This window comes from Mustela putorius, unplaced genomic scaffold (genome assembly GCF_011764305.1).
Source record: "Mustela putorius furo isolate JIRA1106 unplaced genomic scaffold, ASM1176430v1.1 tig00004039_pilon_pilon_pilon, whole genome shotgun sequence".
Classification (NCBI taxonomy): Eukaryota; Metazoa; Chordata; class Mammalia; order Carnivora; family Mustelidae; genus Mustela; species Mustela putorius.
In genome coordinates, this window is record NW_025422174.1 from 1,459,434 (window position 1) to 2,583,661 (window position 1,124,228).

The 1,124,228-nt window shown below is 52.8% G+C and overlaps 20 protein-coding genes and 2 long non-coding RNA genes across 92 annotated transcripts; 12 read left to right on the forward strand and 10 right to left on the reverse strand.

Moving 5' to 3' along the window:
- Positions 1 to 9,532: 9,532 nt before the first annotated feature.
- Positions 9,533 to 29,453, forward strand: LOC101687216 (eukaryotic translation initiation factor 3 subunit C). The gene is made up of 21 exons (XM_045072488.1): positions 9,533 to 9,660; positions 9,749 to 9,883; positions 11,466 to 11,531; positions 11,631 to 11,820; positions 12,399 to 12,524; positions 12,726 to 12,780; positions 12,902 to 13,011; positions 13,409 to 13,536; positions 19,729 to 19,888; positions 20,186 to 20,289; positions 20,743 to 20,884; positions 21,067 to 21,192; positions 21,530 to 21,623; positions 22,355 to 22,545; positions 22,739 to 22,963; positions 26,791 to 27,154; positions 28,397 to 28,556; positions 28,666 to 28,731; positions 28,820 to 28,907; positions 28,996 to 29,158; positions 29,256 to 29,453. Exons 2-21 carry the CDS (start codon positions 9,783 to 9,785, stop codon positions 29,336 to 29,338), a joined length of 2,742 nt encoding a protein of 913 aa, XP_044928423.1. The 5' UTR covers positions 9,533 to 9,660; positions 9,749 to 9,782; the 3' UTR covers positions 29,339 to 29,453.
- Positions 29,454 to 60,789: 31,336 nt separating this feature from the next.
- Positions 60,790 to 73,616, forward strand: ATXN2L (ataxin 2 like). 29 transcript variants are annotated; one of them, XM_045072456.1, is made up of 24 exons: positions 60,792 to 61,187; positions 63,067 to 63,103; positions 63,291 to 63,347; positions 63,432 to 63,503; positions 63,813 to 63,963; positions 64,731 to 64,855; positions 65,699 to 65,790; positions 66,205 to 66,405; positions 67,221 to 67,396; positions 67,558 to 67,671; positions 68,328 to 68,540; positions 68,629 to 68,700; positions 69,389 to 69,459; positions 69,615 to 69,910; positions 69,997 to 70,066; positions 70,547 to 70,693; positions 70,818 to 70,890; positions 70,984 to 71,171; positions 71,438 to 71,567; positions 71,654 to 71,775; positions 71,938 to 72,150; positions 72,293 to 72,536; positions 72,685 to 72,844; positions 72,957 to 73,616. In XM_045072456.1, exons 1-23 carry the CDS (start codon positions 60,889 to 60,891, stop codon positions 72,837 to 72,839), a joined length of 3,318 nt encoding a protein of 1,105 aa, XP_044928391.1. In that variant the 5' UTR covers positions 60,792 to 60,888; the 3' UTR covers positions 72,840 to 72,844; positions 72,957 to 73,616. The 29 variants fall into 29 exon arrangements, with proteins under 29 accessions (XP_044928418.1, XP_044928391.1, XP_044928392.1 ...); XM_045072457.1 differs by having other exon boundaries at positions 73,089 to 73,616; XM_045072458.1 differs by having other exon boundaries at positions 73,112 to 73,616.
- A 1,758-nt stretch (positions 73,617 to 75,374) lies between these two features.
- On the reverse strand, positions 75,375 to 78,625 carry TUFM (Tu translation elongation factor, mitochondrial). The gene is made up of 10 exons (XM_045072485.1): positions 78,481 to 78,625; positions 78,185 to 78,379; positions 77,731 to 77,897; positions 77,444 to 77,548; positions 77,193 to 77,357; positions 76,917 to 77,049; positions 76,728 to 76,832; positions 76,460 to 76,611; positions 76,244 to 76,363; positions 75,375 to 75,740 (listed from the first exon to the last, which is right to left on the reverse strand). The coding sequence occupies exons 1-10, from the start codon at positions 78,521 to 78,523 to the stop codon at positions 75,567 to 75,569; spliced, it is 1,359 nt and encodes a 452-aa protein (XP_044928420.1). The 5' UTR covers positions 78,524 to 78,625; the 3' UTR covers positions 75,375 to 75,566.
- A 10,633-nt stretch (positions 78,626 to 89,258) lies between these two features.
- On the forward strand, positions 89,259 to 97,517 carry SH2B1 (SH2B adaptor protein 1). 6 transcript variants are annotated; one of them, XM_045072634.1, is made up of 10 exons: positions 89,288 to 89,353; positions 90,944 to 91,117; positions 91,301 to 92,313; positions 92,602 to 92,703; positions 92,947 to 93,038; positions 93,145 to 93,320; positions 95,081 to 95,293; positions 95,479 to 95,690; positions 95,827 to 95,998; positions 96,730 to 97,517. In XM_045072634.1, the coding sequence occupies exons 3-10, from the start codon at positions 91,375 to 91,377 to the stop codon at positions 97,104 to 97,106; spliced, it is 2,283 nt and encodes a 760-aa protein (XP_044928569.1). In that variant the 5' UTR covers positions 89,288 to 89,353; positions 90,944 to 91,117; positions 91,301 to 91,374; the 3' UTR covers positions 97,107 to 97,517. The 6 variants fall into 6 exon arrangements, with proteins under 6 accessions (XP_004774037.1, XP_004774038.1, XP_044928569.1 ...); XM_004773980.3 differs by having other exon boundaries at positions 89,259 to 90,949; XM_004773981.3 differs by lacking the exon at positions 90,944 to 91,117 and having other exon boundaries at positions 89,267 to 89,353.
- On the reverse strand, positions 97,486 to 102,967 carry LOC123389853. Its single transcript, XR_006604503.1, has 2 exons — positions 102,038 to 102,967; positions 97,486 to 98,213 (listed from the first exon to the last, which is right to left on the reverse strand). It is a non-coding gene; the product is annotated as an uncharacterized LOC123389853 (long non-coding RNA).
- On the forward strand, positions 101,455 to 116,382 carry ATP2A1 (ATPase sarcoplasmic/endoplasmic reticulum Ca2+ transporting 1). The gene is made up of 23 exons (XM_013046579.2): positions 101,455 to 101,775; positions 102,120 to 102,137; positions 102,530 to 102,612; positions 104,015 to 104,119; positions 104,809 to 104,947; positions 106,836 to 106,916; positions 107,789 to 107,874; positions 108,029 to 108,326; positions 108,443 to 108,609; positions 110,072 to 110,160; positions 110,415 to 110,517; positions 110,732 to 110,863; positions 112,228 to 112,350; positions 112,460 to 112,678; positions 113,383 to 113,718; positions 113,857 to 114,077; positions 114,179 to 114,381; positions 114,577 to 114,662; positions 114,753 to 114,886; positions 115,012 to 115,129; positions 115,297 to 115,414; positions 115,643 to 115,687; positions 116,099 to 116,382. The coding sequence occupies exons 1-22, from the start codon at positions 101,658 to 101,660 to the stop codon at positions 115,645 to 115,647; spliced, it is 2,982 nt and encodes a 993-aa protein (XP_012902033.1). The 5' UTR covers positions 101,455 to 101,657; the 3' UTR covers positions 115,648 to 115,687; positions 116,099 to 116,382.
- On the reverse strand, positions 116,339 to 126,950 carry RABEP2 (rabaptin, RAB GTPase binding effector protein 2). Of its 2 annotated transcripts, XM_004773976.3 has the most exons (13): positions 126,795 to 126,950; positions 126,125 to 126,334; positions 123,296 to 123,453; positions 121,044 to 121,154; positions 120,610 to 120,957; positions 120,295 to 120,390; positions 120,084 to 120,182; positions 119,081 to 119,236; positions 118,126 to 118,303; positions 117,968 to 117,979; positions 117,830 to 117,885; positions 117,495 to 117,611; positions 116,339 to 117,091 (listed from the first exon to the last, which is right to left on the reverse strand). In XM_004773976.3, exons 1-13 carry the CDS (start codon positions 126,853 to 126,855, stop codon positions 117,002 to 117,004), a joined length of 1,692 nt encoding a protein of 563 aa, XP_004774033.1. In that variant the 5' UTR covers positions 126,856 to 126,950; the 3' UTR covers positions 116,339 to 117,001. The 2 variants fall into 2 exon arrangements, with proteins under 2 accessions (XP_004774033.1, XP_044928570.1); XM_045072635.1 differs by lacking the exons at positions 116,339 to 117,091; positions 117,495 to 117,611; positions 117,830 to 117,885; positions 117,968 to 117,979 and having other exon boundaries at positions 118,181 to 118,604.
- A 4,285-nt stretch (positions 126,951 to 131,235) lies between these two features.
- Positions 131,236 to 136,716, forward strand: CD19 (CD19 molecule). 7 transcript variants are annotated; one of them, XM_004773987.3, is made up of 15 exons: positions 131,238 to 131,386; positions 131,629 to 131,883; positions 132,167 to 132,370; positions 132,479 to 132,793; positions 133,564 to 133,674; positions 133,908 to 133,956; positions 134,216 to 134,304; positions 134,709 to 134,822; positions 134,956 to 135,060; positions 135,148 to 135,216; positions 135,323 to 135,382; positions 135,479 to 135,535; positions 136,081 to 136,173; positions 136,275 to 136,382; positions 136,519 to 136,716. In XM_004773987.3, exons 1-14 carry the CDS (start codon positions 131,299 to 131,301, stop codon positions 136,370 to 136,372), a joined length of 1,707 nt encoding a protein of 568 aa, XP_004774044.1. In that variant the 5' UTR covers positions 131,238 to 131,298; the 3' UTR covers positions 136,373 to 136,382; positions 136,519 to 136,716. The 7 variants fall into 7 exon arrangements, 6 of the variants coding, with proteins under 6 accessions (XP_004774048.1, XP_004774044.1, XP_044928521.1 ...); XM_004773988.3 differs by having other exon boundaries at positions 131,239 to 131,386; positions 133,567 to 133,674; XM_004773989.3 differs by having other exon boundaries at positions 131,239 to 131,386; positions 132,500 to 132,793.
- A 6,712-nt stretch (positions 136,717 to 143,428) lies between these two features.
- On the forward strand, positions 143,429 to 153,223 carry LOC101681234 (nuclear factor of activated T cells 2 interacting protein). Of its 3 annotated transcripts, XR_006604479.1 has the most exons (9): positions 143,429 to 143,852; positions 144,448 to 144,520; positions 146,705 to 146,822; positions 147,553 to 147,633; positions 147,722 to 147,908; positions 148,952 to 149,096; positions 149,214 to 149,323; positions 149,478 to 149,613; positions 151,148 to 151,270. XR_006604479.1 is itself a non-coding variant. In XM_045072518.1 (8 exons), the coding sequence occupies exons 1-8, from the start codon at positions 143,454 to 143,456 to the stop codon at positions 151,304 to 151,306; spliced, it is 1,272 nt and encodes a 423-aa protein (XP_044928453.1). In that variant the 5' UTR covers positions 143,429 to 143,453; the 3' UTR covers positions 151,307 to 153,223. The 3 variants fall into 3 exon arrangements, 2 of the variants coding, with proteins under 2 accessions (XP_044928453.1, XP_044928454.1); XM_045072518.1 differs by lacking the exon at positions 149,478 to 149,613 and having other exon boundaries at positions 151,148 to 153,223; XM_045072519.1 differs by lacking the exon at positions 149,478 to 149,613 and having other exon boundaries at positions 143,429 to 143,783; positions 151,148 to 153,223.
- Positions 153,224 to 158,057: 4,834 nt separating this feature from the next.
- On the forward strand, positions 158,058 to 165,822 carry SPNS1 (sphingolipid transporter 1 (putative)). Its single transcript, XM_004773997.2, has 12 exons — positions 158,058 to 158,654; positions 158,753 to 158,818; positions 160,402 to 160,538; positions 161,687 to 161,838; positions 161,959 to 162,025; positions 162,840 to 162,985; positions 163,282 to 163,437; positions 163,710 to 163,899; positions 164,274 to 164,339; positions 164,597 to 164,695; positions 165,025 to 165,196; positions 165,479 to 165,822. The coding sequence occupies exons 1-12, from the start codon at positions 158,414 to 158,416 to the stop codon at positions 165,571 to 165,573; spliced, it is 1,587 nt and encodes a 528-aa protein (XP_004774054.1). The 5' UTR covers positions 158,058 to 158,413; the 3' UTR covers positions 165,574 to 165,822.
- On the reverse strand, positions 158,649 to 161,148 carry LOC123389840. Its single transcript, XR_006604475.1, has 3 exons — positions 160,816 to 161,148; positions 159,772 to 159,872; positions 158,649 to 159,393 (listed from the first exon to the last, which is right to left on the reverse strand). It is a non-coding gene; the product is annotated as an uncharacterized LOC123389840 (long non-coding RNA).
- A 117-nt stretch (positions 165,823 to 165,939) lies between the features above and the next one.
- On the forward strand, positions 165,940 to 171,161 carry LAT (linker for activation of T cells). Its single transcript, XM_045072486.1, is given in 13 exon segments — positions 165,940 to 166,831; positions 166,982 to 167,009; positions 167,117 to 167,151; positions 167,412 to 167,499; positions 167,647 to 167,699; positions 167,794 to 167,854; positions 167,856 to 167,899; positions 167,902 to 167,968; positions 168,052 to 168,146; positions 169,386 to 169,448; positions 169,572 to 169,634; positions 169,753 to 169,848; positions 169,978 to 171,161. Coding segments are annotated over 12 exon segments (780 nt in total). The 5' UTR covers positions 165,940 to 166,737; the 3' UTR covers positions 169,842 to 169,848; positions 169,978 to 171,161.
- Positions 171,162 to 198,646: 27,485 nt separating this feature from the next.
- Positions 198,647 to 245,902, reverse strand: SBK1 (SH3 domain binding kinase 1). Of its 3 annotated transcripts, none has more exons than XM_045072521.1 (4): positions 245,825 to 245,902; positions 204,567 to 204,799; positions 203,068 to 203,270; positions 198,647 to 202,416 (listed from the first exon to the last, which is right to left on the reverse strand). In XM_045072521.1, the coding sequence occupies exons 2-4, from the start codon at positions 204,790 to 204,792 to the stop codon at positions 201,577 to 201,579; spliced, it is 1,269 nt and encodes a 422-aa protein (XP_044928456.1). In that variant the 5' UTR covers positions 204,793 to 204,799; positions 245,825 to 245,902; the 3' UTR covers positions 198,647 to 201,576. The 3 variants fall into 3 exon arrangements, with proteins under 3 accessions (XP_044928456.1, XP_044928455.1, XP_044928457.1); XM_045072520.1 differs by lacking the exon at positions 245,825 to 245,902 and adding an exon at positions 221,905 to 222,772; XM_045072522.1 differs by lacking the exon at positions 245,825 to 245,902 and adding an exon at positions 221,890 to 222,772.
- Positions 245,903 to 273,075: 27,173 nt separating this feature from the next.
- On the forward strand, positions 273,076 to 371,108 carry XPO6 (exportin 6). Of its 4 annotated transcripts, XM_045072504.1 has the most exons (24): positions 273,076 to 273,581; positions 301,443 to 301,533; positions 305,123 to 305,235; positions 306,207 to 306,404; positions 311,896 to 312,055; positions 313,894 to 313,971; positions 321,474 to 321,927; positions 325,189 to 325,315; positions 331,809 to 331,918; positions 340,413 to 340,521; positions 342,839 to 342,931; positions 344,105 to 344,174; positions 350,225 to 350,384; positions 353,895 to 353,987; positions 356,663 to 356,807; positions 358,146 to 358,292; positions 359,132 to 359,321; positions 363,584 to 363,739; positions 364,711 to 364,825; positions 365,002 to 365,173; positions 366,555 to 366,716; positions 367,431 to 367,529; positions 367,690 to 367,920; positions 370,407 to 371,108. In XM_045072504.1, the coding sequence occupies exons 1-24, from the start codon at positions 273,579 to 273,581 to the stop codon at positions 370,506 to 370,508; spliced, it is 3,378 nt and encodes a 1,125-aa protein (XP_044928439.1). In that variant the 5' UTR covers positions 273,076 to 273,578; the 3' UTR covers positions 370,509 to 371,108. The 4 variants fall into 4 exon arrangements, with proteins under 4 accessions (XP_044928439.1, XP_004774060.1, XP_044928437.1 ...); XM_004774003.1 differs by lacking the exon at positions 273,076 to 273,581 and having other exon boundaries at positions 342,842 to 342,931; XM_045072502.1 differs by lacking the exons at positions 273,076 to 273,581; positions 344,105 to 344,174 and having other exon boundaries at positions 340,413 to 340,591.
- A 22,929-nt stretch (positions 371,109 to 394,037) lies between these two features.
- GSG1L (GSG1 like) lies at positions 394,038 to 583,740 on the forward strand. 5 transcript variants are annotated; one of them, XM_045072580.1, is made up of 7 exons: positions 394,077 to 394,512; positions 457,092 to 457,139; positions 513,109 to 513,261; positions 548,717 to 548,828; positions 559,895 to 560,062; positions 572,495 to 572,682; positions 583,178 to 583,740. In XM_045072580.1, exons 1-7 carry the CDS (start codon positions 394,161 to 394,163, stop codon positions 583,273 to 583,275), a joined length of 1,119 nt encoding a protein of 372 aa, XP_044928515.1. In that variant the 5' UTR covers positions 394,077 to 394,160; the 3' UTR covers positions 583,276 to 583,740. The 5 variants fall into 5 exon arrangements, with proteins under 5 accessions (XP_044928519.1, XP_044928520.1, XP_044928515.1 ...); XM_045072583.1 differs by having other exon boundaries at positions 394,081 to 394,512; positions 572,495 to 572,565; XM_045072584.1 differs by lacking the exon at positions 559,895 to 560,062 and having other exon boundaries at positions 394,038 to 394,512.
- Positions 583,741 to 590,360: 6,620 nt separating this feature from the next.
- KATNIP (katanin interacting protein) lies at positions 590,361 to 763,036 on the reverse strand. Of its 4 annotated transcripts, none has more exons than XM_045072506.1 (29): positions 762,933 to 763,036; positions 744,493 to 744,548; positions 714,819 to 714,895; positions 707,550 to 707,719; positions 705,708 to 705,805; positions 696,985 to 697,116; positions 692,951 to 693,079; positions 672,725 to 672,998; positions 671,637 to 671,768; positions 656,806 to 656,978; positions 656,262 to 656,327; positions 654,842 to 654,963; positions 653,737 to 653,839; positions 649,229 to 649,444; positions 638,660 to 638,797; positions 622,501 to 623,368; positions 615,706 to 616,431; positions 614,703 to 614,908; positions 612,324 to 612,402; positions 606,528 to 606,705; positions 602,084 to 602,249; positions 599,188 to 599,345; positions 597,795 to 597,859; positions 596,824 to 596,934; positions 594,955 to 595,094; positions 593,273 to 593,374; positions 592,652 to 592,812; positions 592,478 to 592,566; positions 590,361 to 591,934 (listed from the first exon to the last, which is right to left on the reverse strand). In XM_045072506.1, exons 1-29 carry the CDS (start codon positions 762,937 to 762,939, stop codon positions 591,876 to 591,878), a joined length of 5,001 nt encoding a protein of 1,666 aa, XP_044928441.1. In that variant the 5' UTR covers positions 762,940 to 763,036; the 3' UTR covers positions 590,361 to 591,875. The 4 variants fall into 4 exon arrangements, with proteins under 4 accessions (XP_044928441.1, XP_044928440.1, XP_044928442.1 ...); XM_045072505.1 differs by having other exon boundaries at positions 594,955 to 595,103; XM_045072507.1 differs by lacking the exons at positions 590,361 to 591,934; positions 592,478 to 592,566; positions 592,652 to 592,812 and adding an exon at positions 592,819 to 593,161 and having other exon boundaries at positions 594,955 to 595,103.
- A 115-nt stretch (positions 763,037 to 763,151) lies between these two features.
- GTF3C1 (general transcription factor IIIC subunit 1) lies at positions 763,152 to 831,470 on the forward strand. 3 transcript variants are annotated; one of them, XM_004774007.3, is made up of 39 exons: positions 763,152 to 763,439; positions 767,209 to 767,418; positions 770,798 to 770,974; positions 771,511 to 771,654; positions 773,877 to 773,973; positions 778,679 to 778,802; positions 791,539 to 791,706; positions 793,504 to 793,619; positions 794,669 to 794,975; positions 795,540 to 795,757; positions 796,145 to 796,258; positions 797,907 to 798,043; positions 798,999 to 799,152; positions 801,313 to 801,416; positions 802,580 to 802,761; positions 804,207 to 804,479; positions 804,724 to 804,869; positions 805,742 to 805,839; positions 806,375 to 806,471; positions 806,582 to 806,759; positions 809,361 to 809,502; positions 809,871 to 810,006; positions 810,398 to 810,479; positions 810,622 to 810,810; positions 812,679 to 812,836; positions 814,443 to 814,585; positions 816,311 to 816,392; positions 817,046 to 817,158; positions 819,366 to 819,428; positions 820,305 to 820,398; positions 822,851 to 823,023; positions 824,238 to 824,525; positions 825,405 to 825,664; positions 826,450 to 826,730; positions 827,794 to 828,349; positions 829,056 to 829,107; positions 829,897 to 830,089; positions 830,413 to 830,609; positions 830,909 to 831,470. In XM_004774007.3, exons 1-39 carry the CDS (start codon positions 763,219 to 763,221, stop codon positions 830,916 to 830,918), a joined length of 6,477 nt encoding a protein of 2,158 aa, XP_004774064.1. In that variant the 5' UTR covers positions 763,152 to 763,218; the 3' UTR covers positions 830,919 to 831,470. The 3 variants fall into 3 exon arrangements, with proteins under 3 accessions (XP_004774064.1, XP_004774063.1, XP_004774066.1); XM_004774006.3 differs by lacking the exon at positions 830,909 to 831,470 and having other exon boundaries at positions 830,413 to 830,902; XM_004774009.3 differs by lacking the exons at positions 796,145 to 796,258; positions 830,909 to 831,470 and having other exon boundaries at positions 830,413 to 830,902.
- A 6,947-nt stretch (positions 831,471 to 838,417) lies between these two features.
- Positions 838,418 to 872,315, reverse strand: IL21R (interleukin 21 receptor). Of its 3 annotated transcripts, none has more exons than XM_045072552.1 (9): positions 872,181 to 872,315; positions 852,408 to 852,478; positions 849,669 to 849,771; positions 847,111 to 847,310; positions 844,291 to 844,436; positions 843,189 to 843,366; positions 842,801 to 842,900; positions 841,521 to 841,605; positions 838,418 to 839,868 (listed from the first exon to the last, which is right to left on the reverse strand). In XM_045072552.1, exons 2-9 carry the CDS (start codon positions 852,460 to 852,462, stop codon positions 839,098 to 839,100), a joined length of 1,638 nt encoding a protein of 545 aa, XP_044928487.1. In that variant the 5' UTR covers positions 852,463 to 852,478; positions 872,181 to 872,315; the 3' UTR covers positions 838,418 to 839,097. The 3 variants fall into 3 exon arrangements, with proteins under 3 accessions (XP_044928487.1, XP_044928486.1, XP_044928488.1); XM_045072551.1 differs by having other exon boundaries at positions 843,189 to 843,369; XM_045072553.1 differs by lacking the exon at positions 852,408 to 852,478 and having other exon boundaries at positions 843,189 to 843,369; positions 872,181 to 872,264.
- A 31,527-nt stretch (positions 872,316 to 903,842) lies between these two features.
- Positions 903,843 to 939,077, reverse strand: IL4R (interleukin 4 receptor). Of its 6 annotated transcripts, none has more exons than XM_045072454.1 (11): positions 938,951 to 939,077; positions 927,433 to 927,591; positions 919,713 to 919,800; positions 918,927 to 919,065; positions 917,831 to 917,982; positions 916,332 to 916,483; positions 911,612 to 911,768; positions 910,373 to 910,469; positions 908,687 to 908,765; positions 907,241 to 907,290; positions 903,843 to 906,419 (listed from the first exon to the last, which is right to left on the reverse strand). In XM_045072454.1, exons 3-11 carry the CDS (start codon positions 919,780 to 919,782, stop codon positions 904,898 to 904,900), a joined length of 2,418 nt encoding a protein of 805 aa, XP_044928389.1. In that variant the 5' UTR covers positions 919,783 to 919,800; positions 927,433 to 927,591; positions 938,951 to 939,077; the 3' UTR covers positions 903,843 to 904,897. The 6 variants fall into 6 exon arrangements, with proteins under 6 accessions (XP_044928389.1, XP_044928388.1, XP_004774070.1 ...); XM_045072453.1 differs by having other exon boundaries at positions 919,713 to 919,803; XM_004774013.3 differs by lacking the exon at positions 938,951 to 939,077 and adding an exon at positions 928,772 to 930,638 and having other exon boundaries at positions 919,713 to 919,803.
- Positions 939,078 to 939,230: 153 nt separating this feature from the next.
- NSMCE1 (NSE1 homolog, SMC5-SMC6 complex component) lies at positions 939,231 to 1,014,240 on the forward strand. Of its 5 annotated transcripts, XM_045072598.1 has the most exons (11): positions 949,124 to 949,257; positions 962,031 to 962,103; positions 966,621 to 966,753; positions 968,304 to 968,403; positions 985,727 to 985,873; positions 1,007,986 to 1,008,107; positions 1,008,967 to 1,009,044; positions 1,010,073 to 1,010,219; positions 1,012,480 to 1,012,596; positions 1,013,512 to 1,013,632; positions 1,014,044 to 1,014,240. In XM_045072598.1, exons 5-11 carry the CDS (start codon positions 985,768 to 985,770, stop codon positions 1,014,121 to 1,014,123), a joined length of 771 nt encoding a protein of 256 aa, XP_044928533.1. In that variant the 5' UTR covers positions 949,124 to 949,257; positions 962,031 to 962,103; positions 966,621 to 966,753; positions 968,304 to 968,403; positions 985,727 to 985,767; the 3' UTR covers positions 1,014,124 to 1,014,240. The 5 variants fall into 5 exon arrangements, with proteins under 5 accessions (XP_044928532.1, XP_044928533.1, XP_044928534.1 ...); XM_045072597.1 differs by lacking the exons at positions 962,031 to 962,103; positions 966,621 to 966,753; positions 968,304 to 968,403 and adding an exon at positions 939,231 to 939,859; XM_045072599.1 differs by lacking the exons at positions 966,621 to 966,753; positions 968,304 to 968,403.
- Positions 1,014,241 to 1,017,847: 3,607 nt separating this feature from the next.
- Positions 1,017,848 to 1,039,812, reverse strand: KDM8 (lysine demethylase 8). Of its 4 annotated transcripts, none has more exons than XM_004774018.3 (8): positions 1,039,655 to 1,039,809; positions 1,026,087 to 1,026,589; positions 1,024,323 to 1,024,489; positions 1,023,432 to 1,023,564; positions 1,021,317 to 1,021,361; positions 1,019,305 to 1,019,454; positions 1,018,631 to 1,018,723; positions 1,017,848 to 1,018,529 (listed from the first exon to the last, which is right to left on the reverse strand). In XM_004774018.3, exons 2-8 carry the CDS (start codon positions 1,026,570 to 1,026,572, stop codon positions 1,018,365 to 1,018,367), a joined length of 1,239 nt encoding a protein of 412 aa, XP_004774075.1. In that variant the 5' UTR covers positions 1,026,573 to 1,026,589; positions 1,039,655 to 1,039,809; the 3' UTR covers positions 1,017,848 to 1,018,364. The 4 variants fall into 4 exon arrangements, 3 of the variants coding, with proteins under 3 accessions (XP_004774075.1, XP_012901987.1, XP_012901988.1); XM_013046533.2 differs by lacking the exon at positions 1,039,655 to 1,039,809 and adding an exon at positions 1,039,422 to 1,039,615; XM_013046534.2 differs by lacking the exon at positions 1,019,305 to 1,019,454 and having other exon boundaries at positions 1,039,655 to 1,039,810.
- A 79,682-nt stretch (positions 1,039,813 to 1,119,494) lies between these two features.
- Positions 1,119,495 to 1,121,827, reverse strand: CUNH16orf82 (chromosome unknown C16orf82 homolog). The gene is given in 2 exon segments (XM_013046507.2): positions 1,119,495 to 1,121,495; positions 1,121,823 to 1,121,827. Coding segments are annotated over 2 exon segments (522 nt in total). The 3' UTR covers positions 1,119,495 to 1,120,978.
- Positions 1,121,828 to 1,124,228: the final 2,401 nt, after the last annotated feature.

Consider the following 1,124,228-nt stretch of genomic DNA (forward strand, 5'->3'; position numbering starts at 1 on the left):
AGGTGTGTGCACCCCTGGGGGCTGCGGGGAGCATTCTGCTACAGTTACTTTATGACACGTAACACTTCATCCAAATGAGTCTCTGATTTTCATAATGTATTTCAAGGTAGGAAGTGGAGTTTAATACCTTCCCTCTTTTTTAAAGATTTTTTTAAAAAGATTTTATTTCTTTGACAGAGATCACAAGTAGGCAGAGAGGCAGGCAGAGTTGGGGTAGGGGGAAGCAGGCTCCCTGCCGAGCAGAGAGCCTGATGTGGGGCTCGATCCCAGGACCCTGGGACCATGACCTGAGCCGAAGGCAGAGGCTTTAACCCACTGAGCCACCCAGATGCCCCTTCTTTTTTAAGATTTTATTTTATTTTTTAAAAGATCTTATTTATTTGACAGAGAGCACAAGCAGGAGGAGCAGCCAAGGGAGAGGGAGAAGCAGACACCCCGCTGAGCAGGGAGCCGGAGGCCAGGCTTGATCCCAGGACCCCGGGATCGTGACCAGAGCTGAAGGCAGATGTCTAACAGACTGAGCCACCCAGGTGCCTCTCATTGAACAACTTTGAATATAAATCTTTTAAGGGACCCTTGGAATAATGGGTTTGAAATGCTAGTTACATATTTTTTTCCTATGAAGCATTAAAATAAACACAGACAGTCCCAGGCTTACGATGGTTTGACTTAGATTTTTCAACTTTACCGTGGTGTGAAAACAAGGACCTATGGAGCAGAAGCTGTACTTCGAGTTTTGAATTTTGATCTTTTCCCGGTCGGCGACAGGTGCCATCCTCACTTGTGACGCTAGGCAGGGGCAGCCGACCACAGGTGCCAGCAAGCCCTGCCAGCGCGCGAGTCAACAAGGGACACACAACCCTTCCCTAGCCCTACACGTGTGCCACGATCGGTTCAGTATTCAGTCAGTTACACGAGATACTCCACAGTCTTGTAAAATAGACTCTATTGTAAGATTTATTTATTGTAAAATAAATCTCTGACTTTGCCCAACCGCAGGTGAATGTTAAGTGTTCTGAGCACACTGAAGGTAAGCTAGGCTAAGCAATGATGTTCGGTAGGTTAGAAGTATTACATGCATTTTCGACTTAAGATAGTTTCAACTTGGGGGGCGCCTGGGTGGCTCAGTGGGTTAAGCCGCTGCCTTCGGCTCAGGTCATGATCTCAGGGTCCTGGGATCGAGTCCCGCATTGGGCTCTCTGCTCAGCAGGGAGCCTGCTTCCTCCTCTCTCTCTCTCTGCCTGCCTCTCTGCCTACCTGTGATCTCTCTCTGTCAAATAAATAAATAAATAAAATTTTTTTTTAAAAAAAAAGATAGTTTCAACTTACGATGGATTTATCAGGACATAACCCTTTCGTAAGTTGGGGGACATCAGTACATAACCTGTGGAGCTCCAAGTGAGCATCCATGTATGCTCTCAGACTATCCTATTCCAGCCCATCCCTGCCAGTGATGTTTGTAGCCCACATTCAGGGAAATGCTGACATGGTGGTTAATGGCGTGGGCTTTGCAGGCAGAGAAGCCTGGCCTTCAGGTCCCAGCTCTGCCATTCATGAATTCAGGATCTCAGGCAATTATCTTCACTTCTCTGCACCTCAGTTTGCTGGTCGGTCAAATGGAGGTAACAGTAGTACCCACAGGTCACAAGGTGGTTGTGAAGACTACATGAGCCCTTGGGTAGGCGTGGTCAGCCCCCAGTAGATGTCAGCTTTGTCCACGCTATGGCTGGAATCCTGCCTTTCTTTTTATACTGCGTCATGCCAATGGTTCTCAAACTTGAGTGTGCTCCAGAGATCTTGTGAAAATACAGATTTCTGGGCCCAGGCCCAGGACTCTGATTGGGGAAGTATGGTGTGGGGACCAAGAATATGCTCTCCTATTATACACCCAGGCGATGCTGCTAGTGTTACTCTTGGGACCAAACGTTGAGAACCATAGAATTATGTTTTTCCTTTTTTTTTTTTTAATTTCTTTTTTTAAAATGACTTTATTTATTTGAGAGAAAGTACGAGAGATAGCATAAGAGGAGAGAAGGTCAGAGGGAAAAGCAGACTCCCCATGGAGCTGGGAGCCCGACAGTGGGACTCTGTCCCAGGACTCTGGGATCATGACCTGAGCTGAAGGCAGTTGCTTAACCAACTGAGCCACCGAGGCACCCCTGTTTTTCCTTTTTAGAACATTCTTTATAGGGACTTATATCTAGATACATAAAGAACTCGTAAACTAAAAAAAAAAAAGAATCTTTGGGACCCCCAACAGTGGACCCAATTTCAATCTTTTGCGTGTGGATATCCACTTGTTCCAGCACTATCTGTTGAAAAGACTCCCTCTAGATATGTTTTAGAAAACCAGCTGTTAAGGGGTGCCTGGGTGGCTCAGTGGGTTAAAGCCTCTGCTCTGCCTTTGGCTCAGGTCATGATCTCAGGGTCCTGGGATTGATCTCAGGACTTGAGATTGAGCCCCGCATTGGGCTCTCTGCTCAGCAGGGGGCCTGCTCCCCCCCCACCCCCCGCGCCTGCCTCTCTGTCTACTTGTGATCTCTCTCTGTCAAAACAAAACAACAGGGGCGCCTGGGTGGCTCAGTGGGTTAAATCCTCTGCCTTCGGCTCTGGTCATGATCCCAGGGTCCTAGAATCGAGCTCTGCATCAAGCTCTCTGCTCAGCGGGGAAGCCTGCTTCCTTTCTCTCTCTCTCTCTCTCTCTCTGTCAAATAAATAAAATGTTTCAAAACAAAACAAAACAACAAAATTAATGAATTTAAAAATTTTTTTAAAAATCAGCATTTGAAAATCACTTGACTACAAATGTGGATTTATTTCTGGACTCTTAAGTCAGTTCCATTGATCTACATGTTAATTCTTCTTTTTTTAAGATTTTTTTTTTTAATTTGACAGAGATCACAAGTAGGCAGAGAGGCAGGTAGAGACAGAGTGGGGGGCGGAGCAGGCTTCCCGCGGAGAGGACGATCTTGATACTAGGACCGAGATGAAGGCAGAGGCTTTAACCCACTGAGCCACCCAGGCACCCCCCACATGTTAATTCTTATGCTAATACAACACCGCCTTAATTACTGCGGTTTTGTAGTGAGTTTTTGAAATTGAGAAGTGTGAATTCTCTTTGTTCTTCTTCAAGAATGTTTTATAAATTTTAGGGTGAACTTGTCAATCTTTCTACACAGAGGCCAGTTGTAATTTTGATAGAGATTACATTGAACCTATAGATCAGTTTCGGAAGTATTGCCAACTTAACAACATTATCTCCTTTGATCCGTGAACATTGGATGCCTTTCCTCTTATTTAGATCTTTATTGTCTTCCAAGAATGTTTCCTAGTTTCATAGTATACATTTTTTACTTTTTGTGTTAAATTTATTTCTAAGTATTTTGTTCTTTTTTGGTGCTTTCGTAAGTGGATTTTTTTTCTTTTGTTTTTTTTTAGAGAGGGGGTAGGGGCAGAGGGAGAAGGAGAAAGAGAATCTTAAGCTGGCTCCACGTCCAATGAGGAGCCTAATGTGGGGCTTGATCGTGAGATCATGACTTGAGCCAAAATCAAGAGTCTTACACTTCACTCTCTAAGCGGTCCAGGCACCTCAGTGGAATTGTTTTCTTAATTTCCTTTTTGGATTGGTCTTTATAAATGTATAAAAATACAATTGGTTTTCGTCTATTGATCTTTTACCCTATAACCTTGGCAGACTCATTATTATTTCTGATAGGTTTTCATACATTCCATAGGATTTTCTACACACAAGGTCTGTCCTCTGCAAACGTACCTAATCTAGATGTCTTTTATTTAACTTTTTCTGAAATTGCTTGGTTAGAAACTCTAGTACAACCCTGAATAGAAGTTGTGAGAGTAAACTTCCTTGTCTTGTTCCTGATTTTAGGGGAAAAGCTTTCAATCTTTCATCATTAAGTATGATGTTAGCTGTGGATTTTTTGTAGATGTCCAATATATCATATTGAGGAAGTTCCCTTCTGTTCCTAGTTTGTAGTGTGTTTTTATCGTCAAGATGTTTTGCATGTTGCTAAATCATTTTTTTTTCATCTATTGAGATGATCATGTGTTTTTTGTCTTTTACTTTATTGGCATGGTGCCTTTCGTTAATTCATTTTCATATGTTAACCCAACTTTGCATTCCTCATAAATATCACTTGTTCATGGTTTGTGTATCACATTTTCTAGTATTTTGCTAAGGATCTTTGTGTCTCTATTCATTAGAGATACTGATCTGAAGTTTTCTCATGTAATTTTTTGTCTGGTTTTGGTATCAGAGTAAGGCTGACCTCATAGAATGAGTCGGGAAGTAGCCCCTCTTCTCTTTTTTGGAAGAGTTTGTGAACAACTGGTATTAATTCTTTAAGTAGTTGCAGAATTATTAACCAGTGGAACGAACTGGAACTGGGCTTTTCTCTGTGGGTAGTTTTTGGTACATGTGGTTTTTAAGCATTTGAAATGGGGTTAGTATGACTGGGAAACTGGACTTTTAATTTCATTTAATAGATGACAAGTTACAGATGACTATTGTTGACCGTATTGGACAGAACAGGTCTTGGACAGTGGTTCTCAATGCGGAGGCACTGCCCCCTCTGGTCATTTTGGAAGTTTGTGGGAGTTTTGAATCTCACTGTGAATGAAGGCATCACCCTTACAGGCTGAGGGCCAATTTCCTATGCCCGAATGGTTTCTCAGCATCCCCACAAGACATCTAACAATACGTGCCAAGAATCTAACTTCATTTTACACATGAACTCAAAATATATCTTGCTTTCTTTTATTTTTTTAAGATTTTATTTATTTGTCACAGAGAGAGAGAGAGAGCACAAGCAGGGGGAGCAGCAGGCAGACGGAGAAGCAGGCTCCCTGTTGAGCAAGAAGCCTGATGCGGGACTCCATCCCAGGACACTGGGTTCAAGACCTAAGCCAAAGGCAGACATTTAACTGACAGAGCCACCCAGGCATCCCTCTCACTTGCTTTTAACATACACTGAATTTTCCAGGAATTCAACTATTATGTACTTCGAAAGAAGATTGTGTTTTGTTTTGTTTTGTTTGGATCTTAACCAAGAGCTGTTCACTATATTTGGAAAATCCCTTCACGGAAGGCAACACTCATAGTAAAACCCATTGTCTTTAGGCTGCCATTGCGGCTGACTCGGTTACCGTGACTCTAAATACATGTAAAAAGTCTCAATATATATACACATATCTTTTTCAAAATATCAAATATAGGGGCGCCTGGGTGGCTCAGTGGGCTAAAGCCTCTGCCTTCAGCTCAGGTCATAATCCCAGGGTCCTGGGATCAAGCCCCATGTGGGGCTCCCTCCTCAGCAGGAATCCTGCTTCCCCTTCTCTCTCTGCCACTTCACCTGCTCATCCTCTCTTTCTCTGTCTCTCTGTCACATGAATAAATAAAATCTTTAAAAAAAAAGAATAGGCAAAACTAATAGATAATGGTCCAAGTGAGATCAGTTAGTATACTTTGCCATCTGTATGCTGCCTTTCCTTTCTTTCTTTCTTTTTTTTTTTTTTTTAAGATTTTTATTTATTTATTTGACAGAGATCACAAGTAGGCAGAGAGGCAGGAAGCAGGCTCACTGCTGAACAGGGAGCCCAATGCGGGGCCTGATCCCTGGACCCTGGGATCATGACCTGAGCCGAAGGCAGAGGCTTTAACCCACTGAGCCACCCAGGCGCCCCTGCTGCCTTTCCTTTCAATAACAATCAAAACCCAGCAACACAGGATTGAACCCACACTTCCTGAAATGCACTGAGGGAGATATTAAGATGTGTAAAGATACTATCCCTGTCTTCAAGGAACTCAGGGGCTATTTGGGAAAATAAAACACACACTCAGTTAAAAAAAAAAAAATGTGCATGTCAGGTTATATTACCTACGAATTTTGCAATGCATCTCAAGGTATTTGTTTTAAAAATGCGACACTGCCTCAACCAGAGCTGAGGCCCCCATAACGGGAGGGGAGGGAGGAAGAGAGAGCATGGTGCCCAGGATCGGTCCCGGAGAGGAGTCCTAATGCCACCCTTCTCCTCCTTATCTACCCCTCCCCCGCCCTGTGCTCGGTCCCCTGCCTCCTCCCAGTCCCCTCCTCTCTAACGATTATAATGTATCACCCTTTGTCCATCTTTAGGAAGTAAAATAGTGTCTCCAGAAGAGTCTTCTGTGGTCTTTGAATCGGAGGATCTGGTTTGGGGACCTCACTGTCGCTAGCGGAGCCACTGCATGCTCAGAGTTGTGGTTTTCTCCTCTGTAGAAGGAGATGAGTAGTAGCTGCTTTGCCTGCCTACCTACAAGTTCGTCCTGACTTTCAGATGCCTTTACGCATTTAGAGTTGCTGCTGAATGCCAGCAATGACTAACACCTTTTGGCTGGCTGGTTGCATCACCACAGGCATTCAGAGAGAAGCGATTTGCCAAGGGAGTTGTGACTCCCACGTGCACCAAAGGCACCAGACTGATCAAAAGCTCCACCAGGGTGTGCTTCCTGTTCTGGAACCATTAAGGATCCCATCAAAACCTAGGCATTGACAAAATTCACCTATTAAAAACGCCCGTGTTCTGCTTGGCTCCAGTTAAAAAGCCTCGTTATCCTTATAAAGGAGGAAATTCTCAGGGTCCCTTTATTCCACTGCCCTCATCCCCATTCATCCTCATCACAAGACTAAGTTGTTTTAACTCAAAAAACTGTCAGGGTCTAGCTCTGATACAGCAAAGCTCTGAACAGCTCTGATGGCTATGAAATAACGTTGAGGTTGGAATAGAGGCTAGCCGTGTGATCTTGGGCAAGTCACCTCGCCCTGTAGGTGTCAACATCCTCTTCTCTAACCGGTGGTTGTGAAGATTTTAAAGAGGCATTCACTGAGAGAAGTCTGAAGACATGCGTTTTATGGCTCATGACATAATGGTACAATAGTCTGCCATTAAAAAGAATGAAACAGGTCTATATGCCTTATAGAAAGAGCTATAAAATATGTGAATAATGAAATAAGATACAGAAGAACAAAAAGAATGCTATGATTTGTGTAACAAAAAAGGTGGAGAGGGGCGCCTGGGTGGCTCGGTTGGTTGGACGACTGCCTTCGGCTCAGGTCATGATCCCGGAGTTCCGGGATCGAGTCCCGCATCGGGCTCCCAGCTTCATGGGGAGTCTGCTTCTCTCTCTGACCTTCTCCTCACTCATGTTCTCTCTCACTGTCTCTCTCGCAACTAAATAAATAAAATATTTTTTTAAAAAAAGGTGGAGAGGGGCACCTGGTTGGCTCAAGTCATGATCCCAGGGTCCTGGGATAGAGCCCTGCTTCAGGCTCCACGCTGAGCATGGAGCCTGCTTCTTCTCCTCTTCCCCCTGCTTGTGTTCCCTTCCTCACTCACTCACTCTCTGTCTCTGTCAAATGAATAAATAAAATATTTTTTTAAAAAGGTGGGGATATACATATATTCCACCTCTCCATTGATACACCTCTCCGTATAAATATAGATACATAAAAAATATAGGTAAACGTATATATGTATGTTATAAGGATTATAACAATAAGGATCTATCAGATACCTAGCTATCTATAGAACCTTATTGATATAACCCATATACACACACTTATACATGTATCTCTATCCTTTTTTGTATCTTAGCTATATATACAGAGAAATGTGTGGAAGATTAGCACTGTGACCTGATAATTATGGTTGTCTCTAGGGAAAGAAGCTGAGGACCAGGAGGTCAGGGGTGGGAAAGAGATTTCTTTATTCTTGTACTTTCTTCTGTATCATTTACATTTTGTAATGTACATTTAATTAATGTAATTACATTCTGTAATCGTGTACATGTTTTAAGAGAAAGATCGTCCACGTGAAAGGGCTTGGCACACACTAATATTCATCTGAATCTATGTTACACTTCAATAAAAAATTCACTTAAAAAGCCACCTCCCTGTTAAACTGAAATTTCTTACAATGACTTCGTAAGGGATGGGTAAAAAATAGAATTCAATATTTTTTTTTGCAACTTATCAGGGTCTTGGGAGTAATTGGAAGCTGCTCTAAAATCCGTAGCTTTCCTTTAGTGTGAATTGACATTTCTTCATCTCCACTGGCGTTGATTTTTACATCACTCAGCCTCCTTTCCCTCTTCCCTCGGGCTCCCTTGGCAATTTCTGTGCCTTCCCTTTCTGTTTGGGGAGGTGAAGAGGTTGGTCTCAGAATCAAGTGGGTGGGGGGTGGGGGAGACGGGAGGAAGCTAGAGGGAGACAGAGAAGGGGAAGAGAGGAAAAACAGGGGTGACAGGTCAAGACATACAGAAAGACCCTCCGCATTCAAACCCCAACGTACCACACACTGACTGTGCCTTGATCTTCCCCATCTCCAGGATTTCCACGCTGTTTTCTCTACCCAAAGTCGCTTCCTTCTTTCCCTTCCGTCTGCTAAAGCCTACTTTTCTTTCAGGGGAACACTGTGCCTCCCATGTAAACCCAGGCCCAGACATGCAGCAAATACCGAACGATGAGAACCACCCTTAAAAAGGTAAAACCGTCTCTGTGCCATTAAAACCCCCGCTGATGGTTTCTCATCTTCAACCCGCCTGGATTTAAATCCACAGGCCTATGAGGACCTGCATGGTCTAATATTATCTGCTTCTATTATTCTTAATTCTAGTATTATTAATGCCTGCTCACTCCACTGATGACACACAGTCATTCTCCTAATTCCCAGAACGTGGCTGGGTTCATTCCTTCCTCAGAGCTTTACACTCGCTGTTTCCCTTCCCCAGAAGAAGGGTTGGGAATGCTCTTTGCCTAGAAGACCATCTGCATGTCATCTTTCTGTCATTTGGATCTCAACTCAAATGTCCCCTCTTCAGCGGCTCTGCCCTTATTCAAATTAATCTTCCTGGCTAACCCGTTACTTTCCGAAATTATCTGTTTATCTGATCATTTATGCCACTGCAACAGACTAGAGCTCCTTGCGAAGTCAGGGACCACTCTGTCTCACCCAGGGGAGCATTCAGTGTATACAAGGATGCATTCCTGCAGGCTCGCGCTGCAGGGCTGGTCCACCAGCATTTGGGGCACAAAGAGTGGATACCAGCTAGCCGTGCATTGCACGTTTATTTTGCACCCGGCACTGCCCTAAATGCTCCGCGTCTACGGAGTCATTTAATTCTGACACCCGCTGACGCAGGTGCTGGTGTGTTCATTTCGTCGTCGGGGAGGGCGCAGCACAGCGGGGTCACGAAATGTGCCCAAATTCACAGCAAGCGGCGGAGGCAGCATCTGAACCCCAAGTCGGATCTGAAGTTCGCTCTGAGCCTAGCTCCAAACCCTAGCCGCTCATCTTTGAGCGAAGCCGACTCCTCGCCCTGACCCTCCGCTCCCGCAGGTCGCGGGCGCGGCCGCGTGGAGACGCCGACCGCCGGCGCCGAGGCTCTCCAGGCTCGGCCCCGCCCACCGGCCCTGTCCCCGCCCCCGCGAGGGGCGGAGACCACGGGACGTGCCGTCGCGGACGTCGTTCGTCAGCGTCTCCCGGAAGTGACGCGAGGGCCCGCCTCCCCCCCCTTCCGGCGTTTCCGGCGTTCCGGCCGCGCGGTGTGCCTCGCGAGCTCCGGCGGGGCGTGCTCCTGGGGCCTGGTCCTTGGGGGAGCGGACGCAGGTCGGGGTGCTTGTGGGGGCGATGGGCGGGGGCGGTCGGGAAGGGGCGACCTCGGCGCCTTCTTGTCGTGACGCCGGCTCTCCCGCAGGTCCGGCCGCGCGCCGCCCCTCAGCGCCGTCGCCATGTCGCGGTTCTTCACCACCGGCTCCGACAGCGAGTCCGAGTCGTCGCTGTCGGGGGAGGAGCTCGTGACCAAGCCCGTCGGGGGCAACTACGGCAAACAGTGAGCCCTCGGGGTGCGCGGGTCGCGGGCTCGGGGGGCCGCGCGGGGCCCGGGGGGCGGCGGCGGCGGCGGCGGCGGGACCGCGCTCCGAGGGCGCGGACAGTCGGAGGGACCGTGGGCGCCGGGGGCGGGCGCGGGGGCGGACGAGGCGTCGCGCGGGCGGGGCTGCGGGTCCGCTGCCCGTCGGCCTGCGCGTCCGCGGGCGCCGAAGCGCTCACTCGGTACCGGGCTCGGCTGGACGCGGCTCTGAAGCGCGGCCGCCTGGTCCTCTCGGCGGCGTCCGCACCGTCCTCTCTTCGGTACTCGCCTCAATGCCCGCCCTCGGGGCGCCCGGGGGGCTCCGTGGGTTCAGCGGCTGCCTTCGGCTCGAGGCATGACCCAGGGTGCTGGGGTCCAGCTCCGCGTGGGGCCCCCGTCCCTGCAGAGCTCGGCTAACCCTTGCTCCGCTGCTTGTGCGCGAGCTCCGTCCGTCAGTAAACAGCCCGGGGGCGCCCGGGGGGCTCGGTGGGTGGAGCCTCCGCCTTCCGCTCCGTCGTGATCCCAGGCTCCTGGGATCCGGCCCCGCACCGCGCTCTCTGCTCAGCGGGAGCCTTTAAAACAACAAACAAACAAACAACACATAACCGCCCTTCTCCTGTCTCTGTAAACTGGAATGCTTTGACCCTCGGAAACAGTGCGTGTTCCAGGAACTTCTTGCTATTGGCGCCTTTTCTGTATCCCGTGCCGCCGCTTAATCATGCGGATCAATACCACATGGGCTGGCCCAAATAGAGCTGTACAGTGCTGCCCCAATCAGAGAACCAACATCGCTTTTTCTAAAATAGGAAATAATTGGAAAATGAATGCCATGAAATGAGTGCAGATATGTTGCTATCTTAATGTTGTCTGTCTTCTTTCTTTCCCTCTTTTTAAAGATTTTGTTTATTTATTTGACAGACACAGATCCCAAGTACACAGAGGCAGGCCGGGGGTGGGGGGAGCAGGCTCCGTGCTAAGCAGAGCCCGATGCGGGGCTCCATCCCAGGACCCCGAGATCATGACCTGAGCCAAAAGCAGAGGCTTAACCCACTGAGCCACCCAACTGCCCCTAGTCTCTCCTTTTTAAAGAAAAATGCCAATAATAGAAGTTCTAAAGCCATTAGGACTTTCTCTTGACCCTTGGCTTCTCACACACTCTGGGAACCATTGGTTTCTATGATCGAATTCAAGTACCACCTTCTTAAAGCCTTTTCCATTCTAGCTGAAGTACCCTTTTTTCTGGACTTCTTTTAGTACTTAGTACTTGTGTTTTCATGTAATTAGTTTTCTGACCTAGTAAGTAAATACCTGCTTTTATTTTTGTGACGGTGGAGATGGTTCTTTGTATGTGCGACAGTGTTTGGTAAAAGGGCACACATGAAGTAGGCGTAGATGATTGAGTTGTGTATGACGAGGTTTTGAAGAGGAAGCATCGAGGCTGAGCATCAAGTAGGATGGCCTGAGGAATTCCAGTCTCTCTGCCCCATCTGAGAAGAGAACTAGAGACCACCTGAAAAGACTAGAGCAAGGAAGAGCAGTTCATGGTCTCTGTTTCTTCAAATAGGCCCTTGTTGCTGAGTGAGGATGAAGAAGATACCAAGAGAGTTGTCCGAAGTGCCAAGGACAAGAGGTGAGGCCATGGGGAGGCCAGACGGTGGGGAATCTGTAGCAGTGGGCGTTTTCTGGTGTTGGTGGGCATGTCCGATGTGGTTTTGGGCTCCCAACCCAGGTTTGAGGAGCTGACCAACCTCATCCGGACCATCCGTAATGCCATGAAGATTCGGGATGTCACAAAGTGCCTGGAAGAGTTTGAGCTCCTGGGAAAAGCATATGGGAAGGCCAAGAGCATTGTGGACAAGGAAGGTGTCCCCCGGTTCTATATCCGCATTCTGGCTGATCTGGAGGACTATCTTAATGAGGTGTGATTTCTGTGGATGAGGGAGGATCCGGAGGGGATTGTGGACCGGGGTCCTGCTCCTAACCCACTTTTGGGGGTCCAGTCTCCTCTTGCTGTACATACGGTACTTCCTGGGGCCTGAGAAAAAGAGGGGTGAAGCAAAGAGAGGGACATTTTTTGGCCAAGAACTGTAATCATACTTCTTTTCATAATCTTACTTGTGGTTTTTTTTTTTTTCTTTTGGTTACGATACACAAAGGATCTTTTTTTTTTTTTTTTTTTTTTTTTAAGATTTTTATTTACTTATTTGACCGAGATCACAGGTAAGGAGAGAGGCAGGCAGAGAGACAGGAGGAAGCAGGCTCCCTGCTGAGCAGAAAGCCTGATGCGGGGCTCGATCCCAGGACCCCAAGACCAGGAACCAAGCCGAAGGCTGAGGCTTTAACCCACTGAGCTACCTAGGTGCCCCACAAAGACGCTTTTAAAAACTAGTTAAATACAGTTGGACAGTACAGACGGTATACAGGTAGCAGGACTCGTGGCTGTGGCGAGGCCTGACGTCTCACATTCCCGGTTCTTTCTTCGTCTGCTGTCCTTCAGCTGTGGGAAGACAAGGAAGGGAAGAAGAAGATGAACAAGAACAATGCCAAGGCCCTGAGCACCCTGCGCCAGAAGATCCGAAAATACAACCGAGACTTTGAGTCCCACATCACAAATTACAAGCAGGTGGGGATGCCAGAGGCAGACTTTCTGGACTGGAGGGTCAGTGACCACCCCCACTAACCCTCCCACCCCCAGCACAACAGAAGGCCATTTGCAAATGGAAGGCGTGCCTGGAGGAGGAATCAGGGTGGAGGGGGAGGACGGTGTTTGAGGAGCGGTGTTTGGCAGGCGTCGTTAATGATTCTCACGTCTCCCTTGATTAAGAACCCTGAGCAGTCTGCAGACGAAGACGCCGAGAAGAATGAGGAGGACTCAGAAGGTGAGGGGTGGGGGCCCTCCCTGAGCAGGGTCTCTAGTGCACAGTGATTCTCTTGGCGTGCTTGGTCGCCCTCTGCCTCGCTCCTCACCACTCTGACTCTTCTCTGTCCGTCCCGCCCCAGGCTCGTCGGATGAGGATGAGGATGAGGATGGAGTCAGCGCTGCAGCTTTCCTGAAGAAGAAATCAGAAGCTCCTTCTGGAGAGAGTCGCAAATTCCTCAAAAAGATGGAGGTAAGAGCCAGGGCGGGACTACCAAGGGTGATTTGCCTGCCAGGGACCATTCTCAGGTTCCTGGAGAGAAGACGACTGACTCATAGAGTCCTAGGCTTGGGGGGGCACGGTTTAATGAAGTCTGGTTTGAGACGAGGCTTCGTCTTGGGTTAGAGCACGGAGCAACCCGGAACCTGGAGCACTGGATTCAGGGCCAGGGTCTGCCCCCCCAGGAGCTCTCTGTGCCTAGAGCAAGTCCTCACTTCTCTCTGGGGTTGGTGGTCCACTCCAGCTCATCACGTGCTGCTTCATGGATATGCTCTTGTTTTGCTCCTGAAAATCCCTGCAACTTGGGTCAGCAGGGAGACTAGTCAGTCTCCCCATCTTTTTCCTGCTGAGTCTCTCTTCCTTCTCTAAGGATGATGATGAGGATTCAGAAGATTCAGAAGACGACGAGGACTGGGACACAGGTTCCACGTCTTCTGATTCTGACTCAGAGGAGGAAGAAGGGAAGCAGACCGTGCTGGCCTCACGATTCCTGAAAAAGTAAGAAATCAGTGGTGACAAGGGCCACAGTGGGAAGCCACTGGAGGGTGATGGCTTCTTCCTTGCAGTGTTTTTGGGTTGTCCGGGCCGACAGAGGGGTCTTGGGCAAGTATGTGGGGTGGCGGTGGTCACAAAACTAGTGTGTCCTGAGGATGGAATTTGAGGGTCCCGATGTCTTTAACCGTGAGAGGACTCACCATACATGCGGTGTAAATAAGTGTCTTTCTGGCACTAGCTAGCTGCGCACGGTGTCGGACAGTCTGCTTTCCTTCTCGTCTTCCTTTTTCTCGTCTGGAGTCAGGGTTACCTGCCCCTGGCTGCAGGGAGAGCTGAGAGTGGTATGTAGGGCAGCAGCTCAGCCCAGGACCGGCCGGCGGTGTGGCTGCTCTTCTCAGCTTTCCGGGAACACTCTGGGAGCGGGGCAGGAGTCTCGCTCTGGTTCCAGCCCTTAGTCCTTCAGTAGCCGGACAGCTTTGCTGAGTTACTTCGCCCTCATCAGGGTCTTCCGTGTCTTCCTTTGGAGTCGGGTGAGGCCTGCCCCTGTGTGCCCCACAGCGGTCCAGTATCAAATCCATTGATAACGGTGCCGCTGCTTATGGGAGCTGTTGCTGTTGTGGGGGTTGCGGTCCTGCTTTCAAAAGTTGGGGTTCCGTTGCTTCAGAAGGTCGTGAGTTCCCTGGCCCTAGAAAGGACTAGGCAAAGGCATTTTGTTGAAAAGCCTTTTTTATTTTGTGCTTCACTTGACTGGTAAAGCCCAGGAAGCAGATGTATCTGACGAATGTGTGTTTATAACGCCTCTGATGCCACATGTGTGGGGTTTTTCCTCACACCCACCGGTTCTGCAACTCTGCGGACAGCAGCGTTGTGGGGGTGGCGTTCAACAGGCAGTTCAGTTCTGCGACAACCCAGAGTTAACCACAGGTTAAGGGCTTAGTCCTACGAGACTGCCGCCACCTCAGAAGCCAGTGGCAGGTCCCAAGTTCGGCTCCTGTACTTCTGACCAACCAGCTCTAGTTTCAGAGTTTCCACAACCCCCTCCTCAGTTTCAGTAGTTCACTAGAGCAACCCATGGAACTCGGGAAAGTTCTTTACTTGTGAAGGGTTCAACTCAGGAACAGCCAAGCGGGAGAGATGCGCAGGACAGCGTGTGGGGGAACAGGCCCAGAGCTTCCATTCCCTTTCCGGGTACCCACACTCCCCGCACCTCCGTGTGTTTCCACCAGCTGGGAAGCTTGCCAAACTCCATCGTTCAGGGATGTGTGTGGAGTTTTACTACACAGGCAGGAGTGAGTGAGTCCTTGCCCGTTGGCGATCAGCTCGGTCTCCAGGCCTTGCTTCCCGCCTACTGGTGGGGGGAGGCTGAAGGTCACAGACCTCCAGAACCCTGCCGTGGTCTTTCTGGCGGTCCACCCCCTCCCTTTCTCTGCGTAACCAGGATTCGCTTTCTATCTCTAGGTAAGTTTGCTTTTTCTAGAGTTTCATGTAAATGCAACCACACAGTTACTTGATTGGGAGGGATTTGGCTTTTTTCACTCAGAGTAATTAAGGTTAATCCTATCTTTTATTTTCTTTTTTTGTCACTCGCTGTTTTCTACTTTTTAAAAAAAAACTAACATATAATGTATTATTTGCCCCAGGGGTACAGGTCTGTGAATCGGCAGGCAGGCCCCACCGTAGCACAGACCCTCCCCAGTGAGCCACCCTCTCCCTCCCCAACCCTCAGTTTGTTTTGTGAGATTAAGTCTCATGGTGTGTCCCCCTCCCGATCCCATCTTGTTCCATTTTTTCCTTCCCTGCCCCCCCACAGCGCCCTGCCCTGCTTCTCAAATTACTTTTTTCTACTTTTTAAACCATTTCTAGATTGTATACTTTTTTCTTCTCTTACTCATTGTGGTTCCCTCCACAGGTTTGGTAGTTATATTTTATCCTTTTAGAGATTACCCTTGATTTATATTTTTAGCCTGTGAAATTTTATTTTGTATACCTAATCAAAAAAATGTAAAATTAGGTTGAGTTAGAATTTCAGTTGACAGAAGTTGGGTTAACCTTGGGATCCTCAAAGGTCTTTGACATTGCGTTTGAGTTTATGTCAACGAATAATTCAGAGACACTATTTCTTACATGAGTCACAAGACCAGTTTTTAAGGTTGATTTCCAGCCAAGATGAAAGCAAGATTTATATAAAAGGAAAAAGAACAAGGAGAGAGAAATCACAGATGGTATGGGAACAGTGAATTTTGATTGCACGTTTTTTTTCTCATTAGCTATCTAAGCCAACCAGGGTTGGTGTTAGTTGTTAATGGGTTTTCTAGAAGCATGACCGTCTGTTTCCATAATGTCTGCCAGGATCCTTTTTCAGCATCTCCATAGTAAATCAGTCTCTACCCTTTTCCTCATCAGATTTTCTCAGCTTTCGTTTTTTGGTTAAAACAAGCACCTAAAGGAATGAGTTTAAACCAAGAGCTTCTGTCTCTTTTTGGTGTACAGTAAGGCTGTCTAGCAACATTAAGGCACCTGGACATTAGGTAGTAGGTTTGGCAGAAAATAGAAGGCCAATCACAGATACTATCAGAAACCTTTAGTCTATGTTCTATTTAGTTTTTGAATCAGGATATGCCTATCTATGGGAATGCCTTAGAGAATCAGTTAACTTTTAAATGAAATGGATTTTTTTCCTTTTTTCAAGTGGCTTTTTTCTTTAGCACCCAAGCCTGGGGGAGTGGCAAAGGGAGAGGGAGAAGCTTAACTCCCTGCCAAGCTTGATCCCAGGATTCCAGGATCATGACCGGAGCCAAAGGCAGTTGCTTAACCAACTGAGCCACCCAGGAGCCCCTCAAGTAGCTTTTTTCTTAATTGACATACTTTTCCAAGGTATCCAAATACAGTCAGATGTTCTTCATTGTACATCTTCATTATTGTCTTGGCTGGCTTTATTACAGTTTTTATTTAGGGTTAACTAATTTTTAGCTAAGGAAGTTATTAATGTGAGTTTGGGGCTAAAATGTTGATTCAACTTGCTATACGGACAGTAGAGGTAAATCACATCACCTCTGATCGGACATTAATGTTTCCAGTGTTTCCTGTCGTTGGGGTAGGAAGTCTGATTTTCTTAAGATTTTATTTATTTATTTGACAGAGATCACAAGTAGGCAGAGAGGCAGGCAGAGTGAGGGGGGGAGGCAGGCTCCCTGCTGAGCAGAGAGCCCGATGCGGGGCTCGATCCCAGGACCCTGAGATCATGACCTGAGCTGAAGGCAGAGGCTTAACCCACTGAGCCACCCAGGTGTCCCTGGGGTAGGAAGTCTTAACTACAATCTGATGAAATCTAGTGTCTTGGATCCCTTCTGATAAATGACCATGTTATTCTCTTCATCGAATGTGAGTGTTGGGTCACCACCTTGGGTGTTCTGAGGGTGAAATCTGAAGCCGGCGGCTGTACGTGGAGGGCAGGGAGAGACCAAAGAAAGAGGCAGATGTCTCCACGTGGGCAGCGGCAGGTTCAGCGGCAGGTTCTGTAAGCAAGGGAGCTAACAGGCGAGACTTGTCTTGGAAGGTGCCAAGGCTAGTCCATCTCTGCACCCGCCACAGGAATCATACAAGTTTATACAGAGCTCTTAATGGGATAGCGTCACATATACAGTCCAGAAGTCTGGTCTTAACACGTTACTCACAGGGCTGTGTTCTTGAACCGGCCCCCAGAGTGGGAATGGTGGGGAGAAGGTGAGGGGTCTCCCGTTAGCCGGGGTCAGCTCAAGGGTCACCCGGCAGTTATGTGCTCTCGATGCCCTTCACCAGCGAACTGTCATGATTTTTTTGAGACTGAGATAATATTTAACTGTTGATACAGTGAGCAAGGTTCTTTTGAAACTTCGGTAATATTTAACTGCCGATAATGTCGACAGTGGAGAAAAAAAGGCAAAAAAGATTACTGCAAAAGGAGCGAAAGAGAAGGAAGACACATAATTTTAAAATGTAAGTCTGTTTTCTTGGTTATGAGCCTTGATTTGAAGGTGTGTTGGAGGCAGTCATATACCCCCAGTAGCATGACTGTGGGATTTCACAGACATGCTGCCCACTTCTAAGAGTCACTGGCTTCTGAAGGCGAAGGGGTGTGTGTGTGTGCGTGTGTGTGTGAGAGAGAGAGAGAGCGCGCCTCAGAATGAATCTGGTGGGACTGGATGTCCGGACTGTTAGGATCCTAAGCAAGAGCGCATAGGGACTCTAGTTCAGTAGTTGTTAAGAGGGTGTGGAATGATCCCTTCCAGCGTAGTTTTAGGGCTGACTTATGTTGGTGTCTCTTAATACCTTTTGACTCCTGGCTTCGTATTTAAAAAGAAGCGTAGTTGGTGATACCCCGTTGGTGAAGTAGCTTGCGTCAGTTGGATTTATAACCGAGAGAGCATAAACATTAGTTCTCTAATTCCTAACAAGATGTGAATATACAAAGGTATAATGTTTCATAGCAGAGAGGTCAAGCCAATTTGTCTTCCAACTAGAATTTCATCGGGTGAGAGGGGCCCCTGGCTGTCTCAGTGGATGGAGCATGCAACTCTTGATCTCGGGGTTATGAGTTCGAGCCCCATGTTGGGTGTAGAGATTACTTAAAAATGAAATCTTTATTAAAAAAAAGTGGGGGGGATTTCATAGGTTGAGAGTTCATTGTGTTTTTGAAGTGTTAATCCTAATATGCTTAGGGCTAGGAGTAAAATTTTAGGCCTGGAAAGTTCTTTTGAAATTTAAGCAACATTGATTTTAAAGTAGCATTATGTTTTTGGGTTAGTTTTTTTTTTTTTAAGATTTTATTTATTTATTTGTCAGAGAGAGAGCACAAACAGGCAGAGTGGCAGGCAGAGGCTGAGAGAGAAGCAGGCTCCCCACTGAGCAAGGAGCCCGATGTGAGACTTGATCCCAGGACTCTGGGATCATGACCTGAGCTGAAGGCAGCGGATTAACCTACTGAGCCACCCAGGCGTCCCATAAAATACCATCATGTTTTTTGATATGACCAAGAGTTTTCAGTTTAATGAACATAGTTTGTGTGTTTGCAAAGGATTTTACCTCTAAGGGAGCTTTTGTCATTAAACAGAGCGCGCTGCTGTGGTACAGGGAGAAGCCTGCAGCTCCCACGTGCTGGCGTCCGTTAGCAGGCACGAAAGGGGTCCCTTCGGCAGGTTTCTAAATTACTACTAAAATAGTCAGATCTTTTTTTAAAATTAATTAATTATTTATTTTTAGAAAATTTTTTTTTTAAGACTTTATTTATTTATTTGACAGAGAGAGATCACAGGTAGGCAGAGAGGCAGGCAGAGAGAGAGGAGGAAGCAGGCTCCCTGCCAAGCAGAGAGCCCGATGCGGGACTCGATCCCAGGACCCTGAGATCATGACCTGAGCCGAAGGCAGCGGCTTAACCCACTGAGCCACCCAGGCGCCCCAAAAACAGTCAGATCTTTTAAGCAGTTAAAATGAAAGGTGTTTGTAGATATTTAAGTGGCAGTTGAAGAGAAATATAATTTTAGTATTTGTTAAGTTTGGAAAGATTTGTTCATCGGTGTCTATGAAAGATTGAGATGATTTGTTTCTGTTGTTGGGCTTATATTTCCTTACATAGTATTAAAATGTGGAGATGGTTTCAGACACCAAGAGGCCTGAGACCGCTTTGGGATAGCCAGTGGTCTTTTTTGCTTTTTTGGGGGAATTCTGTTGTCTTGAACAGTTGTTTTTTAAATTCAGAATTTAGTTTAATTCTCATCAGTGGGGAGCATTCAGTCTGGGAACAGCAAATATTTTTACGCTAATTGCAAACTGGTTAGTTGTTGGCTAGTGAGAAGATTAGGTAGAGCAACTAGTCTTAAAGAACAACACTGTGTCATGGATACAGTTTCCTCCGGGAGACCTGGGAAGTCAGCTGTGGGGTGACAGGGCGGGCTGGCCACACCGACCGGGCTGGCCCCTCTACCTTATTAGACCAGGAAGGTTTTCTTAGCATGATGTGGTCCCAGGCCTTGGTTGGCTCTCGGCCGGCCCCACATGCTTGGTCGTCCTTGCTTTGGCTGTGGTTGCGGTTCACTTGCGTTCACTCTCATCGACTATAACTTGAACCCAGGGCTTGATGGAGAGAAAAAGAGAAGTTCGTGAGAAGCAGCAGCCTCCGAGGTAGAGTGGGCTGGCCTTTCATCTTCTCCCTGCTGGCAGGGCTCCCGCCACAGAAGAGGACAAGAAGGCGGCTGAGAAGAAGCGGGAGGACAAAGCCAAGAAGAAGCACGATAGGAAATCCAAGCGCCTGGAGGAGGAGGAGGAGGACAACGAAGGCGGGGAGTGGGAAAGGGTCCGCGGCGGCGCGCCGCTCGCTAAGGTACAGGCGGCGGTGTTCCGTGTGTTCCGTGTGTTCCGGGTGTTCCGGGTGTTCCGTGCGTTTTCGCGGTTGCCTTTTTTTTTAAAGGATTTCTTTGAGAGGGCATGCGCATGCGCTTGAGTGGGGAGGGGCACAGGAGAGAATCCAGCAGACTCCGTGTTGAGTGCGGAGCCCAGTGCAGGATTAAAATGAATTGGGAAACCATTGGAGGAGCACACGGGGCCCCCCTGGTTGGTTTGGGAGAAGAGTGAAGGCGAGAATGGGTCAGCTTGACATGATAGGACATGTGTTACCCAGGAGAAGCCAAAAATGTTTGCCAAGGGAACCGAGATCACGCACGCTGTCGTCATCAAGAAGCTGAATGAGATCTTGCAGGCGCGAGGCAAGAAGGGGACAGATCGGTGAGATTCGCGGGCCGGGACTGTGGGGTCGTGGGCTGAATGCTCTTTTTCTCTAAGACGTGCATGGAGGTTGATGGGGAAATAGCACTGTCTGGGAAGATCTGTGTGTGGTTGCCATTGAAGGAGTGGTGTCCTTGGAACATACCAGTCGGCTCTGTACTCTCCCTTTGATCTTAAACCAGTCACTTAAACTTTGGGGATTACTTTCCCATATGCAGAATGGGAATACTCACTTTCTTTAATTATTTGGTAACTGGAGGGGATAGCAGGTTGTTAGCATTATTGATGCTTCTGTTTGGAATTTATAAAGGAGAAGCAGGTAGGCAGGTGGTGAGGATAGTGGGGTAGTGGGAATGACCGCTGCCCTTGCTTGTCTAAAGAGGGCACGCTCTGTGACAGGATGAGGTTTTTTGATTTGTCTCTGATGCCTCGCACCTTTCTGTTCCCCCCCAGGGCAGCCCAGATTGAACTGCTGCAGCTGCTGGTACAGATCGCGTCTGAAAACAACCTGGGAGAGGGTGTTATAGTCAAGATCAAGTTCAATATCATCGCCTCTCTCTATGACTACAACCCAAACCTGGCCACGTACATGAAGGTGAGGCCGATGAAGAGGAGCGTCCCGGAGCTGAGCTAGTGGGGGGAGGGGTCCGGCCTGGTGCCTTAAAACTCAAGGGCTGTGGAAGCAGTCTTGGTAGTTGAAGGCCCCATGGATTCCTGGTGAAGAGTCTCTGCTTTTGCCACCTTCACGCCTCTGACTGCCATCTGCTCTCTTGACAGCCTGAGATGTGGCAGAAGTGCCTGGACTGCATCAATGAGCTGATGGACATCCTGTTTGCAAACCCCAACATCTTCGTTGGAGAGAACATTCTGGAGGAGAGTGAGAACCTGCACAATGTTGACCAGGTAAAGACCTAAATTGGCGAGGGGTCGGGGGGTAGTACCTGGGTGGCTCAGAGGGTTAAGCATCTGCCTTCAGCTCGGGTCATGATCTCCGGGTCCTGGGATCGAGGCCTACATTGGGTTCCCAGCTCAGCAGGGTCTGCTTCTCCCTCCGCCTCTCCCTCTGCTTAGGTCTGTCTCTCTCAAATGAACAAATAAAACCTTTAAAAAAAAGAGAGAAATCGGAGGCTAATTGGAGGTGTACGTTGTCTGCTGATGAAGGCTTAGTCGAAACAGAAGGGTCGCAGTCTGGCACTGATTCTGGGTTAATTTATTTGCTCCTCCTTGCCTTCTTGTTCAGCCACTGCGTGTCCGTGGCTGTATCCTAACCCTCGTGGAACGAATGGATGAAGAATTTACCAAAATAATGCAAAATACTGATCCTCACTCCCAAGGTAAGCTTGGGCAAGCGTGGGCATCGGTGAGAGGGAAGGTGCAGGGAATGAAACTCAGGGTTTCGCTGACAGTGTCTAGGGGCCAGCCCTTGCCTTGCCCCAGCATTCACATGAAGGGCCTGGGAAGATGCTAGGCCCCATTCCCATAGCTTCTGATTCAGTGGGGCGGGGGTGGGGGTCCCCTAAATTTGGCATTTCTTACACGTTCCCTGGTGATGTTGCTGTTTGTGGACTATACTTTGAGAATTGTTGGGGTTTGGCCTGAGTCCACTTTGCTTGTTTGGCTTGGATCAGAGGCACTTGGGTTGGGGGTATGAATGCCCGCACATGCCATCAGGGTAGAGTGATGGACAAGGCAGCCAGAGGCTGGAGCTTATATTTTGGTTCTGGAGAGAGACAGTTAAACAAGCAGATAAAACGAGGCAATTAACAGATAATGTGAAGTGTGCGTTAGGAATTTGAATAGGGACCTGTGTTAGAGATGGGATGGCCGCTGTGGACAGTGCTCGAAGGAAGCATCTTAAGGTGGGGCCCTTTGAAGTAAGATCTGAATGAGGAGGGGGAGGTAGCAGATCTCACCGGACAGGAACAGAAAGTGGGTGTCCGGGGAAGGGATGGTGTCTTCAGGGCACAGTGAGGACACGGCTGGTGGGTACTGAAGGTGCATGGAGGTAGGCGGCTTGATGGGGGCAGCCAGGTGCCTGCTGAGCCGGGGGGGCTCTCCCTGCCAGAGTACGTGGAGCACCTGAAGGACGAGGCGCAGGTGTGCGCCATCATCGAGCGGGTGCAGCGCTACCTGGAGGAGAAGGGCACCACCGAGGAGATCTGTCGCGTCTACTTGAGGCGCATCCTGCACACCTACTACAAGTTTGATTACAAAGCTCACCAGCGGCAGCTCACCCCCCCTGAGGGCTCCTCAAAGGTGAGTCTTGTGGACTGGTCCCAGAGGAGAGGGAGGTGTCCGTGCCCATGTAACAGCGGATCTGACTCCTGGGAACGCTCGGAGGCAGAGCGGGGAGGGGCGCGGGGAGGGCCGGGAGCCAGGCCGGACAGAGCTGAAGCCTGAGCCGCAGTCTCTGCCGAGTCTCCCAGCGGCCCCCTGCCCCGCCCCCCAGTCTGAGCAAGACCAGGCAGAGAACGAGGGTGAGGACTCGGCCGTGCTGATGGAGAGGCTGTGCAAGTACATCTACGCCAAGGACCGCACGGACCGCATCCGCACGTGCGCCATCCTCTGCCACATCTACCACCACGCCCTGCACTCGCGCTGGTACCAGGCCCGGGACCTCATGCTCATGAGCCACCTGCAGGACAACATCCAGCACGCCGACCCGCCGGTGCAGGTAGCATGGGGATGGGCCGCTCTGGCCCTGGTGGCCAAGGGAAGACCGGGCCGGGCCCCTGTCCTGGGGGCATACTGGCTCAACCGGGTTAGCTACCTGTCTGGCTGGTGGAGAAGTGAGCGGAACCCAGATGCCCGCCATCTCTGATCCTCCTGCCCGCTCGCATGTGGGGGCCTGTTCTGACGCCCCTGGAGGCCTCTGGGTGGAGGTTAGGGTTTGGCTCATGTTTATGATCCCTACTGTGTGTCTAGTTGAGGAACACAAGAGAACTCGCTCTTTAGAAGGTGAGAGAAATCTTAACAAGTTGTTAAACTAAGGAAAGCACGGGCCTAGGTGCAGTGCGGTGTGTTGGGACAGGACTGTGGGACCGCTGGCTGTTGTGGCAGTGCGGGGGCGACGTTGTCACATCGGAGCGTTGCAGCCGCGCCAATAGGCAGGTGCTGTAAATGCATTTGGAACAATGAAACAGTCTTGGTGTGTCGAATAGTACATGTTAACCTGCAAATCTGAGGGGCACCCACGCGATGGCATTCGAATTTGTCCCGTCTTGGTCCTGTGCATGGATTTATCTCAAGTTCCTGATCTCTCTTCCTCTTGAGGCTCCTGGTCCCCTTCCAGTGTGGGGCTGTCATACCAGCTGTGCGTTTTCTCTGGGTGAATGGTTAAGAGTAGGATCAAAGTGTAGGTGTGGGTCCGGTTTCATAAGAAACCCCAAAATGGTTACATCACTTTACACTCCTCCGGACCGTGTGCGTGTTTACTCTTTGTTGATACCTGGCGCTGTCGATCTTTCTAATTGAAGCCACGTTGGTTGTTGAATGGTGTCTCCTGTGGTGTTGGTTCCTAGTCCCTGATAACCCCTGAAACCGACCACTTTTTATTATAATCTGACGTTTGTCAGACAAAAGTTTTTCAAATATTTTTTTCTTGTGTGTGTTCTGCCTATTCATTTTTAACACCATGTCTGGTGGTATAGTCTAATATAACAGTTTTTTCTTTCATGCTTATTATTTTTGGGGTCTTAGCTAAAGAAACTTCAATAATTCATGAAGATACTTTTGTTCTGTTCTGTTCCTTTCATTCATCTCTGTGTCTTTGTGCCAGTCCCACACTGGCTTGATGACTGACTGTGAGTCTTGAAGTCAGGGAGTAGGAGTCCTTCCACCTGGTTTTTTTCTAAGAATTCTCACATAAATTTTAGAATTTTCTTGTCATTCTCTACAAAAATGCCTACTGGAATTCTGTGGACTCTGTAAATCAGTTTTGAGAGGATTAACGTCTTAAAGTCTTACGTCTTATTTCATTTTGAATTTCTCTCTGCAGTATTCTGTGGTTTTCATTGTTCAGGTATTAACATTTTTTCAGAAATTATTCCTCAGAGGTCGTCTTGTCAGTTAAGCACCGACTCTTGATTTTGGCTCCAGTCATGATCTCAGGGTCATGAGATGGAGCCCTGCACTGGGCTTCGCGCTGGGTGTGAAGCCTGCTTAAGATTCTCTCTCCGCCTGGGTGGCTCAGTGGGTTAAGCCTCTGCCTTCGGCTCGGTCATGATCTTGGGGACCTGGGATCGAGCCCTGTATTGGGCTCTCTGTTCAGTGGGGAACCTGCTTCCCTGCCCCGCGCACCCTACCCTCGTCTGCTTCTCTGCCTACTTGTGATCTCTCTTCTTTTCTCTGTCAAATCAATAAATAAAATCTTTAAAAAAATAAAATAGGGGCGCCTGGGTGGCTGGGTGGGTTAAGTCTCTGCCTTCGGCTCAGGTCATGATCTCGGGGTCCTGGGATCGAGTCCCGCTTCGGGCTCTCTGCTCAGCAGGGAGCCTGCTTCTCCTCTCTCTCTGTCTGCCTCTCTGCCTATTTGTGATCTATCTCTCTGTCAAATCAATAAATAAAATCTTTAAAAAAATAAAATTAAACAAATAAATAAATAAAATAAAAAATTCTCTCTCCCTCTTCCACTGTCCCCTTCCTCCACCCCCACTTTCTCTGTTTCTCTACAAAAAAAAGAAAAAAATAAATTATTCCTGAATATTATGACTTCTACTGCTATTGTAAATGTTACTGTTTTTTTATCTCATTTTCAGTTGTTAATTACTGATATATAAAAATAGATTTCATTTTTGTATTTTGGCCTTGAATGCATCTGTTTTGCTAAATTCACTTGATCAGTTTAGCTTCTCTGCTGAAATTACCATGTCATTTGCATACAGACAGTTTTATTACTATACTAGTCTTTATGACTTCCCTTTTTTAAAAAAAATTTTTTTTAAGTTTTTATTCATTTATTTGAGAGAGAGAGCGCGTGCGCACAGGCGGGAGAGAGGGGCCGGATAGGGAGAAGCAGGCTCCCCGCTGAGCTGGGAGCCCCGTGCAGGGCTTGATCCCGGGACCCTGAGATCATGACCTGAGCCAGAGGCAGAGGCTTAACGACTGAGCCCCCCAGGCGCCCTTCTGTTTTTCTTTCCTTCTTGCCACTTTGCCATCACTCAGATCTCCAGTATGTAGTGCTTCACAGAGGTAGCGAGAGCAGGCATCTTGCCTTGTCCCCAGTCTTAGGGAAGTGGTCAGCATTTTACCCTGGAGTGTAAGGTTAGCTGCAGTACTTTCGTAGATGCACTTTCTCAGATTGATGAAGTTCTCTTCTGATCCTAGTTAACGGAGAATTTTTGTCCTAAAATAGATGTTGAATTTTACTTAGAGCTTTTTCTGCATCAACTGAAATGATGCAGTTTTTTCTCCTTTACTGTGTTCAGATGGTGAGTAACCATGATTTTGGATTTTTGTATCTGCTTTTCATTCCAGAGATATGGCCTGTTTGATCATGATCTGTTATCTCTGTTCGATACAGTCGGATTTTGTGTGCTAATGTTTTTTCAGGCTCTTTGTCTCTGGGTTCAGGACTGGTACTGACCTGTATACTTTTATTGTCATCAATAAAGACTTTATCCACCCCCCCATTTATACTACTTAAAATCTTCCCCTGTCTTCATGAGTGGCAGGTCCATATTTTCAGTTGCCTCGGCCAGAAACCTCAGTCAAACTCCATTTCTTGTTTTTCTCCGACGTCCGTCGTCTGATCCCCGCCCGCGCCACCTGTGCTCGGAGTCCGCACCTAACCGCTTCCCGGCTCCGCTGCTGCCCTCTGGTCAGAGCCACCGTCCTCTTCCGGTCTCTGCTTCTCTCTTCCTTCAGGCTGTTCCTAATGCAGCAGCCAGGCTTAACGCTGTTAACTCAGATGATACTTACTTTCTCAAAACCTTCCCATGGGCTCCCATCCTAGAAGCATCCCCGTGGCTTACGGGGCCGCGTGCTTGCCTGTCCGGTTCATGCTCACACCTTCACACTTGCAGCCGGATGGCTCTCCTGGTCCCTTGAGTGCGCCTGGCACGGTTTTCCACAGGAGCCTTTTTGCATTGACTTTTCCTTTTTTCTAGAATACTCTTCTTCCAGATACCTGCATGACTTGGTCCCTTTTTTTCTGTCAGGTGTTTATTTAAACTCACTCCCCTGAGAATGAGGCCTCCCCTAGTTACCCAGTATAAAATTGAGTTCCTGCCACCACCACACAGCTCCCTTCTCAGCTCGCTCCTCTGTTTTCTTTTTCTCCTTGGCGTGAGTCCCCTTCTGCATACTGGGGTTATTTTGTCGTCCGCCCCTTACCCCTAGCACGTCAGCTCCGTGGGAGGACGGGGACTTGTCAGTTTTGCTCTCTGTCCCAGCCCCAGCCTAGCGCTCGGGAGCCCGGGGGTGCTCGGCGCACATCTGCAGACCGGGTGGGCGGCTGGCCTTGTGGCGGCCCCCTCTGAGCCCCTTGCCCCTCGTTCGCAGATCCTGTACAACCGCACCATGGTGCAGCTGGGCATCTGTGCTTTCCGCCAAGGCCTGACCAAGGACGCGCACAACGCCCTGCTGGACATCCAGTCGAGCGGCCGGGCCAAGGAGCTGCTGGGCCAGGGGCTGCTGCTGCGCAGCCTGCAGGAGCGCAACCAGGAGCAGGAGAAGGTGGAGCGGCGCCGGCAGGTGCCCTTCCACCTGCACATCAACCTGGAGCTGCTGGAGTGTGTCTACCTGGTGTCCGCCATGCTCCTGGAGATCCCGTACATGGCCGCGCACGAGAGCGACGCCCGCCGCCGCATGATCAGCAAGCAGTTCCATCACCAGCTGCGGGTGGGCGAGCGACAGCCCCTGCTGGGTGAGTGTGGGCCCTGCAGCGCCACGGACTTACTCACTCGCCCCTCGGTGCCTTGTCTTCATTTTCTTTTAAGATTTTATTTATTTATTTGAGAGAGAACATATGTGCACAAGCAGAGGGGGAAGGAGGTGGGGGGCAGATTCCCTGCTGAGCCTGGAGCCCTATGCGGCGCCCGATCCCAGCATCCTGGGACCACGATCTGAGCCAAAGGCAGGCATTTAACCAACGGAGCTACCCAGGTGCCCAGAGGCTTTGTTTTATGCTAATTGGAAAATTGAGAAAGTCTCTGTCTCACTGCAGTCCCTGCCTCTTTATGACTGCCAGGGATCAAAGGGCAGTTTCGGGTTCGAGTCTCTGCTACTTTTGGTTTTGTAGGGAAATAGTCTTTGAGCCTCTAACCTTGTCTCTTTTTAAAGTGACAGAGTAGAAGCTGATCGGAAGGGTTGTGTTCTCTTCCTCACGCTGACCCTCAGTCATACGTTACTCTCCGGGGCTGATCTGTTACACCTTGGAGCTTGCTCCCTGTGCTGGGACCTGCCGTGTTCATGTTTCTTGACGCCTGCCATCCATTCCATTCGTAAAGTTTTTTGCACTTTCGTTGTCTATCTGAACTCCAGTTACTCTTGCTTGCCGTGTTTTCTTTTCCTGTGTTGTGTTTTTAAAGAAAAACAAATTGAAGCAGTGATACACAGCTGTGGTTAAGTCATGAAGCGGGGGTATGAGAAGGAATGAAGTTTGGTAGATACAGTTCCAGCTGAGATACGAGAAAATTTTTTTAGGTTGGGGTGCCTGGGTGTCTCGGTTGGTTAAATGTGTCCCAACTCTTGATCTTAGCTCAGGTCTCGATATCAGAGTCCTGACTTCAGCCCCATGTTAGGCACCATGGGTGTGGAGCCTACTTTAAAAACAAGAAGGAAAGAAGAATTTTTTAGGTCTAGGGAAATGAACCTCTGAGGATAGACGCAATAATTGCTGTTGTTTTCAAGGGGCTCACCAATCCCCTGAAGCATGCCAGAGACGGATTTAGTCTAAATAAGTGTGTTTTGATAGTAAGTGATTTATACCATCACAGGGCTATTTACTGGAGAGCTGGAGAGTCCCAGTCCGGTTGGTTGCTCTCCTGTCCCTTGTTCCTCCTGGAGTGGCGCCTGAGGCGGGCGCTACGGTCCCGTGCTCCCCCGGGCCCTGCCCCCCCCCGGGCCCTGCTCCCCCTGGGCCCTGCCGTATTCCCAACCTTTTCAGGCCCTCCTGAGTCCATGAGGGAACACGTGGTTGCTGCCTCCAAGGCTATGAAGATGGGCGACTGGAAGACCTGCCACAGCTTCATCATCAACGAGAAGATGAACGGCAAAGTGTGGGACCTTTTCCCCGAAGCTGACAAAGTCCGAGCCATGCTGGTTCGGTGAGCAGAGAGGAGCGCCGGGGGGGGGCCGGGGGGGGGCCGTGGGGGGCGGGGAGGAAAAGGTCTCCTTCCCTGAGGATTCACCCCTTTACCCTCTCCTGCCCCACAGGAAGATTCAGGAGGAGTCACTGCGGACCTACCTCTTCACCTACAGCAGCGTCTATGACTCCATCAGGTAGGAGGGCCCTGAGGCGGCCGACGGGCCCCAGCCTTGTGGTCCCGGCTCCTGACTGCTCCCCGCTCTCTGCCTGCCTTCTCCCCAGCATGGAGACTCTGTCTGACATGTTTGAACTGGACCTGCCCACTGTGCACTCCATCATCAGCAAGATGATCATTAACGAGGAGTTGATGGTAAGGGCCAGGGCGGAAGACGGGCAGGTGCAGTCGTGGGGAATCGGGAGTGCCCATCGTCATGGCCGTCCTGCCTCGCTTCCACCAGGCCTCCCTGGACCAGCCGACGCAGACGGTGGTGATGCACCGCACCGAGCCCACCGCCCAGCAGAACCTGGCCCTGCAGCTGGCGGAGAAGCTGGGCAGCCTGGTGGAGAATAATGAGCGGGTGTTCGACCACAAGCAGGGCACCTACGGAGGCTACTTCCGAGGTCCGTGGTTCTGTTCCTCTGTTCTCCCAAGGTCCCGGCCCCCTTCCCGCCTCTTTGCGGTCACTCACGGCCTCCTCCCCTCCCCTCTCCCCTGCAGACCAGAAGGACGGCTACCGCAAGAACGAGGGCTACATGCGCCGGGGCGGCTACCGCCAGCAGCAGTCTCAGACGGCCTACTGATGGCCTCAGACGGCCTACTGATGGCCTCGCTCCTGTGCTTCCGGCCTCGCTCCTGTGCTTCCGGCCTCTCGGTCATAGCCCGCGCCCCGAGTTATTAAAGTTCTTAGAGTCGTTACCGTGCGTGCTCCTCTGCATGGCGCCACAGGGGTGGGTGGGACACAGGCGTTTGCGGATTCTGTTTCTGAGCTTCCACCACGTGGTAGGCCCAGGGCGCAGGATGCGGAGGGGACTTGAGGGAGCCTGCGGCTCTCTGCCTGGGACAGAAAATTGTAGTAGCACGTGAGAAGTTCTGCCAGGGCTTGGACGGCAGTGCGTGCATCGAAGTGAACTGCATAGACGTGGAGGAATGGGCAGCGGCTGTGTAGACGGGGTGTGACTGGAGGGTAAATCTCAGGAACACGTAATGGCGGCGGTGGCGGTAGGTGGTCCTTGCGGGGGCGGGCGGTTCTCCAGACGGGGCAAAGGGAGAGTCCGTGTCAGCCTGTGGGAGTGCGGTCCCTGGACCGGTGTGGTCTGCCGTTAGCCTGGACCTGATGAGACCGGCGGTGCAGTGAGGAGTCGCGCTGAGAACCGCACCGTCCCTGTGACATGGAAATGTGCGAGCGTACTTCTTTCTTTCTTTCTTTCTTTTTAAAGATTTTATTTATTGGACAGACAGATCACAAGTAGGCAGCGAGACGGGGGCCAGGGACAGAGAGCCTGATGCGGGGCTCGATCCCAGGACCCTGGGATCATGACCCGAGCCGAAGGCAACGGCTTTAACCCCCTGAGCCACCCAGGCGCCCCTGCTAGCGTATTCTGATTTGTAACGTGTTTCCAAAAGTAGTGATTCCCGGGAAACTGGAGAATTTTGTAAATAGTCCTCCACCGCGTTTGAGAACGTAGGCAGAGGAGAAGGAGCGGGAGCGAAGGGTGAGGCCCGCGCGCCTGCTGTGGGGCGTGTGCGGAGGGCGCGCGGCTGCAGGACGCGCCCGCCTCTCGGAAACTCCGTGCCTTGGGCTTCTGGAAACAAAATACACGAATGGATCCAGTTCAAAGAAGAGTCATGGAGCAGCATTGTAGACGATGGGATTGGAGGCCGGAGGGCCGACCAGAAAGTACAAAACATCTGAAGCCGAGGTGGTTAAGATCTGGGCTGAGGGAGGCGTCAGAGTGATGTGCGGAGCCAGCTGCGGCTGTGCGACCAGTTGAGTGTGGGGGTGTCGAAGTCAAGAGCGAAAGCTTTGAAAACCTATGATAAGGCTGTTACCAAGAAGTACTTGGGATAGTCTCTGTGTTCAGGAACATAACGGTCTATAAGGCAGACTGAGAGTGTGGTTAGATGTTAAAATGTTGAGTTTGAGACCAGTTTGGGACATAAGCGAGGCAGCTGGAGATTAGGAGTTTGGATTGCACATAGGCTAAGTGGCTGTACACAAGGGGGTTCCAGAACAAGGATTCAGACAAAGCAGTTACTTCCCATGTGACAGTACAGAGGTAGGGGGGCGGTCCAGGCTTGGGGTTAAGCCAGTTGTGTTCCACAAGGTCATCTAGGGACTCAGGGGTCCCAATCCCTTACTGGTCCACCATCCCCTGGGTGATGGCTCTCAGCTACATGGTGAAAGCCGGGGCCCCAGCCCCACATCCTTGTGCAGGCGGATAAGGGGAAGAGGAAGTGGGAGGCCTGGAAACCGCGCGGATCCCGTTGGCTGGTACTTACGTCCCGTGTTCTAACCCCCTGCGGCTGGACGGCCGTGTGTTCATTCGGACCCGGGAGTCCTCGTACTAAAGGAAGGGGCGTCGGGGCGCCTGGGGGGCTCAGTGGGTTAAAGCCTCTGCCTTCGGCTCAGGTCGTGATCTCAGGGTCCTGGGATCGAGCCCCGCATCGGGCTCTCTGCTCAGCGGGGAGCCTGCTTCCCTTCCTCTCTCTCTCTCTGCCTGCCTCTCTGCCTGCTTGTCGTCTCTCTCTGTCAAATAAATAAATAAAATCTCTTTTAAAAAAATTTTTTAAAAAAAGGAAGGGGCGAGTGGACATTGGGAGACCATTGTTAGTCTCTCATGGAAAAGAACTGGAGATTTCGAAGTGAGTTTTATAAATGATTGTCGGAAATAGAGCAGTGGATATCTTGTCGGAGCCAACATTATGGACCACTGTGTGCTGGCGTCTGACATGCCTCACTTCATTGAATTCTCTTGAGAAAATTTCTGTTATTTCTATTTTATAAGTGGGGAAACTGAGGGCCAAAACAGGTGAGCTGGGGGGTCACAGAGAGGTAGAACCAGGGAGCAGAGGCGACAGGCTGAAGAGGCTTTGCATCTCTGTGTTGCACTGACTTGTGCTAAATGTGGCCCGTTGCGTTCCTTAGCGGAAGGCAGGGCCCTTCACTGCATTGCCCGCTGCCCTGGCTCCTTTTCCCGTTCCGGTCTGTGCGTGCTAACCGTCCGGATGGTTAGAGCCTAACCGTCCCATGGTTAGAGCCAGGGCTAGATAATACTTTAAGCTTCGTGGGCCACATGTGACCTGTCACATACAAGCTTACTGCCTTTTCTTTTTTATTTTTCCTTCTTTTTTTTTTTCTTGAGAGAGAGAAAGCACCGGGTGTAGGTGAAGGAGAGAGGCAGAGGGAGAGAGCGCGAGTATTATGCAGGCTCCTTGCCCAGCTGGAGCCTGACACGGCTTGATCACACGACCCCGAGATCATGACCTGAGCCAAAATCAAGAGTCAGACGTTTAACTGACTGAGCCGCCCAGGAGCCCCAGCCTTGCTTTTGAACAGCTCTTTAGAATTAAGATCTCTGCTTGGTTGATTGTACAAAAACCGTCCACAGACCAGATTTGCCCCAGTCCCTGCCCTAGATACAAAGTGATCGGTGCCCCCCGGCATAGCTCAGGAGGGCATTACCGACCAAGGCCTACAGTACGTTGGGTGTTGTTTTACCTCTGCTCTGGCATTTTGTAGGGAAGAAAAAGGGATGGCCTCTCCCGATGCATTCCCTTCCGTTTTTTTTTGTTTTTGTTTTTGTTTTTTTTAAAGATTTTATTTATTTACTTGACAGAGATCACAAGTAGGCAGAGAGGCAGGCAGAGAGAGAGAGAGAAGCAGGCTCTGCACTGAGCAGAGAGCCTGATGCAGGGCTCGATCCCAGGACCCTGGGATCATGACCTGGGCCGAAGGCAGAGGCTTTAACCTGCTGAGCCACCCAGGCGCCCCTTCCTTCCGTTTTTGTAAGAAAACAAATTCACACGTTTTTCCCAAAAGAAATTTTTCAAAGTATTTTTAAAAAATACCTGAAGCAGTAGCTTTTGTAAGCATCAGATTTACAAATGATTTTCAAGAGAACTTAATGTGAATTTGAGCACTTTAGATGAAATGTAGCAGTTTTTATTAAAAATTCAGATGCACAAAATCTTAAAAGTATCTTCCCAACAAATGCTTACACAGCAAATTTAGATGAAAAAACGTTTTAAAAACAGACTCTGAAGTAACTTCCTAACGTGAGTTTGAGCTTATCTGGCTGAAACCTGATTATTGTACAAAAGAGCTCAGATTCAGAAGTTCACAAAATGAACCTCTCAAGGTCAGTTAATTGTACAAATCTAGCTGAAACAGTAGTCTTCTATGAAAACAAGATTAAATTCAGGAGTTTTCAAAACTAACTTCCCAGAAGGAGTTTGAACAAATTCAGAGGGTCAGAAAATTTTTTGTTAAACTCCAGAAGATCATCTCAGAAATACATTCGGGCAGATCTGGGTGGAATAAGAATGAAGCAGCTTTGAAGTTTAAGCTCAGATTCATGAACTATCAAAACTAACTTGTGGGGCACCTGGCTCAGTGGGTTAAGCCTCTGCCTTCGGCTCAGGTCATGATCTCGGGGTCCTGGGATCGAGCCCTGCATCGGGCTCTCTGCTCAGCAGCGAGCCTGCTACCCTTCCTCTCTCTCTGCCTGCCTCTCTGCCTACTTGTGATCTTTCTCTCTGTCAAATAAATAAAATCTTAAAAAAAAAAAAAAAAGCTAACTTTCTATCATGAATTTGAGAAGTGGAGCTAGAGACAGCTCAAATTCACTAACTGAAGTGTAACATCCCAGCATCAGTTTGAGCACAGTTGGATGGGAAACAGCAGCAGTGGCTCTTCCGAAACTATGAAAACACAGGTTCATGAGTTCTCAAAAGTTGCTTCCCATCTTCTGATACGGGTCGCAAGTTAAACCCAGTAGACCCTACCTCCACTGCTTACCACTAAAAATGGGGGGGACAGAAAGGTACTTAAGGACTCTGAAAAATAAAAGCAGACCTATCGGGGGGGGGGGAGTTAAAACTTAAGCCCTGTACACAAGAGTGCGATTCCTTTGTTCATGGCTTCCACCTCCGAGGTCACAGGACGAGGGTAAGGGAACCTGTGATCAGAAAACATAATCCGAAATTCCATTTCTTGTCGCCCCCCCGCCTTCCCACAGGGACAGGCGAGAGTTCCGAGGCTGCGGTAGAGAGGCCCTGGTAAGCTAAAGCTCTTGCCATCTAGAGACCAGGGAAGGGCAGGAGGTCTGAAGAAGGGAGCCCCATTTTCTCTTTCTCCCCCTGTTTGGGCCGAGGGATGCCCCTGCCGTAGAGCTCGCTCGCTCCTCGCGGCACAGGCAGTTCAAACTTCCACGGAGCCCTGTTCTCCTGCCCAGAGATTCAGGTGCCTGCTGAAACAAAAATGTTCATGAGGGACTTTAACAGAATCCAGAGTCTCCCAACATAATAAGAATGGCTCAGGATACAGTCTGGAGCTAGTCTCCACATGACCCGTCCTCAGGGGAGACGTCCACTGACAGATGCCCAAACCAAAACGTGTAACGCACCTGTCAGAACAGTGTTGTATGAGACGTGAACACCGTCAGTGAATGAAAAGCTGGTTCTTCACGTGGCCTCCACGAAACACAAGCCGACGAAGTCTGACAGCGTGTAGCCTGCACCATGGCCAGAAGGATTTGCTGCAGAAATGCAAGGGTGGTTCAACATCAGGAAAATCCAGGTAATACGCCCCATTGGTAGAACAAAGGAAGAACTCCTAGGGTCAGCTCACTGATGCAGAAAAGGCATTTGACAAATCCAATGTCCTTTCGTGATAAAATACTAGAAATGTAGGAACAGAAGGAAGGTCCTTCATGTGACAAAGGGCATTTGTGAAAAACTGGCAGCTAACATGCTTACTGGTGAAAGCTAAAGCTTTTCCCCCAAGATCAGGAATAAGACTAAGTTCTCTTTCAACATTGTACTAAAAGTTTGAGCCCAAGGCGCCTGGGTGGCTCAGTTGGTTAAGCGTCTGCCTGCAGCTCAGGTCACGATTCCAGGGTCCTGGGATCCCAGCCCCACATTGGGCTCCCTGCACAGCCGGGAGCCTGCTTCTCCCTCTCCTTCTGCCTGCAGCTCCTGCTTATGCGTGCGTGCACTCGTAAATACTACTAAGTAAATAAATTTTTTAAAATTTTAAATAAATTTTTAAAATAAATAAAATTTATTTACTAAATAAATAAAATTTAAATTTCTACTAAATAAATAGAATTTAAAAAAATAAAAGTTTGAGCCAAAGAAATTAGACAAAAAAAGAAATGCATCCAAATTTGAAAGGAAGAAGTAAAACCCTTATTCACAGACGTGATCCTGAATATAGAATATCCCAAAGGATCTGCAGGAGCGCTACTGCAACAAACAAGTTCAGCAAAGTTATAGGGTAAAAAAATCAGTTGCTCGCGCATCAAAGGATATCAGCATAATGAAAAGGCCATCTACGGGTTGGGAGAAAATTCTTGTAAGTCATATCTGACAAAGAGTTAACACCAAGGGCCTCCTGGGTGGCTCGGTGGGCTAAAGCCTCTACCTTCGGCTTAGGTCATGATCCCGGAGTCTTGGTATCGAGCCCCACATTGGGCTCTGTGCTCAGCAGGGGGCCTGCTTTCCGACACCCCCCCCCCAACGCCTGCCTCTCTGCCTACTTGTGATCTCTGTCAAATAAATAAAATCTTTAAAAAAAAAAAAAAGTTACCATCTAGAATATATGAAGGACTCCTCCCATCCAAGTACTAACCAGGCCCGACCCTGCTTAGCTTCCGAGATCAGACAAGATCGGGTGCACTCAGGGTGGTGTGGCCGTAGACTAGGAACTCCTACAATCCAACAACAAAACCGGTTTTTAAAACGATCAAAGGACTTGAAGATATTTTTTCCAAAGAGAACAAAGTGACGAGTAGGCACATGAAGCATGGCTGATTAAGGAAATGCAGATCACAACGAGGAGATACCGCTTCACACCCGTCAGGATGGCTACTAGGACCCAGTACTGATGAGGGTGTGGTGAAATTCACACCCTCCTGCCTTACTGGTAGGCACGCAGAATGGTGTGGCTGCTCTGGGTAGCTTGGTGGTTCCCCAAAAGCTAAACAGAATGGGCATGTTCTCTAGCAATTCCTCTTCTAGTTCTATACCCCAAAGAACTGAGAACAGGAACTTAACACAGGGACAAAGGTACCCCATAGAGAATGTAGTCAGTGGTATTGTCATAGTGTACGGGGACATGGTGGCTGCCCACGTGAGCCCAGTATGTAGGGCTGTGACCTCACTGTGTTGTACACCAGAAACTAGTGTAACGCTGGGTGTCGACTATGCTTCAGTAACAAAAGGAAAATGGACTGACGTTGCTAGCTATATACCAGCATTCACGGCAGCCTGTCTACAAGAGCCAACAGTTGGAAACAAGCCAAGTATCCATCAGGAGAGAGATGGAGAGACACAAGGTGGTGTGCACGTGGAATATTGGTCAGCCCTGAAAAGGGATCCAGTTCTGATACGTGCCACCTGCAACACGGATGAAAACATGCTAAAGTAAGCCAGAGCAAGGGCGTCTACGTTGTATGACTCCATGTAGAAGGAATATCTAGAATGGGCGAGTTCGCAGAGACAGGAAATAGAATGGAAGTTACCAGAGGCTGGGGCCCAGGCAAATGGAAAGTGCTCGCTCATGGTTTACACGGTTTCGGTTTTAGGTGGTGAAAGGTTTTGGAAATAGATTGTGGTGACGATTATATAACAGCGTGAGTGTATTTAAATGCCACTGAGCTGTGTACTTAAAAATGGTTAAAAATTACCACTCTGCACGCATTTAAAGGACCAAAATCCAGGACACTGAAAGCACCAAGTGCGGCTAGGGGGCAAAGCAGAAGGACGTCTTACCCGTTGCTGATGTGAATGGGAAATAGTACAGCCGCTTTGGGAGACACCGGGCAGTTTCTCACAAAGCTAAACATACTCTTACCATATCATCCAGCAATCATACTCCTTGGTATTTAGCCAAAGGATTTAAAAGTTTACATCTACACAAAAATTTGCACATGGGTGTTTATTGTAGCTTTACTTGTCATCTCCAAAACTTGGAAACAACCAAGATACCCTTTGTGAGGTGAATGGATACATAGACTGGTAAACCCAGACGGTGGAGCCGCACTCAGTGTGGCATGATCCAGCCATGAAAAGGCATGGAGAGGGGCACTGGGTGGCTCAGGCACTTAAGCCGCTGCCTTTGGCTCAGGTCATGATCCCAGGGTCCTGCATCGGGCTCCCTGCTCAGTGAGGAGTCTGCTTCTCCCTCTCCCACTCCCCCTGCTTGTGCGCTACCTCTCTGAAAATAAATAAATAAAATCTTTTTTAAAAAATCTGAATGGGCATAATACTAGTGAAGAGATTGAATCAGCAATCAAAATATTTCAACACAGAAAAGCCCTTGGACCTGAGAGCCTCACTGAACATTTACAGAAAAACTTACACTAATCCTTCTCAAACTTTCCCCAAAAACTGAAGAGGAGAGAGCGCCTTTAACTCATTCAGTGAGGACAGCATTGTCCTGATACCAAAGCCAGATGAAAGCACTCCAAAAAACCTAAAGTCCAATATCCTGTATGAACACTGATGTAGAAATCCTCAACAAAATACTAGCAAACCAAATTCAGCAGTGTAGTAAAAGGATTATATCCTGTGACTAAGTGGAACTTGTTCCTGAAATGCCAGGGTAGTTCAACATTTAAAACTCAATCAGTGTGATACACCACATTACCAAAAACAAGGGAAAAATCCACAAGATCATCTGAACTGATACAGAGAAAGTATCTGATAATATTCAACACTCCATGATAAAAATATTTTCACAAACTGGGAATAAATGGAAACTACTTGGGGCGCCTGGGTGGCTCAGTGGATTAAAGCCTCTGCCTTCAACTCAGGTCATGATCCCAGAGTCCTGGGATCGAGCCCTGCATCCGGGCGCTCTGTTCAGCAGGGAGCCTGCTTCCCTTCCTCTCTCTCTGCCTGCCTCTCTGCCTACTTGTGATCTCTGTCGAATAAATAAATAAAATCTTTTTTTTTTAAAAAAAGGAAACGGGCGCCTGGGTGGCTCAGTGGGTTAAGCCGCTGCCTTCGGCTCAGGTCATGATCTCAGGATCCTGGGATCGAGTCCCGCATCAGGCTCTCTGCTCAGCAGGGAGCCTGCTTCCTCCTCTCTCTCTCTGCCTGCCTCTCTGCCTGCCTCTCTGCCTACTTGTAATCTCTGTCGAATAAATAAATAAAATCTTTTTTTTTTAAAAAGGAAACTACTTAAACATAATAAAAGCCATATATGAAAAACCCACAAAAAACCAACATGATCAGTGGTGAAAGATGGAAATCAATTCATCTAAGATCAGCATTAAGGCAAGGATGCCTGCTTATGCCACTTATAATTAACATAGTTTTGAAAATTCTAGCCAGAGTGTTTAGTCAAGAAAAATAAAGCATCTCCAAACTAGAGAAATAAAATTATCTCTGTTTGCAGATGATGTGATCTTATATGTGGAAAACCCTAAAGATATCTCTCTCTCTCTCTCTCTCACACACACACACACACAGTATAAGCTAGTAAACAAGCTTAGCAAAGTTGAAGGATACAAACTCAATACATAAAAATCAAATTGTGTTTCTACATACTCACAGCAATTCAAAAAAGATTAAGAAAACAATTCCGTTTGTAATAGCATCAAGAAGAATTAAATACTTAGGAATAAACTTAACCAAAGAGGTGAAAAATTTGTACGCTGAAAATTCAGTACAAAATATTGCTGAAGTTAGTAAGACAAGGATCAATGGAAATACATCACATTTTCACGGATTGGAAGAGGTAATATTGAGATGTCAATACTACCTAAAGTAAATTACAGATTCAATGCAACTCCTATCAAAATTTCAACAACTTTTAATTTGCAAAAGTAGAAAAATCCACATAAAACTCATAGAATTCCAAGGGACTCCAAATATCCAAAAAATTTTTCGAAAAAGAACAAAGTTACATCATGGGTCTTGTGTACTCCACATACATTGTTACGCCACAAATGGACACATTCTGGGCCAATCTCTGGAGAAGGAGGAGAACAGATCTAATGAGGCCTCCCCCTCAGGTTCCATTATCAAGGCAATGTCTCCCTGTTGAAACCCAGGATGCTGTAAGCTTTTAGGTCTTTCTCTTTGCTGCCCTCAACTTCCAAGAACCCTCTCTCTCCCCAGGTTGTCTGCATCTGAGATGAAGGGCTCCAGACAAGTGGATGGAAATGTTTATAGCAATAGTCCGTCTTGCTCTTTCCCTTTCACACTCCTCTAGCTGCGCCCCATCGTCACTTCCTTGCTCCCAATCCAGGTATCTACAAGGACAAATACCACTCTCTTCTGCCACCTCGAAGGTTTCTCTGCAGTACGGGACCTTCAGGCTTGGTGGCTGTGGGATGGGAAGGAACACCCAGGAGTGATCGGTGCTGGATTCCCCACGCAGACCTGGAAAGCACCTTTGACCTGGAGCTGCCCTATGCCTGACTCTGCAGCCCTAAGATCAAGGGACTGAGTTCACTGTCACGTGGTCCACCCAGCCATGCGGCATCTCCTGAGGCGGATAACTCTGGTTAAAGTTCAGAGAAACTGCACAGCCGTTCACGGAGATTGCAGAGGAGGTCAAAGAAGATACGGGAAGGTCGGCAAAGAGTTCACAGAAGGTACAGAGCATGGAAGGGAGGGAGACACAAGATGGTCTGGATTGGGTGTTTGCAAAATAACTTCTCTACTTGCAAGTGCTCCTTCTCCAGGGCCTGGAAACATGAGCAGTCAAGATTGTAAACTCTCGAAAGTATCCTCTCCACTCTGATGCCAGCTCTAGCTTTTAGCATCTCTCCTTCCTTTGCTTTGTCGCCAAATGTATAGAGAATACACAACTTTGGAACACTTAGTGTGCACCAGACACTTTCCTCAGAGCAGTAGTTCTCAAAATTTTGGTGTCGGGACCTTCATTAAGGGACCCCAACAAGCTTTAGGTTATCTGGGTTATCTCTATGATGTTCATCCCCCTGGAGATAAAAATGAAGAAATTATTTAAATGTTAGTTTCTCATTTAAAAATATCAGTAACAAACTATGTTAACAGAAATAACACGGAGTTAAGTGAAAAAGCAATATTTAAAAAAAAAAAAGTCACCAAGGAGAGCAACATGTTCTACATATTTGTAAGTCTCTTTAATGTACGATCTAATGGAAAAAAGCCAACTTCTCTCATCTGCTTCTGCATTCCACATGGCTTGATGGGTTGTTTTGGTTGAAATATAGAAGAAAAAGAAAAACCAAACTTATACAGATATATAGTTGGAAAAAGGAAGAGTATTTTTCAGATAATTATTTATATACTTTTTTGATACCACACCAAAATGTGACAGAATTTTTTCAAGATTAGTTAAAAATGTGGAATGTCAAATCGTATCAATGAATGTATCATAATCTGTTACGATCTATCTGCGACCAATATTATTGGAAAAAATCTTTGTGTATTGAGAAGCTGTCAGGATCTTGACAACAGGTTTTCAAAAATTATAATTTTCACTTAAAATTTAGAGTTTTATCATTGGCAAGAAACATCAGTTTTTTCCCTTGGTGTAACAAGCTTACTTAATTCACTTTTGTAAAAATGTCTGCTAGAGACAACATAACGCTATATATAGAAAACACTAAAGTCTCCACCAAAAAACTACTAAAACCAATAAGTGAATTCAGTAAAATCACAGGGTACAAAATCAATAGATAGAAATCTGTTGCATTTCTATACACTAATAATGAAAGAGCAGAGAAATTAAGAAAGCAGTCCCATTTACAATTGCACCAAAAGTTCTAAAATACCTAGGAATAAACTTAAAGTGGTGAAAAATTTGTACCCTGGAAACTATAAAACAGTGATGAACAAAATTGAAGATGATGCAAGGAAAGATATTATTCCATACTCATGGACTGGGATAACAAATATTGTTAAAAATGTCCCTACTACCCAAATCAATCTACAGATTTAATGCAATGCCTACCAAAATCCCAAGATTTGGGGATTTTTCACAGAACTAGAACCAACAATTCTGAAATTTTTGTGGAATCACAAAAGATCCTGAATAACAAAAGCAATCTTGAAATGAATCAATCTGGGGGTATCACAATCCCAGATTTCAAGACATACTACAAAGCTATAGCAATCAAAACAATATGGTACTGGCACAAAAATAGACACACAGGTCAATGAAACAGAATAGTCCAGGAATAAACCCATGATTATATGATCAATTAATCTATGACAAAGGAGGCAAGAATGTGCAATGGGCCAATCTATTCAACAGGTGGCATTGGGAAAACTAAGCAGCTACATGAAAAAGAATGAAACCGGACCACTTTCGCCACACGCACAAACTCAAAATGGATCAAAGACCTATATGTCAGACCATAAAAATCCTAGAAAAGAGCACAGGCAGTAATTTCTCTGACGTCAGCCACAGCAATATTTTTCTAGGTATGTCTCCTCAGGCAAGGAAAACAAAAGCAAACATTAACTATCGCAACTACATCTGCACAGTAAAGGCGACAATCAAGAAAACGAATGGTCAAGCTACTGAATGGGAGAAGGTATCTGCAAACGACATCTCTGATAAGGGGTTAGCATCCAAAATATGTAAACAACGGGTAGAACTCAACACCTAAAGAACAACCCAATTTAAAAACGGGCAGAAGACATGAACACACATTTCTTCTAGGAAGACATACAGATGGCCCACAGACACATGAAAAGATGCTCAACATCACTCATCATCATCGGGGAAATGCAAGTCAAAACCACCGTGAGATACCACCTGACACCCGTCAGAACGGCTAATAGAAAAAAACACGAGAAACAACAGGTGTCGGCGAAGATGTGGAGAAAAAGGGACCCTCTCACGCACTGTTGGTGGGAATGCACCCTGGTTCAGCCACTGTGGAAAACCGTATGGAGTTTCCTCCAAAAGTTAAAAGTAGAACTACCCAGCAATCCAATAATCATACCACTGGGGTATTTACCCGAAGAATACAAAAACACTAGTTCAAAAAAATATATATATGCACCCGTGTGTTCACTGCAGCATTATCTACAATAGCCAAGATAAGGAACCAACCCAGATATACGTCAGTAGATGAATGGTGAAAGAAGATGTGGGATATATTACTCAGCCATAAAAAAAGAATGAAGTCTTGTCATTTGCAAGAACACCCGTGGATCTAGAGGGTAGAATGCTAAGTGAAGTAAGTCAGCTGGAAAAAGAAAAATACCAGGGGCACCTGGGTGGCTCAGTGGGTTAAAGGCTCTGCTTTCGGCTTGGGGTCGTGATCCCAGGGTCCTGGGATCGAGCCCCGCATCGGGCTGTCTGCTCAGCAGGAGGCTTGCTTCTCTTCCTCTCTCTCTCTCTGTCTGCCTCTCTGCCTACTTGTGATCTTTCTCTCTGTCAAATAAATAAATAAAATCTTTTGAAAAAGAGAGAAATACTATATTATTTCACTCACATGTGGAAAGAAAGAAATGAACAAAGAAAAAAAGAGACAACTCAAAAGCAGACTCTTAGATACAGAGAACAAGCTTGTGGTTACCAGAGAGGACGTGGGTAAGGGTGAGTGAAATAAATAAGAGGAATCAAGAGTAACCCTATACGGGGCGCCGGGGAGGCTCAGTCGGTTAAGCGTCTGCCTTCAGCTCAGGTCATGTTCCCAGGGTTCCGGGATCAAGTCGCACATCAGGCTCCCTGCTCAGCAGAGAACCTGCTTCTCCCTCTCCCTCTGCCTGCTGTTCTACTTGTGCTCTCTCTGTATCTCTCTGTCAAATAAATTAAAATCTTTAAAAAAAAAAAATTCAACTATCGTGATGAACACTGAGTAATGTATAGAATTGTCGAGGGGCCCCTGAGTGGCTCAGTGGGTTAAGCCTCTGCCTGCGGCTCAGGACATGATCTCAGGGGCCTGGGATCGAGTCCCGCGTCGGGCTCTCTGCTCAGCGGGGAGCCTGCTTCCTCCTCTCTCTCTGCCTGCTTGTGATCTCTGTCAAATAAATAAATAAAATCTTTAAAAAATTGTTGAATCACTTCATTGCACACCTGAGACTAATACGACACTGTATGTTAACTACACTGGGATTAAAATAAAGTCTGCCAGCTAGATACCCAATTCTAGAGAAAATAATCTGTTCTTCATTCTTATGAGTAAAAATGACGCTCCATAAAAGAAAGGTTACTGCAACTCACACCTCCACCTCACACGTGTCTCTCCTTGAGCTCACCATTCTTCATTATGCAACAGGAGAGCTTCATCTGTACTCCCCATTTTGACATGCAGAATATTAATAAGATATCAAGGGTCGAGATTTAATAAGATGGATAATTTTGATTGTTTCGACAAGAACATCTTGAAGGGAAACTGTCCTTTTTGTTTTACTCTAAGTCCGTGCTGGTGAAAAAGTCGATGGCTACCAGTACAGTGCGCCAGTTACCGATGTACTGCCTCTTGACTCCAAATCTATTCCTTGCTTTGCTTGCTACTGGGGTTGGAACTGGTAAACCTTTTTTCTTGCCAGTAGACGGCGTTAGAGGAATACGGTAGGAAGTAGGGGCTTTGCTTGTTTCCTCGGTGTGTGTGGTGGGTTTGTTGTCTGTCCTTGGTGTTGTTCTGCTGGTTGTGGTAGGCAGCAGGGCATGGGACACCCAGTGACATCGAACTGCCAGCTTGCCCGTCCCAGTTGGTGGCTCCCTGCCTGACTCAGTTCCCAGCACCTCAGTAGGTGGGTTTCCCCGCTCACCCTACCAGCCCCCGCACCCTCCCCCCTCAACCAGCCTCCACCCACTGGCTTTGGGTCGCTCTGCCCTGGGGCAACCCAGCAAACTTCTCTGGATCATCCGCGGTGCTGCGGTCACATCTCTCCAATGACGTCTGAATCCCAGCTGGGAGGAGGGCACCCACTTTTTAACTTTGTTACTTTCTTGGGTACTCTCTTCAGCCTTTGGTATTTTTTGAGTTCTCTGTCTCTCTCTCTCTCTCTTTAAGATTTTATTTATTTATTTGACAGAGAGAGAGATCACAAGTAGGCAGAAAAGCAGGCAGAGAGAAAGAGGGGAAAGCAGGCTCCCCACCAAGCAGAGAGCCCGATGCAGGGCTCGATCCTAGGACCCTGCAATCATAACCTGAGCAGAAGGCAGAGGCTTCAACCCACTGACTGAGCCACCCAGGCGCCCCTTGAGTTCTCTTTTACGTAGTAAAAATCCCATGTAAATAGTTCATCATTCGTATGTCAAAACTTCCCTGCTTAAATGACTCTTTCTGCCTCCTGATTGAATCCGGACTGATACAGAGTTAGTACCAAGACAGGCGCCTGGAGATAGACCCACAAGTGCAGAATTTCGGGATTTGTTTGGTCCTGCCATTGGGTTGGAGCTCCTTGAAAATGGGAAATGGGGGTGAGGGGTATCCCTCGGTGCTCAGTGGGTTGAGGCTCTGGCTCTTGGTCTCCAGTCAGGTCATGATCTCAGGGTCATGAGACTTGAGTAGGACTCCACACTCAGTGGGGTGTCTGCTTCAGACTCTCCCTCTCCCTCTGCCCCTCTCCTGCTCCCTCTCTCTTTCTCTCAAATAAATAAATAAAATCTTTTTAAAAATGGGAAATAGGATATTAATAATCCATGATGTACAGTGGTGTTATAGTTAATCAAAATGTCACCTGTGGCTTATTTGATGAGTACATATTAACTAAAGCGTGTGTTTTTTGGGCACACAGGTGGCTACTCCACTTGACTGTTGTATCAGTAATGAGAACTGTATGGTGGGACGAGCCCTTCCAAGTGCACTGGTTGTTTACAGAGGGAAAATGACAAACTCGGGTCCTTTAACTCCCAGGTCCTTGTCTAAGGTCATTTAGCAAGATTATAAAACACAATATCAAAATAAAAAAAAACAGTTGTACTTTTGTATTCTAGCAACAAATAATTAAAAATTAAAATGTTAAAAAAACATTTACAAAAATACCAAACAATGAAATACTTGGAGATACCTAACAAAAGATATGAAAGACATGTGCACTGAAAACCACAAAGAATGAAAAATGAGTAATCTCAGCAAACTCATTGATTAGAAGACTCAATATTGTTAAGATAGCAATTCTTTTTGGTCTATGTGACCCACACTAAATCCCAACACTTTTTGTAGAAATTAACAAGCTGTATATGGAAATGCAAAGGACCTGTAATAGTCGAAACACGTTGAAAAAGAAGAACAAAGTAGAGAGCTACCACTACAGTGATCTCAAGTCTTGTTATAAAAGAGTAATTGGGGCACCTTGGTGGCTCAGTCATTAAGCATCTGCCTTCAGCTCAGGTCATGATCCCAGGGTCCTCGGATTGAGCCCTACATCGGGAAGCAGGGGAAGCCTGCTTCTCCCTCTCCCACTCCCCCTGCTTATGTTCCCTCTCTCGCTGTTTCTCTATCAAAATCTTAAAAAAAAAAAAAAGAGTAATCAAAAACAATGTAATCTTGGGACACCTGGGTGACTCAGTTGGTTAAGCGTCTACCTTTGGTTCGGGTTGTGATCCTAGGGTCCTGGGATTGAATCCCACATTGGGCTCCTTGTTCAGCAGGGGATCTGCTTTTCCCTCTGCCTGCCACTCCCCCTGCTTGTGCCCTCTCTCTGATAATAAATAAAATCTTTAAAAAAAAACAATAATTTAATCTTGTAAAGACAGGCAAACTGATCAGTTAAATAGGATAGGAAATGCAGAAATAAACACACACACATATGGACAACTGACTTCTTTTTTTTTTTTTTAAGATTTTATTTATTTGACAGAGAGAAACACAGTGAGAGAGGGAACACAAGCAGGGGGAGTGGGAGAAGAAAAAGCAGGCTTCCCACTGAGCAGGGAGTCCGATTCGGGTCTTGATCCCAGGACCCTGGGATCATGACCTGAGCCAAAGGCAGACTCCTAATGACTGAGCCATCCAGACACCCCTGGACAACTGACTTTTGTACAAATTCACTAAAGTAATTCAATGGAGCCAGGGTACCCTTTCAACAATTTATGCTGGAATAATTTATCCATATCCCCCACCAAAATACTTTGATCCGTATCTCATTCCATATACAAAAAATAACTCCAGGGGCGCCTGGGTGGCTCAGTGGGTTAGGCCGCTGCCTTCGGCTCAGGTCATGATCTCAGGGTCCTGGGATCGAGCCCCGCATCGGACTCTCTGCTCAGCAGGGAGCCTGCTTCCTCCTCTCTCTCTGTCTGCCTCTCTGCCTGCTTGTGATCTCTCTCTGTCAAATAAATAAATAAAATATTTAAAAAAAAACTCCAAATGCATCCTAGACCTTAATATAAACTCTAAAACTATAAATCTTCCAGAAGAAAACACAGGAGAAAATCTTCATGACTTTCAGTTAGGGCAAAGACTTTTTAGATTCAACACCAAAAGGACAATCCATTAAAGGAAAAAAAAATGCTTAAGTTAGACCTCACCAAAATAAAAAAGTATACTTTTCAAAAGGTAGTTTTAAAAAAAATTACTCATTTAAGCGGGAGAGACAGAGGCAGCACAAGCAGGGGAGGAGGCAGCAGGAGAGGGAGAAGCAGGCTCCCCGCTGAGCAGGGAGCCTGACACGGGGCTCAATCCCAGCACCTCAAGATCACAGCTCCAGCTACCTCCAGCTGCAGTGAGACCCTTAACCAACTGAGCTACCCAGGCGCCCCAAAAGGCACTCAAGATAAGCATTCAACTGGGAGAAAATCCTTGCAAAGCCTATGTCTGATTTAGGATGAAGAACGCTGAAGATTCAATAGGAAAAGCAAACAATCCAATTAAAAAATGGGCAAAAGATTTGAACAGACTCTTGACCAAAGAAGGTATATGGATGGAAAATAAGAACATGAAAATATGGTTTAATTGCAAATAAGCCACAATCAGATAGCACTCTATACCTATCAGAATAACTATAATGCAAAGACTGATCATATCAAGCATCAACAAGAATGTGGAGCAAACTGAAACTGTCAGTAGAAACAGTTCAGTAGTTTCTTAAAAAGTTGACATACACTTACCCTATGATCCAGCTATTCCAATTTTAGGTATTTATCTAGAGAAAAGAAATCTATGTCCACGCAAAAACTTACTCATGACTGTTCATAGAAACTTTATTTATAAAGCCAAAAAACTGGAAACAACCCAAAGATCCAGCAACAGGTGAATGGATAAGCAAATTGTGATAGTAACATAAAATGGAATACTACCCCACAATAAAAAGGGAGAAACTATTGATATTCAACAGCATGGATGAATCTTAAAATAATTGTGCTGAATGAAAGAAGACAGATCAAAAACAGTGAAAAGTGCATGATTCCACTTGCATAGAACTCTAAAACGTATGTGACTTATGCCTATCTTGACAGGAAAAAAAAAAAAAAAAGACTGTGAAACAACCATTGAACTCTACCTAATAATATACATGCAGACATATTTAGGGTGAGGTGTATTGATTTTATTCAGTTAACATTGAAATGCATTGAAAAATTATATGACAAAAAAACTATGATTGATTACTACATCAGTAGAAGGATGGATAGATGGGCACGTATGTGGATAACACAAATCTAGTAAAATGTTAATGATAGAATCTTGTTTGTGGGTATTCAGATGTTCACTAATTCCTTTCAGTGATTTTATATTTTTGGAATCTTTCAAGATACAATTTTGGGGGAAAATGACTAGGTCTCTGGGTTTGCATGGCTTATTTTTGAGATATGCATAGGATCCAAATAGAGATGTGAAGTAGGAACTTGAATATGTAAGCATGAAATTCAGGGTATAGGCTATGGCTTGAGATATATGTTTGTGATTCATCAGTGTGTAGATCAAAGGTTAGCAAACTACAGACTGCAGGCCAGATCTAGCTTCCCACCTGTTTTTGCTGTGAACTAAGAATGATTTGTACAATTTTAGTTGGCCGCAAAAAAACAAAACAAAACAAAACAAAAGAAGAATGACATGTGAAAATAATATGAAATCCAAACTTCAGTGTCTATCAAGTTTTATAAGAATATACACACACTGAGACACCTAGGGGGCTCAGTACGTTGAGCCTCTGCCTTTGGGTCAGGTCATAATCCCAGGGTCCTGGGATCAAGTCCCAGATCGGGCTCCTTGCTCAGTGGGAAGACTACTTCTCCCTCTGACTGCTGGCCCTTCTGCTTGCACTCTCTCTCTGACAAATAAATAAACAAAATATTTTTTTAAAAATACACACTTTATTTTATTTATTGTCTATTGCTGCTGTCGAGTTACAATAGTTTAATTAAGTATTTGGGAAATAGACTATACTGTTCCGGCACTCTTGTCTCTTTCTTTCTTTTTAAAGATTCTACTTATAGGGGCGCCTGGGTGGCTCAGTGGGTTGGGCTTCTGCCTTTGGCTCAGGTCACTTAGGTCATGACCACAGGGTCCTGGGATCGAGCCCCACATTGGGCTCTCTGCTCAGTGGGGAGCCTGCTTCCCCCTCTCTCTCTGCCTGCCTCTCTGCCTATTTGTGATCTCTCTCTCCCTGTTGAATAAATAAAATCTTTAAAGAGAAAGATTCTGTTTATTTATTCGACAGAGAGAGAGAACACAAGCGGGGGTGGGGTTGCAGCAGAGGGAGAGGGAGGAGGAAAGAGTTCCAAGCAGACTCCCTGCTAAGTGCAGAGCCCGGTGTGGGGCTGGATCGCAGGACCCTAAGATCATGACCCTAGCCAAAACCAAGTCAGGTGCTCAACTGACTGAGACACCCAGACATCGCTCAAGAATTAACTTCTATGAATAATCTGGGTGGAAGAATGACAGGAAAAAATATTTTTAAAGAAATTGAGGAAACACTAATTCATTAGAAACTGAAGTGGAATCTGCTAAGATGTGTTACACTGATGGTGGTAAAAATCTATGTGGAGTAGAAAAAGTCTTAGTTGGACAAATTTACAAAGCTTGTGACAAATGTAAGGTGTTTAAAGCCTGGAATTATTAATTGTATTTCATCCACAGGTACTTTGCAGAAATGATTTGAATGTGCTGTATGAATTTAATTTGCTCTTGTGGACTTTACCATTATAAACTTTTACTAGGCATAGAAGCTGAATATTCTGACTTACCCTACCACAAAGCTATTTGATGTCTTAGCAATATTAACCTTCTGGTGGGGTTTTTTTGGACTCAGGTTTTAGACTGAAATTTTTCTGAATGAGAACCACACTTAGTTACTACTGTCAAGCACTGAATTGTTTTGGTAACTAGCTTTTGTTGCAGACTTGACATTGTTTCTTAATGAACTCAGCCTAAAATTATAAGGCAAAATATTACTTACATACATACCTTACACTGCTGTAAAGCAATTTCGACAACATTGTTGGAATTAAAACTAATGGCAAGCTGCTTTATACACAGGGTGTAAAAAGTTAAAACAATAAATTTGAAACAGCTGTTATATTTTCCAAACTCAAACTACAATTCCAGCAGCAATTTTAGGACTTCAATACAAGTATAAAGAAAGTTTTGTATTTCAAAATCCATTTGTGTGATTAAAGCAATTCCATTTAACTTTCACTTGGAAGTGACCAAACTGCAATGTGGCGACATGCTAAAAAGCAACTATCGAATGAGAAATCTAATAGAATTCTAGAAGTGTTTTTCAAATGATGAATGTGATTAAGTAAAATCATACACTCATGGATTGACATCTGTATTTGGCAGTAGCTATCTGTGTGAAAGACATTTTTAAACATCATGTTACAAATCAGAATTAACAGATAAAGGTTTGTGGTAATTATTTATTTATTTATGTCTTATTTATTTGTTTGTTGTTGAATATATAACAAATATATAAATTTGTTATTTATATATTTGTTTATTTATTTAAAGATTTTGTTTATTTATTTGACAAAGAGAAATCACAAGTAGGCAGAGAGGCAGGGAGAGAGAGAGGGGAAAGCAGGCTCCCCGCTAAGCAGAGAGCCCGATATGGGGCTCAAACCCAGGACCCTGAGATCATGACCTGAGCCTACGACAGAAGCTTAACCCACTGAGCCACCCAGGCACCCCAGTTTGTGATAAATTTTGATGAGAGGGAACACTAACTTTGAACATCAGGTAGACAAAATGTTACAGAAACTTCAATAGTAAACTTATATAATAAAAACTGTGCTCAATTCTTATTCTATTCCTAATCTCACCAATAAGAAATTGTTATCTCTCTTGTTATACAAATACCTATATAATATCTTCATTTTTGCCTATTGTCCACACCTAAAATATTTACTATTTGGCTCTTTACAGAAAATATGTGCCGGCTCCCGCTGTAGATAATGCAAATAATCCAAAGTGACAGAAAGCAGACCAATGGTTGCTTGGGGACAAAGGAGTTCAGAGAGGGAGAGATTACAAATGGTGACAAGGAAACTTTTTGGCATGAAAAATACGCTCACTATCTCTGCTGTGGTGATGGATATATGAATATATATATTAATATGTCAAAATATATCAAATTTTGCCCTTTAAGTATGTTCAACTTCTATATTTTAATTGTACCCTAATTAAACTGATTTTAGAAATGAATTGTGTGAGGCAGTGCCTTACAATAACAGTCTCACAAGTTTCCTATACGCGGTTCTAGGCACTGATAGAGAAAGAATGGGATCCCAAAACTTGGAATAAGAATCCCCTATTGAACCAGGATGAAACTGAAAATCGTGAATACCTGTTTTCTGAGTGCTTGCCAGTAGAAATAGCTTGCCTTCCAGTGTCTGGGGAGACGAGTGTTCCTTGCTTGAAAACTGCAGTAACCTCTCCTGGGACAGATTCCTTGGGAGAGGAACAATCATAATCACAACCACTTCTTGTCGCCATTAGATCCATAACAAGATCAAATCTCGCTGAACCCAAAGGATTTAGGCACACACTATTACCCAGGAGGAAATAAGTTATGTAGCAAAAGGGCTATAAGACTTTGCTAAATATATATCAGCAAAATATCTGGAGAATATGTATGGAAGGGGATCCTAAGGGTATTAGGCCAAGTGAGAAAATATAGCCTAGATTGGGTCAAATTCTTTGATGTAGGTGCCCTTGCTGGATGGTCTGGCTTTATTTAATTTTTTAAAAGATTTTGTTTATTTATTTGACACAGAGAGAGAGATCACAAGGAGGCAGAGAGGCAGGCAGAGAGAAAAGGGGAAGCAGGCTCCCTGCTGAGCAGAGAGCCCCATGCAATGTGGGGCTCAATCCCAGGACCCTGAGATCACGACCTGAGCTGAATGAAGGCGGAGGCTTAACCCACTGAGCTACCCAGGCGCCCCGACAGTCTGGGTTTAACGTGTTGGCTCATGCGGTTGGATGTGGCTCTAACAGTTTACTTAGTGCGCTGACTGAAACTCAAACTCAACACTGGCCTACCATGATGAAGCTGAGATGCCCGACCTCCCTCCCCGTTGTGGAACAAAGACTCCAAGGGCTTAGACTGATAGGAATATTGGAGCAGGCTTATCACGTGCGATCAACATACTTACCTCCTAACTGCATTCCACGAGAAATCCTAGAAGACATTTCCTCCACTAAGGTGTTGAGAAATACATTGGTGAGGAAAGCACCAGCATTACTGGAAAGCTCTGTCATTGCTCCGATTAACCATGCCATAGGTTCATCACGTGGGAGGCCTGATTGCCGTGAGGATACTGCGAACCTGAGTAGCAGAGGCTAAATGACTGTGTATTATCACCAAAGATAGGATCAGTACCTCCGCTGGACAGGGCAGCAGGGACATACCAGTAATCAGAATACGTCGGCCCACAGCCAACTTGGGTGGTGGCTCATTGGTCACCATGTTCCTAAGAGCAAATAGATGAACAGCCCTACTAAACAGTTGCTTGATCTATATAATGGGGGGGGTGGGGGAGTCTTGCTCTGATAGCCAAAATATCTAACTTGAGTCCCTACAGTGGAAAGCCACGGACTCTCTCCCAGTTTCTAGACCTAAGTCAGCATAGATTCAGAGCACCTTGATTAAAAGGGATATTGAGGGGGTGGGAGCTGGGTGGTGCAGTCAGCTGGGGGCCGACTCTTGGTTTGGACTCTGGTTGTGATCGCATTGTTGTAGGGTCATGGGAATGAGCCCTGCCTCAGGTTCTGCGCTCCATGTGCAGTCTGCTTGAGATTTTCTCTCCCCTCTCCCTCTGCCCTACCCCACCGCATTCTCTCCCCCAACCCTTCAGATAAAGGTTTTCTAAAAAGGGGATTGCAGGGTCACCTGGGTGGCTCAGCCAGGTAAGCGTCTGATCTCGATTTCAGCTCAGGTCATAATCTCAGGGTCCAGGAATAAGCCCTGCACCGGGCTCAGCAGGGAGTCTGCTTCTCTCCCTCTCCCTCTGCCCCTCGCCCTGGTCTTGGACACACATTCTCTAGTAAATAAATAAATCTTTATTTAAAAAAAAAAAAGAAGAAGATTGAGGGTCTCCTGTGTGGCTCAGTGGGTTAAAGCCTCTGCCTTCGGCTCAGGTTATGATCCCAGGATCCTAGGATCGAGCCCCGCATCACACTCTCTGCTCAGTGGGGAGTCCCTTCCTCTCTTTCTGCCTGCCTCTCTGCCTACTTGTGATCTCTGTCTGTCAAATAAATAATAAATAAAATCTTTAAAAAGACGGAGATTGAGTCTCCTTGAGAAAAGAACTGTGGACTGCTTACTAGAATGTGCATTAGAGAAAAGAAAATACCCAGACCTTCGAGAATTACTAGATACTGAATCGATGCCAATTCCTGGGGGATCCAATTGCACGATGGCTCACGAGTCAAGGTGGGGGCTTATGGTGGTCAGGTAATAGATGGATTTTTAGCTCAAGTCCAACTCACAGGGGGCTCAGCTGATCCACAGTCCCAACCTGTGGTTATTTCCAATTAGAAAATTAATAATTAGGATAGACATCTATGGCAACTGACAGGACCTCCACATTGGCTCTTGGAACTTGAGAGGGAGGACATTATGGCAGGAAGGGCTAAGTGAAAGCCCTTGGAACCCCTACATCCTATTAAGATAGTTAACCAGGGGCTCCTGCATAGCTCAGTCATTAAGCATCTGCCTTCAGCTCAGGTCATGATCTCGGGGTCCTGGGATCGAGCCCCACATAGGGCTCCTTGCTCAGCGGGAAACCTGTTTCTCTCTCTGCCCCTCCCCCTGACTTGTGCCCCCCCCCCCAAAATAAATAAAATCTTCGGAAAAAAAAAAGTAGTTAAGCAGAAGTGCAGAGATTAACACCATCCTTGAAGACTTGAATGGGCAGAAGTTTGACCTGTGCTGGTATCAGGTGGATCTTCAAATTCTTTCATCAGTGTTTTATAGTTTTCAGAGTACAGGTCTTTCACCTCTTTGGTTGAGGTTTTTTTGTTTGTTTGTTTGTTTGTTTGTTTTTGTTTTTGTTTTTAAATATTTTATTTATTTATTTGACAGACAGAGCTCACAAGTAGGCAGAGAGGCAGGCAGAGAGAGAGGGGGAAGCAGGCGCCCCGCTGGGCAGAGAGCCTAATGTAAGGCTCAATCCCAGGTCCCTGAGATCATGCCCTGAGCTGAAGGCAGAGGCTTTAACCCACTGAGCCACCCAGGCGCCCCTCTTTGGTTGAGTTTTATCGTAGGTATTTTATTATTTTTGGTGCAATTGTAAATGAGGCTGTTTTCTTAATTTCTCCTGCCGTTTCATTAATAGTATATAGAAATGCAGCAGATTCTTCTGCATAGATTTTGTAACCTGTGACTTTACTGAATGCATGTATCAGTTCTAGTCATTTTTTTCGGTGACGTCTTCAGGATTTCCTGCATATAGTATCATGGCATCTGCAAATAATGAACGTGTTAGGGCACCTGGTGGCTCAGTCAGTTAAGCATCTGCCTTTGGCTCGGGTCATGATCCCAGGGTCCTGGGATCGGGTCCCATGCTGGCTCTCTGCCCAGCGGGGAGCCTGCTTCTCCCTCTCCATCTGCCTGCCACTCTGCCTGCTTGTGCTCTCTCTCTGTCTGTCAAATAAATAAATAAAATCTTTTTAAAAAATGTTTGATAGAAATAAGTCAAGCAGAGAGAGTCAGTTATCATATGGTTTCACTTATTTGTGGAGCATAACAAATAGCACGGAGGACATGGGGAGATGGAGAGGAGAAGGGAGTTGGGGGAAATTGGAAGGGGAGGTGAATCATGAGAGACTATGGACTCTGAAAAACAATCTGAGGGTTTTGAAGGGGCGGGGGGTGGGAGATTGGGGGTACCAGGTGGTGGGTATTGGAGAGGGCACGGATTGCATAGAGCACTGGGTGTGGTGCAAAAACAAGGAATACTGTTACACTGAAAAATAAATAAATAAAATTTAAAAAAAACTAAAAAACATGTTTGATAGAATTCACCTGTGAAGCCATCTATTCCTGGGCTTTTGTTTGTTGGGAATGTTTTGATTGCTGATTCAATTTCAACATTAGTAATTGGCCTGTTCAAATTTTCTATTTCTTCCTGCTTCAGTTTTGATGGTTTATATGTTTCTCTCTTTTTTTTCAAGATTTCATTTATTTTTTATTATTATTTTTTAAGATTTTATTTATTTATTTGACAGAGAGAGAGAGACAGCAAGACAGGGAATACAAGCAGGGGGAGCGGGAGAGGGAGAAGCAGGCTTCCTGCTGAGCAGAGAGCCCGATGCGGGCTCGATCCCAGGACCCTGAGATCATGACCTGAGCTGAAGGCAGACGCTTAACTGAGCCACCCAGGAGCCCCAAGATTTCATTTATTTATTTGAGAGAGAGAGAGAGAGAGAAAGGGAGAGAGCACAAGCAGGGGGAGGGACAGAGGGAGATGGAGAAGCAGGCTCCCTGCTGGGTGGGGAGCCAGATATGTGACTTGATCCCAGGACCCTTGGAAGTTTATATGTTTCCAGGAATTTATCCATTTCTTCTAGGTTGTCCAATTTGTGGGCATATATTTTTTCATAATATTTTCTTATAATTGTTGTATTTCTGTGGTGTGTAGGTTGTTACTTCTCCTCTTTCACTTGTGATTTTGTTTATTTGCGTCCCCTCTCTCTCTCTGTCTCTCTCTCTTTCTTTCTCTTTTATGAGTTTGGGTAGAGGTTTATCTTTTCAAAGATCTGAACAGATCATTGATCGTTCTATTGTTTTTGTTTTTAGTTTTTGTATCATTTATTTCTGCTCTAATCCTTATTAGTTTCTTCCTTCTGCTGATTTGGGGTTTTGTTGTTGTTCTTCTTCTAGCTCCTTTAGGTATAAGGTCAGGTTGTTTACTGGAGATTTTTCTTGCTTCTGGAGGTAGGCCTGTGTCACCATAAACTTTCCTCTGAAAATTGCTCATACTGCAGCCCAAAGATTTTGTGTTTTCGTTTTCATTTGTTTCCATGTAGCTTTTTTTTCATTTCTTCTTTGATTTCTTATTTGACCTATTCACCGTTTAGTAACGTGTTATTCAACCTCCGTGTATTTGTGCTCTTTCCAGACTTTTTCTTGTGGTTGATTTCTAGTTTCATAGCGTTGTGGTCAGAAAATATGCACGGTATGACTTTGATCTTTTTGAATTTGTTGAGGCTTGTTTTGCTGCCTAATAGTGCGATCTGTTTGGAGAATGTTCCATGTCAAGATCTCTGGCTCTCCTGGCAGAAGCTGATTGGAGCTGAGAAGTGGGTCCCCCATTTAGACAGATGCGCGCTCGCCAATTTCTCACGGGTGCCTCCTTGCTCCCCTCCTCTTCTTAGCAGGTTTGCCGTGTACACATTTGAGCTTGGGACCCCTCCTCTGCCTGTTCCAGCCTCCCCTTTTACACTGAGACGAGGGTCGCAGAGGTCCAATGGTTTGCTCAAGTTGGAAGAACTAGTAAGAGAAAAAGGCAGAGCTAGAATTTTTGTCTCCTGGGACATAGCCTGTGTTCTTTCTGCTACCACATGCGGCCTCTTCTTGAAAAATGTTTTGAGGCACCTGCGTGGCTCAGATGGTTAAGCATCAATGAGGTCATGATCTCCGGATCCTGGGATCAAGTCCTGTGTTGGGCTCCCAGCTCAGTGGGGAGTCTGCTTCTCCCCCTCTCTCTGCCTCTTCCCCTGCTTGTGCTCTCTTGCTCTCTCAAATGAATAATTAAAATTTAAAAAGGAAAAGAAAAATGTTTTGGCATTTATGAAGGAAAATTGTCCTTGTAGGATGCATGTTGGGGAGATGCAGTCGAGTTGACCTTTATAGGGAATGTCCCCTCTTGTGGTCCCAGACACTCTCTGACGTGTCTTAAGTGAGGAATATGGCCTTGTTTTGCGTGAATGGGGTCCTGGTATCATTTGAGCCTCAAACTGGAATGACTCAGATACACTTGGATAAAATGCAGTGAACACTAGGGTGCTGCCTCAGGGAACACTGGAGAGCTGAAAACTACTCACCTAATTTATCAATGAGTTTGTGGGCGTTCAGTGTCTATGATTAGGTGGTTTACTCCTTTCCCTTACTTTAGGAGTATCGAATAATTTTTACTTATTTATATGTAAATTCCTTATTTTGAAAATAATTTCAAACTTACAGGGACATTTAAAGACCACCACAGGGGCGTCTTGGTGGCTCAGTGGGTTAAAGCCTCTGCCTTCAGCTCAGGTCATGAGCCCAGGGTCCTGGGATTGAGCCCCACATCGGGCTCTCTGCTCTGCAGGGAGCCTGCTTCCTCCTCTCTGCCTACTTGTTATTGCTGTCTGTCAAATAAATAAAATCTTAAAAAACAAAACAAAAGAGCAGGTTGGATTATCATATTCCCTTGCCCCGTAATACTTCAATGTGTATTTACTAAGAATATACTTTTACTAAAAACTAAAAGTAGTTATCACACTCGGGAAATTATCATGGATGTTTTATAGTCTATATTACAAATTCGTCAATTTCACCCAGAATGTCTTTTTTTTTAACTGTTTATCTGTTTTAGACAGAGTGCGTGCACGGGGGGAGGGGCGGAAGCTGACTTCTCACTGAGCATGGAGCTCCACGTGGGCCCTGAAATCGTGACCTGAGCAGAAACTCGGAGTCGGATGCTCAGCCCACAGAGCCACCCAGGCACACCCCCCATCAATGTCTTTTATAGCAGTTCATTTCTGGATCTAGGCCAGGATCCAGTTCATTTATTGTTAGTGACTGTAGCCTTCTTCAACCTAGAGCAGTTCTTCAACCTTTCATCCTTCGTGCCCTGGAGCAGTTTTGAAGAATACAGTCCTGTTATTTCTCCTGTATGTTTCTACTCTTTATGTGTGTGTGCGTGCGTATTTATACCTATTAAGAGTCTGGATGCATGGATTCTTCTTTTGTTCAATGGATTATAATCTATTATTATGCTTCCATACTGTGATACACAATTATGTCAGAGTTGGCCTCTTTAAGCTGGCTCCCATGTCTCTTTAATGCCCTAATACTTTGTTTTAGCACTTATTTTCTGGCACAACAAAATATTTCAAACTCTCCTGGTAGCTTCCTTGCTCCCGCCCAAGCTGGAATCAGGAAGCAGCCCTCAAGGGGTTCTTTGGTTCCTTTGGACCATGGTTCCTTTAGACCATGGAATTTTCTGTGAAATATTTAGAAACCAAGATCTGAGAGCTAGGTATGTGTAGATCAATCAATCTATCATCTTCCAGCCCCTATAGCTTTCCTAGAACACTGATGTGTCCTGTTCCAGTCCAGCCCCACTAAGTTCTTGCTCACGTCTTTCATTCTGTATTTGTTCTTCCCTGCTTCCCAGCAACATCTGTATGTTTACTTCGCACGTTCAATCCCCACACTCAGAATAATTCCAGAATTGCCACGCCGCTACCACTATTGCAAACTTACTAAGATAACTCAAGATTTGAGGTTTTTTTTTTTTTTTAAGATTTTATTTATTCATTTGACAGATGGAGATCACAAGCAGGCAGAGAGGCAGGCACAGAGAGAGGAAGGGAAGCAGGCTCCCCGCTGAGCAGAGAGCCCGATGCGGGGCTTGATCCCAGGACCCTGAGATCATGACCTGAGCCAAAGGCAGAGGTTCAACCCACTGAGCCACCCAGGCACCCCTGCAGTTCTTCTTTTCTTTAGAACAGAGGGTACCCAAAAGTGACTTGAATTGGTTCTATTTTTCTCCCTTCCAGGGGGTGAGTTTATTCATCTAAAATAGAGTTAGGTTCCTTTATTTATGTCTGTATTGCATTGTTTGCTTCACCAGAATGTGAAACAACAACTAAGGAAGCTTCCTTTATCTCGAACCCTCATAGGGAATCAATTTTATTAGTGTGAGTTTTCACTTATGTTGTTCTTTCCTTTTGTTAAAAAGATTTTCATTTACTTATTTGTTTATTTATTTATTTGAGAGAGCGAGAGCGAGAGAGAGCGAGCTGGGGCGGTGGGGGTGGGAGGAAGAGCGGTAAAAGGAGGCGAAGCAGGTTTCCCATCAGCAGGGAGGCTGACGCAGGGCTCCGTCTCAGGTCCCTGGGATCACAACCTGAGCCAAGGGCAAGACTCCTGGGTTCACAGCCTGAGCCAAAGGCAGACGCTTGAAACAACTGAGCCACCCAGGCACCCACTGTTGTGTTTTTCTTTGCCAAAATTTGCAGATACGTTTGTTTCCTTATTTTCCCTTATTGCTTGAACAAGAGGTAGCATAGCTCAGACTATAAACTTTGCTTTCTTCACTTAATAATATATCCTGGAAATCAGTCCATATCAAATGGCGGTGATATATATAATTTCTGAATTGCGTATAAGACAACATTCCATTCATTTACCAAACGATTTGAGTGACGCGTGCCAGCCACTGAGCTCTAGAGCTCTAGAAGGACAGGAAAATGGGTAAATATAATCCCTGCCCTTTAGAACCGCAGACTTCGTACGAGCAAAACCAGCCCAGTGTTCGGGGAGCCTGGAGGAGGGAGTCAGTAACAGGATGTTCAAAAGGCCTGACCCCTGACCTTGAAGAATGAGAAGGTAAGTGAAGAAATAGCACCTGTAAGAGAAGAGTTGAAAATGAGCAAAGTGTGTCGTGGAAGTGGGAGTTTCGTGAGGCTAAAACTTAGAATTTGATGGTTGGAGCAGAATGTGAGTGGGGGAGAAAAAGCACCCAGAATGAGGTGGCAGGGCACACGGGTGGCGGGAGTCCCAGGAGAACACTGAATTGTGTGACTTAAGCATCCAGGAGACATGGTCTTTAAGACACCACTCAAATCCATTCTCTTCACAACGATTTATTTTTCATTTTTAAATTTTAGATTATTTATTTGACACAGAGAGTGATCTCAACTAGGCAGAGAAGCAGGCAGGGGATGGGGGGAGCAGGCACCCCGCCGAGCAGAAAGCCCAATTCGGGGCTCGATCCCAAGACCCTGAGACCACGACCTGACCCTAAGGCAGAGGCCCAAACCACTGAGCCACCCAGGAGCCCCTGTCACAAGGATTTGATGGACTACCCGCATTGTGCTAGGTACTGCTGGAACAGTAACAGTGAGATCCCAACCCACAGGGAGCTGACAGAAGCAAGAAGAAAGAATTAAATGAGCTCTTAGAATGAGGTGGGGGTAAATTTTCGGGCCAAGCCTAAAAGGAGCATAGAAGCCTGGAGTGAGAGAGGATTGAAGGAATACTTCCTATAAAGTAAGACCTACGTATGTCGGGGTTTGTGGTAGAGGTTTGGGAAGGGTTCCAATGCTAATGCCTGGAGCCAAGGGAGACGGAGCTATTGGAAGTTTCACTGTGATTAAGAACCCAGACTCATCACTGCTCGACTCCCTTCTTCTCACGGCAGAGTAATCTCTAAAAATGCAAATCTGACCTCTTTGCGGGCGGAGAAAGACTCCCCAGGACTTAGAGGACCATGTCCAAGTCTCTCTAAAATCAAGTCCCAGGGTCCTTACCTCTCCAGCCTCATCTATTCCAACCACTTTTATACTTCTGGCACGCTGACCTTCTCCTGATTGGTCACGTCCCCCGCCTAGAAATTCATCACCCAGCGCTGGATTCGGGGTCTCTCCCCTCCGCTCTCATGGTGCCCTGTGGTGACCTAATCTCATCTAATCGCCGGAGCCTGCCACTAGCTGGCACTTGGGGAGGGCAGGAAGAGGCTGCACTACGGTCGTGCCCATTGCATCCAGCTTCACGTCCTAATGCCCAAGTGATTTTGGATGCGTGAAGGCTGGCTTCGTTGCAGAGCTGAGTGAAGTCTCAATCAGACCTTAGGTACTGTGTCCTCAGCTTCTTTGCGAGCACAGTTGAAGGGTTCATCCTGGGGCATGGAGAAACCACTGAAGCTTACAATGATTTCGGGTTTAGCACAGATTTACCTGCAACATGCAGAGTTTCAAACCGGGAACTGTAACGCCCATCAGCCTTTCCTACGAAGCACACAAGGTCAACAGGAGCGTGTCCTGAAACCCGCCAGAAGACCCACGGCGCAGTCGCGTGTTTAGAGCCGGGATTTCTTTGCACTCAGACTCCGCCCACGGGCGCCCGCCTGGCGGAGGAACCGCACGCAGCGTGTGCCAAATCACCCGACCGCGGAGGTATCCCGGCGCTACGCCACCGGCGGGGGCGGGGCGGCCGGCTCTTCCTTCCTCGCGGCTACTTCGGCTCCTCCCCCGGCGCTTCACACGCTCATTGTGAAGCGCCAGCGGCCGCCCACCTCTGGGGCTGCTTGAGACCTAGAGACCCTAAATCTTCGGCGCGCGTGAGCGCCCGCGCTGCTCCTTCTCCCCGCCCAGGGCCGGGGCGCGAGAGTCGCCTCTTCTCCCGCTCTCCTCTCCTGCGCGGCGCCAACCGCCCCGGCGCGCGCGGCCGTCCCGCGCCGCCGCTCCCTCCGCCCTGCCCCTCCCCCGCCGGGAGCTCCCGCCCGCGCGCGCCGCCTCCTCCCCTTTCCCCGGCGACGCGCACGCGCGCCAGGCCGGCTCGCGCCCTCTCGCTTTCCTCCGGCCGCGAGACCCCCTCCCCTTCCGCCTCGCGGCGCTGCCTCGCGCCGCGGTCTTCTCCCTCCACCCCCGACCTCGCGGGGCCGCCCCCCCGCCCGCCAACGGCGGGTCCCCGGCTCCCCGGGCCCCCTCGCCGCCCGCGCTCTCCCGCGGGGGCCGCGCCCCGGCTCCGCTCTCCCTCCCGCCCCCCGACCCCCCGTCCGGACGCTGCCATCATGTTGAAGCCTCAGCCGCCACAGCAGACCTCCCAGCCCCAGCCGCCGCCCCCCACGCCCCAGGCCGTGGCCCGCCGGCCTCCCGGGGGCGCCAGCCCTCCCAACGGCGGCCTCGCGGGGCCCCTGGCCCCCACCTCGGCTCCCGCAGGGCCTCCCGCGGCCGCTTCGCCCTGCCTGGGGCCTGCCGCCGCCGCCGGGAGCGGGCCCCGCCGGGGAGCCGAGGGCATCGGGGCGCCGCAGCCCCCGCCGCAGCCGCAGCATCAGGAGAGGCCGGGGGCGGCGGCCGTCGGCAGCGCCAGGTGAGGACGGGCTGCGGGGCGGCGCGGGGCGGCCCGGCGGCCGGGACCCGGGGACGCCGCGCGAGGCGGGAACCTGGCCCGGCCCCCTCTGCGGGGCGCCGGGCGGACTGGGGAGCCCCCGGGAGGCTGGGGCCGGGTCCCCGCGGGTCCTGACCGGTCAGAGGGAAAGGGTCCCGGGGCTGCCACCGGGCCCTTTGGCCCTCGTCGGGCCCCGGGGCTCCGGCCTTGCGGGCAGGCGGGGCGCATCCCGCCAGCGCCGTCCGAACGAGGCTCGGGGGGGCGACGAGGCTCGGGGTCCCCGGCTCCATTACCGCGAAGGGGCTCGCGGGCCCCGGCCGCAGCCAATGGGGAGTCAGCGGCGGGAAGGGGGCCCCGGCCGCAGCCAATGGAGGGGGGCGCGCGGCCCACAGTTTGGCCAATGGGGAGGGAGGGACTTGGGAGCGGGTGGCTACGTCGTCCTCCGCGCTCCGGCCAGGAGGAGGGGGCGCGGGGGGCGGAAGGAGGGCCGGCCGGACGGCTGCGGGCCCGGACGGCTGCGGGCCCGGACGGCTGCGGGCCGGGGACCTCCGGCGCGCGCGCGCTCCCCGTACGTGCGCGCGGATGCTCGGCCTCGCGACCCGGGCATTCGGCAGCCGCGGGTAAGCGGCAGGGCAGGGCTTGGGAGCGCGCGTGGAGGGCTCGCCTGCCGTCGGCGGAGGAGTGCAGGGCACCCCGCTCGGTGCCGTCGGTGTGCGGCTCCGTGCAATGGAGAGCGGCGGTGCACGCAGGCGCAGTGCGTCCCGGCCGCGGGAGGGGGACTCGGAGGCCCTTGGGCTTCACTGCGCAAGCGCAGACCGGGCGAGGCCTCCCGGTGGATGGCTTTTGCGGCTGCGCCGTCCCCCAGCCCCGCCAACGGCCCCCTCGTCGCCCTCCTCCACCGACGGTTACATCAGCCAGCGGGGAGCTGGGCCGCGGGCGATCGGGGACCCCTGCTGCAGCGGGGAGCATTGGACGATTTAACAAGGTCGAGAGGGTGGGGTGTAGGGGGAGCGGCCCCTCCCGGAGTTCGGGGCGGAAGGCGGGGGAACGTGATGGTCTTTTCGGTCTGAGAGGTCGTGTGCCCGAGCTGCGCGCTTCCGAGCCGGCGATCCCTGGGCCCTCGCCTCTCGGTCGAGGGCGGATTGTTGTAACGACTACCGGAGCGTCCTCTCTCGGAAGCGCGGGGCCCTGGCCCCTCGGAGAGACTGAGAGGTGGTGTCGAATGGACCACCATTGTTGAGTGAGCTCGGTGTCCGGAGCGTTTGGTGGAAATGGGTTCGTGGGCTTCCGCAGTCTAGACCTCTCTTCTTCTGCAAGGCGAGAGTTGGAAATCGTGTCCTTAAGTGTCTGTTCACAGGGTATGTGGTTCTGGAATACCAAGATCTTTGAAATGAACTGTGTTTAAGAGGGATAGAATGGGGGCGCCTGGGTGGCTCAGTGGGTTAAGCCGCTGCCTTCGGCTCAGGTCATGATCTCAGAGTCCTGGGATCGAGTCCCGCATCGGGCTCTCTGCTCGGCGGAGAGCCTGCTTCCCTCTCTCTCTCTCTCTGGCTGCCTCTCTGTCTACTTGTGATTTCTCTCTGTCAAATTAATAAATAAAATCTTTAAAAAAAAAAAAAAAAAAAAAGAGGGATAGAATGTGTTTAACTGGGGCGCCTGGGTGGCTCAGTGGGTTCAAGCCTCTGCCTTCCTGACTCAGGTCATGGCCCCAGGGTCCTGGGATCGAGCCCCGCATCGAGCTCTCTTCTTGGTGGCAAGCCTGGCCCCTCTGCCTGCCTCTCTGCCTACTTGTGATCTCTGTCAAATGAATAAATCTTTCTTTTAAATGTGTTTAATTAGTTTCTTGTTTTCTTTCTCATAGGGGACAGAGCACAGGAAAGGGACCCCCACAGTCTCCGGTGAGTGCCACTCCCCACCCTCAAAGCACAGAGGTCCATGTAGCATACAAGACAGATCATGTGCACAAATAGTCAGTGGGGCTTAGAAGAGGAGGGACCCAGCACATGCAAAGTGGGTGAGTGGAGTGTGGGTATTCAGAAGGAGGGTGATCTGTTGACTGGCTGTTTAATTCTGTGTTGTTGGTAGGTGTTCGAGGGTGTCTACAACAATTCCAGAATGCTGCATTTTCTTACAGCTGTTGTGGTAAGTGGGTATCTAACCCCTAGTTTGTTTGAGGGACGTGATGCACCAGTTTGCTGGAGACTCTTCCTTCTCCCCACTCTTCAGGGCTCCACCTGTGATGTGAGGGTGAAGAATGGCACCACCTACGAAGGTATCTTCAAGACTCTGAGCTCCAAGGTTAGCGCACTCAAATTAGCTGGGCTTTGGAATTTCACGAAAGGGGAGGAGAATGAGATGGGCTAATCGGAGCTGTGCGCTGAGGCCTGTCTCAGAATAGCGCTAGAAGCAATAAGAAATGTGGGTTGGGATTGGAAGGCTGAATACTTTAACACTAACATACTTAGTCCTGGGCTGATACTGAGAAGACTGTGTGCCAGTGTGGTGTCGGGATGAGCTTAGAAAGGGTGAAGGAGGAACAGTCCTCTCTCTTCACCTTCACATTTCTTGATACTGACCCTTCACTGTTTGGAAATGGGACTTTTCTAGTTTGAATTAGCAGTAGACGCTGTACACCGGAAAGCATCTGAGCCAGCAGGTGGCCCTCGTCGGGAAGACATTGTGGACACCATGGTGTTTAAGCCAAGCGATGTCATGCTCGTCCACTTCCGAAATGTTGACTTCAATTATGCTACTAAAGGTATCGTATTGGGTCTTTCTGTCAGACTAGAGGGCGCAGAGCACTTACGTGAGGACTGGAGTGTTTCCTTCCCCCTTCACCATCTTTTTTTTCTGAGGAGGAGAGCTGTGTTTTTCTCTTCTTTTCTTTTTTATTTGAGAGAACAAGAGTATTAGATCATATGAGCAAGGGGAGGGGTAGAGGGAGAACCAGACTCCCTGCTGAGCAGGGAGCCCGATTTGGGGCTCAGTACCAGGACCCTGATAGCGTGACCTGAGCTGAGGGCAGACGCTTTACCGACTGAGCCACCCACACACCTAGGTTTTTCTTCTTGAGAATATGTCTTGACGTCTAAGATACAGGGGGACGAAGTCGGCCTGTGTGGTGGTCCTTCAGGTTTCCATTGCTTCACTTTCAACTCCTTTGTCCTCGTGAACTCTTTTTTTTTTTTTTTTTTTTTTAAGATTTTATTTATTTATGAGAGGGGAGAAGGTCAGGGGGAAGCAGACTCCGCATGGAGCAGGGAGCCCAAGCCTGGGACCCGATCCCAGGACCCTGAGACCATGACCCGAGCTGAAAGCAGTCGCTTAACCCACTGAGCCAGCCAGGCGCCCTGGTCCTCTTGCAGTGTTCAGATGAGGCTCTTGGGCTGTACCGCCGCACCCTGCCTCTCCCCCACCCCTGACCCACAGCTTCCTTTGCTTCCCAACTACTTACTGGGGGGGGGGGTGTTGGAAGAGGCTGTGGAATAATCCGCCGACTCCTGATCTTCGACTCTACCCCCACAGATAAGTTCACTGATTCAGCCATTGCCATGAACTCGAAGGTGAACGGGGAGCACAAAGAGAAGGTGCTCCAGCGCTGGGAAGGGGGCGACAGCAACAGCGATGACTATGACCTGGAGTCGGACATGGTACGGCCCCTTCTCTGAGAGCCGGGCATGCTGCTGCCCAAGTGCCGGCCGCTCACTGAGATGTCGCTCTTGTAACACGAGTTGCTTCTGGGGAGCGGGAAAAAGGATTTTTTACTATGGCCTGTTGATGGCTGTCCGATTCCAAATGAAAAGCTATAGAAAAGAACAAAACAAAAATACCTATTTTCCCACTATCTGCAATTGACAGCTATTAACATTTGCTTCAAGACTTTTTCCCCTTCAATTTAACAAAGCATAGACAAGATTGTGGATTGTGTAGTAGACCCATGTCCTTCCCAAATCAAGGACTTGGGAACATTTAAGTTTTCTCATGAGTTAATGCAGTATTGTGGTGTATTTAACTTGCACAAGAATTTTACCTTCCCTGATTCTTGTTTTTGATTTTTTTTTCATATTGGTATATAGATCCAGTCATTGCTTTCACCTGTTTTGTCAAGTTCTACATATATATATGGGTTTATAAGTAATAGTAAAATGTATTTATCCTTTTCCTCATTGATAGGTATCTGTTACCATTATTTTGCTATTAAAAATAGTGCCTTACTGAACTTTAAACTATGTCCCCATGTAATATATACCAAAATTTTCTAGAACATACACCTGTAAATGGACTCATCAGGTCTTAAGACTTTGGTGTTACGAGTGGCCGCCAGTCCGTGCCGCAGTCGGAAGGATTAGTTCATATTTCTGCCACCCTTGTTCGTAGTTTCCACTCTGGGTTTGGGCAGATTTGTGTGTTTTTCAACCTTGTGGGGGAGAATGCCGGGTCATTGCTGCTTTCCTTACCGCGTTGTAAAACCTTCTCCTTCCTCCCTCCCTCAGTCCAACGGCTGGGACCCCAACGAAATGTTCAAGTTCAACGAGGAGAACTATGGTGTGAAGACTACATATGACAGCAGTCTTTCTTCCTACACGTGAGTCTCTTGGTACTTCCCAGAGGGTGTAGTTTGAGGCGCGGGGCTGTGGCATGTGTTCCCGCTTTGCTGGGAGTCCGGGTCGCCCTATCCCCACTTCTGGTCGGCCTTTGTCATTGTCCCCTCAAAGTACCAGGCCGTCTCGTGGGGAGGATTAGCTGCTTTCTCGTCCATTCGCCCATTCTTTTCCTCTAGAACTTAAAACCTACTTCCATGCGAGTAGAAGTGCCCTGGTTCAGACACGGGCCTTGTTGCCAGACGCGAGCCTCCCAGATTGCCCGTTACACGCACGCGCAGTTGTTGGCGAGGCTAAACATGCGCACACCTGCGCTGCTGGTGGGACTCAGAGATGTTTCTCCTTTTTCTTCTCTTGTCCCCTGGCACGGGGGTGGTGGTCTGTGGTGGTCCTTTCAGGGTGCCCTTGGAGAAGGACAACTCAGAAGAGTTTCGTCAGCGGGAGCTGCGTGCAGCCCAGTTGGCTCGGGAGATTGAATCGAGCCCCCAGTACCGCCTGCGAATCGCCATGGAGAATGACGACGGGCGCACGGAGGAGGAGAAGCACAGCGCGGTGCAGCGGCAGGGCTCGGGCCGGGAGAGCCCCGGCTTGGCGGCACGGTGATTGCTGGGGGCGGCCTGCTCTGTCGGGGCTGTGTACAGGCCAGGGCTTGGGCCAAGAGCCTTGTACACTCCTATTTAACCTTCACGGCCATGTAAATGTAGGTTGGCACAGAGTTATTCCCAGTTTTCAGGTTGAAGAACTGAGGCTTAGAGCAGATAAATAGTTTGTCCAAGGTAACAAAGCTAAAGCCTATGGTAGAAAAAATTTTTTTTGAGTTTTGATAGTCTTCTTTTCTTCTGTGTATTCATCCATAAGTATGCCTTCATTTCTCCCTTTATAAAAACAAAATTAGGGGCCCCTGGGTGGCTCAGTGGGTTAAAGCCTCTGCCTTCAGCTCAGGTCATGATCCCAGGCTCCTGCTTGGTGGGAAGCCTGCTTCCCCCTCTCTCTCTACCTCTCTCTCTGTCTACTTGTGATCTCTGTCAAATAAATAAAATCTTTTTTAAAAAACCAAAAAGCATACCCACTATTTAGTGACATGTAAAAGCTATACCTTGAACTACCACGTGATACTCCTCCTCTCATAGGTCAGGAGTGGTAGAATCGTAAAACTTTGACCAGGTTGGTCAGGTCAGGATTGACACAAAAGGTCATAAGCCTCTAACTACAGAACATTTAGCCAGAATAGATCTTAATGTGGGGATAGTGCAGAGAGCTGGAGCGTGTGTGTGTGTGTGTGTGTGTGTCCGTGCCTGTGCGTGCCTGTGCGTGCCTGTGTGTGCATGCACATGCACTTTAGAAGGAAAGGCTTCATTTTTCCAAAATGTGTGGGTTCTGTGACTAACTGACCTTACTCGAACTCTCCCCCTAGGGAGGGAAAGTACATCCCTCTACCCCAGCGAGTTCGGGAAGGTCCCCGGGGAGGAGTTCGATGCAGTAGTTCCCGGGGTGGCCGGCCGGGCCTTAGCTCTTTGCCACCTCGTGGCCCTCACCACCTTGACAGTAGCAGCCCCGGCCCGGGTTCGGAGACACGTGGTATCAATGGAGGTGAGTTCTGAAGCGGGCCTTCGTTGGGGGTAGGGGAGAGGGTAGGAAGGAAGCAGGAAGGCTCGTGGGAAGGATGGGCGGTCTGGAAGGGTGGCGCGTTGGTGATAATGTAATAGCAGATACTCTGCCTCTTTTTTCCCATCTTAAAAAAAAAAAATTAGGCCCTTCCCGCATGTCCCCTAAGGCACAGCGGCCCCTGAGAGGTGGTGCCAAGACTCTGTCTTCACCCAGCAGTAGGCCTTCTGGAGAAGCTTCTGTTGCGCCTCCTCCTGCAGGTAAAATTCCCGCAGTGTTCTATGGAGAACTAGAAACTCGTGGGGAACTGGAAGTGTCAGTTGTTGGAGTGCTGGGATGGGAGACAGCTTTAAAATAAAAGAGAGGTTTGGGGGGTTGGTTGGATTTATGCTTTTCAGGGAAGAATTTGTTTCCCTCAGTGTAGCAGTGCCCGCGCAGCTGTCCGTGGGTTGGGTCGGCTGGCGCATGTCTTTTGTTTGTTAGTAATCAGGGCGCCTGGTGGGCTCAGTCTGTGGAGCAGGTGACTCTAGATCTTGGGGTCTCGAGTTCAAGCCCCACATTGGGCGCAGAGCTTACTTCAAAGAAAAAAAAAGAGCAGCTTTTTAGTTGTCAACGTTTTGAAACAGGAGGCATAGAAAATTCCCAGTTTCTTTGGAAATAGAGAAAGTTCTGCAAACACTGAATGTGTCTTGCAGCAGAACACTGGTTTGCTGGCCCATGTTGTGAGTGCCTCTGTAAACATTCCAGTCTTCTGTGCTGCCCGTGAACGTATCTTACCCGCCTGTGTTACCTGCCTTGCTCTTTTGGGCATGTAGGTTTGTGACCTTGCATGTAAGAAAGGGGGTAAACTTTCCTCGGTCTTTCTAGTGGGTTCCCTGTGCCGCTTCCTCACCGAACAGCAGTAAACATCGCACAGCTTTCCCTTTCCTTCCAGTGGGCCGGATGTACCCCCCGCGCTCTCCCAAGTCGGCTGCTCCTGCCCCAGTCTCCGCTTCCTGTCCTGATGCCCCCATGGGCTCAGCAGTACCGACCTCTTCGGCTTCCATCCCTGTGACATCATCGGTCGTGGATCCTGGAGTAGGCTCCATTTCCCCTGCTTCTCCAAAGATCTCATTGGCCCCCACAGATGGTAAGAGCCAGGTGGTTGAGGGCTTGTGGACAATATGAAGTGTGGTTCTGGACAGAAGACCTTCAGGCATATGTCTCTCCTTGCTCAGTAAAAGAACTTCCAGCCAAGGAACCTGGGAGGACTCTGGAGTCCCAGGAGCTGTCCCGGATAGCTGGGAAAGGTGAGAATTGGGTGGGGGGGGGGGTGTTGGGTTTTTGTTGTTTTACTTAAGATTTCATTTATTTGACAGAGCAGGTATAAATGGGGAGCAGCAGGGGAAAAGGGAGAAGCAGGTTCCCTGCCAGCTCAGCAGGGAGCCCAGTGGGCACTCGATCCCAGGACCCCGAAATCATGACCTGAGCCAAAAGCAGGTGGTTAACTGACTGAACCACCCAGGCGCCCCCTTTCTTTTGTTTTTGTTTTTCTGAGGCGTGATGTCCTTTTGATGAGGGGAGCACTTAGTAATCAGTAATAAGAATTGTGGGGGTTCAGAAACCGTGCCTGGTCAGTTGTGTAATTTTAGTTCTGTGGGACTCTTAAGAGCTTTTCTCCTCTCCCTTTGTCATTTGGGGAACTGGCATGGTAGCCACCACTTCTTTTTTTTTTTTTTCTTTTTTTTTTTTTTAAAGATTTTATTTATTTATTTGACAGAAAGAGATCACAAGCAGGCATAGAGGCAGGCAGAGAGAGAGGGGAGGAAGCAGGCTCCCTGCGGAGCAGAGAGCCCAATGCGGGGCTCGATCCCAGGACCCTGGGATCATGACCTGAGCCGAAGGCAGCGGCCTTAACCCACTGAGCCACCCAGGCGCCCCGGTAGCCACCACTTCTTAAGAAAGTGTCTTTCCTCCTTTTTTCCCTGTGTCTTCTAGTTCCTGGCCTTCAGAATGAACAGAAGCGCTTTCAGCTGGAGGAACTGAGGAGATTTGGGGCCCAGTTTAAGGTGAGCGGAGGCTGGGCGTGCGCTAGCGTGTTCGGATGAGGAGGGGCGAGGGCCCGGGACCGGGTGGGTTTGAAGAGATGAGCGAGCACGGAGGCAAGAAGGGAGGCCAGGCCCGGCCGGACCGTCGCGGACCGGGTGCTCCGCTCTCCTTCCAGCTGCAGTCCAGCGGCTGCCCTGAGCCCGGCCTGGATCCGTTTCCTCCCCGGGTCGTGAAGGAGGAGGCCCAGGGGAACGAGAAGGAGGCCGACGGTCTGTCGGCTTCGGAGCCCGCGGGGTCCCCAGGCTCCGCGAAGACCGAGTCCGTGTCAGATAAGGAGGAGAAGCCACCGCTGCCGCCGGCGGGAGGCACGGAGGGCCCCGAGCAGCCCCCGCCACCTTGCCCAAGCCAAACTGGCAGCCCCCCGGTGGGCCTCCTCAAGGGAGACGACAAGGATGAGGGCCCCGTCGCCGAGTGAGTCGGTGGGGAGCGGGGGGGGGGGGGGGGGTCCGGTGGGGAGGGAGCAGGCCACGAGGACTGACTTTCTTTTTCGCCCTCAGACAAGTGAAGAAGTCCACACTGAACCCCAACGCCAAGGAGTTCAATCCCACAAAGCCTCTGCTGTCTGTGGTGAGATGGGCCGGGCAGTGAGGGCTGGTTCCCCCGAGGGAGGCTTGCAAGTGGGGTGACCGAGCACAGGGAGGCTCTCTGGCTGTTGGCCCGCTCTGGGGAGGACAGGTGTCCCTTGGGGGTGAGGGGGGGTCATGGTGTGTCTGGTGAGTGTTACCTGTTTCTCCCTGAGGTTTAGCATTCAGCTTGGGGAACATATGGTGGGGTCGTTGTGAGCACGGGATTCATTCAGGCCCCCGATTTGGCTTGAACTCCTGTACTGAAAAAAAGCTTGCTGATCACGGTCAAGCCATTTCACTTTTCTGTCTTGGTTTCCTTACCTAAAATTTGTGAGTACCTGTCCCGGGGCTCCAGTGGAAGGCTTCACCAGGATGCCGGGTCGACCGTGTCTGGCAGGCAGCGTGCTGCTGTGTTGCTCTCCCAGGCACAGGAGAGGCGTACAGAAACCAGACGTGCGTGTCCCCACCTTGTCTCTTACAGAATAAATCCACCAGTACCCCCACTTCTCCGGGGCCCCGGACTCATTCTACTCCCTCCATCCCGGTGCTGACAGCAGGCCAGAGTGGGCTCTACAGCCCCCAGTACATTTCCTACATACCTCAGATCCATATGGGACCGGCTGTCCAGGTGAGAGCAGGGGCTGGGCCGCCCCGGGCGACGAGGCTGGGCTGAGCGGCCGAGGACCAGGTCCGGCCTGTTCGGGTTCTTTGTGAGCTTAGCTGTTCAGCTTGGTCTGTGTTCTCATCCCTAGGCCCCTCAGATGTACCCGTACCCTGTATCCAACTCTGTGCCTGGACAGCAGGGCAAATACCGGGGAGCAAAAGGTGAGCAGAGCTGGCAGAGCTGGTCAGCAGAGCTGCCTGGTCGCGTCCTGGCAGATGGAGCTGGAGCTCGGTCCTTTTCCCCTCACACGCCAGGCGCCCTGCCCCCCCAGCGCTCGGACCAACACCAGCCAGCCTCAGCCCCTCCGATGATGCAGGCCGCTGCCGCCGCCGGCCCGCCCCTGGTGGCTGCCACGCCGTACTCCTCCTACATCCCTTACACGCCGCAGCAGTTCCCCGGCCAGCCCGCCATGATGCAGCCCATGGCCCACTACCCCTCGCAGGTACCTGAGGAGGAGGCTGGTGTTGGGGGCTGGAGGACAGAGTGGAGGGTCCCCTGTGTTCATCACCCAGACTCCGGCGTCTGTGCTGGCTCTGGTAGGACCTGTAGCAAGGCACCGCTGTCCTCGGAAGCAGAGATCCCATGGCATCTGCTGGCTGGGGTGGTCGTGAGCGGGCGACCGGGGGGCTGTGACAAGGACAGCGTAGTGCTGTGCACGGGTCCTCAGGCGGCAGGCCGTCCGACCGCCTCTCTCCTTGCCCCCCCCAGCCGGTGTTTGCGCCCATGCTCCAGAGCAGCCCACGCATGCTGACGTCGGGGAGCCATCCCCAGGCCATCGTGTCGTCCTCCACCCCTCAGTACCCTTCTGCAGAGCAGCCCACCCCCCAGGCCCTCTATGGTGAGTTCTGGGTCCTCCTCCTCAGACCTTGCTCCTTAGCCCCGTCTGGTGTGCTTAGCACCGATTGTCCCTCTTTCCCGCTCTAGCCACTGTTCACCAGTCCTATCCACACCACGCCACGCAGCTCCATGCCCACCAGCCGCAGCCGGCCACCACGCCTACTGGGAGCCAGCCGCAGTCGCAGCATGCGGCCCCCAGTCCCGTCCAGGTGCCTGCCACGGGAGAGCTGAGCGGTCGGGGCAGGAACGGGTGGCTGCAAGAGGGGGATAGAGTTGGGTCGTTCCCCAGTGGGAGAGGACCGGGCTCAGTGGGTGGTAGGCCTGGTCCCTGAGGACTGGGGTGGCACTCACCCTTCCTCTCCCCCTGACAGCACCAGGCGGGGCAGGCCCCACACCTGGGCAGTGGACAGCCACAGCAGAATCTGTACCACCCAGGGGCCCTGACAGGCACGCCGCCTTCTCTGCCACCGGGACCTTCTGCGCAGTCCCCTCAGAGCAGCTTCCCCCAGCCAGCCGCTGTGTATGCCATCCATGCCCACCAGCAGCTGCCCCACGGCTTCACCAACATGGCCCACGTTACCCAGGTAAGAACCCGAGGGACCTGCTTCCTGGGGCTGTCCTGTTTTCTGACTCCTTGGTGCTCCTTCCTGAGTGCTCCTAACACCGGGATTCTCGGAGCCCACGTCTAGCTTCTGGGGTGCTCACGGTTGTCTCTGTTCGTCACAGGCCCATGTCCAAACTGGAATCACAGCAGCCCCGCCCCCTCACCCTGGGGCTCCCCACCCGCCCCAGGTGATGCTGCTGCACCCACCCCAGAGCCATGGGGGCCCCCCCCAAGGCGCGGTGCCCCAGAGTGGGGTGCCTGCACTCTCAGCTTCCACACCCTCACCCTACCCCTACATCGGACACCCCCAAGGTGAGCAGCCCGGCCAGGCGCCTGGATTTCCAGGAGGAGCCGATGACAGGATTCGTGAGTTCTCGTTAGCTGGGGGAATGTGGCATGGACGAGCCGACGGGCTGCCGGTGGGGCAGGATGCTCGGGTTCTGGGAGGGGAGTGAGGGTCGTGGAGGCAGGGCCGGCCCACAGGGCGCCCGCCGACGCGCACCTGTCTGTGAAGTGTGTAGGGCGGGCAGAAGCCACAGCCGCCGCCGCGGGGGGCTTGCTCCCGGCTCTGTCCTTTGCTTCCCTCCGTCCTCGCTCAGTTGTGATCCAGCAGCCCCCCTCCCCACTGCCTCCCCAGCTCTCAGTGACCCCGACTGTCTCCTGACTTAGCCGAGGTAAGGTCAGCGCAGCAGACAGGGCCAGGCTGGGGCGTGGGGGGCTGAGCTGGGCGCACGAGTAAGGGCTCCGGCTCACTGGGAAACAGCGCTTGATCTGTGCTTCTGACAGCCCCATGAGACACCTTGCGGAGGCCGCTCCTACCCAGACGCTCCCCCACACCCCAGACTGGACGGCACTGGATGGAGGGACAGCTGCTTGGGTTCTAACGCTCCTGCTCTCTTCTCTTTCCCCTCCAACCAGTTCAATCTCATCCCTCCCAGCAGCTCCCCTTCCAACCCCCGGGGAACTGAAGATTGTCCTGGCCGCGACCTGAGACCTCCATGAGTGGAGGGAAGAGTGACCTATGTCTCTTCCCCCAGCAGCTCGGACCAGTCCCAGCCCCCCCCCCCCAACCCCCTTTCCCCCCCCGGGGGAGCTGGGGAACTCCTGCCAAGCACCTTGAAGGGGAGGGGCCTCGGAGTGGGCAGGGCCGGGGTCCATCGGGGGTGGGGGGGTTCCTGCTCTGCCCCTGCCCCTCCCCGCCCCATCTTGCCCGCCTGTCCTGGTCTATCCCCCGCTGGAGATGGAAGATCTTTTATTTTCTATTATTTATAACCTCAGACTTGGGCCCCCTGTTTCTTTCTTCCCCATTAACTTGAGTGACCTGCGTGAGAGACAGACAGACAGATGCCCCACAAGGATGGTTGGACAAGGACTTTTACTTTTTATTACATAAAAAATATTAAAAAAAAAAAAAGTTAAAAAAAATAAAATTTTAAACTAACTTAACCTGACTCTGGTTTCCCCTGGAGAACCGAGTAAGACGGTAGCTGTCCGGTGTTGGGAGGCCTGGGTCGGCCCCGACAGCAGGGAAGCGCGGCGGTCAACCCGAGGGTGCTTGTGCCGGTCACTGCCACAGCCACTGCCACACGCCCCCAGCGTCCCGGGGACTTCGCGCTCGCCTTGCCGCCGGTCTCGCCTTCAGGTGCAGTTTCAGGTTTTTATTGCTCGTGTGAGTACTTCATGAGGGTCTTCTACCTCCCTGCACCAGGAAGCTGCTGAGTGGTTTTGGCCCCGGAAACAAAGGCCTGCACACACCGGTGTGTGCCGGTGGGCGCTGCAGACTAAGCCACTAGCAGAGGGGAGACCTCTGGGCTGAGCCTCGCTTAGGGGAGCAAGAGCTGCACCAGGGGCTAAGTGGCACAAAGTACCACGTGTGGGACGTAAAACAACACATCGCAGAAGCGTTTGGTTATTTCCAAGGAAACCGGTTGCAGTTTTTACTGCATTTCCTGAGTGAAGGTCGTTTGCCCCTTAGGGCATCCAGGGGATGGGGCTGGGTTCTCGGGTTAGGTGGGGGTGTTTCAGCTGGGACCTCAGCTGGGACCAAAGCCAGCGGAAATGGGTAGACAGCAGGGCAGGAGAAGTGACGGTCACACAGACTTGCGAAGAGAAGAGCTCCAGGGGTGAAGGTCTAAGACGTGGTAATGGGTGGGGATGCTGAGGTGGCGGGGGCAGCTTCTGCACTGGTAACCGGGAACAGGCGTGCTGGGTTGTGGAGCTCTCCTGGAGGGGGGCAGTTGGATCCGGGGGGAGATGGAGAAAGCAGGCTCGGGATGTGTGCGGTGCAGGTGGAGACCGGTCTCCTGAGACCTGGTCCTGAGGCTCAGGAGAGGGTCTTAGGAATCTCTCAAAACCTGGCCTCGCCTCAGACACTAAGAGTAAAAGCAAAACTGCCTTATTGCTGGACAGTTCTTATTTGTGAAGCTCTTCTGTCCCTGTCCTGAGCCCACTTCTCTGCCTCTGCTCTGAAGCCACAGATTGGACCGACTCAGAACAGCTCTCGGGTCGGGCCCAAGAGCCTCCCCGCTCCGGATGGCTGGTCGGGGCTGAGTGTGCTCATTTATTAGGAAGCGAGGTTGAAAGGGGTGCTTGTTCATCCCTGCTAAAAGTTCACCTTTTTTTGTTTGGGGTCAGCGTCCTGGCCAGTCAAGTTCAAGTTTTTAAAACCCCTATTCAGCATTTTACTCCCTACACATCTGACACAGTCCTTAATTTTAAATCTCAGGATGCGTTTAAAATGCACACTTCGGTTTGCAACTTCTCGCTCTCGTGTTTGGAATCACCGTGGAGCCCAGAAACGGACTTATTAAAACCAGGGTCCTCACAAAGTGTTGGCTGCTGGTTCTAGAGGGGAGACACAGTTCCGGTATCCTGGAGCCTAAGACAAGGGCAGGTGGGCATGAACGGGCTTCCAAACCACTGAGGACAGGAGGGGGGTTTGGCGTCGCAGCGGAACCATGCTTGCTCTGAGGGAGGAGTCCCCAGGTTTCCCCCCAGGACAGCCAACGGTCTGACCAGTGTCTCGTGAGGCAGCCACACCGACTTCGCTAGACCAGCTTTCCTCAAGTTGTCACAGCAGTGCTGACGCTGTAAGACCGGAGCTTTGCCAAACGCTCTTACAGAGAAACAGGGATGCGTCCGGTGCTCCATGGTTCTACCCGCATCCTCTCCAGCTTAGACAAAGGACACATGACACAACGTCCCTCACTATTCACAGAACAGTTTATTGACCTACCTCACCCAGCAGGCCCCGGGGCCCCTCCTGACCAGGGGGAAGGGTCAGTCTAGCGCGCGGCTGGGCTGCAGCCCATGCCCTGGGGAGGGGGCAGCAGCAGTAGCAGGCGACAACGCCGGCCGGTGCAGCCTTCAATTACAGAGTCTGAGTCGAGTCCAGACTCAACTCCACTTCAGGTTCTTGTCCTCCTCGGTCATCGCTGGCGTCTCGGTGACCAGGCCGGTGCCAATGGTCCGGTTGCCATCGCGCAGGGTGAAACGCTGGCCTTTTTCTAAGATCATGGGCTGCCGCAAGATAAGGCTGACCTTCAGGTCCTCCCCGGGCATGGCAAGCTCCTGGCGGGGGCAAAGAGAGGGTTCACGCACGGCCCTCAGGGCAGCCGTCCAACTGTTCGCTGCCTACCAAGGTTCCAAGTTAAGGGATGAACGTGCACTACACTGAAACGCAACAGGGAGATGCTTTCTGGAGACCCCAGCTGCCGGACAGATGCCCAGCCTACGTGAAGACAGGAAAGACCTTGTGACGGGCACTCCTACTGCTCACTCTTGAAAACTAAGTCAAGGAACCCATGGGTCATGCAGTTTTCTTAGTCACAAAACTTCCTGAGCCACCGTGTTCGATGGAACTCTCAACTGGGAGACTCCTCTTCTGGGAGAGCTTTCTGTGGGTGGACACTAACGGGTTGTTTGTTCCCTACTCCAGCCCCGGGAATACTAGGTGGAGACTCCCTCCCCCAAACCCACCCGGCCAGACCTTTCCGCCACTAGCTTCACGTACACCGGGCACCGGAGACAGACGGTCTCCTCCACCCCCTCGCGTTCCCTGTGCCCAGCATTACCTTCCCCGGCGGCAGGATGACCCGACAGGCCATGTCCCAGGTCAGGGAGAACATGACCGGCATGAAGTGGGACACAAAAGGCTTGTGGCGGCCACCCTCCTCCTTGCTGAGGATGTAAACCTGGAGAGACGACGGGGGTCGAGCTGTGGCCGCTGGGCACGCTGCCTCTGCACGCCACGCTCCGGCTCCGCGCCGCCCGTCACCTGGAGCCCTCACCTGTGCCTCCACCTTCTGGTGCGGCTGGATGGACCCGGGCTTGGCCATGACCAGGCCACGCCTCAGGTCCTCTCGCTTCAAGCCTCGGACCAGGGCTCCAAGGTTGTCGCCTGCCTCTGCCCTCTCCAGACTCTTGTGGAACATCTCAATGCCTAGGAGGAAAGAGGCGAGACCAGGGAGGAGGAGGTGGGGCAGAAGGAGGGCGCAAAGCATCTGCGAAGGGACACCCTGAAGCCGGCCCCTGGGTCCCCAAGCGTCTTCTCTGTACCTGTCACCACAGACCGAATGTTCTTGCTGTGTCCCAGGAACTCACACTCATCTCCCTTCTTCAAGATGCCACGCTCCAGGGTACCGGTCACCACCGTGCCCCGGCCTGGAAAGAAAGGACAGGAAGTACGTGCGGGACACTGGGTGGGGCTATACAGCCGGGGACGCGTGCCTGTGAACCGGGCCTCACCAGGAATGGAGAAAACGGACTCCACAGGCAGCAGGAAAGGCTTCTCCAGGTCTCGCGTGGGTACTGGGATGTAAGTGTCCACGGCATCCAGCAGCTTCTGCACAGACTTCACGCCTAGCTCAGGGTCGCGTTGCTACGGGGGGAGGTGACCGGACTCTGAAGTTGTCATTCTGCTCCTCTTACTAAGAGTCCCTCCCCAGGCTCGGAGCAGAACCCTGGATGCCCACCCAGCCCCATCCTCTGCCAGTAACAGCCCCTGCGTGACCCCGCCTTCACCTCAAGGGCACAGAGGGCAGAGCCTACGATGACCGGGGTCTCCTCCCCTTTGTAGCCAAACTCAGTGAGCAGTTCCCGGATCTCCAGCTCCACCAGCTCCACCATCTCGGAGTCCTGGACAGCGTCCGCCTTGTTCACGTACACCACGACATGCTCCACTCCGATCTGCGGATGGCAGGAGGAAGGCGCGGTGTCCTCCGTGGACCAGCTCCCCGCTCTTCCTCTCTCCACCCTCCCTGGGCTCCGAGTACCTGTCTGGCCAGTAACAGGTGCTCTCGGGTCTGGGGCATCGGGCCGTCATTGGCCGCCACCACCAGGATGCAGCCATCGAGGGGCGCGGTGCCCGTGATCATGTTCTGGGCAGGGGGACAGAAGACCGACTTTCAGGGCCTCCCCAGCGCCACACCCACCCAGCCCAGCACCGCCGCTGAGGCCCACCTTCCTCGCCCACATCCGCGACCTCAACGCATGCACCTCGAGTGTCCCAACCTGTGCACACACCCAACATTTCCCCGCCCGGTCCCAGCACTTCTCTCACCTTAACGTAGTCCGCATGGCCCGGGCAGTCCGTGTGGGCGTAGTGGCGGGCCGCGGTGCTGTACTCCACGTGGGCCGCGTTGATCGTGATCCCGCGGGCGCGCTCCTCGGGGGCGTTGTCGATCTCTTCGTATTTCTTAAACTTGGCTCCCCCTCCCTCTGCCAAAACTGCGGGGAAGGAGGGCAGCCTCGCAGGGCGTCCCGGGGCAGGCGGGCCGCACCCGGCCCCTCCCGCGCGCGACTCGGCAAGCCGGGCGGGGAGAACCCGGGCCCGAGGCCTCCCCGTCCAGCCCTGCGACTAGCCGAGGCCACGCGCCCAGGCTGGAAAGAGGCCACGGAGGCTCCCCAGCTCAGGCGTCCGGGGAAGGGGCTCCCGCACCGTCCAGCCGCCCCGGGGCCGGGCCCGCAGGCCCCGCCGGCCGCGGCCGCTTCGGCGCGCCCGACCCCGCGCTTACTCTTGGTGATGGCCGCGGTCAGAGTGGTCTTGCCGTGGTCCACGTGGCCGATGGTGCCCACGTTCACATGCGGCTTGTCGCGCACGTACGTCTTCTTGGCCTCCACGGCCAGCCCCCGGCACAGGCCGGGCAGCGCCGGGGCCCTCGGCGGCCGCAAGAGGCCGCGCAGCAGCGGGGCCGGCCGGGTCCCGAGACCTGCCGGGCAGAGGCCTGCAGTCAGGGCGCGGGCCCCAGCCGGCCGCCCGCGACGACGCCCCCGCGGCCCCGCGCCGCCACCGCCGTCCCCGCCCTCTCACCGCTCAAGAGGGGCGTCGCGCGCAGCAGGGCGGCGGCCGCCATGGTGGTCGCCCTCGCGCCCCGAGCACCCGGCCCCGGCGCCCGCGCGTGCGAGGAGGAAAGGGCACGGGCGGCTGGAGGTCATTTCCGGCGGAAGTGACGGGCCGCAGGGCACGTCGGGGGCCCTCCAGCCGGACGGGCGCCAAGCGGCCGTCTCCGGCGGCGCGGGGCAGTGACGTGGCGCGTCCCGTCGCGCCGCGGCGCCCCGCAGGCTCATGGGCGTTGTAGTTCCCAGCGCGGCGCGTGCGGGCGGCGCCTGGCGCGGGAGGCCGGCAGGGCTAAGCCCGGTTCCGAGGGAGCGGGCGGGCTGCGGGAGGCCGAGGCTGCGGCCCCGGCGCGGCCTGCGGGGGGGCGTCCGTGGGGTCCGGCCCCCCGCGCGGGTCTGGCGGCCGTGGAGCCGCCGCGGGAGGCATGGGGGGCCCCTGCGGCCGGGCTGAGAGAGACGGGCCAGCGCGACCCGTCTGTGCGCGGAGCCTGTGTCCTGGTCGGTGAAGCGGGCCCCGTCGTGGGAACCTTACGGGGGAGACTCGGACGTCCGGCTCCGGGGGGCCGTGAGCGGGGACGGAGGCCGCATCCCGGGACCCCGAATCACCCACCGCGGCTCCCAGCCCGCGGGGACGCGCGGCGACGCGGTGCAGCCCGGAGCCGCCCTCGCGGCGGACTAAGCGCCCGTCCCTCGCCCGGCGCCGCACGCAGCCACCCAGCCACCCAGTTGTGCGGACGATGCAGAGGCTCCGAGGGTCAGGGCCGGTTTCCGGCGCCCGCACGGGCCGCGGAGGCCGTCTCGTCCCTGCCGGGCCCCGGCACCGAGCTCCGGGCGGGGCACCCGGGGAGTGCGCAGGGCCCGTGTGTGGCCCGAACGAGGAGTGCGAGGCTAGCACCTGACCTGTAACTCTGACACCCATCGGCTGTCACCCAGGGGAGTGCGCAGGGCCCGTGTGTGGCCCGAATGAGGAGTCAGGCTAGCACCTGACCTGTAACTCTGACACCCATCGGCTGTCACCCAGGGGCGAGAACAGCAGCTGCTTAAGTTAACCCTGACTGATCTCTCCCCGGCTCATCAGCGCCGGAGATTCCGCGGACGGCCTTGGGTTTCAGATTAGAGTAGATTAGATTAGATTAGATTAATTAATTAATTAGATTCCCTAATTCTTCCCTGGGCGGTGAGGATTCGGGAGGGTCTGGGCCCAGACAGGGAAATCGTATTGATTTATGACTCACACGGTTTCCCAAGCTCGGAGGAGTTTGGGGAACAAAGCGAGAGCTCAGCATGGACGGGGCCTGGTGCAAATGCTTCTATTGGTTCACATTCCACGGCCCAGTGTTGCCCTGTGTGGTGGGAGCTGGGACTTTCCCATGTCACCGGTGCGAAAACAGCGTCAGGGTGCTTGAGGAACCCGGTACACCGGAACTCGGAAAAAAGCGTGCACTTGACCACCACCCGATACTGTCATCGCGCTGCCAATTTACTGCTCAAAGAAAAGCAAGAACTTGCTAAGACGTGTGTCCTCCTGGCCTTCTGGCCGGTCATCTCTGCTTAGGAAGGGCTGTGCCATAACTAAAGGTTTTCTTTGTCTTGATCCTGTTCCTCGGGTCCTCCAGTCCGGGGGATTTCTTCTGAGACACTATTGGCCACTATGAGAATGTAAGATTTTTGGCGGGTGGTACGGAGCGAATGCTTTCTATTTTAGACGTGCTGTATTTATTGGAATGTGTATTGTTTGAAACAGAAAACTGGGGTGGCAAATACTGAGATTAGACAATGAGTCAACTTAGGGGCACCTGGGTGGCTCAGTTGGTTAAGTAGCAGCCTTCTGCTCGGGTCATGATCTCGGGGTCCTGAGATGGAGCCCTGCATCAGGCTTCCTGCTCAGTGGGGAGCCTGCTTCTCCCTCTCCCTCTCCCTCTGCTGCTCCTCCTGCCTCTGCTGTCTCGCTCGTGCACTCTCAAGTAAATAAATAAAATCTTCTTAAAAATATTAATAAATAAGTCTGTTTAAGAAGCGGCATGTGGTAGATAATATTATGGGAATATCAACATATGGCAGATTTGGGGGCAGGTGGTTCACGAATGACTGAAGTTGGAGAAACCCAGCTCTCAGAAGAGTCCGAACAGAGAAGATTTTTTGTAGAGCTGTTGCTGTTGACTCTAGTATCGTCTGTAATCGAAGTCTTTTTTTTTTTTTTAAGATTTTATTTATTTGACAGAGAGATCACAAGTGTGCAGAGAAGCAGGCAGGCAGGGGGTGGAGGGGAAGCAGGCTCCCTGCTGAGCAAAAAGCCCGATGCGGGGCTTGATTCCAGGACCCTGAGATCATGACCTGAGCTGAAGGTAGAGGTTTAGCCCACTGAGCCACCCAGGCGCCCCAGTAGTTGGAAGTCTTGATTTACAGACAACAGAATTTCCATTGGCTGGTTTACGCAGAAGAAGGATTTGTTTAGGGGTTTGAGTTAGCTTACAGAAGTGTGGGATGGGCCAGAGAAACCGCTCCCAAGCCATGGAACTGATCTGATGTGGGAAGAAAAGTGGGGTTCCCGCCACCGCCACCACCACCAAACACCAAGGGCCAGGCCTTAGACTCATCCGCGATACCTACTGCTCATGGCACTGAAGCCGCTTCTGCCTCCAGAAGGTGGCCTTCCCCCCCTCCCAACCCTCCGGCCCCCAGAGTCAGGCAGATTCAAAGCCTCCCTGGAATGCATCTGACTGGAGAAGCCTAGATCGTCCTGTGTCCGTATCGGTATCAGAGGAGCCTAAGAGAGGCCGCGTAACTTTAACTTTGGGAGAGCAGACGTGCTAGCGGGGATTCAGCCACAGGGAATACAGACGTCCAGCATGTGGCTTGTGGGAGCATCAGTTTGGCACGGCCGCTAGTGAGGTAGCAATACGGTGGGCTCAGAGTTGCCGAGACTTGTGGGCAGTGCCAGGAGAAAAAGGAAGGCCGGCTGCCGGAGAAACCTAGCAGGTGGGGTGGCAGGGCCGGCGGGCGGACACGAAGGAACTGGGAAACAATCAGGACTCGAGGAGGCTGTGCGTTTGCTTGGAGAAAGGGTTTTCTCTTTCAGACATGCATTTTGAGTGACTGTAGTTAAAGACATGTTCTTGGTGCAGAATCTGGAACTCTTTAAAAAGAGGCTGTTGAAATGAAATGGGTCCCCCCCAGCAGTCTGCGAGCTCCTGCTTAACACTCATGTTTCCATCTTCCTACGGACGGGGCCCTGATTTTGTTCAAGGTGGTCCTTTCCCCAGTGCCGGGAATAAATCCCGACAGGCCTCGTCTACTTCTGTGGGCCTAGTCTCCTTGCCAGGGGCTTTGTTTAGGGTTGAGTGTGTGACTTCTTTGGGGTCCATGATGGGTCAGTGGTGATCTACTTTGGGGGCTTCCGGGAAAGGGGCTCTCGCCCTCCAGGAGACACCAAAGAGATGGGCTGCCTTCTGACTCTGGGTGTGGCTGGGTCTGGATGCAAAGCCTGGAGCTTCTGCCTGTCATATCTGATCAGTGATGAAGCCAAAATACAGAAGAGGGCAAAACAGAGGAGTTTAGAAGACTGGACTCCTTACGCCAGACTGTCGCGGTTGCCTGTTTGCATCCAGATACCTCCTAAAAGAGAACCTGTCCCGTGGCACTGAATACCCTAAGACGTATTTTTTGGTTTCACTTGTCTGAGACCGAGTGGCCTGAGTGGGACCAGGACTGGACTTCCTTTATGTCTGTATCCTCTGCCTGGGCCACTGTCGGGCTCTGTATGATTGTGCCTGAACTACTAATGAGCCTTCCAAATCGAAGGGTGCCTGCCGCCAAGTGGTGTTACAGACCTAACGTCCAAAACAGGACCCTCATTCTCTTCCAGGCTCTGCTTCCACCTCCGAATAAGCAGTGCTGCCTTTCTCCCTCCCCTCAACCCTGGTGTCTAATCCACTTACCCAGTCCTGCTGGTTTGCTGTCCAAAGTATGTCTTGGATGTCATTGTTTGTCTGTCTCCACTGCTGACCCTGTGGCTCAGTGTGGGATCTTCTATCACCTAGGCTAGCTCACAGCCTCTACAGGGGCTCCCCAGCTCCTGTTCTCAATACTGCAAACCCATGCCCACACAGTAGTCAAGATCAGCCCTGAAAATGTGGATCAGAGGGCCACCTGGCTGGCTCAGTCCGTAGAGCATGCAACTTTTTTTTTTTTTTTTAAGATTTTTAATTTTTATTAATTTGAGAGCGAGAGAGCATGAGCCAGGGGATTGGAGGGAGGAAGGAGCAGGAGTGGGAGAAGCAGGGTCCTCACTCGATCCCGGGACTCTAGGACCATGACCTAAGCCAAAGGCAGACACTTAACCAACAGAGCCACCCAAGCACCCCAAGCATGTGACTCTCGATCTTAGGGTTGTGAAATTGAGGTTCTCATTGGGTGTAGAGATTAATGAAATCAATAGATAAATAAAAATAAAGATTACCTTTCAATTTGTAATTAATTAGTTAAGCTTGGATCAGAAATTGACATGCACACACACACACACACACACACACCCCTCCCGTGACTCCGTACCACACTTAGAATAAAACCCCAGCTCCTACTTTAAATGGGCAACCCGTATGGCAGGGGAATTCTACCTTGTAAAGCTGTTCTATAAAGATCCAGACTCCTCCCTGTGGCCTGCCTCTGTGACCTCACCCAGTAGGATTCTCCTCTTACTCGCTGCCAACCACGGCGGCCACTGTGGTCTGCAAACATCCCCCAGTTGTTTCTACCTCAGGATCTTTGTAGATGCTCTTCCCTCTCCCTGGCCTGTTCTTCCTTGTAGCCTTTCCCAGAGCTGTTTGTCCCATCATTCAGCCCCACCTCCGATATCAGTGTCACCTCTTCTATCTAAAGTAGCCCCCCATCACCCTCTCCTCACTGGTCCTCTTTGGTTTTCCTCGTAGCACCTAAAAAAATCTTTTTAAGATTTTATTTATTTGACAGAGGCAGGCAGAGAGAGAGGAGGAAGCAGGCTCCCTGCCGGGCAGAGAGCTCTACTCTTGCTCTATTCTGGGGGCTCTATTCTGAGACCCTGAGATCATGAACTGAGCCGAAGGCAGAGGCTTAACCCATTGAGCCACCCAGGTGCCCCGAGAGCACCTAAATTTCTAAAATTACCTTATTATCTTACCAGCTTGTTGGCTGGTTTGTGGGGTTGTTGCTGTTCCCGGTCTCACCAGGTCATGGCAGTAAGAGCTTGTTTTTGTGACTCTGAGCAGGGCCTAACCAACACTCCGGTGAAGAAGTATTGGTTGAAGGAATTATGTGCTGAATTATCTCAGTTGAGCCTATGCGTCGGGCTTGTTAAGTATCCTGATGTTTTCAGTGGAAAGCAAATTTTGTATTCACAATCACGTTGAAAATAAAGGTGAACCACCGTAACTTTTGAAGTCTCTGCTTTATTATCTATAAAATGGGGATTGGAGTGAGGAAGTTAAACTTGATGATTTTCTAGGATTTCTTGCTGCTCTTTAGAGGATGGGGTCTGGTGTCTTTGACACGAGCACTAGGCTGGTCAGCAACTTAGTAGCTGGGGCACTCGGGCTCAGGACTTTGTCCTCGACGCCCCTCAACGGACGTACTGGAAGCTCCAGGGCAATCTTCGCTCTTCCCCCACGAGCCAGCCTTGGCAGTGTCTTCTCAGCTATTGTCCTTGCTACTAACCCCACCGTAGCGCCCGGGCCAGGTCAGCACCAGCCCGTCCTGGACCACAACCCCAGTCTCCTCTCTGCTTCCCTCCCCTCCTGCCCCCGTGCCAGCCCTGGATTCGGGGCAGGGGATCCTGACTAAAGCACCAAAGCTGGATTTGACATCCCAGGAGACAAAAGAGGAGAAATCCCCGTCTCTTGGGGATGGAGTGCGGTGAGCCTCCAGTAGAATCCCACAAGCAACCACTTCCCCTTCTGTCAGAGACCCCGGTTATCCTCTGAAGAGCTGCCTCTGCTGTGCTCCGCCCATCCCGGTCTCCGACTGGCCTCTGAGCCAGGGTTCACCATCAGCAAACTCTATCCCCTGTGATCACACTGTCGAGTACTAGTGTACTCAAGTTCAGTTCCGGCACTGAGGGCCCAAAGTTAACTCAGACCCCACAGGTTAAGGGCTCAGTCCCCCCCAGACGGCCCCCATTTCAGAGGAGAGCTGCAAGTGGGGAACCCCGTCATCTTCGCTTCTGACCAACCTGCTCCAGATCAGGGAGTTTCCCGTGACCCCGCAGCCCCCTCAGGTGTGATAATTTGCTAGAACAACTCACAGAATGCAGAACACTATACGTATGATTACAGTTAGCGTCGAGAATACAAGTCAGGAACAGCTCAAGGAAGAGAGACAGAGTGAGGTTTGGGAGACCCGGTTTCGTGTTTTAGGCGTGACTGATTACGTCATCGCCACGTGACTGAACCCAATCTCTGGATCCCCCTCCTCTCCCTGGACAAGCAGCTCAAAATCCCAACCCTCGGGGGTGCCTGGCTGGCTCAGTCAGAAGAACATGTGACTTTTGGTCTCAGGGGTTGGGAGTTCAAGCCCCGTGATAGGTGTAGAGATTAACATACATGCATGCATAAATCTTTTTAAAAATCCCAACCCTCTGTATTATGCTGAGCATAAGTCAATCAGAGAAAGACAATGATCATATGATCTCCCTGATAGGAAGAATTTGAGAGGCAAGGTGGGGGGCTTGGGGGGAGGGAAGGAAAAAACGAAACGAGATGGGATCGGGAGGGAGACACACCGTAAGAGACTCTTAATCTCGCAAAAGAAACTGAGGGTTGCTGGGGATAGGGGGAGGGACAAGGCTGATGGACACTGGGGAGGGTGTGTGCTATGGTGAGTGCTGTGAGATGTATAGACCGGCGATTCACAGACCTGTACCCCTCGGGCTAATAATACATTACATGTCAATAAATAAAAAGTAAAATAAAAACCGCAACCCTCTAGTCACCAGGATCGTCTTCCTGGTGACCAGCCCTTGTCCTGAAGCTACCCACGGGCTTGCCATTAGTGACCTCATGAGCTAAAACTTGGGTGGGATCTAAAGGGCACTTCTATCACTTGGTAACTTCCAAGTACTTTCAAAGTTATGCGCCAGGAAGCGGAGACAAAAACCAAGTTCTTCATTATACCTGGTGACCCAGGCAGAGCTGATGAGACTCAGTCCTGTTGTGTTTGCCAGAGCCATTGGGAAGGCTATGATCTTTTCCCACTACGACTGTGGAGCTAGTAGGGTGTATGCTTGGGGCTGCTGCTAGCCATCTTGCCACCTGTGAGGGGACAATCTGGAAAGCAGAGCCGAGAGACCGAGACCACGCTCAAACGCCCGAAGTCATTCTACCTCTGGGTTTTCAATTGTCAGCCAGAAAGCGCCCCCTCTTTTCACGCTGAAGCTCCCCGACATTGGGAGTGGGTGAAGGGTTTCATTACTGAGAGCTAAAAGCATCCTGTCACATACCCTGTTCCTGAGAAGCAAGTATCTCTCCCTTTTACGTTAATACTTTGGCTCCTCCTCCCGTGTCGTCACCTTCCATTTACTCCTCAGCCCGCTACCATTTGGCTTCTGCTTCTACCACTTCCTTGTTTTTTTTTCTTTAAATGATTTTATTTATTTATCTGACAGAGAGAGATCACAAGCAGGCAGAGAGAGAGAGGAGGAAGCAGGCTCCCCGCTGAGCAGAGAGCCCGGATACAGGGATCCCAGGACTCCAGGACCATGACCTGAGCTGAAGGCAGAGGCTTTAACCCACGGAGCCCCCCAGGCGCCCCTGCTACCACTTCCTTAAAGCCACTCTCACCATAGGGCGCCTGGGTGGCTCAATTGGTTAAGCATCTGCTTTCGGCTCGGGTCATGGTCCCAGGGTCCTGGCATCAAGCCCCGCATCGGGCTCCCTGCTCAGCAGGAAGCCTGCTTCTCCCTCTCCCACTCCCCTTGCTTGTGTTCCCTCTCTCGCTGTGTCTCTGTCAAATAAACAAAATCTTTAAACAGCTACTCTCACTAAAGTCCCTAAACAGTGTTAGTTGATAGGGACAGAAGCAGAAAAATATTCACCTTTAGCCCAGAAAGCTGACCTAAAGCCTGCGTAGCTCTGATAAGGATCAAATACGTGCTGGCTGCTACACTGTAAAGGGTCTCATGACTGTCTGTACGTGTCACCGATAGTTAACATCCAACTGAATGATAAGCACCAGAGGAATCTTGCGAAAGTAGTTTTACAGGCAGAAATTCGAAGAAAACATTTATGATCTAATATTCCCTGCATGTCCCCTCCACTTTGAACACGATCCATATAACCACCAGCTTCATACAGCAAAGCTACGGCTCTTTCTGCCCGAGTCTTGTCGCCATGTAACAATAAATGCACTTCTTGGCACCCAAAACATCTCAAGAATTTTTTTTTTGAACGTCCACTCGCGACCCCACAGCCTCCGTCACCGATGTTTTAAAACAGGAGGCAGCGGCAATGCCACGGGTCCCTTTATAATCATTTGCTCGTGAGGTGTCTGACCAAGTGCCCCCACGCGCATGCTCTGTACTCCCATACCCCATTGTCTTTGTGGTGTGGTTCCTCTTCCAACGCGGTGTCCAGATTTATTTTTCTGGTTTCGAGGGATGCCCTCACACTCCAGGAAGCTTTGTCTTGATGAACTGACATCTCCAGGAGTGTCGCTTGGTGAACAGCTAAGGCTTGTAGGTATAGGGAATGCCCCGCTCCCTTGTTTCTGGACAAATCTGACACGCATCTTTCATCTAGAGCTCCCCTGTAGGATCAAGTTGAACTTCTCTTTGCCTGGAATCACTCGTTTGGTTTTCTCTCCTTCCCTCTCCTGCTTCTCCCACTCTCTTACCGATTTCTTCTGGCAGCACTGTTTGACAAAGTCACTTGCACACACGTCACCTCCAGGTCTGCTTCTGGGAAACCTGACCCAAGACGTCATCTCAGCACTTTCTACTCCTCATTGGCTGCCTACCTGATAAGTGTGGATTGCTTTCCAGAATTAGGTCCTGGGCCCTATTCCTTCTACAGATAATTGCCTGGACAATCTCGATCATGTCCATGGTCTCAACCAGTAGCTTCAACTCTCACTTCTGATCATCCCCAAACTGTTTTATGCAGCTCACACGGCAGCTCTCTCTGCTGGACAGCTCCGGCTAGCTGTCCACAGACCGCCCCTGCTCTAACACAGTAGTCACTCGCCACATGTGGCTATTTTAATGAAGTCAAGTTTAAATCCCTAGTCCCACCAGCACATTTCAAGTGCCCAGGAGCTACCATCCTGGAGCGTGTCAACACAGAACATCTGTTTTATTGGACAGCTTAGACGCATTTCCAAACCTAACTCATCAACCCCAGACTGTGGCCTTCCTCTAGTCCCCACTGTGTCTCTCTCTTAGAAACTGGGCAGAAATCACAGAAACTGGAAACTACAGAGAAAGGGTGTGTAAGGGCTTCAGGCAGGCGGGAAGGGGCCACAGAATTAGTCTTTTTCATGTAGATCTTCCCCCGAACTGGGAAGACGGATGGACAAAGATGTTGACGAAGACCTTAACAAAGGCCATCTGAGAGCGATCTCGGGCCGGTTAGCACAGGGGAGACGCGGGAGGACGGCTGCCTGGGCCCCAACTTGCCCTCCTCAGTGAAGTTTCCGACTCCACCGGGCAGCCTCAGCCCTGAGCCGCCGTGCTTGGGCGAGTCGGGGCATTTATCCGTGTCCAGTCTGTCGTGTTCCCGGAGGAGTATCTGATGGAAGCCAACCAGCCGGGGTCAGTTCTGGACATTTTACTGCAAGAAGCCTCAGAACGGCAGCAGGTCCCTTCTTGAGTTCGAAGCTGCTGGGGCTCGGTGTGGCGCCCCGGAGAGCCGTTTGGCCACGGAGACGGAGACGGGCCTCCCCGCCGGTGCCGCCAAACGCGCGGGCGCGGAGGGGCCGGGGCAGGGAAGCAGAGGCCGCGCACAGCTCTGCGCTGGTCACTCGCCAGTCCCCGAGAGCGCTCGATCCGCTCCTTTCCAACTGCTTCAGCCCAGGCTCCCCTACCCCTTCGGGCGGCTGCAGCCGGCCGGCCGGCCGCACCTCCTCGTGCTCACGGTGTCCACGACGTCTACACCACAGCGATCCCCAGCGTCCGCACGCGGCCGTGACGCCTTCACGGGTCGGCTCCGAGCGCCCGCCGGCCCCGACGTCCCCAGCGCGGCCGGCGGGACCGCCTGCCCTCCCCGTGTCGGACGAAGCCCCCGGGGCCGCCAGCCCGTCGCTCAGACGCGCCAGGGTCGCCGGTCCAGGCTCCGCCTCTTCGCGGGCCCCCCCCAAGGTCAGGGCGTCGTTCCCCGCGCGGCTCGCGGGCGGCGGCGCCCCGCGAACCCCTCGGCCGCGGGGCCAGGCGCTCAGGCGGCGGCGCGCCCCGCCCAGGGGCTCCCCCTCGCTGGGGTCGGCCCCGGGGGGCTACTCGGGCCCACGACGGGGGGCGTCGGCACCCGACCCCCTCAGCGGGCGTCTCCTCGCCGGGTTGTCTCCGGGAGGGCACCTGGGGGGGGTCCCCTTGCCGCGGTGGCCCCTGCGGCCCCTCGGAGGCGCCGCCGCAGAGCCCCCCGAGCCCCCCGAGCGCCCCCGGCGGCGGGCGCCCCGAGGCTTCGCGCGCCCCGGGCGGCGGGCGGAAGTGAGTGAGGGGCCCTTCCCTCCCGCCGCTCTTCTCTATGGTCGCTTCCTGCGGGGACGGGAACAGGGGTCCCGGCGCCTGCGCAGACGCGGCCTGCGCGCCCGTCGCGGAGGGCGGGGGGAGGGGCAGGGAGCGGGCGCCGCCGCCGCCGCCGGAGCCGACCGCGGGGACCGAGATGCAGGTGGGACCGGAACCGGAACCCCCCTCGTCGAGTACCTCTTCCCTCCTCGCGACCCGGCCCCGGCGCCCGGGAGTCTGGGTGGGGGCGGGCGTAGGGGGGCGGCAGAGGCAGGAGGGGGCTCGGCCCCGCAGAGCGCCGCGGCCCCGGCTGCTCCCGAGGCGCTTGCGGCCCCGGGGACTGGGCGGGTCGAGCGCGTCCGGGGAGGAGGGTCGGGTCGGAGTGCGCGGACCACCGGGCCCGGGGGTGGGGGTCGGAGCCGGGAGCGGAGCCTGCCCCCTCCACCACCCGCCCTTCGGGGGATTTCAGATCTGAGCCCGGAGGCAGGTGCACCGGGAAGACGGGGCTGGGTCCTGCTTGGCAGGAGAGAAACTGAGTCACCAGCTCGGGAGCCGCAGGGTCAGCGGGCCAGAAGGGGGCTGGGTCGGCCTGTGGTGCAGAGGGCTGGGTGGGCCTCTGCCTGGAGATCGGTCTCTGCTGTGTCTGCACCTCTTGGCTCGGGTCCCCTGTGTTCCATGACTCTTGCATCTCTTGGCTTCTTCTCGTTGGTGGGGAACGGTCCCTGCGGAGGGAGCCATCTGAATGGGTAGGGTCTAGGCCAGGGAGGCAGGGCAGGGGTCGCTGATCGTCGGTCTGAGGTTGGGGGAGACTTCCCTGAGCTGTCCTCGCCCCCGGCCCCCGCCCCCCAGTCCGGGTCCCAGTCATCTTCCAGTATACCATGGGGGAGGAACCCTAACAAAAGAGCCACGGGTGGTAAATGTCCCGCCCAGCTCTGCCACTTGCTAGTTGTAAGCTCTTGGGAAGCCTCCTCTGCTTTCACTGCTCTCCCGGAAGACTCGGAACCCAGAAAGATAGTATTAACGGCGGTGGTCCATTGTGTGCTTACTTTGTGTCGAGCCCTGACATGTTCCATTTGATTCCCCCAGTGACTCTAGGGGTGAGGGATCATTAGCTCCGCTTGACAGCGACAAATCTGCACTTCAGAGAGGACATCCAGTCTGCTCCGGGCCACCCAGCTAATAGGTGGCAGAGCAGGGATTTCATCCCAAGTCCGACTCCAGAGCCCATGGCCTTAACCATCAGGCTAACCAGCCTTTAGGGCACACTCCCCAGTGAAAGAAGAGGAAGTGGAAAAGCTCCCTGTTATGTCTTATTTATTTTGTGGCCGACAGAGTCTTGCTCTGACCCAGCCCATAGCCTTTCCCCGCCTGGTGCTCCTGCCTCTGGGCCCCAGGCTGAAGGGTCCCCAAAGAATCGGACGGTGGCCATCTCGAGGCTCCGTCCACTGTGACGGTACAGTGTAGGGGTGCTGGGCCCTGGGGTCTGCCTTCAGGACGAGTGCGGTTTCAATCCCTCACGCATCCTGAGGAGCCTCCCTCCTCAGAGCTGGACCTCAGGACCCGTGAGGCAGGGTCTGTAAGCACTACAGGCCTACCTCCCCCGAGCGCTGGGGCAGGGAGGGGCTGTGCCGGTGGCCGGGGCAGCCAGGCCCCGGGGACGAGCGCTATGCAGTGGGCAAAACCGTAGGCTCGGAGTCCAGTTCTGGGCTTCGGCTTCCTCCTCTGTTGTCAAGCTTATTAAAGCCTGTTGCAGGGAAAGGTAAGAACAGCACATGGGAAGCATGTGATAGAGCTTGAAGGACCTGTTTTCGAGAAGGGAGGTGGCGTGCGCGATAAAGGCTCCTTTTTAGAGGAAGGTGCTCCACGGCCAGCGGTCTGTCACTCCTGGAACCAGAGCCGGGGGCAGTGGGGTTGGGCAGGCAGCAGGGTAGGTGCCGACTGGGGCGTGGGGGGGGGGCGTGAGGATCTGGGAGAGGGAAGGGGTGCGGTGTGCTGTTCCCCGTGGCTCTCCAAGGCGTCCTGACCAGAGTGGGGAGTCGGCTGGGGGTGGGGCTCGCCCCGCTCCCACCTCAGCAGTGACGCGGTGTATGTGCCTCTCTTCCTTCCGCAGCTGCTGCCGCTCGCCCCGTGTCTTCTGGTCGCCCCTCTCCACAGGCTCCCCCGGTCCGCCTCCTGGGGGCCATCATGAATGGATCCCCGTCCCCGGAGGATGGGGCCTCCCCCTCTCCTCCCCCGCTGCCCCCTCCCCCTCCTCCTAGTTGGCGGGAGTTCTGCGAGTCGCACGCCCGGGCCGCCGCCCTGGATTTTGCCCGCCGCTTTCGCCTCTACCTGGCCTCCCACCCTCAGTATGCGGGGCCGGGGGCCGAGGCCGCCTTCTCCCGCCGGTTTGCTGAGCTCTTCCTGCAGCACTTTGAAGCCGAGGTGGCCCGGGCCTCCGGCTCCCTCTCGCCACCCATCCTGGCGCCCCTGAGTCCTGGTGTGGACATCCCGCCACAGGACCTGTCCCTTGAGAGCTGCAGGGTGGGTGGGCCCCTGGCTGTGTTGGGCCCTTCTCGATCATCCGAGGACCTGGCCGGCCCCCTCCCTTCCTCGGTCTCTTCCTCTTCGACGACCTCCTCGAAGCCGAAGCTCAAGAAACGCTTCTCCCTCCGCTCAGTGGGTCGCTCCGTCCGCGGCTCAGTCCGTGGCATCCTGCAGTGGCGGGGGGCCGTGGACCCTCCCTCCCCAGCGGGGACCCTCGAGACCTCATCGGGCCCCCCGGTCCTGGGTGGAAACAGCAACTCCAACTCCTCTGGGGGGGCCGGGACCGTTGGCAGGGGACTGGTTAGTGACGGAACATCCCCTGGGGACCGATGGACTCACCGGTTCGAGCGGCTGAGACTCAGTCGGGGCGGGGGGGCCTTGAAAGACGGAGCAGGGACCGTGCAGAGGGAAGAGCTGCTGAATTTCATGGGGGCTGAAGAGGCAGCCCCCGACCCAGCTGGAGTAGGCCGGGGAGGAGGGGCAGCTGGGCCGACCTCAGGGGGAGGAGGGCAGCCTCAGTGGCAGAAGTGTCGCTTGCTGCTCCGCAGTGAAGGAGAAGGAGGAGGAGGAAGTCGCCTGGAGTTCTTTGTGCCGCCCAAGGTGAGCCCCCCGGAGGGTGGGGGACTGGGAGCGGGCGACCGAGCCACCCGCGTGGAACAGCCCCCGGGCTTAGCTTGGCTGGCTCTGGTGGGGATGGGTTTAGTTCTGCGTCCGCGCTCACCTGGGTGTGTGGAGCTAGCTCCTGACTCGGGGGGGATTGACAGAGTAGCCTTGAGACCCTTGGTCCGACTCCCTCGGGCACAGAAGGGAAGGCGCGGCGTCTCCGGAGGGAATGGACAGGCCCCCCTGCTCACCAGCCTTTGGATCTTGTTCTCGTGGCCCACCCAGGCGTCTCGGCCTCGGCTCAGCATCCCCTGCTCTACCATCACGGACGTGCGGACAACCACGGCCCTGGAGATGCCTGACCGGGAGAACACGTTTGTGGTTAAGGTAGGGGCTCTGGGCTCTGCCCCCCGGGAGCGCTCGCGCTGGGGAGGGAGCTCCTGGAGTGCGTGGAAGCCAGGGACCTCACAGGAGGAGGTGCCTGTGGGTCCCCTGCCTTGAGAGTGTGTCCCTGGGGCTGTAGCTTCCCTGGGAGGAGGGAAGAGGGGGAGGATCTTCTTGTTCTCATCAGGGGTGGCTTCCGGCCTCTGGACCTGGACGTGGCCTGCGGGCTTGCTCTTGGCCTCGTAGGTGGAAGGCCCCTCAGAATACGTCCTGGAGACAGCCGATGCTTTACACGTGAAGGCCTGGGTGTCTGACATCCAGGAATGCCTGAGTCCGGGGTGAGGAACCTGCCTGCTGTCACCGAGGGGACCAGGAGGAGCTGGGGAGCAGCCCTGGGCTGTTCACCTGCTGAGTTTCCTCACCGCTCCCCCCCCCCCTCTACAGACCCTGCCCTGCCACCAGTCCCCGCCCCATGACCCTCCCCCTGGCCCCTGGGACCTCATTCCTTACAAGGGAGAACACGGACAGCCTGGAGCTGCCCTGCCTGAATCACTCAGAGAGTCTGCCCAGCCAGGATCTGCTGCTGGGAGCCAGCGAGAGCAATGACCGCCTGTCACAGGGTAAGGATGGAACTCTGCAGGGCTGTGGACCTCAGAGCCCCCCCGCCAGGCTCAGGCCCTCTCTCCCGACTGCGACCGCGCCCCCATTCCTGCCCTTCAGCTGCCCACCCCTTCCCGCCGTGCCACGCCACAGTCGGCCGCTCAGAACCATCCCCGTCCCCACCTGGCGCAAGCCCCACGCCAATGCCCGCCCGGCCTTCCGTGCCTGGCCTCTCCTCCTCTTCCGCAAGCCCCGAGCAGACCTCCATGCTGGCGGGAGAGAACGGCTCTTCCCCAGGCTTCTGGAACACTTCGTTCACATCTTTGTTTTGCTTTTACTCTGCGTCTCTGTACGTATGTTGATGCTATTAGATGTTTGGGTTATTTTTTTTTTTAATTTTTTAAATTTTTTTGTCTTTTTTAAAAACATTTTTATTTATTTATTTGACAGGGAGAGATCACAAGCAGGCACAGAGACAGGCAGAGAGAGAGGAAGGGAAGCAGGCTCCCCGCTGAGCAGAGAGCCCGATGCGGGGCTCGATCCCAGGACCCCGAGATCATGACCTGAGCCGAAGGCAGAGGCTTTAACCCACTGAGCCCCCCAGGCGCCCACTATTAGATGTTTTTGACTCTTTACTTCTCGGCCTAACATGTGCAGGCCCAGTCCCACCCAGCACGCCAGGGACCTGCGTCCACCCGGCCCCGCTCACCTTCCAGACGCCAGTACCCGTTTGTCCGGCTCCTCTGTTCTAGTTTCGGTTTCTTGGTGCGTGGCCCCCTGGCCGTACTCACCGAGTAAACACGCGGACTAAAGGATCTTGGAGCCGGGGTGGACCTCACCGGCCATGGGCTCCATCCCCTCGTTTCCAGGCCCCACAGGCAGCTAAGACCAAGGAGGGTCAGTGGCTTTCCAGCGGCCCCTGACCAAGACCAGCACTGGGCCACTCGATCCCCACCCCCCCTTTGCTCTCTGCACCCCACGTGTAGCTACGCCATTCTTGGGGGCTCAGGCCTGCCACACAGTAGACATTTGGGAATGCCCGAGTGCATTCCCGAGCCTGTGCTAGGTTCTGGGGCAGGACGGAGGAACCCAGAGCCACCCAAGACGCACTTCTTGCCCTCTCTGAGGGCTCCCGGTCTAGTTGAGTTGAGAAGCTCTCACTCCCTCTGAAAAGCAGGACTCCGCAGCGGAGAGCCTGTGCCTGGGGTCCTCTGAGCAGCACAAGCAGGAAGCGCCTTGGGAGCTCAGAGGAGGAGGAGCATCGGGGAAGGTGGGACAGACAGGCTTCACCCAGGGGAGGCGAGAGAAAAGAACAGGGCTTGGAGGAAGCGAGGTGGGGAGAGCCCTGGAGCTGTGGGAGGGCAGGACCGGACCATCAGGCCCGTGCGGAGGCTCTGGGACTACAGACCAATCGAGGTGCTCGGGGTGGTTGGATTGGGCCAATTAGTAGGAGGAGGGTCTTTGATGCCTTTGAGCGTTGGGGGTTTTGTCCTGTAGGCCGAAAAAGGATGCTTCTTAATACACGAGTCCTTGAGGGACCGTCCGCACGCCCTGCAACAGTTGCTGTCACTTCAGCTGATTCAGAAAGAACAGGGGCCCATTCGGAGCCCGGGGTGACCTCGTCACTCCACAGCCCCTCAGTGCCTGGAGCCTGTCCGGGGTCGTGGGTCGGAGCGACGGGCCCCTGGCCGAGGAAGGGGGCCGGCGCCTCGGCTCGCTGACTGCCAGCACGCAGGGTAGTGTCTCCGGTTCTCAACTCTGCCCTCCCCCCTTGTTCCAGGGGCCTACGGGGGCCTTGCGGACCGGCCCTCAGCGTCCATCTCCCCCAGCTCCGCCTCCATTGCCGCCTCCCACTTTGACTCCATGGAACTGCTCCCCCCAGAGTTGCCCCCCCGCATCCCCATTGAAGAGGGGCCCCCTGCGGGCACCGTTCACCCCCTCTCAGCCCCCTACCCGCCCCTGGACACTCCGGAAACGGCCGCAGGTAGCAGAGGTGAGCACCCGCGTCTGCCTCCAGGCCCAGGGGCCCGCCTTCCCGAAACTCTGGTCTCAGGATCCTGAGGGACCGGACCCAGGGGAGCGGAAGTGACAGCTGGCGGGAAAGCAAGGCTGCTTCTCTCCCAGGACGGGGGAGGCCTCCCTGACACCCCGGTTTCCCTCCCTCTCTCCTCCCTGAAGGATCATTCCTGTTCCAGGGGGAGTCAGAGGGAGGAGAAGGGGACCAGCCCCTCTCAGGGCACCCTTGGTTCCACGGGATGCTCTCTCGACTCAAGGCCGCGCAGCTAGTGCTGGCGGGCGGTGCTGGCTCCCACGGGGTGTTCCTGGTGCGGCAGAGTGAGACGAGGAGGGGCGAGTACGTGCTCACCTTCAACTTCCAGGGCAAGGCCAAGGTGAGTGAGGGAAAGGCTGTGCTCCATGCCCAGAGCTTGCGAGTGGGGCGGGGGGCGCGGGGCCGTCCCGGGGAGGAGGCTTCTGGTAGGGGCAGGGGCGCGGGCTCCTGCTTCACCTTGCTCGCCCTGCCCTCAGCACCTGCGCCTGTCGCTGAACGAGGAGGGTCAGTGCCGGGTCCAGCACTTGTGGTTCCAGTCCATTTTCGATATGCTCGAGCATTTCCGGGTGCACCCCATCCCTCTGGAGTCTGGAGGCTCCAGTGACGTTGTTCTTGTCAGCTATGTCGTGTCCTCCCAGCGGCAGCAGGGTGAGCAGAGCAGGTCTGCAGGGGAGGAGGTGCCCGTGCACCCAAGAAGTGAGGAGGTGTGTGTGCCAGAAAGACGGGGCGGGGGGCTGTGAGGAGGAGAAGCCTCGCAAGGGAGAGCAGGGCAGTGGAGGCCCCTGGGGGTGGGGCTTTCCAAGGGGAGGCAGGACACTGAGCACGTAGGGAGGCAGCGGCTCCGAGCCGGAGCCGGGAGGAAGTTGGGTTGGTGCATCGCCATTCCATCGGACCCTGTGTTCCATCACTCGTGTGTCTCCTGGATTCATCTTCCTCGGCCTCGTCTTTGCCCTTGGTTGCAGTCTTGCCTCGGGCCTGTCCTTCTTGGGGTGCTTGGTTTGATCCCCCGCCCCCCTCCTCCCTTGACGTCTGATGTCCCTGTCTGATCTCTCCCTTTTCCCCACCCCAACGTCCCACCTGTCCCCACGTTGCCCCCCCCCCCCAGGCCGGGAGCAGGCCGGGAGCCATGCAGGGGTGTGCGAGGGAGACCGATGCTACCCCGATGCCTCCTCCACCCTCATGCCCTCCGGAGCGAGTGACTGTGTGTAAGTGTGCTCCTCTCACCGCCGCCCATGATCCATCTTCCATGGACGGGGGGTTGCTCAGGAGACGGGACGTGGGGGAGATAGCACATGGCTCCCGGGGAACAAGTGCAGGGGAGGCCAGTCGCAAGAGCTGGCCCCCTCCACAGCCTGTCTTCTTACCATTCCTGTCTCCAGAACCGAACACCTCCCATGACCCACCCCAGCCCCCTGAACCCCCTCCATGGACAGATCCCCCACATCCTGGGGCAGAAGAGGCGTCGGGGGCGCCAGAAGTGGCGGCAGCAGCAGCCACAGCAGCCAAAGAGAGGCAAGAGAAAGAGAAAGCGGGCAGTGGAGGGGTCCAGGAAGAGCTGGTCCCCGTGGTCGAGCTGGTCCCCGTGGTTGAATTGGAAGAGGCCGTAGCACCAGGCACCGCGGCCGAGGGCGGCGCTGGCTCTGGTGGGGACCCCGGGGCCGCCCCGACGGTGCAGCTCCAGCAGTCGCCACTAGGGGTCGGCGGAGACGAAGGGGCCCATCCCCGAGCCGTTCGTAACCAGTACTCCTTCGTGTGAGCCTGCCCCGCTCGACCTCCGCCCCTCGGGCCCCCAGCGCTTAGCTGGTGACATCGCGCCCGGTGGGGACGCAGAGCAGCGGTAGGAATCCCCTCCCCACGTGCTTCCTGACCCTTGACGGCCAAGGGCATCCGCGTTGGTACAAGAAGAGGTTCGAGAGCCCTGTTCACTCCCCAGTCCATACACTACAGGTGCCCCATCCCCTGGGCAGGGGATCTGGGCTCCGTTACCTCCCTGAGGGGCTCTTACGGTCAGCCCCACCCCTGGGGGCCATTTCCCCACTAACCACCCCCAGCCCGAAGCAGGGTGAGGGGGAAGGGCTGTCAGTTACTTTAAGGTGGTTGTTGTTGTTGTTTTAAACAAAATGGAGAAGCATAAATAAATAAAAGGGTTTATCTCAGTTCCATCGGACGGCTGGGCTGTGGCGTGTCTTGGCGTGTCTGCCGTGGGGGCCGGGACAGGCGGGTCAGGAAGGCAGCCCGCTCAGTGTTGCCCCCTTGGGAGCGGAGAGGCTGGAAGGCTGTGTCAGGTCAAGTCGCGGTTGCCCTCCAGGGCTGTGCTCTCGGCTCCGGCTCTCCTGCGGGCTGTGCTATTGGCGCAGCGGCGAGTGCGGAGCCCAACGAACAGCGCTTCCCAGGGTCTCCGGCCAAGTTCTCTTAATGGGACCGAGCATGAGCAGCAGGACGGACCACGTCGGAGGCCCCTTCCTGCTCAGAATTCTTCAGTGAAGGCTTCCTACTTCAGGCACAAAACAGGCAGAGAGACTGTGGGGCCAGGGCTGGGGCGCAGCGGCTGTACTGGGAGAGATGGAATGCGGCGGCCACAGAGCCCGACTGCAGAGGGGCCCTAGGGCAGTCTGGCTGCCCCCCTTCTTGGGGCCAAGCTGGGAAGCTGGACGGTAGAGAACAGAGGATGCTGGCTTCCGGGCCTGGCTTTGCCTCTGCTTTGCTGTTTGGCCTCAGCAAGGTGTTCGTCTCTCTAGGCCTCAGTTGTCCTCGTCTGTCAAGTGGGAAGTTTTATCTGGGTTGGCGCTGCACACATGATTTGCTTGGCCTGGATAGTGTTTCCACTGGGATTTCACATAGAAGTTCAGCTGACCGGCTTCTCCTGAAAATCCAGAGATCCAGCCTCACGCGCTCCGCCTTCCACACTCCACATCTGCTCCATCCCCACTGGCCCCCTGCACTCACAGGACCTCCCCAGCCCCGTGGGAATGAGTTTGCAACATCTCCCCCTCCTTGAGGCACCCCCCCCCTTCAGCCCCGGCTCTGCTCTCTGAACTGACCTGCAGCCGCGCCTTCTTCCAACGGGGGGCACCCTTGGGTTTCCCAGCTCTCCGGGTGCTGGGTGCCCACAAGGAGGGGCCGGGTTCGAAAGGGGCCCTTCTCCCTTGACCTCCCCCTTTCTAACCTCCACCCACTGCCGCCTCTCAGCTTCCTCCCAGTGCAGCGCGGCGCCTATATCCTCAAGCCCCTCAGCCACCGTCCCCACCTCCAGGAGGCCCTAGCCACGCTTATGACCTTGCTATTCTGGGCCCTGCGTCCTGTTGGGAGACGGACAGGAGACAGCTGGGCTCACAGGCCACCCAGGCTGGGGGCGAGCTCGGGAAGCCGGCTGGCTCTCCCAGTGTTGTCTAATCCCTGGGGCTCCCTCAAACCATGATCTCAGGAGACTGGGGATGGAATTGGCCTTGCAAAGGAGGGGATGGTTTGGGGAGCTGGGTGCTGTGTTCTGGAAAAGGCGGTGGTGAGTGAAGGCTGTGGCGCCCCGGGGTAAGCAGGACCTGATCTCCTCCTAATCTAGCAGCAACTGGTGCTGTGAGGCTCCCCTTCCCCCCAAACCCTGCCAGCTTCAGGGACTTGCCTTCTGAAGGTGGGGGGGAGGGGGCCGAGGAGCACCCCCCACCCCAAGATTTGCATGTCTTGGCCAGAGAAGCCTAAGAGACTGTTTCCTTCTAAGCCTCTCTTTAAGGATGGTTGAGCTGAAGTTTGGGACCCGTCAGGTCCAGCCAGGCCCTGTGTCCCTGTCCTTCAGAACCAAGCTTCTGTTCCCAGCTTCAGCCCTCCTAGGAGGGGAGGAACACCTTCCAGCTGTGGGCTTGGAGACCCCCGGGGAGGGATCCAAGAGAACCAGTGCCTTCCTCCATCCCAGTCCACACCCTCAGCCTCGCTGGGGGCCAGCCTTCTGCAGGTCCTGCAGGTCCCAGCTTCCCCACTGGGAAGTTGGGGGAGGTGGGAGGGGTCACCTTAAAGGGCCCCCGCTGGCAGCAGCGTCCTGTAAAGCCTGCCCCCGGCCTCAGTCCTGCTCCCAGCTCCCCTGAAGCCTGGACCCCTCCAGTCTTCTCCCCCTCTCCATGTTTGGGCATTCCTGCTCCTTTCGGTGCCCCGGTCAGTCCTGCAGGTGGAGGCAGGGAGAAGGCAGAGAGCACCAAAAGGCTTGGCAGATGCGGAGTCGGACTCTGGCCCAAGAAGGTGGGTGCTGGGCCACAGGGAGGCGTCTGTGGACGTGGCCTCCACTGTCTGAGCCCCCTCCTCAGGTCCCAGCTCCAGGGAGGGATTCCTGGGAACCATGCAGAGGAGGAGGGATGGAGCACCGTGTCCTCAACTCACCCCAGAAGCTCCCCTCCCCCCCCCCAGGTCCAGGCAGAGGAGGGAACAATCATGGGGGGGCTAAATCCTTAAGTGCCGCCCCCCCCTGCGGGCCTGGCCTGCCCACTAGCCAAAAGCGAGGCTTCCCCTTCCTCCTCTCGCTGTCCCCCTGCCATCATCTGCTTAGGAACCTGAGCACCAGTGGGGGAAGCAGCCCGGAGAAGCCGTTCAGTGGCCCACACTCCTCTGACGGTCCCTCTCGGAAGCTGAAGGCCTAGATGCCGGGAGGACTGGAGCCCCCCCCACCTGCCACTAGTAACTCTCACCGAAACTCTCTCCTTTCCCTACGCTCCTTCGCTCCCCTGCCCCACAGCCCAGGCCACCCTCTGTCTGCTCCTCCAGCAGCTGCCCTGGTAGCAACCCAAAGACGCCCCCATCTAGGAGCAGGGGTGGGGGTGGGGGGCTCGGAGCAGCTGCTCGACAAGGAAGCTGACACCAGGGCCAGCCGCTCAGCAACAACTCGTGGCTTTGCACCCAGCCCTGGGCCCCCACCCACCTGGCTGCTGCAGGCCGGCTCCCCGCTGTCCCTTTTCCCCACTGCTCCTCAGACTTCCCTCTGGCCCTGGCGGCCCGTCGCGGTCTCCCCAGCTCCGCTCTGTACTTATTTCCCCTAGACCTGTCCCCATCAATCTGTCCCTCCCCATTCCTCTGCTCTCTCCAGCTTCCCAGCCCCCTTTCCTCCACACGCCTCCTTCCCTACCGCTTCTTCCCTGGGATATGCCCAGCACCTGAGCATGCAGCCTCGCTCGGAGCCTCGCTCCCCTGGAGGAGGAGAGTTCAGGGCCAGGGCAGAGTGTGGACTACATACCTTCTAGGACCTGCCATGTGAACCCCTTGAGTTAACACTGTGGCATGGGGGGCCCTCATTCCATGACTTGGGGTGACTGCCCCCATCCTGAAACATTGGCCCCTTCCCCGCCATCATCAGCACATTCTGTAGCCTCGTGGATTACCTGGCTGCCTGGGTACCCTATTTTCTCGGGGAGAGGATTCCCTGCCAGGGACGGGTGGGCCCCCCAAAGGCTACATTTCCAGAGGCCGAGTTAGAGCGATGGAGAGGGGGGGAGTTTGGGGGAGAGATAGGCAGTCCTGGCTTTGCTCACCAGGGCTTGGACACTAAATCCCTTGTTGATGGCTGCAGCAACCCCTCCCGAGGGTAGGGTTACCGCCTTCTGCCCTGTCCCCTTGACCCTCTCCCCTGCCTATTTCCCCTTGTTCCTCTAGAGCCATTTCCTGTGGCCCCCAAAGGATGTTGTCCCCCTCTCCCATCCCCGGAAGGCTGGAGTATCTGCTGCCCCTTCAGCAAACTGGGTGAGGAAGGAGACCTCGGCAGCAGAAAGAGGTTGGGCGGCAGAGGAGGGAGTCCGGGAAGGAGCGAGGTGGAGGCCCCGGAGTAGGAGGGAAGAACTGCAGGTTGGACTTTGGAACAGGAAATTCGGTACAACTGAGGAAGTCCAGGCAACTGAGGGTGGGGTCAGCAAAACACAGACAGTGAAGTCTCTCCCCGCCCCCCCCTTCCCTGGGGCTGGGGCCACCTTAGCTTCCCTCATGAGTGACATCTCAGGCTGCAGCCCCACTGTTCCCCCTCTGTCAGCAGAAATATCTTTCTTCTGACCCCTCCTGCCAGAGTCTTAGCCAGCCAATCCCTGATCCGGGCGGGGGGAGAGCCCGGCCCCCCAGACTCCCTCATAAGGACCAGCTGGGGGCTGGGGGGGTGGCCGGCTGCTGCCAGTGGGACGGGGGTCAGAGCTTCGTGGGAGGAAGAGAAACGTGGGGGGGGGGCAGGAGAGAAAAAGCAAAAAGCCCAGACAAACAGGCAGGTGGACACTGAGGAAGGCCCCCGAAGCGTGAGAACCCCCCCAGAAGGAGCACACCGCCCCCTGGCCCCCAGGAAGGGAGCACAATGGAGGCTGCACACTCCAAGACCACAGAAGAATGTTTGGCCTATTTTGGGGTGAGCGAGACTACAGGCCTTAGCCCGGACCAAGTGAAGCGGCATCTGGAGAAATACGGCCCCAATGGTAAGTGTCCCTTGGAGGAGAGGCTGGTAACGCCCTCCTGTCCCCCCGCCACAACACAGACACAGACACACACTCGCACACTTACACACACTGGAGTCTCTCCCTCCGGAGTACCTTAGGGAAGAGCTGGGCCATGGTCCAGGGCCTTCAGGGGGTAAGGGGAGACTAACAAGACAGGGTCCCTGAGACTAGAGTTTTGGGAGGATTTATGGGATGACCTTGGTGAACCTCAGATGCCCTTTTGGTGGCCCGGTTCTCTTACCTTAGCCAGAATCCTGCATGTGGGGGACATGACACTGAACCCCAAATGAATATGTCCTTTTCTTCTTTTTTCCCCCGGACAGAGCTCCCTGCTGAAGAAGGTAAGTCACTGGAATCCCTGAGCTCTGTTAATGACCGTCCCCCACCCCACCACCGTGCCCCACTCCCTTCTCCCCACCTTCTCCCTACTGACTCCCGGGGCAGATACCCTCCCAGAGGTTAGAATCTGGCTAGGGACAGCGGTTTCCACGCACTTGCTCCAGGAGGCCTCCAGCCCTTGAGCAACTAAGTGCCCTCCACCACTTTGAGGGGCCGGGGTCTGGACGCCTCCCCGGTGAGTTCCCTCAGTCCCCTCTCAGTAGCGAGCAGAACCTTCCTGCTCGGCCTGGAAGGCCACGCTCAGCCCCTGGATCCCCGCCTGCCCTCCGAGTCCCGCCATTCATCCACCAGGCCTTAACCCGGGGGGCCCGCCCTCCTCTGCCTCTCCCCGCAGGGAAGTCCCTGTGGGAGCTGGTGGTAGAGCAGTTTGAAGACCTCCTGGTGCGGATCCTGCTTCTGGCCGCCTGCATCTCCTTCGTGAGTACGGGCAGGCGTCGGGGGGCTGGCCGGGGTGTGGGTCGGGGTCCGAAGCACCAGGGGCGCGGGGGCTCCTCGGCTCCAGTGGTCCAAGCCCTCAGCATCCTCTTCCCCAGACCAGAACTGGGGGCGTGGGGGAGGGGGCGCCCATGCGCATACGCCTTGGTCCTCCTCCACACCCCACAGGCGGGTTTTATTTTAAGCTTTAAGGGTGTTCTCGGCCAAAACACTGAAGCTAAGCCACCCCCGCAGCTTCAAGGGCTTCGAGGGCTCGGGTTACCCCCCGAGCGCCGGTCCCCCCAGCTCGGCTCAGGCTCCGACTCCGCTGAGCTCCGGGCCACCACCGCTCCCGGCATGCCCCGGGGCGCGCAGCCAATCCCCGAGCGTCCCGGAGCCCCCGCCCCGCCCTCCTGGCGCTGATTGGCCGCGGCAAACACGCCCCTCCCAGAGGCGGGAAGGAGCGGCGGGTGCGAGGGTGGCTCCGCGTGCGCCCGGAGCGCCCCCAGGCCCCTCGCCTGGCCCCGGGCTGCGCTGCCCGCCGCCCACCAGGCCTGCAGCGCCCGGGGCCCCCTCCTCACCCGCCCGGCCTGGGCCTGCCCGCCCTCCCCCGGGCCGCGCGCAGCCGCAGGGGCAGCCGCAGGGCCAGCCTCTCCGGCCCTGGCGCCCTCCCCACCCCGCCCCACCGCGGCACCCGCCACCCAGCAGCCCGCTTGCCGCCTGGAGCGTCCACCTTAGCGTCGTGGCCCCGCCGGAAGACAAGACTGGGGGCAAGGAACGCCCCCTGTCGTGGTCTCCTTCACGGAGGCCCTGTGGGTGCCCGAGTTCTCGCTGGCAGGGCCTCCCTTCTCCCTTCTCAGGTTTGCTCCTTGACATTTGCCTGTGGCCGCTCCCTGGCAGGGGCGACAGCTGGGGTGGGGTGTGTACTCGAGGCCCGTAACTCTATCCCCCCTCCTGCTCCCTCCTGAAATTGGAGCTTGCCCGCCTTGGGCTGCTGGGCAGGGCTGTCGGCCTCCTCCCCCCACCGTGTCGGCAAGGACCACAGGGTTTTCCCTAAGGCGTTCTGGCTCCCAAGGGATGGATGTGGCTGTCGGGGGTCCTTGGTCTGTGTGTCCCGCGAGCTTTGCTTACAGGCCAACAGCCTGGCCAGGGAAACCCAAAAGCATTCCCAGTTAACCCTCGAGCTGGGCCCGTCTCCACCCTCTGGTTCCTGCTGCACAACAGCAGCGGCAGCGCTCGCGTGGGTCTGCGCTTTGGAGCCTGTAGGACCTCAGACCAAGGAGGCGCTGCGGTATCCCCGCGATGCCCAGCCCGGTCTGCTCCTGCGCGTGTTCCTGTCCTCAGGGCCCGTCTTTATGTGTTGGAGGGGCTTCGTCCCGGTTAGCCGCCCTTCCCCTCGCCACAGGTGCTGGCCTGGTTCGAGGAAGGCGAAGAGACCATCACCGCCTTTGTGGAACCCTTTGTCATCCTCCTGATCCTCATTGCTAATGCCATCGTGGGCGTTTGGCAGGTGCGCCGTGACCCCGCCTCACTCCTTCCCATCCTGACCCTAAACGTGAAGCCAGCCTCCCTCCCAGTCTCCTCCTCCTCCGTCACTTCCTTTGGGAAGTGTTCTCTGTTCCCAATGCCCAGTTTGGAAAGGGGACGGAGTGCGGGAAAGAGACAGGACACTGGTGTCGCCGCTGTCCCTCGCTGGCTCTGCAATCCAGGAAGGGTCCTTCCCCCTCTCAGCCTCAGTGTCCGCCCTCACAGAATGGGGCTAATCATCCTGCCCCTGGGCTGTGCTGAGAGGGAAAAAGGTGATGTTTGTGGAGTTAGCAGCCCTGTATGCCTGGCATATAGTAGCAGGTCAATCAACGCCCGCTTGATTTTCCTTCTCGTCCTTTATCACGCTCTACTTTTCCTGTCCCTTGATTTCTGATTTTCTTTGATTCTCTTTTTGTGTCTCCCCTGAACTGCCTTGCCTGTCTTGGGCCATAAATGACAGTTTCCTCCGCACACACACCTACCGTCCCGCGGGGTTTGTCTCCTCCCTGATGCCCGGAGCCAGGACTGTGTGACCGGCCCTTGCCTCTGTCATGTCCCTGTGTCCCCCAGGACTCTGGCCCCTGCCGTCCTGATCCTCCCTGGCCGGTCCCCTCCCATTCCACACCCTTCCTCCCTTTGCTGAGCCCCCTCTCCTGCACTCTGTCCTCCCAGGAGCGTAACGCAGAGAACGCCATCGAGGCCCTGAAGGAATATGAACCCGAGATGGGGAAAGTCTACCGGGCTGACCGCAAGTCAGTACAAAGGATCAAGGCTCGGGACATTGTCCCCGGGGACATCGTGGAGGTGGCTGGTGAGTGATGGGAGTGAGTGGTCCAGGTAGGGAGGCCTTGACCTCGAGGCCAAGAGGATGTGTACGCGGAGGGTGGGGGCCCCTGATTCTGCTGTCCGGGAGGGAGCTGGGATGGCGGAGCCTTTGCTTTTCCTTCTCCGACTCCTCAGGAGGTCACCCCAGGGCACCGTGGCCAGAGAAGCCCTCCCTGTCACAGTCTCAGCAGGAACAGCCAGTCCTGTCCCTGACACTCCAGGCGGACCCCCTGCTCCCCCTCCTCTCACCAGCACTTGCAAGCAACAGGTGGAGCCTAGTCCCTGCCAACGGCACCGTCTCCACCCCCCTCCCGAGGCCTGGCTTCTCTCCTTCCACCCACCCCCAAGCTTGGTCAGCTTTAAATCTTGACCTCTTGGTGCCCTTGAGGCCTCTTGAAGGGGAAGGAGTGAGGGTAGAAGGGAGGAGGGGGGCCGAAGGCTCAAGCCCCCAACCATGTAAGGGAAACTCGGGCCCTAGCAGGGAGCACGGGACCTAGGAGGAGGGGAGCTCAGGAGGGGCCCCGCCTCTCTGCTGAGGGACACTTAATGCCTGCCCGGGGAGGGGTGGGGGCTGGGTGGCTAAGATTACTGGGATTCTGCCCCCTTCAGCGGTTTTCCTATTTGCCCTGCGCAGGCCTTCCCTCATCTCCAGGCCCCTGGCAGAGGGGAACGTATCTAGGCCCGCTTGCCTCCACTAGACGCCCTAGTTGCCACCACGGGAGGCCCGGGGAGGAGGAGGGAGGGGGGGCTGAAGACCCCAGGGCACCATCGCAGGCCCGTCCGGCCACAGTGACAGTTCAGAGTCAACGCCATGAATATCTATAAATATCGCTGGGGCTTGGGTGACAGGGTGTCCCGCCCAACTCTGTCTCCGACCTCCTCCCTCCTCCGTCCGCTTCCTCTGGCACAGGAGGAGGAACCTTAGAAACAGGGAAAGGAAAGCGGCCCAATGAACCCCAGCCCCAGGACCATCCACGGGACCGGGAGAGATGAGCAGAGGCCCTCAGAGGCCGTTAGCCTCTACAGAGGCCCTGAAGTCTGGCGGGGGAGGCGGACGTCATCAGCCTTGTCAGCCTACCTGCAAGGTGGTTTCCTGGGCTGACGCCTCCTGGGCATCTCCCGTGGCCTGCTCCGCCGTTCCTTCTCTCCCGCCAGTCGCCCCAGCTCACTCACCTCACCCACCGTGGCTTCATGCCTTCCCTCGGGTGCGCAACCCAGGGCCTGGCGCGCTTCTGCTGGGCGGTCTCTGCCGGGCCCTGCGGGACCGCTCCCCCGCGGCCCCTGCCGCTTCTCCCTCTCCCTCTCCTCCTGCCCTCTGATCCTTCCCTCGGGCTCTACCTCTTGTCCTGCTCTGCACAGATTTTTCTCCATTCTCGTATTTTCTCCTGTTTCTTCCTGTTCCCCTCCCCCTGTCCCCGCCGTGGCTCCGCGGCCTCCTCTCCCCTCCGAGGTGCGTCTCCCCAGTTCCCCCGGTCTCTTTGACTTTTTTCCTCTCCCCCCACCTTTCTCCCTCTTGTTTCCGTCTCTACTTTGCTGTCTCATGACACACCTGCATGGTTCCTAATCTCCCCTGCAGCGGCTCAGCGTCACTGTTTATTGAGCATGTGCTATGTGCCGTGCACTGGGCCCTCTCACAGGCTCGCAGCCGAGGGAGGAGAGAAAAGCAACAGGGGTAGTTGGAATGAGTGTTCATGGGGGATGCGTGCTGGGGCTCTGGCGGCCTACGCCAAGGGCCTGACTCAAGCCTGGGGAGGGCACCCGGCCCCGGTGCCCTGAGGAACCAGGTGAGGTAGTCAGACAGAGATCGGGCTTTCCTTGGGAAGGAAGAAAACTCCTCTCTCGACTGACTTCACTCTCGCCCCCTCTCTCCACAGTGGGGGACAAAGTCCCCGCGGATATCCGCATCCTGGCCATCAAATCCACTACGCTCCGGGTTGACCAGTCCATCCTGACAGGTCCGGTGGGCCGGGGAGGGGGAGGATGCTTCATGGGGCGCGGGGAGGAGGTGGGGAGCTCAGGGGACACCCAGGGATGCAGCTCCAGGGGGATGAAGAGAACAGCCGGCCCCCTCCTGGCTCCCTGGCGCCCGTGACGTCCGCACAGCCCCACGTGGTTCCCCATCATAAGCCCGAAACACAAGGGGTCATGGGAGGGAGCAGGACATTTGTGCCTGTTCTCCAGATGGTCATCGACCCCGTCTTTCCACGTGGACATTCAGACACCCAGAGAGCTGTCTTGTTGCCTCAAAACCACAGCACCCCCCTCCTGCCCTGAGTGAGGACCCATAGATTCTAGAACAAGCTAGAGGGTCTGGATGCACTTAAAACCATAGCTGCTTCAGGTTCTTCACTGCGAGCGAGAAGGTGAAGAGCCAGCGAGCCTTCCCTGTGGTTCAAGGAGGCAAGGCCGGGGTGGTCCCCTGCCCCCCTGCCCAGTGGCGACAGGAAGGCATCTCCTTCCCTGGAAGGTGCTCTGTCGTTGACTATGCCCCTTGCCATGAAAAAGCTTCTTTCGCTTTTGCCAAGACCTGGTTCTGAAGTCTATGTATTATCGTCTCCATTTTACAGAGAACAGAGGTTAAGTGATCCCAAATTATGCAGCTTATAAGGGGTCGAGCTGGGGCTCAGGTCAAGGTCTTCTTACTCCAAGTGCATTGGATTTCCCTCCTGCCTCCAGTGGCTTTGGCCAGAGTCCAGCTTCCTCCAGAACGGTTGCTAGGTCCTTCCTAGGCCCTGTCCGACCAAGCAGGGCCAGAGTTAGGGGCAGAAAGCATGGGAGGAGAGAGGCTGTGGCGTCATCCGAAAACCTCGTGGCTCCTTCTCGGCAGGCGAGTCTGTATCTGTCATCAAGCACACAGACCCTGTTCCTGACCCCCGAGCTGTCAACCAGGATAAGAAGAACATGCTTTTCTCGGTGAGCCAGGCCGGGCCAGCTGGCACGCGCCCGACCCAGAGGCCTCTGGGGGGGAGAGACGTGGCTGTGCATGGCGAGATGAGGACCGCCGCTGGGGGGTGCAGTGGAAGGGCCGCCCCTCGCCTCACTGCCCGCCTCTCGGCCGCCCTCCCAGGGTACCAACATTGCCGCTGGCAAGGCCGTAGGCATCGTGGCCGCCACGGGTGTGAGCACCGAGATTGGGAAGATCCGTGACCAAATGGCCGCCACGGAGCAGGACAAGACCCCCCTGCAGCAGAAGCTGGATGAGTTTGGGGAGCAGCTCTCCAAGGTCATCTCCCTCATCTGTGTGGCTGTCTGGCTCATCAACATTGGCCATTTCAACGATCCTGTCCACGGGGGCTCCTGGTTCCGGGGGGCTATCTACTACTTTAAGATCGCCGTGGCCCTGGCTGTGGCTGCGATCCCAGAAGGTGTGGCAGGCTCTCTTTCTCCTCCCGTGGGCTGGCCGAATCTGCAGAGGGCCCCTTTCCCAGTAGGGTAACATTCGCTGGCTCCAGGCCTCACGTCCTCCGCTGCCTCCCCACAGGCCTTCCTGCGGTCATCACCACCTGCCTGGCCTTGGGCACCCGGCGGATGGCAAAGAAGAATGCCATTGTGAGGAGCCTGCCCTCCGTAGAGACTCTGGGCTGCACCTCCGTCATCTGTTCCGACAAGACGGGCACCCTCACCACCAACCAGATGTCTGTGTGCAAGGTCAGGGAAGGATGGGGTCTCCCACTCCCAAGACGGCCTTTGGGGTGACATAAACCCTCCACAGATGGGGTCAGGCCTTCATCCCTGGCAGCTTCTCCCCCGGCCGGGGAAAGAAATGCGCGGAGGGCCAGTATAGGTCGCCACCCTTCCAGCCATGAAAAGGACGAGCGAGGGCCCCTCTGGCTCCCCCTGCCCCCCGGGACTCGTCCTCCGTGGCCGGCCTGGAGGGCCCCATTTGAATAGCATTTCCTAAACCCGGCACGCTTAATCCCTTTGGCAAGTGTGGACCTCGTCTCAGGATGATAGTTTAAATGTAAAAAAATAAAGCACACAGGGCAGGGCTCTTGTTTAAAAACTACACTGGGCTACGGAGGAAACCTACGACTGAATTACGGTCATCCAAATATCTTCAAGACACGTTGGCGATGCGTGCGCACTTCTGCTTCAGGTTGAATGCATTCCGCAGCAGGCCCAGCGGCGGGTGCCCAAGCATTCAGGAGCCCGCTGGCTATTTCGAGGGCTCTGAGGGCGATCTGATGCAGGAAGGAGCTGTGGGCCTGTTGGGGCAGGCATAGGCGTCGCTAGTATCGATGTGGTCTGCTGCCCGCGTTCGTGACTGAGAGGAAATGCTCAATGTCAGAGAGAAAATAAGACCTGCCATCCCCCCCCCCCCATGTTTCCATCTTGGCAGGGGGATAGGATCTGGGGCGGGGGTCATTCAGGGACCCCCCAGGCAAAGAACCCCTGCCGTAAACCAAGTTCAGTGAAACAGCACGTCCAGCATCAATTGCCGTTCCGAGACTCAGGGCTGGCGGTCAGAGAGGGTGAGAAGGGCTGTACCGTGTGCTCCCTGGGGAGACCCCTGTGCTTGCTTGCACTTGAACCCCCGTCAAGGCCGGGGGGCGGTGCCCCTTCATTTAAGCCAGGGTTTTGGTGCACTTACTTGACCACAGAACCTTTGTCTGTCGGAGCCCTTCTGAAGCCCCATCCCTCCCCTGCTGGGTGTAGTTCACGGTGGGCGGCTCCTCTCCAGGACCTTCCAAAGCCCAGGCTTCCAAGCCAGACCACAGGCTCCTGCCCTGTTCCCTAAACATGGGTTGATGGCCCTCATTCGAAAGTCAGGACATTGCACAGGAAAATAGCCCGGATTTCTGGCTCTTCCTGCAAAGCGGGAAGATCTGGCCGTGAGCGGCTGAAGTGACAGCTGGGCCACGGCTCTCCTGCACCTCGCCACGCATGCCCCTTTCACTGACTCATCCAAGGGGCCTGCAAAATCTAGGGACTTTCATTCGGGGGCCGTAAGCACCGAACATGGAGGATGGCGGCCAGGGAGTGGCAGGAGGCTGTCCTCGTCTCTGAGGGCAGCTGGGAGAGAGATGCGGCCCCTGCCTCCCCTCGGTGCCAAGTGCCTTTGGGGATGCTGAGAGCTGGACATCTGTGCCCACGGCCCCTCTCCCTGCAGATGTTTATCATCGACAAGGTGGACGGAAACGTCTGCGTCCTGAACGAGTTCTCCATCACTGGCTCCACTTACGCTCCGGAAGGAGAGGTGTAAGTTCCCTGAAGTCCTTTCCTTGTCTCCCCGTGCCCCCCGCAGACACCTCCCCCCAACACCCCTCTCCCGGGGGCCTCCCTCTAGTTTTATCTCTCTCTCTCTTCCTTCCCTGACCTTGTTCTCTCTCCCGCCCGATGGGGCTCCACCTCGGTGGCCGTGTCCCCGACTGTCCCCCGTGTTCTCTCTGCATCTCGGCCCTATTCTGCTCTACCTGTCTCTTTTCCTTCCTCCCTCCCCACCCCGCTGCCAGCCTGAAGAATGATAAGCCCGTCCGCGCAGGGCAGTATGATGGGCTGGTGGAACTGGCCACCATCTGTGCCCTCTGCAATGACTCCGCCTTGGACTTCAATGAGGTAACCTCTCCTTTCCTGACACAGTCCCCTTCCAACAGGCCGAGGCGGGGCCTCCTCGCCAGGCCCCGTGGGCAGGGGACGCTCTGTACGGAGGCCTCTCCTGGGTGGGAAGGGGAGGGAGTGGCCCGCCCCCTTCCCCGTTCTAGGAGAAAGGTGAGAGCAAGGGGCTGGCAGTGCCCGGCACTTACTTCCTCTTCCTCCTCTGTCCTCTCAGACCAAAGGTGTTTACGAGAAGGTGGGGGAGGCCACCGAGACGGCGCTCACCACCCTGGTGGAGAAGATGAATGTATTCAACACTGACGTGAGAAGCCTCTCAAAGGTGGAGAGAGCCAATGCCTGCAACTCGGTGAGCCTGGGCGCTCCCTCCCATGGGGCCCTTCTTCGTCCCGGGTCACACAGGCTAGGCCCCAGGGAACCTTGGGGGGCAGAGGCCGCCAGTCCAGCTGGGCAGGGCTCTGTGCCCCATGCCAGGACCCTAGCCAGTACGGGCAGCCGGCCTCAGCTGTTCTTGGCCAGGCCGACTTTGGGTAGGCCCTCCTGCCCCTGGACCGATGCAACCTCGCCGCCATCTTGCTGCAGTCCCCCTCGGTGATAATGCCTCCTGATGTGTCCCTGGCTGGACGGAAGGCATCGGGCACAGGCCATGGCCACCCATCGTGGTGCTTCCCTTGTCTGGATGAACAAACCCCACTCTGTTCCTCTCTAAGACTTTGCTATTAATGTTTCTTCAACGTGTATATTGCACTCCTCTTGCATATTTTGTTCTCCACATCGCTCATTCTTTTGTTTTCTTTTGGATATACAAGATGCTCGTTGCAGCTGCTTTTTTTTTTTTAAGATTTTATTTATTTATTTGACAGACAGAGATCACAAGCAGGCAGAAAGGCAGAGAGAGAGGAGGAAGCAGGCTCCCCGCTGAGCAGAGAACCTGATGCGGGGCTTGATCCCAGGGTCCTGGGATCATGACCTGAGCTGAAGGCAGAGGCTTTAACCCACTAGCCACCCAGGCACCCCTAGTTGCTGCTTTACTTAATAAGACAGGAATAATGAAAACAAATAAATATCTCTCATTAGAGAGTGTGTAAGAAATTTACAAATGCTAATATAAACATCACCTTATCTCTTATTCATTGTTACTTTTACACTTGTTTTCTCTTGATGTCTCTATGACGCACTGGGTGGAAAAGGGCTCGCGTTTGATTTTGTGGCATATTTGTTACTATGTGCCAGGCACTGGGTCTCTATTGTCCAATAGCAAGCATGTCCCTAGGGGCCCACAGGTAGTTATTGCAATTTAAATTAATTAAGATGAGATAAAAGTAAAAAGTCACCTCTTGGGCTGCACCAGCCACATTTTTCCATGCTGAGGAACTGGGCTCAGTGGCACCCTATTGGATGGTTCTGATTACAGAACATTCCCATCACCACCGAAGTTCTAGATGGTGCCATACTGAGCCATCCTGTTTTCGTTGTGCTTTAAACTGGACACCGTAAGAAAGCCACAGCACCAGTCTTGAAGCTCTCTCCGTTTGTGCTGTAGGTACCAGATGGAGCTCCAGTCTGAGACTCAGCTTGTGGTCTGCTCTGACCTCCAGATCCTTTTTGACTGTGTTCTACAGGGTCTGAGACTCTGCCCTTCTGTGATGCAGCAGCATTCTTATCCCACCTGTCTCATGTCTGGCCTCTCCCTGTCCGTCTCCTCTCTCCCAGGTGATCCGCCAGCTAATGAAGAAGGAATTCACCCTGGAGTTCTCCCGGGACAGGAAGTCCATGTCTGTCTACTGCTCCCCAGCCAAATCCCGGGCTGCCGTGGGCAACAAGATGTTTGTTAAGGTCAGAAATCAGAAACCTTCTTCCCAGTCCTGGAGCCCTCTCCTATCCCTGCCCTCCATCACTGTGCCCTGGAAGAAAGGGGTCCCTGAAACCTCGCCTGGTCTCCTAGGGTGCCCCTGAGGGGGTCATTGACCGCTGTAACTACGTGCGAGTTGGCACCACCCGGGTGCCCATGACAGGGCCGGTGAAGGACAAGATCATGTCCGTGATCAAGGAGTGGGGCACTGGCCGGGACACGCTGCGCTGCCTGGCCCTGGCTACCCGAGACAGCCCCCCAAAGCGAGAAGAGATGATCCTGGATGACTCTGCCAGGTTCATGGAATATGAGGTGAGTGGACGGAAGCCCCCCTTGCCCCAGAGTCATCTGCCTCCCCTGGCTCTGCCCACAGTGTGTCCTGCTGCGTCACGGACCCTAGAGTCACAGGGAAGAACCTAGAATCTGGAAGGACCATAGGAACCATCTAGTGAGTCCAGGGCTGCTCTGCCGGTGGCCGTGAACCTGTCCCAGATGCGGCGAGGCACTTGCCTCCAGACCAGAGACCCATGTGGTCCCGGGACACCCTCAGTTCTGCCCCATGTTTCCCTGAGAAGATATTCCCAATGCAAGAGCGGGGCTAGACCTGCACTCTGGTACCTGGGCCTTACCTTGCTGCAGACTGACTCTCTGAAGGGCACCCGAGTCCATTCTTTCGTTTTCTTGTCGGGACCCAGTGGCCCGGCAGGTAGCCTGGATTTGCTTAGGCCTGTAGACCCAGCGAGTGGCCCCTCCAAAAGCAGAAGCCACTGCCCTAACTCCCGGTTCTAGCTCTTTCCTTGAAATATCCACGGGCGGCCACCTCTGCTGGGCCGGGCAGTGCCACATCCCCAGGCACACACGTGAGCAAGGTACATCTCCCGCCCCTGGGCTTACGAGGCCCCACGGAGATCCGCACGCCCGGCCCCAGCTCCCATCATCCCTCCGGCCCCCTGCTTCCTCCCTGGCTCATTTCCCGAGGCCCTTCCTGACCCTGTTGCTCTCTGGCGTCTCCCCAGACGGACCTGACGTTCGTCGGCGTGGTGGGCATGCTGGACCCACCCCGCAAGGAGGTCACAGGATCTATTCAGCTGTGCCGGGACGCCGGGATCCGAGTCATCATGATCACTGGGGACAACAAGGGCACGGCCATTGCCATCTGCCGGCGCATCGGCATCTTTGGGGAGAACGAAGAGGTGACGGACCGAGCCTACACCGGCCGGGAGTTCGACGACCTGCCCCTGGCCGAGCAGCGGGAGGCCTGCCGCCGTGCCTGCTGCTTTGCCCGCGTGGAGCCGTCCCACAAGTCCAAGATCGTGGAGTTTCTGCAGTCCTACGATGAGATCACAGCCATGGTGAGCGGACGGCGGGGCTGTACTGCTGGGGGCACGTTGGGGGGCGCCTTAGGGACCTGAGCAGCAAGAGGGAGGTTCAGCCCACCAGGAAGGGCCATGTGCAAGGGCCCGCGTCCCACCTTCTCGCTCTGCCCTCAGACAGGTGACGGAGTCAACGACGCGCCGGCCCTGAAGAAGGCCGAGATCGGCATCGCCATGGGATCGGGCACCGCCGTGGCCAAGACGGCGTCCGAGATGGTGCTGGCCGACGACAACTTCTCCACCATCGTGGCTGCGGTGGAGGAGGGCCGCGCCATCTACAACAACATGAAGCAGTTCATCCGCTATCTCATTTCCTCCAACGTGGGCGAGGTGGTCTGGTGAGTGGCCAGCGCGGGAGGCTGGCCCTGGGGGCCGGTGGGGGTGGTGACCCACATGGGTCAGGAGGCAGGACAGACACGTGACCGCCTCCTTCTGGCAGCATCTTCCTGACCGCCGCCTTGGGGCTGCCCGAGGCCCTGATCCCCGTGCAGCTGCTGTGGGTGAACTTGGTGACTGACGGGCTCCCGGCCACAGCCCTGGGCTTCAACCCGCCAGACCTGGACATCATGGACCGGCCCCCCCGGAGCCCCAAGGAGCCCCTCATCAGTGGCTGGCTCTTCTTCCGCTACATGGCGATTGGGGGTGAGCAGGATGGATGGCGGACCCCCTAGTCCTTCCCAACCCTTGGGACCAACCCCCAGGGTGGCACACCCACTTCCCTAGCATGGCCGCCCCGGGGGACCCTCTTCCCCAGTGAGCCGTTGGTGGCCGTGAGCCCTCTGGACGCCTCCCGTCTCCCCAGCCGTGACCCCAACCCTCATCTTCTGTCTACCGCAGGCTATGTGGGTGCAGCCACTGTGGGAGCGGCCGCCTGGTGGTTCCTGTATGCAGATGACGGGCCTCACGTCACCTACAACCAGCTGGTAGGGGGACAGAGCAGGGAGGGGGGTGGGGAGCAGGAGGGAGGCGTGGAGGGCCTGTGGGATCCCAGCGCCTTGCCCCGCCCCCTGCAGACTCACTTCATGCAGTGCAACGAGGAAAACCCTGACTTCGAGGGCCTGGACTGTGAGGTCTTTGAGGCCCCCGAGCCCATGACCATGGCCCTGTCCGTGCTGGTTACCATCGAGATGTGCAACGCTCTCAACAGGTGAGGGCCGCACGCCCACCCCTGCTGCCTTCCAGAGGCCGCTGTGCCCTCCCGCTTCCTCTCTGTGCTCACTCCTGCTTTCTGCTGTCCCCCACGCCGGGCTCCACTCGGTCTCCCCTTCACAGCCTGTCCGAGAACCAGTCCCTCCTGCGGATGCCCCCCTGGGTGAACATCTGGCTGGTGGGCTCCATCTGCCTCTCCATGTCCCTCCACTTCCTCATCCTCTACGTCGACCCTCTGCCGGTGAGCCCTCTGGGCCCGGGACCCACCATTCTGTGCCCCTCGGGGAGCCGCTCTGGGCTGGGGTGCAGACAGAGGGAGGAGGGAGTCAGGCTGGGGTGGTCTGGGGCTCCTGCCTGGCCCCTCCTGAGAGGGTCACCGGTCCTCACCACCTCCACCCACCGTCCCAGATGATCTTCAAGCTCCGGGCTCTGGACCTCACCCAGTGGCTCATGGTCCTGAAGATCTCATTTCCAGTCATTGGGCTCGATGAGCTCCTCAAGTTCATTGCTCGGAACTACCTGGAGGGTAAGCCAGCCCTCCGAGCCCTGTTTGGCCCCGGTCCCCCCATAAGCCCTCCCTCTGCGCTGCGAAGGCGCCCGCCCCCCCTTCCTTTTCAGTGGGATCAGCGCCCCTTCCCTGAGCCCCCTTCCTCTGAGCCGGGGCAGGTGCCCGTGGCCTCCTCAGCCCTCTTGGTCCTCCACGGCTGCCTCCACCCTTCGTAACCTGTCCTCTCTCTGTCCTCTCTGGCCATAGGATAACCCGTTTCCCCTTCCTCCATCTCTTTGAACCGTGTCACAGGTATCACCCTCTGCCCGCCCCAGCCGCTGTGCCCGCCCCCACGCACTCCCCTCTCCCCCTCGGTGGCACCCGAGGTCACTAGCGCTCGCTGTTCCGCCGACCCCCCAGGTCCCCCCACCGCTGCCGCTGCCAAGGCCAAGCTTCCTGGCGGGGCGGGCCGCTGTCCGGACGCTGCGGGTCCGGCGGCCGCGGGGCTGCGCTGCGCTGCGCGGGGGCGCTGGGCTGTCCGCTGCGGGGGCTGCAGGGCTGGGGAGGAGTGGGGCCGGGACACAGGTGAGTCTGGGGCGGGGGCGGGGGGTCCTGCACTGACCCTCCGGGGAGTGTGCGGGCGCGGAGGGGCCGGAGGGCCCGGGAGGGACTGTTCCCCTCCCCTCCTGCCCCCCGGCCTCACTCTTCCCTTTCTCCTTCCAGATCCCGAAGACGAGAGAAGGAAGTAACCGGTCCTTCTGACCCTTCCCCGCCCCATAGTGACGCATCTGCAGCCGGAGCCGCGGCACAGACTCCCAGTCCCCTCCACTCCCCGATGTTTTTCTGTTTATAAACACGAGGGTCCCTCTCCCTCCTCCGCCCTCCCCAGCCCATCTCCCCTTCTGCTCTGGACAAACCTCCCCTCCCCGACCCCATGAGGCTTGCAGGGACAAGACGACGGACTGAGCTGAGCTGCTGATTTATTGAGAATAAATGACAGAAAAGTCGGGTCTTGCCTCCGTGCACATCTCGGGGCCTGGGTCAGGCCCCCGGGGACAAGCGTCTTAGTGTCATGCAGTCCGGAAAGCGGCGGCCTGTCCCAGCGCGCGCATGTGGAGGGACGGACTGCCACGGGCTGGGGCGCCCGGCCACCACCGGCAGCAGCCACCACCGGCAGCTCGGCTGTGCCTCAGGGAAGGGCCGGCGCCGTAAGAGGCCCAGCCATTAGTCTGGCTCGGGGGACTGCGGCAGGAGGGTTGGGACCCAAGAGGCAGCATGGCAGCCAGAAAGCCGCAGGGCGAAGTCTACACCTTTGGTTCCTGGAGGGGCTGGGACCCCCAGCCGGGTGTCGTCCTTGGGAGCAGAAGGCCGGCCACCCGGGGAGGACCACCCGGGGAGGAGCAGCCCGGGAGGAGCAGCCGGGGAGGAGCACCCGGGGAGGACCACCCGGGGAGGACCACCCGGGGAGGCAGGACAGTGGTGGCCCCGTCCTCTTAACCCCAGGCTTGGAGGGGACAAAGACTCTATCCTGAGACAGCCCCCACCCCCCGCCCCCGCCAAAGCCCAGGCTCCTTGTTTCCGGGGCAGGGAAAGGCAGTCTCTGCAAGGGGGGTGGCCCCCGGCCCCTCAGGTGTCCGCGTCCCCGAGGGGCGCCTCCCCCAGGATACTGCGCACTTGCTCCAGACTTTCTGCCTGGCGGATCTGCTCCAGGCGCACCTGTGGGGTCCGGTGAGGGAGGAAGAGGCCCTTGGTGGGACAACGAAGCCCCCACCCCCACCCGCCAGCCCTGCCGAGGGCAAGGGCCTGGGACCAGCCTCCCTGGGGGCCCCCTTCCCCAGCTCACAGTGAACCAGGATTCAAGGGAAGAAACGGGTCCAGGGTGGGCAGGGGCAGGCAGGGGCTGACCCCACCAGCTGAAGGCCAGGCTCGGGGCCGAGGGCTCCACACGTCCCCCAGAGATGGGCTTGTGGGGACCCGAAATGCATCTGAGCAGCAGCCCAGGGGAAGGAGGGTGCCAGCCTCGGGAGGTGGACGAGGACCCCTGACTGGGGGCTGTCCTCGTGGGGCCGCGGCTGAGCCACCCGGATCCCGGCTGCCGGGGGGAGGGGACACGCCGTACCTGCAGGGCCTGAGACAGTCGTACAAAGTCCCGCTGGACCTGTTCGCTGGTCTCCAGCTCTGCCTGCAGCCGCAGCACCTTTGCCCTCTGTTCCGAGAGCAGGTCTGTGAGCTGGGCCTGGGGGAACAGGACGCAGGGCTGGGGCCTCGCGCCGCACGGGAGGGTGTGCGGCTGGGGACACGCCACGTCTGCGCGGGGGAGCTCCTTCCGCACCACCCCGACTCGGACCTCCTGGGAGGCTGGGCTTCCTGCCACCAGGCGTCATGGGGGCAGCAAGGGCAGGAGGGCGGAGAGGCGCCGCTGTCGGGGCCTCCGGCCCCAGAGTCCAGCCTCACCTTGCTCTGCTCCTGCTGGACCCGCTCCATCTCCGTCCTCAGGCTGCACAGGGAGGCTGGAAGTCAGGGGCCAGCTGTCAGGCCCACGGCCGCCCCCCTGCCTGAGCCCCCACGGCCGGGCTCCAGCCCTGTACTCACCCTCTAACACCTCTGCGTGGAAAGGAGAAGAAAGAGAGGTCAGGGCTCCTCCTTCCTATACCAGCTCCCCGCTCCGGGCGCCCCAGCGGTGCCCCCCCAGGGGGAGGTCAGCCTCCCCGGGAGCAAGGCCCGAGGTGGCTCTGCTCCCCGACTCTCACCTGTCTCCTCCCGCTGCACCCTCAGCTGCCCCTCCAGGCTGGCCCTGGCCGCCGTCTCCTCCTCCAGTGCCTCCCGCAGGGTCACGATCTCGATCCGGAGGCGCTCGGCCTCGTGCTCCCGGGCCTGCTGCTGGGCCCGTGCCTCCTGCCGCGTGTGACGCACCAGCTGCTGCAGCTCCTGGAGGGGAGGCCGGTCACTGCCGGGGGGTGGGCAGGAGGCCACAGGGGCCACCGTCCCGGGGTGGGGGTGGGAGGTTGGGCGGACACGTGAAAGGGAAGCCACCGAAGTGCCCGGCATGAGGAGTGGAGGCGATGCACAGAGACAGCACTGAAGTGTTGCTGGCAGCCACGCCACCGGGCCTGGAGGACCCCTGGGCACAGTGCCGAGGGAGGGTGCCCCCCAACATGCCCAGGGCAGGACACCCCTTTGTAAAGCTCAAACAACCCAAGTTAGCTCTCCGCTGTCGAGGCAGGTGTGTCTGTGCAATAAAAAAGACACCAAAATCGAGCAAGGGAACGACAAAGGTCAGGACAGCAGCCTGTCAGGGAGCACGGGGAGCATGCATCAGGGGACAGCCACCATGGCTCTCGGGGGCGGGCAAGGGGCCTGGGGTCTGGTCTTCGTGCTTCTAATGAACTCAGTCAACAAACGCCACACCCAGATCCCTGCCGACAGCTCCTTATAAACCAAGCTGACGATCAGTTCAATTTTGCGGATCGCTCGAAGTCGCCGCTTCCTTCGCGTCGCGCATGCTGCGGACTCCCGCTCTCTGCACGCCCAGGCCGGGAGGGCGCTGTGCTCCTGTTCTTTCAGACGAGGATCGAGGGAGCTGGCCAAGGGGATGCAGCGACACAGCCGCCCGGGTCTGCTGCAAGGTCCCCTGGCCTTGCTGCGTGTGGAGGGAGAGGGCCAGCGGGGTGGCCACCACGCTCTCAGCACCCACCCACCCCTTACCGGCACCAAGCTGGGCAGCGACTCCTCGGGGCCCTCCTCCTGCTCCAGACCCCGGGGGGCTGAAGACGGCAGCTGCTCGGCCCGGAGCCCCTGGTTTTCCTCAGTCAGCCGCTTCACCTCGTGGCGCAGGCACTTGTGTGACGTGGCCAGCTCTGCCTGTGGACGGACATTCAGCAGGAGGCGATGAGGGGGACAGGGCGTCACCAGTGCCCGATGCCAAACCCTGAACCCTCCTCCCGACGGCGCTGATGGCCAGCAAGCCCACACCCTTGGCTGCGGAGAAAGAAAGAAGCACCTTATTAAGTGCCTTTGACCCCTGGGCTCTTTTTCTTCTTTTTTTAAGAAGTCTCAGTGCCCAGTGTGGGGCTCAAACTTGACACCGAGATCAAGAGTCGCACGCTCCACCAGCTAGCCAGCCAGACTTCCCTGACCCCCAAGCTCTTTATACACTCTGCTCAATGGCTCAGAGGTCACAAGGGGCAGGCCACCTCGAGCGTTCCATTGGGTCCATACGCTCTCAGTTACCAACTTTAAAAGCTTGGCGACACGCAGAAGCACCCAGGTTCCTGGCCTCTTGACGAATCAGAAAACGAGCCAACATCGAGCTCGCAGTCCCGTGGGGGCTCCCATCACAGAGCTGAAGGGCAGCAGAGCCCCAGGCGGGCCTCCAGGCTTGCCACACTGCTCCCTCTAGTCTACTCCTGGCCCGACTGAATCATTTCCACTTCCCGGCTTGGGGAACACCTGAATTTGCAAGCCTCGCTTTTAAGCATCACGCATGACGCTGTGAGCAAGGTCCCACCACCTGGATTTCAAAGAGGCCAGGCCAGGGCTCCGACTTGTGGGCCCTGGACACCTTTTGTGCACCCGGCCTGACTCCAGGGCGCGGCGGGAGTGGCTGGGCTAGGGTGGGGCAGGACAGGTGCCTTGACCTCTCTGTGGGCCTCTCTCAGCCAGTTCCCATCGCACGCCTGTTCCTCGGGCCCCGGCCCCGAGCCCTCACCATCTGCAGCTGAACCCGCTCCTGGGCCTGGCTCACAGTCCCCTGCAGGGTCCGCAGCAGCTGCTCTGAGTTCTGGACCTGGGCCAGGAGCACTTGCATCTGTGGGTGGAAGGAGGTGAGGCTGAGGTCGGGGCCAGGAGGCAGGTGGCCAGCGGCCCCGCCGGGGACAGGGAAGGGGAGGGGGTGGCGGGGGCGGCAGAGCGGGCCCCACCTGCTTGGCACAGTCCTCGTTGCTCCGTCTCAGACCCTCCTGCAGCTCATCCCGCTCCTGGCTGACTCTCTCCAGGTCCTTCTGCAGCTGCCGCCCCTGCCACAGATGCTGGCCTCAGTCTTGGCCTCCAAGTGGAGGCCTGCCTTCTGCACCTGGGGGGGTGGGGGGCAGCTCCCAGCGGGCCGCCCTGCTTCTGTTGCCTGATCCCCGGTTCTAGCTCTAGGCGTGCACACAGTAGGGGCTCAGTGAGCCTGTCGGGGGAGGAAGAGAAGGCTGTGAGCGCCCCCCGCAGGCTGCTCCCCCACCTCTGCTCACCTCCGTTTGGAGCTGTTCCCACTGGGTGTCCGGGACAAGCTGGTAACCGGGAGGCGGCAGGTAGATGCCCTCGGGGACCAGGGTGCCCGTGGACACCAGAGAAGCTGTCTCTTCCTGCTCGGGGCTCAGGGCCTGGCGGCTGCGGGGCAGGGAGGTGCTGCCGGCCCCGCCGCCAAGGGAGAAGGAAGAGATGGAGGCACTGTCATCACAGTTGTGGGCGAAGGCTTCGGCCGCTGCACCCCCGTCTGCACTCAGGTCCTCGAGAGGCTCCAGCGGGGGCGACGGGTCCCGGGACCGGGGCAGCAACTCCGTAGAGCCGTGCAGGGAAGGGGGATGCCGGGGACGTCTCTGGGGAAGGGGCAGGGAAGAGGCTGGGGGGCCAGGGTCCTGAGGCGCCCCCTCTCCCCACAGCCACCCCCTGGCCGGCCCCTCACCTGGATCTCTTGAATCAGCTCCTCTGCCCTGAGCAGTTTCGCCTTCAGCTCCTCTATCTCCTGCTCCATGGGCAGCACGATCTCCCGAAGCTTCTCCGAGTCCTCGTGAGCCTGCAGGAAGGGGTCAGGCGGCAGCAGCCCCCCTCCCAACAGCTGGACCCCTCAGGTCTGTTCCAAGCCTCCTCTCTAAGCACATCAGCCCTTGTAATCCTCCCAAGAAGGTACTAGCCAGACCCATTTTGTAAATAAGAACGCAGAGGCTCTGGGCCTTGCCCAGGTTCCCCAGGAGGCAAAGGGGCCAGGGTCACAACGATCCGCCTGGGGCCCACTCACTCCTCACCCCTTCTTCCCCAACATCCACTTTCACTTGTTTCTTTTATCACAGACGCTCACATTTGTAGTTGGACACATGCCCTAAATTCTACAACTCCATCTACATTTCTCAGATCCCCTATAACTAAGCATGGCCCTGTGACTAAATTCCAGCTAATGAGATGTTAATGCAAGCTTCCAGGACAACTCCTTAAAGGGAGAGGGTGTGCTTTACTCCTCTTCCTTTGTTGACTGTTAGAGTGTGGACATGATGGCTGGCACACTGGCAGCCACCTTGGACTATAAGGCAATAAGCTATCTATGGCAAAACAGTGCCAGAAGAGGAACCTGGGTTCCTAAGGACTTGACCTGATTATCAGTCCCAAAATGTCTATCTGTGGACTTTAAAAAAAAAAAAAACAAGACTTCTCTCTTATTTAAGCGACTGTTGATTTGGGTTTTTAAATCTCATCCTAGTATGTCCTTTACTCGCCCCACTCCCACCTGCCGGCCATTTCTTTTTGGTCTGTTTTCAGGTCTGGGACCCTGCTGACCCTGCAGGGCCAATCAATGGTCTCTGACCATCTCCACCTGGTTGTCACACAGGCCCCTCTATCCCAAGTACGGCCAAATCCGAACCATTCATAGCACCATTTCCCCTCCTGTGGGTGTTAGGTCACCCCCTCCGCTATCCAAGGCCACAACCTGCCAGTCTCCCATCTTCTTCTGATCCATGCTGTTTCTACCTCTTGAATCACTCAAAAACCCGTCTCAGGCAGGCTCAGTTTCTAGCCCTCCAGATCCCTATGTGAACAGCTGCAACAGGCCCAAACAAAACAAACTTCTCTGGTCCCATCTGAAGCCCGGAAAGACACACCGTGCAGGGGCCCATGCGTTGGGTGGCCAATGGCCGAACACAGGAGGCAGGCCAGAACCGAGCTGCCTGACTCCAGCCCTGCTGTCCTTCTGCTCACTGCACTGGGCTCCTGATCCCCAGGTCCCGATCCCTCACCCGCCATGGCCCTGCTCCCTAGGATCGCTGGGAATGCAAACAGCTGCCTCTGCTGAGAGTGTGGGCTGCCAGCCTCCTTTCTTGGGCTATTTTGATCTTTGTCTTTCTACCCAAGGTCTTCTTCCAGAGCCTGTTTCGTCCTGCATGGATGCAGTAAGCACCTAACCTACCTCGCAGGGCTGCCGTAAGGATCAAACGAGGTAATGATGTGAACTTGCTTTGAAAGACGGAGTTCGGCAAATCAGCCGCCTCCCATGGTCAAGGACACCAGTAAGGAAGGGGTGATAAGCCACAGACATTAAGAACAAGAATTTTAGGGACACCTGGGTGCTTTAGTGGGTTAAAGCCTCTGCCTTCGGCTCAGGTCATGATCCTGGGGTCCTGGGATCGAGTCCCACATCAGACTCTCTGCTCAGCAGGGAGTCTGCTTCCTCCTCTCTCTCTATCCGCCTGCCTCTCTGCCTGCTTGTGATCGCTGCCTGTCAAATAAATAAATAAATAAATGACTCATTAAAAAAAAAAATACAACAAGAATTTCAGAACCAGGCTGCCTTGATATGTAAATCCCTCCTCTGCTTTCTTCCGTGCATAACTTGGGGCGATTTCCTGAACTTCTCTGAACCTCGCCTTCCTCATCTGTGAAATGGGTCTAATGGGGAAAGACAGGAGAGACAGACTCTGTCCAGCAGTGCTCTCAGTGCCCAGAGCACGAGTGCTGTCCTCGGTGTCAGCTCCTCCCCTGCATCATCTCCTTCACTTTGGAGGCAAACAAACCCAGCCACCCTGCCAGCGAGTGGGAGAGCCAGGACTCTGCCAAGTACAAAGCTACTATGAGCTACACCTACAATTTTTACTGGGTTCCCAGTATTTTAACCAGTGCCCCATGGTCCCCCACCCCGGCTGCCTCAACGTCTTTCCAAACCCCAACCTTTTCCATCTGCTTCTCCAAGGAGTCCAGGGGGTGAGCCCGGGACAGCAGCTGCTTCAGGCGCCCCAGCTCCCGCTCCTTCTCCTCACAGTCCTGCTGCTGCTGCTGCCGCTCCTGCTTCAGGGAAGTGATCTGGGCTTCGTAGCTGCTGATGGAGTCTGGAGAGGCGGGAAAGGGAGAGGAGACGGAGGGTCAGGCATGCTGGCTCTACCCCTGGGTGACAAGTGGGGCTCACTGTCATCGAGAACTGAATCAGACATGAACGCTGACATCAGAAGCCCCCATTCTGATGGGGAAGGCAGCTGTGGAAACAGTTACAATGCAGCAGGCCCCAAAGGACCATTCCTGGGGCTTCTGGGTCCCAGAAGAAGGAAATCTTCGCTCTGTCTGCCTGGCCATGAGGACGCCGCCAGGCAGTGGAGGTGACAAAGGACAGACAGGGTCATGGAGCAGAGGAAAAGGCTCAGAGCTGGGAAAGGGGACGGTGGGTGGGCGGCAGGCTGGGCACGCGGCAAGGCTGGAGTGAAGGTGCCCGAGGAGAGGTGCCAGAAAGGGGGGACAGGGTGGCGGCGGACACCTCCCGAGGCCATGAATGCCACACCAAGGAGTTTGGAATTCATCCTACAGGTCAGTGGGAGGTGGAGGTGATGCTGGGTGGAACAGGGCCACTTTTTTCTTAAAAAAAATTTTTTTTTTTTTTTCGAGAGGGAGTGTGCATACACGAGTCGGGATGGGGGTGGAGAGGAAGAGAGAGAATCTTAAGCAGGCTCCACGCCCAGCACCGAGCACACTGTGGAGCCTGACGAAGGGTTCGATCTCACGACCCTGAGATCATGACCTCGTTGAAATCAAGAGTCAGACGCTTAACTGACTGAGCACCCCAGGCTTAAAGATTTTTTTTTATTTTTATTTTAAGGGGTCTCTACACCCAATGTGGGGCTCAAACCCAACCCCGAGATCAAGAGTCACATGCTCCACCAACTGAGCCAGCCAAGAGCCCCAACAGTGTTTATTTGCAGTTATTTATTTTAACATGTACCAACATTAGAACTAAAGGTCTCTTTCCAGACTTCCTGGAAAGACTGCCTGCTTTCTAGCTCTGTGACCTTAGGCAAGTTATCTAACCTCTCTGGTCCTCAGAGCCTCCCCGGCAAAATGGGAACAGATCCTGATTCCAACCTCATGGAGACTGTTATGAAGATTAAATACTCATAAATTGGGGCGCCTGACTGGTTCAGTCAGAAAAGCAGGCAACTCTTGATTTTGGGATTGTGAGTTTGAGTCCTATGTTGGGTATAGAGATGACTTAAATAAATACTCATAAAGTATTTAACTCAGAGCCTGGCACATAGTAAGTGCTCAATAAATATTAACTATTGGGGCACCTGGGTGGCAGAGTTGGTTGAGCTTTTGGCTTCAGCTGCAGGTCACGATCTCAAGGTCATGAGATCAAGCCCTGCATGGGGCTCTGTGCTCAACTCAGCCTACTTGAGATTCTCCCTCTGCCCACCTCCCGCTCTCTCTCTCAAATAAAAATACATTAAAATAAACATTAAAGTTTATTTACTGGGTGGCTCAGTCAGTTAAGCATCTGCCTTCAGTTTAGCTCATGGTTCCAGGGTTCTGGGATTGAGCCCTACATTGGGCTCCTTGCTCAGCGGGGAGCCTGCTTCTCCCTCTGTTTGTGCGTGCTCTCTCTCTGACAAATAAATAAATTTTTTTTTAAAAAATAAAATAAATGTATGAGTTTTCTTTTTTTAAAAAAGGTCTATTTTTTTTTTAAGGGAGGGGCAGAGGGAGAGAGGCAGAGAGAATCCTAAGTAGGCTCCACACCCAGTGCAGTGCCCAGTGTGGGGTTTGATCTTATGACCCTGAGATCATGACCTGAGCTGAAATCGAGAGTCGGGACACTTAACTGACTGAACCACCCACATGCTCCCCGCCCTCCAAATTGGATCTATTTAAAGAACAAATACTGAGGGGCGTCTGGGTGGCTCAGTGGTTAGGTGTCTGCCTTCGGTTCAGGTCATGATCCCAGGCTCTTGGGATCAAGCCGTGTGTCGGGCTCCCTGCTCAATGGGAAGCCTGCTTCTCCCTCTCCAGCTCACCCTGCCTGTGTTCCCTCTCTCCCTGTGTCTCTCTCTGTCAAAAAAATTAATCTTAAAAAAAAAAAAAAAAGAAAAGTTCACTCTGGAAGCCCATGTCAAGGCTAGACTACAGAATCAGGCCTGTGAGAAGGCTGGGGCACAGTCCAGGAGAGCTGTCGCTTCCGCAGGGGACACAGCAGCAGAGGGGTAGGACAGGACTGGAAGCTGTTTCAGAGACTCTGGCCTCTGACTGGAGAAAGGGGAAATCAGAGCAGGGGCTGGGGGTCTGGGGCGCGGGGAGCTGGTGCATCTCAAGGACAGAGAGTGGAAGGGAAGCCTGAACATGTACGGGGCAGTGCCAGTGCACAGGTGCTTGGGGAAGGCGGGAAACCAGAGGGTCAGACTCGCGGAGATGGAGGCTGGTTCCAGGAACCGAAAAGCTGTTCATCTTTCAGGCTTGATCGGTCATCAGTGAGGGACAAGAAATGACACGTGGCAAGGGAACAGGCAGAAGCTGGGAGCTAAACTTAGCTGGAACTCACAGAGCTGCTTCTAGCACAGGCAGCACCTCTATGCAAATCAGAAAAGGGCACCCCTTTCTCTGGGCCCTGAGGCCTGCCCTGTGCTAGGCAACCCGGCTAACCTACCCTGCAGCCTATCGGTGGCCCCTGACCCCTTGCTTGCCACGCATTTCGCACTTACGGGGCCGCGGGGGAGTCTGGGAAGACGCTCTCGGCCTCACCTTTCAGGATGGCCTGCAGCGAAGCCACCTCCTCTTGGCACTGCCGCTGCACCGCAGCCACGGCCTCGGCCTTCGTGCTCTCGCTCACCTCCGCCACAGCCTTCATGGTCTCCATTTCCGCCAGGGCGCCCGCCAGCTCCGCCCGCAGCCGGCCCAGCTCCTCTGAGTCGGCCTCAAGCTTCGCCCCTTCCTGGGGCTGGGGGTCCAGGGCTGTGGGGGACGGGGATCAACCTCTTTTCCCATCGCCCCCGGGTCCCCGTACCCGAAACCATCAAATCCAGGAGTCCACAATCTAGTACTGCGGCGGCGATGCTCACACCTTCACCTGGCCCCGCCCCGCTCACCTGACCCCGCCTCCTTCTCGCCTCGCGCCGCCATGTGCTGCCTGGAGCCCCGCCTTCCCCGCCTTTTCCCAGACTAGACCCCGCCTTTCCAATGGTCCCGCCCCTTCCCTCGCTGGACCACCTCTCACCTGCCACTGGCCCTTCCCCTCAACCCCCGGACCACGCCCCCTCCTCCGCGGGCCGCTGGCCCCGCCCCCTCTCTCCAGACGGCATGGCCCCGCCCCTTTCTCCAGTCTCCCCTCACCATCCCCCTGCCCGCCGGCTCCGAGCTCGGCCCCGCCTCCGGCTCGGCCGCCCCCTGCGTGCATGGACGCGCCTTCACTTACCGGCCCCCGGCCGCCGTCGCCGGCCATCCTCGCCCGCGGCCGCCGGCACAGCTGCCGCCATCGCCTCCGCGCAAACGGCGGGTTCCAGCACTCCCTGGTGACGGTGCTCACCCCTTCCGGGTCCCCTCGGCTGTTTCCGGATCCGCTCGGCTGTTTCCGGATCGGCCCCTGGCTCGAGGCCCAGGCCGGAGCCGGCGACTGATTGCCGAGCCCGGACCGGAGATTTCCGAACCCGAGCGGGTCCGCGGGCCCAGGCCCCGCCCCGCCCCGCCCCGCCCCGCCCCGCCCCCTTTCCTGCGGCGCGCTGGTTTGAAGGACAAGAAGTTCTTTCATCCGAGGCCTTCGGGCGGTTCCGCGTGACCTTGGAAGGTCTGCCCAGGTCGCACCTCCTCCGAGCCGCCTGCCGGCCTTAGCCTGAAGAAGGGCGAAGCTCTCGCGGTCTCTCCGGCGCACGGCAGCCAGCTCCTGCGCGGTCCCCGCAGCCCGGCGCTCGGCCCGGGCCCGCCAGCTCCTGCGGCCCGGGGGAGCGTCCCTCGGGCCAGGGCTGCGTCGGCCCCGCTCTCCGGGGCGCAGGAGCCCCGCGCCGTCCGCCGGAGACACCGGACACTTCGGCGTCCCCAGCCCCGCCTGGATACCCCGCCGGCCGGAGTGTGCTGCGAATCCCCCCGCGCCGTCCCCGGGCCTCCCCAACCCTCCTCCGCTCGCCGGGCCACTGCCCTAAATCGAGGTCTCGCTCTCCGCGAGCCGGCCGACAGGCGACCCGACGTCTTGCTTTGGAGGGGGCCGGGCGGCCCAGACTCAAGTCCCGAATCTTGATTCCCATTCCCCGGACCCGTTCCGACCACTGTGAAGTCCATGCCAGCAGCCTTTAAGTCCTGCAAGCTCTACCTCCGACGGACCGGATATTCCGGAAGGTGTCCGTCTTTCTTCCTTTTATTTTTTTTTTAATTTTATTTATTTATTTGACAGAGATCACAAGTAGGCAGAGAGGCAGGCAGGCAGAGGGAGAGAGAGCAGGGAGCCCCATGCGGGACTCGATCCCAGGACCCTGAGATCATGACCCGAGCTAAAGGCAGAGGCTTAACCCACTGAGCCACCCAGGTGCCCCAGTGTCTTTCTTTAACACAATCTCTCTCGCCTGAGCCTCCACAACACCTCCTTAGTGCTCCCCTGGGGCGCCTTTTGGCTCCTTTGATTAATTCTCAGAGTGATCTTTGCAAAAACATGTGTCAGCTTAAAAATCTTCCAGTTCAATCCAGTTTTGAAAATGGGCAAAGGACAGGAATAGACAATTCACTGATGTCACAGACAGCAAATATGCCCACAAAAAGATGTTCGCCATCCTCAGCCATTAGGGAAATGCAAATTCAAACCACAAGGAGATACCATTACAGACCTACCCGGATGGCTAAAATTTAAAAAGAATGATGATACCAAATGCTGATTGGTATGTGGAAAAGTTGGACTTCTCTTATATTCCTGATGGTAAATGTAAATGTTATAGTCACTCTGGAACAGAATATGATAGTTTCTGGGGTTCCTGGTGGCTCAGTTGGAAGAGCATGTAACTCTTGGTCCCAAGTTTGAGCCCCACGTTGGATATTTATTACTTAAATAAACTTTGCAAAAAAAAAAAAAAAAAAGTGTGACAGTTCCTAACAAAACTAAGCATGACCTTATTTGAACACACTAGGCTTTTCCCCACCTCCTCACTGAGGCCTTCCCTGACCATCCTGTTTCAAGTAGCTAGCTACCTCTATCACCTGTCCACTATTAGATGACTCCTTGCCATCTGAAATTGTTTATTGATTAACTTGTTTACCTGTCACCCTTTACCGTTCCAAGTTCCCAAAACTTGAGTCAAAGCTTCATGAGGTGTCCTAACCCCTGCTGTTTTCCCAGCACTAAGCACAGTGCCTGATATAAATAAATAAATAAATAAATAAATAAATAAACATTTGGTGAATAAAAGAATGAATGAAGGAAGGAATACTTTCCTTACTGATCTCTCTGGCCTCCCTCTAATCTTCCCTCCACACTGCATCCATCAGGAGTTTTAGAAAATGCAAACCTGGCCAGATGAGGGGCCCTGGATGGCTCGGTCCGAGGAACAAGTGACTCTTAATCCCAGGATCCAGGTCATGAGTTCAAACCCTAGGATGGGTGTAGCGATCACTAAAACAAATAAATGAACTTAAAAAAATCTGCCAGGTTAACTCTTGCTTATAAATCCCAATCAGCTTACTACCCTCAGTAGCGGACTGCCCTAAGATTAAGATTCTGTGTGTGTGAGGCAGAGTTTCTTGAGAAGAAGATGAAATGATGGGGTGCCTGGGTGGCTCAGTGGGTTAAAGCCTCTGCCTTTGGCTCAGGTCATGATCTCAGGGTCCTGGGATCGAGTCCCGCATCGGGCTCTCTGCTCAGTGGGAAGCCTGCTTCCTCCTCCCTCTCTCTGCCTGCCTCTCAGCCTACTTGTCAAATAAATAAATTAAATCTTTTAAAAATATATTTAAAAAAAGATGAAATGATAACTATAAGGCTCCAGTCAGCTATTAGAGTTTATCCTGAGACCCTGGGAGCCTTTGAAGGCTATTGAGCAGGAGATGCACATGACTAATACCAAGGGAAGTTCTTTCTCTGTAGAGTGTAGGTAGAAAGCAAAAGGGACAGAAGACACCTCACAAAGAGGCTGTTGAAGGTTGGAAGGGAAGAGTCCAAAAAGAGGAGGAAGTGGATCCTAGAGATATTGGGGATGAAAATTGGACTAGCCTTGGTGACCGAGTGCGCGTGCGGGAAGTGAAGAGAAGGCTTCCTTTGCTCTTCCTAATTTCCTCCCTTTGGCGGACCTTAAAAATATACCTCTTTTCCTGCTGGGGCCTGTACTGGACAACTCTTTCTTAGGAGGGCTTTTCTGTTGGGTCTGTAACTGACCTTGCTTCCCAGATTTGGGGAAGTGGTTCAGCATGAGAGCTCCCCCTCCTGGCCTAGTCTCCCTTCATGAACTTTTCCACTTGAGCCAACAAATACTTACTGAGCACCTACTAGATGCCGGAGAACAAGACAGGCAAGATCCCTGTTGTGGAAGAGCCGGCGAACATTCTGGGGGCAGGAAGCAGATGAGAGATCAACAAAGAAGTAAGCATGTTTGGGACTGGGCAATCAAAAGTACCAAGGGGGTCAGGAAAGGCCTCTCTGAGGAGGTAACGTTCGAATGGAGGCCTGAGGGATGAGAACGAGCCGGGGGAGCAAAGAGCCAAGGAGGGATCCAGGAGGAAGAGAAGCGAGCCGAGCCGTGGAGGGCTGAGGTGGGGACTGTAGTTCACGGCAGCCTCACTCAGGCTGCTGGGGGCCACGGTTTGCAGTGTTTATCTGAGGTACGGAAAAAGCCACCACAGCGTTCAGAGCTGGGGACTGATCTGCTCCAGTCAGAAAAGTGGCCCCAAGGCGGCCTAAAAGTTCAGGAAGGGGACTGGAGAGATTTTGTTGAAAGGCAAGCAGGGTCCTGCCGCCTCACCGTCTGCGTTCCCCAACGCCTCACTCTCCCCCTCCGAGCCGCCCCAACCCAACCAAAGGGAAGTGGGGGCCCTGCCAGCTGGAGGGTCCCGTGGGGTTTGCCTCGAGCAAACAGGAAGCTGCAGCCCAGCGAGCCGGGCCTGGGAACGGGCAACGGAGTGAGCAGGTCTCCTGGGTCTCTGGACCCCTTTCCCTGAGTGACTGAGGAGTGGAAGATGGACATAACATCCACACAGGCCGAGAGAGAGAGAGAGAGAGAGCAAGCACTAGAGGAGGAAGGAGGAGAGAGACTGCGCCGGGGAGGGTGGAAGCACAGATTTCAGAGTCCAGACCCCTGAGTTCTAGTGCTCATTAGACCACCAGCTCATTGTGTGAGCTCAGGCAACACCCTGACCTTTGGGGGGGCCTCGATTTCCCCGCTTCCAAAGGCGTTCCTTCCATAACTGAGGCAGAGGCTTCCCAGAGACGTGGGACACTAAAGGGCACTGATCATCTCAGGACGGCTGAGCACACAACCTGGCTTGTGCTCTCAGCCGCTGGCTGGGGCTGTCTCCCACTACCTGAAGGCCCACTGGGTGCAGCCACTCAATTCAACAAATATTTGTTGGGTGCCTGTGATGCCCCAAGAACCATCCCAGAGCCATGATGTGTACAGCGTTGAGCACGACCAAGGCTCTGCCCCGAAGGGCTTCCATTCTAGTGGGAGTGGGAGGAACAGAAAGTGCACCAGCAGACACACAGCCAAGGTCATTTTCACACGGTGGTAAGCGTCCGGATGAAAATACAAGCATGGCAGGGAGGAGACAAGCTTTGTGGGTCTGGAGGCGTGCATGGAGCAGGGGACTGAAGGTGTGACCACCCCTTCCTCCCTCAGGGGACTGCCCGCCCACCCGCCCCCACAGGCACTCATGCTTCAGTGCCCCCCCAGGCCCCCGCCTGCCCCAGCATCCCCCGCGCGGCCAAGCTGGGTGCCCCGGGGAGTCTGGCCGCCATGCCACCTCCTCTCCTGCTCTTCTTCCTCCTCTTCCTCACCCCCGAGGGAGTCCGGCCCCAGAAAACACTGCTGGTGAATGCTAAAGGTATGTCCAGAAGGGACAGATGGAAGAGAGTTGGGGCTGGAAACGCGGGGCTGGCTGGGTGCCCTTGGCCCAGTCACCGGCCCTCTCTAGGCCTTCATTTTGTGATCTGTAAGACTCGGGGAGGGGCTGGGAGGACTCAGAGCTCCTCCACTCCCAGCTGGTGGAGTCCTTGGGTAATGACCTGCTGTGAGGAATCAAGAGGGCGAAGATTTCCTCTCTTCCCTCCCTCTCTCTCTCCTCAGAGGGAGGCAAAGCTGAGCTACCATGTCTCAACAGTCCCTCAGATGGTCCCCCTGAGCAGCAGACCTGGCTTCAGGGGTCTAAGTCAGATCTGGGCCACGGGCCCCAAGACGTGGTCATCCAGAAGGGGTCCCTGGGCGTCCAGCTGCTTGTCTTCAACGTCTCCGACCAGATGGGGGGCTTCTACCTGTGCCAGCTGGGGCCCCCTTCCGAGCAGGCCTGGCAGTCTGGCTGGACAGTCAGCGTGGCAGGCAGTGGTGAGGTCCGGGCTGGGGCAGGGTGGGGTGATGAGAAGAGGGAGGCCCGCCGTAGATGGGGGCGGGCTGTCGAAACCGGCTTTGTAGGGTGTGGAAGGGCCGAGGGACAGGCACGCAGCTGTTCGAGGTGGCTCCTCAGAGCTCCTGTGGCTTCATGACTTCAGCCCTGAGCTGCTCGGTGTTTCACTCTCTGGGTCTTCGTCTCTGTCTCTGCTTTTATGCGTCTCTGTATGTCTTCGCCTCTCCTGGATGTGTCCGTATCTGGTTCTGGGTCTTTTCCTAGGGGAGGTGTTCCGGTGGAATGCTTCGGCCTTAAATGACTCAGGCTGCGGCCTGGGGAACAGGTCCTCAGAGGGCCCCAAGCCCCCTTCTGGCTATCCCACAAGCTCCCAGCTGTACGTGTGGGCCCAAGACCACCCTGAGATCTGGGAGACCGACCCTGAATGTGCCCTGCCCAGGGACCATCTGAATCAGAGCCTCAAGCAAGGTAAGGTGCCTGGAGGATGCTAGGAAGTGGGGATTCCAGGGACGGGGGATGGTGACTGGGAACTGGAGGGTTTGTGGGGAGGAGACCCCAAGGCTGACACTTTCCTAGCCTTGGCTCTCCCTGCCCCAGACCTCACCGTGGCCCCTGGCTCCACATTCTGGCTGCCCTGTGAGGTGCCCCCTGCCTCCGTGGCCAGAGGCCCCATCTCCTGGACCCACGTGCGCCCCAAGAAGCATAACATCTCCTTGCTGAGCTTAAACCTGAGGGAGGACGCCCCAGGCAGAGAGATGTGGGTCCTGGGCACCCTCAGGGGAGGGGCTGTTCTGTTGCTGCCCCAGGCCACTGTTCGAGATGCTGGCATCTATCGTTGTTACCATGGCAACATGACCAAGGAGATGCAGCTGAAGGTCATTGCCCAGTCAGGTAGAGTTTCTCTCAATTGTGGGGCACCTGGGTGGGGGCTACTGGGAAGAACTGGGAGTCGGTCAACCTTGGCACCCCACTCCTTAGGCCACCATGCCATAGTGATTCAATTCCAGGCTCCATACACCTCACCCCGGGCCATTTCCTGTCCTCTGATGTCCCCGCTGAACGTATACAAAACCAAAGGTGACATCTTCCCCAAGCGTAGTCTTTTGGGTGTCTCTGGATATATGAAAGCCACTACCACCTGCCCACAGGGCCGAAGCCAGGAACCTGGGTATCCTTCCTTTTCCTCAGCCATCTAGCCATCAGACTGGTCACAGTGTGCTGCTCCTTCTGTCTCCTTTAACTCAATCCTCCCATGCTACCCGAACGACAGTTCTCAAACTCAACCTCGACTTTGACTCCACACTTCCCTCCAGGACATTGCTGCTTCCCACCTTTAATCTTGTGAACTTGACTCTGACCTTCACTTTGCACATGACTGTCCTCAACTGCAGCAGGAAGCTTATCATCACGCTCCCCTGAATCCCAACACAGAGTCTGACTATGGTCGTGGTTTGTTGCACAGATACGGCCCCAGGCCCCAGCTCAGGCTCTGGGGCGCAGTCCCTGACCTCAGAGGGAGGGAGGCCATTTCCCCTTGTAGCTTGTCATTTTGAGGATCTGTGTCTTGTCCATGTCTCCCAGACTTCTGGCCCTTTGAGGTCTTGAGGCTGGGAACCAATACGCCAGCCTGGGGTCCCCGTCTCATAGCTGCTTCTCCCCAGCAGTACGGTCCTGGCTGCTGGATACGGGTGGCTGGAAGGTCCCTGTTGTGCCATTACTTTACCTGATCTTCTGCCTGGGTTCCCTGGTGAGCTTTCTTCGACTTCGAAGAGGTCAGTCACGCCCCCCAGCCCCTCTGCCCAACTTACCCATCTTCCCCAGCACAGCTCATACCCGCTACTCCAGCAACCACCTTTCTCTCATCCCATACCTCAAACCGACCCCCAAACTTACCAGGCCCCTTGGACTTTGAAGTCCCCTCCCCTCCATTGACCCAAGGGACCTCCCCAGCGCCCCGCCAATCTTCACCCTGCCTCCTCTGATCACGCCCCTTAACTCTCACCAGCCCTAATACTCAGGAGGAAAAGAAAGCGAATGACCGATCCCACCAGAAGGTAATGACGCCGGCGCCCCCGCAGTCCCCCACTCCTGCACTTTTGCTCAATGCTCTGCACTTACTGTTTCCTTTGCTTTCCGTTGAAATACCGCCCAAGCTTCCAAGCCCAGCTCTAAAGCTTCCTTCCCTTGTGAAGACCTCCCGGGGGTGACCCCAGACGCCCCCGCAGGCTGCGCAAGAACAGAGGAGCTAAACGCACAGGACTCCGTTTCAATCGAGGGCCAGGCCGCACAGGGCAACTCCCCTCTCTCCGCCAGGTTCTTCAAAGTGACGCCTCCCCCGGGGGGCGGGGCCCACAATCAGTACGGCAACGTGCTCTCGCTTCCCACGCCCACCGCCGGCACAGGTAGGAGGCGCCGCCGGGTCTCTCCGCCAGCTAGGGCCCCACCCCTTTTCTCGTCGCTCCAATCCCCGGAGCGCCCGGCCTCCCCGAGCTCGGAGCTCCGCCTTCAGAAGAAAAGAGCCCGCCCCTGGGACGCGGAGTCCCGCCCAGATTCGAGCCCCGCCCCTAGCGCCTGAGCCCGCCCCCAGAGCGCCGTGCCCCGCCCCCCGAGGGTCGCACCGCCCAGCCCGGAGACTGAGGCCACGCCCCCAGGTGCAGATCCCGCCCTCTCCGCTCTGGGCGAGGGTCCGGGACCCAGAGTCCAGGGGCCCGTTGGAGCGGGTTTCCCGTGCCCTGCCCAGCCTCGCAGACCCTTAGTCGTGACCGCCCCCCTCGCTTCTCTCCCGCTCCAACGCTCCTCCGGCCAGGGCGCGCCCTGAGGTGGGCTGCAGGCCTGGGAGCCGCCGTCCAGGCTTACGGAAGCCCGCGCAGCGACGTCCCGGGGGTTGGAGCGGCCGGGTCCCGGAGCCCACCGCCGGCAGGTGATGGATTGGGGGCGGGGGGCGGCGGCGTCCTCGCGGGAGGGATGTTGGAGCGGGCTGCGGCAGGGATTCCGGGCTGGGGCCTGAAGGCAGGGGGCGGCGACTCGGTTCCCACTCACGTCCCCGACCCCAGGCCCAGAAGAGGAGGAAGGGGAGGCCTACGAGGAGCCGGACAGCGAGGAGGGCTCCGAGTTCTACGAGAATGACTCCAACCGCGGGCAGGATCGACTCTCCCAGGGTAAGACCGCGACCCCCGCGGCTCCCCCGCTTGCTCCCCAGTGGACTGTGGGCCCTCGCTGGACACCCCCCTCTCTCTCTCCACCAGATGGCAGCGGCTATGAGAACCCTGAGGAGGGAGCCTTGGGTCCTGAGGATGCAGACTCCTTCTCCAGCGGTAAATCAGGGTTCTTGGGGGGGCCTCGGTGGCTTGGGAGGACGCAGACGGCTGTGGAGCCCCTAAGGCGCAAGAATGGACCCCGGGGTTCTCTTTTTTCCTGCAGCAGCCGAGTCTTACGAGAATGAGGATGAAGAGCTGGCCCAGCCAGTCACCAGGACGGCAGGCAAGTGTGAAGACAGTCCCATTAATGTGGGGGGTGTGGGGGGTTGTGTATTGGGGACCTGGAGGCCAGGAGAAATAACTTCCCTCTCTTCTCTAGATTTCCTGAGCCCCCATGGGTCAGCCTGGGACCCCAGCAGGGAAGCAACCTCTCTTGGTGAGAAATGCTAGGAACCATCCTGTCTTGGGCAGATTGGGTTGACCTGGCGCTCAGCTCCGCCTGCGGGTTCAACCTCAACCTCAACCTTGACCTTGACTCTGGCTCCTGGTGTAATTCTGGCCTTGAATCGATTCCTAACACTAACCTCAACCCCAATCCTGATCCCAGTATTTACCCCACCCCTAACTATAAACATCAGCTCTGGTCCCAGTGCAATTCCTACTTGGATTTTGATCTCCACCTCACCCCAGCCCCATACAAACCGCAGCCTTGACCCCAGTTGTCTCTACAACCGCCTCACGACTCTGACTTTGACCTCTGCAGGTTCTCTTCTTGACTGTGATCTTAATCTAACCCACATCTGACCAGACCCTTAACAAGGGTCCTGAATCTGACGGCGACCCTACTCTCTCCTTCCTAGTACAGCCTGGGTCAAGTCCTCCACCTTCCTCTGTACCTCAGATTCCCTCTGTGTCTTGGGCTGCATCTCCCTTCCCCAAGCCCAGCTTGGCTCTAGGCCTCCAACTCTCCTGCCCAAGCAGGCTCCCAGTCCTACGAGGATATGAGAGGAATCCTGTATACAACCCCCCAAGTCCGCTCCGTTCGGGCCCAGCCTGGTCCCAATCATGAGGAAGGTGGGTGTTTCTGCTTCTGTCCCCTTTGTCCCCTGGGTCTCACCCCCCTCTCAGCCTCCTGCTGGCTCTAGTTGATTCCTGCTGTTCCTGGTCCTAATCAGATGCAGACTCCTATGAGAACATGGACATGGATAATCTCAGTGGGCCAGAACCAGCCTGGAGAGGAGGGGGTCATATGGGCACCTGGAGCACTAGATGAGTCCCTCCAGGTGAGCTGGGAACGGCCCTTTAAGGAAAGGGGAGAAAGGGAGATGAGTAGGGGTGGGAGAGGGGAAAGGGTTCCTAAGGCCGGGTGCTCCGGGCGCGGGCTTCTGGAACCTCCCTGTCACCATTTCTTCTCCATAGCCTGGGCCTCCTTAGGCCCCAGAGATCCATACGAGATCCATACCTGATTCTGAAATCTGGGACCCTGAGCAAGTCATCTGCTGGAGCAGCGATGCCTCAGATGTGTGTATCTGTGTGTGTGTGTGTGTGTGTGTGTGTGTGCCAATGAAACTTTGGCTCCCCTTGCAGTCCCCCAATAAACTCAATGACTTCTTCCGATCCTTTGATGTAACGCTCTTGTATGGGAGGGGAGGGAAGGGAGGAAGCCTGTGCCCCCAGGAGGATGCCTGTACCCCCAGGAGGATGCCTGTACCCGCATCCGCTTCTGGAATCCAGCAGAGGAGGGAGAGCTGCATCGTAGGTACAAAGGGGCCTTCTCCCTCCGGTGGCTGGACCTGTGCCCGTCTCCCTCACTTGTATATTCGCTCATTTTATCTTCATAAACAACCCTAGTTCAGAGCTGAGAGTCGGAGGCTGAGAAGCTAAGGAATGTGCCCACGGCTTGCCTCACTGGGGTCCGCACTCGAATTCTTGACAATCTAATCCCAGAGCCTATGCTCCGTCTTGACACCCTCCCTTGTTGCAATTTTGTAGATGGGAAAATGAATGTCCGGCTGAGGGTCATGTCTGAGGCCACATGACTGGTGCTTCACAGCGCTAGTTGTAAGGGCTTGATCCCAGGACCCCGGGATCATGACCTGAGCCGGAGGCAGAGGCTCAAACCACAAACCACTGAGCCACCCAGGTGCCCCTCTTTTTTTTCTTTTTTTAAGATTTTATTTATTTGAGGGGGAGAGAGAACATGAGCAGGGGTGGGGATTTGGGGGCAAATGGACAGATGGACTCCCCACGGAGCACAGAGCCTGATGTGGGGCTCAATCTCATGACCCTGAGATCACGACCTGAGCTGAAACCAGGAGTCGACACTTAACCGACTTAGCCACGCAGGCGCCCCTCCAGAATTCCTTTTCTTAATGCTCCAGTTCTTTCTTCATAATGTCCCATTTTTTTTCAAGAGCCGCTCTTTCTTCTTTATCTCTGAACCTTTAAAACTTAACTTTCTCCGTATTAACACTATTATTACGTACCAGGCGTTGTTCTAATAAGTGCTTTACAGGTCGTGTCTCATTTTATCTTTGCAACTCCTATGAGGGAGGGATGCTAAAATTATTCTCATTCTCCAGCTGAGAAGATGGAGTCACAGAGAAGTGAAACACTTCGATTGCTCACTGACGTTGGGTAACTTGCTTAACCCCCAGTTATAAAACAGCATGAGGGAGGGAGCACGGTGTGGTTACTATTATCTGTACAATGGGCTGGATCTGTACAGTGGGGTGGTGAGTTTCATTTCACCACCGGAAGGTTTCTTGACCTCTTTGTGTTTCTCCTGCCTCCAGGAGTCCCCTGAGTCCCCTTTGGTCTCCTCTGCCATCCCTGGGGGCCAGCTTGCTTTGGTTTCTGCCACCATCTTACAGGCAACACAGGTTTCTGACCATTGTATTCACGAATCTCCGAGTAGGCCTTCATTCCAGAGGTTTGGTTGGAATCCAAGTCCATGCTTTGGTGAACCTCGGGGTTCTGATTTCCTGCCATGGCTTTTCCCATCCGCTCCCTGTTGGGTGACTTGCTTCTGTACTGTATCCCAAGGTCTGTGGATGGATTTTTTTTTTCTTGTCTTCTGCGCCCAGGACAGATAGCCCATTCTCAGCTCCTCGCTTTGTGCGAGGCGTGCGGTTTCCATTCTGTGCTTTCCTGGGGCCTCCGCTGAACCTCTGTCCCCATGTGGGGCTTAAAACCCCAATCCTGGGATGTCTGGGTGGTTCAGTTGGTTAAGCATCTGCCTTCAGCTCCGGTCATGATTCCAGGGTTCTGGTATCGAGTCCCACATCAGGCTCTGCACTGGGCTCCTTGCTTGGCAGGGAGCCTGCTTCTTCCTCTGCCTGCTCCTCCCCCTGCTTGTACTCTTGTGCTCTCTCGATTTCTCTCTCTGGCAAATAAATAAAATCCTAAAAACAACAACAACACCCCAATTCTTGGGATCCCAGCATCCCTGATGGATTCTCGCCTTGAGCCTGCTTCTGCCCCTGCCTCTGCTTCTGCCTCTGCCTGCAACTCCCCCTGCTTGTACTCTGTCAAATAAATAAGATTTTTTTTTTTTTTTTTTAAGGGAGAAGCAGGCTCCCTGCCAAACCGAGAGCCCAATGCAGAGCTCAATCCCAGGGCCCTGAGATCATGACCTGAGCTGAAGGCAGATGCGCTTTTTTTTTTTTAGATTTTGTTTATTTTTAAAATTTTTTAAAGATTTTATTTATTTATTTAATTTATTTATTTGACAGATAGATATCACAAGTAGGCAGAGAGGCAGGCAGGGGTTGTGGGGGGGGGGGAAGGAGGCTCCCTGCTGAGCAGAGAGCCTGATGCGGGGCTCCATCCCAGGATCCCGAGATCATGACCTGAGCTGAAGGCAATGGCTTAACCACTGAGCCACCCAGGTGCCCCTATTTTTTTTAATTTTTAAAATAAGATTTTATTTATTTGACAGAGACACAGCAAGAGAGGGAACACAAGCAGGGGGAGTGGGAGAGGGAGAAGCAGACTTCGCACAGAGCAGGGAGCTGGGGCTCCGTCCCAGGATCCTGGGATCATGACCTGAGCCCAAGGCAGGCGCTTAACGACAGAGGCACCCAGGCGTCTCTAAGCTCTCCCTATTGCCACAGTCCCTGCCATTCCCTATTACCCTTCATCCACCTCCTTTATTCCATTTAGCTTTCCTGCCTGGGCCTGAAGCATCTGAACAGGTGACTCCGGGAGAAAACATCCTGCCTTCTTGGGGGTGAATCCATGTCCGGGTCTTCTCTGTGCCCCTGGTACCCAGCCAGGTGGTGGCAGCGATCAGGAGCTCCAGAAAGGAGTGCGGAAGGAGGAGAGAGGACCGCCTTGGAAAGCCCCTAGAGGATGGCGCCCCTCCTGGGCCACCCAGGGAGGTGTGGTGGAAGGGGGCGGGGGCAGAGCTGAGCAGCCGAGGTATTCCAGCTCCAGTCCAGTCCTCTGGGATCAGACTACCTGGGTTTGAATCCCAGCTCAGCCCTCCCTAGCTGTGCCTCAGGTTCTCCGTGTGCAGACAGACATCTGTAAAATAGGGATAATAATTATACCTACCTTAGTGAGTCTTAAATGAGATGGAAAGCTCTAGACACTGCTGTAGTAAGCACTCAGCCAGCAGCCAGTATTATGTGCCAGGAGCCAGAGGGCACCAAGGTCGTTTGGACTGGGGCTCCTTCCAGGGCAGAGACTTGTCCAGGACGAAGTCACAATCCAGAGCTTCTCCGTGTCCACATGACCTGCTTTTTGGCAGCGGCCCGACCACTTCTAGCTCTTGAGCAAAGTTGGAGAAGGAGGCTTGAGGGACATTCCAAGGTCCTGCACACACCCCCCCACCCCCGGCCTCCATGGTTGACAGCGGCCTTTAGGTGGGGCCCAAGGCCGGCAGAAGGATTTTGGGTGCAATCTTTCTGCTCTCAGCCTGGCGACCAAGAGTGGCCAAAGGCTTCCCGGGACGGGAGTTCCTTAGGGTCCCCTCTACCGGAGTCTGGGGTGGGAGTCGGGGTGGGGACTGGTCTCTGTCCCCTGGTACACAGCGCCATCTGCTGGGGCTCTGCCCTTCCAATAGGGCTGGGCCCCATCTACACGGAGTGGGGCGCCTGTGTTGGGGATGTTAGGTGATGGGAAGGGAGAGGGACTGGGTTGTGCGTGGTGGCCAGGATGCGGCCCTGGATGGATGGACGGATGAAGTACAAGTGATGTGAACATCGTGTTGAGAGGCGCTGGTACGGGGCGTATGCCGTGTGCGTGTTGTGTGCGAAGTGTGGGGCGAGGGGTCGGGGGTCATCAGCTGGAGGTGATGTAGGAAGTGTGAAGCGTTGAAGGGGCATGTCTGCACCGCGCTGGGGTGCGCGATGAGCAGCAGTTGCAAATAAAGCAGATGTGCGGAGGCTTTGTAGCTTCTGAGACGCGAGGTGTGGTTGGTGCATGTGTTGGGAAATGGAAAGAAAAAACAAAATCTTCTTCCAACGCGGAAAACGTCCGCCAAGGTAGCAGAGACACAGAAACAGGTTTTTTAATAAAGATTTTCTTTATTTGCCAGAGAGAGAGAGAGAGAGAGAGAGTGTGTGTGTGTGTTTGTGAGCGCGGCAGGCAGAGGGAGAAGGAGGCTTTCCCGTTGAGCACGGAGCCTGATGCAGGACTTGATCCCAAGACCCTGGGATCACGACCTGAGCCGAAGGCAGACACTTAACCGACTGAGCCACCCAGGCGTCCCCACAAAAACAGTTTTTATTATTGAAAACATTAAACCAGAATGTGATGCACATTGCAGGCATTCCCCTGAAGAATAAAACTCATGGGGTGTCTGGGTGGCTCAGTGGGTTCCGCACCCAATTCTTGATTACTCCTTGGGTGATTTCGGGGTCCTGGGACTGAGCCCCGTGTGGGTTCCCAGCGGGGCTCTGTGCTTGGTGAGGAGGCAGCTTGAGATTCTCTCCCTCTTCCTCTGTACCCCCACACCACACGCTCTCCTTTCCTCTCTCTAGGATAACTAAATAAAATCTTTTAAAAATATATATTTGAAGAAGTCATTTATGATTTCATATTCCCTGCATGTCCCCTCTCCCTTGAGCACTAAGTATAAGCCACCAGCTTCCTACAGCCATAAGTGCTGCTCTTTCCGCCCACCGGTCTTGGTCCCGGGTTACAATAAAAATCACCTTTTTGCACTGAAAACATCTCAAGAATTCTTCCTTGACCACCCTCTCGTGGCTCCACGTCCAGCTCTACCACCAAGGTGGGGCTTGAACTCAGGACACTGAAATTAAGAGTCACATGCTCGGGGCGCCTGGGTGGCTCAGTGGGTTAAGCCGCTGCCTTCGGCTCAGGTCATGATCTCAGAGTCCTGGGATCGAGTCCAGCATCGGCCTCTCTGCTCGGCAGAGCGCCTGCTTCCCTCTCTCTCTCTCTGGCTGCCTCTCTGTCTACTTGTGATTTCTCTCTGTCAAATTAATAAATAAAATCTTTAAAAAGAAAAAAAAGAGTCACATGCTCTACCCATTGGGCCACCCAGGTGTCCCCCAACTTCATTGTGAATACGACTTTTTCCCTTCAGTTTCACACAAGGAATTCTACAGGTAGCCAAAGCAGGTACAACCCCTTAACCTGTTTTCTTTTCTTTTCTTTTTTTTTTTTTTTAAAGATTTTATTTATTTATTTGACAGAGATCACAGAGATGCACGCAGAGAGAGAGGAGGAAGCAGGCTCCCTGCTGAGCAGAGAACCGATGTGGGGCTCGATCCCAGGACCCTGAGATCATGACCTGAGCTGAAGGCAGAGGCTTTAACCCACTGAGCCACCCAGGTGCCCCCTTAACCTGTTTTCAACATAAAATTTCAAAAACCCTATCTTCTTTCCAAGGTAAACAATAACTAGGCCTCCAGTATGGGGATTTGGCAACACAGTTTGTCCCGCAGAGTTCACGCTAACTTTATCATGGCCCTGGGCTTCTCTCCGGGGGAGAAACAAGCTTCTTGCTTATTTATGACCAGAGGTGGATCCACATCTAGTAGCAAGGCCCCCACCAAAGTTAGGTTGTTGTTTTCCCCAGGACCGTGTGTGTGTGTGTGTGTGTGTGTGTGTGTAGGGGGGGAGATCCGGAGCTACCTCCCAAAAGGCTTGCATTTCAAAAAGATGACATACATTTGGAAAGGAGCAGGGAGAGGGGGGAAGTCACACCCTTTCTTTTCAACTAAAACTAAGCCTCTTAGTTTTCTTCTGGATTTGCCCGTCCAGGTGTTGTTTGCGAGGCGGGTGGTGCTCCGGTGTCCACGGTGGGCGCAGGTTGGGTTGACAGTGCGTGTGAGGCTGGTCAGTAGGCGCTGGGGGCGAGGGAGGCTCTGTGTGACGTGGAAGGCTTTTCAGAGTTGAGTGGGGTTGGAGTGCTGGGCCGGGGTGTGTTCCGTGTGGATTCTGCACCTGCGGTTGGGGATGGCGGTTAGTGGATTAGCCCCCAACCTAGTGGCGGTGAACACTGCACGAGGATATCCCAGAGAGCTAAAGCCTAATTCCACCGTGGGTTTTCCATGTTCGGGGGAGCTTCCACTGGGGAGCCCACCGCCCCAAGATCAAGACCCCAAGATCAAGACCTGAGCTGAGGTCAAGGGTCAGAGGCTTAAGGAACTGAGCCCCCCAGGGGCTCCTATTGCCGGTTTCTAGAAGTAGCTCAATTGGTAGAGCCGGTGACTCTTTTCTCAGGGTTGTGGGTTTGAGCCCCCATTTGGGTGTAAAAAATACTTTTAAAAAATGATAGACGATAGGGCGCCTGGGGGGCTCAGTGGGGTAAAGCCTCTGCCTTCGGCTCAGGTCATGATCTCAGGGTCCCGGAATCGAGCCCCGCATCGGGCTCTCTGCTTGGCAGGGAGCCTGCTTCCCCCTCTCTCTCTGCCTGCCTCTCTGCCTACTTGTGATCTCTCTCTCTCTGTGTCAAATAAGTAAATAAAATCTTTTAAAAAATGATACACGATAAATAAAAGGCAACTCGAGAGGCCGCTTTCGAGGGCCTAAGGACTACAATTCCCAGGATGCCCCGCTCCCCCACCAACCGGATCTCTAATGGGAACGGAGTGGGCCGGTCAAGAGGGAGGCAGCCGGCCAATGGGTGAGCTGGAACGAATCGAAACCCAGGCTGATTGCGCCGAGGTTGGTTGGAATCTTTGGCGCCTTGGTTTTAGTGGTGGATACTTGATGGGCGGGAGCGGCGACCAATGAGAAGGCGGGGAGGGGAAGCCAGGGGCTGTGGGCGGGGAGAGGCGTTGAGTAGCAGCAGGTTCACCCAATGACGGGCGGAAGTCGCGGGAGGGGGCCGGCCGAGGCGTCGAGAGGCGGGCGGCTGTGGGCGGCGGGTGTGTGCCATGGCGGAGCCGGTGAGGAGACGGGGCCGCCGGCCTCGGGGCGGCAGTGCCGGGCGAGTTGCTCGCGGGTCCCGGGGCGGCCGGGGGCGGCGTCCTCGCGTCCCGCGACCTTCCGCCCCGCGCACCCTGGACGCGGAGTTTGTGGACTTGGTCAGCGACAGCGATGAGGAGGTCGTGGAGGTCGCGGCGGCGCGCGGCGCGCTGGACTCGGTCGAGGTCCCTCCCGCGGGGCCCTCAGGGCCGGCCGCCCGCCGGGACGACGGCGACGGCGACAGCGACAGCGACAGCGACGGGGCGGACGCGCCGCCCGCCGGAGCCGCGCGGGCACCGGTCAGGCGGCGGCGGCGGCGGCTGCTGGGTCCGGGGGAGGCACCGGCCGTCCCGGTGTACTCGGGGAAGGTGCCGCGGGGCCCGGGGGCGCGGGCTGGGGCGCGGGCTGGGGCGCGGGCTGGGGCTGGGAGCCGCCGCGGTCGGGCTTCTGGGGCCGGCCTGGGCGGACGAACGGGAGGAGCCGCGGGTGGGGCCGGGGCCGGGGCCGCAGGGCTGGTGGACAGGTTTGGGGGATTTGGGGTTCCGGGAGCGGGAGTGTTGGGAGCAGCGAGCGCGGCTTCGGCGCCGGGACCCCGGATGCTTCCGAGGGGGGCCGGCCCAACCCCTCGGGTCGGGTCGGGAGATGGGGGCCCGCGGCGGAGGGTCCAGGAGGAGGAGGAGCTTGGGGACCGCAGGGTGGGGTGCGCGGGGGTCGGGGACTTCCCAGCACTCCGAGGCGGGGGCATGGCCAGCAGCCTAGTGAGCGGTGAAAGAACGAAGCTTGCGTCCTCGGAAGGTCTGGGGGAGAGGCGTGTAGTCGGAAGGGCTCTCCGCTCTGGACCTTGGGCAGGCTGGGCTCCTACCCCCCCCAGAGCCCGAGAGGACTTGGACTCGCGGGCTGGACGGAGGAAAGAGTCCGCTCGCTTTCCCTTTCTCGGGGACTGAGGCCCTTTTGTCTTGACAGGTGGAAAGCAGCCTTCATCTCATCCCAGATCACCAGTCCCTCCTGAAACTCTGTCCCCCGGAGGCCGAGGAAGGTACGCCGGCTTCCGGGGAGAGGAGCCTAGTGCTGGCGTCTCTGAGGAAGATTCCTGGAGTTTACAACCCTGTGGCCCATTTTCCCGGAGGCCCAGAGGACGGGGACGGGAGGGCTGACTCCTGCATCCTACCCAGAGCAAAGCTCCAGTCCCGAATCCAGATGGAGCGTAACCAGGAGGCGAAGGGAACGCTGCCAAACCGCCCTAACCCCCAGCCGATGGGCGCAAGAGTGTGCTAATCTACAGATGTCTAGGCCATCTCCAAAGATTCTGATTCTGCAATCCTGGGGGGCGGGGGAGGAGGAGCTGTTGAGAATCTGTAACATCTGGGTACATCGGCAACAGGTTCCTTGGGAACATTCTGGAGCCAGCGTGGGGTTCTTTGAATCTTATCAGGGCTGCCAGCCTTGGTCCTCCCCCAGTGAGGTGGCTTTTGCAAACCACCCAAAGGCAAATCAAGTTTGATAAGGAAGTGATCCAGTGGGCAAATGCACACCTTGGACCAAGACGTCTACACCATGAGCAAGCATGGTAGGATGATCAGGAGCTGATTTCGGAACCAGCTGGCCTGGGTTTGAATCTCAGCTCTACCCTCTGGTAGCTAGCTGTGTGGCCTTGGGCAGGCTCCTCTCTCAGTGCTTCCGTTTTGTCGTCAGGAAGATGGGGAGAACAGTGGGTCCATGTCAAAGGATTTTGGTGAGAGTTAATCAAAGAGAATGCGTCGAGAGCCCTCTCTTGGGCTACATTGATGCTTTTGGGCGGTACCTGGAGTGTACAGGTCCAAGGGTCCCTCTGCCCTTGCCCCACATGGAGGCCTAGTAGTGCTGGGGATCTCCCAGGAGCTTGTCAGAAAGGCGGAATCTCGGGTCTCTAGCAGCTGCCACATTGATCGAGGACAGGGTGTCTCCGCCTCGGCACCGCTGACATTCGGACGGAGCCGTTCTTTGTGTGGCGCTGTCCTGGGCATTGTGGGAGGTTTGGCAGCATCCTGACCTCTACCCGCCAGAGGCCAGTATCACACGCTCCAACCCCCTCTCCCCCTCACTGTGACAACAGAAATTGTCTTGAGACATTGCCACATGTCCCCTGGGAGGAGAAATTGCCTCTGGTCGAGAACCACTGATCTCGGACTTTGTTTTGATCTTGCTTTGTTTTTGCAGTATTTATATGTATTTTTGTGGTTAGTGATGATCCTTTGTGGGTGGCTAACAAGATGGGAAAGAGCCTCTGTGTTCTAAAATAAATCTCTAGTTTCCCATTACAAGAAATCCTAGTTACAGTGAGGGATTTAAAAAAGGTCTTCAACATTATAGAGGTATGGATGGCACGATGCGATAGTGATGCCCACATGGAGGAAATTTGAGAAATACGGGCTCAGAGGACCTGCACCTACCTCTGCTTCCTGCTCTCTCTGTGCCCCGCCACCTCCTACCCCATAGTCTTGCTCTGCCCATCCAATCAAGTACAGGAAGGACATAAGAGGAACCTTTGTTCGTTTGTTTGAAGATTTATTTATTTGAGAGAGAGAGCACACAGAGGCAGAGGGAGAAGCAGACTCCTTGCTAACCAGGGAGCCCAATGTGGAACTCGATCCCAGGATCCCCGGGATCATGACCTGAGCCGAAGGCAGACGCTTAACTAACTGAGCCACCCGGGTCCCCCAAGAGGACCATTTTTTAAAAACAATGCCAGCATCTGGTTTGAAGTTTGTTTTATCACATAACTAAGTAGTACATACACGTGTCATAAGGAGTGCATGCGCACTAGGTAAATACGTGTTTCCTAGGGTGTGTTTATTTTGTACTTGTGGGTGCAGCTGATCAAAAAAGTGAGAAGAGAGTAAGTGAACGGTGGCTTCGCTGGAGCGGGTCCCACTGGGACTGTCCACCCTCACCACGCAGGCTCCTGCCTTAGAGCGCGACTCAGAGCTTCCGCTCTGCCAGACTCCGGCTCGTGCTTTTCTCGGCGGCAGGCATTCCCCTGGGACTCACGCCCTTCGAGCACTTCCCCAGCGCTACTGCGTGTGTGTGTGCGCGTGCGTGTGTGTGCGCGTGCGTGTGTGCGCCTGTTGGGGCGCCTCGGTCTCCTCCTTTGCTGGGATCTCTGAAGCCTCTGGCCTGCCTCTGCTTGGCCTCTTGCTGCCCTCCCTTCCTTGACCTCGTCCGCTTCCTTCTCTGTCCCCAGAGACGGATATGGCAGATTCCAGCAGTCCCCATGCTGAGGAGGCCCCGTGTCCAGAGTCTCCCTGGAAGAAGAAGCTCAGGAGTAAGGATGCAGAAGAGAAGACAAAGGAGGTGTTTCTGTGAGTGACACGGGGCACTGCCCGCCCCCCCCTGCCCCCCCCCCCCGCCTCCTCCCCCAGCAGAAAGGGAGCCCAGGGCTGGGCTGAGGTGGGCGGGATCCTGGGGGGCTCCTGGAAGGGAAGGAGAAGGGGTGCAGGGAGCGGAGGGAGCCTGCGGGCCCAGGTGAGGAATGAAGGTCTTGGGAGGAGCGCTGGGCCCTCGGGACCGCCCCTGGGAGTGGAATGTAGCATCCTGGCTTCTGACAGGTGTGGCTCTGGGGATGGCCCTTGTGCTTCAAGCCCGGCTGTCTGTCTCCTTAACTAGCTCTGTGGTTCACGTCCCTTTTCTAGAAAATGGGGATAATGGTGGCACCTGTGTCAAAATTTTCGCGTAGATTAACACTTGGCATGTAGTAAGTTCTTGGTGTCCATTGGATGTTACCAGGTCCTCACCTGGGAAGTGACTTACCTGAAATGTTGGGCATTTAAAATCCATAAATGAACAAATGAAGGAAGGAATGAGTGTTAGGCCTTTTCCTTGCCAATATTTAGGTCATGGAAGTACAGAAACGAGGGTTCAGATCTTCCTGACGTTACCTCCCCCTGTCCACAGGATGATGTTGCTAGAAGATGCTCCCTTTTGGGTCGAGCTCTCCCGCTCTTGCTCCACAGCGGTCCATAGCTCATGAGGGGGGCTGCTGGGGTGGGGTCCCCTCCTCTTCCTCCGCCCAGCCCTCTCTTCTCTTGGCAGGGTTCAAGACACCTCTCCTTTGCCTTCACCTCTGCCACGGACCAAAAGCAGAAAGCATACGCGGGCACTCCAGAAGTTAAGGTGCCAAGGGCAGGGGCTCGCTGGGCTAGAGAAGGAGAGTCTGGCGGGGGCCGCCCCTGCCTGACCCAGAGTCCTTTCCGCACCCCAGGGAGGTGAGCAAGCGCCTCCAAGATCTCCGGTCCTGCCTGAGTCCCAAGCAGCGCCAGGACCAGGATCACCAGCACCAGGAGGACGAGGTGGTCCTGGTGGAGGGTCCCACCCTTCCAGAGAGCCCCCGACTCTTCCCGATGAAAATCCGGTGCCGGGCTGATGTGGTCAGACTGCCCGTCAGAATGGCAAGTGTCTGGAGGGCCTGTGGGAGAAGGTTCCCCCAAGCTGTAGGTGGAGCGAGCGCGGTGGGTGGGCACGGGGGGACAGTGTCCCCTCCAGGCCCCCCAGGCCCGTGCCTTCGCTTCGCTCTTCCCTTTATCCCGGGGGTCTTTTCCTCACCCTCCCTTCTCCGGCAGGCCGCCCACCCATCCTTCAGTGCTCCAAGCATCCCGAGAGGCTTGGCTGCTAGCCCCCCCCTCCCTTCCCTCGGACCCCGTGCTCCCCATGAGCACTTGCTTCGATGGCAGCCTTCCCCACACGGGTGTCACTCATTCATTCGGAGCTCCCCCTGCTCCCCGGTGAGAGGACCGTGTTTGTAGCGATGAGCCCGGTGCCGGAACAACGGTGGTCACGGAAGCGACCATTGGTTGAGCCATAACCACGCTTCGGAAGCAGCTAAACCAGACGGCGCAAACACGCAGCCCGTGGCTTTAGAAGTGCATCTTTGTTCGGCCGCCCTGCAGATGTAGAAGGCCTTTATTTATTTGTTATGAAAGATTTTATTACTTGGGAGGGAGAGAGAGTGCGTGTGCTGTTGTATGGGCCAGGGGAGGGGCAGGAGGAGAAGCAGATCCTCAGAGAGCAGGGAGCCCAATCCCAGAACCCCGGATGGATCATGACCCGAGCTGAAGGCAGACCCCCTCACTGACTGAGCCACCCTGCAGAATGCTTTTAAAAAGAGCTCATTGCCACCGCTTGCACCATGAGTGGTTTCCTGGCTTTTCTTACCGAGGCAGACGTAGCCGCCCCGGGCTGCGAGAGCTGGGGACCTGTCCAGAGCGGTCCGTCGCAGGGGCGCACGAGGTCCGCTTTGCTGTGGTCTGCGCCATTGTCCTTTTCCCTTCTCCAGCCCCATACAGACACGGCTTTATCCTGTGCTTCTCCAGGGAAGTCTGTGGTGCTTGCCTGAGGAGCTCAGCCAGTAGCAAGGGCCAGGGATATGTCGGAGTGGGGGGTGCGGCAGGGCATGTCAGGAGGTGGCCTCCTCTGCTTCTTGTCCCCTCCCCAGTCGGAGCCCCTACAGCGTGTGGTGGACCACATGGCCACCCGTCTCGGGGTGTCCCCAAGCAGGATCCTCTTGCTCTTTGGAGAGACAGAGCTGTCCCCTACTGCTACTCCCAGGACACTAAAGCTCGGAGTGGCTGACATCATTGGTGAGAGGAAAGCGGGCAGGTGGAGCCTGGAGGAGGCCTTCGCCGCAGGGAGGGGATGCAGCTGGCCGGGCTTCCAGGCCCCGCTCAGGCCTGGCTTCCTGATCCTCTTCCCCGCAGACTGCGTGGTGCTAGCAAGTTCGCCCGAGACCTCACAGATGTCCCAAGTGCTCCAGCTGCGGGTGCAGGGAAAGGAGAAACACCAGACGCTGGAAGTCGCGCTGTCTCCGGTGAGTGGGAGGCCTGGCTGTGCGTGCCTCTCCCCGGCCCTCTGTCCTCCTGTCCCTCCCACCAGTTAACACAGGGGGCTTCCCTCTGGGGTCCCGCCCATCCTGGAGCCTGGCAAAAAGCCCGCTATTCAGCTTCTCTCCCCCACTGTGCCAGGAACCTTTGCTCTGGTCTCCTGACTCCTCCTGCGTAAAACGGAAAGGCCCCTTGTGACCGTGAAACCCGTCAGAGTAACTGCCAGGCTTCTAAGCGACAGTCCCCATGCTAGAGAGAATCCACGGTCAGGGCCTTGGTGAGTTGCATAGCCAAGTTAGATGGAAACTGCTGTTGTTACCTGCCTTTAGCTAGCAGGGACGCGTGTCCTGAGAAGGGGGGCGACTTGCAGTGTTGGTTTCCTAGGCTTGTGTCACAGAATGTCCCAGGCTAGGTGGCTTACCCAAATGTATTCTCTTGGCCTGGAGAGCTGGAGTCAGACACCGAGGTGTCGCAGGCCCACACTCCCCCAGAGACCCCAGGCAGGACCCTTCCTGGTTTCTGGGGGTGGCCTGCCGCTGAATCACCCTGGTCTCTGCCTCTGTGGTCACGTAGTGTGGTCCCTGTGTGTCTCTGCGCGTGCGTCTTCTTGCAAGGACATCAGTCGCTGGGGCCCGCCCTCACCGAGTGTGTGCCTCCCTTTCACCCGGTTACATCTGCAAAGACCCTGTTTCCAAATAAGGTCCCTCTCGCACTCACCGGGGCTTGGGACCACAGAGGATCTGTAACACTTGCCCAGGGTCAGGCATCAGTAGAGTGGGAGAGCCTGGCCTCCAGCTCAGATCGTCCTCACTCCGTGTTGTGGTCTGGGCTGGCTGCGTCGGGAGACAGATGCCGCACTGGGATGTGAGGAACTGGGGGCTTGCAGAACCTGCCTGACCCAGAGCCCACATCCTGAGCCTTGGGCTCCGTGGCCCAGTCCCCTAGAGAGGAGCCCAGCTGTGCTGGCTTCTTTGTCCACTCGCCTTCCCCTTGTGGTCTCCCTGTCCCGAGTCCTCTGTCCGACTCTACAAGTTCTCAGCCCCTCCGTTCAAATTCTTTTTTTTAAATAAGATTTTATTGTATTTAAAAAAAAATTTTTTTTAAGATTTTATTTATTTGTTTTGACAGAGAGAGATCACAAGTAGGCAGAGAAGCAGGCAGAGAGGGGGAAGCAGGCTCCCCACCGAGCAGAGAGCCCGATGAGGGGCTCGATCCCAGACCCTGAGATCATGACCTGAGCCCAAGGCAGAGGTTCAACCCACTGAGCCACCCAAGCGCCCCTAAAAATTAAAAAAAAAAAAAAGATTTGTTTATTTGATACAGAGAGGGGCAGGGTTGGGGGAGAGGGACACGGACAAGCCGACTCCGCGCCAAGGATGGAGCCTGATACGGGGCTCGATCCTACGACCTGGGCCAAGACCCAGGAGTCAGACACTTAACCTACTGACCCACCCAGGCGCCCCCTTAAGCTTTGTTATTGTTTTTTAAAGATTTTATTTATTTATTTGACAGAGATCACAAGTAGGCAGAGAGGCAGGCAGAGAGAGAGGAATCAGGGTCCCTGCTGAGCCAAGAGCCCGAGTGTGGCTCGATCCCAGGACCTTGAGATCATGACCGGAGCCGAAGGCAGAGGCTTAACCCACTGAGCCACCCAGGCACCCCTTAAGCTTTGTTTTTAAGTAATCTCTACACCCAGTGTAAGCTCAAACTCACGACCCCAAGATCAGGAGTCGCGTGCTCTACCGACAGCCCGCTAGGTGCCGCCCCCTCTTTTCAAGTTATTAACCTTCATTTTTTCCCTCTCTGTCCAGGACTCTCCTCTCAAGAACCTCATGTCCCGGTACGAGGAGGCCATGGGACTCTCAGGCCACAAGCTCTCCTTCTTCTTTGATGGGACAAAGCTTTCAGGCAAGGAGTTGCCTGCTGATCTGGGTATGGAATCCGGGGACCTCATCGAGGTCTGGGGCTGAAAGCCCCCCTCCCTATTTGGAGGCCCTACCTGGACTTGGGGAGAACAGCTGCCCCTTTTGGCCCTATATGGGTTTATCCTTAAGCTGATGCGAAATTGAGCAGTGCCCTTCCCCCTCCATTGACCCCGGTTTCAAGCCTGCAGTTCCCTGGTTAGCTAAGTGGTGGTTGTTGCCACCCTGGGGGGACTGTGACTCCATCTGCGTGGTCTGTTGCATTGGCAGCCCCCGGGACCCAGAGAATGTGTTCCTCACCCCCAGCCTTTCCTTCCTCAAAACGTCTGTTGTACGAAACCGCTCCATTTTAGAGCAAGTGGGGGTGCGGGGGTGCGGATTCCAGGCCTGGGATTTCTGCCTGCCTGAGACCCGCAGTGGCCCTCAGCGGGTTCAGGTGAAGCTGGCTCGAGGCACACGCGTGCTCCGTGGGGGACTGAGCCGGCTCACACAGACGGTCACACAAGCAGGGCGGATGGCGGGTCACCCTTCTCTACGACAGTGTGGATTCTCAGCCTCGAATGTCTTCCTCGCCCCGGCACCCCTGAGAGCCAGACTTCCTGATGCACACGCGTTGTTAAAGGCACAATAGAGCACATCCGAGCTTTTCTGTGTGGCTGTCGGGGTGCTCATCCACGAAAGGCTTCTCCGGGCGTGGGGCGCGGTCTTCCCTGTTTTCCTGTCGCGCCGAGCGCCCGTTGCACTTTGAACATGAATGTATCCTTGTCAGATGTGCTGTCACGTGGGGGGATATACTTCTGCGACACGTGGTCTCACTCTGCTGCAGACCTTGGGCTGTTTCTTCTCTTGTTCAACACATGTCGCTCCTCCGTGCGCTTCGGTGCTGGGACCGCTCCGCAGAGTCCCACACGTTCTTCAAGGGGCAGACAGCTGGGTGCCTCCAGCTCCCGGGCTCGTGAACAAAGCCACGATGACATCTTCCGTGGGTCCCTTCCATGCTTGCTTGGAACGTTCTCCAGCATAGCCGCCGGGCACGGGAGGACAAGTCAGACTGGTGAATTTCCTATGGTTCTACCGAAGTTTTCTTCCTGTTGGTCATTGAGCGTCCCCTGGGGGGTCCCCACCAGGACTTGTTGCCGTCCTGCTTTCTCGTTGTTGCCAGTCTGGTGGGTGGAAGGTCGTGGCGTGTTTCAGTGTCCATTCATCTGATCGCCAGTTACCGGGGAGGATTTCTTCCCCTTTGGGGATCGCTTTCTGTGCACTGCCCTGATGGGTGCAGACAGCGCTCAGGACGGCACTCGTGTCTGGTTATTTAGGGGGTGCCCTTCACCAGGCAGAAACACTCCATTTTAATGTAGGAGTGGGAACTGTTTTGTGCTCTCATTTGTTGCTTTTTGTTTTCTTATTTAAAAGTAGTTTAGATGGTTTATGTTTCCTGCCGTGAGCTTGTCAGCTTGTCCTTTAACCTTTAGGCCGCGAGCTAGGGCTGAAGTCCAGTCAGTAAAGCCCAGTGTGCACGTTGGCTGGCATTGTCTCCTGCATGATGAGCCAGGGGTTCTCCTTGGTCGATTCCGGGCTGCACTCGTTGCTGAATATTGAGTGGTACTTTTAAACCGTTTGGTTTCACCTTCACATGTGAGATCCAAGTTTTGTTTTCACCCCAAAACGAGCCAGTCTTCTCAAGTGCTGTCTACTAATAAAGCCATCAATAGTCCACTGATACGTGGTATAATTTTGGCAAAAGTATGTCACTTTCTAAAACCTTTCGTTGGAATACAACATTCCTTTGACCTTATAATATGAGAAAAACAGAAAGAAGCCTGTATGACATTTAAATAATCCACAATATGGTATAACTTTCATGTTTTTTTTTTCAGGATCTTTTATATCCATTAATGTTTGGACACATTAAAAATGTGTATTCAGTCTTAGCCAATAAACGGGAGTATACTCCCCTTGTGTCTACTTGAGGATTTCTGTCTTTGTGGCCCTCGTGGGACCCCTGCTGTGGCCCCACTGACTGAGACCATGAGTTGTCCCCTTGCCTCCATGCCTCCTCCTTCCAGAGTCACGGGACCCCCGGTGAGAACAGCTCCTGGCAGTCTGTGTCGTGGCCGGGTGCCAAATTGGCCTCGTGGGTAGAAGTCGGGGAGGGATGCGCCTCACAGGGTGTTTCCAAAAGTGGCCAAGCGCGAACCCCTCTCCTTTGGTTTCTTCCTGCTGCTGACAGGAGGTGATCTTGGGAAAGGAAGCCACGTGGGACAGGACAAGGAGAGAAGGAGCCCAGGTCCCACCAGCCCCGCACTGCTGACCTCCAGGCTTTCACGGGAAGGGGACATTCCATCTTGTGTAAAATCAGTGCTCTTTGAGGATTTCTAGCCCCAGGCTGTGTCTATTGCAAGCTGTATTGTAGAGACCCCACATTTTGCTCAGGTTTCTATCCAGGAGTGGAATCGCCAGTCACTGACTGCTTGCCCCTGTCTGCTCTTTCTTCGGTACCTGCCAGATTGCTGACCAAAGTGACTGGACCTCCAGTGCTAGAAGATTCCAGTTTCTTCTTCCCCAGCACTTAGGCTCAGGAGGAGATGAGAAATACAACTCATTTTATTTATTTTTTTAATATTATTATTTTAAAAATTTAAAATTTAAATTTAAAAAAAATTATAAAAAAAAAGATTTTATATATTTATTTGTCAGAGAGAGAGGCAGCATAAGCAGGCAGAGGCAGAGAGCGAAGCAGGCTCCCCGCTGAGCAAGGAGCCCTATGTGGGACTTGATCCTGGGACCTTGGGATCGTGACCTGAGCCAAAGGCAGCTGCTTAACTGATTGAGCCACACAAGCGTCCCTATTTTTTATTTTTTAATGATTTTATTTATTTATTTGGCAGAGAGAGCAAGAGAGCACAAGCAGGGGGAGAGGGACAGGGAGAAGCAGGCTCCTGGCTGAGTAGGGAACCCAATCCAGAACTTGATACCAGGACCCTGGGATCATGACTTGAGCCGAAGGCAGGCGCTTAACCGACTGAGCCACCCAGGCACCCCTAGAAACCACTCATTTTATTTTTATTTATTTATTTTAAAAGATTTTATTTATTAAATAGAGATCACAAGCAGGCAGAGAGAGAGGAGGAAGCAGGCTCCCCGCTGAGCAGAGAGTCCGATGTGGGACTCGATCCCAGGACCCTGAGATCATGTCCTGAGCTTAAGGCAGAGGCTTTAACCCACTGAGCCACTCAGGCGCCCTGAGACCACTCATTGTGAAAGAATTTGTGTGTCTTCTATGATGAGAAAATTATTCATCCTTTTGATCAAAGGATCACTTGGCAGGTGGTATTTTTTATTTCGTTTTAAATTTTTATTTATTTTTAAAGATTTTATTATTTGAGAGAGAGTGCACAAGCTGGGGTCAGGGTTGCAGACAGAGGGAGAAGGAGAAGCAGACTTCTCACTGAGCAGGGAGCCTGATCCAGAGATTATGACCTGAGCCAAAAGCAGACACTTAGCCAACTGGGCCACCCGGGCGCCCTTCCAAAGAGTTTATTTTTAAGTCTTCTCTGTACGCAATGTGGGGCTTGAATTCACAGCCCAAGATCAAGAGTCGCATGCCCCATGGACTGAGCCAGCCAGGAGCCTCACTGGGTGGTCTTTTTAAACTCTCCTGAAAACAAAACAAAACAGAGCAAACAAACAAATCTCTCCTAATTAGAAACAAACTTTCAAAGCTAGAGTGGGCACACTCGGTGCCACATCACCAACCTCGGTACTTTTCATGATCTCATTCATCCTTCAAGCGCCTGCAAGGTCGGTGGTGGTATTACTCCCATTCCCCAGAAGAGAAAAGGAAGTTCAGAGCAGGGAAGCCGCCCCAGACCTCACTGGCACCCAATGCAGAGCCAGATGGAAGACCGGGTGCGCCTGACCTATGATGAGGGCAGCGCTTCTCATACTTGAACCCTTGAGCCCGGGAGCTTGTGAAATGCACACGTGTGGTTAGCATTAAGCCATGGGGCCCGAGACGCTGCATTTCCAACGAGCTCCCAGGTGTTGCGATCAGGTCGCTGACCACAAGGTGCAGTTGTTTTTTCCCGATAGCTTCACAGCTTCCCGTCTCCCGACCCTTGTCATTCCTTCTGTGAGGTCCCCCCGTGGCACTGGTCATGTTCTCTTGTGTGCGTCCCAGCTCAGCCCGGGACCAGGGGCTGGCTTAGCACACTCTTCCATGCATTGGTCTCTGCCTCCCCTGCTAGACTGTAAGCTCCTTGGAAACAAATACTGTGATCTTGTTCTCCAGAATCCCCAGCTTGGTGTCAGATGCCTCTTAACCCCCATATCTGCCCCATTGCCCACCCAACTCAGCTGCCCCAGATGAGCGGCTCCCTTCCCCCTCTCCATCCCACCCTGGAGCAAGCTGCTGCCCGCAGCCTAGTCCAGTGCCTGACAGGTCAGGTCATCCAAGTACAGTGCACCCAAAGGGATCTTCTCAAATGCAAGTCTGAGTTTATTTTGATTTTTTAAAGATTTATTTATTTGAGAGAGAGAGAGTGTGTGTGTCTGAGCGGGGGGGGGGGCGGGGAGGAGCAGAGGGAGAAGAAGACCCCCTGCTGGCCAGGAGGCTGCGGTGGGGCTTATCCTAGGACCCTGAGATCATGACTCGGGCAGAGGCAGACCCTTAACAACTGAGCCACCCAGGTGCTGCCCATATTTCTTTTTTATCTTTTTATTTTTTTTTGTTTTTAAGATTTTATTTTTATTTGCGAGAGAAGAAACACAAGCAGGGGGAGAGGGAGAAGCAGGCTTCTCCATGAACAGGAACCCTGATGCCGGGCTTGATTCCAGGGCCCTGGCAAGACCTGAGCCCAAGGCAGATGCTTAATGACTGAGCCACAACTTTGCAAATATTTTCTCAGACTGTAGCTTGTGTTTTCTTTTTCACAGGTGCTATTTTACATGTGTATGGATATCCGTCTCCTCCAGATAAGCCTCCTGAGGGTAGGGACTAAATCTGCTTTGCCTGACACCTAGCATGATGCCAGTCACATAGTAGATGCTCAGTAATCTTTTGTTGAGGAAATTCAGGGACTAGACTGTGATCTGAAGTTCTCGGCCTCCTTCCCTTAGACCCTCGGGGAAGGCCAGGCTCAAGTTTATCAAACATGAAATATCTTCTGGGGTGATGCCAATGAGGGGGTATTCATGACTTAAATGGCTTCTGATAAGACCTCTTGGGGACCCCATGCTCTCCCCATGCGACTCAGTAATTTCAGTAGAAGGGTTTAGAAATTTGCTTGGAAGAGAGGTCTTTTGGGCACCTGGGTGGCTCAGTCAAACGTCTGCTTTCAGCTCAGGTCATGATCCCAGGGTCCTGGAATCATGTCGTACATGGGACACCCTGGTGGTGGGGAACCTGCTTCTCCTGCTATCCCCCACCCCCGTCGCTCGTGCTGGGTAGCTCTCTTTCAAATAAATAAATTTTTAAAGATTTTATTTATTTGACAGACAGAGATCACAAGTAGGCAGAGAGGCAGGCAGAGAGAGAGAGAGGAGGAAGCAGGCTCCCCGCTGAGCAGAGAGCCCGATGCGGGGCTCGATCCGAGGACCCTGGGATCATGACCTGAGCCGAAGGCAGAGGCTTTAACCCACTGAGCCACCCAGGCGCCCCTCAAATAAATAAAATTTTTAAGTGAAATTATTTTTCTTTTTAAAGACTATTTATTTATTTGACAGAAAGAGAGAGATCACAAGTAGGCAGAGAGGCTGGCAGAGTGAGAGACGGGGAAGCAGGCTAAGCAGAGAGCCCCGTTCGGGGTTGATCCCAGCACTCCGAGGTCGTGAATCGAGGCGAAGGCAGAGGTTTAACCCACTGAGCCACCCAGGAGCCCCTCAAATAAATAAAATCCTTTAAAAAAGTCTCTTAAAAAAATCTTTTTGAAAAAGGATTTTGCTTATTTACTTGAGGGGGGGAGAGCACAGGCAGGGGGAGCAGAAAAGGGAGAGGGAGAAGCAGGCTTCTCCGCAGAGCAGGGAGCCCCATGGCGGGGCTCGATCCCAGGACCCCGGGATCACGACCGGAGCCGAAGGCAGAGGCTTTAACCCGCTGAGCCCCCCGGGCGCCCCGGAAGCGTATTCATCGCAGCTGGAGTGTACGGTTCCGACTGTAGCTTGGAGACCGGAGCTGGGGGGCACTCAAGGACCACCCCAAGCTATTCTTTGGTGCCAGGGCTCGGGTCTGGGGTCTCGGAGTCTACACCCGCAGCCAGGAGAATCCCGGAGGAGACCCCCAGAGGGCGCCAGGGCTTCGGGCTCGGCTGGAGGTGAGGCGCACCGCAGGGTCCGGGAGCCTTCCGCGTCCCCGGGGAAGCTCTGGCGGGCGGTCAGCTCGGGGGGCCGGCCGCACAGGGACGGGGCCGGTCGCACGGGACGGGGCCGGCCGCACAGGGACGGGGCCCGACGCACGGGACGGGGCCGGCCCCGAGGCCGCTGTGCCGCGTCCATCCGCTGCACGCCCGAGCGCGTCGGAGGCCCACGCCGGACTCGGTTTGCTCCAGTTTCCGGAGACCCGCGACTTCAGCACCTTCGCCGCCGCCGTCCTCTCGCCCGACCTCCGACGAGCGGCGCCCCCGCGGGAGCGGCGGAGGAGCGCGGAGGCCCCGAGGGCGTCGCGGGCCCGGCCGGGACCCGCCCCGGTTGCCCAGGCGACCGCCCGGCCGTCACGTGACGGCGCCGGCGGCGGTCACGTGCCCAGGGCCGGCTCCGGGCGCCGTCGGCCTCCGCGGCTGCGGCGTCACGTGACCGGCCGCAGGGCAACATGGCGGCGGCCGCGGTGCGGCGCCGGGGCTGAGCGGCCGCGACCGCAGCGGGGTCCCGCCGGGGGCGAGGGGAGGCGTCCCGCAGGGCAGGCGTGGGGGCGGCGCTCCCTCCCGCTCTGTCGCCGGCGTCACTCGCCGCGCGCGGTGCCTGCCGGGACGGGGCGGCATGACGGGCAGGGCCCGGGCTCCATCCCAGGCGTGCTGCGTGCTCCCGGGCCAGCGCCCGCGGGGGTCTGGGCGCAGCGCCCTCGCCGGGCTCCCCTCCGTCCCCCTCTCTCCAGCCTCCTCCCCTCGCAGGTGGGATCGTCGGTAGGAGCCGGAGCGCGGGCGGGCGAGGCCCCCGGGGACCATGTCCGGGCCCGACCCCGCGCCCTTCCTCAGCCAGGCGGATGACACGGACGACGGGCCGGCGCCCGGCACCCCGGGGTTACCGGGGTCCCTGGGGAGCTCCAAGTCCGAGGATCCCGGGGTCGCGGACCGGGAGGGGCTGCAGCGCATCACCGGCTTGTCTCCGCGTCGCTCGGCTCTCGTCGTGGCCGTGCTGTGCTACATCAACCTTCTCAACTACATGGACCGCTTCACCGTGGCGGGTACTGACTTCGGGGAGGGCGTCCCACGAGGGCACAGGGCTGGGGAGGCTCTGGAGCCACGGCTGCCTCGCCGAGCCCATCCCGAGTCTTCTTCCCAGGCGTCCTTCCGGACATTGAGCAGTTCTTCAGCATCGGAGACAGCAGCTCTGGCCTCATCCAGACCGGTGAGTGCAGGTCCCCTTCGGGCGCGGGAGCTTTTCTTCCTTTTCTCCCCCATATGGGGCTGTGAGCCAGCATGCCTGGGCCTCATTAGTAGAGGCCGAGCGGTCAGACTTAGTGGAGGGGGGAAGAGGGCCCTTATTCTGCTTTGGGCCGTCCTCAGTTAGCTAGGGTACCACATTCTGAATGGCAGTCAGCTGAGTGTAATGGGCAAGACAGACCTGGTTTTAAATCTCAGCTTTCCGCGTCCTCGGTGGGATGCCAGGCAAGGCCCTCCATCTCTCTAAGCCTCACCTTTCTTGTGGGGGAGGTGGAACTAGTCCTAACCCAGAGCACCTGGTAGGGCTGATGTGAGGGTTATAGGCAGGTTAATGCTTATAAAACGTGTGCTACGGTGTCCAGAGCCTGGAAGGCCCCCAATAAGTAATGGAAGAAGGGGGGTGTCTGGAGTGGGGAGAGTTGAGTTTTATTTGTTCAGAACCTTGCCTTGGGATTTACGGAAGAGGCAAAACCGAGGCCGAATCCTCTTTTCCTTCCTTTTTTCCTTCATTCGTTTCTTGGACATTTCTGAGCACTTGCCCTGGAAGAAGAAGTGATAACACGCACATAACTTGGCCCGTCTAATCCTCCCATCCGCCCAAGAGTCGGTGTCATTATTACTTCACAGAAAATGTAGATGGTCCTGTCCACATTTTTATAGAGGAACTGAGGCTTAGAGAAGGCTTGCCTGGAGTCACACAACAAGCAAGAGGAGAGGAATTTGAAAGATCTTGAAGGGTTCTTTGCTCTGCCCGAGGCCAGAAAAAGCACCACGAGGTATTCAAGGCAAAGTCTAGAGGAATGAGAGCAATCTACAGGTCAAGGTCTGCAAAGCTTTCAGAAGGTGTTGAGTTAGAGGAGAAACAGGTCTTTGTCAGCGCCATTCACTTTTCTCATTCAACACACGGTTACCAAGCACCTGTTTGTATGTGGGGGAAATACAGCCACGGCCGGTACCGGCAAGGCCCTTGTCTTCATGGAGCTGGCATTGTACTGGGAATGATGGCACCAGTCCTTAACCTAAACGAAGAATGAGATGATTTTCAGTAGGAGTATTTTGTAAAGAGAACCGGGTAATTGCGATAAAGAGAGATTGGACATGTGGGGGCCGGGACGGTATCCGAGCTGAAGGTTCTGTGATGCTCAGGTGCGAGGAGAAATGTCCCCACTGGGGACGACAGTGGGCATCAGAAGTCCTAGGACGATATTGGGCTTGGCAGTGGGGCCTTTGGGATGCAGAGAAGGGGGAGTGGAGGAGCACCAGGTGGGAGAGGTAGGGAGGCTAGCTAAGATAGTGCCTGGTGGGCGAGCCAGCGTACAGAGTCTGCATTTTGCTCTTGGCTGGGTGGGAGGAAGTGATGGGTTAGCTGGGCCGTTCATTCCACAATGGAAGGTTTGAAAGATGCTGAAGACGGGCTGGACTTCTCTGGCCAGAGCTCTGGTTGTTTCAGGGTTGGGAGTTAATCCTGGCCCCCTTGGCCTCCCTGAGCTGGGGTCAGGGTGGGCGAGGGGTCCTGGGGCCGGGCGGTGACTCTCTGCTTCCCCTCAGTGTTCATCTCCAGTTACATGGTGTTGGCACCTGTGTTTGGCTACCTGGGTGACAGGTACAATCGGAAGTATCTGATGTGCGGGGGCATTGCCTTCTGGTCCCTGGTGACACTGGGGTCGTCCTTCATCCCCAGAGAGGTGAGACCCCATGCTGGCTCCTGCTTCCGGTGCCCCCCTACTACCCATCGGTCTTGGCTGCTGCTCTTGGGAATCATTGAAGACGGGGCCTGGGAAACTTCTGCTCTTCCCTGGGCCCATGCCATAGTATATCCCCTGCTTGCCTGAGTTAATCTGCCCACCTCTCCTTTGTTCTTCTAGAACATTCTTCTGTCCATCACCCTCTTTCCCCCACCATTATTGACCCCCTCCACACCACACCTCCGCACTCCAGTTCTGCACACGGGAAAGAACTCACCTGGACCGTCTGGTCTCCCACTTCTCCTTCCTCCCCGGACTTCCCACAAGGCCCCTTGACCCAGCGGCAGTCTGGGTGAAGGAGCAGTCGGGGAGAGGCTCTCACTTTGCTGGCACTTCCTCTCCTCCCACTCACCGTGGAACCCTGCCTGCCAGCGTGCCCCCACCGCTCCATTGCCACAGTCAACAGTGACCTTTTGGTTGCTAAATGTGGCTCCTACTTCCTAATCCTGTTCTTGCTAGATCCCCCGGGAGCCTCTGGCTCCACTGACCCACTTCCTTCTGGAAACTCTCTTCTGGCTTCAGGGATGCCAGTCCTCCCGGTTTTCCTCCTGCCTCCCTGGCTGTTGCTTCTTTGCTCCTTTGAAAGCCCCTCTGTTTGTTCTCACTCTCTGCCCTGGAAGTCTGTCCTTAGCCCCAGGTTAAGGACACTGTGTACCAGGCACTATGTACTCTGCTTGGCCAGATCCTACCCTGTCCTTTAACCTCAGGTGTCTTTGGTGCACAAATAAATCTCTGCCTGAGACCCTTACTCACCGGGGGGTGTCTTGGGCGGTAGAAGTCAAGATTCATCGCGCCTCCGCCGGGCGCGCCGCACTAAATAAAGCTTAGACTGTCCCATCCTGGTGATGGTTATGTGAGCAAGCTATTATTTTCCCCCTTTTGCAGATGAGGAGTCTGAGGCTCAGAGAGGTTAAGTTGCTTTCCCAAAGTCACAGCTAGGAAGTAGTGGAGCCAGGATTCAAGCTCAGGTCTGTCAAGTTCAGGCCTCTCCCGCCAGCCGTGCCTCGCCTCTCCAGAGCTGGCTGGGGAGGGAGGCCGGGAGGCCGGCTGCAGGGTGGGGTGCCACTTCCCCATGTTTCGTTTCCCAGCGATTCTGGCTGCTCCTCCTGACCCGGGGCCTGGTGGGGGTTGGGGAAGCCAGTTACTCCACCATTGCGCCCACCCTCATCGCCGACCTCTTCGTGGCAGACCAGCGGAGCCGCATGCTCAGCGTGTTCTATTTTGCCATCCCTGTGGGCAGGTGAGCGGGGCTCAGGGCTCGTGGGGGTCTGGTGGGGGGATGGGCGCGGGAGGCCAGAGGACCTGGCGTGGGGCCGGACTGACCGGCCGTCCGCTCTTGTCTCCCGTCCCCTTTCCCCAGTGGTCTGGGTTACATTGCAGGCTCCAAAGTGAAGGATGTGGCCGGGGACTGGCACTGGGCTCTGCGGGTGAGCGTGGGCACAGCCTGGGGAAGGTCAGCAGCGTTCCCATGCATTCTCCCTTTCCTGCCTTCAGACACCAGCCTCCCCACCCCCTCCCCTTTAAGGCAGTGGCTACTCTGCCAAGCCTGTATAGGGAGCCTGGCTGCCCTCACCACGAAGCCACGTGCTAAACAGAACTCCGGTTGCCGGCAACAGGCGCCCTGGAAGACCAAAGCCGGTGGCTTTTGTAATGGAGAGTCCCAGGGTGAGCTTCTGGTGACGCTGGATCCAGGACTCCCGCTCCTTCCCAGGAATTCAGACACCCTTTTTCTCCGCTTTACTTTGCTCTGTGTCAGTGTCGTTCTCAAGCCAGTGAAAGCTCCACGCGCTTATCTTCCCGTTTAGAGACTTCGGCACCCTGGATCCTTGAGCAATAGTCCTGGATGGTGTCTGGTTAGGTGAACGTGGGTCACGTGCCTGCCATTGAATCAATCACGGAGGCCAGGGAGGTTAAGATGCCTCTTGTCGGCCCAGTCTGGGTCACGAGCCCCACCCTGTTTGAACCACATGGATTAAGAGAAGTGGGGGGGAGTAGTTTCCCAAAAGGAAATTAGGGTGCTGTTACCAAAGAGGGAGCAGTTAGGCTTGCGGAAACAGGGGCCCTCGGTGGCATTTGCCGCTCCCTCGGAACGCAGGCTCAGAGCCTGCCCGCGAGCAGACGGCTGCTGGGGGTTTGAGGCCTTGGGGCCCGAATTGTCTTTGTACACCCTCACTTCCTCCTGGCCCCAGGGGTTCAGCGTGTCCCTGTCTGTGCCTGTCCTGAAGTCTGCTCTTTCCCCAGGTGACTCCAGGTCTAGGGGTGGTGGCTGTTCTGCTGCTGTTCCTGGTGGTACGCGAGCCCCCAAGGGGAGCCGTGGAGCGCCACTCGGACTCCCCGCCCCTCAGCCCCACCTCCTGGTGGGCAGATCTGAGGGCTCTGGCACGAAAGTGAGTTTAGTTCCATTCTAGCCCAACATCTGAGTTCCCGGGGGCAGGAGGGCTGCTGTCCAGTTGGAGATTTACTTGAGTGTGGTCTCTGTTTTCTGCCTGGCTGGGGGGGCCCTCAGGGCCAGGCACCCGGTCACCACTTCCCCCTGGTGGCAGCTGTTTGAATTACAGGCCCAGATCCGGAGGCCAAGACGGCTTCCCTACCCAGCGTCCTGACCTTACTAAAGTAAGCCCGGGAGGGAGAGAGCCCTGACCCCTCCGTGGGGCCTGACTTCCTTCCTCCCAAATGTCCGCAGTCCTAGTTTCATCCTCTCTTCCCTTGGCTTCACTGCTGTGGCCTTTGTCACCGGCTCCCTGGCTCTTTGGGCTCCTGCGTTCTTGCTGCGTTCCCGTGTGGTCTTGGGGGAGACCCCGCCCTGCCTTCCTGGAGACTCCTGCTCTTCCTCTGACAGGTACCAGATGGGGGCGACCCTAGGTGGCCTGCGGGCAGCAGGGGATGGAGTGGAGAGTCACTGGTTCAGACTCGGGCTACTTCCTCTCCCAGTGCAGTTTCCTGGGCTGGGAAATAGGCGATGGGCTGATACCATCCTCTCGTAGCTCTACGACCCGGGGGGTCCCGGACGGACCTGAGTCGTGTGGGCGGCTGGGAGGGACCCTCTTCTTCCCCAGGCCGCGGGGGTGGGGCAAGGCGGACTGGCCCCCATGCCCCTTCCCCTGCCCCCAGCCTCATCTTTGGGCTCATCACCTGCCTGACCGGGGTCCTGGGTGTGGGCCTGGGTGTGGAGACCAGCCGCCGCCTCCGCCGTTCCAACCCCCGGGCTGACCCACTGGTCTGCGCTGCTGGCCTCTTGGGCTCTGCGCCCTTCCTCTTCCTGTCCCTTGCCTGTGCCCGTGGTAGCATCGTGGCCACCTATGTGAGTAGCCAGCGGCCATCAAAGGGGGTGTTCTGGGTCTGGGGTGCACTGGGGCGGGACCGGGGTGCCCAGGGGGCGGGCGGGGGTCAACCAGTATAGTGGTTTGAAGACAGCTTGAACCAGAGGCTTGGTTTCGAATCTCAGCTCTGGCTCTTCCCAGCTGTGTGACGTTTGGAAAGCGAGTTCACCTCTCTGTGCTGTTTCATCATCTGTCAAACAGGAATAATAGCTTGGTCTCACGGGGCTGTTCTGAGGATTAAATTAAATGAGTCCACCGGTGGGTCTGTACACAGTATACCCTCCGGATGTTGGCGCTTCTTGTGATGAGACAACGCCCCTTCCCCCCTCCCCCGTCTCCCCCTTCAATTCCCCAGATTTTCATCTTTATTGGAGAGACACTGCTGTCCATGAACTGGGCCATTGTAGCTGACATTCTGTTGGTGAGTAGGTCGGTCACTTCAGGGTTAGCCCAGAGGCGGGTGGGAGCACGGAGCGAGGGGCAGGAGGCCTCACCTGCCTCCATTATAGCTTTTACCCCTTTTTCAAAACTCAAACCCAGACCGACTTCAGAGTCAGCCCCACATGGGCCTGTAGTCTGAGCCTGTAGCCCACTCACACCCCTGAGCTGCGGTTCCTTCTGGGCTCAGCCTGGGCTCAGCCTTGGCCATGTCCTTGCGCTCTGCCCCTTCTCCCCCAGTACGTGGTGATTCCCACACGACGTTCCACTGCTGAGGCCTTCCAGATTGTGCTGTCCCACCTGCTGGGTGATGCCGGGAGCCCCTACCTCATTGGCCTGGTGAGCACTGCCTCTCGGCTGCACCTGGGGTGCGGTTCGGGAGATGCCATGTTTCTGGCACTGGCTGTCGGCCTAAGCTGGGGCTGACTTCCAGCGGCTGAGCCCAGTGAAGTGTCTGCTCTGTGCCAGGCCCCCCTCATCTTGGACCGTCAGCCGGGCGGGTGGCATTTCGGCCTTGCACGTTCCCGTTCCACAGGGAGGCCACGGGGCTTTCCCGGGTCTTCCAGACCACCCCTCTCTGCTGGCCCCGACGACTTTGTTCTTCTGGAGTTCGGGGCTCCCTCTCCGGGACCAACCCTCCTGGCTGTCCTTCCCTTGTCTCCCTGCAGATCTCCGACCGCCTCCGCCGGAGCTGGCCGCCTTCCTTCTTGTCCGAGTTCCGGGCCCTGCAGTTCTCGCTCATGCTCTGCGCCTTCGTTGGGGCTCTGGGCGGGGCTGCCTTCCTGGGCACGGCCATCTTCATCGAGGGGGACCGCCGGCGGGCCCAGCTGCACGTGCAGGGTCAGTGGGGGCTTCCCTTCGTCCACCCGTGGCGCCTCGCCCAGCTTCACGATGCTACCGGCTCGTCCGTCTGTCTGTCCCAGCCCGTGTCCCCGGCTTCTCTCAGCCCACGAGCCTTGCCCCGTTCAGCTTCGGGTCCCCCTGTCCACCCAGCTGACGTCCCGCGGTGCCCACGGCTCTGCTGCCCCGTCTACTTTCCGCTGCCTCTCGGTCCCCCTCCCTGGCTTTGCGTCTTTCTGTCCATCCAGCCCTGGCTCTGACCGCCCCCCCCGCCCCCGGCAGGTCTGCTGCGTGAGACAGGGCCCACAGACGACCGCATTGTGGTACCCCAGCGAGGCCGCTCCACCCGGGTCCCCGTGTCCAGTGTGCTCATCTGAGGGGCTGTGGCTTGCCGCCTGCGCACCGACCGCGGCTGACCCAGGCCCGCCCCAGGAGGAGCCCGGGCCCAAAGCTTCGGTCCGGCCCAGCTTCTAAGAGTGGCCTTGGGCCACGTTCCAGCTCCCACGTACTACATCGGCAGTAGCCAAGGGCAAGGGGTGGCGGGTCCGGGAGGGGGGGGTTCCCCTCCCTAGGAGCGGCCCCAGGGGCTTGGTGCTATTTGTAACTGAATAAAATTTGTATCCAGACCCCGAGTGCCTGCTTGAGTCTCTCTGGATGTTACTGGCCTCTGACTGCTAGACGGCAGGGCATGCCCCCTCCCTAGCTCCAAGACTCCGGCGGCCATGGGCTTGCTCCAGTGGGACCTCCGGCTGACCCTGCCCTCCTGGGCTGGGCGAACAAGGGTATGGAGTGAGCTGGCTCTGTGTGACCGTGAGTCACGCCCCTGGTTCCCCGAGAGCCCGCCCCTCTTGGCAGGCCAACCAGGGCAAGGTGGGGTGGGCTTTGCCCCGTGCCCCTCAGAACTCCCAGAGGCAGGGCCTCCCTCCCGGCTGGCCCCTCCAGCCATAGCTACGGAGGCTGTGGCTCTTGCCTGGCCTGTAAGAGTCTTGCCTTCCTTCTGGTAGGAGTTGCTGCTCCTTGTCCCAGAGGCCAGCAGACCCCTCTTGAGGGCCCCGGGGTGGAGGGGTGGCTCTTCAGGCCTCTTCCTCCCCGTCCCCACTGGCTGGGTGGGGGTGGGAAGGGGGCGGTGCAGCCAGGCAGAGCCTGATGATTTCCTGCCCTCACTTGGGGCTCACCACAGCTTCCTGCCGCAGGCGGGCAGGCGCTGAGAGAAGCAGGCGCCTAGCCGAGTGGCAGGTAGGGCTGGGGCGCAGCGGCTGCGCAGGGGGGACCGGCGCCCCACACTCCGGCCCAGAGCCTGGCCGGAGGGCCTGGGGATCACGGGGCTTCCTCCAGCCAGTGCGGACGCCCCCCACGCCGCCTAACAAGGGGAGGGGGCCCAGCGACGGGCCCAAGGAAGGCATAGCTGCGGGCGCTCAGGCTTCCAGGCTGGTGCCCACTCAGCTCCCGCACCCCTGCTGGCCCAGCCCTCACCCCGTGGCAGCTCAGCCCTCGAGGGTGTGCGGCGGGCAGCCGGGCCTAGTGCGCGCCGTCCGCTGCAGATGGAGGCCGTGGTCCTCATCCCCTACGTGCTGGGCCTCGTCCTGCTGCCTCTCCTGGTCGTGGCCCTGTGCGTGCGCTGCCGGGAGCTGCCAGGTGAGTGGGGGCCACCCGGTGATGCCCCTGCAGGGATCCCCGGCTCTCCTTGGCCCCTCACGCCACCCTGACCGTCCCTTCTTCTGCCCTGCTTCACCCCCTCTCCCCCCCGACCCCCCTCTTCCTGCCTCACTGACTTCTCTTCCCCAGGCTCTTATGACACGGCGGCCTCTGACAGGTGAGTTGCCCGTGGGCCCCTTATGGGCCCCTCCCTGCCCCGTGTGGCCTTGGGGTTGGGAGTGGGGGCCTCTCCTGCCCCTGACCAAGCCCTGTCTCTCCTGCCAGCTTGACCCCAAGTAGCATCGTGCTCAAACGACCTCGTGAGTACCTGGGGGGTCCCTTCCCTTGGGCGTAGGGGACAGGGTCCCCTGGCATGTGAGAGAGCGTGTGCCTTTATTCAGGTCCCAGTGGCTGCCCACATGGCCTTGACTGGAGCTGGGGACAGGGAAGGACAGGGGTGTCATCAGGCCTGTCCAGGGCATGGGAGGGGTCCCAGGGTGAGTCTGTCCATCAGGGACTCCATGAGGACAGGGGCAACATTCCGGACCCATTCCTTGAGCTTGGTCTCATGTGTCCTCAGCCACAGTCGTGCCCTGGCCATCAGCTGCCTCCTATGGGCCTGTGACCTCCTACCCACCTCTGAGCCAGCCGGACCTGCTCCCTATCCCGTAGGTAGCACCCCCTCTTCTGAATCCTCCCTCTACCCCCTCAGCTCTGGAGACTGGGGCGGGGTGGGGGGGGTCCCTTTCCCGGTTACAACCCCTCTTGCCCCCCGGAGCCCCATCCCAGCATGACCTCTGACCTTTGACTCCCAGGAGGTCCCCACAGCCGCCCCGCGTGCCGTCTTCCCGGCAGGACTCAGATGGTGGTGAGTGTGAGGCTCGAGCCCAGAGGGCTGGGGCCGGGCAGAGGACAGAGCCTGTCTGAGCCAACTCCGCTTCCCTCTCGCTCTCTCTCCAAAGCCAACAGTGTGGCAAGTTATGAGAACGAGGGTACGTCTGGGGCCCCGGGTGCCCTGCTCGCCGGGAGGCTGGCGCCCGGCCTGGGCCCTGCTGACCGCTGTGTCGCTACCCCAGCACCCGTCTGTGAGGACGACGACGAGGAGGAGGAGGAGGACTATCCCAACGAGGGCTACTTGTGAGTGGCCAGGTGGGGGCTTGGGGGCCGTGGCCCTGGGGGTCCTCGCTCATCCGCCTCCCCCTCCCCTGACTTCCCCTCAGGGAGGTGCTTCCCGACAGCACGCCGGCCACCAGCACCACTGTCCCACTGGCTCCTGTGACCAGCAACCCCGGCCTCCGAGACAGCGCCTTCTCCAGTGAGTTGGGCCTCGTGACTCTGGGCTGCGGCCCCCGGCGCGTCCCTCTCCCGTGATTTCTGCCTGGAAGCTCTTTCTTGGTCTCTGGCATTCCTTCCCCGTAGTCTGCCGTCTGGTTTCACGGAGGCTGTGTCATCTTGTAACTCTCTAAGGAGATTGATTAGAGCTGGTCTGGGGGGTGAGGGGGCAGTTGGGAAGTTCTCTTCTGTTTCCGGCATCATTTCAGTTTCCTTTGAGCTGCTTTTCTCCCTTCGTGTTGGTCTCGTGCTGCCTGTTAGGGGCTGCCTTCCATGTCCGGTTTTCTGTCACTCCTCGTCCTCCGGCCAGCTCGCCATCTGTGCTAGCTCTTCTTGTCATTCAGAGGTTCATCATCACCCCCCCCCCCGCCCCATACTTACTGGAAACCTCTCATGTCAGGGTGAGAGCTAACTCGGGGCCTACTGCCTGCCCTCCTAAGAGTGTTTCATGCGTTAGCTTATTAAATCCCATGATTCCCGGGTGCTGTTGGGCCCAGTTCTTCCCCTCCTGTGCCTCGGTTGTCCCAGCTGTGCGACAGGAGGGATTCTTTATTTACCAGACGCGCTTGTTGGAGGACAGGCCTCATTTCAATATCCTCTGCTTTAGTTCTCACAACAGCCCTGGGAGGCGGGTGCCGTCGCTCAGCCTCTTTTACCGATGAGAACCCCAAGACCCAGAGAGGTTAGGTGCCTCGTGTGAGGCTACACGACTGTTAGTGCCAGAGCTGGGTTTGAACCTCTGGCTCCAAAGCCCGCCTAGTCCACGGCCTCGTGGAGAAATGAGTCCGCATAAAAGGACAAGATGGCGCTGGTGGTGACAGGTGCCGGAAGACACCGAGATGAGAGTGGGGGTCAGGGCAGGTCTGGCTGATGAGACCCACGGGGAACAACACCTCGGACTCAGCATGGCCCTGAGTGTTGTGTGCACACGGTGCCACCCAGAGTGTAGGCTGTCTGTCCCTGTCCCCAGCTTGGGGGACATGCCAGGGTCTGTCGTCTGGCTGCTCCCAGGGTTCCACTCCCTCTCATCATCTCTGGCCAGGTTGCCCTACTTCTCGCTGTCACCAAGGCCTTTGTGGGCGCCCCCAGCCCAGGGCTGGCAGTGGGGCAGCCTCTGGAATCAGCGGGTAGGGCTCTGGGGCTGGCCCGCTGGGACGCCATGGGGGGGTCTGGGCGCAGGGCTCTGGGTGACGGTGCCCGGGGGGCCCTGCTTCTCCTGCAGTGGAGTCCGGGGAGGATTATGTGAATGTTCCTGAGAGCGAGGAGAGTGCAGACGCGTCTCTGGGTGAGTGGCCAGTGCCCAGGGGGGCCCCCTTTCTGTCCTTCACTCGCTGTGGCCCTCTTTCGGAGTGTCGTGCTCACTCGCCCTCCACGGGGCCATCCCCCGCTTCTGCTCTGCCCCCTGCAGATGGGAGCCGGGAGTATGTGAACGTGTCCCAGGAGCTGCCGCCCATGGCTAGGACCGAACCTGGTGTGTGGGGGGCTGGGGAGGGGTGGGGGTGGAGGGGGCGGCCGAAGCTCAGGGAGCCCGCCTGGGGAGGGGGGACAGGGGGTCTGTGAGCTCAAGACCTCCCTCCGACCCCTCCCAGCTGTCCTGAGCTCCCAGAAGGTGGAGGATGAGGACGAAGAAGAGGAAGAGGGAGCTCCAGATTATGAGAATCTGCAGGGCCTTAACTGAGGGTCTGGTGAGAGGCCCCCCCAGCCCGCCCTGCCCCTCCCCCCCAGCCCGATCCTCTGACTCCTTCAGGGACCCCTCCGACCCCTGCTGACCTCCCGACTTCACAAACCTTCCCCCTCCTGCCTTGTTGTTTCAGCGTGAGGCCAAGCCCGACCTGGAACCAGCCTCGCCGAGAGCCCCCCACCCCCACTGAGCTGGGCAGCCGGCAGGGCTCTGGATGGGGACCCTGCATGGCACCCCGCCCTGATGCCAGCCTGAGATCAGTCTGAGAGTCTCCCCCCTAACTTATTATCACTTTGGGGTACAGCCTGTGTGCCCCCAGCACTGCACCTTCTGACGTAGCCTGAGAATGAACCACCCCGGCCCCGGCCCTGTTCTGCAGGAGAATAAAGGCTGACGTGGTCTGTAGCGCTCTTGAGTTTGGGGGGCCCAGTGGGTGGGAGTCCGCGTGAGGGGGCCATGTGGGAGCGTGTGTGTGTGTGTGTGTGCGCGCGCGCGCACAAGCCCATGTGTGTGTCTGGGGGGAGGGTCTCCATCCCCCCCACTCTGGGGCCGCCACGCTCGGGACGGTCCCGACCCAGTCCTGGGAGCCACCGAATGTCGGCAGAGACACGGCTCTGGCACGTGGGCGCGAGGCAAGTCCAAACCAGGCGGCCACTTCTGGGCTTCAGTACGGCCCCCATGAGACAGTCCATGGCTGCGGCCGATGATGTCTGGGATGGTGGGGGGCAGGGCCTGGGGAGCCCTGGGTGCGAAGTGGACGCCTAGAGCAAGACCACGTCCCCTCGGCCCCCTGTTCATCCATCTTTAAAGCAATGGGTAGACTAGACTGCGGGGCAGCTGAAAGGTAACGTGCCGAGCAGCCTTTTCAGACCTTGGTGTGCAGATGATTCCCTTGGAGGTCTGGCCAGTCTGCATTTCAAAGAAGCTACCGAGGGCTTCTGACAGCCCCGTTCTGAGAACCACACTCGGAGCAGCTTCTGGTGGCTGACTCGGTCACTGTGACTGGCTCTGGTCCGGGCATGAAACCCAACCTGGGCCGCTGAGGATTGGCCCTGGGATGCCAGTAGGAAGAATCAATCTGGAAGGCGAAGCTGTTCTTGTTCATGGCAGTTGGGAAACTGGAAGCACACATTCCTCGAGCCCCTACTCGGAGAGCCGCCTGAGAAGGAAGGTGGTGTGAGGGACAGACTGGCCCAGAAATGGACAGGACCAGCTTCCTGCTGGCGTCCAAGTTCCTGGATCCTGTAACACCTGAAGCGAGATGCCCCCCTCCAGCTTCCCAGTTATGTGGGCCAATAAATTCCCAATTATCTTCAACCGGCTTGACTTGGGGTTTCTCTTGCATATGGCAAAGTAGCCCAGAGTGATGCACACAGTTCTCGGCCTCCTCTGGGGCCTTCAAAGGCAACAGTAACAAGTTATCTTCAAGCACCTGCCATGTTTCCACGCTTATCTCATTTAATCACTGACCTTCCCCTGTGGCTGGCTCACTGGGGGTGTCGCCACTCGCAGTTGGGGAACCGAGCCCAGCGAGGAGAAGTGACTTGCCCAAAGGCACGCAGCCGAAGCGGCAAACCGGGGGTTCTATCCGCAGCTGTTGGCCTCTGGAGTTCTGCTGCCAACGTCCTTGCTCTGGCTGTTGTCCGAGGGAGGCGTGTAAGAGGCCCGCTCGGAGAAGTGGGGGAGGGGAGGCCCGGGGAGAGCGCGGACAGGCCGACGTCAGCAGGCAGAGTTTATTTGGAGGAAACAGACGAGGAAAGGGGCACCTTTGTGCCTGGGCTGAGGAAGCTTTATCAGAAAGGTATGTTGGGGACGCCTGGGTGGCTCAGTGGGTTAAGCAGCTGCCTGTGGCTCAGGTCATGATCCCAGTATTCTGGGATCGAGTCCCGCATCGGGCTCCTAGCTTGGCAGGAAGCCTGCTTCTCCCTCTGCCTCTGCCTGCTGCCCTGCCTGCTGCCCTGTCTGCTGTGCTTGCTCGCGCGCTAACTCTCTCTCTGAGAAATAAATAAATAAAATCGTAAAAAAAAAAAAAGTATGTTGGTATAAACACCTCGGAGAACAATCTAGCAACATCAGTAAAGGCTGAAGATGGTGTGTCCCTTTACCTAGCAGATTCCTGGGTAAAAATCCTGAGCAAATAGCCCTCAGCCTAAGGGGGCGGATACCAGAGGCGGGGGCAGCCTGGCGATGGCGATGGTGATGGCAGATGGAGGCCTTCACCTGGAGAGCGGGTCGAGCTCTTGTAGCCCCGTCACACTACGGGCAAATGCTCCCAGCAGGTAAAAATGAGCCCACTGGGGCAGCTCCTATCAGGAGGATGGACATCACCGAGAGAATATGGAGTGAGAAAAGCAAAGCAAGGTGTTTTATTTATATAAAGTTGAAAGCACGAAAATAGGTCTATATGGTTCGGGGATACACGTGAACGCAAGGTTGGCAAAGGGATGAGGAATACCAAGTTCAGGGGAGAGGCACCCCTGCGGCAGAGTGTGGGCAGTGGTTGGGAAGGATTTCAGGAAGGCCCCGGTGACAAGTGTCCTGTCTTACTCTGAAGCAGGGTTGGGTTCACAAGTGTTTGATAAATGATTCTCTGAAGTGTTTGCATAGCTGAGTGATTTCATAATAAGAGAGGCTGAGGCCCAAGGAGGGAATGGGTGGTGGTAGAGAGGGTGGGGGTGGGGGCAGTTTCAAGAGACCGTAAACAGGCTTAAGGGTCATGGATCTGTTTGCGCCAAGCAGGTGAGTTGCATAGGGTGTTCCAGCCTCAGAAGCAGCATGTGCAAAGGGCCTGAGGTGGGAGCAGAGAGGAGGCTGTTGGGAGTATCCACGTGAAAGGCGGTGGTGGGCTAGCTAATGAAGGAGGCACAACAGGGAGAGGAGGTGGAAGGAGATGCTTGGGGGCCGAAGCAAGGGGCGTGGTGATAGCCCTGCCTTGTGAAGCCTGGGCAAGTCCAAGGTGACTGGGGTACTTCTTTCCTTGGTGGATTGGGGCTAACAGCATTCCCTGAAGCAGGAACAGCTTCCCATTTTTGCTTCTTGGACCAGCAAGAACATGGGGCTCTGCTTCCTCCAGTCGATGAGCCAAGCAGGACAGACCAAGTCAATGTAATGAGGTCTGTGGGGCTGGGGTTGGGGTATCTGAGCCCACTGAGGTGGCCTGTGGAAAGAATCCCTCAAAGCTTCCCCTGGAAGCTGGGTAGCAGAAATAGATTTTTTTCCCCCTCAGAGTCTGTCGTTGTCGGAGGAAAGGTCGATGTAGTGAGGAGAGAGAGTGTTCTCTGCAGTTGGCGGAGGAGACATCTGGTGCTTCTAAAAGCCATGGCGAGGCAACAGCTCTTTCGATTTGGGTTTTTTCAGAGGCAGTCGTTGAAGCGAGAGTCTTAGTGCAAGTGGTTTCTTCGGGAGGTGGTCCCAAAACCCTGGCAGGGGTTGTGCACAGTGCCATCCTGGGGGCAGGGGGCGCGTGGCTACTTCCGTGTCTCCACCCCGTGGTCCCCACCGAATTCTCCATAACTGCTGGCTTCTGGTGGCCAAAGCAAACCTCGAGTCGGGGGGCGGCAGGCGCCGGCAGCAGCCACTCGGGCCAGCAGGCCACGAAAGGGGACGACACGCTGACCGTGACTTCTTGGGCTCTTTGGGGTGGTCCAGATGTCGCGCTTCCCAAAAGGCATCTTGTGGCCCCTGAGTCCCAGGGGAAGCTTCTCAGGAAAGGACTCGGTGGCTGGGAGCGCCTGGGAGAAGCAGTGTTCTCCCATCCGGACTTGCCGAGCAAAGTGCGCAGCAGGAAGGTAATGGCTCGAGAGAGATCCTGGGATAAAATAGTGTTTATCTTCGCCGAATCTGATATTTCCCGAACTTACTTGACTTCAGGGGGAAAAAATGTTCTTATTAGCAATCTGCAGACCACCTTACAACACCCCTGGAGGATGTTTTTTGTTTTCCCTTTTCAAGCATTCATCCACCCCTGCCTTCTTCCAACGCTGGGCGCCGTTGGATTCGCTACGGAAATGTGCCTGCGGCTCTGCGGGGACCCAGGACGCCATGGCCCATGGTCATCTCTCACCCCCTGGCCCAGTGATTGGAACACGCGACCCAACTCCAATGAGACCCATTCCTGAGACTTTGGTGGAACTCCTGGCAAAGAGAAGCTCTTTGCGCACCGCAGTGGGCATGCGGGCCTGAGGGAGAGGCGCTCCCTGGCGCGGTTGGCACGTTTCTGTTGGACAGAGTCTTCCTGTGAGTAAAGGCACCACGGAGGCAAGCAGAGCACAGAAATGGAAATAGAGAAGTTCTGGCTTCTGATAGGCCGTCCAGGCGCTCAGATCAGTGTTCCTGAAGCCATTATTACTTTTTAAAGAACCAAGGGGCTGTGTGTGCGTGTGTGTGTGTGTGGTGTGTGTGCTTAGGCTAACTTGAGCCAGACTCTCTGTCCGTTGCAGGAGAGAGAGTTCTGACATAACCATGGCTGCTATCATTTCCACCAAATCACAACCACAATCAGGCCACCCTGGGCTGACGAGGAACGCCTAGCAGCCCATGTGAGAAAGCTCCAGACTCCGGTTTTTCCTCACCCTCCACCTCTTCCAGCTGCCCCTCAGAGACACCCAGGAGGACCCTTCGAGGCCTGTGCCCCGCCTGGCCCAGGCATCCGTTCCACGTGCCCCCCCCATTTCCCTCCTGCCTCGATCCCCTCAGGAAAATCTCTCCAGGTTTTCCTTACTTTTGCTTTACTTACTCAGTTTTCTTAGTCTCGGAGCTGATGAGCCAAGGTTCCAGACAGAGGACCGCGTCCGGTGGCGAGCCTGGGGTACAAGGCAGGAGACTTCGTGTTGGTCACGACTCTGCCACTAGATTTCTGAACTCTGGGCACCCTTGAGGCTGTTGGACCTCGGTCATAAAACCTTCCCATTCTGAGGTCCATAGCCCCAAAGGGCGTCCCTGGAAGTAGAAAGAAGGGATCCCTGGTTGCCCTGGTTGCTGAGAAGGTTGGAAGTGATCAGCTGTGCCTGGAGTCAGAGGCCTAAATATTATCACCACCTTCTCGTTTCGCTTCAGCTTCCCTTTCTTCAGTGCCTCCATTTGTAGTCGTCGCTGATGTGGCCACAGTTCTAGCAGCTCTGGAGACCGTGCGCTCCTGGGTTCTCAGCGTGGGGGATGGGGCAAGAGATCTGAGCATCTCCCTCAAAAGCCCTACAGTACTCTAGCTGCCCTAACTTGGGGGATGTGACTCCCTGAACCAGTTGCTGGCCCAGAATGCCATGTGCTGACTGACTTAGGCTGGTGTCAGAAGCTCCACCCCCAATTCTGAAGGACTGGAGATGGGAAGTCTCCCAAACCTAGGGGCTCTTGCTGGTAGAAAGGAGACAGCTTTGAGATGCCCCGTTCCACATTTACTATGTGCCACACTCATCGTTTCAGGGAGTCTCACCACACCCTCGTCTATAGAGGGCTGGAGGAACCCTTCTTTCAGGAAAGAAAACAGGTTCAGGGAGGTTAAGTGATTTGCTTGAGGTCACACAGCACATTCCAAAGTTACTTACAGAATCCCAAACCCAAAGTCCACTTTGAGGTGGGGGAAGGAAGGCCAAGTTCTGGTTAAAAGTTAGTGCATAGGAGAAAACAAAGAGGTGAACTAAAAGAGAAATTCCACAGAGAGTAAATTGTGCTCTGCACAGGGACGTTTGCTAGAATTCTGGGGAATAAGGCGTGCGCTCTCTCTCACTGTCTTCTGGAACCAGCCAACAGGGAAGACATGAGCCTGGAGCTGCCAGACGCATGGGAAGGGCGCCCGAGGGAGAAGGCAGCAGAAAGGTGAGCAGTGCCACGTCAGGGAGAAAGATTCTTGGGAATGGGGGGGGGTTGAGATCCTGGATCCATCTGTGCCTGAAGCTGGATCCACCCAAGAACTGTTTAGTTACTTGAGTTTATTAACAGTCTTCCTTCACTTGGCTCAGCTCTGGCTGGGTTCCTGTCATTTGCAAATGAAAGGGCCCTGACTCATCTCGACAGGATGCTGGGGAGCATCGACCTTCAACGGGCCCACCTTCAGACACATACATATCCCACGCAGTGCCACACCTCTCCCATATGTCTGGTCCTCGCTGTGACCCTGAGTGCGTTCTTCTCCTTATCACCCCTGGACAGATGAGGAAGCTGAGGCTTACAGAGGGCAGGTGGCTGGACCAAGCAGGGCTCTAGTGCTCCCTCCCTGAGCAGCCAGGCTACCGCTGTTCCCGACTGCCTCCTCTGTGCCCACCAGGTCCACCCGCAGGCCTCAGTCCCCCTCTGCCTCTGAGCAGGGTGGGCAGCCGGGTCCACTCAGAGCACTTGCAGCCGGACAGCTCCAGGGGCTGCTGGCTCTGGGGCTGCAGAGGCTGGGTCTGAACACAGTCCCTTTTCTCGAGGACACAGGGCTTCTTGAGCCCAGTGGGTGGGCGCTTAGGGCATCTGTGGCCCTGTGGGGGTTCCAAGAAAGGAGGGGAAGTGGGGCTCTGTTCTCCTTCCCTGGGAGCTCTCTGGCCTGCGTGTTTCGGTCCCTGTCCCAGGCTGCCTCCCTGTGTGCCTGAGCGGGCCTCTGAGGTTTCCTCACCCGCTCCCACCTGGCTCCCACACTCACCAGTTCTCTTTCTGTTTCCGGATGCCCCCCCAACACCTCGTGCCTTCCACCCCAACACCCACCGACTCTCTCTCCCACTCGCCACTTTCAGTTTTGCCTCCGCCTCAGGCTCTAGGCCTCCCCTCATGTCTCCTCTCTGGGTCTGCATCTCTGCGCCACCCTCCCCTTTCTAGCTCTCTCTCTCCACTGTGTCCCCCCATCTCTGCCTGCCTCCCCCTGTTGCTCATCTGTCTTGGAAGCGCTGTCTCTCTGCCCTGTCTCTCTGTCTCTGGCGGCCCGCGGTCTCCCATCTCTGTGTCTCGGTCTCTCTCTCGGTCTCTCTCTCGGTCTCTCTCCTGCTCTCCCTGCCCCTCCCTCCCCACATCCTGAGTTGTCTTTGGGGAACCGGAAATTTGGGGGGTCGGAGAGATACTGGGAGGCTCAGCCACTGCCGCCTAGAGATAATGGGCGGAGGGGGGCTGAGGCTGGATGGGGGTGGGGGATCCCAGAAGCCCCTGCGTCTTCCTCCTGCCCTCTGTGTGCTGCACACAGAGACGGAGGAATTATGTCTCCTTTCTGGGCCTCAGGGCTCCCTTCCGTGGGCTGGGCCTGACGAAGAGCTGCCTCGCGGGGCTGGTGAGAGCAGCCAGTCAAGCAGCCTGGGCAGAGCAGGGAGGGGCTCAGGGGGTTGGGGACGAAGGACAGGAGGCAGCGCAGGTGCAGGGCGGTCTGCGAGTGAGGCTGGCTGCAGCCGAGAGGGGCTGAGAGCCCCAGAGGCTCCCCGGGGCCTTCCTCTCCCTGCCCGGCCTCCATCCCTTCTCTACCCCAGCGGGCTTCCGTCTTGAACAGCCGCTGGGTCAGACTTTCTCTCCGCGGGGCCTGTCTCTACTCCCTGCTTTAATCCTCACGACACCCCAGTGAGGTGGGCGCCATCATCAACTTTATTTTGCAGATGGGGAAACTGAGCACAGAGAAGCTGAGTGACCCACCCAAGGTCACACAGCTGGGAACCCTCCACGGGGCCAGGACTCTGAAGGAAAGGGGTCGTGGCCACAGTCTGGATGTGCTGTAGACAGTGCCCGTTCGAGGCAGTGTGAACTCGCCTTAAACCCTGGGGAGAGAAAGTCGTTTTCTTCTCAATTCCGAGTTTGGTTACAGACAGAGGCTCTTCTGGGTGCTGCCCTTTGACGCCCTGAGACACTCGGGGCTCTGCCTTTCCCCATAGAGAAAGAAGCCTCAAGCTCAGGGCCCCTGAGCAGACAGCACTATGGACTTTAAGTTGACTTGATTTTGCTGGATTTGTTTGAACTTAGGGCAAGCAGCCCTGGCTTTCCATTTAGTTGCCTTGGAAATGAATTTCAGGTTATTTATTTTTTTATTTATTTAGTTAAAAATAGAATTAAAAAAAATTTATTTGATACAGAAAGAGATCACAAGTAGGCAGAGAGGCGGGAAACAGCCTCCCCCCCTGAGCAGAGAGCCCGATGTGGGACTCGATCCCAGGACCCTGAGATCATGACCTGAGCTAAAGGCAGAGGCTTAACCCACTGAGCCACCCAGGTGCCCCTGGATTTCAGTTTAAAAAGGAAGTCATTTAGAAGAACCCTCATGAGAAAATTGGCTCGGGCAGCTATGACTGTGGTGAAAAGTCCTACGTGTCGGTTCAGGCCCTCCCAGCCAGGCAGAGCTCCTGGCCACTCAGTGGCAGGGCTGGGACCCTAGCAGCCACCGCACAGGCTGCGGGAGCCTGAGAGGCCGTCCGGCTCCGTCAGAGTTCCTGGGAGCAAGCACTAGACTCCAACAGGGCTGTTTGGTTCAGAGATGCGCTGGCAGGGGAGGCAGGCCCGGAGGATCCTGGGAGAGGGCTAAGCCGGCCTGGATGCCCAGCAGGAAGCGAGGGATGGTCCTGCAGAGCAGGCGGCGGCTGGCTCTGGGGGTGCCCAGACATCTGGCTGCTGGCTTGACCCCTAGCTGTGCCCCCCAGGCCCCACGCCCACGTCCGGACCACCCAGAGGTTGGGGAGGAGGTTTTCCCCATAAAGGAAGCAGGGCCCCACAGAAGCAAGGGTCTCCCGACCACTGACCTGGGGGTCAGGCAACCCTAACCTCCAGACCTAACTCCTGCTCACCCCTGGGCTTGCTTGGAGCTCCTTACCTGCTCTAGGCCTCAGTCCACCCCTCTGCTGAGTGGGGGTGAGTGAGGGTGACGGGGCCCAAGCAGATCAGTGTTGTTGTTGTTGTTGTTTTTTAATTTTTATCAGCATATAATGTATCATCAGCCCCAGGGGTACAGGTCTGTGAATCATCAGGCTTACACACTTCACGGCACTCAACCATAGCACTTACCCTCCCCAGTGTCTGTAACCCAACCATGTTCTTTGTTTTTAAGATTTCATTTGTTTATCTGGCAGAGAGAGACAGAGACACACAGTGAGAGCAGGAACAGAAGAAGGGGCAGAGGCAGAGGGAGAAGCAGGCTTCCCGCTGAGCAGAGAGCCCGATGTGGGGCTCGATCCCAGGACCGTGGGATCATGACCTGAGCCAAGGGCAGACGCTTAACAACTGAGCCACCCAGGCGCTCCAGATCAGCGGTTTTTAAACCGTGCCAAGGAGCTAATTCAGAGATTCAGCAGCTATTGGATGTGTGGAGACAAATACGAGAGTTTGATGCGTGTCTGTTGACTCAGCCTTTCTCTAGGAAAATATAGTTTATTGTTCTAATTTGTTTTTTTTTATTGTAAAAGAGAATGATACATTTGAACCCACAAAGCAAGTTTATGTCAATGGAAGACGAGGCTTTCTCTGTTTCTTGCACACAGGGCTACTGAGAGCGCTGGAGCCTTCCTCCCCGCGAGGGCTCCCGAGCCCAGCCTTCCGGCTCCTGCCTACCGTGCAGCCGCCAGGCCTGCCCCTGCCTCCAGGTCTCTGTTCTCCCTCTCCGGGGTGCCTGGAGCTCTCGCACATCCTCAGGGGCCCCAAGCTCCTGTCACTGGGATCTCAGATCAAGTTACCCTTCTCCGAGCCCTTCCTGTCCATTCCCTGTAATCTCGGGCCCTCCCAGTCACCCTATATCTTGCTACCCCACTGAATGGGGATCATCAACGTCGACCTTTTCGTGTGTTCAGCGTCTGTCTTTGTGCTCCCCAGACTGGTAGCTGCCCTCCTCACCTCTGTGGCTCCGGGGCCTGGAGCTTGACATGGAGTCCATGCCTGGCAAGTATTGTCAGAATGAACCAAGTAAGAGAAAGAGCCTAAGACAAGCTGGCCAGCCTCTTATGTGACAAGTTCCCCTCCGCCACCCCCCGACCCCCGTCCTTGCCATCCTAGCAAGTGGTACCCGACCAGCCCCTGGCCCGGTGGGGGTGGTGGTGGTGGTGGTGGTGGTGGTGGTGGTGGGGAGCATTGTCTAAAGGGGAGAGCAAACTGGTGGCCCACCGCAGCGTTGAAATGCTTTTCTTTTTTTTTTATTGTGGTAAAAAATAAAAAAGCACACATAACAGAAAATTCAACCATCTAGGCATTTCTCAGGGTACAGGTTGAATTGTGTTAAGTGTATTCACGTCGCCGTGCAACAGATCTCTAGAACGTTTTCTTCTTGCAAAACTAAAACTCTGTATGCATTAAACAACACCTTCCCATGTCCCCCCTCCCCCAGGCCCTGGCAGCCACCCGACTGCTTTCTGTTTCTATGCGTTTGACTACTTTAGGTGCCTCGCATAATTGGAATCGTGCACTGACTTTCTGTGTCTGGTTTATTTCACTTAGCACGTCCCTAAGGTTCACCCGCGTTGTAGCAGGTGACACGGTTTCCATCCTTGCTAAGGCTGAAAGCTATTCCACTGTGTACGTACACACCATATTTTGTGTGCCCACTCATCCCCTGGGGGACTCCTGGGCTTGCTTCTACCTCTCGGCTGTTGTGAATGATGCTGGTAATGAAGACAGGTATGCAAATCTCTCTTCCAGACTCCACTGTCCATTCTTTGGGGTACTTCCCCAAAGTGCCCTTGCTGGATCACTATGGTAATGCTATTTTTCTTTTCTTTTCTCTCTCTCTCTCTCTCTTTTTTTTTTTTTTTTAAAGAACGGCACACTATTTTCTGTAGTGGCTGCCCCATTTTACCCCCCCCCCCAGCAGGACAGAAGGGTTCCAAGTCCCCTGAATCCGTGCCAACCCTTATTCCTTTCTACTTACTTATAGTAGTCATCTTAATGTATATGTGGCGATATTTTATTATTTAATCTGCAGTGGCCTAATGAATGACGTTGACGATCTTTTTTTTTTTAATATTTTATTTATTCATTTACTTACTTACTTAGCATGCCGATGGTTAGGTAAGAGCCAGAGGGAGAGGGAGAGAGGGAATCTCAAGCAGTCTCTGCGCTAAGTGCGGAGCCTGACGCAGGGCTCCATCTCACAACCCTGAGATCATGACCTAAACCGAAATCAAGAGCCGGATGCTCAACCAACCGAGCCCCCCAGACGCCCCTGAACATCTTTTTATGTGCACGTTGGCCATTTGTATATTGTCTTTAGAGACATGTCTCTTCTAATTTTTTGCCCATTTTAAAAATCTTAGTTTTTTGGTGTTTTGTTGTTGGCTTGTAGGAACTCTTTATATATATTCTGGACATTAACGCCATTTCAGATATATGATCAGTGGATATTTTCTTCCATTTGTGAGTTGCCTTTTCACTCCATTGATTTTGTTCTCTGATATGCAGAAGCTTTGACATTTGATGTGGTCCCACGTACTTAATTTTGCTTTGTTACTGACCCTTTTGCATCGTAACCAAGAATCATTGTGCATCCAGTATCATGAAGCTTCTTTCCTGTTTTTGACCCCCACCCCAGAATTTTATAGTTTTAGATCTTTTATTTGATCTTAATCCATTTCAAGTTCAATTTTGTATGGTGTTAAGTAAGGTCCCAACTCTCTCTCATTTTATTTTATTTTTTTGCATGTGGATATCCAATTTTCCCGACACCATTTGTAGAAAAGACTGCCCTTTCCCCATTGAGTAGTCTTGGCACCCTTGGTGGAGGTCATGTGACCATGTATGTGAAGGCTTATTTCGGGACTCTCTATTTTTTTTTTTTAAAGATTTATTTATTTATTTGACAGACAGAGATCACAAGCAGGCAGAGAGGCAGACAGAGAGAGAGGAGGAAGCAGGCTCTCCGAGGAGCAGAGAGCCCGATGCGGGGCTCGATCCCAGGACCCTGAGATCATGACCTGAGCCGAAAGCAGAGGCTTTAACCCACTGAGCCACCCAGGCGCCCCCGGACTCTCTATTCTATTCCTTTGGTCTCTATGTCTGTCTTTATGCCAGTACCACACTGTTTTGATTATGGTAGCTTTGTAATGAGTTTTTTTTTTTTTTTTTAAGATTTATTTATTTATTTATTTGACAGACAGAGATCTCAAGTAGGCAGAGAGGCAGAGAGAGGAGGAAGCAGGGTCCCTGCTGAGCAGAGATTCCCGATTCGGGGCCTGATCCCAGGACCCTGGGATCATGACCCGAGCTGAAGGCAGAGGCTTAACCCACTGAGCCACCCAAGTGCCCCTGTAATGAGTTTTGAAATCAGGAAGTGTGAGACTTATTTCTCCTTCTTTTTCAAGATAATTTTGGGTATTTGTGGTGTCTTGAGAGTCCATATAAATTTAAGATGGATTTTTTCCTATTTAAAATTTTTTTTTTTTTTTTTTTTTTTTAGAGAGAGGCTGTGAGGGGCACCTGGGTGGCTCAGTGGGTTAAGCACCTGCCTTTGGCTCAGGTAGGTCATGATCCAGTCCTGGGATCGAGTCCTGCATTGGGTTTCCTGCTCAGCAGGGTGTCTGCTTCTTCCTCTCCCTCTGCCTGCTGCTCCCCTGCTTGTGCTCTCTCTCTCTGTCAAATAAATAAATGAAATCTTATTAAAAAATAAAATCTTAAAAAAGAGAGAGTGTGTGTGTCGGGTGGGGGGCAGAGGGAGAGGGAGAGAGAATCTTAAGCAGGCTCTATGCTCAATGTGGAGCCCAACTCAGGGCTCGATCTCATGACCTGAGATCAAGAGTCAGGTGCTTAACTGATCGAGCCACGCAAATGACCCTCTATTTATAATTTTTTAAAAAATTAGTTGCTCTATCAATTAGAATTAAATTTGGTTGTAAGTAACGAAGACATGACTACAGCAGCTCAGGCAAAATAATAGTCTAATTCTCTTGGGTGTTAAAAAAAAAATAAAAAAGACTGGAGGAGGAAGGTGTCTGGCTGGTTCAGTCAGTGGTACAGGAAGCTCTTGATTTGAGGTTGTGAGTTCGAGCCCCACGTTGAGTGTGGAGGTTACAAAAAAAAAAAAAAAAGACTGGAGAAAGGCATCAGGGTCTTTGTACAAATTAGAAAAAGATGCTCTGTTTCCCAGAAACTTTATTCCCGCTTGTTGGAAAACTGTTGTCATATGTTGATTTTGTTCAAATAAGAATATTCCAGAAAATGGCCAGGGTATACAGATCAGCCATGTGAGAGCAAAGGGCCTGTGGACACAGTGTCCTGTGAGGCGAGCCGTCTAGGGAGACGAGCCAGCTTCACGGCCTCCCCGGGGGCCATTCCGTTCCACAGCTGCATGGTTCGCCATGATATGGGTGTTCCTTCCTGAATTCTCCAGGGGTGGACATTTAATTGATTGATTGATTGATTGATTTGTAATTTTATTTTTTCAATTTATTTAAATTCAATTAATTAACACAGAGTGTATTATTAGTTTCAGATTCATCAGCTGCATACAACAAGTGCTCATTCCATCCCGTGCCCTCATTAATGTCCATCACCCTGTGACCCTGTCCCTCCACAGGGATGGACATTTTAGTATATGTGCTGCCGAAGCGAGCACAGGGATGGACATTTTAGACAGTTTTCAATAATTTGCCAAAAAAAAAAAAAAGCCACAGTGAACAACCTTATACACAAGCCATTTAACCATACGTGGGAGTATCTCTATATAACGAATCCCTAGAAGTGGAGTCACTGGGTCAAAGTGAACAAGCATGTGGGATTGTGATAGATATTTCCAAATTCCCCTTCGGGGGAGGGGGCGGGCTGTCACCCCCACAAGCAATAATCCGACAGCGCCTGTCTCCCCACATCCTTGCCAACTCAGAGCGCTATTGAACTCTAACTTTTTGCCAAACTGTCAGGCATCTAGCTGCATTTTAATTTGCATTTCTCTTTTCATGAAGAAAAGACGAACATCTCTTTGTGTGTTTAAAAGTCATCGTATTTTTTTCTGCGATCCATCTGTATATACTGTCACTTTTTTTTTTTCCAGGTAGTTTTTTCTTGTTTATTTCTAGGAACGCTTTACATATTAGGAAAATTAACTCTTTGTTATTCGAGGGAGCCAATATATTTTCCCGGTTTGTCACTTTCCCAGTTTGGCCCTTTTTATAAAAATGAACAAACAGATCAGAACAAACACAAAGACCTCTGCAGTGTGACATGCGCAGCCAAGTACCAGATCCGACGTGTGCAGCTTGGTGAATCATCACAGAGCAAGCCCCCTCTCCCTGTGTTAGTTCTCGACTGCTGTTTATATCACCCGGCCTTTTGCTACGAGAAGTATTTTTGTTTTGTTTTTGTTTTTTAAATTTTTACATAGTGGTTTATTGTTTCCATTTAAGTCTCCAATGTAATTTGTCCTTGGCGTAAGGGGGGAGGCACGGAGCAGCCTTTCACTTACTATTATTATTTTTTTCAGGTGGTAAAACCTGGTCCCCAGCGCCATTTAGTGACTAATCTGTGTTTTCTGTACTCATCTGAAATGGTGTCACATCCTCAAAATTCCCCTGACCTGTTTTTGGATTTTCTGCTCTGTTCTATAGCACCTTTCTCTTCATGGGCCGTTTCTGCTGGTGGTCTTGGACCTGGAGGACTACTTCTACGCTGTTTTACACAGAAGTTGTAGTTGTTAGCAGCTTGGACCTTTGAGTCCTCAGTTCGAATTACTGACTCCAGCAGCAAGCGACTTCAACTCTCTGCCTCAGTTTCTTCATCTGTAAAGTGGGGACAATAATAGTACCTACCTCAGGGCGCTTGGCTGGCTCAGTGGGTTAAAGCCTCTGCTTTTGGCTCAGGTCATGATCCCAGGGTCCTGGAATCAAGTCCCGCATCGAGCTCTCTGCTTCAGCAGGGAGACCGCAAAATAACAATAAATAAATAAATAATAAATAATAAATAATAGTCCTACTTCTTAGGGTCATTGAGAGGATTAAGTAATTTAATGTGTTATGTAAAGTGCCTAGAACAGTGCCTAGAACAATGTCTGGTATATAATACATCCTAAGTGTTAACCATTTATTTCTATTATTTAAAGCCATTTAAAAAAATACTTTCTTGTTTCACTTTTCATTGCGGGGAGGGCAGGAAGGGGCAGAGGGAAAGGGAGAGAGAGGATCTTAAGCAGGCTCCACACCCAGCGAAGGGCTCAATCTCGTGACCCTGAGATCATGACCTGAACCAAAATCAGGAGTCTGATGCTTAATTGACTGAGCCACCCAGGTGACCCTTATTTTATTTATTTTTTTTTTAAGATTTATTATTATTTTTATTTGACAGAGAGAGAAATCACAAGTAGGCAGAGAGGCAGGCAGAGAGAGAGGGGGAAGCAGGCTCCCTGCCGAGCAGAGAGCCCGATGCGGGGGCTCCATCCCAGGACCCTGAGAACATGACCCAAGCTGAAGGCAGAGGCTCAGCCCACTGAGCCACCCATGGGCCCTTATTTTATTTTTTTAAGTAAGCTCTGTGCCCAACATTGGGCTTGAACTCACAACCCTGGGATCAAGGCAGGCAGGCTCCACTGACTGAGCCGGCCAGGAGCTCTGAAGGCCATTTTGAATCCTTCCATCAGCTCTGTGCTCTAGGAAGTATTGTTAACCCCAGTTTTGGACGAAGACATGGAGTCTTGGCGCTGAGAAGTGACTTGCCCGGGGCCTTGGCGCCCAGCTGACTGGCTCTGAAAGGGGTCTTCCCATTCCTGAGCCCCACGCCTTCGGGTCTGGCTGCCTTGAGCAGTCAGACTTTGGGTTCCCTTGAGTGCGAAGGGCCTCCTCTTCCTCCCTCTCCCCAAGCCCAGCACGGCTGTGGCCGATCCTCAGAGAGGAAACGTCACAGAGCCCCAGCTGTGGGACGGGGGTGGGTGGGGTGGGGGTGTGTCGGGGGGATGTGGGGGTGTGGGATGAGGCTTCACCAGGCGGCTTCAGCACCAGGTCCCCTTCGAAAAGGCCTAGGGGACCCGGGGGGAACGGGGACCTTCACAGCTCAGCCCCTTCTCCAGGGCTTGCCTAGCCACTGCAGGGAAGCCAGGTCTCCGAGGAGGCAGGGGCCCTCTCTGGGCGTCCTGGGGGTTGAAAAGAGACCCCCATGGGGCGCCTGGGGGCTCAATGGGTTAAGCCTTTGCTTTTGGCTCAAGTCATGATCCCAGGGTCCTGGGATCGAGCCCCGCATCGGGCTCTCTGCTTGGCAGCGAGTCTGCTTCCCTTTCTCTCTCTCTGCCTGCCTCTCTGCCTACGGGTGATCTCTGTCTGTCAAATAAATAAATAACATCTTTGAAAAAAAAAAAACAAAGAAAAGAGACCCCCAGTCTGTCAGTCCCCAGCTGTGTGGGGTGGGGGGCGGAGGCCTCTACCTCTCTGGGCCTCAGTATTCTTATCTGTATAATGGGCAGCTTGTACCGGGACGTGAAGCAGAGGATGTGCGTGCCCAAGATTGGCCTGGAGCGTTGATCTGTGGTGGCCTCTTCACTCGAGACATCAAAACACGTGTTCTGCTTTCTACCATCCCCCCCAAAAGCAGCTGGGAATGGAGACGCAGAGCCCAAACCGCCAGTTCAAAGCGTTGTGCCAGGTGCGAGCAGAAGGGCCTCGGGCGGGGAGGCGGGTGCGCGGAGCCGAACCGCCGGGCGCTGGGACGGCCACGCAGACCGGACGTTGGAGCTGGCGGAGGTCTTCCTCCGTACCTCTCCTGGGGGTCCGTCCGTGAGGGGAGGGGGCGGAAGGAAGTGCAGAGACAAAGGTCCCCAAGGGGTTTGGTGTTGTTGAGGGAAAGGGGGACCGGTGTCCCTCCCTGCCGCTGGCTTTGTCCGGGCTCCTAGTCACTCTGCCAGATTTGGCAAATAAAAATCCCAGATCCAATATATGGGACATACTAGTTATCCCCAAACACGATTCGTTGGGTGTCCAAAATTCCAGGTTAACCCATGTCCTGTGGCTCATCCGACAAGCCCACCCACGGGCATGAAGGGGACGAGGCAGAGAGTGAACGGGAAAGCACTTGCTCGCGGGGGGAGGCAGGGGTATCCCACATCCGCTGCATAGTGAAGGAGCCTTCCAGAAGTCTTTGCAGGCTCCGGTGGGGACCCGGAAGGTAACTTGGGGGAATGGCTGGCTGGCGCCTGCCACCAGGGAGAGGCTCCCTCTTCTCAGGGGTGACGTGACCTGGGAGTTGTGGGCTGGCGCCCAACTGAGCCTCAAGCAGGAGGCCTGGGGAGCCAGAGCAGAGCGAGCACGGAGAAGCCTTGAAGCTGCAAGAGAAACCACAGCACTCCTGTCACCCAGCCGCGGGGCAGGTGGCAGGGGGTGGGGGATGGGGCCAAAGCAGCCCCAAGCTCAGCTCAGCCCCAGCCGCCTCCTCCCCACCACCGACCGGTCTTGTCACTCTAGGGGGCTCCTACTCACCCCTCAGTGGCCCCAAGGGCCTGGGGTCCATAGGCCAGCCCACAGGCAAGCCTTGAATGACACCATGTTCTCTAGTGGCTGGGACTCAGTCTTCGACATGACCGAAACCTCACCAGTTTGGATCGCATTTCCCCAAACCCAGCTCGATGGTATCTTCAGAGGCTTGGGGAGGCAGAGTCAAGACACTGGTGTTCAGCAGGAGGACAAGGTTCCACGGTCTTCTGCTCTCGGATTGTGGGGACCGCCCTCCTGGCTCCATACACGGGACCCTTGTCCTCAGATGCTGGAAGGTGAGGCGCGGGCGCCGCTGAGAGTGGGGCCTTGCGAAACACCAGGGGTGGCATGAAGGAAGAGACCGGGGAGAGGCGCTCGTCGGGACCTTGACCCCAGGTCCCTGGGGCGGGAAGTGAGAGCTGGCCGAGTGTTCACGGAACAGGCCGAAACGTGCAACATTTCAACAACACTTCAACAACACTCCTTTACCTGCAGTGGGTGGGCTCGGTCCTAAGTGCCTTCTAAGCAGCAGTTCCCTTAATCCTCCCAAGAGCCCTTGGAGGCAGGACTAGTGTCCTCCGCACTTGGCCATCAAGGGCAAGGAGCGGCAGAGAGGTTAATTTAAACGGCTCCCCTGGAGCACCTGGGTGGCTCAGTCGGCACAGGTCATGATCCCAGGGTCCTCGGATGGAGCCCCTCATGCATCGTATTGGCTCCCTGCTCGGTGGGGAGCCTGCTTCTCCCTCTCCCACTCCCCCTGCTCGTGTTCCTCTCTCCCTGTCCCTCTCTCTGTCAAATAGATAAATAAGTAAAATCTTTTAAAAAAAATGATTTGGGGCACCTGGGTGGCTCAGTGGGTTAAGCCTCTGCCTTCGGCGCAGGTCGTGATCCCGGGGTCCTGGGATCCAGCCCCCCATCGGGCTCTCTGCTCCGGGGGGAGCCTGCTTCCCCTTCTCTCTCTCTGCCTGCTTGTGATCTCTCTCTCTGTCAAATAAATAAATAAAATCTTAAAAAAAAAAAAAAAAGATTTGTCCGAGGTCACATATCCAGGAAGGAGCAACTCTCAGTTCTCAGCACTGAGCGCGAGTGGGAAGCTGGACCCCGGGCTGTTCAGCCAATACGCAGGATAAGGGTTGAGATTTCCCGCAGGGCAGGCCATGCGCTGGGATCCGGCATGAGTGTGGCAACAGAACACCACTTCTGCTCTCGCAGAACACGTGGTCCAGAGGGAGAGACAGACACCAACGGTTACAGCCCGGGGTACACAAATCAGTGCTGGGAGATGAGCCCGGGGACTGAGTGAGTGCTCTGGGCCCTGCCCTGTTATCAGCCAGGCTTACCTCTTCCTCCTCGCAAAAACTGCTCAAGGTATCATTGGCCCCATTTTGTCGCTTGAGTAAAGTGAGGCATAGAGAGATTCAGTAATTTGCCTAAGGTCACAGCAAGGAAGTGGCAGATTTGGGACTCCCAAATCTAGGGAAGTGTGCAGTTCTGGGAGGGTGCATAACCCGGAGGGCTTCCCAGAGGAGGTGCCGCTGCCTTGAGTTGTATGGGACAGGGGATTGGTCCATGGAGAGGAGGGTGTTCCAAGCAAAGGAAACCACCCACAAAGGCCCAGAGGCTGACCAACCTGGCAAGCCGGGGAGGCTACACGTAGCCTGGCCCAGAGTTCACCCCAGGATGGGGAGAGCTGGTGCCTTTCCCCAGAGGACTGGCCCCTGCTGGCCCTTCTCAGGGGCTCTGGCTGGGCTGGGCTCAAGGTGCAGGACTGGGCCCAGGGCAGGGACTCAGACTTGCCCGGCCCTTGAGACAGTGTCGGTGCTGGAATGCCCATCGTGGTGACAGTCCAGCTGCCTGAGTGGGACACCCTGCTCTGTCCTTTGCTGGCTCTGTGACCTGGGGCAAGCCCCTTCCCCTCTCTGAGTCTTGATTGCTCAGCTATTAAATAGGGACACCGGAGTCTCATGGGCTTTGAGGAGGTTTACATGTCTTAGTAGACACAAAGGGCTCTGAGCAGGGCCTGGCTGAAGTCAGCGCTCTGGAGATGCCAGCTCTTACTAACACCGCGACTGTCCACCTGCCGAGCTCGCGGCTTTCACTTAGGCTAAGGGAAGCCAGTGGTGGTTACGGGGCCCACTGCCCCCCCAGTCACCCTGCCCACATCTCAGGATTCAGCCTCACCAGCCCCACCAAAACCTCACCACAGTGAGGACCGGAGCCCGGTGGGGGTGGCACAGGTGGGTCTGGCAGGGGACATGGAGGCTCCCAGCAGTCGGGGATGGGGGGAGGGGTGGGAACCAAGAGAAGTGGTGACTAAGACAGGAACCTGAAATGCACTCACACAGAGAACTCCCCCAGGAGGTGGGTTCTTTCATTCTGGCTCCGGTGAGTGACTCATGCGGGGGCAGGTACGGAAGGTTCTAGGGCGCCGGGGGAGATGCTCATCCCTCCCAAGAGGCCGGTTGCACAGTGGGCTGTGGAGGGCTGGGGGTGTCTCCCAGATTCCAGGGTTGGGGAATGGATAGGCCCTGTGCCGAGCGGCCTGGAGTCAGAAAGACCCGGGTTCAGATACCAGCACTGTTGCTTTGTAGCTGCGTGATCTTGGGCAAGGGTCTTCCCCTCTCTGGGCCTCAGTTTCCTCTCCTGTAACATTAGGCTAATTAAATCCACCTCCTGGCGCTAAACCCTTCCTGTCGTGCTTTCTTGGATGTTAGTGACTCCCCACCTCAAGGACCTGCCGTGGCTCCCCCGTGCCCACTCAACGAAGCATAGCCCTCTTCTGCCAGGAGTCGGCGGGGGCTGGTGGGGGTAGGTAAGGAGCAGACACTTTTGTGGAATATGTGCAGACTCTGTGCACCCTTCATCTTTTTTAAACCTCACACAAATCTGTTTCACAGCCAAGAAACCAGCCCCACACGGATGTCCAAGTTGCCCAGGGCAGGGGTGGGTTTCAAACCTTTAAGTGTCCTTCTCTGCCCAGAATCCCTCTCTGTTGGCTACCTAGCCTTGTCCTGTTAACAGAATGGCAGGACTTCAAAGCAGGTATGGGGTTATCACAGAGAAGAACGGAAGGGAGGAGAGAAACCAGAAATCACACCGCAGGGTCCACCAACTCCCAAGTAACTTTCCAGCCGGTCCGGCCGGCTGCGGCACCGCCACTAGGAAAACGCAGTGGGGAGCCCCCCACTCCCTTTTAGCCAAGCTGAACCTCGGTGACCCAGACAAGTAATAACTTACATTTCTGTTACATGGCGGGTTTGCTGGTGGTGGTGCGCCATACCTTTCATGTGTGCATCAACTTATTTATAAAGACACCAGGCCTTGATGATTTCAAAGAAGAATTTAGCTGATCTTCCGAAAATTTAAACTGACAAAAGCAAAGGTAATTCTAGTGTTACTTAAACCATTCCAAGACATAGAAAAAGATAGAAGCCCTCCACTTTATTTTATTTTTTAAAAGATTTTATTTATTTATTTGAGAGAGAAAGAGATCGAGAGCCTGAGCAGGGGGAGTGGGAGAGGGAGAAGCAGACTCCCTGCTGAGCAGAGAGCCTGGTGCGGGGCTTGATCCCAGGACCCCAAATCATGAGCTGAGCCAAAGGCAGATGCTTAACTGACTGAGCCACCCAGGTGCCCCTATTCTTATTTTTTAAAGAGTATTTATTTATTAGGGGGGTGCCTCGGTAGCTCAGTTGGTTAAATCCAATATCAAAAGAATACCATAGTTTGAGCAAATAGAGCTTATCTCAAGAATGCAAGACAGGTTCCATATTGAGTAATTCATCAACATAATTCTTTACGTTACACTGAAAGAGAGTAACATTGGGATCATATCAATGGATGCTGAAAAAATTCAATTGCTTTCTTTTAAGAAAATCTACTACAAAGGGGCCCCTGGGGAGCTCAGTCAATTAAGTGTCTGCCTTCAGCTCAGGTCATGGTCTCAGGGTCCTGGGATCGAGCCCCATGTCGGGGCTCCTTGCTCAACAGGGAGCCTGCTTCTGCCTCTCCCTCTGCCCTGCTGCTCCCCCTACTTGTGCTCACTCTCTCTCTCTCTCTCTGTCAAATAAACAAATAAAATCTTAAAAAAAAAAAAAAAGAAGAAACTACTTAAGTATCATAAAGGTTCTTCGACCAAACTAACACCAAACACCATGCTAGATACAAAAGCCATTTCCCTTAGAATCAAAACAAAACAGTTTTTGGAGGTTCAGTCAAAAGACACCGGGATAAAAAAAAAAACAATGAAATGCTCACTACTGAGAAAGAAGAGATAAGGCAGCTTGATATTGTAAGAGATCGTTGGCTAGAAATAGAAAAAGGAAAAGAGGGCGCCTGGGTGGCTCAGTGGGTTAAAGCCTCTGCCTTCTGTTCAGGTCATGATTCCAGGGTCCTGGGATGGAGCCCCGCATCGGGCTCTCTGCTCAGCAGGAGCCTGCTTCCCCCTCTCTCTGCCTGCCTCTCTGCCTACTTGTGATCTCTCTCTCTCTCTCTCTCTGTCAAACAAATAAATAAAATCTTAAAAAAAAAAAAAGAAAAAGGAAAAGATTTCATCCACATTTCTATTATTAGGGGAACACATCTAACGGAGAAGGGGTAGAAGCTCCATGAGGAGAAAACGGTGTTGAAGGATAAAGAAGCGCTCACATCAGGACCGGGGGCAAGTTAAAAACATCAGAAAAGCACGTATGTCCCCATGTGTCATTCCAACCAAAATACCAACGGGGCCTTCAAGAAAATCCGATCACTCTACACGACATTGCACACGCAAAATGCCACAAATCTACAACCATGGCAACTAAATAAACAGCCCAGAAATGGAACCCGTTATCTTATGGGAGTCAAAATCATAACAAAATCGGAAATTCAATTCGGTCAGAAGAGGCCAGTTTACTTAGTAACTGGGGCCAACACAACCGGCTGTCCATTGGAAGAAATAAATAAAATTGGATCAGTACCTCATTCCAGCAAAAAGTAGGTTAAAGATGAATTAGAACTTGGGACGCCTGGGTGGCTCAGTCTGTTAAGCGTCTGCCTTCGGTTCAGGTCATGAACCCAGGGTCCTGGGATCGAGTCCTGCATCAGGCTCCTTTCTTGCTGGGCGGGGATCCTGCTTCTCCCTCTGCCTACCATTTCCCCTGCTTGTGCACTCTCTCTCTCTCTGTCAAATAAATAAACAGAATCTTAAAAAAAAAAAAAAAAGATGAATGAACCCTTCATGAAAGTCTTAGGAGAACACTTAGGGAACTATACTTAAAATCTACGGATTGGGGGGGCACCTGGGTGGCTCAGTGGGTTAAGCCTCTGCCTTCCGCTCCAGTCATGATCCCAGGATCCTGGGATCGAGCCCCACATCGGGCTCTCTGCTCGGCAGGGAGCCTGCTTCCTCCTCTCTCTCTGCCTGCCTCTCTGCCTACTTGTGATCTCTCTCTGTCAAATAAATAAATAAAATCTTAAAAAAAAAATCTACAGATTGGGGATAATTTTCAAATCCAGAAAAGAAGCCCAGAGGCCAGCGAAAGTCTTCCAGATGAATCTATGTTAAACTCAAGAGGGAAGATTATGGGAAAGGTACCCAAGCTAAGTTAAAGGATGATTTCCATGTGCAAACCCGGCACATAAATGAACCAGCCCGTACAGACAGCAAAAGAAAAATGGCAAAATCCAAAGAGCAAGTCAAAGTTCGGATGAATTAGCACTTTATTCTGAGCGGTAGGCAACGAGGAATGTCTGCTTGGTTTTAGGGGACACGCACTGTCATTTTTGCTGATGGAGAGACAAACTCTTAATCGGTCTTTTAGAAAGAAATCTGGCAATATCCCATACTATGCATTTGGAAGATCTTTAAAAATTTACTTTATTGGGCTATGGGAGAATGTGATCCACCAAAACGAAAGAGTCAATCAAGTTTGAGAAACGTTATTCAATACAGGAGTAGGCGCTCCAGTAGAAAAGAGGGAGAGAGACTTTTCCTGGAAATGATGAGAGGGGACAGACCCTGGGACAATCCTGCAACAGGTCCGAAGATTCGTGGGCTCATCTTGGAACGGGGGTAAGAGGGGCGTCCCTCTAACCCTTTCCTAGAAGATTAAATCTGGAAACCATTTAATCAAACCAAACCTCTTGAGAAACAAGAGATTGGGGTTGGATTCATAGTAAGTACATGGCTGATTCCACACAAATAAGAAAAGGAAATTCCCTACGCTTAGAAAATAAAAGGTCGTGCGGAAAGGAAAGGTAATCCTAATTTCCTACATGGCTCAGCTAATATAATAATAAATAGCGAAAAATAATATTCAATAAGATTCTTGGATGGACACACCCATGTTTTCCATCAAATTCAGGAAGTTTTCAGGGGCGCCTGGGTGACTCAGTCAGTTAAGAGGCTGTCTTCGGCTCAGGTCATGATCTTGGGGTCCTGGGATTCAGCGAGGCATGGGGCCTCCCTCCCCCTCTGCACCTCCCACCTCACCCCCCCAAACCACTGTCAAATGCAATTACTTTGGGTGGGGCTCCGCTCCCAGCAGGGGGGAGGGAAGCGCGTGACAAGGCCTCGGCCAATCAGAGAACCGCATTGCCCTGTCCATGTGATTGGATCAGCGACGGGGACAGCATCCAATCAGAATCAAGCACACACCGGGAACGCACCAACCAGGACACCCTGCCTGGGACCCGGACTCTCACGCTCTTTCCCGCTGGGCGTCGTTCTGGAGAGGATGGAGGTTGTGGTGACTGGCAGCCACTCTGCGCCCGGAGGAGAGAGGTGCGAAGTCCAGGAATGAGTCTTCCCGGAAGAAATAGAGCAGTTGGGGAAAGAAACCTATCCTGGTGTCACAGCTGAAGCCTTTGCATTAAGCTTCACCTGAAGTTGGTTCTATTTAGGGACCTTTACTTCTTTGTTTTCACATCAGCGACTTTGAGTTGGGTTTTCTGTTGTTTCGGGCCAAATGGGCGCTGGTGAATACTCTGGTAATCTCGGCTTCAGAAGTGAGCGTCCATCCCCTGGAAGGGCTCAGTGGCCTCTCGTGATCAAGGTCATTTGTTGGTCAGGACTGTGTCTGTAAGGCAGATACGGGTGTTTCAGGGGTCTTGTGGAGTAAATTTCTCTGGATATCGGTTAGAACTCCTTTATTTGCAGGCTACAGTCACCAGACTCAAATGGATTTATGAGCATATTCATGCTTGGACAGAATCTCCCCACGTGGTGGCCAGGTCCAGCCTTGCATGACACAGACTTAGAAAAATCTAATGAAAAGAGAACACTTTTGTGTTAGGATAGGTGTAATAAAAGGCCAGGAGCGGCTTCGCTTGGGTTATATGTCCTTGTCTGAGCCAACTGCTGTGGCTCAGGGGATGGAATGTGCTAGTTGACCAGACCTGGGTCATGTGGCCACACCATGGAACCCATGCGGGGTGGGGTGGGGGAAGAATCAGTCCCACCTGAACCACATGGATGGAGAACATGGAAGGGAAATTTGGGGTGCTGGCAACCAAAAGGGGGGGACGAATGGGTCAAAACGGGCAAAAATAGCAGATGTCTACTCCCTCTCACACTATTCTTTGCCTCCCAGGGTCCTTATCGGAGCTGTAATTAAATATAACCCAGGGGCACCTGGGTGGCTCAGTGGGTTAAAGCCTCTGCCTTCAGCTCAGGTCATGATCCCAGGATCCTGGAATCGAGCCCCACATCGGGCTCTCTGCTCAGTGGGGAGCCTGCTTCCTCCTCTCTCTCTCTCTGCCTGCCTCTCTGCCTACTTGTGATCTCTGTCTGTCAAATAAATAAAATCTTAAAAAAAAAAATATATATATATATAACCCCAAAGCCTCCACCTTCTGGAGGCACCCTCTGTTTCCCTCTAATATCAAAAGAGCCCCCTTCCCATATATTAAGGACAACCATATATTAAGGACAGCCCCTCCTTGATCTTTCCGAGGATTTCCAAGTTGGGGCTCATGGTCTCCCGAGTCAGGCCGTGACCAGCCTACTTCTTTTTATTCTTCTTCTTGTCTTTATTGAGGTATCCTTGACAAATAAAAACCGTATATGCTTAAGGTTGTATAACTTGGTGTTTTGAGATAGGTGTACAGCGTGAAATGGTCACCACAAGCTAATGTATGTGTTGTCTCACACCGTGTGTGTGTGTGTGTGTGTGTGTGTGTGGTGAGAACACCTAACATAGGCTCCCTTAGTAAATCTCAAGTGTACACTACGGTATTGTTGATTACACAGACTGCTTATTCGACTGTCCCTGTACACTCCCGGCCTCTGGAACCACCATATGCTTCTCCCCTTGTTTGGTTCCAGATGAAAACTCCTGAAGTTCTCCATTGCCCTCTTTCTCCAAAAACCAAGGCTGGGTTGATGAACATTCTCCTCTCCTCAACTGCCAGTAAAGAACTGGAAATATCCCCCACATTTCCACCCCGAAATAGGACTAGATGGGGATAGGGGGTAAGGTTCTACATTTTTGAGAGAGAAATGCTGCTTGGGGACTCTCTCCCTCCACGATGTAAGTAGGTTGAGTTGTCATCTACTGCCTTGCCTGAGGGTGTAATGGACTTTGAGGCTGCCCTTTAAAAAAAATTATTTTATTTATTAGAGAAAGAGAGAGTGCATGTCGCGGGGGCGGGGGGAGCATGAGTGGGAGGTGGGGGAGGAGCAGAGGGAGAGGGAGAAGCAGATTCCCTGCTGAGGCCGGAGCCCAACTAGGGGCTCTCTCCCAGGACCCAGGGATCCTAACCTGAGCCGAGGGCCCAGGCTGCCATTTCGATACGCCTTGTCTTGGCACGCTTAGCTTTCACTAGCAAGTAGCTAGGAAAACCTGCATAGAACTCAAGGAGCGGGGCGCCTGGGTGGCTCAGTGTGTTAAGCTGCTGCCTTCGGCTCAGGTCATGATCTCAGGGTCCTGGGATCGAGTCCCGCATCAGGCTCTCTGCTCGGCGGGGAGCCTGCTTTCTCCCCCCTCTCTCTGCCTGCCTCTCTGTCTGCTTGTGATCTCTGTCTGTCAAATAAATAAATAAATAAAAATCTTAAAAAAAAAAAAAAGAACTCAAGGAGCATGTTGGGAGAAAAAGGAATACAATTCCTTCCCTTCTGAAGTTCAATGTTACTGGAGCCTTTTTGATGGACTGAGTCTAGCCTGGATACTATGGGCAGGAGAAACCACTAAGTGCCCTTGAGAAGGCACTTGCCAAGAGCAAGGGTAGGTGACCTAGGCTAAATGGAAGGACCTAAGGGGTTACCAGGGTTGGTCCGGTTCTGATACAGTGTGTAGGAGCGGCTGGAAACCCCTCCGGTCAAGCCCCTGGGGCATGACAGAGCCGGTTGGCAGGGAAGTTCAGGAGTGACCCTAAGCGGCAGACAGAAGCAGCGTCAGCAGAAAACCAAGGCCCCCTAGTGGTAAGTCCTGGCATTCTCAGACGCATTGGCAGTTCGAATTTTTATTTTATTTAATTTTTAATTTTAATTTAATTTTATTTATTTTTATTATTTTATTTTTATATTTATTTTATTTATCATATTTATTTTAAGTTTGTTTTAATTTTTATTTTATTTATTTTATTTTATTTATATTTTAAATTTTAGGTATCTGTACACTAAGGCTCGTGAATCACGGATACTGTTTGCATTTGGAGATCTCCACTTCCCCCCTTAATATAAACCCACCAAAGTGTTCTGTGAAGTCTTTGGGTGTCCACCCTCATCATTGCAGAGAAGTGATAGATGTTTTGAAATGACAGGGTTTTTCTCTAACGTATCCTAGATAAAATTCTTGGGGACGAGTCCTTTCCCCTCTGATCTAGCTTGGGTAGATTTGTTTTTCTCATTTCTTATTTTCTTTCCTATTTTTCTTTTACGCTCACCCCATTTCATAGATAAGTATGTAACTTAATTAATATCTGTTTTCCTCTTTAGCAAGTAAGCTTCAGGGACTAGGGATTGTGTCCCCCATTTCCCAAATAGTCCATCATTTATTTGACAGAGAGAGCGAGAGCGAGCACACAAGTAGGGGAGCGAGAGGCAGAGGGAGAAGCAGGCTCCCCACAGAGCAGGAAGCCCAATGTGGGGCTCGATCCCAGGACCTGGGATCGTGACCTGAACTAAAGGCAGACGCCCAACTGACTGAGTGCCCCAGGATTATCTGTCTTGTTTGTTGCTATATCCTCAGCCCCTGGAATAGTATTGGGTATTCACTTATTAAGCTGACAAATCCATCGGGAGCCTCTGTCCTGTGGCGGGCCCTCCCCGAGGCATGGGGGGGATAGCAGTTGGCCAAACACTGACTCTGTTCTTACAGAATTTCTGTGCTAGCAGGCAGAGATGGGGACAAGCATGAACACGGAATCAGGAGTGGTGGTGAGCACTCAGCGCCCGGCGAAGCTAAGGAAGGGGCTTCTGCTCCAGGAAGTTTTCTCTGATGGCCCGATATTTGAGCAGGGACCCGCAGGAGGGGAAGCAGGAGATTTGGGAGAGTCCTGGGCAAAGGTACGGGCTCCAAGGGGAGAGCATGCTGGGGGGTCCTCGCAGCCAGGCCAGTGTGGCTCTGAGGCAGCACAGGGGAGCGGGGGAGGGGATGGAGTGGGACCTTGGAGGCCACTGGAAGGACTTCCACCCTAACTGGTGTACGGAGCTACTGAAGGGTCTGGAACGAGAAGGTAATACATTTCTTGCTGAATATATGTGGAATCATGAAACTTCCTTTTTTCTTTTTTTTTTTAAAGATTTTTATTTATTTATTTATTTATTTGACAGACAGAGATCACAAGTAGGCAGAGAGGCAGGCAGAGAGAGAGGAGGAAGCAGGCTCCCTGCTGAGCAGAGAGCCCGATGCGGGGGCTCCATCCCAGGACCTGAGGCCATGACCCCAGCCGAAGGCAGAGGCTTTAACCCCACTGAGCCACCCAGGCGCCCCGAATCATGAAACTTAACCACCACTACACTTTGCCTTCAACTCTGCCCGTTCAGCTTCCTCTCACCCGGCCATGCCCGTGGCACTGAGAACTCGGAATCCTCCGGTTTTCTGTTTTCGGTGAGCTCCCGACACCCCCAAACTTGAGGAGCTTCCCAGTCCTGCACTTCCCCAGCACCCAGCCTTGAACATGAGTAATGTCTCCACCCTTCCGTGGCTGGCTGCCCGAGGACAGCGATGCCATCAGGCCTGCTCACCGCCGTATCTCGGGAGGGACGCAGAAGGTGCTCAGTAAGTATTTGCTGGGCGGTGACCGGGTAAAGCAGCTACTGATTTACTACGTTCCTCTGGGCTTTGGCTTCTGTCTTCCCAGTCTGAAGCTGGACACCGGGCCAGGGACGAGCCGTGGCCCCTTCCCTCCCAGACCCTGGTCCTCCTTCCTGTTGTCTTCCAGACTCCTCCAGGCCCCAGGAGGCGTGAGGAACTTGCTCTCAGACTCTGGAGACCTCACTTTAGAAAATCTGTTAAGCTTTCAGCTCAAGAGTCATTGTGTGCCCCCATATATATCTGAGATAAGACAGCCACCCCGCGGTCATTTTTCTAGACTTTTGTTTATTTTATAGCAATTGTCATCATTAGAGAAGTAAATAACACATTTAAAAACCTTCTCAGGGCCAAAGGATGCCAGAGTATTTACAAACATATGGGGTAGCGGTGGCAGGACATGAGGGGCTAGGGCTCGGGAACTGGGGCTCTGCCCAGGCCCTGAGCCAGGCTCGGATGCTGATGCTAACCACCGAGACGGTCCCACCGGCCACAGCGTGGGCTCAAGGAATATTGGCAGCCTTGGGGATCTCTCCGTGGGCCTGATGGCAGGCCCTCTAGCTAACCTGTGGCCCTGCCTCCCGCCCAGGGGGCTCCCCACACCCCACAGGCCAGCTCAGAGGGGCCTCTGGGAAGCACCAAAGAGCAGGGGCAGTGTGGGGGCCCAGGGGCTGGGACAGAGATCAGGGATGACCCGGCCTGCCCCGGGTGGGACAGAGAGAGAGAGAGAGAGAGAGAGACACACACACACACACACACACACCTTCACAGAAGAATCGAAAAGAGGAAGATTTTTTTTGTGTGTTGTCTTCTAAGTCTTTGTGTCTACGGTATTATTAATTTTTTGCTATTTGTTTCTTCGACAGTGACATAAACTGAGGTAAACGTCTGTGACCAACACCTCTCCTAAGGGGCAAAGGGTCCCAACCCAACTAGCAGAGGGGGGCACCAGCAGCGGCGGGGGGCGGGCGGCCCGACGTCGAGGGAGCGGGCCTGGCTCGGGGCGGCTCCCGGCGTCGGGCCATTGCTGCCCCTCCCTGTGCCTCTGAACGTAGGGGCCGGGCTAACTAACTACAGTCCCCTTTCCAACTCTAACATTCTAGATACTACGATGAGGGAGAAACTCCCAGAGAGGATCTTAACAGAGAAAGAGAGAGAGGGCGCACGGTGAGGGACATCTACTTGGAATCTTGCGTCCGAGTTATTGCAGGAGAGACAGGATGTCGAGAGGCCTAAGGCAAAGAAGGAGAAGTCACGGCTGGGAGAGAGAGGTGGCCCAGATGGGCTCCAGGGGGGCCGGGGGCAGTGGCGGGGGGGCCCTTCTCTGAAACTCGGCCCTTGTGGGAAGAGGGATTGCTACTTACCTGGCACCTGGAGGGCCCCAGGGCCCACGGCAGAGGGGGGGGCCTCCAGAGGGCTGGGCACACGGAGGGGAGCGGGGCCAGGCCCTGGGGCCACCGCACACTGTTTGTAAACTGGACCCAGGCAGGGCAGGGGGACCCATAGCCCTTAATGCGCAGTGGGAATGAGGGATGGGTGGAGAGGCGGGTTCCAGGCCAGAGGGAGGTTGGGCCCTCTCTGGTCAGCCAGGCTCCTCCGAGAGCCGCCTCCAATGGCCTAGAACCCCGGTAGGACCCTGGCAGGTGCGCCCGGGATGGCGGCTGGGCCCCTGCCAGGTGGAAGGAGCGGCCTCACCCATGTCGAGGTTATTGCGGGGTCCCGGGCCTCCACAGCGAGGTCAGGGGTCTCGAGGGAACATTGGGTGAGGTTGGGTTCCTGTTTTGCTGCCTCGGGGCCTGAACCCACCGTTGGGTGCCTCCTGGCCAGATTCCCTGAGGGGCGCGTGGTGACGCACAGGTGTGGACACCCACGGGCAGCTGCCTGGGGAGGATCCTGGGGCCAGGCGGAGTTTTGGAGGCGTCTGGATGCCGTCGCTGAACACACGAGACTACACGCAAACATGGGCATCGACTCACACTCACGCCATGCACACACCTGTTCACACACTCACCCCTCAGGTTTCCATGGACCTCCACCCTCACACCCACGGCGGCCCACTCCAGTACCAGGAACCTGGGAGATGTGGGGACGGGGGCAGCCCCGGGTTGACATGTTGGTCCCCAGCAGAAACCCAGGGACACTCCTGGCCCAGGTCACTGTGTCTGGGCTCAGGGAGCGAGGGTCGAGGGGGTCTGAGGTTCCCCGGCCTGGTGAAGGTGCGGCCAGCAGGGGAAGCTGGGCGGGCCCCTGGGCTCTGCACTCGGGTTCGCAGGGCGGTCGCGGCCCCGCCCCGGCAGCCCTCCCCTCCCCTCCTCGAATCTGGAGGACAATTCCTTGGGTGGAGGGGACAGGGCTTCCAGGTTCCATCTCGCAGGGGTCTGTGCGGCCCTCCTTCTGGGCTCAGTGTCCTCACCTCAGGGGAATGGGTTGTGGGGGTCTCTGGATTCTTCGGGGTCTATGCCTGCGCGCGCGCACACACACAGACACACACACACACACACACACACACACACACACACACACACACACACAGTTTTGCCACATCCAGGCATTTGCTACATTTTGCAGGAGGCTTGGCCTCTCCGCTCCAGCGTCCCAGGAAAGCGCCGGGCGCCGCTGGGTACCACCCCTGCCCTCAGCTCCTCGCCCTCCCCCCGCCAGCGCTTCTCCGCCCCAACACTTCCGTCCCCTTCTGTGCCCGAGCGCGCATTGGGGGGAGGGCGCAGGGTGGGGGCGGCCAGGAGGGAGGGCCCGCGGTGGGACTGCGGGTCGGTCTGCCGGGGGGTTGCAAAGGGCCAGGAGCAACTAGTCGGGGTTCCAGGGTTCGGGGAGGTGTGTGTGTGTATGGGGGGGGAGTCTGCCCGCAAGCTCCCTGGCTCCGGGTGTCGGGGAGGAGGGGGGCCTCTGAATCCGCGGGTCTGCGGGGCTCGGCTCCCGAGGGCCAAGCCCCCGCCCCACAGGCGGGGCAAGCGGTCTTTCGGTGGCTGAGTCCGCACCGGCCCCGCACGGACGCCCGGGCCCGCCGCCCCGCCCTGCCTGGCGCTCCTCCGTCCCGCCGCCGCGGAAGGGGTGGGGGGCGGTGGGGTTCGCCGCGGCCCCCGCCCCGTCCCGCCACGGCTGGGCGCGGGCCCAGGGCGGCTCCCGGCGGCCCGGCCCAGGGCGAGCAGGGCGCGCGGCCCCGAGGGCGGCGGAGGCGGCTCAGACGCAGATCTCGATGGCCGTGGCCAGCACCACCTGCCCCTTGCTCTTGTCCGCGCGGCCGTCGGTCCTGCCGGGGGGCCCCGGGGGCGCCAGGCCGGCCTCGGGCACGGGCACGGGCACGGGCACGGGCACCGGCACGGGCGCGGGCGCGGGCCCGACGGCGGGGGGCGCGGGCCGGGAGCCGCTGCCGCTCTCGGTCAGCACCGTCCGCTTGAGCGGCCCGGGCGCCTCGAGGCGCAGCGGCCCGGCGGCGGGCGGCCGGTCCCCGGGGGGCTTGCGCGCGCGGTGCGAGGGCCGGCGCCGCAGCTCGGACGTGAGCTCGTGCTTGAGGAAGCGGAAGACCTCCTTGGCCGGGCCGCGGCGCTCGGGCTCCAGGGCCAGCAGGCGCTGGAACATGCGCAGCGCGGGCTCGGTGAAGCGGCGCCACTGCGACGGCAGCCCCGGCAGGCGGCCCCGCTGCCAGCGCACGAACTCCTCGAAGAAGGCGTCCGCGCCCGACGCCGCCTCCCACGGGAAGTTGCCGGTGAGCACGCAGAAGATGAGCACGCCGAAGGCCCACACGTCCACGCCCGTGTCCACCGCGAAGCCGTCGGCGCGGCCCGCCTGGCACACCTCGGGCGCCGTGTAGGGGATGGTGCCGCTGACCCGCTTCACGCGGCAGCCCACGCGGCGCGTCATGCCGAAGTCGGCCAGCTTCACGCGGCGGCACTCGCGGTCGAACAGCAGCACGTTCTCGGGCTTGATGTCGCGGTGCACCAGCTGCCGCCCGTGCATGAAGTCCAGGGCCAGGCCCAGCTGCTGCACGCAGCGCTTCACCGTGTCCTCGGGGAGCCCCACCTGCCGGCCCGGAGTGCGGTTGGGGGACTGCGTTGGAGCGGGGAGCCGCGCTCCGGGGGGGGGGGGGACGGGGATGGGGACGGCTGCCCCAGCTGCACCCCGCGGCGGCCCCCGACCCCCCCTCCGGTCCCTGGCTGTCTCCTCCAGCCGGTCAGTACCCGCTGCTGCCACTGCCCATCCTGCGGGGGCCGGGGGCGGGCCGTACGCCTGTTCCCCCCCTGGTCCCCTCTTTGTCACCTCGCACCCTCTTCCCTGGTCCCTGCCCCCAGGGGAGGGTCCTGAGCGTCGTCTCCCGCAGTCTCACCAAGCCCTGTCCGCTGCCACTGCGCCACCGCTTGCCGCTTCCCTTATGGGGTCAAGGCTCTGACAGGCCTTACCACTCGCCCCCCTGGGCTCGGGCACAGACTCACCCCGACCCCCACCAAAGGCACAGTCCTCTGGCACCCTCCCCCCACTCCGGGGCGCCTCCTCTGGGAAGCCACTGGTGGCCCCGCTGTCTCGGCTCCCCTCTTGTGTCCCCGCTGTCCCCAGATAGGTGCTGGACTTCATCCTGTCCCCCTGCCATTGCCCTGGGAGTGCCTGGCTCCGTCGGCCCCCGGCCCCCGGCGGCGGGCAGGCCCTCTCCCATCCCTGGGCTACCACACCAAGTACCTGAGGAGGGATGATGTCGAACAGGTCCCCCGCGGGCGCGTACTCCTGGGCGAAGACATAGCAGTCCTCTGTCTCAAAAACCACATCAAAGACCTTGATGATGAAGGGGCTGGAGGAGAGGCTGTTGGTGATGCTCACCTCCCGCAGGAAGTTCTTCAGCTTCGTCTTGCTCTTGTTCACAAACTTCAGCGCCATTTTCGTGCCTGACGGGGAGGCAGCCACAGCAGTGAAGGTCCCTGAGTTCCTGCGCCCAGTGCCCCTAGGCCTGCCTGTGTCCGCCTACCCCCGCCTGGAGGCTGTGGGGGTCTGTCCTCATCCTACTGGTAGGAAACGGAGGCCCCGGGAGGGGAAAGGACCTGCCGGAGGCCATGCAGTGACTCAGCGGTCAGCCTGGGTCTCCTGCCCCAGCCCCGTAGCTCTGTGAGGACCGCCTGCTCCTTCCTCCACGCTCTCCTTTTCTGTCTGACATTCAACACGCTTCTTTCATCTGGTGGATCCCCCCGCCCCCTGCCCCCGGACATACCCTCCTGAATCTCGGTCTTGTTCGTTGCCCTCTCCCCGGTGTCTACGACCCTGTGGTGCATCACAGCTGCTCAATGAATGTTTGCTAACTGGATGATAAAAAGGAATTCGGCAGGGAAAGGTGAGTGCCTGGGCCTGTGTCCTCACCTTTGTTCTTGGGCGGCCATCTGTACCCCGTGGGGGTGCAAAACTGTGTGTGGCACACGTGTCCACAGAGCACACATGAATCGCAGGCCCTCCCCCTGCACTCACCATTCACAAACCGCTCCTCCTAATGACCCTAGGAGGTGGGCGAGCCTAAATGCTACCCTATTTTACAGAGGAGGAACCTAGGCACAGAGAGGTTAAGCCACTTGTCCAAGGTCACACAGAGAGCAAGGGGCAAAGCTCAGGGAACCCCATGTCCAGAGTTCCCCCAGCTGCTGTCAGCTGGCACAGAGCCCCCCACCCCCGGTGTGTGCAGCTGTGGGAACTGGTTGTGAGTGCCGCTGTGAGCGTCTGGTGTGGGGAAGGCATCGTGCTCCTGAGCGAGAAGTTTCTGGAGATGGGTCTCATCCTGGCTCAAAGCGTCTCTAGCTGTATGACCTCAGCTGAGTGACTGGATCGCCAGGTCTCAATGTCTTCATCCGAGAAATGGACATGGCCTATGACCTCCCAGAGGCATCTCCCACGCCTCCTTAAGTACGGTGCCCTGTTTCCAAGGACCCACTCTCAGCTCTGTCTGCCTCCCTGGGGTCAGCCCTGACTTCTCTCCTGAGCTCCAGATGTCCCCAGGTCAGCCCCTCAGCTGTCCCCAAGCACCCCACCCTCCAGCCTGGGCCCTGTACCCCCTCTCAGGTCTCTCTGGGCTGCTCAGGCTATGTCTCTCCGCCGGGACCAGTCTCCCTGCTGACCTCCTGGCTCCTGAAGAGAGCACCGAGAGCCCCAGACAAGTCCCCAGCCCAGGCTTCAAAGCCGGCCACCCGGCAGATACTCACCTGTGCCCTTGTAGGCCACGAGGTCGACCTTCCCGTAGGTGCCCTTGCCTAGCTCCCGGACAAGTTCGTAGTGCTTGGTCACATCACTGGCAGCCAGTGTGCGGAGGGTCAGTGCCTGCATGTCTTCAGTGAGGAGGGGCACGCCTGCACCCAGCCCAGGGGCAGTCCCTGGCCCACAGCAGGGCAGGGAGCGGGGTGGTTCGGGCTCTGGGCAGCCCACGCTCATCTTCTCCCTGTTACGGGGGGAGGTGGCATGAAATGTGATGTCAAGCCGCGGCCCCCTGGTCTACCCACCTTCTTCCCCAGTACCTAGGGTCCCCGGCTGCCAGGCTCAAAATGACCACAAGGGGGCGACAGGCACCTCTGCTGCATTCCTTTTTCCCCAAAGCTTCAGGCCAGACCTGAGCCAGCACTCTGGGGGAGACACCCACAGTCCCCACTTGGTACCACTGGCCTGTCTCCGGCTGTCATTCAGACATGGCATCAGGTGTTTATGTCACACAAAGACCCTCCATATACCAAGTTCACACGGGTGCTCTTATTCGTAGATCTTGATCTGCACCTGCTGTTCCCCAGGGGCTTGCTGTTCAGAGCCGTGGGGACACCACACTACACAAATAGGTAAGGATTCCGCCCTCAGGGTGCCCGGGTGGCGCAGTCGGCTCAGCGTCTGCCTTTGGCTCTGGTTGATCTCTGGGTCCTGGGATGGAGCCCTCCCCCAGCCCCGGTCAGGCCCCCTGCTCAGCGGGGAGTCTGCTTCTCCCTCTGCCCCTCCCCACCCTGTATGTGTGTGCGCTCTCTCTCTCTCTCTCTCTCTCTCTCTCAAAAATGAATAAATAAAATCTTTTATAGATATAAAAAGAGAATCCCATCCTCATGGGACTTACGTTCCAAGAGGGGTGACAATACCCCATGAATTATATATGCTTATAAAAGGTGATCTAGGCTTTTGAGAACGGAAGGCAGGGGGTGGGGAAGGTGAGGTCCGAGGGCAGGCTCACAGTATCCAGTTCTTCAGACAACTCTGGGAGAACGGTGTTGATAGGGCTACACCCGTGGCGGCCTTCCCCCTCTGCCCTGCCACAGACAACACCCCCCCCCCGCCCCCGCTCATGTCCACACAGCTACAGGCGTAACCCTAGGGCCCCGCCCTGTCCCACCCCACCCCAGTCCCAGACACAAGGCAGAGCGCCCGTCCCGCCAAGCCCCGGCCCTCCCCATCCACCCGTCAGAGGTACTGACTTTGTCCCCAGATGGTGTTGGGGGGCAGAGAGCTGCTGGGGGGAAGAGTCCAGGGCTGGGATGACAGCAAGTGCCCATCTGGGCCTGCATCTCTTGTCTGTCGGTGGGGGTGGGGGGGTTGGGCCGGGGAGCCGGGCTTCCAGAGCAGGTGCGCTCGTGTCTGTGCGTGTACGGCAGGAGAGGCCCGTGAGGAATCCTCCAGAAGCCTCTGCCCTCACCTCCCTCCCTCCTACCTCCAATCCCAGGTGACTCAGCCAGCACTCCCCCAGCCCCCACCCCTGCGAGCCAGCCCCGGGCTCTCGGAGAGCAGGCAGACTCTGAGCCAGCTGGCCTGGCGTTGGATGCGGCTCTGTCACCTGCTGGCTGGATGGCCTTGGGCAAGCACCTTCATCTTTCCCAGCCTTAGCTTTCCATCGATAAAAAGGAAAGAAGAGTGCCTTCTCCCTATGGGCTTGTGACTTATTAAAAGACTTGGCCGGGGACCTCTGGGTGCCCGGTACCCAGTGAGCCCTCGGTGAGGGCCAGGCGCCTGTGCTCTCTCAGTGGTGGGATCTGTGTTCCTTCTGGCTGGCCCGAGGAGGCTGTGAGCAGGGCGTGCTCACTCGGGCCCAGCGGCTCCCCTCCAGGCCCAAACCCTCCGCTCTCCTCCTCTGCCTTCCCCTTCCCTGTTGGCACCACGCAGCCTCCCACTTCACGCGGAGAGGAGGAACATCAGGAGGGAACTTCCTGGCCTCCCACCCAGCCGCAAACGGAGCTCCATCTGCGCGTCCTCCCGCTGGCTGGGGGAGCAGAGGGCCCTCCTCCCCGCCTCTGATTTGGCTCCTGCCCCTTCTGCTGCCTCAGGATCCTGCTCCCCCCGACTCAGCCCCCTTCCCCTCCGTTCAAGAGCAAACCCTGTTCTACAGAACCTTCCCCCGCCACAGCCACTGCCTTGCCTTTCCGAATTCTTTCGTTCTGAATATATGCCACGAGTCTGTCGGAAACGCCACGCGAATGCCCTCAGCGGGGCGCGTCTGTGGCCTGGACTGGCTCATTTCCTAGCCGCCCCCGCCCCCCCCAGCAGAGGGAGGGATGGTGCCAGGCCCACAGACGCGGGGTCCTGCTGCCCTGACCTCCACCCCCGACCGGGCTGCGGCACCTGTCACCAACGCTCAGCGCAGTCCCCGCCCGCTCTAACCGGACAGTACTGGGTCCCTCTCACTGCGGCCATCCACTAGGCGAAAGTGGCAGCCTCTGCCCATGATGGTCTTTCCTTGCTTTCCGTGCTGTTAGGGGTCACCCGTCCCAACCTCTGCAGAATGCCCACAGGCTTCCCGCTCCCCGGGTGGGGAGAATTCTGAGCCAGGGAATGCAGGCGATCTGCTTTGATGTGACCGGGACAGGGATGGCCCTTTCTGGGGAGAGTGCAGGCCTCTCCCTCCGGGGTTCCGAGGAGTCCACACCCTCTTGGCCTTGAACTCTTCTGCCTGCCCACTGGGGAGAAACTGCTGGGCTGCTCTGCTGACCTACTTCTCCAGGACGTGGTGTGTGGCCTCCCGGAGGGCCGCCGCGCGGGGCTGGCCACGGGCATGCACGCACATGCACACACACGTGTGCGATGCTCCCACCTCGGGCTGTGGCCCTGTCCGTCATTTGGGGTCGTTTCTGCGTCCTCTGGGAGACTGCCTGGCCGCTGCAAGTCGCTAGAAGCTCTTCTTACCTCTCGCCCCACCCCAAGAGAGCGTGGCTCGCTCTGCTGCTGCTTTGGCCTCAGAGCTGCACTGTGTAGGCACCAGCCTGCGTCAGGGGTGGGTTTGGGTCCCACATTTGCCCCCTGCGATCCAGGTCCAGCCCGCGGTTTGACCACCACCCTGCGCTGCTGCTCTCTCCTCTCCTCTGCCAGTCCTGCTGCCCGCCTTGACCTCCCGCTGACCCACCCGCAATCTTCTGGATCTCGGTCCCCAGGCCCCACTCCTCCAGGAAGCCTTCCCTGCTGCCCCAGGTGCCGACTCCTGCCTTTGCTGAGCCCCAGGATTCACACAGGTCTGTCTGTCTCTCTCTGAGAGTTCCTGCTGAAATGTCTTGGGGTGATCTCAGCGTTGTCCCCTGTCTGTCCCCGTCAACAAGCCAAGAGGTCTCCGGGGGAAGGGGCTACCTCTGACCCAACTTGCCCTCATCCCTCCCCTCAGTTCCTAGGGCCCGGCACTGGGGGTCTTCACCACCGACCCTCTCTCCTTCACAACCATCCTCTCCGTTCAGGCCTGTTCTCTGCAAGGCGTCAGCGGGCGACAAGGAACCGATCCACACAGCCGTCCCTGCCGCTGCGTCACGGCCCAGGTACACACTGCCTCTGACCCAGTTACCACGCATGTGACTTAAGAGGCACAGTGGGGAGTGACAGAAACAGCACAGGCCTCGGGGCTCAGCAGGCTTGCCCTTGATCCTGCTACGCGCCAATTTTGAGTGGTGACCTTGAGCAAGTCCCTTGTCTGGGCCTCGGGGACCACACCTTTACGGCAGGGAGAATCCCATCTGTGACAACAGCAGCAGCTAACCCTGAAGTAGGGCCCTGCTCTGAGGATGGGCTCGTGTTCACCATTTAGTGGGTAGGTGTTCTCATGACCCCTATTTTGGGAGAAAGAGAAGGAGGCAGAGCGCCCCATACAGCCCGCCCAAGGTCAGAAGGCTTTGGTTCCAAAGTTGGCGCTCTTAACCAGTTTTCCCAAGCCAGAATGTTGGGGGAACGTCCCATCTGGATCCCTGGGTATCCAAGTGGGGAAACTGAGGCTCAGGAGAGAGCAAAGCCTGAGCTGAAGCTGCCTGTGCATCCACCAAACTCCTGCGGAGAGCCGACTGGGTGTCGGGCACTGTCCAGGCCCTTCCCGTGTTGTATTAACTCACTTAATCCCCACAATGGGGAGGACAGAGCAACTTCTTTCCAGGCAGGGACTTGAGGCCAGAGAGGAAAGACACTGTTGCTTGCCGAGTGCTTGAGGGCACGTACCAGCGGGAACTTGATCTAAGACATTTTACCTTCATCCGCCTTGAAGGAGTGGCTGTGGACTTGGGTAACTGTGACCTTTCCAGCAGCAGCTGGTGGAGGCCCCTGACTGCTTTCCCTCCCCCTCATCCTGTGTGGTTAACACTATGGTCCATGGTCCACACTCAAGATGACCTTGTTGTTCCGGGGGACCCCCCCATGCCTTGCACCTCGAGTGTGTGTCCTCACTGGCCCCAAGGAAGGCCCTCGGTTTCCCCTCTGTTGCTGAAGGAGGTGGGTGTCACCTGGCCTTCCCCTCAGTACTTGTGGCTGTGGCCCTGTGGGCTGGGTCTTCCGCCACATGCTGGGAGGGCTTCCCAAGCAAGAAGCAAGACCCAACCACCTACCACTTCCTGTTGGCACGTGGCTTGAGCAGGGTGTCTCTCTTATATGCATAACCACCCAATGCATTGGTGCCTCCCTTCCATAACACACACACACACACAGTGCCAGGCTGGCAAAATTTCACTCGCTGAGTCCTTGTAAGTATCCCAAGAAGGCCAAGATGTCTCCCGTTTTTTAAACAAACAGCTTAACCTAGTACACACCATGAAATGTACCCATAGTAGGCACAATTCCAGGATTTTAGTAAATGTCCATTGCCACGATCAAGTGGTGCTTTCTACTTTATAGATGAAGCACAGAGACCCAGGAGGTTGGCGATTTACTATGCTTCTGGCACAGATAGCCAACTGTCCATCAGAACTTTGTGTTTCCTCTTTTATAAGGCAGAGCTGTTGCAGGAGCAGCGAGGTCTATTCCCCACCCCCCCGCCCGCCTGGCAGCCAGGTGTGGCCACGTGACCAGCTTCCCCCTAGAATGGGAGCAGAAATGATGGCAGTCACTGATGGGCGGGGCCTCTTCAGAGTGGGCGGGGTTTCTCTCTTTTCTCTCCTCCCACAAGCGGGCCTGATACAGAGGCCTCTGGGTCCTAAAGAGACAGTGGAGGGGCGCCAGGGTGGCTCAGTGAGTTAAGCCTGGGCCTTCAGCTCAGATCATGATCCCAGAGTCCTGGGACTGAGCCCCAAACTGGCTCCCTGCTCAGCCGCGAGCCTGCTTCTCCCTCTTTCTGCCACTCCCCCTGCTTAGTCTCTCTCAAAGAAATAAATAAATCTTAAACAAACAAACAAAGAGAGTGGAGCTAGGAGCTAGGAGCAGCCTGGGTGCCTGGCTGTGGGTAGTCTCTTGCCGATGAAGGTTGCCCACTCTACATCTTATGGAACCCGGAAGTAAATGACCGTTGGGTTAGGGCTCCTGAGTAGAGGGGTTTCTTTGTTACAGCAGCTAGCACTAGTCTAATCCAAGGATTATGTAGCCAGGAGGCCAAAGAGCTAGGATTTGAACCTCTGTGTGTCCAACTGCCTGGAGGGGGTGACCAGTCTGTAAAGATGGGGAGCCTGCTCTTATCCTGTCTCATGGAGAATAAGAACACTGGCAAATACTTATTGAATGTTTCCATATGCCAAGTGTTGGGCTAACCATGATGGATTAAATGATTTAACAAGCACAAGTCCGGGCGGTAGGTGCTACTCTGATGACTCCATCTTACAGAAAGGGGTACAGAGGAACTGATGGGCTAACCAGGCTGGATCTGAACTCAGGCTGTCAGGCTTCAGGTCCCATGCTCTTATGCACAGTGTCCTCGGAGGCTCCTAAAGGTAAACCCAAGCAGAGAGCAGCACAATGAGACAGTTCTCGCATCATGACAAGGAGGAAATGCGTTCTCAGTCGCTGGGGGTAGAAAAGCAGAGACCTAGATGTCCCTCTGTTGGGGAATCAGCAGTGGGGGGTTGAGGCTGGACCAAGTGACATCAGCCAGGCCTTTCTTACTCTCATTCTGGAAGTCTAAGATTCTCTGTCCCCATGCGCAGGTCCCCTTCCTCAGGTCACCGCACCCGTGCTGTGCCCTTAGCGCAGGCAAACCCCAAGACTAGCTCTAACCAAGCCCTGGCCTGGAAGGAGTGCATCGAACAGATGATGGTGCTTGCTGGGTCACTGCTCTGGGTTCATCTTATGAAACGCCGTGTCACCAAAGCAGCCATAAAACAAAAGCATCGTTTCAGGTACTGAGTGGGGACGGGGGCGGGGGGAGCTGCTCCACTTTGCTTCTGTGGAGAGTGAGGGGCTGGATCGTGATGCTCCCAGCCTACTCGGCCAAGCCGGCTTCAGATAGCCTCAGCCCCCTTTCCTGCCTCCAAGCTTCTCCCTCTAAGGCCTCCTTATCCATGTCTTAAGACCACATCTGACCCACGCCTTGCCTTGCTCAGGCATTCAGACTGTGGTGCTTTTTCCTGCTCAGCATGAACTTCCCTTTCTTCAGGGAATGGCCCCTCTCTCCGGCCACAGGTCTCAGGAGAACTGTCTCCACCCAGGCTTCGGGGCAGGCCGGATGCAGCCGGGCTGGCCAGCAGGTTCAGAGACCTGTGACCAAAGCTGACGCCCTGGGATCTAGAACTAGGACTTGGGCTTCAGCCATCGGGAAAGAGATGCCTCCCAGTCCCTGGGATGCAATGCTGGAGGGCAGAGTCTGGAGCTGCTGGGGGCCGGCTTGGCCACGGTGCAAGGGGAGCCTGGCGGAGAGCGAAACCTCAGAGGAGAAAAGCAGAGTTGTAAGGTGGAGGGATTTCTGGGAACTCTGGGCACCTGGATCCAGGCAGGACTGAAAGCAATTATACTCCTGACCGTTTGTTTCATGCATCGATACGTCTTCCTTTTTGGCTTAAGCCACTCTAAGTTGAGTTCATGTAACTTGCAACCTAAAGATTCCAGAGAAGTATGTCTGTTCAGGCCTGGGCACTGTGCTGGGTGCTGGCATGGGGCGAGGGGGTTAGAGCAATGCATCAGGTAGAAGATACGAACCTACGAACTAGGAAGGCAGACAAAATGAGGACTCAGATAACCAGAAGGCCAGAAATGCCACGTCAGGGCTCCAGCATTTCCAAGGAGGGCAAGACCGAGGGGATCGTTGGGCTTCCTGGAGGAAGTGACATACAGACGGGCTTTGAAGGGGATTGACAATCCAGCAAGAAACTCAAGAGGTCCTCGAAAGCAACCCTCATGCCTTAATCACCTTGGTAGTCCTAGGGCTTAGCCAGGGTGTGACAAACGCTGGGTAAATAATTCTTTACGTGTTCGGTGAGTTGTAACTTTTTCTGTCTTGGTTCTCTGGAACAGGCCCCTGCAGGCACACAGTTAATTTCCCAGGGGCTTGTGTGAGGTACCATTTGCCCTCAGAAAGCCAGTGGCTGGGCTGGGCTGCAGGCCAGGGCCTCTGCACAGTGGGGCGTGCTCTGCCTCTCACAGCCCAGCTGCAGCACAGCAGAGGGGGGCGTGGCTGGGAGTGCCACTGGTGGGGACCGAGAGGCCACAGGTGTGTGAGAGAGGAAAGTGACAGAACTGCTAACACTGAGGATCCCCGAGGTGTGCCAAGGGCTTCGGAGAAATTAACTTATCTAAGCCTTGCAACACCCTGTGACATGGGGCCTGTTATTTGCCCCAACTTACAGATGATGAGGAAACGGAGGCCCAGAGCAGTCATGTCCCTTGACCAAGATCATCCCATAAATGGCAGAGCTGGGATTCAAACCCAGGCATGATCACTCCAGTGTCCAAAAGCCCGGCCACTCCGTGTCATTGTTCCTAGATTGGTATCGTGTCAGTCACCACTCATTTTCTCGACATGCCAATGCTTCACATTGGGGCTGTCATCTTCACGGCACGCCTGTGTAACAGAGAAGGCCTAGAGGGGTTCAGCAGCCTGCTCCAGGCCACTCAGCCAGGAAAGGGCAGAGACAAGGACTGAACCCCAAACTTCCCTCCTCAAGTCTTCTCTACTCTTGGCCTCTGCCCGCACCATCTTCAGCACCACAGGCGAGGACAGCACCCAGGCAGCCGGCACAACTGTGCAAGGCTCCAGACGCCCGAGGAGGGAGGCAGGCATGGGCCGAGAGGGACCACTGCAGAACTGGAACCCAGGCCCCCTCCCTGGGGCCGCTGGAAAGGTAGGGCCGCATACACTGCCATTTATTTAACCAAACCCCTACTGGGTCATGTCCAACTTTTTGCTACTTTAAACAAGAGCTGCCTTGTACCTAAGTCATTTTGTAGCATGCGGATGTGTCTCTATGCTCAGCTCTGGAAATGGGTGGCCAGCTTAAACAGTGAATGAGTTCCGAATTTCTATAGAACGTTCGGTGTCCCCCAGAGGGCCGTGCCACTGGCCCTCCCCCAGCCCTGTAGGAGACAGTGGCTTCTCGGTGGGGCACAGCGGCTGCCCCCGGCCGCCCCCAGCTCCCTCGCCCTCTCTGGGCCTCTGTCTCACTTGCTTTAGTATCCTACTTTGAAATGGGAGGGAGGGGCAGGGGAATAAGAATAGGTTTCTCCCATGCAAGTATTTCCATGAAGGAGCTCCGGAATCCACAACAGACATTAATAAAGGTACTGGACCTTCTCAGCCCTCACTCCCGCTGGTCTGAGCCCTCCCGGTCCCACGGGTACAGTGGTAACTTCCTACCTAGCACCCCCCACCCACCACAGCCCACTCGGGGCACACTGCCCCAGCTCAGCACCCACCATCAGCTCCCATTTCATTCCAAAGTCCTCACAGGAGCCCTCAGTTTACCCCTCTGAACTGTCCAGCCCTCCCTCCCCTGCTCCAGACACGCAGTCCCCCCAAACATGCCAGCTCCTGGCCTGGGGGTTGTTCTCTCTGCTCTTAGATGGCCACATGGCTCCTTTCCTCCAAGTTCTGCTCAAACGACACCTTCTCAACTAGGGTTCCTCTACCGCACTCCCCTTATCCTGCTCTAGTGTCCCCGAGTAAACGGTATCCTTCTAACGTATTATATAATCTACTGCCTGGTGAGATCTACCGTGACCCTCTCTCTTCGCCACTAGAACTTCAGCGCTAGGAGGGCAGGGATGCTGGTTTTGTTTCCTGCGGATCCCCCAGCAGCTAGGACAGTGCCTGCCCATCACAGCGACTTCCTCACTATTTGGTGAATGAATGGATGCATGAACCAGTCTCTGGGGAGAGGAGTGGGACTCAGTGGACGAAGGCAGGGCAGGAATGAAACTTTTCACTAGGGAAGATCCTTTGAGGTCTAGGCAGTAAAAGTTAGGTGTGGCTGATGGTCCAGACGAAGCCAAGGGGAAGTCACCCCCATCCACCGAGGCTCCACAGCCCAGGGCTGGGATCCCCTTCCAAAGGCCAGAGGAGGAATGGCCCAGCTTGGTTGCCCTGGGTCCCCACAGTGGGCCAGCCCATGCTCAGGAAGGTGGGGGCCCCTGGGAGCTCCATGACATCCCACCTTGAGCAGAGCCCTCTTTATGTCCCTAAGGTGAGGGTCCCAGTCTGGCTCTCTGCTGCTTGCCGTCTTCCCCAGAGGGGGTCCCTGACCCTCATTTGTTTACCCCAGTGCAGAAATGTGTTCACATGGGGGTTCTCCTGTCTGCTGCCGGGGAGTCGGGGCACCCAGAGCCCGGCCCTCTGGCCCCAGGAAGGCCGTGAGGTGTTTGGCAGAGCCCTGGCCCCTGTTGCTGGTCCCAGGGAGCTCCTGGCAGCCCCCTGCCTCCCCTTCTCTTCAGTTTCCGTCTATCCAATGAACTATTTAGTGGTTCTTAACTCTTCACGGGTCACAGAAGGCTATGTGAAAAGTCCCCAGTCACCCATGCACACTTTTACATGCAACATCGCGGGGGGGGGGCAGGGCCCCAGGGAGCCCTCAAGCGGCTCCAGGTAAGGCCCCTCCCTCCCCTTGGTCCTTCAACATGAATAGAGACTCCAGCAAACATTCCGCATCCCGTTCAATAGGAGGAGAAGAGTATTCTGCCATCACTTCCTTGCTTCCTGTCTTGGTACAAATCCCAGCTCCACCCCTCTTGCTGTGTGACCTTGGACAGGCTGTGCCGCTTGTCTGAGCCTCAGGTTGCCCGTCGGTGAATGGGGGCTGACAACGTCCGTCTAACGGGGTCAGCCTCCGTGAGCATGAACCGGCACTGGGCCTCCGTGAGCATGAACCGGCACTGGGCCTCCATGAGCATGAACCGGCACTGGCCGGACTGAGGGGTCTGGGACCATGGGTCGACCTGTCGTGGATTCGCTGCGACTCAGCACCGTCTGCCTGAAGCTTGGTTTTCTACGCTGGACATGGGGGCTGTCTGGGCTCGGTTGAATCTCACCCCCCGAATCTGCGCTAGCTGGAAGGGACTTCGGAGACCATCTGACCCGGCTCCCACGTTTCCAGAAGGGACTTCGGAGACCATCAGGTGGGAAGACGGAGGCAGATGGAGCGGCCGAAGCTGCGACAGCCTTCTTGCCACTGCCCTCCTCGCTAGGGGCAGCCTGGGGTTCCCCTTGCTGCGAGGCTCTGCCTCGGCCTCCCCTCCAGCTGGCGCAGTCTGCCCTTTCCCTGGGGCACATCCTTGGTGGTTATTAATAGCCTGGGATGCTGTCCGCCTGCAGCTGGTGCCCGGAGCTGGAACGGGCTCTCTGCCTCTTCTGGCCCTTCCAGCCAGACCCTGTGGGGGAAGGAGCGGTCCTGGGCCTCACCCCTCCCCGCCTGCCTGAGGGCCAAGTGCCTGTGGCAGCCCCTGCGGGTGTGGGAGGAGGCAGGGGCCTTGCTGCCTGGGTGAGGTGGGCGGCCCCGCACCCAGCGGATCAACAGGAATGGCGGGCCGAGAGCACAGAGGGGGCCTGGCACTCGCTGACCGGCCCAGGGGTGGCGGCTGGGGACCCACCAGTGGACAGGTGGCAACCATTGGAGAGACAACTGGGTGAGCCAGAGGCTCCCTGAAGAAATGAGCCCTTCCTGGCTCCAGCCCTCACCCCTTCCTGAGCCCCTAGAGTGGGGAATGAGGCTGGAGCCGAGCTCGGGAGGCTGGAGCCCACATTCAGGCATTCCTGGGTAATTTCTGGCCACGAAGCCCTGCGTAAGTCACTTACCCTCTCTGGGCCTCCATTCCTCATCAGTTAAATGGGGATAATAAGGTACAGGTTAGAAGGTTATTAATAATAGTTAACATTTATGAACCATGTAAAGTACTAAGTCCTTTATGTATATATAGAGACTGGTTTAAGCCTCACGAGTGTCTTTGGAGAACCTATTATTATTCCTATTATGTCCCTTAAAGCTCAGGAAATGGAAACAGAGAAGGAAAGATTAGCTGACGTGCTTGGTGTCACATGACTAAGCGGCTTAGCGCTATCTGTCCGGCCCCACAACGTTCAGTAAATCTTTGTTGAGCACTGTTCTCGGATCCGGAATCCATTCATGAACCAAGCAAACGGACCTGCCCTCAAGGAGCTTCTTGCCTAGTTAGGAGGCAATCATGAAGGTAGCGAGGAGATGTGGGTCAGAAAATACAGAGTCCTAGAGGGGAAGACAGAGCAGGGAGAGGTGAGGAAATGTTGGGGGTGAGGGGCGAGACCATGGACGGGTGGTGGTCAGGAAAGGCCCCAAGGTGGTGGGGGAGCTTTTGTGGCGGAGGGGGCCATCGTGGGTGCAGAGGAGCGGCTGCGGGCAAGGGGCAGAATGTGCGAGGAGAAGTGAGGAGGGAGTGGCAGTGCGCAGGGCCTCGGAGGCCACGGCAAGAACCTGGCTTTCTCTTGGTGACACGCCCTCCAAAACCCCGGCCTGAGCAAACCCTTCCTGAAGCCAACATGTGTGCCAAGCTCTGGGAAGTGAAGAGACAGCATAAACCTGACCTAGCTCACCCTTAAGAGACTTGGAGTTCAGCCCCCTGTAGCAACTCCACCACTGCCCCAGGCGTGTGGCTAAAGAGGAAGGGATGAGGGAAGACTTAAAAGCTTCTAGGTGTGGGAGCAGGAAAGCTGGGTGGTCATGTCCAGAACTGCAGCCAGAGCCCAGGTTAGGTCCTGTTGGGCACTTCTGGCTGGCCTTGCCCTTTGAACTGTGTGTGAAGGGTGGAAAAGTGGGCAGGATGTTCTCTGACTCCTGGATATGGCAGCTCGAGTAAAGACTTTCCCCTCTGAGTCTCCACTTTTTTACCTGTAAAAGTGGGGCTACCATTCCCTTTCTGCTCAGGACTTGCGGGGACCAACATTAACACCAAACCTTTAGTGGGGTACTCACCGCCATTCCCTTTACAAATATTCATTCACTTAGTCCTCACAGTGACCCTCCAAGGTGGGTACAAGCACCATCCCTTTCTGTAGATGAGAGATCTGTGGCCCAGAGAGGTTAAGCACCTTGCACAAAGTCACACAGCAGGGTCTAGAGATCATGCTTTTTGCCACTAAAATATGTTAACTGGGGGCCTCACTGCCCCTTCTGGAGACAGCTGGGGGGGTGGTCAGGGCCAGCAGATATCTGAGCTCTCAGGAGGGGAAGATCTCCCTGCAGGGCAGTGGCCTTAGCTAGGGAAGGGGAAGCCATCCCATGATGGTGGGGGGGGTGAGGGGAGCGGTTGGGCAGACTCGGGGGACCTACCCTGGAGTGGGGATTTGTAGAGCCTCTCTGGGGCCTGACCAGGAGGATGAGGAGGCTCTGTCCTGTCCAGCCCCCACCGAGGTCCCTCAGGGCCATCCCAACAAGCAGAGGCAGTTGGAACATTCTGTGGCTAAAGTCGCAGGGAAGGAAAGCTGGTGCAGTGGGGGAATCACTGTGGCTTCCTCCCTCTGGGACCAGCTCATTTGCATACCCCGCAGGGTGTGGCAGAAGTGACAGAGCAGACACTGAAGTAGCGGCACAGCTGACAGGCTTTCCTTGTAACAGGCTCCTTTAGTCCTCACCATAACTTGAGAATGAAGGAGCTATTATCACCCCCACAGCACATCAGGAGAAACTGAGGCACAGGACAGCTGCCTTGTCCAAGGTCACATAGCCAGGGAACGGTACAGGGCGGATTTGAACCCCGGGAATTCCAGTCCAGTTCCACTTTGGTGGCTCCCAGAGGCGGGCAGTGAGACTCCTCCCTCTGGGTTCACGTAGGGCTGTTCTCAGCACTAAGTGAGAAGGTAGTGCCCCAGGGTCCGGCACAGAGCACTTGACATTGGAAAACGTTCCACCGCTTCCTCCCAACCCCGATATTCCCCGGTTCCCCAAGGGGGGGCTGAGTTGGGAATCCGGACCTGTTCTCTCTCTGGACTGTGGCCCAGCGGTGGCAGGTAGCGAGGGGCTCTGACTGGACCCTTCAGGGCTACTGCTGGGCTTTCTGCGGCCAGAAAGGGGGTCCAGGGAGCAGGGGAGGGAGTGGGTGGTTTGGGTAAGACTCAGGATTTGTTGGAGATGCTGGTCCTGACTCTGTCCTGATGCCCAACCGCCTGGGGCAGAAAGCCTTGGGAGCTCGCTCAGCAGACAGAGCAGGTTCCTCACCTAGAAAGCAGAGGTGGGCAGGAGGCCTCGACTACAGAGCGATGGCTGAGCTGCCTTAGATCCCACCCCGAGAGCCACAGTGCAAGGTTCTGGAAGGGCCTTCTCGGGCTAGAACCCCACCCCACCCACCCCCACCCCCGATGGGGTCACGCTTCATGCTCTTAAGCACCACACAGTACGGGCCCTCAGACACTCTCTTCCCCTTTCCTGGGGACAGCAGAAGCCGTGTGGGCTCTGTGGACTGGCGATGGGGAAACCGGAGAGGCGTGACCACCAAGTCACAGTCATCCACTTGCCAATTTCCCTTGTAAAAAGAGCACTTTTCACATGCCAGACCCTTTCCTAAGCCCTCGTAATGCTGTAGCTCACTTACCCCCCCCCCCGATGACCTTGAGGTAGGTATTATCTTTGTTTTCCACAGAAGTAAACTGAAGCACATGGAGGGTAAGTAACAGACTCAAGGTCACACAGCAGCCAAGTGGGAAACCCACGGAGTCCAGAGCCTGTGACCCCCAGCAGGGTGCTCTGCTATCTCCCTTGACCTCGGGCTGCTATGGATCTTTATCCAGGAAGATGGCACAGTCCCTTCCAGGGCCATGCCCTGTGGCTGGGGCCCAGTGCTGGCCCCTGGCCCCCAGCCCAGCCGCTTGGCAACACCCGTTGGTTTCATGAATGTTTAGGGAATGTCAATAATTTTGAGTGACTTCTGTGTCCAGGCCCCTGTCTCTCCTGCCTGACCAAAACTTAAGAGCAGCTTGAACTCAGTCCTAGAAAGTTATAGCAAGGAGGAAGCTTATAGTGAGAGAACCTCAAGTCCAATTCCTTTCTGGACACATGGGTAAACTGAGGCCCAGGCAGCAGCCCTCCCCCCAGAGTCCTCAGCAATGCCTGGGCCTAGGGCCTTGGACTTTTGCTCCCGAGCAAGTGGGACAATTAAAAACAAGTTTTTGGTGGTTGCCTCCTTCTAGCACAATGAGGGGTCACAGGATGGAGCCCAGAGTAAAACCGGGGCCAGGCTGGGATGCTCTGGCTTCAGGATTCGGATTCACCTTCCCACTTCGCCCCAGAGGGACACTGCTCTGTGCTGTCCTAACTTGGCCATGGCGGAGGCAAGGAACACCCACGGGTGCAAAACACATACAGACGGAGGTCTCGCTCTGGGCAAACATTTTCTGGTCTCCGCCCTGGGCTTGCAAAGCCCAGATACCTACAGGAGGGGCTGGCAGGTCCCGTAAAGGAGTGAGCAGGCCAGGGGAGGCCCCCGGTGAGCTGGAGGGCAGGTGCCCTAAAGAAGGCGGTGATTCTTTGGCTCTGGCCTGGGAAGGCCACATCTGATTCTTCAAGAGGATCCAAAAATCAGAACTCGTCTATGAAATCGTATGTTGTTTTCCAACGCTGGCAACAAATGCAAACACGAGAAGAACACTGTTTGGATCACTGTTTGGAGAACCAGAACACTGGAAGCTGTATTTTACCGCAGGTCCCGTACCAAGCGCCGGTCTCTAGTATGGACAAAGCTGCTGCGGCGTAGACAGGACAGACCTGGCTCCATCTCCTGGGGCCCAGGGTCTAGATGCGGAGACGACGTCTCCCAGCACCCCAGGACGCGTCCTACAGTCTCCAAGCTGCCAGCCATCAGCCAGTCCAACTCAGCTCTGCACTCTGGGTCAGGCCAGTTCAGGTCAAATGGGGAGGTCGAGGCAGAAAGCTGCTTCTGAGCCATCCTGTGGTGGGGCCTCTCAAGTGGAGGCACCAGTCCCAGAGGAGGGAGGAGCCAGAAGTAGAAGATGGTGACTGGGAAGTGACAGCTGATGCCACAAACGGCTCGGACTTGCGCTCAATTCCAGATTCAGGGGAAGCCGCTGCAGGTTAAGGAGGAGGGGCGGTCTACTCTCTGTGCCCCCGGCCTTCTGGTGGTTTCCCCTAGTCACAGTGACTCCAATCTCTGCAGTTCGGCCTCTCGCTCCACACCGTGCCTGTGGGTCACATGATCAGACCCTGGGCTCCGCTGGAAATGAACTTCACAGAGGGAGAAGACACACCTGGGTGCTCCTCGTGGCACAGCTGTGATCTGTCTCTACACTGCAGAGTGAGTGGCTCACTCTCTGTCATTATCTCGGGGAGATGCCACATGCTTGTCCAAGGTCACCCAGTCTTCAGAGCAGCTGGCTTCCCTATAGCTTGGGCTGATGGCACCTGCCTCGACTGTCCTTGAATTTGCAGGAGGGACTGCCAGAGGTCTGGCCCACAGCACCCCCGACCTCTTCTCCTGCTGGTCACCTCCTCTCTCCTGGGTCAGTGCTAGCGGCCGGTGTGGTAGGGGCACTTGGTATTGAGAATGGGGGAGGAGAGGGGTCAGGCACCCAGGCTCAGGGCCCCCAAGGCTGCAGCAGGAGGATGAACAGGGGTTGCAAGTGCGGGGTCAGGACTGGTCAGCTAGACCTGACCAGTAGGACCAGGCCTACCTCCACTGGCCCAACCGCCAGTGGCCTGAGAGGAGCCCAGGGTCTCCTGACCTGGAGAGACCAGGAAAGAGAATCAGGACGATGTGGGGGAAAAAGCCCTTGCGTCCACAGCCTGGCACCTCACAGACACTAGCTAAAGGTTTGTTGAGTAAATAAATGAACAAAGAAACTCCCAGTGGGGCTACCTGTCCCAAGCCCTGCCTTCCCCAGCATCACCGCTTGCCTATGCAGGGCTGAGAGAAGAGACTGGGGGAACCCCAGCGGCCCGGAGTGTTCCCTCAGCAAGGTCCAGACCTTTCTCAGGACCTCTGATCCAGAATTTCAGGGTATGACATCCCCTGGGCCTCTCCTCTTCACATGAGCTGTGAGGCCTGGGGAGCAGGACCTCCCTGAGGGCCGGGCTGGGTGACTGCTGTGTACAGACTGGAAAGCTAAAGCAAGGACCTAGAATGGTCCTTTGGTTGTCCAGGACACACAGATCCAACCTGAGGTTTGGCCCTGGGAATTACGGAGGTCAGGAGAAGGGAAGGTCTTGGGCTTGCCAGCCATGGGGCACATGGGGACAGAAAGGTGCCCTGACCTGAAATGGCTTCTCCGTCCAGACTACCTCTCTTCCCCAGAAACCACTGCCTCACTTTGGAAAGAGCTTGCCCCCTCCTGCAAAACATACAAAGTATGACTTGGGGGACCCCTTCCTTGTGGCCTGGGCAGGGGGGGGGCAATGGAATCACGGAGAAAATACAGGATTCCCACCCATTATCTCAAACACACCCCTTCCCTGCGCTCTCACAGACAAAGACACACACCCCAAAACCCGGCCATCACCCTAGGGCCACAGCCACAGGCCCCCTCACCTGTGGACATCCCCAAATCTTCCCTTCCCAGGGGGGACTTCACTTGGGAACTCAGCCTGCCCTTGGTGGGGGGGGGGGATGTATACTCCAAGGACCCAGAGTCCAACAGCTCCTGGCTCACAGTTTTCGGAAGGGTGGGGGGGAGGCTGTCCACCGTCTGCCCTCCCTCCCTCTCCATGGCACGAGGGGCTCTACCACTACTCCCCCCTGGGGCCCGGGGGCAGCGCCCAAACCCCAGGGCTAGGGTGTGAGGTGGGGGAAGGGAGAGGAGGAGGGGGCGGCTCCTCCGAGCGAGACACAAAGAGACGTCCTTCAGCCTCGGCTCCATGGCGACGCTGGGGAGGGGGCAGTGTTCACCCAGGACTTCCTTCCCCACCTGCAGGGTTAGGGACCTCGGCGGCCACTCACCTGGGCCCGGCTTACCTGGGCTGGGGCCGCGGGGACGCCGCGGCGGGGGGCCTGGGCGCCGTGTCGGTTTCCGTCCGCCCGGCCCGGGGGGGCTCAGGGCGCCACAACCATAGGCTGGGATGCGAAGGGCGCCGCGAGGGGCTCAGTCGCCCGAGTCCTGGAGCTTTGGGGGGGGGGGGGGCCGAGGCCTCCTGCTGGTGAGGGATAGCTCTCGCGCTGTCCTCAGTTCCCTAGATTTGGGGTTCCTGTGGACCGGAATTTGGGGGGTGTAGGAACCCCCTGATCTAGGGGCGTTCTGAGCTGGGTCTTCGTGTCTTGAGGTGTGGAGTTGTAACGACCAGGTTCTTGACCGGGGGGGGGGGGCGGTGTCCCAGCAATCCCGGACGGGGGGGGTCACTGCGTTCTAGGTCTTGGGGGGGCCAGATCGAAGAGGGGGAGTCTTAGCCGTACCGTAGGGAGGTCACTCTCTTCTGAATACCGAGGAAGTCTCCGCTTTCCCCAGCTGGGGAGTCGCTTTCTGCTGGATCTGGAGGGGTCTCCCGCTTTCTTGGGGGTCTCTGGGTCCTGGAGGCGGTGGGGGGGATCCCCGCGCTCCCCGGCTGCGGGGGCTTGCCGAGTCCGGGCCACCGGCAGGAACTGGGAGGTAGCCCCTCAGCCGCTGGGGGGCTCCGCTGCCACCGCTACGAGCAGCCCGGCCCTGCGGTCCCGGACCCCGGCCTGGTCCGGGCTCTGGCTGCGGCTCCCGCCTGCGATCCGCCCGGTGCTCGGGCCCCGGCCCCGGCGCCCGCCCGGGCAGCGCTCCATCGCTGCATCGCGGCTCCGCCCTCTGGCCCGCGCGCACCTGCCCGCCTGGCCCGCGGCTCCGCCCTCCGGCTCGCGCGCCGCCGCCCGCCCCTTTGTCCGCCCCGCTTGGCGCGCGCTCTCGCGCACGCGCACTCACCTCGGCGCGCGCTCGCCCTCCCGCCGCGCCCTCCCGCCGCGCGCCGCGGGGCGCAGATTCTCCCCGCGCGGGAGGAGCAGCGCGCGGCGCCCCACCCCGCCTTCCGGCCGCGCAGGGTCCTAGCGCCCGTGGGTTCCCTCTCCATCTCCCCCCCCCCCCCCGTCTTTTCTAGGTCAGAGCCCACGGGGGGCGAGAACGAGGTTAGAGAGGACTCGGGGGAGTCTGAGAGGGTCACCTGCTCCAGCTTCCCGGCCCCTGCGGGCCCAGACTGCCCCAGACTGTCCCAGTCTGTTCTTGTGGGGCGGAGCATGGGTCCGTTTTGGGGGGGGGGGCAGCCTAGCTCTGCAATCGCGTGTGTGCGTTCATTCATTCGTCAGTGTGTCCTGTCTGTCCGCCCACCCACCCATCCATCCATCCGTCCTCTTTCGAGCAAGACTTCGGAAAACTACCAGTCTACTCCGGGAAGAGGTCGTGAACTGGGGCCTCGGGGGCTCTATCCAGTCCAGGTCGTGTTTGGGACCCCCTGGGTGAACAGTCAGCGACCCATCTGGGAGGCAGCCGAGGGGCCCAGTGCTGACCCGAGAGAAGAGAGGTCAGGGGATTCCAAACGGAGGGAGCGGCGTGCAGAGGCACTGCCGGGGTGTGAGGAAGCAGCCTTGTCTGATGCTGGTGTTTGGAGCCCAGAAGGACGAGGGTGGCGCTGAGACAGGGATCGCTCCTGCTCCCAGGCCCTAGTTCCCTGCCTTCTCAGACTCGTCCACGCGGCCCCAGACACACATTAGTGCAAAAGCCCCACACATCCTGCACCTTCCCTGTTTCTTCCTTTGTTCAGGCTGTTTTCTCCACCCAGCATACTCTTCACAACCACCCTGTGTCTAGATCTTTAGAACAAGGGATGACAGGCTCGAAGATCTACGATCGCATAAATTAGGGGCTGGGGTCAGGTATCCAGTGATAGGAAGTGGTGAGATGTGGCAAACTGGAGTGTCCTGGGCCTGTAGGGACAGATGACCTTCCAAGAGAAGCAGGAAATCCATATTCGGACATAACGTCTTCGGATGTTCTGGTATTCAAAACCCAATCCCCACGTTTGGAAATAGTGAATGGGCCAAATGAAATGTGTTTCGGGGCCAAATCTAGACCATGGGCCATCATTTTGCAAATTCTGCTTCTGAGAGTATTGCCTAAGTTCCCTGCTTTTCTCCTTCCTGCTTCTGTCTCGATGCTTTTGTTCTAGAATCCAAGTACTGGAGGACCATCAGCTCTGTAAAGCACTCTGTGGGTTGGGTTGCTTCTCTCCATAATATGGCCAAGGATGTCCTGTTACTTCCAGGGCAAGAAATCTAACTTCCCTATCCTGGTGTTCAGACCCCGGAGCCTTGGGGGCCTCTACACTTCCCTAATGAGGTCCCCTCTGCTCCATTAAGCCTTGGCCTTAGCCAGTGTTCCTGGAATATGTGCTTTCTCAGATTTTCATGCCTTCTACCCTCGGTTTTCTTTGCACAGAATGTCTTTCTCCTCTTCTTTGTTCTCCACTCAAATTATCCGCACCCTCCCCAGGTTTCTTTTCTTTGTCTGCCTTTCCTCTCTCCCCACTCCGTGCCCTGCCCATGGTCCAGAGTTTCCAATCTCACCCTTTGTTCTACACCTCTCCCAGTACCTTATTGCCCCAAACAGACTAATGGAGGGGTCTAAGTTATGAGGCAGACGGAAGCAGGAGGCTAGAGAGGGAGAAAGAAGGAAGGAAATGTCTTCCTGTGTCTAGTACGCGAGTCCCGGAACATTAGAATTTAGAGGGCGTTTTCCTCTTGTTACAGATGAGAAAACTGAGACCAAGAGAGGGACAGGAGCAGAATCTGGCCTGGAAATGCTCCCAGCCATGGTGATCCGAGGTTATCAAGTCCACCTGCTGCTTAAACCTTTCCTGATTCCTGGCCTGGGGATTTGATTTCCCACAATGCAATTAGATAATGTTTGCCAAAATGCACTGTGGGTATTCAAATCTCCCCCCTTCCCCGCCCCCCACTACCACTCCAAGCTCTGCAGGGTGAGAAGTCCCGGTCCTCAAAGGGGGCACACTCTTCTCAGGGGACACATCTAGGGTCCCCTTAAAGTTTAAGCTGCGGCTGTGGCCAGGTCACTTTGGGTTCCGTGTGCTTGGAACCAGCAGGCAAGAAGAAGAGTCACTTCCCTTCCCTGACCCTAATCTGTTTCTAGAAGTTACGAGAGAAGTACCCTGTTCAGTTACTAGAAGAAGGCGGGAATGCTTTTACAAAGTGGGAGCAGGGAGAAATACATGTGGAACCCTGTGATCCACAGGAGGGATCCACTGGTGATGGTGACCAAGAGTTTTGTTTTCTTCTAGCTGATCCCAGACCATGACTCAGTGCCTTGAAGACAAGAAGGAGTCCAGTTCCCTAGAGACACAGAGCTTCCCTCCTGGGCATCTGGGGATCAAGGACTTCCCACTGGCGTCATCAAAACTTTCTTAGCATTCTTATCACCCCTTCCTTCCTTCGATTCCTCTTCCAAGCACTGGATCTCTCTAACCTGATGGTTCACCCCCCAGCCTCCTCTGGCTCCCGTCTGGTTTCCCTGCCCAAGCATTTTCCCCGGTAAGATACCCGCTTGCAATATCTCACCCCATCCTTGGTCCTCTTCTTGGAGGAATGAACCCATCACAACATATTTGAAGGGAGGAACTAAAACAACTATTTGTTATGCTGCTTTCCCTTTTCCTTGACACCTGGGGATAAGCCACTCCTGCCAGCTCGCAGTTTTGTATCCACAGCAATGCCACCCTTCAGAGAGCATCTTCATGGGTGTGATCTGGGCAGTAGAACCCAAGATCAAACTTGGCTAGGATTTCCATAACAGCACAGAAGAAACGTCAGAAAAAGGGTGTCCATTTAGGTTTCCTCTGCCTGGGGATGGGGGGGGTGTGTCCTCATGCCCCCAGGCAGGCAGTTTGCCACTCCCTGCTCAGGGAGGCTTGAGGGGCCAGAAATCCATCCCAGGACTTCCCTTTGGCTACATCACTGATGTGTTCACCAATGTGGCAAAGTTTCCGCTACTGCTGGGGACTGGGGAAGGAATGAAAACAGAGCCCCTGTCCTCTAGGATATAGACATCTCGTTTCAAACCAGATGAGTTTGGGTAACTCTACTAGCTGGACTGAAACTGACGTGTCGCCATTTTGGAAGTCCCCACGCTGGGGAAAAATGATGGCATTTGGGGATTTTCCCAGTGTGGTATATGTTCTGTGATGCTCCTTATTGTTCATGTTCCCCTGTCATGACAAAGAGAAGGCATTCCTGGCTTGCTGGTCCGCCTTACGATAGTATAGGAAGCGCCCTCTGCCCTCATGGCCGCCATCATGCCCAGGGCACTGCCCCTGGTGACCCGCTTATCCATACGGCCAGAGATCCTGCTGGCACCGGCGACTAAGCGGTTCAGAGAGCAGATCAGGTTTAGGAAGCTGAAGACCACGGTGACATTCTGAGCAAAGGTTACGGAAGCCCTTCACAGCCAGGACCAAGAGCCTCCAGCGCCCCTGGGAGACACAAGTCAAGCTATTGCCAATAACGAAAAACCAACAGTTCCACCAGAACCCAAGATGGATCCGAAGGAAGACAGGAGGGGAGCCCGGGATGGACAGCAGCTGGAGGTGAACGATCTTTAAATCCCTCATTACCTTTTCGGAGAATATATTCTGAAGTGAGAAACACAGTGTTCCGGCAAGAGTCCTGATGAGCTCTCCACCTCCCGTGTCGAAATACAAAGTCTGTGACCGTAGCCAGCAGGATGCCACTGATGATGGAAGTACAGTATAATGGCAGTGCAGAGAGGAAAGAACCTTGCTCCTTTATGACATTGCCGAGCTGCTGAGTTGTACTTGGAGCAGCTTTGAAGGCAATTCTCCTCGTAGCTGAAAGCTTGCCAACGGATATGAGGATAGCTCTAAAATGGTCAGAGTGGTTGCTCCTGGAGATGGAATCTAGGAAATGGGCCTGGGGTCGGGGTAGATAATGGGAACTCATTTTTCTGTGTCATGTTTTCTTCTTCCTTCCTTCCTTCCTTCCTTCCTTTCGTTCATTAAAAACAGTGGGCACAGAGTTGGGGAGCACCTGGGTGGCTCAGTGGACTGGGCATCTGACTCTTGGTTACTCCTCAGGTCATGATCCTATGGATCCCAGGACTGAGGCGGGCTTTGGGCTCTGTGCTCAGTGGAGAGTCTGCTTGAAGATTCTCTCCCTCTGACCCTCCCCCCGACTACTGCTAGTGTGTGTGTGTGTGTGTGTGTGTGTGTTTGTGTGCTCTCTCTCTCTCTCAAATGAGTAAATAAATCTTTTTAAAAAATATCTGACACAGGGGCTCAGTGTGTTAAAGCCTCTGCCTTCCGGTTGGGTCATGATCTCAGGGTCCTGGGATGGAGCCCCGCATCGGGCTCTCTGCTCAAGCAGGGAGCCTGCTTCCTCCTCTCTCTCTGCCTGCCTCTCTGCCTACTTGTGATCTCTGTCAAATAAATAAATAAATAAATAAATAAATAAATAATCTTTAAAAATATATATCTGACACAAATATAACAAAATATTACCGTTGGTTCTAGCTGTGGATACGCACAGGTTTCTACATCTCTGTATTTTTCTCTTACGATTTTCAAAATAGTTTAAAATTACTCAGTGGAAGTCTTTTTATTTACTTATTTTTTTCGAAATTATTTATTTTATTATTTTTTTAAGATTTATCTAGTTGAGAGTTTATTTGTTTGAGAAGCAGACTCCCCGCTGAGCAGAGAGCCCAATGTGGGACTCAATCTCAGGACCCTGAGATTTCAGGACCCAGGCTTTCCAGTGGAAGTCTTTTTAAATGGGATCTGGTGGTGGTGGGGATTAAGAAAAGAGGGGCGCCTGGGTGGCTCAGTCAGTTAAGCCTCTGCCTTCATCTCAGGTCATGATCTCAGGATCCTGGGATTGAGCCCCGCCTTGGGTTCCCTGTTTAGCAGGGAGCCTGCTTCTCCCTCTGCCTCCGCTGCTGTCCCCTGCTCATGTTCTCTCTCTCTAGATCACCCTCTCTCTCAACTAATTAATAAAATCTTAAAAAAAAAATAGATTTTGCAGAATGCGATTCTGTGTTTTCTAAAGCCAGATCCAGGAATTAGCTAGAATGACCTCCCCTCATATTCTCTGACAAACACAGGACTGGGCTGTAGTTGGGCTCCCTGACTCCCTGCACTCAGACCTGCTGCTTTCTTTCCGGGCTGGCTGGGGCTACTTCTCTGTCTGGGAAGTGGAGTGAGGATCTGATAGGTCCTCCCCACCCCCAAGCTTATGGCAGGGGAATAAGAAGCCGCCTCTGGAATCCTCAGAGCAGACACAGCAAAGCTACCCAGAGTTGGTTCAGTCCTAACTCCTTCCTCAGCGATTAATCACCAAAGCTATCCCCAGGAATCTAGGCATTTGGAAGGAAGCAAGTGCTGTTCAGTACACGGTCCCCAGGGGTCTGGATTTCATGATGTCTTAGTTTGGGTTTCCCGGAAACAGACCCTGAGACAGTGATTGGAAAGGAAGTAGTTTATTTGGTAGATAATCTCAGTGGGGGGAGCGGAGAAGCGAGCCAGGAAGGCGATGCCCGAGGGTTACCCAGGTGGGCAACAGGAAGTCCCACTGGGGAGCGCTCAGAGACAGAGTAGAATGTGCACCTAAGATGTTCAGACCATGCGTCCAGGACCATGTTCAGCTCCTGGATGTTGTCAGGATCCAGGGGAGCTGCGGCGGGGACGGGCAGGGCTGTGGATGTGAGCAGAGCAGCGGGATCAGATAACAGGGGTGAGGAGCACTGATGAGGATGCTGGCAAGCAGTAGTGGGGGGGGGGCAGGAAGACAGGGTTGAGACTGACCATGCCTGCCACCAAGATGAGCACTTACTGACGGGCCCTGGTGTCGGCTTAATGGTCATACAGTCCAAGTAGAGAGTCTAACTCTCTTATCCAGCATCAACTCTCTCCCGCATCTTTTAGCAACATTACCCCAATTTTCCCTTGGGGACCCGTATTCCTATACGTTAGGGGGTTCTCAGCAGCAGGAGGGGCTCATCTGTTGGGCCCTAGGAGTGGGTTTGTGACCCAGCGTGCACCAATCAATGTCTACCAGCCCCCTGGTCACGCTGATTATTTCTGAGATGGGTCTGTACCCCAAGCCAGGGCAATAGGATAGAACTCTCTTCCCACTGAACCAAAAGAGAGAGATATAAGTCTAGAGTTAGTGTTACCAGGGAGAACCTCTCAGAGGTTGAAGCCAAAACAGCAGAGGCAAGAGATGATGAGTCAAAATCCTCATACTATCATTTGAGCCCCTGGATCCAGCCATACCTGAAGGCTCTGGACTTTTTGAGTATGTAATCCCCTTAAAGTTCCTTTTGTGCTTGTCAGCTGGACATGGGTCTCTGCCACTTACAACCCTAAGTTCTTTATACTACGTATAAATGTGGGTTTCTGAAGTGTTAAAAAATACAGGGGTAAGTGAATGATTCTGCCATCTGTTCCCATACTATTTCCTCAGCATCCCAGGTTGTGAAAGGGAATTCTCAGAGGGAGTTCAACCTGCCCAGGAGCAGAGGTTTCGGATTCTGAGAGTCCACCTCCTGCTCCTGTTCTTGGGGTCACTGGAGGAGCTGGGTGGGTTCAGAGCTGAGCATGTTGTGGGTGGGTTCCTGGGCTGCCACGTGGGGTCTTTTTCTCTTTCAGGAACCTCTGGGTTCTAGGCCAAGGCATTCATTCATTCATTCACACTTGATAACGGGCACCTACCGGAAGGGGTCACTAGGATAAACAGGTGAGCTCCACAGACAATCCTTGCCTTCAGGAGCCTCTAGCCCAGTGGGGGAGACACTGTTCTAATCGCCCCAATAAAGGGTCCAATTCTGACCAAGATCCGACTACAAAGGAGAGACAGAGGTCAGGACTTTCTGGAGGAGGTGACGGCTGCGCTGGATGGCAAGCGGGGCGCGGCGGCTACGTAGGGAAAGGCTGTCTAGGTGCTCAGACCCCTTCTCCCGCTTCCTGTTCACTGTTGGGTATCACCCCCCGTCTCTCCCCTAGAGCCCGCTCAGCAACCTGGGCACACCTCCTTCCCCCCACCTTGCAGAACTCCTACCCCTCAACTCCGGGAAGCTCTGCTTTCTGTCTGGCCTGCGGCCTGCCTGCGGCGAGCACCGCCCACTGTCTTTGCTTTGGGCCCAGGGGAGGTGAAGAGCAGCTGAGCACCTTCCCCCAAGTACTTTTCGCCTCACCTCTCTTCTCGGGACTGATGTATTAGGCATCAAGGGTGTGCCGGGTACTTCCACGAGGCTAGGCCTTCCCCCAGATGGGGAAACTGAGGCACGGCACTAGAGGTCCTGAACTAGCAAGGCCAACCTCTTCCAGCCCTGGCGTAGGAATGGACGCTGTGTCCTTATCCCTTTAACCTCTCCCAGGCCAAGGGCTCTGCTCTGTAGGCAGCCTCCGTCCATTACTGGCACTCTCAGAGCCTCGCCTTGATTCCTGGGGATAGGGTGCTCTGGTCGCCCCTCCCTTCCTTCAGCCCCCAGCCCTCAGGGGACCTCTGTCCAACCCTACCTGCTTATTTCACAAACACAGATTTGTGCCAGGCCGAGTCCTAAGCGTTGTGCACATATCAACTCATTCGAACCTCATGACAAGCGTGCAGCCACCTTGTCTCCAAGACACAGAATGGGGAGGCATTTGCTGAAGTTCACACCCTAGGTGGGGCTCAAACCCAGGCAGGCTCCAGAGTGCAGGCCCCCAGCCCCAGGCTGCCGAGCCCACCCATCTCCATCATGCCCTCCCCACCTCCTCCTCCAGTCCTACTCCACTCCAGCTCTTCCCAACTCTCTCCCCTTTGCCCTCCCCATCACAACTCCCCAATTTCTGTCAATTTCTGCCTATGACCTGCCGCCCTCCCTGGGTGGCGCCCGGTCTTGGCATCCTGCGGGTGATGGTGGGATTGGGGTCGGGGGAGTTCGAAGAGACACAGGGCAGAGGGGCCAGTGCTAGAAGGTCCCTGGCCACATCCGCTCCACGCCCTGCCTCGTGGAGGCTCGGCCGAGTCAGGGCCTGGCGGAGGTGGGCAGGGTGGGAGCAGGTCTGTAAGCCCTAATTAAGTCAGTTAATTAGGTGGGGAGGAAAAGCCTGTGGGAGTTAATGAGCTTGGCTAATTAAGTGGATCCTGGAGAATGGCTCAAATTCTAATGGCTAGGGAGGGATGGGGGCTCAGGCAGGATGGGGGGGGATGATACGCCTGGTGCCTCTCAGGTGTCCCTCGGTCTGTCTACAGCCACCACGGGGGTCTGAGGCCACGACCAAGGCCTGCAGTGACCATCAGGTTGTGCATCCAACCCCAGGGGCTGGTCTGAACTTACCCTCAAGGTCGGATGCCCTCACCAAGGTCCTATAAACTATTGACATCTGGGCCTGACGTCATTACTGAGGGCCGGTCCCCTGGTACCCATCCTTTGGGGGCTAAAGCCAGGTTCCCTTGGAACATTTTGGAGAATGGGGACAAAAATTGAGCCCTGACCCAGGAACCCTTCAGAACCACGATGACAAGCCCCACGGCAGGTCGGGCACCGTGACAGCCACGCACACGTCGCCCCTGCAGTTTAAGTCTGCAATGTGTGCCCCCGTCCCTGCTGTAAAGATGTGCGGGGGCTCTCGTCCCAGCTCGCAGATGTGGCAACTGAGGCCAGGGAGGAAGGAGCTGGCTCTGGCTCGTCCTCAGCCTCCTGCTCGCTGTGTAGGGCCCAAGGAATATTGTCTTCCAGGCCAGGGACCAGCTCTTCTAGGAGCCCCGGGCGCCTTCTCTTGCTGGAGCCCCATTTCTCTCTAATTGGGGGGTCCTGAATAACAGTCACCACCACCGCCTCCCCAGCTCTGGCGGGTAGAGCACTTAGTACTGGGGAGAGGTGAGCGCGTGATACCAGGGGAGCTGCAGAATGTGGGCCCTTGCTCAGAGAGCAGAGCTAAGCTCCGCCAGCTCCCTCTCGCAGCCCGTCCTGGTGGGTTTCTAGTTACTGTTCAGTGTCACGCTCCCCTGGGCATGGGGGGCCGCGCTGGCCACTGCAGCCCCTCATCGGTGCCCGGGGCCCCTCCATTGCCTCCGCAGCATGGACCCTGACTGCACCCTGGGCACGCCCCCCCCACCTTCTGCAAAGGACAGCAGTGGTGACTGCGTGAGGCCAGGAGCGGGCCGCTGAGAACCCACGCGGGGGATGCGGGCGGGCGGGGTGTCCCTTCAGACCTCACTCACAAACTCAAAGATGAAGCTCGTAAGATTGCAAGAGGCTCACGACAGGGCAGGAAACCCCAAGGTTGGGGCCCTGCGTGACCCACAATCTGGCAGTCTGCCCCGCCCCCCCGCCCCCCGACCCCCCCCCCACTCGCTACCATTGTCTCCCTCATTTCTCCTGTTCCTTCGTGTCCTTATTCAATGACCAAGTATTTGTTGCGCGCCTCTGCCATCCAACGAACGGAACAGAACAGAATCCCGGTCGGGGGCAGGGAGACCAGGGAAGTCCTCACAGAGACGGTGACACTCCGGCAGAAACTTGAAGGTAAGGGAGGGAGCCCTGCGGATACGGGGCGGTGGGGGTGGGGTGGGTGGGCAGGGTACAGTAGGCCGGCCAGTGCAAAGGCCCTGGGGTCCGAGTGTGTTTGGGATGTCAGGAACCATGAAGAGGCTGGAACGGCAGGGGCGGAGATGAGAGGTAATGGGCCACCTTGTCTTTGGCTTTGATTCTTGAGCGCGGTGGGAGTCCTTGGAGGGTTTTGAGCCAAGGAGGGCTCACAGGCTCCCTCTAGCTGTTGTGGGGCAGACGGCCTCTGGGGGGGGGGGCAAGAGGAGACAGGAGGAGGCTCCTGCACCCCGCTGGGGGAGAGGAGACAGCAGGTCGACCTGGGGCAGGAGGAGGAGAGGTGGGGAGACGCGGGGTGGGGTTCTGTGGACAGATTGGACAATGGAGGTGAGGGGTGTGGGGTTTACTCTGGGCACCTGGACCATCGATTTCCACGAACAGGTGAGGGACTAAGCAGCTCTCGGGTCCCCAGTGTTCCTTGCCTTTGAGGATCCGCTGTCATTCTGCAGGGGGCGGGGGGCACTCCATCCTCCAGCTCTCCACTGCAACCTACCCCTGGCCAGCGGTGGCTCCTGAACTCTCCAGCACAGGCTCACAGACTGAGACGTTCGGAGCGGCCGGGGAGGGACCCTGGCTGGGGGATACGGCCTGAGCCGGGACAGTGGGGAACCAGAGAGTCCAGGCTCTACCTGCACGGTGGCCTCTTCGCCCCTGTGACCCACTCTGGCCATGTGGGAGTGTAAGCTCAGGCTCTTAGAGCCTCCGAGGTTTTGAGAGAAGTTGGAAATCCAGATCTGAGGATGGAATGCCCTGCTTTTCACAATACTGGCAAATCAGTGTTTCATGTCAGGGCGGGCTATGCCCCCATGTGGGCTGCTTCTGTGGGCCTTCTTCCCACGGCAACCTCTGCATCTGGGATGTCTGCAGACCTGGAAATGCGGGTCCCCCTGGGGTGCGGCCTGACAGGTCAGATGTTGGCTGCTGTGGGCAGGAGCCGGGGAGGGGGGCAGATTGGAGAGGGGCTGGGAAGGAGCGCCCCTCCGAGCCCCTTGGGTACCAGGCAATGGCACTGCCCCAGGGATGATGTGGTTGTCAGGCTAGGGCAGCTGCTGGTTCCCGGGGCTCCCCCGAGGAGATAGGAAGGTACAGTGGCCGGAAGGGTGAGGCCACGGCCAGGAATGAACCATCAGACGAGAAGCACTCCAGGGCAAGAGAACCAGCACGACTGAGCAGGCAGAGAAGGTGCCTGGGCTTCTCCTGTCCCTGCCCCTGCGACCACCTGCCCGAGCCCACCCAGCCTCGGCTCTCCTCCAGTGTCATAAAACCCCTATCCATTTTCCTGGATCTGGGCTGGGTAAAGGGGCGGCCGGAGAAGCAGAGAGAGAGGCAGAGGCGACAGCAAAACCTCCTCCAGCATCACGTCAGGTCAGCATCCCCCGGGGTGGCCCTGGGCGTCCGGGAACGACCTCGTTCATGCTGCCAACAGCCCCAGAAGGTTGGAGCCGTGGCTGCGCCCATTTTACGGCGGACGGAACTGGGTCACAGAGCACCTGAGTCACCTGGCCAAGGTCTCGGGGCCTTGGAAGTGGTGGGAACTGCCGTTAAATCCAGGGCTGTGTGGCTACCAGATCTGTAGCAGGAACCTAGGAGCTGCGCGATCAAGAGGCCAGAGCCTCCGGCCGCGACCTGCGGGACCCGTCCCTGATGTGTGAGCGCAGCGCCCCCTCTAGTGGCCGGTCTCGCACAGCGCAGGACGAACTGGGGGACTGTCTCGGCCTGTCTGTCCCTCACACACGGGCACACAGGCCCCTGCTTAGGATCTGGTCCTCCAGAGGAAGGCCACGCCACCTACAGCGCAGGCCACGTGGCGCCGCCCTGACTCACCTGAGGCCCCTTCTCCTGGTCAGACTTCACTAGGCTGTGCCCACCCCAGGACACCTGTTGGCTGTCCCCCTGCGTGTGCCTCTCTCTCTCTCCGTGTCTGGGTCTCCTTGTCTCCACCTGCGGGTTTCTCCCAAACTCCACGGCATGTTATAATCTCCAGGGAAGCTTTAAAAAAGCATGATGTGCAGACCACACACCCAAGAGCAAATCGATCCGTTTCCTCTCGCCATCTTTAGGTTTGTGGGAGCAAACTTCCGGAGGTGGGAAGAAGGTCAAACTTTCAGGCAGCCGACAGCAGGCCTCTGGGTTCCCCAGGCTCGTCTGCTTCCAAGCTTACACCCTAGATCTCATAATGACCCCACGCCCCGCCCCCCTGCCAAGATCTCCCATTTCCCCCTGTCGGGGTCCCTGGCTGGCAGGATGGTAAGCATCACCCTCTCTCTGCCTGCCCTGAGCAAGCCAGCTTTGCAGGAGCTTCCTGCACGCGGCCCGCAGCTTCCCTCCTAGCTCGTGATCTTGAAGGGGTGCTCATTGCTGCTGCGCAACCCCTGTTATTCCCGCCAGCTGCTTTCCCCCCTCGCTCTGGGATGGGAAACTTCCATTTGCCTGTGATTCTCCTAGGGCTCTTGGTGGAGCCAAGGATCTGGCCTGTCTACCCAGCCCCCATCTCTGGCTGTCCCCAGCTTCTGGTCGGTCCACCCTACTCTGAGCAGCAAGGTGCTGCCTGACTCCTTCCCACCGGCTCCTTTGTCCTCCAGCCGTGGCCCCCGCTTCACCGAGAAAACAGCTGGATCCCAGGGCCGCCCGTGGCCGAAGCGCAAGCCCACCCAGCTGCTCACTTCTCGCTTCCTCCCACCTGCCTGGGTTGGGGGACGCCCTCCTCCTTGTGGGGCCGAGACGCCCTTAGGGCCTTGTTTCTTCAGGGCTCCCCTGCCTCCCTCTCCCGCCAACCTGGTTCTTGTCCCAGGATGGTGCCGAGCTTCCTGACCCAGCCGGCTTCTGGTGGCTGCCCTGCCATCTCCCTGCCTGTCTTTGGTTCTTCCTGTTTTTCTACGATCCTTTTGCAGAGACGGCTTGCGTTCTTACTCCCGTGCAACGTGCTCACGGCTTGGAACCGAGAAACCCGAGCAGCCTCCACTCCCATTCCCACCGCTTGGGGACAGTCACTTCAACTGCAGGAATGTTTACGTCTGGCTTTGCTACCTAGCACCTTCCCGTCGCTTCTTTCCAGTTTTAGGTTTCCTCTGTCAGCTCCCCACTTTGGAAGATGAGGATCGAGTTCCCTCACACTCCCTTACATCGGCCCCCACACACTTCCTATTCCCACTCTCCTAATACAGCCGCATCGGAACATTGCTGGTGCCTACGGATTGTGGAAACGTTAGGAACAGCTTCATGTGGAAGACTACACATTCTCCCCCTCCCTTTCCTTTCTGAGAATAGATTTTTTTAAAAAAAAGTATTTTCTATTCCCAACGTGGGCTCAAACTCATGACTCCGAGATCAAGAGTGGCGTGTTCTACCGACGGAGCCAGCCGGGCACCCCCAAGATTTTATTCCGTAGAGCAGTCTCAGGCTTAAACTATCGTGCAGAGAGGACATAGACCTTCCTCTCCCACGCCCCCAGTTTCCCTTGTTTTTATTTTGTTATTATTTCCCTTTTGTTAATATTTCCCTTGTTATTCATCTTGTATTGGGGCGCTTGGGTGGCTCAGTAGGCTAAGCCCCTGCCTTCGGCTCAGATCATGATCCCAGAGTCCTGGAATCAAGCTCTCTGCTCAGCAAGGAGCCTGCTTCCTCCTTCCTCTCTGTCTGTGTCTCTGCCTACTTGTGATCTCTCTCTCTCTCTCTGTCAAATAAATAAAATCTTAAAAAAAAAATCTTGTATTAAGGCTGTACATTTGTTACAATGGATGAAATAATAGATACTTTATTATTAACTAAAGTCCACGGTTGGGGCTGAGGGCTGGCTCTGTGTCATTCTACCAGTTCTGACAAACGTATGATGTCCTCGCACTATCGTACAGAATATCGCCCTAAAAAAATCCCATGCTCTGACCCTCCCCACAAATCACCGGGCCACCGCTGGTCTTTTTACGGCTTCTAGAGATTTTTTTTCCCCCCGGAATATCAGATAGTTGGAATCCTGTAGTGTGTACCCTTTCCAGAATGGCTTCTTAGCAATATGCATTTAGGGTTCTTTTTGTGGCCTGAAGGTTAATGTCTTTTGATTGCTGAATGATATTCCATTGTATGAACAGACCACAGTTTATCCGTTCACCTGTTGAAGGACATTTTGGTTGCTTCCCAGTTTGGCAATTATAAATAAAGCTGCTATCCACGTGCAAATTTTTGCGTGGACGTAGGTTTTCAACTCATTTGTATAAACTCCAAGGAAGGCTATTGCTGGATCTTACAGTAAGACTGTGTTTAGCTTTGTAAGAAACTGTCAGTCTGTCTTCCAAAGTGGCTGTACCACTTTGCATTCCCATCGGCAGTGAACGTTGCTCCGCATCCTCACCAGCATTTGGTGTTGTCAGTGTTTTGAATTTTAGCCATTCTACTAAGCATGTATTGGTAAATCATGTTGTCTTCATTTGCTGTTCCCTAATGACACATGATGTTGAGCATCTCATATATTTATTTACCATCTATAGATCCTCTTTGGTGAGGTATTTGTTCAAATCTTTTGCCCATTTTAAAATTGAGCTGCTCATTTTCTTTTCTTCTTTCTTTCTTTTTTCTTTTCTTTCTTTCTTTTTTTTTTTTTTTAAGAATTCCTTGTATACTTTGGATAACAGTCCTTGTTATCCAAGGGACAGAGCTTTTTTTTTTTTTTTATCAGACCAATTGTGTCTTGCAAATATGTTTTCTCTCAGAAGTTTAAGATTTTAAGTTTCTTTCCCTTTTCTGCACAAAAGTTTATTTTTCTATGTGTTTATATCTAATGTGATCCACATTCTCTCCTACTGGTGTAAATCTCTCAAAAGTCAAAATACTTAGGTATTCTATCACTTTCATCTCCTTAAAGAAATCTTTTCTAGAACCTTCTGACCTATTTCACTTTTTTTTTTTTAAAGTAGGCTCCACGCCCAACGTGGGGCTCGAACTCACAACCCTAAGATCAAGAGTCTCATGCTCTACCAACTGAGTTAGGCAGGCACTCCCCTCCTGACTTATTTCAGTGTGAGAGGGCTGCCCACCAGGCTGCTGCCCAGCGATGCTGCCGCAGGGATTTCCCTTCACCATTAGCTGGGAGACGCCTTCATCTCTTGGTCTTGTGTTGGTTCCCTTGTTTCCTGGATCCCAGGTCCTTCTCTTTGGTGGTTTACTTCCTTGTTTTGTGAAATACATCCTTCAGGAGCTTTCTTAAGAAAGATGCATGGGACCACAATAACCAAAATATGGAAAGAGTCCAGACATCTACTGAAGGATGAATGGGTAAAGGAAATGTGATGTATGTGTGTGTGTGTGTGTGTGTCTACATCCCCCTTTTCTATTATATATAGATTCAATACCATATATATATATATATTCCAATGTATATATAATGGACTATTACTCAGCCATCAAAAAGAATGGAATCTTGCCATATGCTATGATATGGATGGAACTGGAGCGTATTATGCTAAGCGAAATAAGTCAGTTAGAGAAGGACAAAGAGCATAGGATTTCATTCATATGTGGAATTTAAGAAACAAAAGAGATGAACATAGGGGAAGGGAAGGAAAAATAAAATAAGTTGAAAACAGAGAGCAAGACAAATCATAAGACTCTTAACTCTAGGAAACAAACTGAGGGTTGCTGGAGGGGAGGAGTGGGGAGACGGGTAACGGGACGATGGGCATTAAGCAGGGCACGTGATGGAGTGAGCACTGGGTGTTTCCTACAGCTGGTGAATCACTAAATTCTCCTCTGAAACTAATAATACGGTTTATGTTAATGAACTGAATTTAAATACAAAATTTAAAAAAAAAGATGTGTGAGAGGTAAAATCTTCGAGCACTTATAAATCTGAAACAATCTTTTTCCTCCTCTCATTTTATGAATGGTTAGGCTAGGTATAGAATTCTAGGCTGACAATAATTTTCTTCCATACTTTTGAAAACTACTTCATTGTCTTCTGGTTTTCAGGATTGCTGATGAGATGTCTGATGATATTTCAATTCTTTTTTTTTTTTTTAAGATTTTATTTATTTGACAGACAGAGATCACAAGTAGGCAGAGAGGCAGGCAGAGAGAGAGAGGAGGAAGCCGGTTCCCAGCTGAGCAGAGATCCTGATGTGGGACTTGATCCCAGGACCCCAAGATCATGACCTGAGCTGAAGGTAAAGACTTTAACCCACTGAGCCACCCAGGTGCCTGATATTTCAATTCTTGATCCTTCGTAGAATCTTGTAGAATATTCTTCTCATCCTTGTATTCTAAAATTTACTGGCAAGTGGCCTTGGTGTGGGTCTATTTTTATCCTTTGGTTGGATACTCAGTGGTCACTTTTGATCTAGAAACTCAGGTCTTTCCATTCTGAGAAATATTTGAAATAATTCATTGACTATTTCCTCTCTTCTCTTTCTGGAACTCTTTTGTTCAGGGGCGCGCTTCCTGCGCTGGTCTTTTCATTTTCTTTCTCTTTCTCTCCTACTTTCCACACAGTAGCAGCCCTGGAGGTGCCCCTTCTGAGTTTTTCTTTCTTGAAAAACTTGTCACTCAGCTGTGAGGAGTGCAAGTGCTGGCAGCCTCCAACTACAGGGACTTTGAGCTCTGCCATGGCCTTTGCACCAAGACGAAGGTCTTCCTGGGCAGCCCCGCCAGCAACTGAGCTCAGCAGAGACACCAGGGCCTGGTTATTTCTGCCCAGTGAGGGGCTCCTTGGATGAACAGTCTTTCCTCTAGGAGCTGCTCCTGCTTGGCCAAGATTTGGTTTGATCTGCCTCTAGGTCAGGTGCTCTTTGTTTTGCTTAGATCTGTTTCCTTCCAGCAGCCACTCCGCAGGTGTCGGCCCTGTGTCACGGTCTGAAGATTCTCCCTGTCCAGTCCTGCTTCCTGTTCCTTTATTTTCATGAGCATCAGCCCCCCAGGGCTTCTTGCATTTCTAGCTCCATATCGTAGCATCTGTTGACTGGAGAGTCCAAACCTACACATGTATCTTTACCTTTTTGCTCTACTTTTTGAAAAATGCGTTTATCTTCTCATCCAGTGGTCAATGTTTTAAAATTCAGGGCCCAGTGGGAAATATTTGAAGCTTATGGGCCATATGGTCTCTGCTTATGTGAAAGCAGCCATTGTACATAGGACATATTTTTTAAAAAAGGGGTGTGTGTATGTGGCTGTGTTCCAATAAAACTTTATTAAAAAAACAGATGACAGGCCTGTAAGCCATAGTCTGCTGACCCCTGTTACCCTTTTAAATATGCTTTTTATTTCTGGACAATATTCTGAATTTCTAAGACGTTTTCTTTGTTTTGTTCATTTTCAGAGTATTTTTATCTTCCAAAATAGCATCTAGCATTTGTTTCATAGCTGGTAGGTATTTTCCTACATTTCAGAATACAGTCATCATCGTTGTGTTTTTAGGTTTTCTTTCCTTTGTGTATTCTGTTTCCTCCAAATTCTGTTTTTCTGTTTGTTTTTGTCCTGCTTCTTCTGTCACAGGTTTTTCTCCAGTGTTGGCAGTCCCTGGTTCACGCTTAAGAGATTTACAGAGCGGATAGAAGTGAGGCTGTGTGTGTGTGTGTGTGTGTGTGTGTGTGTCTGCGTGCGTGCTGGGGCAGCTAGGCGTCAGGGCGTGAAGAGACCTGAGAATGTGTTACCTTACATGGCAATGTGCGAGATCTCGATCAAGGTGTGGTTTACACAGGTGCATACTTGCGTTAAAACTCATTAAACCAACCCCTTAAGACCTTTGCATTCCACTCTAATCATGCCTTGGTTAAAGAATATAAAAATACAACTTATAAAAGCAAGCTGATGAGTAGCCCTGTGTTGGGCCGGGGTGCTGGCGGGCTCCGGGGTTCAATCTAGAGAATCCTGGCCAGTCCGTGTCACTGGGAAACCCCTGATGCCAACCTATTCTTCTCTCGACCCATCAGACTCTGAGATAAGGGGCAACACTAATACAGACGCGCAAAAGGCGATTTAGAGAAAACAGAAATGTGTGGGGAGGGGACAAAGAGAAGGAACAGGAAACCCGACGGACAACCCTAACCGAATACTCATGAGTACTCATTCATACTCATATCTGGAGGCTGAAGGGAGTGAACTCCGGCGAGTCCTGCCTGGAAAGCTGAGTCCTGACCTCACTGTTCCAGGGAGCGCAGAGGAGGAGGAAGATCTCAGGTGATGGTGAGTAAAGGGGCGGAGCCTCCCGGATTCAGGATGTGGACTTGAACTAATCCTTCTGGTTGGGTGTAGAACTGCCGTCCTCATCCTGCAGTGTGGAGACCCTCCTGTGTTTTAGTCTCTCTGGAGCATAAACCTTCAGCCTCTGTCGGGGCAGGAGAGGGGCAGCCGCCCAGCTGTGCCTAGCTGGAGAAGGAGACCCGAGGACGACAGCCTTTCCTACACGGATCCTCCTGTTTTGGGGGTCCCGCTCTTCCTCCTGCTTCCAGGGAGTACTTAGCCCACTAACGCCACTGGAGCCTTTGGGGGTTTTGTGGGGTTAACTCTGGAGCTCCTTGCTTTTCTCACTCCCAGCTGGGGGCTGGCTTCAGGTACAAGGTCATCGGGCTGGGAAATCGCTTACCAAGGGCTCATCTGCCTTCCAGATTCAAAATTTTGTTGCCGCTGTCTCCTGTGCAATGTATCAGTTCTTGCTGACTCATCCGTCCTGCTCCCCGCCTCCCCCCCCAGCCCCCAGTGTCTGTGTCCTAATCCCCAGAACCTGTGGGTATGTTACATTACCTGGAACAAAGGGACATTGCTGGTGTGGTTAAGGTTAAGGACCTTGACGTGGGGAGAGGATCCCGGATTATTTAGGTGAGCCCAATCTAAGCACACAAGGCCGAAAAAGCAGAAAACCTGTCTTTCTCAGCCGTGATCAGAGAGAAGCTACCATGCTCCCTGTTGGTGCGGGAGAGGGAGGGAACCACAAGCGGAGGAACGTAGGTCCCCTCTGGGAAAGGACACCTGGGAAAAGACTAGGAAATGGATTCTCTCCCAGAACTTCCAGAAAGTTCTTCCACAAAGAGCTTCCTCGGGCAGCCTTGTCGACACCTTGACGTTAGCCCAGGGAGACCTGTGTTGGACTTCTGACATACGGTCTGTAAGATAATACATTTGTCTGGTCTTAAGCAAGCAAGTTTGCGGTAATTTGTCACGGAAGCAAACACGGGACCCAAATGCATACCTTAAAGCATCCACTTGCTTCCTTCCTTTTGATGGGGTTTCAGAGAAGTTCGATGTGTGTGTTCATTGCGTCACCCTAATCGGCCGGCTCAGCTCACACCTGCTGTTGTCTCCAGCCCTTCCAGAAATGTCTCTTCTCAAAGTCCCCTCCTGACCTCCGTGTCGCCAGATCCGTTCTCTTTTCCCTTGATTGGCGTCTTTGAGGCCGATTGTCTGCTCCAACTTCTCCTGGAGCCGCTCTTCTCTTGGCTGCTGGGACCTCACACACTCACACACACGGCTTCCAGTGCCCACCTTTCTGCTGAGGCCTCCGACGGTCTATCACCAGCCAAGAGGCTCCCCTTCGGAGCCGCAGACTTTCAGGATCAAGCCCTCGCTTGACATCATCATTTCTTGGACAGCTCACGCGCTTCTGCACTGGAAGACCCCGTGGCAGAATTCGTGGTTTTCTTGCCGCACCTTCCCAACACCCACGCATCTCTCCCACCCGGAAACCTCAGATTCACCCTCCGTTCCCTTCTTCCGTTAGCCCATCAGCAAATTCTGTCTCCTAACTCTACCTCGGAGACATCTGCTTCCCCATCTCCAAGGTCCACCTGGGTCCAGGCCACCTCCACGGCCCCCCCATCTTCAGCATGACCTCCGCACCGGTACCCCGTGTCCACACTGTAATTCGTCCTGCTTCTCACCTCCTGCTGCTCTCCCCACCGGGTGCTCTGTGTGAACCATGCTGGCCAAACTCTCATCTGCCCCTGGGCCTTGGCACATCTGTTCTTCGTGCCTGGGATGCTCCTACCCCGACTCTGCCCAGCTCCTTCTTCTTTAGCTCTCGGATGAACGATCCCTGCCTCCCCCATTCACCTTCTGCAAAGGGGGTGTCTTCCCCACTATCCCTCTGCTTGTTTCCTTAACAGTGGGTTTCGAGCATATTGATTTGTTTACTTCTGTTTTCTTTGGCTCCCGTGTTGGCCACACGCCACACAGACGGTATTTTCGCCTTGCAGTCTCCAGCGAACTTTGTGGCACGAATGAATGAACGGACGGACGGACACGCTGGGCACCCGTCACGTGCCAGGTGCTTCCAGATATTTCAAATAGTTCATTTTTCTAGACCTAGGAGGTTGTCACAGCTGGACTACATTTCCCAGGGTGATTTTTTGTTTGTTTGTTGGTTGGTTGGTTTTTTTTTTTTTTCAAATCTGCCCAGTAAGTGTGGGCTGAGATCAAGCCCGCCACTTCCGGCTTGGGCTCTTAAAACCTCACATGTCCTTCCTGGGCTCTTTCTTCTTCGTCTGCCCACGGTTGCAGACAATCCAGCAACAGATCTCGGAACCCTGGGTGATGACCGCGTCACAAGGTGGGAGGAGCCTGGGTCCCCAAAAGACCTAGTAGGGGGAGCGGTCTCCACTGGACCCCAGCCCCTCTGGAACCCTGAAGGGGTAGGACATGGGCTCTACTGTGCCAAGCCAACCATGATTTCCAGGCTTATTTGTTTTGACAGCTAGCCTCGCCTTAATTCATCCATCCAAGCGCCAGAGGTAGGTGGCTGGGAAGCCACACAGGGAGTGACCAGCCTTCCTCCAATGCAGATGTGTTCTCGGCGGGCTGGTATCTGACATCACCCCTCAGCAGAAGCCCCAGACTCTCGGGGCTCGCCCCCCTATTACAGCACCTCGCCTGGGACATGTCGCAACCCTTCCAGCGTGTGCCCATCTTGTCCTCACGAGCTCTTCCGGGGCAGCGTGCCTGTGTCACGGCCATCCCCGTGGCCTCGGCACCCAGCAGAGGGAAAGCGTGTCGAATTTACAAATGAGTCCTCTCTGCGCCCAGGTGCCTGAGAAAAGTCACCTCTTTCGTTTTACAGAGGCTCCCAAGAGAAGCAGGAGGCCACAGAATCGGCAGGACTCGGGGCGACTGAGGAAGGCAGTGGCTCCTGGGAGAGCATCCAGGAGCCTTCAGGGGCTGGCGAAGGGCTGAGAAGGGCATGGGCGGGGGGCAGCTTCTCTCAGCCCCTAAGGGGAGACCCCACCAAAACTCGCTGCCCACTTGCCGCTCCTACAGTAGGAAAGAAAGATTCCAGAGCCTTCCCTCCCACCCGCTCCTGCCTGCAGCCCGAGCGTCCACATCATCAGTATTTTTAGCTCCGGCACCTGTGGTCACTGTCTGCCCAGCCTGGTGTCCCCTCTCTGGGACTTAAAGGTCCAGCACCCACCAGCTGGAAAGAAGACTCTCAGGCCACTGTTTCCCCAGGGCAGGAGGCAGAGGGCAGGTCCCCCGTAGCAGGGGGCTGGTGGCGCGGAGTGGGGCGAGGTGACAAGGAGAGGGAGAAGTAGGCTGCCCGCTGAGCAGGGAGCCGGGCTCGGGGCTCGATCCCAGGACCCTAAGTTGAAGGCAGATGCTTAGCTGACAGAGCCACCCAGGTGCCCCCTAAGTGTGTACTTTTTGACAACCCCCTCAGACGGTTCTGGTCCCCTCTGACCCCGTGCCACCTTCACTCCTGCAGCAAGCATTTTGAGCCCCTCCTATGAGAAAATCCTTCTCTCAGAGCCCATTGCTTTGGGACCATGGATAGTCACAATGAGTCTCCTGTTGTGCTCACTTCACCACCGATGGATTAAGGCCTTGGCTCGGCAATCCAGGCCGCTTGTGACCTGGGCCCCCTGGACCTCGCCCCCTCATCTCTTCCCACCCCCTACAAATTCTTTCTCATGCCCCCGGGCCTTTGCTCGTGCTGTCCCCGCTTCCCCGTGATGCTCCTTCCTCAACATCACTCACCACCTGGGGAGGACCCCGACGGTAAGACAGACATCTAGGGTATCCGAGGGCCGCTGCAGGCACAAGGGGTCTGTCTTCCCATCCGACTCCCTGAGCACAGTGCAGCCATGCCTGTTCGGTCCCACGCCCCTGCCACACTGATCTGTTTGCTTGTCTGTCTCTCCTGGCAGGCCGTGACCCTGGGACGGTGAGGGCTCTGGTGCTCTGGGGTGGGGGTCAGGGTCTCAGCCCCTACGGAGTCATGAACTGACAACCGTGGCAGGGGCCATCTCCCCATTCATCAGATGAGGGGACAAAGGCCTACAGAGGGAAACTAACAGACTGGGGGTCCGACAGAGAAATCCAGGGAGAGAGGCAACTGTCCAGGCTGCAGGAGTCCCCACCTCTCACCCTCCTGAAAGGGGCCTGCAGGGGCCCCCCCGGGTCAGCCCGCAGCCTACCCTCCTCCCCACCCAGGGCAGTGCTGACTCAGGCAGTGATGGAGGCGTGGGCGGGCTGGGCTGGAGCAGAGGTGACCCCTGTGTCCCCTGCAGACTTTCTATCCATTCCCAGAGCCTGTGGTCACAGCTTGGGTAATGCACTTGGCTGGAGCCTGGGTTTCCCTGCAGGTGGGGGTGGGGAGAACTGGCAAAAGGGACAATGGCCCTTGGGGCATGAACCCTCACATGGGGAGGAGTCCCCAAACCTTCACGTACATAGGTCCATAGAACTTATTGTACCCACTCCCACGGACACGTATGCACATGCGCAGACACCCCCCCAAATGCTCACGCAGCCACACAAACATTCATTTCCACCCTGTCACTGCTCTTTTCCTTTTACACACACACACACACACACACACACACGTTCAAGCTTATAGACACGCAGACATTTTCCACCGAGTAACTCAACAAAGACTGAACATTATCAGTGCAGTGCAGGGAGGAAAGGTGTCTCTCAGCTTGGGGTGGGGCGGGGGCTTCCTGGAGGGCTTCCTGGAGGAGGAGACATTGCCACTGGGCCTGGATGGTTGGGAACCAGGGAAAGGGGAAGTCTGGGCAGTTTTAGTGGGGGTGAATACAGGGGAGCAGAGCCCAGTGAGGTGGGTGGGGTCAGCCCAATCACGCAGGCCTTGAACGCCCAGCCGACTGCTGACTCTATCCTGGTGGAGGGCCGTGGAGGGCTCTGAGCAGGGTGGGCACCTCTGGAGAGGACAGGAAAGGCACGAATGGGAGAGCCAGAGAGAAAGCTACGGTGCCAACCAGGTGTCTCAGCGTCTGACTCGGGGAGGCGGCAGTGAGGGAGAAGCCATGACCCACAGAGAAGGTCCCTGGGTCTGAGCCCTGTGCCCTCGCCCTGCCCAAGCCCCGGGGCACTGACCTCTGCAGTGGGACCTCTTCCAGCAGCTCCTCCTCCTCCTCCCTGTGGAAGCACACGAAGCAGAAGGCGGGCCCATCTTCTGCTCCACAGCCCAGGGGCCAGGCTGGAGGGAGCTCCAGGACCGGGCAGGGGTGGCTGGTGGGGACCTCGGTGGCATCGTCCCCAGCCTGGGCAGGGACAACCGAGCCAGAGCGCTCCAGGGTCAGCAGCCGGTTGGCCTCGGGGCCCCGCGCCTGCCCACCTGCCACCTGTGCCTTTTCCCTTAGGTTCCCCGTCGCCCCGGTGGCTGAAGGAGCCTGTGGCTCGGATGGGGACTCCTGTCCTGGCCCACAGGGCTGGGCCTTGGGAAGCGGCTTCCAGGGAGCCGCCTGCACTCAGAGGTCGCTGGTTGGTAGACCGAGGTCCAGCAGGGCCCCTTGCTGCCCCTCGCGGAGACCTTGGCCCCTCTGCTGCCCACTCGGCTGCTGCCTGTCAGGGTCAGGACTGGGCAGGCAGGCTCTCAGGTGCCCTGTCCATCTGTTCATCTGTCTGTCCAGACGTCTTGCTGCTCCCCGTCCAGCCAGCAGGGCGCGGGCGGCAGGGGTGGCTTCCCCAAGAAAGTTTGTTCTGCCCTCCTGGGGCGGCGGGCACCGGTGGCCTCCGGGAGACAGGATCAGGACCTCCGGCTCAAAGGCAGGAGGAGAGCAGGGGAAGCTGGCTCCGTGCCCACTGCTGTCCCCCAAGGAAAGTTCGGGCCCTCGGAGTCCTGGCTCTGGCTCTGGCTCTGGCTGGAGAGCTTGCTCCCTCAGCTGCCTGCTCCCTCCGACTCCAGCGGACTCCAGCGGCAGCTCCAGCAGACCGCTTGGCTGTGGGTATTAATAGCTCTACATTCACGCTGAGAAGCCTGGAGGTTAACTCCTTCCCCGCCAGAGCTGGCAAGGCCGGAGGGGCAGGCAGCGGCTGCATGGAGCCGAGGGAAGGGGGGGGCGGCGCCTTAGGTCCACCCCCACCTGAGCCTGCCTTCCTCCGCAGGACCCTGAGATGTCACCTCGTGCCCAGCAGCCTCTCTGTGGCACTGGGCATTGGGATTATGGTCAGAGTGCCTGGGCCTCCCCAACCAGCCATAGGCACCTCCGGGAGCCAGGTAGGACTGGGGAACTGGGGAGGGCACCCCCCCAAGCTGCTCTGAGCTCCAGGGAGATGATCTGGACGCCTCCACTCCCACGTCCACCCCGCAACCCCTGGATCCGCCCACCGCATTCTCTGAACAGTCGCCATCATTGCTGACTTTGGGTCTAGTTACCACCCACTCCCCTGCCCCGTGGGACCCAGAGGCGGTGTGGGACCCTGAGGAGTGTGGGAATACAGTGGGAAGAAGGAACCTGCCTAGAATTTGCTTGCTTGAGAGACACTGGAAGCCTCTATGTGTCAGGCACAGGGCTGGGCGCTGCGCAATGGAGAGGGAAGACGCTGTTCCCACCTTGGTGGGGCCTTGCCTGTCCTGGCGGGAGGCTGGTGGGACCCCAGCTCATCTACGCGGTGCCAGCGTGGGCAGGTGCCGCCTGGAACGGCAGCGGGGAGGGCCCGTCCCAGGCCGGGTTTCAGCCCCACTCGCCTCCTTGGCAGCTCAGAGCGCACACACCGTTCCCAGCGGCCCTGGAAACACCAATCAAAGGAAGAAACGTAAATTCTGAGTGTGCAAAAGGGCTATGAACAAACACAGCAGGGAGATGTGCGGGAGGGTGACGATGGGCAGGGGTGTTGGTGGGGGGCCGGGGGAAGACCTCCCGTGGGGGGTGACCTGGGCACTGTGACCAGAAGCAGCAGCAGCGGCAGCAGGAGGGGGAGGAGGAGGAGGAGGCAGCCGGAGGATCTGGAGGGAGACTGTCCGGGAAGAGCGACCAGCAGGGGCAAGGGCCCAGCGTCGAGAACCAGCTGGTCTGTCCGAGGAAGACAGGGACGAGCAGAGGGACAGCACTTGGAGCTGGGTCTTCAGGAGCGAGCAGTTTCTCTTGGTGCTCAGGAGCAGAGAGAGCAGAGCAGGTGCAGGGGCGGAGGGTGCGGGGCGAGGCGGGCAGACATGGTGATGCCGTCAGGCCTGCACTGCAGAGTCGCCTTGCCTCTCCCGGGGCTCCGAGGCCCGACGGATGGAAGCGGGAACCTGGGTCGGCCAAGGGGCTGAGGAGGCGGGCGAGGGCGGAGAAGCTCGGAAGGAAACATCTATATTTGTTGAACTGAATTCCACTGGCTGGAACGACAGATCTGCCCCTCTTTGGCTAAGAGAAGGTGGGGCCTGGGAGGCAGCCCCCCCCCCCCCACGGAGTTGTCTAGGCTGTGCACAGTGCACAGGGCAGCCTAGCAGCTGGTGAGTGGGGGGGCTCGAGCCCCAAGTCTGCTCTGCCAAGCTTTGCGTCTTTAGCCTAGGGATGGCGTGGGTGTGTGTATGGCGGGGGGGGGGGTTGCTTTTGCTAATCGGTCAGCCTGGAGAGGGCCTTCTGAACATCAGTCCACGTCGAGGGGTGCCTTTTGTGAATCGGTCTGTCCAAAGAGGGGGGACTTGTTCTGATTTGCACAAAGGTGCCCCAGAGGCTGAGCTGGAGAGAGGTCGGCCTAGGTTCTAGTATGGGCTCTGCTACAGTCCTGCTGCATGCTTTGGGTCAGTCGCATCCCTCTCAGGAGCCACAAACCTGTACACATCCTTAGAAGCCTGCTCATCCAACCCCAGCCCTCCACAGAAGAGGGAAGGAACTCAGGAAGGGGCAGACTCCCCTGGGGTCGCACGGCGATGCAGAGCCAGACACCTGGACTCTCGGCTCAGTGCTCTCTCTTCCCCGCTGCTTGCCTTGGAGACTCGGTGTCTCCTGGAGGAGAGGAGGGGAAAGGAGACGGGTTAGTGGGAAGCGTGGAGATTCAGGGTCGGGGGGGGGGGGGAGGGAAGGCCAGGCCAAGCCAGGCCAGGCTATGGCTCCCTGGGGTGGGAGTCAGAAGGGGTCAGGGTGTCCCAAGCCTCCAGGCGCCCCTTCCCCCCTCCCCTGGGCCCCATGGGTTGTCATTTGTGGATGTTAATTATTTACGAGGCTGATGCTTTGCCTGCTTTTAATGCACTCTGATGGCGTTCTCTAGCTAATGGGGAAAATCAATAGGTTTTAATTCTCAGCGGTTATGAAGCTCTATCTGTCTCCTGTTTGGGTGACTGGGCCAGGCTCTTGGGCTTTGGGGTGGGGTCAGAGGCTCAGACCAAGTTAGTAGGGGTCTGAGACCCCACCTTTCTCTCTCTCCTGCCCCTACCCTCTGCTGATTCCAGCTGGGGAGGAAAGATTAGGCACATCAGACAGCTCCAAACTCTGCCCCAAGCATCTTGGAGGGTCTGAGTCCTTAAATCTCAGCTGAACGTTCACTCCCCACTCCAAGAGGGACAATCTGTATGCCAGGCCCGCAGGCCAGAAACATACCCGCAAGGGCAGGCCCCCCTAGCTTGTGGGTGCTGGACTTGAAGGCCTGGCGTCCTCGGCTCCTGTGTTTGCCGCCTCAGGGAAACTTCCCCTGGCCTAGTACTCAGGAGCAGCCCCAGTCGTCCTGCTGGGCTCAGGCCAGGCTCACAGACCCGGTGAGGGCATCGGGGAAATCTGGGCCCGGTCTCACGTTCTCAAAGAGAATTCAGTGTAAGCTTCTGATACGATTTCTACATACTGTTATACATTCAGACATGACAATTTCCCTGGCGGGTGTGAGGACCAGGAACATTCCTGGGACATTTAGAAGCATGTCCTCGTGTTCCCATCACAGACCACATCCTCCCCATGGCATCCCATGAGGTGCCCTGAGTCCATGTCCTTTATGAATCCTGCAATTATCTTGTGCACAGAACAACTATATTTTCCTGGATCCGTGTATATGTTCAAAGTGTTTATTATGCAAGTGTAAACATTTAAGATACCCTTTGGTCTTCATAAGGCTGCCTTTGGCATTTCTTTTTTTTTGGTTAAGATTTTATTTATTTATTTGACAGAGACCACAAGTAGGCAGAGAGGCAGAGAGAGAAAGAGGAGGAAGCAGGCTCCCCACAGAGCAGAGAGCCTGATGTGGGGTTCGATCCCAGGACCTTGAGATCATGACCTGAGCCGAAGGTGGAGACTTTAACCCACTGAGCCACCCAGGCACCCCTGCTTTTGGCATTTCTTTATGTTTCCAGAACACAGTGAGCCTCTAGAAAAGGAACCCAGGCCTTTCCCAGGGGACCCAGGGTCCACACCTGGCTATTTGGAAACACTCAGGTCACCGGCAGGGGCCGTCTGCTGGGTTCCTAGCTCAGTGCTGCGCCGCCCCCCCTCCCCGCAGCCCCGGGACCGGGATGTGGGGCATGGTGCCTGCGAGGCCTCACCCAGGCTCCAATCAAGCCCCAGAGGATGTTCCCCGACATCCCCTTAGTTTCCATTTAGGACTCAGGTGTGCGGAAGGCAGAGTTAATCCGTCTCCTTAGTTGATGACACGGAGTTGTTCTTGGCTCGCGCAGGGCCTCTCTGGTTTTTGTTCATTTCCCTGATCCCTTTCACCCCCATGGATGCTGGGCGGGCAGACGGGCTAAGGTTTACTCCAAATGCCCACCTTGTGGGCTCCCGGGGGACTTATGTGAGTCAGAGCATAGACAATGCCTGGCAACGGTAACTGGTCAGTTCAATTCCATCTCCTGGCCTGGCCCCTCTCTCCCAGGGCTCTCTGAAGCTCAGACAAAACACCTTCTCCTTTGGCACGCTGAGCACAGCTGTTTGTCAAAGCCCTTCACTCAATACCTCCATGATCATTGGGATGAACCTCTCAGTCTGGAAAAGAGGCAGATACAAGCACCACCAGCTCCCGTTTCAATTTCAATTTCAGTGGTCGCCAGGCACACGCTCCAGGCCAGGCCGCGCACTGAGCAGTGCATGTGAGGACCCAGAGAGGCCCAGAGAGGAAAGGGTCCCATCTGCAGGGGATTCTCTGCCCAGTGGGGGTGGGTAGGCAATGGCTCTTCTCTCTCCCTTAATTAGGGTGCAGCTAAGCCACTGTAACAAAGAGGCCCCACATCACAGCAGCTCAAACAAGTCTTCTGATAAGTTAATTAGGAGCGTATGCCAAAGTTTTATTTCAAGTTTGCCATGAAGCAAGAGCCTTATGACCAGCTTGGTTCAAAGATTCCTTTCCCTTTTATAGGGAAGGGAATGGTTAGATATTCTTTGTTGGACACGAGAAAATAGAATGTCTGATTCTGGATCACTAGTGGCACTGACTGACGGACAGCTGAGTGGACAGGAAGCGCACTTCCTAGAAGAGGTCTTACTCGAATTAAGGTTTATGAGAATGAGGTTCAAGCTTTCCCTCGAGAAACGCCAGTGTCTTCCCAGAGGAGCATGTGAATTAGATCACGGGGAAAAGGTTTGTGTCAGTCCAGGTCTGGTCCAAGTTTATCACGAGGTAGAATTTTCTTTCTTTCTTTCTTTTAAATATATTTCTTTCTTTTCAGATTTTATTTATTCATTTGACAAAGAGAGAGAGATCACAAGCAGGCAGAGTGACAGGCAGAGGGAGAGGGAGAAGCAGGCTCCCCACTGAGCAAGGAGCCAGATGCGGGGCTCGATCCCAGGACCCTGGGATCATGACCCAGGCCAAAGGCAGATGCTTAACCGACCAAGCTACCCAGGCACCCCAGAATTTTATTTCTTTTCAGGTAAACTTCTGGAGCTAGGTGATCCTCTTGGCTGAAGCTGGCTTATGGAAACCCCATTAGTCCTCCAGGAGGGGGAAAGATGGAGTGATGCAGAAGTGGCATTCCTCCTATTGCCAGCAAATATTTAGTCCTCCAGCTTGAAAGGAGACTGGGAAATTCAGCCTCTATCAGCACAGAAATGTGCATAGCCAAAAACCGGGGTGGGGGGTGGAGTATTACTAAAAGGAATAGGGGAAATTAGGATACAATGAGCAGTCATTAAGTCCTAATTTATAACCGAGGAACAACTCTGCTTCCTGCCACAAACTCTGTTTACCATCTATTTCTTGGTCTTTTTAATTGAGGAAAAGTATGGAATAACCACTCTATATTGGACCCAGAGGACAGAAGCTCCAAGATTTAGAGCATATTACATGTACGGATCGATCAAGAAAAGATTTTCAGATTTTGTCAGGAGAGTTTGAGAATGCATTGATAAAGGCAAAATGAAAAAAAAAATTAAGCAATTACTAACTCCAGGGAAAACAAGAAGTTGCCCAATAAGGGAAATGTAATCACAGCATACCATGTGGCTGAACTGTGACTATTATCTACCAAGCCTAACAATATAAATACTAAAAAATTATTTGAACCAGAAAGCAGAAAAATAAGAGATAGGTGTATTAGCATGTTATTTAGAATCTCGACATTTAGAGAATGATCCATGGACCAGCAGCATCAGCATCACCTGGGAACTAGTTAGAAATGCAAAATGTGGGGTGCCTGGGTGGCTCAGTCCGTTGAGCGTCTACCTTCAGCCCAGGTCATGATCTCAGAGTCCTGGGATCGAGCCCCACAGGAGAACCTGCTTCTCCCCCTTCCTGCTGCTCTTCCTGCTTGCACTCTTTATCGCGCCCACTCTATCGTAAATAAATAAATAAATAAATAAAAAAAATCTGGAAGAAAGAAAAAAAGAAATGGAAAATGTTGGAACGCACCATAGACCAGCTGAATCGGAACCTGTATTTTTAACAAGACCCCAGGTGGTTCACATGCTCCTTAAAGTTTGAGAAACCCTGACTTAGAAAGAGAAGAGCAAACAGAAGGAACGTCTAAAAGAGTTGAGTTTGCTGCCTTTAGGAAAAGACCTGTGGTACAAAGAGATGGGGTAGGGGACTGACCACTTTTTGTACAAGTCCTGTAGGTTTTTTTTCCTTTTTTTTGAGTTTTAAACAATGTGGAAGATTTACAATTCTGAAAAAAAGCAAATCATGCCATGATTTAAGATCCCAACAATACAAGATGGAGTGCAAAGTCTCCCCCACTAGTGATACCCAAGCTTCCCTTTTGCCTTGTCAACCCTTTCTACAGTTTCCACTCAAGAACTTTTCTCTGCATATCCAACCCATGTGCATAGGATTCTCCTGTTTATTTTTTTATGGATAAGGACACATGCAATGCACTGTTTTGCATCCTGCAATTTTTTGCTCACCAATATCTTGGAGCTTGTTCCAAATAGGTGCATATAGATTTGCTTAATTCATTTATGGGTTGATTTTATAGGCTACTACAGGGTGCCTAGTATTGTAATTTATTTAACGGCTCCCCTACTGATGGGAAATTCGGTTGTTTCCAGGCTTCCTCTGTTCCAGACAAGGCTTCAATAAGCATTTTGTAACCACAATATTGCATCGAGATAAGGGCGGTGGCGCTGGGCACAGCACGTCTGGGACTGGAAACCCATGGCTGCTGCTAAGGCCAGTTATTTCATCTTCGTGTGCCTCAGTTTCTATTAAAAACAACACCTACCGCGAAGGTGGTGGGGAGGAACTCATTCAGCAAATATTTGTCGAGCATCTACCGTGTGTTTGTTGAGCATCTACCATGTGCCAGGCATTGTTTTAGACACGAAGAATTCAGTAATGAGCAGAACATAAACAAAACAAAACAAAACAAAACCCTGCCAGTGTGGAGTTTATATTCTAGTGGCGGGAGATGGATAATAAGCAAGATTAATTAATAAAATATGTGATCTTGAGTGCTAAGGAAGCGAGGTAGGGAGGAGGGATGGAGTGGGAGGCTTACAATTTTAGATTAGGCGGTCACAGATGGGCTCACCGATACAGGGACACTTGAGTGACAGAGAACTGAAGGAGCTGAGTGGTGAGTCATGTCAATACTGGAGGGAGCGTGCTCCAGGCAAAGGATCAGGGATGGGGAACTCAAGCCTTCCCAAGACGGCTGCTGGCAATGGGAAGGGCCCCCCACCTTCCACCCTTGACCCCTAAGTCTGTCCTTGGGGAGTCACACAAAATAGAACCCCTCCCCTGCATACAGCAGCCAACAGATGCCAGCAAGAGCTCTGCTGCCACATGATCCTGTCTTATGATGGGTTGGATCCCTGGCACCAGGGGACTTTGCCTTGAGGCCTGAGTGCTTTTTCTGGAATGGTACGTGGCTGGGAGGAGGACCCAGAGACCCAGAGACTGAGGGGCTGGGAATGCCAGCCCCCTGCGTGGGCTCCGCTCTGCAAAGACAAGTTGCACGGGTTGGGTGAGCTGTGTGTGTGTGTGTGTGTGTGTGTAGGTCCCCCGAGGCGGGTCTCATGTCTGGGACAGCAGCCCCATTAGGGCTTGGTGATCTCTCCTTCTGAACCCAAGTATGATCCATTCTAGAATCTCTCTGTAGACATCTTTGGGAAGGCAATCTGATGGAAAGAGAAAGAGGAGTTCGTTTTGAGGCAACAGTGGGTTTAGAACATGCTTATGTGGGATGACTTGGCTGGGATCTGATGAAGCGGGAGGAGGGCTAAAGCCCCTGAAGTCACCCCTTAGCATCACCCTAGCTCCCGGGTCCTAGCTCCCGGGGGCAGGATGGTCCTTCTCATTCTTCAGCCTCAAAATCGATCTCTAGCGCCCCTGTGGGCAGAGTGTACACTGCGCGGACCCAGAAGAAAGCTGGCTTGCAGAGCCCTGCCCTCCGCCTTGCTGAGCTAGTGTAAAGAGGTAGATTTGAGCTTAATATCTGGCATGAGGGCACTTCAAATTCGTGAAGAAAAGATGGGCTACTCTATTTTCTTTGAAAAAGATAAATCCAGATCCTTACCCACTGCATATTCCACTCTTTAAAGCATAGGAAACACCAGACAGATCAAGGTTTTCAAAACATTAAAAATATAAAAGAATTAGGAGAAAATACGAATGGATTAAAAAAAAAAATCTCAATGGGGAAGTGTCCTGCTGGCGAGAAACCCCGTTCAGAAATCATAAATTTGACTATAAAAAATGTTAAAATCTCTACACAGTAAAAACTACTGCCAACAAAACAAACACAGCCAGCTATTTTTATTTATTTTTAAGCTTTTAAAAAAGATTTAATTTATTTATTTGAGAGAGAGTGAGAGTGTGTGCGAGTGAGTGGAAGAGCAGGGGGAGGGAGAAGCAGATTCCCCGCAGAGCAGGGAGCCCAGATGGATGCAGGGCTCCACCCCAGGACCCTGGGATCACGACCTGAGCTGAAGGCAGACGCTTAACTGACTGAGCCACCCAGGCGCCCCAACAAATGGTCAACTATTTTTAAAGTATGCAATCCAAGTGACAGATAAAGGCTAGGATCCTACTCCAAAATCAGCTCTCCCAAATCAGAAAGAGATGGCCCACGAACCCCAGAAGACACACAGCAAAGACCATGAACTGGCAGTTCCAAAATAAAGAAACACAAACCTCCAAAAAGGATGTGGGGGAAATATATTCAATTTGTCTTGTTCCTCAAGGGTCTTTGCACTTCCTGGTCTTCTGTCTGGAACATTCTTGCCTCAGGCGGCAACACAGGTTGTCACTCAATTCCTTCAGGTCTGTGTCACTCAAGTGTCACTGTATCAAGTGACACTAAGGGCTCTAAGTGACCAGGGGCCTGAATTACGGGACATCTCAGGTGGAAAGTCCCCTGTAATGTCTTCTGGGGTGAGGACCCTCTCTGCTGCTATGAGATAAGTGGGTAAAGCGTTTTGATTTGATCTTAAGAGCAAGTGGAGGCTGATGTGGGGTTTGAAAAGCTCCCTGTGAGGGGCGCCTGGGGGGCTCAGTGGGTTGGACGACTGCCTTCGGCTCAGGTCATGATCCCGGAGTCCCAGGATCGAGTCCTGCATCAGGCTCCCAGCTCCACGGGGAGTCTGCTTCGTTCTCTGACCTTCTCCTCGCTCATGCTCTCTCTCACTGTCTCTCTCTCAAATAAATAAATAAAATCTTAAAAAAAAAAAAAGGAAAGCTCCCTGTGGATGCTGGGCGGTGGTGAAGAGCCCACATGGATGACACAGTGGTCCAGGGTCCAGGTGACTGTGATCTGGAGAGGACTTGTGGTGGTGAGACTGGGGAGAAGTGAATGAATGAGAGAGATCTTTAGAGGGTACATCTCAGGACTTGGTGAGGCTTGATGAAGAGGAAGGCATTGAGGATCCTGTCCCAGCATCCGGCTAGCATCTCGAGACTGATGGTTTTACCAGTCACTGAGGGTGATATGGGGGACCCAGAAGGCAAGCTGGGCCTGATGGGTGCCAGGGACCTTGGAAACATCTGGGTGGAACTGTGGGGCAGGAAGTTAGTGCTACAAAACTGAAGGTCTAAGGTGAGGTTCGGCCAGACAGCGATTCAAGCCAAGGGTGTGTGCGATGTCAACTAGGGTCAGTGTGGAGGGAGAGGACCCCAGCCTCAAGGAACCCCAGTACTGGATTTCCATGTAGGGGGCAGGAACCTAGGAAGGGAATGGAGGGGAGGGAGGCATCAGAGAAGTCAGCTTTTCGGAAAGGAGAAAGGGAGAGCCAGTCAGCATGCTGAATGATGAGGGGTCCAGGTACATGAAAACTTAGAAAAAGTCCACCAGATTGAACGCCAGACATAATCCCAATGCCAGGGGTCTCAGCGTTGGCACTGTTGACATTTGGGCTGGATGATTCTGCAGTGCGGGGCCTGTCCTCTGCCTTGGGGGAAGTTTAGAAGCCTTCCTGACCTTTACTCTCCGAAGGCTGCTAACACCCCAAGCCCAGCCGTGACAACGATAATTCTTTCCAGCATTGCCTGATGTCCCCTGGGGGGCAAAATCACACCTGGTTGAGAACTCCTGCCTTGGCAGTGTTTGGGGTAGGCATGCACATGGAAGCGGTGACATTAGACAGATGTTTCTAGAAGTTTCCTTGTGGAGTAGAGATGAGAAATAGGATGGCGCCCGGAGAGGACAATAGAGAGCACTTTGAAAATGTTTAAATGATGGGGGCGCCTGCCGGGCTCAGTCCCAAGAAGGTGTGACTCTTGATCTTAGGGTAATGGGTTCGAGCGCTACGTTGGGTCTAGAGATTACTGAAATAAATAAAAACCTTAAAAAAGGAAAGGAAAATGTACAAATAATGAGGGAATGTCAACCTTTTGGATTTTTTGGTCACTGTTTAACAGGTGAAAAATAGCCTCTTGGTATTTTTTTTTTTTAAGATTTTATTTGTTTATTTGTCAGGGAAAGAAATCACAAGTAGGCAGAGAGGCAGGCAGAGAGAGAGGAAGCAGGTTTCTTGCTGAGCAGAGAGCCCGATGCGGGACTGGATCCCAGCACCCTGGGATCATGACCTGAGCCGAAGGCAGAGGCTTTAACCCACTGAGCCACCCAGGTATGTTTGTTTGGTGGACATTTCATTTCCCTTATTACAGGTGAACTTGGCAGCTTTTCATCGGTATGGGGAAATTTAGAGACTATCTTTTTTATGTTTTTAATCCGTTCTTCTATTGGTTCACTGGTGTTTTTATTACTCATTTCAAGTGTTGCATGTCTTAGGCAGGGGAGTCCTTCATTTGTGATTTGGGTTCCAAATATTTTCCCCTAGTTTGTCATTTTTCTTCTGACTCTAGGGAGCCCAAAGAGACATAGCCACTTGTGTACATTTTCCGAGGGGTTTGGCAAATTTGTACAATTGTTGCGATTGACGATTCGTCACTATGTATCAGAATGACAGGTGCTTTTATCCTTGACTCAGCGTCTCGCTTCTGGGAACTTATGCTATGGAGCTACTTGGCATGGAAAAAAGTGTGTGTGTGTGTGTGTGTGTGTGTGTGTGTGTGTTGGTCATTATTGTTGTTGACTTTTTTCTCACGAGACTGGAAAAAGCCCGGTGGGGCACAGATTAAATAAACCATGGTACAGGCATAAACGGAATATTTTGCTGCTATAAAAAAAAATGAAGCAAGTTTCTATGTACTGTAATGGAAAGATTGCTGGGATATACTGTTAAGTGCGGGAAAGGCCACGGGAGGAAGTGTGTATTCGGCTTGCCGTCCTTTGTGTAAGTCACGGGGAAAATAGGAACTATGACAATATTTCTGTATTTGCTTATATTTGCATAAAAAACACTGGGGAAGGGGCGCCTGGGTGGCTCAGTGGTTTAAGCCTCTGCCTTCAGCTCGGGTCATGATCTCAGGGTCCTGGGATCGAGCCCCACATCGGGCTCCCTGCTCAGCGGGGAGCCTGCTTCCCCCTCTCTCTTTGCCTGCCTCTCTGTCTACTTGTGATCTTTGTCTATCAAATAAATAAAAATCTTTATTAAAAAAAAAACACTGGGGAAAACAGTAAAATGTGGTCCCACCAGGGGTTCGGGCATGGGGAGGGTAAGGAACAGGGGTGATAAATATAACTTCATTTTTGTTTTTAGGGTTTTTTTTAAAACTGGTAAATTATCTTTAGTTTTATTTATTTATTTATTATTATTTTTTAATATTTTAATTTTTTATTTTTTATAAACATATATTTTTATCCCCAGGGGTACAGGTCTGTGAATCACCAGGTTTACACACTTCACAGCACTCACCAAAGCACATATCCTCAGTTTTATTTATTTTTTAAATTAATTAATTACAGAGAGAGAGAGAGAGAGACAGCGAGAGAGGGAACACAAGCAGGGGGAGTGGCAGAGGGAGAAGCAGGCTTCCCGCTGAGCAGGGAGCCCGATGCGGGGCTCGACCCCAGGACCCTGGGATCATGACCTGAGCTGAAGGCAGAGGCTTAATGATGGAGCCCCCCGGGCGCTTCCATGAATTCTCTTTAAAAAGTTAATGGGATGGGACCAGTTGAAAGGGGTTGAAAATATAAAAGAGGGCCGTTTTCAAGAAGGTAGGAGAGGTGGGCTCCCAGACCCTGGCATAAAGGTCGGGATTTGCTTCAGTTTCTCCATCTGTAGGATTACGGTTCTCCAGCTAAGCATGAAGGGCATCTCGAATGGGTGTCAGACGTCAGATGGAACTCTTGTCTCTTCTCTGAAGCCTAGGGAGGGCTGACCACAGGGACAGGCCTCGTCCTCAACTTCTTCAAGTGCATCACGGGAGGATGTCGGTGGTCAGTGGAGGGCCTGAGCCGGTCCTACGTAGCCTCCCAGCGGGAGAGGAAGGGAGACCCGGAGGGAGGCCGTGGGCTCACAGCCAGCGCCGTGTCAGTCTGCCCACACTCTTCTCCAGCTACACCAAGCCCACGATGGGGACAGATTGGCCCTAAATTTAGCTGAAAAGCAGCCCTAGAGGGAGCTTTTGAGAAGCAACATGACCAACAGCTGCCATCGGCCTGTTAAGCCCGGGCTTCACAAGAGAGGAAGCTGAGTCACCACAAGGCCAGGACCGTGACTGACGCAGAGCTGCGTTAGGAGGTAGGCCTGGCTCCTGCGAGCAGGTGTGTGTAGGAGCTGCGCCTTGTGGCCCCCCTACAGGGCGTGTGCTGAAGTCCTAACCCCAGCCGCTGCAACTGTGACCATGTTTGGAGATGGGGGCTTTACAGAGGTGAGGAAGGTAAGAATGAAGTCATTCAGGGGGCCCCCGATCCAGTACGACTGGACGCACAGACACACAGAGGGAAGACCCTGTGAAGACAAGGATAAGATGGCCGCCAACGTGCCGAAGAGGGAGGCCTGCTGACACCTTGCCTCCAGAATCCTGAGAAAATATGTTTCTGTTCTTTGAGCCCCTCGGCCTGTGGCACTTTGTTTGATGCAGTGCGTCTCCCATGCATGTCAAACCTGTCCAGAGGCAGGCAGGCCACATCCCAGAGACTCAGGCTCCACTCCCCTCCCCCTTCTGTTTTCAAGGTTGCCTCTTGGACCAAGATGGCTGCTGGAGCGCCTTATGCCAGGTAGCTACAAGGAAGCAGGGGAAAAAAGCAGGTGCCTCCTTTTGTTTGTTTGTTCATGTATTTGAGAAAGAAAGAATGGGTTGGCGGGGAGGGGCAGAGGAAGGAGAGAGAGAGAGAATCTTAAGCAGACTCCAGGTACAGTGTAGAGCCTGACTTGGGTTCGAACTCACGACCCTGAGACCAGGACCTGAGCCAAAATGAAGGGTCAAATGCTTAACTGACTGAGCCACCAGGCTCCTAGGTCTGTCTGTCTCTCTTTTATTTAACAGAGAGAGGGAAAGAGAGATCACAAGTAGGCAGAGAGGCAGCCAGAGAGAGGAGGAAGCAGGCTCCCCGCTGAGCAGAGAGCCCGATGCGGGGCTCGATCCCAGGACCCTGAGATCACGACCCAAGCCAAAGGCAGGGGCTTTACCCACTGAGCCACCCAGGCGCCCAGGTCCCTCTCTTTGAAGGCGACTTCCTGTAACTCCCACAGGGCAGTTCTGTAATGACTTTTTGGACACCACATGGTCACACGATCACACCTCGCTGCAAGGGAGTCTGTGAAATGTGTTCAGCTAAAAATAAGGGTTCATTCTTGGGGGACAAGGGGAGAATGGATGCTAGGGGAGGCTACCAGCCATCTCTGTCATGGACTATCCCTTTAGTCCACATATTCAAGGGTACATTTTTCATAATTCACCGCCATGTCTGTTGCAAGCCAAGATGGCACCTGCACCTTTCTGTGTGAATGTGTCTAATCCTGGATGGCTTCTAAAATGCCTGGCTATGGTGGGCAGTGTCGGTCCTGAAGCCCATGCAGGTGTGCCCAAGACATCCGTTCTTTTTTTTTTTTTTTTTAAGATTTTATTTATTTGACAGACAGAGATCACAAGTAGGCAGAGAGGCAGGCAGAGAGAGAGGAAGGGAAGCAGGTACCCCACTGAGCAGAGAGCCTGATGCGGGGCTCGATTCCAGGACCCTGGGATCATGACCCGAGCCGAAGGCAGAGGCTTAACCCACTGAGCCACCCAGGCGCCCCAAGACATCCATTCTTAGCCATCCATCCCTGGTCGTCAGCTTACACAGGCCACTCAGTTTCTGTCTGCGCAACTGCTTTGGCCTCTCCTGGACTGTCGCCAAGGCTCAGGGATCATGCCCGCTGGGAACCAAGGTACGCTGGGAAGCAGTTTTTCCATCCACTCTTGGACTTTCTCAAACGTCCCACAAGAAGGAGTGCTCAGGGCCTGGCCTTCAGAGACTTTCCAAACTCTCTCTTTTTTCATTACATTTCCTCTTTCTCTTTTCCCCTATATCCCAGGGAAATATTCCTGATCTGAAGGTGGAAAACCTTATATTTGGCTTTTATGTTTCTCGGATAAGGACTTAAAGTATTGAGACACAAAAGCCAGACTCATGGCTTTTTCTTGTTTTTCACTTTTTCACATTCTTCTCATGAGGGGACAAGCACAACTTTAAGCTGGACGGCAGGGAAGAAAAAAAAAATCGGGAAATTGAAAAGAACAGAGGTTGATGTCCCCAAAACATTATGCCACCATGTTTATAATAAACTTTCCTGTGGTTGACGCTGTCTGGTATTCCTCACTCTTTCTATATTCACTATAGTCTAGTAAAATAGACTGTCTCCTTTCCTAGCTACTCTTGCTGCTTAGGGAGGCTGGTTTCTCTGCTCTGATCAATACGATGGGAACAGAAGGCTGTTCAAGGTTTGTACGAAGGCTTTTCCTTTATCCAAAAAAGGCAGGGCCCAGTGTGGCTGGCACATTCTCTTTCCCTCTTCTTCTTACTTAGAATGTGGACACAATGTCTAGTGCTGCAGCAGCCATCTTGCCACCACGAGGGCAAGGCTAAGAGAATCATAGAGACTCCATAACACCACTGAACAGCTGAGTCTACATAGTGTCATATCGTTTATTTACTATTAGGCAAAAAAAAAAAAAAAAGTCCTCATTTTTAAGTCTTTGTTACTTGATGCTAAAGCATTCCTGATATATATACTGTCACTGTATTTAAATGAGCACAAATGGGTTTTTGTTTATTGTCACATATGCTGCCTAAACAGTGGCAGCCCCTTGAATTCTGGGCCATGTGGATGCAAGACCGTTCCTAACCACGCTCCAGCCTGCTCAGCCCAGGCTCAGCCACCAGTTCTGTCCCAGTGGTTCCCATGCCAGGCTCTGTTTGTCAAAGTGAGTCATGCGGATAAGAGAATGCTGCTCAGGGCTACCGAACAGAACACCTTGCTCCTTCAAGCAGGCCGGAAGATGGGGATGGCTTACCAACTATTGTCAACCTTGGGACCTAGCACATCTTTTTGGCTCCATTTTGCCCAGCAGAAGCCTTGATTCACTGAATGTTTAGAGAAAATCCAGACCTGTCTACTAAAGGTTTCTACAACATGTGTCATGGTACGTTGAACAGGTTCCTGCTCCCAGAGGAGGTGCCAGGCCAAGGTCTCCCTTTACGCAGGGAGAAGTCCCTTTGCCAGTCTGTCCCTTCTCCAACCTTCCTCATTGGAGGTTACCAAGATCTGGAAATAAAGGAGTGACAGAGTACAGATAAGTATCATCCAGGACTTCAAATTAAATTCCACCCTGCTCAAAAGTGATGGCTCAACAAAAGCTAATCTAGATTAAGTCGTAGAATCCTTTCCAGAACAATTCAGGAAGAAAACTGTTCTTTCCTTTAGACTTATTCCTGAGAGGGTAAGTCTGGTACAGCCAAGGTCCAACACTAGGGAAGAGCTTGGCCAAGAGCAAAGAATCAACTAATAGACAGCAAGACCAAGTTCCAAGGACCTAGTAGCAGTCCCTGGATAAAACTATGCCTGAAGGCCACCTATACCCAGACTTTTAATATATATGAACCAGAATATATACCTGTTTTGTTAGAGCCAATTTGAATTGCTTTTCTCTCATATAAGCTAAAATAATTTTGAGAATTTCAGCCTATAACAAATAGTGTGGCAGGTGAGCATTTAGGCTGACACCGAAAGTCCAAATTGCCTGCTGTTGAATCCAGTGCAGCATGCTGTTTGACCAGAGTCTGAATCCAGAATGTCCTTGGGAGAATTTGTGTGCACATAGCTTCTCTTGATGTTTGAGCTCTGCCTTTTCTTTGAAGATTTCCCAGGCCACTGGGTTCAGCCCAGAGTGAATCTCTCTTGGCATGAAAGTGTGTGCCATTTTATTCCATTGGTGTCCTGAGATGGTCTTTAAATCTTGGCAGACTGGGCTGTTCTTCAACTTTTCTCTCTCTCTTTTTTTTTTTTTTAAGATTTTTTATTTATTTATTTGACAGAGATCACAAGTAGGCAGAGAGACAGACAGAGAGAGAGGAGGAAGCAGGCTCCCTGCCAAGCAGAGAGCCCGATGTGGGGCTCAATCCCAGGACCCTGAGATCATGACCTGAGACAAAGGCAGAGGCTTTAACCCACTGAGCCACCCAGGCGCCCCTCAACTTTTCTCTTTTGATGTCAACTCCTCCAGGCCAAAGGCTGGCTCTGATCAATTTTATTTTCCCCACACAGCTCAGGGCTCAGCACGTAGATGGAGCAGCACAATGACTGGGGTGACCTCCGTGATGGACAAGTACAGGCCACCCAGATTCGGGTAGAGAGGTTAAGGAGAGCTTCCCAGAGGAAGTGATATTTGATCTGGGGCTGGAAGTCCGACAGGAATCTATTACATAGGGGTGCCTGGGTGGCTCAGCCATTAATCATCTACCTTTGGCTCAGGTCATGATATTGGTGTGTCCTGGGTTCGAGCCCCACATTGGACTCCCTGCTCAGCAGGGAGCCTGTTTCTCCCTCTCCCTCGGTAGCTCCCCCTGCTTGTGCTCGCTCGCTCTCTCTCTCTCGGGCTCATGCTCTCTAAAATAAATAAATAAAATCTTAAAAAAGAAAGAAAGCAAGAAAACAATGTACTACATAAAGGGAGAGGGCGTGGAAAAGGAGTGAGCCTGCATAAAGGCCGGGAGGTGCCACAAGACATGTGAATTTTTTTTTTTTTTCTCCTCAGGGAACATTCAGGACTTGGAATCAGCAAAAACACCCTCCTCGGTTTTCAGTCGTCTCTAAGAAATTGAGGAAGGGAGGTTTCCTTCATACAGACTTTTTTAAAAAAAGATTTTATTTATTTATTTATTTGACAGACAGAGATCACAGGTAGGCAGAGAGGCAGGCAGAGAGAGAGAGAGAGGGAAGCAGGCTTCCTGCTGAGCAGAGAGCCCGATGTGGGGCTCGATCCCAGGACCCTGAGGTCATGACTTGAGGCGAAGGCAGAGGCTTAACCCACTGAGCCACCCAGGCGCCCCCAGAATTTTTTTTTAAGTCATCTCTACACCCAACATGGGGCTCGAACTCATGACCCCAAGATCAAGAGTTGTGGGCTCTACCAACTGAACCAGTCAGGTGCCCCTTAGAGGATACAGTTTCATACCTGGAAAACCTAAGTGACTCTGTTGGGAAAATAAAGCAAAACAAAACAATAAAAATACTCAGTTGTCTGGGTCCAAAATTTAACGAGGGAAATCAATAGCTCCTCTATTTTTACTAACAACAACCACTTAGAAGAGATAATGGAAGTGGTGACCTCCCTCCACAACAGCAACACAAAAGGTAAAAGACCCAAAAATAAATTTAGTACGAAATGCATAAAATCTATATGAAGGAGGGACACCCAGCTGGCTCAGTCGGAAGAGCATGCCACACCGGATCTCGGAGTTATGAGTTCAATCCCCACGCGGGGTGTAGAGATTACTTAAAAAAATTTTTTTTGTATGACGGAAACTTTAAAATGCTTTTGAATGATGCAGAAGAACAATGAATTTATTTATTTATTTTTCTAGCATGGAGAACGGAAGCAGCTACCCAGGTCCTTCTCCTGATCTCCTTGTATCCTCGTGCTGATGGGGACCCTGGGTTTGCTGTCACCTTCCTGGAATGTGGTGCTGCCCTGGCTGTCCTGGCCAGTTGTGGGCACTTCTTCCGTTCCATGCATCAGGTTCTGACAATAGGTCTGGTGTCTTTCTGAGAACTCAATCACCTTACTCTGTGCCTGGTTTGGGTTTGGCTTCTCCTAGCTCAAACGAGAGATTGGATTCGTACCTCATGCCATACACCTAAATAAATTCTATGTAGATCGTACTGGAAGAGAGTATGGGTAAATTCCTTTAAACATGGTCATGGAACCATCCTTATTAAATATGACTCAAAAATCAGAAGCCCTTAAAGATTGATTTATTCAACAATTAAAAAAAAATCAGAACTTCTTCATTGAAAAAGCAAAACCATAAGCAAAGTCAAAAGACAAAAATCTGGGAAAAATATTTGCAAGTCAATACCACAAAGGGTTAATCTCCATATTGCATAAAGAATTCCTAGAAATGTGGCCAAAGAACCCAACAACTCAAGAGCTCTCTCTCTAATAAATAAATAAAATTTTCAAAAAGAAAGAAAGAATGAAAATTGTGATGTCAATTCTCAGATGGGCAAAAATCCAGAAGATTGACAGTATATCCTATTGGCCAGTCTGTGTGGAAATAGATACAGTCCTATATACCTGGTAGGAGTAGACAAATCCTACAGAGGGCGACTCAGGAAAATCCATCAGTTCACAAAGGCATTTACCCTTTGACTTAGTAATTCTACTTTTGTGAATTTCTCCTATAGGTAAACCTGCTCATTTATGTGTATGCATAAGATTGGCTTTTATGGCATTGGTTTTGTTAATAGATGAAAAGAAACCACATTATCTTGGGTCACAGGCTTACCTCTGACACCAGGGAGTGGGGTCAGCCCCACCCAAAAACTTCAAAAACTGAGTATCAAGGAAAGGTGGTCCTTCGTAGCAAAACTGGAGTTATCAGAAGTGACATGAAAACCAAACCAAACCAAACCAAACCAAACCAGATATCCCCGCATCATCCACACCCTTCTTGTTTCACACGATGGAGACAACTTTGTATATCGGAATGCTCCAGAGCAAACACAGTTGATACAGCACTTGAGTGTGGTCAAGTGACCAGCAATGGTGGGTCTACCACCTTCTATTAATGGTGGGTTCTATTAATGAACGGGCCCTCTGCACTGCCCATGATAAGCATGAATATACAAAGATGGGGTAGCATCACAGGCAACGTTGACGTGCCTCTCTGCATCATAGGAGAGAAACTTGAGATTTGGAATGAAATTCTGGAGGGAAGAAAGACAAAGGAGAGAGCCAGGCATTATGAGGGGTAAAGAACTAAGGCAAAAATAATCTAGGAGCAGTCTGGCGGATGAACAATTGCAGAAAATGAGAATGAAGGGTTTAGATTGTTTGCTACGGAATGTGCGATGTAAATCCTTTCTTCTGTGTCCTTATGAAATCTTCAGTAAATATTGGTTCCTATTGCTCTGGTGCAGGGTTTCTCTGTTGAGGGGAATACTGCCTCTAGGAACACTGGAAACATGTGGGCTTGGTTTTGCTTGTCGTAATGACTGCTGGGGGTTGGAGGCATGGTCATTATTTGGTGACCAGGATCACGTTACTTGGTGAGATGTCTCTCATACGAGGCCAGCTGCACCCCCACTGGAAACACTGCTTTGGTATGAGTGGATTGTTATGGGAAACTTAAAGATGCTCAGAAGTTTGTATCTGGGTAGAAGTTGGACAAAACCAAAGCACACAGGAGCCAGAGGACAAAGGAACAGCTGACACTTGGGTCACACCTGTATTGAAGACTTTGACGATGCATACAGTCATCACGTAATGAATCTTTTTCTATCTTCCTTTGTTACAGCCTTAGTTTATTTCCTCATTTGTCATCTGCTTCGTAACAAGCTGTTCTTTTAATTTTCTGCCTTTTATATTTTTTATTTGTTCTAATCTGCATATAAAATAGATGTATTTTGTACTCAATTCATATGCATTGGTCCACAGTCCAGGGCCCATCTTCTCTCTTGTCAGCACCATATTTTTGGATCCATTTGTGATCTTTTATTACCCTCCCCATTCTTGTGTGCCATTAAAAAAGTAATTATTGTTCCATAACACACTGGATTTCCTAAATTTAGATCTTGTTCGGGAAATAATTTAGATAAAAATAACTATTACACACATTGTTCAGAATTGAGGTATTGCAACATCCACAGACTTTTCATTTTGTCATTTCTTCTGAAGTTTCCCAAGCCAACAGAAATCCATTTCAGCAACTAGCTCACAGTAAAGGTGATGAGTTGGCCTCCAGCTAGAAGGTCTCTATCCAGAAGGTCACCTGGCGCTCACTGAAGCTGGGAGACCTGGGTGTGTTTTGGGGTTGGAAGAGGGGTGACCTTGCATAATGTGAGCCCGAGGTACCTCCTGTCCTTTAAGGACCCAGTCAACAGAGATAGGCCAGGTCTTATGTTAGGGGGTTGCTCAGTGGTTGATTGGAGCTATATAGGCAACTGATTTTTGACAGGGCTCCAAGAAAGGAGCTGTGATGGCTCCTTATGAGTTGTTTTATCCCCCAATGTAATGATTTAAAATAACCACTCATTGTTGTCCCTTCTAGTCCTGCACACTGATGGGGCCTAGCTGTGTGGTTCCCATTTGGGCCTCCCACGTAGTTGCAGTCAGAGAAGTGCCAGCAGCTGGAGTCTTCCCAAGTCATCACTGGGCTCAATAGTTCAAGATGGCATCTTCCCTCCCATGGCTGGTGCCTCAGCTGAGTCAACTGTAATGGATGGAGCTAGTCAGGCAATACTCTCTCTTTTCACAGTCTTCCCACATATCTGGTTAGAACTTTCTCACTGCTTGGGGTTCTCAGGTAATCAGACTTCTTAAATGCTAGCTGGCTTGTCCCAAAGGAAATACCTAAGAAACCCAAGCCAAAACCATGCAGCTTTTTAAGACCTGACTTTGGAAGTCATGTTCAATTCCATTCCATTTTACTGGTCAGAAATGAATTCACAGGGCCAACTCAGAGTCAAAGTCAAGGGACTATACAAAGATGGGAATTCTGACAGATATGATTCAACGGGGGCCCTTCTTTGTAGACTACCCACCACACATAGTCTCGTGTGCTAGTCAAGATAGGTCAGGGTGTGTGTGTTCCAGTCACCAAGCACCCCTAAGTCCCAGTCCCTCAAAACACAGAGTTTGTTTCTTGCTTTTTCTGCTGGCCTGGTATAGTTGAGGGCAGCATTCTGCCCCATGCAGTCACGCCATCCATCTCATGGTTCCCCCCCAGTCTCAACATGATGCCTCAGAGTTCTCTGTGGCAGGGGAAAGCAGAATCAGAGGGACTTGGACAGGCAAGGAAACACTCTGGCTCAGAAGTGACACGGTCACCTCCACCCAGTTGCCATTGTCCTATTCAGCTGCAAGAAGTGGGGAAGTATAAACCTCCCTTGAAGTTGGAAAAGAGCTGAGGCCAATGTTGCTGAGCATTAGGAGTCTCTCTCCCATCATGCCTTGCCCATGGATAATTCCTGTTGGATATTTCTGGTGGATGTCCCAACTAGTTAAGTCTTCAGACAAGATTTCTCCTTTATTCGTACTAATGGATATTTGTAAATTGCTATTTATTTATGGGAGGAGGTCACTCAGGAGGAGACATTTGAATTGTGTCTTTGGGGTAAGTAGAAATGTAAGGGGATAGATGAGGAAAAGGGCATTCCAAAATGATGGAATGACATAACCATAGGCTCTGAGACAGGGAAGAGCCTGCTGCTTTCCAGGAGCCATGAGAAGTCTAGCTCGGTGGGCTTGCGGAGGGAAAGGAGATGGGAAGGTGGGCTGCAACTTGGATGGAAACATAATCAATAATTAATGTCTAAACCTTGTGGAACATCTTTTCCATGTGCCACAGTTCTAAACATCGTGTGCTGTGCCACAGTCACGGTAATGTTCTGCTGGATCTCTTCCATGGAGCCCCCTTCCCCCTTCTTTGTGTCCAGGAAGTTGGCCCCAACAACCACATCACTAAACTCCCTTCCTCTCCGGCTTCTGGTTGGATTTGTCCAATGGGGAGCCCCAACAGGAGATAGAGGGTGGGAAGAGAGTGAGGTCGGGTTCCTCCCAGCAGGAACACCTTGGCTGGCTGCTTCCCCAAGCTCTGCTCACACCATTCTCTCTATAGAGGTTCTGGCAACTGTTCCTCCTCTTGCCCCTTCAGGCCTAGTGATACTCTATGTATACTCATAGTAGTGATACTACTATGATCTTTGGTAGGGTTTCTTACACCTCTTTAAAAATAGTTCCCTTGTCAATTCTTCTAACTAGAATTTCCTGATAGAAGCCAAATGATACAGGTATCTAAAGTGGGTACTAGTACCATTCCCATTTTATGGATGAGGAAACTGAGGTAAAAGAGAGATGAGGTGACCTGCTCAAGGCCATCCAGCTGCACAAGAATAAAAACTCAACCAGAGAGTGTGGCGGGAGGTTCAAAGGCCTTGAATGCCATGTTAAATAGAGACTGATCCTGTCTCCTACAGAGGGTGCCAGAAGCTCATCCTTTCTTTATTCATTAAATCCCTATTGAGCGGTAACACCTCTGCCTCTTGAGAAATCAATTCCTTGCAGGAAAGAGGAGAGAATTCCTCACGCTCGGGGGCCTTCACAGAGCTATGGTGGGGCTCAGAGAGATTTTAGCCGTAGGAAGAGCTATTCTGGAAATTGGGTAGAGCATGTGACTGAGGTCCAGCCAATCAGCGCATCACATTCCGCTGGTCACAGTGACTGGCTCAGGAGTGATCCAACCAAAGCCAAGGAGATTATTTCCCTGGAATACTTGTAGGAGAGGCACGCTTTCTTCTCTGCCAGGCTTCCATCTGCGAGAAGATAAAGCCTAGATATGCCAGTGAGACGGTGTGGATAAAGGACCCCTGGTCAAGGAACCAGAACCAAGAAATGGAGAGAAAAGGAGTTCTGCGATGACATTCCAGATTCTGCATGCAGCCATGTCTGAAATCAATGTAAATCTTTGGAGGATTCTCTTACATGAGACAACAAAGTCCCCTTTCCCCTCTGATAGGGTTCCAAATTCCAGAGCTACAATCTCATCAGTTGCAATGGAAACAGTCTGGATGCCGTGGGAGACCTTGGAGTGGGGCCTCTGTAGCAGTCAGGAGAACCTCTGTTCATCCAGCAAGACCCAATGAAAATGTTACCATCTTTGTTCAACCTTCCAATCACTCCTCTGTCCATAGTGAGTTGCTCCTTCCTCTCTTCTGCGCACTTAGGTTTGCACACGCCTCTATTATAGTGCCTTCTTGTGCTGGCATTTTTCTGCTATGAGGCACTGAACAACTGGCCTGAATCTTACTCATTTCGGAGTTTTCAGTCTTTAGGAAAAGGCCTGGCAAAACGTAGATACTCACCAGATGTTTGTTGAATGAGTAACTGAACAAATGGGACCAAGGCAGGAGAGTAGGAATGGGCCGGAGGAGATGGATGGGGGCCATCTCTGGAGTGCCAACAAAAAGTAATAGCAGCCTTAAATCTTTTTTTCGGAGTAGACAGGTTGAGATTAATATTAATAACAAAGTGTTATTTAGTTGACTTGGACAAAATCCCTGGAGAAAAATTAAAAATAGCTGTGATTTACTGCATGCCTTATGTGCCAGGTGAAGAGTTGAAATTAGCTCCAGGAGAGGGTTCTCAAAGCCAATCATATCAATTCCATCCTCCTCCACGGTGGCTAGCTCAGGGATGGACAGGCATAGGGCCAACCAGGACCAGTAGGATAATGTTTATTACCACGAGAAAGGATGTGAGATAAGGGGTCTCTCTTGCTGGATGTGAGATTGGATGCTTGTGGTCTTGGCTGTTCCTAGCAGTCATCTGGAGGACAAGGCTGATCCGTTGAGGAGAGCAGAGCCAAGAAAATCCTCAAGGAATGGACCCAGGGCCTCCATGACTCCCAGCATGAACCTGACTTCTCTTTTCCTCTCTTCCCTTTCCCTACCTTCCTAGCTCTCTGCCTAATATGGGACTTGAACTCACAAGCATGCATGTTCCGTGGACTGAAACAGTCTAGTGGCCTGAAGCTGACCTATTTCCAGATGTCCAGTTATGGGAATTATGTGAGTCAAAGGCATACCTCTAACTGAGTCTGACTTGAATTCCTGTTATTTCATCCATTTACACAGGAAGCCAAGACTTTGATAGTCACGCGCTTAACATTCTTCAGTGAGTGCTAAGAGCTGGGATTCCACTCCAAATCCGTCTTATCCTACAGCCTTTGGTCATCCCACTAAGCTGAGCCAAGAAAGGTCATGTTGCTTGATCTTGGTTCTGATTCATCCATTTACCTTTGGATATGGATTCTCTAATACATGCCGTTTCTTCTGCCTAGAAACGGATTCTCTAATACATGCTGTTTTCTACTGCCTAGAATAGTCTATGCCTCCTCTCTCTGCTTAGCAAACTACAAGGCCTCAGCTTAAATAAATGTCATTTCCTGACCTCCTCCCCATTCCTACCCTGGTGATTAACCTAGATCCCTTGGCCATTAATTCTCATGGTGGTTTGTATTTTTCTTTCACACCCTTATCACAATTATAACTGATGACTTATCATGTAATACTTTTATAATAACGTGTGTATTTCATAAGAGCACATGTGTATGTTTTCTCGGCACTGAATCCTCAGAACCACCGATGTCCCTTAGTGGGTTGCCATAAATAGTTGATGAAGGAATAAATGAAAGCTGTTGCTCTGGGGAGGGGGGGGTGTCAGGAGTTCCCCCAGCAGCTCTCCAAGGGGGGTCCCAGGACCCGCCAGTATTAGCATCATCTGGTAACTTAGAAATGTAAATTAGGCGCCACCCAGGGGCGCCTGGGTGGCTCAGTGGGTTAAAGCCTCTGCCTTCGGCCCAGGTCATGATCCCGGGGTCCTGGGATCCAGCCCCGCATCGGGCTCTCTGCTTGGCAGGGAGCCTGCTTCTCCGTCTCTCTCTGCCTGCCTCTCTCCCTACTTGTGATCTCTCTGTCAAATAAATAAATAAAATCTTTAAAAAAAATTTAGGCCCCACCCAGACCTACTGAGTGAGAATCTTTGAAACGCAGGGGTGGGATGGGTGACCACTGGTTTGAAAAGCACCGGGTTGGGGCGCCTGGGTGGCTCCGTGGGTTAAAGCCTCTGCCTTCGGCCCAGGTCATGATCTCAGGGTCCTGGGATCGAGTCCCACATCGGGCTCTCTGCTCAGCAGGGAACCTGCTTCCTCCTCTCTCTCTCTGCCTGCCTCTGTGCCTACTTGTGATCTCTGTCTGTCAAATAAATAAATAAAATATTAAAGAAAAAAAGAAAGAAAGAAAACCACCGGGTCATCCAAATTTGTTCTAGTCCATGCGGTGGGAACACGCGAGGACCCAACCTCTTATGGGTCGGTGTTCTTTACTGCCTCTGTTCCTTAAAATCAGCACTCTCACAAGTCAAGCGTGTTGGAGGATAGGAACAGGAACGCCTCACATTCTACCCCCTCAGCTCCTCTGCTGTTGCTGTTCTTTAGCTTTTATTTTATTTATTATTATTTTTTAAAGATTTTATGATCTCATTTTTATTTTTGTAAAGATTTTCTTTTTAAGTAATCTCCATACCCGACATGGGTCTCAAACTCATAACCCCAAGATCAAGGGATGCCTGCTCTACCAACTGAGCCAGCCAGGGCCCCCCCCCCTTTTTTTTTTTTAAAGTAATCTCTACACCCATGGCAGGGCTCAAGCTCAGAGCCCTGAGATCAGCCCGGTCCACCGACTGAGCCGGCAGCCGCCTCTCTCGGCTCCTTCGGCTTTGATCGTGCTTCCCATTGCTGACTTTACAGTAATGTCCGTTGACATTCCCGTGCCTCCCCGGCATTTTCTAGCTCAGCGCGCTGCTACTTTGTTGCGTTCCCAACATTCACACGGTTAACTGGTTCACTTGCCCTCGCTGCTTCTGGCCTCCTCGCGCAGGGTCTACTGCACCAGTCCTAGCGCCTGGGCCACGGCAGGGCTCAAGCACGCGTGGACTGAAGGCCCGTCGGCCCCACGCGGGCGGAGGCTGGGGGCCACGGACTTCCGGGCCCCCGGAGCCCGGCGCGTGGAAGACGCTCCCTGAGACCGGCGGAATGAATGGGCTCGCGAAGCGAAAGGGAAACCGCCCCTTTACTAAGATGGCCGACCCGCGCCCTTTACCAACATGGCCGCCGGCCCGCGTGGACGGGCGGCGGGGCGGGGCCAGGCGGGCGGGGCGGGGCCGGGCGGGAGCCGTCAGGTGCGGCCCCGCCCCGCCCCCCGTCCCCCCGCCCCGCTCGATTCCGGATTGGTCCGGTTCCAGCGCCGCAGCCCGGCGGCCGCGCCGTGGGGCCGCGCCGGGCGCTCGCCACTTCCGGCGCGCTGGGGCTGTTGGTCGGGGGCGGCCGCGCGGCGCGAGCGGGTGGCTCCGGGGCGGGCGCGCGCCGGGATGCTCCGGGGGGCGGCGGCGGCGGCCGTGCGGGCTGAGGCGGCGAGGACAGCGCGGGCCCGCGGGCCCCTTCCCTGAGCCGGCCGCCCGGGCCGCGCCGCCGGGGCCCCTTCGGCCTCCGCCCCTTCAGCCTCGGGGCCGGGCCCGCGGCCGCTTCTGGACGCGGAGGCCGGGAGCCCCTGCCTGGGCCCGGAGCCTCCCCTCGGGGGTCGGGCCCGGGCGGGGCGCCCCGCCCCCCCCCCCAGCCGCTGCCCTCTGCCCGGCTTCCGAGCCCCGTTTCCTGCTTTTTTCCGTTTTCCTGGGGACGGGCGGGTGGTTCTGGATGAATTGTTCAGGGGGTCCCCGATGAGGCGGGCCGGGGGGCTGCGCTCGCTTTAGAGGGTCCCCGCGGGGCCCGGGTGGGGCGGCGGTTGTCTGGGCCTGGGCGGGGGACTTCCCGAGCCTGCGGGGACCATGACCTGACCTGTGCGCGCGGGACGTGTCCGCAGCTCGAGAGCCAGCTCACCTGAGCCGCCCTCCCCCGGCCAGCATGGTAAGTGGGGCCGCGGGCCTGGGCCTCTGGGTGCGGGGTCTGAGCGGGCGGACGCGGGCCCCGGGACTGCTGGCCGTCGCTGCTCGCCGCGGCGGGGAGAGGCGCGTGCCGGGCGCGGCGGGGACACACGCGTGCGGGCTCGGCCGCCCCGGCTCGGCGCTCCCCTCCCCCCAGCGCCGTGTCGGGCCTGGGAGCGACCTGGCGGCGCAGCGGGCACTGCCCCGGCCTCTGGGGGTTGCGTCCCTGCGCGTCGAGCCTGTTGGCCTGCGGCGCTGCCGCGCGTGGACGGCGGACGGTGTGCCTGGGCCCGGGCGAGTGAGTGACGCGGGTTCCGTCGCGCTCTCCTGACCCGGGGGAGACCGGGGCACCGGGCAGCTGGTTACCGAGCTCAAGGTCACTCTTCAGTGACGGGGGCACGGTGTGAACTCGGCCCTTTGCCTCCAGCGCCTCTGTCAGGGGTGCGATGGGGGCTTGGCCGTGGTGTCACAGCGAAGGAAACCGGTTGGGGATGCGCAGAGGTCGCCTGGCCGGGGGTGCGGAGCGGAGTCCGAGTGGGGCCGCTCACGCGCGGCGGGCGGCTGCTTCCGCTTCACGCCCCGGCCTTCCCCCGGTCCTGCCCGGGAAGCTTCACCCTCGCAGGTCCCGCTCCGGACCCACCTCTTGGGAAGAGGCCGCCCCCCGCGCTTGCTCCGACTTCTGTGCTCGCACCGGTCTAGGAGGCTTTGCCGTGGGATCCTGCGTCCCCAGCCCGACCGCCCCGCAGCCGGGCTGTGTCCGACCCTTTATGTGCCCCAGCTCGGGTACACAGCACGCCTCAGGGGGAGCGCTGCAGTGCCCAGGCTGTGTTGGAGCACCCCCGGGAGGGGAGCGGTGCTAAGGCTGACCATTCAGTGCTGTGGGGACCTCGTAGAGAAAGGGACATGATGACATCTGTGATGCAGGTGCTCGGGCCAGTGCGACTTTTTAAAACATTCCAGGGGCCTGTGCGGTGTTGCGTTAGCTTCTGGGCATCGAAAGAAGACCTCGGTCGCGGCCCTTGTCCTCACGCGGCCTCCAACCAGCGGGTAAAAGGCACCGTGAATGCTGAGCAGCCCCGCGTAGCAGGTGCGGTGTGTAGTGCAGCGGCCGATGGGCCAAGCTCTCGGAGGCCCGGCTTTCTCATCTGTAAAATATGGTGGTAGGAGTCCCTTAATGAACAATCCGGAGGCAGGAGGTAGAACACGGCGTGAGGATGAAGGTAGTACTCCGCATTGCTTCCTTCATTTAGTCTTACGTTAATTTCCTGGTTCTTCTTTTTAAGTTGTAAAATACATAGAACATAAAAAGTACCACTTTAGCCATTTTTAGGTGTTACATACAGTTCAGTAGCATTAAGTACAGCGGACCCTTGAACAAGGTGGGGGTCTTGGGCGCTGCCCCCCCCCATGTGGAAAGTCATCTATAATTTTTTTTTTAAACATTTTATTTATTTATTTGACAGAGAGAGATCACAAGGAGGCAGAGGCAGGCAGAGGGGGAGGAAGAAGGTCTCCACAGAGCAGAGAGCCGGATGCGGGGCTCGATCCCAGGACCCTGGGATCATGACCTGAGCCGAAGGCAGAGGCTTTAACCCACTGAGCCACCCAGGCTCCTCATTCATCTATAATTTTGACTCCCCCAAAACTTTACCGTTAGTCTCCTGTTGCCTTACTGATAACGTTACCTGTCGATTAATATTTGTTTTGAATGTTGTATGTATTCTATACTGTATTCTTAGCAAAGTAAGCGAGAGAAAATAATACCACTAAGAAAGTCATAAGAGAAAGTGCATTTACAGTGCTGTGCTGTTTTATTGGGGGAAAAAAAACCCCTCCGTGTGTAAGTGGCCCGTGTAGTTCAAAGCCATGTTGTTCCAGGGTCACGTTGTACTTTGACATTGTGGTGAAGGTACATCCCCCCCATCCTCAGAACTTATTTCATCTTAAAACTGAAACTGTACCCATGGAGCAATAACTTCATTCCCTTCTTCCTCATCCCCTACGGCCACGCTCTGTTTTCGGTCTCTGGGAATTTGACGACTCTCGGTATCTCCCAGAAGCGGAATCATGCAGTATTGGGTCTTTTGTGACTGGCTTCACTCAGCATGATGTCCGGGAGGTTCGCCCATGTTGTAGCATGTGTCCGATTTCCTTCATTTTAAACACTAAATAATGTTCTGTTGTGAGTGATGCTGCCTAGAACAGGGGTGTCGAAATCTCTCCTTGAATTTTAAGTTGCCGCGGGACCCCAGGCTCTAGGAAATGTCTGATGAACGGGCAGACAAGCTCCTCCCCTCAGGGAGCTTGCCAGGAATGGAGGTTTAGGACCCCCGTTGGCAGAATCTTACCAGCTCTTGACTAAGCTAGCCCAGCATCCTTGCGTTCAGAATTCATTTTAATTGGCAATCAGAACATTATGAAAATGGCCACTTCTGAGCAATTGTTGTAAAGTAGTTGACTCCATGATTACAATGTACATTTTTTTCTGGGACTAAGTTACGAGTCAAGCGTTTTGTAAGCTCAACCTCACATACTTAAGCAGGCAAGGGGTGGCCACAGTGACTGTGACCAGATTAGGACCTTCTCATCAGATCCTTTCTTCATCACTCACACTGGGGGTTCACATCCTGTAGGTATCCAAGGGTCAGGGGTGTGGGTGGGGCAGGCCTCGTCACCAGAATGCGAGGAAATTGTTGCCTGGTGTGTGTCTACAGGAGGAGGAGATTTTCCCCCTGGGATCACATCCCTTGCTTTATTCCAGGAACTTTTTTGCCTTTTTATTTCTTACTTAACATTTTTACTTTTAGGAGTAATAGTTGACACATGTTTGAGCCTCTCCCCCCGCTTTTTTTTTTTTTTTTTGAGATTTTAATTTATTTACTTGACAGATCACAAGTAGGCAGGCAGAGAGAGAGGAGAAGCAGGCTCCCCGCTGAGCAGAGAGTCCGATGCGGGACTTGATCCCAGGACTCCGGGATCATGACCTGAGCCGAAGGCAGAGGCTTTAACCCACTGAGCCAACAAGGTGCCCCAACCCAACCCCCGCCTTTTTTTTTTTTTTAATAAGAGATTTTATTCATTTATTTGAGAGACGATCGTGTAAGAGCGCCTGTACAAGCCAGGGTGGAGGGGTGGAGGGAGAGGGAGAAGCAGACTCCCCACTGAGCAGGGAGCCCGGTGCAGGGCTCCATCCCATGACCCCCGAGAACCTGACCTGAGCCGAAGGCAGACGCTTAACCAACTGAGCCAGCCAGGAGTCCCTGTTTGAGTCTTTTTCATGTCTTTGTAAAACTTCAATCCTGATGAGATGAACATGGTATAATGCGATAACACCATTTATTACGGATCTGCTGTGAGCTAGCGATCGTTTTTCTTGTGTCAGTCAGTCTGGTCTGGTTAACAAGGCCACCCTGCTAGGTTACATTCTTGCCAGCTTTTTTTTTTTTTTTTTTAAAGATTTTATTTATTTATTCCTTAGAGAGAGATCACAAGTGGGCAGAGAGGCAGGCAGAGAGAGAGGAGGAAACAGGCTCCCCACTGAGCAGAGAGCCCGATGCGGGACTCGATCCCAGGACCCTGGGACTGCGACCTGAGCTGAAGGCGGAGGCTTTAACCCACTGAGCCACCCAGGCGCCCACATTCTTGCCAGTTTTACCAGAGGGGCTGAGGACAGAGGAGCTGTAGGATTCCTGGGTGGAGCCAGCATCTGGACCAAGGCACTCTACTGCAAGGCCTGCGCTTTTTGGCAGGACAGATCTTCCTCCATTTACAGTGGGGTTATGTCCCGATAAACCCCTTGTAAGCTGAAAATACTGTCAGTCAAAAATGCATTTACTACACCTGACTTGCCTCCCTTCGATGTGTTTAGAACGGGTAAGCGTACAAGGGGTGGCTTGTTGGGCAGAACCATCTAACACAGCCCGTTTTATATCAGAGTGTTGAATATCTCATGTCACTTACTGAATATTGCACTGAAGGCGAGGGACAGAATGGTTGTGGCTGTGTCGGTTGTTGACCCTGGTGATGGTGGGCTGACTGTGAGCCGTAGTCGGCTGCCACTGCCCAGCATCTCGAGAGAATTTTGTACGGCATGTCGCCGGCCCAGGGATAGATCCAAAGTCGAAATTCCAAGTATGGTTTCTACTGATTGTGAATTGCATTTGCAGCCTCCTAAAGTTGAACCATTTGTACGTTGGGGCCTGTCCATCCACACATGCGCGGGTCTCACACGGAAGATCATGGAAGATCATTGGAACGCCACCCGGATATATTTTGTTTGGTTCTGAGGTAGATGGTGATGGGGGCTGGTTAAGTGTCTGACTTAGGCTAGAGTCCTGGTCTTGGGGTCCTGGGGCTGAGCACTGGGTCTGGCTCCCTCCTCAGTGGGGAGTCTGCTTGTCCCTTTCTGCTCCTCCAGCTGCTCGCTCTCTCTCAACTAAATAAATAAAAATGTAAGAACAAAAAAAATGTGTAGTGTAGTCCAGAATTACTCTAACAACTGTACTGTAAGTACATTTGATTAAATCATTGGCTTTTGTTGAATTCCCATGAGTTCCTAAGTGATGTAATATCTCAGAGGTTCCCACTACTTCTCTGAAAAGTTGTTACCTAATACCGAGTGAGCTGTTGGTTATTGTGGAAATGGTGTGCAAAACCGAGCTCTTGCTTAAATTAGTGGTTCTCTAGTTGCTTAGGAAATTGTTTTGGTTACAAAGACTTAAGTTTGAATGTCCCCTTCCGTGGCATTCCCATAACAAGTGGTGAGTGGTCACTATAACGGAGGCAAAATCAGACCTTAGATTCGGCCACTCAGGAGCTGTGTCACACTTGGTCATCAGTGTTGTTCCATGGTCCCCTCGGTGCGCGGGAGGTATGAAGAAGCCGTGGGGGTGTGAGGAGATGCTAGGGAAAGGGTCCGCGGTCCTCAGAGGGTCTGTAGGCAGTCGCGTAATTAGAGCTAGTTTGGGAGGCAGGTTCGGTGATCAAGAAATGACTTGAACAGCTTTTGAGAAAATTAGACATGACCTGGTTCAAAGGACGAAATTACTTTACTGGGAAAGTTAAAGAAAACACAGACTGTAATGTACAGAGCTTTTTAATGCCTCAGTTTATTCATTCGTGAAATGTTGATTGATTTCCGATGTCAAGCTTATAATCTTAGGTACTCTGGGTACAATATAATAACACAATAGTTAATAGTTATAGCGTTTAGAGGATGCCCTGTATTTTACACATGTTAACTCCGTGACTCTTCCAGCAATGCCAGGAGATAGATGCTATTTTTATTTCTCATTAAATGGATGAGAATATCCAGGGCCCTTCCACACTGCAGCTGAGTGATGAAGTGGGGCTTCAAACCCAGGCAGTCTGGCTCAAGAGTCAGAGCACAGTGAGAGCTTTTTTGTTACTTTCGACCCCACGGGGGTTAGTGGCGCCTGGCCTCCAGGAGCCGTTCCCGCGAGGCGCATGGGGCTGTATTGCAGCCATTGCAAGAGGCCGTGGTGATGTGAGAGGGCAGGAATGCGTGCGAACAAAGGCAGCCCCGCCGAGGGGGACTCCGGAGCAGAGGTGCCAGGGGAGCTCTCCCAGGAGGCACGTCGGAGTCTTGAAGGGTTAGGAAAAGTTTGCAGGTAGTTGTACAGATCTGGTATGAGCCAGTAAGATGACAAAATCGCCGGTGTCAAGGGAAAGTGTAGGAGTTAACGTTGGTTGAGTGCTGAGGACTTTCTCGGGCTGGGTACTTGCAGGACACAAACATGGCAGGTCTTCTCATGGTAAATACCTTTCTTTACTGCTTCTAGCCAGGTCGGCTGTTGCCCCATGTCTTTGTTCCCCTTTGCGGGAGAACTCCAGGGGAGAGCGCTCCCTGACCGCTGGCCTTCCATTCTCTCTAGCTCGCAGTCAGGGTCCCTCCCTGTGCGGGCGCTACAGCAGTGGTTGGTTCTCACGTCCTCCCCGGAGCTTCTGACCCCTCCTTCACAGCCCGCTTTACTTCTTTTTGTAGCATTGACCTTCTTTCTTATTTACTTACTTCCAGTAAGCTTGATGTTCAACGTGGGGCTTGAACCCATGACCTCGAGATCTAGAATTGGCGTGCTCTACTGAATGAGCCAGCCAGGCGCCCTGTGTAGCATTTACCATTTTATTTATTTTAAAAAATACTTTATTTATTTGACAGAGACAAATAGTGAGAGAGGGAACACAAGCAGGGAACGTGGGAGAGAGAGAAGCAGTCTTTCCACAGAGCAGAGAGCCCAGTGCAGAGCTCAGTCCCAGGACCCTGGGGTCATGACCTGAGCTGAAGGCAGACACTTAACTGAGCCACCCAGGCGCCCCATCTATTTTTATTTTTTAAAATTTATTATTAAGTTATTTTATTTTGTTTTTACAAAATATTTTATTTATTCATTTTAGAAAGCACAGGCAGAGGGAGGCGCAGACTCCCCGCTGAGCTGCGAGCCCGATGTGGGGCTCCATCCCAGGGATCATGATGAGCCCTCCAGGCCCCCTCACAACAGACTCTGACTGGGCCAGACTAGGCCATTTGGTTAGAAAGAATTTCTCAAAATGCAATACCCCAGAACCAACTATGGAACTTTAAAGCCCCAGTCACCAATTATTTACTGCAATTGGGGCCCTCCAGCCCAGTTTTCACGTGATTTGTCCGGGCTGGCAGTGTCGCCGGGGCTGCCTGCATGTCCCTGGACCAAGGCTACGTGGTGTTCTGCAGGCCTCCGCCGCTCTTGGAAGAGACGGCTCCACCCTGCAGGACTTCTTTTCGCGCACCCAGTGATCGCATCTTCAGCCTGCGCGCTGCCCTTCAGAACTGGGTGCCGGCCCCGCAGGCCCGCAGGCTCCCGCCCCCTCCTAAAATTCATTATTATTTTTTAAAGATTCTATTTATTTATTTATTTGACAGCGCGAGAGGGAACACAAGCAGGGGGAGTGAGAGGGAGATGTAGGCCTCCCGCCGAGCAGGGAGTCCGATGTGGGGCTTGACCCCAGGACCCTGGGTTCATGGCTTGAGCCACAGGCAGCTGCCTAACAACTGAGCCACTCAGGTGCCCTGCATTTACCATTTTTAAACATTTTATATACATAACGTTATTTATGAGGTCTTTTTTTGTTACCTCCTCCTGCTAAATGTGGACTCGCTAGAGCTTGGGGTCTTCACTCTGTTCACTGACGTGTCCCAAGAGCCTGGAACGGTTTCTGGCGTGGGTGACAGTTACGTTGGGGTGGGAGTGCCAGGAGGTCTTGGGTGCTTCCGGGGCCGTTAGAGCATGGGAGTCCGAGAGGTTCCCTGTGATGAGAGCTTGCAGAGAAAGGGTATTTCAGAAGAGGAGGCTGTAACTAACGGTGTAGTGTTCAAGCCATTGGATAGACTGGTTTGGCTCTGGTGCTTTTTGTCAAGTAGTAGTTGCCGAGAAGGCCGTGGAGGCGGTTTATGGCTAGATCAGGGAGGGCTTTCCATAGTACTCTCAGGAGTTTGGCTTTGTGTTTCCCGTGAAGGAGAAGGAATCCATCTTCCGTGCAGGGTTAGATCAGTGTGGGAAACGGATATGATACCTTGCATGTCTGGATGTGACAAAGGTCGGTTCTTGGGTATGGAATCGGGGTGAGGAGGACTTGAACAGTAAGAGTTTTTACTGCTTGAAAACCTGATTCTAGAATCCGGGGATTAAGGAAAGGGAAAGGGTCAAGCTCGGTTTGGCGGGCTCTGACCTGGTGACAGGGACAGTGGGGTTTCCTTAACGGGTGATTTGGATTTGGTGGGAATGGAGATGACAGGTACAGAGCCGACAGGAAGGTGACAGGAGACTTTGCTCTGTGGGGGGTGGGCAGCTCCTGCTGGGTTCAGATGCAGGGGGTTGGCGTGGGGCAGGACAAGGGTCTCGATGCTGTTACGAAAGTGGCTTGTCGGTGCGTGTCCCCGTCAAGGAAGATGTGACAGTACAGGCTGCGGTGAGGAGGGAGGGGCTCCTGAGCTGGGGGCCGCTGCTCTCGGCCGGCACGTTTTACGCCTGTTGTGTACTGACCTCATGTCTTCACTTTCCGGATCGCCTCTAACTTCTGTGTGCTGAGCCAGTGTAAAGGGCCTCTTTTCAGTCCTGGCGCTGACTTGTCCTTTGGGCCCGTGGCAACCACTGGACTTTTTCTTGGCTCCCATGACATGACTGCCTTGGCTCAGTCTCCCTTGGTCTTTCTCATGGCTTCGGTTAGGACCTGTGTGTCCCAGAGAACGCAGCCTCACTCTCCTGCTGTTGGTATCGTCCTGTGTCCCGAAGACCTCAGGTCAAACACGTCTAAAACCAAATCCATCATCTTTGCCTCAGGTTAGTGACCCCCTCCCGCCCCGTGCCCTGGTTCTGTTCATGACTTGCTTCACAGACACTCAAGTGGTAAACCTGAGTCATCTTTAACTTCCTCTTCACTTTTAGTCCCTTCGTGTACACCTGTGGGTGCTCTTCTGACTTGTGTTCTGACCCAGCCTTTCTCTCCATTCTGTCCACTTTGGTCAGGCCACGTCTCTTGCTTTTGCACTCGTAGTGTCTTGACAGCTTCCAGGTTCTCCCCTAGCAGTTCATCGTGTGCGTTCCTACCCGAGCCACCTTGTGGAGCTCAGCTGGGAGCGTGCACTTTGACCTCAGATGATTCAGAGCAGAGGGCCCCCTTTGTTAGAGACCAAGTTTGTTTGTTTTATTGTTGTTTTGAGAGAGAAGTGGAGGAGAGGGAGGGAGGGGCGGAGGGAGGAGGAGAGAGAGAATCCTCAGCCCAGCGGGAAGATGGGCTTTGTGTCCTGGCCTGAGCTGAAGTCCGGAGTTGGATGCTTAACCTACTGAGCTGCCCAGACTCCCCGAAGACCAAGTTGTTATTACTGCACAATGATGGAGAGCACTTGGGCCTTGGATTTTTCAGTTTTACTTTTCGTCCTCTCAGTATGGATTGAAGATGATCCATTAAAAGCTTAAGGTGATTGATTTGGAATGTCGTTAGCCATAACAAGCCACCTGTCATCCCCAGAACACTGGGCACACTTCGCACTTCCCTTTGCTCAGGCTCTTCCGCCTGCTCTGCTCTCCTTTCCGGTTTTGCAGGTGAGACCTTCCTACCGTTTCAAGGTCACCCTAAATACCCTCTCTTTGAGGCCTTCCAGCTGGTAGTTTAACAGTTACCATCTTTTATTATGCTTAGGTTTTTTCTTTTGGCTTTTATTATTTTGATGTATTTGTTATTGCTGTATAGAAATGGTAAGACTACCTTCTAGTAAGTGTCAAACAGTTCAGAAGCTGGAAGAGCACAGTATGAGAAAGACTCCAAATCCTCTGGTCTCCGTTTGGTCCCACTCCAAGCCTGTGGGTCGGAGGATTAGTTCCTTGTCTTTAGGAGTCCCTATCAGGGTGAGTCTTAGGCCTCTGCATTTCCAGTGCCTCTTAAGCATTCTGCACGTAGTGAGGCAGTCAAAAGAGGGAGGGTTGAAAAAAAAATATCCGGGAAGGTCAAGGTGGGCCTTAGACCTTAGTCAATGACAATGGCAGTATTTGGAGAATGCGAATATAGTAAGCACTGTCTTACTATCAGAGCCTTATCAGAGCCAGCAAGCTCTGATAAGGGCATTTTTCTTCTGCGCAAGTAGACGGGATGGGGACAGGCAGGGGGAGTGAGGGTGGTGGTGGTGGTGGTGGTTTATGGGGCTGGGGCGCTGGACAGGCGGTCAGGGGAAGTTGCTACCAGAAATGCCGTGTCGATGTGTACTTAGGGGGAGGCTCCAGACAGGAATTGCGCTGGGAGAAGTACTGGGGCACAGTGGGGGTGGGGTGTGGCGAGGGAAGGGGTGGTGGAGACTGAGGAAACTCCCAGTGTAGAGAGAAGTAGGGGAGGAGCAGGAGGCTGATGGGAGAGGAAGGAGGCTGGGGTCAGAGAGGGAGCAGGAGGTCTGCGCGTTTCATCAGGACACTCGTTCTCGTTGAGGGGCCCTCGTGTGCGCTGCGCACGGTGCCTCGTTCAGTTTAACGGCGGCCCGGCCAGGGAGGTCCTATCTGCTCCCGTCGTACGTTTGGGAAGACGACACTGAGGGTCAGGGAGGGCAAGGTAAGTAACTTGACCAAAATTGCACAGCAGGTTGGTAGAGATGGGGTTCAGACTCACGGTTCTGACTACACAGCCCATGTTTTTTCCGTATGAGTAGGCTTCTCCTTCAGCCAGTGCACATTTATACAGGCATATTCACTTGAACTGTAGCCTAACTGGGTGTCCTGTCCCAGGAAGAATAGTACATCTAGTCCTCTAACCGTAAAACTTGTAAAACCGACTTCCTAACGGAAAGGGCAGGATGGTAGAAGTTTGCTGATAGCAGCAAAGCTAGGTATCTGCATATCCTCTAATGCGATAGGAATGGAATGATGGTTGCGGGCACGGTGGTAGCTGGACCCCATGACAGGACGTCAGCAGTGAGGAGGGTGGCTTGACTTTCCGCAGAGGAGTCCAGCGAAGCCCATTAGGTCTAGCAGGTGCAGTGGCTCAGGTACCTCACAGAGCCTGTGGCTGTTTTATACAGACGTCATCATGAAAAAGATCTCTGGTCTCAGACTCCCTGGGAAGGTAAAGGTATTTTATGAGCTGAAGGCAGCTGAGGGGAAAAAAATCATTGGTTTCTAAATTGGCTTGTAAGCAGACCTGGGAAGAGGTCTTTATTTATTTACAAAAGAGTAATAACTGGATAATTTTTACAAAAATGACATGTGCTTATTAAAAACAAAGTAGTATTAAAAGGTGCCAAGAATGTTGGCAGAAAAAGAAGTTACCCCAAATCCTACCAGCCTGAACTACAGTTAACCTTACATAAATATCCATGTGTTTTTGTATGTATGTATCTATCTGGATAAATGAGAAGGAGTCCTAAAATGCGTACTTTCATTTAATCTGGGATCATGTTCATTTTTAAGTGAAGGAAAAATCAATTTACTATTACTTGTATTTTTTAACAAAGTGTATACTTTTTGAAATACTTAAATACAGAAAGTTGCGAAAGGATGATTATGAGTCCCCAGTGGTGACATCTTTAATAGCTGTGTCCAGTGTCAAAACCAGGAAGTTGATGTTGGTCCATGTCAGTTACTGACTCTAGACCCCATGTAGTTTTCACCTACAGTCACTTGTATTATGATTCTGTGCAGTTCAGTCCATATGTTGATTCGTGTAACTACCACTTTAGTTAAAGTACAGAGCGATCCCATCAGCACAGAACTCCCTCAAGCCTAATGCTCTCTGTGTTCTAGCCCCGTACCCTCTCTCCTAGCATCCACTTGTTTCTCTGTGTATAGTTTTGGCATTTTAAGAATGGTGTATAACTGTAGTCAGTATGTAACCTTTTGAGATGGACTCTTTTCACTAAGCATAGTGCCTTTGAGGTCACTTGAATTTAATAGCAAAAAAAGAAAACAAGTGAAACGGAAAAAGGAATTGTCAAACTTCAAATGAATCTTTGCTTCAGTAATCATTAGCTCTTGATAAATCCCCGTAGGTTAAGGAAAAAGATTATGAAAGTTATTAAGAAGATGGAATCATTTTTATTTTATTTACTTATTTTTAAGTAAGCCCAGTGTGAGGCTTGAACTCATGACCCCAAGATCAAGACTTGTGTTTTCTACTGACTGAATCAGCCCAGTGCTCCAAGAAGATGGCATCATTTTTAATAAATATATTCCATGTTTTAGTTCTAGGCAGTATCAGTGAACTTAATAATAGGAAAAATAAGAACATTCCTTCTATTTCCCTCTTCTCATTCTTGGTTCTTATTTTACTTTGTCAGGGTCTTTAGAGCATTTATAGTATGTTCCATGACCATAACCAGTATTTAGTCATTGTTTTATATTTTATTTTATTTTATTAAAGATTTTATTTATTTACTTGACAGAGAGAGATCACAAGTAGGCAGTGAGGTGGACAGAGAGGGGGGAAGCAGACTCTCTCCTGAGCAGAGAACCTGATGCGGGGCTCGATCATAGGACCCTGGAATCATGACCTGAATTGAAGGCAGAGGCTGTAACCCACTGAGCCACCCAGGCACCCCTTCATTTTATATTTTAAAGGATTCAGTGTTCCCCATCGGTTCTTTTAACTGTGGTTCGTATCTGAAGTCTTTAATTCATCTTCCTGCTGGCTAGATTTTATTATCACTTATGTGACGAATCAGGAATGCCTGCTTTTATGCTTGAAGGACATCTTGGCTAGGTATAAAATTCTGGGTTTGCATTCTCTCTTGCAGATCCTTGGACATTGTTCTACCATTTGGGATTGGCCGTTTTGTTGACCCTTTTAATCTATTCAACATTGATTCGCTGATAATTTTGGGGGCAGATTTTATTTATTTATTTGTTTGTTTGTTTGTCAGAGAAAGGAGAGAGAGGGAGCACAAGCAGGGCGAATAGCAGTCAGAGGGAGAAATCGGCCTCCTGCCGAGCAGGGAGCCCACTGCAGGGCTCTATCCCAAAGGCAGATGCTTAACTGACTGTGCCACCAGTCATCCCTAATAATTTTTTTCAGAAGAGTTTATGGTTGCTATATTCCTTGAGTTATTTCATGTTTGAGTATGCCTATCTGTTGTTCTCCATAAATGGTAATCCTCAGGGTTCGTGTATTCTTTTCGTAAGCATTTTGTTGATATTTCTCCATTGTTTTCTGCCATTGAATGGTGTGTAGAAAAGCATTGTTGGGGTGCCTGGGCGGCTCAGTGGGTTAAGCGTCTGCCTTCTGCTCAGGTCATGATCTCAGGGTCCTGGGATTGAGTCCCACATCGGGCTCTCTGCTCCACGGGGAGCCTGCTTCTCCCTCTCTCTGCCTGCCTCTCTGCCTACTTGTGATTTCTGTCAAATAAATAAATAAAATGTTAAAAAAAAAAAAGAAAAGCATTGTTAGCCGAATTCATACAGTGCTGTCCCTTTACCCCAGTTAGAGATAGCTTGCCTTTTATATATGGTTGTTAGAAGAAATCTATGTTGCTGAAGTTCAGTAACTCAGTTAAGATATCTTTTAGTGTGGATTTTTTTTTAAAGATTTATTTATATTTTATTTTAAACTTTTTTTTTTTTAAAGATTTTATTTATTTACTTGACAGGGAGAGAGATCACAAGTAGGCAGAGAGGCAGGCAGAGGGAGGGGGAGAGCAGTCTTCCTGCTGAGCAGGGAGACTGATGTGGGGCTCGATCCCAGGACCCTGGGATCTTGACCTGACCTGAAGGTGGACGCTTTTACCATCTGAGCCACCCAGAGCACCAAAAGATTTATTTATATTTTAGAGAGTGTGAGCAGGGGCAGAGGGAGAGGGAGAGAATCTCAAGCAGACACCACACTGAGTGCGGAGCTTGACTTGGGGCTTAATCCCATGATCACGAGATTATGACCTGAAATCAAGAGTTGGATGCTCAACCGACTGAGTCACCTGGGCACCCCGAGTATGGATTCTTTTTTTGTCATTTTGCCCTAGAACTTGGTATGCCTGCCTTAAGGTAGTTAGCTAATTCCCTGATGTTGGCTTTTTTAGATTTCTAGTGTTTGCTGCTAATACTGTAGTAAACATGTTGAATATAACTTTATCTACTTTGTGAAATTGTAGGATAAATTTCTAGAAGAATTGTGGGACAAACAGTAAGTGTATTTAAAAATTGTGATAGATGGTGCTAGTCCTGTGAAAAGATAACCAGTTTCTGTTGTCATTGGTGCAGTCACTTCCTGTTTCCCTGCCTCCTGGCCGACCATTACAACTTCTTTTAACGTGAAGAGTGAAATGGCACGTCATGTGCAAGCCTTTCTTTACTTGTCAGTGAAGTGGGACGTCTTTTGATTTTTTATTGCCATATGTATTTTTCCCATGTCTGTTGACCACTCCTGGTCGTCTTATCTTTGTACGTTTTTCTTTTGGGTCAGCCAGCAATTTTTTTCTTTTAATGTAGTTTGGCTGAATTTTAGAATCCATAAAGTTATGTTTGGAATGGCTTGCACATTTGGTTGGTGAATGTTATGCTGATGATTTTATTCAGAATAAGAATACTAACATTTCCTGTATACTAAAATTTGGACTTGACCGATGTGTTTGTTTTAATGGTGGGACTGTATAACCTTATCATTTTCTAAACTTTTTTTTCTGATGATCCATGTGGTTAAGGCTTACTTTCTTCCCCACTTGGCTTTGTGTTTGTCATAACATCCCATAAAAACAGGTTTAATTGGGGGCGCCTGGGTGGCTCAGTGGGTTAAGCCACTGCCTTCGGCTCAGGTCATGATCTCAGGGTCCTGGGATTGAGTCCTGCATCGGGCTCTCTGCTCAGCAGGGAGCCTGCTTCCCTCTCTTTCTCTCTCTGCCTGCCTCTCCATCTACTTGTGATTTCTCTCTGTCAAATAAATAAATAAAATCTTTAAAAAAAAACAAAACAGGTTTAATTGTAGGAAGGCGATTCCATTGCCAGAAAGCTGCAGAGCTCACCTTGGTGAAGTGATTTTTTTGGTAATTGTTAACTGGGTTTATGAACCAGAATGTTATTTTAGAATGCTAAAGAATATATGAAGTAATTTCATAAGGGAGTTTATCAGTCATGCATAGTGTGTCTCGGATTTTATTTCCTCCTGAAACTCCCCTAATGGCAGAGAGTGCCTCCAGCTGGTTAAAGGAAGGCACCTGTCCTGGGATATAGGTCAGAGCATTTCTATAAATCTGACATTTCTTGAAACTCTTGGGTTGTACCTTAAACATTTATTGTTTAAAAATCATTATACTTTCTCTCTTTCGTCCCCCCTACCTGCCCTTTCCAATCTTCACAAGTGGATTAAGGACCCAGGCACACAGGTTATCTTTGAGGAACACCAGGTGGCCTTCATCTCATTTTACTGTGGGGGTGACTGGTCCATGTTTCCAGACACTTGTGGACAGACCTACTTGGCTGAGAAGTGCTGAAAATTCCCATCCTATTGGAATCTTAAAGGAGAGTTCTTTTTTTTTTTTGAAGATTTTATTTATTTATCTGACAGACAGATCACAAGTAGGCAGAGAGGCAGGCAGAGGAGGAAGCAGGCTCCCTGCTGGGCAGAGAGCCTAATGTAAGGCTCGATCCCAGGACCCTGGGATCATGACCTGAGCTGAAAGCAGAGGCTTGAACCCACTGAGCCACCCAGGTGCCTCATTAAAGGAGAGTTCTTATGAAGAGAAGACACTTGAAGGCTTTCAAAGACCTCGAAGAAATATCAGAAAAGATTTTGAGAAAAAGAATACCCCTTTATACCTTGATAACGAACAGCTCGGAAGTGAAAGGGCTTTGAGTGGACCACTTTTATCCGCACGGACTCCTGGACATTTACCCCTTGTGGTTTTGATGATTGCCAGTCACCTCCAAAGCCTTTGATAAATCATTTGTTATTTTAAAAAGGTATTTCTTGCAGTGTCTAGAACAAGTCACTTGGCTAGTGAATGGGTCCAGCTGACCTCCTAGCTCAGTGCAACCTGGGTTTTTTTTTTTATCATTCTGGGTTGTGACTTGGGAGTTACAAGAGTCTTCATTACTTTATCGACGGTAATCCTCCAGAGAAATTCAACTATTGGAGCTGATGATACAGATGAAAAGATGAGGAAGTCGAAGTTCTAGTGAGGAAGTAGAAGTCCTGGATAAGTTCCAGAGTAGGAGGTTAAGTGCGGGGTCTTGGATTCACCATGCCTCGGAGCAGAAGGAAAGGAAAGCAGTTCTGATCCTGGAGGAGTGCCGCGCTGCTGCCCGCGCCGCTGGGCACGGCGGGAGCGGTGAAAAGACTTTTTAACTTGTGAGGTTCCTGGGTGGCTCACTCAGTAGAGCGTCGGAGCCTTGGTTTTGGCTCAGGTCATGATCTTGTGGTTGTGGGATCAAGCCTTGCATTGGGCTCTGCGCTCCGGTGTCGTCTGCTTCGTGTTCGTTCTCCCTCTGTCCCTCCCCACTCCCGGGCACACTCCTCTCAAGGAGTCCCTTAAAAAAAGAAAAAGGAAAGACTTGTGGTACGAAGTCTGTGCGTGGATGTGTGTGTGTGTGTGTGTGTGTGTGTGTAAGATTTTGTTTATTAGAGAAAGAGCAGGAACAGTAGGGGAGAGGGAATTGTAGGAGAGGGAGAAGCAGACTCCCCACTGAGTAGGCAGCCCAGTGTGGGGCTGGATCCCAGGACTCTGAGATCATGACCTGAGCTGGAGACAGACACTTATCCCACTGAGCCACCCAGGCATCCTTATGGTGTGATTTCTAACTTGGTAATTTTTTTTACCAAAATGGAAAGTTAGGAGGTGGAGGAAGCACCTGTCGGTGAATTTGAGGGCTTTCTTGTAATAGCATTGCAAAATAATTGGGAAGAAATCTGCTCTACAGTTAATGTGAGGATGGAAAGGGTGAAGATAAGTTCTAGAATTTTTTAACTTCTGGAATTTTGAAACTCTGGATGAGGAGGTACATGTCAGCAGATGATTACTGTGCTAGGGGATACGTGCAGAAATAGAGCCTTGTAAGGGTACAACTATATTAAAAAAAAAAAAAAAAGCCTGACCGAATTAGAGCGCTGTATCAAGGAAGGCTTCCCAAAGGAGTTGGCCCCTGGGTTGGGTTTCAGAGCAGAAATAGGGAAGTCATGAGGCACAGAATTTGGGGCTTGAGGTGGAGAAGCAGAAGGGCCACTTTAGGGCAGGTGGAGCCACAGATGTCCATGGAAGAATGGTCAGTTCTTGAAGACGAAAGCTGTGAAATGCTGCAGCGCGAGCTGTCTACCAGGCAGCCCCGATGATTTCTGTGAAGGCATCCATTCCAGAAAAGGCTTTTATTTAACTCATGACAAAAGGAGCCCTGTGCTTTTATCCAGCCCAGGAAATTATTCGTCTATATTCCACATTCTGTTTTGAGAGAAAGAGTAGTGATCTTCCCAGGATTTATTTATTTAAACATCTTATTTTGAAGTACTTTGAGACCTGCAGAGGACTTGCACGAATAGCACAGGGGCTCCTGCACCCTCTTCTCCCGTGGGGATTTAGTTTTTAGAAAAGTAGTCAAGCCTTCCGAGACTTGTGACCAGTGAGTTAGCTGAGTTTCTGTGGCTACTTCGTTCTCGTACCGTTTGGTGACTGAAGTAGGTGCTGACGCTGTCACGGTCTTCTCTGCCACCTCTTGGTTTTGCATAGTTATTTTTTCCCCTTCTAGGAAAAAGTGTTTTGAACTCTGTAGGTTGTTGTTAAAAGTACAAAACAGGCAGGGGCTCACTGTCCTCTGATTTAACTTCTTGCATTTTGTTTCCTTCTAGTCTTTTTTCCTGTTTACTTTTTAAACATGGCTGAGATCACACTGTAAATGCACTTTTTTCCATGTAACATTATAGTATAAGTGGTTTTCCAGATCATCAAATACTTCATAAATATTTACAGTGGCTGTGTAATATTGCATTGCATGGATTCTTGGGCAGTTGGGTTGTTCCATTTTTTTTGCCATTGTAAATAATAATGTGATTAATGTTTTCGCAAAGAGCTTTTTCTGTATTTCAGAAAATTGCCTTAGGCTAGATTCCCAGAAGGACCCAAGGGTATGAACATTTTTTAATAAACCTTTTATTTTAAAATAGTTTTAGATTTAGTATGAACATTTTTAAGGTACGTCGTCAGATATTTTCTGGAAAGTTTATACCCGTTTATCCTTGCCGCCAGCTGTAGATAATACACCCCTCAACACTCTTTAGTCTTAAGAAAATTGTTGCAAACTTAATAGGTTAAAAAAAAATGGCTTCATTGTTCCATAATATCTTTTTGGGGGCGGGGTAGGAAGAGTTATCACCAACTTCGATTTTATTTTTGTCTTTTTTTTGCTATCTGTGTCCTCCCTGTGTCCTCTCTTTGTAGGATTTATAGGTCACCCTTGCAGGCTTATTTTATGTTTACTTAACTATTTACTTAAGCATCCTTTATACTTAACTTTAATGTATTAGAAATTTGGTGCCTTAACATATTTTTTCCCCCACAGTGAAGGGTTTTTTTGTGTGTGTATGGTAAAATAAACGTGAAATTTACCATTTTCAAATGTACAGTAGAGAGTGTCCGTTCACAGGGGTGCGCCTGCGTCCTCATTCCTGGCTTGGCACACATTCGAGGCGTGGCCATCTGTACCCCGGGTGGGAGCAGTACCGGAGCTGTCTTCTGGGTGCTTTCTTCCCCTTCTCACTCTTTCCTTCCCACAGGAAGGATGTAGCTCCTGATTTATTCATGAGGGTTGCACTGGGAAGAGCCCAACACCCCTGGCTGGTGTCTCCCGGTGTGAGGTCTCTGTGTCCGAACACCGCCTAGCTCTGGCCGTGGACTTCTCTCCCCTGCTTATCTTCAAAAGAAGCGGTCGCCTGCCGTGTCCTGCCTTCCTATTGTTGCTAGGCCTGACTGGGCAGTTCAGGATGGGAAGGAGGAGGCATTGCAGCTTGGCCTGTCGTGAAGAGGACATTGGACTTTGATCTGCACTTGGTTGCCTGTGACTATGTAGCGCTGGCTAGAACCTGGAAGGGAGAAAGGAAGTGGCGATGCTCCTTCAAAACCCAGCAGTCTGAAATGGCCTGCCGTTTTTTGCCAAAATGAAAGAAATGTTATTTTAACTGGTATGTAAAATGCCAGTGCTCTCTGGGAATAATTCCGCATGAAGGTGGCGTGGGTTTTTACAAACTTGCCCTTAAACAGTGGCAGGTAGTAAGAGCAGCTGAGGGGAAACCCTTCATGTATGAGCTGTAGCGTTGATTGGGGCTTGAGATCGGCAGCATGCATGTATTGTGCTCTGTCAGCTTCATGTTCATTCATTCCCCGATTTCATGCTCTGCAAGGTGGCGCCAGCTCACTCAGCATCCTCACAGCCCTAGAACGCTGTGTCCTCCTCTAAGGGGTAGAGGAGCTGCTGCTGGGAGAGAGGGCTGGGGTGGCCGTGCTCAGGGCTGTCACTTCACCAACAATAGCTGGTCGACTTTGGGCAGGATACTCTCTCTGTGCTTCGTTTTCCTTCTCTGAAAACGAGGTTGGACTTGCTGTTCTCTGGGGTTTGGGTTTCTCTCAAGATTCCGTGGTTCTGTTTTAGGATTTCTTGATAGCATGCCTTACGTTAACGTGCTCAGTATCTCTTGCGTTTAATTGACTAGGCGTGCAGATATAAATATTTATCCTCCTGGGAGAAGTACCTGGGAAAACGCAGCAGATGGAATTGTGAAGAGAGAGCCCGTTTGGGGCTCTGTTACTCAGTTATGTTAGACAGTTTCTTGCACAATAACTATTATCATTTGCTTTTTTGGCTGTGTAATTAAAGCCTTCCACTGTAATCTAAATAAATAAGCATGTAACTTACATGTATTTGAGCTCCTAGTGGGATATGCTTGTTGCCCAGCCAGCAGGTGCAAAATCTTTAATGCCTAGGCTATGTCCTGTCCTCTTTAGAAAACAGCGTGTGATAGTAAACCCGGCACCGGAGAGAGCCGTCAGTCTCCTCTTGCCTGTTCTTGGTCTGTGTTTCTCACTTTCCCTTTCCTCTTTACCCAGGCAGCTTGGAGCAGTGCAGAGCAAAGTCGGAGGTACCAATCGAACAGAAGTTTTAAAAAACTTCTTATTTTTTATTTTTACTTTTTTATTAACATGTACTGTATTATTTGTCTCAGGAGTACAGGTCTGTGATTCATCAGTCCTAATGCAATTCACAGTGCTCAGCATAGCACAGACCCTCCCCAGTGTCCGTCAGCCGCCACCCTGTCCCTCCTACCCCGACCCTCCAGCAACCCTCAGTTTGTTTCCTGAGATTAAGAGTCTCTTATGGTTTGTCTCCCTTCTCTGGTTTGTCTTGTTTCTTTTTTCCCCTCCCTTCCCCAATGATCCTCTGCTTTCTTTCTCAGATTCCTCATATCGGTGAGATCATATGATTGTCTTTCTCTGATTGAGTTTTTTGCTTAGTGTAATACCCTCTACTTCTATCCACATTGTTGCAGATGGCAAGATTTCTTTCTTTTTTTTGATGGCTACATTTAAAAAAGCTTTTTATTTGGAAATAATTTCAAGCTGACAGAGATTGCAAGGAATGAGTGGTACCGAGAACACTCTCATGCCTTGACTCCACTGTTGCTAACATTTTGCCCTGTTTGCCCTATTACTTATGCCTTTTCTATGTATGTATATATGCACATACATATATATATGTATGCACGTATAGTGTTTTTTTTCTGAACTGTTGGAGAGGAAGTCACCTCTGTCCTGGCCATTGACCCTGTGTAGTGTATTTTCTCACAGGGATGTTCTCTTACAGAGCCACAGTGCAGTTATCAACATCGGTTAATGTAACATTGATTCAGGAGTTTGATCTTATCTACTGCCCATATCCAGTGTTGTCCTTTGGGCCAGTTCTGTCCTTCATAGCGTGTTTTCCCCTTAAGCACAGGATCTAGTCTTAGAATATAGCATTTACTTGTCATGATGTTGTAATCTTCTTTAGATTTGTTCTAAATTTTTGAAACCAGTGCTCCTGTCCAGCGGTAGCTAATTGGTTCCTAATTGTTTTTATGTATTGTCCCATACAGTACATGGATAGGTTTTCCCAGCATCAAACATACTGTCCTCCGTGTACAAGATGTTTCCTCTAATTAGTCGGGGTGGGGGGCAGAAAAAGTTGATTCAATTTGATCACCACTTCTGGCCCAGATGCCTGGCAGTTATCCTGTTTCTACCTCCTAGTCCCCAGAAGCAGACCCCTTTTATTCATGGAAGAGTCTGACCCAAACCCAAGAAATACTTGGAGGTATTTTTTTTGCCATTGGTCAGCTTGATGCAGAAAAACTCCTTTTAATGGTTAGTATTCTGTTCAGATGTGGCTGAAGTCCGTGTTTTAATCAGATATTGATCTGCTCATCATGCATTAGTATCTGTGTGATGATACTGCACAAAGTTATATCCATGGTTACTCCTAAAGGGCACATATTTTCAGGGTTACGCTGTAGGCAAGACAGTACGCAGCCCTTGTGAGGCAAATGCATAACTTCAGTAGTTCGTTCCAGACATCCGTTCACAGACTCATGGTAAGTGCATCGCCCCAGACTTGCTTTCCTAGAACATGGAGTGTCTCCCTTTCTTTCCTGCAGTAGAAAACATTTTTTTCCTGTAACTCCTGTACATAATTTGTGGAGTTAATTACTTCCCTGTACATCTGGAGCCCTAGATGACCCCTCTGTTTAGCCTTGCCTCTACTTCTCTATCACAGACTGACTAAGGGACAGCTGGACAACGGGCGTGGCTTGACAGAGCTTTGTGTGAGCAAGGCACTCGGCTCACCGGGTTTCACAGCCTGCCCTTCTGAGCGCTGGACTTCCAAGGTCTAATTGGTTTCGACACTCTTTTTAGAGAGGTTAAGTGAGATTTCTACTTAATCATGATTTGTGGTTTCTTTCTTTCTTTCTTTTTAAAGGTTAGTATCTGCCCTTTCAGACACACAGAGCAGAGACAGGAAAGTGGGAAGAGACCGGTGAATGTTGCCCTCCTGGCTGGGGCTTCCTCTCCAGGCTTTCCTGTCTTCTTAGCATTCTGAGCCGGTGACATCAGAGGGGCCAGACAGATGTCACACTGATGCCTGTCATGCCGTCTTTTAAGCTTTGTATTTCATCTCCTGTTCGTAGGCAGGCCTGAGGGCCGGAGGGTCTTCTTTGCTCATCTGTTTTCTTTGCCGTGAAGAGAGTAGGGGAGAAAGAGTGGAGAGTTTGAATACCCACGATGATCCTGTTAGGTTCCCAGAAGTTTATATGAGATCGAATGTCTCTGCCAATGGCATCTGTCGTGACACATCAGGCATGCCTCGCGCACTTGGCAGCCTTGCTCAGCGGCTAGTACAGAATCGCTTTTCTCAGATACCTTCTCTATACACAGGCAGGTGGAGTAGTAACATGGTTCTGGATATGCCACGGGAATGTTCAATGGGGCTCTGGGATGCTAGTCCTCATTTTTTTAGGTTTGGTGTCAAGGAGGCTGTGAACCTAAATATAGGAGGCTCATCTGATTCGCCTCTAGGATATGTGAGATGTGGCTCATGGAAAAGGTGCCAAAAAACTTGATAAAAGCTTCTTTGAAAAAGAGTCATTTTTTTCCCCAGCATCGATTTTGTAAAAAGGTTATGCTTTATTTATTACTTTTTACTTCTTTAAAGTTGGCTCCATGCCCAGCATAGAGCCCAGCAATGTGAGGCTTGAACACAGGACCCTGAGATCAAGACCTGAGCAGAAGTCAAGAGTCAGATGCTTAACTGACTGGGCCCCCCAGGCGCCCCAAAGGTTATGCTTTAGAAAGGGTGTTATAGAGGCAATTAGATAAAACACAACAGATTTAAGCCAGGATTTGAGAAACCTGTCACATAGGCGCCGTAAGGGACCATTCATCCACCTTCAGTCTCAGTGTTTTTTAAGATACATTGTTAGCAGTCTCTGGGTTTTTTTTTTTTGTTTTTTGTTTTTTGTTTTTTGTTTTTTTGTTTTTAATGTTTATTGAGTGCTTGTGAGCAAAGGTCACTGTGTCAGAGGCCCTAAAGGGGGAAATTTAAATAGTCACATGAATCTTAAATCTGGAGGGATCACCAGTGTTCCTGAGAAACTGAAAGTGATACTGTCTTCTTGTTCCTTTTTCTCTCCTGAATTCGGTCTAAAATGTCTGAGCAGCAGTCCATGCTGAATGTGGTAGAAAGTGCAGATGTGTTAGGCAGTGTCTTTTTCCAGGCACTTCATGTTCTGGTTAAGGAGAGAGGCCCAGTACTGATGAAGTGTTAACTTACAGATGGGGCTTTGGGCCCTTTCTTTATTCCTGGCACTGTGTTCACCGTGTGCTTTATACAGTTTACTTAATCCCTAGAATGATCCCATGTGTTGGGTTCTGTTATCCCCAGTTGGGCACAAAAGGAAAGAAAGGGGAAAACCCTGACAGATTAAATAACGAGGCCGAGGTTGAGGTGCGTTTGGAAAACCCAAACCGAGGAGTCCAAGCCCAGAGCCTGTGCTATCCCGTCAGGGCATGTGGAACTGACCGGAGAACAGGGCCACGGGCAAAACTGCAGTACTGGTTACATGACAAAGACTCAGGGTGCAAAGAAGGAAGCCGTGCTGTAAACTTCTGTTCTGTGACAACTTTTCATGATGGTAGAGCTGTGAATCGCAGACCCAGCAGCAAATGTAGGGCGGAATCGACATTTGCTTAGGAGACCGTGAGTGTTCAGACTGGGGTGATGGCTGCTTGCGGTGAGCGATGGAGAATCAGGCGGGCTTTCCTTCTCCATTCATCCTGGGAAGCTTCTTTGCATTGTTTAGAACACAAGATCCGTTATCTCCTCTGCAAAGCTCTCCTTCTGTCCCTCAGACAGAGTTAATTCCCTTTGGGCTCCTGAATCTAGCCATACCTCTGTCCCTGCTAGATGATGGAAACCATTGTATTCTCCTTTTTTGTATAGGCTCTCCCCGTCTCTCCGCAGGCTTCCTCCAGTTCCTTGAAGTCCGGGGTGGTCTTACTTACCCTTATATCTCTGGGGCTTAACGCAGAGTCAGTCAGTGAGCACTGAGCTGATTTGTCGAATGAATGGCCGTCCAGATTCAAAGGCTCTTTAAAGCTAGATTTACAATAGTTGGGGACAAAGAATCAGTGTTGAGAAGAATTTATCTGGTGTGAAGCACAGATTGGATTGGAATCGGGGAAGCTGACATCAAGGCGACCGAGCTGAGAGAAGTTACGGTAGCCTTGACAGGCGGGGATTAGGGCCTGGGAGAAGTTGTGGTGAGGGAAAAGGTGCAAATCTAAAAGACCGCGGAAAGCAGGAACCAGCCAGCCGGATGACCGTAGTTGCAGGCACAGCTGAGAGGGAAGAGTCCAAAAAGATGTCAGATTACGGGATCTTCCCCTTTCAGGTTTTCCTTACGATTTGTTGGCCGATGGCTGGTGTTGGTTGACTTCGTTGCTCCTTAATAAATGAGTCTATAGGAGATCCGTCTCTGAGCTGCTGAACTGGGAGCACTGGTAGAAAAGGAGCAGATGCTGGGACGCCCGGGTGGCTCCGTTGGTGAAGCGGCTGCCTTCGGCTCAGGTCAGGATCCCAGCGCCCTGGGATCGAGTCCCGCATCAGGCTCCTTGCTCGGCAGGGAGCCTGCTTCTCCCTCTGCCTCTGCCTGCCTCTCTGCCTGCTTGTGCTCGCTCTCTCTCCCTCTCTCTCTCTGACAAATTAAAAAAAAAAAAAATTTAGAAGGAGCAGATTTTAACTGCTCAGATTTTAACTTCCCAGATTTTAACTCTTTCTGGAGCAAAAAACTTTGGTTTATTTGAGATATTCACATAGCTCTCTGAGAGTATCTTCTGACCCAGGTTTATTTTCGATTCCTGCCCCAGGGTTTTACTTCGCATGAAGATGTTCTGTATTACTTTCTAGAAGCTTTATTATTTTATCTCTCACATTTTATACCTGTAATCCAACTGGAATTTTTTTCATGTGAATATGCCTTACTTGGTTTTAATTTGATCTTCTCTTTCCTTTATTCTTCAAGATCGGGATCTCCCGTCCCAAGCACAAGCTGGGAAGCATTCGGGCGTATCTGAACCCTGAATGTGCTTCATAAATTAGTGCAGTGCTTGAATAGTCTTTGGGAATTGGAACCTTCACTTCCTACCACATCATGGCACTTGGTTTTTGTTTTATGTTTTAGTCCTTTATTGCTAGGAAGGGTAATCTGCTGGAATATTACCACTTCCTTACTTGCTTTTAATTCTTAAACCCAAGCAATCTTGATTTTGACTTCGTCATCTGTTAGAAACATCTGGCAAAGGTTCCAGTAGCTTTCTTGCCAGTTGGGGTGACTTTTCCAATATCCTTTGGCCATTTGCTGGTCTTGAGCCTATCTTTTATGTTTTACCATCTCTGTTCTAATTGTATGACGTTGGCAAGGCTTCTTCAGCCTTCTTTTTGTCTCTTGTAAACTTACATAGTTTAATTTTTGAAATCCAGTTGGAAAAGCCTCACTAGATATGTTTGGATAAAGCCTGTAAAGCCCGAGGACATGAATCTCCAGTTTCAAAGTAGGCCTGACCACTTTTCTCGCTCTCTCTCTTTTTTTGTTTTTGTGTTTTGGTCTGTATTCATTTTCATTTCATTTAAGACCAAATACAAATGATAGTAGCCATAACTGAATTAGATAGTTCTTCAGAGTTTACATAGCAGCTTTACACGGGTCACTGTGAGGTAGGTATTAGTACTTCCAGAATAGGGGTGATTGAAAATGCGAGCAGCCTACTGTTTGTTCTTGTTGGGAAATACCTGGTGATACTGCTGGGTTAGGTTTTATAGTTTCTGTTTCCATGTGACCATCGTTTGGTGGAGGGCATCATAGTCTGATCCTTCTGGATGTTTAAATCTTTTCTGCTTTTCTGCTGGAATGCTTCTCGGGTTTGAGCTGGGGAGGGCTGGATGGGACTGGGAATGGAGTTAGAATTGCATTTTTTGGAGAGATTGTCCCGAATTTGCCCCAGTAGCATTTAATACATGGCTAGGAATTGGCGAGTTCACAAACTTCTGCCTCAAGAACCAGTACAAAATAGACCTTGATGGTTGAGTGCTTGAATGTGGTGAGCTCAGGTGTTTACTAGGCTCAGCTATGAAATGTTTCAGTACAAGAAAAAGTTGTGGAGCAGGTGGGATTTGGAAATGTCTTGAGTTTTCAGGCACCCATTTTGGCTCCAGAAGACCAACTGATTTATTTTAACTAAATAACTGACTTAAGTTCAACAGATATCTCTTAATTTATGTTAATTTTAATTTTAATTTTCTGCCAGTAAGTTGCTTGTGAGTTTTTCCTTTGATTCTTTCAGATCTTTCCAGAAACTTTTTTTAAAATAGCAAATCCTTTTTTCAAATGAAATTGGCATCCTAAGTCGATTTATGAAACAGACCAAGGCACTTTTTTACTTACAGCAGTTCAGTTTAGGAATTTGAGTTTTCAGCATTTACTGAGGAAAGCTGAGACAGTGAGGATGTTTTGATCAACACAAAAACTTGAAAAAGGTGAAAAAGATTTCAGGCTTCTTTTAGCCTGACCCATCAGTTATTTCACCACTTGAAAAAAATGTGTAGGTTTGTTTTTTTTTTTTTTCCAAGAAGGCTCCAGGCCCAACATGGGACTTGAGCTCACGGCCCTGAGATCAAGAAGTCACGCGCTATACCGGCTGAACCAGCCAGGTGCCCCAAAATGTGTAATTCAGATTAACCTGCGATCCAAGGATATTATTCAGTTGAGGTGATACATTGGTTTAAAAAAAGAGTAAGGTTCGAGGGCTGATCTTTTTTTTTTTTTTTTTTTAAGATTTTATTTATTTATTTGACAGATCACAAGTAGGCAGAGAGGCAGGCAGAGAGAGAGGAGGAAGCAGGCTCCCCGCTGAGCAGAGACCCGGATGCTGGGCTCGATCCCAGGACCCTGAGATCATGACCTGAGCTGAAGGCAGAGGCTTTAACCCACTGAGCCACCCAGGTTCAAGGGCTAATCTTGACCATAAATACAAAATTCAGCTAACCTCGAAGAGCTAAAACTTACAGTAATTCATCACTCAGCATGTCATTGCGAGTTGTCATGGCACAGCCGTTTGTATGTGACCGCAGCATGGGAGGGACAGCCATGCCCGGAACTGTTTGAATGTGGTCCCCTTGTGTTCTGTGGTGTGCGTGCTCTGCCCGTTGGTGTCTGGGCTGGTGCAAGCCTGACCCCGCCTCTGTAATTAGGACCCGTCCTAAGAGCCGATTTACCCACAGAGGTGGCTCAGTTCCTCGGTGTCTTCCAAAGTCGGTTACCAAGTGGAGGCCTCCGGTAATATTATGGTTTGATACATACATCTGAGTGTGGACATGTTTTAAAATACAGTTTTCATAGTCTGTTCTCACTGCGGGGGGGTGGGGGGTGGGGGCGCTCAATGGAGAGGCTGCGGAGAAGGGAGGAGGGAAGCTGGGGAGACTGGAACTCAGAGATCAGAAATCAGAACTGCGCTGGGCTCTGATCATTTCTGGGTAGGTAATGCCAGTGAGAATTCAGAAATGGTCTGGGAGCGCTCACCTTTCCGCGGATGGGTGAGTGGAGTGTTGACTCCAACTCTGCTGCAGAGGACGTCACCCACGCGAGTGGCAGCAGAGTAAGTGGGTTGGGGGCTCCCCATGGAGGAGGGAGCGGCTGGGCGTCGCGGTCGAGCGCCCCTCCTCTCCTCCGCCCGACCCGCTCTGCTGAGAGTCTGGCTGGTTGGGACACGCTCATTCTGAGTTCCCGCTCAGCTTGCCTCTTAGCTGTCCTACCCTTAGTCTCTGGTGGCTGCTCATTTGAAATTGAGACTTGTCAGAACACGTGACCCCGTAAGTGCCTTCAGAACCCCCAGCAGCTTGACTGCAGTTCTTCTCAGTCCAAATATGGCCAGTTACTTAGCTGTGGGGTAAATGCATCATCGACAGGCAGTCTCTAGGGAGCCCTAACCTTCTCCCCTAGTCTCTTCACTCCTTCTGTTCGGTCCGGGCTGGGGGCTGTTAATTTGCTTTTAACATATTTCTGGAACGATATTTTGAGTTATTTGTTCCCTTTTTCCTTAGCATAAATAATTGAAAATCGATTGTACAGTAGCATGAATTTATAGGGTATACTCGAAATTTGGGATTTGAGCCAGCTGGGAAATGCCCTTCAGTTTTTCTGAATCCCATGCATTTGAAGAATGTTGAGCCCAAGACATTTGAGGAAGTAAATTTACGAATGTGACTTGGAGGAGATGCAGTTACTGATCTTTTTCTTTTCTTTCAAATTCCTTTGTTAGGCATCTGAAGAAGCCTCCCTCAGGGCATTGGAAAGTCTGATGACAGAATTTTTCCACGATTGTACAACCAATGAAAGAAAACGTGAGATAGGTAAGTGAGGTGTTGAGTGGACGAGTCACTGGAGAGGAAAAGGCCCTGGTGAGGAGGAAGGAGTTTGCGGCCTGCACGGGTCAAGACTGCTCGTTTCCCTGGGACTCTTGCTCTCATCTTGCTGGTCGGTGGCATCTGCAAATCTAGCGGTGCAAGGGCTGGGGTCCCCGGGCCCACACTCATCCAGAGTGTTGGCTTTCCTTCCCTTTGGCCAAGTGTGGAAAACCCCGCCCACTGCTTTGTTCTTAATTTCAGCAATGTTGAACTTCTATAAAAGAAGCCTGCGACTGTTAGTTAAAAAAACAAACAAACATACAACCTCATGAAAGTGTTAAAATGACATGACTTCGGTGTATGGAAGTCTCATCCAGACCTTACCTAGTGCCCACAGACCCTTTAACTGGTATTTCCTCTGGGGGCTTCTTGCATCTTCTTCCTGATCTCTGCCATTGTCTCTTCCATTCTGCAGGTTTTGATGAAGAAAGGCTTCAAACAGCACAGAGATGTAGATATAGTTATTTTAGGTTTTCTGGGAACCTCAGGGCTTTGTAGAATTTCCTTTTGAATTTCATATTCATTTATGTGAACGATATTCATGAAAGCATACTGTAAACTACAGTGTGTATCAAGAGTCCGATCTCTGCCTCGGAGACGTGTTGCACTGCATTCCTGGAGCAATCTTTATTGTCCCCTCTGAGTCCACACTTAACCCCCGAACTTCAAAACAAGCGATGTTTCTTCTCTAGGCCATCCTAAAGGCTTTTCCCCTCGGATGTCTGACTGCTCTGTATGGACCTCATGTTCATTGCCTCTGGAGAGGGCTTTTTCTGTCTCTAGGACTCTTTGGTCCAGAGTTTGACTGGAGTCTGGGTTTCCAGGTGGCCAGACCTTGTCCTGTAATCCATTTTCTCTTGCATTCTTCAGACACATCAGCTCCTGGTAGCTGTAAATTTCTTACTCTCTCTTTTTTTTTAACTTTTAAACTTGGTCATCTCGTTTAGGCCTGTCGTATGCATGCCTGTCTTTTCTCAGGGAGTATACTGTAGAGAAATAGAATATTTGTAAACAGAGGGATGCTGACGGAAGCCGAACCCAATAGATAATCAGGCATTTGGCCTCGAATATCCACTTGGCTTGCTTTCCTAGACTCTCTCAGTACTCAGTTGGGCTGACCCTACTGCCTCCAGAGTGATCTGTCTTCTCGCTAGTTTTATGCTACCAGAGTACCTTATACTTACAGTAAAAATACCACTGGTGATTTTTACCAAAGCAGGGGAAGGATCTGCCCCTTACATCAGTCTGCTATATCCCAACACTAATATCTTTGAAGTCCTCTTTTTAGCTTATTGAGATCCTTTTGGTTTTTCTCTTAATTTTTTGGTTGGCAAAGCAGCTATTGCTCACTTTCAGTGTTCATGAGTTAAAAGTGGAACCTCTGAACTAAAATCGTATTCTAATCTGATTTAAAATAGTATTAAATAACCAGATACTACAGATGTCTAATTTAAATACAGGCTAACAGGGATCCCTGGATGCTTGGCTCTCTATGGTGGGTGTGCGTCAGTTCAGTTCTCTTTGTATCTAGTCTTTGGGGCTTGGTCTGAGTGTGTGGGCTGGAACCACTGGCTGCTTTTTTGGTATCTTGGGTAAACTGAAGGCTTTCGTGGTGAGGTGGGAGAAAGGGGCTCTGCCCACCCTCCACCGAAGGCACGTTGTTAGTGCTCTAGAGATACACTGTTGCAGGGAAACTCGGGGGACAGGCCGGTCGTTTTCACAGTGGAGGAAGCCGGAGCCTCCAAGAGGAGCAGTGATGACCTGGAATGAGACTCCGTAGACGAGCGGCAGTCTCTAGCCCAGAGTTCCTCCTTCCTGGTCAGAGTCCCTCTCTGCTTCGGCTCCTGCTCTGGGAGTCTTACGGACTTTCACTTAGCTGGAAGAGTAGGCCATCGGCTTTCTTGTGTGGGATTTTCAGTGGGGCTGTAGAGTGCTAGCAGAGCAGTGATTTTAGGATTTTAGGCTGCTGTACTTCCTGCTTTTCCAGGCGCTTCCTAGAATCTGTTGGGGTTGTTGACGGGTTTTTTTGTTTGTTTGTTTTGTTTTTGCTAAGATTTTATTTATTTGACAGACAGAGATCACAAGTAGGCAGAGAGGCAAGGCAGAGAGAGAGGAGGAAACTGGCTCCCTGGGGGAGCCTGATATGGGGCTTGATGCCAGGACTCTGGGATCATGACCTGAGCCGAGGGCAGAGGCTTTAACCCACTGAGCCATCCAGGCGCCCCAGGGTTGTTGAGGTTTATCTTTTTACTCTTTTATAAAGCTTTTTTTTTTTTTTTCTAATTTTTAAATTAATTACTTTTTTATCCTCTTAAACTTATGCTTATTTTGATTTTTAAAATTTTTACCCCTTTTGTGTTGTATTCCATGACCAGAGCAGCAGGTCAAGGTGACTGAGCGGTAGTGGGTCCAGAGACGTGGTGACAGACTCTTAGTGCTTGCTATCTTGGGGTTCTGGCTGATCCTACCAGCCGTCTAAGGAGGAGGAAATCATTTCTAACTGATTGGATGTGCACTGGGCTGCTCCTGGCAGCTTCCAAGCCCATGATTGCTGCTGTGACTTACAGACTGTTTTTGGTGTGGTATTTTAAAATAAAACCAAATGAAGACCAAATAAAGAGAGTTATCCATCTTTAATTCTCTTGCATTTTTCCCTGCCCTATACTAAGAAGGTTATCCTTAGTATCTTCTTGTCCTGCCTCCCTAGCCATCATTTTGTGTTTGTGCGAACAGTGTGAGTCCTAAAGAAATATATATAGCTGGTACTCCAAGGGAAACAGGTTAATAATTAGCCATCACTCATAAGGTGAAATGATTTTTTTTTGAAGTGGCATTTTATAACTGACCATACTTAGGTTAAGTAAGAACTTTTTTTTTTTTGAGGAGGTAGGGGCAGAGGGTGAGGGAGAGACAGAACCTGAAACAGGCTCCACTCCGAGCGCAGAGCCTGACATGGAGTTCCATCTCCCAACCCTGAGATCGTGACCTGAGCCAAAATCAAGAGCTGGATGCTTAACTGTCTGAGCCACCCAGGCGCCCCAGGTTAAGTAAGAACTTTAACAGTGAAAGTTTCTCTGCCTAAATAAGTGCCCATAGGGTATTAGACTGGAGATGGCCAAACACACTATCCACGCTCGTGGTCATGTTAGAGTCAGAAAAATGTATAGTCTGTCCTTCCTACCACGAATACATGGCTGGATTTTTCTAGTGGTTTTGGTGTCAGTCACATGGTATGGAGAAATACGTGTTTAAAAACTAATGAGTCGGGTGCCTGGGTGGCTCAGTGGGTTAAAGCCTCTGCCTTTGGCTCAGGTCATGATCTCAGGGTCCTGGGATCGAGCCCCACATCGGGCTCTCTGCTCAGCGGGGAGCCTGCTTCCTCCTCTCTCTCTGCCTGCCTCTCTGCCTACTTGTGATCTCTGTCTGTCAAATAAATAAATAAGATCTTAAAAAAAAAACCCTGATGAGACAGCTTAGCCTTGTATTGATTTCATGTCCCTCATAGCCTTCTTTTGTTGCTATTTAACTTTTCTAGAGGAGCTTCTCGATAACTTTGCCCAGCAATTAGGAGCCTGGAGACTCTGCCTGTATTTCCTCTCCAGCACCAGGAATGACTATGTCATGATGTATAGTTTAACGGTGTTTGAGGTAAGTTGTCAAACGACTTTCTGCTGTTTGGAAAAGTATTTTGTGGTCGCAGTGCCAGGTTGTTGACATTGGACTTTAGATTCGGTGTGCAGATGGCTGGGAAAGAATGGTAGCTCAGCTCAGGGGCTTCCTCCCACTCACGGCCTCTGTCAGGATATCTCCTGTCCTGGGGCACCTTTCCATCTTCCAACCCAGAAAGGTGAGACAGCGCTCGGTTGGTGGGTAGGTTGTTTGTGTTAACACGCAACCTTTCCTTCCGTGTTGTTGTTTAAAAGAGAAAGATAATGAAAGAAAAACACTTTGGGAGGAGAGATGGTACCCATAATACCGTTATCCCAACCACAAACATTTTCACTTATTTCAACTGTCTTCCAGTTTTTGTCTTTCTGTGCACATTTTTTTTAAAGATTTTATTTATTTATTTGATAGACGGAGACCACAAGTAGGCAGAGAGGCAGAGAGAGAGGGGGAGGTAGGCTCCCTGCTGAGCAAAGAGCCCGATGTGGGGCTCGATCCCAGGACCCTGAGATCATGACCTGAGCTGAAGACAGAGACTTTAACCCACTGAGCCACCCAGGTGCCCCTCTGTGCGCATTTTTAAAAACCTAGTTGTAATCATATTGCTTATGCCACTAAGTGCTTATACCATTATTGACCAAGCCATTCTCCTATTTTGAATATTAGACTTGTTTTTGTCATTTTTGGTGGCCATTAGAGACAATGTGTAATAGAAAGTTTTGCATGTGGAGCTCTTTGTTTCTGTGAACTTATTTAGCACATCTTTCCATTCCAGGAATGAGACTGTTGTATTACAGGGTTTAAATGTTCCTGGTACTCTTATTGCCAATTTGCCCTAAACCTTTGTTTAAAAGCAGGGGTTTTGTTTGAGATGATGTAGCTAACCAGTGGATGAAAACGAGCTACTTTTGTGTAGAGATGGTTAACTTCAAAGATGTGTATTTGTGTTTCAGAATCTGATCAATAAAATGTGGCTTGGGGTCCCATCTCAAGATAAGATGGAAATCCGCAGCTGCCTGCCCAAACTCCTTTTGGCCCACCACAAAACCTTACCTTACTTTATCCGGAACAAGCTCTGCAAAGTTATTGTTGACATTGGCCGTCAAGATTGGCCCATGTTCTACCATGACTTTTTTACAAACATTTTACAGGTAAGGATATACCTCATCTCATAAACTGTTTGATTGTAGAAGTGGTTATTTCCTTCTCTTAAAGATGAGTTTTAAGATCAGCATTTTGGAACCATAGTAGAGAGTTCATTGTAGGATACATGAACTCATTCGCTTAACTCTGCATTCTTGAGACATGTTGTACCTTCGTGCAGTGGCAAAAGAGCGGGGAGAACCCAATCCCTTTGTTAACTTCTTGTGAGATTTTATTCAGCAAAATTTGAAAACCTGTTAGGTACTGCTCCAGGTGTGGGGGTACAGGGGTGAGCAATAGTTTTAATTTGGTGGGGTGACTAGCTGTGCAAACAGTAATTATCCAGCACCGTGGCTAATTACGGCGTGGAGGTGTGTGTGGAGTGCAGTGACGGCCGAGCGTTCAGCTTTAGGAACTGACGTGTTTTCAGCGTCGTTGGGGGAGGTGTGAGGCGCTGGGGTGCTGGAATCCGTGGCCAGGTTGATGGGCCGGCGCCCGGCCAGGAAGGGCCTTGCTTTTGCAGGGGACTTCAGTTTGTAAGTCATAGTCCTTCGTTGGGAGCGCATGAAAGGTGTGTAGAGGGGAGAACACACAGCCACATTTTTGTGCTGGAAAGACCGCTCTGGAACAGTAGGGGTCTCGACTGCAGAGGGGCGAGGCTAGAGTCCTGAGTGTGAGTGAGACAGGGAGGACCTGGCCCTGAGGCCTTCCTGGGCGGTGGAGATGGGGCACTTAGGAGACCCAGTCAAGAGGCTTTGGTCAGTGCGGGGCGGTAGGGGTGAGGGCAGGGAAGTTCCTGGCTCAGGTCGCCGGTCTTCCAGGCCAGGGGTGAAGGGAGAGGAAATGGAGTTGGGTAGAAGGCGGTGAGTTAAGTTTGGCCGAAAACGCATTAATGGTTTGTGTGTTCTTCTGTGGATATCTAGTGAGACTTTGAGAACTGTGGATCTGGGGCTCAGGAAAGAGGTCTGGCCACAGGTCAGGATTTGGAAGTCATCAGAGTAAGGGCAGGACCTGAAAGCCAGGCAGAAAGATGCTGTTGTTCAGTTGTTCATTTGAATCCTGACTGAAGTTGGAAGCAGTTTCATGTTACTGAGATAGTTGTGAGTATGCAGGAAATGGGTATTATGTACAGTTGATAGGAATAAAATTCTCTGAAAATCAGTGTCTCAGTGACTATAGATCGGTTCAGGACATTTTCTAACATTCTGACTGCTCTCTCTGCAAGGCATCTGAATGATGGGGCAGCAAGAAAAATACAGTACCCTTATTCCTTCTCTCAGATTGCCTCAAAGTGGCACAAAAATTCTTCATTCAAAAAAATTTTGGGGGGGTTGTGTATAGTGATGCGTTTATTTGGAGATTTTTTGGGTCGCTACTGCAAAGGAGATTGATTCATTGATTCAGTAAGGTATTTGTTGAATACCAGCCTTGTGCTAGATATCTGGTGGGGATAAAGTAATGAAACAAAAACAGTGTCCCTGCCTTCGTGGAACTTAACCCAGTGGGCAGACATCCATAAACAATAAGTGAGCTTATAGGTAGTTATAAGTAAGACAAAGAAAATTAAATCCAGAGTAAGGAGAAAGAGAGAAAGGTGTCATGTAGCTGGGATGCTGATAGAAAGCGTTTCTGAGGAGCAGCCATTTGAGCAGAAACCTAGGTGGAAGCGATGGAGTGAGCCATGTGGGTATCTAGGGGAACAGCATTTGCGGCAGACGGAATAGCAGTTGCAAAGACCCTGAGGAATGGCAAGGAGGCTAGCGAAGCTGGACTGGTAGGACTTAAGGGGGGGGCTTGCTCTGATACACTTCCCTTTACTCCAGGATGAGCACCATTGTGGTGACTCTCCATCACCCTCCTAGAGTGGGAGTGCGTTCCTAGGTGGGCTAGTGGCATGTCCCCTGAGAAGAAGCAGTGGAATGTGAGCCGGAGATGCCTGGTCCTAGCAGCAGCAGGTGGGGAGGAGCTGTGTGTCCACCCACCTGGGGTCACTTCCTTGGATGGAGAATAGACATTTTGTCTGCCCTGGAAGTATAATTACTGGTAACAAATGACAGTTTGGAAGAGCATATTTAGGTGAAGTGCTCGTGGAGTTTAGAAGGGCTAGTGTCTTCCTCTGTTCACCACCTCCCACCTTCATGCTTACCTCACGCGGCCTTTATGCCTTCGAGACACTCCACAGTGGAGCGAGCACTGGAGAGCATGTGCCTTTGGGGTCTGTTTCCAATTTTGTCACAAATCATCTTTGATTTTAGCAACTCCTGCCCCTTTGGGAACCTCTGTTTCCTCCTTTGTGAAACAAGAGGATTGGACAAAGTGATCTCTAAAATCCTTTTTGTCATATTATTCCCTCCTCATTTATCCATGAGATGAATAGCAACATAAAAGCCATGTCAAGAATAGTGGTGCTCAGGGTGCCTGGGGGGCTCAGTGGGTTGAGCCTCTGCCTTTGGCTCGGGTCATGATCTCAGGGTGCTGGGATCGAGTCCCGCATCGGGCTCTCTGCTCAGCAGGGAGCCTGCTTCCTCCTCTCTCTCTGCCTGTCTCTCTGCCTACTTGTGATCTCTGTCAGATAAATAAATAAAATCTTTAAAAAAAAAGAATAGTGGTGCTCAGTTTCTGACATTAAAAAAAGAAAATATGTATTTATTTATTTATGTATTTATTTGAGAGGGAGAGCGAGAGCAAGCAGGAGCAGGGGGAGGGCAAAGGGACAGGCGGACTCCTGACTGAGCAGGAGCCCGATGCAGGCCCCATCCCAGGCCTCTGAGATCATGACCCGAGCCGAAGGCGGAGGCTTCACCCACGGAGCCCCCCAGGCGCCTTCGCCCTCTCTCCCCTTTTTTAAGTGGGCCCTCTGGCCCTGTGGAGCTCATTGTGGGGCTTGAACACACAGCCCTGAGATGAACTGAGACCTGACCTGAGCTGAGACCAAGTGTCAGTCACTGAACCAGTTGAGTCTTCCAGGTGCCCCATACGACGATCCTTTGAATGAACCATCTAGAAAGATTTTTTCTGATTCAGTTCCATCATGTTCTACTTGCCGTGTGGGATGCAGAGTTGTTGGTTTCTGTTTTTAACTCTGTGTTGGCTGGCTGGGCCTCTGTGCGGTTTACGCCATCGTTGTGACCACATACCAGGCCGAGGGGAGTTGAGTTTGGGCCCCAGAAGGACGCTTGTAGTTCTGTGTATCGGTTACAGCCTTTGTAGCCGCCGGAGCAGGAAGTAGTTGAAGTTGAAAGTCACCTTTGCTTCCCTCCTCCCCCCAAAACAGAAGCCCCAATACCATGCCTTTCTAGAGTCTGTTCAGATTCCTGAACTCTGCTGGGCTGCACCTGTGGTCGCACTGCTTGGGACCAGGTAATTAAAGGACGAGCAGCACAGAAGGAATCGCCATTTCGTTTCTGGTGCGGTGGCGTAGTGAAACCATGAACCTTTTCAGAAGCTCACGCTAAGAACCTGACCTTCACCCTCAAAGTGTTTATTCTCTGTTAAAATAAATTCCCCAGAATGACCTGTGTTCTGAGCATCCATTACACATGTGAAGATGGTAAGCGGAGGCAGTATTTCACTGACGCGTCTTCTGGACACAAAGCTAGTGAGAAAAAGACATTTGACGTAGTTGTTCTTGCGGGTAGAAACAGGTTTCCCTTTCAGCCGGCTTTCTGCCTGGCCGCCTTCCTTTTTTCCAAATGAGAGAAAGGGCTTTCGGCTGCATTTTCCATAATACAGGAATTTTTTACTCCCTACAGAGCACAGAACTTTTCCTTTCTACAGGGAAATGCATTGTCAAGTGGAACATGTGGCCTTCCAAGCCGGGAGAGTAAGACTGAGGGCTTTGGGGAGAAACAGAGAAGAAAGAGGTGGAGGAGAGAAACAGAAGGGGGGGGGGAAGTAGTGGAGCGCTTTTATTTATTTGTTTTATTATTTTTGTTTTGTTTTATTTTTTTAAAATTTTTACTTAAATTCAAGTTAGTGAACATACCGTGCAGTATTGGTTTCAGGAATCGAAATCAGTGGTTTATTTTTTCCGCACGATGCGCGGTGTTGATCCCAGCAGGAGCCGCCCTGCTTACCGGCCGTCACCCTCCAGTACGGAGTGGGAACCCACAGGCCTCTGGAAGGAAGGGAAGAGATGCGCGTGAAGGGTCAGTTCTTTATTTGGTAAAGAAGAGTTGCTGCAGGGATTTCTTGTTCTTTCCGTCCTGCGCCTCCTCACGTTAGAAGCAGCCCAGGCTTGCAGAGGATGACGAGAAAGCCCCGTGGAGGCTGGTCTACAGTTGTAGCCTTCAGGAGAGTTGATGCAGTAGACAGCATTTTCAAGACGCTGCCCGTGCCCCTGTTTTCATGTCATGCTGCTCCTGAGGGCAGTTGAATTTATCCTGAGTTCCCGCCAGTGAAGGCATTTCCTGCTCTTGGGGATGAGCTTTCCCTCCACTGGCGGGGAGAGCTGTTTGCGAAAGAAAGGCAAGTGCCCTGGGCTGCTTCACGTGGAGGAGAGGTGTTCTGTTGCGCCGCAGTTCCCCGTGCCCTCCGCCTCCCTCACTTTGTAGATTGAATCAACAAACAATTTATCTTTCTGGTTAAAGAAGTTGGTCAAGTGTTCCTCAGTTGTGTGCCCTTTTTAAAAGATTTCATTTATTAATTTGACAGACAGAGATCACAAGCAGGCAGAGAGGCAGGCAGAGAGAGAGGGGGAAGCAGGCTCCCCTCTGAGAGAGCCCGATGGGGGGATCCCAGACCTTGAGATCATGACCTGAGCCGAAGGCAGAGGCTTTAACCCACTGAGCCACCCAGGCGCCCCCGTGTGCCCTTTGTTAGAGTGTAGCCTGTAAGTCCACAGAATTTTAGTGGCAGCTTGCTTTTACCATTTCTGGAAACTGAAAAATGACTGGTGAGTAATGCTTTCAATTTTGTGAAGTTGATTAAAAAGATCTAAGTAGTATTATGCTGTTGAAGGGGTACTTTTTTCTGTCTCTTGCTTAAGGCAGCTGTTAGAGCACAGTGGTTATTGCAGGTGATAGAAAAAGTAAAACGTGCGACATAGGTATTTGTAAAATCATAACCGTTGTCGATGACGAAGTCATGGGTGAGTGATGTGTATGCATGTTTCTGCTCCACCACATGCTCAATCTCAAACTTCCATGAAGTAGGCAAAGCTTGGAAATGGAGGTACCGCAAAGTGGTTTACACGTTTCTCTGTCACTATTACATCGGTCTGGGCAGAGCGACCAAGGCTCTGTTGGGAAGGTAGATGTGTAAAAAAATTGTCATGTTGGGTGTGAAAGAGCATCATGTTCATGGTTAGAACCTTAGTCCTTTGAGGTGAGAAGACACTTTGAATGGCTACAGAAGGAACTAAAATGGACTGCAGAGCCCTGAGTGATGTGCCCGTGCTGGCGAGGTTGTACCATGGAGGGACTGCTAGGTCTACTCTTCCCCTGTCCTCCTGTTCCTCATCGGCGGGACGGCCTGCTCAGAACTTCCTTTTGCCTGCAGTTGATCCAGTCCCCTGTGACAACCCCCCTTGGGCTGATCATGTTGAAGACAACGTCAGAAGAGCTGGCTTGTCCCCGTGAGGACCTCAGTGTGGCTCGGAAGGAGGAGCTGCGGAAGCTGCTGCTGGACCAGGTGCAGGCCGTGCTCGGGCTGCTGACAGGTGAGCAGATGGCGCTGACGCTCTGCCATCTCGAGCAGTCGCTCTAGTTGTGGCTGTGGCGGAGCCGAAAAACAGAACACGGTGTGGGCTGCCCGTGCCGGGTGCGGTGTCCAGCCCGCAGTAGGACCCCTGCACGTGCTGGTGACCTCCTTCCTTTATTGTCTTTATGGATTGGCCCGCCAGTCACATCAGGGATGTGACTGAAATGCCAAGCGCTGCCTTCTCAGGAAGGTGGGTGGCAAGCACCTTCTTAAAAAGGATTCGAATTTAAGATCAGAAGAAGCCAGAGGAGAGGAGGGTGGGAAAGTTACAGATTTTGTGCCGCGAAGGAAGACCAGGTGTAGCATCAGCACGAGGTGTGCGAGGCTGTAGTTGTAAGTAGTGTTTTCTTCGTCATCTTGTCTGTTTTATCAGAGCCTCGTGATGGCATGTGGGGAGTGGGGTTAAACAGAAAGCAAAAGCAAACCACAGAAGGGGGCGGAAGGTGGGGTGAGGGTGGAGTGCGGTGGCCCTGCACGGCCGGGCTGCTCTAGAGGAGGCGCAGGTGCGGCCCGGGGCCCGGGGCCCTTGAGTGCGGAAGAGGGCCGAGGCTTGCTGCTGGAAGGGGTGTTGTAGTGGAAAAAGCCTTTTTATCTCCACTTCTCTGCCTGGCTTTCCTCTTGGATGTCTAGGAACTGTTTTCTTTTTTAGGGGTTACAGAAGCACATGACATGCAGTGGGCACTTAACATCGGTGAGGAGTGCTCGATCCGAAGTAAACTTGTCATTTGCCTCTGTCCTTCCGCACTTTCCTGGGGGAGCCCGTTCCTCAGAGCACATTCCCTGATGCCCCAGCTAGAGGTCATATTTCTGCACTCCAGGACCATGTCTGATACCTCTGTGTCCTACTGTGCAGACATTCAAATGTTTAAACTTGGGATTAGTTCACATAGCACAAAATCCACTCGGTGGTTTTTAATATATTCATAAGGTTGCACAACAATCCCAGCATCTAATTCCAGAACATTTAACATTTTCCTCACCACCCTTCTTCCCCTCGAGCCCCTGGCAGCCACTTATCTTTCTGTCTCTCTGGATTTTCCTATTTGGCCTTTTCATTAAAAAAAAAAAAAAATACAATATGTGGCCTTTTGTGTCTGGCTTCTTTTTCATATTGTGATACTTCGAGGTTCACCTATATTATAATACTAAATATTTTGAAAACACATTGTTTTCAAAAGCTTTTATGCTCCATCATCTTAGGTGGTAGGTTCTGTAAAAAGATACAGAGAGGAGTAAAATACAGTCTGTGCCTCTAATATGGGGTACTAGAGGGGCCTAGGGTACTAGGGGGAAAGACAGCTAAAATGGGTGTGTTAGGAGTTACAGTAGATGGCAGGCAGAACTGAGTGGACAGAACTTTCTGGGAGAGAGGACAGCTGGGTGTGACTCTGAGGGACAGATAGCAGCTGTCCGTCTGGGGGGAAGGTCGGGTTTGGAGGGAAGGAGAGAGCAGGGCAGAGGCTGGTGTGGAAGGAGTAGCGCACAGTTGCGCGTGTGCAGCTTGTGTGGGGGCAAGGCCGGATGGGCCAGCAGAAGCCTGAGGCCGAGGTCCTGTGGGATGGAGCCCTTGGCTGGGTGAGGAGCGTAGCAGGAGTAGCGGCAGGTATTTGGGCCATGATAAATGGGGTTTGGACCATCCGAGTGGTGGTGTCCAGGAATGTCCAGTTGGGCGTACGTTGGAGAGAGGGGCGTTTAAATACTGGTGTTTGATCAGAGATACAAGATCGTTTTCTCAGTCTGATTTTCATAGGTTAGACTTCATTTCTCTCTTAAACTCCGTTTCTGCTTTCTTGATAGGTATCTTGGAGACCGTATGGGACAAACACAGCGTCACTGCTGCCACCCCCCCGCCGTCCCCGACCTCAGGAGAAAGTGGTATGGTCTGCCCACCACAGATGGTGTTCCTCTTTTTAAATGCAGTTTGGGGTCTCGATGGGGTAGTGATTGCTACCTATGCCAGATACAGATGCTGACTCTTCCTTGATCTATTTTCGGCCTTTCTGCCCATGTGTTCTGAGGAGCTAGCTCTGCTTAGTTCTTCGTAAGTACCTGTGCTTTCTAATACACTTTGAACGACTCATGTTGTTTCTTCCTCACCTGTCAGAAAGATGACACCCCTGATCGTCTTCATCCACCTCCCTCCCCTTCAGTTTAGAGCTGGTGGCTGTCCCTTCTGGTTTGTTTTTTTCTCAGATTTCATGGTGTATTGCTCATGCTGGGGTTGGCATGTGCCCGTGGGCTTGACAGGTCTGCTGTGCAGGAGCTGGTTGGCTTCCTGAAGGAGGAGCGGGGGGGCGGGGGGGAAGAGAGGGTGCGGAGGGCCTTCTTCCCTCTGGGGCTCGGGGAAGATGAGATCAGCGTGCCGTAATCAGCAGTGACTTTACATCAGTTCCGAGTAATTTGGTCAAGCGTGGGCATATTTGCAGGATCACTAAGTCATTTACTGGTGGCTCATTATCCACAATTACAATAATACCTTTTTCAAAAGTCAAAGTGCATTTTGACTAAAAATGGCTACTTTCAAGGATAGATAGAGGAAATTGTGTCTGAGCAGACACTTTTAGTTTCTGAATGCTTGTGTTTACACTGAATGATCACAGATGCTTTTCAAGTAGAGTATGTCCTGTGGGTTGCACACACTTCTTCCTCTCCTGTAAAGGTTGGTGAGGCTGATGAGAATGATTTCTCCATCTTTCTCCTTTACCCCAGGAAATGGGCTGTTGAAATCAGAAACCTCCAAGCCTGCGCTGTTTCATGTAGCCTGTTGTTGTTAACAAGCGGAAGTTCAGATTCTTGCAGAGCTGCTGTGGAGCTGAAAATACAGCGTGACGTTTTGAGAACAGCTCATAGTATACTAATTTATTCCGGATTCCATTTATCGTACTTGGATTAAGAACTGTTAGAGAGTCATTTGTTAGACTTGTTAAATTCAACACTTTGAGTTTGAGAGTGTACTAAAAGCCGACAGGGATTTGAACTTTATTTGTACTTGGTAGCAGACTTTCATTTTCAACGTGGATATTTGCGATGACTTAGCAGATCTACATTTTGCAATACCTGATGATTAAAGAAAAAAATCGCAAATGAGGCAGAGCTTTGATTTTTTTTTTTATGAGCTCACGCTCTGGAATCTCCTGCAGTCTGGCTGATCTTAAAATGTGTCATTTCATTTAAACACTAGTTTGCAAAGAGTAGTTCTGTTGGATTGGATTTGGTTTTAGGTGAGTGAATACTAGCTTAACGTCCAGTGTGGAGTTACCGGTTTGCTCTAATAAAACTTGTTTCCCAGAGATCATTTTTCCAGTGCCAGAGGCTGTGTGTTTTAGTTGGCTTCCTTCAGCTGCATGTGCTGAGCAAACTCCGTTTCTGTTTTGATGGAGGCCAGCTTGGGGAAGATCAGATAATACACATCCAAAATAGATGCCTGCCTCTCTTCTGCGCGGCTTAGGTTTTGTTGGTGAGGTGAGGTGAAACACAGTGTGAACAGACTTCACATTTCCATACAAACAAAACCTGAAAGTGTGGTTCGTACTTCTTGAAAATTGCCTCTTAGGCACCATTAAAGCATTTTTGAAGTCTTGAATTTTAATATTTGAGAAAAGGCAAAATAAATGGAGACTATTGGGGGCCTGGGAAGTGAAGTAGGCTTTTAAGCTGGCGCACTTCTCCTTAAAAAACAATAGGCTTACATGTTCACGTGATACGCCTTTTTTCTCTTTCTGACAGTTGTAAGCAAAGCTGTCGGGTCCTGTTCCATTATTTGGACAGTGCTGATGATTTAATTAACATTTATTTTCATGGTTTTGCTCAACTGCCTCTGCGCACTGAAGACGCCAAGTGAAGCAGGAGAGCTTGTAAGAGGTTGTTTAACTCTAGTGACCGTGAGCTCACTGTTGTGGCCGAGGATCTTAGTGGGGACAGGAAACCCAGTGAGTAAACCAGATACTCGGTCCACTCCCCTACCCCGGCACTCTGCCGCCTCGCTCTGCCCTGCCCGAGTCCCCATGCAGCTCTCTGGCAGCCCCGGGGCTTGTGGTGTTTTTTTCCTCATATGCTTTCTGGTAACATCGTTTTTGGTCTGATCTCTTTCAAAGAATAAAGCCCAGGAACTAGTCCCTGCAACGGCCACTCGAACATTCTGGATGTAGAAAAAGCCTTGAAGTGTGCTTGTGGTCTGCTTCTCAGAATACTTCCTCAAATTGTTGCCTTATCTTTTAAACTTGCCCCACTAGACCAGAATCCTGTGAAATAGATGATGGTTTTATCTTTCGTTTACAAACTAGGAAACTGGGGCTTGTGGAGGGGCGGAGTCCCAGCGCTGGTGTCGGAGCCGGGACGGAGACCCTTCTCGCCCCAAGTTGGCTTTCTCCACCACTCTCCCGGCATCTGCCCGCCGCCTCCTGCCCCTGGTTAGAGCCCTGGCTCTGCCCCGTGTGCTCTGTGCCTTCCCTGACCGCTGGCCTCCTGGGCTGGGAGAGGAGAGGAGGGGTCCTCCGAGGACTGAACGGGGGGCGCCATGGCCATGCCCTCCACACGTCGGGGCCGTGGCTTCCTGCTGCACGGGGGCGGCTTCGGCCCTCTTCCTTCCTCAACCCCCTCTCGGCCTCCCCTCTTTTGGCTTGGACAAGGGCGGGGCCAGGGCGGAAGCAGTGAACAAAACGAATGGTGTAAATACCTGAGATTCTGCGTTTGCTCTTGTTCTGCGATAGAACTCGAGGCGCTGTCTTTCCTGTCTCTGTGGCACATTCTGTCGAGTTTGGGTCTGTACGTATCCTGGCACTGGCAGGTTTCCGGGGAGCTGATAGATGGAGAGTAGTTTATACCTGTTTTCTCCTGGACTTGGCAGATTGCCGATCTTCATGTGCTTGGCAGATCGTTCCACATTTCCCCTTAGAAGCCATGTGTAGGAAAATGGGGCTGGGGAGGGCCGCTCCGCTCCCGTGAGCTCGTGGTCTCCCTCAGACGCCTTGAATGGAGTTTCTCCCCATTCTGCTGGACTGAGGCTACAGTGAGATCCCTGGTTGTCACTTGGGGCAATTTTTGCCCCGTAGGGGCTATTTGGCGACACAGAGAAATAATTTGGCTAACGGGATGACAGGAGAGGGTACTACTGGCATCTCCTAAGTGGAAGCCATGGGTGCTGCTAAGTGTCCCACAACGCACAGGACACCGAAGAAGTCATTATCCTGGCCAAATGTCAGTTTGTAAATGTAGAACTGAATAGAAAACATGAAATTTTAATAATTGAAAAGTCAAAAAGCCAAAGGGATCTTTGCACGAATGCTTAACCCGTCTGGGTGACTTCCAGTTGAGTAAATGCACTAGAGTTGTCCCCGACCTCTTGGCAGGGCTTGCGTACTCTGCCGGAGCCTGGCCCAGTTCAGAGCAGCTGAAGTCGTCCTCGGGCTCTCTAATCTGGGGGTGGCCTCCTGCAGAGGTAGCTTGTTCCAGCTTGCTCGGGTTTGCATTGGAAAGCTGCAGCGTGGAGCAGAGTCGCTCTGCTCTGTGGGCATTCCTTCCCACTAGGATTAAAATACGATCTGTGAAAAACTCTCTGTAACCTACTGAAAGACTGGGACATTTAAAGTTGAGTAAAATCATTTTCTTCGAGAACAGTCTTCAGAGATTCTTGTTTTGAGGGGAGAAAAATAATAGGTCATCTTATCCGCTTCAGTGGTTTTTACGTTTGCGTCACCCGGTCAGCATTTGTCCCTGTCTTTGTGCAGTTGTGGTCATGGCCTGCATGGCCCTTTTACTCAGGACTTCGGACCATGCATGTTTTTCTGCATTTAAATATTAGCTCTCTTCCGGATCACTTTTCCTGGCTGCGTGGTCTTTCTAGTTAACCTGCTTTCTGGAAAGAAGCATAGGCTTAGGGGACAGACCTCGGTTTCTGTTTCAGCTCTACTTACTAGCTGAGGAACATAGGGGAAGTGCTTAATGTGTCTGTATCTTAGTTATTCTAATGATTTTTAAATGCGGGTAATAATCCCTACCTCAGAGCGGTGAGCATGAGGTGAGAATCTGTAAAGTGCCTAGTGCAGCACCGTGCGTGTAGTAATAGCTCATCCGGGGGGGCTGTTTGCCGCGTGATTATTATTGTTGTTTTGCTTCCTCCCTCCACTCCCCCCCTTAGCAATCCTACTCTGGAAAAATTCTTCTGAGCTAAAGAATAGGGACAACCTCTTTGTTTCGTTTTCATTTTCAAAGCCACAATTTATTTCCACTTAAAAATGTTGAAGAGACTTTAAATAGGTCTCGGGGCCCAGAAATGTCCAGGTTTAATCGAAGATCATACTGAGATGGTGTCTGTTCGTTTCTCCTTTGCTGAAGCCTCCATTTAATCCTGGTTAATTCTCTACCCCGATAATTCTTCTAGTTGGGTAGTGGTGAATTGTCTGACTCCGTCGTCTTCTGTAAGTGGTCCCGGTTCATGAACGAAGAGCAGAGCAATACCAGAAACCGTCACTTGGCATTGCGTGTGAGAAAGTTGCAGATGCCTCCGTATGACTCAGGTGGACAGCCACCATAGCCGTTTAAAGATAACCTTATTGGGGCGCCTGGGTGGCTCAGTGCGTTAAAGCCTCTGCCTTCGGCTCAGGTAGTGATCCCAGGGTCCTGGGATTGAGCTCCACATAGGGCTTTCTGTTCAGCAGGGAGCCTGCTTCCCTTCTTCACTCTCTGCCTGCCTCTGCCTACTTGTGATCTCTCTGTCAAATAAATAAATAAAATCTTTTAAAAAAAAATAAAGATGACTTTATTAATCTCATAACAAACTTGGTAAATATGTGCAGATTATACTGAACATCCGTCTTGCATTATTCTTTGAAACCAGGTTCTCTGATTATCTGCGTGGGTAGCTGAGATCATGATGAGTCTCATCCAGTATTAAATCAGCTCCGTCAGGGCACGTGGGGGCTTCGTCGGCTATGTGTCTGACTCGGCTCAGGTCGGGATTTCATGGGCTGTGGGATTGAGCCCATGTGGGCTCTTCTGTGCCCAGTGGGGAGTTTGCTTGAGGATTCACTCTGTCTCTTCCTCTCAAATAAATAAATAAATAAATAAAATCTTTTAAAAAAAATGTAGCTCTTTCAGAACAGAAGCCAGGAACACCTCATAAGATGCTAGGGGACAGCTTTCTAATTTACTTTTAATGGTAGAAATTAAACCCCTTATTAATAAATCACAAATCCTCATTTTAATGGCCGAGGATATGAAGCTGAGAAAAGTTAATTAATCTGTTAGTGTTCATCATGTAAGGCAGGAGTTCGCAATAGATCTGGGGGCCCTAGAGGTCCCGCAAGCCCTTTAAGGGGTCCCAAAGGTCAAATACATGTCCTTAAAAATACTAGGACGTTGTTTGTCATTTTTGCTCCTTCTCTCGTGAGTATACTGAATAAAACTCATTCAGATCCCACATTGCAATTAACCTTTAAGCGATGACTACTAGTAGAATTTTTATATCATGTTAAGGAACAGCTGCAGTCACCTGGGAAGGCCACAGAAGCGCTTCCTTCCGTGTCCGTTTCATATCTGCATGAAGCTGTTGTCTTCATACACTTCAGCAAAAACAGCAGATTGCAACAGATTGAAGCAGAAGAGAGAGTCTGTCTGCTTTTAAGCTAGACAGACATTACAGAGATTTCCAAAAATGTACAAACAGTGCTACTCTTCCCACTTATTTTTTTGGCGGCAAAATGCATTTTCTTCATTTAAGAATATTTTATGCTACCATGTAATGTGTTTAAGTGGAAATTTAAAAATTTGAAGTATTCAAAAGCTTCAGTTTTAATTTCTATGTGATGAATGTCAACAGAAATCACCTGCATGAAGAAGAGTTCTTTGGCAGCCTCAGTAAGTTTTAAGAGTCTAAAGGGGTTCTAGGGCCAAAATGTTTGAGAACTGCTGCTGTTCTCAAACTGTGCTGTATGCACAAAATACAGTGTATAAATGTAGCCAGTATTCCACCGTCCAGAAAGAACACCATTCCAGGTGCCTCTCTATACGTAGTTAAGAGAGAGTAAGCTAAATACAAAGACAAAGTGGCATCATATCCATTTTTTTTTTTTAAATTTTAGAGATTTTATTTTGAAGTAATCTCTATACCCAACGTGAGGCTTGAACTCATGACCCCGAGATCAAGAGTCCCATACTCTTCTGACTGAGCCAGCCAGATGCTCTCCGTTTTATTTTTAATAAAAACAAATTGTAGTTTCACTTGAATTTAACGGGAAGTTTTAAAATGAACGGAATAGCTTTTCCACAAGGAATATTAGTTTGCAAAAGGTATCTCTAGGATTAAGAAAAAGAACATGAAAACCCCAGTTTCTTACTCCATGTTTTAATTCTAGCCCATATATTTTGAGACTTCTTGCTTGTGAAAGACGAGTGAGCTAGCACACCCTCTGGGGTTTCCTGCGCATGTTTAGTCTGCATTCTGTACTTGGTTCTGTGCTTGCTCTGGTCCCTGGCCATAGCTGCTCCGTTCCTTAATTCTTCGTTTCTGTTTATTGCTTTATTTGCCAGGTTTCCCTATTCACTGTCCTGCTTAAGAAGAGTTTGTGGGGTGGGGGTGGGGGGCCTAGGTGGCCCAGTTGGTTAAGTAAGTGTCTGCCTTTGGCTCAAATCCTGATCCCACTCCCCGCTCAGTGGGGATTCTGCTGCTTCCTCTGCTTCCCCACCCCCCCCGCCCACACCCATGAGTAAATAAAATCTTTAAAAAAGAAAGAAGACTTTGTGGGCAATATATTATTGGAGTTTCTGTGTTTGAGAAGATTGCCCTCTTCCTTTGTACTCAAAGGAGAGCTTTGGGTTAAGTTATTCCTGCCCCAGCACTTGTGCACACGGTACCACTGCTGTCTGGCTTCTTGTGTGCTGTGGGGAAGTCTGAATGTGGACTTTTCTCCTTCGTGTATGTGGGGTTTTTGGGCCACGTACATTTCTTCTTTATTCCTTAATTAATTAATCTGACAGGGAGAGGCTCAGCAAGAGGGGGAGTGGGAAGGGGAGAGGCAGACTCCTCACTGAGCAGGGAGCCTGATGAGGGACTCAATCCCAGAACCCTGGGATCGTGACCTGAGCTGAAGGCAGACGCTTAACTGACTGAGCCACTCAGGTGCCCTGCACTGATAACTTCATAAAAAAGAACTGTGATGAATTCTGCTTATAAACAAATTATATGTTTTCATGAAAAATATATTTTCCAAAGGAAAAATTCTCTGAGCCCTGGGAAGTAAGAGTAGCTTTATTTTACATTTTTATGGATCTCTTTAATATGGAGCTTAACGAAAGATAGCTTTTGCTTTCTCTCTGTTGTAGGTAAATTGGTTTGTAAGAAACTCGATAGTGTGTATGTTAAGAGCTCTTTGTATTTCCAGGTGACTTACTGAGTAACCTGTTGCAGAGTCCTAGTTCAGCCAAACTGTTGAATCAGCCAATCCCCATCCTTGATGCGGAGAGTGAGTATATCTGTTCCCTGGCCTTGGAGTGCCTGGCCCATCTCTTCAGTTGGATTCCTCTGTCCGCCAGCATCACCCCATCCCTCCTAACCACCATCTTCCACTTTGCGCGCTTTGGCTGTGACATCCGGGCCAGAAAGATGGCGTCAGTTAACGGCAGCAGCCAGAACTGTGTGTTGGGTCAGGAACGCGGCCGGCTTGGGGTCCTGGCCATGTCTTGCATCAATGAACTCATGTCCAAGAACTGTGTGCCTATGGAATTCGAGGAGTATTTACTACGTATGTTCCAGCAGACTTTCTACCTCCTGCAGAAAATCACCAAGGATAACAATGCTCACACAGTGAAGAGCAGGCTGGAAGAACTTGATGAGAGGTAATGAAAACAAGTGTGGAGCCGGCCGTGTCCTCAGAAGGGCCGTGACTCTTTGTCATGCTGTGCTGCATAGTGTCTGTAATCCTCTTTGGTTTCAGAGTGTGGGGCTCCTGACGAGGAACGGACAGGTAGGTGTCCGCCAGTAAGTCTGAGCTCAGCCGGAAGGGCTAGGGTGGCTAGGGGGCTGAGACGAGCCGGGAAGGTGACTGGTGACTGCGAACCGTGTAGGCGCGTTGTCTCTTCCCCTCTGCCTCCTCTCTTCCCTTCCGCACCCCCGCCCCGCCCTGTCCTCACGCTTCGCCTGCAGGTCTCAGGTGGCGCAGGAGCCAAGTCTGCTGCTCGTGCGTAGCCAGGACCGTGAGAGGAGGCCGTGGAGGTACAGGAGCGCTAACCCCCCCTTTCACTTGATGTGGCCCAGCAGTTTTGCTATTGGACTTCCCCCGAGTGAAATCGTGCGGTGCAGAGAGGAAAAGTGTCACTGGGAGCTTCCCGCAGGTGGCACACTTGCGTCCACAGAGAGGGTGTGACTGAGGGCGCGTGTTAACGCAGCATACACTGGGTCTCTTCCTTCCCTCCCCTTGAGTGGAGCCGGAAACGACCTTGCTTCTCTTTCCGAAGTACTCCAGAAGATCATCCCTCACGGCGCCCTGAGGCGTCGTCCTCTGGGTGATGTCACTGGTCTGTCCCACAGCTTTCAATAATGCGACGCTACCACTGTGTACCAGAAAGAGGGGAAATTGGAAACTTATATTAAAAGCATCATATCGACTGTTCAGAAACATCCAGGTGGATAAATCGTATTGAGTTAGAAAATATTTATAGATTGCCAGGCAGCGAATGTTGTTCATATTTTAATCCATTTTCTTGGGCTTGTATTTTGTTCTTAACCTACAAAGAGTTAAGGCATTTTCCTTTTTCTTAGAGTAAATAGCAGAATATAAAGTCAAGTGCTTAAGGACCACCTTAGTGCTTTTTAAATTTAGCAATTTTATTAAGGGTTTTCTAAAGTTAAAAACGTGGATTCATAACGTTCTTTTGGTTTGGTTCCCTGTAAACAAGCTTTGTGTGAAATTTTCTTTGTATAATCACAAAAGAGCTCATGATCCCGTATGGTGATATGTAGATTTTATTTCTCATTATTTCATAATTGCTTTTTCTGTGAATGCAAAGGCATCAGTAAGCAAACACACAATTTTATATCCTTTCTAGCTTTGGTTGAGAAAGGCTGTATTTTCATATGTTAACAGAAAGTCCAGCTGCCCACACCAGCCGCCAGGTATCCTGATGCTTTGAGTTTTACTTGTAGCGCAATGTTCTTGATGGCTTGCATCAGGCAGAGAAATGTGGTCCCAGGTTGTCAGTGTCACGCTTTTTTACGTGTAACTCTGTGCTTTTGGTTTTATGTTTTAATCCTGTGCTTCTTCTTAACCCTGAGAAAGCTGAGAGGTGCCCGGAAGCAGAACGGTGCCCTGAGCAGTACCGTGGGCTTGCTCCCCGGCGCTTGGGCCCCTGAGCGCTAGTTCTAAACAGCCATGTCCGTTCTCAGCTGTTCAGGAGCTTCCGACCCAAGGCCTCTGCTTCTCTTCTGCCCTGGCGTCTGTTTCTAACTTGCCACTGCTCATGAGCTGTACCAGAAGGTGGGCAAGGTGGGAGAATGAGATGAAGTAAACCTAGAGTGTCGGCTTCCCGACGGCCCTGGTCTGTACGCATCACACATGGGGCTGGAGGTTAAAATCGAGGCAGTGCGCCCTTTCCCCAAGACTTCCCTTTACTTGACGGGTAGCCGGGAATCGAGCGTCTGCCGGTAACGGCTCTGGACAGCCACGGCAGAAGGCGGCGTGACAAGGAGAGCGAGACAGGAGAGTGCACGGACCAAGGCACGGAGAGACGGCTCCTCGCCCCTGACTCTGAGAACTGTTGGTTCGGGTGCCTGACTGTGCTCCATGGCCTTGGTCCCATGATCCGTAGAGACAGCCTTTCTCCTTACGAGCAAATGAATGGTTTTCGTTTTTGTTTTTTTAAGCTGCAAAGAAGCTTACACATCACAGGTTAGCTCCTAGCAGCGGTGCGGAGGTCAGATGGGCGGGTGGCCCGCCTGCAGGGTGCTGGGTCCCAGGAACAGTGCGGCAGGGGACGTTGGATTTATGGGCCGATTTGCTCTTCCGAGGAGGAGTCTTCTGCTCTCCCGCCTTTATTATTGCATAATCCTTGCTTTAAAAAAAAAGGAAAAAAAGGTTTTTGCAGTGAGGAGTGTCAGAATTGCCAGTGGCCAGTAATTAATCTTTCACTAAGGCCTGTAGTGAACCTTTATCTTTGCTTATTGGTCTCTGACATAAGATTTATGGAGGTACGTCCATCTCATTTTCTCATCACCTTTTGGTGTCGGGGGGCTTACAGTGACAGTTTCTGAAACGTGAGAGTGAGGTGTGCTGTGCGTTCAGTAGCAGCAGTCTCTATCCTCACGGCTGTGACCCGCACTCCTCTGGGCAAGGACACTGAATACACGTGAACGGGGGAGTCCCTGTGCTGTGAAAGGGAAGAGCACTGGCGTGGGAGTGGATGGGGTCCCACTCTGCCGTGAGCTGGCTCAGCAACCTCGGGCGGGACACTGTACCTTCCTGGGCCGCCTCTGCCCCATGAGGCACCAGACTCGGTTGTCCCCGAGGCCTGTCCAGCTCGGGCAGCCCGCCTCCCTTAGTTTTGCTTCCAGAGTGGACCGGGACGGACTTGTGTTTAGTTAGCCGCTGGGAGCGGAGGGCGGGGGCAGGAGCAAGCATTGGGGTTGTCAGCCTGAATGTACATCACCTGGCTGCCATGCCTTTGGTCTAGTCTTACTTTGCTTTTGTTCTTAGCGCATCCATTTTAATATTTTGGCCTCCTAGCAAAGCCAGCCAGCCCTCCAGACTTGCCACAGTAAAATGATGCACACGCTCTGTCCATCGACTTTTTAGTACCGTTTCCTTTCACTTGAATTGGGCCATAACCTGAAGGTTTAGAAACTGTGAGAGCGCTAGTTTATAGGATGCCTTAATGGATAGTGTCTGAGGATTAAAGTTGCTTTTCTGCTATGTTTCAGGTGGTAATGGAATGAAGGGTTGCCTGACCTGTAGGTAATTGTTGCAGGCCTTTATATTTTTAACTGAAAATATATTTTAAATCTGTATAGTTTTGTACTGAAAGAAATTTGGATTGAATTTGAATTTTCTTCTGAGGGGGTGGCTGGGTTCCAATTGTCACCGTTCGTTTTCCTGTCTCACGTAGCTACGTTGAGAAGTTCACGGACTTCCTGAGGCTCTTTGTGAGTGTCCACCTGCGAAGAATCGAGTCCTACTCCCAGTTCCCCGTGGTGGAGTTCTTGACGCTTTTGTTCAAGTACACGTTTCATCAGGTAAAACACCAGAACTGCTCATCCTGCCCCCCCCCCCCAAAGTCTACTCTTGCTTTCAGGGGAAAGAGCTTCTTTATTTCTCAAACATTTATAAGATGTTTACCTTGTGAAGATTGACACATGTATCCTTTTTAACAATGCTTTGAGGTGGGTGTTACTAACTGTCTCCACCTTCCAGATAAAGAAACCGAGGCACAAAGAGTAACTTGCTCAGGGTCGTACGATCAGTAAGTGGTGGGGTCAGGTCTGAACTCCTAGAGTCTGTATTCTTAACCACGTTTTGCTGGAGAAGCAAAAGATGCAGATAGTCTGAAATTAGGGCCTTTAGTTCTGTAACTGTCACTAAAACTTTCTACAAGGAGATTACAAGTAGTGAAGCTCTTAAGAGTGAAGTTTTGGTGGATCCGATTTTTGCCCCCATTCAACAGGTACTTTTCGAGCTTGTCTTGTGTATCGGGGGTTAGACATAGAACCCTCGCAAGCAAAGTCCGTGCCTTCACTGAGTTTACATTTTGTGACCCAGTGTCTTTTTATATATATATGTGTGCGTGTGTGTGTATTTTTAAAGCTTTATTGAAGTAAAATTTACACCTTAACGAAATTCACCCATTGTAATCGTACAGTCACTTCATAGACTTGTGTAGCCAGTTGGGCTGCAGACATTTCTGTCATACCCTGTCCTGCATGTGCACGTGCGTGTGTACGTGTGTGTATGTGTGATTTATTTCTTAATTCCTGTAGACTTAGTGCACAGCGTTAATTAGTTTCAAGTGTACACTGTAGCGATTCAGCAGTTCTGTACCTCACTCAGAGCTCATCCTTTTGTGAGTGTCCCTAGAATACGGTCTTTTTCTAGAAGTGTCACACACAGAGAAGTGCAGAGATCATACATGGACAGCTTGATGAATTTTCCCCAACAAACAAATCCATGTCACCCCCACCTCAATCAAGAAATGGAACATTACTGCCAGCCAGCCCCGCCCCTGCCCGTGTCCTGTCCCAGTCACTTCCCATCACCTCTCCCTACGTGTATCCACCTCGGCCTTCATGTCCCAGATGCGCTGTGCCTGTTCGAGCTCTTTTGTAAACGGAAGTATCCAGTATGTATTTGTTCTGTCTGGCCTTGACAGTCAGTGTCCGCTGGTGAGATCGCCTGTGTTGTGTGGGGCCGTATTTCGCCCTCATTGCTTTATAGTAAGTCATTATCTGCAAGTGCATTCCACAGCTGATGGGGGCTGCTTTGGGGTTTTTGGTGTTCACGAGTGGTGTTGCTGTGGACCTTCTCATGCATGCTTTTGGGCGTCCTTCTCCATGAAGCTCTTTCTGCCGGTGTGTCCTGGTGATGACATTGCTGGGTCAGTGAGGGCATGTGATTTTATAAGGAGATGGTTTGGGTAGTTTATTTTTTTATTTTCTTTTTTAAGATTTTGTTTATTTATTTGACAGAGAGAAATGGCGAGAGAGAGAATATAAGCAGGGGGAGTGGGAGAGGGAGAAGCAGGCTTCCTGTTGAGCAGGGAGCCCCATGTGGGGCTCGATCCCAGGACCCTGGGATCATGACCTGAGCCGAAGGCAGACCCTTACTGACTGAGCCACTCAGGCACCCCCGTTTTGGTAGTTCAAACCACTAATGTTGTTGTAGCTTAAATGAGGCTGAAATAGAGACATGGGCCTAGGCTGGGAGGGGTGTGTGTGTGTGGTTGAGGGTACAGTGGTGAGCCAAGTTTCCCCGGGGCATGTAAAATGAAGCACCCCCAGTGGGTAAGGGTGACCTGTTCCTGGGAGCAGTGGGGAGGGTGCACGTGGGGGAGAATCTGGGTTGAGGATGTGTCACGATGTCTGGTAGAGGGGCAGGTGGGCGCAGAGCTAGAACGGAGGGGCAGGTGGGCCCAGGGCTAGAAGGGCAGCCCGCTGAGCTCTCCAGGCCTGAGAAGGAAAGGAGAAGCCGGCGAGACGGGGAGGGGAGGAGGCGGCCCGAAGCACGCAAGGTGGGAACAGTTTGTGGCGGATCCAGAGAGATGCATCCGGGGGGCCGGGAAGAAAGGATTTGGTAGACAGACACCTTAGAGTGAGTGTGGCAGATGAACGAGACGAGGAGCCAGTGCAGACGTCAGGAAGAAGGGGTTTATTTGGGAAAATGGAATAAAATGTTTTGCTCTGCTGCTCTGTGTGTGAAGTTTTCTATCTGCCTATTACACGCAGTATAGAAAAAAGCTAAATAAAAGTGTGGTTTTGGTTTTTTTTTTTTTAAGATTTTATTTATTTATTGGCAGAAAGAGAGAGAGTGTGTGTGCATGAGCAGGGGGAGGGTCAGAGGGAGAAGAAGCAGGCTCCCCACTGAGCATGGAGCCCAACGTGGGGCTCGATCCCAGACCTTGAGATCATGACCTGAGCCGAAGGCAGAGGCTTAACCCACTGAGCCACCCAGGCGCCCCTAATAGCATTTTTAAAGTATGCAGCTCTTACACCTGCTTCTTTGGACCTGAACCCAACAACAGTTCTGTGTTTGAGCTCTCGTTATTTCTACGAGGTCTGTGTCCTTGGACCAGTGTTCTTAATTTTCTTAGATTTAGTTTCGTCACCTAAGGAGATGGACTGTGGTGGGCACCTTCACAGTCTGTCCCAGTGTTCATCACCCGCGGTCCCCTCTCGAGAATCCCATGTGTTCGTTTTCTGTTGAACTCCTAGTGGTATTATGTTATTTATGTGTGTCATTTTTGTATACTGGGAAGAGAAATGGCGATGGTCCTGAAGCAAACAACGGGCTTTTTTCTTCCTGCATTGACTGAGGTCACTGTCCGGTGAGCTCCCTCGTTCTCTCTCAGCTGCCTGTATGAGGACCTTCCTTTCTGGGCGGAGGCTCCCAGGCTGTGGGAGTCAGTGTCCTTGGGGGTCCCGGCAGAAGCAGATTTGAGCATTGGGCAGAAGAGCAGGAAGCTGGAAGGTGGTCTGTGCGGTTCACTGCCGGCTGGGCTGCCCTTGCCTGCAGAGGCAGAGTGGAAGAAGCTGGCCGAGTGCACTCCAGGGTCAGGAGCTGGTGGGAGCGGGGCAGTTCTTTGGGATAAGATTTAAGAGTCGGAAGTGACGTGCTCTCAAGATAGAGCTTTAAGTTCTCATCTGTTCATTAACAGTGTGATCTTAATTTATCATAATTATCTGTGGAGTGGGAACACATTCTTTCCTCTTGTCAGGAGGCTCGTGAATGTCCTCAAGTGTTTCCTAGGGGGTGCCTGGCTGGCTCAGCAGTAGAGCCTCCGACGCTTCATCTCAGGGTTGTGAGTTCTGGGAGCCCCGTGTTGGGTAAAGAATCCGTAAGAAATTTTAGTGCTGGTTACTGCACACTGAAAGAATAATAATGAGACAAAGGAGGTATTTGTATCTTTCGTTAACTCTTTCCTCTCTCTTGTTTCTTTTCCTACATCGTTTTTCACCGAAGTGTCCCGTGTGCTGCCTCCAGCCGCGGCGGGCGTTGGCCTCCACCATCGCTCTGCTCGCTGAGGTGGCCCTAGAAGTTTCTGATGCCCGTCTTCCTGCTCCATCTCTTACCGCATTGTCACCAGGTCCTTCTCGGTCTTGCATTTTGCCACCTGCCAGCCGTACCTGCCTGTCGTTCGTACAACAGTGCCTGGGGATGTGTGGCACCGGGGACAGGGCTCGGGGCCAGGAGGCTTAAGTTCCACATCCTAGTTCTCTTTCTGTTCCTTATCTTGTCACCTTGGGTAGGTGACTTTGCTTCTGAGCCTTTGTTTCTTCATCTGTAAAATGGGAAGAAGAAAAACACCTGTCCGCTTCCTGGGGCTGTGGTGATCAGAAAGACCAATGCGCTGTGACGTGCTTGGAGAAGGGAGGCGTCGTTAAATTCTTGAAGGAACTTCTCAGGCTCTTTAGTGATCAGTCAGCCCTGGAGTGTGAAAAATAAATCTGAGTACAGATACCTTTTTTTTTTTTTTTAAGATTTTATTTATTTATTTGACAGAGAGAGAGAGAGACATCACAAGTAGGCAGAGCAGCAGGCAGAAATAGAGGAGGAAGCAGGCTCCCCGCTGAGCAGAGAGCCCGATGTGGGGCTCGATCCCAGGACCTTGGGGCCATGACCTGAGCCAAAGGCAGAGACTTAACCCTCTGAGCCACCCAGGTGCCCCTAGATAGATTTTTAAAATGGGTCTGTGAGGGTTCTGAAACATTGGATGACTCTAAAAGTGCAGCCAGCCTGTTATCTTTATGTGCTTAACCATCTGTACCCACAGCAGTTGTCAGAGGTGAGATTATGCGCAGCGCACGAGGGCTCACAGTGGGGCCTCCAGGTGGGGACATGTTTCAGGTCCTACTGAGGGTGTACCTGCCCACCCTCTTTTCTGGTCTTGAGCCACATGGTAAATCCTCTATTCAGAGGCAGGGGGAGGATGTGTATAATTGTAGTATATTTTATATATATATATATATATATATAATATATTTTATATATGTAATATATAATATAATAATTGACATAACCATAAACCTTGGGTTTGTGTGGTAACTTTTCCCAAAAGCACTTCCGTATGCATATGATCAGTTATGTTCTGTGGAGGGGGAGATGGGTGTTTTCAGACCAAGGAGGGACAACTGCGTGCGACCCTAGGAAGCTCAGCGAGCCGCAGCTAGGAAGGATTCCATCTCCTGTCTGCAAGCCGCCCATACTACTTCCACCTGCCTTATTGTTTTCTCCCCTTGTTCTTCTGGCTCCTTTGGTGTTGTGGACATCCTGGCTTTTGCAGAGGATGAAGTGGAGACAGGAAATGGTCATTTTGTCTTCTGAGGACGGCCCTGTCAGTGGTCCTTATTAAGCTGTGCATTCCAGTTCCAGGGAGACGCTGTGGGTTGTGAGGTTGGACTCTGCCTGCGTCTGCACCCGAAAAAGTTAGTTTTTCTGTCTCGGACTCAGCCTGGGTACAGAACTTCCATCTCATGCTACCACCCAATGCGTAAATCCCACCTACGCCCTTGTAAGCCTCTGGATTTCCTTGTAGATCTGAAATGGAAGGAAACGGATCCTGGAAGATGATGGTATTACTTCTTTTCCTGTCTGATCCTGCCGGCAGACATGGGGCTCAGTGAAGTAATCACGAATAAAACAAAAGAGCTCTTGGAGGTAGCAAGAATTTGAGTGGCTATAGAAGGGTTTGGGGGTCACAGGTTGAAATGAGTATGTGTGAGAAGGACTAGGTTGTGGAGAACATAGTGGATTTTTGCATGAAGTAGAATCTCAGGGCTCTTAAGAAATCGGAGCATGAGGACCCTGCAGAGACTCACTCTTTTCTTCCCTCCTGACTTTGTCTTTATCGACACCTGGTTAGAGATGGCTATGAGCCTGGTGGGCGCCGCTCCTTCTGCAGAGGACATAACACCTGAGGGTCAGAATGAAGCTCATTTTCAGTCTGTTCTGTAGGAAGACTGCAAATGTTACTTTCCTAACCTTCGGATGTGTAAACTTGGCACCTTTGGAGCCACTGGGTTTTTTTTTTTTTTTTTTAATTATGTTAGTCATCATACAGTCCTTCATTAGTTTTTGGTGTAGTGTTCCATGACTCACTGTTTGCGTATAATACCCAGTGTTCCATGCAATACATGCGCTCCTTAATACCCATCACTGGGCTAACCCGTTCCCCCACCCTCTTGCCCTCTGCAACCCTCGATTTGTTTCCTGGAGTTCATAGTCTCACGGTCTGTCTCCCACTCCGATCCCCCCGCCCCTTCCTTCCCTTTCCTTCTCCTAATGTCCTCCATGCTGTTCTTGATGTGCTGCACATAAGTGAAGCTGTATGATAATTGTCTTTATCTGCTTGACTTGTTTGCTTTTGTAGGTGTGTGGTAACTTTTCCCAAAACCACTGCCATATGCATACGATCAGTTATGAGCATTGGCTAGGGGTAAAGGGACCTGCTTCTACCCCTGACCTTCAATAAAATGACTCTGGATTTCAGTTTCTTTTTCTCTAAAACAGATTTGAATTAGATGATCTGTGAGAGCCACCCCTACCCCAGTCAGTCTCACATTTAAAGATTGGCATCTACTCGGCTTATTTTGTAATTCAGTTTGTCCTGCATAGTCTCTCCCTAATGATGTGTTTATGACACCCTTGTCTTGTTAGGATCACTAGGGCTCAGTCTTGAAGACCATCTAAAATATGCCAGTTGTGGGGCACCTGGTGGCTCAGGTCATGATCCCAGGGTCCTGAGATTGAGCCTCGCACTGGGCTTCCTGCTCAGCGGGCAGCCTGCTTCTCCCTCTCCCACTCCCCCTGCTTGTGTTCCCTCTCTCACTGTGTCTCTCTCTTCAAATAAATAAATAAAGTCTTTAAATAAAGTAAAATATACCAGTTGTGGTTACAAGGAAGTGGAGGGAATCTGGGCTTCTGGTCGCACCGTTCTGGTGGAAATAAGCACGGTGGGTGTGTTTCTGAGAAGCAGTTGCATTAAGTAATTTCATTGTCTGGATTTCTTTTGCATCATAGCCTACTCATGAAGGTTACTTCTCTTGCTTGGATATCTGGACGCTCTTTCTGGACTATCTGACAAGTAAAATTAAAAGCCGTCTGGGAGACAAGGAGGCTGTTCTCAACAGGTAAACCCCAGAAACGCTGGTAACTAGAAATAGACAGTTTTGCCAGTTTTTCTTGTGGCCTGCAGGGGCAGCCGTGCAGCAAGACCTTTTCAGTGAGACTGGGTCACGGAAACTGGTTAGGTAGTTATGTCATTGTGCGTTTTATATTTTTTTTCACCTTTAAATATCTTATTTTCTTAAAATATTTTTTTCTGATTAAAAAAGTAATTTGTATTATTAATGTTTTAGGTGTGGCAGTGTTCTCATGGGTTTGTTTTTAAATGGCCCTTATTTTAGAGATGAAAAACTGAAATATTTATTGGATGAAATGATAAGACATCTGTGATTTGCTTTAAAGTAATCCACGGAGGAGAGAGGGAAAAGTGGGTTGGCCGAGTGTTGATAATCAATGGTGACCTTTATTAATGCTAACTTAGGGTTCGTTATATTTGTGGTCATTTTGTATATGTTTGAAAATTTCCTAAATAAAATAATAAAGGCTTGTGAAAAATAAATATTTTTAAAAACTAGGAAAAGAGGAAAATAAAAAGAAGAGCCATCTATAACCCACAGTCTGGCAAAAGTTACTTTCGTACTTTTTATTGCATTTTTTAAAAAGAGTAAATGGGGAAATGTTTTTCCCTTCGGGTGTTTCTCAAGATCATTTTTCTTTTTTTTTTTATTAATTATTTTTATTAACATATGATGTATTATTTGCCCCAGAGGTACAGGACTGTGAGTCGTCAGGCTTGCGTGCTCACCAGCACCCACCATTTCACGTGCCCTCCCCAGTGTCCATCAGCCGCCACCCTGTCCCTCCCCCGCCCCCCAGCAACCCTCAGTTTGTTTTGTGAGGCTGAGAATCTCTTCACGGTCTGTCTCTCTCCCGATCCCGTCTCGTTTCGTTTTTTCCTTCCCTGCCCCCCCGACCCTCCGCCCTCCCTCTCAAGGTCCTCCTATCAGGGAGAGCATACGATAATGGTCTTCATCTGATGGACTTATTTTGGTCAGCGTACGACCTTCTAGTTCTATCCACATCATTGCAAATGGCAAGATTTCATCTTTTGATGGTTGCAGAGTATTCCATTGTGTGTGTGTGTGTGTGTGTTTGTGTACACACACACCGCAAATCATTGCTGTTACAAACATTCGGGTGCACATGCTCCTTTGGATCACTACACATGTATCTTTAGGGTAAATACCCAGTAGTGCAATTGCAGGGTCATAGGGAAGCTCTATTTTTAGTTTCTTAAGGAATCTCCACACTGTTTTCCAGAGTGGCTGCACCAGCTTGCATTCCCTCTAGCAGTTTAGGAGGGTTCCCCTTTCTCCGCATTTTTCTTACAGGCAGAAAGTGTAGTTCCTGTACACTATAGTTACTTATTTCAGAAATGAAATAATGAGCTAATGTATCGAGAACGCTTGGTGCATTATGAACACTTGCTCAGTCCATGGCATCCGTGGTTGGTGGTGGGATAGTGACCAGCCTTTCCCCAGAAGTGTGCTTGACGGAGGTGGTAAGGCAAACCCCCACCCGAGAAGAGGTCAGTCTGACCCTCTAAAACCCTTGGTATTGCTGCGGTTTTACGAGTTTTTAAAAATTCTGAACAGAATATTCATATTCCAAGTTTAAACGTTTGCACTTTTGTTCCCAAACCGTTATTTTTGTGATTGCACAACAGCTTCCATGTTGCTGTGGTGTCAGGTCAGATGTGTTTTATGGGTAGCACACTCATGTATCTGAGACTCATGTATCTGAGACTTCGTGACACAATACTAGATCCTGTTTTGGTGAATTTGCCAACTCTCAGTGTTTTTGAATGAGATTCTCAAAGAAAAGGTACATCTGCCTTATTCTCTATTTTGTATGCTGAATGGTTGTACTCTTTGGTTCTGGGACTGTGCCTGATCTTGCTGTATTTAGTGGTAGATACTTCTCATCTCTCAGGCTTGTTGGAAGAGTAAACTGAGGAAATGATTAATATGCAGGCGCTTTTTAAAGCACAGTACAAATGTGTTTTGGGTGTGGAGAATATGGTTTCATTGAGAAAATATGTACTAGCAGATTATTAGTATTAAGTACGCACTTGTGCACATTTTTGTACCAACAGAAAGAGCGCTGGTTTAGAATTTAAATTCCTTTTCTGCTTCATGGGAGCAGTGTTACTTTTGGTCAGGTTATATGCTGATCACATTTCCTGTTGCAAAATGCACGTACTGACGTCTCTTGCAGGATGGTTAGGTTTCAAGGAAATCATGTGTATATAAAGTTCCTGGGCCAGTAGTTAGCCTATTTTTGGCACTCAGTCATTGATCACAGTGATGGCCACAACTGTGATAATAAGTAGCAGAAGACATTGCTGCCCTTTAGCCACGCTGGTGACCGTGAAGTTAAGTGGTAGAGCCCTCCGCCTGCCCACGCGTCTGTCTTCTGATGTCCCAGTTGTCGGGGATGAAGCCTGACCGCTTTAAACATTAGGGATTTTTCTCATTGATCATTCGATCGTCATCCTAAGTGAGGCTTTCTAATTTTTAATGACTTTTTTTTTAAACGTACACTTAGAACACTTTTATGCCCTTGAAAAAACAAACAAAAAAACCCCAACCCTTCAAAGCTGGTCTGTGGTTTTCGAATAGTATATTGAATAGTAACCATCTCCCGGGGAACTGTTTATTGATCAGACACTGCCTAGTGGTCTAGCTTGCGGCTCCAAAGACGGTGTATAAGGTAGTCCCCTGAGGGGCACAGAGAAAAGAGTTGAATTTTAATATCTGGATTTTTCCTGTTACCTCTTACGCTATACATTTGTACAGGTGTGTACTCACGTCCTTAGATGAAGGTTTTGAAATGTGGCAACCACTGTTGTAGGTTCTAAGAGACCCTGATATGTCAGACATGTGCAGTTCTGCAGAAGGGCTGATGAAGAGCCTTGGCTCTTTTAAAGAGCCCTCATTTTAAAAAAGCACATAAGTGCGATCAGATGTTTTTCACCTGATAAAACTCATCTGAAAGAAGGTGAGGTGCTTTTGGAATCACATTTGTGGCGTGAACCGGAATTTCAGAAGTAACTGATCTTGCAGGAACTAGTCAAGAATGTTTCTTGGTGTCTTAAATGGGAAACGTGGGTGTGGTTGAGTTAGAGACCGCGCTCAGTTCCTGTCCCTTGTGGTCTGTTGGTTTTGCATCATTCATCACAACAAAGTGTTGTAGGCTTTGTAGGCTCTCCATTTAGAAGCACATATGTACATGGATTTATTTTTGGACCTAGGAGCTTGGGGATTGGAGTGCTGCATGTTCCTCACTCAGTGAGAATGCTCCCGAGTTTCTTGATCAGAGCTGCTGGGGCTCATGTCCCACTGTCAGAGGAATGTGCTCTGGAACACAGCCCGCCCAGCAGAGCTGCTGCTGGAGTGCATGGTCCACACTGGCCGTTTTCACGTGGTGGTTTGTGAAGGCCTGAGGTTCAGTCTCCTTTTCCTGTGCTGTGCTCCGGGGAGCGTTGTGTCTGCTTACAAGCTGTTGAGAAAGGGAAGTGAGCTGGAGCGCGTTCCGTTCCGTTCCGTGCCTCGGCTGCCGGCGGTGGAGAAGGGCTGGTTCTCTTCTTTCTCTCTCCCGCCCTCCCTTCTCTTGGTGCTCGTCACGGTGGGAGTAGCCACCTGTGTAGAAACTCATTTTTACAGGAACATGAGGAAACCTGAAGGGAGTTAAGCAACCCAGAGTTACTGAGTCATGTCCTGTGGTCCCCTTTGTCGTGAGAGTACTGGCAAGTCCTGGCCCCAGAGCAGCCAGGGCTTCTGAGTGACACTGGGCTGCACTGTAAACAAACCGGCTGAGCGTGAGAAAGCCTGCTCCCCTCTCTTTCCGGGTGGGTTTTTCTGCTTAACGAAAAGGAAGTGCCTTTGTGGCACGTGGCATTTTGAGACAGTTAATAAAAGGTGGTAAGTAGGTTTGTGTCAGGGTCCCAGGAGTTTTCTAGGTCCTGTGAGGAGGCATTCATGCTGTTGTCCGTGCTGTTGACGGCCGCAGAGAGCAAGTGAATGGCGTCTCAGTTCCTGCATTGAGTCCAGAAAGCCGTCTAGGGTCCTGCCCCAGGCTTTGGAGTCACCTGGCTTGGACTTTTGTCCATTACTTGCCTGTGTATTTATTCATTTTTTGTTCCTTTGTACTTATGCTCGGCGTTTACGGAACGCCTGTGCAGTTGCTGCTGTTTTATTTAACTCCGATGTTGGGGTGCTCAGGAATCACATGTGTGGCTCCAGCCACACAGGTCCTGTCGGTTTATCTCCACTGCGTGTTCAAGCGCGTTGTGCAGCAGATCGCCCTCTGACTACGGCTTTAGCCGCGCCCATCAGATTGTCCTATGTCCCTTTTCTTGTTTGCCAAAGAGATTTTCTGATCTCTCTTGAGGTTTTCTCTTTGTTGTTTTACTTCCAAATATCTGGAGGTTTCCCATCTATCTTCTTGTTACTATCTTCTGTTTACTATGATCTGCAGACATAGTTCATGTGATTTCAGTTCTTTTCAATTTGCTAAGGTTTGTTTTATGACAATCTTCTTGGTGATTGTTCAGAGTGTGGTTGACAAGAGCGTGTATTCTGCTGTTGTTGGATGGGGTGTTTGGTGGATGTCAGTTAGGTCAGGTTGGCGGTGGGGTTCTGTGTGTCCCCTGTCATGCTCTGTCCGTGACCAGGAGAGAGGCGAACTCTGTGTGTGATTGTGGGTTTATCTGCGTCTCCTTTCAGCCCTATCATTTTTGCTTCATTTAGTTTGGGACTCTTGTTAGTTTCACACAAATTTAGTTTCCCTGTTCAGTGTATTTATTGTTTTACAATAGCTCTTTGCGATTTCTAGAGCTTGCTCTCGTATTACAGCCTATTTGCTTTTCACATCAGCATTTCACCACTGCAAGTTATGTAGGAGCCTTGCTGCCACATACATCATTTGTCCTCCGTTCTTTGATGGAGGTTGCCACATTTCACATCTGTATCCATGGAAACCCCCATCAGATGTTTTATTATTGCCTTCATCCATCATTAACGTTTTAAAGATCCTAGGGGGAGAGGAGGAGTCTGGAAAATACTAGAGAAGTGGTACTTCCCCAGACACGTGCCAGTTCTCTTTCTTTTGTCCTTCATTCTTCAAGTTCCAGGTTTCTTTCTCGTGACCATTTACCTACTCTGTTGATCAGCTCACAGAACAGAATACCACTGGCTGTTTTATAGGCCTTACCTCCAAGTATAGTTACATGGGTGTTAGGGCTTCAACATAATAATTTCAAGCAGACCCAGTTCAGTCCCTAGCACCTTCTATCTGAAACACCTTATGGAGGATGCTTACAATAGCTGCCTTAAAAGTCTTTGGTAATTCCAATGTGCTGGCATCTCTAGGTTGGCTTCTGTTGATTGTCTTTCCCTTGATAAATGGTCAGTGCCTTCTCATTCTTTATATGTTTACTTGTATTCTGGATCCTTTTACCTGTTTATTCTACCAGCCTTGGGCATGGCTTCTGTCTCCACAGTCACTTTGTGGTCAGAGATGGATGCTGCATTTACAGACATCACGCCACGATTCAGATAGCAAAAATGAGAAGGGGAGATGTTGGACAAAAGATGCCTCTTCCAGAGGCTCTGCCCACTGACTTCTCTTAGTATGTCCCCAACCACTGCCGTCTGCAAGGGAGGCTGGGAGATGTAGTCTTCCAGTTGGCCTCAGTGCCCATTGTCTAACTGAGGGAGAAAACAAGAATGGGTATTGGGTAGACAACCAGAGTCTGCCACCCCATATGCTCTCCTTACCCTCATCAGACACTTTGGGGGAGCAAGTACTACCTAAGTGTGCTTTAGCCTGGTTTCTAGTTGGGTTTAATTTTCTATGTGATAAGCTTTTTTTGTGCCAGTGGTGCTAATTGCCAGTAGGGTTTTAGGTCTAATTTAAGGTTATCTATCCTATGCATACAAAGTCTTTAAATTCTGTTTTAGCTCAGCAAGACAATTTGTAGATGACAGGTTTCATCTGCCCTCTGGTCTGAAGTAGATTTTCTTTCCTAGCAAAATTGTGAAAATGTTTTGGTTCAGTATAGCAATTTATAGCATAAAATTTCTATAATTAACTTTAGGAATTTTTGTCTGAGCAAATGGCACATATAAGCTCCAGGCTTAAGTGTTTGATCTTACCTTTTTCTCTGAAGTCTTCTGAAATGGGATTTTTGAGTCTATCGGCAATTTTTCCCACAGATGCTGCCTACGCTATTAGTGATTTTCGCCACCAGCATTCATTTCTGGGCCATGCTCAGTTGCCTGTCTAGCCTAGGTTAAGTCATTTGCAAACACTGTGAGGAGGGGTGGTCAGTGTTTTCGTCTTAATGGAAAAATGAGCTCTTGTGCCCACCAGACTCTGCAATGTGACTGTTCAGGAGGACTCTAGTGGAGTCTGCAGACCCTCTGTACAGAGTCTCAGCCAGGGGTTGTGACTTAGGTTGGATGGACTGTATTTGATCTTGGCACTGGATACCTTTAAGCTCTGATTAGCTTGTGTGGAACTCACCTGCATGGGCTTAGATGGTTTATTAGGTAGAGACCTGTTAAGAAGATGGAAACCAGACTTAATTATTTTAAGGATTCAGTGTAGGAAAGTGGTGAAACTGGTGTTGGAGGATTGGAAGAGCAAGAAGGAAACAGCAAGGTAAAGCGGATGAGAACTACAGGAAGCAGCCCCACTGCTAGAGCTGAGGGTCCAGGGGAACGAGGCGGAGTTACTGACCTCTAGATCGGAAGGCTGGACCCCATGCAGCTGGAGCTCGGGTCTCTGAGGAGAGGGTAGCACCCAGCTGCCACAGGAGCTCAGAGGAGGGGCCCCATGGAGCTGGAGCTCACTCTGCAGAGGAGGGGGTGCAGGCTGGCTGTGCGTGAGGCTGGTTCCAGGAATGGGGAAGCCGAAGGTGGAACCATTCATCACTCCTGGGTGATTGTTGGCCGGGGTGACACAGCCAGGATGATGAGCCCACAGGAAGAATGGTGTCCCTGTGCTCCTTCTGCTGCTCGGTCTTCCTGCAGTGCCCACGCCATGGAGGCTCCCCGAGGTGGAGGACCAGGGTGCTTTATGTGCTCACAGCCCCAGCAGCCTAGAGTGTGGGATAGAGTGGTGCTGAGTTCCTGGCCTGGATGCTCTGCTTTGTGAGGAGGGGCAGTCCCTAAACTTATCTTTGAAACGTTCTGGGACAGACAGGGATTTAGCAGCCGGTTTGTTCTTGAAAATTAGTGGCTTGTTGGCCCTTTTGGTGTACCTGCTGCAGGTGACTTGGTGTCTTCTGAGGGGTAGGTTCTTAACATGAATGGGAGATATCCAGGCCTGGAGCTTGGAGTGTTTCTTCGAGAAGTTCTTAGATATAGGTCAAAGGAGCAGGGTTCCCCCAGGCTTTTTCTAGTTCTTCCTTTAAGTATTAAGTGTTCTTAAAAACTAACTAAAGACGAGGTTAGAGCAGGCCCAAAGACTGTTGGTGGTTTATGGGGAGAGCATAGGATGTTGAGTTACAGAATCCCAGGTTCAGATCACCTAGCTTGGTGACCTTGGCTAGTTTACTTAACTTCTTTTAACTCTGGCTTCCTCATCAGAAATAGACCAGTACTACTAGCCATCTCTAGTAGATGTTAAAAGGATTGAATTATTGAATCCTATATTAAATCAGTATAACTTGGTATTTATACATAATTACCTATAATCCCCAGGGCAGCCATGGGGAAACGACTCACAAATGCCTGGTGAAAGGAGTGACAAGGGAATGAAGGTGGCACACGGGTGTCTGTGACATGACAGAAGGTGGTCATGGAGGAGTCCGACGAAAGCCCGAAAGCCATGACCATGGCAGAGGCCCTTCCTTAGCCGTAATGACATTAAATGTGCAGAGTTAACTTCGCTAGTTTAAGAGGCAGTGACGGCGGAGTGGACGAAAAACATGATCCAACTGCATGTCTCTGAGAGACTCACTTCAGTTCAGAGACACAAATAGGTTGGAAGTAAGAGCTTTTCCATGCAGACAGTAACCAAAAGAAATTTGGGGTAGCACGGCAAATATCAGGCAGGATAGACTTGAAGAGTGGCTGTCGGGGGGTACCTGGGAGGCTCGGTCGGTTAAGCGTCCCGACTCTTGATCTCAGCTCGGAACTTCATTTCAGGGCCATGAGATGGAGCCCTGCGTTGAGCTCCCTGCTGGGCACGGAGCTGACTTTAAAAAAAAAAAAAAGATCCTTCAATCCATCAGTGCAGATGGACCCGTCAGTGCATCAGGAAGATGCCCGGCACATGGCGACACGAGGAAATGCCCTGCTGCCGTTCCGCTCTGACCCACGCCCTTGTCCACCCACAAACTAAATCTGGTTCACGTGCTACTTGTGTCTGGTGACCCAGCAGGGACGCCCTTCTTTCTCAGAGTGCAGGAGGCCGTTTGCAGGAGGCGTTTCAAAATTCTAGGCTAAAAGCCCGCTGTCACCTGATGTTGAATTTCTCTCTGCCACGCAGGTACGAAGACGCACTAGTCCTTTTGCTCACGGAGGTGTTGAATCGAATCCAGTTCAGATACAACCAGGCCCAGCTGGAGGAGCTGGATGACGAGACTCTGGATGACGATGTAAGCCGCGCGTCCTCACCGGCCTTAGTCGCCGTCGCTTCTGGCGTGAGGCCAGACAGACTGGGAGCCTGTAAGCTCGCTGCTCTGGGGCCAGAATAGTCTCACAGGTTGACTTGTGCCTTCGAACTTTCCAGCTGACCTTGAGCTGTGCAGGGCTTAGGGGCACTGACCACACGCACAGTCAGAAATCTGAGTACAACTTAGGACTCCCCCAGAGTTAACTGCTGATAACCTGACTGTTCAATGAAAGTCTTACAAACAAATGGTTGATTAACACGTGTTTTGTATTTTACTGTATTCTTACAATAAAGTAAGCTAGACCAAAGAAAATGTTACTAAGAAAATCGTAAGAGAAGGGCGCCTGGGGGGCTCAGTCATGAAGTGGCTGCCTCCGGCTCAGGTCGTGACCTCAGGGTCCTGGGATCGAGCCCCGCATCAGGCTCCCTGCTCGGCGGAGGCTGCTTCTCCCTCCCCTGTTTGTATCTCCTCTCCTGTTGTCTCTCTCTCTCTCTGTCAAATAAATAAATAAAATCTTAAAAAAAAAATTCGTAAGAGAAAATGAATTTCTAGTACCGTACTGTGTTTATTGAAAAAAATCCCACATAAGTGGACCCGCGCAGTTCAGACCCCTGTTGTTCAAGGGTCAGCTGTATATCCTATTCGTTTTTTGGGGTTCCGTAATTGTAAAAGGAAGTTGGCGGCATGTTTATCTGTATGGACTAGAGATAGAAGCCGAGAAGCCATATGCACAGTGAGAAGGGGTTTAGTAAGGGCTCTGGATTCCTCGTTCCCCTGCCTCACCTCCGCACCTCTGCCCCCCACTTTGGGCAACAAACAAAAGCCAGCTGGATGCAGGTGGGAATAAAGCACGACTTAAACGGCAAGCCTAGAACGAAAGGAAGTCTCTTCTGAGTGTATTTTGTAAATCTATGTCTTTTTTTTTTTTTAAAGATTTTATTTATTTATTTGACAGACAGAGATCACAAGTAGGCAGAGGCAGGCAGAGAGAGAGGAGGAAGCAGGCTCCCCGCCGAGCAGAGAGCCCGATGCGGGGCTCGATCCCAGGACCCTGAGATCATGACCTGAGCCAAAGGCAGCGGCTTAACCCACTGAGCCACCCAGGCGCCCCTGTAAATCCGTGTCTTAAAGTCAGTCTTGACTTTATTGATGCTGGTGTGCCCATCCAAGAATATGGGTCGAAGGACACAATTCCCTTGTTCCTTTTTCTTACCCACCATGCACTTCAGAATTTTCAGGTCACTGATATGCCTTTCCAAATAACAGTGACAGTGACATGGTGAGACCTTGAGGGGTGGCCATGTTTGGTTTAGAAAGAGCCTTGTACTTGGAGCCCAAAGGCCCTGGACCCCAAGGACGTGGAAGTCTAGGCCTTTCATTTCTCTGAGCCTTAATTTGCTCCTCTCCCGAAAGGGGAGCACCGTGTCCGACAGGTACATGAAGGTAGCTTTGGAGGGACTGGCTACATGCCTGGCACATTGTGTGTGTGTGTGTGTGTGTGTGGTAAATGTGAGCCTCACGTCTTGTTAACCGTATGATTTCACACAGTACTTCTCGGGGTTGAGCAGGGGTGAGAATCACTGGGACAGCTTGGTAAGCAGACTTTGATTTGGGGGTGGGCCACAGAGCCTGCGAGAGATGCTGCCTTGCCTGCAGGCGATACTTTGAGTGGCACTGATGTGGTCCGTTGTACTGACAGGAGGTAGTCAGGGTTACCTTCTCAGAAGGTGACGAATGCGTGAACACTTCTATAGCTGGGGTGTCATAAGGGGGGCTCAAGCACTTCACAAGTGGCTTTTTGAAGTCTGTATTCCTTTGACCATAGGGGAAAAATTAGGCCATTCTCTGTGGGTCATGTGCTTTCTGAGGAAATAGCTTTTTATGACGTTAATTCATTGGATTAAAAAAAAATACTCTAGGTTGATCTTTTTATTTTTTTAATTTTTAAAAAGATTATTTATTTATTTATTTGACAGAGAGAGATCACAGGTAGGCAGAGAGGCAGGCAGAGAGAGAGGAGGAAGCAGGCTCCCCACCCAGCAGAGAGCCCGATGCGGGGCTCCATCCCAGGATCCTGAGATCATGACCTGAGCTGAAGGCAGAGGCTTAATCCACTGAGCCACCCAGGCGCCCCTCTAGGTTGTTCTTTTTCAAGTACTGAGTAACCCAGTTCCATCATTTGCCATTTCTTCAAGATTTTCTGTGTGAGAGTGGACTTGAGGTTGCAGATGAAGGGGCAGGGGAGATGTCAAGACTCTGCCTTCCCAGGAGAGCTGATCCTTCTCTGTTTCCCCCGCAGCAGCAGACGGAGTGGCAGCGCTACCTGCGCCAGAGCTTGGAGGTGGTGGCCAAAGTGATGGAGCTCCTTCCCACGCACGCCTTCTCAACACTGGTAACTCACCTCTCGGAGGGGGATGAGGAGCCTAAGGTTTTTCCCTGCACATGTAGCATGAGTAGTAAGCTTTTTTGCTCACTGATACTTTTGTGTGTGTGTATAGTATATATATACACACATATGTGCGTGTGTGTGTGTGTATATATATATATATATTTTAAAATTTTACTTATTTATTTTTAAAAGAACATAATAATTACAATAACTAACCCTGAAGTTTAACAAATGTTAACATTTCCCCCAAATATTTTTAAATCAACTTTCGAAAGTACTGTTTTTCTTTCCTGAACTCTTGGCTGTAATAGCAGTTTTCCTAATGCCTGCCTTCAGGCCTGCATCAGTAACTCAGAAATGGCCAGGCCCCGTAGAGGACTTACAAAGATTACGTTGCTGGAAAGTGAGCCTTTGTAAAGCTCATCGCTAGCACTCTGCCTCTGTTTATGTGCTAGGCTCTTGGGCATAAGGACTGCTTTCATTCACTAAGTGATGCTTATTATTTGGGGAGATTTCCCTAAGCCTTCAAAGGGCGAGGTGAGCTGGGGGGCTTGTGTTGTGTTTTCCAGCTGCCTTGCATAGGGACCTGTCACATTAAAAGTCTGATCTTTTATCTAAATGGTGTGTTAGCAGCTTTAGAGAGAAAAGATAGAGCGTTGGCTATGAAGGTCCTGTGTACTAAATGACTAAGGGAATCTGACTTCCAGAAAATTTGGCCTGTCTTTTCACTTTGTTATGCACTTTAATAAGGCATATCTGGTAGTTCTTTCCAGAACAGTTTCCCTTGGAATTGAAGGGAGATAGATAGGCCCTGTCCCTGAGCTCTAGAAGGTCTAGACCATTTGGGGTTTGACGTCCTCTTTTAGGAACATGACAGTTCTGATAGTCCTACCCAGCATCCACTGCTTTGTTAGAAAAAGAGTATGGAACTGATAATGTTGTTTTCTTTCTTACTCCAACCGTTAGTTGGCGGTGTGAATTGTAGAAGTTGTTGAGGGCAGGGCACCGAATGGAGACACTTCTGCTTAGCTGCCTGTAAAAGTTCCCAGAGAAGTTTCTTTTATCTGATGCCCACCCCCCCATGGATACTTATAATGTTTTAATGTTAAAAATGCTGTTAAAATTTGCGTTTATGTTTTTTTTTTTTTTTTTTAATCTTTGTTTCTTTGTTTTCAGTTCCCAGTTCTTCAGGACAATTTAGAAGTTTATCTGGGGTTACAGCAGTTTATAGTTACTTCAGGGTCAGGTAAACTGGTTTTTATTTTCTCACTTTAACCAACATTAAAAAAATATCGGGCTGATACTTAGTTATTGCCGTCTTTGCTGTTGGAACATGATTTCTCTACCGCCACTTCCCTGTGGCTCTGTCTCTCCTCACTTCTGCACAGGGAAGACTTTTCTAAAGAATCGTAATAAAAAGGGCCTGTGGGGAGGCAGAAGGTGAGGCTCCTTTGGACAGGGCCTTCTGGAGAGCTGTTGGGGGGGGCAGCTAATGGGAGCAAAGGGGGAGAACTTTGAAGAGAAAAAACCACAAAAACATAAAAAGCCCAGCACTTAGAATATTCCCTTAGGTCTTTTCAGCCAGCACGTGTGCTAGGGGAAATGGCCTTGGGCTTCCCTGCCCTGTGCTCTTTGTTCTTGGGTGTTTGGAAGCAGGACGCGGGAGCGGCTCCAGAGCAGGCGGACTCATGTAGAACAGGCCGACAGCTAGCGATCGGCAGCTCCGGCAGCTCCGGCAGCTCCGGCAGCTCCGATCGGCAGCTCTCCTCCGGTCAGTGGCCACGGGAGGCCGGGCCATAGCTGGGTTGAAAGACTTGGGGTGGCCCTTTGTTGGCCATGCCTGCTTGGGGTTTCTTCTTGGCATTTTGGGGTTATTTTGTCGGTGACAACAATAGCTTCCATTTGTCAGATGCGCATTACCTGCCTGGCCCTTCAGTATTCGCCTACACTCCTTACCTCCCTCACCTGTCCCGCAGCTGGGAGGGTTAGCGCCAGTTGCTTCTTTTTCACGGAACGGGAAATTAATGTCCGGAGATGTTTCTTTGTCCCAAGATGGTGTCACAGGGAATGATTGAAAAGTTGAATTAAGTCCAACCTGACTTCTGTTTTGCTAGCCAAAACCATCAGAAACCCCAGCAACTTACCCTTGTGCTTGCAGATGCACCTGTGCTCACCCCAGCCCCCCAGCCCCCCAGCCCCTCCTGTCTCTGCCGGTGGCTTCACACTGCTCCTCTTCAGTGTTTCCCCTCTGGGAGTTGTGCCCAGCCCTGGCCTCCGGTCCCTCTGCTGTGTAACTGTTGTCTCAGCCTGGCACAGAGCCGCCCAGGGTAGAGACCATCTCCTGGACGAGCTTGTTATTCATGGCAGGACCTCCAGGAGAGGCTCTTTCTGAGGCTGCCCTTGGTGGCCTGTGACGGTTTGTTTCCATGACTGGATTAGCTTCTAAATAACCCACTGGGCCCCAGGAGGTCGATGGGACTTGGCATGCCCCAAAGTTTGTAGATCGGCTAAGAGCAACTTAGAACTTTAAAAAGACCACTTTCAAAGCAAACGTGCCTGTAGAATATGCTGTCAACATTAACGAAAATCCTTTTGACTGTGTCCCAATGCTACCGATGTTTCTAGCATCCATTCTTGGGGAGAAGTTGTGCCCCGGTGGTCTCTTCCTCAGGGCCACTCATCAAATGAGAATGTACTCGGCATCCTCGAGGCATTGTTCTGGATCATTAGAAAGGCTGAGCACGCACTCCCTCCTTCCCTGCATGGACCCCGTGTTCCTTTTCGAGCGTGTTGCTGCCTCTACGTTGCATTGAGTCTGTCTTCGGACAAAAGTCTGAGTGACTTTTAGGTCCTTTTTCTGAGACATACTGATAACTTCTCATCCGAGAAGGATAATCTGTTTTACTTTTCCCTACGTGCAATATCACGTACCTGTTCTCATCGAAAGCCCTTTGCTGGCAATTTCACAGTGTGCTTGGCTTTTCCAGATTGTAAATCTCACCCCTAGCGCTGATCCTTGGTGCACACTCCAGGGGCAAGAACCTCTCAGGCCAAAAAAATACTTCCCATTTTAAAACAAGTTCTCTTATCCACGACGAAGCATTCCCCCACCCCGTGGTGGCTCCCAAGCCAAGTTTCCAATGCAAGGCCTGTTAAAAGAATGGAAACTCTGAGTACATTTTGCTCCCTGGTCCCATGGCCATGCACCCTCTGACATAACCCCCGTGCTGTGTCAGCAGCCTTGCCACCTCTTCCCAGAGACCGTGGGTCTTCTCTGACAGGGTGAGCCCGCCGTTCCTGTGTGCGGCTTCCCACCAGCCTTTCATTGTTTGGTCTCTGGAGTCTGTACCCATGGGAGTCTTCCTGTCGACTCTTGCTGGTCTTCGGCCTCCACATCTGTGGCCAGGTCCGAGGCACGACATGTTGCTGCGTGGCACCTCAGCGGCTGTGCGCCCCTCTAGCCCCCGGGAGTTCGCTTTGCTCCTGTGGGTCTTTCCCACCATTTGTGGGTGGAGAGGTCCTGTCCCTGGTGCTTGTGTCTCTAAACATTCTGTGCTCTGCTCGGGTGTGTTTACGACCTACTTGCTCTCTCTGAGTGGAGTTCCTCGAATGCTTTTCACCCCTGCCTCCCCAGCCCCCGACAAAGAGAAGGTGGAGTTCTGTTTAACATTGAGGTGTGATTTGCCAGGAAGCTGTCCTTTGGACGTGGTGAAGAGTGCATCTCGACAGCTTCAGGGTAACTTGCTTTAGGGGAGAGGATTTTCTCTTTTGAAAACCTCTGTGTAGCAGAGGGTCCCCCTTTGTGGGTGTTCTTTGCTGCAGGAGGACATGAAAGCCTTAGCCCAACAGAAGATGTGGGTAGTTGGGAACAGCTTCCTTGGTGGACACTCAGGCCTGCCCCTCGAGTTGAGGTTGGCTCCTTGCCGTGTTTTGTGCCTCCGGTGGTTCGAGGGTTCTGGGTTTGGAGGTGGGGGCGACGACTTTGCTTTGGGTACTTCCTGCCTGTGCACGTGTCTGCCTCGGCAGACAGCGGGACGGAAGCAGCTACAGTTTGCAGTACCGTGAGCCTTACATGGCACATGCGTATTCAGTTGAATTGTGTGGAATCGCAGTGTTGGCCGGTCAGAAGTGGTCAAACATCAGCAGTTTCTCGTGCTTCAGACTAATAGTCTGACATCACGGCCGTCCCCATCTGTTTCTACCCTAAGTACTGCTCTTTGACCGATTCGGGGTGGGTTGGAGGGGGCGGCTCAGGATGGCAGGGATTCTCAGCAGCAGGGGACCCGGGAAGTGAAGGGACCCAGGGCTGCATTTCCGCCGAGGGGAGAAGCCTCGCCTCTTCCCTAGACTGGCGTGGGTCAGCAGGCCGTGGCTGGGTTTGTGTTCTGCCCTCGGCGGGGGGACCGCTCATGATCCTAAGGAACTGGGGAGACACTCCCTCCCTCAGTGTTTCCGACCGAGCTGACTGAGGAGGGAAAACTCCCTGGAGGGGCGTCGGGGAGGAGGCCCTGCCTCAGGGGCAGTCGTGTGGGTGCAGGGGTGGGGGCGGGGTGCAGGCCGCTTAGGATGACTGCTGAGAGCCCACTCCCGTGGAAGCCCGACGTAGGGTGGTATTCTGGCTCGGTTTTTAAAAGGGAAACATTTTGTGTAACCGCTCTTCAAGCACCTAGTTCTTCGGTCAACCCAAGGGTCGCCGCTGTAGGGTCCGGTGTGGTGCGTTGAGCGCCGTGGGCAGGGTGCGGCCTGCTGGGCCCGGGGGCGGGGAGGGCGCAGACTCAGGCTGGCCGCCCTGCTCTGGGAAGAGACGCCAGCCTCTCTCCTCGGCCCATGTGACCACCACACCCTGTTCTGGGTAGAGTCTTCTTCAGGTTTTCTTCCCACAGCCCTAAAGCTTGCTCGGTGTCAGAGGAACAACAGGTTGATATGGAGCTGTAGCCCTGAAAATCCTTGACGTTCAGAAGGTGCACAGTTGTGGTGTTTTGTTAGCTGGGAGCGGAGGAGAGGCAGCGTTCTCTCCACAGGACCAAAATCCCTCCTGGTTCTGTCCGCTCGTGGGCTCATCTGGCTGGCACTGCCGGCAGGGCCGCCTGCGCTGGGAATCCGGACTGGTGTTTATTCCCCGAGGCACTGCTCCCTGTGCAGGGTGGAGGGTGGAGGAGCAGGCCCCTGCGGGGGGGCAGAAGCTGGCCTGGGTCCTCCCCTGCATCGCCCCTTCCTTTGGTCCTCTTGCTCCCTGGAATGTGGTCCACACTCGGGGGCTGTCCCAGGCTGTGCTCCAAGCCTCAGCACTCGGAAGTCCGCGTAGGGTCTGAGGCCTCCGACTTGCTGCTTCCTGGCACCTTCTGAGGTGTTCAGGCTTGCTGTTTGCGGCCTCACAGTGCCTGTCCACAGTGGCCTTTGAATAACAAGGGAACATTCCCGGGGCCGAGGGCTGCATGAGGAACTCAAGCACCTGACACACCTGGTCCGACTCGGTTTGCTCTGTGCTCGGTCGCATCTCATTCAGTCACTCGTTGCGGTTGCCTCTTCTCTACCTGGCACCGTGCCAGCTCCTGGCCACGGCCCTTGTCCTTGTGGAAGTTCGTGGTCTGTGAGGAGACGTGTGGCTCCTTAGTGTATCTCCGTGTGTGCGCCGAGATGCCCTGGCGGGGAATGCAGGCCGGGAGGGAAGCCCGTTCCTTCCGCTGGGCAGTGCAGAGAGAGGGCAGGCCTCCCAGAAGGGCCTTGGGGGAGTCTGGAGAGTGGGGAGAGCACGCAAGGCAGGAGGGACCAGGCATGCTGGGGGCTGTCCAAGCGGGGACCTCAGGCACCCGGGGTTCCCGGGGGGTCCAGGTGGGAAATGGGAATGGCAGGAGGCAGTGAGAGCCCTGGGGTGGATGCTGGGGGTTCAGGTTCTCCCACGGAGCCGGGACGGAGCCTCAGGAGGTTTGGCACCGTGCTCACGGGGAGCTGTGTGCTCAGGCCTGGGTTCTGGGAAGATGTTTGGGGAATGCTGCAGGAGGGGGTCGCCTTTAGCCAGTTCTTGTCTCCTCACAGAGAGGAAACGCCTGCCATGGCAGCGAGAGGGGCTGGTATTTGGGGAGCGCTGGCAGTGCAGGTACCCGCCGTCCCGCGGCGCAGAACTTGATCCAGTGCAGAGTGAGCTCTCCCCGCCCAGCAGTGCTCACTGTCCTTTGTGGACCGTTGTGAGGAGGGGTCTGCAGGGCGAGGAGGTGTCTGAATAGCAAGTATTTTTGTCCCTCACCTTCGTGCCTTTATCACTCAGCGTGAAGAAATTATATCGAAAAGAAAGTTTCAGGTCTTAGAAAACCACATGCTCTTTGTTATATATAGTGACACAAACACTGAGTGATGCTTTATACCTTAGAGGTCACAGGGTTTCCTGTGCAAGCCATCTGACTTTGCCTGTACACTAGTGAATTCCACAGGACATTATTTTCCTTTTTAAAGACAGGGAACTGAGACTGAGAAGGGCTGGCTGAGGCCCAGAGCCAGCAGGTGTTCGGCCCCTGTGTCTTCGGACTCCAGGCCCTGTGCCTTTATCCCAGACCGTGCTTCTTCGGACCTTCTGGGGCGTGGAGTGCTGACTCCACCCTGTTCTTTGCAGAGCGGTGGATCCTGCCTGTTTGCCCACGGAGGCTGCATTCTGTGGCCAGCCCGGGTGTGGAAAGTGGGCAGCTTTGCAGGTGTAGGGGCCAGTCTAGGACACTAGTGCTACCCCAGAAGTATGACCTGTGTTGGCAAGTGACTGCACTGTCCTGCCTGTTTCCTTGGGTGAGGGATTGGTGGTGTTGCTACCTCTGGCCCAAGGGAAATCACATCAGGTCCATGTTTGCACACTGTGGGCTGTGAGCCTCTCTTGTTGGCTCTCTCCGGGCCTGCAGTGCTTGTGGGTGCGGTTTGGGTGGAGGCAGGGCCCGCTGTTCTGGCTTGTTACTGGGAAACAGCCTGCAAGTTGCTGTGTTTCACAGTAGTTTTTGTTTTTAGGATTTATTTATTTTAGAGGGAGAGAGAAAGTGTACGAGTTTACACACGTTGGTCAGGGGAGGAACAGAGGGAGAGGGAGAGTCTCAAGCAGACTCCTCACTGACTGCAGACCCTGATGCGGGGCTCGATCTCGTGATCCTGAGATCATGACCTGAGCTGAAATCAAGAGTCCGACGCTTAACTGACCGTGCTACCCAGGTGCCCTCGGCAGTTGGTTCTGCTCCCTCCAGTTGCCCAGCGAGCTGTTGCTGTAGCGGTGACTGCAGCACCTTCTTCCCGCGGGAACCCATGGGCGCTGTTGTCTTGCAGGACACAGGTTGAACATCACAGCGGAGAATGACTGCCGGCGCCTGCACTGCTCCCTGAGAGACCTGAGCTCCCTCCTGCAGGCCGTGGGCCGACTGGCCGAGTACTTCATCGGAGACGTGTTCGCTGCACGGTTCAGCGACGCCCTCACGGTCGTGGAGAGGTAGGCGGCGGCTCCGTGGTGGTGCCCTCCGTGCCTCAGAGCCCGGTCGTTCGTTCTTGTGTGAGGGCAGCGTGCGGCCAGCTGCACACGGAGCAGCACGTACCTCTGAGAACTCCAGGCCCATCGTCTGTCACGTGGAAGGGACCTGCTGTCTTGCAGCTGACTGTGAGGATTAGTGAGAGGAAGCACTTAGCACAGTGCCCAGCTCATAGCCGACGGGTCTGTGGGTAAAAAGACAGGATTGGTCTCAGAAGAAACCAGGCGAGGTCCATCGTACGTCTCTGCCCGCACGGTAAAGAGACAGCAGGAAAGGCCGGGTAGGCCGAGGACAGACAAGCGGTCACTCAGCCTCTTCCAGCTGGGTGGCCAGATGCCAGAGCTGGGACTTCTCCCAGTCCTGTTACGTCCTGAGGAGTCCAAGCTGACCCGAGAGATGGTTCCCTGCCTCTACCAGCTCTCTCTGTCACCTTCCCCTCGGGACCCTCCCCCTCGGGACCCTCCCCCGTGTACAGCTGCATTTGCTCAGGGCCACTGCCCAGGCCCAGGCCCCCGCTCCTGCCTGACAAACCCATGTGCTTAAGTATTAAGTGAGACACTTGGCAGAGGAATGGCTAACGATGTGGGATACGTGTACACGCACACACACACACAGGGCTATGACTCAGCCATCAAAAAGAATAAATCTTGCCATTTACAATGGCGTAGATGGAATTCGAGTGTATTATGCTAAGTGAAATAAGTCACAGAAAGACAAATAATGTACAATCTCGTGTGGAATTTAAGAAACAAAACTTATGAACATGGTGGAAGTGAAGGAAAAATCAGATGAAAACAGAAGGGGAGAGGCAAACCGTAAGAGACTCTTAACTCTAGGAAACAAACAGGGGGTTGCGGAGGGGATGGCGGTGTGGGGAGCAGTAACTGCGTGACGGGCGTTAAGGAGGCGCGTGGGGAGTGAGAGAGGGTGTCATGCCGCTCTTCTGCCTCAGAAGCTAACGATAATGCCATATGTTAACGGAATTGAATTTAAGTAAATAACTTCAAGAAGGTGCTTCCAATGTGATCGGAGGCTCAGATTGTTTCAAGGGAGCTGGTGCACTGATTAGATCAAGACTGGGTGGGTGTGGGTCCAGCCCGAAGTCAGGTCACCGGACTCTGTCACTGGCCCAGTAGCCAGATCATTGGTAACTCACTGAGCCCCAAGCCTAGTGACTTGCACACCTGAGTTTTCTTTTAACTGTTACTCTTAGCCTAAAAGCACAGATAACTAAGAATTTTAAGTAAATCTTTAAAAGGCAGATTAATAATAGTAAAAGCACACAGTAATAGGAGATTTTCAAAAAAGTGGTTTTGCACATTTTATTTCATTCTGTACTTTGAGGGACGGGGGTGATCTGTGATCTATGAGCCAGCCGTGGCCTGAGATGGGGACTGCCTTGTTGCTTCAGGTCACACGGTTCCCAAGAGGGACAGTGGATTGCGACCAGCTTCCTGAGTCCACATGTTATGCTCCTTCCGGACCACGGGGCTTCCGCGTCCAGCGCCCCTCCTCTTCTTCCTGGGCAAGGCCTGGGATGCGTCTTTCTTCCTGTCTGACTTTTTTCAGACTTCGGAGCCCCTGCCTTGGTGTACCTCTTTGTGCACTGCTTGGGTTTGCAGGCCCAGTACTCCCGAGATACTTGGCTGTTCTGTCCTTGTTTAGAACGGAGTGCGAGAGAAGGCTCCTCGTTAGGGCTGCGTGACCTTCGTGGCCAGTGGGATGAGCTGGCTTCTCGCCTGCAGGCTGCGCACAGCAGACCTACTGGCGAAGCTGCCAAGTGCAGCCGTGGCGGAAGACACATTCAGCAGTCGTGTTTAGTGCGGAACGGCACTCAAGATGCTGTAGACGTGCAGCCGAACACCGTGTGATTCCACTCACGGGAGAAACGGACACTAGTCAGAGCCAGAGAGCAAGGGCAGTGACGGGCCAGGCTTGGGGCAGGGGGGATGGAGTTGTTCTTCAGCAGGTAGATGTGGAGTTTTATAGGAGGAAACGGTAAAGGGGACTCGTGGCGGTGCTCACCCGCTATGCGTCTATTCAGCACTGCTGAAAGGTGCTCTGGGCACAGAACGGAGAGCGGTTTGCAGAATTACACGCTGGGTGCGCGTGGGTGTGTCGTGTTACCATGCCGGCCCCTTCCCAGAATTTCGATTGAGAGCCCTTGGCTCTTTGACCCCCATTGCTCCCGAGCCCTGCATGCTTTGGGATTCAGGCTTGGGGTTTTCTAGGCAGGTCCTGCTTTCCACTCCCTTCTGAGAGGAGTGGTTTTCAGAATGTGGTCCCCATGCACGGAGTGCCAGATGCAGACTTGCTGGCTGCTCCTCGCCGCCCCGGAGTCCGTCTGTGGGGTCGGACCAGGGAGCTGCACAGTAACAAGCTCCCAAGTGGGTTGTTTGGGTCGGTGAAGCTCGAGAAGCTGTGCCCTGGGGCACCGCAGGAGGAGAACGCCCTCTGGCTTGCCTGGTGTCCTGTCTCAGACCTGCTCCCTTAGAGAGCTTCGTTATGCAGCAGGCACAGACGGAACTGCTCTGGGCCTCCGGCTCTTCCCTTTGCCCAGAAGGGAACATCGGTCTCCAGTGAAAGAGGCACTTCCATTTCCCCAAAAGCTGGCTCTTTACTGCACTGAAGGCTTGTTTGTATGCAGTGAGCCTGTGGGCAGCCAGTGGGCTCAGCAACTGGCTTCTGAAAGGATTGTGCTTGAAGTTAAAAACCCTTCAGTTTGGGGCGCCTGGGTGGCTCAGTTGGTTGGGCAGCTGCCTTCGGCTCAGGTCATGATCCCAGCGTCCTGGGATCGAGTCCCACATCGGGCTCCTTGCCCTCCGCAGGGGGCCTGCTTCTCCCTCTGACTCTGCCTTCCACTCTGCCTGTGCTCGCTCTCGCTCGCTCTCTCTCTGACAAATAAATAAATAAAATCTTTAAAAAAAAAACAAAAACAAAAAAAACAAAAAACCCTTCAGTTTGTTCTAAAAGGTTTTGCTTCATGCCCTGCCCCCTCCCTCAAATATTTTAACAGGAGCATTTTTTTAATCTTAAGAAAAGTTGGAAAAATTGTGCAGCGAACACCCATATACCCATCACTTAGATTCTACAGTGAACATTTTGCTCTATTTTCTTTATCATATGTCTGTCCATGTGAAACATTTACTTTTTTCTTATTTTTAGTCGTAAAATACACAACATAAAATACTTGCATTTTAAGTATTTTTATGGTGTATATTATACTGTATTTCCCTGTTAGATATTTATTTTGTGTTCAGAATATCTTGGGTCTGTAAGTCATGCCTTAGTATCTTTGTATAAACCTTTATGCACATCTCAGATTAGATCTTTGGGATAAAATAGAAGGTCTGGTCTTGATAATCGTTTGGATGGAAAATGTCTGTCCTTGGGACCTTCATTGGTACCTTGTCCATTTGTCTGTTGTAGTCCGTAAGCTGAGTGTCTCTTCCTGCCCATTTCTTTGCCAACAGGTTGGTCAAAGTCACTCTGTATGGATCTCAGATAAAGTTGTACAACATTGAGACTGCTGTGCCGTCAGTCCTGAAACCTGATCTCATCGATGTGTAAGTACAGAGCGGGCTGCTGGTGCAATCTTGGGAAAGACCGAGTCTTCTAGTCCCGGTCCGTTCATAAATAAAAAGGAACAGCGGTGGTTGCTGTGAAGAAGAGAAGGACTCCCTCCTCCCAACCCAGGAAGAGAAGGTGGTCTGGGGGCAGGGGTGGTTGGAGTACGTGGAATGCAGCGAGCAGGTGACGGCCGAGAGCGGGGCGTGCATGGAGTGGGCACTCCGGGAGGGAGGAGCGGCAGGAGCCCAGACACACATGTGTCGCGGGGTCCCGCAGTCAGGGGGGCGGTAAGCAGTGTGTGTGGTGGCAGAGGAGGCCGCGGAGTCATGGGCGGACCACAGTGGAAACAGCTTGAGAGCCTCAAGTCTTATTGTAGGCCAGTGCCTGAAGCTGTAGCCTGTGGAGAGTGACTCGGAGAGTCTTGACTACCGCAGGGCGGCCTGAGGCTCCTCAGGTGTTGGTGTTACACGGGAACTTGAGTGACTTTGAAGGACGTTCGGGGACCACACTCAGAGGAGCCTTTTGGACAGTGGAGAGCCATTCGGAAAGTGACTGTGGGAGGCTTACAGGAATGGGGACTGGAGGTGGGGCCATGTCCCTGAGACCACAGTGCCCAGACCTGCTCCAGAACAGAGCAAAGGTTGGCAGACTACGGCCTGTACCAAATCGGGCCCACTGCCAGCTTCTGTAAATCGAGTTTTACTGGAGCACAGCCACGCCCATTCATTTACGCGTCGTCTGTGACTGCTTTTGTGCCCCGGCAACAGAGCTGAGTAGCTGTGACGGAGAGAGTTTGTATGGCCTGCACAGCCCAAAATATTTATACTCTGGTGTTGGCAGAAAAAGTCTGCTAACCCCTGTTCTAGATAGTTCTTGAGCTGCAAATTAGGTAAATGATAGAGTCTTATTTACTAGAGCAGTTTAGGATTTTTTTTTTTTAAAGAGTGTGTGTATATGCGTGTATATATATAGCTTTCCTTTTTGAGAATTTAGAGAAAGCTGTGAAGCTTCTGCCGAGAAAAATGCTAATTTGCTCATAAACACAACATCTTGCACATAGTTTCAGGAAGTTTCAGAGCCCCCTCTCCAGCCTTACGGAGCTCTGTGCATTGGTTAGATTGACTGAAAGTCCTAGACCCCAAAGGCACACTGATGTCCTTTTTCTTAATTTTGGTACTCAAAGCTTGAAGGGTAGGAGAATCAATGCATTCTAAATATAAAATACAAAGTAACTGCTTGGTCACTATGAATTACCTGTATTTTCGTACTTTAAGGTACTTAATACTTTTCTTACCTAACTTCTCATCTTGAAAAAGTGACTACCTGTAGTAAAGGGAAAAAGAGAATGAACACCCTTACACACTCAAACTAGACTCATCAGTTACGAGTATTTTGCCCCATTGGCTTTTGTTTCTTATGCTTTCTTTTTGTATTCACATGAGAACACATACTTTTTTATTTTTTTAGGTGAACTGTTGGAAAGTAAATTACAGACAACATGTCACTTCATCTATAAATCCTTTAGCATGTTTCTCTAGGAACAAAATCATCCGATTTTATTTATTTGAGGTAGAGAGCGAGCACACATGAGTGGAGGGAGAGGGAGAGAATCTTTTTTTTAAATTTTTTATTATGTTAGTCACCATACAGTACATCATTAGTTTTTTTTTGATACAATGTTCTAAGATTCATTGTTTGCATAGAACACCCAGTGCTCCACGCAATACATGCGCTCCGCTCCTTCGTACCCATCACTGGGCTTATCCATTCCCCCATCCCCCTGCCCTCAGAGGGAGAGAATCTTAAGCAGATTCTGCACTGTGTTGGGATGGATCTTAAGACCTTGAGATCATGACCTGAACCAACACCAAGATTTGGGACGTTCAACTGACTGAGCCACCCAGGTGCCCCAATATGTAGCATTTTAAAGAGTGTGTGCGTGTGCGTGTGCGTGTGTGTGTGTCTGCATTATTTTTCCATACTCAGATTTTCCCAGTCATCTCAGAAATGTCCTTTTTTTTTTGACCCAGGGTCTAACTAATCATGAATCATGTCACGTTTACCTTCTGTCATCTAGACCAGCTCTCCAGATTGTGCATGTTGGTAGGGGACAGGGGAGAGAAAGAGAGCGGAAGAGAGGGAAAGAGAAACTGAATTTTTGGACATTTAGACCTTTATTTATTTATTTTAGAAAATCGTAAAAATCTGAATTTGTCTAGTTGTTTTTGTACTATAGGAGATTGGTGTTTGACATTTATGTGGCCGTGTGTTCTTCCTGCCTCGAGGTCAGCTTGCCCTCCTGAGTTGATGCTCAGTTTGATTTCCACGTGGTTTGCCTGAGTCCTAGCTCTGTCCTCCAACAAAAGTTCCTGGGAGCAATGAGACCCCAGAAAGAACGGTCCCCTGAGGACCCTGGCTCTTGGTTTCTAAAGTGCATTCTCCACTTAGAGGAGCCAGAGCTGCTTCGAGGGCTGACTGCCTTCTGCGGTAGAGGCAGCGGCGGCAAGGGTTAGATGGTGCTTTCATTTTTAGGTCCTACCTGAGCAAGTAAAGGATTTCTGTGCCATCGCACGTGTCTTCAAACAGTGAATGCTCTGGGTGGGATTCTTCCTTTCATGCTAACATATTTTGACCTTGACCTTTAACATGGCATCTTCTCCCCCCTTCGCAGGCACGCGCAGTCGCTGGCCGCTCTGCAGGCTTACTCGCACTGGCTGGCGCAGTACTGCAGCGAAGCCCATCGGCAGAACACACAGCAGTTTGTTACGCTCATCTCCACCACCATGGATGCGGTCACACCTCTGATCAGCACCAAGGTCCTGAAACAGCGGCACCGCACTTCGCAGCTGAGTCCTTGCCCTTCTGTCCAAATGCCCACTTACTAGAGAATCCAGATCTTGCTTGGTATTAGACCCTTAGTTCTCACCACTGTGGTAGAACAGCGTGTCCTGTCATGTTCCTTTTGAACTGCGGCCCACATCAATTCAAATATAACTTTATTTTTTTAGCTAAGTCCCACATAAATATATGCTCCTTGTTAGAATATCCTTGTAAAATACCATTCAGATTTATAGACCAGAAAGTTGTGATACTCTTGAGTTCCCTCTCTGAAACCCGACCATTCTGTAGTGGGATGTTTTATAATTTTCCTGTTGATGGAAGTTAGTTCTTGGTGTATATATCCCTGTAGGATGGATTCCGGGAAGTGGATTTGCTGTCAAAGGTGTATCCACGTAAATTGGATAGATTCTCCTCAGTTGTCCTTCGAGAAGACCCCTGATTTATATTATGTAACATATAGATGTTTGTTTGTCTTTTTGTAGTTTTAACCACGGGTAGCATTCTGCTCTGCTCTTTACAGTGTATTGTTTTCCATAAATTTTTGTTGAGTTTGTAATCATAATTTGTAAATGAGTTACAGTGTCCCATGAGGGGGGGTTATATAATTTATAATTTACCTAGCCGTTGCTGGACTTTAAAGTTACCTCCATTTGAAAAAAAGTCACCCTAGGTAATTCTGAAATGTATGTACTCCCGAGCTTAGCTTTATCCTTTTGGGTGATTTTTTTTAGAGTAAGTGGGATTAAAGGTTCTAAGACTTTCTGATATTTCTTTCCAAAGTGATTCGGCATGCCCCTGACTCTTCGGTTCACCAGTCTTGCCGGCATTAGGTTCTATCTGTAGTTTTCTCTTTGGCTAATTTGAAAAGGACAGATGGTCCTGAACCAAGGCTTTGATTGGCACACTGGGTGGAGGAAGCAGGAGAGCCTGGCGGGACGAGTGGGGTGCAGGAAGGCAGGTGGAGAGAGAGGTTGGCGTGGTTGGAGTGAGATGAACGATCCTGAGTAGTTTGAATGGGATGCCAGGGGATTTGCCGTGGGGTTGTGGAGCTGACAAGTGACTGAGCCCAGAGGTTTCGGTGACTAAAGCCAAGAGGAACCAGAGGGGCTTGTTTTCCATCTTGATGTCAGGAGCTGTGATGCGGCACAGAGGAGGGCGCATTGCTGGCCATCATCCCTAGAGGCTTGGATACCGAGCCTGGGTGGTATCATGGCTCCCAGCGCTGTATTTGGCTTGGGCTACCTCATTAAAGTTCTTCTCGTAGCGGCCCCCCAGGAGAGCGAGTGAGCCGGGATGTCCTCTTCTGTCTCCAGGTCCAGGACAAGTTGCTGCTGTCTGCCTGCCACTTACTGGTGTCCCTGGCCACCACCGTGCGGCCTGTCTTTCTGATCAGCATCCCCGCGGTGCAGAAGGTGTTCAACAGAATCACCGATGCCTCTGCTCAGCGACTTATCGATAAGGTGAGACCCCGGGGCCCACCCGCAGCAGCCTGGAGCTACGTGGCTCAGACTCGGGGAGGCCAAGGAGGAGGAGGCTGGCTCTTCTCCTGCACTTGGAGTTTACAGGCCGTGCCGACAGGGGCGGTTTCCTCCACAGCCTCCGTGCCCTCCCGATGGGCCCTTCCCGCGCGGCCGCACAGTGTGCAGAACACAAGAACAGTTCTCCCGGGAGGCAGCCGGGGTGCTGCCTTGAGAGCCGGCCATGTGCTGGTGATGGCAGAGTCCCCTTGCGCTCCTTTTGGTTTACAAACAGTCTGTTTCTGTTGTATTTTCTTGAGGTAGAGATACTCCATCCAGTCAGTGATCGTCATGAAATCCTTCAGGAGGCTCAGGCTGGAAGTTTAAAAACAAACAAAACAGAGGCGGTGTCAGAGGGCAGTCAGATCAGTTACTTGAGCACCTGGCTGTGAACGGGCCGCTTCTGACCCAGCGCCAAGGGCACAGTGGCCGTGGGAGCTGCTCTGTTCTGAGCAGCGTCTCGGAGGGTGTCGGAGGCCAGTGTCTGCGGTGTCCGTGACTTCTCCCTCTGTAGTGCTTCTGCTGCCGGGGGAGGGATGTCACCAGGAAAGGCTCTCGGGGCCGGCCCTGGAGCGCGCTGGACCCAGACTAGGTGTCCCTGCTTCAGTTTCCCCTCCTGGCATTACCTTAGACTCGGACCGAACCCCCAGGCCAGCCTGTGAGAAAGGAGCCGGGAGGTCAGAACTGTGTGTGTCTGTGAGTCTGTGTGTGGCAGGTGCCTAGGCCGTGTCATGCGCACTTGCATGTTGCTCTTCGCTCCTTGACGTGCGGGTCTCCTCCAGGCTCAGGTGTTGGTGTGCCGAGCCCTTTCCAATATCCTGCTGCTTCCGTGGCCAAACCTCCCCGAGAACGAGCAGCAGTGGCCTGTGCGCTCCATCAACCACGCCAGCCTCATCTCCGCGCTCTCGCGGGACTATCGCAACCTGAAACCCGATGCTGGCGCCCCACAGAGGAAGATGCCACTGGATGACAGTGAGTATCCCCAAGGCAGGGCTGGCCGGGGAGATAGGGCAGGCGCTGTCTTCCTTTGTGGCCGATGAAGTATTCACCTGTCCGTCGTCGCACGGCCGCTGGTGGGGGAGTTCTGTGCCCGTGTCCGCTGCACCTGCTTCCTGTATGTAGGAGGCCCCTTCGCTTAGTGAAAAGGTCAAAAATAAGCCAACCACCGATGATGCCCTCTGTGGAGAAACAGTCTTCAGTGACTAACTGATCCATTTCAGATACTTGTAGAAGCAATCAAAGCACTTCACCTCTGCACGTTGGGAAAAATGGATTTAAGTACTGTCTTTTGAAATTATTTTTAACCTTTCTCTAAAAACCTGTGTTTTAGAGGCTTTGAAAAAACTTGGTATCTTTACACATGACACTTCAAGTCTGATTGTTTATATTCAAAAGAGAGGAAAAAGATAAGAAAACTCAGTTCAAGTAGAAGGCATCAGATTGCCAGGAATCTTATAGAAATATTATAAAAACAGTATTTTCACACTAAGACAATACTGAAACATTGGGAGACACTGTTTATAGAATGTCAACAAAAACACTTTGTGAAGTGTTAGAAATATTGGTAAGTACTCCGCATTCTCGTTAAGAACATTATTTTTATAATCGGGAACATTAGTAAGTGCTCACTGTACAGAAATGTTAGAATACTATGAAGACGGGAAAAACGAAATCTCTCGTTTCAGTATTTTAGGAAGTAACCATTTTAGCATCTTGTTGTCTTCCTTTTTCTCTGTTCCAGTGTCTTCCGTGGCTCTGTGGGTGCGTGAGAGCGGCAGAGTGAGCGAGGGGCCCGGGCTGCGGGCCCCTGCCTGGGCCGCCTTCTCTCCGTCTCTGCCTCTTGCTGTGCCGGCACCGCCCTTCATGGCCCGGTGTTTGTCTGGTCCTGGGTCTCCGTGTGTAGCGTTGTGTCATTCATTTAATTCTCACGTGAGCCTCTGAGTCAGTTGCTGTTACCTGATTTGGTCCGGGAGGAAACTAGTGTAAGACGACGTGATTTGCGCAGGGGTTACGTATGGCTAGTGTGGAATCCCACTTGGAAAGTTCGATGGCCTTTTCTCCCTTTATCTTACGCGAACTTACTGTCAGTCAGCATAGGCTCCGTGGTTAGCGGACAGTCCCAAAATCTTAGTGGCTTAATCCAGGAAAGATGTATTTCTTGCTGCTATTACATGTTCACCTGGGGCTGAGGGGTTGGCAACATCCTGCTTGTCATTCTGGTCACTCGCGGCCTTGGGCTGCTGAGGGCCACCCCACAGTCTGTGCCTACACGGGGACAGGGATGCAGGGGATGGTGCAGTGGCGCTCCCAGCGGCTCCAAGCTCCGGCCTGCAGGTGACACGCGGCCTCTGTATGTTCGCTCACAGTTCAGTGGCCAGAGCATCGGGGTATGTGTCTGCTGCTTCCCTGCAGAGCGGATGCCACCCCCTTGCCCCCCGTGCCATGCTGGGGCCATCTGCTGAACAGGAGGAGCCATTTCCACAGGGAACAGACTTAATGGCAGAGCTCACATCTGTGGCATGTTCCCTGGGCCCCCACTGGGCCCAGAACTTTCTGTACAGATGCTCGTTCAGTCTTCCCTGCGGCCGGTGAGGTTGGTTTTCTCCTCTTTCTCCAAGTGATAACATGAAGGCCTGGGAAGGCTTCCATTGCAGCTGACTACTCTGACACGCTTTGAAACCGACACCATAGCTGAAAGCCTGAGCAGAGGAACGGCTGTGTATCTTAAGTGAGGTTTTACCGCTTGTTAGTATTTCACCACGCTTGTGTTCTGGCCCCTCCGACTTTTTCATTTTAACCACCATTTAAATAATTAAATAACGTGAGTTGCTAAAATTGACACCTTATCCCTGAATTCTTAACCTTTATCTCAGAGAACGAGATACTGTCTCACAACTCAGACACCATGAAGACAGCCAAGCTGTGCGGCCTGATAACAGTGACATCATGTAACACACAGACCGCAGGCAGGTGCGCCCCAGGCGCTACCAGAGTGGCCTTTTTTGCTTCTTAAAAATCCAAGATACAGTCCTGGGTCATGTGTTCTCTTTGCTGGTTACAAACATCTTTCCAATCCTTTAATACGGAAAAGCTTTCCTGTTCTTGCTTTACCTGACACTGACGTTTTTGCAGAGTCCAAAACCATATTCTCGTAAAACGTCCCAGAAGCTCTTCTGATTGTTTCCAGCCGTTGGGGCAGGAATACCGCCGGGCCAGTGTTGTGTACTCTCTGTCACGTCGCTTCTGTGCGTCCCGTTACTGGCATGCTCAGGGTGATCATCTGCTCCGGCAGCGCTGCTGGTGTCTCCACGGTCAAGTCCCCATCCGCCCCTCGCCCCCCTGCTTGGCACGTGGAAGTTGCTCAGAATCCGAGACGGTGGTGCGGGGTGCGGTCAGGAGTCAGAGCTGGGGCTGAATGGCTCCGGATCCTGATTCTTCACCACACTGCCCCTTTGCTCATGAAAGCGTTGTTTTTAATGGTCTGGTAATGTCCTGTCCGGTGGGGGTACACGTGATAGACCTGTTCTCCTATTACGTATTTAATGGTGCTTTCAGTTTCCTCTTGTACATTTCTGCGAGTGCATTTTGGTTCTTGTTTCAATTTCCTCATACTCCAGGGGTCAGATTCTGGTCTCTTTACCCTTTTCGCTTTCCCCCTAAACTGCTTTCCCTGCGCCTTGTGTATTCTTGGGCAAACCTCTGACCCAAGTGCCGTGTCCTGGCTTAAAGTCCCTGTGCTTGCAGTAGTGGGCGTGAGTGGCTCCTTCAGTGGGATACCAAGTCTTTGGCTCACGTGCCAGTGTCTGTGTGGCCAGCCTATTGTGAGCCGTTATTTTATTTTTAAAGATTTTATTTATTTATTTGACAGAGATCACAAGTAGGCAGAGAGGCAGGGGGGGGGGGGGGGTGGAGGCCCCATGCTGAGCAGAGACCCCCCCCCACCCCCCACCCCGATGTGGGGCTTGATCCCAGGACCGTGAGACCATGACCTGAGCCGAAGGCAGAGGCTTTAACCCACGGAGCCACCCAGGCGCCCCTGTGAGCCATTATTTTAAAATCCTTTGAGTGAGGTGGGGTCATCTCTGTCCACATTTCAGAAGAGGAACTGCAACTTAAAACGCAGTGGAGTCCGGAGTCAAACCTGATCGCATCTACCTCCAGAGATCGATTCTTTCTGCCGTACCTTCCCTGGAAGCTGCTTCAGCCCCCTAGAGGCTGAGGAGCCTGGGGGCCCAGAAGCACGGCCGGGTGGAGGCCAGCTCTCAGCCCAGCTCTGGTTCAGCCTCTGGTTCTACCTGTGGAGCTCCGCCAGGGCTGAGTGGCAAGCTCAGGCTGAGCTACGGGGGCCTGCTGGGGGCAGCTGGGGGCAAGCCCTGTGCCTGAGGGCGAGAGGCAGCTCCACCAGTGCTGGAGAAGGACGGCAGCTTCCCTGTGTGGAACTTTCTGATATCCCAGGCACTTCGCTGGACACATTCTCAAACTTGTCTGACTTCCTCCCAGCAGCCCTGCAGCACTGGGCTGTTGGCTCTCCCCGGTGCCCTGACAGGGGTCCTGCCCCACTTGTAGGGCCGTGGAGTGCTCGCCTGCTGTTCCTCTGCGGCTTGTCTGGGCTGGGCCCTTGCTGCGTCGCCTTGAGCTCCTGCCCTTTGGCTGACCACTGCCTCTGCTCTCTTGGGGTGCTGCATGGGGCATCATCGGGGGCTCGTTAGGAATAGATGTGGTTAATAATACAAAATCCTATGATAATCGTCGTACGTATCATCAGGCCCCAGGTGCAGATGGCGTCTTCGCGAGCGCAGCCGCAGCTGTGCTGCCGGGTACCAGTGCGACTGCCCCGCTCGCCGTAGACCTGGAACTGATGGCGAGTCTGATGCGCACATGTCCACTCTCGCCCGGGGTAGCCCCCTCGTGAGGCTTACTTTCTTACCTATCATCTAACCGGACGCCGCACTGTACCTTCCTCTCTCTCTGGACTTTTTCTGGTGGACAGAAGCAGAAGAGAGGCCAGAAAGCTGAGTAGGCAGGCCCCCAGCGTCCTGGCGGTTAAAAGGGGAAAAGGAAGAGCGAAAAGGAAGTAGGAAGGGGCGGGACAGTCCATCAGGAGAGACCGCGTTCCTTTAGCAGGACTTCTGCAGCTGTCCCCCGAACACCTGTGCACGTGTGCCCTCCCCCGTTCCCGTGATCCTGCTTTGTCCGCAGACAAGTCCTAATACACACTGAGTCTTGATTTGCAGCCAAAGTGATTATCCACCAGACACTTAGTGTCTTGGAAGACATCGTGGAGAACGTCTCCGGGGAGTCCACCAGGTCGCGGCAGATCTGCTACCAGTCTCTGCAGGAGTCCGTGCAGGTCTCCTTGGCTCTCTTGCCAGCTCTTATCCATCAGTCAGGTAGGAGCTGGCGCCAGGCCCTGTGGTGGCGGGTGCCCCCAAGTCCCACAGTGACTGCTGGGCTCTGTAGAGCACACCCAAGTGGGTAGCGCGGGCCTGGACACTGAAGGCAGAGTGGGGGTTGGTTATGGGGAGTCTGGGGCCAAGCACCCCCACCCCCCACTCCAGGAGCCCTCACCTGGGTCTTGCGCCGGTGTTGTGTGGCCCAGAGTCACTTGGGGCATCTTGCCTCGTGCACTCCTAAGTCCTTGCCTTCTCCCCGTGCAAAATGTGAGAGGACAAGGCGATGGGGTCATGGTGCAGGCGAGGGAAGAGAGCTTTTTCCCGAGTGCTGCTTATTTCCTTAGAGGGCAGGGCGGCTTTTGCTGATACGGTGCCCGCCCTCCGTCAGTGCCCCCTGCAGAGGCTCTCCCGGTGCCGTGGCCTGGCTCTCCTGAGAGCCCTCGCCCGAGTCTTGTCAGTCAGCACGCGCTCCCCGATTGCCTCTTGGGAGCAGAGTGGGTGAGGTCAGAGCCAGGACACTGCCCAAGGTGATGGTTTAGATCTGCAGCCAGTGTTTTCTGCGATTAATCCCTTTCATGGGCCGGGGCCATTCAGCCTGAATACACCCTCCTTATCCACCTTATCCACTTTCAGCCTCTCAACCCCTGACCCAAGTGCCCGGATTAGTGGTCGCAGGGAGAACAGTGACGCTGGGTGCCGGCCGGTAAGGACGGCTGCCCGGGGACCTTCACGTCCCCTGGTGAGCTGCGGTCAGCCAGAGGTTCCCGACTCCAGAGCTGTTTTCCCGGCATGTCCCTGCTGGTTTCCCACTTTCCGTCATGGGCTCTGGGGCCGTTGGGGAAACGTCTTCGAGCAGGAAGCCTTCAGTCGAGATGGTCGTGCGGCTCGTCAAAGGAAGGCCACAGGCCGCGGGCTTCTGCTTACCCTGTGTGCCAGCTTCTGACCTTTCGCTTTGCGCTTCCGTTTAGATGTGACCGATGAGATGCTGAGCTTCTTCCTCACTCTGTTTCGAGGCCTTAGAGTACAGATGGGCGTGCCTTTCACAGAGCAGATCATACAGACTTTCCTCAACATGTTTACCAGGTAATCGCACACCTGTTCTCCGTGGCTTCCAGACTCCCAAGGGAGAAGCAGTGGGGCCCCGGCTACAGAGCCTGGGGCTTTCTGCTCCTTCTCTTCGCTTGTCACAAGCGCTGGTGTTCCTGCTGGCCCGCAGAGAAACGCTTCCTTGGCTACCACGCGTTTCCCCTTGTCTGCAGAGAACAGTTGGCCGACAGCATCCTCAACGAAGGCAGCACTGGCTGCCGGGTAGTGGAGAAGTTCCTGAAGATCCTGCAGGTGGTGGTCCAGGAGCCTGGCCAGGTGTTCAAGCCTTTCCTCCCCAGCATCATCTCCCTCTGCATGGAGCAGGTGTATCCCATCATTGCTGAGGTATGGGGGGGCCCGGTCCCCGGGGCTGCCTCCGGTCTGCACCTGGGGAGGAAGTGAAGTAGTGAAGAAAACACATTGTGTTTTAAAGCTAATTTGATATTTTTCTCGTAAAAATAATCTTTTCCAAGAAAGAATGCCTTCAGTCCAGTCTTTCTGTATTGGTTGGATTAATCTGAGCCTCTCTAGTGAAAGCACAGCAAGGCTGGTTGGTGAGGGAGATCAGCCTGCTGTGGCAAACACTAACTTTAGGTGAATACGTGGTTTTCTCCAGTAAGAACGTCCATTGATCTCAAGACTCTAAGGCTAGTTCTTGGATCTGTGCAAAGGTTTTATTGTTAAAGGGACGCTCTTCCTCCGTAGAAAACAGGCATTCAGAATGACAAGATCCAGAATAGGTGTGGATTTAACTACGTTTTATGTGATAGTTAAATAAGAGCTAACCATTGTAATTGCCCCAACTAAGGCTTAAATAAGTCAGTTGCTTTGCATCATTAAACACGCTTGGGTCCTGTAAGGGTTCCTGCCATGGGAGCTCGTGCCCTCTGGTCCCAATTTAATTTTAATCAAGAGTGAATTAAATATTATCTGGGCCTTCCAGTTTTAATTCTACAGAGACATCTAGAATATTGTGACCTGGCCTGCCCTCCAATAACGTGGAGATTTTCGGTTCAGTTAGAAAATACTGCTGAACCTGCCTCCCTCCGTCCCCTCCGCGAATCCTGCTCCCGGGGACAGCGGAGACAGGCCCAGGGAGCAGTCGGTCCTACCCGCTGCCTCTCCCCAGAGTCCTCTGCCGCTGCTTTCCGTGGCTCTAGGTGCACTTGAAACTCCTGTTCCACAGAGGGCAGAACTGCTTTTAAAGCTTCTTACTTGTTTTGCATAAGATCACCAGGTTAGCTGGGAACAGCATTCTTTGTTGTGGTAAGAGGAACTACATGACGAAGACGCGACAGGTCACACCAGCTGCTTTCTAAATAGGACAGCCGCGTTTCTGCTCGTTCTGCCGACAGTAGCCTTTTTTCCTGGCTGGCTCAGTCGGTAAAACATGTGACTCGCGATCTCGGGGTTGTGAGTTTGAGTGCCATGTTGGGGTAGAGATTACATAAAAATAAAATCTTTAAGGAAAAAAATTGTTCAAAAAAAAATCAAAGAACACAGGGTCCCTCGGCCCCGACCTGGGCCTCGTGTCTTTGCGAGACGATGCCTGGTTTGAGCTGCACGCGAGAGGGCGACCTGCCCAGCTGAGCCTGTGGGCGGGACACTGACCCTGCGGGCCGGGCCGGGCCGGGCCGTGCCGGGCCGGTGCCGGTCGCAGGCTCGCTCGGTCTGTGTTGCTCTGGAGCTGCAGGGGGCCCTTGTGAAGGCCTGTGTGTTCCTGCAGCGCCCCTCCCCTGACGTGAAGGCGGAGCTGTTCGAGCTGCTCTTCCGCACGCTCCATCACAACTGGAGGCACTTCTTTAAGTCCAGCGTCCTGGCCAGCGTCCAGCGGGGTGTCGCCGAGGAGCCAATGGAGAACGAGCCTCAGTTCAGCGCCATCATGCAGGTGACGTGCGGGAAGGGCCCGTGAGGGAGCCACCTGCTCCCTCGCCTGGCTGTCCCTTGGTTTGCTGCCCTGGCGAACGGGGAAGCTCCACAGTCTCCGGTCAGAGCGTGGTGCTGCCGCTTAGCAGCTGGGCAGGTAGTTAAGTTCTTGGAGCTTTGGTCTCCATCTGTAGAGAGAAGCTGCCTGTTTTGTGAGACTGAGTTCGTTTCTGCCCAGCAACTGGCCTGTGGGGTGCTGGCTGTGTGCCTCTCTCTCGGCCTTGTCCAGTGCTGCCAAGGGTGAGGAGGCTGCCTGCAGCACACGGAGGCGCTCTTGCCCAGAAGCTGAGTGGCGTCTCTCGGGGGAAGGGCCCCGGGCTCTGCTGGAGGAGGCAGGCTTCAGAGTCCCCTGGGTTGGCTGAAGGGTTGACTAATCACTTGAGTAGCTTCTAGCTTCAAAGGTGGAATCCATAATGGGTTCCAGATATGTATTACAAAAGGTCAAGGTGAGACTGATGTGTGAAGTAAGGCCCAGTGGGGAGGACTTTAGAGCTAAGATGACTCAGGAACATTCCAAGGTCTGATCGGAGGCATTAAGGCCGTGGGTACCCTTGTTCTGCCCCTGGCATGAGGAGCCAGCAGAGTGCTGGTTCTTTGGGTGGGTGGGGGGGACCCAGGAGGGCGGGGTCTGAGGTGCTTTCAGTGCTGCCCCTAACGCAGTGGTCTCACCCCCTAGGCTTTCGGACAGTCCTTTCTCCAGCCCGATATTCATCTGTTCAAACAAAATCTCTTCTACTTGGAAACTCTCAACACCAAGCAGAAGCTGTACCACAAGGTCAGTGTCCTTTCTCCGAAGGAGGGGGCGGTGGGCGGGCGGAGGCCCAGCCTTCTCCGAGGGCCGAGGGCTCAGGGTGGGCCACGGGATGGCACGTGGACAGGCTCAGGGGCGGACTGAGCCCTTGGGCCGTCGCTCAGCCCGCCCTCTCTGTCTGCAGAAGATCTTCCGGACCACCATGCTGTTCCAGTTCGTGAACGTGCTGCTGCAGGTGCTGGTGCACAAGTCCCACGACCTGCTCCAGGAGGAGATCGGCATCGCCGTTTACAACATGGCCTCTGTGGACTTTGACGGCTTCTTTGCGGCCTTCCTCCCAGAGTTTCTGAGCAGCTGTGACGGCGTGGATGCCAACCAGAAAAACGTGCTGGGGCGGAATTTCAAGATGGATCGGGTGAGGAGAGAGAGGCCAGGCTAAAGGGCGGGCAGGCGTGGGCTCTCACCCTGGCGCCCACTCAGGGAGGAAGGGGCCGGCCACTTCCGTGTGTGGTCTGTGCCCACTGGTGGCTCCCGAATGACTCGGTGCTGTGGCTGAACGCTGGGCCGCACCTACCCACGGTCTGGGCTTCTGCTGCAAGTGCATTCTCCGGCCCAGCCATCAGCCCCGGCCCCGGCCCTGGCAGTCCATCTGATTGCCTCTGCTGCTTTGGGCTCCCTGCCCCGCATCAAGCACACAGCACCCCCGGCCACAGTCATTTCCTCCTGGGGCCTGAGCCGCTATAGCCCAGACTTGTAGTCTGGGAAGACTGGTGCTCAGGAGCCACATCTCTGAGTCCCGCCAGGGTTAGGATTGTGACCCTGGGCTCTGCCCAGGCCTCCTGGTTCCACGGGGCCTGACCTGGGAGGAGCCCTGTCGCCCTCTGCTGTCTGCCCCGGGAACGTGGCAGGGAAGGGGTGGGGGCTAGGGAGGCAGAGGCCCAGGATGTCCACGGAGCCGTGGTTGCCGGTGCGTCTGAGTCCCACGGCGCCCAGCTTCTCCTGTCCTAGGGTGTCATGTCTGGGCACTCAGCTGCCCTCCTCAGCCGTTAGGTCTCTGCACTTGCCTGCTGGACTCTTCTGGAACTCTTCCCGAGGACAAGTCTGTTTGATCCTTCACCGCCTGACGTGCGGCAAAATGAAACCTTTCTCCCCCATCCTGCGGCCTCCCGGCCTTGCCTTCTGTGCTGCAGTGGCCGGGCCGCAGCCCCACTTGGCGTGCAGACGGACGCACTGCTCCCGCTGGAACAGACTCCGCTCGCTTCTTAGCTCGTCTGTGATGTGCGTCAGCCTGGTTTTCTCTTAGATTCAGCAGCTCCTGTTTTCCTTTGTCTTGGAATCTTTCTTTCCCCGGGGCCTGTCCTGTCTTCTCTGGAGCTTCTGGAAGCCCACGGTAGCTGCTGGGGTGGCTTTCCTTCCTGCTCCTTGAGGCCAAGTCCTGATACCTAACTCTCCCTTTGTCGTCATGTCCTTACCAGTCAACCTCTTGATTTAAAGCAGTGGCTTCCAGGTCTAGTTCTGCATCAGCGCACTTGGGGGCCTATAAAATGCACAGAGACGAACTCTGTGTCCCCCCTGGGACATTTGGGATTTGGCCTTTGGGAGCCACGGATCCAAGAGACCCCCCTTTGGTTTGTTTTCTGGAGGACAGAATACGTAAAAGAACCTGCACCTTCATTCATCTGTCTACGGGTACCTGGGCCTGGCTGGCTCTCTGGCCCTGTGGGGGCGCTGGGGCTCCAGCCCCTCCCCGCCTTCAGAGGAGCCTTGCTGGGAAGACAGGCAACACCACCCTCCTGTGCACGACACTGGGCCAAGCACTTCACGTGCCCTGGCTCGTGGACGCCTTCGGCAGCCTTCTGAGGGGAGGTCCTGTTACTAATTCCAGTTCGCAGATGAGCGGAGGTTCAGCAAGCTCAGCTGGTAGTTGGCAGTTAGAGAACTTGGGAATGCTCGAGCCAGGAAGCGGGCCTTCTGGCTGAGGGTTCCGGCTGCGGAGCCGGTGAGCACTGCCCACACGCAGGTGACCCAGGGCCCTTGGGGAACGAGGAGCAGGGGGGCAGGCCTCCGCCGTCTGGAGCCTCTTTGACAAGAGGCTGGCTTTGAGATGAGTTTGAAGAAGAGAAGAGGTTAGCCAGGGGAAAGATGCTGAGGGGCCCCACCAGCGGGCTTCCAGAAGGTACTCCCGTGGCACCGCCAGCCACATGGCGTCCCACAGGCCCCGTGGCAGTGGCAGGCACCATTGATGTTATTCCGCATTTGGACCTGCAGTCTGGCCCCCAGTGATCCCAGCCTAAGCATGAGGAGGCGGACCTGGGGGGGTGGTCTTGCTGGATTGGGGGAGACTTGGGGGTTCCAGCTGCGAGGGACCTTCTCCACTGGTGTCCTGAGGCCTGTGGGCTCCTGCGGGGGTGTCCCTCCTGATCGGGAGCCCTGGGCGGGGAGGAGTCTGGACACAGCTTGGCCGGCTGTGGTGATGGAGAGGTATGCGTTGGTGGACATACCCGTGTTCACTGGCGAGTCCAGTCTGGGTTCCCTTCTTACCGTGGGAACTGGGGCAAGTTTTGGAAGCTCTCTGTGCTTCCCTTTCGTCACCCTTCACACGGGGACACTAACGAAACCTGTGCTGCAGGCTGGTGGGGAAGCTCAGTGGCTTAGCACCCGGGTGGCCCGGGGCAGGGCCTGGCCTGTGGTGGGCACCCGGGGGGTGTTAGCTTCTGTTCTTTTGCCCCCATAGGGCCGTTGCTGACACGGTGCGAGTGAATGAGCCGCAGTTCTGACTTCTGTAAAGCATTTGCAGACCTCTGCGGCCCGCCCCGGGATCGAGTAGCCGGGGTGGGGTTGCTGGGTGCGGTGGGTGGCGGCGGGGCTGGGCTGCAGCTGTGCCCCTGCCTTGCCTTGCAGGACCTGCCCTCGTTCACCCAGAATGTGCACAGGCTGGTCAACGACCTGCGCTACTACAGACTCTGCAATGACAGCCTGCCCCCCGGCACCGTGAAGCTCTAGGCACGGCCTGCTTGTCGCCAAGGGACACGAGCTCCCACTGCTGCCACCCGCCTCCCCTCCGCCTCTGCCACACAGGGCTCCCGGACAGGCCCCGGCCGCTCCTTGGATTCTCGCACCCTGAACAGCGCTGCCTGCCCCCCGTCCCTCTCCACGCTCCCGTCCCGCTGCCCACCCAGCCGAGCTGGCTTCAGGGTGCGTCTTAGCCCTGGTTGGAGTGCCCAGGGCATCGGGAGCGGGCAGAGGATCGTGCGGCCAGGTGCCAGGGAGACCCCCGGGAATCCTGTGGGCTGGTCCGCGCCACGCCCGCGGACGTCAGCCATGAGGCCGAAACGCCAAGGACTGTTCGCGACAGTGCCACCTTCTCACATTCCGCCCCCACGTGCGGCCCGGCCGGCCCCGGAGAGACTCGATGCTGGGACTGGTGGGCGCTTCTGTCCAGCCTCTCCCGCCCTCCCCTCCGATTGCCTTGAAGTCTCTGCTCTCGTCGGAGATTTGCAGACTGTGGGGTTTTTGTTCTAGTTTTCTCATCATTCCATTGTGATACTAAGAAACTAAGAAGCTTAATGAAAAAATAAAATGCTTATGTTGTTGTTATATAAACGCTGGTCAGGGAGCATCTTTCCACTCAGCTCGCCGGGGCCAACGTGCGGTGGAGGGACTGTCCTGGTGGGCAGCAGGGCTGTGAGCCACCAGGGCCGCGGTGGGGCCGCGGGAGAGCCCAGCGGAGGAGGGCCGGCTCGCGCAGGGACCCCTAGGCCGCCTCTCCATGAAGCTGCAGGAAGACATAGGGCCCCGTTTCTTAGAGTCAGAGGGTAGGGACTTGTCCGTACAGTTCCCCTTGAGGTGCGGGTGGGCTTGGAGCCAGGTAGGGTCCGCCACCCCTGCTCCTCGGGCCTGGGCTCGCGCTCAGCATCCTAAAGAATGGACGCTGCCCGAGACACACAGCCAGGCCCTGGCCGTCGGTGGACCAAAGTCTTGCCGGAGGTCCGCGGCAGCGGGGAGGGCTGGGTGACTGGTGTGCTCGGGAGAGGCTGGAGGCTGGGGAGCACTCGGGGATCCCGGATGTATCTGAGAGCCGGGCCTTGTCGGCCGTGTTCGCGTGTGGCGACGGTGCTTTGTCCTGAAGTTCTGGGATGTCGCGTCAGCAGCTCCTCCTGCGGTCCCGGTGACCGGACCGGCAGGACTAGGCTAGATTTTTTTTTTTTAAAGCTTTTATGAAGTGAGCTCTACACCCAGCATGGAGCTCTAACCTACAGCACTGAGATCGGAGCTGCACGCTCCACCAGCTGAGCCGGCCAGGCGCCCCTGGACAAGGCTAGGTTGTCATGTGGACCCAGCCCTGGTGGGAAGAGGCTCGCTCACCCGCAGTGAGGGTGGCTGCTGGCTTGGTGGTAGAACTGGGGGGGAAGGGAGTTGGGGGCTGATGGCTTGTGCTTCTGAGGCCTTTATGAGCATCCGTGCAGGGCGGGGGTTGGGGGCGGGCAGGGGTCCCTGGGCGGCGCGCACGTGGGCTCCCGGCTGCAGCTAGCCCCACTTCAGAGGTCAGAGAGGAGGAAATTGTCGCTCTTTTGCAGAAAGGAATTAGCATCCAATTATCCCTGGGCTATAAATACCGCCTCACCTGCCTGTGCGGAAAGGCCCGGGTGTGGTCTGCGCCCGAGCTGGTGAAAGGCTCTTTGAACGCCCGCGGGGGGAGGGCCGAAGAGAGCTGCACCCTGGGACGGAACTTGGGACTCGGGGTGCTATGGGGAAGGCTGCGGGGAGTAAGGTGGGCCCCGCTGTTCCGTTCCAAGACTGCTGGGCATGGCCCCAGCTGTGTGGGTCGTAGTGAGCTCCCAGTCCTTGGAGGTGTGCAAGCAGAGGCTGGGGGAGCCGCTCCCCTGGTGTCCCCCTGACTCATCCCTCTTGTCTGCAGTGCCCCCCGCCCCCCGCCCCACAGGTTTTAAGGAGTGTGGCTGCAGAGACTGCATTTGAGGCAGGGGACAGGGAGGCCAGAGACGGATGGCCGGCCGGCTTTAGGTCAGTCCCGACAGCACCGAAGTTTCCACCGAAGAGGACACTTGCTCTGCCATCTTCGGGTGCGGGCAGGCCGCCACGAGAGTCTGTCCCCGTCAGCGGCGTCCACGCGAGGCACAGCCGCTGGCTCTGGGAAGGGTCTGATGAAACACTTCCAGCTTCCAGCACTTTCCTCCACTTGGTGCCATCAGCCTCACACCGCGGAGGATCAACTTCCTTTTCCGTTGCCTTTTCTCCCCTCCTGACATATTGTCGTGAAGAACGCAGAAAGCTAAAAAAAGTCCTCATAGTTCTGCTGCTCAGAGAAAACCACTGTTAATGTTGTGGTGAATTTTTTTCCCCCAATACGTACAAATACATCACAGTTTTGCTCTGTGAACTCGAGCTCGTGTTGTCTTGCAGCCTTTTTTATTCATGATCACGTTGTGACCATTTTTCTAAAACTTGATTTTTAATGGCGGGGGCCGCCCCAGGCGCTCGCGTTGTGTCCAGTTTCCCGGATCCCCCGCGGTGCCGCAGTGAGCTTCTGTGCCCGTCCACGTCCGTGCTTGTGTCGTGGGTTTCCGCAGGTTCTCCTCCTCCGTGCGAAGGGGACAGCGCAAGTGTTCTCGAGGCTTCTGATGGAGCCTGCTGGGCCTGATTCCTATCCTGCAGAAGCTAAGTTACAGACTTGAGAGTTGCAAAATGTCTGAGCTGTTAAGGTCCACTGAGATCATTTGACCATATCAGCCCCTGCTTTTTGTGGATCTTGGGGACTCTCCTGCCCATTTCCGAGAGTCACCATTTATTCCAGAGTGACGTCTCTGCAGGGAGGGGCTGCGGATGGTTCTAGCTGACTCCTGGGCCCTTGACGGGAGCCCTGATGGACAGCCCTGGACTTAAACAAACATTATTTACGGAATCCCTGCCTAAGCCAGGTGCTGGGTTGCAAGTGAAGGACTTGGAGGCTGATCAGGCAGCTGGTGCCCGCCAGGACTTTGCAGGCCCGTGAGGAGACAGACAGACAGACAGGTTGTTGCCGAGGGAGATGTGCTAAGTACAGTGACGGGGGTTGGGGGCTGGAAAACAGATGGGGGACCGAGGATCAGGGGGGCTTCACCGAGGTTGATGACCGCCGAACTCGTCCCTGGAGGGTGTGGAGGGGCTCCCCGGTGGGCAAGCCGGTGAGGACACGGGGTGACGGCCTCCGAAGGCCGGCCAGCAGGCGGGAGCTGCCTGGAGACTTCGCAGATTCCCAAATTGCCGTGATGGAGAAATTGATGGAGAAATGGTTGGGGAGACCCAACAGTTTTGCTTTTCTTTGCATACAAGGATGTCTGGACAGTAGCGGACAGTATCAGCGGCCATCCCGGGCCAGCAGGGCAAAACGGAACTTCTGCTCTCCCTCGTCCCGGAAGCGAAGGCATCTGGCTCTGTGCGGCTTGGCGCGCCAGCACAGATGGCCGCGGTGACCGGCCCAGGGACGCACAGCTGACGGGCAGCGTCCCGTTCTGTGCCGCGAGCACGCAGGAGGACGTGGGCTGGCGGCGCTGGGGCATCTCCGGGATCCGCTCGGGGGGAAAGCAGAGGTCCTCCGTGACTGCCACCTCTGGAGCTCTCCCGAGCCCACCTTGACTGCCCCTGTGGTAGCCCCCACCTGAATGAAGGCAGGGGGTGGGGCTCAGCCCCCAGCGGGCGCCCCAAATGTCGAGCCCATGAGGGTTTTCCGGATTTGCTGTCTTCTGGGAATTTGCTGTCTTGTGGGTGTCTGCTGCGAACACGCGGCCTCACTTTTCAGGGCTCCTCAGGGAAAAACACTTGAGTAAACAGCTCTTAAGTGAAGGATTTCTTTAGTTCAAGGGCTCCCTTCTCTGCTCATCCCTGCGTGCATCGTTGGAAACATCTTTAGAAATCCGTGTTAATTCATTGGTTCCAGCCTTGGAGTTGGTGGGGGTGGCGTGGTTCAGGGCACAGGTCATGCGGCCTCCTGGGTTAGGCCCAAAGCTGGTTCAGAGCCCCAGGGGCCCTGAAGAACACCGGAAGCCCCTGCTGAGTCCAGGCCGGGCACCCGCGGTGGGCTGGGGGTGGGCTGAAAAACTACTGTAGTGAAACATAGGCCAGACATAGGTGGGCATTTTGGCAATCGGTAGATTTTCTTCTTAAAAATAAGCCTGCGTGGCTCCGTGGGTTGAGCGTCCGACGCTTGATTTCAGCTGAGGTCGTGATCTCATGGGTTGTGGGATCAAGCCCCGCCTCGGGTCCGAGCTCCGCGCAGAGTCTGCTTGGGGGCTGTGGTTCTCTCCCTCTGCCCTCCCCAGCTCACACGCAAGCACACGCTCTCTCAAGTTAATAAATCTTTATAAAGATAAAAATAAGCTTCGTTCACCCCCCTTTATTACAGAAATAATACACATTCCTTGGAAAGATACGCAACATGAAGATCTACAAAGCCATTTAATAAGGTCTCAGTGGGCGGCCTACCAGAACTTTCCTTGCATTTACATACGTATGCCCGTACAGAACACCTCTTTCTCCCAGGGGGAATAAGATCATGTTACGTGTGTGGCGGCCTCTTTGCACAAAAACACACGCCCCTCTGGGTGAATCATGTGGGGAGACCCCAGGTCTCCGTGGTTATTTCAGTCTAAGCCACGCCAGGCCGGTGAAGTGGAGGCAGCCGCTGCGACACCGTGGGAGGTCCATCCGGGACCTCGTCTCTCAGACTCACGGGGGTGTCTGGAGCCAGTGGGGGGGTTCTGAGGCCAGAGACTCATCCAGACATGAGTCTTCTCCCTGACCTCAAGAGAGAGGACCCCTGTCATTCTTGGAGCCACTGAGGGAGGCACAACCCCCATTTTACAGAGGTGGAGCCCGAGGCCCGGGGGCCTCCTCCCCATCCCTACCCGCGTTCCCGTGCTGGAGCAGATGACTCCCGGGTTCCCCAGGAGTGGCAGCGACCTTGGTTCTAGCCTCTGAAGGGCACTCAAGAAGGAGGAATTCAGACCCCAGAGAAAGATGTGCGGAGCATTTCAATCTTCCCTGCCGAGCCTGCCTGGGGCGCTGCCAGGAGCCCAGAGGAAGCTCTGGGGGCTTTTATTACGTTAATGATCTGTATTGTGGCATTTCCAAAAATGGTTCCCACCTCCTCCATGCTGGAAGAGACAGGAGGAGACAGGCCGTCACCGCCCCCCAGACACAGCCAGTTTTGCCCTTTTGCAGGTGCCCCCCCCCAACCTAGGATTCCCTGCCTTCAGACCAAAAGCTTAGAAATGAGAATATCGAAGTTCAGAGAGGGCAGTGACTTGCCCAAGGCCACACAGCAAGTCACGGGCAAAGCTGGGGTCCGTGTTCAGGTCCATAGGGCTCCAGAGTCCGGAGAATTCCAAATCTTGCTCTGTTCCCTGCCAGAGACACTGTGACTGCTTTGCTCTGTTTTCCTCCTCGTGACAGACCTGAGTGGAGGCACTTTGTGGGTGGTGTCTGAGCTGTGGGAAGAACAGGGAGCTGAGTGCTCAGAGTCGGGGTCCCTGTGCGTCCTGGATTCATGGTGCCTACCCGTCTCATCCCCGTCCCTTTCTGGGCCCTGTTCGTCTGCAGATGTGGTGGGGAGTCAAGCCAGCGGGTGTGAGGAGGGGACCCGCTTCCTGGCGCACGGTACGGCGGGTCTCCGTAGCCAGGGGTCCTGCTCCTCTGTCCTCCATGTCCTGGGGGCTTTGAGAGCTGTTTGCAGAATTAGGTTTCCCTGTGATCCAGATGGGGCTGCGCATCCGGGAGGCCCTGGGCACTCTGGCCCCAGGAGGGCAAGGGTCCTTAGGGTTTCTACGTGGCTGGGGATTGTGGACTCCAAGGGCGGGCTGTGTAGGTTCCCCCTGCTGTGACCGTGCACCTCAACCCACTCTTAGTTCAAGGACGCGTGTCATTTATGGGCCAGTCTTACTGATCCCCGGACATTTTCTGATGGTCTTCACTGTGACGGGTGCCAGGTCAAGGGTTAGATGTGAAGCTTGGATAACACAGGAGTCCTGTCCTTCAGAAAGGGAGGGGGGGTCCTATTGTGTGCCCCATGGCTTTACTTGGATATGTGTGTGTGAGTGCACCCGCACGCGTGCTAGGCGGTGGACAGAATGTACTGTGCTCTGATGGGAGTCAGAGGGGCACAGAATGTACCTCCTTCTATAACTGATCTCCTCGTGCTCTGGAAAACGGGTGGCAGGAAAAATGTGTTTTGAAAAAATGTGCGGATTTAACAGAACCCGTTCTTTCCAGATTTAAAACAGGCTCTTCCGGATAAAATGTTCAGTTAAAGTTCAGACTCTAGACAGGCTTGGTGCGAATTCCAAAAGGCTCTCTTCCTCCGAGCAGGTGCAGCGCTGTACAAGGAGAATGCAGGGTGGGCACGATTTCAGCTGGTACCTGTCCCCTCAGCCAGGCCTTCTTGGACAGTGAACAACTTGCACGGCTGTCCACGGCGAATCTGTCAAACTTCCATCAAAACTGTCTTGTCTCAGAAGGTATCCCTTACCCTTCATCCGTCCTCTTTCCAAGGTGGCTTTAAGGGGGCTGGTGCAGCTCATGTGTCTATGGGGTTGCGGGAGGGACCTCTGGTCCTTATTTTAGACTTCAGACCCTCAGTGGATAGGGCTGCTTGAATATCCAGAATGGACTCGAGTCCGGATCCAAGGCTCCGTGAGTCTGTAGGCCATGCTCCCACCTGTAATATCTGGCCTTTCCCGGTCTCCCGCAGGAGGCGGTGGGACAGCCCCCGCTGTCCCTGTCAGCAGACCAGAGCTTCAGAGCCGGCGGCCTTGAGGCCTCAGTGTTGTTTGTAGTGGGTGTGAGCAGCCCCCCCTGCCTCCCCAGCCCCCCGGTCTGGGCGTGGGTGCTGCAGAGGCCGCTCCCCTCTGCCCCGGCGGCCTGTTGCTCTGGGCCGCACAGGGGTCCCTCTACTCATGAGCCTCGGCTTTCCTCGGCCATCGTGGGAACCGGCGTGCTCCGGCTCTGGTGACTCAGCGGCCTCCCTCTGGTCCTCCTGGGCCCCGGGGGTTTAGGGTTTTCCCTCCTGTCAACCGCCCCATCCTCTGTGGTCAGTCCTTGCTCTGGCAGCTTGGATGTGACAACAGGGGAAGGTCGTGGGGGTGGTGGCCGCTGGTCCTCTCTCCATGTGGTCTGTCTGCCCTCTTCTCCCGTCCCCCAGGGGCTGAGTTTGGGGGTCAGTCTTGGACTCCCGCGCTTGAGGGGACAGGAGCTTCCTGGCCGGCCACTCACCCTGGAGAGAACCAAGGGAATCCACTTCCGTAGGGAAAGGTGCTTTGATGCCTTCTGTCTGCGCTCACCCAGGCGACTTGATGGGGACATGCGGCTGCCTGGGGAGAGTCCTTAATCAGGCCTGGAGCTCTTCCACTAGGGGCCACGCTTCCACTAGGGGCCAGCAGCCCTCCCGCCTGCCCCTGAAGTCTTGATGTCCTTCCCCGCGCCCGCTCGGCCTCCTGCTCTGAGAAGCGGCTTGCCTCGCTCCCAGCGTGCACATCTGATAAAACGGGGGGCTGGGACGCCAGTATCGCCATCTGCACGGGAGGTAGGGGGTGGGGACGGACTCCTGACTTGAGAATTTCCCCCAGACACAAAGCCTATTTCAAAGGCGGTGAGCACCTGCAAGGTGACCTGTGCCCACTAGGGGGCCACACGGGGGTTTCTGGATCCCTGGGCCTCCTCCAGCCAGACCCGCCGCCCAGACCCTCCCCTCCGTGAGGGGGGCCAGCGGGGCAAGCCTGCAGGCCTGGGCCTTCCGGGGGTGTGGGGGGGTCGGGGGGTGGCCCCCTCTCTCTGTCTTCCTCTCCCAGTCCCGACCCCCTGGAAGCCGCTGGAGAGGTTGGTGTCCGAGGGCTGGGCTGTGGCTGTGGCAGTCCGGGTCTCTCTGACCTCCCCGAGGAGGCAAGAGTCAGATGCGGGCAGATCTGGGTTCAGGTTCCCGTGTTTCTGCGTCCTCACCGCAGGGTCATGCCCTAAATGTTGGAAAAAGCGTAGTGCCACTCCCACCCCGAAGTAATTCCAAATAGCAGCAGTTCTAAGTCAGTCAGACCCGTCCGCTAGTAAAACTGAGGCTGGGGTCGGGGAGGCAAACAGAACAATACTGAAGTCCGAGCGTTCGATTTGCTGTTTCTCAAGTGAAACGATTTCCCTTGCAGGCAGGCTGATCTCCTGGGCAGCTCAGTCGGCCCGGCTGTGTGACCTCGGGCAAATCTCTTACTTAGTCTCTCTGCTGCTGGGCCCGCATCTACACAGCAGCCTTAGGACGCGTTCCTCCAGGGACCTTGAAGGGCCACGGGAGGTGACAGAAGCATTCTGCTTCGAACTCGGGGCACAGTCGTGGCTCAATAAACAGGGGTCCTCTGGGCTGTCGGGGGCCTTGTGACGGCTGGTCAGCAGCACATGGGGCAAAAGCCAGGGGGTTCACATTTCTTGAGCACCTACTAAGTGCTGTGTTGGGGCATTTCACTCACTGGAGTTTAAGGCAATGGTTTCATTTCTTTAAGACGGGGGACAGCATAGCTATAGATTCAGAATTCCAGGCTTCTGGATTCCTGTTGCATGGCCTCGGGCATGTTCCTGAGACCACTTCTGCCTACCCTCTGAGGACCATGGGCCAAGAAAGGGGATTTCCCCTTGGTCCCTCCAGGTCAGTGCAAAGGTCCTGAGGCCTTCAGATTGAGATCAACTAGGGTCCTGGACCCCTGCAACGGACCTCCCACCTTCAAAAGTCACTGAGCCAGAAATGCCACTGATGTCCAGTTTCCGAAGGGCTCCCCCAAATTCCAGCAACCAAGCCCTGAGCAGGAGATCACCGTTGTCCTGGTTCTTCACCCCCTTTGTCTTGTGGTGTGCCAGTCTTCCACTAAAGGGGACGAATTTCTTTCCCATTCCTTGACTCCGGGTTTGTCCCTGTGACTTGGGCTTAGAGGGTAAGTGAAAGTGACGGTGGCCATTTCTGAGTCCGGACCTTCAGAGACTCCGTGTTTGTGTCCCCGTCTGCCATTGTCAGGAAGAGTCAGCGGGGACAGCCCCACTGGTCCCAGGAGAGGGTGGAGGACACGTGGGGAAGAGCCGAGGTCAGCCTAGCTCTCCAACACCAGCCAGCCGCAGAGCCCTGAGCTGGGCGGCCGGATCCACCCCAGACAGGCGAGCAGGTCGAGCCGAGAGCAGGATGCCAGCCGCAACCCTGCCGACCCGCCCCCCCGCCTCCCCCGCTCCCCTGCTCCCCCGCACACACGAGCAGGCCCAGGGGAGATGGGCAGAGCTCTCCAGCCAGCTCATTCTAGATCAAACAGCCCCGGTGAGCTGCTTTTCCTGAACTAAATAAACCCGTGTTGTTGTGGGCACTGGCATTCCGGGGCTCCTCGTTAGACAGGACTGTCCTGGCCCCAGGGACCCAAGGCACACCTCCGTCGTCCGCCCCACGCTGGGGGAGGGACTGAAAATAAGGATGCATCACTCACCTCCCTAGGCTCAGAGCAGGCTCCTGCCTGGGCTTCTCTCTGGCTGGGGCACCGGGCGGGGGTCCACCCTCCAGCCTGCAAGCACGAGGCCAGGGTCCCCTCCCCAGCAGGCATCCCCGGGCTGTCGGCCCTTGGCTTCGGCCCTTAGCTGCCAAGCAGGGACAAGACCCTCCTTGAGGGGCCAGCGAGCTCTTACCTTAATGAGTCTCCACATCCTCCCCGACTCTGCTGGCGAGGAAACTGAGTCAGCGGTGGGTAAGTGTCCTGCCCAAGGGCACAAGCGATGGGTCCGGGATCCCAACACGTGAGGAGCCTGACACGGGAGCCTGTGTTCACGGTCACCGGGTCCTGCCGCGTCCTGAGGCTTAGGGCGTCTGAAAGTGGCTCTTCATGGTTCCTCTTCTGTTTGCCTCCCCCTTGGGTCCTGCCCTCGGGTAGCTGGTGTTCCAGGGGAGGAGACAGAATAGCCGGGATATGAAACAACTGAGGAACTACACAGGGGCCATTTCAGTCGGCGCCAAGCGAAGACTGTGTTGGTGATGGGACGTACACAGTCACGGGAGAGGCCACCTTTGGATGGATGGTCAGCGGTGGGGGAGAGGCTCTCTGAGGTGGGGACAAATGGAGAGCTTGTGAGGCAGGAGGAACAGCCGTGCAAAGGTCCTGAGGCAGGAATCGGTTGGGCATGGTTGAGAACCGAAGGAAGACCAGCGTGGCTAGTATTTAGAGGGCAAGGGAGGAGTATTATGAGGTATTATTTGTTAGTATTATTTTGACATGAATTTTAAACAATATTGGAAAGTCCAAAGTGTTTAACACAGTGTTCCCCGGCCCCCCCAACACTGCCCAGGCAGGGGCTGACATCTTGCCACACACAGCTGCCTTGCTTGGCAAGAGCCTCAGCCCTTCCTCGGCAGCCCTTGCTGAGGCCTCCGTGCCTCCACCCCAAACTCAGGCAGCCGAAAAGCAGCCTAGACCCTTGGGCCCCTTAATTAAATGAAGGATCTTGAGAGGAGACCATCCTGGTTTGTGCGGTGGGCCCTAATTTCAATGACAAGTGTCCTTAAAAGAGACCCATAGAGGAGCCCCCAGGAATGTCGCGGGCACAGAAGCTGGAAGAGGCAGGGAAGGACCCTCCCCAGGAGCCCCCGGGAGGCAGTGACGCCCTGGCACCCCCTGATCTCGGACTTCCGGCTTCCCGAACTGGGAGAGCCCATCTTTGTCGTTTGAAGTGGCCTGGTTTGTAGTGATGGGTTGTGGCAGCCCTAAGAATCAGACCAGCTCTGTGTCACCTGTACCCAGGTCAGGGCCCGAAACGCTGCAGAAACGCCGCAGAGCAGGAAGCCTTTTCTGGAAAGGGCCAGAGGGCAAACACTGGAGGCTCAGTGGGCTGTTTGCCTCTGTGGCCACAGCCCAACTCTGCCCACGGAGCATGAAGGCAGCCATAGACGATACGGAATCCACAGGGCCGTGTTCCAATAAAACTTTATTTATGGAGGCCGAAATTTGAATTTCATAGAATTTTCCAGGGTCACAAAATATTATTTTGACTGTTTTCCCCAACTATTTAAAAATGTAAAAAGCACCTTCTTAGCAGGTGGGTCGACCAGGTGGCGGGCTGGATGTGGCCCGGGGGGGCCACCGTTGGCTGCTTCCTGTACACTTGCTCGCTGAGTGTTTGCTGACCGACTGAACATACCTCCGGGGTGCTGGCTGGGGGCTCCCGTCAGATGGTAGCCCAGGGACTGTGATGAACCTGCATGCACACTCCTCGAGGAGTTAAACCTCCCCGAGGCTTAAAATAGATTTGGATTCTGGATGACCATCCGGGTACAGCTCTGAGGATAGTGGAGCTGAACCTCCAACCCAGGGATGGGCAAGTCTGGTCAGGGGCTGCCAAGATTAGGTCGGGGAGTAAATGAGCAAAGTAGGTCTGATGTAAGACAGCTGGGAGTGGCAGGGAGTGTGGCAAAGTGGAGAGACCATCTACTGGCTTGCGGCGATTACTCAGCTTCATCTAATTCTGCTGGCTGGGAATGCAGGCCCCGTGCTGGCAGAGTTCTAGAATGTTCCTGAGAAGGTGGAGAATCCAATTGTTTGTGTGAAATCTCCCGGTTTCAAAAACTTGGCTCAAGAGAAAAAAGAAAATCTTGGCTCAAATTAGAAAAAGAAGTCATGGCAGGAATTTTCCACATGTCCAATGGATATATATCCGTCTTACGATGGTTCAGGGGGCCCTGACCTACAGCACACAGCTCTGAGATGGCCAGTCTGTGTGTCCGTGACCTCGCAGTTTTCTGAGGGAGGGGTCCCTGGGCCCCATTCACTGGGTGAAGGTTGAAGAGCTCAGAGGGTCTCTCTCCAGTCAGAGTAGGCCAGAGACTAAAGTCCCGGTTCCTGGAGTGACCAGGTCACATGTGACTCTCCTCAGTTGATGGTGAGGTGGCCAGGCACACCCCTGGAAGCTACTGTCACTCCCGTTCACTAAGTTTGTTAAAGAAACTTCGGGAAAGTAGATGTCCCTCTGCGCCTGCGTCTTCCCGGCCCGGGGAAGCACTGGGTAGGAGCCTGGCGGGGGAGCCAGCCCTTCCGCACCCGCCTCATGCCTGTGCCGTCTCATTTCACAATCCCATCAGACTCGGCACCTGCTCTGGTGGAGAAGGATTTGCTCTTAATGAGTCTGTCCAGAATTGCCTTGTTTTCTTGGCATTGACAAACTATATCCCTTAATAAAAGTTTCATGACTCCATTTAGTGAGGGAGACATGTAATCCCAGCCCTCCTGCCCTGATCTCGGAGATTATCTCCGCGTGTCGGTCCCGGGAACATCCCTGTGTTTAACACCAACCCTGTCTTCAGGGCATCTGTGGGCAGAGGGAGCCGCCCACGCCCGCCTCTGCCCTAATCACTCGTCGCAGAGTGTCTGCACACCTACCAGTAACGTGCCCCTCCCAGCAAGGGATTGGGTCTCTTTGCCCTCCCTCGAGGTCCGAGGTCCAGGCTGAGGTGCTTTGACCAATGGAATGCACAGAAGGGACTCCTGTGAGTGCCTTGGACAGACGGAGCTCCAGAAGTCTGGCAACTTTCACCGCAGGGGAAGGGCTCCCGAGGAGGAGAGCTAAGATAGCCCAGCCGGCACAGGGACATCTGCTAGAAGGGCCAGTGAGATCATCGCTGGCCCCCCCACCCCCAGCCCCGGTCAAGCCATCAGAAAACTGCAGGCCATGAATGACAGCAGGAGAGAGGAGCAGGGCTGCCCGGATTCCAACCCACAGCATCATGAGAAGTAATTGCTGCTTTATGCTGCTGAGTTTTACAGGTTTGTTAAGTGGCACTAGATCACAGCTGTACCACCTCTCAGTCTCAGCCGTGATGTTTGGGTGGGGGCTGAGCCGCACACAGCTCCAGGGGTGCATCCTGACTGGCTTAAGCCAATCGGAACATCACATTCTCCCTGTCCACGATGAGGCATCTGGAATCATGGGCTGGGGATTCCTAGAGAGAGAAAACCTCCCCACTGTCCGAGAAAGAGCTGGCATGATGTGAAAATGTAAGGTCAGGAATCAAGGCGTCCGTTCCGGGGACTTCCGTATGGAGCCAAGGGCAGAGGGATGAAGCTAATGCCAAAGAAGAGAAACCAGAGGCTGAAGAGGACCCAAGTCCTTGACATCTTTGAGCTGCTTGATCAAGCCACACCTGAAGCAAGACCTCCCCCTGGGCTTTTCAATTGCATGAGCCAATGAGTGACTACTAATAACCTAACTGTCAAACAACAGAAGATTATTCTTGTAGTGGTGGGATGTCCACACAGTGAGACACTCTGCAGCCATTAGAGTGCAGTTGGGGCCATCAGATCTGAACAGAAGTCTTCATGGTGCCATTTATCTCCTGTGTGACCCCAGGCTAGTCATGTAACCTTCTGAGCCTCCGTTTCTTCCTCTGTGAAATGGGCACAGTAATAATGCCCACCTGGAGGATGTTTGTGCTAAGTGAACCATGTGAAGAGCTCAATATAGTGTCTGGAACATTCCTAAATATTTAACTAATGGCTATTACTATTAACAACATCTAAGGACATTAAACAGTGATTGTGATAGGATTTCAAATGTAAAAAGCCTGATACAAAACTGAGTGTGCAGGGCGCCTGGGTGGCTCAGTGGGTTAAGCCGCTGCCTTTGGCTCAGGTCATGATCTCAGGGTCCTGGGATCGAGTCCCGCATCGGGCTCTCTGCTCAGCAGGGAGCCTGCTTCCTTCTCTCTCTCTCTGCCTGCCTCTCAGTGTACTTGTGATTTCTCTCTGTCAAATAAATAAATAAAATCTTAAAAAAAAAAAACTGAGTGTGCAGTGTTACTAAGATTTTATAAAATGTACATAAAATTTTGCATGAAAACACCAAATTATCCACCAAAACGAGTACCCAATCATTGTGAAATTATAGGCAACCCGAACACTTTTTTGCATTCTCTGAAGTTTTTGCAACATGCTATCTTTATAATCAGAGGAAAAGCTATTATAAGGGAAGGAGGGGTCACGTGGGTGCCTCAGTCCACTTCGGCTCAAGTCATGATCATGGGGTCCTGGGATGGAGCCTCCTGTCGGGCTCTCTGTGCAGCAGGGAGTCTGTTTTCCTTCTCCCTCTGCCCCTCCCTCGAGCGAAGGTTTTCTTTCAAATGAATAATAAAATCTTAGGAAAAGAAAACAAGAAAGGAAATCACGGAGAAAGCAAGGAAGACGGCTCTCACATGGTGCGACGATTCTGGGAAGATAAAGTACGTCTTCTGTGGGGGAGTGTTGGAGGTTGAGCTGGTGGTCCACAGCCTCCCAGCTGGTCCCTAACGGATCCCCGCTTTCCGTTCACATCTCTGAGGAGTCCTCTCTCACACTGGCTGGTACTGACCTTCGTAACACCTTGAATGTTAAGGAAATTGCCCCGTGTGTCATCCGAAGCTAGACTATAAAGGACATTGCAGCTTTGCCTCATTTTCTCCGAGATCTCTGGCTCTGAGGAAGCCAGCTGCCATCTCGAGAATGAGCTCAAGCCACACTGTAGACAGGCCAGCACGGCAGGGGGGTCTGCGCTTTCTGCCAACAGCCGGCATGAACTTTGGGGGCAGCCATCTTGGAAATCAAGCCTCCAGGGACTGTAGCCCCGTCTGACATCTTGACGGTGGCCCTGGGAGAGAACCTGAGCCAGAACCCCCCTGACAAGCCAATCCTAAATTCCTGACTCAGAGATACTGAGAGCTAATAAAAGCTTCTTGCTGTTTTAAGTGACTGTGTTTGGGGTCATTTGTTACACAGCAATGGCTGACTGGTACACCAAGACGGAGGAGCCCATGCCTATTAAACCCTAGCATTGTTCCAGGAACCCATGAATATTCTTATGGTAGAGTATGGTAGAGAATATTCTCTCAGGTAGAGTCAGTATGGCTTGAAGCGTTTTCTGTATTACTCAGGCAATTCTCACAAGAAGTCTGAGGCAGAGGCTACTACTATTCTCACTTTACAGGCAAAGAAACCAAGACATGGAAAGACTGAACGGCCAAGGGGACATAGTGACTGGTAGGAGAGCTGGGGTTCAAACCCACACGGCCTGGCTCCAGAGGGGCCACACTGCTGCCCATGACGCCACGTCATGAGAAGACACCAGGGTCAACAGAGCAGCCGATGTTCTATGTGAGTCCCCTTTCTTTCTTCCCTCTTGTCCACCGCAAAGGAATGTTTCTATGAAGGCGTGTTTGATGAGCATCTCTGGGACAAATGTTGGCCATTTCTGCTCTCCACTTTCTTTTCCAGTTCTGTTGATTCTGGAGACGCTTTGAGAGTTCTAAAGAGGAGAAGTCTCCATGTGACCTCCTCCATCTTCCTGGTGACCCAGACCTGCTGCCTGGATGCCTGGGGCCACCCGTGATTCCATCTGTGTCCTTCCTCTTTGAGGACATGCCTCGCACTGGTCATCAGGGACAGGGCTGGGGGCTGGAAATGGGAAGGAACACGAACACAATGTCCACAGAATCGGTTCGCTTTTGCTCCCAAAATGCTATGTGACAAATGAGCCCCCCCCAAGTCAGAGCCTTGAAGCAATACTTGCTTATTCGTGTGGACCTGTGGGTGGGTTGGTTGACTGATCGAGCCTGCACCCAGCAAGGGAGCTTTGCTGGTCTTTGTTGGGCTCAGTCACCTATCCGGAAGTCAGCTGGCGGGGGGGCTGCCAGTCAAGGTCCTCCTCCTGGGGCTAGCTAGCCTAGCTCAGGTGTATTCTTATCCTGGCAATGACAGAGGGCATCTGGAAACATGCAATGTACCTTGAGGACTAGCCTGGCACCGGCCCAACAATATTTCTATCTTATACTATTGGAAAAACAAGTCACATGGCCAAATCCAAAGCCAAGAGCCAGGGCAATGTGCCCACAGTGGAAGGCTACTCCAAAGTTACATGGCGAAAGGTATGACACAGAAATACGTAGAATATGGTACAGAAATAAGTATCAGAGCCAGAACAACAGCCCAGGCAGAAAGCACAGTAGCTTCCAAACTCTACTATATTTCTCCCAAACCACCAAGAAGGCAGGCTCCGCCTTCTCCCAGGGGCCAGGCCCCCTTGCTGTGCAGCCAGATGACAGGTATACACAGGAGGGGCCACACTAAGCCACAAACACCTGGTCTACTTCCTCCTCCCATTGATTATGACCCCTTGAGACCAGTAATATCCACATTCCTGAGCGTGAAGACTTACTACAACCCCTTTGATCTATAGCCCCAAGTCACCCACTTCTCGTGCCATCCTTGGTTCACTGCTCATGCTGGAGGGTGCTGGCCACGGCTAGATTTTCTCTCAATAATACCCTTAACCCAGGAGGGGGCTCCATTCTTCCTTCCATGCTTCACTGACTCCACGATTTCTTTTCTCTTTTTAAAGATTTTATTTATTTATTTGACAGAGAGAGATCAGAAGTAGGCAGAGAGGCAGGCAGAGAGAGAGGAGGAAGCAGGCTCCCTGCCAAGCAGAGAGCCCGATGCAGGACTCGATCCCAGGACCCTGAGATCATGACCGGAGCCGAAGGCAGAGGCTTAACCCACTGAGCCACCCAGGCGCCCTGACTCCACAATTTCAATGAAACCCTCTTCTAATAGAACAGATTGCTTTTTTGGTCCAAAACTTCCAACACACAGAATGGAGTTGACCTCTCAGAGGGCTCCTGAGGAGGCCCCTTCCAGGTCAAGGCATCCTGGGCCACTGGAGTTGGGAGTCACGGGCCTGGGGTTGAACCTTAGCTCTGCCATTGACCTTGGGGAGGTCATTCCTCTTCTAGCCTCAGTTTTCTTATCTATAAAATGCGGATATAAGGGCACCATCAGGGTCATGTGTGTAAAGCTCTGGGGATTCTGTGTGGCATGGAGTGGATGTCCTTTTACTTTTACTTGGGAGACTGAACCAATGCATGGAAGGTTAGACAGGTGTGTGTGTGTTAACAGATTAACGCTGGTTAACAGGTTGTGCGGTAAAGATAAAAGGCTCCAAAAGACGTGTCCTGGTCATACAGCTGAGGAAGATAAGGCAGCACAGGGCAACACAGGCGAAGTTCACTCTTTTCCAGCAAGTTCTCTGCCCCTCCCCTTCCATGGGAGCGTGGGATTCGGGCATCCCTCGCACAGTCCTGGACTTCAGCTTGCTGGAAACCCACAGTGTCCCCTGCGTGGTGGGGAAAGCTCTGGTCCCCAGGTTCAGGGGTCCCCAAGTTCTCAGCCTGGGAACTTCCCCCTGCCCCCCCCCCAACAGTCTCCCTTTTGACAGAATCGTCTATCACAACCACAGCTGTCATGTCCTCAGAAAGCTTTCTGGTCAACCCCTCGGAGTTCTGCCCAGTCTGTGCCTCGGTTTCCCTGACTGTCAGAGAGGACCAGACCCGTGCCTGCCTCATCGTGTGGCTTGTGGGGATAATGAATGCATAGACGGGAGCCTGCTTCGCTCCTGGCGCAGAATCAATATTTTCTATTGTATTCATCGCGTATATTATTACCGCTAAAAACAAGACCTTTCCACAGACGACGTCTCCGTGATCCTTTGTTATGAGACGTGGAGCGACCCTGAGGAGGACTTTCCACAGCTGCCGAGGCTGAATGCGAGGCTCGTGTTTTTCTCTCATGGAAAAGACAAGTGCCCACGTTAGCTGGCCTCTTCTGGGGTGACACGTGACTGTCAGCTCTTTGTCCCCCAAAAGACAATGCACCTAATCTGCTCCTTCAAGAAGAAGGTGACTTTTAAACAATGCACGAGACTCATTGTTTTTTGAGAGGAACTCAGGTGTTGGGAAGAACATTCTGGAAGCAATGTTTGGAAACCCTTCCATTTTTATGAACTTTTGTTGCCGAAAAGCAATGAAAGTATGTTTCCTTCAAAAACTCTCCAAGTGGGCATGCTTTAAGGACTTGAAAAAAGAAAATTTCCACCAATTCCAAAATCTTTCAAAAGAAAACTTTGAGGGGGATTTGAATCCGTTTGCTAAAAACACGCAAATACCAATCAGCTGATTTGTCTGCAAGACTAAGTGATGGACATCAAGGAACATGTGCTTAGCCATTTTCATTGAAAATGATTCCCTGGGGTGCCCGGGTGGCTCAGTGGGTTCAAGCCTCTGCCTTTGGCTTAGGTCATGATCCCAGAGTCCTGGGATGGAGCCCCGCATCGGGCTCTCTGCTGGGCAGGGAGCCTGCTTCCTCCTCTCTCTCTCTCTCTCTGCCTTTCTGCCTACTTGTGATCTCTGTCAAATAAATAAATAAAATCTTAAAAAAAAAAAGGCATTAAAAAAAAAAGATTCCCTATTTTGTGAATGGGACTCAAATGTGAGTATCGATACCCAGGAAGTGTAGCCCCCAAGCCACTTCTTCCATTTGGATTGATCCATCTTTGTGTAAATCAAAATTTCAACATCGCTTTCAGCTTTAAGAGCTGCTCAAATCATGTATGGAAAGAACCTTACATAAAACCAGACCTTGACCCACCACCACGCGGTGTTAACCCATGCTTTTCCAAAATCAACAAACGAAACACACCCAGTTTCATCGTAAGCCGTAAAAAAACCCACTAAGAATGTCCAAGTGAAAACCGAAAGGTCTGTTGCGCTGTTATCAAATAAAACAGAAACATTTAAAAGTAGTGTTTATCTAGTCCTTATGCCCCTTAAATTTTTCTGGTTTTTGTGTATATGCGACATACTGTTCATGGTATATTTGTGCATCACTATGGAATTTATAAATATTGATACTCAGCTCCAGACTTCTGCTCTTAATCATTTATGGAGTCCCAGGTCCCCCACCCTTCCGGCCCCCCTCCCGCTCCGCCCAGATCTCTCCCCAGTGTTAGCTTCTTGGGGGTGGGTGGGGAGGTGGGGGGCTTCTTCCCCAGTCCCGGAAAGCAAGGTCCGCTGTGGCCCTTAGGGGGCAGCAGAGGGAAGCAAACAAGCGCTTCCCAAGGTCTGCTCCGAGAAAAACAGCCCAAGAAGGGGCTGGTCCGGGAGACACCAGAAAACATCTTTTTTCTCCCCAATTCTCCTGGCATGTCTCTCAAGACTGGAGTAAACCAGACCGTCTTCAGACCTCAGAGACTGAGGAAAATCCCACTGAGCGCCGAGAACAAGGAGTGAGGTCAGGGAGTGAGGACCCCTTTGGGTCGTGGGTCTGACCCTTGATTCACCCCAAGGTGCCAGGAAGACAAGCCCTGGATTATTCTGACCCCTGCCCTTGCTCCTTCCTGAGCCTCGGTTTCTCCGTAAGGGTCCCATAAGGGTTCAATGATCGATCTCTGGCCAAAGTGCCTGGCACGCAGTTGGTGCCAAATAAAGTTCACAGACTCTGACTCGAGGGTCCTCAGAGCAGCCTTCAGTGTGCGGCGTGAGCCTGGCCCAGAGCAGGGACCCGAAAAATCCTTCTTGAACAGTTGTCGGAAGAGCCAAGACAGTTCCAAAGGACAGGCTGATCGAATGAAGTTGGCTCCGTTCTCTTCGGCAGAACCCAGCCCCTGGGACTTCTTTGATTGCACGGAGCTCTAGGGTCCCTTCCTCTCCTGGGCGCACTCGCCCCAAGCACAAACAGCCTCTAAATCCAGCGGCACTGGGATTGGGGGGGGGGTTGCTTTCAAAGAAAGCCTGAAACGGCATCTTTACCAGGGGAATAAAGAGGCTATCATGCTTAGATACCTTGAGAGTGAATGTTTTAAAAAACCTCCGATAATTGCTAATCAATGAATCCTTGTTATAATTAGGAGGGCCCAGAGGATGGGGATGTTCTGGTTTCCCAAGCTCCGTTTTGAAGGGTCAGGATACAGAAAGGGACTGGGCTCATCTGTAGGAGCAAGTATAGGGGAGGAAGCTAGACGGGGCCGGCCGCGGGGGCAGCAGGGAAACGGGAGGTCTTGGCCTATGGCGGTGGCTCAAGAGAGGGGAACCAGGGGCTTGGGCCCACATTTCGCAGCCTCTAAACAAATTCCACCCCCACTCGACTCTCCTCAACCAGAGCAGGGTCAGGCCCCTCCGAGCCCTCTTCCTCACCTAACCCTGACCTTGGGCTCCGTCCTTGGCCAGCTTAGTCTCATTTTAGCCAGAATCCCACTGGGTGGGTTCAGCGAGAATCCTTCACCCTTGAAACCCACTCAGTGTCCTCATCCTCACCCTGGACCTCTCCCCCGGAGCTGCAAGTGAGAGTCCTGCCAACGCCGTTCAGCGGGACTCCGTCCAGCTGCCATGTTCTCTCTCTCTTTTTTTAAGATTTTACTCATTTATTTGACAGACAGAGATCACAAGTAGGCAGAGAGGCAGGCAGAGAGATGCGGGGGGAAGCAGGCTCCCCGCTGAGCAGAGAGCCCGATGCGGGACTCGATCCCAGGACCCTGGGACCATGACCTGAGCCAAAGGCAGAAGCTTAACCCACTGAGCCCCCCAGGCGCCCCTCGATGTTTTCTCTTAATGGTGTCCCACCATCGCCCCCTGCCCTGCCCCTCCGCTCCAGCTCCCCTCTTCCTTGTGTTCGGAGTGGAGCACCATCTCCTCCCCTCGGGGCAACTCCCCATTGCTGTTTTCCTTACCCCTGGCCACCCCCGAGGGGATTTCAGCTGCTAGGGACGATTTGAAAACACCCATCCTCTCCAAGGGGCCGCCTAAGGAGTTAGTCTTCGTTTCAAACTTCCCCACGGCTTGAGTCCGAGGCCTGGTGTGGAATCAGCCAGAATCTCTGATCTTCCCTGTGTGGCCCTGGATCGACTTCTCCCAAGGCCATCTGTCTCAGCCCGTGGCCACTCTGTCCTTGGAGAAGCTCCAGCGAAATGCCCCAGGGCTGTCTTCACACCCTCTGTTCCATCCTGGAGCAACTCCGGCTGGACCTGCTTTCAAAACAGACCCAGGAAGGACCTCCACTGCTTTTGTCATCACCCAGGGCTGAGCTCCTAGCCTTACCTTGCCTGGAGTTACTCACTGGGCACGAGCTGGTGCCCTTCTTCACCCAGCAGCCAGAGAGGTCCTGCTATCCCCGAAGTCAAATCATGTCTCCCCTCTGCTCAGAGCTGCTAGAGGCTTCCACCTTACTTGGGGTAAATGCCACTGTCTTCGTAAGGGTCTACCCAGGCCTTGGTCTCTCACTTTCTCCTCCTTCTCCTCCTCACCTCCGCCCCCTTGTTTTCTGCTACTCTCCTCCCTGCCCGCTCAGCTCCAGCCGCACTGCTTTTAGTTACTGCCCTACCTCAGGGCCTTTGCACTGGCTACTCCCTCTTCCTGGAACCTCCTTTCTCGGGGATGTCCCTATGGCTTGCTTCGACCCTCCTTCAAGCCTTTGCTCCAGTGTCATCTTCTCAGTGAGCTCTCCTCGAAATCCCGCTTTCAAATCCCAACCTGCCCCCCCTCCCTTCTAACCCTGCCCCCTGCTGTATTTCTGCCCCTGGCCTTTAACACGTGCACACCTTACATCATAGGTATTAACGTTTGTGTTCTCTTTTCTCCCCGGTTCTGAGCACCCAGTGGGAGCTCAACGAGTGGAAAAATATAGCATCCCCCCCTCTGTGCTTCCTCAGGGGATTCCTGAAGACAGTGTGATCCCTGAGTCATATTTTGGTTGGGATCTGCCGGCTTCAGATGCCCAGGGCAGAGTTCCCAGCCTGAAGGTCACCAAGTCCTGCCCACATGTCCATTGTCACAGGTCTCCATCGGAGGGATTGATTTTCAGAAGTGTACAGACACTCTGGGATGAATATTACACAGCTATTTAAAAGTGACACGGAAGTCCTTGCAAGTTTTTGTCCATGATGTTTTTTTCTCTGTCCAGCCATTCCCTCGACTCCATGATTATCCCATGGAGGTCCTCTTTCTCAAAATAGTTGGGAAGGCCTTGCGTAGGGCCAGAAAAGGGATCTAATGAACGAATCTGGAGACCCCGGCCAGCCTTCATCAGAGATCCTGCCAGAGGCACTGCCCATAATTATTACCACCCGCCAGCTGACCGGGAGCACAGGTTCACCCACCAGAATAAGGCAATTCATACTCTGTTAACCTTGAATTCTGCCAGCCCTGCTGTCCCATAAGCTGGGGGTTGTTGGAGCAGCTCTCAGCTTGGGCAGAATTCAAATGAGCGCTTGCAATCAACATAAAATTAATTGTCGTGAGCCCTGGGCATCTGGGCCCCATGCACGGCTGGTGAGAAGGGAGCTCAGGTCATCTCGGAACAAGGTGGGGCTGGGAGCGCTCCCTGTTGGGCGATACCGCTTTGCACCAGAGAGCCCGAAAAGGTCTGTGCAGATTTGGTCCACTGACCTTGGCTCAGATGTTAATCACAGTGGCTGGCATTTTACTGATCACCTACTATGGGCCAAATGCTTTTTTACAAGCAGGATCTCTTACAATGCCTCCTGATTACACCTCCCCCTGCCTTTTTTTGTTTTGTTTTGTTTTGTTTTAATAGATAGACACTTGCGGCTCCCAGAGGTTAAGTGACACGTTCGAAGCCTCCACCTGGTCAAGCCCCAGAACTGCCTGACCCCAAAGTCGGTATTCTTGACCATTCTGTCCCCAGTCCAACATGGAAGCATCCGGGCAGATGGTGTCTATAGGACACCCCTCCCTAGCAGCTACAACGTGGTGTCCAGACCTCATGGGGTGGTGTTGCCCTGGATCTCAAGCGGGGACGGCCTGCAGGAGAAAGTTTATTTTGTCACACACAACATCCTGTGTGGGGCGCTTCTGGCCGCCTTGGCGGCTGTTCCATGCTGGAACAGAGACCGCAGGTGACCATAGCTTCCACCTGCCAGACAAGCCCTTCCTTTGGGTTTACACAGTCTAAGTCCCCCTGGGTGACTCCCAGAGAAAGCACAAACCCCCAAGATTCTACAACCCTGCATTCCTGGCGGGGGGACACCCCGTCGGATGGGTCCTGCGCGTCCAGGTCCCGCAGAAGGCAACCCTTTCAGCTGAGCCTGAAGCTCCCTGGCCAGGGGAAGCCCGGGGAACTTTGCCGTCCTGACCCTTTGGGACTCCTTCCTAGGGCTCCCTCCTGCCGGTCCTTGTCCCTCTGGGGGAGCCCAGTACTGTCTACTGAGGAGGATGCCCCCTCCTGGCCGGGTCTGTGGCCTCCCCCGCGCCCCCCGCCCCCCGCCGGGATCCTCTTTCCCCGAGAGCGCGCCTGGTCCGGCGTGTCCACGCGTCTCAGCCCCTCCAATCGGGTGCGGGGCTCCTCCGAGGCGCTCCTTCTCTCGGGGTCCCCCGCCCGCGCCCGGCGTGGGGCGCCCCCTCTCCCTGCTTAGGGCGGGCGCCGGAACAGTGTCGCCGGCCGCCTGCAGGTGTCTCCCCACGGAGGGGCGCGCGTCCCTGCGCCGCGGCCGCTGCCAGGCGCCAGCGGCTCCTCGCCGAGGTGCACTCGCGCTCCGGGCTCCGGGCGCGCCGGAGCCGCTCCGCCGCCGCCGCCCGCGCCCCGCGCGCCCCCCGCGCCCCCCGCGGGCCCCGCGCCCCCCCGCGCCGCGCCCTCACCCCCCGGTGGCGGGGGGTGGCCATGGGCCCGCGCCGCGTCCGCCGCCGCCGCCGAACGCAGGCGCCCGAGCCCCGGGGCGCGGCGGGCAGCGGCCGCTGACGCGGGGCGCCGGCTGCCAACTTCGCGCGCGGAGCTCCCCCGGCGGCGCGGGCCCGGCGGCATGAAGACGAGCCGCCGCGGCCGAGCGCTCCTGGCCGTGGCCCTGAACCTGCTGGCGCTGCTCTTCGCCACCACCGCCTTCCTCACCACGCACTGGTGCCAGGGCACGCAGCGGGTCCCCAAGCCCGGCTGCGGCCAGGGCGGGCGCGCCAACTGCCCCAACTCGGGCGCCAACGCCACGACCAACGGCACCGCCGCCCCCGCCACGGCCGCCGCCGCCGCCGCCGCCGCCGCCGGGAACGGCCCCCCCGGAGGCGCGCCCTACAGCTGGGAGACGGGCGACGACCGCTTCCTCCTCAGGCATTTCCACGCCGGCATCTGGTACTCGTGCGAGGAGGAGCTCGGCGGGCCCGGTGAGTGAGCGGCGGCCGCGCGCCCCCGGACCGCCCCGCGCCCCGCGCCCCGCGCCCCGCGCCCCGCGCCAAGCCCCCCGCGGCCCGCGCCCCGGCCCCGCGCTCCCTCCCCGCCGCCCGCCGAGGCGCCCCGCGCTCCGCAGGGCTCGGCCGCACGCCCGGGCGCGGGGAGCCGCGGGAGAGTGGGGGGCGGCCGGGGCGCGCCGCTGTGCCGGGGCCGCGGGCAGAGCCGCGTCCTTTCCCGAGCTCCCGGCGCCTTGGGGGACGTCGCGGCGGCCCGGGGAGGCGCGTCTCGCGGGCACCGAGCCCAGCGGCCGGTCGGCGGGGCGCGCGCTCCTTCCCGCGCCAGAACTCGTCTCGGGGCTCGCCCCCTCCTCCGCCTTCGTTCGCGGGGCACCGGCTCCCCCTGCCCCGCCCGGCCCGCCTGGGGGCGGTCGCACCGACTGCTGCTTCGAGGACCCCCCACCCCTCCACACGCCCCGAGCCGGGGGTGGTTGTCGTTCTCCCAGTCGGGCCCGGGGCAGCACGAGAGTCGGGGTGGGGGGGGGGCGCGGGGGGTCCCAGCGGGGAGCCCTTGGAGTCCTGGCCCCCGCCCGGGAGAGGACGCAGCGGCCGGGGGGCGGGGGGCGCGGGGCGGGAAAGCGGGACGGCTCGGCTCGCCTGGGCTCCGAACTGGGGTGGTGATGCTGGTGGCGGTGGGAGGGTGACTTCTCCAGGCAGAGGAGACTGTTCCCGTGGCCCCGGGGCAGGCAGTGAGGCCCTGCGGTGGGTGCTGCGCCGCACCACCTCCCAGACCTTGGGGTGTTCTAGGTCGGGGCGTGGGGACCCTCTTGAGTGAACTGACCTCTCTCAGCAAGGTTAAAAGTCTGTGCGCGCCCAGCTCTCCCCTGCGCTCCAGCGGGGTTTACTCCGCTGTGGATGGGGGCAGGTGACAGTGGACTTTGTTTAGAATAAGCCAGTGGCCTGACTTGTTTGTCTAAAGGACAGAGAGACAAGAAGGTGTAAAATTAACCCAAGGAGGCCGCCGTCTCTGCCTGGAATCCCCTTCCCACCTTTTCCCCGGGACTGGCTCCTCACCTCCCCCCTGGGGGTCCCCACCCTGGCGTGAAGACCTCCCCATCCCCTGGGGAGGAGGGTCCCCTCACTTTGTCCCTTGTCCCCACCTTTATCTCCACCATTCTTGGCACAACCGGAGATTTTCTGGAGCCTGCCTCTGGTCACTAGTTTCTTGTCCACAGGATGTCCCTGTGAGGGCAGGGCCTGGGGCCTCCTGGTTCATGGGCATCCGCAGCTGCTGGGTAACATCTAGGGGGTAGGAGGTCATCAGTAGGTTTTTGTGGGATTCATGTTGCATGAGAGCCTGGGATGATAAGCCAGGGGTTTCCTGGGGTGCTGTCCGCTCCGCCTTGCCCTGGAGGTGCCCCGCTGAACTTTTCTCTCTCACCTGTGTGCTGCTAGCCGTTTCCCAGACACCTGCCGTTGGAATAGGGTTAAACCTCGGAACTGGTCCATCAGACTCCCTTCTGATGTGCACTCAGAACTCAAGTCTTTACTCTGGGATGCAGTTAAAAAAAAAAAAAAAAAAAAAAAAAGAACCTCAAAAGGTATCTTGGCCAAAATTTTCGGCCTTCCACTCAGTCTGACCATGACCTTTTCCACAGAAGCCTCATGATGTGTTATCCTGGGGGACATCTGCACTTCTCGGGGTAGAGGTCCCCACACATCACCTCCACTTGTCACCAGGTTTCCCCTCTGCGTAGAAGCGCAGACTCCCTGTCCGTCCTTTACTCGCAGACTTAAAAGCACGAGGCTGCGTCTCCGGAGTGGTGGGGTCCCTGCCTCCGGGGGTGTCCCTGCCCTCCGATGGCTGGCTGAGCGTCGGTCACGGAGGTCTCTCCTGGCTTCTCCCTGAAGGTCACGGCCCACCTCTTGCAGAGATTCCCCTGTGTGGAACACTCAGCCGGGGCTTGACACGGGATATTGAAGCCCGAGAAGTTTTCATAAAAATTATTAATTGAAAAACATTTAAAGCGACGTTAGCTTCCATTTATGGAGACTTTAAGGCACACCAGGCGCTGTGAGAACGTCTCACCTGCCAGATCTGGCTGACTCCTTGCCAACACCTCCGTGCCCGGCGCTCACTCCAAGGGGGCCGACTTCTCAGATGAGGATTTGGGGGTTCAGAGAGGTTTTCGCCCAGGCGTCCCAGCTGGTGAGGGGGCCCCGATTATCTTCAGTGACAGAAGGGGGTCGGGGTGAAGTGAATGATGGATGCTACTGGGCGGGATCGGGAAGGGCACCATTTTGGGGGGGGGGTGGCACTCTGCCACAGACCCTCCTCCCCAGTCCTCCGTGTGTAAAAACACGGGTGGCCCGTTTGTTGGGTAAATAAAACAAACCCACGGTTTCCCCTGTTCTCTTCCTCGCTGTTGGCTAGAGATCGCCCCTCCCAGAAAATCACAATTTTCCTCCCCGAGCGCGCGGAAAATAGTTATCAGCCTGTCAGAGCCGGTGAGGAATTTGGGAGGTCGGAGCCAGCTTGGATGGTTTCCCTGGCTGATCCCGCGGTGCCCAAATCCTGTCTCGCCCCCTCTGTGGTCCTGAAAGGGTGTCAGAAGTACCTGGCCTCAAACTTTTGTTGCCATGGCAACCTTTCTTCTGCGTTCCGTGACCATTTTTTAATTTATTTTTCCCTTGAAGAGGGGGGAAAAAAAATGCCCCAGCGCCTCCCCTGTCCCCTACGACATCCTGCTCTCTGCCCTCCCCACCGCCTGAGACCTCGAGGGCCATGTTCTGTCCCTCCCGGCCAAACGACAGGGAAGGCTTTCTCTGCTTCGCAGCATTTGACGTCCGCCCCAGTGGAAACGCCAGCCACGAAACCCTGACCTCCTCGGGAGAAGCAGCGCTTGCTAACTGCTCCTTCCTCTCCAGCGCTTGTTCGGCAATTTCTCCCTGTGCCCAGAAGAGCCTCTCCCCACTCTGGGCAGCCACGACGAAATCGAATAAGCCCTTTTACCCACATGAAAAAATCTACAGCGTTCACCAAGGAAAACTGCAGCTTGTCCTAAACAGACACAATTTCACCAGACCCGGCACAAAGCAAGCTTTTCTCTTTCCTCTAAGAAGGAGCATCAGCGTCCTTCGGCGCACAGAAAGGGAATGTGGCCTTCGCACAGAATGACCCCAAGCCCTTCACGCACATTGGATTTCTCCCCTGGATTCGATGATCGGAAGGGCTGGGTGGTCGCCTGTTTGTTGGTATTCCGCAGGCGGGGGGGGGCGGCAGCAGAGGAAAGGTCTGGAAAAGGCATAGTGAAGGTCTGGGGGTGGGGAGATGGGTTGGCGGGGCGTGGGGCGGTGCTAACTGGGAGCACAGGTGGGGTTGGGCTTCATCTCGATTGTGTTTGAACCTGAGTAAGTCGGTGACTCGAGGAGACCTGCGGGGCGGCAGGGGAGGGTCGAGGGGGGCTTGCCCGGATGCCTGGAGGGAGGTGGGACTGAGGCAGCCACGGGGGTCCCGGGAAGCGGGAGCTCTGTTTCCCCTGGGATGGGTGAAGAGACCGTTGGTGAAGGAAGGCAGCTCCCCGCGTCTCCTGCCGGCAGTGCGGTTTGGGCAGGAGCCCCAGTTTGATCCCCTGCGGAATGGGGGATCCGAGCCGGGGGCACCTGTCAGAGGTGGAAGATGGCCGCAGAGCTATTTCTGGAAACTTCTTCAAGTCAGTGCTGCGCTCTCTCTGACCACCCAGTTCAGAGCTGATCTCCCCACACCTTTCCTGCTTGCTTTTCCTTCTAGCACTTGCTACGGACTTGACCTCCGCGTGGCTTGTCTGTCTTGTGTCTGGCCCGCTGGCTCTGTGAAGGTGGCGGCGGAGTTCACCTGCTCTGTTCCCTGCTGCTCCCTTAGCGCTCAGGACCCTGGCACATAGTAGGTGCTCAGCAAACACTGGTGGGATGAATAGTCATTGTTGTTAGGAGTGCTGCTCTCTCTTGGGCTCCAAGTGTCTTGTTACCCTCCAGGGAGGCCAACAGGGGACCTCTCCCCTTTCACGGAGGTGCTCACCACATACAACCTCTCCTTTGCACACCCGAGCGCTTGTGGGGTGAGGTCATTCTCACTCAGGAGGGAAAAGCCCCTAGCCTCTTACTTCCCTTTCTTTTCTACGGAAACCCCCAGATCTTCTGCTTGCTCCCTTAAATCACGCCACGATCTTTTTCATGAGTATGAGGACGGACGTGATGTCCCCACCGAGGAAGCTTCTAGTGCTGGGAGTGTGTCGGTGTACTATCAGACGGGCTTTGTGCTAGCATTGTCGGATGGGTGAAGACTGGGACTTCGAAAGGTGTGGCTCTAAGCCCAAGACCAGTGTTGTTTCCCCCCATTTCCAGAACAGCTCTCTGACAGCCTAGTGCCACGGTTTCAGCTCTTTTCTGGGGCGCAGAGAGGTGAAGCGACTTGCCCAAGCACACGCAGCTACCCAGTGGCAGAGCTGGGATGTGCGCCCAAGCACAAGTTTCCAGAACCTGATTCTTGCCTGCTGTGCGGCACCACACCCCCACTGACCCAGTTCGGTCCGGCTCCCCGGGCTCCTCCAACAGAGGAAGAGCTGAGCGAGGGAGTCGTGAGCCCCAGGTTTGAGTCCGGGCTCCAGTGCCAACTTGCCGAGGGACTCTGGCTAAGTCCCATTTCCACTCTGGCCTTTTCTTTCCTCCTGCATGGAATGAAGGTTTTCTGTGTGTGTTTTTCTGTCGGGATGATGGAGGCAACAGAGAACCCCGCAAGGACAGGTTTTGGGGACAGACCGCCCGGGCCTCAGCCCCCACACCACAGCTCGCCTGCTGTGTGGCTTTGGTTGGGGGCTTGCCCTCTCTGGGCCTCAGTTTCCTTGGCTGGGACGGAGGGACCATCGGAGCTGCCTCACCAATCCTGTTGGAGGTAAAGCTGACGGTGTGGGCGCTCCGTCGGCGCCCAGCAAACACCCAGGAAGAGCTGTGACTGACCCTGCGGCCTGCGGGTCCGCTCGGAACTTTCCATCTGTTTCCTTTAGCCCCGCAGTGTTTAGTCTTGGAATGAGTCGTCAACATTTGAGAATGCAGACACTTCACAGAAGCATATGGATTTTTGGCAGGTCTGTGAACACAGAGTCTGGGATCCCGCGGGAGTGGCAGGGGGCCCTCCCGGGAGGCCACAGGCTGCCCCCTCCCCTGTGGACACAACCCTCCGTCTTCCAGGAACTCTGGCCTCGGACGAGTCCTCCTCGGCGCCTCTGGTCCTCATGTCCCCATATTGTCCGCTGGCGAATCCTGCAGCTCTTCGTTCAGAATCCTGGCCCTGACCAGGCCCTGCAGCTTTTCGAAACCTGGGCTCCCTGCTTCTGCCCTCGGCACCCATGGTCTGCTTTCTACCCAGCAGAGAAACCCAAGTCAGATCACCTCCCTCCGCTGTGCATAGCCCTCCTGTGCAGTCTGTCTCCCTCAGGCGCAGAGCCCATGCCTGTGGCCCACTGTGATGTACCTGCATAGCCTCTCTGACCCCACGCCCTTCACCCTGCCCAGCCCCAAGAGCCTCCTTGTTGGTTCCTGAACGGGCCCATGCCTTCCTGCCCCAGGGCCTTTGTACTTGCTGTTCGGGCCATCTGGGGACTCTTCTCCTAGATGTCTGCAAGGCAGGCTGGCCTGGGCTCAAATGTCCTCTTTCCCAGGGGCCTTCCCTGGCCACGTCCTCTGCATCAGCGACCTCCCCCCTCCCCCCAGCGCTTCCCCCCCACCTTCTCCCGCCACGGCCGCGACTGCTGTGTGACCCGCTACATAACATACTCGCTTATTTCTTCATGATCTCTCTCCTCGGCTCCCCTGCCAGCTCCATGGGGACAGGACTCCGGCCCGTGTCATGGAATGTCACATGCCAGCACCAGGACAGGCTGGCACTTAGTAAGGGTGGAGCGACTCTGTGTTGCATGCATTAGGGGTTCTAGAACTCAGGACTTCACGGACTGGTCAGTCACCCCCTCTTCACTGCCCGCTCTTCTGCTCGTGCTCCGTGGGACCCCATGGGGAGCTGGAGGGGTCAGTGGGGTCCTTGTCCTTCTTCGTCTGGGGTGCCGGGCTCTTGCGGCTCTCACGACTTGGGACCTCTCTGGGTGGCCTGCGGGACTGCGGCTCTCACGACTTGGGACCTCTCTGGGTGGCCTGCTGGACTGTGGTGGTGAAGCTCTTTCGGTCCCAAGAAGGACAGAAGCAGATTCAAGCCCCAGTATGGAAAAAGGTGTGTTTCGTGGGGGCAGCTGTCCCCCACAGCGTCCCGGCGGAGACACAATCGCCAGGCCTCGCAGGGCCCCACCCGGGTTCCTGGGTGCTTGAGGCGATGGGCCCTCCCGCAAACTCGAATCCTACAACGGCCAGCCCAGGACAACCGGATAGGGCCCTAGAGGGAGAACGGGCTTTGTGAGGACCTGGGGGCAGTGGCTGAGCCCCAGACACCCATTCTTATTGCCGGGTGGGGGCCGCCATGGGAGCCCCTTGTCCATTTTGTCAAAACTCCAGGTATTTTGGGGAAACCTCTTGACGGTTAAAATTTGGGGGCTGATTCGATTAAAAAATAAGAAGCCTGTCCTGTGGGCGCCTGGGTGGCTCAGTTGGTTAAGTGACAGCGGCTCAGGTCATGATCCTGGAGTCCCGGGATCGAGTCCTGCATCAGGCTCCCTGCTCGGCGGGGCATCTGCTTCTCTCTCTGAGCCTCCCTCTTCTTATGCTCTCTCTCTCTCTCTCTCTCATTCTCAAATAAATAAATAAAATCTAAAAAAAAAAAAAAAGCCTGTCTTGCAGGCCAAAAGCTAACACTTCCAACGGGGGTGAGCCAACACTCCTTTTGCCAGCTTGCGATTCCTAGAGGCCAGCTCTGCCGGTGGCAAGATTCGATTCCACATCTCTTGGTTCACGGTCTTGAGACAGAATCTGATGGGACCGCATGGTGCTGGGAGCCGCAGCTGGTCCTGTCCGCGGTGATCTGGAAGGCGGGGGTAGGATTACTCAACTGGTCCCGTGGGCAGAGGGGACCAGGACTGGGCACCAGGGCAATGCGTGGCGCTTGGGCAGATGTTCCAGAAAGGAGTGAGCCCTATTGGCCAGGACTCTAGGAGTCACTGCAAGCAAGAGAAACTCATTTGAAATGGTCTTAAGTGGAAGGAAAAAAAAAAAAAAGGAACTATGGTTTCTCTTTTTGTATAGATTCTGATTTTTTTTCTAAAGATTTTATTTACTGGGGCGCCTGGGTGGCTCAGTGGGTTAAGCCTCTGCCTTTGGCTCAGGTCATGGTCTCAGGGTCCTGGGATCGAGCCCCGAGTCGGGCTCTCTGCTCAGCAGGGAGCCTACCTCCCCCACTCTCTCTGCCTACTTGTGATCTCTCTATCAAATAAATAAATAAAATCTTTATTAAAAAAATAAAGATTTTATTTATTTGAGAGAGAGAGTGCGCAAGTAGGGGGAGAAGCAGAGGTAGAGGGACCAGCAGACGCTACGCTGAGCTTGGAGCCCGATGCGGGGCTCGATCCCAGGACCCTGAGATCATGACCTGAGCCCAAATCGAGAGTCGGATGCTTAACCCACTGAGCCACCCAGGTGTCTCCCTCCGACCCCTCAACTCTTTAAGTAATTTCTACACCCAGCTTAGGGCTCAAACTCACAACCCTGAGATCAAGAGTCGCACACTCTCCTGACTGAGCCAGCCAGGTGCCCCTGTCGTGTCTCTTAACAGAAAGTCTCGTGAGCAGATTCTGGGTATGGGTCGTGTCCCGATCAGGGAGGGCTGCTGAGAATCTGTGTCTTTCCAGCCCTTGGCTCTGCCTTCCTCCGAGTTAGCATCATTCTCAGGTGCCTCCTGCCCTGCCTTGTCCCTGACAGCTTTGAGCTCACCTCCTGTCTTTCCAAGAATTTCGGCAGAAAAACGAAGTCTTCCTTCCCAGCATCCCAACAAAACAGTCCCAGATCTGGTTCTCAGAGGATCAGCAGCCCTGAACCGATCAGTGTGGCCCAAGAGGGTAGCCAGGCCTTGGTCACTTGTGCCCTTGGTCCCATGGTCACACCCCAGAGGGTGGTGCCGGAGATGGAGACATGTTTGCCTGAGCCGCGTGGTTCTGAGGTTGGGAGGTGTGTAGCAGTGAGTTCTTGCCTTGGAACGCTGCGTAACAACAATACCCCCTTGGCTTGTGTTCCCCAATGCTTCTAGAGAACTTGGTAGAATGCAAAGCCTCAGGGTCCTGCCCTTGGACTTTTTGCTTGGTGGGCCTGTGTGAGGCCCGGGAATCTGTATTTCTAACTAGCTCCCTGGGGGTCTTGGGGACACGGGCCAGTGCGAGCACCAGCATTGGGAGACAGCCCTGTCATTTTGCATCTGGGAATGAGGCAGTGGGCTGGCCTGGGGCTGGCTTCTGCCGAGTATGGGGTGGAGCCGGCCCCCTCGTGCTCCCCCCGCCCTGAGCCCCTGCCTGTGGGCTCCTCCTGCCTCCTGCTCTCGTGTCTCCCTGATTGCCTTCTGTTCGCCCCGCTCTGCCCTCTGGACTCCCTGCTCTTCTGGGCGCTCCAAGCTGATTTCCCACTTTTCATCTTCTGAGTTTTCAGAGGAAACATGGTCCTCAGTTTCTGTATCGAAAAAGTGGGAGTCATGGTACCAGGCTTTCTGGATAGCTTTTTCCAGGGGTTCCTGGTTGGTATCTACTCCAAACGGAAGGCCAGAATCCCCGCTTCCCCAAACAGTCCCTCTGCTGCAGAAACGAACAGGAGGGGCCCGAACTCTGCAGCCGGGCGGTGATGTTGGTGAGACGTGGGAGGGGGCCTGGCCCCACACTGCCCGAGGCCGTTTGGATAACTCGGGGGTAGGGTGAGGGGTCTGGCCACTTCCCTGCTCGGGGGGGGATGGCCAGCGGCTCTGGGGGCCTTGTCCTGTGTCCCAGCCTCCCAGGGATCGGTCCAAGGTGACGGCTGGACCAGGGTGGGGAGGGGACAGAGTAGGGTGGAGAGAGGCAGAGCGAGACGAAGGGCACAGGGAGAGACACAGTCACAGGGACACACACGGACACACACACACACACACACGCACAGGCACGCGGAGGGAACAGGCCCGGGGACCTGGAGGGCAGCAGCCGCAGGGGGAGCCTGCAGGAGCCCGGAAGGCCGGAGGGGGCCTCTATGGCCCTTTCTCTGCTCTCTTCCGGAGCACCGGGGTCTGCGGCTCTTCTGGGCCTTCCGCCCTTGGCCCTGGGCCCGTGGGGAAGGCAGGGCAGCCCTGGCCGCTCGCCCTCCGCCCGTGCCCTGTTGGGGGGCCCCTCTCCACTCTGTCCCAGGTTACGCTTACCAGTCATTCACCATCTAGGAAACCCGGGCTGGGGGAGGCAGCTTCCCAGCGAGCCGACGGGATCTTCACGCTGTCGCCGCAGGGACCCGCTTGTGGATGTCCACGCCCCTCTGCTGGGTCGGTTTGTCCTCCCATCTCTCGGGGCCTCCGTCCGCCCTGTATGCTCTGTCACGGGGTCCAGTTCTGGATGTCCCCAGCAGCCCCCCTCACTGGTCTTTCTGCCTCATCGTCGGCTGAGGGGTCCCGTACACGTTGGATGACGACCCTCCCGTGGCCTCATCTCATTTGGGTCAAGCTGCAGTCCCCCAGGGGCTGCAGAACGGGACCCAAGTTGTCTCTGTTGTCCTACTACGTCGTTCCCCGCTTCTGCTGCTGGATTTTGCGCAACCTACTCCCCCCACCGCCGTGCTTCTGCCTCAGGGTCTTTACACTTACTTTCCTCGTCCCAAACACTCTTTCCCAGATTCCCAACCCCTCGCTGTAAAATGTATGGGGTCTTCTCTGGTCACCCATTTAAAACTGACTGCCCACGCCCGGCATACCCTCTTCTGCCACTCAGCCTGATAGGTTTTTTCTATAACGCTTTTCCTCCTGACATTCATGGACCTCAGATGCCCCAGGGACAGGCAGCCCATTCTCTGAAGATCATGATCTCCACCAATTCTGTTTTATGGACAAGGACATTCTGTCTCTGAGGGGAGAGGACCTGGTAGGTCGAGCTAGTGCTGGGACCCAGATGGCTTCCCCTAGGCCTTGCTTCTAGTTGCTGGCCTTTGGTTATTCCTTGAAGATCCGCAGACCCTGACCTTCAGTTTCATGCCTTCTGCTTGATTTGTCAGAAGAATGGTTATTTAAAAATAGCCCTGGGGCGCCTGGGTGGCTCAGTGGGTTAAGCCTCTGCTTAGGCAGAGGTCGTGATCCCAGGGTTCCAGGATCGAGCCCCACATCGGGCTCTCTGCTCTGCAGGGTGCCTGCTTCCTCCCTCTCTCTCTGCCTGCTTCTCTGCCTACTTGTGAGCTCTGTCTGTCAAATAAATAAATAAAATCTTAAAAAAAAATAATAGCCCTTCCCCACCCTCTCAAATAAACCACTTTTCCTGGGGTAGATAGGAAGCAAACAGTTGGAATTAACTCTGATGGGAAGACTTGAGATTCCTTTTTTTTTTCCCCAAGCTTTTATTGATTTATTAGAGGGAGAGAGAGAGAGAATCAACAGGATGGGAGGTGGGCAGAGGGAGAGGGAGAAGCCGACTCCCTGCTGAGGAGGGAGCCCCACACGGAGCTCAGTTCAAGGACCCTGAGATCGTGACCTGAGCCAATGGGAGATGCTTAACCAACTGAGCCACCCAGGTGTTCCTGAGATTAGAGTCTTTGATAGGGTGTCATGGAAATTTCCTTGAAGTGAGACCCGAATGAGCCAAGGAAGGCAGCCATCTGGGGGTGAGGAGCACTCCAGACAGAAGCGGCCCATCCCTAGTGGTGGTTCGCTTTGGTTTTCTACCCACAGAATCAGTTTTCTGTGAGTTGTGTTTCCTCATAAAGGGATTTATTCATCCAGAGTTTTGAACTGACTTGCCTAAAATTTAGCACAGTATTTTCTTAGGATGAAAAGGAAAAGTCTGGTTTCCTTTTTGTACTCCTTGTCCTGTGGACTCCTTGTTTTTCTTGCTGGAGTCTGCTGAGTATAATATGGGCCCTGGTGAATGTTGCTTTTCACACCCTCCAGAAAATGCACACTGCCTTGAAATCCTTACATAGGACCTGGGATGAGATGTCACATCGCATTCTGGAGGCCCTGATCATTTGGTCCAGCTTCCCCTCCTGAGTTTTCAGCTCAGGTCTTGCCAGGCTGTTTTAGGGTCTCCCCCCCCCCCGCCCCTGCCGCCACCTGTTTTTAAGAATCAGTTTTCTGTATAAATTATTTGTTTTAATTTTCAAATATGGTCTTTTTTCCTTTGGCTCAGTTTTTTGAGGTTTGTTTTATTAGTGTTTCCAAGTATTTGAGTTGAAAACTTTGTTTCTGTAATTAAAAAACAAAAAACAAAAAGGAATACATCTAATGCTATGATTTTTCCTCTGAGCCTCACTTTGGCCCTGTCTTGTGAGTTTCAAAATGCATTGCTTTCTTCGAAATGTTTTTTTGATATTATAATTTTGTCTCTAACAGTTCTTTTTTTTTTTTTTAAGATTTTATTTCTATGAGAGAGAAGGTAGGGGAGAGAGAGAGAGAAAGCATTAGCAGAGGGAGGGGCAGAGGGAGAAGCAGATTCCTTGCTGAGCAGGGAGGCAGACTTGGGACTTAATCCCAAGACCCCGGGATTGTGGCCTGAGCCGAAGGCAGGCACGCAGCCAACTGAGCCACGCAGGCTCTTATGGTTCTGAAACTTCAGTTTCATTTCTCATTAATCCAAGAATAATTTAGTAGAGCGCTAGAAACTTCCCAGTGGTTTGTCTCATTTGCTGAAACGTTTGGCATCGATTTCTAGTTTTGCTGAGTGACAAAGAGGTCTGTGAACTTTCTGTTTCATAATCTTTAAATATTTTGGGGGCAGTGTCTTGGTACATGTCCCTGAAAAAGCAGGGACATTCCCTGTGTGTTGGGTAAAGCAGCTTTATAGCTAGTATTATCCAAGGGCTTTCTTGTTTATTTCTCTGCTGTCTTGATATTCCAAAAGCTAAAGTAGGTCAAAGTCTGTCCCTTCCATAGAATTCTTTCTTTCCATTTTTACTGGTGTCTCTGCTAGTTTTAGTTTTTATGAAGTTTGATTCGACGTTATTCATCACAAAACGATTCATGACAGTTATATTTTCATTGTGAAATTGTGGATTTTATCTTTTGTCAAGATAAAATGACTGTTTTCCCCTAGTGAATGCTTTTTGCTTTGGGTTCTATTTTTTTTCATATTTTAATATTGCTATCCCAGCTTCGTTTTGTTTGTGTCCCCTTGATGTGTCTCTCTGTAGCCTTTTCATTTCAGTGTTCCTGGTCTTTCTGCTAAGTGCATATCTGGCAAGAGATTTGGTTTTCTGGTACAACTGGTGTGTCTTAACCAAACAACATTTATAAATACATCCAATCTCATTTCTCCTTTTTTTGTTGAAGGCTTCCAATTTTTTAGTCTTTTTTCTTTACACATTTTCTTTGTTTTATCTTTTATTCCATGAGTTAGGTTTCGTTTCTTTTTTCTTAGCTAATGATTTAAAAATATATATACACTACAGTTATTTCTGTTTTTAATGCTCAGACTTCTATTTCTCTGTGACTATGCAGAGCAATACAACATATAATGCAAATTTTGAATTTTTGAATTCTGTTTTTTACTCGTATTGGTAATGACAGTTGCAATTTTATTTATTTATTTATTTGCCTGGTCTCAGGGTTAATTGTAAGTCCCTTTAGTTTACGTTCCCTCTGCTTTTGTTCATATGTTGGCTGGGTTTGAATGCGATGTATGACGGCAACAAGTGTTGTGCTGGGTCCCATGCTTGATGCTGGGATATAATCTTGAAGAGGATGACTAGGTAGGTCACTGTCACTGCCCTTATGGAACTTCTAGAGTGTGTGTATGTATGTGTGTGTGTGTTTGTGTATGTGTGTGTGAATAATACACAAGGAGGCAAACTCACCCCCTCTGAGGAGGGATATCTAAGTTGAGCTTGGAAGAGTGAGAGAAAGCGGGCCATGAGCAGGTGGAGGAAATGACACATGCAAAGCCTCTGTGTAGGGACAGAGCTTGGTGAGCAGGAAGAAGGCAGGTGGATGTGGCTACAGCAGAGTGAGCCAGGAGGTAGGAGAGCAGCAGAGACAAGATCAGGGCTTTGTAGGTATGGAAAGGGTGGGGGGACTTTATCCTCAGTGCACAAGACCCGCCTCTTAGCTCTTAAGAAACAAATAACCAAACACTAGGAATAGCTTTCCTTGGTCTTTGGATATGAATGATAGCATGGCTGGGTGTAGAACCCACAGGTTTAAATCTTTTCCCTCAATATCCTGTGGACATCACCCTATGTTTTCTGGCATCTAAGTTGAAGAAAGGATGTCTAAAGTCAGCCAATTTTTTTCTTTGTAAGCATCTTTTGTCCCCTTGAATTCTTGTGTAATTTTTCCTCATTTATCCTCAATATAGAGGACTTTTCATGGAATTTATGAATGTTGATTTTTAACATTGACTGGGTACTTTTTGAGATCAGCTTAAGAAGGCTTGATTGTATTGTTTTTTTTCTACTGTTCCATTTGTTTCAAGATTTTCTTTAAGAATACCACTTATGGGATTGGTTTCTGTTCTCTGACCTCTCTGTCTCTTATTTTCTCTCTCATGATTTTATTTCATTTTATTATTTTTAAAAATATTTATTTATTTATTTGACAGAGAGAGAGAGAGAGAGAGAGAGAACGAGAGAAGGAACACAAGCAGGGGGAGTGGGAGATGGAGAAGCAGGCTTCCCGTGGAGCTGGGAGCCCAACGTGGGTCTCAATCCCAGGATCCTGAGATCATAACTCCAGCCGAAGGCAGATGCTTAGTAACTGAGCTGCCCAGGTGCCTCTCTCTCGTAACTTTAATATTGTCTTTGTCTTGTTCTTTTGGAATTTGTCCTGCTTGGTGTTCTCTGAGCTTCCTGGATCTGTGGTTTGGTGTCTGACGTTAATTTGGGAAATTTTCAGTCATTATTGTTTCAAACATTTTTTTGTTCCTCTCTCCTTTTCCCTGCCCCTCTTTCTAGTATTCCCATTATACGTATGTTACACCATTTACAGTTGTCCCCCCATTGTTGGATATTCTTTTCTATTTTTTGCCTGTCTTTTCTCCTCTTTGTTTTTAGTTTTGGGGGTTTCTATTAAGATATCCTCAAGCTTCGAGATTCTTTCCTCAGCCGTGTCCAGTCTCTTCGTCAGCGTACCAAAGGCATTCCTTACTTCTGTCACAGTGCTCTCGATCTCTGGCATTTCTTTTTGGTTCTTTGTTAGTTTTTCCACTTTGTATTGCTCGTCTGTTCTTGCACGCTGTCTACTTTACCCATGAAAGCTCTTAACATGTTAATCATCATTGTTTTAAATTCCTGGTCTTAGAGTCCCAACAGCATTGCCATTTCTGGGTCTGGTTCTGATGCTTGTTCTGTCTCTTTAAATTGTGTTTTTGTTTTATGTTTTGTTTTGTTTATTTTTGCCTTGGGGTATGCCCTGTAATTGCTTTCCTGACAGCTGGATGTGATGGGCTGGGTCTGAGGAACTGCTGTAGACAGGCCTAGAGCTGGCTGGGGTTGGGTATTTGCCTTCCCGCATGTCAGGCTCTGATAATACCCTAGCAGGTTAGGATTTGGTTAACTAGTTTTTCTGGAGGGCAGGCCTTAAGAAGAACAGAATGTTCTGGTGTATTTCAAAATAGTTCCTTTCCTGCTCCCTTGTTGGAATCATGGGAAGATCTTTATTTGATATTCACTGTGAGGACCTTGTAGAGCTTCTGGAGGTCAAACTCACAGAAGTGTAGGGACCCCAGTGACTGGCTTCCCTGGAGTTTTCCTCTCTCAGACTGGCCCACTCTGAGCCTCTGGCAACTCATCAGTTATAGTTCCAGATTCCTTTTGCCAGGGCTGGTTCCCATGGTAGTTTCTGCTTCAGTAGGGTTGTAATTCTCTGTAGCCCTCTGTCTTTCCAATTTTGGGACAGCAGTTTGCCCTGTGACTTCACTTCTCTTTGGGAAGACAACCGTGTAGCTTGTTCCACTTTTGACTTCTGTTAGGACAGATTGGTGACTTGCCGTGTCCTTATATGCTGGACCAGAAGCTGGAGGTCTTGCGTAGTCCCATTCTTTTGCATTTTGGAATAGTTGGGAAAGTTTGTTCTCCAGCTTCTGGCTTCTCTGGATATTTGGGAGAGAGGCCTCCATCCCCACATCCTTCCTACTTTTCTACTCTAGTGATCAAGGTGAGACTGTGCTAGATGAGCTCTGACTGTGCCTTGCTCTCTGTCCCCTGCCCCACAGCCTGGTTCTGCTGGGACCTCTAAGGGTGGGCCATGTGGGGCTTCCACTGAGACAGGAGGTGGTTTGAAGACCCAATTTCAAGTCCAACCCATAGGAGCAGAGACACAAAAGACTCCTGAGTTGAGTCTCATTATGTCCCTAAGTCATGCCAAATGACTTCCCTTGGGCAGAGTTTTAAGTGTCTTGGGCTCAGTGTCACTAACACTGTGTTGCTGGTTCGGGTTCCTGCAGGGCTGGGTCTGCCCTTCATTGCTTCTGATGGGTGACTCTGCCTTTGTATCTGTGGGACCTTACAGTCCTTCCTGTCCTCACGTGGCTCCCATTTTACCTGGACTGCCTTCCTGGCAGCCCTCCTCAATGCAATCTGTTGTCTTAGTCTCCAATCTGCCAAGCCTTGGTTATAGAGTTTGGAGTCTATGCTCCCTTAGGGACACAAACAAATGTTTTTATGAATTATCCGTGCTTCCTTCAATGAGTGCCTTTCAAAGAGGTGCTTCTCTTCTCTATCTTGGGCCTACCGTTCCTCTTTTTAGGTTGTAGAATCGTCCCCCCGGCACCCTATGTGTGATCGTTTTCCATGTGCTTCCTCATTTTGGGTCTGAAACGGCCCCTCCAGGCCCTGTATTTGCTCCTACATAGAGCGGGCTCTCTTTGATCCTTCTCACTCACACCTGGCTGCGGTTACATTCCTGCTCAACCTGTCTTAAGATCTTAGCTGGTCCTGATGGCTGGCATTTATAACGCGAAGCTGAATTCTGTTTTCGGGGATTTAAAAAATATTTTGTGACTCTGATAGCTAGAGATTGGACCTCCCTTGCTCACCTCCTGACGAGCCTTGAGTATGGCCAAGAGGAATTACTTTCCTTAACAGAAATGGTGGATAGAAAACCACAACGCCCCAGGTGCGCCCTTCCTCCGCTTCCCCCCATCTTCACCCAGTTGTCTTGACAACCCAAAATGCAGTGCACTGTTTCCCATCCACTCAGGCTCTTGGGCATGTGCCCTCAATGGGAATCGCAGATGCTGGCTGGCCGGCTGGTTGGAAGCTTGGGGGTGAGCGATCCTGGTCTCCATTAGAGTGGCTCTGTGCTCCAGAGGATGGGCACTCCCTCTGCCACACCCAGTGAAGTCGTGGACTCAGGACAGTGGAACCCTTCAGGCTTCCTCTTCCTGGGATGCAAGGATAAGCGGATTCATGGAAATTCTTTTCTAGTCGGGCAGAGATCATTGCCGGCAGATGCCGTTTGTAGCTCTCCCTGTAGCATTTCACTGCTTCGTGGGTCTCCTTGACATTCGGTTGAAAGATGGATAAGAGGGGGCAAATCACGCATCCCTGGCCTGCCGCCGGTCTTGACCTAGAAGCCCCACATCCTCTGATGGGCACAGGTCCTGAGAAAGAGGAGGGAAAAGGGTGGTAGACATGTCCACTGGATTTCGAATCAAGAAAATACGAGTTGGCATCGTGACCCATTTATTTCCTCACTCGCTCCTTCTTTACACGACTATTCACTGGGTTCTGGATCTACATCAATATTTCGTCAGGTGCCTTATGCTGATAGGAACAGAAGATCAAAAATGGCTAGCCTTGGGTCTCTGTCCTGGGAAGAAATCCTCTAGCACCAGCTCGGTGTGATCTTGACTAAATGACTCAACCTAGCGGCGCCTCATTTTACCCATCGGTAAAATGGCCACAAAATGCAAAATATCTGAAGGGTCGCTGTGAACTCGAGAAGGTGCAGTAGAGGTGAGGTCGCTTCCACCGGGATGCAGGAGCCCGTTTGCTGCCTTCGGATCTGGATGGAGCTCTTGGAGTGCAGGGAGATGGTCCAGGATGGAGACACTGGTGGGAAAAGAGACACTAGGTTCTTAGCTGTCTCCAAGAGATGCCAGGCAGCCACTCAGCACTGCCCGGCCTGGTGGGAGGGAGGCCCAGGAGCTGCCGGCAAGTCGCTCACCTGCCTACGTGTCCAGAGGGTCCGAGCTCAGTGGAGGGAAGGTTCTAGGTTCTGGGGCCTGGGAGACTGTCTCCATCTCCTGGGTCCCACTCAACGGAAAGGGGTCTCCACTTTCTTTGCTCCATTTTCTTTTCCGTCCTTGGAATTTAATTCATTCCCTCCTTCAAAAGTTTTTTGAGCGTGTGCTATATGCCAAGGGCTTTTTGGTGTGTGTTTGTTTTTGTGGTTGGGGGTGAATTTTTTGGTCACAAGACTTCAGTGACAAAAAAGACAAGGTCTCTCTACTCTTACCAACGTTCGATTCCTTTTTCATGGGAAGAGGGGCGAGGCCACAAGAAAACGAATTAATGAGGCGGTTTCAGAGGGTGAGAAATACAGGGAAAGGGAGGTCAGGGCAGGGAGTTCTCTCCAGGGACCCCGTGTTTTCCCTGAGAACCGACTGTCAAAAAGGAGCCTCCCAGGGAAGATGTGGGGAAAGATCGGGCAGAGGGAACAGCAAGTGTGTAGACTCTGAAGTCAGAGCCGGGATGGAGAAGCAGTGGGTGTGGCTGGGGGTCAAGTTAGGAGGTGATGACATTGATCCACGGGAGACGGTAGAGCGAGCTGGAAGGGGCGGGGGTGGGGGAGGGGAGCAGGCATTGGTGTGTGTGAGGGGGTGTTGGGGAACTGTTTTGCAGGAAGAAGCAACAGGACTTGATGACGAGGCCAGCCAAGGAGGGAAAGGAGTCGAGGGTGACCCCTGGGGTTTTGATCCGAGAGACTGGTGGGTGATGCCATGCACTGAGAGATGGAGAAAAACGGGGAGGAACAGGTTCAAGGGGGGAGCGTCATGTGGACATCTGACCTGCCGGGGACCAAGGACTGTGCGTGTGTGAGCGTAGGTGCGTGGCTGTGTTCTGGGGAGCGTTTGTCAATATTGGCACTGTTGACATTTTAGATAGACTCTTCGTTGTGTGTGGGGGGGCTGGTCTGTGCCTTGTAGGGCATTTAAAAGCCTCTGTGCCCTTAGCACCCATCTCAGCGGGTCACAATGACCATCAGAATATCTCCAAGCATTTTCACATGTCCTCCGGGGGACAAAATTGCTCCTGGCTGACAGCCAACGTGCAGTCTTCCCAGGGATGCTGACTGCCATCGTAGGAAGAGACGGGATACACACAGAATAGGCGCCAGCACCACCTCCTTCCTCACCCATGGTGGACATCCTTCATTGATCGTATTAATTCCTCATAAAAATCTCATCCACTGCCTCAGAATCCTTCTTAACATGATTGACCAGTAGCCGTCATCAGTGACTGAGGTTGGTAATGAGAGGAAACCCATCTGATCTCCCTGTTCTAGGGCTGGGGAGAAAGAAAGAACCCAGAATGCTGTCTGTGGTCCACACAAGGATTTACGGTAAAACCCTCGATAGAGGTCTTTATCTGTCTGTGCCTCAGTGTCCCTGCGTGTCAGCTGAAAGCAAAGCTAACTTCTTTCTATGGATCTGACAGAGCCTTAAGTGGGAGGATCAATGAGATAATCTTGGTAACTCAATTTGAGTTTTTGGAGGCGGGCGGAATATTACAGAAATGCACAGCGGGATCATTATCTCATGGGGTGCTGGGAAGGTGAACCTGTAAATAATTAGAAAACATTTAGCGGTTATAAAGTGCCAGGTTTAATCATGGGAGTAATGAAAAAGAAAGGCTCTCTGAAGCGGGCAGGCAGGTTGGAAGGCCCGGCAGTCGTCTCTCAAGCTATATTGCCAGGAGGATGGAGTGGTGGTGCTCAAGGCTACGGTAATCTGTGTGTGATGTTTTGTTCAGGTTCCGCGTAACCATGGAGACAGACTCCCCCCCCTTTCCGAGGAGCTCATTCCACGCTCCTGCACTGGGTCTACACGGGGACACGCATGTCCTCCCCTTCCGTCTACGACGACTCCTTCTGACTTGGGCAGAAGTGAGGAGTCAGAGGAGGCCCCGGAGAGGGACGGTGTCTTGGAATCTGAAAGCCAGGGTTGTGGGTTCAAACCCTGCCTCTGTCCCTTCTGGAGTGTGCGATCATGGATAAACGACTCAGCCTCTGGCAGCCTGTCTCTTAATCCGTTAAATGGAGATAAAGTACTTTCCCCTCACAGGGTTGTGGCCGGGTGGGGGGGTCAGACTCCATCTGGAGGGGAGAAGTGCTCTGTGAGCTTTGAAAGCCTAGAATGTGACCTCACTTGATTCATTGTTAATAGGGACCTCAGAAACCCAGATTTACAGCAATCAAAACCCTTGATTAAAAACAAGTAACACCAACCAAACCAAGCCTGCGGTCCACAACGTTCTCTCACCCTCGGGCCACGCGTGGCCTCACGGCATTTTATTTATGTGTTTAATAAGAGCCCTTGAGAGCTGGGCCCGCGGCTCCTGCAGCCTGCAGCGCGGAGCCGTGCTGGGTGCTGACCTGGGCGCGTGTCTCAGCTCCAGCCTCGCTCGATACGGAGCCACACATTGCTGACCTGCGCTGTTCCTCAGCTCCTCGTCTGTCATGGGGTAATAGGAGTACCCCACTCCACAGTTGTGGTTATGAAGATTAAATGGATGGCTATCTGTAAAGCTTTGGAGGACCGGGTCTGGCTGTGGAGCGTTTGTGAAGCCAATGAACTTCATCAAGCCTGACGCTTGATGAATAAGCCAGTTTCGGGAACGGTTGTCTGGGGATCCGACCAGAGGGCCTGTGTGTGTGTGTGTGTGTGTGTGTTACATAGCTATCAGGGAGTTGGGGGAGGGCTCAGGGTGCAGAGCCTTGGGGAGAGGTCGGAGGTGGCGGTGTCCCACTAGAGGAAATATTAGATCGAAAAATGTAACATACGGCACTCCGCTCCAAAGAGTGGACAAACAGGATGTCGCTGGTGAGTCCAGCAGCGGCCAGGCTCTGGTTAACTGAATCTGATGTGAGGACAGGGTCTGGCACATAATCAGAATGCATATGAATCTTTGTATTATTATCGTTATCGATGCTGCTGCTGTCGTTGTCACTGTGACTCTGGGCCAACAGCGAAAAATAGATTCCCAAACCAGAATGCGACCTTGGTGTTTCAATAGAGACATTATATACAGTATGAGGGAGGTGTGGTCCCTGCCTTCCTCTCCGCTGTTAGAGGCACATCTGAAGCCGCTGGGCTCAGTTCTGGGTGGCCCCAATGAGGAGGGACATTACTGAGCCCCTCTGGGTCTTCTGGAGAGGAACCGGGAGGGTGACGCTCACAGCAGGATGGACGCCGTGTCTTCTTCCCCCGTCGATGGCCTGCAGCTCAAGGACTTAAGGGACAGAGGAATTCTGTGCTTGTGGTGTGCCTACTCTTCTAGGGCACCGGAGCCAGGCACACGGCTCTCACCCGCAGGGGGAGAGGCAGCTAACGCTGTGGGGGGTTTCGGCGGTTGGGGAGCACCATTTTAAGCCGAGGGAAGAATGGAAGACCGAATGCTCTAGGGCATCCGGGAGCTGTTTTGACATGCGTCAAAGTCTTCTGTGGGAGAAGAGCGTCTGCCTTGTCCTATGAGACCCGGAGTCACCATCAGAGGGAGACAGTGCCGGCTGGACGGACAGAAGGAGGCTTCCCTCGACTCGCCCCGGGCCGCCGGGCCCCTGCCCTAGCGGGGTGCCCTGACACCGAATGCGGGTGGAGGACTTGAGGCTCTCCACGCGGCAGTGTACTCGGGAGAGGACTCTGGACATTCCAGCGGCGATGGGTTGCGGGGAGACAGAGTGTCACCTGTGGACTCTGGAGGAGGCCCCTGCAACGGACGCAAGGACTCAGGGACCTGTCCGTCACGGGGCGTCAATAACTTGTCCCCACCCTGGGTGCTGGTGGAGCCCATGGGAGGCAGCCAGGGCCAGGGGCACGTGGGTGGCCCCTGGGACCCGGCAGGCAGTGAGTTTCCAGAGCGGGCTTCGCGCCCAGGGTGACTGCTGGCGGGGAGCTGGGCTGAGTCTGCCCCAGGCGATGTGGACGCTGTGGGGCATTCTCCCCCTGTGTCCCCCACTCGGGAGCTGCTGTAATCCCAGACCTTGTTATCCTGCAGGTGACTGGGGGAGTTGGGAGGTGGGTGGACGTGGTAGAAGAATAACTTTTCAAGCTGGTTTTTTTTTTTTTTTCTTTCCTTAAACCACCCACTCCAGCTCACTCTCTGGCTAATTCTAAACACGGAGCCCACTTCGATGCCAGCTGCCGGTCACAAGTGCCCAGTTTGCTGACCCCAGTGAATCCTGAGCGGATTCCCGGTGTTTCCCCGAGGGAGTGTGGCCTGGGGACAGGGAGGTGGCCCAGCAATCCAGGGGAACAGCCCTCGTCCCTGGCTTTCTGCTGGGAGACTTCCGACGGGTCACTTTCCCTCGGGAGGAGGGAGCTCGGATTCCCCATCTGTAAGCTGAGGGCTGGATGAGGAAATCTCTAATTCTAGAGCTGACATTTTCGGTCTCCGGAAAAGCTTGAATAAGACATTAAGGCAATTTATTATTTGAGCTGCCATTAAACTACAAAGACCCTGTGTGGAATTTCGGGCTATTACCATGGTGTGGCAAAGTGCTGCCTAATATTTTATGAATTAATCGTGGCCCCATTAAAGCCCCTTGTGAGGGAGCGCACGTGTGCTATAAAACCAGACTGTGATGGCAACCGGGGGGTGAGTAGATGATAAATAATTACTGTCTTTGAGATGTGCCACCGACAAGCTAGGGACGGGGGGCGGGGTGTGTGTCCCACGGGAGCAGGAGCCTCGCCCGTTTTATTGGATTTAAAAGGTACCGTCAAGAACCCATTTAATAGACATATTCTTTAAAAACATATAGCCGTGATTAGTGTGTACGGAGGAGGAGAGAGAATTGGCCCGTGTTGGAGGTGCTCTCCCATTTTACAGCTGGGGAAACTGATGGTCAGAGAGGCTCTGTGATTTGCCTCATACAGGAGTTCTCATCTGGGGGCCATTCTGCGCCCTGGGGGACACGTGGCCATGTCCGGAGACATTCGTTTGTCATGATGGAGGCGGGGGGGGGGTGCTTCTCCTGGTGTCCAGTGGGTGAGGGCTGGGCTACTGTGAGACCTCTCACCGGGCACAGCACGGTCCCAGCAGCAAAGACCGACCCAGTCCCCAGTGTCAGGGGTGCCCAGTCCTGAGCAACCCTGCCTGGGGTCACTCCAGCAAGATCTCCCAGAGTCCTAACGCCGGTCCCAGCTGCCTTTGTCACTGCTCTGGTCCTCCGTGGGCCCTGATGAGCCTTGGTCTCCAGTCTCCAAGCCCGGCGGCCTGTGCTCAGAGCCGAGATGTCGCTGGTGTGTTTCTGTCGTGGTCTCCTTCGAGCAGGTGCTGAGGGCTCAGGACCCGCTTTCTCTGACAGCTTTCCTCCTCCCGCGACGCCAGTTCCCCTCCTGAAGAGACTCCTTTCTTGTCCGCTTGTTCATTAATTATTGTCGTAAACATCTCTCCCCATTTCTGCAGTCCCAATCATGATCGTGATTAAGGGGGTCTTACTCTTCTGTTCTGTTCACAAAGCACTCTTTTCTGAGTCATTCCTGTGTTGCTGGGCGTCTATTTTGTCTTTCTGGTTCCTTTATAGTTTAATGCCACAATGATTATTTTCTTGAATAGATCATTTTTGTTTGTGGAATTATTTCCTTGGAACAGTTTCCCGAGAGTATCTCTCTCTCTCCCTCCTCTCCTTCCTGCTCCCTCCACTCCTCCCCGCCGTCTTCTCTCTCTCCGTCCCTCTCCCGGTCCCTGTTCCTTTTGCTCTCTCCGTGTTCCCTTCTTTCCTTCCTTCTTTGATTTGATAAAATTTTGGAATAATAATATATGCACATGATTTGAAATTCAAAGGCAAAAGCAATGCACAGTAAAAAGTCTCCCTGTTCCCAGCCACCCACTCCCTCTCGCAGGGCCAAGCACGGGTAGCATTTTTCAAGGATTCGTCTATAACCCTCCTTGATAAATGGCGTGATGGTCTGCCCACTGTTCTGCCTGTGGGTGTGTGTGGGAGCAGGTCTCCTTTAGATGTGGGGGGTGTGGAGGTGAAGAGGGCCTCTCTGAGGAGGTGACATTTAAGCGGAAAGCTAGAGGATGGTAAGAAGGAAATAGAGTGAGACAGGAAGCCAAGGCAGCCAGCGCAAAGGCCCTGGGGTCAGGATTTTGGGCAGATTTGAACAATTTGAAAGAGGTCACTGGGGCTGTTGCAGAATAAGAGAGGTTGAGTTGCTTGGGAGGGACCTGGACTCGCAGAGCCTTGCTGGCTGTGCTGTAATATTTGGACTCCAAACTCAATACACTGGGTTGCCTTTGAGCGTTTTTATGCAGGAAGGTAATAGGATATGATTAGCATTTAACGAAAGAGCTTTCTGACTGATGCGTGGAGAAAGTTGGTTAGAGGCAGAAATAAGAGGGGTGACAGGTGGTAGTCCAAGTGAGAGGGGCTGGTGGCTTGGCTTTCGGGGGGAGACGAGAGAACTAGATGGATTCAGGACAGAGTGTGAAGGTCGAGCCTGTTGGCAACAGAATCTGCGGGCCTGTTGAATGTGGAGTCAGGGACCCTGAGGATAGCTCCGACGTTTCTGTCCTCCGCAAACGGATGTGTCCATTCCTGGAAAGGGGGAAGTCTGAAGTGGAAACAGTTTGGGGGTTTTTTGATTATTCAGAGAGAAGAGAGGGATTTTGAGTTCAGACCCGGGCGGGCTCCGTGTGTGAGGCCTGGGTGATGGCCCAGAGGCAGTGTCAAGTGTGTGTGTGGGGGGGAAGGGGCAGCAAACTGTGCCCCAGGTGTCAGAGTGTGAGCCAGGCCAGGGATAGTGATTGAAAAGGTCAAGGTCATTGCCCCCCACCCCCGTGCCCCGGGGCTGGCCAGGTTCCCCAGGGGCACTGAACCTATTACTTAGATGCCCAACAGTGCCTGCTCTGGGTGTTGTGATGCATTTTTTGTCCTCGATTTGTTTCTAATTTTTTAAAGCAAACATGGCCTATAGTGAATTTAAAGACATTGTTTGGCTGCTTATATGGGGATTCTAAGGTCTGTCTACCTGGTTTTAATGGCTTTCCCTCATCTAGGGTGAGAACAAAGTCAGCCGGGCACTCAGATGAAGGAAAAGAGCCTTTCTGGTTTTCCCGCATTCCTGTGTCTCCAGACATGTCTACTGTGAAAGTCAGGGGTCCTCACTGGAGAGGAACCTTCTGGTAAAGAGCCAGAGCTGGCTCTTCTCTGCCAGGTGTCTCTGTAATACCCAGGAGATGGGGCTCCCCGCTGATCTCGCTATAATGAATTCCAGTTGCTTTTTCAGTATACGTCCTGATTTTCTCTACTTCCAGCTTATTTTCCTTTCCAGTGGGGTTAGAATCCCTGCCAACACTCCAGAAGCCCCAGGATGCGTTCTCCCCCAACCCCCACCAAACATCAGGTCATGGAATTGGGAAATGTACCCTCTTCTCAGAGTGGCTGGGTTTTTTTTTTTTTTGGGAAATGGACCTTCTGTCCGAATTGGTACTCGGTACCTCCAGTGAATCTCGTATCTCATATTTATGTTAACATTTACATAAGATAGCATGAGTTCATTAATCAGGCAGGTATTTACAGAGCACGATCTGTTTGCTGGGGTCACAACTGAGCTTACAACTCAGGCTGCATCAATTTGCTACAAAAAATCTGGGATCTTCAAATAGGCAGGAAATGAAGGTTGCCCTTCTGGTCAAGCCTGTCACGAATGCACAAACGGACCTCCATTTATAACCTAGAGGGGCTGCCCCCTCTTGGACACCCCATTTTGGAGACGTTGATGGATGAGATCCAGGGACGCAGGGGTCCAGTTATCATAGGCGCCAGGCTGAATCTCATCCACCCCACTCTATACCTTCCACAAGGCCTGAGTTCTGAGTGTGGGCATTGGGACACAAACACAAGTGAGGCAATTTATTTGGTCCCAAGTGGCCGATTCCAACTCAAGCTTAAGCAAAAAGATGAATTTTGATTGGCTCATGTCGGGGAATGGGGCTTCAGGCTCGGCTAGATCCAGGTGCTTGTAGGATGTCGACAGGATTCAGTGTCTCTGTTCCGCTTCACCTTTCTTTGTCTCTCCTTCTGCTCTGCTTCATTTGTTGGCTTCACTCTATGAAACTTTGTTCATGTAGTAGCTCCTACCAGCTCCATGTTTTATCTCCCCATCTTAGCACCAGCAAATCTCCCAGGGAGGCGTGGGTCACTCGCCCTCCTCCTTAGGCCTGTCATTGTGAGGGGTGTAGTTCTGAAAGGCAAGGCCTGGGTCATCTGCTCCCCTCCAGAGCGAGGGCTTTGTTCAGCCCCAACAGAATCTCCTAGACCCAGATTGGTCATCCGCAGAGGAGAGTCAGGATGCCACTTCCACAGCTGGGGAGCTCAGGTGCCAGCCAGGCCGAACGACAGGCCAGCATCTCGCTGCTGCTTTCTCCCAAGAGCTCCTCCATGACTCCCTGCCTTGTGCGCACGGTTCCCTTCCAAAGCGACCCCCATCTGGTCCTCCTGGAAAATTCCTTCCTCCTCTTCCTTCAGGGTTGTGTGAGGCTCCCTCTGTCTGTGACCTGGCATGCTTCACCACGCCCTGTTCCGTCTCCACAGCTCACGGAGAAGTGTGAAGTCATCGTTCCGCCCACCCGGTGTCACCAGTGATCGTGCAGTGCGCACGCGGCCGAGTCCCCGGGATTCGGACTGTGCGCTTGGCAAGCTGCTCTGAGGCTTCCGGTGGACTCCTACATGTCCTTCCAGCCTTAATGCACAGTCAGTCCTGATCAAGTGTCCTTGGTCCCTGTAGACGTGGTTAGCCACCGCTCTGTGCTCCCCTTAGTGACGTCAGAAAGAGAGGCTGTGAGCAACACCATGCCGGGATGGAGAAGTGATGCCTTGTCCCCACCTCTGGCTCAGTGTGGCCCCTAGAGACCGACTGGGGGGCAGACGAGCTCCGAGACAAATCATCAGTAGGCCTGCCCTGGGGCGGAGAGTGGAAACTGAAAGTTCCTGTGGCAATTAGCCACGGCATTCTCATTCTGGCCATTCTTGAAAGCCCATCTGAGAGAAATCAGTGCCCCTTGGGGGTTGTGCTGTGCTGAATGGCATGACGGATGCCTTCTTAGGGTCTTTCACTTTGACCAGCCTCACTGGCCGCCTCCTGAATACAAACCCTCACGTGGGTCTGGGTGTGTGGCCAGTATTAAGAGATTGGGGAGGACTCACAGAGGACACATTCCAGAAGCTATTTTGAAATTACATTTCTATTTGAAAATTTCTCCCCCCACAATCCTCATTTTCTGCCAAATTCTCCCTCAGGACGGCACAACCGATCACACGTATGCACACTGTGTGTTTGAGGGCTTTGGGTGGTTGGGATCCAGTACCAGACTTAAGAATCTCACCTACTCAAGAATGGCATCATAAAGTCCATCTGGATTTTATCACCCATCCATCCTCATCCGTTTCCCAGCCCTCACCCAACAATCCCCCATCCTTCCGTCCATCCACAAGCCATCCATCCATCCATCCGCCTACCTGTCCATCACCCATCCATCTGTCCATCCATCCCCCACAAGCCATCCACCCATCACCTATCCATCCGTCTGTCCATCCATCTGTCCCTCAACCACCAGTCTTTCACCCATCCATGCATCCATCCGTCCAACCCATCACCCATCCATACATCCATCCATCCACAATTCATTCATCCATCACCCATCCATCCATCCATCCATCCATCTGTCCCTCAACCACCAGTCTTTCACCCATCCGTCCATCCATCCATCCAACCCATCACCCATCCGTCCCCCGCCCATCAATCCTTCATCCTCCTCCCCATCCATCCACGCCCTCATCTATCCGCACATCCAGCTAACCATTTAAGCAGCATCCACAATCCACTCATACAGCAACTATTTGTTGATACCTCTGCTGTGCCAGGCACCGCCTTAGGCAATAGGCTGTCCAGATGGCTAAGAAGATCCCTGCCATGAAAGAGCAAAACATAGTGCGAGAGACAGGTACAAAAGCAAAGATAATTAAAAAAGAGACAGGTGGCCCCGTCTCACCCCAGTGTCAGCCATTGACTTTATGTTCATGATGCTCACTTACCTATGATACACACACTCCAGTAATGAACGTGGCGACCGCTCCCGTTTGTTCAGTCTTTATACAGTGCTTTCTCGTGTGTGGCCTCACTTGTCTCTTAGCGCCGTCCTTTGCGGGTAGGCATTGCTGTTTCTGTTTCTCAGCGGAGGACACTGAGACCCAGAGGGGGCAGGGAGCTGCCCACGGATCTTCGCGGTGGGCGTGGTGGAGAAGGTCCTCAGACACGGTCTGTGGCTCCTGGTCGCATGCTGTGTGGCAACGCGTTCTCTGCAGCTCTGCTTGCGGCAGCTTGAGACCCTGTCCCTCGGCTGATGCAGGCTGCGTGACAACTGGTGGTGTCCGAGAAGGCTACTGGCTCCCCAGTGCCCTGCCATCCATCACCCTCTGTAGCTTACCTAGGCCAGGAATGAGAACCTGCCTGACTGCGGGTCACCCTTGCGGGCTCTGAGAGCTCCGGAAGCTGAGTCCTGACCCCTACCCAATCGCTGCCTTTCAGGCTCCAGCGAGCCATAGCTCCCTCTAGAGAGAGGGAATCACCACATCTTCCTGGATGTGTAGCATAGAAGTTAAGCGTAGGGCCTGTTAGGTCCCTTCTAGATAATATGAGCCGGAGACTGGCTCTCTCTTTGTGCATATTCTAGAGAGGCATTAAAGACCTAACAGCACCGAGCTGAGACTTTCTTCTTGGTATTAATAGAAGGGCAGGAGAAGCATTAAAAAGGGACTAATTTTTTTTTTTTCTCTGAGAGTTAGAAGCTTAGGCTTTGAAGCAAAACTGCCCAGGATTTAAATTCTTGGGCACGCAACATGTGCTAACTCTTATTAATATTACTCTTATCATTGCCACAGACAGATTTGAAGACCCAAACAGAAAAATGTGGCGGTAGAGAGTTTATACTCTGGCATCCTAGAGGCGTGTTCCAGTCCTGGCTTTGTTGCCCATTACCTTTGCCACTTTGCAAGTGACTTACCCTAGGTGAGCCTCGGGTTATTTTCGTGCTGGATCAGGATGAAAAATAAGGGAAAAAAAAGTGAGCACGAGGGAGCATTTGCCACAAGCCTGGCACTGTTGTCATGTAATGACTCACTTGGCCTTCACAGCCCTTTGAGATGTGGGCTGCCATCCTCCCCATAGGACAGATAAGGAAACTGAGGCAGCAAGAAGTGTAGTCCTTTGCCCAAATCCCCACAGACAGTAAGCGGTGCAGTTGGGGTTTGAGCCCAGGCTCCCTGGCTCCTGAGGTCCTCACGGGCTTAGCTGCAAAGACCAATGGGGTGACACGTGTGCCTCAGCTGAATGCCTGGCACATAGTAGGACAGAATCTAGAAAGGCGATAGTGCCCTCCATGGCATTAGTTGAGAGTCTTCCTAGTTCTAATGATGGAACTCCTACCAGCTTATGCAAAGAAAAGAAATCGATTTCATTGACAAAGAAGTATAGGTGGCATCAGGTTCCATTGGCTACAGGGGCCCAAAAATGCCACAAGAGGCTCCTTCCTATCTTAGACTCTCTCCATTGGATGTGTCCAGTATGTTCGCCTCTAGCTGCATGGCTATCAGATCGAAATGCAAACAGATAAAAATGAAACACAATTTACATTAAACCCCAAATAAAATTTAAACCCGAGCAGCTCAACTCGCACCAGTCATATTTCTCATGCAGGCATCACGGAGAGTTCCTTCATCACTATCATATAGGATATGGTATCATATAGGATGTAGTCCTGCACTCACGCCCTACTACTTTGCAAGACTGGACAGAGAGTTGTCCCCCCCAACCCCCCATGGCTCTGGTAGAAGTCTCTCAGGGAAGGTTCTCATTGGCCAGCTTCTATCACATGGCCATTCTTGAACCAATGGTTGTGGCCTGGGGGGTGGGGCGCAAATGGAGCGCTCCGATTGGCCGACCTAAATCATGTGCCCACTGTTAGGTCCTGCCTCTGTCCTGACAGCACAGCGCTCTGGATAGTGGCTGTCTCTTCTGTCTGGTCCCAGAGGGAGAAGACACATGGCACCCATCGCGGCCGGACCAGCTGAGCCCAGCTGAGCCCCACTGAGCTGTGGCCGACCTGTCGCCCTGATAGAACAAGAACAAAAAATAAGTGTTTGGTATTGAAATCTGCTGAGATTTGAGGACTCCCTCTCACTGCAGCAAGAGCTGCCCTGTACATACCTACTCCTCTTGCGCCAGTCCCATCTTGCTTTTCGTGCTGGCTCGGGAACTTTGGGCTTCTGCCAAAGGCACGCAGTGGCAGATCGGTGGCAGAATCAAACCCCAGGGAGGAGCTACCTGTGGCTGGAGCAAAAGGGGCTCTTTCTCCTGATTTCTCTGTGGCTGCCATTCATTCACTGAGGAATGTTTCCCCGAGCTCCTGCAATAGGCTGGGTGCGGAAAGCGCAGGATCTCACTGGACCCGTCCCTGATCTGCAGGTGCTCGCTGCTGGAGGGGAGAGTGATGGGCGGGCAGGACCTGGACTCTGGCAGATCCAGGCCAGACATCTGGGGGCTCCGCTGGCTGAACAAGGGCTGGCCTTCGACCCAGAGCACTGTGTTTTTCTTATTAGTTTCTTTAAAATCGCCCATCGGATCACAATGCGGTCCTCCAGTGTAGGTCGTCCAGCGAGACTGAAGGGCCCTAGAGATTTCTCTTTTTGTGCGAGGAACATTCCCCCCTGAGCTCATTATCCTCAATCCAGGGCCTGCCATGGCATTTCTCTGCCTTGGTCGTGGGTCACATTTTACTCCTGTTGCAGTCCCTGGGGCCATCAGAGTGACAGGTGCGTCACACCGACTGTCAGCCTTCTCCTGTCCTAACACACTTTTCTCTGACTTTAGACCTTACTGGTCCTCATTATAAAAGCGAGGCTGGGGATGAGGATCCCTGATCTTTTATAGGTTCCTGGGTAAAGGCGCAGCTCTCTTCTGATGTATTCCTGACTTTCTCAGACACTGAGAGCCAATTATGTCCACGTACAGAAGTGGGTGTTGTAAGGATGGTTAAGATCCGGTTAGCCCTCCGGCCTGGGCTGGGGGGGCAGACACCTGCTTCATTTGTTCTTGCTGGCGCCTCTTGCCTTTCCCATGTGGGTTGCTGTGGGGCCACAGCCCGTTTGGCTCAGACCTGCAAAGTTTGCTTTCAGGACCTGGGGCTTTCTTTTGGTTCTGGAGAGGAGGTCTTGTTACGGCCATGGTTAGTGTGGCTGGAGCCCCCAGGTGGGAAATCAGGCTGCCATGATCATAAGTCTCCTGTTTATAAGCACCTACTATGTGCCCGGCCCTTTCAGGGCAGCTGTGGCACACGGGGACTTTGGTAAATTTGAAAAAGCCACCTGCTCTGAGCATGGAGGATGGGTTCCATTGAAGTCCCGCTGAGCCTCAGGTAAGTTTGTGTGCAGCCTGAGCAACTGTGCTTGGCAGCCCGGCCCTGTCTAGTCACTATCTCATTTAATCCTTGTAACGGGGCTAGGCGGTAAATATGTTTTCACTCTTATTTTACAGTCAAGGAGACTGAGTCTTTGAGACACTCCAGAGACTTGTTGTTTAAGGTTGCCTAGTCGGCAGGGGTGGGAGCCACTTTAAGCCAGGCGTCTCTTGACTGCAGGCCCTGCCCTCTTTCTGCCACACGTCACCAACTCCCGCTGCCAGCCACCCGGGCCTCTCTTCTGATGGGCTCTTAGCTGATTTTCCAATAATTCTCCCCTGCTGTTCTGGGGCCTGTTATCATTCATTATTGCAGTTTGTAGCTTCATAGATTGTTTTATTTTTCACTCTCAGAGGCTCATTGCTTGGGAGCAGCCGAGAACCTGGTGTGCCCTTGCTCTAAATGCATCGTGTCAGTTGCAAGTGTATCTAATTTACTATCAGGGTCCTCGCAGCACCTTGTCGAGTTCATTCTGGGCTCATTTCCTCTCTGATGATTTCCGTGCAGGTGGTGGTCTACCTGCCAACCCCCCAGGCCAGGCTCCGCTCGTACCTCATCTAGTTGTGACCCTGGGGACATCACATTGCCTGCAGCCCACAGCAGGTAGCCTTGTGGCAAATCTCAGGAGCACCTGTTCTTTAAGGAGCAAAATTCCATGTCTTGGGGGGGGCAGAGCTTGGGTTTGGAGACAAAGATCTGAATTCAAGTCTTCGTGCTGCTGCTTCCTGGCTGTGTGGTCCCAGGCGAAGCATTTCAGGTCCCGAACCTGTTTCTTCATCCATGAAATGGAGGCACCATTTTCCTTCTCCAAGGTGGCAAAAACATTGAACACTTTAATGCTATCAGGAGTTGGGAAGGATGTAAGAACATGGGGGGGCTTCATGTACTAATGGTGGAACCCCCCATGATGCTAGTGCAGCTATTATGGACAGCAGTTTGGCAACATTTATTAAAACTGTAAGTGTTCGGGGTTGCCTGGGTGGGGGGGCTCCATCAGTTACGAGTCTGCCTTCAGCTCAGGGCATGAACCCAGCGTCCTAGGATCAAGCCCTGCATTGGTTTCCACGCTCAGCCTGGAGTCGGCTTCTCCCTCTGCCTCTCCCTCTGCACCTCTCCCCACTTGTGGTCTCTCTCTTTCTTCCTCTCAAATAAATAAACAAAATCTTAAAAAAAAAAAAACAAAGCCCTGAATGTTCACACCCCTTGTAGCATCAATCCCAACTGCTGGGGCTGGGGCTGGAGAAATGCACGTGGACACGGAGATGTTCACTGCAGACTTGTTCAAATGGGAAACCAAGTGTTCATCCCCCGGGGGAAGGCTAAGTGCGTGGTGGAATGTTCGCTCTACAGAACATGCTCCTGTTGGAAGGAACAGAGTGAATCTACAGGTGACAAGTGGATACTTACTGGTGAGTGAAGGAAAGCTGTGTCTAGAAAGAATGATAAATTTGATATGAAACAGCACACTTCTGTTTTCTCAAAGCCTTTAGAAATGGTGAATTATGCTTATGGAAATGTGCATAAGGGGCGCCTGCCTGGGTGGCTCGGTCAGTTAAGTGTCTGCCTTGGGCTCGGGTCATGATCCTGAGGTCCTGGGATCGAGCCCCGCGGTGTCGGGCTCCCTGCTCAGCGCGGAGTCTGCTTCTCCCTCTGCCCCTTCCCCTCTCCACTCCTGCTTGCGCTCTCTGTCTCTCTGAGATAGATAAATAAAATCTTTTTTAAAAAGAGGTGCATAAAATGGAGATGCTCTGCTTAACAGAAAGCCAACCTTATATGACTGCTTTTGAGGTCAAAATAGAAACTTGTCACCACCCAGAAACTCCCCTCATGCCTCTGCAATGACCCCCCCTCCCAACGCTTACCCTGAGAAGTACCCAGTTCCTGGCATGTACAGTGGTCACCGCCGTGATTCACTCAATTGATCTTGCCACTTAAGCCTACAACCCTAAACACTATAGTATAAATTTGCCTGTGCTTTGTGTAAACATTAAAGGAGTCGCACAATGTATTATGTTGTGACTGTTGTCTGCTCAGCACGATTCTGTGGGACTTTACCCCATAGTGGCTCCGCTGTGGTGTTTTTTTGGGGGGAGAAATAAACATGAACGTGAATGGCTCGGAAAAGAGGTCTGGAAAGGTGCCCAGCAGACTGAGGTCAGTTTGGAAGAGGGGCCTGGATGTAGGGAAGAGAGTGCACTCGGGAGATTTAGGGATCTTCTCTATGATCTGGACTTTTCTACAGGAGGGATGGTTACTTGGTTTATTACATTGTAACAGAAAGAATAAAATAGAGAGAAAACTCTTTGCCGGAGGAGTTGGGGCAGGGCCATGAGCTCATGCAGATAAAATCTGGAGCACAGTGTAGGCGTTCAGGAAGAGGGAAATGGACCTAGGTAAACAGAAACTGAACTTCTTCCCGAAGTGCCTGGAGAAGCCACATAGGTTAGAGGCATGGGCTCCAGAACAGGTGTCCTGGGTTTGAATCCTGGCTCTACTGCTTGCCGGATGTGGGACCCTGGGCAGATTATTTAACTTCTCTCTCTCTCCTTGAGTTTTCTGTCTCTGTATTAGCCGTCAGATGCTGCCCGCTGAATTACGCCGAATTTAGTGACTTAAACAACAATAATCCTTGCTGGTCGGTCGCAGTTTTCGATGGGTCAGGAGCGTGGGAGCGTTTTGGTGGGTGGTTCTGGGTTGGAGCGCTCTCTCAACATCGCAGGAGACAGGGATGGGGGCTGGAGAGTCAGCCCCGTGGTGCTCAGTCACATGCCTGCTGAGTTCGGGCTGGCCAGTGTGGGTCCCTCTCCACGTGCACCTGCCATGGGGTGGCTTCAGAATCCTTCTTACCATGAGTTGGGCTGGCTTTCCCTAGAGCAAGGAGCCCAGCGGACCAAGCCGGAAGTTGCAGTGCCTTTTATTTATTTTTAAGATTTTATTTATTCATTTGAGACAGAGAGAGAGAGCGAGCGAGCAGGGGGAGAGGGAGAGGGAGAAGCAGACTCCATGCTGAGCCACAAGCCCGATGCGGGTCTCGATCCCAGGACCCTGGGATAGAGACCCAAGCCAAAGGCAGAGGCTTAATCACCAGAGCCACCCAGGCGTCCCGCAGTACCTGGCTTTGGAAGTATCACAGTGTCACGGCTGCAGGATTCAATCGGTCGTACAGGTCATTCCTGATTCAGGGCAAGGGGGCATCAGACGAGGGTGTGAAGAGCAGGAGGTGAGGCTCTCTGGCAGTCACACAGAGTCACACAGAGGCTGGCTGCCACATGCCGTCTGAAATAGGGACAATAGCACCCCCCCCTCAAGCTTTAGTGAGGTTAACTGAATCCGTCGGGCAGCCAGTACTTGGAGCATGACATGGTAAGCTTCATACGAGTGCTAGTTTTTAGTATTGTTGCAGAAACGCATGACCTTACTGCCTTTTTCTGGGTTTCCTCTGACTTCCCGATTTTGTGATGGTAAGTCAGCTCCTGGGTTTCCTGGAACGACACAGCGCGTAGCAGTCAGGACGAGCTGCCCTTTGGAGCGGCTGTCAGAGCGGTTTCCGAGCGGCTGTACAAAGATGGTACCCCGCAGAGTCGTTTGCATGCCGGCTTCATGGCGTGGACTGAGTCACCAACGCCCAGCAAGACAGGAGGGCTGATTTTAATCTCTTTGGGCCCAGGCGCTGAGTCTTTGACTTCAATCACTCCCCACATGAGCGCCCCAGAACAAGTGGAGCCATTGATGTTAGAGTAGACGTGTCACTTTCACCAAAGAACGGGAAACCTGACCGTCTTCTGTGTTTGAGTTCGAAGATCCCAAACTCAAGTGCTACAAGGCCAGGCAGGTACCCCCAGTTGGGAAAGTGGCCAAGGGGGAAAGGAGCCATGTGAGCTACATTGTTCCATGTGAGCGTGTTGCCGAACAGCCACCAAATGCTTGGCCTCAGTGTTGGAGAGACAATAGGGAGCAGTGGGGACTGTGGCAAATAAGCAAACAGATGTTCCGTGTCCAGGGCCATTGTCTGCAAGACCGCAGGCCGGTGCCGCCTGGATTTCTGCCTCTCCTCTCAGCCCTTTCCCGCCATGGCCTGCCAGAACAGTAAAGTTTTGGTTCCTCAGCGCTCGAGTTTTCCAGTTGATATGCGACTAGTGGCCTCCTCTGACTAGCTTCTCTCTTTTCTATAGGCTGTTAGCACTGTGTGTGACTGGGTCCCGTCATACGCCAGAGTTCAGCTTGGCCCAGATCACAGTGGCGGGGAGGATTTATTGACTTCCCTCATCTGATAGCAGTCACTGATGGACAAAGTGACGTTTACCATTCTGTGCCAGTTCATGATCAAAGCAATTCAAAGCATCCTTCAAGCATCTCATGGAGGAAAGAGACACAGCTCAAAGTCCATGTTGGGGCTGTGTTGTATGGACTTCAGTTCCCATCAGTTCCCATACGAGGTGGGACCTGGGTTATTTGACAAATCCGAGGGCATCAATAGTGGGACAGATGTACTTAACTTGCCTAGAGGGGGGGTGGGTTAGGATAGGCATTGACGTTTTCTGCCCAATGGACAGTCCCTGTCCTTCCTGGTCATCCTTCTTGTCCAACTGATAAGGAGACTGAAAAGGGCAGAGACTTTCCCAACCTCCCTCATGGCTAGCGGCGGTGAAATGACCTAATTTCGGTGAATAGCATGTAAGTGGGTCTCTGCTGGGGACTTTTTTGGAGAAATATTTTCCTTTCGATGAAAGGATGTAGGTGTATGAGTAAAATCTTTCTCACCATCCCAGATGCTTCCCTGTTTCCTACATGTGGGAGTGATTGGGTGAAGATGTGATGTCTGGAGTTGCAGCAGCTGTTTTGTGCCTCTCGGAGAATTTTGGAGAGTTGTATCTCTGAGTCACTAGATTAACCCTTAACCACCTACTTTCAGCCTTCTTCTTCTTATTGAAGCCACTGTTAGTTGATTTTTTTAAAGCCCAAAACGGCATTTTTAATATTACAGGGAATGTTTGAGCATGTCATCTGAGGGTGTGGAGAATTGAGCGCCCCTTAAACATTCACAGGGCCTTGAATTTTCTCTGTCCTACTCCTAGGCCATTTTATCTAAATTAAAAAAAAAATCAGTTGTCAAATATATCTCCTATGCAGAAGAATGTGTAAAACACACGTGTATAGGAGCACCTGGGTGGCTCAGTCAGTCGGTGAAGCGTTTGCCTTTAGCTCAGGTCATGATCCCAGAATCCTGGGATCAAGCCCCGAATTGGGCTCCCTGCTCAGAAGGGAGCCTGCTTCTCTCTCTGCCTCTGCCCCTCCCCCTGCTCGTGCTCTTGTTTGCTTACTCTCTCTCTCAAATAAATAAATAAAATCTTTTAAAAGTACACTTATAGAGAATGATAATAAAATGTCCATACACTCACCATCTCAGTTAAAGATCAGAATATCATGCAACCTTCCACTCTGCGTGTCCCTCTCTGTCCGAACCCCTTCTCCCCAAAGCTAACTACTAGCCTTAATTTCGTGCTAGTCACTTCATGGTTTTACCCCTCAAGTGTCCCTAAACAACATCATATTTAATAATTGCCTGTCCTTGAATTGGCTACAAACGGAAGCAGACTCTACACATCCTTTTGTAATCTGTGTCTCTTGTCCTACTTGTCACATGTCGTGTTTTGGAGTTCTGTGCCGGTCGGGTGTGCAGGGATGGTTGGTTGGTCATTCTCCCACCTGTAGAGTTTTCTGCTACGATGAGCTTGCAGGCGAGGGTTTTATTCTGTGGTTGCATGTGCAAGAGTCACTTGAGGGCATACACCTTTGATGGGGACGCTGGGTCCTAGGAATGCACCTGCTACCTCCATCAGATAATGCCAAGCCGTCTTCCATAGTGGCCGGGACAGTTTAAATTCCTGGCAGCTCATGTGGCTTACATCTTACCAGCACCACGTCCGGGCTGCGTTCTGTTCCGAACGGCTCTGTGGCCAAGCGGAGTCGACCTCTGTCCTTTGAAGATGCCCTGCTCCCGTTTGTCATTAAGTATCAGCATTCATGCTTCTTTCTGTGAACACCCCAGAGTGATTCTGGGGGGCCTCGTGGCCTTTCTCTCTGGGTTCTACTGATTTTGGAGTTACCAATCAGGGGACAAACCCATCTGACTTTCCCAGTCACGAGAACGGCTCCTGATTCAATTTGCCTTGCTTTTGTTGAAGGTCAGCATCCAATTTCTCTCCCTGGGTTCTCTCTCTGTCTTTTGAATAATGAGCTCTAAACGTGGAGGCAAATTGCAGGATTCTCAAGCGTGCGCGCTTGCAGGGGCATAGGAGGGGCATAGGGGCCAAGGTGGACAGGTAGGCAGTTTTGACAGGAGGAGAGAGAACATCTCTTGGGGTCTAGTTACTGGTGTGGACGGGTCCCCAAACCTCTCTGAGCCTCAATGTCCCCTTCTGTTAAAATGGGGGTGATAATACCGGGTCCTCGTGGGAGAGGGGGTGCACCCAGTGTTGGTTAGCCCGAGGCCAGCATGCAGCAAGTGCTCAATAAATGTGAACAGCCACTGCGGGTAGCAGTTCTCACCCGTACAGCGGGATGCGGGGGTTTGAGGACGTCCCAGGCATCACTGCTCCCATGCCGGACATGTGCCCCATTAGACTCATGATCTGTACGAGGATGTGCTAAGACAGGGCCAGTGAGAGAAACAGAGCTGGGGACCTCTAGGGAAGCCTTTCCTCTGAGCACCGACGAAACCAGGAACAGTCCCCGTAAACACCCGAGCGCGCCGACCCCCAGGGTTCATTTGCGCCCAGCCTCGCGGTCAGCTCCACGTTGACCTTAAACCCCGAGGCGCCTGTGGGCTGTCTCTGGAGATGCAGGTCCTGGAAGACCCGGGCTGCTCACGGAAACCATTTCATCAACCGTAAAAACGCAGCAGGAAGGGTAGCGCTCGTCGTGAATCCATTCTCCCGGGGGAGGTAGGGATGGCTGGATCCCTGCCTTGTCGCCCTTGGCCGTGTCCGTGGATGGCTTCATCCCGCCACAGCACGGACGTCCTTGAAGCCGCTAATCGAGCCACTACTTGCCACAAGGGAGGCCACGTCTACAGACCTCCAGCTTCTTTCTTAAGTTCTTCAGTCTTGCTAAAGGGATTTCTTAGGTTCCTATTTAAAAATACTGACATGGTGGGGCACCTGGGTGGCTCAGTGGGTTAAGGCCTGCCTCTGCCTTCGGCTCGGGTCATGATGTCAAGGTCATGGGATCGAGTCCCGCATCGGGCTCTCTGCTCAGCAGGGAGCCTGCTTCCCCCTCTCTCTCTCTCTGCCTGCCTCTCTGCCTACTTGTGGTCTCTGTCTGTCAAATGAGTAAATGAAAATCTTAAAAAAAAATACTGACATGCTGGGGAAAAGTGTATGGACACAGTGTTTCCATGATTTCACCATCCTTCCAGACATACAGATGCTTCAAGGATGGAGAAGCGATTTCTCTCTTAGGTAATAGTCTTGCTTGCTGGGGCAGCCCTGTCCCTCTAGCCATTCCAGAACCCTGGTTCCTTCCAGCTCCTTACTCCACCATCCTCTAGGGCACCCCAATGTCCACATGGTTGACTCTGGGACAGAGTGTGGAGGAGGCTTGCCTGATGTCTTCACCACTGAGCTGGGGCAAGAGCTTTCTGTGGTTGTGCCTACTGCCTGGGAAGCCAGATGTGGGCTTTAACATCATAGGAGAATGGGAAACAGGTTTTGGTGGACGGTGGCTGGTCTTCACCCCAGGACTTGAGGCCTTTACCTTGTGTTTGAGACCCGCATGTTTGCATTTCCCGCCTTTGGCACTGGAAAGGGTGAGGGAGCAGGGTTCAGGACGGGCCCATTTCTGCGCCTTCCTTCGGGCCCATGCCGCACCAGCCAACGGTTGATGTGTGGTGATACAGTCTGTCATTAATCTCTCACTCGCTCGGCAGAAAGCTGTTAATATTTACTATGTGCCAAGTGCTGTTCTGGGGCCTAGAGACCTCAAACATTGTTGTCATTATCCTTTGGGTTTCGTAGAAAAGGAAATTATCTTCCTGCCCCAGGGCCTTTGCATATGCTGCTGCTTCTCCTTGTGGCTCTCCTGCTCACTTGCCAACCTGGCCCCTAATTTGTGTTTCTTTGTAAATGTCACCCACTCAAGGAAGCTTTCTCTGGCCTTCCCACTTCCAGACTGTTTCGGATCCTCCCCTTCCTCCACACATTTTGCTTTCCTGCTATCACTTTATCACCGCTGTGTTGAAACAAGTTTCTTGGGCATAAAATGTTATTTCAATTCAATCCCTGCCGTGAGTGTGTAAGGTGCACGGTGACAGGTGCCCTTCTGAGTGCTCAGCTCCTAGCAGAACACCTGGCACCGTAGCCATTCTCTCTTGACTTGTTACATATCTTAGCTGTATTATTGCTAGTTCACAGATGAGGAAATTGAGGCCCAGAGAGGCTGAGTAACTGGCCTAAGATCACACAGCTGCGGAGTTTGGGCACCGAGGTTTCAGCCTCTCTTCCCCTGGAGCCCTTGCTTTCACAGCTGAATGCAATGAGAATGCCTCGTGACGTGTGCTCTAATAGGGTATTAATAGGGTATTAGTTTAAGGGATGGTGGGAGGGCAGAGGAGGACATGACTGACTCAGCCTGCGGGAGTGGATAGCTGCCTGGAGGAGGCCGTGACCTTGACGACTCAGAGCCGTGGGTAGTTTGGAGCAGCTCTCGGGACCGTGGGGGAGTGTGGAAGGTGGGGCCACACGGTGGGTTCGTTGTGAAGGCCCTGCTTTGGGCTGCCAGGGAGTTTGGGAATTCTCAGAGTTTCCTAAGTAGGTGTGAGATGGGGGTGACATGATTACAGAATCACCTTAGGTCAGGGCTGGCTGCTGGTACTTGCTGGCACAGGATGGCTGGGCTCCCCAGGGGTCCCGCAGTGGAAATCGTGGCCAAGCCTCTTAGTTAAGATTCTGACCACGGAGCCAAACACCTAAAATGACAGTGGGTTAACAAGCTAGAAGCTTTTTTTCTTTCTCCCAATCAGTTATGTCCCTTGGCTCCATACTGGGGACCTGGGATTCTTCCTTTGCTCACCAGTTCGCCAAGACACGGCCCTTGTCCACGTGAGCTGAAAGGGACCATGGTCATGGCCAGATTCCAGCCACCAGGCAGGGTGGGGTGGCTGTTCAGGTCAAGTAGGACCCTCTCAGTTCAAGCTGGGAAGGTGAGATTTCACGTAAGAGTCAGGACTCGGGTTCATGGGCAATAGGAACGCTCTGGTGGTCATGCATGGCCCAGCAGGTAGAGTTGGGTAGCAGTCATCTGTACGCAGCCCAGGTGCCCCCAACCCCAGAGGGGCAGGGAGGCCCTGCAGGTGCTGAGCCAGGGGGCCTGGCTCGGGTCCGGTGGCCTGGCTCTGCCTCTACTCCCCCAGGCTTTTGGCCTCCCTTCCCTGTGAATGTGGTCCCAGCTATTCCCTCTGCCTTCCAAATCCTGGGACTCTCCAGGAGACCATGCTGGAAATCAGGGTGAGCTTTCTCTCCAAGTGGCCCTTGGGACCTGTGTCCTGGGCCGTCATTCACCGACCTTCTGGGAGCGCTTCTGACCGGGAGTCCCCACGTGGGCAAGCACGCCCAGCTCCCCTCCGGCCCCTGCTCTTCCATCCTAGAAGGGGCTGAGGCTGGCCCAGCAGGAGCCAGCCATCCCGACCCCCGATGCTATTCAGATTCCCTCGGGGAATCTCCACAACGGCGGATGCTGGGGCTGCCTGTGGAGTTCACAGTCACGGCCCTGCAGAAGCCCTAGATTGCGTTCTCCCTCTCCTGCTGGGGACCAGTTGCCAAAGTGATTTCCCGGGTAGGGATCATGGGGGCCCCCTTATCCCTGGGGCTCTGTCAGATGGGAAGGGGACGGATGGCTCTCCTCTCGGGGCAAACCTGGATGGCTGTGCTGGAGGACGGGGAGGCTTGCTGCTCCGCGGGTGCGGGCTTCGGGGTCCCTTCTCCCCTGAGGTCTTCCTTGAGGGACGCAGCACGCCCTCTGTGTGCACGTGTGACGGGGTCCTCACCTTCTCCTTGAGCACTTGTGGAGCCGTTTTCCTCAATAAAGTAATTTCTGTTCCCCTGAGGAATTCTGGTGCCAGCAGCCAGGACAAGACGGGTCCCCGACCTGGTGATGTTGCTCACAGCCACAGAGCGGGCTGAAGTAAGACATCGCCCCCATTTTACAGATGAGAAATGGACCCACGAGGAGGAGCAGAGACTCCGTGGGGTCCACGGACTCCAGATCCAGGGCTCTTTGCTGGGGTGCGGTGCTGAGTTGGTTTCCATCTTGCGCCCTCCTGGGATGACCGGGGACCAAGGGGAGCAACAAAACATTTGTTTACCCTTTCAGCACGTAAGAGCCTGCCGTCTGTCCGTGAAGGAGCCCGAGGGAGAGCCATGGCGCCCCTGGAGCTGAGCCCGCAGGGACTGGCCATGAGCTCGCACACGAATGTGTCTTCCCACGGTTGCATATGAGTGCTGCTGAGCCACATACGGGAGGGTTAAGGGGCAGGGGGTGCGGGGGTACGTGTGATCTTCTACTGGGGTTCAGGAAGGCCTCTTGGAGGGCGTGAACCCCACCGAAGACGGAAAAGGGGAAGCAGGTGCAAAGGTCTGAGGCTGGACAGCACCCAGGAGGTGCGGAGCAGTGCGCACGCGCTAGGATGTGAGCACAGTGAGGGGCTGGGCCGGGGAGTCGGAAGGGCACCTTGTTGGGGTCCCTGAGCTGGGTCTTCGCTGTGCTTTGGAGCCACGTGGGGAGTTAAAAATCCTGACACTTGAACCCACCTCCTGGGTTCTCAGGAGGCTCCTCTGCACAGCTAGTGTTGAGGACCACTGGTCTAGGGTCCCCCCCGGGCCACCAAGAGGACTTGGGTTTTATTCTAAGTGTGGCACAAAGTGCCGGAGGGCAGGCCGGGAAGCAGCACCATCGGATTTGCTTTTCTCGACGCTGTCCCCGGTGGGACTTGGAATAGATGGAAGGCGGTGCGGGAGAAGGCGGGGAGGGCGCAGGGTGGCTGCGCTCGTGGTCCGGGGGAAGGGCAGAGCTGGCTGCCGAGGAAAGCCACGGTGGCGCGGTGGGGGACGGGCGAGGAGGGGGTGGGGGGCAGCCCTCAAATTACCACACACTGAAGTGGCTCAACCGACATAATTCTCTTACAGTTCTGGAGGTGAGAGGGACTAGAATCAAAGTATCTGTAGGGCTGTGTCCCTTCTGGAGGCTTCAGGGGAGAATCTGCTTGCTTTTGCTTGCTTCTCCAGGAGGCCTCTATCCCTTGGCTCGTGGCCCTTCCTCCATCTTCAAAACACATCACGTGCCAAACTCTAGTTCTATTGTCGCATCTTTTCTTTTTTTTTTGCAACTCTGAGGCTTTGGTCTCCTTTTTATATGGACCTTTAGGATGACCTTGGACCTACCCAGGTAATCCAGGTGAATCTTTCAACTCAGAATCCTTAATCATGTCTGCAGAGTCCCTTTTGCTATGGGGAGTCACGTATCTATAGTCTCTGGAGGTCAGGTGTGGACATCTTTGGGTCCATCGTGCAGCCCTCGGTGGAGGGTCTGTGGTTTGGGGCCCGGGGACCTCAAGTGTCTCCCCGCCTGAGCACAGCTACACCTTGGCTTTTGCTCTCTACCTTAAATGCTGTGCCAGCAACAAAGGTTGGCATTTCGGGGTTCCCCCAGGTGGACAGAGGACTTTTGTGGTTGCCAGAGTTGCTCACTGGCCTTAGGGCACACTGATGTCATTCTGGGTTCTAGCCAGAGGGCTTGGCCCACCAGATCACTCACTCCCATTTGCCTGGTGTTTCCAGAATGTATTAGTTTCCTACTGCTGCTGTAACAAATTTACTACAAATCTAGTGGCTTCATAATACAGATTTATGATCTTAGTTCTGGAGATCAGTGGTGCCGTCATCCACTTACAACCAAGGTGGTTGGGAGGGTGTATTTCTTTTTGGATGCTCTAGGGGAAAATCTGTTTCTGCTTATGCTTATCCTTGGCAGAATTCAGGTCCTCGGGGTTGTAGGAATGAGATCCCCATTTTCTCACTGGCTGTGAACTGATGATGACTGTCTTTGGCTTCCAGAGGTCGCCATGGCCTGGTGCTCACGAGCCCTTCCTCCACCTTCAAGGCCAACAGTAAGCGGTCCAGGTCTTTCCATGTTGCATCTGTCTCTGTGCAGAGCTGGGAAAGGTTCTCTGCTTTTGACAACTCATGTGACTGCATTGGGTCCTCTTGGATATTCCCAGATAATCTCACCATCTGCAGATTGGCAACCTTAATCATATCGGCAGAATCCCTTCTGTCATGGAAAGGAACATACTGACAGGTCCTGATGATGAAGGCCTGGTGATTAAGGTGGACATCTTTGGGGTCTGTTAGTCTGCCCTGACACACCCGATAACAATAATAAAGATTGTAGTGTAATTAACACTTATTAAGTATTTACTCCATGACACCCTTTGTGTTTAGCAATTCACCGAATCCTCAGAATGAACCTTTAGTGTTATGCCCATTTTACAGAAGAGGAGACTGAGGCACAGGGGGGTTACGGAATGATATGGGTTGAATTATGTCAGTGCCCCCTACCCCGAGAATTCATAGGTTGCAGTCCTAACTCTTGGTATCTCAGACGGCAACCTTGTTTGGACACAGGCTGTTTACCGAGGTAATTGAGTTAAAGGAGGTCGCGAGGGTGGTGTCTTTATGCAAAGGGGAAATTTGGTGACACACATGCATGCAAGGAAGACACCCCGTGAATGGGAAGTCAGCCAGCTAGGAGCCCGGGATGCACCTTGCTGATGCCTTGATCTTGGACTTCTGGCCTTCAGCACGGTGAGACCGTCGATTTCTGTCTTCTAAGGCCCCCACTTGAGGTTCTAGCAAACCGACACAGGTATTTTATGTTAGTTGTGGCTCCTGGCTTTGGACCTGACCTCTCTCTCGGGCGGACTGGCGTCGCCTTGTTCTCGCCTCGACCTCTCTCTCTTCTGACTTCCGTCGCCCCTGCCTTGCTCTGTCCCGATCTTCGTCTTCTCGTCTGTCTTTTTCTCACTCGCTGTCCCCCTGTCTCCTGATTGCTTAATGAGGCCGGATCTGTTTTTTGTCTCCCTCCTTCCCTCCTTGCCGTGGACCGGACCAAGAGGGGACCCCTCCCAGGCTCCTGCCTCCAGGCTCCCCCGGCTCCCTCCGGCCACTGTGTCTCCTGAACGCTCCTCTGTAATCGCAGCGCTGTCAGATCAAGGCGCAGGCGTGCCCGAGTCCCAGGATGCCAGCTCTGGCTCTGCCGCGGGCCTTGGTGGCGGTGGCTCTGGGTTGGCCGTCAGCGGGCTGGTGCAGAGGCCCATGAGCCGCAAGAGGAGGGCGGCCTCCCCTCCCCTCCCCCGCTCCTCCTGTGGCCTCTCTTCCTTCCTCTGGATCCTGCAGGGCACACAGAAGGTTCCAACCGAGTGGCTGTCAGCCCAGCCGCCCCACCAGGCCTGGCTGGCACGGGACACCGGCCATGGGCATGTTCCGGCCATCACCGCGACCTTGACGCAGTGACTCTTGTTTGCAATCGGCTCCTTGCTCCTATTTTCGGGATCTGCAGGGCAGTCCCCTGCCCGCCACACCCCAGCCTCAACTTCGAGGGTCTGCGTCTGGGTCCCCTGTTGCTCTGTGTGGGAAGCTTCTCGCATCCATAGGGCCACTTGCCAGGCTGGGGCTGAAGCGACTGCCTGTGTTCAGAGGAGCAGAGAAGGGCCCGGAAGAAAGACGCTGGAGCTGAGGGAACGAGAGAGAGAATGAAAGAGAGAGAGAGAGAAGCTGCTCTGGCTGCAGACAGCTCCCCTGTCCCAGCAGCGCCTGTATCGGGGCTCAGGGAGACCGCCTCGCAACCCTCCGTGTTAACACGCTTCCATGCCTTGCCTTGTGAGTGGGTTCTGTCTTTTGCAACCACACAGCCTTCAGACAGAACCTTTAAAAATGCAAATCAGACCATAGCGCTCTGTGCTTGGCTCCCTCCAGTGACTTCCCAGAGCCCCAGCACAGCTCCCCACGTGTGCCCCAGCCCAAGGCCTGCGTGATCCAGCCTTGCTCGCTCCTTCCGTGTCCCCTCCTTCTGTTCGCCCGGCACCCCCTTCCCCCTCGGTCCTCCAGCCTCTTTGCTGCTCCTCCCTGCTGTGCTCCGCGGTATCCCTGCCCCAGGGCCTTTGCACTTGATACGCTCCTCCCTGGGATGCTCTCCCCACCGGATCCTTACATGGCTGGCTTGTCTTCATCAGGTTAAAGCTAGAACGTGCTCTCCCAGGAGAGAAGGCCCTGGTCACCTCGTCCAAGGTGCCTCGCCCACGCCCCTCACTCCATCCTAGCTCAGCTCCCTGTTCTGCTTCACTCAGAGTGCACGGTGCTGTTGTCATCTGTTGACTTCTTTGTTTACCTGTTTACAGTCTGTCTCCTCTGCTGGAACTTCCTATCTTGTTCACGCCTGAATTTTCAGTGCCTCGAACAGCGCCTGACCCATAGTAGGTGCTCAATGAAGATTTGCCAATCGAATGCGAAAGAAATGGTAAAGGGGCTGAGAGGTGCCCTGGAGCTTGGCTGGGTCTGCTGGGAGAGAGTTCAGGACGCGTCTCACTCTCAGGCACAGGCAGGGCCTCCTCTTACCCATCCGCTGCTAGGAGGTGGCGAGCGCAGTGGAGTGGGGGATCCTCCGGGGCCCCTCCGGTCCCCTTCTGGGCTGACATGCGCTCTGCTCACCGGGCCAGCGTCTGCTCTTTCTCTTGTGGACTCGGGGTAGGATTTCCCAGGAGAGTCCCCTGTCTTTACCAGAGTCCTTAAGTAAGTGACAACAGTTCAGATTTCCTAAGAAGGGGGGCTTTGGCCCGGGGAAGGGTCTTGTGTGTGACAGCGAGCCCCTGCTTGGATAAACTGGTGAGAGGCCATTTCATGCGAGGGTGAGTCACCTTCTGCCCGTCTCTCTCTGCTTTGTTTAAAAAGAGAAAAAATTCATTGTATCGGGCACCTGGGTGGCTCACTCGATTAAGCAATGCCTTCGGCTCAGGTCGTGATTGGGTCCTGGGATTGGGTCCCGCCTCCGGCTTCCTACTCAGTGGGGAGGGAGCCTGCTTCTCCCTCTCCCTCTGCTTGTGTTTCCTCTCTCTTGTGTACAGGCACCTGCTCCCTCCCTCTCAAATAAATAAATACAATGTAATTGTATTTATTAGATATGCCATCACACCACGATCCTGTGACATATTCCGCGTTGTAAAGAGACCGCCCTGCCCGCAGGCTGCACCGACATCACAGGCTGGTGGGAGGGCCCCCGGGGGAGAAAACCTGGGCTCGTGTTGGCCGCAGCTCGTGTTCTCTCTGGACACAGGATGGCAAACTCTGGATCACCCACGTGAATGGGGAAGAGGCAGGATGAGCGGACTTGGGGCAGAGTTCCCCTCCCCCTCCCTGCCAGATGGAAACGGCTGGTCATCAGCCCGTCTTTGTGGGTTGGGGTCCTACAACTCTGCTTTCCTTCCTTGCCTGCGGATGGACGTGCCGATGATTAGTGCCGGGGTGGGGGGTGGTGAGGGGCAAGCTAGGAGCCCCAAAGTCCGAATAATCCGCTCCTTGAATAATCAGCCCCGAATAATGCAGAGTTGATGGGGCATTGTAGTTGTCTCGCTCTAGAGATGCTGAGTCTGGGAGACAAGGAACCGGCGGGGACGAGAATGAGAGGGTCTGTCTGGAGAGAGGGTGCAGCAGCCCCGGGTCAAGGCAAAGCCACTTGGAGATGAGGGGACATTTTTTTTATTACTGTTTTAAGCTCCAAGTGCAAAGGGCTAACATCGCTGGGGAAGGTTTCAGGGAGGAGGAGAGGAGAAACACACAGAGGGAGGAGGGAGGAGCAGTATTTCTTCCTAGACGTAAACAACTGCCAAATGACCCCCAGAAACCACGCTCCAAGAGCATCTGTGGGAAGCTCAGAGAGTGGCTCGTCCTCAAAGAGTTATTGGTTTTGTTCAAGCTTCATCTGACGCGCGCTTAAAAAAAAAAAAATAGATTTTGTTTCCCGTCTTGCAGCAGTCTGGAGGGGAGAATCCAGCACAGAACAGCTGCCTTGTGTCATCCTTTAGAGGCTGATGAATAAACGGATACCGGCGGGGGTAAGCACACAGACGGGGGAACGCGACCCCGCCGCTTCCCCGTGATCGCGGTGTGGGTCTTCGAGTGGGGCTTGTCCAGAGAGGTCCCAACCCCCGGGGCCTTCCTTCCTGCCGCTCAACAGCATCGGAGGCCTCGCCCTCCGTGGCGGCCTGAGTTGTGAGCACATGGGTTGTGCACCTGTGAGCAAGCAATGATTCGGGGCGTGGTCCGTGGAGACGGGCTTGAACTTGCGGCTGACGCACATTAGTTGCAAACCCTGGGCAGCGACTCCATTTTTCTGAACCTCTGTTGCTTCAGCAGCAGAATGAGGAAGGTCATAGACGTGGCAGCGATCGCTATGCTTGTCGATATCCAAGAGCTTCCTGCATTTCCCTCAGCTTCCTCTGCCGTTGGATTGGCCGTGTGACCGGCGTGGCCAGTGTGGTATGAGCGGAAGTGACACGTGTCCTTTCCAGGCTGAGGTGGGGAGGCACGCAGTGTGCCCTCCCCACACTTCCTCTCCCCTGACTGTGGTGCAGCTACGCCACGGAAGGAGCCTGGGTCCCTGAGTCACTGCGTGGATGGAAGTCATGCAGGAGAGGGGGCTGAAAGATAAGCCTTTGGGATTTTGGGGGGGTTTGTGACAGCAACTAGTGTTAACTGCCCAAAGGGATACAGTGGGGCTCCTTTGAGAGTTATTATGAAAAGTTTAGTAGGCAGGCAGAACTCATAAGTAGCTTAGCAAAGTGCTTCACATGTAGAAAATGTTCAATAAATACTAAGCGTGCATATTAATTTATTTACAAAGCAAATATTTACCGAACTTCTGTCATACGTCAGGCCTATGGAATCATCGTAACAACCACAGGCACGTAAAATTGTGTTCTGGATTGGCACGGTATTGTAGGAAGGACTTGGTCACCTGTTCCTTCAGTGTCTGTGAACCCGCCGCTGCCCCACACCCCATGTGCCAGGCATCGTGCTGAATGGTGGGACACGTGGATGAATAAGTCAGTTTCACTATTAAGTTGCTTGCAGACTGCGGAGATGCCCAGGTAGGCAAATGGTTCACAGGCCAAGTGACACGTGTCATGTAGAAGGGTCTTTTCAAAGTGCTGGTGGTGTCCCTCATTCTGCTTGGGGAAGCCAGGAAGGGCTTCACAGAGGAGAGGACATCAGCATTCTGTCTTGAAGGTCTGCATAGGAATCGGACAGCTGAGAAAGAGCATTTCAGGTAGAGGCACGGGCACATCATCACGAGGTCTTGTGTCTGTTTGAGAGTGACGAATGTTCTGGGGGCTGGAATCCAGGCTATCCACAGCAGTCCGAACATTGTCGCCTCTCCCCGAAACGTCCACAGTAATCCCTGTGACTGTGCCACCTTAAGTGGTGAACAGGACTTTTTCAGATGTGATTCAATTAAGGATTTTTGAGTTGGGGAGATGATCCTGGATTTTCCAGATGAGCTCAAGCTGATCACACGAATCCTTAAAAGTGGAGAATCTTAGCCACAGTGGGAGAAGGGGGCGTTTGTATCAGAGCGGAGAGAATCAACAGGGCTGAGGTTGTAGATGGTGGAAGGGAAGGTGGGAGACGAGTGTGCGGAGCCGAGAAGCTTAGAAGGAGAGGGAAGAGATTCCTCCCTAGAGCCACTCCCAAGGAACACAGAGCTGCCAACCCCTTGACTGTCGCCCAGTGGGACCCACATTGGGATTCTGACATACAGAATTGTAAGAAAGGTTTTTGTATCATTCAAGCCATTAAGGCTGTGGTAATTTGTGACAGCAGCAATGGGCAAGGAATACGGCGTCTGATGGGGAAGGTCAAACTGACCATACTGGACATCAGGAAGGGTGAGGGGGAGCTGATCCGATCTGTTCTATATGCGCACTGGGTCTCACACTTCTGCGAGCTCCCCACTCTTTCATGTAATACTGATACTCTGTATTCTGTAGTATTAATATTAATAGTCCATGTTAATATTCTGAGAAAGAGAGAGCTACCTCGTTTGTTTTAATGAGTGTGAATTTTCCATAAATTGAATGTATATTTCTTGTTTAATTAACAGACATTTAGGCTATTTGCAGCCCTTTGTTCCTAAAATAATGCTGCCATTAGCTTGACCTTGTGTGATTTTGCGCACGTGTGAGTATGTCCGTAAGATGAGTTCTAAGAAGTGAAATTGTTGGGTCGCGGAGAATATGCATCTTGGGGAGTCGGCATTTTTAATGAATGTCCGAGGGCATGATGCTTCTGGTGAGAACTGAAATTAACATGGAGGTTGCTGAACAGAATTCAGATCTGGGTTCTGTAAACATCCCCATGGCTGATGGGGCAGACACAGGGAGGCTAGGGGAGAGACTGAGGCAGGAGGGCTCAAGAGAGATGTGTGTGTGTGTGTGTGTGTGTGTGTGTGAGAGAGAGAGAGAGAGAGAGAGAGAATATGTTTTGGACTGACCTGACCTAGTGTAAGTTGATTTTCTTTTTATTTTTTTTAATCAGTGTAAGAAATCTCTAGGACATGAGAGGCTTGTTCTCGGTGGCCCTGGTTCAGAGAGCCCTGTGGGGTGTGGGACCAGGATCCCAGCGGGCCAGTGAGCCCGGATTCTAGTCTCTCTTCTACCTGCCTGCTTGGACCCTGCGCGGGTCATTACCTTTGTGATGTGGGGGCAGGGGCCCGGGAGGAATAGAGAAATGTGTCATTGTAGCCTTTAAACAAGGTGTTTCCAGGTGAGACCCCTTCTGAGGAAGAGGAGAAAGATCGGTAGGGTTCATACTGCCTCTGACTTGCAGATTTCCTATGCTCCTATGACTTTTACCGTTATGTCTGGGGTGTTGGAACACATTATCTCCAGATGTTTTATTCTGGTTCTGTGTTTACCTAGGTCTCTCTCTCTTTTTTTTTTTTACTTTGATGTTTTTACTATGAATTCATCATTCTTGAGCTAATTTTGACTCTTCCCTAGGCGAGCTGGGTTTCAGTGTCGTCTAGCTTTTTTGAGATCAGCTCGGGGATCCTCTGCTCTTCAAACGCTTTCATGGCTGAGGATGTCAGCCCGTTGGATGTGCTGCTCCCTTGCTATTTATCTTCCTGAAGCTTCCCCCAACAAGAATGCTGTCCCTGTGTTTCTTCCATTTCTCCTGAGGATGGGTTGAGTGCCAGCTCTTCTTGGGTGGTCTGGTGGCTCCCTGAGCATGGGGACACTGTTGGGGGGTCAGAGAATGCCATCTTTTGCAAGGGGGAACTTTTGGCTGCCAGTTTCAGGGCAGCCGAGCAGAAGATTATCCCACTTCCTTCCTCTGTTTGGGATATTTGTTACTCTAAAAATATTCATGGCCACTCTGTACAGTCACGCAGGCTGTGCACTGCACAGCTCCAGAGACTTTCATTCGTATAAACCAAGGCTTGGATGGTGCTCTCAGGGTTGTTCCTTTATTCTCCAGGAAGCTCTTGGCCTGGACTCGGCCTGGAAGTGCAGAAATCTTTTATCCCAGTGTTTCCCACATTTTACTTTTTCTCATCTCACTTTTGTGGATTTGTTCTTAGCCATATACCTCTGATCGTCCTATTTTTTTTTTCTCTATATTGGCTCACGTTTTCTTTACCTAAATGAATTTAAAAGGGAAACTTTATATTACAATTGGAAATAGAAAACCAGCACAACTTGCTAAAAATAGAAGAAATATGTGTACACGTGTGTGCGTGCGCGCGCGTGCGTGCGTGCATGCATAAAACAAAGCAATGTTATCAAATTCTTGCTGGGTACTTCTGCCTTTTTTCTTTGTTTGAAATGGAAGATTAGCAAGTATTAGAATGATGTTAAGGACAAGCTAGCACAAAACGGAAATTTTCTCCTAGAAGCAATCCAGGGTTGGATTGGAAGGGTTGGAAGGGAAATCATGCTCCATGATGTGATTCAGGGTAGTTTAGCACCATATCCCCCCGTCATGAGCCACTCACGGGACGTGTGAGGAAACACTGGCCCAGGCTGATATGCCGCCCACTCCAGGCAGCTTGAAGCGCTTGGCAATACCTCCACTAAGGCTTGCTTATGTTCGTTCACCACTGGGAAGTTTAATGTTACCTTGGAGGGGTCTTTTCAATGGCTGGGCTCTTCTTGAGTTGATCAGATGGACACCTGCTCCTTGGGCCCAAGTTGGTTTAGTTCTGCTCCTTGGAATCAAGCAGAAAAGTCAGATCTTTCTTTAAGTTATCTCTCTCCAAAATGCGATTAAAGGTAGGGCCTCTCTCTGAGTTACAGCACCCTGGGTGGAACCCTGGATCCACCGCGTACTATCTCTGTCTTTGGGTAAGGTACTCAACTTCACCAGGCCTCAGTTTCTTCATCTGATAAACGGGAGCAATAACAGTACCTCCTTTATGTGGTTGAGAACCAGACCAGTGAGTACCTGTGGAGACTTAGAACAGCACCTGGCATATAGTGAGTGCTCAGAAGTGTCTGCTTCTGTTTTCTGTAGCAAGGGACTGCGGGCTTCTCCTCCTCCCCTACCTTCCCCTGGATCAGAATGCAGAGGACCCGGGTTCCAGCTTCAGCTCAGTGTCTGACCAATGACCAGAACTCAGGCAAGCCGTGGGCGCTCCCTGGGTCTTTGTTTCTACATCCAGACACTGGGGGCTCCATCTGTAACTGATTTGGATAATTCTGTGCCCAGGGCAGAGAGGAAATACCAGGACGACCGTAGTCACCATAGTCGCACCGTAATGTGACCATAGTCACACACGTTAGCCGCCATGTGTCCCAAGAAAATGATCTATGCTCCCTTTCTCCTTTTAAATTTCTTTTTTTAAAGATTTTTTTTAAAAAAGACTTTATTTATTTATTTATCAGAGAGAGAGAGAAAGAGAGAGAACACGGGCACAAGCAGGGGGAGCAGCAGGCAGAGGGAGAAGCGGGTTTCCCACGGAGCAGGGAGCCCCATATGGGACTCAATCCCATGACCCTGGGATCATGACCTGAGCCAAAGGCAGATGCTTAACCAACTGAGCCACTCAGGCATCACTCCTCAAACTTTTTTTTTTTTTTAAGATTTATTTACTTACTTGAGAGCGAGAGTGAATGAACCGGGGGTGGGGGTGGGGCGCAGTTAGGATCAGAGAGAGAAAGAGGGAGGAGAGAATCCTTGAGCAGCTTCCCTACTGAGGACAGGACTCAATCCCAGGACCCTGAGATCATGACCTGAGCTGAAATCAACAGTTGGACGCTCAACTGACTGAGCCACTCAGACGCCTCTTAAATTTGTCTTTCGAAAAATGATTTTGGGGAGTGAGACAGGACAGCTCATGGATTCCTGATGGTATTTAAAAAAAAAGGGTGGAAATAAGACCGAGGTATTAGAAAAAGCAGATTTGTGTAGCTTTAACCAAATCCAACAGATGGGATGGCATAAAAAAGTCACGATCTCCTTAATTTATCAAGCTCCCATGAAAGATGATGATACTAATAACTGTGAACACTTACTGAGTCCTTGTCAGGCACCAGCTGTCTCATGTGTGTGGTCCTATTTGATCCCTGACTACATATAAGCCAATAGTAGCTGCTGTAACAAAGAAATCTGTGGACATCTGTGGGTTAACATAGTAGCAATTCATTGTTTGCTCACATAACGTTTCAGTGTGGGTGATTCGCATGGCACTCTCCTCCACACAGTGATTCGGAGACCAGGCAATTTCCATATTGTGGCTTCACTACTACCCGGGGGTCCCGGAGCCCTCTGTATCTCGATGGCAGAGGAAAGCGGAGACATGCCCCCTTCCTAAAAGGCATCTCCAGGATGGGCCAGGCACCATTCGCCCATTCATGATAGAATGAGTCACATGACCTCACAAGGATGTAAGGCTGCTGGTAAATATCATACCTGGCTGGGTGGCCACTTCCTAGCAATGACCTCCCACTACAGAAGGAGTGGCACAATATTTGACGGACCACCAGCTGCTTCTATCACAGCTTATGTGGTAGAGAGGACAATTACACCCATTTTACAGATGAGGAAACTGAGATCCAGAGTGTCTGGGCGGGGTTGTGGAGCTTGTAAGGCACAGAGCTGGGACTTCAACTCAAGACTCTGTTGAGCTCAGAGCTCTTACATTCCACTACTACTGTATCAATTTAAGATAAGCATTTAGCTTCTTTCAGCTAGAAAGTTCTTTAGAACATTTTTTCCCCTATGGTTTTCCCACCGTGCCTGAAATGCCTGAGTAGGTTACGTCTGGAGACCGTGGTGATGAGGTCATGATGTCAGGCAGGATTTCAGTCTCCAGGATTTTATCCACTTGGAGAAATGATTATCCCCAAAAAGTTGACCCACATTTTGGACTCCTGCCAGAAATCAAGGCATGGTACCATCTGTAAGAGATAAATAAATCAAAATATCATCAGCAGATAACTGTGTACCATCTGCTGCCCTGTCAGTTGAACTGGCAGAGGCCTCTGGAGAATTCCAAGGGAGGGCTTGCCAGCACTCCGCTGCCAGCCTGGATCGCGAGAGGAGAAGCTTCGCACAAGATCTGCTGGCATTTTCCTTTATTCTCTGATCTTGGAGCTGAATTCCTTGAATTCAGCCAGCGAAGGTGTGTGAACTCTTGCCCTTGCCAAACAGTTAAAATTATTTCACATTGGCCAAGGCTGTTGGGGCCAGGACCAGCTCTTCTCTGCTCTCCTAGCAGGTCGAGAGCACCTGCTACAGGGAAAGACGAACCATGCGTCTGCCAGGAGGGTCAGGTTCCTTGGAATCTGCATCTCAGACCCAAACTCAGAATCAGCCACATTTGGGTCCTGTTGGCTGGGCACCTGTAGATGTGGTCGATCTAGTGGCCGATGATTTCTCCTGTCCTCTGTGGAATCCTCTTTGGAGGGCATCCGGGACTTTCCTGGGGGAGAATGGAGTTCTCTGGAACCTGCTTATTCTTCGAGGAGGCTGTCGTGGCCAAATGCAGAGGCTTTGCTGAGCCGGCTCAGTTTGAACCCTGGCTCCCACCGTGGGCTGAGTGAGTGTAGACAAGTTCCTTGGTCTTCCTGTGCCTCGGTTTCTTCACCAGTAAAGGTGGGCATGCTGGCCTGTAAAATGCGCTGGACCTGGCATGAAGTCCGTGCGCCATATATGTTCGCAAACATTTGATGGCTGGCTTTGTGAGACGGGTGTGACTGCCTCTTTCCCACCAGTCCCCTCCCCAAAAGTCCCCGACGCCGTTCCCCACACTGCCCTCCCCAGAAACCTCAACTACACCATCTGGTGGGATATGGAATTAAGTCACAATCCTCAGACCCGGGGATCTGGGGACCCAGCCAAGGACTCTGGTCTCCCCAGCGCCCCTCCCACTTGCTGCCCATCTTCCCACTGCCAGCCAGACCCCGGCTTCTGCGTGTTCATGCCAAGGGCAACTTGGCCGACCCTCAGCGCTCCCCAGACCTTCTGCTAGCTTTGGGCATCTGCTTCTGGCCACCCCCCTGCCTTCTGCCTGCACCCCTGCCAGGTTTCCTCCACCTGCTCAGGGTGAGGTCGCACCGTTACGGCCTCCTACTTCTGGCTTGGAAGGACTTCCCGGTTCTCCTTGGGAAGAGTGCAGTGTGTCTGTAACCTAGGATCCAGAGAGGGAATCCAAAACCAAAAATGGCTCCTGTTTACAGAGCCAAGCACACGGCAGGCGTTTGCGTGCCCTCTCCTGTTTTCATCCCTTTTGCAAGCATCTGCTTTTCAAGCCAGGTGTCCGATGACTGCCATTCCGCGGGTGAGGAAGAGGGTCCGAGAGACAAAGTCGCTCTCTGAGGTCACATGGCTAAGAAGAGGCGGAGGAGGGATTTGAACTCGCGTCTTCTGGCCTCTGAGCCCAGACACCTTCATTTGCCTGTGAAGAGCACCCTTTTTAAAGACAGAGCCTTGAGAACTCAGATGAGTGAGGTCAGATGGTGGGGTCAGCAGCCCATCAAGCTGGTCCTTCTGCAGATGTCATCTGGTGGTTTAAATCCCAAGTGGAGATGTCTTGTTTTGCCTCGTTTGGCCTTGGAAGTGAACCCCCCAACCAAATAAATAAAAACCACTGTTGCCCCACAGTCCCACAGCTAGCAGGTAGCAGAGCTGGGATTTGAACTCCGGTCCCTTTGCAGTCAGAGCCTGGGCTTTTCACCAAGGAGCACACACTGCTGGCCTCGGCGTGCCCCACTGCATGGGGCGCCACGTGCCACGGCCACACCCCTGCCTTTTCCTCAAGTAGACTGGACCCAGAGTAGGGACTGTGGGGCAGGCTTCCTGGCATCAGGCAGGAGTGGTGAGCCAGAGCGGGGGCAGCTGTGACCTGGCCGGTTGTGTCCACGGTGGATTCCTGGAAGCTTCGTTTCTGCTGGGGACGCATGCCAGGTGCTCCCATTGGGGCCGGATCGATGCGTCCTCTGGCAAGCTCCAGCCGCTATGCTGAGGGCAATTTCTGAGGCTCCCCTTCCCCGCCCTCAGCTCAGCTGCATCCCTGCAGACAGTGGGTCAGAAGCTGTTGGCAGGGAGGGCGGGTCGGGGCCTCTGAGGTCAGATGTTTTCTTCCCACACTGCCAAAAGCCACTGGCCCCATGCAGTGATGTCACAGAGTCTAGGGAGAAATGACCTTCCATTTGTCTTTTCTGAGCGAGGGAGCAAACCCTTAGAAAACGACATTTAGACACAACTTCTGGGATTTGTTTCAAGATAACCCCATGGGATGGGGGCTATGGGCATAAAGAGACAGGACTGGCTGCAGAGTGGCACTTTCCAGCTGGGGGTGGGGACATGGGTCTCACTGCACTCGTCTCTCTGCTTTTGTACAAGATGGGAATTTCCCATAATAAAATGCTTAAGAAGGACATTTCAGAGACACTGTTGATTTGCCCGAGGCCAGGAGTCTTGTGTGGCCGTGGAATGTCCTGGGTCTCTGTCCTGCTTCTGGACAGTTAGTCTCTTGCATGATGGAAAGAGCTTTGGAAAGACAGGGAGCTGAGCCCACACCTTGATTCTGCCGCCTCCTGGCTGTTTAACCTTGGGTAGGTCACCTTGCCTGTGTGAGCCTCACTTCCTCATCTGTAAAATGGGGCTAGATACTGATCATAATCAGTTGTGATGCATGCCAGGTTTGTTGCTTGTGATGCTTGTCCTGGGCTCTCCTAGGGTCACTGGATCCTGGATCTTGGACCACATAACGCATGATAGCTTCCACCAGCTGGTGGGGGAGATCTGCCCTTTACAGCCCCAAAAGGGGCCAAGCCAGAGGGGCCAAGCTCTGCCTGAGATAGAGTGAGACAGTATAATGAGAGATACTGTGATAAAATACCAGAAATTCAGAGCAGGGAGACATCTCTTTTGCAGGGAGGGTAGGTGCTTGGTGAACAAGGCAGTCTTCTTGGTGGGAGTGTGGTGTGGGCATTGAGTTGGATCCTGAAGGTGAGGGACGGCTCAGATACCGAGAAGTGGAAGGAGAAACGTTGAGGTGGAGAGGTGGGAAAATGTAAGGCTATAGAGTGGAAGCCCTCAGGCATGAAGCAGCAGGAAAGGAGGGGTGTGTGACGTTCAAAGAGTCGTGTCCAGGCGATATTCAGACGTCCGTGCATTGTGGCGGGTGTGAGACTGGGTATGGCTGTCCCGTGGGGCTCTTCCTCATCACTCAATAGGGAAGACACCCCCTTTCTGTTTGGCCCCAAGACCCTCCAGGTCAGCTTCCTGTCTCACCTTTGCCTCTACACCTGTGGGATCCTACAGACTAGAATCCCCCATTTGGTGTAATCCTTTATGAAATGCTCTTCATTTATCCATTAACCTACGATCGTGCCTGGAGCCTCTGTTACTGTAGATGCAGCAGTGACTGGGACCTGTGGTCCCAGAGCTTCGAGTTGTTGCGGAGACCCTAGGCAGTTATTCTGAAGAGCTGGGGAATGCCCTTCTGTAGAGCAAGGATTTTGAGTGGCTGATTAACATATTCTTTAATATAAGAACGGAAGAGCGGCAAGGGCAGGGACTTACCTTTTGGTTCGCTGTTCTATGCCCCCAGCACCTAGAACAGCGCCGGGCACACGGGAGGCGCCCAGTAAATGCTGGTTGAATACCATTGTATGAATACAAAGCAGTGGCAGTGGGTATCTAAGAGAAGAATGTTTGTCGGGATCGGAATTCATTCAAACATTTCCCCACATCACCGCTTGATGTGCTTCGGGGAGAGAGAGAGAGAGAGAGAGAGGAAGAGGGTGGGTAATGAGGAGCGGGGAGTCGCGGAGAGTTCTGCACGACCGCATCCTTCCCTGGCGCGCCGCCTCCACCCTGCGACAGAATATGGTCGGGACCACGGTCAGCACCTATCTGCGCGGGAACAAGGGCCACAGCCCACAAGTCCCTCATACATCCCGTGGAGGACACAGACAATAAGCAAATAATCAAATACATATACAAGATCGTTCCAGATAGTGGTGGTGGAAGCCTGTCCTCCAAGCTCTCTCTGCCGGGGAGGTGGGGGGCGGGGGTGGCGGTGGTGGCGGGGTGGGAGGAAGGGGGAGTTGGTGGGGAGGGGGAGACTGCCCTCCGCAGACGGAATGACCCCTGGGCCCTCTGGTTCCTCGTTGGTTCTGGCCAGTGGGAGGAGATAGTAGGAAATCAGAAGGTTGCCTCACTTTCTCCCTGTTGAGGTTGGGGCAGTAATGCGTTCCTCTAAGGAGTGGTTCTCAAAACAGGTTCCCAGACCAGCAGCATCAGCAGCACCTGGGAACTTGTTACAGATGCAGATTCGTGAGTCCCACCCCAGAATCTCCTGTTCTGATGCTTGTTTCAGTGTGGCTGAGCTCCCAGGGCCGGCCCCTCCCCGTGGCTTCACCTCTCCAAGCTTCCTTTCTCTTGCCCGACCCCCCCGGGGCTGGGAGAGGGAAGCCGCGGCTGCTGTTGCTAGGCCCTCACGCCTGTCCGCCCTTCCGGGAAGACTCCCTTCACTCAGTTGTCTTCAGTGAGCTCTTTCTGGGGTGCCCGACTGGTCCAGATGGCCAGGACGTCACTTCATATTCCTTTAGACAGGGCACACCCTCGCTAGGGTACCCACTCCCCTCTGGTTTGCCTCGGTCACTGCCAGCCATTGAAATCTCATGAATGGGCCAGCCACCCTTGCACTGGGGCTAGGTACCAAGCCCCCCCATCGGTCACCTGCCTTGGGGCAAGGTGCAGAGATGAGGACCCCTTACAGGAGGTGGTGGGGGTATGAATACGTACTCTCACTTCTTACAGGAAAGGAATCTCCCATTACTTTATTTCTCGAATCTCGTTGGAGTGAGCTTCCCCTCTCCAAGGTAGGGAGAAATTCAGACTCCACATAATTGTGGCTCCTCGTCAGCCCTTGGGGCAAAGGAAGTCTTCAGAACTTTGGGGGCAAGACTTCTAGTTTTTCCCTGCCCTTCATCCTCGCTGCACTGATGGTTTTCTGGTTCCAGAGGGGCGCAGGAGTTCTGCCAAGCCTCTGAGCCCAGAACCCGGTGTCCAGCTTTCTCAGGTTGGTTTCCTGGAGGTTTCTGACATCTCCCTAGGGGTCTGGGGAGGTTCTGCAGCTCGTGGATCCCCAACACATTTTCCCTGCTGGCTCCACCCCTTCCTGCACAAATTCCCGCTTTCTGCGTCCTCTCTGAAGTGGGACAACATTACCCTCCAGTGGGCCTCTGGGAACAAACACAGTGGGTCTTTAGGGAACTTTCCTTCCAGGGGATGAGATGCTCTCCTTTGTCTTCTCAATTCTTAGTCGTTTCTTAGTAGCTCACTGTGAGCCAGAGGGAATCAGAGTGAGAGGTAGCATTGGGAGAGGGCAACTTCAAGGGGCAAAAATAAGGGAATTACCGGACAGTGTCCATAGGTTTGGGGAAGACATGGGACAGTGCAGGGCCACATCCAGGCACCGGCTCGTGGGGAAACCGTACGTCCCGTCCCTGCCGCTGCCACTTGGCAGTGCGGATTCCTGCCCACCGAGCTGCCCTAGCTGTGCCACCTGGTGGTGGCCACTCTGTTACAGGTACTACAGAAACACTAGCATTGGTGTTTCTCCTTTTACAGATAGGGAACTGAGGCACAGAAGGTTAATATATTGAGTCATACATCTAGTAAGTGATGGAGCCACGCTGAACACAGGCAGGTCTGGCGATGGGGGCCCTGCTCTCAGCCCTACTCCCCACCTCCACCCACCACGATGGTGGTCTGTTCATCAGTCTGATCTCTCAGTAGCCCGCAGAGGCCAGGCCCCTTGTTTCCTCTGAGTCCTGTTTGTTGATGACAAGGATGACAATGGCCACCCCTTCCTAAGCACCTGCTCTGGTCTGGGCATCCTATCTAAGTTCTGTGCCCCTGTCAGGTCTTTACAATGCCCCTATAGGTTCTACACCTGTTAAAAATTCAAGAAAATCAAGGCACAGAAAGACTGGGAACTCACATGGCAGGAAAAGACAGGGCCTGGATTTGAACCCAGCTCTGCTGATCCCAGAACTTAGGCTCTTGTTCCCTCTGCTGTTCTGACCCACAGACACGGTTGTTTGGAGGAGCGTCCATTGCAATACTACGATCCATCGCGAAGATGACTTACTCTTGTTTTTTTAATGTTGCAAATAGATCTTTTTTACAAGTCAGATTGGAGTACGGATCTCAGCCTAGCTGCATGCTGGAATTACTTGGGGAGTTTTTAGAACCCCACGGAAGTTTAGGCCCCACAGCGATCAATTAAATCATGGTCTCTCTGGGTGAGGCTTGGGCTTCCGAGGGCTGAGAACCACTTAAGTTGGATGAGCTCTAGGATCCTTCCCAGCTTCATGTTCTAGGGTTCACAGAAGGTACGCTGCCATCAGGCGGCAGTAACAAGCCACAGCTCCGCGATCTAATTGACAAGCCTCCGTCTGAAGAGATAAAGTGTTCTTGTCTTTAGTTTTATTCCCCAATTAAATCTTTTAGTTAAACATATCAACTTAATGATAATTGACGAAGATGTTTTAAAGGCTACTTCTAAAAGCAGTAAGACAATATGGTACAGTTTGATATCTTTCACACAAAGGGTTAGCCAATTTTTACCATGAGGAGCAGGGTTTGGAGAAAAAACTCCCTTCTGTGTTTGGATTTCAGTGATTAGACCATTGAAATATCTGTTCTTCCTTATGTCATTACTATGATTTTTTCTTAAACTTCAGCATTGACCATGTCTGCTCAAACATCTTCTATTCAGTCTTGTCCCTGTAGCAGAAATAGAAGTGTGAGAGCCATTTCATTTGGCCCTTGGTGGATTTTCCCTGTCTACACTGGTGTGTGTGTGGGTAAATGTTCTCAGGGGATTCCTTTCAGGATCTGGCAGCTCTACTCAGTGGAAATGGCCAGCTTCAGTAGGAAGTTCTGACATAGCAAATTGGAATAGATAGCTGGAAAAATTTTAGGGCCTGGAGTTTGGAGTCTACAGATTTGAACTGAGTACTGCTCCATCATTACTGGCTGTGTGGTCTTGGGCAAGTCACTAAAAGCTCAGAGCCTCAGTTTGCTTGTCTCTAAATAGGGATTCTCAGAGCTGCATCATTGCAGGTTGTTATGGGATCAAAGAGAAGGCAAACACAATTTTACAATAAAACCACTCAACAAATTAGGAATAGGAGGAATGTCCTCAACCTGGTAAAGATTATTTATGAAAAACCTATAGTAAACACCATACTTCATAGTATAAGAATGATTTCTCCCTAAGATCAGGAACAAGACAAAGACATTTGCTCCTGCCACTTCTATTCAATATTATGCTGGAGATTTTAGCCAGAGGAAATAGGCAAGAAAAGGAAATAGAAGATGTCAAGATTAGAAAGGGAGAAGTAAAACTATCTCTATTTGTGGGTAACATGATCTTGTATATAGTAGATCATAAGACTCCACTGAAAACTATTAGAACTCATAAGCAAATTCAGCAAGATTTCAGGGTACCACGCCAATATACATCAATTTATCATATTTTTATACTGTAGCAATGAATACTCTGAAAATGGAATTAAGAAAACAACCCCTTGTATAATAGCATTGGAAAGAATAAAATTCTTAGGAATAAATCTAACAATAGAAGTGCAAAACTTATACTCCATAAATTGTAGAACATTACAGAAGAAACTAAAGAGGATCTAAATAAATGGGAAGACATCCCATGTTCATGGATTGGAAAACTTAATATTATTAAAATGGCAATATTCCCCAAATTGATCTACAGACTCAGTGCAATTCCTATTAAAATTCTAACTGGCATGGTTCCTGGCTGTCTCAGTCAGTAGAGAATGCAATTCTTGATCTTTGGGTTGTAAGTTCAAACCCCATCCTGGGTAGAGATTACTTAAAAATAAAAATCTTAAAAGAAAAATCCAACTGTCTTTTTTCCCCCCAGAAAATGACAAGTTGATTTTAAAATCCATATAGAGTGGTGTTGGAGGGCTCTGTTGGTTAAGTGTCTGAATCTTGATTTGGCTCAAGTCACGATCTCAGGGTTGTGGGATCGAAGCCCACGTCAAGCTCTGTGCTCAGTGGGAAGTCTGCTGGAAATTCTCTCTCTTTCTCCCTCTGTCCCTCCCCACCCCTAAAAAATATAAGTAAATCTTAAAAAAACACAAAATTCATATATGGAAATGCAAGAGACCCAGACTAGCCAAAATCAGAAAAACAGTATTAAAAAAAACAAAAAACAAAAAACAGTGTGGTACCAGTATGAGGATAGATATATAGATCAATGGAATAGAATTGAGAGAGCAAAATAAAGTCTCCCATTTATAGTCAACTAATTTTTGACATCTAGATGGAGGATGGTGGGGGGAGACTTGGAAGGGGTGAGAAGTGGTCGGAGTCTAGATATACGGCCAAACCGGAGCCACAGATCAGATGTGGAGGTATGAGACAAGGAGACAAGGTTGACGCCAGGGTTTGGGCTTGAGCATGCGGGAAGACAGAGTTGTCTTTTCCCGAGCTGGGGACACACTGAGGATACGAGGTGCGCCCTCATGGTGCTTACAACTTGTGGGCCGCCCACCCAAGGATAATATGCAAAAAGTGGAATCCTAAGGCGACTGGTGTTGAAGAGGGCCAGGGCGTCGTGAGACCTCATGATAGGGGAAGCGTGACCCCCGCAGGGGGAACAGCACATGTGAGGGTTCGTGGTGGAGTGTCGGGGTTGAGTATAGGGGTCCCCATGAAGGAACTTGAGCTTCATTCTTTGGGAAGTCATCAGAGGGTTTGAGCAAGAGTGTATATACCTGCGTACATGTGTGACGTGATCAGAGCCATGTGTCCTGAGACCATCCATCTGGTGACGACAGTGTGGAGCCCTGGGGAGCCCAGTGAGGGGTTGCTTTCCTCCTGCTGGGTCTGCATGGGGTGAGGGTTGTGGAAGGGGCCCGAGAGCGTGGAGCAGGTGCAAGCCACCTGGCTGGATGGGTTGGATCGGGGGTGAGCCCGGAGACCATATCCCCGATGCTGGTTAGCTGAGTTTTCAGGTTCGCTGTCCACAATTCCCTCAGGGAGACTGAGTTTCCGGGAATAAGGGTTAGAGAGACTTGGTGCTCAGTGACTAGGCTCGGGGAAGGGGAGAGGCAAATGCCTGAAGCTCTCACTTCCACTCACATTCTGAAAACCCTTCTTTTCTTTTTGTAGGTGAAAAATGTCGCAGCTTCATTGACCTGGCCCCAGCATCGGAGAAGGGTAAGTGTGGCCCCCGCTCAGGTATGCAAGCCCAGAGCCCTTCAGAGATGCTCCCTGCCCAGGTGACTTCCCACAGCCCAGTGAGGGTTTCTCCAGCAGCGTTTCCGAGTGTTGGCTCCCCAAAGAGCCATAATCTTGAGTAGTCGGGAAGGGGATAGAGGAGGGGGAAGATCACCTTGTCCTTCCCCCGAGTGGGGTGGTCCTGAGGGTTATGCTTTCATACTTCCAGTGCACACCGGGATATGGGGGGAGAGGTAGGGCGGGTGTGCGGAAGCTGGGGTCAGGCTACACCAGTGTTGGGGTTACTGCATCCCAGATACAGGATTTGACCCGGTGGGGGAGCCCACCCACCCAGGTCCACCCACACCTGGACAAACCAGATGTCCTGTGTCTGTCACTCCCTAGTGGACAGCACCGAGTGCAGAGATTCTGCTCAGAGAGGATGGTCAGGGGCTGGCCCCAGGTCACGAGTGGGGTTAGCACAGCAGTCAGGATTAGCTTCAGCTGTAGGGAATGGTGGTCCAATATAGTTGGCTTCAGAAGAGACATGTGCATTGCTTTTATTAAAGTTTCAAAGTAGGGGGTGCTTGGGTGGCTCAGTGGGTTAAGCCTCTGCCTTCTGCTCAGGTCATGATCTCAGGGTCCTGGGGTCGAGCCCCACATTGGGCTCTCTGCTCTGTGGGGAGCCTGCTTCCCCCTCTGCCTGCCTCTCTGCTCACCTGTGTTCTCTCTGTCAAATAAATAAATAAAATCTTAAGTTTTAAAGTAGGCAATCCATGATGGCTCTGCTCCAGAAGCTTGCTGCCCCTTCCCATGGTCTCTGTGCTTCGGTCTTCATGGTCTAAGATGGCAGCTGGTGCTCCGGCTGTCACACCTGCCTTCTGGGCAGCAGCTTAGAGGGGGCAAAGGAGAAAGGGCAAAGCTTGCATGTCAGCTCCAAGGTTTCTAGAAGTTGCCCATAGCACCTGCTCATGCCTCCTTGGCCAGAGCTTGATCCCAGGGCCAGACTCAGCTGCAAGGGAGGCTGGGAAATGAGATCGTTATCCTGGCAGCATGTGCTCAGTTAAGTCAGGGGCTTTGTTTTTATGGGAGAGCAAGGGAGCAGATGCTGGAGGACGTGCTGGCCAAGGAACGTAGGGGCTTGGCCGCCTCCGGACCTGCCTACCCCCTGCCGCCAAGGGGGAGGACAGCCAGGAGAGAGCAGGTGTGGTGGTGTCTTCCAGCAGCCTGGAGATTAGGAGAGAGCTCTGGTTCTGGGTGCCAGGGTGGGGAAACTGAAGCAGAAGTCCAGTCCTAGAAACTGTCCCAGCAAGGGGGATCTCGGGTGCCTGGCTCAGGAGAAATGCTCAGCCTGGGCGTGGGGCCACTGACGGCCCCTGCTGGTGGGGCCTGGCTCCCTGCTTCCTTGCGGTGAGTGTCTGGAGGGTCAGACATCCGGTCTCTGACCCATCCCGGGTGTTGGTAGAGGCAGCACCGGCGAGGGGGCCGTGTGCCATGGAAGCTGGGGAGGTTTGTGTCTTGCAGACACTATCCTCTTGGTGAGCTCCAGCCGAGTGGCAGCTCGTGAGGAGGGGACCCCCAGGCACAGGAAAAGGCTCAGCCACCCCCTGCTGAGCAGGCTTTAGGCAGAGGGAGCTGCCGGCTCAGTGACTTTCCTGGTTTCCCAGCGACGGCGCCCCGTTTGGCTGCTGCAGGTGGCCACCGTTAACATTTGGAGCTGAGCATCTGGGCCTCGGCTTCCAAGCTGAGATCAGGAAGCACGAGGAATATCCCGGCTAACACATGCACACGCACGCCAAGCCGTGGCCCCTCCGTGCTCGGCCCTGTGCTCCCAGGCAGTAAAGGAGAAAGACCTTGGGAGGAAGAGGCTGACAAACTCCCCCCACTGCCAGCTGCGGAACCTGCGCCGTTCAGACGTGAAGCCACCTGACGTGTCCCTGCCCAGGCGGGGCCGAGCCCCGGCTTTAGAACCCCCTCTGCTGTCCTGCATCTTATAAGCCCCTACCCGGAGGCAGCCCCTCACCAGGGCTCAGCCAAAAACCGCAAGACCTTGGAGCTCCGGGGCCCCCTGGGCTCCCCATCTGGCTTCTAGGAAGCACGGCCTGGGTGTGCACACGAAAGCGTGCGTGTGTGTCAGAGGCATATGCACGCACGAGCAGGTGCTCCCGTGGATAGGTGCACACGGGTCTCCTGCGTGTGCCCGCACGCACGCTGGTGGCTGAGCACGCACACACGTGTGCCCGTATGAACGTGTATGGGCTCGTGTGCCCGGCTGAGTCCGTGCACGTGTGTGTTTCCAAGGGTGAACCTGCATGGGTGTGTCCCTGTACGGCGGCACGTGGGTTGCTTGTCCTCCTCCTGGGGACATTTGACCTTTATTCTTGCTTCTTCTAGGAGGACCGAGAGCCCCAGAGAGATGGTATCTTTGTGTTTTACTGGCCTTGTGATTTTTCTTTCGGGGCTTGTCGGCCATGCCACGGACCTTCTGGCTTGTGTGTAAAAATGTTTATAAGGAGGCTGAGTGGGTTGGCTTTGCCGCCAAGTGGCAGGACGATTTGCACGTACTCACTGGCTGTCAAGCACTTCAGCTGTCCCTTGGATCAGCGGGCTTTGTCACACAGCTGCCCATCCCCAACCTGGCCCTCCCGATCCTGTGCTCACCTCCCATCAGGACTGTCTGTCTCACAGACGCGGACCCCCAGCCGCGGAGGGGGCGTGTGTGGTTTGAGGCCACAGCGGGAGTCTGGGGCTGGCGTGGGAGCCCAGGTGTGTTCTCTCCCAAAGCCCACCCTCCTGCTGCTGCCTTCTTGTCCCTGCACACACTCCCTCTGGGACTTACCTTCTGGTCCGCCACATACGGCAATAATCATGGGACTCATGCTAATTGGCTTTAGGCAGCGCTTCCTGCGTGCTGAGCGCTGTTCTGAGAACTTCACATGCATGGGCTCATTTTATTTGGTTTATTTTTGAATTTTTTAAAAAAAGATTTTATTTATTTATTTGAGAGACAGCGAAAGTGAGAGAGATCACAGAGGGCGAGGGAGAAGCAGGGCTGGATCCCAGCAGCCCGGGATCATGACCTGAGCCGAAGGCAGACGTTTAATGACTGAGCCACCCAGGCGCCCCCCTGCATCGGCTCATTTTAGTCCTCATTTCACAGATGAGGAAACTGAGGCATCGAGTGTTAATTGACTTGCCTGAGGTCCTACAGGTAAGATACTGGGGTTTGAACCTGAGTGGTTTGGCTCTTAAATGCCTGGTTCTTCTGAAAAGCTAGACCTTCCGTGAGTGTGTGAGTGAGTGTGTGAGTGTGTGTGTGTGTGCGTGCGCGCACGTTTCTCCCGTTCCTCCTCCACCAAGACCTCTGCGTTGCGTTCAGAGTGCTCTCAGGCCAGTGCTCCTCTTTCCTTGACCTCCTTCCCCCTGGCAAGCCTCAGTCATGCTTTCAGAGACCTTTACAGACAGCGCCCAGTCTTGGCCACTTTCTTCAGGGCGCTCTCGGCCCTTGCTTCCCGACCCTGTCCCCTGGAAAAAGTAGCTGTCCGTCATTGGCGTTTTGACCACGACGCACATTTTTCTTCGTTGGTGCCTGACCGTTGTAGTTTTGTGCTTCCCATGGGAAATATCTTTTTGTTTTATACGAGCCTAAGCCCCCTTCATTCTTCATCCGGATGCCTGCCACAATCTCTTAACTGCTTACCTCCTTCATGCTTGCCCCCTGATTCACGTGGGTCAGGATGATCTTTTTAAGGCATAAGTCATCTCACGTGAATCCCTGTATAAAGCCCTCCCTTGGCTTTCATCGTACTTTCGGAGAAAAAGTAAACGTTCTCGTGGAGGCCTGTGAGGTCGGTGGGGTCTGGCCTTGACCTTCTGGGTCTCATCTCTTGCAATATCCTCTCCCTCTCCACACTCCAGCTCCCGCAAATCCTGATGGTTCCTTGAGTCAGCCGAACGAGCCTGTGCCTCAGGACCTTTGCACTTGTTGTTCCCTGCTCTGGGAATGCTGTTCCGTCCGCTTTCTGCACAGTTGGTCCCTCTCCTCATTCAGGTTTGGGTTCAGGGTCACAGCGGGAGCCTTCCTTGAGCATGCTCTCATCACAGCCCTTTCTCCTGCGAAGTCGCTCTCCACCCCTGCACGTCTCTTATTCCTGCCTGCGGTGTCGAGGGTCAGCTCCCTGAGGGCAGGGATTTTTGTCTCCTTTGTGACCCACTGTGTCCCCGTTACCCAGGAGCAAAGCCTGTTGAGTGGATGAAAAATGAACATGGGTTTTAACAGCATATACTCTTGTTATACAAATTACAATGATCCTTAAATGCATCAATGAGAAATGAGAGTCTCTTATGAGCCCTCTAGGTATTCTCTAATAATGGTTTGGTTTATTAGTCCTTGACGGTGATAGATAGATGTAGACAGTTAGGTATGGAACACACACATACATATACAAACATAAATACTTGTATATAAAATCATGAATTGTTCTTCATACCAATGCATAAGACCACCCCCATCTTTGGGAACAACTGTAAAATCATGTGGAGACAATTTGTGTAAGCGGTCCGGTAGCTGGACACTGAGACTGTCCCCCCCTGCACTCCGGGTCTTCAGTATCAGAGCTGAGTAACAGTTACGTGTACCTACATCTTTCTCCGCCACAGGGCTGGGGGGGCTGTGAGGATAGCAGGGGTTTCTTACTTACCTCTGGGGGCCTCAGGGAGCCGGGCCAGCCCCGGAGCAGCCCTGGCAGAAGAGTGGACTAAGACTTGAACCAAGGCCGTGGGAGGCAGAGGAGGACGAATTAAAGATGTCTGAACAATGTATCAGGATGAAATGTGCCAGCGTGTCTGTACGCTGTGAACTTGATATTGAAAATGCAGAGGAAACGCTTCTTGTGTTGCTTGTCTTCCTCTTCCCTTGTCTTTCAAAATCTCAGTCCCTTGTTCACTGGGGCCGGATGCTCTCCTACCAAATAACTGCGATCGCGTGGGTAGTCTTCGAACCTAGCGTGCTGGTCCATGACATCCACCATAATGCTGGGCGACAAGCCATCCCGGAGCTCAGGGGCATTCAGCATGTGTTTTTGGCTCACGTGTGTGTGGGTTGACTTGGTTATAGGTTGTCTTGGTTCCAGGATGTGGTCTGGGCTCAGCCACATCTGTTCCACGTGTGTTCTTTCTGGGCGGCCAGGAAGAAGGGGCAGAAATGTAAGGGAGCAGGGCACCGGGGGGGCTCAGTTGGTTGAGTGTCTGACTTTGGCTGGGGCCCTGATCTCACAGTCCTGGGTCTGAGCCCCACCTCGGGCTTCCCGCTCAGCGGAGAGTTTGCTTGTTCCTTTCCCTCTGTGCCCCCTGGCCGTCATGCTCTCTCTCTCAAATAAATCAGTAAAATCTTAAAGAAAGAAAGAAAGAAATGCCAAGTGGCTAAGGGCACAAACCCATTTAAGACCTTAAAACACCATCGTGTCTACTCACAGCCCATTGAGGAAAGCAAGTCACATGGTTGTGTCCAACACCGAGGAGGCAAGAAATACACTGACCGCAGGGTTCAAGGGTGGTTGGCAGCTTGTTGTGCTGGAAATGGCTCAGGCGGGTTTCCAGGTGTATGTGTGCACCTGAGCCTCCCTGCTTTGCTGCTTAAGGTCTCCTCTGGTCCTTGTCTTCCCAAAGAGACCTCCTGATTTCTCCACGAGGGACCTAAATGTTTGGGTGCATTCCCTTGCTGAGCACCGACGGCGCGGCCTCTGCGTGCTAGTCAGTCTCACACGTGCCTTTCGATTGACAAACATTTCCTGAGCACCCAGCACGCGGCAGGCTCCGGGCTAGGCGTTGAGGGTGCGAACAGGAACCTGGTGGAAGTCTTTCCCCTAAAGATGTGGGAGCGAGCTAAAGAAATGCTTAGCAGCCACGGTGGAAGGGCTCAGGCAGGGGAAGAAAGAATCTGGCCCTGCACTGGGAGAGGCAGGAGGGATATGATTCTGCCACCCGAGATCCCTGCAGAGAGGCCGGGAAGAGGTCTCGGTTTTCCTCCCTAAAGGAGGAAGGTATCAACAGATGCCCCGGGAAGGATTGGTTCCAAGGCACCTGTCAAGGTGTGCTGTGGAGAGTGTCCCCAGTTCCTAACCCCGCGATTTGGAGCTTCCCCTCACGGGGTCCATGGAGCTTTCACTGTGAAGGAATGAAAAATGAATGAGCGAATGAATGAATGAGCTAATTGAGCCTCCCGTGCTTTACGGCCGTCATCAAGCTGCACCCATATCTTCCTGTCTGCTCTTCCTCAGTGCGCACCAGTACACACAGCACAATATGATTCAGAAAGGGGGGTGAACCATCTACAGCTGCGCACAGCAGCACGGATTTGGGCAAAAGAAGCCAGATTCATGAGAATACAGACTATATGACTCCACTTATATAAAACTGGAAAACAGAGTGAGGCTGTACCCTGAGAAGTCAGGGTTAGACCAAAGGGGAACGGGTGTGCAGAGGGCGCGGACATCGCGCTGGCGATGATCTGATCTTGGTCTGGACGCTCGTTACACAGACGTGTTTAGTTTAGGAAAATTCATCAAGCCATATACTTGGGATAGATGCACTTTTCCCGTCTCTATGTGATACTCCAAGAAAAAGTAAAACAAAAATTTCCCACACTGAATTCTAAATGATCCTTCTAAAGTGAAAATCCGACTGTATCAGGATTCTGCTGGGAACCCCTTCCCTGGCTCTGGAATGTAAATATGCTGGGATATTGGAACACGGTGTTCATGGCCCTTTGTGATCAGTCTGGAGCTAGTCTGCCTTTTTTTTTTTTTTTTACTCCACTTTTTACCATCCCTGCGTGGACCCTGGGCTCCAGCCCTGCCTTCCCCCTCGAATACACTTCCCTCAAGCTCCCCATCATCTTTTGGTGCCTCTGTGCCTTTGCATATACTGTTCCCTCTCCCCACCTGCCTTTACCCCCTCTGTGTACCTTGGAAAACTTCTGCGTATCCTTTAAAACCCAGCTTAGACATGACTTCTCTGTTACAATTTTGATTTTAATTTTTTTTTTTTTTGAGATAGAATGCACAAGAAAAGGAAGGTAGGAAAGCAGGAGGAGCAGGGGCCGTTATCGACCCTCGGTGGCCCATTTAGGTTCGGAAAAATGGAGTCTGGCTCGGGAGACTGTGGTCTCCTCCGACCCCCCTGGGCTAAACTGTGTTAGTCACCCCTGCTCCGCGCCCCCCCGTTTCCCAGCTGGGATTCCTGGCAGCCACCAGCTGGCAGCTTTGTGTGAAACAGTCTCCGCAGCTTGTAGGTTTCATTTGTTTAATATTTCAGGGACGTGTAACAATGTGGTGGCTCCGTGGCCACAATCCTGAGTCTTGCCTGAGTCATTTCTCACTTCTGTTTCTATAATAGTCTCTTGTTGGTTCCCTCAACCTCTCTGTTCTGTGCCCGAAATCGATTTACAATTCTGCTGCTCACTTAATTTATTTAGCGCATTTTATTGATTTATGCCGTAGACCCGAAACATGCATAGATCAGAAGAGGCTGCGTAGGGGAAGGGAGAGGACAAGCAACTTTCCCAGCTGCCCGGGATCTGACATGGGAGCTCCGCACAGGTCAGCCTGCTGGCCACAGCCCCAGCACGCCGGGTGGCCGGCGTATCCCATGCCTGTGTGTGAGTCCTGGGCGATCTGTCCACTCCGGCTGCCTGGGGAACTCTCGGTCGCCCCTCATGAGCCAGTCCAAAGGTCCAGCCTCCCTTTGCCTCCAGTCTGGCTCCGTTACTTCTGTTCCATACCTGGAACATACCTGCAGTCCGGAACCTGACACAGAGAGAGGTCTGATTCTTTCACCCCATGGACAGAGACTTCCAAACACAAAGAGGCAGGAGACCAGCCCCAGTGGCTGACGCGTCCGTTGCTCGCTCCCACCTGCCGTTCCCAGACAACGTCGAGATCCTTCCTGCAGCCCTTTGGTGGAGAGTGGGACTCATCAATCATCTGAATGGCCCTGGTCCCTCTGTGGAGGCAGCGAGCTCTGGAATCTTAAAGAAAGAGAGCATTTCCTGGTCACTCTCAATAAATGCACACCCCAGGCCACCTGACTCGGTGTCATTGATTTCCTGGAGGCAGGGGGGGGGGGGACTGCATCCTTGCTTTCGGGGATGGGCCATGGTGGCTTTGTCTGTTCTGCCTCAGGCCAGTGAGTGGCCTTCCTTGGTGTCAGGCTGTGTGCCAGGAGCTGGGACGGGGGCAGGGGGGCGGGTCACCCCCAGCTCCTGCTCTTCGGGAGCCTTCCAGTGTGGGACAGACGAGGAGGAGGGTCACATCTGTGGACCTGGAGCCCAGACAGGTGGCCAGAGGGCTGTGGAAGGAGCTGATGACAGTGTGGACGGGCTGTGCGGAGGGGGGCCGTTCGGGGAGGGTCCTGAAGGACAGATGGCAGTCCTTCTAGGGCTTAAGGGGCCCGGGGGCTGTCATTTAGGGTAGAAGAAATGCCATGTGCAAGAGAGTCCACGTGGCAGGGGCACCACAATCATTTACTGAATGGCTGAAGAGTAGAAGGATGGTCGAGCCCAGTGAGGTTAAGTGCCTTGCTCAAGGTCACACAGTAAGTTTAGGTGAGAGTCAGGCTCACTCTCCAGGCTTTTGGGGTCTTTGGGCAGCACCTGCCCCCGCCCCAGCCCTTTCTCCTCCCACACATCCCTCCCACCATCTCCAACGTCATTTTCTCCAACAATGCCTAGGTCCCTGTCACCGCCCTCCTTCTGAACTGCTAGTTCTGTCACTTCCTGGTCTGAAATTCTGGATTTCCCTAATTACATGCTCTTATTAAAGGTGTTTAAATCCTGATGCCTGGTGGAGGACTGCTCCTGAAGATCACAACATCTAGTAATTGCTTTAGTTGCCTAATTCCAATTATTCAAGATTATCTTTCCAGGTAATTAGATGTCTGGGTAGTCTCGCCGGCTCGCTCTCTCAGAGAACGTCATATTAACCCCAAACGGTGACCAGCTTTCATGTTTCATAATTGGAAACAGTTTCTCCATGGTGAGAAGACTCGCTTAAGTGTAAACAGTGGTAATTTAAATTTCTAAATGACTCTGTGGTTTTATCATACTTTGGTGTGAGAAATTAGCTCAGACACTTCAATCCAGACCTTTGCCTGTCTGAGCAGGGGTTTCGGCAGTGGGTGGGTGGCGGGGGGATAGGGCTTGCTGAGCTGCACAAGGCCTGTGGAATTTGAAGGATGAGGGCTCCTTTCCATAACCCAGAAAAGTCTTCCCATGGGCTGGCTGTTCTTGGACCTGTCCCCAGAATGGAATTTACAACAAGGCCCTTCTATCTGGCCCAGGTCTTGCATTCGCAAAGAGCTTTAACTTGAGCCACAAGATGATTCCTTTATAGGAAGTTAGACAAAGAGCTACGAATCGGGTTCACCACGTTCCGTTGTGCAGGTTACTCACTGTGCAACTCTGTGGGTCATGCTTCATACTGCGGTCTGTGTGCATGGCGTAAGGTTGGGCAGTGCACAGCCTGTACAACTGTACGTGGGGGCGAGGGATACATAAACAGGGCTAAAAGAAGATGACACTCAACATACCATCTATGCCTACATCTCATTGCTGCACCACACTGCCCAGTATAAGCTGGGAATGTGTGACCCTATTTTGTCATGTTTCCTTGTTTTAATCAATATAATTTCATTGGTATAATTTAGGAACAGTGAATTGCGTAGGTTTTAAATGTACAATCCACTGAGTTTTAGGAAATACATGTAACCCAGACCCCTGCCAAGATACAGAACCGTGGCCTGCGCCCTTGGGCATGTGACCTGTACCATCACATAACATCCCATGCACAGAAGGGACTCACATTTGGTTAAATGCTCTAGTGTCACTACCTTGAATTTCTCAATAATTTTTTCTAAGTAGGCTCCACCCCCAGCATGGAGACCAATGTGGGTCCTGAACCCACAACTCCTTGATCAAGAGTCAGACTCTTAATCTACTGAGCCACCCAGGAGCCCCAATTATTTTTTAACAAGGGGTCCTGCGTTTTTACTTTGCACTGCTTTCCCCATTTGGGCTTTGTACACCCCCCCCTCCATGTATTCAATTCCAATTTCTCTTTACCTTGATTCATTTAGAAAGTCTAATTTTTAAAGCTTCATTCTGAGTAATGGTATCTATCAATTCATGGTTTTAGGGTGCCGAGTTTTTCTTTCCAAGATGCTCTAGAATAAATTATAACTCCTATTTTTTTTTTTTTCCATTTTGCCAACATGCCAGACCCGGCAGATCCCCCAACAACCTGCTGCGTTTTGGGCTGCTGGTACACCAAGTCATGGGTGGGGAAACTGAGGCCCAGAGAGATGAAGTCATCTTTTGCAAGACCGTACGGGTTGTGACAGCAGAGCGGGGTGGGAACCCCTGTCCGGCAGGCGCTGGGGTCCTTGTGCTTCACTGTTCCACTTTAGTGCCTCAAGACGAGCTACTAAAATAGAAAAGAATCCTAAAGTGAGGTACAGTTGGGAAGGACAGAGGTCTAATGAGAGGCAAAGACAAGCTTCGTGCTGGCCAGACAGGGCTGGCAGGAAGAAAGGGTCGTCACGCCTCGTGGGATGGCCCTTGTGATTCCCCAGGGGCTCACGCTGGCCAACACGAAACTTGTCTTCCCTCTTGGTACATTTCCAGTTCCAAGAGAGGAGTCCGACACCGTCCGGGCCGAAAGGGCACAGAGAGCTGATCTCATCTGCTCCATTTTGCAGATAAGAAAACCGAGACCCCAAGAAAAAACTCTGCATGGCTGCTGTAGGCTGAGGATAGTGAGCATGCCTACTGTGTGCTCTAAGAAATGGGGTTCCCTTTCTGGGGCAGCTTCCCCCAGGCCAGTCCTGGCAATGCAGTCAGCATGCATGGAGCGCCTGCTGTATACCAGTCCCTTCCAGGCATGTCGTATCATTATTACTCACATCCCCACCCCGGTTCAGGACAGGAAGCTGAGGCTCCAACAGGTTAAGAAACCTGCTTTCGGCCCAGCCGGTGGCAGAGCTGGGATTTAAATGCAGAGTTTCTGAGTGCAGTGTTAATGCAGTGGGTGGGCTCTGGGTTCAGATCCTGGCTCTGCCTTATTGGCCGTGGAGGGTGGGCATGCCGCTCATTCCCTTTATGGCTCACTTTCTTCATCTCTAAAAGGGGATCGTAGCATCTGCTTTGTGGGATTCTTCTGACAATGGAATAATCCATGTGAGGGGTTGACGCAGGGCCCGGCTCGGTCAGTGCCAGCTCGAACGCTCCGCTGTATTCCCCCATCCAGTAGGACTGGCCCCGCCAGCAAGAAAGCTCACTGGGAAAGTAACTCAATTTGCATTGATTTCTCCTTATTGAATAATGCACAGAGTTCCATTCACGGCTAGATACTTCCACGCCCCTGGTTTCACTTGATTCTTTCGACAGCCCTTTGGTGATTTCTGGTTTACGCCCAAGGAAACTGAAGAGGGGCACCTTGCCTTAGGTCACACAGCAAAGTGATGCCTCCCTCCGTCAGTCCCCGTGCTGTCTCTGCCACACCTCACAGGTTTTTCCACTCTGCTTGGTGCCTCCTGGCTCCTCCTCTGCTCCCCAGACCCCGAAAGTTCTTCGGTTGGCTTTGCTATGTGTTCCGAGGCAGCCAGGCGGCCCCGTGGACTCACAGCTATCAGGGACTGCGTGGAGCAGAGGGAGGGGGCAGCAGAGGGGACCCACGGCTGCTCCCGCTCCCGGCACTCTCTGCTCCTCACGCATCCCATCTGCTGGTTTCTGCAGCCTCTCATTTGCAACCATCTGTCGGGCTTCCCGGAGGTTCTGAGAAGCCCTGGGATATGACACAGAGACCCCCAAAATATATTGCCTTTTGCCTGATTGAGGAGCAGAGGGCTTCAGGCCCCTGAGACCCTACCCATGCCTCGAAGCCACCTGGAACTACAAACCCAAGAAGGAACCTTTCAGAAGGAATGTTCTAGAAGGCTAAAGCTCCCGCTCCGGTTTGCTGCGCAGGAATTGGCTCCCCAGCCCTTCTGTGGATTCCCCGAGCCAGCCCGACTCCTACAGGCTTCATTTCCCTTATGCTTTTTCCCCGATCTCATTTTGGGTTGAAAAAAGTCCAGCGTCTCTTGGCAAGGATGCCCCAGCCCTGCTTGTCCACAGACTCTGGGGCCACTTGGGCTTCTGGCAGTCAGCACGTGTTTTGCCAGAGGGGGGAGAAATGTGGGGGGCGGGCAGTGATGGGCATTTCCTGCACCCAGAAGGGAGCACGGGTGACTTCTCCAACGCTGGTGTCTGGGTGGTCTCCTCGCTCACTCCCCTGGTCGGGCCCATCTATGCTGGCGAGGCCAGGGGTTGGGGATTTATTCATGAGTTTAAAGCAGTTGGGGTTGTTGTCTCTGTGTGTGTGTGTCTCTCTCTGTGTTTTGTTTGTTTTTTTTGGTAACAGCTTTATGGAAACGTAACTACTTACCATGCGTTTGACTCCTTGAGGTGTACAGGTCAGTGGCCTTTAGTACATTCAATCTTGTACCACCATGGCCACGGTCAATTTTAGAACATTTCCATTGCCCCGAAGAGAAGCCCTGTTGCCTTAACCTTCCCCTCTCAATCCTCCCGTCCCTACAGACCTCAACAACCAGCGACCTGCTCTCAGTCCCCGTCGATTTGCCAATTCGGGGCACCTATGAGTGGAATCCTAGAATAGGCGCACTTTGGGGATCTGGCTTCCCTCCCTGAGCATCTTGTTTTTAAGGTTCATCCGCATCGTGCCATGTTTCAGTATGTGGCTGCTCTTTATTGCCAAATATCATTTCATTGTATGGAGATGCTACATTTTGTTTCTCTTTGGTTTATTTATTGAAGCTTTTTAAAATGGAGAAATATTGTAACAATTAAAAAATACATAAAATGCAAATATACAGCTTAACCGTCTATTGTAAAGCAAAAACTTTATTACCACTGGAGTTGAGAAAGAGATCCCTGCCGGCAGCCCCACGTGTCCCTTCTTGAGCCCTAGCAACTTCCGATCCCAGAGAATAATCACTGCCAGGCAGGGGCTGGCAAAGCACGGCCCACCGCTCGTTGTTGTAAATAAAGTTTTATTGAAACACAGCTATGCCCATTCTCATGCAAGCGTAGCTTTCATGCTACAATGGCAGAATTAAACCATACAGCCTCTGTATCTTAGACAGTTGTCTTTGCACACAGTGGAAGGGGTCAGGGAGCTCGCTGCTGGATTACAAAGCCATTAATCCCATTTTCGAGAGCCCCGCCCTCATGACCTATTCCCCTCCCAAATGCCCGACCTCCAAATACCATCACCCCTGGAGTCAGAGTGCCAGCGTATGAATTTGAGGAGACACGGACTTTCAGTCTACAGCAATCATAGCTGTAGTCTGTGCATTTTTCATTACTATGCAATATTCCATTTTCTGACTTTATCTTCTGTGTGCTCATTCTGCTCTTAATGGATAGGTGGGTCACTTTTGGGTTTTCATGAAGACTCCCTACCTTCTTCCTGTGCGAGCCCCAGACGGGCAGCAACAGTGCCTAGGAGTTTGTTAGAAATACAAATCCTCGGGCTCAAACACGGAACTCCCAAATAAGAAACTCTGGGTCTGGGTCAAGCCATCTCTGTGTGACAAGCCCTCTGACTAGCCGCCCCCTGTGTGAGAATCACCACTCCGGTGCTGACCTTGACAATGGACTGTTCCATCAACTTGATGGATCTGCAGGTTTACGAAGCAAAGCCATCCCGATTTCCAGAGTGGGGGTACCACTTTGCACGCCCACTAATGCGATATGAGAATTCCTATTGATCTACCCTTGGCAATACTTCGCTTTATCAGATATTGACCCATATCCCACCTGATGGATGGGAAGTGGTCTCTCACTGTGCTTTTCTCTTTGCACTTCTCTGATTACTGTTGGGGTTGAGTATCTTCTCACGTTTCTGGCTATGTGAATTTTCTCCCATGGTGCCTGTTTGTGTCACCTGCTTGAGCTTCTATTAGACTGTCTTTTTCTTATTGATTTATAGATGTTTTTAAAATGTTTGTGCTTTTTAAAAAACATATTTTAAACTTTGGTTGTTTACAGGTAACTCAAATTCCTTTTCTCACTCTGTGGCTTACCTTTTCACAGCTGTCTTTTGGGGAACAGAAGTTTTGTTTTGTTTTTTGTTTTTTGTTTTTTCCCCTTCTGGTAAAAGAAGCATAACCTGAAAGTTACCATTTTAACCAGTTTTGTAAGCATAGAGTTCAGCGACGTAAGGACATTCAGACTGTCCTTTGTCTACCGCCATCATCCACGTCTGGAGAGCTTCCTCATGTTCCCAGAATGAAACTCACCACCCATTAAACACGAACTCCCCACTCCCTCCTCCCCCTGACCCCTGGCGACCACCATTCTGATTTCTGTCTTTAAGAGTTTGGCTACTCCAGGGACGCCTGGGTGGCTCAGTGGTTTACAGCTTCTGCCTTCAGCTCAGGTCATGATCCCAGGGTCCTAGGATCGAGTCCCGCATCGGGCTCCCTGCTGAGCGGAGAACCTGCTTCTCCCTCTGCCTTGGCCTCCCGCTCCCCCTGCTTGTGCTCTCTCTCTGACAAATAAATAAAATCTTTAAAAAAAAAAAGAGAGAATTTGGCTGCTCCCGGTACCTCCCATAATTTTGTTTTCCAGTTTGTGGATAGACATTTGTGTTGTGTCTACCTTTTGGCTCTGGTGAATAATGCTGCTGTGAACATGGGGGTACAAATTCCAGTTCAAGCCCCTGCTCTCAGCTCGGCTGGGTGGGTACTGGGAGTGGAATTGCTGGGTCACGTGACGACCAGATGATTAATTGTTTGTAGACCCACCGCACTGTCTGTAGCAACTCTGCTATTTTATGTTTATGCTGCACGAGGGCTCCAATTTCTCTGCATCTTCCCCAAGATTTGTTATTTTTGGTTTGGATGAGCCATCCTCGTGTGTGTGTGATAGGACGTCTTGCTGTGGTTTTGACTGGTAGGCCCCTAGGGACGGGTGACACAGAGCATCTTCTCATGTGCTTTTTGGCCATCCATATATCTTCTTTGGAGCAATGTCTATTCGAGTCCTTGGCCCATTTCTGATTTCAGTTGTTTGTTTTCCTGTTGTTGAGTTGTTGGAGTTCTTCCTATATTCTGGATATCATTTTTATCACATCTATTATATACAAGTATTTTTCTCCCATTTCATGGGTTTCCTTTTCACTCTGTTGTTGATGCCCGAAAGCTTTTAGTTTTGAGGCAATCCAGTTTATTTTTTTGTTGTTGTTGTTGTCTGTGCTTTTGGTATCATAGCTAAGGGATCATTGCCAAATCTGGTATCATGAAGTATTCTTCTGTTTCTTTCTAAGAACAGGAGCCCAACCAGAACTTCTTCATCTAGCCCTCCACCTACTTATGTACATGTCCATCCATCCATCACCCACCCAAACATCTGACTGGCCATCCACCCATCCGTGTATCCATCATCTATCAATACATCTATCTACCTATCCATCCATCCATCTATCCCTCCAGTAAACTCTTATTGACCGCCTATCATGTGTGAGATACTGGGGATAAGTATGTTGTTCTGTGCGACTCCTACTGGGTTCTTCTTGACCTCAAAGCTTCGGTAGCTCTGCTGATTCTCCAGGTGCACCCACACCATGTCTGGCCTCCTGAAAAACATCCCAAGGCTATTCCAGGCCCATTTGTCGTGAAGCCTTTCATATTCAGAGGCTGCTGCACTGTGCCGGGTGCAGGATAACTCAAGCCTTGTTGTGTCCTTGTCTCTCCTTGGGAGAGCGGGTAGTTCTTTCTGCTTTAAGATTTCCTAAAGTCTGTTATTCTCTCCTTTATGGGATGATGGTGATGATGTGTGTGTGTGCGCTAGGGGAGGGGGCAGGGACCTACTCTGCTTATCCATTCCAACATCTTTACTTTCCCTTGTATAGTAAGCCTCGCTGTGATAACACAGAAACTCCCAAATCTCAGTGGTTTTCCACGAGCAAAGCTGACTTTCTGCTTACCTGAGGTCCGGTGTGGGTGTTCTGGCAGTAGGCTCCCTTCCACCCGCTCACCCGGGGGTCTGGGCTCCTTCCTTTGCAGGGAGGAGCAACTCTCCATTGAGCCAGTGGCTGGGGAAGAGAGTAAAGGAAGATGTGGAAGGTCCTTAAGGCTTAGAAGCTCACTTATCGCCCTCACCCCCACATTCCTTTGGTCAGAACTCAGCCTTACGGCTGCCTTCAACTACAGTGGATATGGGGACATGTAGTTTAACTGTGTTCTCACGAGGAAGAAGGAATGGGCCTTGGTGACACATGAAAGTCTCCGTCACGCCCTCTGACTTCCTTTCCTCTGTCCCCTCGGCCAGGAGAGCTTTATTGAGCGTAGGATATGGAGGAGAGGGGAGGTAACCCAGACTTTCCTCTCCTCTCCTAAATATATCATTTACAGTATAAAATGTGGCTTTTGAACTTAAAAGACCAGACTTTTGCAGCTCAGTATCCTTGTTCTTGTGGCCTGAGAGCTGGCCTTGCGTCCCCCAGCACCACCTCCCCCCTGCAGCAATGAATACGGGCGGCAAAGGACACGGGTTCAGGAAGGCTGTGGGAAACCTCAGCTAATGTCTCCAAATATTACCTGCTCCAGTTAACTCGAGAATCTGCCTGGGTGTCTGCCACCTTTTAGTTTGCAGATTTCTTGCTCTTTTTGAAATCGGAATGCCATTCCTGCTTTCAGATACTTGATTTCTCACTGGTTCCTCAAGCTTCCCCGCCGCCCATCAACAAAGGGCCCGCCGGTCCCCCATGGAGGGTCCTAGCGGGGATCCACCTTGATAGTGCTCGCTCTGCCCTTTTCACTTGAAATGAGCCTCTTCCTTGCCAGAGAAGTCAGGAACAAAGCAGAATCTGGGGAGTTCTGCTCACTGGCTGTCACGATTTGACATCGTACCTTGGGCTCCGAGCAGCCCATTTATCCTTGCCTTGTTATTCTTGTTCAGAACAGGACCGCAGAGCCCTTTGTGGTTCTTGCCAGCAGTCTCTGCAGCGGGGCTCTTGCCCAGCGCGATGGGATCTCCTTCTCCACTGGGGCGTCTCCACCCTAGTCTTGCCAAGGCTCCAGCAGTGTGTGGAGGCATGATTGCCTCCGGAAGCCCTTGTGGAACATAGGGTTTTGGAGTCTTGGGGAGTCAGTGGTCATCCTGTGTGCCCCTCTGCGCTCTCGGGGGACCATGTCCCTTGTCAATCATTTAGTTCTAGCTCATTCTTCTAGTGAGATATACTGGGGCGATGACTCAGGGAGCACTTCCTAAATCTTTGGTACCACCTTAGATTGGGGCTGGCGGGAGTTCTTCTGAGAAGAAGAAAGATGGACTTCAAGGGTCAAAAAGCCTGCTCAGACTATCAAAACCAGCAAGGTTTTCTTTGAGAAGACCACCCCACAGGGCCCAGATGAGTATTAGAAGACTGGAACTCTAGAGTGCCAGAAGGATGCAGGCCAGGCTATGGCCCCTATGTCTCAGCACAGCTGCTTCTTTCTTTTCTCGTGGCGACCCCTTACCTGAAGACCACAGCCTCCCAGCAGTCTACCAACCTTCTCACACTTTGGGTCCCACTTCCACAAACTCTAGGAGAAAGAATCTGACTGGTCCTGTTTGGAGCTGGGAATAGCTCAGGTCCAAAGGGTTCAGGCAGGGGGTGGGAACACATAGTAGCGGGGGTGGGCGGTGGGTCTCGGTGGTCAGTTTCATCAGGAAGGAGGTGTGGAAAGATAAACTCAAAATAGATGAAAGACCTCAACGTGAGGCAGGAATCTGTCAAAATCCTAGAGAGAACATAGGCAGTAACCTCTTTGACATTGGCCACAGCAACTTCTTTCAAGACACGTCTCCAAAGGCAAAGGAAACAAAAGCGAAAATGAACATTTGGGACTTCATCAAAATCAAAAGCTTCTGCACAGCAAAGGAAACAGTCAACAAAACAAAGAGGCAACCCACGGAATGGGAGAAGATATTCGCAAATGACACTACAGACAAAGGGCTCTTATCCAGGATCTATAAAGAACTCCTCAAACTCAATATCAAAACAACAGTTAATCATATCAAAAAAATGGTCAGAAGACATGAACAGACACTTCTCCAAAGAAGGCATCCAGATGTTCATCATCACTAGCCATCCCAAGACCCCCGGGATCATGACCTGAGCGAAGGCAGATGCTTAACCTGCTGAGCCACCCAGGTGGCCCTGGAAAGGGCATGTAAAATTTTTAGCGTCCTGGGCAGTCTGGGTGAAGGTCAGGTGGGGTCCCGAGGGCCTGGGGTCAATTCCCTGGGTCCTCAGTTTGAGGGGTCTGAGGTGATAGCGCAGTTGCCCTGTGGGTCCCAAAGCTGGTGTGACCTTGCTTGGGGGCAAGGATCAGGTTATCCGGCAGGCGTCACTGAGCGATAACCTCTCAGTGTGTCTGACAAGCTGAGTGCTCAAGGTAGGGAAGGGGGTTGCAAGTGGGAGGAACAGCACAGGTGAATTCCAGAATGGCTGTCTGGAGCCTGTTCTCTGCACAACGGCTAATGGCCCTCGCTGGACAGGGAGGGGCAGGGGGCGTTGAGGGGACGAGGCTGGCGCGGTCCGCAGGGCTCGGCTTCCAGAGCCTCAAATGTCATGTCAAGAAACTTGGTCTACCTTGGGGAAGCCATCAGGAGGATGACCTGATCCGAAGACCGATGACCGCCGTCTCCAGGCACTGGGGAGGCATCGGTGAAGCAGCAGCGGTCAGCAGCCCCCCGAGGGAGCTCGTGGAGAGCCTGCGAGCTGTGACCCCCTCATCTCTGTGGCTGGGGTATGGCTGGGGGCCTGGTTTGTAGTAAGGGCTCAACATTCGAGATGCTGACGACATGCCTGCTTCGCAGACTCTGGGTGGAAGGAGCCTGAGGTCAGAAGCTATTTTATAAGCTTAATTTGTCATTTAATTGGCCTTAATTTGGTTTTAATAAAAACCCGAGTGGAGGAAGGGCCATTCCCAGCAGCCCTCCAGGCTTCCGTCCCAGGTCGGGGAGGGGGTTTGAAAGCGGGAACGCAGTTCTTCCTGGGCCTGTTTCCGCCAACGCTATGTCAAACGCGCTTCTTCTCAGCCTCAGACCTCGCTTCCATGTCATCCTTGAAGTCTTCCCCTACCGCCCCGGCTAAAATAGACCACTTCCCTAGCCTCCCAGCTCTGCACAGACCCACAGATCCCTGGAATGACCTCGTTGTCTGACGTGGGTTTGTGTTGTTGGTCTTGTTCGTGCAAGACCTCGAGTTCCGTGAGGGCACTGCCCGGCCTGCCTCATCCGGTGCTCGCCCAGTGGGTGCTCAGCAAACATTTGAGCTTCTGGGTGGAGCTTCTGCTCTGAGCCGGGCCCTGTGCCTGGACCGTCTCATTTAATTCTCTCGACGGCCCAGGAGAATAGGGGCTGGTTTGGGCCCCATCATACCCGGAGGAGCTGAGAAGCTGAGGCTTGGAGAAGCACAGCCTCAAAGGGATAGAGCCGGGGGGTTCAACCGAGGGCTGGCAGGTACCAGCGCTGTTGGCTCCGGGTTTCCTCTGCTTCCGGTTCACTTCTGCATCCTGGATTCTTTGGAAGCAAAATTCACAGCTCACGTTTTAAGCTCTTCTTCCCTTTCTGGACGTCAGTGGCTTTTGTCCCGGGAGGTTTATGTAGAATCAAAAAAAGAGCGGGAGCCGGAGGGTAGCAGGAGAGGGGAGACCCCGACTCATGGCCCCACGGCTGGCTGCCTCCTTCTGGGCTGCAGCATGCTTCCCCCTCTGCCGTCTCATTATTTCCCGTGGAGTTTCCATCAACGTCTCTTTAGGACTCAAGTTGACAAATAAACTGGCTGAGCTGGTGAGAAGGATTTAATTTAGCTCGCTCCGCGGCCTTCCTTCTCTTGTTCCCACGCCAGCGGACGGAGCGGGGGCAGGCTGGGGTCAGCATCGGGGCTTGTCCTCCGGAAGATCCGGGCTTGAGTGCAGCGGGGACCTCAGACCTGTTTCTGGGCGTGGGAGGTAAAGGTGGCAGAGACCCAGACATTTGAGGGAGGTTTGCATTCCGACAAGATAATGTGAAGCTGCCTTCCAGGAGGGGGTTCTGGTGTCTGCGAGTTCATGGAAGGCTTTGGATTTTTGACCTTAAGTCACTGGTTCAGTGAGGATTTATTGAGCCTCAGCTGTGAACCTCCCCGGGACTATTGTAGGTCTTTGTCCCCACGGACTTGGCTTTTGGTGAGGCAGGAACTGCAGGGGAAGAGGGTGAGCTGGCCTTACTCTCAGTTCAAGGTGGTGATCAGCCGTTGTCCGTGCACCTGGGCACGTGATCGATTGATTGATTTCGCTTTATCCCCCCTCTCCAAACTGGCCCCCAGCAATTCTGCTGAATGCATTGCTGTCCGTATGTGTTCTTACCCATGTGTCGCTTTTGCATATTTTAAAACTGATTTCAATATTGTGACTATTAGTCAGCTCTTTCTGTGATAAGGCTATACAAGAAATCATGCCAGAACTCAGTGACTTTCAAACACAAGGACTGTTCTTCTTGCCTGTGGCTCTGTGGGTTGGGTGGGCTTGCTGCGGTGGCCTGGGCTGGGTTCTAGATGGTGGGTTGGGTTTGGGTCCACCCCTGCATCTCCAGTCTTTCTGGAGACAGCATTTCCTGGAGATGATTCTCATGTCCGTGGTGGAAATGCAGGAGTTGAGAGAGACATCTGTGATGTCACCCAAGCCTTGGCTGGGGACTCTCCACAGTCACATCTGCCTAGATCCCGGTGGACAAAGCCAAGTCGCATGGCCAGACTCCAAGTTAGCAAGGTGGAGAGGTGGGGAAGTGTCTTCTGCCTCAGGAGCTGGAGGTATGAGTGTTCGCTGGGCAGGAATGAGGTCGATCGCAGGGTGTGTTGTAGATCTCTGTTTCTTAAGTTCCCATGAAGAACCATGTGTCTCAGATGCATACACGGGGCTGTGGGCGCACGAGTCCAAACCCTGCCTGATGCTCGGAGCCAAGCGTCTCCTCCCATTGCCACCTACTGTCCTAGCGATGGGCGCTAAATTTGTTTTCTGCTCCCCGCTGCCCTAGATGCTGCTGCCTGTCCTCCTGAGGACCTGTGTGAGAAGGTCCTTGGGGTGTATGCCCAGGAGCAGGACTGTGGGGCCATAGAGTAGGATACACTTACTTGTAAAATTAATACCAGCACCTGCTTGGGGATCACATACCCCTACAGTGGGATCAACACTAAGGGCTTACCCAGCCTTCTGAAGTTTGCCTCTCCGGTGAGCGGGAAGCACAGAGTGACGTGTTCTGGCCTTCATGCGCGTTTCTCTGATCCGCAGCAAAAACCCAGCGAAACCCTTCATTTCTTCCCGTGTTCCTCAGGCTTGGATTTCCGTTTCTGGAAAGTGCTTTTTCTGGTCCTTTGCGCTCTGTGCTTCCCACCAAGAGAAGAGCCAGTGGGCTGGGAAGGGGTCTGGGCTGGGGGGCAGCAGGGTGGAGACCGCCCGTCTGGGCACGCTGGGCTGAGGTCAGAGCCGGGCATCCATGTGGCTGAGCTGTCGGGGGTCACAGGCAGGACATGGCGCTGGAAGGAGGCCCGGGGTCTTCTGCTTTGTCCTGGCATTAATTAGTTAGCCTTCAGTAGCAGCTCTGAATGGGACACTTGCTGTCCTTTGATTGGTCCCCATGAAGAACCCAAATGAAGACACGAATGTCAGATTACGTGCTGTATTACAAGAGACCCGGGAGATACGCAGGAGGCACCCCCAGCCCTTCTTTCTCGGATTGTTCTGGAAATTGACAAAAAGCAGTTCTGATCCACCGCAGTCGAGGACCTACTATGTGCTTGGGGCCTCCTACCTGTTGAATTCTTAGGGTTAATGATGTCATCTTGGGGATGAGAATAGGACCTACCTCCCTGGGGGTCTTGAGAGAATTGAATCTATTCACTCTGTCAAACAACATGGACTGTTTTGTGCTGGGTGTCTGTGAAGAAAAGGAAAACAAACAGTGAGAAAAGAAATGAGTATGTAGCACGTAGAGTTTGTTAGGTGGTGTTAAGAGCTAATGAGGAGATGCTCAGCGTGGTAGAAGTGGTTAACCATGGAGGAAGGCCTCTTGTGGCGGGCGGATGGTATTTGAATGAAGACCCAAAGGAGGCAAGGGTCTTTCCTGGGGTATGATCTGGGCCGAAGGAGACCCATTAGGACAGGAAAGAAGGAGAAGGTGGTGGAGGAGAGAAGAAAGCTGGGACCCTGCCTACGCGCTCCTCATTCTCTCATTCTGTGCTGGGTCACCTCACCAAGCTCATTGTGGGACAGATGTACCAGTCGCAACTGCAACAGTCAAGACTTTTAACAACCACACACGATGGAAATGCATCTCAGATCGGCTGCAAGGAAAAAGAGTGTATGGGTCCAAGTAACTGAAAACCACCTTCAGGCATGGATGGATCCAGGATCCAGACTATATTGCTGGAGTCCATCTGTCTTCAACTGTTGGCTTTCATCTGTTAAAGCTTCATTCTTGGGCTGGTTCTTTCCAGAAGGTGGCAAAATGACTGCTTGAAGGGTCCATATACAGCAATCCCAGAGGGAAGAGAGATTTTTTTTTTCCCCTGGGCAGCACCCACAAAAGCCTCAGGCTGATTCTCCCTAGGGTGGTTTAGGCTACTTGTCCTTTCTGAATCAGTCACAGTCATTAGGGAGATGCAAAACTCTGGTTGGCCAGGCCATCCCTGGGGCTAGGAGGGAGAGCTTCCAAACCACAGGATTGGGCAAGGGAGAGGGTGGTTCTCTAAGTCAAACCAGGCAACTGTTATCAGAAGGGAGAATGGGTTGTGTCATTCTACCCCACACTCCGAGGTTTCCATCTGCCAACACCTGCCAGGACCCATTTCTTCTCTAGTACAGTAGCTCTTGAGTCTGGCTGTGCCTCAGAAACTCCCCGGGACAATTTAAAGGAATACAGGTGCCTTGGGTCCCATTGACAGATTCAGATTCACTGGGTCTGAGGGAGAACCCTGCACCATTGTATTTTAATTTAATTTAATTTATTCTATCCTAGTCTGTTCTATTCTTTATTTTTATTGAAGTCTTCATGCCCAAAATGGGGCTTGAACTCAACCCTGAGATCAAGAGTCTCATATCCCACTGACTGAGCCTGCTAGGTGCCCCTGCACCATTATTCTTTTTTTTAAAGATTTTATTTATTTATTTGACAGACAGAGATCACAAGCAGGCAGAGAGGCAGGCAGAGTGGGGGTGGGGGGCAGCAGGCTCCCTGCTGAGCAGAGAGCCCGAGGTGGGGCTCCATCCCTGGACCTGGGGTCATGACCTGAGCCGAAGGCTTTAACCCACTGAGACACCCAGGCGACCCTGCACCATTATTTTTAAAATGCTCCTCCAGCTGTCAGAGCTGAGAACTATTGCTTCTGGCTCCCCACCCCTTAATTCACTCCCTGGATTACCATTCTATTATAAGGAAAGACTTTCAGCATCCTAGTGCACAGGGAGGAAGATTAAGAGGGGCAGGAATCCATAACCAGACTCGAAAGCGCTGAGCCAGTCTCTGGCTTATATTAAATGGAGGTTTGAACTGGCCTCCAGGTCCTGGGACGGGGACCAGGATGGCCCTCAGCAGGCAGTGGCTTCTGAATTCATTCAACTGCCACCATGGGGACCACGAGCCGCTCTGAAGACCCCTGACCCCGGCCGCCGCCAGCCCGGCCCCGGCCACCATCCCTGCGTCAGCAGGAAGTTCGCCGTCAGCTGAACAGAATCCAATTAGATGCCTCTCTCTGGGGTGGGGTGGACCCAAGACACGAGAGGCCCTGGTTTCTGTTTCATCTTCTCTCCGCTCACAAGGATTTTGTTTTCCTGAGTACTGGCCCCGGGGCAAAGGGACCGGGAAGGATTGGGTGATTCACAATGAGAGCCTCCTCAGGGAAGCTATGTTCATGGGAGTTATCGCCTGCCCTGTCTTGAGGACTTGGGCAGTGTTGGGTGGGGAGAAAGTTCTGGAATCACGTGGACTGGGGTTGCAATCCACACTCTGGGACTCGCTTCTCTTTGTGATGTTGATCCTGACCTCTCAACCTCAGTTTCCCTGTCTGTCAAATGTGGCTGATGAATACAATGAAACTAGGTAGGATTTACGCACTGAGGAAGTTGTGATAAATCACGGATTCCCCACTGTGGCTGCACACGGGAATCACCTGGGGGATATCTAAGAAATGGGGGTGCCCCACCCTGCCACTTAGAGATTCTGGACCTAGGCTGGCGTTTGGGCATCTGTGTTCTTAAAACTCTCCCTATGTGATTCCAGTATGTGGCCAGGGTTGAGAATCCTTGGCCAAGTCAGAGGATGATTCGCAACTATGCACAACAAAGGAAAAAGCCTAGACTGGGGAGGCAGGGAGGGTGACCTGGAGGAGGTGAGAACTGAGGGACAGCTGTGAGCCTACTAAGATAGGACTCATTGTGGGGGCGAAGGTGAAAAGGAGCATCCCAGTTCGAGAACAGCATGTGCAAAGACCCTGTGGTTGGAAGGCGGATGGCGTTAAGGGAGAGGTCTGAGTGAAAGCCAGTGTGCCTGGGGCACAGAGAGGATGAGTGTGGAGAAACGGGAGGGGCCAGATTGCACGAGGCTTTTGCAATCTTTCCCCCATCTGAGCAAGAGGGAGAGCCATTGAAGGATTCTGAGGGGAGGTGACAAGATCAGGTTTGCATTTTCACAAGATCCCTCTGGTTGTTGTGCAGAGAGTAGACTGGAAGAGGATCCATTTGGGTACAGGAGACGGAGCAGGAGGCAACGCAGTCCCGTGGGTGAGCAAAGACAGGTTGGGTGAGGGGGTAGCTCAGCCTAGAGTTCAAGTGCCTGGGTTCCGCCTCAGTCTCTGACCATCTTTTCTTAACTCTCCTGAACCTTAGTCTCAGTCTCATCTGAACAGCAAGGGTAGTGTCCTGGCTGCCCCACGGGGCTGCTGTGATCATGAGATGAGAGAGTGATTGATGTCAGCCTTTCCGTCCACTTCTCCTTAGACAGCTTTCTCTTCCTCCTCCATCCTGGCGCCGGATGTCACGTCTTCCAGCTCCTCGTTTCTCCGCTGGGATTCCTTGTCACAACCCGTTACCGACGGGACGACACTCGTCTGTGTCCCCTGCTGGGCTGACTGGGAGAACCTGCAAAGGCAGAGAGCGTAACCACTCGGACCAGGGCTCCATTTCTAGCCCAGTGCCTGGCGCGTAGCAGTCCTTAACAGACGTGACAAGGGAAGGCATACGTGAGGGGACATATACGTGGATAACCTCTCCCCGTCCCCTGCATTTTATGGAGCCAGGGCGGAGTACAGACTGGTGGTCACGGAGTGTTTCAGAGATGGCTTCCCATGCTCACAGTCTAACGTCTGGTGCCTCTCCTAGGAGAGGAGCAGTAGGAAGGCTCTGTCATTCCTTTTTTCTGTTTCATACTTGTGAAGCCTGTTCGGTTGAAATCCAATTAGAAGCCCCACGTCCACTAGCGTTCAAAAAGTTTCAAGGAACATGCCTCTCAGACTTAAAGAGCGCACACGTTTTATGCAGCTTGTTTCCCCCCTTCCCCTCTGATGCTGGCGTGAACACATTAGGGTCCGCACCTCCTGGGCTGCCCTCTGCTGCCACCGTTCAAGGACTGTGTGCACGCCGCAGGTGGGACTCCGTTCTTGGCGGATCCTTTGTCTTTGTTTCTTTGCGGGCTTGGTTAATGATGCCATCAGTCATCTTGTCAACCCCTATCCCTTGGCCCTGACAGGAAAGCTCTGCTCGTCCTGTGGTTTCTGCCTCCCCCGATGGGGGATAATTCTGTCACTTCCTTCCCAGGAATGCAGCCATGGGTGGGCCTGTGGAGCTACCCTTGGGCAAAGGCAGCCTGCTCCTAGCTGGTCTTCTTTTGTCCACCTCTCCCCCGCCGTGCATCCAGTGTGCAAGGCAAGCTTCCCCAAATCTTAGCTTTCCTGTAACTCTTTCTTCTGAAATCTTGAGTGGCTTCCCGTGGCTCCAGGTTTCTGAGTCTTCCAGCCTCCTTCAGTCAGCGCTGAAACACCCCGACCCCCGGTTTGGCCTCAGTCTAGCTTTACATCCCACCTTCCCCCAACATCCATCACCCAAGGCCCCAGATTCCCAGGGACACTCATTCTTCCTGGAAAACGGCCTTCTGCTGACCGACTCAGACTCTATTCCAACTGGAACTGCAGCCTGAAATGCTGGCTCCTCCCACTGTTGACATTTGCACATCCTTCAAAACCCAGATCAAATGCCACCTCCTTTATGAATTTTAATCTCTTTGCTCAGACTTAATTGCTCCTCCAAGTTGGTTGTGAGTGAAACATCTGGACAAGGAACAAGGCACATTAGCTGTCTCCCCAATATACGTCCACCCTGACCAATTCCTTCCAAAAAGAATTTGTTTCTGTTCATCTATCCGCATGTATCCCTTCCCGGGAATGTAGCCTGTATGCCCAGCCCAGGAGTGGATCTAGATTGGTCTAAATCAGCAAGGTTATCCTGTCCCCTTGACAGTGATTGGCTTGGAATTAGGTATGTGGCCCAGTTTTGCTGGGAGATGGTGGAAAACTTTTCTCACTCTTAGAAGAGTTAGAAGAGTGTCTTCTACTTCCGTCTGGATGGCTGACAACATATGATGACTGTAAGGGTGAGAATTAGGACAACCCGTCATCCGTCATTGTCAGGATAGAGGAGCACGAATATGGGAAGGACTTTGTGATGATATTGTTGAGCAGCTAAATTAATCAGTCCCAGAGATGCTGTCCTTCCAAGGTTTCTTTTCTGTGAGATAAGAAAATCCCTTATTGTTTAAGGTAGTTGAATCAGGATATCCTGTTACTTGCCGCCTAACGCAACCCAGGCGGATACAAGGGTAACAACCCAGGCAGATACAAAGATACAAGCTAAGTCAATTCAGTTCTGTCTGCTCACTAGGATATTGTTCAGCCATTAAGAAAGGAAGTCTAGGGTTATGTAGCCCCACGAAACAACATTATGACATTATTTATGCAAAAAAAAACTCAGGACGCAAAACTGTTGGTCCAGCACGGTACAGAAATGTATGCAAATGAAAAAAGATTGGAAGAAAATAGTTTTTAAAAATAATGATGGCTGTGTTAGTGTAGTAAGCTTGTTCATTTCTCCCTCAGCTTCCCATGATCTTTAATAATGTGTGTACATATATACACACACACGCACACTCATACACATACACATTATGCTGAATATACTATATATGATATGCTATAATATATGATATGTAATATTTACTACATAGTTCAATAAGCATACATAGTGTATACTATATATAATATATAATACTATATAAAATGATACATATTCACATAGTTACATATACATTATGAATATATATATGCACTATATGTATTTCATATATGTAATTTTGCTCTTAACAGATTTAAGCACTTTGTAAGCATAAATATCACATATTTAAGTATTATATATTAAGCACTTCATACATATTAAATTGAGTTAATCCTCACAAGCCCTTTGAGGAAGATTCTATTGTTATTCCCATTTTACGTTGAGGACACTGAAGCCCAGAGAGGCTGGGCCTCCTTGAACTTGTGCAAGGTCACAGATCTAGCATGTGGGGAGACAAGATTGGAACACAAACAGCCCGGCTCTGGAGTTTGTGTTCTTAATCACCATGGTACACTACCTCTGAGTGTCCATAAAAAATGGTTCCCTTAATACTATCTGGCTTTGTTCTTTTTGGCACGGATTTGGCCACAAATACTGTGGATTTCTGGTGAAGTCTGCCCCTTTGTCATAGGGCATGGGATTGCCAGAGTGTGCCCAGGACATGGGAGTGGGAGGTTGTCCACATTTTGGGAAGGGGTATGGAAACTCTTGGGAGCCCAGGGACAGCAGCAGTAGTTCAACAAGTGGTTCTGAGATGGCTGTGGTGTGCTGTGTGCCACACAGAGGCTAGATCCTGGCCAGGGGAGGCAGAGTAAGGCCTTAGGATCATGTCCAGTCCCTATCCCACCAGCAGGCTTTACCCAGCCCTTAAATACTAGTTCAATTTATCAAATCTGTACCCACAAATAGTATGCTTACATGATGACATGTTAAGGCAGTTGTAGAGGATGAAGGGGCATAGGGTTAATGAACATCAGCATGAGACACCTCTACCTGTCTATGATTGGGAGAAATGCTGGTACGTAGGATTGAGTACTGTTCATTGTTGGGCTTGGATCTTGGGGTAAATGGTACTGGGGAACTGTCCAGCAGGCAGTGCTGAAGGCTTGGATCACGAGAGAAAGCAAAACTCAGTATGAATAAAGGGAAAAGAGATGGGGAGGGGTCACAGGGACTGGAAATCCAGGTCAGCATCAGCATCAGAGAATCACATCTTCCCCTAGAGGTGATTGGTAATATTGATCAGGTGCCAATCTATTGTAATCAAGTAGGGAAACTTCAAGTTAAGTAATAAGTATATAAGATGTATTTGGTTACAGGTATGTGACGGAAAAAGTGTAATTATACAGCCATGCATATTGGGAAATATTTTGTAGTTTTTTTGAGAAATAGAATATATTGGATCAATGGAATCAGACAAATATCTTTTGCAGTAAGATACTCAGAGACACAGGCATGATGAAGAGGGGGAAACTGCAGTTTTGACATTCTTGTGGCCACTAGAGAGATAGAAGAACTAGACTAGCACAGAGGAGAGAGAAATAAGTCATTTTCAAGGCAGGAGGGATGGCTGATGGATATAGGAGATATGTGTGGGCATGGTCATGGCAAGGGTAAATAAATGAAATGTTGATGAATTTGTTTATTATGTTCTGCTCATCAGCACAGCTGCCTAGAGGACACAGTGGACCGGGGGAAGGCAGCAAGTAGTCTTCTGGTGGTCTTTAGAGGGTTTGCTTAGCTTATCAGAAACTGTGACATCTTCATGCTTCGGTCTCCCCAGCATCTCTTGCTGCTGCCCAAAAGGGTGGGTGACGTGTACAATCAAGGCAGAGTCCTCATTGTAGGAGGGCACTACAATCTAAGACACATCACCAAAAACAGGAACTTGGAAAAGAAACCGAGACAGAGATCTGGATATACAGAGGGTAGTACCAAGCTATCAAGCCAGTACCCCGGCTGGACCTCCTAGCCCACCTTTATGAACTGGGGCACAATTGAGAAAACCTTTGAAAGCTAAGTAGTAGTTTTGGAGGAAAGATGTGGGGAGAGGAGCCCCAGGCAGGGAGAATGTGCCAAACAATGTGTCTCATTTGGGGGAATCGTGGGGAAATCATGTAGTTGGGGTTCATGGTAGTTGTATTGTAGGAGATGATGCTGGAAAAGTTAGTAGGGGCAAGAGTTAAAAAGGATACGCCAGATGAGAGGCTATGGAACTTTAAATAGTGCTAAGAGTGATATTTAGAATCTTTTAACAACCAGCAGATACCAACCAGAAGAACAGGCGCCAGCCATGGTGCTGGAACAAGTCTCGGAGGGGAACCTGAGGTCTGGGAGAGAGGGGCAGGAGCAGTGTGGGGGGGGCGGGGGTTACGTGGGTGGGGAGAGGTGGTCTTCAGGATAGCAACTGTTTATCTGTATGAACTGATACGAAAGTATTTCAATATTTGAGCCATCAGAATGGCTGTCTGGGTGCATATTTGCTGAACATCAGGCCTGAGTTGAGAGCAGGGGAGTGATACAATTGGATTTATGCTTTGAAAAGAGGCTCAAGTCACAGCAAATATTTGTTTACCAGGTGGAGTGATGGGTCATAGATATTTGAATGGATAGGGATCTGGACTGATTTCTTTCCATTTGATAGAATGTGAAAGTCCTTCTCAGCCTGGGCCTGGCCAGAAATCACCTGTTTCCAATCGGCCCTTCATTCCCTGCGACTGAACATATCCCCCAGCTCCCCACATTGTCTGCTCTTGGCCTCTGCAGCCCGAGCTGCCTCTGTCCCTGGCTGGTTGTCTCTTCTCAGCCCTGTCTGGACACGCCTGCTGTGTCTTGCTCTTTTCTCCCCTCACCAGCAGGAGAATTGGCAATCTTCTGGGATTTAATTACAGGTTCCCCGAGGGCCTTTCAGCCCATCACAGGGCTCCTGCAGGCTGCTGGGAGGGTGACAGCAGCGTGCGGTGATGAACAGCAGCTTCCCTGCATGGTGGCTGTACCCAGTGGCCGGCCCACGCTCCTTGGGCTGCTCTGCATTTTCCTGAGCAAAACATGTCTCATTCCCATTTTGCAAGATCAGATAGCAAGCGGGGAAAACACTTACAGCAGGAGAGATGATAAAAGACAGAGGCTGTGCAGCCAGGGTGGAGGACAGAATGCACAGCAGTTCCTCTGGAGTGGTGCCTGCTTCCAGCAACTCCTGGAAGCTCTTTACATTCGTTAAATAATGACTTAGTTATTCTGCCCACTTTAATTAAGTCGGCCTGGTGCGCTGACAGCTCTGGTCCAGGTGGGGATCTTTTTGGCTTTAGGCTGCAGTGCTAGAGCCCAAGAAAGTCCATAGACTAGGGTCAGCAAATACATGGCAGGCATACCACCCATTCCCCATTCCTTTGCCCACAACAGACATCACTAATTGATCACAGAACCACTAATCCTGAATGGTATAGGAGCCTGGATGTGAGTGTCGGCCTCTGTGGGCTCAAGAGTAGCTTAAAATAAGACAATGAGAGTTTTTTTGGTTTTTTGTTTGTTTGTTTGTTTGTTGTTTGGCTTCTTGCAGTACAGTGAACACAGTAGGTCTCAAGTATACCTCGAAGGAGGACATTATGTTTATGTCATAGGAGGTTTCTTTCCCCCTACCCCAGGCAAGATTCCTCGACATTTCCCCAATTCAGCTCCCCCTGAAATGCCATCTGGTGTGGGGTCAGAAGGATCTTCACGGGGAGAGATGGGATAAGTCCATTCACCTCTGTACCCTTAGTTCCTGGCCCTAGGAAATAAATAAGCATCTAAACATCTTGTCTCTCATTTTTCTCCTTCGAGGTGAGAACCAAATGGTATGGACTCTGCATTTTTAGCTAGAGTGGAATGTGGAGCCTGTCCCCCCCACCGCCTTTGTCACCGTGCTGTAAATTCTCCATCACTCTCGGTCTGTGTGCTCAGGAAGAGGCTGACCCTACTCTCCAGGGGTGGGCACAGGGTCTGGGCCAGCCACTTAGAGCTTTCCATCTTTTTGCCGATCATGGTGAACACTGGGCTCTAGCAGGCTCATGAGACTCGGCTCTGGGTTTTTGCCGTACTTGCCGAGAAAGTGGGGCTCTCCTACTGGGCTGGCAGAATGAGTTGGAGCTGTGGTTGCCTGGAGCTGCTGGTGAATGTCTTTGTGGCCCCTGGAGGAGACCTGTGAAGGCCCTGGTGTGGGACTGAACTTGGCATGTTTTGAGGAACAGAAAGACAGGATGGTGGGAGAGAGGTAGGAGATGAAGTCAGACAAGAAGGCAGGGGCCAGATTATGGAAAGCTCCATAGGCTGTCGTAGGGAATTTGCAGTTTATTTGAACACCCATGGGAAACCATCACCACTTTGGACATCCCAAACTTTCTTCGCTTCCGACTCCTTCTTCCATATGAGGCACCTTGGCTCTTATCAGGTTTAAGAGTTGGAAGACCTGGGGTTTTCTCAACCTCTGCTGATAACTTGCCCAGTGAAATGGGCCTGTTGGACCGCTCTCTGGGCCTGTCTCCATTCTGGTTCGTGATGGAACGGGACCCGTTCAAGGATAACAAAGAGATTTCATCTTTCCTCTCTTCTCTGTTCACTGGGCAGTGCCTACCTGGGCAGCCGTGAGGGGAAGGATTGTGAGCGTTGCCCAGGATCAGTGGGAGGGTTCCACGATCGATTAGCAATGTCTGCCACGGGTAAAGAAAAGGAAGTGGTGCACCACTCATCCCAGAGCTGCATGCTCCCGGGAGACATCACATTTTATGGGTCTTTATGTCAGATGTAGCAGCTTGGAATAAAAGCATCCAGCAAGTTGGGGAACTTACACAGGGCTTCCCATGTTATAGAGTTTTTATGACCATTTTCTCGTTGATCCTAGCAATCTTGTCTTTTTTGCCTCCCGCCCAGCCTCCCTTCTTCTGGTAACTATGTCCAGGTTGTTTTCTTGGGCACCAATCCGTTCCTGTCCTCAAGCCATGTGCTCTGGGGCTGAGGACAGAGCAGGAGACCCAGGCCTCCAGATTGTCCTCTAGCCACGGCAGCAGGTAGAGCGATGGATCTAAGACTGCACAGAGGTTATAGGAGATAGTGAAATATCTGCTGCCAATCCTGGAAGGACCTCGTGCCCTGTGGGTTTGAAGGTGGCGGGATCGAGGCCCAGGTGTGCCGAGGCTGTCTCTCATAGCCTCAAGAGCTGATTCTGCATGTGTCTCCTCAACTTGACATTCAGTGGCATCACACTGGGAGCTCCCAATTGGCCGCAGTGGAAGCATTTGTTACAATCAGGGGTTTTTTCTTCCCCCCACCTCCCCTCCGGGAACCAGCTAGTCAGCACACCACTTGCCTGGGGCTGCCAGCAGCTTTCTTGCTGCCGCATGGAGCCTGAGACCTAAGCCACAGAGTGGAAGGTGGAGCCAAGGGATAAAGGACCAAACCCTGGATCCAGCTGCACCTGACGCTGGACCTGCCTTTACACCTTTCAGCTGATAAAATTATTTTTCTATTTAAGCCTATTTGGGTTGAATTTTATGCCCCTTACCACTAAGAGATGACTGGTGTAAATTTTATATTCAATATGCAACAAACAGATGGTTTAATACTCATTTCTTCAAACGGGAAGAGTTCTCCATTGCCTTGGGAGGAATGTTCAGATTCTCACCTGGCACTCCAGACTTCCTGCAGTCTGGCTCCACTGTCTTTCCCTGGCCTCAGATGAAGGCGTCCTGCACTCTAGCTTAATTGGACTTTTAAATTGCCTTCCACAAAGTCTCCTCCTAGCCCTCCTCTGTGCCTTTGTCCATTCTGTTCCCTCAGCCACTCTGCTATGCCCGTCCCTATCTGGAAAAGATCTCATTTACTTCTTAGTGCCTTAATTTTCAGTCTCCCCAAGAGAGCAGACCCATTGTTCCACTCGCAGCAGTGTCCTGGGTGCCTCCAACAGTGCCCGGCATGGTGTTCGATCAGCGCTAGCGGAATAAATGAGGCCTGCTTGGACGCATGAGCCCGGGAACCCAGGGCGACTCTCCATTGTCATTTGTTTGCTCACGACTCTGTCCTGGATGCCCAGTCTTTATTTATGGCCTCACAAGGCCTTCTGCTGTTCATGGATTTCTTTGCTTTCAAATATTTCTTTCATACCTGAAATAGAAGGCTGGCAAACGCCCCCTAAATCACCAGGTTTCCTTGGCCACGTGCCGTGGGCTCGGACCCCGCCCTACGCCTCTGTCCCTACTTCCTATTTTTGAAACCAGTTGTGTGCACGTGTGTGCGTGTGTGTGTGTGTGCGCACACACCTCCCCTGGGAAGGAAATGCTTCTCTGTCCCCACCAGTGGTTGCCCCACCACTCAGGCTTGAGCTGGCCTTCGCGCCAATCAGTACCTATGTAGTAGCGGATTCATGACACGTGCAATCAGGAGCCGTTTGCTCGTTGCTTGGTTGCAGGTAGGTTCTCCTCCAAGCCCATTCGAGACCACAGTCCTCTGATTACCACGCAAAGGACACAGGAGCCATAATCACAGGGCTGCGAGGCTGAGCCAGAAGAGGGCCACCTGCCACTTTGCCGGATGCCTTCCAGACGCTTGTTACTTTTCCTTAAGTGTGAGTGAACCCAGGGGTGATCTTCAAAATACTGAGCAGCTGGTAGGATGCACGACTGACCAAGACGCGTGGTTGTATCCATTCCCACGTATACATTATTATTTTAAATACTAACAGCTCTGGGGACGCCTGGGTGGCTCAGTTGGTTAAATACTAACAGCTCTGACACAGAGGGACAGGCTCATCTGTGTCAGCTGCTTTAAGAAAAAAGACCAGAGAAGGAAACCGAGACTCAGGCAGCCATTTTTGCATTTTCTCTTGACCATCACACTTCGGAGTTACATAATATTATGTTCAGTGATGTACCAGGTTCACATAGTGATTCTCCCAGAGCCAGACAATTTATATTGTTTCCAGGCTCTTTTGCTGGTATAAATAATGCAGCTGTGATAGTCTCAATGTCATTAAAATTCCTTGAAGAATTCATTTTGGATGACTATATAATATTTCATATTGTCAACAAAAATGTGTGTACAAGGATACTAATCACATCATTACTTATAATAGCAAAAATTGAATGTAATTAAACTACCCAGAAAAATGCTCCTGAGATGATATTAAGTGAAAATGCAGCAGGGCACAGAATCACATAATCAGCGTGCTCCTGATTTGGGGGGCGGGGGGAGGTACAGATGCGTGGGGAAATTAAAAAAAAAAAACTGGAAGGAAATTTCCCTAAGTTTTACCAGTGGTTATTGCTGGGTGATGACTTTATATGGAAAATTGGTCTTTTCTCATGTTTCTGTATTCTTTGAATTCTTCACAATGAGCATGTATTACTTTGACATTTTAAAAAGTCAGTAAAAAAGTTTTTTGTTTTTGTTTTTGTTTTTGTTTTTAATAAAGAAGTTCAGTCCTTGCATTTGGTTCACTGCTCCAGCCTGGGGTTTGGCAAACTTTTTATAAAAAGGCCCAGATAGCAAATATATGATAGTAAATACTGACTTTGTAGGCTATATGGTCTCTGTTGCAATTACTCAACTCTGCACTGATCTGCATGAAAGCAGCCATCGACCATTTATGAAGAAATGGATGTGGGTGTGTTTCAATAAAACTTTATTTATAAAAATAAGAGGTGGGCCAGATTTGGCCCCTGGATCATAGTGTGCCATTCCCTACTCTAGCCTACCTTAATTACTGTTTTCCTTTAAAAATAACTTTATTAAATATTACAACAGACGCAGTCCAGAATTTGAATATAGAAAAAGGAATATTTATAAAAATAAATCCAAAAGTCAATAATACAAATCCAGTCAACATCCATTTACTGATCCCCAATTTAAGCAACATTGCTATTAGCTTTGAAGCCCAGGGTCCCCCCCAACACCAGACCCTTCCCAAAGGGACTCGTTTTACAACAAGTTTGTATCTCTCAATACACTGTATGGTTTTGCTTATTTTTGAACTTTGGATCCACTGGACCACGGTATATATATATTATTCTATAACTTGTTTACATTTTGTTCTTAAGATTCATCCATGTTGATGTGTGTAGACATAATCCATTTCTTTGTGGTTCCGCATAACATTCCGTGGTGTGAATATACCATAATTTATTTAGCTGTTGGGCTGTCGATAGTCATTTCGTTGTTTCCAGTTTTTTTTTTTTCTTTTTCTATTTCAAACTGTGTTCTAAACACTCTGGAATCCATATTATGGCATAAGAATTACTTTAACGTGCACGAATGGTATCAGGGTTGTTGGGTCATAGGATCTGAATATGTTCAGCTGTGCTTGGTAAAGCCACTGTTCTCCAAGGTGGTTGTATCCCTTGTGGGATGAGCTTTCCCACTGTTCCCCGGTCTCACCAATACTTGCTCTCTTCACACCCGGATAAATGCTCATCTTAATATTGTTATTGAGTGTACTACCTTACCTCCCAAAGTTTTGTGACGTCAAGAGTTGTGACAACCAGACTTTAGGCGTAATGCCAATTGTCTTCCCTGGAGTGGACCAGGACGGCGGGCATGCTGGGAGCTTGGGGGCAGTGGTGGTGACTGTCAGACCCTCATAGGATTTGTGGGAACTGACCAAGACCCAGCCTTACCACCCCACCCCCTGCCACACAGCAGGTAGTCAGTGGTCTTAGAGCTTGAAATCAAAGCTGACAAGCTAACCATTGTTTATCTGGCAGATATTGACTGCCTCCTACGTTCTTAGCAGGGGTCACGATGCTAGGGGACAGAAGAGCGCAAACGGAACAGAAATCACTGTCTTCGCGGAGCTTACATTCTTGAAGAGTGAAACACATACCCACAAAAATGAGTGGTCAGTTATAAGGGGTTACTAGGTGGTGGTAAAGCGTGGAGAACGGGGAAGCGGGAAAGGGGCTGTTAGGCGGGAGTTTGGGAGTCAGACGGGGTGGCCAGAACATGGCTCACTGAGGAGGTGACGTTTGAGCCAAGATCTGAAGGCTGTGGAGGAACAAGCCACGAGCATGTCTGGGGGAGGAATGTTCAAAGCATCAGGATCAGAGGCTGCAAAGGCTCAGAGGCAGGAGCATGCCCAGTGTGTTCCTGAAATGGCCAAGCAGCAGAGAGACCCGTATGCCTGGAGTAAAGAAGATAAGGGAGGGAGTGAGGGGACAGGGCTGCGCCAGGGAGAGGCCACGCTGTGTTTGGTGCACAAATGGCACGCTTGATTCGGGCCGCCAGGAAACTCCGAAAGTCCCGTCAGGCTGATGCGGGTGCCAGGGTCTGGCAGGTGCAGGGGGAGGTGGTCGTATGTAAACAGAGCATCAGGGTCCCAGCCCTGTCCGAGGACTCCAGGTAGGGAGCTGGAGGGTTTGGGGAGATGGAGGCAGGCTCCCACAGGGGAGAACAGGTTGACAAGGTATGTGCACCTGCACCGTACGTGTCTGGGCATCTCTTATGGGAAGACAGGGAATCATTAAGGACACAGAAGTCAGGCTGATGGGGCTCAGGCAGGGGTGGTGTTAGGCCTGGAGGCCGTGTGGGGGTGGCCAGGCTGAACCCGGAACAGGGCACTAGTCCCAGGCTGAACGGATGCTGGGAGGCGGTCTCAACCGCTTGCGTCCTGTCCTTCATGAGAGCACTTCTGCCTCAGGGTCTAGAAGGCTCCGGCACCAGGGAGCCTGTTCCGATCCCATCTCTGATATTTAACAGCGGTGTGACCTTGAGCACCTTCTGTGCCTCAGTTTCTGTGACTATAAAATGAGGATAATCTTAGCACATTCCTCATAGAGGTTTTTGTAAAGATGGTACAGTTGAAACAGGTCAATTGATTAGAAGAACACCCATAAGATAGTAAATAATAGTAATAATATTGATGATATTTATATTAACATTGACAAGAGCATTGGAATACTTGCTGTGTTACTGTGGCTTTTACTATTTTTCCCGGGAGAAACCATTTTCTTGGATGTCACAGCATTTGTCTTTGTCCCAAATGCGGGCCAGACCCAGAGGGATGAGCAAGGGTGTGCGTCACTTAACTGCTCTCCGTGATCATGGGCAAGTTACATCGCTTCTCTGAACCTTGATTTGTCCTAGCAATAAAATGGAACTGTCTATGCCCTCATAAGAGCCTCTGAAGTGCTGGCTTATCTAGAGCAGGGGGTAGTGGTGGGTGCCGGGAGAATTTCTCCATCATTCCATTAGATGTGCCCCTTTCTGGGCAGGGTTGCAGGCCCATAGCAGTGAGCGGGGTGTGGGTCCTGACTTCAAGGGCCCCCCCGTCTCAGGAGGGAGGCAGATACTAGCGTTGTAGCAGCAGGAAAACCAGATGCGTGGTGCACTTATGTGTCCCAGCCACTGTGCTCAGCCCATCCCATAGGTCATCTGTGAAGCAGGGGCTGCTGCCATCATCCCGGTTTTGGGGCGAGGAGGCTGAGGTTTAGCACAGTGAGGCAAAGCACCCGAATTCTCCAGAGCTATTGTGATAATGCCAGGACTTGACCCAAACTCTCTGACTCCAGGCTGTGTTGCATGGGCAGGAGGAACTGAGCCGCTGACCACCGGGGAGGCATGGCAAGAGGCATTACTGCAGGCCTGCATTGGGTGAGACACTTAAGCTGGGTATTGAAGGATGCATAGGAGTTCGCCAGGCACACCAGAATGGAGATTGGGCAGGCCCGGCTGGCAGATGGGAGAGCACTGGCGAAGGTGCGAGGTGTAAGCGGGGGGATTGGAAGTGGAGTCCCTCATCTCTGTCTATGGACCACTTCTTGTGCAGGTATGTGGGGACGGAATGGGGAGCTCAAGCTCCTGCAGAGAATTGGCCGGGCGTCCTGCTGGTCCCGGCTGTCTAGGTGAAGGCTGAGCGTTGCTGACTGAGGCTGGCTTCAGCTGGGGGGATTAGGACCCACCCCTGCTCTGTGGGTTCCCCATCCTCCTGCGGGCTTGCCTGGGCATGACCTCATGATGATAAAAGAAGTACCAGGGAGGGGCCGTGCCCGGGTGTGCCACACACTTGTGTCCCACCACTAACACCCCACTGGCCACAGCAAGTCACATGGCTGAGCCCCAGGTCCACACGGAGGGTAGAACAGAGGGTACAGACACAAGGAGGAGTGAAGACTCAGGGCCACGTCTGCAACCGCCACACAGGGCATTGAGGGGGGCTGGAGCTCTGCGGAGGGGTCCCGCTGCAGATGAGAGAGGTCACTGTGGACGACTGGGGAGGCTTCCCCGGCGGGAAGTGGGGAGGAGGCAGGACCTGGTTCTGAGCACAAGAAAGGACACAGGCCCAGACCAAGGCTGTTGGGGGCGGGGGTGATAGTAGAGACTGATGAGGCCCCTTTTGTCCTATAAAAACCAAGGAGTCAGGCTGAGGCGCTCAGTCGGCTTCGCAGATGTCACAGATGGCCCCTGGAGATATAATTGGCCTTGGCCTCTGCAGAAAGGTTAATTGCTCAGATCACAGAGTCTGAGGCTCCCAGGACTGACAGAAATGCTCCCCAATTAAGGACCTGGAGCTGGGAGTTTCTGTCGCCTCTGGTCACTTGACCAGGCTGTGGGCAGCCGTGGAGGGGCAGAGAGGCAGGAGGCCCTGCCCTGGGGGAGCTCAGAGCTCTGGAGAGACACTAACCATAAGCAAACATTCCGGGGGCTGTGACAGCCAGGCTTACAGGGACAGGGGAGGCTAGAGGCTGTTTTGGCTGCAGAAACAGAAAACTCGTTCCAACAGGCCTGAGCCAAACGAGGAATTTGCTGGCTCCAGGAACTCAGCGATCGGGGTGGAGCTCGGTCACGCACAGCTGGATCCAGTGGTCTCCACGGGCAGCTCCCGACTCTCAGCTGGGCCTTCCTGAGCCGGCCTCCTTCTTACGGGGGCTCTGGACATAGTCGCTGCGAGATACACCTCCTTTTCAGATGTTTCTGTAAAGGCCCGGGACTGGCTCTGATGGGTCCGGCGTGCGTCCCACGCCCCTCCCTGACCCAATCACCCTGGCCTGGGTCACAGCCTCCTGGAACTGGGAAGGGGTGGTCTGCCCCGCCCCAGTACAAGGGTTGAGGTCTCTGGCACAGTGGTCCCTGCAAGAAAAAGCCAGTTCTATCCCCAAAAGGGATGCTGCGCTGGTCCAGGGCACCAGAGAAGGGAATGGTGGTGGAGACGGGGTGTCCGTACCTACCAAGTTCCCAGAAGTCATGTCAAGGAGGGGAGGGCCCTTAGGAACTGTTGAATCACAGCCCATTTCACGGAGGAGGAGACTGAGCCAAGGTTATGGTCATTTCAAAGTGGGGAGGCTGCTAGAAAGACAAACAAGATGGCAGAGTGTGTGTTGGGGGGTCAGGTCTGGGAAGAAGAAGGTTGAATTGGTGGATAGATTGGGGCCTTTCGTTGAGACCCCAGTGGAGAAAAAGAGCCAGCCCTGTGAGGGTAAGAAGGAAAGAACCTTCCAGAGGGAACCCCTAGGTACAGAGACTGGAGCGAACTTGGCCTCCCAGACACCCAGGCTGATGGACACACCAACAACTCAACATGGGGCTTGGGGTGGGGGCGGGGGGCAGTTGGTGGTGAGAGCCAGAGAGGTCACACGCCAGCTTTTCCTGTGCATTTTCTCTAAAGCGATGCACATCTCTGTTCAGAGCTGGGTGGCCAGGACAAGTCACTCTGTCCTTCCCATCTGCATGGGGGCCTGGGAAACAAGAGATGGCGCGTCTGTTGAAGAGGAAGTCACTGTTTCTACAGGGCAAACCCATCTTCCCTTCGCCACCTTCTACCAGACACTCTCAGCTGAAAAATCTCTGCTCAAGATTCCCCGTCTGAAGTGCTGTCTCAAGAATGTTTGAATCTAAATGTTCTTACTGATGAGGCTGAATCTATTTTTCTATATGATGTTAACGACATTCATTTCTTCTTTTGTGAATGATCTGGAAACCTAACCTCCTGGGCCTCCTTAAGAAAGTTGTTTTCTTTCTTTCTTTCTTTCTTTTTTTCCTCAACCTGAAACCCGGGAGGCGTTTGGGAGCTCTGATCTCAAAGGCCCATGCAGCTTGCATATTCTCCTGGATTCTCTGATCTTTAAAAATATCAAAGGAAATGCCATTTATATTGGCAAAAGCTTTGTGGGAGCCTCCCAGATGAGAGAATACACCCCTGAAGTTGGTGAGTCTGGATATTTTTAGACCCTTCTGCTGGAGTGATGAAACCAGGATCCTTTCCGCCAAGGCGGTGGGGGAGGGGAGTGGCAAGAGATAATAGGTTGTCTGGCTCCCGGCGTAATAGAGATTCTGAGTGCAAGGGAGACTGGGGGGCATCAGACATCAGTTTCCTCCCTGCCAAGAACACCCTGCTCAGATCAAAGAAGCCCATCCTGGGAAAGCCCTCCACACACCCTTGGGGATAAGCCCTAAAAAGGGTTCTGCCCACACACATCCCCCCACCCCCTTATTCTGAACATGCCTTGAAGAGGCTGACATGGGCTCGCATAGCATTTTCCCATCTGCGGGGTCCAGCCTGGTGTACAGTAGGAGATACGGGTCTGTGGTGAAGAATCAGAAGCCCTGGGTCGGAGTCCACTGAATGCAGAGCTAGGTGACCTTGTTCGATTCTCGTGCCTTCTCTGGGATGAATTTTTGCCATCCGAGAAAATGAAATGCGGTGAACTCAGCTATGACTGGGTTCTGAGTTCTGGGAAGGGCTGGGGACTGGCATCCTAGGGCCCTGCCACTGCTCAGCTGTGTACGTAGTTGAGTCACACGATGTTTGAAAACATTAGAATGCATTGCTGATATTTTCAAAATGCAGACATTTCACATAGAAGTCAGGATTTCTGGCTCCTTTTGAAAAGTTGGAAGATTGGCAACTTTGGACATGTACTCCACTAGTTGGCTAGAGCCAAGCTGAGCCTCTTCCTTTATCCTGGAAGCAGGTTGCTCCAGGAACCCGGATTTATCCTGGAAATGGCTGCAGCTACCCCCAGATCTTATCTTCCTGACATGGAAGCGGAGTGTTAGTTCTTATTTATTATCAGGACTGTGCCTTCACTTAGGGGAGGAACGTTAAGAGATTTCTCATACCCATGTTCTTGGCAAAGGTGGAAAAAGCATGTGCAAAGGCCCTGAGGTAGGAATGAGTTTTGCATGTTTGTGGATGGAAAAGGCTGGACAGGTGTGTGTTGAGGGGGGAGGTGCAGATCGCCTCCGGTCCTGGAAGGAACTTGAGTGTGACGGGAAAGCACTGGAGCGTTGAAGAGCTTAAAGGAAGGAGATTTGGTTTGTATTCTAGAACGATCCTTTTGGCTGCTGTATGGTGATAGATGTTAGGGGGGAAAAAAGTAAAAAGGGGAAATGGCTAGGGAATGCTGGGAGGGGTGTTGACAATTTGACATAGTGGAATCGAGGAAGACGTAACTAAGGAATGACATTTGAGCAAAACTTAGAGGAGGTGGGGAGATGTGGTGGGAGAGTGTTTTAGGCAGGGGAATGACTCGTGCAAAAACAGCGAGGGAGCCAACAAGGGGCGGGAGGGCAAGATACGGGGTCAGGAGGAGGGGGGGTTGAAGGCCGTGGCACAGGCGGCCGCTGACCCGAGTCGATGCTGAGCCGGTTGGTATGGACAATCAAAGCGGCTTCCTGGAGGACCACAGAGGGTCTCTGTCTTGGCTGGGGCCCTCCTGTGGTCAGGACGTCCAAATATGGGGGCATGGGGGGTGGAGGCTGCAGTCTGTCTGAGTCCCAGACTCCGGGCCTGCTCCACAAGAGTCAGTCTTTCGGGAGCTCGTTCCGAACTTGAGGCCGCTGTCCCTCCACAGCCCCTGCGAAGGAGACTTACAGCTCAAGTTCCGTCCACCTGGCACGGTGAGAAGGTTCCATCTGTGGCCATCAGCGGGATGGAGTGGTAGTTTGGGCCACCATAGGTGCTTGTCTTCGTGGGACCCTTGTTAGACTAGTATGACCTGGGGTCCCCTCAGGTCTGAACCGTCTATTGCTAACGTGGCCACAGATTCTCCCATTGCCGTCAGGGGTCCCAGCTGGGGACTCCAGGCTTGTTCCTCCCTGCTCTCTCTCTGGGTGATGGCCAGCACGAGCGTGGGGACACCCAGATCTGACCACTCCCCTGCAGGAGGCTTCCCCTGCTCTCACTGCTCTTGGGGTGAAGGGGTCTCCTCTGTCCAGTTCTGGCCTTCACACGTGACATCGGTGGCCCAGCCACGCTTGTGGAGTCCTGCTCTTGGTTTGCTTTGCCTTCCCTGGACTCTTCTTCAGAAACTCCCAAGACTCTCAAGCCTGGCCCAGGCTGGCTCCCAACAGTGGCCTTCCGTGGTGGCCCTCTGAGCCTGGTACAGAGCTGTCACTGAGCCATAGTGAGGCCCTGTGTCCTCATAGGCCCCTGAGTCCACACTGTAACCCTTGATGTGGGAGTTGGTGGCATTCCATTTTGTGGATGAGGAAACTGAGGCCCAGCAAGATTTCCATAACTTGCCCCAGATCACAGAGCTAGTAAGGGAGGAAGTGAGGTTTGAATCCACTCTGGCTGGCTCCAGAGCCCTGCTCTTGTCCCTCTCCACTGAAACTGAATTAATGAGTCTTGGAGTAAAGCCAGATGACCAGCCCCAGGTTGGCTGCCCTCGCCTTCTCCCTCCTTGGTGCAAACCTCCCCAGGTCTACCAGTTCCCACCACCAAAGTCCGTGGGGTCTACACTGCCTGCCTCATTACCCACTCCTATCCCAGCCCCCAAGTCCCGTTCCCCTTGGCATCGGCCGCTGAAGGAATCTGCCTCCCTCTCCACACACAGAAAGGTCCAGATCTCCAAAGCCTGTGGCCTTTTCTCATCCCCATCCTCATTTTACTTGACCTTCGGGTGACATTCACAACAACGGCTCCTCCTTCTTGGATTACTCGCTTCTCTTAGCTTTGCTGCTGAAGGAGTCTGGCCACCTCTTCTTCCTCTTTGCTTGTGTCATTTCTTCACTCGTTCATTTAACAAATATGTACCAAGCACCTCCTGTGCCATGCCAGACACTGCTCTCAAAGATAGCGCTGAACACAGTAGATAAAACCTCTGCCCATGTGGGGCTCTCATTATGGAAGGGGAGCAGACCACACACAAGTAAACCAAGAGATAACACCATTCTAAAGAATGAAAAATAAAGCAGGGCAAAGGGTAGAAAGTGACATGTGTTTGGGGGGTGGTAGCTACTTGGATGAGCATTCTGGACAGAGGGCACAGCAAGTGCAAAGGCCCTGAGGTAGCTTGAGTGTGGTGGGTGAGGGGACATCCAAGGGTGTGCAGTGGTTTGACAACCTGCGGGGACCTTGAAAGCCAGGTGGGGAGCTGGGTTTCATTTCAAATGCAGTAGGAGATCTCCAAAGAGATCAGCAAGGGAGAGACTTATTCAACATAGTCCCGAAGTCCTCGCCACAGCAATCAGACAAGAAAAAGAAATAAAAGGCATCCACACTGGTAAGGAAGAAATAAAATTTTCACTATTTGCAGATGGTGTGATATGCAGTACAGGAAATCTTAAAGACGCCACGAAAAAAACTACTAGAACTGATAAATTCAGTTAAGCTACAGAATACAAAATCCATATACGGAAATCTGTTGCGTTTCTATACACTAATAATGAAATAGCTGAAAGAGAAATGATGGAAACACGCCCATTTACAATTGCACTACAAAGAACAAAATTAAAAAAAAAATAGAATAAGATACCCAGGAACAAACTTCACGGAAGAAGTGAAAGACTGGCCCTCTGAAAACTCTACAACACTGAAGAGAGAGATCGAAGAGGACCCAAAGGCAAAGATCTTTCACGCGCGTGACCTGGAGAAATCCGTACCGTGAGAAGGTCCATGCGGCCCAAAGCCATCTACAGACTTCACGCCATCCCTCTCAACATACCACCCGTATTTTCCCCAGAACTGGAACACACAGTCCTAAAATCTGTATGGGACCGCCAAAGACCCCCAAATAGCCAAAGCCACCTTGAAAAAGAAGAACAAAGCCGGAGGTATTACAATTCCTGACTTCAGCATATATTAAGGGCATTTACATTTTTACAAGATTCCTGCATCTCAGCGACCAGGGACGCTTGTTCAAAATGTGGACCCCAGCCTCTGCTCGCATTTGTGGCATTGGCTTCCCTGGGGCGGGGGGTGGTGGGGGGGGGCAGTCTGGGAACGTGTTTTTTCACCATCACTTGCATATTGGAGAAAGGCTGCTTTAAGCAGAGATTTATTAACCTGGAAATTCCCGAAGGTTCAGCAGGCAGAACTCCGGGGATCCAAGAGTGTGGGTAGCAAAATATTACACCTCTGCTCTCATAGCCTCTAATTGGCGGTCGCATTTCCCTCCTAGCCCTACCTGGGACTTTGTCGCCCATCAGAATCAGAGTTCTCATGACACATTACAGGGTTTGTGCGGATCTCAAAAATACCATGTCCCTTTCTTGCTGCTTTGAAACCCTGGGAGCTCTTAGAACTTGTTATTTATGCATTAATAAAGAAGCATGTAGGTTATTATTATACATCGACTTTTTAAAAAAGTCTTGATGACTCCATTTCAATGTAATTAGTTTCCTTTGCAATTCTATGTATGTTTGTTTTATGCATTTGGAAACATGATTCCGTGAAAGAGTCCTTAGGTTTCCTCAGATGTCATAAAGGTATGTGGCCCAGAAAAGGTGTGGAACCCTTGCAGAGGGCTGGGGGTGGGTTGGGGGGGCACTCGGGCCGAGCTGGACGCCACTCCTGACTCCTCTTGCCAATGCGTGGGACCTGGGGCAGATTACTTTCCTCCTCTGTGTTTCTCTGTCCGTATATGTAGCCCCTATCTTGAATGCTTGTTGGAAGGAACCAGCCAGGCCACCTGGTGTGTGTGTGAGGTGGGGGGGGGGGTGAACGCATCAGGACATGCCCTTCTTCCACTGGAATGTAGGGTTCCAGCCAGGCTCGTCATGGAGGGGGAGCTGGGCTGGCTGCGCTCTGAATCCCAGCTTTGCCGCCTACCAGCTGTGACGCTGGGCTGGGCAGTGAACAACATTGTGCCTCAGTTTCCCCTCCATAACCTGGACTTAACAATAGCACTCAGGTCATAGGGTCTTGTAGGATGAGATGAGTTTCTCTTTCCAAGGACCCAGCACAGCGCTTGGCTCTCCCTGGATGACGGTTTATAACGTGGTCATTATTAAATTTGGGGTTCCCGGAGGGCTAGATCCAAGTCCTGTTCCCCTCTGTATCCCCCATAATATCTGACACGGAGTCTGGGTTTGGGAACTAGGTGTGCTTCAGGGACTGCTCTTTCAGGTGAGGTAAGGGAGACGGGACACTTGTTCTAAAGATCAGGGTCAGGGATGACAGATCAGATGCCACTGAGGCCATAGGGGACCACAGATTCAGCAGGGGGCCACAGGGAGGCAAAGCGCAGAGGGCTAGAGCATGGCTAGTCTTGGGGTCCTGAGCAGATCCTGAATCTGGATAATCCAGATGACAGCATCTCCCTACCACCTGCTGAGCCTGGCTTTGTCAGGCTTGGGACGGATGAGTTTCTTCTGCTGCTTTCCAAGCCTCCGTGTTCTCATCTGTTGAATGGGGACAGCTAGCATTCATTGGGTCCCACCATGAGCTAAGCCTTGGTTATGCCTCTTGATGGGCTTCTTTAATTCTCACAAGGGGTAGGTGGGGAAACTGAGGCTCGAGGCCATACAGCAAGTCCGTAGCAGAGCTGGGGTTTGCCGATGTCTGATTCCCGGGCCATGACTTCAGCACTGGGCACATCATCACTTCACGGCGGGCAAGCCTTTCTCTTCTTTCCTCCCTCCCAGTCCTGCTTTATGCTCGCAGAGGTTCTAGAGGGTACTATTCTTCCCCGCCTGGCAGCTGGAGTAGGAACCCGTGGGTATCTGGGAGGTCCCTCGGATAGAGTGTCTTCCTGGGCAGAAGGCAGACATCTTCCCTGAGCCCTGACCATTGCTGTCCCCTGACTGCCTACTTCTTGGCTTCTTTTTTCCATCTCGCTACTTCCTCCCAGCTCCACTGTAAAAGACTCTGCTCCCCCTCGGGGGTGTCTTCCACTCCAAGGCAGGATCCTATAGGGAAGGGTGGGGAGTGTGGCCAAGTGCAGACGGCGTGCCCCGCCTGCGGGAGTAGCCACCGCTCGGCTCTAGCCAATGTCTTCATGTGGCGGCGAGGCCCTGGCCTGCCAGGCTTCCGCAAGAATCTAGATTCTCATGCGGTTTTCCCATTTTTAAATGTTGGCATCTGGTTCAAAATTTTAAAAATACCACATATACCAAGAGAGGAAGAGAGAGACGCACACACGGAGAGGCTGACAGACAGAGAAAGAGAGGCAAGGAAAAACCCAGAAAACAGAACAACAACAACAAATTTCAGAAACTCGTCTTGGGGCCAGTTCACAGCCTCTGACCTCCCCTATTCTATTTCCTTTGCCTGCACAGCAGCCCCATCTGGGGAGAAAGAGAGGCCCAGAGAGGTGAGAGCACTTGGTCAAGACGATGGTGGGGGTAGGGGGCAGTGTGGGGTTGGGGACCAGAACTCAATCTCAGTCTTCTCAGCTTTTCCCGCTACGCTCCCCAGGCCCCAGCCTGTGTGGGTCCGAGTTTATTTCCAAGACCCACTTCTGGACTCTAAAGAGGAAGAAAACTCATTGCAGTCTGACGCTGACGGCCAAGGTCACCATGACACATCTCAAATGCTCAGTGACTGGTCCCGGATTCCAACAGAGCAGTTTCTAAAGGGCATGTCTGCTAGAGTCATTTCTAAATTGTTGGGGACTAGAGCCTTGCAGAACTCTGGGGGCCATAAGGCCTTGTCAGATCCCGTTCCGGTGATCGACTGGTTTGTCCACGTGTGAGCTCGGAGGAGAAGGACTCATTTCTGCGGTCCTGGAGTGTCAACTTGCTACACCAACGTTTGCTGAGGACTTGTGATGTGCCAGGAGCCAGACCGGGGGTGGGTGGTTGGGGGGGGCAATGTTTGCAGCCATGATCTCATTTAACTTGTCCAGAAGACGTGTAAGTTTCATAGCATTGATTTTATTATATGGCCAAAGACATTGAGGCTCAGAGAGGTTTGGATAGAGATCCAAGTTCAAATTCAGACCTCTTTGTCCCCAAGTCCAGGCTCGCTCCACCTGAGGACAGGATCTGCTGGAAAGGGTGGAGAGGCTGCCTTCTTTGCTGAGGTCAGTCTGGGGGCTGCAGTGAGGGGCCGGGGTGAGGCTTCTTGGAGGAGGTGACCTTCTCTGAAGAAAGAAGGTATATTAGATTCTCATGGCTGCTGTAACACATTAACACAAACCCACCGAGTTAAAATGGCATGGATTTATTATCTTATAGTTCTAGGGGTCAGAGTTCCGAAATGAGCCTTAGGAGGCTAAGGCGTGTGTTCCTTTCTGAAGGCTCCAGATGAGAACCCTTCCCTCACCTTTTCCAGCCTCCGGAGGCTGCTCGCTTTCCTTGGCTCGTGTCTAACCCCGTATCACTCCAACCTCTGCTTCTGCTGTCCCATCTTCTGCTCCTGCCTCTGGCCCTCTGGCCTCCCTCTTTTAAGAATGTTCGTGATTACATGGGGCCCATCTAAATAATCCAGGACGACGTCCCCATCTCAAGATCATGATCACATCTGCGAAGTCCCTTCTGCTGTGTAAGGTAATATACTTGCATGTTTTGGAATCGAGGATGTGGAGATCTTTGACGACCCCAGAGAGGACAACACTTCAGGGCCTGAGGCCAAGCCTGAGGCTCGGGAGGGCGTGGAATGCTCAGCAAGCAGCCGTACTGAGGGTTGGAGGTGTGCAGGGCTGCTCAGGACCCACGTGTCAAGGGAATCAGCATTTGAACTTTGTCGGCTAGAGCAGTGTTCCTCACACTTGACCATACGTCTGGATCAGCTGCGGACCTGGTGAAAATGCAGACCTTGAGTCAGTAGGTCTGGGTGGGGACTGAGGATCTGCATTTCTCACAGGCTCCCCCGGGGGCTACAGCTGCTGGTGGTGTGCAGACCCGCTTTGAGTTGAGAGGCTCTAGAGAAGGACTCTAGAAAAGATCGCGGTGTGGCGAACAGTCACGCCCAGGCTCCTTGCTTCCTGAACTTCACGCTGGTTGGCATTTGAATGGCATTCTCATCCCAAGCCCTCTGTTACCCGACGTTTTGGCACATCCTACAAGAGCGGCCACCGAGGCTCGCCACCGGGACCTCTGGTCCAAGCCTAAAAGGTTCTGTCTGACTCAGTGCAAGAAGATTCCCGGCGCCATGACACTGGCAACTCACCAGCCTTCTTGGGCCTTCTCCCAAAGGTCGTGGGGCCGGGGTGGGCAGGCGGACCCTCCGGAAGAGCTCTTAGATCCGTGTTCTGGCTCCATTATCTCAATGTGGGCATATTTTTAGAGCTGAATTGTCTTTCCTTTTAATCTAACTCTTTTTCGCAAGTTGGCACCCTCCTGGGTTGGGGGGGGGGTGGCGGTGTGGTATTTGCTGGAACCTTCCCTGTCCCTGAGCAAGCTTGACGACTGAGGGCTTGCCGGGTGTCTCGCTCCTACATGGAGGCATCAGCGAGGGCTTAAAGTGTACTTTGCCGTGGAGAGTCAGGGATAGAAATCGCTTTTGCCATCTTCATAACAGGGGGCTGTTGATTCACGGACTCACGAGAGTCAGACGGGCCATGCAAGGGTGAAGGGGACCATGCAGGGTCTGTAGTGACCCAGAAGTACGTGCTGTGTTTGAGGGGAGCAGCCCCCGCTGGGCCCCACAATCATCATCCTACGGGGACGAGGGTCCCGAATTGTGCGTGCACCCGTTTTGCACACGAATCCAGAAACCTGGATCAAATTGCATGTGAAGTCTCCTATTTTTAAATGTTGATAATGAATTCAGATATTTTTAAAATACTGTGTGGGCCAAACAAGACATTTTTGTGGGCAGGATTCGGCCTGTTGGCAGCTTCTTTGAGAACCCGCTTGTTTTACTGGGAGGGAAACTGAGGCCCACAGAGGCTCAGGGACCTTGCAGAGGTCCCGCAGCGTCAGCTGGAACTCAGGGCTGCTGACGCGTGGTGCGACCACCAGCCACCCGCCTTGATGCGGCTCCTCCCCTCCACCTGTCCCCACCTCAATCCCTGTGCCTCTCAGAGGGCTACCCTGCTCCCCAGCCTTGCAATATTAAGCAGCCTGGGCGGTGGACGGCCGCCCCCACCCCAATCTACCTTCAGTCGGTTTCGGGAGGTGGGCACATCCTACTCCTCTCTGGGCTAACGTCTCATCTGCAGTTGGAGGGCTCAGGGCTGAGGGGGCCCCGGAGCCCCTCCCTGCAGGTCCCTGAGTTCTCTCAGTATTGACTTTGCGCAAATAGCAGCTGTCATGAAGCCATTTGCAGCCCCGGAGGTCCTGGCCCACGTCATTTACATGATTTAACATGCTGGGTTTCAGGGGGCGTGTCTCTGAGCCCACAGCCAGAGCAGCCACAGCACCACGATTTATTGATTTGACATATTCAACTGATGGATTTGGGGGAGGGGGGAAATGTTTTATCCTGAAATGCCGCCCTGCCTTGGGATTTCACCAGATTTTGCAACAGTCCCCCTCTGCACCCCAGATGGGTTTTATTTGTCCAGAGGCTGAGAAGGACTTGGCCAGGCTGCCCACCCCTTGGCCATGTCCCATGGGAATAACAACATAAACAATAATAGTAACCGTTCATGCTTATATAACTAACCTGCTGTCCACCAGGCACTGCCCTAAGCATGTTGCTCATCAATTAACTCGCTGTGTCCTCACACCGCCCGCAAAGTGGGTATGATATCTAGCCCCAGTTTCCAAGCGAGAAAACATATCCATTGGGAGCACATCGCTTGCTCCATCTCCCAGCTCGTGCCTGGCAGAGCCGGGCATCCACCGAGGTGACCTGGCCCAGCTCTGTGCTCTTCATACCTGTGCCCCACGGCCACTTATAATTATTCTAATTGCTCATAATCATACTCATTAGGAAGTAACAGTAACATGGAGCTTTCTCGAATACTTCCCAAGTGTCAGGCTGGTGTGATTTATAGATATTGTCTCATCAAACGCTCAGGACAAATCTATTATGCCCATTTCTCAAACAAGGAAACCAAGGGATAGAAGGAGAAGGTCCCCGGCCAAGGTCATACATCCGAGACCTGGTTCCCACCCAGTGATCTCCCACTCGGCTACACTGGCCCTGGGAACCGTCTTGGCTCGGGAGGGACTGGGGACGGGAGGGAAATTATTCCTGCAAACCCATCAGTTCCATCCATGGAGGGTCAGAGTTGGTGTCGTGAAGCTGTTTTTTAAAAAGGCAAGAAGTGCGGCTAACAGGATCAGCTGTCACCCCACCGCCCCGTACCTGATGAGAAGCCATTTCATTTCTCGTGCCCCGGGAGGTCACCACTTCTCAGCTGCAAATCGAGGCATTCATGCCAAGTTTCAGAGAGGCGAAACAATCATCCCAGGGATTACGGAGACTTTCTGGGCATCACCAAGGCAAGACCCTGTCATCCAGGCCAGGGGTGTCCTTCATTCACACGTGCGTGCCTCGGTAACACGAAGGATGGGCAGCCATGCCCTATACGGTGATTCCCGAAGTTTCCTTATTCAAGTTCCTGCTTCTCTGTGTTTGCCAGGTGCCAGCATCCCCCATCCCCCATCTAGCATGGACTCAATTTCTGAGGTTGACTCACTTTTTTTTTTTTTTAAACGGGGTGGGAGGGGCAGGAACGGAGGGCCGAGGGAGAGGGAGGATCTCAAGCCGACTCCAAGCCCGGCACGGAGTCCGCCCCGGGGCTCCCTCCCAGGACGCTGAGCTCATGGCCTGAGTGGAAATCCAGAGATGGATGCTTAGCTGACGGAGCGGTCCAGGCGCCCCCGAAGTTGACTCACTTTCTTATACCTACGCTAAAAAGGGAGCTTTTGATCAGTGGTGCTCGTGTTTGAGCTCGTCAGCATCGCCGGGAGAGCTCGTTACAACACAGATGGGTCCCGGGGCCCAAGAATTAGCATCACTTCTTCCCACGTGCGGCTGCGGGTTGGGGCCCACACTGAGACCACTGGCTCGGATCGCTGCTCTAATTGGATCCCTTGCCAAAAACCACGACGTGCTGGGGAGGGTCCCAGCAGGAAACAGAATCCCCCAAATGCTCCCAATGAAGGCGCTTTGATGAAAAAGTCCTTATAGAGGAATGGGAAGGGCTAAGAGAATTTGAGGGCCCCGAAGGCTGGCAGCAGAGGGGAGCCGTTACCAGCCTTGGGCGGGCAGGAAAAAGGGTGGGAACAGCCAAGCCGCAGCGGCTTGGCTCCCACAACCCTCGGGAGCTGTGGTCAAAGTAAGAAAATGAAGTCTCTGCCAGAGAAGGGGAACAAGACAGGGAGCAGGGCAGAGAAACACTGACTTTCCTCCCCACCCCACCCCGCATTTCTAGCTGGTGCCCTTCATGGTTCATCCAGAGGGTGGGGCGGCCTGGGGGGTACAGTCCTAGGAGTCAGGGCCCCTGGGGCACAGAGCAGGTCGGAGAGGAGCCGAGAGCGGTGGGAAGAGCAGGAGACGACGGGGCTGATGCAGACTCGCCAGCCCCGAAGGAAATTGTCTAAATGCCCTTCAAGTCTGCCTAGGAGCTGCTGGAGATCCTGAGCCCTTTCCCGGACTTGAAACAATTGACAGGTGGTAGAAAGGTGTTAAGGACCCATTAGCACCAAAGAGGGACTCTTTTGATTGAGGTGGTAAGAATTTTAAAAATAACAGAGAACTGAGTAGCTTCTTCACTTTTTGACTCAGACAATTTCGTGTTGTGGGGAGACACGGTTCCCTGGTGGGCAGCCCAGATATGTGGATGCCCCCCCCCGACCGGCCCAGTGTTACCCACTTGGGGTACTGAGCAGTTCACATCGGGTGCTGGTGGGGGGCTGCTGCTGGGGGGGGGGTGGAGTCCAGCCTGCCCTGAATGTGGGTGAAGGTAGGGGTGTGCACAGGGGTGCAAGGAATCCATGTGCCAGCAGGGGGCAGTGTGCACAGACGCGGGTGGGTCACCCACCCAGTGGTCTTCCCAGTCTTGGCCCCCGCCGCCCTCCCCGAGTACCGATGTTCCTGTGGATCTGTCTCCCACCCTTTGCTCCGAGACGTCGTGAGCGCCCACGTCTCGCCAATGCCCGCACCTTTCTGCCCGGGCTCCGGCTACGTCCCGGACAGCCCTTTGGAGGTCCTGCAACTCCTGTGGACCCTCGTTGTCTTTTTGCCTGAGCATCACCTCATTCTCCATGAAGAACGTTCACCGTCTGCCTCAGTTGCCCCAGCAGGGCACGTGGCCCCACTCTGGTCTCCTCCGTGTTCCTTTGTCACCATCTTCATGGTCAGAGTCCCCCCAAGCCCCTGCCTCGGAAGTTCCCCTCCTGCCGTTGCTGGGGCAGCCCACCTGCAGCCGCTCGCCCCACCCGTGCAGCCTTCCAGAGCCTCCTGCCGGGGGGCCTTCCCTTGCTAAGACCCTGAGGACCTCACTGCCTAAGCCTCATGGGTCAAGCGCACCTTCCACAGCCTGGCTTCCGGCGTCCTCAAGACCTGTCTGCTCTTCCTTGTGACCTCCTACCCCTCACCCTCCTCACCCCGACATCTGCTGGGATCGGGGAGGACTGGAGTCTACCCTTCCCCCATCCCACTGGGTGGCCACCCTCTTGCGGGAATCCTGGTTCAGGAATTATCTAGAATGCCAGAGACCGTGGAGATGAGAGCTGTGGCCAGGGAGCCCTGTGCCCTCCAACCCAGGCGGGGCCCCTCTGACCCACCTCAGGGTGGAGAATGATGTGATTTCAGTGTGGCTCCTGGAGTCAGAGAAGCCTGGGTTCGAACCCAGGCGGTACCGCTTCCTAGCTGTGCAGTATCGTTGCTTAGTCCCTCTGATCAGAATTTGTTCCTCTGTAAAGCGGGTGCCGCCTCACTTAGGTCGTATGGGCGTGGGGAGGTTAACAGGTGAATGCTGGTGCCCAAGGTCAGCCTCCTTTAGAAGCAGACTCTGAGATGAGGATTTACATGTCAGTCTTGTACAAAGGAAATGCCCCAGCGGAGAGCGGTAAGGGAATTGGGGGGGGGGGGGGCAGGACAGGGAAATCAATCTGGAGAGAATAAGAACCCTGAGTAAGCCTAACCAGGCATCAGAGAGACGGGTGCCTGTTTCCCCACAGCGAACTTACTGATTTTCTGGGCATCTCGGCCTCTGACACCCCATCCCAACTCTCAGCGCATCTGTAAGAGCAGAGCTGCATGCCGCTGTGAGGGGAGGGGGCGGGGGGAGGGATGGAGGCCCGGCCCGCAGCCCATGTGGGCAGGGGCAAGAGCACCACCCCCCGGGGCTGGGGAATAGGGACTTTCTGGGGGAGGTGCTGAGTCAGGAAGCAGCACAGTGGTGAGGGGCGGCCTCCACTTGCCACCAGGGCAACGGCAGCTAGGGGCCAAGGCTGCTGGGAGGGAGGCCAGGCCTCCGTGGGCGCTGCCGCCCTCCTGGTGTGGCTCAGCTCGCCCCGCGTCTCCTGCCTTCCTCCCTGCCTTGGTGGGCCTTGGGCCAGAGAGGGGCCTCAGAGGCTATAAGTGTGCCTTGCCAGGGGGTGTTTCAACAACAGCCAGGCTGCCAAGAGCACATTATTCTCTTACAGAAATCCAAGGGATTGCCCAGGAGATGTGATATTTTTGTAGCCAAAAAAAAAAAAAAAAATAGAAAGAATTTCTCCACAGCTCTGAAAGCCTGTTGTGCTAGGAATGATAGTGGGTGTTTCAGAATCTGGATTCTTCATCAGGGAGCAGATAAGGACTAAGAAATTTCTGTCCATTGCCTTCATTCACTAAATAGTATATATTAGATGTCCCTAGTACGTTCCCAGTAGAAGGAGCAATTTTATAAAGGCAGAGAGGTAGGAGGGACATGTTTGACAGGTTTGGAGAAGAGACTCTTTGTTCTAAGGGATAGGAATTCCACCTCAGACCGGCTTAGGCAAAGACAAGGACTTAAATGGTTCATGTGATAGAAAGAACAAATGACTGGGAGCTTCAGGCACGGCTGGATCCAGGGGCTCAAACGACATCATGGGACACTATCTCCCCCGCCCACAGCGCTGCCTTCCTTGGCACTGGCTCTGCATTTAGGAAATCCCTTGCCCTTTGGCGACTCTGTCAGCTGCATTCTTACCCCGTCCCAGGCTCAAACCTAGTAGAAAGAAAGGAAATTTTTTTGCCAGTAGTTCCAGTGAAAGTCCGGCGACTGACTCTCATTGAACTGACTTGGGTCATACGTCCGTCTCTGGCTGGTCAGGCCTGGTCCCTAGTCCCTTCTCTAAAGCTCGAGCCTTATTCTAACAGTGATTCGTGTGGCTTGGAAAGGAAGTCCCCGGATGTGTTACATTTTCTTCACCCATCCTTTTTCTCAGAAATCTTATCTGCTCCCACAATTGCATTTCTCTTGCTTGACCCTTGACCTCACTCAAGCGCCCCCGGGGCTCCATTTCCTGGGGCACGGTGGGGACGTGTTCCTCCCACACAACAACAATAATATCGCACAAATTGAGCTGTCACTAGATGCTAAGAACAAGCTCTTCACGTTGCTGTCTAATGGAATCCTCACAGCACGACAACACTATGAAATAGGTGTTATTATTATCCTTGTTTTGTAGGCGAAGAAGAGAGGTTATAGAGAGGTTCATTCCGGAACCAATGACTAGAGTCAGGGGGGTCCTGAAGCTCCGATGGACTGGATAGGAATCATGTCCCCGAAAGTGGAGCCAGGATGTGTCAGCTGCAACTGAGCTACACAGACGGAGAGGAGGGAAGGGACACTCCAAAGGGAAGTCTTGTGGTGGTGTTCGGGGCGGGAGCGGGGAGACGGGGTGTGTGTGTGTGTGTGTGTGTGTGTGTAAGAAACAGAATATGCCCCCTACACTAGGTGGCAGATGATGGCAACCCAAAATGGAAAAGTTGGGGAGAAAAGGGAGCTGTGCTAGCTCAGGGAAAACAAACACTTGAGGAGCCAAACCACGGGAAGGGCAGAGGGGCCGTGGGCCTTCAGGAACAGCTGGAACCAGGCGCTGTCATAAGGCTTACACTCTCACCAGAGTTGCTCTTCCGGGTCACAAGCCCCTCCCTCTAGAACATGGCTGCTTCCAGGACGGCCGCGAGGTTGAAGGTATGGCAGGAGCTCTAGTAAATTCTAGAAAAAAGTGGAGTAAGGTCAATGAAAATGGAGCCTGCCCGTAGCTGCAGGCGACAGAGAACACCGCCCTGACCAGTTTAGCCACTGGGAAGCCCTGGGGGCTGGGGATTGGCCCGGTGATGTCACCTGCCCGGCACTCAGCTCCTAAACGACCGTGTCCGCTTCGTCCTATTCCGGGCCATCACACAGCTCCCGCCTGGAGCCGTCACCCAGCAGATGAGGAAAGGGACCCTGTTCAGCTGCAGGACGGAGGCTCCTCCCTCCTGTCAGAAGGGGTCCCGCACTAGGAAGCGTCCCCCCCAAGCACCTCGGGCTCCCCCTGACTCGGGCTGGGGCGCCTGAGCCAGTTCTGGGGACCTGGCCGTGATCCTCTGTGTCATCAGGACGCACCCCAGAGTCTGGGTTCTCCCACCGATGGGCGTGGGGGGGGGGGAGGTACGCCCGGTGGGGCCGCCCTGCTGGGTCCCTCCTCTCACGGCCGCTCTGACCTTGTCGTGCAGGGGTCCTGTGGCTGTCAGTGGTCTCCGAGGTGCTCTATATCCTCCTGCTGGTGGTTGGCTTCAGCCTCATGTGTCTCGAGCTCTTTCACTCCAGCAATGTCATCGACGGGCTCAAGCTCAACGCCTTCGCAGCTGTCTTCACGGTGCTGTCAGGTAAGGGGGAGGGCCTCAGGCAGTGGAGCCCAACCCTGGGCTCGGGCGGAGTGGACTGTGGGTGCCGGAGCTGCCTCGGAGCGGAGGCTGGGCTGTGCCCCGCCCCCTCGCCCTCCAGCTGGGTGACCTTACACCAGTCACTTCCGTTCTCTGAGCCTCCGTGTTACGGTCTGTAAAATAGGATTTATCTGCTCACTTATTCACGCCTTTGGTGGTTATGGAAAATCTATCGCGTGCCAGGTGCTGGGCTAATCATAAGGACTGGGGTTTTAGAAAGGGACAGTTGCCGCTTTGGTGGCCTTTCCCATGTGCAGGAGAGAGAGGTGGATTGGCTGGAGACACATTCGGGAGCTGAACATCTTACGGCCGGTGATGGATGGTATTTGCGGGTCAAGGCAGAGAGCGGTGTCTTATGAGAATGAGTGGATGATGATGTCTTCCATAGGGATAGGAAGGGGGGGGCCCTTCGGGGGAGGCAGGCCCATCACTCATCTGCTTTAGTTTATGTGCCTCTGAGACATTCATGTGGAAGCCAAGGGAGCCAACGCTTCTGGGAGCTCAGGGACTAGCGTGGGGGTGGGCGGACATGGTGCAGAAAAGCCCCAGAGCCGGGCATTTTGAGGGCTTTAGGTATGGGTTGGCCAGCCTTGTGATGGGGCTCAGGGAGGTGGAGACAGACGACTCCAAGAAAAGGCCACTGGATTACGTGGCCAGGTGCCCGGAGTTGTTTCAACAGATCCAGGTCAGGAGGGGTTAAGCAGGGAATGTGCCCGAGGGAGTAAAAGCCGCCTAGGAGCCAAAACTTCCGGCGGCCTGATGGGTATAGTGGTGCTTGGCTGTGGAAGATACCTGTTCCTAAAAAGCCAAATGTAAATTGAATTTCTATAAGTCTAATCCCATTCTTCACGCATTGGAAGAACCCTCCGTTTAATGAGACTGAACCGGTGAGCCTTTGGTCAGGGAGATCATCTCCCCCTGATTGAAGTGTGTGCGTCTAACAGAGGGACCCCTCCAAGATCGCGAGCGGAATTCAAGAGATCACAGCACAGCGCACTGATCAAAACGCGCGTGACTTGGCACTCTTGGGACGTGGAAATGTAACCATCACAGGAAAGGAAAGCAAAGAACAAGAGGCTGAGCCTCGTGGCGTGCTGTCCGTTTGGGGTCCCGCTCACACCTTCCTAGCTATCGAACCGTGGACTATTCTGGACCTATTTGTTCTTTTTTTCCCTCCTTCTATCTTGGAGTGATTTACTCAAGCAATATTAGGTGAAGGCCTAAAGGACCAGGCACTGTAGGTTTGGGGGAGTCAAAGGAAAAACGGCTGCGTCGTCACCCTCCTGAAGTTTGCAGTCTTGTGAGAGACAGGCTCATCCAACAATTAGAAAACAGTGGGTTGACCTCTGTGTACCGGGCCCAGGGCGGGGGATGGGGGATGGGGGTGGGGAAGCTTCCCTTTGAGCTGACACTTGGAAGAAAACATAAGAGTTTCCCTCATGGACAGCGTGGGGAAGGCATTCCGGATAGAGGGAACAGCATGGGCAGAGAGGCCTAGTGGGGTGGCATATTCTGGAAACTCCGAGTTGTTCAGAATGATGGGAAGGCAGAGGAGAGAGAGCAAGAGAATCGAGAGAGAAGGCCGGATTGCTGGCTGAGGGAGGGTCCTGGTGCTTTGTCGTGATCTTCAGATTTTCCCCTGAAGGCGACCGGCAGGCATCCGGAATCTGGAGCAGAGGGGCTATGGTCAAGTGTGCATTTGGGGGCGAGGGCTCTGGCCGTGGCGTGGACGGAGTGGGGCGAGAGTGGAGGCGAGGAGACCGGCCAGGAGGTGAGAAAGGACGCAGGGGCGGCGGGGACAGGCCCACCCGCCCTCTGTCCCGCTAGGGGGGAGGCGAGCCGGGTTGCAGACTGCTCAGGAGAGCTGGCTGGGTGGGTCTGGAAAGCAGAGGACCCAGGGCAGCTTCCTAGCTTGGAGGCCACAGAACTCGGGGGGGTCCATGAGCCCAGATGGGGACTAATGTTCCAGCCTCAGTTCTTGAACTTGTGACTGACAGGCAGTAGGTCCTTCCGCAGTGAACGGAGACAACAGAACTGCGCAGAGGGGAGCGCCTGCGCGGTCGTCCCAAGTAACAGTCTGTGTCTTGGCTCTCCTGCCACAGTCGCGGCCCGTACCTGGAGGTGCGTTCGTTCCACAGGGAAAAGCTTACTAGAGCTTTTGCAGAATGCTGTTACCTAGGGTGTTAACGAAGAAGACAAAGACTCCGGTGCCGCACACCTGTTTGAATGTTTTGCTAACTAGATTTCCACAGAGCTCTCTCAGCCCGTGTGTTTTACTTGAGGCAGCCAGAAACATGATTCTGAGGAGGGTCCAGACGGCCAGAGCCTCTGACCCAGGGTCCCCCGCAGACCTCTCCTGGGGTAGGAGGTGCGGGCTCTTCCCCCCGCCTCAAAGGGCTTAGCTAAGTTTTCGCCTCTCAAAACAAAGCAAAACAAACCAAACAAACAAACAAAACCCCAGAGCCCCACTGCTAAAGAAAATAAGATGGTCTGCCGTCATTTCAGACAGATAAACAATGCAGGGCTCACGGAGGTTAACTGAGTGGCCCAGGGTCACACAGCTGGTCAGTTGTGGGGCCAGGATTAAACCCGGCTCCTGCTGGCCTCAAAGCCCTGTGATCTTTCCATAGGGTGGAGCGGCGGGGGTGACCGGGCTGGAAGGACGAGACTTTCAAGTCTTCAGAAAACAGTAACTAAGAAGCATGTGTGAGCCAGATGATGCCCGAAGACCGAAGTAGCAAGTCGGGGAGAGAAAGGAGAAGGTAGACAGGCGGGCAACAGGCAGAGAGGCTGCCCGGGCCCGGGGGGCCCCTGACCTTTCTGGAGCCTCTTGAGAACAGGGCAAGGGGTGAGGAGGGCCCTGGAAGAGGGGGGTGGGCTTCGGGCCAGCTCTGATGGAGGCGAAGGATTGGGCAAGCCCACTGACCGAGCCCGTGGGAGGGGGGCAAGGGCTGGGCTCGGAGGCTGCCAGACCAGCTCACTCGGAGGGGTCCTCAGCCCAAGGTCAAAGCCTTCTAGGATAGAGGGGAAAGCAGACTTGGGGCATCCCCTACTTAACCCAATTATTATAACCAGTTATTACAACGAACCAAGTGATTTTGATGACTCACAAGAGCCGGCACTGGCTGAGATGCCCGGAGCACCGGCACCGGGCTCGGCCTGCCACGTGCTGTCCTTGGAGGAGCGGCTAGCACTGCGCGCCTCCCCTCTTGTCCCCGGTAAGTTGTTAAACCCCCGGCCCAGCCTGCTGCATAAGGCGCTTTGAGCCAGGGGACTTCAGCTTGTCCTGTTATTGTTCCCAGCTGGCTTCCAGTATTTCGAGGGGCGGATCACGGCCCAGGGACCCGCCCTGTCCCAGTGAGGCAGGGGGCAGGCAAGGGGGTCATGCTCTCCAGGGAAGGGAGACAGGCTGGCAGGGCCCGTCCAGCAGGGCTGCATTCCTGGCAGAAGGTGGTTGTACAGATGGGGTTCGGCCCCGAGGACTGGGGGTGGGGGGTGCTGTGATTGCTGGCTCACGGGCCTGGGGCTGGAGCTCTCAGTACTTCTAGGGGAAATGTTTTCGATTTGACTGCTTTTCAAAGCCACTGAAGAAAAATTAATGCAATAATAATGAAGACCTAAGAGTGAATCTAGATTGGATCATAATTGTCTTTCCACCGTTGCAGTCATAAAGTGTGATTTTTAATATTTCCTTTATGGAGGAACAGGCCCGTGGAGACAAACATGCGTGGGGCCTATGAAAGTCATGACGAGGCCCTGCAGCGGGTCACATCTTTCCTGGGGCTCTCAGGACCGGGCAAAACCCAGTTCTAGACCAGGGGTGGCTCCAGCCGCCTGTGGCCCCTTCCCAGGTCCCATGACTTTAGCCAAGAGGTGTTGGGGAAGACAGAACTCCCTGAGTTTCTACCCCCAGTGACCAGAGTCTTAGAGCCCAGAAGGAATGTGAGAGCTGGCTGGAACACGTCTGTTCTTCCTCAATTCCTCTGAAAAATGAGACCGATCTACTTAGGAAAAACACAAAGTCATTTGGAGACTCTCTGTGCAATCCAGCCAACTGTGGGCTTTTAGTAAAAGCTGCTGCGGCACGGAGAGAAACGTGACCATTTCTGGGAAATAAGCAGACCTCATGGAGAAGGCAGTAAGAATATTTTGTTAAGCAGTGAGAAAAAGGAAATTTTGTGGCCAAGGCAAGGCAATGGTCGTTGTTTGGAATCGGGTTTCAGGAACTGTTTTCAGAATGAGGTGTGGACCGAGGAACAAGCAGCTCCATGGCCGCCAAGGTGGACATCACAGTGTGCTTCGGGCAGAGGTTGGGGGACCTTGGAGTTTCTCTTAGTGCGGCAATTATAACTATGTCGGATGAGTTTCTTGATACCCTAATTCTTGGGTCTATGCTGAAAGAATCCCACATGGATAATCCTCTCTGTTCAGTCTCCCTGCCCTGGTCAGCCTGGGTCTCTCACCTATAACTTAGAAAGCAAGTACTTTTGTGTATTTTTGCATCTAAAGATGAAGAGGGTCTGAATTAGAGAAATATCTATTTCTATATTATTAAAGATTCTTTTTATTGCAAATGATAAGAACCTAATCACATTAGCTAACAGAAGAAAGGGGGTGATGATAAAAACACTTTGATTCACCTAATTGGAAAATACAAGGTGGTTGAGCTTCAGGCATGGCTGCATCCAGGTGATCATGTCGTCAAGAATCTATGTGTATCTCCAAACTCTGCTTTCTTCTGACTTCATTCTCAATTAGGCTTTGTCCATGTAGAGAGAAGAGGGTCACAAGCAGGTCCAGGCTTAATGTAAGATTCCAGGGGGTAGAGAGAGCTCCTTTCCAACAGCTCCTACAAAACTTTAAGGAGGACTATGACTGGGTCAGCTAGGTTCATAGACTCATTCCTGAGCCAGTTTCCATTCCAGAGAATGAAATACTGATTAGGCAGGCCTGGGTCCCTAGACATGCCCAGGGTGTGGACTAAGCAGGATTATTACGCAGTGATGGACAAGTGGGTGCCCAGGTGAGCAGGTTCACTGCAAATCCCAATGGCTTCTCAGGTTGGGAGATGAGCAGGAGGTCCACAGTGGAGCGAAAGACTCAGAGCCCCAGGAAGGGCGGAGGTTGATCTGGGTTCCTTCAAATCAGATCCTAAGATGAAGACTTGGGTGATGGTAGTTTCTTTGGGAGGTAAGCCCAGGACGTGTCGTGGAAGACGGAGAAGGAAGACAGGAAAGGAGGAAAGTCACTACAGGGAGCGTTCATGCGAAGGGGAGCACAGGGAGCGACTGGGGGTCAGTCCTGCTGGGGTCCCTCTGAGAGACTGTGCAGAACACATCTCAGGACTGTTCACCCAAACGGTGAGAAAGCAGCACTCTTGACTCACCAGCTCCAGCCGGGCGCTGGTTTAGAGTCACTTCTGAGGCATTAACCTTCCAGAATCTCTACTCTTCTCCACCCAAGAAAGTATCTGAGGAAGGAAGCTGCTACCGGGCACAGAAACCATCCTAACCCACGCTGCAGGTGGCCTCTGGCATTGGGGCAGGACTGACAGCGTCTGGCAGAAAACCAAATCAAGGCAGGGGGGGGTGGTCTTCTGATACCACTGGTACATTGCAATATAATTCTCACGCCGTCTGCCCAGAGCGAGCCTTGGACGCCATGATCCCCAGCCAGACCGCCTCCACCTCAGATGCCCACCACATATTCAGTCTCAGCCCAGGCCAGCCTCCCTCCTGACCGGCTGACAAAGTCAGGGTTCCCACAGGCCCCTGCGATCATGCACTAGAACGAGTCACAGACACAATCGGGGCAAGCTGGAAGAGATCCAAGGAAGAGACCCTAAGGGCGAGGTATGGGAGGGCCTCAAATGCATGGCTTCGGTGCCCACCTGATGTGGTGGGGTCGGGGTGCATAGCCTTGGTGGTGCAACTGTGTTCATACACCAGGCAGCTTGCTGGAGCCTGGTGTACAGAGGCTTTTACTGGGGGCTCATTACATAGGCAGGATGGATGGGCTCGCAGGTCCCGCGCTTGAACTCGTTCTCTAACCCTCCAGCCTACCCCCTGGAGGCTGATGTTGGCGCTGGCTCCAAGCCCTACCCTCTGATCACATAGTGGCTTTGCCTGGTGGCCGGCCCCCATTTTGAGTCCTCTCGTTCATTAGCAAAAACTCGGGTGTGATCCAGGGGCTCGTGCGTAACAATGACACCCCAGTCACTTGGGAAATCCCAAGGATTTAGAGGCTCCCTCTCAGAACCCAGGACTAAGGCCAGTTGGATTCCCAATTAAACAGGGGTCTGGATGGGCAGACTGGGGCTGTGCCTGTAGCCGGGTCCTGTTTGGGTGGGCAGGGCCGCACTGCTAATGGCTCCAGGGGGTGAGGGGCCTGGGGCCTTCTTCTCTGATTTGGGACCATTAAGCACTAGCAAGCGGGCGGGCCTGCTTGGCCTGCAGGCTTTGTGGGGAGTCTGGGAGTGTTTTGGATCCTCTCTCCAGCTCCCTGTTCCCATTCCTCCCACGCCCAGGCTCCCCAAACTCTGTTCTCTGAAGCCAGTCCGGCCAGTGCCACGCTCATCCCCTGATCCCCGGGGTGTTTCTGGGAGAGATCTTAATTTTCGTACTGAGCTCCTGTCCTGGCCAGCACAGGTCTTCAGAATTTGGGGGGGCTGTTTGCCTCCTGTCTCTGCTCTACGGTCTTATGTAGCGCCAGACACACACAGGATCCATCTTCGTCTTTACCATCATCCCACAGGTCACAGTCCCCGAAACCCAGCCGGAAGTGTCCTAGCATCCAGAACTTTCTAAATTTTGGAAGGTAATGTGGTAACCATCCGTTACCTACCACTGCGGCAGGGGCTGGGCAGCACCCTGTAAGCAAACACATCTCCTATCTCTGCGGTAAAAGCCGGGAATATTCATGTTAGGGGGATAATTAAAGACCGTCAGTAGTTTCACGTCCGTTCAGGTCAGGCTTTCTCGCTAAATGAGCTCGGGTCAAGCCAGGTTTTATGTCCAAAATGAGTTACAAAGAAGCTTTTGGATTTCAGAAGTTCTGAGAATTTGGAAGTGTAGACTGGAAGCTATGGGCTCAGTAGCTTGCATTTACCGAGCGGCTGCTATGTGCTAGTCTTCTAAGCCCATCGCCTCTGTGGAAGGCGGTGATGGTCGGTGCTATCCTGATGCCCCATTTTATAGCTGAGAACATCAAGGCACGGGGGGGGGTTGAGTGCGGTTCTGTCCTGAAAGCCTATGTGCTTTACTACCCCATGGGCCCATGGAGGCTGCTGCTGCGCCTCGGCTGCTCCGTCCATCCAGTCCCTTCTGGTCCCCCCGGCTCTTTGTCGCTAGGACCACACAGGAGATGGGAGAATGAAGCTGATACTTTCAGCACCTGCGATCCCGTCACTCTTGATCCAAGTTCTCAAATCCAGTGCCCACTGAACAGTGTGGGTGACATCAGCGGGGAAAGCCAGCCGGGTGTAATACAGCAGTGACCGTGAGGACCCTGGCAGATGGGAGGGTACGCCCCCTCAGCAGCGCGTGGTTGCCATGGAGAGAGCTGTGTGGCCTTCCGGGAAAGCCCCAGATCAGATTTTTAATTCCATTGTTTTTAAAATAGCTTTACTGAAGCATAACTTATAGATCGTAAAATTCTCCCGTGTAAAGTGTACAGTTTTGTGCTTTTTAGTAACCATCACCACAGCGCGATTGTAAAACCTTTTCGTTGCCCCGAAAAGAACCCGGTACCCACTAACACTCCTTATCATCCGCCAAGCCTCCCAGCTGGGGGCAGCCGCTCATCCACGGTCTTTCTCCATATTTGCGGACATCCTGCATACACGAGATCCTACCCTGTAGGGTCTTTACGACGTGCTGCTTTCTCTTAGCGTGCGGTCTTCACGGGCTTCATCCGTGTTCTAGCAGGGGTCAGCATCCCCTTCCTTTCTACTGCGGAACAATGTTCCACAGCCCAGGTCCGCCAATCCGGTGTCTCCATTTATCAGTGGATGGGGCACGTGTGCTGTGTCCACTTTCTGGCTCGCTCTGAGCCTTCTGTGATGGTGGCAGGAGCATTCGCGGACCAGTGTTGGTGCGGGCATATGTTTTCCGAGGGCAGGAATGGCCGGGTCACATGGTAATCCTCTGTTTAACTTTGAATTCCAAATACTGGAATGTTCAGTGCCGGCCCACAGAACATACTTGCAGACCCTCAGCTCCCTCCCCTGCCCCAGCCAAGAAAAGGCCAACTTTTTATTTATTTATTTTTTTTTGTCCTAAGGATGACAGTATAGACCGCTCCTTCCCCCACCGCACCCCCAGAGGCCCCTGACCTAATCTGCTCAGTCAATGAAGGCTTCCAAAAGTGAAAAAACCGGGGGAGGGAAGGATTTGCGGGTGGGTTTTTCTTGCCCCTTCCCTGCAAACCTCTGGGACAAGGAAGTTTAGAGCCTCTGGTTGGAGAGAAAGAAAAAGGGGAGAAAATACAGTGGAAAAAACATGAATTAACACCTTAAACTATCATCCAGCCCCACGCATTTGCCTGAGGAGCCCTCGGCTTACTCCCCGGGGACCTGAAGTTGAAACTCCCCACGGGAACAGCTCTCGCCTGGGCTCCAGTTCCAGAACCTTTTGGGATTTAAAAATCTGTAGAATCTTTTCTCACTTAGCCCAATTGGACCATTTTCATGATTTTTTTTTTTTTTTCTAAGACAAAGTCTGTTTTTGCCATTTCTCGTTGGTGTTTATCGAAGGTTATATTCGTGGACTCGGACCCAGGCTCCGTCCCCTGACTATGAAGTGTGGCCTGTGCCTTCCTCTTAAGTCCCTTCGTCTCCTGGATTTCAGTCCCTCCGAGGTGTTCCTGGCACTCGGAGACCATCTTGCCCGGGCCCCGGGCTCTGTCTGCAGGACCGCCCGCCCACACTCTGCCGGCTCCTTCAGGCCCTTCTCAAAGGGCATCTCCTTGGAGGTGGAGGGTCTTCCCTCCTCCCTCCTCCCATCCCCATCCCCCTCCCCGTGTGGTTTTTATTCCTGGCTTAGGGCTTTCCAGCAGTGCCTTGGGCACTCAGTGGATACCGTGGAGTGGATCCAAGAACTTCCATACTCATCTGTTTACTTGTCTGCTGCCCCGCCCTTCTCCCCAGACATGGTTTGCTCAACCTTGGTACAACATTTTGTGCTGGGTCATTCTTCATGGTGGGGGAGGGTTGGCTGTCCCGGACCTGGTAGGCTCAGCAGCATCCTTGGCCTCTAACCACCGGAGGCCTCAGTGACACCTCCCTCCAAGGCATGATAACCAAAATGTCTCCGGACCTCACCCAGTGTTCCTTGGGAGGCAGAATCCTACCCGGTTGAGAACCATTGCCCTACACGGCGGGTTCCAGGAGAGCAGGGGCCTGAAGTCCTGACCCGCAGCTACTTCTCATCAAATGCACGAGAACTCCAAAGGTGAAGCCCATGGGTAGACCCCTCCGCGTGAGCTGGGTGGTTCCTGAGCCTTTGGGTCCACAGTGTGGGCTCCTAGCGCGGGCGTGGGCTCTGGAAGTGGACCCCAGCCCAGCCACATCGGACTGTGTGTCCCGGGCAGATTGCGCATCTTCTCTGAGCCCCGTGTTGCCTCTGAGAAAGCAGCGTGAGGATGGTTTGGAGCCATGAAATGAAACCATCCATGGAGGAGCCAGCGGAGCAAGCGGGCGCATGACGTGTGCTCAGGCCTTGCTCGTTAAACAGGCTTGCACGCCGGGCTGAGAAGGGGCAGGGGTGCGGGGACCAGGGGCAGGGCTAACTGAACGAGCGCATCCTGGTTGCTCCGGTTTGGATGAGAAGCCCTGCCTGCTAGCCCTGTGCTTGGGGCCCTTAGCACGTGCACGATTCCACCAGTGCATCCCGAGTTTCTTAGAAGAGCGCAGGTCTTGCCCTCGGGTTTCCTAAGACAGAACACCCCACCGCCATCCGCCCTGTGTCAGCGCCAGCCCCCGGCCCTTCGCAGCTGCCAGTCCGCTGAACTACTCTTCCCTCTGGCCCCCGGGCTGCTTCCTTTCCCCTCGGCTTCTCTCTGCTCGCGGGAGGGCCTCGGGACTTTCGGTTTGTGGTTTAAATGGGTTTTGACTCTGTGCGGCCGACTGCAGCGGAGGGCGCTGGGGGGGGTGGTGGTGGGCGGGTGGCGGCCGGCCTCTCCCGCGGGGGCCCACAGAAACTGGGAGAAACGCTTGGCCTCACATGAGGCCTTAAAGGATGGGCGGAAAGGTGATCCCAGGGGGGTCACGGGTGACAAAGGCAAAGAGACAGGGACACACATTCGTCCCCTCCCGTTCTTCCTTCCACAGAAAGTCCTTGAGCATTTCCCCTGTGCCAGGTGCCGGGAAGCAGGCAGCAGGCTCTCTGCACCGGGGCAGGGCATGGGGGGCTTTGTCTGGTGGGGGAGGCAGTGGATGCCGGGTGGCAGAGCCTGTGACAGCAAGAAGAAGTCCCAGGACGCTGTTATAGGGGACCCTGTCCCGCTGGGGGGCTGCCCTCTGAGGCCTAAAGGGTCGGACGAGCTAGCTGGCTGAGGGGCCGGTGGGGGTGAAGGGGGTTGGAGAGAGAGCTCCGGGCAAGAGGGCAGGAAGAAGGCGGCCCCAGGTCGGTGGGCTGTTCTCAGGGTGGCCATGGGAGGAGCCTGGAGACGCAGAGGTGGGCCGTGCGAGGCTTCTGGTTTCTCCCCAGGGCCTGGGGGAGGAAGCCAGGGAAGGGTTTCCAGCCCCAGCTCTGGGAGGTTGGCACAGGGACTGGCTGGCAGGGACTGTGCTGGCGGGGCTGGGGAAGTGGAAAGCTGGGCGGGATTGTGGCCGTCTGAGGATCTCGGGCTAGGAGACGAGGGGCTTGCCATGGTGGGCTGCAGCGGGGGAGCCCCTGAGGATTTTCAGCGAGGAGGATGTGAGGAGCCTACTAGAATGGTCCAGGTGAGAGACACAGGCTGCTTGGGCCAGGACGGCGATGCTGGAGGTGTGACAGGTGGCTCGCCTCTGGAGAGGTCTGAAAGGTAGAGCCAACAGGGTGGGCTGACGGAACTGGCACAGGAGAGATGGGGGTGGAGATAGGAATCCGTAGCTCACCTGCAGCTTTGAGAAGAGCTTGAGCATAAGGGAGCGCGGGGAGAGAGAATGCTACAGAGGCCGCCGTGCTTGGCAGTTCGGACTTCCCTCTGGAGCCAGTGGGAGCCAGAGACGATTCTAGACCAGGGTGGGGTCGGGGGGAGCGAGATGGTCGGGAGTACCCTTTCAGAATGTCCTGCTGCGGGGCACCTGGGTGACTCAGTCATTAAGCGTCTGCCTTCGGCTCAGGTCATGATCCCAGGGTCCTGGGCTCGAGCCCCACATCGGACACCCTGCTCAGGAGGAAGCCTGCTTTTCCCTCTCCCACTCCCCCTGCTTGTGTTCCCTCTCTGGCTGTCTCTCTCTGTCAAACTAAATAAAATCTTAAAAAAAAAAAAAAAAAGAAGAAGAAGAAGGTCCTGCTGGGTTCCTCTGCCAGTTAGGACAACCTCCTCCCTTCGACTCTGGGACGGAGGGGCCACGATGTGGTTCCCGGACGGTGTTTCTCAACCTTGGTTTCATCATTGCTCTCCTAGGAGCCTTGTTAGAAGTTTTTCTTCCCAATTGTCCTTTCTTCTATGGAACTTTCGCTCCATGCGTATACGGTATATCTGCTTACATATTGTATGTACATCTGTGCTTTCTAGATGAGAGTTAGGGTTTGTTTTTGTTTGTTTTGTTTTGCACATACAGGTGACCCTTGAAGCCATGGGGGTTAGTGGCACTGAATCCCCATGTAGTGAAAAATCCATGTATCGATTTTAACTCCCCCGAAACTTAACTGTGAGTCGTCTACTGTTGACCAGAAATCTTACCAACAACATCAATAGTCCGTTAGCACACATCTGATATGTTATACGTCATAGATACTGCGTTCTTACAATAAAGCAAGCTAGAGAAAGAAAATGTAATTAAGAATATCGTAAGGAAGAGAAAATACGTCTATAGTACTGTACTTGTTGAAAAAAATCCACATGGGAAATGAAGTTCAAACTCATGTTGTTCAAGGTCGCCTGCTGATGGTGGCCTTTCAGGCTGAGTAAGACGGACTCTGGGGGAGTTAAGACATGTTCTGGGACCTGGGGGCTGGCATCTGGCCTCCTCTGACTGGCTTTGGGTCTTTGCTGATCTGAGCAGTTGTTCTGTGCGATTTGGTTTGGCTCCATGGAGCACCGTTGATGGTCCGTGTCTGCGCTGGACCCAAGGCAGCAGATCTGAGCAGGGCCTGGCCCAGCTTTCTGTGGACTTCTTGCCAGGGAGTAGCAGAAGGGAGAGTTAGGCTGCCAGGGATGGGGTGTCATCGTCCTGGGGTTGCTCAGAAAGACCGAGCCTGCGGAAAGACTGGGCCCCATGGAGATCTGGAGTTTTTTGTTTTTAAATAAAATTCCAGTTATCAAGAAAGTTGATCACCCCTACGTTGCTGTTGGGCATGTGAAATGCTTACAGGCGCTCTGGGAAAGAGTTTGGCAGTTCCTTTCAAAAGTAAAAATGGACCCAGCCATTGCATTCTTGGGCATTTATCCCAGAAAAAGGAAGACTTATTTTCACGTAGGAAGTTGTACATGGATGTTCAGAGCAGCTTTATTTGTAAAAGCCTCAAACTGGAAACTAGCCAAATGTCCTTCAAGGGACGAATAAATCTATAAACTGTGGTATATCCACACCAAGGAATACTACTAAGCAACAAAAAAGGAACCAGCTCCTAGAAATGACAGGAGTTGGTGAGGATGTGGAGAAGAGGGAAGCCTTGTGTGGTGCAGACAGGTGCAGTCACTCTGGAAAGCCATACGGAGTCCTCAAGAAATTAAAAATAGAACTACTGTACGATCCAGTAATTCCACACCTGGGATCCACCCAGAGAAAATAAAAACACTAATTCAAAAAGATACAGGCACCCCTATGTTTATTGCAACATTATTTACAATCACCAAGATTCGGAAGCAGCCCAAGTGTCTGTCGATAGATAAATGGGTAAAGAAGTTGGGATGTAGCCCTATAATGAAATACTACTCAGCCATAAAAAATGAGATCTGGCCATTTGCAACAACATGGATGGATCTAGAGTGTTTAATGCTAAGGGAACAAGTCAGACAAGGAAGGACAAATATCATAGGATTTCACTTATATGTGGAATTAAAAAAAAACAAACAAGCAGCTAAAAAAACCGGACTCTTAAATACAGAGAACAAACTGGTGGTGGCCAGAGGGGAGGGGGGCAAGGGGACCGGCGAAATAGGGGATTGAGAGGTACAAACTCTCAGTTCGTACAAAACAAGTCATGGGGATGAAAAGTGCGGCATAGAGAGAGGATAGTCAATAATGGAGTAATGTGACAGATGGTGACGACCCACGCTTACTGTGGCGCACACTGCTTAACGTGTGGGGTTGTCAAACCCCTAAGTCGTATACCCGAAACAACTCTCCTTCAATAACAGATTTTTTTTTTTTTAAAAAGGAACCAACTTTGGACCTTAGGGAAATTAATCTGAGTGGGAAACGCCAATCTTAGAGGCTACGTGTGCCCTGATTCCTGTGATGTAACATTTGTGCCATAACGTGTATAGACACGGAGAACAGATCAGTGGTTGCCAGGGATTAGGGGCAGCAGGCTGATGGGTGTGACTGTAAAGGGGGCGATATTAAGGGGTCGTGGGATGGTGAAGTCGAGTATCTTAACGTGGTGGTGGGGAGGCAAGGCTACACAGGCGACAAAATTATACACAGCTACACACCCGCGCACTCAGTAGGTGCATGCGTAACTGGTGAAGTCTGACTCATCCCTATGGGTTGGGTCAAGGGTAATTTCTTGGCCGCCATATTGTATCCTAAGACCATACAAATTGTGTCTAAACAGTGGGGGAAGAGTGTGCAAGACATTCTTGTACATTTCTTCACAACCTCCTGCAAATCAATAATTATTTCAGAATACGTTGATTTTTTGTTTTTGTTTTTAAATTCCAGTTACCCTAGTTAGAAGGTAACTTAGAGGTGATCCCGTTGGACACCTGGCCTTTTGGTGTTCCACCAGCCTCTTGGCCCGCCTTTGTACCTGTAGCGTTATTCTCCCCTGGCTGTGGCAGGTCCCAGGAGATAAGAAGCCGAACCAGAACAGTCGCTGAGTCTGCAGCCCCATGAGAACCCGTGATGCCAAACTCAGCCTGACTGGGAGGCCCAGGAGGCACAGTTCCATGACCCCCTGCCTTCGCTTGGGCCCTGCCAGCTGCCTGTCCCCTTCTTCCCACTGCCCCTCCTCATTGAACCCATGCGGACCTTGCCAGACCCAGCTCAAAGCTTACCTCCTTTTCCAGGCCTTCCCCACACACAGGTAAAATGGACCTTTCTCTCCCTCTGGTCTTTTTCAGGGACTGAGAAGATAAATGCCTTCAGTGGCCTGGGAGGAAATCTGAGTGAGGGCAGGAACACGGCCGGAATGGCCCAGGCCAGGGGCAGGGAGAGGTGGGCCCGGCGGGGCCTGTGAGGCTTCGTGACTACAGCCTCCAACTAAATGGCACAGCGTCCCCCAGACTGTGGAGGGTCGCCCAGGGGAAATGTGGACCCATTGTTGCCAGGCTTTCCGATTTTTCCAAGAGAAGCCAGAACACCCATATTTTAATGGAAATCCTCCAGATTCTTAAGTGTTGGCAAAAAAGGAAAAAAAAAAATCCATTTTTTATAGCTCTAGCCAACATCTGCAGGTTGAATTCAGCCCGTGGTCTGCCAGTTTTAGATACAGCTTATGTCTTTCTATTTTAGTATTTGTAATAATTGATTTTACTTCACTATTTATGTCCTCCTCATTAGCCTTGAGGGAATGGCCATGCCTTATTCACAGCTGTATCCCCAGTGGCCGGTCCAAAGCTTTGCCTATAGAGGACACTTAATAAATATTTGTTGAATGAATGAGCTGGAATGTTAGAAGCAAGTCAGGGCCTGCCGAGGAGTCTGAAGTTTCCAGAAAGGAACAGGGGTCTGTCAGCGGGGGGTAGCCACTGTGTCTTCAGGAAGTAGGGCTCGGAGGGGAGATTGTGTCCTGTTCTTGCTCGCCGAGCCTGGTCATGGAGATTGAAATTTGGCCACATCCTCTCCGAGCTCTGGAGGCAAGGTTGGGGGCGGAATATGCAGGCCACTGGGCCTTTCATACAAATGAGCCTGGCCCCAGGCACAGGGCCAGGCAGAAATTGGGCTTTGGGGGATAGGAGGAGGTGAGAATTTTAATAAGTTTAATAAAAACTGGAAGTAAAACCCATAGTCCTGGAACTGCTCCGTTCTAGCAGTTTTAAATGACCTAGTGGCGTGGGTGTTGCAGAGGATGCTGGGCGCTCAGGGGCCTGGTCTTAGGGGAACCATGAAGAGGCCCAGGCACTGGTCCAAGGGAAGGCTGGGCTCTGAGGGGCATGGCCAGGAAGGTGTCCTGGAGGTATGGCCAGGAAGGGGCAGAGCCCGGGCGTGTGGCCAGAAGGGGGCAAAGCCTGGACACATGATCTTAGGGGGAAATCAGGTCAGTGGGCAGGTCTGCTGGAGGCCTGCAGGAGGAGCTTGCTCCCTCCTCTCTCCAGTGGCCAGGACTTCAGTCATCTGGGAGTTATGCAGGTAGAGGATGCAACCCCAGGCAAGTGGGTTGGGGAGGGAACTAGGTGGGGAAACGGAGGACAAACCTCTGTTATAGAGGAAAAGGCTGTGTTCTGAAGCCCCTTTATGTGGCTGGGGAAGAGGGTGGGGAAGGGGAGAGAGGGAAGGATTTAGCATGGGAGTTCTGGAGATAGATACAGCTTATGTCTTTCTGGACACAATGGAGTTCTCCATTAACTGGAGGGAACGAGATTCAGGAACTCCTGGGACATCCCAACGGCCTAGGCTCACTAGTTTGTGTTGTCCCTGACCGATGGAGGCAAGAACCAGGCCCAGCCTCTACTCCCAGGGCTTTCCTCCATGTCACTCATGTGCCAGGCACTCTCCTTGGTGGAGCGTGAGCTTTAGGGCAGGATTGGGTCTGTCTTGTCATTCCTATGTCCCTAGTCCCTGGCACAAAGCTGGCCTTCCTGAATGGTTGTTCATGAGATGAGGGTAACAGAATCTGCTTTATGGTAACCTAAGAGGGTGCTTGCATGTGGAAGGGGTACATGGGGTGGGGGGTGGACACCAAAGTCTTCCTGCTGCTCAGAGAGGCAGCTGTCTCCTTGCCCCTGGACCAGGCTGGGCCACCAATAGAGAATGGAGGGGGGTTGGGCATGAGCTGCATTTATCAGCCTGAGCTCCCTTCTTGGGAGGCTGGAGACTCCCTAAGAAGTCCTCCACTGTAGGCGTGGAGCAGAGAAGGTGGGAAGCCATCGTGTGTGGGGATGAAGGGCAGACCACCTGGGCGTGGATCCTTGCCTCACCACCAGCCGTGTGTCTTTGGTCAAGCTCCCCAAACAGGGTAATAGTCCCACCATTGGTCCCTACCATACGGGCGGGTTGCAAGGACTGAAACGGTGAGCATGTACTGAGTGCTTAGCGTGGGGCCCAGTGTGGGTCTTGGGACGATGACCGTAACAGAATCGGTAATACCATGGCGGTATTACCATGGTTTGGGGTCACTCCATAGTTTGGGGATTTTCGAGGGAGCAGTGATTTGGTATTACGGTGGCAATGCTTGTAGTTCATGTAGGGCGGGGAGGGGGACCCAGACCAAGCCAGACACAGATACAGAGAATCCTAGAGATACACAGAGACAGAGATACCTAGAGACAGAGATAGCGGGAAAGACAGATGTACAGGAAGTCACAGGGAAGGGAATAGAGACACAGGGAGGCAGAACTAGAGAGAGACCTAGAGGGAGAGAGAGACTATGAAAATACACTTACTGGCCATGGTTATAGCACAAGTGGCTGTCGGGGGATGGGGCATCCCAGCCCTGCTGTTCTGGTTACCCAGTGTGGCCACCTCGACCTCCGCTCTCCACCCTTTCGGCAGTTTCTGAATCCCCCAGGACCAAGAAGGCCTGTAAGGCTCCCAGTCGAGCAGACAGAACAGCCAGGGCTTGGACCCCAGGTGGTGCTGGGGCAGGGGACACTTCCCAGGGTGACCAGGAGGAGATAAAGCCCATGATTCTGTCTTGATGAACCCAGTTCAAGAAAACATGCTCTGAGCTCCAGGCTGGGAGAGGTTAAGGTGCTGGCTCGGTCTGGTGCAGAGTGGGATTGAGGTGCAGAGGGAGCAGGAGGTCCCAGGAGGCTGCTGGCCTGGAGCTGAGGGTGTCCAGGAGCCCATTGCGTGAGGGTGAGCCTCACAGAAGAACCCCTGGCCTGGCGCCCTCTCGGTCTCCGGAGGAAGACCCACGCTGTCCATCCTGACTGGAACGCCGTTCCTCCTTTTTTTCCTGCCTCCCCCTCAAGCCCCACATCAGTTAAGCTCCCCTTGGGAAACCTTCTTCCACTTCTACCAGTTTCTTCCCTATCCTTCCGGAATTGTTCTACATTTAAAAATGTATATATGGTAACACAGGGCACTCACTTTGCTGTGCCTTGCTTTTCTCAATGAATATTTCTTGGGGGTCATTTTTGGTCAATATATTTTAATCTACCCAATTCTTTCTTACTTGTGCATTATTCACTTAGTATTTACTGAGCACCTTCTACGTGCCAGACTCGGTTCTAAGCTTCAGAGACAGAACAATGAACAAAACATACTATTTCCACTCCAGGGAGCTGCTGTGCTAGTAGGGAGACGTAGTGAATAGTTAAATACACAAAGGATATGTTAGGTGGGTTGAGTGCTATAAAGGGGGGGGGGCAGGAGTATCCTTCACTCTGTGATAAGGGGAGGCTATTATGGTAAAGAGACATCTGAGCAGAAACCTGAAGGAAGTTGAATTTGTTACTGATGTCTAACAAGTCACCTCCCAACATAGTGGTTTTGTGGGTAAGGGATCCAGGCACAGGTGATTCAGAAGCTCTGGTCCTGAGTCTCCCATAGGTTGTAGCCAAGCCATGGGCCAGGGCTGCGGTCACCTCAGCGTTTGCCTGGAGCTGAAGCAGCCATGTCCAAGCTCACGCTCATGGTTGTGGCAGCTTCGATTCCTCACGGGCTGGACCTGGGCCTCTCCCGAGGGCTGCTTGCAACAGGGCAGCTCGCTTCCCCCAGCAGAAGTGATCCAAGAGAGAGAAAGAGATCGCACACCAAGCAAAGAGCCAGAGAGCGCGTGCAAGATGGAAGCCACGGTGTGTTTCAAACCTAACCCCGGAAGCGACGTTCCATCACGTCAGTATTCTGTCCCTAAGCCCAACCCGCACTCTACGGGAGGGGATTCCATCGTGGTTCCGCCAGGAGGCAGGGATCATTGCGGGCCATCCCCGAAGCTGCCTGCTGTAGAAGTGGAGCTGCAAGGGAAGAGTGGCTCAGGTAGAGGGATTGCCAGTGCAAAGGCACTGGAGGAGGGCTATGCCTGGCACCCTGAGGGGCTGAGGAGGCCAGAGTAGAAGTCGTACCGGGGATCTGGGGAGGGATGGGGACATAGATTTCTGTGCCCACACTGAACCCATCAGTCCCCGGCCGGTGGACTTTCTAGGGTGTTCTTAACACTCTGCTGCAATGAATATCCTTGTCCACATGTACAAATCCGTCTGAAGGTAGATTCCAAGCAGTGGAATCGCTGGGCTCAAAAGAAGGTGCATTTTCCGTTGTGGCAACTGTTGCCAAATTTCCCTCAAAGAGCTGACCTTCCCGCTGGCCTCCTCCAAGGATCCTTCACACCCTTTTACCTTCACTGGGCCCTGCCTTGGCCTGGTGTCCTGTCCTGGCTGCTTCGCACTAAAGGTTTATACTGTCTCCCCGGGCTCCCGTCTTCCCTCTGTCCCTCTCCCTCCCCTGCGGACGGCCTCTGCTGCTGCAGACGGCTGGGGAAGTCTAAGGGTCCCTTGGAGGACACTTCCCATTGATGGAAATGCTTTGCGCTTGGAAAACTCTTCTCATGGACGGTACCTTCTGTGTGCTTTTCCCAGGTGTTGGAAATTCCCTGATGGCTATTTTGAGACAGTGAGTTGAGTCTGTGCTTGGCCACCGTTGATCTCTGGGAAGGTGGCCGGCTGGCAGAGTCTGCCAAAGGGCAGACAGAGCACTGAGAACACCGGGCCTGGAAGGAGAGGCTGCTGTCCCCTTGTCCTCCCCCTCTGCACAAAGCTGAGCCCCACATGGCCACATGACATTTATAAGGCCTGGCTAGGCCTGGGGACTCTGAGACCTACTGGGTTGAGAGCACATACAGGTTAACCAATATTTACCAAGCTTGCCCTCTGTGCTTTTATGTCTCATATGACTAAGCGGGGAAAGTGCCTGCTTAAAAGCTTCTAGAGGCTTCTAGAATAAAATCCCTATCCCTTCCCAAGCTGGTCCTTGCCCCCCTCCTGCAGCCCTTCACCTGTTCACTCCACGGGCTCCAGCCACACTGAGACCTTCTCCCCATCTAAACTCTTTGACAACCTCTGTTCCCTCTGCTTGGGACTGTTCCTGGGTTTTTTCACGTTCAGCTCCTCCTTATCCTTCAGGTCCCAGTTTGAAGCCCCTTCCCAGAGAGGCCTTCCCTGATGATCTGATCGGAAATAGTTTCTCCAGCCACTCTGTCTCCTCATTCTGTTTCTTCCTTGAAATCACGTCTTTATTGTCCGTTTCCCTTACTTGACTATCAGCTCCCTGAGGACAGGGACTCTGTCGTACTCTCTACTGGGTCCCCAAGACTTAGAAAAATACCTGGCACACAGCTGGTACTCAAGGAGTACTGGTTGTATGAGTAGATATGCCTGGGTGTTATGCTCAGGCCCAGAGATGGGGGCTCCGAGATGTTAAGTGACTTGTCCACGGACATACAGCTGGGAAGTGGAAGATTGAGATTCAAACCCAGGTGTGTCTGCCTCCAACCTGGAGCTCTGTCCCCTGCTGGATGGCCAGACAGACATCGTTGGCTGTCCAGAGATGACTGATGGGTGTTAAGCCCATGTTTGAGACCTGAAGGTTCGTGGTGGCTGTGGGTAGGCGTGCTGGGGGTCTGGGAAGTAGGCTGGACTGAGGGGCTGGTGCCTTTCTCATCCACCCCCAGTGCATAGAGCCACACCATCCACTGCCATGCAACCGTACTCACCCTGGTGAGGCCTGCGGGCTCTGAGACCCACTAGGGTAGAGACCACAGAAGAGTCAACCAGTGACAAGACAGACAAGGTCTGGGGCACTGTTGGCTCTCCGTCCCTCCTTCTCCCCCGCCAGATTTCCATTTTTCTTATCATCATGCTTAGTCACACCTCTTCTCTGGAGGTTCAGGTTGCTTGAGGGGGCGGTGCTTGTGTCCTTTATCTGGAGAATCTGGCCCTTCCATGGGCAGCAGAGAAATATTCAGGGGTACCCACTCTGGACCTGACCCATTTGGCCCACCACAGAACCTTAACTTTTCTGAGCCTCTGTCTCCTTATCTGTCAAAGAGAGAGTGACAATTCTTCCTTTGTAAAATCTCCTAGCAGGATCAGCAAGGTGGTGTGTGTAGATTCCTGTCTTGCGTACACAGTCAACACCCCATGTCACCGTGTAGCCCAGGTATCACCCTTCAAAGCCTTCCTCCTCCCTCAGAGTCTGCCTGGGGTGCCCCACGCTGCAGCCTCTCTTACATCGCCACTGCACTTCCCAGGTATTTGCTCTCCTCTGTGCTTCCCCACGAGGACACGCACATCACTCCTGGACCCCCTTGCAGGGATGAGTCATGGCCAAGCAGATGTATCAGCAAGGGTATTGTAAATGGACGTGGCACATGGAGGGCCCTCTGCTCCGTGCTCTGGTGGGCAAGCAGGGCGATGCAAGAGTAGTGGAGCAGAGGGGTCGGGGAGTACTGGGGGGTAACTAGGGGGGCGTGGGATAGCTTGGTCCCCAGGACGGGAAGAACTCAGACTCTCTCCAGCATGTGTCAGCCTCCAGGGATGACAGACCCAGCAGGTGGAGCACGGTAGCAGGAGTCCCGGCATCAGGTCAGCGTGAGGCATGGCAGCAGCCAGCGTAGCCTCCAGACTTGCCGAGCAGTGACTGTGCTCTGGGCCCTGTTCTGTGTGCCCATGGTTCATTCCTACCTCCAGGTGAGGAAACTGAGGCACAGCAGATTTAACGGAATAGCCCAGATCACATGGTCCTAAAATGTCAGAAGCAGGCTTTGGATGTAGGTGGTCAAACTCCAGAGTCCACATTGTCCTGCCTCCCATGACAGTGTCTAAGTGGTTTGCTGGCCGGGGGAAGAGGCCCAGCCAGGATATGGGGATGGGAGAGTTGGTCTAATCTGGGATGCAGGGGTGGGGCGATGGGGACCCGGGTGTATTCCCCAGAGCCCTAGAAGACAATCAGCTGCCTGGGAAGGAACTGGCAGTTTGGTTGGAGAAGGCACCTGGCATCTTGGGGGGCAGGGTGAGGTACACAGGGCCACTCCTGGGCCAGGCCTAGGGAAGGCGAGTGGACCCCAGAGCAGGAGCAGGGCAGCTGAGCCTTGCTGAGGCGGGCAGGGCTGATGGGGGTGGGAGCGGGGCCCGGGTTGGGGGTGGAGAGCTCCAGCTGCAGGCTGCCCCCAGGGCCTACGTAGAGCCACGCCTCACTGGCCTCAGGGCCTTAGCAGCTCATGGACCCAGCTGAGCCTTGATTCCTGGCAGACCGAGATCTGGGGGCCTTGTAGCCTGGTCCCCACTCTGAGCACCACAGAGCTCTGGTGGGAGCACCTCTCCGACTCCCAGGGCCTTCCTCAGAAGAGAGCTAGGCAGACCTACTTCCACCCAAGTTGAGTACGCAGACGACAAGTGGAGGGTCTCAGGCAGGGACACCAGGGCCAACAGCAGCCAAGGTGATGCTCCTGGGGGCCCCTCCTCTCCGTCCTCCATGAGCACCTCCTCCGCCCGGAGATTTGCTCAGACCCAGGCAGCCCCGGATGCTAACCCTGCGGGAGATCTTAGCACTGGCTTCAGGCTGACAGGGACAGCACCCAAGTCCAGAACCCACTGCCACACCTCACTCCAGCTTTGTCCTCTGTCACCTAGCTGAGTGGGGCTCCCTCTGGGCTCCTGTCCTGGGGGTGGGGTGGGGGGCAGGAGGTGCCTCTCTGGGAGCATCCCGAGCTAGAGGTCAGGAGAACGGGTGCCTGCGGGAGGGACAGCAGAGCCACTGGGCTTCCGGGAGGCAAGGCCGACAGCGCCCCAGCCCGAGAGGCCTCGGGACCCCGCGGTGCCTCCTCAGCACACTTCCCACCTTCCTGCCCTGCATCTGAGCCCAGACCTGAGTCCTGGGTCTCGGCTTCCTTGTCACCTCCCCAAAGGGGCTGGGCCCTCCTGCCTTGGCCGAACGGACTCCCACTTCCTCCTCATGCTCTCTTTTCCTTCACAGCATTTATTAAACTCTGAATTTTAAATGTGTTGATTGTCTGTCCTCCCCCACGGCCATCAGCTCTGCGAGGGCGGGGACCTTGTCTGTCCTCTTTCTCCTCCCAGACCGCGCGAGGACAGTCAGCAGCTCTGCAGACCGTCCGGAGCCTCGGGAAGGGGCGGGCTGTCGGAGGTTTTGCTCCCTGGAGCTTCTGCGGCGAGACGGCTGCTCAGCTCATTTTTCTGGGGGTGCAGGCAGCTTCCTGGGCGGCGGAACTAATTGGATAGTATCCCAGCGTCCCTGCAGGGAAGTGTGGCGGCCCAGAGCTCTTGAAATCTAACCGGCCAGAAGAAGAGGATTTGCATTTCGGCTAATGTGACTGGTGGACGGCACAGTCGCTGTCGGAGGAGTGTTCTCAAGGCTGGCCAGGCCTGAGGCGGGGGCCCCAAACCCATCCTAGTTTTCTCTGTGCAGCCCAGGGGCCAAATGGGAGGTGAGGGGGGCCCCACAGCGTGAGGCCTGGAACGTGGGTGCACGGACTGGATATTCCTGGGAGAGACAGACAGACAGCACAAGACAGAAGGGAAGAGTCTAAGACAGAGGTAGAAGGAAACAGAAGAAGAGACAGAGGCAGAAAGAGAGGGAAATGCCAAAGGGAGGGCCCCACGCCGTGGCCCCGGTGAGCACACGGTCCAGGAGGACAGCGAGATGGGCCTGTCCAGTGAGACCCCCGCCCCCGCCGCGATTGCAGAGACCCTGGTGTCTTTCCTCATGCGAGCATCTTGCCTCAAAGAGCGAACCTCGGGTGTGTACAGATTCTCTCTGATGCCACAGGGGCCGGGAAGTGAAGCCCTTTCTGTCCTCTCGTGCCCAACCCGAGAGAAGCCATCGGTGCACAGACTGGAGGGATGCTGGTCTTGAACTTCCCAGGGAGAGTGTGTGCTCTCCGGGACGCACGCCTCCCCTGCGGCCCCCGGGTCCCCAAGCCTGCCACAGGGTGTGCGGCCGATGGGACACGCCCCAGCCTGCAGCGGTGGGCGCCCACTGGGGGCTGCTGCTTTCACCTGGTGCGCCGGTCCTCCCGCTTTGTCCTGGGCCTCGCCCTCCGCGAAGGCCGCCGCATCCACGGGGCCATCATTCCCGTGGCATTTTCCTCTAAATCACTCACTTTTTTTTTGAAACGTAAATGTATTCAGAAAGGAAGCTTCAGATCACCACCGGAAATGAAAAACCAGCGGTACTTGCCATGAAGAGAGAAGGGAACCATAAAACTGGGAAAAATCAAAACATCCCCATTGTAAAAACGTGTAGCATCTCAACCAGCGGCTCCCCCTCCCCGCCCGCCCCCGGGGTGCGGCTGCCCTCTCCCCATCCCCCGCCCCGCCGCGGGACATTTGTAACCTCTGGAGATATTTTCGGGGATGCAGCTAAACATCCTGAGAAGCCCAGAATAGCCCACCCCCACGACAAAGGGGTATCGGGCCCCAGATGTCAGTAGTGCTGAGGTTTGGAACTTCTGGTCTAAAATAAGCTTGCGCGCCCGAAGGCGGTGTGCCCCACACTTGGGTAGCTCTGACCTGGTTAGCTGCTCACCCCTGAGGCTCAGCTGCAACACCCCCTCCCCAGGGATGCCTCCCCGGACCCCCAGAGCGGAGGTCACTGGAGGTCAGCTGCTGTGACCCCCGTACCGCTCACCTCCTGACTCTCTGGCTCTTAGCCTTTGCTTTCTGCCCGTGTCCTGGTCCCCCCCCCTCCCCCCCGCCCCAGACTCGCAAGCAGGCAGGGCCCACACCTGTCCTAGTCGTCCTTCTCCAGCCCTGGCTCCTAGCAGGTGCTCCGTAGTTACACGTGGAATGAACAAAAGCTGGGGGGAAAAAAAAAAAGAGGGGATTCTGTCCCTGAGTCCCCCACTGTCGGCCTGTCAGGCACTGTCTCCTGTGAAGTGGAGACTTGGAGAGGAGACCGGAACACGGGACTTCTGTGCCCCAGAGCACCCAGTGGGTGGAAAGGTCCCTGGCAGAGCGAGAGCCCTGAATCAAGGTTAGGGGTGATCTGCAGGGGGGCAGGGGTCCCTGGAGAGATCAGGGGCTCGTTGCTTCATTCATTTCTTTCCGCACAGTTCTCCCGAGCTATCCCGGGGTTGGTTAATAACGGCACCTCCTTTTCTCTCAAGGTCCTGGTCTGGATAGTCGATGACGGGGTCCCCCGCACTTTCCCTCTTGGGCCACAGTATCTAGTGGGGCAGGCGGAGAGTCGAGCAGTCACCGAGGCTTGAGAGGGCGGTCCATACAGGCTGTCTCTGCCCTGCCCTCACCACTCGGGGACACTGTACTCACAGGGGACACTCGGGCTTCTCTGTTTAGCAGTGGGGTGTAGAGCCTGAGTGGGGGACTGAGAGCCCGGAGCGGGGCTACTGAGAAGGCGCCCCCTCAGCAGACAGAGCTGCAAGTATCATGCATCATGCCAGAGTTGAGACGGTTGCCCCAGATGCAGCCCAAGGTCAAAGCTTGGGTAGAATGTCAAGACCACATTCCTGGAGCGTTTGAATTTCTGGGGTGGAGACGCAGAAGGCAGGGGGAGAGGGCCAGAACTGTGATGTGTGTGATTTGTGTGGACATGTCAAGGGCGGCTTCCAGCTCTGCCTCGGGGGGCCCCAGCTCGCTCTCCTCATTCCCACCCCGGCACGGGCCAGCGTCCCTGTCCCGCTTCCTCCTCCCGCCATCCAGCGGGTGACGACCCACTGCTGTCTCGGGGGGGCTTATGAACGTCCAAGGCCACCAGAATGGGGTTAGCGCATGTGAAGAGTTACGTGGGAGCAGGCCCTAGGATGACGTCACTCTTTCTGAGCGACCTTGAGGACGCACTGGTTGCGTCTTTGCGCACGAGGCCAGACTGTCGGGGCGTCCGCTGCTGTCTGCCACCCGCTCGGATCGGGCGAGAACTCTTTGTTGTCCCCACGGCCCATGTTCTCCGTGGGCAGTCCTGGAAGGGGCTGCTCTGCGCGCGTCCGCATAGCCGGAGTCATTCTATCCTGGGACCCACCTCTCTCCCTCCCACTCCTCCAGGCCAGGCAACCTGACCTGGTCTCCAGGCGGAGGGGAGAGAAGCCGCCCCCGCTCCATCCCCCATTCTTCCACACATTCTCAGCGAGTATCCGCCTGTAGGCTTTGGAAATCGGCGAAGCTGGGACACGAACCCTTGGTTTCCCAGTCTTGTGTGACGACAGCTGTGCCCCAAAGTCATTGAGATCGTCTCTCCAGTTACCCCAGTGAAGCAGGGTAACAGGGAACGCTGGAGCGCAAATCCATGTTTTTAACATAAAAAATCATCCCACCACCACATGGCCCTGGGCTGCTCCAGGACCCACTGGGAACTGGGGTCGTGGCCCCAGGGACGCCTTCTAGGCCCCTACCGGCTGGGAAGGGTCCGAGTCCGTTCATTGCCGTGGGGCTCGATGGAGGCGGTTGGGGCAGACGACGCTGGTGGCGGTTCAGTAAACCCCATCCTTGAACTGGGATGGTCCCCTATTAAAGCTGCCTCTGATTTGGGCCACTTCCCTGTAAAAGGCAAATAGAGAAATGCGCAGAACCCAAACAAGCATGATGCTAATGACTCAAGTGGCCTGGAAGGGAGGGGCAGAGGGATGGCAGTGATCTAGCCCGGGGCAGACAAGGTTGAGGGGCGACTCGGTAATTGCTCAGCTCCCACAGGATCCCCACAAGAAGAAGTCAACCGGCTCACCCCCCTTGTCCTCGGAGGGCAGAGCCAGAAATGAGCTCAAATTGGAGCTGGAAAGATTTAGGTTATGTGTAAGGAGGAACTTTTAAACCCTGAAATATGCTACTCAGAGAGGCTTCGGGTTCTCGAGAGAGTGTCCAAAAATAGCCTGGTCTTTAAAAATAGTCCTGGGCAGGCTTTAAACATAGCCTCTGCTCGGCTCCTTGGTCACGGTTTTCAGAGCAAGCGGACCCCGCCGTATGGGGTGCTCCCCAGGTCAGAGGGCTCGACGGACAGTCAGAGTCAACCTCCGGTCTCCATCCGGACAAACATTTGAATGTTTTAGATGTTTATAGATAAGGGATTTATTTTTCTGTCTTCCTTCCCGCTGAGGGGTGTCAGGAAGTTCCAACCTTCAGAAGCTCAAAGTTTTCGGCCGATGCTAAGTGGGTCAAACCCATCAGTTACCCCCAGTCTCTCCCCACTCCCGAGGCAGGGCTCTCTAGCATCTGCGGGTCGGCTGGGAAATTCATCCATCTCGGCAAAGCTCGCACCCCTCCAGCGACCTGCTCACCTGCCCCCTGACCTCGGCAGCCTTGGCCTGGCCGTGTCCTTGTCGCTTGGGGACCTACAGCCAGCTCTCCCCACCCCCTGCTTCCCACCTCCTCATCCTCCACACGCCAGCCAGAGAGATCGTACAGGTGAGACACACCTGATTCTCACCTTCTTGCTTACAGTTTCGTGATTCCTGCCCATTCGCCCTCAGGACAAAGCCCAAACTCCCTAGAGATCCAGAAGTTTTCAATGCCCCCTTTCTCTCTCCAGCAGCGGCTCCCTCACCCACGTGCCCTGCCTCACGGCGCTAACAGCCCACCAGGCCACTTTGCCTCCGAGCTCTCCCAGAGCGGGTCCGTGGCCAGGCACACCCTCTTGGTCCTTCTGAGCCTGCGGCTCTCAGATCGGAGGTCACCTTCCCTGGGTGACATTTTTTCCTGACCTTCCCGTTCAAGCCTGGTCAAGGAGCCCAGCTGGGCTTCCCATGGGTCCCTTGGCTGCCCTGGCCCATGCCAGTCCCCAGGTGTCTCTGTGGTCCCCCCGCCGCCCCCGCCCAGAGAGCATGAGGAGACCAGTCGGCTTGCCCCCAGCTGGAAGAGAGTCTGGCCCACCACAGGTACTCAGTACATGCTCAGGGACTCATCAACTCACTGTCAGGCCGCCCCAGCTTCCCCTTTGCTGCCCTCCTGCCCTATCTCATCAGGTTTCAGCCTCCTCCAGGTCCCCACCAGCTCTGCAATGTCCCAACATGACACGCATAGGATTGTTGGCAAATCTAGATCGGTGCCCACATACCCAAGAATATTTATGTAGACACGAATGCTCTCCGAGTGTTCGGAGTAGTGACTTAGCCTCTTTAATAATAAACTCTTTAATATATAATAATAAACATCTTTAATAATAAATTAATTAATCAGCTCCTTCTCTGTTATCTCCATTAAATGGAGCACGCCTTCAGCAGAGTATGTCCAAACCCTGCAAGACAGAGTCAGGCCAGAGGCAAGACGAGTCCCAGAAGCTGGGTGGGTGTCATTGCTCCGTGTCCTGCCCCAGGCCACAGCTCCAGGCTGCTGTGTTCCCGCAGCAGGGGCCCCTGGGCCGGGGTCCACCACACCCGTTCCCCACAGCGTGGCGTCATGGCTTGGCACTCCATCCCGTCCCTGTCATGTCGCCGGATCTCTCTTTACGCTCGTGAGCAGGGAGCTCACACACAGGGTGTCCCCACTCCCCGAAAGGACGATTTCCGCCCTCCTCTTGCTCCCTAAACTGCCGCAGGTCCGCACCCATGGACTCACCCTCAAGTGCTCGGTGGAGAGGAAGCCGCTCTGGGGGGCCTCCAGCCCCTTGCTTGTGTAGAAGCTCCCCTGCATTCCTTGCCTCCTCCGCCCTGCTTCTGCAGTTGCCCGGGGCCTCTCTGACCAGCAGTCCCCCCCGCCACCCCATCTACTGGACAGCTTGGTGGGGGGAGCACAGGAGCATTGTCTGTCTCCCCTCTTCAGGATCCATCCCTGAGCCCTGCTGTCACCCCTTTTTCCTGCTTCTGCATGGGTTTGGACGCCCTCTCTGGGATGACTTGGCTGCTTTCTCTCTTCGCGGCAGCCCTGTCGTAGCTGAGCGTCTGTCCCCCGTGTCCCACGTGCTGGCAGACCCAGCCGTGCCCCTCTGTCTTCACCTCTGACCTCAGGGCTGCTGCCTCCGTCTTGGCACACTTATTTGGCCTGGCGCTGGCCATGCCACACTCGCTTCCTCCCGCTGCCTAGGCCCCTCCTGGGCTGCTCCGGCCGCCCCTCCTACTCCGCTCGGCCCCAGCATTGGCTCGGCTCCATCCGGGTTTTCTCTTCCTACAATGTCTCTCTGGGTGGTTTCTCCCGGGCCCTTGTCCCTGTGCCAGTGACTCGTGCATTTGATCCCCAGCTCGGACTGCTCCCTGAACCCCCAACTTGTATACCCAACTGCTTGCTTGATGTCTCTGCTTGGGTAGGAGATAGACATTTCCAACCAATATGGCCCAGCTGGGACTCCAGCCCCCCCCGGTGTTTTCCTTCCTTCCCCGTCTTTATCTTAGTAGACGGCACCACCACCACCATCTGCCCGCTTAGTGGCCCAGCCGGGAACTCTGGAGAGCACCCGAGAATTCCAGCACGTCCCGTTGGCTCCACCTTCACACCTGCCCAGGGGCTGCCAGCAGCTCTGGGCCAAGTAGCGGCCTCCTGGACGGGCCCCAGCCGGGCTCGCTCCTCCACAGCCCCTCCCCCGCCTTCCCTCTCCAGCCAGTAACCAGGACGAGCGGTCAACATAACCGAGGCGCCGCTTTCTGCCGTCTGCTGGCCTCTGTCGCGCTGACGATAAAAGCCGGACTCATCACTGTGCTCCGTAAGGTGCTGGCCGCTGGCTGCCCTCCTCACCCACCCCTAGCCGCCTTCTCCTGAGCCCCCTGCGGGAGCCTCCTCTCCCTGTCACCCCCAGCTCAGGCCCCTGCCAGGCCTCTCCCCCTCCTACGGGAGTGCTCTGCCCCAGGCCTCCCCGCGGCTGCCTCCAGCTCCCATCAAATCTTTGCTTAAACATCTCCTCCCGAGGGGCCCCTGGGTGGCCCAGTGGGTTGGGCGTCTGCCTTCAGCCCAGGTCTTGATCCCGGAGTCCTGGCTTCCGGCCCCATCTCAGCAGGGAGTCTGCTTCTCCCTCCGCCCTTCCCCCTGCTTGTGCTCTGTCTCACTCTCTCTCAAATAAATACATACAATCTTTAAAAAAAAAAAAAAAAATCACCTCCCCAGAGAGGCCCTCCCTGACCATCCAGTCTGAGCGGCCCCCAGGATCTCCCTGTCACGTTATTTTATTTTCATCACGGCACCTCTCTCTACAGGATGTCTTCCTGTTAACTCACGTGCTCGTTGTCCGGATCTCTCCATTAGGCCCCCGGGGGCCTTGAGGGCAGGGCCTGGGTCTGTCTGTGTTAGCGGCCCCCAAGCACTAGACCTGTGAAAAGCATTTGATAAGTGTTCACTGACAGATCGAATTAACAAATGATAAATACATGAACGTTGACTTGGATATTGGCTCATGTAGACGACTAGCTCTCCCGAGTCAGCCAATCCGGTCCCCCGCCTTGCTCATTCCCGTATCCAGGACCCAGGACTCTCCACCCGCGGACTGACGCCCCGCCCCCACACACCTTGACATCTGTGGTGGTCTGTTCGTCTGATCCGTCCCGAACACTTACTGTGTGCTGGGACTCCGGACCTGGTGCCTGGACAAGGGTGCCATCTGGAGGACCTATACAGTGGGTCTTAGGCATTCATTCATTCATTCATTCATTCATTCATTCAAGAAGCACTGATATAGGGCCTCCTTCCTGCCAAGCACTATTCTAGATGCTTCACAAGTATAAGCCACCTGCTACTCATACCGACCTATGACAGGTGCTGTTATTACCCCCACGTTACACTTGGGGAAACTGAGGCACAGAAATGGGACGTCACCCCCTCAAGGTCACGTAGCTGGTGAGTGACAGAGCTGGAAGCTACAGACTCTCTGTCACTTTGTTTTCCCCCTGCTTTACCCTGGGCTTACCTTCTGACCCTCCCGACATGGTCTCTCAATTCTGGGCCCGCGCCAGCCCCTCCGGACTGGACAGCCGACTTCCCTTGGTTGGTCTGAGCAGGGCTGGGAGTTGTGGCAGCCCTTCCCGCTCTGGGAAGGAATCACACCCAGCCCAGCTCTGGCGCCTCCGTCAGCGTCACACGCCAGTGCCCTCCAGCGTCCCCCAGAGGCTTGGATGAGCCATGGCCACCTCGCGGCGTGGGGTTGTGGGCCGGGGCTCCCGTTTATGGTGGCAGGATTTGGAAAATGAGGTTTACAGCCATGAGTTTCCTTCCCGCCAGGAAGCAGCAGTCACGGAGCAGGAAAGCCCCATTCATTTAGTTGATGCTAATTTAGGACGTGCAGGAACTCCGCAGAAAGTCACTTTTTCACCCAGAGGAGTTGGAAACCATTCCTTCTGCAAAGGGTTCCTATGACAGACGGTACCGTGGACCTCCCTCTGCAGAGCAGACCTGCTTCCAGAAACATGGGTGAGGGTCAGGTTTTTAAAGGAGCCTCTTCAAAATGCAATCAGAGACTCTCACCAGCCTATCTCGGAGTGAATTGTCATTTTCTTAAAGCACGGCCTTTCGTATTTAGGAGTAAATGGAATTCGATTGAGAAATCAATGCTTTTTCAGACTAACGATTTGGAAAATTAATTATTCTGCCGACAGGCTGGGTCTGGCTTTTGGGTCTAGCTGGGAGTTTTTGTTATGTCCCCACTGCCCTAATCCAAGGAATGATTGTTCTCATGAAAGTTTTCTTTCTTTAGTAGATGTTCACTAGAACTACCTGTGCCTACTAAGATCCCCATTTTATAGATGAGAAAACCAAGGCATCCAGAGGTCGCATAACTCAGGGAGCATCTGGACTGGCAGGGTACCAAAGGACCTGAAGAGGTTAGAACTGTGGGGCGTTTGGAGAGAAAGCTCCTCCCCGAGAAAGGGACTGGGGTGGCTAGGGAAGGGGTCGGGACCCCACCAAAGGCACAAGGCTCCTGGGTAGGTCAGCAGTTCCAGGGGGAATGAGCACTGGGCAGCGAGGAGAGGGGGCTTGTCCTCCCAGCGAACAGACTGTCTTGTGACTTATAAGAACTACAACACTGTGGCATTGACACAGGGACAGAGGGAGACCAGTGGAACAGAGTGACATTAGGACACAGGCTCATATACATGTCAGGCTTGGAATGTAAGTGTCATTTAAAATCACTGCAGAAAGAACAGACCATTCTACAAGGATTCAAAACAATTAGCGACTCATTAAAGACAGTTTCCTCACACCATTCACCAAGATAAATTCTGGGTGAATTCATATAAAAATATAGGACTGTGTATTGATGGTGCTACTTTTCTAAGCCTTGTTTGTTTGTTTTGTTTTGTTTTGTTTTGTTTTAAGATTTTTATTTGAGAGAGAGAGAGTAAGTGAGCAGGGGAAGGGGCAGAGGGAGAGAGAGAACCAGACTCCCCACCGAGCAGGGAGGCCGAGGACATGGGGCTTATTCCCAAGACCTGGAGATCATGATCTGAGCCGAAGGCAGATGTTTAACCGACTGAGCCACCCAGGTCCCTTACGATGCTCCTTTTCTAAAAGTAGACAGAGGAAGCAAAAACCAAAAAGGAAAAGACTGGTAAGTTTGACGATATCAGATACCAAAATGTAGGACAAAAGAGGCTTTATCCATAATTGCCATCATTCGGCACTGGAAAGCCATGAGGAGACATGGAGGAAACGTACATGCCTATTGCTAACTGACAGATCTCGACCTGAGAAGGCTACACACCATATGATTCCAACTATATGATATTCTAGAAAAAGCAAAATGATGAAGAAGGCAAAAAGATTGGTGGCTGCCAGGGCTTCAGAGCAGGTGGAGAACAGGGGATTTTTAAGGCCGTGAAATGAGTCGACACAGTAATGGTGGACACGTGTCACCAAAGATTGATCAAGATCTGAAAAAAAAAAAAAAAAGATTGATCAAAATCTATAGAATGTACAACACGAAGAGAAAGCCCTAACGTAAACTAAGTTAATAGTTTAATTTAGTTAATACTGGGATCAGCGTTGGCTTGTCAATGGTAGCAAATACACTACGCTAATGCCAGATATTAATCGTACGGGAAACTGTGGGAGTGGTGACCGGGGAGCTCTCTGTAAGTTCCCCTCGCTTTTTCTGTAAACCCAAAACGGCTCTAAAAACCAAAGTCTATTTATGAATTAAAAACAAAAAGATGCGCAGCGCATGGGAAAAGGCAAGCAGTAGACTCTCGGTCTTCTATGCAACAGGCAGGATTAGTATGCAGAATACATAAAGAATTCCTACCAATTGATAAGGGAAAATGTCTATGTGTACATATATATATATATATATATATTATTTTTTTTAAACTGACAAAGGATACATTCAGGCACTGTAGGGACAGAGGTAAGAATGGTCAACTAAGTCGTGAAGAACACCCAAGCTCACTAGGAATGAAGGGAACACAAAACTTTAAATGATGTTGAAGAGTCACTCTGCGTCATGCAAGGGGCACAGTATTGAACGTTTTGGAATCTGCAGCGTCGGGGAAGGTTGGGGTAAGACCCCCCAGACAGCTGGCGGAAGCACGAGATGGGGCTACCACACAAGGGAGCAATTCCCCGACACGGACTCAACTTTAAAATGCACAGGCTTCATGACCCAGCAATTCTTCTTATTCCCTCTGCAGATATCCCTGCTTGTAAGCACAAAGACACTTAGAGAAAAGCGTTCATTGCAGCGCTGCTCATAGAGCAAAAACCTGGAAATAATATAACTGTCAATTGATTGGTTAAGTAAAACACACTACTTCATTATTAAGGAGTTGTACGCAGCAGTTCCAAAGAATAAGGTAGGTCTGTTATGTACCTCTTGGCAAGTTCACCCAGGACTGTGTCAAGTAAAGAAGAATAAGACAGCCATATGGCTCACCACTCTTCTCCTCCTTCTAATAGACTGAGCCAGGGCAGAGAGGACCAAAGAGGGTGCTGTGTTGTCTGTGACAGCCCTGGACAGTTCTGTGCCACCTGCCAGGGCACAACTAAAAATGCAGACTAGAACGTACCGGATTTTCTGACTTGAGGGCTCCCCGCCAGGCCACACCTGCGGTCCCATAACAGTGACAAGTGTCCACAAGGGGCTGACCCAGGCTCAGAGAAGCAGGCAGCCACATTGCTTCTTTGGTCTCCGTTGGATCCAGGGTCCAGGGACTGGAGCGTGACCCAGAGGTGTGCTGGAGCCTGCGGGCATGAGGTCGGGAGCGCCGATGGCACAACCTCTGCTCTGCTTTCGGTGACGTCACATCGGTAGCTTGAGATCGGCCATAGTGGGAGTCACTGCACCATGGAACTCGGCAAATGCTACAGATCAGGGCTTTTCTTTTCCCTCTGGAGAACCAGTTGTTCAACATTTATCTTCACACTATGGGAATGCAGGGCGGCCCTCTCCCTCCACCGCCCACTCTGAGTTCCAGGATGCAGAGCCCTGCTCCCTCTTAACTTCTGTCTCGGCTAAGCCTCCTCCTCTCCTCCGTTCATCTGCATCTTTCCTCTTGCCTCCTCTTCAAGAAGAGGGAAGAGGGTGATCAGGCAGCCAGGGCAGGACAGACGCGCGCTGGGCAGCACGGGATAAGCCCTGCAGCTGAGGGCATTTGAATCTGGGCACCAGCCCCGACAACGCCATCGACCCCCTTCATAACCGTGGACAGACTTTAGCACTCCAGGCTTCTGTGTTCTCGTCTGTGAGATGCGAATAATCATACGCGGCTGTACATACACAGCCTTACAGGCGTGGTTCTGCTTCCTCTCCAGGGAGGGACACGCATGTAGACTGCATCGTGAATGGACCCTATGGAGATGTCCAGTGGGCCACCTGAACAATGGTACATAGTCCCCGATCATGGTACTTCTTGATACTTAGAAGGTTGTTACGAAAAGGAAGAGGTAATAACCCCGAGTGCTTGGCCCACAGCAGGTGCACAAGCGTGATTGCTTTCCTTTCTAGTAATCTACCCCTTCTCTTCTCCACACTGTATCACTCTGTCTTAGGGTTGGGTTCGTGAGGGCTCCAGATGCCATGGTCCACACAGGGAAATGCCCCCCGGGCTGTAATAACCCTTCCAGCTGTAACAACGCTATGCCCCCAGGCACTGGCACTGAAGCTGCCTTGTCCCATTCACCCACCTTTTGCCTTACCCGTCAGAGTCCTCATCTTAGGGTCCAAAGATCTGAACAAAGCTCAAAGAGTGAAGCTTTGCCCAGCTCTCCATGGAGAAAATGTGGGGGAAGCGGATTCCCACTCAGATCCGTGGGAATCCCAGCCAGCGGGCTCAAAGATTTTTGACCCGTGAACCACAGAAAAACATTTCATGTTTCAGTCACCACACACACGGACGTACGCGTAGAACCAAAAAGATTCACAAAATAATATTCACTCTTGCTAAGCTTGATGGTATTGGGCATGTCTTTTCTATTCCATTCTTGTTGCCTTTCTTTCTTTCTTTCTTTCTTTCTTTCTTTCTTTTTTTTTTTTACTGCTGGCAATCAGTGAAGGTGATTTCATGACCCACTAGTCTAATGAGTCCAGACCTACAGTTTGAAAAATACCCTCTAGGCGCCTTCTCCCAAATGACCAAATGACCTTACAGTTTGCAGGCATCAGCGAACTATATAGCCCACGGGTGAAATCCGGCCCAGCGCTTGTTTTTGTAAATAAAGTTTTATCGGTACACAGCCATACTCATCCATGTATGTATTGTCTATGGCTCTTTGGGGCTACAGCAGTGGAGAAGTAGTTGCAACAGACATCGCGTGGATCCCAGAGCCTTAAGTATCTATATTACCCGGTACTTAACAGAAAAAGTGTGTCCACCTATGCCCAGAGCTAACTCTGGGTCTCCCTTGTTTAATCTTCCCAGGCCTGCCTTTTGCTCTCTCACTCAAGCTCAAGTTCCTTGGCTGGCTGAGAAAACCGCCCCCCTCTTGCTTCCTGCTCCAGTCCTGCCGACGGCCCTTCCTCCAGGCTGTCCCCCAATACTAAGAGGTCCATGGGACAAAGGGGACAGAGCCCCACCTGGCCTCCTGACGCCTTGTTCTGCTCCCCCCACAGGCCTCCTGGGAATGGTAGCCCACATGATGTACACACAAGTATTCCAGGTCACTGTGAGTCTTGGCCCTGAAGACTGGAGACCCCACTCCTGGGACTACGGGTGGTCGTTCTGGTAAGTGGCTTTGACCTTTAGCCTTGCTGGGACTTCAGCAGCTTGGCCCAGCTCGGGGGAGAAGAGCAGAAGAGGGCAAAGGTAGCTAGCCGGGAGTCCAAAGGCACTTTGAGACCCTACAGCTGGGGTTGCAAACTATGACCCATGGGCTAAATCAGGCCCACAACCTGTTTTTCCACAGCCTTTGACTTAAGGATGGTTTTTACATGCAGGATGCTGAAAAATAAATCAAAAGAATAACATCTTGTGGCCCGTGAACATTACACGAAATTCAAATTTCAGTGTCCGTCAATCAAGTTTTACGGGGACAGAGCCACACTTAACATTTATGTGTTGTCTGGCTGCTTTCCCGCTACAACAACGGGATTGTGGTTGCTACCGACCCTCCGCGGCCCGCAGGCCTGAAGTATTTACTACCTGGCCCTCTACAGAGAAAGTTTGCCGACCCTGCCACACAGGCCGCTCTGGGAAGGTGGGGATGGAAGATGGCAAGTGGCGGGAGCCCCGGGAGGTCTGATAAGCTGGGTGTGCCAAAGAAAGGCAGGATGAGCGATAGACTCCTGTGTATGTGTAAACACACAATGTGTGTTAGAGAAAAGTCTGGGAGGAACAGTTAAGGTGCCTCGTGTTGTAACAGAAAAATCTACTCCAAGCAACATGGAAATACGCTAGTTCCTGTAAGTGGAAGGTGCATCTGTGTTATGGACTTCAGGCTGCGTTTGATCCAGAGTCTCTGACATCATCAGGACTGACTGCTCTTCCTCTGTGATCGTCCGCACATGTGAACCCTGTCCCTGGGTGGGCTTCCCTTCTGGTGGTCAGAAAGCCGTTCCTGAAGCTGGTGCTTCTTCCTCCACATACATTCCCCAACATTGACTAAAGTCCCAAGCCTCCCTCTGCTGGGCCCAATTTAGGTCATTGCCTCTGTCTTGAGTCATCACCCCAGCTGAGGGAATGGCATGACCTTATTGGCTCAGCTTGCCTACACTTACCTCTGGAGTGAGGAAAAAACCGAAAACGAAAACTTGCAAATGGTGAGTGGGTGGAATGGATGCTGGGTGAGCTACCAGACACTACCAGAAGTGTCTGCTTCAGGCACAGCTGGATCCAGGTGATCAGATGATTCATCAGGAGTTTAGACGGTCTCCCCTCCCCATTTTCCTATCTCTGTTCCCTTTGTGTTGGTTGGCTTCATTCACAAGCAGCTTTTCCCTAAGCAAGCTTTTTCCTAAGCAAACTCATCAAACCCAGCTCTAGACTTACATTTTACAAATGTGGGAACACCAGCAGAGAGATGGGGCTTCTTTCCAGGATTTCCAGCCAACATCCTGGTAATGGCTTTCACTGGATTGGCTTAAGTCATGTGTCCATCCCAGGACCAATGATTTAGACCCCAAGGAGACTGGGGGCTGCTCTAATTGGTCTGGCCCGAGTCACAAGGTCAAGGAGGAGAGATTGACCCCACCCAAAATGTTGGTCCAAAGAGGAGGAAGGGCGTCCCCTAAGGGAAATTTGGGGGTGGGGTGGGGTTATCAGATGGGATGCATGCTGGAAAGAGCAACCACACATGTCTGGGGTCTGCAGATCTGGACCATTCTGGTGGTTGGGGACCATTTATCTACTTAGTCATTTTACAGGCGCTTACCACATGCTTACTTGGGGGCAGCCGCTCTCCTAGGTACTGGGGGTACAGCAGTGGCCAAGACACTGTTGTAACAGGCAATGGAGACAAGTAAATAAGCTATCCTGTGGATGGTGGGGTGGGGGGCGGTTCACAGAGCGCCGGGGGATCACGGAGGAGGGCTAGCAGACCCAGCCCCAGGCAGGGAGGGCCCTCTGGGAGCAATGTAGTCGGGCAGGCTAGTGGAAGAGGGGATAAGCTAGTGTGCTGGCCGGGGGTCAGCAGGTACAGAGACTTCGGAGGAAGGTGGTCAGAGTGGAGCAGGAAGACCTCCAAGTCAGAAAGAACCCCTTTCAGACCTGTGGGGACGGCTGCTGATGTGTGCCCCTCGCACTCTGCTGGGCTCCGCCCCCTGCAAAGACAGGTGCCTTAAAGGGACCTAGACTGTCCCACACCACCCCTGATCCCTTGAAGTGGAAGCACCGCAGGGAAACCAGCTAAGGCTCTGGCTCCCTGTCACCCAGGGCTTCCCTCCTTATGGTCATTCTTGCCCGAGCTCTTGACCTTGGAAGCTGGTCATCGGAACTAGATGGTGCGGAGCACGTGTGTAATAGTCTCTGCCGTGCACCGGGCCCTGCTGTGTCATCATTCTAACAAAGCTCTGGTTGTGTACTTTGTGGAGAGGGAACGGAGGCACAGGGAACTTAAGTCAACTCTCCAGGCCAGCTGGTGCTGCGTGGCAGAGCTGGGATCTGAACGCAGGTGGCCTGGCCTTGGAGCCCACCCCTTCAGCCTCTGTATTCTGCCGCTCTGAGTCTGGGATGATACAAAGACGGTTTATAGATGGGCTTAGCACCCTGTTTCACATATGGCAAGCGCTCTTCTAAAAGTGTTTACCAACCCTTTTTTAATTTTTTAATTTTTATTTTTTTAAAAGATTTTATTTATTTATTTGACAGAGAGAAATCACAAGTGAGCAGAGAGGCAGGCAGAGAGAGGGGGAAGCAGGCTCCCTGCGGAGCAGAGAGCCTGATGCGGGGCTCGATCCCAGAACCCTGAGATCATGACCTGAGCCGAAGGCAGAGGCTTTAACCCACTGAGCCACCCAGGCACCCGGTACCAACCCTTTTTTTTAAAAAAAAGATTTTATTTATTTGTTTAGAAAGCACACAAATAGGAGGAAGAGCAGAGAAAGAGGGAGAGAGAGGATCTCAAGCCGACTCATGCCGAGCATGAGTGTGGAGCCCAGTGTGGCACTTGATCTCATGAACCTGAGATCATGACCTGAGCCTCCATCAAGAGTCCAGTCCTTAACAGACGGAGCCACCCAGACGCCCCAGACACCAGCCCTTCTAATATTACTATTACTGATATGCAATTAACATATGCAAAACCCGCATGTTGCGTGTATAGAAACCAGGGCTCACAAAGGTTGGGTCACTCACCCAGGGTCCCACAGCCTTCAGTGGTTATAGGATTCTGAGCCCCTCCTCCCACAGGAGGCTCTCTAGAGGCCTCTAGCTCTCCATCCTGGCACTTAGCATCCAAAACCCAGTCTGCTGTGTCAGCCAGGGGACCCTTTCTTTCCCTGAAAGCCGGGCCTCCTGCCCTCCTCCTCTTCTCCCTCGGGGCTGGCCTCATTCTCATTTGACTTCTTTAAGGCCGGGGCCCAACATGCGGCCCCTATTAGGGCTGATCCATTTCTTCTTGTCACCGAGGCCTGCAAGATGGATCAGCCCCATTTTTCATCCCTTACTTCTGGGGCCTCGCCAGGGCTGTGCAGTGTCATTTCTCTTGTTTAATATGTGTGAGGCCATTTGTCAACATTCTGGTCCCTGCCCCCCCCCACCCCGCCCCCATCCCAGGCACAAGAGAAGAGACCCTCTCGGAGGCCAGACAGCTCCGGCCTCTGTCTCCCCACCCAGCAGAGCCAGGTAGGCCTCGGGGGCTTGGCAGGCGGGGGATGGGAGATGCTCAGCTGATGTTGGGCACCAGCTTCCCGGAGAGACACGTGCACAGGGAGGGGAAGGCTCCTTGCTTGGGAATCAGACAGCCTGGTTCAAACCTTCCGCGGACATGCACGGCCGGACCCCTGCAGGCTGACAGTGTGGAGGCGTGGTGGAGGCCAGAGGAATCAGAGCGCATGGGAGCAGAGCCCCCACTCTGACCCTCACTGGCTGTGGACGCGCCCCAGGTCACTCAGCCTCCCCGTGCCTCAGTATGCTCATCTGTAAAATGGGGCTGGCCTGAGTTTCTCCTTGTGGGACCCCTGCAAGTAGCGTGTCCTGTATCTCTTCATCTAGACACCTTACCCGAAAATAAAAATGGGTTCTTGTTTCTTACGGTTTAGTGCGTTGACCGGGCTTAGCTAGGACATCCTTGCTCAGGGTCTCCCGTGACGCTCCAGTGGGTCGCTGGCCACGATGACATCATCTGGGGCAGGGCCAGGGAGGGTGTCCAAGCTGGCCCCTCCCAGCACCGGCTGTGGGTGCCGGCTGGGGTCTGGGGGCTGAGCGAGGCTGTCAGCGGGCGCGGCTTCTCGTGAGGAGCAAGAATTCCAAGAGATCTGAGCAGACGCTACGAGTTTATTTTATGACCTTGCCTCGGAAGTCACTCTGTCACTTCTGGTGCATTCTCTCGGTCGAGAGCTAGTGATGGGGTCAGATTCAAGGCGAAGGGGCCTCGAAAAGCATGAACCTTAGGAGGGGAGGCTCCAGGCAGGGGCATCTCGGGAGGAGCTATGATGGGGACCCTGTGGATCGGGGCAGTGCGGTGCTTAGCACAGCGGTTGTGCTCCATGAATGCTGCTGTTGGAGGGAAGCAGCCGCCTCTCAGTCTATCCACCTCTGGAGTGGATGATAGTAATGTGTGTTTCATAGGGTTGTTGGAGGGACTATGTGTGCCGAGCTCTTAAAGCGCTTGGTACACAGCGAGTGCTCCTAAGTGGCAGTGATTCTAAGTGGTGACAATGACATTGAGCCTTTGCTAATGCTGCTCTCACTTGCTGGGAGGCACATGCCCCGAATGTCCACACAGTGACACCCTGTGAGCATGCAGGCAGCCCCTTGCCGTCTGTGCCCTGGGCTCCAGCTGCCCCGGAGGGGGGTGCCCTCCTGTCCCTTTGGCCCTAAGCCTCGGAACCCCATTGGAGGCCCCTCCCCACCTTCTGCCTGGCTTTTCTTTCTTTTTTTTTTTTTTTTCCTTCCCCAGCTCTGTGTCTCAGGTCCCCAAGCTGTCTGGTCCTGCCGTGCTAACTCCCACAGACGGGTTACCAGGCCCAGTTCAGGAACCAGGACGCAGCCTCAGAGAGAGCAAAGGCCCAGAACGCGCAGTGAGCCCAGGGGCTGCCCCGGGCTGGGGCTGAGACCAGCCCCTAGACGTTTTGTCGCCTGCCAAGGTGTTAGATAAGAGATGGATTCAGGCAACTTGGTGGCTCAGTTGGTTAAGCATCTGCCTTGGGCTCCGATCAGGGTCCCAAGGTCCTGGAATCAAGGACCACACTGGGCTCCCTGCTCAGTGGGGATCTGCTTCTCCCTCCCCGTCGGTCCCCCTGCTCATGATCGCTTTCTCTCTCTCACACATACATACGCACAAATCTAGGGGGAAAAAAAACTATTAAAAATTACAGTGTTTTAAAAAAATAACAGACGTATTTGTTTTTAACATCTAAAAAGGTGAACATTTCACGTAAAAATCCAAGTTTGGGGCTCCTATCAGAAGCTATGTCCTTGCCAAACCGGCCTTGCCACGTGCACCGGGAGCTGGAGTTGCGTGGTGGCTGTCCCTTTCCATGGGGCATCTGCTCCCCGGGTCACCCCACCCCTGCCCCTCCCTGCCGCCTTGCGCTTTCCCGGCATCACCAACCACCGGACCCTGCAGGAATCTGCATGGTGGCCCCCGCGGGGAAGGGCAGCATGGCAGTTTTCCTGGTGATGACGGGAACGTGGAAAACTAGTCGCTTTGTCCTTCTGCTTCGAATTTGATCAAAATGGAGCAAGATTTTAGAAAGCCCCCGTCCTGAGCGTTCTGCCTGCAGACTGCGGGTAGGAGACCATCACAGAGTTGTAGCTTCACAAGAGCTAGAAGCCCAGAGAGGTTAAGCAGTTTGGCACAGGTCACACAGCAGAGTAGCAGGTTGGGCCAGGACCGGGTTGAGGCAGGGATGCCTCTCTGTTCGCCCCCGAGACCCAGTCTCCGTGAAGCGGATGGCCTGGCCGCTACCCTCTTTTCTTCGCCTTGTGCCCTCCAATCTCCGCGACCCTGCGGAAACAGAAGGCTGGCCTCTTCCCTCTCTTGGGGCCCGAGGGCTGGCCTGCCCTCTCTGCAGGCCTTAGCTGGCCTTTCTGCTGCCGTGACCATCGAAGGACCTTGCCCCACGGAGCCCCTGGAGAGGGTGTGTTTGCTGTCACCACTGTCACCGCTGGGAGACCGAGAGTGCTCAGCAGGAGCTGGAAGCTCTCTTTTTCTCACGTCCCCCAAAGCAGGGGGCTCTGGCCTCCCCCTTCCTCTACGACCAGGGAGGGGACGCCTGCTGGCCGTGGCTGAACTGGCTGGGCCCCCAGAACCTGCCACTGTCAGCTCTGCAGCCCTCAGCTCTGGGGCCCTGAGCGTGGCCTAGACCAAGCATTTGTGTCCTGTCTTGCACTCTGATTCTCTGTCCGTCCATCCTAATGAGGACTAGGGCTGCCTCCCTTGGGGGTCAGGTAACAGTCTTCCCACGGAGCAGGGCCTCTATTCATCCCCGGATCTGGCCCCAGCATCCGCCCTGGCCTGCCCTGCAGCTCCCAGAGCACCAAGAGGTTGACAGCCACTCTGTCCAGCCCATCACCCTCCCCTCTCCTCCCCCACAGTGTCCACTCTGCTCTCGGCTCCCAAAACCAGGCCAACCACCCACGTGGTTATATCTGTTCGTTCAGTCTGTTTGGGTCATATCTGTATCTCTTCGTTCTACCAATATTTACTGGGCACCTCCTATGTGCCAGGCACAGTTCTAGGTGCTAAGGATAGAGCAGTGAACAAAACAAAGCTTCTGTTTTCATGAAACTGAAGTTCTGGTGTGGGTGGGAAGATGATCAAAGCCCAAATAAGCGGGCCTGCCCCTTCTGGAAAGATGGAATAGACCTACGTCTCCCTATTCCTCCTGCTAAAGACACCTAAGATCCTGGAACACGAGACATAAGGCCAGCGTAACAAGGAGCTGGTCGAGAGAAGACAGTCGGCTGACCTGGGACCAAGAGACAGGACACCGGCGCAACCCAGGCTGGAAATGAAGAAGTCAGCAACCCGGCAATGCCAAAGATGCCCGTGTACGTGCAGGTGCATACACGCGCGTGCGCACGCACACACACACACACACACACGCAAACACACCAAAAGTCTGCTTTCTGTAGCCACAAGACCAGGAAAGGGGCAGCCTACCAAGACAGAAAACTTAGCAACAACTGCTCTCGACAGTCACACATCCCAGAAAACAAACCACGAACAAACCAACGGCTGTGGGTGGACGCCCCCACTCGCGCCAAGCTCAGATTCCCTTCATCAGGCTGTCATGAGGCACATCACCGGCGGCAGTGAGAGCAGAGCAGGGAGCCGCGACTGTCACTTTTCTGGAATTGTAACAAACCCCACCCATCCCCAAGTGGCAGTGGAGGTCACACAGGGAGCCAGGACCCCTGCCCCCAGGGACAGTCAGTTCTGCTCATGCAATGCCTATTAAAATCTCAGCAAGATTTCTTGTAGGTATAGACAAGATTATTCTGGAATTTATTAGGAAAGGCAAAGGAACTAGAATAGCTAAAACAATTTTGAGAAGTCTCGAAGTGGGAGGAATTAGTCTATCCAATTTCAAGATTTAATATGTAGTTACAGTAGTCTAGGCTGTGCGGTCGGGGGGAGGGATACACAGAGATCAATAGGACAGAAGAAGGAACCCAGAAACAGACCCACACAAATGGGCCTCACTGATCATTTGACAAAGATGCAAATCCATTCCGTGGAGAGGGAGTAGCCTTTTCAACAAATGGTGGCTGGAATTATTGGACGTACAGGGACAAAAGGAAAAAAAAATCAATCTTGATCTAAACTCCATGCCTGGTATCAAAATTAACTCAAAATGGTTTAGGGACCGAAATACAAATTGTAAGACTCTAAAATTTTTAGGGAAAAAAATAGAAAATCTTTGGGATCTAGACATAGGCACAGAGGTCTTAGATTTGATATCAAACGGATCAAAAACATAAATGGAAAATTTGATACCTTGCATGTCAGCAAAATGAAACACTTGCTCTGTGACAGACCTGTGGTTGGAAAGACAAGCGACCGAGGAAAACATTTGTAAGCCACCTCTCACACAAAGGCCCCGTATTTAGGATCCATACAAACACTCCCAACTCAACTGTAAACCACAACAGCGTCCAAACAATCTGATTAGAAAGTGGGCAGAAGAACATGAACAGATATTTTGCCAAAGAGGATAAACAGATGGCAAGTAAGCAAGAGGAAAGATGTTCAGCACCATTAGCCATTAGAAAAATGCAAATGAAAACCACAATGAGGTGTTACTACACAGCTATCAGAATCGCTCAAAGAAAAAAAAAAAAGCGACAACATGACATGCTGGTGCAGATGTGGAGAAACTGCCTGATCTGAGGGCATAAATGGTTGATACAGAAATTGGGTTGACTCTCCAGAGAAGTATACTGAGTGCTAAAAGCCGATCCCCAAAATACGGGCCGTGTGATTCCACTTATGCAACATTCTTAAAATGACAAAATAAGAGAAATGAAGAGCTGATTACTGGTTGCTAGAGGTTGGGAGGGGAGGGGGTGTGGCTGTAAAATGGCAACAGGAGTGTGGTGAACGGAGACGGTCTGTATCTTGACTATTGGTGTCGATAGGCCGGCTGGGGACTGACTGTATCCGCAAGACGTTACCATTGAGGAAAACTGGGTACAGGGTACGTGGAACTCTCTGTGTTATTTCTTACAACTGCCTGTGAATCTATAATTATCCCAAAATAGAAAGTTTCATTTAAGAACAAAGAATAATAAATAATAGGAAGAAAAGCTACAGGAGAATTACAGGGTGTGGTGAGGCCTGCGATGAAACTGAACAGGGGTGTGTGACAGGGAGAGAAGCTCCTCCCCTCGTCGGGTAACCAGACTTGGAAGCTGGACCTGCTCCTAGATAAGCTCCCTGATCCTAAAGACTCGAAATTCACTTTTAAAACTAAGCCATGGAAAATAGGGAATTTATAGAAAGCAATTGCGCAGGAACTTGGGTTGCTGATGACAGACACCCCATTCAGACTGGCTTAGAGAAAGAAAAAAATCCGATAAGGGAGTTTGGGCTCCCATAACTGAAAAGTCCAGGGATAATGGCTTCAGCACAGGGACCTGGATCTTTTTTCAAGGCTCTGCTAAGTAGTCAGCCTCCTTAGCAGGTTGCATGGTGGCAAGACAGTTCCTAGCAGCTCCAGGCTCAAATCCCACCAGCTTGGCACCCCGGGAGAGATGGGACCGAGAGTCCCGGGATGGAGTCTCATCAGCCTGACTTGGGTGTCACACGCCCATCCGTGAACCAATGACTGTGACCAGAGGGAAGTGATGCTCTCATTGGCCAGGTATTGGCCATGCAATCACCCTAAAGTTTGGGGATGAGGCCAGCTCCACGCAAACCGTGTGGCCTGAGAGGAGGGAAGCACTGGTCCCTTAACAGAACGGTTACTGGTCAGGCCAAACCAACCTGGGTGTCGGGGAATCCCAGGAGAGGCCCGCTTCTTTGTTCTCCAGCCTCGCGTTCTGAATTTCCACCTCTGTAGTTCAAACACCCATCCCACTTTGAGCTGGTCTTGAGTTTCATTGCTGAGAGGACAGAGTATCTGATTGGATCAACTTTGGTCAGATGCTCAGCCCTTATCCAGTCGTCTGTGAACACGGAGGGCGGGGTGACCTCCCAGACTCTTTGACGGACAGGGCTGCTCTAAGACGGACCAGGTGGAGCCCATCGCTGTCCGTCATCGATACTGGAGAGCTTCTGGGAGGTCTACATTTGCTCCTTATCACGAAGGAACAAGGAATCCATTAGCAGTTTTGTCGATAAGGGACAGGTGATGATCGGGCATCCCTGGGAGACAGGCTGAATCCTCCCACTTCCCCTTGCTTGCCTTCTGGGTGGCCTGGGGCTGATAAAAAGCAGAGCAGTGCGTGTGGCAGGTGGGCTGCCCTGGCCTTGAGGAATGGATTGGCGGTGATGTTGAGAGACCCAACGGAGAAGAGGAGGTTGGATGCTGTGGGACAGGCAGGCAGCACTGAGCCTTGATTGGGAGGAAACCCGTCATCCGGGCAGGGACTGGAGAGCATGGACGTGGAGACCCGGCTGGGTGTAACTCACGGGAGTCAGGCAGGTCCCCGCTCCTGATTCTAAATGTTACTGCCCCGTCCTGGTCAGAGGAACTAGGCGGGAGACCACGTCTAGAACGGACAGCGGGTCAGAGAAGACCAGCGCCTGGTCCCTGATCTGCTAGGTCCACACCTCCTTCCCTTCTTTCCCGCTGTCAGCTCTGGCTGGCCCCACATCCACGTCAGGTGAGCGCAGCCAAGAATTGCCGGCAGTGCTTGGAGGAAGGGTGGAGAAGAGCGCCACACGGTCATGATAGCTTAATCTCGCAGAGGGAGAGTTTGGAAATGAAGCCAGACAGAAGGGGCAGGAAGCATGTTGAAGCTGCTGGTGGTTGTAAGGACAGCGAACTTCTTTTGAGTGCCTGCTCTATGCACCAGGCGCAGTCTGAGATGATTTGGACGGCCCATCTCCTTCAATCCTTACAACAACGTTGTGAGTTGGTGCTGTTGTTACATCCATTAAAATGATGTGAGGAGTAAGGGGCGGGGGGGTTAAGCATCTTGCCCAAGGTCAAACATGAACAGAGGTAATTTAACCCACCATGGACACCAGCTTTTAGGGTCCCCCCCCCACCCCGCCGCTTCTTCTTTATCATCAACTCCAACTAATTGCACTCTCCCGCGCTCCAGCATCTCAGACCTCCGGCAGTCTGTGGGCTATTCCTCACTGCCTCGTGCCTCCGTGCCTTTGCACACGCCCTTCCCTCTTCATGGAATGCCCTTCTCCCTGGTAAACTCTCGCTCATCCTGCAAGACCCCTTGCGGCCTACCTGTGCTCTGGTGACCTTCCCTGAGTCTGGCCCCTGTGGATGGAAGGTCTCGCTCTTTCCTTGTGGCCCAGTAATGAAGGCTGTCATGTCTGCATCACAGTGCACAGGCTGAGTGGGGCGGAGACCTCATCTTGGTCTTCTCTGCAGTAGCACCTGCTCCAGAGTGGCCCAGAGAAGGCAGCTGTGCAAGGTGAATGCATGTCTGGCGGGGTGGGGGGCGGTTTCCTGTCCCCTGCCCATCCTCACTGTGGCACCTCTCTCCTCATCTCTTGGCAGCCTGGCGTGGGGCTCCTTTACCTGCTGCATGGCAGCCTCTGTCACCACCCTCAACTCCTACACCAAGACGGTCATTGAGTTCCGGCACAAGCGCAAGGTCTTTGAGCAGGGCTACCGGGAGGAGCCGACCTTCATAGAACCTGAGGCCATCAAGTACTTCCGGGAGAGGTCAGTGCACATGGGGTCACCTCTGGCCATCATTGGGAGTCCAAAGCCCAGGGTTTGGCCTCAGTAGCCACAGGGCTCCAGTCAAAAGCTAGAGTGATTGGACAGAAGCATCCTGGGGGTGTAGTGGGGTAGAAGGGAGAGGCTGGGTAAGGCAGAGTTTGGACCCCACTGTGTTGGCATTTCTGGGATATTTTGGTGTTTTATGGGATATGAGGTTGCCTTGTGATCAGAGCCTGAGAAACCAAGAAGAAAGAACTGAGTCTCAGTGTTTGCTCGTTAGCCCCATGCTTCTGAGAACCATGTCTTTTTAGGGGCATACCGAGAACAAACCAAGGTCCTCTTCTTGGGCTCTGTTACAGCAATGAGTGGAAAGAGGGACCCAGCAGTGGGATTGTTGATCACTGCTGGAGGACGAGGTCTCCTCAAGGCCAGGGACTACATCGGATCCCCTGAGTCCTCAGAGTCCAGTTGGGAATAGAAGGGCCAATCAATCGTGTATATATGAATGGATGGTTGAATGCTTGGGTGTATGTACGGAAGTGTGTTTGGGTGGGTGGGTGGCTGGATGGTTGGGTGGGTGGATGGATGGACGGATGGGTGTATGTATGGATGGATGGATGGTTGGGTGGGCGGTTGGATGGTTGGTGGGGTGGAAGGAGAGATAGATGAATGAAAGAATTCACGCATGTGTGCATGCATACATGGATGGGTGGGTACTTGGCTGCATGGATGGATGGCGGAGAATGGCTGAAGGACAGACAGGCAGAGGGTCAGCATGTTTCCTGGGACCATCTCTTAAGTAAACCACGCATGCCCAAATCCTTGTCACAGGGTCTGCTTCTAGGGGAGCTGACTGGATATGCAATAATGCCCTTCAGTGGTAGCGCACTGAAAGGTTGTCAGGACTGATGAACAGAGTCTGAGGAGGAAAGGGGGAAGGAGACTGCGGAGCTGGGCAGCATCGAGCACCTGGACTCTCTGAGGCAGTGGAAAGGTTTCAAGCCAAGGAGTCACATGACGGAGGCCACACGGGCACCTCTCTCTGACTCCTGCAGACCTCGTCATCTCTCCTGTGCCGTGTGGGGCTCCTTTCTGTGCTTTGAACACCGTGAGCTCACCCCCTCCCGAGGCCTTTTGCACTTGCTATGCCCTTGATTGGAGTACGCACCTGGCTGGCTGACTCGGGTCTCAGCTTGAACTTCAGCTGCTCAGTGAGGCCTTCCGTAATCAGTCGGTCTAAATTCGCCCCGTGCACTCCAGCCAGGTTTTCAGAGAGCACCCACACAACCTGACTGTATCCTGTTCGTGTCTGAGTTTACAGGCTGTGAGCTCCAGGATGGACAAGCTTCGTGGTCTTGTTCCCTGCTCTATTCCCAGCTCCTACAACTGGGCCAGGCACCTAGCAGGTGCTTTTTTATTTTTCTTTGGATAACCGACTGAATTCTCCCTGGAGACCTCAGGCCCGGCTGCCCCACACACTTTGAGCTCAAACTTCACCATCACCAGTCAGATGCAGCTTCCTGGCTCCCCGACGCTAGGGTCCCAGATCAGGTGTCCAGCCTGGGGCCAGACAGCTGTGGCTGGGAAGCTTGGACTCCTTGGGCATACGGGGCCACCTTGCCCACGGCTGGGGTCAGTGTGCTCACCAGGAAGGTGGCAACGGCTGGCATAGGACAGGACCCGCAGGAGGTGCTTAGGAACCATATATAGCAGCCGTATACACAGCACGATGTCTAAAGCCATCCCTTATCACTGCATCCTCAGCTGTCCCCTCGGCTAGGAGAGAACCCGGGGCATCTGCAGGCAGCCTTGTCCTACCAAGGCAGAAGACAGGACCTCTCCGAACTCTATCATCAAGAAGCTGCTGTTTGCCAGTGCCCTGGTTGGAACGGTCCCTAACAGCTCAGGCCCTGGCCGTGTGGGGGCAGATGCCTGGTTCTCAGCATATGTGCAGAATATCACTTTACGCGTTCATAACTTGAACATTATGCAGAGGTTCATCAAATTTTATTTCCCTTCCTCTCTGAGGAGAGCATTTCAGCTTAGCTGGGCTGTTCTAATTTTTTTTTTTTTTTTTTTTTTTTTTTTTTTTTTTGGTGCTTCCCCACAAAGCTCAGAGCACGTGGATCTCTCCCAGCACAGGTCTGCAAGTGGCCCAGCAGCAGCAGGGCTGAAATCCTGCACTGGCCAGTGTCCCCAAAACTGTAGCCACAGACACCAGGGGAGAGACCTGAGGGGCTCACCTGCCTAGGTTTTCCCCTCCTTGGGGGGTTGGAGGGTGGCGGAAGGAGCAGGGACTTCGGGAAAGCCTCAGTCTGAGTGCATGGTTCACTGCTGAGTTCTGTAGCTTCACTGCTGTGTGACTTGGGGCAAGGCACTAAGCCTGTCTGGGCCAGTGTCCTCTGACAGCCAGCAGGAGAGCCCAGAGCCGTCAGCGTCCTGGAAAGTCACACTTTGTAATGCAGGTAATGTGCTGGGCAGAGTACTGCATTTTCTATCTGTGAGTCTGTTGCTTCTGCTGCTGATGTGACATAGAAAGCTTAGTAATGATGAAGACGATTGGCTTAGGAGATGGCATTTTAGGCATTAGGAATCTAATAACCGTATTAATAACCACAGCAGACATTGGGTGCCTTCTCTCTGCTCCAGGTATGACTCAGTGAATTCCACCACGCCTCTGGGAGGTCATAGGTACTATTGTGTCCCCTGTTTTATAGATGTGAAATCAAGGCACAGAGAGGTAAAGTGACTTGTCTAAGGTCACACAGCTGGTAAGTGCCAGAGTTGGGATTTGAAGCAGGCCACAGTCTTGTGACGTGTGACCTCTCGAGACGGGTCAGCAGGCTCTGCCCGGCACTGAGGAGGGAGCTGGACTTGCAGGGGTGAATGAGGGGAGTCTGCCGAGGGCTCAGGGTGTGAGGGTGGGTGTGGTGCCCGGGGAGAGGGTGCAGGGTCTCCCAGCTGTGCCCACGGTTGCTGCCCACTTCACCAGGCCTCTCCGTCTGTGCTCCTGACTCTGGACAAGATGCCACCCTGTTGGGGCTGACGGGGCAGAGAGGGCCTGGCCGCTGCCGCAGGCCACCCTCTTCGAGTTTTCTCTGGGGGGGGAGCCTATGCAGGTCTCAGGACTAACTGGGCAGATTCTGAACAGTTTTCAGGGGTTTTGAAATGCAGGGGTGTGTGTGCACAGGGAGGCCAGTGTGCACGCGTGCGGACCGGGGGCTGGGGAGCCTACTCCTGACTCTGAGCGGCTGCTTAGAGAAACGTCTGGAATTAAGCGCTCCCCAGGTCCCCCGCCTGCCATCCCCAAGGAGGACGTCTTAATGGGGCCTCGGAGGGGAGGGTCAGAAGCTGCCGAATGAATGAAAGATAAATATTTGCAGACCCGGCTTTCCTGAATGCTTAATGTTCGGATCTGCTTTAACAACTCGTGGAGGAGAGCCAGACCTGTTGGATTGGACCCCGGCAGGGTTTCACAGCCACAGGGAACAGCCACCCTGCCTCCCTGGGGGAAGCCGCCGGGGTGGGAGAGCGAAAGTCTGGGAGCTTCCAGGGGGTGAAGAGCAGGTTGGGTGGCCTCCTGCCTGTGGGATGGGATCGCCGGCCTTCGCCTCGCTCTGCGACGTCCCGCTCTCTGAACTTACTTGTTAATCTATTTACCGCCTGGTTTGTCCCTGCCTCCTGTGTGCACAGCACCAGAGAAAGTGGACAACAACAGTCTTTGTGGTTTCTGCTGGATCAGGCACCTAGGAGCTCAGGGGCTCAATAAGTTGTGTTACTAACTCTTCATAGTAATTACACTGTTACCCACGGTGCAGAGCGGGACTGGGCTTCCTTCCTATGGCTGTTCCTGGGCCTGGCTGTGCGTGCACTCATTTAACCTTGGATGCCCTCCGTAAGGAATCGACCAGGTTGAACTTAACTCCATAATTTGCTAACGGTGGGTCATGTCCCTTCCTGCAGCCTCTGTTTTCCTGGCTGGAAAATGGGCTGGCACCCTTCCTCACAGTTTTCTTTTGAGGATTACATGAGATGATACAGTGAAGTTTCACTTTATAAAACCGGGGCTCCCCCTTTCCCTGCCCACACCCCTGCCAGAAACCTCCCTCTGAACAGCACAAGGAAGACACTCCCTGCCTGAGAAAGGAGCCCAGCACACACCATAAGCTGGCGGCCCTTGGAGAATCCTGCCCGAAGACGTGCTTTGCTTGGTCCCTATGGTGGTTTAAAAATGTTTAAATTTTGGCTGAGTTTTAAGAATCAGAATCGCCTTAGGACGCCAAGGTTTTTGCTTCGCATGAGAAAGCGGACGGTCTGGCTGCACTGGGCCCCCGCTCTCACATGGTGTCGGTGGGCTGGAGCGAGCGGCAGCATCCTCCCCGGGAGGCCCCCGGGCTCGCCCATCACCTGCCCTGCCTCGGGATCTATGGAGCACGGCAAGGTGACATCGTGGGGTCTCCTGGAGGTGACGGCAGGCCGAGGGCCCAGGCCCAGCCCAGGGCAGCTGGAGGATAAAAGAGCTTTCAGAGATGAGACCCTTGAGCCAAGTTTCCAGAGGCACGTGCGGCGTTCGCCAGCCAGATGGGCAGCGGGTGAGAGAAGACGTTCTTAGGCACAAGCAACAGCACGGGCAAAGGCCCAGAGAGGGAGCACACAAGTGGATTTAGGAAAGTCTGAGCAGTTGGGTTTGATTGATGAGTGGGAGTTGGACCGGAGTCTCTGATCTCTCTCATCTTCCCACAGCACTGGGGTGGGGGCTGGCGGCCCCAGAGAATTTAAAAATTACCGGCTGGAGACCCATGGCGTAGCGGCCCTCCCCAGGCTTCCTTCCTGGGGCGCACGCGGCCGCACGGGGCCTCGAGGCAGGCATGGAGGAGCCAGACCTCAAGAGCGGGGAGATAGGCACAGATTGAATGATTCCTACCCCACTGAGGGCCTGACACGCCCCTTTGCCCATCTTCCTGCTTGGTATGGGGGGGCTCTCTGCTGTCTGCTCTCCAGTCCATTGTAGGGACGCTCTTGGAAGGGCCTGTCTTCACTTTGTCCCCTCTCTCTCATAGCACAACCCGCTGCCCCAAACAGCTCCCAGGGGCCCTGACCCTCAGCATACGCACCCCTCCCCAGGCCCCGCTGGCCACTCCTCCCTCCCCTTCTGTTAAGTGGCGATGCTCCCAGGGCTCTTTCTGGGCCCTCCTCTGTCCTCATATGACACAAGCCTCAGTGGCCCGATGTGTGCCAGGATTCCCGCATTCTTAGTCCACCCCAGACCGCCCGACTCCGTAGACATCTGTCTCTTTGCTGCTTCTACTTTGGATTCTCAAAAGCACCAAAACCTGGCATGGCCGGGACCGACTCATGATGGTCTCCTCCAAACCCAGGCTTATTATCATGACTCTCTGCCCCCTATGGTCCTGCGCGTGCGAGCCACACCCCTGTGAGCCCTACGGTTTTCCTGCATCCGCCCTTACCCCTCCTGTCCGTGTCCCCTCCCCAGTGGGATGCCCCTTGCCCCTTCACTGTGCTACTAACGCAGGACACCTCTGCCCCAGTTTTCTGCCTGAAACACTGCTCACTGTCACACGTGCGGCCCAGCTACCTCCTAGCCTCACCGAGACCCTGGTCCCCTTTCCTGCACGCAGCACTCCGTGGGCCCTGGCAGTTCCCTTCCTAGCGGGTGGTTCTGCCTGCGGGTAGCCACTGGACCGCTGTCCTCTCTGCCAGGAGAGCCCCACCCCGGCCTCCCCAGCTTTCATCCTTCAGGTGTGCCTCCAGCTTCGACCCCGAGCGAGACAGACCCCTCTCTGACCTGTAACAGCCCCGTGAATGGTCCCCCACCTCGCTCAGCTCTAACCTCGTAGTTCCTCAGCAAGGTCCCACGGGACAAGGACCCATGTCTGCTGTCCTATTTCCTTCCCCACCAGGGGGATGGATGGAGATAGTGAGGAAGAGCAGAGCGGAAAAAGCCTCTTGGGCAGGTCACTGGCCAGTCAGATAGGCCAAGCGACCTTTGCTGCCTGGAGCTGTCCATGGTCTTGCTTGTGTGACCAGTTCCCCAAGCCAAGCTCAACAGCCCCACGCCTCAGGTGTGCCCGCCTCCTCGAAGGCCGAGGAAGGAGCTTTGTAGATAACCCAAGTCTTGAGTCTTTCATGCATCGTAGGAGCCCCAGAGAGGCCATGAAAGGTGGGATGGGGGGTCCCACATGGGCTAAGGATTATTTGTTTTTCTAAATCACAATTTCTCACCCGTGCAGTTCTGAAAATAATCTCGAGGTGCTCGTATCTGGAGATCTCAGTCAAAAACCCAGTCCTGGGGACGCCTGGGTGGCTCAGTCGGTTAAGCCGCTGCCTTCGACTCAGGTCATGATCCCCGGGTCCTGGGACCGAGTCCCACATTGGGCTCCTTGCTCGGCAGGGAGCCTGCTTCTCTCTCCACCTCTGCCTGCCACTCTGCCTACTTGTGTGCTATCTCTCTGTGACAAATAAATAAATAAAATCTTAAAAAAAAACAACCAGTTCTGGAGAGACGGAAGAGAAAAGTCAAGTGCACAGAAGTCATGGAGGGCATTGACAGCGTGGATGTTTATCTTCTCTGTTATTTTCCCCACATGTTTCGTATCATGATGTTATTACTCAGAAGAAGGGAAGAGCAAAAAAAAAAAAATCTTTTTAAAAAATCCATTTATCTCCCGTATCTTGGAACGACACATTTGATATGATGTTATGGAATCTTAATTTCCTACTTACAGTCCTTGATTTGCCAGCATTTCTCTTAATTCCAGTCTGTATTCCACGGCAAGTGGAGTTTTGTCCTTTCAAAATCAAAGGACAAAACGTGTCCTTTGTCCTCTGTGACCGTCCCCTAGAGAGTTAGCCTCTGAGACGGGTTCAGTCACAGCACCCTCTCGCCCACCTGTTTTCGCTTTCACGGCCTGAACATTACTTCCAGCGATGCTGTGCCCTTCCTTGCCCTCGTGGGGGTCCTTTGAAATCGCCACGTACTCTGGAGAGGCCTGTGGCAGCACCCGGAAGTGAGAGGTGGCCCCGTGAAGACTGCGGGACCCTTGGCCGGCCGAAGCAGCGTGAAGGAAGAGCCGGAAACACAGATGGGCCCTTGAGTGGAAATCGGTCAGAAGGAAGCGGGAGAGCGTCTGGAAGGAATGGCCAGTTCAGGAGGAATGGCCTTCGGGACTCCCAGCTGGAAGGGACCGGGAAGCAGGAGGGACTTGGCGAGGGGGTCTCTGGGCACCCTCCAACCCCACTGGGCAACCCTTAGGTGTTGCCCCTGTGTAGCTGGGACCCTGGGGAGGCCCCTGGAGGCTTGGGTCCCCTGGGTCACAGCCTAGGACACCAAGGGCGCCTGGGCCGAAGCTTAGCAGAGCCCCACGTGCGCCTAAAGCCGGGGGTCCAGTGCCTGGCTCTTCTGTGATCCGGGGCCAACAGTGTGGGCCTTACTTGGGAACCTGTGAGAATGCAGAGTCTCGGGCCCTGCCCCAGACCTGCTGAACCAGACTGGCCCATCCATGAGTGGCGAGCGAGGTCAGGCTCAGGAAACGTCAGGCTGGAGGGCGGAGCAGGTGCTCAGAAGGTGGGCGTGGCCAGAGGCCGAAGGAAGGGCCCCCACCCCCCAGCCAGCACCAGCCAGAGCCATCTGCACACATCCGCAGAGGACAGGACTTGGTAGGAGTTTGAAAGATTTCTCGGAAAGCTGAGATGGCCGAGACACCCAGGCTTGCCGTCGAATGTGGGGTTTTTTCCCCCATTTTGTTTTCTAGTTACTCATTTTTATTGCATTTTATTTAAAAAAAAAAATGGTCCAAGGTAGATTGGAAATTAAGGTGGGGGGGCGACACCTAGTCCTTTGTCAGACAGATGGAGATGTATGCACGGGCTGTGGACTGCCAGTTCCTACCGGGAAGTGGCTGGAGGCTTGGGAAACAAGCCAGCCCAGGGACAGGGAGAGAGCGGCTGGCTTTGAGGACGGTACTGACAAGACCGCAGGGGACAGAGAACGTTCTGGAAGGGCTGTGCTGGCGAGGTGCTGGGGCTGCTGTCCCAGCAGAGAGAAGACCCGGCGGGAACCCCTGTGTGTGGTGACCTGACCTGCCGTGGCCATGTTTGGCCCAGGAATTAGGTGGGCAGGTACTTGGGGGTCCTCCTGAGAAGACGGGGCGGTGGCCCTGGTCTCCCCGCAAACCATCGGAGCCTCTCCGCCTCCATCACTCCCCAGCATCCGTCTCTTCTCTCAGAAGACAGTCAGCACCCAGCTGCAGCCCGATTCTGGAAGCGGTGGGTCCCTGGGGCGGTGGCTTCGTGACCGTGCAGTCACCCCCTGCACAGCTGTTGGCACATCTGCCTGCGGTTCTCAGAGCTGGAGTTGGATGGTCCCCGCTTCCCTCCGGGACCTCACAACGCAGGTTGGGGGGACCCAGGGTGGGTGGGACTGAGAGTCCCTGGCCACCTGGGGGTCTGCGGGGCACAGTGGGGACACCCTGGAGATGCAGGCACTGATGAGCCGGAATCAGCCGCACACGGCGTGCGCTTGTCTGCCCCGCAGCCCCACAGTCAGTGTCGTCACGCTGCTGCCTTTCCGTCCGCCACGCTGGGAGTGTGCACGGACACTGCAAAGCCGGGCTCTTGCCTTTACTGGCCCCCACCGAATGGGGGCAAGTCCCAGGGCCACATCAGCCTCGGTTCTCCTACTGTAAGATGGGGATGATGGTTAATGGTGGTGGCGGCAGTGACTCTGGTGGCACATAGATCTGAGTGGGTGCAAACAGACCCCAAATAATGAAGATTTAGACAGCTGATGAGTGTATTTTGTTCTTACTTGAAAGGCTGGGCGGGTATTGCGGTTCCCGTCGCCTTCACCTAGGGCTCCTCCCCCCTCGCTAGGCACCTGACTCTCCTTGTCCCCAGTTTGTGAAGACTCTGTCTCTTCTGGGACAGAAGGCTGCATATGACTCCCTGTGGGTGCTCTCTGCCCTCAGTCTGCTTCTTCCGAAACACCCCTTTCCAGAGGCGGTGCGTGGCTCAGGTCTAACTGATGGAGTGGAAGGAGAGGGGGTGTGGCTTCGGTGGTGGGGGGCTCCGGGGCGGGGATTGGTGAACATGTTAAAATACCGGAACCATGAGAAGGAGTCACAGATGGACAGACCGTAAAGGTCCCCGGAGGTGAGGTTGATGACGACCATCGTGATAAGGATGAGCACGCCAGATGCACTCGGCTTCCCACGGGCCCATTCGGTTACTCCTCTAGCCCCCTTGAGAGGTTGGTGCACTATGATGCCCACGGATCAGAGGAGGAAGCCACACGGGCGGGTGATCAGGACATGTCCAGACTCAAGCGGCTTTCACAGAGATGATGCCCGACCCCCGCGGAGGACAGCCGTGTTCGCTGCAGACTGGGTGTCTCTCCTGAGCAGGGCTTCAGTCCCAGCACGCCCCCCCCTCACCTTTATTTGCCCTTCAAGGCACTTGTAGTTAATTTCTTGCACCACCATTTAGGAAAAAAGAACAACTGTCTTCAGAAAGCTCGTAATATTTCCTGCAGGAAATCACCGTTCAGAACCCAATGTAATCGTCACTAGTGCTGCTCGCTGTTGGTCTTCTCTTCCTACACAGAGCTCAGCACCCCGGTGTTCCCACGGGGCCGCTCGTAGCCTCGGGCTGCCTGTGCGCTTCCCTGTCTCTTCTTTGCCTGCAAACACTCCTGGGGATGCTGGTGCCAAGCACCAGGCTAGACCCTGGGGCCTCCGAGTGGAGAACGAGATAAACTCCATCCCCTTCTCTTGGACTTTAAACTGTACCGGGGAAGCCCGCCGATTAAGTGAGTTTAGAAATTGTGGTGGTTAAACTGTTTGGAGCCCTGGTTCTGTGCCAGGTAGCGGGTTCTGGGGTCCACAACCACCAGCGGGGTGCTGGTGCTTGTCCTTATCGTCGTGCTTAGTTAGCACCGTATGCCCACTGCCATGTAGAACCTTCTAGACCATAGGGTTCAGAGCAGTCAGGTGAGCTGCACAAAGCCATGCTGCTTGGGGATAGCAGAGCTGCCGTCGGCCATGATCCCTCCTCGCTACAAGGCCCAAGGGCTCAGTCGTGCCCAGAAGATCCCTGTGTCCTGATGTGTCTCTTGCCGGGGAGTGCTGGGGGCTATGGGAGGGTCCTCAGCTCTTGTCATAACCACTGACACGCCTTACCCCTCACCAGATGGCTCCCAAGCGCCTGCAGATCACTTCCATTGATGACGCTGGTACTCAAACCCAGCACGAGGCCTCCAGTATTTGCCGGCTAATTGGCAGGTGTTCTCTGATCTGTTAACTATTGAATTCTGGGCTTCCTGGTGCCAGGTCTGGGAGCCCAGGGAGTGGGAGGGACCAGACCAGGCTGCCTCTCTCTATAAACCCCATCTCCTGGGCTCACTGGTCCCTGTCCCTGGGGCCAAGGCTCCCTGCAGAGCCCAAGGGAGGTGCCCAGCATGAGGCTTGGACGGGAGGATTTCAGAAGATAAGAAACCCTGAGAACTGGGAACTGGGGTCGGTGGAGTAATGGTTCAAGGTTAAGGCTGAGAGATGCAAGAGGACGCGTGCGGCCTGTCTGTCTGTGGCAGGGCAGGCATCTGTTGACCCCAAGGCACTGGGGATGGCCAGGCAGATGGCACTCTGGGATAGGGGTGGGCTCAGTTACCTGGTCCAGCCTCCCCGCAGTGTTTGCAGTGTCATGATTGGTGGTCTTCTTGTCTTGATTACCTCTGGGGATGGGGAGCTCAGCATCTTCCCAGATACACCTGCAGGACTACTTTTAAGAGTGTCAAACTCTTTAAAAAAAAAAACAAAACACCCTAAGTGTCTGTCAGTAGGGGGTTGGATATTAACTGTTCTCCCCCATACACTATGAGGGAAAAGGTAAGTGAGATTTATGTGTCCTGACATGGCACGATGCTGGAAATTTGTGGGTAAGGATAAAACCAGGTTATGAAAGCATGTTTAATTTGAGGCTGTATATGTTTAAAAAAAAGGTTTAATTCTGAGATGATAAACACAAAGCTCCTAGCGGTGGTGAAGCCACCACAGGGAGGTGTCATTATCAGGGGGGGGACTTCTGCTGTATGAGTGGGAGGTTGTTTTTTTTTTCCTTTCTTTTCTTTTTTAAATAAGCCAGTGCTCTCTGGAAAAAAACAAAGATGCTTCTACTAAAAGATGCAAAAAAAAGAAAGAAAGAAAAAGAAAAGGACATCCTTCCTTGTATGGACCCTTCCCACAGCATCAACATGCCTTCCTGTAGCTTCAGCCCTTAGGGTTTTGTGCTGCCATCGGGAAGCAGCCGGGCCGTAGAAGGTACTTGTCGAAGACCTACTTGTGTTAAAGTTTGCTTCCTGGGAAGCACAGGCCTAGCCCCTGGGTCCAGATGGCATGGGGAGTCTCGGGCGGCGTTATACGCTTGTCACAGTCTGCCTCGTGTGCCCGCTGTCGTCTACTGGGCCGGCGGCTCTGGGGGCAGACCGTGCGGTAGACGTTTCGGCGGGGCACACAGCGTCTGGAGTAAACGGCCCAGAGCAGGGCCTCTGGACATTCCTGGTGAATGAGTGAACGAGCAGTCTGAGGGGACCAGAAGGATCAGCGCAGGAGTATTTCTGTCCCTTCCACTAGGCGTCTGCAACGGCCTGGTGGTCATCTGTCACCGTCCCCGTGCCTCCTTCCCTAGCCCCACGCTCTGGACACACTGCTGGGCAATTCGAAATAAGACGTGATGGCAAGAACCAGAAAACGGGGCTGGGGCATTTGCTTGGGTGGGGACTGAGACTTCCCTGCAGGAGAGAACAGAGCATCTCCATGCAAAGAAGAAGCGGGAGCAAGTAAAAGGCCAAGAGGAGCTGAGGCAAGATCTAAGAGCGAGCGTGGCCACAGACATGGAACTGGGAACACTTCCGGGCTTCCTCAGCAGATACGAAAGTGATTGTCAGTGTTTCTACTTCTGGGGACCAGAGTGTGTTCCTCTCACGGGGATGCACTCCTGGGCTGGACCGTGTGGGGGCTCCGCAGTGTATTTGGGTTACACAGGGGCGAGCCCAGTGGGGGAACACGGCCCCAGCCCTTCCCCGGGCCCGGTCAGCGGCGGGATGAGGGCGAGGGCTTAGGTCTGCAGCTGCCTGCACCCAGACCCTCGCTGGCTCGGCGTTCCCTGCCCCACCGGTTCCAGCCCCGCCTGGAACTGGACTGGTCGCGTTCGCTTTCAGTGCCTCAGCTTCTCCATGGACAAAACAGAGATCACGGCACCCATCGAATAGGGCCGTGGTAAGGGTCTTGGCGGCGGCCATGGCCCAGGTTGCTTTGCGCAGGGTTCCCGGAGGGAAAAGACTGTGCTTTCCAGGTCCTGGGCCTCTGCCAGCTCAGCTTGCTCTTTCTGACACAGGCTTTTGGGTCCTTTTCTTTCCAGGATCGAGAAGGGGGATGGGCACGAGGAGGACGACCTGCGCTTAGACTGTCGTCACGAGCGATACGCTGCCCGTAAGTGGCCTCGTCGGCAGCACCCCGCCTGTGCCATCCGAAGGGAGGGGACCCTGGGGCTGAGCCAGCCCGACCTCTCCCTGCAGCCCTGCTTGCTCCCGCAGACACACCCTCCAGGTGGGGAAACTGAGGCTGGCGTCTCGGCGTAGCCAGTCCCCCGCACCCCGAAGCTGTGGTCCTCTCACAAGGGAGATGGGATGCTAAGAAGTTGGGGGAGGATGTTGGGTGCTTCGGGGCAGGCCGGTGAGCCCCAGCTCAGGTCCGGGCTGGGTGGGCTGTTGGCCAGAAGGGGGAACGGCCCCAGGGTCTGACTAGCCAAGGCAGGGAGGGGACAGTGGTTGGGACTCGGGTGGGCTGCCGAGGCTCCTGGCCGCGCGAAATGCAGTGGCTTCGTAGCCTCACTGTGGGGGACACCACAGACAGACTCTAGGGCACCCATTAGGAAAACAAACGCCTGGACCAGAAAGCAAAGGTTGGTAAAAAGAGAGAAAGGGCCTTGCTCTGGCCGGTAAAAGAAAGAGGCGACGTGAGATTGACGTTAAAATGGCAGAAGCTCAGCTCAACTCCGCTCAGCCGGCAGAAAGCCTGCCACGGACTCCCCGCCCACCACACCCCCTTCCAAGGGCTTGTCCTGCCTGACCTCCCGGGTTCACGGACCCCCAGCCCCGACAGCTGGGACTACGAGCCACGTTGTGCAGAGGAGGAAATTCAGACTCAGAGAGGTCGCACCCCTGCCCTAACCCACTTCATCTGCCAGGCAGCTTTCCCTCCCGGAAGGAGCATCAGTGCCCTCGTGCACAGGTCAACAGCCTGTAGGAAATGCATCTTTCATTCCCCCCAAGACACAGCTGTGAGGGAGCGAGAGCACAGAGTCTTCTGCCTTGTGGGGCTCCCCCTCCCTCTGCGGGGTGGCGCGGGAGAAAGTCAGAAGCGACTCAGAAACGAACCAGGCCACCTCGGCTAGAGGCAGGTGCTCAGAGGGCTTGGGTGAAGGCCGGGCAGGCGGCTCTCGGGCATCTCAGTGACCGGAGCCTGGAGGATGAGAAAGAGCCGGCCCCGGACTCACCCTTCCAGGCAGAGGCTTGCAAGGGCGAGTCCCCGAAGCAGGGGCGGCAGGACCAGAGGCCAGCGTGGATGGAGCAGGGACCGCATGGGGAGGCCGGTGATGGGGCTAGAGGGGCGTGGGGGCGGGGGCGGGGGAAGGAGCTGGCCATGCAGTGGGGAGCCCGGGGTGTTTTGAGCGGGAAGGAGACTCATCCAGATCCTTCATCTGTTCCCGCATCTGTGCTGAGAGCTGGATCATCTCTCTGTCTGTCTGTCTGCATTCCATGTCCTTCCGTCCAGCCATAGACATCCCCGCATCCATCTGCTCCGTGGGGAAAGGGTCGGAGGGGAGCAAGAGCGAGGCCCGTGGGCAGCTTCGATGCTGTTGTAGTCCCTCCCCGGAGAGATGACCGTGGCCTGGCCTTCAGCAATGACAGTGGAAGTGGGTGGTTCAGAAACTCTTTGCTGGAAGAATTGTCAGGTTGTCTTCGTTCGGGTTCTCCCAGAGGCAGACCCAGAGACCAGGACTTGGCAGCAGACCGCACCCATGTGGGTGATCCCAGAAGACACAGTAGGAGCAGGGAAGGCAGCCCAAGCAGGGAGGGTCTGTAAAGACACAGTATGGAGGCGACCGCCCTGCACCCCGCTGAGGGCCTGGGGCCGCCGGTGCAGAGCGCGTGTATCTGAGTCACCCCTCCAGACACAATGGCCGCTCTGCTGGGACCCTGGGGGTGCTGGGCCAGGGCCCAGGGTCTGCATTCCCCTGGGGCGGGTGGAGGTCAGCCGCCCACCTCGCCAGAGGGGGTCCTCCGGGGCATCCGGGTGTCCAGAGAGGACAGAGGTTGGCGTGCCCATGCTGTTTGTCTGGGTGCAGTTGGACAGTCCTGCAGAGCTGGGAAGGGAGACAGCTGCGGCTCGGTCCTCCAGGGAGCGTGCTTGGGGTGGGGAGAGCCAGCGAAGCTGCCGGAGCCTGACGCTCTGCCTGGGGGGGCTCACAGAGAAGCCGCCGAAGGCTTCGAGGAAGGGGCTGCCGAGGGCCGGCGGGGGGTCCCCAGAGGTTTGCCAGATCCCCACTTCCCAGGAAGAAAGGAGCCTCCGATCCCACAGCACCTCTGCCAGGTGTGCCTTTCATCCCGTAGCCGAGCTGCTGGGATGCGGTCTTTCCCCTGGGGCCCGTGGAGGCACTGGGGACTCGGTTCTCACCAGGAAGGGAGGAGCTGGCCTCAGTCCCTCGAGTTACTTCTGACGTGGCCACTCCTGTGGCCTCCGAGAAAGCCATCGACTCAACACATCTTTACAAAAGCTGCTCCTCTGGACGGGTCCCGGGCTGGGTTCTGGATCACAGGGGTGCACAAGGTGTGTTCCTGGACCGGGGGGCTCCCAACCATGGCTGTCCTGTGCGGCCAGAGCTAGAGTGGGGTGCGAGCAGGTGCTGTGATGGCAGAGGCCAGGCGCCTGCTCTGGCTGGCAGTGAGGGCGAGGGGCTGGAGAGGGAGGCGTCCTTGGCCAGAGGTGAGCCCACTTGGTAGAATCCTGCAGCGATTATGATTCCTGGACTAGATGATAAAAATAGCCAACGGGAGGGCAGTCCCACCAGGTCTGCTGGTCCCCCCTCCTCTGTGTGCGTTCTGAGGACTTTACATTTAGCTGCTTATTTAATCCTAAACATGGCCCATTTTACAGGCGGGGAGAGTGAGGCTCAACACGCAGCAGGGCTGGTATTCGGACCCAGCCCGTCTGGCCCCAGAGCCGGAACCCTGGGCCCCGAGGGTGAGCTACCACATGCCTGTGGGGGTCCCCCATGCTGGGTGCAGCCGTCTACCAGACTCTGGGCGCGGCCCAGGGACTCAGGGACCAGCCCCCTCGCAGACCTCACGGGCTAGAAAAGCAGCTTGATGAGGCCATCTAGGGAAACAGCACCGTCCCCAGAACGCAGCCTCTTAGCCGCTCGTGGGGTTTGGGCCAAGAAAATATTTTGGAAATGCCTGGTCGAGTTTTGCAATATTTCTGCACCGAACAGCTGCTCGGATTCTGCGGTGGGCTGACTTGCGGGCAGGAGGAACGGGGGAGGAGGAATGTCAGCGAGCCCACATTATTAAAGGCTTCCTGGGCGCAGGTCTCTGCTCGGGCGTTCCCAGCCCCGGGACGGAGGGTTGACGGCTCTGCTGTAGGCATGGAAGCAGTAAGGAGCTGAAAGGCACCCTGACTTGCTGGGGTCGCTGGTCCCCTGGGGGACAGAGCCCTGCTCCGTGGCCCATTTTTTTCCTTCCTTTGAGTCCAAGCCCATTTCTGCTCCTGCCCCCTTCCCTTAGCGAGAAAACGCAGAACATCTCCTCACAGGGCTTTTCTACTTGCCCTTCTCTCGGCCCAGAATGCTCTCCCTCTAAACCCTTGCGTGGCTGGCGGTGTCTCGCCTTGAAGTCTCAGCCAGAAGACTGCTTCCTTGGAGAAGCTTCCCCTGACTGCAACGTTCTGCCCCCGCTGTCCTCATATGACCTTTTTTTCTTTCCTTCGTGGCACCTGTCCCTCTTGAAATGATTTTTTGTATTTATGTACTTGGGTTTTATTTGGTGGCCGCTCCCAGTTCGGTTCCAGGAGAACAGGCCCCCTGTCTTGTTCCATTCGAGTCTGTGTTCTGAGAACCTGGAACGGTGTGGGGCCTGTGGCTTGTGCTCAGTTGCTCCGGGTGTCTCCGGCTGTTTCCCACTGGAGCAGGCCCTTCCCCGTCAACCTGTACACGGATTTTGGGTACAAGTTGCTATTTTTCCTTGGGCTCCTCTGATACAGACTCTGCCACAATTTCTTTTTCCCGAGGAAGGAGTGTGCTTTTCAAACTTGCCTCTGGGGTTCTGCAATGCCACCAGCTAGCTCGGGAGTGTCACATCAGATGTGACATTTGATGGAGGCGATGCTGCCGTCTGGTCCAGGTGTCTGCGTCTTCCTTCTGGGGGCAGATGGGGCTTGCAGCGGATTGCAGCCGTCAAGTTCAATGCCCGAGACAAGCTTTTGATTCTGCCAGGTGTGTCTGTGAGGCCGGGCGGGGCCTTGGCAAAAGGGCTGTCACTCGCCGGGTGGAGAGGTGGCTTCTGGGAGCTCCATCTAGATGGGTTTCCACCGCCGCTGCCCTCAAAATAGCAGAGGGAATTTCAAGAAAGACTTCCCTGGGTCCAGAGCAGCTTGGCATTTTTATTAGATCAAAATCACATCCAATAGAGCACTGCTCGAGTCGCTTCCTTTATTGAAATGGAAGCAGACAATGTTTCTGAAATAAACGTCGATGCCGACTCCCTGGGCACCCAGACGGGTCTGGGGCTTGGAGGCCTCTGAGACCTGGGACCCTGGGGGCTGAGACACCCAGGCCAGTGTTCACATCAGAATTACCTGGGGGGCTCCCCAAAACACGGATTGCTGGGCCCCGTCTCTGAGCTCCTGGCTCAAGAGGGCTGGGGCGGGGCCTGGGCATCTGCATTCCTAACGGGGTGGGCCCGAGGGACCCTGTTGCTGCGTCTCTGCGGACCAGCTTCCGAGCAGCCCTCAGCCCCGAGCCAGGACCCGTCCCTCCAAAGCTGCGACCAGGAGCGGCTCTGCATTTTGTCCCGTGCTTGGGCCCTTTGGTGGCTTTTGGGTGGAAACGGGTGCTTCTAGGGCCAATTCCTCTCCAAGCCATTCTCCTCAGATGGTTTTGGGGCTGTCTCCCCCATCTCCTCCTCCTAGGTCCCCAAGCGCCTCTGGTGGCCCCCCTGGCGGGTGTCAGGCTCTGTGCTGACCCCTCCCACACACACCCACAGAGGCCCTCCCGCCAACCCCTCCTGTCCCCGCTTCATTTCCCAGCCACCCACCGCTCTCGGGACCCTTCTCTGCTGACGGTGCCCCCACTAGATTGGAGATGTGGGGGGACAGGGGCCTTGTCACCTCAGCTGTGTGGCCACCCCAGGGCCTGGCCCACAGTGGGCCATCAGCGTGTGTCCAGCAAATGACTTAGCTTATTCCATCCCCTCGCGGTACTTACACTGACGACTATTTCTGTTTTACGGGAAAAGACACTTAGGGTAGGAGCAACCAGGTCATTTGTCCTGGGTCACAAATCTGGACAACTCACTGTGCTTTTGTTCTTCTCTGTGACTGTTTCTTTTGCCCAGAAACACGTGGGGGGCAGTTGTTAAAATACAGATTTCCCCGCAAATTCCAACTCCTTGGTTTGGGGCAGGGCCGAGGAATCCACATCGGGTAAGTCTGATGCTCAGGTGCAAATCCCAGGTGTGGGATGGACCCCCGTCGCCCGGAGGGCGCAGCTGGGCCTTTCCCCCGCAGGCACCCGTAGTCCCCCAACCCTGGCTCTGCCCGCAGCCCTGGCTCCGCTTTCCAGCCGCACAGACCTTCTCGCCTCCCCCGGCCACCAACGGTGCTAGGTTTTTCACACCTCCTGAAAACCTCATTTACCTGCCAGAACCCATTTCACACTCTGTTCCTTCTGCCTGAAAAGACCTGCCCCCTTCCTTCCTCCACTGGGCAAGAAACTTGTGGAATTGTGAGCTTCACAGTGCTTTCTGAGTCTAGTTCAAATGCCCGGGGGATGGCAGCCAGCCCCGCCTTGCCCCTCTGCCGTGCTGGTCATGTTCATCTCTGCATTGTCTAGAAGGTGGGATTTTATGGTGGTTACAAGCCTGGGCCTTTGGAGGCTGCCTGGGTTCAAATCTGGCAGTGAGACTGTGGTGACTTAACCTGTCCTGGCTTCGCTTTCCTTGTCTATCAGATGGGCATAGTAATGGCACCTCACTCAGATTTCTGAGGATTAAATGGGCCATGCCCATGAGGCACGGTGAGCGGCTGCCGGCACACGGTAAGGGCTGTGTGCCCTCGCCATTTCCGCCTTATGCGTCTGTCTCACTCACAGGCACCGGCAGGTGTCTCACTCCTGTCTGCAGACCCAGCACCCACGGCGGAGGCGGGCACACGTAGGTACCCAAAAAGCATGTCACAAGAGAGTAAAGGACTCAGCCTGATCCTGAGCACGAAAACAGATGAGCAGGTCGTGGGGTCGCCAGATGATGGACTCCAGCCAGGACAAGCCTGGGGCGGCCCCCGTTTGATCTCCCAAGACAAGCGACCCATAGGGTAGACCACAAACCCCACCCTCCCTCCCACACGGCTCTCACGCACACCCGCCCCTCTTCCCACATCCTTCCTTGTTCATTCGTTTAACAGATGATCAGTGTGTGTGGAATTAAGCGAGCCGCTCGGGACAGAGTACCAAGGAGCAGCTCAGCTAATCTGTGTCCCACGTTACGTACGGCCTCGTAGGGGAGCCGGGAGAAATCGAGTACATGGCTATTCCCGAATATGCCAGAGTCTCTGAAGTGCCCTCGGGATACACATCTGCAGAGTGGGGTTGACTTGGAGAAGCAGCCCCGGGGCCCTCGCCAAGGTGGTGACATTTTAGGAGTTGAAAAGGGACACGGGTGTCACTAGCTGAAGGGTCTCCAAAGCCAGACACCTCAGGGCCAGCCTTCATTCATTTCTCTCTCACTCCCTCTCTTTATAGAGGAAAGAATTGAGGCAGCGAGACAGTAGGGTCTGGCTGGACCGGCGAGTCCTCAAGAGCGGGCGTCCGCACCTCGGATAGCGCATGTGGGGCCGGGCAGGGGCGTTGGCGGTCCCCTGTCTCTCCGGTGCCGGGTCGGGCTGGGCTGCCGTGGGGTCAGAAACACCAGCGCCAGCCACGTGCCCACCGTCATCAGTTCCTTTACCAGCTTCAGAGCGCCTCGGACAAGTTCCACCCCCTGGGAGTGCCCCCGCCCCCCCTTCGGCACATTTGCGGTGGCACTGGCCGACTTGGCTTTGAAGGGCCCTTCCGACTCAGTGAATCCTTTCCGGAACAGAGGATGTGACTGCACGCCATTCAGCAGAGCTGAAAGCGGATCTCCTGGGATCCTGGTGCCCTGGGGGAGTTCGTGACAGCGATTTCCCACCGAACGACGGAGAAATGAGGACGGAAGAGACAGGACATTAAATGCGTTCATGTTCATTTGGGCCGAGGACTCTGCTAAGCCTGGCTGCTTCCGAGGGAATTTAAGGCACCGCGCTTGCTCTCCACCCTCTGAGTGGCACCTCGCACAGATCTCTTCCCACCCCGGGGCCGTGGCTCCCCGTCTGTGAAGAGAGGTGCTTCCCTCCAACCCCGTCCCACATAGGCATTTTGCTATTACTGTGTCAGTCTGAAGTCGGATAGGATGGACTTCTAGCTGGGGGCCCGCCGGGCCTGCTGAACCTTTGTAACTCCCCTTCGTTGCAGGTTCAGAGAGGAGAAGGTGCTTGTCAACAGTCACACAGCTTAAAAAAAAAAGAAAAGAAGACTAACAGACACAGCTTGTAATCAGTGGAGCCTGGATTGGAAACTTTGACGGCAAGACTGCAATTAGAGTTCTGCCCCCTAAGCCTGTACCCACAGGAGAGACTGACCGAGGAGCCTCGCATCATGCACAGAATCTCAGACCAGGAGGGGCAGGCAGAGCTCAGTCTCCAAGCTTAGGGATTACTCCGTGCTCCTCCAGTCCTGCCTGGTCTCTTCACTTGTCCCTTGCTGTGTGCCTGGCCGGGGGCTGGGGGCCACGGCTCTGGGATGAAAGTAGACTCAGTCCCCACCTGCACTGGGGTTAGCTGGGGAGACCCTCACAACTCAAAGTGACAAGCCCAGGGGGAGAGACCGACCAGCAGCCCGTCGTGCAGCCATGGGGGGAGCAAGGCCTGTGCCTGTGAGGTTGTGGGATGCTTCCCAGAGGGGGTGCCTTTGAAAGACTAGTGGGAGACTCAGTAACCAGGAAACAGCAGAGAAGGGCATCAGGCCGAGGGACCAGAATGTGTGAAGCCACGGCACAGAGTCCTGGAACAAGCATGCGGGCTGGGAAGGAGAGGTCAGAACCGGCCAGCCCCCAGACGGCTGTAAACGTGTTAAAATGTAAATGTCGGTATTGAAAGCCTAGGAGATTTTATTTTGAAATTCTGATTTTCAGTTTCCCTGAACTTTCTGGAAGATCTGAGCCCACATTCTCCATGGCAACAATTGGCCAGAGCTGAGGAATGGTTCCTTCTGGCTGCTTCGCCAATTTATGTCATTTGATCGGGCCCCGTAGACCTGCTGAGGTGTTATTCTCCAGTCTATGGCATCAAGGGCTTCCCCCTCCCCCCCTCCACCCCCGCCAGCTAGTGACTAGCCCCAAAGTAAAGATACTGCAAGAGGGAAAGTGCACCGGGTGGTGGTGGCCTGGGGGGCGCTCCTCATGCAGGGGGACGGAGCTCCTTACTCTCCACTATAAATGGCTCTGGGCCCCAAGCCCCTCCCGGGAGGCCAAAGGAAAAAAGAGGCTTCCAGTCCTCAGTGACAAACCCACCTCTGGATCCAGGCGACAAGCAGCCTGAGCTTGACTCAAGGAAGGATAGGGATCATGGCCTTTCCTCTTCCATCAAAAGGCATGATCTCTTTCTCTCTGTTCCCGCAGACGCTCCGGGGTTGGCCCCGTTGGCAATGGTGGGAACAGCTACGATCACTTCGAAATATTCATTTAGAAAAAGAATCAAACCTTTCTGCAATCAAATATTTGCTCCTAGATTTTTTTTTTTTTTTTTAAATCCAAACACCTAGATCTTGGCAGCATTCACTTCCAAAGAATGCAACCGTTCCAGTGGCTGGGGCCAAAACAAACATTTTTCCCGAGGCCAAATGGTTCCAGAATGTTTGCCAATTATTTCCCACCCTTTAAAAAATACACTAAAATTAGTAAAGTGCTAACATTAAAGAATATCCAAGGCAGAAAAAAACATCAAAGCACAAAACCCCCCACGGCCACCCTCCAAATCAGCACAGCCGTTCCCCCCCTCTGCCCGTGGCTTTCCAGGCTTTGCCATGTGGAAGAGCTGCTTTGGGGGTGGAGGAAGGGTAGTGAGCCATCTGTCTTTGGAGGTATGCAAGCAAGGGCTTGGCTTCACCAGGAATTCCCACCTCAGTGGGGCTGGCTACAAAGAACCTGCCTGACCCCAAAGGACAAGAATGTCTGAGCCTCCGTTAGAGCGCCATTAAAGACTTGGAACACATGTCTTTAATGAAGAAGTGTGGGGTCAGGAAGAGTCAATCAACTGCTTATCCTCACGGAGCGTCCATTCCCTCATCTGTAAAATGGGTGCTAGCTACTTCACAGGCGTGTGAGGCTAGAATCAAGTAGGGTAGAGACCTTGAATGCTAGGTGGCTGTTGGTTTTCTCTCTGGCCCCCCCAGCCCACCCACCGTACCCGTCTCTCTTCCCTCTGTTTCTCTCTCTGCTTCCACCTCCCCTGATCCGCTGTCGAACTTCTGTCTCGGGTCAGGCCATCATTCTCCTTGGCTCGTGGTCTGATGGCCAGGCTGGAGAGTCCCACTGGGGCAGGTGCTCCAAGATGAGGGAAACTGCCCAGGGCCTCCACGAGATGTGGGGTGCTTCCTGTAGGAGGGGAGATGTGAGCCAGGCCCTGAGGGGTTGATTTCCAGCAGGTACAAGGACGTGTTAGCAGGTCGCGGCGTGGGGTGGACACCGCTCCTGCGTGTCGGAGATGTTAGGGAGGCATTTGAGGGACGGCAGAGAGCAGGCTTCTGGGAGCCCAGGGACACGGGAGTCAGCATGTTGGACGAGGACCAGCTCCCAGCCCTTCTGCTGGCCCAGGCTCCCAAGAGCAGCGCGCGGCGGCAGGCGGTGGTGGAGTCTCTCTTCTTTGCCCTGGGCCAGGGCGCTGCCTGGACTGCCTTTGGGCTCACCCACGCACTCACTCTCAGTCCCTGTGTACGCCTGTTCTCCTTCTTTTGTTTGTTTGTTTGACAGAGAGAAAGATCCCAAGTAGACAGAGAGGCAGGCAGAGAGAGAGGGGGAAGCAGGCTCCCCGCTGAGCAAAGAGCCCCATGCGGGACTCAATCCCAGGACCCTGGGATCATGACCTGAGCCGAAGGCAGAGGCTTTAACCCACTGAGCCACCCGGGCCGCCGCCTGTTCTCCTTCTACCCCTCCCCCAGCTCCTTGAGCACGTGGAGACACTGTAGTTCGGGGAAGCCTGGGGGGTGGGTAAGTGGAGCGGCGGGGACGGGCTGGCTGGATGCGTGGGACGCGAGGCTGGCGGGCTGGGTGAGGCCGCGGCTGTGGCAGCAGGCCGGGCCCTGGGCGGTGGTTGCGGGAGGCAGAGGGCGGGTGAGTGGGAGGCTAGGCCGGGGTTTCCGGGGGGCGGGCACGTGGGGCTACGGGAGGTCGGGCCGCTGGGGGTGTGAACGGGGTGGGAGAGGCTGATGGTGTGTTGACGGGGCAGGTGCACGCGTGGGTCTGGGACTGTGGGCGGGAAGCGGGTCGGAGTGGGGTCGTGGGCACGTTGGTGGGCGGGAGGTGCATGGCGGTGGGTGTTGGCGGTGGGTGTCGGGGTGGGGGGGGTCCCGGGACGGGGGATGCTGAGCTGGGACGCGGGCGGCCGGCAGCTGCTGTGGGTTGACAGACGGGTGAGCAGCGGGTGCGTGGGGGAGGAAGGCAGCTGTGAGTATGACCAGCGCGTCTCTTGGCAGGACACCATCCACACGTGGGAGATTCCTGGCCCCGGAGCTCTACACAGGAGGTCCCCGAGCTGAACCGCCAGTGCTGGGTCCTGGGGCACTGGGTGTGACCGAGACCCAGCGTGGCCCCCAGACGTCAGACTGCCATCGGAAGCGGCCCCCCCGCCACAAGACCACCGGTCTGGTGCCCCTGGAGAGTTGGCCTGTGTGCTGTGAACTCGGCCAGCCTGTGTAGGAGACACAGGCCTGCCCTTCCCACCACCGCCTGGGGCTCAGGGCCCTGGACACGGAACCGGGGTGGCCTCAGGCATGCACGGGGCTGCACATGGCGACTTTGGGACAGCGACTCCTGACTTTTGCCACCGTCACACGCGGCACCCTGTCCACTGCAGCCAGGATGCCACGGAAGACACAGTCGTTGGCCCCGGAAAGCGGGCCGGGAAGTTCAGGGGGTGCCAGGCGGTGCAGAGCCCTGCCCGAGGCAGGGAGTGGGCGGGGCTTCCTGGCACTGGCACCACAGTGTGGGCACAGAGCAGGCACACAGCAGGGGCACAATAAATGCTTGTTGAACCTGTTTTCTTGCTATGTGTGGAGGCCAGTTGCTCTCTGGGCTGTGGCTGCCCCCCACGGCCCCACCCAATCAGGTCCTCAAGGACCCTGAAGGTGAGACAGCCTGAGTGTGCTGGGGTCAGGGCCAGACACTGAGGTGCCCAGAGTGGAAGCTGGGTCTGGGGGACTGGGGTCAGCCTGGAGCCAGGCCGGCATGCTGCCTTGGATTCCAGAAGTGTGCAAGGTAGGAGGTAGGGATGGGTTGGGCAGGTGGGAACCTTGGGAGACAGGGCCTCAAGCCCAGGCCTTAAGCTGCCCTGACCCCATGGGGATCCTTGACCCCATGTCTAGAGGCACCTTTATGTGGAGTCCTGGGGCTTAGGTGCCTGGAGAAACATCCTTATTATAAAGATGAGGGAACTTAGGGTCACAGAGATGAAGTAACCTGCCCAAGATAACAGAGCTAGTGAATGGCAGAGATGGGGTCAGAACCAGGACTTTAAGAAGACTCCTCCCTTTCCAGATGGGTTTCTAGAGCTTTCCCCCAAGTAGAGAATGTTCTGCAGACTTCCATACGTCCATCCATCACCAACCCTTTATCTATCCTCCATCATCCGTCCGTCATCTGCCAATCCATCCGTCCATCTGTCCATCCATCTGCCATCCATCCATCCATCTGTCCATCCATCCATCCATCCATCCATCTGTCCATCCATCCATCTGTTCGTCCATCCATCCATCTGTCCGTCCATCCGTCCATCTGTCTGTCCATCTGTCTGTCCATCCGTCCATCCATCCATCCAACCCTTCATCCATCCATGCATCCATCCATCCATCCTCCACTCACCAGGTATCAACCTTCCTCATATCAGATGTCCATCCATCTTCCTTCCACGTATGACCATCCTCATCATTTAACTCCATGTACCCATCTATCCTATGATACAGTTCACTGTGCCCCTACTATGTGCCAAGCACTGCCGTGAGCACTTGAGATAAGATATTGAGGCAACCCGATGGGTGTCTGTCCTCACAGAAGGGCGTGACAGAGAACTAGACAGATGGCAGTTGCACGGTGTGTGGCATGCTTGGTGCCCAACTCTGGGGGCCAGGCAGCCTGGACTTCGATTCCAGCCCCCCCCAACTTGAGACCTTAGGCAAGTGACCTAACCTCTCTGTGCCTCATCTCCATGGGCACATGGGGATAATCGTTATACCTACCTCGTACAGCTGTCCTGAGGGCTAACTGGGCTAATGTACGTGAGGCATTTAAACAGAGCCTGGCACATAGTGCTTTGTTGGTGTTTGCTCTCATCTGGATGGGGGAAAGTTCGGGGCTATGTATGGGTCTTAAAGGCAGCACCTGCTGGGGGAGGGAGGCGGCGGCAGTGGTCAGGAGGACTCCTTTGGGAAAAAGATGTTTCAGCCAATACATGAATACATGAAGGTTGTCTAGCTGTCAGGCAAGGGAGACTGTCAGAACATTACAGGAAACTTCCAGCAGCCCAGACTGTAGGTATGGAGAGAAGGAAGGGCCACAGGGGGTGCGGAATCCGGCCGCAGATGAGGTCGGGGAGCTGGGCCAGAGGGACACGAAGCTTCCCTAGGAAGCTTAGGCTTTATCCTGGGGTGCACCCCGCTGTGCATTCTAGAAGGATCTCTGCCGCCTCATCCCTCCCGGGCTCCGAGGGAGAGGAGACGGGTGGTCTGGTGCACACAGTGCCCCAGGAATGCGACAACGAGGGCCGATTCAGCTCGTCTGAATGGAAAGTCAACAGACCGATGTGTGGAGAAAGTTGGCAAAGACTCTCCGATTCCGGGCTTAGGTCAGGGGCGGGTCCGGATAGCTTGGGTCTCAGGGTCCAGGGGACACCCACATAGAGACGTGTGCTCATTACTCACGCATGCATTGACTGACCAAGTGATTCATTAGTCCATTTTCCATTCACTCAGTACATATTGTGCACCTACTGTGTGGGGCAGGAGACGGGTCTGGCAGGAGGATCAGGGCCCGCTGACAAAGATCTCGAACATCAGAACCAGGAGTTTGGGCTTCGGCCCCTGGGGCTGGGTTCCCAGGTCACCAGGCGTCCTAAGGCTCAGTCCTCAGCCAAGGTCCTTCTGTAGTTGGCGGCTGGACCACCAAAGTCCAGGAGATGATTTTAATTGACATACGGGCAAAAATTTAATCTATTTTAATAGTTGTGTTTATGTCAATGTGTATTAGGAAAAACTGTATAACGGGCTCCTTAGTGTCGTGATTTCACAGACGCTGTTGCTTAGGACGAAACCAAAATAGGCATTTAAGTAAAAAGACAAAGAACTGGTTTGAAGAAAAATACTCAATAAATAATCGTGCAAGTGGTATGTGGTTACGGTATGTGGACGGCCCAGTGAAGGCCTTTCTAACCCCCTGATCCGTCCATCCATCGGTCCTCCTGTCCCTCTGGGCACCTGTCGGGCAGAGAGGGTGAGCCCCAGCTGTCTTCCCGTCCCGCAGAGCCAGCGGCGAGAAGGCTGCCGGCGAGGGGAAAGGAAGCTTTGTCTGGCCGGCCCGAGGCCTGGTCCCAGTGGCCCCTGCGGAGTGTCCCTGGGAGGGTGGTCTTCACGCAGGGAGGAGGGAAGACCACACGGGCTGAAGGCAGGAGGAGCGTCCCCGCATCCACGCTCCCCGGGCTCCTGCGTCCACGTCAACCCCGACACGCCTGCGTTGGCGGCTGGTGCTATGTGCGCGCCCGCTGGCCCCGAGCACGGGCTCCCAGCTGGTCCGGGACATGGACGGGCTTGCGCGGGCTTGGGGGCCTGCCGTGGGGGTGTGCCTTCTTGTTGGCTCACACAGCCCCCTCTTCCCAGGGGGAGCCGTGGGGACCCCAGCCCAGGGCTAATGGGCAGGCCAGGCCTCAGGAAGTCGTAGAGCTGACCTGCCTCTTTGGCTGGTGGCTGTGAGGAGCACTCGTCCCCGCCACCCTCACCAGAGCCAGCCTCTCCTGGTCACACACTTGTCTCCGTAGGGAACGGAAGCGTCAGCTTGATTCATGGGCTTCCCTTCGCACTGGGGGGGCTTGTCCCCTGGGAGGAGGTGAGGACCGAGGAAGGTGTTAGTTCAAATCCCGAGACTGCCACAGACCCGCGGTGGGTCCCGTTCGTCCATGAACCTCTCACGGAGGGGAGGGCTCCCGCGGGCCATGCGCGACAGTGCAGGGGCCCCGCCATGGTGGGTCAGGAGGACACAGTCCTCACCTTCACGGAGTTTGTATTCCAGCGAAGAGACAGAGATGACTCAAATCATTCCAACAACAAAAAACTATCACTTCCAAGCGGGAGGAGTGCGATGTAGGCCAGCCCAGAGAAGGCCCGATTCATGCTGGGATGGAGCGGCTGGGCCTCTCAGGAAGGGCTGCTGAAGGAAGCAGCAAGGGAGTATGGGTAGAAGCCACAGCACGTTCAAAGGCCCTGGGGTTGAGAGGAATGTTGGGTGTGGGCTGTGACAGGACACAGCACTTGGAGCTCGAGGTGAGGCCATGACGTCTGCTGCTGAGCCATTGGGTTGGAGGGGTTGGAGCCTGTGGGGTCTGCGGGTGTGGCCAGGTGAAGGCCACAGGGAACCACGGGCAGGAGGATTTTCAGAGGAGGACATGGCTAGTTCCTCCTGGCTGTGTCGGGCCAAGGCCTGGGAGATGGGGTGCAAGACGGAGGCAGGGTGAACAGAGAGGGGGCTGCGGCAGGTGACCGTGGGGGGCTCAGGCCCGGGGGGTACCAGGGATGAGCTAACCCTGCCCCCCATGCCGCCTGGGGATGGGTGAAGGCGCGAGGCACACCAGGGCTTGGCTGGCTGTTCTCTGAGGCTCCTGTCTGGGCTTTGATGCTGCACAGACGGGGACATGGAGGGCCACTTGGGGCCATGGCAGGAATCGGGGGCATGTCCTCTGAGCGGATGAGTTAGAAAAGCGCCTGACCTCCAACCACAGGCGCTGTGGCTCCGGGGCCCATGGCTTGAGGGGGGCGGGCTGCACTTTGGCGCCACTCACCCCTCACTCTGGGGCTGTGGCCGGGGAACAGATCGCACCGCCACACGGGCGGACGGCCCCGCTGCGGGACTGAGGACCAACAGCCCAGCCAGGGACCGTCAGTCATGAGGAAAAACCCATCTCCTCCGTGTGGGGATTTACTGCCCGGACAGACAGGAAATCCCGGCGCGGGACCTCTGCCCTGTCCCTGGCACTGCCAGCCGACGACACCCCGGTAATAGCTTTTGGGGACACATTTCATCCTGGGCTGACACCAGCGAAGCCTCCACCTATGGGGAAGCCCTGGCAGGGGAGTGGGCTTCTGGCAGGAGGGGGCTGGGCCGAGGGGGCTGGGGGCTCCCTGGGATGCCAGGGGGAGTGGGAAGGGGCTTCTGTGTGGGAGCAGTTCCACCACAGGAGGCTGAGCTCGCAAGTCCCGGCACCAAGCCCGCCCCCCCACCCATTCTCGGGCCCTCCTGACCCCCCCCCCAAACCTGGAAATGGCCAGAGTGAGTGTGGGCGGCCTGGGCGTACAGGGTGGGCTGCAGAGAGAGGCGAGCGGTGGGGAGAATGAAAGAGCAGAGGCTGAGCCCTCCACCGGTGCTCCTGAGGCCGGTGCCCCTTGTGGCCCAAGGAGCCAGCGGACGCTGGGAGGTCGCCCTGAAGGTCAGGAGGGGCCAGGGGAAGGGGGTGCGGGTTTCTCTCGCGGGGAGCCCGGGTACGGGGCCGGGAGCCCCAGCTCAGCCCCAAGGACACGGTTTTGTTATGAAAGCCTCAGTGTGCACAGCTGGGGCCCTATGGCCGGGAGCACAGCCCCACCCCTGCCAGATGCACACACCTGGGCACACTCCAAGGCCGCCTGGGCTGTGCAGGTGACGGGGTGGGGGACACCGGCAGGGCCCGAGACAGAGGGGCCATGAGTGACCGGGACAGGTGCTGCCCGTTCTTGGAGAGAAACGGGGGGTTGTCCAGACCCCTACAGTCAGCCGGATCTAAGTGGGCTGAGTCACCAGACACTCCTCTGAAGGGGGTTTTAGGCAGGTTGGGAGCTGAGGATGTGGCGGCAAACAGGCAGAGGGCTGGGGCAGCCGCCACCTGTCAGAGTGCAGTGACAGCCTCGGCAGGCTCCGGGGGGACCATCGGGGGCCTTCTGCGGTCGTGGCGCCCGTGCAGAACTGTCTGGAGACCAACGAACGCACACACACACACACAGAAGCAGGTCCTTCCCACTGCTGGACAGAGGAAGCGGGTCTCCCCGGGGACAGAGGCCAGAGGCCGCTCTTCCCTAGGCCCCTCGTCAGCTGTGGCCTGGAGCAGAACCCCAAGCCGGGGGCCAGCCTGTGCCCACCCACCCCATCCCACCAGCGGGACAGGACAGTTACAGTTTCGGGTAATTCCTGCCCAGGGCCAACGCGTGGGGTGGGGACTGCCACCTCCCCCATGCCGAGGTCACCGCACCCGAGCCCTGCCTTTGTGCCCCGGGGGTCTGAGGGCCCAGGAACTCCCTCCTCTGACTTCCCAGGGAGGAACCAGCTCTGGGGCGTTCGGGGAGCCACAGGCTGGTGGGGGAGCAGGCAGGCAGGGAGATGCTGGGGTTATGCGGGCTTGGTCACTGGTTTGGCTCACTTGGGTTTGCCTGGTCTAGTTGAGCCAACATTTACAAGTGAGATTTCCCATTAAAAATAGATAAAACACCTGCATTTCTGGCTTTTCTTAAAATCCTTGAAGGTCTGGTAACTCTGGGACATTGTCGCTGAATCCCACTGTCCCCCAGAAGGGACATGCTCTGTGCTGCTGACCAGTTCCTCCTGGGCCGGCTTTGCTCCTGGACTGCAGACCAGGGCTCTGGCTCGGGGCTGGGAGGCGGATCATGGCCCCGAAGCCGGGCTGCCCCGCCGGGCCTCCCAGCCCACGCAAGGAATACCGAATGGCCTTGCCTGCCCTCCCACAGCTCCGGGGCTGGCCCAGAGATGCCACCACGGAGGGACGTTGGGGAGGCTCGCCAACACCGGGGGCCAGCGCGACTCTCCCCTTTGCCTGGGACAGAGGAGAGAGATGGGGTTTCTGAAGGGCCCGCTTGCTTACCCCGGTGAGCTGTACCCCAGAACTGGCGCCCCCGCCCCTGCCAAGTGAACCTTCTTCCCTCCCCGGGGCTGATGCACCCAGACGCCCATGCTCACCTCTGAAGGAAGCTGGGGACTGGCCCAGGAATTGCGCATCTGGGGGCTCGGCTGCTAGGATCCATGTAAGCCTAAGGGAAACCCCAGGGCCAAAGACCCGAGGGATTTCATCTTGTCTCAGCTCTCCTGTGGTCACCCCGGGATGTGTGCACTGATGGCTTCCGAAACTGCGTGACTTGGGCAAGTTACTCAACCTCTCTGGGCCTCAATTCTCTCATCATAATAGTGCCTAGAAGGGTTGTGACACGGGTTCAGTGAGATGGTGCTGGACACGAACTAATGGCTGCGTCGCCCCCGATCGTAACCCCTCTGCGGGTGGGGAAAAGGAAGCTCAGAGAGGGGGCTGGGCCCCATGACATCCCATGACATCGCACCAGCCTCCAGTGACCTCTGCCTCCATTCTGGGAGGCAGCACGGGCCTCCTCTGCCTGACCCCAAATCCAGCACATCAGCCCACAGTCTTAATAACATCTTTTATTGATTTTGCAGGAGAAAAAAAATAGAATTTATTTTACAGTTAATGCCTGTACAGCTTTCTTCCCCTCCTCAATGGCATGGCGCCACAGTCATTATCAAGAGCAGTGGGGGTTCTGGGAGCGAGTGGGGGTCTGACCTGTGCCCCAGCCTCGTGTGGGGACAGACAGCCGGGCTGCCTTTAAGTGGCGGCACCGGCTTCGGTCCCTAAGAGCTTGATCAGCCCCCTGTTCCCCCGGCCTCAGCTCTTCTGGGAGCCCAGAGGCCACGTCTGGGAGGTGAGCGTGGAAGCCGGGGGCCCTGGAAGCTACAGAGATGATGGATCTTCTGCGGGAGAAACGTTCCTTATCTTCCCATCGGCCCCACGCTCCAAATGAAAAGCACATTTGCATAGCTGCTCCGCCGAAGCTGCAAAGCTCATAAAAGTATTTGCCGGGCTCTCGGTTGCATAGGAACCTACTTGGAGTACAGCGCTGCGGTGGGGCCGGGCGGGCGCCAGGAAGACAGCGGATTAATATTTGCAACGAGAAATTACCCACCACTGGGAAACCAATTAGATCCCTGATCCGAGCTTGTTACATCGATGGAAATAGATACGTTCTGAGCTTCACTCGGCTGGGGGTGCGGGGCACATTTCCAACTCGAGGGGAAGCTGCTGCGGGGGAGGGGGCCTGGGCAACAGGCACCTCTCGGCGTGACTGCAAGGGCACCTGCTCCGACGGAATGGAGGAATCCGCGCATCGAGCAGGAGGAGCCCGAGCTCAGAGCAGAGGGAGGGGGCGCCCGCCCCCAGACTAGTTCCCATGGAAGGGGAGGTGGACCCTGGGGCTCGAGGGGGAGGTGGGGGGCCTGGTCCTCGGCCTGCAGCCCTGCTGGCCGTCTGGGGTGTGAAGCTGCCCACCGCCCATCCTGCACACGGCTCCCTTTCTTCCCTCCGCGACACACACATCCCTGGGCGGTCCGTCCTCCTCGCCCGGGATGAGGCAAGAGGCTGCAGCAGTCCTGGCTAGACTTCCACGGCACCAGGGCACAACCCCACCCTCTAAGCCGGCTCCACCAGCCCCCAGATGAGGCAGGGATGTGGCGGGGAGGGGGGCTATCTGCACCTGCACTTGGGGTTGGTGGCTGAGGCCCCCTCCCCACCGTCCCGCTCGGCCCTGGGTGGCCACGCTCTGCAGGGAGGGGAGGCCCCCCCAGGCCACCTCACCGTCCCAGCCTGAGGTGGCCCAGTGCGTTTGTGGGCACAGGCGTTGGTGCCTGGGGCCCTGCTCTGCTGGAGCCTGCAGGAGGCACCAAGCTGGGGCTCCTGGGAGCGCACCCCGGAGGGGCAGAGGGAGGCCGTGTCACCCAAGTCGGCTCTCACTCCCCTCGTCCAGCCCCTGGAGTCCAGGCTGCCACGGCTGAGGACGGGGGGGGGGGGGGGCGGAAGACACAGGTGCTGGGGCGGGGCGGGTGACAGAGGCCGCCGCTGGCTGGGACCAGCGCTCCCTCCTCCGCGGGTCAGCACCGCCACCGTCGCGCTATCTCCTTTTCGCTTATGCACGTTTTGGGGCGTAAGGCTGTCAAGAGAGAGGACAGAGAGGCGCCATCACCCAGCCTCGGTCCCTGAGGGCAGCCCCACACCCGGGCTTGCAGGAGGCTGGGGATGTCCAAACTGCCTGCACTGCCGGCCCCGGGCATGCTGACCCGTGGCCGCCCTCCCCCCTCCTGTACCCCCGCAGCAGGCTCCGCCACACTGTTCCCTCTGCCCGGCCAAGTCCCCGTACGTCTTAGGGTGCAGCTCGAACAGCACCTCCTCTGGGAAGCCCTCACCCCGGGCATCCTCCACTGCTTCCCCGCGGCACAGGACAACCCCTTCCATACGGGACGTCTGCCCTTTAGCAGCCTTTCCCGTCTGCACTCCGAAGCCTGGCTCCCAAGAAGCCACACCGAGCTACAGGTGGCTTCAGGAAGGGCACCTGTTCTGCCCCCGCAGCCCCCCGGGGAGAGAAGAGGGGTCCGAGGGGCAGGCAGGGCTGGGTGTGGGTGTGGGACGCCGCCAGCTCCTTGTCTACACAGCCTGGAGTCCCGCAGGCGACACTGGGCGGGGCAGCGAAACTGACCTTGGTCAGCCAGGCTCTGCTTCCTTTTTGAGTTGGTGATGACCTGATTTTCATTCATCATCTGGACGTCCTGGTCCTCCACCTGATCGCTGCCGGGAGGGAGAAGGCGGAAGGCTCGACCCTTGCTGTCCGTCCTCGTTAGGGACAGTGAGGCGAGGCCACGGCCCAGCTTACCTGATGGCGGTGTGTCGCTCCTGGCGGCAGATGTCCGTGTCCTCGGTGAAGAGGATGGTGTGGTAGGGCACCGTGGGCTCGCACGTGGGCAGGATGCCCCCTACCAAATGGCCCACCATGGCCAGGACCCCATTGTACACAAGCAAGTCGTCCACCAGGAGCTGGCGGACACAGAGTAGGGGCTGTGCTGTGGGGCCAAGAGGTCCCCCCCTTCCCTCCCGCGGCCTTGGGCAAAGCGAGTTACCACTTGGAGTCTCGCTAGCAAGCCTGGCCTGTGCTGGGATCTCAGGCCCTCGGAACCGGGGATCGGCCCCCGGGGGCCTCCCGCACCCCGCCCTAGAGTCGCCTCCCAGAGGGAAGGACCGCCCTAGACCAAGATGCTTGGAAAAGATAAGATGAAAGAAAGGCCACTTTCTGGTTTTCAGGGGGTGATTCACATCACCGGGGGCAGGTCTGGGGTTCACGGTGGGGTGGTGAATTTCCCTGCCTCGGAGCACCAGGCATTTGTGTCTAAGGTGGCAACAGAGAGAAGCAAACCCAACTGCGGCAAATGATAATTGCCAGCAGCCTAATTACCAACGAGCACAATTATCTCGAAAAACCCAGCTGATAAGTACTCACGCCGAACTCTTTCACCCCTCGATGGGGCGTTTTCGCGTAATTCCACAGTTTGATCATTGACACGGTGGTGGGCAGATCGAAAATCACATAAACCCGGTTCACCTGTCGGAGACGAGAACTCAGGAGAACAGGCATGTTTGGAAACAGAGGCGCCGGGAGGGGGCGCGGGGTGCAGGCAGGGGTGAGCCCGGTGGACGCTGGAGGCGGCACTCAGGCAGCTGGGGGGGGACAGCGCGTGGGGTTCCCGCTGCCTTCCCTCTCCTGGAAGCCCATCTTGAGTCCGGTCACGTGTGGCTGCATTCGCAACAAACCGCCGACTGGCTCTGGGAGGCCTGTTTCCTTGGGCCTGGCGTGGCCCTGATTTAAATCCCCGCAGAGCATTGGTGCGCCCCTCCCTCTCCCCGGGGTCCAGCCAGAAACCCCGCGCGGGGCTTTCCTGGGCCGAGGGGGCAGCCCCCCCCCCACCCCGCAGAGTCAAGGAGCGCTGTCCCCCGGGCGGTCAGCACCGCCTTGACCCCGATCTGTCCTTTCTCGGGTTGTAAATGAGCAGCACAGCAGATAGGCCCCGAAGGTGCTGCTGGGTAATTTCCAGCCTGTGTCTTTGAACCTCTGCAGGGGGAGTGGGGAGGGGGTTGTCCGGATCAGTGGCAGAATCAGCTAGTAAGGTGAGGCTGGCGGCTTGTCCGTTCCCCCCCCCCGCGCCCCCGCCGCCCCAACAGACTCCCCCACATTAGGGGGCTCCTGGCAAAACGGAAGAAAGCAAGGAGCTTTCAGTGTCGGCCGCGGGCTGTGGGCTCAGTTCCGCCCCAGGCCCGGGAGGACGTCGGGGATCGCAGGGGTGCGGTGCTGCAGCTGGACCGGCCTTCCGGCTGCACCGTGGAAACAGTAAAGGGGCTCCAGCAGGTACAAATGTCTGAGTCCAGCGGAGAGAGTGACAGCTGCAGACACTGCCTCTCACCGAGTCACGTGACAGATGACGGTAACCACCTGCTGGCCGAACTCAAGATGGCCATAGACAGGTGGGGCCCGGTCTCAGGGGAGCTGCTGGACACTCGGGGCTCGGGGACGGAGACACTGGGCAACCTCCCACGCAGAGCTGCTGATGCTACTCCTTTCCGTGTTTGGAGAGCAAAGTGCCCTCCCTGTCTTCCTGGGCAGTCACACGGAGGGAAAGGGGACACTCTGCCAGTCACACTCATGCCCTAGGGCCTGCTGCACTCCTCTACCCAGCATCTGGCTGGGGCGGGGCTAGAACCCCATCTCCACCCTCTTGACCAACATCGCCAGGCCCAGGGGGACGGAGCACCCCCTCAGGCCCCCAAGGGACAAGTAGCAGCTGGAGGGTCTGAGATCTGGGAAACTGAGTCACCTGAAGAGCTGATAGGCCAGAGACAGGGCCAGGACGGCGTCCAGTGCCTGGTGACCTCAAGGAGGGGCAGGGCCAGGGGATGCGGCCAGGGGACAGGGCTGCCCGTGATGACCGACGGACGCCTGCCGCACGGGGTCTCCGGGGTCCCCTGCAGGCCCTTCTCTCTGGGGCCCAGAGACGGCCCGTCAAGACGTGTCAGCGAAGACCTGCGTCTTCCTGAGAGCCCGCAGGCATTCTGATGCGTTGGATAGCCTGCCCTGGAAGAAAGACATGTCCCCGAGACCAAGGACACAAAGGCCCCCCATGAACTCACCAGGCCGGGCAGGATGGGGGCCAGCCACATGTGCCGGCCATCGCTGGTGTCATTCACTTGGTCGATGAGCTTGTCGGGGGTCCGGACGTCCCCGCACACGCCCTCCAGGGAGTTCACGCTGTCGGGGAAGGCGGCAATATCTGCGGAGCCTCTAAGCTGTCATAACCCAAAGCAGTGTGTCGGGCGCCGCACGTCACTCTCCCGGCCACCAGCCTCCTCGCGCTGACGGCGTGGCTCAAAGGACGCGGGGGCTGGTGGGCAGAACGGCCGTCTGCTGCTCGGGGCCGCCGGGAGAGTGACAGCCACGTGAGCCATTCCGGGGAAAATGAGCGCCGAGGCTGGGAGGGGGGCAGGTGGCCAGCACCAGGGAGGGGTGGGGGGGCGGCCAGGCAGACAGTCGGCTGGAAAGAGAGCCGTCTCGAGGCAGGAACAAATTTGTGGCTGGCACTCTGGGGAGTGGAGGGCAAACCTCGAAGGTTTTTTCCTTTGGCGAAGGGGCTGAGGGATGGCTGGATACGGCTTTGGCATGGGGGGACTGGACACACTGCGGGGAGCCTGACCCCACGGGGACAGCCTGACCCCAGTGATGGCTACTCGAGGGCTGGACATCATCGCGGATCTGGACCAACCAGTTCCAGCGGTGGCTCTGCCTTCCAACCTGTGAGGTCTGGGGCAAGTCACAGAACAACTCGGGGCCTGCTTCCTCATCTGCGAAGTGGGTATAAGAACCTCCGCGTCCCAGAACGGATGCGAGCAGGCTCGGCGAAAATGAACAAGCCTTGAACCTCTGACGAGTCACTAATAACCATCAAAACCACCAGGAATCACTTATCCCAGGCCAGGAGGATGGTGTCACCAGGGGAAGGCAGAAAAGGATCCAGAGGGACCGCAGGGACCCCAGATGGGTACAAGACAAGCTCTGGGGTTAGGCCTGCTCTGGTGGGACCCTGTGGTGGGTTGGGGATCACAGGGCAAGGGCCCAGAGGGCTCAGGCAGGTGACATCAAAAGAAGAAGCCTGACGGTTCAGTGGTCAGACAATGGTCTGTAGAGCTAAACTCCCAGCTCTAGGCTCACATGCTGCGTGACCCTGGGCAGGTTACTTAACATCTCTTCGTTCCTCACGTGTAAAAGGGGGACAAATGCACTCCCCTTCACAAGCAGAGGAGGCACCATGGGACACGCCCTCAGAGTGAGCCCTCAGCAGAGGAGGCACCATGGGACACGCCCTCAGAGTGAGCCCTCAGTCAATATTAGCAATTTGTTTTGGGGGCCCGTGGCAGGGAGTAAGGACATGTTGGGGCAGACGGGCGGGGGGACTCCGGTCTAGCCGTGATCACTGTGTGTGGCTGCCACTGATTTCTCAAGAGTAGCTGAAGACTGGAGGTTTTCCCGTGAAACTCCCTGATTTTTAAAAAAAATATCAGCAACTAAGCTAAAATATTGAAAAACTCAGCGAGCTAACAGTTTGCAAAATCTGGTGGGGGGCGTTCCATGAACAAATGGGTCCGTAGTCCGGAAATTCAGGACACTCTGGGTTGAATACAGCGCCACCGGAGGCTCCCTGCAGGCCTTGGCCAGAGCCTTTAGAACTTGCCAAAGTACTTGTAGTTCTCGGGGACGGGGTGCATCTGGTTATCCTCTCCCAAATCCCTGGGCCGCAGGACTCCTGCCATGGACACCTCAGCAGGGGCTGGGAGCTGCCCATGGCTGTGCCCACCCCCCCAGGGGTCAGCATCTGACCCGGAGCAGAGCCCACTGGTGTTTTTATCCCAGGGTCTGGCTCCTACAGGGACACTTCCTGTCCTTCTCTGCACCCTCCCGCACACCCTTCTGCTGGGGTAGAGTCCCCGTCTGCCTCAAAAGGATACTGTTTTCCGACAGAGGGATCTTTTCCCCCCGCTCATCATACAGCTCCAGGCCCGTGAGACCAATATAATAGGGATCACCCCAGCTGGTCAGGAGTTGCAACTGGAAAATGACTAGGGGATGTTATTAAGGAAAAACAGGCTTAATTTTCCAAGAACAAAGCAAAACAGCGACAAAGATAATATAGGGCTGTACTTTCAGGGGCTTCTACAGATGAATAAAAGGAAAACATCATTTTTTTTTTTTACACTCTCATGGACACTGAAGCCCAACAGAATATACGTGGCATCCAACTGTCTTGAATTTTAACTATGTATGTGCGTGTTTTAAGAATTAAAAGCTGGGCACTATCACCGCCACGGGCACCGTGTCCGGAGAACAGGCTGCCGGAGAGCCAGGATGCTCGTGTTCACTCACCTGCCTGGCCCCTTCCCGGCTCTGTGGACTTGGACAAGTTCCTTAACCTCTCTGGGCCTCTGTGTTCTCAGCAATGACGCGGGGGTCCTCGCAGCACCCCCGCACTGGGCTGGGGGAGGACGGAGTTACGAATGCACGGTGACAGTGCCAGGCCCAGGAAAGGATCCAGCAAACCGGGGCTATCCTAACTTCTACGTTCATCTCCTCCCTGGCTCCCCTCCAAGGACAGCCCCCAGTTCAGTCCCTGGGGAGAGCTCCAGCTTCTCTGGCCTCTCCCAGCTGGAGTCCTGGGTGCTGCCTCTGGAAACCTCAGTCCACACCTCAGCCAGCTGGCTGACCAGGGGGCGGGGTCTGGAACCAAGTCCCCGCCCCCCGCCCCAGCAGCGCTCAGCGAGCCCGAGTCCATCCTCCCCCGGGTTTCCCGGCGCGGCGCCCCAGCACCGTGGCCACGGCCTGCCCGGAACCCCAACACCACCGCAAGGGCCGAGCCCTCTCCTGGGGTTCCGGGCGCGGACCCCGAGGGCCCGGGATGCGCGGGCAGGCAGGAGGAGGATACAGCCACAGGGCATCAGGGGTGCCTCGTAGTCCATGGTCGCCCGCTCCAGGCTTTGCGAGTCAAGCCTAAAAAGACACAAACAGCACCAGGAAGCGGAAGATCTCAGTGGCCTCGATGGCTGGTCAGTGATTCCCCCGGCGGCACACTACATGAGGACGCGGCGGGTGGGGGGCTCCCTGGCAGCGGGGACTGACCTTGTCTGTTCTGGAGTCCGCTCCTGACCACCCAGCCCTCTGGCCCTTTCATGAACAGGGCAAGTGCACGCGGTGCCCACGGCTGAGCGGGACCCGTGCAGGGGTGACGGACGGGAGGGAGTGCGGGGCTGGGGCAGACTACCCCAGGGGGTGGTCAGGGAGCCAGCACCTGAGCTAAGAAGGAGGCAGACACACAAAGCATCACAGCTGAACCTTCCGAGCAGAGGAGCAGCCAGAGCAAAGGCCCTGTGGTAGGAAAGCACCAAAGGGGCTGGATCGTGGGGCAGGATGGGAGGCCGGCAGGAAGAGGAGGCAGGAAGGTGGGGCGCACCCTGCAGTCTTTGCTTGGGGAGCCTGAGCAAGGGCCTTCAGTAGCAGGGACCTCAGTGCCCGCATCTGTAAAATGGGCAGAATAACCGCTTCCTCAGAGGGCAGGTGGGAAGATTCCCTGAAGGATGAGCGCAAAGCATCTGTGAACGGATCTAGCACTTGGGAGGAAGAGTTCTCAACCTCGGCACGCTCCTCCCTGGGTGCCTCTCTCCCGGGTCCATGGGCCAGTCAGTACCCTCCAGGCCTCGCTGGTTTTTCTTCAGTTTCAAGGGCACTGTTATAATTAAGTGGCTGTTCCCAGTGACGGGTCCAAGAAGCGGTCCCAGCCATGGTGGAGGGAAACTCATTTTGTTCTGTGAGCTTGGCCTCTGGCGTTTGGACGTGGGGGGCGAGGGAGGGGTTTAAATGAGTAAACGGAACGCGGCATTTACAAGGTGTTACAGCCTTAATGCAGCTGAGACGAGGCCCAGAAATACCAGCGCGCCCAGGACGTGTTAGCCTCTCACTTCCTCTTTGAATCTCCCTAAACCAGGAGCTCGGCAACAAGAGAGAAGGCCCGTCCCCGAATTGGCCAGTGGGCATTTCTGGAACGGGACGCAGGCTGGAGCCTCTTTTCCCAGCAGGAGGTGCAACAAAGCATTAAAAGAGCTGAAGCCCTCCAGACCGTGGGGGACCCAAACATCCCCAGACAAGGTGGGCTCATCCCGCGGGCTTCCGCGGACGCCTGGCAGAGCATTAGAAAACCGCCAGGTTGAAAAGCGACGCGTTTGATCATCATTTCAAAACCTTTAGGTAGCGACTTCAGAGCTACGCGTGAAGCCAGCAGCCGGAGGACAGGGAGGGACACTCCTGATGCTGCGAGCCCTCACCTCCGGGCCGGCGGGGGCAGCTGGCGAACATGCAGGTAGTCCACAAAGAGAATTTCTTGAGCGAAATCAAAGTGGCAGTTGCCCGGCCCCTTCCGGATGAGGAAGCCCTCTGGAGGGGAGACACACAGGCCATCCAGGGAGATGTGGACGATTTTGGCCTGGCAAACAAAAGGAGGAACACGCTTGAAGAAAGGCAGCCAGCCGGCATGCGGGCCAGTGGCGTGGGCCGACGGGGCTGGGGCGGATGTCCAAGTGTGACGGGGAGCCCTCACGGAGCCCCCAGGCCTGGGACATCCCGTGGTCTGGCCTTCCTCTCAGACCAGGACCGCCTGGCTGGGCCATGCTCCGTGCCAGGTTCTGAGCTGTGTGCTGGACGGACGGACAGCAGGAGAACAGGCAGGTGTGGCCCCTGCCATGGTGGCCCGGCTCAGCCGCCTGAGGTGGTACAACCTTTCGGGCCTCCCTCCGCGGAGACCCTGGCTGGGCCAACTAGATCTGCCTCGGGGCCTGGTGAGTCACAGGCGCTTACCAAGAGCCTGCCAAATGGGTTCGATCTGGGCCAAGGTCTTCCGCTGGCCTGGGGCGGATATCACCAACTAGAGGCCAGGATCTACCAGTAAATCTCAAAGCCCGAATGGCACGGTCTGGAGTGGCTTCCCTGGGGCGGGGTGGTGGTGGTGGTGGTGGTGGGTAAGCAGAGGAGGCAGGAGGCCAGCACTCTCCCTCTGACAACGCATTTTGGAATCGGGACTCCCCACATCTTCACGGTGCGCAACGTGGGCCCGACTGCTGACCACACTGGTAGATTTTCACCTTTGGGAGACACCGAAGGGCTCCTCTGTGTAGAGGAGAGCCCTGCCCTGGGTCCCACTGATAACGAATATGCCCCCAAGCCCTTCATTCCTTCAGCGTTTTGGGGGCCCCCCTCATGGCTGCCGGTCACAGGGCACGTAAGCCTGAAAAGTGTAGGGTAAGTGGCTTCAGGCAAGGCTGGATATGGGGACCAAAAGGCTGTTCCTACATCTCTCCACTAGGCTTTGCTCAGTGGGGTTCAGACCCTGGCCCAAGGGCTGGAACCGGACGAACAGAACTGTCACCCGCTGGTCGTATGATTGGACCAGGGACATGGAACCGGACCAGACCAATCAGCGGGACTCCTGTGGTTTCACGGGGTCGCCTCCAAAGAGGAGGTCCTTCCGCAGCTGGGTGTGGAGCTAGCTGGAAGCTGGGCGTCACAGCGGAGGCCCGGAAGGCCCCCTCCAGGACGACCCCCACCTCTAGGAAGGGCCCAACTTCCCCACGCCTGTTTATTCCCTCGGACAGGGTTTCTATTACTGCCTCCATCTTGCAGCCATGGAAACCAGGAGTCCAAAGACACTAAGCAATTTGCCCAAGGATCTGCCGCAGGGATCTGAAGCCCATCTCCGATGTGCAAGGCCCGGCTCTAACCACACGCCAGGGACCCGTCCCCAGGGCATCCACGGGGCCTTGGGGTACACAGGTGCCCGAGGCGTTTTCCTGGGGAGACGCAGTTTCCGTCCCCTGTACTCTGGGATCTTCCCCACCCCCCGCCAGACTCTGTCCATCTCCCTGCCTCCTCCTTCCCGCTGTGGCCACTTGTCACCCGCTCGCCCACGCGGATGGCGGCCAGGCCTTGGAAGCAGGGCTTTGGGTCCAAGATTTCCAGGCAGCAAATCCAGGTCACGGAGCCTTATCTGGAAGGACCGATGTGCTCAAGGGAAGATATGGGCCCAGAGGCACGAGCTGAGCCCCGAGAATGTTCTCCTAATGCCAATCTATCTGCCTTTCTAAACGTGCTGATCTGACAGCACGCTCCGGGAGACGCCAGTGCGGCCCAGGAGGATCCGTACAGTCCGAGGGGCTGTCGGCCCAGAAGGTGAGCGCCTGGGGCCACCAACTCCATGCTGGCAACCCCCCATGGTTCTACGGGGCCCACAGAGAAATGACGTGGCACAGGCATGGTGGGGAGCCACACTGGGGCTCCCGGGATGGAGGCCTGGCTCTGTTAGCGTCCGTGTGGCAGAGGAGGTCGACCACCTTCCCAAGGCAGGTTATCATCCTCATCCTCCTCACTTTACACACGGGGAAACAGAGATGCAGGGGAAGCAGGCCACTCGCCAAAGGTCACACGGCTGGCTGGGGTTGGAGCGGGGATTCAGACCAGCGCCTTAGGACTTTAGGGCTCCAACGGCACGGCTCTATCTTAGGGGACATTGTTACCATCACTTCCGGGTTGTAGTGGGGAGGGGACGAGCATATCACAGTCCATAGTCACAAGGACAGAAGGGCCCATGCTAAGGGCACTTCTGGTGTTCTCTTCCCACAGTGTGGCAAGATGCCTGCTTTGTCACACCCAGAAGCGGGAGAACGTGGTATGGAACTGGAGTGTAGGCTCCCAGCCCAGCAGATGTGCACTGGGGCTCTCGCTGTGTGACCTTGGGATGGGTGAACGTACTGTTCTGAACCCCAGTTTTTAATACTCTACAAGAGAGTATACATCTGCTTCCCAGAAGCTGGAGTGAGGGTCCCCTGAAAAGAATGGGTACAGAGCCTGCAGCTCAGGGCCTGGCCCCCAAAGTGCTCAATGAACACCAGAGCCCCAACCCACCACTACAGTTCGGGGGCTGGGCCTGCTGAGGACCCCCCAATCCCCAGTGCTTCCGTGTCCCAAGTCTGCCCTGGGGGCTCTTGAGTCCACATTTGTTGTTTGCAGGAGGAACAAAGAGCAAGGCGCTCTCTCCCTGGCTGTAACCCCCTAGCTCCATTTGGAAAGTTCTGGAAGATTTATGCGCCTCTCCGGCAGCCACGCCAGCCATTCATCAAGGCGCCGTTTCCCTGACAGAGGACTGAGCGCGGCTGCTATTCCCCAGCTTACCCCGCGATAGGTGTCCTCGGGAGATTTATTGTAGTTCCAGAAGCGCAGGCCAGCGATGCTTTCGGCTCTGTCGAAGCGGATCGTGACCACGTGGTCCAGGCCAGGCGAGAACGGGATGAGCCACATATGCTCATCCTCCATGGTGATGTTGGCTCCGTCGATTAACCTGCAAATAGCGGGGAGGGAGCGGTGAGGTGGGGCTCAGCCACGACCTGTGGGAGAAACCAGAGCCAGGGGTCTACACCCGCTTACAGCCCCCTGCACCCTGCCTGGTATGAGCCTGGACACACTGGGCTTGTTAAGCGGAGGTGGGACTCATTACAGTCACTCTGAGGCACCATGTCTCATCTGTAAAATCAGACAAAATAAAGTCTTTTAATAGTCGGTGCTGTTTAAAGTGCGGCAAAGGGATCATCAGGTTTAAAATAAAGGGGACATGTGTCATCCTTCAGGACCTTCTAACCTGGTGATCTCGTTTCTGGAGTTATTTTTCCTCTAAGGAATATTTGTGGGAAAGGCTCTCTGCACAAAGATATTCGTTACAGTGCTGTTTATTTATATTAGCATAAAAGGAAAAAAAAAAAACCCAACAACCAAAAAAACCCCCAAGTGGTTAAGTAAAACAAAGGGTTAAGTAAACCTGCACAGTTGTTCATATGATAACCGTGAGGACGACGCAGTGAAGTGGAAAGTGATTTCACTGCTGGAAGAGGGGGACGGGGGCCACACTGGACACACTGGGCTTGTTAAGCGGAGGTGGGACTCATTACAGTCACTCTGAGGCTCTGAGGAGGGACGATGAAGAAGTGAAAAACACATTCGTGTCACAGGGGATGCGAGCTGGATGCTTTTCTCTACTTTCCAAACTTTCCGGAAAAGGCTCTATTGGCTCCATGGTACATTTTGGAAGAATTCGATTCCTTCCTTCTGGTGCCCTGTGAGAGAGATGCTAAGGCACTAGAGCAAACTTGGCAGCTCTTGGTGTGGGAAAAGCACGAGAAGGGGGAGGTGTGTCTGTGGGGAGCTGGTCTGGCCGTAACCATGCAGTCTCGACAGCGCAGGGAAGCACCCTCCCCGTCCTTAGGAGGGAGCCCCGAGCACCCTTGTGTTCTTCGCCACTGTTCTGGACGAACTCATCCCCTGGCCCGCGTTGCACTCCTATCCTGGCCAGTTTCTGGTTCTCCTGTTCTGAACAACCTCCCTCATCCTTCTCAACGTGGCCTGTGCCTGTCCCAAAGCTGTCCCGCCACGGACTGCCCTGAACTGCTCAGCACACCGCAGCCCAGGCCCCAGGAACAGAGGGGCCCAGCTCTCAGACTCTTGGATAACCCTTCCCCCGACTCCCTCCTAATTTCCTGGTGACTTTGAGGCTGCCGTGCCAGGAAGGAATTTCTAGATTTAAAAATAAACTTTATTTTTTGTTTTTACATCTTTAAGTTCAGGATTTGGAATAAATCTTACAATCTAAGTGTTCATCCATGGAGGTAATGTTTCTTTTTTTTTCTCTAAAAGGCTGTTATTAAATTGATGGATGGTGTGTCTTACAATTGCTGGCATCTTAAAACTGAGGAAATTCAGCAATTTAAAACGGAGGTGTTTGTGGAATTAGGTCCACTGGAGAACCTTCCACTTCCTTCTAAAAGCAATTACCCTTGTGTCCTAGACATGGGGCTGTCTCCATACAAAAATGCTACCCAATTCTGAAAGTAGAGAGAGTTGTCAAAGTGTTTATAGTTGATAGTGAAGGGAAGTGCCTACAGACACGGCTAAGAACATCTACATGATACTTCCCAGGTCTGTCCACAGAAAAGCCTAGAAACTGTGACCAATCCAGTAACAATGAGCATCTCTAGGGGCTCGATTATGGTCTCTAAATACCATTTCACACTAAAAGGAACCAAGGCTTCTTGGGGAAAATGGCTGATTCCACATCTGGGATAAGAAATATACAAAGGGAGCCTGGAATGTCTTGTGACCTCAGAAAGCAGGAGAGCTGTCACAGACTACTATTTTAAAAAAGGATCCAAGCGCTCTCGGTATCTAAAAGCAACTGTAAGTTAAAACTGCAATAAATTGAGACCCTCACAGTCTGTTTAAATTCATGATTTATGGTAACCAAATGCAAACCTTTTAAAGTATGCTAGGGAAACAATTTTTTGATTTTTGCAAACTAAAAAATAAAGGGAAAGAACCAAGCATGTAGACTGCCTTTCCTATTTGCATTGTACTGCAGAGTAACCAAATAATTGAAGAAAAATTTTTCTTTATTGGTGAAAAAAAGAGTGACAGGCTCAGCGCCCCACCATCTTGTAACCAAGTGGATCTAGCCACTGAGCACTGACCACCCATGTCACAAAAAGCTTCACCACCAGACACTCTATATGTTCTGAAGGGAAGTTGCAGTGACACCCACACCATGTCATATCTGCCCCTGTGGTCAAACCTCAATCTGATCAGATGGCTAGATCTAATGAACAATTTACAAGACATACAGGGGCCTGAGGAACAGGTTAGATAACACCATGGAGATGCAACCAGGATAATCCAGACTCTATAGGGCAAACAAATATTTCTTTAAGAGATAATTCATAACAAAAAAATGAAGAAAGATGGAAGGGAACCTGGAGGTTATAAAAAGCATAAGAGATCTATCAAAGAATCATAGCATAGGGACCTTATCTAGATCTGAACCCGACCAGTCACAATGTCTGGACCTTTTCTGGACTTCAAACTAACCAATCACAACGTATGGACCTTATCTGGATCTCAAACCAACCAATCACAACACATGGACCTTATCTGGACCTCAAGCCAACCAATCACAACATGAGGCCTTTTCTGGATCTCAATATAAGAAACAAACTTAAAAAAGGAAGATGAGAAGAAGGCTTTCAGGGAAATAGGAACATGCTGGGTGTCTACTAATTTAGGGACTCACCATTAATTTTTTTGAGTGTAACAACAGTACTGACACGTTCTCTTTAAAATCCTTATTGGTTCGAGCTACACGCCAAACCGTGTAGAGGTGAACGGCTATCAGGCTTGGGAGCTGCTGTGCTGACATCATCTGGGGGGAGGGGTTTGGGAAGTGGGTGAGTGTGGATGAACCAGTGGGGCCGGCTGTGTGCGGATCACTTCTGTAGCGGGAGCTGACCCAGCGGGCTCCAGGCCTAAGTATATGGGTGATCTGCTTTTGGGGTGTTGAGTGGTTCATGAGCAAACATGGACAGCAGGCGTGAGGTTAAGGGGCCCCTGATGGGAAAGCAGGAAGGAGTCTACCATTGACGGCGGCGCTCTGGGCCAAGCTGGCAGTGCAGCTGTGGTGTGGCCATTCCCTCCCTGCCCTCCCGCCAGGGGACTTACTGTCCCCTCCTACTGATAAGGCAAGTGAGGCAGGGGAAACAGTGGAAGTCCGTGCTTACGTGCACAGGTCTCCCGCAGACATCCATTCCGATGACTCTGACCCTCAGAACGAGTCTGGGTGACTTCTGGCCAGTTTTTAATCTCTCGGTAGCTCAGTTTCATTTGTAAAGGGGATGGCCTCTTAGGGCTGTTTAAGGCATAAACGTAACCTGCTTAGTGTAGCCCCAGTGTCGGGGCTCCAGGAATAGCACTCTAATTTTATTATCATTACTATCGTAGTTGGAGAGGTTAAGAAACTTACTAGCTGGCAAGGGGCAGAGCCAGGATTGGAACACATGCTTCTGACCCCTCCAGGCTCCTGCTGTTTACAACTCCAGGCAGAGCGCAGGCCCGGCAGCTGTCCTGAGCAGGGGGCCGGTGCCTGTCCCAGGTTTGTCTTATTGACTGGCCCCAGTCTGGGCTGATACAATCAGATAGAAGCGGAGGAAAGCACCCATGGACACTTCCAGAGCCATCCCCTCCAACCTCGAGCAATGGCAAGCTTTCAGCCCCCAGAATGGGGCTGCTCATGGTCAGGTGCAGAGCTGGCGTTCCAGGCCCTACACTGAGCATGGTGGAGAACACACAAAGCACGGCTGTGTCTGGGAGCAGGGGAACCCTGCCTGCCTCTGGCCGTGGGGCCTTTGGGGGTGGGGGGTCACCTCCCTTTCCCAAGCCTTGGTTTTCCTTGACTCTAAAATGAGAAGTCACAGGGGACACCGGAGGGGACAGAGTCACTAAAGTGTCTGACTCTTGAGCTCAGCTCAGGGGTTGGTCTTAGGGTTGTGAGTTCAAGCCCTGAGTTGGGCTTCACGCTGTGGGTGGAGCCTACTTAAAAACATATCAGTGAATAAAATGGGAAGACCACAGACCTCACGGGGTGGCTGGGGAGGGCAGAATGGGGAATCACTATTTGAGATTTGATTCTGGAGTCACAGAGCCTGAGCGACCCCGCCTCTCAGGGGGCTGAAGCGTCCTGCTGCTCACGCTGGGAGTGGAGGGCTCTGAGGGCGTCTGCAGGTGGCTTCTCACAGACACTTACTTGTCCAGGGTCCGGGAGTCATCGGTGTACTCGGGGAGGTCATTTAGGTCTCTGGGAGAGGCAGAGATCTGGTGCAGGCTGATGGGCAGCGCCTGGCCGTCCTTGCTCACCACTTCCAGGCCCGTGAGCCCCAGGTAGTGCGCGTCTCCCCAGGAGGCAGTGAAATTCAGCTGGAGGCCTGTAGGAAGAAGAGTGAACAGCAGCGGTTGTGGAGACGGGAAAGGAGGTACCTTCGGCCTCTGCGTTCTACCAGCTTGAAAACCCCAACTCAGATGAAAGTGCCTTCGGGGCAGGCTCTCTACCTCTTCTCTTAGGGACCCGAGGGCCCGGGACACTGCTGATGTTCTGGAAATGTCTGCAGGACGCATGGGCCAGTGTTGTTTAAACCTGCACATGGGGGTGGGGGTTGGAGCCTGGGTGTCTCAGTCCGTGAAGCGCCGGTTTTCGTCTCAGGTCATGATCTCAGGGTCCTGGGATCGAGCCCTGCGTTGGGCTCCCTGCTCAGCGGGGAGCCAGCTTCTCGCTCTCCCTCTGCCCCTCTCCCTGCTCATTCTTCTTCCCTCTGTTTCTCTCAGATAAATACAACCTTAAAAACCAAACCAACCAACCTGCACCAGCACTGGATGCTTCCTCCTGTCTAGCGCACTGCCCCAACCAGCTGTTTCACACCCGAGCGTGGCTCCCTGTGCCGCTCGGCCAGCAGGCCTTGTCCACCTGGCTTCACCCACTTGTCTGACCTCCTCTCACACCAGGGGGCACGGCTCCACCCAGACAGTCTCAGTCATTCCTATTTCCATCCCTCTCTCCTGTCACAGGGCCTTTGCCCATGCTATTCCCGCCGAAACTCACGTAGCCTCGTTGTGCTCACCCTTCAGATCCCAGCTCACTTCCTCAGGGAAGCCCTTCTGACTTCTCTGACCACATCCAACCTCCGCCCACAGCCTGCCACCAACTTCCATGCCCTGGTCACCAGCGTGATCTTGTGACCATTTGGTAAACATCCGTTTGCCCCGCCAGAGGCGAGCTCCCTGAGGGCAGAAACTCTATCTGATCTGCTAGACCTTTGTGTCCCCACAGCCCGGCGCAGTGCCTGATGCACAGCAGGAGCTCAGTCCAGATGGAAAGTTTAAATAGGTAACTGCGCGCGGGCAGCTATGTCGATACAGGACGTCAGAAATGGACACTTTAGACACTGGGCACTACTGCGAGACTCCCGGGATTCAGAGTAAGGAAGCGTTTTTACAATGATAACCCCATCTTTTTGCCCTTGCCTCACCCCCGTCCATCAGAATCCATCTAGAACTGACCCTCTGTGGTCCTGAGGCAATACGGTCCAGGCGAGTCATCCATTTGCCCGGAGGGCTCAAACCGAACGAAGCCCTTGGTCAGGGCCTGTCCAATACTTGGCTAGAGCTCGTCTCTCCTTACTGGTGTCCCATTAGAGCAGGACCAAGCCCACTGAACTCTCCACCCTGGGAGAACGTGGAGCCTCTTTCAGCACCCTCCTGGGGGCTTGTGTTCAGAAGATTCACATCCTAGGCAACTTTCACCGAAGGCCACCTGGAAGTCACGTGGCCTCCACCTCCTTGAGCTCAGGAGCGGAGGCAAAAGCCCAGGGAGGCCAAGCCGCCCGGTCTTCCTGGAGCTCGGCTTCCTCTCCTATGTGCCTGTCATTTCCCACCTACGTTTTGTCACGCAGCCTCTGATCCTTCTGCTCTCCATGGTGCTGAGGCGCCCTGGAGAGCGTCCTGGGGGCAGTGGAAACGTGGGACCAGCCTGGTACTGGGCCACACCCTAGCTTCTCACCGCAACGGCATGCAAAATGACCACAAACTCTTTACAACGTGACTCTGCCACTCCTCCCATCCAGAAGCGGAGTCTGTATGTCCACGCCCTCACTGAGGCCGCTGAGAAGACACCCTCAGTCTGGGCCACATGACACGCTTTGGCCAATGGGAGAGCAGCAGAGGTGGCGAGGGCAGAGGACGGAAAGCGCGCAGGTGCACCTCGCCACACTTGGGGGTCCCGCCGCATGAAGGAGCCAGCCAGGCGTGCCCGGTCTCCCCACCACCCCGGCCAACAGCCTCCTGACCACTGGATGCGGGAGAGAAGACACCTGAGGTCATTCGGTCGCCAGCCCATCTGCCAGCAGACCAGACCTGTGCACAGGCCCAGGAGGGGCCCAGCCAAGCCAGTGAATTATGAGCCTGTCGTGGAGTAAACAGCGGTGGGCTGAAGCTGCTCAGGTTTGGGTTGGTTTGGTCTGCGGCAGAAGCTAACCGATACACTCCTTTTCATCCTGAGCCCGCGTTCAAACGTCCCCTCCTCAGAGAGGCCTTCCCTGACCGCTCCGCTCAAATGGCACCCCCTCCCTGCTTTATTTTCCATCACCACACTTGGCGCTACCCCACAATGTATTCTCCAGTCCTTTGCCTCCGTGTTTTCTTGTCTTTTCCCCTAAGATGGAAGCTCCCTGAGGGAAGGAGCTCTGTCGCCTCTGTGCACCGCTGTAGCCCTCAGAGCCAAGAACAGTACCTGGAAAATAGATGATCAATAAAAGTTTTTTTGTTCTTTTTAAGTCAATGATGGATCAAACAGTAGGTATTCAGTGGATGAACATGGGCAAATGAATCAAAGTAAGATCACGGAGTTTCACCAAATTCATAGTTAATGGTAAGCCGACATTTATTGATCATCTATTATGTACAAAGCCCTGTCCTTGGACCTGGAGATCCCGGGGTCAACACAGAGCAGAATATCTCTGGGAGACACCGCTGAGATGACAGACAATCAGCCCATAACAGACAAAGGATCGTTCCAGAGAGTAAGGAATGCCATGAAGACAAGAAGGCATGGGGAGGGGGTGACTGAGCGGAGTAGCGGGGGTCAGGGAGGGCATCTCTGAGGGGAAGCATGGGAGCTGAGGCCCGGCTGCCATTCCTCAGTATTCCTGGAAGAACATTCCAGGCAGAGAGGACGGCGAGGGTGCAGGCTCGGGACGGGAACATAACTGATGACCAAGGGACAAGGAGGCCGGAAGGGCTGGACGCATCCGAGATCACGCCACGAAGCACGATTTTCTCCTCTCCGCGGTGGGGAGCCTCTGGAGGGTTAGACTTCGAAGAAGGGGGCTGACTCGGTCCCCTCACCTGGGTCGGACGTTGGGCTCTCCAGGGAGACCAGGGAGGGGCCGTTGTGATATAAGGTACGCTGGACAAGGGGTGGCCCTTCTGAAAACGGAGGGAAGTGGCCAGAGGCACCGCCGGGATGCTCAGTGGCTTGTGCGGAAGTGAGGGAAGGAGACGACGTTTCTGACGCAGGCGACAGGGTGGCTGTGGGGACCAGTCCCAAGACGCAGAGTGCACGGAGTCGGAGGAGGGAGAAATGTCACCTCCTCCGGGGGGAAACAGGAGCGCCCCCTCCCCCCACCAGCCTCTCTCCAGCCGCCCCTTTGCTGGTCTGGCACACGGAGCCGCAAGGACATCTAATTCGGGGTTGCTCCCAAAGCACCCGCTCTCCTGTTTGAGCTCATATTCACGCTCCGTATTCATCTTCCTCTGGTGTATCAATTAGTATTTATATAAATGGAAATTAATTTTGTTATTTCTCTCCCACGTTTCAACTCTCTCAGCTACTTTCCTATTCATCACTGCTGATATTTGCAAAACGCCCAAAATTAGTGTCATCTGCAAATTAGCAAGTCATATATCCCCTTTCAAAACATTAATAGGATTGGCCATATTTACCAACCCCGGCGCGTTCCCCCCGGGTCACGTTATCAAAGTGCTCTCCATTTGCACAGGCTGGTGAAGTGGGTTTAGGAATTTAGAGACAGTGGTGGGGGGGACAGGGGAACACAAAGGTTCAGAGAAGAGCGATTCGGAAATCACACGCGTCCAAAAGTGGAGAGAGGCTCGGTCAGGAGGTTTTTCTTAATACTGAGTAGAGAAGCAGAGACACCGCGGGTTCCTTACAGCCAAAAGGGCTATGAGCTCTGCTCCTGGCCATCACTCCCGAAGGGACTGGAATACATTGCTGAGAAAGGTCAGAAGCCGGTTCAGCAGGAAGGACATTTACAGACAGCATCTTTGGGGAAATCATCAGATGAAGGGGACAGTGGCGGCTTCCGGGCCAACCTTCCTTCCTCCCTTTCCTCCCTGGCTGGGGCACTCACACCCCCAGCAAGAGCGTGATGGCGGTAGCGGGGTATGCTGACCCCTCGCCTGGGACTCTGGGGATGGGCTCTGACCCAGGCTGGCCAAACCATGTTCAGCATCTCACCTCTGCCCCCGCCCCGCCGCGGGGAGCCACGGTGATTGGTTTATGGATGGGCACGTGATCCAAGCCAGGACGGGGAGACCTGATTCCCCGCCCACTGTTGGCCTCAGTGGGAACAGAAGTTCTTGTGCGGACGGGTCCCAACGGGAGGGAAGGTGAGAGAGAGAGAGACAGGGCAGAGGGCGGGAGGGAGCCACCAAGGCCACCACTGGACAGAATAAGAACTGAGTGGTCGGGGAGATAGGGCAGGGGAAGATGAAACCAAGCCCCACACCGGGCTCTTGCCTGCCCGAGGCTAGTTCTAGCAATTGTGCGGCACTCTCGGCGTCACTGAGCAAAGTGCGCGTTCTGGAAGGTAAGGAGCCGGGCGGCTTCAAAGGCAGCATCTTCTCTCTTCTAAGAGGGAAACTGTCTTCCTGCGGTGAGGGGAGGGAGAGAGGGTCCTTCCTACACGGGTGGGCTTCCGGAGGAGGAGGCAGGTGATAGCGAGGCCTCCAGAGGGGTGTGAGGGATGCTGTGCGCACTGCCCGGGTCCCACGCCCCCCCTCCCCGGAACCGAAGGGCTCATTCCTCCAGTGGAGCAGAGTGCTGAGGGCTGAGGGCTCACAGGGTGCACCGCCCTTGGCCTTGCCCCTCCTAGGCACAGCCCACAACCCGAGACATGTAGATACGGGCGTAGAAAGGCCTGGGCCCCTCACTCAAGACCTCTCCAAGGGGTCTTTGCAGCTCCAGAGCTGGCAGAGGCCTTGAGAGGACTCACGAGGCCCAACCCCTCCCTCTGCCCAGCCCACCTGCCACCCCCCTCAAGAGCACGCCCCAGGGGGCTCCAGCGGGTGTGACTGCAAACAGAGGGCGACAGAGTCTCCTGAACAAGGAAGGGGAGGGAGACCAGTGAGCCGGGACCTCGGACCCGAAGAGGCCCCGGACACAGCGCAGGTGCTGGCGGCCGGCGCAGGGGGGGAGGGAGGACCTGGCTGGAAGAGTCAGCAGGGAAAAGAAGAGGGAACGGAACCCGTGAAGCCCAGATGGGATGTGCTCCGAGGCCACAAACTGGCAGCGGGCTGGCTGAACATACGTGTTTTGTTTGGCTCATAGGGTGTTTTACAATATTACAAAATTAGTCACCAACACTTAAAAATTCGGAGGTTTCACATAAATATCCAGATTTCTGTCTTCTCAGAAGACCCAGCACCCTGGGCGAGGCTTCCAGCCACCCCCGCCCCACCTGGAACGGGGAAGAGGCCTGTTCTCCTTGCGCACGTGCCTGAGTTTGAGTGCCCTTCTGGAAAGGCCTACTGCAGAGAGGCAGCCCTCCTCTGAAGCGATACGGACCTGGCGGGGCCAGTGGACCCAGTCAGGGCTGTGTCAGCCCCCACTCCTCCCGCGGCTTGGCATCTCTGTACAACGTACAACCTGCCCAACTGTCCAAGGGAATGCCTGCCCCAACTGGGCCACGACGCCCCCTGGCCCCTGATGGTCCTCCTGCCCCTGGACACTGTCCCCAGAGAGGATACTCACAGATCCCGTGGTAGATGCCTGGCTCTGGCGTGGTTACATCGGGGGCAGGCGGAAGGGACGGCGGCTCGAGCTCCAGGACCTGAGTGCGGGTTGGGGGAGGGGCAGAGGGAAAGCAGGCGACTTTAGTGAGACCCGCACAGCCGGCTGGACGCTCTCCCCAAGCATTTATGCACCCCGAGCCCCAGGTAACCCCTTCTGTCTTTTCTTGCATTGTCTGCCACTGTGGAAGCCCCAGGATGGGTAACACGGGCAGACCTAGAAACCCCCCGTTCTTGTCTGAGTCCCCGCCAGCCACTCTTACGGGGAGGGGAGGAGTCTGACACCACCAGCTAAGGCGATCAGATTTTCTGGAACAGGGAAGGACCCAACAGACGCGTCCTAGGGAGCTGGAGGAAGGAGGGAGGGGCCGGGGAGGGGCGGAGGTCAGGAAGGAGGGGAGATTCAGCCGCAGAGAGCGGCTCTCAACCCAACGGGTGTGGGAAGCCAGGATGGCGCAGCCCCGACCCAGCGGCAGCCGGCGTGGGCCGGCACACGGCACTGTACACATTTGGCTCATCAGACCCCACACTGTAAGCTGGGACAACGTCGCGGACGAGGAAGCTGAGGAGCGAAAGGAAGGGAAGGCGGCTGCCCGGACGCAAGAGGTGGGTGGGCATGGTGTTTCGGTGCCAGGAACAGCAGTGCCCTCAGCCCGGCCCCTGAGGCCCTTCCTTGCCTGGCCCTGGGGAGAAGGGTGAGGAAGGTGGCTGCCAGGAGGATCCACGATGCCCAGCAACCTCGGGTCACCAGGGAGAGGCCGCTGCCTGGCACCCCGTGCCTTCTCCTGCCTTCTCTGCCTCCTTGCCTTCCCAGAGCCTTCGGGATCTCTCCCTGGTGGGTGCGCTGAGCTGCGCACCCAGACAGGTAGGATGCAGGTCCAGCCCTGTCACTTTCTCGGGGTGAGCCACTAGCCTCCCAGAGAACTTGGGTTCCCTGTCTCAGAGACAGAATGAAGGGTTCCTCCCTGTCCCTCACAGGCTGGATGCGATCAGTGACCATTAGAAGCATTCGGAAAGGGCCGGGCACACGAAAGGCTTCAAGGTCAGCTCCCGACTGGACACCCATGGATCCAATCCAGACCACAGACGTGCTGGGGCTCACAGAAGGTTTGAGAGCTTTCCCGCTTAGTTGCCAACAGTTTTTAATTGGGACATTTCCCACAAAAACCCAGATTTCTGGCTTCTCTCGAGAAAAATCAGGACAACTATCAACATGAACTACAACTCCTGTGTGTCCTGAGAAGCAGGGAGCTCAGTAACCCCTCAGTCTTGCACAATACCCTGCCAGGCCCCTATGGGCTCTCACCCCACCGTGAACACTGGGGGACCTGCACCCCAACAGCCTCATGACCTTGCCAGGCCCTGCCTTCCGACCTTCGGTCTCCAGCTGTACGCACTCCCTCCCACACCCCCTGTAACCATCTCCTCTTTCTCCTTAGGGCCTCAAGGCCATCCAAGGGGGTTCTGGGTCTCCAGATTCCTGATCCTTCACTTGGATGGGTCCTTTCCCTAAGGGTCGTCTTTTAGTTCTTAAAAAATTGCTTTATTGGGTGCCTGGGTGGCTCAGTTGGTTAAGCAACTGCCTTCGGCTCGGGTCATGATCCCAGGGTCCCGCATCAGGCTCCCAGCTCCGCAGGGAGTCTGCGTCTCCCTCTGACCTTCTCCTATCTCATGTTCTCTCTCACTCTCTCTCCCAAATAACAGTTTTTTTAAAAAATTGCTTTATCAAGTTAGAAACACACACTTCGGAGTCCTGCATGCAAGTTCTAGCCTGGTTACACACAGCGGTAGCGCTGGGTGTCCTTGGGCAAGTCACTTAACCTGTCTGAGCCTTGGTTTCCCCAAATGGGGATACTAACGGTCTCTACCTGCACGGGTAGTTCACACGAGACAACATGGAGCTCCACCCCTGGATCACCACACGTGTAAGGGAAACCAGGGCTGAGATGATCATTATTTTAATTCTAAGCCTGCCTATTCAAAGCGTTTCTAGTCCTCTCCATCAAAAACAACAGTGAGTGATCAAAACACAACCGAAAGCAAAAACTCCCCTGAGACTACCAACCTCTAAATTACAGAGACGACGCAGAACTGATTTCTCCTAGCTTTGATTAAAATTTGAATACTTTCTTCACTTTGCTTTAAAAAAAAAAATAAAAAAATAAAACATAATTAGAGAATGAAATATGACATAGAGGACCAAAAAATGAAGTAGAAAAATGGGAAATGTCAAAACAGTAGCACCAACAGCTTAAAGGCTATCCATCTTCATTCTGCCCGCTGCACGGAGTCAGGAGGAGAAATCTCTCGGGGGGGGGCCTCCCCTCCCTGCCAGTCCTACCCGGTCCTCAGCCCACGGGCCGGCCTGGGTGTAGGGCCTGTCTTCTCCCTCGCTGCCGGCAGTGCTCGGTCTCCTGGGCGTCTCCTCGCTCTGCAAGCTGTAGGGGCTCTCCGGGTCCACGTCAAATGTCTCATCTGAGCAGAATATGGCCTCCAGGATGAGCTCATCGGTCGTGAACAAGATGGTGTCTCCAAAGTGCTCTGGTGCTGGATGGGATACCACAGAGACAAGAAGAGTCACCTGGCCCCAAATCCCAGTGGTCTGGACAACAGGAACCCAGACCATCAATCTCTGTGCTGTAAATCCCCACCCACCGGACAGCTCCTGATTTGGGACAGGAAGCCTTCCTTGTTATTATTCACACACTTGCAAGTGAAATTCATATGCCCGAGGAACCACTTAGACCTAATGAACGGATCTAACGTAACGAGCGTCATTGTGATCCGTCGGGAAATGAGAGATGCTTCTTAGGTGTGGGGGAGGCGACTTAGCAGATGCTGTTGGGGCCCCACCCAGGTGCCTGCTGATCCCTTTTTGGGGGCTGGAGGCTTGCCTGGAAGGGCGTGGGAGTTACACCCCCAACCCGGGGAGCCCTGCTGCTCTGCCTTAAGGCAGGACAGATCCTGCAACTTATGCTCCAGAGCTCCCTTTGGGATCAGGGTGAGACTCAGCCTCCCCCAACCACTATCCTTGCCCGGCGTCTCCCGGTTCCTATGCCAGTGCGCCTCCTGGCACCAGAGGCTCTCCTGGGAGCACCCCCTCAAGAACTCGCTGCAGAAGAACTCCCCCTTCTCCGACTCAGGCGCTAGGGAAGCTGAGTAAGGCCGGTGCCCGGGGGAGGGGTGTAATGAGGTCAGCTCGTGCACCCCCCACGTTGCACAAAGCGAGGAGTGAGCCAGGCCGAGGAAGAGGAGAGGCCCATCTGTCACCGGCTAGTTTCTACTCAGAGCCTCAGCGGGTAGCAGGTAGGGGCTTCCAGGACATTCTTATGGACATACTCTACCTCCCGTCAAGGTCCCCGAGGCCTTGGCGATTTCTCCTTTAAAGATGCACTGCGCGTCTAACAGCATGGTGATGTCCTTCACGCCACGGAAGGAATGTATCCGAGATTTATTGTAGTTCCAAATCCGGATCAGGGCGACTTGGCAAGGCTGCACGAAGTCTATGGAGATGGAGTGAGGCTTGCCCAGGGTGAAAGGGGCCAGCCAGACGTGCATGTCATCCTGGGTCCTGTTCACCCCGTCGATGAGGTTGGTGACCACGCGGGGGTCCTTCCCGTAAGCTGGTAAAACATTGATGTCGGGGGGGTCTGCACGGATGTTTGCGATCTGCACCGGCTCCCCCTCGGAACTGAATATTTCTATTCCGTTAAGGCCGACATAATGCCTGTCCCCCCACGTCGACTTGATTTCAATGACCAGGCGCCGTCCGTAAGGCAAGACGGGGATTTCGAAGTCACTGCCATCGTCCGCCTCTGCGGAGCTGTCGTCCGGCCCTCTCCTGGGCTCCGGCTTCTCCTCCTCCCCCGGGGGCAGCTGGTCACCGCGGCGGCTGTCCTTCTGCTGCCGCAGAAAGTCGTCCAGGATGTCCCCCTGCAGTTCCATGTTGGAGATGCGTCCGCGGTGGGAGCGGTCAAAGGCGCTGAGGGAGTCCCAGGACTCGTGCAGCAAATGCTCCTGCTCGCTGCACCACCGCGACCGCGGCGGCGTCTCGGTGGACCGGGTGTCTTCTGGAAGAACACAGGACAGGGGAAGCCCCATTAGTGGCCTGTGTGCAAGCAGGGAACCTTTATGGATGGTCCCAACTGGGGCGGCTCTCGGCTAGGTGAGGGTCACTCTAAGGGGGACATTCTAGAAATCAGGGTGGCTGCTCTTGGCTCTCTCACAATGCCTGGAGGCCCCATGGGCCTTGGACAGGTGGGATCAGGGTGTTCATCGTCTGCCCTGCCTGGGGACCGTTGGGACCACGTGTCACACGCCAACATTCAGGTTGGTAAAAAAAAAAAATCGATGACGCTACCCAAGTCTAGAATCTGGTTGTTTTGCCAAAAGCAAAGCAATTTTCAATATACCTTGGATATTCTGAGAGGGAGACCCCACCCCACCCCCATGCAAGCCAAGGGCAGACCTTTTTGCTGTCTGAGGACCTTGGCAGGAAGCCATTCTGCATGTCAGAGACTCACAGGACGGGTGGGGGTGGAGGAGGGGTGGAGGGGGCGATGCCTGAGTTAGCAACCAGCAGGGCGGGCTAGGGGGCTGTCGCGTCATGTGACTCAGAGGGGGTTTTCAAAGGCTGTCTAATGGCAGGTGGAATGCTCTGGGAAAAAAGCCTGTTACGCGCTCTCTGGGCTGCGGCAGAGCCTGGCCCAGGGCCGTGTGCGCCGACGTGTTAATACGCTCCTCTCTGGGTAGTGGAGAGAAAACACTTCCAGCTTCTTCTTGGTCCCCTGATCTTCTGAGTTCTCCAGATGTATTATTTTATAATCAGGCGAAAGTGCTATAAGGGACACCGACGACACAGGTCAGAGTGTACACCTATGCGTGGCTAGGCTGGCTTCGAGAACGGAAGCCTGCGTCCCCAGCACGTGGAGAGTGCAGGCCTGGCCCTCAGAGGGTGGCTCGAAAGGCCACAGTCTCCTCCTTGTGGAAGAGTAAAGCCCCAGCGGGCGCCCCCACAGTGGCCTGTCCTCACAGCCATGCCACGGCCAACTGCCACGTGAGGGTCATTCTGGAAAACCGGCAGCTGATGACACGGACGTTCTGTTTCTTCTCCTTTCATACTGGACTGTGCCCCACACTCCGTTTTCCGCCTGTCTCCTGGGGGACCTGGCTCCATCAATTACCCTCTCTCTCCAGAACCCTCCATCACCCCCTCCCCGCTGGCACCTTGCTCTCTCTCCACTACAGACACGCATAAATCTCTCCTACCGGAAAGAAAAAAGGAAGCCGGGCCTGATCTCGTGGCCTCCTCCAGCTGCGCCCGATTTCCTCCCTCCCGAGGCTGCAAGCCCCCGTGCCCTTCTGGCCTCCACCCTCCCTCAACACCTGCAACCTGGGGCCCTGTTGTGCAGTTACTGGTTTGGCCCACCCAAGTCCCACCTGCCCTTCTCCTGATCTTCTTTTGGGGATCACCCCCCCCCCCACCATCCAGATTAAGCAAGTGCTGACAGCATCTTCCAGGCTGGGAAAGGAATTACAGACCAGGGGCCGCTTCGATTGGCGCCTCCAGGTGGCAGGACCTTGGCCGTGGGTGGGCAGTGCAGGTGGTCGATTTGCTGCCCTTTGCGGGGAGCCTGCCTGACAATGAAGCCCAGGGAATGTGGGCCCAGAGATGGAGACAGAGAGTCCTGATGACATCATGTGAGCCCCTGGTTGCCGCCATGCCTGAAGTCAAACCCCTGGTGACTTTCCATCCCTTGCCTTCCTAAGAGTCCTGTAATTCCCACAGCCCTTCACTGAGCTGACTTTCTGCAAGTACACGGTGACTCTGAGTACTCAAGCTTTTTCTCAGTCTTCATGCTTGACACCCCAGGCAAAGCTCTTCCATTAGACAGTCTCTTGTCTGCCGGCTCAGGAGTGTTTGCACTTCTGGGCTCTCTCCATGGCTGCGACTGCCTGCCTCCCCATGCCGGAGCCCTCTCCTGAGCTTCTGCCTGACCCCATCTGGTCCTCTCTCAGTAATACCCTCCCTCCTTGACCTTACCCTGCCAGCTCCTGGCTGCCAGGTAGGCACTGCTCCGATTTCTAGGTCAAGTTCTGGCTTCTCTCTCCTAGCCACGACCTTCCAGTTCCAAAGCCCCCTCCGAAGGTGCAGACATACCCACTGTGTGCCTGAAAGGGAACTGGTCACCAACGCCTCCAGCTGGCTTGTTGTCTCCATTAGCTGGGAATGAAGATCATCTAGTTCCTCGCCACGGCCTCCCCCAACCGGCCCTCAGTGTGGTCCTTCTGGCTTCTCTAACCTCCCCTCACACCTTCTCCCTAATGATCAGCTCCACTGTGTGGGCCTTTCTGTTCCACGGACACGAGTCTCTCCTCTGCCAGTCACGCTCCTCTCTTGGACCTCCGAGTGCTGGTCCTTCTTGGCCTGGCCTCCTCGGGGAGGACTTCTTTGTGCCACTCCCTGCTGTGTCCCAGCGCCTGGCATAGAACGTGTGGCACAGATGTGCTTAGTCCACGTCTGCCAGCCCAGCGATGGACGGCTGGCAGCATCATTGCGTAGCGCCTGGGCTGAGGCCTGGGCGCCGAGGGACTCCCCCTCTCCACCTGTCAGCTCTGGTACACCTGTCTTCCCCCCTCTCCCCACTTCTCATCTGCCATTAAAGAAGACCCCAGGAGTTCCTTCCTTTCCTCCAGGTGTGAGGTCTTTAACATCTGGCAGAAGGAACTTCCATATGGATCGTCATGACATCAGTTTATTGGTATCTGATTCGCATTGACTGAAATGAACCTGGGTTGGTCTGTACGTGAGCCGAGGAGAGTGAACAGACGTCGTCTGTCAGGGACCCAGCCTGTGTGTCTTGGTCTGGGTGGACGAGAGAGGCAGGACTCTGTTCTCATTCTGTGCCTGCTTTCTGATTTTTTCTCCCCGAGATGTATACGTGGGGTTCTGAAAGCAGAGAGGTGCAGGCTTTCTCCTGGACCTCTTGGACGTGAGAGCAGGCTGGGGCTCCACGTTTCCCTCTGTCTGCAGCAGAACACACCACTTGCCAGTCCCCAGGAGTAGGAGCTTTGCCTTGTCTGTATCAACATTCCTGCCCACTTGGAATGCTTGGCATGGACATCAGAAAGCCACTCCTTTCATCTGCAGTCGACACAGTCTGGGGGAAGGGGAGCCGCCAGTATAGATGACTTGTACTAGTATAAGGTGACTTATATATATAAGGGAGCCTTACAACTACCCCTTGGTGGAGGTAAAAAGGAACTACAAAGTTCAAAACTCGAACTTGTAAAAATCAACGGCACCACCGAGAGACACATGCTAATCGCTCCTGAAACGGGAAAGGAGAATGAAGGCAGGGAGACACAACAGAGCTACGTGTGTTCACCGTGAACAGGCCTCCGGCCGCGGCCGATTGGACGGGGGGCACACACCTAAACCACCTTGGCCAATCAGCGTCTTCCCTGAGACTTTGGGAGCAAGAGCCATTGGGGGGAAAGGTCACTCTTGGGCTACGGGGCATCTCCTGTCCTGTGCACAGAGCAGAGAAAGCTGATCTCATGAAGAAGAGTGTGGGAAAGTGGCAGAGGCAGAGCCCAGCAGCCCTGGGGAGTGGGCTGGGAGAAGTCTCCTGGGAGCCCACTGGCTTTCTGCTTCTCCCTTCCAATTTTGGGCGATGGGCAGCTACACCTCTGGTCTCTGGAGGTCCTGCGCTCGAATGGGGCAGGTGCAATTTTATTCACCTCTAGCCAACGGACCCCTCATGCAGACACTTCCAAAATGCAGATGACATTACAATGAGATGCTTTGTTGGACAAAAGGATTTCTGGGCTCTATCCTTTAGTGACAACAGGACTCTGGCCCCAGGGAAGAACTCAGGCAGTCACTCATTCTACAAGCATCGTTGGAGAGCTCGGCCGGCCGGCGGCTTTCCTGAAGGGCACGGCTGTGGGATTTGGCTCTATGTAATGGGTAATTTAAAATTTCTAAGCAACTTTCCTTTTTAGCATGACTGGCTTAACAAGCATTAAATCTCCAGGGCTCAGTTCTCAATGTGTCATTAAGCCAAGCAGCGAAATGCCTGGAAAGAAATTAAAATGAGACCAAATCTTCTGAATGTGGACAAGTTAGAATAACACCCATCACCTCGAAGGTCCCAGAGGTTCTGTGGGTCTGTTTACCAGGAAGGCCCCGGCTTGCCTGGCTCTCCCCGGTGGGGTGGCTGCAGAAATGGGGGGTCACTGGGTTCAAGGCGTGGATGCTGGAGCAGGATGGCCTGGGTTCAGATCCTGCTCTAACCCTTTCTGGCCACAGGACGTGAGCAAAGTTACCTAAGCCTCACATTTTCTTGATCGTCAAATGGGGCTGGCGTGAAGATGAAATCATTTTGAGTAACGTGCCTGGGTGCAAGCCTAGCTTAACACAACATGCCACGCATCCAGCCACCGAAGTTCCTTCTTTACACCACTCCTCCCACTCTGCAGAGGACCCACGCCGCCTGCCGAGCACCTGGGTCTGGGGGACCCCGATACAGATGAGACCCAGTCTCTGCCCTCAAAGAGCTTCTCGGTTCTTCTGCTCTGCCCTCCTCTCTGACACCGGTCTCACGGTGAGTGGGGATGGGCAGCAGAAATGTGTAAGGCCGGGGAGCCTGGAGGCAGAGGGGCGGGGGCGGGGGTGCGCGAAGCTCTGCCTGGAAGGGAGCCCACGGTTTACGTGGAAAGACGCCCTGAGTCCGAGGGACGTGCCCTACGGGACTTTGGGGGTCTCTGCATGTCTAAGCGTAGACTCTGGCTGAGTGCAGACCATAGAGGTCTGTCTTCTGGACGGTAACAGACCAGATGCTGACCGGATTCACTAGGGAACAGATACGATGGCTTCACAGATACACCAAGAGGCAGAATCAGGGAGTGGGGGGAGGGGCGACGATCACGGGCAGTTACCACCTGCGGCCGGCACTGTGCCAAACGCTGCCCATGCAGACTCCCATTCTGCCCTCCCAGGAGAGGGGCGTGGCTGGCCTCATGTCCCAGATCAGGGAACTGGGCCTCGGAGGGATTTCAGAGCTCGCCCCTGTGTGGGTGGGTGATGGGGAACGGGGACCCAGGCCTAGGTGGTCTGCGCTTGCACGGCGCGGGGTGGGGCGGAGCTCCGTTCGGAGGACCTGGGATCTGGGGCTCCCGGGGCACTCCCCACACCCCAGCCTCCAGTTGCTATGTGACGCCCTCCCCTCATTCATTCCTCGCAACACGGAGGGGCGGGGAGGCGGTTCGTTCCCATTTTACCGAGGAGTGCACCGAGGCTCAGAAAGCGGATGTGCCCAGCTCTGCAAGCCCCAGCCTGGAAGGAGCAGAAGCTGGATTCAAACGGTCTGACACTCTCCCGGGAGCCAAATCCGAGTGCAAATATTTAGAAACCCAGCCTTTCAGATTCCTCAGACAGAATCCACCGCAAAGTTCACACACCAGGTGAGTCCTCCCAGCAGATTTTTTTTTTTTTTTTTGACCTACATAGTGGTTTAAAAATAATCACAATCTGCTGCCAACACTGAAGAATCACATCGCACACTTCTGATTTCTCTTCACAAAAGGAGAAGGGAGACCTGGCACATCGGCCTGGCATTGCTGAGTGCCAGAAGGCATTTTGAGTGCAGTAGCAGCTGCCCGCTTTAGATGGGCTGGCCCTCTCCAGCGCCGCAGTCCTCACCACTCCCTATAGTACCTACCATACCCAGGCAAGTGCCAAGGGCTGGTTATCGTCCCACTCGTGTTACGTTTCTGACAGTGTGGTGGAGAATACAGTGAGGTCACTAGAGACCGATGTTTCCATCAGAGGCGGAATAACAAAGCCTAGAGTGGGAAAGTCACGTGGTGAGAAAAATGGGCAAAGGGGAAATAACTTGGTGGCAACGACAAGCTGAGACAATGTTAAGATGCAGAAGGTCTTGCCCATGTGGCTCATCGCTGCCCCCTCCGTGGCCCCGAGACCACGAGTTTGTGGCGACTGGTTGAGAAGACCCCCCAGCGCCCCCCAGCTTCCCAGATGAAACAAAGGTTTGCGGAGCCAAATGGTATTGTGCCAATCAGCGGCCCGCACTCAGGGACAACGGCACCCGGGTCTGAAGGCTTCTCGAACTTACCTCTGCCGGTCGGCGGGCTATCACGGTGACTGCTGACGAGGGGGTCCTTCCTCGGGCCCCGCCTCCCACTCGCAGGGTGCTCCCTGCAGGCGGGCTGGTTAAAGATGTCAAAATCATCACAGACTCTGGGGGTCACCTGCTGGGCTCTCCCCCCATCGAGGACGTTCCAGCCGTTTGGCCGCCCTGGCTCACGCCTGGAGCCTTTCTCCCTGACCTGGGCCTCTCTGGGAGCCTCCCCCACAGGGTTGGTGGTGGTGTCTGATCCAAGTCCGCCTTCCCAGTCCAGCGGCTTCTCAGGACTCAGCCACAGCGGTTTTGGCTTCCTGCCTGCCTGCTTCCCGCCCTTCCCTGGGGCAGAAGGTTGCAACCATGATGGGGTTTTCGCTGGCGGCTCGGAGACTTTTCTGCTCATGAGGTTTTCCAGCTGTTGGGCCAGAGAGAGCTCTGGGTCAAGGGGGGGGCATTCCACAGGCGGACAGAGCGGGGGAGCCGCCGGCGCACCCCCCGTTGAAGCTGGGGCTCCCGAGCAGCTCGCGCCTTCGTCTAACTTGGACAAGCTGTCCTTCGCGCCGTCGGGAGGATTCATTTTTCCAACAAGTAACGTTCCCTGGGAAGGAAGCTTCACATCCGCTCCGGCTCCGGCTGGAGGCGAGAGCTCCTCGTCTGTGCCAGCCATCGTGCGGGCCTCTCTGCTTCCTCCCAAGGGGGCACCCGGGGCCCTTTCCCTGCTCTCGTCCTGCTCCTGTTTCTCGCCAACTGGGAAGCTCTGGTCAGCCGGGGCCTCTCCACCTCCTCTGTCTAACATGCCCTCAAAGATGAGATTTTTATTGACGTAAAGCTTCACGTTCTTGGCACCGATGTCAAGATCCTGAAAACACAAGATTGAACAAAATGAAGCGGCATGGCATCAGGCTGACGTATCAAAGTCTGGAAGGAGGGGATCAGAAAGAAACATGTGGGATGCTAGAAACGCGAGCTTTAAAAAAAAATAAAAAACGAAAAAACAAAAACAAAAAAAACCACAACTGTAGCGCCCGGGATGTTAAATAAAGCTAGTGTCATTTCTGTGTGAACCCTTCTGTGCTCTATAAATCAAAGGATGCTCACACACGGCCTGATTGCTGCCTTCGCACCGTTACTCCCTGCTGGGACACTGGTAACAGCCTGCTAATTGGTCTGCCTGCTTCCTGTCTCTGGCTGCCTTCAACCTCAACTTCACATTGCCAGAGTTCACTCTCTGCAAGAACAGAGCTGGCCCGGTCCCTCCCCTTTGTGAAAGGCTTCTTGTTCTTCACTGCCTGTTCTTTAATACATGGTTCCTGGGACCTCTGCCGTTGGGAAAGCCTGATGTGCACGTGAATTGCAGAGCCCCTGATTCCATGGGTGTCCTATGTTGGGTGCCCTGAAAGCAGAGCCTGAGGCAAGGGTTGGGTATAGGTTGCTTATTTGGAAGCTGTTCTCAAGAGGGAGTAGGGAGAATAAGATAGGGCAGGAGAAAACCCCCCAGCAGTTTTTGAGTTGGGCCCTGCGGTACACAAATGGAGCTCCATCCCTCTGGGGCACTAGCAGGGACTCACAGAACGCACCTCCTAAGTGTCCCTCCCAAAGCAGGAGGCCGGGGTGTTTATCCACGGACCCCTTCCGCACTGTTGATGATTGCCCCGGATGCATGGACTCCCTACCCCACAAGCTGAGGGCGCTACTGGCTTTCGCAGAGCAGAGACCTGGAAGCCCTGGAGGTGGTGCCCTGTGAGCACGCCCAGGGACTGTCCCACCTCAGCTGCAATGGCCAAGGGGACATGGTGTGGCCCTGTACTTGCAACAGGGTCTCCGGATGGTTCTTTGGCACATGGAAGGCGGAGAACCTCAGGCCGATGGGAGGCATTCCCCAGTCCCTGCCATGACACACTTACCGTAACCTTCACGAGAGGATCCCTGGCTTAGGCTTCCCGCCCCCTCCTCCCCACAACCCTCGTGCCCCCACGTAGGCATTGAATGTTTCCTTGTTCATGCTTAAAATATCGTCAAGCCTCCTCCCTCCACTAGCCTGTTTCTCCATTCCCCTTTAGAGCAAAACTCTTTCTTTGAAAACAGCTTGATGGAGAAATAGAGTCCGTACTGCAGACAGTAAGCCGTGCGGGTTTCAGGTGTACGGCGTGGTAGGTTTTAACATGAGCATATACACCACAGCGTATTATCTGCACAGTCAAGCTCATGAGCACGTCCGTCGCCCGCAGAGGCTCCTGGTGCCCCCGGGAATCCCTCCCTCCCTGCTTCTGCCGCTCCCAGGCGTGTCCGCGTCCCGTCACTACAGATCACTCTGTATTTTCTAGAATTTTCATATGAAAGGAGTCCTGCGCTGCGCACTCTTCTTGGCCTCAATTCTTTCACTTGGCAGAAGTGAGGTTCGCCGTGCTGTGTGATTAAGAGTTTTATTCCTTCTCATTGCTGAGGAGGGGCCTGTTGTGGGGGCGCCCCCAGATTGGTCTGTTCAACTCTGAAAGCCACTGTCACGGCTGCTCCTCCGTCCTTGTCTCTTGGCCTCGTCCCCGTGAGGCTTTTGCCCCCACTTCTATGTGGGTCCCTCCTTGGCAAGGGCACCAATTGCCGGCGTGGAGAAGCTTCCTTGTTAGTCTGGGACGGTTCGGGTTCACCCCTGTTGTCCTGCAGTAATCACTCATAACGCCCACTTTCTATCCCCTAGAGTGTCCTGGTTTGGAGATCCGCTGGGAGAGGCTCACGTCCTCAGCTGGGGCTCAGTAGTGTCTGTGCAGCGAGTTACCCGCCTTCTACAGATTTCTTTCCGAGCTTCTGGGCCCTGTGCTCGCCCAGTTTCCCTCCTGCCTCTGGCTCTCACCGCTGCAATGCCAGGGGCCTTCCTGTTCCACTGCTTCAGGCTGCCCCAGGGCTCAACCCCAGGCCTCCGGATCTCCCCACACCCTTCCCTGGGGGAGGGGGGTTCTCATCCAGGTCCAAGGCCCTAAATTACCATCTTCCTGTTGACGACTCTTGGTTATTTTTATCTCCAACCGAACTCTCCACCAAGCCGTGACGGTGAGACCTGTCTTCTGTGATATCAAATAGGTGTCTAAACATTAATGTGCCCCAAACAGGATTCTTTTTTGTCTTTTAAGATTTATTTATTTAGGGCACGTGGGTGGCTCAGTTGGTTGAGCGACTGCCTTCAGCTCAGGTCATGATCCTGGAATTCCAGGATCGAGTCCTGCATCGGACTCTTAGCTCCGTGGGGAGTCTGCTTCTCCCTCTGACGGTCTCTCTCATGCTCTCTCACTCATTCTCTCTCAAATAAGTAAATAAGATCTTTAAAAAAAAAAAAAAAAAGATTTATTTATTTAGGGATGTCTGGGTGGCTGAGTTGGTTAAGCGTCTGCCTTTGGCCTCGGGTCATGATCTTGGGGTCCCGGGATCGAGCCCCAGGTCGGGTCCCTGCTCCGTGGGGGTCTGCGGTCCTGGGGTCGAGCCCCAGGTCGGGCTCCCTGCTCCGCGGGGGTCTGCGGTCCCGGGATCGAGCCCCAGGTCGGGTCCCTGCTCAGCGGGAGTCTGCTTCTCTCTCTCTGCCCCGCCCCTTGCTTGTGCTCTCTCACTCTCAAATAAATAAAATAAAATCTTTTAAAAAATGACTTATTGTTTTAGAGAGAGAACATTCGAGCAGGGTGGGGCCCGAGGGAGAAGGAGAGAGAATCTCTGGCAGACTCCCTGCTGAGCTTGGAGCCAGATGCGGGCCTTGATCCCAGGACCCTAAGATCATGACCTGAGTCAAAATATAAGGGTTGGATGCTTCGCCAACTGCGCCACCCAGGCACCCCATGCCCCAAAGAATTCTTGATCCACTTTTCTCAAACCTGGGCTTTGCCCATCTTAAAAACGGTCCCACCCTGAAACTGGATGCCTCAACCTTGAAGTCCTCCATGATTTCTCCAGTTCTCTCACTTACGAATCCCGTCTGACGGAAGGCCCCAGGGGCTATTTCCAAAACCCCTCCCGAATCTTTGACCCCTTGTTCCCTCCTGCCTCTGGCTCTCACCGCCTGTCAGCCCCCGGGGATGGGGGTGGGGGTGTGCCCATCTTTCCCCCGAGACAATGACCAGAGCCTCCTAACTGGCCTCGGCTTCCTCTCTGCGCTGTCACTGCGCTCCTGCCCCACACAAACACACTTTATTGTCTATACAGCAGCTAGTCTTTTTTTTTTTTTTTTAAACATATCAGCTCACAGCAGCCCCTGGCTTAAAACCACCCAGCAATCTCCCACGACACTGAGAATAAATTCCAGCTCCCTTCAGCGGCCAATGAGGCCCATACAATTGGGCCCCTGCTGACCTCTCTGACCTGGGCTCCTGTCACATTCCCCCTCCTGCCCCCGCTCCCCACACACCGTCTGGTCACTGCTCCATGATCCTGCAAAGCTCTTGGCACCCTGGGACCTGTACCGGGGCCGGGGAGTTCTGCCCCAGACACTTGCAAGGTTGGCTCCTTCTTGTCTTCCGAGAGCTCTTCCTGACCCTGTCTGGAGCCCCCAATCCATCCGGTCCCCTCTCTCTCTCCCATTGCTCGTTTGATTTCCCTCCCGTCTCTGGAATGGTCTTGCTGATTAGCTTTTAGCTTAAATCCTGTCTCCCCCACCCAAATCTCAGCCCCCAGACAGTGGAGGCCCTACCAGTCTCATCCAAGGGCCCAGCAGGTGCCCGGCACGTGAATGGCCCTCAACCCTTACTTTGGAACTATAAGAGCATGAACGCTTTGGCTGCCAACCTGCATTTGAGATATGGGCTCTGAGACCCCAGGGGTGTCGGCCTCTCCGCATTGCCCGTCCTTAGCCTTCCTGCCGCTGGGCGAGGAAGCTCTAACTGAATTTCCAGTTCGCCAAGTTACGGCCACTGAGGTTTCTGTCGCAGTTTCCAACAAGACGCATCAAGTCTGTGCTACACCACAGGAACTCGGCTTCAATCATCCAATTGTGGGATGGCAGGCTACTATTTGCCGACTGTCAGAAAAGTCGATTCTCAAAGCTCGCTTTTACATGTTTATACGGATGTGTTCTCTGTTTAGCGGAGGCGCAGGGCGGGTGCGTGCTGTGAATTAATCAGGAAACAGCTATTCGAGAAGGACAGCGCGGGCAGCGTCAATGACTCGTTCTGCACGATTTCCATCACGGAAACATCTGGCGAGACAGAAACACTCTCATTTCAAGAGGTGATGGGGGTGGTGGGGAGGACTTCCGGTCCGGCGCCATCAGGAGGTGTGCACCCCGGCTCTCCTAATGAGATGTCTGGCTCCCGAAGTGTGTTTGTCTACATTCCGCGGACAGCCTGGGGCACCGCCTGACCTCTAGCCGTCCGCCGCCCAGCTCCCTCCAAGAAGTCTGGCAGGGAGGAGACAAGGCGGGATGCAGGCTGCGGCATGGGGCCCGGCAGGTGGAACCTCAGGGCGTGATGGGGGGCGTGGGGATCCGGGAGGCTTGGGCCCTAGCTGATGGTGCTTCAATTATTGGGGGTTACAAGTATTTAAAAAAAAAAAAAGTAAAAGGCCACATCACGTCACCCAGCCTTGGAGCAACTCTGCGAGGTGGGCGGGAGGGCCCGTCTTGCAGGGAAGATATTGAGGCTGAGCCTTCCTGGGGGCCGTGCGGCTGGTGCGTGGGGAGCCACTCTGATGGGCATCTCCCTTTGGGGCAAGCTAGACCCTGGGAAGGCCTGGCCCTGGGCAGGATCACCTGCCCTAGAAGGACCTCCAGCCTCCATTTCTAGCTTTCACGAAGTCCCTGTGGACCGGCTCTCTCCTATCCCCATCCTGGCTCTCTCCTCAGCCCCGGTGGCGGTGGCTTTGGGCCCTGGGTGGGGAGGGTGCACCCTTTCCTCAGCTGGCGGTGGATGGGAGCGTCCTTCCTTGTTCACACCCTGACTTCACTGTCCGTCTTTACAGTTGATGAGGACTCACGATGTTGAGACTGTCATGCATCTGTAACACGACAATACTAATACTATCTCCATCTACGTACTTTAGTCGACTTTGCAAAGCTGCTTTCTTCCTTGGCCTGGATGCCGAATGACCTAGCTCTCTTCCCTGGAGCACATGCAGCACCCGGGGAGGCCCTACTAAAGGCGTCCCACACTCTACAGGTTCTGGCTTGACCCAGGGGCTCTGGGCTGACGGGGAGGGGGTTCCTCCCAGATGGTAGGTTTACTGGGGGTAGGGGGCTTTGGGGATTGAGCTGCTGCTGCCTAGGACCCACCGTACAGGCTTCAGGACCTGGCTCAGGGGCCGACCTCTCCAGGAATCCCCTGGCCCTCCCCGTGTCCCCCTCCTCCCCTCCTCTGGTGGAATCGAGGGTCCTCCTCTGAGCTCTCAGAGCTGGGCTTACCAGCTGGAGCCTGTCCCTGCCTGGACAGAAGATCTTCAAGGACAGGCAACAGTCCTGTCCTAATTCCTATCTGTCTTGAGGCCTGGCTCTGGGAACGGAATGTGCTCCTTTCCTGGAGCACCTGAACTTGAATGTTTTATGGGGAGGAGACCTTAATGGCCTTTTACACGTCCCTGGGGGAAGAAGGTAATGAAAATCACTTTTGTGATGAGGAAAGTCGGAAGGAGATGGTGAGATGCTGTGACATTTGACGAGCACCTACTACTGGCTGGGCTCTGGGCCAAGTACTCTGGGCCCCGATGTCGCAGGACCATAGGCGCGGATGGAACGTGACAGATTGGGTGACTAACTAGTGGCCCTACAGCTACATCTGGGCTGGGCTAGCTCCCGGAACAATTCATGTTTCCAAAACCAGTTGACAATTTCTAAACATTGAGAGCTTTCTGGCCTCTCTGGAACATTCAGGCCATCTGGCACCACGGGGCCAGGGCTGAGGGGCAGTGACCGCTGCCTCGATAGGCTCTCCGGTGACCACAGTCTCTACTGAAAGGCATGTGATAGGCCCCAGATGGCCTAGTAGTCATGTGACCACTGGTCAGCTGCTCTGCTGTCCCGTGTCTCAGTTTCTCTCTCTGTAGAATGGAGCTGATTATGCCATGCCCATCTCAGAGGACTGCTGGGTGGAATAAATGAGCAGATACATGCATAGCTCTTTGACTAGTGCTCTAGAAATGTAAGCTACCGTCACTGTCTTGTGCCCAGTCCACTGTCTGGACAATATGTCCTGGCCAAGTCTGGGTGCTTGGGACTAGTGTAGGCTGGAGACTCCACACTCTGCTAAGGCTGCAGCAATCCCTGTTCCGGGCAGAGGCTGGCAGCGGGCAGAGGAGGAATCCCAAGCCCCATAGGGTGGGTCCTAGACAGACTCTCGCTGCCCCTAGGCCAGGACTCCCCTAGATCTGGGCTGAGGCCCCAGAAAGCAATTCTTGCAATTTTGTTCAATCGAATACATAACACATGGGGGGTGGGGGCTTTTGGGGTCCTTGGTCTGTGTGGGATGCAGAAGAAAGCAAGTTTCATCCTAAGGAGTTCATGACAGTCTGTATATTAACGGGTCACAAACTCAGACACTTGTAGTACCAGTGGTGGTGCTGGGGTGGGGGTGCGGGGCCTGTGCTGAGTGGGAGAACACACGCCCCCCCAGTCCAGAGGGAGCCCGGGGCCACTCAGCACCAGCTGGTGGACGCCACACTGAGATTGTTGCCAGTGTATCAAAAGCCAAGTTTCAAATGTTGTCAAGTGATCCCCAAGTTGGACAGCACTGTAAGGGCTGAGTGGGGCACACCCATGGGATGGCTTTGGCCAGGGGAGCACCAGTTTGGGTCATCGGAGGCTCAGGAAGCTGATGAACACCTAAGGAAGCGTGGGACTTGGTGCCTGGAAGGGTGTGGCTAGAGGCCACCCGAAGGGAGTGGGGCAGGCTAGGGGTGTGCAGGAGGCTTGGGTGCGAAGAGAAAAAGACCTCGATGTCCCCAAAGGCAGGGTCTATACTGAGCCAGGCTAGGCATTCCGGATTCTGGGAACAGCAGGAGCAAAGGCACAGCAGAGAGAACAGTTTTATGGGGAGCAAAAGGAGATACAAGTTGCACAGGGATGGAAGAGCCAGGGGATCAGTTCGGGGGTCCAGGAGCGGTCCCCCCACCCACATGCATGCACATATACTGGAGAGGTGATGCGGCGTAACAATGTGTCTCTGTGTCAGGGAGACCAGTGGGGGTGGTGGGGACTGCGGTGCGGTGACTTGGCTCCCCCAGAGCTCCTGGCTGTGGATATGGCCTGGTGTCACCAGATCTTCATCTCTCAGTGAAGTCAAAAATCCGTATTTTAACGCAAAATGTCCCAATGTTTAAAAGCTGGCAATTCAAAGAATTTTGCAAATGCCACACGAGCCGGCCGAAATGTGTCTGCGAGCTGCCTCTGGTTGGTGGGGGCATAGCCTCTATCACGGCCTTCTTGCCAGGATGCACCAGGACGAGCTACCAGGACCGTGTCCCTCCCCAGAGGCCCTCTGTGGCTCTGAGGCCCCTAGCCTGTCCCCAGCTCCTCCCCCAAAACTGCCCCGGCCCCAGGGAGCTGCGGTTTGCTTTTGATCGCCCTGGACCTCCCCGGACTGGGTGTGAGCTGGCGAGGGCAGACAGCGTGTCTGATTCTCGGCCCCAGCACAACAGTGAGTGTGGGGGATCTGTAAGTCTTTGCTGATGAGACGGGGGGCCGAGCAGATGAGGGAGGGAAGCAGGCAGATGGGGCGCGGTCGGCTCAGGGTGGGGGGCGGTCAGCGGGCAGGAAGCGAGGGGAAGGAGCAGCTAGTCTGGAAGGAGACAGGTTTTGGCAATGGAAATACAGGACTTAGGGAAGACGGGCAGCGAGGGGCAGGGGAAGAGAGAAGGATGCAGAGCTGGGAGCCAGATGCGCGCTGCAGGCGGGGGCGGACCTGCCTGGGCTTGGGTGGCTGAGGCTGGACGGTCAGTGCCTTGCTGGGCAGAGATGCCAAAGACAAGTGTCTCGGGGCCAGGGTGGAAGCCTGGTTCAGAAGGTAAGCGTGGGGGAAGGTTTAGATCTGGGAACTGGTGAATCAGTTCAACAGCTGTGACTTCTGTGTTCTTCCAAGAAAAAGAAAAAAAGACCTAGTTTAGATACCGTTTCTGCTACGCTCCCTTCTCACAGAGACGGCGCTTCAGTTTTCCACGGGGCGTCCGTCCTCCCCCACTTCCCTTCAGAGGGATAACATGAGCCTCACTCCAGGTTGCTGGGTCCTAGACCTGGGACTTTCGTGAGGACAATCTCTTTCTGCAAAGGCTGCTGAAATCATGTCCCCTGGTGGGCAGGACCTGGCTGAGGTGGGCAGGAGGCAGGAGATGGGGCGCCTACCCCCGAGGGGGTCTGGAATTGATCTAGACTGGCATCTGCAGAGTGGGTGAGCAGCCCTCCCTTACTCAGACATCTTGCCCAGCCCTGCTACTGCTCGTCCCGCTATAGTTCACACAACACAGTGCACGTGCCTCCACTTCCGTCCTGGTTCTGCATCTGTGCTCTCCTTCCTGCTGGGAGCTGTCTGGTCCTGAACCCCAAACTACCCCTTGGATCCTGAACACCTTGTTGGTCCCCTCTCCAAAGGCTGAATTCTCTGCTAGCATCTTCTTCCCCTGCTGGCAGGGGACCTGCTTCAAACCCGGGACTCCTGGGGCTCTCGAGGTTACCATGCCCCTAACCTCCTGAGTGTGGACTCTGGTCAGAGGTCACCACCCTCTGGTGATTGCCAGGGGCCGAGACGAAGCCTGGGGTCAACCCCTCAGAAAGACTCTCGTGCACCTGGGTTGGTCTCCTTCCCAACAGCCACCCTGCTAAGATGCCACCGCGTTCCCCATGCCCGAGGCTGCCTAGACTCTGCCTCGGGGCACAGCCACCAGGTCACGCCAACTCAGCCCACCAAAGCCATTGCCACGGGTGGGCTTGGTTTATATCCCGATCCAAACAAACCGACCCTAAAGAAACAATTTTGAGACCATTAGGGATATCTGAACACGGACTGGATATTTGATGATTATTAGTGTATAATTAGTCATTACCGTCTGGTAGGGTCATGACATTGGGCTTATATGAAAGCAAATTCCTTATCTGTTAGAGAGGCCCACCAAAGAGTCTATGCGTGAAGTGGTGGGAGAGCTACAATCATGTGGGGGGGGGCGGGGGGGTAGATGAAACCGGAAGGGGAGGCTGTCCGTGACTGCGGGGCGGGTGAAGGGCGCATGCGCAGTCACTGAACTCATCTCTTTCCTTTGGCGTCTCTTTGACAATTCTCCCTCCTCTCCCAAACAGAGGCCTTGTTGAAATGCAAATATCGTCCTGGGATGCAGTGAGTCTCCCCGTGGTGTACCCTCTAAGCACCAGACCCTCATCCAAGCCACCATGACCCATAGCTAGGCTATGCTAGAAGCCTCCTTTGGGCACCACACCCCCCCCCCCCGCCCCGTTCCCTCTAATCCATTCTCCCAACGGCAGCCAGAGCGATCTTTTCAATTTCTCACTCAGACTATATTATCCCCTGCTCAAAACCCTCCAGTAATGACCCTAATAGCGGACACGTGTATAGAGCTCACGAAAGCCAGGAATCACTCTGAGCACTTTCCGTGTACTTAACTGAACAATAATTACCCCACTGTATGGATGAAGAAACCAAGGCACAGAGATGGGGAGTAACGTGCCCAACATCACACAGCTAAGAAGAGGAGGAACCAGGATTTGCCCCACGGGATCTGGCTCTGATGCCTTTGCTCTGACCATTCCTCTATTCTGCCTCTCCAGGAATAAGATCTGAACCAGGGAGGGCCCTGGTTCCCCCCTATCTCTGGGACCTCCCTTCACACACTCCTTTGTTCACCAAGTGCTAAGCAAGTTCCTGCCTCAGGGCCTTGGCTCTGGCTCTGGCCCCCTGATGGGAGGCCTCCCACCACTCAAAGCAGCCCAACCTCCTTCCCCCCAGGCCTCATTCCATTGCCTCACTGTCCCACCGTCAGAACACTTAGCGCTACCTGAAATCAACATTATCCATTCCTGCCCTTGTTTGTTTCCCTTCGCTGTGGACGCGGCCTCCTCTATTGGGCCACCGTGGCCGGTGAGCACCAAGAGCCGTGTGTCTAATACACAGTCACCAGCCCCTCCTGGTTGCTGGAGTTAACATTGAATGACATGTTGAGATGCAGTTTCTCATCAGGAGTGTTGGCAAGAGTGTAGACAAAAGGGGATCGTCGGCCTATTGGCAGGGCCATCTAGAAAGTGGAGCAGCCACTCTAGAAAACAGGATGGAGGTTCTGCAAAAAGGAAAGAGAGAACTATTATGCGATCCAGCGATTCTGCATCTGAATTGGTCTTTACGAAACGAAATCACTCTCTCCAAAAGGGATCTGCGTGCCCGTGTTTGCTGCAGCATTGTATTTACGACAGCCAAAACATGGAGACAACCCAAGTGGCCACCAGCAGACCGACGGATTAAAAAGATGTGGTATATCACAAAGTGGACTATTACTCAGCCATCAAAAAGGAGATCTCGCCATCTGCAAAGACACGGCTGGACCTTGGGTGCCCTTATGCGAAGTGAAATAAGTCAGACAGGGAAAGACAAATATTGTTTGATCCCACTTACATGTGCAACTTGAAAACACCTGAACTCATGATCCAGAGAACAGACTGGGGTTTGCCAGAGGTGGGAAGTGGGAGGTGGGTGCGATGGGGGAGGCGTTCGAAAGGCGCCAACTTCCGGTTATGGGAGAAGTAAGCCCTGGGGATGTCCCGTACAGCATTGTAAGTGTAGTCAACAATATCGTGTTGTATATTTGAAAGTTCCTGAGAAAGGCGGTCTTAAAAGTTCTCATCATAAGGAAAAAAATGTTCTGTAACTATGTGCACTGACAGAGGTTAACGAAACTCATTATGGTGATGATTCTGCCACATAGACATATGCCAAATCATTAGGTCGCGCACCAACAATGTCTAAGAATACAATCTTATATGTCAATTACAACTCAATGGAAAAATAATCAGAAAAATAAAATGCAGTTTCTCCACTGCACCAGCCACACCGCAAGTTCTCACGGGCACCTGTGGCTCATGGCTACCGAACTGGATGGGGCCGACATCATACAGTAGCGTCATCACAGAAAGTTCTACAGGACGGTGCTGGCTTAGACCATCACGGAGTATCACAGAGATACACACTGGGGAAATCTAACATCCATCCATCCATCCATCATCCATGCATTCATTCATTCATAAACTATTTAATGAGCAGCATTTCTGTATACGGACGATACCACTTGGCGCCTGTCCTGCCTCCCCCACTGTTGTGACCAGGCCAGTGAAGCATCTGCGTGGTTATGTCATGGGTAAAGATGGTGATAACTTGCCTGTTTTTACCGAAGATAGACTTGTTCCGAAGGAAAACAGAGACCATGGGGACCTCCCGAAAGCCCACTTCTTGGATGGGTTACTACACGCTCTAGTAGGGAGACTATTGGCTCCTTCCTCGCAACAGATGTAGCTCGGCAGAGGAAGTGGTGCTGAGAAGAACTGACATCCTCACGTTCTCCTCCCAGCTGTGTCCCTCGCAAGTCACTCGCCGGGCAAGTCACGCCATCCGAGGAGTACCGAAAAAATGTGACAGACGTATGATCACAGCCTCCTCCTGAGCCCGAGGCAGACATCACTGATCCACCACAACACCCTTCTCTTCAGGAACCAGAAGGAAGGTTCCAGATCCTTCTCAAGACGGCACTCCGGGCAGCCCCTTCCAAGCAGGGCTGACAAAAAAGACGCAGTCTCTCTGCCCCCAAGGAGCTCACTATTCTAAGTTCCAGCTTCTTCCCCGACAAGGTGGGGAGTGATGCCACCTTACAGGATTCCTGGGGGTTAACTGAGATGATTCATTTGTTGACTTATTTGTTCACGCATCAAACGTTGACCGAGTGCCTAACTGGGTGCCTCACGGCCACCTGGTGGACACAGCCCCAGGTAAAGGGCAGCTGTGACGAGTACAGATGTCTGCGCGCTGCCTTCTGTTTGTCTGGGCGGCCGGATTCTGGTCCTCGTCCTCACTTCCCCGAAGTCCCTCCCCCTGAGCCCACCCACACTCACCACAGCGCCTAACGGGGGGGGGGGGGGTCGGTGGGGGGAGAAGGGAGCCCAGGGACGTTCGCCTGAGGACTTCGACGGGCAGCATCGTCTTTTCCGATAAAAGAGCCTTCCCTTTTTCTAGCACCTTCCTTTCTTATGTTCTAAATAAGCCTTGGTCAGAATTGCTCCCCACCCCCCGTTTAACTTTTCTCCCTTGGAGTCCCATACACAAAACACTGTATTAACCAGCCATGTCTAGCAGGCCGAGCTATATTTCCTATAAACTCTCATTTTATCTCCTCTAAAACACACAGTAATAGCATTCTCCGGAGAATATTAAATCAAACCAACCTGCCGCTGCATTTGTTTGCGCTTTCTGCCTCCGGTAAATTCTGGCAACAGATGGGTGTGCGTTACGTAAGCGGCGGCCCTGGGCAGGGACTGCAGTCCTCCGCACTCTGCTCCGTGTGTACAAATACCTCAGGACTCAGAGCCTGGCCGCCACGGCTCCCCGAAGCACCCCAACGACCCCCTGATGTCCTACTCCTCTTCTTTATTCTTAGCGCACAGGGAAGGCTGAGAGCAGGTTCAAGAAGAAAGGCAGGCCTGGCCATAAGGGATGAAGCTTATCTGCTTTGTAATCCAGCACATAAAATCCGCTTTTCTTGGCCAGAGACATCTATATTCAATGACAGGGCTGAGAGCTACAGGGCACGGGCTTGGGCAGCGAGCACTGTTTCATTGCTCCTTCTAGAAGATGCCGCCGACCACCTGCCAGGAAGTGTCCAGCCAGCTCGGGAATGAGCAAGCAGGGCCCTACCTGCAGAGTGCGCCTGTGGCTACACAGGGGTGGGGTCCTGCTAGGGCCTGAAGGGCAGCCCCTAAGCATACAGCTGGACCCCTGGAGAGTGGGGAGGGGGGCTGGGAGGGGGAGTCTGCGCAGGAAGAAGTATGGGTTGCAGGGCATGGGAAGGAGGAGAAGGATCGGACTCCCCCGAACGTGATCCCCAGCTCTGCCCTGACCTTGTGTACCAGCCTGTGCAAATGCAGCAAATGCCAAATCTCTGTCTCTCATCTGGCTATCAAAAGGCATAAGATAAATTACTGGTGGGTTCTCGGGCAATGAACTCACTCCTTCATTTGATAACCACTTTGAATGAGCAGAGGCAGAGACAATGCAGACCCTGCAGGAGCCCATGGTGGTATGGGGGAGGCAGATGTCCATCCCAGTACAGAGTGACGGAACATATTCATGAAGTCCAGAAGCGGCATTGGAGTCAGGGGTCAGGGCAGGCTTCCTAGAGAAGCAATGTTTGGTTTTCTGGGAATTTGCAGCAGAGGCAGGCACCTGGAGCTGAGCCAGATGGGAGGGGCCAGGGCCGATCCATTAACTCCCAGGCAGAGTGGTGGAGAGGCCAGCAGCTGACACTTTGTGGGGGTGTGTGGCCACAGCAGGGGATGGGGGCTGATGGTAGGGAGATGTGGGGCCTGGTGCCTGGGATTACGGGGCCCTGATGTCATGCTCGGGGGTTTGACCTGGATCGTCCAGGTCAAGGAAAGCCTTGGAGGGTGTGAAGCTGCAGAGAATCACGATCAGACCTCCCAGTGGCTACTGGAGATGAACTGGAGGGGCTGGGCCCTCCTCCTGGAATACACTTTTTCCTTTTCTGCATCAGCTCTGTGCCACTGTCTCTTCCCACTGTGGCTCAGGTGTGTACTTCTTCTAGCACCTTCTCTGAGCTCACCCAGCCTGACGCAGGTTCCCTTTTTGCTGCAGGGGCTGCGGTCCAGACAGGCCAACTCCAGCCCAAACATGAGTTTGCTTTGGACTGTATGGCGGTTTCAAAAGAATTTAAATTAGCTGTCGACATTTACAAACCAGAAAGGCTCCTAACAAATTCCAGATTCCCAGCTCCCCAGGAATGTTCATGTAGCGGTTCTGGTTGGCATATGTATGTAGCAACCATTAGCTAAAGCTGACAAGTGGCCTTCCCTTTACCTGAAGCATGTGCTTACCTGTTTGCCACACTCCCCACCATGCCCTACTGTCTCTCTTGACAATACTGAAGCTGAGGACCAGTTCCCCTTGCTCATCTCCCTTGTATTACCACATCCCTGAGAACAAATTAGAAAAGAAAACAGAACAATTGTCCCCACACCTATCGAAAGAGGGGAAACAAGATAGGGTGAGGGGGGGGGGGTCCTGTCCTTCCTCACCCACTGAGTTCCCTGCTGAATTCCAGGAGCTCCCATTTGAAACTCAAAGTCACCTCCACGGAGCCCTTCAGCACACTGCATCTTACTTTTACATTTACTTGTCTGCCAGCTTTCAGACAAGGCGTACCTCCAGGGCGGGGACTGTGTCTTTCATATCAGTGTTCTCCAAATTAATCAGGAAGCCCGCAGCACATGCGCTCAACAGTACACGTAGAATGAAGGAACAAGTGTAAATGAGAACACGAAGAAAAGTCCAGAGAAGGAAGAGAGGTTAAGCGCTCCAGTGTAGGGGTGTTGTGGGGGGTAGGAAGGAAGGCAGGGATTCTGAAACTGGGGGAACAGAAGATTACAGAGGTTAAGAGCCTGGATGTTCAGAGTGGGGTCCCCACAACAGGAACACCAGCACCTCTGGGTGCAGAAACTCACGCCCTGCCTTCCACCCGCCGAATTAGAACCTGTGTTTTAGCAAGATCCCCGGTAAGCTGTCACAGATTAAATTTTGAGACACACTGGCTAAGTGAAGGCGCCGAGTCTGACTGTGTGGGTTCATTCTCACGGTGACGCTTACTGGCTGTGTGACTCTGGGCATGTTACATAACCTTTTTGTGGTTACCTAAGAAATCTTTCTGTTTCCTTATCTATCAAAACTGAGCCCTGGTTCCTATCCATTCAGTTTCCCCCAAGGGTGGCCTGATTTCACTTCCCAACCCTCAAGTTGCAGCTCTGCTCCCCGTAGCTCCGCCCACGCGGCATGAAATGCCCCGCCGGCTGCACCCAGCAGGAAGGGCAGCGGGGCTTCTGCGAATGCACCTTGCAACTCCAGCACTCAGATGCCTGGACAGCGCCTAGGTGCGTCCATCCGCCACACCCCCACGGGGAGTCAGGGCCCGTACTTACGCCTTCCGCCGTCCAGTAATTCCAGACCTTGATCTTGGCTAGACCAAAGTCCTGCAGCTGTCTGGTGTTGCGGATAACAAAAAGGAGCTGGAGCGGTGGGTGGAAGGGGCACCTCCACAAGGAAGGGTCTTTCATGCTCTGAAACACCAGGAAAGAGAGGGGTGTCGTTAGTCCATTTCTTTTTCTCCCCAAAGTAAATGGGCTGAGGGCCAGGAGGCCAGGCCTCCCTTCTCTACAGAATCTAGGTGAACTCTTAGACCTCGCCTGCCCTGACTGCACTTTGTGGCACAAAGCTGCCCCGTGGGCCTCTCTGCTCTGCCATTCAGACTGAATTTAAAATGCAGCGGGCTTTTATTTTAATCAATTTAATCAGCTTTGGGGAGAGAACTGGGGGTGGGGAACGGTGGAAGAAGAGGGTTGGCAAAGAGCCATCACTTGGGTTATCTCATTAACCCGGCAAGCAGAGTCTGGTTTTCTTTTACAAAACCCTGTGGTATTTTAAAAATGCAAAAATAAAAAAAAATTTAAAGAAGAAAAGAAAGAAACTGGAGCAGGCCTTGGGACAGGGTTGTGGCACCGAGCCCCAGCAATTGCTCTCCTCCCCGGCAGGGTTTCGAAGACTCAGGACCCCTGAGTGTGGTTCCCGTCCACCGGCCAGGCTACTCTCAAGGCCAGAGGGGCAGAGGAGTGGGGAAACCCCACTGTTGCAACTGCTTGTGCCGACAAGATTCCACATTGTGGGGGCTTTAGGTAGAGGTGGAAAAAGCCAGATTCAGAGACTTTACTCAGCTCCAGCAACTTCCTGTCCAGAGAACAGCTGCTGCCAAACATCTCCCACCAGGCTCAGCCTCAGGGCCTTTGCACAGGCTGGGCCTCTCCTTGCAATATGCTTCCAGCCTCCCCCACTGGGGAAATTCAGCACAAATATGCTATTGCCCCCACTGTCACCCCTTCCCTGATACCACTTCTCTGTCCTCCAGGTTCCCACGATTCCTTGCACTGACTGAGCCTAGCATTTCCTCAGTGTCCCTCAACTACCTGTTTTCCAGTCCAGGTCACCCCTCCAACACACTTGGCTTTGCGCTCTGGAAGGGAATTGGCTATGTCTAACTCATTCCAGAACCCAGCACAGTTTCTTGGCACATGATAGAAGCCACAGCATCTTTGTTGAATGAATAAATGATGGAATGAATGACTGATTGCTATTTACCTCCTAATGGCTGTCCCTTTGTGGGAAGTTTAGAGAAGAGGCTGCAAACTGATCTGGCCTGCAGGCCGATTTTGTTTGGCTTGTGACATATTAAAAACACATGGTTGGCCACATTTAACGAGGGGGAAATTTCCCTTCCCCTCCCAGAACTAGGGTTTTGCTTGGTGTAGACATGGAGAACACAGCCCCAATGGGCCCCTGGTGACTGCTGGCTGGAGCCAGTGGGGTGGTGGGGACGGTCGCTGGCGCCCCAGTCCCCACCATTCCCTACTGTTCTACACTCCATTGTCTTCCCAGGATATGCCTCTGTCTGGCCCCTGCAGGCATCTGAGGCTTGGGTCCCTGCTTTTAGAGGCTGAGAGTAGCAGTGAGGTAACCACAGCATCTCTGACATGGGCTGGAGTTGTCCCTTTCACCTAAAGGCAGCATCACTGTATATTTGAGAAGGTCTCAACTGGACGGCCAGCTACTTGACAGAGCCAGGAAAGGAGGAGATTGGCTGGCTTGGGGCAGGGGGCGGGTTCTGCCCCGGCCCAGGCGCCAGCTGCGGGAGAGAACAAAGGGGGCTTGTTTCAGCGACAATGGTGCCTTTCAGGAGGGAGGCGCCTACTTTTGTTAAGGGAGAGAGAGGAGTTCAAGGGGTTCTGACTTCTTCTGGCCAAGTTTCTCAAGCTCTGCAGGAACTTTGAGTGCTCTGGGCAGCTGCAAGGGGTCAAGACAGCACAGCTCAAAATCCACTGGGTGCCCCTCATGCCTTCCCCAAGTCAGGGCCTAAATTGGGTCACTGTGGCTGCCTGACAAAGGAAGAGTCTGAAGGCTGAGCCTCGGACGCAGGCGAGGGGACCGTAATTGATTTCCCATCACATCTCTGTCAGCAGGAGGGATACCAGGGGGACTAAGTGGGAATCATGGTGTTCAAAGTCAAAGAACATTAACCTGTGGGTAACTCAGGGCCTCATTAGCAGACAGGAGTCTCTAAGAAAAAGGCTGATGGGAAGCCGCTGAGGGCTGACCAGGGCGTACTGAGCAAACGGCAGAGGCCAAGCCAGCGGGCCGGGCGTCCGCTACGCCTGCTCATCGCAGAGAGGGCAGAATGAGAATCTGCTGCCGCCGTGACCGCCCTGGGTTTTCTCAAAGCCCTGGGAAGGACCAGCGCTGCAACCCGCGTCCCGGAAGGAAGACCAGAGCCATGCAGCAAGGGGTGTGGCCGGCCACAGCGGTGGAGTCCGGATTCACACCCATTTTCATTCATTAACTCATTCTGTCTTAGTGTGGATTCACCAACCCCCACCCCCCCACCCCCCAAGCAGACCCTGAGGCCAGGATCTGATCGGGGGAGATTGTGCGGGGAGATTGTGCGGACACCAAAGGAAACCGCAGTTGGGAGGGCGGGGGGGGGGGGGGCGAGGGCGAACAGGCATTCCACAAAGAGTGTGTTACCCGGCGGCCCCTCCTGCGGCATCTGGAGCTTGGTGCCACCGGGGAATGTGGGAGCCAGAGCAGAACACGCCTCAGAGCAAGGCCACCCTCGGGACAAGGGAGCTGGGGTAGTCACACCCCAATTCCCACCAGTGTAGGTGGAGGGCGGCTCCTGGGGGCTCAATCCCCCCCGCCCCCAGTCTGGGTCTGCTTCATGGGAGGGAAAATGGGCCCCCGGGGCCGGAAAGACAATCCTCCATCAGAGAAATATAGAGGCAGGCGCACACACACGGAGGAAGGACCAGGGACTGGGGAGGCATCGACATCTGTTACCCACTCGCCCAATATAAACCCCCTCGTGCAGGAGCCACATGGCAAGGGTAGGCGGCGAAGCCCCGCCCACCAGGTCCCAGCTCTGCACCAGCTGGGGAAACAAACAAGTAAAATTGCCAAGAAAAAAAAAATCAGTCAGGGATACACTGGACAAAGAAAATAAGAGAGAATTATTCATGGCCAATGGAAGGGCATTTTTTTAGAACAGATGGTCAGGGTAGGCCTCTTGCTGGAGGTCCCTAATTTCTAACAAAGGTGCTTTCCTCTTGCAGAATTAACCCAATGACGCAGATCCACGCCCTCGGGCAGATGCTGGATTGCCCACAGAAGTAGCCCCAATTTAATAAATTACCGTAATCAAAAAGCAACAAGCTACTGATACACACACCAGTTTGGATGGATGTCAAGGGCATTATACCAAGCAGAAAGAGCCGGTCTCGGAAAGGTTACAGGCAATAGGATTCCATTTATATAGCATTCTTGAAGTGACAAAAAGCACGGAGAACAGATCAGTGGTTGCCAATGTCAGGGACGGGTGTGAGGAGGTGTGGCTATAAAGGGCTGTGCGAGGGATTTCCTTTGTGGTGATGGAACTGTCGCTGTGTATCTTGGTGTAGTCGTGGTTACATGAATCTACGTGTGATAAAATTGCCTAGAACTCACACACACACACACACACACACACACAAATGCGTGTACGAAGGTCTGCACATGATACATCAGTTTTCTGGTTTTGATAATGTACTATGGTTACACAGGATGTCAGCGATTATCGACGCTGGGCAAGGACACATGGGACCTCTCTATACTTCTGTTAGTTGAGATATCATTCACATCTATCAAATGACCACTTTCAAGCGTGCAACTCGGTGTTTTTGTTGTTCTTTAGTATGTTCCAAGGCTGTGCAATCATCACCACTATCTTTTTCTGGCATATATATTTTTTTACCGCCCTAAAAAGGAACCCCATACCTTTTAGCAGTCATTCCCCACTCCTGCCTTCCCCAGCCTCTGGCAACCACGGGATCTATTTTCTGGTTCTATGAAGTGCCTGTTCTGGACACTGCCTATGAATGGAATCGTATTAAAATGGTCTTCTGTGTCTGGTTTCTTTCACGCAGTGCCCTGCTTTCAAGATTCACCTGTGATGTAGCAGATGTCGGCGCTCCATTCCTCTTCAGAGCTGAGTACTATTTCACTGCATGGCTACAGCACGTTTTCTTTATTGGCCCTTGGGCCCGTAGCTATTAGGGTCATTGCCACCTAGCGGCAATTATGAATGATACCACAGTGGACATCCATGTATGTGCTTTTGTGGGAACACATTTTCAGTTCCCTTGGGTCTGTACCCAGGAGTGAAATTGCTGGGTCATGTGGTAACTCTACATTTAACTTCTGGAGAAACAGCCAAACTACGGTCCGCAATGGCCGCCCCATTTTTCTTTTCTGTTCCCACTGGGAAGGTAGGCTTTTCCCACGATTGTCAATGCTGTTATTTTCTTCCTTTTCAAAAGCAGTAACACCTTTGTGGGTGTCAAGTGATCTCTCTCTGTGGTTTTGATTTGCATTTCCCTGATGATGAAGGATGTTGAACACATTTCCATCTGTTTCTTGGCCATGTATGTCTTCTTTGGAGGAAAGTCTATGCAGAGTACCTTGGCCATATTTTCTTTAAGGTGTTGGGTCATTTTGCTGTTGAGTTTAAGACTTCTTTTCTTCACGTATTCTGGATGATATCAGAATATACGATTTGCAAATATTTCCTCCCATTTCATAAGCTGGTGTTGGGTCCTTTTGTTGTTAAGAGTTCTTTTCTTCACGTATTCTGGATGATAGACCCTTATCAGATATATGATTTGCAAATATTTTCTCCCATTTTGTAAGCTTTTCACTATCTTGATGAATGTCCTTTGATGTAAAAGTGTTTTAAATTTTGATGAAGTCTGAATTATCTATTTTTTCTTGTGTTGCTTGTGCTTTGGATATCATATCTGAGACCTCATTGAAAAGCTCAAGGCTACAAAGATTTATATCTATGTCTCTTTTAAGAGTTTTACAGCCTTTGATCCATTGAGCTAGCTTTGGTAGACAATGTTAGGGTACAAATCCAACTTCATTCTTTTATGTGCAGAAATCCTGTTGTCCCACTACCATCTGCTAAAAAAAAAAAGACTTTTTTCTCCAACCATAGTATTGGCATCCTTGTTGAAACTCAATTGACTGTAGATGTAAGGGTCTATTTCTCCATCAATTCTATTCCACTGATCTCTCTAACCCTATGCCAGTACCATACAATCCCGATTACCAAAGGTTAGTAGTAAGTCGTGAAATTGGAAGTGTGAGTCTTCCAATTTTGTTCTTTCTAACATTGTTTAAGCTATTCTGGCTCCCTTAAACTTCCATATGTATTTTAAGATCAGCTTAACAATTTCCACAAAATAGGCAGCTGGAATCTTGATAAGAGTGCATTAAATCTGTAGATAATTTGGGGAGCACGGCCACATCAATAGTATTAATTCTTCCAATCCATGAACATGGAATATCTTTTCATTTATTTGGTCTTCCTCAATCCCCACCAACAATATTTTGTATTTTTCAATGTATAAGTCTTTCACTTATTTGGTGAAATTTATTCTTTTTTTTTTAAAGATTTTATTTATTTATTTGACAGACAGAGATCACAAGTAGGCACAGAGGCAGGCAGAGATAGAGAGAGTAGGAAGCAGGCTCCCTGCTGAGCAGAGAGCCTGATGCGGGACTCAATCCCAGGACCCTGGGATCATGACCTGAGCCAAAGGCAGAGGCTTTAACCCACTGAGGCACCCAGGTGCCCCGTGGTGAAATTTATTAAGTATCTTATTCTTTTTTAAATTTAAATTGGTACAGCCACTGTGGAAAACATATGGAAGTTCCTCAAGAAGTTAAAAATAGGGCTACCTTAAGTATCTTACACTTTTTGCTGCTATTTTCAACAGATTTTTCCCCCTTAATTTCCTTCTCAGACTGTTCATTGCTAGGGTAGAGAAATACAACTGATTTTTTTTTTTTTTTTTTTTTTTGTATATTGGTCTTTTATCCTGTAAACTTGCTGAACTTGATTATCAGTAATTTTTGTGGATTCTTTAGAGTTTTCTGTATATAAGATCGTATCACCCACAAACATAGTTTTACTTCTTCCTTTCTAACCTCTTATTTCCTTTGTTGCCAAACTGCCGTGGGGCGAATCTCCAGGACAAGCTTGGACAGAAAGGGAAAAAGCAGTCATTCTTGTCCTATTCCTGATCTTGGGGTGAAAGTTTGCATTCTTTCCCCAGCATGACAATAGCTGTGGGTTTTCACGGATGCCCTCTATCTGGTTGAGAATGTTTCCTTCTATTCTTGGTTCATCTATGGTTTTCATCACAGAACGGTACTGAATTTTGTCGAATGCTTTTTCTGTATTCATTAAGAGTCACATAGTTATTTTTCCCCCATTCTATTAACATGTTGTATTATATTGATGGATTCTTGTATATTGAGCAATAAAACACGCATTCCTGGGGTCAACTCCACTAGGTTTCAGTGTATAAATCTTTCTATGAACCGGTAGATTTGGTTTGCTGATGTTTTGTCAAGGATTTTTATGTCTTATTCATAAGGGATTGTTGGTCTATAGTTTCCTGTTCTTGGGATGTCTTTGCCTGGTTTTTGTTGTCAGGGTAATACCAGCCTCATAGAATGAGTCTGGAAGTGTTCCCTCCCCTTCTATATTTTAGAAGAGTTTGTGAAGGATTGGTGTTAATTCTTTAAATATTTGGTATGATTCACCCATGAAGCCATCTGGTTCTTGGCTTTTCTTTGTGGGAAGTTTTTTTTATTATTAATCCAATCTCTTTACTTGCTGTAGGTCTAGCCACGTGTTTTACTTCTTGTCGGGTCAGTTTCGGTGATGTGTGTCTTTCTAGGATGTTGTCCAGGATATCTTCATTTGTTGGCATAAAATTATTAAGAATATTCCCTTATAATCTTTTCTCCCCCTGCCAGGTTGCGAGTAATGTACCCCTTTTCATTCCCGATTTCAGTAACTTGAATCCTTTCTCCTTTTTCTTCATCAAACCTAGCTAACAAACCTAGCTAAAGGTTTGTTAACTATGTCAATCTTTTCAAAAAACCAACCTTTGGCTTCACTTCCCTCTATTATTTTTCTCTTCTCTGCACAGTTTTTTAAAAATAATTTCCATGATTGTATGATGACTTCCAAGTAAAAAGTACAAAAAAATGTGTGGTACATTTACATGCTGGGGATACAGTATGGCTAGGGAAGACAAGGATGTGTAGCTTGACGGAGGGGAGACAGAGAATGATCAAGCAACAAGATCATTTCTTAATGTGAGAAGTGCCCTGAAGAAAATGACATTTTCTGGGATGGTGTGTAACAGGACTCCTCCCCGATGTAGTCAGGGAAGGGCTTGCTTAGACAGTGGTATCTGGGCCGAAATCCAAACGGGGAGAAGGCAGAACTCTGGAAGAGTTCAGAGGTGAGGTGAGCTGGGAGCATCAGAGGCGCAAAAGGAAGCCCCTGTGACTACTGGAGCCTGGTGCGGGCGTAGGGGGGTGAGAGGCAGGCAGAGCTGGAGGCCTGTTTACAGACAGCTTCCCAGGCCACGGGAGGCACGTGATTTTATTTCTAAGTGGGCTGGAAAGTCATGGCCAGGGTTTTAAGTAGGGGAAGGTTGCCGGCTGACATTTGTAAAACATCACTTTGGACCCAGAGTAGACAATGGAGTGGAAGGGACCGGAAGAGAAGACAGTGACAGAGGGCCATTCTATAGTGCCAGCAAGAGGGGACGGCACACTGATCGGACTTAGGGACCACGAGGGAAACGGAGAGAAGGGGCCAGACTTGGGCTCCACTTTGGAGGAAGAATCAGTGGGAATTCAAGTCAGGAACTCAGAGAAGCAGGCGAGCCTTGTGTATCCATTTGGACTATCCTGAAGCCACGGGCCTTGGCGAGGCCACTAAGAGATGCAGTGGGCGCAGAGCGGAAAAGCGTTTGCACCAAGCACGAGCCCCTCCCGCTCTCTTCCACTGAAGTGACTGCGCTTTCGAGCCCAGACTCCACGTGCAGTTCCTCCGGGTGCGACTGCAGCCGCGCTCCCCGACTCCACGGCGGTGTGGCCGGGGCAACTTGCCTGTCCTCCTTGTGCCCTGGTTTCTCATTGAGCAAATGCGGAGAGGAACTCGAGGCTCCCGTAGGGACGGGCCAAGGGATGTCTGCGGCCCGGCCCGTGCGCTGTGGGTCTTTAATCAACCCCAGTGAAACTGTGTGGTCCCGAGAGGCAGTTATGACTGGAGGTCCCGGGCCCAGTAAATAGGACGACCATCGGGGAGACCCCGTGCCAGGGCGTCAGCGGTAATCCTGCACACACAGGGCTGGGCCCACAGATCGGGCAGCCTGCGGGAGACGGCGGCCTCCTGTCCCAACCTTGGGGCCCAAAATTTAAAACCCCGATCCCACCAGAACCTCCGGCCTATTGTGTAGCAAAGCTCACCCAGCCTCTGCTGAACAGAGGAAAAGGAAAGTCATCCTGAGAACCAGTCCCAGTCAAACCCAATGACGCTTTTTATCGCCCCGGTAGGCTCTGTTCTGTATACAGCGCCTACAGACTCAAAGCAGGAAGCAGAGCAGGAAACGCAAGGCCAGAGCCTCCCAGGGGCCATGACCTATGGGACCTGTTTCTTTCAAGGTCCCAGAGCTGCTGGTCTTAGCGGGCTGTCACCACCCAGTCTAAACCTGGGGACGGTGGTGTTTCTCAGCTACCTAGCATCTCCCCTGCTTTCCTTTCAGTAACGACGCTGAGCTTCTCCCGGGAGGACTGCCTCCCTGCCCTGCTGTGGCATCTCAGTGTAACTGGCATTCAGGTGCCCACCTCCCTAGCCAGGCTGGCCAGCAGCCTTCCTCTCCTGGGATGGTGTGTCTCCAGCAGAGTGACAGGAGGGCCAACCAACGAACCAACACTGCCCCCTGCTCCCCCGAAAAGATGACATCCTTGGTGCTCATGCATTCTGGATGCCACCTAAACCCCCAGCGTGGCCATTGGGGCTGCCCCTTCTGGCCTGGGGGCGGGGGGACCGTCAACTGACCAGCTACCCCAAGACTTGCAACAAAGTTCTTTGTTAGAAATTGCCAAAGTGAGCCAGACTCCCACTTCTTCTGCCGACAAGCCCATCCTACGGATTATCCACCCTCCAGTTCTATTTTTCAGGAGCCAGAGAAACTGATTTTCAGAGAAGACAGGCAAGTTGCCAAAGGCTACCGAGTCAAGGTCAGAATGTGGGTCCCCAGGACTGAGGTTCCGAGAGCTCGCCTTTCTTGTTTCCTCGTCTTTAAATGGGAATATCTACTTCTTAATGGTATCGATCCTATGACAATAACAATATTGGCAATAACAACAATAACAAGCACAGTAAGAACTGATGTTTTGGAGCCTTCTGGAAGAGCCAGGCGTGGCGCTGCATTTGATCCTCGTGATATTGTTGCAAGAGAAGGGCTATGACTGTGCCACGTGACAGATGAGAAACTAAAGGAGAGGTCATGTGAGTCGCCCGCGCTCACGAGGCTGAGGTCACGTGAGTCGCCCGCGCTCACGAGGCTGTAGATGGTAAGCTTCGAACACGGGCCTTTCTGCTTCTCAAGCCTGTGTCCCACTAGATATAAATAAAGTTATACATAGGATGCCCCGTGCCTGGCAGGGGGCAGGAACTGAAAGTACGGTGAATGTTTTCATTTTTATACTTTTTCAGAAAAATAAATAACTTGTTCTTTGGAGTTGAGAATACCAGTACAGGGGAGGAAATTTTAAAAGGTGCCAACGAGCGCCCAAGGGAAGTTGTCCACAAGTCACCTCGGTGCCTTGCCCACCCGTATACAGAGGCCAAAGCTGTCCCCAGTTTCTCAGGCCCCTCCTGGAGGGAACTAACAGAGACGCTGAAGCACAGAAGAGGAAAGGGCACTGGGCGGGGCGGCCTGCCTCCGCTCACCTCCAGCCTCTGTGTCCGACATGCAGGCGGAGACAGGAGCAAACACCAGCGCTCTCTTTCTTCCTTTTTGACTGTTAGGTATTTAAAGGACAGGAAGGTTTGGTGTTGGTCGGGAAGCAGGACGCTGAGCGGGTGTGGGCCTGGGGCCTGAGTGGGGCTATGAACACGGCCCCACTACCTTCTAGGAGCGTGACCTTGACTAATTCATATTCCTCCCCAGGCCTTAGTGTCTTTGTCTATAAAACGAAGGCAATGGCCTCAATGACCCCCAGGGGTCCCACATTTGGCAGTGCCTGGGGTAAACTCCAGGGTGGAGGAAAGGGGACTCCACTTTGCTCCCCCTCCCAAGAAAACCCCACAGAGCAGGGCTCCGGGAATGAGCTCGGCAGATGGCCGGGGAGGCCCTCACCGGGACCTTTCCCTCAGGCTCCTCCTACTTTGCCCAAATGAACGACAGAGGAAGATTCTATTCTTCTTCCCCTCCCCAGACCTGTATCACCCGCACCTGCACCACAGCCCTATTGTGGGCAGAGAAAATGCATCAAAATACGAGGCCGAGCCACACTCGGGTACTGCTGCCACTTACAGCGAAGCTCCTGTTGACCAGGTGGCCTGGCTCCCCAGGCGTGTCCGTGGTCCGGACATCCACGTCATGGGGCGACACATAAAGCTTGGTGTTGTGCAGGTCAAAGAACTCCACTTCCGTGAGACCCACCCAGGACGCATGGCCCCAGTTGGACAGGATTTCCAAGGTTACACAGATAGCATCTTCGATGTCTCCGCCTTTTATTCTCAATTTATCCTTAACAAAGAGAAAAGAATGCCAAAGGATCAAAATGGGACAGGCTGGATTCAGCTTATCACTAAGCAACAAGTTAATTTAGCCACTCAGGGCCTCAGTTTCCCCAGTCATATGAGGAGGGTAAGAATGCACCCTTACACACGGTTATTACCAAGATTAAAAGAGCTCCTATTTGTCAGGCACTTAAAATATTATTACTGGGGGCGCCTGGGCGGCTCAGTCGGTGAAGCGTCTGCCTTTGGCTCAGGTCATGATCCCAGGGTCTTGGGATCAAGCCCCATGTGGGGTTCCTTGCTCAGCAGAGCCTGCTTCTCCCTCTCCCTCTGCCCCTATCCCCAATCTACTTGTGCTCTCTCTCTCTCAAATAAATAAATACAATCTTTAAAAAAACACATAGTTACCGTGGAACCCCAGCAGTATTTTCTTTTTAAATATTTTATTTATTTGATAGAGAGAGATCAGTAGGCAGAGAGGCAGGCAGAGAGAGATGGAGAAGCAGGCTCCTTGCTTGCGGAGCAGAGAGCCCGATGTGGGGCTCGATCCCAGAACCCTGGGATCATGACCTGAGCTGAAGGCAGAGGCTTTAACCCACTGAGCCACCCAGGCATCCCCCAGCAGTATTTTCTGTAAGAGTTTGCAAATAACAAAAAATGTCTAAAAAGCAACAGATTCTGCCTGAACGTGCTCTTCATTCCCCCATCACTGAGTCTTTGTGGCCCACTGGCTGAACTGGGGACAGTATTATGGGCTAAATTATGTCCCCCAGCAAAATTCAGACGCTAAACCCCAACCCCAGTACCTCAGAATGTGGCTGTATTTGAAGACGAGGCTTTTAAAAGAGGTGACCCAGGTAAAAGGAGGCCATGAATGAGGCCCAAATCCAGTCCGACCCATGTCCTTCCAGAAAGGGGAGCGCTGCTCCCGAGACACACGGGGGGGGGGGGCGCATGTTCGAGAAAGACCGCGTGAGGACACAGCCAGAGGATGGCTCTCTGAAAAGCAGGAGAGGCCTCGGCAGAAACCACACCTGCCGACACCTTGCTCTTGGACTTCAGCCCGCACAAAGGTGAGAAAACGCATCTCTGTTGTTAGGTCATCCCGTCTGCGGTGTGCGGTTACGGCCGCCCTCGCAGATAAACTGGGTCGGTAACGCGGGACCCTGGCCAAGTCACTTGATGTCCCTCGGCCTGGCTGGGAAACAGGAGATGATGACATCATCTCTCTGACATCCCGTCGTGGAGACTAAGGGAGATCCGGACACCGGGGAAGGCTCTGCCACGCATCCTGGCCCCCAGGTGCGCTCCCTAAGGGTCCAGTTCTAGCCATTTCTCCCCGAGCTGATTCGAGTGCTGCCTCCTTCGTGGGTCGGCGGTCTGGTCTGGGGCTGCATGATGCCATCAGTAAACAGTCACGCTGCAGAATGGCTTCCCGAGGCCCCTGCGGGGCCTGACTGCAGTGCTGGTCGCCACGGATCAGTCGCTCATAAAATGGTGCATTCCCCGCGTGCACATGCCCTCTGTTAATTAGCACTGGTAATCTGCAACGGTTCTGTGAGCAGGGAGTTGAGCAAATGAACAGCAACTGTTCCCTACTTATTTTTTTAATTAATAGCCAGCGAGACGTGCTATCGCTCGCAGCGTGTGTTTGGACGCGCCTTGATTGCCACGCGATGGGGATGGGGACAGGGAGGGAGGGAAGGGGGGAGGTCAGCTCCCAGCTCCAAGAAGGGACACAGGGCTGGCTTTTGTCAGCAGAGCCCACAAGTGCTGTCCTTCTCTGCCACAGGGGGCTGTGCGGGCGTGAGTCCCAGGTGCACAGGACAGTGAGGACCCTCAACCCCTGGGACTGGGAGGTGGATGAACTTGTGCTGGGAGGGGCGCTGTCCTGCCAAGGTGAGCCCGAAGGAAGGCCCGGAGAGGCGGCACAGTTCACCTTGGCTGTTGGCAGCTCAGAGGAGGAGGCCCAGATGGGCGGCGGGCAGGCTGCCTCACAGAGGGGCTGCTGGATCGCACAACCCGCGCAATCTGAAACGTGTGAAGTCCTGCAGCGGGCCTTGGAAATGAAGAAGCTGAAGGGTCTATTAACTAAGGAAGTGTCACAACTTGCCAGGGTTGGGATTCGATGGCTTTCACCTGCTTCTGAATTGCTTGCTTTAGTTATAATCCCTCGTGGGGGTTGAAGGCAAGCGCTGGTTGGGCAACTCCTGGGCTCTGGCATTCACTGCCCCCTCCCCTGCTCTCACCAAGAACCTCTGATTTTCCGGTCGGAAAGTCACCCCTTCTCTTTTCTCGGCCACGAGGGTGGTCCTAGAGGAGGATGGGCCCCTTCCCACCCTGGGGAGGAGGAGCCTGACTGGTCCAATGAAGCAGTGTGGCTGGTCCCCTGAGCCACCAGGAGAGGGGGGCTCCGTGATGGGCCCAGGACCCCCTCTCGGTCCTGTGGGTGGTGGACATGCTCTATTCTCCTGACCATAGGGCCTGAGGGGATGAGAGCAAGAGGTGGAAACCAGTCCAGCTACTGAGGGTCCCAGGGAGACAGCAGAGCCGGGCCTGGGTGCTGAGGTGCGGACAGAGCTCCAGGATGCAGCTGAAATGGTGGAGACGCAGCGTGAGCTGCTGGATCAAGCCCCACCTGGTCCCCACTGTGGTATTTACTGTAAGAGTCTATCACCTCCTTCCCTTCATTGGATAATTCCATGTGCCCCAGGTTTTTTGTTCACCTTAAGAAGACTTGATCAACCCAGGCTCCTTTTAACGTGCCTCAGGTTTTACCACACTTAGGATCTTCATGGCTGAGAAAGCAACTGTTTCATGCAGGGGGCGTGGAGGGGTGGGGTAAAGCCTTGAATTTTCTCGATGTCTCTAGATGTCGAACTTCCAACTGATAATCTGCGGGCTCCTCCTTGCCGTAGGCCAGGCCATCGAGGTGCCTGTCCTCACAGCCTCATGGCAGCCTGTGGTCATGGATTATTTACCCAACGTGACAGCCGCACACTCCCAGGATCAGAGAGCCTAAGAGGTCTGTCTAAGGTTACACGCCCTCTAAACAATGGCACCAGACCGGAGCCAGAGCTCGGGTCCAAGCTGGCGTGGGGTTCTTTCTGCTGTCATGGGACTTCTCTGCGTGGCTCTGGGAGGGCTTACGTGGCCATTCGTGGGAGTGGTGAGTGCCTTGGGTAAAGGAAGGGCTGAGAAGGATATGAGGGGGACACATACCTTCTAACACAAAAGAAACGTGAACCCCCGTTACCCTTCCGCCCGGACGCTGCCTTGGCCTTTAGGTTCACGTGCATTAACATGTCGCACGGCTGCGGCTTTGCACGGTCGCACTGTCACAACAGACCCAATGGAGATGAACATCGCCCTTTTGCAGTTAACTCTGTCTCCTCGCCATTCTCATCCTGCATAATCGCCATAAGGATAATTCCCCTCCTTTTACACCACTGCATCGTGCTCATGTGTCATGCCTTCCCGATTAGCTCCGTTATCATGAGACATTTATGTTATTTCTGGTTCTTTCCTTCCTCATTCTTCCCTACTTCCAATCATGTCTGCAGCAGACCTCTTTGTGCCGGGAGCTTTGGCTTTGTGTTCAGCGATTTCCTTAGTGTGAGAAAGCAGGACCGCTGGGCCGGCAGGACCTATGTGTCTCTGAGGCTGTTCCTGAGCCCGGCCTTTCTGCTTTTCCAGAGGATTCCACCCATTTACTTTGCTGCCAGCTGGGAGAGCCTGCTTTGACCTTGCCAGTCCTAGAGGTTATCATAAAAAAAATCTGGGAGGGACACCTGGGTGGTTCAGTTCAGTGAAGCATCTGCCTTCGGCTCAGGTCATGATTCCAGGGTTCTGGGATCAAGTCCTGCTCATCGGGGGGCCTGCTTCTCCCTCTCCCTCTGCCGCTCCTTCTGCTTCTGCTTTTTTTTCTCTCCGGCAAATAAATAAATAAAATCTTAAAAAAAAAATCCTAGAGCTCAGATATCAAGTGGAACATGAAGGCTGCTCTAATCTGCATTTCCTGGTAGCCAGCGCTGTTGGACGTTCTCCTCTGGGCTTACCTGCTATTTATACTGCCTCTTGTGTGAACAGGCCTCTCTTTGCTGTGACCCCTGGTTCCATCCCATGCCTGCCTGGGTGCTGGGCGGGAGGGGGATGGAGACTCGGGCAGAGGGACGTTACGTTTACCCGTGTCACCATCCCCACCGCACGTGGATGATGGCACCGAGGGACCCTTCCGCCCTTGGCTTTCGGGCGAGATGCCGAATGCATCTAGAAATCCCTGTAAGTCAATGTTCTCACCTCTGGGTCTGGCACACACTCCTCCGTTGCTGAAGCCACCGTGCTGAGCCGGGCAGAGTCGCTTTCGATGGCCTGGAGCACTTTCAGAAGCGTTTGCTGCTGCCTGAAAGGGGGTTTTGGTTCAGCACACCGGCAGTGACAGATGGTTCGCACCAGGGAACAGACCCATCAGCACCAACTTTTCTAGCTCAGAAGAAGCTGCGGTTTGAGAAGAGAGTCCCTGCCCCACGTAGAGCTCAAAGGTGCGCATGGGCTGTTTCCCCCCTCCCCCCCTTTATAATAACCGGTAACTAGGCATGAAGGAAGAGCCAAGGAGAAGAAGCTGTCCGGGGCGAGATGGCATCAGACCGGAAAGACGGCTAAGACGGCGAAGCTGACTGGTAATGGCTTTTACCTTTTGAAGGGCTGTTAAAACCAACCAACCAACCAGGTGAAAGTCCTGAAGAATTTGCTTTCTGGACCTTTACTAAAAACCCCCACTACTCCTGGGCCACACACCTACTTTGCACCTCCTGTTTCTGGGACCACAGGCATTCCCCACTCAGCAGAGTGGGGTTTGCAAACGCACCCCACATGTGCTGTTTAAGGCGGGGGACCCTCAAGACCCCAGAGCACCAAGGATCTTGACGACGAAGAAAGCAGCATTGGGGGACGCGTGTGCCGCCCACAAACAGAGCTCTATCAGATGGAAGTACCCCCTCAGGGACTAGCCCTCTCCCGCGTGGAACCCGTGGGTTTGTACTCATGGCCGCCAGGGGACACAGCCCTGGTTTCCAGTCTGAGGACTGCAGACTCTTAGAGGGATGCCCGGGCCCCCTAACAGCGAGTTCACCACTGTCCGCTGCATGGGCTACTCTGGGGGGGTGGATAAGATCTTACACAGGATGGACGGAACCGGACTAGCAAAGACACTCCGGCAGGAAAGACATAAATTCTGTTCTGTGCTTTAGGGCCGGAGGGGGAGGGAGGGTCCGGTATACGGGAGCAGCTTTACGTGGGCCTGGGGTAACACAGGAGAAGCAAAGAGAAGGCGCAGACAACGAGACTCTCATCGCTGCATTGCTGCGGGGTTCTGGTTCTGTGTTGAAGCCACCTTGGTAAGTACCTGCTCCCCAAAAGGCCGATTCTGTCAATGGCTTGGCGGACGGCTCTGGCTCCCCCTGCTGCCCTGGACGGCTCCTGCGGGCTGGCCGGGCTGGTCGCGCTGGTGGCCGGGGCTGTAGGACGCTGCGGGGGAGGGGCATGGCAATGCTTAGAAGCAGGAAGAGGGAAAAGGACTGAGAGGGACCCAGTCTACAGGAGCTGGTGCGATCCAGGACCCCCCACCACGACCTCTGCAAAAAGACACGAGATCCCTGGTTCTTATGATCCGGGGGGTCTCAGCAAACGATCTCCTCAATCAGCTATTGAAAAATTTCTCTCATCAAAACCTTATCTCCCCCTCTCGGTCACACCCCTGCTCTGTTTGCTACAAAGTAACCAGACTCCGTGGAAGGATTCCAGTGACATCCTTATGGCCCTTTCATTCTTAATCCTCCTTTGACATTTATCATCTCAACTAGAAACGTGCTCCGTTCTCTATCTGCAAATGATTTTAGTTATTGGAAGCTCTGCGGGTCCGGGGTCGGGTTATCCAGAAATCATGCCTACGGGGTGGGCAGTCCGCAGACCAGTCGGAAACGTCAGCGGACGAGGAGAAGGAAGGGCCGGGAAAGACAGAACGAACAGGAGGGACATCTAAAGGAAACCTCAGTGGTGCTCTGGGGAGCTCCCTCCTCCCCTCCCCACCTCCTCCCCCTACCCGCTGGGGCCCCCCATCCCCACCACTAATCAGGTTCTTCCCACTTCAACGCACTCCCCTGTCCCTTCTACCTGCTGTTCCGTGCTGCTGGCTCGTTCCCTAAGACACAGGGCTCAGCTCAAACAGGACCCTCCAAGGGGCTTCCTCGGACCGCCCTCCCAGAGGGGAGCCACCATCTATTATCTTCTCCTCTTGTGTCTCTCTGCAGTCGTCTCTGTGTATTTATGGCTTTGTGTGCTAGTCTGCAAGCTCCCTGAGGCCAGGGGCTAATCTGATCTGACTGAGCCACCTCTGGATTCTGAGCACATGGCCTAGACTTGTGCACAATCTAACAAACACATTTCGGGGTGTGCTGTTCGTTCACGTCTGAGCTTGCTGGGGCCCTCTTTGCTGAGATAGGCCTGACTGACCTAGGTAGGTACAGATACAATTGATTTATTCAGGGTCCTAAGATCTGTTTTTGTGCTGTCTTGTCAGGAAGCAGAAACGTAACAAGGAACTGGAGTCCCCGGGCCTGAGTGAGTTCTGGCCCCCCCTCTCGGAACGCCAGGCAAGCTACTCCAGCCCAGGTTTCCCCATCCGTGAAATGGGCAGAAGGACACAGTGCTCAGGGAGCACCGGGCGTGCCTGCAGGGACCACAGCGGGAAGCTGTCTGGAGGTTCCTGGGTGCTGCTGGGGACAGTGGGCACAAGGTTTTGTTGACCTGCTCAAGTCCTCACCGACCTCAGGGCTCTTCTCCTTGCCCTTCGGCAGACTGGTCCACGGTTTTGCTGCTGGTCCCTCCATGTCCTAGAATGATATGATCACATGATCTGAGGTCAGAAGAGAGCCACCCACTGTGTACTCTGCACGGACAGACAGGGCACAGAGGCGCAAGGACCGTCCTGAGATCCCACAGACACGAATGTCAGGAGCAAAGGACTGAGCTCCAAGAAGACAGACAACAGGTACTGCTCGATGAACGCCCCAAAGGGCAGCCAGTGCTAGAGCCCGGGGAGCAGCTGGAAGTGTGCGGTGTGTCACCGAGGCGTGCCCAAAGCCTCCATCCTCCTGCCTCTTGTGCAAAGCTGAAGGTGCCGGACACAAACACAAACACCTGCCAGGCCAGGGAAGTTTCTGGAACAGGAGCAGTGGGTCAGGGGCAGGAAAACAGGGCAGATGAGAGTTCAGGATGCCTATGCAACATCTCCTTTTGCAAGTGCTGCTCAGACACTACCGGGTCCCTGGGGAGCCTCCTGTGGTCCCTGCCCTCTGCCCCTGAACGCACCTGCAGTGGGCTGGTGGAGGGCTCAGTCTTTCTGCCGAGGAGGGCCCTCTGCAGAGCTTCGTTCTCCACGTGGATGGCCCTGAGCACCGCTGAGGCGTCTTCCTCTCGGTCCTCAGCCTCATGCACAGGTTTTCGGGTGGCCGAGAGGGGTCTCTCGCGGCGGCTTCCGGGTCCTGCAGGTGGAAATGGGGTATGCCTTTAGACCGCATTCACGGAGTGCAGCTCAAAATCCGTTAGGCCTGAATCGAGGAGCATTCTATAAAACAACTGGCTTGTACTCTCCAAAAATGTCAAGGTCACACAAGACAAGGGGAAAAAAAAAAAAAAAGGCCCAGAGAGCAATTCCAAATTAAAGGAGACTGGGCAGACATGGCAGCAGGATGTGGTTTCAAACCTGGCACTGGATCCTGGGTGGGAAAACCCTGGCAGAAAGGACATTACTACAGCAAGTAGAGGAGCCCCAATACAGTGTGTGGCGTAGATAACGGTATCATAGTGATGCTTACTCTCCTGAATTTCCTTAGTGTGCTGTGCTCATGGGAAATGAATCGCCCCAGTCTTAGGAGATGCACACTGCAGTGTTTAGAGGTAAAGGAGAATGTGTCTGCAACTGAATCTCCAGTACACATCCACACACACATCCACACACAGATACACACAGAGCACAGACAGAAATCAGTGGGAACAGGGGGTGCCTGGCTGGCTCAGTCAGTTGAGCGCCCCACTCTTGATCTTGGGGTCGTGAGTTCAAGCCCCGTGTTGGGCCTGGAGCTTATGTAAAAGAAAACTGATCAATCACTCAATCCATCACCTGGGACAAAATGTTACCGGCCGGTGAGTGTGGCTGGAGGGTCTATGGAGGGTCAGCTGTGCTATCTTTGCAACTTTAAGTTTGAAATCGCATCTAAATAAAAAGTTGTAAGCTCTAACGAAGTACTTATGGGGACTAATATATGCTCTCGTGGAGACAGATGGGTATCTGGGAATATTTTACTTTATCCTGTTTTGCTTTTCCATGGGCAACAAGAATTGCAAAGACTTTACATCCCAATTTAAGAAAAAAAGCATTGCAATGCTGTGGGCGATTCCAGAAGTTCTAAGGAGAGGACAATTGGTTTTATAAAGTGACATGCAGACAGAGCCCAGTAAGACTGGCTGAATGAAATAAATAACGGTACGCCCACCCAACAGAGGGCTATGCAGCAAAGGAAAGCAGACTAAACTATCTGCAGATAAAATTAAACGATGACTCGAATTTCCTTCCTAATCATCTGGGCAGTGGGTGGGGATGTAGATGGAGAGACATTGGCCATCAATTCATGACTGCGAAGGCCAGGTAATGGACACACGGAGGTCACTGTAACGCCCTCTCAATTACTTATGTGTGGAATCTTTCCATATTAGGAAAAAAAAAAAAACTCCATTTAAAAATAGAACTGCCTGAAATGTTTCTATCAGAATGCTTAAAGAGGCTTTTCCCAATTGACTTTCATCCCCTCGGCAAATATTTCTTGAGGGCCACTGTGCCTGGCTCTGTCCTCGGCACTGGGGACCCAGCAGTGACGAGATGGATCGGGAACCCGGCTTTGTAAAGTAGGACAAGTAGCTGGGGGAAATGATCCACAAAACAGAGCGTTAGATGTCGGAAAATGTTACGGAGGAACAGGCAAGAGCAGAACAGAGTGGGGCTGCGGTGGGTGAGACTGTGGTCCAGGCACTAGCGTGGACACACCCGTGGGCAGTTGCTCCCGGAGCAGCCAGGTGCCGTGTGTGGGCTGACACGTTGAGACAGGGAGACAGGTTCAGGAGGCCCGAGTGGGGGATCACTCAAAGCCGTGGAGGTCACAAGCTTGCTACTCTGAGTGAAAGGGAGAGCCATGGTAGGCTCTAAAGGAGGGGAGAACTTGACTTGACTTAGGTGCTGAGCTGGGGACAGAAGGGACTAGGTTTCTAGAAGTTTCCAGCTGCAGCCAGCGGGAGGCATGGCAGTGGCAGGGAAGGGACACAGACTGCGGTAGTGAAGGCAGGGCCCATGGGGTGGCCGGACAACGTGGGCGTGGCTGGGAGAGAGGAAGGGCTGAGTGACAAGGGCTCGGTGGAGCAGGTTTGGGAGCGGAGAGCAGGGGCTCAGGTTTGGACAGATTGGGCCCGAGATGTATGATTCGGGCATCCAAGTGGAGCCAACAAGTTGCACGTCCACACTCGAGTCTGAGTCTGGGAGCAGGTCTGTGCAGAGATTTGAATTCGGCAGAAGCGACTGGATTGTATCAACCAGCAGTCATGTCAAAGATGGACACGGACGCCGGCCTCTAACACACTGGGAATTCACGGGTGACCTCTTAGGATTTATGACACAGCATCCTTTGAATACTGAGTCCTTGAGCCCAACCATCCACGCTGAGTACTGAGCATTCCATGCGGCACTCGACCATCTACTACACCGTGTCAGAATGCTGCATCTGAAGGAATGTTCTAGCAGCCACATCCGGAACGGCCTTGGGAAGAGAGGAGTGGAAGCACGGCAGTTGCACCAGGCTGACTCCCTGTACGGCTGGGCACGGGGCTGATGGGAGACCCTGGGTTTTTATGGGAAAGCTCAACTAAAATGAGGGCCTATCAGTTTCTACCGGGCGCCCAGGGAGTGGCTGTGAATTTGAATGCCCCGTGCCAGGGCCGCAGCCCAGCTCCAGCCAGCAGCTGCCGTTTGAGCTACACTCTCAGCATGGTCTCCCCGCCCCCCCCCCCGAAAAGCTAGAATCGGAAATCTATGTGAAATCCCCTGAATTTTATGTATTTACAGACATATTCTGGTTTTTAAGAAATCTTATGAAGGCCAATAGAGCCAGAAGGGCTAGCCTACCCCAAGGCCACAACAAGTCCAAGCCACTCTCCCAGGAGGGTCAGGGGCACCCAAAGGAACCTCAAATGCCCGCGGCCGGCCGGCCAGGGCAATGAACAGTGAGTGGGTCATGTTCTGACTGCGAAGTGCTGCCTCTCGTTATTGCCTCAATGCTGCTCCCAGGGACAGAAGCGTAAGGAGCTGCTGGGCAAATGACCCGGGATTCTGCTCATCCTGGTCAAGGCCACTTTACAGCCTTCCTTATGAGGGACTTGGTCTGCTCTGCAACGGGGCCGGGTGGGCGGGGGGGGTGAGACGGTAAAACAAATACCCCAACAGAGCATAAAGGAGGACCGGCAGCAGCTCGGCATGTCCAGCTGACGGGGGGGGGGGGGGGTCCTTACTGGCGTGGAAATGCGGGTGGGTAAAAGGGATGCACACGGCCACGCGGGGCTCAGGTCCTGGGAGTAGCCAGGGGGACGGGGACGGGGAGGAGTCAAAGGAAGCCCAAGGACCTGGTCTTGAGCTACTCTGAAGCTGGAACAGAAAAATCCACACCCTCGCCCCCAGGGCAGCTGAAGTGGAAATGGGCTCCTGGCAAGGCCAAGGTTATTAATGACACAGGCTCTCGACCTCCTCTAAGCTGGGGAATGACGCGCCCCACCCCCACCCCGCCTCACGGAGCTCACAGTCAAGGGACAGAGGCAGACACGGATCAGGCAGGTGCACACTGGATCTACCGGCAGGTGGAGACAAGCGCTACGAGGAACAAAGTGGGGCAAAGGCCAGAGGTGACAGAGGTGGCAGGGAAAAAGACACTATTTGAGCCCCTTGGTTAGGGTAGGTGACACCTGAGCGGAGACCTGAAGGCAGCGGGCCCCGCGAATACCCACACAAGGAGGCCATTCCGCCTTGGCACCTGCCAAGGGAACAGCAGGTCCGAGGCCCTGCGGTGGGTGGGGCTTGCCAGATGAGGTATGGCAAGGCAGCCTGGAGTGGGCCGGAGGGTGAAGAGATCTCGGCCTTGGTTCTCATGTGGGCCCGAGGCCATGTCAGCCCAACAGGCCTCCTGCTATGACCCTGGCACCTGGCATGATGATTTTTGTCAAAATGTACAGAAAATGATTTCGGCCCCAAACTTTGTCAGTCTCGGTTTTTGTGAATATCACTACTGCGTCCTGTTCCCTCCACCATCTGCAGGAAAGCAGAGCTGAAGAATTCAAGGCTCGTTCTGATCCTATATGTGATTCTATAAATTAGCGACTGAGGTCATGTGTCAAGCTAAACACGTGTGCTCACGCTGTGACATGAGGGGGGGCAAACCGCCGTGTTGACGGGAGTCTTGGGCAGTGCCAGGACAAGCAGAACCTGCAATTCATGAGCTCCTCCTCCGTGGCCCACATGGAGCACGTATAAAGTCGTTCTAAAGGGAGCTGGGTGGCGACCCCTGCCTTTTTACCGTCTTTCCGTGGGCAAGTGGCCCGCCCTCTGTTGCCTCAATGGCCCGGGACCGGGGTAGAAGAAGGTGCCAGACACCACCACCTGTCCTTGGTTGCTGCAACCCTAGACTCACCTCTTCTTCAAAAAGGATACTGAGAGAGGCTTTTTCTTCCAGTGGGGTCCAGTTCTGGCTGCAAAAACACTTCTGCCCCAAGCATCTTTCCCTTGGGAGGGAGTGCTCCCCCCCGACAGCATGATCACCGCGAGCTGCCTGTGCCCTTTGAGTCATACTATGCTAAGATGATGCTTTTAGAAATTAAATCACCCTTTCTCTGAAGGTCAACCCTGAAGCTCCCCTACCAAAACCTTCCCCACCCATGGCTTTCCAGAAACATGGACACAGGGCGCTTGCATCCTCCTGAACCTCATCTCTGCTGATCAGTTCGTGTTCACTGAGCATTTCCGCACGACACATGAGGCAACCACCTTTTAACTCGTGTCGACGCTCTCATCGCTCACTTGGCCGAGCCCGTTTTGCACCAGCCTGAACACCACATGAGGGCGGATTTATTTTCGTCGTACACCTAGAGAATGGCAGATTTATTCACACAATAAATTTGTGCCACCAGCAAGAACCAAATTGCACATTTTAATTTATCCCACACTGCTCTTTTCTGGTCGAAAACCATCCCTCTCCCGTTAACTCCACTTGCTCTTTGCCTTGCCAAAACTTGCCTTCTCTCTCTCTCTCTCTCTCTCTCTCTCTCTCTCTCTCTCTGTCTCCCCAGGAAACAAAGAGCCTATCAAACACGGGAGATTTGCCGTGAATATAACACATGTCACGGGAGGAGAGAGGAGAGGGGTATGCGGGGCTGCCAGGCAGCTCACAGGCTGGGTGACTTGTTCCCACCTGCTAGCCAGGACTCTCGAAAAGCTCACATTCAGGGTCTCAGCAAAATTACCCCTCACCACACGTGCGGGGCCTCGGAGGTCACCTGGGAGTCCACTGAATGGGCGGATATTACATCTGAGAACAAGGTTCACGGAGAAGATCGTAAGCCAGCAGCCCGAAGGCCAAATCCAGCGGCAGATGTGTATTGTGCCACTTTCACTTTTTTTTCAAATTTGAAATAGATGCCAAGCTTTTTTTTTTTTTTTTTAAAGAGGAAATCCACCTGAAAATTGGAATTCCTGGTGTCTCCTGAAAAAATCATACGAGCTGCTAACCTCTGATTAGCATTCCCATGTGGCGATCCCAGGGCTGGAGCTGGGTAGCAGTGCCCCCGTTAGGCCGTGAGCCCTCTGGGTTCCATGGTGCACCCCCACTGGCCGTGGTCGGGTGCCCATTGGCCTGGAAACTGGGCACTGATTTGTGCAGTGAAAGATCCAGGGAAACAGCTGACTTAGCCCTCTTTTGTCCAGAGATGTCCACACTCGTCTCTAAAATCCAACTGGCAGGGGGACAGGGGGCTGGCTGCGCCGGGACAGAGGTCCACGCCTGAGTACTCCACACCGCCATGCATTTCACTGAAGTGCGGCCTTATCAGGCCACACGCTTCCTGTGGTGTAAGAGACGGTGACCAGTGTCCACTCATTCCTCCGTTCCCTGCTCGAGGTGGGTGGTGCAAGGGGTAGAGTCTGTTTCTCCAGCTGGGCTTGGCCTGGTGGCTTTCTTGGGCTAACAGGTCACTGGACGATTGTGACCAAGCAGAGTCTTAAAAAAGCACTTATGCTTTGGGGTGTGCCCTCACTGAGACCACCACATGCTGGCTAGTGAGACCACGTGAAACAGAGACGGGTCATCCCAGCTGAGGTCCACAGGCCAAGTGGCCTGCTGTCATCTGAGTGACCGGCCATCTGACACCATCCAGTCCACCTGCAGCGTCCTCAGTGGAAGTCAAAGGGTTGCTGTTTCAAGCCACTGATTTTGGGACAGCTCATTAGGTGGCTGTAAACAGCTGATAAACACGGCTCATCAGGGCCTGTGTTCTTTCATCTCCAGAGCTTCTCTGGGCCTCTCCATGGGCAGATGTCTATGACTCTACAGTTCTGTCTGTCTGTATGTATGCAGATGTCTGTCTGTAACTCTTATACTCATCCTCTTGCCACTAGCTCTTCTTTGCGCCGGGAATGCATATGATTTTCAAGGAACGCAATCAGGGCTCCCCATGCCGCCCTCACTGAATGGTTCCACTCTTTTCTCTTGGATAGGACGGTCCTTTGGTCCATAGCCTACCCCTGGAGAATGGGTAGCAAACATCTGTGTGCTTCAGAAGTCAGAAGTCAGTTGCTTCTGACTTCCCCGTAGCAGCACTCCGCTGCATAGCACCCAGGCTTTCCTTCGGGGAACCGGCCCTTCCCTACTCTTCTCGGGCTACAGAGTTTGGACAGATCTGACCACATTCCTGGCCCAGCCTAGGGCAAAGACAGAACTGCCTCTCCCAGACCATGCAGACTAGAGATCCGTTCAGGGGACAGCTGGCTCTCGGGCTCTGCTGGAATTATTAGGAAAGGAGCCGTCCCTGTCCCTAGGGTTGCTGAGCCGGTAAGAGAGAGCCTAGAGCCCCTGGGGGCCACCTGTGGGCTGTGCCTGAGACCAGAGACATGGTTCTCAAAGTGTGATCCCTGGACTGGCAATATTGGCACCACTGGAACTTGCCAGGTGATTAAAAGACTTAGGCTCCATTCTAGATGCACTGAATTAGAAACAGGCTGGGGCCCAAAAGTTTGTTTTCATTTGCTCTGCAAATAATTCTGATGCACGTTCCAAGTTTGAGACCTGCTGGACTAGAGAAGACTAGAGCTAAGTGATGACGAAAGAGCTTCCCGGTGGTATCATCTGGGCACCTGGATCCCTCCATGCCTGAGGCTAAATCTATAGTCCTGGACTTCCCAGGTCTGGGAGCAATACATGTTCCTTCATTGCTCCAGCCAGTTTGGGTTTCTGTCACTTGTGATTAATAAGGAACAATGACTAACTATGTTATAAGACTCAGGGCTTCGGCAGAATGGTCTTTCTGCCGCTGGTACCTGATAGAAATGCTAAGTGCGGGCTGTCAGGGTCCTCTAATTCAATCGCGCTGTGGGGTGTTACTTTATTTCTGTGGTTGGCAGCTTGTCTGAGAAAAGTGGTTCAGATACATCACTTCCCTAGAGCACTCTGACAACTCGGACAGTAAACTTCCTACATTAAAGACTGATGTTCTTTCACCCTCAAGATGACAACAGGTCTCTGGAAGTCTTGCGGAAAACTCATGGGTAGAGACTAGAGTGGCACAGGACAGAAGAACTGGTTCACTAGAACCACAACAGTCACAGTGACAGAGAGGAATTATGTTCTCACGCATCATAAGTACATTTAATTGACACAAATTCAAGTTTATGACCTTGGCCAAAGGCAAAGGGGCAAGGGGAGAAATAGCTCTTTAAAGAGTGCAGGCGGTAGGTGGTACTTCTGGTAATGTTAATGCAGACCAACTCCTCCTTGGAGCACAGCTAGAAAACCTGGACCAAATATTATACAAATATGTCTGAAACAAAGAAATGTGTTTGAAGATGTGGAGAGTGAACAGAGCTGTGAAGGATTACAGGGTCAAAAGCACACAGGAGAAGGAAACCCAGAGAGGGAAGTGTTTTCCCTCAAGGAGCTATTGCCCCTGATGTGAGCTGCCGCAAAGCTGGGAGGCTGGGCAGAGCTGGTGACAGACTTGAGGCCACAGCCGGAGAGTCAGCATGACTTGCAAAGAGCCAGGAGTGCAAAGCTCAGAAAGGTTAACAAGATGGGCGATCTGAATTACTACTACGTAAAATTAAAAATAATAGCAATCATAATAATGATGATACCATCATCTAGTGAGGCTTAAGACCTAGAAAGAATTAAAAAGCATGACAATAACAGCATTGAAGTCAGGAGGGGAGTGAATGGGAGTTGCGGAGTTGTAAGGTCCTTCCACTGAAGGGGAAGCCGTGTAAACTTGCTAATAATCTAAAGTAGACTCAAATAAGTCAAGACTGCATGTTGCAATCTCGGATAATGACTGAAAGAATAATAAAAGGATGTAGAGCTAACAAGCTAATAGAGAGGGAAACGAGGAACAACAGAAAGTAATCAGTTCAAAAGAGGGAAAGAAAGGAAAGAAAGAGGACCATAAAACAGGCAGAACCAATAAAAAGCAGACAATACGATAGTAGATTTAAACTCAAGTATATCAGCAATTACATTAAATGTAAATGGACTAAATGTGCCCATTAAAACATGTAGATTGTTTAGAGGATAAAAATAAAACCCAATTACATGCTGCTTACAAGAGACAAACCTCAACGTAAGGAAGGAGAAAGTTGGAAAGCAAAAGGACAAAAAGAAGACACACCATGGAAACAGTGACCACAAAAGAAAGCTGGTGGGCTTTAGGGCAACAAGCATCACTGGATTGAACAGGAGACACCATGGTGATAAAAGGTTCCATTCACCAGGAAGACGTAAAGAGGCTCATTGGTGCATGTCCCCCAGAAGACAGCCCCCCACAAATATAAAGCATGTGAGCAGTCCAGATTTTGCCTAGAAAGGGTGAGCTGATTTGATTCCACGGTCCTCTCGGGAAGTCTCAGGTTCCTTGTGCTTCTGGGGGCGTGAACATCCAGTGCCCTTAGCATAATGCCAATGTCTAAAAACACACATTTTCACTGTAGCGCAGACCCTAAACGAAGCCACCTGCTTCATCTGAGACTCAGCCAAGAAGCTGGGATTGGACCCGCCCTGGAGGAGAGACGATGCTCTGGGGCTTACTGGAGATGATAGGGGTGGTCTGTGCAGAGCCATATACACTCACGGAAACTACCTCTCATCATCAGTTTGAGGGATTTCCACGAGTTTCTTGGGCCACCGCCTGCACTTTTTCTGACCTTTAGAACCAAATCCCCGTGTGAAGAGCGGCTCCACTGTAGTGCAAGGGTGGTGACCATGCTGTGCTTTTTGACTTTCTTCAAATTTAGCTTATGTAGGGGCCAAGGATATTTGAGAGGCTGAGCTCTAAATCTGTTCAAAATGAAGATTCCATGACCTCAGACAGTGTCCTTTTGCAGGGAGACGATGGGACAAATGGCTCCAAGAACCTAGTACCAGGGACAGCTGGTCATCTGGTTTTCATCAGAGGGACCCAGTGACATATGTTTATATGTTTACATGAACACATAGGCTCCTTTGCCACGGTGCCCAGGAAGCTCAGAGTCACTCCTGAACTCCCTCACAAGCCTTTTGTTCACCCCCTGGCTTCCTACTTTTTCTCCCCTCGTCTTCTCTTCACTCTCGTCTCCTCGTGTATTTGTCAGTCTTGCACCACACACTGCATGTAATTTGTTAGAACATTCCAGAACTTTCTGGAAAATGGCCAATTATAAATTAACGAAGCTCTTCTTTGCAAAATGCTGTCCATGAAGGTATGGGTTATGGGTTGAATTGTGTCCCCATAAAAGATGCTGAAGCCCTAACCTCCCAGGCCCTATCAGTGTGAGCTTATTTAGTATTTGCAGATGCTGGGGCTAAGATGATGTCACTAGGGTGGGCATAACCTAAAGCAGGCATTTAATAGACAAAGCCACCCAGGTGTCCCTCAAAACTCTTTTAGTTGCTACATGGTTTTTAAAATATTAACAGTTGGGGTGCCTGGGGGGCTCTGTCGTTTAAGCGGCTGCCTTTAGCTCAGGTTGTGACCCCAGGGTCCTGCATGGAGGATCGAGTCCCGCATTGGGCTTTCTTGCTCAATGGGGAGCCTACTTCTCCATCCACCTGCCTCTCCCCCTGCTTGTGTATGCCCTTGTGCTCACTCGCTCTCTCTTTAATAAAGGTTTAAATAAAATCTTAAAAAAAAATACTGTTATATATTTACATCAAAGAATATTAGAAAAAATATCACAAGTGACTCAACTCTGACTTTTAGGCATGTTTTCAGTTAGGACCAGGCTGATGTGGATATGTAGTAAGCAAAGAGCATTTTAGTTGACACAGGAGGGACCACTCACGCAGTGGAGTAGTTAAGAAAACAGAGTCTATGGTCAGGTTTTCTCTCTTTCTTTGTAATTAATTAATTAATTAATTAATTAGAGGAAGAGAAAGCGCACAAGCAGGCAGAGAGGCAGGCAGAGTGAGAGATAGAAGCAGGCTCCCAGGACCCCAGGATCATGACCTGAGCCAAAGGCAGATGCGTAATCAACTGAGCCACCCAGGCACCCCTGCAGTCAGGTTTTCAAACACTGATTTCATCGCTCACTGGCTGTGTGACTTAGGGCAAATTCCTCAACTTCTCTGTGCCTTGGTTTCCTCTGTATAACAGTTGTTGCTAACAGCGGTGTCTAGTTCACGGAGCAGTTTAGATGGTTAAATGCAAGATTATATGTCTGGTATAAAACATGGCTTTTTGGGGTCAGTGCTTTGTAAGTGCTGGCTCTTCATTTTATTACCTAGTCATGGAAACTCTCGTGACCGTGGCAGGCACATTAAGGAGGGAAGTCCGGTGATCCCAGCAGGATGGGTGGGAAGGTTGCTGGATCAGCAGGGTCCTGCTCGCACTCTACCAGGGGCTCAGGAAGGCTTCCTGCATGGTGGCACACTACTCTGGAGTGTAGAGCAACTCATTCTGGAGGAACTTTCTGGAAACCCTTTCTAATTTTTTCACAAAGAGTCGACACCAGCAGTATACACTGGAGTCTTGGCCACTGAAGCAGTGGTCAGTGGAGCTAGTTTGGATGTCAAAGAGCCACCACCACCTGGGATTGCCACCCACACTGTCCACTGGCCGCTGCGGCTCTGAGGGCTGACCCAGCCTTCACCTTGTCCCCGTGTCCCTTCTCTCTCTCTCCTTCTGGCTTCTTCCGACCAAAGCAGATAGATCCAAAATTCACCAGGTTTTCCTGACACCATGTATCTTACTCTTCACCTGCATAGACGGTATCTCAGATTATCTAATTGCACACAGGACATCTCGAACCCTATCAGCTGCTTTGACCTTGACATGCCCTTGTCAACATACCACTTCCAGAGCAAATCCCTTCCTAAGTCTACCTTCCTCAGGCTCCATGCTGGTGACTTCCCAGGCTCTGGCTCTTGCCATCAAGTCCCAGGGACAAGTTTGGTTCTAGCTCTACTACTGGATTTTGGCTTTTCGTGTTGGTGGGATGCGGACATCTCCACCACCCGCAGGCTCAGTCTGGCTGCATGCCCAGGTCACTCCCTGCTGAGGCAGGACAGAGATCAGACCCCACTCTTCCTGCAGCGGGCTTAGCTCCGAACATGACCTGTCCAGACACAGAGCCCAGCTCCAGGCACCCGGCTTGCTTGAGTCTCCTTTGCTAGTGGCACAGACCCAGAACCTACACCAGACAAGCGACAAGTCCGGGATCCCCTGTCACTGCTGAGTCTCGGCTCTCCCTGCCCTATCACAGTGGGTTCCCCACTGCCCAGCTTCTTAACCTGGCTGTTCAGGGTAAATCACAACTAGTCTCATCACCAAGCTAGACTGCTATCAGGAATCCAGCCACTGGTAAGACTCAGAGACCGAGTCACCACCTTTTGCATCCTGCAGTGGGCTCTTCCCTGGTCATCCCACAGCCACCACAACTCCCAACAGGCCACACTCCATGTGGCAGCCGGAGGGACCTTGTTCAAATGTAAAGCAGCTCATAAAAGCCTCTGCTCACCTGTGACTCCATCTTAGCTGCCCTCCCCTCAGCAGCTATGCTCTGGCCTCTAGCCTTCTTTCTGATTCTTGAGCTAACTGAGCAACTCTTTCCTACCCCAGGGCCTTTGCACAGGCTTTCTCCTCTGCAAAAGGCTAGTCCTTGACCTCACCATGTCTCAGCTCACGTCTCCCTTCCTCAGAGAGGCCTCCTCTAAGCACGCTGCCCAGCCATCACCCAGTTGCTGTCTTGGTGGTGGTTGTCACCACCACCACCCCATCTTCGTGTTTGTTTTCTATCCCTGCCCACTGAAATATAAACACCAAGACAGCAGGAACAGTGTGTTGCTCCCTGGGTCACCAGGGCCTGGACCAGGGCTGGCACAGGGTAGATGCTCCATACACAGGTTGCTGGTGAGGTCAGAGAAGACAGCAAATGACCTGCTGCCTTGCCTGGAAACGCATCCAGGACTTGACCGGGCTAGAGGGGAGGACGCCATGACTACAGCCCCAGGCCTGGGCCCTGGCGCCCGGCTTCCCTGGCTGGCCTCGTCGGTGGGCCAGGCCACAGCCCCAGGATGCTCACGGCCGGCCCCAATGGCTCCCCCAAGTTCCCATCCTGCCTATTACTCTCGGCAGGTCACTTCCAGGTCTGCAACCTCAGTTTCCTCATCCGTGAAATGGGAGAAGGGGGCAGCAGCAGCTGCCCGGCACCCACTCCATCTGCTTCTGGTGACAGCACCTGTATCTCCCTCCCGGAAGTGCCCCTGACTTAAGCTGGGGATGACAGTGGCTCTGAGGCTTGGCTGGCATTTGTGTGAACGGTGCCAGCTGACTCCACCGAGCAGCTGCTCTGAGCCAGGTGAGCCTCTCTCCAGCCCTTTTAGCCTTATAGCAACCCCCAGATGAGGGTATCATTCTTATCCCTGCTGGGCAGATGGATGACGGAGGCCCAGAGAGGTTAACCAAACTGCCTGAGGTCACAGAGCTACTAGGTGCACGGGCAGGACTTAAAGCAGGTATGCAGGCTTGCTTTCTGCCAGGGCTGCTGGGCTGCTGGGCTGCTGGGCTGCAAGCCCAGGGCCGCGGAGGGCCCTCCCATCACCCCTAAGAAAAATAAAATTACTTGCTACCCAGAATGCCTTGTCTCATATTCATGTGTCTTTTCCTTCAGCTGGAGTTTGGGTTGTGATGGCAACTGATCAGTAATGCTGGGCTGGTGTCCTGCCCACAGTCTGTCAGCTAGACCTCAGCCTGCAACTCTAGCTCTGGGCTCCGCTGGCCCTGGGAGGGCTGTGGAAGAGCCCAGCTCCCTTGGCCTAGGGTGGGGAGCAGTGGTCCCACACGGGGGCTTATGTTCAGCTCTGCCCCCCGAACTCCCCAGCCAGGAGGGTACTCCACTTGCGCAGTGAACTTGCTTGGTGATAAAGCCCGTTTGGGCTCCTTCCCTTTGCTGCCCCCTAAGCAGGGACCATCTCCCAAATAAAGGACCTGTTCTCAAATCCTTACCTCCGAGCTGGCGGCTGGGGGAGTCCAGGGCCGACGTTTACGGAGCTCGAGCTGATGCCTGGTCAACGCCGCTGTTCTGCTACTCCCCCTTCTCCTTCCACCTGCCCCAAGCCCAGGCCTCAGTCCCTCCAGCTCCCAGGAGACGTGGGTGGAATGCCAGCCCCAGAGGTCAGGGCCCCTGGCTCAGCTGGACTGCTTGTCTAACAAAGGCCGGCTGGCTGGGGCTGGATTTCTGCCTAGGACACCCCAGGCTTCCAAATGCTTGGAATACCAGGATGCCTTGAACTCTGTGAGGTGCTTTGTTTCGGGTGACAAAACCCAGGAGCAAGCGGCTTCCCTGGGCGCACTCCGCCCCTGGATGGGACCCAGGGCCTCAGGCTGCAATGATTCACTGAGGGCTTCCAGTGCTGATTGGGACACAGCATGGAGTCTCTCCACCAGGTCAACCACTTTCCAGCATGTAAATCCCCTATTCTGGGCCTCAGCTCCTCATCTTTGAAATGGGGACAATCCCTGGACCTAGCTCGAAGGCTATGTGTAAGGATGATCATTTACTTACAAGTGATAGGACTAAAAGCTGACAGCAGGGGCTGGCTCACACAAGTACTCCATCAATGTAACCTCTCGTTTCATCAGAAGAGTGGCAGACCGACTGCACTGTCAACTCTTGTACTTTTAGAATTCAGTACCATTTGCACGCATCATTATCCATATAAACAGATTAAGAGTAAAAACAAAATGAGAAAGTAAAACCAAAACTAAAATAAGTTTTCAATTAAAACCACCTCTTGGTTGCAGAACGAGAAAGGCGCTGTGATGGGTGATGTCATGTGTCCCTTTGATGGACCACAGGGAACCCAGATGCTTGGTCAAACACGATTCTGGGTGTTTCCAAAAGGTGTATTCGGATGAGATTAACATTTGCATTGGAGAATAAAGCAGATTACCCTCCATAATGTGGGGGGTCTCATCTAATCAGGTGAAGGCTAGAACGGAACAAAAAGACTGACCCGCTCTCAAATAAGAGAATTCTCCAGAAGACTACCTCTGGACTTCCTCTGCAACACTGGCCCTGCTAGTGCATATGGTCTTTGTACTGGAACACTGGATCTTTCTTGGTCTCCAACCGGCTGATTCAACCCGCAGATTGGAATTACACACACACACATGCGTGCACGCACACTCTATTGGTTCTATTTCTCTGGAAACCTTGACTAACAATACATTTGTGAAAGGTGAGCTCATGCCTTGATGAAGAGCGTCACACAGTAAGGACTGCCTCCCCCTCCCACTGCCAGAGCAGGCATCGCACTGAGGGGGACCCAGCCCCAGCCCCAGCCCCAGCCCTGCTCTGGGGCTGCCAGAACTCTTACTTGAGCATGCCTTCTCCTGGTCTGGGAACACAGCAGAGGGCTGAGGGTTCAAGTTCAGTTCGGGTCTGCTGGGAATGAAAACCTCAGCATTGTCCTTCCGCTTCGCCGACAAATTCCTTTCCTTCTTATTACCTATAGGAAGACAAGGGTTTAGATGTCAGACACAGAATGCCAGCAAAGTCGAGGCATGCCGCTCAGGCATCTGCTGGTTCGTTCATGTGTTCATTTAACAAACACTGGGTGAACCCCTGCTTGCGCCAGGTACTGTGCTAATTTGGGACCAGAGATGTGAATAATGCAGCACATTTGGGCAAACGAGTGAAAACAGTCTATGATACAGGTTTTTGGAGGTTAACATTTCCGAGTAGGGACAAGTCTGGCAATCGTCGAGGTTGATTTAATTGGCAGCGTGATACATAAAATAATGGTGCCACCAAGGACATCGCAGGGTGGAAAGAGCAGGTAAAATGCATCTGCCGCCCCCGAGATGCTCACAGCCTAGCCGAGGAAATGACGTGGAAGGGGTAAGAGGGGAGAGCTGGGATGGAAGAAGTTTCTAGTACCAGGGGCACAGAGGAGCATGCAGCCTGGAGCTGTGAGGAAGGCGAATCCACTTTCTGATGGAGGCATAAAGCCAGTGTCTCGATTCTGTGTCTGGATGTGGAGAGCCCAGCTGTGAATGGTACCAGGACCAAGGAAGGCAGAGACGAGACAGAAGAAGGGACAGAGTATGGAAGGGGGAAGTGGGGGAGGGGAGAGTTCTTGACGGTTCTGGACGCCTCAGTTGGCCAAGCCAATATAGTCCCTTTGGTTTCAGACAGAATGTATTAACCGGCTGGCAGGGAGATCCTAATACATGTCCTACAAGACACAGGACCCCCCCAAAACCATCTGCCAGACAGGAATGGAATGTCAGGGTCTTCTGCAGGCCTTTGGAAGCCTTGGCTTGTTACAATCAGCAGAGTCCTTACTGGCCTGTGGGACAGTCTCCCCAAAGCTGAACCCCAAACATGGCTGGAAATTCAAGTCCTACTATCAGACCCAAACACACTGAAGGCAAAGATGTGCTCACATAAGATGGAACTCACTCTTGGAAGCTGGGTTGAATTCCAGCACCACGAGGGGGTCTGGGCCCTGGGAAGGGCATCCTTCTGGCCCGTGGTCCTTGGGCACAGCCTTCTGCATGGAGTTCCCGCTGGAAAGAGGGGGGTCCTCTCTACCGTGGCCCAGCAGCACCGGCTCCTTGGGCTCGGGCTCGGGCTCGGAGAGCACCTCTTCCTCGATAGAGTCATACTCGTCGCTAGAATCATCTCTTTGTTTCCTCTGCAGATTTACACTTAGTTCCAGGCTTTTTCTCAGCTCCTGCCAAAAGTCAGGGAGAGAGGCAAAAAAATGAAATATGTTACTTTGAGAAATACTCCTCTGAAAATAGATCATTAGAACCCAGGAACGATTCCCAGCAAACGAACATTTACCAAGATCAGCTCGACTCTCGACACATGGGGTTGTCATCGCTTTGAAGACGAGAAGACAAAGACAGGGACAAAGGAACAACTCTCTAGCAGAGCGGTATTTAGGGTATGAATTGTGGCCACACGCCGGGGATGTCACTAAGAGTGTGCGTCTGTGTGTGTGTGTCTGTGCATTACAGATGTTTTCGTCTGGGGACTCGTTTAAACAGACTGTGGGGTCCCACACTGCCCAGGGTTTCTGATTCAGGGTGTCCTGGACGAGGCCTCACAAGGTGCACTTCTAACAAGATGATGGTAATGTTGCTGTTCTGGGGACCACACTCTGAATATGAAATCCCAAAGACCTTCAAATGCCCCTGAAATTCTAGACAGTACAATGTCTGGCAGACAGTTGCAGGGCGGGGGAGCTGTCCTATGTCTCAAAGGATGTTTAGAAGCACCTAAGATGTCATAAGATTTAGCACTTAACCATCGCTGCTTGATAATTTTTTGTCAATCTGTGTTGCATCCCCATGCAATAGCAGATTTAAAATCTGAAGGACAAGCATTAAAATCTAGGGTGGCCATAAAATTGATCACCGAAGCCAGAACACTTTTGAAAGGGAGAAAGGGCACTCGTCCGTTTACCCTGGGACAAGAAAATGCCAACTGGACCATCTGGGCAAACCAGTGTGTTCGTCCACCTGGCTATCCTTCCCCCATAGCTTGTGCTGCCTCACACAGCTCTGAGAAAACGAGAAGGAATCAATATTGCTTGCTTGGTATTGGTGGTTGACCAGTAACCTCACAGTTGCCACGCTGTCCAAGTTCTAACCCCTGGACCCTGTGAACCAGTGACTGCTCACAAAGAGGAGAGAGGCACTAAAATACTTCGATTATTCTAGATAAATCATCCTAAAAAGACCTGATGGTAGAAATATGGATACCAAAGGTGTTGGCCTGAGGGGGCTTAGGAAACAAGGGACAGGTTATGGAAACGAGAGGGGGTCCTGTGACGTAGTGGCAGGAGCTTCCCAGCTGGGCTGTGCCTACGGTTCTGTGTAAGTGGAACTCGGAATGGAGATTTGATGATATGGGAGTCTCTGAGCCTGTCCCAGTGGCAAAAGATGCTAAGATGCGCGCTCGCTCAGAAGAGCGTGCTCTGGAAGGAACCCCGAGGCATGGCTGGACAACCTTTTGCTAGTACTTAAGAAGGATCCAAAGTCAATCACATGGAGGGTTCTCTTAAGACACTAGATCTGGGGCTCATGGATCATCTTCGACATCCAGCAAGCCCCAGGCACAGAGAGAAGATTATCCAGCAAGGACCTGTGAAGGAGCCTGTTGTCTAATGGAGGGAATCGATGAGGTGTCCATAGGAGATCGTATGGTGTGTGGGGATGTCATACCCACGGAAACACCGTCCACTGGCACCGGAAGAGAGACAGGAGGACAAAATAAAAGAAGGCTGTCATCCTCCCCAAGTTCTACACTCAGGAAGCAGGGCGCTCCTTGGCTGCGAATACGTGCCACCCTCCACGAGAGAGAAGGATGGCTCCGGGGGCGGGGGGCGGGGTGGCACCTTGGGCCCAGAGGCCCTCCGACCCCGCCAGAGCGTGGAGCCCTGAGCCACAGAGAATTATCCTGAGGCCTTGAAACCCAAAGGAGTTTGCCCAGTTGGGATTTCCAAACTGCTTGGGTTTGGGGACTCCCTTTTCCTTTGCAGTCCATCATGGTCCAAGCACTGGGGGAGAAGGGGAGGAGGTGACAGCTGCCACCACTAACTTATCCAGGCACGCCGGCACGCTAAGGGCTGGGGTAACGGTGGGCGGTAAGGTGGCAAAGCCTCAGAACAACTGGGGTATAAAAAAAAAGAAATAGGGGTGTTTCTGCTGTGGCCAGGACGGTGAGGGAAAGAGCCAGCCCGGATAATGGCACAGAGGGTGAGCGGGCTGAGAAGCCCCTGCTGAAAGCTGGTCAGAGGAGGCTGGCTGATGAACCACCATCCAGGGAGTATCTGGGACCCCGGCAAGTCGGGCAGGGGGAACAGCAGAGGCAAAGGCCAGGAGGCAGCCATGGCTGGAGGACAGTGTGCACCCGAGGAGGGAGGGCAGGGGAGCAGGGAGGGGTCACAGCAGGGCTTCGCGGACGGACGGACAATGTGGAGGGGCAGCATAGGGGAGGAGACGGGGGATGCCTGGGGAGATGCACCTGGGAGCCAGGGAGGAAATGACCCACAGAAGTGCTCGCCGTCTACGCTCTTTGACCAAGTCCGTCTGAGAAGTTATCCTTCCGTCAATGCATACAGATCCGGGATCACTGATAATCGAGAAAGTTCCAAGTGGCAACAAGAAGAGTGGGTTAAATGCTCGCTAAGCAGACCTCAATGGAGCCTCAAGAGGCCCTCATGGAAAACCAGGTAGATCTTGTGCACTTACTTAGAAAAGTAGCAGGATACACACTTAAGCCAAAATGAGCCTGTCGAAGAATGTACACGTACAATAAATCCGATTGTAAAAAATGAGTTTCTGTGCAGATACCCACACGAAAAGTTTGGAAAAATAGTCACCAACCTATTAACAGTGCTCTCTCTGGGGGTCGCACGGTGAGAACTTTCTTTTTCTCTGTTGTTTTACTTCTTTTTTTTCATAAGCATGTTTCCAGTTTAATAATTAGGAACAAATGATACATTTACATGTATGTTTAAATCCCTTCCCTGACTCCTGCAAAAAATAAATTCCCCGCAGGAATGGGAGGGACAGTGGGGTACAGGGCCATGGACAGCCAGAGGTTTGAAAAGTAACTGATCTCCATCCTCAGGACACATCTCGTCCCCCCAGAAGAATGACTCAGAAAGCAGAAAGCAGCCGCCCCCGACACTGGGTCTGTCCGACTTCGTGTATCCGGTCAAGTAGCCCAGACTTACAAATAACAGGGCACCGATCCTAACGGGAAGACCCTCAGGGAATCCAGCAACCCTGAGCCCTTCTCCGGATAAAAGCTCCCAGAACAAAATCCAAACAATGAAGGGTAAAGTCAGAATAAAGAGCATAGACTTGGAGAAGCTGTGGTAAAATGTCTAACAGTAAATGCGGAAGCCACTTAGAGACCAAATAAATACAGGACAATTGTGCACACTTGGGCTATGGGCCAGAATGCAATGTTCTCTGCCGAAGCCCTTAGCTAGGTCAACAAAAGCCAGAAGAGGGCAGGCAGTGGGGGTCCCCCCCACCCCCCGGGCTCATTTTCAACTTCCATTCAAATCCATCTTTGGTGGAAACACGCAGTTTGAACATGGCAAACACGGTTGAAACATAGCAACTCCGACCTCGTAATATTATTTTCACAATTTACTAAACCGATGCGGTATTTTTAAAAACGCCTCTTGCAGTAAGAAGAATCTGAATTTCAATAATTCCTCCTGTTTGCATTTGCTTTTGCTTCTGTTAAGTTAATGCAAATTTCAATGCCATAATTGTATTGACAAAACACACACGAAAAAGCAGCCCAGATTCTGCGTGGCTGGTATCTTCTCTGAAAAGAAAAATAATACATTTGCTCACACTGGATGAGCAAACTTTAAGAACCTATGCGCTTAGGATGCCGATGTGATCTAAAACCATCTGTTCCTGGGGCAAAAGGGAGACGGAGTGAGGAGCCACACTCCCTCCAGGAAGTGGTTCAAACCCTTTCCATCTGCAAGGCTAAGGACCTTGGATTGGTCGCTTTGGAGGCCAACCTGGCCATGCTTCAAAGGGATACTGTGCAGGGGGCTATACTGGTTGCTTTTGAAGCTGTTCTCTAGAAATTTCTCTCTGAAAACTAACGTTAGAGCTTTGCTTTACAACCTGATCATATGTGATTTCAGTGTTCAGTGTTAAAAATGTTAGGCTCACGCCTTTGCAACAGAAAGCCCTCTGCTCAGATGCTAGGCGGTAAACACGGCAGGTGGAGAACAAATCAGGTCCCCTTGCCGGGGACGGGGAGCCAGGGAGGAGGCAGAGGGAGGAACAGATGCCCAGACCACCTGCTAAAACGCAGTAGGGGTTTGACAGGTCAGTGGATTAGTGTCTTACAGTCCTGATCTGCCTCCTTCTGCGGGGCTAGGGAGGGAGGGAACTAGGTGCCATGACATAGGAAATGTTGGCAATAACGGTGAAATCTAACATTCCCAGCGGCACCAGCTACCAATGACCAAGCTTTTGCTACATACGGGGCGCCGAGCTAACCTTATCTTGTTGCAGCCTCCCATCATCCCAGTGGGGGTCCTTGTCTTCGAGGCTCAGGGCACCCAAGGACCCGTGCAAGGTCGCGCCGCTAGCAACGGCAGAGTCAGCTTGGATGAATGACTGTTTGACTCCAAAGTCCGGGCTCCGCACCATGGTGCCCGTGTTTATTTCCTGCCCGATACCAATGCGGTGGAAGCCAGGGGTCTCTAGAGCGGGATGAAAGTCAGGGCCTCAGTGACTGTGGGACCGATGAAAGGCGGCGCCTGTAAGAGCTTTTGACACAAAGCAGCCTTGAGGGCAGAAAACGTGCTCATATGTGTGCTAAGTGCTAGTGACGCAAGCAGACCTCTGACTACACTCAGAAAAGGGGAACGGCTGGGTCTAAGTTCTGCACCTGGGTTCTGAGCCTGACTCCAGCCGCTCTGGGTCCTCAAGCAAGTTTCTGGGCCCAAGACCCCCCGCCCCAGCCCCCCTCCAATGTGGGAAAATGGGCTCTGGAGACTGACAAGGTTGCTGAAGGGCTGCGCGGCCGTGAGAGTTATGAATCAGTGCTCCCTGACTGCTTTCACAGAACATTTCAAATTCAGATGACAGCATGCTCTATATGTCACATGATATACTGAGTTTGCCTCGGAGAAGATCAGATGTTTTGACCGTGAAGCCACGATGGAGACTGACAGTCTTCAAGAGGGAGCAGTGATCTTTGGGGTGGAGGTCCCTGACCCGCAGCCAGCCCCCCAGCTCCCCAGTAGATCCCCAGTGAGGTCTCATTTGGTTGGCAGTCTTAATAAAATTGGGGTTGGGAAGGCGTCGGGGTCGGGCATGCATTGTTGGTCGCGATAATTCCCACTCACTCCTCTTGCCCTCCATGAGCCGCTTTGCACATGTGTATTCATCTGCCTGGTCCACAAAGGATTTTTACCTGACATCAAAGGGTTAATTTTTTTTTTCTTCCATTCATTCATTTATTCAACCAATATTTGTTGTTGAGTATGTTTGTCCTGAACAGTAGGTATGACGTGCTAACTATTAGGCACAGAGGAATGAACCAGGCCGACAGAGTGTTCTCATGGAATTTCTAGTCCAGCAATAAAGATGGCCATTCTAGGGGCGCCTGGATGGCTCAGCAGGTTAAGCTTCTGCCTTTGGTTCAGGTCATGATCTAAGGGTCCTGGGATTGAATCCCACATCAGGACTGCTCTGCTCTGCTCTGAAATCTGCTCTGCAGGGAGCCTGCTTCCCGCCCCCCCCCGCCGCCCCCACCCCTGCCTGCCTCTCTGCCTACTTGCAATCTCTCTCTGTCAAATAAATAAATAAAATCTTAAAAAAAAAAAAAAAAAAGATGGCCATTCTAGAAGAAATGACAAGTGCAACAGGCTTCAAGAAGCCAAATCTAGGGCATGCCAGCCCAAGTTTCAGTCCTGGTGGTGCCTGGATCACAAACTTCCCGGAATAAAGCAACTTGGGCCCTAACTTTAGGGTCCACGCTGTGTATTTTTCAAGTTGCATTCCCTTCCACCCATTCTGATGGAGCTGTTGCCAGGCAAATCTGAGTCATATGTTATGTGCTTCAAATACCTGTGGGATATTGTTAGTTTTTGACACTTTCTTATTGTCCCACTCACCCTTGCATTTTCTTGCACTAATTTTCATTCAAAGCTAAACTTAATTATGAAGTACCTTAGAGTTCAGTCTCAAACGTCCACTGCTATGAAGAAAACAAAAAATCTACCCTTGTCTTACGGAGTGGAGTGACGTCAGGGGTGGGGGCGGAAGGTCCTGGAGGCTGCCTGCCTGTTTCCATGGCTGTGTCCCTTGGCATCAGTGTGCCTTTGCGGCCTCACCTGAGCCTGCCCAGAGCAGGGGCTGGCTGTGGGAAATTGGACAGGGGTGAGGGGATAGAGAAAAAGTAACAAACAATGCCGCCAGCCAACTAGAGATTTTGAGGAATGCCTCAAACGCTCTCTAAAGGACAGAGAGCAGAGAACCCATCTATGAATAACTAAAAGCAAAGGAAACTTCAGACCCAAACATGGGCATTAACATTTTCCACAGAAGGAGTAGTACGTAATTGAGTCCAGAGTCAAGATGGAGAGAGAGGAAGTGCTGGGGCATTCCTTGGGAAGATGCTTTTAGGACTGCTGGCCCCTCCCCAGTGTATTAAGTGTAGAAGCGCTCACCTATAGGCTGAAGCCCAGAGGGTAGGCAATGCCCCAGGAAGCCACCGTCCTCAAGGTAGGCAGGAGCGCCCATACCTAAGGTACACAGCTTGTATCCCAATCACTGGGGTTATGTTACACCAAACAGGATGGGCAGAGGGTGTGGGATTCTCAAATACAAAGATGAGCACACAACCAAGAATGGGAAAACATCTGGGGAAAATCAACACCCTGAAAGACAGGCACCAAATTTAATTAACAAAAGAACTAATACCCAATAAAAGAGAGTTAATACAATGAATAGAAAAAGACTAGAATACAGAAAATTAACATCCCTAGAGACATTAAAGAGGACATCTCATCCATGAAAAAGAAACAACTAGATATCCCAAAAGTTTTAATTTTATTGACATTTTAAAAAGATAAACTAAATAGTAGAAACAGATAAAAGATGCGCTAGAGGGGCGCCTGGGTGGCTCAGTGGTTTGGGCTGCTGCCTTCGGCTCAGGTCATGATCTCAGGGTCCTGGGATAGAGCCCCGCATCGGGCTCTCTGCTCCGCAGGGAGCCTGCTTCCTTCTCTCTCTCTCTCTCTCTGCCTGCCTCTCTGCCTACTTGTGATCTCTGTCTGTCAAATAAATAAATAAAATCTTAAAAAAAAAAAAAAGATGTGCTAGAAAATCAAACAATTTTATAAGAACACAGTACAAAAAGACAAAAATAAAGTGTGAAAGAAAAATTAAGAGACTTGAAGGATAAATGTGGGCCAATATTTGTGCAATAGAAACTCCAGAGAATAGAACAGACACAATGAAAGAGAATGATGATGATGATGATGATGATGATGACAGAAGATTTTCCAGGGCTAAAGAAGAACACAAACCTTCAAATTGAAAAGGGATACCTACTGCTTTAAATGGGATAGATGTTAATACTGACCTATTTAAATGGATTAAATATCCAACCTGCCAGAAAATATCTTGACTCTGTATGCACACAGTAATAGTGATTTGAAATATATAAAGCAACAACAGAGAAATATAAGGGAAAATTGGCAAGTTCAGAGAAATCAACTAGATGAAGTAAATAAAAATTAAGTAAGATCTATTGCAGTAGTTTGCTAATGAGCATAAAAATTTCCTGCCTTATTAAAAACGCAGATTCCAAACAGTCCATTAGGACCCTACGACCCAGCCCCCCCATCTAATTCTATATCTTTGAGTGAGAAATTTCACATTTTTAATAAGAAGCCCAGGTGATTCTGATGTGGGTGGTCTGAGCTATACTTTAAGACTCACCAGGTTAAATACTCAATAAATGGCTTGACTTTCTAGATACATAGAGAACTTTGTACCAAAAGAAGAATATTATTCTTTTGAATAACATGGAGTAGTCATAAAAATGATCTGGTAGACAAGAAACAAAATTTCAAAAGCTCCCAAAAACCAGAAACCAAACAAACCATCCTCTGATCATAATATAGTATAATTAGAAATTACCACAAAAGGACAGGAAAAAAAAAAGACAAACAAGAAAGCTATGTACTTGGAACATTAATAAAAACTCTCCTATATAAAGAGGGAACTCCCTCCCCTCCCGAATCACAAACCAGTTAGAATTAAATGATCATGAAAACACTACACACATAGCAAAATTTGTGGGATAAGGACAAAGCAGTATTTGGAGGAAAACTTATAGCCTTAAAAACTGTTGTATTAGAAAACAAGACTGGAAATAGATGAATTAAGTGCTTAACACAACAGGCTGTAACATGGGGTGGGGAGAGAACCAAAGCAATCAATTAAAGCACCAAGTTTAGGGCAAGAATCAAGATAAAAGTAAAAATGAACCAAAACTGGGGCACCTGGGTGGCTCAGTGGGTTAAGCCTCTGCCTTTGGCTCAGGTCATGATCTCAGGGTCCTGGGATCGAGCCCCACATCAGGCTCTTTGCTCAGCGGGGAGCCTGCTTACCCCTCTCTCTCACTGCCTGCCTCTCTGCCTACTTGTGATTTCACTCTGTGTCAAATAAATAAATAAAATCTTTTTAAAAAATGAACAAAACAGAAGCCAATAAATGAATGAGTGAAAAATAAGTAAATGATGAACTAAAGGGTTCCTCAATAAAACTTAAAGCTGGGTATGGTTTGGCTAGGTAGGTGGAGAGAGCTTTCCATGTTTTACTCACCTCTGAATAATTTCACTCTTTTCTAATGAGAAAGCACTCATATGTTAGATGTCATATTAAACGATACAAAATAATGTACAAATACCTAAGAAGTCCTACATAGACTATAACTGCAAGAAATACATGGCATTATTTATTCCAGTAGTGACCCAGAGGTTAGTTAGTCTTTACTTTCATTAAGACTGCAAAGGAAGCGTTAGTAGCTCAGATACCATCCGGTGCCTTGACGTACAGAAATGCTCTATTGGGTGAAAGGATCACTCTATCTCTCACTTCTGGACCAGCATTTCATGGGCAGTGAGTGCTTGCTCAGCACCATTCCCCATGAATCATTCAAACTCATTACTGAAGAATTCCTGTACAGCTGGCCTTATGCTGTCTGACCCTCCTGCCCAGGGCACGGCCTAATGCCATCAGTTAGGCTGTCCTTTGGTCTGAGCTGTCTAGCTAGGCATCTCTGGGTACATTCAGGGCACCTTGCCCCCCGGTGGCTCTGGGTACCAGAGGTGCTAACTCCAGTGTCCCTGGAAAGGAGAAAGACCTCTCCTTCCTCTTGTCAGGAAGACACAAAGCTTTCTAAACCAGTGGTTGCAAGCCAGTGGTCTCAGGCCGAATCTGGCCAGCCATATATTTTGTTTGATCTATAGAAAATAGTGAGTTAGTAATCAACATTAAAAAAAATTGGGGGGGGGCACCTGGGTGGCTCAGTGGGTTAAAGCCTCTGCCTTCAGTTCAGGTCATGATCCCAGGGTCCTGGGATCGAGCCCCACTTTGGGCTCTCTGCTCAGCAGGGAGCCTGCTTCCCTTCCTCTCTCTCTGCCTGCCTCTCTGCCTGCTTGTGATCTCTGTCTGTCAAATAAATAAATAACAATCTTTAAAAAAAATTTTTTGGAGAAACCAAGCACAAACAAACCCAGATACCTGGCTTCTCTTAAAGTTAGAAAGCCTGGTATCACTGGGCCTCTGTTTCCACACAATGACAGCCAAGCTGTGTTGACAACACTGTTACCTCTGCCACAACAGCTCCCTGCCATGCCCTGATCCCCAGGCCAAGGGATATTACCCACTTGTCTCACTATGTCATGTAAAATACTCAAATAATTCATAATAAAACAGGACGCCCAGGGAAGGTGGTGAAATAGGAAGATTCTAAGGCCACCTTGCCCCACGGATACAACTAGATAACATCCACATCAGTGTAAATAACCCAGAAAGTGACCCAAAGATGCAGAACAGACTCTCCACAGCTAAACCCAGAGAAGAGGCCACATTGAAGAAGGCAGGTTGAGCACGGATGCAGTCGGGAGCTAATCGGACCTGTGGGACTGTCCGTAGGGGGGACAGAGGGAGGGACATCGCAGGTGTGGAGAAGGGAGAGAAACAGACCCTCCCACAAGCACCCCAGCCTAGGGAACCTGTGTAAGGAAGACAAATCCCCATAACATATGGCTTTGAACACCAGAGGGGCTCAATCTCACTTATAATCAGTGAAGCTTGACACATGGAGCTTTAAAAAGTAGTTGCTTGGCTCTGGGAGATACAAGAGAGTGAGAGGAAACTGAGTCCTTGTCCTTAGGGAGAGAGCCCAGAAGATACAGCCCCGAAGCAGCAATTCAAAAAACGCGTAGGGTGAACGGGTGCGACATGTGTTTGCTAGTGTCACGGTGTGTGCCAGAGGGGTGGGAATCTTAGCAGACTTCTCCAGGAGCAAAGGAGCCGATGAGTGCCATTTCCCTTACCTGTCCCCCAGTCTAGACACATAGACACCTGTGGGGACCAGCACAGCACCAACCCCTTCTAGCTTGCTTACAGTGTGCCTGCCCCTAAGTTCTCCTGTGGACATACACCCTCCAATATGTCCTTGGCTGGAGCCCATCCAAAGTGGTGTCACAAGCCTAGGAGTGTGCAAGCAGCCCCACTTGGTAGGGGCCAGTACTGCTAAAAGTGACTCTTGCCCCAGGGACAGAAGATAATTACGTACACCAGTCCAAGTGTGGCTCTAGCAGGGGGCTGGGGGCAGACATCTGGTCTGTGCAAGCCCCGCCCACCAACAAAAGCTTCTCTGGGACAACACAGGGAAAGCTTCCTATAGTTTGGTGCTACTGCATTTCTGGCAAATGCTGGATATGACTCAACTCAAGCCCAAGGCGGAACAAGATTGGCCTGCTAACAACACAGGGACCAAACACTGCCCTCACTAGGCAAAGAGAGCCACTGCAGACGACTGGACTGACAGGAGCACCAGCTCAGCTACAACAGGCAGGCACATGCAACACACATAGGAGACATCCCTGAGGTTCTGAAAACAGGGGACATTGCACTGCAGGCCACCACAGGACCTCTTCTTTGTAAGGCCACTACCTTCAAGACCAGGAGATGTAGCTGACTTTCCTAACACATAGATAGAGGCACAGAGAGTTAGACAAAATGAGGTGCCAGAAGAAAATATCCCAAATGAAAGAATGGGACAAAATCACAGCAAGAGACCTAAATAGAACAAAGACAAGAAAGTACTTGATAGAGAATTTAAAGTAATGGTCCTAAAGATACTCACTGGACTCAACAGTGGAAGGCTTCAGTGAGACAAGAAAGAGATAGAAAACATAAAAATGAACTAATCAAAGAAGAACGTGATAACTTAAATGAAGAATGCACTCAAAGGAATGAATAGTAGGCTAGAGAAAGGAGAACAGATTAGTGACCTGGAGGTCAGAGTAACGGAAAGCAAGCTAAACAGGAGAGAGAAAAAGTAGTAATAAAAAATGAAAATGGGGCATATGGAGGCGAAGTTGGTTAAGCCGATAACTCTTGATTTCGGCTCAGGTCATGATCTCAGGGTTCTGGGATCAAGTCCCGCATCAGGCCCTCTGCTCAGCGGGGGGTCTGGTTAAGGATTCTCTCCCTCTCTCTCCCTGTCCCCTATTTGCTCTCATTCTCTCTCTAAAATAAATAAGTAGCTCTTAAGAAAAAAAAAACCCAGTCATAAAACAAGTAAAAAATTGGTAATAAGTATATACCTATCAATAATTACTTTGGAACAAATGCTCTTATCAAAAGACACAGGGTAACAGAGTAGATAAAAAAAGCAAGACCCATCCATATGCTGCCTACAAGAGACTCATTTCAGACATAAAGACACAAGCAAATTGAAAGCAAAGGGATGGGGGCGCCTGGGTGGCTCAGTGGGTTAAAGCCTCTGCCTTCGGCTTGGGTCATGATCCCAGGGTCCTGGGATCGAGCCCCGCATCGGGCTCTCTGCTCAGCGGGGAGCCTGCTTCCTCCTCTCTCTCTCTGCCTGCCTCTCTGCCTCCTTGTGATTTCTGTCTGTCAAATAAATAAACAAACCTTAAAAAAATAATAAAGCAAAGGGATGGAAAAGCATTTATCATGCAAATAGAAGTGAAAAGAAAGCTTGGATAGCAGTACTTATTCAGACAAAATAGACTTTAAAACAAAGACTCTAACAAGAGACAAAGGACACTATGTAATCACAAAGGGAATAATCCACCAAGAGTAATAACAATTGGAAATACTTACATAAGCAATATAGGAGCACCTAAATACATAAAGCAGGGAATAATAAACATAAGGGAAGTAATCAATAGTAACACAATAATAGCAGCAGACTTTAACATCACACTTATGTCAATGGACATATCTTCCAAGCAGAAAATCAACAGGGAAACAGTGGCTTTGAATGAAATATTGGACCAAATGGGTCTAACAGATATATTCAGAACCTTCTATCCTAAAACAGTAGAATACATGCTCTTTTCAAATGCACATGAAATATTCTCCAGAACAGACCATATATTAGGTCACAAAACAAGTCTCAATTCAAAAAGACTAAAGTCATACCATGCATCTTTTCTGACCATAATGCTATGAAACTAGAAATCAACCACAAGAAAAAAAAAACCTGAAAAAAGCACAAATACATGGAGGTTAAATAACACACTACTGAACAAGGAATGGGTCAACCAAGAAATCAAAGAAGAAATTAAAAAAAAATACATGGAGACAAATGAAAATACGATGGTCCAAAACCTTTGGGACACATCAAAAGCTGTTCCTAAGAGGTAAGTTTATAGCAATACAGGCCTACCTCCAGAAGCAAGGAAAAGCTCAAGGAAGCAACCTAACCTTATACCTAAAGGAACTAGAAAAAGAACAAACACAACCCAAAATCAGCAGAAGGAAGAAAATAATAAAGATTAGAACAGAAATAAATGAGGGGTGCCTGGGTGGCTCAGTGGGTTAAGCCTCTGCCTTGGGCTAAGGTCATGATCTCAGGATCCTGGGATCGAGCCCCACATCCGGCTCTCTGCTCGGTGAGGAGCCTGCTTCCCCGCCCCTCCCTCCACTCTGCTTACTTGTGATCTCTCTCTGTGTCAAATAAATAAATAAATAATCTTAAAAAAAAAAAAAAAAAAAAAAGAACAGAAATAAATGAAATAGAAACTAAAAGAATAATAGAACCAGGAGCTGGTTCTTTGAAAAGATCAACAAAATTGATAAACCTAGCCAGACTCATTGAGAGAGACACAGAGAGACAAAATCAGAAAGAGGAGCCACAAAAACAGACACCACCAAAACACAAAGGATTACAAGAGAATATTATGCAAAATTATATGCCCCCCAAATTGGACAAACTAGAAGAAGTGGATAAATTCCTACAAACACATAACGTCCCCAAACCGAACCAGGAAAAAAACCCAGAAAATTTGAACAGGCTGATTACCAGGAAAAAATAAAAAATTTGAACAGTGAAATTGAATCAGTAATCAAAAAACTGTCAACAGACAAAAGCCCAGATCAGTTGGCTTCACGGGTGAATTCCAGCACACATTTAAAGAAGAGCTAATACCCATTTTTCTCAAATTATTCCAAAAAGTAGAAGAGGATGAAAACTTTCTAATTCATTCCATGAGGCTAGTATTATCCTGACACCAAAACCAGATAAAGACATTACCAAAAAAAAAAAAAAAAAAAAAAAAAAAAAAAAAAAGAATTGTAGGCCAATGTCACTGATGAATACAGATGCAAAAATCCTCAACAAAATATCAGCAAACCAAATCCACCAGTATCTTAAAGAAACCATTCACCATGATCAAGTGGGATTTAGTATTTAGTACTGGGCTGCAAGGATGGTTCAATATTTGAAAACCATTCAATGTGATACACCAAATCAACAAGAGAGATGATAAAAACCATACGGTCATTTCAATTGGTGCATAAACACCACCTGACAAAGAGCAATATCCATTCATGGTAAAAACCATCAACAAAGGAGGTTTAGAGGGAACATAGCTCAACATGATAAAGGCCATGTATGAAAAACCCAGGACTAACATCATGCTGAGATAAAAAAAAACTCCGAGTTTTCCCCTAAGGTCAGGATCAGGACAAGGAAACTAGAGAAAGGATGTCCACTTGCAACACTTTTTTTTTTTTTTATTAAGATTTTATTTATTTATTTGACAGAGATCACAACGTAGGCAGAGAGGCAGGCAGAGAGAGAGGAAGGGAAGCAGGCTCCCTGCTGAGCAGAGAGCCAGACACGGACGGGTCTTGATCCCAGGACCCTGAGATCATGACCTGAGCTGAAGGCAGAGGCTTTAACCCACTGAGCCACCGAGGCACCCCTGCTTTCACCACTTTTATTGAACATGGGACTGAAGTCCTAGCCATAGCAATCAGACAAGAAAAAGAAACAAAATGCATCTAACTCGGCTAGCAAGAAGTCACTAACCGCAGACAACATGATACTATATAGAAATCTCTAAAGACTGCACTAAACAACGACAAGAACTGATAAATTAATCCAGTAAAGTCACAGGATCCAAAATCAATGTACAGAAATCCACTGCATTTCTATACACTAATGATGAGGTAGCAGAAAAGGAAATTAACAACCCCACTTACAACTGCACCAAAAAGAATAAAATACCTAAGAATAAACCTAACCAAGGAGGTGAAAGATCTATACTCAGAAAACTACGCAACATTAATGAAAGAAATTGAAGATGACCCAAACAAATGAAGAGATATTCCATTCTCATGGACTGGGAGAACAAACATTGTTAAAATGTCCATACTACCCCAAAAGCAATCTACAGATTTAATGCAATCCCTATTAAAATACCACCAACATTTTTCAAATAGATAGAACAAATAATCGTAAAATTTGTGAGGAACCACAAAAGATCCCAAATAGCCAGAGCAATCTTGAAAAAGAAGAAAAACACTGAAGGTATCACATTCCCAGATTTCCAGATATACCACAAAACTGTAGTACTCAAAACAGTATGGTACTGGCACAAAAAAACAGACACACAGATCAATGAAGCAGAATAGAAGGCCTAGTATTAAACCCACACTTATATGGTCAATTAATTTTCAACAAAGTGGGCAAGAATATGCAATGGGAAAAAGACAGTCTCTTAGACGAACGGTGTTGGGAAAACTGGACAGCAACATGCAGAAAGAATGAAACTGGGCCACTTTCTTATACCACACACAAAAATAAACTCAAAACAGATAAAGGACCTAAATGTGAGACCCGAAACCATAAAAATCCTAAAAGCACAGACAGTAATGCCTCTGACATCAGCCGTAGCATTATTTTCCTAGATCTGTCTCTCGAGGCAAGGGAAACGAAAGTGAAAATGACCTGCTGGGACCACATGAAAATGAAAAGCTTCTGAGGCACCTGGTGGCTCAGTTGGTCAAGCATCTGACTCTTGATTTGGGCTCAGGTCATGGTCTCAGGGTCCTGGGATCAAGTCATGCATCCGGCTCCCCATCAAGCGGGGAATCTGCTCGTCTCCCTCTCCCTCTGCCCTTTCCCCCCAGCTCTCGCTCTCTCTCTCTTTCAATTAAAAAAACAACTCTTTTTTTTAAATAACAAAAAGCGTCTGCGCAGCAAAGGAAACAATCAACAAAATGAAAGACAATGTACTGAATGGGAGAAGGTATGTGCAAGGGTTAGTATCCAGAACGTCAAGAACTGACACAACACCAAAAAAAAAAAAAAAAAAAAAAGATCTACTTAAAAAATGAGCAGAAGACATGGGCAGACATTTCTCCGTAGAAGACTTCCAGAGGGCCAACAGGCACATGAAAAGATGCTCAACATCACTTTGATGTAAATCAAAACCACAATGAGATCGCACCTCACACCGGTCCCAATGGCTAATATAAAAAACACAAGAAACGATAGGTGTTGGCAAGGATGTGGAGAAAAAGGAACCCTCGTGCACTAGGGAGCCGAAGCTGGTACAACCAGGATGAAGGCTCCTCAAAAATAACTAAAGAATTAGTATATGATCCCATAATTCCATAAATATTGGGTATTTACCCAAAGAACAGGAAAACACACATTCAAAAAGATACACATACCCCCATGTTTATTACAGCATTATTTATAATAGCCAAATTACAGAGGCAACCCCAGTGTCCAACGATGGATGGCTAAAAATGTTGTGACACAGATATCTGATGGACTATTACTCAGCCATCAAGAAGAATGAAATCTTGCCATTTGCAACAACGCGGATGGAGCTAGAGAGTATTATGTGAAATAAGTCCGTGGAAGACAAATACCATGTGATTTCACCATATGTGGAATTTAAAAAACAAAACAATGAATGAAAAAAAAAAAAAAGAAAGAGACAAACCAAGAAGCTGACTCCTAGCTATAGAGAAAAACAGCTGGTCATGGCGGCTGGCAGGGGGTGGAGATTAGGTGATAGGGCTTAAGAGTACATTTATCATGCTGAGCGCGGAGTCATGTACAGAATGGTTGAATCACCGATGGTACACCTGAAGCTAATATAACACTGCAGTTAGCTACACTGGAATTAAAATAGGGCAGTGACAGTAATGACCCCAACACAGCACGAGGCCAGCCAAGGAGACACATCTGTGAGCTGAAGCAGACCCCGCAGCCCTCTTGGCCACACCCTCTTCTATTCATCACCGTATTTTACTTCCACCTTAACATCCAGCTTAGTTCTTTCAACTCTTAACTCATAAATCCTCTGCTCCAGGCCCCTGTTTTCTCTGAACTGTTTTTTTTTTTCCAGTTTGAAACATACTTTGAATGTGACTAAAGTGAGAAAACCAGATATGAAGGATTCGTATTCATTTTCTTAATGATGCTTTAATTACACAAAACGCTTTTCTGTTTACCTAAACTTCACCTCTTTAAACAGTCAAACCCTAAATAAAATAATTTTCTATGAAAATATTTCTAGGGCCACCTGGGTGGCTCAGCCGGTTAAGCGTCTGGCTTCCGCTCAGGTCAGGATCCCAGGGTTCTGGGATCGAGTCCCACATGGGGGTCCCTGCTCCGTGGGGAGCCTGCTTCCTCCTCTCTCTCTGCCCCCCCCACCCTGCCTGTGCGTGCTCTATCTCTTTCTCTCGAGTGCACACATTCTTTCTCTCTGTCAAATAAATAAATGAAATCTTTAAAAAGAGAAAGAGAGAAGGAAAATATTTCTAAAATACATTAGGACTTTCTCGCTGCCTTAAAACATAATTTTGTCTTTCCTTGATCCTAATGGTCGATGTTCTGGATAGAAATTGATCTGTAATAGAGGAGATGCCATCAGGAGCTATTATGGTTTTGTGTCTCTCATTTATTATTTTAAGCAATATCCTCTGCCACCGAGTTTCTGGAAGTACAAATTACGGTTTTGGAGACAAGGGCGGAGCTCCCTCCCATCCTCTTCTGGCTTTTACGAATCTCTTGGGTTTTTGTTCTTGTTTTGTTTTGTTTTTTACTTCACAGTTATCTCACTTTTATATGACGAAGAAAGATTTGAACTTCGAATTTTAAAATTCCTTTCTTTTATGGTCCCAGACCTAACCCACAAAGTCCAAATTATCTCCAAAACTTTCTTTCCATCTGAGGTAAACTGAAATCTTTAGGTCTTCTGATTCAGAATCACTGGGAGTTCTTCTATTAAAAACACAATCTTCTAAAAAAGATTTATCTATTTAATTGAAAGAGATCAAGCAAGCAGGTCTCCTATACAAATTCCATTAACTTAAAATGAAATCTAAAATATGTATTTCAAACAAATATCCTAAGTGATTCTTGGGCATATCAAATTTTGAGATCTGCAGCTCTGTCTTTTCTTAAAGCTCCGGGTCTCAAACATTGCTGCAAATTACACTCATGTATGTTGGTGCTTTAAAAAACAAAAACAAAAAACAAAACAAAATGAAACAAAAAAATGCGTGAGCCCAAACCCAGGATCCGAATCTGAGCCTCTGGAAGGTAGGACATGTGCATTTGTGTTTATTTAGTTCGCTTTTACTTTTTAGGTCACATTTATTGTAGATTTCATATGCTGTTTGTAGGAAACAACAGAGACAGATCCCATGTACCCCCCATGGTAACACCCTGCATAATTATGAAGCAGAACAGCACAATTGGGAAATTAACATCAATACAATCCTACTCAGCCTTTCCAACTACGTCTCCTTTTTTTTTCTTTTAAGATTTTATTTATTTATTTGATAGATAGCGAGAGAGGGAACACAAGCTGGGGGAGTGGGAGAGGAAGAAGCAGGCTTCCCGCAGAGCAGGGAGCCTGAGGTGGGGGCTCGATCCCAGGACCCTGGGATCATGACCTGAGCCAAAGACAGACGCTTCACCCACTGAGCCACCCAGGTGCCTCTCAACTCGGTCTCCTTTTAAACTTTTCTCTTTCTTTCTCTGCTGATGCTTAGCTCTGTTGAAGCAGAGTATCTCTTCCTTAATGTGCTAGCTTCAAAAAAAATAAATAACTTTATTTAAAAAAAAAAAAAAGCTAAACCCACAGAAAACCTACCAGAATTGCAAAACGGAAGGTTATACTGCTCCCCAAAAACCCTTCACCTATACCTTCACCAATTCTCGGAAGACCTGAGAACGAGGACCTTCTCTTCCATAAACACAATATAATCCTCAAGTTCAGGAAATTTCACATCGATACAATATAATACAGCGAGTTTTCAAATTTGTCTATTTCCCAAAGCATCCCAACACTCAGAGCAGTTACCACCCTGACACCACCCGGCCCCGGCCCCACCGCAAGGATCACATGCGGCCTAACTGTGGTATCTGGTTAGCCTCTTTTAACTGGAATAGGCTTTCTCGTGCCGCCGATAGTTCTGAAGAGCCCAGCCCAGCTGTTTCGCAGACAGTCCCTCGATTTGGCTTTGGCTGGTGGTTTCCTCACTGGATTTCATTTTTGAAAAACGATTTTTTCATCATTGTTCCCAGCTCTGGGTTCGCTACGGAGAGGTCTTCCGGATCCTAAGCTCAGCTGACAGATGGCCACCTCTCGGCCCCTCGCTTCCCGGCAGCACACCAATTATATTCAAAACCGACCGCTGCCCCTACAGAGAACTGGGCACTCCGGGGGGAGCAAAAGTAGCTCCGCGGAATTCCCAGCCTACGATCGTTAATCGCAAGGAGTAAGGAGTCATGGGGTCCGGGTTTCCGGTCCGGGTTCCTCTGAGGCCTGGTCTCCTTTCTCTCCTGCTTAGCACCTGAGTGCCTGGGTGGCCCACTCATGTGCCTCCGGCTCAGGTCATGATCCCGGGGTCCTGGGATCGAGTCCCACACTGGGCTCCCTGCACAGAAGGGAGTCTGCCTCTCCCTCTACCCCTCACCCCTGCTTGTGCTCTCTCTCACACACACTCTCTCTTTCTCTCAAATAAATAAATAAAATCTTAGGAAAGAAAGAAAATACCTAGCATCTAACTCACAGGGTTAACGCAGGAATGGAGGTAACCTACTAACACAGTGCACAGAACTTAGGAAGGTTCACTTAATACAAGCTTCCACTATCTTTAAAAAAAATAGCATTGGGGCGCCTGGATGGCTCAGTGGGTTAGGCCTCTGCCTTCGGCTCAGGTCATGATCTCATCGTCCTGGGATTGAGCCCCGCATCAGGCTCTCTGCTCGGCAGGGGGCCTGCTTCCTCTTCTCAGCCTCCTCTCTGCCTGTGTCTCTGCCTACTTCTAATCTCTGTCTGTCAAATAAATAAAATCTTAAAAAAAAATAAAAATAAAAAAAAATTTAAAAATAGCATCAGGTCAAATTTCACATGTATTGTTTTAAAACTAGTGGGGGACCCGAGGTTTTTGTGAAAGCCACATCTGGCTGTGACCAGCGCCATCTTCCCAGGTGTAGGGGAAGATGCTCTCATGGGGCCCGACCTCCAGCCTAGCGGCTTGGTTCTGGGAGAGACCCCGGCCCTTCGTGGGGACATGAGGCTGAAATGCATCTTACCATCACATCCTGGATAGTTAAGAGGATCCTTTCTTTGTCGGTATTGCTCGCAGGGTCAGGGCATCCGTGGGTGTCCAGAAGGGAGAGATGAAAATCACAGGGCGTGGTGTCAGTGGAAGACGTGGTGCCCTAGGGACAAGTGGAGAGAACAGGTGTGGGGAAAGCGACTCACGTCCCTGAAGACGTGCTGGGTCCCTTGTCCTCTCCGTCGGTCTCCATGCCTTCCAGTTCCCTCCTCACCTCCTCCTCCTCCTCCGCGCCAGCTCCCAAAGCTGACTGGGTCAAACCCATCCCTGCCTCCCCCACACCACGGCAGGCACACGGAAAGTAAGCAGATTTGGGCCGCCCAACACCTAAACACTGGCTCAGTGAGGACCGAGTGAGGGCTGGTGTGGAGGTGCGGCTACCACATCTGGTTGAATAAAAAAAGGCAGGCTTATCAGAGAGGGCAGAGGGTCTATAATCCCATCTATGGGAAAATAACAATAAAAAATAAAGGCGGGGGGCCTGGGTGGCTCCATCCAGTTAAGCGTCTGACCCTTGCTTTCCGCTCAGGTCACGATCTAAGCATCTTGGGATCAAGCCCCTTGTTGGACTCCAGGCTCAGTGGTGGGCCTGCTTGATAGTCCCTCTCTCCCATTCCCTCTGCCCCTTTCCCCCCAATAAATAATGAAAATCTTAAAAACAAAAAACAAAAACAAAAACAAAACAAGGCAAAAACGGTCCTCACCGGAAGTTATTTATATGGTCATCTAAAACAGAAGTACCCATGCAACGGCACAGGTTTTAAGCCTCACCGCTGAAATTGCTGAAGGCGGACTGAAGGCGGCAGGGCCCTGCTGGGGACCAGTGGGGCGGGCTGAGCCCCTGGAGGAGGCCCGGCCAGCGATGGCAGCAGAGAATTTCCACGGCACCCGCAGGGGCTGAGCTGTCATGGGCCTCAGCAGAGGCCACAGGGGGAGGAGCTGCTGGGGACACACAGCTTGTGACAGGTGTTTAGTTGTTTCTAAACACAGCCCGTAACAATGATTTGAGATCACTGAACTGTGTTGGGGGCAAATAACCACTTCACCCCACTTCAAGGTCCACAAAATGGAGGGAAAACTCACAGCTGGTAACAGAACTCGGGGACTAGCTAGCACTCACCAGGAATGGGCCGGGACTGGAACATTCCAGATCGACCACCTCCTCTTGGAATATAATCAATACATATGTATAATGAATATAAGAAATCTTTATCCTGGATAGGTATACCCATCTATGGTCTCTGGGGCAGCGGAATGATGAAAGGACTTTTATTTTCTTTATTATCAGTTGAATTTGTTTATATAGACTGCACATTATCAGGGGAAAAAAGACATCTTACTAATAGAGCAGAGTGCGCACTTTGTTTCATTCCCGATACACAAATGCCGCCCTATTATCCCTTGCAACACAAAGCCCAACATGACTGAGACCTGGCACTCTGGCAGAACTCTCTGGAAAGAGGCGTCCTCTTTTTGCTGGGGTTCCTAAGCTGCCCAGGACCCTACGGTGGCTGCCCCTCTAACTCAAAGTAGAACTCCTCATCTTTACGACGGGCTCATCTTTACGACGGGCCATCTGAGCCTTGGCCTCACCTCGTTTTCTCGCCTCTTGCTCACCCAGCTCCCAGGCACACTGATGTCCCCCCCGCACCCCAGTCTCAGGGCCTTCGCGCCTGCCGTTCCTGCGCCTGGCAAGCTCTTCCCTGCAGGGCTTGCTCCCGGTCTTTCTCCGGAACCACTCCCAGGGCATCTCATCTTTTTCCAGCCCTTTGCCGTCGCTCTGATCAGCCCTATCACCTACTGGCACAGGACATACTGTTTATTGTCTGTTTTATCTTCAGTGTCTAGAACGGCGCCTACAATCTGGAGCAGGGACCGTGGCCCGTGCAGTGCACACCTGTCCCCGGGGGCGGCCGCTTCTCGGCCCCAGTTGCTGCTGCCATGTAAGGACGGGGCTCCCAAATGTTCGCCTGTTTCAAGGCAAGCCCCCAATTCACATTCTGACATGGAATCTCCTGATTCTTAAATGTCAGCTAGTAATTCTTTCAAAAGCCCCGTGCACGTCAACGGGCTGGAGGCCAACCGAGCATGTCTGTGGCACGCCGGTCTGTGAACTCACAACCGCCAAGAAATTGAAGATCACTAAGGTTATGAAGGAAGGTGGACAGGCTGGTGTGTTTCAACAGTGAAGGTCAGATGAAAAGTACACACACACGCATCTCCTTTTGCTCCATTTCAGAGCTGCACTCGCAAACAGTGTGAGGTGGCTGAGTATATTTAGCCACACGCCTTTCTCTCTCTCTCTCTTGTTCAGATTGCATCTCTACGGCTTCTGCCTTGGTCGAACACTGGCGTCACCATTTTACTCTTTCACTTAGCAGGAAAATAACTCCAAGGGGAAATCGACTGTGAAGCCTTACGGAGTGCCCCCTCAAGATGGGGGGGGGGAGGGAAAGAAAGAAAGAGAATCAAGCACTCAGGGTGGAGAAAATGAAGTGTTGGCAGAGTGCTGATTCTGAGCACGCGCGTGCGCACACAGGAATGCTAATGGAAGCTTTAATAGCTCGTGAGGGGCAGGCTGTCTGGGGCTGCGGCGAGCCTGGGAGCTTGCAAAGGAAGAACTATAGGTTCATTTACCGGGGCGGGGTGGGGGGCACCAAATGGCCAAAGGAGGAGAGGGGGGACTACCCCACTTCCTGCGTGAGGGCCAAGGGCGTGCACACGTTCTCCCACAGGGGGCGTGGCTGAGCCTGCAACAGACTGAACTTGGGGACGGACCAGCCTCCCAAGTGAAGGGAGACTGAGGCTGTTTGCACAGACATGTGCTCAGACCCTGAGCAGGGACCTTCTGTTGATTCAGAGGCGTGTATGTGTGTGTCTGTGCATGTGTGTGCGTGTGTGTTGTGTGGGAGGTGAGCGTTAAAGACAGTGAAGTCCACACCACAATTTTGCCTACTGTAAAATCTCATTTCTAGGGACTGGGTAGGGAACAAGGTCATTCATTGGGTCATTCTATTAAAAATAATAATAATAATTTTTAAAAAGGATGTTCTTTTTTTCTTCCCCCAGGAAGACAGAATTTCCAGTTTATTTGCAGACTGTTGTGTCCAGGATGGGAAACAAAGTGACCCTTTGCTCCTTACCTGTCCTTCGTGTGCCAAGAAGGAGACACAAACAGGCAACACCTCAGAGGAGTGTGTCCTGGATGCTATTCCCATGGCTTTTATGGGTCACATGTATTTCTTAAAGGGACGGAGGCAAGGTTTTTGTTCTTTGAGGGAGAGCGTCACATCTGCAGCCCGGACCCACAGCAGAACATAGGCCCAGTGAATGGGGCAGGGTTTGGTTTAGGGGCCTGACTTTGTCCAGCTGCTGCTAATAATTTTGCTTCTATATAACCACGGAGATGATCTACACACTCATTCTATGTATAAAAGCTATGCCCTTGGAATAAAGTGCAACCAACCACCCCTGGTTGCCCCTCGCCAGGCCCATTGTGCACACCTCCTGGCCTGCTCCCTGCCCCTCCAACCTTACTTCATCCCACGCTCCCCGACTCACACGGGGCCTGCACTGCGCTCCTTCCACACGCCCAGCCTCATGGCATCTGTGTGTGCTGTTCCCTCTGCCTGCAGTCCTTTTCCATCAGGTGCTGTCCGCCCTCCTCTCCCCTCTCATCCAGCTTTTAGGACTCTGACAAATGTCACTTCCTCTAGGAAGCCCTCCTGGATACCCTAGAAGCTCTCCTGAGCCCACCACGCCTTGCCCCCACCCCTCAACTCCCTCCGGCGGTAGAGGGATTGTATGCTGCTGCTACTCTGGGGTCAGACACCAGCCTTCCTGACATCTGGCCTCCGGGGACCTAGTGGAGCATCTAGCCTGTGGTCTGGGTGCTCGCCACAGTGTGGGAGATGAATGTCGCAGTGAATGAACTCAGGGGCATATGGAAGGAAAGTCGCCATGTGCCCTGAGAGCCGCTGTGACACCAGCAAGGCCAGTCAGTCCTACCTGCGGACGGTCGCCAGCAGCACCCTGGGCCTTGGTCGTCTCATCTGCGCATGCCTCAAAACCTTCAGACGAGCCCAGAGGAGGCTCAATGTGGAGCCGCGGGCCAGCTTCTGTTCTGATCTGCACCGATTTCTAGACAGAAGAAGATGGTTTCAGAAGCAATGGAACAAATGCCTCGACTCCTCCAAGGGGTGAGCACCTTAGGGGGCAGACCGTGAGGTGGCAGGTCCCTGTCCCCCAGCAGTCATGTTATGAGGCATGGTGGCCCGGCACTGGCTTGCAAGGGCCAGCCTGGTGGGTCCTGCCCCCATTGCTCAGAAGTCTTTACTGGTCGCTACCACAAAAAGCATGCTCAGTACGATTTTTTTAAAGCAACTTTTCGGTGTGAAATACCTTATCAGTAAAATGTTAGTACATGATAAACGTCCCCAAATTGGCGTTGTGATCCAATGGGTTTAGGAGACCCGGGGTTCCCCCCCACCCCCAGGACTTCTCAGGGCCAGGGCCTGGGTGGGGGGCATAAGTGAGACATGACATTTTAGAGGGGTTACAGATCCAAGAGCAAGGGCCTCCTTAAACTTCCTGCTCTGGGCCTTGCTCTAGGGAGTCCCAGCTACTGAGAGAAGAGATTGGCCAAGCCATGTGTACTGAACGTAGCACCCTCTGAGGGACAAGGGGTTAGACCCTGCCTTTCCCCTCGTGTCCTGGGTTCAAACCCTCCACCCCGTAAAACTCCGCGGCCCTGCAGGCTTGGTGAACCGAGCTGTTATCTCAGTGAAGGACACAATGCAGGGCCTTAGTGCCGGCGGGCCTCTCCGTGGTAGGACTGAACACCTTCCTCAGCCACAGTCACATCGTTCCCCACCACCACCACCACCACCACTAGCGCTTTCACACTAGTGGCACTCCTAGTGTGTTAGAAGCTCACTTAGTCCTATAGCAACCCCGGGGGGAAACTGAGGCACGAGGCTGCATGCCGCTCACCGAAGGTCACACAGCTTAGGAAACCGCAGAGCCTTGATCTGAACCCCAGCAGGACGGCTCCAGAGGCCTTGCTCTAAACCAGGGGTGGGTCAAACGCTTCCCGTAAAGAGGACGTATTTTAGGTTTTGCCTGCCCCACGGTCTCCATCACAGTATTTAACTATCCCACTGTCATTTGAAAGCAGCCACAGATTTTGCCTAAGTAAATGCGCATGGCTAGGTCCCCAAAACACTTGATTTTTAAGAACAGGCTATGGCCAGATTCAGCCCAAGAGCTGGAGTTTGGCCACTGGCCCCGGTACTAAACTGGCCTGCTGGACTGTCCCCAGTGGGCACGTGAAAAAGAAATGTGCCCGGTTTTGACTACAGTGGCCTTTGGGGAGAAGAGAGGGAAATTAAGAAATTTCCTGAGACTATCGAACACTCAAAAAAGTAGGCAGGGGCATGGTTATAGATCATTCGAGAAGAAGATCTCGGCAAGAAAGAGGAAAGAAAAAGAGAGGCTGGAAAATGCAGGTGGGGAGTCCCCTGTCCGAGAACGGGAGAGGCAGAGGGGCAGAAGGAAGGTGCTCTGGGACACGTTCCCTTCGCCTGGGCCGTCCGTCCCTTGGCGATGCCCCCACCCCCATGCTCCAAGTGTGGCCACCCGGCCTCCCGGGCTGCAACAGCTGGCTCTCAGAGCATTTCCCATGGTGGCCGAGGTCTGTACGGAGGGGAAGCAGTACACAGAATACCTAAAACCTGGGGCTTCCTGGCCAGGAGACTCCTGAGAGCTTCCTTGCCTCGGGCCAGGATGAAGCTATGAGGGCTTTGAAGTTCATCTCCAAGATAGATTTTCAACCATAACTCCGGGGAGGGCAGGCTCCCCCCTTCTCCACAGGAATCACTCAATAGCGCCCAAATGCTTTAATGAGAGAGACACAGAGGGAGAGAGACAGACGAAAGGAGAGAGAGCAGGACGGCGGGATAAGGGGAGGCAGTGTGGAGGGGGGACGGGCAGAGGGAGGGGCGCTGGGCACGGGGCACAGCCCGGCCCCTTCATGGCTCTCTGTTCCTTTATCTAGAAAGGGAAGGCCTAGACTAGGACCTCACTACTCCATGTACTCCACTGGTGTGTGCCCCAGGAGCCTTGGCTTCTCCTGGGGAATTTGTGAGAAAGGCTGCTTTTCAAGCCCGCCTTAGAGCTAGGCATCAGAACCCGCATTTCCACAAGAGCCCGGGTGACTCACATGCACACTGAAGTTCCAGTAGTGTGAGCCGAAGTTTTGTTGGCAGGTGGGGGGCTGCTGTGCCCACCTATCGCCTCCCTTCACTGCCGTCTTCGGGCAAAGGCGCCCTGCTTTTCTTTAGGGAGATCCTCTTTCTCCTCACCCCCAATCCCAGTGTTCCTGTGGAGCGGAGTCCACGGGAGGCTGGTGTGTATGACAGGCCCAGCAGAACTGAGCACTAGATCCTGCTGGCCCAGAGCGACTAGGTGATCGGTTCAGGGGAGCCAAGAAATGCCAACAGCAGGGTGACAGAATGTAAGGTGGCTGCTGGTGGTGGCCCCCTTGGCATCACACAGAGCAGCAAGGAGAGAAACAGAGTTGAGAGGTGGAGAATGAGCCCTGCTACACTGTCTGAGCACCTGTATCCAGCCATGCCCGAGCTGGGCTTTCCCACTGGCGAGTGAAAGCGCTGTGGCCTCAGTGCAGTTCTGCTGGTCTGATCTGAATGACAGATGCGAGAAGGACCTCCAGGGTCCCAGGAGGAGAGGGCGGGCAGGTCTCTCTCCACTGCCGCTTTCCCATCCTCCGTTTGACCAGAAGCATCCTTCTCCCTCCTCGGAGCTTGACACAACTGCTCGCCTTGCCAGAAGGTCAGGGGACGGTTTTGCAGTAGGCATGAGGGCACTTAATTGGGAAATTCTTACTGAATCCTGACTGCATACAAGGTTCTGGAAGCATGTCAAGATAGCAAAAAAAAAAAAATGTAACCACCAACGGCCTGGCCTTAGGGAGTTCACACAGCACACACCATGGAAGAACACGTTTAGGAAGCAACATCTGACAAAATTAACGTAGTCCAGAAAGAGTTTTCAATGCTGAGTGGGTGCTGGAGAGGGGAAGAAATAGGCTTCCATCTGGCCTGCTCTCCCACCCCAGCCCCAGGGAGGTGGCTCTGCTGCCGCTGGAGAAGATGGGGAGCCGTCTCCCCCACATGGCGACGCCCACCTCCCAAAAGGAGCTCGAGGCTGGCAGGTTCCAACCCCGCCCCCAGGAGGCGCCCGCTCCCAGCCTCCTCCCCACCTTCACAGGCTCACAAGGATGATGCCCGAGCTCCTGGCTGGCTCCCTGCCTGGCATGCTGCTTTACCCAGAGTGGGTGCCTTTAAGTGGCTGCTCTCTCTTGCCTACCTGTGGCGCCCAGACCTGGGTAGACCCCTCAGTATCACCCACGTGCCAGGACAGGATTTAAAATCCAGACACCCCTGTTCCAGTTTGCCAGCCCAAGGCCATGCCCAGAGTGATCTGTGTGTATCTACTGCCCCCTCAGCAGAGCGTTCTAACAGGTGTGCATTCAAGCTTCTGCAGTTGAGAAATATCAAGGCTAGGGGTTGCCCTGTATGGTTGTTCAGGTTGTGCAGTATGTGAGTGGCTCCCCCTAGAGGCAGAGAGCTCTGAAGATCCTGCCAGGCAGGTTTGGGGTGGGGAGTAAATCTACCTTATTTGCTAGGTTCTTCCCGGATTTGTCTGATCTCTTACAAATAATAGTGCTCGACACTCTTGACAGTCTGCGTCATACAAGGTCGCTGTCAAAGCTGATGCTTTATGGGTTGTTTCATTTATTGTCCTCACAGCAGGGGTTTTCAAAACGCAGAAATAGGAAAACAAAGGAAAGGGCTTCACATTTGTACTCGTGAGCTTTCCTGGGGGTGCTTTAGCTGCCTGGCCCACCACAGAAAACCGGATACAGCAGCAGAGTGAGAGCAAAGCCTCTGCTTTCCATGGCAATGAACTTGCTTTCCGGTCCTTTAAGGAAAGCCCACCCCACAGTAAATTGCTGAAAGGCCAATCCCTTCACTACCAATTTAATGCTAAGAGCCGGTGATGTTCATCAAATCTGACAGCGTTTTGGTAAAGGACAGCTCTGCTGATTAGGCCGTTGTCCACCCAAGTATTACAAGGCTGAGGAAGCCATAAATCTTAATCCAGGGATAGCAGGAGAAAGATCTGAGGCTGAGAAGGGTGGGGGAGAAAGAACAGCCCCAGCAAGAGCCCATCTATCACTTCCGGCCCAGCCCACGGGTGCCACGGCGGCAGCTCGGAGGCCGACACTGAGCCGCCAGGCCCCTCCTTGGCTCTCCCACAGTTGGAGGGTCCCCAGGAAGGGTTTTCCAGGTCAGGCTCTTAGCCAGTGTCTGGGACTTTCTGGAGAGCAAGGATCCCGACAGCCCCTTCCATCAGGGGCATCTCTACCCGAAAAGTGCTTCCTAGTTGGTGGGCAAGACCCTAAGAAGGGAGCTTATTCTACTGGATGAGGTGAAGGTATTGGTCCTGGTCACTGGGAAGGGGACGTGCGACCCCAGGGAGTTTAGGGCAACAGTTGGAAAAACTGGCAAGCTAGCCAGCTGAAGAGGGCAGGGAGGCCACGGAGGGGAGCAGTGCTAGCCGGGGGTGGGCTGAGACTTCGGGGCTCCCTGAGCGCTGGGCCTCCGTGTCCCCTGCTGACCAGGCCGTGGTTAGTGCCAAAACACCGAGTGCCTATGTGGCCCCCTGCTGGGCACAGCCACACAGGAGCAACCCCAGGACTGGGAACGGGCGGTGGGACCTCTTCTGATGGAGTGGCTTTTGAGAACTGGCCACCCCTGGCCACTGGGGATTCTGCTGCCTTCGCCACTGCCAACCTCTGGCTGCCTCCAAGGACAGCGGAGCCCACCCAAAAGGGTGAGGTCGAGACTGCCTTCTTCTCCACCCTATGCACCCCAAAACCTGTCCCCATGTACTTTCTACCAGGGAGAACCTGCCCACTTAACTCCACTACTTGGGGCCAAAGGAAACCCAGTCGGTTCCTCTTTCTCCTGGCAACAGTTCGGTCGGTCCACTGGATCTATCTACTGTCCTGGAAGAGAAGCTGGGGGCCCCAAGCAGGCTTTTCGCTTCTGGTCACAGCCTAGCAGGGCGGGAGAGGGCATCCAGCCCAGGCTGACCAACTGAGAGATTCAGATGGTCTCTTTCCCGCACAGTTTCCGCAAACCAACACGGGAAGACCGGGTGATGACAGCCTGGGACGCGTCGAGGAAGCGGAGATGATGGGGACTGCGGGGCCAGGGACAGAGCTGTGAGGGGGAGGCCGGGGGACAAAGGCACAGGCTGCATTAGGCTCACGGCGGGGGACAGGGGAGCCCTGCTTCCAAGTCTCCTGCCTGGTGCTCCTACAGCCCATTGGCCCTGTGGGCACCCTTCAGAATGCAGCCGCCGGGGATCTTCTTAAAACGTGAGCCCAAACACATAACTCTCCTACTGAAGACGGTCCAGAAGATTCTTTGCATTTAAAATGAAATCCAGACTTCCTCCTGGGCTCCTTCCGGCCACTGTGTCATCTGCCTGCTGTGACCTGTGACCCCTGACCCCCACGCTCTGCCTCTCCATCTCTCCACACCGGCCACCCCAGGGACCCTTCAGCCTGACCCACCTTCCTGCCACCCCCACTGCGCCCTCCACTGGGAGACTCCCACCAGACCTTCACGGGGCTGGCTCTGCTCCTCCTCAGCAACCAGGTCAGGGGTGGCCCCCAGGGAAGACTCTGCTGTCCCCCTTCTCTAGAGCGGCTGCCCCCCAGAGCCTCCCCATGACCCCCAGGCTCGAGGGGGAAGTGTGAGCTCCAGGCCAGCAGGGCCCGGCCTGCCTCACTCACGGCGCTGACTCCAGCACCTACAATTGCCCCCACAGGCCACGGGTTCAAAGGCCCCAACGGGCCAGGTGGGAAGCCATGTGGTAGGGGGAAACAGCAGCCAGAGCACAGCAACCAACCGCAGCCACCACGTGGCCTCAGCCCGGGGCGCTAAAGGGAGTGGTAGGGACTGTGGGCACCACAGTCTGCATGTACCCGGCCTCATGGGGCGACTGTTACCGCGCTCTGCTGACGGCGGCCTCAAGGGAAGGGGAAGCCGAGCATACAGCTCTTTCCATTTTTCCAGGGAAGTCAGAATGGAGCTTTAAAAAAAAAAAAAAAAATACAGAAAAACTTTTGAATTTAAATGTTAGTGAGTGACTAAGATTCTTTTAAACCGTTTTGAGTCCAAAAAACATTCTCCGGGGGACAAGTTCAGCCCACAGGCCTCAAGCTGCTCACTTGGAAGTCCAGCAGGCCAGTCCTCCGTACGCTTGGACCGGCTGTCGCATCGTCCTCGCGGGCGGGGCCGTCCCCCACCGTCCTCCCAGCCGGGACTCCAGGGCAAGGACCCGGCCTTGTGGGATTGTTTCCACCTCCAGAGCCTCACACAGTGCCTGGGTCAGGGTCATAAATGTTCATTTAAAATTAAAGGATGATGTCTTTTGGGACCTGACTTCTGGTCCTCTCACCACACTGAATGCTCCCCGGTTTATCCATATCAAGGGGGAATGTCCCCCAAAACACCGCATGCTGGGGGAGCAGCGTAGTAGGGGGTGGGCTCTACTCCCGCTTTCCGCCTAGGACGCCTGTGAGTTCAGTAGAGGCCAGAAAGTCGGTCTATGTTTCCCAGATGCCCTTTCTGTGGACGTTCTGGAAGCGAGCTAGGTACAGCCCATCAGCAGGCCTCCTGCAATCAGGGAGAGCAAAAGTGGGGTGGAAAGAACAGGACACACACTGGCTGATTCTGGGCTGAGCACAGTGGCCGAGGAGACAAGTTTTCAAGTGCCCCAGCCTGGTGGGACCAGCTATGGGCAGGGCTGATCTAGCAGGCGCGGCATCAACAGAGGCCAAGAGTGGTGGTGGTGGCCTCCTGCTTTCCGGAAGCCAGCTAAGGTGACGCGTCCCTGATGCAGACCCGCGCCACCTGCCCCGCCGTGTCCTAGATAGTGGCTTTCCTGGCAGGCTGTGCTGGAAGGCTGGGTGCCATTCCAGGAGGCCCCCCAGCCTCCCACTCGGGGTCCCTCCTCTTGTCACCCGGAGAGCTTGTAAGCACCTGCTTCCCTTCATCTCTGATTACAACGGCCTGAGTGGTCTCTATGGTTAGGCACTGACTGACCCTGACCGATACAGTGCAGAAGGACAATCGCAGCCTTCACGGCCTTAGGAAGCCAGGAAATTAGCCATGATTAGGCCCCGTGAAGTGTGAGACCACAGGGAGAGGTGTGGGGGGGGGGGGGAGGGATGCTAATTAATCTTAGGCCAAGTCTTTTTAAATTGCACAGGCTTTGGGGCCAGCCGTGAAGTCACAGTCTAAGATGCAAATATGGCTCCCGATAATAGAAGGCACTCAAAACAACTAGGAGGGTCTGAAGTGGGAAGTGGAGAAAGGCTTCCTTAATGAGAAATCAACATTCATTGCTGGGGACAAAAGGAGGCCTCCGGGCTGTGGGCCCCATAGGCCTTGCTCTTCTGCACCGAGATAAGGCTGTGGGATTCAGTGGGCCAGAAAACCCCTTCAGTACTTCATTATAGACCTACAAAGGCAAGGGAAGACCAGTGGGTTTGCGGGTCACAGGTCTGGGCTTCAAACCTCCCTAGTGGCTATGTGGCTCTGAGCAAGTCACCTTATCCTTCTGGCCCTCAGTTTCATCAAGGGCACAATGACAACAGTTACAGACCTACGGGGTGATGGATTGCAAAGACGGGCCAATAAAACTTACAGAAAATTTTCCTAAAGACCCACCCATTTGGCACAGTGTAAAAGATCAGGCCCAACGTGGGTGACCACATTAAAAAGGATTACATACCACTGCTTAAGCCTCATCTCAGACCAAGTGAGTCAGAATCTCTGCGGGAAGGGACTGCCAGGTGATGTGAATGCACTGTGGGGACTGAGACCCACTGACCCCAGGCCAAGTGTGAGTAACCACAGGGTAAGGACTACATGGGCAGGAATACAGCACCTGGAGCACAGATCTAAGCTCGGGTTTTGCTGCTGTCACTTCTTAGTGGTTGGCCTTGGAAAGCTCACTTAGCTTTACCGAGCATTCATTTCCTTGGCTTCCTTAAAACAGGAGGAAATTTGGAACTTGCCCTACCAATCTGCCGTGAGGACAAAGGTACATAGTAGGTGTGCAGTAAAAGATAGCTGTGTAGGGGCGTCTGGGTGGCTCAGTGGGTTAAGCCTCTGCCTTCAGCTCAGGTCATGATCCCAGAGTCCTGGGATCGAGCCCCGCATCGGGCTCTCTGCTCAGCAGGGAGCCTGCTTCCTCCTCTTTCTCTGCCTGCCTCTCTGCCTACTTGTGATCTCTGACAAATAAATAAAATTTTTAAAAAAAATAAAAGATAGCTGTGTAAACAAGTGATCACCACGGGGCTGTGAGTCTGTGCTGGGGTGCCCCATCCCCCACCTGGAGGGGAGGATCATGCCACGGAGAGGGAACTAGAGGACCCACAGACCCCTCTACCTTCTAGGGGCCAATACCACACACAGAAAGGACACCCATGTGGTGCCCTGCCAGACGCACCAAGGCCCACAGGGATTCCCAATGCCGGGATTACGTTTCTGTTCCCACAAGAACCCTGTTCCTTATTCTAAAGCATGAGCAGGGGCCATGCGTCTCGACACTGCCCAGGGCTCCCAGACCTGGTGCCATCCGCGACGCTGGACTTTGCTGGGGGCTGTCCGCGAATTGCGTCTTAAAGCTTCCTCCGCTTCTCGCAATAGGGTTCTCCGTCCATGATCTGCAACAGGGGTGAGGGAAAGAGGCTCAGTGGGGTACTGGTGGCAAGTCCACACCCAGGGAAGACCAGGGACCTCCAGCTAACATGCACTCCCCTGTGCCCGAAGTTTTGTAGGCAAAGAGAGTCCTGTTTGTAGCAGCAGGCCGGTAGAAAATGGGCCAAATGCTCAGGAGAAAGGGAATGGGGGGTAAGTCATAGCTGAAATGGGCAGGTCTGTATACAAAAGGAACAGTCTCCGAGATTCGGAAGCAGGATACAAGCCAGGTGCGCTACAGGCCAGTGTTTGTGTAAAAGAGGAGAGAAGGGAGAGATATTTGTTGGGGGAGTGAAGGTACTGCTGGTGGCCCAAGTACAGAAGAGACTCCTGCTAATCGCACCTCCTTGAAACCTGGACCAGGAAAGGCCTGTTTCTCCCAGCCAGCAGCAGGTTGGCCTGACTCCTCCTCCCCAAGAGCTAGGAGAATCATCCCATTTCCCTCATTGCCCTGGGTGCTAGGAAGCTCATGCTAAACTTGAAGCTGGACTGCAGTGTCCTTCTCCTAGGAGAAGGTTTGGGGACATCACTCTCTCCTTTTATCTCCTTGTTGTTTTGACTTGTACTGTCTGTTATGGCTTGGGACATTTCCCATACCTGTAAGGCAGTGACTCAGAACAACATGAATCAAGATTATTGTGCGACAGGCATTTTACATTTCTTATGTCATTTAATCTTCCTGGCAAGCCGGCAAGGTGGGCTTAAGTATTCTCATGTCATAGAAGAGGAAACTGAGGGTCAGGGAGGACCCTATTGCCAGAGCTCTCAAAGCTAGAGAGTGGCAGAAACCCAGCTCTGTCTCATTCCAAATGTTCTTCCTGTAATGCAGGGAGTAGGCCAGGTCCCCAGACAAAGCAGTCTGCCTTCAAGGGCACCCTGGTGTCCTCGGGATGGGTGCCCCCCTCAGTCCCATTTGACAGATGGCCTGGGAAACAAAGGCCCGGGAGGGAGACAAAGTAACCTGGCCAAAAACTGAGACCCCACCCCGTGTGCTCTGACATGTCGTTTGCTTTCCCGCCAGGTTGTTTTTGGTGCCTGTCCTGGGCCGGCTGCTGGGTGGCGTGATCCTATACCAACTTCACAAACTCCCTGAGATTTCAATACAGGACACACAGGATCGATTGCAAGTCTGTGCAGTCTGGATTAAATACACTCAGCACAAACCGTGGAGTTAAATATCACGCAGGGTTGGGTACTGAAGTGAAGACAGAGCCACTGAAAATTGGGTGTAATTTAAATTATTCTAGACACTTCTTTCAATTACTGGCATCGCAAAATGGAAAAGCCAGGAATTTACTGCTCTCATCACCTTTGCCCTGGGGGTAATGGAGGCCAAGGCTAAGTTTTAAAAGGAATAAAAAGGGATTTTGTTCTTTCTCACACTCCTGCTCTCTCTCTCTCTTTTTTTTTTTTAGAGAGAGAGAAAGGAAGTGCACGCACAGACGAGCAGGGGGCGGGGCAGAGGGCGAGACAGAATCTCAAGCAGGCTCCTCGTCTGGTACAGAGCCTGACATGGAGCTCGATCTCACGACCCTGAGACCATGACCCGCACTGAAATCCCCAGTTGGCTGTTTAACCCACTGTGCCACCCAGGCGCCCCCTGCTCTCTTGCTGGCAAAGTGAGTAAACTTAAACAGGTTAACTAGTCATTTGCAGGTAAGTTTAGGGGCACAGGACGTGGCTCCACGGGGCCCTGTGACCTGTGCTCACCGTGTGTCCCCTCGGCGTGGGAGGCACTCCTGGTGAAGTCGGAGTGGACGGCTTTCCGGGGGGACGACTTCAGCTCCGAATTGGCTCCATTGACGTAGACAGAGAAACCCTGCTCCAAGTGCTCCAGCCTCAGCTGCATGGGGTCCTTGGTTTTCAGATGCTTTAATATCCTGGAAGAGAAACAATCACTTCCTCCTTGTTATGTGAGCCTGGGCCGCTGCCCACCCCCACGTGGGGAGAGAACTGTGCCTCTGACGGGCAAAGCGTCTCTAATCGGAGGCCGGGTGGCGGGTGCCCAGCTGTTCATCGACAAACAGCCTGTCAGGGGCCCATTACACACACGGAGAAGCAGCAAGGGGGAGACTGTTCCGGGCTCTGCAGGGGTGTTTCTGCTTTCGCTCTGAGGCTCAAGTGCACGTTAGCAGCAACGCAGGCACGCGTCATTCCTCGCCCCGCGGGGACCAGGAGGGAAAGCAGGCAGGTGCGAACACTGCCCAATTTCATGCATCTCCACCTTGTGTGGACAGTGGCACCTTCTCCAGGGTTTAACAAAACACGGGTCTAAGAGTCTTAGGTCCTAAGCCTTTGGACCAAGGAATTTCAGAGAATATCTACAAATCAGAAAACATCCTTCGTCAGACCAGGCAGACTGACTTTTTGCTTCAGTAAATAAATGTGTTCTCAGAAGCTCGCCTGACACCTCAAATGTCATCATTTTATATTCTGATGCAGTGAAGGTATATATCAAAGTAGGCTTTAGCTCATGCCCTTTTGGCTAAAAGGGTCTTGGTTTGAACAAGGCTGGACCTCTAGTTCAAGTTTTCTCGAGTTTTCTCTGGATTTATTCCCACACCACCAAGCTGCCTGGCAACCAGCGTGCATTCCCTTTGTGATTTTAAGTAAGTTCCTATCAAACTAGCAAAATGCAAATTTTAAAAAAATAATAGAAATAGTAACCACATAAAGGGTGTGTACAAGGTGCCAAATTTGGTTCTACTTGTGGTACGGATACAGTAGTTGGTTCTTGTTATTCGCAGTTTTGTTTTATGAAGTCCCCACAAATCCTGAGTTAGGGAATACTGAAATCTTGTTCCCAGGGGAAAATACAGGATTTGGTTTCTGTGAGCCTCTGTCGCAACAGTTTCATTAAATGATCACTACAGAACCCTGCTGCATATGCGTTCCTGTTTAAAGGCACCTTGTTTGATACATGGTTTATACATGGTTGAGACACTGACATGAAACTCAGCAGCCAACAGGTCTGTAACTCAGGCCTGAGGGAAGCTCATCTAACATGTTTTTTCTCCCTTAAGAGACATCATAGCCTTCTTGCACTTAGGAACATCAAACGCACTTCAGGACCATGCTTAGGGTACAGTTTAATCAGCAAAATCACCAAGGAAAAACATAACAATGTGTAAGACACGGCACTCAGTATATACTGTGAAAAGGCCACTTTTTTATGGGGTAAGAGCTAAAATAAGAAGGTGAAGTATTCCCTTGTTCTACTGCAGCTGGGAATGTGTGTGTGTTGGGCAGCTAAAATTTTTTGCCACTCTGCACTTGTCTTTGAATGAACACAAAAGCGCTGCAAATATTTAAAATTTACAAATAAGTTTTCGTCAGTAGATGAATTCATATTTAGGGAACCATGAATAACAAGGATTGACCATATTAAGACCTTCATCTTCTCCAACAACCCTATGGGGTAATTACTTTTATTATCCCCATTTAATAGACAAGGCACGTGAGACACAGAGAGGTTAAGTAACTGGCCCAAGGTCACACAGCAGGCACGGTGGTAGGCTAGACTGCAAACTTAAGCAATCTGGCTTGAGTGTTCACCACAGCAAAGACAACCTCTAAAGCTAAGCAAGAGGACACTGAACCTGGCAAACATAGACACTGCTGCTAATTCAGACATAATATGAAAATAGAGAAAATGCCATATGCTTGGTGTTCCCCCAGGGAGCCCACTGCAGCAAATCAGTCTTGACCAGGAACAACAGTGTTCGGTCATCACCAACCCCTGAAAGCAACCCAAATGTGCAGCAGCGGGGAATGGAACCTGCGATCCCACGTAGCTGATATCATCACTAAGAGTCTGTCCAGATGTGAGGAACTGCTTGCAATTGGGGGGAAGGGGAGGGGAGCAAAGGCAGAATAAAAACGGAACTGTGTGGTTCAGTGCCACGTTGGAAAAAGGTGGGTTTGTGGACCAGGAGTGGAAGGTGATACGTGGGAAAATCCTATCAGTTGTTGAGGAGGGCGGTGGCATTACGGGTGATCTCTTTGTTTGTTTTTCAAATGTTTCTTTAGCTGTTGATACATCCATCTTTTTCAACAATTGTGGCAGGAACATTTATTACAGACTTCTTATCTCCTGCCGGCCTTAGAAGCCTGGGAGTTGATTGTTGGGCCGGCAACAGCATGAAACACAAGGAAGGAAAACACAAGTCACTAAGAGACGCTTTGGCAAACAGAGCCATCCTTGCTCTCTCTGGAGCAAAACACCCAAGGCTGCAGTGGGCCCTGGGGAAAGTGTGCAGGGAGCCTGAGCCCTAGGAGGGGCCCAGAGAGTGGAAAATCTGACCACCCAGGCACAGGGTGCCTGCCTCCACCTCCCTCCGGGGGTCTCCTGACTCTGGGCAGGTGGTGACGGTGACATCCCACTTGCTGTGTGGGATCCGGAGCTGGTACTCCATGTGTGCTTCTTTTTAAGCAGAATGATTGATGAAAACACGGATTTATGAAACTGATAAATGAGGAGATAATTATCCAGACTGTGAAAGGGATCGCTGAAGGAACTCCCCGGCTACAGCTGAGCCGACAGTGATACGCACTATGCACGCGGCATCGAAGAAAAGTGGTGTCTTTTTTGTGTGTTTTTGTTTAATTGATAGCCTGCTTTGCATAAAAAGCGGGCCCTCGTGTAGGGGATTCAGAAAACTCAGACAAGGTCGCTCCCCTGCGGAAGAAGGAGCCCCTGCCCACCCGGTGCCCCATCACTCGCTGGGTTCTGGGTTTTGAGGGATGCAGGGTAGGGGCTGGCTGCCTCACACCACAGGAGACTCTCGCTGTGTCTGTCCAGTCTCCCCTCCTACTATGGAGACGGACCCCTGGATGTGGGGACCATGCTGAGCATAAGGAATGTTCTCGATACCTGTTTCTGGAAAAAGTGGCTCTAAGACCCTCCAGGTCTAGCAGGGGAGAGAAGACACAGATGCATATTCTCCCAGCTCCCATGGTCCTCGTGCTCATCACTGGAGCCTGTCTGTCTTAGCCTGTAGCGGCCTGTGGGGCTGCTTGTACAGAGCTCTTTGGACAGAGGAGCATGACAGTAGGACATGTAGCATGACAGTAGGAGCATGACAGGGGGATACCACTGGGTGGGAGGGGCACAAACAGGGGTCCAGTGGGCGAGAGGGCATGACCAAGCGGGGGGGGGGGGGGGCGTTGCTCCTGGGCGTGGCCATGCCTGGGTTGCTGGCTGAACCCCTTGGCCTGAGAGCGCTGTGGCTGCTGTGTGACCAGGCTAGCCACGAGGCCCCTCCAACCTCAGTTACCCCAGGGGACCTGAGAGCTTCTCCAAGGGTCAAACATTCCAGCAATACCTGGATGTCAGCTCAGGGAGAATTGTTACGGCAGTATGGCAATGATGGTGATGGTGATGGTGGTGATGGCACCTGGGTGTTGTCCCTCTCACTCCCTTACTGGTCCTTCCATTGGCTTATTTTATAGATAAACTTACCCAAGGTCACAGAGCCCAGGATGCAGCCAGGACTTAAAGCCTGGTCCACAAGGCTCCAGAGCCCACTCCCACCCACATCATTCTGCTGTGTCTAGTCTCCTCCCTTAACATGTCACAGGGTCCCTGAGGGAGGAGAGTCTGGATGAGGAGCAGTGGCTTCCAGCTGGGGGCTTCCTGGAGGTGGTGGCATTTGAGAGCAGGCCTGATGGGTGGAGAGGGGGAGGGCAGTGGTTCAGAGAGCCTGCTATTTCTCCAAGAACGTCAGTGCCCACGGGCTCTGGGATTCACCCTTTCGGATGTCAGCATCCCCCACAGGAGGATATGATACCATTGCTGGGCTCCTGGATCCGGAGGGATCCAGCATTTAGAGGGATGCATCACAGCCCATCTTGGCCATCCACCCTCCAGCACTTGGCCCTGTCTGGTTGATGGGTTGTTGAGCAAATCTGTCGGGTGTGATTATATCTTTCATGAAGGTGAGTGACCAGAATCACTAAGGATCCTCTGGGAGGTTTGTACAGGGGTGACCCAGGGCTGTCACACCCTCTTCCACCTCCTCTGGTCCTCTCCTGCAGCACAAGATCATGTTCTGCTTCTTTGGGCATAGTTATAAATAGATGACCTTGTGCTCACCTGCCGCACCCCAGGAGTTCCTCAAGGGCAAGGGCTATGGGCAGACACCTGTTCGTTCTGCCTCGCCGGCAACTCTCCCCCATCTTCCAAACCGAGCCTCTCAGATCCCCTTTCAGAACCTCCCCACTCCTACTCTTACTCTACTATTATACACTTGCTCCGCCACCCAGCTTAAGGAGATAGCCAAGGAGTGGCCCGTCAGACCATGCCACCTCACCTGGCACAGGGCATGACTGACTCGGGGCTGGGGCCAGGGCCCTCCTCAAGACTTTCACTGGAACTATCAGGAAGGAAGTGCTCTCTTCTCCTTTAGGCAGGATGTAAGTGTGGGGCCGCCAGTGGCTACCTTGGCCTCCATGAAGAAAGTACCCGCCTGAGGGACTCCAACATGGAGTTAAAACTGAGTACCTGGATACAACTATGCCTGAAGCTGGTTTCTTGCTTTTATGAGCCAATACTTTTTCCTTATTGTTTAAGGTCTATTTACCCTGGGTTTCTCTCCACTTGACCCTGGGAGCACTAACTAATAAAGTCTGTACCTTCCTCATCACGATGCTCTCCTTCACGCCAGTGGCAGTGCTAAGCACCGAGAAGGCACTCAGTGAATTCCCACTGAATGAGGAAAAGAGTAACATCACCAGCCTCTGTGGCGGCTATGTTCTGGGCAAGGTCACTCCTGGAAACTGGTTCCAATGATCACACCCCCCCACCCATTTCTCAGGTCACAGGGCAACCTGGGTAAGAAGGCTAGGTTTTCATTTCTGTCTGCGCACACTACACAGCCGAGATGCTGATTTTCTACCAGGTCATATAACCAGATTTCCAATAAGCTGCGGTTTATTTCCACAAAACCCGTCATTGTGAATGTGGCAACTCTGGCGGGTTTCTCCGCTCCTGGTAATTCATGACAATGTCATACCAAACATCAAACAGAAAGGAGAGCCCGGCTCTACCACTTCCTGCCTCGATGACCTTGGACACACGGCTTACCGCTCTGGGTCTCCTTTGTCTGGAAAATGGGCGCAAGGAGTGCAGCTCCACCTTACCACGTAGCGGGAGCGCACAATGAAGTGATGGGGTGAGGTGCCCGGCGCGCGGAAGGCACCCCAGAAAAGGTGTCTCTAAAGCAACACCCGGCGATCGCTCGGGGGGCCACGCACTTTTCATGTCTCCAGTGGGACTCAGGCCAGCCCCCTCTTGGTGACAACACGTCCCCCAATTTTTATGGCAACTTGGCCTGGACATATTTTTTCATTGCCTTTGTGCTACAACCTTGTCTCTGGATATTCTCCTCTATGCTATTGGCTGGGGCCCTTCGATTGTGCACCTATTGATCTGCTGATTAATGAGAAGCAATTTGCTCCTAAGGAACTATGACAATGTCCTCCCAGACAAGTCACAAGGATATGATTAAACGATCACTCAGGTGTTCGGTGGCACCATCCAGCCTGCCAGGAACGGGATAAAAACACCCTGCTCCATGGCATTAATGATGATAAAAACCCATGTTGGACTAATCAGCACAAGCCTCCTGCTACGGTAGCCGGAGCCGCCCCCGGGTCGGGGAGATGAGCGAGCACAGGGCAACCCGCACAGAGGACACTGCCTGGCTGCGCTTCTAGCTGCTCCTACAGCTAGAAGCTGTTCGAGAGTTGTGTACCCGTTTGAGAGTTCGCCACTAGGGGTCGCGCTGCCTCAAATGGGGGCATCTGGCAACAAGAGCAGGTGTTGGTAGAGATCCTGGGCATCTCAGTGGTAAAGGGGTCGGAATACTCAACTCCTGTAACACCAAGGACTGAACCTGTCCATGCAACATGCAGCGGGAGTCCAGCCAGTCAGATGAGGGCTGAATAGACAGGATGACAGCCACCACCCTCCCCACCCCTCGTCCCGGGGCTCTCTTGCCTGCAAGACCCTAGACTCATTCCCAGTAACACCAAGGCCCAGATTAGGACCCCTCCTCCCCACTCCTGCAGCTGTTTGAGGGGCCTGCAGCCTTCTTCCTGTTTTGTGTTTTAATCTGAGTGCCTTACCAACATTTTAAAACTCAGGAGATTCCGACCCAAATCCAGGTTTGCAGCTGCTCCAGCAACCCTGGAGGAGAGGGACCCCCGTGCCCAGGTTCCCACAAACAACAACTGGCCTGAGCTGAGCAGCTGGGAAGTGGGCCTCCCAGGTGCCCACGGTCTCCACGGAGCTGGCTTCACTCACTGCCCGGCCCCTCCTGGCATCTGAGTTTGCAAACCCAGCTTACCGCGCAGCCTGAGGCCTGGGGACCAACCACAGTTCAGACCGTGAACTTCCGTGGGCCCGGGGCAAGCAGTGAGGAGGGACGCCTCTTTCCAGCCAGACCACATTGCTTTGCCCTCGGTCACCAAACATGGCATCTACCGTGGGACTCTTCCAGAGCTAGCACACCGGACTCAAAATGAGTACCGACTTCATGTTAAATGACATATTGACCGCCTTTAAACACAGACATGAAACGATTCACCTTGATCTAATGAGGCATGATGACAGGCTCAGATTCCACGGGCCGGTCAGAGCCTGGATGACCACAGACTGAGCTATTCCGGTGACTAATGCACAGCCCTGCCAAGTTCAAGATTTGGTCATGACAAAGCCACCTTCTCCCAGAGCGGTGGCAGGGAGGCTAGAGGTGGTACTTACATGTAGAACCATTTGCTACAGCTCAATCAAGGATGCAATTAAATCAGCGAGTGGAGAAACGGGAGCTAGGATTGCAGATAATATCCCGAGCCTCTGAGTGGAGGCTGCCTGCAGCCCGTTCCTAGGTGAAGCAGAGCCTGCATGCTGTTTAATAAATCGAAATAGGGCTTTTATTGGGCTAATAGGAAGGGCTGCCATTGAGCAGCTCATCTTACCTGTTCCTCTGCTGAAGCAATATTAAATACTCATCATGTTTCTCATCAAAGTCAGGCACCATGTCCTTAGCGTAACCCTGAAACGAAGAAACAGACCAGGATGATGTCGGAATGCGGGGGAATTATTCACGGAGGCAGGAGGCTGAGCTTGACGAAGGCCCAGCTCCCTGGGTGCATCGCTCAGGCGACCTGGAGCCCCCAGAGATGGTCTGATGGCCCCATGGGTCTTAGACATACACAGTCAACATCTACAGAAGGGACAAGGCTGGTTTCCCGGTCTCAACAGTGTTCGTTCTGTCCATGCCCTGTAAGATCAGGGGCTCTGGCCAAGATCTGAGCTTTGATGTTTTCTCCACGCTCATTATTTAGTTACCTGAATGATCATAACCAGATGTAACGCACATCAGTTGTTTAAGGAGGGGTCTCATTTTCTTCTTATGCATGCTTATTAAAACACAGTTATCACAAAACTCTATGGCCCAGATGGGGTTCCTTTAAGAACAGACATTGGTGGGGGCAGGCCTCCTCTTCAGGCAACAGAATTCTAGATTTCCTTTCGAGAATCATTCAGCACTGCTCCCCCTTTTTTTTTTTTTTTTTTTAGTTCACTATTTTCCTAAGAGGCCCTTGAAAGTTCCTTTGTTGGCCTCTTGGGTCACATGACCTTGGCCTTAGCCTCTCAACACAGTGCCCCCCTCCCCCCCAACCCGTAGCCACAGTGATTCACTGGTCTGAGGATGAGCTGTGGCCCAAGCCAGGCCCTTGAAAGTCAGCCCTGGGATGGTGCTGATCCTCTTGGGAGAAGAGCTGCTCTCTTTCCAGTGGGGGCTAGGCTGATGAGACACAGGCCAGAACTGAGAATGAGGCCCATAACTGAGACAGCAGGTGCATCAAGAGATGGAGAGAGATCCTTAATGTCATGATTTGACACCCTGGACCCACTTATGTCTGAAGAAGTGTCTGGACAATTCAGATCTTGCTTTAGAAATTTCTGCTGAGTCTCTGTCATTTGCAGCCAAAAGAATTATGTCATATATACCATAATCTGACCATTAAAGATAACCCCCATTACAATTTTCTATAGTTTTATAGAGGGATAATTAATGTAGACTAAACTACACATATTTAAAGTGACATACGTATATACCAGTGAAACCCCCATCATAACTTGAAATATAGCCCCCAGATGTTTTATCATGTACATACATATTTATAAATACACACACAAACGTAGACATTCCTTTATTTTAATTTTTTTTTTGAGGGGGGAGGGAAGAAGGAGAAGGAGAGAGAACCTTAAGCAGGCTCCAGCCCCAGCCTGAAGCCGGGCAGGGAGCCCAATCTCACGACCCTGAGATCATGACCTGAACCGAAATCAAGAGTTGGATGTTTAACCGACTGAGCCACCCAGGAGCCCCCACAGACATTCCTTTAGATAAAAACAGGATCATACTATAAACAACGTTTTGCAATTTTCTGTTTCTTTCTTTTCTTTTCTTTTCTTTTTTTTTAACATATAACGTATTATTTGCCCCAGGGGTACAGGTCCGTGAATCGTCAGGTTTACACACTTCACAGCACTCACCATAGCACACATTCTCCCCAATGTCCATAACCCAATCACCCTCTTCCTACTCCCCACAATTTTCTTTTTCTTAAATTTATTATTATTATTTTTTTTTTTTTGCCAAGGGATGGATTAAAGAGACAATATAGGCTTGGTTCTGGTCACAAGTTACATGGATTAAGTTTTAAATGGCAAGTAAGACATTTGCAATAGAAGTGCAATTTGTATGAAAATCCTAACTGCTACCATGGGGAGAAGAGAAAAGCCCCAGCATTCTCTTCTTCTTAAAATCTGGCTTTAACACCATTATTCTATCATAACCCCAGCCACATGTGACCCATAACCTCCTTAATCAAATATAACAGTTCTTCCCGTGTTCCTCCTTTTCAAAGGCTCTGGGCCACAGGGGACTGCTGACCCCCGTCCGTCCCAAATTCTCCTCCTTCAGCTTCTCCAGCTGTAAAAGAGCCTCTCTTCCCTCCCGCGTCTTGTCTGGCTTCCTTTCCTCCTTGGCCTCAGTTGGGGATGGTCACTATCTGTCCATTTCACTCCTCCAGGTCTCTATCCCCATCTTCACTCTCCAGTTACAAGGAAATGGGTCCTCTGGATGGAAACCTGAGGTCACTCCTGCTCCAGTGCCCAATCCCCCTTCCTGTCCTCTTTCCTACAGAACTCTTGCTGTTGCTACCTGCTTACCTCTTCCTCATCACCCCGCTTCCCATAATACCCCAACATCCCCCTCTCTTTGGGCCCACTCGGGGACAGGATGTACTCCCATCTTCTCCCCCATCCTGATGTCCCAGACACATCTGAGTTTTACTGGGGTTTTCCTGCCGGCTCATCCGGCCCAGCAATCAGGAAGTGGGGACTCCTACGGAATGTAAGCAAACAATTCAGCAATAGCTGACCCTAATCTCTTACTCCACTGGCTTCCTGAGATGCCCAGAGAGGTGCCTTCTTCCTCTCTGGGACTGAGCCCTGCCTCACCCTGAATGGGAAAAGAGAATGTACAACCTCAGTCTTCTGAGAGCTGCTTGCAGGACAGTGGGTCTGGGGAGGACTCTCAGTCCCAACTAGCCTAACACGGGTCTGATGTGGCGCATTTCCATATCCGTGATTCGTGATTCTCCTTTGATCTTCGCAAGAGCTCTTAGAGTGGTTATTATTACCCCATTTAAGATACAAAGAAACCCATCTCATGCATCTTCCGGGAACAGGCACCCTACTCCATGGCCATTTACATAACCATTTTGAAATATCAGAATGACCACTGATACATTATAGTGTGGAATGGACATTCAGTGACATTTGTAGATGAAATACGAGGCTACAGGGAGACCTTAGCTCGTGAGGTCTGGGCCCTGAGCTTGCACCTCAAACCCTCCCAGAATGCATTTATTTGCCTGTGCCAGGAGGGAGATGTCATCACAAAGGCTTGACCAGCTCAGGCACGCGCCCATCCCCATGCTTTTTCCCTGCTTCTCATATGCTAACCAACACACGCACAGATCAGATCGCCTGGGACTCTGTTAACGTGCAGTTCTGACTCAGTAGGACTGGGGAGGGAGGGGCCCCACATCTGCATTTCTTTATTTTTTTTAAGGGTATTCATTTATTTGAGAGAGCTAGCATGCACGCAGGAGCAGGGGGGTAGGAGCAGAACAAGGAGAAGCAGGCTCCCCACTGAGCAGGACACCCCCCCACCACGTCTGCATTTCTGACAAGCTCCCAGGCAATGCCCATGGGCCACACTTGGAGTAGCAAGTCCTGAGACTAGCCTGCCTCTCATCAGACAGTCTCTGGAACTGAGCTGGGGAGAACATGAGCTTTGAGACCAGGCCTGGCTCTGAGTAGCAACACTTTACTCCTCTGTTAAAATGGGAGTGATAACAGTACCTGTCTGGTTGGATTTTTCTTTCCTGTGTAGGGTTAAACGTGGATCGGAAGCAATACCAGCAGAAAGGACTTCGCACGGTACCCGGTACTTAGAAGGTTCTCAGTGACTATTAGGTTCATTTTACATCTAGAGAGTTCCATTATTTATTTCCTTATTCATTTTAAGATTTTACTTACTTATTTGACAGAGAGAGACGGTGAGAGAGGAAACACAATTTGGGGGAGAGGCGGAGGGAGAGGGAGGAGCGGGCTCCCCATTGAGAGCCTCATGTGGGGCTTGATCTCAGGGCGCTGGGATCATGACCTGAGCCGAAGGCAGATGCTCAACCACGGAACCACCCGGACCCGAGTTCCACTATGTGAAGAGCGCTATCTTGGCTCCTCCCTACCCTTGCGCATCCTACCCGGTCCACCTTAATTTTTCTACTCTCTTTTCCTGAAATTCCACTTCCTTCCCTCCAGCCGCCATCCAAATCCTCTCCAGGGCCCAGCTGAGTTTCCAAAGTCTCCATGAACCTTCCCTTCCCATTCTCGCCCCACTCCCTTCAGCTCAGTCCCAAACCCTGCAATTAGCATTAAATTATATACAATGCGAGGCACAACCGTGCATAATTAAAGGCTGAGTTGTTAGCATTTAACTATATACGTTGCTCACTAATTATCTGGGGATCTGGAGACTTGGGGGTGAACCCTGAACTCCACTCACCTTTGCTGAGCCTCTGCTGCTCTTGTCTGTAAAAGGAGGGGGCCAAGAATAAGATGTACCTCACAAGGCAGCTCGAAGGCTCAACTCAGAGAAAAGCAAAAGTGACTGAGGATCCTTTTCTTTCCTCTTCCCAACTCTCTGGAGCAGATTATAAATTCCGGGAGGGCACAACTACGGGGAGGCAGGGGGAAGAGCCTGAGCCTCACCACCATCCAGCTGTCGGGTGGTAAGTGCTAGGGCTGGCTAAGCACCAGCTCGGGTTGCCCCACTCCAGCCCTGGTCGGATGCCAGACACCGACTCTACCCAGCACTGCACGCTTTACTTTGGGGAGGCTTCAAGTGTCTGGCTAGACGATGGAGGCATTTACAATGAAAGCACCCCACGAAGGTGTGAGAAGCTCGTGAGGGGCCAACTGTATCCTTATGGTCTTGCAGCAAACACGTACCAGTGCTTAGCCTCAGACCCGGCGTTTGTACATGGTGAGCACCTACGGGCTGTGCTCAACCACTTGTCAGGGGCCTGCTCCCCATGGTCCGGCTGGGCTTGGGACGAATGCTTTACATGTAGTCACGCAAACATGTGGACCTGGGGGTCCCTGACTTCGGGGGATGGCCTGCAGGGGGCGCGAGGAACACCCATTTGATTGCATGCAAGCGGACACTCTGGGAAGAACATCTGTCATTTTCAACAGATTACCAAAGGCATCCAAGACCCCCGAAAAAGAAACAAATGACCATAATGAAATGTATAAAAATGGGATGCCAAGGATCTGAATGAGGGGCCTGAGACGGCTCCCCAGGGCACGGCCAGGCCCCAGTCTCCAAGGGAAACCACTGTATACCCAAACCTGACCGCTCCTCCTCGCCTCCCGCCACTGCTGTGCGTTACAGCCCGACTCCCACTCTCCGCGGATACCCTACCTCCATCATCGCATTTACTCCGCTTTTTATGTATTGATTCCACCGAGGCAGGAACTGGGTCTGTTTTGATCGCTTGTGCATTCCAAGCCTCTAGGACGGTGTCTGGCACATGGTGCGTCCTCCCTAAATACCGGTTGAGGGAATGAATGCATCAGGACCCACGTGAGCTGGGATTTTAAAGCCTGAAACATTTTCTGGGCCGCATAAAAAGGGAAAGGCGTTGGGCAAAGGTTTGGGGTGGGGCGGGGGCTTGCCAAAACCTGAAATGTTCCTGGACTGGCCAGAAGTTTGGTATGACCAGAAGGGTGGGTGCGGGGGCTGCACAAGTTAGTGACGGTGAAGGGTCTAAGGAGTTTGGATGCGACACGGATGCAAAGTGTCACCGCCACCACCGTCATTGCCATCATCTTTATCCAGGACACCGGCCCCAGAGACAGCACAGAACCTGATCAATGGCCGGACTCTTCATTCTCTTTAGGCGAAAAATGGAATTGGAAAGAAATGCCAAGAATCAGTTATGCTTAAAGGTGCTCGACAGAGTCTGTATTTCAGGGATCACATACTCCTCTGAGGCCGGAATATTGGAATTCTCCTAAACAGGGCTGATCTAGCGAGGGCCTGTGTGTGAGCTGTGTTCCCAAGCAGCTCAGAGCTGCGGAGTGGGTTTCCAGGGCTTGTGAATGCGGGGGCCCTAGCCTTGCTGGGGTCAGGTCCCAGCAGGGCAGAACAATAACTTTGGATGGTTTAATAATGAGGCTGGGCAAACACCACTGTCTTGAGACCCTGCAGAGTTCAGAGGGCAACCCCTCCCACCCCATCTCCCCTCCAGGCTCATGTCCTACTTGAGGAACAATTAAGGAGACGAGCTCCGGGTCACCAGGGCCCAGCATTGCAGGCTGTTATGCTCTGGGGGGTGATTACTTTGGGCGTGTGCAGTTGTGCTGTGTTCTAGGATCTGAATGCCCATTTTACAGGCTCTGAAAGCTGAGACAAATGGCCTCAGGGTCACAGAGCAACCAAGCAGCTCAAGCACATTTGTTGTTTGTGTGGGCTCTGCGTTTATTCGTTTCCTTCGGGTTACATCACTTCAAGTTTCCCTTGAGAAACCACTTCTCTGCCACTCTCAGGCCATGTGGTACCCTGGCCAACCAGGCACTCCTCTCCCTGGCAGTGTGATTAGCTCAGGGCTAGGCCAACAGACTCAGCTAAGGGATCTGTAGGAAAAGTACCCGCCCCCCAGGCCCTCTTTCCCTGGAATCATTAGCTAATAGGAGCAGAGAGCCACAAAAGCCAGCACGAGGGGAGAAGTCATTTTTTTTTTAAGATTTTATTTATTTGACAGAGAGATCACAAGCAGGCAAAGAGGCAGACAGAGAGAGAGAGGGAAGCAGGCTCCCCGCTGAGCAGAAAGCCCAATGCGGGGCCTGATCCCAGGACCCTGAGATCATGACCTGAGCCGAAGGCAGAGGCTTAACCCACTGAGCCATCCAGGCACCCCGGGAGAAGTCATTTTTATTCAACTGCTGAAGTTCACTATTATGAACATATTTATATGTTCCCAGGAGAGATCTGTCCGAGAGTCACACCGACACAGAGGCAGCTGAATTGAGGACAGAAAGAGAGACCGTATGGAAACCAGATCATCTTGATCACGTTTGAGACTCTGTATCCAGCCGTGCCTGAAGTCAGCACTGTATCAGACTTGTTAGTCACATACCTTTCTTGACTTGAGCCGGTCTGAATTGTGTGGGTGTGTGCGCGCGCACACGCGCGTGCAAGGTAGGTGGGGGTGGGGAGAGAGAGAGAGAGAGAGAATGAGAGAGGGAGGGAGATTAACAGCACCTGGGTGACCTCTGGCTGGCACAGCAGTAAAGCCAGTACCAGAAGTATCTGAATCCAGTCTGTCCCGTGACCCAGGGCTCAGAGTAGTAAGTAAAGGATTAAAGTGACATTCCTGGGCGCCTGGGTGGCTCAGAGGGTTAAGCTGCTGCCTTCAGCTCAGGTCATGATCTCGGGGTCCTGGGATTGAGCCCCGCATTGGGCTCTCTGCTCCGCAAGGAGCCTGCTTCCCCCTCTCTCTCTCTGCCTGCCTCTCTGCCTACTTGTGATCTCTGCCTGTCAAATAAATAAATAAATAAAATCTTAAAAAAGAAAGAAAGAAATTACATTCCTTAAGGAATGTTCCCAGTGATGGCTCTAAACCCACACTAAGAGATGATCCAAATGCATCTCAAATACAAAACTCCTATTCTTCCTTCAAAACCGACTCCCAGCTACCTGGTGCTCTGCTCTCCTCGCCCGGAGATCCTGTTCTTTAGGGCCCCAGGTGGAGTAAGGCTTTAATGCACATTAGTTGAATGAGAAAGGATGGTTGAGGGCTTCCCTCTCTACTGTCCCTGCTAAGGTACCGGGTGTCCTCCCAGCCTCAAAAGAGGAACAAAAAATGCTCTCTATTCAGGATGCTAAATCGAGAAGGAAACTAAAGCATCAGCTGATACTACCCCCTAGAGGTTCCGGAGAAAGAAGGCAAGGCACAGCAGCAAAGATCTGAGTTTCGCATGCCCTGGGAGACTGGGTTAGCAAAATGGCTTGCCTTACGCACACCAGGTGGAGAATCAAAGGAAGAATCTAGGTTATTTCTCAGATGCCTGAAACTTACATTGATTATGTCACTGCCCTGCTACGTATCGGTATGTATTGATACCGACGCACACCTGGAGATTTCGAACATAGTGCCAGGATTTGCAGAACATCAATGTAGATCTAGAATCTAGGATTTCCTCCGGGACTTCTGGACACAGTAAACCCTATTTACGTGAAAATGTTTTGCTTCCATGCCTCCTGAAAAAATCATCTGCAATACCTATCTGCTATATACCTGTTTTTTTAACTCTCAGAAAAGTTTCCTTGGACGACTGCAGTGTGTGTTATAAACTATCTTTCAGGCTGGCAAATACAGATTTTTCTCTTTTTAATCTTGAATGAGTTTACTTTAAAAAAGGAAACTTTATATTAATGCCGTAAATGGAAAATCATTATCCCTTGCCATAAATAGAAGGAAGACATAAATACGGACCTACTGAAATAGCCCACACTTGACGAGCCACCTACCGAGCCGTGGAAGTACGCGAACTGCGCGCCGGGAAACCACACCACCCTGTGAGGTGGACAGCACCGACCTCATTTTACAAATTCGTCTGTCCGCTCAATATTTATCGAATTTCTCTTCTGGAGACACACCGCGAGCACATCAAAGTCTCTGCTACTGCTTACATGCTAATGAGAGGAGACAAGCAGTAAAAAAATAAGTAACTAGCACCAATAGATGGTGCTGAGTGCTGTGCAGAATGGAAGGCCGAGAAAGGCAGGGGGTGGGGGGGGGGGCAGGGGAAGGGCGGAGGGGTGGGGACGGAGGTGCTGTTTTGGCCAGGGGGTCAGAGAAGGCCGCTGGTGCGGGGACATTCAAGAGGAGGCTGCAGGAAGTGAAGGAGAAGCTGCAGGAACCTGGCCTGAGCGGTTTTCTGGGGGGCAGGAGTAAGGGCAAAGGCCCAGAGGCGGAGCCTGGTGGTGCCCCGGACAAACAGTGAGCGAGGCTGGGGAGTGGGAGGACTCTGCGGTGCAGAGCTGATACCTTGGTACTTGGGTTTTAAGTGAGTTGTGATGGGCTGAGGCTGTTCCCACCCTCCTTCCCGAGGAGAGTGCTGGAGGGGGCTTAGGCTGGCAGGGCCCCTGAAACAGGGTCTGCAGCATCACGGGAAGGAAAGAGGCCGGCCCGCTTTTGCTCTCCCACGGCTTGGGCTAAACTCATTCCGGTGGCTGTTCTACCGGTCAGACCCTCCCCAGCCCGAAGAACTGGCCACTTGGCCTGACAGGAGGAGAAGGCTGGCCTGGACGCAATTCTTCTCTTCTCCCCTCACTGCCGCCACCATTTGATTTGCATCAAGAACTTCTCCTTCTGGGCGCCTGGGTGGCTCAGCTGCCAAGTGTCTTTGGCTCAGGTCATGATCCCAAGATCCTGGGCTCGAGCCCCGTGTCGGGCTTCCCTGCTCAGCGGAAAGCCTGCTTCTCCCTCTCCCACTCCCTCTGCTTGTGTTTGTTCCCTCTCTCGCTGTCTCTCTCTGTCAGATAAATAAGCAAAATCTTAAAAAAAAAAAAAAAAGAAAAGAAAAAAGAAAGAACTTTTCCTTTTAAGGGAATGAACCTCCAGAGAGCTCTTCCTTCCCCTGGTTGCCAGAAAGGATGCTCACTGCTCAGGCAGGGGCCTCCCCCAGCCCCCTGAAGCGGGGGGCCCTCAGAGGCTCTTGCTATTTATTCAACAGTATTCCCTGTGCTTCTCCTGTGGGACAAGCACTGCACTGGAAACGGGCAGAGATGAATGGAGTCTGGCTTCACCACCCTCCCCAACCTCGCTCCCACCTCTCCTACCCCCGGCCCCAGCTTCACAGCCCTTTTGGTTCTGACTCAGAGAAGCTGAGCCCCTGCTGGAAGATTTCTTCCTTGCTTGTGGCCATAGGTGGCCCTACCTGGGGCCTCTCCCGAATCCCCAGGCCTCTACTCTCTGAAAGTCTACGCACTGGTGAAGTTTGTGCTTCCCCTGCTGGGACACCAGAGCCAGGAGAACAGGGCCATACCAACACTCCCCCGTGGACCTCTCAGCCCCCAACCAGTGCCTGGCACACAGGAGGAGCTCGTAAGGTATTGTTGAAAGGAAGGAACAAGAAAGGAAAGAAGGGGAGGCAGGAATGCAGGATCACTGTCCTCAAAGAATTTAGCAGGGTCTGAAAGACAAATGCTTGGTGGGATCATTGCGACCAAGAGGAGGCACAAGCTCCTGGGGCCAGCGGGGGCGGGGCGGGGGCGGATGCCTGGCACCACTCAGGGCTGACGGGCTCTATGGAGAGGATGGAGGTGCTGACCTGTAGGGGAGCTCACTAGGTGGATGGCGGACAGGAGGGGGGATGGGGAGGCATCCAGGCAGGAAGCAGGGTGTGCAAAAGCACAGGGTGAGGAGCACCGGGGGCATGTTTGGGAGGTGGGACAGAGAATGCTCAGAGTATGTTGGTTTTATCTCAGGGGACAGCAAGAGGCACCTGGCATCTGACATTTCGGGTCTGCTTTAGGCTGGTGAAGGGCAAAGCCCACTGTGCCCGTGACAGGTGCTGGGGTGCAGGCGTTGGGGGAGGAAACTGAGGAAGGTTCAAGTCTGGGGCATGCAGTGCACTCAGGGGCCCAAATTCCACGTTCTCTCACTCACTGAAGTCAAAAGCTCTGCCATGTGAGCTCATGGGGACGTAGGAGTTTATGGGAAGCAGGTCATGTCATCTCCCCATGCTCAACCCCTCGCCCGCCTTGGAAGACCACGACCCTTGCCTTCCTCTTCCTCCCCGCACCCCCTCCTTCCCTTCCTCAGGTTTGCCACTTTCAGGCTCACTGGGCACCTCCCAGCCCAGGCCAGGACCAGGTCCCTCACCTTCTGGAGCTGACAGTCTACGGAAGGGGTCTGGTTGTAAACAAAAGAGCCCACCACCCAGTATTATGTCATCTACCATTCCCAGCACTCCCGAGGTGGATGTGGGACACCTTTGCTGTGGACACACAAGGACGGCAGGGGGGGGGGTCAGCCGAGGCTTCGCGGACGGGCAACACGGAACCAAAAGGTGAAGGGCAAACAGGGTAATTTGGGGCAGAGAGGGAAGCACCCCCGCAAGCAAAGCAGGTGCCGCGTGAAGGCCGTGCGGCAAGAAGGCCCAAAGGACGGGAGGAGTGAGGACGTCTCTGCAGGGCCGGAGCCGGCCTGCGGAAGGGGAGCGGAGGGCAGCGTGCGGCTGTGTGCAGACCACCAACCGCCAGCTGCCACATGCCCACAGCAAGGTGTTCTGTCCTCAACCCCAGACCACTGGGGACCCACATGGGGGTACTGGGTCAGAGGTTGGAGGTGGCCAAGAGCGGGTGATGGAAGCAGGTAGAAGGCTGCTCTGGGTGTTCACAGCAACACGGAGGAGGCAGGAAGAAGAGATTTTCAAGGCGCAGGTGCAGGGCTTGATGCCACGGGGAGGGGAGGGGAGGGACTGAAGACTCGGCCGCGCCTGGGCCGTGTCATGGGAGGGATGGCGTAGCCGTTCTTGGAGAAGTGGGCTGCCAGGGAGCAGGGCTGACTTTGGTTTGGGGCAGCTATATGGAGACGCTGAGGCCCCCAAGAGGGGCGGTTCAGGGGCTGGCAGTGGGGTGTCCAGGTTTGGGGTTCAAGGCTTCACAGTGCAGTGACGATGCCCCTTCCTGCCTGCTTATCCCCATCCCAGGTGGGGTTACGCCCTCCCCCAGCAGTGTTCCTGACACCTTCTTGTGGACTGCTCTCTGTTGGGGAGTACTTAGCCAAGCCACTGTGGATGCAACCCGGATGACTCCTTGTCACCCCAATACCGGGACCAGTGACGGCTGGTCCTTTCCCAGGAAGAAGCCAGGTGATGCTGGCTCTCAGACACGGCTTGATGCCACGGGTACAAAGACCCAGGCACCTTGCCTGAACTGAGAACATCTCTGAAGTGCCACCCATCTCCAGACGTCCCTTTGGGATGACCAAGGCTGCATCACTGTTCAACTCCTCCCGCTACCCAGTTCTACTTCCCTCCCGGCTCAGAGGTGTCATTCGAGAGAGCCCCCCCCACCCCCAACAATGTATCTCCCTCCCAGAGTCTGCTTCCTGGGGGACCAAGATAGCACATCTCTCCTCCTTGACCATGAGCTTTCAGGGCCTGGCTGAGTCCTGTTACATCAAAGGACGTGGATAAATGCATTTTGGACAGCATGAACAATCATGACTCAGCCAGAACGTCCTACATGGTCCTGAATGCAAACAAGACAGACCCAAGTCCCAAACGTGTGATGAATTCCTTGCACCACAGGACCATATATATATGTATAATATATATGCATGCGTGTATATATATATATATATGACTTATTTATTTGAGGGAGAGGGAGGGCATGAGCAGGGGGAGGGGCAGAAGGAGAGGGAGAGCAAGAATCCTCAAGCAGACTCCCCGCTGAGCACAGATTTTTTTCCCCCCCACCACTACCAACTATGCAGGGCTCCATCCCAGGACCCTGAGATCATGACCTGAGCCGAAATCAAGAGCCAGTGGCCCAACCGACTGATTTACCTAGGCACCCCCACAGGATCCAATTTTTAATTCTGAAATATGGTTGTCATGGAGGTGTATGGCACAGGCCCTTAATTCTTGGGGTCTTCATCTGACTGCTGAGCAGCCGGGAGGGGTGGCTGGGACTCGGCTGTGCGGCCAGATGCCCGGGTAGGGTTCCCATCCTGCTTGGGTGAGTGGCAAATGGTACTTGTGCCTCAGTTTCTCCGGCTAGCAACCTGGGATGGCGTTCTGGCAGCATAGTGCCTAACAGCCAAAAAGCAGAAGCAGCCCAGCTTGTCCCTCAATGGATGAATGAATAAACAGGGTGTGCTATCTCCATGCGATGGAGTGTCACCAGGCCATAGAAAGGAATGAGACGTACTGACATACGCTACAGCATGGCTGGACCCTGTAAACATTATGCTGAGTGAGAGAAGCCAGAAATTTACATGAAATGTCCAGGACAGGCAAATCCGCACAGAAAAAAAAGCAGAATAATGGGCGCCTGAGCCCCAGGGAAAGAGGAATGGGGAGTAACCGCTAATGGGTACAGGTTTCTATCTGGGGTAATGTACATGTTTTAGGGATTAGGTAGTGGTGATGATTGCAGAGCGCTATGAATATGCTAAATACCACTGAATTGTACACTTTAACATGGTTAAATTTTGTGCTATGGAAATTAGCTCTCCATAAAAAACAACAACAACAACAAAAGAAATAGGGATAATGAAAAGCATCTCCCGTATAGACATAAACCGCTCAGAACACGGCCTGGCATAGAACAGATACTCGTTATGTGTTAGCAATGAAGATGGACGATGCCAATTAGAAATATTGAGGAGTTTCTCCAATGGCACACACTCTGAACGCCAGGTGGACCCTGGACCCAGCTCCCTGAGCTACCCCCAAAGGCAGATTCCACCTCAGCCAACACCCACCTGAAATTCACACGAAGATGACGTAACCTTTTTTAAGGACGCCACTCTCCTTTGCCCGTGTGGGATGTGGCTGAGCTAAACTGTTTCTGGGGAGAGCAGCTGGGTGTAGGATCTGGTCTGCCTCCAAAGAGGGGCTGCGATCACACCCTCAGAACAGGCGCTGGGCTGGTGACAATCACAACCCTGGTCGTGCGCCAACCCTTGGACATGGCATCGCAGCGGCGGGGGCTTGGGGTGTGCATGGTGGGGGACTGGTGCCTGCAAAGAACGCCGGCAGGCTGGTAGCAGAATAAGAGGCCCGAGGATAGAGGAGCTGGTCTGCTCTAATAAAAATAGCGTTTTTATAATGTCTTGACTGGTGTGTTTGTCAAAAGGGGATGACTTCAAGCTGGTGAGGAGGTCTAGGAATAGAAACTGGCTGGCAGAGAAGCCAGGCTTGCCGGTTGCAGGAGAGAAGGCATTTCGTTTGTATAGAAGGAAAGGAAGGGGCAGGGAGGGTCTCTTCCAGCCCCTGGAGGAGCCTGTGTCCTGTCCCAGGGCAGGTTCTAACAGTGGGACAATAGTCCACAGCTTCCATGCTCTCTTTGGCTTCTTCCTCGCTCCTTACAACTCATAGCCCGCCACTGAGCTTTGCTGTGAAACACAGATCTCTGTGGCTCCCCTCGTCACAAGCCTGCCAAGTATGGTGGGTCAGGAGGCAGAGGCACCTTGGGGGGCCGCGTGGCAGTACCCACCCAAACGAGACCAAACAAAACGCTGCATTGCTTCGATTTACTCAGACCCAGCCACTTCACTCCTTGGAAGCCTCTGGAAAGATACAGGTGCTGGAGGAGAAAGGCACAAAATGCTAATGCCCTCCCACTGGGAAATGGCTAAATAACCCATGGTCTGTCTGAACCAGACTGTAACAAGTTGGGAAAAAAAAAAAAGACCTAGGTTCATTTGTAACACCAAGGATGGATCTCCAACATGTAGTTCAAGAAGGCTAGTTACAAGTTATAAAAGCACATCGCCCAACAGCACATTCATTATGATACCATTTTGTTAAAATACATGCACTCCCCAAATACATGTATTTTACAGATACACTTGGGTATATGGAGGCACACCGAAAGGTCTGGAAGGATGCATGCGTGGCAAGCTCCTGACAACAGTTACAACAGAGGGGGAGGCTGGGTTTAGGGAGGGGTGGGAACGGACAAAGCCCAGAAGCTTAAAAATAATTTTCTGAAGGAAGTTGTTCTCATGTATTACTAATGACCTCGACCCATCCTACCTCCCTTCTCAAAAAAACGGGAAAAAAGGCAGGGGCGCCTAGGTGGCTCAGTTAAGGCCTCTGACCCTGGCTTTCGGCACAGGTCATGAACTCAGGGTCAGGAGATCCAGCCCTGCTGGTTGGCTCCATGCTGAGTGTGGAGACTGCTTAAGAGTCTTTCTCTCCCTCTACGTCTCCCCCACGACCCTGCTCCTGCCACCCTGTGCTCACTCTCTCTCTGGGAAAAAAAAAAAAAAAAAACAATGGTTTCACATTCCAGATAGATGAAGCTTGACATGGTTTTCCCTCTGAATTCCAGATTTTCAGATCCAGTAGCCTGCTTAAGGTCTTGAGAGGTTTTGAGCTGATTCCTTGCCCCTAAAAGCTGCTCCCACTCCTCCCCATTTCAGGTATTAACCGACCTCTGTTTTCTGGTTGCTCAGGCAGGACCTGAAAAGCCCTTGGTTCCCCTCTTTCTCCCCCACACATGGCCAACCCAACAACAAATCCACGTGGCTCTCCCTTCACCGTGCTCGGGACGCAGCCCCTTCTCTGCACCGCCACTGCCGCCCCCAATCCCAGCCACCATCACCTCCACGGGGATTCTGCTGGGGGACCCCAGTGATCTCCTGCTTCTGCCCTTGCCCCAGGGTCTAGTCATACACACAGTCAGAGAGCACATGCTGCTACAATGTTTGGTTCTGGCCCCCTCCTGCTCAAAGTGCTCCTCACTCGGACAAAAGCCCAAGTCCTTCTAAACGGCCACAAGGCCCTATACGACCCGGCCTCCCCCCGGGTCCTTGCCTCCCCCTCCGGCTAACCCAGCCCCACAGCCTCCACCCTTGGGACTTCTGTCCCAGCTCTCTCCCCCTTACTTCCTTTAGTCTCTGCTCCCTTCTCACGGGGGCCTTCCTGGGGACCCCGGCCCAGCACTCCCCATCCCCTTCCCTGCTCTATTTTTTTTCTCTGACACCCTTCATATTTCACTTATTCATTTGCCCAGGGTCTGCCTCTAACCATCAGGACACGAGCTCTGTGCGGTGTGGATCTGTGTGTTTCTCTACTGCAGAACCGACAGGACCATGGACAGTGCTGGGGACACCAAGTCCACGTATGAATGAGCAAACAGTTTTCCCTACGGGGCCCCAGTCACCCCCTTTGCTCCTCGGACATATCGTTTGCTTCTATCCCAACAAACTACTTGCTGGTCCCCTGAACTTCTGTGTATGTTCACGTGTGTGCTGCACCTGTTCTTTTTTGTCTGTTACCCCAATACCCCAATCCTACCCACTCATTGTTCTAGCTTCAGCGTCATTTCCTCGTTGAAGCCCTGGCCAACACACGTCTCCCCCTCGCTATCCTGTTGGCTGATTTACAGGCTTCCTCCTCTGGAATCCCGTACTTTCTCCTTGTTCCAGAGTTGATAAACTGCTACGATTTATAGAATCGATTACTCTGCACTGGCCACATGGGGTTTACATGTTATTATCTCACTGAATCATCATAACAACCGACAAAGTGGGTATCTGTATAATCTCCACTTTAAAGTTATGGAAACTGAGGCACAGAGAGTCACCAGTTAAAAAGTGAAACCGCTGGAATTTGAATCTGGCTTTACTGGACTCCAAAATCTGTGGTTATACTCTTAAGTGTTAAGTCCTTCCACAAAGCTTTGAGTTCTGTAATGGCATCTGCTGAGTCACTAAAGAAACAGGCAAGCCAGGGAGCCAAGGATCTCAGGGCCCTGGGCTAGGGCTGGACCGTGGTGATGACACAAGGTGGCCCTGAGCTCTGTGGCCCGAGACACTGGCCAGCCCTGACCGACCTCATCATAGAGGTCATCCTGGGACAATGTGACCCAGGGTATGGGACGCATGTTGTATAGACATGAGCTTCAGCACCAGACAAAACCACCGTCAAGTCCTGGTCCCTCTACTTACTGGCTGTGTGACTTTGGGTCTCTCTTTCATTTATAAAATGTACAGGGGGCCTCTGGACGTTGACCTGTTCCATGGCCATAGGTTACAGCACTGAGACTCCCACAGGCCATGTCCAGACAGGACGACATTGCCACTCACCGCATGTGCCTGGACTAGGAGCAGGCCCCTGACCCAGGCAGGGCCACTAATCCTGCAGAACTGGGACTGACAGGCTCAGGGAGGATCTGGAAGCTCTTGAATCTCTTGAAATGAACAACGTGAGCTCAGGTGTTGCTCGTGGGATGACTTTCTGCCCGGTGAAATGAGGAGAGAAAGCTGGTTTGTACCAAGTGTGAAGAATGACAGATGCTGACAGACCTAAAGATAAGAGCCACTGAGAAGGATTTTCTGGGACCCTACAAGGTTGTAGGCTCTGGTTCACCGTTCTTGACACCCAGGTGTGTCCCTACCCTTGTCTTCTGAGAGGTGGCCACACTGCAGAGTCTTTTTCTTTTTTTATGACTTACTTATTCACCTTAGAGAAAGAGAGAGAGAGCATGCACGAGTGAGCAGGGGGAGGGGAAGAGAAAGACTAATCAAGCAGAAGATTTTCTGTATATGAGTACAGAGTCGGATGCAGGGCTTGATCCCAGAACCCCAAGATCATGACATGGGCCGAAATCAAGAGTCAGCCACCCAACTGACTGAGCCACCCAGGCACCCCTACACTGCAGTCTTGTAACGAAGTAACATAGTCCTTCTCCCAAAGCTAAAGGTTTTTGTTTTAAACGGAGTCCTAAGTAATGCAAATACTTCCCTTGCAGACTTTTATAATAAAAGTAATATATGAAAAGTGCTTATCTCAGTGCCTGGTCTGTGGCAAATAAGAATGGATACATGGTTGCTAATGTTACTATTATTATAATCAAGCCACAAGGACAGACGATTACAGGAACTGGACGAATTAATCAACTTTGTGCAGTCATCTAAATTACTCTTCCCCTGAAGGGTGGCATGCCACGGGGTTTTGTCCTTGATCCTATCCCAAGCCATCATTGATCAATGGCTAGATCTGGCCGTGGAAGGCTGCTTATGAAGTCTGCAGATGACATTCGGATGGGAGGCACACGGAGTAAGCTGGATGACGAAATCCATGCTCAGATCAATTTCTACAGGCTAGAGATGGATCGAGAACAGCTTGAGAGAGTGCAGCACGGCCAAGGAAAAGGTCCTCTACAAGGAGAGGCACTGGGAGAGAAGTCTGGCTGGAGGCAAGTTCAGGAAACAAAGACAGGGCCTTTTGCTAATGTGGTTAGTATGAGCTAACAGCATGGTGTGGCTGCCAAAAGCTACCGCCGCCACAGCACACACAATGTGTTTGAAATTCCTTAAAATAAGAGGATAGGAAGTAATGTGTTTTGGCACCTACTGTATGCCGAGCCCCACATTAAACTCTTGATGATGTACTGTTTCAGTTGATAGTCTCATGAACCTGGAGGTGGGTGCTATGATCATTCCTCCCATTTGTCACGTGGGGAGGCAGGGGCTTAGAGAAGTCAATGGACTTGGCCAATGGAGTAGAGAGCCGAGTTAGTATCTGAATCCAGTTCTTATTAAGAAGTACACACCATCTCTATAGTCTACGTGAATCAGTTCATAGTTGGAATGTTCAGTCTGGTTCCAACATAGTGTCTTTTTAGAGAAAGATGAACTTGTTCAGATGAACATGACCAGGAAGGCGAAAACCGTTCACAAGAAGTCACTTTGAGACTGAACTGAGTTGGAAAGACCGAGGGCAAGTACACACGTCAACCTCTCCTGCCCAAGCCCACAGAAATGGCCCCATTTAAAGTCCACGAGAGCACGGGAAAATAAAGAGGGGGTGCTCCTGGTAGAGTCCGGATGTCGAGATGTCCCTGGGAAAGGGATGGTGGAGAGAACTGGGCCAATGAAAAGAAACACGGGCCAAACCAGAAGCTGGGAAGGCTTGCTGCAAAAGGGGAAGGGAGTCATGGGCTGCTCCAAAGCAGGAAGAAGCACATTCTCTGCGAGGAGATAATCTGAAGTCAGAGCTCAAAGACACGGACTGCAAACTTCTGTGAGGGCACGAACAGGTAGCTCTTTGGTTCACCTAGCTTGTCGTTCTGTGACTAGGGGTCTCTGGGACAGAAAAGCAGGACATATCTAGAAGGGAAAAGAAGATCCTGTGCTCAGAAGACAAACTATTAGCACCACACTTCTCGTAGCAAGTTCCGCACCTCTGACTTGATCACTGGCAGCTAAAAAGAAATGGGTTCAGGGGCACCTGGGTGGCTCAGTCGCTTGAGTGTCTGAGTTTTGATTTTGGCTCAGGTCATGATCTCAGGGTCATGAGATCAAGCCTTACGTTGGGCTCCAGGCGGGGTGTGGAGCCTGCCCAAGATTTTCTTCCTCCCTGTCCTTCCCCAACTTGCACTGTCTTGCAAAAAAAAAAAAAAGAAAGAAAGAAAAAGAAATACATCCACAGAGATGAAAACAAGAGCCCACAGAACACAGAAGAAGCACATACTCATGAGTCACCGAACATTCCAGGACAACTCATACCATGAAAGAGAGGGGCCAACTCAATTAACAGAAGGACAACAACCAAAGACATCAGGATAGTGATGCAAACAGAGACATTTGAAGTATATTTAATACTTTTGGAGGGATAATGGGGGACACTGTCTTCATCAAACAAGAATAACCTAGTATGGAGAAGAATTAATTAGAAATCATGAATGAAAGATTTAATCATCAAAATAAAAAAATCAAAAGACAGTGAAGAGCAGCCTAGATACAGACAGAGAGAAAATCACTGAGCTGGAAGATGAGGGAGCGGTATTTACCCAAAACACAGGAATGAGGACAAAGAATATTGACAAAAACATAAAAGGCTGTTAATACCCAGTATTGGCAAGATTGCTGGCATTCTCAAATATTTTTGGGAGGAATGTAAATTAGGTTTTTCTTATGAGGGTATTTCCAGATTTCTTGCCACTGGAGCCACACGAATTCTTGCTGTCAAGCCCAGGGTGAGCCAATTACAGCCTATAGGCCAAATCTGGCCTGCCACCTATCTTTGTAAATAAAGTTTTATTGGAACAGCCACACCCACTCATTTACATATTGAATTGGCTGCCTTCCTGGGATAATGACAGAGCTGAGGAGCTGTGATAGAGACAGTGTAGCCTATGAAGCCTAAAACATGTATTATCTGACCTTTTACAAAAAAAACTTGCTGACCCCCAATTTAGGCCTTATTAGTTGGCTTTTCTGTTATGTGCAGCCAAATACCTCCCCAAGGAAACAATGAATAGAACTGTACAAATAGAATGAGGTCTAGAAAGATGAACATTCCACTGAGAACTGGCTATTTCCCTTGCACAAATTCTTAAAACTATATACTTAAGATCATCCACTTTATTGTATGTTAAGTTATAGCTCAATAAATAAAAAGCTGAAAATAAGAATGGAAGGTAGGCATCTCTTTTTTTCTTTTCTTTTTTTTTTTTTTTTTAAAGATTTTATTTATTTATTTGTCAGAGAGAGAGCGAGCGAGAGCGAGCACAGGCAGACAGAGTGGAAGGCAGAGTCAGAGGGAGAAGCAGGCTCCCTGCGGAGCAAGGAGCCCGATGTGGGACTCGATCCCAGGACGCTGGGATCATGACCTGAGCCGAAGGCAGCTGCTTAACCCACTGAGCCACCCAGGCGCGTCCCTTTTTTTTTATTTAAAGAGAGAGAGCGGGGTTGGGGGGCAGAGGGACAGAACAGAGAGAGAATCCCAAGCAGGGTCCACACTCAGTATGGAGACTGATGTAGGACTTGATCTCACGCCCCTGAGGTCATGGCCTGAGCCACAATCAAGAATCAGTCGCTTAGCTGTGGAGCCACCCAGGCACCCTGGAGGGCAGGCATTTCTAATTGTCCCACAGCACGATCCTAATCCTGACATATAGGTACGTGTGCACAAAAGAGCCAAAAGGAAACATGAAAGCAAGTGAGTGGCGTGATCTAGGTGTAGAATAGTGACGGATTGGTGTACCTTTTCCGTATTTTCTAATTTCTTAACAGTCAGCATCCATTAGCTCTGGAATCACAAAGAGACGAAAAATGTCTAGTATGGGCCCCAGCCAGGTGGGTGTGGATGGACCAGCCCCACCTCTGGCAGCACAGCTGGACAGGATGCCCCTGGGGAGAAGGGAGGACCACACACATGTCCACGTACTCCGTTTCAGTTCCACTCTGCAGATGCGGAAACGGAGGCACAGACCTACACAACGGAAGCAGCTACCTTGCCAATGCTCCACAGCTAGAGCCAGGAAGCGAGCGCCAACAGTCCGGGCTAGACCCTGCCCTGTCCTTGATCCCTCCTGCCGCTCCCTCTCTCTTGTGCCAACCATCTTCAGGGGCATCAACAAAGTATGAGCTTCCCAAAGAATATTTTTTTGGAAGAGTTTAGGTTTCTAGATCAAAAAAAGGAACAGAAAAGAAGTGGAGCACTTCAATGAATTTGCTTATATTTGCTTCACAGTTTGGGGCTGAATCATAGAGTGGGGGTGGGGGTGGAGCACATACTCTCTTCTCTGGCCTCAGGTTGGAATCCAGCGGTCATTAACTGCACTTGGGGACACGGGGAGTAAGTACCAGACCAGCTTGGCTTGGAGTGATCTGTCATTGCCCCTGCCTCCCTACTCACGTGCCCAGTCTTTTGGTCCCAGGAGGACGGATGCAGTCCTCCAGGGTAACTCTGAACTGGCAATAGGGTCTAGGGGAGAAGAGGGAAAGTGGCCTGTGGGAGAGCCAGTCGGTGACCCGAGTCGGGCTGGGCTTCATGCGTTCATCTCTCTCTACCTCCCCTGAGTCCTCAGACTGGGGAGGAAGGAGCGAAGATGCCCATTTTACAGATCAAGAAACTGATCCTTGCTCTTGAGGCCTACTTCCAAGATGGCCCCAAATAGGCTGCAGCCACGTGCAGCCTATTTGCCATGCCAACGCTATCCAGTGTGTGTCCCTATGCGAGGACATTAGGAAATCCGTCATTTGCAACACAGTAGAGGCCATAGCCATCGGGGACATTTCGAAAGTGAGAGTTCCGGGTGCCTAAGTGCTTCCCAAGCTGTAGGGGAATCCCCATGACCTGGGCCCCTGGCAGCCAGGCAGGCAGGAATTGTATTCCAGCAGCCCCCTGGAGGACCGAATACCCTCTTCCCCAACTGCGATCCATGGGAGCTATCCCATGGCCGGCACCAAAGCCCAACGGAGGAGCGAGGTCCTCTAGGACCAAAGAAAAACCGTCCTCTAGAAAAAAAAGAAAGTGGAAGTCATGCTGAAAAACAAAAGAAAGCAAAATGAGGCTTGGGACAGCCACAGAACTCACGTGAGGAGGAGACGCAGGCACTCGCCACTTCCCACGGTGTGCACAATGCGCGGCACCGCTGCAGCCCCGTGTTCGCAGTGGGGACTGGATAAGCTCGCCTGCTTGCCTTGAGCCAGGGACCCTCCCTTGCAAGATGAGGACCAGGCTGCTGACCTCACGGGTCTCATGAGGGCCTGACAGCGGCACTGCTGTCGGCCTCACCGTCCCCGCCGCGAGGTGGCCGTGTGCTGCACAGCTGTGACCTTCTGCCCACTCACTGTCTACCTTTCCCTGGCTGCCTTCTTCTGGGAACTGGATCCTGATTCTCCTTTGGGCAAACACCCCTTCCCCAGCAAGTGCTTCCCATGGGGTCAGCCCCGACTCCAGCCACCTCACTGGGATGCCATCAACCCTGGGCTGGCCGTGGGTCTCAAACTGTTCTCTCTGGCTGCCACTGTTGAGAGAATTATAGTAAAGCCAGGGCGGAAAGGAGAGGAAGAAATACCTGTCACTTTCTCGGGGCTTACTACACACCGGGCCCTGCTTTGAGTGAAGCAGTGTCCCCCGAAGACACGATGAGGAGGGTGCCGCTAGCGTCCCCACTCTGCGTACGAAGAAACCGAGGCCCGCGGGTGGATACACAGTAAGTGAAGAGCTGGGGTTCAACCCCAGACCTTCTGGCTCCAGCCCCTGTACCGCTCCCCCCAACGTGTCTTCCTGCTTCTGTGAAGTGAACCTGGGGCGACTGGTGGCCAGCCTGCTCTGAGATGGAACAGCCTGCTGGGGGAGGCGGGGAGGGCGGGCTTGGATGACTCTGGAGGGACTGAACGAGAACGTGTCGCCAGCCATGCCTGGTGTGGCCCGCCCCTGAACTTTTCGGCTCCTATCAGGAAGGCTCCTATCGCCTGAACGTCTGAGAGACAGCCTGTGAACCCGGAGAAAGTGGGGGTCACAGAACCAACGGCTCTTGTCAGACTGGGGGACACAGAGGAAATGGAGGCCCAGCGAGGGGATAGTAAGGGTACCCACGGGCAGCAGTGGTGGCTGGAGCCCACGTGGCCTGGCACTGACATGGCCCCTGTCCTGCTCTTCCAGAAGTGTCCACAGGCCCTTTTCCCCCAGCAGACATGCCTTTCAAGAGGCATTCACAGGAAGCTCCTTCTCTTAGCATCATTCTCATTTCTAACCACATTCTGTATTCCACAAAGTGAATTTGGGGGTGGGGAGGTAGAGGGAGACATTTTCAAGGCAATTTCATGCCTCGGATCTGGAAATAGAGAAAACTTTGATGAAGCTCTTTTGAAGGGCACATTGTTTACCCAAAACAGACCCGGGAAGGGGAAGCTGTCAACATTATCTCTTTCTGGTCACAAATTGCGGCTCTCTGATGGGTTTTTCCTAGAGTTTAATCTTGTGCTGGAAGCTAAGCGGATACCAGAAAGGTTTCCGACGCGTCAATCTCCTTCCTGGCATTTTATCAGAAATTGATTCTCTTTGCTTTCTGAGGCTCGCATCTTAGCCCTGCTGTCAAACGTGGGTTACGGGCACTGTATCTGTGGACATGTCTCCTGGGCTCCTGGCCTGACTGTGGGGGTCTCAAAGTAGGCTGGCCATTTGGTGCAATGAGTTTCCATCACCCACAAAGGGGTGAGGAACACCGGCCCACCTGTGGCCTGTTTTTCCGTGGTAAGACCTCTCAACCACCTCTGACTCTGAAGGGATGAGCTTTCTAAATAAACAGGTGACTTTGCCCTTGCCAGTCCTAAATTACAGCACACAACATTTACTGAGCTCCTAGTCGGTGCCAAGCATTCTTGCCAGGACTTTACACATATTAAATCACTGAGTTCTTCCCAGGACCCTCCGATGCAGGCTTTCTATGATCCTTACTCCTTAGAAGAGAAAGTCAACTCACAGGCAGGACAGGCAACTGGCCTGAGTGATGGGGTGGGTAGGCTAAGAATCCAGGCTGCTTGGTTCTAGTGTTCCCAGGATCCCCTACTTTGCTAATTTGAGCCCCACCACGTGACTTGTTTGCCCTGGAGTGATCAGAAGTTGTCGGTGGCATGAAGGCTCCCCCACCTCCAAACCCTAAGAGCTGCAGAGACCAAGACCCCAAGGGGCCAAAAGACTGACAGTTGTAACTTTGCCATGGGGAATGTGGTTGGCAACTGGATGAAAAATGGATTTAGTCCTTCTCTGCCCAGAAATGTGAACTAAAAGCTTTCATTCCAGGAAAAGTACGGATTTGGAATGTCAGCTGTCACACTGGACAGGCTCTTGTAATATAGGGCTAACAGCCTGCATTGCTGTATTTTTTTTTTTCCTCCCTCACGCTTCTTCTTCTTCTTCTTCTTTAGTTATTTTTCAAATTTTTATTTTTTTTTTTACTTTTTAAAGAATTTTTAAAAATTTTTAAATAAGGGGTTGAGATCTGTAAATATGGAAGGGCCAATGCTCTATTGCCCAGAAAGCTGAAGTGGCAAGAAGCCTGGAATCGGAAATGAGGAAGGGGAAGGGTCTCTTCACTGCACGCCAGCAGAGTCTGAAACTTCCAAGTCGCTAGTCCCACTGGTGCTCTGGCAACCAGTCAAGCAAGGTGCTCAGAGCCAAGGGCCCAGGAAAAATGGCTTTTAGAAATCGAGGTGCTGGACATGCCTCCCAGTCCTTCTCCGGACAGCTGCCCTGCTCCTACTCCCTCCTGAAAAAAGCGGACTGGAGAGCATATGGGAGTGGCCACTGAATGGTCCTGGTGTGGACAGCCACACTTCACTGTGGTTAGCATGCTATAGGGTGGCCTGGAACAAAAGCTTTGCCTCTCTCGTGCTGTTGGGAGACCAAGTGGCAATGTCCGTTTTTAAAAAGAGCAACTCTTTGAGTCAGTCATTCCACTTTTAAGAATTTCAGCTTTGGACATGTGCACAAAGATGTCTGCTCGAGGGTATTCCTTAAAGTGCGCTTCTGCTAACAAATTCTCTTAACAGCCTAGAGAGCTGTCCACCAGGAATGGTAACATTATCTACGGACAGGTCCACACTCCCTTACATGCATTATTTGGTATCAGAACCAGACCAGATCAGATCAGAACTGACACGAAATTTACCACCTTTGTTTATCCTACTTAGTATGAATAATCATATTTCCCTGCAGATGTGTTAATGTGTTTGATCATAGGGTGTTGTCCCAGGCCACACTGGGATGGTGTTACTTTCTAAATTCTAAAACAGCGAAACACATTTGGCCCCAAGGGTTTCAGAGAAAGGACTGTGCTTCCGTGAATTCACAGTGGAGCACTACGCAGCTACAGAGAGGAATGGATGAGGTCCGAGAACAAGTCCTTATGGAATGCTCTCCAAAACATGGTATTAAGTGGAAAAAAAAAAAAAATCCAAGGAAAAGGTGTCATGTGTTGTTGTGCTATCACGGAGACAAAGAGGGACAGATCTGTTCTGCATAGCTGCATGTCTACGCAAGATTTCTCGAAGGACACACCAGCCATTGCTTACTGCGCCTGCTTCTTGAGAGGGCATCTGCGGCACTGATAGCAGGAGCACTGTGTCCCCCAAATATCCTTTGGTACTGACTGGTCAATCAGACTAGACTCTCTCTGCATCTGAACTGGGAGAAGGGAGGAGAGGGAAGAGCAAGACAGTGACGAGGTGCACAGAGCAGAGAAGAGTGGCGGCATGTTCGAGATGGTAGAGAGAGTCATCGGGCCTTCCCCATCCCTGGAGGCAGCCGGAATCCCGGACTCCCTCCACTGTGTTCTCCAGCTCCTCTTTTGCATGGCAAAGATGGAAGGAGTCTCTAGTCCTTGCAATGGAAGACTTTGCTTAACAGCAGGAGGTACTTGTGTGTGTGTGTGTGCATGCGCGCGCCAGTGTCCATGTGTCCATGTGTCCAAGTGTGTGTGCTTGTACGTGCATGCAAAGGGAAAGCGTAACATTTTCTTGGTGGTTGAGTTAAACGACTTTTGCAGTCCTTTACAAAGTGAGCTCAGCAGATCAGTGTGCTGTTAAGAGCATTTTTCAGAATCTCCAATCAGCGGCAAAAGAAGGCAGTCCATTATCACTGGAGACTCTCAGACTGGTTCAGAGTAGGGGCGCTGGATCTAGCCTGCCTAGGGGCATACAGCCAGGAGACTGGAAGGATGGAATCAGCTCCCAGTGCAGCTGGAGCAAGGGACATCCCTTCAGCAGGAAGTACCATCGGGCGCCTTCTCTGTCCAAGGACACGAATACCTCTCTGTTAAATATTAGACATGCTAAGAAATGATTAAAATAATGTAACAACTAACATTTATGGAATGCTTACTACGGGTCTGGTGCTGTGCGGGGTACTTTAACGCATTACTGCCTAGTAAACAGAAATCTCAAAAGGCAGTGAGAGGGGTCAAGAGAATCAGCCAAGGTCAGATGACCGGGACCTGAGGCAGGAGGAGTACACTGAGGGAACTCCGTCTCGTGCGGCCCGAGCAGCTCTGTGCTGTCCCCAGCGCCATGGCCGTGAGCCCCACAGTGCCACGGGCAACAGGATGGATGCTGGGGGGCTGATGAACACAGATCTTTTTCCTCCTTTGTGGTTTTCTTTTCCACGTTTTTAAACACTGTGTGATAAATTTACTTCCTAATGATTTTTGAGTAAACTACAATGACCACAATTTCAAAATCATGAATAATTCAAGACCAAGGGCCATAAACACTATATTCTCTACAGGCAGAAACCATGAATACTTGTTAGAGACAAGGCCAAGAATACTTTTACCAGCTAAATGGAAAGTATCTACCGGCTTCAGGTTAACCATCGGACGCATGTTTCTGAAAGGACTGGAGCTCTTCCAAAGCCTCGCTTTACGGGGGCTCTTCCAGGAAGCCCGCTCTCCCTCCTCCAGCACCTGATGGGGGTTTATCGGTGTCTGTGGGAGGCCTTGAGAACTGGGGTGTCTCGGGGCCATGCAGGCATGCACTGCTCAGGGCAGGACCTGAGCTGAGAGCCAGGGGTTACTTAATATGGACCAAGCACTGGTTCTCAACTGTGGCTTGGGGTGTGGGGGTGGGGGTGGGGGTGTCCCACCCAAAAAGACGCTGATTTAACTGGTCTGGAAAAACGCCTAAACTTCAGGGTATTTAAAAAGCTCCAGGGTGACTCTAACGGGCAGCAATGTTTTCGACCACTGAAACAAAGCCCTTGGCATAGGGCTGGTCACAGTGCAGTTGCTGACACCTGTCTGCTGCTCAGCAGGTGTGTGTGTGTGTGTGTGTGTGTGTGTGTGTGTGTGTGTGGAGGGCAGGGATGGCAGAATGGAGGCCCTCCCCCCCACCAGCCATGGCCCAGCATTGCTTCACGGGAATAAGGCCTCTGCTGTCATTCTCCATTTTATCAAAGAAGCCAGAAGTGCACATTTTAATGCGAAAATTGTAAATGTGGACAGCTAATTTTTTTTTAATGGAATAGGGTCTGGGCCAAATAAAACACATCTTGGGGCTGAATTTGGCCTGCTGAGCTCACTGTGAATAGCCTTATCTCCTCCCCTTGCCGGGTTGGCTCAGGACCACATGGAGAACTACCCAGTCCTGACCCAGGAAGGAAACAGCATGTTCACCTGCCCTGATGCGACCAGTCCCGTGTCACCTCACCACCGAAGCAGCACGAGGCACCTGTCTGTCTGTTCCAACGAGCTCGTCTTCCCCTTGCCTTTCATGGTGAGAGTCTGATCTCTACCTAGCATCCTGTGTTAGGCACGAGTCTCAGGAAGTACAGATTTCACAGGTGATGGGGGTGTGGGTTGCAGAAGAGGAAGTGGGCAGGAAAAGCATGTTCTCATTGATCAAGATGAGCATCCTGGCAGCTTGCTATCTCTTTCTCTTGATTCTCTAACCAAACAAAAGCCCTGTTTTTTTAAAGAGTCCGCACCGTCTTTTCCAGAAAGGCCTGAAACCATTTTAAATCTCTTTTGGGGTAAAACTTAGAAATTGTGATAAACATCTCCACTCTTTGCAGAAGAGGAGGGAGATGAAGTGCTCTCGGGCAACCGGCATGATGGGAGGAGCCAGGAAAGCAGCAATCAGGGAGTCCTTGTTGCCAAGGAGAAAGACAGAGGGGCTGCGTATCTCCTTCCTGCTGCCCTGTTTTGTCGACTTCCAGCCAATGTCTTCAGGTGGATAAATGCCGTGATGTTACTCTGTGACCGAAAGCCTCGGTTAGGTTGAAATACTTCATTCCTGGCTTTGGGGGAGCCCACACTAAGTCACTTGATCAAGGGGGGCTGGGAGCCTGCTGGGGCCCATGCTCACTCCTGTTCCAAGACCCTGGAAGGACTTTGTGGGAGATACGCACACCAGCTCCTGCATCCAGAAAAATGTTCCTACCAGAAAGGAGTGACAGAATCCATTCTGGTTCAGTTTCTAGAATGGCCATCAGGGCTGACAGCTAGATGTTTTCAGCAGCACCAAGGTCCTAGCCCTCGTCCCTGGCGGGTGGCTTGAATAAAAAGGAAACCCATGCCGGCTGTTCTGGCTACAGCTGAGAAAGGAGACAAGAGGGCACAAGATGACAGCCACGGCAAAGCTCCCACGGCCCTTTGCGGTCCAACTCCAACCTGCTTCACTTGGCTGAGGATGAGGCCAACTCAGAGGACACAGGACGAATTTCAAGATTTGGTCAATAGTTAAGATGAGCCTCGTGCCTTCGCACGGTTCCCCTATACCCATCTGTGGCTACATACGACTCCAATTCAAACTCTGGGGAGCTTGAGACTGGATCCGAGGACCCTGAGGTACCGTCTGGGTCCTTGCTTCTACTTTGTACCCTCTGGCTCAGTAATCTTTTTTAAGATTTTATTTATTTGACAGACAGAGATCACAAGTGAGCAGAGAGGCAGGCAGAGAGAGATGAGGAAAGCAGGTTCCCCACTGAGCAGAGCCCCCGATGTGGGGCTCGATCCCAGTACCCTGGAATCATGACCCAAGTTTTAACCCACTGAGCCACCCAGGCGCCCCATCGGCTCAGTAATCTTGCAACCTTCCTTATCTGTGTCTGACTTTGACTTTGACCATGCTCTTCACTTGGCTTGAAAAACTGCTGCTCATTCTAAAGAGGCAGCCTGCATATCGGCTTTTCTGCCTGCCTTTCTGGAGATCACTGGCAGAGTCAGGTGAGCCCTTTTCTGTACTGAAATTCCACTCTCTTTGTGCTTCTCACATGGCGTTATGATGACCCCACTGCACATCCCTTCCATCTATACGGCACCCACCATGAGATCGGGGCTGTGTCCCTCTCATCCCTTCTGCCGGGTGCAGGGCAGGTGGGCTCAGTGCGGCAGGTTTCAAGAATGGCCGCGGTATTTGTAGATTTCCCATGCAGAGGTGAGGCCTACTTCCCCACCCCTCCAACCTGGCCTGACCGCGTGACTTGCTTTAAAGAAAACCAAGTTGGCAGAAGGGACACCATGCTGTTGGGTTCCAAGCCCAGGGCTCAAGAGGGGCTATAGCTTCTGCTCTTCATGCTCTTGACCCCCTGAACCCCCAGAAGAACAAAGCTGGCTGGCTGGCTGGTGGATGAGAAAGCACTAAAAGAGAGTTGAAGCTCTGGTATTCCCATCCCCAAGGTGACATAATCCTCACTGCAAAGGCACAGTGAGCCCAGCTGAAATCAGAACTGCTGAGCCCACACTGCTGACCCAAAAAAATCATGACCTAAAAGCACTGTTGCTGACATCCCTAAAACATGGGTTTAATTTGTTACACAGACAAAGCTAACTGATACACTTTCTAAGAGACTGTTACTACCAGTGACACTCTGGTTGAGACCTCAAGGTGCCAGATATCTTCCGGACCAGGATTCAAGCTGGAGACTCCGAGAGGGACAAGCAGGAGATCCAGGCATTCTTACTCACCGGAAGGCCCCCTTCAAACCAAGCTGCCTCCCACCCACCCTCACCAGTGACACATTTACCTCCTTTTTCTCCCGCGAGCACGACCGGCTTCTGTCAGCCTTTCGCAGAGTCTGACCTGTAGCAGTTCAAAAGCAGAACCAGAGATGAAGGCTATTTTAAAGCAGCTAGTTTATCACCACAAAAGCTTTTTATTTGCAAACTGAATAGACGGGACCAATCATAATCAAATGATTTTAAGAAAATGTAGCCTATTATTATAGTGGGAAAATGCCATACTCTTGAAATAGACCAACGGCAACGAAATGGTAATTCACACACTAGCGTCGTTTGACTGTAATGAACAAAGCCTCAGCTCTTTAATCTGGAACATTATCTGCACTCTGCCAGGGCCGACGGAAGATTTCCCAGTCGAATTACATTTTTATTAAATTGTTTGGAATTATATAAAATGCCTTCCACAAAAATGCCTTCCACAGTGTGCATACACATAACCTTTGATCAGTGCACACCAGTGGGCTTCACCAAACCCCCAAACTTGCTATCTAGGTGATGGTACAGATGTGAATTAGCAGTAATCACCCACATTTCCTATATAATGCGCAATTTCAGAGAGAATGTTGCTTTTCTTAGAAAACTGGAAGACTAACATTTGAAAGTATGCATAAATTCAACAGCTCAACATCATATGGTTTAAATATGCTGTTCCAAATGCAGTTTTCACAACTTTTATGCAAGTGTCCATTACAAAAGGATTCCTTGATGGAAAATTAATGGATTGCCTTGGTTTTAAAAGGTAACATGGGAACCTCTGCGCCTTGCCCATGTGTCTTCCAAATTACCCAGCTTTCCTCGCAGGTGGCTATTTGTGAGAAAATCAGTACCACACGTCCCATGACCCAAGAATGTTCCAAAGCAGGAGCAAAAAGACTTAGCAATGACTTATCAAGAGGTAAGAAGCGGGGACTGAGTCTCGGAGGAAAGATGTTTGTCTCTGGATGTGGTGACTTCCAGTAAGTCTACATGGGTGTGGGGGGCAGAGGGTGGGGGACCTCATAGCCGGTGATGAAGCACCGGTCAAAGGAGGACACTCTTTCCAAGAAAGTGAGAATAAGGGGAAAAGCAATGATGAACCTCTGGCAATTGCCAGAATTTAGGGCCGATATTAATAAAGGATTTGGAAAAGAGGCAGCCAGAGAACTTATAGGAGACCTTGGATTATAAAAGATCATGGTAGAGTAGATGTCCTTTGGGTTATCTGCTCAGCTCATAAGGACACCCTAAGCTGCCCCCTTCTCTCTCCCTTTCCTCCCTGTCCTCGGAGGGGAGCTCCAAGGCTGTACAGGACCCCAACCTCAGTAACCCAACTGCAGTCAACTGGAATTTGAAATTCATTTCGAAAGACAGAATTTGAAATTCGTTGGGGGACAGACTACCGAGAATGCCCAGGCAGAGCAAAGTGACCTGAAATTGATCTGTCATTGCGTTCCACAGATACCCACTTAACGTACCACTGAGATACTGGATGCCAGCAGTGGGGAAAGGCTGTACTGTGTGCAGACAGGGAGGGTCTACGAAAACACGCTGTACTTTCTACCCAACTTTGCCATGGACCTAAAATTGCTCTAAAAAATAAGGTTTATTGATTTAAAAAATTAAGAAGGCCCAAAATTAAGGACCAGGGGATCTGGGCTGTTGGACCCATTTTATCCCACCTCCTGACCCCCGATGCTCTGGAGGGAAGAACCAGGGCGGCCACTCCCAGAAACCCTTGACTGCCCTTGGTCTAAGCTGTCAGTCCAGGGACTCACTGTAGGCTGTAAGGCCGACCAGAGAAGATGGCATACCGGGTCGTAGGCCACACACGGCAGGGCTGGGAGCCAGGAGACTGGCCTGGAGCTGGAAGGTGACAGGGAGGCTTGGAGACCAGGGGTCAGACCAGAGTGTTCTACCAGCAGAGGCAGTGCTTAGGTAAGTAAGTAAGATGCCAGCAGGGAGAGAGCCCCCAGAACAAAACCAGGGAGAAGGAAAGCAGAGCTAGTACAGGGGCAAACATGGCAGTTCCCAGAGTCTGGCTGCAGCCCTTCTGGTGCTGGTTAGACACAAACTTAGGGACATGGTCCAGTGGACAGCTGACCAGTTATGAGATTGTAGATAAGTCACAGGATCCCCCAGGATCCTTCTGGGCCATATTTTCTTCCTATTTTTTAATTTTTATTTTTATTTTAAAAGACAGGGTGAATCACCTCGGGAGTTGCTTTGTATCCCTAAAATTCTGTTACACCAATGGAGAACAGTAAGAAAAACATTAAGATGGGCCATAAAAACAACCCATTAATACAAAGAACACAAAACTTAACTACTGAAATTGGAAAGCAAATCTCTCTACCAGAGTTCATTAGAAGCTGCTTATTCATTAAATTGGAAAATAACTGGCTTATTTTCCAATGAAGATAACCCAGGCTAATTACGCGCACTTGTAATCTAACACCCAGTCCTCACACCGCTGAGCCCTCTCTCCTCCCTGTAGCTCCACGTGGAGGCTGCTCCTTCCTGCCAAGGACAGAAAGAACGTGTTTACACCGGACCTGTCCACTGCACTCAGCGTCTCGAAATACCCTCCTACTTAGATCTCATCGTATTCTCAGGACGCTCAGGGAGGGAGGTGGGAGAAGGTGACATTAGTATCAAAAGATGTCGCTTGCAAAATTGAGGTGTTCCCCCTGCATTTTGCAAGGCGACCTGTCATTTTTAGCCATGAGACCGTAAATAAGGCCAAATGTAAGTGATAGATGTGGACCTCACATTATAAAACAGACATGTGCCTGGGAACGGGGAGAAAAACACCCCAGAAATGAAAAAGACATGAAGGCATATAATATCCTCCCATGCAGGACTTCAGAAATTTTATCTGCATTTTGGACTTATTTTCAGTGGTTAGAATATTCTGACCATTTGGTTTTACTTTGCTCTAGATGTAGACCATAACACTCAGGGCTACCCTTCAGAGGGGCGGGGAGTCTTCCTCTGCATCAGAAACCATCAGGCAGGGAAAATCAGCATCAGAATTGCTCTTAACAGAGCCCTAAACCTCCTATGAAGTACAGTCCACAGGACACAGCCTTTTAAAAATTTATTATTATTTTTGTTATTGTTGTTGTTTTTTAAAGAGTTTTTTTTTTTTTTTTTTAAGTTTTATTTATTTGACAGACACACAGTGAGAGAGGGAACACAAGCAGGGAGAGTGGAAGAGGGAGAAGCAGGCTTCCCGCTGAGCAGGGAGCCTGATGCCGGGCTCAATCCCAGGACCCTGGGATCATGACCTGAGCCCAAGGCGGATGCTTGATGACTGAGCCACCCAGGCGCCCTGGACACAGCCTTTTCTAACCATTGCTATAGTCTACTCCACATGTGAAATATTTGGTGCATATGGAAATGTATGCAAATACATATGCATATCATTGTGCAGTATTTCTAACTAAGTTATTCACATGGTGATTACTCCCTCTGTTTTTCCTATAAGGGTAGAAGAAGAGTGAACTTGTCCTGTAAAAGGCCAGAGAGTAAATATTTTTTATTTTTATATTTTTTAAGATTTTATTTATTTATCGAAGAGAGCAAAAGCAAGAGAGATCACAAAGGGAGAGGGAGGGACAGACTCACTGCTAAGCGGAGAGCCCCATGCAAGGCTCGATCCTAGGACTCTTGAGATCACATGACCTGAGCCGAAAGCAGAAGCCTAACCGACTGAGCCACCCAGGTGCCCCTGAGAATAAATATTTTTTACCTTATAGGCCGTAAGTTCATTAAATCATAAAGTCTCTGGTGCAACTACTTGACTCGGCCATCATGTTGCAAGAGCAGCACTAGACTATATGTAAACAAATGGGGAACGCTGTGTTCCAATAAAACTTTATTCACAAACACAGGCGGCAGGCTGGATTTCGCTCCCAGGCTGTAGTCTGCTGACTCTTGCTCTAGATGGACAGTACTATCCCGCTGGTATGAGCAAGGAAGAAATGAGAAGCAAACTTTAAGCGGGTGATTGAACTGCTTTTTCGAGGTCACAGAAACGTAGCTTGTAAGTGACAGGGCTCCCTGTGCTCCAATGGCCATCGTCACTAACATCATCACCATCACAATCATATTAATCATTGTGATTACCATGTGAGCTCAACTTAAGTCGGGTTTACTCTGTGCCAGGCACTGAGCTCCAGGCTAAGTCAACAAATCAACCCATGTACTCCTCTCAACTACCCAAGAAATAGGCACTATTATCCCGCTTGTCAGATGCAGTCACTGAGACCCAAAGAGGCTAGAAAATCTGCCCTAATCACCCGAGCTAGTGAGCAGAGGAGACTGATCTGGAGCTGAGCAGTCTGGCTCCAGAACCTTCAGCCCTAACCACCAGGCCACACGGATCCTTAATCAGGGTGTTAAAGACAAGTACAAGCCCACGAGAACCGACCTGGGAGGGAGTCTGATATAAGCAATTCTTTTTTTTTTTTTTTAATTTTTTTTTAAGACTTTATTCATTTATTTGACAGACAGAGATCACAAGTAGGAGAGATGCAGGCAGAGAGAGAGAGAGGAGGAAGCAGGCTCCCTGCCGAAGCAGAGTGCCCGATGCGGGACTCGATCCCAGGACCCCAGGATCATGACCTGAGCTGAAAGCAGAGGCCTTAAACCACTGAGCCACCCAGGCACCCCTGATATAAGCAATTCTTTCTGTGATGCAGCTTTTCAATGTCCTTTGGACTGCTAGAGCAATTAGTAAAGGGGTTAGATGGAAATGATTTCCCCATGATCAAAGAAGACGGTGTGCCAGCAGCCGGGTAAATACCTAAGATGCCAAGAGTGGTCAGGCGGGCTCAGCGGTAGACGCTCACACCTGTCTGCTCAGGTGAAATGCTCAGCCTTGGCAGGAGGGGTTGGGCTTTGGAGAATAAATCCAGTGGAAATGCTGCCGGCAGAGAGGGCCCATGCTGGGACCTCCCCGCCACAAAGGAGCTTTGAACAAAGAACTTGTTTCTCTCCACTGGGGGGATGGTAGCGCCATGAGGTCACAAAAATGAGCTTATTTCTTCTGTTGTCCAAACAGGAGAGCTTATATTGCTCTCATTTTATATATCTGTGGAATTTAATTTAAATGTCAAATATCCCACTGAAATACCACTTAATCTCACTAATCGGACTGGCAAAAATCAGAGGTTTGACAACATCCTGTTTGCAAGAGCTAGGAAGCTGGCACTTTGGAGCACTGAGGAGAGGGGAAGTGCAGAATGACACTTTGGGTGTGTATATGGATATAAAATACCTTTGGAAGGTATTTTGACAATATCCTTAGAAGTCTAGGTGCATTTTCCTTTTGGGCCAGCAATAGCACTTCCAGGAATCCGCTGCAAAGAATTACCTCTACAAAGAGGAAATGGATGTACAAAGGTATTCACTGTATCACAATCTGCAATAACAAATGTTGCAAATGACCCGTAGGTCTGGCAGTAGGGGCTGGATGAATAAATACGGCGAATCCACACAATGGCACAGAATACTGGGAAGCTGGAAAAAAGAATGGACAAGCTCCTTGTACATAAGGAAAAAATTGATAGGCAGAAAGTATATGAACTATGCGATCTTTTGTCTAAGAGGAAAATAAAAAAAATACTCACACCCATCCTATTTGAAGAACCACCCAGAGCTACATGTACAAAGACAAGAAATCACTGTTCCTTTTTATATTTTTTTATTTTTGAATGATGTACATGGACCTATTTCCTTTTGGAAAAATAAAAAGAAACTTAAAATATTAAATGTCCAAAGGTAGATGCAAATTTTTTTAAAAAATACAATGGAAAATGTAGATTGTTCAGGGAACCCAAGAAGGGGGAGTCAGCCAGAGGGAGCGAGAGTAACCTCTGCGAACCTCAGCACCCCAAAGCACCCCGAAAAGACAACACAGTATCTTGGGAAGATAAACTGTCTTCTTTCAAGAGATTGATCCACGATGCGTGAAAGATAAGAATGAAATGATGACAAAATATGGTTTCTGGACATTGGAACAGCGGTTTCTTGGCTAAGCCAATACACTATCGGTAACCTGCTCCTGTATTCAAGGGCAAAGTTCGCATGAGACGGCCAGACACGATGAGAAGGACAAAGGAAGGAGGAACAAGGAAAAGGAAACGGAGACTGGTCCGGTCCGGTCCAGCTGTCTGGAAATCGTGGCTTCCTCGTGCTTACTGAGCACCTAGCCCTGGAGCTCCTTCCCCAGGTGACAGCTCTCAGGACTCCCTATTAGGCACAACAACAAAGCCTTGGGGCTCAGAGAAAGCAACCTGCCCAAGGTCAGAGCAAGGAAGGGGAAGAATGGGATTAACACGCCAGTCAGTCTGGCTGCTAATCCAGTGTTCCCTAGACCCTGATCGCTACCAGCGTCCCCTCGTGCCAAGTGCAGGAATGCGAGCACCCCAGCCCCACTGTCATTACCACCCCACTCCCACAGGTCTTTAGCCCCAGCCCAGCTTCCTGAACTTCCACCTGTAGCCTTTGCAAAGACACCCGCAGCACATAAGGTGGCAGGGCGGGGACAGAGCAGCCTGGGGAGCTCCTGTCCAGCCTGAGGGGAATCACTATTGGGTGCTGCTGTTGAACACGACCCCAGCCAAAAATCAAGAATGAGGCTTAACTGACTGAGCCACCCAGGTGGCCCCGGGGAATCACTATTTGACTCCAGCTGCCAGTTTCCATGCAGGAATATGGGCCCAGTCTCATGGGATTGGATTTTTCTAGAGAAGACCAGTATTAGGAGAAAGTTTCTAAGTTTTAAATACTGACAAGTAGCTTAAAAAAAAAGTTTTTTAAAGTTCTCTACAGATCCAACAAAGCAGGCTTCTAGATTCTAACCGAATAGGCAACTAGGCAGAAGGCTACTTTGATGCCACGGACCACTTTTGCAGGGAAGCGGGGAGAGCCCTTTAAGGGAATCTCATCATTGTAACAGAAATCTGTTAGACAAAAAGCGTGACTGTTTGGAAGACAGGTAAACATGGACTCTGCGACACTTCCAGATTCCTTCCAATTCCCCATGCACGCCTCCAGGCTGGTTCTGGGGACTTTAAGTCACGTTCTGTATTCTGAAAGCCCAAAACAATATCCCTGTCACTCTTCCCTTGCATTTTCTGTGTAACTCAAATTCCCGGAGCCCAGTTTACTGCCAAATTACCTGAGATAAACAAGTCATGCTAAGATCCTCTTTTCCTCTCCAAACCCAAACAGCAGCTGGCAGCTAGAAATGGTTATTTATAACCTGCACACTGTTACGTGCATTTGCTTGTGCATTTCTAAAAATGCTTAGCCATGCATTCTGCGGCTGACTTCATAATTACATGAGAGCCTGGGGACAATGCTGTGCGGCGGCAGAGAAGGTAGGCGGTGGGTCAGCCTGTCTGGCTCAGCTTCTCGGTACCTGTTTGGAAACCCTGATAGCACGATTCCATTTCAGTCTATGGTTGGCATTAAGATAGTACCCGTGAAAAGCTTAGAACAGGACCCTGCACATAGTAGGTGCTTAGCAGTGAGTGGCTCACTCCCCCATAAACGGCTGGCTGTGTGTTCATGGACCTCAGCAGGTTCTTTTGGACTCTGATTCCCAAATGCTTCCTGAACCTTTCCCTTCCTCCCCATCACCGCTCTGCGAGGCCCTTGATCATCAAAGAGCCACCTGGCAAGAGTCCTGTCTCTGTTATTCCTGGGCTTTTCCCATGGCAGCCAACTAAAAATGAGATTATATCCCTTGCCTGCTCAACCCTCCAGTGCGTTTCCCTCTGCATGCTCTCCACTTGCGCATGCTCACATCCACACCACGCACACCTGCAGCCCGCTACTCTTTCCTCTGCTCTTTGGACTCAAGATTCCTTCCTGCACCGGGTCCTTTGTCCTCACAGTCCTCCCCTGTTGGCTCCTTCTTACCAATCAGATCTCACTCAGCCTGAAGGGAGCTCCTTCTTCAGAGAGGACTAACTAGCACACCACCTTCCCTACTTTTTACCCTCTGTACAGCCCCTATCTGATCTTTTTCCTGTTAATGTAGTTGTGGCCTGTCTCCCCCTGCACCCCCTGCCCCAGAAATGGTCATTGTTTGGCTTTGTTTTAATCCCTGAATTTCCCATACCAGGAACAATGCCTGGAATGGAATGGCTATCAGTAGACATTTCCGGAATCTGTGAATGAATGAATGACCGAATTTTTGAATGGACAATGCCCGGAGGACTGGAGGCCTGAGTATGAACTGCTATGAAGACTTCATCTTCTCTCACGATGTATTTTCCTGACCCTATCCCCCTGCTCTTTCTCAGATGGTGAAATGAAATATGACAAAGTGAGTTTAATACACCACTGGAGATAATTGGAAAATATTGATTTTTTTTCATTTGAAACAGTAAAGATAAGAAAATGCCACACTTCTGTAATCTAATCAGTGGCTTATGTGACAGCATGATTCCCAGGCTAAAATGTACTTTGGTAGACCTCTGTATCCATCATTCCAACTACACAGGCCAACCCAGCCCCCCACTGACAACAAGTGTGGACACTGCATTTGTGAGCCTGCGTTTACGTAACCAAATTAAAGTGTCTTCTGAGTGTCTGCTTTCCACTCCTCCCTCCCCCCACAAGGAGCTGCCAAGTAGTCCTGGAAAACATAGGAAAGGATGCATGAGCTGCCTTGGAATCCTAAAGAAAAAGATACGTTCCTTCCTCAGACAGCTCATTTTTACTGAGATCCTATTAAGGGCTGGGTACCATTTTAAGGCCTTTAGATAGATGGATTCCTTTGATTCTCATAGCAGCCCTATGAGGAAGTCCTACTATTAATCTCTGTTTTATAAATTCAGAGTCCAGGCACCGAGAGATAAAGAAACGAATCCCCCCAAGGTCACGCGGCCTCAGAACTGGAGTCTCCTTAGTAGGTCTCCACGAGCTCTCACCTAGCGGGCACCAACGGGAAGCTGGGGAGAGCTGGGAAGCAAATCTAATCCTCTGTCCTGGTTTTTCAGGGTTGCCTTTTTGCAGGCTTAAAATAAAATCTCCATCTGAAATCATGTAAGAGGCGGGACTTCCCACCACAAGGGCTCATTAGGAGGGTGGGGAGGTGGGGTGCTGGACAGAAATGGATCTGGACCTGTTCCTCCACCTCTGCAGGCATGTTGACTCCCCAGGCGCGTCCCCAACATCTGATAAATGACAGCGGTCAGACCAGATTGGAAGTTACTCACTGGCTGAACCCACCCCATAAATATTTGTTTGGTCTCCATAATGTTTAAAAAAAAAAAAAATTTTTTTTTTTTAACACACCTTGGGAGATAAGACATTTTAAAATCCTGAGCTCTGGATGGTTTTGCAAACCTAAATGATCTGGCAACACAGGACTTGCCTTCCTGCCTGGCAATAGTGGTCTGAGGATGAGGACAGTGGCCTGACAGTTGGCATGGTATCCTCTGGTTCCCAGCCCCTGCTGGCTGGTTGTCTTCCCTGCCACTGAGGTCAAGTCCAAGGTGCCGTTTATCAGCAGGTCTGAGAGGTTTTTCCCTACAGTGAAGATGAAAGTGGCCACATCTCCGGCAAAAGAGAGAATCGTCATCATCCTAATGGCAGTGAACACATACGGACTTGTCGTGTGTCAGGTCCTGATCTAAGGGCTTTTAATGAATGCTTTTAATTTTCACAATAACCCCAGGGGGTGGGACAACTCTTACCTCTATTCTACGGATGAGAGAGAGATGGAGGAAGCCACATACTGCAAGGAATTAGTAGGCAACCGAGTTCCTAATGAAACTGATGAATATTGCCAGGTATGCAAAGTGTACACAGGTGTTGAAAGAATCGGACATAAAGCAGCCTAATGAAATACACCCTGGACACTGCAGTCACTTACATCACCTGCCTGGTCCCTGCAGGCTGCTGCTTCTTCTTCTTTTCTTTAAAGATTTCACTTATTTGACAGAGAGTGAGTGCACAAGTAGGGGGAGCAACAGGCAGAGGGAGAGTGAGAAGCAGACTCCCTGCTGAGCAAGGAGCCCGACAGTGAAGCCCAATGCTGGGAGCAATCCGGACCCAAGCCAAAGGCAGACACCCAACAGACTGAGCCACCCAGGTGCCCCCTGCAGGCTTCTAAACTTGTTTTCTTCCATAGGATCCTTAAAGAGTTCCGAAATCTATCAAGTTCCCTGGACTACATCTGATAAGTCTCTTTTGCCACTATCAACCTTTGATTTCAGGCAGGTTCATAAAAAGTTATCTAAATAGTTTCAGATTCTTTTTAAGATCTTATCTATTTATTTGTTTGAGAGAGAGAGAGTGCTTGAGTGAGTTGGGGGAGGAGCAGAGTCCAGAGGGAGAAGGGACAAGCAGACTCTGTGCTGAGCGCCGAGCCAATGCGGGACTTGATCTCAGGACCCCAAGATCATGATGTGAGCGCAAGCCAAAAGTTGGACACCTAACCAACTGAGCCACCTAAGCACCCCTCAACAGTCTGGGAGTCTTGAGAGAGATCATGCGTGCACATGCATGTACGTACACACACACACACAAACACACACACAGGCATGTACACACATTGCATTGCAAAGTCACTCAGAGTCTGTAACAGAGTGCAGTGGTCCCTGAATGGGTTGGTGATCCAACTTCCTGGCCTGGTGCTACATTGACCAAAAACCCTCCTATCCCCCAAGGACATGTTAAGTCAGGGGCTGTCTCCAGAGTATCCATCAGCTAAGGGTGGTCAAGGTAGCATCAGAATCAAAAATGAGGCAGGAGGTGGGGGCGATGGTGAACCCACTGGGAGGACAGGAACGCTAACTGCAAAGTAGAGGGATTGCAACAGGGGCTGGGGGTGTAGTGAAGGTAGCTAGGTGAAGGCATATTATTAGGACTGGTCTGAATGACTCCAGAGGACAATGTCTGGGGGGACCATGCTTTTCTCCTTAGCGAAAGAGGAGCCAGGTGAGATCTCTGGAAGCTTGACCTGTAGGCTTGGCTGCAAGGGCTTTTCCTCTGCCTGTTTTATGGAGACCAGCCAGCAATTCACAAAGGGACAAACCAGTTGATCTCTTTCCTAGTTACAATGTTAGCCCAGCAAACACTCATGAACATCTCCCTGTGCCAGTCCTGGGGCCAAAGCTGGCTAGACAAAGGAACGAGAGTGGGTTTCTGTCCCCAAGGAAGAGGAAAGGCGTGAAGCCCAGTACCTGGGACACAGCAGGATACATGAGGAGGCCAAGGGACCCCACCATGTGGGAGGAGTTAATTTTGCAGGTGGTATCAGTCACCACAATCCACAGTGTGGAGGTGACCCGAAAAGAGACAGCTTCCAGGGAACACAGCAAGGGAAAGGGAGGGAGGCGGGAAAGAATATGCACAAGAAATGGCCAGCTTCCTGAGCTGGCTTGGGCAGTGGTTGAAATGTCAGATGTCTATAGGCTTAGGCTAACATTCTCAACGCAAGAAAAAGGCACTTGCTGACCGATGTCATCAGCCAGAAGAGGTCAAACTGTCATCACATGTCCAAGGTCAAGAGGGACCAACATTCAGGGCTGGAGGACCAGGGCTTTGTGGGAATGCAGGCCCATAGGCCAAAGCATCCTTCCATCAAGAGACTGACAAATCCAGGTTTTTATGAGAAACCACAACTTTTAAATATGGAAAAGCTCATCAGTGGACCCAGTTCAGGCCACCATAACACCTCTCTGAACATGAAGGTAGGCGGGTAGGTGAGACTTAAGACTGGCAGACCAACCAAGGGATAGGGGAAGGGAGGCACATGGCTTTCCCAGGGAAATTCTCAGATTTAAGGTGCTGTGACCACGGCAATTGCGACCAATTATTAAAGTTACAAGGGTCAAGCTGTTCATCAGCAGTCAGTCTGGTGCATTGAGGATAATGGACACCTCCTCCTCTTACATGAAGTGAGCTGTGGACAGCTCCTCCTTCCAACTAACCACGTTGCTCCTGGCAGCCCTCTCCTACTTGGAAAGAGGCGCAGCCACAGGGTCAGATCCTGAGGGAGCCAAGGAGGTAGGCAAGAGCAGTGCCTTCTGAACTGTGCTCTTCGACCAGACTCGTGGCCTGGACTTGCCCACAGACTCACATCCCAAGTCTAACAACCTGGCCACACATGGATGGGGACAAGTTTGAGACAGGTCTTTGAGGACATACTCTAGACACAGAGACTCTGTGGGCCACATATTTAGTTTGCCTGCTGAATGCCTGCTTTGTGGAGCGTACACGTTAATTGGCTGAGTCCCAGTTCTGCTCTCTGCTGGCTGCGGGCTATAAGTGGGCCAATGACACTGAGTGTCGTACGGAGTTGTCTCAAGAATCAAATCAGATCCTGCATGGCAGGGGCTGGCCAGCTTTTCCAGGAAAGGGCCAGATGGTCAAGAGTTTTGGCTGTATGGACTATATGGTCTCCGCCACAACTAATCACCTTTGCCACTGAGGCTTGAAGAGATCCATAGACTGTACGCATTTATATGCAAGTGGGCATAGCTGTGTTCCAATAAATCTTTATTTACAAAAGCAGGCAGGGAGCGAGGCTGCTTTGAGAAAGGGAAGACCTTTGCAGATGTTACTTTCTAGGGAATCCAATGTGGGATTAGAGTTAGCTGTTGATGACTGGCTTTCTCATCAGATTATGAAGTTCTTCAGGGCAGAGAATATATCCCCCATTTTTTCTTTCAGATTAAAATGAAGAGAACAGGTATATACGGCACACTGTGCCGCACAATAGTAATCCATAGGGATTTCCAAAATCGCCCAAGTGAATACAGGAACAGGATTGTAACTGCAGATGCCTCTGGGGCCCAGGCAGGGAACACATACAATGCGCGGCAGGGGCATTCAGGGAGGTGCTGTGGCAACGTGGAAAGTGTGCCTCCCTGTTGGAGGAGGGTCTCCATTTGGCTCCAGCTATGAAAAAGCTGTTGCCATGCACAACTGTGATTTGGTGTTAATAGATTTTATTGATCTTTGTTAAGAAAATACCACAATAAGGTATTTATGAGAAATCCCTCCATTTTTCAATGTTCTGATGACTTGTTCAAAATTTGAAAAAAATAAAACATTATGGACCAAGGAAATGTGACTGTGGGCTGATTCATTTAGAGGCCCCCAATTCGTAACCTCTGGTTTAAAGTTCATTTTCAAATCTGCGACATTGCTCCTTTTTTTTTTTTAAGGTGAAAAAAATGTTTAACTTCTATGTTCAAAAACATCAATTTAAAGAAAGCTTTTTAAAAATTTTTTTAATATTTTAGTTATTTATTTTGACAGACAGAGATCACAAGTAGGCAGAGAGCAGAGAGGGAGGGGGGAAGCAGGCTCCCCGCCGAGCAGAAAGTCCAATGTGGGGCTCGATCCCCAGATCCTGGGATCATGAATTGAGCCCAAGGCTGAGGCTTTAACCCACTGAGGCACCCAGGTGCCCCAACTTAAAGAAAGTTTTAAGGTACTACAAGGAGGGGTGCCTGGGTGGCTTAGTCAGTTAAGCATGTGACTCTTGATCACAGCTCAGGTCTTGATCTCAGGCCCCACGTTGGGCTCTGTGCTGGGCGTGGAGCCTAATTTAAAAAGAAAAAAAAGAATACTACAATAAACTCCCATCTACTCTTCACTTAGATCCAGTCTTAACTCGTCTTGATATCTCTGGATTCCAGCACACAGAAGGCACCGAAATGTGGACGTACTAAATGAATGTCCTAAGGAAGAATAAGCAAAACATAGAGCGTCAACTTCCTCTAAGCTAAAAATCACTGAACTGGATCCAACTCAAGGATGGGTGCAAAGAAGGAAGGAAGACAGAACAAACATAGAGACTCCACGGACAACACATTTATTTTGCCTGCTGAATGCCTGCTTTGTTCTAGTTCACATCATTTTTGGCTTGGTTTATTTTAAATACTAAGAGAAAAGAACAAATCACCAGGAGCCCAGGTGAATATTGTACCAGACCAGAAGAGACCAGACATGCTGACAGCATACTTTCAACAAAATCTTACTAATTCAACCGTCACCTGTTTTGCAGTTTGGGATTATTTAGACAAGCTAGGCTAAATTTCATCTTGGCATTATTAATTCTTTGAGAAAGTGTACTAAGCAAATGAACAGGATAAGCGGGGGAAATGTTGAATATCTGCTCTGGGGAGAGCAAAAGCAAATGAACAGCTTTAAAATCCTTTCTAATTATGTTGATGTGCTGAACTTTTGTCTAATTATTATGTTCCTTGAAAACTGAGCAGAAATATTTTTTTTTCCTTGAACCATTTCAAGCACTGGAAGAAATGACTTTAACATAAAGGTGAACACTTCATAGCAAAAGACTCACACGTTGCTCGTTTACATTCAGGTAAATAAAAAATGCCAGGCGTTGGCTTTTCCTTTAAACAAACAGAGGGCTAATTACAAAGATTATTATTTGCTAGAGAGCTTCATCAGAATCCCCCCTCCCTCTTCTGCCAGCTGAAGTCTGCCCATTTGCAGATAATGATAGAATTCGCTACCACGGGGGCGCCTGGGTGGCTCAGTGGGTTAAAGCCTCTGCCTTCGGCTCAGGTCATGATCCCAGAGTCCTGGGATCGAGCCCCGCATCGGACTCTCTGCTCGGCGGGGAGCCTGCTTCCACCTCTCTCTCTGCCTGCCTCTGCCTACTTGTGATCTCGCTCTCTCTCTGTCAAATAAATAAATAAAATATTAAAAAAAAAAAAAAAAGAATTCGCTACCACGTCCAAGTGCTTTTTACAAGGAAGACTTGGCGTTATGTGTGTTCACATTTAATCTCGTATAATTCAACAGTGGATTACCAGATCAAACAAAGTAAGTCTTATCATCAGCTCCATTTTATTGACAGGAAAACTGAGGCTCAGAGAGGTCAGAGTACACAGCGGAGATGTGAATCCACCAGTACACAGCCCCCCAAATATATCAACATCACGTCACACTGCATTGCAGAGCCAGTTAAAACTTGCCCAAAGCCAAAGCAAATGGGCCAGGAAAAATGTGAAAAACAATGGTGATTTGGACCTGCAGAATCAGCCAAATTATAATCCAGTTTGGGGACACTTTCTAGATACTTAAGCTTTTGTAAGTTTGGGAGGTAAACATCTTTTCAATAAGGCCAGGCTTGGCGTATCTAGTTGGCTAGACTCTCAGTTCATCATGGCATGTTTCACTTTACCCATCAGGTAGGTGCCTATAAAATGTTGTGTAAGGGGCGTCTGGGCGGCTCAGTTGTTAAGCGTCTGCCTTCAGCTCAGGTCATGATCTCAGGGTCCAGGGAACCAGACCCGCATCGGGCTCCCCGCTCAGCAGGAAGCCTGCTTCTCCCTCTCCCACTCCCCCTGCTTGTGCTCCCTCTCTCGCTTTGTCTCTATCAAATAAATAAATAAAATCTTTTTTTAAATAGTTGTGTAAATCTAAGTCTTAAAAATTGTAATGTAAAAGGGATCCTTTGAATGCTAAATCTGGTCTTAGGGCAAATGCTTTCTTAAAGAGAACAAGTTTTTCCTTTTTGTAACCAATCTGTAAATTAACAGGTTCCTCAGTCGGGCCATGCTAACGCTTTAGGAGTGAGCGAGATGCTGAGAGAGCAACTGAGCGGGACTTCTTGAAAATGATCTATAGCAATGTTTCTCAAACTGTTTTCCACAGACCCTGGGAGGAAGAGGGGTTCACAAGGACAAAACCATTTTCATCACAATTCTAAGACATCTTCACCACGTCGCTATCTGCACTGATGATGGGACAGTGGCAGTAGGTAAAACTGTTACAGGGCAGTGGCACCAAACTGTCCTAGTAGTCGTTGTATTCTTTACTGCCATGTATTCATGATAAATCAACAACAACCAAAAAAATCACTGTCACCTAAGAATATCCCTATGAAATAGTAAAAGTTAGTTTTACTTAATTTCTTCTCATGAGTCCACAGCTTTTCAATATTCTGTGTGACACAATGGCAAATACACACCAAGCACTTCCGCTACAAGCCAAAATATAATGGTTGATCCCAGAAAACACTTATGTGTGCTTGTTTGAGTTACCAGCTAAACTAGCCACATATGTATAGAATGCTATTTTTACTTGAATACAACTAACAAACTCTAATTATTCAGACCTGGGTGTCTCACAGACACTTTCTCAAATAGAGAAAAAAACAAAAAAAGAAAGAAAGAAAGAAAAGAAAAGAAAGTGAGCAGTCCCTTCAAGGAAGCAACTGACGGGTTTATTGCCCAAATGAAACTTGTTTCTACTACCTGGAGTTTAGCAGCTTAAACTTTTTTGCTAAAAAATGAGCCAGGTGGTGATATTAACAAATAGGATTTTCCTGATATTGTATAATGACATTCCACTTGATATTACATAATGGAATTTGAAATGTCAACGTTTGGAAGATTTGCAGAACTCAGTAAACCAACATTTTCCAAATGACCAATGCCTAATGTAATAAAACCATACATGGGTAAAATATCTGAACAAAGGGAAAGATAAACCAGTGGATTTTAAATATAACAGAGAACAAAAAGTTCACCAATATGGTCTCAGCACATTGTACGTACCCTTCAAGAAACTACCATGTGCTAAGTTTTGATGTAGCATCAAAAAAGAATGTCTACAGTTATTTGAACAGGCAATTAAAATCTGTGTGAGGCCAAGACACAACAGTTTGGTTGCTGAAACAGAAATGAGAGTCTAGTTATTTTCTGTCAAGCCAGACATTGAAGAGATTTGAGACGATGTAAAATAATGCTACTCTTCCTACTAATGGGGGGGGGGCATGGCGATCTTTCATTAAAATTATTACTTATACTCAGAAGTAATGGGCTTACTGTTATTTTTTAAGATTTATTTTACTGAGAGAGAGAAAGCATACTGAGTGTGGGGAGCGGCAGACAGAAGGAATCTTAAGCTGATTCCCTGCTGAGTGTGGAGTCCATCTCGGGGCTCCATTTCCCAACCCATGAGATCATGACCTGAGCCAAAACCAAGATCCGGATGCTTAACCAACTAAGCCCCCCAGGCACCCCACGTTTACTGTTATTTTTAAGTAGTTGATACATGAATGTTCTAAGATGTTCTCAGCTTTACTTCCTGATACGGTAAATATCCTAGATAGAATACACCTAAAGCTCTTTCGAGGTTAAGCGCATGAAGGTGTCCTGCAGTTAAAAATATTTGAGAACTGCTCTTCTGTAGCAATGTTACATTGATCTTTCTACCAGGCAAACTGGAAATCTCGTTTTATCGTACCTCCAAAGTACAAAGGGCAAAGACGTCTTTTAAGTATAGATCAGACTGTTCAATCAAAATAAACCCCCCCTCCCACTGCATTAAGTGGATACAAGGAACAAATTCCTGAAAGTAAGGGACAGTGGTGACCCGAGAACAACGATCTGGATTCTAGCACAGATCCTAACAGTCTGTGTAGACATCAGTCTTCCTATCTTCAAAAGGAGGTCAGAACAGCCTGTTTTCAGATTGTTTCCAGCGGTCCATTCCATGATTCTAATCAGGAACTCTAAACAGTGGCCGGGAGGCGGCACCTGGCCGTCTGGCCTTCAGGCCGAGAGGCTGTCAGGGTAGTTAGAGAAGTGCCCCAGGAAAATCATTGGTCGGAACCCAGTGAGCAGCTTTCCTTTGGAAAGGGGAATCGATTTCCAATCGCGGCCCAAGCCAGCCTCCCCCCCCCCCGACTTGCCCCTGCAGCTCTATCTCCCTTTGCGATGTCGGGAATGAAGGGCCTCCAAAACCCGTCCCCACATCTCAAAGCTCTGGTCCCTTAAGTGCAGAGACACGGTGTCCGTCGGGGCTTCGTACTCACTCCGCCACTTGCGGGCTCTGCGATGTGGGGCACGTGGACTTCATTCCTTTGAGCCTCAGCTCCTTCACCTGCCCAACAGGGGGACCCCCACTGACCTCAAAGGGCAGGAATGAAGCTTAACGAGGTGTTGCCCGACGGCCCGGCCCGGCCCGGCCCCGGCGGAGTTCCTGGCCCACGGAACATGCAAGCGCAGAGAAACAGCCCGCCCTCCGCTTCGCCGACCCGCCTCACCCCCTCGGTTCTCCCAGGACCCGACGGCCGCGCTGCCCAAGACCACGCTTACCGCACGCCCCCTCCCAGGCCTCGGCGGTCCACCCCCGAGGCACACACCCGAGACCCCGCCTCAGACGTCTGCCTCTGCTGTCCGCGCCGAAGCTCCCCCGAGCCCGCGACCTGCAGCAGCGCCACTCGGCACGGCGGTGCGGCCACTGGCCTCTCCCCGCGCCCCCACCAGCGGCCTCTTCTCCCCACCCCTGACCCCTGGGGCTCCCTTGCCCCTCTGACCGGAGAGCCCCCGAGGTCAGGCCGCGGGGGCCCGGGGCTCTCTGGCCTCGGACTCTGCCCGAGGGCGCTGAGGCACGGACGGCCGAACAACTGCCCGACCCCGACCCCCCCGAGGGGCCCGCGGACACTCACCGTCCATCCCTCGGGGCGGCGGTTCCGGGTCTCGCACCGGAAGCGGCCCCTGCACTGTTTGCAGTTCCCCTGGTTACTGCGGGGTTCCCGACCAATGGCGGCGGAGCGTCGCCGCCTGAGCCCGCCCCCAGAGGGCGCAACGTCACGTCGGCGCTCTTGGGACTCCTCCTCCGATCCGTAGGTCCGACCCGCCTCCCGCGGCCGGCGAGGGTTCTGCGCAGGCGCGCTGGAGGGCCTTTCGAGTCCTGGTGCGCAGGCGCCCGGGGAGCCGCACACTGAAGTAGCAATGGACGCGCTGGAGTCGTTGCTGGACGAGGTGGCTCTGGAGGGGCTCGACGGCCTGTGTCTGCCCGCGCTGTGGAGCCGTCTGGAGACGCGGGTGCCTCCCTTCCCGCTGCCTTTGGAGCCCTACACGCAGGAGTTCCTTTGGCGGGCCCTTGCCACCCACCCGGGCATCAGCTTCTATGAAGAGCCCCGGGAGCGACCCGACCTCCAGCTCCAGGACCGGTCAGCGGCCTGGCCCCGGGGCGGGCGGGCGGCGCGGAGCCCGGCCTCGGAGGGCGCTGGGAGGGGCCCCGGGTCTGACGGGAGGGGGCGGGAGAGAGGAGGGGCGGGGTGGGGGCGGGGCAGGACCGCGGGTCCGACGGGGGCGCCGAGGGGCGGGGGGGGGGCGGGGCAGGACCGCGGGTCCGACGGGGGCGCCGAGGGGCGGGGTGGGGGCGGGGCAGGACCGCGGGTCCGACGGGGGCGCCGAGGGGCGGGGTGGGGGCGGGGCAGGACCGCGGGTCCGACGGGGGCGCCGAGGGGCGGGATGGGGCAGGACCGCGGGTCCGATGGGGGCGCCGAGGGGCAGGGTGGGGGCGGGGCCGAGGGGCGACGGGGGGAGGGGGGGGTGGGGCAGGACCGCGGGTCCGACGGGGGCGCCGGGGGGCGGGGCAGGACCGCGGGGCAGGACCGCGGGTCCGATGGGGGCGCCGAGGGGCAGGGTGGGGGCGGGGCAGGACCGCGGGTCCGATGGGGGCGCGGCGGTAAGGCTGGCTGGGGGTCCCTCGGGCCTGGCGGAGCCCGGGCCTCGGGTGGCGTTCGGGGTCGTTTGGTGACGTCCCGTTCGGTCCGTGTAGGTGTTTGGGTGGTGGTGAGCGGGACTGGGGCGGGGGGGGGGGTGCTCCTTTTTCGTGGTGGAAAGGAAGTCCGTTCAGACCGAGGCTGGAGACGCTGAGTTTAGCCACCCTTTGTGGGGCATCCTCAGTGCTGGACTGGAGAACCCAAGGCAGCTAGACATAGGCGTAACGGCAAGGTTGGCAATAACAATAATAATAATAATAATAATAATAATAATAATACTAGAACAGCAGCAGCAGCGGCTGGCGTTGATTGAGTGCTTATGGTTGGCCTGTTACTGCACCGTAAGATCCCGTTTGGGGAGGTTCAGGAGGTGGGTCTCCCTTGGTCCTCGGCGGTAGGCGCTGTCACTGTCCCCATTTTGCAGAAGAGGAACCGGAGTCCTAGATTGAGGAACCCGTCCAAGGTTCCCGAGATGATAAGTGACCAGAGTGTTGATTTACACCCACACAGTCTGTCTCGACAACAAGAGTCTGTGCCGTTGAGCCACATTGTGAGGAGAGAGGTTCCCAGAAGTCATACTGGAAACAAGACTTCAAGACTGGATTTAGGTGGCCAGTTGGCAGGGTCTTCTGGAGAGAGAACCTCAGGGAGGAGAAATAAGTGTGGTTGAGGTGCAGGACTGCAGGCGGGGAATGGGGAATAAGAGTGGTTGGCACTTAACATGCACGTGTACGGTGAGCTAGGACTTGCTGCTAATATCCTGACATAGAGCAAGTTAATTTTGTTTAAAGATTTTATTTATTTGACAGAGATCGCAAGTAGGCAGAGAGGCAGGCAGAGAGAGAGAGAGAGAGGAGGAAGCAGGCTCCCCACGGAGCAGACAGTCTGACACGGGGCTCGATCCCAAGACCCCAAGACCACGACCCAAGCCGAAGGCAGAGGTTTTAAGCCACTGAGCCACCCAGGCGTCCCTCGCAAGTTAATTTTTACAATAATTTTAGGAGGTGGGCATAATCATTCCCGTTTTCCCGGAGAGAAAGTCAGCCCCAGAGATGATAAGAGATCTTGTTCAAGGTATCTGCTAGCAAGAGCGGAAACCAGAATTTGAATCCGTGAAGTTTGGCCTACAGAATGTTCTCTGCCCTTAGCCATTGGACTGGAGAGGTAATCAGTGGTCTTTAATCCACTTAAAGAGTTTATCCTTTATCAAAAGAACCATTGGAAGCCCTGCCTCCCCTCCCCCAAAGAAGGGTCAGACTGAGGGCAGAGTGTGAAGTTGAGAGATTTTAGTAATCCCGACACGACAGATCATGGTTTGATGTGGTTTGTCGGTTGGGCTTCAGAACCAACAGGCCGAGAAAGAATTCTGCAGGAGTCTTCAGTGCTACAAGACTTTCCTTAAAGCATGGGAACAGGACCAGTGGGGCAGAAAGAGCAGCACGGTGTTGTATGGGGGGGGGGTCAGTTTATAAACTTTCAAGTTGGGGGAGTGAAGACGTAGGGAGGTTTCCAGACACACTCTCCTATGTTAAAGAGAACTCACAGGACCCTGGAGGCCTGGCTGTTTTCAAGCGAAGGTTGGTTTTTCCCTCTACCAAAGCCTCAGTTGGGAGCTTTCTGGAGGAACTTGACTCTTCTGCCTTAGGTAACAATGGGCTGCAGGTTATGAGGAAATTTAATTTCATCTACATTTCCTTCTTGCCTTTGGTCTCCGCATCAGTTTTGCTTCCTGTGGGGCAGGTGAGAATCCATAAGAGAAGCAGATGGCATCAAGACGTAGGAAGCAGAAGAATCCAGAGGATTTGGTGCCTGGGTATGGGGTATTGGAGAGAGGGATCAGGGATGACGGCTTCTGATTCCTGACGTTCAGCCTCCTGAGTGAATATTGATCCCCGTCCCTGTTAGTCGGGAGAAGAGCAGCAGGGCAGCAGGGTTGTTGAGTCTTGGGGAAGGTGGGCGAGGTGCTGAATGGGCTTTGAGTCCCATGGAATTCAAGGCTCCTTTGGGTGATCCGTGGCGATTCTGCGCAGTAAACATGTTGCTTCCTTGGGCGAAAGCAGGCCAGAGGGAGGGATAGAGCTGGACATGGGCAGTCATCCCGTATGGTTGGCTGTTAAAGCCATGAGCCAGGATCATCCCTGGAAGAGAATATGGTGTGATGGGAGACCTAAGACATGGCCCACAGGTGCACCTGTGTTGAAAGACTGCATGGAGAACTAGGAACCGTCTAAGAAGCCTAGGAAGGTGCGGCTGGAGAGGTGGAGGACAGCAGTCCACAGCTGCCTCTTGGCAGATGGTGCCAGATGTGATTTGGGAATGGGGGATAAAGCCGGCTAGAGATCACAAGAAGGTGCGGAAGGAAAGGGCCGGTAAGTGTAAGTGGGATTTAGCCTCAACTAGACTAGTTCAGGCTGTGAACAGGGTTTGTTAGGAAAGCCTCACAGACTTGGCTGACTGCATAAAGGAAGAAACGCAAGTCAGAGTTGTCCCCGTGACATTGATACGACGTATTTGGGACAAAGTGGAGAGGAGGGACTCTGTTGGAGGCGGAGAGAGGCAATCATAACTTCGATTTGGATCTCCTTGAATTCGGGGTGTTTGGTGGACAACGGGAGACGCAGGATCAGTGTTTGCAGGAGAAGACAGGACTGAGGATTCAGAGGTGAAAATTGTTAACATGCAGGCATTGGATTTGGAGGGAAACGGAACGGCCATGAGTTGGGCCAGGAAGATGGTTCTGGTTCTATCGTTCAGCTTCTGAGGTGGATTTGGGAGACCTTTCCGAGGTCTGTGTTCTTTGGGATAGAAAGGCAGGAATGCTGCTCTAATCTGCATTTGCAAGACAGAGGACGGAGTGAGCTCTGGCTCTCTGATCTCTGCAGGAGGTCGTCAGAAGAACGCACCAGGGGCGCCTGGGTGGCTCCAGTCAGTTAAGCATCCGGCTCTTGGTTTCTGGTTTCGGCTCAGGTCACGATCTCAGGGTCGTGAGATCCAGCCCTGCTTTGGGCTCCCAGCGTGAAGTCTGCCTGGGATTCTTTACTTCTTTCTCTCCCTCCTGGAGTGCTCCCTTTCCAAAAATAAATACAATCTTTAATTAAAAAGAAAGAGAAAGAAAAAAAGAAAGGAAGAAAAGAAGAGAAGAGCGAGGAACCACGTGTGTATTTTTCCGAAGCTGAGTCGTCCTTTGGTATTTCTGCTTTCCCCCGTTTAGGTATGAAGAGATTGACTTGGAAACCGGCATTTTGGAGTCCCGGAGGGATCCAGTCGCTCTGGAGGATGTCTACCCCATCCATATGATCCTGGAGAATAAGGACGGCATCCAGGGCTCCTGCCGGTACTTCAAGGAGAGGAAGAACATAACCAGTGACATCAGGACCAAGACTTTACAGCCCCGTTGTATGATGGCGGAAGCTTTTGGCCGGTAAGCTGCGGAAGCTCCGCAGCTACGGAGCCTCACGGGCCCCCTCCTGCCTTGAAGCCAAGCGGGGACAGTCAGCGCGCGGAGACCGGTCTGTGTGTCAGCCCTGCACCAAGCAAGCTCCCCGCCCTGCACCCCACTCTTGGGGGTGCTAATTTGGCTCGGGGGCCTGTTTTCTCTTTCCCTTGTGTCCCCAGGCCTGGCGCACTGGGGCAGAGCAGCCGGCTTTCATTCGCATCAGTGCCTTCTCCTGTCCAGGCTAGGGCTCCCGTTTCCCCCCCGTGGCGAATGCAGGGAGCCAGTCCCCACTCCCACCTCGCTTCCCACTTCACAGAGCAGGGAGAAGCTGCCGGTGGGAACTCGGCCGACTTCTAGCTGCTTCTGCAACGTGTCCACATGGCTTCTCTCCGCATTCCCTTGCTTTCCCCGCTGGGGCTCTCAACTCCGCTGTAATGACTTGCCCATCTTACAATAGGACCTTCCCTGGACCTCGGATCTCCGGGGCTGTAGAGCTCTCCTGCTGCTCGCAGTTGTGCCTTCCTGGAAGAAATAGCTCTTTCTCCTTCACGCCTCTGCCCGCTGATGTCTGCCTTTATTTCTTCCCCGAAATCTTACCCTCTAAGATTCCTACTAACCAGCCTGGGGACGCTGTTTGGCCCTAAGTTCCTGACCCTTCCACCCCAGGTCAGGGAGTTTTAAAGCTTTTGCCCCGTGGCTTCCTGCTTTGTTTTTCTGTTCTGGTCCATCCTCACCAGCTCTCTCCTGGACTCCCCGACTTCCGTCTACCCCTTAAATGTTGGGCTGCTCCCAAGGGCACTTTCTCTTCCCCAGACGTCTCCCAAGTGCCACATGTAGAGTTCAGTAACGCCTTCCTCAGTGTGCCCAGAAGTTCGAGCATCACAGCTCCTTCACCCCAAACCTGCCTCCTCTTCCCTTCTTTGCCTCTTCTGTGATGTCCTCTGCTCCAGGGTGTCCCCTTGTGCCTGCTGTACGAGCCGCAGACCTGGGACTCCGGGGCCCCTTCTCTCCAGACTTACTCTGCATTCAGCTGGCCACCAAGTCCTGGGGACTTGACCTTCTCAGACCGTCTTTGGCCTCAGGATAATGCAAGAGTCTCCTGCCTTCTTGCTGTCTCCCTCTCTCTCCCTCTCTCTCCCTCTTTCTCTCTCTCTCTCTTTTTTTATGATTTGTTTATTTATTTTAGAATAAATAAAGGAGCCTCCCTGCTAAGCCCAGGGCCGGATGCAGGGCTGGATCCCATGAGCCTGAGATCATGACCTGAGCCAGCATCAAGAGTCAGACGCTCAGCTAGACGCCCCTGTCTCTCCTTTCTGGAACTTTCCATACCACATGGCGCATTTTTTTCTCTAAGACAGAATTGTGATGAACAGTGCCTTGGTCACTTGGGAGGTGTTTCCAACTGGGCACATATGCCCTGTATACATGCTTTGTTTAGCCAGCATGGTGTTCTTTTTGGTTTTAATTTTATTTCATTGCTGATATTTAAAATCTGGATTTCTAGCTCCTCTTAAAAAACAAAACAAAACAAACAAAGAAATAGGATCTAGCTGCCCTGGCACTGATTTTCACTTGGTGATACAGGCCAGATCCGTGAGTCGTATCCCACCTAGTGCTCCACACTCTGCAGCTCCCTGCCTGCTGACGTTAGCCCCTTGGCCTGGGTGGGACCTACCCTCTGCCCCCCCAGCTCTCCCACTGTAGCCCTTCAGCCAGCCTGAGCTTTCCCTGTGCCGTGGCCCAGATTTGCACAGTTCATTTCTGTCTCAGGGCTATTGCGTGCGCTCTTCTGCTTAGAAGGTTCTGCCTCACATCTTCCTGTCTCTATCCCCTCCTCTTTAGTCAGTTTTCATCTCGGCTCCTCAGAAAGCATCCCTGTTGCCCAGGCACCGTTATGTTACTCTTTGTTGTACCAAAAATGATCTTTTACTTATTTACTTACTTACTTATGGAATATATATGGATATATCCATATATATATATATATATATATGGAAGGAATCTTGAGCAGGCTCTATGGCCAGTGTGGTGCCCTGTGCAGAGCTCGGTCTCACAACCCTGAGATCACAACCTGACCCAAAATCAAGAGTCAGGCGCTTACTGACTAGAGCCACCCAGGCGCCCCCAGTACCAAACGTGGTCTGGAGTGTTGATTCACGCCACCCCTTCCTCACCAGAGTGTAAACTCTTGAGGGCGGAAACCCTGTCTTGTTTATGGCCATATCTCTAGGACCTAGAATATGCCTGGCACTACCTCAGCTCCTAAAAATGTCATTGATTCATGGTGATCCTGATGGGTGTGGGGTTACAGCCCCTGACCTGTGTCATGACATCTGACCTCCCCGCGATGGCCCTGCAGGACCCTTCAGGATGTGGACTCCCACTGACCCCTTGAGCTCACCTTCTGCTTTCTCGCTTCGGAGCCCAACCCCCACTTTCCCGCCAGGCCACACCACTTGCCTCCCAGGAAGGCCTGCTCCTTCATGCCTCCGGAAGCTTGGAGGTTCTGCTTTCTTGTCCCTCACCCACCCTGCTGACTGCGAATTCTAGGGTCCCCTCCTATGAGAGCGTCCCCTGGTTACCGTGCACACGTTCTGTTCACACAGGCAGGCTGGATTGGGGGCTCCTCGCGTAATGGCATTTCATAGGCTCGGCCACCAGAGTTGCTCACTGCCGGCTCTTGGGCCCTACAGTAATCGCTCCCTCTCCTGACTTTCCCCTTCAGCCGACTGTGAGCTCCTTGCTGGGAGATACCGCTTTTATTTATCTTGGTATCTCTGGTACTTCGCATTGTGCTTAATCAGTACTTGACATCCTGTCTGAGGGCCACACTCAGCACTTCCGGCCGTGCAGGAGTCCCTGAGTCAGCTAACTGGAATGTTGGGATTTTAATGTCCAGTGCCGTAAACCTGAGCGCATTTGAAGAGCAGCAGGCCGGGTCCCCTGGTCTCAAACTTGCTTTTCCCTGCTGACCTCTGCCAGTTTCACTTTGTAAGCCTGTTTGAGATGAGAGAGCGTAGGTTCTAAGTCTGTGACCGAGGGAGAGGAGCAGCCAGGCAGAGGAAGCAGCTTGTTTGGGACCAGCAGGGCCAAGGAGGTAAGAGGCAGAGCTGTGGAAGGTGCATAGGACGTTCCAGGCCCTGGGGGCTCGGACTGAGTATCTTAGCAAGACTGTGGAGGCTCCACGCAAGATGACAGGATTGATTCTGTTCAGCCCAAACACCATGCAGTTTGGAGACGGGGCATTGTGAATTTCTAAGAAGCAGTACAAAATGGTGATTCTCTAAGGTTCTGTTTTTTCACATTTTGATTCTCTTCAAGTCACTTCAAGTCACTTCTTCCGTGCGGTTGTTCTTGTTTGCAGGTGGGGAAAGAGACTGATTGTCGTTGCCTCCCAGGACATGCGCTACAGGGCCTTGATAGGCTCGGAGGGTGACCCGGACCTGAAACTCCCCGACTTCTCTTACTGCATTTTGGAGCGATTAGGCCGGTCCCGGTGGCAAGGGGAGCTCCAGCGAGACCTCCATACCACTGCTTTCAAGTGAGAGCATGATTCTCTTCTCTTGAGATGCTAGGACTCTCCGATGGTTGTGCCCCGCTCCCAGTGCAGGCCTGTTGACTTCCCTTCCTCCTTCCTCTCCAACCTGCCGCTGGGGCAGTCTGCAGCCCATGGTGATTGGGCGGCAGCGCTTTGTTGTTTGAAGAGACCCTGGGGCGACTGTATAGTGTCCAAACCAGGCATCTTGAGAGTGGAAGGTGGAGCTCTAAGGGGGGGCCAGAGCAGTGGGCATAAATCGGGCCAGCCAGAATGTAGAGTGACCTTACTCATGGGCTACTGCAGGACTGGAGACCTGTCGCGTTCCTTTTCCTTTCCCCAGGCTTCTATCCACCTCTGCTGGGGGTCTGGGGTGCGCTGAGGCTGAGGCATGCCTTTTCTTTCGAGGCCATTGTCCCTTGGAGTGGCTGGATAGGAAGGGTGTGTCTCTAGCACTTAACGTTCACAGGAGAGGCCCTCTACTGTTGGGTGAAAGCCGCCAGCAAAGCAAAATGGCACAGCCACGCTCTTCTCTCCTCCAGGGTTGATGCTGGGAAGCTCCACTATCACCGGAAAATTCTGAACAAAAACGGGCTCATCACAATGCAGTCCCATGTGATCCGATTACCCACTGGAGCCCAGCAGCACTCCATTCTGCTCCTCCTGAACCGGTTTCACGTGGACAGGTACAGTGTGCAGACCGAAAACACTTTGTTCTGGTGAAATTTCAGCCGTGGATTAGACCTCTACACATCATAGAGACAGAATCACATGACTAAAGCTTTTTTTTTTTTTTAAGATTTTATTTATTTGATAGAGAGATCACAAGTAGGCAGAGAGGCAGGCAGAGAGACGGCAGGGGATAAGCAGAGAGCCTGATGTGGAGCTTGATCCCAGGACCCTGAGATCATGACCTGAGCCAAAGGGAGAGGTTTAACCCACTGAGCCACCCAGGTGCCCTATGACTACAGCTTTTTAGGAAAAATATTTATGGTCTATTTCTGATGATGAAAATAAGTCATGCTGATTTAGAAAATTTGGAGATTATACAGAAAAGGAGGAGGAAAAAATCCTGTAAACCCACAGGCCGGCAGTAGGAACTGTTAACATGTTGGGGAAATTCTGGGAAGAGTGTAAAAGTAACAATAAATAAATCGAATTAGGTTCGTTACAGTGACAGAATTGAGAGTGAATTCTTTCCAGTTTAAAATGGGCGTGTTTTTCCAACAGCAGCTCTAGAGGGCGAGGGGAGGTTTCCGCTGAGCGAGTGCTGTGGGACATGTTGCCGTTCAGCTTTGTGTCCTCGTCCGGGCGGATAGCAGGATGGTGAGGGGTGCACACTCCCTTCTGAGCATCAGAGAGTGGGAGTGAGTCTCTGACTCTTTGCTCCTCCCTGTTGGGGTAACTGCCTGGCATAGGAATGGGGGAAAGAAAAGGTCCACCACCATTTAGAAAGGCCTCTACTCCAGCACCTCGTGCCCTCCTTTATGGGAGGTGCAGCAACCAGGGTGGGGGAGGCAGAGTTGGTGAAGGACCTAGAATAACACGGTCCTTGGGCGAGGAGGCTGGACGCCCCCGAGTCCGTGGCCACAGTGTCCAGTGGTGGAGGCACGTGGTGCATGGGAGACTTGAGGGGCAGTAGGCATTCCCCCTTCCCTGGACCACGGGGAATGACTCGGAGTCTCCCCTCGCCAGATGACCCAGGGCTTGCCCTTCACCCAGGGGTCTGGCACGTACTCCAGCAGAGAGGTGGATGAACACTGAGGATTTCCAGTACCTGCTACATAGCACTGGCCTGGACCCAGGGAAAGTGTCCAAAACGTGTCTAGATAGACTCTTGACTGAGGAGTTCCAGGAGTAATGATATCATTGTATTCCTGTCAAAATTCCAAGTTCAGCTTCAAACCTATGTTTTAGAAATCCTGCCTTAGAGAGAATCGTGCTTCAAGAATTTGAATTTTTATTTATTTATCTTACTATGCATTGGTTAAATACCCATATCAGCAGACTCCTCACTGGCGTGTGGCCTGTGTCTACAGAGAACACAGGTGGCAGCTGTGGCTGGCAGGGAGAACAGTGGACTAAGTCATCTGTACTTGACTTGGACAAAGTCACTTGAGCTCTCTGAAGCGTGGTTTCCTCTTCTGGAGCATGACCACGACCCAGTGCCCGGTACTGGTCTACGTACAGGAAATACCTGTGCCTGCCTTTTTTCATGCCTTGAGAGGCAGTCAAAGTGGAGATGTGGGCGTTGACTCTAAATCCCATACATACAACCTCCCTGCCCCAGGCCTGTGGGCATTTAGAGCCAAGGGCACCTTCCCCAGGCACCCACAGTCCGGGAGCCTTCCGCTCTCTTTCATAGCTTCCTTGGAAGCCATCATGACACAATAAAAATGAGGTGGAAGCTGGGGCCATCTGTTCCTGGGAAGTCAGAGGAGAAGCTGTACTCAGGATCAGAGACGTCAGGACAGCAAAGTGAGCACTGGGTGTGGCAGAGACCTAGGTTCTCTTAGGTTCGCCTCTTGACTCTGACTTTTCAGAAAACCCTGTTCACTTCTTTATTAAATAATCCCTTTGCCAAGTGAATCGTGCAGAAAATAGAAGGTGCTTCCTAAACTTTATGGTTTTATAAAAACACAAGGCATTTTCAAGAATCACGACAGCTGCAGCCAGAGAGTCTGGTCTGTACGCCGTCGCTACTCAGTGCATTTTGCCATGTGACCGAACCGCTCCAAGCCATGGTCTCTACCCCGCCAGGTGCGGAATGTGGCCTGGACAGTGGCTGAGACCTAGGACGCAGGTGGTCTGGTCTGATATGTTGTCAATTTAAGTCTTGTGATCTTTAAAAAACAGGCGCTCTTTAGTAATAACTTTGAAAAGATGAACTGTTCTGTGTTTCTCACAGAAGGAGCAAATACGACATCCTCATGGAGAAGCTCTCGGGTGTGCTGAGCACACGGACTAACCAGATGGAGACCCTGGGCAGGCTGAGGGAGGAACTGGTGAGTGCCCGGGGCCGCCTGGGGGCCAGGCTGGAATGGTCCGTGCCGCAGCCTGGACCTGCTTGTCGAGTGTGGATTAAATGACTGGCATTTGGAATCCGTTAATGGACTCGACCATCCCTCATCTTGAAACAAGTGCGATCTTCTTTGTTTCACAGGATAAGAAAGTGCTCAGTCCTTTGTTGGAGGCCGTCGTGCTCTCAACTGGCCCCATTTCCTCCCCCACACTCACAGTTTGCTCTAGGACGTGCTGTACGAGTTCATACGGAATGGCCAGTCCGGACATTTAGGGGTGCTTCCGTAAGCGCACTTCTAGTTCTGTCCCCATTGGCTTGATACGGAAAGGGCATTGTGACTTTGCAGAGACGCAGGCGAGCTGGTGCTGGGGGAAAAGCACATACTGGCTTGGTCTCTGGGCCCCCAGAGGAGAGGCAGGAATGAAGCAGGGAGAGGAGAGCACGGAGGGGCCTCGCTGCCTCCAGGCCGATGAGGACAGTCTTTGCCAGGAGCTAGGGAAGAGCCGGCATGGCAAAGGGGACAGAAACATTGTCCTGGAGCTTAAGATGGCAGAACTGAAAACCTAAAGTTTAAAGTCAGGCGGTTTGAGTCACAGTGATTAGTCCACAAAGGGACGTGGTGTGGAGTCTGGATTATCGGCCCCAGGATAATCTCTGCTCCTCGCCTCGTGCTATTGCACTGGCGTGAAGCCCCAGTCTCTGGTTCCATCGGAGAGGGAAAGGGGCCTCTCCTCTAATGCTAGATCTACTACATGCCCGAGTCTCTTTAAAATATTTTATTTGGGGCGCCTGGGTGGCTCAGTCTGTTGGGCATCTGCCTCTGGCTCGGGTCATGATCCCAGCGTCCTGGGATTGAGCCCCACACGGGGCTCCCTGCTCAGTGCTGAGCCTGCTTCTCCCTCTCTGCCCTTTTTCCCTGCTTATGCTCTCTCTCACAAATAAAATCTTTAAAAAGTAATAATAATAAAAGTAAAAGATTTTATTTATTAGGAACCCTGGGTGTCTCAGTTGGTTAGGCATCTACCTTTGGCTTCAGTCATGATCCCAGAGTTCTGGGATTGAGTCCCACGTAGGGTTCCTTGCTTAAGGGGGACCCTGCTTCTCCCTCTGCCTGCTGCTTCCCTTGCTTGTGGGCTGGCTCTCTCTTTCTGACGAATAAATAAAATCTTTTTTAAAAACCTGTATTTATTGAGAGAGAGAAAGCGTGTACATGTGAGGAGGGGAAGGGCAGAGGGAGAAAATCCCAACCCGGGGCTCGATCCCAGGACCCTGGGATCATGACCTGAGCCGAAATCAAGAATTAGATGCTTAACTGACTGAGCCGCCGGGGCGCGCCATCCCGGGTCTGTTTAGAGCACAGATTCTGAGGCTTACAGGTCAGATTTGGCCTGTGTGTTGTTAAAAGTACATTTGACTTGGCTTTTTTTTTTTTTTTTTAATTGAGAGTTCACATAAAAACCTAAGTGTCCAGCTTCCTTTGAAATATCAGAGGCTCCGGCAAGCCTGGGCCAGGCCTGCAGTTTCTCCCAACAGCCGTCAGCTCAGGCCAGCTGTGCACTCACCTACCCGGCCTCACCCCAGGACCCTTCCTGTCACCTCTCAGACAGCAGGCCCGTGTCATTGGTCAGTACACATGCGGTGCTGTTTGTGATAAGAAGTATTTTTCGGTATTTGAGTCTCCATCAGAAGTGGAAAATGAAAGGCAGACCGATAAAGCTTCTTTAGAAACCCTCGTAGAAATTAAGAAAATTCCTCCTTGCTTAAGCAACAAATTCTGCACACTGTGCTTCACATTCCTTGTCCAGCACACACTGCAGAATGAAGCCCTCTGCCCGACCGGGTCACTGAGGCATGGGGAGAGCAGGCCCGTCTGGTGGCACAGGTCACCATGGCCCCGCTCAGTTCCGTTACTTACCCAGCAAAGACTGCAGCAAGCGCCTGCGCAGAGTCGGAGCTGGGTGCCGCACCGCGGTGACAGAAGTTAGGGTGACAGGTCTTACACTGTCATGGAGCGGTGTCACCGGAGGGCGGCCATGTGAACACATACTTAGGCTCGAAGCCCATCTAAAAGGATGACGTCCGAGCTCCGTGAAGGACACACTTTCTTCAGAGCTGGGAGAAACTTTATGGAGCAACGTCTGGCCAAGCGGGGCTTTGAAGGTGACGTGTTCCCCAAGTAGACAAGAACTGGCATTTCAGGCACGGGAGAGCGGTTCGGGGCTGACGTGTCGGAGGTGCGGGAATCCAGCCGCAGTGCTCGGGCAGGGGTCACAGACCTGGGGCTGGGGAGGGAAGATGGGGCTGGCTCAGAGAGGTCCAGAGCGGCAGGCTGAGGGGCTGGGCTGTAGCCTTCAGCCTTGTAAACTGCTGGCTGCAGTTTGTGGATGGAGAAGTTGCATCTTTTTTTTTTAAAGATTTTATTTATTTATTTGACAGACAGACAGAGATCGCAAGTAGGCAGAGAGGCAGGCAGAGAGAGAGAAGGGGAAGCAGGCTCCCCGCTGAACAAAGAGCCCCACATGGGGCTCGATTCCAGGACCCTGGGATCATGACCTGAGCCAGAGGCAGAGGCTTTAACCCATTGAGCCACCCAGGTGCCCTGAGAAGTTGCATCTTGAGGAAACAAGCCAGGAGGAGGGCGAGAGCTTGGAGGTGCAGGCGGGAGGCGGATGTTGGCGGCTAGAGCCGGGCTCCCAAGTGGCAGACTGCTGGAGTCCTTGGAGATGTTTCGATGACTGGGCCCAGGATGTGAGGGGGAATGGGGGGGGCGGGCATGAAGGAGAAAGAGTCTTTGCTGTCTGGCTGGAGTGATTGCGTCTCCCCGAAATGGACAGAGCTGAGGACAGGCTCAGGACGGCAGGGAGCAGGCCCACTTGTTTGCTGCTCAAGCCCCAGCAGGCGGACGGCCAGGGCCAAGCCCATGATCGGTGCTCAGTAAATATTTGTGGAATGAATGCATGAATCAAGTAGAGTGTACAGAAAGACGAACACATTTGCGGGAGCATGAGGCGCGTGACAAATCCGACTTGAGGATTTATTGAGTCTGAAGATCTTCTGAGACTTTTCACTTGGCGATGTCTGGTCGGCAGCTGGAAATAGGGTTAGAGGGAGCTGAGCGGGACTTAGTGAATAATTAGCCAATACAGGAGGTTGATGCCATGAATATGGATGCTGTCTTTTTCGGGGCGTGGGGGAGGCTCACGCTATTCCTTTCCCTTTATGCAGGGCAGATTGTGTGAGTCCCTGATGGCAGCCCCCAGAAGCTGGGGCTGCATCATCCTCCCTTGCTTCGGATGGTCCAGGACTTAGGACCATATGTTAGGGGCTGGGATTTGATGGATGAACTTCCGTAGGGTCTTTCCGTGATGCTGGGGGCACAGCTAGATTAACGATAGAGCCCATTTACAAGCCGCTGTGTTTGAATGAGCCATATGTGAGTCGTCTGTATTTTTCTGATAGCCGTATGTTCTCCTGCCCAAGGGCTGGGAGACGCGCGGGCCTTGAGAGGTGATCACACATACGTGGCGGCAGCCCGCACACATTTGTTCCATCTCCGTCTCCCAGAGAGGGAGAGGAAAGCCGTGAGACTCCAGGGACGGCGCCCTTCGTTCCGTCCGCGGCTTACAGTAGCGGGAACTGCCTCATGACTCCAGGGGTTGCAAAAGCAAATGCAAGTCAGCGGCCAGGATGGACACAGGAAAGAGTGAAACGGGCCAAGTTGGCGGCCAGGATGGACACATGAAAGAGTGAAACAGGCCAAGTAGGAAAAAAATGGTTTTGCTGTTGGTACGGATTCAAGAACTATTTAATTTTCCTCTTGGCTGTCCTAAGAGAAGATGGCACCTGCCGGTAACAGATAGGAGCTGACCTTCAACTCTGACCTGCGAGGGGCCGACGGGGCCACTTTGCCTGGGCACCCCTGGCCTGGCTCGCCGCAGGGGTCGCCCTGAGGACCCACAGTCCCAGGATTTGTTGCCCGAGTTCTTCCAAGTGTAGCCAGAACCTTTTTTTTTTTTGAATGAAGTCTCACTTTAACGTTGGCAAGTAAATCACTCATTTTCACAAATGTGTAGATGGGAAAACATGACCTATGCCGGAAGCTGCTCATTGATGACCCCTGCGGTTAGGGGCACATAGGGGTTACTTTGGTCACATCACCTCCCGGCGCTGTGAGTGGTAGGGTGCACACACCCCTCCTCATTTTGTGGAAGCTTCGCTGATAAACTGAAAATTTTTTTGGCACTACATTTTTTTTTTTTCTATTTTTTTTTTTCCATTGCCCAGGGGAGGTGTGTGTGTGCTTTGTGAGAGAGTGTGTGTGTGTGTTAATAGCACACTCGAATTTAAGAAAACCAAACACTGGCAGTATGCAATGAAAAACCGCCTTGTGGCTCTGCCCTGCCGTCTGCCTCACTCCCAGCCCTACGTGTCCTTTCAGGATCTTCGAGCAAATAAACCTCTTTGCCCCTTTTGTCATCGAAACCATTTATAGAATCTTGTATTTAGTGCTCTGGACCTTGCTTCTGTTTCCTCGACGGCATAGCTTGCAGGCTTTCCTCCTGTGTTCTCTCGTTCAAGGGAGTCGGTTACCCCGGGTTAACCCTGAACCTGTGTTTGCTGACAGGACTTCAGGGGTTGCAATCGCCTCGCTCGCTTCTGACGGCAGCTCTTACATTGTGTTTTGGCAGGGGCTGTGCGAGAGGACATTTAAGCGGCTGTACCAGTACATGCTGAATGCTGGCCTTGCGAAGGTGGTGTCTCTCCCGTTGCAAGAGATCCACCCTGAGTGTGGGCCTTGTAAGACAAAGAAAGGTAAAGGTCACAGCCTCTGTCCCCTTGGCTGTGCAGACGGCTTTCACTTCTCCCTTCCAAGTTCAGCTTTTCTCTCTCCCTGCGTTCAGCCTCGCCGTGGGGTGACGGCACATTTGTTGGACTCTTCATTCCTCAGCGCCTCACTTAGGGTCCCCTGTAGCAAAAGTGCTCAGGAAATGTTTGCTGAGCAAAAGTAATCCTAAGCGCCAGCACGCGTCTCTGGGGAGATGTCCCTCCAACATCTCAGCTTCGTGGTGTCCAGAAACAGGTCCCATCTTTTCCTTGTTACGCTAAACCACTCTTCTTTCCAGCGTTTTGAAAATACCAGAGCTGTGTTGCATGATCTCAGTATTCTGTAGCCCTTGCGAGGTTGGTGGCAGTGTCACCTTTTACATAGAAGAAAGTTAAAGGTAAGAGATGCAAAGTAATTTACATAAGGTTGAGCCATCGGTAAGTGACGGATGGGGGATTTGAACCTTCCAGGAAAATTAAACTAAGGACCGTATACTGTAAAACTTTTTTAAAAACCTTCCTTAGTCTTTTATTTTCTCTGTTCTTGATTTTTTTTTTATGTCGTGCTGTTCGTGACGAACCGAAGTCATTTAAGAAGCTGAGGGTCAGGTCTTTCAGGAGAAGGTGATAGATGGGACATTCGCATTTATCCGCCCTCTCCCCAGCCCCTTCCCTAGTGATGACAGGGAGATAAAGGGAAGCAGCCTGCAGGTACAGAGAGACTAGGACAGGAATGACAGCAGAGAGTCGTCAGCAGTGGTCTGGAGCTCGATGCAGGAGGACAGTAGTAACGGACTGAGCAGCCTGGGGAGACTCAATGCCAGTGAAGGGCAGTCGCCAAGAATTGACGCCTCAGACCCTGAAATAAATGAAAAATGTGGCGATTCCAGGTACCTTTGAAGACAAGTGCAGATGGTGCCGGAGGCCAGAGGGTTGGTTGGCTGTGTGTGTCGGAAACTGCTGCTTCCCCGGCCCTCGCCCCTCCTTTGCATAGCCAATCAAGAGGCCCTTTCCCACAAAGCTTTGGCTTTTTCTACTTCTCTCAAGATAAGATGCATTGGAAGGTTTCTGGATTCACAGACCCCGCTGGGGACAGGTGGCGTGCTGAAAATAGGACACTAAAAGGGGAGGGTTCTCTCACTGTGGTTCCAGATTTGGCTCTAGAACATTGGCAGCGAGACTTAGTGTCCCCTAGGCTGGTGGCTGGAGGCTCCTTTTCTGTAGAAACCAACCAGTCCAAGAGAAAAGTCTTCTAGATACTGAAATTAGGGCGATCCCAACAAAACCACTGGCCCCTGCCCACTCACCCTACACGGAAGGCCACTCAATCGCTCCTTCCCCTTCCCCACCCCACACAACACCCAAAACATAGTCTTTGGGCAGCAATTGAATGCTTCACCAAACACTTGAGAAGTCTAATAGTGTAACAGAAACAAACAAATGTAGGAAATAGGAACAAAGTGAGGAGGAGAGAAAACCTAAAAGAATTGGCAGAGAGAAAGCATTGCATCCGTGAAAACACAGGGAGAAGCGCTCAAGGAGGGACATGCAGAAGATAAAAAAGAGCTCTTGCAAATAGAAGAAATGTCACTATTGCAACAAAAGAATGAGCAGAAGGGAAGGTGGTGAGATAAAGTGGAGGAAAATCTCAGAAAAACTCAAAGGAGGTGAGAAACAGAGCTAAGTTGAAAGTAAGACGCTAAGCCTAGATGGTCCAGCGTCTGCACAAAGGGCTCGGGGAGAGACGGAATGTGTGCAGAGGAAGAAGGAAGACAGTGAGCGAGTCTCCCAGAGCTGCAGGACACAAGTCCTAGAGAGCAAAAGACCCATCAGGTGCCTCGCACAAAGAACACGCAGAACCCCACACCAAAGCCTAACACCCTGGGACTTTGGAAACCTGGAGCAAGGGAGACTTCAGAGAGGAGAAGGCAGACTTCCAGTACTAACTGAAGCCGGGCGGCCTCGGAGCAGTGCTTCATGCTAACGGGAATGGGTTTTCCATCTGCAGCTCTCTGGTCTGCTTTCACAGCAATCCACTGTGAAAATACGGAGGTTTTCACACGTTCAGATCCGAGACCGTTCATCTCGCATCTCCCATGTTCCCTTCCAGGAGGCTGCGGGAGGATAGAGACCATCAAACAGCAGACTGAAAGAAGAGGCAGGAAAAGTGGGGTCCGGGTCGTGGGGGAGACCAGGAAAAACATGGGGAGATGGTGAAGGGGAATCGCTGTGATGGGCGCCATGGCAACCAGCCACACGGGAGCAGGGCGGAAGCGCTCTGGAGGGAAGGAAGTCCGTGCAAAGGATCAGCTTCTCAGTGAGTGAGTGTTTAGAGAAGGTTGCGGGTTGGCAGAGGGCCTGCGTGGGAATTAGTGTCAGGTACGCACACAACCAAGGCAGTGGGAAAGCACGAAGTTACTAAGGCCAAAGAAAACCAGAAGGTGTATAAGAAAAAAAGGTTAGAGCTTGACTTTGTGGGCACAGTAGGGAACCTACAGAGGCTGCTTCGTCACTGCAGCTCAGGAGAGAGTGTGCTGACGGACGCTCAGGAGAGAGTGGCCTACCCAGTGAGCCGCTCGGTGTGTACTGGAGGTCGGCAGTCGTGTTTGGCAAGTGGCCGTGAACTGCTGGTCTGAGGGGCTCTGTTTCTTCCTTGACCTTGCTGAACTGATCGGTCGCTGCCCATCCTGCCTGGCTTCCCTATGTCGGAGCAAAGTTTGTGAAGGAGATGGTAACAGACAAACATTACAGGTGAAGAAACCAAGGCAGGTGTCCCCTGCGGTCAGGAGGGCCCCCAGAGGGGACCTCACTTTTGAGTCCCTTCAGTGCCAAGGGCACTTGGGACTGGTCGAATGCCTGAGATCCCTCCAGAAAGGTGGCGTCAGCCTTTTCAGTAGAAAGAAAACCAGGAAGTACCGCCAAGTCCTGTAGCAGGGATGAAAGTCCCAGAGGTGCCCTGGGGACTTCTCTGCGTGCTTAATACCGAAATGACCTGTGGGTCTGTTAATTTATTTCCTGGTTTATTGGAAGGAAGACATTAAAAATAAACAGATAGAATGATTATATTTTTAAAGGAAAGAGAAACTGAAAAGGAGACGCCCTTAAAGAAACTTTCTTGCTGATCAGGCAGCCACAGAGCAAAGCTTGTCCCAGGCTTGGGGTCCCTGGAAATGTAAGCCTGCCCTTGCAGCTAAGACACCAACCAGAGCAAACTCTGTTGTCAGACAGCCCTGGGTCAGAATTCTCATTCTGTCACATCTGTTGGGGTGACCTTCTGCAAGTTTTGGCCTCTCCCCGCCTCAGCAGACTTATCTGGGGGTAATAATGCGACTTTCCAGAGTGTCGTGGGGCTTACAGAAGACCTGTACACAGCAGGGGCCACAGACTAGTGAGTGGCCACATGTAGCAATGTGATTTGCTTGGCTCACAGTGCGTGTTTTCATTGAGTTCATTGCTGAGTATTTAAAAATCAGAAATTGTCCCTAAAAAGTCAGCCTTTCAACTTCCCTGCAAAAAGTGAAATTAGGCAACGTTAAACTGCATTTCTTTAATAGCCATCAGCCAGGCAGAGAGATGCTGCTGCCTTTCTACAGGCCCATCTTCCCCACCCCCCAAGGACACCCTGCCTCCTGCTTTGTGTGTCTGCGTCACATGGTGAGTGGTCCCCGTTTTCTTGAAGCCTAGTGTTGGCAAGAGAAGTCCAGAAGCCCCCCAAGACTGGCTACTGATGATCGTGATGGCTTTAGCTCCTTACGTGGGCTGAAGTGGGCAGACCCCTAAGACAGTGACCATCAGACAGCCCGGTAGAGCCCGTTCTGACGGTTCAGGAGAATCATCTCATTCCGGGCTGGTCTTGTTCCCCACCTCCTGCTGCTCGGGCTCACGGGCTGGGTGCCCCTCACTCCCAGCGTGACTCAGGTTTTTCTCTGTGTGACTCGGTTCCAGCGAGGCCGGGAGCTCCTTGAGAGCGGGGCCGCCTGTCGCCGCTTTTGTCCTTGAGGCCTCGCGGCGTCTGCTCGGAACAGTGCGGGTGCTGAGCAAGTGTTCAGCAAGTTTAGTTTAATTAGACACGACTTGGTTCCTCTCCTGTGCAGGAGACAAGGGGTGAAGGCAGTTTTAGTCTTTTTGTCTTGTGCCTTGTCTTCCCAATTTACAGAATTAACATAAACCTTCCCTCTAAGGCATTACAGCACAGACAAGACTTAAATAATAAATAAAGATGATGGATTACTTCATGTAAATTTACAGGTGTGCCTGGATTTATACGAGTTGTTTCTAAGAGCTGTAAATAAAGAGTTTGGATTGGGGCATATTTCAAGTACATTACAGGAAGCCGCAGTGATCTGCTTTGCAAAAAGAAAAAAAAAAAAGCCTCGGTTATAAAAACGGTCACCCTGAACTGATCTGTTTTGCAAAATTTGGATTATATTCTTCAAGTGTTTGCTAGTCATACTGTGTTTATTCATTTGGGCTGAGAACAAAGGGGAAGAGAAAGAGAAGTTAACTTTGTGATTCTTCGGAAAATGATGGCCAACTGGTAGCAGGCGACAGAAGTTGTGTGCCCTGGGGCGCGCGACGGGCTCAGTCAGCGGCTGTCCAGCACTGAAAAGGATGGAGAAGGGGTCCAAACACCTGGATTCCCCCGTTTTTCCCTGTTTAGGATATAGACTCTTCCCATAGCTATTAATTCATGTCCCTTAAGAAGAAAGAACAAATTCAACAAGATTACAGGATACAAGGTTAATATACAAAAGTATTAACAATGTGAAAACAAAATTAAGAAAGCAATTCTGTAGCATCAAAAAAAAATAACACACTTGGGAATAATGCATTCAAGCACACCAAGTATAAAACAGTCTGAGAACTACAGAACAGTGTGGACAAATTTAAGATCTAAGCAGATGGGAACATCCTTTGTTCATGGATCTGGAGATTTGTTTATTTATTTATTTATTTATTTAGATTTTATTTGGGGGAGAGAGAGGGAGCACGAGCGAGGGGAGGAGCAGAGGGAGAAGCAGACTCCCCACCGAGCCACTGACCAGGGAGCCTCAATGTGGGGCTCGGTCCCGGGATCCTGAGACCTAAGCCGAAGGCAGACCCTTAACCGACTGAGCCACGCGGGCGCTCTGGATCTGGAGTTTTAATGTAAAGATGGCAGCACTCCCCAAACCAGGAAAATACCAACTGATGTGTAGACTTCGGCACGCTAATTCTGAAGTTCATACGGAATTGCAGGGTGTCCAGAAAGTTAGTCTTGAGAAATAAGAATCAAGTATTGTAGGAAGACTTACACTTCTCAGTTTTGAAACTACTGCAGAGCAACAATAATGAAGCCAGTACGGTACTGCCACAAGGACAGACCGATCGAGGAGTAGAATTGAGAGTCCAGACGTACACCCACATGCCGTGGTCTGCGGATTTTCAGTAGGGTTGCCAAGACCATCCAACTAAGGAAGAAGCCAGTCACAAAAGGCTATTGCTGTAGGAGTCCATTTGCAGGAAAGTCCAGAGTGGGGAATCCAGAAGTAGATCAGTGAGCGCCTCGGGGCACCCAGAGTGCCGGCTGCAAGGTCTAAGGTGGGGAAGTGTTCAGGATTAGACTGTGGACAGATACACCTACCCTGGGAATATGCCACATCACCACTGGTGTGCACAGTGCGCGAGGTGAATGGTGCAGAATGTGGATCGAGACTCAGTAAAGCAGTTAAAAATGAACAGCAAGAAACACTTGTAACGGGTGCAGCAAACTCAATTAAGATCATTAAAAAGTGGCACAAAGCGACTTTTGAAAAGTTATAGTGGGATTAAAGTATACAAGCTAAGGAAAAAGAGAAATAAGCCATATCGAGAAGGATTAAAACACAGTAAAATAAAGATAAAGGTTTAAAAGAGCTTTGAAACCAGGAGAGCGGAATTAAAAAGAATGAAGATCAGAAACACAGAAAGGATAAAGGGTGAACATAAACGTGAAAAGGACAGGAAAAGATCGTCAGGAGCGGAGTTTAAAGCTTAGGAAATTAGTGGCATGGGGCGGTGGTGGAACCAGTAAAATAGTTAGAATAGGAAGATCTCTCGGTTAAAAGTGGCAACGTTGACTAAAGGATGCCAGCTCAAAAAGGAAGGGTAATTACTCTCAATATTTAAGACAGATAAAAGAAACAGACATTTTAATATTAAAAAAAAAACCAAAAACGACTAGAGGCAAGCGCCTGAAAGGTGGAATACGGAGTAAGATCCTCCGTGGCGTTCATTCCGGACCTTGGGTCAGGTCAAGCTGAGCCCCAAGCAGCCCTCCCTCTCGAGAAGGGGCTCAGCACCTGGGGACTGTGACCTTGGTGGGAAATAGTCCTTCCCTCGCGGCTCCTGTGCGCCTGTCCCAGCCGTGCTGTGGGTGGCGGGGGCAGGTGGTGAGGGGCCGCAGGACTAGTCTGCAGAGTGTGACGGGGGCATGTGGCAATAAGTGTGCCGCACACAGGGCTGATGGTGGGGAGGGGCTGGCAAGATTGCTCTCCAGGCTCGGAAGAGGCGAGGGCAGGGACGTGTGAGCACGTGCCTGGTCACAGAGGGGACTGGCTGGCCACAGGTTGGCTGGGAGGCCAGTGAGTGACAGATGTGTCCGTGCTGGGTGCCACTCCATTCTTAACTGGTGCCTGCTCACAGCCCTCAAGAAAGGTCCACTGCAGTCATGCCCAGCCCAGCATGGTTTCCACCAGCACTTTTCCTTCAGTGGGTCTCTGAGAACCTCCAGGGACCTAAATGGGTCCATCCCTGACTTAGCCCAAAGGGCTTGGGAGGTGGTTCTTGCCCTGGGTGTTCAATGGGGGCTCTGGAACTCGTCACCAGCTAAGAGCGTTTTCCCAGTGTCCTAAAGCTTGCAAATCCTCTTCTATGGACATGGTTTGTCAGCCTCCTTGTCACCTTGCTCGGTTAGCACGGGAAACTTCGGCTCCATCAACTTTTCTTGGGCCGTGGAAAGAGGAAGGCACCCGGGGACATTCTTCCATTCTGTTGTCCCATTTGTGGACAGTCTTGGAGCCCAGGGAGAGGTGGAAAAGCCATCCATAGATGATGCCAGGCTCTGTGCCAAGTGTTGGTGCTCGATTTGGATCCTTGATGGCCACCCCATCATGTGGGTGCTTTTCTTTCCTTCCCTCCGCGGATGAGAAAACCCGCGCACATATCCCTTGCCTCGGGCCGTAGAACGAGGCAGAGCCAGTGTGGAGGTTTGAACACAGAATGTGTGAGTCTCTAACCAGGGCCCTTGGCTGCCTCCCTAAGAGAGGGCAGGGGCTGAACTCACGGGCCGTGGTGGCTGGTGGGCGAGCGTCTGGGGCCAGAGCAGTGGCAGGGGCTGAAGACAGGGCCAGCCTAGGACAGCCGTCCAGGGCAGGAGAGTCGGAAGATGTGGGCTCCCCTGCCGGTCTCTCCGGTCCCTCTCCCTCATCCACCGCAGAGATTACCAAAACGTGCCTGCGGAATAAAGGCAAGCAGGGCCACAAGATACAAAATAACGAGCGGCATTGCTTGGCCTCTAGACCTCACGCAGCCAGCCTTCCCCTTCATCCCTGCCCTGCCGCCGGCCTTCGCCCATGTCTGCCTAGACAGTTCGGGGTGCCCTCTAGCATCCGCCTCCGGGGTCTTCCCTCTCGCCTTCCCCTGCCTAGCTCCACGGGCCGCCTCGTTTCCCAGCACTCCTGGCTCCTTTCCCTGTAATCACGCGGCGGGTAGTGCGCAGTTCGTGAGGCTGAGCGCTTACCTGCATTCACTCCCAGGTCCTTCCCTGCGGGTTAGTTCAGCCACGCTGTTACGATTATGCCCATTTTACAGAGGAAAAAAACGGAGGCTCCAAACGCTTAGCCCGACGCGGGGCTCCATCTCAGCCCAGGGATCATGACCTAAGCAAACCAACTGTGCCACCCAGGGGTCCCCAGAGCCCAGATTTCTAACCAGTTCTATCACTCTGGTGCCTGGGCTGCAGCAGCCTCCCTCATTCGGAGTGCAGCCCTTGAATTCTGTGTCCAGCAGTTACCCAAAGCCCTTACCTCCGTAGACTGTCCCATGCGCTGGTTTCTCGGTTCAGTTTCCAGACTACCTAGCACTGGCAACCCCAGACCCATCTAGGGGTGTGCGGGGCGGGGGTAGCAGGACAGGAGTAAAACTGAATTTACATAACCTGTCCCTGGCTCACCAGTAGGACTGTCCCTTCATGGGTGACTTAAGAGCAAAGCTGGCATGGCGCTCATTTGTTCCCATCTTGTTTTTGCTTTCTCCTGGGTTCGTCAGGTTAAGCGCACCGGTCTGCTAGGTGGCCAGGTGAGCTCTTGGCTGGGAGTGTGAGAAACACGGGCTGTGGGTCCCCTTTACGCCCGCTCAGGATGTCCCTTTACAGAGAAGGGTGTTTTCCAATAGAACCTGGAAGCTGCAAGCCCAGCCACGTTGCCCAGTGTGGGAGGAGGGCCACTTTCTAGGTCCAGGACATCCATTAGGCCACATCAACCCTCTGAGCCTGTTTTCCTTTCTCGTAAAATGGCAGGTGATTAAACTGATTCTGAAATCACCTGCCACACCCTGGGGTCTCAGGGAGGATTCACCCCTTCCCTTCTTCGCGGCTCTTCATAGTATGGAAACGAAGCCGTTCTTCCTTCGTGCCACGGCAAGCCCATCCGGCATCTTTGGCACAACAGAACCGTGTGCTTGATTCGTGTGGAACTGTGGACATCAATGCACACTCTACCTTTAAAACGCTTGAGTGCAGTGATCTGGCTGGTTCTGTCTTGCCTTTTGTTCCTGAGAAGTAAGCCCTATGCCCAGGCGTCCGTGGGTGCCATTAATAGGCCTGTGACTCCTCCAGGAAGCGTGGCTGGTCGTCAGGGTGGGCGTTCAGACAGACCCGTGGGCTCCGTTTGCCCTGTGGGTGTGTGCTGCCTGGGGTCTCACTCCGGCCCCTTCTGCTTCGGCTTTTGCTGACTTGCAGTCTGGAACAGGCTCTTTAAATTGCCTTAAAAATAGCCAAATAGGAGCTGAAGGGATCCCAAGAATAAAAATTGGAATTCTGGGGCTGGTAAACTTCCAGAGCCGTGGGAAAGGTATGGAAGGCTGGCGTTAACGAATTCCCAGTGGCTCCTTGGAGCCGTGAGCCACAGACTACCCGGTGTTGCCTCCTCCACTGGCCTCAGGTCTTAACAACTCTACCTATAACCCCACGAGGCTAGACATTCTCCTTAGCTTGGTTAAATGATTGGGATTTCCTTGTCTGACGGCTCTAGAAGAAAGTCAGTGCTATTGGGACTCGTGGCAGGGAAATCAGCCATGCTGGATGGGATGGCTAGAGCTGCAGACCCGTGGACCCTAACCCGCCAGCAGCCATCCTGCCAGGATGCGTCCTGCCTGGCCTTCTGGAAGCACAGCGGCCTCGTGCTGAGCCCAGTCTGAGTGGCTTGAGCCGAACCCTCCGTTGGAAGTATGCTGGAGACTCGCCTGTGCAGTGGGGTTTCTAGAGGCCCTCAGCTTCAGACTGTGCCATCTAAGGGTCAGGGCACGTGCCCGCTTCTCGGGCCAGCTGACTGCTCTGTGCCAGCCTCTGCATGGGTGTCCCCTGGGCATGAGGTGGAGAACACCGGCCTCTCACTTTGTTAATTGGAATGCAAGGAGCTCTGCTCACTTCCCCAGAGTCTCCAAAATGAGTGGTTGTAGAGCTGAGATGCCCTGTGTCCACCTGACCCTGGAGCCCCGCTTCCCCCCAGTGCTCCCCTGAAGGTCTGGCCATCCTGGCAGGCAGCAGAGGCAGCGGCGGGGCCTTTGGGGCGAGGCCGTGCTGAGGCTGTGACGGGACAGGCATCGCGTGTTGTCGGAGCAGAGGGGAGCTCAGGTGCCGACCTGACGCTGCTATGAGGTGCAAACGCTGGGAAGGCCAAGGGGGGCTTCCTTCTCGCCCCTCTGACCCACGAGTTTGTCGTGGCCGTTCGCTGCCGCCCCCTGGGCTGATGACCGCGCCGCCCCGTGTATCTCTCCTTGGCCAGTTCAGCCCGTAAGGAAGCTAAAACGGGATGCGAGAAAGAACACCTGGCTTTGGTGAGCGGTGCCGGTCTGTGTCCCCTACGTGCTGCCCCGGGCCACCGCCTCTGCAGAAGCCTGCATCCCCGGCCCCAGGTCACCAGCTGTGCTCAGTCACACGGATGCCTCTGCGTTCAGGGCTATATGTTGTCCATGGTTGGGGACCTGGGCTCGGGAGACAGATAGCCTGGTAAATCCCAGCTTCTTCTCCCTTGCTGAGGAGCGGGAGTTTGGGCAAATGCCTCAGCTCCCGGTATCCTCAAGTGGGACACGGGATGGTAGCGGCCACCTGCTTGGGCCGCGGGGAGGACCAGCTTGTATGAAACACGGAGAGCTTCCATCGGTGTCTGGCGCGCTGCGTGTATTCAAGCGATGGGAACAGTTCTGACGTTGGGAGCGGGTGGTCGCTCTAGGAGCGCTGTCTGAGGGGCAAGAGGGGCCCCTGGGGGCTGAGAGGCCTGGGAGGGCCTTGGGTAGAGCACAGCGGGGAAGACCGAGTGGGGAATGACCTGGTGGTCGCTGTTCTGCCTGTGTGTGTGTCTGCTGGGTGTGCTCACTCCGAGGAGGAAATACCAGTGCGACATCCAATTCTGTGGTCACTTGAGCCTTGAAATAATTTTCACCCACACAGACAGGCCCAAGTCTCCCCCTCATCACTGTGCCTCCCCTCCCCATTCCTTTAGACTTCATCTGGAGAGGGAGAAATGGAGAGAGCAGGGCCTGAACCCCAAGCAAAGGGCAGTGCCCTGGGAAGCGGGAAAACCTGAGAGGCCGGGCAGGCGTCAGGGGAGCAAAGGCATGAGGAAGCCAGTGCTGTGACGTCATGTTTCTTCTCTCGAAAAATCACGGAACGGGGGGTGGGTGGGGTGGGGACTGCTCTCACCGTGACGAGTGCAGGCAAATTGCACCAGACCGGTGCCTGAGGCTTCCCACACTTCTGTGACCATTTGCCCCAGGCCTGCTTCTAGGAGGTTCTGGTAGATCGGCCTTGGCCGGACCCTGCTCCGAGGGTTAGTCGGATGATTTCGGGGCCTGCGACGCGTTGCTGTTTGTGAATTTCACCTGCAGTCCGCATGCTCTGCCCTCCCATGAGACTGCCCTTCCCCACTTGGGGTGTCGTACCGGACCTTGCTCAGAGGTCAGTCTGCAGTGCTCGGTGTGAGCATTCCCATCCAGGGGAAGGCCCTCGGGGGCCACAGCTCCTGCGCAAGATGGCTGGGAAACAGAGACCAGCTTTATTGTGCCCCACTTGGCACTGGTACCTGGATTATACCCTTTGGTGTCCGTGTGGAGAAACCGTCCGCATCCCCGTGCTAACCGCTACTGCAGACTTAGTGACTACAAATGACGCGGCTTTATGATTTCAGAGTTCCAGAAGTCTGAGATGGGTGTCCTAGGGCTAAACCCGTGATGTCGGCAGGGCTTTACTCCTTCAGCAGGCTCTCAGAGAACCCGCTTCCTGGCCATCTCCGGTGTCTACAGGGCCCCTGCCTGCCTTGGCTGCTTCTCTCTCCCTCTTCAAAGCCCGCGGCCTGGCATCCTCCACTCGCTCTGATGCTCCTGCCTCCCTCTCTGAAGACTCTGACGTTGGCCCACCCGGATTCTCCGGACCGAGACCACCCCCACAGCGAAAAGCCTTAACTCACTCATGCCCACAAGTCCCTCTTCCAGACAGGGTCACGTTTTCACAGGTTCCAGGTAGCAGGGCATGGCCACCCTCGAGGGGCCCTTCTTCTGCCCCCGCACTCCTCTGTCCCAGGACCTCCTGGTGCGGGATCATTTCTTCCACAGTGGAGACCTGTGACCCTGCCCGAGTACCTTTGCCCCCGCTGCTTACAAGCTCTAGAGAGCATGGGCAAGTCATGTCACCCTCTGTACCTCAGTTTCCCCGTCTGTAAAATGCCTCCTGAGACTGTCAGGATCACACGAGTGAGTTCATACCAGTGAAGTGTTGAGATGTTTTTGCTCTCCCTTGCAACTTCTCTCGGGATGGCCATGCCCAAGCTGGCTGCTTCTCTCGCGTGGTGCTTGTGTGGGTTGGGTGTGGCACACCGTGCGTGTCTGAAGGGCCGCGCTGGCCCGCACCCCACCGCTCAGTCCCTCCTTGTTCGTGTGGTTCCAGAAAGCTAGTGCACGGTGTTGTGTGGACCTCTTCGGGCTGGCAGCTTTTGCCTCCTTCTGGAGTTTTCTTGGAATAAATTCCCACTCTTGGCATCTTTGGTGAAAGCCTTCCAGCAGTGCCCTCAGAGGGTTCTAGAACGCATCCACAGTGCTGCTGCAACTTACTGGCAGTGGGTCTCCCCTTTCAGAATGCTGTTCGTGTGCCAGGTGCCAGTGCTGGGTAGCTGGCGTGGACAGGCAGACTTGCCCCTCGTCACAGAGCTTGCCTTGAGCAGGAGAAGCCCGTTGTTTGCTTGATAGGACTGACACAGTGCCTCATTATTCCTCTCATTTGCATTTCCTTGTTTACTGATTATAGGGCACAAAACACGGTTCTGTGGAGGACACGTTCAGGTCTCGTGCCCCAGGACGTGCTATTTTCAATATTCTGAACTTGATCCTTTCTCTGGGTCTCTGTCTCCGCTGTGTCCCCTACCCCCTATCCCTTGCCCCCGCCACCAGCAGTGTTCTGCTCTTTGCTGGAAACCATGCCGTGTTGCGTTCCTAGGGACGGATGTCATGGTGCGCTGCCTCAGGCTGCTGAAGGAATTCAAACGGAAGGTCGAGGACGACCATGACCAGGACGACGATGAGGACGAGGAGGTCATCTCCAAGGGAGTGCCCCCGGTGGACATTGTGTACGAGCGGGACATGCTCACGCAGACCTACGAACTCAGTAGGTCCCCTGCGCGCGTGCCTGCTGGCGTGTGGGTCCCGCGCACCGCAGACCAGGGCTCGCGAAGGAGAGGGCGTGTGGTTGAGACTGGGCAGCGGCAGGGAGCCCCGTGGTTCCCCGGAAGGGTCAGGCTTTGGGTCGGATCTGAGTGTGAGTAGTTGCTCTGTAGGACGGCAGCAAGGTCCTGAGCCTCCGTTCCCACATCTGTGCTCTGGGGATGCTCTGGGGATGCTCTGCACCCAGCACATGAGTGTGGCTGAGGAGGAGCAGAAATAGGACGTCAGAGCGGGGCCCTCCGTGGAAGGCACGAAGAAGCTGAGCCCTTAATACTATAACGCAGACATTCAAGAGCTAGCTCGCGTCTTCTGAGATCTATCTAGACTTACTGCAGGCTCAGAGTTTGGTGAGGAGCAGGGAGAAAAGCATCTCTCCCCACTCTTCGCCCTTCCCCTGGATTCCCTGGAATCCACGTAAGACACCAGTGACCGAGAGCCGTAGACGGGGTGGCCCCGGGTCCCCATGGGGAGGAGCACAGGGGAAGAGGCACGGTGGCCACAGAATGCAAGTTGGCGGCCAGTACAAAGCAATGCCGGGGAATCAGCACAGACATTCTGAGGGGCTTTTTGGCATTTTTTTAAATCAACTCTTAATATCCCTCCAAATGGGTTCCTCAGAACATGTTTTGGGAAAAGCTATCCTCAACCTTCTTAGGCCAGCTTTGAGCAGGTAGTAACACATCCTAGTCCCCTCTTCTGATTCTTTTTGTGAAAGAAAGCGTAAGTGTGCCCTTGGCTGGGTGGGGGGAGATGGGGCAGAGGGAGAGGGAAAATCTCAAGCAGGCTCCATGCCCTGCGTGGACCCCAACGTGGGGCTCGATCTCATGACCCTGAGATCATGACTGGAGCCGAAATTAAGAGTCCGATGCTCAACTAACTGAGCCACCCAGGCGCCCCTCCCTTTCGTGCCGATGTTGATTTTTGTGTGAGTTCAAGGCTGCAAGCCCTCCTTTGTCTAGATGGCTCGTACCTGGCAGCCTCAGGTGCCCACCGTAGGAGGAAGTAAAGGGGCAACTATTTCTGAACACACACCTTTGCCGGCAAGCCTGCCCTGTGGTTCATGTACTTTACCGGGGGCGGGGGGCACCCCTGCCCCCACGCCTGCCAGGCTCCATCGTGGAGTTCCCAGTCCCAGAGCCACTGAGTAGATTCCACAGGGCTTCTCGGAGGCACAGACAGTGACAGCATGTAGCGGGGCAGGAGCTGACAAAGTAGACGGAGCAGATGATAAAGCACAGTCGCTGGCCGCTCGCTTACTGCGGGGCCCTGCAGCACTCTGCCCCCCTCCGCCCCCACTGGCATTACGGGACACTGCTGGCTGAGGTTTTCAGAATGCATCTGAGTCTGCCCAGAAGGCCAGGGAAATGGAAAAAGTTCTTAATTTAAAACAATTAAAAAAAGAAGAAGAAGAAAGAAAGAATCGGTTTCATGGATCTGGAAAAGTCCATGTGAAAAAGTGAGCTCCCTGCTGCCGGGCAAAAGCGAGGTCGCCTGGAGCCAAGTGCACCCACAGCCGGCCACTCGGCATTTATGGCTCCAAGGGGAGGAGGCTGCACTGAAGCGTTTTGGAAGGAGGGCTCAGAGGCTCTTGGCCGGGGAGGGAGAACGGGGATATTTTATTCTGCATGTTGGTTCAGCACTTGGACGAGCCTGTGCTTCCCGAGGCGGCGGGACGGACTTGGCCTTGTGTGGGCGGGCGCCCTCGCAGAGGCTGCGGCTCACACATTTTCATTTCCCACAGTTGAGCGCAGAGGCACGAAAGGCATTTCCCAAGCTGAAATCCGAGTGGCTATGAACGTGGGAAAGCTGGAAGCCAGAATGCTGTGTCGTCTTCTTCAGAGGTTCAAGGTTGTCAAGGTAACATGGCAAGTCACGTGCCCGCTTCATTGTGTCTGGCCGCAGGCGGGGTGTGCTAGCCCAGGGCTGTCTCAGCCCCTCTCAGCCGCAGGTGGCTGCCTGCAGGCCACTCCCTGACGCTGGTGGTTGCTGGTTTCCCATTTAAGAACAGAATGAGCCTTCAGCCCTGAAAGTCAGAAGGAGACGGGCCGCGTAGGGGGCATAGCCGTGTGGAGGCTCCGAGGAGGCTGGCTAACCTCTTTCAGCCCCTTCAGTCAAAGCAGGTGCTGTCCAGGAGCCCTGGCCCCCACTCAGGCCACCCGCGCTCTCGCCATCTGCCTGGCTCCTAGGGGCAGTAGGTCGGCCGACCGTATGTGCCTGCTGGTCCCCTTTAGGAATCCGCCCGCACTCCGGCCCTGTCATTCCCTCTCTTCTTGCCAATATTTGGACCGTTTTGCTGGAAGGCATGATTACAGTCGAGCTGATGATTGCAGAGCGCGTGACGTGTGCCTCGGCATGAGCTTGGCATATAGATGATGTTGCTCTTCCTACCGTTAAGGGCCCGGGGGAGCCCCTTTTCCCCTGTTCTGGAAGATGAGAATGAGTGTGGGTAGGTGATGGCCTCATTCTCCATCCCCAAGGCAGAGACCACATGGAGCTGGTGACCTCCAGTCCGTGACAACATTTCTGAACCCTCGAACCCTGCATGGCTAACACTCAGTGCTCCCAAACCATCTCCTGTGGGCCTAGTCCTATGCCGGGCACTGGGGAGGTAGGGAGGGCCAAATTAGGACCCTGCCCTCCGGGAGCTCATGGTCCCATGGAGCAGATGCACGTCCAGGATGGCAGTGGGGAAAACCATCTCCAACAGGCCTGTGGAAGCAGCAGCTGAGAGATGCCCGGACAGGAAGACAGGGAGGGAACGTCCGTGGGGCCAGTGCAGGGCCCGGGCGGTGACAGAGCAGGTGCAGGAAAGATCAGGAAGCAGCCCTTCCAGCCCCTAGCGCACCCACGTGCGTGAGTATTTTCGCTCCCTCCGGCTGTGACTGAACACATCTCATCCCTTCCAGGGGTTCATGGAAGACGAGGGGCGTCAGCGCACCACCAAGTACATCTCCTGCGTGTTTGCAGAAGAGAGCGATCTGAGCCGACAGTACAAAAGGGAGAAAGCCCGGAGCCAGCTGCTGACCACCGTGAGCCTGGCCTCCGTGCAGGAGGAGTCACTCGTGCCTGAAGGGGAGGACGCCTTCCTGTCCGAGTCCGAGAGCGAGGAGGAGGGCGGCCGCAAGAGGAAAGGCAGAGGATCCCAGAGTGACGGGAAGTCCTGCTCCAGCGCCAGTCTCGGGGCCCAGCCTCACCACTCTGCCTCGGCGAAGGGTAAGGGGGTGCCCTTGGGGTTGGGGGGAGGGCGGGCAAGGCTGGGGGACACGTGTGCCCTCCGTCTGAGCTGCTGGCGATCTTCAGAAAACAGCCCGTTCAGTTTAGCGGACACCCGAGGCTCTCCTTGGTGCCGTCCTAACTGGGGACCTGTTGGTGTCACGGGATCTCGCAGTCCGTCAGTTCAGAGGAGACGATCACGTAGTGTGTCTCCTGGCTGCTGGCGAGTCAGTTCTCCTTAGCCGCTTTCAGTCTCTCTGTTGCGTTGTCACTAGTAAAGGGAGGGGTCCACTCAGCTTCCTCTGTCCCCTTCCTCCAGCCATCTGAGGCCCCCTCAAGTGTTTAGCTCAGTTAGAACTTTCGGAAACACGTGCAGGGTGGAGTCTGGCATCCAGCTGAGCAGAGTCGTGGGGCGGCGGGGAGGCATGTACCTGAGTCCTCCAGCCAGCCCCATGGAATCCTGGGCCTGCAGGGGGCTGGTCCGGCTGCCGAGCAGACGTGCCCTTCTCTGTCCCTCGAGGGGGCCGCAGTTCAGTCGTGCTCCCCACCACCCCCTCACTGCAGGCGGCTGGAAAGTCGGAAACCTCCACCCCCCGAAGAAGCAGCTGCCTTCCTCCCTAGGGGTGGCTGAGGAGCAACCCTGCCAGAGCTCTGCGAGCCGGGACAGCCTTCAGGACACCAGCTCCTCCTCAGAGCCTGGCGTGTCCTTCAGCTCCCGCAGCATGAAGAACAGCAGCGGCGACATAACCGTGATCGAAGAGGTCAGGCACGAAAACCCGAAGGTGAGCGCTCACGGTGGGGGGCGCCGGGGGCAGGTGGCCCTTGGCCTTCCCAGGTTTGCGCCTGAGAATCACGGCAACAACAGCAGAATCAGTAATGATATGAGCACTGCGCGGCTCACGGTCGCCTGGTGCGCCTCTCCGCCCGGCCAGCAAGCCGGCACTGCTGTTGACACAGCGTTTTCGTGTCCAACAACTTACTCTTTTTACTTAAATTTATTTTGGAAGGAAAAGTTGTTTAGATGAGCAGTTCTTCCCGCTCTCGGCTGGTTTAGCCTCCCAGGGGACATCTGACATGTCTGGACGAGGCATTTTTGCTGGTCACAGCTGGGGGAGCAGGGCCCCCGGCGTCTGGTAGGTGAGGCCAGGGACTGCTGCTTAATCTCCTAGAATGTGCGAGGACAGCCCACAGGAGAGACTTACCCAGCCCCAGACGTCAGCAGTGCCGGCGCTGAGAAGCCCTGCCTTAGCTGGAAGGCCGGTATCACTGGCCGCGAGAGGAAGGTAATTATAAAATAGATAAAGGAAAACCGAAACTGTTCAGTACGTTCTGGCCAGATGCTGTTGGTGGTCGCGGCGTTAAGGACGCAGTAGAATCAAATGCTTTTCATCAGCCTAATTAGAAAGATTAAAAAGGCAATTGACACAGGAGCGCGGCTCTCGTGATGTGATTCAGTTCACCTTAGGCCGTCCTTTGTCACTTGAACGTGCCTCGCCGGATCCCACCAGGGGCGCCTCCTGGCCTCAGCAGCACAGCGTCAGGGCGAGGCAGCCTGCGCTGGGCATGGCTGGGATCCGGGTGGCTTTCAAGGCTGTTCTGCTCTTTTGCTGAGGCCTCACGACACTCCGTGAGGTCGATGTTGGGTCTCGGCCAGGACGAGACCCGGGAGGCCCCTGGGGAGTGAGTGACTTGCCTGCTTGATGGATGCAAAGTAGGGACCAGAACCCACGTGTGTGCAGCTCCCCCCTTGCTTCTCCCTTGCTGGCGTGGAGGCCTGTGCTTTTGGCCCAAGCCTTACGGCAGAAGCAATGAAGCATGGGGTTGCAAAGGTTTTCTATGGATTTTTCCAGAAACTCGTAGGCCTTTCCTCATCTTTGGGTGGCATAACTTCTGAAGTCCCGGTTGGGACTGTGTTGCACTGAAAAAACCTGCCAGCAGGTGGATGCCAGCAGGTTCTGGAGGGTCTGCCTTGCTCCCCACTCCCCCACCCCCACCCCCACGGCACCTTCTGCTCAGGCTCACATGTCTCCAGTGCACGCACGCTTCCTCCAGGTCCTAGAATTCCCCCGCTTGCCACCTGGCTCAGCTCTTTCTCTGCCTCTTAGAAATCGGCTCCCTAAGTAACAGAGGAATGCTGTCCTCCGTTCTGTCGTGGGCCGAGAAGAGGGCGTGAAGGCCGTATCTGGAGGGCCGTGGGCCAAGCATGTCTTCACCTTGCTCTCCAGCCGCTGATCCCCCGCCCTGGCAGTGGCCGTGCTGCTCATGCGGTTCCCCTCCAGAATGTTTGCTTCGATGCGAGAGAGCACAGAGGTCTCTCTCCTGAGCCTCTTCTTGAATCTTGAACCCTTTTGAGCTGACCCCCCTTCGGGAAAGAACCGTGCCTCTCCTGAAGCACCCCGGCCCTCGGCAGGGAAGTGATCGGGGGCTGGCTCTTTTCATTCTCCGGAAAGTGCCGCTCTGAGTGAGGAGGGCGTCCTGCGCAGGGGCCCTGGGCCGCCATGGGGTGCTCATTTGTGCCAAGTGATGTGCAGGAAGTATGCTGGAGTCAGGATTTCCCCTCCCTTCCTGGGACACGCAGGGGCTTGAACAAATCTGCTCCAAGTGCACATGGAGCGAGTTCACGGAAACTCTTAGAAGGCCGGAGCCGGGAAGAGGACCGTGGGCATTTCAGCAGGAACGGGAAAGAGCGCTTCTCTGCTCCCCTTGTCTGTCCTTTGGCACACATCCTAACGTACGAGGGGCACCTGCATGAACCCAGCCCACCCCTGCTTCTGTCCGATATTCCCAGAGACACATGGTCCTCTTGACTTTTCCTTCCTGAAACGTGGGCGTAGAAACTGCCAAAAGAGGCAGAGCGCGCCCGCGGGGATGGCGTCTGGCCCCCGACCGCACCGAGCCCGTGTGTTCTCACTCTCTCGGTCCCTGTTCTAGGAGAGCGGCGGTTCCCAGAAGACGGGGAAGCATGGCCCGGGCCAAGACAAACCCCACGAAACTTACCGGCTGCTCAAACGCAGGAACCTGATCATAGAAGCGGTCACCAACCTGCGCTTAATCGAGAGCTTGTTCACGTAAGGGGCCGTCTGTCCGTCTGTCTGTGCTCACTGTGCATCTCAGGCCAGCTGGCTGTCACAAGTCACGGAAATGACCGAGCAGCTTCTGAGTCAGAAGATTTCCCTAGCTGCCCCATGTAGGAGGGAGGGCTTAGCACTTGTTCGGGTGATTCAGAAAGTGTAGACGCTGAGGAGCGTCGAGGCCCTAGACAGGGAGATTGAGGGAGCGAGAAGCGGAAGGTGGGGGAGGTGCCGGGCCCTTCTCTTTCCTTAGAGAAGAAACTTGGACAACCAGTAACGTCAGCTAACTAACTCTTCTTAGTTCTGCGTGGAATGTTTGGCTCAAATACGGTCGGATGTGAAAGCAGAAATAGAGATGTAGGTAGAGCATGTGTGTCTAGGCTGGCTCTGTGCGCGTAGGGCCCCGTGCCCCGTGGGGGGTCCTTCTAACCCACCATCACCACCGCTTCCCGGCCACCTCTGTCTTCTGAGGCACCAGCGTCAGAGCCGCTCAATTAGAAGGAGCCTTGCCCTTGGCCTGTGGGCCTCATCCTAATTCTCTGAGGCCTGGTCCCCACCTCTGTGCCAGGAGAGGTTCGGCTGGGCCTTCCTCACGTCCTGCTGGCCCTGCCCTTCAGTTATCCGTGACCTGGAAATGTTCCTGCAGCCCCTCCGTGAGATCTAGGGGGTGGCTGCACAAGGAGAGGAATCAGAAAGAGCTGCGGACCTGAGGGTCGACTGCAGGAGCCTGGTCTGGGAGTTAAGTGAGCATGGAGACAGGGTGAAGACAGATCTCCATCACGGCATTGAGGGTCCCCCCGCCCCCTCGAGTCATCCTCAGGAATCACGAGCTCCCATTAGTTCCCCCGGGGAAAGGCTCAGCACGGGAAGCTGCCGTGAGTGCCGGCTTCTCTTGAGCCGCCTCGGGATGAGATTGTTGGGAATACTAACCTCTTTTTGTGTGACACCCCAGGATCCAGAAAATGATCATGGATCAGGAGAAGCAAGAAGGCGTGTCCACCAAGTGCTGTAAGAAGTCCATCGTCCGCCTGGTGCGCAACCTGTCCGAGGAGGGCCTCCTGAGGCTGTACCGTACCACGGTCATCCAGGACGGCATCAAGAAGAAGGTGCAGGCTCCCCTGGCGCCCCCCATGCCGGCCTCCTGCTCTCGGAGGCTTCCTTGTCGGGCTTCTCTTGCCCTCGTCCGATTTCACTTGTTCCCTTGCTGCCAGTAACTCAGTCGCGCGTTGTGCCTCCTCATCTGGGGAGCAGGGGCCTTGCCGGCTTCCTGGGGAGGCTGGAAACGCAAAGGCAGGATAATGTGCTTGGACCTTGGGGCCGCATGTGTGCGCCCGAGAGCAGGGGTCCGGCGCCCAGGCCCACCCTGAGTGACACATCAGAGTCGGGCAGAGCCTGCTGGTGGAGACTCTAGCCGAGGAAGGTGTAGACTAGGGCACCAAGAATGATTTCCATGGAGATGTGAGGAGCTATCCCCCAAGGAAGTGCCGGCGGTCACTCAGGATGCCCTGAGCACCCGTGGATCTGTCTTGAGTTTATCCGTTTCTATGAAATTTAAAGTTGGGGGCCATTCCCTTAGCAACTGGAGCTCACAGCTCTGCATGTGTCTTAAGGCATAGAGTTTTCAGGGTCAGAGTAATTGGAGAGAGCCCCGCCGGGCCCAGAGACAGAGGGCCGGTGCTGCGGGGGCAGGCACTGGGAATTGCCTGACCCTTTTTTTGTGGCTGCGTCGTAAATCTCTTCCTTAAGAAAACTGTGCTTTGATGTGGCGTTTCCTTAATAAGCTGGCAAGGTCATTTCTGCTTTTTTACTTTATCTTATTTTTTGGTTTGAAGTGTGAGAAACAGAGCTGCGTGAGAAATGACTTACACCGTTTCTGCCCTTCTGGGTGGGCAGCTCTCACCCTTTTCCTGTCTGCTCTCTCAGTCCCCGTGACCTTGTCCTTCTCCTTCCCCTGCCCCCAACCCCTGGCGGCCTGTCCTCCCCTGGAGCAGGCGGTGGGGGGAGGGGGGGTCCTTGTGCTGAGCTCTCTCATTGAAGGGCAAAGCCCCCACCCCTCAGCTGCAGCCCCTCAGATTTCTGAGCAGTTACTTAGGAGGGGGTGGGTGGTCTTCTCAGGACGGTGATGAGGGCAAGAGAGTCTCCCCCAGTCCAGGAGTGGCCCGGGAATCTGCCATGTGTCCAGCTCCTGTCTGCCCTAGTGTCCAGCAGGTGGTGTGGAGGGAGAGGGTGGGCCAGAGTGCCAGGCGTAAGCACACAGATCCAAGACCTCAGACACAAGGGCACGTTGGTCTTCACTCCTGCGTCCTGCCCACTGGGCCGTCAGGGAGCGGGCCGGCCGCTGGGCCGTTGCCCGTGGGAAGTGGGAATGCATTGTGTTTGCTCAGTGCGTGTGAGCGTTCCGAGGTGTTACCCAACTGCATCTCACCAGAGCCTCGCAGAATCCCCACAAAGTTGGCAGGGCGCGGGTGAAGGGTCCCCCTTCTGGGGCTACTCCGCATTCCCTGCCATCCGCCGCGTCTCCCCTTGGGCCACGGTCCACATGAGGCCTGCTGGCCAGAGCCATCCATCTAGGAGACTTGACCTTGCTCTGTCCTGCCGGCAGCAGAGGTGGAAGAAAGGCCTGGCTCTCCGGGGGCTGTGGCCGGAACGCCTCCCATCTCTCACCCAGCCACCACCCTCGCACCCTCCTCATCTCCACCGAGCTCTTCCCTTTGTCACCCCAGATAACACGCGTGCAGTGGTCACCACCGGAACTGTTCAGCTTCAGCACCCTGGGAGAGGGAAGAGAACAAAAGAAGCTCTAAATCCTCTGCCAGTTGGTTTAGACGCGGGCCTGGCAGGAGTCCCACGATGGCACTCTCAGCGAGGGGGGGATTAATGAAAGCTGCTTACCTTTTCCAGATGGAAGCTCTCGGGACTCGCGGGCGGCTCTGGGAAATTCTCAGATAGCTGCACTGGGGTAGCAGGAGCGGGCCACCAGGTAGCGGCAGAGGCCAGGGGTCGGGACAGCCCAGCGGGGGGACTGCCAGGCGGCCGGCTCTCTTTCCAGGGCAGACATTCCTCCTGAGCCGAGCAGCATGTCTCTGGTAGCGGAGCTCGAGGAATTTTGATGCCAGAAATCATAATGGCCTTTCATTTTGGTCCCAGACATCTCCTGGAAATGCTAACGAGAACAGGTGGCACCCACCGAGAAGCGAGGTGCAGAGTTAGGGCTCCCTCAGCATTTCGCCTGCCCTTCTGGGACACTCTGACCTCTCACTCCGCAGGTGGATCTGGTCGTGCACCCGTCCATGGACCAGAATGACCCGCTGGTGAGAAGTGCCATCGAGCAGGTCCGTTTCCGGATCTCCAATTCCAGCACAGCAAACAGGCAAGTGGCGGCCCCCCAAAGAAATCGACGGGCAAGCTGTCTGGTCTTTGTGTCCCTGCCCATAGCACTTTTGCCCTTTATACTCAGGCAAGACCAGTGTATTCATGGGTTTAGGAGTAATTTCTGGATTTTTTTTTTTTTTTTAAGATTTTATTTGAGAGAGAAAGAGCACAAGCTTGATAAGCAGAGGAGTAGGGGAGAGGGAGAAGCAGACTCCCCATTGAGCAGGGAGCTGTAGCAAGGCTCGATCCCCAGACTCCGGGACCCCCAGACCTAAGCCAAAGGCAGACGTTTAACTGACTGAGCCACTCAGGTGCCCCCAATTTCTGGATTTTTAAGGGGAAGAAAAAGTGGCCTAACGTTCTTCATTCCACTCTGCCTAATGGTGTTGACAGAGCACTCTGACTCACGGGCCCTGTGAAGTAGGAAGCTCACTCGGTCTCCTGGTGGCTCACAGTGAGCTTACTTGCCTTTCTGAGGCCTTCTCTAATTTTGTTCATAAACTGTCTCACGGACTGAGAAAGCTCAGGGCCGGAAGAAAATTCTTAGCTGAGCTTAAGCTGGACGTGGCCGATGGGCAGGCACAGGGTTCCATGGGGATCGCAGACCTTGGCTTATGTACTTGAAACTGGGTTGCTGATGGATTTTGCATCAATTCCTGATCTCTAGCACTTCTTCTTTTTTTTTTTTTTTAAATGTATTTTTTAAAAACATGCAAGCAGGGGTGAGGGGGCAGAGGGAGAAGGAGAATCTGTCAGGCTGCCTGCTGCACAGAGCCTGACACGGGGCTCGATCTCACCACCCTTCGATCATGACCTGAGCCAGTCACGAGTCGGATGCTTTGAGGACGGAGCTGCGCCCAGGCGCCCCAGGTCTCTGGCATTTCTGAAAGTGTCCGAGGACCCAGCACATTGACTACCTTTCTTTCAAGGTAGCAGCTGGCCAGTAGGTGGGGTGCCCTCGGCAGGTCCCCACAGCCCGTCACTCCCGAATGTCCAGTGACCCGACACACTTTTTTCATTCACGTCATCTGCTTGCCTTCGACAGGCAGCGGAGGTGGAAACTCCAGGGTCCGGTGGCTGCGTCCAATTGCCGAGGGCGGACCATGTCCGCCTCCCCAGTCCTCCTCCCGGCATGCTGTTGACCTTGTATTTGAACCGCAGGGTGAAGGTGCCCCAGCCGCCAGCACCTCAAGAAGTTGAAGAGGAAAGTCAAGGAACAGAGGGTCCAAGCGGATCAGGAGACTCTCAGCCGAATGCTTCCTCTAAACCAGAAAGCGGACGGGTGAAGAGAACCGATGAGAAGATGGGCATCACCCAGCTCAAAAATTACAGCCCTGTTATAGGTAAACTAGCGGCTCCCCGTGGGCGTCTGGCACCGCGCCCTGGGTGTCTGCACGGCGACGTTTGAGTCCCTTGCCGTGCCACGTTCTGGTATGGGGCTGTGGTTGGAAGAAGCAGGTCTCAATCGCTAGCTGGGTCATGGAGGTGCTGGCACCATGGCTGCCGCTGGCCTCAGTTTCTCCATCTGCACAGTGGGCATGCTTCTTGCCCTGCATACTTCACAGGGCTGTCAGGAGGCTTGGGTGAAACTGTGCCAGGTCGTACCTAACATGAGGAGTTAGTCATAAAGGTGAGTTCGTTCTGCTCAGTGTCCGTGGGCTGGAATGTTCACTAAGCTACGGAAAATTGGTTTCTCCTGACCTCATACCCCTCCTAGTAGTTACGGTCATTGAGGACTTTGAACATCCGTATGATTTTCCCAGAGTCTGTTCTCTGACAAGGCTGCCTCCTCCCTGGGCCCCCACCAGGCCGCCCAACGTGAACATGCGTGGGGCAAGTGCCGAAGGCCCGGGCAGGGGCGGGGGGCGCTTTGCAGCTTCACACCTCTCCTGGCCATAAACATGCACATTGGCAGAGGAGAACAGAGGTGACTCAGCAGGGCATAGACTATGTCCTGGTTGGGGGCACATGGCCCCGGAGACCTGCAGTCCGAGGCAGAAGAGGCCATCTGTGACCTCCCTCTCTGCTCATCCTGTCCTAGCAGTGAAGCCTGCCTTCTGTCTTCTGGGCTTAGGCCCTGAGAGGCTGTCCCGGGCAGGAGCAGGTGCGGCCGACCAGTGCCCGCACTTGCGCAGACAGGAAACGGTGTACGTGTCCCTCCAGCGGACCTGGCGGTGGAGGAGGGCCTCCTGGCCACCCGTCCTCTCCCCCTGCTCCTGTGGCTCCTGCCCCCTCACCTGGCTTCTCTCCCCGGGAAAAGCTGGGCAAGACTTCATTTGTGTCAACAAACAGGATGCTTTCAAAGAACCTCGAAATGGGGGTATCTTACACAGCCCCATCAAGCCGGGCAGGTGCCGTGTGTGGAGGTTCGGCAGGCCCTCTCCAGCTCACTGCAGCTCACCTGCTGCGCCCTCCTCCGCCCTTCCTGCACGCATCACTGCGGCCTCCTGGCCCTCTGTCGAACGTGCCGGGCACATGCGTGTCTCCAGCGCCTGTGCTTGTCCCCGGGAGGGCACATCCCCAGGTAGCTGCGTGCCTTCGTCCTGCCCCCTTGAGGACCTTGCCTGTCCTCTAGGTGAGATTACGGCCCCCTCCCCCTTCCTCACTTTCTTTTCTGATACGTGATTCTAAGTATCTGGTTATCTGTGCCCTTTGCCCTGGAAAGTAAGTTGGGTGAGAGTAAGGATGTGTGCGATCTCCTGGCACGTGGGGCGTGGCGGCCCTCGGTGGTTCTGGAGCGCACCGGTGGGCGTTCTCAAGCATTGCCCCGCCCGCTGTCTCGCCTCAGTTCCAGGACTCGGCCGCTCTCTAGGATTTCTGCCCAAAATGCCTCGCCTGCGGGCAATACACGTGTTTCTGTGGTACTTAATCTACGGGCATCCCACCAGCCGCCTGGGGGACAAGCCGGGCCTCGGCAGTACGAGGAGAAGACAGGACCCAGGCAGGGTGGGAGTCCCGCCCTCCTCCAGAAGTAACCTGGGGGCCTCCTCTGATGCCCCGCCCAAGGACCGGCAAGATGGAACCATCCTGGAGACCGAAGTGGAGCCCCCCACGGAGAAAGGTGAGGTGCTCCCAAGGAGTCCTAGAGCCGCCTCCTCCTGAGCATCTGAACCGGCTGAATCCCCACGGTGCCCTGATCAAAAGAAAGTCATAATCTAGACCTCCTCAACCCGGGGGCCTCCGGCCTGACAAGAAGGGTTTTACCCAAGTTTGTGATGAGAGGGAGTCAGGACCTGCTGGGACGATGTCATGCCCCCGCCATGAGTGGGACCTTTCCTGTGGCGCTGACCCCGATTCTCTCCTAGTGTATGTGGACGAAGCCTCGTGGAGACGCTATGTCCCTCCCATCCCAGTCCACAAGGACTTCGGCTTCGGCTGGGCCCTCGTCAGTGACATTCTTCTCTGCCTGCCTCTCTCCATCTTTGTTCAGATTGTGCAAGTCAGTTACAAGGTACTGATGGCTCCTGGGGCTGTTGCGGGCGCTAGTCCCCGAGCTGTAGGCCAGAAACCCTGTGTTCACCCAGTCAAGGGAAAATGCTTCGAGACTTGCAAGTCTCTGGATGCAAGGATGGAGGGTGGGAGGAAAAGATGGGACAGACGGATGGACGGATGGATGGACGGACGGACGGATGGATGGACGGACGGATGGATGGTTGGATGGTTGGACGGATGGATGGTCGGACGGATGGATGGATGGACGGACGGACAGATGGACGGACGGACGGGTGGACGGATAGATGGATGATGGATGGACGGACGGACGGATGGATGGATGGACGGACGGACGGATGGATGAATGGATGGGCGGACGGATGGATGGATGGATGGATGGACGGACAGACGGATGGATGGATGGTTGGATGGTTGGACGGATGGATGGACGGATGGGTGCGTCGAAGGAAGGAAGGGAGCATAGGTGATGGAGAGAGATGGTAGAAAGAATGGATGGACAGACGGGCAGATCGGATGTGTGGATGGGCGGGTGCATAGCAGGAAGGACGGGTAGCTGGATGGATGGGGAGTGAGGATATATGGGATGCTTGGGTAGAGAGAGAGAGGATTGGACAGGCATAGGGTTGCCTGGTAGGTCAAGGGAAATACTTTAAAGACATGTTCTTAGAGTTAGTGCAGTCAGACAGATTGAAAGACTGGCAAGTAATTATGTTGTCACCATAAAGTACATTTTAGAAATTCGGTAAAGACAGCAAAAGGAGAAAAATGGGTACAGAGAGACCACTGCCCAGTAAGTGGTGCATGTATTGAATGATTCTCGTCATTGACCCTGGCCTTGAGGGTGAGCTGATCCTGAATATGACCTCTTAGGTAGACGACCTTGAGGAGTTTCTGAACGACCCTCTGAAAAAGCACACACTGATCCGCTTTCTGCCCAGGCCCGTCCGACAGCAGCTCCTGTACAAGAGGTGAGGCTCTCGGGATAGAGGCGGACTGGCCGAGGGTCCGGCAGCCCGCCTGAAGCGAGGGCTCTGAGTGATCATTCACCAGGAAGTGGGAACGGTTCTGCCTGCCAGGTCATAAAGACACGAGGCTCTCCTTCATTCAGCGGGCCTAGGAGCCTTGTGGATAAAGCACAGGGGCACAGGAGGTGCAGGCTGGTGAATTTTATTTCTGCATTTCAAGGTTAAAAGAACCTAAAGTCTGCCGATAGAGACTGCAAGTGTTGGGGAGGGATTTCCCTTTTGCCTCCTGCATTTGAGAATCAGTTCCCATGTAGGATCGACGCTCCACTGCCTTGGCTGGGTGTTGAGAAGGGGCAGAATCGGGCTTTCCTCGCCGGGCTGGCCTGAGGCCAGTCCTCCAGTGCCCACGAGCTGGAAGGGGGTGGCCACGAGCGAGTGGCATCCGTCAGCCGAGTGTGCGACCCTCTGACCGTCAAGTGTACAACCCTCTGACCCCCGCTGAGCTCGCAGCGATTGGAACCCCCTCCCCTTTTCCCAGACGTTACATCTTCTCTGTGGTGGAGAACCTTCAGCGGCTGTGCCACATGGGGCTGCTGCAGTTCGGCCCCACGGAAAAGTTTCAGGATAAAGACCAGGTAACGTCTCTCACGCCTGAGTGAATGGCGCTCCTGATGGCAGAGGTTTCCGGGCGGCTGACCTGCGGCGGTTCTGAGGTTCTTTCTTCGTCCTGTCCACGTGTCTCTAGGTCTTCATTTTCTTGAAGAAGAACGCAGTCATCGTTGACACCACCATCTGTGACCCGCATTACAACCTGGCCCACAGCAGCCGGCCCTTCGAAAGGCGTCTGTACGTCCTGAACTCCATGCAGGACGTGGAGAACTACTGGTTTGATCTGCAGTGTGTCTGTCTCAACACCCCATTAGGTACTGTGGCTCTGGGTGGGACCCTGCTTCTCCCCCCTGCTTCCCGGGTCATCACCGGGGTTCCTGGCGAGAGGATCCTAGAAGCGGCTGCTGCTTTTCATACCGCTCCCCAGACACCTAGGGTATCCTTGGGGCTGCCTTAGAAAAGAGAGCGGTGGGCTCTGAATGGGGGGCTCCCAGACCCCCACACACGTTTCATCCAGATCACTCTGCTTGGTCCTTATTCACTCGTGCATTCAGTAGGAATTTGTGGAGCACCTTGTGTCTGGCATCTCCGGGGCTGCCCCATCACAGCCGTCCCCGCCCCAGCCAGCCGAGCCCAGAGCTGGGGACCAGCCCCTCAGGCACGGGCACAGCAAGTGTCTTGTGGGAGAGGCAGGAGAGGCTGGCGTGGCTGCGGGAAGAGCTGCGTCTGCAGTTGGAGGAGCAGTGGGGGCGAGTCAGACGCTGGGGGCTTTGCAGGACTTGGCGCAGGCTTTGTCCTAAGAGCAGGGAGAAGTCCGCCCTACCTGCTGGGTGGGGAGCGGACTGAGGGCCCGAGAGCAGAAGCCGAGCCATGACTCTGCTCTAAGAGAGCCGTCCGCTGGTGACCCTGAAGGAGGGGGCACTTGGGAGGTATTTTGTAGGGTGTTTTGGGTTTTGTTTGTTCGGGGTTTTTTGTTTTTTATTTTGTTGTGGGTTTTTTTGGTTTATTTGGCGAGGGAGATATTTTGGAGTTGAAGAAATGAGCAGATCAGGTGGTCGGTTGAGTTGGGTTTGGGGATAAGGCCTTAGCTTGCGTCGTCTTCTGTCCTTGGAATATCCCCTGACCTGTGTCCACCTGGCAGCGGCCACGCCTACATCGAGCATCGACTCTTTGAGAAAGCCTTTCCAGCACCTTATCCTGTCTTCTAATACCCGTCTCGGGATTCCTTGGGCCCAGGAAATTGGACTTCCTTCCCCTGGTGTCCCAAAGTGCCTGGTACACCGTCGACGTCCCATAAATGTTATTGACTAGATAGAGGGCGTGTGATCTTCGCTCTGCCCTCTGAGCCAGAGTCCATCTGGTCTCTTCTTCCCCCTTCTGCGAGGAGGAGGAATGGCCCATCCAGTCTGCCCCTGGGAGAGAGCTTCTTCCCTTCCTCCTGTCAGTGCCAAAAGATCAGTCCTGAACGTCGCTTTTTGCAAAGCAGGAGCCCACATTTATTTGGTAGAATTACTTAGTGCTGGCAGGGTAATGAGCCCCTGTACTTAGAAGCTTTAATGTGATGGGTCTGGACAGATTTTTGGACCTCTGTGTTTCATAGAAGCCTCTGGCATTCAGTGAGCTAGGCTTTTACCATTTCAGATTTTTAGAGTGCCCTAATTCTCCTGCATTTTATACCCAGATAAAAATTTGTGGACCAGTATGTTATTTGCACCAGTTGTTGAGGCTAGACAATTGGTGAATTTCCATCCCTTTTAGCGTTCATGAGCAGGAATGGGGGAGGCTGAGACTGTTCATCAGGCATCCATTGTCCCTTTATTCAACAAACACTCGAGGAGGTTCAGCCCCGAGGACGGAGGGAAAAGCACCGTCTAACAGGCCGTGAGCATCCTTTCAGGCAGGGGGCTTGCTGAGCATGGGCGCGTGCCAGAAGCACCCGGGGAGCCCGTTGAAGTGAGGGTTCCTGGCCCTGTCCAGTGTGGGGATGACCTCCGTCTGCATTTCGAACACAAGAGCTAGGTGACACCCAGGAGAAGCATGGCCTCAGGTCCTCCCAGGCTCAACTGGCCATTCAAATGCATGACCTTGGGCCCCCTTGGAAGCCCTCTCTGAGCTCTGCCTCTCTCCATTTCTAAGCTGGGAACAGCAGCCCCACCGCCTTATGGGCTGAAGCCCAGCTGGAACATAGGGTCTTAAGTAGACACCGGCTGAGAGCTGTGGGGCAAGGGCTCTGCCCCTTCGCCCCCAGCCAGTCCCCACCCAGGTCTGCCGTCAATGGTGTTAGAAGACGGTCGCTAGTACCCTGTGGATCACCGTAGCCTGCCTTTGCCTGACTCCAGCAGCAGTCGAATGTAGTTTAGAAATTCTTGCAAGAAAGGCAGTGTTCTTTATTGTGGATGAACAGCATGTGATTTCTCAGCTATGTTAATGCTCCTCTTGGATGTGCAGGAAACATCTGGCTGCCCCCCGGTCCCCCACTGGGCCCAGGGAAACTGACCCCCCACACTGAGCTCTTGGTCCCGCTCCCTGCTGATCCTGACCCCGCAGCCACTGCTACGTGCGTCAGTGTTCCTTCCTGCTCCCTCTGTGCGGGTGCCTGGGAGCTCCACAGGCTTCCCCCGAGGAAGGAAGCCTTGGGGCTCCTCTGCTCCTGATTCCCCACCCCTGCTAGGTTCTTCTGTTGCTGGCTTACCTTCCCTGCTTAGTGGAGGTCAGCCAGAGTACAGCTCCTTCCCTCGGGGTCACCCTCTGACATCAATGAGAACGCGTTCCTACGAAGAGGATGTTCTGCCAGTTTTAGAGCCCGTCCTCTGGTCGGGGAGCAGGATCTCTCTCTCAGCCGCAGCCACGCGCCATGGCCGTGCAGAGCCGCCACCTCACGGCAGCGTCAGGGATGCCTGTGTCTTGTTTCCCAGGTGTGGTGCGCTACCCGCGCATCAGGAAAAACAGCGCGCAGGACCAGGGCCTTGACGAGGAGGGCAGTCTGCAGAAGGAGCAGGAGAGCGCCATTGACAAGCACAACCTGGAGCGCAAATGCGCCATGATGGAGTACACCACGTGCGTCCCCGCCCCGCACACGCCGTCCCCAAGTGTGTCCGCACACCGCCCCCAAGTGCGGGGCCACGGCGCCTCGCGCCCCACGGGCTCCAGCCCCTCCGAGTCTGGCTCCACATGGCAGCTCGGGACTGTCCCAGGCTCTGGGATTGCGGGGCAGATTGGTGGCCATGGGCCATATTGTTCCAAAAAATCAGTTACCAAAATGTGAAAATTGGGAATTTTACCTATCTGGTGGATTGACAAGTGCTTTGCTTCTCTTAGATATTACTGGGAAAGGTAAAAGTTAGAAAAAAATACACTTACCCGTGTCTGGGGTTCCCTTTTCGGTTCCCAAGAGGGGCTCTTTCTGCTGCTTTTCCGGCCCCTAGGGGAAGCCGTGAAGTCGTGGATGAAGGCTTGATCCCCGGGGACGGGCTGGGAGCCGCCGGGCTCGATTCCAGTTTCTATGGGCACCTAAAGCGCAACTGGATCTGGACCAGCTACATCATCAGCAAGGCCAGGAAGGTGGGTCCCGGCGGGGGCGGGCACCCCTCCCCGCACCAGGAGCCGCCAGAGCTACCCATCACTCTCGATCTCACCCGACTTGGCTCACTGCTTCTGAACTGGTAGAACAGCAGTTGACCAGAGGCCCAAATATTTATTTCCTCATGTACGGTAGGTGTATCGATCTGGCCCGGCCTCTGTCTTTTCAGTGCATTGTAACCGATTCTATGACATGAGACAGAGGTCAGACGTGAGGGAGGGCCCAGAAGCAGCCCAGCCCCTCGAGCAGCCTGTCCCCCAACCCCCAGCCCGGCCTTTGCAGAAACCTGAACAGCTCTGAGCATCTGATGCTCTGGACCCCTGGGGATTCGCGGAAGCCCTACTTCATTCCAGGGCTGCACTTGCCTTTTAGGAGAACACTGCTTCTGAAAATGGGCTCATGGTGAGGCTGCAGACGTTTCTGTCCAAGCGCCCGTTGCCACTCAGTGCCGGAGGTATGTGTGCGGGGCGCTCACCGCAGAAACAGATGCGGGGCCAGCCCGGGACCACGTGACTGCAGACCATGGCAGCTTCTGCTGGGTCTCTGGCCCCAGCGGGGCTCATCCTTAGACACCCACCTCTCGTGCTTGTTTGTAGGCACCGGCAGGTTGAACATCTGGGGGGAAGCCAGAGTGGGAGCCGGGCTCTGCGCTGACCGGGAAGAGCAGTTCGAGATGGACCGAGAGCCCACGCTGGACAGGAACCGGAGAGTGAGGGGCGGACGGAGTCAGAAGCGCAAGCGGCTGAAGAAGGACCCTGGAAAGAAGATCAAGAGAAAGAGAAAAGGTTTCGTGATACTCGTTTGCGTCTGCTGGGCCTTGTCTTTGTACCCCCGGCCCGGAGACAGGCAGTCGTGGCTCTGCGGCCATTGTGACCTCTGCCCTCAGACTCAGAGTTCTGTTTTTCCCGCCATCTGGGGGGCTCGTGCTGCGTGGTTGCCGATCTGTCCCCCGCGTCGAGCTGGCAGACAGATCCGCAAGCTCCTCGTGTGCTTTCTCTGTCTGTCTGCTCCCTTGGAAACCCCTCTCACTCCAGTGTTCTAACCCCATCTCACCTGAGGAAACTGGGAAGTCTGTGGCAGAAATGCTCATCCCAGCCCAATCCTGTCATTCCCCGTGTTTGGTTTTTAATGTCTGCATGACGTTAATCAGGCCAAAGTCATGTTGTGTTTGCAAATTAAAGGAAAGGCGGGAGTCGGTCAGGCCTGCAGAATCTCTTCGAATCTCAGGAAGCCCTGAGGCGTGTCTGACGGCACCATTTTGGACTCTTCCCCTGGGCCAGTCTCTGTAGCAAGGATGGCAGGACAGTGAGGAGACCGGCGTGTTCCTTCGACCATCTTTCCGCCCTCGAGTGCTCTGTGTGTCATACCTACGATCTCCTAGCTGTGTCGCTTTCAGACGAGAGCAGGGTGTTTAAATGGGAACCTGGCTTTGGTGGTTTCTTTGGCTGGTGTTTGTACCAAGTAGCCTTGTGTCCGTTGGAAAGGCCCCCTCAGCGCAGCCTGTCCAGATAGCGAGAGATCAGTTTGGCTCACAGAGACCTGAATTCATCACAAGGCAAAATACGGTGGTGGTGTCCCTTGGAATCCCAAATGTTCACGCCCTACTTTTCTTTTGCCTTAATTTGGAAAAACTTCCAAAGCAAATAGTCTCTTGGAATGGGCAGTGGCATATGGTGTTTACCTTGCGAAACTGCCTTCAGTATCTCCCCAAGGGGAGGAGATGTTGAAAAAGCCTAGTGGCCAGGCTACGAGCTCATGGTTCAGATCCCGTGTCTGCTACTGACTGGGCTGTGTGACTTCGGGCAGATCACTGTATCTCACTGTGTTTCAGATTCCTGAGCTACAAAATGGGGAGGACACCTGCTCCTTTAGGGCTGGTGCAAAGTAGTATCTTTTTTTAAAGATTCTATTACTCATTGCAGAGAGAGAGAGAGCGCGAGAGAGTGCGTTCGAGGGCAGCGGGGGGAGGAGCAGAAGGAGAGGAAAGGGAGAGAATCCCAAGCAGAGTCCACGCCAAACACAGAGTCCGATGAGGGGCTTGATCCCACAACCCCGAGATCCTGACTTGAGCCCAGACCAAGAGTCAGACGCTCAACCGACTGCGCCACGCAGGCGCTCTGCAAAGTAGTATTTTTAATTATGAGTTGTCGTATGTAAAAAGCTCAAAGTGGTGCTTGGCACACAGTAAATATTCCAAATATTCCAAAATGTCGGCACCTGGCACCGCCCTGGTGTTTTATACCCAGTCTGGTTCAGGCCTCTGTGGGCTGTGCCTTGTTGCCACGGTGCCCCAGGGCTCGTGCAACAACACGGGAGGATGCTGGGGGCCCGGAGAGAGCCCCGGAGGCCTTCAGAGCGCCTAGCCCCACAGTGGGAAGAGTTGGAGATTGGCAGGCTGCATTCAGGCCTCCCGCCTGTCCCCATGAAACTTGACCAAAGGGGTAAAAAGAAAAAAATTTAAAAGATAAAAATAAAAGTTCGTATGTATCTATCTGTCTGTATCTCCAGGCCCGAGTCTTGTGCGGTTAGTTTATCTGGCTCCCGACACCCTTGATCAGATCTCCCCAGCCGAGTAGGGGCCCTTCCCCTCCCCAGGGGGCAGCTCCAGACCGGTTGTTAGAGGCTCTCTCTCTTCTCCCCCTGGTACTCTCAGAAGAGTCCCCCCAGGAGAAAAGCCGCAGCCTGCGGTACCACGACGAAGCCGACCAGAGCGCGCTGCAGAGGATGACCCGGCTGCGGGTCACCTGGTCCATGCAGGAAGACGGGCTGCTCGTGCTCTGCCGCATCGCCAGCAACATCCTCAACACCAAGGTACTCAGCCCCCCGGGGCCCCGCGCCTTCCTGGCCTGTACCCGCTGCGTGGTGTTCCCCGCCGTGGGGAGCCCCCCTCCCCCTGTGGCCCGCAGGGCGCTCCTCTCTGCTGTTAGGCCTGGCCGCCGGGAAGAACAGCGCCCAGAACCCTACAAACGAATACTCCCGTTGGCGCACATTGCTTTCCAGCCTCGGGCTAGCACACGCAGATCAGGCTACCCCAGCCCCGAGTGGGTCTCTCTGTCCGTACCGAGAGTCTGGCCCTCCCGTGTCTCTTCTCCCACTCTCCTCTGCCTGGAAAACTCCCCTCTTTGTCTCTCCGAACTGCTTATCTCTGGAAAGGCTTCGGTGGTCCTGCCAGTTGGAAGGAATTACCACATCTCGCCGTGCCCCATGGAAATGGACTTTTCCGGCTGCTTCTGGCCCTTCTTGGCCCATGGGCGCGGCTGCTTCTCACAAGGCTGAGAGGCTTGTCATGTGTTTTTGTGGCTGCAGTCCCTGCATGCTGCCAACGGCATGGGGACTGCTCAGTCACCGGGTACTGAATCAGTGTGGAGTGGTGATGGCCTCGGCCTGGCTGCCACCATCCCCCCCCCACCCCCACACACGCGGGTCCTCCCGGCCCGTGGCCCTGAGCCCCGGCAGCTGGGGAGAAACTCGCGTCCCCGCTACCGTGCTCCCTCTCTCCTGCGATGTCACTGCCTCCAGGAAGGCCTGGAGCCCGAGCTCGCATCACATTCTCCCCCTGCTCCCCAGAGCGGCCTCACTGCCCTGGGCTGTCGGTTCCTGCCACTTGGCGCCGTTGGGATCTTCTGAGATTGCAGCAAGGCCTAGGGAGCATCGAGATAGCAAATGTCCGATCGCGCTGGTTCGCCGAAGCCACTGGAGACCAAGTTCTGCCACCGCCTAGTACCGGGCCCCTTCTAGGTCCTAATGCCGCCGGGTGGCCTGGGTAGGGCGGCTCCCTCTGAGCCCAGCGTGTGCACCCTGTCCTCAAGCACGCCGGCCGAGGGGAGCGGCCGAGGGGAGCAGCCCCGGGTGCCCTCTGCCTGCAGGCTCACTGGGTCCCTTTTCTTGACCACTTTTCCCAGATGCTGTCCCGCCCCATTCCTTCCTAAGTTCCAGCCCAATCCCTTCTCCCGGGAACAAGCTAGAGATGTGTCGCTGTCCCTAATACCTGTTCCTTCCCTCTGCAATGGCTTTTCATCACAACACTGAGGGGTCGGAGGGGCCCCCCTCCGTGCAGCTGGAGGGGCCAGCGGAGCCCGCACGGCTCAGCATCGGCAGACTCTGCTCTCTCCTGCGTACATTGAGAGCAGGTTCTTGGGCCGCCTCCTGCCTTCAGCGAGCCCCCTTCCCTGCCCGGGCTCTGCAGCCGGCGCCCTCTGAGCACCTGCTACTTCCCAGAAGACATCCTCTCCCCCTGGGCATGGCGGGTTTGGCTTACTCTTGGCTAGCAGCTCACTGGCGCGGGGCCCGGAGGCGGCGGTCTGAGGATGCGAGAGTCTGGAAGGAGAAGCCACAGAACGGCCCCTGCCCCCTCCTTTCCGTTGAGGCCGCGGGCGCGGAGAGTCTGACTCTCCGGCCCGGCTTGTGTTTGCTGCAGGTGAAGGGCCCGTTCGTCCCCTGGCAGGTTGTGCGGGACGTCCTGCACGCCACCTTCGAAGAGTCTCTGGATAAAACCTCCCACTCGGTCGGACGGAGGGCTCGCTACATAGTCAAGAACCCACAGGCCTACCTGAACTATAAGTAAGCCTCGTTCGGACTTTGGGAACTTCGGGCCAAGGTTCCTCCCGTGCTTCTAGTTCTTTTTAGTCCTCTCTCCTCGCTTTTGCTTAAGAGTCCGCTCTGAAATCCAGAGCGCGGCGACCTGTCCGCCTGCTCAGCCGTAGCCTGTCCCAGGGCTCGGGTCTGTGATATTTTCAAGGGCTGAGCCTGCTTCCGGCCCTTCCGCGTATCCAGTGCCATGTGGACTTGGGGCCGGCCTTGGGAAGTCGGTGCCGTTCTCCTCTGCTCCCTGGGAAGAAATGGGCCATCCCAGCTAGGCGGCTTACTGACTGACCATCCCCGCAGCAGCGGGCGGCGAGGGCAGAGGCCTCTGTGCCCACCTCGTTCTCACCCCGCCAGGGCCCAGCGCCATTGCCCGCCCTGTCAGACTCCTGACAGCCCCTCCGCAGGCACGGGCCTGAGTGCGGAAGGCCAGAGACCATCATGCAGAGGGGACACGGGGCAGGGTTAGGAAGGACCGCTTGCACCAACTGGCTGCTCTGCCCTGAGCTCTGGCTCTCGGCTCTGTCTCTGGCTGCGGGCAGTCAGCAGAGTAGCAGAGAGGAACAGCCCAGCCCCGGATTGTGGAGAAAACTGCCCCTGGCGGGCTTTCTCAGCCTCAACAGTGTTGACCTTTGATAGCTTCGGATCAGAGCTGTTCTATGCACCGTAGGCTGTTTAGTGGCGTTTCTGGCCTCTGCTGGCTACACGCTGCTAGTGCCCAACGCCCAGCCGTGGCAGCCAGACGTGTCTCCAGGGGGCTGCAGAGGCCAGTGGGTGAGACAGCGGGGGCCTTCCGGTGGGGAGCCGCTGGCCCCCGTGTCTAGAGTCGTAGACTCTTCTATCTAAAAGGGCTCTGGTCACCTGCTCCAAGCGCCTCTCCTCTCAGAGTGGAAACAGACCCAGAGAGAGGATCCAGGGTGACAGGGCCTTGGCAGTGCCGTGAGCTCTGGAACTTGGGCTTCCTGGCCTCCTTCCTTGTGTCCAGCAGCAGCCGGGGGATGGGAGCACGAGGGGCTGGGGCCTGGCGCGGGGCGCGTGTCCGCTTGCAGGTGGCTCCCTCACCTGGGAGGAGGCTGGTACTACCAGTCAGGGCCACCCTGGCCCACTTGGCCCAGCCCTCAGCGGGTGTGTGACCTTAGGGGATGCTAGGCCTCCCCAGGCTCTAGAATGAGATGATGGGCTCTTGTCTCGCAAGCTCTTTGTGAAGTGAAAGTCTTCGGCTCCTGGGAACCCTGCCAACACCTGCTGCCTTTCCCTGCATTTGTTTTTGGGCAAGTCAGGCTCTCTCGTCACAGAGCGATGAAGATGTCTGTGGACATTGAGGGCTTTGACGAATAGTGAACACCGGGGCCGGGATGGTCGTTAAAACTCACAGTAACACTGTCACATAGGGCATCTCGTTTGGTCCTGGCTGGAGGCCTGTGAGGGCAGGCGGCAAGAGTCGCTGTTCTCAGTTCGCGTGTGGCGGGCGGAAGCTCAGAGAAGGCAGAGGGGTGAGCGTGAGCAGCAGCAGGCCGGACCTGAGTCAGAGCGGGCGACCCCAGATCCTTCCTTGTTAAGAGTGTGATCGGCCAGCAGGTGTATAAGGAAGTCATGCCTTGTGGTCAGCCGAAGCCAGAGGTGTTAGAACAGGAGTCTTCCCCGTGGTTCTAAAGACCGGCTCCTTCCAACACCAGACCTCACGTTCGTCCGCTCCTCCTGCAGGGTTTGCCTCGCTGAGGTGTACCAGGATAAGGCACTTGTGGGAGATTTCATGAATCGGAAAGGTGACTATGAAGACCCAAAGGTAGGCCTTGTGTGGTCACTGGGCTCGTCCCACCGTGAAGGCAGGGGGTGTAGGTTCTTGTCTGGTCATCCGGGTCCCACAGCCCCGCTGCCGGCCGTGCAGGTACGGACACTGTCCGTGCGCGTCTGCGAAATCAGCTCCGTTCCTGGGCTTTGGCCCTCATCTGGTGGGGCTGTAGCATCTGTTCTTAGAAACCGTTAGAATTTGACATACCGCTTTGCAATTCTGTGGAGCCTTGGGCCTATTTCGTTAAGAGAATAAGGCAGCTCTTCAGAGATTCCAAACGGCTGGATGCCCCAGAAAGCTGGCAAATAGGATAGGACGTGAGTGTTTCTGAGTCCTCTGGGTGGACACGTGCAGGGCCAGAAGCCTGAAGGACAGGGGGGACCCACATGGGTCTTCCCGTCTGGGGCTTGCGCAGGAGTGAGGGCCAGCAGCGTGCTCCTCGCCCCACATCCCTGGGCAGAGGGGTGTCGGTCACCTTCCCAGGTAGGCGCTCTAGGCTGGGGAGGCAGGAGGCCGAGGAGGCCACGCTCCTCAGTCCATGTTTCCGGGAGGTTGCTGCTGTGGGAGTTTGTTACAGGGTTTTTTTGATGCACCAGTGAATCCTCCCTTCGGGGAGAGCTTGACATCTCATTCTCTCACATTGAAAGGTTTGTGCCAGTGAGTTTAAAGAATTTGTGGAGAAACTCAAAGAGAAGTTCAGTTCGTCTCTAAAGAATCCTAACCTTGAAATCCCAGACACGCTCCAGGAGCTGTTTGCCAGGTGAGGTTCTTTCCAGAGGTTTCTGTGTGATCCTTGTGGGGCAGGCGGAAACGTCACCGGCCTCAGGCATCTCCCCTGGTCAGCGGTTCCATGGCCTTACAGGTAACCCTGCCATGTTCTTGACTCTGAACCACCTCACCTCCTCTCGTGGGCAATTTGAAACTGGGCAGGCCCCTGGGAACCCTAGCACCCTGTCGGGCACCCCCTCCCTTCTCCCGTGGAGGCCCTGCTGCCTTGGCGTGTCTCCCGTGGAGACCAAATCCCAGCCCTCCACAAGCCACTGGTGTGCTTTTGCTGGGATTTTGACATACAAAGAAACTCCAAGCTAGAAGTAGCTCACCCAAGGCCACGGTGCTTATAAGCCACAGGGCCAAGATCTGAACTTCATGGTGGGTCTGACTCCAGCGTCCCAGCTCTACCCAGCTCGGCCACTGGGCACCTGCAGAGAACATACTTGGCTTTGAGCACAAAAGCCGTGAAATGTGGAAATCTTGAGTTTTGTGAACGAGGCCTGTTTCCACGGCTTAATCCAATTGTGAATCCCTTCTTAACCACCCTCATCGAGACAGTCCCTCTGGCCACTGGATTCTTCATGAATCTTCCTGTAGAAGTGACAGTCCTTGATCTGTTCCTGTTGGGGAGCCGTATGATGCGGCCGCAGCCGGCTCCCCGAATCGCAGTCGGAGGTCTCCTTCTTTGATTCAACCAACAAATACTTCGTGTCGTGCCCGCGTGTGCCAGGCCTGGGGAGCAATTTCTAGTCCTTGGCGGAGTTGACACCTGATACTGTTTTTTGTGTTTTGTGTTTGTTTTTGCAGAAGCGATTCCCCAGAACTCCAAATGGCATGGTTTATATTCAATTTTAAAAGCGCTTCAATGACCCGCTTTACCTGTTTGCAATTTATAACCTCACATATTTTTAGTGAATTTATGGGGATAACTTTTAGTTATGGAAAAATGCAGTTAAAATAGAGACTGTTTTTAAGGAGAGTTCATGAGCTATCTGGGAGAAGATGTCTCATCCGGTTGTAACAGTTTTTTAAAGTTTTCTTTCGTTTGTTTTTTAATTTATTTGAGAGAGAGAGAGAAAGACCTCACGAGTAGGCAGAGAGGGAGGAAGGGAAGCAGGCTCCCTGCTGAGCAGAGAGCCCGATGCGGGGCTCGATCCCAGGACCCTGAGATCGTGACCTGAGCTGAAGGCAGAGGCTTAACCCACTGAGCTACTCAGGCACCCCACGGCTGTAGCAGTTCTAAAACTGAATTTGATCTTAAACATCTTGGCAGGCCAGGCAAAAAAGGAAATGGATCCAACTACTTTGACTGAAAATCATTCGATTTCTGAAAAGGAGCTTTTTCCTATTACTAAATTTCAAGAATTTACTGTTGCCAGGATGAATTTTGATATTAGGATCATAGAAACCAAAGAAATGTCTTACAGACAAACAGCCATGTTTCTTTAAAATTGAGTCTTGCGATTTCTTGTATTTCCTGGCTTGGCTGTGTAGCGTGATGGCTAGCACGTTGGACTTCTTTTGTGTTTGTTTACTTGGTAGAAACAGAAGGAAGCAGCATTACTTGAAGTTCAGATACACAGATGGGGCGATAATCTGCTCTCTAATACAACCACTCTCTTGTTTGGGTATTCTCTTCCAGACGTCTTTCTTAAGCTTTTTTTTTTTTTTTTTTTTAAAGATTTTATTTATTTATTTGACAGACAGAGATCACAAGTAGGCAGAGAAGCAGGCTGAGAGAGAGGAGGAATCAGGCTCCCCGCTGAGCAGAGAGCCCGTTGCGGGGCTCCATCCCAGGACCCTGAGATCATGACCTGAGCCGAAGGCAGCGGCTTAACCCTGAGCCACCCAGGCGCCCCGAGCTTGTTTTTAATCATAACGGGCCCACGATTTTAGATCCCCTTCCCTTAATTATTAACCGTGGCTCTCTGCCAGTAAACACTTGACCATGCTGATTGATAACCGTCAGTAAAATGAACATTGTTCATTTCCTCGACCATTTTAACAGCATGCTCCTTTGGTGAGCAGAATGTAGTTTTTTCTCATTGTAACTGACATGCACTGTTTGCATTTTGCTGAGTTCTACATTTCCTCCAACACTCCAGGCAGTGAGAGGCCACACTGAGTAAACCTCCACTCGGTTAGTGACGGTCAGCCGTGTTCCGCTGACATGCTTGTCTCTCGATCCTTACTCAGATACCGAGTTTTGGCCATTGGAGACGAAAAGGATCCAACCAGGCAGGAAGATGAACTGAACAGGTAAGCATCAGACTGACCAAGGGCCTTTCCTTCAGCTGGTTGGTCGGGCTGTCTGGGGCCTGGCCCAGGGACCACCCAGGGCCAGGTCTAGCCCGCCTGCTAGAAAATAAAAGTTCTACTAGAACTTTTTGAAAGTTTTGAAAATAAAGTTCTACTAGAGCACAGCCACGCCTGTCCCATGTGCCCTCCGTGCTGCTTCTGTCCCAGAGCATCAGGTTGAGTGGCTGCGACAGACCATGCAGCCCTGGAAACCCCGAGGACTTCCTTATCCGGCCCCTTCCAGGAGAAGATTGCTGACCCTGGCCTTGTGAATCAGTGGCCCAGCCTTAAGGCGGGTTGAATTGGATGAAGGCAGAAAGGATTTAAATTCCAGGCCCCTGAGCTTTCTGCGCAGAGCTCTGGTTAGAAAGCTCAGCTGGTTTTTTCCATGTTGGAAAACCAGTGTTCAGTTTGATTTTAGTTCTATTTTAGTGAGAAGCTTCTTTGCAGAAAAATTTAAGATTAGAGGAAAGTGGGGCACATGGCTGGGTTAGTTGGTAGAGGATACAACTCTTGATCTGATCAATAGATAGGGCATGCGACTTTAGATCTCATAGACAGGTTGGAAAAAATCCCAGCGCTAACTGCATTCGTCAGTTGTCACATCAACCAGTGTCCAGGGTATGGTGCCCATTACCTGCTAAGCAGAAACGTTTCTCCCTGCAAAACCTGACCTGTTAGTAAGGCTTCTTTTGTTTTGATTTGTGAATAGTTTTGGCATTCAGGTCACCTTGGGGGGGAATCACTTTTTCTAAATAAAGATTGCACCTGCCCAGGCTGAGCGGTGCCCGTGGCCCCCAGCCTCATGGGCTCTGCCCCCTCCCCACTGTCCCTCAGTGTGGACGACATCCACTTCCTGGTACTCCAGAACCTGGTCCAGAGCACGCTGGCCCTCTCGGACAGCCAGATGGAGTCCTGCCGGTCATTTCAGGTGGGTGACGGGGACCCAGCGATGGCCTCACTGCAGTGCTGTGGGGCTCGGGGCCATCAGGGCGGGGGCCGAGGGCGGCCCTCGCTCACTGTCTTCTCAGCTGTGCACTCTGGGTGGGGGAGGGTGGCCCGATTTCCCCTGAGACTCCTGTGCCCCCTTCCTCCATCTTGCAAGTGTGGGACAGGATCCGGTGACTTCCAGAAGCCCTCCCGGGCGGAGGCTGTGAGTCGAATGTAAATGCAGAATAGGAGGTCGTAGAGGAGGTGAGCCACGACAGAGCTGAGGGAGCGACGGACCTGTGCCGCGGACCTTCTGTCAGAACGTGGAGATGGCGAGCTGTTCTGAGAGCTAGAGATCACTGAGCGGGAGAGCGGCCTTTCTGCGGGCCGAGGGCTTCTCTCTCCTGAGCACATATTAGAGAGTGACACTGCTCTGTCTTGGCTGAGTGACAGTGGGAGGGAGGAAGGTGCTTCTCATCTGACCCTGTCCTGAGCCTGGGGAGCTGCTGGTATTAGCACGCATTCATGAGCACGGAAACTTGCATTTCAGAGGCGTGAAGAAGCAAGGGCCTGTGACCTCACAGCACGGGAGACTGTGGCTCCCGGCCCCCGCGGAGGGGTGTGAGGAGGGCCGGGGCCTCCCTTGTTCTTAACGACCACATTGGTCAACACGTGGGCCCGGGCCCACCCCCAGAGGCCGCGGAGCGGGTGGGAGCCTGATTAAGTGTGCTGCCGGTCTCCAGACTCGGTGTAGACAGCAGAGCACCCTGAGGGAGACAGCGGGGACAGACCAGCCTCGGCACTGCCCACATGTGCAGGTGGTGCTTATTACTTTGGCCATAAGGGAGATGAGGAAGACTTGGGAGGAAATGCAGTGATTTTGGGAAAGTCCGTGGCCAGGTGTGACCACAGTCCTTGTACAGCAATGGCCGGGCCCCCGCAGACCCGAGACGGAGTGTTCATGTCTCTTCTTGGAATTCGTCACCGTGAGGTGCAGGTGCTTGTCCAGCGGTGACAGTTGGGACAGTCTAGTAGGGGGCCATGCAGTCGTCTTTGTCTTGCCGCCCGTGGTGCCACGGGGTCCTTGAGCCCTCCTTACTCACATGAAGCGCGCGTGTTTCCTAGGGAGAGGCTGGTCGTGGGGCCTCGCCAGAGCCTTGTGTGAGCCTGAACTTGCCAGAGAATGAGACTGGAATGGGTGGGTGGGCCAGAAGTCCCATGATGACAGTCCCCACTCTGGCCCCTGACTCTGTCTTGTTGGACCTGAGCTTGTTTAAATAAATAAATAAATAATAATTATTATTATTATTTTTTTTTACTTACTGCCACCATTGCCCATAAAAATCCCAATTTCTGACTGTACCTGTGACCCTGGAGGGCCCTTCTGGCTGTGCTCCCTAGCAAGGATTCAAGCTGGACAGGACCTCGGGAGGTCCTGCCCACCATACGAGAAAGTCCAGCCCCAGAGTTAATGGTGAAGGTCAGGTGCTTGCGTCGCCCCCAGGGCCTGTTCCCTGCGGCCTGCTGCTGCTTCTCATTCTTCCAGATCCGTTTCCCGGTGGCGTCGGGCTTTGGCGGGGGAGTCAGAGGCCTCACAAGGTCAGAGGCTGTGTGTAGGATCCCGGCTGGGCCCCCTGCAGCCCCACTTTTCCGGGAGGTGCGGGGCAGGGCAGTGGGCGGCCATCTGGACCGGACTCCCTCCTTCCCTGTCCGTAGTGTGAGCAGTGTGAGCGCTCCTGCGCCGCACCAGCAGCTGTCGGGGATATGCTCTCTTGTCATTGCCTTCACACAGACGAGAAGAGCGGAAGACACCAGGCTTCCCACGAGAAGCTGGACCCCAGCTTGCACTTGGCCACAGGGCAGGAGCGGTGGCGACACAGCCAGTCTCTGGCCTCTTGCCCTCCGCCCCGTGCAGTGCTCCCTGCCTCGGGCGCGTGTGCCACAGCTGACGTGCAGGCGCTGTCTAGAGAAGTTGAGGGTGGTGTGCGGGCCTCAGACCGACGAGGCGCAGTGTGTGCGCAGACCCCCTCTGGCTCCAGGAGAACACCCGGTGTTGCCCCAGCACCCCACTGACGGCCGCTTTGGCTTCCGATCTCTGTGTCCCTCTGCAGTGGCTCAGTGGTGAGGTCACTGGGCTTGAAGGCAAGGCCTTGTTGTTGGTACCAGCCCTGCCCAGCCGTGTGGCCTTGGATGGTCCCGTGAAGTCCATGAGCCTCCGTCCTCTGCCGTTCGTGGTTCCGTGTTTGTCTGGTGTCCTTCTCTCTGATGGGGATCAGAGTTGACCGCGGATGGCGGGCCCTCCGCCCTGCACCCCCGGGAGTCGGCTCCAGCCTCCCAGCCCCTCGGCCCCGTATCAGTCCCTCCAGCACACGCGATCGGTTCCCGCTTCTGTGCACCCACGTTCTGCTCCTTCCGCCCCGGCCTTGCTCACCCTTGGCCTCGCTGTGTTGCAGACTTTCCGCCTGTACCGTGAGTATAAGGACCACATCCTCGTGAAGGCCTTCATGGAGTGCCAGAAGAGGAGCCTGGTGAACCGGCGCCGGGTCAACCACATGCTGGGCCCGAAGAAGAACCGGGCCCTGCCCTTCGTGCCCATGTCCTACCAGCTGTCCCAGACCTACTACAGGTGAGCCTCGGCGGGGCTGGGGCAGGGCGCGGCCCCCGCTTGGAGGGCAAGCCGCCTCTGGAGCGGGTGTCCGTCCGCGCCTGTGCCACTCGCTTGGGGACAAGGGCAGTGCCCTCAGTAGCCTGGGGACATGTACCGTTCTGCCGGCGGTGTTTCCCTTCCCTGTCAAGCGGGGAGAAGTGAGTGATGTACCCATGAGCCCCGCGAAAGGCACAGCGTCCTGCGGGGGCCTCGTTGGGCATTCTTAAGGCTCAGGGCCGCGCCGAGCCGTGTGTTCGGTTTGAAGCTGTCCCGTGGCTGGATTCCAGACGCTGTCCGCAGCCCCTCAGCGGTCCGAGCGGTGGTCTGGGATGCCGCAGGTTGCCCTCCGCAGCCCCAAGTCACGGGACCCTCACACCAGCCACCAGCGCGGCCGGTCTCTAAACGGCTCGGCGTGTGTTCCACCGACCGCTTGACCACACAAGGGGAAGTCTGTGAAGTAGTCCCAGGGGTTGGGCTTGCAGCTCTTGGCCTTGACGGGCCTCCTCTTTCCCGGGCTGTTCTCCTGGTCGACCTCTGATTACACTGAGGCGTGGTCAGGACGGAGCAGGAGAATGGGGCTTTCGCTTTCTCGTGCATCCCTTTGCCTGTGCGTGTAGACGCTTGGGCCTTTTTCAAACGCCCCCGCCCCGCCGGTCTCCTCGCTCCCTGGAGCACAGCCGGCTGCAGTAAAAAGAGCGGTGGCCCGGGAAGCAGAAGCGAGGCCCAGGTCTGACGAGACTGTTGGACCTTGTACCCCCAGCTCCAGCTGCCTGTCTCGGGGGGCCTTCTCTCTGACGGGGAGCTCGTTCTTGACCGCAGCATGCTTGACTGTGAGCCGCGGGCGGCGTTCACGTCCTCAAGACTTCCAGACCTAGGCCCTCGTCAGAGGCTCGTGGAAAACCAGGCTTCTGGCCAGGCCAGGCTTGACTCCGCTGTCGCCTTGCCGAGACAGTGACGTGGACACACACGTCCCGTCGCCTCTGCACGGGCTCGGGGCTTTCCGGGGGAAAAGATGATCGTGTCAGGAAGCGCATTCGTCTTCCCCAGTCGGGCTCCCGTCTGTAGCGCCTGTTGAGGTGGAAAAGAGGGCCTGGCGGGCCTTCAGATCTGCAGCAACGCCGTAGCCCATCCCCGTGAAGGCCTCCAAAGTGTGTGTCCTCGGTGTGGACCTTACCCCCTTTGTGCCCACGCAGGATTTTTACGTGGCGCTTCCCGAGCACCGTGTGCACGGAGTCGTTCCAGTTCCTCAGCACAATCCTGGCCGCCGGCAAGTTGGACCAGCCTGATAATTTTTCCTTCCAAGACCAGGATACGAACAGGTCTACGAGTCACCGGGTGCCGTTCTCTCTGGACAACCCCGGCGGACACTGCGCGGCCGCCTTAACGCTTTTCTCTTTGGGCCTCATCTCTGTGGATGTCCGGATCCCGGAGCAGATTGTCGTGGTCGACAGCTCGATGGTCGAGAACGAGGTCATGAAGAGGTAAGGACGGGGCGGTCACCAGGCTTCCCGCGCGCGCGCGGAGTGTCGCCGGGGGCCTCGGGCACTGCGCTGTCCTAGGGTGTCTGCGCTTTTATTCACTCCGTCATCTGGTCTTTTATTTCTTAAGATGTTATTTATTTGAGAGAGAGAGTGTGGGCACGCGCACACACACACACAAGCAGGGAGGGGCAGAGGGAGGGGGAGAAGCAGGCTTCCCACTAAGCAGGGAGCCCGACACGGGGCTCGATCCCAGGATCCTGGGATCATGACCTGAGCTAAAGGCAGATGCTTAACTGGCAGAGCCCCCGGTCCCCCCGGTCTTGCTTCGCTCCACAAACACATGCTGAGTCTGTCTCTGCTGGCACGTGAGACGGCAGATGTCAGCAGTGTGGCAGGGAGCTCCCAGGGACGGGACCTCGGATCTGGGGACTGGGGACCAGTCCAGTGCCTCGTGCTGCTGCCTCCAGGTGCGGGGGAGCCAGCAGCAGAGTTGGGGAGAGACCTAGCTGTGCCAAAGAGGGGGACCTGGCACAGTGTGGTGAGGAGGGGTGAGGCGGGAAGGTAGCTTTGGCAGAGGTTCCTTGAGGGCCTAATAGCTAAGCTGGGATTTAGTGGAACAGCAGGCAGTTTGGGGACTGAAACTGGAAGGGTCTCCTGCCAGAAGGAACTGGTGAGCATGGCCTGTGGGGAGACGGTCAGAGGAGGTGAGTCTGGAGCGGCCGCCCACCCTGCCCTTCCTAGCCAGGCGCTGTGGGTCGGGGGAGGAGGTCCGCAGGGACCACAGGCCACTGCGGAGGTTGGACCGCGGTGACCACTCTCTTGAGCCGGCAGAGGCGCTCGGCCCGTGTTCCGTCACCCAGGTCCGTGCTCTTCTCCTAGTCTGGGGAAGGACGGGGGCTTGGATGAGGACGACGACGAGGAGGAAGACTTGGATGAAGGCTCAGGAAGCAAGCGCCGGGCCATCGAGGTGAAAGCCCGCCAGGCCTCCCACACCAACTACCTGCTCATGCGGGGCTACTGCGCGCCCGGCATCGTCAGCACCCGCAACCTCAACCCCAACGACAGCATCGTGGTGAACTCCTGCCGGGTGACGTTCCGGCTCCGCCGAACCCCCCTGCCCACGCGGCTCTGGCCCACTGGTGAGTGCCGCCCGCCGACCCGGGAGCCGTCCACGGGCCAGGCCTGGCGCAGACTCCCCTCCAGGATCGGGAGCACATGCCGCCCTAGACTGCTTCGCGTGGCTCTGCCCTCTCGCTTTGAAAGAGAGGCCCTCGCTTGTTTCCGGTTTTTACACTCCTTCTGGCCCTCCTGTGGGTTACCTCTGAGACTCTGAGTAGTTTGCTTAAACCTTGCTTTCCCGGGCCCCAGATTTGAGGGTGTCTCCTTCCTCTACAGGAAATGAGACCGTTCGGGCCCCTTCCCAGCCCTGCGCGTCTCCTCCCCGTCACCTGTTGGGGTGCGTGGTGGTCCGTTAAGGTTCAAAGGCCCAGGTGGTGTTCTGTGTGGAGTTTGGCTCGGGCCAGACCTGTGACCATGGTCTTAGCAGAGCCGGCTTTTCCAACAAGCCACGCATGGCAGCCCCGGCTCGTGGAAGCTCACGTGGGAGTTCAGGGTGGGGTCTCGGGGGTCCCCCAGGGTCTGAGGAGCAGTGAACACAGGAGCAGCAGGAAGGCAGGGCCCGGACAGCCCAAGTTGAGGACCCCCTCCAGCGCTCCGGGGCTCCTGTCCCCGGACCCCAGCTCTACCTTCCTGCCCTTTATCCCAGCCCCAGGGGCGCATCCCCGCCGCTGGGGGCCCATGCCCCGGCTACCCAGAAGGTGACCCCTCCCTGTTGGGGCGGTGCTGAGTTGGTGTGGGAGCGTGTTCCTCCTCAGTATTGCCTGGGCCCTGGGCCGGGCTGACCCAGTCCTCCTCGTCTTCACAGTCCCTTCTCTGGAAGAGCTACCCGTGGGGATCTCCTGCCTCCCGGCCACCTTCACCAGGCTGATCCAGAGCCAGGGGACCGCCTGCAGCCTGGAGGAGTTCGTGCAGCAGGTGGAGCTGTGTGGGTACGAGCCGGGGGACGTGTGCGCTGTCCTGGAGGTGCACGGGGTCATCGCGGCCGCGGGCTGCTTTGGGGTGGACAGAGTGGAGCTGAGCCGGTGGTTCTCCGCCTTCGAGAGGACCGACGCCGAGCGCACCCGGACCTTCACAGACTACGTGCAGGTGAGCCGTGCTCGGCGTACCATGGGGTACCCTCCCTGGACGCACGCTGCCGAAGAGGGGCTCGGTTTGGGGCATGTAGTGTGATTTCTTCCCAAGTTAAATGAGTTGCCAAGATTAAAAATGGGAGACTTTGCCTATAACCCAGCTTCTCTGGGACGTTAGAAGGGTTGGCACCCTCGGCCCCCGCTTCTTCAGCAGAGTAGGACGGAGCCAAGTGGGGGCATCTGCTGGGACCATGGGGCTCTCCACTTTACCTGCCCGGGTCCATTTTCACCAGGGACCCTTGAACCCAAGGAACGTAGTAACAGACGGACCCTTTAAAGCGAGTGCCGTGGGAGCCGGCCGGCCCAGCTCTGGGGGTCTGTAGTTGGAGCAGGGGACACATCACCTACTGGGGTTTTCAGACAAGTGTTCATGGGTGCAGGAGGTGAGAGCAGGGTCATGATGACTGTGCCCGTGGGGCCTCGGGAGCCCCAGGAGGTGAGCCGCGACGGGCGGGCAGCTCCCCAGGCTCCCTGCAGCCCAGCCGGGGGCCCTAGGTGACAAGCGCTTACAGCGAGCCCTCCCCGGACGTGCATGACCAGGGTATGAGTCCTGCTTCCAGGGTGTGAACTGGGGCAAATCCTGAATCCTGACTGGTGGGTTTTTAAACTAGGAATAGAAAGAAAGGTGATCGCGTCGGTGCGGTTCCTCGATCAGAACAGGGACCTGGGCGACAGGGCTTGGCGTGAGGACGAGAGGAGTTACTGTCCTTCCCGTGGGGACAGTTGTGGCTTTTGCAGGACACGAGAGCACTTGCGGTGTTGAGTTCCCTGGGAGGACTCACTCACGCAGCTTTGGCTCTCAGAAGTTCGCCCCAAGCCTGGAAGGGGCAGGGCTGCCCAGGGCCACAGGTCCAGCGGGCGCCCTCCAGGCTGGAAGCCAGCCCTCGTCCTTGAGCCATCTGTCCTGATGGTGCTGGGCTTCCCGTCTGCCTGGGACGCTCAGATGCATCGGGCAAAGGAAGCAAGCGTGCGGACCCCGCGGTCCCACGCAGACCCAGCGTGTGTCCTGCTTCTCCTAGGACCTCCTGGAGCACCACCAGGTCCTGGAAGTCGGCGGCAACACCGTTCGCCTGGTGGCCATGGCCTCTGCCCAGCCCTGGCTCCTGCACTCGGTGAGGCTGAAGGGCAGAGAGGAGGATGCGTGCCCTCCGGCAACAGACCCCCAGGCCGGACCCCCGCGCAGGCCTGCCCGCGAGCACAGCCCCGTGGGGACGCTGGCTCCGCCCTCTCAGGGCCCCCGGAGCACCAAGAGGCGTGCCAGCTGCACGAGCCCTGACATGGCTGGTCAGGCCGGGGAGGCCAACCCCGAGAGTACCCACAAGCCCCCTGCCAAGAGGCCCGCGCTCCAGGATGTGCGCCTGGTCCCCAGCCCCGGGGCCCCAGCGGAAGAGGAGCCAGAACTGCCAGCGCCTGCTCTGCCAGCAGCTCCCAGGGACTCGGGTGGAGAGGAGTCTCCCCCCGGAGTACTGGGGGCCGGGCTGGAGGACCAAGAGGATGGCGGGGTTCCCAGCCCTCTAGGCCGGGAGCAGCCTCACTGTCAGGCCCAGCTTCCAGAAGGATCTGAAGACCCCAGAGGTACCGAATGAACCTGGTCTTCCATCCCACCTTCCCCTCCTGCCCATTCTCTGTCCTGGGGCCTGAGTGTCCCCCCTGAGACTGGGAACCCCAGGTTTTCCTAGCCTCAGCACTGGCGGGGGGACGGCTTGCCTCTTTCCGCTGACTGTTTCCACGAGAGGGCTTCAGGGTCTCCTGAGTGGGTCTGAGTGACAAGTGCAGGACAGGAGGGGTGGTTCTGGAAGGCGCTGGCTGCTGTGTCCTGCGAGAGGGCGCAGCGGCAGGAGCACGGGTGTCGCGCCGTCCGGATTGGCGGGCGTGCAGGGACAGACCTGCCGCGGTCTTTCCCGCGGCACAGACGCTCTCACTGTGCTCCCCGCTGGCCTCCTCCCAGGTTTTCTGAAGGCGTCTTGATTTCCTTGGGGCAGTTTCTGCCTTAGGGGTTCATGTGCGCAGCTCTGGGGTCAGGGCTTCACTTGCCTCCCCTCGTGGGGCTGCCTTGGGGCCTGGGAACGCCCCCACACACACTTGCACACCGTGGCCCGGCCCAGTCTGGTTGTGGTTGCTCGGGCCGCCCCCCCCAAGGGGTGGGCTCTGTGAGGGATGGGCTTGCTGTCCCCGTGCTCGTGGCTCTGTCCCCAGAACCCGGAAGGACGCGTCGTGCGAACGGAAGGGAAGAGACGGACTCCTTCCTCTTAGGTCGCATGTCCTTCCCCTCCTCTGTCAGGTTCGGCCGAGAGCTCTGGGGTCTGTGGCCTCTCGCAAGCAGCATGGGAAAAGTGAGTGTGTGCCCAGATCCAGGCGGCCTGGCGCGGCGCGTGGGTGCGAGGGCGGGGAGTCTGTCCCTGGGGTCCCGGCAGTGATGGCCCCGTGGAGATCTTCCCCGGTCCGGCGCGGCGGCTCTCACCCCGGGGACCTGGGAACGTGTGGGACTCCGGTTGTCCCACCTGCTGGGGCAACAAGGCAGGAGCCGTGAGGGCCGAGCTGTGGACGTCGGCAGTGGGTGGGTCCGTCTGGAACCATGGGCTTCCTGGTGTGGGGGCACCTCCCACGCGTGTGCCCGTGTCCCTCGGTTGCTGGGGCCGTGAGCCCCGGCTCACCTGCAGCCCTCCCAGGCCCCAGTCGTGGTGGTCAGAGCCAAGCGTCCCACTGGTCCTGGGCCCTCCCGTGCCTGGAGCCTATGTAGCAGAGCAGCCGCTGGGGGCAGGGGGCACTGCCGTCTGAGACACAGGAGTAGAGCATCTGCATGGAGCTCTACTCCTGAGCTTGGCCTCATGGGGAGTCAGCCACGGCCCCTGGGCTGGGCTGGAGCTGGTAAATCCAGACGGCAGCGCCGGGTCCTCCCCCACGGCCGTGGTTAGGGCTGAGTGTGAGCGAGGCCCCTCAGCCGGCGGCCCTGGGCCCGGGGGTTGGGACCCCTGGTCCCAGCTGGGAAGGGAGGAGTGGAGGAGCAGGACCCCCGGCCCCACGATGGGGGCCAGTCTCCGACTGCCCCAAGCATCACGTCTCGTCCGGGGAGCCATGTCCCCTCGCCCGCCGAGCCTGATGCCCGCGTGCCACGCCCACAGGGACTGCGAGAACATCTCGTTCGTCGCCCGGCCGTGGCGCATCGTGGACGGCCACCTGAACATGCCGGTGTGCAAGGGCATGATGGAGGCCGTGCTCTACCACATCATGACGCGGCCTGGCATCCCCGAGAGCTGCCTGCTGCGCCACTACCGGGGCGTGCTCCAGCCCATCGCCGTGCTCGAGCTGCTGCAGGTGCGGCTCCCACCGAGCCTGGCCCTCACCGGGGCTCCTGCTGCAGCCTCCCAGGGCGGGGGGAGGAGGGGGTGACTGTCCAGAGAGGTCTAGGCCCGGCCTGAGAGTCCGGCGGTTCCCGTGGGTCCCTTCCTCTCGTCAGCGCCACCCTGAGCAGCGTGCCCGGTGCCGTCCGAGCCCGCCAGGCTGGCAGCTGAGCCCCTCGCCCGTCTGCCCTGGGCCCCTGCAGCCCCCACCCCTGCCCTGGGGCCCCTGAGGTAGGACAGGACGGAGGACCTGGTCTGCAAGGGCGCCCGTCACCCTGGGTGTCCCTCTGTCTCTAGGGCCTGGAATCCCTGGGCTGCATTAAGAAGTGCTTGCTGAGAAAGCCGGCGGCCGTCTCTCTCTTCTCCAAGCCCCGGGTCCCCGAGGTGCAGGCGCCCTCCAGCCCGAGCGAGAGCGCCACCGTGTTCTACGAGCCCACGCTGGACTGCACGCTGCGGCTGGGCCGCGTGTTCCCCCACGAGGTCAACTGGAACAAGTGGGTCCACTTATGAGGCAAATGCGGTCACCGTGAGCCCCTTCTCCGCCACTGGCTCCTGAGGAGGGCGTGACTCCCCCGGGGCGGGGGGGCTCCACCTGGCCCCCGCATGCGCCGCACCCCACTCGGTGCGCAGGGCCACGTCTGGGCCAAGCCTCTGGCCTGGACCTCGGAGGAGGGCCTCCTGCCCGGCCGCTCTGGGGGTCTTGCCGGACCGAGGGCCCTGCTGGGTCCGCCGGGTGTTGTCAGGGAGCAGCTGCCGGAAGGCTTGGGTCCCTGCTCTTCTTTCTTGTTCCCAGGGCGTCCTAGCTGTGGCCGCAGGCACGGATCCGGCTCTCCGGCGCTGCCTGCCTTCGCCGCGGAGCTGGGGTTGTGGTGAGTCTGAGAGGCCTCCGAGGGCGTCCACCGTCAGGGAGCAGAGCGCCTTCCGCGCGGACCTCAGCGTTGTCGTCCTGTGGCCGGGAGGGGTCGGGAGCCGGCGCTGCTCACACTGTGTTGCAGGCTCTGGGTGCTGAGGCAGAAAGGCCCAGTGCCCCCAGCGGCGGGACCTCGGCGGGGGGGGGGGGGTGGGGTATGCATCACGGGTCGGGGCAGTGTGTCCTGCCACCAAAGGTCCTGGCAGGGACTGACCGCTCTCTAGGCAGGACCTCAGACCCGGAGAGGAGCCTGGGGCTCCCTTGTTGGCCTGGCAAGATGCGCGGCGGCCTCAGGGGGGTGGGGGGTGGGGGTGCCCTTCCCGTGGGCTGGGGTTGAGGAGCCGCGTGGGCCTGGGGTCGGTTTGTTTTTTTTCACTTCTCTCTTTTAAAAAAAACCCCTTGGCATGTATTTATTTATTTTGTAATTAAAGTGAAGTAAAATACATGTAGTTTGTGTGTTTCCTAAAGAATCTCTGATCCCCTGGGGGCCTCCCTGGTTTCGGCAGGATGCAGCCGGGAAGAGAGGCTCCAGTTAACCAAACGGAGGAGGAGGCGCCACGGCCCTGCCCACTGCCCTCAGCTGGCGCAGGCCTGGGTCTCCCGGAGACGCTCCGGCAGGTGTGCCGCGCTGCGCTGGCCCAGGACCGGGCCGGACACCGCGGGGTCACGGGCCTGTGGCCTGGGTTTGCGCGGTGGACGCTCTCTCAGGCCTGGGTTTGCGCGGTGGACGCTCTCTCCCGCCCTTTCTCTCTCTCCTGCTCTTCTTTCTTTCTTCCGTACACGTACGGAAGCTACTATTTTTTACTGCTACTGTTTTTTTTTTAAAAATGGACATTTCACCTTTCTAAAAACGCAGACTCCATCTTGCTGAAAACGGGAGCGCTCCAGCGACAGCACATGGGGCAGTGGGGACAGGCCCAGCGTCGCGCCCGCAGCTTCTGCGCCTCCCAGAAGCAGCCCGTCCGGGCAGGGTCGACCCGCAGCACCCGGCCCGGCCCAGCTCAGGGCCCCGTGTTTCCGTCCTGGGGCCAGACTCCAGGGTGATGAGGGCAGGACAGAGAGCACGGGGTGGGGAGCCTGAGGGGGAGCCCCCGGCACAGCCACGACCCAGCCAAGTCTTAGCCATCATTTTCTTCCCCTCGTCTTGACTCAAGTGTAAAAAGAACACGTGTTTGGGGGATTTTTTTTTTTTTTTTTTTTTTTTTTTTTTTTGAGATCACGTAGGATACGGGGTGTGATCTGCTTTATGAACAGAAAGTACTTCACAAAGGCTCGTTGTTCGGGAGCGCGTCACACGGCGGAAGGAAGGTCCAGTAACGGGCACCCGGTCCCAGCGCTCCCGCCTCAGAGCTGCTTTTCTCCCCTGAGAAACGGGGACGGGCTGCCTCCCCCACGGCGGACCGGAGGCACCCAAGGACTCCCAGTGTAAGCGCGCGGTACGGTTCGGCAGCGGTTCTCTCCCGTTCTGTCCCCGTGCCCGAGGAACGATTCAGGCCAGTGCTCGCGAGATAGGACCGAGAGACGAGGGTGTCGCCCCTCCGTGGAGAGAGGCGCTTCTATGACCACGGTCCCCAGCCGGCCACTCTGTGCGAAGGTGACCTGTCCTCTCCACCCCCGCCCACCTGTGATCTGTCCACGTCTGTCTGTCCGCTTAACCCCGCAGCCATCCACCCACCCACGCATGCATGCATCCGTGATTCCGTCCATCTGTCCATCCCCCCACCCATCCGTGCACCCGTCCGCCCGTCCATCCATCCAAGGCAGTCCAGCCCTTCCAACCTCTGCACCGAGGCCTCCAGGAATCACAGCCCAGACGCGAAGGTCTGAGCACAGATGCCTTCAGGGGCCAAGCAGGCCACATAAATGAGAAGAAGGGGAGCCTCGTGTTAAGTATAAATACCGGGGAGTGGTAGAGAGTGTGGGAAACTCAGGTGCGTGTCGTGGGTGCGAACATTCACACTTAGACGGACTCGCGGACCAAAGGCAGGCACGGTGAGGAGGGACACTGAGCCCAGAGGGTGCAGGTCCCGCTCACCCTGGCCTGCCACCTGCCGGAGACCGGGACTCGGCGGCCTGGACATCCGTGCCTCTGCGCTTCATGTCCCCACCCCACACCCAACTCTTTTAAAGGTTCTTACTCCTTTTTAACCCACATCAGCCACGTGCGAATGCATTCTCCTTAAAACACTTAAAACATGACAAGTAAGACTCAAGCCTCTAGGCTCCTTTCCCTCCTAAGACTTTTTTTTTTTTTTTTTGCCTTTACATACATTTCATGCACTCCTAGAAAACACGGGCCTGTGGTGCCATTTTTACATAAAATGTCCCACTGCCACCAGCCGTGTCCCTGGATTTATTCCCTTTCCCTCCAGGTCAGCACCCCACTTCCCGGTCCACCCCCACTGAGCCGCGTCCTCCGCGTCCCCAGACGCCGCCAACCTCCTGTCCGGAGCCCGCTCAGACCCTGTCCTGCCCGCTGCCGGCCCCTCCCCGGTCCCCCTGCTCCCCTTCTGCCCTGACCTCCGCGGAGAGTGATCTCCGCCCCGACTTCCCCCCCACGACCCAGGCTTCTTCCCTCGGACCCTTGACCCACTTCCACCAGGGACTTGCCAGCTGCGTGCGGATGTCATTCCGTGTATAGACGTGTCTGTGCACCTAGGTGCTGCACGTACGTGCGTGTCCGTGTGGGCGAGCGTGCACACGTGTGATCGCCCGGCTCGGCGACGCCTCTCCACCCCCACCGTCCCGTGCCCTGCGCACACCCTGCCACCCATCCAGAAGTCCGCCCCGGTCGATGGAAACGCCCGTCAGTTCACCGTGCTTCCCCGTCACTGTACTCCCAGGGCGGCGGGCTGCCCCTGGAAGCCGCCGGACACACAGCGCGGCCGGGTGCGGCTGCGTCGGTCCGGTTCCCGTGGTCACCAGCAGGTGGCAGCAGCAGCCCGCCGGCGCTGTTGGCGGCTCCTTCACCTCGCTCTCCGGGGGTCTGCGGCCCTGAACCAGGTTGCCGGAGTCGTTGGGCATGGAGAAGGGGGTGTGCGGCGGGGGAGGGGGACTTGTCCACGAAGATGATGATGAAACAACACTTCCTGAGCATTTGCCGCTTGCCGGGCACCATCCTTGGCACTCGACACAGATCAACCCCGAGCAGCCTCCGAAAGAGGTACGGGCCCTCATTATGCCGTTTGGTGTCCAAAGAAACTGAGGCACAGAGAGACAAAAGAGCGTCCGCAGATTGGCAGCTAGAGGGCAGATCTGCTGGCGGGCCAGCTTGGGCCGTGCTGCCCCAAAGCCGCCCCTCTCCAGGCCGCTTGCCAGAGGCGGGGTTTGCTTCGGGGTGAGCAGCTGACCGGATGCCGGGAGACCCCCTAAAATGCAGAATGAGGGTTTTTCCCCCTCTGGGGCCACCACTGTAAAAAAAAAAAAAAAACTGTCAGATCTGTGGCCCCTAGGGACGGGGGTAAAGGCCCCTCGCTGCCCCCTGGGGTGAGCAACGGGAGAGGGTCTCTGGCCCCATTTACAGACTTCACAAGAGGCCATGTCCTCGTCTCCCTGTCCCGTTCTGTGGCATCTCCAGGTCCAGGGCAGGTGGCTGCCTCCTGGGCTCAGTCGCTTGCGCCCTCTCTGCCCACTGCCTTGCCAGCCGCTGCTCTGCCGTTGCCAGACTAATCCACACAGCGGCCCGGCCGTCCAGCATTCGCGGAGCACCTGCCGCGGGCCAGGCACCCTTCTGGGCTCTGAGACCAGTGTTGGTTAAACAGACAAAACCCCCCGTGCCCGCGGGATCGACAGTAAGCATGACGAATCAGTAAAAGACATGGGTTCGAGCTTAATAAATGTTACAGGGGGAAGAAACTACTAAGTAGGGGGTGCCCAGGGGAGGTCCTGCTGAGAAGGTGACGTCTGAGCAGAGACCTGGCTCTTCTTGTTTCCCTTGGGTGGCTTGATGCATCGTGACCGTGGGCAAGCTCTGTCCCATGTCCTCCCTGTCGAGAACGTGTACTTCTCCCTCCTGCTCTGTAGGTCTGGTGGGCTCCCGGGAGCCAAGTGCACGTATGTGCTTGCTACTCTGTCTTTCCTGTCCCTGGCTCTCTGATGGCGCGTCCAGGCAACTGCGGTTGGGATGTGTCCCACGTGATGCCGACGGCCCGTCCCCAGACCAGGTCCCAGGTAGGGGAGGGGGAAGAGCATTCCCCTCCAACAGGGAGCCGCAACCCGGCTCTGCTTTCTTATGTGTGGGTCTCGTCCCAGTGGAGACTTTCCTCCCAGACCTGGAGGTCGTCCCAGCAAGCTGAGAGGCTCATGGCTGCCCCTGCTTTATGAAGAGGAAACGGAGGCTCAGAGACAGCAGGCGGAGGCCCGAGTCTTCCGCGAGAAGGGGTGGCGCCTCGTCCTCTGGCCCCTTTGAGTGTAGTTAGTCCTTCCCCAGGTCAGGAGGAGGTCCTGGTTATGCTAGGCCACTTCGCACCGCAAGTTACACAAACGCATCCCAGGCCCATTTAAGGAAGACGGGGAAGCTCCCAGCTCCTCAGCCCAGTCGGGCCAGGCTGGGTTAGGCGGAGCTAACACACAGCCCCCAGATCTCGACGGGTCACACCTGGGATGGATTTCTTGCTCATGACATATGTCCATCTCGGGTACATTGCAGGCTCTTCTCTCCGCATCTCCTCACACAGGGGCCCAGCCTGAGGGAGCAGCCTCTAGCTCATTGGTCTCAGCTCACAGTGGCGGAAAGGATCAACACTCAGGAGGGCATCACAATGGTCATGTACATGCTGTGGTCCAGAAGCGAGACTTACTAACACTTCTGCTTGTAACCGGAGTTGTAACTCCCTGCCCAGTCCTGGTCATGTGATTCATACCAGGGGGACATAATGACTTGCACACTCATGTACCTCCAAAGTCCATAAGGATGCGGTTTCAGGCATGGCTGGATCCAGGCGCTCAGGGGATATTACCAGGAATCGATCTCCAATCCCAGCTCTGCTTTCTTGTGTGCTGGCCTCACCCCACAGCCCCAGGCTTCAGTCCAACCCTACCGCTCGACAGTCCCAGCAGAAATATCACATGGACTGGTTTGGGTCCCATAGATGTCCCAGAACCAGTAGTGTGGCTTGGCGGGGGTGGGCCATGGAATGCTCTGTCAGCCACTCCCAGAGCTGGGGTCAGCTGCCCCCGCCCCCAGGACAAAGCAACAGACACTTCACAGGTGCTTGCTAAGGGTTTGTTCCCTCTTGACCTAAGTCCCTCCCAGCAGAGCAAAGGGAGGAAGAGCTGCATTTAGGATCAGGAGACTAGAGTTCAAGTTCCGACTGTGACCTTTAATTCAGTGTGCGACCTCAGGCCAGCAAGCCCCTGACCCCTTGTGCACCGTCACTTCACTTGTCAGATGGACATCCCTACGCTCTCTGACCTTGCAGATGCAGAGAGTCTGGCCCAGAAGGGGAACTCCGTGCCCGGGGTATTGCTATCCATCCTCCTGACTCTCTTACCAGAGTCATTGGCAATTGTGGCCTGGACTCTGGGTGACCAGGGGCCACCTTCCCCATCTGCAGGTACTCAGGGTTCCGTCACCCGCCCTGGCCCTAGCTCTAGCCGGAAGAAACAAACATCTAACAACTCCTATTCATTTTCTCAAAGTCCAACAAACACCACCTCCTCCCTGGGACCCTCCAGCCCGTCCCAGTGCCCTAGGGCTCCCGTCAGGGGTGTGCTGAGGCTGGTTCCGACCACCTAGGAGGGTCTCCATGACCCACCTCTCTTCCCAATCCCACTTCGGGTTGTCCGGTTGGTATCTTGAAATCGGCCACGGGGAAGCGTCTTCGCCGTGGAAATAAAGCGCACACGATGCACTGCAGATCGGGCTTTTTCGAGTGCCTGTGTGCCCGGCTGGAGGTTGGGCTGGGAACAAACTAGAGGAAGTTGTTGCCCTCGTGGAGCTTATATTCGACTTATGAGCTGGGTCTCTAGCTGTGTCTCTGTCTCTAGCCCTTCACCAGCCCTTCCTCCGTCCGACCGACCACCCATCAGCGGAGCCACCCGTCCCTCCGTCGTCCAGCCACCCGGCTCCTGCTAATTCACCCTCCCAGGAGGGCTGGCTCCTGCCTCCGCTGTGCAGCCTGCTTACAGGCTGAGTCCCCTCCAGAGACAGAGGTGGTGAAGAGCCATGTCTGGCCCAGGCCAGAGCCCTTGACCAAGCCCCAGCCCTGGCCCCTTGCCCCGCCAACCCTGGCCCCCCAGCCCCAGAGCTCTGTGTGCTGCAGGGTTGAGCTGCCTTCCCCCCGCCCCCCGCCCCGGGGAGGCAGCGGCTCAGGTGGCCCCGGGAACCCGCTGCCCCCAGGAGGATGTGAAAACCACAGCACACCTTGGCCCAAGCCTCCCGGGTAAGGGGGGTGACAGCGGGGAGGGGATGGTGGTGAGGGCTGCGCACTTGTGCAGGAGCTCTGGGGTCAAGCTCTAGCTCCCAACTGAGCCTCACTTCAATCCCAGGTCAACAGCGCCACCGTAGAAATCATCCATATTCTAGAACTTTCCTTACCAAAGACTCCCTCGGGGTCCTCCTGCAACCATGCCACTTTACAGATGAGTCACCGTGAGGCTTTGTGCAGGACTGACTTGCACCACCTGGGAGCTCAGACTCCGCCAAGAGGAGAGAAAAACCAGAGCTTTCTCATCCAGCTGGGCCTCCGACAGGGCCGGACAGCTCCAGGCCGGCGTGGGAGGGTCCCTGGGGCTCGGAGAGCCGGGCCCGGCTGAATCAGACTCTCGGCCTCCCTAACCCTGCTTGGTGGCCTCGAACAAGATGTCTCTAAAGGTGATGGCCCCGACTGGGAAAACAACCCCCCGTGGTCTTGTCTGCTGTGTTGGGCTTTGTTTTGGTTTTGGAAAACCCGAGCTGCAAGCCGTCTGGGGCACTGAGGGCGGGTCAGGCGCCTTCAAACACCACCAGATTCTCTGAATTTCTCAATTCACAACTGAAGGGGCCGTCTCAGAAATCAACAAGACCTTGACTTGCCTGATCCCCAGGGGTGAGCAGATAAGATCGCCCTGCAGATTCCTGCCTGCCCCTCCCCTGCCATGAGCACCAAATGAGGTCTCCCCTCCCCCCCACACCCCGCCTTCCCCCCCCCGCCGGCCTGCCTGCGTACCCCAGAACCCAGCACGTGTACCTGTGCCCGATAAATATTACTAGGGAGCACAGGGGAAATAACTAAGTGGCTCCTTTGCAGAAGCCAGCAAAGGAGATCGTGGCTGGTGGGGGATGTTTCTAAGGGACAGGCTGACTTGAAGCCTGGAACACCCCCACACACACACCCCCACCCACCCCGGCCCCACATGCCAGAGCTGTGGCTGCTTTCTCGCCCCCGCCCACCGCCTGCACGAGCCTTGGTCTGGGCCCCCGAAGAAGGAAACTGAATTTATTGACGGTCTGCTTGGCCCTAGCCTGTACAGTGGGTGACCTCACCAATTTCTCCCCAAAGTGGGTCATGCTCCCCGTGCCCCCCCACACCCCGCCTTGTCCAGACAGGAAACTCTAGCCCAGAGAGGGTAAGGGGCTTGCCCAAGGTGGTACAGCCCAGGGGCATCACAGCTGGGATTCAGACCTCGGTCCACAGGCCCCCACAAACCTTCACACACTCAGGGTCACTGTCGGCTCACTCCATCCCCTTCCTCTAAGTGAAAAGGACCCCTGGGGACTTCTCACGGCTCCTGGAGGCAGGACCTGCCTGGCGGGGACTAATGCCAGCGGGCCCCTCGGATGTCGCTGAACCAGCCTCTCAGCGCATGACCCGGGGGCCTCCCCATGTTGGGAACAGTCCGCGGCTGTCATGGCATGCACACGGTCCCAGACGCACATGCGTCTCCTCTCTGCGCCCACGGGCGTGTGTGCGGCTCACGCACAGGGACACACCGTGTGCTCTGGGATCACACAGGCACACCAGGTGTCGACCGGGCTCAGGGGCCTCATCTGGGGGCATAAAGGTCGCAGGCCCCTTCGCCCCACGGCCCAAGTGAGCACAGCTCTGACTCCAGGCGGAATGACTTGGCCAGCTCCAGACTGCGGATCCACCTCACTGGCTGGCCTGGGGCCCGGATCCCTCGGGTGGAGGGGCCATGACCACCCACTGGCGGAGGTAGCTCCGGGGGGGCCCTTCGTCCCTGGGGCTGGTGAAGTCACACTCCACAGGGCTGCCACAGTCAGAGCCCGCGAAGCCGCTGTCGAAAGTGTCCATGTCCAGGCCGGCGGTAGGCGAGCCTGCTTCGCTGTCCGATGCCTCTCGGGGGGGCCCGCCACTCCACGGTGGCCCTGGGGTCCAGCCCGCCTCCTCATCAAGGGGCAGCTTTAGCCTGTCCAGGAGGCTGCCCATAGGCCCTCCTGGCCCGGCAAGGCCACCTGCCGAGACGCAGCCACAGGAGAGAACTGTAGTCCCAGGGTCCAGGAGCGGGTCCTCGGCGCCTGAACCAGGCTCCAGGCTTGCGTCCAAGTTCAGGGCCGGGTATCCGTCATCCCCACAAGTGCAGGACCAGGCACACGGGCCCTCCATGTCTGCTACGGTCACGGTGTTAATGGACACTAGCACACCATATGGTCGGTCCCTCTCCTGGCTGTAAGCCGAGCTACCCACGCCGCCCATAGGGGAGGGGGCTGGGCCCCAGGAGCCTGGCCCAGGCACCCCGTCAGCGTCCACCAGGTGGGGGGGCTCTGGCAGCTGCGTGGACTGCGGCCCCTTGGTGCTGCTCTGCGGCGGGCCATGGTTGTACATCGCCAGGGACGAAAGCACCTCGGGGCTCCGGGGCCCCAGCTCCAGGCTGGAGGCAGAGAAGGGGGCGCCCACCCATTTCTGTAAAGAGAGAGAAGAGGGAGACAGTCATACAGGACAGGGGCAAGGCGGGTACGGACAGACAGACATAGAGACAAGATAGCAGAGAAAGCAGACAGAGACACGGGAGGATACACAGGACACCAGGGGTCAGAGCCACGGTGTGCCCCTATCCAGGGACGCTCCGCACTGCTGTCCCTGCCTTCCTGGGCCTCAGTTTCCCCACCTGCAGGAGGGAGCCACTGCCCTTAGCAGCCTGCCAGACAACCAGTGCTCAGCGGCCTGGGGTCTGCATAGGGCCTGGGGGGCAGAGGCCAAGACTGCTGAGTTGTATGGACAATGCAGACAGGAGTGACAGAAGCCGATGCTTGTAGGAAACAAGCATTCTCCTGTCGGTGTCCCCGCTGGAGTGGACACTCGGCCAGGGCAGAAGCCTCGATTCTTCTGGTGCCAGCTGTATCCCCAGAGGTTCACACAGTGCCTCACATACAGTCGGTGCCCAATAAAGGTGTATTAACTAAATGAACACGCAGGGGGAATCAGTGACAAGCCACTTGGAAAGGCCTCTGTATGCCCCTTGGGTAAGGGATGTGGGTGACGTCGGACCGAGGCAGCACCCCGCCCCAAGCTTTGAGCACGAGCCCCGCCCCCGCCCTCGCTGGCCTGGGGTCCCACACATGACACAGGGTCCCCACCCGAGTGATGGTAAAAACCCCCGAGAACCTGAGTCCCCCAGTTGTGAGCCTGCTGCCTCCGAAACCTCAGGACCCGGGGGAGGCCCCCCATCTGCCAGGAACGCCCTCTCTGTCCCCCCCCCACACACAGCTGTGCGAGGAGGAGGGATGCGTTCGCACCTCTGGAGCTCCCAGCCTGGGGCCTGGCACACAGGTGCAGCCCAGGTGAGTCAACACCAAACAGGTGCGTCCTCTGGGCTTCAGGGAAGGTGCAGAGGAAGGAGGAAGGTCTCCTCCCCGCGAGGCTGGGGGTTCGAGCTGCTCCCCTGCTTCACGAGAGCCGCTTCCCTGCGCAGAGCCTCGGTCTCCCCAGGGGTGCCCTATGGACCACGGAGCGCCCCCCACCCCCGCCCCACGCCCCCGGGGGCCGCGATCAAGATAGAAGGAGCTCAGAGCAGCAGCAGGCAGACAGCAGGAGCTCAGCCAACGCTCTGGTCCAGGTTTCCCGACATCCAGGCTCCGCTGGAGGGGGTGCCCCCCCCCCCGCCAGTCACCACATCCTCTCTGCGGTCTGCCCGCCCCCGTGGGGGGGAGTTGAGCGGTAAATGGGCACAGACAACCATGGGCGCCGGCGGGCGAAGGGTGGTTGGGGCCTGGTGGGGGGGAAGGGGGTTGGGGGGCTGGTGTGCTCTGCGGGTGGGGCCGCGCCTTTCCCGGAACCGCTCTCCGTCTCAAGGACCTCTGACGAAGGAGCCAGAGGCCAGTTTGCGACTCAAGGAACCTGGCCGGCCCCCCCCCCCCAGCCTGGCCCAGGGTTTGGGACAGACAGGCTGCCTGATCTGTGTCTGTTCTCCGACCAGTTCTGCCCCACCCGAACTATTTCCTGCGCTTTGCCACCGCAGAGCCCGGAGCCTGGTTGGCAGGTGGGGGGTTCCTGGGGCGCCGGCGGAGGTGAAGAGGTTGGGGTGGGGGGCGTGCCACGGGCTGGAGGGCACTCACCTTGAAGTCTCCACTGTGGCCCACATAGAGGGGCTGGAAGAACTTCTGCGGGTTGGGCACATGCCCCCACACCTTCTTCCACAGCCTGGGAGGAACAGAGCCCAGGTGAGCCCTCACCATCCCCCAGAGGGTCGCCCGGCCTCACTCTTTGTCCTGCAGGAGATGGAGCCCCTCCCAAAGCGCACCCACGCACCCCCTTCAGCCCCTCTTGCCCCCAGGCCTCAATTTCCACATCCGTAAAATGGGGGCAGCGAGTCTGGCGAAGGTGCCTAGAGTTTAAGAGTTCGGCTGCCGGGGCGCCTGGGTGGCTCAGTGGGTTAAAGCCGCTGCCTTCGGCTCAGGTCATGATCCCAGGGTCCTGGGATGGAGCCCCTCATTGGGCTCTCTGCTTGGCAGGGAGCCTGCTTCCTCCTCTCTCTCTCTGCCTGCCTCTCTGCCTGCTGTGATCTCTGTCTGTCAAATAAATGAATAAAAATATTAAAAAAAAAAAAAAAGAGTTCGGCTGCCTAACCCGAGCCTGTTCGAGCCGGGCAAATGCTGCCCCTCACCCCTCCTCTACCACCAGGGATAAGCAAAGGGCCGGTTCACAGGGGTGCGGGGAGCACTCGGAGGGTGTCCACACAGTGACCCAGCACCCAGCACCCAAACAGCGCTCCCTCCCCCTCCAGCTTCACTGCCTCGGTCTCCGGCAAAGCCTCTGGGTACAGATGCACCCATGGAGCTGGATGTGCAGATTCCCACCCCCCCGGGGGGTTCAGTAAACCCTGACGCGCCCCCCCCCCCCCCCCGCTTCCACCAGCAGTTCTCCTGAAGACCGAACCCAACACCTACACGGATCAGAGGAGAAGTGAAAGCTCTGCCTGGAGCAGAAGAAAGGAAGCAGATGGTCACATCCAGTCTTCACCCCCACCTGGTCCACCTGGTGGCCCGGCGCACTCCCCCCCACCCCGCCCCGGGGGGACTCAAAGCATAAACGCCACCGACAAGGTCACGGCCTGGGTCCCTGTCAGAGCGCAGGGCCACTGCCTCCACTTCAGAGCAGGGCGGCTTTGGGCAAGTCCATTGCCAGCTCGGTGCTTCCTTGCTTGCTCATTTGTCCACGGGGGGAAGCATCCAAGGGCCCGCGGCGGGTGTGGAGAGGTGGGCGCACTGCCCCGTGCCCAGGAAACAGGCGCTTGTTCATATCACCATCCCCGTCACGGCCACGGTCGCGATGACAGCTTGTGGCCCAGGCCTCCCCCGTGCCCCTCCCGCCGCCCCCTCGCCTCCCGGAACCTCACCTCCAAGGCAGGTGGACCTTCAGGCCTAAGAAGACGAGGATGGGGAGTATGACGACCAGGAGGAGGTAGAGCAAGGAAGGGTGCCTGCCTCCCTTGATCTCTGCGAAGGAAGCAGACCCAGGGTAAAGGGGGAACGCACGTCTCCCAGAGGCCCCGTGGGGCGGCTGTGGCGGGCAACAGGTCTGGGCTGGTGTGGAGGGCACAGGAGGGCCGCGGGCGCCGGCGAGTGAGGTGGTCTGGGATCCTCCTCCCCGCCCCCACCCCCGCACCCCAGGCCAGCGACTCCGTCTCTCTGGGCCTCCGTGTTCCCATCTGCAGAAGGGAGAGAAGAATCCCCACCCCAGGCAGCAATGGGGACACCGAAGGCCCCGCGAGGAGCTACACCTACCTTCCGGCGGCGTGTGAAAGGTGACGGGGTCACTCCACTCGCTCCAGGTCCCCTGGAAGGAGGAGCCGGGCTGGGGCCCCGCGCGCACCTGCAGCTCATAGCTTGCGTCGCTCAGGAACTCCGAGGGATGGAGAGAGACGCTTCTCGAGTCCACCGAGATCAGCTTGATCCTTGGACGCTGCTGATGCAGGGAGAGGAGGCACCGATCAGGCTCACCGAGGCCAGCCCCGGCCTCCAGCAGAAGCCCCCTTTACCCACTGCCACGAAAGGGGCTGAGTGTCTCCAGCAAAGTCCCCGCTCCTGCCACAAGACCAGGCTCAGCTTGACCTTGACCTGGTCTCTCTCTGACCAACAGATCTCCCCTCCTGGTCCTGGCAGGGGGCCCTCCCTGCGAGGACCAGGACGGGCCCAGCAGTAGCAATGGCCTGTTTGCTGGGAATCTCTAACCAGCAGCGTTCCAGACAGTGGTCCCTTTCGGAATTGTTCCGCAGCCGGACTTCTCCAGAGGGGGCATTTCTGGAAGCTTTTGACCACAGGCATCTCAGCAACAGATAACCTCTGGAAGCCTTCCCCGGCGGACATTCCAAACAACCGCCTGTACGAAATTCTTCAACGGGGTCTGCTCTGAAGGACTGGATCATTCTAGAAGGCTTCAGCCTTGACTGTTCCGAAGAGCGGGCCCTTTGGGAACTCTCCGGTGCTCTAAACGAGGGTCGTTCTAGAAGCCTGCACCTTGGAAACAACGGTCTAACCCTGGACTCCCTTGGTGATGGAAGCTTCATCCTCAGCCAGGCGGGAAGGCTCCAGAAGGCCCCATCTCTGGAACGTCCTCTGCTGTGAGGTACTCGACTCCAGGAGGAAACCCGACCCAGGAACCAGGGGCAGGAAGGACAGAACTTTGAGTGGCCTCCCACCCCCGGGAGAAATGAGGGGAGGCAGCACGGAGTGGGAGGGCCTCGGGGGTGGTCGGTTGCAGTCTTGGCTGTGAGTCAGCCGCTCCCCCGGCTCTCGGATCCCCCTCCCGACCCGCAGTGTCCCACCCCACCGTGTTCTCCACGCGGTGCCCACCGTGTCCCCCGCCCCTGGTCTCTGGGAGCCTCACCGGGGCCCAGGGTCTTCCTCGCTTCCTGTATCTCAGCTCGTACTGTAGCTTGCCCTTCAGCGCGTAGGAATCGTAGCTGGAGCCCCAGGAGATGTTATAATGTCCCGAGAAGGTCACGGTCACGTTGAAAGGCGGGGACGGCTTGACTTGGAGGGAAAAGCCGGAAAGAGAAGAAAGGGGTGAGCTCGGGTCACGGCCGAGAAGGATGTAGTGGCAGGAAGTGGCCGGTCGCCGGACCCCGTGTTGGTGGTGGGGTCGGCAGGATCCGTACCCCGCCCTGTGACTCTGGGCGAGGCAGCCCCGGGCTCCGGGCCTCAGTCTGTGCGTCGGAGAAATGAGAAGTTCAGGCCACACTGGAGTTGCCGCCGCAGGGGCAGGAGTGTAACGGAAGCGGGCGAAGCCGGTTTGGGGTCTGAGGACATGGAAGGGAGATGCCCCACGCAGGCCGGGCAGGACTGCAGACCAGGGTGGCCAAAGAGCAGCCTGGAACCCCAGATGGGGGGAAGCTCTCTCCAACATTCGAGCTCACTACTGGTCCAGGTGCCCGGGGGGCTCAGCCGGTGGAGCGTCTGCCTTTGGTTCAGGTCATGATCCCGGGGTCCTGGGATCGAGCCCCCTGCCCAGCTCTCTGCTCAGCGGGGCGTCTGCTTTTCTCCTGCCCCTCCCCTCCCCCCTCCCCCTGCACCACTGGTGCCCTCTCTCTCACTCGTTCTCGGGCATGCACACGCTCTTTCTCAAATAAATAGAAAATCTTAAAAAGAAAAAAAAAATAGCTCCTAATCCAAAAACTTGCTAAGGAACGTGTGCGGTTCAGAGGCACCGGTTCTGCGTTTCTGTTCTACACGATGATGTCATTTTCTTGCAGCAGCTTCCCAGAGAAGCCAGACTCTGATGAGCATTCATGCTAATGAGCTGCATTCATATTCATTGATGCTGATGAAAAAGGCAAGCGCTACTGAGCTCCTGCAGGACTGTGTGCAGGACCAGTCTGACCCCCTTCGGTGGCCCTGAGCTCCGAGACTTCTGGAAAGGGAGAGCCCAGCGGAGGCCTGAGTCACAACACCACACCCTCCCGGGTGCCTCGCGGGCCAAGGTCAAAGCCAGGCCGCCGGTTTCGCTCTACCCCAAATTCATTTCATGATCGTGATCAGGATACAACATGTTATATGCTTTCGTTTCTTCTCTTTTAAAAGGGTACCAGCTCCCCATTCATGGGGTCACAGTTCTCGGGGACCAAACTCAGTAGCAGAAGGAGGTCGCTTCGGGGAGAGCCACAGGCTCCTGTCCTCCAGCTCCTGCCTTCTCTTCTTTTAACACCTTTTTTTTTTTTTTTTTTTTTTTGCCAGCATCTAACATTTTCTGCATTTCCCCGTGTGATCTTGTTCACCACTGGCACCTTTTCTGCGGTCTGAGCTGCTTGGGGCTGAGGTTTTGTTCTCCCGAGTCCACACTGCGCCCACGGCCCCCCAGCTCCCTGGACAGAGCAGGCGTATTAAATCCACCAATGAACCCTTCAGGGTTGCAAAAAAGGAATTCCTAAAGCCTCTTGCTTCTCTGCCGGAGTTGGGCGAAGGTGCCCATTCCCAGGACCCCACTGAGGGCTTTTCTCTTTGAGCCACGAATCTGTTTGGACTCATTCTTAAACCCTCTTCTGTCTTCCCCGGGGCCGGGGCTGGGCCGTGTGGACTGACTCGGGGAGGGAGTCGGGGGTTTGCAGAGCCCATTGCCAGGAGGAGGAAGGGGCCGGAGTGGGTGGGGAGCCAAAAGCCGCTTCCTTCTCACATCCGGGCACAGGGAGGCCTCAGACCCTGCCAGGGAGGGCAGGTGGGAAGGTGCGAGGGAACCGTGACCCGGAGCCCCTGCAAGACAAAGCAGCTCCTCCTCTGCCCCGCACACACTCTGCTCAGGAGAGGAAGGGGTGGGGCGCTACCTGCCCGGCGGGGCAGGAGGGTGGCCCTGCTCCATGGGATTGCCACGCCTGGGTCCAGCGGCCAAGAGAGCTTGTGTGCGCGTGCGTGCGTCCGCATCGGCACCTGTCTGACACAGCGTGAGCGCTCCCTGCCCAAGCTGTCCAAGCCACTGGCTGCTGGTAAGACATCGGTGCCTCTGAAGGGTATTTACAGGTGTGTGTGTGTGTGTGTGCACGTGCATGAGTCTGGGTCTGCGTGAAGCTTTGCTCACACCCATCTGTGTGCAAAGTGGTGCGAACCTGGACCCCCAGAGTGTGAATGGCGGACGCCCTCTTATCTTCTTGCCCACCACTCGGAATCTGGGGACAACCTCCCACGCCGCAGGAGCTAAGCCTCCCGGAGGGCAGGCCTCTCTTCACGGTCTGCTTGCATGCCTCTGGGCATGAGCCTCTCACCCCCTGCTTTGGGAGCTGCCTCCTGGGCCCTTCCCTGCCCTGCCCTGGTCCTGGACCCAGCCAGGCTGCCCCCCTTCCTCCAGGCTGGAGGGAAAGTCTGGGCCTCAGTGGAGCAAATAAACAGGAGAAGTCTCAGGGAAGTTCTTCTCCTGGGTCATGGCCTCCCCTGCTTTGCCTCAAAATGGGGGCAGAAGACCGCCAGTCTACAGTGAGCCAGTCCGGGGTCACGGATGGGCAAGTCCTGGGCCCTGGTCCAGCTCTGTGGCCGGCCTCTGCTGCCTCTCCTTGGTTAAAGGCCCAAACCTAGGTATGAACCCATCACACCTCAGTCGAGCTTCTACCGAACACACTCTCAGGAGAAATGAGCACCTAGGACAGGTCCGTTTTGACGCGGGGGCGAGGGGCTCAGCACCGGCCTGGGCTCCCCTCTGCTCCAAGGTCCCGGGGATACTCACTGCTCTCAGCCAGGAGGAAGCTGCCGCACTCCTGGGAGTAACTTCCGGACGGGTCTGTGACATTGACACTGAAAATGTCGTCGGCCATGAAGTGAAACACATCCATATGGCACGTGTACTTGGCATGCGTGGCGTTGTGGGCGGAGCGGAGGAGGCTGCAGGAGGTGACCTCGTCCTCCAGGTCTCCATATGGGTCTTGCCTTCAAGGAGAGAGCACCCAGTCATGCCTGGAGGCCGGCGGGGCTCCCTGCACGCAGCCAGAAGCTCGGGGCTGGGGGGATTTGAGGTGAGGCTGCGGCGGGGTGGGGGGGTGGTCACGGTCCACCAACAATTTCCCAGGGAAGGTGTTCCCTCCCCCGAAGCATTCCTGACGGGTTGTGTCTGGGCTCGGCTTGTGTGCCTCCAAGGAACCGGGAACTCACCACCTTACATAGGGCAGCGACTCTCAACTTTGGAATTCTCAGCTAGGCCACTCTTGCCTAGCCTGAGCCTCAGTCTGCCCCTGTCAATCCCATCAGCTGGGTCCCGGTCCTACAGGAAGGATGCTAACACCTCAGGTGCCCTCTGGCCTCCTTCCCTCCCCAGGGAGTACCGGGGCTGAAGGCCAAGGTAAAAGCCAGATGAACCTCATCCTCGCTCTGGCTGAAAAGGGAGTCTGTTGGTATGGGGTTGGGAGCACTGCTCTGGCCCCTTTACTCCCACGAGGCATTAAGTGATGGGTTTTGAAGTATGTCTAAGAGTTCAGCAGCTATTTATTTCCCTACAAACACCTTCAGGTTGTGAACACGACTACCCTTCAAGGCCAATACAGATGTGTAGACTCTGTTTTCTGCTAAATATCTGTTAGAAGAGAAGCTTCTGCTCAATCAGTACAATTTTGCACGGAAGCTGGGGGGGGGGGGGCTTTAAAAACTCCCCATCGCTTCCATGCCTAAAAAACCCTCCAGTGACTTCTCAACACCCATGCAGGGCAATCTGGCCTCGACCTCCCTCTCACCTTCTTAGCTTGTTATTCTCCCTCACGATGATGCAGTCGCCTCTGGCCCCAATGACTTCCTCACTATTCCTCAAACTCACCCACTCTTCTCCACCTCAGGGCCTTTGCACGGCCAATGCCCTCTGCCTGGAATGCTCCATCTCCAGCTCACTGGCTGCCTCCTTCCCATCCAGAGAGGCCTCTCCTGATCCCCTGCTCCCCTGTCACTCCCTCTGGACCCCTTGGACCCGGTTCCTGTTCTTTGTAGCACTCATGTCATCAAAAAAGCATCCTGATGGCTGCTTGTGTCTGTCTTATCGTCTGTCTCCCCAGGCACTCCCCTCTGCAGAACTTCTGGGACCTCCTTGGTCGTGGGCTCTGCTGAGCTCCCAGTGCCTGCAAGGTTCCGCAGGAGGTCCATAAATGTGTTCTGGAGGAAAGCCAGCTTCTCTTAATCCCAGCAGCTTAGGAACAAAGATTCTCTCCTTGAACAAGCCCTGCTCGGGCTCCTCTGAGCACTCTCCTCGACGAGGCCCTGACCTTTGGGCTTCTGTGTCATCTCTTCTGTCCTCCACCACCTTCCCCAGGTGACGTGTGACCAGCCTGGGCTGCCATCTGCCATCAGCAAGAACCCAGCAAGAACCCCTCCCCCCTGACGTGTCCTCTTGGTAATTTTCCATGCACTGGCCCCACCCTGCTCCTTGACTCTCAATCCCCCCTTTTCCTTGTATTTGGGGTTGACCCCAATCTCTCCTCCCCCTGCAAAGTCCCACCAGGGTCCCTGCGTCTCCGGCCGGGGACCGGAGTCAAGCTTCCCCTCACCGTTCTTTAACACCTGTGAGCGAACAGGGGTCCGTGGACTTTGGAATCAGGCTTGTCTGAATCCCAGCTCCACCACTCCGTGGCTGTGTGACCTGGGGCGAGTTGCATAACCTCTCTGAACCCCAGTGTCCTCATTGGTAAAACAGTAATAACTGTGAGGATGGGAAGCGACCATTTGTTCATAGGAAGCTCACGGCAGGGCATCGGGGATGTACCAAGCGCTCATAAAAGTCGCGTGGGAGTCTGGTTGGTCCTCGGGTCTCAAATCCCGTTAGGGCTGGGGGTGCCTGGGTGGCTCAGCCGGCTGAGCGGCCGACTCTCAGTCTCAGCTCAGGTCATGGTCTTGGGGTCGTTGGATCAAGCCCCGTGTTGGGCTCCGTGCTTAGCTCAGAGTTGGCTTGGGGTTCTCCCCGTCTGCCCCTCTCTAAAATGAATAAAAAAATCCTTAAAAAAAAAAAAAAGCCCACTTTTAGGGCTGGGTAGGCAAGAGAGTATGGCCTTTGGCGGTGGACGGAGCTCCGGACGGGAGCTGTGAGCCCGGCACAGCCGTCCGCAAGGGGGACCGGGCAGCTCCCCACCCACGAACCGTCTTTCCTGGGGCAAAACCAAATGCTGTTGGGGAACTTGCTGAGCGAGCCCTCAGGAAGCGGACCTATTGTGTCGATTGCTGAACTATCCGTGGGACCCATAGTAGGTCCCCCTTGGTCTATGGTCCCCAGCAGTCCTGCTTCACCCCGGCCCCCCAGCGGCTACCACTTACCAGGTGAGGGTGAGCACACCGGCGGGGAGGGTCCTGGTCTCCAGGGTGCAGGTGACTGTCTGTAAGTAGTCCGTGTAGCACACGAGGTCTAGGCAGCCCCAGGCTGGAAGATTAGGGGGGAGAGAGGCTGCGATGGAGCAGGTGTGGTGGGCGGCTGGCCGGAGTCTGCACGATGCCTCACCCCTTCACCTCTTCAAGGGCTGGAGGACGAGTGGACGCATGGGTCCCCAGGGCCGGGATCAACACGGCAACCCACGAGGCCACTAGGATGTGGGTTTGGGGAACGGGGTCCCTGCCACCTGACTCCCGGGGTTCAGGGCTGGCTATGCAGACAGATCGCTCCGAATGTCAAACGTGGCGAACTAAGCCGGTCCCCACCTCTCACCCCCCTCCCTCCCCTCCACCCCATTTTGCCCAAATGTGCTTATTAGCCTCCTGCCCAAACCACCACCGTCCCAGCCAAGTGACCCGGGCACTGCACACCCAGGGGGTCCCCCCGGGAGACTCTGTGCCCCCCCCACCCCCAACGTTAATCGCTCCCCTTGGTTCTAAAAATACAGATGCAACCATTCTCTAAATTTGCAACAAAATAAATGTAACAACCTGGAACTTGGTTTTGTCCTGTAAGATCGAGTACCAACGTGATTTCTCCCCCCGCTCCCCCTCCAACTCTTTACCAGAAATGTGTTCCCCTTTTTACGTGGGTTCATTCTTAGTGGCTTTGTTCTATTTTTCCTTGACTGATGAAGAACCGAGGGGTGGTGGGATGTTTCCTGCCTGGCCCTCACTTTAGGTCAGAAGCCGGATGCAGAGCCAAGAAGACCGTTGCTGGAAGCATCCTTAGCCGGCTGTCCCTGCCACTTTATAGACAAGGACCCAGAGGCTCTGAGATGGGACCACGCCTCCTGCCCGTCTGGGTCTGGGCGGCTGAGACTTGCATCCGGGAAAGAAAAAGCTCATCTGTGCTACCCTTTGCGAGCACAGCAGACATCACTAATCGATCACGGCACTCTCGCAGCAGACATCACTAATCGATCACGGCACTCTCTCCCTAGGGCGACCCTCAGGATCCTCCTCAACACAGGTCTCCCTGCCACCACCACCAAGGGATCGGAGTGGTGGCTCCTCCTGTGCTGGGAGGAGCCTTCCCTAGGCGGGAGCACAGGGCCTGTTGGTGGGCACAGGAGGCCCGTGCAGACACTTGGTGGAGAAAAGAGGCCTGATTTTGGTGGGGCCTAAACCCGGGGCTGTGGGGCCATATGTGGGTAGGTATTCCCCCAGTTTATACCCTGGTTGTTCAAGCTCAGGGTTTTAGAACTTGAGGGAGGAGCTGCCGTACCTAGGTCAAGGGCTTGACAAGGTTGGCCCCAATCTTGAAATGGGACATTGGAGAGGGGATAGCAGCCCCCGAAACCTGGGGACACTAGCACCTTGGAGGGCATGGTGGACATGTAAGTGACCTCCTGCCGGTGTGGAGCACGTGGCTGGCACCGGGCACTCACTCAGTGAAAGCATCAGAGCAAGGCAGCTCAGTCCCCAGGAAGGAGACGAATCTGGGGTTCCAGTTCCACCACTGCCTAGCTGTGTGGCCGTGGGCCTGTCCCTTAACCTCCCTGAGCCTTGGTGTCCTCAAGGGCGACCTGGGTGTCACTGCTGCACAGACCACACAGGGTCATTGGGGGAGCAGACTGAGGTGAAGCCTAGCACCCAGGACACAGCAGAAGTTTGTGCCCACGAGGCATGGCACCGTGGAGGGTGACCCAGGACAGAGTGCTGGTCACTCAGAAGGGGAAAATAAAAGAGCCAGACATCTGTTTCCTGGAGATGCTATTTGAGGCTCTGGGTCTTTCGGTAAAAACCAGAGAGATGCAGATTCAGCAGATCCGCAGCTGAGGGACCCCTGTCTCTAGTCCAACCCCCATTTGAGCTTAGAGGCTCCGTCCTGCCTCCTCTGGGAAAGCCTCCCGGATTTCTTTTTTTCTTTTTTTTTTTTTTTTTTAAAGATTTTTATTTATTTATTTGACATATGGAGATCACAAGTAGGCAGACAGGCAGGCAGAGGGGGGGGGGGGAAGCAGGCTCCCCGCTGAGCAGAGAGCCTGATGCGGGGCTCGATCCCAGGACTCCGGGATCATGGCCTGAGCCGAAGGCAGAGGCTTTAACCCACTGAGCCACCTAGGCGCCCCAAGCCTCCTGGATTTCTAAGCCCACATCTAACTCCTGGCCTTTCCCAGCTCTGGTCTCTAACTTCTCTCTCTCTGACTCCAACACCTTCTGGTCCCCTGGGGGCACCTTTCAAGGTTTGGCTACTTCTGTCTCCACGTCCCTCTCCTCTCCCTGCCGGGGACCACCAGAGCCTGCTGATTCTGTGATTGTCCACAAACATCTGCTAGGAGAGTCATTGCAGGAAGAGAAATTGAGGTCAGACCAAAGGCAGGACTTCCTCCCTCTGAGGGTAGAGGGCCAGCCAAGGCAGAGAGCTGTGGAAATGGAGACTCAAGTGTCTCGTGCCTGCAATGAGATACGAAGACAGCCTGGACCAGACGGCCTGGTCCACGTGGGAGTCACACGAGCCACGGGGCACTCTGGTGGGACGGGTTCTAACTGACGGAGAGCTGGCTAGTCCACCCCAAGTGAACAGAGGCCACATACCCCGGCCTGTAGCTTGTAGCCATGTCCTGGAGGCAACACAGGCCAGCCTGGCCATCCCCACCCGCACACCCTGGGGCAGCTACTCACCACCCTGGAGCAGGAGCAGGAGCAGGAGAAGAGCGGCCGCCGAGCCACAAGGCATGCTGGCTCTCGGGATCCTGGAAGAGACGACAGTGAGCAGGCAGACCCAGGCCTGGGGACTAAGGGATCCCGGAACAGCCTCCCTCTGGTCCTCCCCCTCCCTTGGAAGTCTTGCCTCGGAAAAACAAGAGTTGGAGGAGCCCGTGGATGTTCCCAAAGATTCCTGCCCCTTGGAAGCGGATGACTCACCCCTGGGAACCCCATTTCTCCCACCTTCTTCCTGTCCCCTAACACAGTCCCAAATGAGAGCTGAATTTCAAGAGGGAGGAGCTAGCTGTTCTCCTGCCCCTGGAAGCCTATGGATGGAGCTTTGCGCACGAGATGAAACGAGAGCGTTTACCCATCTGATAAAGAGAGGCAGGGAGGCAGGAGGGGAAGTTGGTTAGAAAGTGGTATTTGACAAGCAGAGACCCGTGTCGTCCTTTCCACAAGACACACGGGCTGACGTTAGCCCCGCTTCTTACTGAATAACAGATCCAAGGTTGGCCCACAAAGAAGACCCCTACTGGATGCCCAGGATGAGCTTAGCCCAATAACCAGGCTCCTTGCTCCGTCACAGAGCCCAGGTTCGCGAGCACACGGGAAAGTATCCGGGGAACCCAGGCCGGTCCCTGTGGAGGTGAGCGTGACTCCCTGATCTGGATGAGAGGCAGGAGAGCCCTCGTTGGAGAACGTCAGGGGTCTACCCAGGAGGAGCAGACGCTGGTGTCTTGGGCAAAGGAGTGACGCCCCCCACCCCCCGCCAGGCTGGCAACACCCACTGCCCCACAGTTCTGTGCCTGCTTGGGGAGGCACCAGCCAGAGGCCAGGGGGCGGGACATCCCCCTGGCCAGGCCCAGAACCCCCACCCAGACTGGCCCCCAGTTGCAGCATCATAATCGGAACTGGAGCCAAGAGGAACGCCCCATGCAGGAATCAAGTTGCAGGCATGGCTTCTTCCAGACATCATCCCTGAGCCCACAAGGGGAAGACCCCCACCCCAGGTTTCCCCAGAACCTACGCTGGCCCCAGTGAGCCCTCCCTCTGAGCTCCCTAGTAAGTCACCCAGCGAAGAGTGGCAAAGCACACCGAGAGATCATCAGCTGTGTTGCTCTGGGCCAGTCACGTCCCCTCTCTGAGCCCTGCAGAGACGCTAAAGCGGCTCCCCAGATTCTTGTGAGAATTCGAAGACGCATTTTGCAGAAAACCCTGGGCATGGCCCTTGACACCTAAACACTCAACATAAGGCTATGACTGACAGACAATTGAAAGCATCAGAAGTAGAGGAGCCCCAGAATGATCTAGCCGAGAGGTCCCTAAATTTCTCACTTTCATAACTTTGGCCATATTCATAGAGTGTGTGTGCAATCATTTGTTTAACATTTTCTATAAATGAGCTCGTTTTAAAAAATCCAACTCCAGCGTCATCCTAAGGAATAATATTTGTAGTTGCATATTTTTCCCCAGTACACCTTGGAACGAATAACATCGCCATTAAAATACAATAATGTTGGAGCAACAGCTTTTTAAATCTGCCCTAGGAACACTGATCTTCCTGGCCAAGCCCTGCAGGAGTCCTGTTACCACCCTTCGAGGATTCATCTCCCATCATGGGAGGTGGGGTTCATATCTGCCCCTCCATGGGCAGGTCCACACTCTGATCCCCACCCCAGCACCAGGCCTGGCATAGCTCTGTCTGTGTCACTCCCCAGAGGCTCTATCTGGACCATAAGATAACGCACCAACTCCCTTGCCCAGATTCAAGGCTCTCCATCCGTCCAAATTCCTCAGCTCAGCACACATGATACACAGGTGCCTGGCGATAGAGGGGATGCACCTGCTGCTTCTGTCTGCCTGACATCTATTCCTCTCTTGGGAAATGCTTCTCAGACTGGCGCTGTCCCTGTGTGGTCTGCGTGGAGAGGACTGGAACCCCTGATTTTCAGATGAGCACCTGACCCAGACCTGGCCAAGACAGCTCCCCACCTGCCTGGCCACATTGAATAGATCAGGGATGGACACCAACCCAAGCAAGGTGAATGAGAGCAGTCTGGGCATTTTCCTAGAATTCCAGTAAAGGGGTATTTTTTTGGCTGCCTGCTAAAAGCTAGTGGCCATCTTTGTCACTTCTTAGGGACAGCCTGCCTGAACTTTTCTCAAAAGCTGAGAAATACAGACCCAGAGTCCCCATGGCATTATTTGAGGACCTGGATCCAGCCGTACCTGATGTCTGCACTTGGACTTTTCGTTCACCTAAGCCCTCGCATTCCCCCCAAAAAACACCACCCACCCTATTTTGGTCACCCATGTGAATTATGTTTCTGTTGCTTGCCACCAAAGTTACCAGATACAGTGGAATACAACAAGAGGCCCAGAATTGGAAGTCAGAGTAGCTTGGAGCAAAAAATAGCAAATTTGTTTTCTGGAATTTCTTCTCTCAGACTTTGGTTATCATCTCTAAAATGGGGACAACCATGCGCACGGCACCTGGCAGTTAAGAAGGGTCAGTGGAAAGCAGATGCGACTGTGCTCTGTGAATCGGAAAGCGCCATACAAGGATGCGGGGTTCTAGTTGTTACTGGTCAGCTGTTCTGAATTACTCAGCCTCCCCCAGCACCTGAGGCCCTGACATGCCTTTGCATGAGGCAAATTCCTGTGCTGAGTCTTCTCCTTGAATACCCCCCCTCCCCATCCCTCTAAACCCAGACTTCATGGCTCCTTGGCTCCATCCATCCATCCATGAAGCCACTTTGGAATGTTCCAGAACTCTGGCCACTTACTGCCTTCAAGGTTTTCCCTGATGCTCTCATCTCCGTGCTATTTATCTTTACCTTGCCTTCCCTGTTCACTCCAATAAACATGTCTCAAAAGAAAATATATCCCTACAATCAACGGGAAACTAGTATGAAATGGAGAGATTGTATATACTTCAGTGGTTAAAAGGCAGACTCCAGGCCAGTCTGCTTCAGCTCAAATCCCAGCGCTGCCATTCACAGGCTGTGTGGCGTCAGTGAAGTTTACTTAACCTTTCTGGGCCTCAGAGTCCTCATCTGTAAAATGGACATACTAGTAACAGTGCCCACGTGGGGGGCGTCGGCCTTGGGAGACGTAAATTAGCCAGTATTTGTAAAGCATGGGGAACAATGCCCAACGTGATTATAGATACTGTGTTTCTTAAATGAAATGGTCGATTAACCGTAAAACTAGGGGGCGCCTGGGGGGCTCAGTGGGTTAAAGCCTCTGCCTTCTGCCCGGGTCATGATCCCAGGGTCCTGGGATCGAGCCCCACATCCGGCTCTCTGCTCAGCGGGGAGCCTGCTTCCCTTCCTCTCTCTGCCGGCCTCTCTGCCTACTTGTGATCTCTCTCCCTCCATCAAATAAATAAATAAAATCTTTAAAAAAAACCCAAAAACCCGTAAAACTAGGAGGCAAACAAAAGGCCATATTCAAGTCTGAGTGAGATAAAAACCGAGAAGTTGGGAAATCCAGTTTGCGTCCATTTAAAAGGGGGATTTAAGGGTTGTTTAGCACCAAACCGAGCTTCTCACTGGCATCAGAGGACTGGAAGAAGATTGAAAAGGATCTGACTCTTTGGGGTGCAGAGATATTGAACACTGTCTAAAACAAGCCGCTCGATTCTGGAAAGAGCAGCCCTGAATGGTCAAGTCACCGAGCCAGAAATCACATCCCCTCCCTTTCCCAGCCCCGCATCTGACCCCCTGCTACGGGGTCCCCTGTGGCAGCCCCTAGCTCTGAGGTCTCCTCCAGAGGAGTCAAGAGCCCCCGGCTTAGAATCTGCCGGGTCCCAGCTGTGTGTCCTCGGGCAAGTTCCTAACCCCTCTGGTTCTCTGTGGTCTCATCTATACCATGGGACTCATGACTCTGCTGAGGATTTGCTGGAAGCACCAAATACATCATTGCTTGCGAAGCAGTCCAGCACGGTCGTGCATGGGAACGGAGCTGGGGGAGAGGTGTTTCTCTGCCAGGCTCCAGGGCTGAGGAGCGATTTCACAGGTCGAGGTAGTTCAGATGAAAAGCCGCATTTCAGGAGATTCAAGGGAAGTGAAGGAGCTTGGAGGGTAGGAAGTCAGATTGAAGTAGGAGCTGGAGGAGAACACCAAGTGCTTAATTCACAGCCGCCAAAGAAATGCAAATTAAAACCACAATGACTTGCCGTTTTAATTCTACGCGATGGGCAAAAACTAAAGTCTGACAACATCGCGTGTAGGGGAGGGCATGGTGTAATGGGCGCTCTCGGTGGTGGGAATGAAATGAGTGGGCTGGGAAATAGTGTGGCACGGTGTGATAAGTGTGAGCAGGTTCCTTCACTGAGACCCAGCCGTTTCACTCCCGTGTAAACCACTGATGAAACCCTGGCATGTGGGGTTTCATGCGAGAAGCACACGCAGAGATGTTTGGAGCCGTGTTGATCTTACAGTGAGAAGTGGAAACAACCTAAGTATCCATCCACAGGAGAATGGAAAGGCCGACTTGGGGGGTCATGACTCAATGTGAGAACGAATCACGGTTTCACACAGCCAAGCAAATGACTCTCACGACAAAATGCGTCGTGAAAATAAGATAAAACAACACACGTGTAGTAATACCACCTATGGCCCACTGAACACTGGGTGAAACAGCTCTCTATATTGTTTAGATGAACCTATGTGTGTCCTGGAAGAATACAGAAATTGAAGGGGACGATAGGGAAAAAAAAAAATCAAAATTCTGAATAGCGTAGAAGAGGAGGGGAGTGGGATGGGGGCACGGGCAGGGGTCTCCACACTTGGGGGAAACTGACCGAAGTTACCCTGGGCATTGATTCTATTACTCGATATACCTTTTTGTATGCCCAAACCATTTCATGAAATTTTAAATGTCAGTTCATCTTATGTTTCCAAAATTAAAACTGAAGGGGGACTTCCATTTCTGGATATGTGGGAGTAGCTGATTCAGACTGTCCGAGTAGCTGAGAACAGCTACAAAGCAGGAAAAAAAAAAAATTAGAGGACACAAGAGAGCAACGAAGTTAGATGGGGCTTGGGAGGCCAGGGTTCTGGAGAGAAAAAAGTGCTGTGAAATTCTGCATGCAATTTCCCCTCCAATCATGTGCCAAGTCACTGCAAAGGCATCCCATCCGAAGAAACCCAGCCAAAAGAATCTGGCAACAAGTTTAAAAATTAAGAAAGAGATTTTGTAGTTTCATGAGTTCAAGCCCTGGCAAGGAAGATGGGCCCTGGTAAATAGTCACTTATTTAGGAAAGGTTATACCTTTGGAACAAGGAAAACTCAGAACCAGTTTAGCTGTAACTATAACAAGATGATCTGTCTACATGCTATATGTCTGCTAGAAAAAAAAATCAGAACCTCTCTGGAAAAAGTCAGCTTCACCCAAAGCCTCTGTATTTTTCATGCACAACGTCTAGCATTCCATCAAATGGACAAGCCAAACCTGGAAACAGTACCGGATGACCAAAATCCAAGAGGAAAACAGACACACAGGTGATTCAGAAAGTGGTGGCATCTAACACGATTTAAAAATACTCAAATGATGGAATACTATGCAGCCATCAAAAGAAATGAAATCTTGCCATTTGCGACAACATGGATGGAACTAGAGCGTATCATGCTTAGCGAAATAAGTCAAGCAGAGAAAGGCAACTATCATATGATCTCCCTGATATGAGGAAGTGGGGATGCAACATGGGGGCTTAAGTGGGTAGGAGAAGAATCAATGAAACAAGATGGGATTGGGAGGGAGACAAACCATAAGTGACTCTTAATCTCACAAAACAAACTGAGGGTTGCTGGGGGGAGGGGGTTTGGGTGAAGGGGGGTGGGGTTATGGACATTGGGGAGGGTATGTGCTTTGGTGAGTGCTGTGAAGTGTGTAAACCTGGTGATTCACAAACCTGTACCCCTGGGGATAAAAATATATGTTTATAAAAAATAAAAAATTAAAAAAAAAAAAACTCAAATGAATGTGGTGAAGAATTCTACCAGAAATAGGGAATTTATTTTTAAAAGTAGAAACCGTAGTGGTAACAAATTCAATAATTGAAATTTATAAGAAATGAATGGATTTAGCAAGAGATAGTAACATGAGAAGACAGGAATGTTGAGCTGGAATAGAAAGTACTCAGCTTGAAGCATGAAAAGGAAAAAGTATTTAAAAATACAGAAAAGAGCAAAAGAGATATATATTGTGGAGACGTCCAACATATTTGTATTTGGAGCATAAGAAGAGGAGAGAGAACAACTCAGAAGCGATAATAGAAATACTGGTTAAGAATTTTTTCAAAACTAGGCAAGGACATTAATCTACAGATTCAAGAGATCCTACAAACTTTGAGAAGGACAATTACAGCAAAAGCAACAGCAACAAACAACGACACACCGACACACATCATAGAAGAACTATTTTAAAAATTAAAGAAAAATACATACTTAAAAGCCAACTTAGAGGGGTGCCTGGGTGGCTCAGTGGGTTAAGCCGCTGCCTTCGGCTCAGGTCATGATCTCAGGGTCCTGGGATCGAGCCCCGCATCCGGGTCTCTGCTCAGCAGGGAGCCTGCTTCCCTCTCTCTCTCTCTGCCTGCCTCTCTGACTACTTGTGATTTCTCTCTGTCAAATAAATAAATAAAATCTTTAAAAAAAAAAAAGCCAACTTAGAATTTTATATCCAGAAAAAATATTCCCTCAAAAAAAATAAGACAAGCTCAATATAAAATAAACAGATCTCTTAAATTTCCACAGTTAACATTATATTTAATGGTGAAAAACAGAAATCTTTTCCTCTAAGATCATAGACAAGGCTGTCCACGCTCATGATTTCTAGTAAACATGGTACTAGAGGTTCTAGCCAAGACAATTCAGCAAGAAAAAGAAATCCAAGTCATCCTGATTGGAAAGGAAGAAGTAAAGCATTTCTGTTTGCAGATGATATGATCTTGTATATACATTCTAAAGAATCCACACCAAAAGGCCAAAATGAAACAAAACAAACAAAAAGTAGGCCTATTATTAGGCCTAATAAGTAATTTTAGCAAGGTCGCAGGACACGAGATCAACATGCAAAGTCAATTGTATCTTTGTACAACAGGAATGAACAATCTAAGAAAGTAATTCAGGACGCCTGGGTGGCTCAGTCATTTAAGTGTCTGCCTTCAGCTCAGGTCATGATCCCACAGTCCTGGGATCAAGTCCCAAATTGAGATCAAGTCCCAAATTGGGCTCCCTGCTCAGCGGGGAGCCTGCTTCTCCCTCTGACTGCCACTCCCCTTGCTTGTGTGCTCCCTCTCTCTGACAAATACATAAATCAAATCTTTTTAAAATTTAATTTTATCTTTCAGTGTTCCAAGATTCATTGTTTATACACCACACCCAGGGCTCCATGCAATACATGCCCTCCTTAATAAAATCTTTTTTAAAAAAAAGAATTCCATTTACAAGAATATCCAAAATAATGAAACAGATATCTAACAAAGGGTAAGACGTGTATATTGAAAACTACTAAGCATTTTTGAAAGAATGACAGAGGGCTCAAATAAATGGAAGCCTACCCCATGTTCATGGATTGGAAGATACAGTATTGTTAAGATGTCTTCCCCAATGATCTACAGATTCAAAGTGATCCCTATCAAAAGCCCAGCTGGCTCCTTTGCAGAAGTTAAAAAGCTGATCCTAAAGCTCATATGGAAATGCAAAGGGCCAGAATAGACAAAATCATCTTGAAGAAGAAGAACAACGTTGAAGGACTCAGACTTCTCCATTTCAAAGTCTACTACAAAGCTACAGTAATCAACCCAGTGAGGTACTACCCTATATAGAGATCGATGGAATCAAATTCAAAGTCAAAATTCACACGTTTACGTTAAGCTGATATTCGACAAGGATGCCAAGATAATTCGATGGACGGGAAATCATCTTTAAAATGAAAGGTCTGGAGACAATTGGATATCTGCATCCAATAGCATGGAGCTGGACTCCTATCTCGCACATATACAAAAGTTAACTCAAAATGGATTAAAGACCTAGCCGTAAGAGGTAGAAATATTAAACTTTAAGCATAAAATACAGCTCTAACTCTCTGTGACCTTGTATCACATAGTCGTTTCTTAGAAATGACACCAAAAACACAAGAACCAAACGAAAAAAATCAATACTATTTCAAAATTTAAAAATTTGTGCATCAAACAACATGACCAAGAAAGGAAAAAGGCAATACATAGAATGAGAAGACATTGTTTTTGAAGATTTTATTTATTTATTTGATAGAGATCACAAGTAGGCAGAGAGGCAGGCAGAGAGAGGTGGGGGTGGGGGGAAGCAGGCTCCTGCTGAGCAGAGAGCCCGATGCGGGGCTCAAATCCCAGGACCCCGGATCATGACCTGAGCCAAAAGCAGAGGCTTAACCCACTGAGCCACCTGGGCACACCGAGAAGAAATATTTTTAGTTATATATTTGTAAGAGGTCTCGTATCAGAATATATAAGGAACTCTTATAACTCAAGATTTAAAGACAAGCTAATTTTTTTTAAAGTTTTTTTATTATTTTTTTTTTATTTTTAGAGGGAGATCACAAGTAGGCAGAGAGGCAGGAAGAGAGAGACAGAGAGAGGGAAGCAGTCTCCCTGCTGAGCAGAGACCCCGATATGGGACTCGATCCCAGGACCCTGAGATCATGACCTGAGCTGAAGGCAGCGCCTTAACCCACTGAGCCACCCAGGCGCCCCCTTTTTAAAGATTTTATTTATTTATTTGACAGACAGAGATCACAAGTAAGCAGAGGTGCAGGCAGAGAGATAGAGAGAGGCAGGGGGAAACAGGCTCCCTGCTGAGCAGAGAGCCTGATGCGGGGCTCGATCCCAGGACCCAGGGATCATGACCTGAGCCAAAGGCAGAGGCTTAACCCACTGAGCCACCCAGGTGCCCCTAGACGAGCTGATTTTTAAATGTGTAAAATATTTGAATAGAAATTTCTTCAGAAAGATATACCAGTGACCAATAAACACATGAGAAGGTGCTAATTATCATTAGTGATTAGGGAAATGCAGATAAAAATCACTTCTAACCCACTAGATGGCTATTTTAAAAATAGAAAAATAAAAAGTGGTGAAGATGTAGGGTTCTAGAATCCTTATACATTGCTGATGGGAATGCAAAATGGTACATTTGCTATGGAAAACAATTTTGTAGTTAATCACAAAGTTAATATAGTGTTAGCCCATGACCAAGCAATTTGACTTCTAGGCATATAGTGAAAATAACTGAAAATATATGTCCATTAAAAAAAACAACAAACCTCTGTCCATGAATATTCATAGTGACATTATTCATAATATCTCCATACTGGAAGCAATCCCAGTGTCCATCAATTGAATGGACAAAACATAGAATATCCATAGAACAGAATATTATCCAGTCATACAGATGAGTGGATCATACTGATCGATGCTTCAACACAGGTGCATCTTGAAAATTTATGCTAAGGTTAAGAAGCTAGACACCTGGGGCACCTGGGTGGCTCAGTGGGTTAAACCCTCTGTCTTCGGCTCAGGTCATGATCTCAGGGTCCTGGGATCGAGCCCTGCATGGGGCTCTCTGCTCAGCGGGGAGCCTGCTTCCTCCTCTCTTCTCTGCCTGCCTCTGCCTACTTGTGATCTCTGTCTGTCAAATAAATAATCTTAAAAAAAAAAAAAGAAGCTAGACACAAAATCTACATATTGCATGACTCCATATATATGAAATTTCTAGAACAGGCGGATGCATAGAGACAGAAAGTAGATGGGGTTATCAGGAGCTGGAGTATGAAAGGAAGGGGAATGGTGCGTTGGGCCTTTTTTTTTTTTTTTTTATGAAGTGCTGAAAATGTTCTGTAGTTAACAAGGGTGATGGTCGCACAACGTTGTGAACATGCCAAAAACCACATTAACGGTATGCTTTCGAAAAGTGGATTGCATGATAGGTGAATTAGTTACACTTTTTAAAATAAAGGCAAAATAAAGATATGTTCCAGACCAAAAAAAGAAGCAGAGAGAATTTTTCACTAGTAGACTACATCAAAAGATACATTGAAGTGAGTTTTTGGGGCAAAAGAAAAATAACACCAGTTGGGAAGCCAAGGTACTAAAAGAAGGAATAAAAGCTGTAGAGAATATTAAAAATATAAATGAATAATAATTGCTTAAAATAATAATAATGGCAATGTCTTATGAAGTTTAAACTGTATGCAAAATTAAAATACCATGATACCCCCAAAGGTAAGATGGTGTTGGGAAACCTGGAAATCCACATGACAAAGAATGAGCACAGACCCTTACATCACACACACAAATTAGCTTAAAATGGATTAAAGATCTCAATGTAAGACTTGAAACCATGAAACTTCTAGAAGAAAACATGAGGGAACTATTCAGAACATTGGGCTTGGCAATTCTTTCTTGGAAACGACGCCAAAAGCACAGACCATAAAGCAAGCACAGGCACACAGGGCTGCATTAAATCCCTCCGTGCAGCACAGGAAGCAGTCAATAGGGTGAAAAGACAACCTACAGGATGGTCAAAAATCTTCGAAAACGAAATATTGGATATATTCAGATGATATGAAGAACTCCTACAATCCAGTAACAAAACAAAACAAATAGCTTGATGGACACGTGGGTAAAGGAGAGCCCAGATGTCCCTCGACAGATGAGTGCACAAAGAAAATGTGGTAGGGGGGCCTGGGTGGCTCAGTGGGTTAAAGCCTCTGCCTTCGGCTCAGGTCACGATCCCTGGGTCCTGGGATCTAGCCCCGCATCGGGCTCTCTGCTCAGCAGGGAGCCTGCTTCCCTCTCTCTCTCTGCCTGCCTCTCTGCCTACTTGTGATCTCTGTCTGTCAAATAAATAAATAAAATCTTTAAAAAAAAAGAAAATCTGGTGTGTATATATATACATATATATATATGTATATATATATATGTATATATATACACACACAATGGACTATTACTCAGCCTTCAGAAAGAAGGAGATCTTTTTTTTTAATTAATTTTTTTTTTTGACAGAGAGATCACAAGTAAGCAGAGAAGCAGGGGGAAGCAGGCTCTGTGCTGAGCAGAGAGCCCCATGCAGGCTCGATCCCAAGACCCTGAGATCATGACCTGAGCCAAAGGCAGAGGCTTAACCCACTGAGCCACCCAGGTGCCCCCAGAAAGAAGGAGATCTTACCATTTGCAAAGACGTGGATGAACTAGAGAGTATTATGCTGAGCAAAAAAAAAAATCAATCAGAGAAAAACAATTCTCATATGATCTCACTCATATGTGGAATTTAAGAAACAAAACAGATGAACGTAGGAGAAGCGAGGAAAAAACAAAAGATGAAGTCAGAGAGAGAGACAAACCAGAAGAGGCTGTTAACTATAGGAAACAGACTGCGGGTTACAGGAGGGGAGGTGGGTGGGGGGAGATGGGGGAACTGGCTGACGGGCTTCAGGAGGCCCCTGGATGGAATGAGCCGTGGGTGTTATAGGCGGCTGATGAATCACTCAACTTTGCCCCTGTAACACGGCAGGTTAATTAATGGCTCAAATTTACATTAAAAATAAATAAATAAAAAGAAAAATAGAAAACGGTCTTGAAGAGATAGTTCTCCAAAGAAGATTGAGAAGATGGCCAACAGGTGTATGAGAAGATACGCGACATCACTAACCATCAGGGAAATGGAAATCAAAACCACAATGAGTTGTTACTTCCCACGTATGAGGATGGATGTAGTATTGGTGAGAGTGTGGAAAACCTGGATCCCTTATGCATTGTTTGTGGAATCACTGAGTGGTGCAGACACAATGGGAGACAGTATGGAGGTTCCTCAAAATATTAAAAGGAAGGGGCACCTGGGTGGCTCAGTGGGTTAAAGCCTCTGCCTTTGGCTCCGGCCATGATCCCAGGGTTCTGGGATCGAGTCCCGCATCGGGCTCTCTGCTGAGCGGGGAGCCTGCTTCCTCCTCTCTCTCTCTCTGCCTGCTTCTCTGTCTACTTGTGATCTTTGTCTGTCAAATAAATAAATAAAATCTTAAAAAAAATTAAAAGGGAAACACCATGGGGCTGGGTAACATTTCTGGGTGGATATCCAAAAGACCTGGAACCAGGATCTCAGAGATATTTGCCCCTCGATGTTCATTGCAGCGTCGGTCGCAACAGTCGAGATGCGTGAGCAACCGAAATTCACCGACCGACGAATAAATAGAGGCAGCGCGTCCATATATACAGCGTAAGATTATTTCGCCTTAAAAAGAAAGAACGCTACAACATGAATGAACTTTGAGGGCTTTCTGCTACGTGATATAAGCCAATCACTAAAAGAAAATATTGTACGATTCCACTTACATGACATATCTGAAGTCACCACACTCACAGAAACAGAAAGCAGAATGGTGGTTTTCAGAGGACGGAGGGCGGGGGTAATGAGGAGTTGTTCAATGGGCATGAAATTTCTGTTGTGAAGAAGTTTCAGAGATCGGCTGCACAATACGGTGCATACACTTGGCAATACTGTACGATTCTGTATTGTCCCTGCAAAATTTATTAAGAGGAGAAAAAAATATTTACTAGCTAATGAAGTCCCCAGCTGAGTTGCTCTGCCTTGCACTCGTGAGGTTAGCAGATGAAGGGGTCTACAAACATTGTCAAAGCAAAGGCAGGAAGTCTCCCACTGGTGGTCAGTTGAACTGAACTGGATTTGGCAGCTATTTTCGTCCTGTATCTGGAACTCCGGCTTGAAAAAAATGTGCGAGGGGCGCCTGGCTGGCTCAGTGGGTTAAAGCCTCTGCCTTTGGCTCAGGTCATGATCTCCGGGGCCTGGGATCGAGCCCCACATGGGGCTCTCTGCTCAGCACGGAGCCTGCTTCCCCCTCTCTCTCTCTGCCTGCCTCTCTGCCAACTTGTGATCTCTCTGTGAAAGAAAGAAAGAAAGAAAGAGCTAACAAAGTTAATAAAGTGTGAAGAAAATCTATTGTATTTCCAGATACCAAGAACAAACAAGAAAACTTAAAAATAATACAATTTGCATTAGCATAAAAAAATCAAATGCTCTAATGAGCTCTAGTGAGAGATGCAGGGGACCTCTGCACAGACCTACAAGATGGGTTAGAGACAGGTAAATAGAGGGACATACATGCTCATGAATTAGAAAATTTCATATTTTAAAGATGTCGGTTCTCCCCAAATAGAGCTGAAGTTTCAAAGAAATCTCAAGTTTCAAGAAAATCCCCAGCAAAATTTCCTTTGGTGGAAACTGACAAGCCAGTGTGAAAATGTACAGTAAAAAGCAAAGGACTGAGATAAATTCAGACAAATAAAATGGCACCATTGCCAGGAAAATAAACATTGTTGCAATGGAAAAGAACTGAGGTTGGAAAGAGACTCATTTATCCTCACTTGATTTTCAACAAAGGCACTACTGCGAAGTCCTGGGGGAAAGCATGATTTAAAAAAATTTAAAAAAGATGGTAAGATTAATTGGATCTTCATATGGGAAAAAATAAATCTTGACCCTCTACTTCACATCACACATAAAAACCAACCAGATATTTTGTGGACTTTATGTCAGAGGTAAAACAATAAAGCTCCTAGAAGTAAACAGAGGATAATACTTTCATGACCTTAGGGCAGACAACACTTTTTAAACAGCACATAGAAAGCTTGAGCTGTAAAGAAAAAGTCTGATAGGTTGAACCTCATTAAAATTAAGAATTTTTGTCCACTGAAAGATTTCATTAAGAGGATAGAAAAGAAACTGAAGTGGGAAGAGATTATATCTGTTTCTATAAATCTGTGTCTGTATGTTTCTTTTATATAACTATAGGCAATCCCTATATTTTATATAGTTATTTATAATATACATAATATATATATAATTATAAAATATGTTATACATATATTTTATATATATCTGTAATATACATAAAATTTATATCTATATCTATATCTGTATCCAGCATATATAAAGAGCTGCTACAAAACAACAATAAACAACACAAAACTCAATTTTGAAAAGAGGGATGAAAAGCTTAAAGAGACATTTCACCAAAGAAGACATCCAAATAGCCGATAAGCATAGTAAAAGGTGCTTAAAAACATGACTCATCAAGAAAATGCAAATTTACTCTCTGTGTGTAACTGTTTGGAACACTTCTGCTGAACAGAATCCCACTTCCAGGCCACGCATCGAAGAGAAACACGTACATCTGTACATGGGCCGCCATGCGCCGAGGCGTTCACAGCAGCCTGATTTACAACCACCCCAAACTGGAAAGAACCCAAGCGTTGGTTCCCCTGTGTCTTCTTTCCCTCAAGGATGATTCAGGAACAGGAACGCTGAGTGTCTCAGGTCAGTCGCCATCTCCAGGGGGACATGGGCGGGGATTGGGCTTGAAAGTGAAAGGTAAGGCAGGAGTGCGGTAAAAACAAAATGGCCCGTTTCCCACAGGGACCAAGAAGAAATGAGGTGGGCGAAGAGGGACTCCCCAGCCATGCCAGAAACAAGAGCCAGTAGGTCGCCAGAAGGGGAAGTGTCAAGACTGAGGGACTTCCCGAGAGGGAACTCAGAAGAAAGGGCTCCCAGTTGACCCCGGGTCTTCAGGGGCTCCTGCCCACCTGTCTTCCTCCCTGATCTCGCCAGTGTCCAGCCGGGGCACCTCCAACCCAGTCCTCATCACAGCTGGGTCCTTCTGTGCCTCCCCACTGCCCTTCAGAGAAGACCTCAAATCCCTTCGCCTAGCATTCGAGACATTCCAGGATCTGACCTCCAGGACCCATCCTGCACTCTAGGTACACCAGATGCCCGACAGTCTCCCCAACGTGCCCGTTCACCCCGCGTCCACACCTTAGCACGTGTCCTTTCAACCACCAGAACTCTCCACGGTCTGTGGTGGCCAGCCAGCCTCCCACTCAGGCTTCAAAATCAAGTTCAAATGACGTCTCTTCTGTCAGTCTTCAAGCGCTCCGAAGAGTATGAGTCACTCTTTCCTCTGGGGTCGATCCGTCCACCCGAGCACACTGCTCGGGGTGTTTGCAGCAACATTCTGACCAACAGCCCGGCGGGGACCATGTGTCTCTCGGTTACGGCTGAATTGCCAGTGGTTAACGAGCTCCCGACACCCAGTAGATGCACAAAGCTTCTGTTACATGACCGACTAAATGAAAGCAGACGTTTTTTATCAAAATGGATTTTGAAGGCTACTTTCGATGGTAAAACCCATGCAGTGGGTTTTAGCCAATGGTATTCTTCTTGACTCCTCTTTCTTAAATTTGGTGCACTGAGGATCTTGATGTACTTGATAAGGATAAAAGCTTCACTGCTCTACCACAGGACCTTTGCACATGCCATTCCCTCTGTCTAGAACATTTTTCCTTGTGCTTCTTCGCTTTCTCATCCTCTGGTTTCGACTTCTATGTCGCCTTCTCAAAGAGGCCATCGCCACGTGTCCCCGGCAATTCTCTGGGCCACACGTCCCTTTGCCTCCTTCCTCCCAGTCGTGACATTGGAATTAGTTTAGTGAGTGTTTGTGTTTATGATCTGTCTCCATCATGGAGCATGAGCTCCCGGAGGCAGGGAAATGTGTCTCTTTCCCTCCCAAAAGAAAGTATCCCTATTGTGCGGAGTGGGTCCTGGCGCAGAGCAGGTGCTCAGTGAGTAGCTAGGGGAACGGTGAGTGAACGGACAAGGCTAAGAATTGCTGTGTCCTGGGGCGCCCGCGTGCTTCCGTTGGTTAAGTGTCTGGCTTTGGCTCGGGTCCTGGAATCGAGCCCCGCCGTATCAGGCTTCTTGCTCAGAAGAGAGTCTGTTTTTCTCTCTCTTTCTCTCTCTCTTCCCCTCTGCCCCTCCTTACTGCTCTCAAAAAATAAATAAAAACTTATTTAAAAAAAAAAGAATTGCTGTGTTCAGTCATACAAGAAGCAGGCCCACAGGCTGCCCCCACTCCCACCGAGAGACCTCAGTTTCCCCATCAGCTCCATCACACACAGTCCTCGGGAACTTCCCGCCACCCCAAGCAACACCCTCAGCTCTGAGAATCTGAGCAAACATGACTGCTGTCGTCAGAACAGTGACAGGAACTTTCAGCGAGGGACAGTGGGCTGCCCGGGGTCGCACAGAAACTTCTTAGCCAAGCATGAGCTCTCAGGCTGGGGAAGAATCAGCCTGGTAGCCCTCGATCAGAAAGAAGGCTCTCCCACTAACCCACAGTGGACCCTGAGGCGTATCTCTCCCTCTGTCTGGGGCTCAGTTTTCCTTGCCTAGAGAATGGGGCAGTGCCCTGGCCTGGCCGAGGGAGTGTGAGGCGGGCATACTGCAGGTGTGTGGGGAAGGTTACTTGCTTCTTACAAGTGGTTTTTTTTTTTTTTAATTTTGCCAGTCCAAGGGGTGGGTGGTGGGTGTCTGAGCCCCGGTGAGCCAGGACCGCGGGGTCAGAACTTCATCAGTAGAGGTTGAACACGAGGGGAATGTCCTATCGAACCTCAGCCTGTGACACCTGATGTCTCTCCCTCCCTAGCCTGAACAAGCCTTTCCTACGGGGACTTCTCCCAGCCTGCGTAGCCCCTCTCGGTTCCTATAGACACCCCTCCCTCCAGCCCCCTCACCCCCCAGACCAGGACGGGCTAACTGGAAGGCAGAGGGAGAAGGGATGCTTGCGGGTTGCAAGGTGGGGGTTGGGACAGGGCTGGCAGCTTGCCTTCTAGTCCCCCCACCCCCACCCAGCAGGACCCCGCCAGCCTGCCCTCACGCTGGCCAAGTGGGCGGAGTGTTATGGATTCCTACTGGAGAAGCTCTGCAGTCCCTGGTCCCAATCCACATCCTCCAGCCCTCTTGGCGGATGAGGAAAGCAGAAGCCCAGAGAGGTCCAGCGCCTTTGCTTATGGTCACTCAGTGTGGAAGGACCAGGGGATCATTTGGGTGGCTGCACCCTTCCTGGGGGGTGGGGGGACCAGCAGGCTAGGCCCCAGCCACTGGGGGACCTCAGGGGGGCCCCTGCCTGCACCCTGGGGAATATTCTCAGGATGTTTCAGAAGTTCCAGGTTTACTCAGATCTTGCATATGAGCTGTCGTAAAAAGTCCCTTTGGCCAGACGCCAGAGCAAAGAGTGGGGGCGGTGGCACCTGTGAGCCGGGGGTGGGGTGGAGGTGGGGCCCGGGGGGGGGGGAGTGTGTGTGCAAGGGGGGGCCCCACCCCCACATTTTGGCAAAGATGGGAGAAGCAGGGGAGGAAAGGATTGTGGGGACAAACGACCCTCCTCCCGGAAGGGTTTGTTCCTCCTGTCTTCACAGCTGCCCTCCCTCTGCTTGTGAAAGACTCCCTGGGTGACCCTGAAACCCCTACCCCTCTCTGAGCCTCAGTTTCCCCAGCTGTGAAAGGCAGAGTAGGATCACCATAAGGACTTCCGCTCCCCAAAGGCTTAGCATGAGCCAGACAGCATGCCCTGTGTTCTGGCGAATCACAAGACGGCGATTACCAGCAACATTTCATGTAAGACACAATTGCTCCCATCCCTTGTGAGCCAGGCCCGAGCCCCCTCCCCTCCTCACGGCGCGGGCCCTGTGCGCCGGCGCCACGGACTCCCCAGGACCTGGGACAGTGCCTGCTGCAAGAGCAGATGCTTAAAAACACACACGTAGAATAAAACCTCCCAACAAACGGGCAGTGGATGTTACCGATGGGGAAAGGGAGGCTCGGAGACGTGGTGTGGCTCCCTCAAGGTCACACAGGAACCGTGGGGGGAAGCTGGGTCTCTGTCTCGTCCCAGCTGACTCCACAGGCCCAAATCCCACCAGCGCTGTGGCGGGCACCCCGGGTCCCGCGCCCCTGACCCGGCCACGGGGACCTCCCAGCCGTCACTCCTGCCCGCATGCCTTCCGAAGGCGCTGGCTCTCCTCCCTTGAGTCAAGGATGCCTTCTTCCTTCATTCAGTCCTTTTTCAGGCACCAGGGAGAAACGTGGTGCCTCCCAAAGCCTCTGGCGTCTTTGCCTCTTTCCACTTCCTCACCCTGCCCCCACCCACTGCCCCGCAAGCCCATGACGGCCTCCGACCCCCACCCCCACCCCTCACTGGGCAGGTGGGAGCCCAGGGCTCGGCCCTCGTCTTGTTCCCCCCACCTCTCCTGGCCCTGGATTTCCCCTCCCCTGTGGGACGGTGAGGATTCCAGACACGGGGCCAGGCGTGGAGTGGGCAGGACTCTGCTGAGCCCAGCGTGGGGAGCAGGTGATCCGGGCTGTCCCCCTGAAGCCTGCCCAACCCCCTCTCGGAAGGGCCCTCCAGGCTGAGAGTCTTGCTTCTAGGCGACCCTGCCCAGAATGCGTGGCCCTGCCATCAAGTAGACTGGGGGACCAAACGTAACTCCGCATCTCGTGGCCACAGGTGACCTGGGATCCTCAATCTTCTCATCTGTGAAATGGGCAGAATGAGGCTCCCGGCCTCTGATGATGTAAGGACAGCGGGAGAGCCTCAGGTGTCAGCAGCGTGCTGAGCCCTAGGGCGGGGGCTGGGGTTGGGGGAGACAACAGAACCACAGAGGCTGCAGGAGGAAAGTTCTTGAATGTGCCTCTGCACCCTGCTCCGCTCTCGGAGACTGGCCCTTCTCTGCCGTGGGCTCCAGGTTCCTTGTGGTTACAAGCTGCCTTCCTGGGCAGACCTCCATCTCTCATGTTCTTATGCCCTCCAATCCTCACAACTAGTCCCACGAGAATGGAAATGTTGCATCCCCATTTTGCAGATGAGAAGACTGAGACCCCACAAGGCTGGACGAAGCCCAGAGACTTGCCTGCATTCACCCCTCTAGGGAGTCTCGTCGCTGGCTCTTGAACCCACCAGGTCTCCACCTCCCCACCCCCACTCCACCCTGCGCTTCTAAAATCCCCGCGCTTCTCTTCCCCCAGGGGAGCGCAGATGTCTTCCCAGGAGCAGCCCCTGACCATTCCTTCCGCAGGTCCAACGTCCCCCCCAGAAGCCCTCACTCCCCCAGCTGCTCTGCCCTGCTCTGCCCGGAAAGTGTCTGCTGTTCCTTCGCTGCTCTCCTTCCCACAGGTCACCATTCAGCCCAGGCCTCCAGGCTCAGCCTCTCCACCGCCCCGCGACGCCGCCCCCGCCCCCGCTCCTCCATGGGTCCATCCCCTGGGCTTCCGTGAGAAGGAGACCGTGTGGAGGACAGGGCCAGCCTCCGAGTTGCCCGCCCCCCCCTCTGCGCACGGGGGAGTCACCTTGGGAAAATCGCTCTGCCTCTCAGACCCAGACCTCGTTCTCTCTCTGAAGTGGGCACACCAACCCATTTTGAGGGGTTCGATGGCACAAAATAGCTAAAACATGGAACCCGGTCCAAAATCTCTACTCTCCCCCCCCAAACTGGGCCCCCTGGGGGTGCCGTGCCACGCCATCGCTTCACCCGTACCCACTCTGCCCTCCTCAGCTGCCCAAAACCATGTCCGGGCTCGGCGCTCCTTCCCCAAGCCCTACCTTCTGGAGGCTGGTTTCCACAGACAGCTCAGGGGGTCCTCTGGGCCATGTCCCTGCCCCCAGGCCCCCTGCAGACCCACAGAAAGACCCTGTGGTCCTCCTGTGTGGGCCACAACAGGAGACTCCGGCCCCAACCCTGCTGGTCTCACTCTCCCGGCTGTGACGAGGGTGAAACCCCTCCAGGACCTCCCACCTCGGGCAGAGAAGATGCCAGGTCCCCAGGGAAGACGATGACGGCGTGGAGCGGTTACCTGCTGTTCCAGCTTCTCCCTCAGAAATCCATTCTGTGCGCTCAGGGCAATCCGGTGGGCTTCCAGGAGGCGGCAGCTAAGGCTCGGCGTGGGGGTGGGGGAGGAGAGTTAGCAGGAACAGGCAGGGTTAGGGGGTGGGGATCCACAGCCTGGGCCGGAGTCACCAGCCAGACCAGCCAGGACCTGTCACCCTGAGGGATGGCAGCCGGGCTGCAGGCAGGCGGGCCCCACGGAGGGAGCCGGCTCGGGGCACAGGCGGGTCACATCCCAGCGAGATCGACGGCAGCGGCTGAGGTAAGAGACCACTCGGCCGCACCAGGGAGGGGACACGCGGCGGCGACAAGGGCTGATCAGGCAGACAGACAGACAGACAGATGGGGGAAGTCAAGCAAAGCGGCTGGTGGCCAGGCAGGCAGGCAGACAGACAGACAGACAGACGGCCCTGCGGCTGTCAGTCCCGCTCCCGGAGAAGCCCGCGTCCAGTCAGCCCCCCGAGCCCGTGGTTCCCTCGGCAGAGAGGCCCCGTGGGTTTGTCGGAGTGCGGCTGCCTCCCGGCCTGGCCTCGTGTGCAGGGCGGGGAGGAACAGGAGGATGTGGGGAGCCGCTCCCCGCAGGCCCCGCCCCAGGGCCGCTGGCCCCGCCCCAGGGCCGCTGGCCCCGCCCCAGGGCCGCTGGCCCCGCCCCAGGGCCGCTGGCCCCGCCCCAGGGGAGTGCGAGAGCAGTGGGAGGGGGCTGCGCCGCAGGCGGGGCGCTCGGATTACCAAAGGTCACCTGCTAGGAAGACCTTTGCGGCCACCGCGAGGCCTCACGGTCATGACCTATGAGAGCGGCAGGCAGGGCCTGGGAGCCGCCGCTTCCCACAGATGTGGCCGCCAAGGCTCCGAGGGGTGCAGGGGTGGTGTAAGGGGTCCCAGGGGGCCCCGGGGGTCCTCAGAGCCCAACTCTCAGCTCAGAGAGAAGACCGAGGGCCCAGGGCAGAGACTCGCGGAGGTCCCAGGCTTCACAGGGGCCTGCCTGGCCCAGGAGGGTCTGAACTTGGAACTCTGTCCCAGACTCTCCCTTTCACTTGAATCTAGCTGCCTGCTCCAGGGCTGCTGGGAGCAGGACCCTGACTCCACGCCCTTGAGAGGACAGTCCCTCGGGCACCTCACGTCACCTCTCTGAGCGGCTCCTTTCCCCCAGATGTCAAGCGCAGACATCTAGCCCAGGGCAGAGGGCAGCCTTTTGGAGCACCTGATGAAAGAAATTCCCAAAAGAGTTTCCATCTCGCTGACAAGCCAGAGGGGCCCATGAAAGGGTTAGATGTCTCTCTCTGGCAGATATTTAAGAAATCAGGAGAGAAATTTCAGCAGACTCCTACCCAGCAGCCTCAGAGGGGAGAGCAAGAGAACTTAACTGCCATCACTCCTGTTGCGATCTTGCATTTTTAAGGCACCTACGCGATCTCATTTTATCCCACAAACCCTGTGAGGCAATAAGACTGTTCTCCCATTTTACAGATGAAGAAAACAAAGCTCAGAGAAAGGAAACATCATTAAGAGGCTAAGAAGCTTCTTGGCTCAGAAGTGACTTCAAGCTAAGAAGTGCCATGTGGTGATGGATCCTCGTGCCTAAGCCTGCACCAGGCTGTGACAATGGGGCCAAACCAGGACAAAATGTTACCGGGGGGATGGGGACTCCATTGCACCATTGGGATGATACAGGTTGGCTCAAACGTGAGAGCCATCTCTCCCCAGCTGACTCATTTTTGGGAAACAATTTACAGCTAACCCACATGATTGCTCCAAAGGAAAAGAGAAAGCATCTTGCTACTATTTCTTCTATTTTTTTTTTCCTTTTTTCTAGCTGTTTTTGAGGAACTTGGTACAAATTCCCCTGTGGCTGATTTGAAGGATGTTTGCCCTATAGAAATTCTCTCCCCCACTGCTGAAATATCTCATGTTCTCCAGAGAACCAGTGCTGGGAGGAAGCCAGCTTTTGTTTTTCTTTCCTTTCTCTTGATCTTCAGGGTGAGTTTTATGATACGGTTGCAGAGGAATCTGGGCGGTTGAACGATCAAGGAAAAGTACAATGGAGCTAAAATTTGCTGAGATTACTCTGTGTCGGGGTTGTTTTCTTTTTTCTAAATTTTTAATTTTTAAGTAATCTTAAAAAATAAAAGCCCATTTTTAAAATTTAAAATCTTTTTAATTTTATTAATTATTTTATTAATAAAATGGAAGCCCCAACGTGGGACTCGAACCCACAACCCTGAGATCAAGCGCTTCATGCTCCACTAACTAAGCCAGCTGGGCGCCCCTGTGCCAGGATTTTTAAAGCCTTTAAAGATACATCATCTCACTCAAAACTCATCACTGGGGGGTGCCTCAGTTAAGCAACTGACTTCTGGTTTCGGCTCAGGTGGTGATCTCAGGGTCATGGGATTAAGTCCTACATTGGGTGCGGATCACAGAGTCTGCTGAAGATTCTCCCTCTCCCTCTGCCTGGCTAAATAAATAAATAAGTCTTTTTGAAAAACCTCATCATCGTCTTTTACAGAGAAGGAAGTCGAGGCTCAGAGAGAGCAAATGACTTGTCCAAGGTCACACAGCTGGTGAGTGGTAGAGTTGGGATCTGAACTCAGACTTCGGGCTCCCAAGCATATATTCTTAATGGCTCACTACACTGCTTCTGGAAGTACGTTAACCTGAGGATAGTTGATCCCTCCTGCCTCCCCACCATTCTCCCCACTCACCCATTCACCCACCAACCCACACATCCACTCTTCTCCCCACTCGTCCAGCAGGCCAACCCCTCTCCCAGTCCCTGCCTTCTGCCCAACAATACTGAGCCAGCCCCTGGCTATGTATTCGGGGTACCCCACAGAAATATACACAAGTGACAGCCCTCGTGCGGCCTGTATTCTAATGGAAAGAGACAGACAAAAAGAACTAACGGACAGACGAAATGCGAAGTGTACTAAGTGGCACAGAAAACCAATGCAAGGTCAAGGCAGGAACATTTAGGGGCTGGAGGCTGGAAGACAGAAAGGACCCAGCCGTCGTGGAAACGTTTTGGGCAGAAGGCACTGCAAGTACAAAGGCACTGAGGCAGGAAGGAATGGGGCTGGCTCCAGTGCGGCGAGCAGTGCGGTGGAGCAGAGCCACCAAGCTAAGGAATACAGGGAGCTGGTCAGAAGTCACACAGTGCCCGGGCACCGCGTGGGACCTGTCAGGACGGCAAGGAAGGTAGATTTGGTTCCCAGGGATAGGGGAAGTCATCTGAGGTTTTCATCAGAGGGGTGGCTTAATCCAATGTACATTTTCAAGAAAGTGCTCGGGCCGGTGACTTAGGGAGTAGGTCAGGTGCAGCGGGAGACACTTAACTCCTTGTGTTTAAAAAGTAGATGATTTTGGAGGTGGAAACTGAAGCTGCCTTGTTTATGGGGTTGACTGTGACACCCCTCAGATCTAGATCTGTGTTGAGGCAAGGGTCCCTTGAGGGGGCTCTTTGGGTCTGGGTGTAGCTCACAAGCATGGCCCCCAAAGTCCCAGAAGGAGGGTGTGATAAGACCTCTGGACACCCGTCCCAACCCCCACTAGTATTCAGAGCTGGTCAGTGGGGAGGAAGTGGTTAAATTTGCATTTCAGCCAAAGACCTACTGGGGAAAAAAATAATTGAGAGAACCCCTCTTTCAGCTCGTTTCCTCTTTTTTATTTTTATTTTAACAGCCTTATTAAAGGCATAATTTACATAGCATAAACTCTAGCCATTGAACGTGCGCAAAGCAATGATTTTTAGGGAGTTCGGACTCCGTCATCACCACGATCCAGTTTTAGAACATTTCCAGAAAGATCCCTGACCCAGTTTTAGAACATTTCCAGAAAGATCCCTTGTGTCCATTTGTAATCAATCCCATTCCCCCTCCTGGCCCAGCTAATCTTTCTGTCTATACTGCATTTCCTTTTCCTTTTCTGGCTATTTCATATAAATTGAATTTTGCATGTGGCCTTTTGTGTCTGCTGTCTTTTATTGAGTGTAACGTGTTTGAGGTTCATTCCTGTTGTAGTATGCATTTCATCCTATGTGTTGCCGAATAACATTCTACTACTGCAATAATATTATCATAATGTAAAGTAATGTGAATATTGCAACAATGTATCCAGTCGACATGCCTCGTTTGGTTTATCCATTCATCAGTTGATGGACATTTGGATTATAGTCATTTTGTCTTTATCATAGATAAGACTGCATCAGACATCTCCAGGCAAATCTTTGTGCAGACATGCATTTTCAGATCTTTTGGATATATACCCAGGATTGGATTGCTGGGTCTTCTGATAATTCTATGTGTAATTCATTGAGAGCTGATGGTCTGTTTTCCAAAGCAACTGCACCAACAGTTTATGAAAATTTCCATTTCTTTACATCCTTGGTAACACTTACCTTTTCCTTTTTTTTTTTTTTTAACTATTGACATCCTAGTGGGTATGAAGTGGTATCTCATTGTGGTTTTGCTTTGCATTTCCTAATTAGCTAATGATGCTGAACATGTATTCATCTACTTAGTAGTCATTTGTATATTCTCCTGGGGAAATGTCTATTCAAGTTCTTTGCCCATTTTTTTAATCACAATTTTTTTTTTTTTTTTTTTTTTTTTTTTTTTTTTTTTTTTTAAAGAGAGAGAGAGAGAAAGAGCACAGACTAGTGGGGCTGGGAGGGCCAGAGGGAGAATTCTTCTTTGTGTAGATAGCCTGTTGTCCCAGTATCACTTGCTGAAGAGACACTTTTCCCATTGAATTGTCTTAGCATTTTCGTCAAAAATCATTGGCCATCTATGCATAGATTTATTTCCAGACTCTCAATTCAATTCCATTGATATCTATTTCTTTTCTTTTCTTTTTTTTTTTTTTTAAAGATTATTTGTTTGGGAGAGAGAGAGTGTGTAAGTGTATGAGTTGGGTGAGGAGCAGAGGAAAAGGGAGAGAGAGAGAGAGAGTCCTTACACCAACTCCCCTCTGAGCACAGAGCCTGACATGACGCTCTGTCGAAGGACCCAGAGATCATGACCTGAGCCAAAAGCAAGTGTCAGCTGCTTAACCAACTAAGCCACGCAGGTGCCCCAATCTCTGTTTCTACCCTATGTCAGTATCACACTGTTCTGATTACTGTAGATTTGCAGTAAGTTTTGAAATTGGGAGTTTGAGTCCTCCAACTTTGTTATTCTTTTTAGAGACCGCTTCCAGTGTTCTGGGTCCCTTCTAATTCCATATGAATTTTAGGATCAACTTTTCCATTTCTGAACCAACCAAAGCCTTTTGGGGTTTTGATAGGGATGTCATTCACTCCATAAGTCACTTTGAGAATATTCCCACCTTAACAGTGTTAATTCTTCCATGAACACGGGATGTTCTTTCATTTATTTATATCCGACATTTCTTTCAGCAATGTTTCTTAGTTTCCAGTGTGTACGTCTTTCACCTCCTTGATTAAATCTATTCCCAACTATCTTGTTCTTTTCAATGGTATTGCTTTTGGAATTGTTTTTTTTAATTTCCTTTTCATATTGTTCTAGAATAGAGAAACACAGCTAATGTTTTTATGTTGATCTGGCACGCTGGCCTTTTGCTTAATGAATCTGCTAGCCCTAATAATTTCTTTGTGGATCCTTCAGTGTTTTCTAGATATAGTATTATGTTATCCATAAATAGAGGTAGCTTTACTTCCTCCTTGCCAATTTCTTCTTCTTGCTGAATTGCTCAGACTAAAACTTTCAGTATAATGTTGACTAGCAGTGGTACAAGTGGGCATCCTTGCTCCTGATCTCAGGAGGAAAATCTCCAGTCTTTCCTCTATCGCGTGTGATGGTAGCTGTGGTTTTTTCATGTATAACAACAATCCTGTAGAGGGAGGTCTCTTCTATTCCTAGTTTGTGGAGCATTTTTATTGCAAAAGGGGGTTTTCACAAAAGTGCTTTTTTTCTGCATCAGTTGAGAGGATCATGTGGTTTTTCTCCCCTTAATTTTTTTAGTGTGGTATGCTACATTGATTCTCTTATGTTGAACTTCCCTTGCCTACCTGGGATCAATCCTGTTTGGTCGTGGTCTATAATCCTTTTAACACGCAGCAGGATTCAGTTTGCTAACATTTGGTTGAGAATTTCGCATTTATGTTCACAAAGGATATTTGTCTGTAATATTTGTTCTTCCCCCGCTTCCCACATCCTTCCGTTCTTCCTCCCTCACTCCGTTTTCTCCCTATTCCCTTCTTTCTTTCTTTCTTTTTTTAAAAGATTTTATTTATTTATTTGACCGAGACCACCAGCAGGCAGAGAGGCAGGCAGAGAAAGCGGGGCTGGGGGAGGGGGAAGCAGGCTCCCCGCTGAGCAGGGAGCCCGATGCGGGGCTCGATCCCAGGACCCCGAGATCACGACCCGAGCTGAAGGCAGAGGCTCAACCCACTGAGCCACCAGGCACCTCTCTTCCTCCCTTCCTTCCTTTTTTCCTTTTCTTTCTTTCTTTCTTCCCTAAATTAATTTTATTTGTTTCATTTTTTGATATGACGCATAGTTTTCTTTTCTTCTGGTGTCTTCATCACAGAATCATTTAGGAAATGTTCCCTCCTCTTCTGTTTTGGGGAAGAGTTTGAAAAGGATTGGAGTTAATTCTTCTTTAAATGTTGGGTAGAACTTAGCCGTGAAGCCCCCTTTACTGCCACTTTGTTACTGTTTTATAAGGCATACCTTTTTAAATTCTCGATTCTTCTATTTCTGTTTTCTTTTGTGTTTGCACAGCTGTGTAGATTCGTGTTTTTTCCTCACATTTGGGAAATTTTTGGCCATTATTTCTTCAAATATTTTCTTCCGGCCCCGTCTTTGCTTCTGAGACTCTCATAATGTTGATGTACGTGTAATTGTATCCCACAAGCCTCTCAGGTTCTGTTAATTTTTCTCCATTCTTTTTGTCTTATGTACTTGCAACTGGGTAGTAACAGTTTATTATCTTCCAGTCATCGATTCTTTCATCTGCCTGCATAATCTGATGTTGAACTCCCATGGTAAAATTTTTATTTCATTGTTTACTTTTCAGCTGCAGAATTTCTCTTTGATTTCCTTACATAATTTCTATCTCTTTATTTATATTCTCTTATTGATCACACACACATCATTCCGGTTCTCCTTACTTCTTCATCCATGGTTTTCTCGGTTCTCTGAGTATATTTAAGACAGCTGGCTTAAAATCTTTGTCTAGTAAGTCCAATGTCTGGACTTCCTTATGGACAGTTCTGTCAGTTTCTTTCCTTTTTTTTTTTTTCTTCTTCTTGTGAATGCACCATGTTTTCCTGTTTCTTTGTATGCCTTATATGTTTTTGTTGAAAACTGGACATTTTGAATATTATAATGTGATAACTCTGGAAATCAGATTCTCTCCTGCCCTTCTGACCCAACAGGGGTTGATTTGTTGTTTGCTCTGAGACATAGACACCCATTCCTTTAGTGACTTTTCCAAACTATTTTTTGCAAAACTGTATTCCTTGTCATGTATGTTCACTGAAGTCTCTGTTCTGTTACTCAGCAGTCAGCTAGTGATCTGATAGAGATGTCCATGGACACCTGGAGCCAAAATGAAAACAAAACAAAATGTATTTTCTCAATTTTTAGAGATTGGCTCTAACTGGGACATTTCTTCAATATTTAGCCAAGCTGTCTACAACTCTGTCTTAGCTTTGTGCTTAGCTTTTCACCTATTTGTGAAGGGCTCAAAGATCAGTCAGGGGTATAAACCTAGGGCCCTCTTAGATTTTTTTTTTTCATGTGCATAAATTCAGCCCTGGGCATATGCACTGCACTCCAGATTCTCTGGTGCAGGTGGAAGCCGTGCAAAGATTTTGTGTCTTTCTCCTTAGTCTCCTCCTTTCCAGGTTTTCTGGTCAACCCGCTGTTGGCTCTGTCTGTCATCCCATGCCCCAGCTGCATAGTATATGTCTTTAAATTATTTCTACAGATACTAGGAAGCAGCTCCAGTCTTGGAAGAATTTTAATGGGGACAACATGGATGCCTGGACAAATGCCTCAGGAAACTACCAGACATCAAAAATGCACAACTATAATTCTTTGAAAACAAGGTCAGCATTGCCCTTTCTGATACCAGCAAGGGGCACCAAAAATGTAGCTACTGTTCCCACAGCCACCACTGATCTGGGGAATGAGAGATGGTAGAAAGATGAACAAAAATGCCACAACATTCTTTTTTTTTAAACCAAAGTTTAGCAATCTCTTTCTTCCTCAAAAACTACCCTAGCTGCTGTATGGCTTTGATCAGATTCCAGAATGCCAAAAAAGTTGATTCTGTTATTTCTGCCAGCCTAATGATTGTTTTAATGGAAAGACTAATTGTTGGAGCTCCCTACATTTTAAGTTTTACTGAAGTCCAATTTATGTGTGTGTGTGTGTGTGTGTGTGTGTGTGTGTATTGCACTTCTGATGCCATATCTAAGAAACTGTGCCTAGCTCAAGGTATCAAAGTTTGCTTTTATGTTTTCTCCTATCAGTTTTATTGTTTTAGTTCTTCTGTTCAGAATATGATTTATTTTGAGCGAATTTTTGTGTACAGTGTGAGATAATAACCTAAATTTATCTTTTTGCTTGTGGCTATCTAATTGTTCCAGCACAATATGTTGAGAAGATTCTCCTCACTCCCCACCCCCACCACTGAATTATCTTGGCACTTACTTTGAAAATTAATTGACTCTAAATATGTAGGTTTATATCTGGACCCTCTGTTCTGTTTCATTGCTTTATGTCTATCCATATGCCAGTGCCACGATATCTTACTTGTAGCCTCAAAGTAAGTTTTGAAACTGGGAAATGAAAGTCATCCGACTTTGTTCTGCTTTTCTAGAATTGTTTTGGCTATTCTGGGTCTTTTGCAATTCCATAAAAAATTTAGGATTAGCTTATTAATTCCTGCCAAAGTTCCTGCTACGAATTTTGCAAGGATTGTGTTGAATCTATTCAGTACAATTTGGGGAGATTTCTTACCTCAAAAATATTGTGTCTTTTGATTCATGCATGTGGACGTGCTCTCCACTTATTGAGGTCTTTTAAAATTTATTTCAGACCCCTCCTTCCTCATGCTTTCCCTTTTGAGGTCCAACATTGTGGGGCTCCTTGGGTGGATCTGATGGTCTGTTAGAGGTCACAGCCAAAGCAGGGCAGGAAGTAGTTCCCTAGGAAGTCACCAGAAAGGAAGGCAACATCTAGAGGGTCATGACAGGAGGGCTGGCTTGTACACACATGTGGCTGAGATTGGGAACCCTCTTTTCACTCAGTTATCTTGATACTTTGGGTTCATTTCAAGAGTGATGGCTGGATATAAAGAAAAAATGAATAAATAGTACCCTAGGTTACAAATGACACAGAAAGGATATGATCATCCTACCTGGAAGACTCTGATACTGGTTTGTATCAGGCTCTGGAGCAGTAGCTATGCTATTCAAAAAGACAATAAGAATGTCTTAGAATTTTGTAAATCTGTGCCCCAAATTAAGCTCCCTGGTAGGCTGATCAGACCCACCACGCCAGCCACTGATTACACTGATTGCTGTTTGAGGATGAGGGGTGTCTCAGTTGGATTCCCCAGAAACCAACAAAAGTCAAAACGAACCAGGAAAAGAAGGCTGAATTAATTATATATAAAGCCTCCATAAAATGGAATACTCTGCAGATATTAAAAATGGATAATTTGTCCATAAACATTGGTGACAATAGAAATAGCCCATATTATTTAAAATCAGGGACTCCTGGGTAGCTCAGTGGGTTAAGCCTCTGCCTTTGGCTCAGGTCATAATCCCACCGTCCTGGGATCGAGCCCCACATTGGGCTCTCTGTTCAGCAGGGAGCGTGCTTCCTCCTTTTTCTCTGCCTGCTTGTGATCTCTGTCAAATAAATAAATAAAATATTTTTTAAAAATAAATAAAATCAAAAGGCATGATATATTAAGTGAGAATATCAGATCATGTGAGTAGAATTGCCATGTACATTCTCAGAGTCATATCTTTATAGGGAGGCACTTTACGCTTTAAAAAATTTTTTTTAAGATTTAATTTATTTATTTGACAGAGAGATCACAAGTAGGCAGAGAGGCAGGCAGAGAGCGAAAGAGAGAGAGGGAAGCAGGCTCCCTGCTGAGCAGAGAGCCCGATGTGGGGCTCAATCCCAGGACCCCGAGATCAAGACTTGAGCTGAAGGCAGAGGCTTAACCCACTGAGCCACCCAGGCATCCCTGCTTTAAAATATTTTTAAGTTTAAAAACAAACAGGGGTGCCTGGGTGGCTCAGAAGGTTAAACATCTGATTGTGGCTCAGGTTGTGATCTCAGGGTGGACATCGAGGCCCACACTGGCCCCATGCCAGGTGTAGGGCCTGCTTAAGATTCTCTCTCTCCGCTCTTTCTGACCCTCTCCCGCTCTCTCAACAAACAATGAACAAATAAAGACTCTGGAAGCCCTGTTGGGTGTTCCCAGCCGCCGTGGAAGACCCCCATGCCCCGGGGAAGCCATGCTGTGAGGAAGCCGCGCATCTCAGAGAAGTCATGGCAGGCTCACAGGTCAGCGTCCTGGTCTTGGAGTCGCCCCCACCCAAGTGTCCCATAAGCGGGTGAATGAACCATGAGGTGACTCCAGCCTCCAGCTGTTAACTAACCCCCCCCCCCCAGCCTTCAGATCTCCCCAGCTGAGGTCCCAGACATCACAGAGAAGGGACACACGATCCCTGCTGCGTCCAAATGCCTAACCCACAACTGTGGAAAAACAGTTGTTTAAAGCCACTAACTAATAATACAATAAACTAATGAGATAAAATGAATCAAATAAGTGAAGCCCATTTCGCTGCTGCCTGGAACACGGGCTTGGTGTTGGGCATCGCGGCAGCGCAGACGGAGACAATCCAGGAGAGGGCAGAGCAGCGAGCGAGCGTGGGTCCCCAGGAGGACTGGACAACTCCCTCTGCACCATGACATGGGAGAGGAGCCTCTCTTATTTAGGTCCCTACCAACTTGGGGCTCTGTACGTGACACTGAACCCACTTCTGAACTCATACTGGCAGATGCAGACTCCGATATGCGTGCGGGTGTAGACACAGATATACATACAGTCCTGACCGATGGCTAGATGGCCATCAGCGTGTGACCAAGGAAGATGGATAAACCCAATCCTGGGCGGGCAACTCAAAATCGCTGTCATATCCCAGAAAATGAAGCAAAACACATTTTATTACTCAGCGCCCGTGACTAACACGATTATTCCAGCCGCGATCTCAGAAAACGAAACCAAGCCGGCTCGGCAAAAGCAGGGAATTTACTGCAGAGAAGAAGGTCAAGCTGCTCCGGGATGCCGCGGGGGGCTCAGCAGAACTCCCAGCTCTCCGGCTCGGCCGTGGGAGCAGAAAACAGTGGTTCACACGAATTCGGGTCAAAAAAATCCCAGGGGGATTATTGGGTTGCCTTGGATTGCCTCTCGAGCTCGTCTGCACAGGGGTCTGGGGTCAACGGCGGCTCAGCACGAGTAGCCTGGCAATCCCTGGACTGGTCCCTGTGGCCAGAGGGAGGGAACCTTCAGGTAAGTGCCAACTCATCTCAGTGGCTGTCACAAAAAGAAGGCAGTACTGTGCAGGGTCATTCCACGCAAAGCCACCACATACACTAATATTACCGCTATGGACAGACTGCGCCCTCCACTGTCATCCCCCCAGAATTCGTATGTTGAAGCCCTAAGTCCCAGTGTGATACTATATGGAGACAGAGCCTTCTAGAGGTCAAGTTAAACCAGATCATCAGGTACCCTGATCCAGGGTAGAAGACCACAGTCTTCTAAGAACCAGAAGAGACACCAGGGTGTGCCCTGTCCACCACGTGCAGACTCATCAGAAAAGAAGAGGGTCCTCACCGGAGAGCAACCGCGGGAGTCTGTGATCTGAGACTCCCAGCCTCCAGAACTCTGAGGACATACATTTCTACCCTGTAAGCCCTGTTCTATGGTGTTTGGTTGTGGCAGCCTGAGCAGACTAAGACAGTTTTATCTGTATTAGTCAGGACCCTCCAGAGAAACAGAGCCCTGGAGAACGCAGTTATTCTGAATAAAGGTAACAGAATTGTTCCCATTTTTAAGGAGCGTAGCATCTTTCAGGCACTGTATAAAGCTATCTTGGCCACGTTTCAATATCCACATTTTAGATCAGAGGAAACGGAGGTACAAGAGATGAAGCAACTTGTCCACAAGCGTAGGTCATAGTAATAGGGGGCAGGATTGGAACGCGGACGGTCTGGCTCCAAGTGTTAATGGGGCTACTTCTAGGTCATGCGAGTTTTTATTTGTAATTGTTTTATACTTTTTTGTATTGACTTTTTAAAAGGTGATATATGGCTTCTAGAATCTGAGAACAATAGTAAAGCGATTCAATTTTGGGAAATGAACAAAGGGAAGGTCACCGTGCACCTGTGTGCTGGGGAAAAGGGCAGAGCAAGGAGGGAAGGCGTTACAAGTTATGGAGATGTGAGGGGGTCCTTCCAAACACACTGACCTAGGATAAAGTAAACACATGGGTTTCCTTTAGGTCACACGGCCCCTTTCACAGATATGAGGGTTAGAATCACTGAAGCAACATGTGCTTGGAGGTTTTTCTCAGACTCAAGAGTGTGTCATGGCCCAAAGCACCTTGAAGCTCCCTAGGGATGCATTCATAGAGGTGTGATGCCCAGAACAAAGGAGGTTATCCTTACCGCAGCCGCCGCTCCAGCAACCTATGTCCAGTTCTGGGCTTTCATTAAAAAAAAAAAAAAATTTGTTTTATTTATTTTAGGAAGAGAGAGAGCGTGCTCAAGTGGGAGTGGCAGAAAGAGAGAGAGGGAAAAAGTCCCAAGAAGATTCCCTGGTGAGTGCACTGCCCAACATGGCGCTCGATCCCATGACCTTGAGATCACGACCTGAGCCAAAACCAAGAGCTGGGCACTTAACCAGCGGAGACACCCTGGTGCCCCTGGGTCTTCATTTTAAGAACACTGGCAAGCTGGGGTATATTCAGAAGAGGAACCAAGAAGGGCAGGGGGGGGGCGCATGGAGGGCGTTTGCAAACCATGAGGGAGCCGAGGTATTTCGCGTGAAGAAGAGAAGATCCAGGATGGGAAACATGAGAGCTGACCTTTAGGTTCAGACCAGCGCAGTCAGAGCTGTCTCACTGAGGGATAGTGAGCTTCCTGTCTCTGGTGATAAGCAAACCAAGGCTTGGCCACCTGTTGATGTGGGTGTTTGGTTGGATTGATTGAGCATGTGGTGGGACCACAGGGCCATGAAGCTTCCTTTCATGCCGAGTGTCTGTGTGACTCTGATTTCTGGAAAGATATGGGAGGGTTTACCCTGTAAGGCGAGCACTATGGACTGAACGTCTGTGTCCCCCGAAAATTTCTACACTGAAGCCGTCACCCGGGCGGAACTGTATTTGGAGACGGGGCCAGGAAGGACATCATCAAGAAGTGGATTCAAGTCCTTATTAGAAGAGATGCTGGGGAGCTTGTGCCCTCCCTCCCCATGTATGGAGGAAATAACCGGGTAAAGACACAGCAAGAGAGTGACCGTCTCGATGTGAGGGAACGGGTTCGCCCCAGGAACTGAATCAGCCAGCACCTTGCCTTGGACTTTCCTGCCTGCAGCACTGTGACAAAGAAATGTCTGCTGTGGAAGCCGCCCCGTCTGCGGTGCTCTGTTACAGCGGCCCGAGCTGACTAAGACAGAGAGTGACTGCAGCTCTGCACACTGTCAGGGGCCTCTGCTGAGCTCCCCCCGAGGGGATCCTGGGGCCAAAACCCCGGCCTCAGGGTACCAGCCTCCGAGGTCCAGAAGGTGGGCTCATGAGGGTGGAGGAGGAGTTGCCCATCTCACCCCCCCCCTGCCCACCCCCGTCCCCTGAGGCCTCCGATCTTTCTCGGTAAATAGAACAGAAATTCTCTTTACTGTTGAAGGTCTCAAGCTCGGTGGGGAAGGGACACAGAGGACTAAAAATAAAGCCACTGGGACAATAGCATATGGAAAGCTAAGAGTGACTTTTAGTTTTTGTTGTTAGGAATGGGAGCATGGCCTTATTGGGGGCTTTCCAGCATCGGAAATGCTAGAATTGTATCCTGGTAATTGCTTCCTGATTTTGGGGGGGGGGATGTCACCCCTCCTCCATGCTCAATTTCTTTCCCAGGGAAGCACATGACCCTGCCCAAAGCCAATCCACTATATTCTGCAGATCACATTAACTGATGTAGTCAGAGTGCATGACTCAGTCAAAACCCATGAGACCCCATGAAACTTTTGATGGAATGACTGGGGCAAAGACTGGGCTCACAGCAGAGGATACGCCATCTGAAGCTACTTTCTATATCTCATGTCACAGTGGAGGAACTTGCCTCAGAATGGAATAGAATCAACCTATAGGAAGTGACTCACGACATGAATTGAATCATCAGGCATTAGGACTCCTTGATCCAGTTGTGTCTGAAAGCCAGACTTTTTAGTGAAATCAGGCAGTAAGTTCCCTTTTGGTTTCAGCCAGTTTGGATGAGGTTTTTTCCCCCCCCCCACTTGAAACTGAAAAGGTCTTGACAGATGCATCACTGTGTGCCTACTGGTGTTACAACGATGGTCGGTACAAAGGGCCATAGGAGAAGACAGGAGGCAACTGCTAATTATATGCTTGGAGTGTCCAGGGAAGGCTTCACAGGGGAGGGATCACTCAAACTGGACTTGGAAGGATGAAGAGCCGTTCTTCATGTTGGAAAGACAGGAGTGGCCACTCCAGAATTTTTCAGAAACAGACTGGGGTTGGGGCAACTGGGTGGCTCAGTGGGTTAAGCATCTTCCTTCAGCTCAGCTCATGATCCCAGGGTCCTGGGATCAAGCCCCACTTCAGGCTCTCCCCTCAGCGAGGAGTCTGCTTCTCCCTTTGTGCTTTCCCTCTCTCTCTCTCTCTCAAATAAATAAGCAAAATCTTAAAAGACCAGGAAATACACTTTCAAATAACCTAAGGGACAATGAGAGAAACCAGAGTGGAAAAGTCAGAAAAAATTTTGAACTGAACGACGTAAAACTTATGGGTGCAGCCAAAATAATACTTAGAGGAAAATTTGTAGCCTTAGAATCTGTAAATCAGGAAAGAAGAAAAACAAAAAATGAATGTTCTGAACACCCCTCTCAAGAAGGTAGAAAAAGAGCTGTAAGATAAACATAGAAGAAAGTACAAGAAAGGAAATCATTGTGATATGATAAAAAGGAAATCAATGTGATAAAAACAGACCAAAAGAGGAAGGAAGCATAGCCCGGAGAGAACCAGCAAAGCCCCAAGTCCGCTACTGGTGAGCCAGAGACTTGGGGGTGTGATTGCACAGCCTGTTCGGGGAAAAAATGACCCCATGGTGTGGGTGGACTGGGCAGAGGAAGTCATAGCAAGAGGGAAGTGGTAAGGCTATAGCCTGGAGGGGTCAGTGGTGCCCAGAGCTCAAGGTGCTCCCCTGCAAGGAGTGGGACCAGGACCCCACCCCATGGCAGTGGAAGCTGCAGAAGGTTCTTAGCAGGTTACTGGGCTAGGGGCATGTCTGGCCCTGGGAGACCCTCTACAAGAGGAGGTATCTTGGCTCAGATGCTTGGGCTGATTGCAAAGGAGAAGAAAAGCCTCAAGGATGTCATGTTAAGTCTTCCAGGAACCAGCCTCTGTCATGGGGAGGATGGTCACCACCGCTGCCTGCTCCCACTGCCACCTTGGAACAGGTCACTTTGCTTTCATGGAGGGGCTGCCAAGCTGTGGAAGTGGTCTCTGGAAGGCCCTGGAGAGGCTGGGGGAGCCGGGCTTCCCTATCTCAGCACTGGCCGTCATCAGCACTAGATAATTATTTGCCATGGGAACTGTCTTGCGTTCATGGGAGGATGCTGAGTAAGAACTGGGGCTCTACCCATTAGATGCCAACGGCACCTTTTCCCAGTTGTGACAGCCGACGGTCCCAGGAGGGGAACCCTGGTGTGGTATCACGCTGGAGGGGTACATGACCCCAAACTTAGAGTTGCAAGACCCTGGGCGAGGTGGTTATCATTCCACCTGCCTTTGGGGTCAGGCCAGAGAGGTTGGGTCCCCAGCACGGCCACAGCGCTGGCTCCCCCTTGCCACCTTCAGGAAGCCTGCCCATTCTACCTCCAAGGCATGCTCAGAATCCACAGTGTCGTGGCCTCCAGCGTCCCTCATTTGGGCGATTACGGCAGGCTGGCATTCCCCACTTCCATCTCTGGGCCTCTGGAAGCATTCTGTTCTCCTTGCGGCAGCGAAACTTCCAAAACCTCCCTGCCGTTCTAGAATAAACCTGGACCCCTCATGGTGGCCAGCGAGTCCCTCTGGGCCCTGCAGCCGCTCAGAACTCACGCTCAGGCCCTCCCCTGCAGCTCACTGACCTTGTCTCTGTCTCCCGGCTCCCTCCACCTAGAACACTCCCCTTTCCCCTCAACCCTTCAGGCACCTGCATGGCTCTTTCCCTTTCTTCACTCAAGCCTGTGTTCAAAATGTCCCCTCCTAGGCCAGGCCCTCCCCGAGCTCCCCCTACAGCTCCTCCCCCTCCGTTCCCCACCCCACCCAGTGCTACCCCACGTCACACCCCTTGCGCCTCCTGGCTCTCTGTCCCCCACACGTCAGCTTCCCGGGAGCATGGATTTGCCGGTTCCATTCACTGCAGAACCCCCAATCCCTAGAGCAGGGCCCGGCCCACAGTAGGTGCTCACTTAACATCGTCTGAGTGGTTGAACGGCTATTTCTTCATAGGCAGTCCCACTCCACCCCCACTTTGGACTCACCCCAGGAAGCAGAGTCGGGGCTGGCCTCTGAATGACAAGAGTCTTTCAATGTCAGCTTCCACGTCTGTAGGCAGTTTGAAGGCTTTGCGCCCCACCTCACCCACCTCGCGTTACCTGCTCCAGCCAGGTTGGGCTGTTTCCCGGAAAACTAGCGCGATCCTTCAGATGTCCACGGAGATGGATGCCTCCTACAGGAAGACTTCCGTGATACCCCCAATCCGTGTGACTTGTCCCTCCTCTGTGCCCCTGCTTCCTTCATCATGTGTTCTCAGTGTTTGTATACTTGACCTCACGCTCCACAGGGGCAGGGACCTGCCTCATATCCCCCAGCGCCCCGAACGGAACCGTGCTGACACTCAAGAAACTCGATGCCCGAGAATTAGCCTCGGGGTCCTTCCCGTCCTCCAGCCCCTCCCAGAGTCCCTCCTTCTTGAATCACCCGCCTTCCTAGGAGGCACATTTCCTTCGTGCACGTTACAGCTCATTTCAGACGCTCAAGGGCAGGAGGCTCTTTGCATTTTATAGGCGTTTATGGGAATCTGACTGCCAGATGGACTGGCCGTGGACACATCCCGGGACTGCCTATTGTTGGAAGGGAGGTCTTCACCCTCATCTCATTTCTGCCTCTCCAGACCCCTGGCACAGCCTGGCCTGGCCAGGCGGGGAGGCTGGAGTCAGGTGGCCGAGGAGAGAGCCGCAGGTCCTCCATGGTGCGTGGCCAGGATGGATGATGGCTGGGGGGAAGGGGCCGCAAAGCCCCACGCATCCCGCCTCTGGTCCTCTTGGCCTGGGCGCCTGCTGATGTCCCAGGAACTCACATGGGCATCTCGGCGCCCAGCAGAGACGGTCCTTACTTCTCTAGGGCCAGGCTGGGGTGCGGGGCGTGGGGGGGACACGGATGTGCACATACAGGCGTGCGCAACACAGAGAAAACCGGCAACGGGCGTCCTGACTGTGCAAGGCCGTGTGCCGGGGGCTGGCTCCTTCCTGAGCCCCCAGACCAGCCCCCGGCGGCCGGCAGGGCTACACATAAGGCCGCCGAGGCGCAGAGACGGTAAACTCACGCGTCTGTCGCGCGGGAAGGAGGAGGCGAAACCGGAATTCCTACCTGCAGAGTCGGGCTCCAGGGCCAGCCCCTCCCCGCCACGTGCGCATCTTTCTCACCCGTGTTCGTGGGGGGCTCGGAACGCGCGCAGCCCGCAGCCGCGCGTGCCCGGAGGCGTGGGATCCCGCCCGCGCGAGGTGCTCCGCGTGTGCCCACGTGGGCCAGCAAGGGCCTCCACGCCGGCTCGCGCACGCGCTTCAGACACGTTCGCACACACAGGGGTGCGCGGCCCGGTGTGCACGCCCTCACGCGGAGCGGGCGACACCGCCGAGCGTCCAAGTTCACATAAGTGAAAGTGCGCGCACACTGTCGTGCAAGCAAAAGCGTAGGCATGGGTAACCGTGCACACTTGCATCTGAGCAAATGCTTGTTGAGCACCTACTATGTGCTGGGGAGGTCGCTGGGAAGACAACAGAGCTGCTGTCCCCTCGGTGCGTGTACTCTAGTGGGGGGCACATGCGTGCATAGATATGCACGTACAATGGTCCCATCCTATAGGTCCTGGCAGTCGGTGCTCACTAGAGGTCAGGTGCAGAGCTGAGCCCAGTGCTTGAGGGGGCCCCGTCCCCGCGATGCACACTTGAACACATGTGAGCACGGGTGTCCTTTCCAGCAGGGGCCACAGGGCACAGCCTGGATCTTGGCAAGAGTGACTGGAGGGCAGGGGACAGTTTTCAGCACCCTCTGTATTCCGAGGGTCCCCGAGCCTCCATCTGAAAGCAGACAGTGACCCAAGTGACAGATGCGACGTACATTTGCAGACCTGTGCACACCCCCACGTATGCTGGTGTGTGTGCACACATGTGTGCAAGCCCCCCAAGCCCCCAGCCCTCTCAGGGGCTCCTGCCACATCAAGAGCCTCTGCCCCAAAGTCCTGAACCTCCCCCTCTTGTCCCATCTTAGCCCAGAGGGGCCGTGCCCCAGAGCCATGTAGGTCTTCCAAGAGAGCTGCACACCCAGGAGGAAGAACGGCAATGACTTGGTTTCCAGGCAGCTGTGGTGAGTTTCTGCAAAGACTCCCTTCCTCAAAGAGGCTCCTCTTTACTGAAAGTTCAGGCTGCTGTGGTTTCCCTGCACTGACACAGAGGAAAGGTCAAACTCGCAAAAATGTTTACCCCAAACCATCCATCAGTCAATCAACAAGCACTTACTGACAGCCGCGGCTTGCACCCTGGGCTGGATGCCGCGAGGCAGGGAAGGAGGGAGAGGAGTAACCACAGGGCTTGTCCTGCAGAAAGGTCAAGGGCCCTGCGGGAACTGCACTTTGCCGTGGGGGAAGGGGAGAAGATGGTCCCAGGCAGGGGGAGCTCCATGCACAAAACTGGGTGGTGGGGGGGGGGAGGGGTGGGGGGAAGGGAAGAGAAGCATGTCCTGGACAGATCAAAACAAGCACGATCTTGGCCTGCCAAATCCCAGCTGGCAGTAGGCTACTAAGCGAACCATCCAGAAACAAAACTAATAGCCTGGTATGTGGCATCTGCTGCTCTCTGGGGCGGGCGTCTACCCTCAGGAGCTGGTGTGAGCCACAGCTTCAGCACCCGTCACTGATCCACAACCTTCTCTCTCGAGAGACAGACACATGGAGGACAGAGCCAGAGCCCTGGTGCCCAGGGCAGGCCAGCAGTCCCAGTTAGAAAGGCCAAGGACGAGAACAAAACCACTTGCTCATGCTTCAATGGGTGTTCTGCTTGGCCCTTTCATTAACTCAGCACCCGCCCTGTGCTGGACCCTGGGCATTCTGGGATGTCTCAGGCCATCCCTTCCTGGGCTGATGGGGAAGGACAGGTGCCAAGGAGCCCAGAGGAGAGGGCACCTTACCGGGGTCTGGGGAGCCGGCGGACTTCCTGGAGAAGGTGGCGCTTAAGCTGAAACGTAATGGAGTATTTAAGGGGTGCAGAGGAGCTCTTTCCAAGCAAAGGAAACAGCGTGTGTGGTGGCTTTAGCGATCTCACGCAACGTCTTGGTGAGCCCAGCGAAAGCATCCTGTTGAACAGACTTCTTCAACAAGCCAGCACTAAGTGCGGCACAGGTCTTCCCTCCCTGAGTCCTCAGGTGACCCTAGGCGGTACGGGCTATTTTTAACTTCCTTGTGCATAGGGACAATCGAGACCCAGAGAAGGTAAGGCGACGTGCAGACGGCCACTGGTTTACTCTGCCTCCTCATTCACCAAATCTATGCATCTGAAGTGGGTGCAGAAGTGGAAATTTTAGGGGGTACCCAGACTCAGCAACCATCTGTTAGTTTAGTTTTGGATTGATCAAATGTCAGTGTGTGGGAGGTGATCTCTTCAGCTAAAGCGTAGTCCCCCCCTCCTTCTAGTCCCCCCCCCCAAGTCATACGCAAACAAGTCACTTCCATGGCCAGCCAGTCAGCCGATGATGCTGATGTCTTGGCCCGGAGGGGGCCTGGGAAGTTGAGACTGAGCCCTTGTTCCCATCGTGTTTGGTGTCTCCACGGAACCATTCGTCTGGGCCAGACAGCTTGGGCTGGGGGACTGGGAGACACAAGAGGAAATAGACTCTAGTCCCTGTCCTCTGTGTCTGGTAGGAGAGACACACCGATAGTGACTTCCTGTATGCTTGCAAGAGTCCACTATCAAACACAAAAAATAAAATTGGCCATTAGGACAGGTGATGAGAAAGGAATGCGTGCTAAAGAAAGAACAATTCTGGGGCGCCTGGGTGGCTCAGTGGGTTAAGCCACTGCCTTCGGCTCAGGTCATGATCTCAGGGTCCTGGGATCGAGTCCCGCATCGGGCTCTCTGCTCAGCAGGGAGCCTGCTTCCTTCTCTCTCTCTCTCTGCCTGCCTCTCAGTGTACTTGTAATTTCTCTCTGTCAAATAAATAAATAAAATCTTTAAAAAAAAAAAAAAAAAAGAAAGAACAATTCTGCCCTTGTGTGCAGGGACAGGCTCGCAGGGAAATGTCCACTGGAAGTGGGCATTAAAAGATGATATTTCATTAATTGCTGGAAGGCTGAGAGACGGGAAATTGAGAGTGCTGATGGGTTAGGGTTGGATTTTTTTTTTTTTTTTTTTTTTTTGTGACGGGGCTAGCGGATGGTGATGGAATTAGAGAGTGGTCATGAGTGCACAACATTGTGAACGTACTAAAACCTACGAAGTTGTTTATTTTTAAATGATTAAAATGGGGAATTTTAGGTGATGTGAATTCAATCTCAATAAAAAAATGAACTTTTTCAACCAAGGCTTGCGGTCGTAAGTAACAGAAACTGCTTTTCTAAATGGGCTTACTGGCTCATAAAAATTTTTTTTTTCAGTTCAAGGATGTGATTTCAGGCACAGATCGATCAAGGCACCCAAATGATTCCTTCAGACTGGAAGGCCCAACCTCTGGGATCTGCTTTCTCCTGGGTTGGCTTCCTTCTCAGATGGTCTCAGTGAGACTCAGTGGTTGGGGGAAAAAGAAAATCTCTTCGGGGGCGCCTGGGTGGCTCAGTGGGTTAAACTGCTGCCTTCGGCTCAGGTCATGATCTCAGGTTCCTGGGATCGAGTCCCACATCGGGCTCTCTGCTCGGCAGGCGGCCTGCTTCCCTTCCTCTCTCTCTGTGATCTCTTCCCTTCCTCTCTCCTACTGTGATCTCTCTCCTCTGTCAAATAAATAAATAAAATCTTTAAAAAAAAAAAGAAAAGAAAAGAAAATCTCTTCGGAAATCCAGGCTCATCACCTACCCGCTTAGGAAGCTCTAAGGAAAGAATAGATTTTTGTTCGAATAGTCCAAAGATCATGCCAAGAAAGGCCCCCGTTGGTCAGACTGAATCACATGCCCGTCCCTGAACCAACCCTCTATAAACTTAGGAAGGAATGCTCTGGTTGGCCGGGCCGGAGTCTTGTGTCCGATCGGAAAGCTGGGAGCGAGATCAGTACCAACGGAAACAACATGAACTAAGGCTCGGGAGAGATGGTTTCCAGGAAGACCAGGTGCCATTCTCCCAAGAGGAAGGCGCAGATGCTGGACAGGCAGAATCGTTGTGGAACCTTGACTGGATCCTGGTGGAAGAACCAAGAGGCACTCCGAGACGTTGGAGATCGGAGGTTTATTGATCACCGGTGAGCTCCGACGAGGTTATTCTCCAAAGGTCTGAGCCCTGAGCACAAGGAGGAGGGGGGACTTCGACCCTTCCACTTCCCCATACTTGGTACATTTGGCGCATGCGGGAAACGGGGTGAGAAAGAAGGGAAGGTCTTCGAGACAGGGGCTCGAACTCCCTTGCTGGTTTGGCCAGCCATCTTAGGGTACATTTTTCCCCTATCAGAATCCGAGTCCCTGATTGAAACGGAGAAGTGGGGAGCACCCTTGGTAGTGGGAAGGCCATGGGCATAGGTCTGGGGGTCTGCAAATGCGCATTGTGGCCTGAGTACAATGGCCAGGTCTTGGGGCTCAAGGAGTGATAGGCCGCTCATTATCATTGGAGAATGGCCACGTCACGGTGCCTGCGGGTGGCTGGATCATGGATCTGGGGGTGGGCAGGTCATGTTGGCCGGTGGTCCCAGGTCATCGGGAAGGGGTCCGGTTACAATTCTGACCCCAATTTCAGTGTGTGTACTTACCTGCACACCACCGAGCAGTTAACCCAATCTAGCACTTCCCTGCCCTGGAGACACATCAGATCCCACAGGCAGAGGGCTGGGTCCCTCCGGATTGCCGCCCTCCCCCACCACTTCAGCTGCCAATCTCCAGTCTGGGTTGGTCGCCTGCGTTTCTGGTCGAACAGCAACAGATCAGAGGTCCTAACATCCCCTCCTTGGGTTTGAATAGTTTGCTAGAGCAGCTCACAGAACTCAGTGAAACATGTTACTTCCTAGATCGTTGGTTTCCTATGAAGGAATATATATAACGCAGGAACGGGGTTCTAGAACAAGATACAGAGAAAGAGCTCAGAGCTTCCAGGCTTCCCCAGAGCTCACCATCCCCCCAGCCCCTCCATGTTCACCAAACCAGAAGCCCCTGAACTTTGTCCTTTTTGGTTTTTATGGAGACACTGTTAAATAGTTGTAACTGATGAACTCCCGGGCCTTTGGTGACTGAACTCAATCTCCAGTCCCTCTCCCTTCCCCAGAGGTCAAGGACGCAGGACTGACACTTTCAAGCCATCATAAGGTTGGTTCCCCAGGCAACCAGCCCCCATCCTTAGGTGACCTAGGGACTTCCCAAAGGTCGCCTCATTAACATAACAAAAGACACACATTGTTCTAATCACTTAGGAAATTCCAAGGGTTTTAGGACCTCTAAATAAAGGCCAGAATAAAAACCAAAGATATATTTATCATTAATCAGATCATCATATCAGCTCATAGATTCTAGGGCCCCAGGTCAGGGTGTCTAGGAATGACCAGGTCCCCTTGTCCGGGGTGACAGGTCACAGTGTCCAGGGGCAACAGATCATGGTATCCGGGGTGACAGGTCATGGTGTCTAAGGTATAGGATGGGCTGAAAAAACCGAGAGGAGCAGGAGCCAGGTTGCTACTGGGTTTGGACTCGGGCCTGTAGACCAGTGTCTTCCAGACTTGTGTCCCTCACCCACACTGCCACAGATTTATACCTTACGCGCTTTCCCTCTTTTCCTCCCCCACTATGTAATCAACTTGTTTTCCTATCGATGTACTCATTTTATTTAAATCATTTTATTTTTAAAAAAGAAGCATTAAAAAAAAAAAAAAAAGGGAAGCATCATCACCATCACGAATGGATAACCAGAATCCTTGAGCATCAACAGAAGGGAACTGTAACAACAAAAACAGTGAAACCAAAACTGAGTTATTCAATCTTAGCGAGATGCTGTAACCTGTGGAAGGCTAGTCAGAAGAAGAGAAAGAGAATTGAAAAGGAAACTGCTTCTTGGTGTGGTGCCCTTTCGTGTCACACCCATGTAACACCTAAAATCGTTTTAGCGCCACCCGCCCCTGCCCCCCGACCTGGGAGTTGGTGTCCCCCACCTGGGTTGCCCTGGGGTAAATGTCCCATATTGGGTTATCCTGAGCCTATGTGACCCACACTTTTGCCTAATGGGAGCTAGGAGGCACTGTAAGCAAGAAAGAGACACCGGTGCCTGCATCTCAGTAGTGAGGGAAAAGTGGGCAGTCTGGGGCAGGGGCTGGGGGTGATGTCTGCTCTCTAGCTTTAGCAACTGAGACCCAGAGGGAGGAGGTTTGGGGGGAGTGATGAAGAACTCAGTTTGGGATATACGGATTTTAAGATGTGGGGACATCCACGTGGAGACCCATATCCATGTGTTCAGAAAGTACTTATTGAGCACCTACTGTGTACCACACACAGGGCTCTAAGTCCCTGGGGATACAGCGGTGAACCAACCAAACAAAAATCTGTCCGCATGGAGTCTACCTTCTAGTGGGGGAGATGTGGGGGACCTGGTAAGAAATAGAAGGGTGAATATGTCCTAAAAATATCACATTAGATAGTGATGTGTGCTAGGTAGGATGTGGGAAGTGTCTGGAGAAATGAGATGGATATATGGGTCTGGAGTTCAGGCAAGAGACTGGGGCTGGGGAGATATATTTAGAAGACACCATTCATTCATTCATTCATTCATTCAACAAATGTTATTGAGCACATTCTATGAGCCAGCCACTGTGTTACCTTGGGCCGCACAGTCCCTGCCTTATGAAACGCCAGTCCAGATTTACTAAAGGTGGTAGTTAACTCTACGGTGATGGGGTTCAGAGAAAGCAACCCAAAATGTGGCATTTTGGTATCTTGATTATTTTGAATTAAAGTTACTCAAGACAGCCCACGCCAGAAGGGCACTGGGACCCTTCCTCTGTCCCTTTGAAAGCTGGAACTAAATCTTCCATCTGAAAGATTCCCTTCCTGTGCTAAGACCAGAGGTGGGAAATTCAGGGCCGAGAAGGAGGCATAAACAAACCTTGTCACTTTTACTCCTTTATTGCCCCAACCCAAATTTTGTTTAGAACTCTTTACTAGTCGAAGCTCCCAGGCATGTTTTCTCGGTCCTGTCAATTCCTCAGAGACTTGTGTTTCTTTGTCTAAAAGATGTAAAAATTGCCTGCTTTGGGTCATTACTCAGGTCCGAATTTTATTATTGGATCTCCACATGTACCTAATTAAACGTGGGTTTTTTCCTCCCATTAGTCTTTCTCATATCGATTTAATTCTTAGACCAGCCAGAAGAACCTTTGAAGAGTATAAGAAAAGTTTTCGTCCCCCACAACGGAAACAAGATTGCCGATGGAGTGTGTGTGTGGGTGTGGGGGGAGGGCTTGGGGACTCCAGATGTTTAAGGTAGGGCAAAGGAGGGGCGTCTGGGTGGCTCCGTGGGTTAAGCATCTAACTCTTGATTTCCGCTCAGGTCATATCTCAGGGTTGTGAGATCAAGCTCTGTGTCGGGCTCCATGTTGGGCATGGAGTCCCTCTGCCAATCCCCATCCCATGTTTGGGGAAAAAAAAAAAAAAAAAAAAAAAAGGTCGGGCAGAGGAGAAGACCCTAGGGAAGGAGCCTGAGCAGGAACAAGGAGCCAGTAGCAGGAGAACCACGAAGGGCAGAAAGGCATGGATTGAAACAGACCCGAACATGGCGCCCGGTCTTGGTGAAAGCAGATTCAGGGCAGAAGTGAGGCAGCTTCTACACGGAGAGGGCTGAGGAGTGGGCGTGCGCGGAGGAAGTGGAGACAGAGAGCAGACAGCTTTCAAGAATGTGGCCGGGGAGGGAAGGAGAGAAAGAAGTAAGAGGGGTGGAGGGAACCTCTGATTGTTTGCAGATGGAGGGGGCTTGAACAGAGACATGCGTTGGTGGGAAGAAGCCCTCAGAGGGAAGAAGCTTAGAACCTGGGGGGGATGATGGCATTTGGGGATCCGGAGAGAGTGGTGGGCTCAGCCTTGGAGAAAAGGAATGGCCTTATGTCAGGATTGGCTACGTAATGTGAGGGGCTCAAAGCATAACGAAAGCGCAGGTCTTCTAGTTGAAAAAGTATTAAGAATTCAAAATGGTGGGGCGCCTGGGTGGCTCAGTGGGTTAAGCCTCTGCCTTCAGCTCAAATCATGGTCTCAGGATTCTGAGATCAAACCCTGCATCGGGCTCTCTGCTCAGTGGGGAGCCTGCTTCCTCCTCTCTCTCTGCCTGCCTCTCTGCCTACTTGTGATCTCTGTCTGTCACATAAATAAATAAAATCTAAAAAAAAAAAAAAAAAAGAAAAGAATTCAAAATGGTGACTCTTGGTATTCAGATAGGGAGTGGGCAAGAGGCTTGACCTGCTGACTTGGCTGAGTTGTGGCCTCTGACCACCCAGCACATACACCTGGGGCTTGAAGAAAAGGCTGGGATGAGTCCAGAACCCCAAGTCAGACACGTGGAAATATCCATGTCCTAGTTCCCTAGTTCCTGCCATAACACGTCACTACAATTCCAGTGGTTTGAAAATAAAATGTATTATCTTTTTTTTAAAAAAGATCTTATTTATTTATTTGACAGAGATCACAAGTAGGCAGAGAGGCGGGGCAGAAACAGGCTCCCCGCTGAGCAGAGGGCCTGATGCGGGGCTTGATCCCAGGACCCTGAGACCATGACCTGAGCCAAAGGCAGAGGCTTAACACACTGAGCCACCCAGATGCCCCTAAAATGTATTATCTTATAGTCCTGGAGGTCAGAAGACCAAAACTGGTGTCACCGAGCTAAAAATCAAGGTCTCAGCAGGACTGCATTCTTTCCGGAGACTCTAGGGGAGAATCTGTTCCTTGACTTTTCCAGCGTTTAGAGGTCACCTACATTCATGGCTCATGGCCCCCTTCTTCCATCTACAAAGCCAGCAGCAGTATCTTCAAATTTCTCTCTGACACTAATTCTCCTACATCCCCTTTTTACTTAGAAGGGCCTTTGGGATTATATAAGCCTCGGGCCTATCTGAACAATCCAGGATAATCTTTCCATGGCAAAATCAATCCATCAGCAGTCTTTTTTGGCCCCCAACGGCAGTCTTTATTCCACTTTCAATCTTGATTTTCCCTTGCAATGTAACATAACATGTTCGCAGTTTCCCAGGATTAGGATGTGAGTATCTTTGGAGGTTCGTTATTCTATGTATCACAATCTTTAAGGCTGTTTTATGGTTGCAAAGGAAACTCTGTAGTGGCTTACATGAAAGCAGGTTTATGGTTTATTTAAGAATCCAGAGGTTGATTTGATCACTTGATAATGTAATCAAAGACCCACGCTCTTTTCTTCTCCCATTCTGCCATATTCAGACACTACCTTTCATCTCCAGTCTTGTCCCCTCATGATCACAAGACGGCTGCCAAACCACCAGACATCACATCCAAAGCAGCACAGGTGATGGCAGAGGGACCCTCTCCTCCTGCTGTTCCCTTCGGTTAGAAAAGAGAGGGCGCCTGGGTGGCTCAGTGGGTTAAGCCGCTGCCTTCGGCTCAGCTCATGATCTCAGGGTCCTGGGATGGAGCCCCACATCGGGCTCTCTGCTCAGCAGGGAGCCTGCTTCCTCCTCTCTCTCTGCCTGCCTCTCTGCCTACTTGTGATCTCTCTCTGTCAAATAAATAAATAAAATCTTAAAAAAAAAAAAAAAAGAAAAGAAAAGAGAACCGCCAGTTTGCACTGCTTGTCTGTGACAAAGAGGAAGGGCCCGATTTGTTGACCAACTCGAGCTGAATTTACCAGCAGAAAATCAGGAAATGCCAGTTCCTGGATGGGGTGAGGTGTCAGTGGATAGGAGCGAGGGGTCCAGATGGCCAGAACCGCAGATCAGCCTACAGCTGGGGTAAAGGATTAGTCTGTGACCAGGGCTAGGGGTCAGCATGTGGCTGGGGTCAAGTGTGCAGCCCTCGGGATCATGACTAGCTCCATAGCGGGGGTCTCGAATCCATTCGTGGCTTGAGTCAGAAGTGATTCTGTGGCTGGAGTCAGACTTCAGACTGGAGCTAGGATTCCAGGTTTGGTTCAGTGTTACTCTCTCTCTCTCCCTGCACGTTTTGTCTCCTGCCCTGCGTTATCTACACCGATGTGAGCGTTGTCTAGCTGTACCCATGGGACGGGGTAAGCTTAGCGTGCTCCTACTCCAGCCCGTTCCCAGCCTCTCTGGTCTCATTCTCTTTCTCTGGAAAGATCTGTTGAAAGCTTGGTGCCTCAGGTCTGGGGGCAGGAGAGAAGCAGAGTCTGGGCAAGACCCTGTGAGATGGGGGAGGTATGGAAGAATGCGAGCAGAAAGCAGGGCCAGCCAGCCACAGGGGTGCGAGGGAGAAGATACAATGTGTATGGGTAGATGCGGAGGCACACGTGGTCAACACCTCGCCACATGCACGAGCACGGACTCTGCATCTGAACATCTAGAAGCTGTTGGACGAGTTGATTGGATGATGCCGTTGGGACCATTTCGTTGGGACCATTTCTGTCTTGGATTTCTATTGTGCCAGGCCGACCTTTTTTGCAATAAAGTAGCATTAAATTTAGAATGTCATTATCTTTAACTATGGTTTTTTGTAATATTTTATTCATTTATCTGAGAGAGAGAGAGCATGAGCAGAGGGAGGAGGGGCAGAGGGAGAAGCAGATCCTGAGGCCATGACCCCAGCCAAAGGCAGACACTCAACTGACCGAGCCACCCAGGTGCCCCCTCTTTAATTATGTCTTGTTCCCTCATTCCCTCAACAGCCACAGACCCACTCAGTATAATAGGAACAATGCAAGCTTGCACAGCCCTAACCCTGTGCAGGCACCATTCTCAGGCTTACATGAATTAGCGTATTTAATTTTAACTACTGGTCCTTGAGCATCCTACTAGTATCATTCCCGGTTTAGCACAGAGAGGCTCTGGGACTGGCCTCCAGCCACACAGCAGATCCTTGGAGCACTCTGAACTCCTAATGTATGTCAGCCCCTTTTGTGAGGTGCTGATGGGGCTGGGAGAGAAAGGCAAAGAAAGAGAGGTGGGGACGGGGCAGCAGGATGTCCCAGGCCCACTTTTCTGGGCGTGGCAATGCCCTAGACTTGGAACCCCGGGGACAGAGGCAGACGCTAGGGCCAGAGCGGCCACTAGGGAGCAGCAGGGGCTAAGAAGCCAGCTGGCAGCCCGTCGGGCGCAGCCAGTCCCCGCACTGCACAGGTGCCTCCGGCTTGTCAGTAAACAGGTGGAAAGGCTGGGATTTTGAGGAAAAAGTGACACTGGCCAGCTCCCATCAGGTATCCCCAGATCAGCTGCGCACCCATCACGGCATCTGCTCCCCACCCTGCCCCTGCGGGCTGCACGCTACCTCTCCTACCTAAACGTCTTTGATGGGGTGGAAACTGAGGCCCAGAGGCCCAGAGGGAAACTGAGGCCCAGAGGGGTCGAGCACTTCGCCCACAGTCACACAGCCCCGGATTGGCAAAGGCGGGTTGAAACGAGGCAGGGTGAGGGCACAGCCCTTGCTTCTCGGAGTCTCAGTGTTCTGAGACCCGCAAGAGGGGTCTGCAAATATGAGCAAACGGTGGCCAAGAGGGGTCAGGGGCGAGTCCCGCCCACGGCATAACCCGGCTGTGGGGGTCGGACGAGCTCATGCCTCCCTTGCAGCGGCTCAAAAACTTTTTGCTGGTCTGTCTCTTTCTTATTCTTTTTTTTTTTTTTTAAATAACTTTTGTGGGAAAATAATTCAGAAAGGTTGTTCAACAGGATGTCACGGAGCTACACCTTCAAAAAACCAACATTCATTCGGTGACCGCCCACAGGGCGCCAGGATCGGGCGGGGGATGCGATTTCCGGTGGTTTTCACTTTCCTCTTTGTACCTTCATGTTTTCTCTGAATTGGAGAAGACTGGCACGTGCCAATCTAGTCATCACACGCAAACAAACAGGAAGCAGGGAGTTTGGGTACCAAAAATTTAAAAAGATAATATAAAGTATCAAATCAAATAAAACAAAACAGAGACACACCTCCCCCAGGGGGGGGCGGGGAATCTTCCTAAAATCAAGGCTGGGGATGTGTGGGGCCCGGGGCGGGGGAGATCCCGCAAAACCAACGCATCTCAGGCTGCCCGGGGTCTGGCAGGCCTAGCCCGCTCGGGCTCCTCCCAGCTCTGGTCCAGCCCCGCGGGGTGGGGCGGGGGGCGGGGCGCTGGGACACGCCCACCGCCAGCGTCTCGCCCCGCCCACACCCGGAGCCTACTTCCAGCTCTGGGTAGGGGGAGGCCGTCCTGGTCTGGACCCGCCTGATCCGCCAGATCCCCCCCTCCTCTGCCGCTCTAGGGGCAAACGTTTGGGGGCAGCCGGTTCTCATTCTTCCTCCATCTTTCCGGATCCACACCGAGACAATGGACAAAGATACGTTGGAAGAAAATGATCTAGAAGCCCTGTTCTGCCCAATACACGGGTGGCTGTTTACATTTAAATATCAATTAAATCCATAAAATGTAAGAAGCAGTTCCTCAGCCACACTGGCCACATTTCAGGTGCTTACCAGCCACACGTGGACTGCAGTGGACAGCATGAAACCCTCTCCTTGTAGCAGAAAGTTCTGCCCGACAGCGCTGCGCTGGACATTTGTTTGTCTTGCTACAAAATTCCCCTTTCAGAAACTGTTCTTTGAGCCAACATTTCCTTTCTCTCTTCCTTCTGATTCCCTTCCTGCAAACCTAAACTCAAACTCTGATCCGTGCTTGTAGTTTTTGAATTTTTGAGTTTCCTTGGATTACTAAATGACCTTCTGGGAGTAGTTAATACACATTCGGGTGAAGGAGTGAATGTCCAGGCTGCGAACTCCTGACCAGTGAAAGAGGGGGCCTAAGTGGGAGAGCCTGGGGACAGAGGGAGGAGGCTGTAGGGCTCCCACATCAGCATTAACCAAGGGTGACTGGAGCCCTCAGAGACCCCCCCCCCCCAGGGAAGTTTGGAGGAAGCCCGAGAGATGATGAAGGTGAGGAGGAGGAGGGAGACTATCTCCAGGATCTCCCCAGGACGCAGGCTTGATTAGCCTTCCTGTTTTACGAATGGGAAAGCCAAGGTCTGGGCAGGATAAAGGGCCTGTAGCAAAGAAGAGGTCTGGGGATTCATCCCCTAAATGCCTTGGGGTTCCTTGCCTAATGCAGAGAACAATGCACTGTGTAGAATGCCAGAACAGAAAGGAACCTCAGACAACCGAGCCCCCTCTTTTGCAAGTGTGGCCATCAGGGTAGCTACTCAGAGACCAGAGTGATCACCGACATAGAGCTTAAATCCTGTGTATTCGTCCTCATGCCATCGGCCTGGCTGTCGGCCTGGGATCGCTTCCAGACAGCCTGGCTAATGGAGACACTGCCTGGGTTCAGCTACGGACGGGGACGAGCCTGCCACTGACTAGTTGTGGGACCCTGGCAAAGTGTAGCAGCTGCTGGCAATACTCAGTCTGCATCTCTTTGATGTGCCAAAGGCTGCTCCAATATTCTTTACTCTCAGCCTGGGCACGTGTTTCCTGGAGCAGCCGGAGTGCTGGAGAATGAGTCCCTGGAAACAGCCCTTGACCTAGCTCTGTTGGGGAACATACCCTCTCCTGCCTCCTGACCTTCCCTGACTCCGCTCCCCACCCCCCAGCAAAGTGTCCTCGAATTACCTCCTAAAGCAATGACCAGCACTTGAATCCTGGTCTCCGAGGAACCCCAGCTGAGATAGAAAGTTACTTAAGCTCTTGGACCTCGATTCCTGTGGACGGGAAGAGCCAATGAGTTAAATACAACAGATAAAGTGCTCTCGACCAGGTCTAGCAGTATGTTTGTTTAATAAAGGGGGGAGGAGGGCGGGGAAGAGATAAAGAGCCTTTATTTATACAGAAAGCCACGGCCTCCTGCTCCACCGTCCCCTGCTGAGACACACCAGGTGAGAAAATAATCTTTGAGATGCAAACAAGCATTACTCAACCCAGGGGGCAGGTCAATGTGCAGGCGAAGTGTGCCTGGTGTGGACCGTCCCGTCCGGACTGCCCGCGAGGCTGGGTCCGTGGAGGGGGGGCCACTCCCTCCGTTTGGCCTCCCGTGGCTGCAGGCACAGAGCGGCCCCAAAGTGGCTGGCTGTGTTTATTCTGGGGATCCCCTGCTTCCCCGGAGCACCCCCCAGTCTTAACGGTCATGTGGGAACCTGACGGCAACTTGGTGGCCACAATCGTCTGTGTCCCTTTGTGTCTGTCGCCCACTCCTAATGAAGGGCCCCATCCCCCCCAACCCAGATCCCGCCTCCAGTGTCAACCCAAAGGAGGTCTGTTCGGTGAATGGGCACCCCTGGGCCAATGAGGACCCTTCCCCGACTTCAATACCCATCCATTTCCCAAGGCCTCCAAGTCCTTCCCCCTTGGCTGGCTTGATCCGTTTCTGGGCTCGGCGTCCAATGCACGGGACAGCAGCAGCTAATCCCAGAACCGGACAAGACAGGAGTTCCAGGGTGAGGAGGTGCACAAAGCAGGCCTCGCAGCGGGCGGGGGGCATGGCAGGAACAGCACCCTGCACAAGCTGGGGACCCACGAAGAGGCCAACGGCTGGCGCACAAGCCGAGGTTCCCAAGGAATTCCCGATCTCTGAAGCTGCCTCGGCCCGCTCCGCACGCCATCCACTCCCACGGGATGTGCTGAGCCCAGGCCAAGGCTGGGAGATTTGGGGCGCGCGGTCTGGTCTCTGTTTCCCTGCGTCGGACCACCTCCCCACTTCAGACTGGGGTCTCCCAAGTCCCTCATCACTCTGCCAGCCCAGCCACCTTCCAGGGCTGGCTTCCAGCTGTGGCAGGCACAGTCCTCCCCTGCGGACGGCAGCGTTGAGACGACACCCCTAAGAAGCGCTCGTGCACGTGGGCTCTGTGGACAGCACGGTCACCTTTCCGGGGGCCTGGCCTGAGCTCTGCACATTGCCGGGGGCCAGCCGGAAGGACGGAGAGGACTTGTCCTCCCCCGAGACGCCCAGGGGTGCCAGGGAGGCTGGACAGAGGCTGGCCTCCGGGGAAGCTCCCGCTGGCAAGGCATCTGGGGCCCTCAGGGGGCTCCCCAGCGGCGAGGACCTGTCACCACAGCAGCAGCCACAGCAGGGGCTGGGCACCGCGTGGGCCTTGCCACGCTCCTCCTGGCCATGCCACTGTTTCAGATGGCCACACAGGTGGCAGGTAAGGGCCGAGTAGACGATGCTGCCGGCCAGGTCGTCCCTGAGGGCGTCTGTGGCCGGCTCCGGGGCCAGCAGGGTCTTGTACCTGTCCCCTGCCTTCCCTGCTGGCTCTGCACGCGGATGCTCTGGGGCGCTGTCTGTGAGAGGCGGGTCCCCAGGGCCGCGTGGTGGCTCCACATCGAGTCCAAAGGTGAACAGGGGGACAGGGAAGGGAGCCCCCGAGCCGCCCGGAGGGAGGCTCCGAAAGGGTTTGTAGCTCCCGTCCCCAGGGCTGGCCTCGTCCCCAGATGTCCCCGGGAGCAGGCTGGAGAAGGCCTTGTAGCCCGCGTCCCCAGAAGGGCCGAAGCCTGCCACCCCGCCGGCATTGGGGACAGCGGCCTGCCTCACAGCGCATGCGAAGTCCCGGTAGCCGCTGCCGGGGCCAGGGGCCGGGGCCGCCCGGTGCTGGAGGACACTCTGGCGCAGAATCTGCTCCCAGCTCCCTGGCTCGGGCTGGGGGGTGGAGGGGACGCTGGGGTCCGCCTCCCCGGGCCGTTCAGTCTGCTCTGGGTCAGAGTCCCCCTCCCCGGGAGCTGCGGACTGGCTCAGGAGGCTGCCGAAGCTGCGGTACGCGGGGTTGTCTGTGACGACGGGGGGCATCTCTGGGAAAGCCGGGCTGGCCGGCCTCTGGGTCAGAGGGGCCCAAGGAGGGGACTCGGGGTGCAGAGGCTGCTCCCAGCCCCGGGGTGATGCCTCCTGGGGCCCTGTCCCCGGGAACTCAGCCCAGGGCCTCTGAGCACACTCAGTTCCTGAAGGAGGAGGAAGGCGGGACTCCTCCAAGCCCTGCGGGCAAAAGCCCCCAGTCTCCCCACCAAGAAGGTCCAGGAAGAGGCTTTCTGTCAGCCGGGCCGCGATGTCCTCCCTGGCCTCCTGGAAGCCGCCCCCGCTGTCCTGGAGCGATGGGCAGAAGCTTCTTTTATCTTCCTCCGCCTCCTCGTCCTCATTCTCCACCGGGGCCTCAAAGAGCTCCACACACTGCACCACGCTGATGCTCTCTGGCCAGAGGATCGTCTTGCTGACCTCCACGGGGCACCATGCGGATTTTCCAGGAGCCTGGAAAGGCGCATTTCTGGCAGTCTTGGAGCACTCCTCATCCCTGTCCATGCTGTGCTCCAGCAAACAGGGAAGGAGCTTGGTAAGACAGGACTTCCAGTGTCTGCGTGCGAGAGCAGAGAGACGTTTGGTCAGGATTCGATTTCTCTGCAGGAAAAACTCCTACTGACCCGTCAAAGCCCAGCTCTGAAATTGTTCCGGATTGATGTCTATCTATTGCACACAGGCCTCCTGGCTTCATAATCAGTAATCTATTGGTCTCTCTCCACTACTACCCTGGGAGCTCCCTGCAGGCAGGGCCTGTGTTTTATTTTGGGATTTCTGGAGGCCACACATAACCAAACAAGGAAAAGTCTCTGACAGGGATGATGATATTTAAAATACTTATCAATTTAAAATATCTGTCAATACCAAAGCATAAGTAATGACCATGGTCTGGAGCCCCCTGCTGGGCCAGCAATCAACCCTTTAGTGACTGGACCGTGATAGTCCGACAGTCCAGGAGGCCCTGGGGGAGGAGCTAGAGGTGACAGAGACAACGGGAGGCCAGGGTGATGACCAGATACTCAAGGATTGAAGATGGCGGCTCTCTGCCAACCAGTATGTAATTACACCAACATTGTAATCACGGTCTGGCTTGTAACCTCTATCAGCCTTACTCAGGCCGGACTGCATTTCTAAGGGGGTTCGCCGAGGCCTGACCCCCTGGTGAAACTCAGGGGGCTCAGCCACCATGCCCACCTCCGCAGTCCATCCCTCTTCCTGCCCAGTATCACAAGACAAGTGCTGAAGGCTGAGGAGGAAAAGGCAGACATGGAGGTTGGGTGGGTGGGGGGGGTGACCCCACTCTTAAGGTGGGCCCACTGCCCTAATTCCAAACCCTTCCAAATCCACACAGGCTATGACCCAAGTTTGTATACATACGGGCACTTAGCTGGTTCCTGGCCTCGGGACCGCTTCCCCCACAGTGACACCTAAAATAGAGAGACAGCCAGTGAAACGGGGTGGAGAGGCCTTACAGCTGAGCGTGGCACACAGCTTGGTGAGCGTCTGCTGCAGAAGGGCCGTAAGGCTTGCCATCACACTGGCCGGAGGTCCAGTCCGGTCCGGTCACTGTAGCTCTCCGAGCTTCAGCATCCTGGGAATCAGTGAGACTGCCTGGTACTAAGTTGCTAGCACTGATGGTAAAAACGGCCACAGTCTTCTGAAGCTCCTCCTACCACATAAATCTGTCCTCAACAGGTGACTCGTTTTGGCCAAGAGAATGCCTTCGAAGCGACACTGGGCCAGCCAGCACGATGACGGACATGGCTTAGTCACCCCCATGCTCCGGGTGAGAGGCAGACAACTTCCAGATCTCTGACGGAGGCCTCTGGGAAGGGGCCCAGCCCCGATCCCTCTACCCACACCACTGCATGGAGCCCGGACCGCTTACCTGCACAAGCAAGGCCTAAGTCAGTGGTTGTCCTTCTGACTCTCTGAACTGTGGGCTGATTTGTTACACAGCAAAGCTAACTGATACACGAACAGCACTTTCTCTGTGCTAGACCCTGTGATAGACATCTTGTCTATTGTCTCCATGAAGTCCAACATCAGGTAGGCACAACGATAGCCCACAAGAGGGAAACTGAGGCTCAGAGAAGTGAAGCAACTTTCCCCAAGTCCACACTGCAGGTAAGTGGCAGAACTCGGTTTCAAAACCAGCCCCTCTGGACTCCAGAGCGACTCTGGAGAACTGAGGACACTCGGCTCTTCTGTACTAGACGTGGCCTGTGTCACCTCCCTACCCTCCCTCCTAGAGAATGCTGATATGGCCCAGGGAAAGCCCACACGGTGGCCTTGGTGGAGAAGCTGACCCACCCCCAGCTCGTGGCTGGTCTCTAGGTGTTCCCACTCCCCTACCCAGGAATGCTCTAGGAACAGGCATGTGGCACCATTTAGACCAATGAGAATTGAGGAGAGATTTGCCAGTGTCCTGGGGGCAGTTTTCTGCTCATAAGGGGAAGACACAGGAAGCCTGTTCCCATCTCCCTCACCTTGTGGCTTTTTGTCTTGGTACAGGCACCACTCCAGGAGATGACACGGAGGTGACCTCACGGGTCACCTCCTCCCAAGGGACGTAAGAATCCAAGTGACCAACCCAGAGGAGCCCACTCCAATTGAACAGAGTACCCATGGGAGCCAAGGGGCGGGGAGTGAAGGCCTCTGGGCTCCTAGTGACTGACCACGCGAAGCTGCTGAAACCCTGGAATCTTCCTGACTTCCGGTGGGCAGTTCCAAAAGCCACCTGGGATCCTTAAGATCCCAGCTGCTCTGAATCCTACCTCCTGCCAAGGCAGTCCAAGCACTATCCCCGGCCCCCGCTCCTACCTGTGAGTCCTGGATGACTATGGCCACTAGGGGGCTGTGGGCTGGGTTGGGAATCTGGTCCCACCATCCTTTCTTAATCCTGAAAAAGAAAAGGAAGAGGTATTGGACATCATGGCCGGGTTGATGCTTCTTCCATGACAGGCTCAGAGACCACACTGACTAGTTCCTGGATGTCTTGCCCTAATCCCACTCGACAGAGGAAGAAACCCGAATCCCAGAAGGGCAGTGGCAGCTGGACTGTGGGCATGACTCTCAGATTCGTGCTCCAGGAGGAGGAGGAGTTCCTGACGTGGCCACTTCTGTCTTCGGTAGGAACGAGCCCCACGGAATCAGGACAGAGTTCCGGGTTCCCCCATCAGCGATGAAGCTGAGGAGACCCAGAGAGAAGCAGATTCCTTCTCTCCGTCCGGGTCTGGCTGGAGCCACCCAGCGTCAGCACCGGGAGGAGAGGTTCTCAGATGCCTCTGACCGGCCCTCGCCCACTCCACTCGGTCAGGCAGCCCACCTCTGCTGGGCACCTACTACGTGCCACTCACTGTATCAGCAACACAGCAGTGAAGGAGACGAGAAAATCCCTGCCCTTGCAGAACGGACCTTCTAGAAGAGACAGACATCAGCCATAGCCTCTTCAGGGTCATGGATAAAAATAAAGACGGTGGGGAAGAGGGGAACAGAGAGTGTGATCCAAGAAGGCCTCTCCGAGGAGGGAACTTGCGCGAGGCGACTGGGGGTACAGTGCGAGCCACGGTGACGCCTGGGAAAGGGCTTTCCTGGCGGGGGCAGGGGGGTCAGGTGAGGGGAAACTGAGGCTCAGAGAAGGGGAGAAGACTTGCCTTGGGCCGCGCAGAGCCATCAGTGATGAGACCAGAAGAGGGGAGCCTCCATTCCCTGTGCACCTGCTGTGGGTGTGGGACCCAAAGCGCGAGACCCCCGAGTCCCCAGCCATCGCTAAGCCTTGTGGGGTGAGGGCTCACCAGACCCATTTCCAAGATGGGAGGGCTGAGGCCGTGAGACACTGGGATTCCAAGCATCTGAGCTCACCGGAAACAAGGCTCCTCTACCCTCCATGCCCACTGTGACCCAGCACTCTCTTGCGACTCTTAGGACTCATGAAATATGCTCCTTCAACCCACAAAAGAGGGACCCAAGATGGTCAGCCTCTCGTTGGCCACAAAGCTACCCAACTCCAAGGCCAGGATCCGAACCCAGATCTGCAGACTCCGCCGTGGCAACGGCCCAGCATTCCTCTGTCTACTGCCACGTGCCCCTTGTGTGTGGACCTCACTCTGGGTACCCAGGGTGACCCACCTCGCTGCTGCCGGAGGACGGTCCTTCCCCAGCTCCTTCCACCCTGTCAGGCCTGGCCCCCCCATCCAACACGGCACCCCAAACATTTCTCCCCTAGACCCTGGTAAACTCCCTTCTGCACACAGATGGCTCTGGAAACCAGCTATGGCTCCTGGTTGACTTGGCATCTTCTGTCTCGCCACAAGGAGCACAGGGTCCTCGTCAGCCTTGCCCTTGGCTGCTGCCTCAGTGCCCTGTGAATAGCAGCTGCCTAAAAAAAATACTTCTAGCTGAACGAAGGGACCGGAAGCAGAAAGGTCCCGAGGCGGCTTCCCACCTACACGGCATACCCCGGGGCGGCCAGCCTGGTGGCATCCCATGCCGGAGCCCAGGACTCACTTGATGATGCTGATGTAGCAGGACAGACAGACGGCCAGGATGACAAGGCAGGAGATGCTGACGCCCAGTGGCAGGTGCTGCTCCCAGGGCTCATAGTCTGGAACAGGAGGGAAGCCGTCAGCCCGCATTGTGCAGGGTACCGCCTGCTCTCTGCCTCCAGGAGACTGAAGCCTCAGGAAACGGTCGCCTGAGACCCTGCGTGAGCTGGCTGCCACCAAGCCCTCCCACTCCATCCCCTTGTCACATGGCCGCCTCACTGTCCCCCTGCTCCTCCAAAGCCCAGTGCTGCCCCAGGATCTTGAACTTGCTGCTCTCTCTTTCCTGAAGCCCAGAGGTCAGGAGCAGTGACTCTGGACCTGGACTACCAGAGTTCAAAGCCTGACCCTGTCCTTTGCTTGCTGGTGACCCAGCTTCTCTACGCCTCATCTGTACACTGGGGTTAACGGACCGCTATGTCACAGGATTGACATGAGCGCTCAGAACACGGCACGCCCGTCTGGAGACCTTTGCTGGTGTCCGCACACCGATGGCTACTTCTCGCTCACTTCACGGTCACCTGCTCCCAAAAGTTCCCTCGTGCCCTCTCTCCTGCTGCCCCTTCCCATCCCTCCGTGCCCTCGATGGACAGAGAAAGCACAGTCCTAACGGCCTCATCAACCGCTCAGCACAAATAGAAATCAACAAAAATATCACCTGTGCTCATCTACTCTGAAATGACAGCGTGTACAAGCAGCACCACTCGGTCTGATTTTTATGGTGCTAATAAAGCAGCGTATACTCGTCGACAACAAATATATTTTAGATACTTTTATAACCTCATTTCAATAAAGTTAGTTTCCCCTTGTGATTCCACATACTGTATTTCTCACATTTGAAAACAGCATTCTGAGACAGGGTCCGCAGGCTTCCCCAGACCGCCAAAGGGGTCCACAAACACGCAAAGGTTAAGAATCCCAGGGAGTGAGGGAACCACAGGGAGGAAACCCCCCCCAAACCAGCTAGGTTCATGCTGGGTGTTACATGAGCAAGAGATGCATTCCTACGGTGTTTGTAGAGAGCCGTGGGCTCATTTGTTACCGCAGCCTCGCGTGCCCACCCTGACCACTGCACCAGTCTGCCAGTCATCCCGGCACCTGACACAAGGGAAACGCGGATGCTCCGCTGGAGCAGACGTCTAGCCACGGCATGGAAGGGATGAGCAGACGGTCCGCCTGCCCTCGCCTCCCTGTGGATACTCACGGTTAACCCACGTGGTGCTGGGGCTCCACTCGCTCCACGTGCTGTTGTAGTTCTGGGCCCAGGCCCTCACTCGGGCGCTGTAGGAAGCGCCAGACTTCAGGGTGCTGGCTGCCACCCGGAGGGTAGGCTCCATGTAGGTCACATTATAGACTTTGAACTGGTGGAGGAAAGGGGCACGTTAGTGCGTCAGCTCGGTGGAGAAGGTAAGGACCAGCTGCCCACAGCGGTGAAGAGCCATCAGCCCGGGCATTTGGTTGTTCCTCTGATTCGGGTCTTTCTCTGCCATCTCTACAATGGGAGGAGTTAGCCACACCCAGCCACACCCCCTCCCCGCCCAGGCTCCCTGATCAGCCATGACACATTATGGGGGCAACCCGAGTTTTAGCTTTCTCATCTGTAAATTGAGGGTAAAAGTCCCTACTGCCACCTTCTAGCTGTGGAACCCTAGGGAAGTGACATAATCTCTCTAGACCTGGATATCCTCTTTCTGCAAAATAGTGGTGATAGAAGTCCATACCCCACCCAGGGCGGTTGTGAGGGTTAATGCAGGTAAACACGGAGGACAGCGCCTGGCCTGGAGGAAGCATAACAGAGACCTTTCTACAGCACAGAAAAAGTCTGAGCCTCTCTCTTCTCTGGGGGCTCTCTGGAGCCTTCACACTCAAGCCCAAACTTTGGCCTAGAATCTCTGGGAAGGGACTTCTAAGACCTGTTAGTCAACAAAAAAGGTAATGAAAATTAGTATGTGCTGTTGGTCACCTTTTAAGTTAAAAAAGAAAAAAAAAAAAAAACACAGACTCTCGGAGGGCCCCCGGAATCCCATCTTGTATCACACCCCTGTGTGTACTCCCCTCGTCTTTAGTGTGGGTGGGGCTTGTGACCCGCTCCTATTCAACAGAGTGAGGCAAAAATGATGGGTAGGTAGGGACCACACGCATGGGGTTATATCTTGTAAGGCTAGAATTCCGGCTGGCTAGGAGACAACGGGGAAAGAACCGAGAGCAGCCTCCCACCAAGGACCAGCGAGAACCTGCAGCCCCCAGTCCAGCAGCCTGGAAGGAACAGTGCCACCAACATCACAGTTGGCACTCAGGAGAGATCTTTCCCCAGTCGAGCCTCAGATGAGACCACAGCCATAGCCGAGTCCTTGACCACACCCTGGCGAGAGCCCATGCCGAGGTCCCAGCTCAGCCGTACCCAAACATCTGGCCTCTAGAAACTGTGGGTCAACAGAACACGTGCTGATTAACACAGCTACATTCGTGGTGATATTATTATATAGCAAGAGAAAGCTAACACGTGATGAACACACGTTTGCTTGTCCATGCATCACTCTCTGGAAGGGCATGCATGCCTCCAAGGCCACTTGCTGGCTCTAACCCGGCCTTCCTTCCCCTCCTGCCAGGAGACGGGCACAGTGGGGTCACAAGAGAAACATATTACTATTCTAAGTCCTTTCCTACCATTTGAGTTTTTTAACTACATGTAAGTATTACTTTTATTTAAACAAACAAACAAACAAGCTTCTGGGTTCCATGTTGATTCCGATGGCATGGGAGTAGCCCAAATCCTCTGCCTGGGGCTCCTCTCCCCACCAGGCCCAACCCTTTGCAGCTCTGCTTCTGTGTGCAGGTTGGATGCACGCCTGGAGAAAGGGTCTGGTGTAAAGTGAGCTGAGGGGAGGGACTGCACAGAGCCCCAACAGGTCGCAGAGCTTCCCAGCGGAGCTGAGGCTGGGGAGGGGGCCGAAGGAGGGAATGGAGGCAGGAAGAGGAGGACACTCACTCACAGCCTTCTTCTCTTTCTAAATATGAGTAAGCAGGAAGTCCCAGCTGGCCCTAGTTCTCCAAAGGAATTGTATAGTCTGGAGAGGAGAAGGGGATTGGGAAATATTTTACTAAGAAACGGAAGAGAAACTGGAGCTTGCAAGAAACTCCTTGTGGCTTTTGTTTCGGCCAAGAGGCCCGGTGTTTGGGAAGCCACTCCTGAGAGAAAGATCTGAGGTAGGACAAACAGCACAGGCTCTGGAGTTCAAATCCCGGCTTCCGACCCCAGCTTTGCCATTTCCAGCAACACTGGGTGAGTCGGTCCATCTCTCCACGCCTCGGTTTCCTGGTCACTGAAGTGGAGAGACCAGTAGCCTCCCACCTGCAAGGCTTTCCAGTGGACAGAGATCCGGGTCGAGCCGAGCACGTCAGGCACGCAGGAAATGGGAACCTTTACGACCATGAACATAGCATTCATGTCCCCCCCACCATACTCCTCCCGGGGTTTCACTGCCTCCTTGTACTTCCACGCCTGCGCTCGTGGGGTTCCCTCCATGCAGCCTACCTTCCCGATCTAGAAAGCTCTTAGACACCCTTCCACGCCCACGATAAAACTCCACGTCCTTTGTAGAACCTCGTTCAGAAACCATCCAGGACCCTGAGTCGCTTTATCCCTCAAATCCCACAGCCGATTTCTAAGACGTCTCCTTCCCACTGAGCCCATCCAAGGAACGTACAGCGCGGGGCCCGCAGCTACTAATATTCTCTTCCCTCCATAGGGGGACAGGCGGTAGGTCATTGGTCACCGGGTGGGGATCCCTTTGCAACAGGCACAAACGTCAAAGCACTCTGCTGGACCCCTGAGACGCATACACTATTGTATGTCAATCATACCACCAAAAAATTTAAAAAAGGGGTGGGTCGCATCGAGTCTGAGCCACAGCTGGTGCGTGCTATGCGGTGGCAAGCGGGGCTGGACGCGGATCCGGCGTCCGCGCCATCACCATCCGGACAGGTGCGCTTCGGGGCCCGCTCCCGCCTTCATCCTCACTGCTTAATCCTCATTGGCTAATCCTCGGACCAATCGCGGCCATCCCATTCCCTCGCCTGTGATCAGCGCTGGCCAGTGACCAGTGAGGGGAATGGCACAGGTCGGGTCTGTCCCCGGGGTACGGAGCGATGGGTGAGGAGTGTCCCAACGGCCTCTGCCCCACAACGAGAGAAGCTGGACCCAGAATTCCGAGGCCCTGGGCAGCCCGGAGCAGGTCTGGGACAACGGAGCCAGGGCCTGGATATGCTGGTTAATTCTCCCACCTTGGCCGGAGTTCGGGGCCAGGTCCTGCCCCTGAGTGGGTCTCAGCCGTCCCTGTCCCCGTTCCTCCCTCCCGGGGTTCCCTCTGGGGAGCCTCCCCTTCCTCATTCTCCAGCCGTCTGGCTCAGGTGGGGCTGACCGCACCTGCAGGTGCAGGGGAGGGCACGTGGCTCGCCTCTGGCCAATCAGAGCACAGCACCCGCACGCTCCTGCCTGCCCACAGGCTGGGCTGGGTTCGGAGATTTGCCCGTGAGCCAAGCCAGGCAACCAGCACTTCTACTGGGACTCTCCGGCGACAGGAACTTTTCCTGTTGTGGCTCGAGCAGGTAGCGAGCTTGGAGCATGGAGCTCTTGGTGGATGTACTGGCCACTGCAGGAGGCAAGAACCTGCCTAAAAATGAAGCCAGTACAGACTAAGAACAGGGAGCCAAGGGCGGGACAGATTCCGGGAACCAGGAGCAAATAAGGAACATGTCTTTGGCCCCCATAGGTCACCCCCTTCTCTCCCCTCTTAATAAGCCTTGCACTTCCCAGGACACGGGGCGGGGATTTAGCTCCAAAACGGAACCTGCTCCTCGTCCCACGCTTTCTGGGCCTCTGCTGTGAGCACCCGGCTGCTCTGTGACCGCCCCCCGCCCCCACCGACACCCAGGCCCCATGCCAGGGGAGAAACCACACCTGAGAGCCCGGGAGATGTGAATCAACACCCCCTCCCCCTCCCTGGCTGGGGCAGAAAGACAGGAAGCAGCCACAGAGGCTGATGTGGGAGTTGAAGACGTGAGGAGCCCGCTCCTTGGCAGAAGCCAAGCCAGCCTGGGTCCCCGGACACGGGGCGTGCCTCAGAGGGGGCCCTCCGAGGGTCTGACGTCATGACTTCTAGACCAAGGTGTGGGAGGGCACGGCAGATGGGGCTTTCCGAGGCCTGTGGCGCTCAGGAGAAAAGAACAGTGTTTACGGCGCACTGGCCGCCGGGCGGGAGAGCCTGTCCGCCTCATACACTCGGCACTCTGGGTAGCCCAGGGAGTAGGTACTCTTGTGAGACCCATACTACAGATGAGACAACTGAGGCACAAGGAGGTTACACGGCATGGCCGGGATCATGCAGCTGGTGAGCGGAAGCAGGTATCCGAACCCAGCTCTGAGGGGTTCAGATGCTGTCCCTCCCTGGGAATGTGTGAGGGGAACAGGAGGCCGGCAGGAAATGAGCTCTGTCCCCACTGGAAACTGAAACAGAAGGGAGCCAAGCCCCCCACCGCTGCATACAGCCCCTGCTGGTATCTCCTGGATAGTCTGCTGTCCATCAGCTCTCCCTTTTAAAAACCTGTCACTATCTTCATTTAAGAAGCAAGCTCACAATCGCTGCCGTGATGGCAAAGCCCGAATCGGATGCCATTAGCATCCTACAAGGTCAATGTCACGGGGACTGAGGGACAGCATGAAATGACGGCTCAACTTGTCCAGTGGGGGTGGGAGGCTCTGAGCCTGGGCCTCCTCTCTCCGTGAAAAAGGACTGAACCCAGCACAGGGCCAGGGTGGAGGTCGAGCCCTACGTCCCCGATTTTGCAGTCGGGCCCCAGGGCCTGAGTCTCCACTCGCCCGAGTCCCAAGGGCTGTGGAGAAGCTCCCCGGCGCACACACTCACGTCCGTGGGGTCGTTTTCATTGGAAATGTGGACCATGTAGGTGAGCTCGGAGTACAGGTGATTGTCGGTAGGGTATGGGTTTGTCCACATCAGCAGCCACATGTGGGAGACGTTGGGGTCAACCGTGAGGTTCCCGGGGGCCCTGGGCTTCACTGTGGAGAAGAGATGCCTGGTGAGGAGCTTGTCCGGGTGTGGGGAGGGGGATGGCCCCCAGGACATGGGTCAACTGGGGGGGCTCCCAGAGGGCACGGTCCATTAAGCATCTGACCCTTGATTGGGGCTCAGGTCATGGTCTCAGGGTCAGGAAATCGAGCCCCACGTTGGTGGGGGGTGGTCCTTGCTCAGCAGGGAGTCTGCTTGTGATTCTCTCCCTCTCTCTCTGTTCTTCCTTTCTCTCCCAAATAAATAAATAAATCTTTAGATTTGTAGCCAGCCACACCTCTGTAGCACATTTCTGGAATCCTACATGGATCGCATCTCAGCAGAGCACGACAACTGCAATACCAATTATAATGTTGCTAACACTCTACTTGGCACTCGTGGTTATTAACCAGCTTTCTACAGTGAAATGCAAAACGTGTGAGCCCCGCTGACCCTAAATTGGCCTTTTTCACCTTTGTCCTTCACACAACAGGGCCCCGTCTATGTACTGTGTTTTTACTCACTGTTTTTATTTGGATTTGTGTGTGTGAAAACTGTCTCCTTTTCAGCACTCCTATCCAGGCAATCATAGCTACAAAATATGTATTAAAATCAATGCACGTGTGCAGAAATGATTTTAATTCATGGGTTTGCTCACTGGTTTGCTCACTGGTCTCTTTAAACAACCCACTGCCCGTGGGTGGCACAAACAGGCCCTTCAGGAACTGCAGAGCCCTGAACTCTGTGGATACGGGTGAAAATTCTCCTCTGTGGCTTAGTAGCTGTGTGACCTTAGGCAGGTCACTTGCCTTCTCTGTATTGTATTCAGATGTAAAATGGGGATAACTCTCTTCTGGAAAATGAGGCTCAGAGAGGTCATGTGACTTGCCCAGGGTCACACAGCAATAAATGGTGTTTTAAACTCCCATCACTACGCCACAGCAGAATCACGGTGAATTGCTGTGGGGACTGAGGCTGCCAGGTTACATCAGCCTTCAGTGGTCTGGACCGTCTGAAGCAGCAGCGGCGGACCAGGCGACAGGCGACGGACCTCGGCAGCCAGCGTGCCTTCCATTAAGCAGAAGCCTCATCTCAAGACCCCAGTCCGGGCACTTAAAATCAGGGGGCTGAAATATAAAAGCTAAAGCGGGCCTGATGTGCTAGGGAGCCCAGTCCCATTTCAGAGATAGGAGGACTGAGGCCTGGAAAGGAGAAAAAACATCTCATCGTGTCTGCGAATACGCAGAAGACTGCTTGCGACTCACTCCCAACTGGAACCCGGCCACCCCTGCCCCAGAGCCCAGCTGGGGATCGGGAACTGCCCCTACCCTGGACCCTGTCCACCATGCCCAACTTACCATGCTTGCTGGGCTGGAAGGAGCCGCCCCACAGCTGGTGCTTCCCAGCCCACAGGTCCAGCTGATAGACGTCGGCCTGGACCACGTCATCTATGGGCATGTAGCACACGCACATTGCACCTTCTCGGTTCTCGGGGACACACGTGCGGTTCCTGCAGACACAGAGGTGGCCTTAGGTCACTGTGTTCACGGTATTCCTGGAACATGACTCACAGGACACATGCTCTACCGGCTTCCCAACTACTCTGCCTCCAGGATCAGATCTGGGAACAGGGGTGTGGTGAGGACAACAGACAAGTGCTGCTCTCCTTACTGGCCACAGCCACAAGCCACACCCACCACGGACTCTTGTATGGCTCTGGCCATGGCCATGGTCCTGGAACTTGGCTCCCCCTTGAAAGCCAGTGAAAGGGAAGAAACAAAGGCACTAAGGAATTCATAACAATGTGAGTATGTGTGTGTGTGTGTGTGTGTGTGTGTGTGTCTGAGTGTACCTCTGGGTAGCACCGTTTATCCCAGTAGACAGTGCCCCACGTCTCACAGGCTAGGCTAGGGGGTCAGTGAACGTCTTCAGCAAAGTGCCAGATAGCAAATATCTGGGACTTTGAGCGCCATAGTGTGTGTGTCCCAACTATTCAACTCTGCTGTAGTGCAAAGGCAGCCACAGACAATGCAGAAACGAATAGGCATGGCCGCATGCCAATAAAACTTTATTTACAAAGGCAGGTGGTGGGCCGGATGTGGGCCTCAGGCCATAGTTTGCAGATCCCTGGTCTAGGCCATTGTAGCACACTTCGAAGCACAGCCCATCCAGCCTGTTATACCTTGGAATGTCTCTGTCGGTGGACCCTATGTTCTGGTGTATGGCACATGCCAGGATGTCCTTTTTACTGTGTGCCTTGGGCACACGATCACGTTCTGAGCCCTGCCTAGAAGAGGGCCCCAGGTGCTGTGGATGGTTCCAGTGACCCACCTGGAACAACGTATCCCGGGTTCCACGGTCCACCGCACAACACAGCGAACTCTCCCACTCACGCTCTATCCCCAGCCCTCCGGGCCCAGCCTCCCCCAAATCCCAGCTCCACCCCAGGCTTACTCAGACTCTATGAAGTTCAGCTGATAGGACAGGCGGAGCTCGGCACTGCAGTTGGTGGGACTGTCCATCTCCCACTGACAGACGGAGACGCTGATGTAGTCGGAGAAGCAGCTGGGCTCCCGCAGGACCTTAACACTCCCTGCGGGGACACAGGAATGCTCTGAGCAGCCAGAGTCACACAAGGAAGGGGGACAGGCACCGGAGGACAAGTCCGAAACCAGCCCAGACAGGACCGAGGAGTCCATCACAAAACAAGGAGACCACAGTCCCAGCTGTGTGCCAGTCTTCAGGGAGCTGGGGGCGGGGCGGGGTTCTGGAGCTTCCCAGCCAGCATGGGGGAAGGTTCCTGAAGCGGAAGAAGACCCCGGGAGGCGGGGTCTACCTTTACCTTTTGAAAACTCCACTACTTGCCCCTTTGAGGCCAAATCAAGGAAATTTCTAATCTAAGAAATTTCTAGTCTAGATTTCTAATAAGTATCTCAAACTTACCTTGTGTCCAAAACTCGCATCTGGTGCTGCAGCCACCCCACCCCGCCCCGCCAAGTGTGTGCTCCCTACTCCGTTCCGTGCTGTCTTTTTCTATCACTTTCTAACACTCTTTACCACTGATTTATAATTAGGACCATTCCTTATCAGCTGTTCCCTCCCACTATAGGGTGAGCTCCTCAAGGCCCGGAATCTTTGTTTTGTTCACTGATTATCCTAGGAGCCTGGCATCTAAAGGGCCAGTAAACATTTGCTGAATGAGTGGCCCAACAAAGGAATGAATGGGAGTTGGGGACTTACCAGAGCCTCCTACCCACACCAGGATCAGGCAGCTCACGGGGAATGTGAGCCCAGAGCAAAGCCGCCCCATTGGGAGATCCTAAGATACCTGCTGAGAGAAAGTGAGCCAGGTTAGTGCCAACAATGAGCCCTCTGTGTTCGCCAGGCATGCATGTGCATGCTTTCTCTCTGTAATCATGAAACATGACACAGATGCACAAAGCCCATTATGAGAGCCAAAGAATGCCTTGTCCCAAGAGACACTTCTTAAGAAAAACCCCATGACCTGCTAAATTTAAGCAACCCTGGGACTTCAAAAAGTTCGTAATGCATATTTGCTTGTAAAGGCTCTGATAAGTCCTGCAGCAAAGAAATTTATTTTTCTTCGTCTAACCCAACACTTAGCAATTTATTTCCCTACTCAACCCAAATAAAGCCCTAAAAGATTTACAATTCCTTTAAATACATTTTGGAGATGTTCACATGTTTAGCCTTATAGAGCTGGTTAAATAAATGGTGGTATATCCAAGTAATAAAAATGATGCTTGAGTGTGTGGAGTGTGTTAGACTTATGTCAATGGCCCCAATTCTTCACACCCCTCCTGGATCCACATAGCTTTTCAATGCCTCCACCACTACCACCCCTCTGGGCAGGGCGTTCGCCCCTGCCCTTGGATTATATTAGCAAGGGGATGCGTTGCAGAAGCGTGCTTTTGCACGGCCACTGCCTTGAGAAAACAGCCATGCTAGCCTGCGGGAGGATGGTGACATGGGACAATGCCATGTCACAGGCAGTCCCATTCTGCATTAGTGAACAGGCAGCCACTCCCAGTCTTGTGAGTGAGCTCCCCAGAGCCATGCAGCCGACCTGAGGCTGGCCACAGGTGCACAGCTGAGCCCAGTAAGCTCAGCCAAGCCCAGTTAAGTTGGCCCGCTGGACCCGAGCTAAACAAGCCTCTCTTGTTAAACACTCCTGGGGTTTTGCCATTCGGCCTCGGGTCATCACCCCACAACTCTGACTTCTAACCCCGTAGATTCCCTTTAGTGTTTGTGTTTTACATGAATGGAATCGTCCACTGCCCTTACTGTGTTAATGGCATCCCACAATACATGACTGGAGAATAAGAATCAGAAAGGACAGACACGCCCCCCCCAAAAAACCCACAATGCAAATTCCCCCCAAATTACAAGGCCTAGCAATAACTCCTGTACACCTTCATATCAGTGCTTCCAGATTTGTATCTGTACACACAGGGAGATAAATACGAACTTTATTAATTTTACTTAGAGCATCCTCTGCCTACTAAAACTTCACTTTTAGTATTTATATATATTTTTAAATATTTTTATTTATTTGACAGACAGAAATCACAAGTAGGCAGAGAGGCAGGCAGAGAGAGAAGGAAGCAGGCTCCCTGCTGAGCAGAGAGCTTGATGTGGGGCTTGATCCCAGGACCCTGAGATCATGACCTGAGTCAAAGGCAGAGGCTTAACTCACTGAGCCTCCCAGGCGCTCCTAGTATTTAATATATTATTAAGTACCATTCCATACCACTGTAGATCCAAAGCGTCAAATTCGTAGTATCCCCCATGGGTTGCCATTGGATTTTTAGCCTTTGTTTATTGTTATTGCTTTGTTGTTCTACACACTGTGGTAACTGTGCTCATCCTTGGAGAACCATCACCCCATATTCCCCTGATCCTTGCCTTAAGCTTATTTTTTTCCTTTTTTTAAAAAAAAGATTTATTTATGTATTTCAGCAGGGGGAGGGGCAGAGGGAGAGAGGCAGGCTCCCCGCGGAGCAGAGAGCCCCACACCAGGCTCGATCTCACGACCTCCTTGTGACCGGAGCGGAAATCAAGAGTTGGACACGCAACCAACTGAACCACCCAGGTGTCCCTTTATCTTTTTCTTTCTTTCTTACCCTTTTTAAAAAAAAGTATGTTGTTGATCTTTTCTCATATTACAAAAGCCACATCTGATCACTGCAGAAAATTTGGAGAAGAGGGACAGAGGCAACAAGCAAAACAAGAATGCCTGTAACGCCATCACCTGGGAAACCACCACTGGCGACCTTTTTGCGTGTTTCTCAGCTTTTCTGTGAGTGTCCGGTTCGACAGAATGGGCTGGTACAACCTCTCCTGCTTCAGAGTGTGTGTATTTCTAGGCCGTAAAATACTGCTCAACACCCCTCTTGGCAAAGGCTATGGAGTGGGCTTCCTGAAGTTTAAACACCTGCTCTGTCACTCCTTGTGAGCCTGAGCAAACGGCCCTGTGCCTCAGTTTCCTACCCTGTAAAGAGGAGCTAATAACAGCTCCCATCTGACTGGGGTCTCGTGACCACTACATGAGCGGACACGGTCAGAGTCCCACTCGTCACTGGTCACTTTTGTTAAGAAAAACCCTCAGACGTGAACGCCCATGGGGGACAGGGAGTGAGTCCTTTTCCCCCCGCAACGCTCCAAGCACATAATGCCAAAAGCCCTCTAAAAAGCAAGGTACTGAGGTATGTTCCCAACAATGCTGAGAGCACCTGCCTTCCCCACCCCTGCGTGGGTCTCTATCGTGGCTTCCAGGTTCCTTCTGCTGCTTGGTAGCTGCATGCTGTTAAGGCAGTTACCCTATCTCTCACAGCGTCAGCTTCCTTATCTGCAAAGTGGAAACGATACCAAGCTCAATCTCAAGGTCCTACCCGAAAAGGAAGTGAGGTGTGTACCTCAAGCCATCTGCACCCAGGGTCTGGAGCACAGGAAGGCCTTCATGCCCCTGTTGGAAGCTCTCCACTTGCAGGACCTCCCCGGCCGGCACGGCCTCCCTCCCTGCCTGGCCCAGCACCTGTGCACCGCGCTCCTGCCACCCGCACATCTTCACTCCCGGCCGCCCTTGGAACGCACCGAACCTGTTCCCACCTCCAGACCTTTCCTCTTGGTCTCTCTACTTCTCTGGCATTTATTCATTTTATTCATTCGTTTGTCCATAATGGATAAATTACCCCATAATACTGCAGTGCATCTTTCAGAAGAAAGGACTTTCATTCTCCTACATAGCCAGGAGGCAACCATCAAAACCAGGCACTTAACACTGAGGCCTTACTGCCATCGGATCCCAGACCCTTCCTATTTCCAGCTTGTCAACTGCCTCCGTAATGCTCTTTGTAAGTCAGGGACCCGGGCTATGATCGTGTGTTACCCCTGATGATCGCGCCATCCCAGCGTCCAGGTCTTGGCTTCGAGGACCGTTCCACACCGAATGGAGCAAGGGCTCCTGGAAGAAGCGGCTGACCACAGGAGCAGGGAAAGTGCACAATAAGCCTGGAATCCTTGTCTCAGAAAGTAAGGACGCACCCCAAGAATGGTGGGGACTCATCAAAAAACACACAGGACCCAGCTAACAGTATTCGGGGCTCAAGCAGGCACGACTGAAGCACTGCAATAAACATGTAGTAATTGATTTTAACTCTTGGAGTCAAACAGGGCACAAGAGTCTGTTCTGTTTTAGATCAACATGTCAGGGGAAGGGGGCAGATCTATGTCTCCATGGCAACCTTTAAGTATCTCCCCACAAAATCTGTATGGCTTATTAATTTAATGAGTCAGAATACTTACTAACTTTCCAACGTCCCATATATTATACACAATACTTCATATAGAGATACAATTGTATCTAACTTTAGATACAGAAGCCTGGCAGGCACCACCTTCACCAATCGCCAGGAATGGGAACAAATCAAGGTCGGGAGCTTTCTGAAACTAACCCCGCCACCCCCAAGAACACAGCCTTGCTTCTCGGCTGTTCCTGCCCCAAGTGCACAAATTGCAAGGAAGCATCAAACTTCACCGAGACCTGGTGTCCTCTACAAGGTTCCAGGAACTCTTCCTCTGATGGGTTCACACATGCCCACAGCATCCTGTGGCAGAAAAGGTGAAATACAAAATCCAGGTAGTTTTTCCTCTGATAAGTTCACACATGCCCACAGCATCCTTCGGCAGAAATGGCAAAGGTGTCACCTGAGCTCTGATTTTGAATCAAGAGAAACAGAGAGGGCAAGAAAACATGGACAAAGTCACACAGCAGAAGAGCTACTATGATAAAGTCAAGCCACCCTGGCAGGGGAGACTAAAACATGACATCTGTAGCAGTCAGGGTGGCTATCTTTGATCTGTTCCAGAGGGCACATCCAAATACAGGCACGTGTATGCCCATAACTGCGTGCGCACGCACATGCTCACGCGCATGCACCACACACACGCACATGCCAGCTGGCTTCATGGACAAGCGGGGGCTGCATTCAGGGGAAGTCACAGCCTGCAATGAGCAGTAACAGTCACAGCCTGCCATGAGCAGCCTCCCTGAATATCACAGGGATGGAGGACAGAGATGCGATAAATAAGAGATGTAAAAACAGTAATTACCAAGTGCGTGGGTCAAGCATACGGCAGGAGAAAATAATTTCAAGTTTACACTCTCAATCATGGGATTCCTGACCCACTGGAGTTGGCAGGCAGCTCCAGGCTTCACTGCCAACCCAAACAGTGATGCCCTGCACATATTCTCTCTCTGACAGGCTGCAGTTCCCTCTCCTCCACAGAAGCTCATCTCCAGGTCACAGCTTAGCAGAACTGATGAGTGGAAACTGTTTCCTTAGGTCCAGCCAAAGATTCGTGTCAACAACATCCCACCTGTCAAGTACTTACATTGTGCTTGGCACTTAGCTAAGCGCGTTAGGAGCATTACCTTATTGAATTTGCCCAAGAACCCTGCAAGATGGCCTGTTAACCCCACTTTCCATCTGGGAGAACTGAGGTCAGAGAGGTCAAGTAACTTGCCCATCAGGGTCCACAGCTGGCAAGAGGGGAGAGCTAGTGTCAGAACCCAGGTCTGTTGTCTTCTGAGTCCAAAGTGCATTCCAGTACCTCGGTGTCTTCACCTTCTTCTAGAACTACAGAATGAACCCAACTAGATGAATGAAACAGGCCAGGAAGAGCCGGTCCTGCTGCTTGTCAATTTCAAACATCAGCAGCCCCAGCAACAGGACCAGCAACAGCAGGAAAGACCTAGGGCTTAAGTCTACAAACTCCCCACAAGCAGCTTAAAAAAAACAAACAGACATAAAAGCTAGTGGAAGTCATATTAACAGAGATAGGAGCACCAGGACAAGGGAGGTGACTGCCCAATCACACCTGTGCATCCCTTTGGAAGAAACACTGTGGACCTGAATGAAACCTGGCCAGAGAATGATAAGTGACATACAGGGCCGGAAAACCCCAGAAGGCCTAGAAAGGCTTAGCCCACAGGCTCTGCCCCCTACGTCCTACACACTCATCATTCGCTGAACAAACATGATATTTACAGCATGCCAAGTTTCACCCATTAAATTTTGCATTTCATTTTAGGAGTTCATAGATCTCCCCACAGCCGAAGTAAGGACTTCAGGTCAAAGACCCCTCATCTAGGCAATGAGCAGTTTTTAAGGGTTTGAACAGCGACAAGATTTTCCAAAAACCCAGTCTGGGGCTGCGAGAAGGATCAGGTGGGGCAAGGGGGGGGAAGTTAGGAGTTACTGCAGACGTGACTCACTTTGTTTTCAACCCCACGCCGGGGGTGGGCAGAGTCATTTTAAAATCAGGCCATGAGGGGCACCTGGGTGGCTCAGTGGGTTGGGGCCTCTGCCTTCCGCTTGGGTCATGATCTCAGGGTCCTGGGATCGAGCCCCACATTGGGCTCTCTGCCTGCCTCTCTGCCTACTTGTGGTCTCTGTCTGTCCAATAAATAAATAAAATCTTTAAAAAAATCAAATCAGGCCATGAACTCCCTGCTCGTTCCCTTCACTGACCTCTGGGTCCTGAAGGGCGTCTCCACCCAGGGGCCCGCCCAGAGATGCCCACAGTTCACGGCCCCGCCACCAGGAGCATCTCCGACTTGAAATAAAACCCAAGCCCCAGAGCGCAAAGGGCGCATCCAAAGGGCGCACCCTGTGGGACTCCATTTACGTTAACATTCTGGAAAGGACAAAATTACAGAGACGGAGAACAGAGTCCCGGCCGGCGGGCAGCGAGGGAGGTCCGCGAGGCTATAAAAGGCAACACAAGGGATGCGGGCGTCGCTGCGGCTGGGCTGCAGATGCAGACCCGGCACGTGACCAGACTGCCCGGCACTAACCGCGCACATGCGCACTAACACGCACATGCGCACATGCGCACTAACGCGCACCTGCACACTAGCGCGCGCACGCGCAGATGCGTCCGAGGAAACAGGTGCCTCCTGAGCGAGACCAGGGGGTGTCCATATGCTGCTCGTGGTGCTGGACTGCCGCTTCCGAAGCCGGTGCTCTTGGGGGAGCCTGACTCGATGCTTTCTTAACGACTGCAGGTGAGTCACAAATAATCTTAAAAAGTGTAAGAAAATGCAAAACCCAAACCAAGCAAAACCACCAAAAACCCCTGAGCCCCGTGATCGTCTGGCCCCAGCTACACGTTCCACCCTTTCCCCTGCACCGCCTCCCGCTCCCCCACAAGTCTTCTGAGCACCTGGACATGCTCCGAGCCTTTACACCCAGAAACCCCACCTACTGAGAGGTCCCCCCGTTACCTCTTATCACAGCACCCTGTTGATTCCTGTCATCTACTTATCACCACCTCTAACCGTATCACGGAGGTTACACGTGTGAATGTTTGTTTTATTTCAGGATGTAGATAGCAAAGATGGAAAGATCCTACTGTAAAAATGTTTTCAACTTCCCCAGGTCAAAATACATCATTTAAAAAAAAAAAAAAAGGAAGCAAAGACCTGGATAAGATAGCAATCTATACTGCAGTGGGTTAAGGGCCTTCATATATAAAGAAATTTAGAAATCAATAAGACAAAGGTCCCTTTACGAAAAAGAGGTAAAGAGCGTGCCTGGGTGGCTCAGTGGGTTAAGCCTCTGTCTTCGGCTCAGGTCATGATCCCAGGGTCATGCTGTGGGGAGCTTGCTTCCCCTTCTCTCTCTGCCAGCCTCTCTGCCTACTTGTGATCTCTCTCTCTCCGTGCCAAATAAATAAATAAAATCTTTTAAAAAAGAAAAAGATAAAGGACCTAAGCAATTCACCCAAAACATATTTCATCTTGGCAAAATAGGAAACACTCTCATTCTGCTTATTAGCTCATGACGTTGGGAGAATCAAAGATCACCTGTAGCATTTAAATTTCTCTGTATACGTACTGTTTGTCTCCTGACCACGAGAATACAAGCCCCAAACCCCAAGAGGGCAGAGCTTTATGGCCGTTGTTTTGTCCCCAGGACCCGAAGAGTGCCTGACACGTATGTAATGTGTGCTCAGTAAACATCTATTAAATATTATTGCTTGAAAGTCAAGAGTAACAGATTCTAGAATCTATTTTTAAACACTGAGAACCAGGTTTTTGCTTATGGTAATGGCCATGCACACAGCTCTATGAGGTGGGGGCCTTTAACCTCCCCCCTCTTTTAAAGATGAAGAGACTGAGGCACAGAGAAGTTACAAGCTGCCTGAACCCATGCAGCCTCGCGCCAGGACCCATGTGCCTGACTGTTGATTTTGCTGCCTTTCGAAATGCAGCTCCTGCCACCCTGGGATGTGGTGCTTTTGGCCGCAATTGAGGGTCAGAGAAGGCAAGTGACAAAGTCAAGGTCAGGGAGGGAGGAAGCAGCCCTTGGTGAGAATCTGAGCCTGCCACACGTGGGAAAACCCTCCTGCTGGCAGTGAGGTACTCTTAACTTACTCTTTATTTGGGAGGACGTGAGTGGCAAGTCTTGAAATGTCAGAAGCCAGCAGCAGTCGGGAAGTGACCCGGCGGCTCTTCCTGAGCCCGATGGGGTGCAGGGCCTCCTGCTCTCCACTCCTCGTCCCTCTCTTGACCGCAAACCGGCTTGAAGCGGGGCTGGATGGGCAGAGAGGATGTAGCCAGTCCCATGACAAGCACATATGAAGAGGAAGCCAGTGACAGTGGGGGCTCCGGGTGGCCTCGCTGGGCAGCCACTGACCCCCGGAGCTCCAGACTGTAGTCGGCCAGGAGCTTCCTCTGTCCTCTGGGACAGCTGGGCTGCCTTGGCAGGGGGCCAGAGACACACTCCTTCCCGGAGCAGCAGCCTTCCCAGAACTGCTGCCCGGCTGGGGTTCCCAGCAGCTGCGTCAGTGGCCCCACCCAGCTGGTGATGCAGGCCCAGCCAGAGTCCCAAAATGGCCTGGCCTCTGCCTCCTTGGCTCACAGCCCAGCGGGTGGACGGGACAGGTGGCGGTAGACCGGTCCTACTCCCACCGCAGGCGAGAACCCAACAGGGTCCAGCAGGCTCCCTGTGGACCTACTGCGCACTCCCGCTCCTCGCCCACTCACACGTACCCACGGGTGTTCCTGCTGTATTTTCTGAGTGCCTAGTATGTGCCAGCAACCACCGAAGCGGAAAGCCATTCATTCATTCTCTCATTCACCCATTCGTTTCTTCCTCCTTCCCTTTGACAAATACTTGGAAAGAGAAGTTACTGGAGGTTTCTGAGCAGAGATATGACCCTATGAGACTTTACAACCCATCCCTCTGGTTGTGTGGGGTCAAGGGCAAAAGCAAGCACTGGTGAGGAGCCTACTGCACTGGTCCAGGCAGCAGGTGCCGGGAAGGATTAGCAGGAACAGGCCGACTTCGAGATCGGCTGAAGGCAGAGCCAACGGGATTCGCCGACAGAATGGACTTGGGGAAGAGAATGGATCGTTTGTTCCTGAGCCACCAGAAGGCTGGGGCTGCCCTGGATCAGGGTGCCATGGAGTGGGGCGGGGGCAGGGGGGTGTGAGAAAGACGCCTGCCGGGGGGCAGCAGAGCGGGGGGTGTGGGAAGCAGCATCAGGAAAGGTAAGGGCTGTTCGGGGAAGATCCACACGGGTCCTCGAGGGTCAGATGTCCCTAGAGGAATGACTGAGAACTCCCCAGGGAGGGCAGGGGTGGGTTCGTGGAGAGGGAACAGAATAGCCCGCTGTGGGCTCTGAGGACAGGCAACATCTCATCCAGAGCTCCCAACCCCCCTCAATAAACGACCGTGCGTCTTCTATTCTATTTTTATTTCTACACTTACCTAGTGCCCCCTTAGTGCCAGGCGCTGTTTGAGATGCTTTAAGTCGTCCCTGTGAGGAGGGGACTGCGATGTTTGATCCTGACGGGTCTTCGGAGAGGGAAAGGTCAGGGGGAGGGATGCATGAGGAGGGCACAGCCAGGGAGGAGGGGGAGCAGAGCCCAGCTCCCTCCCCACAAGACAGGCCCTTGGCTACAGCACCAGAGAGAAAGGAGAGGTCACAGGGCCAGAGGACAATACTTTCAAGCAGGCATAGCATGTGATTCAGACTCTGTCCATCCCCAGGGCAGGCTGTTAAGCAGGAGAGAAGCTGTGCATCCGCCCGAAAAGTCCACTCCAGCTTGTGTGTGGAGAAGGGCTGGGGGTTCGAGCCCCATGTGGCTGGGTTAGGAGGGCAGGGGCTGCTGGAGGAGACGGGCAGACTCAGCCCTGCGTGGGAGGTAGAGGTTAAGTTGCTCATGGGCGGTGGTGATGGGGGGAGGGGACTGGGAGGCGGAAGTGGCCTGAGGCTGGGCAGTAGGTGGCAATGGGTGGTGCCAGAAAGATCACATGCCCGGCCACACTGTGGACGTGGTGAGTCCGAGCAGGTGGTGGGCCCCTGGAGGGCATCCAGGAGGCAGTATGTTCTACTGGCCTGGAGCTCAGAAGGAAGGCTCAGGCTGGAGACAGGCCTGAGAGTCATCAGCTGTGTCTGAAGCCCAAGGGGTTGTGCAGAGAGAGACAGAGCCTTGTCTGAGAAGGCCAGGAGCGGGCTGGAGACCACGGGACAAGGCTGGAGGGGACACTGTCTTGGGGACACTCGGGTTGGCTATACCTACATTGAGTCCAAGCTGCCGATGGGAAGCCTGCAGAGGTGGGGAGGCCCCACGGAGAAACCTGGAAGTCATGCCCATCCTCAGAAGGTCCCCACAGGCCCCAAGGAGGAGGCGGAGCCCGAGGGACGTGCGAATCCAGACACGCGGTCTGGAGTAGCAGCTAACCGCCCCCTCGTCACTGGCAAGCCCATTTCTCTGCTCAGCACTCAGTCCTCGTGGCCTATCACATACACATGTGTCCTGTGCATGTCCAAAGCCCCCCCCCCCCGGGACACCAGTGCCCACAAGGCCAGAGGCTGTGTCCACCCTGTTCGTGGCTGGGGCCCTAGAACCTAGGACATGCTCAGCACACCTGGCGAGGGCGAGGGGGCAAGGGTATTTGCTGAATGCAGCCGTCCCTGATGAAGATGTGGACACAGACGCCCAAACAGGAATTACCATTCTCCACCTCTCACAGCCGGATCAACACTGATTCTGGCTCAGAATCTCCCTCGAGTCCTTTATGCAGGCCCTGAACTTGGCCACCGGGGAAACTGACCTCGGAGAGCTGGTAATTGGAGCATTACCCTGATTATGGCCCCCGCCCCCGGGACACTGATTAGATTTTGTCTGTCTTAGTGACGGTCCTGGCTCCCAGCGGGCCCGCTTCCCGAGGTCTGTCGAAGTCCCCGTGAACGCCCCTCCGTGTCCCCAGTTCCTCCAGCCATTAGAGACCACACCCTGGGCCCTTCTGCCTGTAACTTCCACCCCCACCTCCCAGAATGCCCGGCCTTAGTCTCGGTCACAGCAGACTCTGCTCTGCACTTGAACTTCACCGACGGGCTTAACCCTGACATCAACCCGAAGACTGCGGCAGGTGCAGTTTTATCCCCACCGCAGACGCAGGAAGCATTTGGGCTAGAAGTGGCTTCTGGCCCTGTGTGCCCAGCCCTCACCCCTGAACTTGTCTCAACAACAACCAGGACTTTGCCCCCTGGGCGAACCCAGAGCCGGGCCAATCAGGTCCACACAGGGAAGAGCTGTCTGTTCACTTTCTGTCTGCAGACGGGCACTCAGGGGAGGAGTCTCTCCCCGGAGCTCTTCCCACTGTCCCCCCCCCCACCCTGCCCCCCGCTATTATTCCTGACACAGTCAGGGACACACGGACAGGTGGAGCCACTCAGGCAGGGACCCCGGTGCCTGGGAGACACAGAAGCCTAACTCTGGGCCTGAGTGGCCAGGCCTTGCCCTGATTGTCTGACAGGCCTTGGCAAGCTGGGGTTCCTCTCAGGGCCTCTGTCTCCTCATCTATGAAGTGAGGGCAGAACCACTTGCCGCAAGGACACAAGGAGACGGGGCGGAAGAGGCCCTGTGACAGCGGGGACGGAGCAGGGACCAAAAGCTCATCTCCAAGCACCACCTACAGGCTCTGAGACCCTGAGTCCCCGACAGTGGCCACATCAGGTCTCACGGGGCATACGGAAGAGGAAGCTGGGCGCCAAAGGGCAGATCGACTCCACTGACAAGAAGTTCCAAAGGAGACAAACTGATCTTGGGGTCATAAGTCAGGAACTGTCCCTGGTTTGGGGGGCAGGAGGGAAGCTTCTGGGGCTGGCCAAGCTCTGGTTCTAGGCGGCGTTGTGCACATTTCTGCATACCGAGGGAAAAGGCACGAAGCTGTGCACCTGTCTGCACAGAGGCAGGGGAAGGGAAAGAGGAGAGAGACCACGCCCTCTGGGCTCGGGGCGGCCAGCACCCCCCCACCCCCAGACCCAGCAGTCCTCTCCAGATAGCAATTCCAGCCCCCCACGGTCTTTTCTGGGGCCACCGGCTCTCCACTCACCTGCCTCTGCTCTCGCGGCTCACAGCCATACCCCCCACCCAGAATCGACCCAAGGATCCACGGGCGCTCAGACCCATGACGGACAGACCCATATGACATGACACATGCCAGCGCGGTGGGCCCAGGGCCAGTCCTGCAGGGCAACTGTCACTCCCACAAAGCTGCTTTTTGTCACCTCCGTGAAGGCCTGGGCATTGCTAGGTCTCTTGACATCTTGAAACGAAGCTTGAAATCCAGATTTCCATGCCCCTTTTCCTAAGTTTTTAAAATCTGGAAAGCAGTTCCTGTTTCAAAACCCACACCGCAAATCTGTAGTCCCACTTTGGCTTCCAACCACCAGCTGACGTCCTCCAGGGTCGGGGGCGAGGGTGTCCCAGGACACCGCCACCAAGACGCACAAGCAGCCACAGGGGGAGACCCCACAGCCTCCCTGGGCACCAGCCCCTACAAAGGCAAAAGGCTGCCCTTTCAGAGGTCCCCTGCCCTCTGTCCCTGTTAGCTCTTGTTCATTACGGGATGTGGTTGTCAGGGTGATGAGAACGGAGTGGAGCTGGAGAACCACACCCCCCTCCCCAAATCGCCTGTTCTTTGTGGCCGAGCAGCATCACGGGGGCAAGGGAGGAGAGTCAACATTCTGCAAGCCCCACGCCTTCCTCCTTCGTAGGGGGGGAGGCCCGCCTGCCAATGCTGCGCTCTCCCAGCCCGGCTCCACCGGTCCCCAAATGTGCCACAGACTCCCCCCTCGATGTGCACCTCCTGTGCCACCCCCAGGGACCCGACTGCTCAAACCCTGCTCTTCCCTCAGCCCTTCCCTGACTGTCCCTCTGTCCCAGCATCCCTGCCAGTCTCAGCAGTACTGAGCTGTGTCTTCTTTCTCTCCTTTTCGGGACTGGAAGCTGCTCCAGGCCAGAGACCGTGTCTTACTCATCGTCTGTGGGAACAGAGGAGGCAGCCAGCCAGGGGCAGCCGCAGTGGAATTGATCTTCACCCTCGGGGAGGGGTCCCTGCCCTCCAGGTCCTCCCCCACCCTCCCTGCCTGGAACGTCAGCCCATGTTCACACCCAGTGACTAACCCACGCACAGGGATGTTGGTAGCACTTTTCATATCCACGACTGTCGCTATTTTCACAGGAACTGGAGAGAGAGGCAAAGTGAGTCACAGCCCCATTTTAGGGATGAGGAAAGTAAGACCCAAACAGGCCAAAGGACTTGCCGCAGATTCCAGAGCAAGTGGGTTGCCAAATGGAGACTGAGATGTACGTTGTTTTTTGTTTTTAATTTATGTGGCTCCAAGACTAAGGTCAAAGAAAAGTCACGAAAATGCATATAAAGAGAACAGGTATAGGAATATTAATACCGAATAAAGTGGAATTCAAGGCAACAAAGTATAAAAGAGAGAAAGGTGGGTGTTTTATGATAAGAGCAACAATTCACCAAGAAGGTATAAAAATCCCGAAACCTCCTTCTACTCATATATTCTATTTCTATGCGCCAAACAATATGGGTTTGAAAATAAAGAAAAAACAAAAACAGACACAAAAACAGAAAATATGAATGATGTCATGATCAAGCTTGAGCTCCTAGATTTCTAAAACTTTACACCCACCAGAAAATATACATCCGTTCAAATACATGAAGAACATACAGAAAAACTGACCAGAGGAATCTTACAAGGACCTCAACGAATTCTCCATTACTGATCTCAACAAGTCATCACTGATCTCACACAAGTCATAAATACTGACCACTATGCAATAAACTTAGACTCCAACAATACAAAGGTAACTTTAAAAAAAGCCATGCACCTTAAAAAAAAAAAGTTTGAAGTGCGTAACATTTGCAACCAAAAGGGAAATTGAAAATTATTTTAGCAATGAACGACATTGTGTAAGAAAGACCTGTGGAATGAAGCCAAAGGAGTACTTGGAGGAAAAAACACAGCCACTTAGAGTGAAGCAGATTTACTAGAAAACAAGAAAGCCTGAAAACAAGTGTTAGCCTCAGATAAGGAGTTTCAGAATGGAAGAAATTTTGATGGACAGCAACGTAGAAGAGGAGGTTTTAGCTGGAAAGTCCAATGTGAACTCCAAGGGGGATGTAACCACTCAGAAGTATGATTTCAGGTTGTATCAAGAGAGGTATAGGCTCCAAATCCAAGGAGGTGATAGTCTCCCTCCCCCGGTGACTGGGCAGGCTTTGGTGGGAGGCAAGGGGGTTGACTTTGAGCAACTGGATCATGTCTGAAGCCAGACTGAATTCTTTACAATTCCCTGAGTCAGGAAGAATGGAAGAACCAGTACTCTGAATTTCGAATAAGAGAAAAACTGGGCTCAGGTTGGAGGGCGCTGGTTACTACTTCCAAAGGGTAGAACCAGAGCCAGAACGTGAACGCTACTGGAAAGTTAATTTGGCTAAATCTCAGGGAAGATTTTTCTCCCAGTTAGAGCTGTCCAGCTGTGAAAATGTGGCTTCTTGAAGGCGTACACTCCACCTCCAGAGGCAAGATTGTTAAGAGGCTGCGGCTCCACGGGCTTGGAGGGCTGCCTGTCCACAGATCTGGTGTCTCTCCTCTCCACAGAAGTTGTGTTTCCTCTTTTGAAAAGGCAGAACAGTCTCCTGGCATAGGAAAACCTTGGGGCCACCCCAGTTCTCCAAAATGGCTGCTGGTCTCTGCTCCCTCACTTCTGACCAAGAAAGGTAGTTTCTTCGAGAAGCTACTCCTTGGGCTGGAAGGCTCAGAACAGCAGTTAAAGGCACAGGCTCCCGGGTCAGCAGCCTCAGGGTTGAGCCCAGACTCTGCCCCTTCGGCGTTGTGTCACCCAGATCAGCCCCCACCCTGAGCCTCAGTTTCCTCCTCGGGGCAATGGGGAGGCACCTGCTCACCTACCCACCCATCCTCTTCTGCACACCGCCCCCCACCCTGTGCTTTGGCGTGTCCTCACTGTTTGGGGCCAGGAAGGCTCTCGTTGGTAAAATGATAAGTACAAGGATTTCCTTGGAAACACCATCCTGATCCGGATCCGACCACATGATGTGTTGAAACACCGTGGTGAGGACGGAGGATGCTGGAGCTGCTGGCTTCACAGCTGTGCTCTGCCACCTGTGTGGCCCTGGCCAAGTCACTCAACGACTCTGTGCCCATTGCTTCATCTGTAAAGTCTGGATGAGAGCTGCCCCTACTCTGCCAGCTCCTTTCACAAGGTGAATGAGGTACCTGCAGGTGTCTCGTTTCTGTTGTACCTCCCCGACCCCCGATCTGTGTTACTTCCCCTCTCAGTCTTGCTCAATTCCTTCCAACCACAGCAGTTTTCTCGGGGGTCAGACATACCAAGCTTGGTTCCACCTCGGGGCCTTTGCACCTGCTGTCCCCTCTGCAGGAATCACTCTCTTATTTCCCTGGATGTCCACGTTTGTTTGTTTGTTTTTGTTTTTTACCTCGGGTCTTAGTTCAAAAGTCACCTCCCTCCCTAGAATGAATGTCAGCTCCACAAGGGCTCTTGCTTCTGTGTCACTGTTGTGTCCCCTTTCCCTAACATGTTTGCTGAGGGAGTGTAAGCCTGGTGCTAACACTCAAGGCATGTGTGTACCCGTTACTTTTTGGTGTGCGGTCCATCCCTTTATAAATCTGCTGCTCAGAAGGACAGTCCTTCCCTTTTAGGAAATGTTCCACCAAACCCAGGGGGCCAAGCTCTCTTCTCCTCACAGGGACCTACTTCCTCCCTCTCTCCCTGTGGCGGCGAGGGGGGACTCAGATGCCAGCCCAGCTGGTGATCCTCTCCAGTGAGTCGGCGCCCAGGCCTGTTTGAGCGAAGCGGGGGGCTCTCTAAAGCAAACTTGACACCCCTAGGGTGAGAATGAGTCAGTCGGAGCCAAACGTGAACTCTCAGAGGCCTGGTCACTTGTTGGGAAGGGAAAGGCATGCATGTTTAGACAGATCTGTGCACCCAGAGCCAGGGACAAGCCGCAAGCCGGGAAGTGGGGTTGCTGGGATGGATAAGACCTTCCCTGGGGGTCCCTCCACCTGGCCCGGTCTTCCCCAGCCTCTGCCCCCTGCAACTTCCTCAATGTCCCTCCTCACAGAGGCTGCCCTGGCGTCCACACTCGCCCTGCTTTACTTGTGCGCCTGATGGGATATTCCCTGTTCTCCTGTGTGAAGTCCGGGCTGACCAAGCATGTCTCAGAATTCACGGTAACTCAGATTTCAGAAAGGTCACCTGGTATAAAATCCCACCCGACCTCAGCACCCTGCCTCCCCACCAGGGGTCCAGCACTCCCCGGATCGCTCACATTCACTCCTCGGCAGTGAGACACACAAGCATTCGTATCAGGGAAGCATAAACAAACACATTAAAGTGCCTCCTGATTAGTTCACCTCAGGTCTCGCTTCCCATGGGGTCATGGAAAAACTTTCAGTTTCCAGAGCCTGCAGACTTCAGCATTAGAAATAAGACGTGGGGCAGGTAGAGCTGTCTATATCAGTTTGCTTGTGTTTTGCCTGTCTTCTTAACTGGAACTGAAATTCTGAGACAGCAGAGACTTTGTCCACTGCTCTATCGGGAGCTCCCGGAAATACTGATAAATATTCAAAGAAATAAATGAGCAAGCTAGGGGCTGGGTATGGAGAAGTGACTGTCCTAAGAAGAGAAACAGTAATCACTGAGCCGTGGGCAAGGTGTCTATGGAAACTATCTCATGAACACCCCTCCAATACCCATTTTAGTGACAGGCAAGCTGAGGCTTAGAGAGGTTCAGCACCTTGCTCGAGATCCCATAGATAGGAAACAGCAAGGTCTAAATTTGAACCCAGCACCCCTACGCCCACCTCCAGCCCAGTCTGCAAGCCTGTACTCTCCCCTCTGCCTTGGGCTCTGAGAAGGAGTGACTTCCTGGAAGTCACACATCAGGGACACAGCCTGTTTGGTGCAGGACACCCTGGCTACCGCAAGACCCTTCAGTCTCCGCTGGGCTTCTGGTCCACACTCCTGCAAGGGCAAGTTCATACGACATGCAGGCCAGCCACTGGCCTCTCTTCTAGCCTAGCCAAGGGAATTCAGGTCAGAAATGACCACGGGAAATGCTCAGAAAGCTGTCCCCCCCGGGCTAAAGTGAGCAAAGTGGCGCAGTGGGAAGGAACGCAGGCTGGGAAGAAAAGCAGATTCAAATCCCTCCCTGTCCCTTCCAAATATACGGCCTCGGCTAAGGCCACTGCACGCATCCCTGGCAAAATGGGTAGATCAAATCCCATCCAGTGAGGTTCATTTATTCACTTAACAAACACATTGTGCTCATCCTGTGCCAGGCACTGTCTGGACACCTGACCGTTATCCGTACATTGAATCATCACTACGGTGGTAAAAAGTCATCACTACCCTTTCATAAATGGGAAGACCGAGGTCCTGAGAAATTAGTCAACTGTAAAACCAGCATCTGAACCTCGGCAATCTGGCTCCAGAGCCCTGGCTCTTAACCTCCACACTGTGCTTCTTAATGGGCAAACCTCCACACTGTGCTTCTTAATGGGCAAAAAGAGTCATGAACATTTGTTGTGATGTACTATGCGAGGGAAATCACGTCAAGTATCTTAAAAAACATGTCCTCAACCTTCACGAAAGTCCAACTTGAAAAATGAGAAGCACCTAGTGTGGGGGGGCTTCTGCCCCTGCCCCGCTCCCAGGTACCATCAAAGGCAGCTGAGGGCAGTGAGTCACTTGAACCCAAGCTCCCTCCTCCATCCTGTGGGGTAGAGGGGTGGGGATTTTGGGGGGGGGGGTCCTGGACAGACTCTCTCCTCCTCTGATGGTGCATTTCGGCTTCATTTCTAAATCAGAGCAGCAGGAAACGGACTGCCTTAGGGGACCACCTCCCTACCCTAGCTTGACCTTTCTGCACCCCCGGGGATCGTGCTGTAGAAAGCACATCAATTAAGTGAGTCACTGCTCAGAATCTGGAAGTCCTCAGGTCATCCCAGACCTGCTGGTAACTGGGTACGTGGTAACCAGGGTGACTGACTCACTAGCCGGCTTCCCTCCTTGCTCCGTTCCCATGGCCTCCCTTCCAGATTGGGGTCTGGAGGTCCTGGGTGGGGCCTGGAAATCTGCACTGTCGTTGTCTGGGGCTCAGGCAAAGGTGAAGTGCACCGGGCCACGCTTCTCAGCATGGCACTCAAGGCCTTCCACGATGTGGGCACACCCTCCTTCCCATCCATGCGTGGCTTCCCCCCCACTCCCCAGCACCACTGGAGCCATGCCCAGCAGGAGCCCAGTAGGTGCTAATAAATGAGTGGATGGCTAGGACAGGTTGCCTCCCATGCCACATACCTCAGCATCCTCACCTGTAGCCACAGGGCAGATGAACGGCACTCAGGGGGACTCTGCAGGACCCTGAATGTCCCCTGACTGTGGGGGAGAGAGGTATACACCCTCAGTCTCCCCATCGGACTTTAGGATTTTAGTAAAGGCACTGATGTCCCAGCCGATGCCCACATTTCTAAAAGAGGACACTCTTAGGGAGGAACCTCAGAGAGGGCTGGGGGAGAACAGAGGAGACGCTAGGCCTTCAGGAGGATCAGTGCTGGCTGGAGAGTCATCAACAAATCCCAGCAGCAGGGACCCGGAGTTTGCCAGGTCGTCAGTCTTGCCTGATCTAAATCTAGATTGTGCGTGTGTGTGTGCGCGCGCTTTAAAATCCAGACGCCCAGGTTTACTGAATCTGAATCTCACTGAAGGCAGCCTGGGAATCTGCCTTTTAATAAAATCCCCTGGATAATTTGTTTATGGGATAGTTTGACAAGTATCACGGGCAGGTGGAAGACAGCAGGCTCTGGCACCCGACCACCGGGGGCCGAACTCTGCTGCACACTTTGCAGTCAGGAGTCATCTCGGGCAAACGATTCAAACCGCCCGGGGGGCCTCAGTGTCCCCATCTGAAAAACAGACTGACTCACACACCGTACCCACCAAAACGGCTGTTCTGCGATTTAACTCCGAATATTTCCAAAGATCCAGACGGAACCTGTACAAAATTAGTCCGGTATCTGATCTCTATTATAACGGGGTCCATCCAACATTCAAATAAGGAGAGAAAGGGTCGACAGGACGCGGTTTCCCCAGACGCCTCGACCCGGTCACCCAGTTCAGTGTTCGGAACTCCCCCGCCCCCACCCGATCCTCACCCACTTCCTGCGCTCGGGGTTAGGGGGTGATCTCCGCGACCAGGGGGCTGCGTGGCTCAAGTCCCGCCTGACCCCACGCTCACGACGTCCCCAAGTCCCCGAAGGGGCCGTCTCCGCTGGCGTCTCCGGGTCAGCACGAACCCGAGGGGGCGCGCCGGGGGTCCTCGGGTCCACGCGCCCGCTGCCCCCGGGCGACCCGGGTCGATCCGGGCGCCGCTCGAGACGCCGGAGGGGCGGGCTCCGGGAAGACCCCCCCACCCCGATGCGGTCGGGGCGGCTCCGGGGGTCCCCGCCGCCCCGGGCCGCGCCGGCGGTCGCGCCCCTCCCCGGGCCGATCGCCCGCTTCCGCCCCGCGCGCGGGCCCCGCGTCCTACCTGCGCGCCCCGGGTCCATTCGCCGCGCCGGCGCCCGAGCTGGAAGTGGGGGACCCCCGGATCGCCCGTCCTGCCCGCGCCGCGCGGGGCTTTCCTGAGCGCGCCCGCCCGCCCGCCCCGGTTTCCTGCGCCCCGCCCCTCGCCGCCCAGCCCCGCCCCGCCCCTCACCACGCCGCCCCGCCCCGCCCCGCCTCAGGCCCCGCCCCTCACCACGCCGCCCCGCCCCGCCCGCCGCAGGCCACGCCCCGCGCCGCCCAGTGGCCCGCCCCCACGCCCTGCGGCCCGCGGCCATCAGCCCCGCGCCCCGCGCCCTCTGAGGCCGGCCTGGGACCTCGCAGCGGGCAGCCCCGGCCCCCCCTGGGCGCACGGCCGCCCCCGCGGAGGAGTCCGCGGTGCTGACCCCTGACTCGCCGACCGAAGTCCCCGCTCCTGCGGGCGGCCCCCCAGCCGCGCTTCGCGGAGGGCCGGTGCCTCCGGGGCCGGGAGCGCGCAGGGCTGGGGTGGGGAAGGGCCAGCTCGCTTCCTTCACCCCTGCCCGACAGCCGGCTTCGGGCTTCTGGGAAGTGCCCGCGGGTGTTTTTCCGTGCAGTGTTTACTGAGCGCCTCCGTGTGCCGGGCGCCCCAAGAATTCAGAGAGCGGAGACGCCTTCTATCAGCCAGTACAACCCGGTCAGCTCTGCTGCGAGGCTCTGCACGACTAAGGCACGACTGCCTTGCGCAGGAGCTGTGTTGCCATCGCTCATTTTACAGATGGGGAAACTGAGGCACAGAGGGGCAGCGTGCTGAGAGTCACTCGGCAGGTGTAGGATTTGAGCCTAGGCACCACAGACCACTAACCACTGGACACACCACAAGAGCCCATGGGGAACCAGACGGTGGGGAAAAACACTGAAGAATAAAGTATTTCAGGTAAGAACAGGTCCCAAGAGAAAAGTTAAAGGGAAAGGGAGGTGTAAGGCCAGAGCTGGTGGAGCTGGTGGTTGAGAGGTGTCCCTGATGAGATATCTGAACTGAACCTGAAGAGAATATGGGGGGGAGACTAGGGACCGAAAACAGAGCGTGCAAAGGCCCTGGGATGGCATGTTGGAGGAATTGTCTGGAGGCTAGCCTGGCTGGAGAGCCTTGAGGAGGGGACAGTGGGAGGCGGTGCGGTAAGAGATGGGCAGACTCAGGCTGTGTATTGCTGGGGACCCGGAGGATAACTTGACCACATCTCAGCCTCAAAGATCTCCTGGTCTTAGAGTAGAAACGAACTTCTCAGAGCCATGGACAGCCCAATGGGGTTGCTGTGGTTGGAGCCCGGGGCGGGGGGGGGGGGTGAGCCAGGGAAGCAGGGAGTAAGGGTTGGCTTCCTGGAGGAGGAGACACGGTATTTCCGTGCTCTTTCATTATTCTTCATGCATTCATTCTTTCTCGGCCCTGCTGCCTAACCCTGTGCTGAAGACACAGGAAGATAGGAAATAAGCATGATCCTTGCTCTCTGAGACCTTATAACTCGAGTATGTGACAATAGACAGTCAACAGGAAGTCAAGGATGGCTTCCTGGAGGAGGTGGCCTCTGATGGTCCCTCCATAGATCAGTGTGGCAGAGAGAGGGAGAAAAGGGAAAGGCATTCATTCAGGCAGATGGAGTGGGGTGAGCCTGGAGGCAAGAAAAACCACAATTATTCAGCATCTACATACCGATGTCTGGATGAGTCAGGCCCTGAGCTGGCGGCTGGGGGAGAGTAAGAAATAGAGACCCATCTCCCGCTCTCCCAGCCCTGGGGGTCTGACAAGTGAGAAACGCAAGCAGTTGGGTATAATGAACCCCGAGGGGGGCAGTCCAGGCAGACAAGCGGAGAGCCCTCAGCAAGGACATGCGGCTTGGCCAGACAAGCCGCGAATTCCAGCAGGTCCGATGGGGATTCTGCATTCCACATGGATTCCACAAAGAGCAGCGGGGGCAGCTGTAGACATCGCCTTCGTGGACGCAGGTTCGATCCTGCCTAGAAAAGCTTGCACGCACCTTCACGCCCATCCTTACAACCACTTGCTCACATTCCCCAAACACATTCACAGTCATGGACTCACACCTTCCCCCACACTCACCCCTGCAGCCCTTCATACTCACCCATGCACACTCACTCACCCGTATTGACTTACACTCATCCACACTCTCCACGTGTTCGCGCTGAGGCACAGTCACACCACCGCACGCATTCACACCCACACGCAGGGACTCAAATTCATACACCACTGACCTTTGAACAGCATGGGTGGGGAGGGGTCAGGGGCGCCGACTCCTGGGCAGTGGAAAATCCACATGTAACTTTTGACTCCCCAAATACCTAACTAATAGCCTCCTGTTGACAGGAAGCTTTACTGACAACAGAAACAGTTGATTAAATATTTTGCATATTATATGTATTATATACTGTATTTTTAATTATTATTATTATTTTTAAAGATTTTATTTATTTATTTGACAGACAGAGATCACAAGTAGGCAGAGAGGCAGGCAGAGAGAGAGGGGGAAGCAGGCTCCCTGCTGAGCAGAGAGCCCGATGCAGAGCTGTATCCCAGGACCCTGGGATCATGACCTGAGCTGAAGGCAGAGGCTTAACCCACTGAGCCACCCAGGTGCCCTGATTTTTTTTTTTTTTTAAGATTTTTATTTACTTGACAGAGAGAGAGCAAGAGAGCACAAGCAGGCAGAGCAGCAGAGGGAAAGGGAGAAGCAAGCTCCCCACTGAGCAAGGAGCTCGATGTGGGGCTCAATCCCAGGACCCTGGGATCATGACCTAAGCCACAGGCAGTCACTTAACCAACTGAGCCACCCAGGCTCCCCTATATACTGTATTTTTAGAATAAAGTAAGCCAGTGGGGGTGGTGGTGGAAAGTAAGCCAGAGGTGCCTCGGTGGCTCAGTCAGGGAAGAGTCTGGCTCTTGATTTTGGCTCAGGTCATGATCTTAGGGACGGGAGATCACGCCCTGCATTGGGCTCTGCACTGGGCACGGAGTCTGCTTGAGATTCTCTCTCTCTCTCTCTTGCCTCTCCCCCTACCTCCTCACTTGCACATACTCTCTCTGTCTCAAAATAAATGAGAGTGAAAGGGAGCACACAAAATGCAAAATGACTTGTATCCACCCATAGAGCAATGTGGACCCTGGAAGCCACAGATCTGTTTCCTGTGCCCATTTTCAGAATGTTATACAGGTGGACGCAGCCCACGTATAGTCTCTTAAGGCTGGTTTCTTTCACTCAGCAATGTGACATTAGGATTCCTCCGTGTCTCTTTGTGGTTGAGAGCTCTTTTATTTTCTTTTTTCCGTCCTCTGACTCTACCACCGTTTATGTGTTCATCTGTTATAGGACCCCTCGATGGCTTTCAGTCCGGGGCAATTAGGTATAAGGCTGCTGTGAGCACTTCTGTGCCAGTTTTGCATGAGGATGTTTCCACCTCCTCTGAGTAACTACTGAGGAACGCAGTTGCTGGGTCGTATGGTCAGAGAACACTTCCTTTTGTGAGAAACTTTCAGATGCTCTTCCACAGTCTATACCCTTGCCCACCAGCAACCCGTGAGAGTTCTGCTCGTAGGCGTTCTTGCCAGCACTTGGTGGTGTCAGTATTTTTTAGCTGCCTGGTAGATGTGTAATGATACATATCATCGTTATTTTATTTTATTTATTTATTTTTTTTTTTTAAAGATTTTATTTATTTATTTGACAGACAGAGATCACAAGGAGGCAGAGAGAGAGGGGGGAAGTAGGCTCCCTGCTGAGCCGAGAGCCCGATGCGGGGCTCGATCCCAGGACCCTGAGATCATGACCTGAGCCGAAGGCAGCGGCTTTAACCCACTGAGCCACCCAGGCGCCCCTATCATCGTTATTTTAATTTGCAGTTCCCTAAAGGACATACTATGTCGAGCATCTTTTTTTTTTTTTTTAAGATTTTATTTATTTATTTGTCAGAGTGAGCACAGGCAGACAGAGTGGCAGGCAGAGGCAGATGGAGAAGCAGGCTCCTGCTGAGCAAGGAGCCCGATGTGGGACTCTATCCCAGGACGCCGGGATCATGACCTGAGCCGAAGGCAGTGGCTTAACCAACTGAGCCACCCAGGTGTCCCTGTTGAGCATCTTTTTATAGGTTTCTTTGCCCCTCTTAGGTTACTGATTTTAGAGTTTTCTTCATTTCTAATATCTGCATTCAATGCTATTGATTTTTCTCTGAGAACTTCCTTTGCCACACCTCACAAATTTTGGTAAGTTATGTTTTTATTTTGTTTATTTAAAAATACTTTTTAAATTTCCCCTATGATTTCTTCTCTAGTCTATGTGCTATTTAGAAGTGTGCTTTTTATTCTCCAAATATTTTGGGATTTTCCAGCTCTCTATTTTCTTAAGAGGGGGAGGGGCAGGGCAAGCGCGTGAGCGTATGTGCACATATGAGAGAGAGAGAGAGAGAGAGAATGAATCCTAAGCAGGCTCTATGCCTAGTATGGAGCCCAACAAGGTACTCAATCTCACAACTTTGGGATCATGACCTAAGCCCAAATTCAGAGTCAGACACTTAACCAACTGAGCCACCCACGTGCCCTGATCTCTTCCTATTTTTGATTTCTAGTGTATTTGTATTGTACACTAAGAGTATACTTTATAAGATTTCTAATTTTTTTTTTAATTTGTTGAAGTTCGTTTTATGGTCCAGAATGTAGTCTGTCTTGGTGAATGTTCCATGTGAAGTATTCTGTGAATGTCAATTAGATGCCGTTGATTGATCGTGCTGTTTGTTTTAGCCGTATGCTTGTGGATTTTTGCTTCCTGGACCCATCAGCTACTGAGGAGGTAATGAAGTCTCCAACATCCAGTGTTATTAGTATTACCCAATATATTATTACCCAGACCATAGTGAATTTGTCCATTTCTCCTTGCAGATTTATCAGTTTTTGCCTTATGTATTTTGACCCTCAGTTGTTAGATGCGTAACGTTCAGGATTGTTCTGTGTCTTGGAGAACAGACTCTTATCATTATATAATATCCTCTTTTTAAAAATATTTTATTTATTTGACAGAGATCACAAGCAGGCAGAGAGGCAGGCAGAGAGAGGGAGGAGGAAGCAGCCTCCCTGCTGAGCAGAGAGCCTGATGCAGGACTCGATCCCAGGACTCCGGGATCATGACCTGAGCTGAAGGCAGAGCCTTTAACCCACTGAGCCACCCAGGCGCCCCATAATATCCTCTTTTTTTCTTTTTCTTTCGTCATAGTATCTTCTTTTATCCCTGCTGATATTCCTTGTTCTGAAGTCTGCTTTGTCTGAGGTCAATATGGCAACAGCTTTCTTCTGATGAATGTTAGCATGGTATATCTTTCTTTATCCCATTGGTTTCCATCTAAGTGCATGTATACATTTGAAATGGGTTTCTTGTAGACAGCATGCCATTGGGTCTTGTTTTTTAATCCACTCTGATGGTCTCTGTATTTTAGTTGATGTATTCAGACTATTCACATTTGAAGGGATTGTCAATTGGGCTGCTAGTGACCATATTAGTAACTGAAAAAAAAAATGCATGTATTTTTTTTTCCTTAAAAAACATTCTCTTTTTTGCATTCTCTGGTCTTCACTGAACATCTTTTTTTTTTTTTTAATTTATTTATTTTTATTTTTTTTTAAAGATTTTATTTATTTATTTGACAGAGGGAGATCACAAGTAGGCAGAGAGGCAGGCAGAGAGAGAGAGGAGGAAGCAGGCTCCCTGCCGAGCAGACAGCCCGCTGCGGGACTCGATCCCAGGACCCTGAGATCATGACCTGAGCCGAAGGCAGCGGCTTAACCCACTGAGCCACCCAGGCGCCCCTATTTATGTATTTATTTATCAGAGAGAGAGAGAGAGAGAGCACACGAGCAGGCAGAGTGGCAGGCACAGGCAGAGAGAGAAGCAGGGTCCCTGCTGAGCAAGGAGCCCGATCCCAGGACCGTGGGATCATGACCTGAGCAGACGGTAGCGGCTTAACTGATGGAGCCACCCAGGCGTCCGTATATCTTCCTTTTTAAAAAGTTTATTGGTTGTCATAACATTTGCAGTAAATATTTACAACTTAATCTAAACTCACTTTCCAACAATGTTATACTGTGTTGCAAGCAGTGCAGGTAACTTATAACAACGTTTTGTCGACTCCTTCCTCCATCCCGGAGAACACTGATGTCATTCATTTCACGTATCCATGTGTTATCATCACCCGGTACTATTACTACTCTCAATAGTTATCTATTAGGTCAATTAAGATTCTTTTACAGTCTAATTTTTAATTTTTCTTAGTTTATTTCTTCCCTGACACTCTTCTTTATGTAGATCTGAGGGTCTGACAATATTTTCTTTCTCTCCCAAGAACTTCTTTGAACATTTTTTGGAAGGTCCATCTATTGGCAACAAATTTCCTTGATTTTTGTTTGTTTGAGAAAGTCTTTACTTCTCCTTCACTTTTGAAGGGTAATTCCACTGGATGCTGAATTCCAGGTTGGTGGTTTTTTCCTTCAATATACTTAAAATTTTCACTCTGCTCTCTTCTTGCTTGCCTGGTTTTGACAAGAAGTCTGTTTCTTCATAGATAAGGATTTTTTCCCCCTTACTTGCTCCTTTGAAGGTTTTTTTCTTTGCCTTTGGTTTTCTGCAGTTTGAATATGATACGTCTGGATACAGATGCTTTGATGTTTACCTTGCTTGGCTTCATTCTTTTTTTTCTCTACATATCAGCTCTGGACATTTCTACTGTCATACCCTCAAGCTTACCGGCTATGTCGCAGTCAAGGCACGGGGCCACCAAGAGTGTTAGTATATCTGTTATAGTGTGTTTTATTCCCACCATTCCTTTCTGATTCTTTCTTAGGGTGTCAGTTTCTCTTCTTGCATGTTATCTACTTTTTTCCGTGAGGTCCTTTAACATATTAATCTGTAGTTACTTTGAATTCCTTTCCTGTCTGATTAAGTCTCAAATCTGCATCACTTCTGAATCTGGTTCCTATGGTTGCTTTATCTTTTCAGACGATGATTTTTCTTGCCTTCTGGCATATCTTGTAAATGTTTGTTGAAAACCAGGCACGATATGTTGCATAATAGGAACGGAGATAATTGGGCTGCCAGTGTGAGGCTTTATGTTAATCTCTCTGGGAGCTGGGCTGTGTTCGATATTGCAGTAGCTGTAGATGCCAGAGGCTCTGGTTATCTCTGGTTTCCTCTTTTTTTTTTTTTTTTTAACCCTCTGTGGTCTTTGGGTTTTCCCAAGAATTCCTTCTTAAATAAAATGTCTTTTATTTATTTATTGTCTTTTATTTATTTTATATACTTTTTGTCCTTCAGTTCTCCCAGTTTTGCTGAACTGTTATTAGAAGGGAGCCCTGTTGATGTGGCAGGAGATCTTTGGAGAGGAGAACCTTCTAGAATATATAAGTAAATCCCATTTTTCTAGTGGGCCTGAGTTCCTGGTCTGTGACCTTCAGAAGCACTTCTTAGGCTTTTTTTTTTTTCTTGCCTTGCTAGAGACAAGAAGGCTTGATGGAGTTGGAGTTGACCTAATTTCCTTCACTCCTTGCTCAGATACAGTAGCCTCCCTCTGGGGGCAGGTCTTTGTTATGGAGAATGGTCTCTGCCCATTTCAGAAGGGTTGTGTTCCTCCGGCTCCCTATCCCCAAATATGAGGGGATTTTTTTTCTGCTCTGATATTCACTGGGAGACTGTGGTAGGCTCTTTGAGGTAAAATCTTGAGCTAGTTCACACTCAACCTCCTGCAATTCATAAAAAGTATCATCTAAGTGTTCCTACTAATTATTAGCTGTAGTGGTTTCTGCATCCAGGAAGCTGATCTTAGCTGTGTAGTTCTGTGTTCACCTTGTCTCCCCAGACTTCTGGGTGGCACCAATGCCCTGTACCTCCATTCCCTGAAGGGTTTGGGAGAAGTCCTCAATCTTGACTTTGTTCAGCTTTTCTCCTGTGTGGATGGCAGTGATGCCTTCCAAGTTCTTTCCACATCAAAGCTGAAACTCCAAGTTCTGTCTCTCAAGTTTTAAACCTAGTTGTCTTCGTTTGTTTTCCCCAGAAGCAGACTGTGAGATTAGGATTCTAAGGCCAGCTGCTTACCTGGTCAGTGGTCCCAGGAAAATCAAGGGAGGTATGGGAATCACCGATTCCCATCACTGAGAAGACAGTCTCTGTGGTCAGCTAAGGCTCAAGTCTGCTGCAGAGCTCAGGGAGACAGTGTAGGACACGTACTGGAAATTCATCTCGCTAAGGGGGAGAGAGCTGGGGTATTGATACTCCTCTCAGCCAGGGGCTCACAGATGCTGGGGGTGGAAGTGGGATAAGGACCAGGAAGGGGAGAAGAACAGGCTTCTACAACCAGGAGACAAGCCCTCAGGCAAAGTGCTATTTGGGCTCAAGTTTGGGAGTCAGGAGATGGCAAAGCTGATGGGAACCCAGGGTTGGAAGTTATGACAAGAGGGGTGCTCTGCCTCTAAATTGAGGAATGGCTTCCCTTCCTGAGCAAAACCCATTCTGATTCTTCTAAAAGCAGCATGATATAAGTTTTAGGATCTTTAGAGAAAAAAGTGTTTTTTTTTTTTTGTCAGCTGTCCCTCCAACACAATGCTTTATGGTCTGTTTTATTTTTAGGTCTCTGTCATTGGTAGGTAGATGTGGCATTAAAACATGTCCAGTTAGGGCGCCTGGGTGGCTCAGTGGGTTAAGCTGCTGCCTTCGGCTCAGGTCATGATCTCAGGGTCCTGGGATCGAGTCCCACGTCGGGCTCTCTGCTCAGCAGGGAGTCTGCTTCCCCCCCTCTCTCTCTGCCTGCCTCTCTGCCTCCTTGTGATCTCTCTCTGTCAAATAAATAAATAAAATCTTTAAAAAAAAAAACCATGTCCCGTTATTTATCCTCCCACCAGAAGAAAAGGTCTAATTCCCTTCTCCTACACTATGACCTGGCCTCAGTGGGTCTCTTCTAAGGAATAAGATCTGGTAGAAATGATGCAGTGACTTCCAAGGTTAGGTTTCGCACAGAGAAACGGTGTCACCTGGCATTCTCCCTCCTTCCCTCCCTACTCTCTTCCTCCTTCCTTTCTGCCCCTCTTTTCTCCCTCATCCCTTTTTCTCTACCCACCCCTTTCTCTCAACTCACACCCTGAGCTGACATGTGGGAAAGTCCAGCTGTGCTGGAGAGAGCATATGGAGAGTCCACATAGAGAAAGAGAAGCCCAAGGAGCCCCAGCTGTTTGGAGCTTTCTAGCCCAGGGCCAGATGTGAGTGAGTGAGTCATTCGATGGTCAGCTCCAGAGTCATCCCAGCTGACACCAAGGGGAACAGAGATGAGCTAAGCTCGCTGAACTCCAACAAAATTACAAAATCACGCAGAAAAATAAATGTTGCTGTTGTTTTAACCCGTCGCCAAGTAGAGCGGAGACAAGCTGTCTCCACTGAGCCCTGCCAAATTACAGATTCTTGAACAAGATACATGCCACTAAGTTTGGAGACAGCTTGTTACGCAGCCATAGCACCTTGAATTGCTGTAGAACCACGATACTCACCTCCCGCCTTCTTCCTTGCCAACAGAATCCCGACTTTATCTGGGGGCAGCGAGGTACCTGGCCTGAGGCAGTGAATCATGATTTGTTTTGGCCAGTCATGGTGCTCCTTCTCCAGCTTTCTCAGCCTCCTTTGTCCTGGGGGTGGGACCCAGTTCTGCCAATGGAACACAGATGGAAGTGGAAGGGGAATTAGGTTGACTCTAGGCAGAGGTGGGGGAACCTCTTGGAAAATGTTAGCATTCCTGATAGCAGTGGTCTTCCTGCTGTGACCACAGAACATCTTGTGACCATGAGAGAAGGCCAAGACAACTGCATTGTGGGAGCCCTGATATCTGAGAACGGGGCTCCAGCAGCAGCCAGTATCTGGAATTCTTGTACGGTGAGAAATACTTCCCTGACATCTTTGAGCAGCTGAATCATGCCAGCCGTGGCCAGCCTCCAGACTCCATGTAATAGGAGAGACTTGAACATCTGTTTATGTTTTTGTTGCTTGGTTTTATTGGGGGGATTGGTTTTGTTTGGTTGTAGTTTAACAGAACAGATCCAGTGGGATTATTTTTAAAGTTAGAGCCATCTGAGACCTCCAAGCTGGTGTGGCTCCTTTGGTTTTGGCAGGTGAGGACAGAGGGATGGCCAACAACTCTGAGCTGAGCACTGTGAACAAAGCCAGGAGACTGTGTCAAAGAGGCTGAGAGCTGGTCCTTTCTGCTACCACCCTTGGGGCAGAATGACATCCAATCATACCCCAGGTAAGGCAGTCTCCATAAAGAGGAGACGGTTTAGAGAAAGAATGATGATGGTGGTGATGATGACGATGGTGATGGTGATAGTGATGATGATGGTGATGATGGTGATGGTGAGGATAGTGATGATGGTATGATGAAGATCATGGTGATGATGATAATGAAGATGATGGTGGTGATGGTGATAGTGACGATGGTGATGTTGGTGATGATGGTGATGATGTTGGTGATGGTGATGGTGATGATGGTATGATGAAGATGATGGTGATGATGATAATGAAGATGACGGTGGTGATGGTGATAGTGACGATGGTGATGTTGGTGATGATGGTGATGGTGATGTTGGTGATGGTGATGGTGATGATGGTATGATGAAGATGATGGTGATGATGATAATGAAGATGACGGTGGTGATGGTGATGCTGATGCGTGTGGGGAGGATGTTGATGACAATGAGGTGGCGGTGATGATGTTGATGATAACGGTGGGGATGATGGTGCTGGTGCTAATGACAGGATGGTGCTGAGAACTAATACCTGTATAATAGTGTGGCACAGTGTCCCAGACCCCATTATGGGCTAATACGCTGATTACAGAAATTCTGGGAGTTAGGTGCTGTTATTAGGTCCTTTTCACAGATCCGAAATTCGGTACAGAGAGGGTAAGTAACTTGCTCAGATCCCATAACTGGTGAGTCCTGAGCCAGCATGCACTTTCTCAGGAAAGAGAAACTTCTGCCAGGAACCTGATAGACATTACACGCACACTTTGCAATGGGTGCGATTTGCTATCTGGGATACAGGAGGGTTAGTGTTTCTGGCTGAAGAACGATAGATTCCTACTTACTTACCTCCCTGATGTCCCAGGGGAGAGGGAAGAGGTCCTGAATTACCCTGATCTCAGGCTGTCTTCCTCCAGGCCACCAATGACTCAGCTGTTGGAGTTCGCAAAGTTGAATATCTCTCTCCTTCTTGGTTAAGAATCACTCTGTAGCTCCTTATTGCTTAAGGGTTAAACCAGAATTTCTCAATCTTGGCACTGCTGACATTTTGAGCTGGATAACCCCTTGCCATGGGAAGCTGCCCTGTGCCCTGTAGGACGTTTAGCAACATCCTTGGCCTCTACTCACGGGATTCCAGAAACATCCTCCTAGTCGTGGCAATCATAATATCCCCAAATGTTGCCAAAGGCCCCCTTGTTGGGGGAGGAAAATAAAATGACCCCCACTTTAGGACCATCGGGTTAAAGGAAACAGGCTTCTGACCTAGAGAAAGTGATTTTGACCACAGGTCTCGGAAAACCTTACTGCCAGATGGCGGGCTCCCCAAAGGGTGGGGTCCCCGCCTTCTGCCTATTTCTCTTCCCCCGAGGTTGATCTGTAGCTCACAGCAATCACGACTCAAGAAATAGTGGTCAATCAGACGTAACCAGACTGTGGTCAGGAAGAAAACCAGGCGAACAAAAAGCATGGAAAGTACAAATGGGCGGGGGTCTCTGAAGAGGTCCTGAGGGCGTCTCTGTTAGAGTGGGGAGCTGCAGTTGAAGGCAGAGGAGCAAGCTGACCCAGGTGGAAGGGGAGATGAGCTTCTGAGTCACAAAGGGCAGTGTGAGCAAGGGTTGGAGGCCGAAAGGTACACCCTGGGGAGCCGGGCTGGGGTAAGCAATGCAGCTTGGGCCCTGTTATCAAAGGTCTTGTACACCAGCCTCGGGTGATATGGAGCATCAGTGAATTCCACGCTGGGACATGAGAGGCCCAGCTTTGGCTTTTAGAATAACCCCTGTTGGGTGCCTGGGTGGCTCAGTCGGTTAAGTGTTTGCCTTCAGCTCAGGTCATGATCCCAGAGTCCTGGAATCGAGTCCTGCATCCGGCTCCCGGCTCAGCGGGGAGTCTGCTTCTCCCCTTGCGTGTTCTCTCTCTCTCTCTCTCTCTCTCACACACACACACACACGCACAAAAACAGAAAGTCTTTAGAATAACCTCTCTTTGACAGCTGTGTGGATGGTGAACCTCAGGGAGCTATGGCTGTCCCAATAATCCAAGTGAGACCTAGGGCCCAGCGGAGGGGACAGGAGGAGGCCGCGTTCTCCTCTTTCATTGCGGATAAACGCTAACCCTTTCCAAGAGCGTAAAAGCAAATATAAAATGTCCAGCCCCTGATACGCGATCCATTGTATGACTTTCTTCCCCACCAGCTCCGCGCTACTGTCCCCACAGTTCCTGGGCTGCCCACGCCCTTCCTTGTTTCCTCGGCCTGGGAAAGTACCCTCTTGCTTAAAGGCCTGATGTGTCTCCTCGGTGCAGAATTCTTGAGCCGCAGATGGAGGGCACGTTATGATTTCGTTTGTTTTCTCTGTGAGGCGGCGAGCAGGTGGAGGCAGTGACTTTGTCTTGCCCCTTTATTCCTTGAACTGATGTTGGATGAGCACCTATTATGGGCCAGGCACCGTGCTCGGTCCTGGGGTAGACCTGTGTGCAGCCGTCTTGTACCCCAAGCAGCCGTGGAGGGCCCGGGGAGAAATGAACGCATGGATGCGTGAACCGTGGGCTGGCCGCGGGGGGCTGAGACCTGGAGAGGCTCAGCGAGTGAACCACGATGGCCTGGCAGGAAGCAGCTGGGGAGGGGCTGAAGCTCCAGACAGTGAAGGAACGTGGAAACGGGTGTTTGGCACAATGGGGTTCCACACTGGGTGCTTTCCTGTGGGGTTTTCTGTGATTCCCAGACCTGTCAGGAGGCGTGGCTCTGTTTCTTCAGCTAGTTGGACAAAGACGTAGAAACTGTGGATATGTTTGTAGTAGCTGTGAACAGCTTGTCTCCCACACACACTTGTCCTCTTTACTGTGACAGCCTGTTTGCCTCTGGGGATCTGCCCATCCTCAAGTGTCCATCCACGTACACACACGGGGCTCCACGCCCAGCCTAGGGTGGGAGCGTGTGGTCTGGACCGACGTCGTTCAGTGTCCCAGGTGCCACTGGCCTCAAGACCACCAAGCTTGGTCAGGGGCAATCATGTGACCTGAGTGCCTTCAGCTAGTGTCCAATCAGGGTGAACTTCAAGGTTTTGGTGGGCTGCTGGGACAAGAGCACTGATACCCTTTTGCCCTGGTTGTGAGTGTGGAAGGTGTGGATTGCACCTTCATTGCTGTTGGGTCCCCGCTTATAAACACCAGGAGAGGTCCTTTCTCTAAACGAAAACCCACAGAAGGCGCTCATGGGTTGGAGAAACAGAGAGTGAAATTAGGTCCCGATGTCACTGTCTGAGCTCCTGGATCCAGCCATGTCTGAAGCCAGCAAAATCTTATCACCTACATTTTGGTTATTTTCTCGAGCCGGTCTGTTGGATTTTTGATCTTAACTCTTGTAGTGCTCGACTGGGTGCTCAGCCTGTGGCAAGGAAATCTTAGTACTCCAGTGGAAGGAGGAAGAATGTACCACGGCAAAGCTGTCAACAGGAAGAAGAATGTACCACAGCAAAGCTGTCAACAGGGGGGCACCCTGCTCTGGCCCTCTGGGTGTTTTGCAAGAAGAAGGCAGTAGAGCATCAGATCCTTTAAACAAGGGACAAGCCAGTGTGTGCGCTGCATTCCTAGAGCACATTTCCTAAAGGCGTGGTCTCCTTGTTCCAGACATCTTCTTGGGTCTTCGCACAGACTCTGGTACAATCAGTGCTTCTTGTCTTGGTGATATCCTCCTCTGGTCCTTGAGCATCATCCATGTCTTCAACTCAACTTACCCCTGGGTTCGTTCTTGTGCCTTCTTCTTGTCTCAGGACACTTGGAGATACTTCTGGAAATGTCATTCCTCCAGACTGGACTCAGCCCTGTAGCTCTCATTTCTTAGAACTCTACCATGTGTCCCGTGCCATGTAATCAGTTGTCTCAGTCTTCAAACAACCCTGTGTCTTCCCATTTTAGAGTTGAAGAAATTGAGGCCCCAAGAGGTTAAGTAACTTGCCCAAGGTCACATAGCTCGCAAGTGGGGAAAGCGGACCACACCTTGTATCTCCTCTACTCCACAACCTGTGCCTTTAACCCCTCCGCCATATTTCCTCTGGGATTCTATCCAGAGGCTGTATCTACATGCTTCCTTGCCTCGAGGGCAGGACCCAGACCAAAATGAGCTAACGTCCTAACCTGTTTTTCCCACTCTAGTAGATGGTATTGACCGCCCACCCATATCTCCTAGCACTTACCAGTCCAGCTTCTGACTGCAAGCACCAGCGACTGTCCAAGGACATGCTCTGGCCTCGGGAGACGGCTTAGCCTGTGCAGAGGGCGAGCAGAAGGCTCAGAGGGTTAGCGCTCACAGGGCGGGACTCAGCCAATAGCAGAATTGGAATTGGCTGGGAACTTGCTTAGTTACCCTACTTCTCAGGGCATGTGGCAGGGACAACTTAAAGGCATGCTCTGCGGTCTCCCAGAGGGTCCAGAGAGATGGCGCTCTGATCCCCCAGCTTTAACCTCCTCATCAACGCTCCTGCCCTTGGTCCCTTCCCCCAGCCCTCACTGTGCCACTCTCTCCTGGAGCTTTCTGGATCCCTTCACATGTGAATTGTGCTCCAGTCCTTGTCTGAGGGATTTCTGGGGCCACCTAACCCAAGTCAGCTGCCTCTTGTAGCATCTTTGATGTTCTTCCAATCAGCCACCCTCTCTGGATCCCAGTCCATATCAGTTAGGTAGAATGGACTCTACCTGGCTCAGAAGTGGGCAGGTGACTCAGAAGTGACCAGTCAGAGCACTGTGTTCCCTTAGCCTTAGTGATTTGGTAAGAGATGGGCATGTGACTCACTGGAGCCAGTGAGACGCTGAGATTCTTCTGGGGCTGCAGAAATAGAGAGCCACCTGTCCTTTCATTTCCATAGGTGTCTCACCTGTACTGCTTGGAAGATGTGAGGGCTGGAGCTCTGGCAGCCATCTTGCTTGAAAGCGGTTTTACTACCTCTGAATAGAAAGACAGAATGTGTGTCGTAGGAAATTGCGACGATGGCTTCTCTTTAACCCTCCCTGTATCCACACTCTTTGCCTTGTAACTTATCGGTGCCTCTAACTTGGATTCTGAGTTCTCCCGCATGAATTGACGGGGATATCAGCAGACGCGATGGGAGGCAGAAGCTTGACATTGGTTTCCATCATTGCACTCACTGGCATTTCCGCCATTGCCGTGAGGACACCACCCACAGGGTCAGAGATAATGTGGAGCAGAGTTGCTCAAATGCCAAGCCAAAGCCAGTCTAGAGCATCCACCCTATGCCCAGACATGAAGGAGCCCGGCCAAGATCAGCATAGCTACTTGGCCAACCATCGCAACGTGAGCAATAAATGCTTCTGTTGCAGGGCTCTGAGGGCTTTGGGGAGATTTGTTACAGTAGTAGGTAATAGATGCAATTAGAAAGTTGGGGTCATACAGAAAAACTTTAAAAATTTAAGTGACAGTCACCTGAAATCTCATCAGTAGCCCCTGCTGACATTTCGGTGAACATTTCTCTGCATGCATGGGCACACACACCATACACACCTCCAGGCTCATCCCCAGTCAGAGTTAATATAACTTGGGCAAGTTGGGAGAGGGTTGGGGCAGAGACCACAAAGATAAGGATTTGACGTCATCCTGGAAAGGGCTGTTGTCGCTTCAGTACATCTGGGAGGAAGTAACAGTGATGAAAGGATTAGCCTTGGGCGTGTAGAGAGAGGAAGACCAAAAGGCTAAGGTCTCAGGGTGGTTGAACGAGGTTATAAAAACACGATGGTTGAGGAATCAGAGATGGACAGCACGATAAAATAAGCAGGAATGGGAAGATCCTTGGGAAGGAATCAGGCTGGTTGATTTAAAACTCTTTCACCCCTAACCCTGAGGTTCGTTCATTCATTCAATGAACATGTATGGATACCTGTTATGTGTCATCACATCCTAGGAGCTAAGGACCGCAAAGACGTGGCCCCTGAGCCCCAGGGAGTTTGTAGTCAGCTGAAGGACAGAGGCACCAGGTAATTAGGGTACAATGTGATACCAGTTCTGAGAGGAAACCATGCAAACAGAGAAAATGTTCTAGAGAAGGGCCAACCATGTGGGCATCTGGTGGATGAATAGGAGTTCTCCACTTTGAGGGTGAGTGGGATGAGGTGGGGACAGTGACCCAAGGGAAGGAACAAAATTTACAAAGGTACGAAGGTGAGACCAATCCCTGGGTGCTTGCCATAAGATCAGGGAAGGTGAGGGGCAGGGAGGTAACAAAGACAAGTAGAAGAGAAACGAGGCTCTGATCCAGAACAGTAGCTTTAAACTTTTTTTGATTATAAGCCACAGTAAGAAATGCATTTCCTATTTTGGCCCCACACAATCATACACACACACATATAGACACACACACACACGTGAAGCAAAGGTCAGCAAAACAATATTTCACCCTGCAACATGGCATTCATTCTGATATTTGTTTTCAAAGGTTGGTCAGGGGTAAAATAAGCTGATCACAAAACAATTCCCATCATATGATTTTATTCCTATAAAATTCTGTAAGAGGCCAAACTAATCCAGAGCGGTATAAATGACATCACTGGCTGCCTAGGGTGCGGACCGGGTGGGGCAGGATAAATTGCAAAGAAGTGAAAGAACTTTCGCATGAGATGGAAATTTTCTCTATCTTGATAGGGGTGGTGGTTACATGGGCACATGCATTTGTCAAAAACAAATACATAAAAATAAATGTATGTGAGGGAACTTTATCGGGTGGGGTTGATGTTCTAGATCTTGATAAAGGATTTGCATTGCACAGGTGAACGCATTTGCCAAAACTCATCAAATGGCACACTGATGATTTGTGCTCTTTGTTGCGTGTAAATTTTACATCAGAAAGAAAAAAGATCGTTGACAAAAATTGAACTGTAGCTAATGAGATGCAGGCTGAAGTGTTCGGAGGAAATATTGTGGTGTCTGCAACTCACCACTTCGCCATGGCTAGAGCAATGGAAAGTTTGACAGACGTGTGATAAAGAAAATATAATAAGAGTGCTAAGGCATGTCAAGATACCTCAATGAAGAAAGACCAGTCTTGTTCATACCCAATGCTGGAGTAACTGGGTATCTACCTACAAAAGAATGAAGCTGGATCCCTACCTCATGTCATATACAAAAACGATTTCAAAATGGATCAGGGACATAAATACAGGAGCTAAACTATACAATTCTTAGGAGAAGGCATAGATATCAATCTTCCTGACCTTGGACTAGGCAATGGTTTCTTAGCAATGACACACACACACGCAAAAGAAACTACAGTCAACAAAAGAACAAAATAAGGCAAGCTGACATCCTCAAATTGAAAAGCTTTTGTCATTTAGAGGATTCCATCAAGAAAGCAGAAAGATGATCCACAGAATCAAAGAACGTTTTTGCCAATCATACATCTGATGAGAGACTTGTCTCTAGGCTATGTAAGCAACAATTACACTTCAGTAATAACAGTCCAGATGATCCGATTTTAAAATGGTGAAGGATCTGAACACACCATTCTCCAAAAATGATATATAAGTGGCCAACAAGCACATGAAAAAACACTCAACATCATCGGGGAGATGTAAATCAAAACCACCATGTTTTGTAGCTACCCCGAAAGCAATTATCAAACAGATGGACAGTTGTAAGTGTTGATGACGATGTAGAGAAATTGTATACAGCTGGTGGAGATGGACAGTGGTGTAGCCACTTTGGAAAACAGGCTGGCAGTTTGCAATTCAGCAATTTCACTCCTGGGCATATAACCCAAGAGAAATTAAAACATGTGTCTGGGGATGCCTGGGTGGCTCAGTCAGTTAAGCAAGCGGCTGCCTTCGGCTCAGGTCATGATCCCAGTGTCCTGGCATCAAGTCCCACATCAGGCTCCTTGCTCCGTGGGGAGCCCGCTTCTCCCTCTGCCTCTGCCTGCCACTCTGCCTGCCTGTACTGTCTCTAGCTCTCTGACAAATAAATAAATAAAGTCTTTAAAAAATCTTTTAAAAAATGTGTCCATATAAAAACGTGTACACAAATGTTCACAGAAGCCTTATGTGTAAAAGCCAGAGGGTGGAAATGACCCAGATGTTCATCAGCTGTCACTGGATAGGTAAAATGTGGCATATCCACACAAGAGAGGATTACTTGGGAATAAAAAGGAATGGTGTGTTGGTACCCTCCATGAATCTGGAAAACACGATGCTAAATGAAAGCAGCCATTTGCAGAGGCTCACAAGTTGCATGTTCTATTTACACAAAATGTCCGCAGTAGGCAAGTCCGTAGAGACAGAAAGCAGACTAGGGTGGCCCAGGGCTGGAGGTGGGAAGCACAGGGTAGGACATTGAGGGTTGAGGGGTGCAGGGTTTCTCTGAGAGGATGAGAGGCTCTAGAATTGATTGTGGCAAAAGGTGCACCAATCTGTGAGTACACTAAAGCAATTGCACATTTTTATAATGAGTGCATTGTGTGATTTATTTTCATTTTTTAAAGACTGATGTATTTAGGGGCGCCTGGGTGGCTCAGTGGGTTAAAGCCTCTGCCTTCAGCTCAGGTCATGATCCCAGGGTCCTGGGATCGAGCCCCACATCCAGTTCTCTGCTCAGTGGGGAGCCTGCTTCCCTTCCTCTCTCTCTCTGCCTGCCTCTCTGCCTACTTGTGATCTCTGTCTGTCAAATAAATAAATAAAATCTTAAAAATAAAAGATTGATGTATTTATATGAGAGAGCATATATATGAGGGCATGGGAGGAGGGGCAGAGGGAGAGAGAGAATCTCAAGTAGACTCTCCCCTGAGTGCAGAGCCCCATGCAGGCGGGGCTCAGTCTCAGAGTCCTAAGATCACGACCAGAGCCAGAACCGAGAAATGGACACTTACCTGACTGAGACACCCAGGTCCTGTGAGCACAGTATGATTTATGGATTGCATCTCAATAAATCTATTTAAAAATGTTTAGGTAGATATAAATGAAAAATTTGATAAATTGCGCTTCACCCAAATTAAACACTTCTGCTCCTCAAAAGACACTACCAAGACACTTAAAAAGATAAGCCACAGAATGTGAGAAAATAGTTATAAATTATATATCTAATAAAGGACGTGTATCCATAATATATAAAGAACTCTCAAAACTCAATTAAAAAAACGACTCAACTTTTTTAAATGGGAAAAAAGATTTGAACAGGCATCTCCCCAATAAATATAGACATGTAGCAAGTGAGCAGATGAAAAGATGTTCACCATCACTCGTCATCTGGGAATTACAAATTAAAACCTCATCACACATTAGAACGACTCAAATTTTTTCAGTGCATTGACAACACCAAGCGATTGGGAGACGCCAAACAGCTGGAAGTCTCATGTGTTGCTGGAGGGAGTGCAACATGATATGGTCATTTGGAAAATAGCTTGACAGTTTCTTACAAAGTAAAACATATTTTACCGTACGACCTGCTGTCCTACTCCTGGGTATTTACTCCAGAGAAATGAAACACACTTCTAGGAAAACCTTTCTGCAAATGTTGCTGCACAGTGACTCTATTTGTAATTGCCCAAAAAACAGAGACAACCCAAATGGACCCCAGCTGGTGGCGAACAGATAAACAAAGCCTGGCGCATCATGTGGTGTCTTGGCAGTAAAAAGGAACGGCCCTCAGATACACACAACACTATGGAAAAATCTCCAATGTGCTATGTGTTTTGAAAGAAGTCAGACTCAAGATACTACATGCTGTGTGACTCTCTTTCTATGATAAGCTCTAGGGAGAGAAAATAGACCAGTGGTTGCCGGGGCCAGGGGTGGGAAGAAGGGTCACTGGAAACAGGCAGGAGAGAATTTTTTGGGTTAAAGGCACCATTTTGTATCGTGACTGGGGTGGTGGCTACTTGACTGTGTTTGTCCAAATTCATAGACGTGTGTTCTAAAATAGGTGATTCTCACTGTATATAAATTACACCTTAATCTTAAAAAATTAAAAATATATATGAACTATATATAGTTCATAATTATTGTATAGTATATATAATAATTATAATAATAAATTAATTAAATAACTATTAATTAATTAATTAATTAAAATTATTATACTAATAATGAATTATATGTTAATCTGGATGGTGGGAATATGGGTACTCATCATACAATTTTTTACAACCCTTTGGTGTGTTTGAACATGTTCCTAACCAGATGCCTGGCAAAAAAAACATCGAAAAGATGTTAGGGGGTTGATAAAAATAAATAAATATAGGCATGACCAAAACAAGCTAACAATCCATTAAATTTTATAAAAAATGACTCATTTCACCCTTCAAGGTTTAAATAATAATAAATATAATACTTAAAGCATTACAGGTCCACAGCATTGATTTTTAAAACCACTGATGGATCCTGACCTTTAGTTCAGAGAACACTGCTTTAGGTTAAGGCCCTTGAACTTGAAACTGAGAGAGCCTTGGGGAGATTGAGGTCCCCAGATGTGGACTGAGCTGGGCCGACTCCCCACTCTAGGACCGGGAGTAGTTAGAGGTCCTGGGGAGTCACTGTGGTTCGTGCCCCGCTCAGAGGGAAATGGCTGTCTGGTGTCCCAGGGAAGTGGGAGCAGGGAAAAGAATCCTGTGTCCTGCATCAGGGGGCCAACATCGTGGTGACAGCAGAGGGCAGTTGGCATTCTGAAAGTCATCACCTGTGTGCATGGAAATCAAAACCTTCCTCAACCATCTGGACTGTATCAGACCTTGGATTTTCACGTGACTCTGGATGAAGGAGGTTTCTCAGGTTATGACAGAGGGTAACGTTCTCGCCAGCCCGTCATTGGGCACACAGGGTCAGGCTTAATTTAATTTATTAGTAAAACCATACTTCCCGCATTTAAGACAATCGCAGTCAGGGAAAGTTGTAGCCCTATTATATTTGATGTATGTATCACAGTTACATTTAATTTCAACTTCTGTAGAGGGGTTCACGAATAAGAAAACAGTCTGCTACTTGAAAATGCAAGTTTGGAAACCTCTCATTCAGACTCATTTTAAGAGTTTCACCTACCTGTGGTCTTGAAGCTCAGATGATAGCCCTGTGTCTTCTTTACTGACCCCTTTCCCTGACATCTGTGCCTATTTACCCAATGCTCGGAATTCTGGCAGTTTTGAGAGGGAGCAAGTCTTTCATACTTCTTTGCCTTTGCATAGACCCTTTCCCTCGCTTGTCCCCTTGGTGAACTCCTATTCATCCTTCAAGACCCTACTTAAGCTGCCCCTTATCTCTGGAGACTTACCTGGGTCCTTTCTCTTTATGACAGTGGCTGTGATTCCTTTTTCTGCATTTCTACCCATCTGTGCACGCAGCTGTAACATCAGGCTGGCTTCCTCTCTGCATGTACAAAACCATAGGAATTTGTTGTTCCCAATAAAACTAAGCCTGATGCCAAGCCCTCATACTCAGAGTATAATAATAAATGACTTTCAGTGGTTACTGAAGTCTCTCCCTGCTTCCAGGGTGACATGATGGTGGAGGCATCATACATAGGACAAATGCTTACATAAAGTCCTCTGGGTTCTGAGCTGCAAAACGCGCCATTGAGTGGCTACTGTCTGATTCTGCCTGCCCCCAGCAGGAGGTTGGGTGTCCTCACTGCTCCTCCCCTGCTTGGGCACCCCCTCGTCACATCATGCAGTCCCACTGGGGTCCTGTCACCTCCCACCACAAGGCGGAACAACACTGTCGCATTGTCGCGCAACCCCCAAATGCCTCCGCCTCCTTCCCCGGGGTTTGGCTCCCTGCTTCTGCCCAGCTACACTGCACCTCTCTCCCCCCCACCCGCCCCCATACACACACACCAGCATGTCTGTTCCCTTCCTTTCTGGGAGATTTCATTAGAAACAAAGTGTGGTCTGCTTGGGATGCTGATGCCAGACAGTTTCTTGCTAACTCACACCCTGTTACACATGGATTAGCACTTACCTCACTACATTACAGTGATTTATTTTCCCGCCTGGACCTTCTGCTGAACTACGAGTCTTTGGAGATCAAGTACTATCTCATTGACCTTGCTCTCCAAAGAGAGGTGACCTTGCTCTCCAAAGCCAAGTGTAGGCTTTCCAATTGTGACAATGGCAAGTTTTCTAACCTCTCTGAGCCTCAGTTTTTCTGCCTATAAAATGGGGACAGCAATAACACAATCTCATGGTAGTGTGGTTGGGATGAACCCAAGTAATGCATGTTGATCCCTAAAAGCAGTGCCTGACATGTATCAATGACTCAATTGATTTTAGCTGCTATAACACTTTTTATTCTCATTATTGTTAATTGCAGTGGTGGTTTGGTTGCCTACCTAACAGTCATTCCCAGCTCTTTTCTCCCACGACAGAAGCCGAAAATATAAAGTGCTCATCTCCTAGCCTTGTTTACCAGCTGGGCATGAGTATGTGACCCAATCTTGGGCAACAGAACTAGAATGGGAGTGTGCCAGAGGCTTTTGGGAAAGAGCTCCCCCTCTGATAAAGACAGGAAAATGTAAAGAGATGTTGGACCTTGACATGGAGAGAGGCGATGCATGGAGCTGTGGCAGCCATTTCGTGACAGGAGGGCAGAGCTCACTAGAAAAGTCAGTATGTGGAAGATGTCAAAGTGGAAAGATGGAAGAGTCAGGGATCTTTATGACATTGTTGAGTTGCTGCCCCAACCATGGAACCTCCTACCTTAGAACACGGTCAGATCTGATCTGAAATGTCCTTATTATGAAAGCCACTTTTTGTTGGTATGAGCCACTGAAACTCTCCCATTGCATATATTATTACAGAAATGTATGCTGCGTGACTATTGAAAGAAAGCGGCAACACCAGGGTGGAAATCCTGGACTTCTGGAGGCCTGGGTAAGTGGGGTTTTGATGAGCACCTCCTACTGTCCAGCCCCCACGCCCACTCGGGTTCATATTAGCACGAGAGCTGGCTGCCAGCTGAGGTCATAGATGGATAATGCTTCTTGGCCCACTCATGTGTGTGTTGGCCTCATGGGTAGTTCTGCAGTGTGTTCATAGGAAAACCAGTAAATACACAGCAAATAAAAATACCAAAGAGAGGGGGAGTAGAATCACTCACAAGTGAATAATCCAAATTCCTCTGACTTGGTGTTTGCTCAGTCTTATCACATCGTCTTGTTCATTTAATCTGGGGCATCCCGTAATCTCAGTTAGAACATCGGGTCCACCCAAAAGCTGTGGGCTGGCAAAGCAGCACTCCCCTGCTAGCCTTTCTCAGTGGTCTTTCTAACTTAGTTGTGGTACGTTATTCATTCTGTTGTATCAAAGCCTCTGCCTCTCTGTTGCTGAGAAGAGGAGGGGCAGGGGTTACGCTTCTCTTGTTTCTGGTTAATTCTGTGGCTAGACAAAATTTCGTGGGAAAGACGAATGCACAGCCTATTTTTACCACAACGACTACCGGTCCCATGGTCATGCAGGATGTTGCAAGGATAAATGGCGTGCACCTTGTTCAGGCTCATTTACATCTCAGGTGGGGTGGTGGGTCAAAGACAAGCTAAAAAGAGAGAGGTGGTGGATGAGACATTTGAAGGGCATGGCCGGGCTTTTAAGGATAGATACCTGAGAAATACCATTTCTCTGCTTTCTCGAGCTCCCGTGTTCTCATAGGGGCTCACATTTCTCTACGTAAGGGAGGAAAATCTTTTCCCTTCTTGGCCTCCAGGGTCTTCAGCCAGGCCTAATAATTAAACTGAAATAAGACAGATGAACAGGAGAAAGACAACCTTAACTTCATACGCATAGGGGCTCCAAAAACTCCGAGATTCCTAGAAGCGACCAGAGCAGGCAGCTTTTTATACTTTTTTAGACAAAGACACGATGCATTTGACGACACAAAGCACTTTGGGTTTGGAGGTAAGCAAGTTAATGAAATTAATGAAGAAGTTGTTTCTACAACCTTCTCGGCCCCGAGTTCCCCATCTCTGGGTTAAGGGGACCGCTCCCTTCCAGGTGCAGGGAAGGCGCTCTCCACACATAGGTGGGCGGACAAGGGAAGGTCAGAGGGACAGGGGAGTGTCCTTCTGGCACTGGGGTTTCTTAAGTAACTTCAATTCAAAATAATAGGCCAAAGTGGCAGCAGCCTGCCCCAAACCCCATCGCACGTGTATGACCATATCTCGTCTGCACACCGCCCATACTGTCTAGGGGCGGCAAGAAGGTTTCACGAAACACAAAGCCCGTCTTTCTCAGGCTCTCCTTCTGACTCCTCTGCATCCACTCATTCTTCTCCCAGCCTTCATCCCTATCCTCTAAGTCTCTAAACACCTCCCCCGTCTTCTTTCTCATGCTCCTCTAGATGGAAGCGTTCCCCACAACCTTTCTTGTTCCTCTGCCGTTCCCTTTCTTGTTCAGCTCGTTTCTAACTGTACTTTCCCCTCATCGGATGTGCGCCCAGTATCAAAGCTTCAGCAGTGCGGAAGTATACGATGTCCATGAACATTTTCTCCGGAAACACCCTCTCTTCTGTCCATCCCTTTTCCCAGAGGGAGCCTCTATGAGTACTTGGATGTACATTCTTCTGGACCTTGCAGAAGCAGAGACATCATTTTGTAGCTTGGTTTCGACTACAGTAGTCCTCCCCTTATCTGAGGGGGGAAGGGTGTGTCCTAAGATACTTATTGGATGCCTGAAACTCCAGTATCAAACCTTACACATACCACGTTTTTTCTAATACATACATGCCTGTGATAAAGTTTAGTTTACAAATTAGGTACAGTAAAAGGTTACTAGCGTAAGTGCTAATAAAATAGAAAAATTGTAATGATGTACTGTAATAAAAGATAGGTTATTGTGGTCTCTCTCTCTCTCTCTCTCAAAATATCTCATCCTATACTTATTATCCTATCCTTCTTGTGAGGATGTGAGATGATAGCATCTCTACATGATGAGACAAAGGGAGGGGAATGACTAGGCACAGTGACGCAGCACAAGGTGACTGTTGACCTTCTGATGACAACAGAAAGATTGCTTCTGGACCGAGTTTGATCAAGAGTAACCAGAACCACAGATAAGGGGTGACTTTAGGCTGATAACATCCAATCTATCCATCTGACCTTGACCATCTTCCCATGTCCCAGTGCTTCATAGCCCACGCCTTCTGGACATTTGCCTCGAGCTAACTCTCAGATCCCTCAAACTCCAAATCTTTAAGACCAAATTCATCTTTCTCCAACTTTGCTTCTTCTCTATGTTCTTGGCCTGGGTCAATGGCCTCACCATTCAGTTAAGCAAGATGGAAACCACATTCTCATCTTGACTTCCCTCTTTCTGTCTCTGTCTCTCTTTCTCTTTCCCCTTCTCTCTCATGAAAGTTAAGCACGAGCCGCCATAATCAGTCCACTCCACTGGTGTATCCATGTTCACATCCTGCCTGTTTTCCTCTTTCTGTTGCCTCTACCCCAGCCTTAACTCCCACTTGCATGACCTAAAGGGACACCCTTCCCTGCTTTCCATTGCTGGTGGCTACCTCCGTGTATCCTCCTACCCCCAGTACCATTGTACCCCTTCTCCTTCCCACTTCATTCAACCTGCAATGGCCCACATCTGGAGGATAAATCAACAGCAATCCCTTTCCCCCCCGAAGAGAGTCTCACTTTCCCAGACTCGTTTGCACCAAGGGGTGGCAATGTGACCCCATCCTGGCCAATAAGACAAAAAGGGCAAATCTGGAAAAAGGCTCAGCATGAAGAGAAGGACCTCCATGACCCTCCCCAGCTGTCGTCATTTTCATTTATGTTTTAGAAGTTCAAGCTCTCTGGGTTGGCATAAACTCTTTAGACTCTACGACCCAGCGGCCAACTTCTCTTTCCACCAACACTACTCACTTCCCACTGCATACCTCATGCAGGAGCTTGGGGGTGGGATGCCCAAGCCCAGGGACATCCTCCTTGGCAGCTGGTCTCCAGACATGGCGCCAAGGATGCCCAGTCTCCCAGCAGTCACGATCTGGTGCATCCCCTTCCCTGAATCTACACCGGTCCCATGAAATAGCTTAACTCCTAGATCCTAGAAGACGATCTGGTGTTCTGCCAATCTATACCAAGACCACCCAGCAGGCTCCACCTTTGTGCCTTCAGTTTCCCCAAGAAGCAACCCACCTATCCTGAGACCATCACGCTTTGAGGCAGTGTCAGCTAACCACAGGGGAGGTTATGTGGAGGAGAGCAGAGAATTGCAGCCAACACAGAAGACCACGACCTCAAAGTCATGATGGAAGTTGAACCATTCCAAGCAGTCCCCACCCACTTGTGTCCAAATGGAGCAAAGACAAGCCAGGGCCATTGTGCTGAAAATGTAACTCACAGCCACGTTTCTGGATCATGCTCATTTTTCTTTCTTGCGGATGACTGCCACTCTCCTGGGTCCACACTCCGCTTCTATTGCCCTCGGCCTGGGTTATCTTTCCACTGCATCCAACGCATCCCCTTCCTCCAAGATTCATCTTGAATGCCACCTCTCCCATTAAACCGCCATTACACCGAGCCCGCGTAGTTGGGTAGGCTGACCTGGCTTCATTCATCTCCCTTTGGCCGTAACAGCTCACCATTTTGTTGGGACGCGTGACCCCTCCTTTTTGGTGGAACCGACGATCAGCTTGTCCCCTTCCCTCTGTCCTGGGTGGAACATAAAACCCAGCTGGAACCAGCGAGCGGCTCCCACCTTCCAGGGCAGATCCTGAGATGAGACAGAAAGATCTGCAAATGACGTGCCAGCGGGACCACATCTCCTTCTGGCCAGGCCTGCCCAGGTGCTCAGAACCCAGTTCCGCTCAAGAGGGGAGGCTTCCGCTTTTCCTTGGAGTGGGCACCTCCCTGTACCACAGACACTGAGCTCACTGGTTATTCCATTTGTCCCCATAAGTTTCCCAGCTCCCTGCCGTGAGGCAGGCCATGTGACTCATTCTGACTGATGGCAATAGGTAGAAATGACACATGTCACTTTCAGGCTGAGGCAGTAAAAAGCCCCTGAGCCAGGCTCCAGGCTCTAGACACCCCTGCCCAGTCCCTGAGGCTTCATGTTTGGGTGATGTGACTACAAAGTTGGGGGCCTCTGTTCATCTGAGTCCCCGAGCAAGTGTAGAGCAGAGCCTCTGTGGACTCACATGGGATGTGCGGCATGCCTTCCAAGTAACACGTGGGGGATGCTTCTTACAGCACCTTGACCTTGAGTATCCCGAATAATAAACATGCCCAATATCCATCCAATAAACTTTTTTTTTTTTTTTTTTTTTTTGCTTAAGTTATCCAGAGTCTGTCTCTGACACCCAAACTAGCTTAATTGGTAAATTCTAAGACGACTTAGCCTTTTCTACACTTAACTAATGGGTACCTATCTTATTTTTTTTTAACCAGCTATTTTTTAAATCAAACTGACTATGGGGACAAAGACTCATCTTCGCATCCTAGCGTCCTGCGCTATGCCTTCTAAGGCTCTCGATCATTCTGTAGGAGGAAGGCAAAAAATTAAATGAAAATGAAAAATGTGGTGAGTCAAGTAGGTGCTTTCTCTTTAACCTTGGTTTCCAAAACCATTTACAAGGGGCTTTTATTACAGGACTTGGACAGGACCCATGGGCAGAAAGAGCTGCCCTGGGATTGTGAGGAGTAAGTGATTATATACTTTTTAGTTAGTGGGGATACAAGTGAGTTTTAATTAAGAGATTTGAAAATATGATGATGCTTCTATTTTATGATAATAGTGCCATATATATATATATCATGTATCTATACATATCATATGTATCATACTACATATTATATCCTATATATCATATGAATCTCCATATATCATTTTTATATATCTCTGTATATCAGAGATCATATATATTTCTCATATTATCACCGATTGTCATAACATCAAGAAAACTTTATTAAATGCCAAACACTAAAAATACTTTTAAGACATCAGAACGAGAACAATATTCACTGAGCCCTTAATTCATAACCAGTTCCTGATGTACGGTTGTTGGTTTTGTGTCCCTGTCCCACCAACCTCCAATCCCAATGTCTAACCTCTTATTGTAGACAAGGGAAGAAGCAGCAATCTGGAAGTATTTGTTGCTCCTAAAGGGATTCATAATTTTCAAATCAGAAAAAAAAAAAAAAAAAAGTAGGGCACCGGGGTGGCTCAATGGGTTAAGCATCCGACTCATGATCTCAGCTTGGGTCTTGATCTCAGTGTGTTGGGTGCAAGCCCTTCATCGAGCTCCACGCTGGGCATGGGAGCCCCCTAAAAAAATAAAAATTGTTCTGGGAAGCTGCTGAGCCAATAGAGGACTGCTGGGAAGATGGAATTCTCTGCTTTTGTCCATTTTAAAAGAAATGCATGTGCAAAAAAAAAAAAACCCAAAACGATTTACAACCTGCTCTCAATAAGAGAAAGAAAGAGAGAGAGAAATGTTTTCGTTGGAGTAAGCTTTAAGAGGCTGGCAGGTGGGGGGCACCTGGGTGGCTCAGTGGGTTAAAGCCTCTGCCTTCGGCTCAGGTCATGATCTCAGGGTCCTGGGATCTCAGTGTCCTGGGATCGAGCCCCGCATCGGGCTCTTTGCTCAATGGGGAGCCTGCTTCTCCCTCTCTCTCTGCCTGCCTCTCTGACTACTTGTGATCTGTCTGTCAAATAAATAAATAAAATCTTATAAAAGAAAAAAAGAGTATGGTAGGTAGGAGAGGTGAATAAATTTAAGTGTGTTCGAAACCAGTGCTTCCCAAACTTTCTTGTCATTCACCTGCAGGTCTTGTTGAAATGCAGACTCTGCTCCAGTAGGTCAGTGGCGGTGGGGGGAGGTGGGGGAGCATGCTGGGTTGGGAGGCGCCTCAGCGTCATCTTCCCAGAGGTCTCTCAAGCCCCTGGGTGGGATGCAATGCTGCTAGTTCACCAACCACCCTCAGAAGAGCAAGCAAGGGATACCCCCACTGTGATGTGAACGGGTCACCGGAGTTTCTAGAACTCTTAAAAGGCCTATGTGGGAGGCCACCCAATTTGGGGTTTTGAGTAGCTTGCCCTGAATTCAACCTTTGACTCCCTTTCTTGGTCAGTCCCTTAGGAGATCACGATGACCTTGCATCTTGTCTGGAAACCTCCCCTGGTGGCTTTGCTATGGTTTTTGAGAACAAAGCAGGGTCTCGAGAAGGAAAAGTAAGTGTAACAAATTCTCCATACTAAAACGTGTGCACTTTACTGATATTTAGCTTTATTTATTTATGTATGTATTTATGGCCACTTTTTTAAAATTTGATTTTATTTTTTCAGTGTTCCAAGATTCATTGTTTATGCAACACATCCAGTGTTCCATGCAATACGTGCCCTCCTTAATACCCACCACCAGGCTTTCCCAACACCCCTCCCCAAAACCCTCAGTTTGTTTCTCAGAGTCCACAGTCTCTCATGGTTCGTCTCCCCCTCTGATTTCCCCCAACTCACTCCTCCTCTCCATCTCCCAATGTCCTCCGTGTTATTCCTTATGCTCCACAAGTAAGTGAAACCATATGATAACTGACTCTCTCTGCTTGACTTATTTCACTCAGCATCATCTCTTCCAGTCCCGTCCATGTTGCTACAAAAGTTGGGTGTTCATCCTTTCTGATGGAGACATAATGCTCCATTGTATATATGGACCATATCTTCTTTATCCATTAGTCTTTTGAAGGGCATCTTGGCTCTTTGCACAGTTTGGTGACTGTGGCCATTGCTGCTGTGAACATTGGGGTACCGATGGCCCTTCTTTTCACTACATCTGTATCTTTGGGGTATATACCCAGTAGTGCAATTGTAGGGTCATAGGGAAGCTCTATTTTTAGTTTCTTAGGGAAATCTCCACACTGTTTTCCAGTGTGGCTGCACCAACTTGCATTCCCACCAACAGTGTAATTGGGTTCCCCTTTCTCCACATCTTCTCCAACACACGTTGTTTCCTGTCTTGTTAATTTTGGCCATTCTAATTGGTGTAAGGTGGTATCTCAATGTAGGTTCAGTTTGAATCTCCCTGATGGCTAATAATGATGAACATTTTTTCATGTGTCTGATAGCCGTTTGTATGTCTTCATTGGAGAAGTGTCTGTTCATGTCTTCTGCCCATTTTTTTTTTTTTTTGATGTGATTATCTGTGTTCTGGGTATTGAGTTTCAGGAGTTCTTTATAGATCTTGGAGATCAGCCCTTTGTAGTGTCATTGGGGAATATCTTCTCCCATTCCGTGGGTTGCCTCTTTGTTTTGTTGACTGTTTCCTTTGCTGTGCAGAAGCTTTTGATCTTGGTGAAGTCCCAAAAGTTCATTTTCTCTTTTGTTTCCTTTGCCCTTTGGAGACATAACTTGAAAGAAGTTGCTGTGGCTGATGTTAAAGAGATTACTGCCTACGTTCTCCTCTAGGATTTTGATAGATTCCTGCCTCATGTTGAGGTCTTTTATCCATTTCGAGTTTATCTTTGTGTACGGTGTAAGAGAATGGTCAAGTTTCATTCTTCTACACATAGCTGTCCAATTTTCTGAGCACCATTTATTGAAGAGACTGCCTTTTTTCCACCATATATTTTTTCCTGCTTTGTCGAAGATAATTTGACCATAGAGTTGAGGGTCCATCTCTGGGCTTTCTACTCTGTCCCACCGGTCTATGTGTCTGTTTTTGTGCCAGTACCATGCTTTCTTGGTGATCAAAGCTTTGCAGTCAAATGCTCTACCACTGAGCTATACCCCCGTGATCACAGCTTTGTAGGAAAGCTTGAAGTCAGGCAACATGATGCCTCCAGCTTTGTTTTTCTTTTTCAGTATTTCCTTAGCAATTCAGGGTCATTTCTGGTTCCATACAAATTTTAGGATGGTTTGTCTAGCACTTTGAAAAATGCCAGTGGAATTTTGATTGGGATGGCATTGAAAGTATACTTTTAATATTGAAAGTATTACTCTGGGCAGCACAGACATTTTAACAATGTGTATTCTTCTGATCCATGAGCATGGAATATTTTTCCAGGTTTTTGTGTCTTTTTCAATTTCTTTCATGAGTGTTCTGTAGTTCCTGGAGTACAGATCCCTTACCTCCTTGGTTAGGTTTATTCCCAGGTATCTTATGGTTCTTGGTGCTATAGTAAATGGAATTGATTCTCTAATTTCCCCTTCTGTATTTTCATTGTTAGTGTACGAGAAAGCAACTGATTTCTGTGCATTGATTTTGTATCCTGCCACATTACTGAATTGCTGTATGAGTTCTAGTAGTTTGGGGGTGGAGTCATTTGGGTTTTCCATATAAAGTATCATGTCATTTGTGAAGAGAGAGAGTTTGACTTCTTCTTTGCCAGTCTGAATACTTTTATTTCTCTTTGTTGTGTGATTGCTGTTGCTAGGACTTCTAATACTATGTTGAACAACAGAGCTGAGAGTGGGCATCCTTGTCTTGTTCCTGATCTCAAAGGGAAGGCTGTCTGCTTTTCCCCATTGAGGATGATATTCTCTGTGGGTTTTTCATAGATGGATTTTATGAAGTTAAGGAATGTTCCCTCTATACCTACACTCTGAAGAGTTTTAATCAGGAACAGATGCTGCATTTTGTCAAATGCTTTTTCTGCATCAATTGAGAGGACCATGTGGCTCTTCTCTCCTCTCTTATTGATTTGTTCTATCTCATTGATTGATTTGCGAATGTTGAAACTCCCTTGCATCCCATGGATGAATCCCACCTGGTCATGATGGATAATCTTTTCAATGTACTGTTGGATCCTATTAGCTAGGATCTTGTTGAGAATCTTGGTGTCCATATTCATCAGGGATATTGGTCTGAAATTCTCCTTTTTAGTGGGGTCTTTACCTGGTTTGGGATCAAGGCAATGCTGGCTTCATAGAAAGAGTCTGGAAGTTTTCCTTCTGTTTCTGTTTTTTGAAACAGCTTCAGGAGAATAGGTATTATTTCTTCTTTGAGTGTTTGGTAGAATTCCCCAGGGAATCTGTCAGGTCCTGGACTCTGGTTTTTGGGGAGGTTTTTGATCACTGCTTCAATCTCGTTACTAGATATCGGTCTATTCAGGTTTTCAGTTTCTTCCTGTTTCAGTCTTGGAAGTTTTTAGATTTCCAGGAATGCATCCATTTCTTCTAGGTTGCTTAACTTATCAGCATAAAACTGTTGATAATAATTTCTGATGATTATTTCTATTTCCATAGTATTAGTCATGATCTTTCTCTCTTTTCATTCATAATTTTATTAATTCAGGTCCTCTCTTAGTTTGGCCAGTGGTTTATTGATCTTATTGATTCTTTAAAGAACCAGTTTCTAGTTTCGTTGAGGCATTCAACTGTAGTTCTAGTTTCTAACTCATTGATCTCTGTTCTAATCTTTATTTCCCTTCTTGTACATGCGGTTGACTTAATTTAGTGTTGATTTTCCAGTTCTTTAAGGTGTAAAGGGAGTTGGTATATTCAGGATTTTTCTTTTCTTTTTTTTTTTTTTGAGTGGGGCTTGGGTGGCTATGTATGTCTGCCTTAGGATGGCCTTTGCCAAATCCCATAAGTTTTAGACCGAAGTGTCTTCATTCTCATTGGTTTCCATGAATTGTTTAAGTTCTCCTTTGATTTCCTGGTTGATCTAAACATTCATGAGCAGTATGGTCTTTAGCTTCCAAGTGTTTGAATTCCTTCCAAACTTTTTCATAATGGTTGAGTTCCAGACTCACAGCATTGTGGTCTGAGAATATGCAGGGAATAATTTCAGTCTTTTGGTATCAGTTGAGCCCTGATTTGTGACCCAGTATGTGGTCTGTTCTGGAGAAGGTTCCATGTGCGCTCAAGAAGAATGAGTATTCTGTTGTTTTAGGGTGGGATGTTCTGTATCTACGAGGTACATCTGGTCCAATGTGTTATTCAAAGCTCTTGTTTGTTGATTTTCTGCTTAGATGATCTGAGAGTTGTGTGTTAAGATCCCTTACAATTAATGTATTCATATCAACATGACTCTTTACTTTGTGTAACAGTTGGCCTGTGTAGTTGCCTGCTCCCGTGTTGGGGGCATAAATATGTATAATTGTTAGACCTTCATGGTGGATATACCCTTTAAGAATGATGTAGTGTCCTTTTGTATCTCTGACTACAGTCTTTAGCTTAAAATCGAATTTGTCTGATATGAGAATCGCTACCCCAGGTTTCTTTTTTGCCCGTTGGCATGAACGATGCTTCTCCATGCCTTCATTTTTGGTCTGTGTGTATCTTTAGGTTCCAAATGTGTCTCTCGTAGGCAGCACGTGGATGGGTCCCGCCGTTTTAACCAGTCCGCAACCTTGCGCCGTTTTAAGGGAGCACTTAGGCCTTTCATATTGAGAGTGATTATTGAAAGATAAGTTTTTATTGACATCATATTGCCTGTGAAGTTCCTGTTTCTATAGATTGTCTCTGTAAATTTCTGTTCTATGTCACTCTTGGGTTCTTTCTTTTATAGAACCTTCCTTAATATTTCTTGTAGTGTTGGCTTGGTGGTCACATACTCTTTTAAACCTTGTATGGCCACTTTTCTTTTCTTTTCTTTTTTTTTTTTTTAAGATTTTATTTGTTTATTTGACAGAGAAAGACATAGCAAGAGAGGGAACACAAGCAGGGGGAGTGGGAGAGGGAGAAGCAGGCTTCTTGCTGAGCAGGGAACCCAGTGGGGGCTCGATCCCAGGACCTTGGGATCATGACCTGAGCTGAAGGCAGAGACTTAACCCACTGAGCCACCCAGGAGCCCCTCCATTTATTTTGAAAAATAGTATTTCTTAGGATTATGAAATTTAAAAAGTGCTTTTCGTGAACTGTTGGAAAGTATAAGAAAGTGACAAGAAAAAGAAATTTACCTATATTCCCCCCCAATCAGGGATAGTTACTGATAATATTTTGGTCTATGTATTCTTCTAGCTTTCTCTCTCTCTGAAAATATTCTGCATTATATCTTTTTTCTCCCCCCTGACCCCAACTGTGTTTTGAAAACATAATTTTTAGGCTACATAATAATCTGCAGCCTTTTTATTTATTCTGGAAATTCCTTTCTTTAGCTTTTTGGAGACATTCAAGTTGTTGCCTTTCTTCCCTGATAAAACTAAGGCTCTGATGCTCTTTTTTTTTTTTTTTTTTGGTCCATTAACTTTTGTGTGTGTGTCTGATTATTTTCTCAGATTGATTCCAAGAAGGGGAATTGCAAGGTCAAAGAACATGATATGTAGACACTGTGGATGAGCACAGCCAAATCGCCCTTTAGAAAGATTGAACAGTCTACACCATATCTGGGCATATTTCTCAATCCCGTGGCTGAGTCTTCCTGGGCTTTAAACAGGAATCGTTTTTAAAATTGACCTCTGGGGCCTGTCACCAGCGCTCTAAGATGAAGGATGAGTAGAGGGGAATCACATTCCTTTTCTGCCTCTCTGGCTCATACCCATTACCTCCCCTGGATCCAACCTAAAATGTAACGAATCCAAAAAATACGTGACTGTATAGGCGGGAAAGAGGACGATTCTGGGAAAGTGGAAAGGGTCTGACCTGGGCTCCGGTGAAACCTGATCTTGCCTCATCCCCTTTCCACTGATGGCCAGGTTCTTCTAGAAAAAACAAAAACACACTCTTCATTCATTTTCGTATGTTCGCTCTTCCTTTCAGAAATTGTTTTTAAATACAGAACAGTGCAAGTGAGCAAAGTGACAGCCACCCTCGTTCCCAGCACTCCGCATTAACCACGGTTGGCATTTAGGCGTATTCGCCTGTACTGGAAAATTAGACAAACACTATATGAATATATAATTTTGTTATTTTATTTTTAAAATTCAGATATTACAGATAAGCCTCAAGACTTCTCTAGCCTCATTCCACCCCCCTCTTCCCTTTCCTAGAGGTCTCCTCGTGTCAGTTTTGTGACAGTGTTTCCAATCCTTAATAAGAAGATATTTTTATATGCATAGATTCAGCTCCTAGAAATATATAATATTGCCGTTTTGCATTTGGTCAGTGTCACACAGAGTAACTGGGAGATGGATCATCTTTGCCTCGGGTTTTCCCCGCTTCACTCTAGGCTTTTTTTTTTTTTTAAGATTTTATTGATTTATTTGACAGACAGAGATCACAAGTAGGCAGAGAGGCAGGCAGAGAGAGAGGAGGAGGAGGCAGGCTCCCTGCTGAGCAGAGAGCCCGATGCGGGACTCGATCCCAGGACCCTGAGATCATGACCTGAGCCGAAGGCAGAGGCTTTAACCCACTGAGCCACCCAGGCGCCCCTTCATTTCCTTGTCAACGGGCAGTTAGGATGTTCTCATTGTTTCTTCTACTGGCAAACCTCTCAAGAGCCAAGGGAGATGTTCTCCAGTTAAAGCCCTAGAAGTGGAGTTGCGAGATGAGCTTTTTCCATTCCCATGACACCAAATTGCTCTCCAGAGCAGCGGTAGTATTTACAACTTCATCGGATATATGTGGGGATGCAGTGGCTTTTTTTTATGGGGGACAATTGGTATCTTTTGGTTGTTGTATGTAAGGTTAGGGGGCGCCTGGGTGGCTCAGTGAAGGAGCAGTTTGTTCTCTGTATTTATAGGTCTGATTCTGCTTTTTGTTTGTTCGTTTATTCATTGATTTTGTTTTTTTAGATTCCACATATGAGTGAGATCGTACGGTATCTGTCTTTCTCAGGCAGACTTATTTCACTTAGCATAATAGCTATCCATGTTGTTGCAGATGGCAAGATTTCATTCTTTTTTATGACTGCATAATATTCATATTCATATGGACATACACATCACGGCTTCTTTATCCATTTGTCTATTAATCAATGTTTAGATTGCTTCCATATCTTTGCTATTGCCAATAATGTTGCAATAAACATAGGGATGCATATATCTTTTTGAATTAGTGCTTCTGTTTTCTTTGGGTTAATACCCACTAATGGAATGATTGGATCATATGCTACTTGTTTTTAAATTTTTGAGGAATCCTCACACTGTTTTCCACAGTGGCTGCACCAGGTTACATTCTCACCAACAGTGCACGAGGGTTCTTTTTCCCTCCACATCTTCGCCAACATTTGTTATCTCTCTCTCTCTCTCTCTCTTTTTTTTTTTAATTTTAGCCATTCTGGCGGGTGTAAGGTAATATCTAGTGGTTTTGATTTGCATTTCCCTGGTTAGTATCCAAAATACATGACGAACTTCTACAACTCAACACCAAACAAAACAGATAATCCAAAATCCAATTAAAAATGGGCACAGGACCTGAATAGACATTTTTCCAAAGGAGACATGCAGATGGCCAACAGATGCATGAGAAGATGCTCAACATCACTCATCATAAGAGAATGTCTTTTGAGACACTAAGAGACTCAAATTTTTTTGCATCCATGCTTATAATATACATGGACCTGACATTTTCTTTAATTCTGCTCTCTTGTTTTGGTATCAAGATTAGATGAGCCTCATAGAATGTCTGGATACATTTCCCTGTCTTGTTCGTATTCTGGTGCAGTTTGCACAATATAGTTTGTTTGTTTGTCTGCATTTGTGTATCACTCTAGTAAAACCCTCTCAGCCTGGGCATTTAAGGAGTTGGAACAGACCCACTGCCTTTTCAATTTCATTGACGATTCTTGGTCTCTCTCTCTTCTAGGACCAACTTGTGTAGTTTGTAATTTTGTCAAGGATTGCCCCTTTCATCTAGATTTTCAAATGTATTGGCGTCAAGTTATTCATAGTATACTCTTATGCTTTCTCAAATTTTTACACTCTCTTTAGCCATTTATAATTTTGCTTCAGTAAATCTTACAAGAAGTCTGTCTGTTGTATTTAGTCTTCAATAGAACACTAGTTTCTGGTTTCCATAATCAACTCAATTTTCTTTTTTGTTCTACTCATATCTGCCTTTTGCTTTGTTATTTCCTTCTTTCTGTTTTCTCTGGGTTATTTAGTTATGTATCTACCTCTTACATTGAACACTTACACTTTTTTCTTGTTTTGTATTAAGTACACTTAAGGCTATAAATCCCCCCACTAATTATTGTTTTAGTTGGATCCCACCTGTTTCATTATATTAGGGTTTTTATTTTTTTGGTCATTCACTTCTAAATATTTTGTAATTTCCATATTGGTTTTCTTTTTAACATGTATTTTTCAGTTTCCAAATGTATGTTCTTTCTCTCTTAAAAATGTTATAAAAGCTTTCAACATACACACAGGTATAAAAAGTAATATAATGAACACCTTGCTTATGTTTAGTTTTATTTTTTCATAAATACTAGTAGTACATGATAAAAAAAAATAGATTATCCTGTCTTCAGGACCCTCTCCTCAGAAGCATTTTCAGTTACTAATTTAAGAACTACAAGTGGTTTGGATTTCCTTCTGGTTGTGTTTTTGTTGATTCTTCATTTTACTTCATTGTGGTTCGTGAATATGGTCTATAGATTCTTTGGAATTTATTGAGACATCCTTTGTGGCCAGTACACAGTCAATTTCTGTAAATGTTCCCAGTATGTTTGAAAAGAACAGATGTGCTGATGTTCTTTTTCTAAACTACAAACCTAATCTCCTTACTTCCTCCCCGATAGCTTCTGTGGTCTTCAGAGTAAAAAGACCAATCCCTTAGCCTGTGATTTGCCCCCAAGCTTCCTCTCCAGCCAGGGTGTTGGCCACCTGCCTTATGTACAGTGAATATATGTCCACAGAGCTCCTGTACCTTTCGCAGTCAACTTCCAGAAGAATATTTGAACTGGCAGAGTTGTCCTGAAGCAGACAGCCCCATGTCTGGCATATCGAAGGTCCTCGAAGGTCCTAATGCTCACTGAGCCAGCTAGAGAGTGGGCTGTCTTCTAAAGACGGACACTTGCTGAGACAAGACAGTCACCTGATAAGCCAACTCATTGGGACCTCTGGTTGCTGTCCCCTTCCATGCTAACTTCTCAGCACACTCCCTTCCTCCCTGTCCATGGGGTGGCAGATGACTTCAAAGACCTCCCCACCAACACCCTCCAGTTGCTTTGGCTTCTAGAGTCATTTGCATTTGTTAAGCCAAGACCCACCCCAAGATGAGTCCACACAGAGTTTCTGCTCTGGGGCCCCTGGTATGGGGAGGGGGGCTCCCCAGGGATCCGGAGCGACTATCCTCTCTACCCATTTATGGTTCCAACCCTAGCTGGAAGCTCACTTTTGTGTTCCCTTTGGCATCTGTTCCAAACCCTTGATTGTCTGAAAATCCCTGAGCATCTCCTAGCTTCTTTGCTTAGCAGAATGAGAGTTTGCTAGTTTATGGAGAAAACAGGAAACACCTCAGTTTGGTTTTTTTTGAAAGGTTTGGGGAACCTTTATCCATCCATTGTTCTCTCCTTTCCTCCTGTTTCAGAGATGTCTCTCTTCCTTTCTAGGGTAAGAATAATCCCGTCTCCTTATGCCCTTGACCTCATTCTCTTCTATTGGCGAGTCCCTCTGCGCCCGTCTTCATGTCTCCCCTTCCCAAACCACCCATCCTAGAAGCAGTCAGCAACTGTCTCCACTCCCTCAGCTTCCAGGCACTCACTTCTCTTGGAGGCCAACCTCGCGCGCTTCCTCCTGTCTCTCTGGGTCTCCCTGTCGGGTGTGTTCTCCTTGATGTCTCCAGAGCGCTGACAATTCAGACCACACCCCACCGTAACTCAAGAGTCTCTCCGGCCCGTTCTCTTCCGGTATTATTTGGTCTTGAATTCCTTTCTTTCTACTGCTTTTCTTGGCCTTTTGATCCTGAAATGTCAGTGTCCCCAGTGTCGTCCACTCACGGGCCCCCGTTTTTATTTCTCTACACCCCACAAAAGCACATTTGTCGTCAGAGGGACATAGTCTCTACCAAGCTTTAAACAAGGACAGCCATAGGGGGGATGCTGGCCTAGTGTGGCCAGACTGCCCCATTTTCCAAGAGCTGTCAGATACCCTAGGGTTTTATGTGAAATGCCCAGCTCTAAATAGTGATAATGAATTCAAAATTGTGCAAAAGGATGCAGGACAAACAAAACGTAGATGGTCTCCTTAGAGCTGCTCTTCTGACTGCCCCCAAGGCATTTTATAAAGTACTTTATTAGTAAAGATGACTCACACTTACTGAGACCTTACTATATGCCAGATCCTCCCAGAGCTTTGCCTGTCTTCCCTCATTTAATCTCACGGCGATCCCGTCAACAATGTGCTATGATTACACCTGCTTCATGGGGGAGCAAAGTGAGCGGGAGAGCCTCCGCATTTCGTCCTGGGCGTCAGACGTCCGGAGTTCAAGAACCAGCAGTCCGGTCCGGACGGCCCGGCTCCCGGCTCAAGCCCTCAGCCAGCACCTGCTATGGCTTTCTTCGCTCAGCAGATGGGGAAACTGAGGTCCAGAGAGCTTGAGAAGCTGTCCAAGACCCCCGGAGTGTAACCGGGCAAGTAGGGATGTGAAGCCGCCGTCGCAGAGGCTCAGAGCTTTGCACTTTCTGCCCTATTCGGATCAGCTGCGCGTTCCCTGCTAGACTGCAGCCCCCAGCCCCCGGCCCCCGGCCCCCGGCCCCCGGCCCCCAGCCCCCGGCCCCCAGCCCCCGGCCCCCGACCAGGCCCGGAGAGGCAAGCGTCCGTCAAACGGGCGCCCGCCGACAGTCCATTCCTTCTATGAATGACTTCATCCGCGGGTCCTGACGACCCCCGAGGAGCCCCGCAGCTGACCCCCAGCGCTCCCAGGGCGACTCCTAAACCTCGCGAACACGCTGGTCCTTGGGGACCGAGACTCGCCCAAGATCTGGCGACGAGGAAGTGGCCGAGCCAGGATGCTGGCTCACGCGACGTGGCGGCAAGAGCCCTCAGTGCCGACCCCGAGGCCGCAGGGTCGGCTGTGCAGATGGGGAAACTGAGGCCCGGCACCGGGCACTGGGCTGGGTCCGCGGAGCCGCGGCTACGAGGGGGAGGGCCCCGCTGCATGCCCGCCCGCCTCCCCGTAAGGTCGCGGGGCGCCACGGCGGGGCCGGGGTGCAGGGCCACAGGCCGCAGCCGCGCCGCCGGGTCAGGGGCGGGAAGCGGCGGGAGAAGCGCTTCCATCCCGCACCTGCGCGAGGGCTGCTGGGCACCATGGCAACGGCGCGCACCGGACGGCAGGAAGTGCGTCACCCGGTGGGAGGGACAAGTGGGCGACATCCACCAATGGGAGCGCCGAGCCCGCGTTCGCCCCGCCCTGAAGGAGGAGCCGCGCCCGCCTTTCCGGCCTGGGCCGCCGGCGCGGGGGGCTGCGCCCGGCTTCCGCGCTGGGTAATCGGGCCGCGGGGCCGCGAGGCTGTCGGGGATGGAGGAGGGCCGTGCGGAGCGGCGACGGAGGACGGAAGGTGGGCGTCCGGCCCCGGGTTCGGCCCGTGCCTGGGCCGGAGTGTGGCGCTGGGGGCCCGGGGGCTTGGGGCTCCTCATTTCCTGGTGAGGAAACAGGCCCCGAGGGGGACAGACAGGCCCGGAGAGGACAGACAGGCCCCGAGGGGGACAGACAGGCCCCGAGGGGGACAGACAGGCCCGGAGAGGGACAGACAGGCCCCGAGAGGGACAGACAGGCCCCGAGGGGGACAGACAGGCCCGGAGAGGGACAGACAGACCCCGAGGGGGACAGACAGGCCCCGAGGGGGACAGACAGGCCCGGAGAGGACAGACAGGCCCCGAGAGGGACAGACAGGCCCCGAGGGGGACAGACAGGCCCGGAGAGGGACAGACAGGCCCGGAGAGGGACAGACAGACCCCGAGGGGGACAGACAGGCCCCGAGGGGGACAGACAGGCCCGGAGAGGGACAGACAGGCCCGGAGAGGACAGACAGGCCCCGAGGGGGACAGACAGGCCCGGAGAGGGACAGACAGACCCCGAGGGGGACAGACAGGCCCCGAGGGGGACAGACAGACCCCGAGGGGGACAGACAGGCCCCGAGGGGGACAGACAGGCCCGGAGAGGGACAGACAGACCCCGAGGGGGACAGACAGACCCCGAGGGGGACAGACAGGCCCCGAGGGGGACAGACAGGCCCGGAGAGGACAGACAGGCCCCGAGGGGGACAGACAGACCCCGAGGGGGACAGACAGGCCCGGAGAGGACAGACAGACCCCGAGGGGGACAGACAGGCCTCGAGGGGGACAGACAGGCCCGGAGAGGACAGACAGACCCCGAGGGGGACAGACAGACCCCGAGGGGGACAGACAGGCCCCGAGAGAACAGACAGGCCCCGAGGGGGACAGACAGGCCCCGAGGGGGACAGACAGGCCCGGAGGGGGACAGACAGGCCAGGAGAGGGACAGACAGACCCCGAGAGGGACAGACATGCCAGGAGAGGGACAGACAGGCCAGGAGAGGGACAGACAGGCCCCGAGAGGACAGACAGGCCCCGAGGGGGACAGACAGGCCCCGAGGGGGACAGACAGGCCCCGAGGGGGACAGACAGGCCCGGAGAGGGACAGACAGGCCAGGAGAGGGACAGACAGGCCCCGAGAGGACAGACAGGCCCCGAGGGGGACAGACAGGCCCCGAGAGGGACAGACTGGCCAGGAGAGGGACGGACAGGCCCCGAGAGGGACAGACTGGCCAGGAGGCTGCAGCCCAGGGCCCCCGACCCACAGACGCTGTGAAACCGTGGTGTCCGGCGCAGATACCGGAGGTGACCAGAGCAAAATGCAGAATTCTGCTTGCCCCGAATAGGGAAAACACGGCCTTCGCGGACCACCTCTCGGTTCCTCGCGGCGTTCTGGGCTCGCGCTCTGGGTCGGGTCCCAGAAACCCTGACTTTGTTCGAGCCCACAGCCTCGTGTTCTAAAGCCCCGAGGCGAGGCGTGCTCAGACGCCCCAGTGTGGGGGATCTTTGAGAGGAATATGATGCATAGGTTCCATGGGAGGTCCTACCTTCCTTGGGGTCTGGGGCAGCTGCTGGTCACCAGATTCACCGCTAAGTATGTGCAGATGTGCACCAAAGGAGCTGAAGAACGGCCAGAAAGAGCCTCCCCTCAGGTCCGGTCAGGTTTTCACACTTAACAGGTGGGGTTTTAAGACCTCGTTTAGATTGGAGAATTGTAGGTAAGGGATCCCTGCCGCTGAGCGATCAGGACTTAATGGTTGCCTCCCCCGTGTCTGCCTTCCCTTGCTGGGGGTGCGCCCCTCACCCCTACTCGCATCCACCCCTAATTCTGTGCATCCGCTGGTGCCTTCCCTCTCTGTCCTCATCTGTAAAACGGGTCAGTAACGCTCCAGGCCTCAGGTTCCAGCGAGGACGGAGCGAGACCACGAGGGAAGCACTCACCCCGTGCCTCGCTCGCGGCTCAGATGGTGACGGTTGAGATCAGCTTAGTGCACAGACGTTTCTATTTTTTAATTATTTGGGTAGGCAGTTAGCCACGAATAATCTCTGCGGCCCGGCCCCTCTTCAGACAACTGCCTTCTGTGTCAAAACACGCCGATCTCCATCTATTTTCCTCTTCTTTCCCCTAAATTGTAGCCTTCTATGACGTTCTGTAGTTGGTCCTTCTTACTGACATTAATTTTGGCTGTTACGTAACACATTTACACCATTTCTTCGTTTTATAATCAAGATCGGTAACATTTCTATAAAAATGTTTGCAGTTTCAGTTCAAAGGATAAAAATCAAAGGAACACCCATTTACGCATCATCAGGTTAAGAAACAGAACATTATCATACCCCGAAAGCCCCCGCTGAACTCTTTCTTCCCCTCACCGAAGGGGACTCCGCGCCCCGAGTGCGGGTTCCTCATTCCCCTGTTTTTCTTTGCGGTTTTTACTACGTCTCTGTAATGACGGCTCCATACGGTTTTGCTCGGTTGTGAATTTTATATAGGACCGTCATATATATATTTGTGTGTCTTTGTTTTTGCATAACATCACGTATATGACATGTGTCCAAGGTGGTGTGAGTAGCTCTGCGTCACCCTCATTGTTTCCTTGCAGTTTCGAATTCCACGGTTTAATCCTGAACGATTTCCCTAGGCATTCCTCAACTCACTGTCGTGGACGCTGTTGCCAGGTTTTTACTGCCCCACGGTGTGTTTATAAACCTACTTCCCGGGGCAGATGTAGAAAAGTTTCTCTAAATTGTATACGGACTCGTGGATTTCTGGGGAGACCCACGTTTGCCAGTCAGCCTGAACAGTCTGGGTGGTTCGTGCGCGCTTGCACTCCGCCAGCAGTGGGTGACTTTTAGCCCAGGCCGTTACTCAGAACTTTCTGCCTATCTGGTGATGAGTAGACATTGGTCACTGGGATTTGAATATTCATTTGCCTGATGACGTCAGGACGGAACCATTTGTGCATCCGCTTTGAAAATTTCTGTTGCTGACTTTTCTCTTGACATTTGCCTTACTGATTTGTAGGAACTCATCACCTATTCCGAGCGTGAGTCTTCCGTGGCTTCAGCTTCCGAGGCTGTCCAGTTCGTAGCTCGTCTCCGCTCCCACTCTGAAGTATTTGGGGTGAACAGAATTTCTTAATTTTAACAAAGTCCCATGTATCAGTATATTCCTTTAAGGTTTGTGCTTTTTGTAGCATTATTATTTTTATTATTCTATCTTTTAAAGCTATCCTTCCCTGCCTTTGGCTCCTAAAGAATGTTCTGTATTGTCGCCCAACGTTTCAGAGTGTTTTCTTTCTTACGACCTTACCGCTCAAAAAGATTTTTGTGCCTAGTGTGAGGTGAAGGTCGAGCTCTCTGTTTTTTTCCCGTAGGGTAATCTGTTGTTCTGGCATCTTTTATTGAAAAGCTTGCTTTGAGCTGGAGTTCCATTTCTCCAGCATGTTGAATATCCATACCTGTGTGCACTTCTGTGTCCGGGTTCTCTCTCTTCTGTCCCCCTGCTCTTGCTCGGTCCGTGTCTGCAGTATTATCCTGCATCATTCATGACTCTAGCTTTAAAATAAGTCGCTACCTGGTGGACAGGTCCTCCTGTCTTTATCTTCTTCCCGAATGGCTTTGCTGTTTTGCCTTTACGTGTCCATGCAAATTTTGGAATCGTCTTGTCAAATTGCACCCAGATGCACCCAACCTATGGGGATTTTCATCAGAATTGCGTGGGTTCAGTTGCATGGGACCAATTTGGATTTGAAAGTGATCGCTTTCAATAGGCCACCCTTAAGTATTCTGTTTACTAGAGGTTTTTGTAGATAGTTCCTTCAATTCAAAGTATTTAGTATGAGTAACTGTTAAATTTAATCATAGTTTCTGAATCCCTTAAGATGATTATAGGCTTTTATTCTGTATTCTGTTAATGTGGTGATCACACTGATTTTTTTCCAGCTTTATTGAGATACTATTGATATATGACATTCAACTGATTTTCAAATCTTAAGCCATCGAGGGGATAACCCCAACTGGTCACCATGAAGTAGTCTTTCTGTGTTGCTAGATCCGATTCATGTTTTGCTTTGGACCCCTGGAGCTGTGTTTCTGAAAGATGCTGGCCTTTTTATTTTCCTTTCATTTGAAGCCTTGGTCAGGTTTTTTTTTTTTTTTAAATTTAAAATTTTTAAAGATTTTTTTATTTCTTTATTTAACAGAGAGAGAGCGAGAGATCACAAGTAGGCAGAGAGGCAGGCGGGGGGGGGGGAAGCAGGCTCCCTGCTGTGCAGAGAGCCCGATGCGGAGCTCGATCCCAGGACCCCGGGATCATGACCTGAGCTGAAGTCAGAGGCTTTAACCCACTGAGCCACCCAGGTGCCCTCTTTAGTTGGTTTTAAATGGATTTTCCATAACTTCGCGTATATTTACAACTTCAGATTATTGTTAGGTTGTTTAAGTCTTTTTTAAAAATATGTTTGTATCTTCAACTAGTTCCCCCTTTTCATTCCAAATAGTGTTTATTTTTCAGTCTTCTCTCGGAAAATCTTGTCAGAGGTTGGTTGCTTTTGTTATGTTTTTTTTCCAAAGAAAAATTTTGGTTTTGTTGAATTCAAATGTACATTAATTTTGTTGTTTTTGGCTCCTTATTATCGACTTTCTTGAACTTTTTCTGGATTTAATTTGCTGGTGGATTTAATGTTGCTGCTCCTAGTGATAGGAAATGAACTTTGGCAGGACATGGTTCCTGGCGGGATCCGAGGGTGGGGGCTGGGGGGGAGAGGGTGAGAGTTGGACGCTCGGGCCTGTGGTGTTTGTGTGACTGCGTGGACTCCTCCGCCCAAACCAGAAGACTCGTGGAAGGGACTCAGGCGAAGAAAGGGTTTGAGGACGGGGCAAGGAGAAGATGAGCCCAACTTGGGACCGGTTGAGGTTGAATCACTGCTGAGCTGTTCTCAAAGACAGCCAGCAGGCAGTCGGAGAAGCTGGCCCTGAGCTTGTGTGCCTTCCCACCCCTGAGGTCCAGTTGATGTGCTGTTTATAAAGAACAGTGAGCAGCAGCTAACTGTGTTGTGTGTCCTAGGTGCAAGCTCCTTGGCAACCTCCAGTATAGTCATATCTCATTTAAATGGCATCTTCTGTCTTTAATATAGCTTTCTGTTAGCCCCATCTTGTAGCTGAAAAGACTGAGGCCGAGGGAGATGAAGCTCGTTAGCTAGAAGTGTTTTTGTGCTGCATCTGCCGAAGGGAACAACGATTTTCTTGTCAGATGGCGGCGTCGCCTGAAGTGAATGTCAGACCTTCAGAATTCCAGGCCCCTTAGCGGTCTGGACCTCCAGAAACAGGGCCCTGGGAATCTCTATTTTTCATGCACAGGTTCTCTGATTCTCGAGATCGAGCAGGTCTGGCAAACAGGCGTCTCAGCACCACCTGCCACTTGCTCAGCCCACGCTCTGCCTCCGCACGGTGCCTCCTCTCCGCGGCGAGAGCAGGCTGTTTGATCGGGACTCGTGTAATGCTTTTTATCAGCCCTGATCTTGGTAGTTTGTGGAAAGATAACTTGTTAGTAGAGAGCAAGAGATTGAAAAAGCACCCCACGGGAACAGTTGTTTCATTAGTGGTTTGGGAGAGGAGAAGGAAACTGGTACTGGTTGAGCACTTCCTAGCAGTTCTTTGGGCAGCGAATGCTGTTCTGAGTTGAGCGCAAGAAAATGGGGCCCCAGTGGACTTTATCCAAGGCCTTCGATCTGCTAAGTGGCCGGACCGAGTTTCAGACCCAGAATGGTCTAGAAGTAAAAGAGCTAACGCTTAACGTAGTGTTTAGTGTGTTGCCCGGCTGCTACGTGGAGTCAGTCAGTGGAGTATGTCCGTGGAGGCTGTTGCTGTCCTTAGTCTCCTAGATCAGAGACCGAAGCACCGGAGGTCCGGTTGTCGGGTTTCACCCACTTCACGCGGTAGCACAGGCTGGGTGCCGGCATCCTGGCTGGCTCCAGAATGCGCGCTTCTGCCCCTGCCGGCACTAGTCGGCTTGTCCCTGACCCGTGTCCTTTTCCTTTGGGTCCTTCGGCAGGATGCACTTGAGCTCGAGAACTACAACAAGTACTTAGTCGTGAATGTCAGTTGGTACACAACGCAGAACTTGGCTTTCGGAGCGCTCCGAGGTGACTGGGCTTCATCTGCTTCTTTTCTTAGCTCCTTCGCACACACAGGGCGGTCCTAGGAGGGCTGGTGTCATGACCGACGTCCACCGGCGGTTCCTGCAGTTGCTGATGACTCACGGCGTGCTGGAGGAGTGGGACGTTCGGCGGCTGCAGAAGCACTGCTATCGGGTCCATGACCGTGAGTATCGTCTCCTGGCTCATGAGGGCCCCAGAGCCGTGCGCTCAGGGACAAGGCGGCCAAGTGGTACGCCCCACTTACGCAGTCTCACACCAGCCCGGGTTGTGTTTCTCATCTCATCTTCAACCCTTTCCTTTTTATTTTTTTACATAAATCTGACAGTTAGCCCAGGGGGTGGGAATTTGGACTTTGAACCCGAATAGTTGGCACTTACGCCAAGGCGCCAGCATCTTCTCCAGCCTGAGTGTCTTCATCTCTCTAGTGAGGACAGTTCATTGTCCTTGACACCATAGTGGGGCGTCAAGGTGAGACAAGGTGCATACAAAGTGCCAGGACCCGCAGAAGCTGCTCATTTGGCTGTCGGTGGTAAGAGGGCTGCTTTGCACAGTGGGTCAGAGCGTAGCCTGGGACTCAGCCAGACCCGGAGACTGTGCCGCCCTGCCCTGGCTGGCTGTGGGCATTTGGAGCATCTTCTCAGTGGGCTGCTGAGACAGGAGGTAAGATAAGACACACGAAGCATTCAGAGACCAGGCCCGGCTGAGCTGTCAGTAATAGGAGGTCATGGCAGAAACAATAGGACCAGTGCTGGCAGGTCGGGGAAATCAGTATTGGTAGCTTGGGCTTAGTCGAGTATCAGTATGGGTAGATCCCTGTTAAGTGACAACGTGGGTAAATTCTACTTACGTTTTTTTTTTTTTTTAAAGATTTTATTTATTTATTTGACAGACAGAGATCACAGGGAGGCAGAGAGGCAGGCAGAGAGAGAGGAGGAAGCAGGCTCCCTGCAGAGCAGAGAGCCCGATGTGGGACTCGATCCCAGGACCCTGAGATCATGACCTGAGCCGAAGGCAGTGGCTTTAACCCACTGAGCCACCCAGGCGCCCCTAAATTCTACTTACTGTATGATGTCTCTGCGTTAAGCTTTTTGTAAAACTTCACAATGTTTTTTTACAGACCTTACTTAAGAGAGAGAGCGTGGGATGGGCCAGAGGAGGGGAGCGGGAGAAGCAGGCGCCCTGCTGAGCAGGAAGCTCAATCCCAGGACCCTGGGATCATGGCCTGAGCTGAAGGCCACCCAGGAGGCCCAGCTTTAACGATACTTATTGTTCATGAATACATACAACTGCATGTAAAAAACATAAGAGTGGACCAGAAGGATATGGAACACACTTGTGAAGCGCTCGGCTTTGGGGAGAAATCAGAGCACACTGTCATCTTTACCATAAGTTGTTCTTTTATTCAAGAAAAGACTTGAAGCAAACGAGGCATTCGTAGTGTGGTCTGATGATCGCCGCTGCCCGTGAGCGGGAATACAGGTGTTCATTTATATGCTGTGCTTTTGTTTTTCTGTGCTTTCAACTCTCAAAAGAAGAGGGGAAAGCACACAGAGGTGAGCCAGCCAGCAGGGGTGAGGAGAGGTGTGTGTGGGGCGCCAGGTTACAGGTGGCGGCCCTTGAGAAGAGGGGCTGCGGTGGAGAAGCCCCATTGGCGGCCCGGCGCTTCCCTCCAGTACGGAAGCCTGCGGAACCTTGTTTGATCCCAGGTGTCCAAACTCCGTGGACCTAGCCCTGACCGACTTCGGGAAACCCCTGACAGGAACATGCGATGTGTGGGAACAGATGGCACCAAAAGATGTGTGGGTTTACAGATCAGAAAGCGCCCACAGTATGTGCAGCAGAGTAATGGGGTTTCTTTCATACTTAATGCTGGGGACAGCGCGGATGTCTGGAAGAGCTTGAAACAGGAACGGGACATGCTTAGTGCTGTGTCGGGAAACCGTCCTTCTGGTGAAAACATATCTGCTCTACTTGCGTGCACTGGCGTGGATAGAGGTCTTTGGTCAGGGCCTCCTTTATGGGAAAAGAGTCTTACACCTGCCAGGCTAGCTGCCCCTGCTCCTTGAAAAGCACTACAGCACTTTCAGCCTCCCCCTCAGAATGCTCCAGTGCAGGGCATCAGCGTGTTTTTCTTAGTCTGTGATCTACGTGGCCGCTCAGTCCTGCTCCCTTTCAGTTTCTCATGTAAGTCCTAAATGCGGGCTTTCCTGCTAATGCGGAGGTCTCATAGCTCACTGCAAGGAGCCGCATGGTGCCTTAGTACTAAGAATGAAAGTGTTTTTGCCTTTGCTTGACCTTTAAAGTTATTATGACCTAATTTAGGAAAGTCCTGTAGAATATATCTAGGAATTAATTGATTCCTCACACTTTACGTGCTGTATCTGTGCATCAAGATAGCAAGGTACGGTTATGGCTAGGGTGATCAGGATAGAGTTGGAGGTTGTTTTCCCCTACCCTTCATCTAAAAATAAAAAGGCTTTTTCTCAAGCATTATTGTTATTTTAGAGATTTTAAAATGAGAAGTGATGGAAAGAAATGATCTCAAATTAAGTAAGTACTTCAAAGACCTAACAGCATCAGTCTGTCTCTGGAAGAGACGCCCAGGACAGTCCCCTTTTACCAACTGCGAATGTCTTCAGCTTCTAAGAGAATTATGAAACAGAGGAGTAATTGAGTCTGTCGTTATTCTGATTGCAGTTTGCCAGGGCCTTTTGTCCAGCTTCTCGAACATGCTTTCTGTTCTGGGCTCCGGTTCCAGCAACTCTTATCGTCATGAAGCTGGAAGCAAATTCCCCAGGTCTCTGGGCTAGTGAGAGTTTAGGTTTTGTTGTGACAGGCTGGTCTAAAGCCTTAGGCCTGGGCTCTCTGAGTGGCACTGAGGGCCTGTGTGCTCTCTCGGAGGGCACCCGAGGTGGTGAGCCGGAGCCTGTGAGCGTGCCTGCGGTCCTCATCTTGCTGTGGCCTCATGGGGGCCAGGCTCTTGTGCTGGGGATTGGGGACACTGAGACAAAACTTTTGCTTTGCCTTGGGTTTCATGAATCCTGCAGGCACAGAATCCTGTGATTCTCATCTAAGCAAATCCCAGCAGGGCCTTTTGTCGAAATTGACAAACTGATTCTGAGTAATTAAAGTTAATTAAGAGCAACCTGATCTTGAGACGTATGATGTAGCTACCCTATCAAGACAGTGTGGTATTGGCATAAAGAGAAACTCCTAGATGAATGGAATGGAACAGAGTCTAGAAATAAACCCATACATAGATGGACAGCTAAGTTTTGACAGAAATGTAAAGGCGGTTCAATAGAATCTTTTCAAAAAATGATGCTGGAATTATTGGATACACTTTCTTATTTTTATTTTATTTTTTATTTGACATTTATTTGTCAGGGAGAGAGAGCATGAGTGAGTGCAAGCAGGGGGAGTGGCAGGCAGAAGGAGAAGCAGGCCTTGCTGAACAAGGAGCCCCTGCGGGACTGGATCCCAGGACCCTGAGGTTAGGCCCTGAGCTGAAGGCAGACACTTTACCAACTGAGCTACCCAGGCGTCCCTTTTTTTTTTTAAGATTTTATTTTTAAGCAATTTCTATACCCAACTAGGGGCTTCAGCTCACAACCCTGAGATCAAGAGTTGTGTGCTCTACCAACCAGAAGTGCCCCGGACACCTCATATTTTAAAAAATGAACCTCAAACCATGCTTTGCACCATATACAAAAATTAACTTGAAATGAATCATAGACCTCAATGTAAAACCCAGAGCTATAACACTTCTAGAAGGAAATGTAGGAGAAAACCTTTGTGACCTTAGGTTAAGCAAAGATCTCTTTGATGCAACACAAAGATGTGATTCATAAAAGCTGATGAACCGGATGTCAGAATGAGACACTTCCCTCCCTCCCTCCCCCCCTTTCTTCTCTTTTTCTTTCTCATTTTCTTTTTCTCTTTTCCTGTCTTCCTTTGTATTAACATATAATGTATTATTTGCCCCAGGGGAACAGGTCTGTGTATTATCAGGCTTACACATTTCACAGCACTCACCATAGCACAGACCCTCCCCAGTGTCCATAACCCGCCCCCCGGCCTCTCCCCCTACCCCCAGCAACCCTCAGTTTATTTCCTGAGATTAAGAGTCTCATGTGGTTTGTCTCCCTCCTGATCCCATCTTGTTTCATTTTTTCCCTCCCTACCCCCCACCACCCCCAGCCTTGCCTCTCAGATTCCTCCTATTAGAGAGATCATATAATAATTGTCTTTCTCTCACTGATTTATTTCGCTCAGCATAATGCCCTCTAGTTCCTTCCATGTCATTGCAAATGGTAAGATTTTGTTTCTTTTGATGGCTGCATAGTATTCCATTGTATATATGGACCACATTCTCTTTATCCATTCATCTGTTGATGCACATCTAGGTTCTTTCCATAGTTTGGCTATTGTGGACATTGCTGCTATAAACATTCGGGTGCACATGCCGCTTCAAATCACTACATTTGTATCTTTGGGGTAAATACCCAGTAGTGCGATTGCGGGGTCATAGGGTAGCTCTATTTTCAACATTTTGAGGAACCTCCATGCTGTTTTCCAGAGTGGCTGCACCAGCTTGCATTCCCACCAAGAGCGTAGGAGGGTTCCCCTTTCTCCGCATCCTCGCCAGCATCTGTCATTTCCTGACTTGTTAATTTTAGCCATTCTGACTGGTGTGAGGTGGTATCTCATTGTGGTTTTGATTGGTATTTCCCTGATGCCGAGTGATGTGGATCACTTTTTCATGTGTCTGTTGGCCATCTGGATGTCTTCTTTGCAGAAATGTCTGTTCATGTCTTCTGCCCATTTCTTGATTGGATTATTTGTTCTTTGGCTGTTCAGTTTAATAAGTTCTTTATAGATTTTGGATGCTAGTCCTTTATCTGATATGTCATTTGCGAATATCTTCTCCCATTCTGTCAGTTGTCTTTTGGTTTTATTGACTGTTTCCTTTGCTCTGCAAAAGCTTTTGATCTTGATGAAGTCCCAATAGTTCATTTTTGCCCTAGCTTCCCTTGCCTTTGGTGATGTTTCTAGGAAGAAGTTGCTGTGGCTGAGGTGGAAGAGGTTGCTGCCTGTGTTCTCCTCGAGGATTTGGATGGATTCCTGTTTCACATTGAGGTCCTTCATCCATTTTGAGTCTATTTTTGTGTGTGGTGTAAGGAAATGGTCCAGTTTCATTTTTCTGCATGTGGCTGTCAATTTTCCCAACACCATTTGTTGAGGAGACTGTCTTTTTTCCACTGGACATTCTTTCCTGCTTTATTGAAGATTAGTTGGCCATAGAGTTGAGAGTCCATTTCTGGGCTCTCTATCTGTTCCATTAATCTGTGTTTCTGTTTTTGTGCTAGAACCATACTGTCTTGATGATGACAGCTTTGTAATAGAGTTTGAAGTCTGTGATTGTGTTGCCACCAATTTTGGTTTTCTTTTCAATATTTTCAATATTCCTCTGGCTATTAGGGGTCTTTTCTGGTTCCATATAAACTTTAGGACTATTTCTTCCATTTCTTTGAAAAAGACTGATGGTATTTTGATAGGGATTACATTAAATGTGTAGGTTGCTCTAGGTAGTGTAGACATTTTCACAATATTTGTTCTTCCAATCCATGAGCATAGAATGTTTTTACATTTCTTTGTTTCTTCCTCAGTTTTTTTCATGAGTATTTCATAGTTTTCTGAGTACAGATTCTTTGCCTCTTTGGTTAGGTTTATTCCTAGGTATCTTATGGTTTTGGGTGCAGTTGTTAATGGGATTGACTCCTTAATTTCTCTTTCTTCTGTCTTGCTGTTGGTGTATAGAAATGCAACTGATTTCTGTGCATTGATTTTTATATCCTGATACTTTAATGAATTCCTGAATGAGTTCTAGCAGTTTTGGGGTGGGGTCTTTTGGGTTTTCCACATAAAGTATCATGTCATCTGTAAAGAGTGGGAGTTTGACTTCTTCTTTGCGGATTCAGATGCCTTTTATTTCTCTTTGCCGTTTGATTGCTGAGGCTAGGACTTCTAGTACTGTGTTGAATAGCAGTGGTGATAGTGGACATCCCTGCCATATTCCTGACTTTAGGAGAAAAGTCCTTAGTTTTTTCCCATTGAGAATGATACTCGCTGTGGGTTTTTCATAGATGGCTTTGATGATATTTAGGTATGTACCCTCTATCCCTAGCTGTGAAGAATTTTGGGCAAGAAAGGATGCTGTACTTTGTCAAATGCTTTTTCATTATCTATTGAGAGTGTCATATGGTTCTCGTTCTTTCTTTTATTAATGTATTGTATCCCATTGATTGATTTGCAGATGTTGAACTAATCTTGCAGCCCAAGAATAAATCCCACTTGGTCGTCGTGAATAATCCTTTTAATGTACTATTGGATCCTATCGGCTAGTATTTAGGTGAGAATTTTTGCATCTGTGTTCATCAAAGATATTGGTCTGTAATTCTCCTTTTTGATGGGGTCTTTGTCTGGTTTGGGCATCGAGCTAATGCTGGCCTCATAAAACGAGCTTGGAAGTTTTCCTTCCATTTCTATTTTTTGGAACAGTTTTAGGAGAATAGGTATGAATTCTTCTTTAAATGTTTGTTAGAATTCCCCTGGGAAGTCATCTGACCCTGGCCTCTTTATTGTTGGGAGATTTTTGATGATTGCTTCAATATTCTTACTGGTTATGGGTCTGTTCAGGTTTTCTATTTCTTCCTGGTTCAGTTTTGGTAGTTTATATGTCTCTAGGAATGTATCCATTTCCTCCAGATTGTCAAATTTGCTGCCATATAGTTGCTCATAATATGTTCTTATAATTGTTTGTATTTCTTTGGTGTTGTTTGTGATCTCTCCTCTTTCATTCATGATTTCATTAATTTGGGTCCTTTCTCTTTTCTTTTTGATAAGTCCGGCCAGGGGTTTATAAATCTCATTAATTCTTTCAAAGAACCAGGTCCTAGTTTTGTTGATTTGTTCTACTGTTTTTTGTTTGTTTGTTTGTTTCTATTTCATTGATTTCTGCTTTGATTTTTATTCTTTCTCTTCTTCTTCTGGGTTTAGGCTTTCTTTGCTGTTTTTACTCCAGCTCCTTTAGGTGTAGGGTTAGGTTGTGTACTTGAGACCTTGTTTCTTGAGAAAGGCTTGTATGGCTATATACTTTCCTCTGAGGACTGCCTTAGCTGTGTCCCAAAGATTTTGAATAGTTGTGGTTTCATTTTGATTTGTTTCCATAAATTTTTTAAATTTGTTAATTTCCTGGTTGACCCATTCATCCTTTAGTAGGATGCTCTTTAGCCTTCCATCTATTTGAGTTCTTTCCAATTTTCCTCTTGTAACTGCATTCTAGTTTCAGAGCACTGTGGTCTGAAATTACGCAGGGAATGATCCCAATCTTTTGGTACCAGTTGAGACCTGATTTATGACCCAGGATGTGATCTATTCTGGAGAATGTTCCATGTACCCTAGAGAGAAAATGTATTCTGTTGTTTTGGGATGGAATGTTCTAAAAATATCTTTGATGTCCATTTGGTCCATTGTGTCATTTAAAACCTTTATATCCTTGTTGATCTTTTGCTTTGATGGTCTGTCCATTTTAGTAAAGAGGAATGTTAAAGTTCCCTACTATTATTGTATTATTGTTGATGTGTTTCTTTGATTTTGTTACTAATTGGTTTATGTAGTTGGCTGCTCCCATGTTAGGGACATAGATATTTAAAATCGTTAGATCTTCTTGTTGGATAGACCCTTTAAGTATGATATAGTATCCTTCCTCATCTCTTATTGTAGTCTTTGGCTTAAAATCTAATTTATCTGATATAAAGATTGCCACCCCAGCTTCCTTTTGATGTCCATTAGCATGGTAAATTGTTTTCCACCCCCTCACTTTAAATTTGGAGGTGTCTTTGGGTCTAAAATGAGTTTCTTATAGACAGCATATTGATGGGTCTTTTTTTTTTTTTTTTAATCCATTCTGATACCCTATGTCTTTTGATTGGGCATTTAGCCCATTTGCATTTAAGGTAACGACTGAAAGATGTGAATTTAGTGCCATTGTATTGCCTGTAAGGGGAATGTTACAGTATATTATCTCTGTTCCTTTCTGGTCTGTTACTTTTAGGCTCTCTCCTTGCTTAGAAGACCCCTTTCAGTATTCCCTGTAGGGCTGGTTTGGTGTTTGCAAATTCTTTTAATTTTTGTTTGCCCTGGAGACGTTTTATCTCTGCTTCTATTTTCAATGACAGCCTAGCTGGATATAGTATTCTTGGCTGCATATTTTTCTCATTAGTGCTCTGAATATATCATGCCAGTCCTTTCTGGCCTGCCCGGTCTCTGTGGATAGATCTGCTGTGAATCTAATATTTTTATCATTTTATGTTACAGACCTCTTGTCCCATGCTGCTTTCAGGATTTTCTCTTTGTCACCGAGGCTTGTAAGTCTAACTATTAGATGATGAAGTGTGGACCTATTTTTATTGATTTTGATGGGGTTCTCTGTGCCTGCTGGATTTTGATGCTTGTTCCCTTCACTAAATTAGGGAAATCATCTGTTATAATTCACTCCAACATACTTTCTGCCTCTCTCTCTCTTTCTTCTTCTTCTGTGACCCCATTATCCCAATATTGTTTTGTCTGATGTTATTACTTATCTCAGATTCTCCACTTCTGGTCCAGTAGTTGTTTGTCTCTCTTTGGCTCAGCTTCTTTAGTCTCCATCATTTGGTCTTCTATATCACTAATTTTCTCTTCTGCCTCATTTATCCTAGCAGTAAGAGCCTCCATTTTTTATTACACCCCATTAATAGCTTTTTCAGTTTGAACTTGGTTAGATTTTTGTTCTTTTATTTCTCCAGAAAGGGATTCAGTTCTCTGATATCTTCCGTGCTTTTTTTCGAGCCCAGCTAGCACCTTGATAATTGTCATTTTGAACTCTAGTTCTGACATATCACTAATTTCTGTATTGGTTAGGTCCCTAGCCTTCAGTACTGACTCTTGTCTTTTTTTTTTGTGGTGAGTTTTTCCGCCTTGTCATTTTATCCAGGTAAGAACAGATGAATGAGAGAATGAAACACTAAAAGGGTAGCAACAACCCCAGAAAAATATACACCAAATCACAAGAGACCTGAATCCAGGGGGAGAAGGAAGGGGGGGGAGGGAAAAATATGTATATATTAAACTGGTGAAGAGAATAGAGTCACACACTTGATTTTGGGTGTATTTTGGTCTGTTAGAAAAAACTACCTCCCAAAATTTTAAAGAAGGAAAAACATATATAGACATAAAAATAAGGGTAAACATGATGAAAGGATGGAATATGACTGTAAAGATGAAAATTTTAAAAGATTCTCAAAATGGAATTGGTAAGAAGTTGTTTGAGAAGAAAAAAAAGAAGAGGAACGACTGTGATCAGGCTGGAGACTAGGCCGAAGCCACGTGCTAGATTTAGCGTATATTTTGATCTATTAAAAGAAATTGTATCCCAATTTTGAAACACTTCTCTTTGAAATACACTGTTTATGGGGATAAAAAGACAAACAAGCTCCTGGGAGGAAATATTGCAAATCATGTATCCAATAAAGCGCTTGTATCCGAAATATATAGAGGACTCCGCAGTTCAACAGTTAGAAAACATACAGCCAGAAAAACATGGGCAGAAGACTTGAACAGACACTTCACCAAAGAAGATCCACAGAGAGCCAATAAGTACTGGAAAAGTACTCAGCTTCAGTAGGGAAATGCAAACTAAAACTGCAGTGAGGGACATCGCAGCTGTACATGGGACATTCCGGGTACAGGTACAGGTACATGGAACATTCCATCCCAAAACAACAGAATACATTTTCTTTTCTAGGGCACATGGAACATTCTCCATTTTTACATGGCTAAAATCGAAAAGATTGCATTATGAGTGTCAAGAAAATGGAGGAACTGGCACTCCATCTGTCAGAATCTAAAATGGTGTAGTCATTTTGAAAAAACATGGGCTCTTTCATGACATGGTCATTTCTGTTTCAAGTAGTCGTTTTTAGACTCAAGAGAAAGGAAGATACGTGTCCGCACAAAGGCTTACACCTAAATGTTCAGTGTAGCTTTGCTTGTAATGGCCGCTAACAGGAAACACCTAGCTGCCCATCAGCAGGCAAACTGATAAACAGGCTGCAGGACGATCTGGCTGATGGAATACTACTCAGCGGTGAAAAGGAATGAGCCGGTGCTACGTGCTCCTGGATCAGCAAATCTCAGGGTGATTATGTGCTGAGTGGAAGAAGTGAAGCAAAGGAGATTGCGTGTTGGAGGAATCCGGTAACATACACTCCTAGACAGCGTGTACTTGGGTGGAGTGACAGGTAAGGAAGCGTTGTCGGGGATGAGCGAGAGATTACAGAGTGGTGTGAGGGAACTTCCCAGGGGGCAATGGATAATGTTTGTGGCTTTGGCTATGGTGATGGTTTCAGGGTTGTATACATATGTCAGAACCGATGAACTCGTGCTGTTTAAATGGGCACAGTTCATTGTATGTCAGTTAGAGCTCACCAAAGCTGTTTTTTAGAAAATCTGAATTTAAAGCCACTTTGTTGCTTCGGAGCTGTATAACCTAGTTGCGAAGCAGGGCTGGAGATACCTGGCACCCGGGGTCGTTTGTGAAGATTACAATCATAATGTGTGGAATGTGCTTAAAGCCTGTATTTGCCCAAGATGGTGAAACGTAGGGGATAATCAGGTTCACACAGTAGGTCTCATTCTCTCGGTCCGGTGGGGCCCTGCACCATCTGTGTGGGCCTCTGAGAAAACAGATGTAGCATCCAGGAAATCCATCCTTTCTGTCCTGGATCCGGAATTTATCCGGGGGAGCATCTTCCTTGAAGTCTGACTCACAAGAGAGCTGGGAAGTAGTTTTGTGGTAGTCAAGCCATGGAAAGTTTCTTTGGTCCAGTTTCCTGGAAAACAGAACGAACATGGAAGCCTGAATTCTGAAGCCTTCACAAATGGCCCAAATTCCTTTTGTCATGCAATGGTGTTGCCCAGTGTGGGGTTTGAGGGTGCCCCAAACGGGAGCCTGATTCTCAGTTGGCCCCTCTCTTTCATTTCTCGTGTGTGCTACTGAGCAGAAGCACAAGATCGCTACAGCCCACTAGCTGCACGGCAACAATTCTGAGTTCCTGGCTTTGTTAAAATGTTTTGGGGTCTGGTCCTTTGTTTTTTGATTGAACAGGTCGGGTTTTCAGGGAATCACCAGCCCCAGCCTCCCGGCACCCCAGCTGCTTCTCACGTCGGCTCCGGCCCCACCACTGCCAAATGTGCCTTCCGGGTCAGTGGCACATTCGCCGAGGGCTTTCCTTGCCTGATGCTCCTTGGGGGGCTTTTTAAACTTATTTTTTGTTTTGAAATAATTCCAAACTCACAGGAAAGCTGTAAGAATAGAGATCACTTGAGAGTTGCCTATTTGAAATTCCATCACCACTGAATTCTTTAGGGAATGTGTCCTTCTAGCAAAGGCATTCTCCTAAACTATCAGCTGTCATGGGATAACCATTCGAATCAGGACAGTGACACTGACATATGCCTCCCCTCTCATCCACAGAACCCACTGGGGTTTTCCAGTTGTCTCAGTACTACCTCTTCTAGCCAAAGATCCGCTGCTGGGCCGGACAGCACATTAGTTACATACGTTTCTTTAGGTGCCTTCCAATGGGAATCATTCCTCAGCCTTTTCCTTGACTTGTATGACCTTGACATTTTTGAAGATTACAGGTTAGTTGCTGAGTAAGACAGAGCTGGTAGAAATTTGATGTGAGTCACATTGGTAATTGGACTTTTCGGGGGGTGGGGGGGCATGTTAAAAGAGTTAGAAGGAAACAGGTTTAATTAATATCCCAAATAATATCATTTCAATCTACAACAAATATGAAATAGGACTCGTGAGATCTTTTCCCATTTTCTAATATCTTATCTCCGACATCGAGGCTGGATTTGCACTTGGGGCATATCTGAATTTGGACGTGGCATGTTGTGAACGCCAAGCTGCCACAGGCCGGCGCCTGCTGCTGTTGGGACGGCAGAGCTGCAGGCCGCCCCGCAGTTCAGCTGGTCTGCTGCTTCCTCCCGATTCTGTCATGGTTGTGCCTTTTACTTTTGCAGCAGTGACACAGAAGCGGTGTCCGTGTCCTCTCAGCCTCCTAGCTGGGGTCTGACGATGCTGGAGAAGCTGCTGTCTGCGCTGTGAGGTTACTCCTTCCTGTGTGATGAAGAAGTGTTTGGCAGGGCGATTCTTCAAGACAGAGTCGGTCGCTCATACCTGCTGGCTTCGCATCCAGTGGGGTTTCTCCCCGACATCGTTTATTTTGTAACGGCTGCCAGCTTGCCGTGGGCTTCTCTTCCAGATGCCCAGCGCTCACATTGTGTCATTCACGGTGCTTATTGTTACGTGTTCCTTTTGGCGGGTTCTTCTGGTGTCTTGGTCCCGAGGACAAACCCAGTAAAATAGCTCAAATTTTAGCTTTAAAAAAAAAAAAAAAATGAAGATCGGACATGATGTCAGGGAGCAGAATAAATAAGACAGTGTTCAAGCAGAAAAACACACAAACCTATGGTTAACTGAAATGCACGTACCGAAAATAGATTGGTGAGCGCAGTAGGAGAGGAACACTGGGGTTTGACGGGTATTTTCCATGGTTTTCAGACCTTCTACCTGCCTTCCCATGGCTGTGTTTGTCCTGTCAGGGTGCAGGTCTCCATCTGCCCTGCCGTCTGGGGCCGAGTTAGGATCCCTGCATATCATTAGGTGACACGTGTTACCGGTGAGTCACCGCGCTGTGGTTGACACTTTGGTGTAGTGAGTGTTCCGTCCCATGTGTGGTCATGTTTGTAAGTGGCTTCTCTTTCCAGGGAGGACTCTGTGGTCATTCGAAGCTGGGTCCCAAGCCGTTTCCCCTGTTTTTAATGATTTCATTGCACATCTTCCCCCTCTGACTGGGAGGTACAGTTAATAAGCTGGCCACCATCCAAGCCTGCTTGCCTTCCCACTTAATCAGCGGGGATTAGGGATGCGCCCATAACTGAAAAGTGGCAGGAAATTCGTGTGAAAAGTCACCTCTACGGTGTAACTGGGTGAATGTTTGGACATACAGAACTCCACAACAGGAGGCTGTTTTGTGCTTCGACAGGACTCTCTGGGCTCAGCATGCCCTGTAACCATGAGGAAGCAAATGCTACTTTCACATCTCTGGCTCCTGCGGGACTCAATGGGTGCAAATCCCAGCCCGCTGCGACTGTGGCGTAGCCCCCAGTGTGGGCCGGAGCTGGTGGCCGCTGCAGATTTCCGGAGCCGGGGCCTCTTGTTTCCCTTGCACTTCTAGGCATGGACACCTTTGGTTTTGGATTGCATTTTGCACTGACTCCCAAGCACGAGGGAGGCTTTGTGTGGCCAGCGGAGGGCTGGGGAGGACAGAGGTTCCAGGCTGGGACTTGGAGAAGTTCTTTCAGTTTCGGAGTCCCAGCTTTCTGTTTTCAAAAGGACATCTTGCCTACCTTATGGGAAAGCCGGGAGGGTTAAACAGGGAAGCTTCTGGTGCGTGCCTGGTACAGAGTGCTTCCTGGTGCACGCTCAGTGCGTGCTCCTCGCTGCTCCTTCCTTCCTGTGTGACCCTTCCGTGTCATCTGACCCCACATCCTGGGGAGGAGATGTGGGGGTAGTGACTGTCAGAAGATTCGTAGTGCTGATACATAGTGTAATCCAGACCATGGGGCTGAATTTCTGGGGCTGGCATTTTCTCCTCAAATCCAGGAAGTGTGGTCCCTACAGCCTAATGGAAGGGAGTCCCAAGTGTGGCTGTTGAGCTGGGGAGGGGCCTCGTGCGCAGGCAGGAGGCCCAGGTGATGGGAGTGTAGAGCGTGGCGGCGCATGTGGGATCACGAAGGAGTGTGGCTAAGGGTGACGGAGCCCCCATAGCTGTGCGGAGACGGGGTGCCAGGACCCAGCCCTGTTCTGGCTGTGTATGGGGGGCAGGGGTAGAGCACTATGGCAGGCTTCCCAGGAGACCACGGGAAGCCAGCCCACATTCCAGGGCTGAGGCGAATTGGAGAAGGTGGCCAGAGTCTCCCCTCCTGGCACTGTATATGCACACACCATTCTGCCGGCTTGTCTGTGCCTCCCGGGAACAGGGCCCTGTGCTGAGTCTGGCACGTGGACCTAAGCAAAGAGCACCCGATGGGCCTAAGTGGGCTGCTGGTTGAGAGCTTGCTGTAGTGAAGGACGCAGGCCTCTCACTTGTGCATTGGCAGAGACACAGTGGCAGGGGGAAGAGGTGTGAGGTCAGCTGGCACTGCTTACCAGGAAGCAAGACGCCCCGCGGTTGGTTAGGGGAGCCCATTCGGCTTCCTGTGCCTGGCGCTAAGTTGGAAGCAGGAACCCAAAATTAGGGAAGCCATCAGTTACAAAGCACGTGCTCGCCTCTTGCACCAGTTACCACAGGGGCTGTTGTCGGGCCTCCGGAACTGGTGGCTAACGGTAGTGGTCTGACTTTCTAGAAGCCTGGCTCCCAGGCGGCGGGCTGGCTGCCGGGGTTGCTGACTGTAGATGAGGGGCTGCTTCTCTGGGCTGGCGGCTGCAGATGGTGGATCTGAGTTTTGTTCTTACGTGTGATCTCTGTCTGGCCTCTAGACCTCTTTTTCTTGTGCTTTGTTTTATTGCGCTTTCTAGATGTTGCCTTTTTATTCCCAAACAGATCACAGGTTTGTGGCAACCCTGCATCAAGGAAGTCTGTCAGTGCCTTGTGCCTTTTTCCCCAGCAGCATACTTCATGTCTCTGTGTCACCTTCTGGTCAGTCTGGGCCATATGTCCAGCGTTCTCAGGATCATACTTGGTACAGTGATAGAGGATCCGTGCTTACAACTCGCTGAAAGCAATCGTGTATTTTTAAGTGAAGGTAGGTACATTGTTTTTTCAAAGTGCCATTGCATATTGGATAGGCAGTGTAGTGTAAGCATAACTTTACATGCACAGGGAAGCCAAAAAGCTCACTTGGCCGGCTTTATCATGATGCTTCTTGATGGGGGTGGTTTGGAACGAAGCCCGTGCCATCTCTGCCATGTGCTGCATTCAGTCCCTCGGAAGAATGAGTGTGACACAGTTCCAGCCTCTGAGTTACTCACGGCTCAGCCACAGCCTCTTACCTGCGGGGTCAGGGAGCACAGTGGCCCCATCAGTCATCGTGTCTCTTTATGGTAGGGTCCCAGCCCACATTGGAATTTGGAAACTGGGACGGTCAGTGGGACATACCTAGTTGATGGGCACCGTTCGTTTCCCTTTGGTGTTTTAAAAATTAACAACCACATTAAAAAATAAACCAAATGGGAGATTTCTCATAAAAATCCCAAGATTGGGCATGTGGCTGTAGCAGAGGAGTCCTCCTGCTCTCAGTGGGACACGTGACATCCGTGTCACCCACTGCATCCGCTCTTGTCCCCATCGGGGCTTGTCCCCATCTGGGTTTCTGCCTGGCCTGTGTGGACCTCCAATTCTGTCCAGACCGGCCAGCTTGGGTTAGCTACAGCCCGGGGAGGGGGAAGCTCACCTGCCAGGGATAGAACAGAGCCACTTTGTGTCTAGCGGATGGGCCGTCAGCCCCCACAGACCCCCTTCATCTACTCCCGGAGGGTCCCTTGGGGGGAAAGTAGGGGGTGTGGGAGTGGGGGCCGCCTCTCGTCTCCACGGTAGATGGCCCACCTGTGTTCAAAGGCTCAGATGAAGTGAAATGCACATTAATAGCATCAGCAGTCAAGTTCTGCTGAAAGGCTTAGTTTTCTGTGATGACTCACGTTGTAATTTGGGATGCCGCCTGCCCCGGCCCCTTTGTGACAGAGGGAGCACTGCTCCATTGCCGACCAGAGCACTGATCCACAGAGCTCTGGCGAGGGGCCGGGCTGACGGGTGGTGGGTTTACTGCACACACAGAGACGGTCGGCACACAACCTGTCACCAGCCCGGTAGTGTTGTCGTAGGTCTTAGACCCTTGGTGCCTCTGGCCGGGATGCCAGAACTGTGCCCAGCAGGGTGAAAGAAGTTCTGTGTACTGCCATTCGAAGGAAAGCCCAAGGAGCAGACGCTCTAACTAAAGTTAGATTAAAAAACAAAAAACTTTGTGTACTTGGAAATGGCTCTCTAAGCAACAGATTCAGGAAGAGTCCGTTATTCAAAGCCTGTTCCCCCCAACGTCCTCCTGTACCGTTAGCGGGCTGAGCTCATCTGCCTTGTCATCCGCCTTGTCATGGGGCACTGCCATGTTTCCCTTCTTGGAGTCAAAAACTTGAGGATCAAGGCGTCAGGTCACATTGTTGATGAAGATTGAGATCTTTTTTTTGTTTTTTTTTTTTTTAACCCTTAAATGGGAAAAGTCCAACAGAAACGTAGGATAATACAGTGAAGCCCATCGCCCAGCTAACATGGCAACTCGTGACTAATCTTGCTTTATCTGCACATCTGCTACCTACTTAAATGCATATTATTTTGAAGTAATTCTCAAGACATTGTTGCGTATCTAAGCAAAACTTTTTTCTCTGAATGAACGCTCAAGTCCTTTGTCACCGCATCAAAAGCTTAAAGGCCAGACACCACAGTTCCAGTCTATACTTCATCGCTCGCCGGCCCCGGGGTCTTGGGTCAGCCCCGTAGCTCTGTGACTCACCATGTCCTCTGTAAAAGCACGCAGAACTGCTGTGTCCCAGCTCACCTCTGTGGCTGCTCATGAGGCCCTGATGAGATCACGAGGGGGTGGAAGCGGGGTGCACGGTGAGCTGATGCACAGATACAGACGATACAGACAACTGCACGTCGAACGTAGTTGCCACATGAATGGCCGCTGGCCCCCTCCCTGGTCTTCAGGAGCCGGTCACGGACCAGACTTCAGAAGTGGCATTGTTGCCTGTTCCCGTCTTTCTCCCGCATGGCTGAGCGTCTAGAGAGCCCTTTTCCTAGGAGTTGATCGGAAGGTCACAGGCTGAGATGTGACCACTTGTACAGCCTCTCTGGCCCCGTGTCCCTGCCTACCAGCCTTTCCCAGTCCAGGCCCCCCCCTCCCCTTGGCCCGGTGTGCCCCAGCTCCCAGGTCCGATCCAGGGCCTGGCCTGCTCCCTCCTCAGGGCCGCGCGGGTGGGCCACCATGCCGGCCCCAGCAGGTGAGGGGCCCCTCTGACAGGCCCCTCAGAGGGCGAGTTGGCCCACAAGTGGTTTGGTCCCTTGGGGTCTTATTTTTTGCTCTTATTTCCTCTGCCTAAAAATAGCATTTTCTATCTATAGCTGCCTGGTTTGGAACAAAACGGTTTGTTGCTTAGAAGTTAGGGCAGCAAATTTCCTGAACGCCCGCCGACCCAGTGTGTGGGGAGCCCCTGTTTCTGGTAGCCTGCTGGGAAGCAGGGGCCCTCATTAGCAAGAAGAGGGCAGTTGGTTGAACCAAATTGACTTTTAATAGAAAAGGAGAGAATATATACGGCAGTGGCCATATATAGCAGTCTCTCAGAATGAAGCAGCTGCTTGTCCGCGGACCAGTGTCCCCTTTTGTGGGCTGCTTCCCCAGCCCGTGCAGTGCGCGGAGTCCCCTTTCGTTAATTGTCCCATCGAAAGGGCATTTCCTGCTAACGAAAAAGCCGTCTGTCCTCTCCTGGGCCTTGGCCTTTCGGCCCCCACAGGTAGGGCATGTGTTCCCAGGAGCGGTTGCTCTGTTCTGGGGAGGCCTGTGGCTTCGTGCGCCGGGCTCGGGATGTGGGGTTGGGCAGGCCTGGGTGCCCTTGCAAAGTGATGGGGACTCTCGCCAAGCCTCTCTCATATCAAGGTGATATTTGTGACTCGCCATCGCCGGTACTGATGATGTGAGGCGACGAGTGAACAGTGCCCCGCACGCACTCCTGTGGATCACAGCCGCGGGCTTGCAGGCTTGCTGTTTGTAGCTCGTCTGCAATGACTTCGCCCCAGCCCCCAAGGAAGGCCCAGGGACACCCTGCTCCCAAGAAGAGAGGAGCCAGGGGGCTCCAAAGAGCTGTAGACCTCTGCTTGGCTTAGACATGGGGCTGCGCGCCCTGGGGTGGAGGTTTCCTGCTCTCAGAAAGGAGACCGTGCTGGTGGGCCCAGGGACTTGCTTGACACAGCTTCTTGGAGCAGGTCCTCCCGTTGTGCTGACTGCAGGTCTGATCGGAAGCAGGCACCCCGCCTCTGATCCAGCTCAAACGCACAAAGCTGGCAACTTTGATACTTAGCAGAAGCCTGTCTTTTTTCTCGGTGGGTTTGGGGTGCCGAAGGGAGGAGTGATGTTATTAATTCTCTTAAGTCATCAACATGGTGGGACTAAGACTGGAAGTAATTGCCTCCAAAGTGTGTGGTTCAGCCTTTTATCTCAGGCGCTTCATCATGACCGTAGCCTTACAGGATACTGGGGCCCGAGGGATCCTGCGATCCTCCTCCGGCCCAGGGCGTTCGTACAGATCTGCAGACTAGAGCGTCTCTGCTGCCGCTTCAAGAGCAGGGCAGGGCGTGGGGGCGCGGCTGTGCACACAGCTCCTCAGAAGACTGGAGGTCTGGAAGCCCCCATCCGCTGTGCCCGTGACACTTGATGGGCCTGTTGGGAAGCTTGGTACCAACCAAACAACCCCAGTTCTGGCTGCCTTTAAAAGAACCATGTCGGAAGGGCACTGGGGACAGAGACACCTAGGACTGGTTGACAGCCGGGGGCCAGGCTGGGGAACGCGCAGGACCCAGAGGGCACCAGGACGTGGGACAACCTTCTGGCCAAAGCCATCTTCCCACCTTCCCACTTCTTGGTGGCCGAGCTGGAACCACCTTGAGCTCTCTTGCCCCTTCTGGATTGAGGGGGTCCATCCGATAGGCTGGGGCCACTCCTCCAGACCTCAGATTGGGGCCTTCAGCTCCCTGCCTTCCGGTTCTCTGGATATGGGTACCTGGAATTATTTTCTCCCCAAATCATACCTTTGAAGAAAGGAAAAAAAAAAAAAGCTAAGATCTGTTTAGAGATGGAAATGGCTATCAGCAAAGGTTACCAGGTGACTCCATGAGTGGGGCAGCCGGATTTGGTGACAGAGCAGCCAGGTGATTGAGGAAGGCACTGCTTGGGAGCTGCAGGAGGCCAGGGCACGGGAACCTGCCCTCGGCTGGTCTGGTCCTTGCCTGGGAGGGGCGTGTCCAGGACGCCGGGGGAGTGGGAGTCCGGGGGTTGGAGTAGAGGATCGCGCCAGAGAGCCGGTCAGAGGGATGTGGTTTAGACTCGCGAAGTTGTTAGTGAGGCAGTCGGTGGCCTTCAGGGAGGAGAAAAGGGGGAGACTCACCTGGGGTCCCCCAGAAAGGTGGGGTGGGCCTGGGACCGCAGCACGGCACCGTGCGGATGACCGCAGAACTCGGGTTGGGCAAAGGGTGTTCCTGAACACAAGAGAAGTATATTCCTTTTTTTTTTTTTTTAAGATTTTATTTATTTACTTGACAGATCACAAGTAGGCAGGGAGAGAGGAGGAAGCAGGCTCCTGGCCGAGCAGAGAGCCCGATGCGGGGCTCGATCCCAGGACCCTGGGATCATGACCTGAGCTGAAGGCAGAGGCTTTAACCCACTGAGCCACCCAGGCGCCCCAAGAGAAGTATATTCTCTCGCTTAAGGAGGAGATAGCGTGGCAGAGTGCATGAGAAGCACGCACAGTGTGAGCAGTAGGCAGGGTGCGGACATGCCCTTGACATAGGAAGCTGTGGTCAGAGGGAACGTGAGCTCTTGAGCAGGGGGCTGGCTCCTACAAGGACAGCAGTAGGAAGTGGGTTTTTTTTTTGTTTTGGGGTATTTTTGTTTTTGGTCTTTTAGGTGGTTTTTGCTCCGTGAAAACAGGCATGTTTCTGAAAAATGAGAGTGGACAGCACGCCGCAGGGGCGGGAGAGTGGAGGGCGTGGAGGGGCTGTTAGCTCATCGCCATGCGGACGAGGTCGCTGGAAAGTCTGTCCGATGGGAGGGCTTGTGATCTGCCCACAGGGTACCTTTTTCTGAACCATACCCAAGAGTGGCCTTTTCGGTGGAAAATGTGCATTATCACTTTCAGAGGGAGGTGGGGCGTGCCGTTGTGTCATACTGGACGGACGGAGCGGCTCCTGCCCACGGGGAGCCCTGTCACCCCCGGGGCTGTGCTCCCGAAGGCCCCACAGCTGTGCGCCGGCTTCCCAGGCCGGGCCCCGCAGCAGCCGGGGCTCCGCATCCGCGGAGAAGCTTCCTGGCCGTCCTGCACCGGCCCGGGCCCCCCCCGGCCGTGCTCGGCCCTCGGTGTGGGAAGAGGAAGGTCGGCAAAGGCCCGGCGTACCGGGGCCTGCCGAGAACATTCGTGGAAAGAAGTGTGATCTGAGCCGTCCTCCGGAACGAGTGGGCAGGAATGTCGCTGAGGAGGCGGGAGGCTGGAGGGGGGCAGGAAGTAGACCCCCCGGGCCCGCCTCTGCCCCCAGCGCCGCGCAGCCGGGGCCGCGTGTCCCAGCGCCGCGCAGCCGGAGCCGCGTGTCCCAGCGCCATGCTCTCCCTGCGCTTGTCCCGCGTCTCTGGACCACCTGTCGCTGCCCACTTTTTATTGACGGGCTTTTCTTTTCTTTTTTAAACTTTGAACAAGTTTACTTAAAAAGATTTGACCCCTGCCGTGATTTGCATGTTGGTGTGATTGTCCTGGTCTTGTCATTAGCTTTTCTGGGCCCCTCTGCCTGGGTCACGACTCTCCCTTGGATGGTCCGCGTGGCTGTGACCTTCACTGCCACCAGTGTGACTGGTCCTTTTCTTTTCAACTTCAACAGGCCTTAGGTACACAAGGAAGTCTCTTTCTCTGCGCGGAGTCCAGCACAGATGAAGTGTCCTGGGCTGACTCCTTCATCTGCGTCTCCCTCCTAGCAGTGGCCTTAGCCATCAGCTTGGTGGCTCCTCTTCCAGGCCTTTCCTGCGGTACTTCGTTAGTTTTCTCGTTATTTCTAACCTAAGTGCTATCATACTGTTTGTATGCTGGCTGCTTCTCATAAATCTGTTGAAATTATCGTAATAAGTTAAAACTATTAAATACTTTTTATTTGGGGTGCCTGGGTGGCTCGGGGTTAAAGCCTCTGCCTTTGGCTCAGGTCATGGTCCCAGAGTCCTGAGATTGAGCCCCACATCGGGCTCTCTGCTCAGCAGGAAGCCTGCTTCCCCCCCTCTCTCTCTGCCTGCTTCTCTCTCTATTTGTGATCTCTGTCTGTCAAATAAATAAATAAAATCTTTTAAAAAAATACTTTTTATTTAAAAAAGTATCACGGTACACAAGAGGGTAATTCCAAGACACAAAGCTGACCGTGTCCTTTCTCTGCTTCCGACTCTGCAAGGCTCTGCAAGGCGGCCTTCCCCTGGGCTGCAGGGCCCTGTGCGTGCGGCTCCTGCTCCCGCTGCAGCCTCCGCGGCCCCCGGCTCTCTCCTGTCCTCAGCTCCCCTGCAGCCCAGGGATGGTGAACGCTGCCGGGGTTCTGTATGTACCCCCCCCCCCCGTGTATGGACTGGCAGCCTCAGGACAGTGGAGGGGGCTTCCCTGTGCAGCCCTGGGAAGCGTGGAGGCAGGACAGCATACATATCTGAGCCCCGGCTCCAGCCATGCTACTGGGCTCCCCTCTGCTCACTGTGCCCTGGGGGTGCAGCGTGGGTGCGCCAGCCGCCTGTGCACCTGGGCCTAGCTGCCCATCTGGAGGAGACTGGTGCCTGCCTCAGAGGGCTGCTGGCAGGACGGACTGATGGCTGGAAAGTGCCCGCTGCAGGGCCTCTCCCCGGGGTGTGCCCCGTGAGTGCCAGTGCTCTTACCCTGTCTGGTCATCGTTGGTCTTCGCTGCTGCCACCCCACTCCTGACCTGGAGCCGGCACGCAGGCTGGCATGGAGTGTTCAGTGCGTGTCTGGATGGCGGATAAAGGGAAGAAGGTAGAGCCCCAGCGCGGGTGAGGCGGCGCAGGGCCAGGCTCCTTACGGGGAAACGTGCGGAGCCGGGCATAGTGCTGGCAGGGGCAGCAGGTGGGGGCTTCCAGCAAGGGCAGGAAGAGCTGGGCAGGGTCAGACACCATTTCCGGGCCTCCCTGCTCACAGCACCCTCCGGGTCTGAGTCCTGGAGGAAGGACGAAGCCGCACGATTGGCACTGACCCAAGGGGGCTGGGCCTTCACCCGTTCCTGGCTCTCCTGTTCCGGGCTCGCGTGGATGGAAGGACTACGACAGTCCCACGTTCTGGATCCCCCCGCCCATCCCGTTTCTCTCCAGGCACGGCCGCCGTGGAGGAGCTGGAGGACTTTATCAACAACATTAACAGTGTCCTGGAGTCCCTGTATATCGAGATCAAGAAGGGAGCCACCGAGGACGACGGGAGACCGGTCTACGCACTGGTGAGCGCGCGCCGGCGCCCTCTGCTGGTGTCCGTGCAGGACTGCGGTGGGTGGAGGTGGCAGTGCCCGTTGCAGCCGCCCTGCCGCGGGAGACACACACACTCGACACACTCGGCCTAGCCTGGCCGTCTGGCCTACCGGGTCACCGGCGCTGCTGTCCGTGTCCTGTGCCGTGATGAGGGCCGGGGGCTGGCAGCTCAGTGCTCACTTCACTGCCCAAGACGGGATTTGTTTGTTGACAGCTAAATGCATGAAGTACCTTCAAATGTGTGCAATGCTAGCATCAAAGGGAGGAAGGTGGTTTTTCGTTTGGAATAAAATGTGGACCCTGTGAGAAGAAAGAAGGTGTGGGGCGCTGGGATTGAGAGCCATCGGGGCCTCCTGGCCGGGGAGCGAGGGGAGAAACAGGGTGGAGCAGACAAGGCCCCCAGTCTGGGCCAGGACACTGCCGTAGGCCCCTCTAAGGAGACCAGGCTCCCACCAGCCAGGCCCACCTGAGAGGGGCTCGGCCAGGCGCTCATACTCGTCCAGGGCAGAGGGCTGTGGTGTCAAGTGACTATGGATACACAGGATTACATCGGTTAATCAGAGCTGTTCACTGCTGGACTTGTCAGTGCCTTTTGCACGTGAATCTCCGTTCAGTGTGCAGACAAGTTCCCCAGATGTATCTGGGTTTGGAAGGTATTACACCACCTTCGGAGTTCTGAGAACCTCTGAGAAGCAGACTAGAGCTAGAGATAGAGGTCTATCACATAGGGACTGGTCACAGATCCAGCTCTGTGGCCGGCAGCCCCTGGACATCAGTGCTCAGGTACCAGTGAGGGGCCCAGCCTGACCACCGTGCTGACCTCTTTTGTAGGTGAATCTGGCAACGACTTCTGTTTCCAAAATGGCCTCAGACTTTGCAGAGAATGAGCTGGATCTGTTCAGAAAGGCCGTAAGTACAGTAGCTCCTGTTTAATGGCTGGGCTTCTTCTGGAGAACCTGCTGTCTTCCATGGTCAGGATGGAAACCGTGATCTTGGAGGGTCACCACTGCTGTCCCAGGTGGCTGTGTACAGGGGGTCACAGCAGCTCACTGCCGCCTGCTGATGATGGGAGGGCGCCACGGAAGGACGAGGCAGATTGGCTTTGCACCAGGCCTCCGGGTGTGCAACGCGGGCCACCAAGTGTTACTGCCTGGTGCTCGCACCATGGTCCGGGCCCGCAGCAGCAGCAGCAAGCTTGCTAGAAAGGCTGAATCCCAGCCCCCACCGCCCCAGACTGTTGGATCTGGGTCTGCATTTTAACAAGGTGCCTGATGGGCTTTTTCTGCAGTCTCGTTGGAGAGGCGCTGCTGTCTCCCCAGCATCAGTGCGTTGGCTCAGCCTTCCTGTCACTCGCCCGGCTGAGCACTGGCCACCACAGTGGTTCTCAGCCGTGGGGGCATCTTCTAAGGACCAGGACATAAAGACAGTCGAGACATTCTGGCCTCATCCAGATCTGGCCAGTCCCGGTCTCTGGTGACTAGTCTTACAACCGTTCCTTTCTGAGCCTCCTCTGGGGACTGTCAACTCCCCAACTCCCGAGCGTGCCTGCTCCCTGCCCCTCCCTGGCTCTGCTGTCCCGTCCTGTCTGCCTCCAGCTGGTCCCCACCCCCGATGCTTCCCCGTGAGGGGTGCCGCCTCCATTCATCCCCCAGCTTCTCTCCCTTCGGGGGGGGGGACGCGAGAGAGGATTCTTGATTGGAGCGCATTAAGGTCCGTCATTTGGCATGATGTCGCAGGCTGAGCACCGAGTCAGAAGGACGGCCTGTGGCTGTCGGTGCCCTACGTGACCAGCCTCCTGAAAGAGCGTCTGGGGGCCCAGTTCTGCCCGTGGTCAGGAGCGGTTTTGCCGCCCTCTCCCCGCCAGGATCGGGGTTCTTGCTCAGACATTGCTTTTACCGATTTGATGGATAAAGGTGGTACATGTTGCTGTCTTCCAGTTGGAACTGATTATTGACTCGGAAACTGGCTTTGCGTCTTCCACGAATATTTTGAACCTGGTTGACCAACTTAAAGGCAAGAAGATGAGGAAGAAGGAGGCGGAGCAGGTGCTGCAGAAGTTTGTACAGAACAAATGGCTGATCGAGGTAGTGCATCCCCTGGTGCCCCAGCTCGGCTCACTGTTTCCATGACAAATTTCCCTCCCAAACCACACGATCTGGTGGTTGTCCATTGAGCTGGGCCGTGTCAGGTGCCTGACCTGCTTTCACGCTCACCGGGACCCTATGGGAAGAGCTCGGAGCCTCCTGCTCGCTCCCATGAGGGGCCCGCAGCACGGCAGCCAGAAGTGCAGAGCAGGGACCGCACCCAGGCTTGGGGCCTTGGGCTGCAGATGTGGGGCGGAGGGCACGGCTCTGGCATCAGATCTGAGCCTGGTTCCTGGCCGGGGCAGCGAGAGCCCCTCTTCTGTGAGCAAGGAGGAGTCCTGTCCGCAGCCCGGCAGGAACGGGATGGCCGGTGTCCAGCGCCTGGTGCCGGGCTCCCGGAGGATCGCTGTCCTGGTGGTTCTCACCGTCAGTGTTACCCACGATTCAGGGCCTCTCGCTTAGACGCTGGCTGGAAGGCGCCAGGAGGATGTGGGGGCAGGTGCTGGAGGAGCTGGGGATGGCCAGGAAGGGACCAGATGGTGCTGACGTCTCCGTTTCTAGACCCCGTGGCTGCCACTGCTGACTGGAGCAGAGCAGATGTTTCCGGGCTTTTCCCGCAGAAGGCAGTGCTGCTGCCAGGAACCCCGAGGCTGGCTGGCCCCATGCTGACCCGACCTCAGCCGTGGCCCTGAGTGCCTGTGTCTGCGCCCGGCGTGCTCAGGGCAGCCCTCCACTTCCTCATGCCGTGGTCAGAGCCGCAGCTGGGGGCCGCTGCTCATGGTGCGGTGCTGCGCCACATCCCTTCCGGGGAGAGCCTGCCTCGGGGCCCACTGCAGCCTCGGGTCTGTCCCCTGCCCTGAGATGACCGGGAGCCCCCGGCTCTGGTGCTGAGCCAGACGTGCCGCAGCTGCATGGCGTGGGTGATGTCCCCGGTCTGGCGGGGGCAGAGCCCCATCCAGGCCCGGGCTTGGGTCACAGCCGCTCCCAATACCTGCTGTGTCCTGGGCTCTCTTCCTCTGTGGGCAGGCCCGGCAGGAGGGAATGTTCTTGGGCAGTACTTGGGTGTTAACCCACTGAGCTACGACTCCTCATGCCTTACCGCCCGGCGGACACTCCAGCCACGTGGCTGGGACCAGGGCTGGGCCCGGAGGGGACGTTCCAGGGGGACAGGACTTACTTCAAAATTTCTCCCAAACAGACCAGGTGTACTTGCTCCTCATGGGGAGGTGAGAAAATCCTGGATTTTCAGGAGGAAACTCACTGTAGTCACCTGCTGGTCCGCCCTGGAGCCATGCGCTCTGTGCAGCCGAGCACCTGCTTTGGCCCTGCAACTTGTGCACATCCAGGGCACACACAGGATTGTGTCCCAGTGGCGGGGTCTGGGGAGGCGCCCAGGGGCATGGAGCCTTGGAGCATGGGCCTCTGCTGACGGCCGCACCTCCAGGCCTCAGGGGCTGCTGCGCCGTGGGGCCTGGGAGATCTTGGAAGGTTGGGTCTTCTTTGGGGTTAGGCCACCTCGCCTGCCCTCCCTGTGACAGGGTCCCTACAGGATTGAGCAGGGTCATGAGCGATGAGGGCCAGGCACACAGTCCACGTTTAGTAAATGTGACTCAGGCCTGACCGGGAATGTGAGCTTGTTCAGCGGGGCCTCGGGCATTCCATGGTCTTGGCGCTGGGTCGACTTCACCTTCCCTGGGAGTTTCATCACCAGGCTGCCGAGCGCGGAGCCCCACACTAGGCCTGGGGACACGAGCAGAACCGGGCCTGGCGCTGCCGCCTGGGGCCCATGGTCTGGGAGGGGCCGGAGACTGGGCAGGCGGCTCGCTGAGGTCCAGCTGCAGAGCGGAGGAGACACAGGACACTCCTCCCCAACTGAGGCGCTGACCCTGGAGCTGAAGGCGGGACAGGGATACAGGAGGGCTACCTGGGGGAGGCCTGCAGGGGGGCTGTGGCCGGCCTCGCTCAGGGGGCTGCTGGCATCTCCCCCCACCCCCGGTTCACGCTTGTGCGGCACAAGTGAGCTGCCGAGGTAGGGGCACGGGGAGCCTCACCTTGGCTTCCTTTTCGGTCTCGGCCTAGGTTTTGCCGGCTCGCGGCTGTGCCGAGGGGCCGGCGTGGACACCTGTTGGCCGGGGCTGGTGGAAACGGGCCGCGAGGGGCACGCAGCGCTGAGCAGCTCCCTGGGCCGTGCGCCTGCCGGGCGGGCGAGGGGCCGGCCAGCAGGGGCTGAGCCGTTGCCGCGCCCCGTTCTGTCGTGCAGAAGGAAGGAGAGTTCACGCTGCACAGCCGGGCCATCCTGGAGATGGAGCAGTACATCCGCGAGACGTACCCTGACGCCGTGAAGATCTGCAACATCTGCCACAGCCTCCTCATCCAGGTACCCTACTGGCCGGCTTGGCGGGTGACCAGAGGGCCTCCGCTCGGCTTCGTCCGGGGCCAGCATGCGCGTGCCTACCTGCCCTCCCCCGGTCCCTCAGCTCTAGGCCGGGGCTCTCAGAGGCCGCGGGTAGCCCGTGTCATCCTGGCGCCGGCGTGGGAACGTCTGGCCGTGGGGACCGCTGCTGTGCTGCTCTGTGCGGCCTCTCTGCCGGGGCTCCCCTGCGGGCGGGCCAGCGCCGGACGCCTGGGGTTCTTCCCCGACTCCTCCCTCTCCCGCGCCGTCAGCTGCGCTCCGGGAGCCTCTCTGCACAGCTCTCCGGGAACTGATGCCTTGGGCTGGCTTTCCGGACGCGCGATTTCTGGCACGGCGGACACGTTTTCCTAAAGCCTTTGCTCCACCTTTCCAAACGGCCTTCTGGAAGGCTGAAGCCATGTGCTCGGCTCTGCACGCTCGGAGGGCCCTGTGCTCTGGGAGCCCGAGTTCCTGGGGTGGCCTGGCCCGCCGTTCACCAAGTTCTGCCCATTAGAGTTCTGTTTAAGATTTTTATTTGCGAGAGAAAGAACACGGTGGCGGGGAGCGGGCGGGGGCAGAGGGAGAGGGAGAACCAGGCGTCCCACTGAGCAGAAAGCCTGCTGCAGGGCTCCATCCCAGGACGCCTCATGACCTGAGCCACAGGCAGCCGCTTAACCCACCCGGCGCCCCGCTGTTAGAGTTTGGAGTGTCCTCCATCTACATTCTTTAGTAACGATTCTTACACGCCCCTGTGCTGAGGGCTTTGGGGTTCTCCGTGTCCATCTCAGGCCTGGAGGACAAAACTCTGGAGCCTGCTGGACCTTCTCCTCGCCCCTGTGGAAGGGTTGTGAGCTCAGAGGGGTGCACGAGGCTCCATGGCCATCCCCTTGCTGGTTTCAGGGTCAAAGCTGCGAGACGTGTGGGATCCGAATGCACTTACCTTGTGTGGCGAAGTATTTCCAGTCCAATTCCGAGCCGCGCTGCCCCCACTGTAATGACTACTGGCCCCACGAGATACCAGGTTCGTGTCCCTGTGGTGCTCGGGGGCTGCCCCCTGAGGTCTGGGAGGGGCTGGTGGCAGGACCGAGGGGACACCTGGGAATGGGGAGCGCTCAGGGCTCAGGGCTCCGCACGTGCAGGTCTGTGTGAGCAGGACCCGACCCGCCAGGCTGAAGGGTCTTCTGCAGCATGCGGAGGCCTTCCCGCTCGCACACTTCCCAGGGCTCTCAGAACCCAGGGGAGCTCCCAGAGACGAGGCCCCCCCCACCCTGGCAGCCATCCCCGGGTGGGAGGTGACCCCCGCCTTCCTGGTGGCAGCATGGTTGGGGTGGGGATCCGCAGGGAGGGGGCAGGACAGAGCCCTCGGCAGGCGACACGTAGCTGTGGCCATGAGCTGCTGCTCACAGTACCTTCTGGTCTTTTCTGTGCCCAGAAGTCTTCGACCCTGAGAAGGAGCGGGAGGCTGCTACGTCCAGGGCCACCAAGAGGTCCCTCCGGTCCCGGCAACACTAGCTGGTGCACTGTGGGGGGCTGTAGAAGAGCTGGTTTGGGAGAGAAGCGGCGTGTCCAACCCACCTGCTTTGTGTTCACGTGTGAGCAGGTTTGGAATAAAGTCACTAAGGGGTCCTCGCTGCAGCCTCGGTCTGTGGTCACGCGCCCCAGGAGGCTTCCTGTGGCGGCTGGTCCTCTCCTGGGCTTCCGGCTAACGGAGAACCCCTTGGCTTGGGTCCCAGCCGGGCAAGCTGGCCGAGCTCCTCCCGCACAACACCGGCCCGGCGGCTCTGCCTCAGGCCCCCGCTTGGGTCCCCTGTCCCATCAACCCCGGCCCTCCCCAGCCTCCCACAGTCCAGACCCTCTGGCCCAAGATGCAGCTTGCCTGATGGCTGGGGGCTGCTCTCCTCACTGGGTTCCTCCACCCCTGCCTGGTGCCGGGCAGCCCCGCTGTCAGCCGTCCTTCGGCCTAGACGCCTCCACCCCGGCTCTCCCGCACTGAGCCAGCCACAAGCCCTGTCCAAGCGCCCTGCCTCCTCCACCCCCGCGGGCTCTGCTCCTGGCCGCAGCCGGCCCGCTGGATCCGGGCTTTCCCACCGCGGCGATCTGCACCCCCACCCTGTCAATGTGCCGCGCTGCCTGAGACCAAGGACTCCGGGCCAGTGCTGAGGCCCATCTCACCGGCCCCCTGGCCTGGTTCTTGCCCTGCCCCCATGGTGTTTCCTGCTGTTCCGAAAGCGCCTCTGTTCCTGGCCGCTGAGGCTTTGCACGTGTTGTGCCCTCAGCCCGCACACGTTCCCTGGTTTCCCACCATTGGCCTGCGCCCCGGCCGCTCTCTGGATGTCCAGCTTCCAGCCCCCGGTGCCCGATTCCCCACACGTCTCTGCTCAGTGCACCTGCCACACTCCTGACTCCCGCCTCCCTGTCTTCCACCCGGATCAGTCAGCCCAGCCCCGTCCGGCTAGAACAAGGAAGGACCGGCCAGAGCCGGCGGGCCCGGCGGTCACCAGGCCTCCACACCGCTGCCCCTGCCGTATTTTCACAGAGCGGGCCTTGTGCTCACGGTCTCCTGGGAGATCCAGCCACTTTCTTCCCGCTGACCCTCCTTCTGGGCCTCACACACCAACGCCCCGTGTGGGGAGGAAGAGGGCGCGTCTCGTTACCCCGCTCGCCTGCCCCAGCGAACAGCGCCCTCGGCTGCTTACGGCGGTGGGGACGCAACAGTCTGGGGCGTGCGCAAATCGGGGCTTGCCTGGGGCCACCGGGTTATCTCCTAAAGAGAACCAGATGCTCTTATCAGGCAAACGGGGAATGGACTGCGCACCACATGGGCGGGGGTCTCCACCCGTGGTCCGTTCCACAAGCCCAGGGCACAGGGGGTGTCCAGCATCTAGAACGTGATATGGTGCTGGCTGGGGGCAGGCTGGCCCTCCCGGCCTCGGGGGGGTCTCATCGCGCGGCTCCCAGGCTGTGAGGCTGCTTCCAGCTGGAGCTCCCAGCGCAGCCCCCCCAGAGAGCCCACGGGTGCCCCCCGCCTGCGTGGGGAGGTCAGTAGTGTCGGGCGGGCAACGGAAAGCATCCCCACCGGCTTAACCAGAGAAGGGCTTTCTCGGAAGGGTACGGGAAGCCTGCCGAGGGGACAGGAGGGCAGGAAAGTCGGTGGCAAAGGGATGAACCTTGGAGCCGGGGGGCTGGGAGGGCCCTGGGGGTTCCTACGGCCCACTTCCTGCCTGACCAGCCAGGTCTGGCCTTGGGGAGGGGCAGGGTCATACCATGCAGGTCCAGGGCAGTCCTAGCTGTGGCTCCAGAAGCTCTTAGCCCCCGGCCCCTGGGGTCACGGGCCCGCCGGCGTCTCAGTCTCCCTGTGTGGACGCAACGTGAACTTCCCGGGGACTCCTTGACAGCAGCTGACAGACCCTCACACGCGGTTCTGAAGACCGTCTGTGCTCGAGGCTTCTGGGATCGGGCCACTGCCCGCCCCCCTGCCAGCTGTCGTCCCTGCTCTGCTGACGCTCCTGACTTGGTCCTTCGGGGGACTGATGGGACGGGGGACACTGAGGCTGCTCCGCTTCCCGGGCTCATCCCGTCCCTCCTCACAGCAGCTCACAGACCCGTCTCCCTGGTCCACACCCTCGTCCCTCCGCCGCCGGTGCGGCCCGGGCGCCCTGTGCCCGCCCAGCGCCAGCGCCTTCCTGCCCCAGGGCTGCTGCGCCTGCTGCTCCCCCTCAACCCTCGTGGCTGGTTCCGGCTTTGTTACTCCGGCAGATGTTGTCTGTGCTACGTGCCGTCCCCGGTCCCCCCGGTTCGGGTCCCTTCACAGCCCTCGCCGTGCTCTGTACCTTACTGCCCTGTCCCTCCTCTCCGGATGCCAGGGCAGGGCCGCGTCCGGCTCGGGGCCACGTGTGCCTACACCAGCCTGGGCCCCGGGCAGGCCTCTGCAGCCGGGGCGGGGGGGGGACGGTGGCCCCTGCGCGCCCCACCTTGGCTCGGCGAATAGCTGGAGATAACTCGTTTTCCAAGTGGACTCAAGTCCACGCTCCTCCGAGCTGAAGCCAGCCCTGCGGCTCGCCGCGGTTGCTGGTGGCCGTGCGGCCCGGCACGGAGGGCACATGATCTCGGCTTTGCCATCTTCCCACCTGACAAGGGACTGGTAGAGGCGGCCAGGCCTCCCTGTCCCGTGTTAACGTCCGTGTCCTCTTGTGCCCCCAGTGGATGAGAACGGCGGCGCAGAGCCCGAGTGGGGCCACCAGGCGGGAGAGATGGACGGCGGAGGCTGGGTTGGGGGCGGCTGTGAGTGATGCCGGCAGACCCTGAGATACGGCCCATTCCCCTTTGACGGCCAGCGCGCCAGACGCAGGGGCTCCTATCTTATGCCCTGCTGCCTTCAGGGGTGTTACTATGTGGTATAAATTCTTCATCTGAAAAATTAGGCAAGAAACTTGCATATATAACGGCCGAGAACGGAACAAGCAGTCTCCGCAGAGAGCCCAGCCTTTCGCTTCCCAAAGAGCTGGCCTTTGCCCCTGTCCCCAGAGCCCCCGCCGCGCCCTGACCTCACCCCGCATCAGCTCCACCGTCTCCCCGCAGGTGTCGGACTCCCCCTCGTCTGCCAACAGCCCGCCTACTGCACGCACGGACAGTCCCCTGCTCCAGCACGGACAGTCCCCTGCTCCAAACCGTGTGAGGAAGTTCCGAGGCCTGGGCCTGCCTGTGGAGGACGCGGGCGCCTAGACTTCAGCCTCCCGCTGATGCTTCCCGGCCTGCTCGTGGTTACCCAGGGGTGCACGTGCCAGCCAGGCCCCGATCGCACCTCCCCGGTTCCCAGCCTGCCAGAATCTTCCCTGGGACCTCGGAGACTGTGGGCGCTGGCGCTGCGGGGACGTGGAGCTGACCTTGGCAGGGGCACCCGCTCCCCTGGGCGAAGGCTTTGTCTGCGAGGGGGGAATGAATGAGACTGATGGGCAGGAGGGGGCCCTGGGGGCCACGGAGGAGGGTTTCATGACGTGGGGACTGGCTGCCGGCAGGGGGCGCAGTTGAAAATGCAGGCTAGGAGATGGCCACGGCCGTGGGTCAGGCCGTGGGTCAGGCCGTGGGTCAGGCCGGGCGCACACAGGGACAACCGAAACCTCCCCAGACTCCCCGCCACCACGGCCAGCAGGGCTGGGCTGAGCCCTGACCGGGCCCGGCGCCCCCTCAAGAGTCTGTGGGCTGGGGCTGTCCTGTCAGGCCAAACATGACAAACAAGTTGGTGGCAAGCACGGTAATTATTAAGCTCAGACAGCAGCTAATGCTCACGGACCCGCCTGGGCTCTGTCGGTGCACCGTCTCTCGAACTCTCCGTGGCAGGTGCTCGAGCTGCCCTATTTTCCACATGGAGACGCACGGTGAAGTACCCCAACTCTTCCACAGCAGGGAAGCTGGGGGCGGGGTCTCAGTCCAGGCAGCTGACCCCAGAGCCCACCCTCTATAGCTGTGCACACAGCCAGCCCGTGGCCCCAGCACCTCAGGCTGCATGATGCCCAGGGTGTCCAGGTGGAGTGTTGGCCTGGAACGTCCTTCTGGGGTCTCGCCCCCCGGCCTCTGCTGCACGCTGGCCTGGAGCCTGCGCCTCGCCACGCCCTCACCCTGTGTCTGTCCAGTGCCCAGAGGGGTCTCCAGTGAAGGCTCCGGCACAGGCCGGGTCTGGCTGGTCTGTAGATGCCGGGAGCCAGCGCCGGACCAGGGGTAGAGCGGGGAATGTGTCTCAGATCCTCGGACCCTGGCTACGACCACCAGAAGCTGACCGAGAAGCTCAAGTCCAGAGCCCGCACGTAATGCCAGTACCGAACCGGGATAAACAGGACCTCTCCGGGAGACAGGACGCAGGACAGGAACGGGGCCTCGGCAAACCTGGGAAACCTTTCCAGGTCGGGATTCTCCACGTCAACCTGAAGAAAACCCGACCTGTCACCTGCCTGGTCTCCGGGGAGGGGCAGGTGGGGGGCGGGGAGGACCTGCAGCGACACACGTGGAGCCTCCGAGCACCCACCTGGCTCGTGTTATGAAGAAGGTGCGTCTCGTGCGGGTATAAAGCCTCTGACTCCTGTGGGGAATACAGCCGGATGTACTTCCTGCCGATCACCTGGGGAGACAGTCACTGGTCACTGCTGCTGCCCTGAGTGTCACAGCTGCCCCCCCACTGACCACAGGCCCCTGAACACACCAGCCTCCTACACCTGTGCCCTTCCACGCGCTGTTCCCTGCACCCAGACTGCCCCACCCCTGCCCCTGTTCCAGGCCAGCCATAGGTTTAGCCTCCAAATATATTACGGATCAATAACCAGGGAGGCTAGCCGAGCAGCCCAAGGTCACCGAGCTGACAGGTGACAGGGCTGGCGTTCACGCCAAGCAGTGGGTCTGGGGCCCCAGCTCTCAGCCATTCTAGTGCCTCCGGGCTAGAAAAATGTGACCGTGAGGGCACTTGCTCTGTCCCGATAGGGCTCCCCGGCCCTGCTCTGCCCGATCCCAGGGGCTGTTGGTCCCAGAACCACACCTGGAAGCAGCCCCCGCCGGAGGGAGGGCCCCACCGGGAGCCTGGCACCCCCTCTCTGTTTTCACTTTTGTCTACACTGGTCTCTGGTGTTTAAACATGGATAACGGGACCAGGCCACGCAGGGCCGGGCCGGGGGAGACCCCAGGCCGACGCTCTGGAGCAACTCCCACCTGGACCAGGAAGTTCTGCTGAGGGTCCTGATGAAGGGGGGACACCGTTCCCCGGGGACCAAACCAGGCGTTAATGGTGATCTGGTCCTCCTCCCCGTCGCCCAGGCAGCAGTAGTCGGGAATACTGATGTCCCGCTTCAGCTCCGGGATCTGGGGGGTCAGAGCACACGTGGGGGCCGAGCCCTGGTCAGGGACGCACCAGCCCCGAAGTCAACGGACCATCTCACGGGACACACACTGCCCCTTCACGTGACAAGAGGACCGCGTCTGCCTGTTACTTTGGGGAAACTCCAAAACCAACTGGAACGCAAACACACGGGGGCACCCGCCTGGCTCAGTCGGTTGAGCCTCTGACTCTTGCTTTCGGCGCGGGCTGTGGTCTCAGGAGATCGGGCCGCGCTGGGCTCTCCGCCCGTCCGTCTCCCTCCGCTCCTCCCCCTACGCGAGCTCATTCTCTCTCTCAAATAAACACCATTTTTTATAAAAGAAAGAGAAATCAATATATAATCCTTAGGAAGGACTTGTAGATAATTGTATTTCCAGATTTGCCTCCCTGTCATGTGCGTTTTACCTTCGTTTCTTTTTCGAAAACTTGATAAAACTGTTCTGCTCGCCACGTTCTGCCAAGTGCCACGTTTTTGAAAAATCAAATGAAGGAAAAACCAGAAAGTGGGGTTGCGTATTTATCAAATCTCCGGAAAGGGAGATTTTTCCAAAATGGACTAAGGAGAAAGCAGTCACCCCGTGTGCATTTTGAACACGTTGACGAATACAAAGGCCAACACAGGGAGAAACTCCCGCACTGCCGTCCGTAATCATCAAAGAGCAAAACCCAGACACTACACAGAAGTTGTTCGATACAAGGCGGACCGCCGTCCCCGACCCGCCGACGAGAGGGGCTTTCAGGCAGTGTGGAATCCGCTCAGGCAGCCCCTGGGGTCCCACCACCCCCTCGTGAGCGCCCCTCCTCACGGGGCACCAGGGTGGGGCTGGGACCGAGCCGCATCCTCCCGGGGCGCCGAGGGACGCTCCCTTCTTCAGGCGGACCGTGAGGGAGGAGCCGGCACAGGACTTCTGTCTGCCTCCGGGCTCCCTCCCTCACCGCCACCCGGCTCTCCTGATGGATCTCCGCACAATGCCTCCTCTTCCTCGGACCCTCCGGCTCCGAAACCTAACTGTGGGGCTCCCTGGTGCCTTGCAGATAAATCCGAGGTCTTGGTCCGGCCTTCAGGGCTCGCCCACGTGGAGGCCCAGCCTCCGTCTTCGCCTTCGCGCTCTGCTCTTCTGAACGCACCCCCCAGGCCGGCGGACGCACGCGGCACTGTGGGGCCCGCTCCGGATTGCGCCCCTGAGCCTCGCTGCGCAGGGGCCTCTCCCTGCCACGTCCTCCTGCCTCCGGCCTGGGTGCCCCAACTCTTCCTCCACCCCAGCCCGAAACCCCCTCCACGTACAGCCTTCGGCCACCCTGCCCTAAGGGTCTTCAGTCGGGCCAAGCAGGGCTGGGGACCCCGAGGAACCGAACCCGGCCCCTGCCGGGAGTGTGCCGGCCCGGCCGAGGGGAGACGGCCTCGTGGGCAGACAACAGAGACGGGGTAAAAGGACGTGCCGGGGTTCCCCGCCGCCACCCCCGAGAAAACCCACAGTCAAGGACAGCAGCGACCTGCTCTTTCTGGTTCAGGTCAGAGCCTGCCGCCCTCCCCGGGCTGCCTAGGCCCCTTCCTCCGGGTCCGGCCACACGTGCTCCGACTCCTGGCTCTACCGGATGGGCCCCTCCTTCCGTCACCATGGCCTCCCCCTCCCCCCTCCCCGGCCCCACAGGCTTGGGGCCCTGGGGTCAGCACGGCCAGCTTCCTGCTCACCACTGCTGCCCGCCGGTGAGGGGGACGTGGATGCCACCCCCGTCGGTGGCCCACGAGGCTGCTAGAGCCTTTCCTGCCGTCCGGGCTTGAAGCCCAGACAGGGAGCTGGGAGATGTCGGGGCCGAGGGCAGCGGAGCGTGGGCTCAGCCTTACCTGGTCAAAGAGCTGGTGCTGCGCGAGGTACCCGACGTCGCTCGACTGATCCGCAGGAGGAAACCGGGAGGGACACGGAAAAAGCCTGGTGAGTCGTAAGCAGCAGCCTCGGGGGCTGCTGTCCCGCCGGCTCCTGGGGCCGGCGCACCCCAGCCGCGGGCCACCAGCTGGCCACAGCCCTCCGCCGCGTCCTGTCCCCACTGGGCCCCCTCTGTGCCCCTCGCAGGCAGGGCTGGGCCTTGGGGAGGCTCGGGATCTGGGGCCGCCTCTGTAGGGACGGGCCCCGGGCTCTGCTGCCTTCTCCCCGCTGAGGATTTCTTTTATAAATAAAAATGGAATCATATCCTATTATTACTTTGAAATGTTTTCTCCACTTAACGACGACCCCACGAGCAGCTGCTCAGGTGAGTCTGGATTTTATTCTGACAAACACTTCGCAGGCGGGACGTGTCGTTAATCCCAGCTCCCCGGTGCCGGGCGGTCAGGTTCCTTAGCCTTTCCGCCAACAGCCCAACATTCTGGTCCTGGTGCTTGTATGTCCTCCCCAAAATAGAACAACTGAGTCAAGGACTGTGTGTATTTTAAATTCTAATACGTCTGCCCACTTATTTTCCCAAAATTAACCACGGACTGTCTTCCCAGCACAACTGAGTAGCCACTTCCCGGCCGCACTCCAGGAGACGAGCGTTCTGTGAACATCCCACCATGAGACGGGCGCAGAGATCGCTGCCTTACACACCGGGCCCCACAAGGCCCTCTCGGGGGGTGGGTGGGCTCTGGCAGGGTCACCGAGGCTGGCCCGGCTCCCCCCAGCCGCAGCCAGAGCGCAGCCGGCCCGGGTCTCGGGGGCTCAGAGGCTCCCATCACGCGAGGCCCCGCTCTAGACCCCTCGAGACCCCGGGCTCCACCCTCTCCCTCACTCCCTCCTCCTGACGACTCCAAAAGTCACAACAAAGCCAGACCCAGGCCTCCCGGGTGGGCAGGGCCCATCTGTGGGATCTCTGCTCTCACGGAGATTCTGGCCCAAAGACGAGGTCAGGTTCGCTGGGCGCCGACCAGGCCGCACTCAGGGCTTTCTGGGTTACTCTTCCGTGTTTCAGACCGTCAGCCAGCGTGGCCACCCCCGGGGACGCTGGCACTGCAGCAGACCCATGATGAACCTGAATCTGAACTCTCCAGGGGCTGGGGCTGGGGCTGCCTCGGGTGTGGGTTGCGGGAAGTGTGGGGAACAATCACAGGCCGTGGATTCGGAATTCCCCGACCTCGGGAAGGACTCGGCTCTCTGGGCCAGGAGGGGTGGCCGCGGCCCCGGAGGCTGGGTGGACACCCAGGTCTGTGTGCCGCGTGTGGGCTTCCCCCCTAAGCCCAGAGGAACGGTTCGGGAGCTCCAGGGCACAAGAGCTATGTTCCCAGCCACCCGGGCCTCAGGGAGGGGAGGCCACGCCGGCCCTCACTGGGAACAACGTCATACGATAACACAATAGACCTGCTTTTGGAAATCGTCAGGCAGTTCCTCAAAATGGTCACAGAGTCACGTGTGACTCAGCAGTTCCGCATCTGGGACACACCCGAGAGGATCGAAAACAGACGAGGGCACAGAACCTGGACGGGAACGTGCCCAGTGGCGAGTTTCACACCAGCCAGTGCAGGCCACCGGAACGGCCACCAGCTGGCGATCGAGTGTGGTGTGTCCGCAGCCCGGGACAGCCACGGCAGGGAACCCTAAGAGTGCGGAGCTGACAGCGGCCAGACACAGAAGGCTGTCCAAGTCCGCTTCTACGCCAAGTCTAGCACTGGGAAATCCACGGAAACACAGGCAGGTTAGCGGTTGTCTGCGGAGCGGGGAGGGCGGAAGAGGAAGTGACGCTCATGGCCACACCATCTCTTGGGGGAGTGATGAGAATGTTCTGGAATTCGTGGCGATGGTTGTAAAATCTTATAAAGACAATTAAAAAAAAACAAACAAACAACAAACCACCACTGAATTGTACCGGGGGGAAAGGACCTGAAATGAGTCAGCGTGCGGCTCTGGCCCCCCACCAGCCCCTCCAAATCCTCGTCCTGCAGCGCCGGGACACCTGGGCAGCGCTGCGGCGAGGAGGCACGACGGCGTACCTCATCCCGGAGGTATTTGCTGATGAACTCGTTGACCGTCATGAGAGTCTGCGACCAGTCTTCGTCCGTGTACCTGGAACCGACTTCCACTGGAACAGTTCGACAGCCGGCAATTTCCTGGAGATACTCCAGACTAGGAGACAGATATGTGTGGCTTTGCCTAAGACCTGCTGGGCACGTGGCCATGCTGGCCGCCTCTGGTGTCCACCCTACAGGGAGAGACTGCGGTGACCCCCTCTTCACAGGCGGGGGGCACTCGGGCACCAACACGTGGGGTGACGTGCCCACCAGCGCCAGGGGGCTTTGCAGAGAGATCTGGGGAGGCTGGTTTACCAAGGTTCTTGCTGGGCGGTTCTACCGCCCTGCTGGCCCACAGCCCCCTAGTTCTCTCTCTGCTTCCCCGGTCTCTGAGCCGAGAGACCTCTGAGCAAACAGCAGACAGCACGGCGGGGACGCTGGCGTCTGAGCTGGGGGGGGCCTGGCCCTGCCCGTCACCGGCCGGGGACCTCCAGGAAGTTATTTATTCACCGTGCCTGTAAGCTGGGGTGGTGGCCGTGCCTGTCCCCCACGACGGGAACCAGGGAAGACAGAGAGAAAACACGGCGCGTGCCCACCGGGTGGCTGGTCCGTGGTAAAACTCATCATGAACATTTGAGCCCACAACTCTTCACAGAGCCGTGGGGGGAACTACTTCCTCCAGGACCCACGGGAGACAGCGGACCCGATCCGCCCCCCTCGGAAACCCCGGCTCCTTCTCGCAGCCGTAGCACGCCGGCCACTGCCCAGTGGATGGTCGGGACCTGCATGTGAGGCTGCACGTCCCTCGGACGCAGGGAGGCACGCAGGAGTCTCCGGGTGCAGTGGGCGCTGCCGACGGGCAGAGCCACTCACCTCCACTTGGTCATGCACGGCCACTGGTCCACCACGCCTTCCAGGATCACGGGCCTCCCGGGAGCCAGAAACTGCTTCCTGAACTGCTGGAGGGACGGACAGCGAAGCCGGGGCACCGGTCTCTCGGACGCCACATCTGGAACCGAAACCCCAGTGTTCCTCGCTTTCTGTTTAAAATCCAAACACAGTGGAAACAAGCGCAGAGACGTTAACGCTACAGGCGCTGGACATCCACGTCCCCAGCGGGATAGCTTCCCTGTCACTGAGGACAGCAGCATCGGGGGTGGGCACGGTCCCTGCGCCTCCTCCTGCTCATTCTGGCAACACCTAGACTTTTCCCTTGGCCAGCTCAAGTGTCCGTTCGATCAGAAAAGGAACGCACGGCTTTCACTGAATCTCCGCGAGAGGGAAAGTCACCATCCCAAACGCCGTCTGGTGTCCAAGGACCCTTTCCCGTGACCACGTGCTCCTGGCCCAGGTTCCACTGCCCTGGCAGGAACACGCCGAGATGAGTCTAAAGCAGGTCTCTGGCCCGGCGAGGCCGTGGGAGTGGCTGCGCCAGAACTTCCTCAGCCACCGGCCAGCTGGGTGCCCCGAGCAAGTCACTCTCTCCAGCCTCAGTTTCCCCATCTGTCATGTTACTCAGAGAGGAGACCTCCCAGGTGGGGTGCCCAGGATCACCCCGCAGGCCTCCCGTTGGCCTGGTTCTCGGCCTGTACACCCTCGCTTTGGTCGTCACACCTGCCCTTGTCAGTGTGAGCGGCACTGCCTGTGCACCTGTCTCACCACGGGAGACAAGACGCCCGTCTGCAGCCTCCTAGAACCCGGGCTCCAGGACAGTGGGCCCTTCTGGAGCGTCCCGTGCCCCTCAGCTGCACACACTGCCCAGCGCTGCCCAGGAGCACCACCTTGGGGACGGGGCCCACCTTCATGCTCCCCAGGACAGACTTGGCATGGGAAAGGGAAGGGCAGGTCCAAGGGCACAGGCAGGTCTGCCCTGCCCCCAGAAAGGTCAACCGACACCATGCCCATGGCCCCCTGGCGTCCTCGGCAGCACCGGGGATCACGGAAAACCTCCTCTGAGGATTTCACAGCCAAAATTGGCTCCCTCCCTGTTCTTGCCTTTTTTTATCCTTTTTAACCCACAGGTGAGGTGGACTGTGTTCCCACACGCCTGCATCACCGACCCATTTCCTCCTGGCGAACACACACGCCCACGGGTCAGGGCTGCACCCAGCGCCGGAGCCTGAATGCCGTCTGCCACCACCCTCGGCTCTGCGCCGTGTTCCTCGTGCCCCCAAATACCAGGAACCACCCACGCCAGGACCTCAAGGGCGGGACCGACCGGCCACGGAACCCGGAGGCAGCTGGAGGCAGCAGCTCGCCTCGATTCGGCAGCCCCGAGAGCGAGGCAGCCCGGAAAGTGGGTGATGCTTCAGCGAGCTGACCGAGAACAGTCTGGAAGGTGTGGGCTACAGCTGTCTGCAGGCTGGCCCCCACGAGCCCTTCGAGCTGCTGCTCTCGGGGACCACAGAGCTTCCCCTCCGTCTCTCCTGAAATGGCACTGCTTTTGCGAACGTGGGGGGGAAAACCGAGAAAGCAGACCACGCTGTTCCATCTCTAAATCCACAGAGATGCTCTTCCCTGCCAGAGGTCGGCATGCTGCCAGGCCTCGGCCCTGGGGACAGCTGACTCCTCCCTTCTAGAAAAAACCGGGCTGTGGGGGCGCGCAAGGTGTGGCGGGCGACAACCCCACCCGGCTACCTTCGTGCTGGGCTGCTCCTGGGCTGCGCCGGGCCTCTTTCCTGAGCGGAGGTGCGCCTGGAGGACGGCGGCAACCTTCAGGAGGACGTCCCCGTGGATGGCCGCCCCCATCAGCAGCCCCATGTCGCAGACTCTGAGGGCCTCTGCCACCGCGGGGGCGTTCCCGGGCTCATCGCACAGACACGTGGCCTTGAGCAGGCAGCCGAAGGCGTAGACGCGGCGCCAGTCCTTGTGCACGTCCTGCCAGGGGCCCGTGTTGAGCTTCTCCCAGGAGTAGTCCAGGACGGCCTCGCTGGCCTGCAGACACTCGCTCCGGCGGCCCCCGCAGAACAGCTCGGCCGCCTCCCGCAGCAGCCGCGCCACGCCAGGCTCCACCTTCGCCCCGAGCTCCGGCACCAGCTCCTCTTTCGTGGGGGGCAGGAGTGCCCGGAGGGCTTCCCGGAGAGCGCTGGCTCCGGCCAGGGGCTCTCGGTTGTCTTCAGCCATGGGGCCCCTCTGCCAGCCTAGCCTCACGAAGGTGGGGGGGGAGAGAGAACAATTAAGGCAAAACAGCACGTTGCACACCTAAACACGTACATTTGTAGGTTTTCATAAAATCACATGGGTGGGGGGAAGCTTGATCTGTGATGACATCCAGTGGCCAAGGCGTCAAACACTGAGAATTTAAAAATATATATTAAAACGCAACCCACTGAATGGCAGAAGATAGTTGCAAATGACGTACCCGATAAAGGGTTAGTATCCAAAATATATAAGGAACCGACACAACTCAACACTCAAAAAACAAATTATCCAACTACAAAATGGGCAGAAGACACGAACAGTCAGCTCCCCAAAAGAAGACGTCCAGATGGCCAGCAGACACATGGAAAGATGCTCAATAGCCCGCCTCACCGGGGAAAGGCAAATCGGAAACCACAGTGAGATTTCGCCTCCAACCGTGAGAACGGCTAAAATCAACAACCCAAGAAACAGGTGCGGGCGAGGAGGGGGAGAGAGGAACCGTCTCCCAGTCTCATGCTGGTGGGAATGCGAGCTGGTACAGCCACCGGGGAAAAGAATACGGAGGTTCCTCCAAAAATTAGAAATAGAACGACCCTACCACCCAGCAACCGCATTCCTGGGTATCTAACCCCCCAAAATACAAAAAAACACTAATTCAAAGGGATACGTGTACCCTGGGGTTACTGCAGCATTTTTATAACAGGTGAACCATGGAAGCAGCCCACGTGTCCACCGATAGATGAACGGATGAAGATGTGATGTGAGTGTGTGTGTGTGTGTGTGTGTGTGTGTTAGAATATTATTCAACCATAGTTGAAAGACAACTCTCAGATGATCTCACTCCTGTGATATTTAAGAAACAAAACAAACGAGCCGAGAGACAGAGAGAAGCCGAGAAACTCTTGACTCTGGACTCTGAACTCTAGAAAACAAACTGATGGTTCCCAGAGGGGCCCCGAGGGAGGGATGGGTGAAATAGGGGACGGGGATTGAGCAGTGCACGTATCGTGATGAAAAAAATCAATTAATAATTAAATCAAAACGGGATAAAAGGGGCGCCTGGGTGGCTCAAGGGGTTAAGCCGCTGCCTTCGGCTCAGGTCATGATCTCAGGGTCCTGGGATCGAGCCCTGCATCGGGCTCTCTGCTCAGCGGGGAGCCTGCTTCCTCCTCTCTCTCTGCCTGCCTCTCTGCCTACTTGTGATCTCTCTCTATGTCAGATAAATAAATAAAGTCTTAAAATAAATAAATAGGATTAAAAAAAAGTAATAAATTATCTGAAGTCATTTTCCAAAGACAGAGAGGCCGCGCAGACTTCTTCCTTCTAGGTTCCTGCACGCGTCCTTGTGACGGCATCGCACGGGTCGTGGGTCGTGATTCTACAGTGGCCTCCTCGGCTGGGCATAAACTCTACGGGCATGGCCCTCGTCTGTCTGGGGCCACGGCTACATTGTGGACCTGGCACAGGACCAGGCTTGCCTTGGGTGCCAGATAAATGTTTGCTCAGAGAGGATCACATACTGTCCTTGTCTGGAATGCCTCAGACACCCCGCCTCTCTGGCAAACTGCCATCCGACTTTTGAGGTCCATCCTCAACGACCCCGTATGGGAAGCCCGCCAGTGCCCTCTGACAGCATCTTGTGTTGGAGCAGCTCTTGACTTTCTTTAACCGCGCGTCTCCCATATGGACTCCGGATACCAGCCTACATGGCCGTCTCTGCCGTGCTAGCTGGGGGGCTTCTCCAGGGCAGGAACAGGTCTCATTTCCCGGAGTCTGGCTCCCAGCAGGGACTCAGTGAAGACTCCCGAAGGAACGTCTCAACGTCTCAGGGAGAGACGTGGAAATATATAAAACCCACAGAGAAAGGAAAAATATCACAGTTGGTGCCTTCGGTGGCATTACGTGCAGATGGCAGGCCGGCCGAATGCAGACGTGCAGAAGTACAACGCGCGAGGAGGTCGTGCAATCCCTGTCCACCTGCGCTACGACACACGAGGTAAGGCTCACAGCCGTTACGTCCCCATCTCCGTGGAAACCAAGAAACAGGGACCATTGTTCTTTCTGCAGAGACTGCTCTACACTGGGGCTCAATACTCTTTCCGTAGAAGGCCAGAGAGTCCACCTTTCCGGCCTGGCAGGCGGGACAGTCACCGTGTCACTGCCCTGCCCATGCAGCATGTACAGTATGTAAACGGACGGGCATGGCCGCGTTCAAATAAAACTTTATTTACAAAAACGTCCTCGCTTCAAGCTCGCCAGGATCCAGTCCTCGTTCGTCCTGGGCACACAGACGCCATCTCCAGGTCTCCCCGACAATGAGATGGGACCATGCCACCAAGTGGTAGCTAGCGGGAACGTCCGTGACAGAGCCACTCCCAGGGCTGGCCCGCACACCCCTCCTGGAGCGCTCTCCATGCTTTCCCTACCCACCGGCTGGAAGGGCAGGACTCTGAGGCCCAGGGGGATGACAGAGCCGCAGGAGCCACCCCACCAGGCATATGGACCCACACTGGAAGGCCTCCTCAGCCGAAAATGACTTGCATTGTGATCAGCTAGAGTGGAGACAGTTGGCACTTTGCTGTCTCCCACGGGCTGTTCTGGACCAGACAGTTCTTGCCAGGGACCCCGTGTGTCACAGATTGTCCCCGGTTCCTAGATCACACGGCCACTTGCCTTCCTGTTCTTTTCCGAGGGCAGCTTTCCAGCTTTCCTTTCGTCCTGTGGTCCCACTGGGGCCCTCCGGGAAACGCCTTCTTCCTTACGGCAGCCCGGGGGGGCTGGTTTGGTTAACAAAGAACCCTACCTGGCCCACACCAGGCCCGTCACCCAGCATCCCCTGGTGGGTGGTGGAGGCCAGAAAGAAAACTTGCCTGTGACGAAACTGGATTAGGTGCCTCCTATCCAGTGACGGGGAGAGAGCCACAGCTCCCCGGTGGTCCTTGTCTCCTGTTACTACCACCCTTCTCCAACTCCCTCCCCCTGAGCACGGGCAGGACCGACCACCGAGTAGACAGAATAACGGCCTTTGCAAATGCCATCAGGAACAGGGACGTTGAGATGGGAAGGCCATCTTGGATGATATGGTTGGGCCCAACCTAATACAGGAGCTCTTGGAAGAATCTTTCCTGGCTAAAGTCTGAGCCAGAGGGAGAGGGGACTGCAGAAGGGTCAGAGAGACGCAGTGTTGCTGGCTTTGAAGATGGGGGGGGGGGTCAGAAACTGAGGGGTGTGGAAGCCTCTAGAAGCTGGACAAGGCAAGGAAATGGATTCTCCCCTGGAGCTTCCCAAAAAGGAATACTGCCCTGTCGAGTCCTTGATTTTAGCCTTGTCAGTCCGTGTTGAACCTCTAACGCAGAGAACCGTAAGCCACCCAGTCTGAAGTAATTTGTCGTGGCAGCAATAGAAAACCATCGCGACTTGCTTCTAACCAGCAGGTGTGCAAGCTTGGTATGTGGGGCTCCTTTTTTTTTCTTTTGGCCTAAGACGGCAAAGGCGATGGGATGCCCGCTGGCTCAGGATACGGAGACTGTGACTTCTGCGGCTAGCAGACTCTCCCTGCTGCCTTCCCGGCGTGTGTGCGTTGGGGACGCAAGCGGCCATGCTGGAGACACCCACGTGGCAAACGGACGATGGGGCCTAGAGCCAACAGCAAGCTAGGAAGCGAGGCCCTCGGAACTGAATTGTTCTGACAACCACAGGGGTTTAGATCCTTGTCCAGCTGAACCTTCCGATAAGGACGTCGTCCTGACCGACACCATAATCGGAGCCTTTGAGATCCTGACGCAGAGGACCCGTCTACGACACACCCACTCTCGACCCAAAGACACTGATAAATACACATTGTTTTAAGCAACTAAGTTTATGGTGATTTGTTATACAGCAGTAAATAACTAATAAACACCCCGGTCCGGATTTCCCTGACACGCTGGGGCTCAACTGTAACTCACAGAACAGAACGGAAGGAAAAAGCATGGCTTCCTTTAGCGCCGTGCATGAAAGAGTCAGCAGCAGACAGGGAACTGAAGAGGGACAGCCCCAACCCTATCTCTGGGCTCCAGGTTAGCTCATTTCTCCCCAGCTCACGAGTAACAGCAGTAGAATACTGACAGTACTGTGAGATAATCTCACCAAATCTCACACTGGCCCCAGGATGCCGAGAACATACAAAGTACTGGCTATAAGCCCCGGATGCCCTAGGCACTTAATTCTTACAGAAACCCGAAGACAGTATCATCATCCCCACTTCACAGCTAAGGAAGCTAAAGCAGAGAAGTTGAATGACTTAACCAAAGCACTTGGCTGGGAAGAGGGCATGCAGAGATTTCAAACTCTTGGGAGGGCTTCACAGTCCAGCCTTCCGGCATGGCCTTATCCACGACCCGCCCACAAAAATGCATGTGAGCCCATCAGCCGGCCTTGCAGGGTGGCTTCATGGCTCATCCCGGTCAGAGTGACTCAGTATCTTAAGAAGCGACCTCAAGAAGTCTCGAGGATCCAAAAGACCTCAGAGACTTCATATCCTGGCTTCTCACAAAGGTCTATAAAAAAGCCTCCCAGAAGACCACTTATTTGCCTTACTATAAAAATGGTTTCCACTAGGGCCTTATGCACCAGCTTTGTAAACTGGTCTCTTAGTGGCCTTAGAAAAATGGCTTCCCAACTGGTTCCCTGGGATGCAGATTACGGACTTTGCTGACTGACTTCTCAGGGTGACCTTCCCAAACAGAAGCCCTTTGTGAGGCTGAGGGGGGCCTTATAAAGCAAGCCTCTACACGTGGCCTCGAGCACTGCTTCGCAGACAGGCTTCCCAAGGCTTGTGTTCAGTCTCCAGAAATCAGCCTCCTCAGGCAGCCCCTGTGTTGTACTGCAAACCAGCCTTGGAGAGGGCCTCCTGGAGACGGCCACGTCAAATAGCCTTCTGGGAGAGGGCCCGCGTGGGACAGTCTCCTCTTGGCCACATAAAGTAGCTTTAGTAACACTAGCCTCCCTGGGGCGCCTGGCTGGCTCAGTCGGTAGAGTGTGGGACTCTTGATCTCAGGCTTGTGAGTCTGAGCCCCACGCTGGATATAGAGATTACTTAAAAACCATAAAATTAATGGAGGGGGCAAGATGGCGGAGAGGTAGGAGACCCTGTTTCAACCGGTCCCCTGAATTGAGCTACATATCTACCAGTACACTCTGAAAATCCATGAAATCAGCCTAAGATATAAGATTATACACTGCTGGATCTCTGCAGGGGGCAGAAAATCATCAATGGAGAGATACAGTGGAGGGGGAGCACTCGGAGGATAAACAGAACGGGAAGGGGGCCACAAGAAGCCCCATATTATGCTGCCTGTAAGAGACACGTTTGGAACCTAAAGACACATCTAGGCTGAAAGTGAAATAAATAAATAAAATCTTTAAAAAAAGAAAAGAAAAGAAAAAAGAAAACAAGAGCTTTGAATGACACATTGGACCAGATGGACCTCATAGGTAAATACAGAACGTCCCACCTTAAAACAACAGAATACTCCTTCTTCTTGAGCACACATGGAACCTTCTCCAGAAGAGACCACATACTGGGTCACAAATCAGGGCTCAACCGATACCAAAGGACTGAGATTATTCCCTGCATATTCTCAGACCACAATGCTTAGGAACTGGAGGTCAATCACAAGAAAAAGTTTGGAAGGAATTCAAATACATGGAAGCTAAAGACCATCCTGCTCAAGAATGTTCGGGTCAGGGCGCCTGGGTGGCTCAGTGGGTTAAGCCGCTGCCTTCGGCTCAGGTCATGATCTCAGGGTCCTGGGATCGAGTCCCACATCGGGCTCTCTGCTCAGCAGGGAGCCTGCTTCCCTTCCTCTCTCTCTGCCTGCCTCTCTGCCTGCTTGTGATCTCTCTCTCTGTCAAATAAATAAATAAATCTTTAAAAAAAAAAAAAAAAAAAAAAAAAAGAATGTTCGGGTCAAGCAGGAAATCAAAGGAGAACCTAAACGATTCATGGAAAACAATGAGAATGAAGACACTTCAGTCCAAAACCTATAATATATGGCAAAGATGATCCTAAGGGGGACATACATAGCCACTCAAGCCTCACTCAAAAAAAACTGAAAAATCCTGAAAACACCAGCTCTCTTTACACCTTTAAGAACTGGAAAAATCAACAACAAACTAAGCCAACCCCTTATGCAAGAAGGGAAATAATCAAGATGATAGTAGAGATCAATGAGAAACTAGAGCTACAATCGAACATGTCAATGAAACTAGAAGCTGGTTCTTTGAAAGAATTAATAAGATCAATAAACCACTGGCCGAACTAATCCAAAAGAAAAGAGACAGGACCCAAACTAATAAAATTATGAATGAAAGGGGAGAGATCACGACTAAATCAAGGAAACAGAAACAATTATCAGAAATTATTATCAACAGTTTTATGCTGACAAGTTAAGCAACCTAGAAGAAATGGATGCATTCCCGGAAACCTATCAAGACCTATTCAAGACTGAAACAGGAAGAAATTGATAACCTGAAGAGACCAATATCTGTAATGAGACTGAAGCAATGATCAAAAACCTCCCAAAAAACAAGAATCCAGGATTCCCGGGGCAATTCTACAAACATCCAAAGAAGAAATAATACCCATTCTTCTAAAGCTGTTTCAAAAAATAGAAACAGAAGGAAAACTTCCAGACTCTATGAGTAGAGTCAAGATCAAGCCAGCATTACCTTGATCCCCAAACCAGGCAAAGACCCCACCCAAAAGGAGAATTTCAGACCAATATGAATATGGATGCCAAGATTCTCAGCAAGATCCTAATAAGATCCAACAGTACATTAAAAAGATTATCCACCGGGTGCCTGGGTGGCTCAGTGGGTTAAAGCCTCTGTCTTCGGCTCAGGTCATGATCCCCCTGTATCGGGCTCTCTGCTCAGCGGGGAGCCTGCTTCCCTTCCTCTCTCTCTCTGCCTGCCTCTCTGTCTACTTGTGATCTCTGCCTGTCAAATAAATAAATAAAATCTTAAAAAAAAAAAATTATCCACCATGACCAGGTGGGATTTATCCCTGGGCTGCAAGGGTGGTTCAACATTCGCAAATCAATCAATGTGATAGAACAAATCAATAAGAGAAAAGAGAAGAACCACATGGTCCTCTCAATTGATGCAGAAAAAGCATTTGACAAAATTCAGCATCCATTCCTGATTAAAACTCTTCAAGTATAGGGACAGAGGGAACATTCCTCAGCTTCATATACTCCATCTATGAAAAACCCACAGTGAGTATCATCCTCAATGTGGAAAAGCTGACAGCCTTCCCTTTGAAATCAGGAACAAGACAAGGATGCCCACTCTCAGCTCTGTTGTTCAACATAGTATTAGAAGTCCTAGCAACAGCAATCACACAACAAAGAGAAATAAAAGTATTCAGATTGGCAAAGAAGAAGCCAAACTCTCTCTCTTCACAAATGACATGATACTTTATATGGAAAACCCAAAGGACTCCACCCTCAAACTACTAGAACTCACACAGCAATTCAGTAACGTGGCAGGATACAAAATCAATGCACAGAAATCAGTGGCTTTCTTATACACTAACAATGAAAATACAGAAGGGGAAATTAGAAAAGTGATTCCATTTACTATAGCACCAAGAACCATAAGATACCTGGGAATAAACTTAACCAAAGATGTAAATGATCTGTACTCGAGGAACTACAGAACACTCATGAAAGAAACTGAAGAAGACACAAAAAGATGGAAAAGCTTTCTATGCTCACGGATCGGAAGAATAAATTGTTAAAATGTCTATATTGCCTAGGGCAATCTATACTTTCAATGCCATCCCAATAAAAATTCCACTGGCCTTTTTCAAAGTGCTGGAACAAACAATCCTAAAATTTGTATGGAACCAGAAGAGACCCCGAATTGCTAAGGAAATGTTGAAAAAGAAAAACAAAGCTGAAGGCATCACGTTGCCTGACTTCAAGCTTTACTACAAAGCTGGATCACCGAGAAAGCATGGTACTGGCACAAAGACAGACACATAGACCAGTAGAACAGAGTAGAGAGCCCAGAGATGGACCCTCAACTCTATGGTCAAAGAATCTTCGACAAAGCAGGAAAAAATATCTGGTGGAAAAAAGGCAGTCTCTTCAATAAATGGTGCTCGGAAAATTGGACAGCTATGTGTAGAAGAATGAAACTTGACCATTCTCTTACACCATACACAAAGATAAACTCGAAATGGATAAAAGACCTCAACATGAGGCAGGAATCTATCAAAATCCTAGAGGAGAACATAGGCAGTAACTTCTTTGACATCAGCCACAGCAACTTCTTTCAAAGTAGGTCTCCAAAGGCAAAGGAAACAAAAGAGAAAATGAACTTTTGGGACTTTATCAAGACAAAAAGCTTCTGCACAGCAAAGGAAACAGGCAACAAAACAAAGAGGCAACCCACGGAATGGGAGAAGATATTCACAAATGACAGTACAGACAAAGGGCTGGTATCCAAGATCTATAAAGAACTCCTCAAACTCAGTATCAAAACAACAGATAATCATGTAAAAAAAATGGGCAGAAGACATGAACAGACACTTCTCCAAAGAAGACATACAAATGGCTCACAGACACATGAAAAAAATGTTCATCATCACTAGCTACCAGGGAGATTCAAATCAAAACCACGCTGAGTTACCACCTTACACCAATTAGAGTGGTCAAAATTAACAAGACAGGAAACAACGTGTGTTGGAGAAGATGTGGAGAAAGGGGAACCCAATTACACTGTTGGTGGGAATGCAAGTTGGTGCAGCCACACTGGAAAACAGTGTGGAGATTCCTTAAGAAACTGAAAGTAGAGCTACTCTATGACCCTGCAATTGCACTACTGAGTATTTACCCCAAAGATACAGAGGTAGGGAATAGAAGGGCCATCTGTACCCCAATGTTCACAGCAGCAATGGCCACAGTCGCCAAACTGTGGAAAGAGCCAAGATGCCCATCAACAGACGAATGGATAAGGAAGATGTGGCCCATACATACAATGGAGTATGATGCCTCCATCAGAAAGGATGAATACCCAACATTTGTACCAACATGGACGGGGCTGGTGGAGATTATGCCTTGTGTAGTAAGTGAAGAAGAGAAAGTCAGTTATATTGTTTCACTTATTTGTGGAGCACAAGGAATAACATGGAGGACACTAGGAGAAAGAAGGGAAAAGTGAATTGGGGGAAACCGGAGGGGGAGACGAACCATGAGAGACTGTGGACTCTCAAACTGAGGGTTCGGGAGCGGAGGAGGAGAGGGAGTTAGGAGGGCACGTATTGCGTGGAGCACTGGGTGTGGTGCATCAACAACGAATCCTGGAACACTAATACAATTTTAAAATAAATCTTAAAATTGCTTAAAAATCTTAGAAAATAAAAAACAACAACAAAAAAATAACAAACCAAAACCCACTAGCCTCCCAGAAGACCGTCTGTTGGCAGCACGAAGCAGCGATGCACGGGGAGGAAGCAGGCTGGTCGTTATCTGAGCAATTTTGCAGCAATCTTAATCTTACAGCTTCTCAGAACCTTTGCTTTTTATTTTTTTTTTTTTAATTTTTAAAAAAGATTTTACTTATTTGAAAGAGAGACAGAGCGAGAGCGTGAACACAAGCAGGGGAAAGGGAGAGGAAGAAGCAGGCCTCCCGCCAAGCGGGGAGCCGGACATGGGCTGGATCCCAGGACCCTGGGATCAGGATCTGAGCTGACGGCAGAGGCCCAAGGACTGAGCCGCCCAGGTGCCCCCAACCTTTGCCTTTTAAACAGTTGCCATAGCAAACAGCCTCCGGGGGAGGGGCCACGCGGTAGGTACTACATGGGGCAGGCTCTCAAGGGTTTCAGAAAGCGGCTTCCTTACACATCGGGCCGTCATCTGGGGACCAGGTGAAACCCAGGCTTTGTGTTAGTTTTACAAACCAATCGATTTCCCCCGGTGTCTCCGGAAAACCAGGAACCAGGGTATGTTCTACCAAGGAACCCTCCCGTTAGCGCCCATTACCAGGTGGAGTCACAGGAGAAGCGGGCCTGCGCTGGCTGGCCAAGCACCTTCTTGCTGACTGTCTGCACCTGACAGAGCAGGTGGCCGCACGTGGGCTGCACGCAGGGGCCTGCACCCAACCAGCCGCTCGCTCTGGCCCTCCACTGAAGAGGAAGGTCCGTTACAGGCTACATGAAACTCCTTTCTAAGTGGCCTCAAGTCCTGGCTTTACAAATCAGCCTGCTAGCACCCCCATGTACTGGTCTGGCAAAAAAAAAAAAGAGGGGGGGCGCTTCTTGGTATTTCTATTCATCAGCCAGAGTCGCCTTGAGACCCGGCCTTATCGACTGGCTTCCCAGAGTTCCTCACTGAACTGCCTTTTATAAAAGGTCATACTCAATAGCTTTCCAGAGGAGGGAATAAAAAATAAACGGCGCGCAAGTCCTTCCGAGCGGCGCTGCAGACCGGTCTTCCGGTCGGACTCCCAGGGTTCCACAGGAAATGAAAAGGCCTAAGCAGAGATGGGAGAAACGGCCGTCCGGAGGTCAGTGATGGTAAGTTAACTATACAATATTTCTAACAAACCAGGAGGCTATATAGAAGACCCTGTCGCCACCCCCTTTTGGGGGCGGGGGCTTGGGATCCATTTTTCTCTTGTAAAATTTTGTATTCTTAGCATTTCCTCCAATGTTGTTTTTCATTGCTTGGAGCTCTCATTTGTGTAAGCGAGAATTTCATTTTACACAAGCTACGTACCCGGATGGCTGTTAGTAGCTTTCTTTCATACATATGTACATTTCAGTATTTCTTATCTAAATAGTTAATAGTTAGGACTGAACAAATCAGAAGTTAGGGTCATTCCAGGCCAACTGAGACCACTGGTCACCCTCATCCTGAAAAAGCCTGAGGGGCCCTGTATCACCACATTCAAGTCGGTCTCCTAGAACTCCACGGTATCCGCCTAGAGACCTTTTGTTGGTCACAGAAGCCTTTTTGGGGGGGGAAGGAAGTGACGGTGCAGGTTGTCAGATCAAGTGCTCTTGTGCCCTGACTTTAAAAAAAAAATTTTTTTTTTAAATTTATTTATTTGACAAGGAAAGAGACACAAGCAGGAGGAGTGGGAAAGGGAGAAGCAGGCTCCCCACTGAGCAGAGAGCCTGATGTGGGGCTCAATCCCAGGACCCCGGGATCATGACCTGAGCCAAAGGTAGACACTCAACGGCTGAGCCACCCAGGCACCCTGCCCTGACTTTTTAAACTGACCTTTCAGAGCACCAATGTACTAGCGTTGTGAGAGGGGACAGCTTTCAGGGGAAGGTAGGTACAGCCTGCAGAGAATAGCTTCTCAGTGGACTGTGTCTTGGCATCAACAGGGCCTTTTTATTGATGCACAAAAGGCTAATCTTGGCATGGGGCTCCCATAAAGGCTACAGAAACTAACCTCTCTGAGTGGCTTCGATCCGGGCTTTGTAAATCAACCTAATGCTGACTTCAAGAAAAGCTTCCTATTGGTGGTATTAAACACAAAGGAGGGGCACCTGCGTGGCTCAGCTGTTAAGCATCTGCCTTCGGCTCAGGTGGTCCTGGGATGGAGCCCTGCATGGGGCTCACTGCTCCACAGGAAGCCTGCTTCTCCCTCTCCCACTCCCCCTGCTTGGGCTCCCTCTCTCGCTGTGTCTCTGTCAAATAAATGAATAAAATCTTTAAAGACACACGCGTGCACGCACACACACACACACGCACAAAGAGGAGCCAAGTATAGGCTATTTAAGACAGCCTGCACGGACTCTGGTCCTGACTTCCTAAATTCACCACCCACCCAGCGCACATTAGGGAAGAAAACTAGTGTTTCCTTAGTGAACAGCCCAAGTGGGTTCTGGGGTTTACAAAAGAAAGCCTGCTAGGAACCCACCATCGTCATCCTAGAATTCTCTTATCTTTAACAACCTAAGGCAGCTCCCAGGATAGTCTTTAAACTGGTTGGAAGAAATGGTTTAAGAATTTCACCGGGAAGGGCGCCTGGGGGGCTCGGTGGGTGAAGGCCTCTGCCTTCGGCTCAGGTCATGATCTCAGGGTCCTGGGATCGAGCCCCGCATCGGGCTCTCTGCTCAGCGGGGAGCCTGCTCCCCCCACCTCTCTCTCTCTGCTGACTCTCTGCCTACTTGTGATCTGTCAAATAAATAAATAAAATCTTAAAATTAATTAAAAAAAAAAGAATCTCAGCAGGATTCGCAGAAGGGGTCAGGTGGGCCTCATCCAACTGCTGCACTCCCCGCCCCAAGGGCCCCCACCAAGGTCTCGGGCTGCCCCAAGAGCGGCAGGCTGGTCACGCGAAGCCTGGCCCGGGTGCCCTCCGGGACAGAACCCCCGAACCAGCCTTCTGGGAACAGTCTGCGCCGTTCGTGTTGAAATCTCTGCAGCTTTCCTGCGGCTCTGCTCCCCGCAAGCGCTTCCTAGGGAGGCCTGGGGACGCCTTATTCCCCGCGCAAGAGTCCGTCCGGCACCCTGCGGGCCGCGCCGTCCCGGGTCTCCCCGGCACCCGCCCCCCCGCCGACCCCGGGGCTGCCGAGCGCTCCGCGGGACCCCACCGCGGGGGCGGGGGGCTACCGCGCAGGCGCCCTAGGGCGGCACCCCTGGGAGGCGGGGAGCGGAGAACCGCGCAGGCCCACACCGCCTACGCGGGCTTCACGCATGCGCCACACCGACACGACAGGCGTCAGTCGAGCGGGCTCGTGGCCGACACGCCGGCAGGGGCTCGGAGGCGCGCTCAGGCCGCATGCGCCCTCCGTTCTCACCGCCCCACGCACACCCGTTTGGCTACCTTGGAGAGCGGCCACGGGTCGTTCCAGAGCGCACGCGCCAGGCCGTCCGGCTCGGTCTCTCGCGCGCAGGGCCGCCGCGGGCTTTCCAAGGCGCACGCGCGACGCCGTCTCTCTCTCTCTCTCTCTCTCTGCCCCCCGCCCCCGCCCCGGTTTCCGCACAGCGCCTGCGCGGTCCCCTCCTCCGGTTCTGCAGAACCGGAGCCGCCCGTCCTCTGCAGTCGCTCCGACTCACCGGTTCCGAGGGCGGGTGGTGTGCGGCCGCCCAGAGGCCGGCGACGCCGTGTTCCGTCCCGTCGGAGCACTCCGGCCGCCTCCTCCGGGCCGCCAGGCTTGCCGCCGCATCGATGCCTCGGGGCTCACCGTACCGGCGCGGAGCGCTAGCCGAGCGCCGAGCGATCGATGCGGCGGCCCCGCCCCGCCCCGCCCCGCGGCCGCAGACCGGCCGGCTGGAGGCGTTTCCCTCCGGTTCTCCTCCCCCCGGGGGACCCCGGCGACTTCCCCCGCCCTGAGGGCTCCGTGGGCTTGTCGGCGTCGCACCCACCGTTTCATCCGGACCGTCCTGTTCAGACGATCCTTTCCCCCCGGTTTACAGAGAGGCCAGCAAATGCCCAGCGGAATGAAGGGGCCAAATCCTTGTGTTTGGGGAAAGTCACAGATCCGAAATGGGACCCCCCACGTGCTGCGTCCACCGCCCGTGCGTGTGGGAAGGTCCGGGGTCTCGTGGGGAGGCCGGAGTCCCTCCGGCCCGCGCTGCCCCGACCCCGAGTGCTGTGGGCATCCCTGAGGGTCTGGGTTTGGAGCGCGCTGCCTGCGGCTCCCAGGAACCCGGGCCTTGCGAGGCGCGGAGCAGAGGCAGTCGGAGGTTCTGCTCGGACTGGGTCTGGAGTCCGAGGAGGAAAGGGAAGCGAGTTCATTTCTTGGTACGGAAGGAAAACGCACGACACCTGTCAAAGGGGGTAAAGCAGACGACAGACCTCGGCCACGGGCGGGGTGGGGGGCGCTGGTGATAGGGAGAAGTGGGGCGCAACTGCAAATAAAACCGAGACAAGCGCAGATTTATAGCCAAGGAGGAGGGTCTAGGGCAGTGCACAGACATTACTAAGAGGAAGCACCGGGGGTAAGGGGAATCCTGCTAAACCGACTGCACAGGCCAGAGTGGTAAGGTATCAGGGGTAGAGAATAAGGAATTTGATCAGATATCAGAGGTGGGGAGTTTTTGCTGAACTGGCCCAAGTGGATTCTTGCTAAAACTGGGCTCCACAAGCCAAGGACAGCGCTCAAAGGTCCAGTCAGAAAAAGGATTCAGAAGAGCCTGCTACCATTAGTTCAAAGAGAGGGTCTTTGTCACTGCTGGCTAGGGACGTGCCGGGCATTTTCTGGGGCCCTGAGACTCCTCAGTATTTTGTGATTATCTTAAGACCCCAGTTAGGTGGAGATTAATATGTTTTATAGATGAGGAGACTGGGGCTCAAGGCCCATTCAGCAGATTGGTGTTAGTGTGTTAGTCTTAAAGAAAACACCATGTGAGCTCAGCCCCTGCCCTGGAAGAGCTCATAGATAAGAGAGATTGACAAATATTTATTGAGCATTTACTACAAACCTGTACTTTCAAAGCGCTTTAAAATATTAAACTCATGGGGTACCTGGGTGGCTCAGTCGGTGGAGCATCTGACTCTTCCGACTCTTGATTTCTTTGAGCTCAGGTCATGATCTCAGGGTGGTGAGATCGAGCCCCGCATCAGACTTGGCAGTCAGTGCGCCGCCTACCTGAGATCCTCTCTCTCCCTCTGCCTCTGTGTCTCCTCCTGTTCTCATGCTCTCTCTCTTTCTCTCTCTCTCAAATAAATAAAATTAATTTTTAAAATCTGGGAAAAAATACTAAACTCATAGAATATTATCATAATTATCACCCCCCGTTGAGTGGGGACAATGCTGAAGTTTGCCTGAGACCTGTGTGCCTAGAAAACAGTGACGGTTGAAGGAATCCCCTCTGGAACACACCCTCTTGTGTTCCAGAAAATGACTTGCTGCAAAGAACCCCTCTTTTCCGTGGGACTTAGGGCAAACTCATGGATGCCTCTCCCTGTTTACCTATGGCCAGGCCAGACACAGACCCTCCAAATTCCCATTCTTTGCCTTATAAGTGGTTAGTGAACTGCTTGTCCCTAGTAATCAATCCGAGCAAAATGCTACTTAACCAAATTTGATTAAATTCTCTCCTTCCTCCAGCCCCTGAACCTTGGCCCACCAGAGGCCTGAGGGAGCAGACAGTCCCTACTAAGAACCGGGCAGAATGTTCTCTGAACTACCATCCCATGATAAGGCCACCTTATCATGCCATTTCCTCATTCTTTTCCGCAGCCTATAAAAGAAAAAAAAATCTTTTTGCCTAACCCTGAAGATGCTCACAGACTTTATGGTCACCTTTTTCTCTCCCCGCTTGCAGTCATGCTCACAAGGAAGTCTGCCCTTACTCCTTCCTCTTTTATTCTTTGTTAGACAGTGGGTGGGAAGAGACTATGGGAGGGTGGACACTGGACCTCTGGGAGCCCAAACAGGCCCTACAGCAAAGGGTCCAAAGAGAACACAGGACCCTCGGATTCTCTACCACAGTGATCAGGAATGGGGTTCTGGCCCGTCCCAGTGAGTAGGGACACCACGCAGAGACAAACATCACTTTTGCCAACTTGTGTTTTCAAAACTGGCTTGTTGAGATGAGTTATAAGCACCAATGAAATGTTTTCATAAAAGAATCACAGTCTTTCACGGTGGGGCTTGGCATCCTGTGTGTCATCGCCAATCGCACCCCTCCCCCCACCTCCCCTCGTACCAGGCAGCCTCGGAATTGGCCGTCAAGCTGACAGAACACTTTGAGTGCTGCGGGAAGGCTGGGAACCAACAAAAGGCACCGTTTATGTCCGTGTTTGTGAATTGTCTCCGTTTGATCAGCAGCCTGTAATTTAAATATATCCAAATGTGCTGGGAGCATTTGTGGCTTAATCACCAAATTTATTTAAAACACACACAAACAAAACTCTAAGCTGGAAAACAACGTTCAGCTTGGCCACAGAAGAGACATTTAATTGACTCCAGTTGCTTAAAGGTGGTGTGAAACCCTGCCCTACCCCCCGCCTGCCCCTGGTGCTGAATCTTCCATTCACTGAAGGACCTAAGGCTGGTGGTCACTTACCCAACCTTCCTTGGGTGCCTTCATTCTCCTTAGGCATTACCACCTCAGCAAGAAGCTAGTAGCCTGAAATGGTTTTAAAAGAGTAGGAGGGCAAAAGCCTAAAGTATTGTGTTGACTGGATGCCGCTGGAGTGGAAGCAAAAAGTCGCGGATAGGAAGTCAGGCAGCCTGAAATACTTACTACCTCTCGGAACCTCAGTGTTCACCTCCATGAAATGCGTATGAGGACCTATATCCCCTGCGGTGGTGAGGTTTGATAGGACAGCTATACATCTCCAGCCTCTATTCCCTAGCCTGTTCTGGAATCCCTCGGTTCCAACCTATTAACACAGGTCCCCCTTCCTGTTCTGCGCCCATGGGTCCCCTAGGGCAGTGAGGGGTTTCTTGAAACCCAGGCTCTTGGTCACCGCCCCTGGAGTTTTTTGCTATAGCAGTTCTGGAGTTAGGCTCAGGATTCTGCATTTTCACTAGCTGTCTGGACAACTCCAAGGCAGATGGTAACTGCATTTTGAGAGAGGCAGCTCAGGGGCTCACAGATGTCTGGATCAGTGTGGAACAGGTGGTAGAGGGTTCTGGAAGCTGCATAAAGCCCACCTGAGGGAGAAGCCCAGAGCCTCATGGCCAGGTTGGGTCCTTTTTCCTGCTGCTGCACAGACCTCCTCAACCAGAATTTCTTTGGAGTCTCATACCAACCACTGCCCAGGCCACCGCCAGCCCAAAGATCCTGGTCAGAACAGACTTTCAAGCATTGCTCCCTTAGAGACCAAACACTACTACCTTCCCTTCCTCCATAGGTCCCAGGAGATTTTTTTCTCCTAAGCCCTTGAAAGCCAGGTTGCTTAGGCTGGATGATCGGACCTGCCCCCCTCAGTATGTGGCAAGTACTGTGCTCAGTTTTAGAGTGATCATGACCAGCAGGACGAACATTTTCCTCTTTTTCATTCATCGGTTCATTTGTGTTGCAAACATTTATTGAGCACGTATTCCATGCAGACACTGGGCTAAATGCATGTATCAGTTACGCTTTACTGCAAATAATGCTATGTAATAAACAGTCCCCAAACTGAAAAGCTTAAAACATTAAAACTACAGAACATCTAGGTGGTTTGACTGCAGACGGTCATCTGTGTCTGGTTCAGTGGGTCTTGGTGCGGCTTGCTTGTGTGTTGCTGGTCTTACTCAAGTGTCTGGTGGTCCGTGCTGGGTTAGCTGGGACTAGGGGTCACCCATCACACAGCAGCAAGCCGGGGCTTGGTTCCATGATGGTGGTGGGGTTCCACAAAAAGGAAGGGAACTGCATGGCTTTTAAGGCTTGGATGCCTCGGTGGCACAAGGCACTTCTGTTGGGTAAATCAAGTCATGTGCTATTGGCCAAAGTCATTCATATGGCGAGTCAGATTCAAGATGAGTAAGGAAAGAGAATTGGCCGCTTGGAGGGAGGAACTCTGAGTTGTGCTGCAAGTGCCATGTTTGCGCATGTGTGTAATTTATAAATGGAGTGGAGGAAGAAGACCCAGGCGATGGCAGGTGTATGTAGGATTGGGGGGGGGGGTCCCTGTTTTATGCAGCAAAGACTTCTCTGACAAGGTGACCTCTGAGCAGACACCTGCAGAAAGGGAGAGACCAGGTCCTGTGTTCATGTGCCGGAAGAGAGCTTCAAGGCAGAAGAAAGCATGCAGAGGCTGGGGGGTGGGGGGACTGGAGTCCTGGAAGCCAGTGGGGGGCGTGGGAACCCTGGAGGTCAGAGACAGAAATGGGGGCCAAATTGGGCGGGGCTGCTCTGGCTGTCGTCAGGGTTTTGTTTTTGACTCTGAGTGAAGCGGGGGCTCGTGGAGAATTCAGGAGCCAGGAGTGACGTGGTCGGAGTGAGGTTTTTTGTGGCCCGAGGGTGGAGGAAACCCCAGGCAGAGGTGTGAGAAACAGCAGGCACAGAGAGGAGCGTCCCGGCGGGTGAGGCACAGGCAGCCGCAAGCGCGGGTCCCAGGTGGAGAAGCATAGGGAAGAGTTGGCGCTTTTAAAGACAGGCCACAGGCCCTTGGCACTGCTCCTGCTGAAAGGTACAGTGTGTGCCTCTCTCGGTGAGTCTGTGGGCTTGGGATTGCTTGGCTGGTAGAATAGGGCAGGAGGAATGCTATGGAAATGTTGGCCTGGGTCACAGAAGGCAAGGCGGCTTCTGTTTTGTTCCCGGGAACCTTCGGGAGCCTGGGGGCTGTTGCGTGAGAAGTCTGACCACCCCAAGGCCTAGTGTTTGAGGCGTGGGCAGTGCCCAGGCAGTGGGCACAGAAAGAACAAGCCTCTGGGAGATTCTAGCTCTAGCTGTAGGAGCCTTCCCAGCGGAACCCGGGATGTTGCAGAGCAGAGACAAGTTGTCTCCACCAAGCCATCTCTTACTCCACTAAATAAGGGGAAGACGAATAGTTCAGATACCTTGCCGTGGGGAGAGGGTGTTCCAGGCAAAGAAAACAGCCCCTCTGCAGGAAGGCTTGGGGCGGGGGGTGTGGAGGGGGGCAGGGGCAGGGCAGGACAGCCCATGGTGGTGACTTACAGCAAAGCTCCCTGAGTGAGGCTGTTTGCACTGGTGGTGGTCCCGGGAGGTGTGGGGAGGCATGTTCTTCCAACCTGCGGTTGCTGCCTCCGGGCCTCGCCCCCTGCTTGTCCATCTCCAGGCTCCTTCTGCAATCCGAACGGACCTGGGATCTTGGAGCCTCTGCTCTTCCTCCTGTGGGAATTTCAGTCCAGGATGAAAACAGGGGAGGGAGGGACCTTGACACCCTGGCCTGTCTTAAGGGGGAGCAGCCTGGGCTCTTTACAGATCATTCCAGTCCCATCCGCATGGGACCCTGCTGCAAAGACATCCCAGCCTTGCCAGGACCAGCCTAGCCTCGGCCCTGCTGGCCTCCAGCTGCGGGAGCTTTCTGGGAGCTGCTCCCAGCCTGGTGCGTTACTGTTTCTGAGGATGAAGAGGAAGGAAGAGTAGAGCAGTCTGTCCTGTCCTCAGGCTCAGCTGATTTTCCATGGGGACTGCAGGACGGTGGGGAGGGGGGACTGTACCACCATCATCACCGTTGGGATTTGGATTAGGATTGTTTATGACAATCGGAATAGTTGCCATTCCTTGAGGGTTAGGGCCCTAACCTTGAACTGGGTGATTTATGTATACATTGTCTCATCTTATCTTTGCCTGCGTTCCTGAAGACATTGATACTAAAACTAAATTTAAAAGAGGAGACTAGGGTCGCCTGGGTGGCTCAGTGGGTTAAGCGGCTGCCTTCAGCTCAGGTCATGATCCCAGGGTCCTGGGATTGAGCCCCGCATCGGGCTCTCTGCTCAGCAGAGAACCTGCTTCCCTTCCTCTTTCTCTGCCTGCCTCTCTGCCTACTTGTGATCTCTGTCTATCAAGTGAATAAATAAAATCTTTGAGAAAAATTGAAAAAAAAAAAAAATAAAAGAGGAGACTAGCTCAACATCACTCCCATCAATGAAATACAAATCAAAACCTCCATGAGATACCATCTTACATTGGTCAGAAAGGCTAAAATTAACAAGTCAGGAAATGACAGGTGTTGGCGAGGATGCAGAGAAAGGGGAACCCTCCTACACTGTTGGTGGGAATGCAAGCTGGTGCAGCCACCTTGGAAAACAGCACGGAGGTTCCTCAAAAAGTTGAAAATAGAGCTACCCTAGGACCCCGCAATCGCACTACTGGGTATTTACCCTAAAGATACAAATGTAGTAGTCCAAAAGGGCATGTAAACCTGACTGTTTATAGCAGCAATGTCCACACTAGTCAAGCTATGGAAAGAGCCCAGATGTACATCAATACATGAATGGGTAAAGAAGATGTGATACACACATACACACACACACACACACACACACACACACACAATGGAATACTATGCAGCCATAAAAAACCTGAAATGTTGCCATTTCATCGACATGAATGGAAACAGAGGGTATTATACTAAGCAAAATAAGGTCAGAGGAAGACAATGATCATATGATCTCCCTGATATGAGGAATTTGAGAGACAAGGCAGAGGATCATAAGGGAGGGGAAGGAAAAATGAAACAAGATGAAACCAGGGAGGAAGACAAACCATGAGAGACTCCTAACCCCTGAGGGTTGCTGGAGTGAAGGGGGTAGGAGGGACAGGGTGGCGGCTGATGGACATTGGGGAAGGTCTGTGCTATGGTGAGCACTGTGAATTGTGTAAGATTGATGAGTCACAGACCCATACCCCTGAAACAAATAACACATTATGTGTTAATTAAAAAATAAACAAAAGAGGTGACTAAGGAAGCTCAGGCAGTACCTGCCCAAGGTCACACAGCCTGTAACATGTAGAGGAAGATATGGTCCCAGAGCCAGAGGAGCTTGGGGTGAGAGTGACTGGTGATGCCCATCAGTGCAACGCTTTCCTGAGCCCTCCTATGTGCCAGGCACTATCAGACACTGGTGGGACTGGGGGTAAAGCCACAAAGACAAAAAAGGCACATTTTATGAACTTAACACTAATAAGGGGCATAAAAATAAAGACTTAAACCCTAGCACGGATCCTTGTCACTGAATTGCATTTGAAATCTTCCCATTATAAATTGCAGAAATGCAAGTCAAATGATCACAATTATTGACTCATAGAACAGAAAATTGCAAGGATTGAAGTCCTGCTTCAGGCAGGGCTGGATCTAGGTGCTCAGATGATGTTGCCTCATCGCTTGCCCTCTCTTTCCTCTGAGCTGGTTTTATTTCCAGGCAGACCTTCCTCTTATGATAGCCCCTAACAGCTCCAAGTTTACATCCAAGTTTTGGCAACTCCGGAGGAGGTAGAGTCCCTCTTTCCTAAGAATTATGGCAATGGGCACTGAGAAGACTCTCACTGGCCTGGTTTGAGTCTCTCTGGTTTTGCCTGAGCCAATTGCTGGGGAAGGAGGGTATGATACTACCACTGGCTGAGACGGGGTGTTTCCTCCCTTGACTGAGAGAGGAGGTTGGACAGTTCTGTTCACAGAAGTTGGGTGCTCTTACTGGAAGAAGGGAACAGATGCTGGGCAGACAAAACTCACGCACAACCAAAGCCCCAGAGACAGAACAATCCCTGGGGAGCACCTTATTCAATACCTTCATTCTATAGGTAGGAAAACCAAGAACCTTCACTTCACCAACATTTGCTTGGATCCTGCATTGTTTTCCCTCTCACAGGGCTCAGTTTCCAACACTCCCAGGAGCAAGAGCAGGGCCCTGTTCTTGTGACTCTGTTTCCTCTGCCCGGCCCCTAGCAGAGGTAAAGGCAGATGTGTCAAGGAAAGCCATCAATGCCCAGAGTCGGGTTTGCAGACCAGTTGTCCCATTTAACTAATGCCGCGTGACAAAGCATCCCAGCCTTTAGTGACATCCTAAAACATTTATTTTCTGCATGAATGTACAATGTGAGCAGAGCTTGGTGGGGCCAGCTTGTCTATGTTCCAGTTGGGTGTCTGCGGGAACAGCTAGAAGGCCAGACCCTGGGGACATCTGAAAGGCTCCCCTTGTACGCATCTGTCCCCCAGGCCGGGGAGACGGTGACAGCTGGGAAGACTCCGGGGTCTGGAACCGCCGGGGCTCTCTGGACACCTCTAGATGCGTGTCTCTTCATCTATCTCAGGATAGTGCCTAGGAGAGGGGCTTGCACGTGTTAGCGCAGGGCCCCTCAGGTTTGTGCCCTAAGAGAGAGAACCAGGAGGAAGCTGTTCCACTTCAAAAACAAACAAACAAAAAACCCTGATTTTAGAATAGTTTTAGATTTACAGAAAAACTGCTGTTTTTCCTAGGAACCCCAAACCCTGTTTTCCTCTTTTAACTTAAGGTACATTTGTCACAATTAATGAAGCAATAGGGACACATTCTTATCCTTTATAACTAAATCCCGGCTTTGTTCAGATTTTCTTTGTTTTTAGCTAAGGTCCTTTTCCTGTCCTAGGATGGACCAAGGTATCCAGGACACCACGTTAGATGGAATTATCATGTGTCCCTTGTGCTCCCGGGGCTGGGACAGCCTCTCCTACTTTCCTTGCTTTGACGACTCTGATGATTTCCAAGAGCGCCAGTGAGGCAATTTGCAGAATGTCCCTCAGTTGGGATCCTTCTGATGTTTCTTCTCATGATTGTACTGGGGGATGGGTTTTGGGGACAAAGACTGCAGAGATGAAGGGCCCTTCTGAACACATCATGTCCGGGATCCGTATCATCAGCAGGACCGATTGCTGTTGATGTTGAGATGTTGATGTCGATCACTTGGTTGCAGGGGTATTGGTGAGGGGGTCCCTGCCATAAAATTACTCTTCCTGCCCCTTCTCCACACAGTTAGTTTTTGGAGGGAAGCCACTAGCTCTGTGTAGCCTGCACGCCGGGAGTGGGGAGTCACTCCATCCCCTTGAGGCTAGAGCAACTACAGAATTTACTTGGAATTCTTCTGGAATGAAAGGTTTGTCTATTCTTCCCAATTTATTTATTTATGCAAGCATTGATTTATATCCGTGTTGACTCGTGGTTAGTTATTTTCTACTTCGGGTCATCATCCAATAGTATGTTATTTATTCTGTTGCTTGAATTGTTCCAGCATTGATGGTTGGGGAGCTCTTCAGGGTAGGTCAGTGTGTGTGTGTGTGTGTGTGTGTGTGTGCGCGCACGCACACGTGCCCATGTGAGCATTTCCTTACCTTTTGGCACTCTAAGATGCCCAGACTTGTTGCATTTATTTCCTGTCCTCGTGCCCACATCAGCCATTTCTCCAAGGAGCCCTGGTTCCTATTATTGGAGAACGATTAGAACCCAAGTTCATTGCCACTGGGGTGTAACAGTCTTTTTAACAAAGCCTCCAAAATCATGGAGTTTAATTCTGCCGTAATCACAGGCCCACTCAGAATTACAGGCAGAGAATGTGGACTCGTCCGCCTCTTGGTAGAGGTCTGTCCTTGTCACCTTGTCAGAGCTTATGAGATGCAATCTGGAGTCATCTTTGGAAAGCACCAGTGGTGCTGTGGCGCGCCCAGGGATGCTTATCTTCCGTAAAACATTCTCCATTCCCATCTGGTTTCTGTTTTGCTTCAGAGAAAACTCTTTCCATGGTTTGGTTTTGCCTGAAGACGGTTTAGGTTGATATAGGGACACACCCTACATCACACTGGGTGCCCGCGTGAGACGCCCATCGCCTTCCCATATCTCTCCTAGTCCTTGTGTTGGGGTCAAGGAGAAAATCTCAGCTTCCTGCTGTAATGTCCTTGGTGCATTTATAAAGCTTGCGGATTTCTTTTGTGATGTCCTGGCTCAGAGCCTTGTCACAGCACAGCCTTCGAAGGAGCACTTAATCCTATTGTCTTATTTTTATTTTACTTATAGGGAGCTACTCTGCAGCGGAGACGGTTACCGCTTACCTGAATGCCTGCGCATCCCCACACTTCCCCCTCCGCTCACAGGTAGGGAGAACCACGTGATTGTTTTTGGCCAATGGGCCGTGCGTGGATGATTTGAAAGCCCAAGAGTGATGCTCCAGGTCTGTCATTTCCTGTTGCAGGATGGCATGACCCCCTCTGCTGAGGCCCTCTGTCAACCCCCATCGGTTATGCTATGTTAAACCTTTGAACTCTTGGGAGCACCTATTAGAGCTGCGGTGTCCAATTTTTCTTGACTAATACAACTTTTAAATGGGGTGAGTGATACTGGATTTTTCATTTACATAACAATGCAAGATTTACCGCCCCTCCCCCCCATGAGGGCTTCAAAGAAAAATTGGTGAATAATTTTCTAGGGGATAGTCAGACCTGGTGAAAAACCCTCGTGGAAAGAGGCAAATGAGCAGAATCTGGACCAAAACTGTGGCTGTGTTTTTCTCTTGTTGTCCGCGGGGGAACTCTGGTCTTTATTGGAATTGGCCAGAAAGTGAATTTCTGTTCATTCCCATTTGTTCCCTGTATGTCCTGTGGCTTCAACAACAATCATCAAAAACCTCTTCATTAAAGCTTATTCGTCAGAAATTACATGAAAAGATCCGTATTTTCTATTGGATTTGAGAGCCAAACAGCTTGCCTTTGCCTCATGCTCTCTAGACATCAGTCGCGGGCAGAGACTTGGTGAGGGGGGCTCTTTAAGCTGCTCCTGCGGGTCCTATCATTTAACAAATGATAACTGACTTGCAGTGAGAGAACGCCCAAACACTGCAGCCAGGAGGGACAGGATGGACTGTCATTCCAACCCGGCGCACCAAAAGCTGGGCCCGGGTGTGTTGATTCGTGGGTAACTGGGTCTTGGTACAATGATTTGCTTGTTGGAAACTGCTAAACTATTCACGTACTTGACTGTGACTCTTCCATTTAGATGTAATAAATGCAGATTTGGGTGGCCTTATGTTTTATTTTGATATGTTGGTTTCAACCTTTAAGGGGTGTGTGTGTGTGTGTGTGTGTGCGCGCGCGCATGCGGGAGGGTAGCTGGTTGGGGGTAAGCTGGTATTTTAAGTTGCAATGTGATTAGCTTATTATTAAAGACTCCTTCTTGGGGTTGGGAGCACAGGCACTGTTAGATTTCTCCTGTGAATCGTACGTTCTTCCTTTCTTCCTCCCTCTCTTGAGCAAGTTGACTCATATCTCTAGGCCTCACCTCCCACCTCTGTAAAATAGGGCTGATAACAACACCTATGAGAATTTTTGAGTTATTCAGACGATACTACGTATGAGGCATGTAGCGCAGTGTTTGCCACATACCGAGTGTTCGATAAATCATAGCTGTTACTCGTATTATCAGCTGTCCATCTTTCAGAGGGTTCCTTAGCTTTCTGAACCTCAGTTTCTCCATCCGTAAAATGGGCTCATGCCATTCCTTACATGAGATTATTGTGATGTGCGAAGGTATTATTTTTACTAGATGATCAGTGAATGAATGAATGAATGAATGAATGGATTCTGGGACACAGTGTGGATTAGTCAGGGTAGGATTTTAATAGTAAAAACTTTTCCCCAAATTTTGGCCTGAGACAGTACATTTATTTCTCTGTCTTGTCTCACATCAGTGCAAATGGACAGGAGGCTCTGCTCCACATATGCACTCAGGGACCCACACTCCTTCCAGCCAAGGCTCCGTCCTCTGCAGGAGCCTCCAAGTCCTAGTCCGTCAGTCCGTGGCTGTGAATGATGGTGGTGGATCTCATTTGGGAGATTCTGATGGGCCAGGCCTGACAGTGGCCCCTTTGGTTCTGGCTCCAGCAGCCTCTTAGCACAAACCTGCCCACAAGGAAAGCTAGCGGGTGTCCTAACTGTGCGCCTGGGGTATCAAAGCGGATGGCACCTCCGTCTGGATCAAGGTTCCCAGAAGCCATGGCATGAGGGTTGCCACTGCTTCTGGGCCTCGCAGATTTATACCGAATGAGCCCGACTTGACGTCATAGAGGGTTGGAAGAAGGACAAAGGGGAGAGACGCACGCCTGGAGCAGCCGTGGAGCCCCGCGTTTCTTTTATGCCTATGGGTTCTGAATGCTGAGGCCACACAGTTCCTCCCTCTGTCCTTGGCCGTCTGCTCCTTTGGAATCCATTAGTGAGCTCCGCCATTGTTTTTCTGATTTCATTAAGAATGTCACCGAGACACATGCTCTGCGGTATGCCACTTCAGTCCTAAGTGGGGCATTTCTGCTAGATGGATCGATTCTTTAAATGACAGCATCTGTCTGCTTGTACGCATTTATTTATAATTCTTCCCTTGGCAATTAGAGCCGGGGAACTGGTGAGCGGGAACCAGCTGTTTGAATGAGCCGGGAAGGGAGGCAGAGAGGTGATCTGTGAAGGGGCACCAGAGCCCTGGCCAGAAGCAACACAAATGGAACAGATGCCCCCAAATACACAATCCCAGGGAGGGACATGTAAATCACGTACGCTGCCAGCCCGGAGAGACAGCAGCGGAGCTGGGTGAGCCGGAGAAGCCCGTGACAGTGGCTGGCTGGGTCTGGCCCTCTTGGGGACTCAAGGGTGGCGCGTGGGAGGACAGCAGAGTCGCTGAGGGGGTGGTCCCTGCTGAGCTGGACCCTCTGATGAGTCCCTGTTGAGCTCAGGGTGAAATCCTCTTCCCCCTGGTCCACACAAGACCCTACAGAGGAAGCCCCGTTACTCCTCGAATGTGTTGTGTGCACCCCTCCCCAGCCTGGCCTCTGAGGCTCCAGCTTCCCCTGCCTGGAGCTCTCCTCCTCCGGGATTCCCTCCACCTGGGATCCCACGTCACTGCTCTGAACCGACCACAGAGGCCCCCGATGTTCAACGGCCCAACTCGGGATTTTTCAACTTTCCCAAGGCGTGAAAGCGATACGTGTTTAGTAGAAACCAGACCTGGAGTTTTCAGTGTGGATCTTCCCCCTGGGTTGGTGACACGTGGCACACATCCTTGTGGGATGCTGGGCAGGGGCAGCCGGCCAGGCGATCGCCGGGGTCAACCGCTGACCCTCACAGTTATCCTGTGCCCACATAACCCTTCTGTTTGTCGCTTTCAGAACAGTATTCAATTACTGGAGCTAGTCAAGACTTACTTAGAAAATATAGGCTCTGGGGTGCCTGGGTGGCTCAGTGGGTTAAAGGCTCTGCCTTCGGCTCAGGTCATGATCCCAAGGTCCTGGGATTGAGCCCCACATAGGGCTCTCTGCTCGGCAGGGAGCCTGCTTCCTCCTCTCTCTCTCTCTCTGCCTGCCTCTCTGCCTACTTGTGATTCTATCTGTCAAAAAAATAATAAATAAAATCTTTAAAATATATATATATATGGGTTCTGTGTCAGATGCTTCTGGCTAACTGCAGGCTAATCTAAGTGCTCTGCATACCTTTAAGGTAGGCGAGGCCAAACTTTGATATTTGTAGTAGGTTAGGTGCTCACGAAGCAAGGTCCTTGTCTGTCTTGTTCACTGCTGAACTGTACCTGGCACACAGCAGGTGCTCAGTAGAGATCTGCTGACTTCATGAAAGTTTATTTCATTTCGGGGTGTGGGACACATTACCCACTCTTTCCCTCCCTCTCTGCAGTTTGGGGGGAGGGGTGTGGGTCATCGAAAGCCCGAGTCACTTAGGGTGGCTCCTTGGGGCTGCAACCCTGTATTCTTGATCTCCGGGGCTCCCCCCAGGGTCTAGCCAGAGCCTGGCACCCAGCAGGTGTTCAGTGAACTGTTGAATAAGGAGATGACTCAATGACCCAAGCTGACAGTCAGCCGCGCTCCAGGCAAAAAAGAAGGCATCACCCAGGGGCGCCTGGCTGGCTCAGTCAGTGAAGCCGCTGCCTTCAGCTCAGGTCATGAACCCAGGGTCCTGGCACAGAGTCCCGCACCCGGCTCCTTGCTCAGCGGAGAGCCTGCTTCTCCCTCTGCCTGCCGGTCCCCCTGCCTGTTCATGTTCTCTCTCTCTCTCTGATGAATAAATGAATAAAATCTTAAAAAAAATAAATAAAGGCATCATCCCAATGCTCTCTTCTCTTTCCTTGCCCAACACCAGCGAGTCTGACCAGCAGCACCTCTAAAATCCACCCGTAATGCAACCTCCCGTCTCCGGTTCCTCTGCTGGTCCCCTGGCTTGGGCCACCCCCGTCTCCCACGCAGACAACCTCAAGGCCTCCCCTGTCCTGGCTGCTACTGTTGCGCCCCTACAGCTTCTTCTCCGCACAGCCGACAGAGGTGACCTAAAACTCCTTTTCCTGCTTGCCACCCTCTAGGATGTGCAAGTGTCGTCTCCAGGTCACCTCCTCCGAGACGCCTCCCTGACCACCTCCATCTCCTCTGGTAACCCAGACCGTGGCCCAGTCCCGCAGAGAGGCATGGCCCCGGAGGAGGGGCCCGAGATCCCGGTGGGGCTGCCCTGTCCCCTCCCCCACCTCTTCCCTTGGGCTGCTGTGCTCCGAGCAGTACCGCATTTTGATCCATGACTTTATCTTTTCGATTGTTCTTCCTTCCTCCAGTTCCCCCCTTTTCCTTCTCATCAAACCAGGCAGCCGTTGCCTCGGGGGAGAAATAGAGCAGAAGGGGTGGAAGAAATAGCTCATAAGTCTTTTTTGGCTTTTCTTCTCTTTTAGGAGACGTTAGAAGCTGCAGGGATTCGAGGCGCCATGAAACATCTTGGAGCAAGAGTGGGGGGAGAATGGGACCCCTCCACAGATGACAGACAGACTGCGCTTGGCTGGGGAGGGCGCGGGAGGGAGTGCTGCCAGGCCTGCATTTCCCTGTGGAGGCAGCCCGGCCCTGGGGAAGAGACTGCCTCTAAGACCAGAGACCCCAACTGAGGCCCCCTGGGCTGTACCCTGCGGCCCACAGTGATGCCTGCTTTGGGTCGTGCTCTTTTTTTCCTTCCCAACATTTAACAGGTTGTCTATTTCAAATTTCCCTGGAAAAATTCAGATTTGTAGTTGGACTCGAAGAGGAGACCGGGCCAGCAGGAGCTTGCTGCTCCCCGCAGACCCAGCCCGTCCCCTTGGTTCCTTTTTCTGATCAGCCGAGCCCCTGTGGGCATCTGAGTTCCCCAGCTCTGGATCACGGGGCAGAGGCAGCCTCAGTGAACTTCCCAGGGTCTCTAGCCACAAAGAACTTCTGGAGAACTGAAGCCACAAAGAATTTTGAAACGGTCGTGTGGACAGGAACGACGGGCATCTCAGGGGTAACCCATGACCGAGACCCCCACATGCCCCACCCAAACTGACTAACATCTCAGCCTGAGACGCAGGTCCGACCCCAGAAAGGAGCAGGCCAGACCAGAAGGTTTGTCTTTGCTTTGGTGCCGGCCTGGCTCAGCGAAACAGAAGGCAAGAGTCAGGGAGAATCAGCGGGTTAAGAAAATAAATGTTAAAAACGGATATAGTTCTCAAGCCATCCAATTTGTAGGTGACAGGAAAGGCGGAGGCCATACATTGCTCATTCTTTGGGGGTCCAGTTTGTCCCCCCAGAAACAAAAATACCATTCTTAGGGTGGCACAGTAGGGGGCCGTTTATAATCTCCAACTCCTGAAGGCGTCAGAATCATCTGGTGTTCAAGGCCCTTCAAACACAGATTGCCCGGCCCGGCCTCACTGTTTCTGATTCAGTAGGTCTTCAGTGGGGCCCTAGAAGCTGTCTTTCTAGCAAGCTCCTAGGTAATGCTTATGCTGCTGGTCTGGGGAGCGCTTTTGGAGAAGAACCCATTTAGAGAATCGTGTTAATGAGTTCTGACAATCTTATTAGGTAGCTATCTAAGAAGAAGCAGGAGGGGAGGAAGGAGAAGGAGAAGGAATAGCCAGTGCAAAGGCCCTGAGGTAGGAACAGGATGGCTTAGGGAAAGAGTAGCAAGAGCTTGAGGAACAGTAGGCGGTGGGCAGGAGGTGAACATGGGATGCGGCTGTGACCAGGAATCTGGATGATCTAGGAAGTATAAGGCAGCCGCTGGAGGATGTTGAGTAGAGGAGTAACGGGGTTTAAGCTGCACTTTGCAGGCATGGCTCTGGCTGCTGTACGGACCAAGGACGGTGCGGGGCTGCAGGAGACACTGGCCCTGTCCAGGCAGAGGAGAAGATGGTATAGACCAGCACGGGAGCAGCTGAGTCGGGATGAAGTCAGTAGGGTTGGGAAGGATTTCAGGCATCGGGGGATGGAGTCTGCCAAAGCTAAGACGTGGCCTTGGGCGGGGAGGTAAGGACACGCCTGCCCCCACCCCTCCTGTCCGCAGGGCAGGGGAAGAGCACCCACAGAGATCCCTGTACCGTGTGTCCCGTCTTTAGAAGTCAAGTTAACACTGCCATTAAACAAGATATATCCTGCCCTCCTGTCCTGGGAAATCTCTCTTTGTCGGGACCCAGAAAGCCAGGTTTGCATTAGGACTTCTGTGATTCCTCGGGATTCTGGGACAGAAAGTGGCTACCAGGAGAGACTGGGGCAGGGACCTCTGAGGTGTGAGCCCCCCCTTGTCTGCATCTAGGACCTGTCAGGGTTAGGGAGAGGATGAAATCAGGGCTGACATCCGGGTTTTGTCTTGAGCATAGTTGAGCCCGGACCCATCCTCTGTTGTGAAGTTTGCTTTTTTCTCCCCTAATATTTCCCTCCCCCAGGGCTGCGCTCCGGTCTCTTTCTCGTCTCCCTCAAAACTCTGCTTTTGCAGGCTTAAAGCAGACGGGTCTTTGCCACTGACTCTGCGACCCCAGCCAGTTCCTTGCCCTCTTTGAGCCTCGGCATACCCAGCTGTGTATTGGGGCCACTGAATCCTTCTTCCAGCCTCTCTGCCACTTACTGAATGAAGAACGCTTGTAGAATGTGTGAGGCCGAGACGGCAGTACACTCACCAGAATCCCTGTGCTTTTTCCTCTGAGCCCCTGGCCTGCATTTCCCAGTCCCCGTTGCCATGGAAAATGACCACAGGATGAATTTGCGGCTCACGACATCACCTCCAAACCTGCCCGTTACATCCCCCCCCCATGAGCCTTCTTGCCAAACCCCTGTCTGCTGGATGAAGGGCGCCAGCAGATGGCTCTGATACCTTAGAACAGGGCTACATCCTGCCTGCCACCTGTTTTTTGTCAGTAAAGTTTTATTGGCACACAGCCACGGCCATTCATTTCATATCATCGATGGCTGCGCATTTGTGCTGTCAGGGCAGAGTTAAGCAATTGTGGTGAACTCTATGATGCACAGAGCCAAAAATATTTGCCTTTGGGCTTTTACAGGAAAATCTGCTGCCCCTTGCCCTGGAGGATGGTCAAGGCATGAGCTGGGAAAAGCCTGGAGCCCTGAGTAATGACCTAGAAAGTGGCTGCATGGTTGCCAGGAGCCTCCATGTGGGACTCACCATGAGCAAGAAGAAAAGCTTATTGTGTAAGCCTCTAATATGTTGCGATGTCTTTGTTACAGCAGCTGGTAGTGCTTATCCTGACTCATGCCATGGCTGCTACATTGTTCGCAAACAACAAATGATCACTTCCTCCCAGAGGCCATGTCAGGGCAAGAAGGAGCAGGATGCAGAGAGCCAAGAAGAGCTCACTGCCCTTCCAGGAGCCCGAGAGTGAGGCTCTCCTTACATTTTGCACCCCAAGGACTTCGCTTGTGTCCTTTTCTGTCCCAGCTCCGGGAAGAAGCCAGACTGGTCCAGCTGCTCCAGTGCTCAGAGCAGGGCCAGGCCAAGCGCAGGGAAACGGAAAAGCAGCCGTGTGCTCTGGCCTCCTGTCTCTCATCCATGTTTCTTCTTATCCACGGGCACAGATACGGTTTCTCGGATTTTTTGGTTCACGCGGGCCATGTTCACGCGTTCTGGGCCCTCCCAGAAATAGACCCCATGTCTCTTGGCCCCAGCAACAAATTCTTGCAAGAAATACAGCTCCCGGGGAAGGGGAATGTGTTGCGAGCTGGACAGATATCCCCAAGGATCGACCGCATTCAAGAGCATTTCTGTGGCTGAAACCAAAGAGGCCAGTCTGATATTTGGGGAGACCCCTCCCTGTGGGCGCCCGACTCGCTCCAGAGCTTGACGATGGCTGTAGATCAAAACGGAAAGAGCTGTTTTATTCTGGAACACGCTGAGCTCAAGTGACTCTGATGCAAAGGTGAATTTCAAAAATCAAAAATTTTTCCCCCCCCCCGCCACTTCTTGGTCCCCACCCCAGAGGCCTGCAGGGACATGCGGAGGTCAGGGCTTGTGGGAGGTTCGGTGCCTGGTGGGGTAGCAGCCACTCCCAGTGGGTCGGATAGAGTTGTGAGCACAGGTGGGTACCCTCTGGGTAATGCCATAAATACCGCCGATAGAAGGAATGGGACCCCCGAGGCCAGAAATTCTCATAAAAGCAGGTACATCTGCGTCACCACCGCTCATCAGGCAAGCAGGCCTGGGGAGCTGCAGGTGTCCACGAGCTCATATACCTGCCACGTGCCCAGTGCGGGAGGGACAGCAAGCCCCCCTCCCAGCGCCCCGGGCCCTAAAGATATGCAGAATTAAAAGTGAGAAGAAAGCTTTTGGGTTGGTTTGACAGAAGCAAAGCGAAATGTAATGTTTCATGTAATCTCGACTTTCCCTAGGGAGGAAAATCCCTTGCTTTTATGAACAAGAGGCTTAAGTCACGGGATGCGTGAAACACCCACGTGGGGATGGCCCGTCCGTCCATATGCAAAGTCCATGCATGTGCGAAAAGAAGCACGGACCTCTGGACCTCTTTCCCCTCCATCTGGGGTCCTGGCCACCAGGCTCGGGGGAGGGCTTCCTTATGGCAGCTGCCCACAGGCTCCTGTCCTGTTCTCTGCTCCCCCCCACCCGGCACCCCATCTTCTGCGTCTGGGTCTCCAAAGACCGCAGACGCCTTCTCCTGCCTCTGAATGTTCAACTATGTGGAGTCTTTGCCGTTTCCCAGCTCTTGTCCGACTGGAACATCGCGATCCTTCTTCCAGACCCCTGGAGCCTGCGTTTGGCCGCAGACACCGTAGGAGGACGGCCTGCCCAATATCCATTTCCCCTTCTGATATCCGAACTCGAGTGAATATATATGTTTGGTGGGGTAGGGATGGGCTCATGGAGTGTGACCCCGGTCACAGCGACTCCCCCAGCAGACTCGTGGTTGGATCGGAGGTTCCCAAACACCCTCCCCCTCGTGCACACGGCTGGGACGGTTTGGACTCAGACCATCTGCCTTCCATTGTGACTTCTGCGTGATTTTCTCGCTGTTTGACCTCGGGCTGGTCCTCAGGAATATTAATAGTATTCTGAATGCCGGAATATTAATAATGCCTCCTGGGTAGCTCAGTCGGGTCAGCGTCTGCCTTCCGCTCAGGTCATGATCTCTGGGTCCTGGGATCGAGCCCGGGTTGGGCTCTGTCCTCCGCCCTCTGCCCCTCCCCACTACTTAGGAGCATGCGCGCTCTCTCTCTCTCTCAAATAAATCAATAAAACTTAAGGAAAAAATAATGCTGGCTTCTCAGGCTGTTGGTGGGGCTGGACCCAAGTGTGAAGTCCATGAGGGTGGGAACCTGGTCTTGCTCGCCATCCCGCGTCCGCATTACACTGTGGGTGCCCGGTGCGTGCCTAACAGACGTGCATTGAGTGGATGGGTGCACGGGTCTCAGCAGAGTGAGTGGTTCGAGAAATCATAGCCAAGAGGCTACTAAAGGAACCCCCAAGCAGCATCCGGGTACCTGTGGGAGATGTGGGGAGGAAAGGGTTAAGTGCTGGGTCTCCCCCCTCCCCCCCAACCTCTCCCCATCAGAGCAGATCAGCTTTTATCAGATTTATGCAAGGGATTCATTCCTGAAGCTATGCATTATTCAAGACTAAATTTCCCAGTGGGATCAATGTAAAGCAAGATCTGCATTATTTCAAAATCCGAGCATACGGCGAGTCTTTATTAATATTTTTAAATCGCCTGATTTCCAAGTCACATGATGCAAATTTGCATGAAATGTGACACACTGTCTCAGCGTTCTGGACACGAGTTGGCGGGCAGAAAGTTTTCTGAGGGTTGAAAAGTTCATACCCTGCTACCCACCTTCCAGATTTGTGGCCGGGGTCCGTCGTCGGAGGTGGACTTCTGCTGTAATCATTTGGTATTAAAAGCGGTTAAAATACCAATGTTGGGAGACGATTTACTTTTACAAAAATCACAGTTGATTCAAACTGATTTGAAGGGAGCCGTGTGAATTATTGAAAAATTAACTGCTGTGTCTTTTCTCACTGCTTTAGGTTCATCGGAAGGGAATAAGAGAGCTCTTTATCCCATCTTCTCCCTGGGACCTTTCTCTAAGCTTGGGAGTCCAGAATGTAGGGAGCTGCCTGAAAATGCAGACTCCCGGGTTCTCCCCCACCCATTCTGGGGTGGCCCCAGGATTCTGCATTTTTAACAGGCACTTCTGGAGACTCGGATGTGGTCATAAGAATGCTGGAAGTTTAAGGAGAGGAACTGAGCTAGCCCATTTTGGGGAGTGGTATGCAGAGGTGAAAGGGGTTGCCATTGAGGGGGAAGGGGACATTTTGGCGTTGGGGAATAGGTGGGCAGATGTCGAAGGTTCTGGAGGTGGTGGCGGCGGTGTGGCTAATTATTTTGGTCCGAACCCCAGCAGGCTTGTAAGATCCACAGAGAGGAGACGTGTCTAGGAACAGAGTGCCGTCAAACTTACAATCTACATTGCTAATGGACTATGACTTGATTTAGAAATATAAAGAAATGGGACCTATCTTACATGTCAGAGTTACGGGATCACTCTTACCCGGAGCCCCAGTAAGAATGTCAAAGTCCCTTGCTTGGGGTGCCTGGGTGGCTCAGCAGGTTAAGCCTCTTCCTTCAGCTCAGGTCCTGATCTCAAGGTCTTGGGATCAAGCCCCGCATCGGGCTCTCTGCTCAGCGGGGAGCCTGCTTCCCTTCCTCTCTCTGCCTGCCTACTTGTGATCTCTCTCTCTGTGTCAAATAAATAAATAAAATCTTAAAAAAAAAGTCTCTTGCTTGCATTTTTCAGATGCTTGCTTTCTTAGTTTCTGGAACAGATGCGATGCTGTATTTACATAGTTCAGAAGTCAGAATGCTATAGAAAGAGATTTATAAAAAAACACCTCAATCCCTTTCTCTGCAGGATTGCGGTCTCTCTCTTCCCTTAGCTGACATTGAGTAACTTTATCTTTTTCCAACCATTCTTAATGCGAGTGCAAGCACTGTGTGTGTGTGTGTGTGTGTGTGTGTGTGTGTATTTGTATGCCCCTTACTTACTCAAAACATAGCCAACCGCCCATACTGTATCATGCCTTGGCTTTTCCCCTTACCAGTATGTTCAGGAGCTCTTTCCATACCCTCACACAGAGAGCCATTTCATTATGATATATATGATTTCACACTTGCGCAGAGGGGTACCCTGGGATTCGCCGTTCCTGGCTCTGGAGAATGGATTCTTCAACTGTCAAAAATTCTGTGAGCCAGTGGACAGCATGTTGGTAGCTTGGAACTGGCCTGGTTGGAAGTATTTGCGAACAGCAGAAATGGGCGCGCTCCTTAAGCCCGGGCTTCCCCTCTTGGAGAGCTGCTTGTTAAACATTAATTGTACCGCGCCCGCTGAGTGGCTACCCCAGGGCTTCGCGGACCAGCCTGCTCTACCTGGAGCCTTGGGTGTTTTCAATATTCTGTTTTTCATAAATGGTGCTTTAGGGAATATCCATTATCTGCCTGGAGAGGGAAAGGGGACTTTTCCTGCTGTTATCAGCCATTGTGGCCTTGGAGCAGCTGTGTTGGCATATCCAGGGGCTTAGTTGCAATGCCCGTTCTCAGGCCCCACCCCAGAACTACAGAGGCAGGCAGGGTCTGTATTTTAAGGGGCCGCTTGGGGTGCACCAGCACTGAAACCCTTGCAAAGTCGCCCCCAACCATCTTGCCTGGGCCGCGGCTGAAGGTGGGGCCCGGAGCACAGGGGCGCACCCCCTCACTCCTTCTCCCATCACAAATGTGGGAAGCATTTTGTTGCTGTCTGTGTTCAGGACTTCTCCCTCGGGTGAAGAAAGACCCTTTTGGGGCACAGTCGTGAAACCTAAGCATTTGGCCCAGAACTTCTGTAGAACTGGTCTGGGGGACCCACCCAGGGCTTCCTGGTGGGGGCGGTGGGGGGCGGTCCTGAAAAAGCAGGAACCCCCAGGTTACCTCTGTGTGTGTGTGTGTGTGTGTGTGTGTGTGTGCGCGCGCGTGTGTGTGGCCCGAGAGTGGATGTGAGGAAGGAGGAAGGGGCACGTTGAGCGCCGCCTGCTGGCGAATGGAATGGGGTGCCCAGGCTTGGTGGGAACAAGAGAGAAAAGGAAATAATGGTGACATTGCAGGCGGGTTGCAGATCCGCAGCGAAGAGACCGTGTTCACGCATGCACACATGGATGCACACACGCACGCCCGGGTGCACACCCTACGGTGAGTGACCGATTTCTGAAGCTGAGGCTGCACCAGGTGGGTCCCCGGAACAGGAGCCTCCAGGTGGAGAAAGCAAAGTCAGGATCTAGGCTCTCGGGGACAGTGTACCCACCTCTACCTGGCCAGGAAGCAGGGGGTCCACCTGTCCGCAGGAGGAGTGGTTAACAGTCACTAGGAACTTGCATTTTCCAAGAGCTGCTCTTGCTTTGTCTGACTTAATCCTCCCTGTAACAGTTCTGTCTGATGTGTGGATTAAATGCTCGGTAAATGCTAGTTGAATGAATCAACCAGCCCTTGGAACTGGATGTAATTACTGCCCGGTTAGCTCTGACTTGATTTCCTGCCACTCTACCCACTTATCGTGCTCCACGCTGCTCCCAGCCTCTCCAGGCACACCTGCCTCAGGACCTTTGCATGTCTGCGCCCGCTGCCTGAACGCTCTTCACCCAGCATCCACGTGGCTGCCTCCTACCCTCCTACCTCTCCCTCAGGCCTGTATTCTAATTGGCCCTTTCCCGTGGGACCTTCCCCAAACACCTTAAAATTACAGTACCCCCCCTCCCTTCCCTCTCGAACTTTCCCCAAATTCCTACTCACATTCTCTATATACTGCTTCCTGAGTGTGTTTGTTGTCTGCCTTGCCACTAGGATATCTGCTCCTTCAGGCAGAGATTTCCGTCTGCTGGCTCACTGCTGTCCTGTGGGTTCCTGGGACAGGGCCCGGGGCAGCCTAGGTGCTCCGTAAATATTTATTCATCACATGCAAGAATTAATTAGCTCCCTTTGGTCAGAGGACGAGACTGAGGCTCTGAGGAATGAGCTGATCCCTGTCCAAGGTCATCCGGCAAATAAATGGCAGAGGCTGGATTCAAGTCCAGGCTGACTCTGGAGCCTGGGGTGTGGGTCCTGAACCCTGGCGGGGGAGGGGAAGTGTCCGACTGGTCCTTTTAGGGCAGTTGTCGTCCGGGGAGGGAATAAGGGAGGAAAACAAATTCTTTTTCCCCCAAAGGCCCTGATTAAGAAGAGAAAAACAACCAGGAATTTAGGAATACAGGCAATGCTGAGCATCTAAAAGTGCGGTTCGAACTTGGGCAAGCCTCGCCTCTTCACCAAGGACAGGATGGTCCTACACAAGGAAGAAGGACTTTGGAGCTCCCGGGGCAGCAGACTGAGGGGGGTCACTACGGGGAAGGTAAGGGTGGGTCAGTGAGGTTTGCTCTCGATTCGCTGGGCGGGTAAGAGTCTAGAGGTGCCTCTGGTGATCTCCTCCTGTCCTTTCTGATAGAGAGGGGAGGGGGGCACCTTTATCAATTTATGTTTAGCTCTTAGGTGAGTAGAGGGACAGCAAAGAGATTTGGAGGTAAAGGCAATTCTGGCAGAAGCCAGAGTGGACTATTTTGAGGTGGCCTGAGCGGCCCCCAGGAGCCAGCTGCAGGTAATGGGGTGACGCATTGGGATGGAGGCCTGGCTGGGACATCATTTTCATTGTGCTTATGCCTCAAGGGATGAGGTGAACTTGTTCTCAGCCTGTGTGTGGGGCTGTCTGCGTGGACCCGTGCCCTGTTGGATGGCCCCGCCCTGTTGGAATCGGCCCGCCCCACCCAGGGTCCTGGGAGTGACCTCTCGGGGCTTAGTCCACACCAGGGACACTCGGTGGTGTTCATGGCTCCGTTAGATGACATAATCAGGGAGTGAATTAACTTCGGCTTTTTTGGCTGTATTTTAAAGGCATGTTTTAAATGGTTTTTTTTACCCCCCCCCTTCGGAGGCTATGCACTCTTCAGAAATTAAATTTAGACTGTGATTTTATTACCCTTTTTATTTAATTTATCCTAACGGTTGCATTCAAGCTGGGAACCAGCTGTTGACTTTGAAAAAACATTGTTCAATTGGAAGGGAGCGTTTTAAAACTTAATGTAATGGCTCTAAGTAATCACTATAGCAATTACACTCCATGGCGCGGCGCGTCACTCGGGGCACAGGCGGGATTGGGAAGGATGCTCAGGTGGGCAGAGGGGAGGCTTAGGCAAGAGGCAGGCATGTGGACTTGGGGGGAAGGGGACGCGGGGGGTGGGGGACACGGAAACCTGCCAGCCACACACGCCTGCATGGGGACTGGTGCTAGCATGGAAACCCGTTGGCCAGAGTCCCCCATTCAGCCCAGGCTCCAGACTCCTTTTGTCCCCCGCCAGCCACGGCACCCCTACCAAGAGGCTTTGCTCTGTCCCCTGCTCCTCGCTGGGAATAGGATAATACGACAGGTTCTGAGGTCGGACACCATTCAGGGGCTTGAGCTGGACGTGCCTTCATGTTAGTCCCTCTCTGCCTTTGGATTTATCCGTCTATTCACTTAAACGCGGTGGCACATTGCAAGGAAAGTGGGCACAAAATATTCCCATCCCTTTATGTGGTTACTTTGTAACCACCAAGTACAAAGTGTATGTGGTGTATGTGGTAAGTCCACACAGTGTATGTGGTGTGTGTGGTAAGGCCACATGGTAAGTCCATGTGGTCAAAATGGACTTACCATGTGGCCAAAATGACTTACCACATACAGCCACTCGGGCTTCTCCCGGTAAGAAATCGAGCCTAGCTCTCTAAATCTTGGATCTGAGCTTGCTTAGGGGATGCCCACAGGGTTGGGTTGCTGATGTTAGTCCCTTCTGTCTGGCGTTAGACCTTCTAGGGAAGAAGGCTGGATGATGAGAGACCCGGTAGAACATGCTTGGGCTGGCCCGCCTGGGGGCCCAGAAGCAGCCGGCAAGCATGCTAGGGACCACCTTAGACCCTCCTGCTCCAGGGAGCCCATCTAGCTAGACCTCCCTAGTCATGCGCTGAACCAAGTGACCATTGGCTGGAACCACTACATTTTGGGACAGTTTGCTCTGCTATAAAAGTAAAACTGAATCCACCACCACTGGGCAAGTATTTAATGGCCCCTGACCCAAGACAGGCATTGCACTTGGCCGTGGGGATGAAGAGCCCCCTTGATCATGGTTTCTGATTGGCTGGTCACCTTTTGCCTGGGGTAGGGAGACCATGCTATGCTTCTGTCCTGCCCTGTTCCGCAGATGGCATGGTCCCAGGGTCCCAGACTCAGCTCTAAACCCATCCCTAACATTACCCTGAGATGGGCAGTGGGGACTGTCCATAAAGCTTAGCGTTGATGGCATCGGGCTAATGGAGGGGGTGTGTTCAAACCCTCCTTCTCTGTTCCTTAACATTTGTCATCGTAAGCACTGGTGATAGACGAGACAGTCTACATTCCCGTCCCCTCTCCGTGACCTTCAGCCAATGGACTCAACCCCATTAAGCCCCAACTTTCCTATGTATAAAATAGGGGTGATACTAGCCCACTCACAGGATCACCGTCACATAATAGATTCTCACACAGTGAGAGGCTTGGTGCTGTCACTCCCTGAGTGTCCATCTTTGAAAGGGACTGACTTCATGCCCTCTATGGGTATCCACCACCTGGGGATGGTGTAGGGATGAGAAGTGATGAATGTGTTTGGAGGACTCACCGCTGGGCCTCATGTGTGAAACATGCCCCAGACTCAGCAAGGGTCTGCTCGGTATTGTTATCAACCAATCAGGGTGGGTTACCGGGGAATGCTCCGGGCCAAGGCTAGCTTTTCATCCCCAGGACTGACCACTCGGGGTGCTTCCAGCAGACTGTCCCCCATCCTCCCCACACAGTTGCCTTTGCTTCTGTGTCCATGTGGCCAAAATGACTTACCACATACACCATTTAAGAACTTTTCTTCTTTTCTTCTCACTTTCCTTTTATGGAAAACAAATGGTTGTGGGCGCCTGGGTGGCTCAGTTGTTAAGTGTCTGCCTTTGGCTCAGGTCATGATCCTGGGGTCCTGGGATTGAGTCCTGCATCAGGATCCCTGTTCGGTGGGAAGCTGGCTTCTCCCTCTATCACTCCCCCTGCTTGTGTTTCCTCTCTTGCTGTATCTCTCTCTGTCAAATAAAATAAAATAAAATAAAATAAAATAAAATAAAATGGATGGTTTCAGAATGGCAACTAGTTTCTTTTTATTTATTTTTTTAAAAGATTTATTCATTTATTTGAGAAAGAGAGAGAAAGAAAGAGCATGAGTGGGGTAGGGGAGAGGGAGAGGGAGAGACAATCTCGGGCAGACTGCGAGCTGAGCGTGGAGCCCGAGTGGGGCTCCATCTCACGACCATGAGATCACGGCGTGAGCTGAAACCAAGAAGAGTCAGATGCTTAACCCAATGGATCACCACGCACCCCTCAGAATGGCAACTATTATTCCCTGATCGATTGGTAATGTCTGTCCGGAGTCAGGAAAGGAGAGCTTGCCCCACAGGGCTGGGTGGGAGGAAGTGTCATGATCCATTAGTGATGCCTGCAGGGGGAAGGGTGGAGTGTGTTTGGTGCTGCCCCAGACTGCTGGTCCAGGGGCCTGCCTGGCAGCAGGGAAGCAAGAACTCAAGGATGTGCCACGGACAGAGGAAGCTCCACTCTGCTGGGGACAGGAAGAAATGCCCCAGGGGCGCCTGGGTGGCTCAGTGGGTTAAAGCCTCTGCCTTCGGCTCAGGTCGTGATCCCAGGGTCCTGGGATCGAGCCCCACATTGGGCTTTCTGCTCCACGGGGAGCCTGCTTCCTCCTCTCTGCCTGCCTCTCTGCCTTCCTGTGGTCTCTGTCTATTAGATAAATAAAATCTTAAAAAAAAAGAAAAGAAAAGAAAAGAAATGCCCCAGAAGACACCCCCCCACTAGTCGCCGCTGGGAAGGGCAGTCCTATGGGTATCCTGGGATATTAACTTTCCAGTTACTTTTGCTGCAGCTGCTTTATCCCCAGGTCTCCTGAATGGAATCAAAGGCCACCCCGAGAGACGGTGGCAGACGATGGCCATAAAAGTTAATGTCCTGAGAAATAGCCTGGAGGCTGCAGCCTCCAGGAGAAATAGCAACTTTAATACAAAATAAAAACAAAGCCAGGCCAGGCCGTCCAGAGGCTCCAGCAGCTGAGGCCCAGGATGGGGTGGGGGTGGGGGGAACCCTCGGACCAGAAGTTACAGCGAGGCCAGGATTGAGGATTTCCAGTCCTGACCCCAGCTCTGCTGTGCAAGTGTGTCCTCACACCAAGGACGTCTCCAACACCAGCTGGGCGTCCTATGACTCAACCGTCCACCCAGAGATGGCGTCAGACCGGGTTAGGGCTCCAGCCCACCAGACGGCCCCTACTCCAAACACCCGTTTGTCCAGTTTGGCACCTGGGCTACTGATTGGCTACCAATTGGACGTTCCCACCAAGCCACGCTCGGGGCTGGTTAGTTTGCTGGAGCCGCTCTCAGAGCTCAGAGGAAACGCGTTACTTACCAGATCACCAGTGTATAAGCAAAGAGTGGAACGATTGAAACGCCAGGCAGAAGAGATGCTTAGAGCAAGGTATGGGACAGGGCACAGAGCTTGCAGGCCTTATCTGGGCATCCGTCTCCCTGCGTCTCCACAGGGTCCCCAACCCAGGAGCTCTCCTCTGGGTTTTGATGGCGGTTTCATCACATAAGCATGACTGATTAAATTGCGGCTGTTGGTGATTAATTCCATCTCCAGCCCCTTTTCTTCTCTTTGGGGCTCAAGGCGGGGGTTGGGGGGGGAGAGGACTGAAAGTCCCTCAGTCACATGGTTGGTTTCCCTGGCAACCAGCCCCCATCCTCAGGTGCTTTCCCAAAGTCCCCTCATTAACAGGGAGTCAGGGGTGGTGGAAGGGGGTTTGGTCTGCATCTCAAGACACCTTGATCGCTCCTGTTTCTTGGGGCCGGAAACAGGGACAAAGACCAGGCTTATTTCTTACTATAAATCACAATATCCCGGGACGCCTGTTCAAATCATTTTTGGGGGGTACAAGGACCTGGCCTTCGAAATACATGGAATAACACAGGCGTCTCGTGAGGCGGAGACAAGGCGAGAATGTGATGCACTTAGCAAGTTCTTAAAGGCCTGTCAGAAGGAGACCCGTTAAGTAAATTACGGTTACCCATAGCCGTTGAAAATTATGAGACAGATTTACAGACATTGTTATGGCATCTCCTCCCATAAATATTAAGTGTAAAAAGCAGGATGATGAACGCCTTCCTGGTGGTGTCTCCACTTGAAGGGGGGAGGGGAAGTTGGGGGGGGTGTCTATTAGCGTCTGCTTGTATTTGCATGACTCTCTCTAGCAGGGGAACCCCCGAAAGTGGTTACAGGGGTCCCCTGTGGGGACTGCCAATGGGGACGGGGTGACTGGGGGACAAATCACATTCCGACTCTACGCCCTCTGATACCAGTTCTATTTATTACCGCCGTGATCGCTGCTGGGTACTCGTCTTGTTAATTGCAGGAAAATGTCCCCAGGCGATCTGGATGCCCAACAGGTTCTGGAACCACCAACACCATCCAGGGCACCAGCCCACTCACATGCAACGTCAGTATCGAGTTTGTGAAGAGCCCTGGTCCCCTAAAGGTTATTTATGAGGCCGGGGGTCTGGGTTTCCCTAAGAGGACTCCAAAACCCTGTGGGCAGGAATGATGTGGAGAAATAGCAGAGATCCAATCTTTCCAAGTGAAGGAAGGAAGAAAGGAGCCTGGGATTGTTCTAGGCTGGTTCTGCATGGAGTGATGTCAGGGAGACACAAAAGAGAACGGAGTTCTCCCGCTATTGTGCCGCTGTGTTTCTAATTCTGTTAGTTATCAGGCCTTCTCGTGGGGGTTACTATTGGGTCCCTTGGGGCTTAACCTTCCAGACCTTGCAGCTGCTTGGATGCTGTCCCAGTGAGGTTCCCTGGTGGCTGGTGGCTATTTCCTGGTATTTGGGTGCTCTGATCTGCAGGCCTGCTGGGGTGGGCCTGGGACCTGAGTTGGACTTGCTGGAGTTCCCAGGGCTTAGGGACACTTATGACTCTGGTCTCTTTCTGGGCCAGGCTCTCCTCTCCCTGATTCCTTGGTCCCAATCTCAGGCATGGTCTATCCGTCTCTTCCTCCAGATCCGACCTGAGTAGGATATATCTGAGTCTTTTTTTCCCCCCCAGAAAAACCCTTTCCCCTTCTTCATCTGAGAACTTCCAAATTGCTTCATTCAAAACTGTCACAGTCATCTGGGAGAAATGGGGAAGAGAATTATGGGTGGGCAAGCAGGCCCCAGGACAGTGGGCTGCGCTCAGTGATGAAGGAAGTATTCTTGGGGAGAGTGAAACTCTCTGAGCCTTGTCTAGTTATATTGGTAGTTGTCTGTGGTCTGGGGCATCGTGGCCTGTGTGGGGGATTTGCCTGGCATGTCAAAGGCATCTGGTGGTGTTGGTATCCTCAAGGCACAGCTGACTCCATTTCCTCAACTTGGAAAACCTGAGTAGTGGTGTCACTTACAGAGCTGTGTGTAAAAATGGACAACACTGCACCTGGCTGAGTGCAGATAAGTGTTAGCTGAGTTTGGACTTGGGTCCTACTAGGAGAGGGCACGTCTCTGAAGGGACTGGGACTTCCATCCAGACACGCACAGTTCTTTCCTTCTCCTGGCAACCCGACAGGAGCAGGTGTCTATGCTGAGATGGGCACCATGGGGTTGGCAGAAACAAAGACTGGACTCGCGGTTGTAGGTTGTAGGGAGAAGAGTTCTTGGTCTGCACCAGGGTGGGCATTGGAGACCTAGATGCATTCTTGGGTAACTGAAACCTTCCAGGCATCATGGCACCAATGCCTAGAGAGTCAGCCAGTTGGATCTCTAGAGGCTTACAAGACAGAGACAGTGGTCTAACCCTTTGGATCTGGAGGTCACTACAGCACAACTCAGTCTGCTCCCTTCCACCTTCACTTGTCCCTTTGTTCTGGCTGCCGATCTGGGCCAGCTTCCTTCGCGTGTGTGATCCAGAGTCTCACTGACCTCATGAAAACCCTGTAAGAATTTAGGGTGGCATGTGGAAAGCCCTGGAAAGGAATCTATGTAGCCTTGAGTTAGTTTTGGCCCTTTCCTGGACAGAGCAGTCAAAGTGAACTAAAATAAAGCTGATTTCCTCCCTTCTGGTTCCTTCAAGCTCCTTCATCTTTGGGTCCTTTCAGGATTCATAGATGTGAAGAAATTCCTAAATGGGGACACCAGCATCCAAACTTATCCCCTGAATTGTGTAGACCCAAGCTGGAAGGATGAACGCAGAAGAGATCAGGGAAGAACCACCTTTGAGATGGGCTCTGTAGTTTTTCCCAAAGTTTCTGGAGCAGATGTGTTGAGTGACTTCCCCCCAACTGTCCCCCCCCGCAGCCACCAGGAGAGTGAAGCTTCAGTGCCGCCCAGCAGGCACCACCTCATTTACATGCTGCAGAAACAATTTTTGTGAATTTAATTAATCACAGTTTATATGCTAATAACCCTCAAAATATTTTTATGGGTAAATAATGGTTATTCCCCACTGTGGGGGGAATCCGTTGATTCTAGTGTTCATTTATATTTTATTTCTCATTGTGTGATTAGAGAGTGAGGCTGATGTCTACCATCATGATAGGAGGAGAGAGGAGTGATTTTCATTTCACAGATGAGGCCTGGAGAAAGTCGGCTCTTTCTGGTCGATGATTGATGTCAAGTTGGGACAGCTGGAGAGCCCAATCCCCAACTTTTACTTCTGGGTCTCCTGGTATGACATCATGATTATAATTCTACTATACTCATTATCATCACTATTACTTCCACCACTACCATTATCACTGCTTAAAACCAGTTTTATCATCACCCTCACCATCCTGCCACCATTATCCCTACCACCATCACCACAGTCATCACCATCATCACCACTACCATCACCGCCATTACACAATCACTACCACCATCATCACCATCACCAACACCACCAACACCATTACCACTGCCACCAACACCACCACTACCACCACCCTCACAACCACCACCACCACCAACAACCACCAGCATCACAACCATCACCATCATTACCACCATGACCATCACCAATGCCACCACCATCATCACCACCACTAACACTGTCACCAGCATCACCGTCAACACCATCATCACCACCATGACCACCACCACCACCATCGCTACCATGATAACCATCATTGCCACCATTATCACTACCATCATCACCACTGCCAACAGCTTCACTAGCATCACCATCAGCACCACCATCACCACCACCAACCACCACCATCACCATCATCACCATCACCACCACCACCACCATGACCTCCACCATTACTGTCACTATCACTTCACCATCACCACTTCCATCATCTCCCTCATCCCTGTTATCATCACCACCACCACTATCGCCACCATAGTCTTCAACGCCACTGTTGCTATCACCATCATTACTGCCACAACTTAGCATCCCAACCTTAAGTACCATCCTCTGCTTTAGAGATGCTTCTTCATCCCATCCAGAAACCCCAACCTTTTTGGGCCTTCCCTGTCCCACTTTCCCTTTCCCAACATCTCGCCCTTTCACATCGAATCCAGCGCTGAATACCACTGATTCTACCTCCTGCACATCTCTTCGTTATGTTCTCATCTTTACATATATATACATGTGAATAAACAGATATTCTCCATATATATGTTCTCATAATTTCTCAGTTGATCTCCTGCAAAACTGGTCCATTTCTAGCCAGTGTGGTGCTGGAATGTCTTCCTAATATGAAAATCTGACTTCTGTTGATTAAAACTTTTTCTTATGGCCTCTTCCTCATCATTGGTACTCAGCTTGAGTGTTATATAAACTATTTCTGTAGAGAGTAGTCAAGATACTTCATATTGGCTTAAACATTTTTTATTGTAATGTTACTCAGCTATTTACAAACAAAACCAGGTACCACTTATTCTTCATGCAAATTTAATCCACCATTCATTGTAAGATACAGGATTCTTTCAGAGGGAAAAAGTGCTGTCGGTTGTACTTTTTTTTTTTTTAAGAATTTATTTATTTATTTGACAGACAGAAATCACAAGTAGGCAGAGAGGCAGGCAGAGAGAGAGGAGGAAGCAGGCTCCCTGCCGAGCAGAGAGCCTGATGCGGGACTCGATCCCAGGACCCTGAGATCATGACCTGAGCCAAAGGTAGAGGCTTTAACCCACTGAGCCACCCAGGTACCCCTGTCAGTTGTACTTGTAAGAGGCCATAGATTTTAAGATGGATCCTGATTTCAGAGTCAAAATGTGACAAAAATTATGTTTTAGACTCAATGACAAAAGAAGTTCCTAAACAGCGATCAGACACACACAAATTAGGAACTATGTACAAATAAAAGTGATAAAATTCAAATTAGTATTGTTTACCTGACATGATTGATGATGTAGTCTTGGTGAAGCTAATTTGCCACTTACTAAAAATGAATTGCTGTTCTAGCCCAGGTTTTCTTGAGTTCTACTGCTTCTCTTATTTTGGGGCTGGGAGAAGTAATCCTCCTACCTTTTTTTCCCTAAGAACCTTCATTGCCAAAGCAGGCCACCGATTGGCCTTTATCTGGCACAAACACATCATTTGTGTATCGGTTCTACATCTCGTTCTACGCTGGTTGTCAGGGGCATGATCCAGAATGTGCTGGTGTCAGGTGAACACACCGTAGTGTTAAATATCCTTGCTGAGGGGCGCCTGGGTGGCTCAGTGGGTTAAAGCCTCTGCCTTCAGCTCAGGCATGATCTCAGGGTCCTGGGATCGAGCCCCACATTGGGCTCTCTGCTCACCAGGGAGCCTGCTTCCTCCTCTCTCTGCCTGCTTCTCTGCCTACTTGGGATCTCTCTCCCTATCAAATAAATAAATAAAATATTAAAAAAAAAAAAACCCTTGCTGAGGGGTGCCTGGGTGGCTCAGTCAGTTAAGCGGCTGCCTTCAGCTCAGGTCATGATCCCAGAGTCCTGGGATCGAGTCCTGCATTGGGCTTCCGGCTCCACGGAGAGCCTGCTTCTCCCTCTCCTGCTTCTCCCTCTCCCTCTGCCTGCTGCTTTGCCTACTTGTGCTCTCTATCTCTCTGTCAAATAAATTAATAAAATCCTGAAAAAAAAATCCTTGCTGAGCACTCATAAATCCCTAAGTATAAATCGGCAAATTCTCGGGGATTCTTTAATGACACTTTTAGACACTGGTTGTCAAGATAAAGTCTCCATCTCTAGTGTGACCAAGCCCTGTCTCATTTCCGGCTCTGTCCTGTGCTCTGCTGCGGCCACAACCCGCTCCTTGCTGGTCCTGGACACCATGCCCTCCTCCGTTTCCAGGTCTTGGTGTTTGCAGTTCCCTTTATCTGGACGGCTTTCCCCACCTTGTCTGTATGGAAAGTTCTTCTGCACTCTTGATGCGCCATCTGCGGCTCAGTGAAGGCTTCTCTGACATCTCAGTGGGGGAATCTGGGTTTTCCGGGTCGGAACATTGGCCTCATTTTACAATCCCTTGAGAATGCGGACTTTGTCTGTGTGATGCTTAATACAGCGATGGGTACAGATGAGAGACGAGAGAGATGGAGTGAAGAATTTCCATTTTTCCTTTATTACAAAAGTTATGCGTGTTTGCACCCGAACTCCAGCCTCTTCCCTTGTCCTCTGTTACCTTTGCCAATGCCCGTCCACCCCCTTCCTCCCTCCCTGTCCTTTCTGACCTGTCCCTACACACCCTCCTTGTCCTTCCAGATTCTCTCTGAGTCCCCTCGGGCTCTGTCTGTCCCTCTGTCTCTTGCTCTATTACAGAATCCCTGCAAGGTTATATTAGCTCAGACATCCCTGTCTTGGCTGGAGCCGGCTAGCAGAGCTGGGGGTCCCCGAGGGCCGTGGGGTGCGCATAGGCATAGACCGTCTCTCTGGGGAAGAGAAGGGCACCCCAGGGATGCCTCAGAGAGCGGAGGTGAGGGTAGCCCTCTGGGGAGCAGGGGTGCCCCTTCCTAGAGACTTTCTAGGTTCCTTCTTACAGATGCTGAATCCCTTCCGAGACTCAAAAGGGTCAACGAATGCAGAGAGAGCTACCTCGCCCCTTTGAGCCTCCGCTGTCCATTACTGAGAGGGGGTGATGGTAACACAGGGGTCTGGCAGGGCTGCGGGGAGACATGGGAAGAGCACATGTGTGATGCCGCTGGGCACCGTGGCCGACATAGGATGTGCTCAACAAACACAAGCTTCCTATCTCCGTTTGTCCACTGCCTTTGGAAATAAAAAGGCTTTTTGTGTCTGAAAGCGTTGGAGGAGAAAGTAAGAAATCTGGGTTCTAGCCCCCTTTCCACCATGGTAGACTTTGGGCATAGGACGTCACGTCTCTGACATGTCATTCTCTCATCTGTGCTGGGAGGAGGAGGAACAATAAAGCCAAGGGGCTTCTCAAAGTTTTGGGAAGACGGACTGCAACGAGCTAGCATTTGAGAAGAGATGATCCTGGCGCATGGCCAGCGACCACTAGCGCAATTGCTGCGTTCCAGGCGGGCCAAGTCCGATCTGCTCTCCCCTTTATTTCTAGGCCATCGGCAAGAACTTTTCCACCAACACGGGGGGCATCGTTAAAGCAGAGGGCTTTTATTTTCCTGACCAGTTGCTTGGGCACTCACCCGCCTTTTTTGTTTGTAACCTTTTTCTCAAGGTTTTTGCTCCCCGCCCTGACCCTGGATGATCTCGGAACCCCAGAGGATTTCTTGGTTCCAACGGGAACCTGTCCGCCTCCAAGGCAGGCACAGTAAGGACAGGAGTCTGGTTGGTCCCTTGTCGCAGCTGCTCCCTTCCTGGTCCTGAAGCGGTCGCCGGGCAGGCTAGGTTTTGCATGGCCTCCTGGATGCTCCGTCCTGGACAGGATGCCCACTGGGAGAGGAGGATGCAATTTCTTTAGTGCTGCATGTGGCCGAGAGTTACACGAACTGGACCCCAGTGTTCCGTGTCGATGGCCCGTTCATAGACACAGTCACGTTTGGGGTGTAAGCTGGACCTGTGAGCACTTTATTTTTTAATTTTTTAAAAAAGATTTTATTTATTTATTTGGCAGGCAGAAATCACAAGCAGGCAGAGAGGCAGGCAAGGGGTGGGGAGCAGGCTCCCTGCCGAGCAGAGAGCCCGATGCGGGGCTCGATCCCAGGACCCTGAGATCATGACCTGAGCTGAAGGCAGCGGCTTAACCCACTGCGCCACCCAGGGGCCCCTATTTTTTAATTTTTTAAAGATATATTTCTTTTAGAGAGAGAGTGTGCGGTGGGGAGGGACAGATAGAGGGGGAGAGAGAATCTCAAGCAGGCTCTGCGCTGAGTGTGGAATCCAAAATGGAACTTGATCTCAGGACCCTGAGATCGTGACCTGAGTTCAACAGATTGCACCAGCCAGGAACTCCAATGAGCACCTTAAATATTATTGCTGCCTCCTGCTTCCCCTTTGACATAATTACCAGATAGCTATTTGGACCTAATTATTATTATTATTTTTAAAGATTTTATTTTTATTTATTTGACAGACAGAGATCACAAGTAGGCAGAGAGGCAGGCAGAGAGATGGGGGGCGGGAATCAGGTTCCCCGCTGAGCAGAGAGCCCGATTCAGGGCTTGATCCCAGGACCTTGAGATCATGACCTGAGCCGAAGGCAGAGGTTTAACCCACTGAGCCACCCAGGTGCCCCTTGTACCTGCCCTTCTATTGAAGGCCCCCCTTAGTGATTGCAAAATGTCATCTCTTCCTAGCCATAGTGTGCTATAACTGGCAGCAGAGGACTTCTTTCTCTAAGTAAAGTTGAGGGAGGAATCCACATGTTTGATATTCTCCATTAGAATCCTATGACACTCCTACCAAGGAGGACAGAGTACACTGCATTGCTCACAAGGTAAAAAGTGTGGTCTAGACCTAAGACAGAAGCAGTACCTGTACTGGAAAAAAGACAGAAATTGTATCTGTGGTGGAAATCAATGGCATTTGCCCGATTGCCCCTTTAACCCTCAAAGAACCTCAGTTTTCTTTTTGGGAACCATTCCTGCCCCCTGGTCTTCATCTGTGTGGTTTGGGCCAGGCTGAGCCTATTTCTGTTCTCAAGGGGTAGGAATCTAACCCTGTTCTAGCCAGAGGACTGAAACTCCTTGGTTGGAGTGACCGGTTCAAGGGATCCGCACATGACCCAGATAGGGCCAGTGAGAGCCCCCCTTGAGATTTTGGCTAGAACCATGGGATGAGAAGCACCCTTTTTCTGTTGGGAATGGTAAGCAGGCAAGACAGAAGCTTGAAGTAGCCAGGATTCTCTCTTAACCAGCAAGAGGACAAAGCCAGATTGAGAAAGAAGTCAACTCTGCAGCGAGCCAAGCCAAGACATAGAGAGATGCTTAAATAATTTTTTGAGCACCTTGATCCAACTATGCCTGAAGCCAACACTAGTAATGGTCTTTCATGAGCCAGAACATACCTATTTTCTCTTTAAGTCAGTTTGAGTTGACTGGTGATTTTGGTCATTTAGTGTAAGAGTGTTACATTAGACTGGAGACATTACCCTAAAAGACAGGGAAACAGGCAGGCAGATGATCTCTGATAATTAAGAACTTCTTCCCACCTCTTTACAGGGGAGAGCCACCCCACCCCTCCCTGCTGCTTGTGGCTAATACAGCCAGGCAGGCTGCAAATATTACAAAACGTCTGGGGGAAATGGCATTGTTCCCAATTTATGTTTTTGCTTCCTTTCCTGTCTCCTGCATTTTCACTTTTATTTAAGGCTGTGTTCAATGTTGTAATTACTTTTTTAATCGGTAACGTCTGAGTCTGGGGCGTGTGGCTCCCCGCCATCGGGAGGCCCGGCCCCGTAAACAAACACTGGCACTTTAGCTGGAGGCTCCCGCTGAAATATTGCCCTAAATAAATAAAAGGCAAATTAGATATTGGAAAATAACTTTAAATTACATTTGAATTCTTGGGGAATTACATATTACATCTGCATTCAGGACAAATGGGTTTACCGTGAATAATCCGTCTCGAGTGAGCGCCTGGGAGAGGAGAGAAGTACTAGGCGCTGGGAGAAGGGAGAACCACAGCAGGGCTTTCCAAGGATAGCGAGTGAGGCATCAAACAGAGGGGGCTTCTTGAGGGGGGACGGCTGGTGTAAATCCTCAGAAACCTTGGCTCTGCCTGTGGGATCTGCCAGAGAAACGGGGAGTCCCTGGAAGGAAAGCCACTAGGCTAATTGAACTGGGTGATTCTCCTGGGCGTGGAAAGGGGATGCTGACATTATTATGTCCTTGCTGTGTACTGGGTGCCCCACAAACAGGCAGCTAGCTAGAGTGGTTGCCAACTTCGGTGACAGGGATCTGGGTACCGATGCCAGTGTTCTCGCTGTGCTGACCAGTAGGGAGATACTCGGCATCAGGGGACTTCCGTCTCCTGACTTGGTCACTGAAGAACTTCAGGGCTGCGAGGGCTCTACGTCTTAATAGCAAGGGCTTGGCATCCGTCTGATTTGGGTTCCAATCCCAGTTCTGCCCCTTCCCACCAGGTGCCTTTGGCCAAGCCGCTTCCCTCGCCAGGCCTCGGTTTCTCCGTCTGTGGAATGGGGATCGTGCCCATAGGAGCTGGTCTCCAGGAGCTGCCAAAGGATGTTGCTTGCTTCGCGTAATTGCGTTCACCGAATGGTAATGAATATAATTCAGTCTTGTTATCTGTACGACGGTCTTGTGTAACAGGATGTTAAAATCGAGATTCCAATTAGGCACCGAGATAAAATAGATGTGCCGTTGCGAAGTGAGGTGTCAATTCACTAGAGGCCGACGCTTGGAAAGGTGTAGCCCAACTCCCAACCCCCTGTGCCTGCTCCAGAAAGGGGAGGGACTTGAGCCCGGTGAGTTCAGGGATCGGTAAGGAGAGCCTGGCTGGATTCAGCCCCTTGTACCCCCCACCCCCGTAGAGGACACCCTTGGTGGGGAGCCTTCCCTGTCACCTGCAAACAGCCATCCTGTTTGACCTCCACGCACAACGCTGCCCGCCCCTTGGCGGCGTCCTGACCCATGTTTGTTCGTGGAACGTGTTGCTGGGCTCTGCTGGCCTCTGTGTTCATCATTCTCCGTCCTCAGCCTGCCCCTTTCCTAGCTCGGGGGCTCTCGGCCAGCTGTCCCGCCCTCCAGAATCATGGAAGCAGACTCTTCTAGAACAGCTAAGGAACGGGGAGCCCGAGACGCTTGATCTTGGGATTGTGAGTTCAAGCCCCACATGGGGTGGAAAGATTACCTAAAAATAAAATCTCAAAAAAAAAAAAAAAAAGTAAAAGCAGTCTCATTACCCCAAGAAGATGTCATCACCCCTTAGCGGTCACTCCCCAATCCTCCCCATCTTCCCCTGTCCACCCCCCACCCCGACCCCTAGCCATAGGTCACAAGTAATCTACCTTTGATCTCTGTAGATTTGGCCATTCTAGAAATTTCACATGAATGGGACCATCAATACGGGGTCCTTTGAACCTGGGTTCTTTCACTGAACATCTTGTTGTCAAGGGTTATCCAGTCGTAGGATGACTCAGCAGCTCGTTTTTGTTGTTGTTGCTGCTGAGTCGTATTTTATTATACGGATATACCATGTTTTATTTATTCCTTCACCAGCTGATGGAAATTCGGGCTGTTTCCATTCTTTGGTTATCGTGAATTCTGCTGTTGTAAAGATTCCTGTACAGGAATTTTTACAAAGATTATTTATTTATTTGAGAGCAAGAGAGAGAGACAGAGAGAGCACAAGCAGGAGGAGCAGCAAAGAGAAACCAACTCTCCACTGAGCAGGGAGTCCAACGTGGGGCTTGATCCCAGGACCCTGGGATCATGACCTGAGCCAAAGGCAGACACTTAACCTACTGAGCCACCCAGGTGCCCCTCTATGTTTAGCATTTTGAAGACTGTTTCCGAAGTGGCCACACCATTCTACGTTCCCTCTGGGGGGTGGGAGTGTCCCTACCCCTTCACATTCTCACCACTGTCTATCTTGCGGATTTTAGCTTAGCTGGTGGGTGTGAGACAGCCTCTCCTGGTGGTGGTGTTCAGCATCGTCCCCAGGGATAATGTTGAGCCTCTTTTCACAGCCTTCTTGGCCCTTTGTCTATCTTAGTTTGCAGAAGGGTCTATTCAGATTCTTGGCCCATTTTAAAAATTGGGTTATTCGTGTTTTTATTATTGAGTTGTGAATGCTCTTTACATATTGTAGGTACAAACTAGCGATGGAATTGATAGCCTTTTCCTCCCATTCTGTGGGTGGTCCTTTCTCTTTTCTAATTAAAAATTTTATTTTTATTTATTTTTAAATTTTTTCTGTCATCTCTCCATGGGGCTCGAACTCACAACACCAAGATCAAGAGTCGCATGCTTTTCTGTCTGAGCCCACCAGGTGCCCCTTCCCTTTTTAGATGGTGCTCTTTGAGGTACAATGTTTTTAATTTTGATGAAGTCGGATTCATCCAGTTTTCTTTTGTTGTTTATGATTTTGGTGTCCCAACTCAGATCCAAATCCAAGACCACCACGATTTTCTCTTACGTTTCTTTGAAGCATTTAGGTCGTTTTAGCTCTTACATTTAGGTCTTTGATCCATTCTGAATGATTTTTGCACGTGGTGCAAGAAGGCAGTTCAACTTTGTTCACGCTTTTGCATGTGGATTCTGGTTGCCCCAGGACCATTTGCTGGAAAGACTGTTCTTTGTCCATTGAATGGACCAGCACCCCAAATCCATTGGCCATAGACATAGGGGTTTATTTCTGGACTCTCAGTTTGGTTCCACGGATGTACAACGTCAATACCACAATGTCTCCATCACCGTGGCTTTGTAGTACGTCTCGAAAGAGGGAGGCTGATTCCTCCAACTTCGCCATCTTTTTCGGGAATGTAAGACTGTATTCTGGGTTCCTTGAATTTCCATGTGAATTTTCAGATACACTGAGTCAGCTGGGTTATTGACAGGGATTGAGTTGAAACTAGATCCCTTTGGGAATTCTCGCCAAGGTGGGGGAGCTCTACTAAGTCTTCTGATCTATGAACATGGGATGTCTTCTTATTTCTTCCAGTCTTCCTTAATTTCCTTCAACAGTGTTTTGTAATTTTCAGAGTGTCGTAAGTTTTGCGCTTTTAGTTACATCAGTGTTCTTTTATTTTTTTTTTTTTTTTTTTTTTTAAGATTTATTTATTTTGACAGAGAGAAATCACAAGTAGACAGAGAGGCAGCCAGAGAGAGAGAGAGAGAGTAGCAAGCTCCCTGCTGAGCAGAGAGCCCGATGCGGGACTCGATCCCAGGACCCTGAGATCATGACCTGAGCCGAAGGCAGCGGCTTAATCCACTGAGCCACCCAGGCGCCCACATCAGTGTTCTTTTAAAGCTCCCTCGATGATTCCAGTGTGCCGCCAAGATTTCATGGTGATGTCAGGGGCGAACATGCCTCCAGCGCTTTTATGCCAGGCCCTGTCTTATCTCAGTTATTCCTTAGAATAATCCGAGCGACTGCAGAACCCCAGGGCTTTTTATAGGTGAGGAAGTTGAGGCTCACTTGACACACAGCCAGCAAGGGATAAAGCTAAGATCTCTGCTCCCGTCCACGACTCCAAGCCTGGCCTCTTACCCTCCTGCATGGAAGTTCCCCACCTTTCTAAGCACAAACATTTCAAAGCACCCCTAAGTCATTACACACACAGTTCCTCTTGCCTGAAACCCTCCCGTCCTCCTCCTACTCCATTTTAGCCTTTGGTAACTTCGCTCAGACTTTTGTACTTTTCAATTCTCAGTTCGGTGTCCCCTCCTTTCAGTGGCTTTCCCCGAGTGTCTCCTTATCGCTCTGCGAGGGAATGAAGCTGTCTCTCTTGGACGGGGCTCTCTGTGCTGCTGGACCTGCCTCTGCCACAACACGTATCCTGTATGACGATCGACAGTGTGGCCGCTTCAAAACGCTCATCCCTCTGCTTGAAGGACGTCTGGCTTGTGGTGCAAATGATAATGTGTGGCTTTTAAGACTGCGTCAACCGTGGCCATGCAGCTTCTGCTGTGATCTCTAGAAGTATTGCTCTAGGAGCCCTAAGCCATCCTGAGGGACATCTAAGCACCCTGTGACTTCCCTGCTCTAGAGGCACATGTTAAAGGCTCTGGGTGACAGTCTCAGTTCGGCCTTTTCTTTAATGCTAGCAGCATGGGCACCAGAACTGGGAGTGAAGAAACCACTGAGGAAATGGATCCTTCAGTCCGCTTTCATTCAAGTCGCCCCAGAGGAAGCCTCAGATATCAGGGAGCAGAGACAAGCCATTCTGACCCTGCTTTTTCTGTATTGCTGGCCCGTACACTCCACCACCCTCCTAGTTGTTGCTCGGCGCCTCTATGTTTCAGAGTGGTAAACCACGTTGCGGTAGATAACCATAGCAACTGGCTTGTGTGTCTGCCTTTTCCCACTAGATTGTGAACTCTTTGAGGTCAAGACTGCATCCAACGCCTCTTCCTATTACTTCTTCCCAGCACAGGGCTGACCCAGGATTGGTGCTTCTCAGGGTGTGTTGAGTAAAGGAATAAAATCATGTATGACCTGTCCCACTAACATGGCAGCCATGTGCCATCTTGAACCATGGGGAGGGATACGCCCACACCCGGAGCTCCAGGATTTTCTTTTTAGGGATTTATCCTTTAGGTACCCGTTTACACTCCCAAAGGAGTACACACAACGAGGTTCACCTCAGTGCTCTTTGTAAGAGCCAAAGTATCCATGAAATCATTTATAAAAAGTGTTAACAGGAACGGGAATTGTCGTGTCTGGGAATGGAGCTGAATTTTCACGAGCTATACGATAATACTTTCTGAATTTTGAAGTATGTATTCTATTACCTCTTCTAAAATAAATATTAATGTATGTGCTGCCCAGTTTGACTTGGAACAGAATTAATAATCTTCTTGAAATGGACTCCATTTTAAAAAATAAATACATTTCTTGGGAAAGGAGCACTTACTTTGGTATCCCACATGGAAAATTGGGGTCATTTGCCCTACAGAGGAGATAATCACGAGAAGAACAGCGTTAGGAACGGAGAGCATTTTGTAGGCTCAGTAACATGTTCTGTTTTCTCCTGCAGGCTCTGAATCTGAGGCCAGCCACTTATTTATTGATCAAGGAGATGAGCAGTGTCAGAGAGCTGTGAAAGGCGTATCCCCCCAGGCTGAGACCAGATGGTTGGGATCATGGGACCAGTTCTGGCCGACGGCCCGCGAGTGTCCGCAATCGTTGTTGCTTTGGGGTTGTGACAGTTAAGTGTTGGTGGTCCTCTTCAATCTCTCTTCCGCTTGGAGGCCATGTGCTCCAGAAATCAGAGCTCCAGACTTTGCATGGAGAATCGGATGGTGTTGGGGTTTGCTGAGATCACGGTTGGCTGGCTTCCTCTGTGGCTCGGCGTAAGCTTTTCTGACTTGCAGAGTGCGTGGCCCACCCGTGGGGAAATACTGCCTACGAAGATCTGTATCAGAAGAGCAGAACCACATCCCCTTCCCAGCTGGGCCCCCTGTTTTCTTCTTCCTTCTATTCTCGTCCTCCTGTTCCTCTTCCTCACTTCCCGGCACATCCCACTAACATCCCAGCTCTCACTCCTCACCATCACTCTGGGCTTTACTTACAGACTTGTAGTCTATTCAGCTTCAAAGAAACCTCTGCATTATTTTAGTCAGGCCAGCCCCCTAGTGGGAGTCACCTCTCCGCACCTCGGATGGCATCTACTTGCATACCTGCCGGGACGGGAGGCTCACTTCCTCTCAAAGTGGTTCCTTCCCCCACGGGGCAACACCATCCGGGAGGAGCTTCTTGGGATTCATTGAATAACACTTGCACCCCTGGCCCTTGCTACTTGTCCCTGTTAGAATGCCACAGAATTGCTGTCCCTGGCCCAGCCTTTCAGAAGCCCGGGGCCCCTCGAGATTTCTCTTTCCCAGCTAGTGTTTTCCAGGGTGCAAGGAAGACATATGCCCTGTGGGGGCTCCTGGCAATGTGCCCTGTGGTGGCCAGGAGTCTCAGTCCAAGACTCGGATGTGTAAAGATGCTGGTTTTTCTTTTCTTGTCCTTACTTTTCTTTTTAAAAAAGATTTTATTTATTTATTTGACAGAAAGAGAGAGAGAGAGCACACAAGCAGGGGGAGTGGCAGGCAGAGGCAGAGGGAGAAGCAGGCTCCCCATGGAGCAAGGAGCCAGAGGCAGGGCTCAATCCTAGGACCCTGGGATCGTGACCTGAGCGGAAGGCAGGCAGTTCACAGACTGAGCCACCCAGGCTCCCCGAAATGCTACTTTCTTTATCCATTCACTTAAAAATTTTTTTTAAAAGATTTTATTTATTTATTTGACACACAGAGAGAAAGGTCACAAGCAGGCAGAGAGGCAGGCAGAGAGAGGGGGGAAGCAGGCTGCCCGCGGAGCAGAGAGCCCGATGATGCAGGGCTCGATCCCAGGACCCTGAGATCATGACCTGAGCCGAAGGCAGAGGCTTGAACCACTGAGCCCCCCAGACACCCCTTTCTTCATTCACTTTGTCATAAGTTGTCATTTGAGCTCCGTTCCTCTGGGTTGTGGGAAGCAAGTCTCTGTTCATTTAGATTTGCTTTTTTGCCTTGGGGTTGCCTTTAAGGTCTGTTTGGGGTGGGGGGATTCAAGGGTTTGGATGGAGAAGGCAACTCATCATCCACTGAGATTCTCCCCAGGTCCTTGGAGGACGGGCCACACGGGCTGCGCTGTGGGACATACAAGGCTCCCATCCAAGTGTGAGAACAGAACTGCTTCTCGCCACCCCTTTGTGCTAACCTCCGGGTGTGTGGGGATCGGAAGGGGGGGATGCTCCATGTCACACGCAACGAGAAGACACAGGGAAGCCCGTGAGCCTTTCGAAGGCTGCCCGTGGTCCTTCCCCGATGCTCTCATTGCTCCGGAGTCTGGGACCCACTCTGCTGCTTCTCTCTGTGCTTGCATGTGGGGGAGGGGTTCCACGAACCTTTCTCAGCCTGGACGCCCCATCAAGCCGGGGGCTCAGACTCTGCCCAGGAATGGCGGTAGCTGAGATGCCATGGGAGGTCCTCAATCCGAGGGATTTTTTCCACCAACTTTTGAACATACATAGCCTGTTGACACGGTAGGTGTGCACACGTGTGCAGTTGAAACAAAGTGCAGAAGTCATAGACTATGTATAAGTTCCTTAATGTATATGAAAACTCCCCGCCCCTGCCCCCTAATCCACTGAATATAAGCTTCTTGTACTAACCCCACGGGGGATGGTGCCGGGAGACCTATCTCCCTGCCTCTTTACTTGTCACAAGCAACAAGGAGCTCGTTGCTTCCAACACTTTCTTGGGTCGTGTTCGATTTAATGCACCCCAAATGGTGAACCCCTGGAGTCAGGTTACAGGGCATAGCTGCCTACGCCCCCCAACTTGGGGCTCAGCCAGGGCCCCTTTCTTGGGTACACAGCGACATCACACATTCCCTTTGCATCCTGTCTAATCCTTCGTCCCCAGTCGTGGTGCAGGGGGAGGGCGGTGCCGGACACCTTACATACCCAATCTCGCCATCCTCACAAAGACCCCCTTTTTCAGTTGTGAGTGAAACGGAGGTCCCGGGACGTGAAGGGTAGAGCAGAGCCAGGATTCAAACCCAGATGGTGTCTGTCTCCGGAGCTAAGAGTCTTCTATCTAAACCCCCATTTCTCCAGGCAGCACGTGTGGGGACCATCATGCTGCCAGGGTTCTGGGGCCCAGAGAGGACTCATGGAGAGGTTCGAGGCAATAAAGCCACGATCACATCCTCTTAACAGACACTCAAGGGCTCCCTCTGCTTCAAGGGCCTCAGAGCGCGTGTCCTCAGTCTCTCCTTCTAAGTGAACAACAGACAGCTCTTGTATCAATTACGTAAATATTTATTGAGTTTCTCCTATGTTCCAGGCATGGCAGGGAGGGCCGATGGTTCAGCAGCGAATGAGAAAACTGCCCTTTGCAGAACTAACATGTCTCTAGGCAGAAATAGACAAAACTCCCAAGCATACGAATACACAAGGAGATTGTTTAAAAAAAACAAAACAAAACAAAAAACTTCAACAGAGTAAGTGTGAAGATCTAATTGGTTTTATCGAAGGATCCATGAATCAGGAGGCATCCCATCCAGCAAGTGGAGGGAGCAAGAGATGCACGGTTTAGGAAAGGTCGTGGTCCTAAGGGAGGCCTATCATTAAATTCTCAATATTGATCCAGAAATTCCATGTTGTCTAGTTAAAGATCACATTCCTGATGGGTTGAGCATGTACTTAGGTTAGGTAGTAAGTCTTGGTTTGCTCAGATGGCTTAAGCGACTCCATTTGGGGGAGGTGGTGTTCTTTTTATTTTATTTTATTTATTTTATTTGACAGAGAGAGAATCACAAGTAGGCAGAGAGAGAGAGAGGGAGAGGGAGAAGCAGGCTCCCCGCTGAGTAGAGAGCCCAACGCGGGGCTCGACCCCAGGACCCCGAGACCATGACCGGAGCTGAAGGCAGAAGCCCAACCCGCTGAAGCACCCAGGTGCCCCTGTGGTGTTCTTTTTAACAGGACGAATATTGGATTGATGCGAGTCCAGTGAAGGAAATTAATGAGGGTGTGTGATATTACAACATATATATTTGGGTTTTGTCCCCAGTTCCTAGGACAGGGATCTTATTAAGACCCTTATAATTTACTCAGTGATGGGGTGATAAGAATATCAATTATTGTAACAATTGGGCGTGCCTAGTTCCTGCTGTCAGAACTTCTAAGACCCTTGGAATCTCCGGAGTGGTGAGAGTGGCTTTTGTGGGCAACTGCTTGGCTCCGTTGTTAAGTGTCTGCCTTTGGCTCAGGCCATGATCCCAGGGTCCCACATCGGGCTCCCTGCTCAGTGGGAAGCCTGCTTCTCCCTCTCCCACTACTCCGCCTGCTTGTGTTCCCTCGGTGTCTCTCTCTGTCAAATAAGCAAATAAAATCTTTAAAGAGTGTCTGTTGTATGCTCATGCCGGCTGGAGGGGAGACCGAGTAGCTAGGGGGGCTGATTGCCAGGAGAGCAGAGCCTGAGTAGGACATCGGAAGGTTCGGCCCCACCTGCTGACCTCCCTGGAGACGGAAAGGACCGGAGATGCAGTTCAAGCACCAATAGCCTATGATTTCATCAATTGTGTCTGTGTAACGGGACCTCCGTAAAACCCCTCAGCAGTGGGGGCTGGAGAGCTTCCAAGTTGGGGAACGCATCACGGTGCTGGGAAGGGAGATGGGCCTAAAGGGGGCTCAGAAGCTCCATGCACCCACTGCCCCCGCCCCCCCAATACCTCACACCGCACATCTCTTCCACCTGTCTGTTCCTGAGTTGTATCCTTTTAAAAGAAGCTAGTAATCTAACAAGGAAAACTGTTTTCCTGGGTTCTGCGAATCATTCCTGCGAATGATCAAACCCGAGGAGGGATTGTGGGAACCCCAGTTTATAGCCCATCTATCAGATGCACAGGGAGGGGGGCTGGGGCTTGTAATTGGCATCTGAAGTTGGGGAGTCTTGTGGGATTGAGCCCTTAGCTGTGAGGGCACTATCCGTGGGTGGTCAGCCTCAGAATCGGACTGAGTGGTAGGACGCTGAATGAGAGGACACCCAGATGGTGTCTGCAAGAGTTGGAGAATTGGTTGTTGGTATGGAAAAGACACCCTACACCTTGGTGTCCGAAGCATTTGGAGCAAACACGGGTGTGTGTGACAGCTGGCCAGGGAAAAATCTCCCTCAACCGTGACATTTGGGCTGAGGCCAGCTGTGGGGGAAAAAAAAAAAAAAAATCCAGGCACAGTGTCCCGGGCTGGATGGAACAGCAAGTACGGTGACTCTGAGGCGGCCACAGGCTGGATGCGCCACAGGCTGGATGCGCCACAGGCTGGATGCGCAGGAGGAGCGGAAAGAAGCTGCGTGTGGCCAGAGGGTAGCTCAGCGTAAGGAGAGGACGGAGGGCTGCAGGGACTAGATCACGGGGGTCTTAGTACCAGTCGCTGTCCAGACAGGTAACAGGAGGTACACTTTGGGAATTTGATATAGGGACTGGTCCAGAGGTCTGGAGCCTGGTTCCAGAGTGGGGGAAGGGTTGAAGGATATTAATGCAAAGTGACGAACACCCTGGGATCAGCAGCCGAGGCACCGCTGGTCACCCCTAGTCCTGAGGGGGGAACCTGGGAATTGTTGTACCTATAGGAGGCCCCCTGAAGCTTCCATCAGAGGGACCTGGCCACTGCCAACCCTCGGCCAAGCACGGAGGACGCAGGCCCCCACCTCTCTCTCTTCCTGCCCCCCATCTGCTTGCACTCCCTATTGGACGAGTAAGAGAGCCCCAGAAGCCAGGGGGCAAAGCGGATGTAGACCTTCAGATCTGCCTCTGGGGCACCAAACAGGTGGACAGGGATGGACAGTGACCTGGGGGACAACCAGCAGATGCCCAGCACAGCAATGAAAGCCCTTTATTCTGAGTTCAAGGAGAAGCAACCAGGGGGGTGTAAACTGGGGAGTGACCTGACTTGGAAGTCCGCTGGCCTCTCTGGCTGCTCTCTGGGGAGAGGGTGTGGTGGGAAGGGGCAGTGCAGGACCAGGAGAGCAGCTTGGAGGCTGTTCTTGTTGTCCGGGGGGTTGGGAGAGGACAGTCGCGGGGACCAGGGATGCCACGGGGGGGGGGGCGGAGAAGAGCCTGGGATCAGGGTTATATTCTGATCAGATATGGTCAGGGATTGCTGGTGGGTTGGATGGGGTGAGGGGTATGGCCGCGTGAGGAAGGAGCCCGAGGAAGAGAATAACAGGCGACTTGAAGTTCGGGAAATGAATAACTATGTACGTGTGTGTGACACGCTCTGGATGTGTCCCACCCCCGCCACTTCATAGGGAAAGGAGACTTGGATGACATCCTGAAGAGAGTGCTGTGTGGCAGGTGTTTTTATAACAAGTGAAGAGTTCACACATCAGAGAGGTTAAGACATCTGTCCATGATCACACAGCAAGTAGATGCAGATGGGGATTTGGACCCGGGTCTGTCTGATTCACAAATACCCTGAGCAGAAGGACTTTGATGGGGTCTCCTGCCTTCTGTGTTAGCCACAAACTGGGGCTTGTGCCACTGTCCAGTGAGATCTGCCTTCAAGACAGAGATCTGCCCTTGAGAGAGTCTGCAAGCCGACATGGCCGGCTGTGGCATGCAGGATTTTGGACATAGAAGCAGCCCCAGCAGAAGTTATTTTTTTTTTTAAACTACTATTATTATAGAATTGGAGAACAAGGAAGGAAACCAACATTTATAAAGCTCATTCATTCATTTATTCATCCTCTAATTAAAAAACCCATTCCTGAATTCCAGTTTTCTTGCTGGACAGGTTAATCGGATTATCTCATTTTATTCCCCAAATGAACAATCCAGCCAAGGTGATGAGCATTCCGCTTTACCCCTTTTTTGTGGGCTTCAGGAAACGGAGGCGCAAAGAGGGGAGTGATTTGCTCAAGGTAACACACCAACGTCTTATACCTTCCCTAAAACACTTCCCACTGAGTCTGAGGCCAGCTAGGTGTCAGACTGTAGGGGACGGAAATCAGGGCACCTTTGTTCAAATCTTAGCTCTCCTTCGAGAGAGGTGTGACCTCAGTTTCCACATCTGTGAAATGGGTCTAGCAATAGTTTCTGTCTGCAAGGCTGTTGCTGGGATTGATGGAGACGAGGTATATGATGGAACAGAGCAAGGGCTCAGTGACCTTGACCATCACTGTGATCTCCCTTCCTGAAACCCGTGTGAGGCGCAGATGCCTCTCAGGGGACTCGGCAGCCATCTCTGAGCTCCCTTAGCCAGCCGGCACCAGAGCTGTCACGCCTGGTGGGGGGACAGCTGCAGACGTTGGCACACATGTCGGAATTCGATAGGTACGGTGGCAAAGGTGGGTTCACCCAGTGACCAAGGGGTCCCCCACCCCAGTCCTTTCTAGGGAGTCACCTCCTTTCTGTCTCATTTATTCCCAGCACTTCTTAGGATCCAGAATCACCGTGAGCATTCCTTGGTCGACTTCTTCGTTGCCTGCCTTCATCACTAAGCACATGGTCCACCACGGTCCCTCGCTGTCCGGCACAGTGCCTGGCACCCGCAGACAGTGGGGAAAGAGCGACTGAAGGCAGGAATGAGTGGTCGGGTGGAATGAAGCCCCCCCGGACCCGTGCCATGCCTCTGGGCACCGAGGAGGGAGGCAGGAGATAGATGGGGAGGGTCTACGTGGGCTCAGCCTCTGAGCGCCCTGGGGAAGCCTGCACACGGGGCCCTGCACACAGCCTGTGTCATCGGGACCGCTGACAGGGTCTGCACCCTGGGGACCGCCTCGGAGACTGGCTCCTGACACTCCCCGACCGGCCGCGCAGCTGTAGGAGGTCAGTTCCGAGTTCCAGGGGAGATTTCAGGGGTAAAGTGTGCCATGAGGGTCTGGGCAGCAGACGGTAGACACGCGGCCTCGGGTAAGCCTCTGGAGGCCTCAGTGTCTTTATTGGTAGGCCGGGGACAGTCACGGCGACTACTTTGAGCAGAGCCCTTTAGACAGCGAGCTCTGGATGGGCCTTCACGGCTGAACACCCGGGCGTCGCCCCTCGCCGGCTCTGGGTCCTTAACTCCGCTGGGCTTCTGTTTCCTCCGCCCAGTGGGGACGCATACGACCCACCTCATGCCCGGCAGGTCAACCGAGCCTACGTATGAAAAGTGCCCGGCAGGGGCGCCTGGGTGGTTCAGTGGGTTGAGCCGCTGCCTTCGGCTCAGGTCATGATCTCAGGGTCCTGGGATCGAGCCCCGCATCGGGCTCTCTGCTCAGCAGGGATCCTGCTTCCCCCTCTCTCTCTGCCTGCCTCTCTGCCTACTTGTGATCTCTGTCTGTCAAATAAATAAATAAAATATTTAAAAATAAATAAATAAAAATAATAAAAGTGCCCGGCAAAGCGCGTGCCTCCGGTCCATGTCGGAGGGTCCAGGATGCAGCCCGCCCGCCGGGCCCGGACCGGCTCCGCCGTGGGCCGCGCTCCCAGCGGCGCCTGCACCGAGCGGCCGCTGGTTTGCAGCCAAGACCCCCCCTCCGCTTCCGACGTGACTCCGAGACGCGGGGGACCTTGTCGGAGGCCGGCCCGAGGCGGACAGTTGAAATGGCCTGAAACCACTTCCTGCCCCCCCGCCCCCCCATCCCGGGATCCTTGCTCACGGAGGCGAGAAAGAGAAAACCTTTGCCGGAGCAGCCGCGGGAGACGCTTCTCCCTCGCTTCCCGCCGGCGGAGGCCGGACCTGGAGATGCTCGAGTTCGCAGCCCGCGCGCCGCGGCGGGAGCGCGGGCCGGGGCGGTCGGGGCCGGTTGCTAGGGAACGCGCGGGCGGGGCGGGGCGTCGCGCGGGCGGGGCGGGGCGCGGGGCGGGGCGCGGGGCGGGGCGTCGCCGGCGCGCGCGGCCTCCGGAGCGGGTGCTGCAGTGCCGCGCGTCGCCGCTAGGGTGCAGCCAGGCCCCGCGGATGCCCGGCGCCCGCTCCCCGCCGCGAATGCCGAGCACGTCCCGGCCGGGCGGCGGGATGCAGGAGCGGGCGGCGGCGCGGCGACCCCGGGCGCGGTTCTGGGCCTCTGGAGCGGAGGGCGTCGGCCCGAGACCTCCTGATCCCGACCTTCCGCTCGGGCGGCCCTGGTCCCCTGGGATCAGAGCTCGCCTAGGGCCGCAGCCTGCCGCCCTTTCGCCCCGGTTCATCTCTCCCGTAATTCATGGACTCATCCTCTCTCTGTCTTCATTATTTCACCCCCCCCCCCCCACTACTATGCCTCCCTTTCTTCTTCCCTGACTTTTTTTTCCCGCCCTCCCAATCCCCCCCCCCCCCCCACCCCCTGGCCACTTTCGTCCTGCGGATCCTGGAGTCAGAAAAACCTCGGACCCCCCTGCCAGTCGCACGTCTCTGGGCAGGTTGTTAACTTCTCTGCCTCCCCACGCCCCTCTCTGGGCAGGGAGGACACCAGGGCCAGCCTCACTCACGGGCCGCTGTGAGGTTGCAGTGAATCCTCTGCAGAGGAATCTTGCAGAAAGCCTGGCACCCAGTGAGTGCCCCGTGCGGGAGGCGGCCCCTCGCTCTGCTTCTCCACTCCTGCAGCACTTTAGACCCACCTGGGGGACCTTTTAAGACAAAGCTGGGGCGGGGGGCACCCGGCTGGCCAGCAAGGGGAGGATCCCGCTCTTGATCTCGGGGTTGTGAGTATGAGCCCCGCCTTGGCTGTCTGCAGATACTTGCAAAAGCAGATAAATGAAAACAGTTTAAAACAGTGCTGATTCCTGGGCTTCTCCGGAAACTCTGGGGGGACCCAGACATGGGTACCTCTGCGAGCTCTGTAGGCGGGTGGAGACTTGCTTGGGAAGACTATTTGATGGAGGGCAACCAGTGCTCGGCTCTGAGACAAACTGGGGGTGAGTGGGGACTTCCTCTGTCCCCTGTCTCCTCTCCTCCCGCTCCCTGGTTCCTGAGACTCCAGCCTCTCTTCCTTCAAGGAATCAAGTACAAACACACCTGCACACCATTGCACACCAGCTGACAGGTCACCAGCAAAAATGCAACCCCCTGACCCCCTCATTTCCCTGGAATCGGCCCCTCCAGCTGCCTAATGGTCCTTCTCAGAGAGACTGCTTCCTGGGAACGATTGCTTCCCCTTGAGAGGGGAAATAGAAAGGGGTTTGGGCCCAGGAACACCCATTCAAAGGGAAAATGTCCCACTTCCAGCCTCACTGACCCAACCTGTAGAGGAAGCCCGTAAACTTTGCCAAAACGCCTCCACTGACATTCTTTGTCTGCCGCACATAGAGTTAATTTTCTTCCTAAGAAAGGGCTGTCAACCTTAAAGAGCTGGCAGATTTCTGACAAAAATGGGGATTTTCACCTTGTCTTGAAAAACAAGAGCTCTGGCAACATGCCAACAACCCTCCTACCCCCCCCCCCCAACTCATTACCCCCATCCCCACCCTGTGTATCTGGCACTAGTGGGCTAGAAAGAGGAGGGAGGTGGGGAGCTGTGCTAGGACTTTATTTCATGGATGAGGAAGCCAGGGCCCAGAGAGGGCTATGCACATGGCAAAGGTCACACAGCAAGTGTTCAGAGGTGCCTGGATCAGATAGCAGAGACACAGACGAGTGATTAGTTCTTATGAAGGTCTCTTTCAGGGAGAGACCTGAATGGAGAGGAGCCTGAAAATCATGAGAAGAAGATAGGGTTGCTGAGACTCTACCATCTGAAAGAAGAGATGCCTTGGGGAGTACAGTTAGTCATTTCCAGGTGGGAAGGGCGCTCCATGGGCCTTTAGGAGGTCATCATACATCACAGCCAGAGTGGGTCTGGCACAATGCAAAGTGTGTCCCATGTGGCACCCCTCGAACAGCCCTAAGACACAGACACATTCCTAACTCTCCTTTTGATAAGAAACGAAGGCTCAGAGGGGCTTACCAAATTGCTGAGCGTCACTGTGCCAGATTTTACTACTGGCACGACTGTTTGGCTTTTTTCTCCTTCCTGAGGACCCACAAAAGCAAGTTTCTGAGTTCCTTGCCTTTGGGCAGGGCCATTGGACTTATTCTGGCCAACGAAATGTGGAGTGGAGGTGATTGGGTGCCTGTTCCGGGCTGAAGCTGGGAAAACCCTTCTGTAATTATGGAATCTGTTCCTGTCCACCTGCCCATCCATCCAGGTGGCCGAGGACCAGGTTTTGTTGAGGGGTTGGGACCACAAGTTCGAAGCAGTTAGCACGAGGAGGACAGCCATCCTGCTCAGTCGCCCTGACCTTGAGTAGATATGCATAAAACCAACTTTTACTGGGGTAAGCTGCTGAGATTTGGGGGCTGTTTGTGACTGTGGCAGATTCCAGCCAACCTTGAAGAATATATACAGAGCTAGGAAGTGGAGTGGTGGGGATTTGAAGCCACACCTTTCTGTACAGACTCTTATCTATTACTTTACAAGCAGAATCAGTAAGGGGGGAGGAGCACAGAGTCCTATGATTCAAAGACACCCGTGTCCCCCTCCACACACACTTTAACCTTTCTGAAATTAGGGTCCATCTTCGAATCCACAGTGTCTCACAATTGTCGCTGGCTTGGTGATAGTGACATGGTTGCCCGAGAACTTCTGACAAGATTTAAAAAAAAAAAAATAGTACCAGCATCAAAACTCAAAGAGTCAGTGTCTACTTGAAACAAAATCTCTGGGACAAGGTGGCATGCTCTCTTAAGAAGTGTCACACCACGCAGACTCTTAATGTCCCAGAAGAGGACATTGTGTGAAAAACGCAAACATCAATGAGTTTGAGATGAAAAGAGATTCTGGAGAGTCGGACTCTGCGTGAGAAGATGTCTTAGGCTAACTTGACCAGTTTATTTTGCTGAAATTTTCCATTTTATATGTGCACCGGGGTGATAGAGGATAAAAATCTATGTCTAAATAAGTCTAAATGAGCCCTTTCAACAGACGGAAAATAAAAGTGCGGAGTGATAATAAAGCATCATGTCTTGGTTTAATTGGCGGTGTTTTTTCTTTCTTAGTGGGATATAAAGATACCCCCTTCAATCGATGGCGTCTTATATTTGCGGGAATTTAGTCCCCATGGATCCCAGCAGGTGAAATTGGCACCATAGGCCCCGACAAAGTCTACACATGTGGAGGACTCGGCACCATCCAGGGGGGCTTCATTTTGGGGGATCTCTTCTGTGCCCAAGGAACAAAGCTCCAGCTTTGACTTTCTTCTCTGAAGATTCTCTTTCAGACAGCTTCTGGTTTATGGCTGCTCAGTGGTGCTGATAGAGTTCAAGAAAAATGCAGGCTCCACAGAGGGAAGGAGGAATCCTCAGAATGTAATAAAGACCAAGAGAGGGGGCTCCCCAGGCCCCTTCTGGGGAAATCAAGGGAAATTCCTGGAATGAAGATGAAGACACCTGGTGTCTTTCTCTGTCTGTCTTCCTTAGTGTCAGGGACCCGGGCTGTGACCGTGGCTCAGACAGTGACTCTGCAGCACAAGACCTGGGGAAAGGAGCGCTGAAAAGGGAAGGAGCAGGATCTACTAGTTCCAGTCCTTCCCTGTCCTCATTCCTTGTTCCCTGTTGTCCCGCCACTGTCCCCGCCTCTGACTGTATCGGTGAGGCGAGGCTGGGTCATGAAGTGGTAACAAACATTCCCGCAAAGATTTCAATTTCTGTCATGCTTTCTGCCCTTCACAAGCCCCTCTTCATGCAGGAACCTGGTGGACAGAGATTCCACCATCTGGGACATCCCAGCTCGTACATCATGGCTAACAACCATGTCACATGTCCAGTCATACGGCCACAGCTCATATCAAAGGAAATGCAATTTTGCCATGTAACCAGAAGACTGAGAGATGGAATATTTCTGAAATACCCTACTGACTGTCACATTAACTGCATCCCCGTTTCTTGCCCGGACCATGTCTGTAACCGCGCTCACTGCTGAACACGCTTTGTCCCTCACAGTCTCCATATCCCTATCACGTGCCTACGAGAAGCTTCTGAGACCCTGAGTCCTGGGGTTTCCTTCTGGAAATGTAGACCAGTTTCTGTCTTCTCCCCGACACCTGCCACATCATACGCTTATTTCTGTGGCCGATCGCCCCACTGGGCTGTGAGCTTTCATTCTACAGGACGGTGGCAATTCATTCTTTCCCCCTTGTGCCCAACACAAAGTGTGGCTCAGAGGAGGTGAGCATTTGGAAGAATGGGTAATTAAATGAAAAATACAATGAGCCTGTGAAAGAAGAAAGTTCTAATGCAGAGGAGTCCATGTGTCTGTACAGCCCAAGCTGAAATCCTGCTCTTTGACCGTAGACTGGCACTGTCAGAAATGCCCAGGGATCTCAGTGCGTGTGTGTGCGTGTGTGTGTGTTTGTATATGGAATGTGTGGTGACCCTGGATTTTGGACACATCTTTAGGAGCTGAGCTGTGGCCTGGTTGAAAAAAAGGCAGGTTTGGGTAGTTGGATCTCCATGTGCATCTCATTCCTAGATTACTGAGAAAGGCTATAATCAGATCAACTGTTTGATCTAGACCAGTGGTTCTCAATCTCCCTCCCCTGCTCCGCCAAAAGCAAATGGCATCCACATGAGTATGTTATGGGACATACGCAACCTATGATCAGAAGCACAGACAAAGCAGAGCCTAGGTTTTATGCAATCCCCACTAACCAGCTGCGGATTCACTGCTTTCTTTGTCTGCAGGGAAACGGATTTGAAAGTGTTTTAAGAGGGAGCAACTTTGCGTGCTTCTCAGGACACGTTTTGGCCGCAGGCACTATAGAACCAGTTAAACCGTCTTTGGCAAACAAAAGGGAGTTTGTTTGTTGATCCAAAAGGTTCCAGGTAAATGACCTCAGGCCCACCTGCATCAAAGGATGTGGCCGGGTGTCCGCCGACGAGGTTCCTCGGCTCCCAAGTTTCGAGCGTCTTCTCCCTTCTGGGAACTGTGCTAACACGTGGCATCGTGTCTCGTCAACATTTAATCCTCACGACCCTACCAAGCAGGTGCTCGGATAAATGACGTGACGCGGTTGAGGCAAGGCTCAGAGATGTTTCGTACCGCGCCCCAGGTCACCCAGCCCGCAGGCAGGAGGCAGGGGCAGGACTCCATCGCTGTCCGACCCTGGCTTCCCTCTTACCTGTTGTCACGGTCCTGCTTCCAGCTGGAGATCTGTATCCCACGACAGCCCTGACGCTTCCGCTCCGATTCCAGGAGGCAGGTTCCCCGAGGGGCATCATTTCAGTCCTTAGGGGCGCCAGGACTAGAGATGCTCTCACCTGTCCAAGAAGCAGGTGCACAGCCTTTTCCACCTTCTAGGGACCGCGCAGGTGGTGGATGACTCCACCCCTTCACATCCCTGCTGTGGCGGATTGGAGCAACAGTGGCCACGTGACCCATCAGCTGCCTATCCATAGGCTGGCCCACCGCCAATCACAGGGAGGCTGGGATGGGCTTCGCCAATCAGAGTCTCTCTCCGGCTACTTAAGCTCGGACTCCAGGAAGTTGCGGTCAGTCGGGGGTGGTCGCCCGACGCCGAGAAGGTGCGACCCGGACCGCGGCTGACCGGGGGGCGCTCGGCCGCTGCCGAAGGCGGAGCAGCCACGCCGCGGAGGAGCGGCTTCCTGCAGGTGAGCCGCCGCCTCTGCTGGGCCCTGTGGTGCGGGACCGGCCCCGCCTGCGACGCGGCGACGCTTCCCGCGCGGCCTGCGGACGGGGCAGAGGTTCGGGGGTTCGTGGAGCTGAGCCGGGTGGGCAGGAGGTCGGTGCAGCCGCGGCGGCTGGGCTCCCGCGCTGGGCGTCGGGGTCGGCGCGGGCTTCCGGGCGCGGCGCCGGGACCCGTCTCGGGAGACGCGGGTCCCCAGCCCGTCCCTGACGTCCAGGCTTCGCTCAGGGCTTTGCCCGCACGTCGGGCTCCGTCTCGCTCCTGCTGCCCCGATCGTGGGCTGGGTCCGGCGGTGGACAGGGCCCAGGCGCGCGTCCGGAGGTCATTTGCCGGGTCAGGCGGGGGTGGTGAGAGTGGGCAAGGGAGGCTGAGACCCCGCGGGCTAGACCGGCCGGTCGTGCTGATCCGGGGACACACCTCTCTCCTGGCTTTGGGAGGCCCAGAGGTCCAGGTCGGCGTGTCCGCACCCCCTTCTCCTGGGTCTTTGGGAGGCCCAGAGGTCCAGGTCGGCGTGTCCGCACCCCCTCTCTCCTGGGTCTTTGGGAGGCCCAGAGGTCCAGGTCGGCGTGTCCGCACCCCCTTCTCCTGGGTCTTTGGGAGGCCCAGAGGTCCAGGTCGGCGTGTCCGCACCCCCTTCTCCTGGGTCTTTGGGAGGCCCAGAGGTCCAGGTCGGCGTGTCCGCACCCCCTCTCTCCTGGCTTTGGGAGGCCCAGAGGTCCAGGTCGGCGTGTCCGCACCCCCTCTCTCCTGGGTCTTTGGGAGGCCCAGAGGTCCAGGTCGGCGTGTCCGCACCCCCTTCTCCTGGGTCTTTGGGAGGCCCAGAGGTCCAGGTCGGTGTGTCCGCACCCCCTGTCTCTTGGGTCTTTGGGAGGCCCAGAGGTCCAGGTCGGCGTGTCCGCACCTCCTCTCTCCTGGGTCTTTGGGAGGCCCAGAGGTCCAGGTCCGCGTGTCCGCACCCCCTCTCTCCTGGGTCTTTGGGAGGCCCAGAGGTCCAGGTCGGCCGTGTCCGCACCCCCTCTCTCCTGGGTCTTTGGGAGGCCCAGAGGTCCAGGTCGGCCGTGTCCGCACCCCCTCTCTCCTGGGTCTTTGGGAGGCCCAGAGGTCCAGGTCGGCCGTGACCGCACCCCCTCTCTCCTGGGTCTTTGGGAGGCCCAGAGGTCCAGGTCGGCCGTGTCCGCACCCCCTCTCTCCTGGGTCTTTGGGAGGCCCAGAGGTCCAGGTCGGCGTGTCCGCACCCCCTCTCTCCTGGGTCTTTGGGAGGCCCAGAGGTCCAGGTCCGCGTGTCCGCACCCCCTCTCTCCTGGGTCTTTGGGAGGCCCAGAGGTCCAGGTCGGCCGTGTCCGCACCCCCTCTCTCCTGGGTCTTTGGGAGGCCCAGAGGTCCAGGTCGGCCGTGTCCGCACCCCCTCTCTCCTGGGTCTTTGGGAGGCCCAGAGGTCCAGGTCGGTGTGTCCGCACCCCCTCTCTCCTGGGTCTTTGGGAGGCCCAGAGGTCCAGGTCGGCCGTGTCCGCACCCCCTCTCTCCTGGGTCTTTGGGAGGCCCAGAGGTCCAGGTCGGCCGTGACCGTGGGAGTCCTCCTTCCCTCCAAACCCGCAAGGGCCACGGTTGCAGCAGCGGTGGGGAGCGGAGAATGCAGACGGTCCTAGCGGGCCCTGGCCACTGCTGACTCTTGGAGGGTTCCGCCAGCCTGAGGTCTTCGCTGAGGGCTCCAGGAGGGAGTCGGACAAGCCCACGACCTCTCCTGAGTGCAGGGAAGCCTCTGGCAACGCTGGGACCCAGGATGCTGCCTTCTCTTTCCTTCCTTGGTACCCGCTGCTTATTTTCGATCACACAAAACCGTGTTTAAAAAGCGCACACACACAGTGTTTTAAAAATGACACTAAAATCAACACCCAGGTTGAGAAATAGGACGTTCCGGATGGAACCTCTGTCCTGGATGCTCTTCCTCAATGACGGTGTGACCCCCTCTCTCCAAAAGTCACCGCCGTCCTGAGTTTTGCGCTCATGTGGTTTTCCCTTTTGCCGCTGCCTGGTGTCCTGTTGCATGACTTGACTACAAGTGTGTATCCGTTCTGCCAAACGGACACATGGTTTGCTTTTCATTTGAGGGGATTATGAGCCTTCTGGTGCACTTGTTCATAGGTTGATCTAGGTACATGCCTGGGGGCAGACAGCTCAGAGGGGGGTTTTCTTACCTAAAACTTGAGAGGGAGCTCCAGCCTGGTTTCAGAAGTGTTTGGACCAATGTCCGTCCCACTCGCAGTGCGTGTGAGAATTCCGGTCATTCCACTTGCTTGCATTTGCTAATATTTTACTTTAAAATCTTTGCCCGTATGTGTGGTTGGGAATTGACATCTCCTTGTGGCTTTAATTTGCATTTTATGACTACAAATGAGAGGGAGCATCTTTTCTATGTTTATCGGTTGTTTGAATTTCTTTTCCTGGAAAATTCCTGTTGGTGTCTTCTGCCATTCTTCTTCCTGATGGGTTTTGTCTTCTACTTGCCAATTCATGGGGGAATTCTCAATATAATTTGAACAAAAATGCTTTGCTGGTTTGTTTCATATGGTGTAGATATCTTCTCTTACATGGATACATTCTTGAAAAAAATTCAAGTGTGGCTGATACCGAAGCTCTTGAAATCCCCCTGGATCCATGCCCCTTTCCCGATGTAACAATGCTTGGCAGGTAAATGTGCTTTCAGCTGTTTTCTGTGTATTTGTGCACACATGCACATGCTCACCCACATGCATGTGCACACACACACATTCCTATAGGAATAGTGCACATTGTTTTCTTCTGTTAGTTCCAATACATATGGGATCATACTGTGCTTATTATTCTGTGACACTCTTATGCCACTTAATATGTCCTGGGATTCCTCTGTCTGTGGTCATTTATCGCGATCTAGCTCTTCCTGTTTATCTCCTCCATAGTATTCCGTAATATGATTGTATTATTTTAATGTAGTCATTTCTAAATCTGTCAACGTTGAGATTGCTTCCATATTTTCACTGTTACAGTTGATATTAGCAGCGGCCACCGTTTATGCCTCCTTGGACCTGAATATGAGTAGTTTTCTAGGATACTAACTTAGCAGTGGCTAAAATAATACACCCTTTTTAAATTGCTGTAGGCAAAATAAAAATAAAAATGAGCACAAAATAAAAGGGGCGCGTGGGTGGCTCAGTCAGTTGAGTGTGCAGCTCTCGATTTCGGCTCAGATCACGATCTCAGGGTCCTGAGGCTGAGCCCTGTGTCGGGCTGGGCTCGGCACTCAGCGGGGAGCCTGCGTGCGATTCTTTCTCCCTCTGTCCCCCCATCCCGGCTCTGCTCATGCTCTCTTTTTCTTACAAAAAAAATAAATAAACTAGATCGTAGCAGTTGCTGTCATTGTACTTCCTAACCTACCAGTTTTCAGTTGAGAAACACTGTGTGTGTGAGTCCCATTTCTCCACCCTTTCACCAAGCCTGGAGACTGCCCGTCTGCAGGTTTTGTGGGTTTTTTTTCTCCATTTGATCAATCTGAAAGGGTTTGTCATTGTTTTAAAATTCTAGTCCCGAGATACTTTGTGGGGTTTTTACATGTTAGTCCATCCTTATTCTTTGTTGCTTATGAGTTGCCTTTTCTATATTTTGCCCATTTTGCGGTTGGGTTATTTTATGTTTTGATGGATAGATATGAATTTTTTGACAGTTAATTATGCCAAAACCATTTCTCCACCCACTGGAATTTCAGTCGAGAACTGTTACCTAGTTTAGTTCAATGCAGTAATTTTCCAAGGGATTCCTGTTTCCCAGACCAGCATGGTCTGGGAGTGATGAACAGACCAAGGCGCCCAAACCCAGATAAGTAGTGGCTCCTGGCGGGGGTTGCTTAAGCTTGTGTTGCTGCTGGGTTTGTCCCCAAAGAAGGGGGTGGAGTGGCAGATTCCAGGAGCTCAGTTACCTGGGGTAGCAGATGCGTCATCTCGAGAGCCACCATTTACTGTGGGCCTACTCTGTCCCAGCCATCAGACCCTCACGTCCCCTGTTCCTACAGCCTCCCTGGGAGATGCACATTGTTATCCTCATCCCATAGATGAGAAAACTGAGGCTCAGGGAAAGCAGCTTCACGGCAATCTTGTAGCGGGGCCGGGATTCAAGTGTGGCTCTCTGCCTGACTCAAAATCTCATTCTTTCCACTGCAACATGGTGTCCTCGCCAAGAGGGTTGCCCATAGCATGAATTGCTAACGTTATTACTGCTGCTGTTATTACTACCCTGTGACTAATACTGCCAACAAATATTACTCTTGCTCTTACTCCTATTACTATTATAGATGAACTCAGTAAACGCTTTTAAAAATTTTATTGTGATAAGAACACTTAACACGCAATCTATCCTTTTAATGAATTTTAAGGGTTCTGTGCGTGATTGTTGACTTCGGGTACAGTACTTGGTCAAACTGTCCTTCAGAACGAGAAGAGGCAAAGACTCCAGTAGCAAGCAACACAACAACATGAGAAAACATGAAGCTTGTTAATTCAGTTGACTCTGCCTGTGCCAGGCACAAATCCGGCAAACCCAGGCTTGCTCCTCACTATAAAGGGGCATACCTTTTAGGGGCTGGTAATAAAGCCCCTACATTTTGAGTTCTACCTGTGTGGTTGGCGCTGTGCTTGGTGCTTTATGGGCATTCTATCGTGTACTGCTCACAAGGCCCCTTGAGAGTTAAGCACTATTATTCATCTCTGGTCTTGACTCATATGTCACCTCCACCACGAAGCCTTCCCTGACTCCCTATGGAAACGGGTCCTCCCCACCCCATTCTCTCTGTCCCGACAGCCTGTCCGTTTCCTTCCTTGCTCCAATCTCACGCGATCATTATCTGTTGGGTGATGATCTGTCTGCCCTGCTGGGACTAAAAGTGACTCATGTCTGTTGGGCTCACCACCCAATCACAGGCCCCCAGCACAGCCTCTGCCACACAGTAAGCAACCAGTCTGTGGGATAGGTTTTCATCTTGTATGTGGGGAGACTGAGGCTCAGAGAGGTGAGCCACTTTCCCAAAGTCATGCTTCCAGGAGAGGCAGAAACAGGACTCCAATCCTGGTCTTTCCGATTCCAGTGCCCAGTCGTGGTTCACAGTACAGTATAGGGACTTCCTGATTTGGGGGCTGCATTCTGGACTGGTGGGGTGCCATTGGAGGTGTGGTCACATCAAAGTGCTGACTCTTAAAAGCCAATCAGCAGACCAGGCCCGCCTCTCGAGGCAGGTGTTTTGAGAGTCACCTTGGGTTTCAAGAGGCCACCCCAGATTAGCAAGGAACATTCCACCAACCTCTCTGATGTGAGAGGACACTGCTCACTCTAGTTGTCTTAGAAGTTTACAAAGTAAAGCCAGTGAAGATCTAAGCACCATCCGGCCTCTGAGCTAAGGGGCAGGTTGCCTACGACACCCTGGTGTTGCTGTGAGCTGGGAAGGAAAGAATTTGTTCCAGACGTGGTGGCCTTTCTGTTCTTCTGTGTTTCCTGGTCTCTTACCTCAGGGTCTTTGCATAGGTGTCGTCCGCACCCCTGGGAAACCTCTCCATTACCATCCTCACATCCTTCACCTGCAAAAATGACTTGTAATCACTTATTGTCACTCAGTATTCAAGTTCCTCCTTGGAGAAGCCTTCTAGGGCTCTCAAGGTCATGCCTGGGAATGCTCTTATGTGTTCCCATGGTATCCTGCACTTTCTCCCAGACATTCCAGACTCTGAGAGCAGAAAGCACCTCTTGTTCACCATAAGAGCTGTAGTGTCCATTTTAGTGTCTGGTGTCTGGGATCTAGTAGGTGCTCAGGAAACATCTGTCAGAGGAGCATGGGATACCCCATTACAGAATCACCCTTCCTGGCTGAGGTGACCCAGATCCACCAGAATAAGCAAAAGCAGAGAGGATTTGGGTACTTCTGTTTAGAGGGATGCATCTGTCCAAGACTAGCCTGGGCTGGGCGTGTGAGGGGCAGTGATCCAGGATGACAGCTCTCCCCAGCAGCCGTAGTTAGCAACACTTTGATCTTGGACTCCTAGCCCCCAGAACTGCTAGAGAATACATCTCTGGGTTAAAGCCACCCTGGTCTCTGGTAATTTGTTGTGGCAGCGGACCTAAGACTGATAATTACCCTTGGGGATATTGAGTCAGCTCTCTACCTCCTCACTCTGGCATCTTGGTTTATCAAGAGGCTTTTTCTCAGGGATGGCTCACCTGGGGCCAGTGGCTGTGGCCAAGGAGTACCAAGCCACCAGCAATTTCCACCTTTGGAGCTCTTGTGGTCCGGAAAATGCATTTCCTATAAACCTCATTAGGGCCAAATACCCAGCAATGTGCACTAATATATTTAGCTAACTATTTAATTGGGCTATCAGCAGCAGTTTCAGAGGAGTCAGGTTGAGTAACAGCAGAGTATGTCTATCAAGAAAAAAATTGTAATGTGTCGGCAGGTAGGCACTGCGAGAGACTTGCCAAGTCTGTCATCAGCGTAGTCTACCAGAATCACTTCCTTCAGGTGGGGACCTTGTTGTGCTTTTCTGAAAGAAATGCTGCTGTAATTACGTTCACTTTTAGAGCCCTGTGAAATAAATGAGAAACCCCAGATACACTAATATTTCTCACCTTAAACTGCCTCCTGCAGAACTGGTTGCTTTACCCTTTGCAAAGGAGGCTTAGTCTTGGAAGAGCAGTGAGGGGACCGTTTGGTGCTCTTCTGGACCCTTCCTGACAGCAGATGTCAGGTTCCCAATTGTGCCCTATGGCGCTGGTTAGTCTTGGTCCCCCAAAACGTCACCTGTATAACCTATGGCCGTCTCTAACATACCCTGCTCAGAGCCACTCACCACCCCGCACTCCCCCAACCCATTCCTAATCTGTTACCAATTCTGTTGATTGTCTGTGGCAGACATGTTCAGCTTGGCTACTGTGGACTGCTCTGCTCCTCCTAGCGCCATATTGTGAGAGCGCTGTGAGGTCTCTGCTTTCTCCCAAGGTGCCGGGCATTTCCATTTTTGTAAAAACCCCATCACACAGTGCTGCTCCAAAGCCTCCATAGTTCGCTCAGCTGTGTGTGCATACTACACAGATGTACGGGGGAGCTAACACACGTGGGGGCTACTTCCAGCCAGTGGGGGATGGAGCCCCTCGGACTCCCTGTCCTCCAGTGGACCAATTCTGTGTCCACTAGTAGTTCTTTTTGGTTCCTCAGCTGGTTTCCCCAGTGGGGCTGAGCTCCAGGGGCCCACAGGGGTCCTTTGCTCCTTGATGTACCTTTTACTGGTCCATCTCCCTTTCCTGTTGTCTCATCTTCACTCTGGATCTGTTAGCTTTCTTTTTGTCTTACTGTCTTCATCTGATACTGATGTCAGTGAAGCAGCAGCTTCCTAAAGTGAACCTAAAGGGTCATCCTCTTCTATGTTATGGAAGAGATTGTGTAGAATTGTTATTTTTTTCTGTAAATATTTGATCGACTTCTCCAGTGAAACCCTCTGGGCCCGGAGACTTCTTTTGGGGTTTTTCAAACTATAGATTCATTTTTCCTGATACTTTACAGGGCTACCTAAATTACTGGTTTCATACTCAGTGGGTTGTGGCCACCTGTGCTTTTCAAAGAGTGGGTTCATTTCATTTATGTTACGAGATGTATGGGTGTAGCCTGTACAGGTCATTTTTAGTATTCCTCTATTATCATCCTCTGGTTGCCTGCAGGGTCTGTAGTAATATCTCTCGCTTCTTTCCTGATATGGGCAATTCATGTCTTCTTTCTTTTTGTTTTTGTCAGTCTTCCTAGAAATTTGTCAATTTTATTGATTTTTTTCAAAGAACCAGATTTATATTTCATTGATTTTTTTCTGCTGTTTTCCTATTTTTAGTTCAGCTGATTTTTTTGTTTTTACCTATCTTCTGCTTCCTTATAAGCTTATTTATTTTTTTTTCTCAGTTCTTGAGACGGTAGCTGAGATTATTATTTGAGAGTTTTACTTTTTTCTCCTGTAAGCATTTATGTAAGCTATAGATTCTCTGTCAACATTTCTTAATCTGTGTCCACAAATTTTGTTATGTTGTATTTTTATTTTCATTCATTTCAATGTATTTTTAATTTCCCTTGAGACTTCCCCTTTGACTCATAAATTATTTAAAAGTGTATTGTGTAGTTTCCAAATGTTTGGAGGTTTTACTGTTCTCTTTCTGTTATTCATAGCTAGTTTGATTCTACTATAGTCAGAGAACACATTCTATATGATTTAAATTTATTGAGGTTTGTTTTCTATTCTAGGAGATGGTCTCTTTGGGTTTGTCTTTTGTGAGCCCTTGGAAAGAATATGTATTATGCTGATAATGGGTGGAGTGTTCCATAAATGTCAACTAAATCCTGCTGATTGATGGTGTTGTTGAGTTCTGTATCTTTACTGAATTTCTGACCAGTTAAGAGGGGGTGCTGATGTCTCCAACTGTGATTGTATATTTGTCTATTTCTCCTTTCAGTTCTATCCATTTTTGTTGCACATATTTTATACTTCTATTGTTTGCTGCACACAAACTTAGGATTGCTATTTCGTCTTGGCAGATGGACTTTTTAATCTATATATGGTGTTGCTTTCTGTCTGTGATAATTATTTTTGCTCTGGAGTCTACTTTATCTGACATTAATATATCTTGCTATTTCTGGTTAAGTTTTCAGGATACATAGCTCTCCATCCTTTTATTTTAAAAAAAGAGAGATTTATTTATTTATTTGAGAGATAGAGGGCAGGCAGAAGGAAAGGGAGAGGGAAATTCAAGGAGACTCCCTGCTGAGCACAGAGCCGGAATTGGGGCTCGATCTCATGACCCTGAGATCAGAACTTGAGCTGAAACCAAGAGTCAGATGGTTAACTGACTGCACTACCAAGGTGCTTCTCCATCCTTTCACTTTTAATCTACTCACATTGTTACATTTGAAGGGAGCTTCTTGTAATGAGCATGTAGTTAGGCCACTCTGCCAATCTCTTTCTTTTAATTGATGTATTTAGACTCCTTATATTTAATGTAATTACTGATATGATAAGGGTTAAATTTGCCTTCTTATTTTTCTGTTTTATGTTTGTTCTCCCTGTTTTTAATTTCTCTGTTTCCTTTTCCTTGCCTTCCTGTGGGTTACTTGAATAATTTTTAGAATTCCTTTTTGATTAATTTATAGTGGTTTTTTGAGAGTATATTGTTGTATGCCCTTTTTTAGCGGTGTTCCTGGATATACATTGCATATACATGAATTTTAACAGTCTACTGGTGTGGTATTTCATCAGTTTAAGTGAAATGTAAAAGACTTTCCTCTCCTTACATCCTTTACAGGATGATTTTACATATTTCTTCTACATAGATTTAGAAACACCTCAGATAAGATTATAATTTTTGAATCAACCATAAAACATAATTTAGAAACCTCAAAGGGAGATGAAAACATACTGCATTTACCCATATCTCTCTCTTTTAAAAAAGATTTTATTTATTTATTTATTTGAGAGAGAGAGAGAGAGAGAGAGAGAGAGCATGAGAGGGCAGAAGGTCAGAGGGAGAAGCAGACTCCCCATGGAGCTGGGAGCCCAATGTGGGACCCGATCCCGGGACTCAGGGATCATGACCTGAGCCACCCAGGTGCCCCACCCATATTTCTTTTATTTACTCTTTATTGTTCTTTCTTCCTTCTTGATGTTCCAGGGTTCCTTCTTTAATCCTTTTCTTTCTGTTTGGAGAATTTTCTTTTGTTGTTCTTTTAAAGTAGGCCAGATGGTGACAAATTCTTTTAGCGTTCCTTTATCTGAGAATGTCTTGATTTCTCCTCATTCCTGAAGGATATTTTTGCCGAATATAGAATTTTGGGTTGAGAGTTCTTTCCTTACAGCATTTGAAAAATGGGTTACTTTCTTCTAGCTTTTGTGCTTCTGATGAGAAATCCATGGTTTTTCAAATTATTTTCCCCGTTGTTAAAGTACTGTTTCTCTTACTGACTTAAAATTTTTTTCCTTTTTTTTTAGTTTTTCAGGAATTGAATATAATAAATTTTGTTCTGGATTTCTTCGGTTTTAGCCTATTTGCTGAGCTTTTTGCATCTGTGGGTTTATGTCCTTTGCCAAATTTGTTAAGTCTGACATCTCCAAGTCCTTTTCAGCCCCACTGTCTTTCTCCTCTTCAGGGACTCCAGTGTTAGAGGTTCTTGAGGCTCTGTTCAATTTTACTTTATTATTTATTTAAAAAGATTTTATTTATTTATTTGACAGAGAGAGAGAGAGAGAGGTATCCTAAGTAGGCCAGAGAGGCAGGGAGAGAGAGGGAGGGGGAAGCAGGCTCCCTACCAAGCAGAGAGCCCAACATGAGGCTCAATCCCAGGACCCTGAGATCACGACCCAAGCCAAAGGCAGAGGGTTAACCCACTAAGCCACCCAGGCACCCCAATTTTTTTTTAAGATTTTTGTTTTGTTGTATTTATGTAATCTCTACACCTAGTGCAAGGCTCAAACTAATGACCCTGAGATCAAGAGTCACATGCTCCACTGACTGAGCCAGCCAGGTGCCCCATCAAGTTTATAAAGTCTGTTTTCTCTCTGTTATTCTGACTGGATAAGATCTATTGTTCTGTCTTCAAGTTCACTAATTCCTTCCTTAGTTTCCTCCTTTCTAAAGTTGAGCCCATCTATTGGGTTCCTTCTTTCCTTCTTTTTTTTTTTAAAGATTGATTTATTTGAGAGAGAGCAAGTGAGAGAGAGAGAGAGAGAGAGAGAGAGAATGTGCAGGGGGAGGGAGAGGGAGAAGCAGAGTCCCGTGAGCAGGGAGCCCGATGTGGGGTTCGATCCCAGGACCCTGAGACCATGACCTGAGCTGAAGGCAGACGTTTAATCAACTGAGCCACCCAGGTGCCCCGATTGGGTTCTTTCGTTTATACTATTTTTCACTTCTAGAATTTCCCATTGGTTCTCCTTTATATGTTCTGTGTCTTCTCTAAAGACTTTATTTCTTTGCCAACGCTTTCTATTTACTCATTTGTTTTAAGTGATTTTTAAAAATTGCTCTTGGAAGCATTTTTATGATTGCTGCTCCAAAATCTTTGTCAGATAATCATAACATGTCTGTCATATCAACGTTGGTATCTATTGATTGTCTTTTTTTCATTCAAGTTGAGCTCTTTCTTGGTATGATCAGTGATTTTTTTTTTTTTTTTAATGTAGGCTCTATGCCCGATGTGGGGCTTGAACTCACACTCTCAGATCAAGAGTTACATGCTCTACTGACGTGATCCAGCCAGGTACCCTGACAAGTGATTTTATTGAAACCTGGACATTTTTGTATTATGTTCTAGGAATCCGAGTCTTATTTAAACCTTCTCTTTTAGCTGGCTTCCTCTGACATTCCTCTAGCAGGGAATGAGAGGGTCCTAACCTCATTCCTACCAGGTGGGGATAGAAGTCTGGGTTACCCATTCGACCCCTGTTGACACCCAGGTGGGAGGCTCCTTGTCACTTCTGGGCAGAATTGGGAGCCCACCTCCTGACGAGGCCTCCACGGATATTTCGCTGGATGGGAAAGTTAGCCTCATTTTTGGTGCCCACTTAGTCTTCATGGTACCATGGTCATGATGTCTTCATTATCATTGGACAGTAGTGAAATTTCTGACTTGGGGGATAGTGAGAGGTGTCTAATTACTGTCTGATTGAAGTTCAGGTTCTGTATATGGTCTCCATTGATACCAATGGGATGGGCAGCTCTTCACCACCCTGTGGGGTGAGGTTCCCCACTGGATCCTGGGAGAGCTTGGGTGTCTCGTTCCAGCCGTTGAGTTTGGTAGTCTAGGTTCCCCACTAATAAGCCTTGCTGGCACGGGCTGGGGGACAGGACTAGCACTTTCTAGTGGTGCTTGGCTGCCCTAGAGTGCTTATTGTCCGCACATTTTCTGCATTGTTAGGTTGCCCTTTCACATTCCTTTGGCTAGAAAGAATCAGCTTCTGTTGGGGCTTTTTGTCTGTGACTGATGATGTTTCTGGACTGTTGGCTTCTTCAGTCCTAAGTCTGGGATATATGAGGCAAAAAGAAAACCTAGGGAGCTCATTGTCATATCGTGCCTTGGGTCCCAATGCCCTTAGCCATTCTGCCTCCTCTCCGCCTTTCCGAGTCTCACGATTGTTCTGTATATGTTGGCAAGGGCTTTTCAGTAGAGGTAAGTGGGAAGAATTGGAGAAAGGGACACCTAGTTCTTCCTGGAAGTTCTTCATCTTCCTGGAAGCCTGTATTGGTAGATAATATTTTAATGCGTATTTTTAAAAATCAAAGTTACTGCAAAAAAACATCTAGGATGAGCAAAATTCAGACAGTTTAAATGAACGTAGGCTTGGTATCATTGACTTTTCCCTTTTGTCTTATGCTCTCACAGGGCTTGCCACAGCACGGTGACTGCCTTATCTTGATTGGAAATGTTTTCATTTTGTGCCTTATGTAATTTTGCATCAGTTTTGATTTTTGGACATATTGCCTCAACATGTTTATGGTGAGGGGCGCCTGGGTGACTCAGTCGGTTAAGTGTCTGACTCTTGCTTTTGGCTCAGGTCATGATCTCAGGGTCCTGGGATCCAGCCCGAGGTGGGCTCCCTGCTCAGCGGGGGGTCTGCTTGTTTCCCTCTCCCCTGCTCCACGCTCCTGTGTGTGCTCTCTCTCTCTGTCTCAAATAAATAAATAAATCTTTATAAAAAAATGTTCACTTTTTTTTTTTGACTGTTTTTGAGCCCCCTAAATATTAAACCCGAGGTAAATGCTGCCGTTGCCTCACCCTGGGTCAAGTTCTGGTCCACATGGCCTTTTGAACCTCCCCACCTGGCATGGCCCTTTGGCTGGGGGAACATGGGGTTGTGATGCTTCCAGCTGCCTGAGTGTTGGTTGGCAGATCTCCTTCCCATGCCCTGCCCCAGGGCCTTTCCTTGGTGCAAACAACCCCACCAGCGTGTCCAATGTACAAAACTGTGCCGGCAACGAAGACATCGTCACGCTGAGGGGCGAAGCTGACCAAGTCCCCTTGGCACTGGTATTGGAAGCTCCAAATCAAGAAAAGCTTTCAGGCAATGTTGGACTTGGAATTCTGGAGCCAAGGGAAGCTGTGGAGGAAAAGTTGCCTTCTGGTGAATGTGCATGTGTACGTGGCGATCTCAGCCACCTTGGGGACCCTGGTGTCCCCTCTTGTGCCAAAGACAGAGCGAGCTTTCCTCCAAGAGCAGAAGCTTGGGATCAGAAATACCAAGTCGTGGCAAACGAGAGGTATTAATAGAGAGGAGGAGGCTGTCACCCTAGAGGTGAGGGAGCCAAGTTCATCTACCTTTTGCACTGAGGTTCCTGAAATTCTTTCCAGAAGTGGCCCCACCCTGCCCTGTGGTCACACTGGGTATGCCTGCCAATGGCACTCTTCTCGAAGAGCATCCGATTGCTGAAAATAAAGCGAAGCTCTCTGAGAACAACTTCTGCGATGTCAGCATAGACTTAAGAATCTTCTCTCTCGAGTGTGGGCCTCTGAGTACCCATGCTGCTACCATTTTCTGTAAATTACCATTTCCCCCTCCATTCTCTGAAGAATCAAGTCCAAGTCAGATCCAGTCTTGGTAATCCAGAAATACCTCCCTCTTCCCTAGAAATATTCCCTAGGAATTTTAGAACAAAAGGGGTTTGACTCTAAATGCACTTTTAAGACTTGTTTTCAGTTTAAATGGGGTTCTTTGAATTTCAAAAGCAAACCAAGGGTTAAGTAAGTAAAAGTAAAGTGTTTCGCTTTACCAGTGGCACACAAGACGCCCATACATAGTAATTGTTTTTGCTGTTTTTACAGTTTCTTTTGTCCTGGGAGTTCCTGATACCTGTGTCTGCATGGGCTTACTGGTCTCAGTCTGGCTGCTGTGCCCCCACACACCCTTGACCCCTCTGAAACGCTTCCTCAGCAAGGCAGACCTCTCTGTGGGGATTCCGGGGGCAGGATCACTCGCTAGGAGGCCTTGGTTGTTGCTAGATGCGGAGAAAACAAATATTGTTTTAGAAACATTAATAATTGAGTGGTTTTCAGCACAGAATTGGCCAGCATTAGGGGAATTGAAAATTAAGACTAAGACACTACCTCAAGCAGATTTTCTGATGAATAATTCACGGAGCTAATGCCCACGAAGACCTGGGAGAGAAAATACCTTCTGTGTCTGTCGGCGCCACCCTAGCCACTGACTCTGTCACCTTGACTTTTCCTCACCCCCAAGCCCTTACCGGAGGGGGGAAGGGGCATCTGGGGAGGTAAATAAAAGCCAACAGCACATCAGAGTTCTGATCTGAATTTTCATTGCGGGTTTGCCCCCATGTTGCTGTGTGACAGCTGATGAATTCTGTCCCCTCTGAGCGGCATGTCTGTCAACTTTGAGCCGACTCCGGCTCGTTGAGGTCCAAACGGTGGAGGGGACTCTGAGTACCCACTGAAGCCTCCGTTCCCAGGGAGATCTGTAGCCCGGAGCATTTGTAGGCTGGGGTCGATTTCATCTCAGATCTCCTTCCTTCTTCCACACATGTGCTGCGTGCCCGCCCTGCGCTAAGCACGGGGGGGGGGGGGGGTTGTCTCCCCGGTGCACAATTACAATAAACAGTGACTTGGCCAAAGATGGAGTGAAGCAAGTGGTGGTGGGTGCAGAAGCGACACCTAAATTCAGCCCGAGGTGAGATCAGGGAAGGCTTTCTGGCGGAGGCAACACCTGAACTGAGTCTTATGGTGAGAGCTGGGTAGGAAAAGAAGGGCAGGAGGAGGGTGTTTCAGGTTAAAGAGAAAATTTGTACAAAGCCCCAGTAGAGAGAGAAGGAAAAGTCCTTTCGTGGGGACCGCAAGGGGGACACGGGGCAGTTGGGGAGAAGGGCCCAGAGAAGAAGCTGGATCCTCTAAGGCATCAAGGTCGCGTTAAGCCCCTTTCATTTGGACGTTACTCTGAGGGCGATGGGGAGCCAGCAAATGTGTAAGCAGGGGGCCGGAAACTCAGCTGATTTGTTTTAGAAAGATCCTGGCACTGCTGTGTGGAGCACTTGGTTCCTGTCTTCCCGGGTAAACCCTTAGGGTGTTGGTTTAAACCCTTCTCAGCCCGGTCAAATGGATTGCCTGTCACTATTTTGAAAAAATTGTCCTTCCTGTTTCTACGGTCCTTCCGGTCTCAAGCTGTGTTCTTGTCTCTGTTCATACATCGCATCTCTGTTCTCTGCGGCAGGCGGGAGGGAACTTGTGCGGGGTTCCCAAGAGGGACATCCCCCTCCCCCATTGCTGAGTTCTTAGCTCAAACTTGATCTTGACAAGTTCAGGGTAGGAAGGCAGCCAGTCCCTAAGGAGAACTGGCTTCCTAGGCCAGACTTAGAGTGGAAGGCTCAAACTGGTTGCTCTGGGGTAAATCCAGACCTATGATATGTTTTGTTGGAGCAGTGTGTTGTTTGGGGGAAAAATGAGGAATAATATTTAAAAATTGGGAGATTTCTGGGGCACCTGGGTGGCTCAGTTGGTTAAGCATCTGCCTTTGGCTCAGGTCATGAGCCCAGGGCTAGGATGGAGTCCCATGTCAGGCTCCCTGCTCAGTAGGGAGCCTGCTTCTCCCTTTCTTCTCCGCCTCTGCCCTCTCTCGCTCTGTCACTATCTCTCTTTCTCTCAAATAAGTAAAATATTTTAAAAAATAAAAAATAGAAATAAAAATCAGGAGATTTCTCATAAAAGGTCTGGGATTCTGATTTTCTAGAAATAGCAGACATGGCCACCCCAGGACCCTCTTCCTTCAAGGCAGCCACTGGCTGGAGCTGAGTAGTCTCTGTCCTGTGGACGGTCCCCACTCTTCCCTGTCACCTCCTGTCCGGAGGCTGATGGCAGCCACCCTCTGCCATTATCTCTGCCAATTACAACACTGGTTTTCTTCTACAAAGCGAGGAAGAATGTAAACTATTTCTTGATATCCACGTCTCCTTCAAACACAGGAAAATGAAAGACAGATGACCAAGAGGGCCACATATTTTAAGACAAATGGGAGAGCACAGATTTCTTGATGGAAATAAAAAAAATCGTTGTTTGATATGTACAACATGTGCGTCTGGTTGAAATCCGGCCCCTGCCACACTCACTCCTGTTCCTCGCCTGGCCTGGCGCTGGTCGGTTTGAGCCTCAGAGGACAGATGAGATGTGGTTTCAGAATCCCAAATGTCAAAACCATCTTTTCTATTGTTTTTCCCAGAATCTTGTGGCCTGGGGCACCATGAAGGGGACAAATGTGGGGTGTGAGGGTCCATCTGACTTGAGCCCTGCCCCATGGCCAGCCTTCTCCCAAGGGAGCGCTGCTCACACGCATGTGTGTGTCTACTTTCATTTGGGGGGGGGGTGCAGGTTTCATTTAGGGGTGCTTTCATTCAGTGGGGTACAGGGATGTTTTCAAATACTTAAAAAAAAAAGTATAAAAGCCATTGACTTGCTAGAGCCCTTTCATGTCCCTTTGGGGCAGACTAAAGCCAGGGAAGGGGACTGACCTGCCCCGTTGTCACCTGCATGGTCCTTGTGTGGGAACAGAGCCCGTGTCCTGTCTTTTTCTCCCCCCTGGGCAGCAGGCTGCGGGCTGAGTGAGGCGCCTGGCCTCCTGGGCTCCGTCTCCCGGGCTCTGTTGGACTTTTTGCACTGTTTGCCCAGGTTTATAAACACAAAGGCCTATGGGCCAAGCCAACAGTGTGTTTGGAGCAGGGGAGGTCAGCCTGCAGCTTGCTGCCAGGTGGGCTTGGGGTCCAGGGCTGCCAGCTCTCAGGTAGCGAGTGAGATCTGAGAGCTGGCAATTCTGATTTCTGGCCCCAGCACGAAGTAACTTGTTGTCCAAAGTGGAGCCTTACTCTCTGACTTGCTTCCCTTCTACCTAGTGTACACCAGAGCTCGTGAACGCTGAACAAATTCATTCATTCATTCCTCTTCAGTTTCTCTGTCTTTGTTCAGCAAACATTCATCACCACCCACCTTGTGAGGGGCCCTGAGCCAGGAGCTGGGGCTGCAGGGCACGCAGAAGACAAGTAACAGAAACAGCCTGAATGGGGAGCCGCCCCTCGGGCTCATTGCAATGATAACTGTCATTTATTGAGGGCCTACTGTGTGCACCGGGCCCCATGGGGCTTTATGCTAATGAGCGCACTCTTTACAACAACCCTTGGGGGGTTGTTTCATCCCCATTTTACAGATAATGACCCTGAGGATCAGAGAAGGTAAAGGCACGTGTTCCAAGGCATAGAGCTAGTGTGTGTCGGAGCCAAGACACATGCCCAGAGATTCTGAACCCAGGGTCTGTCTTTGCAACCCCTGTGAATTCCAGGATCAACGTGAGGCCATCCTGTGTCCACACTGGGGTTAACATGATACGGAAGTGCAGGGTTTTCATCAGCTTTCATGGTCTACGACTGACATCCATTGAGGTGAGGCCTTGGATGAGCCCAAGAGGGAACTCTGTTGACAGTCACGTACATGACCTTGATAGACTTGATGAGTGTGTGTGCGTGAGCCACTTTCAACCTCTGTTGGCTCCCATTTTGTCCCCTTTCATATTTTGAGAGCTAACGTTACAATTGAGGTTTGACCAGTTTCCTTCACAGTGCTCAGATTCAACTCCTTCCTTCCGAAGTGTGTATTGAGCACCTACTGTGTACAAGGCAGGCTTCTAGAAGCTGGCGACATAATGTCACACTCACTGTGAAAATGCACTGTTCTAGGCTCCAGGGGCATAAACGTGAGTAAAATAGACCCAGTCCCTGTTCCTATGGAGTTGAAGACTTGTGGGTGAGGCCGATTTCAATCCAAGAACCACACAAGGAATTGTCAAGTGACGACCAGCCCTAAGTGCTGTGAAAGAGAGGGACATGGTGGCCTGAGAGTGTGTTCTGGGGAGAGCGGATAGGTGGGGCGGGGGGCAGGGAAGGGACGCATGAGTATATGTCTGCAGGAAGAGCGGGCAGTAACCACATGAGGGGCAGAGCATGTTCCAGATTGAGGACTTGCAGCTGCAAAGGTACTGGGTCAGCGGGTCTGCGGAAGCGAAGGCCCCACAGAGAGGGGCATGGTTTGGGAGCAAAGGCCAGACCCTTGGTGGTGGTGGTGGGGATTTTGGTCTTTATCCTGAGAGCAAGAGAAGGTCATCAGAGTGCTCTCAGTCAGCTTTGGCTATGTAACAAACAATCCCCAAACTTACAATGACTTAATGACTTAAAGCAACCTTGTCTTCTTTAGCTCGGGAGCCTATAGGGCAACAGTTTGTGCTGGGCTCAGCTGGGGGATCCTCTGGTCTGGGTCAGGCCCAGCTGATCTTAGGTGGACTTGTTCATGTGTCTGTGGTCAGCTGGTGGTCACATGGGGCTGGCTGGTTCATGATGGCCTCTCTCCTCCTGTGACGGGCTAGCCCAGGCTTGGTCACAGGATGGCTGCAGAGTGTAAAGCATGTGCACAGAAGCCACAAGGCCTCCTAAGGCCTAGACCCAGAAGTGCCAAGCATCTCATCCTGTTGGTCAGAGCAAATCACGAGATGGGTCCCCATTCAGGGCATGGAGAAGTAGACTCCTCTTCTCCGTGTGAGGAGTTGCCAAGAATTTGGGTCATTTTTGCTAACTACTGCAAAGATTTTAAGTAGAAGACTGATTTTTTTTTTTTTTTAGACGGTTAAAAGGTCCTTTAGCTTCTTTAGAGGGAACGGTTGGGAGGCAGTATTTACCTAGTATCTGTTCCTTCCTCTGTTATTAGTAACAAAAAACCTGTTTTTATTCCTCCACATCGCTTCCTAGAATAAAGGCTGGATTTCCTTCCCTCCTTAACAGCTCCATGTGGCTGTGTTGTGTGAGACTTTTAGAGAGACTCCTTATAAAAGAAGGGTCAAGTTTTTCTTCTCTCCTTCCTCCCCATGCTCTCCTTGTTGTGTTGGATGGACATGTGTTGTTGGAGCTTGGGCAGCCACATTGGACCATGAGGGTGGGGACCTCATCCTAAGGAGGGTGGAATGGAGATCCAGAAGAGCTGGGGTCCTGATCACTCTGTGGAGACACCATACCAGTTTGGACTACCTGCCCCACGTGGCTCTGTAGTGGCTCCTGGTTTTCCCTTCTCTGGAGAGTTGCCTGTTTGGGCTGGAGCTGATCCACACAGGAGGTTGTGTTCACTCAGGGTGTGGGGGTACAAAGGCCCTGCCTCCATTTGATAGATGGTAAGACCCACTCAGAGCTGCATTAGAAGCTCCAGAACTCCCCCTGCGTTCTGCCTGAAGCCAGTCTCCAGCCCCATCCTGTGTCCCTTACCCCCCTTCTCCTTGGAACACCTTTTCCATAAATCTTACAAGAACACCCATCTCGGGCTCTGCTTCTAGAGACCCAGACTCGGGCACCCTATTCTACTCCCTGCCCACAGTGAGCCACAGGCCAAGGGTCTGGCTTACCCAGCAAGCCCCTGGCTCAGAGTGACCCTTAATCCCTAGACTCAATCCGTTTTTGCCCATGGTTTTGCGGCGGACAGGAGGGGAGATGTCAGGTATCCGCCATCCACAGAGCAAGAACTGTGGTGTGAAGAACTCAAGAAAAAGAAACTTTTTCCAGGCCAGGCTATGGAGGCCAAGTGAGCGCTCGGGGAGAGAGGCTTCAGATCTGGTCAGCGTGTGGGGCCCACCAGCCGAGTCCCTCCCCTTCCCGTTTCCCTGCTCCAGGCCTGTTTGAAGTCTGGGGGCCGCCTGGGCTGCTGGACGGACAGCTTTTGTAAGCCGCTCTCTCCCCGGCGCAGTTAATAATTCAGGAGCCAGTGCCTGCAGCCAACCCATCATTCCAACCCCGCGCACCCTGAACACCAAGCTAGTGGACAGGAAAGAAAAAATCACCGTGCCTGCTTGAAAAATGGTTCTTGCTTCAAGTGTTGCTGCATCCCCCGTGCTGGGGTGGGAGAGAGCCGAGTGGAGACGGATCTGCTGGGCAGACAGTGAGAGAAGGGTAGAGCAGTGCCCGAGGCTCAGGCGTGCACGCCGAACAGTGTTTAATTTTTGGATCCTGAACTACGTTTGTTTTGGGACAGTGGGATGTAGTTACTAGAGTGCAAGTCGTAGAGAGGATCTACCTTTTTTCTTTTTCTCTTACCTGATTCAGCAATTTATCCTTCACTCACTGTCTCTCAGCTGTCCGTTCATTCATTCATTCGTCAGCCACCGCTGCCACTGACTGGGCAATGACAGGCGTTGGAGGAGGGACACCTGTCCTCAGGGAGGCAGGCACATGCAGTGAGAGGTGCCACACTTAAGGGACTCGAGACAAGAAACAGCTGGCCAGGAGCTCTGTGTCTGGGGCTGGCCTGTCACCTGGGCATGGCAGGACCCTAAATATCCAAAGCAGGGAGGGCAGGGTAGAGAGGTTCACAGTCAGGGGCCAGACTGCCAGGGTTCAGATCCCAGCACCCCCCCCCCACACACAGAGTAGGCCTCTGTGTGCCTCAGTTTCCCCTTGTAGAAAACAGTTAACAGTGGGAGACTGAGACAAAGGACCTCTTGTTAAGATAATGAACAGAGACGTTGAGAGCGGGATGAAAAATGCAGACTTGGACAAAGACGAAGTGCTGGTCCCTTCAGAAAGTGACCGGGCAGCTTCTTAACAACGCCAGACGCACGTCCCAGCCTGCAGTCCTACCCGTGGGAATTCACCCAGACGAGACGATGAACTTCTGTTCATACAAACACCTTTATGTAAATGTTTACTACTCGCTTCGCAACAACCTACCCCCCACCCCGATTGGGAAAGAACCCAGTGCCTCTCAACCGGAGAGCTGATGGGCCGGCACTAAACCAACAACATGGTTGAGTCATAAATGGCTCTGCGGAGGTGGTCAGGCTTGTAAGGCTCCCGTGTACAGCGTGATCCCACGTGCGTGGTGTTCTGGAAAACCGTATGGGCAGAAAACTGGTCAGCGGTGCTGGGGTGGGAGGAACTGCCCAAAAGGCGCAGAGGAGGACTTTGGGGGTGCAGTGGAACTAGTTGGTGTTCAGGCTGTGGTGGCAGATGCTGGCCCATCTACGTCTGCTCGTCAGAAATCCATAGAGCTGGGCAACGGAGGGGACATTTTACCACATGCGTTATGACAGGTGTGAGGTGGTACATACAGAGAGGTTTTGGAGGAAGTAGCAGGAGTCCAGGGAAGCTAACCATAGGTTAGTTTGTTGAAGAGCTTTGAATGCCGTGTCTAATCCTTTGGACACTGGGAAGATTCAGAAGTTTTTAAGCGTTTAAGGGATATATGCAGATTTTTGTTCCAGAAAGATATCTGCGTTCTCTGTTTAGAAGCAGAAGCCTTTGAGTGTGTGGTCCTGAGACGGCCTTCAGAAATTTTCACCTGCCCCTCCCTCTTTCGGGAAAGAATTTGAATTTGTGGCGATTGTTCATCAGGAGATCTTACATAGAGAATTCTGGATTTCTGGCTTCTCTTTAGACAGGGTACATGTCCGCCAGTGTGCCTGAGCCCCATACCTACTCCCTTGTGTAGCCTTCTGGTCCATGCAGGTGTCCATTTTAGACCCCAGGGGTGGAAAGTGCATTCACGAGGGAAGCGGAGCGAGGGCGGTGGTGCTTCCCAGACCAGAAGGGACAATGTCATCACCCAAGGGACTTTAAACACCACTGATGCCCGTGCATCTGTATCTTGTAAGGGTTCCCCAGGTGGTCCTACTCTGCAGCCAGGGCTGGGAACCACTGGTCTGGGAGGAAGAGGACAACCTGGATTGCGGGGGGTGCAGCAGTAGGGGAGGGGAGGTGTTAGGGACTGATGGGACATGAGGCTGAGGCAGGTGGGGTCCAGTGTGACAAGGGTCCCCGCTGGAACAATGGGGTGGGATGACGTCGTTTGCTGAGAAGGGACGCAGGGGGCAGTGGTCAGGGGAGGGGAGTCAGGAGAAGGGGGTGAGCTCATTTTGGCCACGGGGTCCAGGGAGTCTGTGGCTCCAGTCTGAGGTCTCCAGCTGTCCAGCGTTGCTCTGCCTACAGCTTGGCCTCTGTCTCAGAGGAGGATAGAGGGCACACAGAAGCTGAGACAGGACAGCAAGGCAGCGATGGGGGTGCGGGGAGGTGAGGCAGCCGCAGAGCCTCCCCAGAAGCTCCCCCACCTCCAACCCAGGGCCTGCCTATGGACAGGGGCTCCCTTAGGCAGGGCTGGGGGCAGGGAGCCCCTCTGGTCTGCCTCGGTCATGGGTGCTGGGCTCCTGAGGAGTGATTTTGCCTGCACAAAGTAGGGGAGAATGTACTCGAAGGCACTGAAGCATGAGGGGAAGGGTGCTATCGGTCTAGACACGTGGTGCCCTGAAACCCAGAAACACTGACCCCTGAAACCCAGCAAACCATCTGCTGATCCATTCTGACTTCTAACTAGATGCTATGGCTCCGTCTGTTTTTTTTTTTTTTATTTTTAATGTGGTCAGGAATACATCATCTATGTTAGTAGTCATGATCTTTTGTGTGCTGGGAGCAACGCAAGGCAGAAACCATGTCTGTGGCCATCTTACAGACAAGTGAGGACAGGAGAGGAAACACACATTTAGTACTATTCTCCAGGTAATTAATATGCATTTTCATGTAACCCACATAACCGTGTGAAATAGAGGTTATTGTTCCCACATAACCGTGTGTATGAAATAGAGGTAATTGTTCCCATTTTCCAGATGAGGAAACTGAGCTCACTAATTATAAGCATTTTGCCCCAGACCACCCGCTTAGAGGTACGCAGAGCTGGCAGCTGAGCCCTCCTCTCAACATGGTTCCTTGGTGGGTTTGCGTTTGTCCCTGTGACCTCGGCGGGCACACACACACAGACACACACGTATAGCCTCTCCAGACACCATTTATTGTGTTTGGTGTCCCCTCTGCTTTCCTTCTAGAACCTAGTGGATGTCTTCAGGACTGTTCTGACCACCGTCCCTCTGTGGACACACTCCCTCCTCAAGGTCTGCATGGCCATCCCCCAGGGAAGGACTTTAGTGTCTTGAGAAGGGGTAGACGGAGGTCTCAAGCCTTCCCACCCACCTAGGAAATGTGTGCTAAATGGCAGAGCTGTCTCATCCCGGCCGTTCTTGGCTGGGTTGGTCTCTGTCACTATGAAGCACGGATCATGGCATTGCCCTCCTGTAGGAAGCACTGTCCCAGTCATGTCAACTAAGACGCTTTCTGGCCTCCTTTCTTGTCTCTACCTCCCCTGAGATGCATGTGGAGACAGATGGGGCCATCGGGGAACGTTTGCTCCTGGGAAGACTCTGGGCCGAAGCAACCCGGAAACAGTGCTCGAAATGAAAGGGCAAGCTCACTTGGAGGATGCTGCTGGCTCTTGTGAGCAGCTCTTCTTCCAGAGCTGGGTGGGGATCCAGCTCCCCCAGGGCTGTGGGTCCCCACAGATGGTGCTTCCTTCAGCTGGCTCTGGACTGCAGACAGTCGCAGCCGAGGCTGGGGCTTGTTCAAGCTTGGAGCTTATCATGATTGGTTTGGTTATAGATGGTGTTCATCATTTAGCATGGATTCTCCATGGGAGTTTCTAACTTCAGATGGTTCTAAATAGTGTTCGTATTTGCTGCTGGTCACAGCTGACCCCTCCGATGGGTTTTGGCACCAGTGATCCCACTACAATGGTTCTCAATGCAGATGGCTTTGCCATTGATGGATCCTGTTAGGACTGGTTTGTCCCCAGGGCTCACGGTGGTCTGGCCAGTGCAGGCGGATACAGGGGGACCCAGCACCGATGGCTCTTCATACAGCCATTCTTCCCAACAGTGGTTCTCAGTAGAGACTGTCTCACTGTGGCTTGCTGATTGTCTGAGGAGATAGTGCTCCGTGTCAATAGTGCTCACTACACGCCACCTGGCGCCTGCTGGTCATGGCTATGAATGGCGCTATCCATGGTTCTGACACAGTGTCTACTTTTTTAAAGGTCTTTGTTTTTTACCATAACCACTCTGGGTGAAGTCTATCCTTGCTGGGTCATCATGTCTGTATTTTTTGAGAACCTGGTGGCCAGCGAGCCAGCTCATAAAGGCATGCACCTCTGGGCGGGCTGCTTCCCCTCGGCGGCCTGGTCACCAGCTTTGACCTTGCCCCCAGACTTGTCCTCCGGAAGACTGGTGTGACTTTTCACAGCACTTTGCACATTACCGTCCACCGGGATGTTCTGGCAGCTGCTGGCCTGGCTGGCGGGAAGGCTGCTGGCGGAGCTGAGCAGCCCACTGCTCACCTGGTAGTTCAGGGCGCTGCTGCCCAGGCTGATGAAGCTCATGCTGGTCAGGCTGCTGGCTCTGCTGCTGCTGCCGCTGCCGGGCAGGCTGGTCTCACTTTTCCCCTCCAGGCTGCTTGCTGCTGCAGGTGCGGCTGGCCAGCCGGCTCCTGATCTGGTTAGGCGAGTAGACGGCGCACAGCTGTCTGGTTGGGTTGCTGACCGCCGGGGCGCGGAGCCTTCTCTGCAACCTCAAGGTGGGAGTGCCGCCCACCAGGCTGACCTCACTATTCTCCTCATCACCTGCGTACCCGCTGCTCAACAGGCTGGCGTCACTTGCCCTGCATTTCTCCTCGCTGGGCTGTCGCAGGCTCAGCAAGCCGCTCTCGCTGGTCCACGGGTTTCCCAGGTTACCTGCCGAAAGTCTCAGGGGCCCTGGAGTTGCTCCTGTGTCATGGTGTGGCCACGCTGGGGGCTGGGGCTCTACGCTGGGGGCTAGGAGGCCTGGAGCTTGGTCCTGAACATCCCAGGCAGCAGACTCCCCGTTACTACCCTGGAGGAAGGTGGGGGGCAACTGATCTGGTTTATCCAGGGGGAGGGGGCCCTGGGAGGCCTATGAGTGGTAGGCGGGTCTGGTTCATCTGGGAAGAGGAGGCTCAATTTATAGGGTGGCCTTGCAAAGGGGAGCCTTCTGATTGGCTGGCTCTGTTCCCACGGTGATGGGATTATGAGGTGGGGTGGGGGTGGGAAGGACAGTGCCCTCCCCCTCCCCGCAGTAGCATCAGGGGCTGAGGCTGGAGGTGGGCAGCGAGGGGCGAGAACCACCATCCTAGGGACAATTAATTACTGCAGGGCCTGTGGCCTCTGCTTTGCCATTCCAGGAGACCTGGCTGTGCATCCCAGCCAAGCTCCTTCTGAGCTGTATTTCTTTAGGGTGTCACTTCTTCTGAGACACGTACTCCATGCCAAGACCACTGGGAGGACTGGAGAGAATATGACAGGAGTTTATCCTAGGTCGTTTGCCAGATCTGGTCTGGCTCCTCTCTGTCAGCCTGGTCCCACATCACACCCTTCCTCACCTCGAGGCAGGGTCACACTGGCCATTTTCCTATTCTGAGCTCTGACCTGCCACAGGGCCTTTGGACTGGCTCTTCCCACCACCTCTTCCCTCAGCCCCTTGGCCTCCAAGCTTCAGATCCAGTGGTCCTTACGAAATGTCCCTGGCTTCTACAAGAAGGTCCCTGTATTATTCCTCATGTCACTTCCTAATTTATGAGCCTTGTGGCACGAAACACAATTTGCATATCTTTTTATGTGTTGGTGACTTATTGCTGGTTCCCTCTGCTTGAATATCATCTTTGCAAGGGCCAAAATTTGATCTCTCATTCTCTGCTGTGCCCCCCCCCCACACCCAGCATCCTGCCTGGGATATAGTACATGCTCATTAGACATTTGCTGAATGTATGCATGAATTAACTGCTCTAGGGTGTGTATCCCCACCACCTAGGGAACTTAAAAAAACAAACAAACAAAAATGGATCTTCCTGGGCAGTGGTTCTATCCCCTGGTTGCATCCCCAACCAGCCCTAGGGTTCCACTTCCAGAGGTTCTGAGTTAAATGATCTGGGTGAGGCTTTGGCATGAGAATTTTAAACTGCTCTCCAGGGGTTCTGGCGTGCAGCCAGCGCTGAGAACTATGGTGCCAGGAGGTGAGGCTCAGCCAAATGTGCTGCTGGTAGAGCATTCTGCCGGGCTACCCTGGCTAAGTAGTATTGTAGATGCTCAAATATTGTAGAACACCCACCAGGGCACTTATTAGCGGACACTGAAGAGATTTCCACTGAATGGCTGAATGAATTAAAACAAAAGTCATTGACCCTTTAAGGTGTCATAGGTGAGTTCTAAGGGGAAATTTGTTGAAACTGTAGCAGACTTTGCGATGGGCTCCTGCTTTCCCACCAGGAAGGAGTCACAGCCTTTGTCAGAGTCTTAAGGGTATCCCTGATCCTCCAAAGATCAAGAAGCATGATGATTCAGCTCCACTCTTGCCTTAGCATTTGGGATACAGCTGGCCCTGGTGCTTGGCCTGATGGTATGGGTCTGGAGAGGGCTGGCTGGCTCTGTCTGGGATGCAGGGGCTGGGAGGAGGAAGGCACTCCTTGGAGAGTGCCTCAGCCCCTTGGCAGTCATCAGCGCGTCAGCACTAATGATCACTGTCATCTGTTAGGAATTCCTTTCCCATTGCCCCAGGGCCATTCAGCATCTCTCTGCTGTACACAGAGGCGTCTCTTTTGCTGTAGAAATTCTGATCCTTCTGGGATATGAGGGGCTTCTCATAGCTGTCTGGCTCCCTGTCCCTTCCTTACGTTCCCTGCTAGGGACCACGAGGGAAAGGACAGATGCAGGGCTTAGCAGCGATCTCAGAGGAGGTGTTGTGGTGGGATCCATCTGTTGTGAAAAGCGGGGACCGGGTCTGGCGTTAGGGGGCTGGTAGGAAAGAGGCAGGGCCGGGCTCAAGGCACACAGGCTGGGGCTCAGGGCTGGCTCTGGCCCTGGATGAGTCCAAAGCAGGGCGGGAGCCCCAATGCTGGGGACAAATGGGGAGCCTACGGGGACTCATGTTCGCTCCTGTCCCCATCCCGCCTGCCCCCGGCACAGTGCACATGGGCCAGAGGACTGGCGGGGATCCCTGGGGGTTTGTGCAGGGACCAGACCACTCCTACTCCCTGGCTCATGTGGCAGCAGAGTCAGGAGTAGCCTGTGGATAAGGCAAGGCCGTGTCAACGGCCATGGCTTGGCCCAGCACTCTTCTCCTGGAAGTCTCTCTCGGTTGCTCTTGAAGTCTCAGGAAGGCATCTCGGGGACCTCTTTATCCTTTGGGTCCAGCCTTCTCCTTCCTGCCTGCACCTGAAGCCACCTGAGGGAGGTGTCCTTGTCCCTGCCCAGGTTGGGGGTCAGACCAGAACTGCCCCGCCCGGATGCTGTTTGCGCATGTGACCACTGCAGGCCACTGTCCTGCAGGCAGAGCCAACTAGCCCGAAGAGGAGAGGTCACAGGGGCAGCCCTGGGGACGCTGGGACCTGTTGCTTCAGTAGTGATGAGTGGACTGGAGGTTTTGTTTTTGTTTTTTTTTTAAGATTTTATTTACCTGACAGACAGAGATTATAAGCAGGCTGAGAGGCAGTCAGAGAGAGGAGGAAGCAGGCTCCCCGCTGAGCAGAGAGCCCAATGTGGGACTCGATCCCAGGACCCTGGGATCATGACCTGAGCTGAAGGCAGAGGCTTTAGCCCACTGAGCCACCCAGGCGCCCCTGGACTGGAGTTTGAACAGGCTGCCATGTGGGGGGCAGTGGGGACAGGCTTGC

Excerpts from the sequence above, each read along its gene's own strand:
- LOC101687216 (XM_045072488.1), top strand. The coding sequence starts at position 9,783 with ATGTCGCGGTTCTTCACCACCGGCTCCGACAGCGAGTCCGAGTCGTCG. Across the intron at positions 19,889-20,185 it reads GCGGCGCGCCGCTCGCTAAG|GAGAAGCCAAAAATGTTTGC; the intron begins GTACAGGCGGCG and ends TGTGTTACCCAG. Across the intron at positions 27,155-28,396 it reads CGAGCGACAGCCCCTGCTGG|GCCCTCCTGAGTCCATGAGG; the intron begins GTGAGTGTGGGC and ends CAACCTTTTCAG.
- ATXN2L (XM_045072455.1), top strand. The coding sequence starts at position 60,889 with ATGTTGAAGCCTCAGCCGCCACAGCAGACCTCCCAGCCCCAGCCGCCG. Across the intron at positions 65,791-66,204 it reads AGCAGTCTTTCTTCCTACAC|GGTGCCCTTGGAGAAGGACA; the intron begins GTGAGTCTCTTG and ends TGGTCCTTTCAG. Across the intron at positions 68,701-69,388 it reads GTCCCGGATAGCTGGGAAAG|TTCCTGGCCTTCAGAATGAA; the intron begins GTGAGAATTGGG and ends TGTGTCTTCTAG.
- TUFM (XM_045072485.1), bottom strand. The coding sequence starts at position 78,523 with ATGGCGGCCGCCGCCCTGCTGCGCGCGACGCCCCTCTTGAGCG. Across the intron at positions 77,549-77,730 it reads GCCATGCGGACTACGTTAAG|AACATGATCACGGGCACCGC; the intron begins GTGAGAGAAGTG and ends CCCCCTGCCCAG. Across the intron at positions 77,358-77,443 it reads ACCTGTTACTGGCCAGACAG|ATCGGAGTGGAGCATGTCGT; the intron begins GTACTCGGAGCC and ends TGCCATCCGCAG.
- SH2B1 (XM_004773980.3), top strand. The coding sequence starts at position 91,375 with ATGAATGGATCCCCGTCCCCGGAGGATGGGGCCTCCCCCTCTCCTCCC. Across the intron at positions 92,704-92,946 it reads AGAACACGTTTGTGGTTAAG|GTGGAAGGCCCCTCAGAATA; the intron begins GTAGGGGCTCTG and ends TTGGCCTCGTAG. Across the intron at positions 95,999-96,729 it reads GTCCTCCCAGCGGCAGCAGG|AACCGAACACCTCCCATGAC; the intron begins GTGAGCAGAGCA and ends TCCTGTCTCCAG.
- ATP2A1 (XM_013046579.2), top strand. The coding sequence starts at position 101,658 with ATGGAGGCTGCACACTCCAAGACCACAGAAGAATGTTTGGCCTATTTT. Across the intron at positions 114,887-115,011 it reads ATGTGCAACGCTCTCAACAG|CCTGTCCGAGAACCAGTCCC; the intron begins GTGAGGGCCGCA and ends TCCCCTTCACAG. Across the intron at positions 115,130-115,296 it reads TCTACGTCGACCCTCTGCCG|ATGATCTTCAAGCTCCGGGC; the intron begins GTGAGCCCTCTG and ends CCACCGTCCCAG.
- RABEP2 (XM_004773976.3), bottom strand. The coding sequence starts at position 126,855 with ATGGCGGCAGCTGTGCCGGCGGCCGCGGGCGAGGATGGCCGGCGACGG. Across the intron at positions 120,391-120,609 it reads GGGAACAGCTCCAAACGGAG|GGGCGGCAGCTGCAGAAGGA; the intron begins GTGAGCAGAGGT and ends CATCTGTGGCAG. Across the intron at positions 119,237-120,083 it reads AGCGGGTTCAGCTGCAGATG|GCAGAGCTGGCCACGTCACA; the intron begins GTGAGGGCTCGG and ends GTCCGTCCACAG.
- CD19 (XM_004773987.3), top strand. The coding sequence starts at position 131,299 with ATGCCACCTCCTCTCCTGCTCTTCTTCCTCCTCTTCCTCACCCCCGAG. Across the intron at positions 134,305-134,708 it reads CACGCCCACCGCCGGCACAG|GGCGCGCCCTGAGGTGGGCT; the intron begins GTAGGAGGCGCC and ends TCCTCCGGCCAG. Across the intron at positions 134,823-134,955 it reads CCGGAGCCCACCGCCGGCAG|GCCCAGAAGAGGAGGAAGGG; the intron begins GTGATGGATTGG and ends CCCCGACCCCAG.
- LOC101681234 (XM_045072518.1), top strand. The coding sequence starts at position 143,454 with ATGGCGGAGCCGGTGAGGAGACGGGGCCGCCGGCCTCGGGGCGGCAGT. Across the intron at positions 147,909-148,951 it reads TCAGACTGCCCGTCAGAATG|TCGGAGCCCCTACAGCGTGT; the intron begins GCAAGTGTCTGG and ends TCCCCTCCCCAG. Across the intron at positions 149,324-151,147 it reads TGGAAGTCGCGCTGTCTCCG|GACTCTCCTCTCAAGAACCT; the intron begins GTGAGTGGGAGG and ends CTCTCTGTCCAG.
- SPNS1 (XM_004773997.2), top strand. The coding sequence starts at position 158,414 with ATGTCCGGGCCCGACCCCGCGCCCTTCCTCAGCCAGGCGGATGACACG. Across the intron at positions 161,839-161,958 it reads TTTGCCATCCCTGTGGGCAG|TGGTCTGGGTTACATTGCAG; the intron begins GTGAGCGGGGCT and ends CCCTTTCCCCAG. Across the intron at positions 164,696-165,024 it reads GCCCCTACCTCATTGGCCTG|ATCTCCGACCGCCTCCGCCG; the intron begins GTGAGCACTGCC and ends GTCTCCCTGCAG.
- SBK1 (XM_045072521.1), bottom strand. The coding sequence starts at position 204,792 with ATGAGCGTGGGCTGCCCAGAGCCCGAACCACCCCGCTCCCTGCCCTGC. Across the intron at positions 203,271-204,566 it reads CGTGGCCTACAAGGGCACAG|GCACGAAAATGGCGCTGAAG; the intron begins GTGAGTATCTGC and ends CCTCCCCGTCAG. Across the intron at positions 202,417-203,067 it reads TCGACATCATCCCTCCTCAG|GTGGGGCTCCCCGAGGACAC; the intron begins GTACTTGGTGTG and ends CCGGGCCGGCAG.
- XPO6 (XM_045072504.1), top strand. Across the intron at positions 364,826-365,001 it reads TTCCTCAACATGTTTACCAG|AGAACAGTTGGCCGACAGCA; the intron begins GTAATCGCACAC and ends CCTTGTCTGCAG. Across the intron at positions 365,174-366,554 it reads TGTATCCCATCATTGCTGAG|CGCCCCTCCCCTGACGTGAA; the intron begins GTATGGGGGGGC and ends GTGTTCCTGCAG.
- GSG1L (XM_045072580.1), top strand. The coding sequence starts at position 394,161 with ATGAAGACGAGCCGCCGCGGCCGAGCGCTCCTGGCCGTGGCCCTGAAC. Across the intron at positions 457,140-513,108 it reads GGCCCCAGCATCGGAGAAGG|GGGTCCTGTGGCTGTCAGTG; the intron begins GTAAGTGTGGCC and ends CTTGTCGTGCAG. Across the intron at positions 560,063-572,494 it reads ATCAAGTACTTCCGGGAGAG|GATCGAGAAGGGGGATGGGC; the intron begins GTCAGTGCACAT and ends TTTTCTTTCCAG.
- KATNIP (XM_045072505.1), bottom strand. Across the intron at positions 612,403-614,702 it reads GCCCGTGGGCTGAGGACCGG|GTCCTGGAGCTCGAGCCGCC; the intron begins GTAGGACTGGCA and ends ACCCGCACTCAG. Across the intron at positions 606,706-612,323 it reads AGGCATCTACCACGGGATCT|GCCTCCAGCTGAATTTCACT; the intron begins GTGAGTATCCTC and ends TTCTTCCTACAG.
- GTF3C1 (XM_004774006.3), top strand. The coding sequence starts at position 763,219 with ATGGACGCGCTGGAGTCGTTGCTGGACGAGGTGGCTCTGGAGGGGCTC. Across the intron at positions 795,758-796,144 it reads TCAGGCACGAAAACCCGAAG|AATGTGCGAGGACAGCCCAC; the intron begins GTGAGCGCTCAC and ends TTAATCTCCTAG. Across the intron at positions 806,760-809,360 it reads CTGTCTCAACACCCCATTAG|GTGTGGTGCGCTACCCGCGC; the intron begins GTACTGTGGCTC and ends CTTGTTTCCCAG.
- IL21R (XM_045072551.1), bottom strand. The coding sequence starts at position 852,462 with ATGCCTTGTGGCTCGGCGGCCGCTCTTCTCCTGCTCCTGCTCCTGCTC. Across the intron at positions 849,772-852,407 it reads CCTGCTCCTGCTCCAGGGTG|CCTGGGGCTGCCTAGACCTC; the intron begins GTGAGTAGCTGC and ends CTAATCTTCCAG. Across the intron at positions 843,370-844,290 it reads GAGGAAGACCCTGGGCCCCG|CAGCGTCCAAGGATCAAGCT; the intron begins GTGAGGCTCCCA and ends TCCCTGCATCAG.
- IL4R (XM_045072452.1), bottom strand. The coding sequence starts at position 919,782 with ATGGGGCGGCTTTGCTCTGGGCTCACATTCCCCGTGAGCTGCCTGATC. Across the intron at positions 916,484-917,830 it reads CTTCCAGCCCAGCAAGCATG|TGAAGCCCAGGGCCCCCGGG; the intron begins GTAAGTTGGGCA and ends TCTTCTCCACAG. Across the intron at positions 910,470-911,611 it reads CAGCACCACGTGGGTTAACC|ACTATGAGCCCTGGGAGCAG; the intron begins GTGAGTATCCAC and ends CTCCTGTTCCAG.
- NSMCE1 (XM_004774015.2), top strand. The coding sequence starts at position 979,513 with ATGGAGGAGGGCCGTGCGGAGCGGCGACGGAGGACGGAAG. Across the intron at positions 979,553-985,726 it reads GCGGCGACGGAGGACGGAAG|CTCCTTCGCACACACAGGGC; the intron begins GTGGGCGTCCGG and ends TTCTTTTCTTAG. Across the intron at positions 1,008,108-1,008,966 it reads GGAGACCGGTCTACGCACTG|GTGAATCTGGCAACGACTTC; the intron begins GTGAGCGCGCGC and ends CCTCTTTTGTAG.
- KDM8 (XM_004774018.3), bottom strand. The coding sequence starts at position 1,026,572 with ATGGCTGAAGACAACCGAGAGCCCCTGGCCGGAGCCAGCGCTCTCCGG. Across the intron at positions 1,019,455-1,021,316 it reads AGCACCAGCTCTTTGACCAG|ATCCCGGAGCTGAAGCGGGA; the intron begins GTAAGGCTGAGC and ends CTGACCCCCCAG. Across the intron at positions 1,018,724-1,019,304 it reads AGCAGAACTTCCTGGTCCAG|GTGATCGGCAGGAAGTACAT; the intron begins GTGGGAGTTGCT and ends CTGTCTCCCCAG.